Consider the following 1,153,433-nt stretch of genomic DNA (forward strand, 5'->3'; position numbering starts at 1 on the left):
CACTCTTATGCTATGTGAGGATCTGTATAGTCCGTATTTCAAAAGCTCAATTTGTAAGTCATTTTTAGGAACACATTTCCTAAAAGAGAGGTTGAGGAATGGATGTGTTTATATTTCCCTCTTCTCTTCTTCTCCCTTTTCCCACACACACTCGGACACACTCATAAGATAGATGTGCTGCTGGTGGATACATTGTTGGGTGGCTTTTCCACTGAAGGAACCAGTTCAGGGCAGAGCCACAGAACTACCCACTTAACATGGAAGAACCAGCCATATCCTCACACATTCAGCCCATTCTTCACCTCAAGGTTGCATAACATGGACCATGTGAACACTTTGATACTATTAATGCCTGGGATCAAGGGCAAATGTCAAGCAAGATTTGTGTCATAGGTTTGAGTGTCAAAAAGCAAGCACTCTGTCCATTTCATTGTTAACCACAGATGTTTATTTTGGAGATTCTAAAACTGCTAAGAGGATGCTGAATGTGTCATGGCAGATCTTTGTAAGGATTGCTGCTGTTTCTGGCAAGGCATCTTTGTGAATGTCTCTGTTCTCTCCCTAGCCAGTTCAGCTCCACCAGTGCTTGACGAGTTCCCTCTCTGGGTCAGCCACTGTGGCTACATTGGCAGGGCAGCCCCAAAGGACCATTCCTGTCCTCAGGAAGTTCACTGTCTGGTTTGGGGAAAGAGATGGGCATGTTGGCCATCACCACACAGAGATGGTAGACGTAAGATACTGCTGCAAGGGGCAGCCTTGGAGGACAGCTCACTTGGCTGGAGCCAGGAATGCTTTCTGGCAGGCAATGATGCTATGGAGTAGTGCATTAAGGGAGGGGACAGGAGGGCTGCCTGAGCTGAGCCACTGTCCAGCCAATCATCATGAGAAGCCAAGCCCTTTGGTGCAGTTGGAGCCATGGGAAGCTGGACATGTGTGGTAGAGGGGAAGGGAGCAAGGCAACCCCAGACTGGACTCCTTGCTGTGTCTGGAGTGATGGACCATGGAGACCTTCTATCCTCTGTCTGCAGAGAGGCAATGTTATGTTTGCCAGGGATCACTGAGATTGTTTGGGGAATGGCTAGTTGTGTGTTTTAGTGACCCAGGGTGGGACAGCATAGAATAGTTTTTGCTTTGGCAGAAAGCTGTTACTATTCTAAGTCTCTTGCTTGTGTGTTTGTTAACAGAACAAGGGCTTTGGAGTCAGACTCTGGTTCAGTCACTAAAAAATTTCTGACCCTGGGAAGTCACTTAGCCTAGCTCTGCCTCAGTTTCTTCATCTGTCAAAGGGGCATAAATGTGAGATCCACCTTGTAAGGTTGTTCTGAGGATTAAGTGAGTTATTACATGTAGAAAGCACACAGTAAGCAGACAGTCAGTGCTAGCTGTTTCTACTATAGTTATTATTTAAGTTATTGCTCTCTCATCCCAACAAATGATATTTCGTGAAAAGTTTAACTCTTGCCATCAAGTGTCAGTTGTGGAATAAAAGTGAGTAAGAGGTAGCAGTTTCAGTGTGTGTTTTTGTTTCGTTTTGCTTGATTGAACAAGCCCCCAAAATGTGCACCACGCTTGTTCAATTACATCTCCCTGCTTCCTGCCCGCCAGTTTCGAAAACAGGAATCACCATATTAGCATGGTAATGTTGCAATAATCATCTACCGAGTCTGTGTAAATAAGGAACATCTGTGCAATATTTATGACCCATAAAACACTGTTATACTCTAAAATGTTGTTCTAATCCCAAGTAGGTCATTGTGATGGAGCCACGAGCTGAGGGCCCTCCTGGGCCCTCTGTTCTGCTCGCTGAAGTCTGTGCCAGCCAGCCCAGATGGGAATGGGCAGTGCCACATGGCAGTTGGCGAAAGTTAGGCTCCTGAGGGGTTTTTTTTTGCCCATTAGAGCAAAAAATGAGTTGCTTTTTTTGCAGGAAAAATGGGGAAAAGGTGCTTTTATATCAAGAACAGCCAGCTTTCTGTAGTAGGCACAGGCTTAGAGGCTTTCTGGATTGTGCAGGGGAAGTTTTGAAGCTCAGTGTGGTTTCCCGACATTTGGAACTTTTCTTTTGCATGTGTTACTAGTTTTGTTTGGGTGTCCAGGAAATGCTGAGCTGCAGCCCAATCTTAGTAATTATTTAAGATGTCACAGTGGGTGATTTCTGTAATACCTGTCTTTCCCTTTAGTCTTAATTTTCTTCAGTTTATCCTGATTTCCTAACTTATATCCTCATTGGATTGTATGTGTTTTTATAAGCTAACTTATAAATTCTTTAATGAACATGTCAAGGTACCATGAAGCTCTTTCTTCTTCATGTCATTTGATGTGTTCTTAAAGTCTGCAAACTCATTTACATGTTTGTCTAAGGAAGATACAAGCAGAAAGATACATGCCCAAATCAAGTTCCATGTCCTGTGAACAGTGTACACTGCACTGAGCAAAATTTTTCTGCAAAGGTTCAGATTATTAACTATAGATAATACATAAACACGGGTATGGCTATATTCTAGTAAAATCTTATTTGCATAAACAGGCAGCTGGCCCTTGGGTTATGATTTTCTGATCCCTCCATTAGTATAACACACACACAGAAAATTCACTAGTCACTAAGTGTCCACCTTGGTGAATTGTCATCACCAGGTGACACTCTCGTGAGACCACCACTGAGGCCAGGAAGCAGAAGAGGACCAATATCTTAAAGTCCCCTATACCCCTTCCTAGGTGTCGCTCCTCCTTTTACCCCAAAGGTAAAAACTATTCTGGCTTCTAAACATAATAAGTACATCTTGTATTACATTAAATCCTGCATATGAAAACCCTGTATATATTTTTTAAAAATATTCTCATGAGGTAGGCTTCATCAGTGGGTGAGTGTGGGCTTACCTGGTGACTGGCTTTATCATTGTGATCAAATGATTGATAAGCCCTTTTTGAACTTCAGTTCTCCTACCAGTAAAATGGGGATGCTAATGCTGTGCCAAGGCTGTTAAGAAAACTCAGTAAGATGCCATATGTGAGATTCTTAGCCCAGTCCTGTGTAAAGAAACCACCTAATTTTACTGTTTCTTACTGCTTTATCCATGCCAGGGAGAACTCTTTGGGTGCAGCAAGATGCCACTCGTTGGGACTGTTGCTAACTTTAAATAGAGAGTAGTTATTAATCAGCTGCACTTATTTGTGTGTCGGTAACCAAGCCCAGTCAGTCTCGGCGTGGTCAACTTCTTTCAGATTTATTCTGGCTGTTGGATGCCTCCCCGAGGCCTTGGTTGGTGCTTGGTTTTCCCAGGACACCAAACAAATGGCCGTTGTGGGGGTTTCCTGGCATGGAGACCTCCCTGCTCGTTTGTATTCCGGTGGCTTCTTGCTCACACATAAGCACTTGTCTCCCGGGCCCAAGTCTATTCTGCTGCATGGACTCATGAGTTGCACCAGGCAGGCCTGCTTCCTGCGGGGGGCCTTTGGAGATTTTTTTTTTTTTTGCAGGGGGAGGACAGGAGGGATTGGCTCCTTTCTGGATCAACTTAGCAGCGTCTCTCTCAGCAGCCCAGAAACATACACGTGACAGTGCTGGGTGTAATAAGGTTATGAACGACTCTGTCTTGACCAATTTGCCTTGGAGACACGAGACCTTGACTTGGTGGGGGCGATAAATGGCAGCAACAGAAGTGAAACATACCTTGGGGACATGAACCGCCATCCCGGCTCTTGAAGCACCTCTACTTCCGCCATCCAGAAAGGAATATTTAGACAGATCATTATCAATGTTGGAGAGTATATTATAGGGAAGGACTTCTCTGCAGTCAGAGAACAATGCCATAAAACAGGAAATGCCCTTCTGAAAGGCATTTTCTGCATGACCTGGGAGGAAGTCAGCTTTTCCCTTTATATGGGCAGGGTGTCACGAGGAGAAGAGAAAGGGAGAAAGGAAACTGAAATTCTCTGTGGCAGGCATCATGCCAGGTGCTTTGACAAACATTATTTTGTGAAATCCTCACGCCAACTCTGGGAGAGAGATAATATTCCTGCCATTTTACCAATGGGAAACTGAGGCTTTGAGAACTTGAGTGAATTGCCCCATTGTTAGGCATTGGATCCACCTTAATGATGATGCTGTAGCAGATGCCAGTGGGTACCCGCCCACATCCTTGGGGCCTCACCCCTGCGGTGTGCTCCAGCCAGCTTCAGCTGCATCTCTTTCTCCAAAGCTGGAAAGTAGTGGACACTTCCGCACCTCTTCCCCACAAACAGCTCCCACTCAATGACAGCAGGAATTGGTGTGTAAGGACCTTAGCTCCCTCACCCGTCAGGGGGGATGACTCTGCGGTATGTACTCTCTGCTGGATCTCAGAGTTCCCTGGTGGAATAAGCTCCCGCTGCCCACCTTGGTAACTGACTTGAGAACACACTGTCCATTGGCTTCTTTCCTTCCATTTCTCACCTCCCTTCTTAGTGATGTTTCCTGGCATCACTTTCCAAATAAACTATTTGCTCTCTAATTCCTGTCTTAAGAACTGCCTCTGGGAGAACTCATACTCAGTCAAATGCTAATAATAATAACAATAATGCCACAGTCATTTTTTCTGATTTTTATTGGGCAGTTACTATGTTCCAGGCTCTGTGCTAAGCTGTTTAGGTGGATTTTGTCACTTACTGCTCACTATAAACCTGTGAGAAAGATATTATTATTACCATTTTACATGTGAGGGAACTGAGCTCAGAGAGGTTGAGTCACTTGCCTAAGGTCACACAGCCAGAGAGTCACCCTGTTGGCAGAGCCAAGATTCGTCTAGGTTTTCTGACTCCATGTCTAGTGTGCTCCCCAACCAGCCGCCTGTTTTTTCACAAGTTGTCCTTGGTAAGTACTTGGATTGTCATGGGTGGAATTGTTTCAGGAGGTGCTTACACCCCGTGGGGTCTGGCTATGTGGTCTGAGGTATTAGGAGATGAAATGGCAGGAAGCTACCCTATAATTTGTCCTTCTTTGGATTGGACTGAAGGCCAGATGTTCTGTATTGTAAACATGGCTTTAAATACCTTCTCCATGAGCTCCCTCCAGAGCTCCTGCCTCCAATATCTGACTGCGTGGCATTTCCACTCTTTTTTTTTTTTTTTTTTTTTTTGAGGCAGAGTCTCACTCTGTTGCCTGGGCTAGAGTGCCGTGGCATCAGCCCAGCTCACAGCAACCTCAAACTCCTGGGCTCAAGCAATCCTTCTGCCTCAGCCTCCCTAGTAGCTGGGATTATAGGCATGTGCCACCATGCCCGGCTAATTTTTTCTATATACATAGTTAGTTGTCCAGCTAATTTCTTTCTATTTTTAGTAGAGACAGGGTCTCACTCTTGCTCAGACTGGTCTTGAACTCCTAAGCTCAAACAATCCGCCCTCCTCGGCCTCCCAGAGTGCTAGGATTACAGGCGTGAGCCACCGCGCCCGGCCTACCGCTCTTGTACCTAACAAATATCTCACGTTCAACTTGTCCAAAATTGAACTCCTAATTTTCCAACCTGCTCCACCCCCTGCATTCCCCGGGTCAGTTGATGGCAACACCACACTTGCACTTCATGCCAGATCACTCCAGTCTTTCTTGATTCCTCTCCCTCTCTCACACCCATTGGCAAATGTAACATGCTGTCTTCAAGGTACATCCGGGGTCAACCCACTCTCCCACCTCCCCTGCTCCCACCTGGTTAAGCCATCCCCTTATCCCCTGGGATTACCACAAGAACTTCCTTTGGTGTTCCCTCTCCTGCCTGTGTCCTACTAGAATCTACGGTCAAGGTGGCAGCCAGAGCGGCCCCTTTAAAATCAGATTGGATCATTCATGTCCCTCTGCTCGGAGCCCTCTCAGGTCCCTCTGTCTCAGTAAAACCACAGTCCTTCCTTGTAAGGGCCCATGGGCCTTATGATCTTGGGTTCTCATGGCCCACCCAGCTCTTGCCGCCCAGCTCACTTGCCTTTCCTTGAACACAGTGGGCACCCTCCTGCCTTGGGGTCTTCACTCTGCTTTTTCCTCCTCCAGATACCTGTTTAGCTCCTCTCTAATCTCCTTGGAGTCGTCAAGCGTACTTCTCAGTAAGATGACCAGATAACTTATCCAAACCAGGATACTTTTGAGAGGGAAAGGTGGCACCACAAGAAACGACTAGACATTAATTGATCTGCAGCTGGAATAAGCCTCCCTCCGACTACTTTACTGAGTACTGCAAAGTGTACATTCCCTTCCACCTACAGTCTGGCCATAGGAGGGTTCCCAGGGCGGGGGGACAGTCAGTTAAAGCTCCACCTGTACAATGTACTTCATATATTTCTTGTTGGTTATCTGTTTGCACCCCCTGGCCCCAGTAAGATGTAAACCCAAGAGGGCAAGGATTGTGTCTGTTTTATTGTCATGTCCCAATGGCTTAGAACAGTGCCTCGCATACAGTAGGCATTCAATAAGTAGGTGTTGAATGCATGACTGAAGGGGCAGGAGATTTCTGATAAGTGATTCATCCCACCTGGCCCACCTACTCTGCCTGAATCCTGACCAAGAAGCTGATCAGTATGGGTGTGACGCTCCTCAAACCTCAAAAGGTTCAACAAAGAGCCCTCGTTGCAAGCCTGGCAGGGAAGCCCTGTCTCTTGATCATCCTGGATACTCTAGTCTAGTTGTAGCAGCTTTTTCCAGTGGTTGATCAGGGACAAGAAAGGAACTGAAAAGAACCTGGCACTCCTGGTGTGTAAAGAGCATGTAGGATTTAATCCTTCCTTCCCCGTCCAAGTTGGCATTGGGTTGGAGCCAACCATTCACTCTCTTTCTCCATTGTAAACCATGGTAGGACATTTTAAGATGGTTGAGTGGGGTTTCAGGACACATTTTGGAACCATGAGACAGCACAGCTGTGGGAGGAGACTGTTCTAGTTCAGCTTTGTATAGCAAGATGCTAGTTTGTCATCCCATGAGTCCCTCTCTCTCTGTCCTTCCCTTCCATCCAGCCATCTGTCCATCTGTCCATTTCTCCACCCATCTGTCATTGGAGCTCTTTGAGCTCAGAGCCCAGGATTCTAGTCCTCTTCTGCCGTTAACTTCCTGAGAAACCACAGGAACTCATCTCCTTTATTTGGGTCTCAATTTCCTCAGTAAGATGACCAGATGACCCATCTGTGAAATGGATGTTGTTACAGACCCTCTGATATTGCAACTCCTAATTCTGAGGGTCTGTTATGTGCAAGGCTTCAGGCTTGATGCAAGAGGAGCTTCTTCACTTGCTCTGTGTTCCTGTCCCTAGTGCTGATCAGAATATAAGAACTTTCATCTTCCCAACACCAGGAGCAAAGAGAGGAAGCCCCAGGATGGGGTCCCTCCTGCACTCTCTGTGCCTTCCTAAGCCTCGGGGAAGTTCAGTGTTGCCTGGGGGTGGTGTGGGTAGTGTGTAAAGATGCCCAGATAAAACAATGGACAGAGTTGAAGGTGTTCTCCAGGAGGAATACCTAGAACAGGGATTGCTTTTGTAAAGAGAGGAGCCTAGTGAGGGACTTGCTCTCTTCATGTACGTGGAAGTCTTGTGCTGAGGGCTCAGGCTGCTAATTTCTGAAGAGTGAGAAATCAATTTACATTGAAAACATTTATTTTAATATTTTCTTTTTTTTAAAACCGACATAAAAATTGTATCCATTTATTATGTATAATAGAATGTTTTGAAGTTTGTGTACATTGTGGAATATTTAAATCTAGGCTAATTAACAAGTGTATTATCTCATATGGTTATCATTTTTGTGGTGAGAACATACATCCACTCTCTTGGCATTTTTCAGTATCATACGATATATTCTCATTAACTATAGTCACCATGCTGTACAGTAGGTCTCTTGAAGTTATTTCTCCTACGTAACTGTAACTATACATCCTTTGACAACATTTCCCCATTCCTCTTCCCCCTAGCCACCCAGCCTCTGGTAACCACCATTCTATTCTCTACTTCTGTGAGACCAACTGTTTTAAATTCCACATACGAGTGAGATCATTTGGTATTTGTCTTTCTGAGCCTGATCTATTTCACTTGACATAATGTCCTCCAGGTTTATCCATGTTGTCACAAGTGACAGGATTTTGTTCTTTTTATGGTTTAATGGTATTCCCTTGTGTATATATACCACATCTTCTCTATCCATTCATCCACTGATGGACACTTATGTTGATTTCATATCTTGACTAACATGGGAGCGCAGCTATCTCTCCAACATATTGATTTCATTTCCTTTGGATATTAGGAACCCAGTAGTGGAGTTGCTAGATGATACAGTAGTGCTGTTTTTAATCTTTTGAGGAATCTCCATACTGTTTTACATAATGTCTGTACTAATTTACATTTCCACCAGCAGTGTTTAAGGGTTTTCTCTTCTTCACATTCTTTTCAAGACTTTTTATCTTTTATCTTTTTGATGCTAGCCATTCTAACAGGAATGAGGTGATATTGTTGTTTTGATTTGCATCTCCCTGATGATTAATGATGTTGAACATTTTTTTCCATATACCTGCTAGCTATTTGTATGTCTTCTTTTAAGAAATGTCTGTTCATGTCATTTGCTCATTTTTTAATCAGGTTATTTGTTTCCTTGCTATTGAGTTGTTTGAGTTTCATATATATTTTGGATATTAACCCTTTATCAGATATATAGTTTTAAAATATTTTCTCCCATTCTGTAGGTTGTCTCTTCACTTTATTGATTATTCCCTTTGTTGTGCAGAAGCTTTTTAGTTTGATGCAGTCTCATTTGTCTACTTTTGTTTTTGTTGCCTGTGCTTTTGAGGTCATATTCAAAAAATCATTGCCCAGACTAATGTCATGAAGCTTTTCCTCTATGTTTTCATCTAGTAGTTTCATACTACCCAAAGTGATCAACAGATTCAATGCAATCCCTATTCAAAATACCAGTGATGGCCAGGCGCAGTGGCTCATGCCTGTGATCCTAGTGCTCTGGGAGGCCGAGGCGGGAGGATTGCTTCAGCTCAGGAGTTCGAGACCAGCCTGAACAAAACTGAGACCCCCGTCTCTACCAAAAATAGAAAAAATTAGCTGGGCATCATGGCATGCACCTGTAGTCCCAACTACTCAGGAGGCTGAGGCAGGAGGATTATTTGACCCCAGGAGTTTGAGGTTGCTGTGAGCTATGATGACGCCACTGCACTCTACCCAGGGTGATAGAGCGAGACCCTGTGTAAAAAAAGCTCAAAAACCCAACGATATTCTTTACAGAAATAGAAAAGATAATTCTAAAATTTGTATGGATTTACAAAAGACTCTGAATAGCCAAAGCAATCTTCAACAAAAAGAACAGAACTGGAGGCATTACCATCACATGACTTCAATTACCAAAACAGCATCGTACTGGCATAAAAATAGACACATAGACCAATGGAACAAAGCAGAGAATTCAGAAATAAATCCATTTATTTATAGCCAACCAATTTTTGACAGAGGTGCCAAGACCATACAATGGGGAAAGAACAATCTCTTTAATAAATGGTGTTTGGAAAATGAGATAGCCATGTGCCACATGCAAAAGGATGAAATTTGATCCTTATCTCTCACCATATACAAAAATAAACTCAAAAGAGATTAAAGACTTGAATGTAAGACCCAAAGTATGAAACTACTAGAAGAAAAAACAATTTGTATTTTTAAAGGGAGTTAAGAAGTTCTGAAGAATACCTATTCTGTAGGAGAGTATTAATGGCTTTAACAGTGTGGTGGTTCCATTCCCCAAAGACCTGAGCATGTCAAAGTGAGGTATTTTCTCACCTGAAAAGAAGTTGCAGCAGTTCTTTTTCTTGGAGATAAGATAGAGCCATCTCCATAAGTTTTTCCACAAGCCAGCTGTTTCTGAGAGGCTGGCTTTTCTCACTCCTCTTTCCATGCTATGAACCTCATGTGCTTGTTTTAATCCATTCATCCCTTTGTCCTCTCTGTGCTGGGCTTGTTGCTGGCATCTCTAGAAAGTCAACCCCATTGCAATTACATTGACTGATTGCTCTAATATATTTATGCAATGCCCCAAACAAAATAGAGCCAAATACCCAAACAGAGGCACTGTGGCATGTGACTTGTATTGAAGCTTTCATGAGCACCACATTGTTTGAATTTGGCTTTCATTTGTTTGAGGACATAGGATGGGAACACATCTACATCCAGAGAGTCTCCTCTCTCTTTGGATGCAATAATGTGTAAGGTGGGTCCTGGAATTATTTTAACATTGTGTTTGTATCCTGAGGGCAGGGAACTAACCTTTATACAGACACACCCTCGAATACATACTTTTTTATTTGAAGAAAAAGGTACAACAAAAAATAAAGCTCATCCATAATTCCTTCACCATATTTATCTGAATTATATAAAATAAGAAGCGAAAGTTCCTATCTCCTTAGCCCACTGGCTTTTCCACTTACCCATGCAAGGCCAATTATTATTTGCTATTCTATGTGTATCCTTTCTGACTATTTCCTGTGGATTTATTAACATATCTGTATACAAACACACACACAAATACTTTTTAAACAAAATTTCACTCATACTATACATATCAGTCACCAATATGTATCTCAAGATACTCAGCTTCATGGAGAGGCATGGTTGAAGGGGCAATTCTACATGTATGTCTTCAACATGCCTTTGCATGTGCACTCACATTTATCATTAGATAAATGTCCCTTAGCCCGTAAGTCTTAGGACAAGGAAGGTATTTGGATTTAAACAATTGTGAACTTTCCTCTAAATTTTCTTGGTCACTACACACAGTGTAGGAGGGAAATAGGGAGTAGTAAAACCTGGTTGAAGGAAAAAAATCTGTAACAAGTGAGTAAAAAATCAAGGAAATGTTTAAGTAATACACTCTCCATTTCAGGTTTTGGAATTGAATGCCAAGTGTAGAATGTTAAATCGGACATTTTCAGAGCTTGGGAGAAGTGTGATATATAGTATGTAATTAAGAGGCTGAGGAGAGTGCCATTTTTAATATCCCCTACTTGTCACTTACACAGATTTGATTTCAAATATGATTTTTGAGGTTACAAGGGTAATGAATTGTATGGTCTCATCCAGGAAATATCATTCACCTGAGTATCATCTTCTATGTTGGACCCGGAGAAGGAATGTGACAAAGGAAATATAAGATGCTATGATTTTATTCACTTAGAAATGATTATTAGGTACCTACTATGTGCTGAGGACCTTGCCACTCGGATTGGGGAATATCATGGGGATGGCAAGGCATGGGGGACCTCATCTGGTCTATCAGGGGACAGAGAAGGAAAAAGTTGGCTGAGTTATACTGGGATAGATCTTGGGTCCAGATGCCCAGATCAGGATAAGATGCCTGACTCAGCTCTCTCACTTGCATATAATTAATTCATATATTTTTATTTTTATTGTCTAGTTATAGATTATTTCAGATGAGTAATATGAACCCATTTAAGAAAACAAAGATACTAGAGAAAAAAGGACAGGAGCAAAAATGGTATCTGTCTGTGATCCTACTGCATACTTAGCCAACTTGAATATTCTGGTATATTTCCTTTCAATCTTTTCTCTTGGATAATTCTTAAAATGTAGTTGCACACTTATTTACTTAGTCTTTGAGCCTGTGGTCAAACTCCAATATGAGACAGAGGCTTTTCCTGAGTAGTCCTGTTATTGAGGAAATAGCTGTCTTTATGATGAGCAATATAGCCAGAGTGAAATATTTAAAGCTTCATCCAAATGTCCCAGTAAAAAGAAGTTTCAAATTCTTTATACTATTGCTGTCTTGAAAATGAGGATGGTTCTATACCAGGTGGGCTTGCCAAGCTCATCCTTCTCCTCCGTCTTCAGGAGGGTTTGGAGTTGCGTGTCATCAGGCTTACTACTCTTCACGTTCTTGATTTCTTAATTTTGATGCATCTATTGAGTGAAATAATTAGAAAAGCAAGGCTACATGGTTTGTTTATTCACACCTGGAGTCAGAGTTCCTGGATTCAATTCCCAGTTCTCAGATGAGTTACTAAAACTTTCTAAGACTCAGTTTTCTTATCAGGAATTTTTTAAATTTTGCAATCCTTTATTTGCTTTCTTTATTAGAAACTTTCTTGAGGACATCTCAGACCAACAATGATCTGTCCCTTCCCTCCTTAAACATTAGGTTAAATGTGGAGGCAGACCATTTCATGGTACCACCACTGTTATCATTTTCTTCTAGTGTTCCCTCTCGCCCCAGTGCTGAGTGAGCTTGAGGCATCTGAGGACCCTGTGGGGGTCATGCCAGCAGTTGTGATTATGGCTTCTGGGGAAGTCAAAGCTGGCTCCAGTAGACAGAAGGGCACTAGTTGAGGATGGAGACCACAGTCCTTTACTGGTCACTTCTGTCTTGTCTGGAGATCCATCGAGGGTTTTTTTAATCTTGAGGGTGCCTTAGCTTATGCAAATAATGAACACAGGCGAGGACAGCCTCGAGGGCAGGGCCGGCTAGAGGGCAGCACTCCTTGGCTCCGGCCAGTTGTCGCCATGAGGGATCTTGGGCCCGTCTTACCTGTGCTTCCCGTTTTCAAGAGAATGTGTAAATCCATGGTTTTATAGGAAATCTCCTAATTTTAAATGTTGGCTAAGTTTTTAATCAAAAGACATTCTATTGCATGGATCCAACAGATCCTCAGTGTGGGTCACTAGTTAGATGAGGGTTATCTAGAAATTCTCTTTGGATCATTCCAGGTTAGGATTATATATTTCCCTGCACATCTGGAGGGTGTCCAGACATTTCTTACCTGGACCCTTCACAATTCTCCTGCTTTGAGTGGGTCCATGTTGTTGTCATTTTACCTTTGAACATGGGAGACTAAGAGACTGTGGTGATGTAGATGCTGTGCAGCAGATCAGGTGAAAATACAGCAGCAATAAGTAAGGGTTATGATTTATACTGTTACAGCAAGAACCACCTACCACTTGATGTGCGCGGTCCTTTCACATGCGTTTTCTCATTTAATCCTCACAACTGTACCGTGAGTGAGACTATATGTTACCTCCACTTTAGAGAAGTTCTGAGAAGTTCAGTTGCTTGCTTGAGGCCACACAGTTGATAAGGGACAGAGGCCACCTTTGTCATCTGCTTTTCCACTCCAGAATAGGCTGTTCTGCGCCAGTTTCTGGAGGGTTATTGCCCCCTACCCCTGGCCTTCCCTGGACTGTGACTTGTATGTAGTAGTTCCCCTCTAATTACCTTTCTTGATAATCATAACGTTTGGTTGGCTTTTCTCCAATGTGTAGAATTAGCTTAGTGCAAGCAGTTTTTCAAAGCATATAATAAGCCTCTTTAAACCCAGATTTTCATGACAAAGTTTATTTTGTTGAAATACAAAAGAAAGGCAAATATTTACTAATTTTTACTTTATTAAAACATAATGCACAGGAGCATATTTTTAGAAAATGATAAATAATTTCCTTCACAGAGGGATCTTGGGGAGAAAGAAATGTACTGCATTTAAAAATTATATACTATTCTATAATTGCACAAATCAAATATGTATATTATTTGTAATTACATTGACAATGTATGTAATTACATGAGAAAACAATTAAAGCAAACTACATTCCAAGAGAACATGAATCAAGATTTTTTTTTCTTTTCCCCAGTTACTTGCAGCATTAATTTGGCTTGCAAAAGTAAGAATATCACATAGGCATTAAAAACCAAATCTCTGACCTAACTCAGGCACTATAAAGATTTCTCAAGCAGACGATACTAATGTTTTGCAATCTTGGAGGTGAGAGTGAAATCTATTTTATTTCTTCACGTCTGGTGCTTTATTTTTCTTGCCTATAAAGAAAGGTAGCAGACAGTACATTTTTGAGGCATGTGAACTCTATACCAATGCTACACCTGAGCCTACAGAATAGTTTTGCTATGGGTAATTTCTTCCTGAAGAAATGAACTCACTTATTCTTTACTCCTCCTGCAAAAATAGGTGGGATGATTTTGAGGTTAATAAGCAGTGACCCACTCGGTGGGAACACACATTCTTTTAGGAAACTCAGGAGTTTTGTGAAACATAATTTAAGTCCGTGATCTCAGGGAGAGTTCTCATTGAATCATTCATTCATTGGACATTTACAGAGCACCTGCTGTGTGCATCCATTGCCATGCTGGGTGCTGGGGTTACAGAGATGAAATATGGTGGGTGAGAGACATATGAACAAAAGTGCGAAGAGAATCATGTGACAAGAACCAGAGGGGCTTGAAGAAGGGAGTCCAGAAGGCCTCACCACGTGGGGATGAGTTCGGAAGGAATAGAAAGGGACTATTGAGATGGATACTGCTTGCCCCAGGGATGGGATAAAGGGTTGGTGAGAATGCATTCCAGGCAGGGATGTGCTAGGACATTGAGGTGTGGACAAGTGAGGCATATTCTAGGGTGTGCAGATTCTGTACAGTTGGGTGTGAGGGTTTAGCAGGAAATAAGGTTAAACGTGGAGGCAGACCATCCCCAGCCCACCACCCTGGGGTTGTGGAAGTGCCATTGATCTCTATTTAGGTCTTGTGCATGAACTTTTATTATCCCTATTGCAACTTCCACAGACAGAGCCCTTGCTTTGCTTGAAGAAGTCTTGGGTAGATTTAAACTCTCATTGTGTGTTATAGAGTTATTTCTACTGTCTAACCCAATAGGAGGGCTCTAGATGGGTCAAATAATGTGAGTATTTATTGCTGGAGTGAGAGTGCTAAGGTCTGTGTGCTGGGTTTTGCTTGGAGTAGATGAAAGGAGTTTGAGCTGAAGGTCCCTTGGAGATCTGTCAGCAAACGGAGGTAGAAGGATGGATCTGCTCTTGGGAGATATATTTTGTAGACAACTAGTGGCTTTGGGCTCTGCAGGCCCATGATGGAGAAGGAATACTCTTAGGAATACAGAGAAACATGATGCAGATCTGTTTTGCTCCCTGTTCGCCTGTCTTCTTCCCCTTTTCATCAAATTCTCCAATATAGACTTAAAATGTTAGCAAACAAAAGGCTGTGGGATGTGTTATTGAATTTTACCTCTGTTGGTCAGAATATAAATATTACTAATTCCTTCATGTGCACAGCAAACATTCATAGAGCATCGAGCTCTGTGCACAGGCTTCCACCTCTGCCATGGAGAAATCCCTGATCTCATAGGGGAGGTAGAAAGAGTTGTTGAGGGATTTCTGACCGAGTGTTGTGTAGGATGATGAGGACGATATCGACGATGGCTGGCATTTGTTGAGTTTCTACTATGCAATGAGGATTATCCTCATGTCCATTTTATGAGGGGTATGAGGGGAGTACTATTGTTCCCATTTGGCTGTGCAGGAAACTGAGGCATGGGGGTTTTCTAGCAAGTGAAGGAGCCACAGTTCAGACCCAGAGCAGGTACTAAGCTCCTGGCTGGGATGCCCAGAGGACGACATAGCCAGTTTCGTTCGGGGGACGGGGGTAGCAAGAAAGGTTTCTTAGAGCTGGTGCCCCTTGAGTGGGTTCTGAAGGAGGAGGAGAGGTGCCAGGAGGGATGACATGAGGAGGAGCTTGCTTGGCAGAGGTCCCAGCTCCAGTATAACATGACGGTGAATGAAACTGGTTAGTTGTCACTGGTGCTTCAGTGCAAGGTAGGTGGTGGGTGGGGAGAGTGAGACGGGAGTCTGAAAGGTTCACCTGGGTTGCTCTGGGAAGGTCTTGGGGGCTGGCTGAGGATGCTCTGTCATCCTTTTAGGGGACTGGAGATGGCCTGATGGCCTGTGAATACAGTCCCATCCTGACGATAGCTGAGGGCATCTCTGAAGTCTCCTTTACAACCCTTGTGCAGGAGGACCCTCCCGCAGCTCTGGGAGGTTTTGTGGAAGCATACACAATTTGGGGGCCCACTTTAAGAAAAAGAATACAGCATTTCAAATACAAAATCGGGTGCATGGCCTTGAAAGGGACCCGTGCAAGTGACCCTGAGGTGTCAGCTTCGTTAGCTTCATGCTAACTCCCCCTAGACAGGGTTTTTTACCGACATCATGTTTATTTCTGCACCACTGCAGAAAAACAATTGTTAATGTGTTTTTTGTGGGATTTTTCTTTTTCTTTTGGTTCAGAACTGAGGAGTCTTTATTGTGTCGTGACATCCAGCAATGTTTGCAGGGTGGCCTCGTCACAATTTCTTTCCAAGTCGTCTCCTGGAATTGTCCAATGGCGGCTACTCTGGACATGGAATCATCATGTGCATTCACACATGGCCTCCTTCAACATCTGTTTTTTTTTTTTTTCCCACTGTATAGGGTCTAGAGATGGTTGATATTCAGGACATAATTCCCAGAGCATTCCTGCCTTGCTAAATTTCAGTTTGTATGTCTTTCGTCAAATATTTGGCTTAGCTGGGGCTGGTTGGCATATTGTGTTAGCTCAAAGTGATTTATTGTCTCAGCGTCATCCATTCAATACAGAGAGGTAATATTTAGTATGTCATTGGGGATTATGTTGTAATCTCAAGAAAAATATAGGAAGTTGGGTAGAGAAAAAAAATCCAAAGAGAAGAACCAAGTAGTTATTAAAATAGACTTTTCTAATATATGTTCATTCTTGGAGAGTTACATCCACAACTTCATTTCTCATCAAAAAGTCTCAAAGAGCCAATTTCCAGTAGTTCTTATCCCTCCTTGCAGCTGAGTATTTGGGGGTATTTTAAAGTGATATCATAAAATAGATTGAAAATGAAGTCCTATAAATGATCTTTAATCAACAGGCTCTGTTGCTTTATGGAACAGAAAACAGTGAACAAAAGACTATGATTTTAATTCAAGGAAAGAGAGCTATTTATTTTAAGTATTTCTGCAGAATGGCAGAAGTAATTTATTCAGTTATAATTAGACGCATTGTAAAATGGACGATTGTGAAAAGAGTGATTCTTGCTGCCTTTGGAGAGTTGGAGAAGGCTCTTCTGTATGATTTTCTGTTATCTGGTCACAGATCCTGATGCCAGAAATGAATCTGTGAACCAGGGCCAGACCAGATATAAATGGAAGCTGAAATTGGTCACATTCCCTTTTTCATCCTGAAAATGGGTTTTCCTTCTTTCTGTCGTGATAAGCAACTCTTGCAGCAAGTATTTAAATTGGGGAATTGTTTGGGTATGAGATGGAGGAGACCCAGTTTAACAGTGGGTAATGGAAAAAGCCTTGATGTGTCCAGTCAAGGGGTAATTATATGTACTCAGTCATTCCCCCATCTCCCCTGTGGCCCACAACCTCCTTCTCCATGCCTGGCAGAGGTCTCTTTACTCTCAGAGAAAGCATCAACATCCCACCACCAGCTCTCTGGCCCACTGCACCTGAATTCCCCCCACTTTGGCTTCACAGGGCAAGGTGTCCCTTCCCACCTGCTCCAAGCCCTCCCTTCCCTGAGCACTGGACCTTCCACTCCTGCTGCCTTTGAGAGGGACCTGTTCTACTTTTTAACTATCCCCTCTCTTTTGTAACTTTAGCTTTGCACCTGTGACTTTTATGTAGAAAAGAGTTAACACGGCAGGCCCGAGACTGCTATCTTAGAAAGGCCTGCTTGCACGGTGGCTTGGTCTCCTTGTCCGGTGTCTGGGAGCTGGGATATTGGGAATGTTCCCACTAGTCCCAGAGCTGATGAGAGTGGCTCACTGTGCTGACCACCTGCTTTCCTTCTGGCAGTCTGGACTTTTGGTACATGCCAGGCAGAGGGTGCCTATGTGATGAACCCCCAGTAAAAACCCTGGGCACCGAGTCTCTAATGAGCTCTCCTGGTAGACGACACTTCACACATGTTGTCACAACTCATTGTTGAAGGAATTAAGTGCTTCCTATGTGACTACCCTGAGAGAGGGCTCTGGAAGCTTGCCCTGGTTTCCTCTAGACATCACTACATGAACCTTTTCCCCTTTGCTGATTTTGCTTTGTATCCTTTCATTGTGCGAAATCATGGCGTGAGTTCTGTGAATCTTCCTAGCAAATCATCAAGCCTAGGGGTGGTCTTGGGGACCCCCGAGACACCTTTCCACCAGCAGTTATATATGCTCACCTAATTCATCTTGGCAAATGAAGAAATCAACAAACAAACAAAACCGTGCCTCTCCCTTAACTTCTGCCAGCCACTGCTCTTTTCTCTATTCCAATTTTCAGCCACATTTCTCACTCCTGTTTCCTTCTTCTACTCATTCTTCAGCCTGCGCTAGTCTCCACGCCTCTGCTCAAGCCACAATCATTATCTCCATGTCATTGAGCTAGTACGTCCCCCCACCGCCCTTAGGCTTTGATGCCATTGACCAGTGTCTCCTCCTCTTGGAAGCCCCCTCCTCCTCTGACTTCTTGACACTGCGGACTCTGACAGTTCCTTTCCTGTTTCTGTGAGATTGTTTTCTCAGTTGAGGTTTATTGGGGTTCTGTCCTGGGCTAACTTCTCCCTCTTTACTTTGCATGGACTAGTGGTCCTTGAGGGGATGAGGGGGGCATTGCGTGCTATATTATTATTATATATATTATTATATATATTACTGCAAGCTATAAGTGCCCAGTTCCTGCCCTGGGATGCAACCAGACTCTCTGGGGAGAGAAGGCTACACAAAGCCTCCCAAGGAGTCCAGGCCAAACTCCTCCCCTTAATGGAGAGCTGTCACCTCACTCCTACCCAATGCATTTACAGGAGATGACACCCCAAATCTGTACCTCCAGCTGAGACTCCGCTTCTGAGATTTGGACCTAAGCCAGAACGGGCCCTGCCCACTTTCCTCCAGCCCTGTCATTGCTGCCTCTGTCCAGGCTGGCATCTCTTGCACTGGCCCCCTTCCCCCAAATGTGTTCTACAGTGGCCACACCAACATCTCTACTTAGTTGTCCTCACGTAAGCTCCCTGCGTGAAAATCTTTAGCATCTCCTGGGTGCTCTCACACTGGGCCTGGCATTTGGTAGGTGCTTGGTAAGTTTTTGTTGAATTAATGAATGAGTGCACAAATGTGTAAATTTTAGATTTTATCCAAGTGCCGAGTTGGCAACCCTGTGAGCCCTTTAGGCAGATAAAGAGCCACAGCCGAGATTTAGAGCCAGTGAGCTGATGAATTTTTATTAGATCAATTTGCTGAAGACTCTGGAAAGTCGAAAGGGGGAGGGAGACGGACAGCAGAAATGGGCACCACTCACCTTTGTCTGAGAGTCTTAGGAAGAGCAGGTGGGGGCTTGTTGGGAATAACTTGGGGTGAGGAGGAGGGAGGCTTCTAATTGCCCCCCTGAACCCTTCCCTGCTCAGCAAGACCCCTCCTGCTTGGGAGAAGAGGAGCCCTTGCTGGGCAGGGTCTCCTGGGAGGCACCCCCTGGTTTGAATCCCGTGTGCCACATGCTGGCTACTGCTTTTGGACAAGTTCTCTGTGCCTCAGTTCATTCACTTTATTTATAAGGTGGAAGTGATTGTGTGGAGTCACTGAAATGTGCAAAGCATGCAGTGATTGTTCGTAAAATCTAGGTGCTCTTTTTTGTTGCTGGTGTTGGTGGAGGTGGCAACTGTAGCATTGGTGTTTGTGATCAGACCTTGAGGCTCCATGGGGCAGGCACCATGCCTGGCACCTGTCAACACTGCTTCTTCTGCCCCTCGGGTGGAATCTGGTACATAATAGATACTCAATGAGAGTCACTGAGTAGGTAATTGTGCCGTGAATGCTGATTATTTAATGCAGGTGGGTTGACTAGCACAGGTTCTGCCATATGGTTGATATTCAACAAATTGTAGCTATAGCTCTTGTTATTTTACCTTGAAATATGAAACGTGGATGTGATGGGGGAGGGTTTATTTCCTTTGGTAGACAGCATGCAGCACGATTCCTCTAGGACTTTAATGGGGCTGTATATATTCACATGCCTTTCTTTCATTAGGTAGGGCTGTTTTCCCAGCAAAGACATGCCCGGGGACTCACTCTCCTTGGAGGGAAGGAAATGTTTCATGCAGGCCCAAGACCCAGCCATTTCCACGCAGGGCACAGAAAACACACAGTCCTGCCATCTTAAAGTTTCTAATCCTGCTCAGCGGGCAGTCCTTTGCCCTGTGGCCATGCTAGCTCCCAGCCTTGGCCTTCGGTCCAGCCTCCTGCTCACATCTCTCATTTTTATTTGTGCATTCAAGTCCCTTTAGAACTCTGGGTATGATTCACTGTTTCAAGGTCTTTCCCATGCCACACCAGCACTACCGGTTGCCTGAGGCATGGACACAGAGGTCGTTTCATTTGAATCCTCTTAGCGATTCTTTACGTTGCTCCTGCCATTCCTGTTGGCAAATGAGGGAGGGGACAGCACATAGGATGGAAGTAACTTGCTTTGAGGATTGAGGTGAGGCTTGAGTCTTCGGCACTCCATGTAGAGTGCTGCTCCTTCTGTGCCACCTTGGCCTTGAGGAAAGCCCTTCAGAGGCCCACTGCATACGGATCAAGGGTGCCTGGATGCTAACTTGCAGGATGACTAGGAATTGTTCTATGAATACCCAACTGTTGGCACTGGTAGTCTCTTCAGTGGTTGCTTTATGCAGATCCTGTTTCCAGAAACTGTTCTAGGAATAGAGTCAGAGTAATTGAAAGCTGCTCTGTTTATTGCAAAGCCTTATACAAATATTGTTTAAATGTGATGAATTTATACACTGTTGATGTGGCAGATTGTAAAAATGGCCCGTCCTCTCATCCATATGTACCCTTGCAGTGCAACATTGCAGATCCTTCCGTGAAGAGGTGGAGTCTATTTCTCCACCCTTTGAATCTGGGCTCAGCCACTGAGACAGTGCAAGTGAGATGTAGTGGCTAGGTTTAGGAAGTACTTGTGCACTGGGGTTGGTTTTCCTGTTGTTCTTGGGATCCCTGTTGCTGCCTTCATGTGAGGAAGCCCAGATTAGCCTGCTGGGGGATGACATAGGTGACCCGGTTTCCCCCATCACCCCAGCTGTTAACCAACCAACCCTAGAAGCAGAGCCACCTAGCTGAGCAGCCACTGGTCACAGATACATGCCTGAGCCTCACCAAGATCAGCAGAAGAACTGCCCGGCTGAGCCTAGCTCAGAGCACTGACCCACAGAATCATAAGGTAAATAAATGGTGGTTGTTTGAAGCCGCTACATTTTGAGAATAGTTTGTTACATGGCCAAAGCTAACTGACATAGTTGGATTAATGGCCAGTGATTCTTTTTTTTAATTAATCAAGGAGTTTTTTTTAAAATTACAAATGGATTTGCTACCATATTTTTAAAAGTTAATTCTTAATCAGGGATTGTTAAATATCATCCAGTTTATCAGCCTGGCATTTATGCTAAAATTTTCCAGAACGCACGTGGCTTATTGAATGTGGTTTTCTAAGTTTGGAAAGGGTCTTTGGTTTGAGTGTGAGTCCAAATATGTGAACTCACCAGACATCAGAATTAGTCATGTCTGAGAATTCATGATCCAAGAAGTAAGAAATTTAGTCAGAAATGTTATCCTGAGCACAGCTCTGGTGGTTGGAAGTAATTGACTGAAAACTATAAACTGCTTGGATTCAGCATTGTAAAAGATAATTTCACACACAGTGGCTCTGTAAGGGCATTAAGTCTCAAAAAAGTAAACTGGATTAAGAAGGCCTAGTGAATATGAAACACTGAATGGGGGCATTAATAACCAAAACTGTGGATGAAATTGAGGAACAACAGATTCAAATAAAAGCAGATGAAGTGAAATAGGATGAGTTCCAAATTAGCTCTAATATTCTACAACCAGAAGATCTCATCCCATTATATTAATAACCTCACCAACCACCTTACACTACACACACACACACACACACACACACACTACCCAGAGAAGATTTGCTAACTCTTGTCCATTTAAAAGTAGTTCCACTTCTAGGAATTCTATCTAATGTGCTGTGTACATATGTGTTCATGTGCAGGAACTGTACGTACTAGGATATTTATTGCAGCTTTTCTCATACTTGCAAGAGGCTAGACATAATCTAAATGTCCATACGGTGGAATATTATTAAAGAGAAAGAATAAGATCTCTATGCATTAATGGAACAATGGAATATCTAAGATCTATTAACTGAAAAAAGCTAAGTATGGAACTTTGTCTAGTGGTTTATCAGTTGTGTAACAAAAGGATGCACGTGCATATTTATATACCTGTAGATTTATATGCATGAATTACCACCAAAAGGAAATGCAACAAATTGCTAATAGTAAGTGCCAGGAAAGGGAAGTGGATGATCTTTGGTTAGGGGCAGGAGGGAGATTTCCTTGTCTACTCTTTCGTATTTATTTCTCACTGTATTTCTGGATTATCTTTATAAAAATACTCCAAAAAATATTTAGAATATTGATTCTGTTTTGTATTAAGTCCCTTGAAAGATTTTGTCCCTTTATCCTGTAATGAGGTGAGAGTGACCTGATGCTGATGGTGCTGATTCTAAATCCCCAGAGAAGGAGGACGAAGAGCCCCACGTGGCAGGGGAGTTGGAGTCTTCTGTGTGACTCTTTTCTGGCTTGGACCACCATGGATACTTTCCCTTTGGGAGAGGAAGAACTTCTCCCTCCCTCATGGATGAAGCATGTGGTTTAGCATCTGGCTTGGCTCTAGGGGGCCCCTCCAAACCTCCAATCCCTGGGGTGTGGCCTCCTATGGCCAGTGAGGGAAGTGCCATTAAAAAATTAGAATTTCCCAGTCATTAGAATGATGTGAACAAGGAGTGGACTACCCCAGGGGGTGAGTTCTTCGTCATTGGGGGTGTTCACGCTGACAGTGGGCAAGGCCTCATGTCCTGGCTGGTGCTCTCCGAGGACCTACTCCACTCAAAGTGTCTCTAAGGCCTTTAATTCTAATTCAGAAAAAAATCAAACAGACCAAGAAGATGAGGAGCATGAAGATGTGGGGAGTGTGGAGTGGAGTTGGAAAAGCCTCATGGTTCCATGTAAGCGAAACCAGTCAGAGAAAACAAGGATTTAAAAACAACTGAGTGGGGAGAAGACAGGTGCAAAAGAGGTTGACTACAAGATATGATGGAAGGAGCCAGGACTGTTGATAAATTTAGTCTCCAGCTGAGATCTTTAGTGGCCTTACTAGCAAAGCAACACTCCTTGCTTGTACCGTCGCATCCCTCTATTAGATTAAATGGATGTGTTTTGGTGGAAATTGGCATTGGAGTTAGCGAGATACATGGGGCGCCTTTGTGACAGCTTCCTAATAGAATCTCAAGGTGGAAGGGACTCGATGAATATCTGATCTGAAGCCTGCATTTTACAAATGATGTGTTTGTGCCCGGAGAGGGTGAGTGATTCTCCCACAGTCACCCAGGAAGGAACCTGGGGACCCAGGACTGAGTGTGGATGGTTGTGGCCTGGTCTCGTGCTGACAAAACTCTGACACATGAGGGCAGTGTCTGTGGCAAGAGGTGCGGCCATCAGGGTGTGTGGGGGTGTGGCTAGGGACCAGCAGGGCATGAGGCTGGGCCGGGAAAGGTGATAAGGGAGGATCCACTGCCGGGGGGGGGGGGGGGGGGGGGCGCGGGGCAGGAGAAGGTGCTAGTACCCCAGGCCCAGGTGAGGGGGCTCTGTGGCCTGGACAGAGAACCAGGTATGGGCAGACTGTGGAGGATATTTCCGGGCTGACTATTGTTTTAGGTGATGGTAGCAAGGACTCACCTATGGAGCCGCCTACCTGTGCCCAGTGTCAAGGTAGTGCTCACAGTAGCTCTGCGAGGTAAATGCTATTATCAGTTTACAAATGAGGAACCTGAGGCTCAGGGAGACGGGTGGCCTGCCCAGGGCCGCGTGGCTAGCATCCCTCAGGAGGGGGGAAGGAGGAACTCAAGGCTGCCAGCTACAGTGCCTCCTCCTAAGCTCTGCTGCCAGTCCCTGTGTGTGACGTGTGTGCCACCAGCTCTGGCTGCTCAGCCAGCTCTTTGCTTTGGGTTTCTCAGCATTGCCCTTGGCGTGGAAGAAGCCTGTTTTGGACCCTGTGCATCAGAGGTTCTTCTGGACACTAGAACCTTGCCTCGTTTGTTCAGAGAGCCCAGGCAGCACTTCTAGAGCATCTTGTCAGTGTCCACTTGGCACTCACTGTGTGCCAGGCCCTGTGCTCAGGGATCCACATGCCTTGCTTCAGTGAATCCTTACTGCTGTCGTCACCCTCAGTTTATTGGTGAGGAGCCATGAAGTTGCTTCAGGCCACCCAGCTGGACAAAACTTGAATCCAGGCACGAAGAATGAACTGGAAAAGGCTCCTTCCTGCAGACCAGTCCCATGCCTGTTGGTCTTTCCCGTGCTGTGTAGTTGAGAGGCTGTCTTTGGTGGCAGCCTGAGTTTAATATTCCAGACCTACTTATGGAGGCCACAGTGCACTTGGAACTCAGCATCTGAGTGTGTGTGTGTGTGTGTGTGTGTGTGTGTTTGTTGGTAGGGACAGCCTCCAGTGCCTGCCAGTGGGTGGAGCTGCAGTCTCTGCAAAGGAGAGATGTGGCTGTAGTGTCCGGGGCAGGGGTGAGAGAAGAGAGGCCAGAGAGGTGACTAGCTCTGCCCTGGAGGGTCCTCCCATTCCTCTTGGAGCTTGGTCAACTTTGAGGAGAATAGCCAGGCGCTCATCTGGTCTATCATGTTGGTTTGTGTCAGCCCTTTCCCTCCTACCTTCCTGTTCTTTTGAACCTTCTAGCAGGAGTCAGCCAATTTTTTCTGTAAACAGTAAGATAGTAAGTGTTTTAGGCTTGCAGTTCATATGGCCTCTGCCCCAAATTACTCAACTCTGCTGTTGTAGCCCAAAGTAGCCATAGACAGTGTGGAAATGAATGGGCATGGATATGTTCCAATAAAACTTTACTTACAAAGCAGGCAGAGGGCAACATTTGGCCCACAGGCTGTAATTTGCTGACCTCTGCTCTGGAGAAAGAAAACGGGCTCTTGGGGTCAGGAGACCCTGGTCCCACTCCCTGCACTGCCTCTCGAGTACCCTGTCATCCAGCATGCCACGTCACCCTTTTGGGCCTCAGTTTCCTCTTCTCCTCAGGAGGGGGTTGGACTAGGTCTCTAAGGGGCATTTAGGAGAGGACTTGAGTGACATTCTGGGGACCCTGGGTAGGTATGGGCACAAGGCCAGGAGACAGGGATGGAAGGACATTGTTAGCTGAGAGTCAGCCTTGATTCTAGAATCTGACATCAATTGCCAAACACTGGAATGAATTGAGCAGGAAATGTCTGGGAGTGGCAGCAAAGTCTGCTGGGGATGTTGACGACCCAGGGGAAGGCCATGGAGAAACATCTCCAAATAAACTTGGGAGCCTTTGTGGGCAGAATAAAAAAGTCTACAGATAAAGGGAATTCAGAGACAGCTATCGATGTAGACATTACATGTGCTGCTTCATGAATTTTAACTCTGAAAATTATTTGGTTTATTAAGAACACAATGAGATCAAGCACAGACTAGCTGAGAGGTGCAAGGAGTAAACAGAAAATGTGTGTGTGTGTGTGTGTGTGTGGTGTGTGTGTGTGTGTAGTACAATGGTGGATGGGTCTGTGTTAACACCTTCATTAACTCATTAGAAGTAAGGGTAAGCAGCATGTTAATAGAGTTTGAGGCTGCTAATATTTGGGGCCATTTGGTATCCCTAGAAATGACAGATATTCCCTGGGAAGGCCAGAAATCAGGAAGGGGGAGGGAAACACAATTTAATCACTTGTGTATTGAGCACTCACTACATGCTGGGCCCTCTTCTAGACACTAAGGATACAGCGTTGAAGGTGGCTGTCTTTGTCTTTATGGGCTCTGCCTTCTAGCTAAGGTGGAGATGATTTTACAGCAGGAGGGTTGATGACAGAAAGGGAACTGAAATTTAGGCCAGATGCTGCAGAAGGAATCATAAAATCAGGAATTCTGGCTCACTATTAATTAGTTGCACCGAAGCCAGGCTGCAAGCTGCTCAGGTGAGTCAAAGCAACAGGTGATTAAAGAGCGAATCATTTATATTTGGCTTTGAAAAGCAGAAGAGCAAAACCCCAGCTACCCAGAACCTTTGGGGCATAGGTCTAGCTTAATAGCTGAGTTTTCCACTTGGCTATGGATTTAAGCACCAAAGTGATTATTTTAAAAACTTTAGTTTAAACATTTGCCTGGCAGGGAAAATACCATTCTCTGTTTAGAGACAAGGCTTTCTAAAATTTATTCCATGTGACTCTGCCTTCTGAAACAAAGGAGATCAAATGGAATTCAGATGCTTCAAGGTCAGAATTGGAAAACACACACACACACACACACACACACGCATGCACACGTGCCAATGAACTTGCATGCTCTAATGCAGCATTTCCCTGGAGGCTGTGTGGGATCTTTGACCCTGAACTCAGCGCCCTCTGATTATTGTACTTTTTGAGATCTTGTGTTTGCTTTGATTAGTTTTTCTGGTTTGTTCCCTGCCAACAATGTGTGTCTCTACTGCCCTCCCTTTCTTCTTTTGTTAGTTTTTATTTTATTTGTTTGTTTGCATTGAATAAGAGATATATGTTCATGGGGAAAGCTTTGAAAGCTACAGACTGAAAGGAGAAAATTATTACCTACAATTCTACCACCCAGAGGCCATCAATGTGGATACATCTCCCCTCTGAGTATCTTTCTGTCTCTTTTATATAAGAATGGGATCACAGTGTGCATATTGTGTGATCTGTTCTTTTTTCCCCATGTAATATTATGGACATCTATAAAAAATGTGTTCCTACAGTATTACTTTATGTATGTGCATATGTTTTTATTAAGATCTTCAGAAGTGTTCAAATGTATGATAAAGCACAGAGAATAGAAAATGACACCCATGTACTGACTACTCAGATTCAACAGTTGTCAGTGTTCTGTCATTCTAGCTGCTTCTCACCCCACTCCTGTTGTTGTTGTTGTTGTTTTTTTTTTTTTTGGAGTATTTTAAAATAAAAAAGCCCCACCTCACTTCTCTTGCATATTCTTCAGAAGATTTACCTAGCATGGTTGTTCTCAACCAGGGGCAATTTTTCCTCCCAGGGGACATTTGATAATGTCTGGAAATAGTTTTGGTTGTCACAAGCAGAGGTGGTGGTGGTTGCTACTGGCATCTAGCAGGCAGAGGCCAGGGATGCTGCTGCACATCCTACAATGTACAGGATAATCCTCCACAACAAAGAATGATCTGACCCAAAATGTCAACAATGCTGAAGTTAAGAAGCCCTTAGTCTAAGAGATCAGGACTTCAACAAGTATAAACAGAATTCTGTTATCACAGCCAACAAAATTGACAACAAATCTTTAATGTCACCACATTTTCTTTAACTTCTCAATTAAAAAAGATAAGTAGTTTGAATCAGTTATAGAAAAAAAAAATTACTCAGTGATACTTGTTAAAGTATTCCCTCGTAAGGAAGACTGTATTCAGGACCATTTCGTAGATATAGAGACTACTGCAGTGGGGTATTGCAGCAAGGGAGAGAGATTGAGCTTGACCTTGAATTCAGCATGGGCCAGTCGAGATTTATAGCCAAGGACCAGGGTGGGGGCCAGTGGATAGAAAATTATGAAAGGAAACATCAGGGGTGAGGGGGATTCCAGCTAAACCTACCTAACAGAATTGTGGTTGATTACAGGCCAGGGTGATCTGACACCACCTAGGGGAACTGGGGGGTGGTGGAGGATGAGGAACCTGATCGGATACCCAGTTTGATAAGATAATGAAGATGGGAGGTTCTGCCTAAATTGACTTAGCAGGGCTCTTTGCTGAAACTGGATTTTACAAGGAAGAGCACAGATGGGCTGAGAAGGTTCAGGAGCCTGCCTAAACTTTGGCCAAGCAAAGAATCGTTGTCAGTACCTGAATAGGTCTTTTAATTTCTTTAAGAGAAATTAAATGGATCTATAACAGTCCCTTCTTCTCTTTGCTTTGTGATATGTTGAAGACTCCGGGTCATTTGTTGTATAGATTCTCCCATATTGGATTTGGTCGGCTCCATCTTGATGGTGCTGTTTATCATGTTCCTTCATTTCTGCCCGTACAAAGTTCAGATTGATCAGTAACAGGTATTGTCAGCCTGATTTACCCATTATCAATTTCCCCATCACCCTTTTGTCTATTGCCTGGTTTTCAAAGTGCGGTTCCTGGGCCGCAGCACCATCATCACCTGGGAACTTGTGAGAAATGCCAGTTCTCTCGCCCCACCCCAGATCTGCTGAATCCAAAACCCTGGGGGTGGGACCCCAGCAGTTTGTGTTTTAACAAGCCCTGCAGCTGATTCTGGTGCATGCTAGAGTTTGAGACCAGAGCCTGATGGGTTTAACAGCCATGGGCGAACCTCGTCCAGGTTACATATTTCGTGAGGGGTTGCAAAATGGCGAGTTTCTATTTCTTTCATCCTTTTTGCATTCATGAGCTGTAACTTTTGTATGAAGAAGAATTTTACCTCAGTCTTTAAGTCTTTGCTTACCCTGAAATATAGTCTTTATGGGAAAGACAAGATAAATGTTTGATTTATTCCCTCTATTATTTTTTCTTTTTTATTGGGGCATAATTGATACAAGATAAAATGCACAAATCTTAACTGTACAGCTCAATGAATGTTACGTATGTATACTCTTGTGCAACCACCGCCCAGACCAAGATCTGGAAGTTTCCATAGACCCCCCTCATTTTCCTGTCCAGTGGATGCCTAGGCCCTTGTGCAGGTACAGTTGTATTTAAACTGTGTTTATGCTGTCTCATTCTGACCAGTTTATTTTTGATGTAATCAAAGCAATCATTTGTTTTATTCATGGTTTCTGAACTTGGTTTCATGTTAGGAACTGCATTTTCCAATCCAAGACAATAAAACACTTTGCCTTTTCCTCTAGTCTCATATAGTTATATACCACAGTATATGTCATAAAAGCTACGTATATATGAATAACTTTTAAATCTTTGATCCAAGTTTTCCACATGGCCAGCTAGTTGTCCTAACATCATTTATTGTAGTCTCTCTATCCCCTTTATGGATTTGAAATACCTCTTTTAGCTTATATTATATTTTCATATCAATTTGCATGTAGCCTGGATATTTTATTCTGTTATATTTCTTTGTCTCTTCCTGCATTACAGCATCACGTGTTTTACTATTTGCCGGGCAGGTCACCCAAAATCCGAAAATAATCATCTTTTCAGGCTTTTCTTGTTATTCATGCTGTCTTTATTGTTCCAAATGAACTTTGGAGTCATGTTGTCAAGGCTCGTAAATTGGGACTTTTGATTGGGACTAATTTCACAATGTCACATAAGGGGTATTACAGAATATGCAAGAGCAACATGGTCAGCGTAGCCAGTGGTACCTTCCTATCCTCTGGCAAACCCCTCCAGGATTTTTGTGTGATTTTGTAGAATTCGTTCCTAAATATTTTTTGTTTATTTTTATTCTTTTGAGAAATATCTTTTCTTTTTTTTTCTATTTAGTTATTCTTGATGTAAAAAGCTATTGATTTTTTATGTTTCTTTTTACAATCCACGTCTCTTACTGAAATCTCTTATTTTTTCTCTAAGCTTTTCAGTTGATTCTTTTGAGGTTTTTCAAGTATACAAGTATCTACAAATAAAGATAGTTTTACTATGTCTTTTTCATCATATGCTTGCTACTTATTTTGTTCTTATATAATTGCATCGAATAACACTTAGAGTACAACGTTAAGTAACAATAGTGATAATGGGTATCGCTTGTTTCTTCCTTTCTCTGATGGGAACACGTTGAGAGTTTCTTCCTTAAGAACTGTGCTGATTATTTTGTGGTGTGGCAGTGACAGCAGTGTGTATGTGTGCGTGTTTTAATTTTTCTTTGGGTTAAGCAAGAGTTCTTCTATGATTTATCAAGTTTCTTTTTTTTTTTTTCTTATTTGCTCAGGCATAGATGAGGAATTTGATTACATGCTTTTTTTGTATCTATTGAGTTCACCATAAAATGTTTACACTTTAATTTATTAATATAGTGTTTATTTTAATAGGCTCTGTTCTGGGCATGAACACTGTTAGGACATGGTGTATTAATTTTTAAAAATGTTTTCCTTATTTCTGTTTGCTAAATGCTTGATTAGGATTTTTGCTAATGTTCATAAGTTAGATTGGACTTTGAACCCTTTTTTCCTACTCTTTGTCAAATTCTGGTATCAGTACTATGCTGGCTTTGTTTAAAAAATACAAGCTTGTCTGAATAAATCACCTATGAACCCATCTAGGCCTGAATGTTTCTTTGAGGGAAGATTCTTTGACAAGAGAGAAGATAACTTTTTAAAAAATAGAATGTAAATATTTTTTTAAGACTTAAATGTGGTGAAGGGAAATTCTGTTTTATTTTCTGTCAAATTATATTTTTAAAATTATTATAGAAATCATACATAATCATTACAGAAAAAATTGAAAGTTCTAAAAAGTGAAAAAAGTGTAAAGGTTATTTTACTAATGTCTATAACATATTGAGGAAAAGCAGTTCTGCCCTGGAATTACACAGTGGGGACGGGAATGGAGATGTTATTCCCAATTTTGGCATGAATGACTCTGAAGCTTGTCCTTGGGAGGACCCTAGACTTCTGTGTTGCTCCCGAAGCCACGTCAGGGCTCCGCGGGGCAGTGGGATGGGGACCGAGTCTCACGGTAAGCCGTGGAGGGTGGATGTATGTGTGATTGTATGAAGTACCTCCTAGGGGTGCCCAGGGGCCCTTGGGGGTCCTTCTCAGGGGCTGGAGGTGCTAAATCAGCAATAGGACAGTGGCTAGTGTTATTGAACTGCTCCCGTTAATGTGCTTTTACCTGTGTCCCTACAGGTGCAAACTGGTGACACACAGGTCATGCTGGTGTAGGCACAAGGTTGAGAACATAACTTCATTTGTGTCCAGGTGCTTAGCCAGCTGTCTCTGCACCAGTGACTGAGGACTTGATCTTATGATATGTTGGCCTGTTTCTGAGCTTTTTTCCTATTTCATGGATTATATATATATATTGCTTTTAGTACCATGCTCACTTTTTTTGTTTGTTCATTTTTTTGAAACTTTCTTTATGTTACCATATCTTGTTACATTGTCATCTTTACTCTCATCTCTCCTAATGACACTGCACTGACTCATGGCGCCCCTGGTCTTTTTTTAAGCAGGATGAACAGATTTTTGAAATTTTCTTCTGGATCCTGTAGTAGATTATTTTCAGAGGAGTACACTTCCAGGGTCTCTCTATGCTATTCTTCTTGTTTTGCAATATGTAAAAACTAAGTCCTTCTGCACCCCCACCCCCACCCCTTTTTTTCTTTATTCTTCTTGAACAGGATGCAGCCTACTAAGAAATTATGTTTACTGAGAAAGAGGAGGGGGCAGTTGCATTAGTCGTGAGTGTAGGAGTGGATTGTTCTCTTGAGTCCCATGACTACTGGGTAGGTCATAGGTTTGGCCTTTAAACAATTCCCCTTGCATCGGTACCGGCTTCATTTATTTCTGCTCCTACCTGATGCACTTTATTCTGGCGGTGGAGGGAGAGGGGAGCAAGGGAGAAAGCAATACATTCTAGAGTTTTCCACTTTTCCCCAATATCTCTTTAACTTTCTAAGATTCACCCTCTCTCTGACCCAATAAAGGATAACCCTTATAAACCCATAAACCCATGTGGTTCAGCCTCTGAATGACATTGTGTTTTAGGAGCACATAGTAATTAAGAGGGCATTCAATTATTCACTCATATTGTCAAAGACTATTTATGGGAATCCAAATATATATATTTCACAATTTTCTTTTCTCCGTTTCTTCTTGCCCTTGCCCCACTTGTAAAGTCTTATAGATCAACATAGTTTTTTGGCCTAAATTCTTTCCTTTTGTCTCTTGCCTCTCTGGTCCTATCTCTTTCTCTAAGGTCTCTTGATTCTGTATCACAAAATCCCTAAAGAAGGACTCTTTGGAGTGAAGCAAGGGGAGTGGGGGTGGAGAAGTTCAGCAGCTGAAGGCAGAGTTCTGTTTGGTAAGAAGGGAAGGGAGGAAGTCGGCAAAGAGTCACCCATCCGCCACTTTCTCCATCAGAGTAGAAAGATTATGGGATCAGAAAAGGGCACGTGAGGCAGAGCTGGGCCAGCAATGTGGCATGTGCAAATTAGAAACCGGTTCTCCCTCTGGACAGGTGCAACTCCCTGTGGCTAAATGTGTGCAGAAGGGCCTGGAAGTCAGACTCTTGCCCTTGTGGCTGGGTACCTCTTTGCAGGGCACACGATGAAGAGTCACACAAAGTGGCACATGGGCTCAGAACTCTGCCTCCCTCCTCTTCTAGCGAGCGGTAGAGCCTCTTTAAAATGCCTGGAAGCCATCTGTTCCTCAGCCCACACCCTCTACACCATCCCCTTAGCCAGAGGCAAGGTCTAAAACTAAAGGTTTCATCATTCACTGAACAAATTTATGAATGACCTGGCTAGGCTTGGGGCTTGGTGGGAGGGAATAAAACAAGCAAACAGAATCTCCATGTAGAGTCTCATGGAGCTGACAGCTCTGTAGGGTGATGGACAAGGAACAAAATACTGGACACACACACATGCTATATACATGTGTGTATATATAAACACACGTAAATATATATAAATGTAAAACTGTGATGAAGGGGAGCACATTCTGATGTGCTGCCTGTAGTTTGAGAATGAATTGGGGCACCTGTCCTAGGCTCACAGCATGGGCAGGTGTGGGAGAAAGATGCAGGTGACCCCCTAACCTTGAAACCCAGTCCAGTCTGAACCGCAGACAGAGTGGGCTTCCAGCCGGTAGCCTGCAATCTGATTTTATTTTATTTTTCCCAAATGTTCTGGAAGCCAATGAAACCAAGGACTCAGCATGCCGGTAATCTTAAAGCCCATAATCCACTTATCCAGGTGCAGTGGTAAATAGGAAGCCTGGTGCAACCTTAAATCTCTTCTTGATATTAGGGGAAGTCTGTTCTTATTGCTGGAACTTTCTCCTTTGGTGCCATAATCAGTGGAAGTGCTGTTCTGTCTCTTTCTTTTCCACCTAGCCATTTAGGGGCTGTGCTGGGGCAGGCAGAAAGAGTGGACTGGCAACCCCGTCCCTGTCAAGAGCAACAGACTGCCTGATTTGTTGTAGAGACCCGAACCTTTCAAAGTTCTGCGCTTTGTAATTTGTGATAGGATAGATGCAGCAATTGGTCCAACACAGGGCTAAGTGCAGATCAGTGAACAGCTGGCCAGTTCTTCATCTTCCCTTATTAAAATTTTTCTGACCCTTTTTGACTCTGTTTGTCGTCCTTTATGCCTGCCTGTGAAAGTGTTCAATGGAACACCTCTTTGTTAGCCCAGTGGGGCTGTCTTCATCTGCCTCTCACATGTTTACCTGATGCAGACTTGCTCTGCTTCTCGTCATTCATACAGCGGGTATCTTTGTCCTCTTCACGTATATTACATCTACCTAATGCCTTCCCACGCTCATGCCTGGAAATACAGTATCACTCCGATCAGAGCCATCCTAAGCTCTTATTATTCCATGGCAATTGCCAGCATGAAAGGGCTAGCAGTATCTCTAAGTCCAGATTTGTAGCCATGGGAAGAAAATTGGGAAAATCAGTCAATCAAAATGAGACGTACCAAAACCATGTGAAAGGTAGGGGTTAGCCCAAGTCTAGTATGGAAAGAATGGGCTTCACCCACCATCAGAAACAGAGCAAGGCCCCAGGCTTCCCTCTTCAGACACTATACCCTCCCATGATGAATTTCTCTTTAAAATACACAGCTGGAGAAGTACATGTTCATGACCCCTCAGCCTGGGCCCTTTAACCTCCCTGATGTCAGAGGAAACCACATCTGCACTGCGTTGTGCCTTAGTGCAATGGCCTGGGCTTTCTGCTGCATCTCCCCTTCCGGCTGGTGCTTGTGGCTGCAGCAACATGGTGAGAGGTTGGCCAAGGAGCTCACTGGAAGTTATGGGCCCTCCAGGCTTCTCTGGCTCTTATTAATGCCAGCAGGTGCATTAGGATGGTGATGTGTCCTGGCTGTGTTCTCTGATTAGCACATTTTATGATTGAAAATTTTTTCTCATCTGGGGATTAGGAGTAATCCAAAGGAGGGAAAAATAGCTCACAACCATAAGTAACTCTGTCCCACAAATATTTCACCCTTGCCTTATTCTATTTCTTGTTGCAATGAAAAGAAGGATTGGAAATAACAGTCATAGGTCTATTTCTTGCTTATGCAAAATGCCATGCAGATGTTCCTGGTTGGGTGGCTGTTTTGAGCAGCCCTCCTTCAGGTGATGACTCGGGGACCCAGGCCCAGAAGCAGCACTCTACAGATGTTTACTATTACTGGGAAGCACCACTACTCTGTGTAGTGTTACTATTCTTCCTGCAACTACTGTTACAACACGCCTCCTTCTCCTCCTGAGAGACTTAAAGGGAGCTTGGGGATGACTGGGGTGGTGTCATTCTTAGAATAAAATTTTGTTTTTCAGTGTCATTCTCAAGCCTGTGCTCTGATCTTTGTAAGATCTTTTTATATTGTTGGGAAACATTATATTAGCATCTCTGTTGAAAAGGAACAGCTCAAGAAAACTACAGAATTCAGGTGAAATCTTTCCCTTTCTTGTTTAAACTCTTCCCCTGAAAATTATAAAGAAAGAGAGATGCAGGGATTGTTCGGTCTGGCATGACTATACTAGTGGGCAAGTCCATTTTACAAGTATAATATTGGTCAGATTCCCTCATATTTAGTCAGATTCTCCAAAATTCTTACCTGCTTTCTTTTCATCTTCAAGCAACACATAAACAGTGACTAGGTACACGGTTTCCTGTTATTTAAATCCATTTTTGACAAATCTTCTCCTAAATGCCTTTCACTTTTAAAATCAATTACATTGTCCAGAATGCCTCTCTAACCTGTTTCATTAAATTACCATCTTTCTGTGGCATTCCTTTTCAGCAGCATAATTTACCTTTAATAATTAATATAAGAAATTCAAAATGTAATCACTGAGCTCACTTAAAAGCTCTCTAATCAATTACCAGAATCTGTGGGTTTGTGACAGAGGTCTCCCCGAGGGTTTTGACCATGCTTAGTTCTAATAGAAGCCAGATTTATAATGCATTCTCTTGTAGTTGGCCAGTCCCGTGAAGACAAAGAATGGGTTTCAAATGAACAGTGATACACACAATTGCTTTAAGATTCTTTCGTAGTGCAAATAATGACAACATTTATCACATAGAAATTGAAATGGAAGTTTTGCTCAAGCCAAGTCTAGATTTAACCACAGCGGGTGCCGATAGGAGCCAGCATCCAGTCTAGCTGCAGAGCGTTCCTTTAATCTTAGCCTTATTTTCTGAGTTTGAGAGTCTCTCATGTGGAGTCTCTCCCATGAGGGAGCTCATTTATGTTCTGCAATCAGTGAGAAATGAGGTCAGAATTGCTTGTGCAAGTTTATTCATTCATCCACCCATTCAGTGTGGGCATTAGAAAGAGGGTGGAATTTGGCACCAGATAGGTCTGAGTTCAGATCCCAAATCTAACTTAGTTTCTGATTTTAGGCAAGTTACTTCTACTCTTTGAGTCCTAATTTCCTTATTTATAATATTAGGATAATAGTTAGCTAATAAATCTATTACTTTTTGTAGCATTTATGACCTTCTGACGTGCTGACCTTCTAACGCTCCATGTTAACTCATGAATTTCAACTCTTTATTTCTATAAGTCAATTGATGTTCAGCCCACATTAGCTTATTTGTGTTGATCATTGTTTATTGTTCATTGCACCTTATTCTCATCCTCCAGGAGGGAAGGTATCTGTTTTCCATTGCTGATATAGAATGGTGCCTGGCACATAGTAGGTGCTCAATAGGTATTGGTTGGATGGATGAATGCATGAAGGATTGTCTCTGTTACCTACACATTGTGCAACGGCTCTTTGAATTGGGTTGTGAGGTTTTACTTCCAGGTGATTCATCTTCTGAATTATGTTTTGTGTGAATGCTCATTAAGTCGAGTCTCCACACAGCCTGAGTGATGAGTGAACTGGGGTCCAAATGCGCGGCCAGGGAAAGCCAGCTCGGGATGAATCCCTGGCCTCACTTACCCCTGAGAAGAGACAAAGCCAGTGTGGAGATGTTGCCAGATTGTTGTGTGTGCAGAATCTAATTTATAGTTGACCAGGCTCTCCTGAGAAGAACGTGCATTTATATCATTGCTAAACAGTAATTGATTACAAAGAGTGGTTGTGAAATTTACAATTATTGAATTACCCTGTTAGCTCATAAATTTCAAATCTTTATTTCTAAAAGTCAATTGATAGTCAGCCCAATAAATATTTAATTTAGATGTAATAATGGTGTTAGCGCAAAATTAAATTCTCATTTGGAAAATAAAGAATGACCTGGATGGAATTGGGAGAGGAGACTTGGCAGAGATGAGCGGAGATGCTGTTGGTCTGATTCAGTCCCTTCTCCTTAATTGGAAGAGACTTCTCATGCATGCCTTCTCCTACTTCATTGTCTCTTGAAAAAAATTTCCTTGTTGATAAGAAATAAAAGTCCTTCACATTTTTGTAGAGCTTTATATTTCATAAAGCACATCTGAACTAGATCATATTCATGTCTCACAAAAGCCTTTTGAAGCAATTACAATACACATTTTTCTTCCTGTTTTACAAGTGGGCAAACTGAGGCTCAGGAACTGAAGTGACTTGCCTTAGGATATACTACAAGAGAGGGAGGCTAAACTTCATCCAGTGGTCTTTCAGCTGGATTACAGAGCTTGCTAATATCTGTGTACAAGTTAGGATTAAGTTCAGCTGCATGATAGAGAAACCTCAAAACAGCAGTGGTTTAAACAAGAGGAAAATGGATTTCCACGTTTTGTAAAAGTCGCCACAGAGGAGGCAATCCTGTTGGTCTGGTGGAGCCTCAGGGTTGAAAGGATCTCAGGTTCCTTCCAGTTTACCCTTCTACCGTTCAAGGGTTTGTGGCCCTGAACATCATGGGCCAAGGTGGCTGCTTGTCTTCCAGCCATTTCATGTGTAGTGGCAGAATGGAGGAAGACATAGTGAAGGGCATTTTCCCTCCCTTTTAAGAAGACTGCCTGGAAGGTCTACCTCTGCTTGTATCTTATTGCTCAGAACTTAATCATTTGGGTATATCAAAATGCAAGGTAGGCTGCATAAAATAGAGTCTTTTATATGGGCAACATAGTGTTTGGCTAAAAACTAGGGTGTTGTCATTCAATGAGAAAGGGAAGAATAGATTTGAGGGGACAAATGATAGTGTTTACCACAACATGAATTCTAAAAGACCTAGTGTAGAAGTGTGATAAACATGGCCATGGCGTGTTTGCTTGGATACAGTCAATTTAGGACTGTCTCCAGCTGCCAGCATCATCTTGGTACTGGAGACACTGACTAGACCATGGCTTCATTGCCTGGGAGCAACGAACAAGCCAGGAAACAGTTTTACTCTTCCCCTTGGGTTGAGTTATCTAGATCTTGATTAAAAGAAGGTGGGAGAAATAGTGAAGTTGCTTGCATGCTTTGCATTTGTAGACAGGTCTTTTTAGAATGGAGCATTTTATTACCTTACTCTTGGCCCTCGCCAATGCAAGGGTGTCACAGGTCTCACTCATGTTAGCCTGCAGCCGCCAGAGAGACACGGCTCTCCATGCCAGCACAGAGGGCCAAGTGGGAACAGGAATCATTCAACCATCGTTTATGTGTCTGGTGTCTGCCAGGCACGGGGCCAGGGCCTTTGGATATGGAGATAAGTAAGACACGATTGCCACCTTCTAGAACAGTGGTTCTCAGAGTGTGGTCCCAGGGCCAGCATCATGGTCATCACCTGGGAATTTGTTAGAAATTCAGATTCTCAGGCCTACCATCAGCTCTGCTGAATCAGGAGCTCCAAAGGTGGGCCCAGCAGTTTAACAAGCCCTCCAGGGGATTCTGAAGCATGCTGAAGTTGGGGAACAACTACAATTTAAAAATGAGGAGGAATAGCTTGATGATCAAGAGCACAGGTTTTGGAGCCCCCAGACTAGGTTCTGCAAAACCACTGGGTAGCTGTGCAGTGTTGGGCAAGTTATTCAACCTCTCGGAACCTCAGTGTCCTCATAGAATACTTATAAAATTTATGTGAAATGACAAATAAAATGCTCGGGGTATAGCAAGCACTGGGCAAATGATAGCTTTCATTATTATTATTATTATTTTTTGCTTCTCTATGCATGGCATTCTTCTTAGGAATTCAACGAGTTCAAGCAAATTCATTTTCAATACCAGCATAAAAACAGAAATCCAAAGATAAATTTCAATGATTTTTTTTTTCAAAATATCCACCATTTTTTATTTTCCCTGTCACTCCTTCTTGTCTTGGCATGGATAAATCAAGAATTGCCTCTAAAAAAGAAAGCACTGTGTCAAGAGACTTGGAGAGATCTTCTACCAGAGAGTATATTCAAATGGACAGTCAGTATATGCAGAGGTGCTGAATCTCATTTAGTCACCAGGAAATGCAAATGAAAGCTACAATGAAATTTCACTGTGCACTCACCAGATTCATTAAATGATAAAGATGCAATGCCAAGTGTTGGTGAGGATGTGGAGCAACTGAAACTCTCATACTCTGCTACTGGAAGTATGAATTTGGCAGATCTAATAAGCTAGATATATAATTTGTGATATGTAATTTGCGAGGCACCATCTCATTCTTAGATATATAACTAACAGAAATGAGTAAACATCTTTACTCATGGACATCTACATGAATTGTTCTCAGCAACATCATTTGTAAGAACCAAAACCTGGAAACAACCCAAAAGCCCATAGTAGAATGGATAAATTGTGATATATTTATGCAAAGGAATACTATCCAGCAAAAATAATGGAACAGCTTTATGCGAAAAAATGAGTGAATCTCAGTCAACTTTGGATGAGAGAAGCCAGACACAGGTGACACAATAGTGTATGATCTCGTTAATGAGTATGTCAAAAACAGGCAGAACTAATCTATGGTGATAATGATTATCTTGGTGGGGAGAGATGTTGACTGGAAAGAGCCATGGAAGGGGTTTTAGGGATGTTGGCAACATTTTATTTTTGACCTGGATGACAGTTATTGAAGCATTTGTGAAACTTTATTAAGGGACCTATGATTTGTACATTTTTCTATATATTTACATATATCAATGTGAAACTTCAAAACAAAATTTTTCTTAAAGTATCTATGCAATAACATGTGAAATCTTTATAGAAAACTAAAAAGCATGATTGAGGGAAGCAGTAGAACTGGAAGTAACTAGAATATGTCAATCATTTTCACATAGCCTTAACTCCTGTTGCTGTATGGCTGATTAAAACAAGGATCTCACACACATGCATACACACACACAGCAACATGCACACACACAATGTCTTTCTCCAGTATAGAAGTAGTTAACCAATTTCCAAGATAACTATTTTTAAATATCTGGATCTTTGAAAGTGGTAGCAAAAGGAAATACCTCTAGTATTATCACTGGCCATAATGGCAGAACACCTTTCAGATATTTAATTTGGTTTGTGGTTCTCATTATTTTCTCATTAGATCCTCATAATTCAGTGGTGGATGTTGAAAATGTGGTCACTGTTCCCAGTTTAAGAATTAGGATGCTAAGCTGAAGTGAATTTCAGTGACTTCTCCTGGGTCACTCAGCTGCTACGTGGCCTGGTTGGGGACTCAAGCCCAGTTCTTCTGGTACCTGATTTCCTAACATTGCTATTAAATGGTGACACTTTCTAGGTACTTGAAGGAAACTCCTGACTCATTGCTTCTCAGGCCATATGGAAAACCACATAGAACTCATTAGACAGTTTGCAAATGGTACTGGGATCTTATGCATAATATTAGTGTTAAGGTTATGATGAAGCCTATTGTTAAAGATTAGGCATAGATTCTTCCTTGAATCCAGAGGATGGCATGGTTACTTTTAGAATTTATCTATGTTGTCTGTGTTGTAGAGCAAGAACAACCTACCCATAAGAAAAGAATAAATAAAATAGAAGAACAGAAGAAAAAAGTAGAAAATAATTAAGAACAAATTGCTTTTTAAAGACATATTTATTAAATTGTAAAAGTTTATGTATTTTGAATAAAGTTTGGCTAAACCAAAATAATTCAAAGAATAAAACAAAATTACTAACCTCAAGCCAGGGAGTGTCAAATGATCATAAACAATTAAAGTGTTTCCTGCCAGAGCTTTTTATGTCTATATTATACAGGCTAAAACAACAGAGTCATGCGTTTGCAACTGGGTTGCTGTCTAGTTTTTTGTCAGATAACATTATTATGAATATTTTCCAATATAATTACATATTCTTATGAACATTATTTTCAATAGCTACATTATAATTTGTCCAATTTCCTTTTAATATTGGACATTTAGATTGCTTCCAATATTTTACTATTGTAAAAAGAGCTTTAATGAACATCTTACTCATAAATTTGAATTCATCACGGTGATTTTCTTAGAACAAAAGTGGCATCTTCTGATTGTTCTTTATAATCATTTTAGGCTTAGGGTGCATAATGATAACATCTGTTATGATCCTGGAAATCTACTGAACCATACTTTACACAGGCTTTGGTTGGAATCCTGGCTTTACTGTATACAAGCTGTGTGATCTTGGGTGGACCACTAAGCTCAGAAAGCTTCACTATCTTCATCTGTAAAATGGGAATATAATTTTCCATATTATCTCCTTATAAGGAGGATTAAATGAGGCACTAGGTGTTCAGGAGATGTTTAAATCAGACTCTGCCAAAGAATGATGTAAATTTTATACACTTTTAGGGGCTTCTTGGAGTTATTGAATAATGTTCTAGACTTTTAGCCAAATATATACTCATCCTTTTAGATCGAGGATCAACCAAATACAACCCATGGGCTGAATCCATCTCACCTGTTTTTGTAGATAAAGTTTTATTGGAGCACAATCTTGTAAACCTTGCTCATTCCTTTACATATAGCCTGCAGCTGCTTCCTGCAACAACGCTAAGCTGAAAATATTTACAGGAAAACCTTACAGAAAAAGTTTGCAGACCTCTGCTTCAGTTCAGTCACAAAATATTTATTTCTGAGCTTATGAAAGATAAGTGTATTGTACTTCTAAAAACAATTTTTTTTCCTGTGGTAGAGGATAGACCCAAGCTATGTGCAGCTGAGATGACTCTATTGAATGTGGATGCTACCTAGTTACAAAAGGAACAAGAAGATTTGAGCCTAACAGTTTGATTGACACACCAGTCTTTTTAGAGTTCTCTGGGAAAAAGTGAGGTTGACCTTAAGTGAGAGTGGAGTGCTTTTTATCTATGTTGTCTGTGTTTTAGTGCAAAAGCTGGCATTGTCCAACTTGAAGCTTCACTGGGAGTGTTTTGGAAGTGTTTGTCCTGAGAGTGCAGGACTGGCTCTCTGGCTCTTGCCATTACAATGAACCTATTTTTATGAAATTGATTCTGGGTCAGACTGCCTCGGATTTGGCTCACAGAATGTCTGAGAGGTTCTGTCACCCTGTGGCTCTGTTTTGAGGGTGGGGGTGGAGCTTGGGGATGTGGCTCAGTTCCTGAGGCTGGCTCTTGGCTGTTCCTCCCACCTCCTCCCCACCTCCTACTCTAAATTCTTTTGACTGTGTCCTGCTGCTTTCAAAATATTTCAAAAATTACATTTGGGACTGGAAAATACAATGGGAGCAAGACTTCAGGGATTGACTTCTGATAGCAGGGGTTTGGGATAAACATTCTGTAAATACACGCAGACTCTAGAATTATGTAAAAGCAGCTCTCTGCTTTGCGTGCAAGTGTTCTCCTGGTAGATTGGATGGTTGTTTCTAACTCTTCACCCCTCTCTTTATCCATATGATTTGGCACTTCTCCCCTATGGAGATATAGCATAGTTCACTACCCAGTGAGTTGCCATCATCCGTGTGACTTGCTTAAGCCAATAAAATACACGTAGAACAATGTGTGCCCAAGCCTGAAGAAGTGGCACATGTCTCTGCTTGCCCCTTTTGTGTTCTGGTCATTGCCATGAGAAAAACGTGCTCGGCTAGTTCACTGGTCCGGGGAGGGTGAGAATCACGTGAGGCAGATCTGGACCCAGCCTGAAGTCTGAACCAAGCCCAGCTGAGCCACACCTATTGCAGTTGCCCCCAGACAGCCTACAAACATAGGAGCACAGACTAATGCTGTTTCTTTTAGGCCACTGAGTTTGGGGCCAGTGTTTTTGTAGCAAGAGCTATCTGTTAATAATACAGCAATGTTTCAACCTGCCTGGAGCCCACAGTTGATGGATATTCAACAATGGTATGTACTGGTCCCATGCTACATTTTACAAATATAGACACAAACAAAAATATATTATCTACCATTAGGAGCACACAATTTGTGGTAGAAAAGGAAAAAGAGACAATTACAATAAAGTGGGAAGGCAGCTGTGATGGTGGTAAGCCCAGTGACCTATGGGAGCACAGAGGGCAGCCAGCCCTGGGCTGAGGGCCCGTGGGGTAGGATTTCCTTCCTGGAGGTGATAATGTGTGAGCTAAGTCTTCAAGCCTGAGCAGTCATTACCTAAATAAGTCAGGCAGGTGGAGAGAACGTTTCTATTATTTATTTTCACAAACGTATGTCTGGTAAATAACTGTTGGGCTTTGGTGCAAGCCTATATTATGCCATTAATTTCATGATATTAATATTAATAATATTTAATGAACACTGTCTAAGGCAAGGCCGTTGAGTGTTTTGCATGCCTGATCTCGTTTCATTCCCTACCACCTTGTGTGTTCCGGTTTATAATCTGCATTAGGATGTGATGGCCTCCGCTCCAGCGGGGGTATCTGAGAGTCAGTGGTTCCCTGTACAGGTTGAGACCCATGGTTCTGCAGGGCTGATCCTGTGTTTGACATGCTTTGATTGCATTGAGTTAGCTGTCACCTGCTATTAAATGGAAAAGTGATTTTTTGGTGCCTTCATTTGGCTGGCTCAGTAGATTCATACATGGTGCTAATGAAGCCAAGGCTGTGAGTTCAGTACTCTGCAAGGATCAATTGGATTCACTGTTTGGAACTCATTACCCAAAGGTAAGATTTTCAACTAGTGCCTGGAGTGGTACCAACAGAAGATGGAGGTTCCCAAGTAACTTGCATGATTTCTTTGAGGACAATCCCTACTAGCTGCAGTTTGCTGAGTTCACAGTGTTGTGCTCGGGGATTTTTCAAACGACTTCCTTGGGCTCCTAGTTTTCGGATGAGAAAAGCAAAGCTCAGTGATTGTTACTTGCCTAGAGCTATTTGGTTGCTTGTAATAGAGCCATGGCTGGGCCTGTCTGGATCCAAAGGCTGTTTGTGAGTCACTCCAGAAAAGGGTTTCTCATTCTTGGCTTAAAGTGGAAATTGAATTGACATTTCAGGTTGAGTTGTCCTTTGTCATAGGGAGACTGTCCTGTGCATTGTGGATATTTAGTAGCATCCGTGACTTCCAAACACACTGGATGCTGGTAACACTCTTCTCTCTCCTAGTTGTGACAACCAAAAATGTCCCCAGACATTGCCAAGTGTCCACTGAGGAACAAAATCACTGTGCTCTATGGTATCGTTGATGGGGTAACTGAAGGAAGCCAGGATCTCTGACTGGGGGACTTGGACAGAGTAGAGAACCCCCAGACCACATTCCATGATGGGGCTTTGGATTTAAATACCTGTGTGTTCTCTTTGACAAACTGTATGGGACACACAGGCCATGGGAAGATGCTGGCCCCAAGCTGAAGGTCTAAACCAGGGTTCATCCATCTGCTTGCTACCTCCTGTCTCCTAGGTACCATCTCAGCTTTTGCTGGACCTTCTAGGGAAGGGATGTTGGAATTGGACATCTCCTTCCAAGAAGGAGGAGGCCATGTCCTGCTCAGGGCTGGCAACATGGGATGAGTAATAAGAGAGAGAAGGAACATAGAGGGGAGAGACCCACCAGTATGAATGCCATCCCACACATTCACACAGGCTACGAGATGATGCATGTATCCCACTGAGCAGACTGCCTGGCATGTGGATCATGCTTAATAAATGCTGGCTATTACTACCATTATTATTAATATTATTTATAACTACAGCTCTGTTTTATAAAATAAATAAATAACTTATTTCCAGAGCACACTCCTCCAGGCTTCGTGCTCCGTTAATATTCAACTTACTTATTTAAATTTAATTTTTTCAAGGCCTTGTGTTTAATTTTTTAAAAACCTCATGAATTATTAGCATTTTAATGAATAATGACATTTAATAAATAATAACACTATCGAGGGCTCAAAACGTAAGCCATTTAATTTAACAACGTACCTATGTTTTCTCAAAAAAGAAACAGAAAAAAGACTGCCTACAAGAAACTCTACACTGTGGCCAAATGTTCTCTGTAATTTGAACTTCTGGCTTTTTAAAAAAATTATTGTTATTAGTGGGATAACGGCCTTGCAGTATCCCCAGCTCTATGTATTTTATAGGTAGAAATGCCCAGCTAGAGTTAATTTTATTTAGAAATTGCAAAGCATGTACTATGTGCTGCATTATTCTAATATTCTAAGGGCTTTAGAGATATGAATTCATTTAATCCTCATAACAACAATGGGACGTAGATGCTATTATCATTCTCATTTTTTAGATGAGGAAACTGAGGTACAAAGAGGTTATTAACTTGCCCAAAGGTGCATAGTTAGTAAGCACAGAGCTGGGATTCAAACTCAGGCAGTTGGCCTTAGAATCCATTTGCTAAACCATTATGCATATTGCCTCTTCTCGTACCAAGGAGGAGTCTTAGGGGAGGTATAAGAAACAGTTTCCCATTCTCCCTCAGATGTAGGGGAAAGCAGTGATACTAACTGCAAACTGAGGTTATCTCACATTAGGTCTTGGAGAAGTAGGGAAGGTGGCACACGGACCGTAATCTAATCCTTTAGCATATGTTGGGAAGAATAAAAATGCCTCTGGGTAAACACATCTTATTTTATGTGAAGTTTGTGTATGTGTATTTATGTATATTTATTGAGTCCATAGTTTGAAGTATATAGGCCTTTACATTTATACGAACTGTACTTATAAACTTCTAATGTCTATGGAAATTTATATCATAAAGAGTATGCATGTAAGAAATCTTTTGATCTTTTTACATTTTATGGTAGTGGTTCTAGTAGCAATTCTACATGTAAATGAAAAGTAATTCAATGCACGTTGTTTCTTAAACAAGAGGTTTGGGAATGTTAGTTGTTGCATCACGTATGAAGAAGACATTTCTATACGTGTAGTGACATACTTCCCTCCCTGCCAACTCCAACCTCCCCAGTAACTCCAAGCCTTGAATCTTCTCACCAGGAGCTTTAAGTCCATCCTTGGTTCATACTTGAGTTTTGCTTCTTGTTTGAGAATGACATCAGAAGGGAAGGGCTCCTGCTTCTCCCATGCCTCAGCCATTGCAGGTTCTTTCAGAGACAGAAGGGTGCACTGTCTTGGCCATGTAGGTGACCCAGGATGCTATTTCTGGGTTTTCCAGTGGTGACAGTTCTTAACCCTGTCACACTGAGATGGTAGAAGAGTAAAATATAATAAAATGTTATCAAATTAAAAACCAAGCAGGATCCAATGCGATCTCTTCTATAAATAACTTATGAAAAGTGAAAAGATGTTTCTGTTAGCAAATTTAAAATAATCGTTAGAATCCTTCAACAGATTGCTGCTAATTAGATTGAGAATTAAGTAGCTTTGTATGAGTGTAGAGTTAATTAATAGCTCATTACTTTTTTAATAAGCCAAATTCATTTGGAAACAGAAAAGAGACAGCAAAATTCATCATGGATGAGATGTTAGATTGGGATTATTTCTCCTTCCCTTGTTGAGAGGAGTTTAATTAAAGCAGGAGACACATTTGTATCATGAATGAGTTGCATGCAAAATCCCAGCATCCAGGGTTTGGGAAAGCAGCAAGTATCCTTATTTTGAAAGCCTCCTTGGGCCATATAGGGTTAATAAAAATTGTGCTTGAGTCTCCCTGTTCAACTTTTGGGTTTCAACTCAGTTATAAAATAAAACTTTTTGAAGCTGGGTAGGTTCATTCAAGCCAATGGAAGTTCCTTATACTCGTATTGATTTAATTTTCATTCTTTTTCATTCCAGATGCACTAGGATCTTACTTTGAAAGCAATTTTCCCTTTTCCTGAATATTTTCCTTTCCTTTCACCCCCATCCTTTCTTTCCACATAGTCTCAAATTTCATTATTTCTTCATCTAGTTTTCTGACCCTTAGATGCCCTTTATATTATATAACATAGAGTAGCATGGAGTGCAATGAAATGAATAACTTCTGATTTTGAAAGCAGGTGCATCTCATTATCCCATATGGAAATTTTCTATTCCATTGTTTGAAAACATAGAGGAACCCATTTCTACAAGGCAGTCTTTCATCAGTAGTCCTTGGCACTCTTTGAAGTTGGATAGATTTATGAATCTGTCTTTCAGGGTGGGTATGTGTATGTTGTACCCTTTTGCCTTCTACCCAGTCAAATAAAAATCATTCCTCTTCAGATGTGAAAGAGCTGTTAGATGTCATGTGGTGAAAAGCTACTAGAATACACTATTCCTCTGATAACACCCCTGCTAAGTGTGGGTCTAGTTTCTGCTAAACCAATAGATGTAATTTGGGTTCCTTTGTTGCATCATTGTATACCTGTGATGACATGTTCCGTGTAAGTGGATTGGAGACTTCTCACCTGGAGCAGGAGGGAGGTCAAAAGAGAATGTCTCTTTCTGGAAAAACATTAAATGTCCTGCCTTGTAATGGGATGACATCCCCCTTGGCAATGAACCATGACTTGCATATGAGTTTTTAATTTTTAAACAGAAAGTGTGGTTGATTCTGCTAAGCATGAAAGTCTGATAACTAGTAGCTCATTTCACGAGCTGTTGGCCCACTCCAGGAGTAATTAACGTGGCCTGTTTCTCAAAAGATGATTAATTCTCACCTGTGATTAATTACACAAATTTTCGGGGGGATCACTTTTTGCCTTTTCTTTCCAAATGAAGACTTGAGCTCTCCAGCTCTCTGCTTTTGAGGTCTCACTTTTCATCAGATTATTATCATTTTTTCTTCTTTCAACAGTTCTGTTCTTTGAAACAGAACCTGGAACCCAGAGCTCTCTCAAAGAACTGAAAGAAGTGCATATACAAGTCCCATTGTGGAACTGCCCCAGAGGAGTGATCCAACATAGCAGTGTGAACAGAGACTTGCTCCTGTCACCAGAAGACACAGAAGGTCTCAGGTGCCTGCTAACCTGGACCTCAGGCTGCTCGTTTGTCCTACCCTTGACTCGCCCCATCCACACTATAACTCATATTCCCTTGACCTTCCCAGCCTCCCGTTTCTTCTTTTCCAGCTATTCCCAACAACTGTGTCGTAGTTGGCTCATGATAAATGTTTTATGGATTCCTTGCTGTTGGATAGATGTCTGTGTTTCTTGGTGTTATCTGAATTTCTCTCCTCCCACCCACATTGGACTTGATCTGAGTGGTACTGCCTGGTTGTTATGGTGGGGCTTGAGTCCGCGGGGCCAGCAAAATAGTGGAGGTCAGAAAAGAGGCTCACTGTGTTTGACGGCAGGACTGCATGGAGAAGCAGGTGTCTCTTGGCTTCCCCTCCCCTGCTCCCAGCCCCACCCAGACCACCCTTACCTCTCACTCCCACCACAGATGACTACACTGGTGTCCTTACTAACCTGCCCACCTCCCCATTTCCTGGGAGAAGCCAGAGTGATTTTTAACAAATGTTTCCTTGAAATGTACCATATTTACAGAAAAGGACATATGTCTTAACTGTACAGCTTTATGGATTTCATAGACTTGTCAGCCATGGAAACAGCACCCTGATGAAGAAAAATAGGATATTGTCAGCACACCAGAAGCTTCCCCATCCATTCTCTGCTACTGTTCTCCCCAAAGGTAACCACTCTCTTAACTCTGGGGTGATTTTTAAAGTCATCAACCAGATTTAGTCACTTTCCTACTGAAAACTCTCTGCTATAATTTGGATTTGGTTTGTCCTCACCAAACCTCATATTGGAATTTGATCCCTGGTGTTGGAGGTGAAACCTAGTGAGAGGCTTTTGGGTCCTGAGGGTGGGTCCCTAATGAATAGACGAATACCTTCCCTGGAGGTGAGTGAGTTCTTTCTCTATTAGTTCTCATGAGAGCTGTTTGCTAAAAAGAGTCTGTCACTTCCCGCTACCCCCTACTTTTTTTGTGTGTGTATGCGTGTTAGGCCCTCACTATGTCACCCAGGCTGGATTGCAATGGTATTGTCATAGCTCACTGCAGCCTCAAACTCCTGGGCTCAAGTGACCCCCGCTGCCTCAGCCTCCCACGTGGCTCTTGCTTCTTCTCTTGCCATGCAATCTCTGCACACACCGGCTCCCCTTCACCTTCTGCTGTGAATGGAAACAGTCAGAGGTTCTCACCAGATACAGATGCACAATTGAAATTTTCAGCCATCCAGGATTGTAAACCAAATAAATCTTTTCTCTTTATAAATCATCCAGCCTCAGGTATTCCTTTATAGCAACACAAAACAGACTAAGACGTTCTCCAATAGCTCATCCCATTGCTCTTGAGATAAAAGTCAAACCTTTTACCATTCTGTGTCAAACCCTTGCCTTCATTCTTTTTTTTTTTTTTAATGGAGGGATTATCTGAAGAAAACATTTTGCCAATTAAAATCACTTTTTTTGTTTTCTTAATTTTGAGAACAGGGTCTCGCTCTGTTGCCCAGGCTAGATGCAGTGGCTTGATCATAGCTTCTGCAGCCTACAACTCCTGGGCTTAGGGGATCTTTTTGCCTCAACTTCCCAAGTTGCTGGGACTACAGGGCTGCACCACTGTGCTCAGCTAATTTTTCTGTGTTTTTTTTTTTTTTTTTTTTTTTGTAGACCAGGGTCTCACTATGTTGCTCAGGCTGGTCTCAAACTCCTGGCCTCAAGTGATCCTTCTGCCTTGGGCTCTCAAAGTGCTGTTATTACAGGTGGGATGCCTGGCCTTGCCTTCATTCTTGACTCACCTCTCACCTCTCTCTTCCCTCCCTCCCTATTATCCAGCCACACTGGTCCCCCTAAAAATTTCTAGAACATGCCACGTTCCTTTTTATCACCCGGATCTATCCATGTCCCCTTTGCCTAGAATTCTGTTTCTCCAAATTTCTTCCTCATTTCAGGTCTTAGTTTGAATGCCACCACTTTGGTGAGGTCTTCCTTGCCCACCTAGTCTAAACTTAGCCTTTCTCATTTGTCCCCTCTCTGTGATGTCCCCTGTTTTTTCTCATATTGACTTATCATCTGTAATGTCTTGAGTATTTTTTCTTTGATTGTTGCTTGTGTTTCCATTTGAATATCCACTCAAGTGAAGGGAGGGACCATGTCTGACTTACTCATTGCCATATCCTCAGCCCCTAATGCAATAGGAGCTAAATAAATATTGAATGAAAAAATGAACACAAAGTATACTGAGTGTGAATATCACATCTTAAGGGACCAAAGGCAGGAAGTGAAGTCGGGTCCCCTGGCTAAACCCTCAGATCAGGCTGGGATGGTCTGGCCCTGGTGAGTACCTGTGTTTCCTGAGCCTTGGAGGCGTTTGAGACCCTTATATCTGGTGAGTTTAGAAAAGCTACCATGGGCTACCATGGGCTGCCATGTTCTATCTGAGCAGTCAGCAAGGGGACTGGGCCCCAAATCCATTTTGATGTGTGGGGGCTTATCTGGCCACAGTCTGCTATGATTATTACTTCCTCTTTGTAAAGAACTCTGATGTCTTTCCCACACTGTCCTGATAGTATCATTCACATGGTGACAGTCCCTGCATTATGGCACTTGCATCCTACCCATTGCTTTATGGTGTCCTGGAGAGGAAGGAAAACAGCAGAGAAAGGGAAAGGGGAGAAAAAAGGAAATAGGAAAACTCAGTAAGGACTTGACCTCTCAGATAATTCCTCAGGTGTGGCCATCCAGTTACTACAGGGTAGTGGGGTATTGGAATTTTACTGACTTTATCCTAGATTAGTGCTGGAGGCAATGCATTTGGCTAATGTATTTCTTCTTACTTTAAAACAGGGACTTAAAGAGGGTAAGGTTATTTGCTTCTTTTAAAAGGCTTTTTAGATCTCAGACCTTAAAATTTTGTTTTGATTGTCCCATTGCATGGCTCAGAGCAGTGATTTTAACACCCTTAAAATGGTCTGTCTGGTGAGATGTTTATTTTGTTTTTCACATTGTTGTTGGCTTCAAGTACATTTTTCATCCCCCAGTCCCAGTACAATCCTGGGGGGATTTGGAGTGCTTTGTTTCTGAAGTGGTCTTTATATGCAAAGAAGGACAACTCTGATTTAGAAGACCCTTGAAGGGGAGGTTTCTTATCCATACTCAAGCACCCTCCCCAATCTTGTCATTTAAGTCACATGTTTTGGTTATCTATTGCTGCGTAACAAATCACCCGAAACATAGTGACTTAACAACAATGTATTATTATCTACCATGGTGCTGTGGGTTGACTGGACTCAGCTGGGAAGTTCCTTCTTGAAGTCTATTATGAGATTGTGGAAAGATAGTATTGGAGTACTGGGACTGGAGTCATCTGAAGGCTTGACTGAGCTGGATGTCCAAGATAGCCCCCTCACATGGTTGGCAGTTGGTGCTGGGCATCAGCTTGGCACTAGACAGCTGGGATTATCAATCATATGGCTCACAAGTAGCTTCTCTGTGTGGCTTGAGCTTCTTGCAGTGGGGCTACTGAGTTCTGAGAGGGAGCATCCCCAAAACAAGAGGCAGGGATCGGGAGATGCCAGGCCAGTTAACAGCTATGCCTGGAACCAGGACAATAGCACTTCTGCCATATTCTGCTGGTCAGAGTGGTCAGAGGGCCCACCCACATTTAAGCAGATGGGGAAATAGACTCTGTCTCTTGATGGGGGGGGGTCAAGATCACCTTGCAGAAGAACATGTGGGGCGGGAGATAATATTGAAGCCATCTTTGAGAAATAGAATATGCCACGTTTTCTCTCCCATTTCTTCAGCTTTCCCTGCCTGCAGTTATTCCAAAAGGCAGCGTGCTTTGGGAATGATTCCCGATATGGAGCCCTGGCCCAACGTTAATTCTGACATTTTAAAGGTATTACCTACACAAACATTAAATATGTCAGGTTAAGATGCCATTTCCTTCCAAACTCATCCCCCCACCCAACTATGTGAAGACTTTTAAATTGTTTTTCTGGACTCTGGTAACCACTGTGTAGGAAGTGAATTTCTGATGATTCTTCCCTTACTTCTTGTGTTTAGATAACCCTTGTATGTAAACCTGTTTTAATTTCTGCTGGCATTGTGTAATTGCGATATCGATCCTTTAGGCTGAGAACAAAGTGCTTGTTAATGCAGCTGACTCCATCTGCCTATGGAGACATTAACCAGGAAGCTGATCTTGGTGTTAAATGACTGCCGTTTGTTATTTTTCGGTTACACCGTTTATTCCGACTTTTTTTTCAACCTAATGGAAGATGGTATCTTGTATTTTATTTTATTCTTTTAACCAAGAGGATGTGAAATTCTTTAAGTTGTATTGCCATTTTAGTTTTCAGGAGAGATTAGCCAAGTGAATTGGTAAATGTATGTTTTTCTTCTTTTCCTTGCTGCCTTTTTCTTTCAGCAAACTTTTCTAAAGCTGATGAATAGCTGGGAAGATGAAATGTCCACCCTCTGCAGACTAGCTGTCTCCCACACACCCCTAGCTGCATAGCAATCTGAGACTATTTTCCCCCTTCATTTGACTCTGCTTGCAGGTTTTGGGTCCTCTTCAAAAGATTGGTATCTTCATTTCACTCGAAAATTCTTTAAAGCACTCTGCATCCTTTTTCCTCCTTTAAGTAGAAACAGAAATAGAAAAGTTAAAAAATTTAAAATATATTATTTAATTTTAAATAAGTTTTCATTTTTCCCACATATGTATTTCTTTCCAAACGGTAAGAAATTGGGGTGGAGAAGTGTTAACCCTTTCCCTTCTTTTCACTGTTAGTAAAACTTTTGGACTCCGAAGCCTGGGGCTAAAGGCTCTTGGGAGACTCAGCTTAAACCTTAATTTTATTGAAGAGGCCCAGAGGGGGCAGGTGTTTTGGTCAGAATAACCCAGCAGTTTAGTGGCTGAGTCCAGAGGAGAGGCCCTTTGGCCTCTGGTTTGTCCTGTTCCTGCCCCACTGGGGTGCTGTGGTTGGTTGTTGCCTTGTGTCTTGTCTGGTCCGGGGCCTCTCCAGGGACCTGCTACCCTCCCTGCACTTGTTCCATCCTTGTGAATGAAAGGCATCAGTGCACACCATCCCTTGACATTGGAAACTAGCACCTGGCATGAATTAATTTGAGGCTAGACTTGCTCAACCACCTAAGAATGAAGCACTTTCCACCAAGTCATAGGAGAAGGGAACCAATTGTGATTGCAATCTTGCTATGAGCCATGAGTATATACTCTCTTATTCAATATTTATGTTTACTTGGCCCCTTGGCATTCCTTGGGGGCTGCAGACATTGAGTTTGATGTGATAGGGGTCCACAGCAACGGACAGAGAAGAGAATGAACTGCTGACCTAGATGATCAGTTAAACTACTGGTCCCTGTGAAGGGGATTGGGGGAGGGAGGGAGAGGTACAGCTGTAATCCTTAGATTCCATCTACGTAGACCAGGAACGCCAAACTTAGTATGCATCAGAATCATCTGAAGGGTTTGTGAAAGCACAGGTTGTAGACCTCTGGTTACTGATTCAGTCAGTTTGAAGTGGGGCCTGAGAATTTGCATTTCTAACATGCATTTACTCTAGGCCTACCCTAAAGCCACCTTGCCCAGGGCCTCGCTAACACTCTGCCCTCCCCTGCCCATCTGGATGTGTTCCCAGACCTTAGAGAGGGCTGGATGACAGCTAGGTTTCTCTCGGAATGCCTGATTTATTTCTTGGTGAGGAGACTTTCAAAAGTAGGTTCTTTTTGCTATTTTGTACCCCAGAATGGCCAGATACTAAAACAGTATTCCATGTGAGAAACAATTGGAAGATGATTTGAGATAAGATGGAATTAAGTCTGCAGCAGTCACCACACTCTTTATTGGGCATCTGCTCTGTGCAATATCTATTTAATACTCACAACAACCTTGCAAGGTGGATGTTATGTTGCCCACGTTTCACAGATGAGGGAAATGAATTCTGCGAAGAGCCTGTTTTCGTGAGTTACAGAGCTGGGATTATAGTTTGTCAGTCTGTCTGCCATGTTATTCTTTTCACTGACACTATGCAACTGTTTTAGAAATCGAGAAAGCAAAAACATTCCCAGTGTCAATGACAGGGGCAATCATAGCAAGCTCCATCAATTAAGCTCCAACTCTGTGGCTGACACTGTGCTAAGCATTTTGTATATTTCAGCAAGTTTAAAGCATATCACTGCCCTGCAAGGAAGGCAGGTATTATTTTGCAGGGGCATAGGGGAGCTCAGGAAGGTTAGATTGCTTGCCTGAGGTCATAGTTGGTAAGTGGCAATGCTGGGCTTGGAACCTGGGTGTCGCAGATTTCAAAGCCTGGGTTCTTAGTTGCTCTGTTGTTTGGTTGGTTCAATCACATGCACCCCAAGATTGTTGCCTGGGACCTCAGGGGATGATGATGTAGCTGGCGACACTGGGGGTGTGGGAAGCAGAATAAGTTTGGTGGCAGAGATGAGTTCCATTTGAACATGCTGAATTTAAGCAAATTCACTGGAATCTTGTTGAAGGTCCTAGTGTGTGCTGGGAGCTGCGTTTGAAGTGATGGAGAGAAAGGGCAGGACTCTTAATGTTGACATTTTTAGAGCTTTATTATGTGACCTGGTATGAGCCATTCAGTCAGTGGGTCCTACATGCTTGAAGCTTTGACTCGGGTGGGGCAAGGGCAATGTACGTAACCTAAACATTTGTACCCCCATAGTATGCTGAAATAAAAAAGAAAAAAAAATCAGTTGGTCCTAGAGTTGACTTGGAAATGACGAACATCTTTCTTTATTTCTGTTGCCTCACTACAGAGTAGTGGAGAGACTTCCGGAATTTATGGAAGTGCTAGAAGAGTTACAAAGGGCAATTGCATGTGGCGAACGCATGCGCTGTTTAAAGAAGCTGCCCTCCATGCACTACTTTGTGATGTTTGTTTTCCACAGGATTATTAGATGAGAGACAGAAGTTAAAATCTTATTGTGGTGGATGTTATTTCCTAAGAGGAGTTGAAAATGAATCTAGAACAGGCTTTTCACATTATCAGTGTTTTTCAAGACTTTTTCTCCCCATTATTATGACCCTAAGGAACCTTTTTAGTTATTATTATTATTATTTTTTTTTTACTAACCTCCCTTCCCCATGAAATTAAGTGGAATAAGATATTGTCAGGCAGGGTTGAGCTTTGGAGGGTCACCAACCATTATAATATCTAAGACTATTTTATCCCGCAAGAACAATGCTCGCCCCCTTGGGGATGATATTGCCTCTATTTAGAATGCAGGATTTATACAAAGCTTTGTAAAGTCAAGAGATAGAGTGTCCAAGGTGGGGTTTTAGGGCAGGGATGGAAATCCTTTCTCATGGCTGTATTCAGCCTTTGGTTTTATCTCAAAAGGCTTTCAGCAAGTTTTCTAATATTTTTCTCTCACTGTCCCTTGGAACAGCACATTTTTTGGGGAAAGAGATTTGTCCCAACCAGGTACTTTATCAAGAGTGTGGGTTCCTGTCGTACCTACATGCTTGGGGTGTCTGACCTCACGGGGCCTATTGTCTGACTCAGAGTCCCCACTGGTGACTTTGGAGGAAGGTGGGACCTGGTGGTGGTGGGTGAGGGCATTGGAGCTGTGGGGCCAGCTCTGTCCTCTGCATTGGCTGGTGGACCACATGACTAGAGGTGAGTGCTGGCCACTGCCAGTGGGGATGGGGACTTGTGAATGTCTAAGGGGAGGTGTGTTAATTATACGAGGTTGGTGGTTTGCCAGACTGGCACAAGTTGGTGGGGTGGGTGGTGGTGAACAGGGACTGTTTGTCAAGGAGGCTGATGTCTGGTTCTGGTCTTTTCCGTCACTTTTCAGGCTTAGTCTCGTCATGTTCCCTCCAGGTTTACCTCATCATTGGTTATATTGTTCCTCTTGCTTTCATTCCTTCTTTCTATTTTATTTTCCTATTTTTCTGTGTCTTAGTTTTGGTTCTCCCAAAGCACACCTTGAGACAAGGATTTGGGGCAAATAGTTTATCCTTGAGAGAAAGATTTGGGTGCAAATAGTTTATTCTGGAGATGATCCCAGGAAAGAGCAGTTGGAGAGAGGGGTTGTGAGACAAGGAAGGAGGAAAAACCCACACAGAGGGTTTTTTTTTACATTTTAATTTTAAAATATTTTATTGCTAAAAAAAATACTAACAATCATCTGAGCCTTTAGTGAGTCATACTTTTTGCTGGTGGAGGGTCTTGTCTCCATGCCACACAGAGGGTTGACCGGTGCGTTCCTGCAGTGGGCAGCTGGAGTGCAGTCCTGCTGGGGACCTTCTGAGAGACTGTTTGACACACCTCGTAATTACCTACCAAGGGAAAAGGCAGCCCGGATGATGCTCCACCAACTGTCAATTCCAGCCTACTCTGCCCCTTGGCCGCAAATTGCCCTTACACTGAGAGACACAAGTCACCATTGGTATTGGCAGGAGGTCTCTGCAGGTGCTGGCCTTTGGGCAGAACCAAAGGGGCATGGGTGGTGCAGACTGATGCTGTCTGTGTGCTCTGGTCCTCTCTCTGACTCTTTGCATCTTAATGTTGCAATGAAGTAAATATTTTGTTGAATTTATTGAAAATACACTTATGTCTTCTATTCCCAATGTAAAAATTAGGTCAGCTGAATATTTTATTTTCCCAAACTAGTTATACACATTTTAAAAATCGTCTGGGGTCTCATAGTGTGCGTGTTTGTGTGTGCGTGTGTGTGTGTGAGTGCGCGCGCGTGCACACACACACGCATGAATGACCTCCAGTGAAAAGCAGGTCTTCTTCCAAGTCGAAACACATTGGATACATGCTATGGTCTGAAGGTGTCTCCTCAATATTCATATGTTAAAACCTCATCACCAATGTGATAGTGTCAGGAGGTAGGGCCTTTCAGAGGTGCTTAGGTGGGTTAGCACCCTTATAAAGGGGCTCAAGGGAATCAGCGAGGCCTCTTTGCCCTTTTGCCTTTCTGTCCATCCCTTCCGCCATGTGAGTTGACCCAGATGGCACCGCCAGTGAGGAATGGGTCTTTACCAGACACTGAACCTTGACCTTGGACTTTACAGCCTCTAGAACTGTGAGAGATAAATTTCTGTTGTTTATAAATTACCCAGCCTCAGGTATTTTGTTATGGAAGCACAAATGGACTAAGACAATAAATAATCTGAGACATTCAGCTCACAACCTTGATTATTTTTTCCCCTCCAGATAATCGCCCCTACTCCCATGGCAGTGAGTAGCGGCTACCCAGAGTCAGCCAGATGGAATAATCAGACCTGGAGTTCTTAAGCCTTTCCCACAGTGTGCCTTCCCCCTACTTCCAACATCTGGGCATCTGCGGATTATGTAGATTATAAACTCAATCTTCTAACCCACCTTTGAAATCTTAGATAAAATATTTGACAAAAGTAACATAATTCTAATTATGCTTTGTTGAGAATTTATTACCGGTACTGTGGTCAGTATTTCACCATATTACTTCATTTAATCATTAGAACTATGAGATATGCATTAGAATTCCCACTTTATAGTTTAGTAGCCTGAGGCTTAGAAAGGCTACATAGCTTTTCTCTGGGTCAGAGCCAGTAAGGGGTGGAGCTGGGATTTGAACATAACACCTGAAGACTGGTCCATGTTTTCACCCAGAATGCTCTTCTGGTTCCCAACATTTAAGCTAAAATTAATCAAGAGCTTGCCATTGTGGTTCTTGTTGCAAAAAGTATTTTATGAACGTTGTGTCATAGAATCTCCTCCAGCAAATCCTGTGAGGTTTGTATTTTATCCTTGTATAAGAGAAAACTGAGGTTTGGAGCACTTGAATTTTCTTATCTTTGTATCCTTCAGACATAATGTTCTGTAATCACCTTTAAATTTATTAATGAGTGTGTGTGTCTATGTGGTGTCAAGACATTCTGATAAAAAGGAAAAGTTTGCCACATATTTTGTCTCTTTGCATCAGAAATTCCCTCGACATGCTTTTTATCTGAACTTAGGGTAAAATTCTTTGGATAATTGATTGAATCTCTTGCTTTGCCTGGGAATTTTGGTACTGTATTCTTTAACACCTTAACTACTAATGCCATCCCAGCACACACACAGAATAACAGGCACATGTATGTATACTTACATGGCAAGTGCCCTCTTTGCATTTTAGCCTAGACTCTCCCACCCGGACACCTTCCCATGTTGTGCTGCTAAGGTTGTCTGGATGTCCCCATTAGAATGTTTTCATGTTGTTTTGACATTATCTGGTTGTGTGTTTGTTTTGCTCACCAGGCTTTGAGCTCCAAACATGGCAGGGCCTGGAGAGAAGAGGTCCCTGACCCCTAACACAGAGCCTGGAATGAAAGACGTTTTGTGATGGTTATGGAATGAAAACTGTGTGTGGATGCAGCCCTAAGGCTTGAGGAGGATCCTTCAGGTTCTATTTTAAGGCCTAATGTTTTGATGATACTTAAACTTGCCTCCTTAGTGACTCTGTTCTTTTAATTCATAGACAGATTGGGCTGTTGCCTGAGTTTAAGGCAACTCCTACACTGACCCCATGCAGCAATTTTACATTCTATTTTCTTGAATTTATAAAGGGGGTTGTCTTTGCACAGATAAATCTCTCTCTATGAAACACTTATAGTCCTTCCTTTCAAGATTAATGCAACTAAGGCATAGACATTGATTGAGTCCTGTGTACCAGGCACCACATGAGGCCCGTGGGAGCGTCCCTGATAAGCACTTCATGGCTGCTGCCCTAGAAGTAGCCCGTGGGCTAATAGAAGAGAAGCCCCAAGATCAGAAATAATGACCCTGTGAGGAAGAATTGAGTGTTGTGGGGATACAGAGAGGGGTGGCATCTCCTGAATCTGCTGCTGGCTGTGATGAGGGCAATCAGAGAATGTCCTGGATGAAGAGGTGTCTGCAATGGGCCTGAAAGAATGGTAGTCTTGGATGTACAAGAATGGAGGTGAGGCTTTTAGACAGAAGCAGAGGCCTGGACACGCTGGCAGCAGTGCAGGGTTGGGACATGCCATTTGTAAAGGTGAAAGTTGGGAAGTAGGGATGGAAAACTTGTTTGGGAAAACTTGGGACATCTTTGAAGTGGTGGGGCTGTCTGGGGGAAGCAAGTGGTCTTATCAACCCACCTTCCTGGTGTCTGCAGGAAAAAAGGCCAAAGCAAGGAGGAAAAAGGCCTTGAGCATCAGACCAGGGTAGGCAAATGTGTGTGCGGGGTCCATCCCTCCTCCCGAGTTGCTCTGTGTCCTTCATAAAATTGATTCCCCTCTCTGATCCATACTTCTTTCATCTGTGCCTAACAGGACACCAGTATTGACCTACTGACTATATTGAATGTCATGACACGCAAAGCAAATGGTGGGTCTGAAATTATTTTGTGAACTATAAGATTTCACATAATGCAGGAAATCATTATTAGTCTTTTGTGGACCTGGGGTATAGAGGGTGGATTTAATCATACTCCCTTGCTCATATGTAAAGACACATCATTATTATTATAGAGAAATGTCCAGATGTGTGTGTGTGTGTGTGTGTGTGTGTGTGTTGGCGGGGGGTGAAGGGAGGGCTTGAGAATACTGTCGTGCTGCTGTCACCCAAGACAGATATGACATGAAGGGAGATCTCAGGGATCTTTTTCAAGGCTGGCATAAATCCTGCATATGCCATAGTCCAGCCCAATGAGGGATACTGCAGGGCTGAATATTTGTGGGTGGCAAGAGAAATATCTGTCAGGATGACCGTGGCAAGTTCACGCTACAGGACGGCCACTGCGGGTAGGTGAGGGGGATCAAAACATGAAACCACTTAAAAGTTTCTGAAAGCTAGATATGCAATTACCGAGTGTCTAACCTGCCACTAAACCCTGGGTCCTGGAGTGCAGTGCTTAAAACATGGCCTTTGTAGACAGTCACTGTGCTTAGCATTTATTCTAGAGGTAATTTTTTGCTTAAATGTATAATTTGGTTTGCTTCAAACTACGGGGTCACATTCCAGCAATATTGGATCAAGTCTTCATCCTTGTAAGGACACATTCTGTCAGGTTAGGGACAAATGCTGCCCCTTCAGTGAAATCTTTGAGGATTCTTGCTCCACAAGGGTAAGGGTGCCTTCAAAAAAAAAGTCACCTTTTGAAGAGTGGGCTGAAAGATGGTGGAAAGCTTCCTATTTAACAAATGCTTAGCACCTGCACCTCTGGGGGACTGGGCAATATTCTATGTACTCTGTCAATATGAATACTCACAGTCTTCAAAATGACCCTAGGAGGCACAATTACCTCCATTGTACAGATGAGGAAACTGAGGCAGAATAGTTGAGTAACATGGCCAAGGTCTTTCAGCTGAGACTGGAACCCAGGTTGTCTGGCTCTGAGGTCTGTGCTTTCAGCCAATATGCTGGAAGCCTCTCCATGGCTTTAAGCAAAGAGAGTCTTAGTTGCAAATTAAATATTTGATTTTCGTAAAGTGGGTCTGTGATAAAGTTCCAGATTTTAGTTTGTAATCAGGCACCTTGGGACTTCTGTCCATCACTGGGGATGGGTGGGCTGCCTGGCTCTGACCCCCTGTCTGGAATCCCGGATTGCTCCTGCAGCCTGGCCTTCCTCAGGTGGCTTCAGAGGGTGGGATGCTGGCTGGGGGCCTGTGAAGGCACAACCTATGGGACATCTTCGGAGGCTTTCCTGCTCACTTGCATAGCCTGTGCCCTGCCCTGCCTTTGCTTCTTGCATGTGTATTAATGTGGGCTGATTTTTATATAAGAAGAGAAATTTGGGGGCTGTCAAAGCCACATGGAAGACACTTAAGATTACAAAGACTTTCATGCTGTTTGCTCTAAGGAGCTGTGGCCAAGATTCAGCTGTCCTGTCACTGTCTCGTGGTGTCCTTTGCCCTCTGAGCTTAGCTGTCTCCCTCTTCCAAATGAATATGTGAAAAATGATTCCTATGTTCCTTCAGGCTCTCACATTCCGAGAATCAGGAGAGTGCAGTATTTACTGTTGTGGACGAGCCTGGCTGTCCATGGTGGAATCCCAGCACCATCCTTGACCAGCTGTGCCACCTTGGGCAAGTTTCTCAGCCTCTCTGTGTCTCTACTTCTGCAACTGCACACCGGGAACTGTCATGGCATCTTATCATAGAACTGTTATAAATAAGGATTGAAAGAGTAAACAGTGCCTGGCACAGAATGAGTGCCTTGTGTTAGCTCTCATTAATGTTCTGTGGCCATTAATTTTACTTTCCTATATCATCATCAACTTTGTCGTTGTCATGGCTAGCATTTTGGTGGTGCTTGTGGGGCAGATGCTGACAGTGACACTGTAAGGTCCATTTGATTTAACCCATTTTCTGAGAGAGGAAAGGGAGGGTTAGACAGGTTAGGTGACCCAGCTGAGGTTGCATAGCTGGTAAATGACAGCTGGGATTTGAGCCTGCGTTTTTGTTTTTTTTTTTTTTTTTTGTCCAGGCCCTCGTCGCTGTCCAAGGTACCACTCCCTGGCTCCCGTACCAGCCTTGCTTGGAATCAGGGACTGCCCAGGCCCCTGTGTGGTTGAATTATGCCTTTGCAGAGGCCAGAGCTCATCAGCGACTTAAATAAAACCAGTTTTGCCTGGTGTTCTATGTGCTCCTCTGCGAGTAGATTTATGGTTGCCAAGGCCTCCTGGTGCTCAGAAGCTTTGGCTTTTTAATTTAATCTCCTCCAAACTTACCTTAGGCCCTCATTCTGGCAGTCTTGCCTGTGTGCTGGGCCGCAGGGAGCTGGAACCCACACCGTTGGATTTATGCTGTCTGGAAGGGGATCCTGGGCCCTCCAGCCTCCTCAGCCAGCAGCTCCCTGTCCCCACCCGAGTCTCAATGGGAACAGAGGCCTCCTCTGTCCCCACATAAGGGCTGTGGTGCGCTGGCCTGCCCCCAGGCCAGCACTAGAATCCAGTCTCTCCAGCTGGCTGCTGGGGGTGGGGGTGGGAAGGGGGATTGTCTGGTCTCCTCCGTGCATGTGAAAGGGCCCTGTTAGTATTCCAGGCAGGCACACCGGGCTCTGGCCTTTTGCAGGCAGAGCTGTGCATGGGGGCACAGGAGTCAGGGAGCGGGCCAGGAGTGGAGGAAGCCCCTCTGGTGGGAGCTCCTGGGAGGGGCCGGGGCCCAGCTGCTGGGATGGGGAGCAGAGCGCCTGCGTGAGGATTAGGCCTCAGGCGCCTCTGAAGCCGACTTCTCGGGGCATTTCCTGTGCTGTGCCCCTCAGGATCACTGAGCCCTTCCTCATGTGTTGTGTCATGGCCTGAATATCCCAAGGAAGGGGTTCGAAAACCTCTCGAAGGCAAATGATGCCTTCATCTGAAATCAGGTGGTGGAAGTTTTCAACCTAAAGGGCCAAATAGGTCTGGAGAGAGAAGGAGAGAGAAGGATAAAGAGAGAAAGCGCTGGGAGGCCGGAGGATCTTCAGGGATGGGGAGCCGTGTAGACTTGGCCAGACTCCGCAGGGCCTCCTGCACGAGGGCCCAGAAACCCTCAGGCTGTGGGCCTGGGGCCTTGGGTGTGACCACAGGTGCTGAATTCTGATCCCTGTTTCGCCACTAACTCTGACGAGTCACTTAACCTCCACGCTTTTCAGTTCCCAGCTGTACAGCTGAAAAATAATAATAGTCATTTACCTCTCAGTGCTGGTGGGAGAAATTACTAATGGCAGGTGACAGGGTAAAAGTACAAGGTATCACTGGGCATGAAACTGCTTGATAACAGGCCAACCTGCAAGTGGCACTCAGGACCCAGAGCCTAAGGTGCACCAGCCCAGCCCTGGGTTTGAAATGGGCTTTGTCCCTCCCAAGGCAGAGGCAGCTGGTGTGGAAGCTCTCTCCAGGGCTCCAGGGTGGGCATGGGACTCGATCTCCAAAATGCAGAATGGATGAGACGCTTTGCTGCATGCAGAGGTCCCCAGGCGTGGGTTCTGCTCTTTCTGGCAGCCGGGCCTTTGCACACCTCCTTTTCCCTTGCCAGTCACGCCTTTTCCGCCGAACTCCTGATTGCCTCTCAAAGCTCAGCACGAACATCCCCTTCTCCTACACATCTCCCCTGATAACCTGCTCCATCTTCTTCCACACTCAGTACGTCCCCGTTAGCCTTTTTCCCAGCCTGTCTGTGATCATTCATTGGCTAACTGTTTATTAAGCACTTGTCACGTCCTGGACTCTGTTCTAATTGCTGGATACGCTGCTGTGAACTAGACAGACAAGGCTGCATGGAGTTCCCGTTGTAACCAGGAAGCCAGGCAGTCAGCACCTACAGAGATAAACACAGAGAATAAATAGGATTGTGGGGAGGTCTCTGAAGGAAAGGAACAGGATGGTGGAAGACAGTGATGGGAGCGGGACTTTCTGGATGGTGGCATTTGGCGAGGGCTTTCCAGAGGAAATGGCATTTAGGCTGAATCTTGAAAAATAAGGAGGAAGCCTTGCAGGAAGCCCAGCATTCCAGGAATGGGGAGCAGCCAGCATGGGAACCCAGAGGTGGAAGAATAGCTTTGGCGTGTTCAAGGAGCTGAAAGGAGGATCATCATGGCTTATACATACTGGGTCAGTGGAGAGTGGGACAGAGGCCAGATCACCTGGACCTCACAGGCCACAGTTGGGAGTTTCAATTTCATTCCGCGACTGCAGTGGGAAGTCATTGGAATGTTGAAACAGGGAAGTGGCATGAACTGTTGTAACTTCCTGAGGATCACTCTGGCTGCTATTTGGAAAATAGATTAGAGGGACAGGAAAGAAATTGGAAGATTGGGCCCAGAATTGACTTAATGTACTGACCTGTCCTGTGTGTGCACGGGTGTAAATGCACGCCTGTGCATGCACAAGGTTGCATGCCAGCAAGTTCTAGAAACTGGACTTTTCTAAAATTATTTTTCCTTTTGGGAAAAAGAATCCCTGCTTGCAAAAGCTGAACAAGATATTGGGAGACTTGGAGGCAGGGGATAGAAACAGCCCAAGGTACCTAAAAACTTTATTGAATGTTTGGAAGACTTTCAAAGTATGCAAATTATAAAGCTGAAGTAAACTTCTGGGTATTTAGGACCTACTTGTCCTGATATCTGAAAAGGGATTTGTGTATTTTATGAGGTGGAAGAGGTATAGGTGTTTAGAATTCATAGACACAAAGCAAAAATGTGGTGTCCACCAATCTCTCCTTCTCGATTCAGCTCCTCACTGGAATTTTTCTTTTAATGTTTGTGGGGTTTTTTTGGTAAATAATATATGCTTCTTATGTAAAATTTAAAAAAAGAAAATGTAAGAGTGAACTTTTCTTGGACTTCTCTCAACCAAGGGCAAACAGTATTAGCACTTGATGTATTGTCATCCCTTCTTTTCTTTTTGTACAGGTTTGTTTTTTATGTGCAGTGTAATTCTTGTGTGTGTCTGTGTGTGTGTGTATAAAATTTTGTAAGCTGTTTCCCCTCCACAATATTATAAAGTGTTTACTTATTGTATCAATCAGGATGGGCAAGGTTAGGTGGCAGTAACAAATAGTCCCTGGATCTCAGTGGCTTTATTTCTTGTCACTCTTACCTCTGGTCTGGATCTTCTTCACTCAGTAACCAAAGGAAATGGAACAACTGTCACCCATACTGTTGCTGTTCCTTACAGCAGAAGGAAAGATGACTCTGGAGTGCCTTGCATTGACATTTATATGTCTTATCATGGAAGTGTGATATCACTGTCTCTTTAATTCACTGGCCAGAGGTAGTCACATGGTTCCACCAAAAATGTCCAAGTGAAACCTGCCAATCAACTCAGCTGCCCATGCACCAACAAAACCACTCTGTGCCATCTATATCATCACCTTAGTCCTGCATTCCTAAAATTAACCAACAACCCAAATCATCAGACACCACGAGAAGAAAAACAATAGCAAAGAAAGAAGTGAGCCAAACCCATAAAACTGACTCCAGGGAAAACAAACAATCTAGAAACAGACAAGAACTTTCAAAGAAGCCTTAATAATAAAAGGTATCAAGATTGTGATAGTATTATATGCTTGGACAGCCAAGAGCCAAAAACATTTGGTAAGCAGTGCTAATGTTTACACAGTATTTGTGTCTCTCCTTTACACAGTTGCTATTACAAAATATTACACAGACATGGAAAATACAGTCCTAAATAGAACACTATATATTTCTCATTTTCTGTCCTGGGACTTTTCTGCTGCTGGCATCTGGGAAACATAGACATTCTGATGCATATACACATCTGGAAATGCCAGGCCCATGGGGCAGCCTTTGATCAATGGAGGATGGGGAGCCAATGGGTACATAGTCCCATCTTCCTTCCCCAGATAGACAGTTCTCAGAGTGGAGTGAAGTCTTGACTGTCCCCAGTGGTGATACGCTGGTGGTGCACTCTTGGCTTGACTTCCCCTCCTTTCCTGTTCCACTCTTCCCAGTCCTCTGACTTGGGATTACTTCCCAAAATAAACTGCCTTCCCTCATGTCTTTGTCTTATGCTGTGTTTTTTAGAAAACCTGGGCAAGACAACCATGCATGCATCTGCAGTTAGAACTGTGTCCCTCATAAGTCCCAGGCACCAAGGGCAGAGGAATTGCTTTCTTTAACATTCCATCAGTTGCTAGACTCGTGGCATGTTATATTTGGTGTTGTTGGAATCTGACCTCACCATACAGCTTGTTGTTTTCTAATTGTCTTCCGTTTTTCTTGTTGGTGGAGGAAGCAGATGCCTTCACTGCATTGCTAATACCTCGCAGCTGTTCAATCACACTCTTTGTGAAGTGCTCTCACGTTCTACCCTCCTCCTGGGCCCCCGCTTTGCTATCTTCCTGGGGTTTCTGTTCTTGCTTTCCTGGAATTCTTCTCTTTCTAGAATCTCCTATCTTCTTTTTTCTTGTATTTCTTTTCATTTTGCTTCAGTATATTCCTAATTAATTTTTTTTTAAAGTATAGGTATGTGGGAAACTTTTTGTTCTTGAAGATTGGGAAAAAATTTCTTTTTCACCCTCATGCCATGTGTGTGTGTGTGTGTGTGTGTGTGTGTGCATGTGTGTATGTATGACTCTAGAAATCTGCAGCCAAAATAATTTTCTCCTTGACATTTCAAAATATGTCCAGTTGTCTTTTAACATTTGGTGTTGCTAATTAGCTCAGTACTTAAAATTCCCATTCCTCTCCAGATTACTTGTTTTGTCTACACACTTCCTCTCCCCACCCCACATGCACACCTGGAAGATTTTAGGAGGTTTTCTTTATGGTATTTTTCATTTGTCCTGTTTGGCACTTAATGGGCCTTTTTGATCTTGTATCTTTCTTCAATTTTGTAAAGTTTATTTTTAATTTTTTTTGTAATTATTTTCTTCTCTCCATTTCCACTGTTATCTCTCTAGGAACTCCTAGTAGATGGATATTTGCTTCATGAAATGGCCTTCCATAGGGCTCCTATTTTGTCATTCACTTTCCCAATATTTGTCTTTGCTCTGTATTCTGAGAAATTTTCTGAACTTTTTCTTCCAGCTTTTCTGTTGATCTTTTTCGTTTGGTATTTGTTTTAGCAGGCATGTTCTTAATTTCCATAAACTCATTTCTTCTGTTTTTTTTTTCATTGCTTTTTTAAAAATTAGCCACCTGTTCTTATTCTATGTGTGTAATTTTTTTTTTTTCAATATCTTGGAAGGTATTATTAAGGCTTCTTTGAAAGTTCCTGTCTGTTTCTAGATTATCTCTGTTTTCCCTGGAGTCAGTTTTATGGTTTGGCTCAATTCTTTGTTTGCTACTGTTTTTGTCCTCCCCCTGGTGTTTTATGATTTGGGATGTTTATCCATTTTAGGAATGCGGGACTGGGGTGGTGATGTAGATGGCACAGAGTGGTTTTGTTGGTCTGTGGGCAGCTGAGTTGATTTGCAGGTTTCACTCGGACATGTGTGGAACAAAAGTGTACTAATTGTGCCATTCTACCATCCTTGTGCTAAGCCAAAAAGGAGCAGATTCTGGCATAATTATCCCTACTCTGGATTTAAGTAACTTCTCAGAAGATTGTTAAGGATGTTAAGGATCCCTAGAGGTTATAGCTTCTGTTTCAGCCTGGGAAAATTTACTTGCTGCTCTTGGGGGAAGAGGTGAGTGATGATGGATGAAAAGATTGGGGGGGGAAGCCCGCCATGGACCCTTCCTGCAGACAGTCTTTGCTGTTCATGCCCTTCTCCCTCTCCTGGTGTCTGTATCAGCCCTGCTGGCACTTCGTGACGGGAAGCAGCTTCTTCCTCCCTTCCATTCCAGCTCCCTCTTCCCGTGGCCTGGTTCTGCTGCCAGTGCTTCCTCACTTGTCTTCTGCATTTTGCAAATGGTGATTTGATGACATTGTCCTGTTTTTACATAGTTACTGTAATATAAATGGGTTTGGGGGAGAGAGGGAGAGGTGAACACATGTCTTCAGCTGGCGTTGCATAAACCATTCATTGTAATCATGATTTAAAAACCTGCAGATCGATGTTAGCAATGCCTAGTTGCTGCATGTTTAATTTTTTTTCTGATTTTCTCCTTTTAAACCATGAAGAGCCTCTTTATGTAGGAAACTTTTAAACCACTGATTAGTATTTCCTTGGAACTGATTGCCAGAAGTGGAATAAGTTTGAACATAACGATAAAGAGAACAGTTCTCACCCGCTCTGGACCATTTATTACCTGGTGGTTTTAAGCAAATTGCTTAGCATCTCTGAGCCTTAGTTCCTCGTTTATTAGTTGCAAATAATAATATTCTTACCTCATAGGATTGAATGCATGGATTAAAAAGAATAAATAAAGTCAGGCGTATTCCATAGTATTTGTCCCTTAAATATGCTTTTAATAGCTGCTGTTATTGTTATCCATTATTTCATCCTCACTGCAGGGTGATTACTCTATTTTATGGGTGACAAAAACCAGACTTTGAGAATTTGTCATTTTCTCAAGCCATTGCTCCTCTCCCCCTGCCCAGCTACTTGCATGTGAGCCAAGAGGTAGTGTTGTTCTTAAATCTAGACTGACGCAGAGTGAGATGTTCTAGCCCAGGTAATGGGAGTTCCAGATTTACATTATTATTCAGAGGTGAAAATTTTATTAGGATAGGTGTTCTGAAAGCCCCCCAAATCCACTGATAGCAAGCTAGGTGTGCACATCATGAGCAATGGGCCCAGCACAGTCTGCCTGAGGGTTGGGTTGGGCAGAGGAAATGCCTGGTTTGAGCACATTGGCCATCAAGCTTTGTCTGGGTGACCCTGCTGGGGTGTCTTTAGGGGTGGTAGAGCCAGAGTTAAAGGGCCAAAAGGGGAAATTTGAACTCAGCACCATCTCGACACAGAGTCTGTACTTTCTGGCTAGCTGTTTAGAAGTTGAATCACTCCTGGCAATGAACTCTGTGTAGCCAGGCAGGGGTACTCAGTAAATATTTGTAGAATGAGCAGGTGCAGGAGTGAAAGCACACGATGTTGGAAATGAGGACTCTACAGTGAGCTGCTGTGTTGGGTGGGTGGTGAGGGGGACCTCCCGACTGCCTCTGCTGTGGACTTGTGCCCCTTTCTGGCACCCTGGGGAAAGGGACACCAGGGAGCACTGAGTGAGAAAGGGACACCAGGGAGTACTGAGTGGGAATCTGAGCACTGTCCTGCCTGCTTCATTGATCACACCACATGGTCAGCCCTTCAAGAGAGTTACTGTAGGCTCCCAGTGGCTTGTTCAGAAACTACTGCCTTTACCCATAGCACCTTTGGGAGTTCCACCTTTGGATGCTTTCTCAAGATGGCGGACGAGAAAAACCGCCAGCCAGAGTGCCTCTGCAAGAAAGACAGATTTTAGAAGAAAGTGAAAAAAATAGTCAGGCAGACGAACATAGACCAGATGAGGGTCGGAAGGGAGAGTGCCTGAAACTACAGGAGACTCCACATGAAGAAGCTGCAGAGGAGAACTGGAAGGAGAAAGGCCCCCGAGAGGCTTGGAGACCAACAACAAGGGTAGGTGGAGCAGCTACATTTCCCCTCCCTTGCGTTTTAGACTGCGGGTGGACTCCTGAGCGGAGAGACCTGCCCACACCAACCCAGAGACGGCTCCCGCCAGTGAGCTGTGAGCCTCTTGTGGACAGGGCACCAGGCTCCCATCTCCCTCGGGGCACCTCCTAGTCCGCAGTCCCGAGCCCATCGGCAGGCGCCATATTGCTTCATTCTCCCCTCCCCCTTTGCCTACCCGCCACTGCTGAGAGAGACAATTTAGCTGCCACCTGGAGGCATCTGCTTTCAGAGGCAGTTTTAATAACACACACAAAACAAAATATTTTGGGGTCATTTTTTGAGAAATTTGCTCAATGGAATTGTTTTATTTTTAAACAAAAATCGTATTATCCAAGTTGACCACTGATCATTTTATGGTTCAGGTGAGTTTAACCAATAGGTTTAAAAATTTTTTAAAAATGAATATATAATAATTGTACATATTTATGTAGTACAAAGTGATGTTTCGATACATATAGTGTATAGTGATCATATCAGGTTAACTACCATACCCATCATCTCAAACATTTATCATTTCTTTGTGTTGGGTACATTCAATATCCTGCTTCCAGTTTTTGAAACTATAGGGTATATTATTGTTAGCTATAGTCATCATACATAGTAAAACACTAGAATTTATTCCTCCCATCTAGCTGTAAGTTTGTATCTTTAACGAATTTCTCCCTATACTCCCTTCCCCTTCCCCCTCCCAGCCTCTAATATCCTCTGTTTTGTGCCCCTACTGAGTACCCTGCACTGGGCTTGGGTCATGGAGTTTTTGTAGGTCAGAGCTTGTGTCCTGGAGTAAAAGCTTATGGGTTAGAGCTTTGCTTTTTGAAAACATAGCCCTCTGCCCTTGAAAGATGAAGATCTGCCCCACCTTTGGTATATGAAGAAGGTGTCAGGTTGCTCACGGGCCCCTGAAAAGGAGTTTCCCATGTTGTGAACAAATGACAAAGAGCCTGGTCTAAGGCCACCAGCCCCCATCTGGATGTCTCCGTTCTACTTTAGTTAAAAAACCAAATCAGTGCAACAACCTGGCTAGCTTTTAGAAGATTATACAAAGTGAAAGAAGACAGACTCAAAGGCTACATACTGTATAATTCCATTCATATGATATTCTGGAAAAGATAAAACTATGGGGACAGAAATTACATTCATGGTTGCCAGGGACTGAGGAAGAGAAGAGGTTCACTAAAAAGGGTCAGGAGGGAATTTTGGTGGGGGGTGCTGGATATGTTTTATATCTTGATTGTGGTGATGCCTACACAATTGTATATGTTTGTTAAAATTTATAGAATGTATACTTATAAAGGGTGAATTTTGCCATATCCAATAAACCTGGAGTACGTTAACTGCACTTTCCTTAATAGGCACATCTCCTACACCCAGCTCTGGCGGCATTTACCTACACTTACTGTTAGAAGAGCAATTCTTTTTTGCTTATAACAGTGGGATTAGTAGACTCTAAGCCTGCTAGGTTTTATTGAATAACTTTGTATGGATGTGACAATCCAGAGTCATGGTCCTTATTCACAAATTTAAAGTGTTTCCAGGCATTTTTGAATCCTCACAGGAAGATTATGTTCAGAATGGTTTTAAGGTTGAATGTACTTTATTATGTTTTTGGTCTTTTGAAAATTAGTAATTCACGCTTTGTGGCTTGGATGACTCCCTATTACTGAGTGCAAATTATTCATCAGGCCAAAATACACAGTCCCCTCTAGTTGAAGGTTTTTCTTTGGTTCTTGATGTTAAAGTCATTTCTGAAATCATTCAACAAAGTACATAGATCTTTAGCATAAAACGGTGGCATATCATGTGCAGTTAAATGATTCTTCTGTAAAAATGTTCTATCTTTAAAAGGAGGTAAGGCTTACACGTGGCGTGTCATGGTGTAGAAGAAACACAGCTCTGATTGGGACTTTTTAGGTTTTTCTTGTTTGGGACGAGCTGAGTGAAATTGCCCTTGCCTGGTTGCATTTGGACTTGCGGTTGTCTAAGGCATGCATTTACAGCAGGGTAGCTGGCCTTCGTGTGGTTGTCTAGCGGGAGGCGAGAAGGAATTTGGTGTGACCCACAATGAAGAACAGGGGAGGAGCATTTGAGAGGGAAACTGGGTGCAGAGAAGGAAGGCTCTTCCTTTGGTCTTGCTTCCTAGATGCTCATCTTGGGCCACTGTGCAATTCCTGGACTTCTGGGTTCTATATTCAACTGATATCCAAAATGGCAAGTGACTTTTTCCTTGAAATGTCTTTCCTCTTCCAGCTAGGAAAAAAAAAATCCTTTCCAAACTTTGGCAGATCCTTCTGTGTCTTTGGCCCTTAGGATGCATAGTACCTTGTACTTTGGGTACATTGTTTATTATTAGATTGCAAACTTGAGGGGACACAGCAAGTAATGCTTGTGGGTGAATGTGCTTCAGCAAGATTCCCTGTTTATGTGCTAACTGAGCAGCACTTACAGTTAGGTATGATGAGGGGGCCTTCGTTGTCACTAGCCACACACGGAACTACCTGGATACCACACACCTTGTAGAGTTTGGTGTGAGAGCCAAGGATGCTTGTAGAGGATGAGATGCTTCTGAATAGCCTTGATGCCGGCCCAGGAAGCCCTGTGAGAGGGAGATGGCAATACCCGGACATCCACGCTTTGTACCTGATTTGAGAAAGGGCTCTGGAAGTTCTGCAGTTCTTCTCTGGAGCTTAAGAAAACAAACAGTTACCTTGGGAGTCAATCTGGAAACTGAAGAGAAATTTTGGTATCTACTTGTCACTACTGGGGAAGTTAAGGTAGTTAAAATGAGGTTATGCTAGCTGTAAAACACCTCATGATATGTTTTACTTTATGAAAGTTAATTATTTTATATTGTTGTTTATCAAAAAGAAAGATACAGAAAGGTAGGCAGAAGTATCTGCCATAACCCTGTCATCCAGAGATAGCCATATTTACTATTAATATTTTGGTGTATATCCTTATAATATTTTTGTCCTTGTTCTCTCTTTAAGATCACAGGGGTATATGCATAAATTTCATATACTTATCTCTGTGCCTATTTTTTCTGGTTATAAAAATAATAAATTTACCCACCAGGTGTTAGCAAGGATGTGGAAAAAGTGGAGCCTTCATACATGACTGGTGAGTATGTACCATGGTACAGCCACTTTGGAAAAAGTTTGGCAGTTTTTTAGAAAAGTTAAATATAAATTTACTATATTACTCAGCAGTTCCACTCCTAGGTATCTACCCAAGAGGAATTAAAACCTATGTCCACAGAAAGACTTGTACACAAAAAGTGGGAACAAACAAAATGTCTGTCAACTGGCCCATGGATAAATAAAGTGTAGCACATCCGTCCAATGCAACACTATTCTGCAGTGAAATGAAATGAACTACTGATATGTGCAGCAGCAGGTGTGAACCTCAGAAACATTATACTAAGTGAAAGAAGTCAGAAAAGACCACATAATGTATGATTCCATGTCTATGAAATTTCCAGGAAAGGTAAATCCATAGAGACAGGAAGTAGGGTATTGGTTATCTGGGGCTGAAGGTAGGAGCAGGGGTGATGGCAGACAGGCGTGAGGGATCCTTGGGTCGATGGAAATATTCAAAACTGTATTGTGGTGATGTGATTGTTGCACAACTCTGTAAATATAATCATGATCATTGATTTGTACCTTTAAAACGAGTAAATCTTACGGTGTATAAATTACACCACAATAAAACTATTAAAATGATAATATTCATGGAAGCGCTATTCTAAATAACTCAGAATGGACAACAAACAAAACTAGTAATAAAGGGAGGAGGAGAATTCTGATTCTAATCAGTGTGATAAACAAAGCATGGTCTGCTGGCCCTTCCGCTGCTCAGGGTTCTGGAAATGTCTGAAAAAATAGGGTGGGGGCCCATAACCAATCTGGAACTAAATTTCCAGACAATGCCAACATGAGAAACGAAGTATTTGTGTGTGAATGTGTATGAAGGATCAGAGGTAGGGGAAAGCAATCCGAAGGTTGTGTCTTGCTGTGGGCAGAGCAGAGTCATGAATAATCTTTCAATATTAAAGGAAAAAAAAGTACAAATATGGGTCTTAGGGGCAACCATGAAAAATCATAAAAATATAATTTATAACGTTCAAACTAAAAGTAAGAAAAAACATTGACATAGTGAGTGAGAGATAGGGAAGTAAAGAGAAGAAGACATGGTAAACAAAAAACACAAAATGGGTTGTTGAAATAAAACCTACACTATCAGTGATTACAGTATAAAGGGGTTAATCTCACTGATTAAAATACAGATACTCTTAGACTGGGTTACAAAAAAACCCCAGCAACATGTGGTTTTTAAGGGAGTCACATAAACAAAAACAGAGGTAGAAAATAAAGAGATAAAAATGGCAATCTAGGAAAATAACGACAATAATACCAAGCTAGCAATATGTCAGGCTAGCAATTTCAATATCAGCTGAAGTAGAATTTAAGATGAACATCAAAAAAGGATGAAAAATGATTATTATTCTTGGAATGCAACAATACCACAATATTCCAAGAAGATACAATAGTTAAGAGATAATGTAACCAACAACAAAGCCTCAAACTGTATAAAGAAATAATTGGAAGAATTATAGTAATAAACAGATAGTCTACCATTGTAGATAGAGATTTCAATATGCTCTTCTTGGAAACAGATCAAACAAACAGACCAAAAAAAAAAAAAAAAAAAAAAGACAAAAATAAAAAGGATTTGAAAAACACGATTTACAATTTTATGCACAAAAAACACTAAAACCATGTTATTTTTGAGCATGCATGGAATTTTCACAAAAATGGATTATAGTCTGGGTCAGAAAGTCAGTGTCTGATTTTTAAGAATTGGCATCACTCAAACTATATTCTCTGACTCAATGAAGGATTGAAATGAGAAGGGTTGACATAACAAGTTAGCGTAAAAATCAGCGAAAGAGAGTTGGAAGCAGTAATAATGATTGGAATAACCAAAATATTAATTCTTTGGAAAAATTAGGAAGACGGATGAATCTACGTGAGACTGATCAAGGAATAAAAAGAGGGCAGGTGCAAATAAAGTAGCTAGAGCTATAGAAGCCATTTAGATATCATGAGAGAATTGGATGAGCAACTATATGTATAAACAAATGTGAAAACCCATATGAAATAAATAGGTTTATGGAAAAAATATGAAATCCCAAAGTTGGCCAATTTATAAATGGAAAACTTGACTGGAATGATCACTGCTAAAGAAATTGAAGCAGTGACAAAAACTTCCTCCTCTTCCCCCCAAAATCATAAGGCCCATGCAATTTTATATGAATTGATAATCCCTGCCTTGTTCAAGTTGTTCCAGAGATTTATAAAAAGGGGAAAGCTGCGCTTGTTGTTTCCTGAAGCTTAATACCAAATTTATATGCTTAATATAAAAACTGGATGAGGATAGTACCGGAGAAGAAAAATGACAAGCCAGTTTCACTTAAAAGTTAAATAAAATGTTAACATTCTAAATCCAAGATCATATTAAAAAAATCATATATCACTGGATTTATCCCTGGCGTGTGCAAGGCCACAGCATCCTGTACTTCCAGCCAGCAGAAGAGAGAGAGAGTATAGGAATCTCTCCCTGCTTTATAAGAGATCTGGGCCCGTATGTGACACATATCACTTCTGCTCATGTTCTGTTAGCGATAACTAGTCTCATGGCCACACCTCTATGTAAGAAGGGCCGGTAAGTGTATTTCTAGGCTAGGCAGCCATCTCCCAGTGACAAAGCCACACTATGGAAGGAAGGGCACTAATTTTTTTTTGATGGACAACTAATGTCTGCTACAGAGTTAACCTCAGACAACCTATCAATAGAAATCATTACATTAACAGACAAAAGGAGACTAACCATGGTGATCTCAAAGGATGTAGAAAAAGCACCTATTTATGACAAAAGCCCAGAAAAAATAGGAGTAGACTGTGTGTCAATCAACTTTGGCTAGGTTATGCTGTCGTAACAAGCAACCTGAAAGTGTTAGTGGCTTATGACAACAAAGGTGGGTTTCCTGTTCATGTCGCATGTTGGCTGTAAGTTGGCTGTGTCTGTGCAGTCTGTAAGCTTCATTCCAGGACCCGGGCTGGAGGAGCAGCCCCTGTCTGGGATGTGGTGATCCAGGAGCAGAAGGGAAAAATCCGTGGAAGTACCATGTGATAGCTCCAAGTATCAGCTTGGATGTGTGGCATATGTAACCTGCTTTCATAGTCCATTGGCCAAAGCAAGTCACAAGGACAAGTCTGATGTCAGTCTGGTGGGTCTGTACTTTGCCCAAGGGGAGGGGCCCTACAGAGATGGGCCTGGCAGAGCAAATAATTGGGAACAATAATGCAACCCATTTTGTTAGATTGTAACATACTCGACTCAGTAAAGGTTTTCCTCCAAAAGCCCACAGAAAACATTATGTTTAATTGATAAATTTTACAAGCATCCTCTTTTAAGGTTTGAAAGAAGTAAGGATATCCATGGTTATTGCTACTACTACATACTAAATAAGGTTCTGGCTAATACCATAAAACAAATAAAAAGAAAGTCATAAGGATTGGAAGAGAAAAGAAAAATGGTCATATTTGCATATAACATCATTTACATGAAGAAAAAAATTGACAGATTACTGTTAGCAGTAGTGAGTTCAACAAGATAATATAAACATACAAAAATCAGTAGTTTTTCTCTGTACCACAGTAATGAATTGAGAACATGTAATAGAAGATGTTATTCACAACAGCAAAAACTACAATGTATCTGGAATTTAACCTAACCAAAAACTACATACAATGTACCTGGAGAAACTCTGACGGGTATGAAAGAAGGTGGAGAGATATACCATGTTTATGAATAGAAAGGAAGACAGTGTTGTAGAGATGCCATTCATTCCAAATTAATCTGTAGATTTAATGATAAAATAACATCACAACATTTCCAGAGGGGATTGGTCAACCCACAGATCCTAACATTTGTGTGGAAGGAAAATATGCATAGTGACTATTTAAAGGAAAAGTACAGATAAAAGTGTAGATTTGTCTTAGTGCCTCCAACGTAGGTGTAGGATACTGAGTGTTGGCTGGAGGTTAGGCAGAAGAACAGAAATACTACTTAGTGTGATTGGTTCTAGATTAATCATAAGGGGGAGGGAGAAAGAAAGGGAGGGAGATGAAAACAGAGAGAGTCAGAGAGAGAGAGAAACAGAGAGGGGGAGAGAAACACACACTCCCACAGAAGCTATAAGAAACTAGAGATGATGGTTATGCTTAAGAAGTGGCTGTTAATTTCTAGGGGAGGTCTGTGTTCAAAGTGTACAAAAATGGCACACAGTGAAAAATGGGCCCAGAACAGAACTGCAGAGCCCTCTGCAATGATGGAAATATGACATGGGGGAAGCAGAGTGGCATGTGTGTTTATGTGTGTCTGGTGCTAGCAGCAGGATGGTGAGAGAGCAGCCGGCGAGAGGAGCAGCTTCCTTCCATCATTTGAAGCAGAGTTTATTTCCCAATTGTTGGCTCTGCCTTTTCTCTGCCACTCAAACTTTATTGGGAAATGGATTCTCTTGCCAGGAGAGTGTGATTAATACTGCAACTGGTTGTGGGCTTAACAACAGATTGATGGCTACATTTTTAAAGGGGCATCCTGCTTACGGTTTATGTCGCCATGGCATGTTGTGCTTATCATCCCTAAGTGGGAAAGGTTTGCTGGTGTTAGATTTTTGTTGCTTTTCACATGACATTTATTGTTCGCCAGCCCTCTCGGCCACCTTGCATTTGTTATTTGATTTTAGAGAGTGAGTGTGCATGAAACAGGAGCCATCAGACCAAAAGTTGTGTGTTTAGCGATGTCTTTAAGTCATGCAGTGACCAGCACTGGACAGTTTCCTGAGTGCTAGAGATGAGAGGGGAATATTGGGGACAAAAGCTACCTGGATGCTCAAGCTGGGTCTTGGTGGGTCCACCAAGATCTGGGTCCAATTCCTCATCTTCACAGGACCCCAGACTCATTTACACAAGGCCCCTAGTGGGGTCAGTTTTAGGGAGACTGGCTCTCTAAGTTTGCAAAACAGTGGTGCCAAAACCAGATGGTGAACTTATTAATTCATAGTGACAAATATAACTGTTAGGAAGACTAAAATGATTGCTTGTTCATTCATTTGTTCAACAAAGATTGATTAATCATTTACTCTGTGCCGGGCACTGTGCTGAGAAATAGATGCTGTCCCTGCTGCTATGAGGCTTATTGCCAAGTTGGAGATAGGGACATTAAGTAACTACAAAAACAAATGTAAAATTACAACGGCATTGAGTGCTGGGATGAAGAGTGTGCTAGGAGAATCTAATGGGGGCGTCCGATCTTCTCACGGAGGGTGTCCCTGAAGAAATGATGCTTTAGTTGAGATGAAAAGATGGAATAGCCATTAATTAGGCCAAATGGTGGCGCTTGTAGGTGGGGAGGCATGGCCTAGAAAAAGAGAATAGTGTGGGCAAAGGTCCTGAGGTCCACTACTTTGTACATTCTGTCTTTCTTGGGTCACTCAACACCAAAACCCAACATGGGATCAGGATGGTGCTTGACGGGCATGGGCTCCACAAAAGGGTTCTTGAGAAGTGGTATCCTTCAGTATCCTCTTCCCCTCTGCATATACCCGGGGATGATTGGGAAAGGTAATTGGAGCAGTTGTGTTTTTAGATTACATGCATGGGCTGGGCCTGGCCTCCTCTACTCTAGTTGGAACTCACGTTTGCTGATGTCTCCACCCTCTCAAAGCTGACCTCCCGGCTTCAGTAAGGGGCTCCCTCCTGTACATTTAGGGGATTTAGCAGAAGTGGATGTTATGAGCAGTGGGTGGGTATTTGCAGCAAAATTCTGATCCACCCCACCCTACTTCACGTCACTGAGGCCACTGATGTTGATGGTGTGTGGGAGGCAGAGTGGCATAGTGAATAAGGACATGGACTTCTTCATTTCTGCTTAGATTCGGCTTCATACTTTGTCACTTCATGAGCTGTGCAGCCTGTTTCCTGATTGACAAATGGACTACATAATAAAAAGGCCTACCTTTTTGAGAAGATTGAGACCGTGCATAAGAAGCACTTGACACAGCCCTAACCACAGCATGCGTTTTGTAGTGTTGGGTGTCATGATTGCTATGATCTTGCACTCTCTTTCTTCATCACCTGAATCTGTTTATTCATCAAGTCCCACTGAATGCTGTTAATTGAGTGGAGGTGAAATAAAAACGTGGACTGGGGCCAAATCACTGTAGCCCTTGTAGCCCATAGCCATGCTTGACATTCTGAACCTCCTCCTTTGGCAGTGGGGACCCAGCAGTGCTTGCTAAGAAGGCCCTGGTATGCTCCCGTGTGTGGTTCAGAACCAACACTCTGGAGACCCTTGGGAGGAAGGAGGACTGAAGTCCCACAGGGAGGCTGATGGGGAATCCAGCCGAGAGGTACTGCGGGCCTGAGTGAAGGCTGTGGCTTGGGGAGGGGAGGGAGGGAGAGGAATCCAAGCTGTCCTGAAAGCCTTTTACCGACCAGGTAGACAGTGATGCCATCACGGGGTGACAGTGGGGGTGGTGGGTGCTGTGGATTTTTGTCTCCCCTTTGCTCCCAGCTGGCAGGTAGCCCTGGAGTTCTGGGGTTGCGAATGTGTCTCTTAGGATCTTTTTTGGGGGAAACTGAGAAGGCTCTTGAGGATATTTTTTCTCTCCTCCAATTAAGGACCATGTCTCTACAGTAAAAGGTCAATTGAAGACCACACATCAAAGTAAAAAGCAGGCTCATTAGAGTTCTTCTTTTCTGAGAGTATTTTTTTTTTGTTTCATTTGGCTTGCATTCAAAATCAAGGATGAGAAGATCAAATCCTATTAAATATATTGCATGGTAGCATTTTATTTTAGTCTCATGTTGTACATAATTAAGGTGACTTATGATTTTCAAGATGAATCATAGAATTTAGTGCTAGACTCCAGGAATCTTAGCACTGGACCTGAGGGATCATGAGAAACTGCAAAGGTAGAGATTTCTTTGGAAAAATCAGAAAAAAAAAAAAAAAAAAAAAAAAAGATATGCATAGAAGAAAAAGGCAGTATCTGCTCACCCAGCAGGGGAAAGAATTTAGTTACATGGTAGTCATGGTTAGGTTTTTAAAAAAACCAAACCAATAATTATTATCTTTTCCCAATTACAGTAGTGGTAATGATTTTTAAATAGGAGATTTAAGATCCCTGACAGACATATATGTTTAGAAAAAAATTAGATAAAGTTAAGCCTCTGGCCAGGGGTTCTTTAACTCTGTAATACATAGGATTCTGGAGAATTTGGGCAGTGAAAAAGGGTTTCAACCCTTTGAAACCTGGGAACTCACATTTCTTGCTTTGAAAAGGAGCTTTAAAGCTCTCGTTGCCACTTTATGCAAAGGTTTGAGAAATTCTAACTGTGCACACACCTGTTCTGTTAGCAGTTTATGTTCTGCACATTTATTTTTCTTCCAAACTCTAAGACGTGCTTTCCATTTCAGATTTTACTTGCTATTAGTTCTTCCCTAGCTCCATGCAGATTTATCCCACAACACGGCTATAGATTAGTCAGGAGATAGGCCTAAATTGCCTGGCCCAAGTCAGGGAACATTTATTCTGCTTTTACCGTTAAATGAGAAGGATGTCCAGTTGGGCAACATATTTCACTTGGAAGGCTGCTGGGGCACATGCAAGGAGGAAACCTAGCTCCATCCTCGAGATGCAACAACCTGTGGGACAGAACCTGACAAATGCTTATTAGAGCATAGCCTGGCTGCATAATGAATCAGAAGAGAAGAAATGCGACCTGGCACCGAAATGCACCAGCCTTGCCGGTGTACAGCTGCCCTCCAGCCCTCTGCTGAGCTCTCCACATCTGGGTGTGCATCTCGACAGGAGAGAACTCTTCCCACTGTCAGATAGCTCGAGAAAGATAAAGCAGGCCATGTGCACTTGAAACGATGCCATTCAACACTGCTTTCTAAAATATGTGTGTTCTTTCAGCTTGGGGACACACATACTTTGGTAAGACGTCCCACGAGGGCTCATAGTTCTTGAAACTTTCTTTTAATTAGGCAGTGGTCTTATGATGCTGATACATCTCCGCTGTTTAGTGCCAAAAAGCAGGACAATGGCCTGGAGAAAAACAAAACACTATTCATTAAGGGCTGGATGTTTATCCTCTGCATCCATGCAGAGATCTCCCCAGAGGCTCTGCACTGAGAATGAGACTATGAAAAACCTCTAGGAAGGGGCAGACTGAGACGTGTGCTTTCAAAATTGAAATCACCACATCAGCACATCCTTTCTGAAAAGGCTTGTCTCTGTGGGCAGAACCTCCAGCGTGAGGGTGTATTTCCTCCAAGATGTAAGGGAAAAGCAGAAGGAAGGATGCTAATCTTTCATTTCCTGGTGGTCTGGACAGCCTGGTGTTTGACCCGTGAACCCAAAGACTTACTACCTGATTATACGGAATCGTAGAATTGCAAGTCCCAGTTAGAAATCTAGTTCAACTCTCTCATTTTACAGATGGAGAAACAAAGTTCCAGAAGGATTCAAGAATGACTTCCGTAAGGTTCTCTGGAACTGCGGAAAGAGGACTGGCATTGGGACCAGATTTAGGCTCTGCCACTGAATAATTGTGTGACTTTGAGCAAGTCACATAACTTCTCAGCACCTACACAAATATTAATATAAATGCACGAGCAAATGTCATGGTGTCTGCCAAGGATTACATGAGGACTTAATCAATGTTACTTTCCTTTCTGCAGAGTTGAATTAAATGGTGGACATACGGAAGCTGGGAAGTCCAGTATACACTGCCAACAAGTAGAGCAGTTTCATTTTCCCTGATTTAATGACTCAGATTTTTGGTGATCCAGACCTTAGGGAAACTGATCTTTTACACTGAAAATGAACATATGATCATTAACGGATATTATAATTTTTTTTTTTTTAGTTTTTGCTTTTATTTAACAGTCTGACATCAAGTAGTAACTTAAGTGTGTGTTTGGTAGTTTTTTTATTAAAAGGATTGGTTAAGTCAATTATATTATAGTCGTCTGCTATAGAGTTTTTCAACCTTTTTTTTGTTACTTCCACCTTGAGCCTTTTAGATATTTTCACCTAATTTCCATTCCCCCATAAAATTTTAACACCACAGAGAAACTATATGTTTGTGTATAAAAGCATATATATATGTGTGTGTATATGTATGTGTGTGTGTATATATATATATATGTATATATGCCTGTGCTTTGTACATAAAGAGAGTAAGCTATTTTTGCCACCCCCATCCCCCAGAGATTTGAGAATGCATGATTAGAGGAACAGCCCAGAAGAGTCTAAAAGGCAACTTTGCCAAGGTGTTGGAGCACATTGGAATAAGAAAGAGGCACATGTAAACAGTTTTGAACAATATGGGAAAATGTTACATTAAGTGGGAGAAATGAGAGAAATTTCCACAGAATGTGATCTGTTATAATACATCTCTTGTATAGTCAATGTTTTAAAAATGGAGTAAGAGCTTTTATGTTAAGAATCCTTGGCCAGGCCCAGTGGCTCATGCCTGTAATCCTAGCACTTTGGGATGCCAAGGTGTGAGGATCCCTTGAGGTCAGGAGTTCAAGACCCCATCTCTACAAAAAAATAGAAAAATTAGCCGGACACCATGGTGCTTGCCTGTAGTCCCAGTTACTTGGGAAGATGAGGCAGGAGGATTACTTGAGCCCAGGCATTTGAGGTTGCAGTGAGCTTTGATGATAACACTGCACTCTAGCCCAGGTGACAGAGTGAGACTCTGTATCAAAAGAAAAGAAAAAGAATTGTTATCTCTAGGTAGTCGATTTTATTTTCTCCTTTATATCATTCTGTTTCTTTCCCCTAGTTTTTCTACCATGAGCATGTATTCCCTTTACAATAAGACAACTATTATTTTGTGATATAAGCAAGTGCTCTTTGCTCCTGTCCTTTCTGTGACTTGAAAGGGACCTTAGTTGGTGGCCAAAAGGCTGCCTGGAAGTCTTTTTGAACACACAGATGGTCTTTTATTCCTCCTGACTTCTTCAAATCAGCTTCTGCCTTGATCTTATGGTAAGGGACCACACCTGGGTCATTTTTTGAGCTTGGTGGAAACTTAAAAGGATGTGAGCTTAAGAAGATACAAATTCCAGAATTAAGTACTAATTAAGTTCTTGGACACAAATCACTTCACACACTCCACTTAGAGGATTTGTTTAATTGACTGAGGAAATAGTTTGAAGGGGAAGAGCATTTCTTTTCATTAGTGTTCAAATGAAGTGCAAATTATAGAACTTGGGCTCCATATTTCCTAAAGATAGAAGCTTTGGAGAAAGGAAGAAAAATTAGGAATGGAACTTAGTTTAAAATCAGAAACAAATGCCGTTTGCGTAGAAAAGTTTGCGCAATTTTCTACATGGGTAATTTGAGAGCAGGTAGCGCTGGGGTGGAAATGACTTTTCTTTTTCAGGGCTTAGGTTTGCAGTCACGTTTTATTTTCTGTTTGTTTTATTTCACATTCAGCTTGATTCTTTAATAAAAAAAAAGTCTCTTAATGCGATCATTTGAACCAAGTGTCAGAGGCCTGCAAACCTACTTTGAGGAATTAGATGTTAAATGAGTAAAGATGGCACCTGCAATTACATGGACTGGGATAAAATTACAAGGGTTATTAATCTGCAGGCTTCAGGGCTTAGGATGGCTATCAGGTGAATAAGTAAGCAATTTCTCCTGCATATTACATCTTTGCACAATTGTAGCCAACACGTAACTATAATGTCTATCAGGTCATTATATTAATTTGTTGCATGGATTGTTTCTTGGGTTCTCAATTGCATGAATTTTGCCAAATGTTGGCCAGTTTCAACAGACAGGGTTGGCGTAGTTCAGCTCAACTCAGTAGACATTGATGAGTTCCAGCTATGTGCCGGGCTGTGAGGACAAAGACATGAGAAAGGCAAGCGCTGATCTCAAGGGATTCACAGTCTCCTGAGGGCTAGATCCTATGTCCAGAGTGGCCCACACAGACCAGGCCAATTTGCCTGAGATAGGCTGGGTGTGAACCAATGGAAAACCATGGCACCTGTTTACATGGGGCAGCTGCTCTTCCAGGCCAAGCTGATTGCCTCCCTGGGGGAAAGAAGCAATCTTAAGAGGAGCTGGGGCCGGGCGTGGTGGCTCACGCCTGTAATCCTAGCACTCTGGGAGGCCGAGGCGGGTGGATTGCTCAAGGTCAGGAGTTCGAAACCAGCCTGAGCGAGACCCCGTCTCTACTAAAAAAAAAATAGAAAGACATTATATGGACAACTAAAAATCTATATAGAAAAAATTAGCCGGGCATAGTGGCGCATGCCTGTAGTCCCAGCTACTCGGGAGGCTGAGGCAGTAGGATCGCTTAAGCCGAGGAGTCTGAGGTTGCTGTGAGCTACACCACGGCACTCACTCTAGCCTTGGCAACAAAGTGAGACGCTGTCTCAACAAAAAAAAAAAAAAAAAGAGGAGCTGGAAAGAGCATATTTTTAAAATGTGAACTTTCCTGTCTTAGGTTGGGTTCCCTGGAACCAGAACCAGAGATAAGGGCCTATGTGAAAGCGATTGAATTGAGGCCACACTGTGAGGCTGCGGTTCTCAAACTCGAGCATCCGTTAGAATCACCTGGATGGCTTGTTCAAACATACATGCCTGGGCCCCATGCCCGGAGTTTCTGATTCAGAAAGCCTAGAGTGGGACTTGGGGCTCAGGTATCTGACAGTTCCCAGGTGAGTCTGATGTGGTTGGTCTGTGGAAACAGAGTTTGAGAGCCCTGCTCTGAGGAGAAGGTAGAGAGGGAGGTGAGACAGGCGGGAGTAGGGGCTCAGCATGGGTGTGGCCTTGGCTGGTGTCCAGCTTCAGCCTTACACCTTGGGGATCCCTGGACCACAAATGGTGCCAAACTTGGTCCTGCCTCACCTTGCCTTTGTCTGCCCCACATCTTTGTTTTGGCGAGTCATTGGCCCTGCTCTCTGGTGGAAGGGGGGCCCCCCCATTTGGCTGAGGGCAGTTCTTTGGAGGAGGAGGAAGCTGTGAGCCCTTGGCACCTGGGAGAGGGTCACCTGCTGGTGAAGACAACCTGGACTGTGTGGCAGCAGCGTCCTCTGCATCTCTCCAGTTTGAAGGGTTGGGGACTTTTCAGCTATTTAAAAAAACAAACACTGAGAAACTATGCTGGGCTGTTAAAACACATCTGTGGGTCAGATAGATTTGGCTCACAGGCTACCTGTTTGTGACTTTGGGCTGGAGAGAGTTTTCTAAAACCTTTTCTAGGGGGGCGTAGTCGGAGGCTGGTAGATTTCTTCTGATTCACTACGTGAAGTTAGCTTGACGTGTTCACCTTTCGAAGCATGGATCTCCTGAATATTTTCCCTGGAAAAATAGGATGCTTTTCCAGTTGCTATTGTATAAATCATGGGAAGGCAGTCTGAAGCCTCCTAAACTGGAGTAACCATTATGCAAGCTGTCATACATGACTAACCCATTACTGCGGCCCCAGAGAAGCTGGAGGACTCCCACCTTATTTCCACGGGATTCCATTTCACACCTGAATAACTCTTATTTAAGAAAGTTGGCCCAATCCTCATTACAAACTTGCCTTTGCTAGAAGACACCCCACTGCTTCTCGTTAAGCAACCCCACTCCCCAAGAAAGTCCCTTCCTTGTCATATCAGAAATAATTCTTTCTCCTTCGTGGTGCTTACCCCTCTAGTTAATATTATAAAGGACAGATTAAGGGTGAATAAATATAATGTGGTTGTATTATTTATTATCGCCTGTTTGGATTCCCACTTATGGTAATAATGGCAAGTAAAATTCATTCTCTTTCTAAGGAATTAATTTGCTATTATACTCCAAGTGTCATCATTTTGAAGTTAATGTAACATCATAGAGGATTTATTACTGCAAATAGAAGCAGTTAGAGCACTGTCCAGTTGGTAAGCTCTGAGGCCGGAAGACCCTGGGTAGTGCTACCCTCAAGCCATGTCTGTGAAGTATACCAGCTGGATCGATGTGTTCACCCAGGGGCCCAAGCATGTGTTGGGTGTGCCAGGGTTAGAGACAGCCTATCTATGCTTTGGGGTGGGATCTCAGGCTTGGTCCTAGGCCCATGGCTGGGACCAAGCGTGTTTCGGGGGCTGCCTGTGCTGTCCTTCCAAGCTTGGGACTGGGGATCAGTGAAGGGCAGAGCTCACATCTTTGGAGCCTGATTTCCTTTTGGGTGCTGGGCTGCATCATCCATCCTTAGTTATCCGTATGTGAGGTCTCACTTATCCAGCAACCTTGGCTGCTCAGAGGAAAAGATGAGGACCAGGCAGTAGATACTGAGTTATACTGCTACTCTGAAACTCCAGTGACCTTCCACCCTCTTCCTCCTCATCATCCTCATCATCCTTCTCCCTCTCTTCTTCCTCCATGTCTTTGCAGCATCTGGTGCCACCAGCTGCACCCTGTTGTTGGCTCTCTTCACCTGGCTCCCTCCTGACCCTCTGCCTGTACCTTCTTTGATATTATTTCTGGCTGCACTTTCCCACTGCCCTGTAAATACTAGGATTATCCAGCATTTCCAGTTCTTTCTCCTCTCTTCGCTCATGGCAGTACCGCCTCCCTAAGGATGACCCTGCCTCTCTGTCTCTGGCCTTGATCTTGCTCTTAAGTCCCGGTCCAGCCCTGATAATTTCCTCTTATTATGCCCTCCAGTGGTCCCACAGCTATACAAACTCAGCATGTCCCAAACTAAGCTCCCCGTTTCCTAATATGCTTTTTCTCCTGTTGCTAATTTCTAATTAATGGTGCCACCTTCTTCCCAGGTACCCAAGCGTCATCCAAGGACTTCCCTCTCTGTAAGTGTTGCTCCGTTCTTGCCTGAAGCACATCTCAGATCTTGTCAGTCTCCCCTCCAAAAGGAGAGACTGACTCCTTTTTTTTTTAAAAAAAAATTACATTGTTTTTTGAGTTTTATAAAAAATTTATTGAGGCAAATTTCACATAACGTAAAATAGCCATTTTAAAGTGAGCAATTTAGTGGCATTTGCTACATTTACAATGTTGTGTAACCACTACCTCTGTCTAGTTCAAACATTTTCATTACCCCAAAAAGAAATCCCGTACCCATTAAGCAGTCACTCTTCATCTCCCTTCTCCCCGATCCCTGGCAACCACCAGTCTGCTTTCTGTCACTGTGGATTTCCCTCTTCTGTATATTCCACATACTGAAGTCATGCAATATGTGACCTTTTCTGTCTGGCTTATTTCACTTGGCATAATGTTTTCAAGGCTCATCAGTGTTGTAGCAGATGTCAGTACTTCCTTTTTTAGGGCTAAATGATATTCCACCCATAATGGATATATCACAATTTATTCATTCATCCATTGATCCACATTGGGCTGTTTCCACCTTTTGGCTATTGTGAGTTGTGCTGCTGTGAACATGCATAGACTGGTATTAAATATTTGAGAGAAGGCTGACTCTCTACTGCTATGGAACTGGGCTCAGCAGACATTCCTGTAAAGGGCCAGGAGTAAATGTTTTAGGCTTTGTGAACCATGGGGTCTCTGTCATAATTATTCAACTCTGCCCCTTGTGGGATAAAAACTGCCAGAGAAAACATGTGAACAATTTGGCTTGGCTGTGGGCTGTGTTCCAATAAAAGTTTATTTACAGAAACAGGCGATGGGCTAGATTTGGCCCATCAAATTTGCCGACTCTTGTTCTAGAGCAACGATGAAGCCTCTGTCTCTGGAATGCAAAGGTCCTCCTAATTGCGCTGACCTCCCTAACCTTCCACTGCTCTTCGCCGTGCCCCACGGTGGAGATGGAAACAGGGCAGAGGTGGCTGCAGGTGTGGAGTGGAACACAGTGTAGCGTAAAAGGAGGGAAGTGCCATGTGGTTGGAGTACAAAGAAGTGTAGCCAGAAATAACCTCGGGGAGGAAACTCTGGCCACACAGCCCTCGAGGACTTGAACTCCAAGTTGAGACATTCTTACGCATTGTGTTTGTCTGCTGTACTTCTTCAGAGGAAGCCTGGGCTTCTGGGTTTTCTCAGACTGAGAAGACAATATGGAGAGATTCTCACATCAGTGCTTAAAGTCTGGGAAACGCTTATCCCAGGGAGCCCTTCACAGAGCCTCTGCAGTGTTCTTGGGTTAATCTCATTTTAAAAGATGGAAGGAAAGAAGTAAGGAACGAAGTTCATTGTCTGGAACATACCCTCTAGAAGAGCTGTAATTCACAGAGCTTGCAGAGAAGTGCTCCTGTAGGTGACAGAAAGGCCTCCGGGGACAAATAAAGAAGCATTTATGGATGAAAGCTGAGCCGAGTCCTTCTTGCATGAGCAGGAAGCCATCTGGGTGACACAGACTGTGGTGGGTGTGTGAGCGCCTTCGTCCTTGTCCCTCATGCAGGCACCTGCCACGTGTATGGTTTATGTAATTTGGGAAGGAGAGACTTGGAAAGAACGAAATGCCAGGGTGGAAGACATGGTTTCCAGAGATCTTTTGTTTGAGAGAATATCTGACTGGTGGCTGTTTAAGGCTCAAACTTTTGCAGCTCTAGGGGTATACACACAGCTGACCTGGTGGACTGGGAGGAACAGAGTCAGGGAGGAGAGTTCCAGTTCCAGCTTTTCTGCTTATTAGGTGTGCAAGGTGTGCAACTTTCAAATTGCTTTCTGTCTCTGGATATTTCCGTTTCCCCATCTCTGAAATAAGAAGTCCCGCTTTGGAGCTGTTTGGCTTTCTGTGAAACCAGAAGTCTTCCTGTCCCAACCAGCATGAATGTACTGAGACTAAACCACCTTGTCTTTGTTCTTAGGCCCTTCCTGGTCTACTCTGTGCACCTGTGAGCCCCCACTTTCAGATAGCTTGCTCTCAACTTGTGTGATGCCCCACCTTTCATGAATCTATGGCTGGTGTACATCACCTGATTCATTGTGCTGAGGCAGCATCTCTCTTTTGTACAGATCTTGGAAATTTCATTTTTCTATCCACAGATCTTTGGATCCTTACAAGCTGGCTGGCTGCCTTCTGGGAGACATCCCCCCTCCACTGGGTAATATACAACTGTGTGGTCACCAAAATCCATTTCCTCCTTCCTTTCAGGCCCCAGTGAAATACTCTCGTAGACTCTCTTGTCATTAGATGTGGGCCTGTTTTGAGTTATGGTCAATGGAAAGTGGGTGAAAGTGATGTATGTCTACCACTTCCAGGCCTGGCCGATAAATCCTTACCTCAATGTGAGTTTCATTCTTTTTCCTTTGTGTCTGGTGGAATGACAGAAGACTAGGTCTGTGAATCTATATTGGAATGTTGCATGAGTGCAAAGAAAACATTAATTGTTTTAAGCCACCCAAGTATTGGGACAAGCCAGGCCAGTATGAGACGAAAGGGCAAATGTGAAGATGGGAGGGGCCAGGGTCATGTACGCTGGTTCCCAGAACTGTGACGGAGTCTAGAAATAACCTCTTCTGTTCTCTCAGCCAAAGCCTGAGATTTTCCTGCCTATTGGGTCTTGACACTTCCCATTAACCTTCTCTTTGGGAGACAGTGGCACAAGCTGTGCTGAAGACCTCATGATAAGCAGGTAGTGTTACCAGATAGAAGAGTTACACGTGTGGGCTTCCCGTTTGACACCAGCCCGCTTCTGGCAGCTTTTAACTTCCAGAAGACTGACTTGAACTTGATGTTTGTTAGAACGAGGGGAAGAGGACACCTGTAGGCAAATCAGAGCTTGAAGCAGCAGCTCCTGAGCTGACTTGTGGTGAAATTTGATCCAAGAACATTTGCCTTACATAAGCTAGATGTTGACATTCTTTGGTGGTTGTTGTTTTTTAATTTGAAATCGTTCAATGGAGTTTGTGAGGGCACGACTGTCTAGAAGAATGTATGTTAGTCAGGACAGGCTGACTCCTGTAACAAACAACCTCGATGTTTCATTGTCTTAATATAAGAAAGATTCGTTTCCTTCATCGCATCCAGTGTGAGTTGGCAGAGGAGTTGTGTTCCACATAGTCATTCAGGACTAAAGATTTTCCATCCTGTGGCTCTGCCATGCTATAGGTCCATGGGATTCCATTGGTGGATGGGAAAAGAGAGAGTGGAGGATGGAGTGGGCGATTTTCATGGGCCACGAGACTAGGAATTGCCATTATTACATCTAATCTACCTTCCATCAGCCCGAATTCAGTTCCACCCAACTGCAAGGGGTCCTAGGAAGTGTGATCTTGTTGTGTTCCCAGGAAGAAGAGGAAATGTGGTAGGATGAATAGATAGTAGCCTGTGCCATAGAATGGAAGTCATTTTTAAGAAAAGTTGTTTAGGTCTCTTGAGAAGCTGTTGTTCATGGGTAAATATAAGGAAAGCCAAATAATATGACAAAATGATCATACTATTAGCAAAGTCTATTTCCTGAAGAGTCCAAGTGGGATTATGAGCTGGCTTTACTCCCTGAGACCTCTGAACTCAGTTTCATCTGAATTCAGGATGGAGCTTAATACCTGCGGACTTGCAGGACTTCCTTTTGGGTTGAGTAATCAATTGTATTTCAGTGGTGCCTGTCTGGGTGGTGGCTGCCTCCTGTTTTCTTTGGAGCCTTCCATAAGCCTTTGGAAGGCTGTCCATTCACTAGTGCTCATTATGGAATCATAGCACTGAGGGATTTCTGCCCAAAGTGGGATGGCTCATGACATTGATCTGTTCTAAGACGGAAAGCACACTGGGATGGAACCAGTATGGCATTTGTTGGAAGTTGGCTCTTTGGATGACTAAAAGTGGGACAAGAATGTTCCCCAAATGAAGAGTGGTGAGAGGCATTTACTGAAAGATGAGTAGACTAACACCTTGGCAACTCTGAGCATGTTGCTGCATGGTCCCTTTTGTTCATTTCACATATGAATTGCCATCATTGTTCAATCTTCTGCACCCGCACATGAAGTCTCAATTCTAACAAGAATCCAGAAACTTCCTAATTCACCTTTGCTCTGGCTTTGGAGAAATTATTTGTAAGCCTAAATAGAACTGAACAGTTTTCTACTAAGTAATTTTCTGAATGTGCAGAGAAGTGACCAAAAACCAAGGAGATGAGCTCATAGATTTTAGCTTTAAAACCACCTAAACTAGATTGCTATATATTTGAAATTTGCCATGCTGACCCATGTCTTATCCCTGGAGAAAGACACTGTTAGGAAAAAACTAATACAAAAAGATTAGAGTCCAGAATTCTCCCTCCCTCCATGACCTTATTAGAGAAATTACACCCTGGGTAACAATATAGTAGAAAACTCCCATGGAGTTACCTAGACTGAAAATCTGATTCCTTAGAAAGAAAATGGTAACTGTCAGAAGTGTTCAGGTTTGAATTAGTCCAGGATTCCATGGCCCATATTCATATATAAACATGAATTCTTTAATCTACATACATTTGGTATTCATTCTTGATGGTCTCTTCTAGCATAACATTAAAGTGATTGCATGCCACAAAAGCGTGTGTGTTGGTTTTCAGTGAGAGCTAATAGTAAGGAGCATTTAGCCGTTCAAGATCTACCCAGCAAAATGAAGTAGAGAATTGAAGCTGTTATTCAGATTATTTCTCATTATTATTGATTAATGATAATAATAGAAGCTACTGTTTATCGAAGGCCTGCTTCCCTCCCCCACCCATGTATTAATCTCCAGCCCTGACAACAGCCTGAAACCAAGGCTCAGATGTGTTAAGTGGCTTGCCTGAGGTCACTCAGCCAGGAAGAGACAAAGCTGAAATTCAAAGCTAGGGCTGATGGTTCAGAATGTTTTTCTTTGTTTTTGCCTGAATATATCAGCTTTGGTCACATCAGTAAAGTGCACACATTTTAATTATATAGTTTGGGTTTTGACAAGTGCACATACACAGCTAACCACTGCTCTGATCAAGGCATAGAGCATGTCCATCACCTAGAAATTTCCCTCATCCCCCTTTGCAGTCCTTCCTCCCACTTCTTGCCTCAGGCAACCAGTGACCTGATTTTGATCACTATAGATTAGATTTACTTTTTCTAGAACTTCATAGGAATGGAATCATGCAGCATATATACTCTTGTGTTCATCTCCTTTTGTTCAGCATAATGTTTTTAGGCTTCGCCCATATTGTTGTGTATATCAATTGTTCCTCCACAACTCCGCCGTCAAGTTTTAAATTGATCTCCTATTCTGTGTATGTTAGGCAAGAGTTGTTCTGCCTGAGTTGCGACAGTTCTTTTATAAACATGGGTGGGATAAAGGGGTGGAGATCAGATTTGCACATGGGATCTGAAAAGACTGGGGCGGTGGGAGGGTACCTTGAAATTCTGTTGATGCATCTTTAAAATGGGGATGACAATAGACTTCTTGGTTTATTGTGGAGACTCAGTGAGTAGAAATATGTAGCATCTAGAACAGTGATGGGCATGGTGTAAATGTTCAGCAGATGTTAGCAATTATTCTGCTCCAAACTGAAGGCTTGAGCTCTAGATGGTGGGGACCACTTCACAGCAGTAGAGCTGCCCAGAGCCCAGTAGTTGAGTGGCACATCCAGGGCACATACTCAACAGATGACATCTTGTGGCCCATCTGGGCTCATGGTCCAAGGTGATTTTGAAGAGTTGAGGGTGACTAGTACAGTGAAGGACTTGAAGATGTTCAATCCGAGGCAGAGCACATTTGATGATTAAGACCTCTGAGATCCGTCATGAGGAGGTGGTGGGAAGATGTCTTCCACCTGGTCCCTTGGTAGGAGTGTCAGGGACCAGAATTCAGGGATATAAAAGGAAACTCTTTCAGAACTGGCTGTACCATCTCACAGTTGAGTGGGTGGTCTCTGGAGGACAAAGAGTAGGGATGGAAAGGAATTAATAGGTATTCATTTTGATTCCAAAACTTTAGAATGTATGAAATGCTTATCATGAACTACATGCTGTATCAGGCATTTCACTGACTACTTTATCTCTCTCTTTCTCTCTCATATCTATATTTTTCTATCTATTACCTAGATGTCTATTATCTAACTATTTATTTCAAAAATTTTGATGTATAATATGTACACTGTAAAATACATAGATCCTAAGTATATGGTTCAGTAAGTTTTGACAAATGCATACACTCCTGTAAAACCTATAATCTTATGAAAGTACAAAACATTTCCATCACCCCAGAAAGTTCCCTTGTGCCCTTTTGCACTTAGTTCCTCTCCTCCCAAGCAACAATAAATCTGGCTTTTATAAGACAGGTTTTGTCTATTCTAGAATACCATGTGAATGGAATCACACAGTGTGCACTGTTTTGTGTTGAGTTTCTGGAGGAGAAAATGGAGTTCCTTGTTAAGTGCTGAATGCATGCTGGTGCTAGGCATGTTCATATCAACTATTTCATTCAGTCTTTACAATGACCCTGCAAAGGATGTGTTATTGTTCCGGTGTTGCGGATGAGGAAGCTGAGGTTCGAAGGAATTAAATAACTTGCTCACAGTCACATAGATAAAAAGCGGTTGCTATAGACTGAATGTTTATATCCTTATGCAATTTGTATATTGACATCTAACCTCCAATGTGTGATATTTGGAAGCGGGGCCTTTGGAAGGTGATAAGGTCATGAAAGCAAAGCTCTTATAAGTTAGTGCCCTTATGAAAGGAACCCCAGAGAGCCCCCTTGTCCCTTCCACCATGTGAGGATGCAGTGAGAAGATGGCCATCTATGAACCAGAAGGCAGGGCCTCACCAGATATAGAGTCTGCCAGAGCCTTGAATTTGGACTTCTTAGCATCCGGGACTGTGAGAAATAAATTTCTGTTGTGTGTAAGCCACTTAGTCTATGATAATTCTTTGTAGAAGCCCAAATGGACTAAGGCAGACATAGGTTACTGAGAAGTGGGAGTGCTCCTGTACCTACAAGTGTGGAAGTATTATAGCTTTGGAACTAGGTAGTGAGGCGGGAAGAGTTTTGAGGTGCATCCCTTGTTGCTTGCATGGCCTTGAACAGACATTTAAACGTGGTTCTGGTGAGGGCCTAGAAGAAGAGAGAAGCTATTGAGTAACCCCGATCCTCTGAGAGAAAGCGTAAGTAGTCCTAAATAGAATGTTGGCAGAAATATGGGTGGCAAAGGCCATTTGGGTGAGGTCTCAGAGGGAAATGGGGACTGTGTTACTGGACAGTGGAGAAACAGCAATCCTTGTTACAAAGTGGCAAAGAACTTGGCTGAATTGTTTTCAGTGGAAGTGTTTTGTGGAAGGTAAAACTTGTGAGTGATAAAATAGCTAATGAAGCTATTTCTAAGCAAAATGTTGAAGGTGTGGCTTGGATCCTCCTGACTGCTTATAGTAAAATGCAAGAAGAGAGAAATGGCTCAAAGAGAATTGTTAAGCAAAAAGGAAGCAGGACTTAAAGATTTGTGTAATTCTCAGCCTGTCCATATTGCAAAAAAGTGAGATCACTAAGGGTATAGGCAAGCAACTTTGATTGGGAGATTAGTTGGATCACCTACCTTAACAGAAGCCAGGAGCTGTTCTCCAAGACAATGGAGGAATGACCCCTAAGTCCATTCGGAGATGTCAGAGCTGCCCCCATCACAGGCTCGGGGTGCAAGGGCTGGGGTAGTGGTAGGGTGCACAGCTGTTTCAATGAAAGGGCTGCTAGTGCCCACAGGACCTCGACATGTCCTGCCTGGTGCATTGCAGGCTACACTCCGTGTGCTCTGATGCCACACTCCTTGGTCACCTCAGGTGGTCCCCAGTGGGCCCCAGTGCAGTGGCTCCCAAGGCAGAAGCAGGGCCTGAATTCAATCAGGATCTGTTGGCTACACAAGCATTGCTTTCTCTGTAGTATGGCCTAGTTTCTCTTAGTCTTGGTGTATTGCATTTTACATTATATTAAGTTATATTGAAAACTGCAGCGCCTTCTCAAAAGATAAAAAGAACCACTGATCACAGTCTGATAATTGGAGCAGGGCGAGATGTGGAGCAAAATTTCCCTTGATTATTCCTGATTTCCATCTCACTGATGACCATTTTGTTGGTTTGCATGAAGTATTTATTGTTTAATGACAGATTGCTCATATCACAGTACCGTTTCAGAACAACCAGGGGAGTTGCAGAGGCCTGGGTCTATGGAGTGGGGCCATGTGGAAATCTGGAATCTGTTTGTTCAGTGTCACTCGCCGTGTTGGGGCAGATGTTCTCTTGTCCCCCCTTCCTCCCTCCTTCCCTTCCAACCTCTTCTCTTTTGCTCTCTCCCTTCTTGCTTTCTTCTTCCTTTCTCTCTTCTTCCCTCCTTTTCTTTCTCCCCTTTCTCCTTCCCTCCCTATTTCTCTCCCTCCCTCCCTCTTTCTTGCTCTCTTTCACTTGATTATCTCTCACTCACTCTCTCTTATCTCCTTCTGCCTCTCTCTCACTATTTCTCTTTCTCTTGCTTTTACTCTCTCTCTCTCTCATGTACCTGCTCTTTTTTTCACCCTCTTGTACATTTTCTATGTTTTTTAAGATAAAGCAGCTACCAGAAATCTAAGTTGTTCATACAGCTCTACGGAAAGGCCACTGGGCCCTCCAGAAGTCCTGCTGTTTTTGCACCTGCCCTGCCTCCCTCCAGCTGTGTGCACGGGGGCAGGGCGTGGGAATCTCTGCACGCCATTGATTCTCTGCAGCCCGTGGGCGATATTCCTTCCTAGCCTGTTCCCCTTCGTTTCATTTATTTGTTCATTCAGCACATAGGTACCGGGTGCTTTTCATGTACCAGGCACTGGGCTAGGCATTGAGTAGGGAACAGAGCAGATTGGGACCCCTGACCTCTGAGTATTTATATTCTAGAAGGGACACAAAGAATAAACAAATAATCATGTGATTGATTGTGAGGAACCTATGACCAGCTCCTAAACACTCTGTAGTAACCATACTCACGGTGCCCAACCTGGAGGTACAAGACCTATTTCCCAGCTCAGAACTTTATGGTCCAGAGACTTTACTGTCACTTTAAAAAATTATAACTTTTTATTTGGAAATAGTTTGAGATGGACAAGAAGTTGCAAAAACAGTATAGAGAGTTCCTTGTACCCTTTACCTAGCTTACCCTAAAGATAATATCTTACATAAGTATATGGTCAAAGTCAGGAAATTGTCTGTTAACTTAGAGATGGACCTTATTCAGGCTTCACTGGTTTTCACATGCAGTCTTTTCATTTCTTTTTTTCCTTCCCTTTCTTCCCCTCCCTCCCTCCTTTTCTTTTCTCCTTCCTTCATTCCTTCCATCCGTGAAATTTTATCATGTGTGTAGATTCAAGGTATTGTCCCCACAATCAGGAGGCAGAACTGACCCATCACCACAAAGAAACTCTCTTGTGTTACCGCTTAATAGTCACATTTTTCCTCTTTGGCTAATCCCTGGAAACTACTGATTTGTTCTCCATCGCTAGAATTTTGTCATTTCAAGAATGTTACATAAATGGAATCCGACAGTATGTATCCTTTGAGATTGGCCTTTTTTCCTCAGCATAATGCCCTGGAGATTCATCAAAGTTGTTGCATATATCAATAGTTCATTTTGCCATCACTTTTAAGATAAAAGGAGTCAGGAATAGGACACTTGAAGAAAAAATTTCTTTGTGAAAATACTGTGTTTTCAAGGCCAGCCTTTATTAGGTTTTTTCCCCCCTCAGAGATCTGGAGCAATCAACCTATTTGAGTCTGATTAGCAAGTTGACAAATTGGTAAATTATTACTTTTCTTATTTGATTTGTAAGTGTTTTTTCTCTGTTATGACAAAGTTTTTTTCATGGGCTCTCGGTTTTGCTTTGGGCTCAATGTAGTTGAGTTCCTTCAACTATGAAGTTGTTCCTTGTATTTGTTAGGTTAGCGGCAGGTGCTGTAATGAATACTCCCCAAATTTTAATAGCTTCACACAATACAATTTTATATTTTGCTCCAGAAATAGATCATGTGTGTATGCCTCATCGTCAGAAGGCTTTGCTCTGTAAGATAATCAGAGAGACAAGATCAGATATCACTTAGGACCTCCAAGTTACCTATCTAGAGCCATCAGATAGGGTGGGCTTACAGAACACTGGATTTAGGTTTGTATGGGTCATGCCTAGGAGTGGCATCATGTGGCGCTTCCATTCCCATTTCATTGGCTAGGATGCATTCTTTTTTTTTTTTTGAGACAGAGTCTCACTCTGTTGCCCAGGCTAGAGTGAGTGCCGTGGCGTCAGCCTAGCTCACAGCAACCTCAAACTCCTGAGCTCAAGCGATCCTCCTGTCTCAGCCTCCCGAGTAGCTGGGACTACAGGCATGCACCACCATGCCCGGCTAATTTTTTCTATATATATTTTTAGCTGTCCATATAATTTCTTTCTATTTTTAGTAGAGATGGGGTCTCGCTCTTGCTCAGGCTGGTCTCGAACTCCTGAGCTCAAACAATCCGCCCACCTCGGCCTCCCAGAGTGCTAGGATTACAGGCGCGAGCCACCGCGCCCGGCCAGTAGGATGCATTCTTAAGGCTGGATTTAGTTGCATGGCAGGGGGATGAGCATGGGTGGAGGGATGGGAAGACAGAGTTCCTGGTGGGTAGCCATGTCCCAGAGCCAGCACTACACTATGAAAGAGGGAAACCACAATTCCTTGGTGGATGGCTGTCTCTGCCTCCATTCCCATTAAAGTCTCCATTTCAGGTTAAAAATATCAATAGTAATATCATAAACAGGTTCCAAAAGTTCAAGTTTTGGATTTGACTCTTCCTGTGCAACCAAGGCAACTCATTTCCCTTCTTTGGGGCTCAGTTTTCTTATATATAATTAGTGGGTTAAAGTAGATAATCCCACAGATTCCTGTGTAACATAACAGTTTTATATTGTGCTAAGTTTATTGGTCTTAGACACATGGGAAAAAATCTCTCTGAAGTCATGGCTGGAGGGAGGTTCAGTAAATCTGGACTAGTCTGTTCAGCCGGCCCCCTGCTTACTGTTACCCATTCATTTTTAACCTAGAAAAACACAAGCAGCCCTGAGACCACACAGCACAACTGCTGTTGGAAATAGCAGGGTTTTGACAGTTTAGTCATGAGAGCAATAAATTCAACTCCTGATAAATAATTTACTTTGAGGACCAGGAAGCTGGTCTCATTGCCTTGCCTAACTTGCTGCTTGAGGAATGGAGACAATTCTGGTCATGCCAGGAAGGAAAAAATAAATAAAATTTATCTTCCTTATTCCCTCGACTGTCTATGCTTTGTGTTTGTACCACTACTTCAGAGAAAGCCACAGATTTCTGTTTGTTAGATCAGTGGATACCTCATTTACAGTTTGCCTCGTCTGTCTGGCTCATGATCCATCCATCAGAGTCACAGCAAAGACTTAGTATCGGTGGACGCTGTGCTGATGGATGCTGTGTTTACACCCAGGGTGAAAGGGGAGTAGAAAGTAAAGCCCAAATGTGTCCTCAGCAGTTCCCCTGCCCCCCTTAGTTGACAGGACCTGAAGGAGGCCAAACCGACCATGTGTGTTTCCAAGTCAGATTTCATTTTGGGTTGTATTAATACATATCATTGCTTTCATGTTTCTGAAGTTGCTTTTCTACATGCCTGGGGACCAGAACAGCTCAGCAATGAATTTAGTTCTCTGTTGTCTGGGTTTTCAGGGGTCGGTGCAACTTGGATGCTCATTAAGATTACTGAGCCTCATAATTTTTAATGTTAGGCCCAAGGTAATATTTAACGAGGCTGAAAAGTATATTAATAAAATTGCTTGTAGTAATTAGCGGGAAATTATAATAGTAGGGTGCTGGGGAGATTTCAGAAAATCAGTTAGGAGTGATCAAGACCAATCTGGAATGTCATTACTTTTTATTTTTTGCTTTCCAATCATCATGAACTACACCTTTGCATTTTTATCTTTGAGAAGAAATTATTTGATTGGGCTCATGCATTTTGCTATTATTCCATGCTATTTTGTTTCTTACCAAGTACCATAGAGCGTTAGAGCTAGATAGGTCTTTAGGATAATTTGTAAACCATCATGCTGCCCTCTAGAGGCAAGTGGGTTATCATTTTGTCTTTATGGCATCCTGCCTGAAAAGAGGGACTCTCAGAAACTACTGAGTCCACCTGGGCTTCTCTGAGTGTGAGATCAGAAGAAAGTGGTGCTCACCCAGAAAATATAAATGGAGGCAAAAGTCTAAAATTTCATAGATTTGGAATGTAGAGATCAGGGACCAAGGTTTTAAGATCAATATCCTGAAAATAGGACATTGCAACATCTGAAATTGTAACATCTGCAATTTGATGCTTCTAATTCCCCCTTCTCCACCAGTCCCTATTTCGTTTCACAAGTAGGTTTGGAGGTAAAACTTCTGAAATGAACAAGACTCCAGGAGTACAGGACTTCTCATTATTCCCCTGGTTGGGGTTTCTCAAGGGTCCCCTTGTTGTTCCTATTGTTTATTAATGACAACTTTGGTCCTTTATTTTATTTTGTTCCTACACAGACTGGGGGAGTCTGTGAAAACACCTAAATAGGACAGAAACTTCCAATATCTGAGACAGTGGTCATTTGTTGATTCATGAAACAGGTGCCTGTCATTGAGATACATGTATTGCTTCCTCCCCCATTTCCTTTGTCCCTTTCTCCCTTATTTTCACTGAGAACCTCCCGTGTGCAAGGCAGGCTGAGTGTGAATTCCTAGGGATATAGCAGGGGTAGATACAGTGTTTATCTTCCAGCAGTGGCCAATAAACAGTTCTCAAACACTGTGGGGGCAGTCACAAAGATGTCAGCCAGCTCAGTGTTGGGAGGAGGAGTGGAAGGTTTGTGCTGTCTGGAAGGCGGAGCTGTACTTCTAGGCAGGAAAGGCAAGGGCAGGCATTGCAGGCAGGGGAAAGAGCACACACACAGGTGGGAGCAGGGGTGGGCAGTGAGGAGTGCGGGGTCCAGGGAGCTTCATCACACTGAGTGTTCCGTGTCTGCTGTGTGAATTTTGGTGCTGGTGCCTGGGAATTTGTGTGTGATGCCAAGGGGGTTGCTTTAATCCGGTTGATGATGGGGATGCCACTCAAACTTTACAATCAGCCTGGCCAGATTTGTGTTTAGAGAGCACTCTCTGGCAGTTGGTGCATGGGTGGGTTGGAGGGGAAAGCCCAGGGACAAGGGACCAAGGAGAGGGCTGCAGTTGTGATCCAGGTATGAGCTCTGATGCTGGCATTAAGAGTGGTGGCTCTGGGGACAGAATAGAGGGCTTGTGTGTGAGATCACTGAGGATGGGTGGGTGGTGGGGAAGAGGGAGAAGAGGCACAGGAAGATAACTTACAGGTCAAAGGAACTAGATATAAGTAGGATTATATATTATAATATGTGGTCTTGTGACTAGTTTCTTTCACTTAGCATGTTTTTAAGGTTTATCCATGTTGTAGCACGTATTAGTAACTCCTTTCTATGGTCAAATCATGTTCCATCAGGTGGATATGCCACATTTTGTTTGTCTGTTCATTGGTTGATGGGCAGTGGGTTGCTTCCACCTTTCGCTATTGTGAATAGTGCTGCTGTGAACACTTCATGTACAAGTTTTTGTTTGAACACCTGTTTTTAATCAGTGGGATTGCTGGGTCATCTGGTAACTCTATGTTGAACTTAGTGAGGAGCTGCTAGAATAGGCAAATCTGTAGTGACAGAAAGGGTGTTAATGGTTGCCTAAGGTTAGGGTGTTTGGGGAGATTGGAGGGTGATAGTTAATTAAAGGGTGCAGGGTTTCTGTTTGTGGTGATGTTAAAAATTGTGGGGATGGTTGCACATATTTGTGAATATATTAAACACCACTGAGTTGTATACTTTAAATTGGCGAAATGTATGGTATGTGAATTCTATCTTAAAAAATATGTTGTTCTTTTAAAGGGAATAGAACAACCTCATCCTATTTGAAGTCCCTTATAGGGTATTAATAAACTTGTGGATTCAAATGCAAAAACATCCATTGCAGTTCAAAATTATGCATATATTTGTACACTTGTTTGTTGCACAAAGAAGATTGAAAGCTCTCTGAGGGCAGGGACCACACCTAGTTTTGTGTTGTGTCCCTAGCCCCTTACATGGTACGTGGCACTGAAAACCCAATAAGCATCTGTTGAGTAAATAAAGGAACTGCTTTTGCAGTCCAGGAAACTGGTTTATTATATACGGCATGTGATGTTTTATTTTACAGACTTGCCAGGTGCCCTGGACTTTGGGTTTGGTAAACATGTTCCTTTATTCATTTATGCTGCATTTTGAATCATTACCCCTGTTGTGTTGCTGTGTTTCCTGCCAAGTCCACCACTATAAAGCCAATTGCTTGTACCTCATGCCAGTAAGGGAGCCTGGGCTGCCCAGGACCGGGCTGGGACATCGGGAATCCCAAGATAAGGACCCAGTACTCCTCTCTTGCATGTGCCGTTTTCAGCTCATCTTTGATTATTTTGTTTCCGTTAGGCCATTAGTTCAAATATCAAACGTACAGGAATTTTTCATTCATCTTTAAAATATAAAATTAAAATTACCTTTAAACATTTAACTTTTTAAAAAATTTGCTACACTTTCAAATAAAATTTTTTGGGGGTAATTGCTTTCTTTTTGGTTTTCCTGGAGGCTTATCATTTCAATTTGGTGAAAAAGTTATTAGTGAAATAGGATTTTGTCTATCTATATAATTTTTCCTTTAGTTGTTTAAAGCTTGCTGAATTTTAGAGTAAAGTATTGTATTTTTTTTTTTTTAATTGAGACAGAGTCTTTCTCTGTTGCCCAGCTAGAGTGCAGTGGCATCATTGTAGCTCACTGCAACCTCAAACTCCTGGGCTCCAGCGATCCTCCTGTCTGAGCCTCCTGAGTAGCTGGGACTATAGGCACGTGCCACCATGCCTGGCTAATTTTTCTATATTTTGTAAAGACAGGGTCTTGCTCTTGCTCAGGCTGGTCTTGAACTCATGGCCTCAAGTGATCTTCCTGCCTTGGCTTCCCAGAGTGCTAGGCAAATATTGTCTCTGATAATTTTTTTTTTCTAGAGGGGTGCAGCTGCAGTTTAATAAGAGTTGCATTTAAAGCACAGGACTTTGATTTATAAAAGAATTTAGTAGTTATTTTTTCTTTGACAGTTAGAGAATGGCTGGGAGAACCATAAGTGACCAAGGTTTGGGGTGGCTTCCTGAAATGGATGGGTTCTAGCAGAATTTTAAAAGGTTTAAAGAGATGATTTGGCTAAATATTTGTGTTTTACTCTTTCAACTGAATGATTTAGTTTTGTCTAAGAACATCTTGATGTCTGTTTAAGTTTCTAGAAATATTTTATAGTTCTTAGAGATTCTCAAATGCCATTCACATATCTCTAGGACAAGAGACCTGCACTAAAGGAAGGGAGGGAACATTTATTGAAATGCACAGAGTGCAGGGGCCTCATCACTGTACTTAATTAGGTGTCATTTAATCTTTATGGCAGACTTGCCTACCAGGCTTTCGACAGGATTCTTTGTTATATGAGATCCAGTTCAAGCTGGAGGTAGCAAAAGAAGGACAATATTATTGGCTCCATATAGGAAGGCTAAGGGATGGCTTAGGTTTCAGGCATAGCTGGATCCAGGAGCTCAAAGAATGTCACTCGAACATGCGAACATTCTTTCAGCCTCTCTCCACCTCTCCATCTCTTGGTTCTATTATACTTTCCTTCCTCTCTGTTAAGCACATTCTCTAGAAAGTTCCACATACACAGCAGCTCTAGACTTGGGTCTCTTGTATAATTTGTCATCCTAGAGAATAGAGCCACTTTTTCTTGATAGCTTCAAAAAAGTGCCCAGGGGAGATTCGTATTGTGGGAACCTGGGTCATTTGCTCATCCCAGAACCTGTCAGTGCACCCAGGGGACGGGATATGCTTTGATTGGTCAGGCTTGAAGCCTGTGCTCCTGCTGGTGGGAATGGAGGGGAGGAATCCAGCCCATCTGTGTCCTATGGGATAAGCTCCTTTCAGGAGAGAGAGGGCCTGTTACCAGAAGAGGGGAGTGAATGGAAAGTTTGCTATGCACACCAGCATTTTGGTTACAAGAGTCACATAGGTCCTATTTTCAGATGAGGTTCAGAGAAGCTAAGTGGCCTGCCCAAGGTTACTCAACTGTGAAGAGGGAGACCAAGATCAAGGTTGGTGCCTATCCAGTGTCAAAGGTTAAGCTGTTCATGGTTTTCAATGATAGATTTGGACCCCGTGGTATGAACAGAAATCTGGTGGCACAAGGAAATGGTATTGCTTAGGGTTTACACACAGTCTGTCCATGGCCGTGCCGGCTCTGGAGGGAATTGAATTGTACATAAGGTGCAGAATCTCCAAAGCCTCAGGTGCACATGTGTCTAAGATGTCTGGATACAAGATGATAATCAGGTTCCAAACTTTACGCTGCTGTTTATACTCCTATTACCATCTTCACACCTCTCAGGTTATACATTGAAAAGATATGTTTTTAGATGCTGAAGTAGAGAGATGGTTTGTGTTTCGAACTTTTGAAGGAGGTATGTGTATATGGATGTATGTATATATCTAAATTATACCTGGGCTCTCATCAATTCAAGAGATCAGAAATCTGATATACAAATTTGCTCTTCTTTTTCCAAAGAGTATTCATTTTTTCTTGTCACAAAGCTGACAGAATGCTGGGACTCTTGGGGATTAGGGTGTTAACCCCCATGACCTGCTCTGCTGCAGGTTGCTGGGGTGACTGGTCATCTTTTCCAACGCTCCTGGGATCTAGGAGGAGATGGGGGTGAGAATAGGGTGACAGCATCTGAGGCAGAACCTGCCACTGGATATCCAAGCCTTGTTTTGTTCTCTTGCTCAGCCATCACGAATCAGTGTTGGTGGCCTCGTCTGTCACTCCTGCTGCTGCTTGCAATCAGGCTGAGGGTGTTCCAGGGAAGATCAGGGCAGGTGTGTTCCCTGCAATGGAGGGTGACCGGGCAGAAGGAGCAGGTACCTAGCGAGGGTCACCTGCAGAAAGACTGCTTTGGTCAGCACCTCTTTCCCACCGTGGGCTCAAGGACAGGACAGGGCTTCTCTGCATCTTACAAACTTTGTCACTTGGTTGATCCTATTGCCCTTCAGTTGCAGAGCAGATGGCAAAAATACATTAGAAATTCACCATCACCAGAAAAATAAAACCAGAAACGCTTTTTACCCTGACAGAATTTGGCAAAATAATAGCTAAGTGCCATAATTTCCTATGGGGATCACAAACACCTGTCATTTCTCCCCACTTAGCATCTCTCGAGTACCTGCTGTTTCCTCCCCGTGGTCACTGTCTGAGGTCGAACCCTCATCCTTTCATGCCTGCTCTGACACCCATCAAACTGCCTGCTAGGTGGGCTCCTGGCACCTGCTCTCTGTGTCCCCAAATCCAAGCTATGCCACAGTGGCCACATGGCTGTGTCTGAGAGTCCACAACTGGCTGTGCCACTCTGGTGCACACGCCCTTCCCCAGCTCTCTGTGACCCATCCTTAGTCTGCCAGAAAGGGACTTCGATTGAGCCCTGCCAACCTCTTCAGCCAGAGCTCCCCAGGCCATCTGCCCACCTCCCGCTGGCACCAGCCTCTTCTACATATTTTCCTATTCTCTCAAGCCACCCCCTCCCCACCTTCTTTCTTCTGCCTGGAACCCCCTTTTTCCTGACTCCACCCTGTCTGCCTAGCCAACTCCTGCGACTCTTTTACCTCCTTTAGGACGTGCATCCCACATCTTCTCTGCTTCCAGGCTCAGCTCAGAACCCTCTGCTGCACTCCCAGGTTCTCTCCATACTGCTTTCCACAAACGATCTGTGCCATTGGTTACTTGTCTGTTTTGCCCACTATGTAGGGGAGATCCTTGCAGGAAGGGCGTGGGGTGTTATGGTGGAGATGAAATGGTGCTGTGTTCAAACTCCACCTACATCTAGGTGACTTTGGGTCGTTCATTTAACTTTTCTCAGCCTCTGTTCTGCAGTGGGGACAAAATAGCCACTATTTTATGGAGTTACTGTGGGGATTAATTGAGGTAATTCTTGTAGAATTGTACCTGGCACAGAGTAAGTGAGCTGAAAAATGTTAGCTGCTATCATCATCATCATCATCATCATCATCACTAGGTTCTGGAAAATGTTAAATACTCCGTAAGTCCTTATTGAATAGAGTAACTAAATGGTTGAGTGTTAGGAATCATTCTGTTGAATTCCCACTTTATCCAAGATGGAGTTAATAAAAGAAAATTAATTTTCTCATGTTTCTTTTCTCTCTGAACTTTATTTTCTTGCCCCTCGCGCAGTGTGAATGTCTCTCCGACATGAGCAAGACACTTTACTTGCTTAAACGACCCAAGCACCGAAAACGGCTTGGAAGAGAGCTACTTTGCCCAATGAGCTAATAGCTGAAGTCAGGATTCACCTCCCTGCTGGGTGAATGACACCCCATCTTCCCCTCTTAAAAGAACTAAATGGCCTATATTTCTTTTTTAAATTAAAGTGAATGAAAATGAATTTCACAACTCCCCTGGAGATGACTGGAGACACACTGGGATGTCAAATAAAAAAGTTGGGAATTGCTGAGCTCAAGCTCAGCGCTGTGGGCTCCCGGGAAAGATGAAACAGGAGAAGCAGCCAGCGTGCAGGAGGATGGATGCAGGAGAGAGGCACAGGGAGAATCCAGGAAGACAGATTATGAGGCTTAGATACAGGGGGGAAGAGGGAGGAGAGACGGGGGAGGGAGGGCTGTATTGAAAAGAAACTGTTGAGTGAATGGTCTTTAACTTTCATGAAAAGAAGCAAAACCAGTCCCAGACATGCTGAATAATTGCCCAAGAATTATTCCTGGCCACCCTATGAATGATTCCTCACGATGCAAAAATATTGAAAGCAGAGGGGAATTATTGTTTTGAGCTTGGAAAATTCTCAGTTCTCTGACTTTGCTATCGAGATTTGAGGCCATTATCCTTGTCTTGCTGTGAGCCTTCGTCAATAGCAGAACTTGTATCTCCTGAGGGATTGTCTACTGAGTTCATTTCAATTTAACAAGTGTTACTGAAACCCAGGATGTGTCTAGGGCCAGTCTTGGAACTGCACTGCACGCAATGCTGGAGTTGGGGTGACTAGTTCCTTGGGCCCATGGAGATTCCTGGTGAGGTGAGGGGACACCGTTGGGCAACTGCATGTCAATGTGCCCCCACCCTAGTGGTAGCTCAGTCCCATTGCCCGAACTATCTTAGCCCAGGGAGGAATTTTCTCAGTAGCCTTTTTAGACCTTGGGTGGGACTGATGTAGCCGTCCCTAAGTGCTTCTCCCTGAGTTCCCACCACCCCTTTTTGCCAACTACAGTGATCATCTTAGATCATAAAACACAGCACGTCACTCTATGGCTCTCCATGCACCTGGCTTCCTCTTGTACCTGAACTGAAATCTAAACTCATTAGCGTGGCTCACGAGGCCCTGCATGATTCTACCCTTACCAAACTCTTACTTTCTCTCCACCCCCATTTCTATGCCTTTGTACTCTTCCCTCTCTTTGGAATGCCCATCCCTGAACTCTGTATGGCCTCCTGAGCTTCCAAGTTTGGGCTTAGACTACATTTCTTAGCTACAGCATCTCAATTCGCCTTCCCCACCCCCTCCATCCCCTTTCTCTCTTTGTCACCTGTAATTGCTGTTTATAATTATTATCTGTATTCTTATGCTTGTCTTTCTTCCCCCACTAGGTTGTAAGCTGAAGAGGGCAGTGTCCTTGTGTTTTGTCTGCTGCCAGTGCCTGGCACACAGTAGTTGCTCAATAAACAAATAAAGATTGAGTTACTGTGCCTGATCTGCCCACAGTGGCTGTGCCAGTACCAAGTAGCTCTAATGACATTAGTGGATGGGAGGAATTTTAGGGACAGGAAGTATTATGGAAGGAATGCTACTAACTCAGGGGACCTGGACTAAATCCCATGGCCTCCTGGACCTGTGGTGCTTTATTTCTAAAAGAAATTTATTCTCAAGATCCTCCCTCCTGGCTCTCAAAATTCTTTGAGTGTAAAAGCTCCAAGACATAACAGTCTCTTGATTGACAGCTCTTTGGCCCAAGCCTGCCCCAGAAATGTTTTCCTGAAGAGACGTTCCTCCCTGCCTGCCTATCTTGCAGTGATGTTTTTAGGCTTAATTAGGGGTTGTTACCCCTTCTTAAGTAGTCACGCACCAGACACATCAAATAACCTTAGCATTGAGTGCTGGAATAGGAGAGTGGAATAACAATTTGATTTCAAGCAGTTAAAAGCCAAAGGCCCTTACACCACAGTTGCTCACTTCCTTGCTTTAACAAGTGAAATGAGTTCTGCATGAGAATTTTAATTTGTTCCATAACATTTTATTGAGTCGACTGCCCTGCGCACTGTGCTGCACTCCCTGCTACTTAGAGTGATTGTTAAGAACACTGTGCCAAGTGCTTTGCACACCTTACTGTCTTTAATCCCTCTGATGACTCTATCAGTGTCTCCATTTCACAGGTAGGGAAGCACAGACTTGGAGAGGCAACCTCAGTCTCAGGGCCACACTGCAATGAGGTGCCAAGGCAGGGTTTGAATCCTGTCTGTGTCTCTAGCGCTGGTGATTCTTAAAAGAGGATGATGTTAGATGTGTCTGCTCTGAGGAATTTGTAACATGCTGCTGGTAGCAGGAGTGACACACTAGATAGAATTAGTAGTTGTGCAGCCCATGCTGTGCACTGTTCAAGTCTTCCTTCAAGAGTGGGGACTGCAGCCTTGCCTGCCCAGTCTCCCTGGCAGGTGCTGTCGCCTACAGGTGGCCACCCCTGGTCACCTGCCCTCTGGTGAGTCATGCCTTTTCTCTTCTCCCAGCCCCTGCTGCCTGTGGGTGTGCGCTTATGCTGGGCTTCCTGGCTGGGTTTGCTTTCTGGCCTCCTGCTGGGACCAGAGGCTGGCAGGTGTCCCAAATTCTGCACAGGCCTAATCGTTTTCTGCACAGACCTGGCCACAGGGTACTGGGCATTGAAAATTGATGATTCTACATATACATGGTAACGTGGTTAGAGTACAAGCAAAATAGGAGGGGAACAGCAAAACCAGGCACGAGGAAACATGATTGAGATATATCTGAGAGGATGGATGCTCAAACTGGAAGGAGGAGTGTCTTAGACCATTGGCGCTTGCAATACAGGAAATAACAGAAGGGTGGGCGGATGGGAGGGTGGATAGGAGAGAGGAGAGGGTGGATGGAAGTGTGGGTGGGAGGTTGCCCTCCTCACTACCCAGGCCCTTGGCAACTCTCCTTGTGAGGGGTTCATGTACTTGACAGAGAAGAGAGGCAGGTTTTTCTCTCTGTTCTGAGGTAGCTGGGGGTTATAAAACCTCTGCTTGTGAAAGATTCTAAGGTCACCAAGGGGGTCTCTTCCTGAGGCAGAGATTTGTGGGAATGGTGCATTTTACAGTTAGTCCCTTTTCTCTTTCCCTCCTGCAGGCAAGATCTGCCGTCCCCGGGAGCCCGTTTTTCATTTCCAGGGCAGAGCTGGCTGTTGGCTCTGGGCAGGACAAGTTTGGCTTTAGGAGATGATGTATAGTATCTAAGTGTGCTGCCTGCTTAGTAAATCATCTGCTGGATCACCGGATGATGAGACATCTTAAATTGCAGCCTACGGGCTTTGTGAAGCCTCTGCGTTCTCAGTGTGCAAAGGGAATTGGTCTTCAATAAACAGTGTGCCTACTATGTGCTAGAGCTATGGCATCACTGATCTTCAAGAATGTCTGTACTTAAAGAGGGGAAGGGAGGAAACTAGCCTTTGGTGAGCACCTACTGTTTTCCTGGCCTTTAGCATATTTTGTTTCATTTAATTATTACCACAGTCTGATGGAGCACATATTATACAAATGGGGAAATCGAGGCTCAGGGAGGTTAAGGGACTTGCTGGACACATCAGACCTAGATTAGACCTTTGTTCTCTCACCATTTGAGTGACAAACATGTACACTAAGGCTCTGCAAACATTTTCTGTAAAGGACCAAGCAGTATATATTTACTGGGACATATAGTTTGTCACATGTATTCAATTTTGTCATGGTGGCATGAAAGCAGACATTGATAACATGTAAACAAATAAGCTTAGCTATGTTCCAATAAAACTTTATTTACAAAAAATGGCTAGTGGGCCAGCTTTGGCTTGTGGGCCACAGTTTGATCACTCTTGCTTTAGAATATCTGGCATGACAGTAAACACCACATGGGTCCAGGTAACCATGGGACAGCTAGGTTTCCTTTCCAGCTGAAAACGATTCTTTTAGAAGAGGTAACAATGATCTAAGGGCCAAGGATGGTGGGTGGCGTGTCACTGCCATCCCTCCAAGATGGCAAGGCTCTTTTAGGTGCTTTCCTATCACTAGATGTTGCCAGCTTTTTGGAAACAGGGCAGACTTGACCCTGTGGTCCAAACAGGAGGCTTGTGATGTAGATGGAATTCAATGAAAGAGGGCAAGATTAAGCATAATTCTTTGCTCTATTGTTACCTTCATAAATTTTAAAAAGTCAATTCTAAAGCTAATCAAAGCAGTATTTAAGAATGTTATTTGTATTTTTAAAAGAAAATTTGTATTCACTGAATTCATATCACACAAGCGATACATAAAAAAGTAGTATAGCATAGTGTGTGAGAATATGGCTTGGCAAACAGAAAGATCTGGGTTCAGTTGGCAGCCCTGCCACGCACTAGCTCAGATCCTGAGCAAGTCCTTTAAGCTCTCTGAGTCTTGGTTTCCTCAACTCATAAGTGTTTAAAGAGAGATTTTCAAACTTGTGCTGCATGAGAATCACCTGAAGGGCTTGTTAAAGCCCAGATTGCTGGGCCCAGAGTTCCTGATTTAATAAGTCTGAGCAGAGCCAATAATTGATTTCCCACTAGTTCCAAGATAATGCTGGTGCCGCTGGTCCAGGGACCACACTTGAGAACCACTGGGCTAGAGGATGCTGACTGTCCCAGTTTCTAACTATTTATTTTCTGTTTCAACAGTTGTCTGTTGAATGAGGATTTGAGTGGAAGGAGGAAGCAGGGAATTCCCGCTGTAGCCTCAGGAATCAGAAGTGGGAGCACGGAGATTCTTTCAGCTTTTGAAACAAAGTAAAATCACCCATGGCTGCCTGGAGATGGCCCCTGGCAGGTCTAGCTATCAGCAGTTTCATTAGGGATGCTACTTCTGGGAGAGTTGGGCAAGGGAAGCAGAGAGGGACAGGGGCTTCCTCTTGGGCCCTCTGCTGAGAAGTAGGGGGAGTGTTAGTGGGAATTTCTGCCTTGTAGAACCATGGACAGTGAGGGAGACACCTTAACTCCATGCAAAGGTACTATAGTCTCCGGTTGTGGGAGGGTAGCAATACACAGGTAGAGTGCTTTATAGCACTGAGTCTGCCATATGGCAAGCGGCCAATAAGTATTAGTTGTTATTATTTTGTGTATTGTAAAAAAAAAAAATCTATTGTTTCAGAAGTGTATGTAGTGAATAAGCCTCCCTCCCTCCTCCCCAGCTCTGCTTTCTATTGGAACCAACAGTGGCTGTGCTCTTTTAGGCATTTTCTTTATTGGTGGTCATAATTCATAATTCTAAATAATGACAAAAAGTCATCTAAAAGAATTGTGGTTTTTATCCTTCATGCCCAGCACTGGTTTTCATCAGTCTTCTTGATCTTTTTATTGCATAGAGGAAAAAGTATCTTTGATTAGCATTAATTCAGTTATTAGTGAGACAGAAAAATACTTTCAAATATTTATTGATGCTTTGCTTTTTTTTCTTCCCATGCCTTAGCTGGCTATATATCCTCTGCACGTTTTTCTTTCAGGTGGTTTTCTTTTGCATTTGTAGGTGCTTTTTGGACATCAGAAGTATTAGTTCTTTCTCTGTCATATATATTGCAGTATTTTTTGCCAGGTGGTTATTTTTTAATACTTGGTTATGGGTTTTTGTTTTTGATCAGACAGGACTTTTTGATTGTTTTCTTAATTTTTATCTGGTGAAATTTATCAGTATTTTGTTCCTTTTGGGTTTCATGTCATCATCGGAAAGGATTTCTTGTGCTCATGAAAGAAATTTTTCTTTTTCCTGGTACCTTTGTGGTTCTTCTATCCTTCTCTCCCTCCCTCCCTCCCTCTTTTCCTCTCTTTCTTTCTTTTTTTTATGTTTAAATGTTTAATACATCAGGCCCTCATTTTGATGTAAGAAGTGAGATAGAGATCTTGCTTGATTATCATTTTATTCCAATATGGTAGCCAGTTGTCCCAATGTCTTTTATGGCATTATCCATGTTTCCTATTTATAAGAAATGCAACCTGAATAATATGTACTTTGGGATCTAATTAGTTTCCATTTATTTGTCTTTGTATCCAGTGATACTATCTTGGTTTACTATGGTAGCTATGATACGTTTTCATATTGGAGAGGATTATTCCCCCTTCCTCAAAAATATCAAAAGTTTCACAGGCATTTTGGCCTGTCTGTTCTTCCAGAAAAAATTTAGAATAATCTTGTCAAATGCTCCCCTCAAATGCTGTGTAGATTTTGGCTCTGCATTGGATTTATAGATTAATTTAGAGACCCCGGGCATTGTCACAGTTTTCAGTCCTTTTATCTAAGCACAAGATGCATTTTGCCATTTACTCAAATCTTTCATGCTATGTCCCTCAGTGGAGTTTTACTCTTGTAGGTCTTTCACATTTCGTGTATATTTCTTATTTGTCTCTGTTTCTTTTGGATAAATGTTTCCGTTATGTTTTCTAATTGACTATTGCTGGTATAAAAAGATGTGATTTTTGGCGTGTATTTCATGTATTTTATATCTGGCTCTCATACTGATTATCAGTTCCAGTTATGCCCTTGAGTTTTAAGGCAGACAATAATATCATCTACAACTAATGATACCTCTGTTTTTCTCTCTTTTAGTATTTATAGCTCTTTTATTTTTATTGTTTTGCTTGTGCTAGAAATTTCCGAATGAGGTTAAATAATAGTGATAATAGCAGATATCCTTTTTCTTTTTTGCTGATTCAATTATAGTGCTTCTGGAGTTTTATTAAGTATGATGGCTTTTTATTTGAGATAGATATTCTTTGTCATTTGAGGAACTGGTCTTCTATTACTAAGTTATTTTTTCGTATCAGAAATAAATGTTGAGATTGTCATGTGGTTTTACCCCATTGACCTATTATCTTTACAAATTGTATAGCTAAATTTCCAAATATTAAACCATCGTTGTAATTAACTTTAATTGGCTATGGTTTTATTCCTTTCATATAGTACTAGATTTGATTTGCCAGTATTTTATATAGCTCCTTAATCCCTGTCTGAAACCCTTCGGGTGAAATGTGTTTGTAATTCATATTTTATTAGAATTTAGGAAGGTAATATGATGCATATATTGTGAATGTTATGTAATAACCCCAGTGGAGTCTGAGGAAGTACTTCTTAATCAAACACATTAATATTTATGCAGCCAAACATGTGAATGCAAAGTTAAGTCAGATAAATATATGCTATAAATAGGCTCAGGTCAGGTGTGGCCACAAAAGAAGTTTGGGTGAGATTTGCTACTATCTTAGGACAAGTTCCCTAGCAGCAGACCCTGAGACAGAGTTCATGTGAGAATGATTGATTAGGAAGTATTCCCAGGAAAAACAGGTAGGAGAGTGGACAAATGACCAGGAAGAGGAGGAGACCAACAAGGGTGTGATATCAAGCAAAGTCCCACAGACAATGACTTGAGCTCAGTTGCACAGGGGAATTCTGGAATCACTGTAGGTGACCCTTCAGAGCTGTCTCCATCGGGACAGGGGGCTGGTGTGTTCATGCCCCTGCAAGCCTCAGTCTTGGGTGCACCCAACAGAGGATGAGGTTTATGTAGAAGGGAGGGGAGCGTGGACAGCACAGGCCACTGCCACCAAGTGAGATATGAAGAAAACAGGTTTCACTTTCAGATGAGAGACTGTGGACTTGTAGCCTTAACATCCCAAAGTGAAGCTGTTTTGTCCTTTGCTTTGTCATGGTCTAGCTTGGTAGCAGGGTTTTACCAGTGGCTTAAAATGCACCGAGGACCCTTCCCCCGTTTTCTCTCGGCTGTGGGGTAGTTTATGAACCACCGGAATCATTAGTTTTTGAGGGCTTTTCAGAGCTAGCCTGCAAAGCCACCTGTCAGGGAACAGTTTTTGGAGGTAAATTTGATAAATATTTAAGTTTTAAAATCATGGTTATTGACTTAGTCTAACCTAGTTCTTGACTTTATATATTTTTTTGAAATGTAGTTTCCTGATGTAGTTTCACATGGTAGTCTCTCATAAAATTTGCGTATTTTTCATGACACATCATGAATGCAGTTAGTTATCATTTCTTCTTTACAGTGAGTTAAAGCAAAAGCAAAGATTTTGCCTAATTCATTGTTGTGTCACCTGTTCCTGGCACTCATAGTTGCTCAGTGAATATTTGCCAAGTGAAAGAATAAATAAATGTGGGATTTTCACCTTGACAATTTCTAATTTTATATGTTTATCTTTTTCCCTCTTGCCAAAGGTTTATTTTATGGTCTTTTGATCAATCCTATTGTTTAAATTTTTTTCTAATTCATTAAATACTCCTTTTAGCTTGTTAATTCATTTCTCTTGCTTTTTTTGTATATTTTTCAAACTTACAAATTCATTGGTGAATTCTTTTATTTTCATTCTAATGTAATAGGAAAATTCAAGGTATGTATTTTTGTTTGAATACAAAAATATGCTTTAGCTGCATCAGGAAAAGTATTAAATGGTAGTTATTTTTCTCCAATTTTTAAAATTATTCTGTAATTATATTTTAGTTCCTCATTAATGAAATATTTAGCATATTGTTTTGAAGTTTTTGAGTAGTTGAGTTTTTAAATATCTAACCTTTCATAACTAACTTCAGATGTTATTTTTTCTTTATTGTGATTAAAGACTACGATTGGTGTGGTTTAATCTTAAGAATTTATTTTTGTGTTTAGTTTTTATAATTTCTTAAAAATAAAATTTTTCTCTTCCTTCCTTTTCTACCTCCACTCTCCACCCCACGCTTCACAAAACTTTGTGAAAAATTTAAGAAGCATTATTCCTCCCATCAAAATTGGTTAATATGGATTAGGTTGCATTTATTTAATTATTATGCATCAGGTTCTTTTTTTTTTCCTCCTTTTTTGGGAGGGCAATGTAAAAATAAAGCTGGGTGCATGGTGCATGCCTGTAGTCCCAGCTACTCAGGAGGCTGAGGCAGGGGGATCACATGAGGCCAGGAGTTTGCAGCTATATTGTGCTACAATTGTGCCTGTGAATAACCACTGCATCCTAGCCTGGACAACATAGCCAGATCCTGCCACTAAAAATAATTTTAAAAAATAGGAGCAACATGTGATCCACATGACCAGCTCTTTCAATTTTACAATACATAATGTATAATAATGTTTTTCCTTTGTTGACCCTGAAGGAAGTGTTCCAGAAGGAGGTTTTTCTCCCAGCCCTCTTTGCCTTTGTCCTTGGGTTTGGGCCCTTCACCGATGTTGGGACAGACTCACCGCTTCCCAGGGGAATGAGCATTACTTGGTGGGTAATTGCCAGTCCAAGGGTAGTATCTATTGTACGTTTGCTGATCAGGGCAGATCCTTTTCCATGCTCAGCTTCTAGATGGCAGTGTGACTATTTGCCTGTATGTTATGATGATGCTGTGTACATTTCCATAAAGGTGACTTATCTGGAATTTTCCTCAACTGGGCTACCCAGTTGGAAAAGAGAGTAATTGTGGAAAAGAAAGATTTGACCCAGGAGAGTAATTAACCTTGCTTAATGGACTCCAAGTTTGGTTTTCTTAAACTGTTGGGAACTTCTTTGCACCTTACTCATTGGGCTTCAACATCAAGGAATACCCTTAAGATGTATCAGGCCTCTAGGCAAAGAATTTATGAAGAAGACCCCCAAGGCAATCACAGCAGCAACAAAAATAAATGAATGGGACATGATTAAATTAAAAAGCTTCTGCACAGCCAAAGAAACAGTCCAGAGAATAAACAGACCACCTACGGAATGGGAAAAAATTTTTGCATACTACACATCAGATAAAGGACTGATAACAAGAATCTATTTAGAACTCAGGAAAATCAGCAAGAAAAAATCAAGCAACCCTATCAAAAAGTGGGCAAATGACATGAATAGAAACTTCTCAAAAGAAGATATAAGAATGGCTAACAAACATATGAAAAAGTGTTCAACATCTCTAATCATCAGGGAAATGCAAATCAAAACCACAATGAGATATCACTTAACCCCAGTGTGAATGGCCTTTATCAAAAAAACCCAAAACAACACATGTTGGCGTGGGTGTGGAGAGACAGGAACACTAATACACTGCTGGTGGGACTGCAAACTAGTGCAACCCCTGTGGAAAGCATTATGGAGGTATCTTAAACAGATTCAAGTAGACCTGCCATTTGACCCAGCAATCCCATTACTGGGCATATACCCAAAGGAAAAAAGGTCATTCTGTAACAAAGACACATGTACCCAAATGTTTATAGCAGCACAATTCACAATAGCAAAGATGTGGAAACAACCCAAATGCCCATCAATACATGATTGGATTAGTAAACTGTGGTATATGTATACCATGGAATATTACTCAGCTATAAGGAATGATGAAGATACGACATCTCTATGGTTCTCCTGGAGAGAGTTGGAACCCATTATATTAAGTGAAGTATCCCAAGAATGGAAAAACAAGCATCACATGTACTCACCAGAAAATTGGTTTCCCTGAACATCACCTAAATACAAATCTGGGAACGACACCAATTGGACATCAGACTGAGGTGGGGGGTGGGGGAGGGGATGGGGGTATGCCTACACAATGAGTGCATTGCGCACCGTTTGGGGAGTGGTAACACTTGAAGGTGCTGACTCGGGAAAGGGGGGGTGGGGAAAAAAATATGAAACTGTTGTTTTTAACTTGAAAAAAAAAACAAGAATTCATAACTGTGCGCATGGCACATAGCAACTGTTATTTAATGTTTGCTATTATTAGCATTATTATTATTACTAGTATTTAGTTAAATGTGGTATAAATATGTTTTTCCTTTTCTGACATTTTTCTTTTTCAATGAATAAAATTTTACATTTCAAAAAAAAAAAAAAAAAAGATGTATCAGGCCTCAGAAGTTATCTTTGATCATCTGGTTTTTAAACACAAATTCCCTCCCTCCCTTCCACAAAAATGATGGAGCATGTACAATGTTGAAAGGCAAAAACAAGGATGAATTGGACAGAACTGTTGTTCTCTAAAACAGAGGCCAGAAAATTACAGTCTGGTAGCCAAATCTAGGCTGTGGCTGTGTCCAGTTTGCCACCTGTTTTTGTAAATAAAGTTTTATTGGAACACAGCCACAACCATTCTTTTGTGTATTGTTGGACATTTGGGCTATTGTGGCAGGGTTCAGCAGTGGCTGCAGAGACCATATGGCCTCAAATTCTAAAATATTGGCTGTCTGGTCCTCTACAGAAACCATTTCTTGACCCCTGATGGAGAGAATTGAGGTCTATGCAGAGATAACATAGACCCCCAGATACTCCTGGAGGCTCCAGGTGCGCTGGGAAGGGCTTGGGTCCACTTCCTGGGTAGTTTTGAGGTAGGAGGTGTTCTTGCTGGTCCTCGGAGTCCATTCACAGGTTGGCATGCTGGACCAGCCTGCTGAGGGGCTGGGACACTCCAAGGGGCCTGGTCTCATGTGCCTAAGGCACTTTATTTTTCTTTGCCTCTGTGTATTCTGTGGGCAACCCTCCTAGGAACCCCTGCTGGAGATGGGTAGAGTTTGCTTGTTCCTAATTTCCTCATCCCAACATTATTCCTAATGAGTCTGGAAGCATAGGTAGAGGTTGGGCATGCTGGGGTGGGGTCAAGGTGGGGCAGGGGCAGACATTGAGAGGACAGGCAGGAGCAGCTGCAGGTGATCCTAGCTAAGCACACACAAGGTCAGGTGTGGAGGACTGATGTGGGGAATCCTTTGGGTTTGGTCAACAGGAGGGGCAGAGCATTAGTGCTTCTTGGCCTTTTTTGTTCTAGTGTGAATTTATTTACGTCTAATATCTGTATTCACAGGACTGGGGGATTGTAGGGATTAGAGGAGTCCTGCCTTTTTCCTCAGCAGCCACCCCAGGTGTTTCTGTGCTCAGGGCCCGTTGGATACACACCTGGCAGGTATTATCAGTAGCAGTCCTGGTGGGGCTCAGCTCCGGGCTTGCTTCAACCATCCCCACCCCTACAGGATGCACCGACTGGGGGTTTCCTCCTTTCCTTCCTGCTGCATCTTGGCCCTGAACTTTATGCCAAAGTCTGGGCTCTTGCATTGAAAGGCTGATGTGGCTGCCTGTGTAAAGTGTTTTTATGTGCACACCCTCCCCCACCAGGTCTTGCTGGAATTGCTGTTTTTGTGGGTCAGGAAGGGCAGATTTCTTCTAGAATGGGGTGCACAACCTGAAAGGAGCATGGGTTTCAGGGCAGAGGATTCAGGGGCCCAGTCCCTCCTCCTGGCTGTGTGGCTGGGGCAAATTGGTCTTCTGCCTGAGCCTTGGTCTTCTCTTCTGTAAAATGGGACCAATACCCTCTCCCCAATGTCGGGATTGTGGATGTGCAGGCACAGCACAGTGAGAGGCAGCTGGGTGGTCCAAGTGAGAACTCCAGGGTCGACGTTCCAGATTTCAGTCCTGGTTCTACCACTTGCTGCATGAGGTCTCTGTGGTCAGTGTTATTCTGTAGAACTGGGATGCCCTCCCTCCTTGCTGATGACACTGGCATCTGGTTCCACCTTCCCGTCTTCTGTGTGCTTCATCTGCTGAGCTCCTTGAAGATTTGGGGGTAAAATGACCTTATTAATCTTTCTTTTGTAAATACCGCTGTGAAAGAGGAGGATTTTACATTCACTCATCTTTTCATTATTATGGTAATAGCTTTCAATTTATAACTAATTAATGTTGCTCCTTCCTCACCTGGCTTTTTTTTTTTTTTTTTTTTTTTGAGACAGAGTCTCACTCTGTTGCCCAGGCTAGAGTGAGTGCCGTGGCGTCAGCCTAGCTCATAGCAACCTCAAACTCCTGAGCTCAAGGGATCCTCCTGTCTCAGCCTCCCGAGTAGCTGGGACTACAGGCATGCGCCACCATGCCCGGCTAATTTTTTCTCTATATATTTTTAGCTGTCCAGATAATTTCTTTCTATTTTTAGTAGAGATGGGGTCTTGCTCTTGCTCAGGCTGGTCTTGAACTTCTGAGCTCAAACGATCCACCCACCTCGGCCTCTCAGAGTGCTAGGATTACAGGCGTGAGCCACCGCGCCCGGCCCTCACCTGGCTTTTAATATGAGAAGCCAAGAAGGAATCCAGGAGTGGATGCACAGTGGGTGGGAGCTCCTGTATGGACAGTGGGGCAGTTCCCTGTGGCAGCTTCTGAAGGCGTGATCTCACACATGCCTTCGTCTATGAGTCCTGGTGGTGTACAGGGTGGTTCCCATCCACCTGCAGGCTGGGGCCCAGGTGGGGCTGTCAGTCTCTCAGCAGGGTATTGGCAGGTGTAGGGAGCAGACAGACAGGGCAAGGAGGAATCCAGAAACCACACCTTGAGAACATCAGGAGGGAGATCCAGAGACAGTCTAAGGAGGAAGGGTCCTAACTCTTGTCTTCAATTTAATTAGACTGACATGTGGACCTGGACTTGTTCTCTGGGTCCCAAAGAGAGATCCAAGAGAAATGGGCAGTGGTCACAAGGGGCCAAATTTGGATGCAGTGTAAGAGATGTACCCATTATTATGACATTCAGAGGTATCAAAATGGATTTCTATTCCTTGGGAGGCCTCAGGTGCACACACACACACACACACACACACTGCTAGAGACATTCAAGTTAATTCAAGTTTAAAGGCACAATGGCTTGGCATGAATTTCGCAGGTGAGAATTTGGAACAGAATATCTGAGGCCTCGGTAATTCTATGACACACATCACACGTTTGTATTTGAGAGGTGTCTGGAAGAGGAGCTGGGCATCTAGCTGCCACTATTTTGCTTTTATTTATTAGTATTGTTATGGAATAAAAGCTTCACTTTTTATTGGCAGGCTAATGTAGGCCATACTCCTGAACCAAGAAGACTTGAGAATGTGGGAGGGAAGGGGAGGAAATGCAATAATGACATGTACGGATCCTCTTTGATCTCAGACTTGATGCTCTACGGGGGGCTAAGATAAGAGATTCCAATTTCCCTGTGGAATTTTCTGGAACTACAGAGTCATTAGCTTTCCTCTGTTTATCAAGTGAACATAAACAGGTACAAAAATGGTTTCCCTTCTCCCTTCTGGATTAATTATATCTGTTTCCCCCCTCAGACTAATTAGGTTTATTTGCCACTTTTTTTTTTCCTATGAAAAGATTTGGGACAGTTGGGGAGGGGCATGGAGAGAATTTGGATCATCACCAAAGCTGTGTTTCTTCCCTCAGGACCCAAAAGTAGCTCTTTTCAGCATTTTGCGTGATGGAAATGTTCTTTGCATGACCTACCCAATATGGTAGCCACTGTAGTCACTGGCCACATGTGGCCATTGAGCACTTGAAATGTGGACAGTGCACTTGAGGAATTTTGTTTCCTCCTGCATTGATGGGAGTCCAGGAGGAAAGAACGTAATTCTGGATCAGCCACATACAGGTTGTGTGGGCTCAGGCAAGGGACTCAACTTTCTGAGCTTTAGTTTTCTTAAGTATCAAATGGGAGTAATAATGGGAGAGATGCATGTGATAGTGCCTGGCACATAGTCAGTACTTATGTATGGTGCCTGTGATTATTTTTGACCATTTTGCCCCAGTCTTTACTGAGCTCCCTTCTAAGCCAAGGTCAGCCTTGGCCAGGGCAGGGGAGAGGGTCAAGGAGAGAGCCTCCATGGTTGGGGGCGGTGGGTGTTGCCTGATGCAGAGACTGTGACAGACTGAGTGGGATTTCAAAGTCCTGGTGCTCAGACCCAGGTGTTTTTGTGAACCCATGAAAGAGTATTGGAAGTCTTCTCCAGAAAGAGTCCCTTAGATTATCCTTTTGGTTGGTCTGCCCAGCAGTGTGGCCTGTGTATTGAGATATTCAGACCTTTCGAAGACAAATGCTGATGTGTAATGGGGAAAATGTAGACTCTGAGGTAGACACAGCTGACATTGAATTTCAGCCCAATATTGTGGTCACTTGGGCAGATAATATAACCTTACCAAACCTCCATTTTCTTGTCTGTAATAGTAGAACCTACCACAAAGGGTTGTATGAGTGTCTTAGTCCATTTGGATGGCTGTAACAAAATACCTTAGGCTAGGTAATTTATAAATAACAGAAATTGATTGCTCAGAGTTCTGGAGGCTGGGGAATTCAAGATCAAGGCTCTGGCAGAATCAGGGTCTGGTGAGGGCTTGCTCTTTGCTTCAAAGACCGTGTCTTGTTGCTCTGTCCTCACACAGTGGAAGGGGTAAGGGAACTCATTTGACCCTCTTTTATAATAAGGGCTAATCCCATTCTTGAGGGTGGAATCCTTATGACTTAATCACTTCCCCAAATTTCCTGTCCCTTACTATTATCACATTGGGTATTAAGTTTCAACATAGAAATTTTTTGTGGGGGGAATACCAAAATTCAGACCATAATGTGAGGATTAAATGATAGAATACAGGTAAATTATTTAGCACAATGCCTGGCCCACAGTAAGTGCAAATAAATGCTAGTTGTTATTGCTGTTCCCTGCGAGGGTGTACAGTAGCTGCTGTTGCCTACCTCCCAGATCAGATTCCCCCTTCAGGGCCCAGGCATTCATTCCCTCGACTGCTGAGAGTGTTTGCGGCTGCTGAGAGTGTTTGCTGCTGCTGGCTTAGCTGAGTCCTGCCCCAATAACTTCCCTCTTTCTTAAGGGCAGCCCATATCCAATGCCTGGTTGATGTGAGGGTATGAGGTTCCGATACCGTTGCCTCAGTTCAGAACAACTCTGATGGGCCTTCCAAGGTTTAGAGCTCCCTGGATGATCAACCAAGGACTATGTTGAGACTGTATCAGAGCTTGATTTCTTCCTCTGCTGCATCCCACTTCCTTTACTCCTTTCCAGGTCACGTTCCCTGGGGCACTCCTCAGTGAACCTCCTGCTTGCAAATCTTATCTCCTTCTCAGAGTCTGTTTCCCAGGGAAGCTGATCTAAGATGGAGTGTGTACTTTTCCCTTCCTCCCTTGGAGATTTGCTGTTCTAAATGTTGTAATCTCATTTGACCCAGAGTGAACTCCATTCTTTCTGACTCCCAAACCCAGCCACATCCCTTCCTCCACACCACCTCTAGTGGCAGGAACACCACTCCTCACTCCTCTGCTTAGGAGTCTCCATTTCTTCCTCTATAACCTGCAAGTTGAATTCAGACCTCCTTGGCATGGCCTTCCTGGTTCTTTCCAACATGACTCCAGTGGAACTTTCTAGAATTATTTCATCTAACAATTCATCTGGCCATCCTAAGCCTCGTCCCCACTGAACAACAGAGGTATGTTCCTGTCACTGCTTATGCCATTTTTCTTTTAATGCCTGAAATATCTTTTCCCTATTTTTGGTTACTGGAATGCCATTTCCTTTCTTTCTTGCCAGGGAAACCCCCAGTCTTTCTCTCAAATTCAGCTCCCATGTCAAAGTCATTCAGTCAACTCTATTTATTTATATATGACAGATGTCTCTATAAAGTCCTTCCTCCTCCTGGCAGAAGAAGCAAAGAGAGCAACTGCCTCCTAGAAGGTCTTAATGCATCTTGTTACAAAACTTGCCACAGTGTACCAAAATGTATCTATGTAACATCTGTCTTCCCGTTATGTATGTCTTTTACTTGCACTCTCTGCCCAACCCAGTGCCTGCCACATAGTAGGTCCTCATTTCATAAAAAGTTCTCAATTCTTTGTGGGTATTTGATAAATATTAGTGTGGAAAAAAAGAGAAAAAGGAAGAAGATATTTTAGTTAGGATATGCTAGGTTATGCTTCAATAATAAATGATCATCAATAATAAATGACTACCAAATCTCAGTTAACTACAACCACAACAGTTCATTTTTTGTCCATGTTACATATCCATTACATATTGGCTGTGGTTACACACTACATGGCCTTTAATCTGGTACTCAGGCTGATGGAACAGCCTCTATCTGAGAAATAGGTGGTCTGAGGGACAGAGAAAAGACTGACATGGAAAACCACGAGCTGGGTCTTAAGCTTTCTCCAGGAAATAACACAGGGCTATCCATATTTAAGGGGTCAAACCAAGTCACATAGCCATTCTTGAGTTTAGCAAAGTGAGGATGTTTGTTCTTCTGTTAGGAAGGGTGGCAGAAGTCATAAGGGCAAGCCTTCTACCGCTGGGTCAAGGATGTATACTCTTTCTCCAAGAAGAAGCATCCCAAATCACATGGCCAAGCCTAATATCCATGAGGTGGACAGATAAAAACCTCCATCGGTGGTATTTTGAACTATCATACAAAATACCATAGATTGTAAGGCTGTGTCCAAATGGTACCCCAGTCTAACTACCCAGAGGTCTTTTGGAGGTGATTTACAGGATGCATGGCTATTGAAGGTAGAAGAACGAAGTGCTGTGTGGTACATCTGATTTGTTTCTTGAAACTGTCATTCTTGGGTGTGATGCCAAATTCTCTGCTGCTGAAGCTGGTGATGAGAGCCGAAACCCTTCGCATCATGACCATCCATTGGTGGTCTGTATGCATGACTTAACTATGTCTCACCATCAGTCGGGGACCATGGCAACGCTTGATGGATGGCTGCTCCATGTAATTTTGGAGCCTGTAACTTGTTTGGAGCTATCAGGGCCAGACAGCGTGACTACTGTACCATCATGGCTTTGAAAAATGCCCTTTTAAAGACTTGTTCCAATCAGTCACAAGATGGAATAAATTGTGGAAGGAACAGAGAATCTTGGTGACAAGGTAGATCTTGTGGTTTGCAGATGGACCTCAAAGCTTGCACCTCTGCAGGCAGCTGAGCGGAGGTATTGATGGATAATTTCCCCACTTGCCTCCTCTCCTGCTCTGACCTGAAGATGGACAGCCTCCTTCTTGGGCAGGGGATGCACAAAGAAGTGACTATGAGATGCCGGACCCTGTGTCTTCCTGATCCCATGTCTCCAGACCCTCTCACTCCATCTTCTGCCTCCTCCTCGTTCCATTTATTCCCTCTGGCCATGGTCCTGATTTCAGTTCTCCTCTTGCTCTCAAATTTGGCATTTACTGGAGGTTTTCTGCAGCTCAGCTCTTGGTGTTCCTAGGCATTAGGATCGGATTTGATGCACTCTGTTTTCAGCCCCTGAGGATCTGTACCTTGCCTTAGGCTATGGGATGCTCAGGACAGAGGAAATACCACTCAGTGGGTCCACTGGTGGCAGCTCTCATTGGCACATCACTCTTAGGGATGCTTTATGACCTCAGCTTGTCTTCCTTGAAATAGCAGAGCTCTGGAGAGAAGACCAAGGTGCTAACATCATTTTAAAAGGGGATCTATTGTTTCACATTCCATTCCTCCTTTCGGGACTAGAATAAACATAGGGTAAGGACAGTGCAAGATGGGGGAGGCTTCTAGAACTAAGTTGAATGAGAGAGGGTATTTCACCTGTGACACTTCAGGGAAGTCAGGGCAGGGTGGAAGAGGACCAAGTTTGTTGCTAGGGAAATGTTGCCATGCATCAAGTTCAAAGGGCAAAGCAAGGGCCAAAGGGAAGCTCCAAAAAGGCATGCCTGTGTCCTGCAGCATCTGAAGAGCCTGAGGCCAGTCATATGTGGAGGAGAGCAGCTTGTGACCAGTTCCATGCATGGGGCCGATGGGGCGTGATCTCTGTTCTCTCTTAGGCTTACTGGACGGTGCAGGAGCAGGTGTGATAGTTTAAAGGACTTAGCAGTGACTCTTGTTGCCTTAGGATTTGATATTCTTGCTTTCCTTTTATGTTATATTAAAAACAAAGATCTTAATCCAGAAAATTCTGGCCTGTACTATGGAAGGGTATTTCACTCCAATTTAACAGAGAATCAGTATTTCTTAAAGAGGTGGACAGTTTTGGTATGAAAATGACGATGGGGCTGTGGCTGATTCTTTGGAAGCTCAGAAAGGGAGCAGCCCTTGCTCTGAGATCTGTTTGGGAAAGTATCTTGTCACTCATCTCTTGACCTGGAATTGGCAACTTAAATGCTGTTGGGCTGTGTGGATAATGTAAGTGAATTACACATGTAGGTAGTATATTAAATTGCCAGGGCTGCCGTCACAAAATACCATAGACTGGGTGGCTGAAACAACAGAAATATATTTTCTCACAGTTCTAGAGGCTAGAAGTTTAAGATCGAGGTGCTGGCGTGTTTGCTTTCTCCTGAGGCCTCTCTTGTTGGCTTGCAGGTGGCCACCTTCTCACTGTGCCCTCACATGGCCTTTCTTCTGTGTCATATGTCTCTGGTGTTTGTGTGTCCAGATTTCCTCTTCTCATAAGGATACCAGTAAGATTGAATTAGGACCCACCCAAATGGCTTCCTTTTAATTTAATCACCTCTATAAAGACCCTATCTCCAAAAATGATCACGTTCTAAGGCACTGGGGTGTAAGGGTACAGCATATGAATTTTGAGGGGGGCACAGTTCGGCCCAGAACAGGTGGGTAGTGCAGAACCATATCCCAAAAGACTGAAACAACCAAGTGGAGTGATGCTTGCTCTTCTGGACAGGCACCTATTGTGTGTGTTACGGCACCTGTTGGCATCCCCCGGGATGGGCAGTGTAGCATCCTCTGAAGGAAGGGGCCAGAGTGGTGACAGGTCTGAGATCCAAGTGGAAAGAAGGGAGACTGAAGTATTGGGGATGAGTCACCTCATGGAGAGAGACCAGGGAGGACATGATAATTGTCTGTAGAATCTTGACAAGCTGTCATGAGTAAGTTTTCTGTGTTCCTGGGAGATATTTGGCGACTGACAGGTGAAAGTCATGGGAAGCAAATTTTAACTCAGCATAAGACAGGAACCTTTGAATGGTTAGATCTCAAAAATATTGTGGACTATTCCAGAAGATGGGAAGCTCTGGGACACAGGATGTATTTAGGCAAGAGCTGGAGGACCCTGTAATGGCAGTTTTGCATAGGGGATTCCTGTCTGACCCAGGGAATTAGGTTAGATGTTGTAAAGGTGTCTTCCAAGCCTGGGAGTCCTTCCGTTTACAAGTGCTTTGTAAACTGTTCAGTACCACACAAGCCAAAGTGCTGCTTGTGTTTTCACAATCAGTGTAAAAGAATGGGGTACTTTCTGGAAGTTAGTTCCCCAACTTATTGAACTTTGTGATATAGCTATATTTTCCAGTTTGAAATTGTCTGCAAATAGGCATTAGGAGACATTCCGTGTGTGTTTGTGTGTGTGTGTGTGTGTGTGTTTGTGTACATGCACAAGCCAAGTGAAATTTACCTTTAATACTTCTTAGTTTCAATCAGCATTTATAAAGTATCTATAAGTTTCAGGCATGGTGAGCTAAAGTTATATCCCACAAGAGGCTTACTGTCTAATGGGTGAGCAGGTCATCCTCTATAGCAGTGGTCCCCAACCTTTTTGGTACATGGGACCATTTTCATGGAAGACCATTTTTCCACAGACTGGGGATCTGGTTTTGGGATGATTCAAGTGCATTACATTTATTGTGCACTTTATTTCTATTCTTATTACATTGTAACATATAATGAAATAATTATACAACTCACTCTGCTCTGCAGGCACCAGCAAAGCTTCTGGGACCATAGAAAGGCCGTGGCTGTGTTTCCAGTAGTCAGGGGTTCACACACAGGTCCTAAGCCCCAGATCTGGTGCTCATACACACTGCACTCGTTCTCCAGCTCCCTGCTCTGGGATGCTGAGGGACCCCAGAGATGCATCCACGGACAGACACCAGAGCCGAAATGCCAAGCTATCTGGGGACATTAGGCAACCCTGGGAACAAAATGTAAAGGCCAGAAAACTTGTGTTTACCAGAATGTTCTTCTCATGGGGGAAGCTCGGGATGGTGTGAAAGGAAACTGTGATAAGACATCTAAAGTGGAGGATGAGGCCAAGGGTGATATCAAATAACAAGGCACAGCCTCTACAGCTGCCTTGTAAGGGGAGGGGTCAGGGCTCAGCTGCAGGGCTGTGTTGAGGGAGGGTGCGGGTTTGGGTCAGAACTGAACTGGAGAGGAGAGAGGTGGCTCGTGGCCACTAGGCCCTTGCTCAGGCAGCTCTCTGCCTCTCCTCTAAATAAATGTTGCACAGATATTTAAAGATCATCAGTAAGAAGAGGTGTCAAGTAACCAGTCGGCCTGGGGTGCCCATCTGTCTCTGCTCTACTCATGAAGGCAAGCAATGCTATTGGGAAGTAACATGGACTTTCTTGGGACTTGTGTGAGCAGGAGAGCATGGCAGCATGGGTCACCTATTTGGCCTCCAAGAGGAGCATCTTTTGGTGTGCTTGTCAGAGGGGATGAGCACTTGATTTTTCCCCATGTGGCTTGGTTATGGGGCTAGCACCTCTGCCCTACACACTGCTGGTTTGAGGAGCAGCAGAACCTCGTACTAGCACCACCGCTTGTGGGCTGATTGCAGTTCTTCACCGGGAGGATACAGCTGACAAACACTGGAGAGATTTGGAGAGGATGCTTTAGGTCACACAGGGTTGTAATGAAGAATAGGTCAAAGTTATTCAAGTTTGGGAAGCTGGCTTACTTCGGTGGTGCAGGGCAATGTCCCAACAGGGCTGAGACTGTTGCTGCAGACTCTGTGTTGTTGAGATCTCTGTAATCATCAGGTGCAGAAGTGGTTCTCAGTGCCTTTCTTCCTAAGAAATTCTCAGGAATTTCTTAACACCAAGGTCAACATACATATCTTTCTTCTTTCAGAAGGGATAGACTGTAAGGTTGGAGGGCACTGCCCTTTGCAGCGAGGGCCTTCATCTCTGCACCGTCTTGCCTTGGCCAGACATCCTCAGCATCCCTGACCATCATGAGTGCCAGTTAGATCCTGATCTTAACTTTAAGTAGCCCCCTTACAGGTCCAGTGTAGCATTGCCAACTCTTCAAAATCAGGCCCCAGACAGGCAGAAGATAATCTCTGTACCTGTTGAAAGCCTCCTGGCATCTCCCCCTCCCACAGCCAGATGTGTTTTTATGCTCTCTCACCCAGCTTTGATATTCTCTGTTCGGAGCCTGATTCCACATACTCTATTTTTGCTCCTGGCTCCACCCAGCATCCTGATGGAATTGGATGCCCCCCTTCCCATGGTGCAGGTCCTTTCCACCGGTTCTGGAACAGGGATCCTCACCTCTTACCAACATGCTCGGGTAGGAAACATCTCCCTCTGCAGCCACAGGATAAGCAATTTGACCTACTCCATTGCTCCCTAGGTGGTTGCTGCACCCTCACCTTAGGTGACCTTTGAACTTCAGCCAAAGGAAATGGAATCATTTAAGGCCAATTAATACCTAGTGTCATTCTGCCTTAGTTTCTCATCAGTCTCCAGCTCTGCAGAAGACAAAGACAAGACTGGGGAGACCACAGATGGCCAAAAGTGCAAGGTTTATTTGCCTTCCTTGTGTTGGAGGACTCTAGAGAATGTCCTCTGGTGCAACTCTTGGGTCCATTGCCACCAATGCCAGGACTTTCCAAACTCCTGTGCCACCCATCCCATCATAAGTACACCGAGGAGTCCACAAAGTTCATTCCCACAGAGTATCTGATAAGATAGATTCTGCTAGTTGCTTATCCTAATATCCATTCTTTCCTTATTCTGCACTAGAAAATCCTGAATTTGTTGAATGTGTCTAGCTTCAAAGCTGTGTTTCCCAGCCTTCATTGAAAGATGAGACAGAGTTCTGGCTGGTGAGATGGAAGGGGAAGGCGTGGGTGAGGCTTCCAAGAAAGATCCTTTAAAAGGGAGGCCAGCCCAGTGACTTGGACCCGTTTTGTCCTTTGCCCTGCTCCTTCTTCTTGGCTGGAATGGGTGGAGAGTCCCCTGTGTTGATGAGGAAGCTGTGTGCATAGAGAACTGCGGAGATCTCAGCCTCACAACCTTGTACCTTTGACTCAGTGCCAGCAGCCACTTTTGTCTGTACTGTCATCATGCGAGAAAATAAAACCCTAATTCGTACAGGCCACGTTATTTTGGTTTCTGTTACAGTTGAGTGCAGTTTTTAAGATTTATACCTAAGTAACAGTGCTTCTCTGATCAGAATCCCTTAACTGCTTTATTTCCTCTGTTATGCCTAGGCTGGAAAAGGACTTTGGCCAAGATCAGCCAGGTGCCTCGAGATCCCCCTCCCCCAGCACAGCCTTCTAACATCCGGGGCTGGGGGCCCAGTCAGAACAGAGCAGGGAACTTGCCTGCCTGGCCTTGGCCTCCTGTCCTGAAAGTATGACCTGCCTACTGCATCCAATTAAGCTCAACCCCGCTGCTGGACTCTAAGTTGGGTGGGCTCCAGTGTGGACTCTGGACAAATATTAGTAGATTCTTGCCCTTTGAGAGGTGAGCCTAACTGGAAGGGAAAGAGCAGAATTTTTTACAACCACAGTTTCGGCTGTGACAGCTGCAGTTCCTCCAGCAAACTGAGCTACCATGTATTTAAGGGCGCGCCCTCCTCGGGTCCACTCTCTGCAGCCTCTTGAATCAGGATTTGGCAAAGGTGAGGTTTGTATGAGAGGAGTGTTTCCTCTCCATTGGCTGATTTTGTCAGGACTGCACCACCATCTCCTCTGAGCAGATATTAACTGTGTATTCTTGATTTCAGTAGTACTTTGGGTAAGTGATTTGTGTGTAGTGCCTTTGAATCTGGTTCAATCAGTGGCCTGGGGTGTCTTTGGTCATCTTCAGGGCTGGTGTGGAAGTGGACATGGGCTTTACTGCACCACAGACCTGGGTTCAAATCCTGGTGCATAGGGGGTGCTTGAGGTTCTTCAGTAAAATAGACATGCTCCTCCTCCTCATCCTTAAGAGGATTATTCTGATGACGAATAAGACAGTTAAAATGTACGAAACAGGAAGGAGGCACTGGGTACGTGAGTGGCAGTGCCTCCTCTAGCCTTGGGTTCAAAATATGTCATGGGGCCTTGAAAATCTCAAAACATGATGAGTTTAATTTAACTGCAAATAAATGTGTGTCACATGGTTCCCTATGAGAGAACAGTGTCTCAGATTCCCAGCATGCCTTGGGCAGGCCACTCCCTCTCCATGGGCTGATGGGGTACAGCTGGTGGGGCTGGCGGGGCAGAGGTGGAAAAGGGCACTTCCTAGCTACAGACTGATCTGTTTCAGATCATGGTTGCTGACTTCCTTATTAGAGAAATATCTTTTATGAATTTAGAAGCAACAGATAATGACTGTGCAAATGTCAACAGTAGGATAATGTCCGAAGGGAAAGTGAGTCTTCATGGTTCCTCTCTCCCTGATGCACTGTGAGTGTCTCTGCCTCCTGTTCTGTCTACACACACGTACACACACACGCTGTATTCTTAAAAGAGATCATAATATCTGTATTGCTCTACATTTTTTCTTTTGAATATTGTTTTAGTCAGAGTTCTCCAGAGAGACAGAATAGGGGAATTGGCTCACTTGATTATGGAGGCTGAGAAGTTCCACAATAGGCTGTCTGCAAGTTGGATAACCAGGGAAGCTGGTAATATGGTTCAGTCTGTCCAAGTCCAAAGGCCTTAGAGCCAAGGAATCCGAGGGTGTAACTCAGTCTGAGGCTGAAAGGTATCCTGGCTCTATGGGAGAGAGAGGGAGAGAGAGAGAGAGAGAGAGAGAGAGAATATTAGCTCTTCCTCTACATTTTTGTTCCACCTGGGCCCTCAGTTGATTGAGTGCTGCCTCCCCATCTTGAGTGCATCTTCCCCACTCAGTCCGTGGACTCAAATGCCAATCTCCTTCAGAAACACCCTCACAGACACAGCTGGGGCAGCCCAGTTATTCTAATCAAATGTCAAACCACCTCGGTTTCCCTTTCAGCAGAAGAGGGACGAGATCGGTACCTACTGAAGCACTGAGAATAATTAATGCCCTCCTAGCTCTCTGAGTATCCCTTAGTTAAGTCAACACCCCAAATCAACCATCACAAATATCTTTCTGCAAGAGCTTGTATAGGTCTACCTCATTCTTTTTATTCACTGTATTGTGTTCTATTTCCTAGATATAGTGTAATTAATTTACTTAGTATCAATTGCAGGACATTGAGGATGTTTCTAATATTAAATATTTTGCTCTCTCAAGCAGTGGTGTGATGAATAATCTTGTACCTATATGTGCATGTGTGCATGTATTTCTGTAGGATAAATTCCTAAAAGTGAAATGAATGGATCAAAAGGAATACAAATTTGAAATCTTAATAAATATTGGCACATTTCTCAATAGAGGGGCGGTAACAATGTCCACTCTCACTAATTCTGTAAGAGTTCTCAGCTCCTTAAACTTTTGGTAACAATGGGTGTTTAAGCTTTGCTAAAACATAAACGTTGAACAAAATGATATCTCTGTTTTTACTTTGAAATTCTGAATGCTTGAGTTTTATTTGCATTCGTGTTTATTTGCTTTGGTAAATACTTTTACATAAATTACCTGTTCAAATCCTTTGTTCACATTTTGTGTTGTGTTTCTCAACTTTTGGTTGATTGATGGGCAATCTTCACATTTTAAGGCTGTCAACCTCTTGTCATATAGATTGCAGATTTTTTCCCCCATTTTCCATTTGTCTTTCAATCTTGTTTATGGTGTTTTTTGCCATACAAAAACTTTTTATTTCTTTTTTTTTTTTTTAATGAAATCAGTCAGCCTTTTCTTGGTGTTTTTATGTGATACTCAAAATGGTCTTCTCATCCTTCAGATCATGAGACACATTCCTGCATTTTCCCTTAGAAGTTTTGTGTTTTTCTTTTTGCATTTAATTGCTTAATCCATTTGTAATATATTCTGAGAGTGGTGTGATCTGGGAAATCTAACGTTCTTTCCAAATCATTTGGCCAACTGTGAAAGTTCTTTATTGAAGAAGAATGACGTGGAATCGTTGGGTTGCCTTGCCTTTATTTCTGACTCCTCTGGGTGTGTGAGCAGAAATTTGTTCTTGAAATAGATAAGAGGATAGAAGGAAAGGACTCTGGCCTGGTTCTTTAGACCCTTTGGACCTTTAAATGTTCTATATTTCAATCAAGCTGTGAGCCTTTGGGCAAGTCACGCAATCTCCCTGAACTGCAGTTCCTTCAGCTGCAAGGCAGGAATAATCACACCTAACACAGAGTGTGGGGTGAAATTTAAACAGAGAGAAGATAGCCCCAGCACACCCTGAGATGTTAGGTGAGTCCTTTCTGCGTCACTTTTCTAACTGCTGTCCTGAGAAGGCCATGGGGAGAGTGAGTGGTGCCCTCCCAGCATCAGTGCCTGTGATTCCTGCCAACAGGCTGTGTCTGCTCACTGTCTCCATCCGTAGTGTGTGACTCCAGGATCAGCCAGCTGCCTCCTCATCCACCTCTGGGACACAGGGCATCCACTGCTCAAGATTGGCTTCACGGGAGGGCTGGCAGATGGCGCAGGTTTGGAGGCTGTGGCAGGACAGGGTTTGGAGCTCTTCCCTCCATGTCCAGCTTTCACGCCAGGAGGAGGCTCGTCCGTCCTTCCTTGCACTTGGCAGAGCTTGCTCTTGATGGGATAGCCGCAGGTGCAGGCATGATGAGGAGAGGCAGGGAGGGTGACAAGGGAAAGAGAGAAAGTCAGAGAGCATAGGGAGAGATGGAGATAGAGAGATCAGAGGAGGAAAGACAGAGACGTCATGGGGGCACGTGTGTGCACACACAGGGGGAAAGACAGAGACAGAGCAGGACTGGGGTGGGCAGGAAGAGGGAGGGACACAAAGGAAGAGAAGATACACAGAGGAAAACAGAGAAGAGACAGAGAGGGAACTGCACAGAAAGGGAGCAAGGCCCACATACAGGCAGGTCCCTCGCAAAGCTTAAGGGGGGCAGACATTCAGTGATATTTTAATGCAATATTAAAAAAAATCAAAGTGGCAAACTACAGCTCACAGGCCAGCTGCCTGTTCTTGTAAGTGATGTTTCAGAGCAGGGAGAGACTGGGTGAGTGGCGGGCAGAGCTTATCTTTCCTTAAATTTTGGATTCTTTGTTCAACATGGATTTTTTTTGCATTAATTTTGACTTTTAAAAATAGTACATTAAAAATAGTATTTAATTGGATTACTGGATGTTTTGGTACTTCCTTAAATCTTGTGCCTGGGGCAAGTACCACGCCAACCTCACCCTTAGTCCCTGCCCTGAAAGGGAGAAACAGAGGGAGGAGAATGCCTAGTGAGATGGAGAGAGAGAGGGAGAGGGGAGGGCGGGAGGTGGTCTTAGAGCAGATGCAGGAATGAGCAGACAGAGAGAGCAGGAAAGACGCAAATGTGGGGCCCATGGTAGGGAAAGGAGAGGAAGCTGGCACAGGCAGAGGGGAAGGAAAGAAGAGACCTGCAGTCCAGAGAGGAAGGACAGAGGCAGACAGGGGAGACAGCGGGAGGGCAGAAGCAGAGGGAGAGAGGGCCCACAAACCAGGGACTGGGGCTGGCGGGAGGCAGAGAACCTGTCCCAAGGCAGAGGCTGATGGCAGAGCCAGTGTGGCCTGCTTGGCAGTGCCGCCTGCCCACCCCTGGCTAGGCAGTGCCTGAGGTTTGAGGAAACGCTGGGAGAAAGGAGGGGGAGGACTTTGCCCACCACCCCCAACATCTGCATTCTGCCCCCAAGCTCCGGACATTTAGATGGTCTGCAGAATCCCTTGGACAGGACCTGTGAGTGAAGGGGGCAAGGGGCTCTCAGGTTGGGAGGGAACAGGGCTCTTTTAGCTTGGAGATGGGCTGGAACCATCTGAGATCTATTCTCACCTTCTGGGAGAGGGGACATTTCACTATTCTGAACTGGGCCAACTTCTTTTCTTTTTTCTCTTTCGAATATTTAGTGTATTTATTTATTCTGTGTACTTTCTGCTTTGGGCATAATTTCCCTGGCTTAGTTCTTTATGTTTATGTTTGCAAAGGAATCTGCCGACAGGTGTAACTTATACACGTTGCAAAGCTAGGGAATTGGTGCAATGGGCATCTCCATTTACAAGTGAGAAAACCAACCTCTAGAAGGGTGACACGATTTGCCCAGACTTACTTATAAGTGGCAGAGCCTGGGGTCCAGCCCAGGATGTCTGATTCCACAGCCCCACATTCAACTCTTACTCAGTGCTGGAGGTCTGCCAGGCTTGTACTATGCACCTACGCCAAGGAAAGCCAGCCGGAGAGCACATCCATGTGTATGTCCACCCCAAGCCCCCAAATGCTGCCTTTGGGATCTTTTTGATTTTCCTCTTTTCTTTCCTGTGCACCTAGACCATAGGAAATTAGGTGTTGGTTATTCACTGAGTTATTACACCCATAACTGGTCCCTTCCTAATTTATTGTTGCTCCAAGGACAAGCAAAGAGAATGGAAGTAACACTTCTGAATGTCTGCATTCTGCTACATGAGTTTGACCTAAAAGAAATTATCACTCTGTCTTGCAGATGTAGAAAGTGAAGCAAGGAGAGTGTAAGTAACTTATGGTCAGTGAGAGGCAGGGCTGGGATTTGAACTTGGTTCTGTCTGATTCTGAATTCAGGGACTGGCCTCCCTCTGCCCATCTGTTTCCTAAGAACCGAGTACCTTCATGAACAAGTTGTAAGTACATGTCTCTTGTGGCACCCAGTGCTCTTGTGATACTATTATAATGAGACCAATCAAAGGAAAGTTTCTACAGGTTATAAAAGAAAAGGATTCCATGGTCACAGTGGAGACCCATTATTGTTTCCTCACTGAGTAGGATACAGGTGACTGTAGGGAGTTTCACGTGATTAAAGTCTTAGGTAGACCAAGGAAAGTGTCCTTTTCCTTTAAAAGATCTTATGTCCCATAAGCTGTGTGGAAATGCTTTAAAATGCCTATCTAGGCTCCCATTTCCACATCCCCTGTACTGTTTGACATGCAAAGTGTCATATTCAAAAGCAAATTAGTCTGAAATGAATCCTCTTTTACCCTTTTTATTTCCAAAATCCAGATTTAGAATTTAGCTTCATTAATATGCACAAACACTGCACGATTAAGCCTGTTTTAATTTCTCTGTGTGCTTTGTAAACAGGGATTACAAAGATGTTTGAATTTTCATGGCAGATTTTGGAGTAGTGTATACGTTTGGGCCATTATCACATAATAAATAAATAACCCCCTGAAACACAGTGTTGGTGATGTCATCCCCAGAATGTTGATTTTTATTCTCCTCCTCTGGTCATGTGGATCTATGGCTTTGGTCTCAGAAGTCACTGGGTGTCTCAGTGGGGCTAAGAAATAATGCCCTGTCCCTTGGCACCCATTTCAGTGGACATGGGGCAGCATTAACGCTGGGGAAATGAAACCTCAGCTTGGCTTGTGAAGCTGGACTTGAAAAAAACACCTCGTTTATTAAATCTTTCACTAAACGGTGACAGTTGCAGGCATTAGTTCCTTATAGTGTCTGCCAAGTGAGCTGGAAGTGTAGGCTTATCTTGTTATATGCAGATAACAGAGGGACAGACTTGTAGAGGAAGGTTCCAGCCATCAGTGTGAATGGCCAGGAGTCATGTCAGAGAATTACCTCGAGGATACTGGGTCCTCAAGGGGAACACTGTTTCCAAAAATGAGAGACAAGATGCACTTTTCCCGGGAAGCAATATGGCACTCACTAGATTTTAATCATCTCTGCACCAAGTACTTGAGGGAAGGAAATGTATCCAGTTGGTAACAAAAGAATCAACAGTACCTAGTATGTTTTGAGCATTTTCTGTGTAAGACAATGAGCAACATCGCCTTATGTTCAGTGTCTTATTTAATCTCACAACAACGCCTTGAGATATTTGCTGTTATTATCTTCATGTCATAGATAAGGAAAATAAGTACTTAAGGAACTTGGCCAAGATCACAAAGCCATTGAGGACTCAAACCTGGTTCTGTGTGCCTCGAGCACATTCCTCTAGCCCTCATCATTTATATTGTACCCCCAGGGCTCGTACAGTGCAAGGTGTTAGAGTAGGTGCTCAGAAATGTTTCCTGCATGAATTAATGAATGAACAAGTCAGTAACAGTGATAGATACCCCTTCCTTCTTCAGGATGTGCTCACCCTGTGATATTGTTAGTACAACAAATTGCTGTTATCTGTGTGTCTCTCTAGAGGGTCTGCAGGCTCCAAAATGTAGGGTCTCTGAGTAGGGTGGACCACTTTCAGATATGTACCCTCTGCTTGAGGCTTTATCGATTGCACCACAGGTTTATTCTTTTATCCCCCATGCAAGCAGACTCAAGAATCTAGCTTATTCATTGTTTTATCTTCCTCTAAGTCTAGCACACCCTCTGCGCACATAGAAGGTGGCAGATTTTACATTTCCTTGAACTAGCTGGTTTGACGGTTGCTTGTTGTGAATCAAATGCATTGATGGCAGCAGAAATCATTTCAAAGTGCTTGGTGCTTTGGGGGAAAATCCCATATGCCACACATCAGTCATTTAGGCTTATCTTCATGTTGTTAGGTCAGGTTCCCTAGACCATGCATGCTCAGAGGGGTGATATCACTTCCACGAGGATGAAATTATGGCAGCTCCTTAGGAGGCTGAGAAAACACTGCCCTAGATGCAGAGCCTGAAACAGGGATTTAGGTGAGAGTGATTTATGGAGGGTGTGCTCTTGGAAGAGGGAGGTGCATCAGGGCAGGGAAAGAAAGTTAAGCCTGTGGCCTCAGTGGGAGACCGTCTGCAGCCTGATCCCACGGGAGTCCTGGGGCATGAACAGATTTGGTTCCACCTGGGGCAACAGGCCCTTTGCACTCCTGTGTAGGACAGTCATTGGCTGCCGGCTGTCCCCATGGAGATGGGTTTGTGGGGCAACATCCTCCCACGTGCTCCTGTTGTCCAGCCAAGGAACCATCGTCCTGGGGCTGGGGCACAGGCACCTGCCCAGTCAAGGGGGCTGAGCAGACACCACCAGTGTCCTCCACAGCACTGCACTTTCTTCCTGTGGCTTTTGATGACATCTTCTAACTGTTTTTCTTATTGTTGTATAATATGCATAACAAAATTTATCACTTTAACCATGTTTAAGTGTATGATTTAAGTGGCATGAAGCACAGTCACACTGTTGTGCAACCATCTCCAACCTCCATCTCCAGAGATTTTTTTTGTCTTTTCAAGCTGAAACTCTGTACCCATCAAACACTAACTTCCCATTCTCCCCTCCCCACTACTGCCCACGGTTTTACTTTCTGTCCCTATGAGTTTGACTATCCTAGGTAACTTACATAAGTGGGGAACAGACAATATTTGTCCTTTTCTGCCTGGTTTATTTCACTTAGCATAATGTTTTCAAGGTTCATCCATGCTGTAGCATGTATGAGAATTTCCTTGCTTTTTGAGGATGAGAAATTTTCCCCTGCATGTATATACCATATCTTGTTTATCTGCTCACCCGCTGATGGACGTTTGGGTCACTTCCAACTTTTGGCTATTGTGAGTAATGCCACTACGAATATGGGTGTATAAACACCTGTTATCTTCCCCTCATTTTACACTCAGGTGCATTGTAGTCTGTCGGTGGGAGCACATTGGGAGGCTCTGATTTTTGGAGCATCTTCACTGGAGGCATCGACCTCAACTTCACTGGTATCTTTGATTATGGAGCATGATGGCTTCAGCGAAGTGGGAGGGGTCTTGCATTTGGACAGGGAAGGCTCTCCTTTGGGGGATTATTGTCTTTTGGAAGTATTTATTGAAATTGAGTTGAATTTTTTAATTTCATCTTTTAAAATTACAAGAGGAGAAAAGTAAAGTCTGTCATGGTTTGGAAGCATTTGCTCTTTCTGTTTGGCGGACACGACAGCCTCTGGACATTTGTTACTTGGGTCACTTTCTTGGGTGGGTAAACTCGACTCCTTGGCTCCTCTCATTCTCCATAGCCTGCCTGATGCTTAGTAGAGTCTGTGGTAACATAGTTGGGCTCATCAAATGATTTTGAATGAATGAATAAGTGAGTGAGTGAATGAGTGCCAGCAGCCTGCAGCATACTCATTTGCTTCCAGAGTAAGCAAAGAACATCAGCCTAATGAACAAGCAGGAGGGTAGCCCATGTTTCCTTAATGCTCTGGGCTTAGGGGAGGGCAGCCTCCAGCTCTGGGGACAGCCGCTTTGCTTCTTGTCTCTGCCTTGACACCTGAAGACAATGGAAAAGCCATGCTTACCTGTTGCCTCTCTCTCAGGAGACTTGTGAAGCTGAGTGAAATGAAATCTACCTGGCTCTTTAATCTCTTAGGAAGAAAGGAATTTTATGAGGCTAATAATACGCTGTCCTTGATACGTGAAGAACCTGCTCTGTACTCATGGTTAGTAGGAGCATTAATTTTGAAGGGTGCTTTTTATTCTTTTTTTTTTTTTCCTTGCAAGTGGTAAATTTATGCAACTTTGTGTTCCTAGCTGATACAAGCTATTTTAAAACAAAATAAAACTATGATGATATGATGATGAAGATGGTGGTTGTTGATGATGATGCTGTCAACCAATATACATCGTGTTACTGAGTATGAGACTCCGTGCCAAGTGCTTTACCTGAATTATCTCATCCAACCCTACTAACAAAGAAGGTCACATTCCAAGGTTAGGTGAACATAAATCCTTGGGGGACACTGTTTAATCCAGTACACACTATGCAGAAGCCAGAGTAGGATGTGCTAGGTGGGTTGGCTGATTCGCTCAGCAGGGAAGACTCGGCAAGGTGAGTGTGAAGGAGCCCCTGCTGGAGAGCCCGTCTGGGACCCAGCCACTTGGATCTGGAGTGCCTTGCCAGCGATCATCAGCTCTACACAGCGGGGAGTTTGCAGCCTTCCTGCTTTGGCAGGAAGTGACTTGATAATGGAAGATGGGGGTCAGGGGTGGGGGGACAGAGGGCCCAGGCCAGCCAGTGTGGGAAGAGTTCGTGACTGGGATTACCATGATCTGAATTAGGATAGGGCAGTGGGACTGGGAAGGAAGGGGAAGGTGGGGACATTTTTGAAGGAAGGCACAGCAGGCCTTGGGGAGGGATGGGATGTGGCAAGGGGCAAGAAGGAGCTTTTCAACTTGGGTGACCAGAATACTTGGAGGGAAGAGCTGGTTTGGTGAGCAACATGATGAGTTTGGCCTTGGATGTGTTGAGTTCGTGCTGCCTCTGGGAGGGCAGATTGGAGAAATCTATCAGGCAGCTGGAAACTTGGGCCTGCAGCCGGCTGGGAAATGCTTTTCCTCTCTGCTCCGCTTGAGTAAACCCAAAGTAAAGGGTACTGAAGTGTGAGTGTGAGGAGTCCTCCTGCTCTCCGAGGGGGTCAGATGATCAGAATTTATGTAAATGTAGCCACAATTGCAGATGCCCAGTGAATGGGATGAGTCAAGAGTGCACCAGAGGCGAAGATGGCTGTGTTTTTGCTGTAACTTCACATGGCAGAAGGGGTGAGAGATCTCTCTGGGGTCCCTTTCTAAGGGCGCTAATCCCATTGGTGAGAGCTCTGCCCTCATGACCCAATCATCTCTCAAAGGCCTCACCTTCTAATACCATCACCTTGGGGGTTAGGATTTCAACATATGAAGTTTGACGGGGACATAAACATTAAGTCCATTGTAGACGGTATGGCCATCTCTCAGTCTTTAAGATGAGTGAGTCCTTGAATCTGTGGCAAAGCCATTACTGTGACATTCTGCCTAAGGAACAATAATTTACTGACATTTATTGAGTACTTACCATGTACCAGACACTGGACTAAGTCAGCACTTTTACTTGGATTCTCTTACTGCATACTCATGGCAGATTCTATTGATTTGCCCATTTTATAGTTCAGTAAACCCAGGCACAGAAAGGTAGTTAACTTGGTCAAGATTGCAGAGTTGGGAAATGCGAATAATGCCTAAAGTATCAACTACTATGCTAAATAAGTTTCTGAGCCTGAAGACTCACAACTTTTCACATTGGGCCTGGGAATGATTCTGTCTGCATTTGAGAAGGAAAGTTTAGTCATGATCTTAAAGTTGCTGGACAATGTGCTGTGTTAACAAACCGAGGAGCACTTATGATAGAAAATATTCGGTTGGTGGGTTTGGATTTTAAGTGGTCTCAAAAGTCTACAGTTCTGTCCGGACATTTCCCTACATGGTTCAAATTGGGTGATTCTGTTGGATTCAGTTGGATAAGCAAAATCCACAATGAGAAATATTAGCGTTTCTAGATCTTTATCTAAATCATAACATTTGGTACAGTGGCTTTAATTTACATATCAAAGTTATTGAGAGTGAAATGATAAATAACTCATGAAGGCAAAAATGGCTAAAGATAGCAGAATAATAAGATCTGATACTGCATGTATGTAAATTCAGAAGCCAATATTTCTACTCTGAGAACCGTTAAAATCAAATGTTTCTGTTTTCAAGTCAAAGATCAGAACCAAAAAATACCTTTTCTTCCTGAAATTTTGCTGTTCCCTGGGAACCCTTTACATTGTCAAAGGAAAGTACAGAACTGCTTAGTTAACAGACAGCTTTCACTTTTACTCTGCTGGGTACTTTATTTTCTACTTAAGCAATGATGTTTCAAATCTTGTTTAACCTTTTGATTGACTTAGCGAGCTCACGAGCTGTAATCTGTTGTTTCTGGACTTCTCTTTACATTGTTCTTGATTTCAGATTGTTCCATTTGCTATAGTTGTTCTGGCAAGATTCATATAGGTTCAATTCATGCTGATGTACGAAGGTTTATCCTCTTGAATTAGAAGGAGATACTATTTTTGTGACCTCTTCGAAGCTTCACACTTACTGTGGTCTAGAGATTTCTGTGCAGACTCTACATTGCCTCACCACACCCTGCCTCACAGCTTTTTTTCATGGAGATAAATTTTAATCAGATTATCATCAATGTCTGCTTACCTGCCGAAGCGCTAGACTTCTCAGCTAGGGAATGTCTCTCTTTCTGGGGGCCTCTCCATGAAGGGTACTGAGGGTTAGTGGCATATGGAAACTAAAATAATTTAATTTTGTTCTTTTTGAGAGATGTAAACAGATGATTTCACGCCTCTGATTTTATATTAATGGGAAGAAACAGAGACAGTTCAATAAATGCTTCTCATGTGTTTTCATATTATGGCCATCAAAGTAGAAAAGGCAGCCCGGGGGAGAATAAGGGCGACAAGGATGTTAAGTTCAAAGGGAAGCTGAGCGTGAAACATACAAGCAAAGAGAAATACCAGTGGAGAAACCAGAGCAGACAGCAAGGAGGCAGGCAGACACAGGACAGAGAGCTGGAGGACAGAGTAAGTTTCTGTAGATTTTGAGGGGAAAGAGCCCATATTAATGATTCTTTCCTTGGATTTGGGGAATCAGAATAAACTAACATATGCTGTGTTTCACATGCTGATAGAATCTCATGTGATTTTAAGTAGAGCAGTTTTCCTTGATTGAATATAGCCGTTCTGCTTTGTTTTCACATGTATCTGAAAATTAAAGTTTCCTTTCCCATGAGACCTAAAGGTTACACTCATGGGGAGGAGTGACCTGTGTTTTTTTAATTCTTAAAAATGATGTTTATTTTGCATTTCTGTTTTAAAAATGTATCCTCTTGCTCAATGTCAAAAATTAAAAAATATGTAGAATTGGTAAATCGGATCCATATGAAAGAAAACAAAACCAAAATATGGAATATTTTCGCCCTCTCTTTTCCATAAAGAATTATATGCCCTGTTTTTATGAATTTAGTGTCCAATTCTACGTTAAGTTTCTTACTCTCTTTTTAAAATTTCCCACATTACCATATATTTTACAATTGACTATTCCATTCTATTAGTATATAAACTTATTTAACTATTTCCCTCTTGTTGGGCTTGTAGGTTGTTTGTAGTTTTGGCTGTTAAAAGAATGTAACAAAAATCTTTGGATTTTAATCTTGGTGTACTACTTGTGATAATTTCCTGAGGCCTGAGTCCCACCAACAGAAAAAGATTATCAAAAATATTTCTTTTAAATATGTTTAAGGTGCCTGATGCACTGTTCAAAATTGTGTTCCCGTTCATTCATTCATTTACTGGCATCTGAATGCTCTCGGCATCGCAGGTTCTGAGCTAGATTGCTGGGGATTCAGCGAGGAGCAAAACTGACATAGGGTCTGCTTTCTGGAACACACATGCCAGTGGAGGAGACAAATAGTGCATAAGTAAACAAGTAATTAATACAAAAATTATGGCCAATCCCCAGGCTGCCAATCATAAATCTAATGGAGGAGACAAGCAGGAGTTGTAATATCCAGTAATAAGAGGGCCAGTGAGTGGACCCGCTCTGGGGAGAGGATATTTAAGCTGAGACCAGGAGGATGGAAAAGGCTGCTTTGAAAAGAACGGTGAAAGAACACTCCAGGTAGAGGAAAACGTGCAAAGGCCCTGAGGCGGGATGGAACTTGGAATATTCTGGGAATTGTTGGAAGGCCTGTGTGGCCAGAGCACAGGGAATAAAAGGAAAGAAGGAACAAGATGGGGCTGGGGAGTGGGCAGGAGCTGGTCACCATCGCGTAGGACTTTGTGGGCCATTTTAGTGGGGAGTTTCCTTTTTGCGGTAAGAGCAATGGGAAGACAATGGAAGGAGAGTCAGGATTTAACTCATGTCTTAAAAAAGAGCACAAAAAGGAGAACAAAATGGTGAGGGCATCTGAACAAGCCCCCATGTGTTTTAGTGTTGCTCTGAGGAGGCCCTTAGGCAGCCTTGGGTCTCACTTTCAGAAAGAAACGTGTGCGTATTTTATATACAGGGCCAAATTCTCACTTTAGTTATTTTGTCATCATCATTTAAAATGTATTAGGGTTTCTAGTGCCTCTAAAATATTTTAGCTTTGGATCTGAAATACTGTGAAATGAATTAAATATTTCAAAATAGCATTTTATTCTGTTATTGATATGATAAGAAATAATACATACCTAATATATGAGCAAACAATAAGAGACCAAGAAATGTTAGTAGATGTTATTATGCCTTTCTTCTGTTGATGGACATCTAGGTTCTTTTCACTATTGTGAGAGAGGAAGATTTTCATACATATTTGCCTATTTGCTATGGATATATTCCATTAGGAGGTATGCCTTTAAAAAACTTATTTTAGCAAATAAGCACTATCGTGTACCAGTTTAAACTCCCATCATGAATGCACGAAGGTGTTCATTTCCTGACATCTTTGTCAACCCAGGATATTAATTTGTCTTTTTAATTTTTGCCAGTCTGTTATGTGCCAGCCTGTTAATTGGCATTTTTGATTATTTATTAATTAGAGAAGCTTTACTTATAGGAAGTTACTTTGTTTTGTTTGTTGCTATATCCTCAGAATCTAGAACAGTGCCATTTAATGCTTGTTGATTGAATGGATGAAGACATGAATATCTTTATTAACCATTTACCTTTCTTTTGTGAATTGGTTAATATCCTCCATCCATTGTTTGTTGGAGTGATTGTCTTTTTCTTGGTAAGTTTCAGTAGCTCTTTATACATTGTAGGTAAAAACCTCTTGTTTGAAGCTTCAAATAATTTTCCTAGTTAGTCATTTTTCTTTATATCTTGTTTGTTATTTGAAATTTTTGTAGCAAAACAGGGTTTTAAAAACTTTTATGAAGTATTTCAGCCATTATTTTTATGGTTTCTGGCTTGGATTATACAGAACAAAGCTTTCCCCAGTCTAATATAATTTTTTGCATATATTCACCCATATTTTTCTTCTCTATTAATACAATAACACTATTCTACTCACTGCATCAAACTTAATTGTCTATAAAAAGAGTAATCTCTGTTTTCATTTTCTTTGAATTTTTTTTCTGGCATAATTTTGTCTTTATTTATTTTACATTTTTGAATTACATCTTTGTCACATTTCCTGAATGAAATTCACTTCTCTATTGTATGGCATTTATTTAACAAAGTGTTGGATTCTTTTTGTTAGAAATTTTATTTTGGACTTTTGAATGTATATAAATAAAATAATCTGTAGATCTTTTGTGTACTTTCTTAAAGAATCGTGAAGATTTCCTCTTTTCTTTAGATCTAAAACAGTGCTTTTCAAACTTGCCTATGAATCATCTGGGGAGCTTGTTAAAGTGCAGATGATTCAGGAGTAGGTCCATGGTGGGGTTCGAGAGGCTGATGTTCCAACAAGCAATCAGGTGATGCCCATATTGCTGGCACATGGACCGCACTTTGAGTAGCAAGGCACTAAGGGACTCAAAATAACACAAGAATTATGGTAGATCATGCTTGGATCTAGTGTTCTTTTGAGAGTGTGTGTATATATATATATCTATATAAAATTCAAGTACTCAAATTTGTTGGCAGACGGAGTATTTTCTAATGAATGAGTCTTTGAATTTTTTTCAGTAACTATGTCTCCTTCTCATTTCTACTTTTGCTTATGTTTTTATTCTAGTTTCTCTTTGATTAAATTAATTCATGGTTTATCTAGTTTTTTTTGTCTTTTTCTCAAAGAACCAGAGCTTAGATTTATTTATTAATTCTGCTGTTTCTCTATTTTTTAATAAATTGATTTCTGCTTTTATCCTCATTAAGCTTGTCTTCCTGCTTTACTCAACTCTTTATTTTCCAGGGTCTTAGGTTGATCTCTTAAATAATTGACTTGTTTCATTTCTTGCTCAGTTATTAAAGTATTTAAGGCCATGAAATTTACTTTTGGTACACTTTGGCCATTTTCCATGTATTTTGATGTGTGTTGGTTTCATTATTGCTATTCTCTAAAATTCTGTAATTGCTATTTTGGTTTTATTTTTGACCCAAAAATTATTTCCAAGCTGTTGGAATAATTATTTTGTTCTACTTTTGAAATTAATTTCTGGCTTATTGTAGTGTGAGTGGAGAATGTAATCTATATTATTAATTTCTTTTTTGAAAATTTAATGGGATTTTCTTGGTTGTTTAATATTGGTTGCTTTTATAACTATTTAATGGGCATTTGAAAAGGAACTAAATTCTTTATTTGCAGTGTACAAAGTATGCAAAGTAAAGCTTTTACATTGACTTTAATGATATTAATCAAATCCTCTACTTTAATGCTTACTATCTTTTTGATTAGTCCCTGCTGTTATTTTCCTTCATTCTCCTCACCTTGTATTTTCAAGTTTTTTCTTTACAATGTTTGATGCTATGTAATTTAGACCATGGGCATTTTGACAGTTATTCCTTTATTGTGTACTGTGCCATTTGTCAATTTGAAAGTGACATTTTGTGGTAAAACTTGACCACTGTTCTACTCACCGAATCAAACTTAATCATCTATAAAAAGAGTAATCTCTGTTTTCACTTTCTTTGAATTTTTTTCTGGTATATTTTTGTCTTTATTCATTTAAAATTTTTGAGTTACAACTTCAGTCTTCTTCCTGACAAACATCATATAATTGTTTTTTGTTGGTTTTGGATTAATTTTGAGACTATCAAGTTAATCCTATCTATGCTTTTAGTTTTAATTGCTATCTTTGCCTTTAAATGTTTTGCCTTTAATTCTTTGTTATGAATATTCATCTTTGCTACAGGGAATAGCTGCAGTCTAATTTTATTTCTTACTAGATGTATTTTTTAAAAATTATTTTTAAAATAAATAAAGTTTTATGATTTAAAAAGTTTGTAAGTATATTTACCAACATCATTTAGACTCAATTCTATTTTTGAATTTCATCAAGAATTTAGAATGCCTCCATATTATTGCTTACTCACTTTTGAGGTTGATACTTTGACTGAGATTTTGGTTATTTAGAGCATGGCTCCAGGTTGTTTGTTCAGCAATGGTGCATTAGCCTCAGCCTTCTTGAGTCCTGGTGTATTTGAGAATATCATGATCTTCATCTTCTCCTCTTTTTCTTCTTCTTTCTTCTTCCCTTCTCTTTTCTGATGATCATCTTCTTCCCTTTTCTCCTCCTTTTTCATCTCTTTGCACATGTATAACTGTTTGGCTTGGTGTAGAACAATGTTTCTTCCTCTAATCTCCATGGATATTGCTCTGTTGTCTCCTGGAATCTATTAATAGCAATTCTAAAAAAAAAGGTCTTTTCCTTTGTCACCAAGTATTTGTCCTGTGTGCTTGTGTAATTCTGTTGTAATCCTTTACATTCTGGGATTTCATTAGGGTGTTTTTCCATGTTGGTTGCTTTTCCATAATTTGTTTATGTTGCCTGTGGGTCCTGTTAATAGCCACAATCAGATTTTCCTTAAGATCATGAATATTTTCTTCTGCTGTATCACTGACTATAGTTTCTAATTAGCTTTTTCAATTCTTTTGGGAGACCACCCATTCTAGACCCCTGTTGTTTGTTTTTTTTTTTTTTGTATTTAATATTATCTCTTGGATTGCTTTTTTATCAGTCTATGATGTACTATTGCATTCCATTTGATTATCTCAAGCTTGTTTTTTTTTTTTCTCATTGTTGACTTGGTGCATTATGTTCTTTGGCATTCTGTGGTGGACTTAATTGTTTCTTTAACTTACTTCCTTAGCTCCATCATATCACTTTATTGTCTTATAATTTTATATTTTATATTTTGATTTGTTGTTTCCATGAATTTTTCAATTTCTTTGAGAGTTCAAATCATTGCTGTCACACATTTTTTGTTTCCTTATCTTTGTAAGACATATGCTCTTAGAGATGCATACTTATAATTTATTTTAAAAGTTATTTACTACTTTTTTTTGCCCCAGAAGTGTTGCATGATTCTCCCTTTTGTTGCAACTCATTCTGAAACAGGACTATACATTTTTAGGTTTCCTACTTATTCTGAAATAGTCTGCATGATTTTTCTTTGATATGCAACTTGTTTTCCTCGGCACCATCAAATCTCATAGAACCAGAAATGAGGGCTGTCTCTGAAGTTTATATTCTGTTTTGAGTTAGCCCTTTGGGGGATTGGGGAAGAAGAAAGAGCTGGGTCTGTGGTTTATTTCCACTAGGGAGTTTTCCTTTGGCAGGCTTTTAAAATTTTTTTATTTTCTATTTCCTTTTCTTTCTTTCTTCCTCCCTTCCTCCCTGCCTTTCTTCCTTCCTTTTTTTCCTTTGTTCCTTTCTTCCTTTCTTTCTTTTGCAATTATTTCATCATATCTCAGAGCCACTGTTTGAGGGCATATCCTGTCTCATTGTGGAATGAGGTTTCAATTGTTTCCCATCCCACACGGCCTCAAAATTTCATCATTTTGGTAAATAATCCTCTTTAAAACAAAACAAAATGCTTAAATATGAATAACTTCTATTTGATGTGGGCTCAGAAGTATTTTTATTCCCCATCCCCACCAATATAATTTGCTTTAATTTTACAAATAACAATTGCAATTACCAAAGTAATACATTCTTAATTGTATAAATCTCTGAAAGTATTTAAAAATACCCAAAGAGAGAAACAAAAATGCTTACAATCCTAACATGTGGAAATAAATGACTGTTTACTTTTTAACATATACTTTTAGTTTTCCTGCCTATTTGTATACACGTGTGTCTATTAATATAATGTGGATAATACACATGCTGTTTGGAAACCCTTTTGCTTTTGATCAGCAGTATACTGTGGAAGTTCTCCCATGTGGCTATCCTTCTTCATCATTAATTTTAATGGTTGCACAGTACTTTTCCTTGTGCTTACCTGCATTCCTTAGTTGCTTATAAAGAGATGCTATGTATAGTAACTAAACAAAAGGCAAAAATGGGGGGAGGTATAAGATGTATTCAGGTCTAAACTTGAAATAAAGCTGAGATTGATTTATTATGGGAAATGGTTGGAGAAGTCGTGGGTGGCTGTGACATCTCTCCCTACACACACACTCATGCTCATGTAGACAGAAATATCCTCATCTCTGGGGTGCAGAGGGAGGTAATACCCCCCAGATGTCAGAAATTCCAAATTGAGCCCAAGCTCCTCTCTTTTCAACCATGTGACTGGGGCCAGCCAATTAGTCTCTTTGCTTTATTTTGCTTGGCTGTAAGGTGGGAGATGATAATATCTGCCCTTGCCTACCTTTAAGAGCTACTTTATTCCTAAATAAGATTTAAATGAGAAAATGTTGGTGCAATCACTTATTGAATGAATAATTCCATCTACTGCAGAGGGATGGTCTTGGTGGCAAAAGTCCATTTGATTCCACTAATATTTGTTGAGCACTATTCTGTTCAAAGGCCAGTGCAGGTAATCAATATAGGAGGCACACCCTATGCTGAAATGGCCTCATTATGAATGTTTCATTTTTCTCAAATCAATGATCTTATGGATGACAGTCCCGGCTTTTTCTCATCACTCTGATATGATTAATTCATTCATCATGTTAGACTGATTTAATTATTTATTATGTCGTTTTGTTTATTTAATTTGCATATCAATTGCCAGGGTGCTGCATATCTCAGTTTACCGCAGAATCATATTAAGAAAGGTTTTGATGCCGATGCAGGTTCCAGTGGTCTCCCAAGGGGCAAAAAACGTTACAGTAATTGAATACTTAGGTGCTGGGATGCAACTGCTATGATTTTTTTTTTCTGACCTGAAGTTCAACCTCCTCCTTCCTGCTTTGGTCCAGAGAGACAGCTAGTTGTGAATTATGCATTCTCATCTGTCCTCTGGTCAATGTTTGCATATTTTACTTTTCCATAGAGGAGACAGCATTTCCCTTGAGAAACAACTATATCTAACTCTTGGTACTCAGCTTAAAGAAAAGTAAAGAATGCTAGTCAATGGTCCCTCACCCACGTCTCTGGGTTCTCTGTTTTCAATCCAAACTCTAGTGACCAGGCCCCAAAGAGGGATTGCCCATGTTCCCATCTTGTACTCCAGCCTCCCCCGCAAGACCAGTGGGAGAAGAGGTGTGTGAATCCTTGGATATTGGATTTGCTTACCTTTCTGATCATCAGCGTACTACGATAAGTGTGACTGGGACTGAATCCTGGTCATGACCTTTATTAGCTGTGTGACTTTGGGAAGCTACTGAACAATACCAGTAATGATCATAGTTAAAGAGCACTTCACACCTCCCAGGCTCGAAGCTAAGTGCTTATATTATTGTCATTTAGTAATCTCCCCAGTATTTCTGTTCTAGTTACAACAGCTGCATAACAAACCACCTAGAAACTTAGTGGCTCAAAACAATAGTAATCATTTATTTTGCTCACATATATACATTTGGGCAGGACTCAATGGAAGAGCTTGTCTCTGTTCTGTGCAGTATCTGCTGGGACAGTTTGGGGGCTGGGGAATGGCTTGCTTACCTGATGACCACGTGAGTGCTGGGAGCTCAGCTTGGCTATGGGCTAGAGGCCTCAGTTTCTTTCCATGTGTGCCTCTTCTTGGACTGCTTGGGCTTCCTCACTGCATGGAGGCTATGTCCCAAGAGTGAGAGCATCTCAGAGGAACCAGGAAGAAGCTGCCTGGCTTTCTCTAACCTGTCCACAGAAGTCACACATTTCTGTGTCTCTTTCACAAATCCATCCTATTTGTGAAAGGGTTCACAGTCATGACCAGGTTCAAGGGGAGAGGAATGAGCTTCCACATGTTGATGGGGCAGTGGTAGAATCACAGTGTAGAAAAGTATGTGAGTGGTAGCCATTGTTGCCATCATCTTTGGAAATACCATCTGCCACAACTCTTCTGCGGTGGAATTTTTCCCCCTCCTTTTACAGATGGGAGAATGGAGGCTTAGAAAGGCTACATAAATTCTGCATGGTCACGAGCTTCTGGAATGGTTGAATCGAATTTGGATGCTGGGAGTCTGGCTCTGGAGTACATACTCTTCACCACTAATTATTATAACAGCAAACATTTATTGAGCTATTACGGTATGCCAGGTACTCTTCTGAGCACTTTCCATATATTGACTCATTTAACACTTCTAACAAACATTTTCAATGGATACTATTGTTATCCCCATTTTACAGATGGCAACACTGAGACACAAAGCTGTTATGAGCCTTGATCAAGGTCACACAGGTGAATGTCAGAGCTGGGATTCAAACTCAGCCTTCAGTCCATGTGCTTACTAACATACTCTTCTGGTTCTCAAGTAACTATGCGAGTTGGTTATAACGAACTTCTACACCAAAGGCAGATGAGAATTTTTTCTAATAGTCTCCCCACCACTACATACATCCTAAGGGTTAATTGAGGTCATAAAATCTCTTTAATAGGAGGAAGAGCTTGTGTGTATAAAGTGGACCCAGTCTTTCACACCCAACCTGAAAGGAAACACTCACAGATACAGCTTCCCTGTCTCCCTCCCTCCTTCCTTCTTTGCTGCTTTACCCCAGCTTTGACTTCACATGTGCCATTCAAATCCCATCTCCCATGTTAACCTGCTGCACGGCCACGGCAGCTGTTCAGAGTGAGCCTCACTGTTCTCACCTGTGACACGGGCGTACTTCATAGGGTGAAATCAGCGTGTTGAAGAAATATCTGCACTCACATGTTCACTGCAGCATTACTCACAATAGCCAAATATGGAATCAACCTCAGTGTCCATCAATTGAATGAACTGATAAAATGTGGTATATATACACCATGGAATACTATTTGACCCTAACAAAGAAGAAAATCCTGTCATTTTTCACAACATGGAAAAACCTGGAGGACATGATGTTAAGTGAAATAAGCCAGGTAGAGAAAAACAAATGTTTCATGTTTTCACTTACATGTGGAATCTAAAACAGTTTAATTCATAGAAGTACAAAGTAGAATGATGGTTACCAGGGGATTAGGAGTGGGGAAATTCAGGAAATATTGGTCAAAGGATAAGTATGTGAGGTAATGCAGATATTAATTAGCTCCATTTAGCTGTCTCACAATATACACATATTTCAAAACATCATGTTGTACATGATCAATATATACAATTTTTGTCAATTAAAAAATGTTTTTAATTTTAAAATTAAAAAAAAAAAAATAAATATAGCCCCTGCAAGGGGCCAGGCATCTAGCAGTTGCTCAGAGATGTGCTGGCCTTCCTCCTTCCTTCCTGCCTGACATTCCTGGAAGCACAGTTCATTCTGGGAATTCTCCTCTCTTTCTCTTTTGCCTGGCAATCAGGTTGTGTCCCTTTTTCTGCTCAACCATGGGAAGCAGAGCAGGGACAGGTTGAGCTGTGATAAGTAGGTAGCAATGAGTGAGATTGGTATCACGATAGAAACAGACTTTTCAAATAAAGAAGAAAAATAAAGAAAGAAAAAGAACAAGAGGCTCTTGCTTAGAGGCATGGGATTTCTTCTCTGGGAGGCAGTGAGGTGGTTGGATGGTATGATTCTGTCTCCTGGGCATGCAGGAAGAATAAGATGATCCTTCCCTGGGAGTCTCAGTGAGGCCCGATGTCTGTCCTCAGTGCCGAGATGCTCACCTGTCCTTGTCTCTCGTGCCCAACATCTTGGGGTAGCTTTTTAGTCCTCAGGAGCCTAGTGTTTCAGAGCTCGGAGGGGCTTCAAGGATGATCTGAGTCCTCAAATAGACACCCAAATTGGGTGAGCCACTTGGTTCACACCAGTGTGCAAGGCAGACACAGGACTAGAACTGGGATCTCCCAATTCCCCCAGCTCTGATTCTCTTTTCTTTGCTATAACACTTTTAATATGGGCTCTGACTTGAAGCAGAATCATTGGGTTTGTTTCTGCTTTTAACTGTTTGTTCATTAATCTTGACTACAGCTTCATGAGGGACCCCCACACTAAAAGCACGCAGCTAAGCTGCTTCCAAATTCCTGATCAATAGAATCTATGTAAAACTATATAGAGGTTTGTTCTCTTAAGCAGTTAAAATTTGGGGTAATTTGTTAGGCAGCAATAGCTAACTAATACAACAGAGAATTCTCGTTGTCCAATACTGTTTGTAGTTTCTGGCCTCATACTACGTTGCTGTGCCCCTGTCTCAGCCCTTCATCTCCATTTGTCCTTTAAGGACCCTTCTCAAGAGATTTCTGGGCACTCCAAAATTACTATTATTTATCATAATGAACAATTTTACTTTTTAAAAATTTACTTTAAAAAATTTTGCTTTTTTTTTTTTTTTAAATGACATCTCTCTCAGCCACGTCCTCCTAGGCCCCACCTTTTATAAACACATTAAGGTGTTTTCCCTAAACAAAGGGCTATTGCTTCTCTATGACAAATTCTGCTGTTCTAGGCCAGCTGGCCAAAATGGTAACCAATTTGTACAAAAGCAGTTATTCCCCCATCACATAATCTGAGGCTCAGGGAAGGGAAGTGACTTGCTCAGTGATTTAGAGTTAGGAAGTAACAGAACTGGGTTTCATCTGGCTTCAGAGGCTGTCTCTGCCAAATGCCTTAGGATGCTTCTCAGACATTTCCACTGAAGTTTTCCTAATAGTAGAAGAGAATGTGTGTGTGCTCCCTGGGTTCTGGGGCAGGAGCCAGAGTAATCTGCCTCAAGCAGGACATTGCTTTAAAGTTTTATTCTTTAACTTAAAAATTAATGTGAATTTTTAATTCTGCTCATTAATATATGCATGTTGGCTGTAACATAATATTATGTTAGACTAGTCTCAGTTACATTGCAATAACAAATAACTCCAAAATGTCAGTGGCTTCCTTGATTGGGGAATGTACCTGGCACCTACATAACAAAAAATTACATTGTCTCAAATTATAGTAGCACCCAGTTTTTGGATTTCTTAATTTGCATTTACCTTTGGAGCAGGAAAGGAAAAAAAAATCTCAATGGCTTAATACACACATGCAAAGGTGATTTCTGATTCAAGTCACATTTCAACATGGGTTTTGTGGCTCCTCCAAGCCACAACTATGGGTTTCTTCTAATTTGTGACATTGACATGTGGCCTCTAAGGTCAACATAGAAGGAGGAGAGAAAGGAAATGTGGAACATTATACTGGGTTTTATGGTCAGGCTTGGAAGTGATCTACAACTCATGCAATTGATTGGAATCCAGTCACCTAGTCCTGATACAAATGCAAGAGAGGCTGGGAATGAGGTGGTTTTTACACCCAGGAAGACATCAGTGAAATGGAATTTGATAAATACATAGCATTACCTCTGCCACAAATATTTTAAATTACTATCCAAAGAAAAACATCAAAAAGTTTTCTACTCTTCCCTTTATTGAATGGGTTAGACTGTATTGCCTTGAAACTGTCACCTGGAAGATTGTTTTGAGTAGAGAGCTGACAATGTGTTTTGGGTTCTATGTCTGGGCACTTTCTCTTTTATTTGTGTCATAGTCTCTCAACAGGACTTACTCATATAAATTGGTTTTTTCACTGTGTTACAAGCAATGTCAGGGCAATCACCAAGCAGAGAAGTTCTGAATGCTTCCAGGCAGGTGGCATGATGCAATATCTGGGGCCGACAATGGTGGGTTTTAGTGATGAGAAGTCAGGTTGTTTATGTCATATGGCCTGGTTTGTCACTCTGGGAAATGCTGGTCAAAGGATTTTGTGAGCAAAGAATGAAGATGGAGAATATTTTCTTTATCATGAATGCTTTGATTTTATTCATATGTAACTAAACTAAAAGTCTCAAATAAATTTTAGTCCCTATGGCAGATTGTATATATTTAAAAAGATTGCATCCATATTTTCCATCACATGTGCTTTTCCAGAACCCTGTGACACCCCCACCAAGTGGTCAGCTTGTGTCTCTTGCCCTTGAATCTTGGGTCTTCCTTGATGAACAGAATACAGTGCAAGTGATGCTGTGTGGCTTCTGAGGCTAGGGTACAGAACAGGCCACACAATGGGAGACCCACCTTTGGAGCTCTGAGCCACCATGTGACGTGCTTGAGGTGGCCATACTCTGAGGCAGCTCAAGCTAGTCCACATGGAAAGACTACAGGGAGAGAGAGAGAGAGAGAGAGAGAGAGATGCCCACCAGCCTTCAGCTTACCAGTCCCGGTGTGACTTCAATCACATAAGTGACTCCAGGCCAGAACCGCCCAGCCGAGCTGTCCCCAGATTCCTGATCCAGATAGACCATGGGAGACAACAAATGATTGTGATTCTTTTAAATAATTGATTTTTGGGTGACTTGTTACACAGCAACAGATAACTGGAACAGTCCCCCTAATCAACTCTAATCCTCCAATCCTCCAACATTTTTTTGGGCTCAGCCATCTGGACACATGCCACTAACACACTAAGAGTTTTTTGTCTTGATTGCTGGACAAAGATGCTAACTCCTATTCCTGCCCCCCATCCCGCATCCCCAGGAAGACAGGGTGGGCAGGGCAGCTAAATTCCTTGGGTCCTGGGACAGGGTACACAGAGCACCCAAAGACTGGGTTTCCTCCTTTTCTTCACCTTTCCAGGGATGGGCATCGATCTGTGGAACAGGTGAGGCAACATGGATGTGCATCTGCATCCTTTATGACCTACAGCAACTTGTCTAGAGTCAGTGGGAGAGGCTCCTTGAACGTATAGGCTCAATGTAATCCTTTTAGCCAGACCTCAAATTCTTTCTCTCATGACATCATTCTTGACGTGCCATCCAAACCCTGCCCTGGACTTTCCCCCTAGGGTGAACTACTGCAGGGGATAGCAAACTATGACCTGGGGGCCAAATTAGATAGTCTTTTTTTTTTTTGTTCTAATTGCTGATTTTTATTTATCCCTTACATACTCCTGTGACATATGTCAACATAATTTCAAGAGAAATTGTGCCACATATGTTACTTTGAGAAAGTAGAAAACCAAGAATTTTTTTCCTATTTTCATCCCAACATGAAAAAATTATTTAATAGGATTAAAAGTTTGTTGGCCATATTTGGAAGACTTTTTAACCTTCTTGCATGACCAAGAAATTTTTATGGGCTGAGCTTGCTTGAATCTGGTTTTAAAGCCATTCCAGGGGACCTTTCACTCTGTGAAGTAGAAGATAGCACTGGGATTCCAAGGATGAGACAGATCTTTGCAACAAGGAATCACATATGTGTATATATGTGTTTATCTTAAAGAATATATTAGAATTTTTTATTGAGGTAAAATATACATAACATAGAATTTATCATTTGAACCATTTTTAAGCTTATAATTCAGTGGCATTAAGTATATTCAGGTGTTGTGCAACAATCACTACTATAATTTTCAGAACTTTTTCATTATCCTAAAAGAAACTGCCCATTCAACAACAGCTCCTGGTTTCCTCTGACTCCCAGCCCCTAGATTTCACCATTCTACTTTCTATCTCTATGCCTTTGCCTTTGACTCGCATAGGCGAAGTCATACAATATTTCAGATAGCCTTTTTAAAAAATATATAAACAAGGTTTTATGGGAACACAGCCATACTCATGCATGCATATATTGTTTGTAGCTGCTTTTGCACTCCAACAGCAGAAGTGAGTAGCTGTGATAGATACGGTATGTCCTGCAGACTTGAAAATATTTACTCTCCAGTGCTGTACAGAAAAAGACGAGATTGGGAATGGCTGGCCTCTATGACTATTTCCTTAGCATAGGAAAGGTGCCTCCTTTCCAGCCACTTGAGGTTGGATTTTTTTTCTTTTTTACTCCCGGAGTGTCTGATTCATTGAGGTTGGATTTTTACAGTATAAATATAACTACAACCTTTAACTGTATTTGGTCAAATTCCTACTCTGTTTTTAGTCTCCCTGATTTTTGTAGTTAAAATAATGCACACCATTTCAGAGTTCTCCTTGCCTTCTCTCTTGGGTTTGTTTCTCTCTATAAAGTCTAAGTGACCTGTATAGCTCTCCTTCCACCTTGAATTTACTAATTTAATACCCTTTATTCCTACCAGGTAATTTTTATTCCTTGTCCTGCTGTATAACAGAAACCGTTTCTGATTAGTACTGTCCACTTCACACAATTGTTTCCCAGTTATGAAACGGTATCTGCTAAATCATCTAACTTTGCAGCCTTCCCTTTTCATTAAGGTGAGCAATGAATTAGTTCTCCTTATTTAGATTTTGACCTTTCTTTGTGCCATCATTTTATTCCCTCCATGAAGAAAAATAAGACTCCGACTTAGAGTTCTGAAACCTTGACGGTACCTAAGTTTTCAAAGTCATTTCTTGTTTTACTATGCGTTTGTTTAGAACTACAATTCAGGTGACCATTTTGCTTTATTTTTCCAAGATGCATCCTTTTCACCATCCTGTCGAACATACTCTTTGATGAGGAGCAGTGTCAGGGAAAGATGCCGACATATCTAGGGCACCAAGTTTACTGTGGCCTTGATACGCACTACGGCTCTCTGAAGTTTTGCTCATTATTGATCAGGCCCGTTTGTGTGTAAGTTCATACATACATTAAAAAAAACAAACACTTTGCTATCCCCAAACAAAACAATCCCAAACGCCTTATACCAGATGATTTTACTATCAGTCCCTTACCAAATTACCATCTTCATAAATACCAGCATTATGAATATGCTGAACAAACAAACAAAAAAAAACAATGAAGTATCTAAGTCAGGGCTTGGCAAACATTTCTTATAAGAGCCAGCTAGTAAATATTTTTCCAATACATTTTTCCCATAAAACTCTCTTCAGAAAAATAGGCAGTAGGCCATGGTTTGCTATCCCCTGTTGTAAATCATTCACAATCATGCTTTTCCCCCTGACTCTTAAAATGTCTTTTAAAAGTGCATATTATTTTTAATATATCTTTGAAAAGGTGATGGCTTCATAAGGGGATAGATATTTTGTGCATGAGTATCATGAGGCTTAGGCACATTTTTTGTTTCTATGATAACCAATAATAATCAAAGCATCTAGGTGCATCCTACTCCTTGGACGTTGGCTAAGGCGGCTCACCCTTCGTCCAGCATCTCCCCAAGGGCTGTGGTGTTACAGTGGGAAGCCCAAGGGGCAACGTGACAGTGGTGTGACCTCCTGTGATTTGAGGTTTTTCTGTGCTTTTCTCATTGCCTTTCAAATTCTTAGTGATTTCAAGTTTACATCTCAAATTCCAGCTTTTAATCATCTATTTTCCCAGTTGAAATCATACTTAAGGCAGGTAAATGAAGCGTGAGAGCAAAATCACAAAATACAGCCATCTGTATACTCTTCTGCTGTTAAGGGAGGGAGGAGGGGTTGGGGAAATAGAATCAAGTGTGTGTGAATGAAAACATTGATGTGCTAACAACTTGAGTTGATTTGTGGGAGCCCGTGGAGTTTTGCGTAATAATAAACCAATGCTTGTTTCTAGGGTGACACATTTCCTGCTCCCCCAGATATAGCTGGGAGGTCCTTGTCAGTCTAGCTGGGAAAGCCCGGCCCCCAGCTCACCTGCTCTGACTTGGGAAGTGCACCAGCCACCTGGGCCAAAGTGTGCCCCATATACTCTGGCAAACTGCTGAGCTGATACCCTGGTCCTCCCAAACCACAGCAATGCCAAGTTTTCTCATCTCTCACTGTTTGTGAATATTTCCTGATCTTGTTGGGTTGCAGTCTGAAATGTCCGTTCTTGGTGCACTCATGGTCGAAAAATGACCAGGCGCACCAAAGTAAGGCAAGCATGAAAATGAAGTTTATGGAGGAGAGAAAGGTAGGATTAGAGAACAAGAGCAAGATATAGGTTTACAGAACGAGATACATATGCCGCAGATGACGACCAGACCCATTGTTGTAGCAAAAAGAGAGAGGAAAAAAAGGGGCTTGGTAATGGTCTGGGTCTTGTTTTATAGTGTCCAGATTGGGATCTCCCTCAGGGCTCAGACGTGACTGTGGAACCACTTTGATTCGACAGTTGGGAGTTATATGACCTGAGTCTTACTATGCATGTGGATCTCCCATCAGCCTCTCTGAAGGCCTGTTATGGGGGGTGAAATGCAGAGGCAACCATTTTCGTTCCTGGACCCGGAATCCCGTAGTAGCCATTTAACAGTCTGTGCTTTCCTGAAGAACCACACTATCCCATGGAAATTGGCAGATTTCTACTTCTTCTCATACTTGGAATCAGACTGTTGAGAGTCCAAACCCAGCTCCCTACTCAGCCTGATCCACATGACTTTAAGCAAATATACAGACCTAAGTTTTCTATTCTGTAAAATGGGCATAACAATACCCATCTCGTGGCATCTGCCCATTCATTTACTAATTCATGAACAGGATGGATGGTTATTGAGTACCTATTGTGTGCCAAACCCTGTGTGATGCTATCCTGAAACCTCATGATAAATGGTAGATGTGAACTTATTGTCTAGTAGATGTTGCAAGGATTAGGGATAAAGTATGTGAAATGTCTTTGATGTAGTAGATGCTTAATACAAGGTAGCTGTTCCATCGTCATGATGATCATGGGTGTTGGCAGTTCCAGGTCACAAAGCACGCTGTCACTGCATCAGGTGGCTGCCCTCATTCCTAGCATGTCCCATCAGTTGACTCTTTGCCCTTGAGGCCAAGACTTGCTGCTCATCTCTGCTGCAAGTGGCTGACCCAATCACGGGTTCTGACCCGGGGTTCCTATTTCCCTGCAGCCTCTGTCTTTCCCGGTTTATTGCCTGGGAGAAGCATCTAATAAAAAGTAAATGGCTCTGCTGGTCCTGCGTGAGTGTGTGTTTCCCTGCTGCATGGGGCATATAATTTCATTGGCCGTCATGAACCTGTCAGTTGCCATGTGATATAAGGCAGAGCTGCTTGTGGCACATGGGGGCTGGGAACCCTGGACTAGACCCAAGGGGGAGCAGGGGAAGCCTTTGCATCTCTCCAGGGAGCACAGATTCACCCTTTTTATTTAAATGTCACCACTTTAACTAAGAGCAGTACAAGCACAGAGACTGTATAGTCAACATGGACCAAAGGACATTTTGAAATGGAAAGAACATTAAGTATTTTCGGGCCTGACTCTTTGATTTTGCAGGTGAGGAAATTAAGGCCTGTCCAATGAGAAGGACACTCAATTGATCATTCTTTGTTTCAATAATCTTTATGGAGCACTTATTCTCTCCACACTCTGGGGACCCAGTGACAAACATGCAGACAGCCTGGAGTGGCCAGTCTCTAGGATAACCCCCCCAGGTCCCCCACCTCCTGGTCTTCCCACCCTGTGTGATCCCTCCCACACAGTTCCAGGTTGTTCCAGGGCTGGCGTCTGTGACCAGTGGAATGTGGCAGAAGTGATGATTTGTCATTTCAAAGATTACATTATAATAAAAGCCACCACAGCTTCCGTCTTGGTCTCTTTGTGGGATCCCTTGCTCTGGGGGAGGTCAGCTGCCACATGCCTGAGCTCGGAAGAGGATCCCTTACACCCCTCGGGTTTTCAGATGACAGCTGCCTTTAGTAGTTACAAACTTCCTAAGTGCCTGAAAGGAAAGGCAAGCAATAATGAGAGGTTGTAATAATTGCTGTAATTATTGTTTATCTGTATGTATAAATTGCAGCTTGGGGGATGTGTCAGGAACAACACCTTTGAGGAAATGAAGTTTGAGGTGACCCCGGAAGGATATGGAGGGGGTAGCTGAGGACCCAGCAGGGGAGGGTGGGTGGTGTGGGAGGCAGTCCCCACGATGGGCAGTGTTTGGTATGTTTGAGGAACTGAGGGCCAGGTGAGTCACTGGAGTGTTACACCTGTGACCAGGTGTTCCACCAGAGAAGGCAGGGGAGGTGAGTGGGGGCCAGACCATGTGGCCTTGCAGGCCCCTGTAAGGGTTAGGATTTTATCATCTAAGCCAGTGCTGCTGGACAGAGCTTTGGTGGTGAGGGCACTGCTCTACATCTGCATCATCCAACACGGTAGCTGCGAACTGATGGTGGCTATTATGCGCTTGAAATGTGGCTCGTGCAACTGGGGAACGGAATTTTACATTTTATTTAATGTCCATGGATTTAAATTTAAATAGCTACATGTGGCTAATGGATACTATACAGGGCAGTGTAGAAAGGGCAGCGAGCAGCTGGGGGAAAGGATCCTGGTGGGATGATGGCATGATCTTGGAGGAGTTTGTAGGAAGACCTCATGGTTGCTGTGGGAGGATACATCGGAGGCGGCAGAGGGAGGCAGGGAGGAGCTGATGCTCCAGGTGAGAGTTGATGGCTGCCGGCTAACTACCCTGGGGTCTGTGGGTTCTTGTGCCCTCTCATGGCCCCAGGACCATGAGGGGATTGGAGTCACTGAAGGTGGGGTGTCAGCATGGGTTTGCTCCCACCTGGTTTAGCCTGATGCAGGAACGTGGCCTCCAAACAGCCCTTACTTGGACAACTGCAGAGGACAGATGGCTTTGCACTCTCAGAGAGGAGGGTCTATCCTCAGCGGCTGGTGCTCACAGCGTGTAGTTCTCTTTCCAAGGCTCAGTGTGGTTGGATATCTGCACAGTCACACCTGGTGGCTGCTTATTGCCTATGCTTTAGTTTCTTCTTCTGAAAAATGAGATACAAATACTATCTACCGGCCGGGCGTGGTGGCTCACGCCTGTAATCCTAGCACTCTGGGAGGCCGAGGTGGGTGGATCGTTTGAGCTCAGGAGTTCGAGACCAGCCTGAGCAAGAGCGAGACCCCATCTCTACTAAAAATAGAAAGAAATTATATGGACAGCTAAAAATATATAGAGAAAAAATTAGCCGGGCATGGTGGTGCATGTAGTCCCAGCTACTTGGGAGGCTGAGACAGGAGGATCCCTTGAGCTCAGGAGTTTGAGGTTGCTGTGAGCTAGGCTGACGCCACGGCACTCACTCTAGCCTGGGCAACAGAGTGAGACTCTGTCTCAAAAAAAAAAAAAAAACAAAACAAAACAAAAAAAACAAATACTATCTACCTCCTAGGAGTTTCATGAGCCTCAAATGAAATAAATCCATGTAAACCATTTCCCACAATGAGTGGCACATGGAAGAATGGATGGCTATTTGCTGCTGTTTTCTTTACCATAATTGCTGGTATCATCTCTGACCTAGGAATCTCTATCTCCACCTGCTCATCTGATATCACATGACCCCCCAGGATAGACAAGGTCTGATCCAGAAACTGCCTCTTGAGCTGCTACTGAGGGGAGTGCCAGGGTTGGATTCAACGGGATGCTGCAGCGGGGAACCAGTGACTCAGGGTGAGGCCAGAATGTTCTGGTCCATTTTTATCAAATACTGGTTATTGTCCTGAAATGGACAGGTGGAGGTTGCAGGAAGCTGGCTGGCTTTGGGGGCAGTGGGTCACAGTGAGTCACAGAGGAGCTGGGAGCACTGGGGGTCTGTGCCCTGACACCCAGTGGCACTCTTGGGATGCTTCTGTTAGAAAAGAAAATCTGGCTGGGGCATCTTGTTCCCTGTGGCCTCAGGGAGGTAGCACATGTGCAATGAAATATGAGTTGGCATGGTGTCAGATCTTCATATTAATGCCAAGTATTAGTTGAATATCATATTAATATACTATCTTTGTCCCTGCTGCTTGGTTCATGGCATGAATGATCTATATAGATGAATGAAAAAATCCCTGGTAAGCTTGGCCTTATTACACCATTGCATTCGTTTTATTTCTCTGTTGTCTCACTTTTTGAGGCTCTTGTGGTTCACAGTGGTAAATTTAGAGCTTGTGTTCTGCTTTTCTCACCCTCCTTTACCTGGTTTCAGCCGTACTGGCCTCTGGCTGGGCTGTTCCTTGAATGAGCAGACAGCCGTGCCTTAAAAACCTTCGTGCTGGCAGTTGCAGGTGTCTACGACATCCTTCCTCTCCTTCCCCGGGATCTGCCGCACTCACTATCTCCCCTCCTCTGAGTGTTTGATCACGTTACCTTCTCAGTGAGGCTGACTCTGACCATTCTATTTAAAATTACCACCCTCTCTCCCCTCATTTCTGATCTACTTTTAGTTTTCCTTCTCCACAGTATTCACCACCTTTATTCTGATAATTTACTTTTAAAAATCATATTTACTATATTTGATCTGTTTCCACCCACACAAAGGTAAGGTCTATAAGAGCAGGGGTCTCCAGTTCTATTCTATTCACCACTGAATCCCCATTACCTGGTACGGGGCCTGGCACAGAGTTGTTGAACTACAAAAATGTTGAAGGAAGAAGCCTCCAGGCTCTTTCGCCTGCGATCCGAGGCTCTCACCTCCAATCTCCACTTTCATTCCACTGTTTCAAGATGCCTCCTGCTCTGGCTCCAGGTTGGGTCATGTTCATTGGACCTTCCTATCTTTATATCCCTCATTCTTCCTTCCTGAATCACCTGCTGTCTTTCCCCACTCTCTCCTACCAACCATCCACCCACCTGTCAGGCCGCCTAACTCTCCCTAAGCCACTTGCCAGCCTCTGTCCTTAGCACTCACTGGCTGTGCCTGCCATGTGATGTTCATTCATTCCCTTAACTGTTGATGATTCTTAGATCTTGAGTTTCTCTTTAACTCTTCCTGCTATGGTTGACAGCACACAAGGAGAATGGACTTTGGTGTCAGACAAACCTGGGTTCTTCTTCCACTACTATAAAACTTGGTCAAGTTAGAGAACATCTCTGAGCTTATTTACTTATCTACAGAAATACAAATAATGAGACTTACCTGGGAAATTACTGTGAGAACTAAATAATGTAACATGCATGAAAGCACATAGTAGGTGTTCAAGAAAATGTGTTGAGTGACAGTGGAGTGAGCTGAGAGTTAAGGGGTAGGGAGCTGCAGTGTTAACCAAAGAGATTCGATGTCAGTGTGCTGATTTTGGAATGGGAGCTTGTTTTTATTCCACATTAGAATAATGAGAAAGCTCTTATCTTTATTGGCATCCTTCTGCAGAAAGAGGAGAGCTGTATTTGTGTCAGAGATAATGTGGTCCTTTTACAGGCTTCTGTGTGATAGACAATAGCAGGATCCTTTTAACTGGTGTGTTCGGGACTTTTTCTGTCTGTCTTTATATGGTCGTCAATTCCAGTGTTTTTGTGGCTTCTGGATGGCTTTTGTGGCATTTGGGTAGTTACTTCTTTGTGAATTGGGGAGGAGTGTGTGTGTATGGGTGTGCCTGTGAACCTGCATATATACACATACGTTTGTACACACATGTGCATTCATATGTGAACATACCTGCTTGTATGTGGGGAGTTGTGTGTGCATGTCTGTTAACATGTATGTATTAGTGTGGTTGAGTACACCTGTCTTTATTTGCGTGTATGTGATTGTGTGTGAACATGGTGCTGCCCTGCAGATACAGCCCAGATGGGTGTGGCAGATCCATCCAGCCAGATCCAGGCTGAGGGACAGAGACCAACGTGGAGTCTGACTGGGAGAATGGGGCAGTGGTGGTGGAAAAGGGAAGACTGGGGTCTGTGGGAGCCGGGGACGGGACCAATGTGCCCAGAGCAATGCCACCCATGTTAAACAGGAAAAATGGAGTAAGGCCTACATGCCAGAAATGAGGCTGCCAAAAGCGAGGCAGGAGACTGGACAGAAACAAGGCACACAGGTGGCAGGCAGAGCCACCAGGCAGCAGCTCCAAGGTGCTCAAAACCTCTGTCCTATTTCCTAGTGGGCCATGGGCAGGGGCTCTGGCCACACCACCCTGTGCATGGCATTTGTCCTGGGAGTGAGTGTGCAATGGGTATCCCCAGACCCCTGGATGCGGCCAGGACCAGCAAGAGGCTGCTATGCTAATGTCACATGCACAGTGGACGTGTCCCTCTGAGAGTGGGTGTGGAATCCTGGGGGTTTTCGCCTGGGATGTGAATGGTCTGGTGGTGCTGGACTCCTGCTGTGCCTCTGTCTTGGGAGCTTGCTCCGCCCCCTGGGGTTGATGAAGGGATTAAACAGCTTGATGATGTAAACAGAGTGCTCAGCTCAGGGACTGGCAGAGAAAAGCCACTCAGGCTTCACTGGGTCTTCCTTCTCCATTGGCCTTCATCATTTTTTTCAACCCTGGGTTCTAGGGCATTTGGCACCCAGCGTGGCTCTGACAGGTAACAAAGTGGCCTGAATTTAACCTAGTGAAACATATGAGGGAGATGTTTAGGGTTTCCTTGTGGGCTCCATGGAATGACCAACAGTGCCCGCAGAGGACAGGACAGCTTGCAATGAACAAGAACAGGAGACCAAGCCCCTGGGGGCAGAGTGATCACACACCAAGGAGCCACCAGGGGCAGCCTGGAGTCTGAGCCCACGTAAACAGGTTGTCCCAGAACGGGTGCTGCTTGCCGACCCTGCTGGGCGTGTGACCTAACCCTTCTGGGCAGTGCAGGAGGTAGTGATTGTATCTCCCTTGACCAGTTATGAGAAGTTAGGAAGTGCGTCCACATAGTGCTTGGCACAGAGGAAGAGTGTCTCTGGTTATCAGGTCCTGACCTCTGAACTCCATGCTGTAAGAGCAGTGGTGACAACCTGGAGTACATCTTCGGGGGGCCAGGTATGACAGAGGGTGGGAAGGATGGAGGCTCTCCATGCTGGGGAAGCCAAGTGGGCAGAGCTAGCCTCATCCCCACCACTCCTTGCCTTTCTTGTGGGATCCATCTACACTGGCTGCCTTCTGCCTTTTCAAAGGCACATGCTACCTCAGGGTCTTTGCATAGTTCTCTTTGCCTGAAACTTTTTTTTGTTTTTATTTCCTAATGGTTGGCTTCTTCACATGCTTTGCTCTTGTTTCAAATTTCACTTCCTCGGAGTGAAATTCCAAGGAATTTCTTCCTTGTCCTTCTTGGCAGAGTGGCCCTCATGGTCCCTGGCTCAGTCACCCTCTGCCAAACTCTGTGCTCATTTCTTTTATAATCTTTGTCATGTGACATCATTATGTTACTTGTTTGTTTACTCTGTTGCAATCTATTGCCCACACCCACTGTGAGCTCAGCGAGAACAGATGGATGGCTGCTTAGTGACTCTGTCTCTCCATCACCTGGCCCAGTGCCTGCCACATAGCGAAGCTTAGTAGATATATTTGGGTGCTAATTGTCCAGGGGTAGAAACTCCTGGGTGGCATCTCTGGGTCAACCTAAGGAAGGTGTTTTAGCACTTCAGGGACAAAGTGCCGCTTCACCAGGCATGCCTGAACCCAAAGCAGGAAACCTACATGTTGGTGATGCTATATAAAGTTGTTAGAAAATCTTCACCTCTACCTCTGGCCTCTGAAGGTGGAGGAAGCTGGTAAGAACAGCCCTCATAGAGTCCACTGGCCTCTCTGAGTGGGTTGGTCACTGTTTTGTTTGCTTTCTCAGCCTTTGTAGCTAATACCAAGAGTCGCATCCATCAGAAAGGGGGAAAAGAAGGAAATGGACACAAATTCAGTGTCTGATAGTATCAGTTAGTTTTTGTTGTGTAAACAAACAGTCACACAACTTAGTGGCTTAAAACAGTATCCATTTTATTTTGCTTAGGATTGTGTAGATTTTGCCAGATGGTTATTCTGCTCTGGCCAGCACGTTCGGTCTTTGCTGGGCTCTCTGATATGTCTGAGATGCTATAGTCATGTCTCTGGTGTTCAGCAGGCTGCCACCTGGGTGCCTTGGTTCTCTGCCGTGTGGGTTCCTGTCTTCCAGCAGCCTGGCTCAAGCTCATTCCTGTGATGCTTTCAGACTTCCGAGTGCAGTAAGAGGCTGAGGCCAAGGCACAGTCACTTTTTAAAGCCTCTGCTGTGAAATGTTTGTTGGTGTCTTACTGGCCAAAGCAATTCATGTGGCCAAGCCCACAGTCAGTCTGGGAATGAATGACCCAAGGGTATGGTTACAGGAAGGCAGATATTGCAAACAATCTACCACTCTCTCTGTGTAGGTGATTACATCTGATTTATTCCTCGATAGATCTCAGTAACTCCTTAAAATAAGGACTTTTTTTGTTTTCTTTTGCTTTCTATGGATAGGAACCCAGAAGTTTAAGGAAGTTAAAGGAGGTGCATTCACATAGTTGGTAGTATCTAAGTAAAAATTGTACCAGGCAAATTTAAACAGTCAAGAAAGATGTTATTCAAGACTATTGCAATAGGGAAGACAGACCAAACACAATTGTGCTGAAACAAAGGGCTGGAGAGTTTTCAAGAGCCGACATTCTTAGGCCACTTGTGTTTGCTAATTGCTCTTACCAAAGGAAAAGTAAACTTTCTCATATCTTCCAGACAAGAGATAGTTTTAAAAGTTGGAGCAAGGTGCACTGAAGTTAGGCTCCTACCTTCCTGAAGAGACTGGGAGGTAGGACCCTCTCTCCTTCACTGTTTACATTTCAAAGAGATGGTTCCCTTGTCCTTGAGAAAGACATTTCTTGTTCTGTAAAACTGGTAAGTGACCAGGAGAAGATTTACATACATTTCAGAGGGGCAGTGAAAGAATTTTCTAAAGTAGATGCTCTGTGAAAAGGGAGGTGAGGGTCCTATAGCCAGGAGGAAACCTGTCTAAAAGTTTAGTTAAACCAAGGGAAACGTTAAGACCGTCTTGGTCAGAACTGAGATTTGAACCTAGAACCATCTGATTCCAACTCTCATGTGTTCCTTTCTCCAGGGCCACACACAATACAGGCTGCAGTTTGGGGAGATGGGTCTGTCACCGTTTAGAGGCAGCTTGGGCAGTTTCTGAAGAATTTGTCTTCTTATTTCAATAAGAGAATGTATTTAACACATTGATGGATCCTATAAAATTGCAGATGCAGCACACAGGAAAAATGATCTTAAAATAAGCTGTAGAATTCTAGCTCCACAATGTCAGAGCCAGAAGGGGTCATGAAGACAAGTTAATCTATTCCCCTGGCTACACAGGTGGGAACCAAGGTCTTGCCCAAGGTCACAGAATAAGACCAGGTTGGATCTGTAGCTGCACCCAGGGCTCCAGACTCCCAATTCTCATTGCTGAGCTCTTTCTACCCCATCCTCCGAGGCTTTGCGCCAGTGGCTTCTCCTGTTTTCCATTTTTTTTCCCCTTCTTTCTTTTCTTTTTAAAGGCTCACTGGCAGCTACTGCTCCAAGGCAGAAAATGTATTCATTTAAATGACTTCGTTTGGAAATAGAAGCTTGAATAATGATGTTACCATTTATAATTGCTCTGATTAACCATACCACGTTTTGCAGTTTAGAATAAAAAAAAAAGCCTCATTCCTTTTGTGATGTGAATTTTAATTGCCTTCTCTCAGGAAGACCCCTCCAGGCATGCTTGCGTCCTCCCCAGCTCCTGGAACCTCAGAAAGACCCCTCTGGCTGAGACTTGGGGCTGGACACAGGGGAGATGTTCTGGGAATACCTGGTTGATTTGAGATTTTGCAACAGAAGCTACCTGCTTCTACAGTCATTTGCCTTTGTAGCGAAGTGTAAAACTCCTTTGGGGGAAGCACAATGCCCAGACTGGAGACCTGGGAGAAGGGGACCTAGAAGTTTTCTAAGGGTGTTTGATGCACACTGTAGTTGTGTCCCTGAGATTACAAAGGGGGCGGGATCATCCATAATTTATCTGCCCGTGAATGTGTCTTCTTAGATGGATTTACCTTTACCCTTTTTTTAAACCTTAAGGGTATTTCACTTATCGTTTGACATTTCAATCATATGAAATAAGAATCAGCATACTACAATGAAAAAAGGCAAAACTTAAGAAAATATAGGTAAATATTTATTTGATCTCAGGGGGAGTAAGGGCTTTTCAAGTATAAAAGCCAAGAAACAAACTATAAGGGGAAAGTAAATGTTAATTACAGTCCTTCATTTTTTCCATTCCTCTGCCTGGCATTTCGGATTTTGAACCTAGGGTCTTGATTGGTTATTGAACTCTTTTCTATGATTTTGTGCTTGTTTTGGGTTTTTCCTAATTATGTAACCACAGGCACTTGTTGCATTTTCCCAGAAGAGGAGCTAAATCAGGCTGGCTGTCTAGCCCTGCCATTGTTGTGGTTAAAAGTTTGAACAGGATATTCAGATAATAGTATGCATGACCTTTTCAAAAGCTGGGGTATGGACTCTTCTGTTTCTTCCCTCTTTCTCTTGTCAATTTGACAAAGTTTCCTAAAATTGTAATTCCCAAGGGTGCCAAAGATATAACTAAATGGTTATTTGTATACCATGATCATAGACATATAAGCTCATATAACTTTTTCTTAGGAAAGTTTGGAAAGATGTATCAAGAACCTTTAAGCATCTTCCATAATCCCATGTTTAAGAAACAGTGTTCTAAGATAATAAAGAGGTGCCATACTATACTTTATCTATAACTAAGTCTAAATATTTGTTCTTTCTAGGATTTCAGAGGATGAGGTAGGAATTTGGTTGCCTGTGTTCATGAAACCCATAGAGTTAGGGCTGCTTTGGCAGGAGGCCCAGTGCACGTCCCTCTTGGTGATGGAGATATGCACAGCTCCATGTATTCGATATAGTTCTCTCAATCGTTGTGGTCCAGATGAGAGATGTGTAAAGTGGGCATGATAATGCTAGTCTTGCAGGGTTTTAGTGTGTAGGGGAGAAGAGAATGCATATGATAAGACCAAGTGCTTTATGACCATATCTAAGTAATTCTTAGATAAATTAAACTGAGAATTTTGGATGCTTTAGCCTTCTGTGCTCCTTACCCATCTGTGGCCCGATGTTGACTGGAACCTTAGCTAGCATCCCCTTCAAATTCGGGGTTGGTATGGGCATGGTGGCAATTCTATCTCATTGCCTCAAGCATCAAATAATGCCACAAAGGCAGTTTAAAACAGAAGCTTTTATTGAAAATATTTTCACAAAATAAAAGAAGTTTATACATTTCAGATAAGTTTTAAAACAAAAATTTGCTGAATGAAATATTTGTTAAAAAAGTATATATCTACTACACAAAGTATGTAAAATATAGGAAAATAGAAAGACTAGGAAAACAAGAACCTGTGTATTTACTGACTTGTCAAAGATAACCATTGGTCTTATATTCATGTGTTTCCTCTGTGCATTTTCATATAATTGAAATCATGCTGTTTATTTTGTCATGCATCTTGCTTTTTTTTTCATTTAACCATAAAATATACACTTTTCTCGTGTTATTAAAACTCTTTGTAAAGATAGCTTTGAATGCCTTCATGATATTCCATTCCCTGGATATTAGATAATTATTCATCTCAGTTATTTTCAAACCAATGGAAAACAATATTGGTTTTCATATATGATAGTTTTCTGTCTCTTATTCATTGTGTCTATATCATATATTCCTCAAAGGATTTCCTTGTTCAGAATGTCTATATATCAGGCTCAGGGCAGAATTATACCTTTGTTCAATGTCAGTAATGACTCATGGTTAAATCTATAATGCATTCTAATTATTTTTTTAAATGTTGTCTATAATTTCCATTGGACATGGAGATGGTGCAGCAGCACTGATGAGAAATCATGCTCAAAAAGTGAAGTGAAAAGTGCATTACTGATTGAAGTGAGTGCTGATGACAGATAGAAAATGATCATTGGGATGGTCCTGGGAATAGCTTTTGTTTTAATTTTTGTTAAGAATTGGGATCAGTGAAACATAAAAAAAGAGGAGCGTGTTCCATTTTGTGGGAAATATGAATACAGTCAAAACTGAACAGGTTTTTCTCCTCTCTGTCTCTAGCTGTTGTGGAACTTGTACTAATTTTCTGGAGTTGTTCACCCAGCACTTGTGATGGCTTTTAGCAGAAACGATCTCATTTCGGGAGCCTGTGAAGAGGAAAAGGAAATGTGTTCTCACGACTGTGAGTCAGTGTAGAGTGAAGGAAGCTGCAGAGAAGCTCTGCGTGTGTCTGTGGGTGTGGAATTGTACGAGTGTGTGTGTGCTGGGGTGTGATGCATTTACAGAGATAATTAAGTCTGAGAGAGGAGGAGAATGTGGAAAATGAAGACAAAGTTGGGTGAAACTACTGCTTGACTTGCTGAAGTGCATGAGTGTGAATATCTACTCTGGGGCTCAAAAATTTGGGGGTGATGTGGCTTAGCTGTAGTTGGTGAGAAAACAGCTAGAGGTGTTGGATGATGGGAGTGCGGGTAAGGAGTGGTGACCAGAGAAGCTATTCGACTTTCTCAAGACCCTACAACTGAATTCATATCAGTGCCTGTTTAATTGCAAAGCCCCTCCATGTTGCACCACACCACATAGACCTGTTCAGCTGCAGTCGGTGAGCAGTCTGCTGCTGGTTGGGGAGATACAGGCGGGTAGTGGCGATGTGCTGCTCTTAAGTAAGGGCAGATAGCACTCAAGGACACTCTAAACTTGCAAAAACGGCAGTCCAGGGTTTACCCTGCTTTCATTTTACACACCCTTGGCTCTCTCCCAAAACACTCTTGGAGAGAATGGGACCACAGTGCTGGGAATCACCTTCCTGATTAGCACCTCACTTTTGCACCTGTCAGAAGAGGCGGCTCATTACCTGGAAATCATACTCAGTTTTCCGCGAATAAATGGAGTACTGGTAAATAACTGCAAACAAAATTTATCCATTTATACCTGGGGCAGGTGTGCAAACACACTTTGCTTTCTACTATTTTGTGTCGTATGAAATTCAAGCCAGAAACCTATCCTTTGAGGCTTAGGCCAAATTTTGTTTGGTAAGATAAAGATATTTATCCCTGTTTGTTTAATTAATTCAACAGCATATTTAAGCACCTGCTATATACCGGGTACTATTCCAGGTAAGTGGGACTGCGGCGGCAACAGGGGGCCGAGGTTGCTGCACCAGAGAGTTTACAGTTTGCAGAAGAGGGAAGCAATGCATTAGGAATCAAATAATTGCGGGGAATAAGTTCAGGGAGGAGAATGACAGGGTGATATGAGAGAGAGCGATGAAGAGGTGGGCAGAGATTGCAGCCATCTCTCTGAGGAGGTGGCATTTGAGCTGATATTTGAACCTACCACATGGAGACCTGGGGGGGCATCCAGCTTTTTTGTGGTCAAGTTTTTGCTTCCTTCCCCAATCTTGCTTCTTCCTCTGTCTCTCCTAGATCAAAATGGCACCGCCATCTGTCCATTTGGTTGGTGAAACCTCACATACAGGCATTATCCCTGATTCCTCATTTTTCCTTTCTCCCCTCATCCTCCTGTCTCCACCCCTGAAATATATTCCCAGTCTGATGACATTCTTGTCTCCATCTCTACTTGTAGCTGTTGTTATCTCTCCCTGGACCACTGCAATCATTTCCCGATTAATCTTCCTGCCTTCACCATCGTCTTCCCTAATGCCCCGTAATTATTTTTCACTCAGTGGTTAAGGTGCGCTGATCAATACAGTAGTAATCAGCCACGTGTGGGCATTTAAATGAAAATTAATTAAAAGAATAAAATTAAACATTCAGTGCCTGGGTCACACCAGCCACAGTTCAGGTGCTTAATATCCCCGTGTGCCTGGTGGCCATGACACTTGACAGTGTAGATATAGGACATTTCCATCATTGCAGGAGGGTCTTTTGGAGAACCCCGAGGTAGAGGGAGATTTCCAAAATATACATCAGGTCACACCCCTCCCTGCTTAAAACCTGGAATGTTTTCACAACTCCCTTGGAATAAAAGCCCAATTCTTTTCTCTGACTTACAGAGTCCCGCATCACCTGTCCCCTTCCCACCTGTCCAGCCTCATCTCACTCCTCTGTCTTCCTTGATCCTTACTTTCTAGCCATACTCCCACGTCCTACTTTCAGAATGCAAGGAGATGGTTCACTCTTCGGGACCTTGCAAGAGTTCCCACCTTGGGGTCCCTCTGCTTGGAATGCCCTCTTTCCCCTCCCCAAACCCAAACAAATTCTTTGTGTTGATGGCTCCTCCTTGCCATTTAGATCTCAAAAATAAATATCACCACCTCCAGGAGACCTTCCTTGATTTCATCCAGTCACTATCACATAGCCAAGTTAAATTGTCTGCCTGCTCTGGTTACTATCTGATGTTTTGCTTGTTCACTTATTGCTGAATGGTCCATTGTGTGTCTCAGCCTACTAGTGTGTGAGCTTCCAAAAGGCAAAGGCATGTCTGTCTGATTCAATGTCATAATCTCAGTGCCTAGAATAGTGCCTGACTCATAGTAGGTGTTCAATTAATAGCTGTTCTTAGAATGAATTAATCATCATAGGTAAGCACGACCGCTGCTAGCCCATAAGGTTCCTTTGTTTAAATTAGAAAAAGGCACCCTTGGCTCTGGATGAACTTGTCTAGTGACCAGCCTACACAACTGAGCCCGCTAGCCCTGAGAGCTGAGGTGGAGGTAATCTTTCTAGGAAGGGGGAATAGGAAGTACAAAGTCCTTGAGGCAGGAATAGATTTGATGTATTTGAAAAAAAAACAGACTGGTATGTTTGGAGCACAGTTTGTGAGGGAGAGCACAGAATGAAAAAAAAAAACTGGGAGAGGTGAGCAGGGGACAGATCACATGAGGCCCAGAAGGTGGTGGCAAAAAAATTGTATTTTCTTCCAAGTACAGTAGGAAGCCGTTGGAGGATTTTAAACAGGGGAGACACACCTGATTTATGATTTATTTATTTTTACAGTTTAATTTATTTGCCTTTATGGGTAAATCTGTTTTAACATTTTTCCTAGGTATATGATTTGGGGAAACTTTTAGTTTTGAGACTAGTTTTCCCAAGGGGTGGAGACTTGCAGCTCTGAAGACTGAAAAAAATCCTCAAACAACACTTTCAAACACAGCAGTTAGGTTCCAAACACACTTTGACTCTTTGAAATGCCTTCTGACATGCATTGCTGCTAATTTTGAAGGTTAAAATCTTTGGTTTTCTCCTAAAGGTGACAGAGGCAGCGCAGAGGAAAACTAATTAGGAAAAATCCAAAGTAGTTGATTGTGGTCATTTGTTAGGGTTTTGAAATGCAAATAAAAATTGTGCCCAGCACTTCCCTTGGCATGGGAACACCTATTCAGCCTGGCGTTTGGCCTTAGAATTCATCTGCCTGGGAGCAGGAAAGTGTGGAGATACATTGTGAACACAGCTTGAGACCAGAGGAAAAATGCATCCCATTCTTCCACAAGTATTTACCATATTCCCTCATTTCTAAGATGTTGTAAAGACAAAGGCACCATTGGTTAAGTTACAGCTTTCTGGGAACAGCGACATAAACATTATTAAAAGTACACATCAATTGCAAGAAGGATCCGGATTTCAGAGAAGTTAAAATGTGAAGCAAAGTGTCTTTCTCTCTCTCTCTTCCCCCCATGTATCATCTATCATCTATGTATGAAGCAAGGACTAATATAAGACTTGCTATATTCTAAATACTTTAAATATAGACTCATTTAATCCTCATGACAACTCTTGAGGTGGGTACTATTACCCCTATGTTCCAAATAGGGAAACTGAGGCACAAAGAGATTATGCAACTTGTACAGGATCATACAACTATTAAGTGGCTGATGTAGGATTTTAATAAGAGCTGTCTGGCTCCAGTGTCTGATTTAACTCCTGTAGTATGAGAAAATGTGATAATTTGGTGCTGATTAACCATCAGCAAACAAACAAATGTCTTTCTTTGCTTCTCAACATAAAAGCTCGATTTGGGACCAGAATCCTTGCTAGACAGTTATCTAACTATGACTGATGCTATTGTTGCGTTTGACTGCAGATATGTAACAAGGTCTATATCCCAAGATGTGTTTTAATAAACCATTGTCATTATGGTCCTGATGCCCCGGGGGTTGCCTTGTTCCTGGATGGTCTAAGAAGGCATATCCTGACTTCCTGCTCAAGAACAAGCAGACAGAGATGCTGGGCTGGGAGGGTGGGGGCTGAAATCTGTTGGAAGGGGCATTTATCGAAGGTAGCAATGCCCAGGGGTTAGCCACGCCAGCTCAGGAACAATGCTGCCTAACACAAGCTGCTTTTGAGCTGTGTAAACTCAGGCAAGTTTCTTAACTTCTTTGGGCCTCTTTCCTCATCCATAAAATAGGTTTAACAAGTTCGCAACCTCTCATCTGCAGCTCTTGGGCCAAATGTGTTTCTGAATTCGGTTTATTTCATTTTTTTAGGAATGCAAAATACATAGTAAGTATACCACATCATTAGTATTTATTATACCCCCCGTCCCCAGCAGCGGCTGGGGTAGCATCCCACAGTCAAGCATGTTGATTTTTTTTTTAGCAAAAACTATGAATATTAACACTGAGAAGGCTATATAAAAACTATAGATAAATACACATCAGTTTAATTCAAATTTTAGCACCTAATAAGTTTGTGGCACCAAACTTAACGAAAAAATCTTTTGGTTTTTGAAAGTTTTTAGGATTCAGAATTGTTAGGTCAGGGTTTGTGGATCTGCAGCTGCCTCATAGGATGCTTTTAGGGCTTACATGGAGGTAAAGTCTTAGCACGTTCCATAATGCATAGTGAAGTGCTCCATAATTTCATCAGTTATTATTTGTGCATGTGTTTTCAAGTCATCACTGTTGAGCAGTGGCAAGTGTAGCTGGCAGAGAGACTGGTGGTCCTGGCTAGACCCTGAATACCTTGTAGCGATAACTGCTGGATTTTGAAGCTCTGATGTAGAGCTCAGAGCACCTGGCGGCTCTCAGAACCCAGGTCCCCATCTTCTGGGTCACACCAGCATCTTAACTGGCTTTTGGTTGTTCTGGTAAAGATAGAAGGAAATAAATCAGAAGGACCCCTTCCCATCTCACCCCTGGGTAGAATCATCCTTTCTGCTGAATCCTTCCTTTTCTATGGCTGCAAAATGAGGGGAAAATTGAGAAGGACAACAACAACCAAAAAAGCATTTTCCTTTAGGCGAGCACACGTGTGACACCCCATTAACGATAAGTGACGTCTTCTTCCATCTAGCAAGAATCAACACAATATTCATGTATCCAGTCGTTGCGGGTGCCAGAAGCAGATGATGACTTGTCAGTTTCCATCCTATCAGTCATTTTCAGGCAAACAGTGTGTCTCTGGGATCCACATGGACGTAGCTGAACGTTCACAACACTATGCATTTCTCTGTAAGTGATTGATGGGTCCTCTGCAGCTGTGGTCCACAAATCCTGGGCCGTGGACCAGTACTGGTCTGTGGCCTGTTATGGACTGGGCCGCAGAGCTCCGCTTGTAGCGCCCCCACCCCCATCCATGGAAAAATTGTCTTCCATGATACTTAAGAAGCTGGGGGCTGCACCACTGCACTACAACTTAGAGCAGTGACCCGGCTGGGGCCCACTGAGGCAGCTCCGGAGGGTTGGAGATCTTGCGGTGTGTGATGGACAAATAGAACGTGAGAAGAGTCAGACAGACCTTGGCCCTGGGGCCCTGGCCTGCCACTCTGTGGCTGTGAGACCTCGGCTGATGTCCACACCGCCCTGGCAGCCTCAGCTTCCTTCCTTGTGAATGGAGGTAATAGTAACTCCTTTCCTCACCAGGTCCTTGTGAGGAGTAAATGACCCGATGCCTGTGGAAGGGATTTACCAACTGGGAAGCTCCAGGAAATACTGGTCCGGTTACAATGCATTTGTTATCAGTCAACTTCTGATTTGCCACATCGAGTTCATTTGCATAACTCTCAGCCCTTCCTCTTGTGTCCTGGAACCCTTTTGTATTTAACTGTCTCAGTGAGTTGTGCACTTGTTAGTTCGTGTGGTCCTTTGGCAGTTTGTGTGTTCATCCACACATTCCTGTCTCACCTCCCCATTCGTCCATCTGTCTCTCCATTGGATCCCTGCTGTGTGCCAGGTATTAGGCTAGGTTCTGGGGTACAAAGATGAATCAAATAAGGAAGGACCTTGCCCTGAAGGAGCTCACAGGCTAACGGGGAAGTGGGCAAGTCCACAGATGAGGGTCATCAGGTGTGGTTGGTGCTGTAACTCAGGAGCGGGCTACAGACGATGGGGATGCAGGGGGAGAGAGCTCGGTTCTGTTGGGGGTGGCAGTGGAGGTGGAGGGAAGAGCTAATGGAGTCCATCAAAAAGGAGGTGACACTGGAACAGAGACTTGAACGGGGGAAGGGCCTAGCCAACAGAAGAAACGGCATGTGCAGGGGTCAGTCCTGGCTGGAGCAGGATGTGTGTTGGGGGGTGTGTCTTGGCAGATAAAAGATGCTAGAGAGGCAGGCTGGGGCCAAGTGGTGGGAGCCTGCAGACACAGACTGAGCATCCTGGGTTTAATCCTGATGTCTGTGATTGGGTTGCCAGCCATTGATGGAAGGTTTTAGGCAGGAGCTTATGGGTCTTTGGTTTGAGATTTTTCCGTTCTTCCTGACATCTGATGGAGGGGTGGCTTGGAGGGGCGAGGCTGAAGTCAGGGAGGCCAGTGAGGAGCCTGCTGCAGTGGTTTGAGTGGCAGCCCAGGAGAGAAGGAAGCAGCATGGGGGCTTGAGAGATTGCAAATGCTGCCAAGGCATTCAGGATGTATTAGATTCCTAGGGCAGCAAATTACCATGAACTTGGTGGCTTTAAACAACACAAATTTGTTCTCTCACAGTTCTGGAGGCCAGAGTCTGAAACCAAGGTTTAAGCAGGACTGCACTCCCCCCAAGGCTCCACGGGACAATCTGTTCCTCGTCTCTTCCAACTTCTGGTGGCCGTCAGTATTCTAGTGGCTGCATCGCTGCACTCTCTGCCTCGCTCTTCACGTGGCCTTCTCTCCCATGTGTCTGTGTCTTTCCTCTTCTGTTTCTTATAAGGACACTTGTCACAGGATTTAGAGCCCATTTTGGTAAACCAGGATGAGCTCCTATCAAGAGCCTTAAATTAATTACAGTTATAAAGACCCATTTTCCAAATAAGGTCAGATTCACAGGTTCAAGATATTAGGAGATGGATATATCTTTTGGGGGCCACTGTTCAACCCACTGTAGCTACCAAGTGGGTGGATCAGGTCCTGTTCTCAGGGTGTCTTTAAGCTGTAGGAGGACGGGCTGGGCTCTGGCACAAATGTCACAGCAAACTTGTATAAACTTGTCGTCTGCTGAAGTGTCGTATCACCTCCCTGCAGCGCCTTTCCAGTGTCTGATGAGTATATAATACCAGACCAAATGCTTCTCTTAAAGAAAGTGTCATAATGGCTACAACAAATGGAAGTTAAAGCAGGGGAACTCTTTAGAAATAAAGTAGAGATTCAAGTGACTGTTATTTGCGGAGAATCTAATTTTCTCTGACAGTTCCGCAGGTACCTTGAAACAATCTCTTAAGAAAAATGTATTTTCTGAAGACATTTCCCGGTGAATTTTACAAACTTTTTCTCTGCCTGATGATCACGTACAATGGAAAGAGCTACAGCCTCGCTCTATTTTTGTTTTTTTCCTTGTTTGTGCCCAGTTGCCGTTAATAATGCTGGCAGAGCTCTGCGTTGCTGAGAAGGCAGCACCGTTTTTTAAAAATGTGGCTCAGATGTGGCTGCTGCTGATACCCAGGTGAAGGGACTCCCAAACCCACAGTCTCGTTCATTTGGCGCACATTCTCAGAGCACCCACTGGGAGTTGGGAAGTGCTTTCTCCTGCAGATGCAGGGATGGAACAGACACAGTCCTGCTTCTGACTTGCAGGCTTGTAGGGGAAATGGACGTACACGTGGCCGTGTCAGCTTGTGCAACGTGGTGAATTGAGGACTCTGATGAGAGAGCAGGTGGGGCTCAGGGAAGAGGAGAGATGAATTTCCATAGAAATAGAAATAGCCATGAGTATACAAAATATTGCCAGCCTCCTTAGACATCAGGCATGCTGATTAAGATAAGGTACCATTTTCACTGGTCAAACGAGGCAAGATAAAATTAAAGTGGTATAATACCTAGTGTTGGCAAGCATGGTAGAAAATAGTTTTACGTACCACTGGTGGGAATGTGAATTGCACAAGCTTTCTGGAAGCCAGTCTCATGAAAAGTTCAAAGGACTCAAAAAGGCAAATCTGTCTATTCAGGTGTCACTTCCTTTCTGTGGGATTCCCGGCTTCTCTGTTTTCCAAACTCATCATGGCGCTTGCCACTTGGAATTAGAATGATCTGTTGGGTAGCTTGTTATCTCACTGCACTGAGACCAAGGCTTCTGTCTCTTGAGTGCTTACTTAATGCCATACTGTTTCTGAACATTCTAGCCATGTAAGAGCTTTAAGATCAAGTGTCCCTTGAATGTTGCTGTCTTTGTAGAATTTTCCTAGATATTCTTGCAGGATTATTTTTACGGATCGAATTTAGGATTGCTTTGTCAGCCCCCCAAACCCCCACTGTTCCCAAAGAAAATTAAATCGGGGCATTATTTTGGATGTCTTAAATGTATAGATGAATTTAAAGAAAATCAACATCCTGACCATGTAGACTTTTTCCATTCATGAGCATCATGTGCTTCCATTGGTTGAAGTTTTATTGTATGGACCTTAGTTAAGTTTAATAATATTTTTACAAGTACTAAATCTTTCTGGTTAAGATTATTAGGGTTTTTAAGACAGCGATGTGCTGGAGCCAGCCCATACTTGCTTATAAGAGCTGATTATTAAACTTTCAGAATTTCTATGAGGTGCTTGTTAAACACAGGCATTCTTAAAGCTTACGTTACATAAACCTACAACTGTATAAATTCCATTGAAAAACAAAGATAATACATACTCAAAACTCATGACTTCCTAATTATTTTACTACTTATATTATATTATATTATATATCTGTGTTCTTGGAGTTATTTATGTCTATTGCATGTCTGTGTGGTGGAAACACTGTATAATACTCTCCTGTTGCATATCTCTTCCAAGTTCTGCCTTTAGTGCTAACATGTGGGTCGTTTGAAATAGGTCAGTGTGGGAATATGTAAGCCACAGATATCAGCAAATGCTATAAATCAGGACTTTCTTTCCCAGAGGACCTGTTGTTAAACATTTACAGTCACACCTCTGTCTATAGATGAGTGTTTATTTATATCACTGCATGTGTGTATGTATATGTGTGTGTATTTATAGAATGAGATGTCTTCTTCTTCTGCTTTCTGTTTTTTGGTTGGTGGTAGGATTATATGAAAAAGCTATGAGTTTATTTATTTACTTTTATGCTGGATATCTTATTGAATTTGAGTATAAATTACAATAATTTCTCTTTTGATTACCATGGCTTTCCTAGATAATCACTTTCAAATAATGATAATTCAACTATTTTACTAAGAATTTAAATCAAGAATGGATATTTATTCTAATAAAATATATTTTGGCATCTATTGACATATGATTTTAAACTTAAAATACATTTCTCCTTGGATTAATTATGTTGATTTATTAATGCTGAATATCTCTGTGTTTCTGATTTACTTGATCATATCATTTTATTTTTTTGATATATGAGAGGACTTGGTTTCTTAATTTTGTTTTTAATTTTTATATGTAAACAGTAATGGTTTATGGTTTTGTAATTTTTACAATTTTTTTTCCAGATTTTCATATCATGGTTATGACAGAAATCTTTGAAATGAATAGTGTGTTGCATCTTTTGCTCTGGTCTATTTAAATTTATCAGTAGTTAAATATCTAAACTTTGGCCTCATGGTCAGATAATACAGCTTATAAAACACAGAAATTATCTGTTGAGGGTTTTTTGTGGCCTTACTGTTATTAATTTTTGCTCATCATTTTACAAAATTAGTCAAAGCACAGGAAAAATAATTGTATGCAGGAAAAAAATTAGATATATGTCTTTAAATTAGTGTCATTAATTTTATTAGTCATGGCTTCTTTATCCTTATTTAAATTTTCCCTTTTTGATCTGTCAGGACTTAAGCGAGATATGTTAAATTCTTGTACTATTATTGTATTTTTGTTGATTTATTGGTTTCTAACAATTTGCTTGATATATTTCAATGCAGTGTTACTTGCTGCAGAAAAGGTCATGGTAATTAAGATTTCTTTGTGAATTATACCTTTTATCAATGTAAAATGGCTTTTTTGTACTATTTAATGCTTTGTCTTTGAATTCTACTTTGATATGGATACTGGTACACCTGCATTTTTTGTATTGACATTTGCCTATTAAACCTACCCATTTTTTCAAATTTAATCTTTTGGAAATCGAATTGCTTAAGATCATGTGTAATGGAAAACATTCAGATATACGCCATTTTTGACTCAGTCAGTGAGTCAATGTCTTTTACTACAGAAGTTGAGGTTATTTATACTAATGTCGTAACTGCTATATTCTGTCTGAATTTTATTATCTCATTGAATTCTTTCTGTTTCTTATGCTTGTTTTTAAATTTGACTTTCTCCCCACCTCCCTTCTAGTGCAAGGGTTGGCAACCTACAGCCTGTTTTGACAGCACCCAGGTTAAGAATGGCTTTACATTTTTAAAGAATTGCAAAACAAAACAGAACAAAGAATATGAAGCAAGAACTGTGTGTGGCCCAGAAGTTTAAAATATTTTCTATCTGGCCCTTCTAGAAGGAGTTTGTTGATTCCTTGTTTAGTAATTAGGTTTTCATATTCCATCCTGCTTTTAGTTTTATTATTGAATACATTTAACTGTCTTAAAAAATATATTTAAATTTAACTTTTTCTGAAACTTATTTGTGATTGTCTTCAAAATACAAAATACATTATTGGCTTCCCCCTGTGCAGAGTGGGGTAGGCAGGATAGTTTTATGTGCCCTTATATAATCTTGCTTCATTTCCTCAGTCATTGATGGTGAGTATGGGATTTTTATCCCTGTTTCTCATAATTACTATTTAAACATATCTATCTTTTTAAAAGAATTATTAACAGCATTTACATTCTGTTTCTAACTGTATTTACATCAGTTTTAAAGAAAATTTCATATTTAGTTTGCTTGGGTGCTCACGGACAGACCTTGAAAAATATAATTACTCATTTTCTATTTTAAAAAATAACCCCATTTGGTTAGGGTATATCTTTTAGCACTTGGCAGAGGGATGGAGTGGATGGTGGAAGTGGTGTTTCTGCAAGTCTTTTCTGAGTCCTTTTTCATTTGTAAATATCTTTTTGCTTCTTCCATACATGAGCATAGCATGATTTAAACCCTGCAAATATCTAATCATCAGCATTTTCAGCCTAGTACTTTAGAGAAGTCTGAGGTCAGTAATTTACATATACAAATGTTTATCCATATCAGTACCTTGCTTTTCCTTCTTTGATGCTTGGAAAAATAATATTCAGGGTGTTTAAGACATTTGGTATAGTTTATTTTTTTATCTGTTCTAATCTATTTTTTACAAATTCTCATTATCCACATAACATCTCTCTCTTATCTTTCATATTTCTAATTTTCTTTCTGGTCATTTTATTATTGGGAGCTTTCTCTCTGCACTGGTACCTACAATAACAGGCTCATCTAATATGCCAAAGTTTCAGCACTCTGAAATCTCTAGGGAAAGTCTACATTTATTATCATATTCAATATTAGTACCTCAATGAATGAGAGGAAAGGATCAACCCTATAAATAAACTAGGCATACGATATAGAAGCTGAGAGTTAATTCTGCATCTCTGTTCCCTTTTTAATAAAGTACCTGTATGAGTTTCCTCTTGATGCTGTAACAAAGTACCACCAAGTTCATGGCTTAAAACAAAAACACAGATTTATTATCTCACAGCTCTGGAAGTCACAAGTCTAAAGTCAAGGTGTCTGCATTACCTGTGTTCCTTCTGGAGGCTGGTAGGGGAGCGTCTGTCTCCGTGCTGGAGCCCGCAGTCCTGGATTCCTGGCCCCGTAGCATTCAGAGCTCTGATTCTGCGGACACATCTCCTTCTCTGACTCTCCTCCTTCCTCCTTCATGTACAAGGACCCTGTGATTACATTGGGCCCATAGTATAACCCAGGATAATCTCCCCATCTCAAGATCGTTAATTTAGTTATATCTACCAAGTCCCTTTTGCTCTGTGAGGTAACATATTCATAAGTTCTGGGGATTCCAATGTGGGTATTTTTAGGTGGTCATTATTCATTTGACCACAGTGCCCTTCCCTGGTGCATTCAGAGCCCCCTTCCCCTACACTCCCTCTTTAGAAGGCAGTTGAGTTGATCTCTTTTAATTTTCCCCTGTCCCAAGGGCATCTTTGTTCATTTCTGTGACGTGTCTGTTGTGTGGGTGAACACCGTGTTAACTCTTTCTCCTTCTATTCCAGGACACCCATTCCACTTCCTTCCAGCCAAATGTAACTATAATATTTCTCCTTAGGGACTGACTTCTTATTTTCCTTATCCAGTGAGAACCCAGTTGTGTACAGTAACTAAAATATCCAGTATTTCTGAGCAAAAGGATCATAATATGGAGTTCCACTTGGAATGAAGGATAAAATAAGGTTTTATGTTCCTAGGGAACCTACAACACCATGGTGATCTTCGTCGCTGCCTTCTTTTTTCCTTGGTTTCTGGGATGTTTGAGTCTACAGTTTACTACTTCCATATTCCATAGTCATGCTCCTTATAGCTTTTAAATACTTGAACATTCTCTTATCAACTATTGAATTCTAAACATTCTTTGTTTTAATTACCTATCTTTACATTTTTTTCCTAGCTTTTTAAGCCACATCTGTTTTTATCTCTGTTAATCTCATTTTTTAAAAAATATTTCTTCATTGAAACTAGGTTTTCTTGAATTTATGGAGAACACAAAGCAGATAGTCCTGAAATTTAATGGCCTTTCATGCAATAAATCATCTTAGGAAAGTGTGTTTTCTCTGCATACTTCATTCTCTCTTGGTTAATTTACAAAGTATCTTCCTAGCCCCATATTGGTTATATTTTTCATTTTTAGTTATTTATAAATGGGGATAGTTCTACCTGTCCTGGTATGTTCTCCCAAAACAGGGGAATTAATTATTTGGGGTGCTGTTTACTTTCTGCTCAGGTGATATTCCTGACATCTTGTATCACCTGCTGTTTGTTTAGTAAGCCAGTTGCTTAAGGGGTGTGTGTGTGTGTGTGTGTGTCTCTCCACATATGCATGTTCATCTCCTTAATGTTGCAGGGAGAGGAAACTGTAACAGGTGCAGTCTAGTGACTATACATACTTGGAGAGGTGATACTTCTATTAACTTGACTAAACAAATAAGATATTTTGCTAAGCTTTATTGCTAAGGTTTGATTGTCTGTGTCTCTTCAAAATTCACATTTGAAACTTAATCCTCAATGCAATATTGTTATGAGGTGGGGCCTTTAGGGGATAATTAGGTCAGGAGGGCTCCACCCTCATGAATGGAAGTAGTGTCCTGATAAAAAGGCTTGAGGGAGTCTGTTTGTCCTTCTATTCCCCTTCCACCATGTGAGGACACAGCAAGAAGGTGCTATTTGGGAGGCAGAGGGCAAGCCCTCCCAGACACCAAGTCTACTGGTGCCTTGATCTTGGACTTCCCAGCCTCCAGAACTGTAAGAAATAAATTTCTCTTATTTATAAATTACCCCATCTAAGATATTTTGTTATAGCAGCAGGAATGGACTAAGATATCTATCAAAATATTCATTAATATTGACTTAAGATCTCATTGGTGACTGTATATGAGGTGTTCCCAATAGGTAGTAAGAAGGTTGGGTGGTCAAGGTGCAGGCATGCTATTAGTCACCTAGGAACAAGACACTTCTTGTTAGTGGATGGTGGGAGGGATGAAGTGTTTGGGAAGGGGGCCAGCCCTTGGAGGGGAGAGTTCCAGGAGCCAGGCATGGCATGGGATAGGCTGGTGAGGTCCCAGATAGGAAGTGAGTTCCCCCTGGAAGATCGGGCACTGTTCATCTATTATAACCTGGACCAATTCTCTGCCTCCAGTGCTAGTTCTCTCTTAGGCACCCCCTCAGAACTTAGGAAATCTTCCTGAAAGTTCCAGCCATTATCAGCCATTCACAGAACCAAGGAAGGGCTTGTGCATGAGTCCTGGTTTTAAAGAGGGGAGCAAGGTCCTCTTGGGGCAGGTGTTTGTGGAAGATGGAAATGAAAAGGATTCAAGCAGGAGGGGAAAGTCGGCCTGATACCCTGGGCTTTTGTTTTGTTTTTCTCTGTTGTCCCATCCAGGCTCAATCCTTGGGGGATTTCGTTTTATTATATGGTGGAGGCCAGTCACTGCATCTCTCTGAGGCTCTGTTTCCTCCTCTGTGCAATGGGGATAATAGCAATACCTACTTTTGGGGGCTGTTGTGTGGATTAAATGAGGCGATGTGTTTAAAGTACTTACCTCTGTCCCTGGCACAGGGATCTGTGCTCCATCAAATCTGGTTTTCCTGTCCTTTCTTCTCCTTGAGCTAAAGATGCTCTGCTTAGTGTAGTGTTAGAAATTAGTTATTTCTTTTGGTCATCACTGCTTCCTTTCCTTAACTCTTTTATTATTATTATTTTTTAATTTAGCAAGTACATACATAGTGCTTTCTATGAACCAGGTACTGTTCTAAGCACTTTATATATGTCAGCTCACGTAATTCTTATAAGAATCGGATGATGTAGGTACTATTTTATGCCCATTTTACAGATGAGACCGTGGCACAGAGAGCTTAACAAACTGCTCAAAGATACCCCACTAATACTTTCAAAACCAGGCAGTCTGGCTTCAGTTTACTTTTAACCATTAGGTTAACCATTAGGTTAGGATGTTGGGTATAAGTGAGTGACATTCTGTAAAATAATAGTTGAGAAATTGTAAAACATACAAGATGAAAAAGCATACTGGGTGAACTCAAATGTTTAATTTAAGAAAGAAAGTGGGAATGCTAAGAGAGTTCAGGAGGTAGAGATTACATCATATCACTATCATTAATCAAGGTGTATTGATTTTTCAGGCAAATACTGGGCTATATTAAGACAGCAGAGGCAGAATTGCCGCCTTGAAGAAGTGGTTCTCTGCCAGGAGGGAGCTCATCAGTTAACAGCCGAGAGGTGATGGGTTGGGTTGACAATACATCTTGGTGTGCTGGGGATGGTCCCAGTTTATGTCTATTGTTCCCCAGCATAATTGTTATAACAGTCGTTTTCCTTCTCAAAAGTGTCCTGGTATAGATGATAAATTATGTGTTCCCCTAGTAAAGGAGAAGGGGGAGATGCAGGGAATAATCTGGATGTAAGAAAAATGTTCTAGCCCAGTGTTCTATAAGGTTGGTGAGGCTATTGTGCAAATGAGTTGGTTGGACCAGACACTTTCTGTGTATGTGTGTTTGCCCCTTCCCTCCTTCCCCTTCTCTCTCTCCCCCTTCCCTCCTATTCTATTCCTCTCCCTACCCTTCCCTTTCTTTCTTCCCTTTCCCTCTCTCCCTCTCTCCCTCCCTCTCCCTCTCCTTCCCTCTCCTTGCCTCTCCTTCCCTCTCCCCCTCTCCCCCAGCACACCTAGACTCTCAGGATGCAGTACACAGTTTGGGATGAAACTCAGCTCCAAAAGCACCATGTGTAATTTGTATGGGAGACACAGAGCCTGTGTGCAGCTCTTTCTGCTGAACTCTTTTTGGGACCCTTGCTTGACTGATTGCAATAAATGAGGTGTCATTTAAGAGCACATGATATGGAGATCACAAGTATTGGGCCCAAAGTACAAAATATTAATTGATAAGAGAGTAATTAATGAAAACCTAATTAAAGCAGACATTCTGAGCAGGGCATTCCAGGAATCCTGGGACCGTCTCAATTACCAACTTTCCGCTGAGCTTATAATGTGTAATTGGGAGGTATTAGGCTCTAATGGATGAAATGAATACAAAAATTAATTAATGAAAAAGAAAATTAAATCTGAGTTTTTTAGATTTCCAGAGATGGGGATAGTATGCTGGAACTGCAGGTGCTAGAAGGTGTATTAATGAAAATCTTTACAAGTGACAGAGTCTCACTTGCAAAACTGACACTGTCTTTCCGTGCCTTCCCTCGCCCTGTGCCATTTGTCTCCATTAAGTAGCATCTGATGTCAGCTCGGGCTGTGGGAACTAAGGGAGAGTCGTAATTTGCAAGAATCAGAAGTTTTTCCTTATTTCCTAGGAGAGAAAGTGTGTTTGGGCATCTCTCTCCTGTAGCTTCCCCTGATACGGAAAATGGTAAACAAAGACTGACGCTCCCAGTCATTCAAAAAGAAATACGGTATTAATCAATGTAGAGTATGATATTAAAAACATATTTACTTTTCTTAAAGCTGTATAAAAAATTAACTTTATATGCAGGAGACCTGTTTTATAAATGTTTAGAAGCAGTGACGTTTATGAGGGCCGCTGATTAGGCCGGCTGGCCTTGTGCTTCTGTGTAGCGCCACTTGACCTTTGGCAAGAACCACTGTTATGTTTTATTGATCTGTAGTTAACCACTTCTGGTTTTTGATTTTCCTTGTGAAGTGAGTTGGGGACTTTAGGCATGCTTAGGACAGCTTATGACACTGTCCTAGCTGTTTCTAAACCATAGTGTCCACCAAAGTCACTCGGCGAGCTTGTTAAAAATATGCAGGTTCCACGGTCCCATCCCTTGATGAAGCTGCTCCTTTACCTCAGGGGCATGGCCCAGGAATCTGCATTTCCAACGGGTGGTTCAGATCCAGATGACTTGGGCACTGGGATATTTGGGGAGTCAAGTGCTTTTTGCCACTGAACAAAGGAGTAGTCACTATAGATCCAAGGATGTGATATCCTAGACTCAGTTTATGTGCCTCCTAGATTCACCTGGCCCTCCTGTGTCCCAAGCCTTGACTTCTTGCCCAAGGTACAGTCCTGCCCACTGCCACTGTCACCTGAGCTCCTAACAACACTGATCGTCTTGCCTTCCTATGGGGAGAAGGCCCGGCTTTGGCATAGTTTCCACCACTCCCACCACAGTGGAAGCTGCACAGTCTTGGGTGTCCAAGTTCGAGCAGATGATACCTGGCTGAGGCCTATCCCATGGGGTGAGATGTGGCTTCTCCAACGGCTGCATGGAGGAGCTTGGCTCTCACAACCTGTACCTGCAAGAGAGTTAATATCCTGTGGGACAAACTGTGACCAGAGAGCCAGGAAACAAGGCTGCACATGAATTCTTCTCCTTTCCTCCTGGAAGGGACACTCTGAGGCCGAGGGCTGCCACGCAGCTGCGTGACCCAGCAACGGGCTTCATTGTCTTGTGAAGCTGTGGCTGGCTTGGGAATGCACCGGCTTGCATTTGTTTGCCCTCCTTCCCTTCCTTCACTTCTCTCTGTCCCTCACTCTTGCCGCCCTGGCATTGCCCCTGCAGTGAGGTCCTGGCATGAACACTTTGCTGCAGCAGCCTTTGTTCCTGTGGCACCACCACAGTGTGCTGGCTGGGGATTAAAGTCAGATAATGTTACCGAGCCTCAGCCTCCTCATCTGGGAAATGGGCACAACAATCGTAGTACTTTCTTCATGGGGAAATTTTAAAGCTTAAGGATTAATAATATAACTTAAGTATAAATAGCAGGATAATGCTATAATAAAGAAATGCTAATGATCATCATGCTAATGACTGTTCTGCCTTTCAGTTATGACAGTTTAGGCTTATTTTAGGAAGACTTTCGGTATGCAGGTAGTAGGGTGAACCAAACCTGCACTGTTCTAGAACTGTGCTTTTCAGAATGTGTTCCTAAGCCTGTTGAAAGTTGTTGCTTGTGATAACAGATCAAAAAAAAAAAAAAAAAAAAAACACAAAAAACACACACACAACCAAGTGTGGGAAATTCTGGGGTCATGGGTTTTTCATGCAGGGCTTCTTTGGGTCTGTGGGTACCTCGTTTCCCTGCGCTGCAACTTTACTAACTGGCTGGTAACCCAGAATAACCAAGTCATCGACCGTCTCTGCCTCCCAGGGTTGTGGTAAGGATTCACGGTGTTAGTACAGATAAGCGTGTAGAATGGTGTCTTGTACACAGTAAAAGCTCAATAAATGTTAATGATGGTCATTAATATGATTTATAGTGATCTGGCAATGTGTGTTGTGAATCGCTAAGAGGGGCAGAGAGCGTGCAGCGCTTCTCAAACTCACGTTGTCCGTGGGGAGTGAGCTTGTGCATAATCCTCCTCCTTCCTCTCCCTAGCCCTGCCCTCTCTCTCTACCTCTCCTGTCTGCTCTTCCTTCCTCTTCTCTCCCTTTCCTGTCCCGCTCTCCTCTTCCTTCTTTTCCTCCTTTCCTTCTCCTCCTCTCCTCTTCCATCTTCTTCTCCCGATACTGTGATTCCACTTCCACAGAGATCTCCTTGGACGCAGGTGACCAGCATCATTGAAAGCCTGGCCGTGTTGCTCACCTCAGGCCAAGTTCCAGGGAGAGGTGGTAGCCTCATCTCCCCACACACCCCTCCTTCTTAAGAAGGCAACAGCAGGTGGTAAAAGAGCAAGCACACAAGTTGACAATGCGACTTCTGTGTAGCGCTGTGCTGCTGCAAGGCAGATAACCGGCGACACTCGCCTTTCTGCAACTCATAGGCTGGCAGAGCCGTCCACTAGGCACGTATCACCAGAGCACGGCTGAACTGTAGAAGACACAGAAATTGGTGCAGAATTGACCTGCCGGGATGCTTGCTCTGTTCCCCAGTGAGGGGAGGGAGACTTGCTTGGCCCACGAGCACCCACCGAAGTCTTCCATCAATTTCTCGTTCAAGTTCCGCTCACCAGGCAGCAGCCTCATCATGATTCTGCTTCCCCACCGTTCCCTCCAGGGAAGAATGTGCTGCCCAGATAACGTAGAAATCTGGTCTGCTTGCAAGGTCTGTTTCTCCTGGGAAATCAACACCCTGGAATCTAGGTTATACATCAGCCTCTTGTGAGTTGGATCCCCTAAGTCAGTCTTGCTGAGACCAATCAACTCGGACAGGATTGAATTAAGGGTGTGCAGAGCCGAGGGCCTAGTCTCAGCCCAGGTTACCATTCTATGGTCTGACCATCCCATGGGAAGGCTTGGAGCCTCTCCTGCCGCTGTGACATCTCTCAGGCCCGTCTGTTATCTCTCAGGGTATGATACATCCATCTACGGCAGTGATTCTCAGTTTGGGGTGATTTTTCCTTTCCTGGGGATATATGGCGATTCTGGGGATATTTTTGTTTGACAGAACTGAGCAGCAAGGTATGAATGGCATTCAGTGGGGAGAGGACAGGGATACTGCCAAACATCCTACAAAGCACAGGGCAGCCCCCACAGCAGAGAATTATCTGGTCCAAAATGACAGTAGTGCCAAGATTGGGGAAACCCTTGTCTGGCAGGCTCTGTTATCTGGGTTCTGCCCTGGAGAGACTGTAAGGAACTATTAAGGGGGAATTCTGCTGCGTTTATGTGAGCGGGGGTACTCAGCTTCTCCTTAGGCTGAGCTGCTCTAGATGGATGGCTCTTCTGAGTCCTGGGGCTGGAGGCTCTCCCAGGAGTGTGGTGACCTCTGTTCTGCAGTGTTTACTGCAGGTGGAGGTGACCCCAGGGGCAGAGGTTGTTTATGCTCTCCTTCAAGCAAGCATTAAGCTGCGGTTCGACTGCAGACTCATCCATGCTTTTATCCTGCAGGAGCCACCTAGGCATGGCGGCGGGGATCCTGGCAAGGGCGCGTGGAGTCAGATCTGCTTTGGAATCCAGCTCTATCTCTTGTTGAGCTGTGTGACCTCGGGCAAATTTCTTCACATCTCTGAACCTCAGTCTTCCTGCCTACACACTGGAGGTGGTCACGCCAGCCTCACTGTGTACTCGCTAGCTGAGAGCTTGGCACTGTGGAAGGGACAGCTCTGTCCACCCTCCCCACCTTCATGCAGCCTTGCCCCTCTGCTGACTCCCAGGCTACCTACCTCAGGAAACTGTCTTTGGTTTGGATTTGCATTCTTTTTCTTGCCCCCGGACTCTCTTTTGGGTTAGCTTGGTTCAGTTTTCTATGCGGATTCTGTAGATGCAGTAGATGATGTTAAAAAAAAAGAAGAAGAAAGAAAGACTGGTGGAGAAGGGACCTGTTTCAGTCATGAGCTGGAGAGCATGACAGTGGCAGGTGATGGCTTTGCTGGGTTCTGGTCTGAGTCTGCAAAGGGATTATTTATCCAGCCTAAGATTTTTTTTGAGTACACATAAAAAACTCTACCCTATCATTTATAAGGTGCCTGCTGTTAGTGCTTCTGTACCCATTTTAAAGATGAGAAAAGAGAGCCTCAGAGAGGTTCAGTGTCTGCCCAAGATTGCACAGCAAGATGCTGGTAGATCTATATGCAAATTTCCTTCTCTGTAACTCATTCTCAGCATTGTCATGTGGACCAGATGGAATAGCACATTCATGTAGTTAGTGAAGTGGCTGGAGCATTGGTAGTGATGATTATATCCAGAGCAAACACTTATATACTATTTATTCTAGGTGCTTTTCCAACTGCATTACGTATTTGCATGCTTTAGTTATCATTAAAGCCTTGAGGAAGGTATTTATTTTCCCCATTTTGCAGATAAGGAAACTGAATCTCATAGAAGGTAAGCAGACTGCCCAGAATCATGCAGCTATTATACTAAGTGGCAGAGTTGAGATTTAACCCAGACAGTCTAGCTGTCCCAGTGTCCCCATGTTTTGCTCCTGTACTGTTCTGCCCAGCAATTTTTATTTTTGTTCTCGTGCTTTGTGGCTATGCAGAGACAAGATGAGCAGGGCATGCATTAAGTTCCTTGGTTTGTGCAGCCTTGTGACTCAAGCTCCATGGTAGTTTGATTTTTGGTGATTGCCTCTGGTGGGGTGGATGGGACCCAGGCTTCTGCAGCTGTTTTAATGGTCAGCGAGGGTGGCGTGACATGTGGATGTAGATATCTTGTGGAACAGGCTTGTGGCACACAGCTGATTGAGTCCTTGGGAGAGAGTAAGGAGTAGGCTGGATGCTGGGTGGCCAGATGACCTGTCCTGCTATGCATTTAAGTCCTCTCTTGTGACCTTCTTTTTTTTTTTTTTTTTTTTTTTTTTTGAGACAGAGTCTCACTCTGTTGCCCAGGCTAGAGTGAGTGCCGTGGCGTCAGCCTAGCTCACAGCAACCTCAAACTCCTGAGCTCAAGTGATCCTCCTGTCTCAGCCTCCCGAGTAGCTGGGACTACAGGCATGCACCACCATGCCCGGCTAATTTTTTCTATATACATTTTTAGCTGTCCATATAATTTCTTTCTATTTTTAGTAGAGATGGGGTCTCGCTCTTGCTCAGGCTGGTCTCGAACTCCTGAGCTCAAACGATCCGCCCACCTCGGCCTCCCAGAGTGCTAGGATTACAGGCGTGAGCCACCGCGCCCGGCCCTCTTGTGACCTTCTGACTACTCTTTACCGTAATAGCATCGTGTTCCTCGCAGCTCATAGTTGGGGGCTAGGGATAGGGCTCTGGGTGCCTTGCTCTAAAATGGAGGCTTTTGGTGTTAAAAGCATTTTGTTGGCCAGGTCCTACATCTGGTTCTTTCACATACTTCATCTCATTTATTCCTCATAGCAACTCTGGGAAACAGGTACAATTATCTGCGATCTACAGCTGAGGAAATTGAGGCTTACACAGCGTGTAAATGGTTGAGCTGAGATTTAGATTCCGGGCTGTGTGACTCAGTCAGTTATCAAGGCCTGCGGATAACTCTCGAATCTATTTTTGCCTCCCTGTATCCACTGCCATTATCCTAGACCAAGCTGCCATCAACTCTCACCTGGATCGGGATGATAGATGATGCATTCCTCTCCCTGCATCCACTTTTGTTGCCTTAAAGCCATTTGCCACTCCAAAGATATTGAAATATTAGCTCCTCAAGAATTGGGACCTCATCTCAAATATCCACTGCTGAGTCCTCTGTGCTTAACATCGTGCCTGAGTGGTAGGTGCTCAAAAATGTGGTGAAGGAATAAATGGATGGATGATTTGATTTACATTTTAGAAAAATTATCCTGATAGATGATTTGCTCATAATTTATCCATCTATCCATTCACCCATCCATCCACTCATCTGCCATCTATCCATCAATAACCCAACCACACATCCATAATTTATCCCCATCCATCCATCTATCTGCCCACCCATCTACCCATTTATCCATCCATTCCTCATTCATCTGTCCATCACATGTCCACACATCCATAGTTCATCTTTATCCACCCATCCATCCACTCACCCACCCGTCCTCTATCTATCCATCAATCAACCATGTACACATCCATAATTCATCCCCACCCATCCATATATCTGTGCATCCATCTATCCACCCACCTGTCTACCCATTCATCCATCCATTCCACATCCATCCTTCCATCACATAGTTCATCCATATCTATCCATCCATTCATCCTTCATTCTCTCATTCATCTACTTTTTTATTCCTATTCATCCAATCAGCCATTTATTAAAACAGGAAAAAGGCAAAACACATTTACTGCTGTTAGATCAGGTATTATAAAAGTGCTCTTTGATGAAGAAAACATCATATTATTTCTTATTTTAAGAATGAATCAAGATTAAAGCAGACACTTTTCATGAGTTAACATGTGCCTCAAAATTTGGACCTTCATCTAAAATATTAAAATATAACCTCTGCCTTTTCTAATTTTCTCCATAGATGATCAGAGACAGCATGAGTTATTCAGATACAAGCTAAGTTCTCATTCCTTGCCTGTTAGAAAGGCACTTGCACTTTGGGGTGCAAAACAGAAATTGCAGACATGTTAATATTTAAGAGCTTGGAGACTGTCTAAAGCAAAGGTATAGGCATGTAAAACAAGTACCCGATTACAGAGTAGGTTTTCATAGTGTCCACTCAGGGGGCTGTGGAGACTCACTTAGGAAGCTCATGTCCACCATCTTGGGTGCTCCCCCAGAACACCAGGGATCCCAGTTCTACCTCCAAGATTGGGCTTTGGACCTGTTGGCACTGCAAGCAGATGCCAGGGGTTCCACGCTGCTTCCACGGACTTCTGCCTGTGGTCATAGTTAACAAAGGCAGCTACGCGAGAAGGGACAAGATTACCAGTACAGGAGCCTCATAAATATGAGATGAGATGGCTGGGATGGAAATGAAAGTTGAGATACTCAAAAATAAAGCGTGAAAGAGTCCTGGCCCTGTGTAAGAACAGGATTGATCTCTGTACGCTGACAGAATGTACGATTTCCCTTTGCTTTACTACAGTGCTTCCGTTTCTATAGAAACCACCAATTTTATAGACAGATCGGCTCCGTGAGAAGGCGTGGGGAGTTCAGTTTGAAGCCAAGTGCCATCAGGGCACTGGCGCTCCCAGCCCCAAGGAGGGGGCTTTCTTCTTTGCTAGCTAACTAGCTCTCCTGGGGATGGTTAATGATTACCAGGCTTGGAACCCGTCACTATTATTATAATAACACTTGCAGTGCTGCTTTGCTGCCACTGAGTCCCAAAGACACGGTTAGTTCTAGGACTCGCAGAGCATTCTCATGGAGGGCAGCCGTGTGCAGGCCTTCTTCCTTCCTTTCTTTCATTTGTTCTTCAGATACATACTGCTATCTTAGCACCAGACACTGCTGAGCCCTGGAGGAGACCACGATATGGTAAGGGAGAAAGACAGACAAATCGATCACTTCTCTTCTACAAGAGAGATTTTTCTGGCCAGGGATACCTTAGAGAGAAGTGCCTGGTGTTGGGTGGATCCCAGGGATGGTTTGGAAACATGAGCAATAGCGGATAATAGCAATAGCAGTTATCTTTGCTGCATAACAAGTTACTCCAAGACCTAGTGTAGAAACCAACAACCATTTAATATGTTCATGATTCTGTGGGTCGTGGATTAGGGCAGGCACAGTGGAAAGGTTTGTCTCTGCTCCATGATGTTTGGGGCCTCAGCTGGGGTGGATCAAAGGCAAAGATGGCTGGCACAGCTCAAAGGGGACCACATAACTGGAACCTTGGTTCTTCTCCATATGGCACTTGCTGGAGCTAGAATGTACAAGAATGGCTCCCCTAAGCACATGGCTAGCACCTGGGTTGTGATGACTGGAACATCTGGGGGGCTAGTTGGCATTGCATTCTCTGCCTGGCTTCTTCCTCTGGCTGTCTTGGGCTTCCTTACATCATGGCTGCCACAGGATAGTTGAACTTATTCTGTGACAGTGGGTGTTGCGAGGCTTATTATGACCTAAAAATTCCAGGGGATCACCACCACTGAATTCTATTGGAAAAAACAAATAACTAAAGCCAGGGAAGATGTACAAAGAGGGGAAAAATAGGCCCCAGCTCTCAGCCAAGGAATGGCATGCATTCCAGGGAGCGAAGGAATGGATGGCAGACATCTTGAAGATAAGCTTCCCCACTGAAGCTTCCCAGGTTTCTGTTTTCAGCAATGGAATGAAATCATAGTGGAGAGGAAGTCAGCATTGTAACGAGGTTGTGGTTGGGCAACAGATCTAACAGGTGGGATGAGGACAACATGGGGGGTTGATTGTGCAGTGGTGAGGGGCTCTTCTAATCAAGCCAGATTTTGGTTCAGGGAGTGTGTTCCCAGCAGCGTGTCCATGTGGCAGAGGCCATAAAATGTCCATGGGCAGTTGAACATGGAGGTCTGATGCTGAGTTGAATCAGGCCTGATGATATGGACGCAACAGTTATCACACTAGCTGGGGCTGTCGGTTATGCAGGAAAAACTCCAACCCAAACTGGCATGAACGAAAAGTAAATTTATTGGGTCATTTAATCAAAAACTTCTGGGATTGGGTTTTCAAGTAGACCTGAATCCAGGGGCTCACATAAAGTAAAGTGATCAGTTCCAGGTCTTTCTCTCTTATCTCTTCCTTTGCACATTTGTGAGAGGCTGAATTCTTGGGCATGCTTTCCCCTAAGCTTGCTGGAACAGAGAGAACTTTCCTCACTAACTGTTCAAGGCCTGAGCCAGACGTGCCTTGGCTGGTGTTGGGCTGCGTGACCATCCCTGAACCATTCACTCAGGCCAGGGGCAGGTGAGCCTCCGAGTGGCCAGCCCTGAGTTAAGAGTCCACATGTGGGACAGGCTGGAGTAGGGAGGGCTAGTTCTCCAGAGGATGATCCAGATGTTCTTAGAGAAAGATGATGATTGAATGGAGGGCAGCTCAAACAGTGCTATCCTCTCCTGGCAGAAACTGAGGCCAAGGGAATAAAATAGATGGTCTAGGAAGAGAGTGTTTTTGGGTGAGAAGAGAAGGGGGCCCCGGGAAAGACTCTGAAGAACATCTGATGGACAAACTAAGGAAGTAAACTCCATAAAGAAGGCTGGGATGGGATCCCTAGGGAGGTGGGAGGAAAACCAGCAGCAGGGAGCTTCCTGGGAACCAAGGGCAGGATACATTTCAACAGGGAGGGATCCATCAGCATTGAAAATGCCTCACAGAAGTCGAGTGAGATTGACTCATTCATTCATTCCTTCAACAAATATATACTGAGCACCTACTATGTGCCAGGCACTGTTCCAGTACTACGATGCAAAAGTGGACAAAGCAGATGAAATTCCTTGCCCTCAGGGATCTTACATCCTAGATAAGGATAAAAGGGGTCATGAGCTCATGACAAGGGGGACACTCCTCGGTGACCTTGGTGAGGATGATTTCAGGGAGTGGGATGGGGGTGGCTGCATGCACTGGGTTGGAGAATACGTGGAAGGTATGAGGAGGGAGAGGTGAGTGAGTGAAACTCTTGGCAGAAGTTTGGTTGTCTAGGGTAGGAGAGAAAGGGAGCAAGGGCTTCAGGGGAAGAGAGCTTGAGGGGAAGTTTTTGGTATTTATTGTAATATGAGAATGAAGTGCTCCCTTTCTGTGTATATATTATTCTTCTGTGTCCCAAAACATAGTGATACTGGATCTGGGCTAGTTCCACAGAGATGACCTCACTCTTTGTCTATTTGCCTGAAAAAATGCAAGTGGGCCTTTGGAGGGAGAATTTCCCCTGCCCACAGAGAATAGGAGGGGATTACTGCAGTCCAGAGATGAGAGGAAGGGACTCCTTCCCCCTCCCTTTAGTGCTTCTGCTTCCAGGGCCTGGGGGAAGGCTGTGCAGCATTAAAAGCCCACAAGATGCAAGGAGGATGCCTTTTAACACATGCAAGTCTCTCCATCCTAGACAAAGCAGAAGAGATAATCCAACCTTCCTGTGAGTCTGCATTCTCGATTCTAAATTCCTTCTTCTCCACCATTGCACCAGCTGCTTTGAGTGGCTGGTGAATTGGGTGGAATGCAGGTAGTGTGGGGGCGGGGGCTGGGCTAATGTGGATAATTGGCCCCCGGATAATTCAGAGTTGATTGTAATTAACCTAATTTTGGAAGCACGGCTCAAGATACCATACCTGTAATTCTCATGCAACCGCCGTCAGAAACCTCTCTGTAGCTGCTGTCTTTGACCTGACTCTAAGTCAGTGGTTCTTGATTTTGCCTCCAGGTGACATTTGACAATATCTGGGGACATTTTGGGTTGTCACAACTGGGAAAGTGGTGTCACTGGTTTCTATTGGGTAGAGGCCAGGGATGCTGCTAAAATTCCTAAAATTCACAGGACGACCCTCGGACAAAGAATTACCCTGCTCAAAATGTCAACAGTGCCGAGATTGAGAAACCCTGTAGTAAATCTCACGGTTTTTGTATTGGAGGGGAGTAGCCATGACATTGGGTGAAGAAAGAAGGGAAGAATTGGGGCAAGAACTATACAAATATATATGGTAAATGATTCTGTTGCCCCTGCTAGAAGGTAATGGGTGTTCAGTACGGAGACTGATTTTTTTGCCAGAGGATCTAATGGATGTATTTATAGTCATGACTCAGGGCCCTTGTCTAAGGAACTGATAACATTCTGACCCTCTGTCTGTGCGTCATGTACTTTGCTGATGCCACAGTGAGGTCAGACCACAGTCTGTTGTACTTGAGGCTGAAATACAGCACAATTTAAACTTTGGGGATTGCTTAGTTCTTAGGATTGCTGAGTTTGGTTTTCTTCTGCAAAAACATACAGGTGTATAAATATTAATGTTTTTCCTTTCTCTCTGTGAGTGCTGGACCTCCTAGTGCCAGGCAGGACAGGGCTGGACTCTGGCGTCCCCAGTGGGTCTGATCTAAACTCGGGCCCTGGCACCGGCTGTGGCACTCCACAGGGTGATGCATTGGCTGGGCATGAGTTCCCCCAAGGGGCTGCCCACCTCCTGCAGGTGAAGAAAGTTTCCAAGTGAATATGATTCTGATTCCCCCATTTCTTAGGGCATCTGGGTAAGGTGCGAAAAGACTGGTTGTCAGCTCTGTTCTCTGCCGTGTCGCTTTCTGACTTGACATCTCTAACTGGCAAGGGGCCAAAACCCGAAAGGACATACTTTTCTAAGCTACAATGTGGATGAAGCTCTAGAACATTATGCTAAGTGAAAGAAGCCAGACACAGAAGGTCACATATTGTATATGAAATGTCCAGAACAGACAAATCTATAGAGACAGAAAGATTAGTGGTTGCTAGGGGCAGGGGAAGGGGAAATGGAGAGTGACTGCTTAATGGGTAGGGGGTCTTTGGGGATGATGAAAATCTCTTGGAACTAGATAGAGGTGGTAGTTGCACAACATTGTGAATGTATTAAATGTCACTGAATTTTACACTTTAAAATGATCATTTTATGTTACGCGAATTTCACTTCAACTAAAAGCAAAATCCCCTGATGGACAACGTGGCTCAGCTGGCCTGTGTCCAGATGGCCGAGCCCCGGCCCAGCACAGGTTGCAGGGCCCCTGTGGGCACGAGGGAGAGGCCCTCCCTCGGGGAAGCAGGCACCTCAGAGGCCCCGATGGGACAAGCCCTGCCCTGCTGGACTCTGGAAACAGGGAGTGTCCGCTGGGGTTTTGTCTCTTTCATGTTTCATTGGAAGTGATTAATGAAGCTTTGCATCTGCTTCACGGCAGATTAGTCCCGGGAGAGACAGCAGACGCTCTGGCAGACACGTTTAAATCCTCCTCGTAGCCAGCTTCCTGCAGGATACAAAGTAGAGCTGGGGAGAGGCAGTGCTCCAGCCAGCAGCCATTACAGGGGCGTGGTGGCCAGCCAGCCTTCCCCTGGGCCCTGCTGCCCAAATGGAGTCACTTACCATGTCCCCTTTGTGTTCCACTGCAGGAAGCGCGTGGACACTTGCATTTAGTCCCACAACTGAGATGAGCTATCCAGGCGCTGTGATTGGTGGTGACAAAAGTCAAACAGCTGTTGTTTATTAGCTGTGCGAACTTAGATTTAAATTATTTAACCTCTCATGCTCCAGTTTCCTTATCTGTAAAATGGCAATGATAATGCCTATCCCACAAGAACCAGAGAGGCTTAGATAAGAGTAGATAAATAAATATGTACATAATATGTATCTTTATATTTATTATAATATAAATAAATGTATATAATATATAAATACTAGATATATGAATAATATAAATATTTACATTTATATAATATAAATACTACATATAATTATATGATATATATATTTCATATATACATATATTATATATTATATGTCTATACACACAGCTCCTCTACAATGTTTGGCCACAAATGATTCTGTTGAATATTCATTTCTCCTGTAAAATGGTGGAGTGGGTTCCCTCATTGATTCATTCATGCAGTGGGTTTACTGAGCTCCTGCTATGTGCCAGGCACAGGGAATAAACACTGCTCAGACAGGCACATTCTCTGTCTTCGTGAAGCTTACATACCAGTGGGGAGGTAAGACATCCCAGACACACATAACTGCAAATGATAGTAAATACTATGACTAACTCTAAACGAGTGCTGAAAGCAGACAGAGCCAAGTGTGGACTTCAGACGTGGTGGCTGGGACTGTTTCTCTGGGGAGACGACAGTGAACTGAGACCTGGTGGAAGAGAAGGCCCCTCTTTCTCCTGGTCACGTGAAGAGTGGGGAGCGTCGCAGGTGGAGGGCACAGCAAGTGCAGAGGCCCTAAGGAGGACGAGAGCTTGGCCTGTTTAAGGAACCAAATGAAGGCCCATGTGGCCGGGGAACAAGTGGGGAAGGTGGCTCCAGGTAGGATTGGAGGTGTAGAAGGGAGATGCTCTTCATGTTGGGTCTGGTGGGCCATTCTGAGGAATTTAGATTTTATTCTAGGTTTAAAGGGAAGCCACTGTAGGCACTGGTGATTGGATTTTTGTTCCAGGAAGGTCACTGCTACGGGAGGAGGAATGGTTTGGAGAGGTTTGGGATAGGAAGAGCAGTTTGCAGGTGCTTGCACTCGTTCCCATGTGAGAACCAACACTTGCTTTGCTTGTCTGCTTAGGGAGAGAGAAATTCCAGCAGAAGCTCTTTCAGCCCCTTTAGCTCTAAGATGCTAAACTGTGATATCTTCTCTGCTCTCCCGTGTTTGTTTTTCAGAAGTCTTTGTGACTCGATTGGGGAACAGTGGACACAGGGGTATGGAAGGTGTTATTGGAGGTGGAAGAGCCCAGATCCTCTGTGGGCTTCACCCATGAGTTAACGCTCATGAATGAGAGCCGGGTCTTCCTGGAGTGGTGAGGGCTTAAGTAATTTCGAGGAGGCTTATTGAGTTGAGCTGTGTGTTGAGAGACATTGACTGGGTGGTACATGGTGAAGCAGGTGGTTTCAGATCCATCATGCAGGATGGAGGGAAGGTGGGAAATGGAGAGATTCAGGCCAGGTTGGAGGTTGTGCTTTCTCCTTCCTCCCAGGGGACTGTCAGGGTGGCCCAGTAGAGACTGCTGCTGCCCAATGCCTGGCACCTGGGGGAGGAAGGAAGAATAAGTCAGTCTTCAATGGACATCTCTTCTCATTAGCTAAGCTTGTCCACACCTGCTTAGCTCTAAGCACTGAACACAGCTTCTACCCAAAAGGTGTTGCATATCCACCCACAAGCCAGTCCCCAAAAGGGCTGGCTTTAGAGCAGTTGGGTCAGTTCCAGCTGGTGATCTCTGATCTTACTGCTCTGGGATCATATCACTTAGTGTCTGGGGACTTCTTGTTACACCTTCCATATTGTGACATTTTTCTAATCTCAGCCTTTTTGGCAGCCAGGGAACTTGGCTTCTGCCTGGATGTTCTTGGAATGGGAATCTCGGCTGAGGTGTGAACCCCTGTTAATGACCCCTTTCCCCCTTAAGTCATGTCTAGGTTTTGGTCTGGGTAAGTGGATGATTGAGATGGATGCCACAGAAAAACTGCAAATGACAACAAGCCATAGGCCCTTCCCATGAGGAATGGAAGTGATACATATTAAAATCTGTAGATGCCAAGGCTGCGTTGCAGAGTTTAGTATGCAAATAATGTAAGCTTTTCTTCATTCATTCAACAAGTATTTATGGAGACCTGATCAAAATATTGATAGTTAATAATAAGAGAAATTTACTGAACACTTCTTATATGCCAGAGAGTACCTAAATAGTCTACGTGCATTAATTCTTAGAATCCTTTATCAACTTGATGAGGTTGGTATCATCAATATCCTTATTTTGGGGATGAAATAACCAAGACTTGTAAGAGCTGGCCACTTGGAAGAGCTGGCCACTTGGAAAGGTCGTTTAGCCCCAGCTAGTGGAGACAGGAGCAATCATACCCCCATGCCATCCTCCCCCAGTGCCAAGCCCCATGCTGAGTCCAGGAACACGAGAGAAGATCAGATAAAGCCTCTGCTCTCCTTTCATTCTTAGTCTACAGAAAGGAGACAGACTTTAGACAAACATCTAGACAATTAGGAAAAACGGTAAAGGCTATGAAAGTGAAGTCCAGCAAGAGCATGTAGAGTACCGACCCTATTCTGTTTTTGGATGAGGAAGGCTTCTATAGGGAAAAAAAATTTAAGCCTAGTGCATATCCCATCTAGCACTACCCCAAGAGTTCTGTCTTAGGTTTGCATATCTTCTTTTCTGGGAACCGTGGCTGGGTTGGGTGGAAAGATAACCTGTTCTTTCCTCTTGATTGCCCAGTGCCCTCTTGAGCCAGCCAGCCCTTGTGGACATGTGACAACCAGTGCTCTTTGCAGAATGTCTTTGGCTGGGAATCTGCAAATGCTACATGGTACTTTTGGAATCTAGTCTCTATTAATTGACTTCTCAGGACAGCAACTCCCCCTGAGCAGGCTGTATTTCACTCCAACTACAGATGTAGTCTTTCTGTAGCCTGAATGTTCTTTCTTCCAGGCTTTGCTTTTTTCTTTATCTCTTGGAGAAAGTTGTATTTTGCTGGTTTTACTGCAAAGAATGGCTTCTCAATTTTAATGTGCAAAAGAAGGACCACTTGGATGGTCTCTCCTGTGATACTCCCTGGGCCACTGATGGTCATGCTATTTAAGCACCTCATGCCCTCCTCTCTGCTCTCATAGCCTCCTCTCTGCTATAACTATATAGTATTTTTTGAATTCAGCATAATTTTCTACTTGGGTGATGTTCCCATTTTATTAACAGTTCCTGAAATAGTTTGGATATTTGTCCTCTCCAAATTTCATGTTGAAATTCCATCCCCAGTGTTGCAGGTGGGGCCGGGAGGAGGTGTTTGGGTCATGGGGGCAGATCCCTCATGAATATCTTGGTGCCCTCCGTACACCAATGAGTGAGTTCTCCCTCTATTAATTCTTATGTGAGAACTGGTTGTTTAACAGAGCATAGGCTCTCTCTTGCTCCTCTCTTGCCATGTGACAACACCTTCTTCCCCTTTATCTTCCACCTTGATTGGAAGCTCCCTGAAACCCCTCCAGAAGCAGATGCTAGTGTGATATTTGTACAGCCTGCAGAACCGTGAGCCAAATAAACCTCTTTTCTTTATAGATTACCTAGCCCCAGGTATTTCCTTTATAGCAATGCAAAACGGATCGACACAGTTCCTTTCCTAACCTCAAGGAGTTCACAATCAGGGCATCTAAGAACAGCCTGAGAAGTTGAAACCCCATCTCTCTCTTTCTGCTGTCTCAGAGTGACGTCATTAAAGAGTGTTTTAGGAGAACTGATCTGGGGCCCAGAAGGACTAGAAGGTACAAACATGAAGCATGAAAAGAAGCCAGAGCAGCTGAGCTAGGTTAGGAGTCATGAGAATGAAAGGAAGGAATGTATATGAATGACACTGTGAGTAGGAAAATTGGCAGGACTTTATGACCCATTGAATATATGCATTGAGAAGAGAACAGGGAACAGGCAAGATAATTGCAAATTTTCTAGATGACCAGGTACATTTTATAGAAAAGGAGAATCAAGGGAAGGGAGATTGGAACTGACATTTGCTGAGCACCTGGGGTGGACCAGGCACTGTGCCAGGTCCTTTGCGTGACATCTCTTCATCTTAACAATGACTTTGGAATCCTTTGATTTGTTGTTACCTTATTTTACCGATGAGGAAACCATAACTCTGAGAGGTAAGCTGTTCTTACCTGAGTGGGCTTTGAAGCTCTTTTATGAACTTCTATTTTAGTGAGAGCCAGGTTTACCTAGGAATACTGCTAAAATTTGTGAAATTTAGTGAAGCTGAGGTGGAACCCTGCAACAGAAATTCTGGTATTTTTTTATGCTAAAATGTACCGAGCTTCAAGAGAAGATAAGGTGGAGTTTTCATTTTCTGAGCACCCTTGTGTCTCTCTGGACCCTTCTCTAGGGAGATGCACATCATGTCCGAGCTACACATGAGCTGCTTCTTCCACTGAGGAACAGACATCACATGTCTTTTCCTCATGCATGTGCTCAACACACTGTAGATGCTCCAATATATGAACACTCTCCTATCCCCTCTTCAACTTCATCTCTGATTTCTAGATCTATCCTGTCTTTCAGGACCCATTTTACCCTTTCTTGTTGCTTTTCTGGTCATGCCAGCCCATCAGTTTTTCTCTCTCTTGAAATACGTGTCTTCTTTGCCTTGGTTATGGCTATATGAATACAGCTCATTTCCCCAGTGAGCTTGTGATCTCTTTGACTACATCAAAGGCTGCTATCTGACCATTTTACATTCCCCGCAGTATCTGGCATGATGCCTCAGGTCCAGAACTGGTACAGCATGACACGCAAAGAGTGCATTTTACAGGTAAACCAGACTAGGTTCAAGTCTTGGCTCCACCATTTTGCAGATAGGTGATTTTGGGCAAAGTATAATATTTAACAACTTTGAGCCTCTGTATCCTCACTTTAGTAGAACTAAAGTAATAAGGACTATCTCCAGTAAAGATTTAAAAGATTAAATTAAATAATTTTATCTTAAAAGCCTGGCATTATGGCTGACTAACAGTAGACACTCAGTGAGTACTAGTATATTTTTATCCATTGCCCTTTAGAGAGTGACAGGGTAGTGGTGTTAAGATGGAAGATCATTTGCTTTAACTTCATCAATCTGTCCAACAAATACTCTCTGCGTGGATAAGAATATATTCAGCAAGTATTACTGGATAGACAGATGGAGGTAAGGTGGATTATTTCCCCGCCCAACACTACCACTGTATCACTCACTATCATCTTTGTTCTTTCGAGCCCTTATCTCTACATGAAATGCTATTATTTATTAGCAATATCATTAATTCACTTATTTGTTTATTGCCTTTTTGTCCTTACTAAAATATAAGCCCTTTGAAGGCCAAAAACCTTGTTTGATTCACTACCATGGCCCCAGCTCTTGGTTGAGAATCTGGCACATAGCAGGGACCAAGTAATATTAGGTGAGTGAATGAAAAAGATGAAGCAATGGATTTAGTTCAATTTGATTAAACAAACATTGTCTCAGCACCAACCATTGGCCAGGCACTGAGTGAGACTGTGGGTGCAGAGATGAACAGGACGGGCCCAGCTTTCAAGAAGGAAAGATAAAATGGACAAGTTCCATCTCTTGGTCAAACAGAAACAGAATCTCCATCTTTTCCATTTTCCAGGCCAGTGTTGGTAGAAACATGGGCAGTGATGGGAGGGGTGGTAATGAGCACCACCTGGAATTAAAGCCTTCTATATTCAGAGTCACATTCTGCTTTGGAATTGGTTCCCTCCCTCACCCCAGATTAGCCTAGAAGGCCACCTTGCCTGGCAGGAGAAATTGACATCCCATTGAAATTGATGAAATATTTAAGCATTTGCCATCAGAGTACGCTAAGTATTGCCATTTGGGGAAAACTCATTTAATAAGAGGTCTGACCCATGCAAATGCAAGAGAGTGGGTTGGTTTGTCTCCTCTTTCTATGGATTATACAGAAACCAGTGACGGTTAAGGGGGCAAGCGAGTTGATAAAAGAGTCTCTGGAGATCAAATGCTAAATGGCTTCTTTATTGCTCACCTCTCAAGGAACCTTCTGTTTAAACTGCCGGCAGTAAGTGCAGGTTAGACCTGTGAAGTTATTATAAATGCTGTTCTTAAGCCTAAGAACTTTATTTTTTAATTGGTTTCTTTTTTTTTTTCCTTTCCAAACTACTAATGCAATAGGAAGAATGAAAATTTGTAATTTCTTAAAACACAGGAACTATTGAGAGAGAGAACAAAGAGACTATTGAAACACTATAGACTTTGGGTAAAACTGAAAACATGCATAAGCCCTTACCTCCTTTCAGTGCACAATGGAGCACTCTCTAATGAACATGGGGGGAGAGAGTCAGGCTAGAAATACCCTGCACAACTCCTTATTAAGTGAGAAATAGGCTGGGAGAGAGAGGAAGGGAAAGCCTATTACTGACATGGAAAAATGCGAAGAGGCAGGACATACTGTCCTTGCGGAACTCTTTCTTCTTCAGCACCTCTCCCTGCTCCTTCTCTCCCAGGCTGCCAGCAACTGAAGCCTATGCATACTATGATGGGGCCTTACAAAAAGTCAGTGGATGTTTTAAACAGTATTTCTTAGGGGGCACTGTGATGGAGTGGAAAGAATCATAAAGAACCATGTACAGATCCTAGCTGTGCCTGGGTAGGGGAAAATTTGTGTTTAAGGGGAAAACTGATTGTCCAGCTCTAGACTCTGGAGGATGTCCCTCCTGGTTATCTGATTTTGTTTTTAGGGTACCTTTTTGACAACTCTGTGAGTTAGCTATAACTGATATGCACATTCTGTTCTGTCCAGTGGAGGTTCAACTGATATACTCAACATTCCCTCCAGCCCCCAAATTTTACCTCCATTTAAATATTTCTAATCTATAGATGTGTCTGTTCTTTAGGTTCTCTTTTGAACCACTTGTAGCATCTGCCTAATCTTCACTGATTAATGATAGAGTAAAATCTTTAACACGTTTATTTTTTATCTATACAAGAGTCACGATTTTACTATTTTTTGAAAATTACCTTTTAACACTAGTTACCCAAAGGTAATCTTGAAGTGACTTAACCTTTTTGAGCCTCAGTGTTCAGATCTGTAGAATGGGAGTAATAACACAGAGTGAAATCATTGCAGATTTTACCAGGGTTTTCCCATCTAGTATTGATAGCTAAATAATAGTTAGCATTAATCTTTAGCTATTATGGATGGCGAATGGGAGATAATGCTCGTGAAAACACTTTGACCAAGTGTGATTCAGATTGTAGCTGGTTCTGTTATCACTGGCAACAAATGAAGATTGAAAAGCTGCTCTCAACTCTCCAAAAGCCTGTGAGTTGGAAGGCAGAGAGGAAATGTTCTCTGGTGGCTCTACAAGGGGAACCAGAGTAAATGGATAGAAACTATAAGATCAGAGTTTGGCTGATAATAAAAAGGGGAGAAAATTTCCCAAGAACTAGCTGTCATGATGGAGTGGGCTGTCTCTTGGGGTGGTGAGGTTCCTTTCACTAGAAGTATACAGCCAGAGACTGTGCTGCTCATGGTAACTGCCGTACTAAAGAGAGCCCCAGACATGACCCCTGTTTCTGAAAAGCTCGATGCAGAGAAACATAGGCAAACATGGGAAATATGACCACAACCTACTGCCAAGGAATGCGAGAGCCACAACCTCTGATTGCTGCAGCCCCAGTGAGCCCCAGTGCCTGTGTATACACGTGGATAACATATGAACAGTGCATAGGATAGTGCCTAGCACATAATAGCTGCACATCAAATGCTGATTTCAAGTAATCAGTCCTCTTGGAATAGTTTTATCATTTGCCTGTACAGCAAGACTTGCATTACTATGCACTAACATGATATGCACGTAGAACATGAAAGGCTGGGGACCCCACTGCACAGGGTGGGCTGCTGGATAAGTGTGGGACTTAGGAGGGGTCGGGCCTTTGCAGGTGCATTGAGAAAACCGAGGTTTTAGCATGCTGTGTGAGCTATGCCCAGTTACCCAGATGCAGGGCCGAGACTCTCTTCCAGAAGTCTGACTCTGAGTCTGGCGGCCTCCCTTGTTTTCTGCCACTTCTAAAACTGAACTCTTGGTCTTCACTTCTAAATTCACTCCTCCCTCACTCTGCAGTTCCATTCTTCCTGTCACGGGGACCAAAACCTCAGAGTTATTTCTGATTTCTTTCCTTCTTTCATACCCTACATGCAACCCATCAGCAAAATTTTGGCTGTGCCTCTAAAATATATCCGGAATTTGAAAACCTCATCTCCTGCGCTGTCACCCTGGGTTAAGCCATCATCAGCTCTCATCTAGATTACAACTGTAGCCTCCTATCTGACCTCTGCTCTCTTCCCTTGCCACCCCACTAAAATTTGTTTTCTACTCAATAGTCAGAGGAGGCCTGTTAATCTATAAGACAATTTATCTCCTTTTCTGTCCAGGCCCTCCAGTAGCTTCCTATCTCATTCAGCATAAAAGCCAAAGTTTTTACAAATGCCTACCAGGCCTTGTGTTATCTGCCCTCCACAACTCTGTTACCACATGCCTACTGTTCTTTCTCGTGCTTTCTCATTCCATTCTAGCCCCTCTGGCTTCATACTTCTGCTTCGGGGCCTTTGCATGTGCAGCTTCTGTATGGAATACTTTTCCCACAGATAACCACACAGCTTGCTCCCTGACTTCTTTCATGTTTTGCTCAAATGTTACCTTCTCATTGGGGCCTTTCCTACATGCCATTTATTTCAACCTCTGCCCCTACCCCTTTCCAGCATTCCCTTCCCTGCTCAGCAGTTAGCACTGCCCAGCACACTAGTTATCTTGTTTACTGTCTTTCTCCTTCCCTTAGAATATGAGTTCTGTGAGTACAGGGATTTTTGTATGTTTTGTTCACTTCTGCTTTTGTTCACTTAGCATTTAGAACAGTGCTTGGTCCATAATAGACACTCATTAAATATTTGTTGTGAAAGGAATGAATGAGTTTCCCAAATACTCTTATGTTCCAGGCCTTAGACAAGAGACACTCTCACAAGTGCCAGCTTGCTTCGTCAGGTGAATAAATGAGAGGGCAAGAGAAAGTGCCAGCAAAGGGAGAGTGCCGACCAGATGGAAGCTGCCATCTTTTGTAACCTAACCTCAGATGTGACATGCCAGCACTTTTGCCATATTTTATTCTTTAGAAGCAAGTCTCTAGGTCCAGTGCACACCTGAAGGGAAGGGATTACACCAGGGCAGGAATGATAGGAGACAGGGATTATTGAGAGCCATGTTGAAAAAGCTTCCACAGAAATGCCCAGTAGAATCCCAGAAAACTATCATCAAAGCATCTTGTCTAAGGCCTGGAACATAAGAGTATTTGGGAAACTCATTCATTCCTTTCACAACAAATATTTAATTCAGACAAGGCCAAAAAACCGAGGGAAGCCTCTGACCAATAACTCATAAAGACCTAAGATCTTCATCTAATAGCCTCTGATAGACCGAATCCTGCCAATAACCATGTGAGAGAACTTAAAAGCATTTCCTTCCCCAGCCAAGCCGTCAGATGAGCCTGCAGCCCCGGCCTGTGTCTTGGCTGCAGCCTTCACAGATGCTGAAGCAGAGGACCCAGCTAGGCTCTGCCTGGAATCCTGACCCACAGAAAATGTGGGGTAATAAATGTGTGTTCTTTTAAATTGCTAAGTTTTGTAGTAATTTGTCACGTGGCAGTAGATAACTAATACTACTTTGTCAGGAAACTATATTCCTCTATTAAAGGAGTTGAATTCTCTTTCCTCTTGTTTCTTCCCTTGGCTACACACACATATTTATTCTCTCTCTCTTGTTTGAGACCTTCCTGGCACTGGAGTTTGATGCAACTTCGAGCCCAACAAACTGCCCGAGACCCTATTAGCAATGCCATAACGAGATGGGTAAACTCTCAGTACCTTCTGACACTGCTCGAGGCAAAGTCATCAGCGATGCTTGTTCGATAATTCTGAGGTGTGTCATTGCCTGGAAGGCCGTCTGGTATTTATAGGAAGCTGAAAGTTAGGCACTGGGGAAAAATGAGTTCCAGACTGTTGCACTTATTTTCAGATAGAATCATATTCTCTGAAAAATTGTCTAGGATGTTGAGCTGATAGGGAACTCACCATAAGCGTATGGCTCACTGGGCTTGTATTGTGGTTGAGAAAAATCATCTTGTCGGGGTTGGGGAGACCACAGTCACATCTCCTCAGCTGGCTGGTGATAGATGTTTAAGGACAGGCTGAAGACGCAGCCGCTGCTGCTTCTAAGTTGCAGCCACTGAGTTGCATTTTAAAGTAAATCACCAAAAAGAAGGTGCTTTGACAGAAACCTTGCTGGAGCTCAGCTCATTGGCGGCACGAGCTGGTGGACAAAACTGAAAGCTTTGAGGTAAGCGCTTGGGAATTCAGAGTCATCTTGTCATTTGTAATGGTGAAAATCTTTGAGGAAAATATATTCTCACATGGAAGGGTTTGGGGGAGGTATGTTTAGTCAATCAATCAGCAGATCAGCAAATGCGCACTGTGTGCAAACTTTGTGCCTGGCACCTGAGTGCCCGGCACTCAGGGCTGGAAAAATAGAGTTAGATCCCAACTTCTATTGTCAAGGAATTCATGGAACAGTGAGGTGGGGGACAAACATATAAATATCTAAAATAGTTGCAAGACAGTGAAATGAAGGCTTGGGCTCGGTGGGAGGCCAAAGAAAGAGCAACTGGTCCTACTTGCAGGGAACAGGGTAGGGAAAATAAAGGCTTTCCTGAGCAGGCAAATAAATTGGGTTGGTGAGTGGCAGGATAAGGATGTAGGAGGTGGGGCAGAGCACATTCTGGGTTGAAGGACTGGCCTGTGCAAAGGCCCTGAGGTGGGCTGGGCTGGGGAATCAAAAAGTTCTGCAAGGCTAATGTGTGTGAGTCAGGAAAAGAGGCCAGAGGCATGGGTGAGGTGGTCTGGGAAAGTCCTGAGGGCTGGGTCAAAGCTTAGATTCTATACTTGGGGTGACAGAGAGCCCAGGATGGGTCCAACAGGGGAGGCCTGGTCAGATTTGGGGTTTGGAAAGATCACTGTCAGGTCCAATGTGGAGGAGAGGTCGGGAGAGGTGAGAATGGGGGCAGACAGACCAAGGGAGCAAAGTTGAGGACCCTTGTTTCTCGGCCACTCTGAACCATGCTTACTATTTGCCATTTTGTTTTCTCCTCCTTTTGGATTAACAAAAGCCACTTCCAAGGGGCAGTAGACACCTGTTGGGGAGGTCATGCAGGTGGAGGCAGCTGTTTCAGAAATAACCTAGGTGTCCAGGGCAGATAGAGATATTTCAAGGTCCTTCTTCAAGAGCACAGTGAGACTCCACCTAGAGCCTGGGTTGGCGGTGAAGTGACCTACTCTCCTGGTTTGCCAGGATGTAGGACTTCCAGTGCTGAAACTGGGAAAGTTTTGGGAAAACTGGACAAGTTGGTCACCTGTGTCAGCAGGGTGACACTGACCAGGCTGCACAACAGGACATGCTGCCCTGGGAGACACAGGTTCTCTTCGTTTCCTACCCTCCCCCATCTTGCTTCTCAGCCAGACCTTCAGAAAACACTCCACTCTAAGTTTTTCAGCTTCTTTGTCTGGGGCCCAGCTTTGTCCCCTGTCCTCTTTGTCCTTGACAAACACTGGCCACCTTGTATAGACCTGAGACCTTCACTTGCAGCAGACCCTGAGCCCTTTGTCCAGACGTAGCACATGCCCCTCTGAGCGGCACTGCCTGCTTTGTTAGAGCTGCCCCTCCTCCGGGACCCTTGTCGAGGAGTCCAGATCTGCGAGGCTCGGTTCTAGCCCTTGGCCTGAGTTCTAACTTCCATCTCCTGCACCTCAGGGACGGGGCCCTGCCTTCCCCGCATAGACCTGTGTTCTCAGAGCCACCCATCATTGTGTTTGCCTCTCTGCCCTCTGACAGGATGAACCCAGCAGTACTTGTGCCCAAGCTGTGTGTGGCATGCATGGGATGAAGAGGCCACTGTGGCCTCAGACAGTTTCCAGGCTATGTGCAAAAATTGTAATGGATGCAGTCAGGAGACACATTGACAGGGTGAGTTTTAGTGCCGCATAGCTGAAATGAAAACCACTGGACATAGCTTTGACTCCGTCATTGCAAGGCTCTGGCTCACTGGTCCCAGCCATTCCTCTGGCACTCGCCTCCCCACTGCTAAACAGCTGTGAATCGTCTCTGTGCATGCCCAGTTTCCAATTAGAAGGAAAACATGTCAGTCCTTCAACAAATATTTGTTGAGCATCAGTGCTGTGTCCTCTCATCTAATTCCCATCCAGAGTGAGAGGTCTCCTTGCAGTGGCACGTGTTAGCAATGGTGTAACTCTCCCCTCATCCTTCCCCACTCCCCGCAGAAGCCTGTACAGTGCCTGTTCTGCCCCTGCTGTCAGAAAGTTCTCCCTCATTCTGAGCAGAACAGTCTCCTTACACTCTCTTTCCATACAGGTTCCACTTCTCTTCTGAGCCAGTGTGATAATCATTTAGCTTTTAGGAAGTAGCTACTCCCACCTTTTGGCACCTACTTGTCTTAGTCAGCTGGGGCTGCTGTAACAAAATGCATAGACTGGGTGGCTTAAACGTCGGTCATTTATTTGCTCACAGTCCTGGAGGCTCGAAGTCCCAGATCAAGGTTCCAGCTAATTTGGTTTCTGGTGAGGGCCCTCTCCCTGTCTTGCAGAAGACCACCTTTTCAACCATGTCCTCGCACTGCCTTTCTAGGTGCCTGTGTGCAAAGACACAGAGAAATCTCTTTCCTTCTTCTTCTAAGGCCTCCAGTTCTATCCGATTAGGATCCCACCCTAAGACTCCATTTAACCTTAATTACCTCCCCAAAGCCCTACCTTTAAGTACAGTAGACCCACACTGGGGGCTAAGGCTTCAACATACGAATTTTGCAGGAACACAATTCAGTCCATAGCGCTGCTCTTCTCCAAGTCTGACTCCTGACTCCCACCTGGCCCGAGAGCTCGACACCCTGCGTGAGTGCACTGCTAGGGGTGGTGGTGTTGGCTAAGATAGGGGGTGAGGAGAGGAGGATTGGCTGATCCAGACAGCAGAAGAGATGAGGAGTGGTTGTATTTTTTTTAAAGCTTCTATATTCTACAATAGATACCAGGTACAACTATAATCGTGAGCGCAGCTCATTTATTTGGCAGCTATATCTTGCTGCTTACTGAAAGGTGAACTTTGTAGCTATGGTGCAAGCCTTGTTTCATAACAGAGAGGGCAAGTCACAGGAGTTGTGCATGAGGGTAGAGGATCTTGGACGGTTAGACAGGGACCTTGCTTGGCGCTGTCACGTTGTGGGTGCCCTCAGAACAGTTTTGTTGAATGGGTGATGTGGAGCTGAATGTCCAGGGGCCCAAGCCTCCTGGAATGTAGACCTGCGGTGGTAGGGATCTGGCCTCCTCGGCTGATGGCGATGTTGACACCAGGAGAGGGACCTAGGAGGGCAGTTGGGCGGTTTTCCATCGCACTGATGCTGCAGGCTGCTGTCAAAAGTAGTGGGGGCTCCGAAGGCAGGGCTCATCTTTCTAATCATCACCCTCCTCCCCCAAATCCTTTCTCCTATCCCCTTCCCTGCTTTACCAGAAACAAGTCCAGGGTGATTATGCTTAAATTTTTCCCCAATGACTGTTTTCTTGGGTGGGTTTACCAAACATATTCATGGCAGCGACATAGAGTCAGGCTTCCTAATTTCAGGACCACCGGCAGCCAGATCAGGCTCTGAGACGGGGACACGGAACTTGCAGTTACGGATCACATGGACCTTTGCAATACCCATTTACTGGTCAAGAGTGGAACAGAAATTTCAAGTACTTAATAAATTGTTTGCTAACACGTTGTCATGGCAACCGCTCATCCTTGAGGGTTCAGGAGTGGGTTCTTGAGTTGCTTTCTCTGACATACGCTTGCAGGGGCTCAGGACACTTGTATTCCTACAAACATCAGACGAAATACTATTTTGTAGGCTTGATTGAAGGGGAAAACTGTCCCCATCATTTTGGCTCTTAGGGCTGTGAGAGGCTCTGCACCCTGTCAAGTCTACGCAGCGTCTCTCCCTCCCTCACTTCTCTGTCCTTCTTTATTATTTTTGATTTTTTTTTATTGAAAAGAAATTTTAGAGTTTACACGGAATGTGCTTTTTCTGTGGAAAATTTAGGAAAAAATGGTAAAGCACACACAAAAAACAAAACTCATCCATAAGAACAGAGGTGATTCATGGATTTTTAGTTTTATGTTTTCCTATTCGTGTTTATGCATCTGTATCTTTTAAACACAATTGGAATAATTATGTATGTGACAGATTCTTTCACGTCCTGTTTTATTACTTAATGTTTTTATTATAAACGTGTCCCCATACTTTGGGTTATTTGGAACTCTAAGCTACTGATAATGGCTGCACTTCAACTACATGAGTAAATCAACTTATTTTACTGGTTTCCTATTTTTGAACATTTTGTAATTCCTTTGCATTCTTATAAATGTCACTTTACTGTATATCCTTGGGTGAAAGGCAGAAAATATCTTCCCAGGAGAGAATGACTCTATCACATGCTAAGGATGTTAGCAATGACACACGTGCCCAAACTTCCTTCTGGGAATCTTCCCCGCTTGCCAGCAGTTAACTGCTTCACTGCCGTCTTGCCCAATTGTGGGCAAAGCAAAAAAAAAAAAAAAAGAACAGAGACATGTTCTGTTCTCATGGCCATTTTGTTCTAGTATTTCCAGCTTGGGATTATCCAGACAAGTCCCTGGTATGAAAGGTGTTAGATGTGAAGAGAATCAAAAGATGGAACTGGCAAAGTCAGTCCTCGGTGGGGAGGGAATGTGGTTTTCTTCTGCATTGAAGCAAACGGGGACAGCTTTTTGTATTGACTGGCAGTGTCTTCCCTGAGATAGTTGCATGCACGGGGGGATGTTTTTCATCTGGGGAAGAGAAGGTGGTAGGGATAGGCAGAGGCTTCAATACTTGGAACCTAGGACTTATTGGCACAGCAGAGCCTCAAAACCATTGTCACACGCAACCTCTTCGTTGGCTGAAGGTCATTAGTCTGACACCTCTTCCTGCTCCGACTGACCCCTTGTTGGATCCCTGGGCAGTTGTACCCACACTCCCTGCCCTATGCAGCAGGAACACCATGGTGGGGCCTCCCCAAAGCCCCTGCCGTCCTCCCTCTGTGTTGTCACTCTCACAGACATATGCCAGACACACATGTTCTATGGCGCCAGGACAGGTGCACCCCAGAGGTTTCCTCCTCCTCTCGCCACATGCTGGCCTGTTTGTCCACCCCATAGCTCCCAGCTGCAGGTGTCGGGGCTCCCCAGACAGCTGCAGTCATCCGCGTCCTGTCTGGGCTGTGTCCTCCCTTCCCCTCCCTCTGCCCCTCTCTGGGCATCTCTGAGGGCCGCCTTGCCGGGAGCAGCTGTTGATTCAGATTTTCATCAGGACTTTGATAATTAAAATTCGAAGCTCTTCAGACATTTGCGTTCCATTACATTGAAGGAGCAGCTGTTTAAATTTGGGGCAGGGAACCAGAGCCTTGTGCAATGAGCTTGGGTTTAGCTCATTCCAGTCTGTAGATTCACTCCCCTTCTCATCATCCAGACAGGGGCTTTGGGAAAGCGTCCCCACCCTCCCTGGCCCCTGCCCCAGTTTGTAAGAACACCTGCTGTGTGCCAGGTACTGTGCTGTGCACACAGGGCTGCCTAGTGGCTAAGAGCGTGGGTTCAGATCCCAGCTCTCCTTTTGTTGGCTGCGTGACCTCAAGTAAGTTGACTCTCAGTAAAATGGCGAGAAATAACACACAGAGCCTACGTGCCTAATTAGCGTTTGTTTATATTATTAGAATTTTATTTAATGCCCCTGACAGCTCAGTTCACTGTGTCATACCCGACTTACAGAAGAGTAAATGGAGCCCTTGGAAGGTGAAGTCCTGTGTGTACACACATGCTGGTGGTGAGTGGTGTGCTGGGCTTTGAACTCTGGTCTGTCTCACTGTAGGCTTGGGGACGTCACGGCGCCATGCCTTTTCTTTCCTGTGATCTTTGTGTTACTCCCCACAACCAGGTTTGCCTTTTGTTCCTCCTCTTAACTTCTGAGGCAGTGGCTCCAACTCTGGCAGCTGCCAAACCCTGCCTTATTCCTGAGGGCAGGTGGGAAATCTTGGATGAATTCTTTGCTGGACCCTCAGTTTTCCTGTTTCTCATTGAAGACATTCAAAGTCATGTCAAAAGCAACCTTAAAAACCCCACCTGCACATCATAACCTGTTTTGTTTTAGCTCCCATGGCTGCATTGCACACACACACGTGCACCAGCAGGGAAACGTCCTTTCCCTGGTAATAGCCGTCTGTGGGGCCTGGAGCAGGAGTTGAAATGACCCCCACCTAGAGTGGCTGTTCCGTCAGTAACAACAGTGGCGGTGTTTGTGGCAGCTGCCATACTTTCCTGGGAACGCACAGTAAGCCTGGCTGCCACCCTGCTGGGGCTTGACATACATTATTTAATTCCATCCCCACAACAGCCCTGCAGGTAGGTGTGATTTCCTCTGTATTGCAGATAAGAAATGAGATGTGGAGAGGTTCAGAAAGAGGTCCCAGGACACAAAGGGAGTAAGCACAAGGCTGGGATTTTAACCTAGCTATGTAGACCCCAGAACCTGTATGGTTCTGACCCACTCTATGATCTCCCCTTAGGGATGTCATCCCACTGGGGTGCACAGCCAGAGTCTGGGCCCAAGGTTCTCTGGGAAGTGCTTCTGGTGGGAGACTTCTGTTCCCCATGAAGCATGCTCCGCTGTTAACCTTGGCCCCATGTTCGGTGCTGTAAGCTCCTTAATGCATCAGGTGCAGTGGAGAGAATTGCAGTAAGAGTTGTTTAGAAAAAAAATTGTTCTTTGCTACCTGATCCTGATGAAGAAGAGCCCAGAGCTAGTACAGCCCATTTCTGTGGTCTGTGACCTGGGGAAAGGCAGGGTCAGGGTCCAGCCTCGCCCAAGACAGAGAAAAGGAGGGCTGGGGGGGACCCAGGGGTGGTTGAGTCATTACCCACGTCGGGTCAGGGGAGCTTGTAGACCTCTGAACAAGGCTCAGGCATGGCCAAAAATGGTCCCTCAGACAGGTGCAGAAGTCTCGGCATGGAGGCCACAAGGCCTGAGGATGGGACAAGGCCCCGTCTGTGGATGCGGCCCCAAAGGTCACTGGGCAACACACTGGCTAGACTTCCTGCCCACAGCTCTCTTAGTTACCTGAGTTATCCATCTAAAAGTTTCACCTGGTAGAGTTTAGCCCCTCTTAGAGGAGGCTTTCAGAAGAGTCTCAGAGTAAAATGATTTACAAAGTCCTTACATGGAGCTGGGGCATCCAGATGACAGAATGGTGTCTGGACCATGCAGTACTGGAAGGTGTCCACATGCAGCTGACAGCCCCTCATAGATATTAGGAGTCCCAGGGACTTGCGCCTTCTTTTCCTCAGTTGCTCTGATTTCCTTAGACCAGTGATTCTCAAAGTGTGGCCCATGGAACGGAAGCATCCATATCGCCTGGGAACTTGTGAAAATGTAAATTCTCAGGCCCCTCTCCAGACCTATGGAACCGGAAAGTTAAGAGGCAGGGTCAGCACACTCTGTGACTCTCCAGCTAATTCTGATTCTCTCCAAGTCCGCAAACCACTGCCTTAGACCAGTGACACCTGGAATATGCGATGTCACCATTGGTGGCTCATGAAATTTTAAGTGGTATGTGGTCATCCAGGAGCATTGAATTCCACAGAGAATTCAATTCCATAGATAATTCTTCATTCTCTTCTAATTGTTCTGTATACATGGAGAACCTCTCAGCTTCCAACACTTCCTGATGCTCATTTTCACCTAGGAGAAAGTGTGTCTCAGGGTGAGAACCCTAGGTGAGCAACAATATCCAGCCAACATTTACTTACTTTTTTATTTCTATTAATTTTGTTTTCATCCTCATTGTCTGTTTATGGCAAGTGAGACTGGGTTTTCGTTTTTCGTAGTGATGTGAAGTTTCCTTTTAAAGTAAATTAAGAAAAAGTGAGCCATTTAAAAAAGTGTTCACTAAATATTAGTACAGGTAACACCAGGATTTGGCAAAGCTAGTGCCAGAGGCATTAGTGGACTTGGGAAGCTCGCTTAGAAGCCAGGACTTCTGCAAAGACTGGGTTCAGCGACCCTGGAATGCTTTTGGGGGGTGATTCTCACTATTTGTGGCATTAAGGTTTCCGTTGTGAAGGGACTTCTTTCCTGAAAAACAGTGTGATGCAGTCACAGTGATTCGCATACTATGCACCTGCATTGGATCCACCTGGAAAGCTCTTTAAAAACTCGTGCTCAGGTCCCACCCCTGAACTATTGGATTAGAATCCCTGGAGCACAGCCCAGGCACATGCATCTAACAACAAGCTCCCAGGTGATTTATATAACCAATAAAGTTTGAGAACCGCAGATGACGCTGTAAGAATACAGACTTGTGAATCCAGCCAACCTACGTTCAGATCTGCACTCAGCTTTGCCAACTCACCTAATCTCTCTGAACCCCATTTCCTTATCTGAAAAGTGAGGTTAACAGCAGCTGTGTTTTGGGATTGATGTGAGGCTCCGGAGATTTACCAGCTGTGATGTTCTGTGCACATATTAGCTGTTTTGTGTGAGCTCAGCTTTCTTCACCTTGAGGATGTAATTCAAAGCTATTTCACTTACACTTAAACTATCGCGGCAAAAAGATTGGGATTTTGTATGGGGTTTAGGAACAGTTTGGGCTCTTGCCAAGTTTGCTCCTTGTAGGAGTGCTTTTGGACATCAAGTTGTTGTTGTTTTCTTCTTCCCAAGGCTCGCAGGTGTGGCCTCGGATGCTGGCGAATGTTGCAGGGCCTGAGCATCAGAGCATGGCTGCATCCATGACCAGAATGGGAGGCTGTTTTACACGCAAACGCTGCAGCCTTCCTCAGCTAGGTGTGTACTGTTTTAAACGCAGAAATCTTCCAGGGCTTTGTAGCACAGGCTATAATTAAAAAAAAAAAAAAAAAATAGAAGAGTTAGAAGGCAGGTATAAGAGTCTTGATATGGGAATTCTTTTGTGAGTCCATAGCATGTAGTAGGAATGCCCCACCAAGATCAAAACAGGTGGGTATTGATGTGGGACACTGTTGGCCCAAAGGACTGAGGGCATCCCTCAAGTTGTGAAGCATCCTCTGGCCCAGCAGTGCACATAGGGGACCTGGAATTAGTGCTGGGGCTTCTGGCTCTTTCAAATCCTCATTCTGTGACCTTGCTAAGTCATCTGCCCTTTTGAGGTTCCAGTGTTCTCACAGGCAAGATAGGGATCATAATGAACTTGTCTGTTGGGGCTATGATCAGAATGACTGAGAAGATAAGTGTGAAAAGTGTGTTGTCACCTAGGCAATGGTGCGTGGGTGTTGTCTGCCCATCTATCACCTGGAAAGTTATGTGCAGGCATTTCCTGTCTGTCAGGAAGCCTTCATTTGTATTAATCACTGAGGTCTTGCACATTGAGGTACTTTGTGGTCATTTTGCTTAGAAATTGAAAATTCATGGTCCATAAGCTCAGATCAACGCACAGACATGTATGCTTTTGAGTATACAGTGTTTTCTAAAAATTGCTTCGGGATGCCTTTAGACAGGATTTATGTTCCTTGGTTCACTGAACATCCTACCCCTCTGTGTTGCCTAATCTGTGGCTTTGCTTATTTATACTTCCTGTAGACCCAGGTCCCTGGAGGTGACCTCTAAAGTTCTTGATTTCCAGGTATAGTCCCCGCGTGTAGTGGATGGACATGCTGCATGTGTGACTGGCCCTCCTGCAGGCATGATTTGGCACTAGTGGGTGTGCCAGGGCAGGGGAGAAGTGCAGAATGGCTTCCCTGACTCTGTTACAGAGCTTTACCTGTCTACAAAGATCAGCTGTAGGGTCATTTGCAAAATAGCCACAAGTGAAGTGTTGGGGACCACAGGGATGGGGTGCCCATTCAACTTGGGGTGGGAGTGACGGTTGGGGAAGACTTCCCTGAGGGAGGCTTGCTACTTTGACTACATTTCCAAGGGTGAGGAGATCACAGGGTAAGGGTGGTCTGGGCTTTACCTGCCTGCAATGAAGTCATGAAATACTACAATGTGTTTGAGTGACCCTCAGCTAAGCTGGTTGGGACATGGCTCATGACATGAATGAAAGCAGCAGGGGAGGACTTGCTCCTCCAAGAGTGTCATCCTAGATGGAGCAGTTGGGGCTCCTGTAGGACTCAGATAAGAATTTAATGAAGCACCTATTAGTGGTGTCAGCAAGACCAAGGGAACCTACAGGGGATGTTGAGGTACCAGGGAAGATTCAGAGGAACGAGTTTGGAGAAGGGTGGGGGATATCAGCTTTGGGCAGGTGAGACGGGAGATCCAGGTATCTGTTGGACACCCAGGTGAATATGTCAGCTAGATAGTTAGGTATACAAGTCTGAGTCCAGGGGAGAGGGCTTGGACAAAGACATAAAATTGGGAGTAGTCCGTGTATGGATGCTATTTAAAGTTGCGGCCTTGGGTGAGAAACTTGGGGATAAGTGTAGAGAGAAGAGAAGAAATTCAAGGACTGAGCTCTGAGCACTCTGACATCTGGGAATCAAGAAGAGAGCGAGAGTCCAGCATGGAGGCTGAGATGGGGTGGGTGGAAGACAAGCAAGAGAGAACAGCGTCTGGAATCCCAGAGAAAGCAGGAGGGGGCCATCAATGCTGTCAACACTGCTGACAGAGCAAGTGTGATGAGGACTGAGAATTGACCTTTGGGCTCAGCAATGTGGAGGTCATGGGCAACCTTGAGGACAGTTTCACTGCCCTGGGAGCAGCAAGGACCTGATATGAGTCGCTGCAGGAGCAACAGCATGAGATTGGACACCGCAGCTACAGACGCCCTTTCCAGTTTTGTCTTGTTCTAAAGGGGAGCAGAGAGATAATGAAGATGCATGACTTTAAATGCCTAAATTAGCTTTTTATTTTGAAAGAAATAAAAATAATAAAACCATATTTCAGAAATTTTTTCAAAATAGAGAAGATGAAAACAATCCTCTAATTCTACCTCCCTTTTGTACCATCGCTGATAGGATATTTTAATTTCCAGCCTCCCGTTCTTACCCTCCTCCCTGCCCCACCCCCGTATCATGCTTATAATTTTTTAAATCACTTGTAATGTTAGTGCAAGCTCATTTTGTATCTTGCTTTCCTCACTTAACATTTCATCATGAGCATTTTGCCGTGCTGTCTCTTTGCCAGGGTAACCTCGGTAGTTAAAATTTGCATGATCTCATTAGGACCTGTTCCCAACCTCCATATTTCCTGTGGAGTCTGAAACTAATGAAGGGGATGAAGAAAATGTCTGTAAATATTTTGTTGTTTTGCAAACACAAGCACTCTTAAATCCAGTTTAATGATTGCTCAGTTTAATTAAACCCTCTTGGTCTTACTTGTTACCCTGTTCTCTGCACTGATTAGAGCCCCACTCTGGAAAGGAAAATTCAAATGCATGTTGCAGTTGCTTTTTTCTTCCTCCTCTTCTTTCACCAACGTGAAAGGAGAAATTTGAAAGGCAGAATGTGATTCTCCTTTGTGTCTTATTCTGACCCAAATTGCTCAATAGTCTTTTGTTTGGAATAAAGCTCTCTAATCTTTTTGTATGTAGGTGACCACGAATTTTTCCCCGCTCCTCTTTTAAAAAATGTATTAAGGTATTATTTCCAGACTATAAAATTTAAGTATATAAAGTAGTTCACTTTGGTTATCATATACAATCATGTAACCACCATCACATCAAGATATAGAATCACACTCCTTCCTCTCCTTCTCCTCTTTGCTTTCTATCAAAGAAATCCACCCCCCACCACCATGGCCTTCCCCACCAACTCCTTTCCCCAGGCAACCACTTTTCTGCTTCTTGATACTATAGTTTTGCTATTTTTTTCAACTTTATATAAAAGAAATAATATGCAGTATAATCTTTTGTGCTTGACTTTGTCACTTCATCTACTTTTTTAAAGATTTATCCATCTTGTTTCATGTATTAATAGTTCATGCTGAGTAGTATTCCAAGGATCTCCCACAATTTGTTAATCCATTGACTTATTTTTTGTTGCCTGTCTCTGACTCAGCTCATTCATCTTTAAATTGCAAGTGACAGGGACAGCCAGAGAGCTTCTTATAATATGTTCTTGATCATGCAGGACATTCAAAATGCAAAGTGCCCCACCTGTACCTGGGCTCACCACACTGCCCTTATGAGATAGTCCTAAACTGTAACACAGTGGATTGGAATCCTAGGTGGGGATTGGGCTCTAAAGTCAATAGTTAAGCTGGGAATTGCCTGTTGTCAAAATTAACCTTAGAAATTTTTTTAAGGCACCCATGATAAAATATGTCTGGTTAAGTAATTCTTATATGCACTGCAGTTTAAGATCCATTGAACTAGACTGAAGGAATGAACAAAAGAAATCAATATGCGGATGAGTGGACAAGGAGTCTGCATTCAATGGGTGGGGAATTCTAAGGTCTTCTTGCTTGTCCACAAGGTTTCCTACCCTGTTTTAGTATTAAGTCTCTGTAACTTTAATTCAAATGATTCTTTTTTTGGTAGCGGGGATTTAATAATATTTGCAAAACACTTAGCCCAGATTTGGCACATAGTATATGCTACAAAACATTTCATGGAATTGAAGCTACTGCTTGCCAGATCAGAATCACATAGAACCCCTGTTTTTTGAAAAATTGTTAGGAACTTGGCCACCTGGTCTCAGCCTTTTCCAGCTGGCATCTCTGATGCAGCCCCACAGATGAGCCCTCACTCTCATGTCTTTGAGGCTTCGTCTCATAATCCCATTGTCATCCATCTGTAGACCAGTTGTCCAGTCTTCAAAGGAAGCTCAGATTGCAGGGTCCAACTACCTTAATTGTGGAAGGGGAACAAAGCTTCCAGAAGAGGGAGCATAGAAAGCACCTTTAGCTCTCTTGCTGCCCCAAGCCTCCTGAAGTTGTGTTTGCTGAAATGTGCCATTTAAATCCTCAGTTGCTTGGCCAAATCAGAGGATATTCCTTTATGGCATCTTTGGGGGGACCCCAGACTGGAGAGACCACAGGCATCCCTGGAGCCTCCAGAAGAGAATACTTCTCCAGGCGTGCTTTGTGTTTTATTTCATTACAGAGATGTGAGCTTTCATTTGCCTGCTTTGTCTCCTGATGTTGGCCCTCAGTCCCTGAGAAATGGGAGAAGCTGATGCCCTTTGCCATGTGAAATCTGTTTTACTGTTTAGAGAGTGGTGTGGATGGTGTAGTATGAGCTGAGAGGGCCTCTCCTGGTGTTAAGGGGTGGAAAGAGACTAGAAGAGGGAGACGACAGGCTGACTTTAGATGTTTAGGGCACCAAGATTCGGCTTCTTGCCCATCTTCCCTCAGAGATCTAACTGATGGAGCGTACGCACAAACAAACTGGAAGCAAGTACCATTCCTTTTCATCTGTGTGAGCACTCCCTAGCCCCTGATTGTAGCATGCCTGATAAACTATGCTTAAGTCTCCCTTCCTCATGAATTAGAGACAGTGTCAAAAAAAATTGCAGGGTTGTACAGCAGTAAGGAAAGACTCTATCAAGGAGGACTATTGCAATAGGAATAGGAGGATTGTTGCAATAGGGGACACTGGTTAGGGTGGGTGGGGAGAGCAGGTGGCCTGATTGATGAACTAAACTGAGAACGTTCTGTGTGGTCAGCCAGTCCTCCATGAAGGGGGAGTGTAGCCTAAGATTTGGTCAAGTCAGTTGAGTGGGTAGTTTGTCCAGATTGGTTAGTGTTGCAGATGAATAGTGCAGCTAATTATTTCTGAGACCAAGTATGGGAATTTGGAGGGTCTATGTATGGCCTTGTTAAAGGATCCGCCATAATTCTTTCCTAAGCTATCCGGGGAAAGGTGGTTCTTTGCAGTAAGCTGTTTCTTGGAGATTGGGGGGATTTCCTAACCAGAAGGACTTGGGTGAAGTTCAACATTGTCAACAGTAAGCTCTGTTCTGATTTATCCACTCACTCTACTGCATGAACAGATGGCACTGTTTGGCCTCTCAATATTGGTCTCCAGGATAGAGAGAGAATGACAGCCCTGAACCCTGCCTAGGGGACTCTTTTCTCACCTGTACTGGAAGAAGGAAATGAAAGAGCAGGTCAGAGGACCCTAGGCCCCTGAGCTCAGGTGGGCAAAGACACTACAGAATCAGAGAGATGCACCTCTGAGACACTGTGAGCACTAGTAGATATAGCCCAAGGAATGATAAGCTTTTCCAATCAAATGAGTGAATCCCACACCCTCCCGGAGGAAAAAATAAAAGTTTTCCTTTAACACTTCCCCCTGAGGTGCAAGCAGTGGCAATTGCTTTTTCTATAGGAGGATGAGGATGGAGGAGAGTTAACCACCTCCATCCCCTACCCCAACAAGGTTCAAACTTTCACTCTGATTCTCAGTAGCTGTGTGACTTCTGGAGGTACTTTCCTTAATCAGTAAAATGGGACAGTGGTCCCTCACCTCTTAAGTGCCTAGGTCTAGGTGAGTTCCCTTCCTGGATTGATGACGGTAAGGCAGGAAGCATCATGATTTCACTGGTTAATTGTTCAACCAGTGTTCTCAGATTTTCTGAGATCTTCCTTTGGGTGACGGTTGGTCCTAGTGAGGGAAGTGCTTTTAAAAACAATAGCAATTCATCTGTCTCCAGCAGTAACACAACAGACACACTGTGAGGAGTACTCTTAAGGCGGCTGCCTCCACTACTCTGAGCTGGTTCACTTTGCAGAAGAATGCACATTATCTGGCTGGGGGCAGCCTTCCCAGACCCAGGGGAGAAGCCAGACCCTTCACAGGAAGATCAGGAGTAGCTTGCAGAGGGTGGTCTACTGTCAGGAAAGGGACCCACAGGCCTTACCTATAGCCTGGCCAGGCCTCAGGACACTTTCTGAGAGGCTGAGCGGTCCTGCTCTGGGGGTCTCTAAGCTGTGTCATAAATGCAGACTTTTTAATGGAAGCTCAGATTGCCATGCACATTGTGCCTTGCAGCTGGGCTCCCAGAGAGACCCTAAAATGGCAAAGCCTGTAATCCAGGGAGCGATTTTCTCTTTGTTCAGACCACAGGACATTAACAAAGACATTAGCACAGCTATTTCACTTGGAAGGCCAAAATTTGGGCTGCTTCTGTTTCCTTAATTGTATTTCTCTTTTCCTCTTCTTATCTCTGGGTTCATTAAGTCACTGGATAGCACATTCATGAAATAGGCCATTTGGAGAGGGCTAAGGATTCAGATAATTGGAATAGGAGAGAGTATCCTAGGGTCATGTTTGCCAGGGCCATGCCTCACACAAGTTTGGTGCTATGTGTTTATTTTGTTTAACTATTTTTTTTTAAGACTTCAAACATATATAAAGAGTAACATAATGAACCTTCATTGGCTGCTTCAACAATTATCACCTCATGGCCAATTTGTTTCACCGGTACCCCCATCCACTTACCCCTTACATATTATTAATATATATTTTTTTCTGTCATTGACCAGATTCCCTCATGCTCTTCCTTTGTTGTCAAACCTTCCCTCACCCTCAACTCCTGGTAACCAAGGATCTGTTTGTGTTTACTATAGTTTGGACTGTTCCAGAATGTCAGATAAATACAATCATGCATTTTGTAGCCTTTGAATCTAGCTTCTTTCAGTTCACATAAATCATTTGATACTTGTCCATATTGTTACATGCATCAATAGTTTGTTCCTTTTATTACTGAGTAGGATTCCACTGCAAGGATGCACGTGTGGTTGATTTTTGAACTGGGTTGTAAGGATTCAAGAACTATGGAGACAACTGGCATTGCCTTGATGGGCAGTTCATAAAAATTTGTGCAGTTGGCCCAGGTTTCATGGAAGGAAGAGGATTTGAGCAAAGGTAGCTAAACACCATGCTTTCCTCGACATGAATTGACATGACAAAAATAATTGACATGACCAGGCTGGAAACTGGAAAAGGTGCCATCCTTCTGCCTCATACTTGGGGTAGTTTCTAGAAAATACGGTGATTAAAGAGGGTAACCTAGGGTTGATCCACAAATCCCTTTCCTGAGAAAGCAAAGACAATCTAGTTGTGAAATTTGTCAAGGGAGTATAGAGGACAACTATACAAGTGAAGATGGATATGACCATCAAAGACAAAACAAAACAACAAAACTCACAAATCTACGCCAGTGGTATGTTAAAGGAATAATACACCTCTCTAAGATAGGATTTATCTTAGAAATGTAGGGAAAATTCAATATTAGGAAATTAATCAACATTAATATATTTCACATAGATAAATCAAAATAGAGAACCATATGACTAGTTCAATAGTCTCAAAAATGCTCTGATAAAATCTAGCACCCATTCTGGTTTAAAAGTTGGTAAAGAACCCAGTATGCCAAATGCTCTGGCCAAACAGGAATTGTGAGATGAGTAATTATAATGCTAAACAAACAAACAACTTTTCTCAATCTAAAGCTAAGATTATCATTTGCCATGAAAAATTAAAAACATTGACATAGAAGTCAATATTAAGATTCAATTATCTGATACTCCCATTATTCAACATTAAAAGGGTATAATCAATAATGGCTACTGTAAATTTGTGCTCCCTAAAAGAAGCTATGTTGAAGTCCTAACCCCAGGTACCTTAAAATGTGACCTTATTTGAAAATAGTGTCTTTGAAGACTTAACCAAGTAAGATGAGGTCTTTAGGGTGGGCCCTAACCCAATATGATTTGTGTCCTTATTAAAAGGAAAAATTTACACACAGAGAAGTCAATGTGCAGAGACACAGGGAAAGGTGGAGGATTATAGTGATGCATCTTCAAGCCAAGGAATGTCCAGGATGGCCAGCAAACCACCAGAAGTTAGAGAGAGGTGGTCTCCCTCATGACCCTCAGTCGGAGCCAGCCCTACTGACACATTGATTTCTGACTTCTAGAATTGTGAGACAATACACTTTTATCATTTAAGTCACCCAGCCTGTGATATAATACTTTGTTATGGCAGCTCTAGGAAATGCATATAATAGGTAACATTTATTGAGTGCTCACTATGTGTCAGGTACTGTTTTAAGTACTTTATATCCATGAACTTATTTTAATTTTTACAACAATTTTATTGGGAAGAGATGATTATTATCACTATTTTATTAATGAAGAAACTAAAGCACAGAGACATTAGCAAACTTTCCCAAGGCCATCCAGCTAGTAGCAGATAAGATAGGGATTTAAACCCAGGCAATCTATTTTCTGAGCTAATCCCTAACATTACCATTAATTATGAAATGTTCAGATCTATAATAATTACAACATTTTGGCATTGATATATTAATATTTAGACACATAAATCAATGGAACAGAACAGAAATGTCAGAAATAAACCCATGTATATATAAGCATTTCATATATGATAGTCATCGGGGAGCAGATGAATTAATTATTCAATGGTGCTGGAACAATAATGAAAGTACTTTAAAAAGTAAAATAGAGTTAGATTTATATGCCACATTATACATTAAAATTATTTCAAGATGAATTAAAGATTTAAATATATTCATAATTTAACAAGAGGATCAAAAAATGATACAGGTGAATATTTATTTCTTCTGTAGTATCAGATACATGAATATCAGATATTCTGTGTAGGCAATTTTACCAGAGTGGGAAATTATTTGCAGATTTTACTTTATACTCGACAATGTGCATATGTCAAAAATAATTAAGAGGTTAAAAGAAACTAGAGGAATGTTTATTACTGAAAATATAAAAAATAAGTTAATGCGTTTACTGTATTAAGAGCACTTACAAATTAGAATGGACAAATTATAAAAAGAGAGAAGGACATAAACTGTAATTTACAAATGAAGAGATGCCAATGGCCAATTCATTTAACCTCACCTAATATTCAAATAACTTAAAATTAAAATAATGGGACTCTGCATTTCATAAATTAAATTGACAAAGATTAAAAACAGTGATGATATTTAGTACTGTGAGGACACAAGGGAAATGAGCAATCCTACACGTTTCAGAAAGCAATGTTAATTGCAACAACTGTTCTGGAAGGTGTTTTGACTAATCTCTATATAAAATTATATATGCCCTTTGACCCTGGAAATCCAACTTTTAAAAAATTATCCTAAGGTAATAAATGTGGATATATCTTAAGGTTTAATTCATTACTTTATAAGTTATAAACTATGAAAACAACAAAAATAAGAAAAGGAGATTTGGTTTAGTAAATTAAGGGCAACCATGAGTAAAAAAATGGCAACCATTAAAATTCGGTTTTAGGAGAACGATTAGTAAAACAAGAAAATATTCCTGATATTATAATGCTCTTTAAAAGCAGGTTGCACAACTATAGCCACTATAATTTGAAGTCTGGTAATGTGATGCCTCCCGATTTGTTCGTTTTGCTTAAGGTTGCTTTGGCTATTTGGGCTCTTTTTTGGTTCCACACGTAGCATATCATTATTTTTTATAGATCTGTGAAATATTACGATAGTATTTTGATGGGGATTGCATTGAATCTGTCAATCACTTTGGGCAGTATGGATATTTTAACAATGTTGATTCTACCAGTCCATGAGCATGATATGTTTTTCCACTTGTTTGTGATTTCTTTCCTCAAATGTTTCACAGTTCTCTCTGTAGAGATCTTTCACCTCCTTGGTTAAGTATATGGTATGGGCACAGAAATAGAGGCATAGACCAATGGAACAGAACACAAAACCCAGATATAAAACCATCCACTTACAGCCAACTGATCTTTGACAAAGCAGACAACAATATACATTGGGGAAAAGAATCTCTATTCTATAAATGGTGCTGGGAGAATTGGATAGCCACATGCAGAAGAATGAAACAGGATCTGTATCTTTCACCACTCACAAAAATTATTTTGAGATGGATAAAGGACTTAAAGGTAAGGCATGAAATCACAAGAATTCTAGAAGAAATGTTGGAAAAACTCTTCTAGATATCGGCCTAGGGAAAGAATTTATGAAGAAAACCCTACTGGCAATCACAGCAACAACAAAATAAATAAATGGGACCTGATTAAATTAAAAAGCTTCTGCACAGCCCAGGAAATAATCAACAGAGCAAATAGACAACCTGCAGAACTGGAGAAAATATTCATGAGCTATACATCCAATAAAGGACTAATAACTAGAATCTATAAAGAACTCAAGCGAATCAGCAAGAAAAAATCAAACCACCCCATTAAAAAGTGGGCAAAAGAAATGAATAGAAGCTTCTCAAAAGAAGAAAGACAAATGGCCAGTAAACATATGAAAAATTCTCAACATCGCTAATCTCAGGGAAATGCAAATGAAAACTACACTGAGATCTCAACTTAACCCAGTTAGAATAGCTTCTATTAAAAAGTCCAAAAACAATAGATGCAGGCATGGATGCAGAGAGAAAGGAACACTTTTCCACTGTTTATGGGAATGCAAATTAGGACTTGATTAAATTCCAACCTCTATGGAAAACAGTATGGAGATTCCTCAAAGAACTAAAAGTCGAACTACCATTTGATTCAGCAATCGCACTCCTGTATATTTACCCAAAGGAAGAGAAGTCATTTTATCAAAAAGACATCTACACTGGAGTGTTTATTGCAGCACAATTCACAATTGAAAAGATATGTAATCAACCCAAATGCCCATCAATTCATGAGGGGATTAACAAAATGTGGTATATGTATATCATGGAGTACTACTCAGCCATAAAGGAGGATGGCTTAATAATGCCTTTTGCAATAATTTGGATGAAACTGGAGACTATTCTCCTTTAGGAAGTATCTCAGGAATGGAAACACAAACACCACATGTACTCACTATTAAATTGGAACTATTTAATAACTGATGAGCAAGCACACATGTGCATAGAGGCAGGTAAATCTCAAAGGAAATCAAGCAGGGGGGAAGGGGGAGGGAGAGGATGGGCAAAAACTTACCTAATGGGTACAATGCACACTATTTGGGAGATGGGCACACTTTTAACTTTGACTTGAGTATTACAAAAGTGATCCATGTAACCAAAAACATTTGTACCCCAATAATAGATTCTGATTTCAAATTTATTTGGAAAATAAATTTCTAATCTATTAGTGGGAAAAAAAATCTCAAAAACTGTAGGTCACATAATAATATGAACAATGGTGACTCCTGGAGAGGTGAGTTTAGAGGGGATTGTGTTCTTAAATTTTTCTCAAATTCTTTGCAGTAAAAATGTATTCTTTTTGCAATTAGATTAAAAACTAATAAACCTGCATATGCATTCATGTATATTTATATACATAGATTTATGTATAAGTAAATATATGTAGGATGCCCCTATATAATGTATATACCTTTCAGATGTTAATTACACCAAAAAAATGCAGCACTGTCGAATGCAGTGGTGCTAGTAGATATTTGAATATTTGTGAGTTTAGGGTAACCAGAATAGTTACTAGTTAATATCTATTAATAGTTATGACTTGTTAAAATGTGTGTTAAATTATGAATACATTTTAGAGGCACTCTACTCCTAATAACAACAATAGCTGGTATATATTTAGCTCTTAAAATGTGTCAGACTTTTTTCTAGGTTCTACTTGTTTATTGTCTCCTTTAATTCCTCTAAAATTCTATGAGCTTGTTATGTGTGTGTCCTCATGTGTATATCAAGATATAAGATAAACATGTTAGATTTTTGAGGGAGGCACCATGATTTAAGAAAATGCTTTTCTGTGAGTCATTTCAAAGACAATTTTGTGTTCTGTTATCACCCAAACCTCAGTTTCGCCCTTATTTTGTGTGACAGTCTCTTATGATGCTCTTGTGGGTACCAAGGCTCTGTTAAGCAAAAAGGGCCCTCTCCAGGCTTGAGGCCACGTGCAGACTGAGGATGTGGCTCTCAGTGATCTGTGTAGGTTGTTCCTGGAGCCGACTGTAGATTCCTTTGGGGAGTTGATGGACTGAATTAACTCAAAGCCCATTTTCTGTCAACATCATTTCTCCTGCCTATGTTTTCAGTAAAAACTAGATAACAGAGTTACCCTATCTTACATAACTGTTATTTTTTCTAAAAATAATTAGGAATTGATAAAGGAGAATATAAAAATTCCTATTGATTTTATCACTGAGCCCGTTGCTACTTCCCAAGGAATTCCTGGTGCGGAGGTTGCCACCCCGGGGGCATAGCTCCATGTCTTAGGGATTGCCTTGAGCCTCCCAGGGTTGTAGGGAAGCTGCTGTGAGAAATTTAGGTAGAAACTCCTAGGAGGAGCCCCAGGGTATTTCTAGTGAGTCTGAATCAAAATAGTTTCAAACTCCCAGGCCTGTGGCAGGACTCCTGGATAGTCCTCGGGGCAGAGGGGCAGGGGCTGCCCGGATCGGGCTGTGTCACGTCATGTGGCCTGGGCTTCGCATGAAAAATACCTGCAGCCCAGGCAAGGTGCAGGGGTCAAAGGGGGTAAGGTGGCCAGCTTTTTGGCATCCCCTTAAAAGGCTCAAAGGTGTGACTGAGGTCTGGAGGGAGCTGCCAGAGAGAAAAGGAGAGAGATGGGAAAATTAACAGGACTCTGAAATACCAAGTGGCCTCAGCAAGTTTTAGCAAACTGGACAAATATCTGAATTATAGTGTTTTGCTGAAGCTGAGGACAAAAGCGATGCTTTCTAGCACAGTTGTAGAATATTTTTCTCCCCAAGGTGAAATCCAGCATGTTTGTGTGAAAGTAACTGAATGTAGCTGAATGTTATAGATCTTGTTCCCAAGGCCCAGCCCACCTCTTGCCTGGGGTTTAGTGTTACATTAGAGAGGTGAGATACGCAGTCACGCAGGTGCAGTCAAGGTTGATAGATGCTGGACAGGTCTCAGAGGCCTCCTTCAGAAATGTGGCGTGGCTGCAGATAAGGACATCCATCACTTCCGCAGCCAGGCACATGCCGCACCCTCTATGTGCACCTTGGGAGGGCGTTTCAGAGCCCTGTACCTGCGAAGCTACTGAAGCTTAAGCCTCAGGGTCTCCCTGTCACATTGTTACCCTTGCAAGGCCCCAGGAGGGGCCTGTGCAATATGTTCAGATAGTCACATATTTTATAAAATGATCAAAGGTAAAATAATGTTAACCACGGCTATGTATAAAATAATGTTAACCACTCCAACTTTCTCTTCATCATACTTTCGTTTTGGGGGTGAGGGGTGGGAGGTGGAGCTTTTGGAGTAGTTAGGGCATTTTAGGGATCTAGATAAGCAGAAATTGAAGTTTACTTTGGATTAATGCAATATATATTAATGCAACATATACCTATGCATATACATATGTATTTCCTTGTGTGTAGTTAAACCATCACTAGGTCTTCTGGTGCAGAAATGGCACCCAGGAACATACCTAAGGTCATAAATTCAAAGATCATTTATGATTACTCAATGTACAGGAACACTTATAATGCCCTGAAATAGTACAGCATATACATGAAAGAAATTTCTCCAAATTTGACCATAATTTTAAAGTGTACATGACCCTATATATTAATAAATAACACCTTGTGAACTTGAAGGAGACTTTAAAAAGTATTAACAATAATAAACAAATATTAATCAACCTGCTAGATGGGGCATTGGAAATTGTAGTCTCTGTGTAAAAAAGTGATATTGCAAAATCAGTGTCTTGAAAAGTTAATCCCAGGGAATGCATCCAGAAATGTAGAGGAAAATATTGTCAGGAAGATAATTTATAAAAATGTTATTTTTCTGGATTGTACAATGTTTGTGGTATTTGTTGGTGGTTAGAAATTTATTACTTGTGATTTCTTTTCTCATTTTAAATAGTGTTTTTTTCTAAGTTTGTATTATTTTCCTGAAAGAATGATCCCTCCCCAGAGTGTTGAAGCTTCAGGCTACATAAAACTCAGACCTGCTCATGGGTATTATTACTATCTTCTTACGATGAGGAAATTGAAACTGGGAGAGGTTACGTGACTTGTTCCAGGTCCCATGGTCGTGGTCTGGGCTGAGTTGTGTCTTCAAGATGCTCAGCCTCCACCTTGTGCTGCCTTTCTAGTGGGGTGTATCTGGGGTTCGGGTTTTGTTTCTTTCTGCCTTAGTGGAGTTGCAGCCACTCATGGCCAAGGCCTGGAAGATGTGGAAAGTTCTCTGCTATCAGCCCTTCACTGACTCCCCTCTTCGGGAGGTATTCGTGGGCTTGGTGGGGTATCTGGGAACTTCTCTTCCGCCTGGCTCCAGGGCCAGTCAGCCACTGGGGGAAAGCTATCGTTCTCACGGCTGCTTTTTGCTTCATTGCTGCTGTTGGTCCTCATGTTAAAAATCATTTTGCCATTTCTCCCTCTTTTCACTTTGCCCCAAGCTCTTACCCTTCCAGTTCTGGGGTGTCTCCCAGGTGAGATATGGTCCCAGGGCCTCTGGGGAGAACTGAGTTAGCGGGGAAACAGCAGCAGACTAATGAAGACTTAAAATGTTGTTAATGCAAGAGGCCAAAGGGCACCCAAGTTGGGCATCCTTCATCCCTTCCGTAGCTCCCCCATCCCACAGCCACTGATGTGCCAACCTGCAGATATTGCTGGGTTTTCCGAAATTCCTCCACTTCCTCTCATGCTGTGCCATTCTCTCAAGAATGGGTTCCGTAGTAGATAAACTCCTGACACTTTGGGTGGGCCCAAATTGTGTTGCATCCTCTAAATCAATGAGAAGAACATTAAAAACTTCAATGATTGTGGTTTCTCTGCTACTTTCACTTTTGTTCATTTCACTCAGTGTTGAGGTTGGAGGGTTCGATAAATCTCCATTGACGCTGCCGTCTTTCTCACTAATGCTCATTTGATCCTGTTTTTTGCATTTTTACTTTCCCCAAGATCTTTTATTAACCCACAGATCCATCATCTAATCTTACTGTCTTATCAGTTTATTGTAGTCTCTCTGTGTGGCTTTCCCTTCTTGTCTCACAAAGGGCTGGGTCTCTTTGCATCCTGTTCGGGATGCTCCACACTTTCCAAAGCATTCTTTAGGTTCCGTTAGTGGATCATTTTAGAGGTCTTTTCTTTAAATATTCATAATGATTTCTTTTTGTTTTTCCCGCTGTGTTCATTTTTTAAATTTAATCATAATAATTTTTATTTTTTTCCCAAAGATTATATATTCTGACCGAAGGTAGGAGATAGTAAGGAAGAGAGAAACTCTAGGTGCCTAAGCCAGGTCTTATATTAGGGGGCCAGTACACAGTTTCCTACTCATTAGACACTGTGTAATTTTGAATTTGGGCGTTGACAGTGTAGAACACATGGTCTATCTAGTTAATTCCAGGCAGATGAGGTTTAACATTTTTTTTTTCTTCCCAGATTATAACAAGGGTGTAACAGAGGTGGTCTGCCATTTGCATTTTTAAATTCATTTTAGTTTTTCCCAGATGCTAGTGATAGTTTTGTTGTAAGCCCTTGTTTTCAGTGCTATTGGAAGTTGTTGCCCTTTTCAAGTGTTTTTATAGACATTGCAATGGTTCTGCAGGAGACTGTCAGGAGATTCCAGCCAGATCCATTTTAAACAGAAAGTGACTTGGCCAAGGTCATGCCGTGAGCCAGTGGCAGGGCCAAGTCTTTAATGTGGGGCTCCTTTCTCCCAGGCAAATCTTCAATCTTCAAGACCACCTGCCTCTCTTGTCCTGTCAGACCCTGAGTTATTATGTGATTTAGCAAGTGGCAGCTTTGTTGGAAGTTCATTTGTGTTTCAAAGACTTTTAGCCTGAGGTGAAGTCATGTTGGCAGGGGCTGCACACATAGGATCATCTGCATCAGGCCTTTGCAGATTGAAAAAAAATGTTCATAGAGCTGGAAGTTGCTGAGTGCTTGTTCCAAAGATGAGGAACATTTTTATATGTCCTGGATGTGAACTCCCAGGCATCAGAGAGGCAGAGATGAGGCAGCTTTGAGTCCGGGGTCTGTTTTGATTTATTTTGTTTTCTTGCTTAGAAACCTTAGTGACTACCCTACTGTCTCTTTTTGAAATTCATCAGAGGCCACTTCCCTAATTACTAGAAGAGTGCCTGCTTCCCGTCTGTGTGCACCTCCATCCTGGCAAGACTTCTCTCTCCAGGGAACCAAAGTGTCAATATTTGAGAGAAAGAGTAGAAGGCTCCCTGCTTTCATGGGGTGGCATGCTAGTTCAGCTCTAATGACAGTTACCCAAAGAACCGTCCCCATCTCTGAGACCTCAGAACACCACTCCTTTTGATTGACCCAATCCTGGTATCCAGGTCATTGAAGCTTTAGCTTAGTAAAGACTTCTTTCTGCTCTGTCCTTAAAAACCTTTCAGCCCACATTCGATGCACATTTAACAGGCCATGGTCGATGAAGCCCAGCTGCCAGCTACAGACCAGTTTGCCAAAGCTTAACTGTTTGGAGGGGACTTCCCACAACCAACTGTACTTAGGATAATACTCAGACCTCAATAATATTTTATCTGCACAATTACCAATCTGGTGATTTATATAACGCCGGATGCTATTATCGAGTTTAATGGACTATATGGAACCCTAGTCTTTACTTTATGTAATTAAATGTTAATATACTTGTAAAAACTGAGTACATAAACCAATATCTGTCAGCTAGTCCTCAATGTTTCTTAGCCTTCTGTGTGCATGGCCTCATGCAGCAGAAGGAGAATGGCCTTTGGGAAAAAGAAAACAGACTCCACAAACACAGAGACATGGCCCGGATTCTTGCTGGAGTCTCAGTTTCTTCATCTTTAAAATGGTCATGATCAATTCCAGTTCCTGGATCCCAGGATGGTTGTTGCGATGAAGTAAGACCATGTGGAATGCCTGGCCTGATGCTTGGCAAAGCGTAGCTGTTCAATAGGATCCCTTTCCACATCCGCTTTATGGATGTATTTATTGAGTGCCTACCACCTTCAAGGTCTTATGTTATGTGAAGAGCCAAGGTGGGTATCTTACCTGCCTTATTTTTCTCCATGTTCTTATTGTTGGTCTCCCCCACTGACATGAGCTCCAAGAAGGCGGGGTCATAGCTGTTAATCCCTGGTTTCTCTCTCGTGCCTAGAATAATGCATGCAGTAGGCCCTCGATCTAGCGTGAATGAACAAAATCCAAATATGAGTTGAATAAATCCAGAGAGGATAATGAGGAGGAGTGAGAGTTTCCAAACCAGAGAATTTTACTAGTGTTGTCATGCAAGAGACGTTATGATGTAGTTGGGAGGGTTTGTGCTTTGGGGTCAAATTGAAAGCAATTCTGATCCTGATTCTGCCCTTTATAAACTTTGTAGCCTTGAGAAAGTTACTTAACTCCTCTGAGCCTCAGGCTCCAATTTTGCAAAATGGTGCATTGACTCTCAAAGAACAACTCACAGAGCTGCTCTCAGGGCAAAATAAGGTAGTGCTTGTAAAGTACCTGGCACTTAATTGTTCAAAGTTATAGAGTGGGCACGGAAGGCTGGTTTTTCTCAGGGTAGAACATGAGAAAGCTGTGCATGACCTCAGGGTGTTCTTTCCTAGGGATTTTTGATCATTCAAAAGTGACTATTGCTTGGTCCTTTCCTCCCCTTGCTCCACACAGGGCCAGGGTGGGGGCACCTGGCTGCAATATCTCACCTGAGGTTCTCTAAGCCAGGTCACTAATGGAGCTGAGGTCTGGAGTGGGGTCAAAGGGAGCTCCAGAGTCCCAGAGCCATGTGTGGACCACGTGAGTCCACATGACCTTGAGCCACCAAGACAGTATACTCACAGTGGGACGTGCTGGGCCAGGCCTGTCAATGAGGCTCAGGACCTCAGTTCTTATTTTTCTTTTTTCCTCTGAAAAAAAATTGTATGTTAAAAATAAATCACTTTTGCAAGAAGAGATTTTTAGAAAGCTAGATATTCCTATAGCCGTAGCAACTTTTGGGGTGAGCAAAAATTAGCTGCCATTATCCGCTCTCCTGGTTTCCTTCATGCCCTGGGTGACAGCTATTAGATTGTCCTCAGAACTTTGAAAGGAAGGATAAACAAACTTTTTCCCATAAAGGGCCAAATAGTAAATATTTTAGTCTTTAGAGGCCATACGGTCTCCATTGCAGCTAGTCAACTCTGCTGCTGTAGCTGGAACACAGCCACAGTATGTAGACAAATGAGTGTGGCTGTGTTCCAATAAAACTTTATTTATAAAAACAGAAGGCAGGCTGGATTTTTAGTTCTCAGGCCATAGTTTGCTGTCCTCTGTGTTAAAACATCCTCATTTGGAAAAAGGCATTGGTTCTTGTATCTATCTTCCTGTTTCCTTTCCTTAGTGGGGTGGGAGGAGTGAGGCCCAGAGGAAGAGACATATGGTAGCTTTTGGTGGTCTTGTGGGCTGCTGTTTCTTACCCAGAACTGTGGCTACCACTATAGTCAAGCATTCTAGCAAACATAGCAAGCCAGAATAGAAGATTGAAACTGGCTCCCTAAGAAAGAAGGAGATCCTGGGGCATAAGCCAAGAGCATCCATGTGGACAGTTATGGAATCATGGGTGTTAAGTCCATGTTATTGAGTATCTTAAGTCTAGAAATATATTTCTCAGTATGGAAATAAACAAGTGTTTTATTTCTTCTTCTAAATGTATGTTCATCTATAAAGGGTGCATGTGTGTGATATTCTGCGAAGGGAATAATAATTGCTAACGTTCATTGAGATCTTGCTGTGTACCAGACTCTTTGCTGTTTTGCATGTTATTTAATCCTCATGGCAACTTATGATGAAGGTACTATTATTATCCACATTTCATGGATGAAGAAACTGAGGAGGACCAACCATGAAGATCCCATCTCCCTTCTTCTATATGATGAGGGCTCTGGGTGACATTGCCAGTTTTGGTGCCATGGCAATGAAGCATGATAGGGGATGTGGTAAACTGAGGCAGGATGGAGGCAGTCAGAGCTCGAGGACATGGCTATGATGAAAGACAGTGTTGGGGAGGGGTAGTGAGATGATGGAACTTGAGCATTAATACTTGGGACAAGCCAGATATCCATGTTTCACTGAGAGTCTCTTGCTGCTCACCATCGGGGGCCCTCAAGAGATAGCACCTGAATCCAGCTTATTATAACGTAACACTGGGACAGGAGCCTCACTCACACCTGGCTGGGTGGGAAGCACCTAGAATTAGCTCCCCTAGTTCTGTGAGAGTGGCTTAGCTTGAGCCAAGCTGGGCTTTCAGATGGACCAAGCTTGCATTAGCATTTCATTTCTGCCACCTGCTGTCTCTGTGACCCTTAGAATGTGACCTAACTCCTTTGGATCTCAGTGGATTTGTAAGGAAATTTGCCTGTTCCAACATGCTCTGAAGAACATCTCTGGTCATTTTTTCTCTGTGAAATTTGGGTCAAATTATTTAACTGATTCTCAGTTTTATTGTGCATAATGTGTGGATGGTGATAGTACCTGACTCATGGGGCTCTTTTGAGGATTAAATGAAATAATCCATGGAAGTGGCTTAGCACAGTGCATAGCACATAGTACATTCTCAGTAAATGTTAGCTGGTATCATTGTTGTTCCCACTGTACAGATGAGGAAATGGAGGCTCAGATGTTTTCTCCTGACCCACCCTAGGTCACAGAGAAAGTGCGGGAACCAAGCCATGTGACACCCTGCAATAGTAAATCTTGCATTCCTGACACTTTCCCAAATTCTATTTCATTCAGTCTTTCATGAAACATTTATAGGATTTCCCTCAAGCTCTCAAGCATTAAAGTACTGGGCCCTTTGATGAGTCTTAAGGATTCAGTAATGAATAAAAGGGACACACGCTTCCTACCCTGGTAAACTTTCCCAACTTCTGTGGGAAGACAGAAAATAAATAAGGAAATGAATAAATAAACAATTTCAGAGTGTAACTAAGGAGTATGAGCAACAGCGCTGTCAAACATCAGCAAGGTGGTATCATAGGGAATGACGAGAAGGGGAGAAGCTATTTTCAACTGAATTTTCCATGGGTCTTCTCTGAGAAGGTGGCGTTTGATTTTCAATACAGAAAATGCTGGGAACCAGCCACGTGGCATGCCAGGGCAAGAGTGTTCCAGGCAGGGGGAACAGCAAGTGTAAAGACTCTGAGACCATCAAGAGCTTGGCGTGGACCTCTGCAGGCTTCAGACGCTGACACAACTCTTGCCAGAAACCAGTTTAAGCCTGTCCTTTGTGTCAAGAAAACCTTTCCTCACCTTTTCCTGACTGATCTGAAGTTTCCCTGACATGGGGAATGACCTGTGGCCATCTCCTTTTTACACTGTTCCCTCAAAATAAAAGTGTAAAAAGACATCACTGTTGTGCGAGGAAGGATGAAAGATGCCGTTCTGGCATCTGAGTGGGCAGAGCTCTGGCCGAAGGCCCCTTCTCTTTGTAGCCTGGCCCTCTGTGTGTCTGTCTATCCACCTGTGAAATTAGGAACTAGGCCAGACCATCCCTTCTTTCTTTAAATTTGCGAGAGCAGCAGAATCCCACACTGTTTTTTGGGAAAAGAGACTTGCTGGCTTGGGTGGGACCACTTTTCAGGCTGGTGGGGCTCTCTAGCTGGTCTCCAAATTGAACTGTCTTCACCTTTTTCAACTGAAAGTGACTGTTCTTTCCTCCTACCTCTTCAGCCTCTCCTTGATGGGTGAGGCTGGGTGCTGACCCTACGCATGGGCTCCTTCCTTCATCCCACTTTCCTCCCCATCCCAATGCATCGCATGTCTGCTTCCAAATGGGTGCTGGAGGTGGGGTGCTGGGGTGCCTGAGGAGACAGAATCTGTCTGCCATGTCCCACTGTCTTCTCCTCTTTCCATGATGTGCAAATGGACCAGACAGAGGCCCATGGCAGAGCACATAGAGAAGCTGGTCTGAACGGAGACTCTTGTTTCCAGGGGACACCTGGCACTCTTTGTGTCCCAGCAAACATAGCTGAGTACTATTAAGGGGGATGCAGTTATGGTCTCATAGGATGCCAGAAGTCGAAGTGTTTTGGGAGAGGGTTTAACTTACTGCCTCTGTCACATATGAAGAAACTCTAGCCCTAGCGTGACTTGCCCAAGGTCACACGGTAGTAAGTGGTGACAAAAGTCTGGATTTACCATTGAGATCAGTAGCATACCATAGTCGGCACTGTCAATCCATATGGGACTTGATGGACAAACTCAGGCACAGTTACTTTAAAATATTTTGTTTGTTTTATGAAATTATGTGAGCTGAACATGTATGATATAGCTCACTTTTCTATTTCTAATTCATAGATTGGAATTAAATATTAATTTAACAAATACTTATTTGGCACTTACTATGTGCTAGGCACTGTTCTAAGTGTTTCCGATGATTAAATTCACTCAATCCTCAAAACAACCCTGAGGTAGACACTATTATTATCCTAGTTTTACAGATGGGAAATTGAGGCACATACAGGTTAAATAATTTGACCAAGATCATAAGCTAAACAGAAAGACCTTAGATACTGGCCTTGGAGTTCATAGCTTTAATCACTACCTCGTGGTATGGCTCACTGGGCAAAGAACATCATCCGCTTCCCAAGGTGGGCATGCCTGAGGACTCCTAATCTCATTAAAATCTCTAATTTATAGAGGAGAAAACTGAATCCTGGAAAGGGCATGAGGGCATAAGATCAGGTTCTAGGTCATTGCCGTTTCTGTTAGTCCTGTGCTTTCTCCACTGTACTGTGCTGTCTTGGAAGTCTGAACTCGTCTCTGGTCTAGAAGACACTCAGTAGCAAGTTCATTATTCTCCCTTGAAGTCCCTTGGCTAACTTCCACCTTTGTTGTTTTCATTCCTGGATTTAATATAATGGGCCACATTAACCTAAGTTGCCACACCAAGTCTCGGAGAGAAAGAAGCAAATGAACAGATCAGACACTGTTTCCCTGGTCCTTGGGGAATGCCCAAACCATCAGAGAGACATCATCTTATTTATTATAAATTCACTGTTCAAAGAGCTTTAAAACATTTTTTTTTTCTATTAGGAGTATTGTTTCTATCTGTGGAGTCCATGAGTGTTTGACATTGGATGACTTTATAAAACATTCTACTAATTGGATTTGTTAAAGCAAATAAATCAAACACTAATTGGAACGTGCCCTGCCATTATTTTTGCTTACTGAATTAGATATAATGGTGTGAAGGCCTTCTTATCATATTTGTGCACTTATTTAAACACCCCCCTGGCACACACTTTTGCAAATTCAATTAGATATTCAGAAAAGGAATTCAATTTATGCAAGACTGGTTTACATTCGTTCCGGGGGCAAAAATTGGCTCCCCAAGATAGGCTGCTCATGATTAATAAGCCCCTTTTAGATATTGCCCTGCCTTCAACACATCTGTGGGCATGAGGGTGGAATCTCCACGATTTGGGGGCTTGGGGCACTTTCTCTTCAGAATGTATGTGTCCACAGAGCAGGGCTGGCTTCATGGGCATGCAACCTGTGCAGTTGCACAGACCCCAGCGCTCGGAAGAGCCCATGCTTGGTTTAATGCTCTGTTATTGCCATCTTTATTTCTGGATAATTTTAAAACAAGAGACTCTGCATTTTAGTTTTGCACCGAGCCCCATAAATTTTGTAGCTGGGCCTACCTTAGAGGTTGTCTTGGTTTTCAGACCTTCTGGCCAAGGAAGAAGTCCTTGATTGAGGACTTGGCTCTGCCCCCGATCTGGTACGTCATCATCTGAGTGTGTCATCCACTCTGGCCTTGGTCTCTGCATCTATAAAGTGAGAGTCCTACTTCTTACCCATGGCGAACACGTGCCATAGTTTAGGTGGAATGCTTATTCAAGTCTGGGGAGTTAAGGTTCTTTACTCAATCCCTTATCCGAGGGCCAGGAGTGTAGCATCATGAGATAATGGGAGACATGTTTTCTCCTTCACTTCTTAGAGCAAGGGAGGAACATTCTAGAAGGGAAAATTGGGAGGAAAGGGTCAACAGCATATGACGTCAGACTCTCAAATGGTGATTCACAGTACTGTGTTAAATTTCAGTGACTGTTAAAATTGGAAATTTTTATGTTGTTTGAGCCAAGGTCAGCAAATGACAGCCTTCAGGCCAAATCTGAATGTTCACTGGTTTTTATATAGCCCACAAGTGAAGAATGGTTTTTATATTTTTAAATGGTGAGGAACATCAAAAGAGTACTATTTGGGGACATGTGAAAATCATATGAAATGCAAAACACAGTGCCAATAAATAGAGTTTTATTAGAACACAGTCCTCCCCATTCTTTTTGTATTGTTTACGGGTGCTTCTGTGCCACAGTGGCATTGTTAGGTACTAGTGACAGAGACCATGTGGCTGCTGTGATAGGCAGAAGTCTAAGGTGGCCCCCAAGACCCAGGCCTCTGGTGTACAGTGGACGTATCCTGTATAATCCCCACCCCCTTGATTAGGTTATGTTAGTGATAAAGGTGAAGGGATTTTACAGATGTAAAAAGGTCCCCAATCTGTTGATTTAAGTTAATTAAAAGGATTATTATCTTAGATGAACCAGATTGAATCAGATGAGTCCTTAAAAGGGACTAGGTCCTGCCTGAAGGAGGAGATTTGAAACATAGGGGGCCTAATGGAGGGGGCCACTTGGCCAGGAACTGAGGGTGTCTCTTAGGGGCTGAGACTAGCCCCTGGATGACAGCCAACAAGAGGATGGGGACCTCCGTCCTACAACCACAGGAAACAAATTATGCCCCAGACCCTGCAAGCTCAAGAGAGTACCCCAAGGTCCAGAAAGAGACCCTGAGAGGAGAACCCAACTCAGCTGTGCCTGGACCTCTGCCTTACAGAGACTGTGGAAGATAAACAGGTGTTGTTTTAAGCAGCTAAGTTTGTGGTAATTTGTCATGCAGCGATAGAAAAGGAACACATCACATTATGTACTGAATTGTTTTCCCCATATGTCTTTATTTTATTTTACTTTGAGACAGGGTCTTACTCTGTCACCCGGGCTGGAGTGCAGTGGCATCACCATAATTTACTGCAACCTCAAACTCCTGGGTTCAAGCTGTCCTCCTGTCTCAGCCTCCCAAGAGTAGCTGGGACTATAGGCATGTGCCACCACGCCTGGCTAATTTTTTAAAATTTTTTTGTAGAGATGGAGTCTCACTATGTTGCCCAGGCTAGTCTTAAACTCCTGGCCTCAAGCGATCCTCCTGCCTCAGCCTCCCAAAGTGCTGGGATTACAGGCGTGAGCCACCATGCTCGGCCAAATTGTCAAAGCATTATCCCCCAGTGTGACTGTATGTAGAGAGAGGGCCCACAAAAGGGTTAAATGAGGTCGTAAGGGTGGGGCCTTAGTTTCTTAAAATTGGGAAGAGATATCAGAGCACATTCTCTCTTTGCACACGCACACCAGGGAGGGTCCCGTGAGGACACAGTGAGGAGGGGGCCCCCTGCAAGCCAGAAAGGAAGCCCTCTCCAGCAACCGACCCAGCAGGACCTTGGTCTGGGATTCCTGGCTTCCAGAACTGTGAGGAAATAAACGTCTGTTGTTTGAGTCACCCAGTTTGTATTATTTTGTTATGGCAGCCCCAGCAGACTAATACAACCCACAAAGCTGAGCATACTTGCTCTCTAGCTCTTTACAGAAACAGTTGGACAACCTCTCAGTTAAAAAATAATAAAAAATACTTTGACCACATCCTTCTTTCGTGTGCCCTCTAACCATTTATTCTTGATATGTCCTGAGTCTGTCTGAATATCTCACAATGTGAGCTCCCCACACATCCGTGGTGAGTATATGAGGCCCAAGGTGCCCCCTTCCCTCCTGTGCATCTTCCTGCCTAACTTTGAGCCCCCAACTCCATTCCTTCCCTCCCCATCATGCCATGGGCTTCACTGTGAGTTGAAGAGGCAGAGTCTACCCCCCGTGGTTTGACCTCCCAAATGGCCAATTAGCATCTAGGGCCCTGGCAGTGACTAAGGGCAGAGGGCATGCAGACTGGCTCACTGCCATTCTTACAGGAATTGGGGAAGGGTTTGCAGCCACCTGCTTCCTTCAACTGGTTCCTTTCAAGGTCAAGGTTAACCTCCCAGTTCATTGCCATGGCAACGTAGTGTAATGGGTTAAGTGTAGAGACTGAGCTATTATTAATAGTTGGGGTTCAAAACCAAGTTTTGCCACTTGCGATTTGTGTGATCTTGGGCTAGTTTTCTAAACCTTTCTATGCCTTAGTTTCTTTATTCCGAGGCCAATGGTCACATCTGTCTCATGGGGTGGTTGTGGTAATAAGTGAGTTACTATTGATAAACACCTAGAATGGTGCCAGGCACTGAGCCCTGGTTATCCTTACTGTCTCTCAGATCTAACTGGGATTTGTGAACACAGGGGCTTTGTGCTCAATAGCTCTCTGTTTCTATCTCTCTCCCTTGTATCCTGATTACCTGGCCCTGCCAACCCTGCTCAAGCCTGCTCTTAGTTCACTCCTGAGCAGTCTGAGCTTCCGTTTGACCTGTAGCTAATACTCTCATTTCTCCTCTAACAGCTTCTTGGCCTTCCCACAGCCTCACTTCACTCTTCTCCCTTGCCTGTGGCCTGATGGCTTCTCCTTGGTTCATTCTGAGACTTCTCTTCTCTCTCTGGCTTCAGAGTCTCCATCTGTTCTGGGCCTTCATGGCATCAGGATAAATGTTCTTAACAGGTGCAGCCTGACCTCTGAGCTCTTGGTCCCTGCCCTGCTGCAAGCCTTCCGCTGGGTTCACTCTGATCCCCAAGAGAAGGCCACTGATAATGGACGAGAGCCCCCTCTGTGGGCCCCAGCCTGGCTCTCCTACATGGATGGAGGGGTATTTTAATATATCCAGCCATTCCTTGAACAATGAAGGTGAAATACATACTACAGGCTGGACTCTGAGGAAGGGACCAATGTGGCATGTCCCTGTTTCCATGGAGCTTTGGGGCTTGGAGTTGGATGGACACAGTCCTGTGGTTTCTGTCCCTGTCCCCCAGATCCCCACTGCTGAGGTCTCCTCCAAGCACCGTAAGGATGGATGTCGAGTGGGCTACCAGAACTTTCAGTATCAGCTGCATGTGCCAGGGCAGGGGGTATTTCTGCACATCCTCATCCATGGCAGATCACCGGGGCTTCTGGTCACATTTGTCACAGTTATGAGCTCTACCAGAAGTAGTACCTACCATGGAGGGCAACCTAAGACACTTTTTTTCCTTCTTTTTCTTTTTAATGTTTGCCCCAGTTTTCTTTCTTCACTTAGCTCCACTGCTAGATGTTAAAGGCACAACTTTGTATTCTGGAAACATCAGGGTGAGACCAGATTTTGTGAACACACACAGGCTGTTTGCAAGAGGGCAGGGTTGGAGCAATGGAAAGTACCTGGGCTTTGGTACCACCCAGCCGAGGGCTAACATCTTGACTCCACTGCTTCATGGGGGTGAGTTTGACACCACATCTGTAAAATGGGTACAATCAAAATGATATGGCCCGTGGTGAGGGTGAAAGATAATATAGGCAAGACATGTACACATTCAGCTGTCAATAAAAGGAGGTGTTGCTATTATTACCACTGTATGTGATCTTACTCTTTCTCTTCAGCTGGGCAAGTCCTGTGGGAGCTCTGATGACATGTTTCTATCCATAAAAAGAAGTGAGCAATGCTTCACTCTTAGAGCAGGGGTTGGAAAACTACAGCCCCTGGGAAAAACCTGGCCTGCAACCTATTGTTGTAAATAAAGTTTTATTGGAACACAGCCGCACTGATTTGTTGAGGTGCTTGTGTGCTTTTGCACTACAATGGTAGGCTTGAGTAGCTGTGACAGAGACTGTGTAACTGCAAGACTGAAAATATTTATTATCTTGTCCTTTATAGGAAAAGTTTGCTGCCCCCTGTCTTAGAGGGTGGGGGTATTGGAGTTACCTACATTCATATGCATGCACACCTACGCAGCTCAGATATAGTGCCTGGCACACGGCAGAAGCCCACCAAATCTTTTAGTTCCTCTACTGAACTTAATTCTGCTCAAGAATACACAGGATCATATCTGAGAAATGCAGAGGCAGACACATTTATATTTTTATTGAATTCTATTCCTCTCTCATTTTCAAAAGAAGAGCTCATGTTTTTTAAAAAAATTCTGATTGACACTATAAACTTTATTTATGCTTTAATGTATCCTAAAGTGTGTATCCTGCACTATTTTTACTTCTCTTACAGATGCTGATATGCTATACATTACCAAACCCAAATGGATTTTCAAAATCCAATTTCCTTGCTACAGTTTTCCATTTCTCTGTTGACTTTTTATGTTTGATTCACATCAGAGCATCTGGGGCCATTGCCACATTTTGACCTCAGCCTGCCCAGGGAAATAGTCCTCTGTTCAAGTCCTTGGCCAGTGGCTGTACTTCCCTGTCCTCTTCCAGTTATGTGCATCTTCACCAGGCCAGGACTTGTCCTCTGGAGGCTGAGCCTAGCTCATGGGGTGGGGGTAGGTTTATGAGGTTTTGTTTCCCGCCCCCCCCCCCCCCCCGCAAAAAATGATTGTGGTGGGTTGTCATTAGTTAAATGGGGCCACCAGCTCTTCAGATCTGAATGAGGTTAGCATCTAAATGAGTGTCTTTTGGGAATCTCTCCAACCATGTCTCCCCTAAGTAGCCTGCCATAAACACCTGCAGCAATGACTGGGGTCTTTTTTTTTTTTTTTTTTTTTGTCAGTGTTATGGTCCTTAGGAGTTGCACCAAGACCAATAGATGTAATTTCTGAGGGAGCAAGAGGAGCTGCAATGAGACTCAGTATCATGGATTGGGATGTTTCCTGCTCTGGGTCCAGGGAACACGTGGCTTCCTTTTCTCCTCCTTCCCTTGGTGGCTCTCAGTGCCCACAGCACTGTGGCTGGTGCTTGGGCTGGCAGTGTGACTCCTGAGAGTTCCAGTCCTTCTGATTCTCTGGAATCCTTAACTGTTACAACTGGAAGGTGCCTTGCAATCTTTTTTTTCCAGTCTCTTGCCTTGAACCCAGAAAATGAAGGCTCAGAAATGGGGAAGGGACGTGAGCCAGAGAGCTTGGACCCAGCTGCATGTCAAGCGCTGTCAGGTGTACGGTCTTGGGCTCATGGACACTCTAGTTCTCAATCTGTTGGTTGAGAAGAAGAAAATCCAGGGAGGATTGCTTAAAAAATACTTATTAGGTATATTTTATCTCCTGAATGGTTCTGAAAACTTAGAACAACAGGGGGCAGGTGTGCAAACTGCACTGGGTTGAGCCCCAATGAGTTACTTTTCCCGAATTGTGTGTTTGGGTGATGCTATCAATTTATATTGAGAATGGTTATGAGGAACAGTCTCATGAAATTGGCCACGCACCCCTTGTGTGGATGTTGTTTCATTATGGGATATGTGGTTTCTGTTACGAGTATTCCTGCAGAGAAGTTCTTGGCTGATCTAAGCGCCTGGAATGGTTGTCATCTTCCTGAGCAATTTGGCTTTCATTGTATGAACACAGAGTGTCCGGTACCTGGCCAGGTTTTCCTTTATCTAGCGGGTGTCAGAAGCTCAGAGCCAAATACGTAGCCCCCTTTTAACAGACAAACATGGGGAATTGTAGCATGGATTTGCAGTTTCTCCTTCTATCCTGTTTATTTTTCCTTTTCCTGCCCTCAATTTGATTTTCGCCACCATGCCGGACGCCTGCTTTTGTGTTTATCAGGCTGCTGTGACTGGACCACTGACCAGTTAGACAGCATCCCTTGAAATTTCCTGCTTTGTGGGGAGCCCAGGGGCTCCATGGAAAGGTCATGAACCGTGTTTACTGCTGGAATTCAGACATGTATGAGTGATAAAAGTGAAGAACAGGAGCCCGTTTCTAGAAACTCTCCTGTAGGAGGGACATTAAGGCCCCCACGAGTGATGACAAATTCTGGCAGAGTGGGATAGAACTGACAGCAGGGCCTGAATATCCTGGAGAAATAGTGGCTCTAGATAGAATGAGAGGCTGCTTTTAAATCCACTGTAAGTGAGCTCCTCTGCAGGGGAAAGAGAGGACTGTAATTTGAAAATAAAAATTGGGTCACGGGAGTCCCAGGCCTGCTGCTGTGAGACCCTAGAATCAAAAGAAGGGAAAAGCATTTGCTCACTGGCTACAGATTGAAATGGCCACCGCAGCTCAGCAGGTGGGAGCAGCAAGGTGGTCCGGGGAGTGGCTGTGAAGAAAAGGCAGGTCCCTAGTCTTTACAGGGCCAAGGCCTGTCAGCGGCCAGCTCAGGAGTAGCTGACGCGTCCACCGTGACTGGGCAGAGGCAGGGAGGTGAGGGGTGGACCACTGATCCAATGAAGTAGGAGCAATTGTTAATGTGACCTTGCCTGGAGTCTGTAATCTGGGATGCCTAGAAGTATAACTGTGAGCCCTGTTAAATCTTGTTGAGAAGAAGAGAATTTGGTTACTTAAACCATTAATTAAAATAAATGAATAATTCCTTTGAGCATCAACGCCTCTGTATGAAAGTATATTTCACATTGCACCTTCAGTGTATGTTGGTGTCCCCCTCTACTCTGTGAACTTGGTCAGGGCAAAGGATCATATCTGTCAATTCTGCACCCTTTATAGAGCTCATAAAAAAGAAGACCTCTGTTAAATGTTTCTAGAAGAAGCGAGAGAATGGATTCAAATGGGAGAGACCCAACCACCTTGGAAGCCCTTTATCTGCTGGGTCCCCTCTCATTCCCTTAGAAGTGAAAGACTTCATCCTTGGGGGAATGTTTCTCTCTCTGGTCTATTAGAAAGAGCATGGGCTCTGCAGTTAGGTTACCATGGATTTAATATTGGCTCTACCACTTCCCTTCTCTGTGGCCTGGGCAGGTCATTTAACCCCTCACTGCATCAATTACTTTATGTTTAAAGCAAGGATAAAATGTACCTCATACAGTGGTGAGGATTAAGTGAAAGCTAATAAGTTAGCATATGTAATCAGTGTCTGGTGTATTGCCTGGCTCAGAGCAAATGCTTGAGAGAGCATGCTTCTGTTTAATATTTATTTTTTTAAATCACTCTGTTGAGGTATGACCCACTTGTTATATTACTCAAGTTGTCCAAGTCTCTGCTGTGGTAACAAATAAACCCTACGGTCTCAGTGGCATATGACAAGAAAAGTTTGTATTTTGCTCCTGAAACGTTGAATGCTGATATTCCTGGTCAGGTGACTCTTTAAGCAGCCCTTCTCCAGTATCCCAGGAATCTAGACTTTTCTTCCTTGGATGCCACTGTCTTCATCCAGAGCTTTGAAGGTTCTCATAGCGGGGGAAGGTGAGAAGGGATGTTTGTAAGAGATTATTTGTGTGGGCTAGTCCTGAAAGTGGTGGCTGCCACTTTGTTACACATTTTCAGATTTTTGCCACATGGTCTTACCTAGATGCAAGGTGGCCTGGAAGCATAACATTCTTGTGTGCACAAGAACAAAGGATGAAACTGTTTGCCGTATGCATCTTGGCCATGCTTCCCTTCTCCCACTTCCTTCTCTGGTCCTGAAGGCTGATCTCAGTTTAGGATTCTCAGTCAGCTCTTCCCAAGAACACTTGGGATGCTGCAGGCTCCCCACGCATGTGAATTGCAGCATGTCAGGGTCTGTTGCTGATGGCGCTGACCTGATTCACTTGTCTCCCACATGCTGGGCTCTGGTGAGAAGTTGGCAATGTAGGGTAAGGGGGTTGGCCTTCTTGGAGCAAACAGAACTGCTTCCACTTCTGCTGTTTTTGTTTTGATTTTAAATAGAGTGTGCTGTATTTTCATATCTGGAACATACACTCCGTTATTCTGGTCAGAGAAGGTTTAGTGAAGTGATTTTTGGGAGATCATTTGGAATTTGTCAGACAGGCAATGCGAAGAAGGGGGAAGGAGCTTTCTAGGTAGAGGGGGCAGGTGTGAAGTTTGGAAGGGCAGGTCCACTAGTATGGGCTCACCAGCTCGGTCTGTGTCAGGCATCTCATTGGCAGTTATTGGTTCATTGATCAGCACATAGTTATTATGCCCCTACTGTGCACCAGAGGAGTTCCCAGGCATTCTGGAGATTACCTTCTAGTGGAAGCTGGTCTGTTATCTTCCTTCTTGCCTTTTGAGGTCCTCCCTCCCCAGTATATCTGGGATGATTCTCCTCTGTCATCTGGTCCTCACTTTTCTTCCTGTCTCCTGTGACTTCCATCTTTGTCTGCAAATCCTTATCCATCCACACTGGCCATTGCCTTCTTCCCTCCGCACCAGTGACGCATGGCTGCTGTGTGTAGCCAACTATTATGGAGGACTTGGGTGTTGTGATGGCCACTGCAGCACAGGACACGGAACTGTGTCCAACTCATGGTCAGAAAGCTCCCCAGACCACTCCAGCTTAGCCATCCTCTCGACTGCTCCTAACGGCAGCCTGCGTAGCACACACTGGAATGTGTAATTGTTCATTAGTTTGTTTGTTTACTGTCAGGGTCTCACTAAATCATGACAGATGCCTCTTCTGTAAACCACTATGCCTAGGACTGTGCCTGGTCAACAGTAAGTACTCAACTTAATCATTGTTGAATTAGTTTGAATAAGTTTAAGGAAATACTTGGTCCCTACCAATGCATCAGCTACTTCACATCCCAGGACATTTTTCACTGGCTGTCACCTTCCGTGGGTTTCTGCTTTTCACTGTGCTTCTTGGACCTCTCTCTCTCTTTCCCTTCCTTTCCTCTTTAGCTGTCTATGAACCCTCCAATCACTTTCTGTTCCTGTTTAGTGGAAAGCGATATAATACTCTCAACTCCTGCACCACCAAAATAGGTCCAGTCCTCCTTTGCCCAGCTCAAGAATTATTGGGGTGCTTAGTCCATTCAGGCTGCTATAAGAAAATTCCTTAGACTCGGTAATTTATAAACAATAGAAATTTCTTTCTCACAATTCTGGAGGTTGGGAAGTCCACTATCACGGCACCAGCAGATTTGGTGTCTGGGGAGGGCCTTTCTATGTGGTGGAAGTAGTGAACAAGCTCCCCAGGGCCTCTTTTATAAGGGCAGAGCCCTCATGGTCTATTATCTCCCAAAGGCTCTTAGTACCATTGCATTGTGGATTAGGTTTCAGCATATGAATTTTGGGGATGACACAAACATTTAGACCTTAGCAGGTGCTAAAGGCCAGTTTTCCAGGGTTTCCAGCAAGAAATGACAATAGAGAAAGCTTTGCCATCACAGGTTTTCTTTTACGGTGTTTTGACCAAATTCTGTATCAAATCTGTCAACAGGACTTCCACCACCACCATCCAGAGGAAATCCCGGGTGTAGGGTGCAGAGGAGGGATTTGGTCCTTGGTAGCTGATGGAGACGATGGTGTGATGTTACATGAAACTGCAGATACAGGCAGGGGCTAGTGTGGGGTGGTTTCTGTACATTGAGCTGAGCTATGTTTGGACATTGTCTTAGTCTGCTCGGGCTGCTATAACAGCATACCACAACTGAGGAGCGTATAAAAGAAATTTCTCTCACAGTCCTGGAAACTAGGAGGTATAAGATCAAGGCACTGGCAGATTTAGCATCTGGTGAGGGCCCAGTTCCTGGTTCATGGATGGAGGCTTCTCCTTGTGTCCTCACATGTTGGAAGAGGTGAACTAGCTTTCTGGGGTCTCTGTAAAGGGGCACTAATCCCAATTCCTCATCTTCTAATCTCCTTCCAAAGGCCCCACTGCCTGACACCATCACCTTGTGGCTTAGGGATTCAACGTGAATGAGGGAGTGGAGGATGCAAACACTCAATCTACAGCAGATGTGGTCCTGTGTATGTTGGGGAACCTGAGTGTTTAAAGATGGGGGACAGTCATGTGATGAGATCTCTGAGCTCCAAGGAGACAAGAAAGGGACAGTGGAAAAGATGGACTGGGGTGTGAAGCTGGGGTCTAACAGCTGGGAGGCTGCTGTAGAAGTCAGTGCAGCACTGCTTCCCTGCCTTTGTGGATGCAGTGGGCCCACCCGGAGTGCCATTCCTCCCACCCTCTGCCCCTGGAGATGCTGCCATCCTTCAGAGCCCTGTTCAGTCCTCTTCCTCTTCCTCCCTTTTCTCCTCCAGAACATAGTGGGCTCCTATGTTCCTGGTCGGACCAGCATTTCCTAGTTGGAGCTTCCACTTTACACCCCACGTCCCTCTCAATGTCACCTTGAGGTGACTTACAGCCTGTGGCATATGCTCAGTGAATCCTTGTCAAAATCAGATGGATATAACTTATTGTCAAACAGTGGATGGCTTGACCTTTAAAGTTAAAGTGAGAAGCTTTAAACAGGATCAGCATTGCCTTTATTATTTTCCAGGAGCCTGGTTGTCTAATTTCTCACAAATTTGATTCTTACTCCATGAGAAATGATTTTTCAGGCTGCTCTTACAGGGAAGGGGTGGGCATTGAGAACATATTCTGTGCCTGTTATTTCCCATATGTTATTCCATTTAGTTTTCATGATGTTTCTGTAAGGTAGATGTTCACCTCCATATTACAGGTGAGGAAACTGAGTCGCACATGTGTTAAGCATCTGGCCCGAGCTCGCCCAGCTTTGCAAAGGTGCTATGTGTCTAGTTTTGTTAGAGTCTGAAGCTAGTGCTCTTTCTGCTGCCTCTCAGCATCTCTCCCTGTTGTAGGAAGCAATTATAGAGGCATGCCCCGGCATTCATTTTTCCTACTTAGAATGAGACGCTGCTGTTTACTTTCTCAGGAAGGAAGATTAAAATCAATGTAACTAGCCTTATTAACTTTTTTAAATAGGGGGGCCTGCAGATGCCAGCGCCTTTCCTGAGAGCACCAAAGCAAATATAAAAATCCAATTTGCTCGCCCTTTTTTTTTTTTTTTAAATCTTCTCCAGAGTTTAAAATTCAAAGCTATAAATGAAGAGCCGATGAGATGGGGATAATGGACGGAGCCTCAGACACAGGAATTTATTTACCCATATCTCTTTGTCTGCAGGTGGCTGTTCCTTTGAGGAGCACTACAGCAACTGCGGTTACAGCGTGGCCCTGGGGACCAATGGGTTCACCTGGGAGCAGATTAACACATGGGAGAAACCAATGCTGGACCAGGCGGTGCCCACAGGTACGTGATCCATCCTGTTTGGGGCTGTGATGGGGATACCAAGCTTCTACCATGACTAATGGGGGACGAACTTCCTGCTGGATTGAGCTGTCTGAGAGATGGCTACAGAAACTCTGTAGGTAGTGAATTCCCCACACACAGAGGTGTTCAAACCAAGGCTAAGTGAATTCTTCAGGGTGTAGTAGGAACCATATGTCACCTGGATTCAGGGACCTTTAGGATATTCTTTAGCTTTGAGATTGTAAGCGTTAGCTACAAGTTAGGGCATCACTGGGTTTTGCTTGGGAGCCTGATGGTTGTGGGATTTTAGGAGAAGAAAGAGCTTCTGAAGAATTTGAGGGCACTCCTTTTCTTCATGGCCACACAGACACAGGTTGTATTTATGTAGGGAGATTTCCACCGTCAGAATGTGACCTGTAATAAGGTTAATGTCCTGACATCCCAAATACCAAGCTTATCCTTCACCAGCATGGCTGAGGCCTAATGTGAGTTCTTGATGGGCACTGCATGGGCAGGCCTAGGAGAGGTGTCCCTGCTGTGCTTCAGGGGAAGTAGCCTAAGGAGGTACACTCAGGAGAAGACATTTAGAGTGAGGAATACCTGGGTGAGGTGAATCTTGAAGAGGCTTACCTGGTGATGTAAGCCAGGAATGTTCCAGCTCTGGGAAAGTTCAGATCATCTCTCTGATTAATATGATCCTGGTTGCAATTGTGAAGTCAGTTAGTTGTTGGAGACGGGAAGCCATTTTGTACAGTTTCCCCCAACCCGGCTCCCTCTAACCCGCACCTGTCTTGGTTTTCACACCCCACCTGCCCCCGCCAGCGCTCTTGCTCAGTCTCTGCTCTCTAAGCATACTCTGGCCATTGCACCCTGGAGTCCTTCAGCCTGGTTCTCTGCTCTTCCCATTATGGCCCAGCCACTCCCATGCTTTCAGATGCTGCCTGCATACTGGCGACCCCAACATTTACACCTCTAGCCTAGACAGCTCTCGGAAACTTAGATGTATACAACACTGCCCAGCTGCCGCGTCTTCTCAGCCACCTCTGGGACACGGGGTTTTCCTGGATGCCACTGAGCTGGGCAGAGTGTGGCTTCATTGACTCGAATTTGGCTCCAAGGTGGGGGGCACTGGGTGGCTCTATATAGTTCCGGTTAAGGGCATAAATTGTGTAAGTTTCTCCTGAGGGTTGATATAAGCCTTAGGTATCTACAGTTGGGCTGTGGCACAAAATTGAGCATTTCAGATCTGGTAGGATCTTCCTTGGAGTGAGCAAAGTGAGCCAAAACAGCTACACACTAGTAAGGTGACATGAAACAACCTCTATGTCTGTTGCTCAATCATATTTTTTTCCCCAATCATATTTTTTAGTAATGCTGACTTTACTCTCAAAAGTGTCCTGGATTAGATGATAGAATCACCCATCCCATTAGGGACTCCAAGAGTCCAAGACATCTCTGCTTAAACATATCACATCTGCTCTATCCTGCATGGCTGTCTTTGATATTGGCCAAATAAATCCAGATCTTATAGTGTGTATGCACGTGTGTGTATAGGTATGTGTGTGTATGTATGTGCATTTGTGTGTTTGTGTATGGGAGGGTGTGTGTGTTTGAGTGAGTGTGTGTACATGCTCACATATGCTCTTTCTGCTCACCTTTTAGCCCACCTGACTCCCTGCAGGGTCTTGTCGGCTCTCCAAACTCACCATCTCCAAAATGGATCTCTTGATTCTCCCATTCCCCCTTCCCTACCGACTCACTCTCCAGAATTCCTTGTCTCAGAAAAGCCCACTTCACCCGCTCTGGTGCTGATTCAGAAGTCCAGGGGCTGCACTTCTCTCTTTCCTCTCTCTCATCCCCTTTTCCAGTCAATCTTTGCTCTGCCATTTTGCCTGCCGAGTATATCTTGTGTCTGCCTAAGTCCCTGCATCTTCCCACCACTGCCTGGTGCACACAACCATCGGATCTCTCCTGGGTAACTGGAAACCTTTCTAAAAGGCTCTTTGACTTACTCTTTTGATTTTTATCCATTCTCTATGCAGAAGCCAAAGAGATTATTCTAGACCAGGCATGGTGGTTCATTCCTGTAATCCTAGTACTCTTGGAGGCGGAGGCAGGAGGATTGCTTGAGCTCAGGAGTTCTAGACCAGCCTGAGCAAGAGCGAGACCCCGTCCATAGAAAAATTAGCTGAGTATGGTGGTATGCACCTGTAGTCCCAGGGAGACTGAGGCAGGAGGACTGATTGAGCCCAGGAGTCTGAGGTTGCAGTGAGCTGTGATGACACAACTACACTCTAGCCAGGGTGACAGAGCAAGACTCTGCCTCAAAAAAAAAAAAAAAAAAAAAAAAAGAGAGATTATTTGAGAATATAAGCATGTTCTCCTTTCTTGTCCTTACTCTTCCCTTCTGCTTGAAGCCCTTGTCAGGCTGCCTGTTGCTCCTAGAAGGAAGACCAAGCCCCACTGTGGCCTCCAGGGACCTGAGGGCGGCTCCTACCTACACCTCCAGGTTCTTCATGTCCCACATCCCACTGTGCTCACTTTCTGCTGGCTTCTGTCAGTTGCCAGAATGTTCTGACTCTCTCTTGCCTCAGGAACTCACATAAGATTGTTACTCTCCACGGAACCTTCCCCCCACCCCACTTTCTCGTGCTTCCTCTTCACATCCTGGTCTGGGTCAGCTCTGTGTGACGCACCCTGCGCTTTCCCTCAGCAACATGTTTCACAGCTGCTGTTGTTCGTTCAGTGTTCCTTTTACCCCCCGGTGAGAAGTTCCATGTGAATAGGGACCATGACGATCTTGTCCTCACCTTTATCTTCTGTGCCTAACGTGGTGCATCATACACAGTATGTATTAATACTAAATAACATTTTGTTGTATGGATGCATGAATACGTGGGTGAATAGTCGTCATCAGGTATTTTTTTCTAAATGAAGGAATGAATGAGAAACATTATTAAAAGCTTTTGGTGCCTCTACTCCCTGATCACATATTTTCATCTTTGCTACTGTCCTTCCCATTTCACAGACTAGAAAACCAAGGTTCCAAGGAGCTGAGTGAGATTGCTGCTTCTCCCCTGTGCTATTCTCTCTCCAGAGACTCGACTTTTGCTTCTAATCTTAATTTTCTAAGCCCCTCATTATGGCACATTGTCATTTCATAAATATTGGATAGTGCTAATGCGATCTTCTGGGCTTTTCTAAATAGAGGCATTTGATAATGATCACTGAAATTATTCTGTCATGATGTGCCGGTGGATCTCAGTGGCTCTGTGTGCTTCTTAGGCAGAGAGGCATGAAAGTGAATTTGGATTAGGTGAAACTGTTTGTTCTTCTCATGGGCAAAGGCTGAGATCTTACTTTTCCTTCTGTAAAGCCAGAGGTTCTCACCTTCTTGGAAACCTGGCTTGAGTCTATTTGTTCAGATATTCCACAGTCTTTACTGATCCTTGTCTGTGTGACAAGCTCTGTGCTAGACTTGGTCCAGGTAGGTCCCTCTGGTGGCCTCCCTTTGCACACAGCATGAAATCTGAACCTCTCACCGTGCCCTGCAGGGTGCTGCATGATCCAGTGTCTTCTAGCTCTTTTTCTTCTCTCTCAAAATGCTCCACACACACTGGACGTTTTTGGTTCCTTGGGCATGTCAGATTTTTCCTGGCACAGGCCCTTTGCACGTGCTGTTCCTGCTCCCTGGCATTGTCCTCTCCACTCTTCACTGGGCCACTGTCTTCAGTCTCAGTTCACAGCGACCTCTCCTCATCTGTCTATCTAACTGAGGGCTCCCTCGTTGTTCCCATGCATGACATTCTCTTCTTTGCTTTCAAAGTCCTCATCGTAGACATTTTTGCAGGTCAGCATATTCCAGTCTCACACCCCAGCTGAGTGACCCTGGGGCCTCAAGCCCTCTGCCTCAGTTTCTTCATCTTTAACTTGGGCACCAGCATGAGATTGAAATGGAGGATGTCTGCATGAGTGTGAGCTGTCTGCATGGCATAGGGCTTAGCCGATGTTGGTTTTTCTCAATATTTTCTGATTCTTACAATTTCTGGGACTGTAAATCTAAGTCTGCCTCAGACCCTGCCCCTCCTTCAAGCTCACTGGTTCCCAGATGCTGCTTTATAAAGGAAAACTGCCCAGCAGGTGGTCTCCTGTGGGTCCCCACAGGCCAGAGGGGCTTTTCAGTGCCCAGAATTCACTGCTGCCCTGAGGGCATGGGCGTCTTCTCCAGCTCAGCTCTGTGAAGCCACACACAACCACTGACACACTCTTTTCTATAAGGTCTGGGTCTGAAAAAGAGACACGTGAAGCCTCATGTGTGGCAAAATGCTGTTTATTTTGAGCATGTGGGTGCAGATGGTGGAGGCCAAAGAGTGTCCACCCTGAGGGAGGGGAAAGCCTTGGCTTTTATAGAGGGTTTCTTTGAGGGGAGTGAGGTCTTGGGCCAGAACAGCTGCTGCAATAAAATTATTTAAACCACCAATTTCTGGGACCCCTGTGTCTGTCTCATCCTGCAGAGATAAGGGAGGTGGGTAGTTTTGTCCATATCAGGGGGGATAGGAAAGCCGGCGTCTGCAGCTGTCTGCTAGATTTTTCAACCTCGGGGGACTCTCCAGACTCCTGCAGTTATTGTTTTACCAGCCTAAGTTTTCCGACCGCATTCCATCCTATACATACTTTTTGGGTTTCCACCTGGAAACCCAAAAACCTAATATTTTCCTCATCCCTCTCCATGGGAAAAACTCTTGGCCTAGCATTCAAGCTTCAGACTAGGTTTCCTCCATCTTATCTTTACTGGGACTGTCACAGAGAATGGGGGTTACTACACTCACAAACCTTCTCTCCGGGGCCTCTGTCCCGTCCATGGAACTCACTGCAGCTACCACCAGTTCCTGGCCCTGCCTTCCCCATCCGTGGCATGGGTTTCAGCAAGGCCACCCTGAGGTGCAGCCCAGGGCCCAGCAGGGGGGTCTTTGGGGGTTGGAGGAAGATGCAAGTGCTGTAGGTGTCCTTTTAAAAGAGCTGAAGCCAGAGGTAATGGGGCTTGGGAGGTTTCCTTCTATTTCCTTCTAATGCTTGTAGGACATCAGGAAAGAACTAGGGTTGACTCTCAGGCTGCATTCTTGGGTACACAAGAAATGCTGCACTTACTTCTCTTTATTACATCAACTTAAATCTGACCCTGAGCCCCTAGGGAGTTGAGGCATTAAATTATAGTTACTATTGGGGCACCTCCTTCCCCAGGGTTCTGTGGATGTCCAGGGGACTTGAACAGGCCGCTGTGTTTTACTCTGAGAAGCCCATTGCTGCGTTTGCTGAGGTCCCTTCTGGTCTAGTGATTCGCTGCTTCCTTCCCAGGCTGGGAGCCCAGGGCACCACCCCGCGTCCTTCCGGGGCCTGCCCGCCCCTCAGGTACTGCCGCTGAGCAGCGTGGCACCAGCAGAGCCATCCTGTCTCCATAGCAGGGTGGGGGAACATCTCTCTCACCTGCTTAGCTCTCAAAGGTACACAGAGCCCAGCCCTTCTCAGCTCCACAGCATACTCTCTGCAGCCAGTTTGCCTTTACAAAAACAAAGGAGGAAAGAAGGAAGCCTTGACTTCAAGCATCATCTTCTCTGTGTCCTGCACACATTTCTAGAGCAGAGAAACACAAAGAGCCAGTTCGTTTCCTGACCATGGGCAGGAGTTGGGAGAATGCTCACACGACAGGAATATCTCCACCCAGCAGTGTGCAGTGAAGCAGCACAGCCCCCAGGGTGGGACTGGACTTTCCCTTCACACCACTGGGCCCTTGGCGGTGTGTTTCTGCCTTGCTCTAACTGCTGATGTTTCTAGAGAGAAGTTTGGGGTCTACTATGGGTTGAATGATATCCCCCCAAAAGATAAATTGAAGTCCTAACTCCTGATACTGGTGAATGTGATCTGATTTGGAAATAAGGTCTTTCTAAATGTAATAAAATTAAGATAAGGTCTTGCTGGTCATACCAGACCCTAACCCAGCATGACTGGTGGAGGCAGAGAGACACCCAGGGACACAGGGATGGAGGCCACATGAAGATGGAGGTGGAGACTGGAGTGTCATGGCTACAAGGCAAGGAATGCCAAGGATTGTCAGTAGACACAGAAGTTAGGAGAGGCAGGGAAGGGATCTTCTCTTGAGCCTTTGGGGAGAACGTGCTCTGATTTGAAATCAGCACCTTGACTTCAGACTTGTAGCTTCTAGAACTGTGAGAATAATTCTCTGCTGTCTTAAGCCACCCAGCTTGTGGAAATTTGTTACAGCAGCTTCAGGAAACTTAAAGTCAATGACACATCAGTCCCCCGACCCCACTTCCTTTTCCAAATGAGAATTCATGCAAGAGTGCTGTAAGTGTTAGAACCTTTGCTTTTTTTCGGAGGGATCTGGCATTTCCTACCCAAGAATTGGGGTAGGTGTTTTCCCATAGAACATGTCACCTACTGTGCCACCATCCCATGAGTTCAGATATATTGTCACCCCTTTATTTTTGAGGAAACTGAGTCCCAGAGAAGTGAGGCAACTTGTCCAAGGTCATGTGAGTTTTATGTGGCAGAGGAGCCAGGTTTGGAATCCGGGCTGGAGAGATATATATCATATACACGGTGCTGTCATCAACTAAGCATCTTTTAAAATTATTTGTATTTGCAGTCATGATTTATGATGGCAAAAATAATGTGTATTCATTGTAGAGCATATGCACAATGGTGATAGCGATAAAGAACAAAATGAAAGTCATGTTTCCACAAACTCACATAAATATCTATTTTTCTATTTAATGCTATTTTTACAGCATTTTCTCATGTCATTAAATATTCCTCAAAAGCAAGCTTTCTAAAGGCTTCATAGTTTTCCACTGCAGTGAGTATTCCACGATTTATTTAACCACCCTATAGTCTTGCATATTTAAATTCCTCCCAGTTCCTCACTCTTAAATCACGTTGCAGTGAGTGTTCTTGTACACACATCTCTGCTCATCTCCAATAGGAGTTATCAAATTTGCATTCATATGTATAAATATCTGTGTTCCCTTATGTACTAAAAGCAGAATGGTTGTATATTATCTTTGAGATCTGGAGGAAGAATATCATTACATGTCAAACATGGAATCCTGGAAATTTGCCTATGAGTTGATGGTCAGGAAAATATGTTGAAGCGCTAAACACAAGTCAGGCACTGGTGATGGTCCCCTGATCGTACCCCGTTTTAGCTCTTAGCTTAAGTACTGGATGGAGACCTTCTGGGTTTAGCAGGAATTATGTCTGAAATAATGTCAACCAGAACGGTCCAAGCATTGGCCAGTAAAGGTGGAGGTGTGGATATTAGCTGTAAAAAACAGGCTGGGCTGTCCAGTGCTTACTGGACAAATTGCAAGCCTGTTCATGGTTTGTGTACAGAACTAGCTTCCATTCATATAGGCAGGGACAACATTTTATTTTTATCTGTAACCACTCTGCGGAGACTTAGTAGGTAGCTGTAAATGTTTGTTAAATGAATTGCTCTTATTAGTAATTGAACTTTCTCATGCTCCAACCCCAGTATCTGTCTCTAGCCTCAGTCTTCTCCTCTCCCCTATCCTGTTCCCTTCCCCATCTCTGTAATCATGTGGGAAAGTTCTTCGTGTTTGTGTTTAGAGAGTCCACGCTCCAACCCTGCTTCTTGATTTTGGGAATCTCCCATCGTGTTGAGTCTATGTAGAATGCAGCACTTGCTAGAAGGCGCAGGTGCCGGATACTCACCACTTCCTGGCAGCCTGAGCGTGGCTGGACAGGTGACCTGGACCCAGCCAGCTGGACCCTCGTCTAGGAAGAATGATCCAGAAGCCAGAGGCTTGTGAATTGGGGTGTCCAATGGTAATGGTGGTGTCTGGCAACGTTTTTTACATTAAAAGAGTTACTGGACCTCCTGCTTGTTGGTCTGCCAGAACTGCCTTGCTTTCTGCACGTTTTTCAAGTCTGATCTTCCAGTTTCCTGTGCATAATAAGGTTCCCAATGTTTTTCCAGAACATTTCTATTTTTGAGAAAGATAGTCGTAGTTGATGTCTCTTGTTTCTGCCACAAGCTTTGCAGGTCATAGCGTCATGCCTTTGCACTTGCTGACCCCTCCGGCTAGGGCACACCTCCTGTTCCTCTTCCTCCTATATCACAACCCTGCACAGATGCACCTCCTCCAGGAGGCCCCTCCTTGACTCTCCTCCCGGCACTCACCTCTTTCCCATACTTCTGTTGCTCAGTTTACCACATGTTGTCTCTGATTTTCCACCAGGGCTATGAGCTGTTCCAGGCTTGGGCTGCCTCTCATTGCTGAACTCCTTGTCCCCTGTGTGGGCCCTGGAACAAGGCAGGTGGTCCATATGTGGACTACGTTGTTGTGAGGGTTATTAGTATTGGGAAAGTCAGAAGAAAATGATTTCAGGAGAGCCCTGGGGAAGCTTCTGCTTTCTAACATTTTCACAACACCTGGGGCATCCATAGTTTTTGTATCTTTAGTGCTGACTCTCAGCTTGATGTGGCTGTGGTCAGGGTGGGCCACTGGTCCCAGGCCCTGGTTGCTCTGGGGTCTTCTGCTCTGGAGTTGATCTCAGGATCCTTGGGGCAAATAAAGGGACATAGGGGATTATCCCTTCCTTCCCTCTGGGGGCTGCTTGTGACCTGTGAGAAGCTCCCTCTTGGACGCACGGGATGCATCCCCACCTGACCCACTGTTCCTTGAATGGAAGGCTTGCATTAAAATGATCTGAAAGTGTGGGGCTTTAAGTGTTCTTAATCACTCCTGATACCATTATTGATTGTTTTAAAGCCGTAAGCTCTTAGGTTCCCATTTAGCCACTGTTGAATCGATGCATTTTTTTTCTTTCTCCTTTAATGATAAAATATTATATATTCATTCATAAAAATACTGTTTTACATATGTTACCTCTCTCCATCCCCATTTCAGTTCACCTAAATATCACTATTAACATATTGATGCGTATTGAGAGAGAGGGAGAGAGAGGGGGAGAGGGAGAGAGAGAGGGGAAGAGGGCTCAGGAGGAAAGGGAGGAGGAAGAAGTGAGGCAAAGAGAGAATATATGTGAGTGGTGATACTGATGAGAAGTGATATTTGTGTAATGCTTATTATGTGTCAGGCACTACCCTAAGCACTTTAAATTAGTAACTTATTTAATCCTCACAATAGTCCTCTGATGTAGATATCATCACCTGCATTTTACAAATGAGAAAACTCAGGCACAGAAAGTTTAAATGACTTGCCAAGGTTGTAGCTAGCATATGGTTGAGCCAGGACTTGCCTTCAGGAAGTCTGGGTCCGATCTATGTCCTGGATGGCTTCACTAGAGCACCTCCTAAACTCTTAGTGAGTAGGATCATAGTTCCTAATAGTTCTGTCGTGGTTCTCTCTTCATACCACTATATTCAGATCTAGTTTTCACCTTCCAGGGCTACATGGTATTCTACTGGATAGATGTACCATGGTTTACATAACTAACACCAAGATATGGCAGTGGGAGAAGAAAAGAGAAAAGCCAAAACGTATCGAATATGCCCAAATAACAGACAAGATCTTTGTCTCCAAACAGCTCTCGGAAAAGTTCTTACAAAGCATCTCCTATTACGGGATGGTTTCTCAAGTACGTAGAGCTGTAAAATTAATTGAAGAAACTACATTAGCCTGCAATGACCCCAATCAGCGCCAGTTTGGGATGTTTACAGAGATCACAGAATTGGGAGGAAGAAAAGGCAAGGAAATTGAATGCAGGTTTAGCAATTTTTCCGGAGGATATGACCAAGTAATGATGAGTGCCCTTGTTTGTTATAAAGTGTCCTAAAAATGGCTTTGAAAAGCAACAGAGGATCATTGTGGTGATCAGAATATACAGCAGCCAGATGAATGGGTAAACACGTCCATGCTAACATCTACACAGATGCTTGCCTTGACGTTTCTATGACATCATACCTGGATTCAAAAAGTATTATATTCCAAATGGTGTAATTGGAAGTAAAGGTGTTGTAGACTGGTGACATTCAACTTAAAAAGTGGTTCTTCTGAGCCTGACACTGGTGCCTTTGAAAAGTTTGAATGAAGAGGTTTTGTAGTCTATGGGAATGGATGATAAACCACTATTTTTTTTAACCTAACATGTGTATACCACTTACTGTACAGTGTTCTAAGGACTTTATATGTTTTTAACTCATTTAATGCTTCAACAACACTGTGGGCTGGATATTGTTATTACCCCTATTTTATAGATGTGGAAACTGAGACCCAGAATGTTCCATAACCCACTCTAAAATTCGTGGTCAATGGAGGAGCTGAGCTTTGAATCCAGACAGTCTGGCTCCAGAGTCTGTGCCCTGAAGCACTATCTATTTTTGAATTGACATATTATTTTATGAAACATGTGGTTTTAAATATGTATGTGTAATTAAGTCACATAGTAGATACCAGAAGTAGACATTTGACTAATTCATTCATTCTTCTATGCACCTAAAATTTTATATATTAAAGTTGCCTGAAAACTCTTCTATGGAGTCTTCTCCCTGGGAGCTTGAAAGGAATGCTCTGCTTTCCATCACTGAGGGTTACTCCTGGCAGTTCTTTAAATTGACTGAGTCCATCAGCGTCTACCTGACTTAATGAGCCCACATGCTGTTCCGAGGAATAAATTCTTTTAAAAGGAAGCATCGCAAAAGCAGTCATGCATCAAAGACACATCTAACAGGACAACAACAAAGATGACATGACTCCTCTGTCTCCTGCTGCTTGAACTTCAGCCATTGCCAGGACAGCCTGAGAGGAAGATGTCCCTGAGAACCTTCTGAATCTCAGGGATGCCGGGGGACGTTTTCACAAACGTTCAGCTGACGGGGCAGCTGCCCTGGGTGCTACAGCCCTTCCCAGTGAACACTTTGTGCTTGAATGTGTGGATTATCTTTTCTTTAACGAGGAGACAGGTTTTTCTTTTTTCATACTTTGAACACCATAGTAATTTGAATTATAATTATGCATTCTGAGAGATTTGGTAAGAAAACAGAGTCTGACAATCTGGAAAATATAATAATCCATGATAGTTCCATTAAGAGATGTCCTAGACCTGTAGGGTCCAATCTGGTGGCCACTGGCCACAGGTGGCTATGAAGCACCGAAGCACTGACAGGTGGCTAGTTCTGTAAGTGTAAAATACACACCAGCTTTCAAAGACTTAGTATGAGAAAAAGAACATACATCATCTCATTAATAATTTTTATGTTGATTACAATTTGAAATGATTATATTTTATATATATTGGTTTACATACAATAAATTATTGAAATTAATTTTACCCATTTCTTTTTACCTTTTTAAATGTGGTTGCTAGAAAATTTAAAATTATGTATGTGGCTCTTATTATATTTCTATTGGCCATGCTGTCCTAGATTATCAGATTTTTATTGCTCCAGTTGTAGTCCCACCAACAGGGATGTCTCTCTTGGATAATAGAAGCAGCAGCTAGCATTTATAGAGCAGTTACTGTGTGCCAGGTGCTCTAATGTCTTGTCTCCTTTATGGTTCACAAAAACCCTATGCAGTGTAGGTACTATTGTGATCGTGATCCCCATTTTACAGATGGAAAAATTGAGGCACAAAGAGGTTAAGCAACTTGCCCTTAGTCACAGAGGTAGTAAGTGGCAGACAGGGGATTTGAACCAAAGCAGCCCACACTGATGTCTCCCAGGCTTCGACCTTTTGGCACATGGACACAAGACTTCTGTCCCTGCCTGGCTATGTTGACTTGAACCTCTGGGCCTCAATTTCTCTACCAAGGATGGGGCTGGAGTGTCCCTGAGGCCCCTCCAACTCTGCTCTTCCTGTGTGTGGTTTTGTGTGCGTGTGTGTGTGTGTGTGTGTGTGTGGTTTTGTGTGGGCTGCAGGAACACAGTGGGCTATAGGTAGGCACTGTATCTATTGCCAGGCTTTTGATTAGCCTGGTCAGGTGGCTACCCTGGGCACCTGTCTCAGCTCTGCCACCAACCCTAGACTTTGAGCTGCTTTTCTCTGCGCTTCTTGCATCCGCTTCTGTGAAATAGGTCTGGAAGTGGAGAGTCCTAGATCCTGTCCTGGCTCTCCCGTTAACTTGGTCTGTGACCTTGGTCCCATGCCCCATCCTTCTCTGCGCCTTCTTTACCATAATATGTAAAATCAGGAGTCAGTCTCTTCTGACTCTAGCATTCTTTGATTTGTAATGTATGAATCAAGAGAAGGCATTTTTAAAACATAGGAATTAAGTGATTATCAAATAAAACATCAGTGAAAAATCCTGCGGTCCTAGCTCCTCCATCTGTGTGTCTGTCAGGGGTGGCAGCTGCTTCTGTGATTCCTCGACGGAGGAATTTGTCTTCATGAGCGTGCGGAGATGGGGCACCTGAGGGACAATCTATCCCTGGGAGCTCAGACTTGCACAGGAAGATAAATCTCCCAGTCATGCATAAGGCTCTTGCTCTGTTCTCAGACAACCCCACAGAGCTGCAATGATCTACCACACGGCCCATTAATATCACGGGTATGTCTTCAGAATTTATTTTCCCACGACTGCTAATCAGTGAGACATTGGGCCATTGAGAGAAATTACTCCTTTTTCTAAAAAGACCTCCTGTTTTTCCCCCCTTCATCCACCCAGTTTTGACACTGTGCTCTGTGGTCACACAATCACACTTTATATTTGGAAAGCAACAGTTACTTGAGCTGTTTTTAAAACTTTCCTTAAATTTGCCAATATCTTTTATTTTTTTGAAACAGAGTCTCATTCTGTCACCCTGGGTAGAGTGCAGTGGCATGATCTTAGCTCACAGCAACCTCAAACTCCTGGGCTCAAGCGATCCTCCTGTCTCAGCCTCCCAAGTAGCTAGGATTACAGGTGTGCATCACCTCATCTATCTAATTTTTTTTTTTATTTTTAATAGAGAAGGGGTCTTACTTTTACTCAGGCTGGTCTTGAATTCCTGGTCTCAAGCAGCTTTCCTGTCTAGGCTTCTCAGAATGCTAGGATTATAGGCGTGAGCCGTGCTAATATCTTTTAAAATTATTTCCTTTCCTAGGTGTTGTGTTTCCTCATTAAGTAAACCAAATTGCACTTTGTCAGAATTCAAACCGTTACTTGTCATCAATAAAGCAACTAGTAAAAGCCATGAACAAACAAAATATGCTGTGGCCTTTAAGAATCCCGAGAATTTCTAAGGTTAAAATAAGACTTATAGCTTCCAAGAGTCCACTAAACCATAGCTGCTAAAACATATAAGCATGCTGGGTCCATCAGTTTGGATTTAGGTAAGAAAACAGAAACCACCCTAGGTATTTCAGTCAGGAAGGGATTTAATACAGGGTATTAGAGGCTTATATTAGGTTGGTGCAAAAGTAATTGCAGTTTCAGACCATGAATTTTAAATCATTATAACTAGGCTCAAACACATCTTTATTAATCATAGGAACCATTACAATCAACACATTTTTTCCAATGGGAAATAAGTTTGTTTATTTCTGTAGCGTAAAAATTCATGTTTCGGGATTCAATGAACTCTGGGAAAGCATTTTCTACATCCTGCTGGTTGTGGAAGCATTTTCTCTGCAAAAAGTTGTTGAGATGCCTGAAGAAGTGGTAGTCAGTTGGTGAGAGGTCAGGCGAATATGGCAGATGAGGCAAAACTTTGTAGCCTTTTGAATCATTGGTTGTGTGATGTATAGTCAGGCATTGTCACTGAGAAGAATTGGGCCCTTTCTGTTGACCAATGCCGGCTGCAGGTGTTGCAGTTTTCGGTGCATCTCATCGATTTGCTGAGCAGACTGCTCAGACGTAATGGTTCTGCCAGCATTCAGAAAGCTGTAGTGGATCAGACCAGGAGCAGACCACCAAACAGTGACTATGATCTTTTTTTGGTGCAAGTTTGGCTTTGGGAGGTGCATTGGATCTTCTCCTCAGTCCAATCACCAAGCTGCTTTTTGCTGGTTGTCGTATAAAATCGACTTTTCGTGGCATGTCACAATCCCATCGAGGAATGTTTCATTGCTGTGTCCAATAAGAGAAGACGACACTTCAAAATGACATTTTTATTTTATTTTTGGTCAGCTCATGAGGCACCCACTTACCGAGCTTTTTCACCTTTCCTACTTGCTTCAAATGCTAGCGACCATAGAATGGTCGACCTTGAGTTCTTGGGCAACTTCTCTTGTAGTTGTAAGAGCATCAGCTTCGATGATTGCTCTCAATTGGTTGTTGTCAACTTCCATTGGCGGCCACTGCGCTCCTCATCTTCAAGGTTCTTGTCTCCTTTGCAAAACTTCTTGAACCACCACTGCACTGTACATTTGTTAGCAGTTCCTGGGCCAAATGCATTGTTGATGGTGTGAGTTGTCTCTGCTGCTTTACGACCCATTTTGAACTCGAATAAGAAAATTGCTCAAATTTGCTTTTTGTCTAACATCATTTCCATAGTCTAAAATAAACATAAAATAAACAGCAAGTAGTAAGTCACTAGCAAAAAAACATATAGCGAGAAATGTGCATTAAAATGATGTATAACATAACCACATTTATTTAAGAATGTATTCCAATATTAAATGGCAAATTTCAACAATGTTAAAACTGCGATTACTTTTGCACCAACCTAATAAAACCTTTGAAACTCTCATGTATGTGGTCAAATGATTGTCAACAAGCATGCGCAGACTACATAATGGGGAGAAGACATTTCTTGAACAATTGGTATCGACTAACCTGGATACCCACATGTAGAAGAATGAAGTCGGATCCTTATCTTATATATACAAAAATTAACTCAAAATGGTTTAAAGACCTAAACATAAGACTTAAAATTATAAAACTTCTTGAAGAATATATAGGGGAAAAGTTTATGACGTTGGATTTGACAATGATTTCTTGGATACAACAGTAAAAGCCCAGGCAACAAGAGCAACAATAGACAAATGGGACTACGTCAAACTTAAAAGCAAAGAAAACAAAAGAGTGAAAAGGCAACCTGTGGAATGGGAGAACGTGTTTGCAAACCATATATCTGTTAAAGAGTTGATATCATGAAAGCAGTAGATGCTATAAGAGTCTTACAGTTAATTCATGGAGAATTACGTAAAATTACAGATGCAAAGCACCCTGCATATCAATAGATATTTTATGACCACTTTACCTTGCAGCCACTCTAGAATTTTGATGGAGTGTTTCCAGCAGCAAGAAGAGTCTGTGTCAAGTCAGCTACGTCAAAGTACATGTTGCTTTTAGAGAATAACAAGTGGTTCTACAAGATAGTATGACGATGATGATAGTAATATTAGATAGCATTATGGAGCAACCACTGTTTTCATGGCATTGTGCTGAGTACTTTATAAATGATTTCTTCCTTTTATCATAAAATTCCCACAACAGCATTTGAAGCAGCTACTCTTATTAGCCCATTTTACAGATGAGGAAAAGGAGGCTCAGAGAGGTTACGTAACTTATCCAAGATCACACAGTAAGTTGTAGAAACAAACATTCATAGCTATATTCTTGATCATGGTAATACCCTAGGAATAGGGTACAGTGGTCGTGGCTGGTGTAGGAGATGTGATGAGAAGGGAAGTTGGGGCCAGAACTTGAAGGGTCTTGTGCTTTAGGAGTTTGAACTATAAGAGTGGGGATTCATGAAGTCAGGGGATGTTTGATCAGAGTTGCCTTTTAGGACACTGGTTGTGGGCCAGCGTGGAAGGCAACTTGGAACAGGAGCCTATAGTGGGAAGGGAGGATGTTGCAGGGGACCAGGAGACAGCTGATCAAACCCAAATGGGGGCATTGGCTGTGAGGATGCAGAGGAAGGAAAGGGGGCTGGACACATTGGTGAGCTCAGCAGGACTTGGAAAAGATGAATGAAGACAATGGATTTGGCTTTGAAGTCAGACTCTGATTCTTGGAAGTTCTGTGACTGTGGGCAAGCTACATCAGTTACATTTCCTCATCTGTATATTACACACATAGCTATGCAGGTGTGCTAAAGATGGCTGGGGTGCACATGCAAAGCTTCAGAATATCGGCTGCCTAGCAAGTGGAAGTGGTTCAGTGTGTGATGCTTACCAGACTGTGGGGCTCAGTGAGCAGGAGAACTGAACGCCCAAAGCAGAATCACACAGGGTGTTTTTAAAAAGCAGGTTCCTGGGCCCCATCCCCACATGGGGCAGTGGGATGGGGCCAGGAAACGGCAGGTGATTTTAGCGTACATTGGACTTGAGAACCACTGGGTGTTTGGCAAGCTAGGAAAGGGGTCAAGCCTAGGGTCAGTGTTCCCCAGGAGAGTGAGAAGAGCAGAAGGCAGAAAGCAGAACTCTGGAAATTTCCACACCCTGGGATGCGGGTGGAGGATTAGGAGCTTGAGGAGGAGATGGAGGAATGTTTGGAGAGGAAGGTGGGAGGAAGCCTGCGGTTCACCAGGGGCACCCTCCCCTTCCCATCTCCCTTCCCGGGCAGACAGCCCTGGGACACCCCTGCTGGGGGGCTCCACTGCTTGTGTCCCTGCAGCCCCCTCCTCTCCCTGTTTCACTTAGACTTCTTCTGGGCGTCACTCCCACATTCTTCTCTTTGCCTTGAAAATCACTGGGTCTCAGAATTCCCTTGTGCTTCTAGATGCTGCCCATGGTCAGGCAGCTAAGAGAGCTCAGCACAGAGGAGCGCTGTGCAATTTTGCCTTTGCCACCCCCTTTCTTCAAGTCAGCATAAGCTCCATTGGAGCAGGAAGCAACTTTGCCACTCACAGCTAAGTGTCCTCAGCTCCTAGAACTGGCTCTGGCACCAGTACGCCCTCAGTGAATATTGAGTGAGTAAGTTAGGGGGATGTGTGAAATGCTAAGCTACTTGGAAACGGGTTTAAAGGAAACAGAATATCCGAGATGGCTGAAACGCAGGCTTGTTCATTACCGCAGCCAGGGACCTGGTGGAAAGACTTCACCATCCAGGAACAAAGAGGGTCCTGAGTGCACGTGGGAGTGGGCAGCATTGGAGCCGACGGGGCCCCGCGGGCCAGAGAGCTATTGCAAGTGCAGTTCTAACCTTTGGAAAATAAGTCTCATTTTTCTTTTCTGGGTGGTAGCAACAGTTAGAAGAAAGACTGCATTTAACACCCATGCTGAATGAAATAATGATCTGATTTTGACCATTTCAAGCAAAATGTCAGCTTTACAAGCTTGATTTTTAGATTTTATGCTAAGGTTTTAGACTTTGCAATGTGGAAGATAATAAGAGAAAGGTTATTTGCCCTAATCGAAAGACCATTTTCCTGCACTCGAAATAAAAGTTCGATAACCTTGGTCCTTGATTCTCTGTATGGCTGGCTTTTGGAAAGGACACAGAGGCATACACCCCTTCAGGGCTCATGGACACTACAGCCAGAGGGACTTGCATGGTGACCTTGAGCAAAGCTATTAAGTTTCTCTATGGCTCCAGTCTTTCTCTAACCTGTAACTAGTGTAGTTGGGGCTTGTAGGGATTAAATGGCATAACATGGGGGACAACATAGAACAAAATGCTTGGTGCATGAGCCCGTGGTGGGTCTTCTCAATCACTGCTGGGTGCCTTCCTCTGTCCTGCCCCAGAGCTGTGACTCAGCCTGGGGGTGCTGGGCTAACTTGTCTACTGAAGGAAAATCTAGGGTCAGGACTAGTGTGTGTGTTTTCAAAAGGTGCTGTGTCATTTGATGGTAGCTGTGGGATGTGATGTGGATGACCCCCAACTGGCCACCTTTGAAGTCCTCAGGCCCCTTATGCTGAGTGGCTGTTGGGGGTCCCTTGTCCGATGTGCTCACTGAGGCTCAGCTGCAGGCCTAGAGTGGCCAGGCCCGGTCACTGTAGCCCTGGCCTGGGGTGAGGGAAGGGTCTCTTTGCCAATGTCTCTTTGCCAATGTCAGGTGTGGAAAGAGGAGAGCCAGCCAGACTGGGAGAGGGGGCCTGAGTCTGCAGAGAAGGGGCAGGAATTGGGATGAAGGGTCCCCTGCAGACGAGAGCACTGTGGCCAGGGACTTCCCAAATACCTGTTAGCTCTTCCTTCTTCAGACTCTACAGGGACTCCCCAAGACCCCCTGCCACACCGTGGAGAGAGCTGGAAAGGTAGGACTAGACCCCACTGTCTCGTCTGGAGTGAGGAGATGTCACACCATACCGCAGCAATAGCCTGGGACTGAGATCTGGATTTCGACATGATTTGCCCATTTCCCTCAGATCTGTTTTAGCAAGACCAGCTTTTCATATTTCTCTCTTTCTAAGACCTCTGTGTTAATTAGGGGCCGGGAGTAAGGCTAGGGGGTGGAGGTTACTTCCCCCTAAAACCTTGGAAGAGGTGATGAGGGTCTCGCTACCACTGACACACCCAACACTTTCATCTTCCTTAGGAAATGAGTTTAACAAATCTGTAAGTGTTTAGGGCTGGATCCTGTTAACAACCAATTACAAGCTACTCATGAATTCATGAGCATTTGTTATCTAAAGTCCGAGCATCACAATGGACTTGGCTTCTGCTTTCAAGAGGAAGAAAACATCTGCAGAAGGTGATCTCTAAACACAAGGCTGGACTGTGCTTGCCCATTCTCATTTTTGGATGGCACAGAGTTGCATCTGGGTGGACCCTCCAGCATGGGTGTGGACTCCTGTCCTGGGTCTCTCCTGGATGTCAGCATTCTGCAATGTAGACACAAGGAAGTAGTCTCCTCGGTGGTCCCAGCTGCTGTAGACTCTTCAGGTTTACGAACTTGTAAGATCATGCCCACTTCTTTTCCACCAACATAACTATAAGACCATGTGCTTTGCCAAAGCTCAGGCACTGCTATATGGCATCATTGGCAAAGCACATGCATCCAGGTTTGGGCCCTAGCTCTGCTATTCATAAGCCCGTTATCATGTATGACTGAGGACCTCTCTGAATCTCAGTCACTTTTTCTTTGAAATGGGAGTGGAGAGAACATGTCTGCCTCACCCCATTACTGTAAGCAGCAGTCAAGATAGTGGAAGTGCACATGCCTTGACAGCTCAGTGTCTCTATGTGGGTCAGTTGTTGCTGCTATTATTGTGTCCTTGAATAGGAGCTGAGTCCAAGCTTCTCTATTGCAAATAAATGTAGTGCCCTGAGCTAAAAAGACCACCCCTTGCTTATCCACCCAGCCCCTCGGAGGGCGGATTAGAACTGTTGTGGCTGTAAACCCAGCCGATATGGGCTGTAATATAGTAAATTATCACTTGTTTTGCAGTCTTGATGAGAAAAATAAATGCAATTACACTCATGAATGTTGAAAAATGAAGCAAAGCAATGCAGATCGGCACATTCGAGGTGCTTTTCCAAATGAAAAGCTGTGTACAATGAATGCTAATGGGCTCCCTCCCTCCCACGCTCTGGCATATGGTGCGATGGGATCTTTCTGAATTAAGGGAGCAGCTTTGCCAGGCGCCCCAGCCACAGGAGAGGCGGCCCTGACCAGACTCCGCAGTAGGAGACTCAGCAGGTGGACCCCAACTTCCTCTCTTGGCTGAGGACCCAGAATAGGCCCAGTTTCCTAGAGCAGCTACCTGAATGACGTTGGCGGTGCCTCTCTGCTTCAGGAACCTGGCATCTATTTTGCAGTTCTTCTGTCATTCTGGGTAGCACATGTTCGCCAAGCCCCTACTGTGTGCCAGGCATGATTCTGGGAACAGTGGAGATGAATCTCACGTGCCCTGCCCCTCCCTATCAAGGGAGGCCTTGTCACCCAGGCCTGATGGCACCGTCTAACCTTGTGCTGTTCAATACAGCGGCCACCAGCACTTGAAATGTGGACAGTCCACATTGATATGTGCTCCAAGTATAAAATACACATCAGCTCTTGTTAAAGACTTCATACAAAAATAGTAGAAAATATTTTATTCATTTTTATATTGTTTAAATGTTGAAACAGTATTTTAGATATATTGGGTTAAGCAAAATACATGAAAATTAACATTCAGCTATTTTTTTTTCTTTTTTTTTTTTTTACCTTTTGGGGTATGGCTGGTAGCAATTTTAAAAGGACAAGTGTGGCTTGCACTGTACTTCTGCCCCGCCCAGGGTGCTGATCTAGTCCCTGCCCACCTGTTTGTTCACATCCTCTGCCGCACTCTCCTTGCTGATAGCGCTCTTGTCACTTTTTAACCACACCAGGCTCTTCCCTGCCTCAGGGCTTTTCACTTGCTAAAGCATCTTCCCCCTGTCCTTTCCCAACTTAAATGTCACCTTCTGTGAGAAATATTCTCTGACCATCCTTTTTGAATATATATCTCCTGTTATTTTTTTTTTTATCAAGACACTTTTTCTTTCTAGTCCCTATCATAATATTTAAGTATTTTAATTATTTCTGTGTTTGTGTATCTGTTTTCCCTAAAAGAACAGAAGGGCAGAAGGTCTGTCTGTTTTGTTTTGTTTTCTTTGTTTTATTTTGTTTACTCTTCTAATCTCAGTGTCTATCACAGCATCCGACACACAGTAGGCCATCAAATTTTTCTTTTCTTGAATGAAAGAATGAATGATTACATGTCACATGAATGTCACAAAGGCGAAAAATATTTTGATCCTTTTGAGATGTTGAAAAGACTTTGGAAAATGCTTAACAACAGCTCGTAATTTATCAATCCATTAAGGAAAGTTTGGGCGAAAAGCATAAGACAGGTGAACGGTTTCAGTGGAGTTTAGACCTGGGGGACAAGGTGGAGTCAGCACAGGTGCCTGCAGCGAGGGCTGCGGCAGGCAGATGACGTGAGGGTTGGTACATGGGTGGGGAAAACAAATATGGAAATAAATACTACAAAGACAACAAGCAATGTTTTGGTCATCGCTGATGGTTTATATATACTACTGAAATGAATGGCAAAAACATATTCTGGGATATGTACACAAGCACGGTGGCTCCTGAATGGTGATGTTGGCTTCACTGTACGAGTGATGATCTTCCAACAACAAAACCACCTACTGCTCGTCAGTTCATCTGGACGAACCATAAATTCAACATGGGCGGCACCCCAGAATGATACGTACCTTATTCTACCACTGGAAAAAAGATGCAGGAGTGGGTTTTACCTTCAACACCTTGTAAGTGAAGGCAGTGAAAAACAGTTTAAACATGCAAAATATGGGGCTTTTCATGTAATTGCACTTTTACTGCTGACCATTAACTTGATTAAAATTGACAGAAATAAATAAATAAATAAATGGAGTTTAATGAAATAGAGGTGGGATTGGGATTAAGGCAGTTAACAAGGGATGGTGAAGCACCCAGGGACTGGCAACCTTGGGGAGCCGTTATCACCCCTGGGTCTGAAGGGCAATGGTATGAAATGGTGTTAAGGGCCTGCCTTAAAGGCTACAGAGGAACATAACCACCCCCTGGTCTTCTGCCAGTGCCTGCTGTTGGCCAAACTCAGCCGGAAGCAGAGGGTAAGGAAGGCTGGAAGAGGCAGACCACACAGGTCAGTCTCTCAGAGCACAGAGCAGGGTAGAGACTATGTGCGAGTTGGCAGGGAGGGTGCAGGTGGGGGAGCAGAGAGTAACTGACATCCTGAAAAGAGCCCTAAAGCTATTTCCTTAATGTGATAGAGCATGTCTATTCCAAAGCAACAACCCATATCCTAAATATGTAAGGATGCTCATGAGTGATAAAATTATATAACATCGATTCAGAAATTTCTAATAACAGAATGAGAAGTATAATTATGGGATAAAGTTACTTGCAGAAGATTTTATTATCTACTAAAACCCCAAGAGAAATAAGTGGAACACTATTAGAACCCAATAAAAGTCCAATAAGGTGACTAGTTAGGGAATAAATATACAAAAATAAACAATTTTCTAAATCCTAGCAATAACCAGTTAGAAAATATAATATAAAATAATTCATTTTATAAAAGCAACCGAAATATAAAAGGCTGAGGAATTAACTTGAGAGGTAATATGCAGAGGCTTTATAAGGAAGCTATAATGCAAAACTGAGAAAAGTAAGTAAATAGAGATATCTCATTCTTGAATGGGAAGACTTTATATTTGAAAGCTTTTTAATTTAATTTAAAAATATGTAATGCATGGTAAAATAGAGATTTATAAGCAATGTTATAAAATGATTTTAAAGTTTATCTGGAAAAATAAATGGGCATAGATCATCAAGCAGATGTTGAAAGAGATTAATGGACAGAGACTTCTATTTACAAGGTTTAGAAATGTATCCTTGGAACTAAAATAGTTCAAATAGCTTATACCAACCCAAAAAGAGTTAGATCAATAGAACAAAATATGTCCTTAAAAGAGATGTGTGTGTGGATATGTGTATGTGTGTGTGTTATAGACAAACTTAACATTTCCAATTAATGAGATGAATTAAGATGAAATTGAAATGATAACCCACCAGGGGAGGGTGTGGGCCAAGTTAAGGTAGGCCCTTACTTCATACTGTATACCAAATAAATGTAATACATTCCAGTTAAATATAAAAATTGAAAAACACCTAAGGTGTAAAGCATAAGTGAATATTTAAATAATCTTTGGACGCAGGGCAGTTTTCTGATGATACTATTAAAAATAGAAACAATAAAGAAAAATATTTATATCTTTGTCCCTAAATATTAATACCATAAACAAGGTGAAATGATCCATATCAAATTGAGCTCTGATATTTGCAATATGTATACAAAACAAATGATTGATATCATTAGTATGGAAAGAGCTTTTACAAATCAATAAAAGAAAGACAAACGATCCATTAGACATGTATTCGGTGTTGGCGAGACCTCTGAGAATCAGGCGGCCCATAGGTATGAGTACACACTGGTACAATATTTAGGGAGGACAACATGAAGTGTGTGAAATTTTATTTGGGGGACTGTATTCCAAGGAAAGAGTCAGAGATAAGTGTGAAGGGGAAAATTCTGAGTGTGTGACCTATGGAGTGTTATTTGACCTCCCAGAGTGTCACTGCATTCATAGCATGAGAAGATAAATCAACTTGTCTCATGGGCTGGCTGTGATGGTCATTTGGGATGAATGGCCCAGGAGAACCTTGAAGCTATGGAACTCTGGGGAAATGGTGAATATTCTTAATGAATTTGGGGCTGTCACATTTTGCCACCTTCCTTCCCTACCCCAGGCCCTCTGACCTTATCTTTTGGGGCACCTTCTCCTGCCACTTTAGCTCTTGAAAGAGCAAAGGAGAGAAAGCTGTAATCCTTTGCTCAAGCTAAGCAAGGCTGCCCTGAGGATGGATGCTCAGCTGGGCTCAATAAGAATTTAGTTAGTGCCACACACATACAGGACAGGACTTGTGCCAGGTGTTAGGGTGACAAAGACTCTCTCCTTGACCAAATTTTAGCCAGGCTCCCCTGAGGCTTCTTCTTGACTAGTTGTTGGCCTTGGCCCCTGTCTTGTCTTTGGCCTGCCTAGCCTGGGTTTTGCAAGGATCCTGTCAAGTTAGTTTAGCAAGAATCCCCTACTCTTCGTATCTGTCTTAGTCCATTTGGGCTGCTATAACAAAATACCATAAACTGCATAGCTTATAACAACAGAAATTTATTTCTCATGGTTCAGGGGCTAGGAAGGCCAGGATCAAGGTGCTACAAGATTCCATATGTTTCATGAGGGCCCACTTTCTTAAAAACAGAGCCTTCTAGCTATGTCCTCACATGGTGGAAGAGGCAAGGTAGCTCTCTGGGGTTTCTTTTTTAAGGGTGCTGATCCCATCAATGAGGGCTGTACAGTTATGACCTAATCGTGTCCCCAAAGTCCTCACCTCTTAATATTATCACCTTGTAGATTAGGATTTCAAGGTATGAATTTGGGGTGGGGAGAAGAACATTCAGACCATGGCAATATCTGCTCACCCTGGCCTGTTTTCAGTAAAAACCCTATTAAGTCAGTTTAGCAAAATTCTCTCTACTCTTGTCTCCTCTTGGTAATTTTCCATTCACTCACTCTGCACCTTGACTACAAATTTCCAACTGTCTTTGCTGTATTTTCCTCCTCTCTCTCCTCTATTGCAATAGTCTTGAATAAAGTCTTCCTTACCATTTTAACAAGTGTCAGAGTAATTCCTTAAAACAAGTTTTAGTTACTATTGCAAGTAAATCCTAGTTTGCCCCAAAGAAGCTTTGGGTCTAATAGGTAGACAGGTAGGCAGACCCATTCTCAGCTCCAGGGAAGAAAAGCACATTCATTCATTATTTCAACAACCATGTATTGAGGACCTGTAATACATCAGGCATTGAGGACACGACTATGAACAAGATACTCCAGCTCCCTGCCTTCATGAATCTCATAGTATGATGAGACAAATGGATGATAAAAACAAACATAAATAGAGAAACTACAGAGGGGGCAGGTTTCTCATCCCTGGGGTTGTAGAGGGAGTAGAGGTCCCAGGTAAGTAGGAAAAACTTTCTGCAGGAGATGACATCTAAGATGCACCTCCAGTGAGTTTAACTATTGCTTGTGGGCTACAAGACTCGACCAGTTCAGAGCCTGTGTAAGCACATTTGTGAATAAGTACGGTGTTGGGTTGCTCAGGAGCCAGCCTATGATGTACAGACTGTGGGGAGGAAGACAGCTGAGTTTCCAGAGGCAGCCCAGCTGAGAGCAGACATGGACAGGGAGATTATCCTAATAGGATTTCGCAAAGACCACTTAGCAGTCGCTGAGCTCGGGGGGAAAAATAGTTATGAGCTGAGGGTGGAGAAATAGCCAAGAATCTGGCAACTCTGCGAAAGCTTGGAGAGAAAAGCTGACAGCCAACAGACAGAACAAGATGATGCTTGCAAAAAGGTTAAAAGAATAGACAAGAGAAAAAAGTATGCTGAGAGATATGGATGGAAATGGAAGCGCATTAGTATAACTTGGGGACATGCATTAAGATAATTCCAGCTCTAAGAAGGAGCAGAGCCAGGACTTACTCATTACAGCACTTCGCACTGTCAGGAAACTCAGAGAAACAGATGTGGGCAGTGGAAGATCAGGATTTGGATAGAAAGGATGTATGAATATAAAACACCATAGGCAGAAATAGCTAGTCTTAACCCCTCCTCTTTAGAAATGGGGAAACTGAGGCTCAGAGAAATGAAGTGACTTATCCAACATCACACAACATGGTAAGTGCCAGAGCTAAGAAATTAGGACCTTGTACATTGCTGGTGAGAAGGCCAAATGGTGCAGCTGCTGTGTAAGACAGTTGACAGTTTCTCAAAAAAACAATGAGTTACTATGTGACCCAACAATTATGTTCCCAAGAGAATCGAAAACAGGTACTCAGATGTGACCCAGAGTGGGTCTTCTGACTACTAGTCCTGTGCCTATTCTACTGCACCCCAGCTGTTGCTTCCATCTTCCATTCCCTCTCCCTCTCTTCTGTCCTCCTCCTCTTCCTCCCAACCTCCTCTCTCCATCTCTTCTTTCTTATTTTTAAATACATGAGCAAGTTGAGGTCTAAGTTGTAACTTTGCCACTAACTAAATACATGACCTTGGTTTTACCGAGAGTAGATGAGGAGTCCTTTCAGATCTAATAGTGTGCAAACTTTTTATGCACTTTGCCAGCACATGTTCAGGGACTACAGATCTACCATGGATGAGGGAACAGTACCTTCCTAAACATACAGACCTGGGAGGTTGTCCAGAAGCTGATGCTGCTGTCCCAGGCTTGAACAACCATCATGTTCTCTTGCCTGTTCATTGCTTGTTTCATAGCGTTCATACTCTTTTTAATTTTCCTGGGGTTACAAAGCAGTTGCTATTTTTGTTTCCTGGAGCGTCTCTTCTTCCAGAGCGAGATTTTTTAAAAAAATATATCTTTGCATGTCAAACCTATTTTGGAGGCACACAATTTTCATTTAAGTCTTACTCTCCCCTCCCCACGTGACCACTGTATAAATGGGGGCAGTTATGTGATGGTGTTATTTGATCCAAACTGCTAATGCCGTTTGCTTTTGCTACTCTCCCAGCTTATTTGGTCACAGTTTGACTCCTACTCTTGTGGGAGAGAAAACCGCAGGGACTCGCAAAAAGCCATTGGGAGCTTTGTCTCTAAATTTATTGGAAGTCTGACACTGCGTTCATTTCTGCTGAGTTGGCAATGGATCCTGTTTCGGGAGGTGGGGAGGGGGTGTTCCAAAAGCTTCTATTTGCTCACCTGTTTGAAAATGAATGAACTACTTTAATGAGTGGTCCTTCTGTTTCATGAGCCTTTCTTGTTTGTTTTTTCTAGGCTGTTCAATGTCTTTTCTTTGCCCATTTGAGGCCTTCCATGAGATCATGGTTTCTGCCTGATCAGCAATTCTGGGGAGGGATTTAGGATAGAGTGCCAATTCAAAGCAGGAAAAACAAGCTGTACGTGGAATGTTCACACTTTTCCAATTTATTCAGCAACGTATTTCCAATTTGTTCCCTTCAAATTAGGAGCTATCATTCAGCTTTTCTGTTAATTCCACATTTTTTTCCCTCGCCACCATTCCTTTTTCATTTTGGATTCTTCATCTTTAACTTTGGCCCAGATGATACTAGAAACCTATGGCTTAAAGTTGGGGTGCTTTCTGAGTTTCAGAATTAATAGTATATTCTTTGTTCATTTCATTTCTTTTTGTTCATTTCAGTCAACTTCAGAGATGGAAGTTCTGTGAAATGGTACTCAAGCCACCATATTTTCTGGAATACCTGGCATTCTTTCCACTATACCATGCTGTGTGATTATAAATACACTCTTGCACAGCCAGTATGACATGCTCTTATTGGAAAAGGTTTTCAATGACTGTATTCACAGAAATGGCCTATTTATATGTCAAGTATATTGTTGGATATGTGCTTCTGTAAGAATAGCACAACAACAACCAAAAGACAGAGTTCCTGTGTTGCCAGAAGATACCGCAGGGCCTCCCTAGTCCTCCCACCTCCAAGTGTTCACGTAAAGTTGCCACACAGGATCTCAGTGGTGACATGTCTTTTAGCTGGGCAACTGGATTAGGTTTTCAGAAGGTAATTTCCTTGTTTTCATTTCAAGATCTTAATTTTATTGAAGGTACTTCTGCTGTTGTTGGTACTGGTACAACTGATCTAATTTAATTTAATTTGCTTCCTTGCAAAGAAGGCGATCCCTTGCCCAGCTGCTGCTCTGGGCAGAGAGAGCAAGCAGGCTTGGAGATAAGCTCTGAACTTTAACAGACCTCTCCAGGCTTTATGCTAATGAGCAATGGTTAGGGATTTCAGAAATTTTTTTCACAGTGATTGCTTTAACTGCCATGCTGCTTCCTAGGCAGTAAGACATCCTTGTGGGTTTCTACCTCAGGGGCTACAAGGAAGGGGAGGATGTGGGATCATCTGGCTAGTCTGTTGCACTGCTTCAAGATGCCATGTCTGTGATGGGTGGTATTGTTAGGAAGGGTCGCCCAAGTCCATTCTGTCACCATGTGCCTAGGGAAGCTTTGCGGTGAAAATTCTGAGGAGTAGCAGGTGCAGTAGGGTTAGGCAGTCCTTGATTAAACTCTGATTGTACCTCACTAGTTTGTTTTCTTCGTTGAGTTGTTCAAGTTTGCTGAGGCTAGGCTTCCTTAAACTCTGTATGAATATGGTGAGTGCCCCAAGGGTAGAGTGCCTCATTCCTGTCTGTATTCTCAGTACCTAGCAAGGTGCTTTCTAGACAGTAGGCTTCGTAAGCATTTGCTAAATGAATGAATGAATGAAAGGAAACGAATGGGTACTTATGGAAGGGAAGATGGAATGTCACTGTTATGTCTTCAAACATACACTCTCTGGGTGTAAGGCATTCAAAATCATGTAGTGATAAGGGACTGTGAGCAGTGGTGGTACAGGCTTCCCCAGTTCTACTCTGGTGGTTTGATTTGGTGGGTTGGAAAGGATTTGCTGACACTTACACAGACATGTGTATGGTTGAGAGTAGGTGGTACAGAATCAGCCCATTTTCTGCCTAGTCCTGCCCTGATTTACTCAGATGCATAATCAGTCTGCTCATCTCTAACTCAAATCAGCTGTGTTTTAGGAGCCCATCTCTCAAGATGGTAGTGATTCAAATTAGCCTGCTGACCCAATCCTAGCACGCAGTTATTCTGGGGAAAACCAGAACTGTAATCTCCCCTCATATACCAAATTTCTTTATTCAAAGTTGTGATGGTTAATTTTGTGTGTCAACTTGACTGGCCTAAGAGATGCCCAGATTGCTGGTAGAACATTATTTCTGGGTGTGTTGGTGAAGGTATTTCTGGAATAGATTAGCATCTGAATCAGCAGACTGAATAAAGAAGTTGACCAATGTAGGGAAGCTTCATCCAATTTTTTGAGCACCAGAATAGAACAAAAAGGCAGAGAAAGAGTGGCTCTTCACTCTTTCTTCTTGAGCTGGGAAATTTATCTTCTCCTGAACTTGGGGATTGGAGCTCCTTGTTCTCAGGTCTTCAGACTCTGAGATTTACACCTGTGCCCCACCCTTTTCTCTTTGGGTTCTCAGGACTTTGGCCTCAGAGTGGGAGTTGTGCTGTCAGCCATCAGCACCCCTGGTTCTCAGGTCCTAGGACTTGTCCTGAATTATACCACTGGCTTTCCTGGTCCTCCAGCTTGAAGATGGCATATTGTGGGATTTCTTGGCCTCCATAATTGCATGAGCCAATTCCTATAAGTCCTGTTTTACATATCTATCTAGCTATATGCTATTCATTCTGTTTCTCTGGAGAACCCTAACTGATACAAAGACCTTTATGTGGGGCTTCTGCTTCAGTTTCTGTGACTAAGATGGTGGTTTCTGGATAGGGGCAAAGTACTCAGGGCAAAGCCACACGAGCCCAAGAACCTTGTTAATGTTGAATTCATCTTGATATATCAGACCAAAGGATGCCTGAGACTTAGCTTCTTTTTCTTTTATCCTAAAATGCAGCAAAGCTGTTGCTAGTTTCTCCAGACATGGCTCTTAGCATCCTCATCTCCTGATGCCTTGACTTGGACACCTCTGCTGTGCAGCTCCATCAGCAGCTTTGAATATTCAAGTATCCTGGCAACTTAGGTGGAACCTGCATTTGTCATGTTCTCTTGGTCACTTGGATTAGACTTATGTCCACTCCCTGGGGAGATCCAGGCTTCCCAGTGGGTTTCTGTTCTCTCCCCATCCAAGCACTGTTGAGCTAATCCTCATCTTGTACAAGCCTCATGAACCACAAGACTAGAGATGCTAGAACATGTGTGGACAGGTCAGACAAGAGAGTAAGTGAAGTGGAAGAGGCATCTTGGCTAGCCATGGTGGGGACAGAATCCACAAGGGAAGGACAGACAAACCTCTAGGATGAGTCAATGGAGGAAAATCCTCAAACCGATAAAAAAAAAAATGCTATGGCTCTGAAAATCAGAGGACATGGCCTTCTGAATGAATGTGATTAGTATTCTAAAAAATGTAGGCAAGGGCATCAAAGAAAAACCCATTGACATTAGCAAGAGGTTTCAGGGCCAGATACAAAATGAAATTTCAAAAAAAAAAATGTTAGTTTGTTTATATGTATAATTTTTGAGTTGTAATATGTAGAGCAAGGAAAATTCCAATCACAGAAGGATGGAATGTTTTTTAAAGCTTGGGATAAAGATGATAAAAAAATGCAAGATCTACATGAAAACTTTAAAGCATGGAGGCACATAAAAGAAGACTTGAGTACTTGGAAAAATCCCATGTTTCTGAATAGCAAAGTTTATTCATATAAATATTTCAGTTCTCTGTCAAATTGGTTATATATTTATGTTTTTAGAACTTGACAAAAATCATTCTAAGGTTTACATAGAAGCTTAAACCCATAAGAATGGTTTAAAAAAACACAATTTTTTAAAAACAAAAGAGAGATTTGCACAGTTAAACATTATAAAGAGTTATAAAAATAATTTAGCACTACAAACAATTTAGTGGCTGGTGAAATAAAATATAATTGGAACAGAACAGAAAACAAAATAATAAAAACGATTCGCATCTATGTAAATATTTACTACGTGATAATGGTGGATTTTAGATCAGCTGGGGAAAGAATAGATTATTTAATTAATGCTGTTAGGAAAATTAGCTATTTAAAAGGAAAGGCAGCTCATTACCTCAGTCCGTATATGAGAATAGATTGCAAACTGTGGCCTACAGGCCAAGTCTGGTTCACTTGCTTGTTTCTGTAAGTGAAATTTATTGACATGAAGCCACATCCATTCATTTACACATTATTTATGGCTGCTTTTGCAATACGATGGCAGAATTGAGTAGTTTAAACAGAGGCAGCATGATTGTAAAGCCACAAATATTTACTGTCTAGCTCTTTACATAAAATGTTTGCTGATCCCTGTCCTGTCACATCGAGAGCAGCAACCTGAGCTGCAGCAGCGGCAAATAAACAGGAAACATCTTGTTCTCTGTGGTTGGGGTGACCATATATATATATTTGTTCCAACTGGGACAATTTTGAGAGTGAAAAGGATGCCCCAGGCAGGCAGGCAGGCATTATAAGTATAGATGCCCATAATGGATCACTGAGAATTAGATTGGAAAAGGAGAAATGCAGGACAGTGATGATTAGAGCTGCGTAAGATTAGCGTAAACAAAGTTAAGTGGGATAATAGAAATCAGTGTTGGTAAAAGCACAGTCGTCTAAGAGTAGCCAGGAGCTTTATGACTCTTATCGTATCTTTGGATACTTTTGATAGAAAATAGTGAATCAGTTATTCTCAGCCCCACACCAAACAGAATGCTATTTATTATGGAATGTAAAAGCAGAGGCAAAAACTCAAGTACTTCTTGAGCCGGGTAAGGGACAGAATAGATGTAAGACAAGAACAAAATGTTCAACTCTAATGAGTGGATAAGAACATTAGAAGACTGGTAACTTGGGTGTTTGAAATAGTAGAGAATGGCCGACAGGAAGGAACAGATGTAATTAAGTGCGGATCTAAGGAGGTGGCAGGGAAACAGTGCCTTGCAAGTGTGACTTAGCAACGAGACGAGACGGCTACCGAGGGCTCTAATGGGGACCACAGAGTGAAGGCGCTCGTGGGGAATGAGACCGGATAATCAGCTTGTTCTTACTCACCTGTGAGATTTTCCATATGATGAGATGCAAGGGAGTCAGGAGGCAGATTGGCCCCAGGGCTGCTCTTCGAGAACATCTCATCCCAAATCACTGCTTCATGGTCAGGAAGGGCTGCTCGGAAGTGAGCTCCGGGAGAACAGCTTTGCAGATAAGCCCATGGGACTCTGTGCGTCTTCCTTGCCACTTGGAGAATAAGGACCAGGGCACAGGCTGTTGATTAAACAAATAGCTGGCTTTAGGAATGAATGTATAAGTGTGGCTGCCTTTGAGGGGTGATACCACAGGGCAGTAGGTTTGTAGCAATTGAACAAAAAGGACCTGACTTCCTGCTGCCAGGGGATGTCAGGAAGACAAATTCGCAACACTGGTGAATGGCTCCCACCCTTCTGACACAATCTATACTTCATTGTTGCCAAATGAGCCACAGTCTGTCTCACATGAACAAATGCCTTTTCAGGTGAGGCCTGATCTCTTCCTTAGTTATAAGAAAGATAACTAACACTTCTCGTTAGGATCTTAGAGTGACAGAGTTGAGGGGGTTACTTATGAATCAACTGGTCCAGTGCTTTTGAGGACCTGGGAATCTGGGAAGGAGACATGATCGTCCTTGAACCACTTTTAGTATTTCAAGACGCTGGTGCAATAATGTGCCCAAGCTACACAGGTTCAAAGAAATCTCAGGTTGGTTGGGTTAGCGTTTGAGTGGAACCGACCCAGGGATCAAGGCTGTGCTCTCACATTGCTCAGAAACCTGAAGGAGGCAGTTGCTTTGATGAAGGGAGAATGGAGGAAGAGGTCATTTTTACTTCATTAATTCAGCTTTTGCAATAGACAGGTCTTTCACAACAGGATGTCCAGGGAGAAATACAGTCACAGAGAAGATTAAGAAACACTTGTCTTACCCATTGTAAAACCTGCATCCCTTCTTTTAGTAGATGAGGAAACTTAGACCCAGAAAGAAATGGGACAAGGTGGCACAGCCCAAGTTGTAGGAAACAGAAACAGCAGGGTTTGCCTGCTCTGAGTCTGGTATTGCCAGGGGAGACGTGGGAACATTAATTCAGGCACCTGGATACCTGGAGATGCTCGTAGGGGCAAAGAGCTAACATTTACTGAGGACTTAATGTGTGCCGGTGCTGTTCTAGAAAACTCACATGCATCATCTAGTTTAATCCTCAGAGTGATCCTGTGAGTTAGGGATTATTCCCCAAAAGATTCAGATGAGGAAAACAGTATGCATCGTGTCTAAGTGACTTGCCCAAGGTTATGTAGTAAGTAACTAATGGTGCTGGGGCCCATATCAAGGGTGCTGTGGTCCCAGGGTTGATGCTCTGCCCACTACTCCATCCTACCTTGGAGAACCAGCCTCTCTTGGCTTGTGCTGACCTAGGGCCATGTGAGGAAAGGGTTCCAGGATGTCTTCTGGAAAAAGAGAAACCACTGACAGTGCCTTCAAATGTGTCTGACCTGTTTCTGCTCTCCCCAGAAGCAGCACATGCTTCTGCAAATGTTAGATTAATTGATTTAATTTATTGGATTGTCACTCCAAGGAGTTCTTCTTCTATGGAAGAGAGAGCTCCATTGTTCTGTGGAGCTCTGAATTCAGACCTAGATCAAATGGGAAAGACTTAGAAAGAAACGGTTGTGATTTAAGAGAAGGTGGGACTTTCTATAAATTAGAGAAATGGGCCTCTTTGACTTAACAAGTTCCGTGGGCCCCAGATAAGGCAAGAGCCATTTTGGCTGTCAGAAGGACCCCTGTTTTCTAATCTGAGGATGGAAACACCCCCTGCCTCTGTCCTAAGTCATTGTCTCCAAAGCCTAAGCATTCTCAAGGTGAACTTGGTACGTCCAGGGAAGGCCTGGGGGTATCACCTGCAGGTGGCCTTCCCCTTAGCCAGCAGTTCACCCAGGTGTAGCAGCTGCAGGCCTGTGAGAGACATTGATGACTATAGCATGTGGCTCCACAGCCCCATTCAGTCTCCTGGTGAGCAGGGCTGAACCCATTATCCAAGGCGATGGTGTGGGTGGGGCAGCATCTCCCGCCTGTTGAGTGCTCACTCCCTGAGTACTTGATGTGCTTATGTGGTGTTGTCCACATGTCCCCCTCAGTCCATCTTTCCCCTTCTCCACCCTGCTCCTTGCCCTGGAGCAGGCTGGGAATTGGAGGAGGGAGGAGAGCACACTCTGGGTACTTATTCCCTAGACCCTCCCTGTGCAGTTCCCTTGGGCCACGTCCCTTGACTGGAGGTCACTGCTCCTCTCAAGGGGGCCTTCTCACCACTGCTGTCTCCCACTGGATCCTGGCAACCACTTTCTCCCTCATCGCTGCCATTCCTAGGGATGGCAACAGCTCTGCTGCACCCTCCCTTGTCCTTGCCCTGTCTGCACCTTGGTAAATATCCCCTTTATTAACTCTCCTGGGAGTCTGCTCACTTGAGCCTGCCCAGGTGACCCTGATGGAGCCCTAGGCATTATCTAATTTGATCGTCATAAAAACTGGAAGAGATTGAGACTGTAATGGTCGTCATCCTCACTGTTAAAATGAGATGATGTGGGCATGGAATGGGTCCAGTTGTTTCCCCCAGAGTGACATCATTGGTGAGGGGCAGAGATGGAGTTTGCTTCCAGGCTGTCCGTATTTTTTGCCACTACATAGGGTACCTACCTCTATTGCCTCTTTTCCAAGCAAGCCTAAGACATAGAAACAAAAAAAAAAAAAAAAAGAAAAAGAAAAAAGAAAAAGAAAAAAAGAAATGAAGATAAAAGGCAGAGACTGTGTAGCCTTCTTGGAACCTGTCCCCAGACCCATGCCCTTATCTCAGCTGTCCAGAGCTCACCACTTCAGAGGGTAAAAATGATCCTGCCGCATGGGGGCTCAGGGCTCCTGAAGGGCAAGCCAAGAGATCTGTAAAGAGGTCATTCTCCAGATACCTGAGCTTTTAACTCCTCAGTGAAGTTGACACTTCATGCCCTGTTGCATTTGAGGCTCAGGGAATGCCTGCCAGCCTTCCCCAAGCTCTGTGTTAAGCAAGAGTAGCCCTTCTTGCGCCGCCTGGAGGCCAAGAGGTATGAGGCAGGGAGTGTGGTGTTTTGGTTGGGAAGGAGGGGGCATGCCAGCCCCATAGACTTGGGGAACATCTGGTGCAGACCGGGGTCAGTCCCAGTCCTTCCCCACATGGCTCTTGTGCTTCAGAAGCATTTGCCCCAAGCCTGACATCTGCTTCTATTCCGCGCTTTGCTGAGCTGTCCTCAGAGGGGGTGGTCACCACAAGGTGTTTCATTAGGTGTCTTAATAAGCCTTGTAACTGCAGCCTGCGTGCCTCTCCCCCACGGAGCTGCTTTTTGTATGAGGCAGGGAAGGGTGGATGTCTCAGACATAATTTGCATTGGCAGCAGGAATATTATTTTTGCGTTACAAAGCGTGCTGAGTGACCTTATCAAAGCAGGGAAGTGAGCAGGCGGCCAGGGAGTGGGCACCCGTGGCTCTGGGGAAACACAGAGGCTGAGGCAGTGGGGCTGATGATGGGAAAGTGTTAAGTCCCTCAGCCACCTGAACCCTCCCTGGGGGCTGCGGGATTCTTGGCTTCCCCTGTAAACCCCTGAGAGTTCTATCTTTTTATAGACACACCCTGGACCCAGCAGGCGTGGCTGTCCCATGACTGAGGGCAAGGATTCTGTGTGTTCTTTGGGGGCACTCCTGGGTTTAACCCTGAGCTCTGGTCCAGCTGGAGGTCAGATTGTCTGCCCAATTCATCACTGTCACCATTTCCCAAAGGCTTGGGCTGTCTCTGATTTCCTGGGGTGTTCTGGGATAATCTAGCTTGCACTTGACCTTCATGTGTGTGCCATTTCTCCAGACCAACTGCAGAGCCCTGTTCATGCTTGTCTTGGATTCATAGAAAACCCAGAATCAGATGTTTTATTGGCCGCATTCATATACACATTTGCCCTTCGATTTATGATAGGATAGGAAACAGACATATAAAGCCACAAACCATTAGACATGAAAAAGATGACCTTGGACAACCAACAAATACAATTTTCCCATTTTGCAGATGAGGTAACTGAGACACAGAGGGGGAAGTGACTTGGCCAGTGCTATACAGCACGTTAGTCCCTTACGCTTTCCCCAGTCTGGACCTCTGTCCACTGCAGTAATCATGCTGTAAGAGGAGCAAGGACAAGCCAAACAGAAACAGCACGGGACTTGGAGCAAGCACTGGTCTGACTTCTGTGATGGTCTCGAGAACTTTCGCACACTCAGACAGGCCAGGGGTTGGGCTGCTTGCTGAGCAATCTCCCGGCACATCGTCCTTAGACAGCCCCTTTGCCCCGCAGGGTGCCTTCATCTTCACCTTCATGGCAACAGGGGATGGGAGCATAATGTGATGGCTTTTGACAAGCAAAGCACCAACCTATTCCCAGAGGGCAAGTTCTTGAAGACCCCAAACTCAACTCTCAACTAGCAGAAAGTGCTGGGAGAACATGCCTGGACCGGGAGGCTAGATGGATAGTTACGGAATGGCAGGCAGGGACCACGAGATCCCTCCAGAGTGGGCAGCTTGTCAAATCCCAGTACTTCTATGTTCTAGCGAGGAGTCTGGCCCAAAACAGTGGCCCAAACTGATGAATGAATGAATGAATGAATGAGCACCAGAGCAGTATTAATCTGACTCTGGATATGTTGGAGGCACCCAAGGTCAGTGTATTTTGGTGAGCTGGGAGAGGGGATGGGAAGGGAAGTGTTGGGGCCCTACGTAGCCTGTTGTCATGTGAGGGGGTGATGGGGAGTGGCCAGCAGGGATGCCCTCTGGGCTCCACCAGGGGACTCTACCACTGCAGGTAACTGAGTTGATTTTCTGCCAAAGACTTTCTGGACCACGAGGAAAAAAATGAACCATTGGCATTTCTGAAATCATTGGTCTAGGGGACATTCTGTATACCCAAGTCATCTGGGCAAGGAAGATAACTCCTGGAGAAAGGACTTCTTAATTTAAGTGATGAAGTGGACACCATGGTGATAGTAGCTTTGGCGTCAGGCTCATCTCTAAAGATGAGTTGATAGTTCTCATTTTCCTCTTCATGCCTTTTGAATTTTACAGGCTACCATGAACCTGGGCTATGTTTTTCATCACAAAAAAAGTTAAAAAAATACTATTACTTTGGTTACTGGTGTTTTTCTAATGCTACAATGACGACTGCCATGGGCATGGCTTCCTTTCCCTATACACTGCAGGGAGTGCTCTATCCCATCTTCCTCTCCCCACCCCCGATACATTCCCGTTACACCTGCCACATCCTCTATATTTCTCAACTTTGGATTCAGGCCACCAGAGGTTATCACCCTTGCCAGGTTTCTTTGGAGAAATGACAACTTGAGATGCTACCATCTGCCACATTTACCTGAATTACCTCAAATTCTGAAGCTTCTGTTACCAAAAAGAAGTAATTCCTTCGGTTGATTTCTGACAGGTCCCTGCCTCGTGGCAGCTGCCCAACAGAGGCCACAGTGGGACCAGCCAGTTTGTAGGCTGTGAGGAACAAAGGTCCCCAGGGTCGCTGCAGAACATACTGACACTGTGAGCCCATCAGCACACCCAGGCTGTATGTCGCACGAGATGTGCACTGAGTAATTGCTTATTTACCCCCTGCCTGTGATTGTCTATCGGAAGCTATCGATAGCTGCAGTTTATGTTCCAGATCTCTTTAGGGAACCAAAGTTTATCTCAAACAGAAAAAAAAAAAATAAATAAATAAACCCACCTTTAATTGTGTAGTTCTTAAGCCAGAAGTTCCTTTGGAAGGAATAGAATCTATATGCTTATTTGGCAGGTGGAGACTTTGAGATCCAGGAAGTGAGTTCACTTATTCAAGATCACACTAGGCCTGACTAGATGGGTACTGTGGTCTGCATGTTTGTGTGCCCCCCCAGAATCATATATTGTAACCTAATCACCAATGTGATCATATTAAGAGGTGGGGCCTTTGCAGAGTGATTAGGTCATGAAGGCTCTGACCTCAGGAATGGGATTAGTGCCCTTATAAAAGAGGCTTGAGGGGGCCTCTTTGTCCCTTCTCTCATGTGAGGACACATGGAAGGCACTTCTATGAGGAAGAAGGCCCTCATCAGACATGGGATCTGCCAGGGCCTTGATCTTGAACTTCCCAGCCTCCAGAACTGTGAGCAATACATTTTCTGTTGTCTGTAAGTTACCCAGTCTAATGTGTCTTGTTACAGCAGTCTGAAATGGCTAAGACAATGGGCTTCCCAACCCTGGCCTGATAGAGTTTAGGTGCTCCAGTCTCTGATAACAGTGGCTCCTGCCTTGCAGACACTAGGCTCTTTTCCTTTTTGCATGTCCTCCGGAGTTTGGGGAATGTTCTCAGTGCAGCCTCTGTAAAAGACCCCACTTCCAGAGTGGGGAAGAAAGCCTGTGAGTCTGAGTCTGGCTGCTCTCATGAGACTAGGTGCTGTTGGAGAATGCAGGACTTTTCTGATTCTGAGGATAGTCATAAGAGTGGGTCTTCTTGTAACAGAGATTTGTGCCAAATCTTAAGAGATGTGGAATGAGCTGGAATTAAAAAAAAAAATCATTGTGATGATTAGAATGAACATGGCTCCTCTACCATGCTGAGACCCAGTTTGGGGCTGATGATGAAGTGGGTAACAGAGCGATGCAGGCACATGTGGTCTCTTATAATGCGGAAGTGGAAGGCCTTCCACCCAAATTACAGTGTTTTACGGAGAGTGGCAAACTTTGGCTTGTGCTCGATTGAAGCTTTTTTCTTTCTTTCCCAGATGCACAAGTATTTAATTACTTTGAATGAACCATTCTGCAAGATACCTGCACATACGTGATCTCTTGTCATAGTTACCACAAGCTCGTGAACTAGATACAGGTCAACAATCTCTTACACGTAGTCCAGAAATTCAAGAATTTATGAAAATGGAAAGTGTTTTGTTTTTTAAGTTTAACACTAAATTCATTTGGCTGCCAAATCTGACCCAAACTGATATGAAGCTATATATCATCTTTATTGATCTCATATTGTGTGAATTTTCATGTAATTCGTCATGGAAATATTTATGTGTTTGAGCACAGACTGTGCCCCGGTTCCCACTAGGGCTGCTATATGGGCCCACGTTACCTTTCTAAAAATCTGAATCCTGCGGAATTCTGAAGTGCCTCTTGTCCTGAGGGTGTGTGATCAGAAATGAGGTCATCTGTGTTTTAAAGCTTGGGAAAAAGAATGTTAGGGAGGTTAAGGGACTTGCCTGAGGTTACTCAGTTTATGAATGACACAGGTAGGTCCAAACAAATGGAGATTTTGAATGAGCTTTGACTCATTATTAGGGTTGGTTCCTGGTGGGTGGAATCTCTGAGCTATGATGCTACCTTCCTAACTGGAGGCAGGTGCCAGGCCTGCAGGTGGATGGGATGTCTGCTTTGTGGTTAGGACCCAGCTAGCAGTGGCATTTTGAGGGGACAGGCTATAGTATACCTCTCATGGAAAGGGGGCTTGGGAAACTTAGCAGGCTGTCAGCAGCCTTGCCAGACAGCACAGCCTAGGATTGAGGACCCAGAAGCCAAGGGCCAGCTGGCTCCAGACAGAAGACGTTGAGTCAAGTGGCACAGACAACTCCATGGCTGTCAAGGAGAAAGGCAGAGGCTTTGTGGACAGGAAAGCCACAAGGGATCCCCTAAATATGTGGGATGCTGGGCTCCAGGCAGCGACTTGTGCTGTGAACATGGAGTTCAGGCAATGGGCAGGCAGAGTCCATAGGCCAAAGCTGAGAGGTTGCAGGCCCAGGAACTTATACCTATTGTTGTGAGTTGAATTGTTCTTTCCCAAAAAGATATATTGAAGTCCTAAACACTAATACCTCAGAATGTGACCTTATTTGGAAACAGGGTCATTGCAGATGTAATTAGTTAAGATGAATCATCCTGGAATAGGTGGGCCCCTAATCCAATGTGACTGGTGTCCTTGTCAGGAGGTAGCCGTGAGAAGACACAGACACACAGCGAGGATAGATACCATGTGACAGTGAAGGCAGAGACTGGGGTTATGTAGCTGTCAACCAAATAATGCCAGGGATTGCTGGCAAAGCCTGAGAAGTTAGCACTAGGCAAAGAGGGATTCTCCCCTACAGGTTCCAGAGGGAGCAGGGCCCTGCCGACACCTTGATTTTGGACTCCTGGGCCCCAGACCTGGGAGACGATAAATTTCTGTTGTTTTAAGTCACCCAGTTTGTGGCACTTTGCTATGGCAAGCCCAGGAAACCCATATACCTGTATACATCATTAGGCAAGGGTGCTCAACCTACTGGCATTAGGGCCTCCTGGGGCTCTTGTGAAAAGTCCCATTGTGCCAGCTGCACCCCAGCCTGATTTCATTAGCATCTCTGAGTGTCGGCCCACGCATCAGGATTTTTTTTTTTTTTTATTTCATCTTATTGTTCTGGGGGATACAGAATTGCAGGTTACATACGTTGCCCATGTACCGCCTTTCCCCCCAAGTCAGAGCTCCAGGCGTGTCTGTTCCCCAGATAGTGCGCGTTGCACCCATCATGTAGGTATATATCCCTCCCTTCCAGGATTTTTAAAGCTCTTCAGGAGATGTAAAACCAAGTCTGAGAACCACAGTCAAGAGTACTGCTTATTACAGATCCTGGACCAGGTGTCCAGTTCCTGGGACCATACCACACCGCCAAATGTCCTTGGCCATTCTCCTTGGCCCACACCTTTCTCTTCTTAGCGTTCAGCCCGCAGGACTCTGGGAAATGGCTGCTTTCCACTGTTTGTAAAGCACACAGAGATGCCTGGCGCACAGTGAGTGCTTTCTGAGCGCTGGTTGTCATTATTTCTCCAGCCACCCTTTTTCCTAATCCTCACTTTCTAGAGGGCTCCCCCAGAGCGGCAGGATTTTATCTTTCTGGCTCAAAAAGAAAGCCGTTTCTCGTTATGTGTGAAAACTGTGCTTTACTTTCTTTTAATTAAGGCTTTTTCTTTTTCTTTCTTTCTTTCTTTCTTTTTTTTTTTCAATTTGCCTGAGAGCTAGATCATGTGAAGGGCACTTTTATTTTTTAAAGAGAATGAACACAGAGTAAGTATGGCTGCACTTCAGAGTGACATTGAGAGAGCTTTTCGCTCTGAGAGTAAAGAGAGCCAGGATCAGGATCCTGCCTGATTCTGGTGGGGAGGGCTAAGGGGGGTCAGGGAGGCCTGGTGGGATAGAAGCCCCTAGAAGGCATGCAAGCGGAGCCCACCTCCAGCACCTGAGCCTTCCTCTGTCCAGTGGATCACTCCCGTGTTCCAGGCCTGGCGCAGCACAGAAAGGAATCACACCCAGCCCTGGCCTCTAGGAGCCCATGGTCCTGCAGGGGACGCAGACACTTAAAGTAGCCAGTGCTGTGCAGTGATGCAAGATTCACGAGGCCTGTTTTCCTGGACCAACCCTGGCCCAGAGGTGCAGGAGCTAATATCTGGCCAGTCCAACCTGAAGCATGGGCTACTGTATACAGGGGGCTTCGGCTCCCCAAAGGTGCCCTTAGGAAGGAGGAGGAGGGGCATGGGTGCTGAGCAGGCAGCCAGTGCTGGCCATTGCACGAGACATTGGGGAAGAAATGGGAAAGGGAGGTTGGTGCCTAATTGTGTTGGACCTTGAATTCCCTGCCAAGGAGGTAGATGCCCTCCTGAGACATGGGAAGCCACTGCAGGTTTAAAATCAGGGAAGGGGCATGATTGATTATTTCTTTTTTTATTCTATCCCTTCTGATTCTCTCTCTGTGACGGGTCAAGGGCCTCTGGCCCATTCATTATAGCCCAGCTATTCCCATGATGATGACGGGGCCACAGAGCTTCTAGGTCACGGTGTAGACCCTTTGATCCAGGAGCCCCTACAATGCACGGATCCCCAGCTGGTCCTCTGGTGTTCAGTGTATTTTGCTGATCTCAGGGAAGACATGTCACTTCCGTCTCTGGCTTTCCAGACCCTGGCACCTGCCTGGCTAGTTCAGTCTAGGTCCCAGGTTAAATGGGTGCAAAGAGGGACAAGGGCTCAAAATGTGGTGTTCCCTTAGGCAACAGACTGGCTTTTTATTTGCAGATTTCATTTTATCTAACAGTTTAAATGAAGCCCTGGTGTCCAAAGCTGCCACCCAGATTAGAAAATGTATTCAGTTGTCCCCCTTACTTCCCTGGGAGGACAGATTTACGATCAGTGTAGGGTACAGGTGTGAGCTCCAAGAGTCACTCTTGACTCCTCCTTCCCCTCAGACCCCAGTTCTGTCTGTAAGGTTTCTTTGAAGTAGCCGGTGCCAGAGAAAGAAAGACGAGCAGAGTTGAAAGGGATAAGTAAAGAGGCTTTATTGGAGTGCTCTGGGTGGGGGTAACGAGTCCCCGAGAGAGGGACCCGGGCAGGGACCCGCAGGGACCCGCAGTGACCTGGGCGAGCCTCACAGTCCCACGAGTGGGACTAGAGAAGCCGGCCCGCCCAGAAGTCTGAGTGAGTTTATATAGGTTGTTAGGGCTGGGGGATGGGAGCTTCTTCCTCCAGGAGATGTCAGCGGAGGAGTAAGGAATTTCTTTGTTTCAGCTTTGGGGCGGGTATTGAGGGAGAGGAGGGACTTCTTTTTTCATTAGGGAAGGGAGGGGTACCTGCCACCAGCCTTACACTGTCCAGTTTTCCTCCTAAATATCCCTTGACTCTGTTCTCTCCTTTGCCACCAGGACACCATCCTCTCTCTCTCTCTCTCTCTCTCTCTGGCTGATCTGTTTCTCCTTTGGCCTCTCTGCTCTATTCGGGACATAGCAGCTGGACTCCTATTTATCGCTAGGCGCTGTGATAGGCTCTGAGAATCCACTAGGGGACAACTCAGAGATGTGGTCCCTGAGTAAACGCATAGTGTAAATTTAGTTGCTACCAGGTGCTTCCAGGGAAATAAAACACTTGCCTTGGTAAGCAGGGGCTGTCTGAACATTCTGAACAGTCCGGACTTCAGGAGGCCTGGCTGGATCCAGCACAGTGGGGTTTTGTCCCTCCCTCACCCTTGGTGGCAGGGCATGGGAGGTGCCCTTCGTCAGCATGAAGAAGGAAGATGAGCTTTTGAGAGGGGTGGACAAGGGCAGGCGTCCCGGTAGGATGGCAGGCCTGGTAAGTATGACCGAGGGTGGCGGGGGCCAGACATGTGCTTTCCCAGCAGAAGACCATGCACATATCAGAACGAGGTGGGGGACCCACGCGTGTCAGGGGTCATGGACAGTCTGAGGCAGCAGGGTGGGCACACTCACAGTGGGGGTCCGAGCATCCTCTGGATGTGCTTTTGTGGGCTCCACTCTCTGCTGGCCGGAGGAAAGGAGTGGAGCTGAATCCTGGCTCTGTCCCCAGCCTCTGCGTGACGGTGGGACACCCATGACCTTGCTTTGGGCCTTGGTCTCCCCATCTGTGATATGGGTAGGGGAAGTAGAGAGGGCCGGTTACTACTCATCCTCAAGAAGTGCCTGTCATTAGGGACACCATGGAGTGCTGCAGTTAAGTCGGGCCTCAGACTGCCTGGGTTCAAATCCCATTTCTAAAACTTCTTCGCCAAATGAGCAAATTACTTTGTCTTTCTGTGCCTTAATTTCCTTATTTTTAATATGAAAATGGTAATAATACTTAATTTCTGAGGATTAAATGAAACAATCAACATAAAATGCTTGGCACAGTGCCACTGACATAGCAAGTGCCCTGGAAACATTAGCTTTTGCTATCTAATTATTCGCTAATCATTTTAGATATAAAGTAGGCCTTATTGTGCCAGTTTTATAGATGAGAAATCTGCCGAAAGGTGTCTACATTAGGGCAGGAAGCAAGTGGCCCACTGGGGAGTCAAACCTGGGTCTGTTTGGTTCCAAGGCTGGGCTCTCACCTTGTGTTTTGTCCCTGGTTCTGACTTGCGGCTCTAGAAACCAGATGCTGGCCTGTGCCAAGGCCTTAGAGCTCAAAGACTTGAGTTTTTCTAAAGACATGGTCTGTTTTTTGGCATTTAAAGCCTCTGTTTGGCTCTGCATCCCCATGCTTGCAAGAAGTCATAGCATCAGCTTCTGATCTGGGAGGGCTTGGCAGGAAATGGAAATGTCCAAGGGCTGCCACTTAACCAACAACTGGTAGTACCCAGACCAGGCAGCGGCGCTGAAGTTCCAGCAGCCCTTTATACTTGGTTTGGGGGACCTGTCTCCTGGGAGGCGAGTGATTGAGAGAAGATGTAAAACTGTCAGGAACACAGCGCAGTGGGCGGAGCGTCTGGCATGGGCACGTGGAGGTGGGCAGAGGAGGGGCTCCCACCTCTAGGCCTGAGCAGCAGGAGGCTGGGGTGACCTGTTCCTTGGTTACAGGCTGCTGAGGTGGACACAGCTTCTTGGAGACAAATTCTAGAGCTAGAGAGAGCTGCCAGACCCCCAGCCCTCATCTTATAGATGGGAAAACGAGGCCGGGGGCAAGCAGAGAGGTTTGTACTATCCAAACTCCTGTTTGGCACTGAGATCGCCACTTTCTCCACGTGCTGTCTCAACCTTTCCTGTGCACCCTGCAGCCCCCACTTTCTAAACGCAGAATTTCTTCTTAATAAGACATGGATTTCTATTATGTTTTGCCTGGTTAACAAGGGAAAAGTATTTTCTGCTCTTGCTTACGCTCTGTCTCTCTCTGCTTCCTACTGATGATTAAGATAGAAAGTTTGGGAAATACAGGAAATTGTAAAGAATAAAATGAAAATTACTTACAAACCAAATAATAATCAGAAATGATTATTGTTAATAACGGCATCGTTCCTTCTCTTTTTTTCTTTTCTTTTCTTTTTTTTAAATCAAAAATGATGTTTTTGTTTAGAAGAGAGTTTTAAAAGTATTATATGCTGCAAGGCTTACAGTAGCCCCTTCCCCTTGATTCTCTCTCCCCTGAGGCAACCAGTTCGGCAGCATAGGCAGTCTGCTAGTGCTTGTCTCATTTGCATATTACCTGTAGACTTCTCTGGAAACTTCCTTTTTTTTTCTTTTTTTTGAGAAATCCAATCAGTTGGCTTTTTGGATTGTCTAGGTCAATGCTCTCATTTTCTTACCCTTTTTCTTCTCTTTTCTTGCTTTCCTTTTTTGCTCTGCTTTCTGGACAATTTCTTCAACTTTATCTTCTGAGCCATCTATTGTAATTCTTATTTATGCTTCATATTTTTAACATCTGAGAGCTCTCTTTTGGTTCTAGGAATGTTCCTTTTCTATGGCATCTTGTTCTTCGATGAAATATCTTACATGTTTTTTAAAATACTTTTTGAATTGTCTGTTGTTTTCTATCTGCACTTTTCCCCCTACCTGTTTGTTTTGGTCTCTTCCATTCGTATTAGAGGTTGCTCAAATGCTGGTGATCATTGGCTGTCCATTCATATTTAAGAGGGACACTAACATGTCCAGTGTGTATATTGGATGGGAGGTGTCTTGTTCACTGACAGTCTTGACCATATAGAGATGAGGCATTAAACTGGCATTTTTATGGATGCGTATTGGAATATTTATACCTAAGGTTTTTTCCTCTTCATCTAGGTAGTTTCCCCAAAGATAAAGCTTCTGTGCTCCTGAAGGCATGGGGAGTGTGTATAAGGCCTGGCTCCCGGTGTTCTCAGAGCTAAGTGGGGGTTGCTCTCTCCACTCAATATTTTGTGAACTAAAATAAAAGCTTAAGGTTTTCCCCCACCAGCTGACTGAATGGATCCCCTCTTGGAACAGGGGATATCCTAAAACTAAATTGCCTGCCAGGAGGAGGGAGGTGAGACATGCCTCAGCTGCTCCCCTCCCTTCTTGGAGATATGCTTTGCAACCCATTAACAGGCCTAAGGGTATGCAAGACAAACCTGCAGGACCTCAATTTACACAACAAATATGTCCTGTAACTTGTCTCGGGTTAATAGAACTCCTTATCTTAAAGCATTCCAAGCCTTTAGACAAAGCTTCATGTCTTTGAGCAATTACAAGTCAAAGAATCTTTAAATCCACTTATAACATGTAACCCCCCCTCCTTTCCCCCTTGGAATTGGCCCACCTTTTCGGGCCAAACCAATGTATGCCTCCCATTTATTGATTTATGACTTTACCTGTAACCCCTGTCTCCCTGAAATGTGTAAAACCAAACTGTTACCCAGCCGCAGTGAGTCTGCTTGCTCAAGGCTTCTTGGGCATGGCTCCGGGTCATGGTCCTCTAATTTGGCTCAGAATAAATCTCTTTAAAATAATTTTACAGAATTTGGCTTCTTTTCTGTAGATCATCCAGTTTCAGTAGATCACCCCTGGTTTTCCATGGTACCTTACCTACTTTCAGCAGGTCACAACACCCTCCGAGCTAGATCCTCTCTGATAGGTTGTGGTGAATAATGGAGAAGGGGCTGTCATGTGGCTGCCTGATGGATGCAGATAGGGATCTGGGGGTCTTATTATTTCTTATACAAGTTTTCAGGTAATCCTGTTTTCAGCCCTATCTATCCCTGCCTTTAGAGGAAACTGGTGTCTGCAGTTTCTGGATCTTTCTGGTGCTCCTTACCTAATTGACATGCCAGCCTCAGTGTCCGCTGATCTGCTCCATCAGTTACCATTTGTTCAACCATCTTTCTTGTTCCAAAATGTTGTTGGCATCTCTCAATTGCTGCTGTTTTCTTTCCCCTACTCTTGGTATATGTGGGTTTGTTTATGTCTTTTTAATTCCAACACTGGCATTTTAGTGAGAGTTGGGGAGAACATGGAGGTTAATGCATGCAAATCTGTTATGTTTAATTGAAAGCTAATCTCTCCTCAAGTCTTTTTTCTATAGATGTAGATTACTACTGTACACATAAATGTGCATGCATGCACGTGCACATATATTTGGTAAATATATGTATTTATATGTACACATATATTATAAGTTGGGAGCAAGCTATAAATACTGTTAGGTGGCTTTTTGTTCATTTAAAATTCTATCATCAACATTTTTGTCTATCATTTTCATTTTTTCATCCTTTAATGTTTGAACTTTTACATCCGTTAAATTATATACTGTCATATTATTACTTATTTCATCATGTCCTTACTCTTGGGCATTGAAGGTGCTTCCAATTTTTCACTATTACAAATAATAACTATTGTGAGATTTTTCACATAATTGTTAGGATTTCTAATTATTTCTTCTACATTGGGATTGTCCAGTTGGCAAAGTGAGCATTTTAATATGCTATGGGATTCATACTGTGATGTGTAATACATAACATGATAAAGTGATATATATTGTTAAATTACCCTTCAGAAAATCTTTGTGCCGACTTGTAGTCGAAGCCTCAAGTGATTATTTACTGAACCTTTGCTAATGTTAGGAATTATCACTGTTTTAAAATCTCTGCTAATTTGATAAGAGGAAATTACACTGCATCATATTGATTTGGATTTTCTTTATTACTTTTGCAGCTGAACACATTTTCTATGTTTGTCCTCTGTGAATTATCTGTTCATGAATATTTTTATATTTTCCATATATGTTTATACGATCTTTTGTGGAGTAAGGATATTACTCTTTACCTGCTACTCATATTCAAGTATATTTTGCCAGTTTTTATTTGCTTTCAGAATTTTTGATGTCTCTGATGAATAGTTTTAATTTTTATGTTGTTTATGATAGAAAACTTTATATCTTCTTTTGCTTTTGGACTTCAAAGTTTGTTTTCCTAACCCCAAATGAGAGAAATATTGTCCTATATTTTGCTAGATCTTTAATGATTTGATTCTTTTCATTCTTCATGTTCAAATTTTTATAGTTATGAATTACTTAATTAGCCAATTAATTAATTCTGGTTCATCTTGTGAATAGGAATGTAAGTCTGTTGTTTTCCAAATACTGTAGTTAATCAGTATTCTGGAACCATGAATTAATAGTCTAGCTTTCTCCACTCATTAGACGTGGGACCATTATCATCAAACACATTCTCTTATAGGATCTATTGATGTTCTTTCTTCTCGGTGTCATTAGCCTATCTGTTTTTATGTCAGTACAGCACTCTTTTAATTATCCTGGCTTTACCAGGTATTTAATATTTTATAGGACATCCCCTTCTTGTTACACTTTACTGAAAAAAAAAACAAACAAAAAAAAAAACAAAAACGAAAAGTGTGGCTCTCTGTGTCTCCTTTCAGATGATCTTTACAATTACTTTGTCAAGTTCCAGAAAACTCCCCTTGGGTTTGATTTGAATTGCAGATATTGTACAAATTATTTTTTGTGAGAATTTCCTTCTTGACTTTAGTGAGTCTTCAGATTTAAAATCATTACATGTATCTTCACTTTTTCAAGACTCTTTTATGTTCCTCAGTAAAGTTTTATGGGTTTCTTCATCTGGCCCTCACACATCTCTGTTTAAGTTGATTCCTAGGTATTTGCTACTATTGTGATTTAATTTATTTCCTGTTAGAGTTTCCAAGTGGTTATTGATGCTATAGAGGAAAGCTGTTGTATTTTACCCATTTTTTAACCACTGGCCTTACTGGACTCTTTTATCAGTACTGCACATTTTTTGAGTTGATGCTTGGGTTTTCTGAGTATTCAGTCATATCATCAGGCAAATAATGGTAATTTTATCTCTTTTTTATCATATAAAAAAATCTTCCTTCATCATTTCTTCCTTTTCTCCCTCCCTTTTTAATTTTATTGCCTAGAACTTGCAAATCAATGTTGAATAATATTGCTATAACCTTGTTTCATTCCTGAATTTAATAGAAACGATTTCAGTGTTTGACTCAGGTTGTCTTTTGGCTTCAGATAGGCATTGCTATTCTAAGGTAGTATTCCTCTGTGCCTATAAAACTGACTTTTTTTAAAGCCAGGAATATTGAAAAGATTTTACCAAAAGCCTCTTCAGCAACAATAGATTAGAGATTGTTTTTCTTACCTTCATCCTGCTGAAATGACAACATATAAATGCATTTCACATTTCCAAACAGTCATTCCATTCCTGGAATAAGCATACTGTCTCTGAATATACATATATATTTTTTTCATATCATAATTAATTTAATTTAATTCAGGAAGCATTTTTTTGTGTGTACATATTTCCTAGGTGAGATTGTTCTGCAGTTTTATGTGTCATTTCATTTTCAAAAATTTTTCCACAATTTGTTAACCCAAAAAGCAGACATGGTTAAGATATCAAATTGCTCAGAAGGGCTCCTGTTGAGAAGCCACCATATGCTGCTTGGCTTCTCTGCCTCCCAGACCCCACTCTCAGAGGTCATCCCTTTCTATTTTTGTTTCTGCTGGTGGTTGTCTCTACATGTGTAAGTGGTCTGCTTAAAGTGCTTTACTTAGCTTATTAACTTATGATGTCATCTACCCGCTTTCTGCTAAAAGAAATGAGGAGTTGCTCTTTAAATCGCCCTCTGCCACCCATTCTAGTTAGATTTTACCTTTTGTGCCTTCCACTGGTCATCGTTGCCAATTCAGATACTCTAGTATGCTTGAGTCTCTACTTCTTGTCCCAGGAGCTATCAGTAGTGTCTCCTGGGTAAGGTGAGGAGGTCATCGGTGGTCCTTTGCACTCTAGCCACCTCCATTTTTTCCAACCTTGTCTTTATTCCTTTGTGGCCAAGGCTGATACCTTTTAGACTTTTCTCTGGAAGTATTCTTGCCTTTCGTGATTGATCAGTTTCATGATTCTAAAAGTTGAAAATGAATGCATGGTTCTTCCATTATTCTGACCGTCTAAGTTGTTTCATTGCAAAGCCAAAGAGTGTGCCGGGATCATATTTTCTTTTCTTCTGGGTTCCGGCATATCTTCTGTTACCTCTCAAAGGAGAATGCTCCTGTCTTCAAGGTTGAATGGATTCTCCCTTTGGCTTACATGCCACTCTTTACTTTTATCATACCATCTGAACCATCAGCTCCTCTGCCTTCCTGAGAGACCCCACTCACTTCCGGAGCCACCTGTCCTACTGCTCAAGTCAGTGTTGGAAATTCTTCATGACTGTCATCTGAGATGTCCTCTCACAACTAATGTCACTGACCTCAGTCCAACAAGGAAGAATGTATTTTTTCTGCCAGCCTCCAGCTTAGAAGTTTCTTTCTTTCTTTTCTTTTTGCTTCCAATTACACTTTTGGAGATTTGCATCAGTGTGATATTAAAATGAAATGAAAGAAAGTACAAAAATTAAAAATTTTCAGTCTAAACAGGACTACGATCTCATGTTACTTACTGAGAAAGAGTATGTAGGAACTGAAATTTTTGAGGTCTTGTATGACTTAAAATGTCTGGGTCAGATTCAATTGATAGTTTTGCTAGGTATACAATTTTTGGCTAAAAACCATTCTCCCTTAAAATTTTGAAACTATGGTGACATTTATTTTTGGGATCCAAAGTGGTTGATAAGAAGTTCTATCAACTGAGCCTCCCTCTTGTCCTCATAGTTTTTGTGGGTTTAAACACTTTTTAAAATACACTTATGATAATTTTAAAGAGACCCTAAAGATAACTATCCATGATCAGTTTGCTCTTTTGGACTGAAAATATGTATTTAATTTTCATGCCCTCTTTTTTTTTTTTTTTTTTTGGTCTCAATATCAGGCTTGTGGGAACTTCCTAAAATGTGCTGGGAAGCAGATAACAACTAAGTGTGGGGCTGGCAAAAAAATTTTTGCTTTTTGGGCTGAAGCAAATGGTACAAACTTACTTTGCTACCTATTCCCCTTGCCGTATCAGCATCTGTGATTTCCACCGTGGTTTGGACTTTGCTTCCTCCCTTGGTGCTGGCAATGCCTTTAGCTTCAGGTTCAAACTCATCCCTTCACTCAGTCATCTGACAAAGCCTAAGCCCCTTCAGGCCAGTCCCCTACCCCACTATGTCCTCCACTCCAGGGTTGTGTTTGAACATAGGAAGACACAACTGACCCACATGTGTAATTCCATGCGCCCCACGCCCTCTAGCTTGTACAAATGAACATGCTGCGTCTGCTTGTTCTTTTTCTAAGATCTCAATGAATTCAGGAGTGCCACTTCCCAAAAACCTACTACACAAGCATCAGTGATTAGTGTCAACTTTACTAAATATTCCTAGTGCGAGGAGGAGAAGGTATACGCTTCAGAGCAAATGACTGAAAATTAATATCAGACCTTTATTTTCCAATGTCCCTTCCCATCTGCACTCCCATTGCTTTTATTTAACTCTTCCTTTTTCTTACTGAGCATGTGGTCTAGCTTGCTCTCTTTTCTCTCTTCTGTTGTATTTTTTTTCTCTCCTCAATTATGGAAAACAGTTAAGCTTTGCTCTCAGCTTCTACCCACAAGCTTGCATATTTAAACCCATCTTGGTGTGGAGCAAAACGAGGAGGCCTCTGATTGATAGAATCTTTCTCCTAAGAAATGAATAAAAATATTTCTTCCTAACACATGAGGTTTATTCTTAAGAAGAATTCTTTTGAATGACATGTTTTTCATCAGATTACAACCATAGCATTCTTGTGTCACCCACCTCCTGATGAAACCTGGCACCGAAGGTGGCAGTCATAGCATGTGTCTCCGTATGTATAAAATAAAGTGAATGGGCTACATTGATTCCCAGGATTCCTTTCAGTGCTAACACTTTATAATCCTATAAATTAGATAACTAAGTTCATTACCACAGAGTAATAACAGCTCATTCATTCACAACTGCATTTATTGAAAACTTACTCTTCATATAAAATTTGAGAGCTTGCAAAGCAATTTACATATATTATCTAATGTAGTACTACTAGCAAAAATCCATGAGTTCAGTGTTACAATTATTATCCCGACTTACATGTGGAAAATGTGACTCTCACGTTCAGGTTAAGATCATTGACAGAAATTGCATCGCAGAATTCCTCTTGCCCAATACCTAATAAGTTGAGCAAACAAAAAAACCAAGAAAATAAAAATAAATAAAATTAGCCACAACATCAAAACAAGGGAAAGAAAATTTTATCACATGCAAACTTTGAACGCTGATAAGTAAGGAAAGAAACAGAAGAAAATACTAGAGTGATGTGGAGAGGTACAGTCAGGCTTCTAACACTTGTTCCCCACTCACCAAAAAGCATGTTAGTAACAACACCCTGAAGTTTCTCATTAACACCTAAACATCTAGAGGAAAGCAAACTGACTACCATTATCCTTTCCCTCATCTGATTAAAAAATAAGGAAAAATGGCCTGAGGCCGGGGTGGGGAGTAGAAACTAGGCAAAGGAGGAAGGTATGGGAGTGGTTAACTCTCTCTAATGCTAGCAAAATCTTCAGGACCACATACTATTGGGTAAATTATATGATAATAAGGACTATCTCCTCATAGGAAGAGTAAAGACCTGCAGGTAGATGGAGTGAATCTGAATATGGGATACTTCACAAAATCTAGGAAAAAGGAACAGATGTCCCATATTCTCACAATGAGCTGAGCTCTCTCCTTCCTTCTCATGGTTTCATTAGTCTACAGAAATCAGGCAGAATAAAGAATGCTCCACCTTCCAACTTCAGCTTCTAGGGGAAAACAAACCATTCCCTGATATGGTGGGGAGAGTCAGGCGTCACCTATGCTATATGTCATAGCAAATAGAATGTCATGTTGGAGCCACCCAAGCAGAGCCACCTAGGTAGAACGAGAAGGTAAGAAATGCCAGAGCAACATGGAAGCATGCTACAAATAAAAACAATAAAGTGAGGAGGAAGGAAGGAAGAAGGGAGAGAAAGAAAAAGAAAGAAAGAGAAAGAAAAGAAAAAGAAAGGAAGAGGGAGAGAAAGAGAAGAAGGAAGGAAGAAACGAAGGTCGGATACAAGCAAACAAGCAGGGGCCTATAACATGCAAGAGCAAGGATCCTAACTAGAAAGAAATGTAAATTAAGGTACAGAAGTAGATTATTTACAATTGCTTTACTCTACCGAACAACTTGATAAGATATGAACATCAAATCAATAAACTAGAGTTCAAAGATGATGGAATACATGCACAGAATGTGATTAATAGGCACAAAAGGAAACAAACTGAGGCCCCAAATAGCATTAGTAGGATTAAAGAGCCCATAAATAAATTAGTTAATAGCAAAAAGTGAAACAAAACAAAACAGGATGTACCTTGATGGATAAAATGTATAGAGGAATGTCTTGACAAGCACATGAATGCAGATGGAATAGAGTGGTAAGTGTAATGAATGGAATATTAACATAAAGATAGCTAAAGGAGGAAAGAAAATTTATTCTAAGATAGAGTTAAACATGATATAAAGGTATATATAACACTTGATTTATTAAAATATATTATAACATAATATAGCTTAATTTAATTTAACAATAAGAACAAATTCTTCTCAAGTTGACTATGCACGAAACACTTTTTTAGAGGTTTACATGCATGAATTAATTTTACACAACACCAATTTGAGGTCAGTACTATTAGTGTTCCCAATTTATAGATCAGGAAATTAAGACATGGTTAAGTAACTTACCTGAGGTCACGCAGCTTGTATATATAACCTAACTAGGATTTAAGAGAGTAGAATTATGCTATTCTGCCACTGGATAGAAAAAATTTACTGAAGTAAATGAATAACTAAATTTGCAGATCAAAAGACAATGTGTTGCAAGCAGACGTGCCATTTTACCTGCCACCAGCAATGTATGGAGGCTCCAATTTCTCCATATCCTCCCAACACTTATTGTCTATTTTTTTGACTGTAGGATTCCACTTAAATGAAATATCTAGAATATGCAAAATCAGAGAGACAAAAAGTAGGTTAGAGGTAACCATACTCCATTAGAGAATGGAGAGTTCTTGCTTAATTGTTACAAAATTCCTCTCTAGAGTGACGAAGAAGTTTTGGAAATAGAGAATGGTGATGGTTGCAAAGTATTGTACGAGTAATTAACACCACTGAACTGTACACTTAAAATTGGTTAACATGTCAAATTTTATGTTAACTATTTTAGCACAACAACAACAGTAGCAATGATAGTAATAATAATAACAGGCAATGCTTTCCAGGAAAATTTGGTTCAGAATGCTATGCCAAGACACAAGAACACCCTCCACAAGGAGGAAAAAAAAATCAGGTTGTCCTCAGACTTCCCTACTGTACCATTCAGTATCAGAAGATAAGAGAATGCTATCTAAAAGATCTGAGAGAAAGAAAGCATAGATCAAGAATATCATAGGATATAAAGCCAACAAGTCATTGTTGTCAAGAATAAATGTACTCAGACAGTATACTGTCCATGAGATCTTGAAAAAAATACTAAATCAGAAAATCAACTAGTTAGAAGTGAACAAAAATAAAAATGATACAAATGCAGAGGTCATGTTATAAGGATTGATGACAAGTAGTGAAATCATATAAATATAGAACTAACAACAGACAACCTGGGCAGCCACAGTTGGGGATCAGGCTGTGAAGGTTATAAATCCAGGCAGTGTAACAACAGCAGCCACTGACAATTAAAACTGACAAACGGGTAGATAGAGGGGGGATTGAGAGCAAGTGTGAGGGTGCTAATACCATCTTTCACAGTATGGAGTCATTAAATAAGTTTTAAATAAATAGTTAAAAAAACAACACAATTACTCCAAACTCTTAATTCTTTCTTCACAATCTGTGCTCTTAACCTTAAAGGGATCTTTTGGTAAATACCTCTTGGTGAAGAAATATTTGAAAGTCTAGGATTTTCTTAAATTTTCTGTTAATTTCTTTTTTCTTCTGTTAAGTACCAGTAAAAACAAATACAACATTTAAAAATTTTAAAGTAGCTTATACCATTTTATCCCACACTCTATAGTATTAATGTCTATCTATTCTTCCATCCATCCACCCGTCCATGATCCATCCATCTCTCCTTTTGTGTCTGTATATATCATAAGATGTTTTAAAATGATGTTTTCCATATGTTAATGATAGCTATTTCTGGATGGTGAAACTTGAATCTTTATCCTTCTTTGCATTTCTTGAATTCTTCAATGTGAATATGTATCATTTTCACAATAACAATAAAGTGATCTCTCTTTAAAAATAAAAAGCAAAGCATATGTGCCCCGATGTTCACAGTGGTTAATCCTACATGGTGGAGCTATGGGTTTTTATTGTCTTATTCTTTGTAGCTTTCTCTATTTTCTGACACTTTTAATTTATTAAAAATTAGAGAGCACAAAAGGGGGGAAAAAATGAAGTACAAAGGGACTTGTGCTAAGTTATATAGTCAGAAAGCGATGGGACCGTGATTCAGGCAGAGATGCGGGGAGGACAGGAATTAGGAGCTGGGACTGCAAAGGGAGAAGCCGTGTTGAAAAACTTCCGTGCGTGGAAGTGATGTTGGATCTGATGTTTCCCTTGTGGGTGGAGGCAATGTTTCAGTTGTTGGGTGAGTTACTTGTAATGAGTTTAATGCCCACACTTCTAGAAATCCTACAATCACAGGCTGTGAGAACTGGAAGGAATATGGAAATCCTCCCGTCCATGAGCACGTTGAACAGGTGAGGGCGGCAGGCGCTGGGCACTGTTTTGTGCAATGGCAGACTTTGGAAGTAGGAACTGCTGGTGAGGCAATCCAGTGCAATCCTGAACGTGAGCTGCATTTAGTGCTCTGTGTTAGCCTGTATGAATTAACAGTCCCCTAGTCCTGACCGGTCCCCAGAGACCACCTGTGGCCGTGGGCTGGGTGCCTGATTCAGATTCAACAGATACTTAATTCAGACTTGCCCTGTGTCTATGTCTGTGCCAGATGCTTTGGCTAGTCCTGTCTTAAATAATCACCTCAGTGTCCAGGTAGGTCATCTTCTTCTCCTGCTCCCTATTTTATTGGTACAGATTTGAGTCTTAGCATGAGGGTAAGTGACATGCACAGGGGCACTTGGTGTAGTTGTTGTGGGTTGAATCATTCCCCCTTTCCCCCAAAGTTATGTGCAAGTCCTAATCCCTGGAATTTGGGACTGTGACCTTGTCTGGAAAAAAGGTCTTTGCCAATGTAATTGAGTTAAGGATCTCAGAATGAGATCATCCTGAATTTAGGATGGGCCCAAAATCCAGTTATGGGTGTCGTCATAAGAGAAAGGCAGAGGGAGATATGGGAGATATGAAACATAGAGAAGGCTGCTGTGAAGACCGAGGCAGAGGTTGGAGCAATGCAACCACACTGGGCACTAGAGGCCATCAGAAGTTGCAAGAGGCAAGGAAGAATTCTCCCTAGAGCCCTCAGAGAGAACTTGGCCCTGCAGACACATCTTGATTTCAGACTTCTAGCCTCCAGAACTGCAAGAGAATGAATTTCTGTTCATTGTAAACCACCAAGCTTGTGGTTATTTGTTATAGCTGCCCTAGGAAAGTCACACGCTGAGGAAGGAAATAGTGGGAAAGCCACAGCTTGTGACTTCAGGGTTGGTCCGTCTTGGTGCCAGTGAGTAAGAAGTAGCCGCCCACTCTGGGAACAGACTCGCCCCTAGTCACACCTGGCAGGATGGGGCTGTGTGTCTCATGCATACTTTCAGGTAGCGCCTGTTACCTGTCCGCCTCAGTCCTGCTCAATTTCCCTTCCCAGGTTCAGAGCAGGTTTGGGAGAACCGTGGAGAGGAGGGAAAATTGGGCAGTGATGTAACAATGGCACCAATGTCTCCTACCTGGGCTTCTACATCAGCCCCTTCACTGACCTCCCTGCTGCAGCCACTTCCTCTGTAACCCATTTCACAGCCCTCTCGTCCCTGGATGTTGCTTGCTATACACAGCCCCCTAGGCTCCCTCCCTGTCACAGGGCACAAAGCCTGCAAACAACCTTTGCTGGACTCCTTGGGCTGCAGGGTCCCAAGGAGATCCCTCTGGTGAGATCTGGGAGGCAGAAGAGCTGGGAAAGCTGGGGGTTGGCAGTTGGCAGACTTTGGGCTGTGCCTGTGTTTACTGAGCATCCACCCGTTAGTCGCCCAAGTAGCCAAAACTACAGGCACTTGTTTTCCTGTGATCCCTGTACTTAGGGTCTTCCTGAGAAGGACCTGCCTGGCTATCGTTGCCTCAGCCTTCCAATGGTTGTGTGAAGGTCTGAGTCTTTGTATGAACTCTACCTGCTTGAAATGTACAGAGTGGTTCCTGTTTTTCTAATGGAACCTGGACAGAGACGTTGATCTTTGTTAAATGAATATTTTGTTGTGTCTCAATTCTTCTTAAAAGATCTGCTGGCTCCTGGTGGATGGTCACCTTTTTAGCCTGACCATCAAGTCTTCAGCTTTGTGCTTGACCTTGGCTTCCTGTCCCCACCCCCATATCAGGCCAGGATAGTGGATGACCCTAGAATCAACTTGTGTTGTCACATGCCAGCCTTTTTCATGCTGCCTCCTGTGCCTGAAATGATTGTTTCCTTTCTTTACCCGGAATATTCCTACATGTCTTTTAAAAACCTATGCAAATGTTACCTCCAAGCCTCCCAGAAAGAGTGATTTGCTCCTCCTCTGTGTCCCCAGACCCACTGTCATAGTTGGGTTCTCCAGGAAGCAGAATCAGAGAGGAGAGTGAGTGTTCAGTAGGATGTTTATTGGGAAGTGCCCCCAGAGACTAGCAGCTGTGCAAGGGAAGGGAGGAGCAGGCAGAATGAAGAACTGAGCTGAAGCAGACCCGAGGACATCCTTGGCCAACTCCAAGGGGAGCTCTGGAGCTAAAATGGCCCATTAGAGTCTGCAAGGGGTAGGCAAAGCAGGGAGCTTTCCACCCTTGCCTCCCTCAGTCACTGGATGTGCAGCTCCCAGAAGGCCAGGCCTCAAGTCAGGTGACAATCTGCAGCCCAGACAGTCCCTGGGGGACTACAGCTGAAGGCTGGTGCCAAAGTGCCCAGCAGCTGGGGTGACAAGTCCTTCCTAAAGAGGGGCCTGGCCTGGGCAGCGCACCACAACATCAACCATTCCCATTTAGAACAAGGAGTCTTTAAGAAGAAAATATTTATTCCTATCTCTGCATCCCTGGTACCATGTACGTAATGCTTTCTCAGTCAATGTTTGATGAGTACATGGATGAGTAAAAGAATAAATAAATGAAAAAATGAATGGATGTATATAAACATATGTGAAGAACTGAAGCCCAAGCAAACAGAATTCCTTTAAAGAATTTCTATGCAAGTGGAGAAGTTTGGCTCACACCTGTTGTCTGTGCTTTTGGCCCTGGGCCTTAATATATCAGTTTTGGTCAAGATGGGAAAAGCAGGGCATAGCTTAACCCTTGGTGTAGGTGGTGAAGGAAAAACCCGAAAATCCTGACAAGTGGATATAGCATTAGATCCACCTGTTTGGAACGAGGCAGTGGCACCACAGAAAACCCAGGACTCAGGAATTCTACTCTGATGCCAGGAGGCCGTGGGGGAAATAAACTTTGTATGAGCCTTTGGGAATCCCAGCCTCTTCCAGGCTCCTATGAAAATTCCCATGAGGACAATAATAAAAGCAAAAGGTCAAGCAACCCTGGAAAGTAAGACAGGCAACGCTTTGACAGAATCTGGGAGAGTTTTCCCCAACTCTAAGGCCAATTGGAATGTTCAGGAAAAACACGAAATCAGCCACCTATGCTGTTTCCCCAACAAAAGTAAGATGACATAGCTTTAATCTTTCTCTGTCCCTAGAAGAGTAATATCTGCACCAACCTAAAATGGGACAGACGTCCCTTTATAGCATGGACAGGCCTTTCTGAAGTGCTCAAAGTTCTGTTGTTTTCCTCCCACCCTTTCTTTTTGCTTCTTGCTAGAGGCTGAAACTCACAAAGACAAGGCAAAAATTAGCAGGGAAATCATGGCAGCACATTGCATCTCGGAAGGTGTAGTTTTCACAAGTGCGGTGGCAGAGGTGGGCTGGTTGCAGTGCTTCTGTGGATGGTAGTTTTTCACTTACACCATCTGTTCCTGATGTCATAGAACCAGGCAGTAAGCGTGGGACAGGATCCAACCGCCATCCTTCTGAATCTAATCATAGTTAATAATAATTATTGCTAACATTTATTGGGAAATTAGTATTTGTCTGGTACTGTTGGAAGTCAGGGGTTAGCAAAATGCAGCCCATGGGCCTTTTCTGCTGCCTGTTTTTGTAAAGCTTTGTTGGAACACAGCCTCCCTTGCTCATTTCTCTATTGTTTATGGCAGCTGTCACACTCCAACAGGAGAATTGAGTTGTTGGGACAAAAACAGTATGGCCTGCAAAGCCTAAAACACTGACTCTCTGGCCCTTTACGGAAGAAGTTTGTCAGCCTCTCTGCTGACCATTGCGTATGTTAGTTCATTGTTGAGGTGTTCCCGTGAGGTTGGTCTTTTTGTTATCTCCATTTTCCAGACTGGGAAATAAAGACAGAGAGACTCTAAGTAATATTTCCAGGGATGCACTTTAGGAAATGGCAGAGCTGGGATTTGACTGCAAGAAGCTATCTCCAGGGTCCACATCTTAACTGCCACGCCATGCCCCTAAGTACAAACCCATAAGATAAAAGAATCTTTCACAAGTTAGGAATTAGGGGGTGCGATGTGCCTATCTACTTGCTTTCCCAGTGCATAGCCAAGAGGAGGGTTTTGACAGATGAGGGACAAGCCTGCTCTTCTTGTTCTATTAGCAAAGTATGAGAAGCACTGGCCTGTGGTATTGAGAAAGGGAATAGGTTGAGACTCAAGAAATTTACTCCCAGCCTCATGATCCATAGTATGAAAGTGATACAGTGCATCAGAAATGCACAGGCCCAGAAAATATACCATCCATAGATTGTTCCTGGGGAAATAATCATTGCAAAGGTACTTCAGAGCTTCGAAAGATGAGCTAAAAATCAAGAACTCCAAATGGGGAAATCACGGGATAAAAGGCTGGCACACATCCCTGGGGGGTGTCTCCAGGAGCCCTATTCAACGTGTTTCAAAGCTCTCGAGGAGAATTGCATCTCAGCAAACTGTCTCTGATTAAGTATCTTGACTGTTTTGTTCACAGCAGCAGTCCCGGGGCCTACAACAGTGCCTGGCACGTTGCAGGCTCTCAATATACATTTGTTGCAGAACAAACTGGGGACTTCAGTGAACAGGCAGCCCTGCAGAAGGGGTGCTCACTCCTTTCCCAGTGGGATCTGGAAACGGCTTTCATGCAAACAAGGCCACTATAAACGGTTATCCCTTGTTAAGCTTCTCCAGGAAAAGTTTACTGACTGCAGTTACAAGCTCAATTAAATGTCACAACTCCTTAGAAAGCACCGACCTATGCCAGGAAATGAGACTACAAGGAAATACCTCAAGATGTATGTGGTTGTCTTTCTACAGTGGGTGATTTTTCACCCCTCCCTTCTATTTTTCTGTTTTGTCCCTATATGTCACTTTACAATGAAAAATGATCAGTATTTTCCCATGTTCCCTCCGCATTTGATGCTTAGTCATCTCTCTGAAAACGCTCCTAAGGACTGCCTTTGGGTGATGAGCACAGTAGGGCTCTAGAAAGCTTATTAGGTGTTGAATTCCATCCCCTTTAAATTCATTTGTTGATAACTCCCAGTACCTCAAAATGTGACCTTATTTGGAAATAGCCATTACACATCTAATTAGTTAAGATGAGGTCATATCTGAGTAGATTGGGCCCCTAATCCAATGTGACTGGTGTTTTTATAAAACAGGGAAATCTAGAGACAGGTGTACATGGGGAGAGCTAAGTGAATCTGAAGGCAGAGGTCAGGGTGGATGGATGCAGAGGATGGCCCTAAATCACCAGTGAACCTCCAGGAGCTAGAGGGGAGACCTGGAACAGATGCTCTGTCGTTGCCCTCAGAAGAAACACCCTCTGCTGCCACCTAGATCTCAGACTTCCAGGCTCCAGGACTGTGAGACAATCAATGTCTGTTGTTTTAGCCACTCAGTCTGGGGCCCTTTGTTATGGCAGCCCTAGGAAACCCGGAACTCGTTGCCTACCGGGCAGCTCATTGCTGGTGCTCCCTCTCCTTGCGTGTTGCAGCTTGTTCTACTCTGTCTTTCCATCTGTGTCTGAGTCCTGCCACGGAGCTGCAGGGGAGCCAACTGGGTTGTCATCTTTGGTGGCCTTGGAGTATGGAGGCCTCTGGGCTGGATAGGGTGGGAGGCAGCAGGAGGAAGGGGAGCCGGGGGAGGTTGGTGTCTGCATCGTGGGTGAGGGCTAAGGTTCCAAGGAGATTCTGGTAGGAAAAGTGGGATGAGGGAGGAGGGTGGGATGGGTGACGGGAGGCAGGTGGGACAGGTAGGAAATCAGCTTTGCAGCGGGGACAGGCTGGGTGGTGGGGGAGAGGGGCAAGAGTGAGAGGGTCAGGATGAAGGCCAGGAAGAAGGCCAAGGGGCTCAGGGGCTTGATTTCAAGAGGGCCCAATTGACAGCCATGGGGATGTCCTGGTTGCCTCAAGGACTCGCATAGGACTGGGAGACTCCTTATGTCTGTGTGTGTGAGTCCTCAGTGCTCTGCAGGTGCCTTCTCTTCCTGCCTCTGACATGTAAGAGCAGCTGTGCCCTCCTCGGCCACAAGTGCCCCCTCCCAGAAGCCCAAGTAGAAAGGCATTTTCAAGAGAGGCCATGTATGGCAGTGGTCAAGAACGCAGGCTCTGGACCCAGCCCACATTGCTGTGAATTCAGAGAACCTGTCCCTTCCTGGGAAGAGTGGGGAGCATCCAGTGGACAGGAGCTGGCATGAGACCCTGGGTTATTGTGGTCCACCCAAATAGGATGAGGCTCAGGCTACTTGTTTGCAAAAAATGTTGTTTTCAAACTTGTGCATGCGTCAGCATCACCCGGACAACTTGTTAGACCCCAGATGGCTGAGCCCCTCTCAGAGTTCCTGGTTTAGTCATTCTAGGCTAGGGCCCAAAGATTTGCTTTTCTAACACGTTCCCCGTGGTGCGGATGCAGCTGGCTTGGGGACCACACTTGGAGAACCACTAGTGGAGAGAAGTGTTCCCTGGGGTCAACTGTCAGGAGATGCTCCATGGTTTCCTGGTGCTTCCCAAGGCCACTGCCTGTGTGGACAGTGAGGCTGGGACCTGCCTTGCCCTGCTGGTTTATGGGGTCAGCTGTCTCCTCGTTGTAGTCAGAGATCCCCAGGAGGGTTCAGGGATGTTGCTAGAGGCCATGTTAGCAAACACGTGGATCTCCCAATGTGCCAGGTACTGTTCTAAGCCCATAACGTACATAAACACATTTAATTCACATAACAAATCTGTGAGGCAGGACCTGCTTTTATCATCACCTCCATTTTTCAGATGAAGAAACTGAGGCTCAGAGAGGCTAAGTAACTTGCCCAAGCTACCACACAGCTGGTAGCTGACAGAGCTGGGATTTGACCGGGCATTCTGATCCAGAGTCCCTGCCCTTATTCTACGTGATGCCACTGACCTGGCAGGAGAATGGGGGCGAGAAATGACCCCACTGATGTGGGACGAGTTAATTGGCCTCTCTTTGCCCTCACTCTTATCTCAAAAAAGGAAATAGCTTTTCCAATCTTAGATGGAAAAAATACCTTTACATTATAAAAAAAATAAGCTGTCAGGATTAATTGGATAACAGCTGTCAAAGTCTTGTAGCTCCTTAGAGGATGGTAAAAGAGGAGGAATAATTATTTGCTATTTTCTATGCAGACCCTAGTACATTTGGGGGAGTCAATAAGTGTCTAATGATATTCTTGGTAATTAGCAGTGATGGAAGGGAGACTGCTCAGGCCAGAGGAGAGGAATTGCTGGGGTTGGGCAGCAGAGGGAGATTTCGTGTTTGACGCCTGTGGCCAGAGACCTCCTGCCCCTGAGTGAGGTTGGCAGGGTGTGGCCCAGGGTAAGAGGGAGTCTCTTCCAACAGATCAGCATCCCTGTGGCAGCACCATTTTTTCAACTGCCCAAGTTCATGGGCCTCAGCCCTATTAGGGCGGGGCAGTTAGAGATCAGCTAGTCTAGTGATTCTCAAACTTTGGCCCAAGGATTAGCTGTATCAGTATCACTTAGAATCTTGTTAAAAGTGCAAATTCTTGGACTCCACCCCAAACCTACTGGGAATGGGGCCTAGCACCCTTTAACAAGTCTGCCTGGTGATTCTGATGCATGCTTTGATCTGGGAACCACTATTCTGGAAGGAGATAGCATTGACCTTGGAGTCAGACACACCTAAGTTTGTGTGCTGGTACTACCACCATTTGGCTGTGTGACTTTGGACAAGTCACTGTACCTCTCTGAATATCATGTTCCTCATCTATAAACTGGGGATGGGAGGTTAGAGAGGTGGTCTACAAGACTCTTGCTTTCTACCTGTAATTCCTTCTAGCATCTCATGAGGGCAGAGACTATCTTATTTCTCAGTTTCAAAACAGGGTATTTCCTCTGTTTCCTCTTCCCTTGTCTGACACCTACATGATCTTAGACCTCAGTGTAGAGTTTATTTGCTCCAGCAAGTTATTACTGTTTCCTTTCTTTCTATGCTTTTTTTCCCCAAATTAAATCTGGGTTAGATACCTCTCTATGTACATGTTGTATTATTAATATAAAACTTCCCATATTCTTGTAATTGCTTTTTACTTGTCTGTGATCGCCAAGAGGGCAAAAACTCTCCCCTGCCGACTGCTGTTCCCCTAGAGTGCGAGGCACATAGAGCAGGTGCCCAAGTGATATTTGAGGTTAGAACCAATTTTATTAAATTTATAAAATGCATGGTTCTGGTGGATTTCATGAGGAAGCCGGAAGAAGGATTGGCCTTCATGCATTGAACCACATGGGGGAAACTGAGGCGCAGAGGTACTAGCAGACTTAGGGATGCAGTGACAGAAAGAAGCAAGTGGAGGAAGAAAGCCCCAGTGGCTGAGGATTTGAGGGGAGGGTGCTGTGGAATTGGGGTATGGACAGTCTTTAGCATATCTCCATGGGGCTGAGGGGCCCGTCTGGTATCAGCGTTAGGTAGCGTGACAGTGCGGTTTGCTAACAAAGAACAAAATACTATGATAGCATCTGGCTGGCACTCAAAGTAAGAAGTCCATCCTAGCATCACCAGTGCAGGCATTTTGCAAAGCTCAGAGTAGCTCTTAGTCTCTATTTATTTATATATTTATGTCTAAATGTATCTACCTGTCCATCCGCCTTGGACAGGGTTACGGACCTCTTTGAGAAACAGAGGGAGGCTCTCCCTAGGGAAAAGAAAAAGCAAAAAGACACAAACCTTCCCCATTGTTGACCCTGCTACTCACCGGGTACATGATGAGGTTGCTTGCAGACCCAGTTGTTGGAAGGGAGATAAAAGCATCAGGTGAGAGGAGAGGTGGACCTCTAAATACTTGATGTGTCTCCCAGCCCTGGCATTTTAAAGCCTGGGAAATAATAGCACTGACCCAATTTAGTAATGCGAAGGCAAGACAACACCATTTCCACAGGCTTAGTCATCTCCTCGTCTCGCTTTTTTTTTTCCCTCCCCTTTTCCATTTGTGTCTTTTCCCATGGCAAATATATGAGGTAATAATCCCGCATTTTCTATGGAGCATGGCAAACATGCTATATATAAGACACAGTTGAACATTCTGTGAGTGTAATTGGAGCATAAATGTAACTAATCAAAATATTATCATGCCAACGGATGTGTGAAGAGTCTGGAGATTTAAAAAAATATATACATTTTAGTTCCATGTCATTTCCATTTAGAGCTGCAGAAGCAAAGGACTCAGCCCAGTGAATGTCAAGAACAATTTGGGGTCTGAGAACGTTCCCAGCAGCCCTATTGTTCTCTTCACTTTTGATACAGTAGCAGCTTGGCAACTGATTTAATTTCTGTTCTTTCCTCCCTCTCTTTGCCCCTCTCCCTACCTGGACCGGCTGCCCTGGGCAAGGCCAGCTGACTCCAGGGAGTTTATCATCACTCCTTGCCATCAAATACAACATACCCACTTGTGGCACTGAGCGTAGCAGCTAAATGATAATGCAAACTTCCTAGGTTTGAATCCTGGCTCTGTTCCAGCTGTGTGGCCCTGAGAAAGTTACTTAACCTCTCTGCCTCTGTTTTCTCCTTTGTAAGAGAAGAATAATGGTGACTACCTCAGAGGGTTTATATTAAAATTAAATAAATGGATCTAAGTAAAATGCGATAGTACGTGTTTGCTGCTGTTGCTGTTATAATCAAGAGCAAGCGAGAGAAAGGCGTTCTCGTGAGAACACAAAAAATAGTGCTTTCCTCTGGGAACAAGACCCAAGGAGAAAGCTCTCTCCTCCCCGACCTTCTTCAGAAGGAGACGAGGTAGAAAATCCAAGCCAGCCCTGGCTCCTGACTCACTGCTGACTACTCATGTAAAGTCTTAGAACCATAGACTTGTCTAGCTGGGAAGAACTTCAGAAACTCTCCCTGTGCTCCTGCTTTGCAAGTGAACAGAGAGGATTCTTGCCTACGGAAGCACCATGTGCCTAGGATGGGTGCACAGGGCGGGCTGGGGCACCTAAAGGGAGAGTGACATTGCCCAACCTTCAGTTCTGTCTTGACTCTGCCAAAGGAACTGTGCTATTTCCAACATCAAAGAGCAAGTGGAGCAGGCCTTCTGTCTCAGCGTTTATACAGCCCAGTTGTCATTCTGTCCTGTTTTGGGTTCCATTGTTTTTCCTACAACCACATTCAGTTTTCCTCCAGGGAGGTTGAGATACTGCGTTGAGATGTTGAGGGAGGCATGTGAGGAAGTGACAAAGGGGTGAACACGGGTCCTGGGATGCCCTATGATGTTGTCCCTGGGTCTCATTTCATCACTCAGTATTTGTAAGGACCAAAAGGAGAAAGTTGGGTGAAAAATTTTTTATTTTTGCTTTTGTTTTTGTTTGGGGATTTAGAGGGGCTGCAAGGTTATTGAGGAGTTGTACGTGGTTTAGATTTTATTCTCCTTCATCTCCATGGCCTTTGTCCTCTTCTCCTTTCTCCCGGATGGGCATCTGTTTCCTTCCCTGTATTTCAGTTCTCTTGTTTCTCTACCTCCCTCTTCCTCTTTCTCTTCCCTCCCTTCCTCCCCTCCAGCGTCCTCTCTCTTCTCTTCTCCTCGTCTTCGTCTTTTCCATTACTCTTCTTTCTTTTTCTTTTCTTACTTCTTCCTCTTTTCTTTTCTCTCTCCCTCTTCCCCTTTGCCTTCATCTTTTTCTCAGGAGAGGGGAGGAATGCAGGAGGTCTAGGCATTTGGTTTTGGGGAAAAGGCCTGAGTGTACATAAACCCCTGCCTGGCTCCGCTCAGGTTGGTGTGTGGAGCAGGGGTTAGCACAAAGCCCCGTCCACCTGTACCTTCAAATCCAGTCACCTGGAGTTAATACCATTTTTAATCTACATTATCCACACCTACATGGATTGTTAGATAGCTGTTTCTTAGAAAATTGCCTTAACAAATTTGCATATGAAATGCTTAAACCCCAGCTTATTGGTCTGAATGAATGATTGCAGAGATACTTATTACTTGTTCACACAGACTGACAAAATGTTCACAATATTCAGTTCCTTTGAAATTTCAGGATGTATTTCCTTTGTTTTAAATAGATATTATGTATCCATTAAGCTGTAATTAATACCTCCTCCCTGTTTTCTGGTATATTAGAAAAGAAGCAAGTTTCTCTCCCTTTTTTTGACACATGATAATTAGATTGCTTTCATAGCTAATATGAATAATGTTGAATGATATGTTTGTTAGTGTGGCTATTGGTTTATTGTTATATATATGATTGGCTTCATGATTACTAGTTTGCATGGTAATACCTGTAATACTATGTGCTTCTCTTTCTTTTGCACATACATTTTCTTGCTTGAAAGTGCATTATGCCTTTTGATGTTTTTGTGCCCCTCACACTTTTATTATGGCCAGACTGCTAAATTTCATCATTATGGACTTTTAAAGTAGGTCTTATTGAAAATAGCTATAATAGCAGGATGCATTATGAAGTATAGGAACAGCAGTGCAGGAATGACTGTTCTCGGATATTAGCGAAAGCCACGCAGAATAAGTGGCATTTAAGTGGTTTAATGAAAGACCCTTAAGGGTTCCCATCCACCAAGGGTAGTGTGGGTTTCAGGAAGGGCATCACCAGAGCAAAAATCCAGAGACAGGGAAGTACTCAGGATGTTTGGGGTGTGTATTAGTTTCCTATCACTGCTGTAACAAATTACCACAAATCTAGTGGCTGAAACCAACACACATTTTTTATCTTACAGTTCTGGAGATGAAAAGTCCTAAATGGGTCATGCTGGCTAAACTCACTGGAGGCTCTAGGAGAGAATTCATTTTTTTGTCTTTTCTAGTTCCCACAGCCCTTTTTCTGGCTCATGGCCCCTTCCTCTGTCTTCAAAGCCAGCAGCACAGCATCACCAGGTCACTCTCTAGCTCTGACTGTGGCTCTCCTGCCTCCCTGACCCCTCACAAAACCCTTTGCAATTCCATTGTGCTCATCTGGAAAATCCAGAATTATCTCCCCATCTCCAGGTTACGTGCTTACTCACCTCCATGCCATTTTCAAACTTACTTCCCTTTTGCCCTGTAAGGTAATGCATTCACAGGCTCCATACATCAGGATGTGAACATCTTTGTGAGGCCAGTATTGTGCCTACCACAGAGTGGATGAGGACTGTGTGTGTATGGGGGCAGTTTTCATACACAGGGCAGGGAGGTGAGAGCCAGGATGGGGAAGCCTCCGAATATCCCCAGGAAAGACTTTGGACTTTACAGGAAAGGGTGAGTTTCCTATAAAGGAGGACATTAGTGAAAGCGGAGGACCCGTCATAGTCAGTTTTGTATCTCAGAAAGAGGGTGCTGACTGCTGGTTTTATTGGATGGTGAAAGAATCAAGGGCTAGACTGATAAGGAAGTTGTTGCAAAAGTCCATGAAACAAACAAACAAAAAGTCCATGACACACATACCATGGGCATGACCCAGGCCAGTGGCCGTGGGAGTAGGGAGGAAGAAGATATGAAAAACATGAGAGGGAGGCATCTCCCAGCCTCGATGCCTGATCACTTGTAGGAGTGCAATGGGGCAGCCAATTTTATTCTGTTTCTCAATGGATTCCTTGCTATCTTCTTCAGTCTATTGAGGTCTCCTTGCTATACTGAAAAAAAAAAAAAAAACTTTAGGGGTATGGGAAAGATAGAAAAGAAGCTATTTTTGAGGACCTAGGATGCAGCAATCCTTATCTAGACCCTTTACAAACAGTATTACATTTAATCCTCATGACCACAATGTGAGATGGGTTTTTGTGGCCATTTTACAGAAGAGGAAACTGAGGCTCAGAGGTTTTAAGTGATTTGTCTGAGATTATACAAGGAGAAGTGTAGCTGGGACTCCAATCCAGGCCCGTTCACTCCAGGTTAGAAGCATCCTGAAATATCCTTGCTCACCAAGGCTGGAGGGTCAACGAATAGTTGTTGAACTGCATGTTGGAGCTGAGGCTGGGAGAACCTTTGTGTGTGCACGTGCTTCTCCTAAAAGTCACGTGGCATTTAGAATGTCTAAGGCCTCTCTGCTTCCTGGAGGCAGCATGTGTTTTTGCCCCTTTAAATAGCTCTCTGGGGAACCACTCCTGTGGCTGTACAACTCAGGCAAGGAGGGCAGAGGCATCCATAGTGGAACCTGGAATGGGAGTCAGGAAATCTGAGTCTAAATCTTCATTGTGTTGTGTGACCTTGGGCAAGTCACTTCCCCTCCACTGGAGTTTATAAAATGAGTAAGTTGTGTTAGTTGAGCTCCTGTGACTCACCTGGTTATAATTTGTTATGCTTTGATGAATAATCTACAACTTCTAGACCAGTGCAGAACTTTTTGTGACTACTGAAATATTCTATATCAACACTGTCCAGTATGGTAGCCACTGGCTATATCTGTCTACTGAGCACTTGAAATGTGGCTAGTATCTGTAAGGAAATAATTTTTCTGTTCTATTTAATTGTAATTAATTCAAATAGGCACATGTTGCTATTGCTGCTGGTTTGGAGAGTTCATTTCTAGACCCTGAAGTCTCTGGTTCCTGAGCAAGAATAACTGATTTGAGTATATACCACTTTCTGACTGTGTGGCTTTGGGTGAATAACTTCACCTCTCTGTTCTCAGTATTTCTTGTTTTAAAACAGGGATAGCATGGCACTACCTCATTGGGATGCTAAATGATGCTTAGGTCAATGCCTGGCAAGTAGTAAGTTCTTAAAAAACATGAGCTTTATAAATTGCATCAGCCCCCTGTCATTTGCTGCTGGCTATTATGAAATTAACATCCATTGAGTCAAGTACTATTTTTCCTTTAATATTCACTTGAAAACAGAGAAACAAAAAACTTTTACGTGTAGGTTTTATTGTCCCATTTTATAGATGAGGACATTGAGGCCCCAGGAGTTTTATTGACTTGCTCACAACTAAGAAACGACAGAAGTGGGACTGAAACCCGGTTTTCTTGACTGAAGATCCAGGCTTCGTTCCACGTCACTGCAGCTGTCTGGCTTTGAGCAGCACTTGGGGCCTCGCCGCCTTCCTTTCCTTTCACGTAGGTGCTGGCGCTGGGAGCTGGCAGGGCCACCTGTCTGCAGGGACCGCACTGAGCTCTTGGAGCTCCAGGCCCTCAGCTGCCAGTCGCCCGAGCATACTCATGTAATCTTAATGAACAATGTGCAAAGCCATTAAAAACTCAATTAGGACTTTCTTTTTACTGCCGACGTGAGGAAATGCAATCCTGAGGTGCTCATGTGTAAACACAATAGCCACCATCTGCTACGGAGAAGTGTTTTGCCTCCAAAAAGGGGATCTGCGTTGCAGACACATCAATAACGGGGCGCTTATCGAGGCATTATTATGCACGAAGGGGAAAAATGCAAAATTTATGGCCAGCCAGAGAGTACTTCCTGGTTTAATTCCACAGTTTTCGGCACTATGTATAATAACTATGAGGAAACTAATGCTGTTTTATGTTCCTTATCACGTTAGTGGATTTTTTTTTTTTTTAAGCGAGAAGGGAAGAGAATGTATTTACAGTCTTTCTCTTTCTTGTTTCTGACTGATCTTGGCGTAATGACTGGCTCATTTTTGATCTCCAGGAAACTGACAACCCCAGATGATATTAATTATGCCAACCTGTTGATCAAAGAGGGCCTCACTGAGCTGCTGATGTGCAAGGGATTTCGATCCTGCACAGTGTTTAATGGCAGGCCCATGCTCAACGCAGAGTTGCAGCTTCCTTCGCTTCTGGGGGCCAGACGTCTGTAAGGAGGGCTGGATGTGGCGGGGGAGAGAGATGGCCAGATCCCACCTCCCCTAAGGCACTACCTTGCATTGCTGGATGCTTCGTGCCTTTGCACATGCTGGTCTCTCCATTTCAAATGCCTCCCAGTTACTACCCAGGGTTACTGCTCTTACTGACATCCCAATGTAGAACGTCTTGCAACTTTGCTTAATAGATATCATTTCGAAGGGTATCTTATCCCTTTGAATAAAGCAGCTTGTAGGAAGTAGGGGCCCTACTGGGGGTACCAAAATAATAATAATAATAATGATGCCAGCTGTGGAAATCATTAACTCAAAATTTCAATGGCTTCATAGCCCAATAATAGTGTGTTCGTTCTTTATGTAAAGTCCAAAATGAATGTTCCTAACAGGTGGGTGGCCTTCCGTGTGATCATGGAAGCCACCTGCATTTATTATGGCTCTGCCTTCCCCTGGGCCCTGAAATCCTGAATGTTCAGCTGGTAGATGGGAAAAAAAGAATGGACCAGTGATTCTCACACCTTAATGTGCATGCGGATCACCTGGGGACCCTGATAACATGCAGATCCATATTCAAGAGGCCTGGGATGGGTCTGAGGTTCTCATTTCTGACAAGCTCCCAGGTGATGCTGAGGCTTCTGGCCAAGGGCCTTCCTTCGAGAGACAAGATGATGGAGGATGAAGGCATGGCAGTGAGAGGGAGAAGAGTGTTATGGACTAGGCCTAGAAGTGGCATTCATCATACTCACACCCATTAGCTAGAACTCAGTTGCATGGCCCCACCAAACACTAAAGGGAAGCTGAGGAATGTAGTCCAGGTGTGTGCCCAGAGCGATGTTACCTGGTTGTCACGAAACCCCATGGAGCAGGGTAAAGTCCACCTCCTCAGTAAGCCTACCCTGCTTCTGATGTTAGGATGAAAAGAAATGGGAACACGAGCTGGTAGAAGGAAAACCTTCCCAAACCTCTGTAAGAAGCTGAGATGCACGTGTACCTGGTGTGCACTGGCAGCAGGACAGGAGCTGAAATGTGCATGCAAACATCATGGAACTCGGGGTGGAGAGAGCCAGACACCCCTGGCTTCTCAGGCTCCTCCCCTGCTGGGAGATGTGCCACTTATCCAGGGAAGGGACAGTCCCACACCCATCGTGGGGCTTTTGAGTCATTACTCATCTGTCCAGGGAAACCTTCTGGAACCCTGTGGGATGTAGGCAGCAGAGAGCCGTGGGCATGAATGCAGGCTAAGTCTTACCTCTGAGCCTCAGTTTCTCCCTTTGCAATGGTTCCCTCCTTGCTGCTTCACTGGCGGAGGGGAGGTTATGACAATTAGATGACATATCTGACATGGAGACATCTCTCCACTTACCTTGTGTTACTGCCAGGCCAGTAGGAACTAGGAAACTTTACTCACGTGGAAACACTGGTGAAAATACCACTTCTGCTCCACTTCCAGCAGCTCCCACCCTGAGGGATGGGTGGGTTTTCTGAATGGTAGTATGGCAAAAATCTGATGGCCATTGGTCCAGGTTTCTCTGCTTGTCACTTTGCTCTTTGTTGGCTCCTTTTGGGTATGAGTCCACCCAACTGCCCTAAGTGGTCCCCCCACTAGGGTGGCTCTTGCCCTAGGGATATGGGCAGAGTTGGGGTGTCCATTCTTATCCAGCTGCTCTGCCTGCTGTTTCAGGGAAGAAAATGCAGGAAGTCTAATTCAGTTACTTTGTGAGTAATAAAGTGGAGGTTTTGAACTCTATCTCTCCCCTGTGTCTGTTTTTAAATTCATTCAGAACCCAGGGGAGACAGAGTTTGATTGGTACTTTCTAGAACCCCAACAAGATACGGATTGCCTAGCGCTTATTAACTGGAAGCTGTTATTCTTTTTGGTATTAGGGTGAAGGGACAAGGCGACTTATAGCTATTGAAGTGGCTCATCTTGGCTGAGGATAAGTAGTCTTAAGGTTTTATCCTGAATTGAAGATTTTAGTGGTTAAAGTAAGATTTCAAAACAACAGTGGTTTATGGGTGGAAATATTCATCCCCAAATCACCTGAGTTTCTCTGCTGTGTTTTACGATATAGTTTATTTTATAGACTCATAGGACCCCCAGAGTCACAGAGTTCAGCCCTACCAGTTGACTGTGAAATTTCCTTAGACATCTCTTCAATTTGTCCAGGCTCTATTTATTTAGCCACCTGCATTGATGGGGAACTCACTTTGCCTCTAGCCGGTCAGTCCCATTTTGCACCACCTTTGCTTCTCACAAAGTCCTTTGCACGTTGAGCTGAAATGTACCTGCTTGTGATTTCTTTCACGAGTCTGCCCTATTGAGGGGTTGTATCAATTAGCTATTGCCACAATAAGGCTGCATAAGAAACCAAGATGAAATTTAGTGGCAAACAACTACAAGCATTTATTCCTATGCTTACAGAACTGTGCACTGAGTGTGGATTGGCTGATCTAGATTGGGCTTGTTGGCCGGGTGGCTGTACTTCTAGCAGCGGGGGTGGCAGGGCCTAGTTCTTCACCATTGGTTGAGGCCAGGTCTCCTCTATGTATGTTTATTCTTGATCCCAAGCTGAAAGGAGCAGCAGCTACCTGGGGCATATTCTTCTCTTAAAAGGTAGCAGTAGTGCAACAGGGCAAACTCAGCTAGAAAAGCATGTTTAACCTTCATTTGAATCATTCTGTTAGCATCCTGTTGGCCAAAGCAAGTTGTATGGTAGAGCCCAAAGTCAGGGGAGGCGGACACACCCTCTGCTTCTACTGGGAGAAACTGCAAAGCCAGTGGATCCAGGGAGGGATAGTGAACCAGGGAACAACCATTTAATCTGTCAAAGCAACTCACAAGAGACTCACTTCTTTCCTATGTGTCAGCCTTTTGTTTATACTTGGAATAGTAGCTATGTTTTTTGCAAGTAGTAGTAATAGCATAAACATTGAAGTTGGAGAGGATATGGGTCCCTCCCTCTCTCTCCAAGTGGCCCAGATCAAGTCACTTAATCTTTAAGTAAAATGAAAACCCTCTATTTGCCAGGGTCAATCAGAAGATCGAAGTGAACAATATATGACACCCAACATCGACACTGGTACTCTGCAAGTGCTTAACAAGTATAACTTCTCTTCCATTCCACCTGAACATCTTCCAGTGGGTTATTACACTTCTTTAGGGTCTTCCTTGCTTATTGAATAGGCTCTACTTTTATATATTCTCCTTTAATAGATAGTTCCCTGTACCGAGTGCAAGACCCCAGGTGGGATATGTCAGAACAATGACATCTCTTGTATTGTAGGTTCTGCGTCCATTGAAACAGCCTGAGCTTGCGTGAGGTTCTATTTCATCTCATTTCACCTGCTGAAGTGGCAGGTAACTAAAATTCTGGGATTTTATTCCATGCTTCCTTCAGGAGGTTTTAGATGTAATGTTTCTTCTGCAGATATTTATAGACTGTTTACCTTGTAAAAATACTGCATACATGTTACCAGCTCTTAATTCTTAAAGCCGCCTTGTTGAGTAGGGATTTTTGTTCCCAATTATAGGAGAGGATAGTGAGGGTCAGAGAGGAGATGTGGCTTCCTCGGGGTCAAACAGACCCTCCTAGAACGCTTTGGTCTCTGGTCACTCCTCTGGATGTGACTGATTTTTCTTTCTCTCTTCTTGTCTCTATTTCCCCACCCCCTTTTGGGGTCTCCAGGATCGTTCATGATGGTGAACAGCTCTGGGAGAGCCTCTGGCCAGAAGGCCCACCTTCTCTTGCCGACCCTGAAGGAGAACGACACCCACTGCATCGATTTCCATTACTACTTCTCCAGCCGCGACAGGTCCAGCCCAGGGGCCTTGAACGTGTACGTGAAGGTGAACGGCGGGCCCCAGGGGAACCCCGTCTGGAATGTGTCTGGGGTCGTCACCGAGGGATGGGTGAAGGCAGAGCTCGCCATCAGCACTTTCTGGCCACATTTCTATCAGGTATGACATTTTACCATGGTTTGGTTTTTAAAAAATTAATAATAAATCTATATACCTCTTGTCCTCTCTATAGTTGCTAGGTCTAGAAAGGACTTCACTTACTCCCTCACTCAACTCACATCTGCGGGGCTTCTCCTCCTAGCCAGGCCCTGTGGGTAGAGGTGATGCAGCGTAGCCCCTGCGTCCCTGGAGATCATCAACTGTAGGAAGACACTTGTGTGTAAAGTGTGTAAATAAACAGTGACAATCCAGCAGGAGGATAGTGGCTTCCCAGGATGCTGGAGGAACAAAGACGTTGATTCCTTTTCATGAAACTCAATGCTTACAACCAGCTGATGAGGTTTCCCTATTTTACAGTTGAAAAGATTGAGGTTCAGAGAGATGAGATTACTAGTCAGTGATCACCCCTGGGGAATAGGTGGTGTTTGGTGGGGAAGGCAATTAGGATGGCTTTTAAGAGGAGATGACAGCTAGGCTGAGCCTTGAAGGATGAATGCAAATATATTGGAGATGATAGGGAACGGCATTTGAGTTGTCAGGGACTGTTTATAATGGGCTAGAGGAGTGAGTAACAGATTATGGCAGGGTTTGGAAACGCCATGTTGTTCAAGGGTTCACTGCAAAAGAGATATATAGGAAGATAAGCCTGCAGGGGCCGTTAGGTCATGGGAGCTTTGAATGTCAGGCTAACGAGGTAGAATTTATGCTCTAGTCTAGAGCAGTGCTGCTCAGACTACCTGTGGTGAAGGGCCCCTTTTCCCCCAGCTCAACATTGAACAATATTCTCATAAACCACAGTAAAAAATGTCATGGCAATGCCAAATTGCTGTACCAGTTTCTAAACACCTCTCTCTTTTTTCCTTGTGGACTGATAAGCCCAGTGCACAGACAGGCACCAGTCCACGGAGCATGCTTTGAGGAATACCGTTCCAGCTCATCTTGGCCTGGGACTGTTGAAAGTTTTTTCTTTCTCATTTTTTTTTTTTAAACAATGGTATTATTAAGGTGAAATTTACACATCATAAAATCCACGTGTTTTAAGTATGCAATCCGATGAGTTTCTGGAAACCTGCTGAGTTGTGCAACTGGCACCATAAAGCAGTTTTAGAACATTTTCATCATCCCGATAATCCTTTATGTCCATTTGTAGCTAATCCCCGCTCGTGCTGTTGAAAGGTTTTGAGTTAGAAAGTGATGGCATCAGGTCTGTATTTTGGAGAAATTTCTCTAATGTCCGAAGCAGAAGATGGACTTAAGGGTGGAAGCATGAGTGGCTGGGGGCTTCTTAGGTGCCTTCTAGTTCAACACTGTGGCACAGCCTTTCAGATTTTAGTGTTAGGAATATATTTATCCATGAGATTGTTTGTTGGGTTTACCTTAATGAGACAATTCAAGCTTTATTTCCCCTTTGCCTTGGCAACTAGAAATCAAAATTTAATACTCAATTACCCTCGATACTTAGCCTGCATTTTTGCCATAAATATTTCCTTTTATCCTTAACGGCTTGTGATTTCTTTTTAGAGTAATTTTCTTGTCTGTTCTTATAGATTCTCTGAAATTCCTTTTAGAAATAGGGAAGAGATGATGATAATGGTAGTAGTGGTGATAGTAGATGATAGTGATAATGATGTCTACCATTTGTCGAGTGTTTATTATGTTCCAGGCATAGCACAAAATATTTTACATACATTAACTTGTTTAACCTTCAAAGTAAACCTTTGAGGCAGGTGCTATTATACCCATTTTACAGATGATGAAACTAAGGCTTGGGTAAGTAACCCAGCCTGACATGGATGTACAGCCTTGTTTTGTGCCCATTTTGTTGAATTTCACAGGCTAATCTAGTATAGAAGTATAATGGGGGCCATATGTGTGATTTGTACAGTTCTAGTAGCCATACTAAAAAAGTAAAAAAAAAAAAAAACAGTGAAATTAATTTTAATAGCATACTTAACCCAATATATCCAAAATACTATTACTTCAACGTGTAATCACATTGTGAGATATATTCCATTCTTTCCTTCTAAGTCTCCACAATCCAGTGGATATTTTACACTTAGAGCAAGTCTCAATTTGAAAGCTACATTTTCATTAGAAATACTGATTTGTATTTAGATTTCATAAAACGTACAGCTGAAGAAGTGGATTCATATACACAGGTTGTTCCACACATACTTAAAAGTTTTCGAATAGCTGAAATGTCAGTTTTTAAGTTTGAATGTAAAGTCATTAAAGTTAAATAGAATGAAAATTTCAGTTTCCCAGTCTCACTAGCCCCATTTCAATAGCCGGCGGCTATCAGATTAGTACAGATTGAAAGTCTTACCACTTGCCTCCTGGCTTCCTCCAGGAGAGTTCTTGCAAGGCTGGACCACGCCCGGAACTCATGGGCGGGGGAAGGAAGGGAGCGACTCCAGAGCTGGGCTCTCAGAAGGGACCCGGCCTCCCTGGTGCACTGGTCCTGCTGATGTGCACACGGCACTGCTGGGGCATCTGGCAGCTGCCTCTTGTGACCTGGATCTGGGTCTGAGGGTTTCCTTAAGGTTTATTTACACTTTGGAGTCCTTTGTCAGGAGACGTCCAGGAGTGGATAATGAGGCAATGTATTTGTAGCAGGCACTGCCAAACAGCACAAGCTACCCCCACCGTGGAGAACTGCAAACAGCCTGGGAGAAGGACCTAAATAGTCCTACTTGTCACCTCGTTTCCTTTAGTTCTCGCATCCTCATCTCCTCTGCCCATCCGAGGGGTGGCCAAGAGGCAGGAGCAAGAAGAAGGAATGTTAGGAAGACAGTAGAAAAGAAAGAGGAGGTGAGAAAGAGAAGGAAAGAGAAACAGAGAAAGTGAATCCTTGGAAGATTCATCTTAAGTTCCACGAGGATGGTAGCATGGTTATACAAACATTTTCACAAACCATTGCTCAGCCACTCAATCTTCTCCCTCCTTCACCCATCATTTAGCATCCTGTGCAAGCCAGGCAGGTGCCAGGTACCTGTAACGCACAGGTGAGTTGGACAGAGCCCAGCCTTGTGGGGGTCAATCCTTCTGTCCTCAGTTTATATCAGATCACACCCCCACTCCCTTCTTTAAAACACAAGAACCTATCAATAAAAGTGGCTAAAAGGAGAGGCCTTTGATTTTTAATATTTAACAATGTGATGTGTTTTATGCTCGATGTTTTGAGACGAATCGTATACCTTTGGTATCATTATTTCCATGACTTTCCTCTATCTGAAACCCATGGTGTCGATATGTTTCAGAATTCAGAATATTTGGAATTTAACAGGTAACATACATGCATATCCTGCCTATTTTATAACACCCCTAGTAGGATATCAGGCAGCACCCTGTAATCAAATATACTAATATTCCTTCAGCAGAACTTACACATATCCACAAGAAATGTGATAAGGACTGTAGGTAGTGTCAGGCCAGCTCAGCTCAGTTCAGGTTTGACCACAAATTACTTTATGGAACATTAAGGTGAAGTATGTTGTCTTCAGAGCTTTTGGGGTTTCAGGGTCAACCCGCGTTCTCCATCAGCACAATTGTGTGAATGAGGGGAGACAATCTTGCCTGTGCATCTTGGGAGGAATCCCCACCGCATGACTTGTAGAGTGTGTGCTGCAGAACGTTTATTCCCTGAGATGCTCCGTGGTGAAGGCTGATGTGATCAAGGTCCCCAACCCCCCGGTCGCAGCCTGGTACTTGTCCTCAGCCTGCTGGGAACCAGGCTGCACATCACCGCCTGAGCTCTGTCCCCCGCCCTCCAATCCATGGAAGAATTGTCTTCCATGAAACTTAGGAACCAGGCTGCACAGCAGGGGGTGAGTGGCCGGCCAGCTAGGGAAGCTTCATCTGCATTTACAGCTACTACAGCCGTTCCCCATCGCTTGCATCACCACCTGAGCTCTGCCTCCCCATCCTCCACCCCCAGTCCGTGGAAAAATAATCTTCTGTGAAACTGGTCCATGGTGCCAAAAAGGTTGGGGACTGCTGACAAGGTCACAGCATTCTGGAAAAGCCACATGGTGTTTTCCCTCCTAGGAGACTCACGATTATCCAAGTGGGGGTTCTGAGGAGTCAGAAAGAACTCCATTTATTGATGTTTAATTTACTGTCTCCCTCTAAGTTTGACCTTGCACCTTTTTTGTCCCGTGACTACCTTACTATAGAGACAGTATTCTGGAGAGAGGTGGCTCCACATCCTGGTTTGCTGGAACGGCCCTGATTTCCTCCTGTTTTGGTGAAATTGTTAAAGAGCATCCATTTCATAATGTGCCCCAGTTTCAGGGATAAGTTCAATAGTCTTCCTATCCGTAGAGATTTACAGAATGCATATTGGCACATGTGGATTTGGTTTATCCTCATTTTGTAGATAAGGCAAACATTTTCTGTTAAGGGCCAGACAGGAAATATTTTTAGTCTTTGCAGACCATATAGTCTCTGTTGTAATTACTCAGCTGTGCTTTTGTACTGTGAGAGCAGCCACAGACAATGTGTAAATGAATGGACCTAGCTGTGTTCCAGCAAAACTGTAGGTACAAAAGCAGATGGTGGGCTGGATTTGGCTTCCAGGCCCTGTTCACTGAACCAGATGTAAGTGATAAAATGAGATCCAGAGATGGACAGTGAAGTCCGAGAGCACCTAGCAAAACGTTGGCAAAGCTGGGCCAGATCCCAGATTCTCTGGTCCCTAGACTGGCCCCACAGTGTCATTGAGTATATACAACAAGTGTCTCTATAAGCTCTTGGACACCTCCAGGGAGCCTTTAAGGTACCAACTGGAAAGCTGCTATCTAGGGCATGATGTGCATGGGTACAGGATGGGGTCACAGGTCAAAGTACAGAGAGCAAGAAAATTGACCCAGGAGAGGGACAATCACACCATTTGCCATGCTATTTGAGAGGGTATGGGGGGAATAAAGTCCATTGCTTGAGCACCCCCAAGTCCAAGCCCTATGTGGGACATGAGATCTGTCCAGCAGTGCCCTGTATTAAGTAACAGCGTGTCCTGTCTTATAGAGTAGGGGGCGTTACTGGTAAATCGAAGCCCTCATGATCCTAGCTAGGCCCTCTGGCTCCAAGCTCTGGCCCCGCCTTTCAGGAAGACAGCTTGCCCTTTCTGAGACTGCTCGCCAGCGGTGTGATGTTAGCTGTATCCCGTCATCATCCGGAGTCATGGTTCTCCCGTTTGTAAAATGGAGAGGGTAATAGCTGCAGCTATGGGTCCTTCTGTAGATTAGATTAGAGAACATACGTACAAAATCACATCGGACTTGCAGCAGGCCTCAGCAATTGTTGGAAGGAAAGAAGGAAAAAGGAAAGGAGAGAAAAAGAATGGGGAAAGAGAAAGAAGGAGGAAGGAGGAAGGGAGCCTTTACAGAAGAAGCCACTGTCGTTTAGCCTGTACTTGGTAACCTCTGTGCCGTCCCTGTGGTAAGCCACCTCATCTGGGAGCATTTTCTGCTTTCCAACTTGTTGGCTGCTATAGCATCATTACATTTCCTAGGCTGAGAGTAGCAGTTTGGAAAAGATATGTGTCTCTCTCTCTCTCTCTCTCTCTCTCTCTCTCACACACACACACACACACACACAGAGCCACTAATGGATACTCACGTGGCCACAAGCACAGCGGAAAGCACACACAGGCGCAAGCACCACGGACTCCCAGACTCACAACACACTCGCACACGCACATATAGGTATGGTGGCCATGAAAGGGGGCATATCATTCCAAGACATTGGCAAAATGGGTTTTAAAATTCATCGGACCTGGGGCTCTGGTCCTGCACTTACAAAATTGTAATTCTCATGCACTAAATACAATTGCTGGGCTTCAGGCCTGATGGTTGATGTATTAATTTATTAATATTAAAGTCACATTTTACAGTTCTAAAATTGACTTTCAGCTCTGTGGTAAACACAGGCATTTCCTCTTTCTTATCAGTGGGCTTTCTGGTACTACATCTGTGGCAGGGGCCAGGGCGAGAGCCTCCCTCTGCCACCCATCCTCCCACACCTGCCTCCTCTCGGGGAAGCAGGGGCTTATTTTTATTTATTTATTTTCAATTGACAAACACTATGTATATTTATGGGGTACAATGTGATGTTTTCATCTATGTATACATTATAGAAAGATTTAATCAAGTTAATTAACATATCCATCACCTCACCAGCTTCTCATTTTTGTGTGTGTGGTGGGAATGTTAAAAAGTCTATTCTTTTAGCAATTTTGAAATGATAGAGCCTTGAACGTGAAGGACTCACCCAACTTTGATTCAGCTGGACTTGAAACTCAGTCCTATGCCCAGGAATTCCCCTGGCATCTGGCACCCTGTAGGTTTAGTGAGTTCGCTCACAGTTAGGAAGGTCTATAACAATGAGGGTCATCACTCTACCACCTTTGGAATTTCACCCCATCTTGTTTCTCATCCACCCCACCCCTCTCCACTAAGCAAGAAATCCTCCTCCTTGTCTTACACAGGCTTTCTTGAACTGGTGTGGGAAAGAGTATCTCTTAATTTTACCCTAAACAATCCTTCCCCACGAAAAAACATATGCCCCTCCTCCTAAGAGGAGTTCTGACGAGCGAATGTTTTTCTCTTATCCTTTGAGAAAATGTTTGCAGCCCCTTGAAATGTTTGCTGTAACATATTCTCTGCTTGTGGACTACAAAAGATGAGGATAAAACACCAGGTCCCTTAAACCACGGCCTGACATATCTACACGCTCCCCCAAATATGCACACTACCTGCTTTTTTGAAGGGTTGGGTGTGACTCATCTCTGAGCTACTCTTGGGAAATTGCTTCCTGGCTTTGTCCTGTTTCGTGTACACAGGGAGACATTTGCACTTTTCCGTGCAAGTCCCATCTCCTCAAAAACTGCACCAGGAGGTCTCTAAGGAGGCCCTTGGGGCTGTAGCACATGCATTTGATGGTAGGTCCACATGGCAGCTTTGGAGTTGAAAAGTGTCTGCAGAGAAGCTAGAGTTCCCAGCCTGGGCTCTCTGCCCCGGGCCCTGCACTCATCAGGGTCCATATACTGCCTCCATGTGCTGACATGGAGCATCCCTGGGAATGCATGACATACTGCAGTCCTCTATCCCATTCTGCCCTCCCTGCCCCCTGTAGACGTGGGGCTGGGGGCAGGGGACAGCACCAGAGTAGCCTCCAGACTTCTTAATTCATTCCTCTGACTTTTCTCCCATTTCCTGATTTTCATTCGCCAATGGCCTTGGTTTTTGTTTCCTTGTGAATGTGCTTGGCTCGAAGATGAAGATGAGCATCCTCCCTCTGCTCAGAACACCTGGGCAGGTCTTTCTATCTCTGAAGGCCCTGGCATCACCCTGTTCCCTTGTGGTGTCTGTCCCCAGTGACTGGAGTTGCAGGTTCCTGGGTAGGAGCTTCCTGTGACCAGGACCCTAACATCAGAAGCACATTGATGGGTGGTCATCTCTACCCAAGGCTGCAGGGGTTGTCTGGTGCACCTTCTAATCATCCTCAGTGTCATTTAAAAAATTGCATTTATAGATTATTACCCAGTTTCTACTTCATTATTTTATGAATTACCTGCTGAAGTCATTTGCCAATTTTTCTTTTGGAGGGTTTATTCATTTATTTTGTTGATTCTCAGGAGTCCTTCACACACACAAAAGAATATTTTTCCATTAGCTATCCTATATATTACAAATATTGTTCTTAGCTTGTTGTTTGACTTTTAATTTTGTTTCAGACTTTTGTTAACTCATACAAAGTATACTTTGACATCATAGTTATTAAGAAAGTATCTTATAACTTTAAGAAATTTATTTTTTAGACTTTATCATTAATCTCTAGTTATAGTAATTCAGTTAGAAAATATATAGACTCAAACCTATACAATTTCTTCTTGAAGGATTTATTAAAGTTATACTGTGGCCTAGTATATGATTTTTTTGGTAAATAATTCATAAGCATTTGAATAAGAGTTTCATTCTTTTTAAATATTTATTAACATATGTTTAGTAAATACATTATTATTTATATTATATACATACTTGCTTTTTCCTATTTGACTAGTCAAAGTTTAAGATATGGGTGAAATCCTTCAAATAATGTTTGATGTTTTCATCATTTTTTTTTTAAGTCTCTTGACTCTTGTATTTTTTTAAGTGATCATTTTAGTCCACTTAATGTTTTTAAATTTTTTCCTTTTGGTTAAAATTCCCTTTTGATGCTTTCACATTATTTTTGCAAAAACTGCTTTCTGTTTATTTACAATTCCTTATTATGTCTTTGCTCAAGTTATTATTTTTAAGGTTACTGAGTCATTCTATTTTAGGTGTTTATCTTGTAGAATACAATTAGACTTTGATTATTTAGATAGTCTGAGAGCTTTTCTCTATTTTAACCCATTTATATTTATTGTCACAACAGAAGTATTTTTCCTTTTCTCATTTTTTATTGCACAGTTTGAATATTTGTATGCTATTTTTTCTGAGTGAATTTACTGTGTACATTCTATTTTTTCAATTTTTTTCCTATGGACTGCTTTTGGTTTCCTTTGAATTATTAAAAAATATAATTAGGCACATAATTTTTTAATAGCAAGGCCTTCTGTTGACTTCTCCCTCTTCAAGATGAGGCAGCCATCACACTTTTAGTTTTGCAAGCTTTTCCCCTACCTCCTGCACAATTGTGTTTGCTAAGTCTCTCTGAAGGACCGTTACCTTAGTAAAGCACTCTTCCAGAGTGGTGGTCATGTTGCTGCTGCAGCTCTATGTTTGGTGTGACTGTCATCCCCAAGTCATTTCATATAAGTCCCAGGCAGCCACATGCTGTTTCACAATAGATCTTACCACGCATGGAAGCTGCCGCCTCACAGCTATCGCTACCCCTCCACTGGTTCCCTGCACGCTTGTTATATTACAGCTGTTGGAACTTTGGGCCCCACCGAGGACACTGACCTTTGAATCTACTCACCTGGAATGACCATGCGGAACACAAAAAGATTTCACATGGAGGGTTTGGTGCTAGTCTCATCACCCTTGCATTGCACCCACAGACTTGACCTGAGAAGTCCAAGGAAGGAGAGAGAGAGGGTCCATTCTGGAGGCTGTCAAGGTGGTAGGGATGAAAAATGATGACAGTTTGAACAAGAGCAGTGGCACTGATGTCTGACTGGTGTTGACCTACAAAAAAGGCTGTTTCCTATAGTTCATCCTAAGACCAGAGAAGAAAAGGCAGGCGCAGATTTGAGAAATGCTAATAAGGTAGAACCAAAAAGAAAAAAAAGGTGAAGAATGAGGCAGAAGGGGAAGCCCAGGGAGGTGCTCAGATCTTCAGCTTGGATGACTGGATGGGTCACAGTGCCACCCTGAAGGTCCCCTATTTCAGGAGGGAAGGCCCATTGGGCAATGTGGGAGAAGGTTTGAGAGGGCACCTTCTCAGATGGGTTGCATAAAGTTTGCATTTGAGGCATCAGTGGCATCTAGGTAGAAATACAGAGCTGTCAGTTGGATAGGTGAGACTGACGTTCCAGTGGGAGATCTGGGGTGCAGAGCCAGGCTTGGGGGTTTGCAGTGAGTGGGCAGCTGTAGGAGGGAAAGTGTGTGCAGTGAAGAGATGAGCAGAGGAGGCCTGCATCTGAAGGGAGGATGGGGAAGGAGGATGATCTACAATCCTATGGTAGAATAGTCCCAGACGTATGAGAAAAACCACGAGAGTGAAGTGTCATCTGAGCCTAAATAGAAGAGAGACCCAGCAAGGGAGAAGCTATGAACATTGATGATTGTAGAAAAATGGTGAAACAGTGATGATAATTATATAGTAAACACATACAAAGAAGGTACCATGTACCACACATTGTTGTAAGTGGGGTATTAACTTCCTTAATCAGAAAAATTAGCCAGGGAGGTAGACACTATAGTTATAGATGCAGAAACTGAGGCGTAGAGCAGTATGGTAACTTGCCCAAGGTCATGCACTGGTAAGTGGGAGAGCAGGATTCGAACCCAGGCCCTCTGATCCAGAGCTAAAGTATTACCCTATCTTCCTTCTCAAAGTAAGATAAAGATCGAAAAATACCTACTGGATTTAGCCGTTAGGAGATTATTAGTGTCTGCCATGAAAGCAGTTTTGGGGGAAGTGTTGGAAACAGATTCCAGATTATAGCGGGTTGAAGCTTTGCAGTGGCAAGAAACAAGTGTCGAGAGTGAGAGAAGATAAAACTACTGAGAATTTTAAGTGTTACTGAAACACAACTGGGAGGTACTAGAGAAGAGCATGTTGCTGGAGGGTTGTTTTTAAAGAATACAGGAAGCTGCTGACATATGTCGAGGTCAGGGATACAAAGGCGGGTTTGGAGATACAGGGCGGAGAGAGAAAACTGAGAAGAACAAAGAGGCTGGGAAATCCAGCTGGAGTCAGGGTCAGGAATGCCGGCATTCCTTGTGGGGACATGGCAGTGGATGGTGTGGATGTAGATTACATCAGTGGGGAAGGAGTTGGAGCCAGCCCCTCTCTTGCCTCTTGAAGATGTGGGTGTCTGCTGGGATTGGGTGGGTGGATGTTGAAAGGGGAACATCTGTAAAGGATACAGGAGTGGAAAGGCAGGTTTGCAGTAGGCTTGGCAAAGTTTAAATAAAAGGTGCAAAGCAATTTGGGTTTGGGGAGAGCCTCGTATGGGTGATGAGCCAACATGCAGGGGAACCTGGGCTTGTTGAGGGTGCAGAGAGGTCTAGGCCAATGCATAGACTCTTGAAAAATGGAGGTCCAGGTACCACGTGGGCCTGAGGAGCAGGTTAGAGAGGAGCGAGTTGGGAGAGGATGGTGCAGGTGGGAGATTGTGCCAGAGAACGGGAAAATGGAATTTCCACTTTCTGGAGTAGGGAAGGACAAGACTGAGAGTATGGCTGAAGTGGCTCAGAGGAGATGGCCATTGGAATTAGAGAGGTCAGAGGTTTTTGCCATGTCGTCCACACAGGTATTTGTATTTCCTTCGTGAAGATGGAGGTTGGGTGATGAGGGAAGCTGTTACCTGAACTATAAAATATTTACGGAAACAAGCAGTTTGGATGGGAATCAGAGTAGAGAATTCAAAGGACTTGTTACCCTGTATTCCTGGATACAAATGGGTAGGTTGACTCTTATTTTTAAGAGGTACTATTAAGAAATTCAGATGGAATATGTTCCTTGGGAATGAAGAATCCAATCAGGGTAAACCCTCCTTGGCTTATGGTAGTTTCCAAGGTAAGCATCTCTCTGACTTTTCATAAGGAAGTCAGGACATTAGGAGGTAGTTCTCTGTGCTTCACTTGAAACCAGAATGAGAAAGATGCAGGCTGGGGATTCCAGGACAATTTTGGGTGTTTTTTTCCTGCATCTAAGTGTTATTTTTGAAATCCATTAAAAATGTTCCACACGACTGACTCTTCTTTTGCTAGTCACCAGAGTGTGGCCTCTTTTTTTTTTTTTTTTTTAACCTTGTTTTGAAAATCCCAGTTCATTGCCAGAGTAGTGTGCTGCCTTAAGGTAAGTCTTCTTGGGTTCGTTCTGACGGAAGCTGAAACGTAAAAAGTTGGGGTCTGGGCAGTGTCTTGTGATGAATGCTGACCGCTTCTGTGAAATTGACTCCCGCTCTGTGTGTTGCAGGTGATATTTGAATCCGTCTCTTTGAAGGGTCATCCTGGCTACATCGCCGTGGACGAGGTCCGGGTCCTCGCTCATCCTTGCAGTAAGTCTGTCCCCTCCTCCCAACACAGCCTAGCTCTGTGCCAGACTGGGTAGCGTGGCGGCTGCAATCCTCCCTATTCATTCAGCTCACAATCATCTCTCTCTCTCTCTCTCTCTCTTTCTCTCTTTCTGTCTCTTTTTTAATCCTTCAAAAATGCTTACATACTCAATGCAATCAGTCCTGAATAAATCCATAATTTTGCTGGCCTGTTCAACAGGCAGCACCTCCAGGAATTTGCAGAGAGTGGCAAAACATCTTCTTTTGAATCTCTCTCCATTATTAAGGGAGTCTAAAGTCCTGATTGTTTATTAGTGGGATTCAGACCACTGAAGTGGAAGAATTAGAGGGCTTTGGATAGAATCTTGTGCAATTGTCTTTAAAAAAAAAAAAAAAAAAAGAGCACCACCAAAACACTGAGCAAATTAGCACACTGTTCACTCACAGGGAAAAGTACCCTAAAGCTATTAATTCTTTAAAAGTAATTTTAAATACACTCATCATCTCTGTGCAGGCATAGAGGGAGATTTCTCATAGTGGTTAGTACTCACGGAGCAGTGTCAAGAGTCCTCAAAAGCGTGCCACTCCATCATGCCCATCCACTTCTTTGCTGTACTTAGTCTCAGATACGTGAATGTGTTTCAGCAGGGAGATGTGGTTCCTTGGTTACCGAATCTCAGAGGGGACAAGTCCTGGGTGCAGGTAGTTGAGATGACATCGTACCTAGTGATATTTGGTCGGGGGGATATGCACGTAGATTATGGTGGCTGGGATGCCAGCCCCACATGTCTGTGATTGTGTTGCGGATTGGAGATTCCCATTAGTTTCTTGGCGGTCATTAGTTCTAGGTAACCATACTGGGGCTCTCTCCACTCCCCCATATGGCCATGAGTCATGCTAGGGGCTGTGGTGCAGCTTGCTGTTGTCTTGAGAGATGCCATGTGCACTCCTCTCATTATGTGCCTTTCAGTCCTCCCACTTAGGGACTGTTCTCATTTCAGCCCCATCCATGTTGCTTTAATTGAAATGACTCTCTCTACTTCTGTTGCAATGAATTTGTCAGACCCTTGAACATCACTTCCGTCCCTCTGCCTGGCATTAGAATGCATTTTTCTGACTCACTGTTCTTAGAGCACCTTCTCTGAAGGAATTTGGGACAAGTTCCAAAGTTCCAGACAATATTTTGGGAAATTGTGTTTGGGTCCTGTGCAAGGAAGGCCTTCCTTCCCAGGGATCAGCCAGCATTTCAGGAATGCTGAGATCCTATTGGACTCTCCATTGTATCAGCTTAAGGTCCCTACACTCTGGGTTACTCCCTGGGCCTTTTAGAATTTCTCAGATGGGTCTGTCCATTCAGCATGTGTGGGAAATGTCTTTGCTGAGCCAGATGCCATGTGAGGAAGATCTCAGAAATCCCCCCAGCTGTACAGGGCTTATCCAGTGGATGTGCAGACAAGTCTACTTCACCGGGATTAAATCTCCCCCTTCCTTAACTCCTGTGAGTTGATATCAACTGCCCACTGGAGAATGATCTTTGGCTTAAGACTGGGAAACTGTGTTGGGAGAGGTCTGCTCTACCTGTGGTCTGTTTGCACACACTCAACCCTGCACAGCACCAGTTTTGAGGCAGTCTCTCTGAAACAAGCCTCTGTCTTCCTCAAGCCTTGCACACATCCTGTCCTTGCAGCGTGCTTGTCCTTGCTGCATCGACCTGTGTTCCTGCTTCCTACCTTATGCCTGATGCTTAGACTTGGCCTTTCTATTGATAGTAGGTGATGCTTGGTCCTTCCCAGTAGAGAACAGCATGGCTTTCTCTCCCTGGATCCCAGAACTCTGTACTCAAATAAGAATTTTCACCTCCACCATGGTGCCCAACCTTGACCCCTGTCTCTTGTCCCAGCCTCAACTACCTTCAAGTCCAGATTGGTAGAAGCTCTGCCTCACCTCCAAGCACTGACCATGGTTTGCCATCACAGGCAGTTGTTTTCTCCTCTTCTCTGGTCAATCTCCACAGGGAGAGAGTTCTCTGGATGGCATTCGGATGCCTGTTCACCCCCAAAGTCTCGTGATTCCTCCTGGAATCCTCCTGTCGCTGGAGCTGCTACCGAATTTAGGATTCTCCCAACAAACTCATCCTCCTCCTGCTGAGGTCATGGATTGCACACTTACAGAATTTCTGAGAGCCAGTTACCCAGCAAATGGGCCATAACTCAGGAAGACGTGATCCTGGCCTTATTCTTGTATAGTGTGCTTCTGCTGAGCTCAGCCTCAGTGTTTAGGCAGCTTAAACATAAACTTCCCAGAAACCACAATATGAAGACCCTGCAAGAGTGGCTGGAATTGGAAAAAATTCCCTTTAACTATATGTACAAATACTGGCTGTGTATGTAGTCATGTGAGGTGTTTTCACAGCTCACGAGTCATGAGATGTTGAGTAGAGCTTAGCAAAGGCCCTTCCTAAGGACCGATGCTCGGTTCACACCTAGCCCAGGTTTTTATCCATCCTTTCTTTCTACGAGTAAATAATTGATCAGCTAGGTGTTAGGAACTTTTCTGGGCATGGTGGATACTTAAGTGCCTAAAAAAGGGTAGGTCCCTGTTCTCACGGTGTTCACTTAGCAGGAGGGCCTGAGGAGGGAAAGGCACTAAATAAGTAACTAGTATGAAATAAGTAACTAATAATTTCAGATAGTGAAAAGTGCTGTGAATATAAGACATGTGATTGACTGGGATGTGGGAGGGCTTCTTAGATACAGTGGTCAGGGGACATGTCTTTGAAGATGTGATCTGAGCTGAGATTCGAATTACAGAAAGGAGTTTACTGTGTAAGGATTTGGGGAGGGGGCATTCTAGACAGAGGACACAGCAGGTGCAGGGGCCCCACAGTGGCAGTCAGCTCGATGCTGCCAGCATGTCCAGAGCATACAAAGCACAGGACAGAGTGGTTGGAGCCAATGTTGGGCAGGGAAGCTGTGGCCTTGGGCATGAAGGTGAGCAGCTTAGATGTTAATCTAAGTGCAGGGAGGCCCCGCTGGAATGCTGATGAAGGACCACTTGGGCTGCTCTGTGGAGAATGAGTTGAAGGGTCATAGAGAAGCAATCAGGAGACCTAAAAGGAAGAACATTCTGGAACCATGTAAGAGATGGTGGAGGCCCGAACCGTTTACAGAGCACATGCTCCATTCCAAGCACTGCTCTGGGTTTGTGGGAATGAATAAGATGGATTCATTCTCTGTGCCCAGGGGCTGAAAATAAAGCAAATATGAGGCAATTACATGATATATGACAGATGTTGTATTAGTTTGCTGGGGCTGCTGTAATAAAATACCACAGATTGGGTGGCTTGAACAACAGAAATGTATTTTTCACAGTTCTGGAGGCTGAAAGTCCAAGATCAAGGTGTCAGCAGGGCCAGTTTTTCCTGAGGCTTCTCTCCTTGGCATGTGGATGGTCCCCTTCTTGCTGCATCCTCACGAGGTCTTTCCTCTGTGCTCACGGGTCCTTGGTGTTACTCCGTGTGTCCAAATGTCCTCCTCTTTTAAGAATACCAGTCATATTTGATTACAGCCCATTCTAAAGCTCTCAGTTTAACTTAATCACCTCTTTAAAGGCCCTGTCTCCAAATCTACTCACAGGCTGGGCTACTGGGGCTAAAGCCTTCTTCATTTGAATTTGGGGAGGTCACAGTTCAGCCCATAACAGGTAGTAAGCAGTGCTGTGAAGAAACAAAGAGCATAGAAGTGGAGAGAGGTGGACGGATTAGAGGTATATTTAGGAGGTAGGGCCAGCTGGTCTTATTGATGGGTCGGGCTGGGAGACAGAGGCGTCCAAGATGGCACACGTGCACATTTCAGGCTTAAGCAACCTGGTGTGTGTCTTGGGAGAGCTGAGCACACTTCCTTCCCAGGTGCCAGCCGTGGGCCCCTGGGGCTTCTCAGAGGGGATTTCCTGTCATGCAACCAGCTAGTGGCTCCTGAACTGTCCTCAGACTGAAAGTGCTTTCCCCCAACCCCAGCCCTGCATTCGTGGCTTCACTCATAGACTATTTAAAATTTAACTATGTTGAAATACATGCATTCCCTTTATGTCCTCAGGCTTTTTAATTCTCCCCTTCTGTCCTCCAAAACATGTTTTCTGTTAACATATGGTCAGAGTTTATCAATAAGTGAGTCCACTAAATATTCTGAAAGTTCCAGGGGTGCAAGTGACTGATTTGAGGTTGTACCCTGGGTCGTTGGGAGCTGGAGTTATGCCTGCAGACGCCTGCCTTGCAGCTTCCAAAACAGCGACCGAAAGACAGGCATACTACTCAAAGGAAATTATTTTCTCTTACAAACTGAAACGTCCGGTCCGTATTTTATAGCCCATTTAACATTTTTGTGTTATTCTAAAAGAGTTCTAGCCATACTTACCCTCCACTGCTCTTTCTCAGTGTTAGCCATTAGCAGGGCCACCACGGTTGTAACTACGTACGATAAATGTCAGCACGATTTTCCACTCGGTTTCAAAATTTCTAGCTCCTAAGTTGACTTTTAGAATTTTTATAAACTCTTTTTTATTTCCCCATCACAACCTTGTCGGGCCACGTCCCTCAGCCCGCAGAGCGTCTGCAGCACGTTTCTAGCGTACGGACTGAACTCTCTCCTCCACGGTGTGGCTTCCTGCTGAGCACTGTCAGGTTTAAAGAGCAAAATAAAGGGTACAATAATATGTCTTCAGATGCTGCACTGACATCTGCAGGAGTCTGAATGTCACCGACATCAAGGCATTTTGTCCCAAATGCACAGCCGGTTTTCTGTTAACCCCGTTCAGTGGGATCCCATTTTGGGGGAGCTGGGTCTCGGCAGGGAGTGAGTGGGGGATGCTTAACTCCAGGAGCTGGTGGCTGGCCTGGGCACTGAGGTCAACTGCATTTGGCTTCAGGTGGGTGAGTTGAAGCTGGAGGAATATTTTCTCTCCCAGAACAGCAGGTGCTCAGGGAATGGGGACAGTCGAGAGAATGGCTAAAGAGGGCTATGGTGTGAGGGCATGGAAGGAGGAGGGTCAGAGAGGCCCAGAGCCCAGAGATGAGGACCAAACAGGTTCCCAGCATAAAGGCGATCCCCAGAGAGGGATATCTGTCATGAGCCAGGGCTGACCCTGAGCCCCAAAGAGCAGAGACAAAAGTAAGGGCATGTGACAAGAATCCTGAGCAAAAGGAGGGTGGTACAGATAAGCCCCACCATCTGGGCTAACATTCATGTGACCCCTGTAGCACACTGCATGGCGGAGGTGGGAAATGTCACTGGATTTATGGGGCTAAATGGGACAAGACTGGCCAGTGCAAATTGTTCCAGATGACTTACATAAGATCTACCTATCAGAGACCACAAACTGATAAAGCCTGCCTGCCAACATGTTTTGTTAAGTCCATAAGGTGTTTCAATAAAATATTAAAAGTTTAGAAGAAGAGTTTTCATATTAAACCTGGATTTCTTACTTGCCTTGAGAAATCAGTTGACTGACACCCCTGAGCAAAGCACACATGCAGGGCCTTCTCCCACTAGCTGGATTGAAGTAGCATCTGCCCCCTTTCAGTGGGGCACAGGGTCGCTCTCCAGTTCCCCCCAAATCCCCACCACTCCATATTGCCTCCCCAGCACTAAGGCTGCCATCAGATACTAGTTATTATCGTGCTCATAACGCTGCTTTTCTTATATAGAGAAATCTTTATTTTACCCAAGTCTCTATCAAAAGTGGGAAAATGAAAGATGGGGCAAGGAGGTGGGGTTTTTGTTTTGTTTTACAACTGAGCGACTTTATTCATTTACATAACTGTATGGCTCTTGTAGGCGCATGGGTCCTACATCTCTGCAGTAAATTGCCAGTGTTTCCCCAGAACATTAACACTGGGAGCCATTAAACATCTAAATCTTCTACTCCCGAAGGTAGGAGGGAGGGAGGAAGAGGAATGAAAGATGGAAGAAGTGGAGAACAGTCAGAAGCAAGCAGGGACATTAATCCAGAGAAAATTCATTGCTAATCACACATGTCCCAGAGGTCAAACCATTTTCCCAGCATCCCAAAGAGCATCCCTCTGTAAAACCCAATACAGAGTTTCCCAACATGGGAGCTAAGACTCTGCACTTCCTTTCTCCATGGGGTGGATGTCCCCTCCCTCTTTAAACCTGTGGCGTAAACAGACTTATAGGGTTTGCTCTATTCCCACTTCAGGTAGTGTCCAAAAATAACTTTACAAAATTATACAGGAGAGCAGAAAGGAAACAATTTCAGACAATCAAAGCAGCATGACATTTGGCAGGTTGACTGGATGTAGGAATCTTAAACTCTAAGAACCCGCAAGAAGTGGTCTTCCCTGGGCCTTGGATCCTTGACTGGTGTGGGGTCTCAGAGGTGGCAGTGAGGGATCTCTTGAGATGTTGCCATTAGTTTAAAAACCTGAGCAGGAGGCATGTTTTCTCACAGCAAGTCTGCCTAATCACACCGCAGTTCTTGGCTTTTGCTGAGTTTTCTAGGTGGTGACATAGTTTGGTAGACAAGATAGTTCAAAGCAAGAAAAAATAGCAAAAAACCAAAAAGGGATCACTTATGGTAAGCTATTTGGGGACAATGAGAGGAGCCCAGAAGTCAGCACAGCCCTGCCTGGGAGCCCTTTCCCTGCACCCTGAGGTCTGTCTGTTGGCGCCATCTTCATTCCCAACGTCCAAGAGGCAAGAGGACGTGCTAGTTACATGTTCAGCTTGGAGCTAAAGTGGAGCTGGACTGAATTCTGTTTCTGACTCTCACTAACGCTGGGTAACTTTGCGCACGTTAAACTTGCTGAGCCTTGGTTTCTTCTGCGTCTCTAAAAGGGAAATGATAATAGTGTCTGCTTTACAGGAATGTCATGAAGTTAAATTAGATAAAACATGCAAAGCATTTGTCATGTTTAATAGTACTTGGCCTTGTAGGGGTTCTCCATAAATGATGTTATTACTATTATTTGACTCCCTCTGGAGAGGGGGCCAGAGGCCTTTGTTGAACCTCCTTGATTCTCCCATAACTCTCCATTTGGTCCCATTCTGGGGTGTTCTGTGCCCAGTTCATCGCTGGTTTGGTTGGTGGTGGCTGGGTTCCTTTGCTTTGCCTCAATGGAGAGCTCATTCTTCTAGACATAGGTTATCAGCCTGTGGAGAGCTGGCATTGCTGCTATTTGGAGAGCCAATATTTAGAGAGCTCATGTAGATGAGAACCTATCCCCACAAAAAAGGAGAGAAGTGAACCCAAGTTACCCAGCATAAAACATATGCGGAATCCTGGGACTGACTGTTCACAGACTCCCTAGTTTCCCTTTGAACGTCCTTTTCCTCTCTTGCCCAGGCCCCAGAATCACTGCTCCCCTCATGCTCAGGAGGGGCCTTCACTTCCAGCTGAGACTGTGGGATCTTGTGACTTTGGAAGGTTTCTTGAGTTCTCTGTGTCTCAGTTCATTCACTGTACAATAGAGATACTGCCTCTACCGACGGCACTGGGTTAAATGAGTCACCACAGTAGGCCCTGCACAGGGTGCTGACCACATAGCAGGCACTTCGTGAGTAATAGCTGCTAGTTCTCCCCTCCTCCTCTTCCCCTTCCTCCATTCTTCATCCTTCTCACCATCTTCATCGTAGCATATTCTCCAAGGCTAAGTGTGCAAGTCTCAGGCCCAAAGGTGCTTCACTTCAGCTTTCTTTTTTCTGCTTGTTCGGGCTACAGGGAAGTGTCCTCTATGGTGAATATCTGCCCCCCTCACCCCACCTCCAATTTTTCTCCCTCTCGACTTTCAGTGTCATGGTTCCACCTCTCATCCCGCGCCAGCCCCAGAGGCAATGGCCAATTAGGGTATATTCTAGGGATGTGTGTGCCAATTCCCAGGGTGGTGTTGCACAGCAGCTAGTAGAGGGACTCTGAGGGTCTCAGAGACCTGAGTTCATGTCTTGGCTCCCCCACTACCTGGATGTCTGGTTGTGTCTAACTTTTTTTTTTTTTGTTGAGACAGAGTCTCACTTTGTTGCCCAGGCTAGAGTGAGTGCCATGGCGTCAGCTTAGCTCACAGCAACCTCAGACTCCTAGGCTTAAGCGATCCTACTGCCTCAGCCTCCCGAGTAGCTGGGACTACAGGCATGCGCCACTATGCCCGGCTAATTTTTTCTATATAGATTTTTAGTTATCCATATAATTTCTTTCTATTTTTAGTAGAGATGGGGTCTCGCTCTTGCTCAGGCTGGTCTTGAACTCCTGACCTCGAGCGATCCACCCGCCTCGGCCTCCCAGAGTGCTAGGATTACAGGCGTGAGCCACCGCGCCCGGCCGTGTCTAACTTTTTAACCCCTCAGAGCCTTAATGTTCTGATCTGTGTGCTGGGGTACTGCCTTGCTCATGGGTTTTTGTGAGGGTTTGGTGAGATACTGTGTGTAACGCTTATAGGACAGTGCCCAACTCATGGTAAGTGATCGACTGACTCTTCCCTGGGCCAGGCCACTTCCCAACCCCAGTCCCACCCTGCCCAGTGCCCACTTTGAGCTGCTGTCTGCCAAGAGGGAGGTGGCACAGGCTGTTGCATCCTGTCCTCATGTGTCCTTTGGTTTCTCTCTTAGGAAAAGCACCTCATTTTCTGCGACTGCAAAATGTCGAGGTGAACGTGGGGCAGAACGCCACGTTTCAGTGCATTGCTGGCGGGAAGTGGTCTCAGCATGACAAACTTTGGCTCCAGGTAAGACTGGGAGAAGCTCCTGCTTATCTCGGCCCACCCCCTGGTAAGGGAAGAAAGCGTGTGGTGGGATGAAGGGTTTGATCAGGAAGGGGAGGGGATATTTTTTAAGTCCCTCTGCTCCTTGGATGGTGCTCTGCATCCATGATCTTATAATACTAAATCACAACTATAACTCTGTTAGGTTGGCATTGATATACACATTTTACAAATGGAGAAACTGAGGTCAAAATCTCAAAGTTCCGGAGCTAGAATTTGTGACTGTGACCTTTTCCAACTACCCTCTAACAACCTTTGTCTTTTAAATCCAGATTACTAGGGCTGAGGCAAACTGAATATTTGAGGTTCTGGGTATGTGGTATCATAAAATCTTGACTGGAAGGTGCTTGGATGTCCAGTGGTTCACTAGTCCCCCTGGGTAAAATCGGAGAGTCACCGTTTAGTGGAATTTGTCACTAAAATGAGCAATCTGTCTGTTCTCTGGCTGAACAGGTCCATCAGTAAAGTCCATCAGGAAAGTGTTTTAAGCTTAAATTTGTTTTCCTGTTATTTCTGCTCATCGGTGCTGCTTCCCAAGCAAGATGAGAAAGGACCACTTTGGATGGGGGTTAGACGCAGGGGCAAGACACAGAACTAAAACACAGGTTGTTATAGTGTTGGCAGACACCTGTCAAGGCTAACACAAATACCAAATTCCGGGGCAGCACAGACATTGGAGCTGTGCTGTTCAGTGTGGTAGCCACCAACCACATGCGGCTGTGGCTATATATAATTTAGAAAATATTTCTATTCTTTTGCGTAGATTCCCAGTAGTGGGATTACTGGATGGAATGGTAGGTCTACTTTTAGTTCTTTGAGGGCTCTCCGTACTGTTTTCCAGAGGGGTTGTACTAGTTTGTAGTCCCACCAACAGTGTATAAGCATTCATTTTTCTCTGCATCCACGCCAGAATCTGTTGTTTTAGGACTTTTTAATAATGATCATTCTCACAGGGGTAAAGTGGTATTTCATGGTTTTAATTTGCATTTCCCTGATGCTTAGTGATGTTGAATATTTTTTTCATTTTTTTTTTTTGGCCATTCGTCTATCAGGAATGGAAAAATAAATACCATGTGTTCTCAATAATAACTGAGAGCTAAACAATGGGTACACAGGGCACAAAGAGACGTAAAGGATATTGGAACTAAGAAGGGGGGAGGATGGAGAGGGATGAGGGATAACTTACCTATCAGGTACAATGGACACTGTCCAGGTGACAGGCACTCTGAAGGCCCTAACTTCAGTGTTATATGGTGTATCCATGTAACAAAAACATTTGTACTCCCTTAATATTTTGAAATAAAAAAATTAAATAAATAAATAAATATTTCTAAATAGTTTTATTGAGGCATAATTGAGATACAATATATACCATCTGGTTTTGATATATGTTTATATGTGAAACCATTACCACAATTAAGACACTGGCCATAGGCATCACATTAAGAGTTTCCTTGTCCCCACTGGTGTTCCCTTCCTTTCCCCTCCCCAGCCCTGTCTGTCACAGGGAACCACTGCTGTGCTTTCTGACACTATGTATTAGCTTGCATGTTCTAGAATTTTATATAAACAGTCTCATGTAGAATATACTCTTCTTTCACTCAACATAATTATTCTGAGGTTTCTCTATGTTGTTGTGTGTAACAATATGTATTTATATTTTGCTGAGAAATTATTTCAGGGTATGGATATAACATGATTTGTTTATCCGTCCACCTGTTGATGGACACCTGTGGGTTGTTTCTGGTCTCTGGCTATTACGGAGAAGCCGTTGTGAGCACTCATGTGCCAGTCTTTGTATGAACCTATTCTTTCATTTCTCTTGGGTAAATACCTAGGTGTGGAATGGCTGGGTCATCTGATAGCTGTGTGTTTAAATTTTTATAAATCAACAAGCTGTTTTAAAAAATGTCTGTACCATTTTACATTCCCCACCCACAGTCTGTGAAAGTTCTAGTTGCTCCACATCCTCACCAACACTCCATATGGTCGATCTTTCTAATTTTAGCCATTTGCATAGATGTGCAATGTCCCGCATTGTGGTTTTAATTTTCATTTCCCTGATGAGTGATGATATTTTCCTGTGCTCATTTGCCCAGCCGTCTCTCTACATACTTTGATGAGAGTTCGTATTATCACTTTTCTTTTGAATTTAAGCCCATTTCCTGCACTTGGGAAATCCGTGGGCAGAAAGAACCCAGAGGGGCTAGCAGTTCTTCCTCACTGCTTAGCAGCTCAGCAGAATGGACATAGCGGTCACGGCTGCCCTCCTTGCTTCCCTAGGCTGCTTGCAGACCACAAGAGAACATAATAAACTTCCACCTGCCACTCCAGTCTTCAGCAGTGTTATTTACTCTTTTCAATATAATTAGTATTAAAGTGTACTAGGCTGCCAAGAAGCTTTGTCATTTCGGTGGCATTGCCTCGACTGGGTCATGGGAATGAGGCGGGATGATCACAATATTTTCAGCGACTTTATTTGGGTTTTCCAATTATTTTATGATTGTTATTGCTGCAGCTCTGAGTTGCATGCCCTAAACCTTGGACCTGTCAGTGGGAGGATGTTAAAGCTGAACATAATTGAAGTTTTGAAGAAAATAGATAGAAACATAGGGCGTGGAGCTCTTCTCCATCTTATGTATCTACTTTTCAATGTAAACCTAATCTTATTTCACAGAGCGTTTTTCGGGGAGCTTACAATGGGACATAAAACATGAGAAGATAGTGTAAATTAAAAGCGAGGTGACACAAGATAGGAGGGAAAGACTATACCGGAGCTGGTAATAATGTTAAAACCGCGTGTCTACACGCCTGCTCCTTATTGGCGGGTCACAAGCAGAGCCCCAGAGCACCACAGCCTCCAGTGGGATAAAGAAAGCTTGTCAGATATACAGTTCACAATGTCTGCGAGAGATAAACACACACCAATTGCTCAGGAAAATTCCAACTGTTGTTCACACAGAGGCCAGACAGGAATTGTTCCCCTGAGTCCTCATAAAGAAAACACTGTGTGATGTAATGAACAGCGTTTCCCGCCGCAGCCTTATTGAGGGCACACAAGTGAGTTTCACGGGCCTGTTTCACATAATGACGCTCTGTGTAAAAGCAGTTTTGGAGGGGGGATGAGGAAGGAGGGGTGAGGTAGGCGATGTGATACAGCAGAGGCCCCGGCTCTCTGCGAATCTGTCTCTGTCCTGGGGTTCTTGAAACTGATCTGCTGAGTAAATAGATTCAATAACTGTTGCTTCAAGGAAACCTCCCTAAATACTCTTTTTCATCTACATTTCAGAAAATATTGAGAGATTGTTTACATTGTGCCCTCTGGCAAATGCATTCATGGCTAGATCAGTCCAGGCTTACGTGGAACAGTGTAGTTGGATGGTTGGAAGTAGCATGTGTTAGGGTTCTCCAGAGAAGCAAGAGAAGGAAAAGACTTAGCATGAGGAACTGGCTCCGCGATTATGGAGGCTGAGAAGTCCCATGATCTGCTGTCCACACGCTGGAGACCAGGGAAAGCCAGTGGTGGAATTCAGTTCAAGTCCAAAGCCCAGAGAATCAGGGAAGCCAATGGTTTTAGTCCAAGTTCAAGGGTAGGCGAAGACCAATGTCCTGGCTTAAGCAGGCAGGAAGCAAAAGGAACAAATTCCTCAGCCTTAGCTTTTTTGTTCTATTCCTCCAAAGACTGGATGAGGCTACAAAGCATATGTACCCCTGTAATATTCTGAAATTTAAAAAAATTAAAAATTAAAAAAAAAGAAATCTTTCCTCTTAATCTTTTATATTATATGGGATGATGAGAAGAGGAAGGAATTGGGGCGGTCTTGATCATGTTATTGTGCTGTATCAACATCTTAATTCTTTAAGCAGTGAAAGCTTCTCTTTCTCAAGTATACTTGGTCTACACAAGGCCATGCATCAATAAAAGTTTCTAAGATATGCCAGACCAAAAAAAAAAGATGGGATGAGGACCATCTACTTTACTGAGTCCACTGATCCAAGTGCTAATCTCATTGACACACCCAGAAATAGCATTTAATCTGGGCACCCTGTTGCAGTCAGGTTGACACATAAAATTAATGATCATATAGGTTAACATTTTTCTACAAAATAGAAAGTGCCTGTCGAGAGACCTGCCATTCAGGAGATGACTGCGGCTGCGACCTGGGACAGGCCAAGGCAGTCGCAGATTTCTCATGAGACGTTGCTTTGGATCTGTTCCAGCACCTAGAGGAGCAGCTGGCAGACTCACCAAAGTTCTTTTCCGTATAACAGGGCTGGGGAGACTTAGCCTGAGAATCCCCGAAGCAAGTGAAACGGGCATGTCATGGCCAAAAGATTCTCCCTAAGACACCTCCAGCAGATCTAGCTTTGAGCAATGCTCTTTCCCGCTGCAGCTTCCAAGATATCAGCTCAGGAATTTCCCTAAGTCGCCAAAAGTGGCATCTTTTATACCAGTTAGTTTTAAGTCAGGGAAATAAGGCTTTGTTTCCAGTGTTTCCTGAATGGTAGGTGTGTCAGTGGCCTTTCCTTCTGGCAGTGGCTGGGGAGCAGTCACGGCTTGAGATAAATCCCTGTCACCTGTGTCGTGGAGAAGGCTTGCCTTCCTTTCTAGAGTGGAACTCTATAGCCTGCTTTGTCTTAAGTGGTTTCAGATGATAAATTAATAAGTTAAAAAGCTGGATCAGCCTGTGCCCCTGTTTTACACCCTCGTGGAAACTTTATATGTCCTTAGAAGACCCTGTCTGCTGGTGCTGGCTTTCCTGGAATTATAGCGCAAGTTCTGCATGAGAATGAATGTGGAAATGCGTGTACCTGAGCCTAGAACAATTCTAGCACGTGGGGGCAAAGCATGATAAAAGCCCAGTAAAAACATCACAGGCAGCTTGTCTTGTCCTGGGATGATTTCTCCAGGAGGTGAAGAGTATAACGCCGTGGTCTGTGATGGAAGGACCTCATTCGCAGCTGGCCTACTCTTTATGTGACACAGTGGTCTGAGGAATCCAGACTTGCATTTTCCAAGCAAGTGGATGGTGTGCAGTGTAAGTGGAATGTCCATTAAGGAAAGTGGTCTGCCATTTTGGGTAACCTTTTTACAAAAAGAAAAATATTATATTCACAGTACGACCAGATAGGACTATCCTGACAGAATTATCAGTATCGCACAGTGACAATGTAAATGGGCACATCTTTTATGCAGGATAATTAGGCAATTGATATCTAAAGCCTTAAATATACATATTAATATTTTTCTAATGAATAACTTATGGGAATTTGCCTAAGGAAATAGCCAGAGATAGGGACAAAAATGTATCTGCAAGTATGTTCAACAGGGCAAAAAAACTGGAAAGAACATACATATATAAAATAAATATTTCCCCATAGATACATACACATACAACACTATGAAACAGGTATCAGGACATTTAATAATTGATTATGATGAAAGATTATGTATGCTTTTAATTTTCATGTCAATTCTTTCCTGTTTCATCCAAATACTCTAACATAAATATAGGAAACTAATATAAGCAGAAAAAATGCTATTAAAAAAGAGAAAAATAGTCACTTTTTCCAAGATACAGAATATTCTCAGGATAGTAGGGAACCTTGGCTGGGTTTGGGATACCTAATTCCAACAGGAGTGCTGGCCCTGCAGTGAGTACACAGGTAAAATTTTCTAAGGTTTCTCCCAAACCCCTATCATCACCATCAGACACTGCTCATTCAGAGGGTGTTTAGCAATACTCTGTGTGTGTCTTCCTGTCTTCATCAAAGAACACGGTAGTTGGGGACTCCATCCTAGAACTCCTCGGGGACTCCAGAGCAGACCCTGTCAGCTGTGGAGCTGACTTCCAGGCCTCCCTGCAAAGGATTTGCTCCACTGGGGGTTTGTACAAGTAACATTTAAAGAGCCTCACAGATGAGGCCATGTGTCCATGCGCTCTGCAAAGGTCTCAGTCGGGGCAGGGTATGTGTTTAGACAAATCACATGTGTTGGACGGGGAGCAGATCTGAATCTAGCAGGTAAAGGCTCCCGTGAGCCCATCGGCTCGACAGCAGCAGCACCAGGGCTGATGAGATAAGGAGACACTTCTCACCCAAGCTGATTCTTCCAGTAAACCTGTGTCCTTCCTCCCTGCAGGGCTGACGCTGGCTCCCAGGGCTGTGAGTGTTTTGGGGACCAGCTCCTCCTCTTATTTGCCTGCATCTGAACTAGGCATCTCACCCACATGGGATTTCTGTTGAAAATCTAGTGGCCACACAACAACTAAACGATGATAAAAAAATGATACTACTCATAACAGCTGATGTTTATTACTGCTTATACATATGATGTATTTAATTCTCATAACCAGTCTTTCAGGTAGATGTTATCATAGCCCCATTTTACAGATGAGGAGACTGAGCCTTAGAGGGGTAAACGATGCCCTAGAGTCGCACAGTAGTGAGCAGCAGAGGCAGGATGTAAACATGGGTCTGTGTGATATTCTTCAGTCCTGTGCTCATCCTCCTGTGCCTCCCTCATAGCCCTGTCACCTTGGGTCACCACTCCAGCTTTTCCTTCTATGCAGATGGCTTCCTATTAAAAAACAAATTTATTTTTTTAGCACATATTTATACACCTCTGATTTGTTGGCTGCTGTAGTAGATACTTAAGTATATTTGAATTTCTCAAATCTACACATGAGATCAATGAAATAAAAATGCCCTTTATTTTTTTTTTCAAATTGCCACCCTTTAGTTGCCTTCCTAATTCTTTTATCCTTTTCTTAGCCACATTTCTTAAATGTGATGTCTACACTTGCAATGCAGCTTTCTGCAATGTCCACCTCATCCAGGAAGTGGCCCTTATAAATGTCACCAGTGTTCTCTTTGTTGCTGTAGCCAAGGGATACTTATTGGGCCTTATACTTGACTTCTATTTCTGCCTTTGATGATGCTGACTGCTCCCTCAGTGAAAATCTTTCTTCCCTCTTGGTTCTATGAAACTGTCTGTCAACAACTGTGAAGGATCTAAGACGTTTTACCTTATTTGCAGACTAACAAGGTAGACTGCCACAGTCTCATAGGTGCTGGCAGAAGACACAAGACTCCTGGGTCAGAGACAAAGGACTTTATTATTCACCACACAGCAAGCAGCATAAACTTCATGTTATAGTCAGTTTCACTTGTCCCTTCCCCCCCTAGTCCCCCTCATCCCCATGGGGATGATGTGGGGGTGGATCCAGGTGGATGTTTGCACACAGTAGATCTGCATCATAGCTGAATAACCCCATGCTTAGAAACCCCCCATTTTCCATTAATAGCTTTATTGAGCTATAATTTACAAACCATAAATTCAGTATATTTGATGCCTTCTGTACTTTTATAGAGTTGTGATAACATCATCACATGCTCTATCGTCTCTGCTACTTTTCACTTGAAAGTAATCCTAGATCAACAGACAACTCCTTTAGGGCAACCCAGTGGATGAAAATCTACCTGGGCAGAAAAGGCTGCATTTTCTCACATTCTGTAGCTACATCTTCAGAAAAGGCTGTATTTTCTCAAATGTATCTGCCCCTAATGCCTGTTCTTCCCCATCCCATGCAACTCACCTCTGGGGACCCTAAGCAGCTCTGACCTGGAAATTTCCCCTCACACACTTATTCTTTCTGTGTCTTCTCTCCGCCCATCCTGGGTTCACAGCCTTCAGGATTAATTCCAGGCCATCTTGCCCCCATTCTCTGCTAGGAGCTGGGAGAGAGTGGTGAGGGGGCAGACTCACTTCTTGCTCTCATGGAGCTTACCTTCTGGTGGGAAAGACAGATGGAAAGCAACTAATCACAGAGGTGACTATTTCCTCACCATGTGACAAGGCTGCCAGGGAGGAGGATGGGCGATGGTGAGGGCAGAGCAGGGCAAAGTGGGGAGGATTATGTGTATCCGAGTGCTCTCGGAGAACGGGGCCTTTGCGTGGACTCTGGGAGCTGAACCAGGCACAGGCAAAGGGAGATGTTGTCAGGCAGGAAGAGGCTTGTGTGCAGGGCTTCCACCACCAGCTCATCCTCTTTGCTCAGAGCTTAAGGCTCCCTGTGGGGCTTATGTCAGTCCCTTCCTGACTCTGCAGGAGTTCTGAACCCAGAAATCAACCCCAAATGAGCAGCCAGCTGTGCATGCAGTGGGCCCTAGGAAGGGTTTCAGTATAGCTAATCAAAAACTATTTATGCGTACTTCCATTTCTTCTAACTTTCAATAAAGAATAATCAAAAGCTATTCTTTAGAGACTGCCAAAAAGGTACAAATATGGTCTTAAGAGAATCAATGGGGGAGATTTTAGCACATTTCCAAATGTCACACCCTGGCAGCAGTATACCTGAAAGTGAAAAGAATATTCATTACACATGAATTGTGGGAATCTCACCCAAATATTTTCTGGCCAGGAGATTCCTGGAGCAATCAGAACAAATTTCAGTTGGAAATCCTGGGCCTGATTTTATATTATATTATATATTTTTTATTTTATTTTAATGTCAGAAGTTCAGAGCAGCACACTGAAGGCTTCTGGGACCCTGTATTAGAATATCTCCTGTAAGCCAGATAAAATATATGTTGTGTGAAACTAGAAAAAAATTTCCTTTTATTAAAGACAGTAATGTTTCCACTTCAGCCAATTACACATCAGTTTCAAGGCTTCCTACTCTTTCTGAAATGACAGCAATTTTTACAGGCTGTGTCCTATCTCTCTGTGAAGGGAATAACATCCCAGCACCGGAGGAGAGTGGATGGGGAATTGCAAAATGGCAAGGCCATTACAGATTCCCTGATAGATAATCAGGTGGTGGGGAGACAGTGCTCTCTGTAGCATCAGGTGTGACTCTTGCCTTCCTCTCTAGGTGGATCCTGAAGATAGAGAGGTCTTGCCTGTGGGTGGAAGGATGCACATGTGCCAGGGACAGAAATATAAAGTGTAGGTTTTTACAGCCCCTGTTCTTCCAAGGAGTATGTGCTCTCATACCAAGCCAACTTATCCACATCAAACAGAGCAAGCCAAGGGAAGGTGGAATTTGAGTTGTTTTTAAAGAGCAAGGCAAGCAGATGAAAGAGGGAAAAGAAAAAAAAAAAAAAAAAAAACAAGAGAGAGATTTCAAAGGCAACTGTTGCCATAATGAGAGACACATGGGTATCAAATGGGATTAAGCAGAACCACTGATTAGGCTGTAAAATGCCTTTGTTCAATTTAGAGCATGTGTTCCCTGTGGATAGATGAATTGGAAACACTGGCTCACCTTCTGGGAGAATGCAGCTCCATGGGCATGTAGCAGACAGGGCCTTTAGGCAGAGCAAAAAAGGTGACCTTCCTCCAAGGGGACTCAGCCTACAGTCAGGACTCGTGGCTTTGCTAATACAGTGTGGGTTGGATTTGGGTGCCACACCCTCACCTTGTGGCTGGGCACCCTGGGTGCAGTGATCAGTTGCTCAACTTCAGGAAATGGTCCTAGATTTAAGGAACTTTCCCATTCATGTGTTATGTGGTATTATTTGGCCCCTTGCATCCATTGAAAGACTAAAGATGACATTAGCCTTCAAGTCTGTGAAGAGCCAAGACAAGGTCAGCAGCATTAGCATCACCTGGGAACCTGTTAGAAATGCAAATTATCCATCCTCACCCCAGACACCCAGAATCACCCATCAGGTGATTCTCGTGCATGCTAAAGTTTGAGAACTCCTCAAACTCACTCAACCTATAGCATATCAGATATGCCATAACTTGATAATATATGAAAAGAATCTGATAGCCAAGAAGCTTGGAAGATACTTGGTTGCTTCTTATATATTTCTGACTTAGAGATTCCCAACGTTTCCAGAAAGCTAGGCATCTGGGCTTCTTTCACAGTATTTCCCAAACAGCTTTCTGTGGTGTAGTTGTTTTCTGCAAGATGGCATTAAATATTCTTTGAATGGAAAAAGTAAGTTTCTGGAACGCTGCACATTCTACGCTACTTTCACAGAGTCATTAAGTGTAACTGTGTACTGTTATCTACTGGATGGCAGATGGGTGATGTGATTAAAGTCTCAGTCTCTGGAATCAGATCACCGGGGTCCAAATTCTAACTCAGCCACGCAGCAAAGTCATATAAGGTTGTGCTACTCCTAGTGAGGCTCCTGGGCCAGCAGCGGCGTCAATACCTGGGAACTTGCTAGAAATGAAGAATCAGGCTCTGTGTTTTTAACAAGATCCGTAGGTGATGTGTATGCAGTAGTTTGAGAAGTTCTTTAAGCCATATCGCTTGACCTCTCTCTGCCTCAGTTTCTTCATTTGTTAAACAGGAATATTAATAGGACCTCATACTTTATCAGGCATCAGAATCACCAGGTGGGTTTTTTAAAACAAAAATGGCCTGGCCCCACCCCTGCAGGTCCTGATTTATTAGGTCTAAGGTGGGGCCGGAGGATTCGTGCTTCTAATAAGTTCCCAGGGGATGCGAATGCAGCTGCTCTAGGGACTGTGCTTTGACAACTACTGCTCTAGATTATTCTAAGAGCATTTCTCTTTCCATGCCAACCCTGTTTTACTCCATGAAGTTTATTATTTCAATGCTCAACTTTGTTTTACTTTTTTTTTTTTTTCGCTGTTTTGTTGGAATTTTAACCCAACCTGTAAATTCCTTTGGGCAGGAATTATACCTTCCACATTCTACGCTCTCTCATTTTCTGTTTTGTAAAATACTGAGTACATTTCTGGTGTGATTAATAAGAGAATAGGGAAAGGGGAAAAATCTCAGGCTACCAAACTCAATAAACAACATCTACAACATCTACAAATGGATATCAGCCCTGGGATTCTCTTAAAAATTTATATTTCTGGGAAGAAGGGCCAAGGTGGTGGACTAGAAGCACTCTGCACGATACTGCTGTCGTGGAGAGGATCGAAAGTGGCAGATAGATACTCGCCCTCAGATTGATTATCTTAGAGAGATCTTCGGGAATCAACAGAGAGGCAATAGGAGTCTCCCAAAGTGAAGGAGAGGGAAGTGGGATGACCCACTTAGCTGGATTGGAGGTACTTGGGGAAGGTGCCTGCACATGGGGAAGGGGCAGAGGAGTGTACCCCTGGGTGCCACACTTCCCCTGCAGACATTATAACCAGAGCTGAGGAAGGGCCCCTCCACAACACCAAGCCTCCAGACTGATGCAGAGACTGGCCTGGAGGCTGTGCAGTGGCATTTGCTCTGGAGAAAAGGCACAGCTGGGTTCCAAACCCTGGGCTCTATGGTAGATGCCATTTTGAGGTCCCAGCCTCAGAACACTTTATCTACCTGGGAGTCAGATCCATAGCTGCTGCCTCTCCCTCACCCCTGCCAAGGAGGGAGCAGGAGGGCCAGGTGCTCTTGTGTACCCCATATGCGGGTGCTACAAACCCAGAGTGCTGCTGGGGGACTTGGGCAGAGCAGGTGCCTATGGACCTAGCAACTGCTGCCATAGCCTGAATGGCTCCACCCAGCCATACTTCCCATGGGACCTGGAAGCAGCACACACCTGTGACCCTCAGCACCCACCACTAGCCATCTGGGCAGCACAGCCACTGCCACTGCTGCTGCCACTTGGGAAGCCCTCCTAAGGAAGGACTTGGACAGGGCACACACCAATGTAGCCATCACTGCCAGACCTGGACAGACTGCCCCACCAAAGGCTCACCCCTCCATGGGCCAGCACTGCCACAGTGGCCTCATGACAACCACAGGGGAACGGTGAGATGCAGGAGAGCAGCTGTGCTAAAGGTCACAGTGCATCTACCCCTCTCCTGCCTGGTCAATCTTCCAGAGTAGGACTCAAGCACGCCGTTCAGGGACTTCTTCCTCCCTTCACCGAGCAACAAAGGTCCCAGAGGATAAGTGCACCACAAAGCTATCTGTTTTGAGTTGAGAGAAGAGGTTTCAGATGGGAAGGAACCATCATAAGAACTTCGGCAACATGAAAATAATGGTCTGTCTTTACACCCCCAAAAGATCACAGTAGCTCTCCAGCAATGGACTCCAACAAAAAGAGATTGTTGAAATGTCAGATGTAGAATTCAGAATATGGATGGCAAATAAGTTCAATGGGATTGATAAGAAAGTTGAAAACCAACACAAAGAAACAAACAAACAAAAATTTCAGGATATGAATGAAAAATTCACTAAAGACATAGATAATATAAGAAAAATATAACAGAATTTTTGGAAATAAAAAGTCATTTAGGGAATTTCAAAATTACAGCAGAAAGTTTTAATAACAGACTAGTCCAAGCAGAAGAAGGAATTTCAGAGCTTGAAGATAAGGTTTTTGAATTAACTCAGTCATTCAAAAATGTAGAAAAAAGAATCAAGAATAAGGAACAATCCAAGAAATATGGGACTATGTAAAGCAAACAAATACAAGGTTTCCCTGAGAGAGAAGAAGAAAAAACAAAAAGCATGGAAAACCTATTTGAGGAAATAATTCAGGAAAACTTTCCTGGTATCACTAGAGATTTAGACATCCAGATAAAAGAAGGTCATTGAACACCTGGAAGATTCATGGCAAATAGGACATCACCAAGGCACATAGTCATCAGTCTAGCCAAAGTTAAAATGAAGAAGAAAATCCTACAAGCTGGGAGATGAAAATATCAAGTAACTTACAAAGGAAAACCCATCAGACTAATGGCAGACTTCTCAGCAGAGACCTTACAAGCCAGAAGGGATTGAGGTCCCATTTTTAATCTCCTTAAACAGAATAACTGCCAACCAAGAATTTTGCATCCTACAAAACTAAGTTTCATAAATGAAGGAGAAATAAAGTCTTTCCCAGACAAGCAAATGCTAAGGGAATTTGTCACCAGTAGACCTAACCTACAAGATATACTTAAAAGTGCTCTAAGTGAAACAGAAACAATCAGTCAATACCTACCAGAGTAAAAACACCTGAAAATTAAAACTCCCAGCTCTTATAAAACAGTAACACAAGGTAGAAAACAAAACAACAAGGTAACAATCAATATGATGAACAGAATAGTATCTCACATGTCAATATAACATTGAATGTTAACAGTCTTAATGTCTGCTTAAAAAATATAGATTGGCTAAATGGATTAAAAAAACACAACCCACATATGTGCCATCTCCAAGAACCCATTTAACTTGGAAAGATTCTCATAGACTCAAGGTAAAGGGGTGAAAAAAATATTTCATGCAAATGGAAACCAAAAGTGAGTAGCTATTCTCATATCAGATAAAATAGACTTTAAATCAACAATGATAAAAAAGACAAAGATGGTCATTATATAATGACAAAGGGATCAATATAACAAGAAAATATAACAATCCTAAATATATATGCACCTAACACAGCCACTCCCAGCTTCATAAAACAAATTCTACTAGATCTAAGCATGGAAATAAATAGCAACTTCATAATAGCCAGGGACTTCAAAACTCCACTGACAGAACTGATCATCAAGGTAGAAAATCAACAAAGAAACACTGGACTTAAAACAGGACTCTAGAACAAATGGACCTAGCAGACGTTTACAGAACATTCTACCCCAAAACTGCAGAATACACATCTTTCTTATCAGCACATGGGACCTTTTCCAAGATAGATCATATGTTAAGTTGCAAAACAATTCTCAGCAAATTCAGAAAAATCAAAATCATACCGTGTGTCTTCTCAGACCACAGTGGGATAACACTAGAAATTAATTCCAAGAGAAACTCTCAAAACTACACAATACACAGAAATTAAGCAACCTGCTGCTGAACAATCCTCTGGTTAATGATGAAATCAAGATGGAAATGGAAAGATTTTTCTAATTAAATGACAAGATGATACAAGTTTCCAAAATCTCTGGGATACAATAATAGCAGTGCTAAGAGGGAAGTTTGTAGCCTTAAATGCCTACATCAAAAAGACAGAAGGGTCACAAGTTAATAACCTAATGTCACAGCTCAAAGAGCTAGGAAAAGAAGAACAAACCAAATTCAAAGCTAGCAGAAGAAAAGAAATAACAAAGATCAGAGCAGAACTAAATGAAATGGAAACCAAAAAGCAATACAAAGAAACAAAAAGTTGGTTCTTTGAAAAGATAAACAAAATTGAAAGACCACTAGTCTAGACCACTAGAAATAGAAGAGAAAGGACTCAAATAAGTTCAATCAGAAATGAAAAAGGAGACATTAACAACTGATACCACAGAAATATAAAATATCATCGGTGACTATGATGCAAACCTCTGTGCACACAAACTAGAAAATCCAGAGGAAATGGATAAATTTTTGGAAAAATACAACTTCCCAAGCCTGAATCAGGAAGAAACAGAAATCTTGAACATGCCAATAATGAGTAGCAAAATTGAAACAGTAATAAAAGAGATCTACCAATTAAAAAGAAGCCTGAAACCACACATATTCACAGCCTCATTCTACCAGATCTATAAAGAAGAACTGGCACCTATCCTACTAAAACTGTTTCATAACATTGTGAGGGTTAGAATCCTCCCTCTTCATTCTATGAAGCCATTATCACCCTGATAACAAAGCAAGAAAAGGACACAACAAAAAAGAATACTATAGACCAATAGTCCTCATGAACATAGACACAAACTTCTAAAAAAAAAAAAACAAACAAACAAAAAAAAAACCCCAAAAATACTAGCAAACTGAGTCTAACATCACATCAAAAGGATAATTCACTATGATCAGGTAGGTGGGCTTCATCCCAGGGTGGCAAGGATGATTCAATATAGGCAAATCAATAAATGTGATTCACCACATAAACAGAATTAAAAACAAAAACCACATGAATATCTCAATAGATGCATAAAAAGCATTCAATAAAATCCAGCACCCCTTCATGATAAAAACCCTCAACAAATTAGGCATAGAAAGAACATATTTCAAAATAATAAAAGCCATGTATGACAAACACAGGCAACACCATACTGAATGTGGAAAAGTTGAAATAATTCCACCTAAGAACTGGAACAAGACGAGGATGCCCACTGCCACCACTTGTATTCAACACAGTACTGGAAGTTCTAGACAGAGCAATCATGCAAGAGAAAGAAAAAAAGGACACCCAAATCAGGAAAGAGGAGATCAAACTATCCCTGTTTGCTGAAAATATGCTCTTATATCTAGACAACTCTAAAGACTCCACCGAAAGACTGGTAGAACCAAGAAATAAATTCAGTAAAGTCTCAGGTTACAAAATCAATGTACACAATTCAGTAGCATTTCTTTATATTAATAACAGTCAAGCTGAGAGTCAAATCAAGAACTCAAATCATTTACAATAGCTGCAAAGAAAATAAAATACCTAGGAATATACTTAACCAAGGAGATGAAAGATCTGTACAAGGAGAACTATAAAATATTGATGAAAGAAATGATATATGACACAAACAAATGGGAAAACATCCCATGCTAATGGATTGGAAGAATCAACATTATTAAAATGTCCATATTGCCCAAAACGTTTTACACTTTCAACTCAATTGCCTTCAAAATACCAGTGTCATTTTTCACATATCTAGAAAAAAAAATCCTGAACTTTATATGGAATTAAAAAAGAATAGCTAAAGCAATCCTAAGCAAAAAGAACAAATCTGGAGGCATCGTAGGCACCCGACTTCAAATTATACAACGAGGCTATAGTAACCAAAACAGCATGATACTAGTATAAAGGTAGACACAGAGATCAATGGAACAGAATATAAAACCCGTAAATAAAGCCATATAGCTACAACCAACTGATTTTTGACAAAGCAGACAAAAATATACACTGGAGAAAGGACTCGCTATTCAATAAATGGTGCTGGGAAAACTGGATAGCCACCTGCAGAAGAATGAAACTGGATCCTTATCTCTCACCATTTACAAAAATTAGCTTGAGATGGATTACAGATATAAATGTAAGACCTGAAACCATAAAAATTCTAGAAGAAAACATAGGAAAAACTCTACTGGACAAGTAGGCAAAGAATTTATGACTAAAACCCCAAAAGCAAATATAGCAACAACAAAAATAAATAAATGGGACTTAACTAAACTAGAAAGTTTCTGCACAGCAAAGGAAATAATCAACAGAGTAAATAGACAACCTACAGAACAAGATAAAATATTCACAAACTATACTTCCAACCAATGATTGATATCCAGAACTTACAAAGAACTCAAACAAATCAGTAAGAAAAAAACAAATAACCTTATCAACAAGTGGGCAAAAGACACAAACAGATTTTTTTCAAAAGAAGATATACAAATGGTCAACAAACATCTGAAAAATACTCAATATCACTAATCATTAGGGAAATGCAAATTAAAACCACAATGGGATACCCTTACCCTTGTCAGAATGGCCTTTATTAAAAAGTTGGGATAGATGCAATGAAAAGGGAACACTTGTACACTGTTGGTGGGAATGTAAACTAGTACAACCTCTATGGAAAACAGTATGGAGATTCCTCAAAGGACTAAAAGTAGTTCTAATTCGATCCAGCAATCACACTACTGGGTAGCTATCCAAAGGAAAAGAAGTCATTTCATCAAAAAGACACCTAACCTGAATGTTTATTGCAGCGTGATTCACAATTGCAAACGTATAGAATCAACCCAAGTGCCCATCAATTGATAAGTGGATAAAGAAAATGTGCTATGTATATACCATGGAGTACTAATCAGCCATAAAGAGGAATGAAGTAATGTCTTTTGCTGCAACTTGAGTGGACCTGGAGACCATGATCCTAAGTGAAGTATCTCAGGAATAGAAAAACAAACACCACATGTTCTCACTTATAAGTGGGCTAGGTGTATATATGGTCATAAAGTGGTGTAATGGACATTGAAAGCTGAGAAGGAGGAGGGTGGTAGGAAGGTGAGGGATAAAAATATACCTATGAGGTACAGTGAACAGTGTTCTGGTGATGAGTACACTGAAATCCCTGACTTCAGCATTATATAATTCATCCATGTAGCAAAAAACCCCACATGTACCCCCCCAAATCTATGAAATAAATAAAAAACATATTTAAGAAGTTTACATTTATAACAAGTTCTCAAATGATGCTGATGGTGCTGGTCCAGAGACCATCCTTTGAAAAGAACCTCATAGGGATTTTAAGAGGATTGAGTGAACTCTTATTATGTAAGCCAGTTATCACAGTGTCTAGCACAAAGTAAGCCCTCAAAAATGTCAGTTAATGTGACTTTTACTTGAAAAACACTCAGACAAATCCTTTTAGATTAAACAAAATGTTTATCAAACTCACTTAGTTATGGAACTCTATTCATGGGAGAGATGGTGACATTTCACAGGAAGCAGTGCCCGATTACAGGAGTGCTCGAGCATTCTAATGTTGCTGGTGTTCTACTGAGGTCAGTTCCCAGCCCCATTTTTTAAAACAGAGTCAGAGACAAACTACTATCAAATTTCACAGCAGTAGCTCATTGGATTTCAGGAGACCCCATGTATAATTTACTATAGGAGAAGGCAAAGATGGAAAGTGCCGAGTAGAACAGACGCTGTTAGCATCCTTGATAGATCTTCTTTGCAAGCGAGTACCCATAAACCCAAAGCACTGTGCATATTGGCTGCTGAAAGATCACAGCTCCCCTTGCCCAGGGAACTGCCCTCAGTCAAGTGGGAAGTTCCTTCCTTCCCCTGCCTGGCAAGTCATGACCAATGACTGACTGACGTGGTGGCTTAAATGCTGGCCCCTTCCCTCAAGGTCAGATCAACTCTGGGGTACACATCATGCTCCAGGGCTCCCTGTGGGATCAGGCTGAAGCTCATATCCAGCTTTGACCTCATCCTTGCTTGGCCCCGTTCCTCAACCTACCCTTCACTCCTTCACTCTATAAATCCCCACATCTCAGATCCTGCTTCCAGAGACCCCAACCTGAGACACCACTTGGTGCCCAGTGGGACATTTGTTCAGTTGGCTCATAGAGTCAGAGGGCTGTAAGAAGATTCCACTTTAGAACAATAGACACATAGGCTTAAAAAACTTGCCACAGAAGGAAAATAAGCATGCCCTGAAATCTCAAAGGAAGGACATGCTGATGTCTGAAAAGTACTACAGGAGCCAAAAGAAAATTTCCAACCAGCCAGATGGTGGACAAGGACCTGTGCTGACACCGTCTTCCCAGGCTTCCACAGGCATTTATCCAAGCCATGCATCTTTCTGGCTTTCCCCAGGACGTCGGCTTTGCTTCACCATGCTGCTCCTCATTCTCAGCACCTGAGCATTTGCAACTCTGTGCATTTAGACGCTAGCTGGTGTCTTGGTTTGCAGATTTTGCACTCCCATCCTGGCTCTGGGTTCTGGTCCACTTCAAGCTCCTGGCCCTGTGTCTCTGCCTCACTTCTCCCTGTGCCCACTAAAGCCTGCTCAGTTTCTGGTTGGTCTGTATTTCTGAGCCCTTACCTCTTTGACAAAATTTCCCCTTGTTTTCTCCCCTTGCTTTTTCTTTTCTTCCTCTCTTTGGGGCTGAGACAGTGGTTGGGACCTGTGCTGCTTACATGGTCATTCTGTGTGAATCCTTTCTCCTTGTCGCCACAGCACTCTGGCATCTGAGCCTCTCGCCATCTGAGCACCTCCTCCCTGGTCTTCCAGTATCCCCCTGATTTCTGTTTTTGGTCTCCTGGGTCCCTGCTCACATGCTTTGACCTTCAGCACCTGCCCATCCTGAGCTGCCTTGTCTTGACCAATCGTACTCATGGGCTCTTCCCAGCTGGGCTCGTCTCTCTGAACTTGACCTCTGTTTCTCCTTGCCGATGGTCTGTCTCGGCGCTGTTCCTGTCATGACTCTGGGCCCTGTCCCGCTGTTGCCTGTTCCCAATAGGACAAGTGTGATTATCAAAAGGCCTATTTTCCAGAGATTTTATAAGACAACCTGTAATTTCCTATCCTTCAATGGGATAAAGCCTATTGGTTCAGGAGCTAAACAGAAAAAAATGTGAATTGTTCAGGGGGACACTCTTAATCCTCTTTGGTTCTGCTAGAATCTGACATCATGGAGAAGAAAAGTATTAATAAATAATACTGGAGGCGACATCAATATAAAATTTAGACTAAACATGAAAAATGAATGTTTTGCATGTAACCAGCCTTTTCTCCTCTGTTTTAGATTCTTATTGCCCCTGTAACAAATTCCACAAATGTAATGGCTTAAGACAAAACAAATTCATTCCCTTACAGTTGTGGAGATGAGAAGTCAGAAGTAGGTTTCAATGTGGTAAAATCAAGGTGTGGGTGGGCTACATTCTTTCTAGAGGGTCTAGCAGTGTCTGGAGGCTGCCTGTATTCCTTGACCCTTGGCCCCTTCCTCCTCCTTCAAGCCAGTAGTGGCATCACTCTGACCTCTCCTTCGCCCCATACCTCCCTCTCCACCTCTGACTCTCCTGCTTCCCTCTTCCACATGTGAGGGACCTTTTGATTATATTGGGCCCAGGTGGATAATCCCAAATGTTCTTCCAATCTCAAGACTCTTAATTTAATCACATCTTTAAAGTCTCTTTTGCCAAGTAAGGTAACATATCCACAGGCTCTGGGGCCTAGGAAGTGGGCATCTTTGGGGGGCTGTTATCCTGTCTGTTACACTTTTCATGGCTAATTTCATGGTTAATTTGCAGAGCTCTGCTAACACCAGAATGTGCTCTCATGTGCTAAGTGTTTTACATGCCTTTTCATTCATTCCTCACGGTAACTTCGTACAGTGGACACCGTTATCAAATCCATTGTATATATGAGGACACTGAAGCTCAGAGAAATGAAATCACCTGCCGAAGGTTTCGCACATTGGGCATTTGCCCTCATTTGTTTAATTAGCACCCCCATCCTGTCTTTCCCTAGCTCTCCATCCCTATCCTCTTACAGGCATCTAGGTAACTGTGGCCTTCTATGACCACTGGGGGACTAGTCACATCCAGGGGAGGTCACCTTGGATTTCGAAACAGTTGCAGATGAGTTTTATGCCAGATGGGTTTAATTTTTTTTGATACATTGTTATTTTTTTCTGCCTAGATTTTTATTTTTTCATCCTTAACAGTCAATATTTTTGTGAACCTCAATTATTTTGATTTTCATAAATTCTATCAAGTAGATGGTAAATTCAATCTTCAATCTGAAAATTCAGGCTTAATGTAGTCCAGGAAAGGGACCTCATGTATCTTGGAGTCTGATTAGCATTCCATTCATTCTGCTTTCTTCTGCAGGAGCACTGATTACTTATACGATGGTTCGTTGTCTGTTGTCCGTGTTCTTGATCAATTTGCTGCTTTCCAATTCCTTTCATCTTTGTCTTCTTTGCCATCTGGGTTATTTTTTCAAGCCTGTCTTCAGGTTGCTGATTTTCTGCGACATTGGTTCTGCTCTTTACTTGTAATGGCGTGCTGGATTCTGGAAATGGCTTTGTTTTTCACAGTTCTCCCCATGGCTCCTCGAGGTTTATTTTCTTTCTTAGTACTTTTCCTTGTCCATTCTCCTCTTAGCGCATGTTTTGTAGAGCCCATGTGTTGGCATCACTCGATCTCTCCTTTTTAATCCCCTGGATTTCGTGGCTGTTCAAAACATCGGATGTTGGAGGCCAAGCCCTGTGTCTCCTGAGCTGCGTGATCGGCCCACATGCTTTTTCGCTTATTTCCCTCCGACTCTTACACAACATTCCTAACTCCACTTCTTCCTCCACCCCACCTTTTTTTTCGGTCCTCATGTAAGAAATTGGGAGCAAAAAGGTGGATCCTGGTGTCACACCTGTTGCTCATGTCGTCCTACATTGGGAAATGTGAGTGCTAGAGGCAGGAGAGATGGGGGAGTAGTTAGTCCACATGAGAGCAACACACTTGGGGTTTTGAGGGCAGGAACTGAAGCTGGATGCCCTGCGTTCAAATCCCAGCTGTGCAGCTTCCAAGCTGTGCACTCTCAGGCAGGTGATTTCACTTCTCTGAGCTTCAGCTTCCTCATACAAACGATGGAGATAAAAAATGTGCCTACCTTACGAGTTTTCATGAGGAATAAATGAGAAGGCATATATAACACTTAGCACATACTACTGCTAAGGTACTATTAGCTTAAAAAAGAAAGAAAAGATAAAAGTGCTTCTGATGCTATAAATAACTCAGGTTAGAAAATCTCTACCCAAAGCCTCATCACCCACTCATTCCTATCCCCACAGTGCCTTGTAGGGGAACAGGGGCTCCTTTTGGTGACCCACCTTTTCCGAGGCCCTGGCATACATTCAGTTGATCTCTTCTCCAAATCAGGACACATTCCTGGTGTTTGCCAAAATTTCCTCTACTTCCTCATTGCCCTATTTGGGGAAGGGGCACTGTGTGTGGTGTCTGGTAGGTCCTCATAGTGGGGTCCAAGTTGGACCAGGTCTTGCAAAGTTGCATCCAGGTGTGAGGCAGGTGGTTGACAGTTTCAGCCCTAATGACTTTTCTCCTCTTCCATTTCCTTGTATTGATTTTTTTCTGGTCATACTGGATAGTTCCTGGCAGGGGTGGGGGTTATGGCTGCCTCTCCTACTGCCATGGGTTTTTTAAAAATGCCATTGAGTTTATTATTTTTAGGTATAGAGGCCACATCTGTTTGAGGCAGAAAGCCCAGAGAATGCTAGGACCTTCCTGTCTAGTCTGGAGCAAGTCTCTGTTGGCTGCCCTCCAACAGGGGTCTGGGTTACCATGTTTCTTGCTTCACGCCCACTGCCCTCATTTGCTGCCGCACAGCTGAGCACCATGGCTCCACCCTCCCCTCTGTCCCCATCCTGAAGGTTCACTGAAGGAGGCCATTGAACATGACAAGGGTGAAAGCAGGTTGTGCATGTGCTGAAACTGTTTACTTGGTATAGGAAAGGAAGAGGAAGACTCAGGGTATGGGAATCCTAAGTCATAAGGTTTCTGGAAGTCTGAGCAGACAATTAAAACACTCCACTTCACTTCTGGGTAAAACGTTTTTGAGTTAAGGCAGGAACTGAGGATAAAATATTGAAGTTTGAAAACCTGGATAAGAGACTCCTTTGTCCTACATATTTATTTAACCTCTCTGGTATTTGAATTCTTCCAAGAAGAGCAGCAATAACACACCTCAAACAAGGCTGGGAAGATTAAAAAGGAGATTTATATAAAAATACTCAGCTCAGGGGCTGATACATACTGGATGCTCAATAAATATCCATTTGAACTGCATCTACACACAAGCGCCCTTCCAGTTGTCACAACTCGAAAGTGTGAAAGGGTCTTGTTCACACTCTGCATAGCACTCTTACAACTCAAGATGCTAAAGACAAAAACCCATGTGCATTCACCTTGATTCTAGAAATGTCTACCGAGTTGGGAAGTTTCCAGGCTAGGTTCTGGAGATGAACAGAGGGAAGTCCTGCTTTTGGGGGGCTCACAGTCTATATCAGGAAGCACTTGAGGGTGAAAGTGTGTGGAAAGTTTGCACCATACACAAGGGCATGTGGGCTTCCAGAAGGTGTGTGACAGTCATGGGAACTTGCTAGATATTGTGGTGAGCTGAACATGCATTTTCAAGGGAAAGAGGGTGTCCCCAGGGAGACAGGACATTCCAGGCAGAGGAAAGAGCACATGGCAATGAAGAGAGGTGTTGAAAAGCCCCCTCCTACTCCCTGCCTGTGGTGACAGCTTGGTGTGAGTGAGGCTGAGAGGCTGTTGGGGGGTGGGGGCGGGCACAGAGCACCAGGTGTGGGGCTGGGAGCCGGGCCCTCACTCCATGGGGCTGGCTTTTCATTCATCAGCCGAGTTTGTGTTGGGTGAATGCTGTGTGTTCTGTACAAGGGGTAAAGGAAAATAGGAGGGAAGAAGATTAAGCACTGCCTGCCAACCCCCGATGCAGGCTGAGCCGAGGTGTTTAGAAGGAGCCTTTACCCTCTCTTCTTACCACCAGGCATCTGCCCTCTTGAATCAGCACACCAGCAAATTTCATTCTTGAGTCAGATTTTTAGCCCGCCATGGAAACCCTCTTGTAATGGAAAGTCCTGGGCCCCAGGGGGTTGAGGATGGGTGGACCTCCGTGCTGGGGGTCACCTGGGAGCCTGTGACACCGTGATTTCTCCTCTCCCTCTCTCCCTCTCTTCTGCAGCAATGGAATGGCAGGGACACGGCCCTCATGGTCACCCGTGTGGTCAACCATAGGCGCTTCTCGGCCACGGTCAGTGTGGCGGACACTGCCCAGCGCAGCGTCAGCAAGTACCGCTGTGTGATTCGCTCGGATGGTGGGTCTGGTGTGTCCAACTACGCAGAGCTGATCGTGAAAGGTGAGTGCCACCAGCCTGTGCCTCTTCCCCAGTGGCTGCCATTCCTGGGTCTCCACTGCCCTCCCTACTCAGCCCCGTTTCTCATCTACTGCGTCTTCACCCATCCAGTAGAAGAAGACATGAATTTCCAATCGCCCTGCCCTCCTGCCCCCAACACAAACCTCCAAAGAGGGGATACTATTGTAAAATCATGCAACGTTGCATATTATTCAAAGCTGAGTCTCACATACATGAGCCATATGTGTAAGCCCATGGGCTATATAGCACAGACGACATCCCCAAACTTGGCCTTATTTTGTATTTAAAGTTAGAATGAACAAATGTCCTTGTGTTTTGGTGGCACTTGATTACAGTTTTCTCATACTGTTGTTTCCGAGGGATTTTTAATTGAAAACTCAATACGATGACAATATTTTCGCAGGGATTTTGAAATGAATAATCCCCACTCCACTGTCCTTGATTCAATTCTTTTCAATTTTCTTGTTCTTGCTCACCTTGAGATCCTGTTTACATGCTTTCCATTAAAATATGCACATTGTTTTCTTTTCTGCTTCTCGTAAGAAGCTGGACATTCCATTTATTTTTTGAAACCCCATATAATCTTTGTTATCATGCTTAATGGCCATATACTATTTCATCAAGTGAATTATCTTATCTTTAAAAATCCTCCTGTTTGCAGTCATTTGGGTAATTCCAGGTGTTTTTGTCTTTTCTTTCCTTTGTGTATGTAACAATTAACACCTCAGTGCAGTTCTTCTGATGAGAACATTTTGATTCCACTAAACCAGATTATTTCCTTAGGATAAATTCCCCGGAGGTAGACTTGATAGGTCAAAGAATATGAGCATCTTTATGGATTTTTCTTTGTGTTGCAATATTGCTTTTGCAAAAAAAACGGCTTGACAGTTTTCACTGGCAACAGTAGAGTATGGATGTACTCATTTTACCAATGTTATGTTCACTGATTAAAATTTTAATATAGCATAATTTGGTGAGTGAAATAATGAAGCTGTTCATGTTATGCCAGCTGTAGAATGACACCTGGTGTGTTTGAAGGAAAAAAGCATTGATCGAGCCCCCAAGGTTCCTCTGAGTTGGTTTCCTTGGTCAAAGGATGGGTTGGCGGGAAAACCCTGATCTCTCTTTGGTGGCCGTGTGTACCTGGGGGCCTGACCTAACCAGACTGGGGCTTCAGTCTGGGATTCTCTTTCCTGCCTGTCTTGACTCTATGGATAGTCATGTAGCTGATTATGCGTCGTCATTCAGGTCTCAGTACAAATGTCATCATTTCATCCTCTCCTAGAGAACCTCTCTGTCCCCCTCCCCTGCCCCCCTTTCCTGGTGGTCACTTTCTATCACATCACCTTGTCTCCTTTCTACGTGGCTCTTATCCCACTTCAAAGTGACAGCTTACCTGTCTTTGTTTACTGGGTGATTTTCCATCTTCCCTTGTAGGATATAAGCTCTATGGCAGGAGGGGTGTCATGCTTACTGTAGTGCCTGGAGTGCCTGGTTCTGAGTACATGGAGCCGTGAGACCTGGCTAGTGTTCGACTGTTCTGACCCGCACGATCCGTCCTTTCCCAGGGCTCAACCTTAAAGGGAGTTGTGGAATGATGAATGAGTGAATGAGTTATTGGCCTCAACAGGAATTCATTTCATCACCAGAATGCCATGAACCCTTATGCAAAAGATCAACAAATTAGTCTTGAGTAAAATAATACGAAAAAAATCCATCTTTAAATTTGTTTACACGGAGTGCCATTCATATAGAAAATAAGTCCTCCCTTTGATCGCATGAGACTCGTATCGTTGCTTTTTTGGTGCCGTAAGATTGGTTTGTGTGACACAGTGGCCTTTGCAGGCTTTTCAGGTGCTCAGTGAATGTGTAATTTCCTGAGCTGTCCCCCTGCCACGCTCCTTCTACCTCTTTTATGAGGTTGGCTTCTTGCACCAACAAATGGAACCAGAAAACTCTTGGTTTATTTTTTTTCCTTGTTCAGTTGCAGGGTAGGGAGCCATGGGAAGACAAATCCAGAGACTACTGGGACCGAGAATATGGTGAAGGATCATTGCCTTTATTTGGAAAGGTAGCCACAGTTTGCCGAGACAGTGGTTTGTCCTTTGCTAGCTGTGCAGCCTCTGCCCCGGGTGCACAGTCGGGCCGGTTGATAAGTCCCCGTAGTCCCTGCTGCTCTGAAGCCCCTCACCTGCAGCCCGCCCTGCTCCAGCTTAGGGAGGTGCCAGGTGCTCCAGGTCTCCACAGTGGCAGTGGTGGGTTGGCGCTCCCTGTAAACCATCTCCTTTTGTTTCGCCTTGATGAGATGCGTCCGTGTTTTTGGCATGGGTTATCACTTTTATGAGTGTCCATTTCAGATGGTAGTAAGCTAGGACCTTGGTCCCTCGAATGTAGAGAAGTCCCTTCACATATGTTATCTCATTTTATCCTAATTGCAGCTCTGCACATTGGTTTTATTTTATGATAACTCATTTTACAGCTGGGAGAATAGGCATAGTTTTAGAAACCGAGGATCATCCTAAAGGGGCAGAGCTGGAGTCTGACCTGGGTCTTGTTTGTGCTGTTAATATTTCAGCCACACCTGGAGGGCCTGCAGGTTGTGGTCTTGTTGGCACCTGGTATCACAATGTCACGAGTAGTGCCGAAGGGCCCAGAGAGCAGGCAAGCAGCCAGGGCTCGTGGCAGGAGTCCCTGGGCCTGTCTGGCTAACTTACTGTTTTGACCCATGCCTGCCCCTGTCCGACTCTCAGCCAACTTCCAGGTTCCTGGCGAAACACATTTGACCTTTTCCTCCACGCACACGCGTACACACACACACACACACATGCACACATTCTCCTACAAGCAAAACAAGAAAATAAAAGGCAGGGACACCCAGAAGCAGAGGAAACCGGTCACTCTGGAGAGTGTGCCCAGGGACCCATTCGAAGGCAGCAGATGGGAGCGTTTGAGGGAAACTGCCTGGTGAAGAATGACTCACTTACTTCTTAAGAGCCCTTTGCCTCTGCCGGGCCAGGATGCTTAAGTACTTAATACTGAAGTATTTGTACTCATAAAAAAAGAAAGAGAGGGAAAAATATTAATCTCCCTTCAGAGAAGGGAGAAAATCTGAAAAACAAAGACCAAAATAAAATATAAAATAAAAGGATTCTCAAAGGTCAAGTGCTGCCGTGGGATGGGCTGTGGGCCCGATGTCCCCTCCCCGAGTGCTGGCAGGTTCATGCGTCACCCAGACGGGAGAGCTGAGGGGCCGGGGGCCGCCAGCAACCCTGGGACGTCACAGAGGGAAACCATCCCCATTTAGTTTCCCTCCACACAGGTTTCTGCCATTTGGTTCCAAGTCAGAGACAGCAGAGAACTCTGAGGCTGGGATGCTCGGGTTTAATCCCAGCCCCATCTTGTCCCAACTCTGTGACTTCAGACAGGATATAAACCTCTTAGGACCTCCGCTGGCTCATCTAGGAACCGGAATATGGGATTACTGCCCTCAGAAGGCACTGTGAGCACTGCATGTGGTAATGGATGCAGGAGTTCTTAGAACAGTGCCTGCTTTTTGTGCTGTAATGTGTTTTTTAAATAAAATAAATAAATTGCCCATGGGAGTGGAATTTCTTAGGCAAGGAAGTAAAGCAGGTGAAGGGCTCCAAGGGCAGGGACAGGACACCTGACCCAGGTGCCGATGTGATTAGCATCTCTGTGGCCATGAGGAGTCATTTAAGGCCTCTGCAAAGTGGGGTCTGGCTGGTGCTCCCTCCCCATGGAGTGATGTGCTGGGCAGAAGAAAAGTGGAGGAGGAAATATAAAAGGGTGGGCTCGGAAACATTTAGGGCACGGGGTCCGTACAGGTCAGAAATCTCTGGGTCCCGTCCTGTGTTCACCACCGATGAGTCAGGAAAGCTCATGCAGGAATCTTGGGACAAAGGAATGGTAGCTGGTCCTGCTTGTCCTCAGCCATGTGGCCACATGGGCCACCCCTTCCCCTGGCATTGCTCATGCAGAACTCTGACCTTGCTGCAGCTGGGAGGTCACCGCATCCCTCAGCACCCATGGATGCCGGGAGCCGGAGGCCCCGGTGCTGGCCTCCCTGGCAGGTGCTTACACTGAGTGGAGCAGCGGAGGCCCAGGCTGGGTCTCTGTCTCTCCCGAAACAGCCATGCTCCCGGCTGGCTGGCTCATGGCTCCTGTGCGATCCTGAGATACTAAAGATTGGAGCTCCAGAAAATGCCACCTAATTTGAGGGTAGGTAATATCAAATTCTCAGGGTGACACACAGGCTGAAATGAGAGCAAATTGGAATTACTTAATTCTGAAGAGCTGTTTATCGAGTTGTGATAATGTACTTGGATATACATTAGATTACGCTGTAATTGAGGTTTCGCTCAATTGACATTTCAGCCCTTCAACTTACCTGTTCCAGACCAGTGCTCATAAATGGTCTCATTCTCTCTCGTTTCTGGTTTTCCAAGCATCTTCGATTTCAAGGTGTTTTAGCTTGACTCAAGGACATGAGTGTCTTCCACCAAAGTTGCACAGGTGTATCTTGATGAAAATTTTCTAATTCATAAAAAGTTTGTTGTTGGGGGTGATTTTTAAACCAGTCTTCTAACTCCATTGAACAACCTACTAGGTGCTCAGAGTACTTGATCAATATGGGAATTAGTGCCCAGAAGAAATGTAAAACTGGTGCTGATTGTCAGATGTTCTGGTTTAAATATTGCTGTAACCTCCTCCCAAAGGAGCTTGGTAGGGTCGACAATTGGAATTGTTGATCTAAACACACGAGTTTCAATCTCAGTCCTGGCCCCCCAGTGCCTGTGCAATTTCAGCAGATCTTGTATTCACTCCGGGGCACAGTTTCCTCATCTGTGTAATGCAGGTGGACACACATGTTTGGGTCCTTACTCGAGGGAGATGCTATAGCGCATGTATGGATCCTAGTGCTAGGTAGGCACCACAGAATTATTTATTTCTGTAACTGCCAGTAATCATATTTTTACCATTATTATTAAGGAATGTTGCCCAAAGACCTTGTCTATTATTCCTTGTCCTGGCTTAAAGGAATGCTATTTTGTAAGTACTATGGAAATTTAAATTTAGGCCATTGTAAGGTCTCCCTTTTATGAATTGGGATTGAGGTCATCCAATCCAGCCCATTGGTCAAAGTCAGTTGCAGAAATGTTTTACGCACATTGCACTGTCTTTTTTTTTTTGTTGTTGTTCTTTTCCTTTTTAAAATATTTTTTCCAACATTTAAAAGTTTCTCAGGATTGTATCAGGTTTGGCCACACAGAGCCTGCATTCTGGGATGGCAACAGTGTGTTCCTTGGTGGCCCCATGTTGGTGGCGTGTGCTCCATAGTTGACCACTGTCCTAACTTGGCACGTTTCGCTCACTCACTAGTCTGGTTCCTGTAGTGATTTGCATTTGCAACCTCTGGTTCAAAGATGGAGTGGCTGGAGTAGCTGCTCGTTCCTGTCTTTGTTTGCTTAATAAAGGTTTACTGAGTCCAGCGATATGTCAGGTACCGTGATAAGCTCATGGTCAAGTGGGAAGAATCATGCAAACCTATACCGTATGGCCGTGCTGTTTGTGTTGGCCGCCTACCACACTACCTCACTAACCCTAACAATGACCCTGTGATGTAGGTGCTGTTAGCCCCCTCCTTTCACTAATGAGGGCATGAAGACTTGTGGTAGAGGTTGTGCGGCTTTCCAAGGTCACACTGATTATAAGTGGCAAGGCTAGGCCTGCCTGAGCCTCAGCCATGCTCTCTTTTATACCACATACCTTGCAAAATCCAGTAGTAGGCCCTGCATTTGGGTGTGAACTAAGGAAATACAGTGGATGCAGCGACTAATACAGTCCGGGAAGGCTTCTCAGAGTGGTCCCATCCTAGCTGAGTCCTGTGGCCTGGCAGGTTCATGAGCAGGAACAGCCTGGGTCAGTTTTGAGACAAGAGTAGGTAGCATGTTTGAGGCTGGACGTGTAGGTACGGGGACATTTACAGAGGCTTTGTACTGGAATAGGAGCTGGAGCTTTATTCTGTGGGAATGAGGGCACTCTGATGGGCCCTCATCCATGGCCCATGGACAGCAGTGCACACACTGTGAGGCTGGATCCTGCTTCCAGCTCTTTCCCCTCCCTGGTCCTGCCTGTGCCCAGTGGAAAATCATTGTCAGGCAGCTGGCTTTGGTGCAGGTTTCAGCCTGTGTCTGGAAGAAGAGTGAAGGTAAAGGCATATGGGATTGGGCCCTAGAAGCAGACTGGGGGCAGGAGTTTGAGTGCAAGGGGTTTATTTGGGCTGCTGAGAGCTAAGACAGGAAAGGAAGGGCAGCCAATAAAGGGGGCATTTTCAAGCAAGTGACCACTGTGGGCATCTGGAGCTCAACCTACTGGGGAATTCTGAGATTCAGTGTGCAAGGGAGTTGGGTATTTGTACCTTAATCCCCTCCAGTCCTTGGTTGAGGGCTGCTCCTGGGGTGTTAATTTTCTGGCTTTACTGTCCTGTCACACAGGCCAGAGGGGCCCCCTGGGGCTTTGCAGAAAGCCCACAGCCATTGAGATTCAGGTAGGACAGTCTGGCAGTGGGAAGCTGGCCTGCAGTCACTGCAGTAACAAGGCCTGAGAGGTGGCAAAGGGACACACAGCCGCTGCTACAGAGGATCTTGCAGCCTCTGTGGCCTCGGAGGTGACCAAGACTGCTGGCTCCTGCCTCGTCAGTGACAGCAGCTGTGCAGGGCAAGTGTGTGCTAGGAGAAGAGGAAAGCTAGGACCTGCTGTGAGCACTGTGCTTGGATAGCCACTGGAGCACGCCAAGGCTGCCCTCAGAACTGAACTCCGGGGCGTCCGTTCCTGTTCTCTGCGCATCCTCAGAGGCCAGGGGAGCTGGAGGATGGTAGCATCCAGTGGTTGGAGAGCAGGCTTGGGGTACAAGAGCCTGGGCTGGAATCTGGCCTTTGCCATGTAAACTCTGCCTTCTAAGTTTATCCAGCACCCGCCACCCTCCACCATCTCTATTGTCAACCCCCTAGAGCAGGGGTCAGCAGACTTCTCCCGTACAGGGCAGGACAGTCAATGATCTCAGCCTTGGGGGCCCTACAGTCTCTGCTGCAACTACTCGGCTCTGCTTTTGTGAAAACAGCTGTAGAATATATGTAAATGAGTTAGCATGTGCCAATAAAAGTTTATTTTCAGAAACAGGCAGAGGGCTGGATTTGGCCCACAGTTTGCTGACCACTGCATGGGACCAAACCCCCTCTCTCTTCTACTGTGTGACTTTTCCAGCTTCTTCCCTGCTCCACTTTTGCCCCACTGAGGTCTGTTCTCTGTGTAGCAGCCTGAGGGATAGTTTGAAAACAAGATAAATCATGGCTTTTTCCTGCTCAAAACCCTCCAATATTTCCTATCACACTCAGAATAAAATTCAAACTTTTTAAACATGACCTCTAGATCTGTTCCCTGTCTATCTTTTTGATTCCTTACTTCCCCCCCCATATTTGTCCCCTCATTCTCTTCTCTAGACACATTTTCCTGAACCACACCAAGCTAGTTCTGACCTCAGGACCTTTGGACTTGCTGTTCTTTCTTTGCCTGAAATGCTTTTCTTCCAGATAATTATGTGGCTCACTTGTTTTGTTCACTCCAGTCTCTGCCCAGATATCAGCTTCTCAGAGAGAACCCCCCCCACAACCACCTTATCTAAAATAACACCCCCCTTCACTCCTTCCCATTGTCACTCTGTACCTTGGTACTATGCTTTGGGTTCTTCCTAGTTCTTGTGACTACCTGACATTGCCATTGCCATCGATTTGTGCATCACCATCTTTCCTACTAGAATACAAGCTCCCCAAGGAAGAAGCCTTGCCAGTGTTGTTTCCTGTGGACTCACAGCACCTAAGACAGTGCATGGTATACAGAAGGTGCAAAACACCTGCTATGTCCAATGGGAAGTTCTCAAGTCCTTACCTTACAAGTACACGGCAGCATTTGAGACTCACCCCCCATTTCTTTCTTTTTAAGCCTTGCATCATTGTTTGAGTTCCTGGTTTTCCTTCTACCTCTGAGGAAGTTTTTTCCTCTTTACAGGTGCCTCTTTCTTTATAGTTTCCTTTGTTTTTCCTTCCTTCTTTTCTTCTTACTATGGAAGCTGTAAGTTTTGTAATTCCCTGTGTACGCCTCCTATGCCCTTTCTTTGCCCTACCTTGGTTGCAATATGGGGGTTAAGTCGACCTGCAGGAGCTGTGCTGCTTATTCAGCCTACCTTAGGATGGTCATTTAAACAACTTTCGGGCCTTCTTTAAAGCCTTTTAAAGGAAGGCTTGCCTCAAGGTGAGTTCTACCTATTTCCCCAAGAGTCCCGCATACTGGAGTGTATGTGTTCCAACTTCCATCTAAAAGTTTGACAATTTTTTATGTCAGATTTAGCTCATTTCCTCTCCCTGCTCCCATGCCTGACCTTGACTTTCCAGGAAGACCCTGTTTCAGAGCAGAGAAACCTCAGCATCCACATCTTCTCAGTAGGTTTCATTCTCCGCAGGAAGATATCCTGGTGTTCAAGTTCTTATTTTTCGTCTTTCTTGAGTCATAAGTTTTGTGACTGTGTTGCATCGTTTTTTACTATGACTGTTATTGTCAAGAACACACAGATAGCAAATCAGAGGTCTTGGGTTCAAATTCTGGCTCTGCCTGTATTAGCTATGTGAATTAGGAACATCATTTCCTGATTTGCTAATTATAAAATGGAGTAATGAAGCTAGCTCCCCTAGATTTGGGGGAGGGGTCATGGATATGGAAATCCTTTGTAATAAAGTGCTGTGCCTGTGTTAAAGCTCTTCTCCATCAATCTCTGTCATCCCAACATTTGCCAGCTACCTAACCTTGGCCTGTGACTCTCTCACTATTCAATAACGTCACCACTAGCTTTTTATGGCAAGAGAAAAATGACCGATGGGAGAAAAGTGGGAAACTTCACTTGAACATATGTGTAGGGGGGAGGCTAACAGGGAGATATTATGTATATTGTATTCCATATGGGCACAAAGACAGGCTTATTTCTAAAAAAGCGTAAATGTGGATAAATAAAACCTGACAAGTATTGGTTTCCTTGAATTATTTTGACTACTTTATCAGCTGCATGCTGATGTGTTGCATTAACACTTTTAACACATTTGGAAATTAAATCAAATGGCAATTGCATTAAATCCTCATTCACTTGGAACATTACCCTCCTGTGTTCAAATGGAAGAATGATCTGAGATATGGAACAAGCTGCAAAGTATGTAGTTAGCTACCATTTGTGGGTCATTTATTGCACACCGGACACTTCACTGGCTATCTTCACATGATTGTATGCAATCCTCACCATGGCCCTTGTTGCAGATGAAGAGGATGCTGAAGCCTTATCACCGAACCTCATCAGAGTCAGACAGTCTAGGGTCTGCCCTCTTCCTACTGTAAATGAGACTATTTTCTGACACTCCTTATGCTAATTTTCTGTAATGTTTCATGCTGTGGCAGATACATATGGAATAAGTTCCAGCTTCAGCTAAACTCAGTTAAACCATGGGCTCCAGATTTGGAAGAAGGCTCAAGATTATTCCCTTTGTCCCTTCACTGGAGCCTACTTCACCTCTGAAATACTACAGCCTCTGCAGGGACCAGTGGTTCTTAACCTAGGGTGACATTTGGCAATGTCTGTAGACATTTTTGATTGTCATGACTGGGGAGAGGGTACTGGCATCTGGTGGGTAGAGCTCATATATGTTGTTAAATATCCCGCAATACACAGCACAACAACCCCTACCCTCCCAAAAAAGAATGATCCAGGCCCAAAGGCCAATTGTGTTGGCCTGGGCCAGCCCCAGCCCCAGCCCCAGCCCCAGCCCCACGGGAGGCTTTTTTAATCTTGATGTCCTAGTGTTTATCTGTATCCTGTGGGCCTCTGGCAAGTGGGGCATGAGCTGTGGGAAAAGGAAGACAGAGCTGATGATGTGGCTGTGAAGAAGTGATTCTGCTTATCTGAGCCCCAGTATCCCTGTCTGGAAAATGGACATGGACTTCTAGTTTACTCTGACTCTGACCTTTTGCCTTTCCTTCCCCATTTCCCCACTAAACACCTGTGGGGACCCAGTAAAAGGAAGAAGCAGACTAACTCCCCAGAGCCAAGATCTGTGAGAAACTCCTGCAAACTCTCAGGCCAACAAGCTGCAAACAGGTGTGCCTCCCTTCTGTTGAGGAGAGTGGTGAAGTAGCTGCCCAGTCAAGGACTAAGTTTCCCAGCCCTCCTTGGTCTTACTAGGGCCATGTGGTTAGCTCTAGTGAAAGGAATGTGAGCAGGACTTCTGCATAGTCTATCAAAGAGTTTAAAAATATATTCCTAGATATTTTATTTTCTTTGTTGCTGTTGTGAAAGGTATTGAGTCTTTGATTTGGTTCTCAGTTTGACTGTTGTTGGCATATAGGAATGCTACTGATTTCTGTACATTGATTTTGTAACCTGAGACTTTGATGAATTTGTTTATCAATTCCAGTAGTCTCATGGCAGAATCTTTGGGGTTTTCTAGATATAAGATCATATCTTCAGCAAAGAGCAATAGTTTGACCTCTTCTGTCCCCATTTAGATGCTCTTGATTTCCTTCTCTTTTCTGATTGCTCTGGCTAGTACTTTCAGCATTATGTTGAATAGAAGCGGTGATAGAGGGCAAACTTGTCTGGTTCCAGTTCTAAACAGGAATGCCTTCAATTTTCCCCCATTCAGTATGATGTTGACTGTGTCTTTGTAATATATGGCTTTTATCATTTTTAGTTAAGTCCTATCTATGCCTATTTTGTTAAGCATTCTTATCATAAAATGGAGTTGAATTTTGTCAAATGTTTTCTCTGCGTCTATTGAGAGGATCATATGGTCTTTGTTTTTACTTTTATTTATGTGGTGAATTACATTTATAGATTTGCATATGTTGAACCATCCCTGCATCTCTAGGATGAAGCCCACTTTGTTGTGATGCATATTTTTTTGATAAGCACCTGAGTTTGGTTTACTAGGATTTTGTTGATAATTTTTTCATCTATATTCATAAGGGCTGTTGGTCTGTAGTTTCTTTTTTTGTTGTGTCCCCCTTTCCTGGTTTTGGTATAAGGGTGGTCTTGGCTTCATAAAACATTGGGGAGGATTCCTTCCTTCTTGATGTTGTGGAATAATTTCCGCAGGATAGGCACCAGTTCTTTTTTGTACATCTGGTAAAATTCGGGTATGAAACCATCTGGTCCAGGACTTTTCTTTTTAGGAAGGTTTTTAATGCTGCTTCAACTTTGGTACTTGATATTGATCTGTTCAGGAATTCTATTTCTTCCTAATTGAGCATAAGGAGGCTGTGTGTTTCTAAGAATTTGTCTATTTCCTCCACATTTTCAAGTTTATGTGCATAGAGGTTTTTATAGTATTCATAGATGATATTTTGTATTTCTGTGGTGTCAGTTGCAATAAGACCTCTACGAGGAGAACTACAAAACACTGAGGAAGGAAATAGCAGAGGATGTAAACAGGTGGAAAACTATACCATGCTCATGGGTCAGCAGAATCAACATTGTTAAACTGTCTATACTGCCCAAAGTGATCTAGAGATTCAATACAATCCTTATTAAAATGCCAACATCATTTTTCGCAGATCTAGAAAAACTAATTCTATGGTTTGTATGGAATCAGAGAAGACCCTGTATAGCACAAGCAATCTTAAGCAAAAAGAACAAATTGGGAGGCATCAATTTACCATATTTAAAGCTATACAACAAGGCTATATTAACTAAAACAGCATGGTACTGGAATAAGAACAGAGACATGGACCAATGGAACAGAACTGAGAACCCAAATATAAAACCATCCTCATATAGCCATCTAGCCTTTGACAAAGCCGACAAAAAGATACACTGGGAAAAAGAATCCTTGTTCAATAAAAGGTGCTGGGAAAATTGGGTAGCCACATGTAGAAGACTAAAACAAGATCTGCACCTTTCACCTCTCACAAAAATGAACTCGTGGTGGACAACAGATTTAAACCTAAGGCATAAAACTGTAAGAATTATAGAAGAAAATGTTGGAAAAGCGGTTATAGACATTGGCCTAGGCAAAGAATTTATGAAGAAGACCCCAAAGGCAATCACAGCAGCAATAAAAATAAATAAATGGGACCTAATTAAATTAAAAAGCACAGTCAAAGAAACTATCATGAGAGCAAACAGACAACCTGCAGAATGGGAGAAAATATTCACATGCTACACATTGGATAAAGGGCTGGTAACTAGAATCTATTTAGAACTCACAAAAATCAGCAAGAAAAAAATCAAACAACCCTATCAAAAAGTGGGCAAAGGACATGAACAGAAACTTTTCAAAAGAAGATAGACTAATGGCCAAGAAACATATGAAAAAATGCTCAACATCTCTAATCATCAGGGAAATGCAAATCATAACCACAATGAGATATCACTTATCTCCAGTGATAATGGCCTTTATCAAAAAGTCCCAAAACAATAAATGTTGGCATGGATGCGGAAAGATAGGAACACTCATACACTACCAGTGGGACTGCAAATTAGTACAACCTCTGTGGAAAGTAATATGGAGATACGTCAAAGAGCTACAAGTAGAACTGCCATTTGATCCAGCAACCCCATTATTTGGCATCTACCAAAGGAAAAAATGACATTCTATAAAAAAGACATCTGCACTCGAATGTTTATAGCAGCACAATTCACATTTGCAAAGATGTGGAAGCAACCCAAGTGCCCATCAATACATGAATGGATTAATAAAATGTGGTATATGTATACCATGGAGTTCTACTCAGCCACACAAAAAAAACAATGGTTATCTAGCACCTCTTGTATTATCCTGGATAGAGCTGGAACCCATCCTACCTATGTAAAGTATCACAAGAATGGAAAAACAAGTACCACATGTACTCACCATCAAATTGGTATTAACTGATAAACAGTTATGTGCACATATAGTAGTAACATTCATTGGGTGCTGGGAAGATGGGAGAGGGGAGGAGGGGATGGGTATATACTCACCTAATGGATGCAGTGTGTGCCATCTGGGGGATGGACATGCTTGAAGCTCTGACTCAGGTGGGGCAAAGGCAATATGTGCAACCTAAACATTTGTACCCCTATAATATGCTGAAATAAAAAAATAAAAGAATAAATAAATAAAAAGAACCCCCCCAAAAGAAAAGAGTTTAAGAAGTAGGTAGTCATTCCCCACATTCTCTCTTCAGTTTTGGTCAGTTGGATGCAGACACATCCAAGCTCCTAGAAGGGGGCAGAGTCAAAATATTGAACATTCCTGGGCCCCGAATCACCTTGTGGAGGAAAACTGTCTGCTAAGCAAGCCTTCTATTTAAGCGTTAATAAACTATTATTGTGTTAAGCTACTAAGCCTTAGGGTTTATTTGTTATAACAGCTAGTGTTATCCTAGTTAATATAAATTGGATCAAGAAAAGCCATTAACAACCTCCCCAGGCTTAACTTCTTGAATCAAAGCTTTCTACCTTACCTGAAAGCAAATGGGGAGATACTTCTTCCTCTCCCACTGATATTGGGCTCAAAGTTCCAAATTTTGTACAATCTGAAAGCTAGACAATTATCCTTTTTGCCAGGTGTTGATGTTTTTAAAGATTAAAAAAAAGTCTCTACCCAGGCATTATATTTTGGTGTAGAGTCTACAAATCCCAGAACAATGGTGGGCAGAAATTATGTATTTTATGTTAAGGAAAGGGGTGGGGGAAGGCTTTGGCTGTGGCCTATGATGCTCAGGAACTGCCAGGTGTGGCCACTTGGAAGTCCAGTCCAGAAAGGTGGGTCTTGCACTAGGACTGGTTATCCTCCCATCAGGTAGGACCTGGCACGCTAGGTTGGGTGTCCAGGCAAACAGTCCAAGGTAGCCCCGCTGGTAGTGGGACCTGTCCTTGTGCACAGACTCATCCAACATGTCATTCCAAGCTGGTTCACCTGCCCATGGCACTAGTCATTCCATCTGGGTGTGGGTGGGTTTGGAAAAGGAGGTGCAAGAAAGCATTTTGCACTTCCCAGACAAGCACCACCAATCAGTTAGAAAGGATTCTCATGAAGACACGTTTAAAAAACAAAACGGGAACCGTTAGCAAGAGGCAGATGCCAAAAATCAGTATCTCAGCAATTGGGGTGGCAGTGGGTTCCCAGTGCAATCAGTGAGGTTTGTTATGCCCACGTTGCATTGTTTTTAAACTCCACGCACATCCTCTGCTCAAGATGTGCTCGATCCTGGTCCAGGGAGCTCATACCCAGTGTGCTTATGGGGAGAGGTTTACCTAAGAAGAGATGGAGCCTCCATTCTGTCACTAATTGGACTTAAGTGACCATTTCTCATGGCCTCAACTTCACTATTTGTCAAAAGAAAGTGTTGTATTATACAGCTGGAGTTCAAACTTATTCGTCCCTTAAACAATGGAATGCCTTCCTAAAATAGTACGAAAAACAAATGATGTAGTTCTGCAGAATCATGGGGCTCCTAGAATAGTACAAAATCTCTGTATCTGCCCTACCTGGATGGGTGAATTTCTTTGTTTCTTTAAAGTTTTTTTTTTTTTTTCCTTAACCCATATGATCCTTCTCCTTTTTCATGCTTTCCTAAACCTAGTAGAAAAGGGGGCTAGGATTTAGCCTCTTTTCTTTTAAAATGAAATGTGCTCGCACCAGCTTTTCATTATTAATCAGAGTAGCATGCCTGTTGCTTTATATGTGTATCCAGGGGCAGATATGACTCGCTTTCAACCCAATAAATGGAGACTGTTCCTTTCTGATGGAATACGGCCGGCTGTGTGGAGCAGGCAGTTATTGGCAGAGCAGGCGGATTGTCTGTTCTCAGTGAGGGAAAGCCTCGTGTTTGAGTTAATCAGCGGCAAAATGTGCTCTCTGGTTTGCTCTTTTCATCTCACGCACACGTGAATGAGGAGCTTCTGGGGCCCCGGCAAGGCAGGGCTGTGATTTCCTGTGTCTGAGCCAGCAGTTGGAAATGCTCTTCCTAAGGGGAGGTGGGGAGGCCGCCCTTGAGACTTGTGCAAGCAGGGCTGGATTTCAATCTTGGTTCTGCTTTTTTTTTTGCTGTTGAATGAAACTCTGCAAGTGACTGAGCCTCAGTTTCTCCATCTGTAAAAAGGGACAGAATGATGTCACTTGCCTCATATTTTCTGAGGTTCAGTGGAATAGAGTGTGGAAATCACAGAGTGTGAGACCTACTTCAAACCAGCTGGGAAAGTTCAAAGACTCACGTGACAATGTTATTCGTCCTCCATACTGTTTAGTGTTCTTCTGGGCAGGCAGAAAGGCTACGCTTCCCAGCTCCCTTCATGTGGGTGAGGCCAGAGGAATGTGTGCCAAAGTGATATATGCCCCTTTCAGGCCAGGCCCATAAAACATCTCCCATGTGGAGCCCCTCTCTTTCCCCCTACCCTGCTGTGACGTTGGAGACCACATGTCAGGGCAGGCAGCATCTCCAGATAGAAGCCTGGGGCCCTGCATGACTGTGTGGAGTTGAGCACCGCCACTCCCCACCCAATAGCCTCACTGAGCTGTGATGTGAAGGAGCAAAAGCTGAACCAATTGTGACTTGTCCAACTCATGAGGGTGGGCCAGAACGAATAGAAAGATCATTCTGGCCACCTATATAGGGGACAGACACTCAGAGCCTCTGGATAGTGCCATAGTTCCCACTTGACATTTTGCGGGAGTCTAACAGTGACCAGAATAGAGGGTTTTCTGAGTCTAGACTCATCACACAGGGAGTTAGCTGATTCTTTCTGCCTGATGCCATTTGGACTAACGCATCTGAAGGCCTGTTCCTTCTGTCTGGGCATTGCTGCTACAGGCACATCTGTACTCATCCCTGTGACTTTTCTTCTGTGAATCACCCCTGTGAACTGATCACCCTTTTGTTCTTCACTATTTTCCCCTAGTTAGGTTCATGCAGTCTTTAAGTGACCAGCAAAGTTTGCAGGCCTGCGGACAAGGCTGACTCTTCCAGATATATTTGCACGTGTCTGCTGAGTACCAGTCTCAGTTGACTTTATTCCTTGACTTGTGCAGTTTTCTGGGTATTGCCTGTACCTAGGGTCTCTGCCCTTCCCACCGCATCCTTTCCCACTCTCCCTTATCCAGCCATGACTGTAGGACTCCTGATCGACCACTCGTCCCTGATGTCATCAATGAACTGTTCCCCGTGTCTTCAGAAATCACAAAAAAGACAGCTCATGGATATACCAATAGTGATTGTCTTTGCACAAGAAGGCTCATGCCACGTGTTCCTTGGGGTGTATCTGAGAAAAACTCCCCAATCCCAAATTTATCTGCAACCAGGATGCCAACAGAAGTTGCCCTCTCTTTTGAGATTGGGGTGGATTTAGCTCTCTCTTACAGTTTTGCATATTCCTAGGAGCTTATACTCTTAGGGTCACTTCTGATATTACCTGGTTTCCATTCCTGCTGACTTTCCACCTCAATTACTTCTCATTCCTTACACCTTCTGTCCAAATTTGGAACTCAGCTCCCTTTTGTTAATATTTCTTCATCCATTCCCCAACACACACACACACACACACACACACACACACACACAGACACACTCAAGTTCTTTGTGCTATTGCAGACTTTTGAGGACTTAGGGCAATGGGTTTATAGCACAGAAATGCAAATGCCCCCAAATAGAATGTGAGGAATCCCTACTCATACAGGTGCCCTGGCCACTCCATCAAGAAGTTCTTGGTGGCAGCTGTGGCCTCCTGCCGTGTTTGCCTGGCTCTTCCCTTCTCTTCCCTCCTCAGAGGCTCTCCGCAAGAGCAGTCTGGCAGCAGACAGCTGCCTTGGGACCTGTTTGCACAGCTCATTTCTGCCAGCCCCGCTTGCCAGTTCTTCCCCCACTGGTTTTGGATTAATTCCCTCTGGCAGATACATGACTGTCCCCTGCCTTTCTTTTATCTCAGAAGCAGGGCCCCCTTTCACTGCCAGGATGGATTCTACCCTTGCCTCAGCCCTCGACATCTGGCTGGGTCTGGACATCTCTGCCCACACAAGTGCTCATGTCCTGCCAAAGTGTATGGTTATTGACAAAGTCAAGGGCAGGAGACTCAGCAGGTGCTGCGCTGAGCCTGAGGATGGAGATGGGGAGCTGTTCTTGCCTGGACCCTCTCAGTGGTGAGTGGCAGACCCCAGGTCCAACTGGATAAAGTCCCAGGGGGAGATTGTGGGCAGGTGTCCCTGGAATTCCCAGGCACGGAGGTATCTCTATGTGGAGCCACATCCCAGGGCTCACATGGGCATCCAGGCTCTGTCTCCTCTCTTCACTTCCTGTTGTGTATTTTTCCTCATCGCTATTATTTTCCTTCATGCTCATTGAGCCAGTCGGGGGCTGGCAGCTCCAGATCCACACCTTCTGGTCTAACAACCTCAAGGCTAAGAGGGTTATATCTCTCTATGGGTGAATGCCAGTCCCAGGAAAGGACTCTGCTCACCCCTGCCAGGGTCGAGCTGCCAGTGCTAACCTGCCATTCTGCCCAGTCAATCATGCGCCCAATTCCATGCGCTAGAGAGTGAGGATCTGGGCCCTGCATGGAGGTGCAATGTGGGGCAGGAGCCCTTTCCCACAAGAGGGATTCTGGGCAGACAAGCAGGACAGGTAGAGGTGGGGCTCCCCTGGCATATGTCCCTACCTGCTGGGGCTCCCTCTAGTGGCCAGGAAAGGGTATTAGCCACATGAAGACAGGACTGATTAGTAGGTTGTGGTCTGCAGGTGTCCCCTGGTTTCAGGCTTATAGAACAATGGGAATGATCTGCTTTACATTTTTGCTGTACTGAGTTCCACACTGGTGGAAGGCCACTTTAGCACCAAGCATGTCCAGAGGTGAGTTACGTATCTGCCGTCCGTCCCTCCTGGAGTCTCAGTCCCACTTGGCTTCTCTCTCTCTCTGTGCCTCTGCTTCTCACTTGCTGTCTCCCTTTCCCCATCCTCTGCCCTCCTCCTGTCCAGATGCATCCAGCTCTGCCCCTAACTCATTCTCGCCACCTTTCCTAGGCGTCCGAAAGGTCATGAACAAGTAACTGGGCTCACCACTGCTGTGCTTATTTATGTTCTGTCATACTGACACTCCCTCCTGAAAAACACAGCTCTCTTCTTCCTTCCTCTTCCTCCTCTCTTCCCTCAGCACCCCCTCACCTTCTTACTCCCTGTGGTTCCTGGTTACTTGTTAATGCCTTGTTACACGCCAGTGCTCTGGGCGACACCAGCCTCATCCACTCCAAAGGAGTTGCTGGCCCTGGTTCCTCCAGACTCTGATACTGGGGGGCAGCAGTGGGACTTGCACAAATGTGTGACATTCTCGTCTTCCTCTGAGTGTTCTCTGATCAAGGACAGCAAACAATTAGTACCATTTGTGTCTTTGTTAACCAGTTTAGAAATATACACTTGGACAGCACCATGGCAATCTCCAGTGTCCCCTGTTAATTGATTGGTCAATGAGGCAAATATTTATTAAAAATGTGCTATGTCCCAGCCACATGGATACACCAAAGAGCCACATGGGTCAGGGGTTCTAGCACCTTAAATCATACATTTTAATGGAGGAGAACAGAGAGAAGTGAGTTAAAAAGTGAGATCATTTTAAAGAGCGATAGAATGTTCTTAATTCTGTCAATAGTGGATGCTTTGTGGACAGGGGCTGCTTGAATATAATCCGATGGCCCCAAAGCAAGCCACAGGATGACTTGCATTTGGATCCCAGCTCTGCCACTCACCACATGGGACTGGGACATGCCACACCCAAGGCCTCTGCAAGCCTATTGTCCCATCTACAAAATGAGCCCAAAGAGGTTGACCTATTGGGTTGGTTGTGAGGTATAAGTGAGACAATGTGGCCAGGACAGTGGTGGGCAGCTCCCCACCCACAGGGGTGACACCAGCCCCCTCTCTGGCCCTTTTGCACAAGATGGGGATAAGGACCTGTGAATGCAATGATTAGATGACTTCAACTTGCCACCCCTAAGGCTGCTAACCCATATAAATTCAATCTAGTGTTAGTTTCTCAGTGCTGCTCTAACAAATTACCACAAACTAGGTGGCTTAAAGCAACAGGAATTTATTCTTTCAGAGTTCTGGAGGCCAGAACTCCCAAAGCAAAGTGTCAGCAGGGTTGGTTCCTTCTGGGGGCTCTGAGGGCGAACCTGTCCCTTGCCTCTCTCCTGGAGTCTGCTGGTTGCTGGTGATCCTCAGTGTTCCTTGGCTTGTACACACATCACTCTGATCTCTGCCTCTGTCATCACATGGCTGCCTTCTCTCTGTGTGTGTGTCTCTGTGTCCAAACGTCCCTCATCCTATAAGGAAGCTGGTCATTGATTTAGGGGCCACCTTTTTCCAGTATGACTTCATCTTAACTTGATTACCTCTGAAAAGACCCTATTTCCAAATAAGGTCACATTCATAGCTACTGGAGATTAGGACTTAAACATATCTTTCTTGCTGACACAATTCAACCCACACAACACCCATACGTATAGATTTTATGGATTTCGGTATCTCCCTCCCAACTCCTCTGAACTATTCTCGTGTGTCTTTGCTCCTGAAGAATTCAGCCACCTCCTTTTAGGATGAAAACCAGAGGTGTGTGTCTTCCCTCTGTGAGCAGTGGCCAAAGACTCACCTGGGAGGTGAGAGCAGAGAAAAGGGTTATGAGAGGAGGCTGGGGGCTGGTCCTTTAGTTTCCTCCTTCTATCTTTTGCTCCTCTTTGGGGTCTTTTCTGTATCCTACTGTCAGATCAGAGCCTGCCCCTTCCCTTCCCAGGGCCCTACTGCCCACAGAAGGAGGCCCCCTCCATAAACTGGACCCTGTGTTTCTCTCTAGCCATAGTTCTCAAAAGCCCCTCCCACAAGCCCCCTTTCTGGAAGATACCAGACAGATTTTAGTTCCCCCATGGCCACTGCTGGGCAGTGACATCACTGCTCACACACCCTATCATTGTGTTTGTTTTCTGGCTTTCTGATTCTGCTGTGCCCACCGTTGCCAACCAAGGTGACCTCTCCAAACTGCACATCATGTAGCAAGCATGCCAAGCCCACTAGACGATGGGCTCCACGAGGACAGACACTAGTTCTGTGCTTGTTCATCCTGTGTCTCTAGTGAGTGGCACATGGTAGCCACTCAGTGGACATTGGTTGCATAAACTCAAGATTTCAAGACTTTGATAGTTCTCCATTGCTCACTGCCTCCTTGGGGAGGTGGGCAAAGCCCTTCACAATCGCTTTCCTTCCAGACCTTTACACGGCACCCTGGGCTGCAAACCAGCCAAAATATTTACAGTCAGCCTCTGTGCGTTTGCTTATGCTGTTCTTTTTCTTTGTAACATCTTTTCCTACTTTGTCAGCCCTTTCATTGCTCAGCCCAAACATTTCCCGTCCAGGGAAGCCTTTCCTGGCAATCTTCCCCACCATTGTAAACTGTATTAGGTGCACCCAAATCAAGAACATGAACCCTTACTAGACTCCAGTCTCTTTGAAGGCAAGGGCTGTGTCCAATTCATCTTTCTTCCCAGCATCTGTGTGTGGGAGGAACTGTGTTGGTGGCTGCTCCCATGCAGTCAGATAGCTCTTTAATGTACACAAAATGATGAGGATGCCCCAACTCATAATTATTATGATTTTCATTTTCTAAGTAAAAAATCAGAGACTCAGATTAAGTGATCTGGTTAAGGACACACAGCTAGAGTGGAGCTGGTGGGGAGAGTGGCTTCAAGTTCTCCTGGGGGCAGCACACACTCAGGCACAAAGCAGAGCAAATGCAAAGGTGTGGGCAGCCCACAGAGAGGTACGGCGGGCTTGGGGGCAGGCCTGGCTCTGGGCCATGACCTTGGGAAACTGTGGGCAGGAGGAGCTGCAGCCTCGGCCTTCACTGAGATTCTTGGGAGACTTCTGTTCGAATTGCTCTTTTCAAGTGTTGTGCGTGCAGTTCAACGTGTGGGGGACATAGTGTTTGTAGCAACTGCTAATGACAGGGCTACTGAAAAAGACTGTCTATTTTTGGAGTTAAGCTTCAGCCTAAAAGAAATAAAAATAAACATTGAGTTTTGTTTTCTTTTAAGAAAAATATGTAGAAAGAAATCAATTCCATCTCAAAACATTCTTCCTCCTACTCAGGGTGGAGTAGGGATTTAATCTAGAATCGGAGGTCAGGGGGCCTAGGTTTGAGTCCTGGCCCTGTCACAAACTCACTTCTCTGTAGGATGCCACCTCCTCTAATTCTCACAGGTCCCAAGGACAGCTATGGAGTCAGACCTGGCCTGGCTGAAGCCTTTTCTTTCTCTGCTTGTCACAGCTGGCCTCATCACAGTTCTCAGAGTCAGTCTTGACCAGGCAATAGGGGATAAGCTTTTCCAGAGCCACTCCCAAGTAGCAGACTCCAAATAGTGCCTATCCACCACCCCATCCTCACTTGAGCTTCAGGAAAGCTTCAGCAAATACCGTGACTGATAGTAACGATGATACTAATATTGATAACCACTAACATTTTCTGAGACATTGCTATGTGCCAAGTCCTTGCTGAGCACTTCTGGAAGATTGCATTGTTGTTCTGCAAAGATTCATTCTTCCTCATCCCTCCACATGATCAGAGTGCACTTCCTGATTGATTTTGACAAAGCCCCATTGACCTTGAGCTTGGCACTTGACCATGTGACTCGATTTGACCAGCATGGGCAGAAAGAATGGTGTGCCCATTCCAAGAAGAGATTTTGAGAGGTGTGTGTTTCCGTTCCCTCTCTTGCTCACTGCCATCCCTCATTAGAAGAACCTGTCCCTTGGCAGCAACTGCCCCTTCAGCCTAGTTCCTGGATTGAAAGGCATAAAGGAACAGGTTTGAACCCAGCCTGGAGCCAAGCCTAGCCAAGCCACAACTGATCCATAGACCTGAGAACAAGAAATAAAGGGCTGTATACATCATCAAGATCTGGGGTTGTTTGTTACTGCAGCAAAAGCTGACTAATACAGCACTTTACAAAGATGATCTTAGATAACTCTCACAGCAAATTCTGTGAGGTAGCTGTGTTATTACCCCATTTTATACAGGGCTGTTCTGGATTCTCTTCTTCTGGGACTTTGCCAAGCTCTGGTCTTTTATAATCCTAAACCTTGGGATCTGGCAACATCAGCTCTCCATTAGGTTGTCATCAGTGGGCCTTGAAGAACAGCATCACTTTATTGGGTTTGGGTATTAAGGGTGATGCTATTAGGGACACTCTGAAGGCAAGGAGGGTTCCTGCTGGTGTTTGGATGGGCTGAGAGTGGTCCCTTATACTCCTTTACAGAGAGGCAGTGGCTTTTGGAAGCCTGCACCTGCAGAATCAGGGTCAATGGCACTTCACAAGACTTACTGTCCCAGAGGTGCAGGAGGGTCCTAGTCCAAGGATCCTGTGCCTCAGCTGTAGTGAGGGCCTCCCAGAGGCTTGGGGCCAACCAGTCCATGTGTAGAACTAAGATTCACCTGGACCCTGGTGGCCATATGCAGGGCAGCTAAAAGCTGGCTTGGGCAGCAAAGGAATCATTAAGGGAAATGTAGCTCAGACAGTGTTTCTATGACACATATCTGAATGGGAGATGTGGCTTCAGGGTCTGGTTCCCAGTTGAGACTCTTGGGCCTTCCCTTGAACTGCCCAAAAGGCATCCTCGTGCAACACTTGTTGCCACTGAGGCCTTTCCCCGCCCACATTGCTGCAGCACCTGGTCCCACTCCCAACACATACCTGGAGGCTACTTTCCCCCCAAGATCTGGCCCCTGCTATATTACACGCCCAGAGGACTAACGTGTAAAGGATGGAATGCTATTTCCTGTGGAGTGAAGACATGTTTGTTGATAAACCCAAATAGTTCTCCTTAGAAACCTGTAGCCTCCAATGGCTGCCAAGGCAGTGGATGGAGTGATTGCAAAAGCATCATATTGATCGCAAGGAAGTAACAGAAATGAGAGTTCAAAATGCCTCCTGGAAGGCAGGCAGCCCTTGGCTCTGGTGAGGTGCTAATGAGCTCCCCAGCCAGCTCCAGCTCGACCTGCATCTTCCTACCACAAGACCCGGGGCCTGCGTCAAGGAGGGAAGCAGCGAGTGGGGGAGATGAAGGTGATTAACACCCAGCAGCTTGGAGGCTCATACCAGCTCTGCTCTGAGTCTTTTGTTTCTTTTCCTTTTTATCTTCACAAGGCAAAACAAAGAGCAGCGCATGCAATGGGAATTCCTTCTGGTATCCTGTTCTGATCTGTTTGCTTGTATAAATGAGCCCATGTTTCAGAAGAGAGTGAACCCTCCTTTTCTAAAGGGACATAAACCCAAAGATTTGCTCGTTCCTCCCCCGTGCTCCTTGCCACCCTCCCGGCTTGCAGAGGCTGAGTCACCCTGTTTCCATGCAGATGTCAGAATGCGCACGTCATCTGGAGGGCAGGTGGTTCAACCTTGTATCTGGGGAGGGAGTTGCTTGGAAGCAGGCATGTGCCAGCATATTGAATGGGTACCTTTACTTCCATGTGAGGTTGCATCCTTGTGTTTCCATGCTGAGAAGCCACCTTCAGAGATCAGCTTTTCTATTTATCCATCCTAAAATTGGTGCTTTGTCTTCTGTGCAACCTATGTATGCTAAAGTGTGTCTGCAGCCCAAAAGCAAGGAAGATGCAGGCCAGGAGAGGGATATGAGGATCTTTCACTGTTTAGTAAAATATGAATATTCCTTTTTTCAACTTGAATTTTAAAAATCAGTATATTTTTCTTACTTTTCAAAGATATATGCTTTACCAGCGCACATTTAAATTATAGACCCCGAGGCAAATATTTCAGCCGTGAGCCCCCAAGCATCAGACTTTCAATGAAAGGAAACCTGAGTTCTAATCAACTCTGCAGCAAGCAACTTGCAACAAGAAACTCTGAAACAAGAAAATTGCCAAATCTCTAAACGTTAAACAGCATGAACTTTCATCCTCCAAAGACATTATCTCTGTCCTTCCCTCTGCTCTATGCACCTCCATTTACTTGTCACATCCTTCAAAGCTCAGTTTAGATGTCACCTTCTTTTTGAAGATGTCTTCAACTTCCCGAGCAGACACAAACATCCCTTCTTAACTCTTCCAAACATACTTCTATTTAAAATATTTGTTTTCTGTTTGTTAATTTATTTGCTCAAATATTTATTGTGCGGCCACTATATGTCCAGGCACTATTGTAGGCACCTGGGGATAAAGGGTTCGATCAAACTGATAAAACATATATTGTAAACCAGCCCCGTCCAGTGAAACTTTCTGCCATAATTGGAATGTTCTATATCTGTGCTGTCTAATATCTGCGACTCAGTAGCCACACGTGGCTATCAAGCACTTGAAATGTGGCTATCATGACTGAGGAATTGAATTTTAAATTTTATTTCATCTTAATTAAGTTTAAATAGCCACACTTGGCTAGTGGCTATCCTATTGGGAAGCACCATTTTTTAAGGAGAGATGGAGTTTTGAAGAGTTAATGGACCAATATAGTATTACAAATTGTGATTAGGGCTGCGTTGGAATTAAATAGAGTGTAGCAACCAAGAATAAGTGGGGGACCCATTTTGGTAAATGGGCAAGAGAGGCTTCTTGGAGGAAAGGACATTTGATCTAAGACTTGGAGGATGAGAAGATGTCAGCCATTTAAAAAGCAAGATCAAGGCTTTTCTGGGGAAAGGGATCAGTGAGTGGAAAACCCCAGAGGTAGGAAGGAGTGTGGTACATTGAAGGGAGTGAGAGTGGTCAGTGCTGCTGGAGTGGATGGGTGAGTAGAGGCAGTGGAGGCCGGAGAGAGAGTCAGGGGTCAGATTATTCAAGACCACAGAGGCCACAGGGGAGGGGAAGAGGCTTGCTGGAAGCCCTGGCACCAAAGAAAGAGCAGGGCCGTAGGGTCACACCTCCTGGTTGTTGGCTCGATACCTCTCGTGCTACGCCACGCCACCTAAGCTATGTGGGCTCCCAACCTTCTTGCGATGCTGGGCCTGGTGGTAAGCCTCATCTGCATTCTTCTTCCATCCCTGTCTCCAGCCTGACTTATATAGGCCTGTCTAATTTATGTAGCTGCTGTACACGGGTAGTGCATGTTGGGCTCGGGGGGCCTGCCCGTGTTTGTCCCTGTGAAAGAGAAATACTACCATCTCCACCGGAGCCATCTTTTCTGATCATGCCTGCTTGGTAGTTAAGATTCTGGAAGCATTTAGCACAAGGAGGAATTGCTATAATGACAAGTGGATCCTTCTGTAACCTCCACTTAATTGGATGAAGTGACAGCCCCAGTGAAGACTCAAATAAAATTTGGTACAATTAGACTGTGCTGAATGTCTGGTGGCAGGACTGGTGCAGAAACCCTGCAGCTGGTTCATGGGACCGTGGGGAAATCTTGCTGGACAGGAGGGGGTCTGTGCTTTTGGGCCAGGTCAAGGTGTTTGTTTCACCCTGACCCCGCATTATTCCCATGGAGGCTGTGTGTCTTCCTTCTAGAAGATTCCTTGAAGAAAGTGGTAGGAAGTACTGAGGCAGCGGGAGTGGAGTGTCTTAGGTTGGGTTCCCTAGAAACAAAATCTAAAACAGAGAGTGGGGTGTAGAAAGTTTAGTTGGGAAACTCTATGGAGACACACATGTAAAGGAGTGAAGCAGGCAGGCTGGGCAGCAGGAGAAGCTGACTCATGGTGCGGTTACAGCTGAGGGCTCCGTCAATCCTGTGGGAGAACCTAGGAACTGAGATGCTCCTTCGTGATTGCTCCAAACTGAGGATGGAGGATTAGGCCTTTGTATTCCACATCAACCAGTCATTGGTCATGTCCCCTCACCCCCAACAAAGCAAACACGACCTTGGGGGGAGACAGTTCCCAAGGAAGCAGTCAGCAGTTGACATGATCAGCAGCTGGGGGAGGAGCACATCGCTTTCTTGCTGGAGGAACACTGCAGTATCTACTATAAGGACAGAAGAACTGACCACCCATGGTCCCCTAGGAATTTCTGATCTTCTCAGGTGTTGACTTCAAGGTACCCCACACCCTGCCTTCTAGTTCCTTTACTCTATCTTCTACCTGTTCCTGGTGAAATTGAGAAAGTCCCATGGCTACCTGGACTCGAGTTTCCCCCCTAATCTTCATTCTGCTTACATCTAACACCTCAGTGCTCCTCTCTTATTGCTTTCTGCTTCTGTTTCCTGTGGCTGATCAGCTATGTCTGAAGGCAGCTTCTCACTGCAGTCCCCCGCCCTCATGCCACGGTTCTTCCCTTTTGGTGGTCTGATTTCTAGCAGTGAGTCTGGAAGCCCAACTCCCACCATCTAGCAGAGCACCCTGATGTAGAATGTGGAATGTGCGGGCTCCAGGTCAGACAGACCAGAATGAGGATCCATGTTCTGTCACTTTCTAGAAGAATGATTCCAGGCAAGTCAGCTTTTCTTTGTCAACATTAAGGGTACACACATGGACTCATGTGTTTGGTGTCATACTTTCATTTTGAGCCTTCCTCCTCTGTAAAATTGGGATAAGTCTACCTACTTCACAGAGCTCCTGAGAGGACAAGGTATTGCATGACAGGCTCACAGCACGGTGCCTGGCATATGGTAGAGGTTGTCAACCTTGTTGTCCTCATTGAAAGCTGTGGTCAACTCCCTTGGCCAAGGGCAGTCAATGCCAAATCACAGTTTAGAGCCCAGATGCTAGAATCCAGTCCCGAGTGTAACACACAATCCTGAAAAGACAAGAGGTAGTCAGGGTGAAATCAGGGCATCCACAGTTGGATCGGAGGGTCCCCAGTCTAGTCCAAACCTACTCCCCGAGTGATCTGAATGAATGGATACCTTGAGGGCTACATCGGAGTGTGATCCCACACCTCAAGGGCCAAGCAGCATTTATTCCTGGTTCACTCCCCTCCTCTGCCTGTACCGTCCTCCCACCCAGCTCTCTCCTTACATAGCCACAGCCTCAACTTCTGCATGGGAGAAGCAGGCCGTGAGAGTCATGTCCTCCTGTTCCTATAACTCTGGCTCACTGTAGACATCTTTCTGTCCTTGTATGCAGTGGGAGCCGCCATAGAATCCCACATCTCAGTTCTGTTCTTCCCCCATTGTTGGACACGCAGCAGGACTCCACAGGCAAATGGAGAAGAAAAGCCTTGATCACTGTTTATTTTCCTTAATTTTCATTGTTCCTTTTTTATTTTTACCCTTGATTACAAGCAACGTAAAAGTTCCCCTCTGTTTTCCCCCCCTTTGCAGCTGTTGGTTTGAATAGCATTCGCTAGGCCAACCGACCCCCCTGGTAGACTCAGAAAGGAGATAAATTAGCTAAAAGGGAAACAAGAGAAGCATTTTTAGTTCAGGGTGGGAGCCTCATTTTGCCAAACCTGCAGACTTTTGCCTGGCTCCAGAGCCTTCTTTTAATGCCAGCACACACAACACACAGCTTCTGGAGACAAAGTATTTTTGTTATTGTCATTGTTTTGCTTTTTTTTTTTTTTTTTTTTTTTTAAGACAAACTGGCTTCCTTGATTGTTCTGTGGATCGAGTCCTACCATTTATAGAAAAGGCCGGTCTACTTGTCAAGCGGTTGAGACTTTGGTTATTTTCATGTCCTTTATTCACTTCTTCAGTCTTGCCTATTTATTAATTCATTAAACACGTGCATACACCTACTAATTGCTCACATTTTGCCAGTGGCTAGAATGCAAAGTTAACAGAGACAATTTCCCCGACCTCGAAGGTGCTGACAGTGTGGCTGGGAAGAAAGCGAATAAGCCAACAACTGCAATGAAGGGTGAACAACATTGCATTTAGAAAATGGTCATTGTTAATGCACAGGTATATACAGTCCTTGTCCCTTCGCTCTGTTCTCCATTTCACCACACACTGGCTGTGTGACCTTAAGTACATGACCCTTTCTGCACCTGTCCTCTCATCAGTTATAATTCAGGAATGATGACTTTGCCTTGGCAGATACTGAGGACTAAGTGAGAGAATGTGTATGTAGTGCTTGGTGGGATGCCTGATGTTGAGTGGACTCTTGGGAAATGTCAGATGCTGCCAGGGCTGCTATTGAGTAAGGGAGCTCAAGCTGTAGCTCTAGAGACTGGGGTTCAAAATTTAGCTTCATCACTGGATCGTTTAACCTGTGGCAAGCCACCTGCCTTCTCCTTCCTTGTAAAATGGTGACGTGATTTGGCTCATGGGTCAGGCAGGGCTACTCCAAGTGTGAGCATGGAACAGCAGCAGCAGCAATGACTGGAACTTGTCAGAAATATAAATTCCCAGGCCCCACCCTAGACCTATTGAATCCGAATCTGGGGTGGGATTGGGAATCTATGTGTTAACAGTCCCCTGGGGCATAAGGATGCATAGTGACATTTGAGAAGGATTGGCTTAGAGAGAAGGTATGACAGTTGCTCAGCACAGAATCTTCCCAAATACTGATGCTTAATAAAGGTATTTACAGCTGTTATTGCAGTAAAAGCAAAAATAATTGGGCAGTGAATAACTTGTTTCAAGGGTGCAGCAGGCTTCACTGAAAGGTTTGGTTTGAGCTGGCTCTAGAAAGGTGCTGGTGGGCTTTGAGAAGGAATTTATATTTCTGACAAGCTAGCCTGTAATGATCACCTGGCACATGAAAGGTGCTTTGTTAATGGAATCTCTGCTAGTCACCATCCCTCGGCAGTGTTCTTGGGATGTCCCAAGTATTATTTGGTCTTCACAATGACCCATTTTACAACCGAGGAAGCTTCACTCAGAGGTGTCATGTAACAGGACATACAAAGAAATAATATCAAATAAGATATTAAGTTTGGGGAAGCCCCCCCCCCTTTTTTGTTTGCGCTGACACATGGAGGTTGCAGGGCAAAGCTGGAAGAACTATCGGGACACAGGGACAAGGTCCTCTGAGGTCCCAGACAAAGGAGGCCTCGCTTTGTCCCTTCAGCAGCAGGGGAGTCTTTAAAAAGGTATTTAAAAGGCAGGTGTCAAGATCAGAGACACTCTGACATCTTAGAGTATTTGCAGGCACAAAGTGAGGCCTTGGGAGGTAACCTTTGGTGAGGGGCACTGACATTTATTCATAGCATGTCTGCTTCTTTGCCTAATTCTCTTAAGGTCTGTGTCTGTGTCAAAATCCTCAGCAGGTTGAGTGAGGTACTGAAGCTCTTCTACTCTCCCACCGCTTACCCCACCCCCTGAAAAACCCCGTTAGTAACAGCTCATCAGGCTCCAAAGTGTAGTGACTGCATCTGCCAAAGGATTGAACGAGGACCGCACACGTGTGCCTTCAGAACGGGAGGCAGGTGGGGGCCGAGAGAGACAGAAGAGCAGAGATTCCTACGATGCGTTGGGTTCTTGACACACTCACCCTCAGCATGGGGAGTACATAGTGTTCCCAGTTTACACATGGTTAAGTGAAGCTTAGAGAGGTTAAGTGTCTTGCTCAGGGTCACAAAGCTGCCGGTTGTCTGGACACAAGGTGGTGAGTTCCCTGGGGGACGTGGCAACAGCCTCTGAAGGGTCAGGCATTGGGAGGTGCTCATTGCATGGTGTTTTACTGACTGACTGAGATGGCTGGCCTGCTGGATGGGCAGAGGGAGGTGTCTGTGAAATTAGGAGATGGAGTGAGGGATGATGCCTCTGTGTGTGTGTATGGACACGTGGCACAGGAGTCTCCCAGGAAAAGGCCAGGCCCTCACTATGCAACTGGATCATGATAGAAATAACATAGGACACTCACTGCTTTGATGTCAACCCCAGGACAGAGCCTGCAGATTCCACAGGACGTGGTTCACCCTCACACACCAAACTGCGTGGACTGACCCTCTCTCCCCAGCCTGCCTCCTTCGCATGTCCCTCTTATAGCATTGCTGTGCACCCACTGTCCAACCAGAAACTCGAGGACCAGCCTTTCTGAAAACCCCCACCCTTGCCTGTCAGCCCCCGGATCACACCAGCACTATTTCCCAAATGTCGTCTGCCGGTCCCCCAGGCTGCCATCTACCCACAGTGCCAAGGCCCGCGTGATACCCGTGTCCTCCCAGGCCACGTGGGCCCTCCCAACCCTGGCTCTCGCAGCTCCGTCTCAGTTCCTGCTCCCCATCACACAGATCACACTCTTTCTTTGACATGCCTTGTTCCTTGCCTTTCTGGGACTCCCTGATGCCTTCTAAGATAAACTTCAACTCCTGACTCCGACTTTAACCATCCTGTGTCTCCTCATTTCCAAGTACTCTGTCCCTGTGCTTTCCTTCTCTTCAGGCCCAGCTAAATTTTGTTCTTGAAATTTCCCTGAATATACACACTCCCCACCTTTGTTCAAGTAGCTCCAACCATGTTCCTGCCTCCTTGGAGGAGTGCTGCCTGTGTAGAAGTGACAGACACTTGTCAACGATCTGTCAGTTGTATGTTTACTCAAGTGTCTTCCTGCACAGACAGGCTGTGAGCTCAGAGCATCAGGGACAGTGTGCAGAGAGGCGCAGGTGAACACAGTGGTGGGTGCTGGGAGGCCTTTCAAGCTTGCTAAGTTCATCGGGGTTACCCAACCCCAGCTCCAGTAAGCAAGGGGTTATAAATATGCTACTGAAAGACAGGGAGCCTCAAAGCATCAGCATTACTGGGAACTCGTTAGGGACTCAGATTCTTAATCCCCCCATCCCACCCCAGGCCTACCAAATCAGAAGTCTAGGGTGGGTTTAGGAATCTGTGCTTTTATAAACCCTCCAGGGGATTCTGATGCACACCCAAGTTGGAGACCCGCTGACTTAGGGTAGCTGCCATAACAAATCCAAAAATGTCTAATGGTTCAAACGGGTGAGAGGTGTACCTTTCAATCATGAAATATCTCAAATGGACAGCTCTCCTCCAAGCAATGACATGGGGACTCCAGGCGCTTTCTGTCTTCTGTCAGTCATCTTCACAATGCTCTTCTGCAACGAACGTTTGAAGGGAAAAGTTTCTTTGCTGTTGTTATTGTTGGTTTTTGTTTGTTTTGATGGACCAGGCCTGAAGATGGTGCATATTTGCACTTTCTCATTGGCTAGAACTCAACCACGTGGCCATGCCTAGCTGCAATGGAGGCTGGGAGTGTCAGCCAATAGGGTTGTGAACAGTGAGATGGTCTAAGTGAGACGGTCTTTGTTCATTTATCAAACAGTGACTGAGCACTTGCCTGGTGCCAGGGCCAGCGCTGGTCTGTGGCAGTGTGACAGTGGAGGCCCCTCAGTCATTGGGTTGAAATATTTAGACAGGATGGCCAGGAAAGGCCCCTATAAAACTGGAGAAGGAGCCAGGCAGGTCAACAGAAGCTCATCAAGGATGTGAAATGGTTGCAATTTAGGGACTCTATGGAGTGGAGATTGGGGTGGGAAAGGTCTCCTCTGTGTTGTTGGTTCTTTTGTGCCAGACACTATATTATGATATTTGTTAACACTAAATAAGAAAGGTTTGTGGATGAGGCAAGTAATGCTTCAAGGGGGAAAGTGGCTTGTCCAGGTTAGCTGCAGAGGGGGGAGTGAAATCTAGGGCTTATGACTCTAAAGCAGCGGTCCCCAACCTTTTTGGCACCAGGGATCGGTTTCATGGAAGACAATTTTTCCATGGACAAGGGTGGGGTGTTGTGGGTTGGGGGAGGGTGGTGCAGAGCTCAGGCAGTGATGGGTGGCCCATTTCCTAACAGGCCACAGACCGGTACTGGGGATTGGGGACTGCAGCTCTAAAGGACTTGGTTTTTCATCTATACCTTGGTATCCATATCAGAATGCATCGTTTTAACAGCTTCTCCTCCAGAGCAGCATGAGGACCCTGGAGCCCAGAGCTAGAAAGAAGCCCTGAGGAGGCTTTACCCACACTTCCATCAAAAGCTTTGGGCTTTCCCCTTCATAATTCTACTTCTACCTTCAGAATTTTTACTTTACAGAAGGAATGCTGGGCGTGGTGGCTTGTGCAATATACAGGCATCAGCTTCCCTCTGGGTCCCCTCTTGCCCAGGGTCACATTCTCAGTTCCCTCTGAGTGCTGGGTGTTCTATGTCAACCATAACAGCTCCAAGGCCTGTTCTCTGCACCATGTTCCAAGTGGGTGGAGACTTAAGCAGGAGGAACTATAGTCTACACAAGTGCTCATTCCACTCCAGCTGTGCCCAATTCCTTGGTCAGTAGTAATGGGTCTTTGGAGGCTCCTCAAACATCAGGTTAAAACTGCTCATAGCTGTTCCTTTTACCAGCACATCTGAGATCTCTCTAAGTGCTCATTCCATCCCGATCAAAGTTAACTTCAGAGGAATGCTTCATTTTGGTTAAAATTAGATGAAAGGTATTTTTTAAAAGTTAGGTTGGATATTATGAAGATGTCCTTTCCTATGGAAAGCAGTTTGCTTCTAAATGGAAAAAAAAAATCAAAATAAACGAAATCTTTTCTTGATCATTTTTGTTTAAAAAAAAATCAGAGTCTTAAATATTTCTACCATCTGTTCCCTGTTATTTCTGAAACTTTGTGTTGAGTATCTGGGGTGGGGGAGAGATTCAAACGGCCATCAAAAATTGTTTTAAGTAATTAAGTAATTAAAAGTGATAAAATTTCTAAGTTTTTACCTAATCTCTAGATGATTTGATTGGAGTCAACCAGATGTAAAAATGCCTGCGACAAATTATTCTGTGCCTCTATGACAAGCAATTCTGACAAAATATCTTGAAAACAGCTGCTAAGTATGTGATCTGGGGATTTGACAGTGCAGAAGGACCGTTCTGTGTACTCAGGAAAGCTTGGAGAAAATCCAATATAACTTCGGTCATAAGAATGAATTGTGCTTATTCAAGAAGGAGCCACATTTTGATGATGGATAAGGCAAGCCAGACCCAGGGATAACTTCTCTCTATGCAAGGAAGGAGCTGCAGGCACATATGTTCGGGGGACATTGGAACATTAGTCAATCTCTTCTTGCCCTTGACCTTTTTCTCTTGGGAGAACTCTTATTTCAAGATCTAACCCATATGTTGGTTTCTTCATTGAACCCTCTAAAACTCCCATAATAGCTTGCATGTCTGCGACCCCCCTCTCACCATACTGCCCTACGATTACTTGTTTATATGCATATCTCTTCTGCTACTGGCTCCAACAGGTACAACCATGTGACCTTGCACTAATCACTTAGCTTTTCGAGCCTCAGTATTCAATTATGTAAAATGGGAATAATGAGTTTATCTCATTGCTAAGAGATAAATGTGATATCACACATTGACTACACATGTAAGCTCACAGTTTGGTACATAGGAAATGTGCAATATATATTAACTGCCCTTTTCTTCCTTATTTGGCATCCTAGAAAAGGTGTTACCTCCTCAGAGGCAAGAATGATTTCTTATTCCCAAATGTGAGTGAGTGAATGAAGAATGATAAGTGAATAAATGAAGCTTGTTATTTCCTGAAATATCTCTAGTATCTGCACAGTTTGTCTCAATGTTTGTCTCAGTGTCCTGCCCAAATGCATATAAGTTCATGATGGAGGCCTTTGGCAGGAATGGGCCCTTTCATTGTAGCATCTACCACCTCTTCTTCAGATGTGTCTATCTCCACATCTGTTCTTACTTCTTGTCAGAGCAGCAGGTGGTCCCCAGGTAGCTATGGGGGCTTCCCCTTCTGCTTCCTCTCTGGGGTATCCAGTGATGTTCATCTGGTGGTTCTTTCTGCTTGATCTGTAGACTTGTCCCCTTCTCTCCTATCCTGAGAAAGAACACCTTGCTTGATACGCACATGCAAGGAGCATGGTGACTATAGACCTTTCATATTTGCTAAATACTTTATATGTATTGTCTTATTTCTCATAATGACCTTTAACTATAATATTCCCACATTAGGGGTGAAGAAAGGCTCAGAGATGAGAAATATCTTGCCTAAGGACCACAGCTACAGAACTAACTCCCTGCCTTCCAGCAAGCATTTTGAGAGAACTGACTTCACTGGCCACACTTCTTTGCATCCCTTTGGGACTGGGCTTCCGTAACAGGTGCTGAACCTTTCCTGTCCTGCTTGTGGTTTCATCTTTCTACGCCTTTCCCTTAAATGCAGTGTTCCCCTGAGATCTGTCTAACATGCTCCATCTTCTCTCTGTGGGTAATTCCATCCACTCTCACTGTTTCAATTATGGCCAGGGGTGCCGAAGACTCACACACTCATATCTCTTGCTCAGATAATTCCACTGAACTCCCAATTAATTAGCTGCCAGAGATGTTCCTGTGGATTGCCACAGGCACCTCAACTCATCATGTTCTTCCTGAAGTTTTGATTCCAGCAATGGCTCAACCATTCGTTTCATGCCCACATCCAGAAAACAGCCTGAGATTCATCTTAGATTTCTACCTTTCCCTCAATCCTTCCCTCACTTCTCCCTACATCTAATCAATCAAAATGGACCTGCCAACTTATCTCCTGAATAGTTCTTGACTGTATCTGTTCCCTACCATCATGGTTATCACTGTATCATTTCTCATCAGCTCTCGACTCTTGCAGTGCCTTTGCCTTTTTCTGGGTGGGGGGTAAATTTTTATTTTGAAGAATAACATAAATGAAAAAAAGAATACAAATCATAACTGAATATACTAATCTAAACAATATCCTGAACAAGATACAGAATATAACCATCATCTCAGAAACCTTCTTTGTACTCACTCCAAGGGATTGGTTCTCCTTTGCAAAAGTATCATGATTACTAGAGTAGTATTTTCTGGTTTTGAATTTTATATAAATAGAATCATAAATTATGTATTCTTTGTCTTATTTCTTCCATTTGAAATTATAGTTGTGAGTCTCATCCATGTTATATACAGTAGTAGTTCACTTTTTTATTTTTAAATAGTATATCAGTATATGATATACTACAGTATGCCACAATGTGTCCATTCTGCTTACCGACCTCTGAGTTGTTTCCTGTTTGAGATATAATGAACCATGCAACTGTTAAGATTCTCTATGTGTTTTTGGGATTATTGAGCTCCCTTTCTTTTGAGTCTTTAAGTAGGAGTAGAATCATTCTTTGGGATAAATAGATCCTGCCAAATAGTTTTCTGATGTGACAGACTGGTATCTTCAATATTTTAATGTTACCCATTCTGGCAGGTATGTTGTAGTAACTCATTGTGGTTTTAACTTGCACTTTTCTGCTGACTAGTGAAGATGAGCAACCCCCCCCCCCCCACACACACACATTTAGCAGTTTAGATGTCCTCTTTTGTGAAGTGCCTGTTCAAGTCTTTTTTTTTTTTATTGAGTTGTGTCTTACTGATTTGTAGTTTATTGGATATGAGAACTTGTCTAGTATTATAAATATTCTCTTCCTTTTTGTAGCTTTCCTTTTCACTTAATTAATAGTATCTGTTCATGAACAATGTATTGATTTTAAAGAAATCCAGTTATCAATCTTATCCTTTATTTATCCACGTTTAAGACATACTTGTGTTCCCCAAGATCAAAAAATTACTGTCTTATGTTATCTTTAGAAGTTCTGTTAGTCTGCATTTCACATGTAGGTCTGTGTCATCCATCTAAAATTGATTTTTGTAAAAAGTATTATGTAGAGACCACAGTTCATTTTGTTTATATGGATATCAATGGACCCAGGACCATTATTAAAAATATCATCTTTCCCCAAATAATTTCAGTTGAATATTTGTAATCTATCAGGTGTCTGTAAATGTAAGGGCCCATTTCTGGATTTTCTGTTCTTTTCTGTTGGTCTATCAGTCTATCATTTTGGTATCTCAATGTGAGTCCTACAACTCTGTTGTTTTTCGTTTGTTTGTTTTTTAAATAGCAATTCTTTTTTTGCTCACACATTTGTGGTTTAGTTAGGAATCAGCTGACCCAGCCTGGGTTTAGTGGAATGGCTCTATTCAAGCTATGGGTCTGGCCAGCTCAGACCTCTGCTGTTTTTATTCTGGGACCTAGAATTGTGGGAGCAGCTACCCAGCATGGGAGACTTTTATGACAGAAGTGAAGGAAGGCAAGCCCCACTGCATAAGCACTTTTCAAACAATAGACTTTATTTTTTAGAGCAATGTTAGGTTCACAGAAAACGTGAGTGAAAAGTGTAGAGTTCCTATATACCTCTGTCTCCACACATCATGGGCTCTTTATCAAGATTGTTTTAACTAATTTTGGTTCTTTGCACTTTCATATAGATTTTAGCACCAATACATCCATTTTGGGATTTTGACCACAATTTACATTAAGTCAATAGAACAATTTTGGGAGAATTTACCTCTTAATAAAATGAAATCTTCCAATCCATTAATATGGTATATCTCTTGATTCATTAAGTTTTCTTTTTTAACTCTCAGCAATGTTTTAAAGATGTTTTTCTTTACTCTTGGTTTCTCTTCTTTTGTTAAATTATTTGTTCAAATATTTTTTTCTGCCATTATCTCAGCTTATCTCTCTGAGATGCCAAATATACATGTTAGAGCACTTGATGTTGCCTCACAGTTTACTGAGTCTCTTTATTTCTCAATCATTTTTTTCTGTGGTTTTCAGATGGGATGATTTCTGTTGATCTGTTTTCACAGGCAGTGATCCCTTTTTCTGCAGTGCCTGAACTGCTACTAACTTCAGAGTAAATTTTTCATTTCAGATATGATATTTTTCTATTACGGAATTGGTATTTTTATTTTTATCATTGTTTTACTTTCTATTCCTCTGCTGTGATTTCCTAGCTGGTCTCCCATTATATCCAACGTTACTTCAAATCCTTCAACGTATTTATAATAGTTATTTTAAAGTTCTCATCTGCAGATTCTAACATCTGAATCATCTTGGTGTCTGTTTGTTTTTCTGTTTATTTATCTATTTATTTCCTATTTCTTAACATAAGATCTGTGGATCTTGTGCATTCTTCTAAGTGCAGTATCACAAGAATGGAAAAACAAGCACCACATGTACTCACCATTAAATTGTTACTGATCGATCAACACTTATGTGCACATATGGAAGTAACATTCACTGGGAATGAGGCAGGGGGAGGGGGAAAAAGGGATTGGGTAAATTTACACCTAATGGGTGTGGTGCACGCTGTCTGGGGAATGGGCACACTTATAGCTTTGATTCGGGTGGTACAAAGGCAATTTATGTGACCAAAGCATTTGTACCCCCGTAATATTCTGAAGTTAGAAAAAAACAAGATCTGTGGATAATACGCTGTAGGTAGTCTGTGTTATGTCAATTGGCTTTAAAGGGTGTTGAATTTTATCTTAATAGGCAGTTAAATTATTGGCATGTCCTCCTGAAACTGTGAGGATTGCTTTGTCCTTTCTTGGGGTGGATCTATTTGGTCAGTCATCGTAGTGTGAGGTTTTTACTTTTAGATGTGGTGCTCACTACTCTGACTTGCTTTTTCCAGGCTCTTAATGGAATCTCCACTGCAGGAGGGCCAAGATTCCAATGTTTCCCAGCACTGTACAACCTCTGGAATATTTCTGTTCTGCTCTCAGCGCTGCATCAACTACACGCTTCTAGACCTTACAGAGTTTTGTCTTTCATATGTGCAGGCCAACCATCATCCAAACCCTGGCAGAGAATCCCCGTACCTTCTCCCTGGTACTCTGCTTTACAAATTCCAGCCATGTCAGCAGCCCAAAACCTCTGATTCTGCTTCCTCGGTTCAGTAAGACTGCCATGCTCCACTTGGGCTCCACCTCCCTGTGCTGGGTCTAGAAAATCCTCCTAGGTAGCAAGCCAAGACAAACATGAATCTCATTTCTATATTTCTCTTCCATCGATGATCACAATCCTGGGCTTGGGGGGAAAAAAAAGACAGCTCATATATTTTTGTAGTGTTATAATTGTTTTGGCAGGAGATTAAGTCCAGTGCCAGTTACTTAGTCATGTCCAGAGGTGGCAGTTTTTGTCATAGGATATTGGAGATTGAAATCACCTTTTTGTCTACTATACAGTATACTTTATACTGCTGTACTGTGATCTCTATCAAGGCAGGATTGTATCCTGTTTATAGTTGTATTCCCAGCTGTTATGGTACAGCACCTGGCACAGAATCAGTACATAAATAATAAGTGAGGAATGTGGATTGAGTTGACTCAGACCCCTGTCCCTTCTGGACACTTGTAGGTCCAGCTAGAAAGTTGCCAGATGACAGTTGGTTAGTAGAATGAGGAAATGCATGTCAGGCAACTGGTCCAAAAGTGCCCTCCAGGGTGTGATCTTACCTTTTCTCTATTCCACATGATTCTTAGGATCCTAGAAAGATAAAGCTGTGCGGAAGGGGACTTGGGGCCTCACCTATTCCATAGCTTTTTTAGAACCAGTGGGGAAACTGAGGCTGTGAGAGGGCAAGGGGCTTGTCCAACAGCTGCATGGGGGATTAAAGCCCTGTCTAGAGTCTGGTTCTGTTTACTCCTTTCCATGTCTCCCTTCTCTTATCCCTAAATTCATTTCTTTATAATTAAAAAGAAAATGTAAAGTAATGGGAGATATTTGGTGAAATTTCTGCAGAGCAGAGGATGCCAGGCAGATAGTACAAGGTGTATTGAGAGGAGAGAAGAGAGAGATTTTGTCCCTGAGAAGCCTTCCGATACTGGGTTCTGGGAGGAAAATAGTTGAGATTCTGTAGAATCTTCAGAACATGCTTTCAGGAATTTTCTTGATTCCTATTCAACCCCTGGCTGGCAGAATTTGAAGAAATTGCAATATTTTTTTTTTTTTTGGAGGCAATATGTTTATGCAGTTCAAAAATCAAAACACATGAAAGAATATACACTGAAAATTCCTCTTTCCATTTCTTATCCCAGCCACACATTTCTCTTCCCTTGAGATTATCGGTGTTACTGTTTTCTTGTGTATCTTTCCAAAGGTATCTCATGTGCAGATTAATCAAATTCCCATTCCACGGTCTTCTTTTTTTAATATAAATTGTAGCATATAATACAAGCGCTTTTAAATCTTTTTTTTTTTCCTCCTCTTCGTGTATCTTGGATATCTTTCTGTATTCAGACATAAAGAGTTTCCTTGTTCTTTCTAAGAGCTCCAGGGTATTCCACTGTATAGACACACCATCATTTATTTAACTGGGTCCTATGGATGGGCATTTGGATTACTTTCAATTTTTTGCTATCACAAACAATACTGCAGTGAATAACTTTGTACAAACATCATTTCACTGTGCAAGCATATCTTTAGCATAATTTCCTAGGTCTGGGATTACTAAACATTTTTAACTTTGATAGATATCGCCAAATTATTCCTCATAGGGGTTGTACCAATTTATATGCCTATCAGCAACGTGTGAGAGTTGGCATCAGTTTTTATCATTATATTTTCAAGGCAGAAATCACCTTAGATTTGACTTTTCTATTCCGTTTGTGCTATGGGTAGGGGATCTAAGGCTCAGAGACAGAACCAAGGTCACGCTGTTGGTCTGTTGCTGAGGTGGGCCTGAGTCTGGGTGTCATAACTGCTCAGCCTGAGTGATCTTGCAGACCCTCAGGGTGCCTAGATGTGCACTGCCCATGGCGAAGTGCATCGTATCATTGTACGTCCTCAACAGGGAAAAGTACACAGAACCTGACTCTGAGAAGCCAAAGTTCTCAGTAGGGGCTTCTTTTCTGGGGGCCACATGATATTTGCTTTTCTCAAAATAAGAGCCAATCTACACACTGGAAAGGCAGATGTGTAGAAAAAGTAAGCTGACATCCAGGCTGGGCAGTACCCATAATTAGATCCTGTAGGACTTGGGGAAAAAGACCATCTTGGCCCCTGGGCCTCTTCAGGAGCCTCTTTAGAGGAGAAAAAAGATGTCATTCAGGATTCTTTTCCTAACGACGTACCTCTTTCTGTCAAAATGCACTTGGTGTCTCCCACATCATCGCTGACGCATCAGTCCGAATAAAGCGCGGCACATGATGCTCCTCATCTTGAAGTGGGACTCTTGTCACACTCCTGCTTCCACTTGAACACGATGTTGGATTGTGCAGGCATCCAGGAGCAGAGGGAAGTCTGCACCATAGATAGAGCCATGAGCTCGGAGCCAGGCCACCTGAACTAGAGTCTCAGTCTTGTAGTTAGCAGCTGTGTGAACCTGAGGCAATGACTTCATTTTCCAGCCTCATTTTCCCCACTTGTGAAAGGGGGAGAGTAATGTTAATGCTGTATGAAGATAGGATGCACCAGAGAATGCTGCAGGAGCAAACAGCCCCCCAAAGTCAGGGGCTAGAAACAATGAGGTTTGTTTTTTGTTCACATTACTTGGCTGTTGGAGGTTGGATAGGGCTCTACTCTATACATGTCTTCTTTCTTTTTTATGGGACCCAAGATGATAGAGCAGCTGCCATCTGGAACTTTGCTGGTGACCATGACAAAGAGGAAGAGGATGTAGGGAATTGTGCACTGGGTTTTTCTATCCAGAAGGACCTAAAGTCCTTTGCACTCATGTTTTGACAACCAAAGAAAGCCACAAGCCTGGCATGCCACTGAGTTTACATTGGGCCACGTAGAATTTGGACTGTCAGTTACCTGAGGCAGCTGCCTGCCTCCACACCTCCACTTGGTAGGTTCCATCTGCAGCACTTGCTGCACATTCTCTCTACTTCTATGGATGGGATTTGATGTCCTCCCCGTGGTTTGACCTTTGGCAGTACGGTTCTACTTGTTAATGCCAATGTTGACAACATTCCTGTAGAGGTAGGTGTGTGTAGTCACAACCCATTTTTTGGGTTATGGAATTGAAACTCTGAGAGACTGTCTTCCCCAAGATCACACATCAAATAAATGGGAAAACAGAGAAGTATAATTTATTGAACAGTCATATTCATGAAATCTTTATTCTGATAGGGAACTGAGGCCATAGGACATTAAGGAACTTGTTCAAGCCACTTAGGAGGCAGTGATGAAGAGAGAAAGAGCAAGACGGAGAGATGGACTTTGTAAGAGTGGAAAGTATACAGCACACCCACCACTTTGTGCCATTGGCACAGGCTGCAATTTTAGCCCCAAGGACAGGGCGTCTATGTTTCTTCCCCTTGGGCAAGGAGGTGAATGGCAGAAGGGAGGGCCAGTGTGAAATTTCCAGAGAAAAGAGTTACTTGTGATGCTGTGATATATTAATCTAACTAAGAAACTATCTCTCTAGGATGGAATTTTATTAAACCTCAGTTCCTATGTGGTGCTCTCTTTCAAGTAGCTCAAGCTTCTGGGACACTGTGCTTCCTAAAAAACCCACACTGCTCTGTTCAGTGTGGGCTGGGGGCAAGGAAAATCTTGGCCTTTTATAATTTTTTAAATTCTTAAAATGGTAAAAGAGCACTAGAGGCAACTTTGAACTAACAGTTTTGTCACCCTAAGTTTTGTCATCCAAAGTTGCTCTGATTTTTTTTTTGTTTTATCCCCATATATATGTATTTGGCATAGATGCCCTCAGAAGAGATCACCATTTTATTTCACATATTTTTAAGTTAATGTTACATTACACATATTTTGTGTGTTCCTTTATGGCCTTTGGCCTGTTTCTCATTTAATAGTTGCGTAAAATTTTAGACAGTGAATGTTCTACCTGTATTGATTTTCTATTGCTGCATAAAAATTTACCACAAACTTGACAGCTTAAAATAATGCATTTATTATCTGAGAGTTCTGAGACCTGGCCTACAGCCACGGCATGGCTGGGCTTTCTGTTCTGGGTGTAATAGGGCTGTATTCAAGGTGTCACCTGGGCTGAATTCTCATCTCCAGGCACCGGAGGAAAACCTGCTTCCAAGCTCATTCTTGTGCTGGCTGAATTCTGTGCCTTGTGACTGTAGGACCAATGACCCCATTTTTTTTCTTTTTCCTATGGCTGTCAGCTGGGGGCCACTCTCAGCTGCTTGAGTCCACCCACATTCTTTGTCCTGGGGCTCCTTTGATCTTCACAGCCAAAACTGGTGAAACTCTTAATAGAAATGCTCTGACACTTCCCATCTCCTTCACCAGGAGAAGCCCCATCTCTTTTAGGGGCTCACCTGACTGGGTCACATCTACCCAGCATAATGTCCCTTTCTTACAGTCGAATGTGCCATAAAACATAACCCACTCATAGGAATTATAGCCCAGAATGTTCACAGTCCCAAGGATTACACAGGGCACGTAAAACAGGTCATGGGGACATCTTAGAATTCTACCAACTCTTTATGTTTTTTATAATTGTATAAGTTTCCTAGGGCCACTGCAACAAAGTACCACATGAAGGGTGTGGTGAAACAACAGAAATGTATTCTCTCGTACTTCTGGAGGTTAGAAGTCTGAAATCAAGGTATTAGCATGATCTTATTCCCTCTGAAATCTGCAAGGGAGTCCTTCCTTGCCTTTTCCTAGCTTCTGGTGGTTTACTGGCAATCTTTGCCATTCCTTTCCTCGTAGAGTCATCACTCCAACCCTCTGCCTTCACACTGCACTCTCCCCCTGTCTCTGTGTCTCTTTGTGTACAAAGACACCAGCCATATTGGATTAGGGCCCACCCTACTCCAATATAACACCTCATCTCAACTAATTGCATCTGCAACAGCATCTGTTTCCAAACATTCTGAGATTCTTAGGGTTAGGACTTCAAAATATTCTTTTTTGGGAGGGACACAATTTAACTCATAACAACAATATTCTTTAATGGTATTTTTAGGCTGTTTCAAGATTCTCTGTGGTAGATAATTTTTTAATAACCATTGTTGATTATGGAATGATTTCATTCATTATTTCCTCATAGCAGAGTTCCTAGAATGAGATCTTTGCACAGAAAAATTCTTTCCAATAGAGAAAGAAGAAACCCAATTTTAAAACTGACTGCTATGTGACAGGTGCTGAGGTGTCTATGTGCCCATATGTTTTATACTGTATCTACAGCATAAACTTTTGAGATACTAGCGACATTTCACTGCTAAAGAAACTCCAGTGCACAGAGAAACTTGCTTGAATGCATATACCTAGTGTATCTGTTAATCAAGGTCCAGGAAAGAATATACAACTCTAGATATTTCAAACTGAAGGAATTTAACATAGGAACTTGTTCAGAGATTAATAACCAATTCAGAGATTAACAACAAAAGAAGCTGCTACCACCCCTTAGGCTGGATGGTCAAAAGTTGGAGACAGTGTTACTGGGGTCCAGGATTCTGGGTCACTAGAAAGAAGCTGCAACTGTGATGGAAAGTCCAGCAGAAGCTGGAGATGCTGCAAGAGCCCCTGCCTAAGGGAGGGGGGAGGGCAGGACATACATATATATATACATACATACCCTGGAGGCTCCCCTCCTCTTGCCCACCAATCTATTAGCAGTACATCTAACTGGTCAACCCAGAAGCCAGCTGACAACAGGAACTTGGGACACCTGTTCCTCTCCAGTCCTTACTCTACCCACCAAACCCCTCCCCTTATGCAGAGCAGGGAAGTGGCAAGGAATCTGCCTGATGGTAAACAGGCCTAGGACCACCCTACTCAATAATAGGAAGAGTAATGTTCATAACATACTCATAGTTAAGATTTACCAAATGTTTATCATAACTATGTGACAGACACTGTATAAATTCTCAAAATTACATTTTCTTATTTAATTCTCACAACAACTCCACGAGGTAGATACTGTTACAACTCCTGCTCTAACAGATGGGAAAACAAGGTTCCGAGAGGTTGGATACTTTGCCCAAAGTCATAGAGCTGATGAGTGGAGAACTCTGTTCACGTATCAGTTCTGACTTCTTCACTGGTGCTCAAACATGGTGATATTGAATTAATGGGATGTTTGCATATTGTAAGTAAGGTGAGATTGTAAATATCAGACTTGGTTCCCAGAAGGCCTTTGCCCATGAGCCCATGAGTAGACCGGGCCTCCAGGGAACTTGGAGCAGCAACCGCGCATCACCGATTGACTGCGACCATGGTTTATTCCCTGATTTTGCTCCAGCCTTGAGTCCTCAAAGTGTCTAAGCAGCTTGGAAGATCAAGTAGACACTCCAGAAGCCAGGGTTGCCATGAGGACTATATTAAATGAGACAGGGTAACGAGGAAGTGCTTTGCAGATCACAGAACACTGTGCAGGTGACAAGTGACACTATTATAACAGACCAGAGCTGCATTTTCACAGGCGTGTAGATTATTATTTTTAACTCTTATTTAGAGTACAATTTGAAATACGGCAGTAATTGAATAGGAAAGATATTCAGTTCTTTGCTGAGAAAATGTAAACAGCCACAGTATGGAGCCTCTGTTGTGTCAGCCCTGCACTGGCCCTTGTACAACCCTCCCTGGCAAAGAGCTTTGCAGTCCGGAAGGCTGGGTCACAAGGGGGCACATGTAAGTACAATCCGGTGTGATGTGTGCATAATAGCTGTATGTGCAGCATAGGGAAGTGGTAGGGAGGGGTGGCGGCTCATTTAGTCTACCTGGTGTCAGAGAAGACCTCCCAAACTAGTTCTTTAGGAGGATCGGAGGGGAGGGGCTTTCCAGACAGCAGCATCTGCATGTGGAAGGTATGAAGGTCCTGAATGATATTTAATGTGTCATGGTGCAAAATGGGATGAGGGAAGTGGACATGGATTTAGGGAGAACATTCTGTATCAGGCCAAAGAAGTGGCACTTTTTTTTTTTCTTTTTAAGAAATCAGTGCCCTCCAGCTAAAGACCACCAGGAACATACCTGTAGTTGAACAAGTTGGGTGTATGACTTACTGCAGTGAGGGAGCATACACTCCATGGAGAACCGTGGGGTGTCTCAGTAAGAAGGAATTATGGGATTGGGGCTTTGGCTGGATGATTTTAGGAGGTTTTAAGGAAGTGGGGGTTTTCTCTAGATTGAGCCGTTAGGAAGTGGGGAGATTTCTGTGATTGGATATCAGAGTAAACCTCATCTAGAAAGAGGTAGTACTAGAGCAAGACTAAAGCTGGAATTGATAGCTGCAGTGGCCACTCATTTGGGTGGGACAATGTGTGGTATTTTGTGGTTTGCACAGTGACCTTGGTTTTGTCTTGCCTAGAAAAAAATATGAAGTGATCTTCTTCTGCCTTACTTCATCATGGCTGCATGATCTTGGTGTTCTGTGAGATTGTTTACTTCCAAGAGGAGAACAAAGCAGCCCAGCTAAGAATGCCAGGCCGCTTCTTACAACATAAAGTCCTAGCTGACAGGAGCAGGTCCTGGATGTCAAGGGCTGCTTTTCTCTTTCTGAGGGGACAATAGGGAGCCACAGAGAGCTCACACGCATGGACAGGTCAAGGTTGCACCTGCTTTTGCAAAGCTCCCTCAAGCAGACATGGTGTTTCTAGGGGTGACTCTTCCTAAGATCACTGGCTGGCCTTGAAAGAGTTCCTTCCTTCTTGGAGATCAACTTTTCTCTCTAGTAAATGGAAGGAGTGAGGCTAGATGTTCTCCTAGTTTCTTCCTCCAAGGTTTTATGATTGTCTAGCTGAGAAATTAATGAAGCCTGAGTTGCAGTACAAGGACAGAGACAGAGGCATCATTTGGACCATGAGAACTCTCTGTTGCTGGGCTCACTGTACATTGCTCTGTCCACCATAGCCAAGACTGCTTTCAGGTTGGGGCTCAACTTCCAGTCACCCCACTCCTAGTAACAATTTTCCTTCCTTCCTTCCTTCCTTGCTTCTTTCCTTCCTTCTTTTCTTCTTTCCTTCATTTATCAACAAGAGAGTTTATTGTTTTTTTGGAAATAGTCAAAGAATAGTTTTTATTGGCTTTCAATGTGAGCTTATTAAAGGCTCAAACAGTGGGTTCACAGAATTCCAGTTTCTCTCTGTTTCCCTCTCTCTTCCTTTCTTTTTATTTTTTTGGGTCTACTTCTTATTCTCTGGCCCCACATGGTCAGGGGAAGACCACAGCAGTACTAACCCCAACATTCTCCCTTAGTGGATGAATGGACTATTTCTGACCACCATTGGGCAAAATGGGGCCATGTGCCTATCCCTCAACTGTGGGAGGGGGAGGACGGATATTCTGATGGAATTCAGCTAATCAGAGCTCACTCTTGGAGCTGATGGCAGGGTCAATCACAAACCATGTGGACTGGCTCTGGGGCAGGGGTCTTTAGGAGAAATCTGGGAAGGTGTTTAAGCAGAAGAATTATGAATAGAAATTAAGAGGCAAAAATAAAACTAGGGAATTTCCTCCTGAGGGATGCTCTGGAAAGAGAATCCAGAGACCTGTGATCTAGCCCAGCTCTGCCCCCATCTTTCTAGGGGAACATGACTAAATACCTCCTTGCTGTCTACTGCCTCTATTTCCCCCTGTAGGTTGATGGGCATAGAACAGTGCTCTCACAGTTCTGTAGGGCCGTGGGTCTTCATCCTCCCATCTGTTCATTACAAGACACAAGGACAGCTGTTCCAGGGGAGCTGGAAGGCCTTTTTGTTCATGAAGTTGCTCCAAACTAGATTGCTCAGGCTCTCACCCCGTTTGCTGAGTAGAAAAGGATCCATGGAGGGTTGAGTGTGTCAGGGGAGCTCTCATCAGAGGCACAACAGAGAACCTATTCAGGACTCTGGAAACACTTAAATGAGTTTTCACACCAGCCTCTTACAGCTTCTGCAGCAGGGAACGGCTTGCCCTCCTTGCAGCCTGAGGCTCTCTGCTCTTCTTCACCGCTTGTGTCGAGCCCTAGAGATGTTCTTGAGAATTACACACTGAACATGAAGACTCTCCAAACAGCTCAGAGAATCGCCAAATAGCTGTCAAAACAACCCTATTATTATAAGAGCACCAACAGTGGAGGACAAAGAGTGCTCTGTCCAAAGTTCCACAAGACTCCTACAGACGGTGGGTCGGTCCTTGAGTGGGTGGGGCAGGGTGTGATGGGCAGGTGCAGACTGTGATGGGCAGCTGTGGGAGATTTGAGTCTGAGCAAGTACTGCACTCAGGAAGTGGGTGAACAGGGAGGTAGGGGCTGGGATTAGAGCAGGGTTAGGATTAGGATTAACCTCAGTGACATGAGGCTGCACACACTCCCATCTGTTTTTGCGACTTGATACCTCTGTGCCCTTGGGCATATCTCTCTGAATCTGGGAGTCCATATCTGTAAAATGGGGAGAAACAAGAACTCTAGTTCTATCTGTCTCATAGGGTCTTTGGGGACTCAACTACCTTCAAGGTGTGGTGATGCCTGGAGCACTGTAACAGGCCACTCAGTGTGAGGGTTATGAGCATGGGGACAGCAGAGCTTGCCACTCAAGTGTCTCCTGGCCGGGCCCTTCCAAATCCCTCGCTGGGACACCACATTCTCTTGCTTCAGAACATCAGTCTCTGCAGGATTTCTCAACTCTTGCTCTGCCTTGGTCTTTGTTTACACAACTTCAAGCCCTGAATCCACCCTGACCTCCCTGGGAGAAATGGTGGGATTTGCAATTCTCTGAAGCCCAGGTCCACTGGTTTCTTAAGGGGAGTCTCTTCTGATCACTGGCTTTGTTTTCTGCATTCTGTTAGGGTGAGCAGACTCTGAGGATTAAATGAACAGAGGAGTCTGTGAGCCTGAGATCTGAAGAGGGGGCCCTCCAATTGCCTGGCACCATGGCACCTTCTGAGTAACATCATTTAAACATCCCACGGTAGCACCCATCATTACTGACTAATCCAACACTGTGTGGATTACTAACGCCTACTGGTACATCACTCACATTTCCTGCCCCTCTCCAATTCTGGTTTGGACAATTTACTTGCAGCTCCAGGATTTTGTCCAGAATGAGTAGGAATGACTCACGTTATTGCCCTAAAACCCCATGGAAATGTATTGTCGCATTCTTCCTTCCCAGCGTGATAAATCTGATTATAACTTGTAGATGGCCACTCATGACTGTGCAGCGGTTTAAAATGCACTGAAAGATTCATTCAGCTAAACCGAAGTTGTCAGGTGGAGAGCCAGAGGGAATTCTTGTTGCAGACACAAGTTGTGTTATGTCTGCTGTAGCCTCGTGGCGGCTTGGATTGCTGTCAGGAAATAAATCTATGAGTCAGTATGGACCACCCCCGCTGGCTCTGCCCAACCGTGGGCTCCGTGGAGGCAGAATGTCCGTCTTAGTCCCTCACTGGCTTTACTGCGTCTGAGAATAGGGCCTTGATAATTGATTTTTTTTTATTTTAACATGACACTCTTAAAAAATAGAATCTTCAGTTATGAGAGATGGAAATGATCTCAGAGACCACCTTGTCCAGCCCCTAGATGAGGGTTCTGAGACCCAGAGAGGAACAGTAACATCCCAGTTTATGCAGTCGGCAAGAAAATGGACTAGATTCTGCCCTGACGGCCGGCCCAGGGCTCTGACATTATACATGCTTTTCCTGGCTGCTCCTGTTAAAGACGGATGCGAGGAATTCTATTTGGGCTTTATTCTACTGTTTTACAGTCTCTTCTGAGTAATAAGGTCGGCTTGTTTAATAAGTTCAGCTTCAAAGTAGGTCAGGGATTTTATTTCTGTGCATGGGCCATTAGCATTCTTAAGTGAGAACACATTTTTTTAACTGAGAAAATATCCGCTGTGTAGTTGAGGTGCTCTGAGTCTATCTGTTTTGTAAGCCATGTCAGATCCTTTTATACCACGCAGCCTGTGTGAGGGGGGCCTCCTAGCCTCCAGGCTTTTTGGCGGGGGGCTGAGGCTGGGTCGGAGGGACCCTGGGGAGCCGAGGCAGGAGGGCAAGGTGACTTCCACGGGCTTCTCAAGCTGGTGGTCACATAGAAATGAGGTTTGTGTTTTGTTGTGTCAGAGATAATTCTCTGCAAAACCCCAAATGCTAGGTTAGAGAGGGTCAAACACTATATCAAGAAATTTCTCAAATTTCTTGTGACTTAAGTACTTTCCTGGATCTTTTGCCCTGTAGCTGAACTGGTGGGAAAGGAGTTAAGGTCAGGGTCTCCCTGCTGTTGTCAGGGAGAAGAACTGGGACGTGGCCAGGTGGCCCTGTGGGGAGATGGGGAGGAGGGGAAGTGGAGAGGAGAGAAGGGAGACGTGACACCTCACTATTTAGGGCTGATCCTCAGGATAATACCAGTTTTGTAATTTTAGCAATGACCTGAATTGTTTCATGGGCTTATTCTTTTGTCAGTTGCCTTCAATCTAAATGAGCCTGGTAATGCAATAAAAAGAACATGTTTGTTTTTATCCAAAATTCCTGTGTAAGGCACAGTGATTGGCACAGTGAGGAAAACAAGGACAGTTGGCTGTCATCCCCACCCTGCAGTGACTCTAGTGCAGGGGAGAAAAACACAAATGTAAATACTGACACCATGAAGAGGGTAACGGGGACAATATGAGCTGCAAAGGCTCTAGCAGAGTTTTCCACACTTGGGTCTTTTTTGTCTCTCCTACATGATTTTTTCCCTGTCTATTCTCTTTTTCATCTAATACTTTTGATTTTTAAGAAAGACACACACTTTCCTTGATCTTTCAAATGAGAATTCCTATCACGATTATCTCTATAATGGAAGTCTGATAGTTTTCCATTACAAGTTAAAGTACATCTTCAGCTATTAAAATAACTTATAAATAAATGTCCATGGTGTGCACCTGATTTAGTCTCACGTAACACGCTTTGGAACATGTCAGAGTTGCTGGTGGTCTCCTAGAAGGCTTTCTTTCTGAAGCAGGTGAGAGTTTAAAAGAACCTCGAAGGATGGAGCTATTTTAGCAGGTGCACAGTAATCATGCATGATGATATTTCAGAGATGATTTGGTATGTGTGATAATGTATATTTCAGACATGATTCAGTATAATATGTGATGCTTCTCAATACTCAAGATTTTTGGAGGGTATAGAGTAAGGGGTGATATATTGGGCCCTTGGGACTGTTGTTTGTAAAAAAACCATGACATTAGATTTCTCTTCCATTGTCATTCCTCAGCACTGCCTAGTTTTTCAGGAATTATTGCTAGATAGTTATGAGTTGGTAGTGGTGTTAATCTATGCAGAGCTACGTTTAAGCATTAGAACTCCTCCCTGTATCCCAAGCCTGGAAGAGGCAGATGAGGAAAGCCATTCATTTGTTTATTCATTCATTCGTATATGCATTCACTGTTGCCTCTTTTGGTGGAATTAGAAACATAGAGATAAATATAATACAACATTGCAAACTCAAGAGCAGAGTGGTTGGGGAATCACCCAGAGACCATGCATATAATGAGTATTCAGGAAGTATTTGGATGAAAGAATGAATGTTACAGCCCAATGGTTCTCAAACTTGGCTACCTATTGGAAACAACTGAGGAGTTTCAAAGAATACTGATGCCTAGGTCTTACCCCATAGATTCTGATTTAATTGGTAAGTGTTGAGACCTAAGCATTAGGTACTCTTAAACCTCTCCACATGAGTCTAATGTGCAGCTAAGTTTAGAGCCACTGGTGCAACTGCGAAAGATTTTTTAAAAGAGTAGGCTAGCTTAATACAAAGGACCTTCAGTAAAAGCAGTATTTGGCCTTCAGTAGGGAATGGACTTGGAGGGACCCAGGCTGTCTGCCATTTAGGTGTGAGTACACTTTAGCCCTTTCAAAGGGCTCCTCTGAGGATCAAGCCCTGCAGAGTTTTAATAATGACTCTCCCATTTCTCAGAGGGGCTCAGTTTATGTGTCTTGTCTGTAAAGGAACTGGTTCCTTTAGCTTTTGAATTGACCTTAAGACCCCTCAATGTTCCCACATTAGCCTTCTGGGCAGAACATCGATAGTTCAGGGTCAATCTTGAGTATACCCTAGCTGTTGGGAAACCTCATTGGGGTTTCCAACTAGGAACATATAATCAAAGTTACGTTTCTTTTCCTTTAGGAGAATCAAAGGTAGGAGACGAAATTCATGGGGCAATTTGGAGAGGCTATAAAGGCCTCTAAGCTGTGAAGAGCTCTGTAGGAACGATACCATTAGAGATCAATTTTTTTTTTTTTTTTTCTTCACAGAAAAGGTTAATACTTCGGGAAAATTGCTACATTAAACCTGTTTGTCCTTTGGTATATGTGGCTTTAATCAGACTGCTTTACCGATTAAGATCTAGATGAGGCTTTAGGCAAGATTTTTTTTTAAACTTTGTTATTACTTATATGTGTTTTTGCTCAATGAAGAATGATAGCAATTTCACTGGGACCATCAATGTGCCCCATTGAATAGGCCAAGGTATATCTTTGAAGCAGAGCAAGCTTTCAAATCCACTCCTCATTTTATTGCACATATGACCACAACGGTGAGTTTTAAAATTTTTCCTCCATTTTTATTACTCCATTGATGTAATAAAGAGGTGTGTTTTAGAGCTGGCTTTTATTATTAAATGATGCTCTACCTGCTGAAACATTTTAGTTCACAGTATCTTGGTGCAGACATGTAGACCCCCCTGTCCTAGTCCACAGTTTTGTCTGTCTTACGTTGGGTTCCATCTATGCAAAATGCATCCACATCTTGTTGACTGTTTCTTCACCAGGTATCTTCCTTTCAAGTAATTTGCAAATTAGAGCATCCATTGATTACAGTATCATAGAATATGCAAAAGAAATGTATAAAAATGGCCAGATATTAATTCTTATGTTTGCTTACCTCTGTAAAATAGAACACTGGGCTTATCAAATGTTTAAGTACATTTTTAAGTGCATTAAAATGTCTCCTTTGAGAGTGTCCTTCAATAAGAGTAGGCCGCCTCCTTTTATTTTTATCTCAAACAGATTCAGCCATGTCTTTTCCAGGCTTTTGCCTATTTTGTGAGCTTCACCTTGAAAGGTGATTCTGAAACTGATCTTAAAGGAAGTGTCAAACTTTTTTTTTTTCTTTTGGTGTATTCAGTTGTGCTTTTTTATCATGATTAACATCTAGCCAAGACTTTTTCCTTTTTAGTTACAAAAATGTCTGATGATTTCCATCAAAATATTAGTTATCTATGGAACATGTATGGTGTATTAGTCATCTATAAAAAATTACCCCATAATGTAGTGGCTTAACACAACACACATTTATTATCTCACAGGAATGGGTTAGGGATCCTAGTGCAGCTTGGCTGGGTGGTTCTGGCGAGGGCGTCTCCTGAGGCTGTGATCAAGGGCTACAGTCATCTGGAGGCTTGACTGGGGCAGGGTCTGCTCCCAGACTTACGTGGCTCTTGGCAGGCTTCAGAAGAGTTACTTCTAAGATCATTCCCGTGGCCACTGGCAGGCTTTAGAGCCTCATGAGTTGTTGGCTGAAGATACCATTTCTTAGGTATGTGTGCCTGTCCATGAGCCCACTCACAACATGGTGGGCAGGGGGAAGGAGAGGGGGGAGAGAGGGAGAGAGAGAGAGAGAGAAACAAGGAGGGGAGAGAGAGTAGGGGAAAGAGGGGTCAAGATGGAAAGGGGGGGGAAGCAAGGAGGGAGAGAGACAAGGAGTGAGAGAGAGGGAGGAAGGGAAGGAGAGGGAGAGAAAAGGAGGGAGGGGGAGTGAGAGAATGAGGGGGAGAGGAGGAGGGAAGGAGAGAGAGAGAGAGAGAGACGCATGTAAGGTAGTAGTCTTACTATAACTGAATTTCATAAATCATATCACATAACTTTTGCTGTACTCCATTAGCAGAAAGTCACTAGGTCCAGCCCACTCTCAAAGGGACAGGGTTACATAAGGACGTGGATACCCAGAGACATGAATTATTGGGGCCATTTTAGGGGCTGCCCACAATTGGTCCTTAAATATCAACACAAAAATGATGGTCTTATGCAGATATTATTCAGGATTTTCTTGCACAAGAGATACTAGTGAGTTTTAGCTCTTTGCAGATGTACAGTAATAAAAGTCACATATTAAATAAGTATCTAAGTATATCTTATACTTTCCAGATTGACAGATGCTTAATACTGAAGCACTAATTGAATCTGGAGTAGTGTTCCCATCTTCTTCCTTGTCAAGTTCAATGAAGGGGTTCTGAAGGACAGTGCCATGTTGGATACATGCCTCCCAGGTTGCAGGTTGTCCTGGTTTTACTGTCTTTCCTTTTTTTAAATAGTTTTGAGCATATTCTTCGAATTTCCCACTTTTAATTAACTATCCATCATCCTGATTGAAACCATAATTTTAAAAATATCATATTTCTACAAAATAAATGAAGAGTGCTGTTAACACTTTCAAAATAATACAGGCTTGTTTTTTTTCCGCATGTCTGTGTTATTGAGAAACTCTGTATGGTAGGAAGTAGAACAAAGCGTCATCCTGTGTTTGTCAAAGGGATGATTGAACATGATTTTGTCAGGAATCTGAACGGATTTGTGTGCACTGATGAGTTTGAGTATAATTAAAAGTAAAAAATTAATGTGGGCCTGACATCAAAAGCATGATTTATTACTAGAAAATTTAATAGATCGAACCTTTTCAAAATTAAAACTTTTTCTTTGTGAAAGCTCATGCGATGAGAATGAAAAGATAAGCTATGGAGCGGGAGACGATATTTGCCAACCATCTATATGACAAAGGACTAGTATCTAGAATATATAAAGAATTCTTAAACTCCGTAGCAAAACAAAACAGTCCAATTAGAAAATGGGCAAAAGACATGAGGAGACATTGCCCTGAAAAGGAAATACAGATGGTGAATAAGCACTTCAAAAGATGTTCATTCTCATTAGCCATTAAGGTAGCGTGAAATTAAAACCACAAAGAGCCATCACTACATACTTATCAGAATGGCTTTAAAAAATAGTGACAACACCATCAATGGTGAGAAACTGGATCCCCCCCTACATTGATGGCAGGAATGTGAAATGGTATTGCCACTCTGGAAGTCAGTTTGATAGTTGTAAATGCCATATAACCCAGCAATTGAACTCCTAGGCATTTATCCCAGAGAAATAAAAACTTATGTTCACACGAAAATCTGCACGTAATTGTTCATAGCAGCTTTACTCATCATAGCCAAAAACTGGAAACAGCCCAGATGCCCTCCAGCAGGTGATGGTTCTAACAAACCGTGTGCATGAATAGCATGGAAAACTAGTCAGCAATAAAAAGGAGTGAACTATCCATGCACATAACAACCTGGATTTATCTCCAGGGTATTATGCTGAATGCAATAAACCAATCCCAAAGGTTATATATTGTCTGTTTTGAAATGACAAAATTTTAGAAATGAAGAACAGATTAATTGTTCCCAGGGATTAAAATTGGGGTGGGGAAGTGGGAAGGGAGGTGGATGGGTTATAAAAAGACAAAGCACAAAAAAGTGGACAAAAGACATGAAGAGACATTTTTCAAAAGAAGACAGACAAATGGCCAGCAAACATACAAAAAAAAGTTCAACATCACTAATCATTAGAGAAATGCAAATCAAAACTACAATGAGAGACCACCTTACCCCTATCAGAATGGCCATTATTAAAAAGTCAAAAAACAACGGATATTGGGGTGGATGTGGTGAAAAGGGAACACGTATACACTGTTGGTGGGAATGTAAACTAGTACAACCTCTATGGAAAACAGTATGCAGATTTCTCAAAGAACTAAAAGTAGACCTACCATTCAATCCAGCAACCCCACTACTGTGTATCTACCCAAAGGAAAAGAAGTCATTATATCAAAAGACGCATGCACTTGTATGTTTATTGCAGCACAATTCACAATTGCAAAGATATGGAATCAACCTAAGTGCCCATCAACTAATGAGTAGATAAAGAAAATGTGGCATATATATATATACATCATGGAATACTACTAAGTGATAAAAAGAAGTGAAATGTCTTTCACAGCAACTTGGATGGAACTAGAAGCCATTATCCTAAGTGAAGTATCTCAGGAATGGAAAAACAAATACCACATGTTATAAGAGGGAGTTAAGTGACGGGCACACATGGTCCTACAGAGTGGTATAATAGACTTTGGAGATTCAGAAGGGGAGAGGGTGAGAGTGGGGTAAGGGCTCAAAAATTACCCATCAGGTGCAATGTGTACTATTTGGGTGCTGGGTGCTTTAAAAGCCCTGACTTCACCACTGTACAATTGATTATGTATCAAAAAATCACTTGTACCCCCTAATTACAATAAAGTAAATAAAATATCCTCACTTTCATAATAAAAAAAGAAAAGCTCAAGGAACCCTTGTGGTCTAGTTTATCAACCATTTCCTTTATGGCTTATAGTTTTTGTGTCTTGTTTACAAAATTTTTGCCTACCCCAAAGTCAGAAAGATCCTATTTTATAGAAGACTTATTGTTTACCTTTCATATTTAGGTCTACAGTGCCCTGGAATTGACTTTGCTTATGGTGCAAGGTGGCTCATTGTTCAGGTTTTTTTTTCCATATGGATGCTAAGTGGTTCTACATCTTTTGTTGAGAATATCACACGTCTCCTACCACAATGAAGTACCCATGATATTGTAAATCAAGGGATTATGTATGTATGGAAGTGTTTCTTGACTCCATTCTGTTTCTATTTTTCTATTTTTGGCCAATACCTCACTGTCTTCATTACTATAGCTTAATGATAAGCCTTGATGTCCAAAAATGTATGCCTCCAACTTTCCTTTTTCAGTATTGTTTTGAGTATGTCTGGTATTTTGCATTTCTATATAAACTTCAGAATAAGCTTGTCAAATTATTATGAAAGCCTTCCAGACATTTGGTTAGGATAATGTATAGTTCAACTTGAGAATCTACAACTTTAGCATATTGATTTTTCTAATTCATGAACGTGGGCTATCTCTCCACTTATTTAAACCTTTTAAAATTTACGTCAGTAATGTTTGGTAGCATTCAGTGTAGACGAATACATGCATATATAAACATATACACATGTACATGTATGTATGTGTGCATTCCTAGATGTTTTAATACTTTATTGGTGCTTTTCTAAACACTTATTTAATTTTTTATTGTTGAGTTAGAACATAATACAGTAGAGGTCATAAAGTGCACTGATCTTGTGTACATAGCTCAATGACTTTGACATAAGTATCCATCTATGTAACCATCATCCAAATCAAGGCACAAACATTTCTGGTCCCCTACTTATTTCATGTGAATTCCCAGGCAATTACTCCCTCCCCTACAGGTAACCATTATGATGGTGTCTATAACCATTGAATGGGTAAATGGCACCCTTTAAATTTCATTTTATAATTGTAGCTAGTCTATAGATTTTAATATATGGAACTTTGCTAAATTAACTTGTTAATTTTCATCATAATTGGAGTTTTTGAAATTTTTTACTTATGTAGTCTGTGAGTAACAGGGACTTTATTACTTCCTTCCAATCTTTGTATTGTTTCTTTTTCTTTACTGCACTGCCTGAAACTTCCAGTACAGTTGGGGAAATCAGGAAAAAGCATTCAATGTTTTACCATTGATACTGATGTTAGAGTTATGTTTTAGATACCCTTTATCAGATTAAAGGATTTTCCCTCTATTTCTTATTTGCTGAGAATTTTATCATAAATGAATGTTAACTCTCACCAAACACTTCCTTGGCATCTTTCGAGATGACCACACGATTCTTATCTTTTAGTTTGGTAATATGATGAGTTATACTGATCGATTTTCTAACATTAAACTAATGTTGTGGTCCTGGAATAAACCCAACTCGGTCATAATCTGTTATTCATTTGGCATATTGCTGGATTTGGATTGGTAATGTAGGATTTTTGTCTGTATGTTTATGAGAGAGATCGGCCTGAGAGTTTCTTGTGGGGTCCTTGGACCGTCTTGGTATGGCAGTTATTGTGGGCTGGTCAAATGAGTTTGGAAGTATTTCTTCTCATTGTATTCTCTGAACGAATGTGTGCAAAGGTGGTCTTTTTTGAAATCTTTTGCGTGTGGAAAAATTCAAACTTACTATACCCTGTATCTTGAAGTAGAATTTTGTTTCAGGCAGGTGGTCTAGCTGAAAATTCTGCGGCTTTGGAGAACCCCTCAGAAGTCACAATGCATTTCCTTGAGCTCCCTGTGTGTATGTTTTAGAAGCACATTAATAAAACGTTAGAAATAGCTAGAACAGTGCCTGAACTGTCACATGCAGTACATTCGCCTTGTCCTCTCTGTCTCCTCGTGTTCTGTCCAGCCACAGATGCACCAAGCTGCAGGGGCTCGTGGGCACCAGCAGGAAGCCGTTCATCCTGCTCTCAGAGCCCGATGTCCACTTGGCTGAGCCAGAATCGTGGCCTCTGGGGACAGGGCCCAGAGTCTACGGGGCCTTGCAGGATTCTGTCGTTTCCCAGTCCTTTCCCAAAGAGCAGTTATTTAGGCTGTGCTAACTCTCTCTTCAGGCTGGGTATGGCAGAGTGCAGAGGTGGCCCTAGGGACATGAGGGGAATTTGGAAGAAACTAATTTTTCAGTTCTTTTACATAAAGGGGGCAGTCATCTCTTAAGCTCTCCCCACAAACTTAGTAGACTATATGGATAAGCCTCTTAATCTACCTGGACACGCCTTCCAGACGCTTCAGAGCCGTCGATAGTTCTAGTCACTTCTAGCCATTTCAGCAGCTTAGAGACTAATTATGCATTTCCCTATTGCACATAGGGGTAGACCAAGGAGAGAAATTTGCAAAATAACAATATCTCTAAAGTCCCAGCCCCCTCCTGTGGAAGCCTTTCTTACTGTGGCTGGTAGCGTAGCAACTGATGGAGCTGCCTGGACTCAGGTTGCCCTGAATTGCGTGTTTCTTCCCTCACTGCCTCCCACCCCCTTCTCCTCCGCTCTGTCTTTTTTCTCAGATTTGTTCTGTTAATTCGGCTGCCACATTTCCCCCTACCAGTGCTTGTTGAGTGTGAGTTGCCGGTCCCAGTGGGAGATTAGCAGCTTCCTCATGCATAAAGCCGAAATTGATTTTATGGTATGTGATACATGGGATTCGTGAGCCCAAGATACCCTGAGGGCTCAGATGCTTGGAGTGGAGCTGTCAGGAGGCTTGAGAAGCTGGTCTGCATGGCCCATGCCAGGAGAGGGCTGTGGGATGGGGAGAAAGACCGGTGCAAGGCTCCAAGGCTGACAGGGATGGGGAGAAAGGAATAACTCACATTTATGGAGGGCCCGTCATGTTTTAGGTATTTATGCTTGATCTTTACAAGGACCCTGTGAAATATGATCTATTACTGTGATTTTACATATGAAAAAACTGAGGCAAAAGGGAGTTATGTAACTTGCCCAAAGTCACACAGTTAAGTAACAGAGGTTGCAAGCCTCTTGATCTTTCAGGTTCTAATCCACCACACGGCCCTTTGTAAGTGACAGTGAATGAGAAAATGAAGAGGGATGGAGTGTACTGGGCATAGCATGGAGAAGCTGGTATGGAACACTGGGGTGCTGGGCAGGGAAACTGAGGCAGACTTCTGCCTATAGGGACCAGGTAAGCATCGTGGGGGCCAAGGGGAGACTCGGCCAGCCTGTTGATTCCGAGCCTTGATCTGCTCCATTGTCCTCCCCCCCTCACTTTCAGTGACCAACTCCTGCCCATTCGGTCTCCCAGGCCCGTGTCTGGTTCCCCTGACTCTGCCTTGCAGCCCATGGCCACTACGCTGGTCAGACTGCCATCATTTCTTCCCTCAGTAATGGACACAACTTCCTTACTGGTCCCGCAATTCTCAGTTTCTCTCCCTCTGACCCTGTGAGCAGAGGAGTTGTCCCCAAAGGATACATGCCTGTGTCACGCCATTGCTTTTAAAACTTTAGGTGAAGGCCATTCCTGGTCTGGTCCCTGCTGACCTCGCTGGCTGCCTTTTTGCTGCAACCCCCCACCCCCACCCATCACCACCGATGTTCCAGTGGGATGTGCGATTCCCGAATGACCCCGCCCTGTGCCTGTTAGACTCTCCTCTCCTTCCAAGACCCAGTCATGATTCGATTTCCCCAGGAAGCCTTCCCTGACTTCCACCTTCTTGGATATCCCTCCTTGTATAAGTTTCCTATTACTGCTCTTACTCGTCACCATGAACTTACTGTCCTAAAACAACACAAACTTACTATCTCACAGTATCAGAGGTCAGAATTCTAAAAATGGGCCAGCAGGGCTGTGTCCCTTTGGCTCTAGGGGAAATCCGTTCTGTCACCTTTTCTAGTTTCCAGAGGTCACCTGCTTTTCTGCCTAGCGGTCGCTTCCTCCACCTTCATAGCCGGAGCACAGCATCTTTCGGCCTCTCTCTGGCCCTCCTGCAGTTATTTTGAGGCGAATTGTGATTACCTTGGGCCCATCTGCACACCCAGGATACTCATCCCACTCAAGACCCTTAACTTAATCACATCTGCAGAGTCCCTCTTGCTATGGAAGTTTTGGGTATCAGGACTTGAACGTCTTTGGAGGGGGGGCACTGTTCTGTGCCCCATGTTCCTCTGTGAGTCTGCGGGGCCTTGGGCCTGCTATTGCCAAGTGGGTGTCACCTTATTCTGTAGATTGCTGGTTTCTGCCTCACTGCCTGGTCTCTTAGGTTCCTTCAGGGTGGAACTAGTTATTTGCTTTGACTGAGTAGCCTCAGAACATAGCAGAGTCAGCCCTCAGTGCTTGTATGTTGAACGAAAGACCTTATCTCCCCGGCTGTCGGCTGCCTGCCTCACTCTGTGGCTGATGGAGCAGGTCAGCCTGGGTAGCCCAGCTCTGCCGCCTACCAGCTGCATGGCCTTGGGCAAGTGACTTAACCTCTGTGCCTTATTTTCCTCATATGAAAAATGGGTATAATTACAATATCTAGCTGTATCAGTCCGGGTCCAGGGAGGAAACCTCAAACCACACTAGATATTTCAAACAGAGGGTATTTGTTGCAGGGAATTCATTACACAGGTGATGGCAAGCTGCCAGAGCGAAAATGTGTGCTAAAGTAGCCAAGAATGGTAGGAAGCAACTACCACACCTGGGGCTGGGGTCACAAAATGGAATAGGTGGGGTTATTGGACCTTGAAGTAGTAAGAAGAGCCCTGCAGGGCTGACGCTGGGACTTATGAAGAGCGGGATGCCACAGATGATACCACAGCTTTAAGGGGTGTGTCCTAGCTTCTGCTAGTTCCTCCAAAAAGATGCTGTGCTATGGCTGCTGTGAGGACCAGAAGAAAGTAAGGTCCCTGTTGCTGGAGTGATGCTGGGAGGACCTTGAAACAGGAAAAGAGCATCTTCTTCCCTCTTCTAGCTTTCCAGTCCCCTTCTAGAGCCTTCCATCAGTAGGACAGAACCAGAGGCAGCTGGCAAGGGAGTCTGGAAGTGTCGTTTGCAGTGTCCCAGCTCCAGAATCACAGAACGTACTACTACAGGGTGTGCTTCAAAGACCAGAGGTGAATAACTAGCACAGTCCTTTAGTTTCCTCATCTATAAATGCATATAGAATAGTACTAACCTTATGTTGTGATACGACCAATAAATGAGTTCATATGTGTAAGTCCTAGAATTGAGCCAGGCACGCAGTTAACACTGTGTTATCTTTCCTTGTCCCGTGGTAATAATAAAAGCTCTCACCATCACATGGGCATACAGACTTGGATGTCTCTGGAACTCAGAGAGCCAAAGTGGCTAAGGTGTGAGTTCTTCCCACCCAGTTCTCCATAGCAAGGCCACTGGGCAAAGGTGGGTCAAGGGAGCGAAGGGTGCCTGTTAGTGAACCTGTGCTGCCCTGGGACAGGATGTGTCTGCAGCGTGGCCTCTGATTCCAAAGCTTTAGCCTCCTGGTCCTCCTGGCCTCTCTCTGCGGGAGACAGGCTCTTGATTCATGTGTTCTGAGGACTCCTGATTAGCAAGCGAGGAAAGAAACACTCTTCTAGAATGATTACTCTGCTCTTAATTTGGGGAAGTGGCCCAGCAAAGAATCATCTCGAACATGATGAGGCACTGGGGGAGGAAGAGGAGCCGGGGCAGACAGAGTGTTGCAGATCATAAAGTCTTGTCTGGTGCTATAGTCATTACTGAGTTATGTGTTTCCAAATGACTTCACTGGTTGCAACATGACTGTGTTAAGTAGACTGAGGGTGAGATCTTAAATCTATTTGCTCGCGGAAGTTCTGGCAGGAGTGCACCCTAACTGTGCACCCTCTTTTCTCCTGACTGCATGAAATGGTATCTCTGTGTCTTTCTCTGAGGACTGCAGAGTGGGGATAGCAGCTACTGATTCCCACTGACTGCTGTATAGCTTACAGGGGCTGGTTGGAAGGATGATGCTAATAGTAGCTAACACCATTTACTTGTCATGTGCAGGGACTATTCTAAGGGTATTGACTATAATATTTTATTTAATCCTTATGGCCACTTCCATCAAGGAAATGTTACTATATCCCCATTTTACAGATGAAGAACTTCATACTCCGAGAGGTTAAGTGGCTTGCCCTGGTTTTCATAATATCTTAGATTGGATTTCTCCAAAAACAGACCCTGAGATGAGGATTTGCAAGTAGTGTGTCTAGAAGCTGAGGGGAACACTGGTAAGGAGGAGAGGACGTGACAGAGAGCAGGAAGGGAGGCCCCCATTGAAGGCAGGAATAGCTGGTAGCCCTGCGGGTATCTGATGCTCAGTCCCTCCAGGGGCCTGTCTAAAAGACGGAGTAAAACCACACCACCACTTTAAGCTGCTTCTCTTTCTTCTTTTCTGAAAAATATGAATCGTAATAGTATTGACCCACCCATAGAGTTACCGTGAGGATAAAATGAGTTAATATTTTAGAGCACCAAGAACAGTGACAAGTACCTAAAAACGTGCAGTGCGTGTGAGCTGCCACGCTGCCATTTGTCATTATTGTTGCTGCTATCATCATCTTCGTCATCATATCCCAGTGCTTGAAATCGTAACGATGAAATCTGAGAACGGACTTTTTTGTCTTTTTTGTTTTGTTTTGGTGGATATCTGGCTTTTTTTCTGGATGCCTATGGGAATTTTTCTCTAGTCTTGTATTTCAAAAATATTGCCAGTAAATGCTTAAGCTGAGTCTCCTCATTGATTTTGCCTGGAACCCACTGTGCTCTTCATAGTCTACAAACTCAGGCTTTTATTTATTTCAGAGAAGTTTTCTTCACCTGTGGCTTTGATGATTGCTTCATATCAGTTGTTTGATGTCTTCTCCCCTAATACCTCTAATCCTTTGCTTGGAGGTCCTTCCACTGCTCTCTGTAACATTCTTGCTCTTTTTCATCTCTCTATTGTCACCCTCAACCTCTTATTTTGGGAGAATTTATCAATTTTTTTTTTGCTCATTTAAAGAAGACCTCAAATATTTATTGACCATTGGCTGTACGTTAGGTTGGGGCATAAAGACTAATGCTGGTTGGCATCCACTGGTGGATTGGATGCTATGTCTGCATAGGTTGTGTGCAGGGACTGTGGGGTCCAGGCCAGGGAGGAACGAGAAGGCCAGGCTACTGCCAACAGCTCACAGTCAGAGCAGAGTCAAAGAACATAGAATCTCAATGGTCCTTGGTAGAGGATTCAGAGGCTTTTATGATTTGAATTATAAACTAATCTTCCATTCTCAAGGTACAAAAAAAAAAAAAAAATGAGAACCACAAAAATTGAGTAGTTATACATGTGGCAGTGGTGAAGCCAGGGCAAAGAAAGACCTGGAGCCTGGCCTCCAGCTAGTTTCCCTTCTCATGTTTGATCTTCAATCCATTATGTTATGAAAATCGTGTTGCATGCAAAGCAGTAGGATATCTGATCAGCATGATGCCTTTGAACATCTGCTCTGTAACTAGTGCTGTCGTCCACACAACTAAATAATCCTAAAGCTGATTCGAAAAGAAAAATAGGCATGGTTTACTTAAAAGGAAAGACATTCTAGTTGGGAGAAATAGCATGTACAGAAGAATGGAAGTGAGAATGATACAACAGTGTGTCTGCACGTGACTGTGTGTGTGTTGGCAGGTGGGGTGGGGTGGGGGCATCCCCATGGGCTTGGGTGGGTCAGGAAACAGAAATGCAATTACACAGTCTATCAGGTTGGGTGAGGAGGGTGGTGGAAAATATTGGAGACCAGGTTGTACTCATCTAAACCCTAGTAAGGTTCACTTTACATCTTAGTAACATTTGGTTTTTCTCAAATGTTTGATTTGTGTCTGGAACAGACAATATGTGTGTACACAGCTCCATCTCCAGCTATTTGAAACACTTTTGCTCTCTGTAGGAATTTCTGGGGAGTCAAATTGTTACAAGTGCTCACAGCAGGCAAAAGAAAGACAGAATTGGTCTGGAGATTGCTGCCTGAGGGTGAGGCAGAATTACATTACGGGGTCACCTCACCACCTACATGTTGAAGGAGAGCCTTGGGGGCTTGCGGATGGCTGCTGCTGGGCCTCACGGATGGCTCACGGAGTCCTTGTCCTCACCGTGCTTTGATGCCTGGCTCGATGGCACCAGTGCCGTCTCCCAACTCAGGTTTTGGCTGCCTGAAGGCCAAACTTCGTCCCTCCCAACTTGGTTCCAATCTTTGTGAGCAGAGGGTGTCATCAGATGTTAAACACTTAATCCTGGCTTTGCACAGTTGATGGTGTGGGATCTGGTAAAAACAAGGGGGAGGGTTGTGTTACATGTGAAAAGACTGATGGATGAGAATTGGCGTGTGCCCGGACAGCCTCTGTTAGAGAAATTAGGAATTCAAACATCCAGTGGTGCCGACAGGTTGATTTGGAGGGAGATAGTATAGGATTAAAGGATCATTCCCTCCAAATTTTCTGGGGCTCCATTCCAGTTAAAATTTAGTGGCATTCTCCCCACCTGCTGAGTCACAGATATGCCATATTTTTATTTGTTTTTATTGATTTTTAAAGTATCATTTACATACAGCAAAATACCTATATTTGAAGTGCACAGTTTGATGAGTCTTATACAACCCTAGTCAAGATACAGAAATTGTTATAACCTCCCCCTCCCCCAATTTTTCTCATGCCTTCTTCCAGGCAGTCACCTCACTTATAGCAACACTATTCTGATTTCTATTATTTAATCACTCAAATCAATATGTAGAACATTCCAACACCCCCAAAATTTCTCCTGTGCCTCGTCTGCCATCAGTACCTGCCCCCACAGTAACTGTACCTCCGGCTTTTATCACTGTAGATCAGTTTTGCCTGTTCTTGAACTCTTGTATAAGTGGAATCATCACGCATTCTTCTTTTTTTCTTTTTTTGTGAAAAGAATTGTTTTGAAATCCATCCACGTTGTTGTGTGTATCTGTGCTTTGTTCCTTCCTTCTCACTGAGTGCTAGTCCATTGGATGTGTGTGCGTCATTTTGTTGACACACAAGCACCCACCTAGGTCTGGCTCCCAGGGCTTCTCTATTCCTCCACACCCTTCTGTGCAACAGCTTCTGAATCAGCCTCTTTCTCTCCCCTCTCCTTTGTCTCAGCCCTCGGGTGAAGGAAAATTCCATGCAGCCAAGTTTGTGTCTGTTCCTAGGATGGTATGTGACAAGTAGAAGTAGGTACTCAATGTTTGTAGAATGAGTGTTCAGAGCACGTGGCTGTAACTGTTTACCAGTCTGGCCCTGCGTGGTACCTTCCCAAGCAACTCAGAACTATAGGACCCCAGGAAATTTTCTTTGGTCGTAGACTTAACGTGAATGTCTGGTCCCAGTACAGCTTCCCTAACCTCTGGACCAGATTAGGTCCCTTCATGGACCTCATAACAGCCTCTGTCACTCACATCACGACCTCATGACCTCATTACACGTTGTCATTGCTGCTTTCCTTGCCTGCCTTACCCTCTGATTCCATGGGTACGGAGCCTGCATTTCTCTTCGCTGGTGAATTTCACATGCTCAGTGCTCTGTCTGGCACGCAAGATGCATAGAGTACATGCTAGTTAGGGTGTTTTTCACAGAGAGTTTCTTTCAGTCAGATTGTTCACCTCAAGACCCCCCAGTTAGACAAAGCCCTTCATGAGGAGACAGATGGATTTGAAAACATGGCCTCTGTGGGAGGTTTCCAATTCATTATATCGTTTCATGGCTGGGGTCATGTCTTTATCCTTTAAATATTTTAGGCCAAATGTTAAATCTGTGACTGTGCTGGGGGATCATGATCATGGGAACTATAGACATTTAGTTGGCATTGTCCTGTAGAAATCTCAGCATGTTTATTTTCATCCAAAGGTTTGGGAATCTGGGAGCATGGGAGTACTCGTTCTGTGACTCCTATATTGCTTCACTCCCTTACCTGGCTGCACTCCCTACTCTAGCCCCTATAACAGACGGTTGTAGGAGACCCAAGGAAGTGTAAGATATTATAGGCATGTGGTCTGTCAGTAGAATCTCTGTGCATTTCCTTTATTCTCAACACAGAGCCTCAGGGGTTCATGCATTCCCGAAATGGTGTGCACAACTCTGGGTAATAAACTTGGATGCATATTCCTGGGAAGAGAGTCTGGAAATTTTTCATCAGATTTTCAGAGCTTATATATCCCCTGAAGTTAGAAACTACTAGTACAGACTTCCCCTAATGACTCTTCTGGTTAATTACACAAACATCTCAGGTACAAGAGGAAAAAGGGAGGAGCTGGAATGGCATGTGGTCCTCCAGTTCCCTGTCCCCACCCCTTCTAGCTTAACAGGTCATGATCCGTCCCTGGGTCTAGGTTTCCTTCCCGCTGACTGTAGCCATTGGATTGGATGGCCTCACACGTTTCTCATGCTGTCTTGTTGAGGAGTTCATCTTAGAGAGAACTGATACAAGAAACGTGGTTTTTCCATATATTAAAAAAATAATGTGCTGCTTACCAAAAAAAAAAAAAAAAAATCATTCTGTGTTTCATTCCTGCTTCTCTCTCTGTGAACCACTACTAGTTGATGTGCCTTTTAAAGAATGCCAATTATAAATCAAATGGATCACTAAAAAAGGAAACAACGAAACAAAACAGTAATCTGATGGCTTCTTGGTGCCAGACACGGGAAACACTGTGATGAACTTACAGAGTCTATTCTTGAGGGGATGGAGGGAGAGATAACCACATGGCGAATCTGCACAGAAATGTGTGAACTTGCAAGTCATTTGAGATAAGGACATTTATATACTCAAAGAGATGTTGGTTACTATACTTGCACATACCCTTAGAAATACATGAAAAGAGACTAAACATTTGGAAAGATTAGTGCTTTATTTTCTTTCTGGTGGTCAGCAATTGAAAACTGCCAATGTCTGAAATAGGAGAGTGGAAAACCGTGGGGAAAAGTCAATGGATGAGAGTTTAATGTGGCTACTTGCTCAGCTCCTAAAGTACTGAAGTCTGTGGCTCTAAATTCTGTCCAGGGCCAGTCTGTGAATAATTATATTAAGGAATTGGGCAGCGTCATCACAGAGCTACAAAATATCACCCTTGGGGCCTCATTGGAGATGGATGGGAACTCTGGAGAGTTGATAATGGCAATCAAAGGGTCTATATATTTAAAATGCACAAAGGATGAGCCCAGAAATTATCTCCCTGCCAACCTAACTTCTCTACCTGGAACAAATTATCCAAAAATCAATTTGCAAACACCTTTGAGATAACAAGGTCTTGAGTAATAACCTCCACGGCTTTGTAAAGAAAAGCATCTAGCTTGACTAATCTGCTTAATTTCCTCCTCTGACCAAATGGCAGGCTATAATAGAGGCAATCTGAAATTGTCCCTTAAGATTTGCTTCGAATCACACTGAGAAAATATTGTCCTCCCCTGTTTCATTGCAATTATTCCGTTTCTGGAGTATCTTTCCTTCTAGGCAATTCATTAGAAGGAAAACGCTGAATGAGTCTCTATCTCAAAGCCTTCACCTGAGTTCCAAGCTAAAACTCATACCTGCCTTTGTCTGTATGAATAGCCCAGAGGCCCTCTGAAAGTAACAAGTTCTCAAACAAAGTTACATTGCACTCCACCCTAAATGCCTCCCTTTTCTCCACTTCCTCATTCTACTCTAAGAATTATTAACTTGTTCATACCCCTTGACAGATAATCCCATTATTGTTGGACCTAAGAAAATATGAGACAAGAAAGTCAAAAAATCTTTGCACAAAGATGTTCGTTGCAGCATTATTTACCAAAGCAAAACTTGGAACAGCTCGTGTGTCCAACAGTTGAAGAATAGTTAGTGTGATAACCTGATGGCTTGTTCTGCAGATATTAAAGGCTGTGATGATAAAGCCTGTGCAGTATATGAAAAAGAATCCTTAAAATACAATAAATGAAGGAAGAAAAGCAAATCTATATTGAGTCTATGCTTTATTGTAACCACACGAAAAAGGTGTCAGTATATAAATAAAAATTGGAATGGAACATGGAGAAATAAAAAAATAACTGTCATGTTAAGTAGTAGGGAAGGGGAAATATTTTCTCTTTCCTTTCATTTTCTTTATTGTCATTCCATTGCTACTTTTGCTATACATAAAAATAACAAATATATCCAGTTTTAGTTTTAAAAATATGGATACTAAGGAGCAAATAACCTTTCACGGGAGAGCTGGGCTGCAAGTGCGGGTGTCTTTCTGCCTTACCTTCTCTGTGACCTTGGTTACGTGATCTGATTGCTGGGGTTCTCAGTTTTTTTATCTGTTAAAATGAAGGTGATAATGTCCCAAAATTTGCAGGAAACAATGCATGTGAGCTTTTCTTGTATATAAGATGTACAAAATAAGTGTTAATTTTTGTGGTGTTGCCATGGATTGAGGATTGCCAGGAAGAGGGCACCGTGCATGCCTGCTGAAATTCTAGTCTACTTAGCTGACTGTACGGAATTCAGTGGAGGAGGGGGTGACAGCACAGAGCAGATAAAAGATAACTCAGCGTGGCTTTTCCTTTGACCCTTCATTCCTGCTGGGTCCACTATGGCCAGTGACACTTTCTCTGGTGGCAGGAACCTGCCAGCATCGAGGAAGAGCTGAGTTCTTGCTGTGCCAGCATCCTCTCCCTACTCAGGCTCATATCACCATTTGGAAAGAACGTCCACTAACAATCTGTATGTTCCTGTAGGAGAAATGTTTATAAACCTCAGGCTCCCCTGAGTTTTGAACCAAATTTCACTTCAGCAAAAGCAAGTTTTCCTTTGAGGCTAGAAAGCAGAGTATTCACCCAGCAGTTTTGCCGTGTTTTGGAGAAACCACTTCCTCGTATGTCCTTTTTTCCTTCCTTCCTTTAAATAAAGGAGGTATGGTAGGTGTCGAATACAGTTCTGGAATTAATACTGATTCGAGTGTTTACAAACAAAAACTTCAAAATTAAAGTGGACATGACTGGGGTTCAAAAAGGGGATTTGGGACTATTTTCTATGGCTATGTCTAGAATTCTGTTCTGGCCCTCCCACGCTTGGATTCTGCTCTGTAAAACCACTTGAATCTGACAGTCCTTTGTGATTGCTTGTCTTACAGAGCCCCCCACGCCCATTGCCCCCCCAGAGCTGCTGGCTGTGGGGGCCACCTACCTGTGGATCAAGCCAAATGCCAACTCCATCATCGGGGACGGCCCCATCATCCTGAAGGAGGTGGAATATCGGACCACCACGGGCACCTGGGCAGAAACCCACATAGTCGACTCCCCCAACTATAAGCTGTGGCATCTGGACCCTGATGTGGAGTACGAGATCCGGGTGCTGCTCACGCGACCCGGCGAGGGGGGCACGGGACCGCCAGGGCCTCCGCTCACCACCAGGACCAAGTGTGCAGGTAAGAGCCTCTTCCGGACTCCACTGTGAGAGGCTGTATTGTTGCTACAACTGGTCTTCCTCTTGCCTTTCCGTGAAAAATCATTCCTAAATTTCTCTGATGTAAATGTGCTTCCTGTTGTGGGGAAAAACAGTCAAGGTTTTGGTCTGTCCTTAGAGGACCTCCTGGCTCTGGTTGCATTTCTGGGGACTTGGCTCTGACTGTGATTCTAAGACCCTCCTTACTGTGGCTGTGTCACGGAGAGGTTCCTGGTTCTGAAAGTGTTTCTGATGGGACACTGGCTCTATGTCATCGAGGACTCCAGGTGCCAGTTGTGTGTCTGAGGCTGCCTAGTGCTAGTAGTGTCTCTGAGGGCTCCTGGCCCTGTTTCTCTGAGGGCTCCTGGCTCTGACTGTGTCCCCTGAAGGCCACATTTAGACTATATCCTAAATGAGGGCTTCTGGTTCTGGTTGTGTCTCTAAGGTGTTTCCGATTCTAACTTTGTCCCGAGGATTCTTGGGCTAGGCCTGTGGCCCTTGGTTTTGGCAATTTCCCTGACAGTTCTGACAGTTTCTGGTTCTAGTTTTATCTCTGAGGGGCTCCTGGTGCCAACCATGTCTTAAGTGCCTCCTGGCTTTGACTGTGTCTCTAAGTTATTTCTGGAGCTGCCTTAGTCCCTAAGAGCTTCCTGACTCTGGATCCCGTGGGGGCTCCAAGCGTTACCTAAGAGTCTGGGTTGTAACTGTTCCTTTGAGGGTTCTCTGGATCCTACTGTATCTCTGCGGGCTCCTGGCTGCAACTGTTTCTCTGACATTCCTGGATCTCGCCTGAGTTTGCTGGCTGGGACTGTGTCTGGGGGGTGGGGAGGATTGTTTGGATCCAGCTGTATCCCTAAGGCCTCCTGGCTTCTGCTGCATTTCTAATAAGGGGTATTGGCTGGGACTGTGTGTCTGACTGTATCCCTGAGATGTTACTGGCTCTGAATGCAACTCAAGAAATTAAAAGAACTTGGAGGTTAGTTTTTGCAAATCATATAATTAAATTGTCTCTTTCTTCACTTTAAGTAACCATTCACTATAAGTACTTTTATCTCATCATACACAAAGAAATGGAGGTTCAATATTTTTAAACTTCTTGTCCAAGGTCACAGACTTGGCCAGTGGCACAGTGAGGATTTACACTCAGGTTTTCTGACTCTAAGCCTTTTATCTCTGGTCCCCCCATGATAGATAAAGGGAGGAAAGTGCCTGCGGCACGGTGTGCAGAGCTGGGGTGCTCCTGTGGGAGTGGGCTCCAGGGGAGCGGGCGGCATGGGCTTCCCAGGGAAATGGCGTTGCCGACGGCTTCTAGGTGGGGAAAGGATCCGTCAGTGCAGCAGCCGTGGAACAAAAAGCAAGGTAAAGTGCACTCGCTTCTGCTCTAACACGACATGTAGGTCCCTAAAACCCTCCACTCTGTGCCGAGTTATGTAGTAAGAACCACAGGACTTATGGGAAAAAGTGGGGCTGGAGGGCTCCCACTCATGCTTCCTGCATGACACACAAAAAAATGAGAGGAACCTGGTAAAAAGGGTGGCACAATATTATACATGTGAAATGGCTAAGAAATACATAAATCCAGGTTGAGCATCTGGAGTCTGAAAACCTGAAATCCCAAAGACTCCCACATCTGAAACTTTCTGAGCGCCGACATAATGCCACTATGAAGATGACGTTAACGGTGCAGGAAAAGCACCTACAGACGACATGGTGAGCTTGCACGATGAGCTTGTTGAAGGACTAGGGCAGCCTACAGTCGTAACAGGATGAGAAACCATGTCAGTTTATAAAATCAAAGAGAGAATTCTAAGACAAAAGCTGTTGTTAATGAGGCAGATGATTCTAGGGGAAACGTTTTAAAAAGCTGTCCAACAGAAGGCCTCCTCCTCCCCAGAGGACCCACTTCCTGGTCCCTCAAATGCTTCTGATGTTTCTTGTCCTGGAAAAAATAAAATACGATGCACAGTAACCTTTTCATCAAAACACAGCATCATAGGCAGAGGCTGGAATCCTGCTGTTGTCTGTGGATTCTGTTATCTAACAGCTGACACAGGTATCTGGTGATGCTACTGTGCTGCTTAGTCACCCTGAACACATTGTTTTTTCCCTGCATTAGTGGTTTGTCGTATTTTTTACTGTTGAGTACCTATATATAAATAAGCATAAGAAAATGATTGCTTATTGGTCGTATATAAATTCAGAGTCAGGCATGATAGTGACACCAAATAACCCCAGATTCTTCACATGGGTGGCTGAGATAGTGACACCTTTGCTTTCTCAGGGTTCAATGTACACAAACTTTGTTCCATGCACAAAATTATTAAAAATATTGTATAAAATTATCTTCAGGCTATATGCATAAAGTGTATGTAAATATAAACATAAATGAATTTTGTGTTTAGACATGGGTCCCATCCCTAAGGTATCTCATGTATATACAAATATTCTAAAATCCAAAAAATTCTGAAATCTGAAATATTTCTGCTTCCAAGCATTTCAGATAAGGGCTACTCAACCTGCCCAAAATGCATATGGTGTGTTACCTTGAAAAAGACCCGAGGTTTGCTTGTGGAAGTGGGCACCAGAGAGGTTGCAGCCTGTGAGTTACTGCGAAGTGGTGGAAGGAAACCTGTCTGAAATTGGGGGAAAGTTGTTCTGTCAGGTGTAGATGGGTGTGGCTCATAACATAAGCAGCCGATGGAGCAAGCAGGTAGGTGTCGGAGGTGTGTGGGTTTTGCATATTCCCAAGTCGCTCAGTTTAGCTGGGTTCAGTTTGCTGCTTCAGTAGTGTTTCTTATATAAGAAACCACACATAAGCAAATGCAAAATTTGCATTATGCTCAAATTGTTCCTTCATATATCTATAGTATTGGAACAAATTCATATTTTCAAAACATGCATTATAGCGGAACTGACTGAAACCATTCTTAAGTATATCAATGGTGTATCTCGGTACTTTGTAATCCAAGTGTTTTCGTTGCTTGGAAATATTCCTTTGAAGGTTATTGAACCACTGTGATGCACAGAGATGCCATTTTCTTGATTATTTTCAAACCAGGCCTTTGGTAAAATTCCTCATTGAAACCTGATTATGCAACTTACTACTTTAAAAGGACATAAGGGTATGTTATTAAACTGGGTAATACCTTATCTCAGCTTTGCAATGCAATATTCATCCATAAAAATAATTGATTTGATCCTGCTGATGAAACTTCTCTCTTTCCACAGGGTAAATGTAAGGGTTTCCAGGGTTTTTGATCTTTATAAATGATATTCAAAGTACTTTAGCGGCCCCCATGGACTTATTTGCTCATGATTGTATAATACATTTTGAAATTCAATCGCAAGATGATCATCTCAATAAAAATTTACAACCTATCGCTAACTGTTGCCACGACTTGTGTAATGGATTTTACATGCTGAAAACACAATAGTCTGACTATCACTATAAAAATTATGAGTTGAAATGCTGTTTGTGGTATTTTAGTTCAAAAAGTGTTGGTGTTTAAGCAAGTTAGAGCTGAAATCTTGAATAATCCACATTTTACCAAATGTGTCATCAGGAAGATAATCTTCTTTCCCGTACTGTCACTGATGGTGGAATGTTTTTTGCTCATAATTAATTTTTAAGAGAATTCCAAGGGCTGATAGCTATTTGTAGGTGTTGTTTATTGGTGCTGGTAGTCTGAGTTTCCCCCCCATTCCCTATTCTATTATTAATCACAGTGGATATGTACTCATTATTTTACAAAACAGAAAATAAGAGAGTGTGGAGTGTCTAGGGTATAATTTCTGCCCAGAGGAATTTATAGGCTGGGTTAAAATGTCAACAAAACAGCAAAAAAAAAAAAAAAAAAAAAAGGTAAAACATAAAGAAGTCAAGCATTGAAATAGCATACTTCATGGAGGGAAAGAGGGTCAGCATGGACCAGCATGGAAAGAGAAATGCTGTCAGAATAATCTGGAACAGTGGTTTTCAACGTGTGGTCCCTACACCGGCAGCATCAGTATTGCTATAGGCCACATGTTTGTGTTCCTCCAAAATTCGTATGTTGAAATCCTAACCCTCAAGGTGATGATATTAGGGTGTCAGGCCTTTGGGAGGTGAGTGGGTCATGAGGACAGCACACACATTAGTGCCTTTATAAAAGAGACCCCAGAGAGCTCCCTCACCCCTTCTGCCAGGTGAGGACCCAGGAAGTGAGCCCTCCCAAGACACCTGATCTGCCGGTGCCTTGATGTGGGACTACCTAGTCTCCAGAACTGTGATCAATAGATTCCTATTGTATAAATAACCCAGCCTATGATATTCTGTTATTGCAGTCCAAATGGACCAAGACAAGTGTCCCCTGGGAACTTGTTAGAAGTGCAAATTCTCAGACCCAGTCCCCTGACCTAATGAATCGGAAATTCTGGAGGGTGAGGCCTGGAAATCTGTGCTGTAAGTAGCCCTCAGAGTGATGCTGCTATATACCCAAGTTTAAGAGTCACTGCCGTACTGTGACATACCAAAATGTCCCCTAGAAATATATTCACTTCGTATCTTTGATCCTTGCATCAGCTCTGAGAAGTAGATGGGAGGAAAACTGAGAATGTGAATCCTGGGGCCAAGGTTACAAATCAGTTTGGTGCTTAGAGCTAAGTCTCTTGCCCTGAGGAACTCCCCACCACATAGTTTGATGGAGTCTGCAGCCCTGGGGGCTTCCTCTGCTCACAGGTGTATCTTGGCATTGGGTGGTAGAGAGAGAGATAACTATGGAGACCAGTTGAGAATGAATGGCTGAATATATACTGAAGATTTAGTCCTTTTCATCAGACATTTACTGAGTCCCTTGTATGTGCCAAACTCTGTGCTGGGGACTGGTAAGGACATGGCTGGCTTGGCAAGGACATGCTAGGAGCAGACAGAGACTTGGCAGCAGTAAGCTTGGATGTAGCTCAAGACATTATCTTCTTCTTCTTGAATTGACTGCTGGAGCAGGGGGACAATTCAGGACCAGCAGGTGGGGACATAGTCTGGCTCTGCCAGGTGACTGACCGAGAAGATCCTGGGGCACTGAGTGCCGGGGTCAATCCTTATTGCCAAGAGTTGTGACTACCAGCAGTATCCCAGCCAGTAAGCTGGGGTTCAGAGCATGACTCCTAGCCAGTTAAACCAGAGCCTGGACACAATATCGGAGAGGAATCTGGCACGAGAGAAGGGAGTCAAAGTCGGATGGTCCTGGCTTAGTTGACTGAGAGATGAGTGGTGGAACCATCTTCTGAGAAGGAAAACACAAAAGACAGGCAAGGGAGTCCATTCAGATCTGACTATGTTGTGTCCAAGGTGAAGGTGTGTAGCAGGTGATGCAGATGTGTAAATCTGGAGCTCAAGAGATATCAGCAGACAACCTCCTCCTCTTGCATGAGAACTACCAGATTTCATCTGACTTTAGAATCAAAGAGGCTTCTTAGTACCCATGAAAGCAATTTATTTTTTTTTATTTCAAAATATTAAGGAGGTACAAATGTTTTTGTTATATGGATAGCTTTACAATGCATGAAAGCAATTTAATTCTCTGCCTTTATGCTACTCTCTTGGGATGGCCCATTTATTTATTGATACAGGCCTGGAAGCAAACGTGAATATGTATGTCAAAGTGCTTTGAAAAACTCAAAATGCTCTGTAGATGCCTATAGTGAACAAATTTTGTTTGTTAATGTTATTGCTATGGGTGTTATTATTATGAATCATTATATAGAAACAAGAAGTCTGACTTGTGCCTTTTTCAGGACTTATTGGCATCTAGAAAGTGGGCCATATTATTTTGTGATTCATCACCCCATGGAAAATCACATTTCAAAACATGGTGTTCATAGTGTGGTGTGAACTCTCAGAGACTATCTTGCCTAGAACATTGGATAGTTTCTTCCAGCACATCCCTGACAGCAGACACCCAGGTATAGGAGTTGGGTCCCAGGAGAGGTATGTGTTGCCCACCCAGCCTCACCTTAATGCTGCCTCTGATGGGAAGTTCATGCTCTCCCATGGCAGATCATTTCACTGCTGGAGATCTTGGGTTGTTACTATTATTTGCTACCCAGTGTTAGTCTGGTTATCATCAAACTCTGGATGGGGTCATACACAGAGAGTATCTATTAGGTTCAAAAGAGTAGGGACAGTAAGCAGGCTGCTAGCATTAACTATCTGCATTTCACAGGGAAAGGCAAGGGCAATGAATGCCAAGGTCAGTAGCTGGAGGAGGCAGGTGAGATGACAAGAGATATGGACACCACACTGGTCCAGCCTGGCCCTGCATCTCTTCTGCACATATGACTTTTAATGGCATGGGCCCCTGCTTGTGGGTGTCTTAAAATTATCATCTGGCATTAGACAGAAGACACTGTCCCTTACTGTCACCCCAAATCTGTCTCCATGCAGCATCCACTTCTGGGTTTATGAACATTATTTAGAAATAAATCCCAGAAGACATATTCCTCCTCATCTCAAAAACAGGTCTTCAGCAACCCAAAGTTGTCTCTCTTATGCCCCAGAAATCTCTTTCCTTTGTCCCCCAAATCCCTGCTTGGGAACCAGACCCCAGGCAGCAATCTTCGGATCATAGTTATAGAATCACAAATCATCAATCACCCTTGTGAGCCCTTACTCCTGTACATCAGAGCCCCCCTTGGCTGGGACCCCACTTCATTGCGGTGTTGTAGATTTCCAGCTCTCCAAGTGAGACGTAGCTTTGTACAGCTGGAGACACCTGTCTGGTTTGGAGGTGCTGGTTTGGAGGGCTCTCTTCCTATTCCCTCCACCTGAGGGTTGATTGCACGTTATATTTTATTTACATATTTATGGATTTCTACTTGCAGTGATATGTTTCTACCTCTCTCTTTTCTCCAGGGGGATAAAAAAAGATAAATTCAAATTGCTGGGCTCAATGAAGTGAGAGTAGTCATTAGAATTGAGTGAAAAGGATATGGGCTTTAGAGCCAAAAATAATCTGTTTTTTTATTTCAAGCTGGACTCTTGCTAGCTGGATGACCAGAGGTGCGTTACACCATCTCTCTGTGCCTCAGTTTCTTTTCTCCCATCTAAGGGAGATTATAATACACCATTTTGCTATGAAACTTCAGTGAGACAAGTTATATGCCTAGAAGAGAACCTAGGACGTAGGATCCCTGTAATGAACAATATTTAGAAATAAATCTCAGGGAAGGGAATGTCAGAAATTAAACTGATTTGCTTCACTGTGGCATGATGGACCCTATTGTAAGAAGGATTTCTCTAGTTGCAACTCTCCGTGCTTTCTTAGACAGTAGTGGTTTAGCACAGGAGCTCTGATCAGTGCTGGGGAGATGGAGCATATGTGGCCGTGCCTGTGTTCTGGAGTCCTTGATACGTAGTTGCAATGGCACCAGATGATGGGGCATGGGGTGGGTGGATGGGGATTGTTCTTTTTCTAATTCTGTCTGTTGTCCCAAGTGAGAGAGAGAAGCATGTTTTCCAGATCCTTCTCTCTCCTGGGAGGCCAAGGCTCGTGAGAATGAGGCTTTGCAAGTCCAGAGCAAACAGAGTGGAGGTCAGTCCTGACCCTCTGCAGTGAGCAACCTTAAATGGTTTATGTGTTCTCTGAGGGGCAGTGGGATCCAAGTCAGGGATCTTTCAGTCTATCTTACAGTTCTAGGGAAGTGCAGAGGGAGAGAAAGACAGAAAGAAGTAATTGAAGGTCTGGGAAATAGCACGATGTCACGAAACCAGCCACGTGAAGCTTTTTTTTCCTTTCTCTAAGCCTTGTTACATCATCTGTAAAATGGAGTTACTATAACCTGGCCTGACTCTGAGGGCTCTGAATCAGAGGTAAATGGAGCATCCTTCTGGGCAGGATGGTATTATGAGCACAGACATCTAACCTCCGTCTGCATTGCCGTAATTCTGGTGAGATGATTCATAAATCTTAGGGGAACGTGGCATGATTAGCCAATAGAAATTGAATCACCATCCCACTCAGAATCAAAGCAATATAGTCAGTGGAGTCTAAACACCAATGGAGAAATCTCCGAGACCATGAGAAACTAGGGAAGGAGGGGTCTTCCTTGTATGCCACACCATGCTCAAACGGACAGTGCTGCTAGAGCAGCGCCGGTGACCTCAGATGGAAAGCAGCTGCAGAAGATGGAGTGTAACTACCACAACCTCAAAACATGTGGAAAAAGGATCGTAGAAGTTCTGACATCTCCTAACCCCACTTTCTTTGCTTCCCCTGAACTTCCTTCCTCCCCTGTAGGACTACAGAAGAGAGATGAGGATTAAAGAAGGGAGAAAGACTGCTTAGATCATACTTGGTTCTAGAGTCTCTGCATGAGCCAAAAATTGTCTACAGATGAACAGGCTTCTGCTAGGGCATAAGATATCCATATCTTCTTCTTGCAGACCCTCTCTCCTCTCATGCTGCACACACAATGCCTACTTGTGGTTACGTTAGTTCCCTTCCCTTAAGCCTACAATTCCCAATCTCAGAGACTCTCTTCCCCTAACCCATGAAGTCTCCTTATTGTATGGGCTGATTGTGGAGTTGGGTGGGAAGGGTCTAGCTGGGCATTTCTTAGTGACCTCGGAAAGAAACAGTTGGAAGTGCTGTAGCGGTTCTTTGTAGAAAATGACAGTACTTACTGCTTACTCTTAGTGGTTTTGTAGTCTTAGGTAAAATTCCAAAGCAACAAGAAAAGCCCTATTAAACATCCTGTTACGCTTTTATATTTTTCTGCCACCCCATTTTTCTTCCAGGAGCTAGGTTCTCCTGGAAGACAAAGTATAGCAGCAAGTCAACAAATACTCCTCCAATCTCTCCTAACTTGGAAGGTTGAGATTTGTAGGAAAAGTGAGTCAGAAAATCATTAATGATAATAAAACCTAACAGTGTTTATTTATTAAACTATCTGGATTTTAAAAAGAATAGCCTCCAAATATGTTAAAATTAGCAGTCAATCACTACTATAGCTATGAAAAGCTTGGATTGACAAGATAAAGAAAATGTATGACTATAGTAATGAAAACAGTGGTTACAAATTTGAATAACTACTATATGCAAGGCCTGTAGTGTTGACCTTTTTTTGCATATTTTACTTGTAATTCTTGCAGCAACCTTGTGGGGTGGGTATAATTTCCTCCACTGACTGTCTGGGAGGGAGATGACTTAGCCAAAGCCACACACTTGCTCAAGTGGCCCAGCTGGGAATTGAACCTTTAACTGGATAGCTATAAAGTTCAATCTTTTCTAATGTGGCTCCAAAAGTCTACCATCATTATCAAAGCATAATGCTTCATGACCACATTGGGTTTATTTCAGGAATGCATTGATGAAAAATGTTGAATACTAGAAAAACTATTGGTATAATGCCTCATAGCAGTAGGTCAAAAAATAAAAATCATCTGATCCTCTCAAGAGAGGCTGAAAAGTAATTTGAAAAAATTCAGCCTTCATTACTGATTGGAATTCTTAGTAAGCTAGGAATGGAAAGGCTCTTTCTTATTTCAAGCAGAAAATGTTCTTTATAGCCCCAAAGCCTAAGAGAATAAACTAAAATTAAAAAAAGCTATTAGAATTACTAAAAGATTTCAGTACTGTGGTCAGACACAAAGCAAATAAAAATCATTAGCTACATGTTAGTAATAACCATTATAAAATATAATAAAATATATCCTATTTTTAAATGCAATTAAAATATAAATACTTAGGAGTAAACTAAGAAATGTGCTGAATCTATGTGAAAATACACATACCTACAACATTTTATTGAGGATGATAAAACAAGACTGGAATAAACGGAGCCATATGACATGTTGTTGGATTAGCAAATTTAATATTGTGATATCAATTCTCCCCAAATTAATTTATGGGTTTAATACAATTGCAATCAAAATCTTAATGAGATTCTTTTTGGAACTTGACAAAGTGATTTAAAAATTGATCTGAAAGAATATACAGGAGAAAGTAGTCAGGAATACTTAAAAAGAGCGGCAGAGGGATTTGTCTCTGGAAGACAGCAACATTTATAATAAGTGTCATAATTAAAGTCCAGAAAAGAATACTGTATATGGAAAAACTGGCTTTTTAAAATTTATATGCATAAAAAATTGCTCATCAAATAGCACGAGTAATAAATTGTACATGGTACAAATTATTTGGAAAAAATAGAATTCATTGCATATATATCACAATATGCTTAATAAACTATGGATAGTTTAATAACTTATTAGAAGTAAGAAAAAGCAAGAACTAGAAGAAAATAAATAAAATATTATTCTTTTATTGGAAGGGACTCTCAGTTCATTAAAATCAAGCAAATACTCCATTAAGGTCATGGTTTGCAAATTTTACTACATAAAAGGAGAAGAAGGCAGCAAAAGAGAAAAAAATCTTCTATGCCATATTAAAATTCAGAAAGCAAATGAGTGAACTGGGTATGTGAAAATATATGACAAAATTGGGAAAAAAGAGATAATATCTTTACCTATAAAGAGCTCTAACATTAAAATGTAATCACACTGATAGAAAAAAGGCTAAAAGGTATAAAGAGGTAATTGCTAAACAAAATATGAATGGCAAAAGCATATTAAAAATGTCCAGTGTTACAGATAATCAAATAAATTCACCTTTACCAATAATATTACTAAAATGTATATTTTTAATTGGCAAGGAACAGCAAAGCAGGCTCTTACAGGCATTTCTGCAGGGGGGTTAACAGGCACAGCATACTAAGAGGGCAATTTGCTAACTTTTGTGTTTTTTTCTAACAAAACAATCAGACCTGTTCAAAAAGGAGTTTGCTACATAGAGGTCATCACTGCATTATTTATAAGGACAAAAACTTGGAAATCACTTAAATGCACCAACAATAGGAGAATGGTTAAGTAAACTTTGGCACGTGCACACAGTGGAATTCTGTGCTAGTGTTGCAAACCCTGTTTTCATAGTATATCTATCTAATGGTGTGGGTCAATATTTATACTATAATAAGTTGAAGACATCAACCCACAAAATCGCATATGTAAATTATTACTGTCCAAATTTTGTGAAATGTAAATATACAGCCCATATATCAGCTGGGGCCCGTTTATCAGTGAGAGCTATACGATACTGAGCAGAACTCCCATTTCAGATGCTGCAGCTGGAGATGCCCAGGGGAGCTCCTGGGCCCCTGTTACCTGCCTGTCCTCAATGCTGGAACATCATTCTGTTTCTCCTGGCTGTCCTAACTGGACCAAATGTGCGCCTGGGCCCTTCTACACCACTTTCTGAAAGCTACATGAACACAGGACCATTTCCTGCAGTAGCAAACATTTCTTGGTGTTTGGTGGGACACGGGCAAAGGGCTGCATTGCTGCCCTACCTAACAAACAACTCAGAATCCTCCCTCAGACATAAAAGTCCTTTCAGGAGTCAGGTATTTTTCACTTCTTCCTCTCCCCTCGCTCCCAGATGGCCCACAGGTGCAGCAAAGCCTTCTCATTCAAGTTCCCAGAGCTGTTCAACTCTCTCCAGACTCTATTTCCAGTTCCCTCCTTGCACGTCTTTTGCATTGAGCTGAACATTAAGTCAAGTAGGGGGAGGGTGGCTAATTCTGAGATCAAAGCTTTCTTTTAATGGGAACAACTCTTCTTAAAATACGCATTTTAATCTGTCTACACTTGTGTGCATGCGCAGACACAGACATGCCGTGTATATGTATGTGTGTACATGAGTGTGAGAGAGAGAGAGACAGAGAGAGAGAAAAAGAGAGAGAGAGTGTGTGTGTGTGTGTGTGTATTCAGGTGTTGAGTTTATGAGTCACTGTACATACTTTTCTTTGTTTCACTATGCTGTATAAAATTTATACAATTTAAAAGTAGTTTTCCCCCCATACTCAAGTGTGAGTGTGAGTGATTGTTATAAATTGTAAAACACTCTGTATAAATGTGAGAGGTTATTTTTATTACAGTTAGTGAATCATTGACATTTTTAGACAGTGCAGAAACAGTTCCATATTTGCTAAGCCCTGGGATGCAAACCTATCTTCAAACTTGGCATTCAGATGGAACAAGAGGCAGTTAAATGAGGGGTTTGCATTTGGACCCATTTGAATTTGGATCCAGGTTTGGTTGTTAGGATGCTGGGCAGCCTTGGGCAATTTACTTAACCTCTCTGAACCAGTTTTCCCATCTGTTAAATGGGTATAATGTGGCTTACCTCACTGGGTAGAAATAAAGGTCATTAATATTAGTGATGGCCAACAATGCTCTGTAAGGCTTAATCTCACTGAAATTGCCTACAACCCTGCAACCCCATGAGGTAGGTTCCATCATCACCAATACTACCAAGGCCTAGAGAGGTTACATGCTTTGCTCCAAGTCACAGGAAGTAGCTGAGGTTAGGGCCCATGAAGTCTGGCTGTAGAGTCCTCTGAACCCACCTGACCATACAACTCTGAGTTCCTGGCGCAATGCGTAGAACTCAGTAGGCGCTCAGTAAATGGGAGCTTTGGGCACTTTAACTCCCTAGAGACTCATTTTCTCTCTCATTACTCAGGTCCTCCTCACCAGAAAACCCCAAGATCCTCACTGCCATGGGGCCAGGGGCATAGGGTTGTCACTTGCTGCATTCACAAAGGGATTTGGAAGGGCCCACCCTATCCAGAGCTTACCGTGCAGCCTCAGCCAACATGTTGTCAGAGCCAGAGGAAACCTAGGGTGCCCTGCCCATCGCTGGCCATTCTGGAACGCAGAGGTCCTGCTGCGCAGAGAAGAATTGGAGAGTTATGAGCAACGGTGAGCCCGAACCTGGTGTGACACAGAGAGGAAAAGGACTGTACCTGCCAGAAAAGAAGGGCTGGGGGGTGGCGGGGGTTGGGGATCTAAGGGACTCCAGCAGAGAGTGTTTTTCCATCTGCCATTGCCATGTAGATTTCCCTTGCTAGGGATGTCTTGAATCATTGGAACCAACCAACCCTTTCCCAGCCAGGCTCAGGGAAGAAAGCAGATGCAGCCACTACAGCCACTGTGGTGGCAGCTGCTGTTTTCCTTCTTTCTCTTCTTCATTTCATACTTGAAAAAAGTGAAGAAGCAATTTTTTTGAAATTTGAAAGCAACTTCTTGAAAACAGAAAACCTATCCCATATTCCAATTAAATACCTAATTTTTACTTGTGCTCATTCTCTTTCAATCACTGACCCCGTTCTTAAGTAATCACTCCCTGTGTGCCAGTTAGAGTCTCACCTGTCACTCAACTCTGTAAATATTTTACAGGTTCTTAAGGAGTTTCAACACAGTTTTAATCACTCCATAGTGTCCCATATAGTCGGATTACCATAATTTGCTACACAATTGTTGAGTATTTCGGTAATTCCAAAATGTCCCCATTGTTCTGCCTGTAGCCTTCTGCTCAAATTATTTTCTTAGACTAAATTTCAAGGAGTGAGGTATGAAAAGGTAGAGACATCCTTATGGTTTCTGCTACATTTCACAGATCGCTTTCAATAAAATAATTACGCTATTTTGTGATTCTAAGAGCAGTTTTAGTGTAACCTAGCCAGAATTGTATACTACTATCATTTTGTTTTAATTTTGCCCATTTCATAGGCGTACGTGGGATCTCAAGCTCATTTTATTTCATGTCTATCTGTAGCCTCCTCTTCTGCATTATTCCCCACCTTGCTCACATGTGCAAGCCACTCCAGCCCTTCTTTTTTCTGTCCCTCAAAAATACCGTGGCCAGCCTCTTTCCTGCTGCAGGGCCTTTGCCCACGATGTTCCCTCTTCTGAAATTCTCTCGCCACCCACCCACTACACTCACTAGCTAACTCGTGCTGTACATGCCCTTTGAAAGTTACTTTGCAGAGGACCTTATTGATCTAGATTAGCCTCCTCCTCACTCTCTTTTTTTTCCCTTCTTTATTTTTGTTTTCAGTTATTATGGGTACATAATAGTTGTATATCTTTATGGGGTACATGTGATGTTTTGATACAGGCACACAATGTGAATTAATCAAGTCAAGATAATTGGGGTATCTGTTACCCCAGGCATTTATCATTTGTGTTAGGAACATTCCAATTCCACTCTTTGAGTTACTGTAAAGTATACCCTAACTTATTGTCAAGTATAGTCACTTTGTCGTGCTATCAAACATTTTCATTCTAGCTAACTATCTAACTATGTTTTTACACCCATTAACCATCCCCACTGTATCCCCCGCTCCTTGCTACCCTTTCTGGACTCTGGTAACCATAATTTTACTCTCTGTCTTCATGAGATCACTTGTTTTTAATATTTTCCTTCTGCTTGGTCAATTCTGCTATTGAGAGACTCTGAGGTATTTCTCAGTTTGTCGATTGAATTCTTAAGTTCCAGAAGTTTTCCTCGATTTTTAAAATTATTTCAGTCTCTTTGTTAAATTTTTCTGATAAGCTACTGAATTCCTTCTCTGTGTTGTCTTGAGGTTCATTGAGCTTCTTCAGGACAGATATTTTGAATCTTCTGTCTGAAAGATCACATATCTCCATCTCTCCGGGATTTGTCACTGGTACCTTATTTAGTTCGTTTGGTGAGATCATGTCTTCTTGGATGTTCTTGGTGCTTGTAGATGTTCCCCAATGTCTGGGCATTGAAGAGTCGGGTATTTGCTTTAATCTTTGTAGTCTGGGCTTGTTTGAACCCATCCTTCTTGAGAAGGCTTTCCAGATATACAAAGGGAATTGAGTGTTGTGATCTAAGTGTTTGGTCACGGCAGCTGTGTCAGCACTGGGGGTGCCCCAAGCCCAGTAATGCTGTGACTCTTGCAGACTTCTGGTGGTACTGCCTTGGTGGACTTTTTATTTCAAAATATTAAGGGGGTACAAAGGTTTTAGGCTACATGGATCATTTATAATGCTTAAATCCTGGCTATAGGTGTGCCCATTCCCAAATAGTTTTCATAGTACCCATTAGGTTGTCTTTGACCCTATCCTCCTCCTCCCTCCACTCCTCTCCCCTGCCCTCTGGTTGATTTCCACTGAGTTTTATTTCCATCTGTGTACGTGTGTGCTCATTGGTTAGTTACAATTTAATAGTGAGTATATGTGGTGTTTGTTTTTATATTCTTGAGATATTTCACTTAGGAAAATGGTGAGGAAGTCTCTTGGGGGAGAGAAGGGATAGAAGCTTAGATCCTGACCCAAAAGAAGCTTCACAGCTGTAAGATAACGTATCAAAGCAGGAGCCCTAAGTACAAATCCTCTGACCTTGTAGACATAATAACGGAGCAGAAAACTCGTTTTGGGAGGAAAGCTCCAGCCCCTTCCAAGTTTGCGTTTGCAAAGCCTTTACAGGACTATCTTTCTAGAGCCCTTTAGAATCACTATCTCTACTATCCTTACAGTGACCCTGACACTTAGCTCAGATGATCACTGTCATGATCATCATGTCACTCAGGGCAACACTGAGGCTCTAAGGAGGTAAATAATTTTCCGCGAATCCCAAATCTCATGATAGCTCTGAAACAGCATCTTCTGACCCCAAGCTCCTCTGACTCCCGCCCTCTGTTCATCATGGAAGATTTCTATGTGCTGTGAATCTTGCAAAAGATGGCTTGGCAGAAAGTTGGGGGTAATGGGATGGAGGAGGCCGGAGTTCTGATTAATTGAATGTTTCTTTTTTTATTTGAAGGTTAAGCAGTGAATCCATTTAAACTTGACCCAGACTATTTTATATAGGATGGTGTATGAACTAAACACAATCAAATTGAGCCCAGAGGAATATCCCTGAGAAGGAAGAAGTCAATAATGTGACCCTCAATTGCCTTTTACAGTTGGTACATGCATTTGGCTTCCCCAGTACCCACCCAAGGCATTTGACCAAAGCCATGGCAGCTTAGACATCGAAAGGCCTCCCACAGGCTGTAAAGAGCCACCCCACTGTCTTGAATGTATTAGACTCCAGACTCCCTGAGGACTGACCTCTGTGTCTTGCTGGCACATCCAGCGGTTTGAAGAGTGAATGAGTGTATATCCTCAATTAGGTGTGGCTACCAAGGTAACGGTATTCCATATGATGGGGAGTTAAAGGTTCAGACTGAGTGGGCCATGGGATGTCTATAGTATGCCACACAAAATATCCCTAGAGCATGACACTTAATTCTGACTATGTATTTTCAAAGACATTAGGTAAAATATATTACCTAGGAGAATGCTGAGCCCTGGGGGAATGAGTTATGGAAGCTGTCATGTGAACAGGCTAGAGATACTGGTCCAGATGTTTTCTGGCAAGTTAGAGAGTCTCTGGTGCCTGGAGCTGCTCAAACTTCTGCTGTATATAATGGAAAAGTGAAGACAAGTATTCACATCGTAACGGCATTTTGTAGTAATGATGAAAGAAATATGTTTTCATTATTTTTATGTTGGAATATATAGAAAAACACTAAAAAAGAATATAAAAATCACCCATAAACCCCACCATTTGGAGATAGCTACTCCAAATTTTGGTATAACTCTTCCCATTAGGGTTCCCCCCCAAAAGGGACAGGTACATCTCCTTGGACAAAATTGAACCAATAGGTACATGTTGTTCAGTAACCAATTCTTTTTTTTAATAGTATGGAATGAATATTTTCCCATGTATTTAAGTTTTATTGACTTCAATAAATACAAATGAATATCGAATTACTCTACATGCTAGGTATGTAATTTGGTATTAAGATATGTAGCATAATGAATAAAATAGACATGGTATTAGCTGTTATGGATCCTGAATACTAACGGGGAAGACATATTACATTTACCGTAGATACAAAAATACAATCAATTTTTATTATTTGAAGATTTCATATCTGCAAATTCACTTACTCACTAAAATGTATTTGTAACACCAGGATTAATACTCACAGTGCTTTGTCTGTCATTCATAGACATGCATAGAGCAGTGAAAAATTTGAGTTGCCCAATGCATGGATTTCCAGCTGAGGCCAAACAAGGTGATACTCTGTCTTTTTGCTTCAACTTTCATACCGTAAATAAGTGTCTTTTTTGTGGTCTATTTAGTGTCATGTTTTTCACATTTTTGTGCCTTCTTTTGGTGACTTTGCTGTTTAAAATAGCCCCGAGGTGTAATGCTGAAGTGTTGTCCGATGTTCCTAAGCACAAGAAGGCTGTGATGTGCCTCATGGAGAAAGTAGGCATATTACATGAGCTACATTCAGGCATGAGTTACAGTGCTGCTGACTCTGAGTTCAGTGTTAATGAATCAACAATGTATATTAAGTAAGATGTCTGTAAACAGAAACACACATAAACAAGGTTACGTATTAATCAGTTGACAAAAATGTTGTGACCAGAGGCTCACAGGAACCTAACCTTGTATTTCCCCTAGGAGCAAAGGTTCAGTCAGTCTTCTCTAATTCAGTGTGACTTTATAGAATATTACTTTCAATAGCAGGAATCAACTATACACACATACACACACAGCAATCAGTAAGGTAGAGGGGCTGGTCAGGGATAGGAACATATATTTGGGTTCTTTGGCTTAGATATCACTTAAAACTATAAAAATATAGTTTCCAAGAAAAGTTAAAACCATGACCCTCATATAGATGTAAAAATGAACATGATTGTATTTAATTCATAATGAGAAAATTGATGAAGTGTTACAACCAGTACAGAGGAACATCCAATGATCAGAGACATTTATTGATCAGGAATATTAAAATGAACATGCAAGTGGAAGCAACATTGACTTTTTTCTTTGGGATGGGATAAGGTTGTCCCTCCCCGAGACAGAACCATTTGAATGTCTATAGATAAGAATTATTCTACATTGCTATCACTTATTGCAACTTCCAGAGTTGTAAAATAGCTCCTACAGAGTTGGAAAACAAGAAAGCATGTGTGGTAGACAATGCATAGTTTTCCATTAAAGCAGAGATTGTTTTCTGCAGAGCCACAGTAATAATGTGATCAACCAGGAGAGAGTATGTGGAAAGACAAGAGGAGCCAGCCCTGAGGAGTGCCACCGCCATGAGGTTAGGTTACAAAGAGAGAGCCCACAAAGAAGACTGTGAAGAAAGAACTAGAGGCAAGAGGAAAACCAAGAAGAGGTAATGACTTCAGGCCAACAGCAAGACTGAGGAGGGAGGAAGTTGTCAGCTGTTGGAAAGATTAAGATGTGCTCAAAAAGGTCCCCTTGGATTTCGATACATGATGGTCACTGGTGCCTTGGTATTAACAGCCATTAAGGAATACAAGCAGGCAAGCTGGTGTGGCATAGGATAGTTGAAAAAGGGTGAGAAAGTGGAAGTGCTGTTTTGATTAAAGTCTTAATATGCTGTTATATAGATATACAATGGATTTTATCCTACCTTTGATTTCTGGACATTTAGGTCTTTTCTATTGTTTTTAAAAAATTGTAATTAATATGGTGATAGACACTATTATATATAGACATACCAAATATTTTTCCTAGAATAAATTCCTAGAAGTGTCTTTGCTGGGTCAGCAAGCATTTGCAAGACTTTGAGACAGTTCTCCAAAAATTGCGTCAATTTACACCTGCCTTCAACAATGGATGAGCAGCTTTGTTTATCTGGACATGCCCATTTATAGCTATTACAAGTCTACATTCTCCCTTTATTCTTCCTTTTTCCTGAGACAATAACTCTGCAAACAAGTAGTTTGGTGTTTGGAACTGATAACCAATGGCTTTTATTTCTTATCACTACTTACAAGTCACAGCCTCCTATTTGGAGCAGAATCGATTCTCTCCCTTGTTGGCATTAACACATGTCAAATATTTGCAGGTTCTTATCTTTCCTTTAGGCCTGGCTTAGGCAGCCTCTGAATTTTTAGTACCTGACATTTCCCTTCCCATATCCATCTCTCTGTTTTCCTTAGGGCATTCCTGTCTTGCCTCAGCTTTTCTTCCCCTTAAGGCATGGCCATGCCTCCATTCCCAAGGCAAATCCCATCTTACCTGGGGCAGTAGAGGTACTCTCCATCTTTACCTCCCTGTGGGCTGCATGTCATCTTGGCTTTTAAAATAAAAACTCTTCTGCATGTGGTTATCCAGTTTTGATGGATAACAGTCTTAAACCTAAGATGTGAAACCTTAAGAATTCTAGAAGAAAATGTTGGGAAAACTCTTATAGACATCAGCCTAGGCAAAGAATTTATGAGGAAGACCCCCAAAGCAATCGCAGCAGCAACAAAAATAAATAAATGGGACCTGATCAAATTAAAAAGCTTCTGCACAGCCAAGGAAATTATCATTAGAGCAAATAGACAACCTACAGAATGGGAGAAAATATTTGCATGCTACATATCTGATAAAAGGCTGATAATAAGAATCTATATAGAACTTAAGAAAATTAACAAGAAAAAAATCAAACAACCCCATCAAAAAGTGGGCAAAGGACATGAACCAAAACTTTTCAAAAAAAGTTAGAATAATGGCCGGCAAACATATAAAAAAGAGCTCAACATCTCTAATCAGGGAGATGCAAATCAAAACCACAATGAGATATCACCTAACTCCAGTGAGAATGGCCTTTATCAAAAAGTCCCAAAACAACAAATGCTGGTATGGATGTGGAGAAATAGGTACACTCTTACACTGCTGGTGGGACTGCAAATTAGTACAATGCCTGCGGAAAGTAATTTGGAGATATCTCAAAGAGCTAAATATAGAAATACCATTTGATCCAGCAATCCCACTACTAAGCATCTATCCAAAGGAAAAAAGGACATCCTATAATAATCTTCATCTGATTGTTTATGACAGCACAATTCACAATTGCAAAGATGTGGAAACAACCCAAGTGTCCATCAGCACGTGAGTGGATTAATAAAATGTGGTATATGTATACCATGGAGTTATACTCAACTATAGAAAACAATGGTGAACTAACACCTCTTATATTATCCTGGATAAAGCTTGAACCCATCCTTTGAAGTGAAGTATCACAAGACTGGGAAAATAAGCATGACATGTACTCACTATCAAATTGGTACCAACTGATCAATATTAAGGCACTTACGTGGAAGTAATATTCATTGAGTGATGGTCAGGTGGGAGGGTGGTGGTGATGATGGGTAAACTCACAACTAATGGATGCAGAGCACACTGTATGAGGAAAGGGCAAGCTTGTAGCCCTGGCTTGGGCAAGCCAAAGGCATTATGTGTAACCAAAATGTTTATACCCCCATAATATTCTGAAATAAAATAAATAAAATAAAAACTCCATCCAGCTCATGTACATTGAGGACTTACTTCTAGAATCATATGTTCACTGTTTCTCATCTCTGATTTCTACACTTGATGGTATTTCTTAAGACTGTGTCCTCTGCCCAATTCTCTCTTCATTACACAAACTCTCCCAAGATACCTTAGCTGTTCCATGGCTTTGGCAAGGCATGGACGTATCCCCATCTCTTCTGAGCTCCAAGTCTACACACCCAGCAGCTTTTTCTACTTGCCTTATACCCACCTCAACCCTATAGGTCGATCCTGAAAATGATCCAGCTCTATTTGGTAAACAGTATCTTGTTCACCCTGTTCAGAAATCTAGGAGTCCTTTGGAATCCTTCCACCTCTGTCACTACCCTGACAGCCAGTCAGGCATAAAACTGCATTTGCTCTCTTTATCCCTTAGATCTGCCCCTTCTCCAATTTTATTCTCCCAACCACAGACATGGTCTTTGCTGCCACAATTCATTAAAGTCTTACATTTTATTTTATATCCATTACCTAGGTGTAAATATGAGACTGGGCAAATTTCTAAGGCAGATTATTATTTTTTATTTTCCAGTAGACCAAGTGGTATTTTTAAATGTAATTTCATTTTACTACTTCTGTATCTTTCCATTTTTGTTCTGTTTCAATGGTCCTTCTCAGGGTAGAAGGGACATTTACATACCCCCTTGCTCCTACGATCAAATACACAATGACATTGTTGCATCCATTGGATTGTCATGCTGAAGCAAGTCTCATGATCACTAAAGGAGAAAATGAATTTAAATTCATAGAACACCAGTATAATAAGATACCATCTACAAATCTTTCTTCAGTGCCAGTAATAGTGATGTTCTTGCCCTGATGTCAGTGGGCTTTGGAAAGCAACAGGGTATTTTGAGGAGAGTGTGACCTTCCACATTCAGACTCTTATCTCACTACCTACCAGCTGTGTGATGTTAGGCAAGTTGCTAAACTTCTCTGGACCGCCAGTTCCTTGTCTATAAATTTAGAATAACCATGCCCATTGCAGTGAGCGTTGTGAGGCTCAAGTGAACAGATATGTGTAGAGAGTCATTTAGAGTGCCCAGAAAGTAATAGGTACCCAGGAAAAACAGTGATTCTGGGGAGCTGGTGTTGGCTGGGTGTGTTGGACATGGTGCTGTCCATAAAGATACACTCTTTTGCTTGTCCATACCCCATCTCTGTAGAACCCCTTTGGCCTGAATAACTTCATGCCCTCAAGGAGCAGTTTCCCAGAGGCCCTTGGTGTCTGGTGTGGGACATTCTCATCTGTGGTTGGAGCTGCTTTCCTGTTTCCCTGGAGCTTTTCTGCCGTAAGAACCCAGGCCCTCCCTACATCCCTGCCTGCCTGCCTGGGAAGGTGCTTGTTTTCTTGGTCCTTATGCTCACTGTGCTAGGGAGGGCTGTCTCACGTCTCTCCTGGACCTTTCTACCAGCCATCTCCTCCCTTTGCCAGTCACAGTCCTTCCCCCTGCCACACACACACACACACTCCATGTCCTTGCTGCCACTCATGCTCCATGGAACAACCAGGGTGACCATCCCAATACAAACCTGGACCTATTTCTTCCCCAGTTTACACCACTTCCGTGGCTCCTACTGCCCAGAGAGTGGCCTCTCTACCTTCCCTGCCACTTGAAACTGTTCAAAAGCTTCTCCAGCCTCCCCATGTCCCATCCTGCTCCCTTTCTGGGCTCCTTTTCCTCATTCAATTCTACGACCAGGACGTTTCAGGGATTACAGAAATGTTTTAAAGCCTAGAAAAGCAATGTATTGGCTCCAATGGATAAAAAGAAAACGTGTAATTGAAGTTAACAAGCATTAATTGTCTATAAAATATAACTAAATGCCTTTATATATATTGTCAAATTTACTGTTCAAAATATTTCATTACCCTTGTCCATAACCTATAGTTTAGGTTTCCTTGCAGGTCAAGAATTCCCAAAGGAAGAAAGTGATTGGAGAAAGCATAGGCAATGATAAACTATTATGTTGCTGGGAACCAAATAATGTTGAAAGTAAAACTATTTCTTAAATATTTCAAAGTGATTTTATGACAAAAACTCCAATTAACATTGGAGGTTGAATATAGGTGCATCTTACCGTGCTGTGGGAGAGAACTCCAGAACTGGCCTGGCCTGTGAAGACCACGCGCAGCCTTGGGCTTCCCCAGCCCCTTGACCTCCAGCCTCCCCCTGGACAGCTGCCTCCTGCCCTGCATTTGCATCTGCTGATTACGGGACTATCCACCTTTTATTCTTCTTCTTATCATTTGATCCTGTGATATGTGATGCTGCCCTCGATAGGCTGTAAGTCTCACAAGGCTGATTATGTGTTAGCCTTATTTATCTGCCGGGTTCCCAGCACATAACAGCCACCAGTGCTGTGAACTGGGCAGCACTGGTTGGTCCTGGGAGTCGTCATGGAGAAGGGGAATGCTGGGGAATTTGCCTTTTACGAGATCCTCAGGGGTAGGACCTGATTCATTCAGATCATTCCACCCCATGCACCCCGTGTGAACTGAAGGGCATGCTGCTCAGGAAATCGGCACTAAGTGATGTGACACAAAGGTGGGAAGCACCCTTGGCAAGTGATCAGGCCCCTGACTTGGGCCATTGTCAGAGGCACTATAGGCATCAATGTCCTCTGTGGCCTCCCAGCAGAGACGAAGGTGAGCAGGATTGGTTCTGACAGCACTGAATGGAGGTCCTAGGAGCCCTGGGAAATGAGCGGAGGGGAGAGTGATGTTCCGAGAGAAAACAGGGAATCAGCCCCCAGTGGCAGAGCAAATCTGGAGAGCCACAGTGGCCATCACCAGACACAGGCTGGAGAACCACTGACCACCCCTGCTCTGTGCACTGTCCCTTAGCACATTCCTGAAGGCAGGGAACACCGTGTCTTCAAAGCTCTGATACCCTAGTGTCCAGCAGAGCCTGGCACTGAGCAAGTGCTCAGGGAGGTTCTGTTGAATTAGTGAAGGGCTAAGTGGTCTCACCATGAGGATTCAGAGCAGATAGTTGCCCCTGAAGGAGTCTCTCCAAGTATCTTGATTTCATAATGAATGTTTAATAGGCTGTTTTTGTCATTTGAATAGAATAGAAACAGAATATATGGCAGGTATTTTACCTACATTCTTTAATTAAATATTAAGAACAACTAGAGAAAGAGTATCATCATGTTTTTAAAGATGAGGAAGAAGCTCAGAGAAGGAAGTCACTTGCCCACTGTCACAGAGCTAATGAGTGACACCCCCAATTCTGAACCCTGGGTTAAGCCTCTGCCGTCCCTACTCAGCAATACCACCTCACTGGAATATCGTCGGTAGTGTTCTAGAAAAGGAGTTGCTCTTTGGAGCAGAGAAACCTCACTGGGCTTATAGTGGCAGCAAGTGGATTCCACAACTGCCCTGGTCTCTGTCCCTGGGTGACTTTTGCTTAATCCCTTTGAGCCTCAGCCTCCTCATTTGTTAAATGGGAATGAAATTTGACTACCTTATACACTGGAAAGAGAGACTAAATAGATAACATTTGTGAAAATACCTACCACAGTTGTTGGCACGTAGAAGGTAAACACATGTTAATTGATTCTAGGCCGGGCGCGGTGGCTCACGCCTGTAATCCTAGCACTCTGGGAGGCCGAGGTGGGCGGATTGTTTGAGCTCAGGAGTTCGAGACCAGCCTGAGCAAGAGCGAGACCCCACCTCTACTAAAAATACAAAGAAATTATATGGACAGCTAAAAATATATATAGAAAAAATTAGCCGGGCATGGTGGCGCATGCCTGTAGTCCCAGCTACTCGGGAGGCTGAGACAGGAGGATCGCTTGAGCTCAGGAGTTTGAGGTTGCTGTGAGCTAGGCTGACGCCACGGCACTCACTCTAGCCTGGGCAACAGAGTGAGACTCTGTCTCAAAAAAAAAAAAAAAAAAAAAAAAATTGATTCTGATGTTAGAAATCAATATCGTATGCCCATGTTTTCTTATCTCTGGTTCTGGCAAGCAGTGACGTTTGGCCATGTTCATTAATCCCTATTTGATCCAGTTTAATGTATGTTTGTTGTCACATGCAACATTATCCCTCTCAGACTTCCTCTCTGTAAAGGCATTTACCCTAATCTCTCGCAATAATACATACCAAACCCATTTTTCTTATCAAAGTGTTTTTTTGCTTGTAGAATCCTTTATAATCTAGCACTATCCAGATGTAAGAGCCATTTAGTTGCACGTGTAAAAGAATCCATTTGGCAAGTGAGTGAATAAAGTAACCTTTAGTGTCCTTTGTGGGCCTTTCTGGGGAGCTTCACCAAAGAAATGGAGGTCTGCACACTTCTGCAAGAATCTGAGCATCACTGGGGCTTCTTAATTGTGTTGTTTTCTCCCTGTGCACACGTGAGGCCCAACTGCATTTGCTTTTCATCCTTGTTGCTCTTTGCCACAGTGGCAGAGATGAATATTTTCCCCACTGTAGTTGTTTTCCTGAGAAGCTAAAAATATTGGAAGGAAATTGGTTTTTCTCTTCTGCCTTATCTTTGCATAAGTATTCTCAGGGATCTCAGAGCAGCTTAGGAGATGACCTCCACTTTAGTGTCACCGCAGAGCCGAGGCAGAAACGCAAGCAGCAGAGAATAAGAGAACGGTGTTTGTGCATGCTGAGTCTTTCAACAGCCCTGGCCTGCATGCCTGTGTCTGCCTGGAACTGTCAGGGTGAAGGTTGGAATGAATCCAGGGGTCAATTCCAACCTAGTCCAATCCCTGCTTTGACAAGGCTCCCTCCCTTGCAGCAGAATGACCAATTGTTTTTCATGATTGATGGAGGTGACAGATTTATTTTTGAAACTGAAGTGATCCTGATGAGGCTAGGAAGATGGAGGGGCGTGTATATGTGTGTGTTTGTTTGTGAGATTGGTTGAGGGAGGGAGATACTGCCTTGCTAATAGCACCTGGCAGCGACTTCTGTAAAAGCCTCAGTGGTTCAGGAGGTCTGGTATTAGGAAAGCAGTGGGTAGGGTATTGGATGTTGGTTGGGAAAATCTGGATTCCAAATCCTGGTTCTGCTGTTTATTTGGGCAAGTTTCTTAATTCCTTTGTGCTTCTCTAACACCTGTAAAAAAATGAGCCAAGTGGAAGAGACTGCTGTTTGCACCTTCTCACTTACTGAGATCGATTTTATTATGACAAGGATGTAAACAAACTAAAAGACTACCCTTCCCAGAATCCCTTGTAACTGAGTGTGGTCATGTGGCCAAGTTTCAGCCAATGAGATGTAAGCCAGAGTGTGGGCATGAATTCTAGGGAAGCTCTTTCCAAGGGGTTGGGGTGGGCAGTTGGAGAGAGCCCCTAATTGCCCTCCTTGGCTTCCTGGGGCCTGAGTGGTACAGACCTGAGAGCAGTAGGCCTCACCTGCATCCAGGAGCTGGGGCAAGACTCTGACTGGCCTGTGCTGTAGCCTTTCTATGCAACAGCAAAGAGATTCTCATGCTAACTGCAGAGGGATTGTCTCTCCAAACTTGAGAGGGAAATTGAGGGAGGGGTATGTCTGCTCTCAACCAACAAACACTTTGCAGTAAATGAAAGCATCGCCCATGGGCTCTTTTAGGACCTTCACATGATCCTAAGGGACTGGGGAGTTACTGCCTTAACCAGCAATCATATCTTGTTGACTCTGAGGAATCTTGGATGCTTCTGTAGAGAAGGACTTTTAGCAGATAAATGTGTGCCTCCACGAACCCAGTTTGTAGGACATGGTGAGAACATAAAGTGAGTGATTCTGAAGTCAGATCGCCCCAGTTATGGTGAATGAAGAAGGAGATGAGTGTTCTGCATGGCCAGTGAGGCATGTGCCCACCTGCAGGGCTGTGGTCTTGCTCGATTCCCCAAGACATTGTTTACATAGGCTTCCATGTGAACCATGTGCCCTGGAGTCACCCGATACAATGGCCTTAGACACTCAGGGGACTTGGCACAGGCATGGAGTTGCAACTGCAGTGGCCTTCTTGGGCTGTCTTATAGCTGCCCTCAGAGGCCCAGGGTGACTCTTCATGCGGGCAGATTCTCACCTAATGACAGGACCTGCTGTTTCTCCTCCTCACCGTAGCGGCTGCCTGCCTGCTCCAGTCCCAGACTCGGCAAGCTCTTTGAGAGACACAAGCCTGCTGATGCCGTGTTCCTGGGAGGTCTTCTCTCTCTGCCGGCCTTGGTCAGCTGAGAGGACAAAAGAAGTCTTAAAGAGCTGGAAGGGTGGTGTAGAATAAGGACAAACCACCCCGACACCTTTCTCTATTAATAAAATGCCTTCGGGAAGGATGCCCTGACTGAAGTGGTAGAGGAGTCTGCTCTTACAGAGCCAGGTTTTCCCTGGATACCACTGTTTGCAATGTGGCTGCCAAGAACCCAGCCAGCTAAACAACAGGGACTTTGGAAGAGCACTGTGAAAACCCCAGAGAGCCTCAGGGCGAACCATTTCCCCAGAGCCACAGGGGAGAGTGTTCCCCGCTAGACTGTGAGGAAAGAGCTGCTGCAAGGCCATGCCCACACCGTCCTCCGCATGTTGTGAGTTGCCATTTTAAGCGGGTGGCCAGACCAGAAATTTTCTATGAAGCTTATCTCAGAGGAAAAACTTCTGCCTTTGTTATTACTTAATGATTTCTTTTTACCCTGACCACTTCAGATGTGATTTGTAGCATCTTATAATGAAAGAAGAAGTCTAGATGGCCAGACTTTTCTCTCAATACTTAGATCAGAGAGGAACTGGCCACAAGGGCCTTGGCTTAATGAGCATCAGCTGGTATCACGGACACAGTCCTTGTTAGCGGGTTCACAGAGGTGCAGACGTGTCCTCTGTCCTTGTATCTTCCATTCCCACCTTTCAGAGGCAGCAAGGTTGGAATGTGAGAGCGCAGTGTCTGTGGAGGCGAGGTCATGGGGCTGAGTGCTGAGACCTAGTGTGGGGCGTCCTGGAGATCTGGTTATTTTATGGCAGAGACTCAGGGGGACTCGCAAATTGAATGGTTTCATCTATTAGCTGTCACAGCTGGACTTCTGGGCAAGGCTGAGTGGCTGAGAAATTGAGCCTGGTGTCTGCAGTGGGGATGGGTCGGAGGAGCTCTGGGCTGTTGAGTGGACACCAGGTGTACAGAATGTGAGGGGGCCATTCATTTACCTTATCCATTCATTCATTCATTTTGTATTTATGGAATTATTGCTCTGAGACAGGCACTGTGGTAGGGATTGCAGATTTAGGGGTGAACCTGATGTTCCCCCCTGTGTGTTAGTAGCTCACAGCCGCATCATGAGAGGCAAAGATATGTACCTGTGGGTGCAATACACACATATCAATAACTGTCTTAGCTTGGGATCCCTAGAAGCAATGTCTGAGATAGGGGTGCAGGTACATGTGATTTATTGAGGGAGGAACCTATCAAAGGGAGGGAAGTGGAAGGGTTGAGTCAGAATGTGGTCAGGCTAAGTCTACCCTTGGCCCGATCTACAAGCTGAAGGCTCTAGAGCAGCGTAGTCCAACAGAACCTTTTGTGGTGATGGCAGTATTCTGTATCTGTGCTGTCTGTTAGGAGAGCCAACATCCATGTGTGGCTACAGTGTGCTTAAAACATGGTTAGTGTGGCTGAGGAACCAAAGTATTAATTTTATTTAATTTGAATGCATTTAAATTTAAATACCCACATGATGGCTAATGGCTATCATATTAGACAAAGCAGCTTTAGAACAGGGTCAGCAAACTTCTTCCATAAAGGATCAGGAGTAAACACTTTAGGTCTCATAGACCAGATAGCCTCTGTGGCTACTCTTCAACTGCTGTTGTAGCAGGGAAGCAGCCATAGACAATTCAGAAAGGAATGGGTATGGCTGTGTTCCAGTAACTGTTAACAAAAGCAAATGGAGGGCTGGATTTAGTCCATGGGCTATAAAGCAATTGCAGAGTTGCCCCCTCCACATACATTCAGCAAGGGGCCAGCTTTGAGTAGCTTCTGTCAGTCTGCCCTTGGTTGTGGACCACCTTCAGAAGGACGGTACTTGCTGGCCAAGGCAACTCCCATTAGCTAAGGGTGCTTCCTGGAGTTGGGAAAGGGTGGGTGTGGGATGCTGTGATCCCTTAGACGCCTGGGATCACCACCAATGGAACGAATATAATGGCCAGATCAAGAGGACCTAGGAGGCACGCTACAGTGTCTACTGCAATAATTGACAATTCTTTTTGTGTGTTCGCCATGTGCCAGACACAGCGTCAGGTGCTTCACCTGGATGCTTTCCATTCACTTCTCAAAATAGCCCGACGAGGAAAGTAACTCAAGCATCTCCAGCACATTCCTATAAGATTCACTGGTTTTCATTACTTCAGTCTTTTGGTTACCAATTACTAAGATATTTGCTCTCTCCCTGTCTCTCTCTCTCTCTCCCTCTCTCTCTCCCTCTCTCTCTCTCTCTCTCTCTCCCTCTCCCTCTCTCTCTCTCTCTCTCTCCACCCTTCTCCCCCCGACCACACATGCACATACACACACTGCAACACACACAAATAAATACATACCCCCTCTGAAACGCATGTATGATGCCAGTGGCAGTCAGGTACTATTTTCTGCCAGATGACTTTGCTCTACTCCCAGAGACCCCAATGACCTGATCTCTCTTTGTTCCAACTGCCTATTCTTACTCTGACTCCCGGTGGCATTTCTCAGCCTGGATTTCCTTCTAGTTAGGAAACCCATCTCTCCACATCTTATTTTGGGTTTCCTCAACAACAGACCCTGATTTGTGTGTAAGTCACTTCCTGGGGAGACCCCAGAAAACACAGGGAAAAAATGGGGAAGGAGAGAGGGAAGAGGATAAAGGCCAATGAAGGACGTGTTAGTGAGTGAGTTACCACTGTGGCCAACTGGAGTTTATCCCACCAGAGACCTTGCTGGACAAACACCTCAGAAAGTTAAGGTGTGTATTTATCCACCCTTTCCCATCCCATGTTGGGTGAGGGTTGCTCTAGGACAGCTAACCCTCTAACACTTCCGCATGACCCAGGGTCGAGCATATTCCCCCAGGGAGAACCCCTTTCCCTCGCCAGGAAGAGAGACTCACCTCCAGGCTGAAGGTAGGGCCCTGGTAGTCTTTGTCACACTCCCTTTTCTTGGCTCCCTAGTAGTCCTCCACATATGGACTTTTTGGTATAAGGGATTTGTTGCCAGTTTCTACAGTGCAGTAAACTCTGCATGACAAATTGTGTGGTCAAGGTGAAGCTACAGACTTATTAACTTGGGGTAAGAAACTAAGGCACTACCACACGAGCCTTGGCTTTTACTTATGATTGACCTAACAAGGTTCTGAACTTGGCCAGGTCTCAATTTCTTCCTCTGTTTAATGGGAGTGATGGCAAGGCTTTTACTGGACCTCAAACGAGAAATGGATGAGCACATACTTAGTAATCTGTGAAGCACATACGGATATAAGTCATTGATTAAGGACTAAGTGCTGTGATTAAGGCAGTGTAAATGAATCGGTGATCATTATCCCAGGTCTTTACTTTAATGTGTATGAAGCTGGAGCTCCCTGCTCATAGCTTGCCTCCCGGATGTTCTCTGACTGTGCTTGGGGCCAGGCTCTGGGAGTGCACTGGAACCACTTTGCTGAGTCTCTGGACTTTGAGGGCTCATGGTCAGAGGAGACGCAACCCAGGACATGGGCCCCTGTACAACACAGTTCAGTCTCCATTCCATCCTACGGCTCCTGTCTCCCGTACCTGCGCCTGAAGACACCCTGCACAGGGAAAAGTCTAACTTGGTGACAAAAGAACATTTAGACCAGGGAGAGGAACATGAACACAGACAAAGGGAAAATTCGTGCTCTCCTCTGGGAACAAGGCAATCAGTGTCTGAGGTCTGGGAGGCTGTGCTGACAAATGGAGAGGGGACCTGAATGCCACATTCAGGCGTTTCAACTCAGGGACACATTGCAGGGTTTTAAGCAGAGAATGACACATTCTGACATGTATTTTGAGAAGATTCTCTGGCATGGGGTGTAAGGTGGATGAGAAAAGATGAGCCCGGAGGCTGCAGGGCCCCAGAAGAGGCTGTCACAAAGGTGTAGATGACACAGATGATGGGATCTGGACAAAAAAAAGCTGTAAATATCTTTAAGCTGCTCAGCCAGCTGAAGCCTCAGGCTTGGGTTGTTGGAGCTTTACTGAGAAGCGGCAAGAGTACAATCAGGGCTCCCCTCATTCCCTGCCAGCTCCTCAGAGCCCTCACACAGCCAGGGTTTTAAGAGCACTCATGAAGAGCACTCAGCACTCTCAGGCGCTCCACCCTTAAGGCTTGGGAAGCTTCCTTTCCTGAGGGTGCTCCCTCTTGCCCGAGTACCTTGTCAAAGAAAGACTTGGAGCTGTAAGCTCAGAGAGGAAGGCAGCCAGCTCCTGATTCACGATGCTTGGCCTGGTGGAAAAGGGAAGTCTGGGGAGGCATTGTGCCCAGGTGAGGAAAGGGTTTCAGCCACTCCTACAGAGAAGCTTGTAGGGAACACGAGGCAGTGTGTAGTGGTTAGGGCTGGAGGCTTTGAAGCCAAACTGCCCAGCTTCAAATCCTGTCTCTATTCCTTACTAACTGAGCTTGGGCAAGATATTTAAATTCTTTGCACCTTATTTTTTCATCTTTAAAGTGAAGGTAAGAATAGCATGTACCTCATAGGTTTTTGTGTGAGGAATAAATGATGGAATCCATGTAAAATTTTGGAAAAATGCTTATTCACTAGGTGTTATCAGTGTTTATAAAGGGAATTGTGTCTGTGAGGGAATGGGACTGGTTGTATCAGTCAGCTATCACTGTAATAATGCTGTGTAACAAAACCCATAAAGCCTCACTAGCATACACCAAACATTTAATCTTGCACATGGGTCTGTGGTTTGTCTGGAAGGTTTTACTGACCTGGGCCAGGCCTGGCTGATGTATGTCTTGGATCAGCTGGCAGGTGAGCTGTAGCTGGAGGATCTAGGTTGTCCTCAGCTGGGTGACTCTGCTTTGTTCCATATGGTCTGACGTGGTCCAGAAAACTAACCTGGGCTTGGGGCTTGTTCTTGAAGCAGGAGCAGGGGTCCAAGAGAGGAAGCAGACGTGTACAAACACTTTTTCAAGCCTCCTACAGTTTTCTATTGTCCCATTGCCCAAAACAAGTTGCATGACCAAGCCCAGAGTAAAAGTGGGTAGAAACTACCCAATTACAGGTCAGATAGCATAGATACAAGAGGAGTACTAAATGTAGTCATTAACACAATCAGTATCACTCTGGTTTTTTAAATAAACCTCCCAGAGGAGGCCTAATCCTTGAGGCAACACTCATTTTGACAATTCTGTTCTCCCACTAATTGGGTTACTCTTCCTTGGGAATTATTGGTATTAAAGAGCATGATACTAGTTACCATTCACTGGGCACCTCATTGATGATTTAATGTTCCTACCCCAGGAGGCTGTCATGCAGATTAAATGGGAAATGTATGTACAGCCTTTAGTTTAGCTCAGTGCCAGCACATTGTATTAACTCAACAAATGTTCACATTATTATTTTTGTTGTTGTTGTCATCATCATGATTATTACCAATATCTTGTCTTACTCCCAACATAGGCATTTTTATCCCTATGTAACAAATAGATCACTGAGACTCAGGGAGGTCAATAACCCTCCCAAGGTCATATAACATGTAAGGGTTGGACTGTTCTCTAGGGGTTGGAAAATAATTCAGAAAGTAGTTTGAGGTTATTCATAGGGCATGGTGTGGAAGACAGAGCCCTGACATGGGCAGAAGGTTCTGATTCTAAGCCCACACCTGAGGCCCTCCAGCTTTGGCCCCATAACTTTAATTCTGCAATATAGAGCCTCAAGGCATACATGGGTCCTCTTCTCAGTGGCATCCTTGCAGAGACATAGGCCACTTGGTATTCGTTTGTCTCCCCAGACTGACCTCCCAGACATGTTCAACATGGTTTGTACAGGAGCACAGCTGTTGTAGACACTCTGGCTGCAGAGTCGGATTTGCTAACCTTGTGGATCCTAGGGTCTTCCAAGGCAAGCTCAGCTGCTCAGCCTTCTGAGCCCCACACTAGCGTGGGAGGCAGATATCTGGGTCACTTTGGATAAGAAGCAGCTCAAAGAGGCTGAAAAGTCAATATAAAGTTACATAGTTAGTTAAGGTGGAGCTGGGACTGGAACCTGGGGCTCCAGACTCCAAGTGTCACCTCTTTGCAGATACCAGGCCTTACCTGGGCATCAACCTACGCCTGTTTAACCTTGCCTTGCCTCTCTTTGCCATTTTTGGTCCCTGTGGCTGCTTGTTTTAACTGCTTTCAGTTCTTTTCAAGGGAACATCTGTCACAAATGGCTCATTTAAGCCATGTACAAGTTCTCTATGTCCGCTGGAAAGAGCTGCACTCAGGCTTTATCTGGCCCCCGCTGGGGGAGAATCATGCCCATGGTGCTTGTGCTGGGCACAGACGCAGAGGGCCTTTGCCCAAGGTCCCTGAGGTTTGGCTCGTAGGAAAGCTGCTACCCCACCTGCAGTAGAGACCCTCATTAATGACTCTTCAAATGGTTTCTAGGCAAGGGCTGCTCAGGGAGAAAGCGGACCGAGAGTAGGTGTAAAGCCTCCATCAAAGAGAACTCTTTCAGACCTATAATCCATCAAAATATGCTGTACTCTCAGCTCTCACTGCTGCTTATTCATCCAGACTTCCACACTGTTCTCAGTGCAGTGTTTAGGTTCTCATGGGTGTGTTAGGAAGGCCTGTCACACATTTCTGATGGCAGATTGGCACGGTCATTTTGGCAGGAATTGAAAATGCACATGAAAGCTCTTAAAAATGACTCATACTCTTTAATCCAGTAATCTAATGTGGGGGAAATTATCATGAAGAATTAATCCAAGCCAGGGAAAAAGCTATCTGCAGAGCACTTTATGGCAGCAAAAATTGGAAGCAACCTAGTTGCCTGGCAATATGACAATGGTTCAGGAGATCATGACCTGTAAACTCAGTAGAATATTATGCAGCCATTAAAATGGTAATTATAGATGCTATTGGGCAACATAGAAAATGCTTACAAAGTAATGCTAAATAAACTAGCCTAGAGACATCATTGGACATACACTATGATTAAATCATGTAAAAATGTGTGTTTGTGTTGTCATAAATGGTGTGGCCCCAGCAACAATCCATGTTTCAATTTCCCAGCTGCAGAGAGAGCGGTTTCCAGCTAAGATAAAAAGCAAGGCCAGACTGACACAGACGTGACCAGTGCAAGCTGAATGGTGATCTACAGTGTTAATTTAAGTCTCCTGCCAATTTTAAACACCTCTAGGCATTTTGTTCCCCCAATGCCTATTTTCAAAATTTATATTGACTAGAGTTAAAGAAGTTTCTATACTTAAAGTTTCCTCCCAATCTCTAATATTGTAATGTGTGTTAGGATTCACACATGCACATTTGATTTAGACATTTTAGACTTTATGAGAGCAGGTGCAGTGGTGTGGTGTGGGCAGAAAGCAGATTGCAGTGGGCTGAGGTGGGAATGGACATAGTCTTTGTAGACAACTCTCTCATGATAGTTGGCTGTTAAAGGGGAGGCATCGTACAGGTTCATGGTTGCTGAGGGATAGCAGGTTAAAGTTCTAGATTTTTTTTTTTTTTTTTTAGGTTTTATGTATATTTTGTAAAGCAGAAACTGGGTAGGCATTTTGATGGGCCATGGCCAGACTAAAAAGATAGGTTAAATGCCTGGAAAGAATGGAGCAAGAGTATCAAGAATAGCTAATGTCTAAATAATCTATGAGCATTGCATTATAATACCCAAAGGAGCATGTGGAATCCTTTGACTGGTTTGTGCCACCTAGAGTCTTGAAATTTAGGACAACAGAACAGAGGCATGAATATCAAGAAGGGAGGAAGGGGGGAAGTTTGGAAAAGCCCAAAGACTGTGGGCTAAGGAGATGATCTTGGAGAAAGTTCTCTGGGCATTTTTAGTGAAATGCTATAGGTTGTGCTAGGTAAACATACTCCTCTGTGTTCCCTGCAAAATGCTCAGTAAAATTCATATTCTTCATCAGAGCTGAGGCCCAAGGAAGGCTCTGGAGATTGCAGAGAGAGCTGGTTGAGGGCTAGAACGGGAGCTGAATGCAAAAGCAGTCAGCAGACAGAACATGAGAGGCTCAGGGCTCCGGTTTCAGATTTTAGTTTCCTGCTTTACCACAAGGAAAACTGGGAAGGAGGAGGTGCCTACTTCCACCAAAATGGGCAGTAAAACAAAACAGAGTACTAAACTCACAATTAAAACAAGTGACTACCAGTATTCCTTGTTCTATTATTTCTTGGCTTGTTTTTTTAAAAAAAATGTACATGCCATCATCAGGCTGGTATAGAGCACCTCTAAAAGGATAAAATTATATTGTGACTAAAACAGGTTCCTTGTAGAAGAGATCAAGTGTGCATTTGGGCATTTTTCTGAACTGGTTCAAACTTAAAGGTCAACTTATCCTCCTATTGGAGACATTAATAACTAAAAAAAAAAAAACCCAAATGGGTAGGTAATTTAAAATTTTCATGTTTGAGTTACAAAAATCTATCTGAAGCCTTATAATTAATGTGCTATGGCAATCTTTGTTGCAAGAGATTTTTTTCTGGTCTTTCTTTAAATATGTGGTATTTAAGTCAGCTCTGCCATTTTAATTCCCCATTAATTTGTGGGTTTATCTTAGACATCTTCTTTCGGGTGTCTGGGAAAACAGTTTATAAACAGAGAAGAAAATTTAAATACAACCTATATATTATGGACTTTTTTAATTGAAAAGACATGACTAAAATTTAAGCACAAATGTTTAGACAAAGAATAAATTTATATAACTACCAATAATGACATAACTTTTACTAGTACTTACTTCATTCTGTCACTTGTGGTTTTGAGTATGTATTTTATTTACTTGTGCTCATTCTTGGGCTTGTAATATTTTATACTCTGCCTTAAAAAAAAAAAAAAACACTGTAGTCAGGATTCATTTAGTTGTAAGAGTGAGAGAGATTTATTGACTTGTGTAACTGAAAATCCATTGTTGGGTCTGACTTTAGCGTAAAATAACATGAGCCTGAGTCGTATATTCCACTCCTAGACTCAGGAATGGGGTCAGTTTCCCCATCGTACCTGTAGAGCAGGAGGGAAGTGTAGATATCACAAAAAAGCAGGCATACCCACATTCGCCTGTTTTAGGTTTGGACTGCTTCTGCAGGACACAGTGCATGTTCCACCCCACTGAATGGACATCCTGGAACAAGATTTGGATGAACTCTGCCAGTTTATCTCAATCTAATTTACAGAGATGTCCCATTTTCTCTCCTTTAATTAGTGACCAACCCATCTCACTCTTGGTCTTGGTGACAGGTCTGTGGGCTAGGCTGTCAGACTGAGTAAAGGAATGTGTTTATCTATGGGCAGAATCACTGGTGTGCTAACAAATTGGCTCTCTGACAAAAACAAGCCCTGATTGTAGTGTTTGCCAGTTCCCTTGGTGTAAGTATTCCCACTATGACTGATGTCAAGCCAGCAATGTAAAGTTACTAAATATGGGGTTGGGAAGAGATATGCACCAGTCAGCACTTACGAGTGGATACAATTCAACCTTCTTTTGGCCTAACAAGTTCTCTTATGTAATACGTACTCTTATTTATAGATTGTTTTTGTAGACCCAGGTTTGTCTTAAAACTTTATACCTTTACCCCATTGCCTTTGTCAGGGCCTTTGGAGGCTGGCTTATTTGCAGTTGCTATTTCTTAAATTCATTTATTCAAACAGTTATCCTTTCATTTAACAAATATGCATTGACTGCTTACTATGTATCAGATACTTTCTTATGCAATGGGAATATAGCAGTGAACCAAATGAGGTCCCTATTCCTAGGAGGATACAGACTGTTAGCAAATAAATATTATTTTTTCAAGCAAAAGTGATGTGAAAACACTAAGTAGAGAAAGGGATAGAATACAATGAGAGGGGAACTGTGAAGAAGGAAACAATTTTTAAATAGGATGGTTAGGGTTGGCCACTCTGAACAGAGAGCTGAATGAAGAGAGGTAGCAAAGTATTTGCAGATTTGTAGGAAGAACATTCTGGGTTGAAGGAACAGCAGTTACAAAGGATGTGAGTGAGGAACAAGCTTGACGTGTCTAGGGAACAGCAGGGAGGACAATAAGCCTGGAACGGCGCTAGCAACAGAGAAAGTGGTAGGAGATGATGTCAGAAAGGTCACCAAGGCCCAGACCACGTAGAGCCTTGCAAGCCATTATTAGGACTTTGGATTTTAAGCCCAGCAAGAAGGGAATAGGGTGAATCATTCTGGCTTCTGGGCAAAACACCTAAACCAGTAATTCTCAAAGTGTAGATCCCATCATTGTCATCTGGGAACTTGTTAGAAATGCAGACTCTTAAGCCCCACCCTAAACCTAAGGAATCAGAGCTTCTGGGGGTGGGATCCAGCAATCTGAGTTTTCACAAACCCTCCTGGTAATGCTGATGCATGATAGAGCTTGAGACCTACACTAGATCTAGGTGCGCGCGCGTTCTCTCTCTCTCTCTCTCTCTCCATTTTATCCCTCTAGAGTCAGGGCCACCATCTTCCCTGCAGCTTTAAGCATTATGTTTCATCATCTCTGTCAACACTGTTAGGTTCCTGAAAGAATGTAAGAGAATCCCCACAGACAACACTTACACAAGCCATTGGATCCTCCTGTGCTGGAATGGGTGCTCGAGCTTGCACACCTCACCACGATTCCTGTCTTTCATCTCCATTTTAAAATCCTACCTATGATTTTCTCACAGCCGTTGGGGATTACAGCACACTCTTCACCAAAGGTGTGTTTCTCCCTCAGTTTTATGAATTATACCCTTATTTTTTTTTTTTTTTCTGTAAGCTGTTTCTCTCCAACCGTCTAAAGAGTAGCAGAGCTGTTTGCAACACATGGTTATGTAACTTGTATGTAACTGGTATGAATTGTTCCATGATACAAATCTGAATCATATTAAGTATGGCTCAGTCCCTACCCAGTGCAGACTTATGTCCTCCTTGAAACTATAAAAGAATGCCAGAGCCTGTGCAACCTCTGTGTGGCCACACTGAACAGCCCTTCCCTGGGACTTCTGGATTGCTTTAGCCTGTATAAGAATCAAGTTAAGGGTTCTTAACTTGTTAAGGGTTAAAGTTAAGGGTTAAAGTAGCCCGATATTATTCACATTATCACTCAACTCTATTAATTTCATGGGTACCAATTTTTTAGGGATATATTCAACATTAACTCAAGGACTTTCCTTAAACACAAAACAAAGTGTCCTCATAGCCCAATAGTTAATAATTAGATCTTATGAGTTACATATAACTACATCTTATGGAAGTCCTTAAGAATCTAGTGTGGATACTAATCTTGCAGAATTCTTGGTGATGATATCAAGCTAGCAATTTATAGGTATTATTCAGCTGGTATTTTGATCTCCGTTTGGATCTTGTTCTAGCAACTAGATCTAGAATTCAGCATCCATTAACTGAAAGGTGGATTTTCACCTAGTCTTAATCAAAATGAAAAACAAAATAAAACCTAAGACTTTCAGAAAGAGAAGGTACTAACTTTGTGTTATTTCCAATTCTAGCATTTCCAAATATAAGAATTATTACCATGATGCTTGTTCAAATATAATCATCTAGGCATATTTCTAAACATATCTGTTATTCCTATTGCAAGCAATTTTAGCAGCAAAAATAATGACTTTTTTTTCAAGGATTATAAGTTCATGTAATTGCACATCAGAGAAAAATATGGATATTAAAGCCTCTTAAATGTTGAAATGCAGCACGCTGTTGCCCATTATATTTTTCAATTTCTTGTTCATGAATTTCAGCTTAAAATATATCCATTTTTTTTGTAATTTTGCCTTTTTCTTCATAGATTTCAGGAAAAAAAATTAACCATGACATGGAATTTAAAGTATTTCTTGATATTGAAATTCTCTACACTATAAAATGGTTATTTCAAATTTTATTTACATAGTTATCATCTCTCATCTGGGGACACATGCATCTATCTGTTTTCAATATACTTCTAAGTGTAACTTTCCAAAGTTTATCACCCATCCATTCATATTGATTTAAAATAAAATTAATTTGTCATGAAATCTCTCAAATAAGGAAGATGCTTGCCTTTCAGAAAAAGATAAAAAAAAAAAAAGAATTCTCTATCTAGTGTTCAAATTAACTCTTAGAAATGAAACCACAAGGAAGATTAAAGTTAACTGAGTTTAAGCATTCCTTTTTCATCCAGTCATCCAAGGATTGTTGATACCTACTATGTATCAGGCACTGTGCTTGGGGCTAAGTTTTCAAAATTAAATAAGAAAGGAAAATAGATTGTGAGCCGGAATAAAAAGACTTACCTTAGTGTTCACTTTAGTTTTTGTTTTATAATCAAACTGAGGTATAATGAGATAATCAAGTTATAAGGTTTTGTTAAATAATATGTTTGACTCCCAAAGCAGACTGTATTGCATGCGAGTTTACAGTCTGCTCATAGATACATTTTCAAGCTAACTCATCTTTCACAGATTTCAAAACTGCCCAGCTGTTAGGCTATAATACTTCATATATGCAGGGACATAGAAAAAAAAGACAACTTTTGCCTCTTTTTCAAGGTGTAAAGAAACCCAAATCTTCATTTTCCATTCACGGTCCTTGGCTACTTTCAGAATGAAATTTGCTTGCTTGTACCTTCCTCTGTTTGTCAATATAATTTAGGCTGTGCTACAGAAACAACCCCCAAGCCCAGAGATTTCACACAATAGAAGTTAATTTCATATTCATATGTAGTCCAATGTGGGTCTTGCATCTCTCCTGGGAAGCCCTTCTTCAAACGTTGGGGACTCCGGAATTTGGTCTGCTTTTGTCTTCTAGCTCTGTCATCTATAACATGGAGCTTTGAAAGTCTCCATGTTATGACAAAGGACTAGAGATATAGAGGTAGCACAGCAAGTCATAATGAGTTACCTCAGTCCAGCAGGGATACACATCACTAAGGCTCACAGTCAGTTGGCCAGAAGCAGTCACACGGTCTGGCAGATCAAGTATGTTTCTCATTTCAGTTTTATTCCTCACCTCAGGAAATAATTGGCAGTTATCAAGTAAATCCATCAAACTATATTCAAATAACCATTTCTCCTCACCCCCAACTTACAACAAAATGTCAGACTGGAATTTAAGCAGACCCTGCACTTACCTAGCTGTGCAATGTACATTTAAAAAAAAAAAAATGCCATATTCCAAGCAAAGCTGTTCATCTTTCCAAAGATCGTTTGCTGTTGTTCCAGAAGATACTCATCTGCATTTGATCAAATTCCAGTTCATAAGATACATTTTGGCTTGCTATATTTTAGCCAGTCTACTTCTGGTATCTGGTGTTAATCAAATAGCACCTGAATTTTACAGTGAATGTATTTCAGGTGATTCCTGTAGCCTTCAAAATGGATATTTTTTCGAGACCTAAAATGTTAGAGGTAAGCTAGAGCTGCTGGCCAGAGATTCTTTAGGAATAATTCAGATTTTCTCTCCCATCTGAGAAGACTCTTTTCTCCCTATGAATAGCAAACGAAGATAGATATTGGAATGGTTCTCCAAAAGCACTCTTCTTCTACCAGGCAGAACTTGGCTGGGCACTTCTTAACTTATACCTTGCCAAATAGATTTCCTATTTATGGACATTTCACTTGCTTCCAGCTTTTATAGGTGGATACTGGGATGTACCACCTGGATCTCCCTTCCAGAAAAGACTTGTTACCCTAGCTTCTGGAACTGCTGTGAGCAGGCAGCATTCAGTGTTCAGCCCTGTGCCAGGGGTCCCTAGGGCCATCCTTAGGTTTGATGATTTGCTAGAAGGACTCACAAAACGCAGGAAAGCTCATGGTTACAGTTTAATAAGACTAAATCAGCAAAGGACTGATTTTAAAAGGAGCACAGGGTGAAGTACAGGAGAAACCAAGCATGAGCTGCAGGTTGCACCAACGCTGTTCCTTTTCCCAGCAACAAGGTGTGACAGTGCATATGAAGTATTGCCAATAGGAAGTCCACCTGAGCCTTGGTCTCCAGGGTTTCTATTGGAGGTGATTCATGTAGGGTTGGGGTGCCTCTGTGACTGACCTTAACTACTCAATTTGTAACACTACCCCCTTTTATCCACAGAAGTCAAAGCATGGCCCATTTGTTTGGAATGAACAAGAATAGTCATTTATCATAAATCACATTGTTTGCATAAACTATCTGGCATGTCCTAACATCCCAGGTATATAAAAACATTCTTATCAGGCTAGATATTCCAAAGGCTTATAGGTTATCTCCAAGGAGCTGGTCAAGGCCAGTCCTTTCTTTGGAATGTTCAGGGTTTGAGTGCTCCAAGTGTGCTGAGTTAACTCTTTTTATACATAAACCCCTTCAAGGATCACCTCAGCCTCAGGAGCTGCCTTGCTCAAGGTTGTGCTCCTTCCTGGGGCAGCCAATGTCCAGTGACCCACTGAAGCAGGAATATAAATGCTTGACCATCTCAACCCAACAAGAGGACAGCTCACATGGGCCATCCCAACTTCAGAGCTTGCCAGGGAGTTGTCTGATGCTGTTGTTGGGTCTACATCACAGCTTGACTACTCCTGCCCCATTCCTGCTAACTTCCCCTCTTCTCCATGGATGTTGACCCCAAGGGAACTACTTAATAAATGCCCTGCTTGCTAAATTCTGTCTCAAAGTCTGCTTCTCACGAAACCCAGTATGTGAAGCAGAAGTCAGTATTTTCATTTGCAGATAATTTTGGTTCTTCTAAATGATTATCTTGCTTTAAATCTTCACAAATATTATTAACTAATTATATATAGCTCTAAAATTAATATGGAGATTGCTTTCAGAGAAAAGTATGCTTTTCCATGGAGTCCCATTGTATTCCACCACCAGGTGGTAGAGAAGTTTACCCATCTCATCCCATTCTCACCAACAGTAGACATTATCCTATTGACTGTAGACCTTCTGTACAAAAGAAGTGGAATTTTCTTCCTCTTTCCTCAGGTTATAAATTTTGACCTCTTTTGACACTGTTGCAGATATTGTCAATATGACTATGTGGCAGAGAGTTTATTTACTGGCACAATTTTATTAGGTGAGAATTTTCCTTTTCCTGTAATAGTTTCTTGGGTGAGAGTCTCATCACTCTATCCTGACTAGGTTAAGGAGGCCCAGGGGACAAGATCACTTCCATGGTACCACTCACCATGGTAGGTGAGACTTCAGTCACTGAGAGAGTATCTATGGTACCAAACTCTGCACATGGTTGTTTTCATAATTCTGGAGTCATCGATATTAATCTGTGAACAATACCCTTGATAACAACTATGCACCTCATGTTGTGATGGTCGTTGTGAATTCACTTAGACCTGCACGGCAATTTTGAACACCCTTTGTTTCATGCCACCTATTCAACAAGTATTTCTATTCCTTTCCCTGTATGCACACATTCATATAAAGATTTGTGGATATATAAGGTAGGATTTTAAATTAAAGTGCATTGAATGAATTAAACTTTGAAAACTAAGGAATTTTAAAAATTGTCTTGACACTCTGAATCAAGCAACACCGGAGCTGAGAATCAGTGAATGAATTATTAGCATGCTGGCCTGAACCACATTCAGCTGCTCACTGGGGACCTGCAGTCACGCGTAATTCCAACTGTTCCTCCCATGGTGGGAGGGTGGTGTAGGGCTCCCCTACACCGTTGTGTAGTTTCTTATTGCTGCTATAACAAATTGCCACAAACATGGTGGCTTTAAAGCCACACAAATTTATTGTCTTACAGTCACAAAAGTATTACCTTCTGACCTTCTGAAATGGGGTTGACTGGGCTAAAATTGAGGTGTTGCCTGGATATATTCTTTCTGGAGGCTCATTTCCTGGCCTTTGCCAGCTTCTAGAAGCCGCCTACATTCTTTGGCTCACGACCCCTTGTGCCATCCTCAAAGCCAGCAGTGTAGCATCATCATCTCTCTCTGACTCTAACCCTCCTGCCTCCTTCTTTCAATTATAAGGACCCTTGTGATTATACTGGGCTCACCCAAATAATGCAGGATAATCTCCCCATCTCAAGATCCTTTTGTCAAGTAAGGAAACATATTCACAGGTTCTGAAGGTTAGCATGCGGACAGCTTTGGTGGCACCCAGCAGTAGAGGGCATCACTCTGCCTGTCATAGGTGGGACTCTATGAATTGTGGAACCCAATGCCAAGAGCATCATCTTTTTTCCAGTAGTGCAGGTGTTCAGCAATGGCTATTTTGAATCATGCCTAGTTCACATGCCCTTTGAACCCTTGGCCTATGGCCAGTCCAGGCTTTTTTTTTTTTTTTTATATCACTATTGTCTGGTTCTGGATTCTGGCTTTCCTCTATTCTTTAGATATAATGTGTCATCCCTAAGTCACTGCTTGCTTCATAAGCTGGTTGCTTTGTGCAAGAGGCATCTTTGTACCCAAAGTACGAAGTGAACTGGCCTGTCCTCCCCCAACCCTCTCCCCACAAAAATTGAGCTCTACAAGTGTTGGAGGAATACCCAGAACATATCTCTCAAAGCAGGCAACATTAGAAAACACTTTAATGCTGTTCTTGTGGGGGAGTGATCCACTCATGTGTACCAGACCAAGATCTACTCCTGTTTCTCTGGGAGCAGGAATCCTGGAGGCCACCTTTACTCCACCATTTTTGTCCGTCTACTAAAATAAGCAATTGTTAATGCATCATGGTAGCAAAAAAGTTTGAAACTAGATCTTATTGTGTGGAAATTTCCATTTCCATTTAGCTACATCTACCTCTTATTTTCTTCTGGCTCACAGGTGATCAATAGCATTCACCTGCTTGGGTGTGTACAAGACACTTTGTAGCATTTCTCCTTTAGATGTCATAATTACTATAACTTCTCATCTACCTAGCACACCATGAATGCAGTTGACTGATCTCTGCATTCTTTGACAACTGTAGTTCCATTTGCTCTATTTAGAAACAAATGTAATTATTTAAACTGGAGAAGATAGAACTACTTTTGCAGCAAAGTCAAAACATGCATCAACACTCATCTCTGTAATTATTTCACTAGGAAAAAAAGTCCTCACTGGATTTTCTCACTAATGAAGAAGGTCCTCAACAGTGGTTGGCTATTTACTAAGTAATATATGTCAGTTCTACTCCTCTAACCCATAATCTAGCCTACCCATCTAACCTTAGGTGTCAAGAAGTCATGCAGAAAAAGTTCAGATACTTCCGGGTTTTTTTTGTTTGTTTGTTTTTTGACAGAGTCTCACTGTGTTGCCCGGGCTCGAGTGCCGTGGCGTCAGCCCAGCTCACAGCAACCTCAAACTCCTGGGCTCAAGCAATCCTCCTGCCTCAGCCTCCCAGGTAGCTGGGACTACAGGCATGCGCCACCATGCCTGGCTAATTTTTTTTATATATATTTTTAGTTGTCCGTCTAATTTCTTTCTATTTTTTTAGTAGAGACGGGGTGTCTATTTTGCTCAGGCTGGTCTCGAACTCCTGAGCTCAAACGATCCGCCCAAGTGCTAGGATTACAGGCGTGAGCCACCGCTCCCGGCCAGTTCAGATACTTCTGTTGTGTGGCACAAGACTGAAGAATTATGGTCTTCTGGGATAGATGGACCTGGGTTTGACTCTCCTGTTTTCTTTCTAAATGTTATTGGGCAAGATCAGAGCTTAGCAAATTTTTTCTGTAAAGGACCCAGGTAGTAAATATTTTAGGCTTTGTGGGCCACATGATCTCTGTTTTAACCACTCAACTCTGCTGAAATTGTAGCATAAGTAAACAAATGGGCATAGTTGTGTTCCAACTAAATTTTATTTACAAAAATAGATTGGGTTTGGCCCATGGGCTGTATTTTGCTGACTCTTGGACAAGATATGTAACCTCTCTAAACTTTATATAATAATATTAATAATGAATATTAAAAGCTGACTTCCAGGGTGTTAATGAGATATTGTGTATTAAGTGGTTAGAATAATATCTGACAAAAAGTAGAGGGTCCACATACCTCTGGGTGAATGTATGGATGTACGAATGGATGGATAGGAAGGATGGAGAGAGGAAAAGAGGTAGGAAGAAAGAAAAAGAGGAGAGGGTCAACCATATTAAGATTAAACATACTGAAAAATAATTTGCCAATTTCTGGGATGGAGCTCCTCCTAACGACAGGGCTAATTGGCTAAATGGAGCTAACTGAGCAGGTGATTCATGTCTTGTCACATGGAACACAGTAACAGTGCCATGCAGGTGAGCTACAGAGACTTGTACCACCACAATAAAGAAAGTGGTCAGTCCTTCTCTACTGTCATTACCCTGTCCCACTCAGGAGCTATTTTCTGTGAGAGTCCGAGCCATCCCGTTTTCCCTCAGCCTCCTTAAAATTGTCCTCCGTGAATCCGGGAAGATTATTAAAATTCAGGAAGTGGAGGCCCCAGAGTTGCCTGTGTCCTGACCCCGTTGCACTCCCCTCTGCCTTCCTTTCCCACCCTGGGTGTCTTGCTAATGCCAGGTGGTTGGGGAGCTGTGATGGCTTCTAAGTCTTAGATTTTTTAGGTCTGTTTCTGCAAATGACTGACTTAGTCCGTCAGTGGTCCCCTTGGGCAGCCGGGATGGATGAAACCTTGCATATAACAGTGTACAGGTGTCAAGAAAAGACAAACCTCCACAATATTTGAGCAAATGACAAAGATGCCTCTCATTTGTTATGAATCATCCTTGGAAACAAATTGAAGAAGCTCACACCAGAGCTTCTGGCTTTACAATTTTTTTCTCTGAAACAGAGACTCTCAGCTTGCAACTAACATATTAGTGAAGACATTAAGAAGAAAAAAACGACAGAAAACAAATAAAACTACTCCATGACACTGAAAACTAGGCCTGAAGATTGGAGCTTTCTTCCAAAAATAGGACATGGAATTCTTTTGTTGAAGCCTGTGCAGATGTGCACTCAAATATAGGTAAAAACACCCTTTTTGCCTTACTCCGCTGTCTAATTCTTAGTTCAGAAACATGAGGTCTATTAAAATAAGAAAACTGAGTCTGTCTACCACTTGAGTGCTACTTTTCATGATAAACATAGGATTAAACAGTATGAGTAAGTAGATCCAGAGCTTTATGAGAGTTTTGGCATGAAGAAAAATAAAATCATGTCAAAAATTTAAAGCTCACTCTTAAAGAATCTCATAGATGTGCCTGGTCATGCTGGGCATTGGTTCAAGCAGTATGTTCATAATTCAGCACAAAAAAAAAGAAGATGAAAAAGATACAGAAATTGAATGACCTTTTACAGGAGGAGATGAGAATGGCTCAGTGTGATAATGTTTCACAGTTGTATAACTGGTTTAAATGAATGAATGCATGTGGTTGTCACCCAGGGAATTGTCATTAAAGCTCATATTCTGAAGGCAGAGAGTTGAGATTTTGGCTAAGGGACCTGAGGTTTCCCTTAACCCTCACTGCTAGATCAGGGACCTAAGGAGTGACAGATAATTGGTGGTCAAGTCAGGCTTTGGGCTATTGTAAAGAATCAAATCTTTCCTCTGATGCACAGTGACAGTGGGTTCCACCTGACCCTCTCTGGCTACCCCCAGAAATCCCTGTTTCTTCAAGCCATCTCAGGACCTGGGAGTATGTGGACACTCTGGGTCCTCACCCTGACCTCTTGGAATTTAGGGAATAAAGGGATTAGGCTGGGGCTGATCAAGGCAGGATTAAAGAGAAGGGTAACTTACTACCTTTAGTACTATCCTGGAGAACTGGTTTTCTGTGCTGCGGAACAGTTCCATTTAGTTCTTATTGAACAAGTTTTGGAAACATACAACTGAATAGGGCAGATATCCTGTCCCCAGTGTGTTCTCAGTCTAGAGAGTCAACTGCAGAATAGCGAGTGTGAGGATGGAGACATGTGCATGTGCAAAGGGAACACAGAGCGGGGCTTCTCACGCAAGCTTAAAGGTAAGGAGAATCATCCAAAAAATGGGACTATCGCCTGTCAGAGTGGCTTAATGCAATGACCATATGACCCAGAATTTCCAAGAGACCTCCAACTTTCAATATTTTTTTTTCTTAAACAAGATGAGCCCCCAAATGTATGACAGTGACTTAACTTTTAGACCACTGTGTAATGTTTTTGATGTTTGGCTTAGAAAATATGGTCACTGACAACATAAAGGCCCAATAGTTAGTCTCGTGCCGTTAGCTGACATCTGAGAGTGTTTAGCACCAAGACAGCCAGGACTGCATTTCCTACAAAGCAAAACTTTTTATGAAGATCAGAATGGATTGGGTAGAACATACATGTGAACAAGCACTCAAGATAGAAATATGTAAAATAAGTCAACACGCTTCGGTAGGAAATGATTCTTCCTTGTGAGTGTTCAGTGATTATCGGTCGCTGATTACCTGGTTTCCAAGGTGACTCTGTCTTTCTCCCACATTTTGTTGATTGATCCTGTACCCATCACCACTAGCTGCTTCTAATAATGCTGCTCTGACAATTGTAGACTGACCCATCCATCACTTGGGTTTCTGTACTTCTCTGTGCTCTGGCATTCTGAGATGGGGATGTGGCCCAATCACTCTTCATCTGGAGTGGAGGTAGAAGAGAGAGTGAGAGGGTCAGAGGGTAGGAGAGGGAAGAGAGGGAAGAGAGAGACTGACTCAGCCACTCAGATGGAAAACCTGGCTGCTACCAGACTCAATTTTACAAAAAGAATGAAAGCCAAAAAAGAAAAAAAATTCTGGGAAAGGATGTAGCATGTTTCCAGTGCCAGGAACTGTACTGGGTGCTTTATATGTTTTAATTCATTTCATATTCACCTATCCATCATTCCTCCATTCTCTGTCTCTTTCATTCTCTCTCTCTTTCTGACATGTGACTTTGCAAATTAGATGTTTTTAAACCTGCGGTTTATGAGTAGAAAGAATGTGCCTCAGAGAAATTAAGGATCTTCTCCAGGACCCTGGAGCTATTATTAAGGGTTAAGCGAGACCTCACAGTGAGGACTTCCAGCCCCAGAGCCTAAGTCCTTTGCCATATACCCCGGTTCCTTCCATCTTTACAGTTTAACAGACCTCTCATTTGGTAATCTGTGGAGCCACTGCGTCCACTGTGTCAGTGTTCACCTTTTTACTCTGATTTGAAAGAACGCTTAGCAGTCTCTTGTTAAAGAGAATTCTCTACCTGACCGTGTCTCCTTTTCACTTTGGCTGCCAGGAAGCTTCAGGTCAGAGTACCTTATGGTCAGCAGATAACACGTCTTGTCTAGGTGTCTGCAGCTCTCTTCATGCTAGTCCTGACTCTTTCCCCTTTTTACGTTTTGCCGTGTGCATCATGTTCTTTTTGTAGGCTGCCTTGAGCCCTTTGTGGAATGTTGCAGTCACTGCATGAATGAATAGTTAACTGAATACCAAACGTGTTATGTGTGTACCACTAACGATTGTTAATTAACTCTGATTTGCAGCTGCTCCCACGTACCCTGCCACCCTCACCCCCTCAGATCCAGGTTTCCGAAAAGGCTTTGCTTTTCTCCTTTGTCTACTTTTTCCAGAACACTCAGAAGTTGGGTTGTGAGGATGAGGACTCCAGCCCCCATCCTCATTTCCACCCGGACAGTTCTGGAGAGTTTGTGCCTTTGACACAATTCTCTCAAAGTGCTACTTGGGCCTAGCCTTTTACCCAATATGGCTTTTTAAAAATCATTAGATTTTTCAACAGTTTGAGCACCTCAATAAATGCATTGGGCTACCTGCAATATTAATAACTCAGGCCGGTCTAACCTTATGTTCCTGATAAAGAATTGTCTGCTGTTTAAGGCTCTGGGATGAATAATGGCTGCGTGTTTCTATTGTCCTCTTAAAATGGAGATTACTATATGTTGAATCACAACAGAACTACTTTTTTATAGGCTGTGAATAGCATAAAGGCCCATCGTGTTATTCCAGGCGGTGCCAAGTGAATGGATAATGGCGAGCCAATTATTATAAATAATGCCTTGCTTCCTTTTGGCCCCTGTGCAAATTTCACAGGGCAGGATTCTATTAAAGGCCGGGAGGTTAAATTAAATGAGACAGTGTTAACACCAGCATCTAGCACAGTGCCTGGCACAAGTCATGGCTTCATGCTAGCTGAATCATAATCTGAGCTCAGCAGGATTTTTTGTTGTGTTTTGTTTTTTCCTTCATTCTTGGTTTGCTGTGATAAGGGTTCCATGCAACCATCCCTTCTCATTCAATCCCCTCTGGGGGATGGGTCAAGCCTGCAGGGTTATGAGGTCAGGGTGTTTTGCAGAGCTGCTAGATGGATGAGCAGGATACTGGTTGGTGAGGCTGGTTGTAGTAGAAACAAAAGAGGAAGAATACAGAATGGAACATTCTAGCAGAGCAAATGGGGCTAAGGTTAGCCTGAGAGAAGAGGCAAGGCTGGGTGTAGGGACATGAGCCCATTGCTCAGAATCCAGGAAAATCAGGGCCCTGCTGAAATAGGGATGTGGAGTTGGCTAGGATAAGAGGTTCTGGAAGAAGCACGTGGATACGGCGAGTGTGCCGGAGGCTCAGCTGGGTGAGATGTTGACATGCTCTGCAAAAATTTTAATAACTCAAAAGATTCTAGCAGAATGGGGCCATGTCTCTCAGGCCTCTCACATGCCAATGAAGTAAGCACTAAGTTCTGTCACCTCTCTTCCCATTCTATAGAGTTTAACCTTGAAGAAATTTAACCTTCTCTTCTCTGGGGCTCCTATCTTTGTTTTGAAAATAAGGGTGCTAGACTCCATGTTCCCTAAAATCCATGCTATTTTCCCCCACCCCAGGCTAACATGCATTTCGAAGCCATGAATTTTTCTGTTTCTAATCTTGTTTTTTATTTTGACATCTATTGTTATACACTGACTTCTATCTAACTTCTAGCTACTGTACTAGTAATTATAATTCTGCCCAATGATGGGGCTGAGGACCAAGGTGAGTGGACAGTGGGAAGCATAATTTAATATAGATACTTCCCTTAAAATTTTAAGTCTGTATATTATAGAAAAAGCAATACCCGCTCCAAAGTTAGCATTACACAAGTCGATGACATACCCATGATTTTCAGTGGATAATCTCCATATGCCATGAGGAGAAATGATTTATTTTCTAAGGTAGAAGCACATTCAAATTTAATTTATGTCAAGGAGAACCCTGTCCTTTAAGATGTAGGTGTGCAGAAGGGTTAGCAAGGAATCAGGGAAATTTGAATTTGCGAGAACTTTTTAAAGAAGTATTAAATATTTCAGCTGTCTCCTCATTTCACCTCTGCCTTCCCTAACCCTGCCAAAGAGATCTTTGCCCTTCCTGAGTTCACATCAACCCATGACTCTGCCTACTGCCTGCTAGCTATTTGCTTTCATAACTATTACTGGACGTGGGTCACCCAAGGGGAGCCGTAATAGCAGAGAGGAATAGGGACATCTGGAATTCAGGACAAGGAGGTAGACTGGAAGCGTATAATGGTGAGTCACCAGGATCTAAGTAGTAATTTAATTCATAGTAATATATGAGCTTGGAAAGGGAAGGGAAAAATCTAGAGCGGAATACCAACACTGAGCACATGGGCACATACGGGGAGAGAATGAAAGGCCAGCAAACCAAACCAAGAAGGAGAACTGGGAAACTCTTGGATCACTCAGAAGCCAGGGAATTCTGTGTCGAGAGGAGGAAGTGGTCAGTTCTTTCCATGCTTGCTGAGTGATCCCTTAAGAGAAGGACTGAAGGAAGCCCTTAGTTTAGCAACAGCAGGGTAGGGGTGGGGCCCATGGCAGGAGAATTTACAATCTGCAGGCGAGATCAGGAATCAGATGGAATGGGTTGGAGACAAGAAAAGTGGAGCGAACTTTTTATTTTACTCTTTCCATAAATGTGCTCTGGGGTGGAAGGGAGGGTTTGGAGAGACATGGGGTTATGACATTTTGCTCTTTATGAGGGGAAAGATTTGGGCATGTTTAAATGCTGATGGGAAGAAGCCAGGGCAGAGGGAGAGATTGAAGACAGAAGCAGGAGTGGTAACCGGGGTGGGCAAGGCCCCCGAGGAGGCTGAAGGGCAGGGCCTTTAGAGCCCAGGAGGAGGGATGCACCTTGCTTTATGATGGGGCAGAGGCTGGGAAGAATGGAGGCAAAGCAAAGGAAAAGGACTCGCTGGGGGATGGTCAGGCGATCCCTTTGGGATGGCCTTTCTTTGCTTCTGTGCCGGAGGTAAGATCACCCCCTACAGTTGGGGGGATGAAGGAGGATTCAGGAGCATGGTGAAAGTTGGAAAAAGTGGCAGTGGGGAATAGGAGGTGACCAGGGAGGTGGGGAAGTATTAGCTCAGCTGCCGTTGAAACCCCATGCTGTTTTTCCTAGCAGGGCCCAGCAGCCTGCTTGGAGAATAGGTTCAAAGAAAGTGCTTGGTTGGTTGACACAAGGTACTGTGGGTTGAATTACACAAGCATTGTCCAAAAAGTATCCAGCCATTGTTAATGTTAATATTACATGTTACATGGATGGATACTTTTCGGACAGCCCTTGTATATTGCAGTCCTGGCCCCCAGTCTCAGAATGTGACCTTACTTGGAAATAAGGTCATTGTGGATGTAATTAAATTAAGATAAGGTCATAATGGGGGAGGGCTCTAATCCAATGTGACAGATATCCTTATAAAAAGGAGACATTTAGGCACAGAGACAGGCATGCAGGGAGAATGCCGTGTGACATCGAAGGCAGAGATCAGGCTGATGCTTCTACAAGCCAACAAACACCAAAGATTGTCAACAAACTGCCAAAAGCTAGGAGAGAGGCATGGAACGGATTCTTTCACAGTCTTTAGAAGGAACCAAGTCTCTGGTGACTCCTTCATCTTGGACATTTAGTCTCCAGAATGGTGAGACAATGAATTGTTATTATTAAGCCTCCCAGTCCGTGGTACTTTGTTATGGCAGCTCTTTGTGCAAAGTAATGCACAAGGGATGGGTTTTTTTCCCCCACTTCAAGTGGTTTTGGAGGACTTAAAGTAAACATTTTGAGAGCACATTCTAAAAGTATTATTAAAGAGATAGTGGAGGCGACGTGCTGCGGCTCATGCCTGTAATCCTAGCACTCTGAGAGGCGGAGATGGGAGCATCGCTTGAGACCAGCCTGAGAAATATAGGAAGACCCTGTCTCTACAAAAAAAGGAAAAATTAGCCAGGCATCGTGGTGTGCACCTGTAGTCCCAGCTACTCAGGAGGCTGAGGCAGGAGGATCATTTGAGCCCAGGAATTTGAGGTTGCTGTGAGCTATGATGACGCCACTGTACTTTAGCCAGGGTGACAGAGCAAGACTCTGTCAAGGAAGGAAGGGAGGAAGGGAAGGAGGGAGGAGGGGAGGGAGGAAGGAAGGGAGAGAAAAGAGATAGCAGAAGATATGCAAGGTGTATAGGGGAAGGAGGTAAACAAGAGAGGATGAGTAGAAAGGCAAAGAAAGAATGATGGGATTTGGTGTTGAAATTTTCTTTGTAATTGTGAGTGGCTCAAAAGATCTGTTTCTCAGAAAGTCTCAATCCTATTCAGCATTTTCCTGTAAAGGTTAATCTTAGCCTCCAGGTCCTTGCTAAAGTGATCACTGTGTTACTCCTCAAATTAGAACTGCAGCTTAGATCATAGCCAAGGTATTTGCAAATAATCATTTCTTGTTAGGCATCAGCTTACATTTACATACGATAACCACAGACCCCGTATATTCTCAGAGGGACTTTCAAAGTATCTGAGCTGCGTGAGTCTTCAAAGGGCTGCATAACTAGTATGGATTTAATGGGCTCTGCGCCCCATAATTCAGCATTTCCTAGGTTCCAGTACTCAGAGAATGTGCTCATTAGCTTCAAGAGACATCTTTCTAGTAGCACAAAATAAGGGGGACAGCGAGTTGTGGTTTCAAAAGTTACTGTGATTAAAATCATATGGACAGCTGCTGTTCAGTATGGTGTCACCCCGTGTGAATGAAAAAGTGCTCACTGTCAGAAAGCCACTGGGCTGTAAATTCTGTTTACTGTACAACCGGCCGGTTTCTGTCGAGCTTGAAGTTTTGGGAACAATGCATGAATAGACTGTGTTGGGTAAAAACAACTTTTGAAAAAATCTTATTTAAAAAAGATAACTTTTTCCTTCATTGAAGATAATTTGTAAAATATATGAAAATAAATATCTTTTTGAAAAGTAGACCATCTCTTGAGTTCTACCATTTAGGATGTCTATCCATCTGGTCTTTTTTTTTTTTTTTTTTTCCTGTGCATACATATACATGCATACATTTACTAAATTGGAATCATACTGTAAATACAGTTTTGAAACTTGCTGTAGTTAACATATCCTGACCACATCCCCACGCCCTGGAAACATTTCAGTGATGGGCCGTGTTCCATTGTGTGGGCTATTATAATTTATTTAGCCAATTCCTTCGCTTTGGAAATGTAGGTTGATTTTATTTTTTGCTCTTAAAGATGATTCAATATACATTTTTCAATATATAATTTTTTGAAAGCTCAAGTCTCTTGGGTTTGCATTAGAATCTGTTGAAAGGCAGCCAGGGAAGCGGACTGGCATCTGGGGAGGAGCGAGCTATCCACTACCGAGTTTTTCTAGCTGCTCCTTTGAGCAAGGTCCTTTGGGAGGAGGGCACCGCCTGATCTTTACTTGTACACCACAGGGAGGGATTCGATACAACCAGAAAAGCATCCGGAGACGCCTGCATGGGACATGGGCTTAAATGCAAAGCGCGATGACGTGTAACATAACAGGGGAGCCTCCGAGGCTGCACTGGCTCCTCTCTGATGAGTTGAGGCTGTGACTCACAGGAGATGGGGGTGGAGGTGGGCTGGTTTTTCTCCCCCCTCTCCCCATCCTCTCGGATTCCTCATGACAGAAAATTCATAAACTATTCTCAGTGACAGTTGTGCAAAATGAAAAGCTCTGTGGATGTGTGGAGAATAGATTATCCTGACTGCTGTTAAGCATTTGACAAATTGGGAGTTTTGTCATACATCAGAGAACAATGGTGGGAGAATAGGGAGCGATGCGCATCCTGTAAATACACACACCTGCCACACCTGCTGGCTCCTCGGCTTCCTTTCCTGTCCCGGGTGGGGAGGAGCCGGGGGGTGCGTGGCAGCAGGCAGGTCACTGGCCTCAAGGAGTGTTTGTGGTGCAGCACCAGGCCAAGGTCCTACTTCAGTGCGTGTCTTAGGAGGCACCAGGTTGTTTAGGGTCCTGCTTATTATAATTTTTTGAATGAAAGAGAGATTTCCTGTGAGTCTGATGTAGGGGGTCCTGAAGCCACTGATGGGACAGGCAAGTCTTATGTGCTCCAGTAGGTGGGTGCAAAGGCCACCGAGCTACCTGCAACTTCCTGGGGCTGGGACTGGGCTAGGCCAGGTGCAAGGCACTGATGGAGGGGAGGGGGCAGAGAGGCATGTGGTTTATTTCCTGGCAGCCTGGACTTCCACCCCCCCTTGACAGAAGGAATGCACAAGACCAGGAACAGGTGATTCAAACTCAGGGCTCAGGGCTCAGGGCTCAGGGCTCAGGGGAGGAAGGTGAGTTGGAATACAATGTTCAGTCACTGCCATTCATATCTCAGCAATGAGTCACATGGAACATAAAGAGAAACCTGAAACCCACAGAGAGGGCTGTGCAGATGGCATCACTGGCCTGAGAGGGTAGGTTGGGCCATAGGGTAATGGGAGGGGGTTCGGCAGACCCAACAGCAAATCTTCACACCCTTTGTCCAGTTGTGCAGCCTTTGGCAGGTGAATGAATCAGCTCTTTGAGCCTCAGTTTTGGGATCTGTAACCTGGGATGGTGGAACTGCCCTTGTGGCAACATTGTGAAGATTAAATGAGATAAAATAAGAACAGTACCTGCACACCCACTAGGATGGCTATGATCAAAAAGACAAATAATAACAAGTGTTGGGGAAGATGTGGAGAAATTGGAACCTTCATTTACTGTTGGTGTGGATGCAAAACCGTGCAGCCGCTTTGGAAAATAGTTTGGGAGTTCCTCAAAAAGTTAAATGTAGAATTAACATAAAACCCAGAAAATTACACTCCTGAGTATATACCCAGGAGAAATGAAAACATACATCCATAGAAAAACTTGTACATGAATATTCATAGCAGCATTATTCATAATGGCCCCAAAGTGGAAACAGCCCACACATCCATCAGCTAATGAATGGATAAATAAAATGTGGTATATCCATACAATGGACAATTTTTCCACAATAAAAAGAATTGATGTGCTGATACATGATACAACATGGATGAACCTTGAAAACACTAGGCTGAGTGAAAGAAACCAGAAACAAGAGACTATATATTATATGACCTCATTTATATGAAATGTCCAGAATAGTTAAATATTTAGACACAGAAAGTAGATTAGTGGTTGCCTAGGCAAGGAGTCTGGGCAAGGAGCAAAGGATATGGGGTTTCTTTTTTGGGTAATGAAAATGTTCTAAAATTGTTTGCAATGATGATTGTGTAACTGTGACTATACTAACATTTATTGAATTGTGCACTTTCAATGGGTGAATTGTATGGTACGTGAGTCATATCTCAATAAGGGTGTTATCACCACTTGCCCCAAAAAGAAGAAGAAAAGTGTCTGGCACACAACAGGTAATTTATTTACATAATCCTCAACCCCTTGCTGTCTCACAGATTAGTTTGGAAAAGGCTGACAGGACCTCAGTTCTCAACTTTGAATGTTCAAGTCTTATATGCCACTCCTTAAAATGCTGTCTGCTGTCCAAAAGGTGACACTGAGCCTTCATTTAAGCCCAAAGTGCTCACCAGGGTGACATCCTTTATGAAATCATTATGTTCCAGAAAATCTGGGAATATGAGCTAAAAGCCTGGTTTCTATCACCTGGATTCCTTTTCTACATCTCCAGAGAGCACTCTTACTTATTTAAGTGGCTACATTGGGTCTGTGTACCATGTCACAAAAGAGTCAGTTGAAAAAAGCTGGTGTCCTGAAGAAGGAAAGAAGTTGTTCCCACTGTCTAACTCTGGTCTTTGTGGGATAATTGAAGCCTGCTTCCCAGCGCCTGTCTGAACCCTGGCATCTGCTGAGGTTGGATGCCTAGCGTCAAATGGAATAAGTGCCTCCTTGGAGAACAGCTCCTGGAGGCCACTGCCTATTTGTCACATGTCACTGGGATCTGCATATGGATGTGAAATGTATGTTTAAAAATGTGCACACACTCGGCTGCACGTGCATCCTGCTCCGAGTGTGTTTATCCAATTGCCCATCACAGACCTGCCCTAGGGGTTTGGGGGGCCGGCGACGCGCTCACCTTTGCCTACCAGCCTCCCCAGTCGGCAAGTATCCCCTGGCCACTCGGCTCCTTGTCCTTCTTCTGGGCAAGATTCTGCTTTGTAGCCAGTTATCCAGCTCCAAAGATGAATTCCTTACCTTGATAGGAAGAAACAGGCAGCCCCAGCGGCCACAGCAGCCAGTGTCAAGGAAGCGAAGAGTGAGCTTTGGATTTGGAGTCAGCAACTCCTTTTTGAACACTGTTGGCATCACTTGGCAGCCATGTGGCATTGGGTATATTTTGGTCTCAGTTTCCTCATCAGCAAAACAAAGTCAAGGACCTAGGTTCCTCAAGGACCCTAAAATTTAGAGTATGCTTTGCTCTTATGCCTCAAGGAAGTGAAAATGCCATAATTTAGAGTACTGGAATGTTCTGAATATCTCCCTCATGGGGACATGGGGACAGAAGGTCGGCATCTGGGGCCGTGGTACTCAAACCTGATCCTGTACCAAAGCCTGACATCCTTCCTTATGGCTGTTTTAAAACATGGCTCCAAACTCTTTGATACTTCTCCCATTGAGAAATAGTCTCTGTCCCCTTCCCTTGAATCTGGGCAGGGTGTGACTCTTCCTTACTCTTGAGAAAAGCAGGAGTGATGTGGTCTCTTGGGACATTTGTTCCCTACCCTCAAAAATGCCCTTTCTCAGAACTCACCCTCCATGCAGCAAGAAGCCCAGATCCCATGGCAAGACTCCGTGTCTGTGCTGCAGGTGACAGTCCCAGGGGAGCTTGCCTCAGCCATCCCAGCCCAGGCATGAGACATGTGAGTAGAACTCTTTTTGGAAATGAATTCCTCCAGCTCCAGCTGCTCGAGCCTTCAGACATTCAAATCACCCCTGGCTGTTCCAGTCTTCCCAGTTGATATCCCAGACATTATAGAGAAGAACAAGCCATCCAGACTGGATCCTGTCTAAATACCTGATGCACAGAACCCATGAATATAATAAAATGTATGTTGTCTTATACCACTGCTTTATGGAATGTTTGCTATTGTTATAGACTGAATGTTTGTGCCCCACCCCCAATTCATATATTGAAGCCCTAAATTCAAATGTGATGGTATTTGGAGGTGGGGACTTTGGGAGGTAAATAGATTTTGATGAGGTCATAAGGATGGGACCCCTATGATGGGATTGGTGCCCTTGTAAGAAGAGAAAGAGACACTAGAACTCTCTCCACATGCACCAACTGAGGAAAGGCCATGCAAGCGCATAGCAAGAAGACAGCTGTCTGCAACCCAGGAGGAGAGGCCTACCCAGAAATTGACTGTACTGACATCTTGGTCTCAGACTTTCAGCCTCCAGAATTGTGAAAAAATAAATGTCTATTGTTTAAGGCATCCAGTCTATGGTATTTTGTTAGAATAGCCCAAGCAGACTAAGACATTTATGCAGCAATAGAAAACTAGATTACAGGCAGCCTGAGCCCTGACATTTGCCACCTGATCCCGTGGTCACCATGGTGTGTTCTACAAAGTTTGAACTGGTCACTGCAAATATACCTCCAGGCAATCATGTTCAAACCCACATCTGCTGGTGGGTGTGAGTTATCTTTGCTCCCTTCACAAGAGTCTCTTGTGAGATGTCCTTCTTTTCTGGGGCAAGAATTGGACTGAGTAAGAGTGGGTGTATAGGTGTGCATGTGCACGTGCCCATGTGTGTGTGTGTGTGTGTGTGTGTGTCTGGTGGGGGGAGCTCAGGAGCAAAGGCACAGAGCTCCTCTGGTAAGACTCAAGCCCAAGCCCCTCTCTTCCTTACCCAGCCTGTGCAGCCCAGCAGTGTTTATCCCCCAGACGGCATCCCCTTCCTCCCGCCCTGCACCAAACCAAAGCTATTATCCAAGGACAATGGAAGTCTATGGTCCTTTTCATTCTTCAACAGAGAGGCAAAGCTGACAACATGGGTATTTATATCACACTCTGACATTCCAGAGGCCTCATATTCATTAATGAATTAATCCTTCCTAACAACAGTCCCTTTATTAGGGTGACATCATGATGTGTGTTCATCAGGCCTGAGGCAGCGGCTAAGGCTGCCCATGATACATGGTGCCCCAGCTGTGGCCATTGAAGACTTGCCCATTTCAGGGGCAGATGAGACCACAAGGTGCCAGATGCAGATGTGGAGCCTGAGGTCTGGATGTGAGTCTAACCTCTAGTTATTCCTTGGACAGACAGCTTTACTGCTCTGAATCTCGGTTTGCTCATCTGTAAAACAGGTGGAGATAATAATCCTACCAGAGCATAGAGTTTTTGTGACAATTGAGTAGCAGGTGAAGATACTCTACAAACTGTGACACATTGCACATGGTCGCTGTCGTTGCTTCTGGGTCTACATGAAGATGCTCCTATTAGCTGCTGTTTCAGGGAGGATCAGCAGTTGCACCGAGGGTGAGAGTGAGCGCAGAGTGAGGACTCCTCAAATCCCCCTGGGCCGTGGTGGTGATGAAGACCCTGCAGCCACGGCAAGCACTTGCCGATCCCTCCAACCCTCCAGCATTCAGCACCCTTCTCCCTGCACTCCCAGTCCCCTGTAATCCACCCAGCTCTGCATCCTCATGCTCATTACCCACACACGCTGGTGCTTGTGAGCCAGGCCTGTTCAGGATTTGCTTTGTTTTCTATTTTATTTTGTCTGTGTTCAGGAAGCATTTTATTGTGGCTCCAGGTGTAAGAACTGTCATTGATGAGTGATAAAAAAGTCATCACTTCAAGGCAATGTCTTGCATATCCCTACTCAGCCTCTGAATCTTAGATTTGGCCAACAGAGTAATATATTTCTGTGCAGTCCAGATGGTCACCCCACCCATAATTGGTGGCTCAGTCATAACCTCCAATTTTAAGATCTGGTCTTTATATTGAAAGCTACTTAGGATCTCTTTTAACACCTCCCTCCCCAATTTTTTTAAATTATGGTAAAATACGCTTAACATAAAGTTTACCATCTTAACTATTTTTAAGTGTACAGCTGCGTGCTGTCAAATACATTCATAATGTTGTGCGATCTTCGCCACCATCCATCTCCAGAACTCTTTTCTTCTTACAAAACTGACACTCTGTACCCAATAAACCATAACTCCCCATTCCCCGTCTTCCGGCCCCTGGAAACCACCATTCTACTTTTCGTCTCTGTGATTTTGACTACTCCAAGTACCTCATATAAGTGGAAATTATGCAGTGTTTATTTTTTCTTTTTTGTGTGTGTGATTGGCTTATTTCACTTAGAATAATGCCCTTAAGGTTAATCTAGGTTGTAGCATGTGTCAGAATTTCCTTCCTGTTTAAGGCTGAATATTTTATTCTATGTATACATCACATTTTATTTATCCATTCATTTTTTCTTGGCCACTTGGATTGCTTCCACATTTTAGCTGTTGTGAATGACGCTGCTGTGAACATGGTTTACTCAGGACCACTTTGGATTTAGAATGAGTGGCTCCATCTAATGGAAATTCAGTGGCAGCTAAACACGGAGCTTCTCCATGCTAGACACTCGTCATAGTAGAAAAGACAGGAAAAACTTCGAGGGTAATGTTCGAACAACCATGTATGGCAAGCAAATTGATCACGTTGGGTGTGGGAGAGGAAGCCAAAAGAGTGGGGATCCCAGCTAGAATGCTGTTTCTTAATCCTGGGTAAATTACTCAGCTTCTTTGAGCCTCAGTTCATCGTTTGTGAAATAGGGATGGTGCTTTCTGTCTCCCAGGCTTGTTGTTTTTCTGTTGCATGTGACTCCACTGAGTGAAAGGAGTGAACGTATTTTATCAACCAAAAGGTATTATACGAATGGCAATTGTCATTCCCCCAGGGCCTGACACATAGCAGGTGCTCAAAAAGTGTAAGTTGAATTTGTGATTGTTGTTTTCTTTGCTGCAATCTGTGAGCAGGCAGCAAGGCTGCAGCCTCCATGTTTTTTATTTTATTTTATTGTTTTCAGTTCTGATTCTTTTGCCATCAGATTGGCTTTGCTTGAGGTCCCAGATCTGCAGGGGTGAGCCCTGCCACATTGGCCCTTGTAGTTGCATGTATTTGTGTGCATGTCTCCCTGAGAGTTGCTATGGGCCAGGAGGACAGTTATAGTATATTTATCTTAGTGTGGAGATAAATGGATAGTTTATAGTGTATTTGGACAGTTGTAGTATATTTATCTTGGTGTGGAATGGGACCTTCAAGGAGGTAGAGGCAAAGGGAGGTGTAGTCACAGAGTCAGGGGAGACCAGGGCCTGGAGAAAAGCCCAGGGGCCTCACAATGTTGTCTAAGCCAGCATTTCTCAAATTTCTGTGTGCACAAGAATCACCAGGGGTCCTGTTAAATGCACAGTCTAGTCCTGTAGGTCTAGGGCGGAGCCTAAAATTGTACATTTCTATGACACTGCCTGCAATCCACCAACCACACTTTGAGCAGCAAGGCTCTGAGGACACACCTCCAGCAGGCTCTCGGGGGAGCTTGGCCATCTGGAGATTCCTGGGTCTTGTACCACATCTGTAGACTCTCTGGGGTCAGGGCCCCAGAACCTGCATATTGAAACATTCTCTGGGTGATTCTGATACATCCCGGAACCTGAGAACCTCTGATCTGTGGATCAAGGTGGGAGGCTCTGAGCTCCTGTAGGAAGGTGAGAGACCCCCCCCACCCCGCTTTCCTGATATCCCCAAAGCAGCACCCCATGGGGTGGTTCTTGTGCCAGGAAATCAGTCTTTGCTCACATTCTTCTTTCTGCCATTTGCTGAAAATCTCAGTCATTTAAATCAATCTTTCACAAACTTCGCCAGGAACACCCTTTGCTCCAAGGTATTTGGATAAGATAGGAGACATTTGTGAAAATTGAGGTAGAAAATCGATGGCTGGGGCCGAGGCGTTAGCTCAGCCATGATTACTCATCTAGCCCTTGACCTTTCTGCAGAGATGTCTGAGAAGTGAGTAAATTAACACCAGCAGGGAGTGACAAAGGCCTGCAGATGCACAGCTTTTCTTACTTAGGGGCCTATCAGCAGAACTGGGCCTGGGAGGTCAGTGTCACCAGGTCCCACCTAGCTTTTGAATCTTTTTGCCTACCCCCGAGCCAGGGAAAAGAGCCCTCCACTGAAGACTGTGTTCTGAGGGTCAGTCCTGACCTGAGGCAGAAAGTGGCTGGATGGATTTGGCCATGGGTCCAGCTCTGACCATGTGACCCTTCTCCACCTGCTTCAGGGCAGGTGTAACTGGATTTTTAATGGATCGTTAGGCCTCTGTCCAAGCCTGTCCTGTGCCTTGCAAGTGCCCCAGTCCCTGTAGCATTCAGGTCCTGCCTGGCTCCATGAGTTCCACTCCCACCTCTGCTCTGCTCTGCTCTGACCAGCACACATTCTGAGATGCTCTTCCTCCCTGGAACTTGGAGTCCCACAGCCTACATTGGACACCCCTGGTGACAGTTTGCCTGCTGTCGGCAACAAAAACCCCTTCGAGTGGGATTCTTGTCAATGCTTGAAATGGGAGTCACCTTCGCAGCAGCCACCAAGCTTCAAGAGGGGCCTGGGAAGGCCCCCATCATGTTCCATGAGCCATTAGAACACAGGGCAGGGTGCAGTTAGGGACTTCCATATCTTCAGGGCATGGGGGAGAGGTTTGTTCAGAGAGCACCAGCTCAACTGAACAGTCCTGGGAGAGAAAGAAAGGTGGGTGTTCTTATTCCTTCCATCCTCTTCCTCACCTCCTTTTCCTTTTGGCAAACACATGTTGAGCAGCTGTTGAATTCTGGAAACAACACTTCCCCATTCATCAAAAGGACACTGGGCTTTGTGACCTTTAAGTGTCCTTGTGACTCTGAGCATATAAGACCCTATATACGGCATGTGTGGTGCATGGACAAGACATTTTACCAGTCAAGTGGCTGGAGGGGGGCCACAGAGCAGACCTGTAGATGGAAAATAGGAGAAGGCCCAGGAAGAGATAGGCTGAGGTGTGATGTGTGGCACCAGGGCAGCTAAGGAAGAGCACAGGCAGAGAGGAGTTGGAGTTAAGTTTTTGTCTGTGATATTCTTACTTATTATGTCATAATTTTTCTGCTTGACCTTGGGGTATGGGCACCCTTATTCCCTCTCTGGCAGCTGTGAAGCCTTGGTATTCATGAGTCACGGAGAACATGAGATTAGCCTGGCTCTCAGGGCCTTGAGAGAGTTTACTGACCCCAGTGGGTGGCTGGACCCAGAGTACTTGGGCTCAAACATCTCCACCTAGCTTTCTAGTAGATGCATGCATGAGATGAATATAAGGATGAGAGAACCTCTTTCCAGAATGTTCTGTTTAAGCTCCCCACTCCCACCACCATAGCCAATCACATTGGTTCTGGGTAGGAAGGAACATGATCGGGAGCCAAAAAAAAAAAAAAACCAAGGAAATCTGCCACTAGGCCTTGTCCTGGGTTGTTAATCAATCACTCTCTTTTCTTTATGAGCTAAACACCCAAATCGTAGCATTCATGAGCTCCTGAGGATTCAAATAAACAAGATTCCCCATCTCCGGAGGGATTGCATGGCCCCTTCATGACCAACACTGATCATTCAGTGAGTATCAAAATTGGACAGGCCCTGTGTATTAACAGGGAGAAAGAGGAAGACAAAATATTGTTAAAAGTGTAGGTTCTCACCAGATGACTCTGTTTAAAAGAACAGGAAATGCAGAGGCGGGAGAAAAATAGGGGCAAGATATTAACGAGAACACTGTTGACTCATGGCTGTCCAGCTTCAGCAGGAAGTCCTGATTAGGGCCCACATCTGCCTGACGCCACCTGCAGCACAGGCATTGCTTGCGTTGGGAAGCTAAGGTCTGCGTACACGCACTTGTGTGTATTTCTCAGTTTTCTTACTTTTTGGTCTATTTTATGCCAAACCTTATTATTTGATTTGTTTCTAAAAATGTGTTGTGTTTTTTTTTTTTTTTTTTATAAGATAAAGGAAAAAGAAACAAGATGTTGGTTCTGTGGCAATTGTCAAATCTGGAGTTCCTAAGGGACCCGGGTTGAGAAGAGCTGGATGTGCTTGGAGAAAGGAGTCTGGAGGGTGGGTGGAGAGTGATTACTTACCGTTTTCTCCTCTCTCCTCTCTCCTCTCTTCTCAGTGTCCTGGGAAACACATCTAGGGAGACAAAGCAGAAATGCCATCTATTGAGTGAAGTTTTGAGGTCTAATGTTTATCACAGTCTCCAGGTTCCACCTCTAAATGTATTCTACTCATCTCCTCCTTTATCCATTCTTCAACTTCTTATCCAGAATGAGCTTCTGAAAACATAAATCAGCTCATGTCACTCCTCTGCTTAAAATCTCCTAAGAGCTTCCTGTTGTACTTAGGACCAAATCCAAACTCCTTGCTTGTGAAAACCAGCCTGCTCCACCCAGCGTAATCTAGCCCCACTGACCTCTCCAACTCCCTCCTTCCCCACCATGCACTATGATCCAGCCGCACTGGCCTTATTTCTTTTCCTGCAATTCTCCAAGGTTTTCTGCCCTTTTGCATTGTGGATGTGTTGTTTTCTTTATCTGGAATGTCCCATTCTCCCCGAAATCTGCACTTGGCTGGCTGGTGCTTCTCATTTTAGTCTCAACTCAAATGTCTCCCAGGTCAGTCTAAAGATACCCCCTTCTGCCCATCCTCCTCGCCCCACCCCATCACTATCTCTCTCATATATCCTGCTTATTCTTTTCATTGCCCTGAATCTCTCTCTGAAATTGTGTGTGTCGTTTGTGTATTGCCTCTTATCCTCTGTCACTCATCACTTGACAGTAAGCTACATGAGAACAGGAACCTTCTCACCTCCCCATGCAATGCATGGCACATGGTTGGTCCCCAATAAAGAATTAGTAGGTGAATGAATGAATGAATGAATGAACAATAAACTAAGGGGTGCTCTGTCCTCCCAGCTCTGCCTTGGGACCTTCCCAATTCAAAGCATGCAGGACATTTAATGTCTCTTATGTCTTGTGTTTCCCAAGGTATCATGAAATAGGTATCATTTCCATTTTACAAATGAAGAAGTTAAAACTTAAAGAGGTTATTCAGCCTGCCCACAATCATACAACAAGTAATCTCAGGACAGCCATTAATGGGGATCAGTGCTAACTGACTGTAAGGCCCCTCCTCCTTGCTCTATTACCATCTAATGCCTGGTGCTGTTTGTGAGGTGGCCAAGAAGGCTGCTTGATGTGTAAGTAACTCTAGGAGACAAGAACAAACACCGTAGTGAGTATATGTGCTCTGGAACCACTTTGCCTGGGTTCTAAGCTTGGCTGTGCCCATTCCAAACTATATGCTCTGCCAAGTTTCTTAACCTCTCTGTGCCTCAGTTCCCCCATCTGTAAGATGGAGCTATTAATAGCACCTCCCTCACAGAGTTGTCATGAGAATTAATGAAGGAATATACAGAAAGCCGTTTGACCAGCGTCTGGCATAAGGTAACCACTCCATAATAGGTGTTTACTGCCCTTATTAGTCATCACATTCTACATTTCACCTTGCATGTTGCAGAATCTTCCAAGGGATCCTTAAGAACAATGTGGTAGCACAAAGGTCTCATTGGAAACCCCCAGTCTCTTTCTCAAGATCTGCAGGAGCTTTTAGGAGTTTCTCTGTTGCCTCTGACTTTGTAGGAAAGTGGTAATGTGCAGCCTATTGTGCACAAAGGAACATAAACTTTAAAAGCGGAGAAGGAAATGGATGTGTTAGTGGTACAGAGTTGTGGGAAAAGCCACCCACTAAATTACATTTCTGCACGAAAAAAGAACTGCAGGCAAAGTGGGAATGAATGACGCTGGGATGGCAAAGACATCAAGAAGCGGAGCCGGTAATGAGGTGCGGGGCCCTCTGTTATTTCTAGCATCAAGGAATGTGTGGTTTTATTATTCTTTACACAAATGGTCTCAATTCATTGTTGTTGTTGTTGTTGTCGTTGTTGCTTCTTATTCACAACCAGTGCAGCTGGAATTCTCGGTGCCTGCATTCTGCCCAGCACAGACCCCAGCCCGACAGCCAGTCTGGTGGCCAAAAATCTATGGTTAGAGAAAGGGAGTTCCAGAGAGGTTCTTGGTAACCATCACACCTAAACTTGCTCATTTACAGATGAGAAAACTAAGGTCATGATGGAAAGGGACACTTATTTATTCATTAATTCAGTAATGATTTATTGAGCAACTTTGCTGAGCAAGGCCCCAAACTAGGCACTGGAGAAAATTAAAGTGTTCTCTCTTGCAGAGTAACACATCCACAATCAACTCTTATAAAAGACTATTTCATGGAAGTAACATGCAAAGAGCTCTAGCCTGAGAAATACAAGTCTTGAGTTCTAATCTAAACTCGACCTCGTCTTCTCTGACCTGGCGTGATTTACTGAGCCTCAGGTTTCTCGGGTGTAAAATGTGGAAGATGGTTTCTGGCCTTCGAATCTTACAAGGCTTTTATGAGCACCCAGATAATCATGACACGTGCTGATGCTTGGTGGCCTATAAAGCAATTTGCAGGTGATGCTTTTGTTACTGGGACGATGATAACTTGCAAGCAGGGAATTGTGGCCACTGGAATGATAGAATGAGAAAGCGAAAGGCACAGATGTGCAGGTGGAGGGTGGATTGTATGTTCGAGATAGAGCAGAGAAAAGCCAAAGGTGACCCCCAAACCTTTATTCTGAGGGATGGTCCTTTGCACTGTTTGGAATAAATGGAAAGGATTTTCCACTGCAAGGAGTAGCTCTTTCAATCAGGTGGCAACTACCGCTCACTAGTATAGAGCCTGGTGGTCGGTGTGAGGATGGAGTGACTAGGACCAGGCATAGTGACCTGAGAGCTCAGAGCTGGGCAGGACACACAGAACCATAAACAGAAAGTACAGTGCACTGCCTTGAGGGGGTGTCAGGAGAGAGATACCCAAACCCACCTTGTTAACAATGGCTTGAAGACTCCCCAAGAAAAATGATGACAGAGCTGGGTTTTGAAGGCTACAGAGGGTTGGAGCATTTGGGTCATGCTGGAAAGGGCAGTCAAGGCTCATAGAACAGCACAAAGACAGAAGGCTGTGGCAAATTTAGAAAACGGGATGTGGCTCTGGGGAGAGGCCTGGAGCATATACAGACATGGTGGCAGGGACCGTTTTGCAAATAATTTGAGTTCCAGGCAGAACGTGAGCTGGGCAAGGGGTGGTGTTTGTGGGAGGCTGTAGGCTGTCTTGTGGTGATAGTTTGGTGGTATTTGATTAAGATTCCTTGATGACAAATGTCATTTATACTCAAAGTCAGTCTTCTCCCCATTGTAGCTGCTCTTGGAAGTCACCTTGAAGCCAATTCTGTGTGAAGGGTTTTCCGGGTGGGGATGCAGATGGCGCACGTCATCCCGGGAGGGCAGATGAAGAACTGCCACACTGCAGAGGGGCCGATGCAAAGGAGCATCTTCCCAGGGGGCAGAACGGCAGGGGCCTGACTTTCTCAGCTCATGTGGTGTCCAACACTGTAACTCAGCCCTCCCATCCCACCAGCTCTCTCCAGGCTCCAGGAAGTAACAGAATCCCAAGGCAGGGGGCATTTCATCCCTGAGGAGAGACGAATGAATTTTACTCAGGAGACATGCACTGATTAAGCTCCTGTGGTTTGCAGAATCGACTCTGTGTATGGTGTCAGCTGGGAGGGTGACATAAGAGGCCCCTGGTGGCACCACCTGGATATCTCTACTCATCCAACCCAAAGCACCCAAACCTGAAGTTGTCACTTCTTCTCTCTCAAATGCTTTTGCTCCTTTTTCAGGCAACTCTTACCACCCAGTTATCTAAGGCAGAGCATAGGCGTTGCCCACAGTGCTTCCTTGCCCTGAACCCTCAACCCCAATATTCCCCAATTCTGCCCATTCGACTTCCCGTGCACCTGCATCACTGCTGCCTCGGCACTGGGTCCTCAGCGTCCCCCACCTCATGAACCAGGGCAGTCTGGTCTCCCTGCCTCCAGTTTGCTCCCTCAGCTCCATCCTCCACCACTGCTAATGAAATGGTGGCTCTATCACCTTGCTTTGCTTTGCAAGCTTCTGTCCTGCCCATATCACCTTATTTGGCCACCATGGAGTCCCCTCTCGGTGGCAGGCCCTGTAACGGGCACTGGGGGTACAGAGGTGAATGAGACAGGGACACTGCTGTCAGGGACGCAGCACTCACAGCAGGATAGCGGAGGCAGCTGTAATCAAGGGCGGTGTGAAGCCACAGGGGGACGTCTGTGTTCTGCCAGCTGGGGCTCAGATGGTGGAGTCTACCCTGACTGGAAACCCAGGGAAGGGAGAGTGCCTTTGGCTTGTTTTTCCTGCCTGTGGTTCCTTTCCTACACTTAAAAAACAAAACAAAACAAAACACAACACAACTAGGGATTGATTTGAAAAACTGTGAATATGATGTATATGTCATCTTGAAAAATGCAGAAACAGCTAAAATAGAAGCTTAAGACATCCCATAATATCAGCCTCTGTTGAGCCACTATGAAAAGTTTCTGTCTTCCCTAACAAGTTTTCTTCTTCCTGTTTATGCTTTACAAAACACAAGATGCCCTCAGGTATACTATAGTATACAGTGTTCTTTTTGCTAACCAATACCCTAGCATTTAAAAAACAGCTCTATTGTTGTTTCTTGTTGTAAGAGGAATACACAGCTATTTCAAAGTTTTACATGGAAAAAACTATGTGGAAAATGTAAGTCACTTACTACTCCCATACCTGGAGATGCCTTCTGCTTACATCTGTGTGTATGTTCTTTCAGAATTGTAGGTCCATATTCACAGTTAGATACAGGTATAAATATAAGTATAGATACAGGTATAGATGGGCTTAGTCTTTAACCTGCTTTTCCACTTAATGCATCATAGCTCTCTTTTTATTTAAATACCTTTTGATCACCTTTGGGTTCTTTTATATCTACATAGTATCCCATATAGATGTATCATAGATTATTTAAATTCATACTTATGGATATTTAGGTGGCTTCTATATATTCATGATTTCTAATAGCGAGTGATAAAAAGGCCTTTATGACCATATATATGTTCTAGCCCATTTATTTTCTTGGGATAAAGCCCTAGAAGTGAAATTGCTATGACAAATATTGTAAACATCTTAAGTTTTAGTTTATAGGTGTGGTTGGCAGAAATATAAGATGATCTCCCATGTCTTTCTTTAATTCCCTCCTTTTGAACATGAGTGGACCTGTGACTTACTTCTAACCCATGGAATGCGGCAAAAGTGATGGATGCCACTTCCATGATTTTGTTTCATTATATGGCAAAAGTAAAGGGATTTTGCAGATATAACTAAAGTCTCTAATCAGTTGACTTTAAGTTAATCAAAAGGGAGATTATTTTGAGTGAGCCTGACCTAATCAGGCAAGTCCTTTAAAAGAGGGTCTAGAAGCCAGAGACCATCTCTCCTGCTGGCTTTGAAGAACACGGCTCAAAGAGCCTGCAGCTGCAGGGGAATGATTCTGCCAATATTCACATCAGCCTGGAAGAAGACCTTGAGCCTCAGATAAGATCCGAGCCCCATCTGACTCTTTCATCGCATCTTTGTAAACCTTGAGCAGAGAACCCAAATAGGTCCTACCTGGACTCCTGACCTACTAAAACTGTGATATAATACATTTGTGTTGTTTTAAGCTGCTAAATTTGTAATGATTTATTATATAGCAATAGAAACTAATGCAATATAGGAAATCTGTCTCTGATAAATTATACACCAATTTGCACTCACAGTCAGTAGGACAGCTTCCATTTTTATGAGTTTTTGCCAGCACTGGCTATTGCCATCCTTTTAAATTTTGCTAATCTAAGAGGTTAAAAAAATACTTGTTTAATTTGTGGCCTTCAATTACAAGTAAGGTTGCATATTTTTCATATTTTTATTTTCCATTTTAAAACTCATTTTTATATTGCCTAATCATATCCTTTGCTTATTTTTGACTTTTCCTTATTGATTTGTGAGAGCTCTTTATGTATGTGGAGGCCAGGAGGGAGGCAGAAATACAGATATTATTTTATCTGTTATAAATGTGAGTATATTTGTTTTATCAGCTTGATAATTTGGTTTTCTTAATTTCAAACATTGTTTATAGTGTTTACTGAGGAGGGATATGGATGTTTTCTCATTCTGTTTGGTTTTACGAAGACTCTTGTCTTCTGTATGGAAGTTTGAGGAATGGTAAGGAGAGCCATGAGAAGGCAATTACATTAGCCCAGACAAGCAAATGAAGATGAAACCTCAACTACATTAGGTATTGCAGACATGGAAAGAAGGAATCTGAGCCCAGAGACATAGCAGAAATAGAATTGGCAAAGTTTGGTATTCTCAGAACTGAGTGTTTATTAAATGGGAAATGGAGACATAGAGATGAACTATGCAGTGCATATTGCTGCCTGGATCAGTAGGTACTAAGTTCCCTGAGAAACTTCTCCCTGGTGGATCTATACCACCAGAGGCTCTGGACCTTGCAAGTCCCCAGAGACCAGGCAGCGCATATCTCTTCTCCTGTCAGCACAGCCCTGCCTTTATTTCCAGTGGGTGGATGAATAAATCATTCCTGGAGTTTCTTCTTCCCTTCCTACTAAGAGATAAAGGCCTCACTCTTCATTGCAGTTTCTTTGAATCCCCCTCACCAGGCAGACCTGCGGTTTTGAAGCTGAACAGATGGGCATGGGTGTTAGCTTGAACGAAAATCCACTTGGACATGCCTGGTGCAGCATTGATTTACCTTTAAACAGCCTGGACAGCTTTGTCTCTACGCAGGTGTGGGGATGGGGTGGGAGAAGAAGTGTTCATCTTTGCAATGAGCAAACTCCAGTGAGACATTAAACATCACATTAAAATTTCTGGCAAGAGGAGAGAAGGCAGCCTGCTCTGTTCCTAGACTCTGGAAGATTCCTCCAACCATCTGAAATGAAGAAATGCTGCCACAGTCTACAATGAAGATCTATTGGGTTGGGGTTGAAACATGCTTGGGGTCTCCTATGGGTGGGAGCAGAGGAGAGACGTGAGACTAACTAGGCTGAAGTCCTGCAAGTACCTCTCTGGCACCACTGAATAATCCAAACAGGTGTAGATTACTCAAAACCTCACTTCTTGGCCCCTGGTTAATTTAGTGCAATACTTTAGTGCAGCAGTTCTCAACCAGGGGCTATTTTGCTACCTCCCAGGGGACATTTGACAATATCTGGTTACATTTTTGGTTGTCACAGTTGGGAGGGTGCTATTGGCATCTGTTGGGATGCTTCTAAACATCTTATAATGCACAGGGCAGTCCTCACAACAAAAGATTATCTGGCTCAGAATGCCAGTAGTTTTGAGGTTGAGAACCCCTTGTTTAGTAGGAACAAGAGGAGCGGTGTGAATTGATGATATGTCTGAGTTAGAAATGTGTGCAGCATCTCCCGATCACTATACCAGGTTTTGGAATAACTGGACCCCTGAATCCTTCACTCTTTCCCTGGTGTCTCTTCTGATTGCTGTTTGGCCTCCTTGATGCTGAGAACAGGAGTGAGGCCTCAACCCCAGGCAGTAGGGACCTCTAAGCTCATCCCCAGAGTTCTGCCCACAAGCAACAGTGCTTGTCCTAAAGCAGGAGAGATATTAAAAAGGCAAATCTGTTTATGAAGCACAGCCGGATCTTTCCTCTCAAACCCCAAGTCTAACATTGATAAACCTTCATCACCACTTGGCAAGTTTCCTGCGTCACATACCAACCCACAGAAGCACCAACATCAGCTTTGATTCTGGCGATCCACTCACTTTGCAAGATCCAGGCATGATTTCTGCCAGACAGGGTCAGCTGTGGGAGGAGGCAGGAGGCTGGATTTTTGAAATTCTGCAAGTGGATAAATATTTGATAGGTCTTAGCTTGAGCTGAGCATTCTATCCCCGAGAATCAGAACAGACTATTCAGATTCTTAATTCCAGGGACAATACTCTTCTAAAGCAGTCCAGGAAAAGGGAAAACTGAAATAAATTAGCATTAAATACCATCTGCATTTCTCAAGCATAATCTGATTTTTCTATATGCACACATAGGTATGTGTATACTATATATAGACGTCAAGAATTTTTTTTTAAAGGTTGACTCCAGATGGAATAAGATTTTCTTTCTTTTCATTTTTTGATGTTTGTTTGTTGATGTTAGCAGCATTCTTTTCTGTCCCAAGAAAGATAGAGAGAGCAAACATTACAAGGAATAAATATTGGCCCTAAATTGTCACTCATAAAGGATACCAATGCCCACGTTCTGTTCCCATGAACCAATTTTACAGAAAGATGTTTTTATGTCTCAAGTCTGTTTCTCAGACATAGTCTCAGCGGGACAGGCTCTGGATTGACAGCAGCAAATGGGATTTGCATGGAGGCAGCATCTCCAATCCACAACCCTACAGAGGGTTCTCAGTCCTCATCATTCTTAATCCCCCTTGGCAGGAGTTGCTGTCCCTTCCTCACGTCTCTCGCTTCCCTCCCTTAGCCCTGGTCTCCTGATACGCTTGCTTTGGCTGTTTTGGCTGTTTCTGTGCTGCTTTGTTCTCTGGGACCGCTCCCCACCCCCGCTTCCCTTCTCCTCCTTACTCTCTGATACAGCAATTTCATTCATTCCCAAGTGCCCAATCAACTGGCTACAGACAATTCCGAAATCCCCAGCTCCAGCCTCAACCTATCCTTGAGCCATAGACCTGCTGGGCAACGAGATAAAAACACATATTGATAAGACAAAACTTATCTCCCAATATCTTCTACTTCTAGCAAAGAGGCCATTTCCCTATTTATCCGAGGTAAAAAATGCAAAGTGGTGTTTGATGTATCTTTCTCCCCTAGATTGGGAAATAACTCCGCGGTAGCTTAACGTGTTCCTTTCTTGTACTGCTGAGGTCACTGAGTTCTTCGTGTAATTAGGACTGCCATTATGAGCAGTAGAGTTGTCTTTGTAGTTGTCATTATTCCTATTGTCATTATTATCTTCATGTGATTCCAAGCAACAACTTCCCACTCCTCTATGAGAGTTTAAGGTTGTCAGCAAATGTGGAAATATTGAGGTCCTCACCTTCCACCCAATCTGGTTTTAACAGATTAGAAAAACAACCTCTCCAGCTCTGCCTAAATGGCGGTAAGTAAGCTCCATGGCATCACCGTTGTAACCTCAGTGCCCAGGTCAGCACCTTACACAACTATTAAGAAGACAAAATAGGACAAGGTATTGGAAGACTTACTGGGAGGGTGAACAGGGGAGTCTCCTCTGGGGAGGTGATCTAGGAGTTAGTGTCTGAGTAGAACACAGCTTCCCTTCCCAATACTTTCGGGGTAGAGTTTCAAGACTGGAGGCTGTTGGAGGCTGGGTGACCTCTAGACGAGGAAGGTGTGCAGGGGATTTTGGCATTCGATAGCAACGAGGGAGGCAACTTTTGGGGACTCTGTTCCTCCAGTGATTCTGAGATCCCGTGGTCATCACTGTGCCGGTGCAGGGACCTGAGTCATGCCAAGGTTCGTGAACTAGATGCTGCAGTTCAGTTTTTGCCTCTGCCTTTCTGTGCATTCACTGCCCTATTACTTAGTAGGAAGACTCCCAGCTCTTTGGTTTAATCCAATATTGGCCTAATGGATCCTGTGATGGAATTCCAATGGCTGAGTTTTTCACATGCAGGAAATTCACCAACCATTTTGCTATCCTAGAAATGGAGGAAAAATTCGGAGTATTCCTTAACATCACTTTCATTGACAAGGATACAGAAAACTCCTAAAAGCTACCCCTGCTGTTGGCTAAATGGAAAGGCTGCCTTTCAAATCCTTGATTTACAGTGGCAGGGACTGATGACATGGTGAAGTAGGATCCCTAGAGTCCCATGATGGAAACCAGGGAAGGAAGTTGGCTGGCAGGCACCCCAAACTTGAGCTTGGTAAGGTCTATGCAAAGAGTAAACTCCAGGGAGTTGGGCATCTTCAACTCTGTCTTTGTTTTCCTACCTTGTTCTGAAATTTCTTGATCTGCTTAATACCTCCCAAGCTTCATTGTATTACGAGAGGAGTGAGAAACAAAAGTCTAGCTTTAACAGCTCCTTGTCTCTCAGCCTGAAATCATGAGAGTGTGGCCTATGACCCAACATCATGAGTAGCAGCTCAAGGCGCCCCAGTGTGCTTTTGTTTTGCTCTCATGCGTCTTTGATGACATGTTCTATTCATCTGTGCAATGTGCCTTAAAGGTGGGAAACAAAGAGGAGGAAGAAATGGCCTCTCCTCTGGATAGAGATGTACAAGTGGAGATTGCTTATTAATCCAGCTGGGGCCTGGCCTGTGTGTTTAGTGTGATGGAATCACCAGTAAAGTAACCATGACGAAAATAATTGGGGTACACTGGGACTAGCTGCAAAGCTCATGGTATGTCCTACACCCATGCTTGGCTTTTTATATACATTATTCTCATTTAAACTCCTAACTACTTTCTGAAGTCATTGTCATTGTCCCCATTTTATTGTACTGATGAGAAAATTGAGGTTCAGCAAGATGTAACCAGGTTCTGCCTTTTGGAGAAGTGAGCCTAGGGTTAGTGGAACAAGATGAAATCCATAGAATGATGCCACATTTTGACTGTTTTCCTGATTCTTGGGCTTGCTTTACTGCTATTTCAGAGGCTTTGCATGGCAGTCTTGATGACTGTAGCATCAATGTATTACCTTGAAATGGTGATGTGGGTTTTCCAGAAATGAGATTGTAGGGCAGTGGGGAAACAATCACCTGCCCTGCTGTAATACCTGTTTGTTTATGTCCCAGGTCACATAACTGGCCATTTGCCAAGTCAGGACTAAACCAGAACTTCCCTCCTAGAGCAGACTTCTATAAACTATATCATGCAATATATCTTATTAAAAATCCATTCTGCCCCAGGGCCTCTGTATTGGGTGCAGGAAACCACAGGTATCTTAGGATTGCTAAGGAGAAGCTGTAGTTTTTCAGGTTAATATTGTTTCCATTTTCAACCTTGGTAGAGGTCTTTGTTTTTCAATTTAGCTTAATATCTCTGTTTCTTTTTCTTTTGGCATTACATATCTTTTTTCTCATGTAGTCAGATTTATCAGTCTTTCTCTTAAGTGTTTCTAGATTTTGAGCCAAAAAAATATAAAGGCTTTAGATACCCCTAAGGCTATAGAAAATTATTTTCCTTCTAAATTTCCATTTTTCTATATTTCCTTATAGGATTTCATTGGATTTTTTTTTTTTTTGCATTTAAAATTTTGACCTTTGGAGATTATCTTGGTAGATAGCGTGCAGTATGATGCATTTCTAGAAAAGTCCCTCTCTGGGATGCCCCTTTAATACATATGTACTAAATCCCTATAGCATTGGGGTCTATTTTGGGGCTTTCTAATGTTCCATTAGCCAGTTGGTCTGTCAATATGCTAATTAATTATTAAGATATTAATTGTTGAGGTTTTATAATACATTTTCCATGTTGAGCAGGCTTTCCTGGTTTTTCTTTCTATTCTTGGTACTCTGGACGTCTTAAAATGAATGAAAAGGTCTTACTCCTTCATCTAATTGACTCATTCTCAAGATTTAATTAAATATTCCCTCCTCCAGGAAGCCCTCTTTGATGTTCTCAGGCCTCGTTATGTTCCCCCAACTCTGGTTTGTTCCCAGAGTACTTTGCTCGCCCCTCTGCCACCTGCTCATACGTTGCAGGTGATTGGCTACTTTTCTATGTCCCCACTGAGCTACAACCTCCTTAAGGGCAGGGACAAAGTCTGCGTCATCATTGTATCTTTTAACAGATAGCACAATGCCTGGCAGGTAGTAGGGGCTCACTCCAATTACCCATTGTTGCATGATGAGCCACCTGAAACTTAATGGCATAAGACAACAATGTTTTAGTTTTTAAATGTCTCTTGTTTTGGTGAACTGTGACTGGGCTAAGCTAGGTGGCTTCACTTTGGAGGTTCCCTCCTGTGGTTGCATCAGACAGTGGCTGGAGCTGGCGTCACATCTGAATCTTCCTCCTCACTCGCAAGTCTGGAGGTTACTGCTGGCTGCCACCAGGGGGCCTCGGCTGGGCTGTTGGCTGGAACAGCTATTTCTGACCTCCTCATATGAGCTGGGCTTGCTCCCAGCATGGTGGCGGGGCTCCAAGAGCAAGAGCTTTTGCTGTTTTATGATTTTTTTTTTTTTGTCACTTTTTAAACTTCAGAAGCCACATAGCCCCTTGTCTGCCATAGTCCATTGGTCGAGGCTGTCACAAAGGTCCATGCAGGCTCAAGAGGAGAAGGCAGGCCGGGCGCGGTGGCTCAAGCCTGTAATCCTAGCACTCTGGGAGGCCGAGGGGGGCGGATCTTTTGAGCTCAGGAGTTCGAGACCAGCCTGAGCAAGAGCGAGACCCCATCTCTACTAAAAATAGAAAGAAATTATATGGACAGCTAAAAATATATATAGAAAAAATTAGCCGGGCATGGTGGTGCATGCCTGTAGTCCCAGCTACTCGGGAGGCTGAGGCAGGAGGATCGCTTGAGCTCAGGAGTTTGAGGTTGCTGTGAGCTAGGCTGACGCCACGGCACTCACTCTAGCCTGGGCAACAGAGTGAGACTCTGTCTCAAAAAAAAAAAAAAAAAAGAGGAGAAGGCATAAACCCCACCTTCTGATGGGGAGTGACAAGAGCACATTGTACGAACATGTGGAATAAGCAGCATGGTCATGATCACCTTTGGAAAATATAATCTACCACAGTGCTTGATATATAGTTATCAAGTATTTGTAAATGGATGATTCAAGATCACGGAAAAGGTTACAGTCCAGGCCTAGACTTGAACCAGGGCTTCTGGCTGATCAGCAAAAGATCAGGTGCCGGAATGAGTGTGCTTCCCACCCCTGGCCTCCCAGCCAGGTGTGATGCCAAGTTGTTAGGCTCCCAGGGAAGCTTTCCCATCTCCGGAGTGGTTTCAGGAGCTGCAGGGGGGTGGGTGTGCGCAGCCGTGTCAGTAAAGCATGTTGAGTTCTTGATCATAAAGTTCCTCTCTCCCATTCAAAGTACCAGGTTATTAGAGTTTGTTTTTCCCTTTCTACTTTCTGAAGTAAGTGCTTTGAAGAAAATGGATGCAAGAGAAATGATACATTAAGTATTTCTGCTGAAATGTGGGGTTTCTGTTCAAATGGAAGGTGCTGTGTTTATGACTGGCACACAAATTGAAGAACAGAATTTGCTTTCTGAACAATTGAGTTTATCATTTTTGCTCCCAGAAGTGCCTCTCGCTAATGGAGAAAGTTAGAAGGATTTGAGGAAGCGGTCCGCTTTGATGCTCCAGGCCAAGATGACTTGTATGCAAGAGACTAAATGAGAGAACCCCTCACCTACTGTGGGGACCCTACCACTGGGTGTTGACCAGTCTGATGGGCAGTGAGATGCCTGGTGGTGGGAGAGCTGGGACCTGGGAGGGTGGGGGTTGCTGGTGCCTGGGCCCCAATGACAGCATTTAATTTGTCCAGGGCAAGTTTCCGCCCTGTGAGGTGACCCATTTGTAGGAAGGCCCCTGCTGACATGGCCGTTAATGAATGTGACAATTATTGTAGAATATAGGTTCTGGATCCAGATGTTGTGGGCTCAAATCCTACTTCTGCTCTTTACTGGTCTTCCAGTTTGGACATGTAACTTCATTTCTTGGTGCCTCAGTTGTTCCATCTCAATAATGGGGACAATAATAAGGCCTACCTTTAGAGGCTACTGTGAGGATTTAAGTGTTTAGAACGGTGCCCGACATGTAATGAACACTGGGTAAATGTTAGCTGTTATTTTCACTGTTGCTATTATTTTTTTGTCATTATTACTCACGAACCACTCTCCCCAGACCTCTAGACCTGCAAACCACATATATAATTTTAAACTTTCTAGTAGCAACATTAAAAAAAAGGAACCAGGTGAAATTAATTTTAGTAGTAATTTTTTAATCCAACATATCTCAAATATTATTATTTAAATGTGTGATCAACATAAAACATATTAAGGATATATTTTACATTCTTTTTTTCATACTAAGCCTTTGGTCTTTGAAATATGGTGGGTTCCTTACAGCACATTTCAATTATACCAGCAACATTTCACTCACTTGCTCAGTAGCCCCGTGCAGTTGGTGGCCACTGTTGTGGACAGCACAGCTCAGGAGGGCTCGCTCCTATACCATAAATTTGGCTGCCGCTGACAAGATGCCTGTCGAGGTACTCGTTGAGTACCTGTTGTGAGCTGGGTACTTTATGTATAATTTAATGCAAATCAAATTATCACATAATTTAATCCTGTGACCATCATGCCTGCAGGTATTTCGTGCCCATTTTACAGATGGATTTCTCAGAGTCAAAGAACTACTTTGCCCAAAGTTTCCCAGCCAGAAAGAGGCAGAATTTGAACTCAGGTCTATGGGACTGAGACTCCTTCCCCATGGCAAGATGGTAACCAGATGCTCAATTTTACAGGCAGTAGGATGTGAGTGCTGTCAGAGCTTGTGGGGGGAGCTCACACACAGCCATCTACCCACTGTGCCAAGCCTCCTTTGTGACCACATTTGAAGGTGGCCAGCTGGGCTCAGTCACCACCAGGGTGAGGGCTGAGTCTGGGCCCAGGGTCAGGGCTCGGGATGAGCCTGGGGCTTGGAGCTGTGTCTATGACCTGGATCATGATTCAGGGTGAGGCTGGGATCCGGGCCAGTCTGTACAAGGGTCAGAGTTGAGTCTGTGACCAGGGTCAGAGCTTGGTGTATGGCCAGGTCAAAGTTTGATCTGAGGCTGAGGGCAGGGCTCTGCTTTGAGTCGAGGCCTTAGCTCATTTCATGTCCAAAGGGCAGAGTGGTAGATGCAGCGAGTTCACAAAGGGCTCACACCTGCAGGTGGGTCCTGTCAGGCCAGACCCCTTTCTAGGCAATGCCGCTACAAACTCTGGGACATTGACCTTCCTCTGCCTTGTTGCAAGAGCAAGTGGCCTGGGCTACCCTGGAGAATAATGCAAATGCTTGTTTGGAGGCTTAGTTGCAGTGAGGGCTAGACTGTTCACAGGAGTGGTGAACTCTGGAGAATGTGAGGGGCACACAGTGGTCAGACTCCTCCACCATGTTCACTCTGGATGGGACACGGATCTACAACACTGAATTCCAGCAGCCGTGTTGCCTATTGTCAAGGGTGGTGAGGCAGAGGACAGAACTCCCTCGCTCCCCAGGAAGGGTAGGCAGAACTTACAGGCACACAGCCAGGGTGGCTGGACCACGGGTCAGTCAGGGCAGAGGGCATGCCACTCACTCCTGAGGACTGAACTGAGTTGGGTGGCACCACGAGGAGGGGGCATGGAAGGTTCCATGGGCTAGACCAAGCCAAGTGCCAGGCCGTGGGCCACAGGGGTCACCTCTGTCACAGGCTAGATAAATGGAGGTATAGCCATCCAGTGAAATAGTACTCAGCTGTAGAAATGAATGAGGAACTATTTTCAAGTAAACCTTTAAGAGAAAAGCAAGGTGGGGGCCGGGCGAGGTAGCTCACGCCTGTAATCCTAGCACTCTGGGAGGCCGAGGCGGGTGGATCGCTCAAGGTCAGGGGTTCGAGACCAGCCTGAGCAAGAGTGAGACCCCGTCTCTATTAAAAATAGAAAGAAATTATCTGGCCAACTAAAATATATATAGACAAAATTAGCCGGGCATGGTGGCACATGCCTGTAGTCCCAGCTACTCGGGAGGCTGAGGCGGTAGGATCACTTAAGCCCAGGAGTTTGAGGTTGCTGTGAGCTAGGCTGACGCCACGACACTCACTCTAGCCTGGGCAACAAAGCGAGACTCTGTCTCAAAAAAAAAAAAAAAGAAAAGAAAAGAAAAGCAAGGTGAGAACAGGTGTATAGTATGCTCTCTATTGTATAAGAAAATATGGAAATATAAATGTGAATGTCAGAGAATGTATGCAGTGCTAATAAATGCATTTATTATCCTGAGCTTGTGGAAGGAGGGTGTTCTTAAGAGTGAGCAGAGCTCAGTCAAGGGACCAGGCTTAAGAGTACGAATATCATCACATCTTGGATGGCTGATAGCGTCTCCAAGGACCAGTGCTTCCCTCCACGCTGGGGGTCCATGGGTCTTCATTCCTGCCACGCACATCTCGAGGTCCAAGTCCTCCTCTGAGTGTGGCAGGGGGTGGAAAAGGAGGGCTCAGTGGAGGAGTCCCCACTTGGGGAACTAGGCAAGTCCTAACTTACTGGAAGTGATTTCCTTGTGGTCCTGTCCACACAGCAGGGGTAGAAATGTGCTTTGTGGACCTGAACATAGACTGCTTGCACGTTCGTTTGAACTGAAATCAAAGTGGTTTTGCAAGAAACTGAAAGCAGTGAAATGTGATGATGGAGCTAAACATCCACACGCTGTAGATATTTCCTTTGGGGTGAAAGAAGCTTGTGTGTGTTGTTGTTGTGGCTGCCAAAGTTCTGAAGCAAACTGTTTCCAAAAAGTATTGTGCATTTGTAATGTAATTTAGAAGCACTTATGTTTTTATTTGACAGGTGCATATTTCATGAGAACAACATTGAATGTGTATTTAATCAGGATTTGTAGGGAATCACTGGTAATCCTTTTATGTTTCTTCTTTATATTTCTATTTTATAAATTTGCTTCACTGCACATAGCACAAAAATTATTGAACAGCTAAAAAGATTGACAGTACAATTGAACTTAATAAGAATACCAACAAACACTATGCATGTGTTGCTTATATGTGTATGTGTATATGTTTGTGTGCATATGTTTGTGTGTGTATACACACACATATATATATTCATACATATATGCATCACAAGATGTTACAAACATGTTACAAGTATAATTTTAATTTTGTAGAGGAGGGATAAATTATTCAATAAACGGTGTTAGAGCACATGGCAACTATTTGGGAAAAAATAATTAGACTCTCACCTTCCCATGGAGTAATCCTATGGATTACTATTATTACATAATAATTGCAAATATTAAAACTAAAATCATAAAGCAATTTGAACAATGTATAGGTAAATATATATAAAATCTTACATAGGAAATGATTTATTTTAGAGCTCTCTGCCTCAGTTTCTTTATTTATGTAATGAGATAATGATAGTATCTTTCTCATAGGACCATCGTGGGGATTTAATGTATAATGTATGTAAAATCCTCAGAAAAGTTCCTGGCATGTGGTAAGTGATATGTAAGTGTTAACTATTATGACTGTTTCTAAACATGGTATCAAATAGAGGAACTGAAATAAAATGATAGATGTGACTACATAAAATGTTAGAATTTCTGAATGTCAAAAATAGCATACACAAAACAGAATGCAAATGACACATTAAAAATTCAATCTAGATGACAGAAAAATATTCTATATGTATAGAGTTATGTTAAATCAGTAAGAAAAAAGGGACAGACTTCTGAAAGGAAGCATGAACCAATAGCCTTCCAATAGTTAAAAAAAGATCCATGTTAATTAATTCTTTCAACAAATACTTGTCATTCACCTGTGATATTCTGGGCTCTTTCTGGGATCAGGGGAATAGCAGTGAATAGAACTAAGCCCCTACTCTCAAGGAACATACATTCTAGTGGCCTTAATAAACAATGAACAAGGAAGCTGAATTCACAAAGGATCAAAGAAAGAAAAAAACAAAGAGTAACCATTTTTTTTTTAACATACCAATGTAGCAAATATTTCTGAGTGATTTTATCATATATTGGTGATAATGCAAGGAAATTAACATTCTTACACATTTCTAATGGGAGTGAAACCCAGTGCAGCCTGTTTGAAGGGAATTTTGTCCAATATGTGCTAAAAAATTTTGAAGCATGTGATTCCTACAGCTAAACAATTTAACTTACAGGAACTTATTTTGAAGAATAATCAGAAATACATAGAAAGGTTTCTATACAAGAGCATATACTGAATGAATCATTCATTCATTTCAAAATATTTATTGATCAGGTCCTGGGGATATGGCAATGATAAAAGCAGACAAAAGTTTGTGTTTTGGGAGAGTTTATACTAAAAGATGAGAAGACAATAAACACACACACGTATGTATATGTGTGTGTATGTATATATTCAGATTGTGAAAGTGCTATGAAGAAACACAAAGCAGGTTAAGGAGGGAGGGATATTCCCCAGCTCCTCAGGGGGCTGGAATGGAGGAAAGGGACTCCTATTTTAGGTAAGATATCAGAGGAGACCTCTCAGGTTAATCAATATTTATGTAAAGGCCTACTGTAAGCCGGAGACCACACCATGCTGACATCTGGGGGAAGAGCATGCTCCCAGAGAGGAAAGTGAGTGCAAATGCCCTGAGGTGGGAGGAGTGTATTTGATGTGTTTGAGGAAGAATAGGGAGGCCAGTGTGGCTGGAGCAGTGTGAGCCACGGAAATATCAAAGATTAGATCAGAGGAAGAGAGGGCAAGATCACACAGAGATTTGTGGGTCATTATAAGCATTGTGAGAGCATCAAGAAGACTGGTTGATAATTAAAACAATAGCCATTAAAAATAAAAAAAATCTCATGATTTTGTGGGTCAGGAATGCGGGAAGAGATCAGCTGGAAGATTCCTCTGTTCCACCTCGCGTCGGCAGACAGAAGTCACTTGGTGATATTCAGCTGGAGAATGAGCTGATCCTCAGAGTCAAGATGGTTTCACTAACATTGGCACCTTGGCAGGGATGGCTGGAGGGCGGGGCTCAGCAGGGTCAGTCAACTGGAGGGACCTGCACATGAGTTCTCCAGCATGGTGGCCTCTAGAATTGACTCAAGTCAAATACTGATTAGAGGACACAGTGGGAGGGGTAAAACTGGCAGCCACATTTAATCTCCCATATGGAGTGAAAGAGAAAGAAAGGCGTCAAGGGCCAGTTTTATTTCAGTGTGACTTAAAATTGTGAGCAGCAGGACCAGGTGTGGTGGCTCACACTTGTAGTCCCAGCACTTTGGGAGGCCAAGGCAGGAGGATCACTTGAGGCCAGAAGTTTGAGACCTGCCTGAGCGACAAAGCAAGACCCCATCTCTACCAAAAAAAAAAAATTGTGACAACATAGAAATAACCAAAATGTCCAACCAAGAAAAATAGCTAAATATATAATATAGATTTACATTCAAATAACAGAATATTTGTCAACCAATAAAACTGTATTTTCAGAGAATATTGCTGAATGAGGGAAGATAATGCAGGGTATGTCTGTGTGTGTGTGTTAGGAAGGTACATGTGTTTATTTGTGTGCCCATAAACACACTTTTCACTTTCTGAAAAGCTGTCAGGCAATGGAATATCAAAGATCAGCCATGACAGGGGCCCATTGTGTCACCAGCCTCTGTCTGTAGTGACTGGGCATCTCCAGGCCCTCTTGCATGGCCACTTAGACAGAATTTTCCTGAATGTGAGACTCTGTGAGTAACCATTTAAAGTCTGCCCCCAGACAGTTAATCACGGACTGTGGAGCTTAGGAGGCAAGTGGGTCTTTGCTCACATAACTCGAGTAACTGGTTGCCATCGTCAGTTCCCAAACCAAGTATGCATTTTATTTATTTATTTGTTTATTTATTTATTTTTATTAAGAGGGTACAAGTGCTTTTATTACATGGATATCTTGTATAATGCTTAAGTCAGGGTTTTTGGTGTGTTCGTCACCAGAATAGTGTTCATTGTACCCAATAAGTTTTTACGCCACATCCACCCTCTTACTGTCTCCTCGTCTCCCCTCTCCTTGGTTACTAATGTCCTTTGTGCCTATGTGTACTCATCTGTTAGCTCCCACTTATTAGTGAGAACAGGTAGTGTTTGGTTTTCCATTCCTGAGATATTTCACTTAGGATAATGGTTTCCAGTTCCTGCCATGTTGCTGCAGATGACATTATTTCATTCCTTTTTATGGCTGAGTAGTACTCTATGGTGTGTGTGTGTGTGTGTGTATACACCACATTTTCTTTATCCACTTGTGAATTGAAAGGCACTTATGTTGATTCCATATCTTTGCAATTGTGCTGTGATAAACATTTGAGTGCAGGTATCTTTTTGATAAAATGACTTCATTTCCTTTGTGTAGACACCCAGCAGTGGGATTGCTTTATCGAATGGTTAGTCTACCTTTATTTTTTTGAAGAATCTCCATACTGTTTTCCATAGAGGTCGCACTAATTTGCAGTCCCATCAACAGTGTATAAGCATTCCTTTCACTCTACATCCATGCCAGCATCTGTTGTTTTTGGACTTTTTAATAATGGCCATTCTCACAGGGGTAAGGTGGTATTTCGTTGTGATTTGAATTTGCATTTCCCTGATGATTAGTGACATTGAGATTTTTTCATATGTTTGTGGGCCATTTGTCTATCTTCTTTTGAAATGCACTTGATTTTTAAAAACACTCTTCCTGAAGCTCTATTTAGAGATGACTGATTCTCCCGGAATGCGTTTCCATTGTCAAGGTCAGACTCAGGAGTATCTCTGTGGACCCGCTGGTCTGGGGGTGTTGTAGGACAGTCTCATCACTCATTCATCTATACACTCAGCAAACGTGTGCTTACTTGTGCCAGAGCAGGTAAGGATAGGCTCCCCTGTGTGCCCAGCACTGTGCTAAGCCCTGGGGCTATAGAGACAAGTGGAATGGGTTTTGTCTATAAAGTGTTTGCTGAAGGGACCATGTCTGTCATCTCTGTTTCCTGGCTTGTCCTAGAACCAGCACTTCCCAGTAACCCTGTGAATATGTAGATGAATGAAATGAACAATTCAGTAGAATTATTTGAGGATGAATTTGGAATTCAAATATGTAGCTCAAATCTAGATCCTGAAAAAGAAGTCTAGAATGTTCCATAGGCTTCTTTGCAGATCCAGCCCTTGGGGCAAGTTCTGAGAAGGTCACTGAGGTAATTTCCCTCAGTCCCTGCTGCTTCTTTTGACCAGAGCACTCCTGATCCTGCAAAGCAAAGCATTAAAGGGTGATCACAGATGACAGTTGTCAGTATTTTGAGGGTCTCTGTGCAAATTTTTTTAAAAAGCAACCTTTGTTGGTGAACACATTGCAAAGAGATGTCCCTTCCTCTGGACTAGCCCAACCCATGAGAGGAATAGTGGCTCCCAGGCCAATTTAATTTCAAGCCCCACTCTCTTCCTGGACCTGTGGATTTGTGCATAACCATGGGTGGATCCAGGTGCCTTGGATCCTTCCAGGTCATTGGTGACCCACTGTGATCCTGTCTCTGCCCATCTGAACTCTGCATAGTGTTCCCCTCCAGCCATGGGGCTCCATCTGGCCAGCACTGAGTTTGAGGCTCATTCTCTTCCCTCCTGGGAGACCTCATCCCCAGGCCTCCACACCCCAGCTAAGGGGCCTACAGACAAGATCAAGACAGGTGCCTCCCTCCCTCCCTTCTCTCTATAGAACAGATCAGATGCTGATCCACCTATGAGGGCCCAGGAGGGAGAGAGGAAGGAGCTGACACTCTCCCCATAAAGCTACCGTTATTATGATCATCACAGCACTTAGCGAGTAACCTGGAGCGCTGGGTTCACTGGGGCGAATCAAACCCAATCAAAGCCAGGATTCCAGCGCCTTTGTTGTTCCAAGTGCTGATTTGTTCTCCTGTGCTGTTGTGCATTCATTTCAGTTATTCCTTTAGAGCAGAATTTAAGTTGTTTATTGATTTGGGCTGTAAATTGCTGGGTAATGCTCTAGGCAGAAGCTTAGATAACAGTCCAAATTCCACCACATCTAGCAGCAGCCACCCCCCTCAACCTCTATGTTTCCACCTATAGTGGCAATGTCTTAAGCATCTTTGCTTTTAGATAGCACCTTTTTCCCCATTTAAAGGCAATGCAATTTGCTCTTTCCAAGAGCTCATTTCATATTTCTATTCCATGTTTTATTTCCTCTTCTTTGTAAACTCCCTTGTTAAGATTCCATATTCAGCTCCTCTTATTAAAGAATTGAGGATGGGGTAGTGTTAAAAAAAATGACTTTGTGATTTAGAAAATTTTCCTCTTCTGTGACTTTAACCCTTTTTTCCTCCCAGTTACCAACTACAGAGATCATTCAATTTAATAGATATTTACTGTGTACCTGCCATGTGCCAGCCACTTTCTGGGTGGTTGGGATACATCAGTAAACAACACAGATAAATTCCTCCCATCACGATGTTTACATTCTCATGAGGGAGACACAAAATAACCAATAAGCATGCATGGTGTGCTAAAAGGGAGTTAGTACTTTAAAGTAAAATGTAAGGGGGGGGCGGGGGGGAATACAGAGATTGGAAATGCTTGTGGTAGAATTAGTTTATAGTTTTAAAAAGAGTGGCTAGTGCAGTCCTCATTGAGGAGGTGATTTATTGACAAAGACTTGAATGAGGTGAGAAACATTTAGGGTAAACAGAAAGGGGAGGAGGGAAAACTTTCCATACAGAGACAGCCAGTGCAAAGGCCCTGAGGCAAGAGCCTGTTTGCTATGTTCAAAGAATAGCAAAGAGGTCAGAGGGCCTGAAGCTGAGTGTGTGAGGGAGAGGGTGGTAGGAGGCAGAGTCAGGCAGTTGCCTGAGGACTGGAACTTGCAAGGCTCTAAGGCCATTGTAAGGATTTAGCCTTTGCTCTACATGACCTAGGGAGCTGTTGCAGAGTTTTGAATGGCAAGATGACTTGTTTGCATGTGAAAAGGATCACCCCAGCTAGGGAGTTGAGAATAGACTGTGGGAAGCTATTGCCAATCCAAGATAGGGCAGATAGTGACATCTGCCAGGGCAGAACTGGTGGAAATGGTTGGATTCTGGACATTTTTTAAGATACAGCCAACAGGTTGCTGGTGGATCAGTAGTGGAAGTGAGAGAAAGAAAAGGGCTGAGGCCTGGGCAACTGGAAGGATGGGGGTGGTGCCACCTGAGACGGGGAAGAATGAAGACAAAGCGGTTTACTGGGGGAGATCAGCAGTGCAGGTAGCATAAGGCGACATGAGAAAATGGAAAAGACAGCTTTGGAGTCAAACGGGCCTTAATTGCCCCACTGGTTACTTCTGTGACCCTCAGAAAAATATTAATACTTAACATCTCTAAGGCTCAGATTTTATACTCTTCACATGTAGATGATTTTCCCCACATTTGCTGCCCTGGGAGATGGAGGTGAGGACTCAATACCAGAGTGTGTCCTGGAAGCAAAGTGAGCCACACAGGTGAGTCCCTCGCTACATGTTTCCAGAAAGAGCAGGGACCCATTCTAATCTCAACTCATAGACTGTCCTGGTTGACATGAAGCAACTTACTTCTCCCACTCTGGGCCTCAGTTTCCCCGTCTCTAGAATGAGATAGTTGACATGATTAACCTTTCAGATCTGTTCCAGCGTTAAGGGTGCATGAGTGTGGGGATCTCAGGGTCAGGGGGGCTCTGCCTTCCAGCTAGCTCGTGTCTTGCCTCATACTGGGAATTCACACGTGTTTGTGCATGCGTGTACACACACACACAAACCCCCCACAGAACTCAGCCCAATTCTGAAGGTTTTCTCCTGTTTGGACAGATCCCACCTCTCTGGGCATGCCAGTGCCTGCATCTGGCTAGACTCTTGTTAGCTGGTGGCACACAAGTCCCCATGCTGTTTATCAGCTTCCTGTCCGGCCCATAGCCTGGGCAGCCCTGGCCTTTCCTGGTGGCCACAGAAGACAGAGAGAGCACTCTAGGCATCCACCGTTAGCCAAGGATAACCACAATCAGTGCCAAGGGAACGATCTCCCTTCCTCTTTGCAGCATTTCCAACAAGGGATATTGCAAACATCCCAAATCTATGGCACCATTTTATTTACACTGAAAGGCACCCAGGTCAGGAGAGAAACAACAGGTTTACATACTTCTAATGTTCTTAGCCCTGCGTGCTCCCTCCGTCCCTTTCATCCCTTCCCTTGGGGCAGCCTGCACCTCTGCCTGGCTGGTCCTTCCATGCTGAGTCCTCCATGCGTCCGTATCATTAGGCTTTCTTATCTACCCTCCGCAGAGGAGCGGCCAAGATTGGTACCTGCATAGTCATTTGCAGGGAGGGAATCACTTTAAATCTAGTTGATTTCCTTGCAAACTGCATTATGCTTCTGTGATACCATTTTGCAAAGAGCCTGATGTTTCCTTTCTGTTCTGTTATAACAATTGTTGGCATTGTACTGACCTACCTAGCTTTATTTTTTTGAACTGTCTCTATAAACTTTTTGGTTTTTCTTTAGGTTGTTAAGTCTACTTGTTTCTAAAATACTGCTTGACCCAAACTTTCTAGTATACTTTATTGTCAGATTTATTCTGCCTCATTTTACTCCCTGGCATCACCCCTGACCATCCATTTGTCATAGTGTTTACCACACTGTATCAAATACCATCTTCCTCATCAGACAGTAAGGCAAGAATTGGGCATCGGCCAGCTCTGTGGATGCAGCAGACAGTTCAGGGGCAGAAACTGCATGGGAGCTCAGGGAACATTGTAGAATAAATGAAGGAATTGAAAAATGGATAATCATACTATGGAAAAGATGATCATGAATTCACTTATGCTCCTACCCAGGAAAGTATGTAAACATGTTAGTGTCTTTGTGTCTCTCTAAACCTTAGTCCGTCTTATAATGCACACAGAGTCCTGAAAACCAGGTTACTTTTCTGACTCAGTTAACTCCTGGATCAGAAAACTCTAGACCTGCAAGTTCCGGAGAACCCGAAGGTATAAAGCCATCCCAACCAGCGCAGGCAAAGCCACCCAAGCCACAGCCTCTTCTGGCCCCTGGGGAAGCATGGCCAGTTGGATAGCCTCTGAGCTCCGTCCTGCTGTTGTAGAGAGTTAATTGATTGACTCACTGATGCATCCAGTCAGCCAGCAGCTGTTCACAGAGTGCCTTCTGCAGGTCACTGTGCTGCAGGGCATGGATGTGTTGCTGAACACGACTCCCTTCTAGATGTGTAGGATTTAGCAGGCAAGTGAACAGAGGGTCCGGACAAGGCACTCAACACTGACTCATGACACCAGGGACGATTGCCCAGAGGTAGTGCCTAAACTGAGATGAGTCAAAGTAAAGAGAGGGAGGGATGTCATTGTGCTGGAGAGACAAGTGGGTTCCCGCCAGATTATCTAGGGACAGAGGCCCAGGAAGGAGAGAGCATGACGTGCTCCAAAAGGCACTCACACTGGCTGGATCTGCGCGTGATGGGCAGAGGGCTGACCAGGAGTTGACTCCTTGAGGGACTGAGCCCATAGGTGTTCGGTCAAGGGTATGAATCTTTTGGGGGAAGCAATGCTGAGCCCCTGCAGAGTTTAAGCAGGGAGGTGATAAGATCAGACCTGCATTTTAGGCTGCTCATTCTGGCTGTTGGGTGGAGCATTGTAGCAGGCAAAAATGAAAGCAGAATGACCAGGGAGGTGGCCGCTGTGGTCATCCAGGCAACAGAGGATTGTGGCTGGACTAGCAGGGCAGGAGACGGGGCTGGAGAGCAGTGGCCCGATTCACAAGAATTGTATTAGGTCATTAAATACGAAATGTCCGATTTTTAATAAACAGTTTATTACGACGTCTCAAACAAGAAGCAGTACAATTAATCAAAGTATACCCCTAAACTATTTACACAGTTTTACCATCTTAACAATAAAAGCTCGTCATTATTCACCTTGGTCTCAGGTCACCTATGTGGGTCATTTGCAAGATTAAAATCACCAGAATGGAACTTCTCAAACCGTCAACATACTGTGTGTTCATTAGGCTCATCCTTCCCAAACTCTTCATTGATATTTCGAGCTTTCTGTGCTGTGTTGGTTCCATGATGGAACTCATATTTGAAAATAACATGAATTTTTGATTTATCCATGGTTTCGCAAAAATTGCTCTAAAAAATTTTGAAAGATAATCACAAGCCAAACTGTGCATTTGAAAGAAAGATGTACCTTCACAACAAAAATAAAACAAGAAGTGTCAAAGTGAAATGTCAGAGATATCAACTGTCAAACTTAAGGAAATCAGACATTCCATACTTAATAACATAATCAAAGGTAAAATGGACAGGCTTTGGCAATTTGTTAAATCAGGGCTTGGCACTCAGTTGCCTATGGGTCGAATCTGGCCCACTGCCTAGTTTTGTAAGTTTTGCTGGAACATTCACACCACAACTGTAGTGTTGAGTAGTTGTGACGGAGACCCTAGGGCCTGCGAAACCTAACGTGTTACTACTGTATGGTCCTTTATAGAAAATATTGGTCCACCCCTGGGTTAGTTGCAAGGCACTGGGAGAGTGAGGGAGAGGAAGGATTTGGAGGTGCCAGCCAGGTTTTATGTTGCTGCCTGCTGTTGAGATGGAAACCCTGGAAGCAGAGAAGGTGCTTCCCTGGCCCTTGCAGCCAGGCTGGGCCCTGACACTTTGCCAAGCTCTTCTCAGCCTCTTCCCATGGGTAACTGAGCCCTGTTCTCCCTTCCCTGTGTCTAGCTGTGACTTTGCTAGGATTTGACTGTTCATATGACACCTTGACCTTGCCTTTACCTGCTGCCCCCGCCTACCTTGACCACGGGCCTGGGTCTTGGGGCCAAAAGCCACCTCCCTGGGTCTTTCTGTGCACATGTTACCCCTATCTTCAACCAGAACTGGATGCAATCATTTTCCCAGCCCTGCACCAGACAGTCCCTCTTGTCTTGCCTCCCCCATGCCCTCTGCCAGCTATGTTGCTGAGGTCCCGCAGCCTTTCTGTCCACTAGAGGCTGTTCCAGGGGACTAGGTGTTCTCTCTCTTCCTCTCTCTTCCCTGCCCTGGAGCAATGGTAACCTGCAGGGACGTGGGCTGTGACTGTCTTTCTTGGAGGCCAGGGAACAATCCCCGCTGTCTCTTTCTAAGCAGGTCATCCTTGGTGGGTGTGTAAATCCACTTTTCTACTTGCCAAAGTGACATTTTCATGATGCCCAAAGTTATTAAGTGGCATCTTTGGGCACTCACTTTTTAACCAAAGTGGAGTAGGCTGGGAAATGTCAATAGTGATAATGTATAGTTATGTCTCCAGTACCTTTTGATTGAACATGATGGAAACAGTGTGCACTGCAGAGGCCTTTGCGGGGAATTGCCAGTTAAAAAATTTGTTCAGACTCATGGGTTTTTAACCATAAACTCTGAGTATCTTAAATAAAATAATGGCTGCATGGCCCTCAAACTGACTAGGAAATGTCAGAGGCTCAGCCTGGATGTTCGGGCTGGCTCTGCTGCCCTCAGCTCACATCCGTGGGCTCAACGCTTCCCCAGCTCATGAGCCCAGCAGTACCCTCAGTCAGAAGACAGAAGAGTCTGTCCTGCTGTGCTGAAACCACCATGCCGATGATGGGGTTGTATCATCCCCCACGCAGGAGGACCTGCCCTAATACCTGTGGACAGACATTTGAGTAGAAGGAAGAAAGGAAAGAAGGAAGAGAGGAAAGAAGGAAGAAAGGAGAGAAGAGAGGGAGGGGTGGTCTGGTGAAGTCAGAACTTATACTCTGGGGTAGTCAACTGGTAAATGTCCCCCAATTACAAACCCGGGCTAGAGGCTAGAATTTCTCCTGGAGTCTGAGATTGACAGATGCTAGCTTCATTCTGACCACGATGCTGTCTAGTGCCACCTCTTTATTGGCAAGAGAGATCCCTCTCTGGGGCTCAACAGCTGTGTCCTCCCAGAAAAGCCCTTTCCTACTGAGGAAGGATATTTCATTCAGACCACGATGGGCACAGGAGTTAGGGGAGGGTCGTTCCACTGCTGGAGAGCCCATCTAGCAGCTAGAGTGCCTGCCTGGCCCCGGGCACGCTGGGCTTCTACTGCCAGGGTCGTTACCACCCCCGTGTCCTTGCTGGCCGCTCCTTAGCTAGTTGCACCTTGTTTCTCTTCTTTCTGTCTTCTGTGGGCACCCTGCTCAGAGTACTTCTTACACCTATTTTCCCAAATCCTACAACATTAATTAGTTGTTAATTAAATAATTCATTGTTTAATTTGACAAATGTTTGTTGGGCAAAGATGCTGCACATTGAATATATGATAATGAAGCAAACAGATGTGTGCCCTCTACTCCTGGAGCTTATATTTTAACGAAGGAGACAGAAATACCCAAAGAAAAGACTAATTATATTTTGTTTATATAAAAAACTAATCTCTACTGTCAGCTGTCAAAGTAGGCATTACCTTTGGGGCCTTAGTGACTGGAAGAGGTGTGGGTCGGCTTCTGGGATGCCCTAGAAGGCAGAGAATGTTCTGAGTCTTGCTCAAGATGCTGTTTACACAGATGTGTTCAGTTTGTGCAAATTCATAGAGATTATGCTATGTGCAAGTTTCTGGATGGATATTAAACTTTGATTAAAAGTTAAACAGCTAATTAAAAAGTTAATTAATTATAATCATGGTGAGTGCTTTGAAGAACAGAGTATGAGAATGTAGAAGTGGACTTTGCCTGGGAGTGAAGGGGGTCTTTCCTGCACTTTATATGGGCTCTGAAGGAGCAGGGAGAGATATCTGGGGCCAAAGGGGAATGGGAGGAGAGCTCTCCAGGCAGGGGAGCTCTGAGGTAGGTGGGAGCATGGCCTGTGGGCAGAAGCTGGGGGGAGACGGGATGGCTGCAGCAGAGGTGAGGACCCAGGGTTCCTGGTGGGAGGTGAGACCAGAGCACAGCCAGGACAGGCCAGGTTAGGGGTCATTCTCTTTATGTGAAGAATCATGGGAAGTCACTGATGGGTGTGCTATGGTCTGAATGCATGTGACCTCCCCATGCCCCAAGTTCATATGTTGAAACTTAACCTCCTTGATTTGATTGGAGGGGTGATTAGGTCATTTGAGAGGTGATAAGGTCAGGGGAGCCCTGCCCTCATGAATGGGATTAGTTCCCCTATAGAAGTTATAAAAGAGGTTTGAGGGAGCCCCTTGCCTCTGCTGCCACTTGAGGACACATAGAAGGCACCATCTATGAGGAACAGGCCCTCACCAGGCACCAGATCTGCTAGAGCCTTGATCTTGGCCTTCCCAGCCTCCAGAACTGTGAATTTCTATTGTTAATAAACTACCCAGTCTAAGGTATTTTGTTACAGCAGCCCAAACAGACCAATGCAGATGTAAGCAAGAGAGTGCCGGGATCTAATTCAGGTTGTAATGAGATCCCTCTGGCTGTCAAGAGGGGAAGTACAGAGACCAGTGAAAGGGCTGTGACATTTTTCCCAGGGCAGCTGAGGGCGGCTTGGACAAAGCTAAGATGGAAAGAAGTGGGTGACTGCCACCGGGCTTGGGCCCCCCTTCCTGGAGCATCTACCCTCAGCTTTTTTGCATAGCAGTTTGGCAACATCTCTCAAGAGCTCTCAACAGCAGGCATACCTTTTGACCCAGGAATTCCACTTCTAGAAATCCGTTCTAATGGAAATCTGAATGATGTAAATGGTGTCATTCGCAAGGATGCTTGCATTACTTCTCTTTTGCTGCCATAGCAAATGACCACAAACTTAGTGGTTTGAAGCGATGCAGATTTATTCTCTTATACTTCTGGAGGTCAGAAGTCTGAAATGCATCCTACTGGGCTAAAATCAAGCTGTTAGCAGGGTGCAGTCTTGTGGAAGATTCCAGGGGAGAATCCATTTCCTGGCCTCTTCCAGCTTCAGGGGGCTGCCTGTATTCCTTGGTCTGTGGCCCCTTCCTCCATCTGCAAAGTCAGCAGTGCAGCATCTTCAACCCCCCCCTGCCCTGCTCTCCCTCTCCTCTTCTCCCCTGCCCTACCATTTAGGGACATGCAGGCAGTTAGAAACTATAATATTAATAATAAGTACATTTGATTCAACTACCAGCTATAACAAATGCTATTATTTCCTTGCCATCTTAGTTTTCTTAATTGTTCATCCTTTTCACACATTGAGCAAAACATAATACTTTTTGAAAATTTGCACAACTTTCTACTAAATATTACAGCATCAACATGGTGCCTGTTATAAGCAGTTCTTCATAAGCATCTTAATGGTGGCAGATGCGATGAGGAGGAAGAGATTACTTAACCAATTTTCTTCTGTGGGATACTCAGGTTGTTTCTAACCTTCCGTCATCACAGGCAAAGCAGTGATGAACACTGTGATGGGCAGAATAATGCCCTCCATCAAAACAAAATACTCACATCCATGTCCTAATCCCCAGAATCTGTGAATATGTTGCCTTACATGGCAAAAGGGACTTTATAAATAAGTTAGTTAAGTTAATTAAGTGATTAAATTAAAGGTCTTGAGATGGGGAGATTAACCTGGATTATTCAGGTGGGCCCAGTGTATATAAGGGTCTTTGTAAGAGAAAAATGTAGTCAGGAGGAAGAGGAGAGACTCCTCCTCTCTCCCCTCCCTGTCTCCCTTTTTCTCTCTCCCTCTCCTGTCTAGCTGCAGGCAGAAAAGTTAGGGAACCAGTGAGACAGGTGACCCACTCAGATAGTAAAAGATGTAGAGGAAGAGGACAAATAATGTGAATATCCTTGGAAAATCTTTGGCTACATTTTCTGGAAACATCTAAATGTAGGAGAAAATGGCTTATTAATTATGATCCTCTCACCTTGCTAATTAAGCAATAAAGGCCCATCAGGCAGTGCATTTGTGGGCGATTAGAGCTGCGTTTGGTGGAGTCAGAAACTTGCAGCTGAAGATTAAGTGGTTTTCACCACCTGAGAGATGCATTAATCACCTGGAGCTTCCCTCCCTGGTGGATTTGGTTGCTTATTTGGAATGCCATTTACGCACTGCAGTGAGGAATATCCGCACGTGCTGGGCAGGGCTCCTGTGTGCAGGGTAGTTCCGCAGCAAGGATAAGCAGAGTTTCTAGGTGTGAGATCCTGAATCAATACAGCATCTGTCCAAGGGTCACCTCTGTGCTACTTTCAAGGCAGTGCAGATGGGAGAGATGCCCCAGACACCGATGACATGCACTGGCTGTCCTGCCAGGTGTAAGGATTGGATGTCCTTCCAAGGGATGAAGGGAGACGATGTGCGGTAGCAGAGACACATTGGTTTTAGAGACAGGCAGGTCTGAATTTAAACACTAGCTTCACTCCTTACTGTGAAATGTTGAGCAAGTTACTTCAACTTGCTGATCTTCAGTTTCTTCCTCTGTAACATAGGCATATTAATTTGCATTAGTCAGCTATTACTATTTAAGAAAGTGGACCCAAAATATCAGTGGCATACAACTGTATAAATAAATGAGCATTTGTGTTAGCTCATGTGTGTGTGCAGGTTGGATGATCCCGGCTGAGTTTCTTTACATACCTGCAGGTTGACTCGGGGTCAGCTGGTCCGGGCTGAGATGGTGGCCTGGCTCTCGACGTGGTTCTGTAGGCCTGCAGCTCTTCTAGTGTTCCCCTCTTTCCTCTCAGGACCAGTGGGCTAGTCAGGGCTTGATCTCAGAGTGAAGGCAGCAGCACAGAGGATAAGTAGAAACAGGCAAGGCTTCTAGTCTCAAAACTGACACACCATCACCTCTGCCTCATCCTATCAGCCAAGAAAGTCACAAGGCCAAGTCCAAAGGTCTGGCCTTTCTTTTGGTGGGAAGAACTGAAAAATTACTTAGCAAGGAGCCCTGACAAAGGGAGGCTGACATTTTTGAGCCAATAGTACGATCTACCACATGATTCATTTATACAACTGCTGTTTTTTAGGAGGACATGTACTAGGTGTGACTTAACTCCACTAGGTGCTGGACATAGAGTTCTGAATAAGGCACCTTAACATAGAGCCTAGTGAACATGTCAGACATTAAGCAAATAATCATGTGCATGCACAAAAATTAATTAGTGACAATTGTCTTAAGTTACAAAGGAAAAGTAAGGGATGATAATAAGGACTTACAAGGTGATCTAATATAAAGTCTTGAGCAGAGTACCGGAATGTGGTAGGCATTCGGTAAAGCCAGACCACTGTGTACAGCTGTGCAGGATGTGCATTGTGCAGAGACTTCTAGTCAAGGTGGGGGGTTAAATGCGTGCTCTGCTCACCTTGCATGCTGGTACGGGGCTGTGAAGCTGCCCTGCAGTAAAGGGTAGTGCCCTCCCCCCCAGCCCCAAACATCTCTCCGAGTTTATGGTGCACCATCTGTAGGATGCTCCCCATGGGCAGATATCTCGTGCCCTGCAGAAGCCTAAACTGGGATGCAGAGTCTGAGTGGTCTGCTGAACTAGGCGTATCTTGTGCCCTGCCTTCCCAGAGCGGCATCTGGTAGCCTGAGTTAATACACAAAGCGGGAAAGGGATCCTACAAGGGGGAGGAGAAGGGAACATCTAGAGGTGGGGATGAGGAGGGGCCTTTGGCTAATGGTTTCTGGGTGGTGGTAACTGTCTCCCTGAGGGCACTTTGTGAGACCTCCAGCACAGGTCATTCTGAGAGCTAGGTGATACAGTGTGAAAGAATATCAGACAAAAGAGTCCTCTGCTTATTTCTGCCTAGAGCACAGCATGGCTCTGGCCCAGACAGCCCTGAACAAAACCCGCCACCATCCGCGTCAGGGAGTTCTGCTGCCCTGGGTGCTCAGAGGTGGTACATGAGCTAGTGAGGCTGAGGCTGGAGGAGAGAAACAAGTAGGAGTGGGTTGGTAGGATAAGGTGCAGGCTCAGTTATTTGGTGATATTCAAGTGACAGCAGAAATCATTAGCTGATTCATGTAGGGCCTTCCAGAGACACTATTGTTCCCCAGATTTCTTGTGACTTTTATCATTCCATGCCTTTATTCAGCAATTATTTTTTGTGCACCTATCGTGCACAGGACTTTTCGATATGTACTTTAAGACACAAAGATGAAGAAGGCAGGAGTGTCCCTGCCCTCAAATAGCTTGCAGTCTATTGGGAAAGGAGGCATTGAGCATCTAATTTCATAGTGAGTGATTTATTCACAATAATTTTTGCCTAACATGTCTGAGGCTGCTTCATCATCTCTGAAGTTGGGGTAATAAATTGAGTCTCTTGCTAAGAATGTTGTAAGGGTTCAGTGAACTGCACTATGTAAAATGCTTAGCACAGTGCAGGCGTGTGGTTAAGAGTTTAAATAGTACTTATTCCCAGAAGAATCCAGGACACATGAAGGATCCTGGGGTTAGCAGCTCTGACAGCTCTCCACAGCCCAGGAGGGGCACCTCTGACCCCAAGCCCCAGTTTCAAGAACTGGACTTCAGTTTATGACCGTTGGAGTTCTGGCATTCAGGTTTTATTTGAGAGCCAACCCAGAGGGACACGGAAGAAATTGGATTTATTTTTATGACAGTTCTTAGTTTAGTCTGGTGATCAATCATATGTCAAGATGCTGTTTTGAAAAGAAGCAGGTTATAGGTGCACTTTGGAGACCTAGCTCTGCTTACGAAGTGAGTGGAGGTAAACATATCACTTATTCTCTCTGCTCCTCAATTTTCTCACCTGTAAAGTGGAGGATAATAATACCCACCTCAGAGGGTTCTGCTGGGATTCAGTGAAATAGTAGACATGAAAGCCCCCAAAACGTGCTTGCCTAGCAGCCAGTGGGCACTCAAGAAACGCAAGTCCCCACCTCTAATGTCTTCGAGTGTTCGATGGAAGGCCCTGAATTGACTATTTAAGCCATTTTGCTGCATCGATACTAGTTAAGACAATCACAATCACGAGACCAAGTGCCATGTATCAATGTGGACACTGCAGGCCACCAGGAAAATATATCGCAACCGTAAAGCAGACCTGGTGTTCAATAAATACTTCACAACTGATTAGTCATCCCCTACATCTGTACAGTGCTTCAGAGTTAATGAAGCAGTCTCACTCTGGTTGGTGCAGTAAATGTTCACAAGACATAGATGAGGCTGACATGCACCGGTTGGACAAGTGTTTCTGAACACCGTGAGGAATGTTGCAGCCCTGGAGGAGACAAGGCCTCTGACTCAAGGGAGACGTCGGTGTGGTTTGGGAAATGGGCAGGTCTATTGGTTACTTCTCCTGAGTGTGATAGAGGAAGGAAGTGTAGAGTGGAGGGGCGCCTCAGCCCCCAGGAATCACAGGAAGCTTCTTAGTGGAGACGGTGTCAAAGCTGAGTCTTGAAACGTGACTAGGAGTTTTACAGGTGAAAGAGGAATGCGTTCTTTAGGGCAGCTGAGGCTGTGGGAGCAAACAGACCCAAACATAGAATGGCTCAATACAGCATGTAAAATGTCATTTTTGTATTTATTTTGTTTGAGACAGAGTCTCTCTCTGTTGCCCAGGCTGGAGTTCAGGGGCATGATCATAGCTCACTGCAACTGGGCTCAAGTGATCCTCCCACCTCAGCCTCCCGAGTAGCTAGGGCTACAGCTGCACACTACATTGATTGGCTAATTTTTCCATTTTTTATAGAGACTGGGTCTTCCTACGTTGCTCAGGCTGGTTTTGAACACCTGACCTCAAGCGATCCTCCCACCTCAGCCTCCCAAAGTGCTAGGATTATAGGCATGAGCTACCACGCCTGGCCTATGACATCATTTTTAATAAACTTTTAATTTTGGAGTAATTTTAGATTTATAGAAAAGTTGCAAAGGTGGTATAGAGAGTCTCCATCTATGTAGTTCCGCCTAATATTAGCATCTTATGTTACCATGGCACATTGATGGGTTACTATGGGTTACTAAACACCAGATTTTATTTGGGTTTCACCAGTTGTGCTTTTTCTGTTCCAGGATCCAGTCCAAGTACTACATTGCATTTAATGTGCTATCTTGGATTGATAGACAGGATGAACGGTCTTTTACTTGGTCACTCAGGCACTTAGGTGGACAGAGGCCCTGACAGCCTCAACACCTGTTGAGGCTCAACACATGGCTGCCAAGGTTGTCCTGGTCATCTCCACCCTAACAAGCCAAAAGAGGGAAAGAGCCTGCAGGTGTGCACCTGAGGTGTTTAGGGCAGAGCCTGGAAGTCCCAGCCATCACATCCGTTCCCATTTCATGGTGAAAACTAGTCTCGAGGTTCCAAACTTTCTGCTTAATTTTGCTGTGATCCTAAAGCGTTATTAAAATAATAAAATCTTTTAAAATCAAACCTTAGCTTGAAGCCACATGTAGCCAAAATGGGGGTAGGAAATTGTTCTCTACCTGAGTAGCTGCTTCTCAGCTACAGCTGTATGCTATTGAAGAGGAGAAGAAATTTGGTAAACAGAGAGTTGTCTGTGCCACAAGAAGGATGTGGGAGGGTATTTGGAGCAGAGAAAAGTGCATTAATAAAGGCAGAGAGGAAGGGCAGGAGATAACATTGCCCTTTTATAAGCAGGAAGGTCACAGGACTCAGCTGGGATGGCATCGCCGTTAAGCAGTGCTGCAGGGACTCAACCCCGCATCTGCCTTGGCACCCACTCCAACCCGCGTTCGTTCCCCTGGTCCAGAAGGTCTTCAGACTGACAGGCCGATCTGGTGGATGAGCCACAGAGATGTGTTTGCATCTCATGAATTTCTTTAAGGGCATTTTTATCAGAAGTTTTATAACTGTTCAATTTAGGAGGAAAGCTTTTCCCCAAATTCCTTCATTCTACCTGAAAAGAGCAAGTGATGAGAGAGGATGAGAGCTGCTCCAAGGGCCACACTTGGTTTGCTTTTCCCATCAGACTCCAGGCTGCATCTGTGCCCAGAGGCGCAGTCACAGCTGGGCATGATGAGGACGGGTGTGCATTAGAGACAGTGTCTGCCTGTCATCTCGTATATGATGCTGGTGTCTGTTTATTTCTGGCTGGATGGAATATAATTGCTCCCCAGGCTGACAGTGACAAATGGTGGTGTGGGGCGTGTATTCCTACGAGTGGTAGGATGGGCTTGTGCACCTAGGCTGACAAAAACAGGCCCTGTCACACGGTGACAGGGGGTCTGCTTCTAGGTTTGAGGCCTCACAGGCACGGGCAGATTACCAGGTGGTGGGCTCTGAGCAGCTCAGGAGCTGGTGTTCTTGTCTTTTGGGATATTGGGGACATCCAGGGATACCCTAAGACCCCCTTTTTCTCAGGTCCCAGCCCTGCCACAAAGGACTCAGGGCACCAGGACACCAACTGCAGCTTGATACACAATGGAGGACCCTAATTCCTCTGTGGAGCCGTCAAAATGGAAATTCAGTCGACCCTCAGTGTCATTAAGGGATTGGTTCCAGGACCCCCTGTGGAAACCCAAATCCAAGATCACTCAAGTCCCTGATATAAAATGGTGTCGTATTTGCATATAACCTACACACATCCTCTCCCATATACTTTAAATCATCCCTAAACCACTTATAGTACCCGATAAAATGTAAATGCTATATAAATAGTTGTTATAGTTGTTATTTTTTATTGTTGCATCATTATTTTTTTAAGTTTTTTCCTAAATATTTTTGATCCATGGTTGATTGAATCTGTGGACGTGAAATCCACAGATATGGAAGACAGACTGTAGCTTTCTTGGCTTTTCCTCTCTTATTTTAAAAATGATGCATGTCCTTTGGGGAAAATTTGGACAGTGCAGAAAAGGGAAAGGAGAAAGCAAAGCTAGTCCCAAATACTCCTAGCCAGACCTACCCACGTTGGAATTCTGCTGTTTCCTTCTGTGAAAGAGATTAGATGGCTGTCGGGCACACGGCCAGGCTGCTCCTCTCAGCCCCCTTGCAGTTAGGGGTGGCCACATGGCTACATTCGAGCCGGTGGTATGTGGGCAGAAATGAGCCACCTCTGGCCCTGGCCATTAAAACATCCCAGATCCAATGTCTCTTCCCCTTTCTGGTGGCCAGATGCAGAGGGCGCAGGGGAGGACTTCAAAACTCTTTGGCATAGTGGAGCCACTGATGGAAGGAACCTGGGAGTAAAGCAGACCAAACCTCACCGCAGGTGCAGGTGTGGCTGTGACAGGAACAAAAAACAAATCTTTCTTGTGTTAAGTCTCTGCAGGTACAGATATTAGCGTGTGCCCTGAATAGAACACCTTCCAAACCACTTGTTCTGGGCACGTGCGTGTACACACACATGTACCATAATGGAGCCGTGTCTTGAATTCTGTTTTGCAACCCGCTTTAGTCTCTCAAAAATGCTATGAACCTCTCTCCACGATAAAGATATATTTATCCAATTACCTTAATGTCTGCATATTATTCCATTGTGTGTGTGTACCATAATTTATTTAATGACTCCTCTATTCTTGGATGTTTAAGTTGTTTTCTTACTTTTCTGTTTTTTAAGCACTTCTGTTATGAATAGGCTGGTGCATATCTTTGTGCATGTATCCAACCATTTCTTTAGTGCATCTTCCTAAAAATTGTAATTGCTTAACCACATTTAAATGGTGTTGGACCATCATAGGAATATCTCCCCGGAAAAGAGGTATCGATTTGTAATTCTATCAGGAATATATGAGAGATCTGATTTTTCAAAACCATCAACTGTCTGAATACTAATCTGATAAGTGAAAAATAATGACTCATTTTAATATATTATTCTTTGTTGATTAATAATGTTGAGTGACTTCTTCATGTTTATTGGACCTTTATATTACCAATTGCCTCCTCTTTATATATATTTTTTTCTGTTGGGGGCTTTACACATTTATTGTTTTGTAAGAGCTGTTTGCATATTAAGGATAATATATTATTAATATGCTTTTCAAGTTTAGTTTTTAACATATTTATGTTATAACCATTCTTCTATAAAGAAGTTTCTAATTTTGTTTTTGTCTTTCTTCCTTGCTTTTAGCATTATTACACTTTTAGGGAACCAAGGCCAGCATGTGAAAATATTCTCCAGATTTTCTTCTAGTACTTTTGTTGTTTTGTTTTGCCATTAAGTCTTTAATCTTTCTAGAATGCATTTCTATAGAAAGGTGATGTAGTCATGTGGCTTTAATTTACTCTACAGGCCAGGAAGGGAGACAGAACACAGCATACTCATAGCACTAAGAGAAGTTGAGGATACTGTCCTGTAGCCCTGGAGGAGACATTTAGCACTGAGGCTGGAGGGATCGTCAGGGTCAGGTGATAAAGTTGATGGACCCAGTGTAGAACCTGCTGAGTCTCAGGTGACTGGGGAACATTGAAATGTGCTGATGAAAAACTGGGTGTGGGATGAATTTGGATGCCTAAATCCCAGTAATGGACCTTGGAATAGACCTAAGAGAAATGAGAGAATATGTCCATAAACATTCCTGCATAAGAATGTTTATAATAACTTTATTGATAATAGCCCCAAACTAGAAACAACTTAAATGGCCATCCAAAGGAGAATGGATAAATAAACAAATTGTTATATTATATCCACACAATGGAATACTATTTAGCAATGGAAAGTGACCAACTATCGGTACACTCCATAATGCGGTTTAACCTCCAAACCTTTATGTTGGACAAAGCTAGATACAAGAGTGCATACTGTATGATTCCATTTATATCAGTAGTCCCCAACCTTTTTGGCACCAGGGACCACTTTCATGAAAGACAATTTTTCCATGGACCAGGGGCATGGGGGGGATGCTTTTAGGGTTTGGGGGTGATCAAGTGCATTACATTTATTGTGCACTGTATTTCCATTATTATTACATTGTAATATATAATGAAATAATTATATTAATACAACTCACTGTAGGTTGGGGACCCCTGATATGACACTCAAAAATAGTCAAAACTACTCTAATGCCGATAAAAGCCAGAATAGTAGGTACCTATGGGGGTGTGGTATTACCTGGGATGGGAAAAGAGATGATTCTGGAGGGATGGAAATAAATGTTCTTTATATCAGTTTGGATGGCAGGTATGAGATGTGTACATACATAGAAATTCATCAAGCTGCACACTTAAGATTTGTACATTTTACTGAATGGAAATTATAGCTCAAAACAATAAAATCTTTAGGAATGGATAAAAATGTTCATTTTAAAGGTGAAGCAACAGAAGCCCAGAGAGGTAGGGTGATTTGCTCTGAGTTGAGGTTTCAGACCAAGGGCTGCCTGATTTCAAGGGTGGAGCCAAGTGTTGATAGAATTGTGATTTCCTCGATCACCCATAGGATGGAGGAAAGGGCCTAGGTTCCATCCCTGAGAGGACCCTAGAGAGAACAACAGCCAGTATCAGGGTCACAGTTAGTGAGGCTATAGTCCCAACAGAAATCTGGCATGTTAAATGTGGAAACTGAGGCGGAAATTCCATTATGTAGTTTTCTGCTCTTTGGAGCACGTGTCAGCATGAGCTGACAGCACCTGCTTACCAGGGGGCCAGCACCAGAGTCCCCCGACCCCTCCCACTCCTATGGCACATCCCATCCAGCCTGGCAAAGGCAAGCAGCATGACCCAGTGTAGGATGCACATTCTAACTCCACACCGTGAGTCCGTGAGAAACAAGACTTGGCAAGAATGAGTCGCAGTACACACAGTTCCCGCACTGCAGAAGCGATGCCAGGGTCCAGAGTTACTCTAAGAAAACTGTATACCTGGCTTCACTGGCACACACACCTGTGGGATCATTTGTGCCAATTCTTTCCTTAAGATCTTCCCATGGGCTGCATGGGGCACTGGCGGTGACACCAAGACAGCATCATTGATATTAAATACTCATCGATGACACTTGCTGTCCTGAAGCAAGTCAGACCCAACACACCTCCTTGCTGCCAGCTGAGGTCTCAGCCTCAGCCCTTTGCGGGGACTTGGGCAAATAGGCAGTGACTGCAGGCCTGTGCTTTCCTCTTACATTTGCAGGAGAAGGCTGGTGCCTCCTCACAGAAGGAAAGTGGCACACAGGTTTACTGATTCAAGAGCAGTTTATCTCTAAGGTTATATTTCCAAGGGAGAAAAAGCAATTGTTACAGTCCTTAAACGAAGGCAAAGGCAGACCTCATTTAGAGGTGATTGCTGCATCCTGGGGACCAACAGCATTTGCTGCCTGCCACTGGTTAACCGCAGGGCACTGGTGCCAATTCAGAAGCCTCTTAGACCTTTCGTTCCCCAGGAGGAAATTGCCCACAGACACGAAGAGTCATTACAAAAAAGAGACTGAGGTGGGGAGTGGATGGGGCAGTGTGCCTACGAGGAACCTGGGAAAGAGAGGATTTCACTGACGCCACCGGGATTCCAGGAGACAGCTAGAGGCATTTCTTTGCAGTGGCCACATTGTGCTCAGAGCCTCCTGGGTGGGGTGTGCTAGATGTGGGAGCCCTGGTCCCTGTGATCTGTGGAGGGATACAGCATATCCTTGGTTATTTATGAGGAGAACCCAGACTGAAGGGAACATATGCTGATACTCACCGTCGTGGGGGCCCAGCTCTGTGCCAATGGCGTTCTCAATGGGTTAGCAGCAACAGGTAAGTGAAGGCGCTGTCTTCAAATATGGAGGCAGCGATTCTCAACTAAAGGCAGTTTTGCCCCCCGAGGAACATTGGCACTCTCTAGAGACATTTTCGGTCACATTTTGGTCACAACATGGAGAGGGTGCTACTGACACACAGCGAGTAGAGGCCAGGAATGCTTTGAAATATCCTACAAAGCACAAGACAACCCCCCGCCAGAAGAAATGGTTCAGCCCCCAATGCCCATAAAACTGAGGTTGAGAAATTTGCTGTAGGAGTATGTAGCCACTGTCCAAAGCATGAAGAGGCAGGGAGAGAGTGATGGCCCCAACTTCTCCATCTTCCAGTGCTCTGATCTTATGCCTGCACCTCCTATTGGCTGAACCCCACTGGCAGCCAGAGATTGAGAGCCCAGTCAACTTCCTTAATGCTGGTCATGGACACCCTTTCAAGGGCAGAGGACCAGGCTCAACTCATAGTTTCCAGGGAGCCAGATCCTCCTCAGACGGCAGGGCAGGTGCTCCACGGCCCCCTGCTGTTCTCTTTTTTGTCTCTGCTCCTGCTGATGCTCTTTTAATGCTTGCTGTCAGAATGAGGGCAGGCCACAGGAGTGGGAACTTTCCCTGGGTTCAGGGAAGAGAAAGTGTGCAGGATGCCAGAAGAGAGCTCGGCGGCGATACTGCTGGAATGTGGATTTCCATACAGTTCAAAAAACTTCTCACCTCCCACCCAGCTTGGATGAGAAAGTAAGAATTAAGGAGCTGCAACATTTTTCTGGCACAATGAACTTTAAAAATGGAATTGCTGTGCAAAGCAATGACTGATATTTCAGTAAACAGGCTAAGTACAATCGCATTATGGTTATTTCAGCTTTGACATTTCTTTGCATTTAGAATAGCATCAGCAGGGATGTTTGGAGACCAAGTTGTTCTCCCTTCTCAAAGCCCAGTTTCTTCGAGTCAGGGGTCAAAGAACATCAATGGAAGAGACTGTAATATCAGGCCATGCCCTCTGTTCTCCAGGTATCATTCCATTCTCTTCCTAATTATATACTGTCCCTCCTTTAATAATAGCAGCATCATGCCTTTAGACACTTTTAATAATAATAGCAATATGCCTTTAGACATCATGAGGCAGAAACTTAGAATGTATTAAAACTCTATTAAATGAGCTTACTGAGGAATAAAAAGGATGGCATAAAGGCAAGGAAACATAGGTTTGTTGCTCACCAAGTGGGTGCCAGGCACTATACTAGGTGCTTCACATAAGTTACCTGTGTTGCTAAAACCAGGAGCTTCCTTCTTCCTTATAGCTGTGGTCTCTGGGGTTGCAAGAAGACAGGTGGGTGAAGACACCCAATCCAGGGTGACTTGCATATTCTCTAGGGACTGATACAGCTTGGAATCTTTGCACACATTACAGAGCAGGCAATGTGGCATTAAACATTAAACCCTGCTCAAAGGGCAGAATTTTGCAAAGATTTATATAGATTTAAGTTGTTCTCTGTACTACAACAATTCTCCCAACCCCTTTGACTTCCTATCCCATCAGCATAATCACCCACAGTTCATAATAAGTGCCAAGGATATTATTAGGACAGTGGAAGGACCGCTCAGGAGCATCTGGCCTTTGGCCTCATTTTGGGATGCTTGTCCTCATAGAGTTCACCCAGCAAACTCGTGCAGCCTTGATGGGAACCATCCACTCAGCATTTGCAAGCTGCCATTTTGGTCAAAGTGCTCCCAGCTCCTTCACACTGAGAATACTGTTCAGGGTCTTGGGGACACCAAGCCCTAAGCTTCCATGCATCCCAGGGACCCTGTTTCTGGCCAGCTAGCTTTATGTCAGCTGCAAATTGGCCCCAAACAACAATTTAAGGTAAATGCACATGGCTGTATTGTAGCTGGTGACATCAAGGCTGCGCTCATAAGGAGAGTCACTCTCAGCCAGTAATGATAGGATAGAAAATCCCTGAGGGTGAGCTGAGTTTGAGACGAGCATAATATCCAACTCTAACTGGGACGTCACTGTGCAAATTACTGCCTGGAGTGGGCCTTCTCACCTACTCCACTTCTTCCCAGGAGCTACGAGATAGATCTCAGCCCCTCCCTTCTGTGCCATATGTGTCCGTTTTCCCCTTTATAGTTTTGTCAGGATCAACAGCAACAATTAAACATGTGATTCATTTAACCGAAAGTATCTTTGTATCTGTAATTCCTGAATGGGTTGGCCGTGGGGAAGGCCCCGTGGATCAGGCATGTGGTTGTTCCAGACCCTCTTGCCTAGGCATCCTGAGATTGCAGCTGGCCTCTGGCGTTTATCGAGGTCAGGGAAACACAGATGAGGCAGCTAGTTCCAGTTCTTCACTGTGGCAACTCAACCACTTTCTTTGTGTGACTATTTTGTTTTGCTTGTTTGTTTGCTGTTGTTTTTACAATTTCATACAACCTAAAGTTAATACTCAAAACAACCATTCTCTGCCCTAGCCACCAATTGTCTGGATCCATTTGCTCTCCCCATCACTAGGAAACACAGAAAGAGTGGTAGGATTGGCTAAGGGTTTGACCTCTAGCAGCAGAGTTGTCTGGGAGTGGCTGCCCATGGGTTTCATGAGAAGTGGGGTTTTGAGTCTGTATTGCTTGTATCAGCAAAGGGATGGGGACTCTAGAGGAATTCTACATCCCTGTGACCTCCCTATGGCTACGAAACCTCCTATGATCTGTTGAGTTGTTTTGCTGGATGCAGGGGCTCTCTTTACAGGGAAAAGGGTAGCTGTTCTTGCATTCAAAATGGAACCCTATTGAGGATTTGTGGGTGTTTGGGGAGCAGAGACTGGCTGCTTGTTATTGCTGTATTCCCAGGGTCTTGCACAATAACTAATATACAGCAAGCACTCAGAATACATTCAAATGAATAAATGGATCAATGAACGAGTTCTGAGGCAAACATTCAAAACAAGCCTTTGAGGTCATTGCTCAAGACCACACAGCCTTTCCATGGAAAAGCTGAGCTTCCAACTCTAACTACCCTGTCTCTGCCAGGCAGAGTTGCCTCCTGTGTTTACTGCATGGTGGTCTCTCCCAATTGGGAAAAGTGTCCGGCATAGCAGAAGTTCAGGGGAGAGAGACATATATCCCTTCTTGTTGTTATACCCCTAGACTTGTGGCCGGTGGTGGTCTGACTCCAGTGGGGAGTAGCTCTTTCTGAATGAAGATGCACCATGGTGTGTGGTTTCTTTGTGCACTTTGCATCTAGCCTTTCCCTGAGCATCAGCAGCTGCTTTTCCTGTCACCTAGTTAAGGATGAATTGATTAAGCAATAATGTTCATTGAACTTCTTTAACTGCAACGTGCAATGTGTTTGGTTGCCAACAGCTATGGTTCTGCATCTTCATAGAAACCCACATAGAGGACAGGGCTTATGCTGTGCACAGGTTCTGGGGTAAGAAAAATCTTTGGTTCTAATCTGCTCTTCTAAATTATGAGACCTTCTGAGAGTTCCTTTGTGTCTCTGAGCTTCAATTTTTTCATCTATAATAGAGATAGCAAATCAATCAATGAGGCTCAAATAATTAAGTATATGCAAATTCTAGCAATGTAGTGATATTCCTGGTTCCAGAAAAGTGGAATTTGCACAACCAACACCCATGCACTGCATGATTTTTAAAAAACTGCTTAGCTCCCAGGCTTAGCTTGCCCACCTGTGAATGGGAGGTGTTAATCACCATCCTGCCTTGTCTCACAGGCTTGTCGTAAGGTCATAGTGAGATATAAAAGATGAGGAGGAGATAGAAGAATTCAGCTTCAAACTTGGTCACTTTTGCCTTCAGTTGCAGGAAAGGACCGTGTGCCTCAAGTAACTTGGGGCTGGTTTGACTGTTGGAGACCTGTTGCCTTAAGACCCTACTTAGGGAGAGAGGCTGCACATACAATGGGCCAGGATGGGGGGATATTGCCAACACTGTGGCATTTGTGATCTGAGCTGGGCAGGTCACTATCAAAGGTGATAGTGTGAACAACCCCAGCGAGAAATAATTTTAATATGGTCTTCACCACTTAAGAGAGGAGTCACATCACTTCTCTGGGTTTCAGTGTTATTATCTTATCTCCTTCTGGCCTTTGCTTAAATGTCACACTCTTAGAAAGGCTTTCTATATTAATCAGCTTTATTGGCAACAGAATAATAATGTCATTGGCTTACACAACAAACTTTTTCATCTTGCTCACATCCCCCAGAGGTGGGGGCTCGCTGGAGGCTGTGGCTCTCATTCCAGAACCCAGGTGAAAGGACCAGCCCCTGCCTGGGACATTCTGTTTTCATTTTCATGACAGAAGCAAGAAACAAGAGATTGAGCCAAACACACAAGTGTGTTCCTTTTGGATGTGGCATACAACACATCTGCTCATACTCCATTGGCCAAAGCAAGTCATGTGACACACCTCACATCTCAGGGGCAGGGAAATCAGTTCAGCCTACAGGGAAGGACTGTGGAGCACGTGGCTGTGGCAGGGATGCATAACCACTTTGGAGGGGAGGAAGTCATGGATATAGAATAATAACACAGCCCAGCACAACTTCCTTGACTATCCTACTGAAAACTGCAATTGTCCTACAACACTAGCACCACCTACCCTTATCTCCATTTTATTTTTCTGCATTGTGCTCATCAGGTTCTGTCCTCATTCTATATAATCTACTTAGTTTCTTAATTGTCTATCTGTGTGCACCTGGCTATCCTAGACTGTCAGCTCCATGAGGGCAGGAGGGATGTTCATCTGTGTTTCCATGGCTGTATCCTCGGAGCCTGGGATGGTAGCATGGATACTTTCAATTGATTAGTTAACCAATCTGTTATATGAAGATAAACAATGGATGATGTACCAAGTTCCTTTCTGAGCATTAAATCCTTCCCTCCAGGCCCAGAGCGTTCTGCATCCATTAGATTTCCATGTCTCCAGGTGCTCAACCAGCAATGCCCTGAATTATTCTGAAAGTCACATTAGAGAGCTTGTCTGTCAGTCAGCTCCCACAATCTGGTATGCTGGCAAGAATTCACCGCTCTCCATTGATGAAATATTCAGGTAAGCTAATGGGACATGGAGCCCTTATTCAGAATACAATACTTTCCTGAAAATTTACATAAAAGTCAAATGTCCAATGTTTGAACAGTTGACTTAGGTTTTCTTTTTAGGTAGGGAGTGAGGATTTCTATTTCAAGAAGTCTAAAAAATAATAATAACCCACCAACTTGTCTTACCTTTCACATAAAATCTTCAATGCTTTGTTTCTAGCATTCAGTATATCTTTAATTTTGTTCTTTTCGTTGACACTTGAGCACAATGTGACCAGCTTAAGTCCGATGAGCATCCAGTTGAGGCTAAAAATGTCCCACTTCCAGTGATGCTTCGTGATTTCCGTCATTGCCTCGGGTGGATGGACCTGCACTTCTCATCACAAGTGCCAGTGCTCCCATCATTCCATCTTGGCGTTCTGTTTTCGCAGAATAATAATGACAACATGAAAAATGCTTTTAAGTATTCATTCATTCCAACATATTTCCTGAGCACCCACTAAGTGGCTGTCACTCCAGTAGGCAGTTGAGGCCTCTGGTAAGCAGTCAGGACAGACTCCTTGCCCTCACAGAGGCTGCAAGGCCTTCAGGGAGAGGTGATTGCATCAGTAATATTGGGCAAAGAGGTGATGCCCCCAGCACTTAACTCATGCTGGGGAAAATTTGCTATCATGCTGTATTTTAAAAAATATTTCTAAAATTTTTTTTTTAATCTGTTGATGCACAAAGCTTAAGTTTTGCAGAGGAAAATGTTTTAAGGATGCCCCCGAATAGCATATAAGAGGCAGAATTGTTCAAAGTTGAAGAAACGAAATTCAAGGACTGCCTGTGTGTGATGATGGACACTTTTCTCTTCTTCTAAGGGCTTTTTCTTTGTCTGAAAGTGCCACAGATATTATATTAATATTACCTTAGATATAGGGGCTCCAAGGTCAAGGAACACTCAGCACTGCTTCTTCTACCACTTTCTGTGATGCTCTTGTTGGCATTTCTACCTACTCTGTTGTCCCAGACAGAAACCTTGAAATCATTCTAGATTCTGCCATCCATTCACCAAACAGTTGCTCAGGCCCGTCAGGTGCACCTGAGAAATGTCTGCTATATCCACAGCTTCGCCCTCCTTCCCGCTACTGCCACGCGGTGGAAGGAACTCGGCTCCACCCCGGGCTGTTGCAACAGTGTCTGCTTCAGGTCTCAACCCCGTCCTGGCTGCCCGGTGACTCTGTGAACTCTGATCTGGCCACTTCACCCCCTCCTTGAAATTCTGAGAGTTAGAAATGGAAACCGAGTATGTTGGGAGAGAACAAATAAGAAAGTGTGTAAAAGTGGTAGTGCAGGAGAGAAAGTCAAAGCGTGTGTAAGAGAGAACATAAAACTGTGTGTGAGAGAAAGAAAAACCATGAGAGTTTAGTAAAAATGGAAATAAGAGAGAAAGTAAAAGTTTATGGCAGAAAGAGTTTGTGGTGCAGTGGGAGGGAGAGAGAGAGAAAAAGAGAGAGAGAGACAAAGCGAGAGAGAGAGAGAGAGAGAGAGAGAGAAAGAGAAAGGATCATTGTGTGAGAGGAAGCAGAAACAGCTGAGAGAAAGGAAAAATGGTCAGTGGAAAGGAAGGTAAACTGAGTGGAGGGGAGAGGTAGAAAGTAAAAAGGGGCTGGGTGCAGTGGTTCATGTCTATAACCCCAGCACTTGGGATCAAGGTGGGAGGGTCACTTGAGGCCAGGAGTTTGAGACCAGCCTGGGCAACGTAGAGAAAACCCCTCTCAACAAAAAACTTAAAAATGTTAGCCAGGCATGGTGGTGTGTGCCTGTGGTCCCAGCTACTTGGAAGGCTGAGGCAGGAGCCTCTCTTGAGCCCAGGAGTTCGAGGCTGCAGTGAGCTATGATCAGGCCACTGCATTCCAGTCTGGGCTACAGAAAAAGACCTTGTTCCTAAAAAATAAAAAAAAAAAAAGAAAGTATTAATAAAAGTGAGTGAAATAAAGAAAGTAAAAATGGGTTGAGAGAAAGTAAATGTGTATGTGATGGAAAGAAAAGAAAAGTGTGTGGGGAAGAAAGAACAGATTAGTATGGGTTTGGGACAGAATGGGAAGTAGTAAGGAATTGGAAATAAATTTACGCAATTCTTTTGGGAAGATATTTTGTTTGAGCTCGCCTATCATTGAATTTTTATGTTAGTTCCAATTTTCTATCATTATGCCATTTCAGAGAGCATTGTCATACATGCATCAATGCAGATTTGCTTTATTCTTTCAGATACATTCTAGAAATAGAGTTGCCAAGTGAAAAAATTATTCACATTTTGAGGTTTTAATAGAATATATAGAGAGACCGTAAGGGACCATGCAGACCTCTAAAATTGACTGTACCACTGCTCAGAGGACTTCTAATAGCCCTGCCTTCTCACCAATACCTGGGACTATTTTTCATTTTATCCATAAAAATATCATATGTCAAAAATCTTATTGTTTTAATTTTCCATTCTTTGATACCTGAAATGGAACCATTTTTCATGCTTGGTGGCTACTTGTATTTCTTTCTTTTGTAAAGTTACAAATTTACCTCCCTGTACATTTTTCTTTGGAGACACTCATCTTTTTTCTTATTGATTTGTAAGAGCACTTTATGTATTAACAGCATCAATCTTGGTTTTTTCTGGGTATGGCAAATACCCATTTAGACATGCACTTTTGAGTGTGTTAATGATCTGCGATAAGGAGAAAATATTATCCTTTGAGGGGTTAAATTTATTTATTTTTAATAGTTTTGTCTTTGATGTCATGTTTTAAACAGTTTCCCGTGCAGACAAATTTCATAAATATTTACCTAAATTGTGGTGTCATTTTTGTTTTGCTTTTGTCTGACACTGAGAGTTTTATTCCATCTGGCATTTGTTTTGAGACAACATTGGATACTTTTCACATACGTAACCTGCTAAGCAATACTATTGAATAATCCAACATTATTCTGTGGTTTTGAAATGCTACCTTTAGATTCAGAATTTTTATTTATATTGGTGTTTTCTTCCAGAGGTTTTGTTCTGTGCCTCTTTTGTAGCCACATCCATGACCCAGTTTTGTTTGGTTAAGGAGGTATTGTTCTCCTATATCTGATTACCAGGGTGTCTAAAATTGTTCGGGAATCTGGTTTGAAAGTTACCATTCTTTTCTTGTATTCTTTCATTCTGGTCTCCATCGTGAATCTAGCAAAACAAACAAAAAAAACCTGGAAGTTTTTATGCTGTTGCAAATTTCCTCATATTTATTCTTTTAATTGTTTCTGTGAGGAACAGAATGTCCTTTGAAAAGAACTGTCTAGAAATTAGAAAAGAATTATAAACAGCAATGCTGGAGTCATAGATTGATATAAATACATAAGGAGCATCCTCTTCATGCACAGGTGGCAGTGAAGGTTTGAGACTAATCGGATTACCCAAGAATACAGCGTTGCCAAATCATAGAATAGGATTAAGAATGGAACCTTGGGGAAGCCCAACAAGTAAGACGTACAGAAGGCCCAGAAAAACAAACTACTCAAGGATGTGGGTATAGTAGTGAGACCAGTGTTCATCTAGGAAAGTCCAGGTAAGAAAACGGTTCCAGAAGGCAAGGCAATCAACCAAATCCCCACTCAACAAGTTAGGCAACAGGTGTTCTCGGAGAGTTCAAGGAGCAGACCATAAGTCAACAAGCTAGAAACTGCCAAGGCATAATTTGAACTCAGAGATTCAAACTTCTTTCTATCGCAGATGCAGACAAGAACACCGAAAGCCAGCTTATTACACCAGATAAGCATTGACTAACACGTTTTGCATAAGGGGAAAATGCACTTAGTCAAACAAACAAAAAAATCTCTGTTTAGCCATCCATTTCAAATTTTTATAGAAAATTGTGTAGGCAGCATCAATTATGCTTGGGCAAATTTAGACTAATTAATGGGTTGACTAAGATAATTATTGAAATTTGTCTATGGATGAAAAGAGGAAAGATGAACCATTTAAATTGCTTTTTGTGTGTGCCTGATGACTATTTCTAAAAGAATGAGCCCACTGGGGAGTGTATGAAATGGGAGTGGCCCAGCTCTTTGCAGGGTATGATGATAGAGTAACAAGGCAGATGTTTTAATCAACACACCAGGATTAATGCCTTAAAAAGTCTAATATGCATAAATACATATAACATATACCTTATGTAGAGAGATATATAATTTACTGAGGGTCAACAATGTGCAAGAGTTCTTCCAGATGTTATGTGTGTGTGATTACCTTTCATCTGTGAAAAACAACCCCATGAGGAAGACATCATCATCCCCAATTTATAGATGAAGCCCCTAAGGCGTAGGGAGGGTAAGTACATTATGAATTTATGCAGCCAGTAAGGGGAGAACTGAGTCCAACTCCAATGCCCCGATTCTGTGCCGTCTGTCTCTTCAAAGAAGCCTCCTTGGGTAGTGATTTACTTACTGCAGTGAGGAGGCTATGGCTCAAACCAGATTTGGACTCCCCGAGAAATGCCTTCCAAACCAAGCATTTGACATATAGCGTGTCATTCTCATTTCCTTCCAGTCACACTACAATTTTGAAAAAAAATGTTTTCTGGATTTTCTTTTTCATTCCACAGATCTAAGCTTGGGCAATTTCTAAAAGTTAGATCTACCTATAAAGGATGAAGCTTGGCTCCACACTGAAGCAGTTCCCCAGTGGAGTGTCCAACATTCTGGGATCCAAGGTGGAGCCTTTGAACCAGTCTGAGTGTGTGCCTAGGCAAGAGACAGCGTGGTTTGACAGGGAGTGACTTGGCTTTGCATCAGGAGGATGACTGGGTCTGCCATTTGCCGGATGTGCAATCTTGGGCAGGGCATCTATTCTATTGGATTCAATTGATAGAAACCCAACTTAAAAAAACTTAATCAGAAGAATAATTTTGTGGTTCATGTAATTTAAAAGCCCAGGAGTAGGATTGGGCTTTATGTCTCTCTTGTATCTTCTCCATCTTCCTCTCTCCCTTGCACCTTCTCGGTCGCATGAATGCTTTTCTCTTTGTTATCTTCATTTGCTAGTGATCCCCTCCAAGAAATGAGAAAGATGATCTGGAGATACCACCTGTCTTCAATGACAGGCTGTCATTGTCCTTGCTGAGGTCACATCCCTACCCCTGTGGCAAGAAATGTGGGAAGGTGATTGGAAACCTACCTGGATAACACGGGGAAGGAGAGTGACAATTCCCCAAAATAAGGGGTGTACAGAAGACAAAACAATAGCTATTCACCATGGAACCAGCATTTCTTTAGCTACAGAATGGGTCTGAGATTCGTCTTGTCATTTTGGTTGTGAGTGCACAGGGTAATAAATGGGAAGTGCTTGGCACATAGTAGTTATTCAATAAATGGATCCCAAGGCTTTTCCATTGCAAACCAGCCCACAGTCCCTCTGAAAATTACAAAATCTCAAGCCATTCACAGTTGATGGCCATTTTTAATTTGAAGCAAACCATCTGGTCTTTGTCCAAGCACTTTTGGCTAAGTTCAAAATTGTTCATTCAATGAACTATTAAGTCCTGGAGATAGAAATGACTTATGTCGTTTCTCAGCTTTTGGGCCAAGATCAAGTATAGAAATGAACCAGGGTGGTTCTCTATCTTGGAGACTTTCCTGACCTAGTACCACAATTTCCCACAGTGGAGCAGAGGTACCCTAAGTACATCTGACCAGTGGGAGAGCAGACAGTGTGGTCACAGCTAGCTGTTGGAAATTGTACATCACGTAGGCTGCAACCTTTTCCTCCTGTTCAGCAGCTGTGGCGGGGGCTGTTATTGGGGGACACATCTTTACACAGGGTTCTGGGCATATGAATAAGCAGGATAGTTTTACAATATTTGTTGAATACTTATTCCCTGTTGGTAAGATGAACCTGACTTTCTGTTGACTTCTACTGCAGGTACTTGAGTTAATGATAGGCTTCCGTTTACAGCATCTGAACACATTGGTCCGCAAAAGACCCTTCTTATTTCATATACTGAGTCACCCCCTTATCTCCTTGTTCTCTTCTCCCATGTCCCTCCCCAACCCCACTGCCTTATAAATGTATTTAATTTACATTCCTTTGTTTGTGTTCTAGAAAAACACAATTTGTTTTTTGAGTATTTTAAATGTACACAGATGAATCATTTATAGCTCATTCTATTTCATCCTTTTTTTTTTTTCAATCAGCAGTAATTTTTAAGTTCCATCTGGGTGACTCTAAATACATTTCACACATTATTTCTAACCCTTGCTTTGTAGTCTACACTTTTCTAATCCATACCCCCATCGTGGGTGACCAGATTACCTCTAAACCCCCACCTCATAAGCTATTCTGATACACGTCCACTCACAGAGCTCTATGAAAAGTTCTCTGGACCATAAATCTGGGTTTGGACTTCTGGGTCATAGATTATATTAGTGGGACTAAGTACTACAGATTGTTTTCCAAAATGGCTATGACAGTCTACACTCCCCAAGTTGGGGTTGAGAGTTCTTCCATTGCCACAGTTCCGCCCTTGCTAAGCACCACCTAACTTATTTCTTTGCCAGTCTGTTCAGTGTAAATGACAATACATTGCTTTAATTTTCATTTCTCTGATGATTAGAGATGTTGAGCATTTTTTGATATGTTTGTTGGCCATTAGTCTGTCTTCTTTTGAAAAGTTTCTGTTCATGTCCATTGCCCACTTTGATAACTAATGAGTTAGAGTATCAATCCAATGCTTATTTTGCATTTCCTCTTCTTTATTGTCTGTTCACATAACTTCTGCATATTTTTTGGAGGAAGGGTTTCTGTATTTTCCATTACATTTTCACAAGTTGCATTTATACTCTATTCAGTGGTTGATTTAAGACATTGCAAGTTTCTTTTGCCAATCTATGTTTTGTCTATTTTATTGAACATAAAGTCATAATTTTTATATAACAAAATCCCTCAATTCTTTGCTTTATTATGTGAGTCTTTTGAGTTTTAAGTCCTCCACCCTTCAGTGACAAAGATATTCTCCTTTCTTTTATTCTATTAACTTTATGGTTTTAGTTTTCATGTTATTTGATCCATTTGGAATCCATCTTTGTGATTTATGCTTTATTTTTCTGCATGGGCTGAGCCAGTATTTGCAACACATTCTACTAATCTGTCCATCACTTACCCATTGATGTGCAATTTAACCTTTATCATATAATATGTATTTATATTTTCAGTGGTCTATCTCAGAGCTCACTGTTTAATTCCACTATAACTATCCCTTTATCGTCTGTCTCGATATTCGATTGGGCAAGTCCCCATCATCCATTTTAGCTAGTCATGGTTTTTTATTCTTTCTTATACACTTTAAACTAATTTTATTTAGTTCTTATAAGAGCCCAGTTAGATTTTTTATAAGATTGCATTAAGTTTGTAGATTAATAAAAAGCTGACATATTTATTATATCATTTCATCCTATCCAAGAGCATAGAATGCCTAGATTTGTTCAGTTTTTCTGTGTCCATTATTATATTTCTTAAAAATTTGTCTTCATATAGGTTTTGTGAGCTCTCTATTAAGTTAATTCTTAGACATGTTATAATTTTTTTTCCACCATAGTGTATGGTATCTTTTTTTAAGCTATGTTTTCTAGTTACTTGCTGATGGCGTAGAAGAATGCTAATGATTTTTCTGAGTTGATATTATATCCAGCTACCTAGTAAAACTCTTATTGATTCTAATAGTTTTTCAACTGTGTTGCATTTTCTGTATATATGATTGTATTATCTGCAAATAATGACAATTATATTTCTTTCCTTCTAATGTGTACACCTCAGTCTATTCCCTTCCTCTTTCTTTGATAAACAGAACCAGAGATAGTGAGGATCTTTGTCTTGTTCTTAATCTTAAAGGGAATATTTCTAAAGTTTCTCAAAAAATGCATAGTATTTACTATCAGTTTTAATTATATAACCTTTAACAAGTTAAGAATATTGTCCTTTATTCTTAGTCTGCTTAGAGATTTTAATCAAAAGTAGAAGTTGAATTTTATCAGTTTCTTTCTGACAATTAATGATATGATATGATTTTTTTTCCCTTGAGTCTCTGCTTTTCTATTAATAAAAATCACATGCCTATTTCCTTAGGTATGTGATCTATTACCTTATGTGACTGTAAAGTCTTTAAATATATATTTTAATTCTTTCATTTTACAGTGTTTCTGCCACATACACATGGAGAGTTTGGGTCACTCACGCTGATTAAGAAAGGGATAACTTATGTGGATATAGGGACACAGGATCATTCAAAAATAATTTTAATGTTTCTTGGTGTCCATGTTAGCAAAATATTTTCCACTTTTATGAACATTTTCCTTACATTACAACTTCTTAAATAGCGTTTTAAAAAGTTTTTAGTTAATTTAACATGTAGTTTTCTAAATACATAATACATTTCTAAGGCTCAAACTTCAAAAGACACAAAAGAGCACATAGACATACCTTATTTTATTGCACTTCACTTTATTGAGCTTCACAGATATTGCATTTTTTTCACAAATTGAGGGTTTATGGCAAGTCTTATCAGCGCCATTTTTCCAACAGCATGTGCTCACTTTGTGTCTCTGTATCCTATTTTGATAATTCTTGTAATATTTCAAGTGTTTTATTATTATTGTATCTGTTATGGTAATCTGTGATCAGTGATCTTTGATGTTACTATTGTAATTGTTTTGGGGTGCCATGAACTGCACCCACAGAAGCTGACAAACTTAGTGGATAAATATGTGTGTTCTGACTGTTCCACCGACCAACTGATGCCCCATCCCTCTCCCTCTCTTAGGCCTCCCTATTCCCTGAGACACATCAATATTGAAATTAGGCTAATTAATAACCTTACAATGGTCTCTAAGTGTTCAAGTGAAAGGAAGAGCCACATGTCTCTCACTTTAACTCAAAAGCTAGAAATGATTAAGCTTAAGTGAGGAAGGCATGTTAAAAGTCAAGATAAGCCTAAAGCTAGGACTCTTGCACCAAACAGTTAGCCAAGCTGTGAATGCAAAGGAAAAGCTCCTGAGGGAAATTACAAGTGCTACTCCAGTGAACACACATAGGATAAGAAAGCAAAACAGGCTTATTGCTGATACGGAGAAAGTTTGAATGGTCTGGATACAAGATCAAACCAGCCACAACATTCCCTTAGGCCAAAGCCTAACTCAGAGCAAGTTCCCAACTCTCTTCAATTCTAAGAAGGCTCAGAGAGGTGAGGATGCTACAGAAGAAAACTTTGAAGCTATTTAATAGCAGAGGTGGCTCATGAGGTTTAAGAAAAGAAGCCATCTCTATAACATGAAAGTGCAAGGTAAAGTAGCAAGTACTCATGTAGAAGCTGCAGCAAGTTATCCAGAAGATCTAGCTAAGATAATTGATAAAAGTGGCTACACTAAATAACAGAATTTCAATGTAGACAAAACAGCCTTCTATTGGGAGAATATGCCCTCTAGGACTTTCATAGCTAGAAAGTCAATGCCTGGCTTCAAAGCTTCAAAGGACAGGCTGACTCTTGGTAGGAGCTAATGCAGCTGGTGACTTCAAATTGAAGACAGTGCTCATTTACCATTCCAACAGTCCTAGGGCCTTTAAGAATTATGCTAAATCTACTCTGCCTGTGCTCTTTAAATGGAACAACACAGCCTGAATGACAGCACATCTATTTACAGCATGATTTACTGAATACTTTAAGCCCACTGTTGAGATCTGCTTAGGGAAAAAAGATTCCTTTCAAAATATTACCGCTCATTGACAATGCCCCTGGTCACCCAAGAACATTGATGAAGATGTACAAGGAGATTAATGTTTTCATGCCTGCTAACACAACATCCATTCTATAGCCCATGGATCAAGGAGTCATTTCTACTTTCAAGTCTTATTACTTAAGAAAGACATTTTGTAAGGCTATAGCTGCCATAAATATTGATCCCTCTGATGCATCTGCGCAAAGTAAATTGAAAACCTTCTGGAAAGGATTCACCATTCTAGATGCCATTAAGAACATCCGTGATTCATGGGAGGAGGTCAAAATATCAACAGTAACAGGAGTTTGAAGGAAGCTGATTCCAGCCCGCATGATGACTTTGAGGGGTTCAAAACTTCAATGGAGGAAGTAATAGCAGATGTGGTAGAAATAGCAAGAGAAATAGAATTAGAAGTGGAGCCCAAAGATGTTTCTGAATTGCTGCAATCTCATGATAAAACTTTCATGGATGAAGAGTCATTTCTTATGGATGAGTAAAGAAAGTGGTTTCTTAAGATGGAATATACTCTTGATGAGGATGCTGTGAACATTGTTGAAATAACAACAAAGGATTTAGAATATTACAGATACTCATATTCTACAGGGAAAATCTTTCATGAAAGGAAGAAATGTATGCAGCAAACTTCACTGTTGTCTTGTTCTAAAATACTGCCACCACCACCTCAATCTTCAGCAACCAACAACCTGATCAGACAGCAGCCATCAACATTGGGGCAAGAACTTCCACCAGCAAAAAAGATTTAATGACTTGCTGAAGGCTCAGATGATCCTTAGCATTTTTTAGTAATAAAGTATTTTTTAAATTAAGGTATGTACATGTTTTTTGAACATAGTGCTATTGAACACTTACTAGACTAATGTATAGTGTAAATATAACTTCTATATGCACTGGGAAACATTTGTATGACTTGCTTTATTGTAGTATTAGCTTTAATGCAGTAATCTGGAACAGAACCCGCAATATCTCTGAGGTGTGCCTATACAATAAAGAGTAACTTTCCCTCCAATCCATGTCCCTCAGCTTCCTAGTTTTCTTCGCTGCAGTGGATCAAAGTGTAGAGTTAATAAATACATAAATATTTATGCATGAGTAATCAAATGTCACATATAACTTCCCAACACCTTTTTTTTAAACAAAGATATTAGTAGACCTACGGTAGCACCTTGTTTTGGTCACTTATCCATGTATCTTAGAAGTCACTCAAATACGCAAAGAGTTTATTCAACCAAGAGACTCCTGGAATTGATAAATGAATTCAGTAAAGTCTCAGGATAAATGGCTGTAATTATTTCATGATATGGATAAAACTTAGTGGATTTAACAGTTCCCTGCTAGTAGATATATAAGTAGTTTGAAGTCATTTGTTCTTATAAACATTATTTCATGCGTGTGTGAGTATATTAGTAAGAAAAAAATCTTAGAAGTAGAATATTTGGTCTCAAGGGAGTTGTAGATATAATTTTATAGATTTGTTAAATTATCTTCTCTACATAGATTGTATCACTTTGCATTTCTTACAGAAATATGTAACAGTGCTTGTTTTCCCTACCTCCTCACCAAGTATACTTTTTGTAACTTCTCCAATCTAATATGTGAAACATTATATCTCAATAAAATTTTATTGTATATGCCTAGAATTTGAAATTAATTTGAGCATCTTTTCAAATGTTTATGAGTCATTTAGACTTTTTCTTCCCCAGAAACTATCTCCTGTGCTGTTTTTCTGTTGGGTGGTTGTTCCTTATTTTACTGATTTACTTATATACTGATTCCTTCTATATTAGGAAAAGTGTGAGTTATACTTATTTTTAGTTTGAAGTCTTTTGACTTTGCTTTTTAGTAATTTCAGCCACATAGACTTCTTAAATTTTTATTCAGAATGTTTTATCAGTCTTTCCTCTTACTGGGTTTTGCTTCCTCTACTCCAAGTATATAAATAAATAATAGCCTCTTTTATTACTTTTATACTTTCATCTTTTGTGTTAAACTTTTGATTCTTTGATTCATCTGAAGTTTACGCTTTCTGTGAGCTATGGATTCAATTGCATTTTTTTTCTATGTGGCCACCCAGCACTATTTACTAAATAATCTATCTCTTTTCCCCCTAATTTCTATTCCACTTTTATCATATCCTAAATCCATATTGTATTTTGATCTATTTCTACATTTTTTCACTATATTCTTCTTGTCTAGTAATATACAAGAATCATATAGTTTTATTTAATGAAATGTAAAATATGCTTTAATGTCTTAGCTAACTAATCTACCCCCCACACCGACATTCACCCACATAATGCTCTTCTTTTTCAGAGTTGTCTGATATAATGTTGGTTGTGCATTTTGCACATGAAATTTAGAATCATCTTGTTGGTGTTTATATTGGCATCACATTAAATTTGAATTAAACTAGGGAATGTTGACTTCACATTGTGTAATTTTTTTTTTTTTATATTTCAAAGTTGCTTCCAAGGTTTATGTGCACATAGTTTAAATAGTCAAATCGTTCTTCAATGTATGATATGAATAAGTGCAGACTCTAGCTCCCCTCTCACCCAGAAGCAAGCACTTTTCACCTGCTTTTGGTTATATTAACCTCGTATTTCTGAATGGGCAATCGGATTGGTACGTGCAGTTCTTCCACTTTGCTGTTATCTGTTAACTTCTCACTGAGGAGGATGATTTCACTCTCCCTGCTCCCCTTGCTGAACACTCACAGGGGCATCCTTCCCACCCACCTTCCCCGTTCTTCCAATAAAGTTATATCCTAATTTCCGTTAGATCAACACTCAGTGTTTACAATATTTTGACTATGTAAATGCCATTCAGAACTGAACCATGCAGTAAATTCTGATTATTTTCCCTTCCTGCACAACTATTATGTTTTCCCTGGAGCTAATATTTGCCTTGTTTATGGTTTGTTTGCTCCATTTTTATGTTTTTATTACTAATTCAGCCTCAACACTTTGCCAATTATCTAAAGCTCTTCTCAAGATACGCAGATGCTTCAGTTATTTATTTATTTATTTATTCAATTTCACCCTCCTACAGAAAGCGCTCCCAGAGCTGCTGGCTTGCTCTGCTCTGGCGCTTTGCTTTCTGTGTGCCATCGTGTGGGACCTTCCTTCACCTTCACCCAGGCATGCTTTATGCTTCGCTCCTGCATTAGTGCTCCGATGTTTTCCTGCCTTACCTTGGAGGAGCACTTCCTTCAGTAGCTTCCTAAGGAAGCAGACATAGGAGCCCAGCATGTGAAGACCATCACTGACCCTTGAATTAAATAAATGATTACTTTCCTTCACTGCTTTGAAGGTCCACTACATTCCAGCATCCAGGTGGCTTTTGAGAAAATTAAAGCCATTCTGATTCCCAAGTATTTGCTAGTATTTGTTATTCCAAAGGAATTGCTCCCTACTCCCTGTCCAAACTCGTAGGGTGCTATCAGTGTCTCATAATTCTAAAATTACACAACTGTCTACCTTCATGTGGATCAGTTTTTATCCATGTATTTGGTCGAGCACATGGTGGACTATTTCATTCTGGCAATACTCATCCTTCACACCTAGGAAATGTTCTTGCCCTTTTCTTGGATTATTCCCTCCTTTCATTTTCTCTGCTTTATCTTTCTGGAACTTTAGTATTTGGATGTTGAAACTGCTGGATTGGTTCTGTATTACTCCCATGGTTTGTTATTTTTCAAATCTTTGAATTTTTTTCCTCTGCTTTTCAAGAGATTTCCTGAGCTTCATCTTCTAGCCCTTTTATTAATGTCTAATATATAGTATCATATTTTTAATAATTTCCAAGAGTTCTTTATTGTTTTCTGAATGTTTCTTGGTTTCTAATATTTTGTTCACAGTTTTACAATATGGTCTCATCTCTCTGGGGATGTTAGTAATAGTTTTTGGGTTTTTTTTTTAAGTTGTATTAACAGAATCATATCTCCAATTGTTTTGTTGTTCTGCTTATTTGTTTTGATCTCTCTCTTTCCTGTTTGATGCTTTCTCTAGATATCTGTGTCTGGTGAGAAATGTTGGTAGGGAGGAGGCAGATTAGAGAGGAATTAAAGAAATAGATATATTGAAGTTGATCACTGGTTTAAGTAATGGGTAATCAAGAAAGTGATGGTGATTCTCTAGTTTTTGGATTCACTGAGATCAGAAACACACAGTAGGAGCAACAGGGTTAGTAGGAATTTCACATAATTCCCTGGCAATGCAATGGGCATGTTTCCTAAGTCTACACCCTCAAGCCTAGAACCACAGTCAGTTTGTACCTAGCCCTATGTCTCCTCTGGAGATACAGAGTCAACTAATCAGCAAATACTGAGTCTTACTGAATGCCGAAAACTCTAATTAGGATCTGAAGATACAGTAGTAAGGATGACATAGTCACTGATCCTGAGGTCCCATTGCCAATGCAAGAGGTAGGCATACACATGGTGGTCGAATAGTGCTGGTAAAATAGAAGTTTGTATATATTATCACTGTGAAATGCCTGAAGAGGAGAGTTAGCAATAATTACATAGATTGGTAACATTCGAACCTTTTGCTGGAAAATGAATAGGAGTTTACCAAAACGCAATTAACACATTAACTGCCATGAGAGTTGTATTTAAGTCACTCGAGTTTTGACCCCAGGGCCACGTGAAGCATATATAAAATCTTACTTGTTGATGTTCTTATTGTTACAATTAATATTGACAGTTTAGTTCCAAAAACGTGGATTAAAGGAATAAAAGTCGATACATTTCATTTTTCTATTTATGTTTACCTTTAAATTACACTCAAAGTTTTTATTCTATTTTCATAATAAAACTCTGCAGCCCCAAGGAACAGTTTCTGATTCTTTTGTGTGGCAGTCAATGCGTTAAGATCCAGCAGGAGAAGGAGGTTGCTCTACGGAGCATGAACAGCTTGGATGAATGGGTGAAATGAGTGGGACTGTGAGCAGATCTAATGTGGGGAAGTGGCAAGAAGAGGTTCAGTGTGGAGGTGACAGGGCCATGGAACTGGTAGGTTACTATTAGTGAAGTAGCGTGGATAACTAGTTAGAAAGATCTCTCTGCCTTTGTCCAACACACAACATACTCATCACTCAGGAGAGGGATATATGAGAACATTAAGGTTTCCTTTGGAGACCAGTCGTCTCATCCTCTGTACTGAGCAACAATGTCCCCAGTGATGGCACAGGTTAATCCCCACGTGACTTGATGTGTAATAATTCCGAGTAGCCAATTAATTATGGTAATCACATTAGTGGTAATTAGTAAGATGCTTCTGTGATTAGGGGGCTGTGGTCAAGAGGCTCTTACACACTTATGTTGACTGAAAAGTAAGGCCCCTCTTTGCAGAGCCTGTTAATTCCTGCCAGTGGGGGATTTGGGATTTAGCCCAAAAGACCCACCCTTTCTCCCTCTCTCCACCTACTACTGACTCTTTTACAAGGAAAGACATCTGATGCTCAAGTAATAATGCTCAGATTTCAGAGGAGACTTAAAGAAGAAGCCTTGATACGTGTGTCTTGTTGAGCAGCTTGGAATATTTTGTTGGGAAGGCAGTGGGAAGGTAAATTTTTAATTGTTTTTATTTTTCATTTATGTATTTTTAAAATCTCTGTGTCTCACTTTCCTCATCTGTAAAATGAGGACTGTAATAGTACCTACTTCATGGGGATAATATAAGGATTAAATGTGTCAGTCCATTTAAATGTTGTAATGATATATGACATGTAATTAATGCTCAGTAGCTGTCTTCATTCTTACTGTTGACTCAGAGGTCCACTGGGGAATCAAAATATTTAGATCAGCAGGTCACAGTAATGGTGAACGTTAGCGTGATGAGCCAGACCCAAAACTAGTTGTTTAGCTGTGCTCCCCTACTTTGTTTCAGATGTCAGTGAAAAGTGTGTCATTGCCCCTGAAGTCCCAGCAGGACACATTGCATTGTAAGCATAGGGTCTGCATTGCTGGCTGGACTATGATGTCCTGAGAACAGGGAGTATATCTATCCTGTCTCCTGTTGCATCTTCAGTACCTACCACAGAGGTCGGGATGTGGGCCGTGCTCAGGAAAGACTTGCTGAATGCATGAAGAGATGAAAAGAAAACTGAACTCAGAGGCAGTCAGTTTTCAATCCTGGATCCGTGCCTTACTAACTGAAAATACTCACTTTCATTATCAGCAAAATGAAGATTATCATTTCCATATCAGTGAAAAAAATTTTTTAAAAAGAGGTGGTATATAAAAGTGTATCAGAGTAGACACACTAAATAAATAAATGGCTTGTTTATTAACTGATTTACTTGAAAGAAAATGAAGACTCAGCTTTAACACCTAATACATTATAATTATAACTGGAATTTTTATTATTTACCTTTGTAAATAAACAAATCATGTATGAATATACTCACGTTGTAAAATATATATAATATAGAGTATTGCCAAGTCCATTTAGACAGATGGTTCTCCCTCACTGCTCTAGAATACCACCCTTAACAGTGTAGGTGGTACATCTTTGCAGACTTAATTCAATGCATTATATATATATACATACATATATGTATATATACACATATCTTTTTTCCAACTTCTCTCCATTTCTTGGAGATTTTTTTTCAACTCAGTAACTGCAAATTTACCCAATTATTGTTATTGTATGATATTGTATAATCTTCCACATAAGGAATATACCATAGTTATTCAGTCATTAGTTCATCAGTAGACATTTAGATCGGCTATAGTATTTGGCCATTACCAAAAAACAATGCTTTAGTGACCCTTGGATAGCTAGCTATCTAGAAGTAATCTTTTAGATACAATGTCTTGCCAATTGCTCTCCTAAATGGCTTTACCGCTTTATGCTTCCTCTAGTGATATGAGTGTCTTTCCTCCCCCCATCTTTATCAACACTTAATATTACATGAATTTTTCGTTTCATTTCTGCCAATATGAGCCAAAAATGGTACCTCATCTACTCCATTAATAGGGAAGTGAAGCATCTTTTCTTGTGTCATGACAGACACCTTTGCACATCCTCATTTAATCTTGAGAAAACGCAACGAGTGAGCTATTATTATCTTTATTTTAAAGACAAGTAACCAGAATAGTCATGACATCCTCATAGCCCATGAGGTGAATAATGGTAAAATGTTCACCCACAGGAATACAGATGTCTCCTGACAGGTGTGCTGAGGCACAGTAAAGAAGCTTTAGGAGCTGAAGGTAGAATAAAAATTGTCAATAAGACTGTTGGAGGTAGATAGTCTTAGGTTCAAACCTAGAGCTCCAAATTATCAGCCATCTACCATTTGGTGAGTCATTTAATTTCTTAGGAATATCAGTTTTTCGCCTTCTGTAAAATCAGAATAAGATTTCTTTTATGGTATTATTGTGAGGATTAAAGGAGATAATGTGTAGGGCATAGTCAGCTTTTGAGAAATATTAGCTGCTCTTTTGGTTTGAAAAATAAAATCTTCCTGGCACATGGGAAGCTGTTGCTTACGCAGTGGTTAAAAATGACACGCTCAGATCCCTGCCCCTGGTAGAGCTCTCAGGCTTCTGCTTGGTGGGGCACTGGTTTCTGCCTTAAACCTAACCCAGGAGACCATTGCTTCCTTTCTGAGAGATTGTGAGAAATAACCAGTCTGGCCAATCTTGCTGAGTCCCCGTGAGCCTCCTATTAGTACACAGAGTAGGTATCTGTATGTGCAATTTACAGATGAGGTCACTGTGACCCCGGGTGCTAAAGTGACTCCTGATAGTCCCTGCTGTCTTTGTGTTGCCGCTGATCTATTCTGCGCCCCTGCCCCCACCGGTGGCCATGGAGTAGGCACTGAGTCTCCAACAACCAGTACTGCCGGAATCAAGTCCACTTCAGACCTTGCCCCACCGTAGGGACCTCAAAGAAGTGCACTCGGCCTCTTTATACAGGGCTCCATCTCTGCCAGGGCCATTCTCAGGCATTGGCCACCTGGTCCGTCAGCCACTCGCCTTAACTAATCTGGTACTTGCCTGAGACTATGAGCCCTTTTGTCCCCCAAGGGTCGAAATGATAGCTTTCAAAACAACTCTATTTTTATTGAGTACTTACTGTGTGCTAGGGACTTTGCAAATAGCTCCTTATTTACTAGTTATCTGACTTTGGGCAGGCTCATTAACCTCCTTTTCCCTCCGTTTCTCATCTACATAATAGGGATTAATAGCAGGGCTCACCTCCCGTGGGTAGTGGGAAGATTCAATAAGACAGAATAAGTACATCAAGTGTTTAGCACAGTGCCAGGTGCATCCTGAGTGCTCAATAAACACTGAGCGTTGTTAAGCTCCTTCCACCCTACAGTCACCTGATGTGTAGGTGTGATGGTTGGCCCCATTCTATGGAAGAAACAATTGAAGCAGATTGTTCCCCTGGCAGCTAGTCAAGTGGAGAAACAGGCATCTCTACGAGGTCCAGAGAGTAAAACATCTGCAGCGTGAGAACAAACGTGGCTTTCGGTAGCGAGGTCACTAATGATATTGTTGATATCCACCCCAGTGTTGTTTGGGTATGGTCTGCAGTGCCCTGGTTTTGCATACTGATGCCTTTATCTTGTAAGATGCTGTCCTTATGGAAATCCACACACTCTCTGCTAGTATCTGTTTGTCGAGGACTTGTGGCTGGACGTTGGTGTGGAGACAGCTCCCAGTGAAGGCAGTGGCAGGCTCAAATCCTGGAAGTTTCGAGTAAACACATCCTGATTTCTTTCCCTGATCCTCCCTATCGCTGGCCTAAAGGGAGGGAATGAAGACACCCACCTGCCCATCTTTTGCTTTCCAGGGGGGCCTGGCCCACCCTCTCCCGACCTGCCTCCCCGGCCAGGTGACCTGTCTCCCCTTAGTGCTCCACGTGGATCACTATGGAAACTGCACACGGACAGAGAGGGCAGCTGTGTGAGAAGCAGCATCTGGGAGTGGCAGCGTGCATGAGAATGTGGCTTGGCCGAGTGTTCAGCGTTTGCTGGGCAGGAGAGGAAGGCAGCGGGAGGATGAGCTAATGCTCAGCGGTATCTCAGTGCCACGCCCTGTGCACCCTTCACCCCCATTCCCCTGAACAACAGCCATTGTCCCAGCTTACAGAAGAAGGCATTGAGACTGAGGGAAGCCATACAGCTGCCTGCTTGAAACCAGTGAAGCTGAGACGATGAAAGCAAACACGTGCATAGCATTTACCGTGAGCCAGATCCCCCCAAGGCACCTTATGTTTACTAGGGTATTTAATGCTCTCAATAACTCCTTGAAGTAGGTGCTATTATAATATCCCCATTTTAGAGATGAGGAAACTGAGGTGCACAAGGTGACTTGCCCAAATTTACATAGCTGGTAATGTGGCAGAGCCAGGGTATCAACCAGAGTCCATTCTCTTAGCTGTGACGTGATGCTCACCTATTCACCAAATGAGTGTGCACCCAAAGCAAGAGCACACTGCCTTTCCAATGCCAGCCCCCAACTACTCCTGGTTTCCAGGTAGCTGGATGACTTAAAGGTATCCCAGTACCTTGTCAGCTCCCTCTGTGGCCTTTAGAAAGAGGAGAAAGGTCCCCAAGAGGGACACCTCACTGCCCAGCCAGGAAGGAGCCTGGGTTGACAGCCGGCAGCACACTCACTTTGGATTATCCAGTGCTGCAAAGGAACACTGAGTTTGTGGAACAGGCCAGCCCAAATTCCTCTGCTTGATTTTCTGGAATAGGATTAGGCCGGTGAATAGGCCAGTGGCGCTTTCATCAATTTCTTAGCCTTCCCTTGGAACTGAGCCTGATTTCCTTGGCCTCCCGCAATGCTGCCTGCTGTTTACTAAGCAAATGGGCTCCCAGAACCAGCCCCGCTCTAGCAATGCGGCAGGGCAACTTGGCGGAGGGAAGATTACAGGTATTAGAGGCCATTTAGGAGCATTTAGAATCGAGCTGTTTTCAGAGCAGGCAATTAATCCAGTTGCATTAAAGGGAGCTGCTGGGGCTCCCATCCCTCTCCCTGCTGTAAGAGGTAAATGACTTGCACAGCTAGCTCTGGGGCTCGAAGGGGCACCTTTACTGGCGGGTGGGGATTGTGGGCTTCTCCCCGCTGAGCTGTAGGTCTGCTCTGGGAAGAAGAAGTCTGCGTTGAAAGGTTTGGGTTCATACCTGGAGCCCAAGGCTGACCAAGCCTAAGTACCTCCCAGGGCCTTGGGACAGACGTTGGGGCGATGATCTCAGGTCTGAAGAGGTGGTTGGGACACAAAGAAGCAAATACACTTTCTTAGAACCTTTTCCTTTATTTAAGACAGAACTGGCCACAGCTGGGCATAGCCCTTTTATAGAAGGATGTGGGATGAATGGCTCCCTGGAGGACTTCTAGAATTACACCGTTCACTGAAATCCGATTTTGTGCTGAACCCTTGTGCAGCCATTATATCAGCCTCACAAAACCCCCATGTGGTGAGGATTATCAAGATGGAAACTCAGGCTCAAAGAACTTAGGAAATTTGGAACTCGAAGCCACGAACCTGTGGTGGCTGATCACATGCCCTCATCCATGGGGCTGTAGCCAAGAGGCTGTGTTCTCTGTCCCCAGGCATGAGCCAGGCAAAAGCACACACAGCATGGCCTCCTTTCTTCCCTACGGCCTTGCCTGACCCCAGACAAAATTATACCACTTACCACACTGCAGTGGAGTTGTTAGTTTAGGCATCTGTCTGTCCCACCAGACATCCATGAGGACGAGGACCCCGTCATGCCCATCTTTCTAGCTCTAGCAGACAGATAATAGCACCACCCCTCAGGTGTCTTCCCTTTTCTGTGTCTCAGTTTTCCTTGTGGAAAAACTAGAGAGCCTCCATCTGAGGTCTGAGGTTCCCTCTAGCTCTGTGTGCTGTGAAGCTGCATCTGTAAGACCGTGGAGGATAGCCAAAGCCTGCCCAAAGTAAAGACTGTCTCCTAGAGGGACATGTATTCCCAGGAGCACTGGGAGTCCTTGATCCTACATTGGGTCCCTTGCACGAGGCCTTATTCCTGAGCATCTACCCACAATCTGGATCCCACTGACAGCCATTTGCACTCATGGTGGGCTATACCCCAAATGAAATTGTCGGAGGCAGGAGCCACAGGGGCCTGGTGGCCAGGAGGCATTCAATATGTATTTGCTAAATGAGTTCTGAGACAGGCCATTAAAGTCTTATTAATGTCTGTCCACCACAGTGAGTCAGGCACATCTGCCACCCCCACGTAAAAACAATAATCAATAAGAAGGTAATCAAATTATAGAAGCCTCCTTTCTTTCCCAGTTTCTGGTGATGCCCTTTTGCCTGTTCATAATGCTTTTTAACTAAGTAGATTGCCCTCCATCCACCGCATAGGTAAATTTTCAATTTTCTGTGATGTTTGTTCTTCTCTTCTGTATACAAAAGGAGATATACTCATTGCAAAATGCTAACATTTCAAAACATCACAGCTTAGCATAAAAAGAGAAAGTTTCACCCCTGAAGAAAACCACAGTTGGCACTTCAGTGAATATTAACATCTCTGTAACTTTCAGATTTTAAGTTGCCAACTTTCCTAGATTCCAAAAAAGGTGCCTTCCAAACCAAAGGTGGGTCAAATCTACATGCCAGCAACAATTGGTGGTAGGAATCATACTTGTTCATTTTACTTTTAGTGAGGAAGTTGTTTGCTTCTCTATTTATCAAGCGTTTCCTCTGTTTTGTGTTGGATTTAAGGTGTGGAACACTGTGCTGGGCACTGTGTCACAGGGAAGATTCTCGGGCCGTGTTTCTCCAGGGACCACTGATATCCAATTTATCCTGGGTTCTCATTAAAAAAGCAAGCCTTGGGCCCCACCTGAGCCCCACCAAATAAGAGGCAGTGCTTGTGAGTGCACAGTTACTCCTAACTTGGATGCCTGAATCTTACACCCTGTTCCCCTTCCTTTTGGCCTCAACTGACAGCTTGGGGTGATTATGGCTGGACAAGCCAATGGGTTAGAAAGAAGCCTTGGTCCACAGGAAAAGCACATGCATTTTCACAAACATGAAGAGTACAAAACACTGTACTCGGGGTTGCAGTTTCCCTTCCCCAGATTGACCTGATTAACTCTTCTTCCCATAAGTCTAATCCCAAAAGTCACCTCCTCTCAACGCCTTCCCCAGTGTCTCCAGGCTAAGCCAACTGTTCCCAGTTCAAAGCTCACACAGCAGTTTATACCTCCAACACTTAACACATTGTGTTGTAATTGCATCTGCCTTGCCCACTAGGCTGCGTGTTGCAGGGTGCCTGGCATGCAGCAGGCATGCGGCAACTGAGCAGTGGATGGCCTGGTGACAGCGAGGGTTTGTGGGAGTGCTTGATTGGTCCCCACCTTCTGTAAAGGAAGGTGACCCTTGGAAGTCTGGTCTTGGTCCACAGATACTCCTCAGATCTTGCTTCGGTGAACCACCTCTAATTTCTCATTGCATCTGTGGAAGCTGCCTCATTGGTCTATGGACAAACCCTCTCTTTTCTCAAGGTAGATGCAATAAACTCATACCTGGAAGCAAGCAGCAAGTCCACAGCCTTATAAACTCATCCCATTTCAGCACAGCCCAATCTAACAAACAGGCTTGATTTGCTCATGGACAATGAATGTTTCTATTAAATAGTAGCATTCTCTAGTCTCCATCACGTCAAGAAATCGAGGGGCAAGAAAACAGAAAGATGGTGGGAGGAGGGAATGAATTAACTAAACCCCTTTCACAGTGGCTCAGATACTAACATTTTAATAAAATGTCTGTTTTATGCCCACATGACAAATGTACCAACTCATCTTTTTGCCCTAATAAATTGCTTGGGATAAAAGATGGTTTCTTCAATTTTTTTAAATTTACTTTGAGCTGGGCACCCAGAGGGTGTTTCCAAACTTGATGATAACTACTATCAACAGTAGGCTCTTTGTTCTCTCATTCTTCCCTCCAATTTGGCCATTCTTGCTTCACATGTGTCAGACATAGCTCATTAGACAGTGGCAGTCCCAGGGTGCCCTCTCCCATGCTATTCACTGGGATTTCAACCTCAGATACCTTTTTGGCCAAACAGACCCTTTCACTAACATTCTTTTGGGGAAATTGCCCTTCCTCTTTTGAACTCAGAAATTAGATTCCATACACGTTTATTAAGGACCTACAAAGTGTCATGCACCATCTTACAGGTGAGGAAACTAAATCAGGGTTATGCACTGAAACTTGAGCAAGTTGATTTAGAATTTAAAAAAAACTCAGTTCTGTTTCACATCGAGGGTTATAAACTCGCTAATTTTTTTCTCCAAGAGCTAGCCCCAGCAGGAAGCATACAAGGGTTCAGAAAGACAGTTTTGACAAATGGATGAGTGACAGGACTGTAAATGGATAGTGGTCAGGTTTTATGAACAAAAAAACCAGGGCACCAAGCCTGACAGGTGAGATGTACTTTCTAAGAGCAAGAGCCCAGTCTGTTCAAAAAAAAAAAAAAGAAACTATTCCAAAAAAATCCAGGATATAAGGCCACAGTTCTAGAATGTTTAAGGTAGAGACATCTAAGACTATACAGCCATATATTGCAATTGATTTTATATTTCAGTGTTTATATTTCAGGTATTTAAGCTGTAACCCTATGAGGAATCAAATAGTGAACTGTTTTTAATGACTTTTCAGAGTTTGTGCTTAATTGTAATAAGGACTACTTTATAGCATTGGTCATCCTAAGGATGAAACTTGGGATTCTATGTAACATACAAATGATCCAGCTGAGACCCAGACCCAAGACACTGAGGCCAGGTTGTCAGGAATTGTAAAGGATACAGAAGTTTCCTTGGCTTCAGATAAATAGGTTTGAATTTAAGAGTGCTTGTCTTTGACACAAAATATCTATTTATTTATCCATTCATTTAACAACATGTGTTTATTGAAAATCTACTATATGCCAGGCATGGTGAAAAGTGTTGGGACTATAATAGTGAACATAAAGACAAGAGAACATGATGCTATTAGAATGTATATGGCAGGCCTATTTGACCTATTTTGAGGTCTGTGAAGGCTATCCAAGTCAATGAAATGTGAGCTTAGTTCTGAATGGTGGGAAAGCATTAAAAAGCAAAATGTGAGAGAAAGACATTCTAGGCAAAAGGAACCAAGTATGTAAAAGCTCCAGAGCTATAATAAGCATAACATATTCCAAAAACAAAAACAAGGACAAAAACAAGGACATTTAGATAATGGCTCAGAATTAGAGGAGCCAACAGGAGCCAGATCATGGGCCTACTAGGCCATTAAGATTTTGTCCCTAGCCTATGAACAATAGGAAACCATTGATGGGTTTTAAGCAAGAGAGTGACATAGCTCTGCATTTTGTATTTTAAAAGATTCCATATTCTACCAGCTAGAGCTTGGAATTTATTTTTCCATAGAAATAACTTAATAAATGGTAGTTCTGGGAAGCCAGAATAATGCTGTTAGCACAATGTATCCCGCTAAACACTCTATTGAAAAGCTGCTCTTGGTTGCCAACTACCATTTATAACTTGGTTTCTATAAAAAAAAAAAAAAGAAAGAAAGAAAAAGCATTCCAAATTCCAGACAACCTAATTACAAATGACATTTTTGGGGACAGCCTACAATCTACTTAGACTTGCGAAAAGCCTCCAACATTTTTCCATATCAAAGGTGTTAAGAAAGGTGAGGAACAGACTTCTGATTTTGAGAAAGCAAAAATCCTTTCTGCCCCTTCTGCTATTTTTTTTCCCCTCTTCATAAAAAGAAAAATCAGGAGAAAAGGAAAGGGAAGCACTATGATACAATAGGAAGAATATATTTTAAGCTAGACAATAAGCATAAGGAAGGGTTGCTGTGTGCACGTGAAGGGTCAGGTGCTGAGAGAAGACAGCCGTGGCTACAGACCTTTAATAAAGTCCTCAGGCTTGCAAGATAGGTAGTGTACCCTAACAGGCAAAGCAAATCATTCCTTTGATGTCGATTTCAGGGATAGAACATATGGGTGGAACAACACTTGGATATAATTTGACACCATAGAGAATCAAGGAAGGGAGGACTGAATAAAGAACCAAGGAGCCAGTCTCTTAGTGCAATAGAGTGGAAGAGACTGAATCTTACGATGTTGGTCTTTGCTGGCTAAAATAACTAACATACACAGCCAGCACTTTGTACTGAAAGGAATTTTACTATGAATTGAGGAGAGCTCCTGCTAGCTGAGAACATGGTTCTGCTCTACTTCCAGTAAAACTCTCTATAAATAGCTCATGCAAGTAGAACTCAACCTAATCAAAGATTGGTAATAATATTTATTTTACAAGAAACCAATACAAGTTCCACACAAAAATAGTACAATAAAATTGTGGAAAAGAATAGGGAAAAAAAGCAAATTTAAAAAAAAAAAGAAAACACTAGAAAGTATTGCCACAGATAAAATGAAAATTGCGACTGAATGTATCACCATTAATTTAAAACGAAAAGTAAGCAATCACTTTTTTCCACCAAAAATACAGTACAGAGAAAGATCAAGCTGGGGATAAAACATGATCTTGCTTACAGCAGGACTGGGGTACTACAGCAAAATAAAACCATATAAGAATGAAGGGGCCATACTGAAAGTATTGCAAAGAAGAATGAATACTCCTAAAACCATTAAGAGCATGAATGACAATGAGGAAAAGGAAATGGACATAAACAAAACATTAGAGAGAAAATGATAAACATGGAAGACAAAGAAGTCTAATATACTCATAATTGGTGGCCACATAGAAAAAAACTGAGGAAATATAATAGAAAAAAAAGTTTAAAGATAGAAAACAAGAATTTGCTACAGTAATTAATTAAAGAAAACTTAAATCTGAAGAATGAAAGAACATAATATGTTTTAGGAAAACTTTGTCCAAAATATTCCAAAGATATATCACAGTAAAATGAACAGATTTTAAATCTTAACAAAGAATCATTTGGGAGTGCCAACAAACATATCAATGGCCTATAACATTTAAAACAAAACACTTTCCTTAATTAAATGCTATCATTAAATGCTAAATGACAGTGAAATAATATCTTTAAAAATTTCAGAGAAAGAAAGTTTGACCCTGAAAATCTGTAACCAGCCAAATTTCCATTCACATACAAATGCAAGAGATAGACATTATTGAACACAACAATTTCATGAGTACCATCCCTATGAACATTTCTTGTTAAATTATTGGAAGATAAACTTCAGCCACCAGCAGCTACATAGATTCCATGTTCTCTGACTATCCTTTTTTGCTGTGGTTTCTTCATTCTAGAAAACTATAACTCTTGGAATTATAACTACAGAAATGGAAATTACCCAGTTTATTTCCATGTTGACCAATATTGAAAACTAGGTATTCTAAAAAATCCTTCTATAACCATGACCTGTATGGTGGGAAATGACAAGCGTGATTTTAAGTGAATTATTATGCTTGTGTAATAAAGGGACATATCCAGAGGACAAAGTAAAAAGAGAGCTGAGAATAAAGTAATAAGTGAACCTAAAACACTGCTTGCCCTTGGGGAATTTCCCAATAAAAAGAACCTAGTGCTTGTGTTTTACTAGCCATAGGGGGAGTTGGAACTATTACTAAGACCCCACCCTCAATAAAACTTACACACTTGAAATGGTAGGCCCTCAGTGAAAGACTGAATATGGCAAAAAGTGCTTAAAGCATTTAAATAAATAAAAGATGGTATAATGGATCAAGAAAGTACCAGATGTTGATGGGACATAATTTTAAAAGAAACAAATATAATTTAGACAGGAAATTACAAATTCAGCAGACACATTATGAGACATACATAAGAAGAGAATTAATGACTTTAGAGGTGGAACTTCATAAGGTCCCTAAATGTAGCCAGGAAGACAAAAAAGGAAAACACGAAAAGGAGTCAAGAAACATGGGAGTGGGATGAGAGAGTCTCACACATATATTCTATAAGTAGAGAGTGAGAGAAGTGGCAGTTTTCAAAGTGATATGGCTAAGTACTTTCCAGCATGGATGAAAGACAATAATTCTCAATTTCAGGAAGCCCAGTTAATCCTATGCAGGGTAAATAAAAAAGAATATAAAGACACCAAAAATTATTATAGAAAATTTTGGAAGAGCATAAACATCTTCAAACATGGTTGGAAAAATTCATAGATCACGTTGCCATGGAATGACCAACCCCAAAATTGTAATTGGAAAACTCGGAATGTAGTCATAGGACTCAGGAAATAATAAGAAATTTAAGAAAATGCATCTCAGAAGTGAAGACTGAGCTAGAAGTAACAGCACAATAGTAAATCAACACAACAGATAGCTCCTGGAGAAAAATAAGTTAAATGAGGGAACTTTTACAAAAGCAAGAGGTAACTAGATTCAAAAGAAAATGGAAAAGTTAGAAGACAAGCTAAGAAGATCATCACAGCTATACTAGAATGCCCAAAGAAGAAAACCAAAGCAAGGGCGCAGATATCACAAAGTATATGTCAAGAAAACTTTCTTGAAATAACATCAATAAAAATTACATATTTCTCAAGTAGGGCATACGTGAGAACATCACATGGGATGGCCAACACTAAGGCACATTTTAGTAAAATTTTTGGACCTAAAAAGAAAATAATTCTTTCATGCTTCCAGGAAAAATGCCTAAGTCATATATGAAGGGAAAAAAATCAGATTATTATCAGACTTTTTACAGCAATGCTTTTTGCCAGAAGAAAATGGAGTGATATATTTATGATACTCAAGTAAAAAAAAAAAAATGTGAGCCAAGCACTTTATATACAGCAAGATTGAATTTCAAGCATTAAAAACTGCAGACAAACTGCTATCAACATGTAGGAAATTAGAGAATATTGTTCTCATGGGTTCTTCCTAACAAATCTACTTAAGAATGAGCTTCCGTAACCAACACGATTAGAGAGACATCAGCATAAGGACTGGTGGTGAACATTAAATAAATATTTATTGTTCAGCAAAAAGTATTGAATGGTTATATGCCATGACAATGTAGATTAAGTATAACTATTAAAAATGCAAGAATGTTGGAAGAGGAGCTGTAAAAAATTTACTGCTTCAATAATCAAATAAATGGAGCTAGTACTGGAATCATTACAGTTATTCTGAAGTTATTAATTATACAACATGAAAAAAAGCATGATTTTATAATTCTATTTTACCCTTATCTCCTTGAGAACCAGGGTTCTTGCTGAAGAAGAAAAGCAATCCAGATGTAAGATACGGGACCTCGTAGTCCTGAATTTAAATCGGAAGCTTTTGTAAGAACTCAAGAGATATTTTATTTGGAACTCATATGAAATGGCCAGAATTGGCAAGGCAAGAATGAATCTTTTTGAATTGGAATCAGAAATATCAGAAGGGATGGATGGGTAGATGGATGGATGGATGGATGGATGGATAGATAATGTGTTTATGCATGAGTTTTTATACATACATACCTTTCCAAGCTCTGTCTGCTGAGAAGACATCCTAGTAATAATGAGCAGAACTAGCATCCAGATCTTGGTTTCTAAATATCATATCACCTGAAAGGAACTAGGCCTCCCTGGGGAAGTAGTTGACCTCAGATCTGAGGCAGAGAAAAGCAGGAAGTGGCTATCATAAGTCAGCATATCAGTTACATTGAGGGGAAGGAAAGAGTTTGTGCCTGGAACAGGTATTAAAGAGTGACCAGCAGATTGTATCTGTTGACCTGAATGCTGATGCCGAAGCTATTTTCTTCATAAATATTATGACTAGTTATATTTTGTTTTCTATATTTGTACTATAGTTTACAATAAAAATATTTATTTTATTTTTTAAGCACCATGATCTCTAAGAGACACATCCCAAACAAGAATGCAAAGAGGTTAGAAGTAAAGAGATGAAAAAAATCCATACAATTTTTAAAAATAGAATAAGATATTATGGGCAAAGCTAGCCAAAAGAGCACTGGTGCATTTGTGATGATATCAGACAAAACAGACCTTAAGGCAAACAAACAAACCCAAATCATTATTGTGAAAAATAATGAAACTATCTGATGATGAGAGGATAAATTCACTAGACAGATACAATAATCCTAAACTTGCATGCACCCAATAAAGCAGGATAAAACATATGAAATAAAACTTGACTATATTAGAAGGAAAATTTTTCAAATGACACATCATAGTGGGAGATTTTACATGTCTCAGTAATTGATAAATCAAGCATATAAACCATTAATGAGGATTTAAAAGATTCAACAATAAAATTAATATGATCTAAGAGAAATATAAAGAATACTACATTTAGAAATGAAATTATATATTCCTCTCAAGCACACATGGGAAACATAAAATTGATTAACTAAGGACTCCACTAATTTAAAAACATGAATACACACACATCAATATCTATATCTGTCTATCTACCTTCTGTATATCTGGAGAGGGAAGAGGGAAGTCAACAACAAATATATAATCCTACATAAATATAGATATATATTAATACTTAAAAAAAATTCCAAATAACCACTCGTGTTAACAACAAATTATAATAAATTAAAAGATACATACTAAAAATAAAGCTACTATAAACATTTGTGTACAGATTTTTGTGCAAACAATATTTACACAGAAACTTCCGTGTGAATGTTCAGTGCAGCTTCATATATAACAACCCCAAACTGGAAATAACCCACGTATCCTTCAATGAGTGAATGGTTAAGCAAATGGTAGAACCTGCACACCACTGATGACTACTCAGCAGTACAAGGGCATACCTGCAACAACCTGGGTCAATCTCCAGAGAATTAAACTTGAGTGAAAAAAATCCAATCCAAAAGGTTGCATACTGTATGATTCTATTTATGTGTCATTCTTGAAAGGATAAAATGTTTAAAATGGATAACAGATTAGCGACTGCCGGTGTTATGAAGAGGATGAGGGTGGGAGGGAATTGAATATGGCTATAAAAATGCAGCATAAAGGGGTCCTTGTTGTATTGGAAATGTCCTGTATCTTGACTGTGTCAGTGTTAATAACTTGATTAGGATGTTGCACTAGAGTTTTGGAAGATGTTAAAACGGGGAAACCGGATAAAGGGGACGTGGGATCTTTCTATATTATTTTTTAGAACTGCATGTAAATCTAAAATTATCTCAAAGTAAAAAAAAAAACTTCATACAAAACACAATAAAAACTGTAGATTAAAACGTAGGTATAGTGAAAGTGAGACTTATAAACTTTAATCCTTATTTTTTTAAAAGCTGAAAATTAGTGAGCTCGTTTTTTTAAGCTACTAAACTAGAAAAAGAAACTAAAAATTCAAACAAAGTAAAAGAACGGAGATCATTGACAGGAGAACAGAAATTAATGAAACAGAAAAAAGTACCATAAAGATCAACGAAGTCAAAAGAAAGAGAGAACACACAGTGTTAATGGACACAGTAGTTATCATACAGAGATGGCAGAATTTAAAATATAAGACAATAGTATTGATAACTACGTTCCAATAAATTTGAAAATTTAGATGACATGGACAATTTCTAAGAAAAATAAAATGCTATGACTAACTCAAAAAGAAGTACTTAAACTACATGGATTGTGATCACTGAAGAAATACAGATGAAGAAAACACAGATCAAAATGATAGAAATGTATCCAAAACAAAGATGCAAAATTCTCTGGGAAGTAACCAAAGTTGTCCAACAAGATTTTTTTTTAAATCTAGTTACATGCTGTTTAGAAGAATCACAACTTAAAACATAAGATCATGGAAAGGTTGCAGAAAAATTACAAGAAAAGGAATATCAGGAAACGCTACTAAAATGACAGCTTGTATTATCAGAGATAAATATAACCATTATGTACTGACACATGTTCAATTCATCTTGAAGATATAACCACCTCTAAACTAAGTATGCCACTATTAACATGCTTTTAAAAACTCAAAGCAAATGTTAGAACTGCAAGAAGAACATGATAAATCCATCACAATTATGGGCAATGTTAATATACCCTCACTCAGTGAAATTTTAATAAGAAAAAAATAATATTAGGATGGAGATTTGAACAATAAAATTACAAAGTATTCAGTGACTAGAGACTACATATTCTTTTCAAGTATACATGAGAATTCATAAAAAGTGACCATATATTAGGCATGAATCAATTCTCAAATACTTAATCTGTATCACAGACACTGCATTATTTGATATTGAAGTAATTAACATAAAGTCAATAAAAAGATGACTTTATAAAAATCTATATGGGGACTTAAATCTCTTCTAAATTACTCAGGGTTCAAAGAAGAAATCACAGGGAAAATTGGAAAATATTTAAAACTCTATGATAATAAAAATATTATATATCAAAATACATGAAATGCCAGTTAAAGCAGTATTTAGGGAGAAGTATAAGCAATGGAATGTTTATGTTAGCAAAGACTTAAAGCTGAAAATTAATGGACTAAGCATCCCACTTCAAAGTTAGAATAAATAAAGAATATAGAAAGAAGGAAATAATTAGAGACAAATTAATTAAATGGAGTGCAAACGTACAATAGAAAAGATTGACAACATGAAAGTTCTATAATAAAAGTTAAAATAATTGACAAAATCCTTCCAAAATTGCTTAGAAACAAGAGAAGGTACAAATAAGCCATATGATACATGAAAAGAAGACAATTATAAGCACATCAGTGATATAAAAATATAATCTGTAGGATAATTAGCCTATAAAATTAGCTTAAAAATGAACACATAATATAAAAACTGAAGAAAAAATCAAAAATCTGAATAGTCCTGTAATCTTTAAAGAATTTATTTTATAATCAGTAGTTAACAAACTCCCCCAAAAGGAAACATCAGGTCCAAATGATTTAATAGGCAAGTTTTACTAAACGTTTGAAGAATAGGAAATTCTGATCTTACATAAAGTTTTACAAAGAGAAATAGTGGAAACTTTTCCTAATTGTTTTTATGTAGCAAACATAAACTTTGTGCCAAAAGTAGATAAGGACAACATGAGAAGGAAATTGTAGTTTCATGTTCTTATGAACATTCAGAAACCAAAAATTTATTAGCAAAAAATTGTCAGAGACAGCCATATACAAAGATAAACAGGATGACTAAAGTGAATTCATTCTCAAAATGCTAGCTTATTATGTAAATAAAATATTTAAATTAATATGAGAATTTACCAAGTTTCCTATAATAAGAAATATCAACATGTCAAATACAGATTGTATTCTGATTGGAATTCTTATATACCACAAGTGAATCTCAAATTGGTACAACCACTTTGGAAAATCACAACCATGTGACAAAATCTACTAAAGCTGAACATATGCATGCATACTCAGCAATTCTACTTCTAGATACAAATTAACAGAAATGAAAGCATAAGTACAAAAAAAAAAAAAAAAAAGACACATACAAGAATGTTAATAGTAGCCATATCCCCCAAAGTGGAAACTATTTAAAAATCTACCAACATTAGTTAGGATCCATAAATTATAGTCTATTTTTATAGGGTAAGTCTATGCAGCAAAGAGAATGAACAAACTATAACCATATTCCACATGGACATATGTCACAAAAACATGATATTGAGGGAAAGAAACTAGACATAAAAGAATACATCCTGTATCATTCCATAAGTGCCAAAAAGATGGAAAGCTAATCCAGTAGTTACATTTACATGGGGCAGTCACTGGTTGAGGTGGTCCTCGTGTTATGAAGATATTTTCATTCTTGGTCTGGGTGCTGGTTACATGGACCTATGCTCAGAGAATGTGGTGTTGGTATAGGGATCCAGTAGAGCAGCATGGAAAGTCCAGGAAACAGACGCATATGCATATGGAACTGTTTTGTAAATTGGTAGTGAAACAGTCCTATATAGCAGTGGAATAATTGATTATCCGCATGGAAAAATTGCTGGGATCCTATTACTCACCATGCACAGAATAAATTTACAATGAATGAAGGACTGAAATATAAAAGTCAAACATTCATATTAAAAGAAAACTATAAAGAAAATACTTTTTGAATGTAGGGTATATAGAGAGAAATATTTCTTAAAGATTATACAAATAGTAATGTTGATAATTCAAATGTATTAAAACGTTGAATTTTTGTTCCCCAAAAGGCACCCAAATCAATTAAAAATACAAACCACACACTGGGAGAAAATATTTGCAGCATAAAAAGCCAACAACAAATAAGTATCTAGAATAAATCATGGGTCTCAGTGAATCAATTCTAAAAAAGAATTTAAAAAGAAAACATGAACAAAGAAGACATTTCATAGAGTGTGAGTGATTACAAAAAACTGAGAAAGTGTATTAAAATCTTAGAAATAGATATTAGAAATACTATGTCATATGATTTCACATCCTACATGTAACAAAATGTTTAAAAGTCAGACATTGTCAAACATGAGCAAGGCTGCAGAGCAATAGGGAGGTATAAATTGGTAAAATCACTTTAGGTAAAAGTTGGCATTTTATTATAGAGCAAAAGATGGATATATCTTCCATCTTAGCAATTCCATTCCGAAGGAGTTAACTTAGATAAATCGTATCCATGTTTATCATGGATTATGCACAAAAATATTTTTAGCAAATTTGTACAAGGTAAAAATGGAAGCAATCCAAAATGGATCAGTAGTAAAATGGATAAGAAAACTGTGATATTTACACTCCATGGGGATACTATACAACAGTTGAAAATGAGCAAACTATAGCTACCAGTATCAAAGTGAATGAATTTCAAGAGAAAAATGCATATTATGGTAGAATGCATTCAATATGACTCCACTACCATAAAGGTAAAAAATTTCAGTTTACATTATTTATGTATATAAACAGTTGAATGATTAACACAAAATTTAGAATACAGTTTGCCTGGAGGGATGGAGAAATGTACGAATTAGGGGAGGACAATGAAGTGAACTTCAGAGGTATTGACAATGTTCTACTTAAACTGCTGTTGATGTGTGTTCCTTTGATCATTATTCCTTATACTTTATGTATACCAAGCATATCCCAGCACCTGGAAATTTAAAAGAATATTAATAATAAAAGAATTATCGGCCGGGCGCGGTGGCTCACGCCTGTAATCCTAGCACTCTGGGAGGCCGAGGCGGGTGGATCGCTCAAGGTCAGGAGTTCAAGACCAGCCTGAGCAATGAGTGAGACCTCGTCTCTACTAAAAACAGAAAGAAATTATCTGGCCAACTAAAATATATATAGAAAAAAAAAATTAGCCGGGCATGGTGGCGCATGCCTGTAGTCCCAGCTACTCGGGAGGCTGAGGCAGTAGGATTGCTCAAGCCCAGGCGTTTGAGGTTGCTGTGAGCTAGGCTGACGCCACGGCACTCACTCTAGCCTGGGCAACAAAGCGACACTCTGTCTCAAAAAAAAAAAAAAAAAAAAAGGAATTATCTCACACAACTCTCAGGCAAAAGAGGAAATCATACTAAAATTGCAGAATACCTAGAAAATTAAAATGAAAATAATACATATGAGACCTGATGGGCTATAGCTAAAGCAGTGCATTTGTGGGCTTGATTCCTACTCTCTCGTGTTTATTGGTCTGTTTTGAATTAAAGAGCTAACTCAAGAAATTAGGAAATTTTCAACGAAATAAGCTGAAGGAAGTAAAAGAAAACTTTAGTATCTGGACATTAATACAATGTAAGAAAAATAATGGCTTTTTTAATGGAGCTTGGGGGTAATTGACACAATGGTTTTGTAGCTAGAAAACAGACAAAAAAAATCGATAAAGAACACATGAAAAACACAGTAACAATAACAAGACATTACAGCATAATTAAAAGAATGAGATAGATCAAAACATACTGATATATCCAGAATGATTGGTAAAATTCATTGCTAATGAAAAAAAGCAAAAATGCAGAACATTTCAGTTTCTTTTTCTGTTTAAAAAATTAAAAAAGTAAAAAAGCCAAAAGAAAACATTTTGTTAGTTTCTTATTAGGTTGAACATATACTAACCATGTGACCCAACAACCCAACTACTGAGTGTTTATTTTAGAGAAATGAAAAGTTCACACAAAACATGTACACAAATATTTATAGCGGCAGCTCTATTCATAATTACCAAAAAGAGGTGGCTTTTAAGATGTCTGTGGATAAACACGCTGTGGTACATCCACATGTTGGAATGTTACTCAGCAATTAAAAAGGAACAAACTGTTAATACATACAACCACTGGATAAAGTCAAAGGCCTTCTGCTAAGGGAAAGAAAACTGTCTTAAAAGGTTACATATTGTATGATTCCGTTTATGTGACATTCTCAAAAAGACAAAACCGTAGTAACGGAGAAGAGACCAGCGGTTGTCAGGGGTTAGGAGTTGGGGTGGGAGTGGTGGGGATGTTGTGACTATGAAGGAATAGTATAAGGGAGTTTTTTAGGATGATGAAAATATGCTATATCCTGACAGTGGTGGTGGTTATATGAAATCTATATATATGTATTTAAGAATTCATAGAATTTATGTATTAAAAATATAAATATTTTGTGTGATCGATTTTTGTAGGATAATTTAAACATACACAAATACATACTTAAGTAAAGAATATCTCTAGGAGGTTGCATCCAAAATTACTAAGAATAGTTGTCTCCAGAGAGCCAAACAGGACAGAGAGCTCAGCTGAGGCAGAAGGAAGAATAGAGCCCTTCCTATTGACCCTTCAGAATTTTGTATCGTGTTCATTCATGATACACAAACTTTGAACGGCAATGCACATGCTATACGAAACTCAACTGTGTTCTAAGTTAAAGAACGGAGGTTACTATGGAGTGGGGATGGTGGTGCTTTTCTGTCATTGACAGGCACTTGGTCTAGATACAGAAAACAGAAGTAAGTCTGAAAGGCCCAGGGTGTAGCACTTTCAGATGGAAATACACCTTGTTAAGACATTAGTCTCTAAAAAAACAATAGCCTGTATACCAGTGATTACCCATTGGACACCAAAACCGTGGCAATAATAGTCAAGTCGATCCTATCTAATTCTGATCTCCAGATACATATTTTGTGTTTTGTCTCAAGTTCCTAGTTAAGGGACCATGCCATGAATAGTTGTGTCAGATTATTGACTGAGAACCAACGCATCATACTCTTCAGTTTTTTGATCACGGTTAAGTCAACAAAACCACAAACAATGAGTTATCTATTCAATGAGTTGGTGTAAACCTTTAGTCAACTCCAAATAAGACAGATGTCTCTGTCTTGACACCATTTAAATTTCTCTTCCTCCCGAATTTCCCACTGTTACTGTCTCACGCCAGTCTCCGCTAGGATGAGTCTGTTGTATCAGACTCACCTTTTTTATCATTTGCAGAAGACGGGTGTTATTGTGCTTCCTGTTACTTAGAACACCTGAAACTGGGAAATTTGTATGGAAACGAAGCTTATTTCTTACAACCATACAGTTCTGGAGTCTGGGAAGTCCAAGGTTGAGGGGGCACATCTGGTGAAAGCCTTCTTGCTGGTGGGGACTCTCTGCAGAGTCCAGGGGCAGTGCAGGGCATCACAGGGCCACCTGGTGAGAGGCTGAGCATGCTACTGAGCTGGCTCAGGTTTATCTTCCTCTTTTTTGCGAAGCCACTGGTTCCTCCCGACACCTGCACCATGATAACCCATTAATCCATTAACCCATTATTCCACAAATGGATTAATCTATTCATGAGAGCAGAGCACTCATGATCCAATCAATCACCTCTTAAAGGCCCTATCTTTCAATACTGCCACATTGGGGATTAAGTTTCGACATGAGCTTTGGAGGGGACATTCACACCACAGTAACAGGCAAGGTCTTTGCTATTGCTTTTGCTCAAGGATTATTTTAAAGTCTTAATTTTTATCACTGCTCTAGCTGAGGAATGTGGCTTTCCTCTCATTTACTCTGCAACATGAATAGAGGCAAATGGCTTTCCCACTTGCTTTCAGAGTCCCACAGTTCTGTTACTTGCACTCTGAGCGATCTGTCTTCTGTCTTTGTTCTCTCGCCAGCGACTCCTCAGTTCTGCACCTTTGTCTCCATTTCTTGCCCAGCGAGATAATGGGAAAGGTTGTTTTAATCCGTCCTTTGGGCTGGAAAAATAACTTCCTTTTGGGGGTCTGAGCTTTTGTGTGGACTCAATCGCACATCTGTGTGATATGTAAACACCCTTCATTTTACTGTGTGCAGCTCTGTGTTGGGGGCTTTTGTTTTTTAATACATTATAGTGTGTGAATTCATGCACGTGGAAGGTGAAACTGCAGGTGAGTGTTAACCCAAGAAAAGTCTGAGGAATACATTTCAAAAGAATAATCCAGATTATTCAAGAAGAATGTAGGCTGCAAGGTATTGTTCTTAGGCAAGGAAGGGTCCCAGGAGTGCATCTTCCTACAAACTTACTGGCATTGCTGTGGTCACACAAGCCACTTCTTCCTGGGGTATTTTCAAGGGAGGTCGGAAGTGGGTATTGGAAATAAGACAATGGAGCCCTGAACTTATGCAAAATGATGGTGCTTTTGTACCCAGTTCACCATGTGCCTTTAAGGTGCTCGTCTCTTGGGCATAATAAAATGAAACTGGAAACAGACAATCTCCCTCTTTATCCCTGATCTGTGCCCAGCAATATGCTGTATATTTGCAGCTTCTCAAATTCTGAGTTTTGGGGGGCAACCCTACTTTATAGATAGGACTGAGAAAAGGAGGTGGCCCGGCCTGCTACAAGTGGAGGAGCTGAATTTCTGACTCCACGCCCACGTTCATTCTTTATCCAGGGGTGTCTCTACCTGTACGATCAGCGGTCCCTGGGGCTGGCGTGTTGGGATTGATTAAAATCACCAAGACTCTTTCCTCCAGGAACATGGACAGAACTGATTATCCTCTGAGAGACTGCTCTAAATGCATGCTCAATACATATTTGCTAAATAAATGAGAGATGATAGTAGTTTTCCATCACATCAGTCTATAAAATGGCAGGTACAATCTGTAGCTTAATTTTACAGAGAGATGAACTGAGGTTCAGAGTGATTTGCCTTCAACAATATAATTAGAGAGAACCAGACTTATCTAAAAAAAAAAATCATGAGCTATTCTGCAGAGTGACATACAGTGAGTATAAATAAAGGCCAATTCTGTATCAGTCACGGAGAAATGAATGTATGGAACGCCTTACAACACAAGACAGTTTGAATAGAAACGTAAATTATGTCAAAGGATACATGTAGAGGGCAGATATTAAACATATAACGGCCAAAGTTTCCAGTCCAGAAGCTGAATCTGTTAAGTAAAAATATGCTGTGGGACCAAGAACAACAGTAGCAATAGCTCACCTGTTTAGAGCGTGGCTTAGAGTATGCTGGGGGGGGGGAAGGAAAACATCCCCTTCTGAAAGATCAATTCACAATAAGGAAGATCAATAAGAAAAAGAGATTTATTTACCGTGTGCATGGGAAGAATCACAGTGATTACCCAATATCCCAACGGGGTCCAGAAGTTCATATACTCTCATTTTAGCGGATATATTGGAATAACAGGAAGGGAAAGGAAAGGCAATTGTTCTTTTTGTTGGGTCTATCTGGTTTTGTGCAGATAGAGGAAAAGCCCCTTCCCACACCTGTTGATCTCTAAGGGCCTTTAATTTAAAATACTCTTTATAGCAAGGAGTCACAGTTTGGGGTGAAATTCCCTAATCTCCTTCAAGTATAAACTGCTCAGGGCAGACTGTCTGGGTTCTAATTCCAGTTCTGCTACTTACTAGCTGTGGAACAATAAGCAAATTGCATAACCTCTCTGTTCTTATTTTACTTATTTATAAAACTAGGGATATTCAAAGTACCTATCTTGGAAAAGTTTCATTGATGACTAAATGAGTAAACATTTGTAAATCACTTAGAATAGTTCCTGGTGCATAATAATGGTCATTTTAATTTTTGTTACATAAAATTACTTTTAAGCCTCTTTGTCTTCATCACAGCAATTTTATGAAGAACACTGCTTGTCATTTTACAGATTTGGAAATTCGACTCAGAGAGGTCCTGCAACTAGACTTCTCTCATTTGCTGGGATTCAAACCCACACTGTCTTGTCCCTGAAGCCAGAGCTCTTCTCCCAACTCCAACTATTCCTACATGAAACTTGCATTAAAATGCACACCCTAGAATCCACCTTTCCTCCTCTTCAGCAGGTACTCCTCAAAACAAAACCAAACAAAAAATGGTATTTTGAGTATTCTACCTTAGTCTTGTTTTTTTGTCACATGCCTAAAAGCCAGAATTAAAAAGGAAATGGAAAGATAATAACACAGCACGCGTGCGCGCGCGCGCGCACACACACACACACACACACACACACGAAGGGTAATTACTGATTTTATTAAAAACATCTATCACAGAACCATATAACCATTGTTATTTCGGGCCTGGGAATACAATGCACACTATTAAGCCATTTCATGATTAGAGATAAAAGCATGATTAAATATGTTAATGAAAGTGCCAGGCTGCATCAGGATGCCTACCATACACTGACCTCAAAGAGATTGGGCTACCTATGTGACCCGTTTGTGAACTTTCTCTTCCACTAGGTTTTTTAGAGTGTTAGTTATTTTGTGCTAAAAAAAAATTTTTCTGGGTAATGAAATTCTACCTGATCCCTGGGACCTGACCAGCTACCCTGGCCTCTTGCCCTCTGGCTGCTGTTGCAACCCATTTTCATTCTCTCCTTAGTGCAATTGGAAACTGGGCCCCTGGCATTCTCCTACCAATTTCCTCTATTCTCACGTCTGGAGGGAAAGGAACAAAATGTAGGCTAGAGGGAACTAATATTTGTCAGCCATTGGCCAGGCACTGTGCTGCACATTTCTTGTATTAAGACATTATTTCTAATTTACCCTATTGCTATCCTTATCACTGTCCTGTTTTCACATTAGAGAACTGAGGCTCTGAGAGGTTAAATAGCATGGTCTGGTAATCATTAGTGATGCATCTCGAATATTTTTATCTCCTCCTGGGCACAGGGTGGGCTTACCCTTCTCTGCCATCTTGGTTTAGGTGAAATCCATATGAGTGTAAGTGACACGTGTCTCATCTAGGTGGACCCTTAAAGAGCTGGTTTATGGATCACCATGAGTTCTTCCTTTGACATCTGCTTCATCAACTTGGGTCCACATATAATTAATATTAGCAGAGCCTCCTTCTAATCTGCCTGTGGACATATAATGTGAGTGGGAAATAAATATTTGTTATTTTCAAGCCACTAAGATTTGGGGCTTGTTTTTACTGCTGTATACACATGTTCCATAATTTATATCGATCTGGGAGCTGGGATTTAAATGTGAGTCTGTCTGTTTTCAAAGATCTTGCTCTTTCTACTGCTTCAGACTCTATTAATGAGACAAATGAGACATGGTCAGACCCTAAGATCCAAAAGGACATTGTTTCTACCATGTGAGCAACAAGGAAGGGCACAGATGTAGCCCCTGGTCAGAGGTTATGAAAACATGGACTCACTGAGGATCCCAGCAGGGGAAAGCACAGGACTCAGCATCTCAAGGTCATATTAAAATGGATCCATTGATTCTGTAACCTTGTACAAAAATCATCCTATCTCAGTTTTTTCACATATATAATGGAAATAATACCACCTGCTGTTCAAAGTCTCTGATGTCCGGGGAGCCTGATACTAAAAAATATCCTCATTCTTTTTTCAAGTCAGGAAGGATATATTCAAAGATGACACAAGATATTGTACAACATCACTGACTACCGCGAATGGAGAAAAGATGTGAGATATAACTGGAACTGAGTGACAATAGTCTGGGCCTTGGCCAACAAGAATAAGGAAAGAAGAGAAGATAGGAGTATGTACCCTGGGAATAGATTCACCTGGAAGACATCAGTATCACCCTGAGGACAAATATGAACTAGGATAATATGCCTGAGAGAGTCCGTAGAGTTGTGCTCACTGAATGGTGTGAATGAGCAATCAGGGGTCCAGATCTGTCCCACAAACCAGTGTTCTCCTTTTTTGTTGTTGTTGTTGCAAATTACATTAGTAAAACATTTTTGAGCACAGATTCCCCAAACACACATATACTTACTGTTAAATACATATATATACACACACATACACATATATATGCATTACTAAAGTAATATATTATGCGTATTACATATACATGTTGTATACATAAAATACACGCCAAAGGGGAAATGTTAAAAAGATGAATAAACAGAATGAGACAATCTAGTATGTTCTTCCCATACTCTCCAATGGATCATTGAGCACGGGTTAGGATGTTCATAACCCATTACTGAGTCAATGGCTTTGCACCTTTCTGCCTGGAAGTGACTCTGTTGCCACCATGGTAGAGCCCATGAGGAAAGGAATGCAGGAAGACTTTCCAACTGCTTGTTCTCGTTCAACCTTTCTTATTGAGTGGAATACTTTTAAAAGGACCGTGAACAATGTAAAATATGTGTTAATCAAATTCAAATGGAAAACACAGTCAAAGGGCAAATATAAGTCTTGCTTCTTTTCTCTTTCCAATGTCACAGAGGATTGTGAACAATCGGTGTCCCTGGGAGACCAGGCAGAAGGGTAGGCACATCTTAATATGCAGAGAAGTGTTAATTTACACATTTAAACCAATAGTTCCTGTTGCTCATATCAAACTCATGCTCCTCTTATGACCCTAAAAATCTGTCATCTTAACAAATAATTACAGAGTCCAATTTGTTATGCAGCCATTTAAAATAATAAGGTCATGAACTCTACCAGGCATATTTCTGAAAAGTAAGAATCCCTTGATATACAGAGCAGTATGTTTGGTGGCCGAATTGTTTGGTTGGGGGAAATACAAATGGAGAGAAAGGAAAGAATCACTTTCAGTAGAAACTTGAAAATTACCTCCTTGGTGAGTCTAGTTGGTATTTGAATTCCATGAGATAGTACACCATGGGCACATCCTGCCCACCTTCCAGGATGTAGGACCTGTTTAATGGATAATATATGAATACATAAATTTCACAGACATGCTTGCATAATTTATCCCTACTGACCTGCAGAATCTAGTAAAATATTTGGAGATACCAAAGGCTGGACTAATAATAAAATGTAATGAAAACCTCAATAAATTCAAAGAAAGTCAAGAAAGGAAGAAAAAGGCATTTAAAAAGCAAAGCATCAGAAGATGTTACAACTAATTCTTAATTTATCATTATTCTCAACAAATATATATAAACTAAACTCTTTAGTTTAAATATGAAAAGTTTACATTGGATTAGAAAACAAGATCCAAATTATGTAACTTTAAAATATGTACATCTAAAACATGACAATACAAAGGTGGGAAAAATATATCAGGAAAATAGTACAGAAAAAAAGCTGGTGAAAATATTAATATCAGATAAAACATACTGAAAGTAAAACAACAAATTATTGAAAAAGGATGACTTAATGCCTTTTATGACAATTTGGATGGAACTGGAGACCATAATCCTAAGTGAAGTATCTAAAGAATGGAAAAACAAACACTACATGTACTCACTATTAAATTGGAACTAACTGATGAGCACATATGTGCAGAGAGGGCAGTAAAACTCAACAGAAATCAACCAGGAGGGAGTGGGGCAGAGGGGACAGATGAAAACCTACCTAACAGGTACAATGAACATTATCCGGATGATGGCACACTTACAGCCCTGACTCAAGAATTATAAAAGCAACCCGTATAACCAAAAACATTTGTACCCCCATAAATATTTTAAATAAAAAAAGATTTGATTTAAATTATAAAAGATTTGTTTACTCTGCAACTCTCCAAGAACTATAAACCTGTATGTACATCATAACACAATCTCAAAATAGGTAAAGCCAAATTTGACAAAATTGCAAGGGGAAAATTTCAAATCGGTCAGTATGAGTCTTTTTTAACACTCATTCTTTTATTCATTGAACAAATGCTTGCTGACTATTTTATTTCAGATATCCTTCTAGATGCATTGTTGTGCATTCATTGTTATGAATAAATCAAAAGTCCTGTTCTTATGAAGCTCACATTCTCCTGGATGGAAAAGATAATGAAAAAAATATTTAATGTGTCAAGTGTTGATAAGTACTAAAAAGGAAAAAAAAAAGCAAATGAGGGTAAGGGGATAGGAAGTTATAGAGCAAGGGAGCTGTTGTTTAGATTGCAGTGAAGGTAGGAATCCCTCATAAGGTGACCTGAATGAAGTGAGGGAGTGGGTCAGGTGCATAGATTAGAGAAAAGCGTTCCAGCAAGCGTATGGCCATGAGGAGGCAGAGTTCTTGGCCTGTTTTAAGAACAGCCAGGAGGCTGGTGTGAGCAGAGGGCATGAGAAGAGTGACTAGAGAGGATATCAAATACATATCTCTGTAATTGACAGACCAAGTGGCCAAATAAATAATAAGGGAATAAAAAAATTATATGACACAATTAATAAGATAAGTCCAGTTGGAAAATGTAAAATCCTGCTCCAAAAGATTAGAGAATATACATTTTGCTCAAGAATACATAAAACAGCTATAAAAATCAATAATCAGTCAATAAAGCAAGTCTCAAAAGTGTTGAGTCAGCATCACACAAACTACAGCCTCTAACCACAATGAAATTAAGTTAAAAATAAGGAGCAAAAATATAACTTTATAAAAATCCATACACTGGAAATTTAAAAGCACGCCTACAAAATACATAGGCCTATGAAGATACCCTAAAGGAAATGTATTAGGTACTTAGAATTGAATGACCATAAAAATAATACCAATAAAACTCTTGAGATTTGGCTAAACCCACAACTTGAGGGAAATTTGTAGCTTTAAGGTGCGATGGTAATGAAGAATATCTAAATATTTAATGGTTTAAACATCCATCTTAAGAAGGTAAGAAAAGAACAATAGATTAAACCTAAGTATACACTACAAAGAGGATACAATTAATATGAGAGCAGACATTAATGAAATAAGAAACACAGGACAAAACAGAGTGTATCAAAAGAGCCAAAACTCCTTGAAAAGACATAAAAAACACACCAACCTCTATTTTTTTCCTCTCAAGAGAAAGTTGGCACAAAAAAAATGTTAAGAATAAAAGAGAGGACCTAAAAATACAGCTGATATTAAAAGGATAAGAAGTAAACTTAGAAGATTGACAAATAGCCTGAAATGGCAAGTATTGCAAATTATTTACAACAACAGCAACTTTTTTTTTAACACTTCCCATGAGAATATAATTTGCTGCAACCACTTTGATAAACAATTTGCCATCATCTATTAAATGGAAGATGGGTATAACATAACATTCAGTGATTTACTCACAGATACATAGCATAGACAAGAAATGCTTGCACATGTACTCTCAGGAGATATATATGTTTATATTTATGTATGTGAATGTTCAGAGCAGCTCTGCTGACTAATAGCTAAAAAAATCTGGCACTGACATAAATGTCTATGTCAGGAGAATTGATGAGTAAATTGTAGTTTATATCCATTCATATAGTCTCAGAAGACAGTAAAAATAAGTAAACCAACACCAAAAATGAGTCACTCTATATGGATAACTGTCACAAACATGATGTTTGAATGAAAAATGCATGGCCAAGAATACATATGATGTCCTTCCTTTTATATGATGTTTGAATGAAAAATGCATGGCCAAGAATATATATGATGTCCTTCCTTTTATATAAACTTTCAAAAACATGCAAAACTAAATTTATGATATCTGAATGTCTGGTCTGGAGAGTGTGTGTATGTGTGCGTCCGCGTGTGCATGTATGTGTATTTGTGTGTGTGTACTTAGCATAATGCCAACAGGAATGGGATACAATAGAGAGAAGCACAAGTGGGTTTCAAGTGTATTGATATTGCTCTGTTTCTTAAGGGAGATGTATAGACAAGAGTGAATTTTATGATTTTTCTCTACCTGCACTTTATAAATGCTCTTTTTACATATGAAATAATTCCTATTAAAATACTTGTGATGAATGACTATCACAAATAACATTTGCTAATAAGTGAAACTAAGAAAAAGTACATCTTACCATTGAAAAATGTAATTTCTTAAACTGACTCAAGAAGAAATAGAAAAAAACAATTTTTTTTGTGGTGTCAGCAATGAAATTTTCAGTGCTGTACATCTAAAACCATTTATCCTCTAAACCTTGCAGTTTTCATTATGTGATTTTGCATAGTTTAGTGACTTTTAGAAATGTTCTGTAATAGAACTATTTATCATTTCTGTTTCTTTTCTTTCCTTTTCCTTTTTTTTTTTTTTAAATTGAATCACTAGTCAAAAATATTTTCTCAAAGAAAACGCCAAGCCCAAGTTGTCTTACAAGGAAATTTGACCAAACATCCAATGAAAAGATAATTTCTTTGTTTCTTTTTTCTGCAAACCCTCCCAGAGAATGGTACATGCAGGGATATTTCCTGATTCATATCCATAAGGCTACAATATCTTGATATCAAAACTACACCAGGGCAAAAAATTCAAAGGGAAATTACAGCCTAATGTCACTTATGAGTAAGAATAAAATTCAGGAATGTACATTAAAATACATCATAGCAAAGCTAGAGAAGTGTGGGGAGGTATAAATTGGTATAACCCCTTAAAAAAAAAGTTTGACATATACAACCAGGAACAGCAAACATTCTCTGTAAAAATCAGCTAGTAAATATTTTAAGCTTTGCAGGTCATACTATCTCTGTCATAACATTCAATACTGTCATTGTAGTGCTAAAACAGCCAGAGACAATATGTAAATAAATGGGTGTGGCTGTGTTTCAATAAAACTTTATATACAAAAACAGTTGGCAGGCTGAAGCCCTGGGCTGTAGCTTGCAGATCCTTGACATATATAGAAACTAAATACTATACTATGCTACGCTAAAAACTGTACTACCCCATACCCCAGTAATTTCACTTCTAGGTATATACCCAACGCAAATGCATATATATATGTACATATATAATCACCAAAATATGTGTAGCATTAATAACAACATTATTTTTGATAATTAATACTTAAACACAAATGTCCCTCAACAATAGAATGAATAAATATGGGATATTCATACAATGCACTGTTATACAGCAAAGAGAATAGATGAAATCACGTTATTTATAACCCTGTGGTAGATTCTCACAAAGTTAAGGTTGAACAAAACAGACACAAAGGAGCACATGCTTACGATTCCTTCTGTATAAAATTTCAAAAACAGGCAAAAATAATCAGTGAAATTCTCGGTTAGAATGCTGTTGTCTGTTGTTGGAGGGTTAGTGACTGGGAGGGGTGTGATAGGGCTTCCGCAGTGCTGGTAATGTTCTGTCTCTTGATACCAGTTCCTTGAGGATGTTTGTTTTGTGGAAATTCACCAAGCTGCTTGTTTATGATTTATGATCTGCTTGTATTTATCAATGAAAAGTTTAAATTTAAGGAATAAAAGGGGTAAATGGATGAAGGCAAAGTTTGATTCACTGAGAAAGTACAAGGGCAGCTATCTAACACTGGAAAATATGTTAATGTAATTACCACATTAATCAATCCAAATAGAAAAATCATAGCTGAATAGGTGCATAAAATCATTTTCTAAAATTAAAAACTCACTGCTATTAAACTAAAAAAAACCCCTCAAATCTAGGAATAGAAAAGGACTTTCTTAATCTGATAAGGGGCATCTTCAGACAGTAAATATGAAAACATTGTATTGAAAACCAAGAGAAAACGAGAAAGGAATACACCAACACTACTTCTCCCGAACAACGTACTGAAGGCAGCCAGTATAGTTGGAGAACTTTTTAAAGGGGGGTAAAATGTATAATTACTGGAAGGGAAGTAAAACAATATACCAATAACATGTGGCATGATTGATTGTCTAGAGAAGCAAAATATATATAATATAAATTTTAAATTTTGTGATTATAGCAAATTATAAATAAACAGTAAAGTGCTGTATCAAAGTCACTAGATAGATCAGATCAGTATACAAGTCATTTACATTTTGATACAATACTTAGAAAATTTAATTCAAAAATATCAGAACAGCGGTTACCTCACTGGTGGGGGTAGTGAGTGAAGGGGCACAGGCAGGCTTTTGTGATCCTGGTAGCATCTTCATTCTTGATCTCTATCTGGTTATATTAGAGTTAAGTTTGTGAAAATTCAGTGATCTGTTTACAGATGTGGATGTATTTTATGCTTAAATAAAAAGTTTAAAAACATCATTTATGGTAGCAAGAAAAATAAAAGATACAGCAAAGCAAGTAAAAAATGTGTAAGACCTAGAAAATTATAAAATATATGCTAAACACAATTTTAAAAGATCTAGGTAAATGAAATGGCATACCGTGTTAGTGGATGAAAGGACTCAAATTACAAACAGAACTAGTGGTCAATAAACATAAAATAAATATTCATCAATAGAGTAATGAATAAACTGATACAGTCATACAGTGAAAAGCTGGATAGCAGTGAAAATGAATGAACTTAAGCTCCTGTATCATCATGAATGAGTCTAACTAAAATGATAGAAGCTGCAGAAGGATACATACTTAATGCCAATTACAATTGACCCCTGAACAATACAGATTTGAACTGCACTTGTCCACTTATACTTGGAGATTTTTCAATAACTATATTGGAAATTTTTTTGGAGATTTGCAACAATTTGAAAAAACTTTCAGATAAACCATGTAGCTAGAAACACTGAAAAAATTTAGAAAAAGTTAGGTATGTCATGAATACATAAAATATATGTAGATACTAGTCTAGGTTATCATTTACTACCATAAAATATATATAAATCTATTAAAAAGTTAAAATTTATCAAAACTTACATGCACAAAGCTGTATATGGCAGTGTTTGCAGTCAAGAAATGTAAACAAACATAAAGAGGCAGTATTAAATAATAATTGCATAAAATTTACTGTACATACTGTACCTCTGTAATAATTTTGCAACCACTTCCTGTTGCTATTGTGGTGAGCTCAAGTTTTATGGGTATGTGCTTAAAACGCCATTTGACAGCAGTAATCATTTCCATGTGAGAAGTTCCTCTCTCCAGTAAATTACTTTCTGAAAGAAAAAGTGATCTCTTGTGGTTCTTGAGTATTCTTCATCGTGTTTAGTGCAATACAGTAAACCTTGAATAATACCATGGTACCTATAGGATGTGCCACTAGTGATACTGGAAGTGCTCCCAAGAAGCAGAGAAAAGTCATGACATTACAAATAAAAGTTGAATTTCTTGATATGTACATGCAGATTGAAGTCTGAAGCTGTGGTTGCCCACCATTTTGATCCAGCATAAGGAGAACTGTAAAAAAAGAAAAGGAAATTTGTGAAGCCATCACTGCAGCTATACCAGCATGCATGAAAACCTTGAACTTTTTGCAAAATACTTTCTTATATCATACGGAAAATACAGATTTTATATGGGTACAGGATTGCTATAAGAAAAACATTATCTATAGACTCTAGTATGACTCAAAAAAGAGTGAAGTTGTTGTATGACAACTTAAAGCAAAAGGAAAATGAAGGTTATAAAGCTGAAGAATTTAATGCCAGCAAAGGATGGTTTGATCATGTTTGAAAGAAGTTTAGCTTAAAAAATGTCACAATAATAGGAGAAACACATTTTGCTGACCAAGAGGAAGCAGACAATTTCCCAGATGCCATTAAGAAAATCATTGAGAAGAAAGGCTATCTGCCCAAACTGGTTTTTAATACAAACGAATGTGCCTATTCTTGGCAGGGGTGAAGGTGGTGGTAGAATGCTGCAAAGAACACTTTCTAGTAAGGAGGAGAATTGAGCCTTTAAGGCAGAAAAGAATATGCTAATTCTATGATTATGATCAGGACTGACCTTATTTATAAAGCTGCTAAGCCCTAAGCCTTAAAGGTAAAAAAGGAAGACACCAGCTGCCAGTCTTTTGGTTGTACAACAAGAAGACCTAAACAACAAAAACTCTTTTTTTGTATTGGTTCCATCGATGACTTCCTGAAGTCAGGAAGTACCTTGCCAGAAAGGGATTGCCTTTTAAAGTTCTTTTAATATTGGACAATGCTCTGGCCACTCAGAATGCCATGAATTCAATACTAAAGGTGTTGAAGTGGTCTACTTGCCCCCACAGTGTCTCTAATTTAGCCTCTAGGCCAGTGGGTCATATGAACATTTAGGGCTCATTACACATGGTTCTCTATGGAAAGGGTTGTTGATGCTTTGGAAGAGAACTCTGACAGAGAAAACTCATGAAAGTCTAGAAGGAATACAGCATTAAAGATGCCATCATTGTTACAGAAAAAAACTGAAAGCTGCCAAGACTGAAACACTAAATTCCTGCTGGAGAAAACTGTGTCCAGATGTTATGCATGACTTTCACAGCATTTATGACAGAGGAAATCAAGGAAATCATGAAAGCAATTGTGGATATGGCAAAAATAAAATAAAATAAAATAAAGGCAGGGAGTGAAGACTTTCAAGATACGGATCTTGGAGAAATTCTCACCAGAGGAATTAACAGAAGGCAACTTGATGGAGATGAGTGCTTACGAGCCAGTAACCACCTCCAACCCCTGCACTGTACAAGAGTCAACTGTATGTTGTTTTTAAACCTGCCTACATTCAACACTATTTAATTCTTAGAGACATATATATGTAAAGGAAGCATGAATATTTGCACGGAAATGCTAAGCCCTAAATTCAGTGTCTGAGGTGCTAGGTTGGAGGTGTTTGTTATATTAATATTTTAACTTGTGTTTTTCCATATGTCTTGGATAGCTGTTACTAAAATTCTTGTTTAGAGATAAGCTACCTCTTTCTTAAGGGAGCACTAAGACCCTGAGGGCAAAGATGAAATGGGCTTTATACATACTTATCAGAAAACCACTTGGGGATGGTCTGTGTGCCTTTTGACAGTTACCAGAGAATATCATTTTATTTTCCCTTCTCCTTGTTAATTCTTTGAGCATAAAGGGCAGGATACCAGGTGCAAGGACATGCAAAATAAAGAGAGAAGGTGTAGGTGTGGCTCCTCCACTTGCTGGCCCCTCTTGCCTCTTCCGGTGGCTGGATAGATGCCCTTGGGTTAGGAAATATGAATTGCAAATTCAAAGCCACCCCCATGGTCTAGAGAACAAAAGCAAGGGGATGGGTGCCCAGAAAAGTGCTGGGCCTGCCACACACCTATCCAGTGACCTAAGACAATTTGAACAAAGAAAATAGAGCACAGAGAATATAGCATTTTCCGGGATTATTTTTTGCTATTGGGTCTAGATAGATCACATCTCTGAAGGTTAAACCTAATGATCTTTAAGTTCTTTCCTGCTCTGGCGACTTATAAGTCTAACACTCAGAGACCTTAAATTCCAGTGGGGAAGACAAGAAATGTACACAAATAATTAGAGTGTAGGATGACAAGGCCCACAGTCCAATGAGGGGTCCAAACACTGCTGGGAGATTAGAGGAAGACCCACTTGTACCTGAGGAAACAAGGAAGGTTTCTAGGAAGAAGTGATGTTAAATTAAACTTTTTTTTTTCCTAATTAGAGAAGTCATTTTTGTTCATTATAAAAATTTGGAAATCATAGAAGATTGGGAACAGAGGAAAGCATTTATTTCACATATCCATCCATTTATCCATCCAAATATTTGACCACCTGTTATATGCTAGGTATGGATCCTACGTACCAGGGAAATAGCAGAAAACAAATATACAAAGTTCTTGTTCTTGTGCAATTTATATTTCAGGCCAGGTGGGGGAAATCATATAAGTAAACGATCACATAAATAAATGAACAAGATAATTTATGCAAGTGACAAGTGCCAAGATAATAAAGAAGATTGATATAATGGTGACATGGTAGTTGAGGGAGGGGTGGCATTGTAGATTGAGGTCATGGAAGGCATCTTTTATGACACATTATTCGTGGAGACACCACTCAGAGTTAACCATTAATAGCTGGTGGGTTTCCATTCCCTGTGTATTTCCGTTTATAGCTATTTGTTCCTCTACTGTCCTCCCCACGCCCCCACCTTATACAGAGACCCTCTGAGCTTCATTAGAGGTCCCCATGCACTGTCATAACATTTGCCGTGAGAAAACTTGTTTCCCTAATTTTCAAAGAGATCAATAAAAACAAATTAAAATAGAGGATTAGAGGTGTCTCTTTGCCACATTATTTTTCCAAGAACAAAAGATGTAGTGTTCTCATTGTTATTTCTCTAGCGGTTACTCACCATAACATAAAGCCATTTAGTCCAGCTTAGTATGATAATAACTCACTGCTCCTCTCTCTTTACTTCAGGGAGTCATGAGGGGGGAGAAAAAACAGGTAGATGTAAGGGTTGGTATGACTGAGAAAAGCCCCTATCTCCATAGTTAAAAGATACTCTAAGTTGTATTGGCTTATCAGTCCATTGTAGGGTGGGGCTTTTCTGGAAGAAAACAGGAGAACATGGACCATGTGGTTGGGTGTGTGCACTTCCCTAGAAGATGAGGAGGTGCTATGGAGAGCTGTGAAGAGGAACAGAGGAGCTCATAGTAGGAATGCACCGTGACAAAGACCAAGTGCTGCGTGTAGGAATGTGCTGAGCACTTTGTGAGGATGAAGAGAGGATGCTGTGCTTCAGATTCCAAGCTATGGAAAGGCACAATTCCATCAAGTAAGAGAGGCAGAGGAACTTCTTTTAGGAGTCCTGGGAATCAACCAAAGGACTATTGGATAGATGTGTTGAGAATGCTCCCCACTTCTTCCCTCTGACAGCTGTTGTGGGGCTACATGAAACATTGTCAATAGCATCTCCAGGTCAGTGTGGGAGACCAAGTCTAGCATTGTGATTAGGACCATGGGCCCTGGAGTCCTCACCACTGAGTTCACAGCCTAGCTGGGTACCCACTCTGAACCCTTATTTCCTCATCTGTAGCATTAAGATTTCAATACCTACCTTATAGTTGGCTATGAGGATGAAATAAGATCACCGATATACAACACTTAGCGCAGAACCAAGAACTTACAGAGCAAGAGCTCAATAAATGTTAACTCAGGCAATGATGATGGTGATGAGTTTCCTAGCCTAAAAAGGAGACCTCAAGGTCCTCCAAAGCCCCTCCTTTTGCAAATGCATAAACTGAGTCCTAGAGTTAGAGTCATTAAAAGCATGGACTTAGTAGACAAATCTGCACTTAAAAGTCAGCTCTGCCATTTGCTGGCTGCATTACAGGGTCACTTTGCTTCTAGACCCTTGGCTTCCTCATCTGTACAATGGGGACATTGCAACTTATAATTGTAACATGTAAATGTGATATAAGCAAAGTGCTTAGCCAAAGGCCTGGCACATAGTATTTAAAACTTTACATTAATTGAATAAACGTTTACAAATTATAGTTGTTTTGTGGTTATCATTCAAGGTAGAAATAATCCAGTGACTAAACTAGGAGATCAATCTATTGAAGCAGAATAATATCAAGTAGATAAAAAATAAGTAGAGATGTTGAAGATCTGAAAAATAGGATTAATAATCTTAAACTTAACATATTGACAAATCAATGTTAAATAACTTTAAAAGATAGAACTCTAAGCCCAAACAGAGGAAATGCATTTTTTTGAACACACACAAAATAGTCACAAAAAATAGAACAGGTATTAGGCCATAAAAGAAGCCCAATTAAATTCTAAAGAATCCATATCACACCAGACCACATTCCCCAACTGTTATACAATAAAATTAGAAATTAATAACCAAAGAACAGATTTACAAATCTCACAATTTTGACAACTAAATAACATATTACTAAATAACACTTTGGTTAAAAAGGAAATCGTAGAGAGATCGTGGAGTGAATAATAATGAAAGCAGAACAAGTCTATATTTGTAGAACAGAGCTAAAGCAACATGTAGAGGAAAGTTTAGAGCTTTAAATTTATTTACCAGGAAACAAAAGTTAAAAACAAATGAACTGGACGTACAGATGAAAAAAAAACACACAAATGGAAAGGTGTTCAACATCATTAACCATTAGGGAAATGCAAATTAAAAACACAACGAGACATCCCTACGCACCTATTTGAATGGCTTATATAAAAAGTAGTGATTGCACCAAATTCTGGTGAGGATGCAGAAACTGGATCTCTCATCCATTCCTGGCAGAAACGTAAAATGGTATAACCACTCTGGAAAGTAGTTTGTCCATTTATTTTATAACTAAAAATGAACTTAACATCCAATCCAACAATTGCAGTTTTAAGCATTTATTCCAGAGAAACGAAAACTCATGTTCACACTAGTGTAGAAATTTACATGAACGTCCATAGTGGATTTAGTCATAATAACCCTGAACACGAAACTACCTCAATATCTTTCAATGAGTGAATGGTTAAACAAACTGTATAACACTCATACCATGAAATACTACTCAAGAAAAAAAATGGAACAAACCACAGATACATGCAACAGTTTGGATGAGCCTCAAGGAAATTATGCTAAGTGAAAAATTACGTTGAGTCAAAATGTCCCATAGTATATTATTTCATTTATATAACATTCTTGAAATCATAAAATTGTAGAGATGAAGAACAGATTAGTGGTTGCCTGGGGTTTCAGATGGCAGGGAGGAAGAGGAGGATGTGACTACAAAAAGGTAGAATAAGTGTCTTAGTCTGTTCCTGCTGGTGTAACAAAATACCTTAGAATAGGTAATTTATAAATAATAGAAATTTATTTCTCACAGTTCTGGCATCTAGGAAGTTCAAGATCAAGGTTCAAGATCAGATTCAATGTCTGATAAGGACTCACTCTCTGCTTCTAAGATGGCATCTTGTTGCTGAGTGGATGAAAGCTGTGTCCTCCCATGGCAAAAGGGTTGAGAGGGGCAAACTTGCCCCCTCAAGCCCTTTTATAAGGCATGAATTGCATTTTCGAGGGAAGACCCCTCATGGCCTAATCACCTTCTCAAGGCCACACCTCTTAATACAGTATCCCTCCTTTTCCATAGTTTCGCTTCCCATGGTTTCAGTTACCTGCAGTCGACCACAGTCTGAAAATATTAAATGGAAAATTTCAGAAATAAACAATTCATAAGTTTCAAACTGTGTGCCATTCTGAGTAGCGTGCTGAAGTCTTGCGCCATCCTGCTCCACCTTGCCAGGATATAAATCATTCCTTCACCCAGCATATCCACGCTGTATACACTACCTGCCTCTTAGTCACTTAGTAGCTGTCTTAGTTATCAGATCAGAAAGACATAGTTTATATAGGGTTCTGTACTATCCATGGTTTCAGGCATCCACTGGGGGTCTTAGAATGTATCACTGAGTATAAGAGGGGACCACTGTAGCGTTGCATTGGGGATTAAGTTTCAACATGAGTTTTGGAGGAGGCACAGATATTAAAACCGTAAGAATAAAGGAAGCTTGTGATGGTATAGTTCTGTATTTTGATTGTAGTTGCAGTTATATGAAGCTGTGCACCTGATAAAATTGCATAAAATTAAAAAACATATACACACATACTCACAAGTGAGTGCATGTATAACTGGAAACATCTGAATAAACTATGCATTGTGACAATGTCAATTTCTTATTTATGCCACTGTACTGTGTTACATTAGATGTTCACATTGGGTGAAGCTGGGTGAAGGGTGCTTGGGACCTTCCTGTACATTTATTTGAAACTTCTTGTGAAACCATAATTATTTTAAGTGCTGCGGTGGGTAAACTCACAACTAACGGATGTGATGCACACTGTATGGGGGAAGGGCAAGCTTGTCGCCCTGGCTTGGCTGAGGCAAAGGCATTATGTGTAGCCAAAATGTTTGTACCCCCATGATATTCTGAAATTTAAAGAAAGTATCAAAAAAAGCAAAAAGAAACAAGCAGAAGGAAATCAATAAAATAAGGATCAATATTAATTGAATGGAGAAGAGTTAAAAAAATGAAAGCTGATTCTTTGAAAAGAATACTAAAAAGCAGCAGATTGATGTAATAAACACAGATATTAAAAAAAAGAATATAATGACTATGTGCTATTAAATTAGCAACTTTAGATTTAATGGATACAATCTTAGGAAAACAAAAAATGACAAAATTGGCATGAGGAAAAAAAGAACTTTTAAATAGATCAATAAGATTAAAGAAAATGAAGTGGTAGTCAATCCCTTCTTCCCCCAAAACACCAGGCCCACGTGATTGAAAAGTGAGTTCTGCCAAACTTCTAAAGGAGATTTAATTTTTAACTTATACAAGTTGTTCTAGAAAATAAGACAAAAAAGTTACTTGAAGTTAATGGAATCTTGCTTCCAAAATCAGATAAGAATACAAGAGAAGAAAATACAGAAAATAGAGGCTTATTTCATGTGTAAATATATGGAAAATACATTCTAAACTAATTATTAAGGAATCCAACACTATTTTACAAAAATAATAATTGTATTTATATGTGGTTTATCTCAGAAGCAACTTTGTTTTAATATTAGTGTAATTCACTACTTTAATATACTAAAGGATAAAAATCATATGATTATCTCCATCAGTGAGACAAGCATTTGATAAAAGTTTTCATCAATTCATTAGCACCCTTAGAAAATAGAGGAAAACTTTCAAAACTGTCAAAATTTATAATCCCAAATCCTACAGCAAACATTATACTTAATATAGAAATTGTAGGTGCCTTCCTCCTTTTCAGAGGAAGAAGACCAGAACCACAGCTGCTACTTAATATAATGTTGGAGTTTTTGGCCTACACTTTACGGAAAGATAAAGGAATAAAACATGTAAGGATTAGGAAAAAAAGAAATAAAACTCAAGATAGCCTCTTAGAAAAAATCAATGACAATCAAAAATTGTGATAAGTAATAAGAGAGTTCAACAAGGTTGCGAGAGATAAGACTAACTCCAAAAATCAATAGCGTGTCTCTACACCAGTAATAATGAACTAGAAAATTTAATTTAAAATAATTATAATACTAATTATCAAATATTTAGGATTTAATTAGCCCAAGAATATTTAAAATGTCATTGAAGAAAACTTTAATACAAGACTTGAAAGAAGATCTGAATAAATGGAGAAAGAGGCCATGCTCATGGATGAGAAGATATTACACAAATAAAAATCCTCCATAAATTTATCTATAAATTTAGTAAAATGTCAATAAAATTTTCTGTTAATTCTTTAAAGATCTTGATAAACTTTCTCTAATAAATGTATAGAGAGGAATGAAAATCCATAGTTAGTAGTCAACTTTAAGGGGGAATTTTTAAAAATCAGTGGATTTTCCCTACCAGATATGAATACATAATATATATTGTGAAGCCATAATTATAAAGTATGCCATTTCCTGCTGTAACAGGCAAGGGACCAGTGGAACAAACTGATAGCTCAGGAATCAATTCATGTATATCTGGGAACTTGTGTGTGATAAAGGTGGCTCTACAAATCAACTGGACAGAAAAGTTAGTAAATGGTTTTGAGGAAAACTTTTTCACTGCGCAGAAGAAAATAAAACTGAATTCTGGCTTAATACCTCATACCAAGGTAGTAGACTCTGGATACAATACAAGACTCGTTGAACAAAAGTTTGTGTCTTTCACTGGGAGAAAAAGAGGGAAATTACAGCATTTATTCATCCTTGAGGACCGCACAGCAGTTAGCAGCAATAGATTTGATGTGTGTATAGAGCAGCATGGGTGGACCTTAAAAGCATAACACTGAGTGAAGAAAGTAAGAAACAGAATGAGACAACACGATACCATTTATCTAAACTTAAAAAATGCACATTTAACAGTATGTATTTTCTAAGAACACAAAATAAACATATTAGGATGGTTGCCTGTGGTAGGAGAGCGGGGAATGGGAGAACAGGAAGAAACAAAAAAGTCAAGATATAGTCTTGACTATATTTTCTCTCTCTAGTGCTAGGTGGCTGGGGTCAGTGGGGAAAAGTGAAATGGACCAATCATACACAGGCTTTAAAACAACCCTAATCATTAGGGAAATGCAAATCAAAACCACAATAAGATATCACTTGACTCCAGTGAGAATGGCCTTTATCAAAAAGTCCCAAAATAACAAATGTTGGCGTGGATGCAGAGAGAAAGGAACGCTGATACAGCTGCTGGTGGGACTGCAAACTAGTGCAACCTCTGTGGAAAGCAATATGGAGATACCTCAAAGAGATATAAGTAGAACTACCATTGGATCCAGCAATCCCATTACTGGCCATCTACCCAAAGGAAAAAAACACATTCTATGAAAAAGACATCTGCACTCAAATGTTTATAGCGGCACAATTCACAATTGCAAAGATGTGGAAACAACCTAAGTGCCCATCAATACATGAGGGGATTAATAAAATGTGGTATATGTATACCATGGAGTACTACTCAGCCACAAAAAACAATGGTGAACTAGCACCTCTTGTAGTATCCTGCGTAGAGCTGGATCCCATTATACTAAGTGCAGTATAACAAGAATGGAAAAACAAACACCATGTGTACTTACCCTCAAATAGGTACTAATTGATCAACACTTATGTGCACATATAGTAGTAACATTCATCGGGTGTCAGGCAGGTGGGAGTGGGGAAGAGGGAGTGGGTATATTCACACCTAATGGGTGCGGTGGGCACCATCTGGGGTATGGACACGCTTGAAGCTCTGACTTGGGCAGGGCAAAGGCAATATATGTAACTTAAACATTTGTACTCCCATAATATGCTGAAATTAAAAAAAAAAAAAAAAGATACAACATAAAAAGAACCCTGGAAGTGACAGTTGATCTTTCTTCACATATCAATGGGCTAAGCCAGTCCATGGCCACATCTGACTTCAAAGAAACTAGAAAGTGCAACCTGACCACATACCTGGAACAAGGGGGAAGCAGAATATTTGAGAACAGATGTCATGTCTACCATTTGGGAGACATTTTAAAAGATAACAAACCATAAATTATTAAAAATTTGGTTGATTTCATTACATCAAAAATAAAGAGTACACCAAGCACAGAATGAACAAAGAATATATAGAATATACAAAGAATTGCTACAACTAAATAGATAATTGTGCAAATGATAGGAGCAGGTAGTTTACAAAGAGGAAAACCCCAAAGGCTAATGAATACATGAAGCAATTCTCAAACTCATTAGGATTAAAGAAATGTAAATTGAAATAGTAATGGGGAAAAATACTTAGCACCCATCAGATTGGCAAAAATTAGAAAAACTGGAGAATGCCAAAGGTTGGCATGAATGTGGGTCCACAGGAATCTTCATGCACAGCTAAGAGTTTGGGGACAGCTGCTCTGGAAGCAATTTGACAGTACTTTGTCAAATTAAATTTACACATACCCTATAACACAGTATGTCTGCTCCTAGGAATATATGCCACAAAGAAATTCACACAAATCTAGAGGAAGTCTACTACAGCATAATATCTGGTAGTGATGTGTCGAAAGCAAACTGTGTGTCTATCAATGGAGAGGAGATTGATAAATTATGGAGTATGCACGCCCTGGAAGCCTACGCAATGATTAGAAATAACGGAATAAGGGCACACACAGCACAAGTGGATGTCAAAAGTGTAGTGCCAAATGACAAAAAGATAAAGGAGCCATAACACATTCAAGTTTACATAATTAAAAGTACATGCGTACTAAACAGTTACATGCATTTTACAAGAAATCATTCAAGTAACAGAACGTGTATGAAACATAATGTGTCTACAGAGGAAAGGCCCTGAGAGTGAAGAATGGGAATTAAAAACAGCAGGGATAAGCAGAACAATATTTGAGAGTTGCATTAGTTTCCTGTTATTGCTGTAACAGATCACCACAAGTGTAGTAGTTTAAAACAACACAGATGTATTATTCTGGGGGTCAGAAGTCTAAAATAGGTCTACAGGGCTGTATTCCTTTGGTAGGCTCTAGGGGAGAATGTATTTCCTTGTCTTTCTTCAACTTCTGGGGGGCTACTTATATCCCTTGGTTTGCTGCTCCTTGCTCCATCTTCAAAGCCAGCAGCATAACGTTATCCTTCCCTGTGCCCTCCTGCCACCCTCTCACATCAAGCCCACCCAAATAATCCAGGATCTTCTCCCCATGTCAAGATCCTTAACTTAATCACACCCTTCATGTTTCTTTTGCCATGTAAAATAACATATTCGTAAGTTCTATGTATTAGGATGTGCACACCTTTGGGGGCTGATATTTTTGCCTATTGCAGGGGTTTTTATTTAGGGAAGAGGATATCAGGGGATGTGGGGGGCTGTGGTGTAAGCCAGCATTCAGGAGGTGAGGACAGGAATGACTCACCTGGCCATTTTGGCTGGTGGATCAGAAGGTTCATTGAGATTGAGAAAGACTTCACATGCCAGGATGGCTTCTCCGGGTCTGTCTATTAGACTTCTGCCCCTCTCTCCAAGAGACACATTACATAATAATCCTAATGGGTATAGAGCAGGAAACTGCCTACACCTAGTGGTTTCGTTAGAATATTCTGGCTCCCTCATACCTGACTCAAAGTCAGACGTTCCTCCCCTCAGAGGACCAAGCCTGTACCATATGAAGAAGTGCTGGCTGGTCTTGTTAATCAAAATATAAACACATTTTGATCTGGATAATCTGAGTTGTCATTCAGCAAATATCCACTCACCCACCTCCTTCCCTACTGTGGGAGGAGTGGCCCCATTGAGGTTGGGCTCGTTCATGTGACTCACTCTGGACAATATGGTATTAGCAGGCATGTCATGAGATAGGCCTCGTGAGCTCTTGCATGAGTTGGCTTGGCTCTGGTGCATCCATCGTGGACAGAGCATGCCCTGAGTAGCTGCCCAGGAATGAACACACACACAGCAGACTTGAGCACAATTCACAGCCTGGAGCCACGCCTGGCTGATCCACACCAGGAGATCATACAAGCAGATGCATGAGCTTACGTATAAATGCCTGTTGCTACAAACCAGTGGCTTTGGGGTGATTTGTTATACAGCACTGTGATGGCAATGTCCCACTAATACATATGCACATATAATTTAATCATTACAAGAACTGTAGGCGGTAGGTATAAGTATAAAATGGGGGCTCTGAAAGGGTTAAACTATTCATTCAGTGTCTCACAGGTCATAAATAAGTTTTGGTGGTAGGAGAGAGAAGCTGTGAAAACATGGGCATCTGAGCAAGACGATATGCAGATGGAGGAAGATGAAAAGTGGGAAGGGTGTGGAGATGGATGACACTTGAGAGAAAGCTCATAGTTTGCAGAGGGCAGCCTTTGAAGGCTAAGTCAAAGTTAAGGTCAAGGAGGAAGAGTACTGATCGCCTTTAAGATTCTCATAGGAAGGATTATTCTTTTGTGGCTTATGGAATAGCCTGTGCTAGGGTTGCATCTTACCATGTCATGGCCAAGGGTTGGTCCCTATCAGAGGGGTCAGCCTGGAAACAGGATGTGTACATTTTATTCCATCGTCTTTGCTGAGAGGTTCTCAGCAAGGCCAGAGGGTATTTACAAATACGAGAGGGAGGCAATCAGATAGCAAATGTGCCTTCTAGTTACTGTTCTTCTGGGGTTCTCTTCTTGTTGTTTGCCACAAGTTGACTGGAATAGACAGCTTCACTTTGTCACATTCCCTTTCTCATTGCCTAGGTAAGTCCCAAGTGAGACGCAACAGAGAATAAGCCTCCCTTAACTGACAGTGGTTTTTATTTGAAAATGTTCCTTCAATTGAACGATACTCTTGTACATTTCAAAGAATAAAGCTTTGGACATCATAGAAAAGCTTGGTAGGCATTTCTGGGGCACTGACACAGCAGGGCTTGTCAAGGTCCAGCAGTCCTGAGTAGTGTCTATAGATTAATGTGATTCCTTGGGAGATCAAGAATGTCCTGGGGTGCGAGAGTTCTCAGCTTCGAAAAACCCTGAATCTGTATATAAAAAGCTGAACTCTCCAACTGAAAGGAAAAGTATTAATAGTAGTTCTGGGAGAGGAGCCTTCAGAGTCCAATTAGGAGATATTACTTTGTTTTACATATCCTAGAAACAAATTTGATTTACACATGGCTTCTCATGCAGTGATGACAAAATTAGCTACATTGAAGACCTTCCTAATTTTAGTGCCCTATTGTTCACAGCCTGGAGAAGTAAAGGTCTCAGAATGTTTAATACCTCGCCTTGGCCCAGAGCTAGATGGCTTTTGACCGTCAGAAATGTTTCAGGTCTTACTATTTTTCCAGAATTTTTTTTCCCTTTTTTAAGGGACAAGGAGTCTTGCCTTGAATTAAGTGTGAATTGAAGTGAAACCCACAAGATGTTACAGGTTTGCCTTCTCCTTTTTTTTTTTTTTTCTCCACCCAAATCTCTTTTCCTTTCTCTGGAAACTGAAACCATGTAATTTAGAAATTGCTTCTCTCTTTCCAACCCAATTTCCTCTATCACAAAAGTAATTTTTAAACATTCTAACGGTTTTATTTCCAGGCTGCAGTCTTGTACCTGTGTCCATTTAATTCTTCCCAGCTTATGAGCACCTGGGCAGTTGATGTGGCAGGAGGTTCAGCTACAGTCCAGGTGGCTGCATCTGGATGGATGCAGAGGGAAGACCAGGGTGTGAGACAGAGCTGGGAAGCAGAACGTGGCAGCCAGGAGATCAGATTTGAGGGCATGGGGTACCCAGGTCACATGGAATACTGGGAGAGGAAGATGGGAACAATGAACACTGAGGAAATTCAGGCAGTGGTTTCCTGTATCAGTCAAGGTCTAGTTAGGAGGTAAATCATGACACTCATTTTAACAGAGAGGATTGCCTATACAGAATCGTTAACTATCGTGCTTCTCAAACTGTGCACTGAGACAGCCTAGGACACCCCTGTTAAATCAGAATGGAACCAGGAGATATTTTATATTCTCGTGGAAAACACAGCATCATCTGTTTAGACACTACACACATCACTACCTTGAAGGGATACGCAGTTTCAACATTAGATTGGTCTACATTATTCTGATGTCATATCTTCACAAACCTGGGCTTTTGGCAGTTGCTATGATGAAATGAAAGTATTACACAAAATCAATGTGGAGCAGGCAACAGAAGTGGCAGTGTCTAGTCTGAATCCCCAGTTTGAGAAGTTGAACAATGCTGAACAGATACACGCATCCCATTAGGAAATAATTGTGGTTAAGAAAGGAATAAAAAAAATTTTAATTTTGATTTTTGTATACCATTTTCTCAAACCACTCTTAAGTTGTTAGGATACAAGTACTTATTCAGTTATTTGGACCAATTTATAAATGAAACTGTTAGGTGTTTCTTTGGCTTAGGATCTGTGGGAAAAAAAAAAAAAATACCAAAACATCAAAGGCACTGTGAACTGAGAAAGTTTGGGAATCTCTGGTTGACTATATAGAAAGAATTGTCTATAAAACTGAAAACAGTAAAAGGAGAGCATGAAAGCATTACACCAATGTAGCAACGGTGGGAATCAGCTACTGCTAGGGCTGAATAGAACAAAGAGAAGAGGCTGGGATTATAAAAACTTAAAGATGAGAGGAAGAAGTGCTTTTTGGCTGGTGCTGTCTCTGAGGTAGTGTTGGAAAAACTGCAAACTAGATCCAAATGCTGTGACAGAACAAACTCCCTGGATGAGGAAGTGATGCTGGTGTGTGCCCACAGGAACAGGAAGTCATCCTCTGGCCTCACAGGTGCTCTCTGTCGCCCCCTGTGGGCAGAGACGAGCACGGAGCCAGGTGGTGGAGCAGAGATGTGGCTTGTGCAGCCCCAGGTTCAGCACCATAAAGCAGGGTGTAGAAGGGATGTTTGAAGCCAAGAGACGATGGCTTAATGACTGGCTGAGGGCCCTTAGGTTGTATTTCTCATGCTTATGCTGGGCCTGAGGGCCATGACCGCAGTCAATAGGCTGCCTCTTGAACCTGGGTTGTATCTGTCCCTTGGTTCCTCAACTGCACCCCAAGTTGATTGCCTTCAGGAAGCCTGTGGGACAGGGCTGTGGGACCAGCCCTGATGGGACCCCAGCTTACATTCCACCCAAGCTCACCCACGCAGGTGGGATAGGGCAGGACACACAGCCAGCTCTGTGTGAGACAAGCTTTTGAAAAGAGGCTTTCCCAGAACAACTAATATTTAAACTGAGACCCCCCCCAAAAAAAAAAATGAGGGGAAGCTGGGAGAGAGGAGAAGGAAGAGTGACAACTTTCATTCCAAATGTCACCTCTTCAGACTCATCCCTGACCACCATATGTAACTCACCATTTGTACTTAGTTTATCCTGTATCTGTTTTCTTCCAAATATTTTTCTATTTATATTATTATCATATTATAATATAGCACATATATTTTCTTCAAAACACGTGCAATTTGGTCAGCTCGTGTGTTTGGCTGTGGTTGTGTTCATCTGTCTCTCTCACGAGGTTATAAGCTCAAGGCAGGCAGAGGTCTTGTCTATTTGTGTCCTCAACACCTAACTTGCCATCCCATAGATGCCAAATAAATGTTTCAAGCTAAACCATGGGGAGGAAAAAAGTTAGAACTTTAGTGTAAATGGAGAGGAAAGATTAAGAAGTTAATGGCAGGACCTAAAATCAAAGTAAAATTGTAGGTGTAAGCCTCTCCCAACCCTCTAGTCTCTTCCTTGCTTGATTTTTCTCCATAGCACTTGCCACTATATAACATGCTATGTATTTTTCTGATTTATCTTATAGATTATTTACCCACCCCTTGCCCCAACTAGAATGTAAGCAGAGAGGATTTTTGCGTGTTTGGGTGACTCATACATCTCTAGCACAGTGCCTGGCACAGGGTGGAAACTAAAAAAAAAAATTATTGAAAGAATGACTGTCCACTGGTTTACTTTTGGCAAAGGATATGCTTAATTATAGTGTTACAATTCCCTAATTATTCTCATTTTCTTCTTGGGGACGATAGGAGGGATCATGATAATGTGTAACACCCAGGCTGGCCTAACACCTCACTGTGTAGGGGTGTGATGTGTGGTGGAAGGTGGGGACTGCCCCTCCCGTGGCCTGTCCACGAATGCGTCAGACTCTCTATGGCCATTCCCTCCTCTGCTCTTGTCTCTTGGACTTTAAATGTACTGCTTCCAGTGCCTGGGGCTTAACTTCCCTGCTCCCTTTTCTCCATTTCCCTTGCTCCTCCCCACAGGCACACCTGCCCTTTTACCTGGTTAAGTCTTAAGCATCCTTTGTTCAAGCCGTCCCCACCCCTGCCTTCAGGACAGCATTCTTGGCCTCAAGACCAAACACTACATTGTTGGTCATTTACACTCAAATGCTTTAAGCTTTTACCATGGAATGTAATGGGTGAGTCATGGGTCAAGCTGTAACCCCGTGCTGAGAGCCTCTCAAGCAAGAACACTCCATTGAGGAAGGTACACGGGTGCTGCAGCCAAGAAGCCTGTACTTCAGAGACAGTTCTAAGTGCACCACATGCTTCTGATACCGCATCCTCATCAACAGCCTTCATTTTGCTAATTAGCATACTAAAAATCAGAAATTGGTCTCTGTGGTTGAAATCAAGGGCATGCTAACCAGCATAATACATTTTACAAATGGACTCTAACTGGCAAAATTTAAGGTATTCAAAATATGTGAGCTGGCCAAAATATTTTTAAAATACACTCAAGAATTACACAGTGAAGAAGAATCCAGCAAGACTTCTAGCCTTTAACCTTAGGAATGGTGCCTAAGCCTTGATTCCTAAGTAGTACTGTGGCAGCCGTTGGCTTAGGAGCATTCCTGGTTGCCTGAAGTGACTATCATGGTCATTTATTTTGCCCCTAGAACAGGAGTAAGCAAACTTACTCACTTATAGCTCAAGGCCTTGGCTGCTTATTTTTGTAACTAAGCTTTTATTGAAACACTGCCACAATCACTTGTGTGCTTGTTGTCTATGGCTGCTTTTGCAGTGTAACAGCAGAGGTGAATAGATGCGACCGAGACTATCTAACCTGTAAAAGACTCATCAGTCTTCCTCATTCCATCCTTCACAGTTGTTGTGTCTGCATCCCCCCAGCATGAGTCTCACAAAGGCAAAAATTTTTCAGCCTCATTCACCTACAACACTAATGCCTGGCCCACCTCAAAGATCCACAATACATTTGTAGAAAGGAAAGAATAGATACAGCAATACCTTAAGGGTTAGGTTTTCTAACACTGAACTGTAATTGGTTAAAAGCATGAGCCCAGCAGCCAGTTAGATTGAGAACTAGGTCAGTATCCACAGCAACCTACACAGCTCCTGTTTGTCTCAATGGCTGTCCTGTCTCAACCCGCTTCGGGGTTGGAGGGGTTGCATCTGTATCAAGTATCGTGCCTGAGTTTGGAAGAGGATGTCTCCCTAATTCACCTCATAGCCCTGAAAGGAAGGGAGCATCACCCATGTTTCACACCTGAGAAAAAGGAGGCATAGATTTAGGTAGGATAAGTGACATGCTTAGGTCCAGGTGATGATAGAGCCAATGTTCTTTTCACTGTGTCCTGATACCTCCATCTTCAATAAATGCTTTTTAACTAATGAGCAAGCTAATGAGGAAGTGAGTGAATTACCTTTTCTGTGGCATTGCTGCGACAGGTTAGCAACGGAGTCACCTCCTCACAAGGTAACATGCATCACCTTCAGGTGACTCCATTTGTCAGGGTAGGTAGGAGCCAGCATTTCTGGATTGTGGCATTATCATCATTTCCAGAGGAAACTTCTGGATTCCAGTCTTTGCCTGCCTTTGTAAGATGTTCATGACAATACAGGTTGAGTATACCTTATTTGCAATGCTTGGTATCAGAACTATTTCAGATTTCAGGTTCTTTTTTCAGATTTTGGAATATTTGCATTATACTTACTGGTTGAGCATCTCTAATCCAAAAATCTGAAATCCCACATGTTCCCATGGCCGTTTCCTTTGAGCATCATATTTGTGCTCAAAAAGTTTCAGATTTTGGAGCACTACAGATTTTGGGTGTTCATATTGGGGATACTCAATAAGTAGTCAACAAATTTCTGTCCACCAAATACCTGCAATACATTAAAGGTGGAAAGTAAACAAGAGAGTGGGCTTGGATGATGCTGGAAAGAAGATGGATTTTTATTTTGTTCCTCTTGCCTTTTTTTTTTCTTCATGTATCATTTCCATGCAGAAATTGCAAATTAATGGTCACGTCGAAGTATCTGTCAACGTATTACTGCTCTTGCACTATCAAATTATGTTGGCAATAATGTTTCCAGCTGCCTAGGACGCCATTGCAATTTAATTTGAAAGGAACTCAAATTGCATCTCCAAATGGATAAAAAATTAATTTTACATACAAGCTATCCACCTCCACATTTTCAGCCCCATGCCCCAAATTATCTCAATTGAGGTTCAACTTTGAACAATACATATGCTACAGCCAACTCCACATGCAAAGATGAATACATAGCAAATTCATGAGTTGGAAATCTGCTTTGCTTCTTCTTTTTTAATAAGATGTTTTGCCTTGATTAAAGTCATTAGGAGATTCTACAGCTATTGCCTTTGACAGCAGGGATGGAGGCTGAGTCCATACAGAACAAAAAAAGGAGGCAGGAAACTTAACCACATGATTAGCCTTAACCATTAGAGTGTAAAGAGAACCTTGATTCACTCCTTTCCTTATTGCTTTTCCCCTGCAGTATATTAGCACCTTAATTCTGGTGGTTTAGTCTTTGTTTATCACCTGTTTTCTGTATTTACTCATTAATTTACTTATTCATTCATCCATTCATTCATTCAGAAGTTATACCTTTTAGTTATAAAAATGAAGAGATCTAGGAGCTCACAAGTTAGCAGGGGAGGTAAATATGAACCAAATGTATAAACAATTACCCTACATTTGATAAGAGCCATGGCCGAAGTGTGCTAGCAGGTTAAAGAAAATAGATCACAGAGGCATTCACTATGGGGAAGGGAGGCTGGCAGAGAACCTTACAAGTATAGGACGGCGTTGCAGCTGGGCCTTGAATATACCAAATAGGGATTGTCAGTGGCTCCAAGCAGAGGGAACAGCATGGGCAGAAGCATGGAGGCGTGAGAGGATTTGGGACACACTGTGTTTTAGGAGTATAGGACCCAAGGAGTGGGGACACAAAGCGGGGGATTTGGGGGTGGGACGGCATGAGCTGCAGGTTGTGCTCAGGTAATGGGTTAAAAATGGTAGTGCAGGATGGAAATGGTACCTGCGTAAGAGCCGACATGGAAAGGGGAGAAGAGCTCAGAGGTGAGGAGGACTAGTCTACCTTCCTGAGGCCGCAGCAGAATGGAGACATTTATGAAAACATGGGTTGGTCAGCTACACATGCATGTATGTGTGCACACACATGTACACATGCCTGTCCCCTAACATGTGCACAATCACAAATGGGGCTGGGAGAAGCATACAAATGGTGGCTCCTTTCCCTTCTCCTTTCACCCAACTCCCTCCCTCTCCACAAAAGGCCCCCCCCATCCCGTGCACATGTGTGTGGAGACCTCTGTCCTCATGTTCAAGTTCTGTCCACTTTCCCAAAGCAGCCATCCTTTGGCCACCCCTTGGGCCAACGGGTGCTCACAGGAAGGACAGACCAATGGAAGAACGTCACATAGGCCCTGGAAGTGAGTTTAGGGCCCCTTGGGCAGAGAATTCTGGGGTGTCAGGTGCATGGGTCCAGAAGGGAGAGCACAGAAGCAGGTGGACACAGCCCATTGGTGCACTGAGTCCTTGCTCTGGGAGGAGGGCACAGTCCAAAGAGTGCCAAAGTGGGCTCTCCAAACACAGGGCCCAGGACAAGGCCCCTGTTGCCCAGTCTCAGAGCATATAGAAAGTGCACCAGAGGTTGAGCCACTTTGATTTCCCATCAGAGGATGATTTTCCAGCTTTTGAGACAAGCCACATTCTCTTCCTGGTGTTGGCCATCTTCTTGGCCTGGAGACTGTTACTCAAGGAGGTCATATGGACAGGGCTTTAGCTGGAAGCAGAAACCTTAGGCTCTAGGATTGGATGTATTTACACGGGGGATGTAAATTCAACAAACCAATCTCTGCTGCACACACAAGGCTTTCTCAGCAATTTCCAGCTTGTTTGCACCAACCTGAATGTAAACCCAGACTCTCCCTGCTGCAGGCAATTACTGGAGCAGAAGCTGAGTTTGGCGGCTGAGGTGTAAGGGGGTCAGATTGAAAGCATGAATGCTTCCATCACACGTTTTGAAAACTAGTTTCCATTGTGTAAGATTTCAGAATATTCTCTTGCTTGAATACAAAAAAAGGAAATGTTTCCCTTAAAGACCTTGATGATATGCTGAAAGAGGCAGAACAGGCACTGTGGAGTCAGGAGGTCTGAGCTCAGTCCCCAACAACAGGCCACTATCTGTTCATCTCATAGGAACTGCCCCTCAAAAACCCCTGTGTTGTGTGCTGGGGTCACTGGGCAAGCAGAACGTGGTCCTTTGCAGCCTAGGAGGGCAGACAGGCACATGAACAAGCAATTCCTGGGCGGCACAACAAAGGCTGAGTGTGAGGGACAATGGTGCAAAGTGCCCTGGGACCCCAGAGAATGGGGACTTTGCTGTGTGGCCCTGGGTGAGTTACATCCCTTCCCTGAGCCTCAATTTCCTACACCATAGAGTTGCTTTCAGAAGGCAAGTGCTAAGAGCAGCACCTAGCCCAGAGACATCACTTCAGTAGCCATTGCCTTTCCCTTTGCTTATTCAAGCAGGGACTCCATTGAGAGTTCTTGAATTTACAAAACTCTTTCACCAACATATGCCCAACCTGCAGGTCTACCAGAGTCCTTCTTGCCTTTTGCATATGAAGAGATTTCCTTGAACCTCTTAACTTCCATAGCCTGGGGAACCTCCCAAAATTTTGGTAACACACATGGACATATTTTCCAAGGCCTCTTTGCTTCGGGTCCCTGTGTTCCCATGTGGTATCTTATTTGGCCATTTGGCCCAAGGCATGCAGATTTCAGCTTTCAGCCCTTCCTAGAATCCACAGGAGATCCAATCACAGGAAACATCTTTGTGGTATCTTGAGGGCCTTGCTGGAGATCTTATTATAGAAACACACGAGGAGGGTCATATTGATCTCCACCCAGCATTCTGCTGTGCTCACCCTCACACCTCTCTTGTTCAGCCCAAGCCCCCAGTGAGTGCATTTTTCTCTTCCTTTGGAGGCTCAACAGAAGTGGTATCCAGGCCCCGAGAACGCAGCTTCTACTCCAAACAAGCTTCTTAAGGCATTTCTCCAAGAAAGGCAGTTCTCTCTATAAGGAGTACCTACTGTTAGCCAAGGCAATTTTCTCTCTCTTTACAGTTCATTTTATGCTCATTAACAGCTCTGAGATTTGTGTAATAATTTCCACTTTATAGATGAGGAGATGGAGGCTCAGAGATGAAGGGCCCTTGCCCAAGGTCGCACGGCTGGTGAGTGCCAGAGTCTGGCTTCAAGCCGTGCTCTGGCCAGCACCACTGTACCCTGTGGCCCATTGTGACAGTCAGTCACACGTGCTTGGGAGGAAGCAAGTGGCTTTTCCCGTGTCCCCACCTTTTCACTAGGCAGGGGTGGTGGGGGGAGGTGTCTCTGTTATGCTGCAGGCTGACAGCTTCCCTCACCTTCTTTGAAAAAGGGCCCCTGCCTGCTTCTTCCTTTAAGAGAAGCAGAAAGGTGTTCATGTGCACACCTCCACAGGTGAGCTCCGAGGAGAACGGAGACCAGGGGCAGGAAGACAGACCAGTGGTCGGCTTAGCACTGAGTGCATTTAAACCCCACATCACCTTCTGGGGCAGGTCTCGGGTTCCTGAGAGTCATCTCTGCCTTATGGTTTTTGGCTTTCTCACAGTGGTTCTCGCCAGGTGTCCCCAGACTCCTGTGGATGGTGACACACCTCATGATTATGTTCTTTCCCTGGTCTTAGTCTCTGGGGTGTCACAGTGCAGAGAAAACTCAGAGGTTTTGGACTCTCATAGACTTCAAGTCTTGGCAGTGCCACTCACTCTGTGGCTTTAGACCAATCATTGCACCTCACGCAGCTTTGGTTTCCTCTAGGGTAGGCCTGTGATGCCTCCCTCACAGGCAGTGAGATTTGCAAACAGAGCACGTATCCTTTCAACTGATACCTACTGAGGCTTGTTTTACTTTGCACACTAGATATCGGGTCAGGCAGACATGAGTTCCAAACCCCACTTGGCTACTTGCTAGCCTTGCTGCCCTAGACAAGTTCCCAGAGCCCTCTGGGCTTCAGTTCATTCATCTGTAAAGGGGGGTTGGCGGTCCCTCCCTCCCAGGGTCAGGGGATGATTCAGGAGACAGAACCTGACACTTGTGGCTGTGGCTCCATCGATGGTGTTTTGTTGTTACTGTTTTGTTTGGGCTTGAATGCCATATTGGAGCTCTCAAAAATTATATTTAAATGGGATATGGTACATTTTAACATGTTTAACAAAATGTGGACTTAGCCTTGGGCTCAAATGGGTCTTACATGTTCCTGTTTTCACTCCTTCATGAAAGGAGGTGAGAGCCCCAGGACAGTGATTGTCCTATGGGGGCCTTGGCATCAGGGTGGAAGGTGCCCCCAGAGGAGGAGTGTTGAGTGGGTCCTCAGTGGGGGCTTGGAGATGGCCTCCCTGCTGGGAGAGTTCTGGCATCTGGACAAGTGGAAAGGCTCCGGCTGGGCAAGGCTGGTGGTGACGCCTGGGGCTTCCTGGGCAGGCAGCTTCTCTCTGTCTCTGTGTCCTCTGTACTCGGTTCAGTCTGAACCACTCTGAATGTCTAACCAGCAGCAGCTGCTGCGCCCAATCATAACCCCCCAGCTAAAGGGACATAAAGGGACAGCACTCTTCACCTTCTGTTCCACGTGGGTTCAGCACGATGGGCCCACAGCAACAGCTGATTCAATGTCACCTTCTCAAAGTCACCCATGTGATTTTGGGATGCTGGCTCTCCTTTCCACAAAGGAGCTGCGTACATGAATAATTAATTGGGCTACGAGAGTGACAGTGAATTCCTCAGTTGATCAGGTGCCAGGGTTGCCCGCTCTCCCCGACAGCCTCATGCCAACAGCCACATGGAGAGCTCTGGGCTGGCTCACCAAGCTCCCTGACGTTACTGTGAAGAGTGTCCCTTGGTCAGGCTCTGATACAAGTTATAGGACATTTTCCCCATAGGGACAGATCAACTGGCACCAAGATTGCCACCCGCCCCCCAGCTTTTGTTCTTACAGCTGTACTGGTGCAGAGGTAGCCTCACCCCTAAATAATATTATTATTATTACTATTTCTGCAAAACAAGCAAACAACACCCCCCAGCTAGCATATATGGACTGCTTATTAAGTTCCAATTCTAACTGCTTTACAAACAGCTTATCTAATTCCCTCCTCCCCTGCAATGAGGTTAGCTACTATTATTATCATCATTTTACAAATGAAATAAAAAGTAGACCAAAGAGGTTACATAACTTGGCAAAGTCCTATAGGTGATATGGGGGAAAGTACTGATTTAATCGCTAATCTGTGCTTAACTACTCCCAGCTGAGGGACTCTGACACAAGAATTTCTGGGGGTGACTCTCACACACACAAGAAGTTATATTTCCACTGTAACAAATGCCTAAACCTCAACATAGAACGAGCTTTACATGTGGGGATTTTTAAAAAAACATTTTGTTATAATCTGTTTGGTACAAAAACATCTATTTAATATGTATAAAGTATAAAGAGACTGTTCATAATGAAATACAAGACATAGGCAATGCTATATATAGGTGGGGGTCTGGGACCAAGTTCAGTGGGGAGGGTGGAGCAGGAGACAGTGCTGGGTGAGACGGCACTGTGGGATCTGCCTTTGGCGTGATGTTCCTGGAGGGGCCAGCTTGGGAGAAAGCGGAGAGGAAACAGACAGGTGGAGAACTGTCTGTCACAGGAGGCTGTGAAACCATGAACTCCGTTGTCCAGAAAGGAGGGGAAATCCCAAGGCAGAGCAGGGTGATGGTGGCAGTGTGGAGAGACTGGGTGCTGGGCATATTAAGGGTGTGACTCAGTTTCCAGCTTCTGTGTCTGGTTGCTGTTGACTGAAGAGGAGAGGCTGGTCCCCAAGAGGCGAGGATGTGGCTGAATTAAAAATAAGGAAGCAGGTCAGCAATCCAGCAGTCACGTAGGCAAGCATATCCCAGAAGTGTTGTGTGTGCTGTTGGTGGTACCCAGGACGGTTTTTGGTGGCACCTTGATGAACCCTTAAGAATTGAACAATTTTGCATTTATGTTTAGGGTTAACATTTATTTATGGCAAGTTTTCCTTCTATATATTTATTTATTTTTGTTTTAGCTGCATATATTTAAATAAGAACAAGGGAGATTGACCTTAAGAAAAATGCTGTCTAAATGATACTGCACGCTGCCAAAATCAGGAGGGCTGTGACTGGGTGGTCGAGATAAGTTTGGAAGAGCTGTTCTCCCCTGTGTTAGCGGGACGTGCACCTGGCCTTCCTGACAGCCTGCTCAGAGCCCTTGTGTCTCTCGCGTGTGTCTTGCAGACCCAGTGCACGGCCCGCAGAATGTGGAGATCGTGGACATCCGAGCCCGGCAGCTGACCCTGCAGTGGGAGCCCTTCGGCTATGCGGTGACGCGCTGCCACAGCTACAACCTCACGGTGCAGTACCAGTACGTGTTCAACCAGCAGCAGTACGAGGCCGAGGAGGTGATCCAGACCTCCTCCCACTACACCCTGCGCGGGCTGCGCCCCTTCATGACCATCCGGCTGCGCCTCCTGCTGTCCAACCCCGAAGGCCGGATGGAGAGTGAGGAGCTGGTGGTGCAGACCGAGGAGGACGGTGAGCAAGCGGGGAGATCTTACTAGGGAAACGGGGAGGTTGAACCTGCTCACGGGGCCATGCTAGACAGTTGCGATGTTTTTATTCTTCCCCCCAAGTGGGGGAGATTAAAATACCACCTTTTTTGGTATCTGACTCTTTTCCAAGGTCTTCAGTGAAGGACTCTGCAAGCTGTGCACTGCACAACTCCAGGGGGTGCTGTTCCCACCACAGCGGCAGCTCTGCCACAGACATGCACTCAAGTGTGACCTTTTTCTACCTCCATCCTGCTTCCCTCTTTATGCCACCTTCTCTGCTCAAGGTTTAACAACACTGATACCTCCCCAAAGAGACAATGTGTATCGTATTATTTAAACATGCTGAGTTTGGGAGTCAGATAACTCTGGATTGTGTAAAAATTTTTAAAAAGAAAATACATATGAAAAACTTAGCACACTTAAATTCAAAAGCATCTCAAATTCAAAGTGTTCAAAAATGAACCAATCTCCTCTTCTGTACTGATATCTCTCGCTGTGTTCTTCATCTCAATGAACTGCATCCGGTAACTCAAGATAGAGACCTAGAAGCCAGCCTAGGAGCGCCCATTTCTCCCTCCCACCCCACCCCACCTCCACACCTTACAAGGTTCTAATGAGTCTGCTTCCTGCAGTTTATCTTCCAGCAAGCCTCATAACTTGAGACTCCAGGAACATGGCACCACTACCCCTAGAGCACGTAACTTTTCCTGCCTCTCTGTCCTCAGCCATGCCGTTTCTCCTACGGCATGGGGAATGGTCTTTTCCTCCATGTTTGCTGGACAAACTCTACTGATCTTTCAAGACTTTGTTCAAATGTCATTTCCTCCAGGAAGTCTTCCTTTACTGCCCCAAACTGGCTTTGATATTCCTTCCCAAGTTCCCTTTAATTTGTGTGTAACTCTGCCACAACAGTCACCTTAGGGATGGGGTAGGATTTGCTGGTTCTAGGACTTACGTAAGAAACACTTCTCCATGGCTGCATCTCAGTTTTCCCTCCAGCCAGGCTGCCTCTGGCCTTGTGCGATATCTTTAGTTAGTTCCCAGGAGTCAAACTCTGATATGAAAATGTGTGTGCAAGGGATGGATTATGAAGGTTTTCCCAGGGAAGACTGGGAGGGGAGTTGAGGAAGCAAAACAGGAAAGGGGAGGAAGCCAAGATGCAGCTTCTGGCCAAGTCCAGCAAAGGGTGGCTACCTGAGCCTGCAGGGACACTACGGGCTGGACCATGCATCACGGATGTTCCATGTCAAGGAAGGGAACTTTCAGCCAATGGTTAGGGGCAGGGATGAGAAGAAGAGATTGGGCGGTGAAATTGCAGGAACTTTTGTCTCTCTCTACCTGCAGGCGAAAGATAGAGGGGCACAAAAAATGGTAGAAAGGGATCCAAAAGGATCTAGCCATGGCACTATCATTGTTAGCTGCAACACCCTGCTTGACTCAGATTAGCCTTAGAACCTCAAGACACAGCCTGTGCCAAGGCAATCTTGTGTAGTGTTCTTGTTTCATGACAGCAAGTTCTAAGGACCCCTGAGTTATGGACCCGGGTGGGATTCAGATCCTCATCTGCAGCTGCAAAGCCTCACAAGGAAACAAGGGAAAGACTGCCAGCCTCTTCTCACCCTGTTTCCCAATTTCCACTTCCCCCGTGTCCCATCCTAGAACTGGAAGTTTTACATCGTCTACCTTCATGATAAATCCCTCCCAGATCCCCCTTCAAGTTCATCCTTGCAGCCATCCTATTTGCAACCCCCGCTCCCCGCCCCACGTTGGGCACTGGGTCATCGTGGAGGTAGCAGCAGCAGTAAGGACCCAGCCTCTGTCACCTCAGCTCCTCCCCTTCCTGACCTTGCACTGAACCTTGGTCTTCTGTGGGTACAGCTCTTCCCACCTCCAACCACCAGCTTCTCTAGGGGAGCTGAATGCTCTACTTCCTGTGCACCCCTCGCCACCCAGCCTCCAAGAGACAAGGTTAGGCATCTGGCTTTGCCTTCATTCTGCAGCCCTGAGCTGTGACCTGAATGTGACTTCTTCTAAAGCTATCAGAGTTTTCCCTAGATCTGGCTCCATTGTTTCAAAAATGCACAAACCCTTCCTCCAGTGGGTGGAATAATGCACTGTTGGAAAAAGATTCTGAGGCCAAGCATGCCTGGGACCTTTAGAGCCCTGGTGTCCTCATCTATAAAATGGAGTTAATTATAGTACCTACCTTATGGGTTCTTGTGCACACGAAAAGGGATGATATATAAAGAAATTGGACTAATACCCAGCAGATCGTTACGTTTTCAATAAATGTGGCTCCTGTGCACTTGCACTATCATAGAAAAAATATTTCTTGACAAAGGAGCATCTGACACAAGCAACTCAGCAACCACTTAGCTTCCCCAGCAAACTTCTCCAGAGCTCTAGATATCCACTCTAACTGGTTGTAGAAAACACAACATAGACTCTCAAAAAGTGACAGTGTGCTTGGGGCGTGATTTGAGAAGCAGAATGAGGGCGAAAGGGAGGTTTAATGACTTGTATTCACAGGGAATTCCTGGTTGTTAGACAGTTAGGAGCCACTGTTGGACATCAGCATGAAAATTCAGGACTCAGGAGATGAGCAATACTGTTTAGCCAAGGAACAGCTCAGGGCATTTTTTTCGAAGATGCTCTGCCCACCTTGGACCGCTCTGTGAGGATTACCGACACGTGCACCAGCAAATCCCAAGTTCCAGCTTTAAGGCATGCCTTAACCTCTCTTCTTCTCCTTCTCGTCACCAAGGGAAAAAAAATCACAGGGCCTTCATCAAAACAATGTGAGAGCAGCAATGCTTTGAAATTAAATTTTAATTAAACATCATTAATAAAATACCAATTCCTGCTCTACAGGAGATATGTGGACATTATCATATTAAAGACACCAACACATAAGACACCAGTCCTCAGTTCTGAAGCTATTTTGAAGCCTCACTGCAGAAACCTCTGGACCGAAGGAAGGTCTCAGCAGAATGTGTATGCCAGGATTAGGTTCCATTCTTCCTGGGGAGGGGACCGTTTCTGTTTGCTGGGGAGCTCCTTCACCTCAAGGAGGAGCTGAGGACCCAGCACGGGGCTCTCTAGTCTATTAACCGAAGCTCCCCTCGGGAGCCAGAGAGCAACCTTTAGGATTGAGCTGAAGGGATTCGTGCTGCTTCCATCCGTGCTACAAAATTGTCTTCTGGGGAATTTTAGAATTTGTAATTTCGGCACCCCAGTGTTTTTGAGGGCCTGCAGAGAAATCCACCACTGGAGAGAGAACTTCGTGGCAACCGAGCCCGGTGGCTTCATCTGGGAAGCAGCTGTTGATAAGAGACGGAACAGATTCTTTATTTTTTTCCTTTTCCACAAATGTGTCAGACAAAAACACAGCTCACTTCCTTACTGGTTACTTCTCCACCTTTAACCACACCACAGCCAAGATTGTGAAATGGAATATGTGAGGCCTTGAAAGGTGAAAGTCACGTTGATGGTGGGCTCATTTGGCTACTTGAGCACCTGCTCTGGGCGGGGCACCCATAGGCGTGTTATGTAGAGTGACTTGGGCGCTGCTTTTGCCCAGCATTCTACTGTGAAACGTTTCAAACCTATAGAAAAATTCATAGAGTAGTACAAAGACAACCTGTAAACCCTTCACCTGCATTCAATATTTGTTAACACTTTGCTACATTTACTATTTCATGTGTGTATATATATATATATATATGGAGAGAGAGAGAGACAGAGACAGAGAGAGACAGAGACAGAGATAGCTGTCCAGAAAGTATCCAGCTGTATAAAATATGTTCTCATTATATTAACAATGGCTTGATACTTTCCAGACAGCCCTTGTATATCTTACATATATGATAGGTATGTAGGATGTGGAAATGTCATATCTATAAGTACATGCAATATTTTTAACCATTTGGAAGTAAATTACAGAAATCATGACAGTGGACTTCTAAATTCTTTAGCATAAATGACCTAAAAATAAGCACATTGTCCTACATATCCACAATGCCATACAACCTCTAAGAGGTTTAGTATTAATTTTAAAATAATCTAATATGCAATCCATGTTCACATTTCTAATAATATTAAACCTGATGCTGTGTGACAAAAACCAGAATGCGAGATATTTTTGACACGAATAGTATGGCATGGGTGGTGATGTATATTCCTCCCTCCATCTTGTCAAGCAGCAGGCCATGTCAGGGAGACCACTGTTGGTGGTGCTGCCTGTGATCACTAAGGTAAGATGAGGACTACCCTTCTCCTCTTGTAAAGGATCCGTGCAGTGGTACTTTGAGAGGGTACAAGAATCCTATTCCCCTAAACCTTTCACTTGATGGTTTTAGCACCTCTTGATAATCCTCACCTGAATCAACTATTACATCAGCACATTCAAAAGGATGATTTTTAAATCTATCATTCCCTCTACATTTATTAATTAGCATTCTTCTTTATAGAAGAGCTTTTCTTTCCTCATCTTCCTCTTCATTTTTAGTGTCCCTAGTGATTCATAGATTATTTTTTGACTCAATGCATTAAAATCCACTACTGTCATTATTCTTTCTGATGCTCAAATTTTCTCGACTGTGCCTGGTAGGAGTCCCTTTATGCTGGCTCCTAGGTCGTTTTGACACGTCCTCATTAGTCTTCCTTGCTTTTAGCACAACAAAATATTCTAGACTATCCTTGTAATGTCCCTGCTCCAGACCTGAAATCAACCACTTATCTAAGGATTTCTGGTTTCTTTCAGTGGGGAGTGGTATTTTGGCACTGAGATATGTGTCTTAGGTGTGTTCAATGATGTGTTACTGCCCCTAGGCCCTTCAAGTGGGGAGAGCTAGGAAATGGGATTTATCTGCTTTAACCATGAGCTCATACTGATTCAAATCCAACACCTCAGGATTCTTCTGCACGTTCTATACATATATCTCCCTTCTCCCACAGTGAGAATTCTGATTCTCCACATCCACATATTAATATTTTTTCCATTTGCTCCATCCTACAACACATACAAAATAGTTTCAGAATTATAACACCGATGCCACTAACAAATAATAAAGCTACTAAGTTAGGTTAAAGAATTCAGGTTTTTTCTCCCCTTAGGCTGCATCTCACTAAGGGTGTACAGTCAGAATACTGCATTCAAAAGTTTAATTCTTTTCTCTGTATGAGTATTTCATCGGTTTGATACCCAGTTAGGTTCATTTGTTTCTATTTTAAGGCTTGCCTGCCCCCCTCCTTTTTTATTTCATTTCATTGTTTTAAACATGTAAAACAATGGCATGTTTCAAAAGTCAAAACTCTATAAAAAGGTAGTCTGAGAAATATCTTATCACTGTCCCTCTTTTGCACTTTTCTAATCCACACATGAAAGGTAGCCATTTTCATTCATTTCTGGTTTATCTTCCCTAAAGTTCATTTTGCTGAAAGTAAATGATATTTTTCTTTCTCCTATTTCTGATATGAAAGGTAGCATCATAGATATACTTTGCATGTTGTGTTTTTGTTCACCTAATATATCCTGGAAATCACTCCATTACCCGTTCTCTCCAATGTCTTCATTCTTTTTATAGCTCTATGGTACTTCACTGTGTGGATGGATCTACCATGGTTTATTCAACCACTGTCCACTGGACACTTAGATTGTTTCTATATTTACTATTACAAATAATACTGTGGCAAATAGCTTTGTGCACATGTTTTTTGATACTTGTGGAGATGGATCATCAGGGTAAATTCCTAAGAGTGGGATTGCTGGCATCAAAGGGTAAATGCATATGCAGTTTTGTTAGACATTGAGAGATAGTCCTCCATGGAAGCTGTATCATCTTGCATTTTTACCGGCCGTGTAGATTCATTTAATCCTAACACCAAATGTGAAAGAGCAAGTGGTATTACTTTTCCTAGTTTATAATAAGGAAATTTAGGTTCCCATATAATTTTTAATAATTACATAAAATATAATTGATTATAGTTTAATAACATTGCATATAATATGTTAAATTAATTTATATTTAATATGCTTAATCACATATAATAGATTTATTATTTCATTTAATGCCATACATTTTAAAAAGGTCATGTACTTTAATTGTGGGGAAGACAGACATATCTCAGGCATGAATGCCTTTATTTTATGTACATTTCAAACGATCCTTATCATCTGGTTTCTCAGGTCACAGTAAGCTAGAAGGAGGCTGCATGTCACTAGGGATGGGTACATATGTAGTAGGAAAACGTGGCATGTAAAACCTGGAATAGAGAAAAGTGAGAGGAAAAGCATAAAAGGTAATAACAAGGCAATAAGTAAAGCCGTCCAGAGTCTTTCAGTAGAAAAGTAAAAAGCTGTGTGCACCTTAGTAAGTCCTGAAAGCATTGCTTTATTAGAGCTCGGTACATCTGAATTGTTTACAAACATGACCTCGAGAGGGTAAAGAGAAACATACGTATGTTTTTCGAATGCCCACTATGAGCTAGGCACTGTGCTGGATGTTCTCTGTTCCTACAGTCAGTTGCCAAACACTATGATGTAGATGCTACTGTTATTACACTTGTGCAGAAAAGGAATTAATAGATACCAAATCTTACCTGTGAACCCATCTCTGACCACCTAATATACAACTCCACACCTGGCCACAACCTCCCTAACACTCTCCTTTGTTGTATTTTCTCCACTACATATTTTATATTTATTTCTTTAGTTTATTATTGGTTCCTCTATAAGGAATGTATAAGCTTTATGAGATTAGAAACTTTGTATTGTTTTGTTCCTTGCTGTGTATTCCCCAGCACCAAGAACAAGGCTGGTCCATAGTATGTGCTCACTAACTACTGTTGAGTGAATGAATGAATGAATATTTCATCAAAGTCTATGCCCCTTTCATGATAATACAGTGTCCTATGTGTGGACATGGTTTTAGAAAGTGGAGATAGGTATGATGTATTTTAGCTTTATTCAAATCTGACAAACTGGCTTGCTAGAGCTCATCATTAGCATCTCCTCCAAGTTCAGTAAGACCACATTTGTTGCTTGAAAACAACCATAGTGGGAATATTTACACCATGGAAATTGGCAAACAAATTATTATTTTTTTCCTAGAGAGCTGGTTGTGAAACATTTAGTAGCCTACCGCTGTATAGTTTAATTAAAAGGCTTACGTTGGATGCCTTATGGTGTTAAGATTTATCTGGAACAAATATTTTTTCTCCAACAAAACTAGAAAATATAAGTAGATATGAATTATCTAAATCTCTCTGACTTTTCTCCATAAGACTCTAGGGGCCCCAGAATTATTCTCAAATTATTCTGATTTTTCTTAAGTTAGTTCCAAGACTCTTTATAAGGAACAAAAAGCAACCTACAAATAAATATGGCACCTAAGTAAAATGGAGAGGCCTAAGAATGACCTAGAAAAGGAAAGAAGAAAGGGAAATTCCTGCTGACTTGTGCAGGCTCTGTGCTTTTATATGTGCCGCCACACTTGTTACTTCTCATATCAACTCCCAAAGTTCACCATTATTAACCCCACTTTTCACATATGGAAATAGAGAGGAAGAGAAGAGAGGAGAGGAGAGGAAATGAGAGGAGAAAACTTCCCGTGATAACACTCTGTCCTCTTTTGTGTTGAAATGAAAATTTCCCTTAAATTACCACCTGACTTTAAGTCACAAGAAAACATCTGGTTTAATTACAGTGAATTTGCATGAACCCACTGACAAGAAGCACAGTTAAAATTAGCAAGTTTAGTGTGCTTTTTTTTTTTTTAAGAGAATGAAATTATAAAGTAATTAACCTTTGTTGTAGAACTCTGTCAAAAGGATGGAAAGTTTCATGCTGTTAGATAGAAGAAGAAATGAAATTTTGGAAAGGGAAAATGCGGATTCATTAAAGAATTATAAAGAATAAAAGAGCGAAAAAGCAGCACAGAATTAGAAGATAAGACAAAAAAAAAAGGAATCTTTTGCCAAGGAGTCTTTTCACAATGAGAGAGAGAAAGAGAGAAAAGACCTAGTTTAATCAAAGGGCAGTAAGTTTACTTCATTGAAAAGGATATCTTGACCCACAGAGTGGCAATGTAGTGGGTAGAGAGAGCCTTGGTCTGGGCTGAGACATCCTGACTTTGCCACTGACAGATACCATGACTACCTTTCAGCCTTCTGGACCCACATGTTTACCAGGTGGTGAAAGAAAGGCGTGTTCCAGAAAATACTTTGGAAACAGAAGGATCTGAGCTATATCCAGGCTTCCTTCACTGCTTTGTTATCCAACCTTGGTGAAATAACTTGCACCCTGTACACTTTAGTGCCCCCATCTATAAAATGGGGTTGATAACACTACCAGCCTCTTTAAAGAGGCTGCACTACATGAAAGTCTGTATGTAAAACACTTAATTTACTCTCTGCCAAGAGCTGTGCTAAGCGATGTGTGGCCAACATCAGACATAGTAGACAGCTTTTTATTTGAGGCTGTTTAGGAGAAACCAAATCAGAATTGATGCAAAATTTCTGTTTGCCATGGCCAAGGGACTATTTTTAAATAACCTCTAACCCCTCTGTAATCTCAGTTTCTAATGTCCCACTCTGACCACATCTCTCTTTCAATTTATTCCCTCCAGTATCATAGCTCCAAAAATTCAACCCACTAGCACCTGCTACCCATTCATTGTGCTCACTCCCTTCTATACCAGCCTAAACTCCTTGGCTGGCCACTGCAATCACTCCCTGGTATACTCCCCCAATATCTTGGCTCCATTCTCATTTCCCAGTATTCACGATCCTGGTTCCATCTGATTTCCTGTCTTCCCTTTTGTACCCTACTACACATTCTCACTTTGAAGCCAGAAGCACCACTGGAACAAGGTTTTAAAATTGCCTAGTAATACTATGTTTCCCTGGTCCATTCATACTTCTAGTCTCCTAGAAAGTATTTCTCTCTTGTTTTCAGACTTCCAGCACCTTCACCTGTCCTCATGCTCAGTTGATGACCTTGGTGCTTAATTGACTGAGAAAACTGAAGCCAAAGAGACTCCTTCTAGCTCTGCTTACCTTGCCCACATGTATGAACCTCCCCCCTTTTCTACGGATGAACCATTTGTTTTCTAAACAAAGGCCCATTTCTCCACTTAATGCACCAAATCCTTTCTTTTCCCTGCTCAAGGTCATTGCTCCAGCAATTGTCCCCTTTCTACCCTACATCAAAATTTCCCCCTGTAACTGATCATATTTATCACCTTCCGCACAGCTGCATTTCTCTCGTCTCTAAAAAACAAAACCAAAAACACCCAGCTCTACCTTCTTTCCTCAGCTACTGTCCCATCCCCTCTTCTCTATACACTTGTTTTTTCTCCTATTCTCTCTTCAACCTACTCAACCAAAGTAACTCAAATTCCTAACATTCCACCAAAACAATTCTTTCAAGGTCATCTGTGACCTTCACATCACCAAATCCAATAATCATTACTCACAGAGTTAGATCTTCCTGCTTAACCCATTGGCAACATGTGGCACAATTGGTTGTTAAATCCTCCTTAAAACACTTTTTGCACTTGGCTTCCAGGACATCACACATTTCTAGGTTTTCTCCTTCCTCAGTAGCTCCTCCTCTTTGGTCTTTTTTGCTGGTTCCTTGTAAACATCTCCACCTTATTGATTCACTTTTGGGGACTCTATTCCTTTATCTCTATACCAGAGGCTGGCCAGATCTTAAACATAGGCTTTGTGGACTGGACAATCTGTACCAGCTATTCAACTCTGCCTACTTGAAGCAGGAAAGCAGCCAGAGACAATAGATAAACAAATGGGTATGGCCGTGTTCCAATAAAATTTTATTTACAAAAACAGGCAGCTGGTTGGATTTGGCCCGAGGGCCATAGTTTGCTGACCCTGGCTCCACATTCATTTTCCTAATTATTTCCTCCAGTCCCTTGGCTTTAAAATCCATCTATATGCTAATAATTTCCCCAGTTGCTATTGCCAGGCCAGACCTCTCCCCAGCCCTCCAGAGTCATTTGTCCAACCTTCTCTTCAACCTCTCCACCTGGATTGCTAATCAGCCTCTGGAATTAGACAATTCCAGACTGAGCTCCTGGTCATCCCTCAACGACCATCAGACTCATTCATCCCACTGTCTTCTCCGTCGCAGTTAATGGCAACTCCATTTTATTAGGGGCTCAAGCCAAAAACCTTGACTCCTCACTTTTGTCAGACCTGAGGCCCTGGATGCCACAACTCCAAAGAAAACCTGTCACCTTTTATTGTCTGTGATTGGCACCTCCTGACTTTGTCCAGAGCACCAGCCCTGCTCGCTCCCCACATCTGGTTCATTAGCATATCTCTACGTCCTTCTTTCAATATATATCAAGACGTTGACCATTTCTCACCGCCTACACTGGTCCAAGCCACTGTGCTCTCCAGCCTGGATGACCACAGCAGTCTCCTAAATGACCTTTCATCTTCAGCCCTGGCCGCTGCATTCTTTTCTCAACACAGCGACCAGGATGCTCTTGTTCAACCATGAAGCAAATCATATGAGCCCCCTGCTCCAGAGCCTCTGATGGCTTCTCATGTCCCTGAGATGAAAAATCCAAGGCCTTATATTGGCTCACAAGGCCCCAAGTGACCTGAATTCCCACTTCTGTTTGCCTCTCTGACCTCAACTCCTTCTACTTCTGCCTCACTGCACAAATTCAGCCATTGTTCTCCAGTATATCAGGTGTGTCCCTGCCTCAGGGCCTTTGCATTTGTTGTTCCCTCTGGCTAGACTGATCTTCTGCCACAGAAGCAGGGCTGGTTCCTTATGCTCCCTCTTTATTCTAATGTCACTTTTCAGGGAGTTCTCCTCAGACCATTCTATTAAAAACCTGAAGCCTCTCACACGACACTCTTTGTCCCTCTTTCCTGCCTCATGCATCTCCTTAGCAATTATCGTCTGACATGCTGCATATTTCACTATACCTTTTATTCTCTGTCTTCTCCCACTAGAATGCACTCCACAGAGACAAGAATTTTCCTTTCTATTTTGTTTACTGCTACTTCCCAAGCACTTAGAACAGTGCCAGGTAGATAAATAAGCACACAATAAATACATTATGGAATGAATGAATCCTGAATCCTCGGAGACAAAATAGATTTTAAAATTATTTACCATAGAAGTCAGAAGATGATTGTAGAAAGCTATTTAACATCTTCAGTAAGCCATGAGAAGATATGGCTGCTATGATTAGCAACAACATCATTCAGAAAGAACAGACTGAGGTAAGGACACCACTGGAAATAGTAACAATCCTAATAGGCTCTGCAAAAAAATCAAATTAGTGATCTCCAGGCTACCCTAGAGCCATTCTCAGAGAATACAATGAGACCAGGGGGAGGAGCAAACACATGGAGTATTTACTTTGTGCCAGACACCTTGCTAAGCACTTTATGTATATTAACATGTTAAATCCTCACGAAGACCTATGAAGTAGGTAGTATTTTTATCCTCATTTTAAAGTAAGGAAAGTGAGGCACAGAGACTTTAAGCAACTTGCCAAGGTCTTCCAGCAAACAAGTGGTGGGGACAGGACATAAACCCAGGCAGTCTGGCTTCAACCCATGGTCTTTGGCATGCCACAATACTGCCTCCTGTGTCTAAATGGTGAAAGTAAGAGTTTTGATTCAGGATGGCAATCTGATCACTCTTCTTAAACTACTTTCCTAAAGAAATATAGAGAAAAACACCTTACAGCTGCCCTGAGATCTATAAAAGGATGCTGAGCCCACACCAGGAAGAATGAATGCAAAGCATTGTGGGGGAGGGAGACCTAAATGGGAAAGAGATGGCTGAGCTGAGATGGCTTGGAAAGAAACCCCCCTGGGGCACAAGAGGAAGAGATTTCCAAACCCAACTGCATTCATACCCCTAACTCTGACTGCCCTACACTAAAGGGAGGGGTGAGCCAGGAGTGTGGGATAGGGAGGAGTTGGCATCATGGGCATTTTTATTTCCTAGTCCATGGTGCAGAGGACCAGAGCTCCCACCTCAAGCCTGCATCCAAGGCACGTGGCTAATAAGGAAAGCAGAGGGCTGCAATGCAAGGCTGTCATTGGAAGGAGGTGCTCCCAGTAAAGTGAGTGGCAGTGTTCCTGGCAACTAACTTTAAGCAGTCTTTCAAACTTCTAAAAATCTCTCTCTCCGCAGAGAATCTTCCCGCTGCCTGATTATTTCCCTCCCTTAACGACTCCTCATACCACTCCCCTACAAGACAAGCAACCTCTAATCCAGCTAAGTAATGCATAAGTATATCTAAGTTCTCCCCTTCCCTCTGGGTTGGAAATATTTAAAACAGGGACTCATGTAGTCATTAGCAGAATGACTCTGTAAACCAGACCATCACATACATTTCTTATAAGGTTGCAAAAAAGAAAGGTTACTGGACAGATGAAAAAATGCTTTCATTCTTATTAAAAGGGACTAATCTGATAATGCAAAGCAAATGCCTCCTAAGAATTACAGCAAGAAAAAGATTTAAAAAAAAACACTAATATGCATGCTTGCTAAGAATATCTAAATAAATGCTGGGGTAGAATATGTTCATGGAATGAAAGTTAATGTTGTAAAGGTTTGGGTTCTCCCAAACTGATCTTTGTAGAAGAGTTTAGCACTATTTACTTTACTTATTTTATTTATCTAATAACAAATTCTATTGTGCTTAGGGATGTGTGCTTAAAGAGTGAAAACTGTAAAGAAAAATGAGGTCATGGTCTAAAGCTGACTACTGATAAATTAATGAGATGATTATTTGTATTATGCACTTGTATGGTGCTTATTTCACAGTAACAAAGATAAAATGAGGGTGCTATATATAATTTTATACCAATAAATTTGAAATTTAGGTGATGGGGAAAAAATTCTGGCAAAATATAAATTAAAGAAACCTAACTCAAGGAAAAAAAATTCCTATATAGTTCTACAACAAAAAAGAAATAGAATCAGTAATTAAAAACTTACTTTTCCAAAAAAGAAAACATCACATCAGTCCCAGGTAATTTTACAGGGGCAATCAGAAAAACACTTAAGGAATTTGTAATCCCGATCTTACCTGTATACTTTCTGAGAGAGGAAAAGGAAAGAACACCCCCCCAATTTATGACAAGACTATAACCTTGATGTCAAAACTGGACAAACTTATTATGAGAAAAAAGAAAGCAGATGCAAACACCCTAAACAAAATATTAGCAAACAATCCAAAAATATATACAAATAAGAAAAAGAATTGGTTTATTTCAAGAAATCAATATTGGTTTAACTTTAGTAAATCCATTTATGTAATTTGCTACATTAACATACTAAGAGTGGGAAAAAACATATCATTACTACAATAGATATAGAAAAAGTATCAGTTAAAGCTAAGCATGATTTTAAAACAAAATATCCTTATATACCAGAAATAAAAAGGATCTCCTTAACCTGAGGAAGGATAACTACAAGAAAACCCATAAACACCATATTCAAGGATGAAATAAAAACATCATTATCTTTAAAATTGGAACAGGACATATACCTATCATTATTTCCATTAAATATTGTATTGGTGACCCTAGTTGAAGATAAGAAAATAAGATGGAGTTAAAAGATTGGAAAAGGACAAAACTATTATTAACTAGAAATGCTACAATTATCTACATAGATAATCCAAAGAAATCTGCACACAAATTATTAAAACTAGTAGGAGAATATAGCATGTATGCCAAGATATCAACATTAAAAAGTCAACTGAATTTCTATTTACTTAACAAGTATATGGTATTTTCTTAAAGGCACCATTTACTATAGCAATAAAAATATAAGCTACTTAGTAAAACATTTATCAAAAGTTTTCAGTATGTATGTATAAACATATAGAGCACTAAAAGACATTAAACAAGGCCCAAATAAGAGTGTACCATGCTCATGGGTGGGAAAAGCTAATATCATAAGGACATAATATTATCTCCCAATTGATCTATAATACATGCAATTCTAATACAAAAATAAAATATTTTTTGAATAGGTGCAAGCTGGTCCTAAAATATATATGTATATGGAGAAAAGGTAAGAATAGCTAAGACAGTCCTGAACATGAAGTACAAAGTTGTAGGCCTTGCTCTACCAAATATCAAGACTTTCACATCATTATTAATTAAAAAGGTGTGGTATTGACACAGGGGTAGTCTAAGAGAACAACTGAACAAAGCAGAATTTAGAAATAGATCCATACAAATGTAGAAATGTGATAGAAGGTAAGGGTAACACGACATAGCAATCGAGTAATTAAAATTTTTTTTCCAATAAGCATTTCTAGGATTGGAAGGAAGAATTGAAATTGAATTCCTTCTTCACATTATACATAAAATCACAAATGTAAATGAGTTGAGGATATTTTATCAAAGGTGTGCCTTTAAAACTTTTGGTGAAAATTTAAGAAAATATTCTTACGACCTCAAGGTGTACAGAAAGTGTTTCTTAATTAAGACTGTTTTCTTTGGGATTATTCAGAAGCAGACCCCATGATAAGGATTCAAATGGAAGTACTTTATTTGGGATGTGGTCTCCGTGCATACTGGTAAGGGAGAAGGAAAGGGAGATGGGCAAGAGAAGGAAGCCAATGCAAGATGTGCTATGGAGAAAATTACCATGTGAATAACTGGGTTTTGGAACAGTGTCATTCCAAGTGTGGTTCAGGGATAAGCACTGACTTACTAATTCCTTCTGATCCATAACAAGATAAACAGGAGGAGGTTACTTTTTTTGCATTTTCATTTCACTTTTACTTTTAAATTTTACTTTTGTAGTAATTAATTTTTATTGTATTTTATGATAGTATCAATCCATAATGGGTTAGAAATCACTATCACCATCACCATCACCATCATCATCATCACTGGGGTTTTTAGTGTTTGAGATAGGTTTCGAAGTTCTAGTAGAACAGGGTGTTTTAGGGCCTTAACTCTCTGGCTCTTCTTGCTTGCCCTGTGTGGAGACCACATTTGCCCCCACAGCATTTAGGTAAAGTGGCAAGTGTTTTGCAGTAAGCATTAGTAGGATGTGGTCAGGGCACCAACAGTGTCTGATGTCTGATACTGTTTGTCTTTCTCTCTCTTTCTCCCATACAAGAAATGAAAAACTCTGATAAGTTTGACTACATTAAAATTAAGAACTGATCTATATCCAAAGGTAATATTAAACAAAAGACAAGACACAAACTGACAGATTTTCTTTTATAACACGTTATAGCCAATAAAAGTAGCACTATCAAGAACCTCTACCGATCAACAAGGACAATCATGGCCAAAAAACATTAAAAGATGTTCAGCCTTTTTAGTAAATAGGTAAAAGAAAATAAAACCTCAAGGAAGTATCATTTCACATTTATCAGATGATTTAGAACTTTAAAACCAGATAATACCAACTATTTATAAAGATGTAGAGAAGTGGAAACTTTCAGAACATTGCTTGGGGGAGAATAAACTTGCTACCACTACTTTGGAAAACAATTTGGCATTACTCAGTATAGCCGAAGACAGGTATGCCCTTCAGTTTCTATATCCTATTACAAAGTGTACCTTAAAGAAATCTTATATATGTTCAGCCAAATGTACAAAAATATTCTTACGAACTATATTCTAAAATGGCCCCATGTAGACACAGCCCTAGTGCTCATCTATTGTGGAATGGTGGGATAAATAAGGATATATTCATGAAATGCAGATGAAATACAACTATGTGCATCAACATGGATGAATCTCAAAACAATGTTGAATGACAAAGGCAAATCATATACTAAAAAATACTCCATCCACATGTATATAATGGAAACCAAGAAAAACTAAAGGATATATTGTTTTGGGATACATATATTATATGTTTATAACTACAAATAAAAATAAAGAGAATGTTTAATGTAAAATTGAGGATAATTTCTTTTTTTTTGGATGAGGAAAGGAGAAGAAGTCAATGTGGATGGACATACAAAGTGCTCCAGTAGTACAGCAACATTTTATTTCTTAGAATAGTGGTCCTATGTATGTTTATTTCATAATTATTTTTTTAAACTATTCATACATTATTATATATACATTTTAATATAATGTAAAACATTAATAATGTAAAACATTGTAAGAGAAACTCTTTAATATGATTCAAAAAACAATATGAACAAAGTAATAAAGTCCTAGAAATGCAATTTGTAAAAAACAAAAAAAAATATATTTTTAATTGAGGGACATAAAAAGAACCATTAATAGATAAAAATTTATACAGATTACTGAGTGGAAGGACTCTTTGTTACAAAGAGGTATCCTTTGTCCCTGCCCCCCCAAAAAACAGTAGAATGCAACTACAATAAAAATTCTGGTGGAAGATATTTCAAATTGGATAACATTATTCAAAGTTCTGGAAAACATAAATAGGTAGTGATACCTCAGAAAACTTTACACAAGAAAAATAATAAAAAAGCAGGCCTTGTTCTACTAGGTATTAAAACATGTCATCTCAACACAACAGAGAGATACTGTCACAGAAGAAGCTATGATTCAGTGAAATAGAACAGAAAGCCACACAACATATGTCAGAATATAAAATAATTTAATATGGTGATGATAAGATGGCATTTTAAATCACTGGGGAAAGTTTTGACTGGTTAATTAACTGTCCTAAGAAAATTGTAAAGAACAACAGTTAGATTTCTAACATGTACGATGTACAAAATAAATTCAAATGAGTTAAAGTGTGGGGTGCTGAAAGAAAAAGATAAGAATAAATCATAAAATAAATTATAAAATAATTATTCATGCGTATTTGCTATTCATCTTATCTGGAGTGAGAAGGAGAATTTTCTCTAAATTGGGAAGACCAAGTGGCCTAGTGCTATTAGCTTCAGATTCATTGTCACAACCTCCTTCGGAAGGTAGACCTTCCTAAACTTCCATCAGATAGACCCTCCTCAACCTCCATCAGATAGACCCTCCCATGAAGGTATAGAATCTTCATGTCTCTATTCGGCTCACTTTCTTCTCAATGATTACATCTTCTCCACTCTTCTCAAATTCTTTTTTTTATTCTTAGTTTTTAATTATTGTGGGTACATAATAGTTGTATATGTTTATAGGGTACATGCGATGTTTTGATACAAACACACAATGTGAATTAATCAAATCAGGGTAATTGGGGTATCCGTTACCTCAGACATTTAACATTTCTTTGTGTTAGGAACATTCTGATTCTACTCTTTTAGTTATCTTAAAGTATACCCTGACTTATTGTTGATTATAGTCACTTTGTTGTGTTATCAAATAGTGTTCATTCTATCTAACTATAACAATATTATTGTACAGATTAACCCACTCTATTCCCCCCATCCCACGCCCGCTGCCCTTTGCAGCCTCTGGTAACCATCATTCTACTGTCTGTCTCCATGAAATCAATTGTTTTTAATATTTAGCTCCCACATATGAGTGAGAATATGCAATATTTGTCTTTCTGTGCTTGGCTTATTTCACTTAACATAATGTTCTCCAGTTCCATCCATGTTGCTGCAAATGGCAGGATTTCATTCTTTCTGTGGCTATATAGTATTCCATTGTGTATATATATCACAATCTTTATCCATTCATCCATTGATGGACAATTAGGTTGATTCCATATCTTGGCTATTGTGAATAGTGCTACAATAAACATGGGAGTGCAGATATCTTTTCTTTTTTCTAATTTCAAAATATAATATTACAGAGGTACAAATGTTTTTGGTTACACGGATCACTTTTATAATGCTTGGGTCAGGGCTACAAGTGTGCCCATCACCCAGATAATGTTTATTGTACCAATTAGGTAAGTTTTCCTCTCATCTCCTCCCCTCTTCTCCCTGGTTGATTTCCACTGAGTTTTACTTCCCTCTGTGCACATGTGTGCTCATTGGTTAGTTCAAATTTAATAGCAAGTATATATGGTGTTTGTTTTTCCATTCTTTAGATATTTCACTTAGGAAAATGATCTCTAGTTCCATCCAAATTGTTGCAAAAAGCCTTAATTCATCCTTTTTCCATGGTATACATATACAACATTTTGTTAATCTATTCATGAATTGATAGGCACTTGGGTTGATTCCACCTCTTTGCAATTGTGAATTGTGCTGCAATAAGCATTCAAGTGCAGGTGTCTTTCTGACAAAATGATTTCTTTTCCTTTGGGCAAATACCCAGTAGTGAGACTGCTGGATCAAATTGTAGTTCTACTTTTAGTTCCTTGAGGAGTAAGATACGAAACCATGAGACTTCTAGAAGAAAATATATGAAAAACTCTTCCAGATATCAGCCTAGGCAAAGAATTTATGATGAAGACCCCAGTGGCAATTACAGTAACAATAAAAATAAATAATTGAGACTTGATTAAATTAAAAAGCTTCTGCATAGCTAAGGAAATAATCAACAAAGCAAATAGACAACCTACAGAATGGGAGAAAATATTTACAAGCTATACATCTGATAAAGCACTAATAACTAGGATCTATAAAGAACTCAAGCAAATTAGCAAGAAAGAAAACAATCCCTTTAAAAAGTGGGCAAAAGACAGGAATAGAAGCTTCTTAAAAGAAGATAGACAAATGGCCAATAAACATATGAGAAATGCTCAATGTCACTAATCATCAGGGAAATGAAATTAAAACCACAAGGAGATACCACCTTACCCCTGTTAGAATGGTTTTTATTAAAAAGTCCGAAAACAACCGATGTTTGTGTGGATGTAGAGAGAAAGGAACTACACTGTTGGTGGGACTGCAAATTAGTACAATCTTCTCAAATTCTTGATGCAGCTTGTCTCTCACTATGTTTTTGGTAGATGGCTTCACCCCCCACTTCTCAAGAAAATAAAACCATTAGGACCCCTAAACTCCTCCCTCCAAAGCACCTTCACGTTTTCTTGCTCTCCTCTCACAGAGGGAAATGTACCTTCTTTCAACCCACCCCTGCTCCTGCCTTTTCAGGACCCTACCAACATCACTTACCCTTCTCCTTCCCACACTTCTATCTCTTACCTCTATTCTGAGTGTTTCCTGGTGCCTTGAATCATGCTATAACCTCTCTTATCTATGGTGGGGGGTGCTATTTTGGCTCCATATCTCATCCTGCTCTTTTCTGCATTCCCCTCCTCTTCATAGCAAAAGTTGTTTACTTGTGTACTTGGCTCACCTCACCTCCCACTCTTTTCCCAACCCTCTTCAGGATGGCCTGTGAACCAACATTTTCCCTTAAACTGCTTTTGCTTGGGGCACAAGCAACCTTGAGGTCACTTGACTCAATGGGCAAGTTTAAAGCCACATCTCACTTTTGCTCACTCAGCCATATCAATCACGTTGACCAGTCCCTTCCTGAGACTGTTCCCTTCCTCAGATGCTGCAGTGGCAGCTCCCCTCCCTGGTTTTCCAGTGGCCTCTCTGAACTCTGCCTCCCAGTTTCTCCATTTTTTCTCCTCCTAATTGTTAAGATTGGATTTCCTCTTGGGTTAGTCGTAGACCTGGTATTTTTCCCTCTGCTATCTATTGTTCCTATCTATTTCCTGCCCATGGTTTCAATTTCCAGACACTGGCCTCTGTTTTTCTACACGTACCTGCTACTCAACATTGCCACTTGGATGTTCTCCATATGCCTCAAATGGAAAGCATGACAAAAACTGACCTCACCAGCTTCCTCTCCAAAACTGGTCATCCTTTAAGGTTCCCTCTCTACATACAAACACTCTGATCCCACAGTTGTATAAAACAAAAGAGCTGGGGTTCCCCATGACACACCCCTTCCCTCCTTCACCCTTACCCATTACCACCAAGCCATGTCAGTTTAGCCTCACCAAAGCTCCTTCACTGTCCATTTCTCTTCTACTCTGCCATCACCCTGGGCCAAGCTACCGTTCTTTCTCTCCAGCTTGGCAACAGCAACCTCCTAACTGATTTTTCTCTTTCCACCCTTGACCTCACAAAGCTATCCACAACATTTCAACACCTCCTCCCCCTTTCACCCTAGTAACTTCTACTTATCCACCAACTCTAATGCATGTGCTGCTTCATATTCTAACTTGGTATGCTAGATCTTCTCTGCTTGTTATAATTCTCCTAATACCACATCCCTGTACCTCAGAGTCCTGATAACAAGTGTAATGAATTAATTGTGGATGTAATTATTTAATGTCTGCCTCCATTTCCAGAATACAAACTTTAACAAGCATTTGTCTACATCTCCCCTTGTTCCTGGTGTCTCTAGTGTCCATACCAGTCCCCTGATCATGTTAAATACACAATAAATATTTGTGGAAAGGAAGATAAGGGAAAACAATAAGAGATCTCACTAATTAAAAGCTTCTACATATCTAAAAGACTTAAAAAGCCAATGAAAAACTGGCAAAAATATTTGCAACCTATGCAAGAAAGTTTATGTCCTTAAAAAGAGATTATAATTACAAGCCCATACAACAAAGATGAGCAAAAATGAAGATCCATATAGGGAAATGAGGGGTATAGAGCTTGTTCATAAAGAGTCAGTGCAAATGGCTAACAATACTGGAAACAGAATCCACAGTCTCCAATATTCGAAAAAAGACACACACACCCTATTTAATTTTTAAACAGTCGGTGTTGGCAAGGATAGGGAATAGACATATTCTTTTGTTGGCGAGTCCGGAATGGTACAAACTTTCTGGAAAGCAATGTGGTAATATGTGTCAACAGCCTTAAAAATAAAATAGTTCATTTACTTTGGCCCAGTAAATTAATTTCCAAGCATTTATCTTAGGGACATCAGCAGAGTTGCATGCAAATACTTACTTATAAGAATGCTCATTCCAGCATTGCTCATAATCATGAAGAATTTAACCCACTTTAATGCCCAATAATAAAGGATGCGTGACTATAAAGAAGCACCTACCCCTCTAAGCAGCCATTAAAATGCATGGCCCCAAAGAACACCTAAGGATTTTCTTTTTCATTCTGTGACTTCCTTAGTGAAAAAAGAAGGTCATAGCGCAATGTGTACAGTAGGAGTTCATTCTTACAAATAAGTTATTCTTACAAATAAGAAATATATATGCATAGGCATATTTTATATTTTAAAAATAACATGTATATGTATTTCATATGCCTAAAAATACCAGAAAAATATCTTTGAATATGGGGATTATGAGTGATTTTTTAACCCTTTTGTAGATTCTTAATATTCAACAAATTCTGTGTATAATGTCCATAATGAGAAAAACTCAGTATGTTTTAATTTAACAATGCGGAACTGATTGCAACATATGGCCGAGGCTATATGTAGACAGGCATAGCGTGATGATTAAGGCTATATGCTGTAAAGCTCATAGACAGGTGTTTAGTTCCCTCTTTGCAACTTAAAAGCCACATGACCTTGAGCAGATTATTGAATTCTCTCAGCCTCAGTTCCCTTATTGGCACAAAGGAGATACTACATACTGGGCAGCGCTGGTTTGTGGCTTAAGTGAAATAATGTATGTAAAATTCCAATCAAAGAGGAAGTGCTCAGTAAAAGTACCTGCTTTGATAATGCAAAAATATAAATAGATCTGCTAATAATTTACAGGAACTCGTGATTCCCTAGGGACTTATCACTGAAAGTTTGGGGAATCATTTCTATTTTCTGGTTCAGCATCTTTCAGCCAGTTGTAAGGATGGTGCGGTCCAGCAGGAGGACGCTGGCAGGAAGACTGACCTGCTTACAGAAGCAGCCCCAGGAAAGGTTGTGCTCATTAGGGCAAAATGCTGGCATAGGTCATTCATTGGCTTATTCATCCAACCAGCAAATAGTTATTAAGTGTCTGCCCCATGCCAGGCATTGAGAACTCTGCAGCAAGGGAAGCTGGCTGCCTTCTTGGAGGAGCAAGGCAGGCGAGTTTCCTCTAATTGGATTGAGGTTTCAAGGCACACAGTTCCTGCTGGATTCAGGAATTAGAGGAAGCACGTCCTAAAGTTGGAGAAAACTTGGCAGGGTTAGGAAAATGATAGCTGGTAAAATGATGGGGAAGCTCACTTTCCATCCCTCTGGTGTAAATCCTAAAGCAAAGGCCAGATTCCCACTTGCTGGCAGAACTGGGGCCTGTGTATGTCCTCTCCGCTCTTACTGGGTTCAGTTCGTGAACAGACGTGCTCAGGCTGCAGATGAAAAAGCCTGATCTGCCTTCTGAAAAGGGGTCAGCAAACTATGGCTCAAGGGTCAAATCCAGCCCGTTGCCTAATTTTTTGAAAGAAAGTTTTATTGGAACACAGCCATGTCCATTCATTTAGGGATTATCTATGCCATTTTTGTGCTACAGTGGAGGAGTTAAGTAGTTGCAGCAGAGACAGTATGGCACATAAGACCTAAAATATTTATTTAATACTATCTGGTCCCTTATAGAAACTTTGCCAACCCTGTTCTAGGTCAGTTGGGTTGGAGAAATGACATGGAAAGTGACATCGAGTTCATAACTTTTCCATTCTGTAGTTCCAGGAGCTGTTCCTCTCGAATCCATCCAAGGGGGGCCCTTTGAGGAGAAGATCTACATCCAGTGGAAACCTCCTAATGAGACCAATGGGGTCATCACACTCTATGAGGTAAGGCGGCCCCTTGCGCTGCGTCCTTGGCTTAACATTGTTCAGGTCACTTCGTCCTGAAGTTGGTGAATATCCCTTCCATTGAGGGCATAAAGGTAAGTGAGACACAACTTGTCAAAAGGTTTCTGACAGTACAATGGGAAGAAAACACAAGGGCACACAATTGAGCTGTCTTGATAGCCCCAGAGATAAAGAAATTTGGACATGCTATCATCCAGAGAGGTGCTTATGGTGACAATTGATCTCTTCCACAAAGGAGTCAGAACTCATGGAGTCAGATTATCCTGATCCAGGCCAGGCAAACGGTGGTTAACACTCATCCGGGAAACTTCAAGACCCACATGATGCTCAGCCCACGCATATCAGCCCCTGGGCTTTGAAAAGAACCCCATGGTGACCCTTTGCCACAGGGGTACAGGACTGGTAAAATTTAAATTGCTCTGTGCCCAAAGATATATTTTTTAACCCAGGTGTTAGTGTCCAAATCCCCTCTCCAAGCATTAGCAGGGCCTTATCCTATCAGAGATGGAACAGAACCTACTCAGATAGGAATTTTCCCATCAAGCCAACACAATATGGCTTCCTGAAAACTTGTAAAACTAAAACAGAGTATATAAAAGTTCATTGCAAAATAAGACAAAACAAAACATCAACAAAACCGATGAAGCTAAGATTCAAGTATCGGGATGTAGGTAAAGATTGACCCTCCTTGCACACCTTGTATTCTTAGACAACTAAGACTGCAATGCTGGATGAAACAGAAAAACACAGCAATGCAGAGGGAAGGGCACAGATGTCGAAGCTGGAATGACATAGCCTAGTGTCCTAATAGCACTACCATAATCTCAAGTGACTTTTGGGAGGTTCCTCCTCTCTCTCAGCCTCATTTTCCTCATCTGTAAAATGAAGGTGGTAATCGCTGCCTGAGGGTTGCCCCAGGGAGTCTGAGGAAGGCAAAGACACCAGCACCCCCAGGCTAAAACGTGGACCTGTGGAAAGGTGTAAGCCACTGACTGCACACGCAGAAACACGCAGAAACACGCACCTAGAGAATGGGCTTGGGGAAGAATGTTGCTGCCATTAGGGAAGGTGAGCTCTGGCTGGGGAGGAAAGTCAATGGGTATTTGATGAGGGAGAAATGGGATTAATCTGATGGGACTCTCTAGAAAGACTTAGAAGGTGTTCAGAGCTCTCTGAGGGAAGAGATTATCCAATGCATGCAAGGTGCTTAAGAAAACACCTTGACTCACTAAATCTTGCATTTCTCAGAAGAGCTATCTAACGTCCCCATTTCAGAAATTGCAAGGAGCTTGGGGCAGCTCCCAGGATCCCTACGTGAAGGAGGGAACAGACATCTATCCCCACCATTTATGAGCCTTCTCCGGGCACACGCTTGAGAGAAGCTTCATTCCTAGGGATGATCCAGGAGGAAGAGATGGCCTTGTACCTATACACTTTGCCTAGGACATGTTCAGAATCTTGTCTGGGAAGACAGGGACTGGAAATTTAACTGGAACAAAATCCAATCATTTCAAAGCTACATGCTATTCTTTGTAAAGCGGAGACCACAATCATACACACATATAAATGAAATAGAGATCTATTGAGTGTGACAGTCTGTTCTTCCTAAAGCAGAGGGAAGGGACCTACGATTTAGGGAGTTAAATTCCTTAGTACTGTTATGTAAAAGGCTGTCTAAGCCAGATGTTCAAGACTTTTGGAATTCACAGGCCACTAACATTTCAAAAGGTTTGGGGGATTAGCATGGGGCAATTTGCCGTTTTTATCAACATAATTTAATAAAAGACATAATTCTAAAATGTAGAAAGAGCATAATTTCAAAATAAAAGGCAGTCCTTCAAATTGAATAAATTTAGCTTTATGACTAACTCATAGCAATTACTTTATTTTTTTCTGATTTTGCCTTGGATTGATGATGATTCTGTCATGAAAAGGCCCTGGTCCTTGAACCTACCTGCACTCGGAAACCATTGGTCTAGGACATGCTGCAGGTGGAGTTATATCTCTGCACAGACTTCTTCCTTGGAAGGAATATACTTTTTCCTCTAGTAGGATTATGCATTGGACTGGACTGGCAATATCATGATTGCTATTCCATGATAAGAAGAAAGAAATAGAGGGAGAGCCAGGGTGCAAACACAACTGTTAGGTTAGATGCCCTGCTTGAGCAATAGCTCCTGAAGTTGAGGCATCATTTTATGGCACATTCTCTAGAGCTCCAGGCACACTCTTTTCACTTCTGTGTGAACCCAGTGCCTTGTGAATTTTAAAAGACCAGATGCGTGGGATGTTGGCACTCCCATGATGGACTCTACTAATGACAGCTATGTCAAGATGCCCTCAAGTAGCTTCTTGGTTGCTACTTGGGCTATGATTGCAGAGAACCAGGCCAGAGTATTGCAGCTGGCTCACTTGTTTGTAAACATTTGATGGTACCTTTTGGGAATATGCCAAAATTCTTGACGGGTGCCATGAAGAAAGCTAAGGAGATTGTAGGCCTAGGCCATTGTAGTTTGAGCATAAACATGACTGTGATCACGTGTGTCACAAGCTATCCAGGCCCAAGAAGGTACAAATGTTGACTCTGGAGATCAGACAGCCTAGATCTGAATCCCAGCTCTGACCTTTACTTACTTTGTGACCTTGCGTACATCCTGTAACCTCTTAGAACCTCAGGTTTCTCATCTGAAAAGATCAAGAGAATAATAAAACTGCCTTATAGGGTTGTTGTGAAGATCACACTAAATACATGTTTTTCACAGTGTTTGGCATTTAGAAATAACATTATAAATGTTAGCTGTTATCATTGCATACAAATGAGGAACTTGAGGAGCAGAGAGGTGCAATGAAAGACCAAGGTCATGCAGCCAAGACGACAAACCCATGTCTCCTAGATTCGGATGGGATGTCTTGGCCCTTGCTGCAACCTAGTGCAGTTCAAGGACCGGCAGCAGCTGTGTCCCCTGGGAGCTGGTTAGAAATGCAGCATTTCAGGCCCCTCCAGACATCCTGAATCAGAATCTCCAGTTTAACAAGATCCCCGGGTGATTCCTTCGGGCATTAAAATCTACAGTGCTGTTCTAGAAAACACTACTCTTTAGAACATTTTCCCTGTTGATAGGAGAGTGAGTTCTCCCGAGCAGAGGTATGGGGAGTCCCCTCCATGCTGGGCCCAACCTAATCCAGTCCCAGAGAGGAAGCAGGGGACCTTGTTTTTAAAGACATTTATAACAAAGAGTGTCTTTATGAGGCAATTTCCAAATTTAATTAGATGAAACCAATTTGATTTTTAAAGTTAGGTTCTAATTGTAATTTCAAGAGAGAAATCCATAAATTAAAATTCACCCTCTTCTGACCTCAAAGAGAGTATTTTGTTACAAAGAAAAATAGGATAGTACAAATGGAGGAGAAATCCAGTATGCCCTCCTATGCACAACCTTGTACTTGGTAAATTCAAAAGGCAAAAAAAAAAAAAAAAAGTGGGGGCAAGGGAGGGATGAGGTGTTTCATTATTATAACTGTGTCATTGCTAAATATAGCAGGTCCAATTACTGTCAAGATTAAATTTATTTTCCCATGAGTCCAAATCACAACCTCTGGATCTATGGTTGGACAATTCTGCCTCCAACCCCAAAATCTGAGTGACTTTGATTAAGTCCCATTTGTCTCTGGGCTTCAGTTCCCATGAAGGTGTCAGACTGTTCCAAGGCTTCAACTGGGTAAGAATGAAGGGAAAAGTAAATCCATGTCAAACCCACAAAATCAAAGGCTCCATCTCATTTTGGAGTTGCTTTGCTGTTTAAACCTTACCTTTTAAGCTGCCCAAAGTGTTTGAAGGTGAAGCAGTGATGACACTTGAAGAAAAACAGCCAGTGCAAAGGCCCTGAGGTGGGAATGACTTTGGTGTGTCTGAAAAATAGAAGGGACAGCAGGGTAACCAAGGCTTGGTAAGCATGGAGGACAGTGGTAAGACCATGATGGGGGCAGGGAACAGGGGCAGGGAATGCAGAGCCCCTAGAGTTCGCGTTTTATCCTGAGAGAAATGGAAAGCTCTAAGTAGGTTTTAATCAGAGGAATGAAGGAATCCGATTTACATTCTTAAAAGATCACCCAGCTGTTATGTGGATGGTGGGCACACAGGCATCTTGGGAACATCTGCAAAATGCCCCAGGAGGCAAGGACATTCCATCATTTGTGATATTGCGATGAGGGCTCAGCTATTTACTGGAAGACCTTGTCCCTGGGCAAGTGACATGAAAGCTTTGTTACAGCTGCTGCTTTCCTGCTGCTAACCCAGCCTTGACACCCTCCTTTCAGTAATGAGTTCTTACCTTGATGAGCTGCCTGGAGCCATATACTGTTAGACCCTGGACCCTCCTTCCCTGAGGGCTGGGAGTCTCACCCTGACCCTGTTGCCACCCCGGGGCTGTGAAACAAACTAATTCTGCAGCAGCTGTGACCTCTGTTTCTGCCCACCGAACTGGGAGCTCAGAATGCTCGTCAGAGCCCACGGCAGCCAGCCTCACCTCAGCTACAACAGGAAGTTTTAGGATGCATTAGACCATGGCCTCAGATCTTCAAGATTTGCACTTTAGTGGGAGATAAAGAATGCACTTCTATGATCACTCTCCTACTAGAGTGACAGATCGTGCACAGAGAGAGGTAGCATCAAATGCCCTGTGTCCACAAACCGTCAGCGTCAACGTCACCTGGGAGCATGTTTACAGATGCGGAATCTCAGACCCAGCCCAGACCCACTGAATCAGAGTCTGCATTAACGAGATCCCCAGGTGATTTGTGTGCACATCAAGGCATAAAAAGCACCAGTCCAGGAAACGTTCTAAAAATCTCACAGTCTGGATTTGCACAGGGGGGTGCTAGAGGTGGTGAGGGAATATTGACTCATCTGGAAGCTCTGCTTGATGAAAACATCGCAGTCTTTGCATGAATAATGTGGGTGTTGAATGAACTAGGGAATATTCCTGCTCACTTGGGGTCGAAAGAGCTGAGTATTTTCAACAGGCGTATGGAAAGCATGTGATTCACATAGATTCTTCCAGAACCCTGCTCTTGGGTTTGAATGAGAAATTAAGGTTCCCCAATCAGGGCCTGTACGTAAAGAGGGATAGCGTGGCCTATCCTGTTCTGACTCAGCTCTTGGAAACAACGACAACTCACCAAAAACTCAGACCGTCACAACTGCAGACAGGCACTCACAGCCAGAATGAGGTCAGCAGAGTCAGAATCCAGCCAAACAGTTGTCTAAAAACTCTTCAATAAAATCATTTAGAGGCAAGCTGTTCAGAGTTCATGAAAAACAGTAATCAATATGTGTTTCAATTCAATTAATTGTTCTCGTCTCTGTCCAAAAATAAAAATCACACAGTGTGAAGGAATTGGGCCAGAAGATGTTACACTTTGCAACTAGGTTAGCGAAGTGTGAAAATATTTAAAATTCAGACATGTGAAGCTTCCCAGTAAGCCTTTCTGTTTAGCAGTCAAAATCACCAAGTTTCTAATTACAGTGTATAAATCTGAGAAGCTTAAAGGGAATGAGAAGACCCTAATGAGGCAGGAATGGGTGTCTTGATTATGCTGGAGTTGATTGGCATTTATCTTACAAGCTATTCTAGGTGCCTGGCGTTCAGAGTTAAATAAAACACAGGCTGTGCCTCAATAAAGCAAGGCGGCGTTCCTGGGTGGGAGTGCCTTTAAAAGGTACAGTAGGTCAGAGGGTTTGTCAATATTTTTGCAGCATACAGATAGTTGGATTCAATCTGATCAAAAAGCACGGGCCCCAGCAATCAACAGAGTGCATTGCAAGAAGGCTGGGGCGTCTTCCGAGGCAGAGAGCTCTGAACAGGACAAAAGCAAACACAAACGCTGATGGAGAGAGGGGACCAGCTGTGAGGATAAGCTGATGAGCAAACTCTCGAAGGGAGAGGCCCACGGAGCTTCCCAGCTCTGTTTGGACGAACGATGCACCGACACACCTCTCCCTGTTCTTCCACTTGGCCGCGGTGACCACTCAGTGGTCCTGGACCCCAGACTCGCTTGTGACTCTGACCCCCAGAGGAGCAGTGGGTAGGATGGGACATCATGGTCCAGATGGCCAGGAGGTAGTCTAGGCAGGAAGAAATCAGCTGGATCGTGACTAATTCAGCCCCAAGCAAGAATTTGCATAATTCAAACTAGATCTTAGTTAATTAGAACACACAATTTGCATAATGCTGGCTGCTATTGGGTATAACTCAAGCCAGGTTGGTAACTAGGAAAAAAAAACTCTTTGTTTCTTTTGAATTGTTGCAGCCACCAATGTGAGGGTAATCTGTTGCCCCCCGCTGCCACATGGCTAATCCACCAGAAAGTTTGAGCATTTCTCCTGCCACAATAGACACAGGTCAGACCTAGTGGCCCCGTCTCCACCGCCACACCCTGTTATGAGCACCCATCGGATGCCTGGACCATGTCAGGACCTCCTGCTGGCCCACATCCACCCTCCCCCTATTCCACTTCTCCATACTGCAGCTGGACAGAACATCTAAAAAGTAAATCTGGTCTTGTCCCTTCTGTCCTTTGGCTTCATCTTAGCTTCAGGTCACTGAACGATCCCGTTCCTGCCTGCCTCTCTGACTTTGTCTCCCACCTCCCTTCCCATTGCTCACTGTGGTCCGGCTCCTCCAGCCGTTTGACACGGTCTCAGGCTCATCCAGTTCTTTGCAGCCCATGTGACTTGGTGAATGCCCCTCCTTCTGCCTGTGGCACTCTGAACGTCACACTCCTGGCTGGCTCCTTCCTATTCTTCACCTCCAAGAGGCTTTTCTCCTCTCGTGTCCACTTGATCCAAAACAGGTTCCTGTCTGCTTTCTCTCTTAGTGCCTTGCTTTTTTTCTTACCATTTCCACAATCTGCACTTGTTTTGTTTGTTACTTGAGTGCTATCCCGCCCTCCAGTGGACTTTTGTCCCCATGAGGGCACAGGCCCTGTGCTGGTGAATTTTATGTCGACTTCGCTGGATCACAGTTTGGCAAAAGTGCGGCGAGATGCTCTTTTAGATATTTCTGTGAAAGTGTTTTTGGATGCGATTAACATTTACATCAGTGGACTTTGACTAAAGCAGATTGCCCTCCCTGATACGGATGGGGCCTCGTCCGATCAGCTGAAGGTCTGAATAGAACAAAAGGCTAAGCTCTCCTGAGCAAGAGGAAATTCTGCCAGCAGACGACTCTCAGACCTGAACTGCAAGATCAGCTCTCCCCTGGTTCCCAGCTGACGGCCCTCGGTCTGGAAATGACTAACACAGGCCATATTTACTGTGCTTTTCAATGTGTCCTGTGTCCTGAGGACCTAACATGGTAGCTTGCACACAGTGTGTACCCTGTAAATATTCCTTGGATGAATGTGCAGATTTGTGCTTTATCTTAAAAGGGGTAATGATGAAATTTTTGTCTAACTAATTTAGTGGTTCTCAAGCCTGGCTGAAGATTAGAATCACGCCTTGAGATACCTTCTGCTCAATTTTGCTGTCAACCTAAAACTGCTCTAAAACATAAAGTTTATTTTTTGAAAAGAAGAATACCTTGAGAGCTTTAAACAGTATAGAGAAACAAATGGATAGATAGATACCTGAATGGATGGATGGATGGATGGGCCTCATTGCAGTCCAAATAAATCAGAATCTCTGGGTGAGGGATTCTATCCTTGTGTTATTTTTGTTTGTTTGTTGTTTTTAAGTTCCTTGGCAATTTTTAATGTAATCCAGGGTTGGGAAGAAGCATTGTGTGAAATGGATGCAATCTCCTCTGATGTGTTATCCCAGCTAATACCTGCTAAAAAAAAAAAAAAAAAAAAACCAGTCTTGGTCCTGGCTCACACTGTCTTCACTCTCCCTCTGCCAGACTCCACCTCTGTCCGATGTTACACGACAGCCAACTCACTCATGCACAGGCAGGTGCTAGGTGTTAATTTTCTTTAAGAATCAAGTTCAAGAAGCAGTGGCCTTTTTCTCCCAAGGTTGCTAAACAGTGTATGGAGTAATCGAAGACACACAGGGAGGTATCATTCTGTCAATATCCCTTTGCACGTTACTAATGGCATCTTGCAACTCTGATGCTGAAGCCCACTACAGACCTTCCCTTACAAATCTTTCATTCTATCCTGGATAGTAGAAGTTAGTTCTGTTGTGTTTTTTGTGAGATCAAAAAAAGATACACACACATACACAAAAACTTAATAGATTTGCCCAGAGGCCTTCCCTAAATCTTAAAAGTCAAGGCCCCGGGATGTCTAGGAGCCTTTTTTTTTTTTTTTCTTCTAGCCCTCAGCTCATCAATCAGCCTCCATAGGATGTGTCTCTTCCAGAAACGTGAAAAATGCAGGCATCCCTGGGTAGATGCCATGTACAGGTCACTCGGCTGACAGGGAGGCTGACAGGTGTTTCAATAGAAACAGCTCCGGTTGAAAAGAATGATTTCTGGCACTCAGAGTCTGCGAGGAGAGGAAGTTGCATTCTGATGTGAGTGAGTTTCATTTATGTAAGTGGGCCCATTAGAGGTGCCTGTCATCCACTTGTGGAATATCAGGACCGCCTACATATTTGCCTTGGGGTGTTTCTTTTTCTCTATTACAACACAGGTATTTGTGATGGAGCCAGGTAATGTGACAATGGAAATCAACAGATGCATAGCACTCCTTATGGAAAGGACTGCAAATCATGTTCTCCCGGCAATAAGAAGGTTTTCACAGTCAACATGAATCATTCAGTTCAGCCGTAGAAAAACAATGGGGGTTGCTGCATGGAAAATAAGCCTGCAGTGCACACATGGGAATAAGTATGTTTGTCTTGGTGTGTACGTGTCTGAGCATATATTTTTGCAAGTTTATGTAGTTGGACACTGGTATGTGTATGCACACATGCATTTTGTATGGCAGCGTGATACAGGGCTATATCTGTTTTCTCCCAAACTGGAGGACCTCCTGGTCCCCTCATTGTCTATGCCATGGTAACATCATGGGAGAAACTGCCTGTCACTTCAGCAGGCCCCCAACTGTTTCTCATAAACTTCTGCACTAATTCTTCTCTAGAGATTTTGTTAAAGAAAAATTTGGGATTAAAAAAAAAATCTCCAGGTTAAATTTAATTCTATGCATTTACAGCTGTCCTAGGAGAGAGGAAGGAAGGAATTGAAGAGTGAGTTCTGCATCTCGCCCGGCATGGGCTCCTTCACGTTCCTTAGATGGGAAGGAAACTTCATTCTGATGCACTGTGCATGGACCCAGAGGCCTTTGTAGGGTATCCTCGTGTACACGCAGCCATGCGGCTAGAGACGCACCCTCTCCCTGGCTGCTGTGGTCCTTTCGATAAACTATGCCCAGAAGTGGTGTTTAAGTTGCGAAGTGTCTCTTTAAACATCACAAGTTGTCATCTTTTCATCTCAGATGTTTTACCGCATTATTGCTGTTGGAACTCCGCTGGGGCTGGGCAATGCAGCATGAATTCGCCGCTTTTAACTGGCCGGCTCTTTCGCTTCTGTTTTGGTCAAAACAAAATGAAGGGTGTTTGCAGGTTTTCCTCTCTCATCAGGACATTTGGAGCCTCCGTTCTGGGGTCTCTGGAGTCTGGAATTCAAATTAGTGATTCGTTGCTCATCCTTTCATTGGCTCAGGAGGCAGCAGATGGCTTTTCTCCCCTCACCCCAAACCAGTGGGCCCTTTTCCTTTGACTACTTTTGTTTTTTTACTCTTCACCAAAAGAAAAGTAATTCCCTAGATCTGACACCCATAGGACCTTGGTCTACCTTCTTGTGGTTTCAATGCATATGTTAATAGACATACATGCATACACACATACATGCATCCATACATACACACCTACCAGGTCTTCCTCAGAGTCCTTCGAAATGGCATAAAAATGGTCACTGCTTTCTTGGTTTCTTTTTTAGTTTATGCATGTTTTTAATGCACGTGTATCACCGTAAATCACAGTGAATTGTGCAATTAGGAAATTTAAGATTGACTTTTGGTTTGCCATTGCCAAGTAATGTACTTGAACTACCTGAGTCCCTTTCCCAACCTGGGCCTCAGTTTCCACATTTCTAACTTCAGAGCGTTGGACCAGATAGATTCAAAAGGCCCTTCCTGCTTTGACCTACAACTTGAGTGCCCAAAATCAGATTAATCTTACTCCTAGTTTCATGAAACACTTTCCTCACTGGTCCGTGTATGACCCTCTTTTCTATTTATTTATTCATTCATTTTTCAGTAACACACCACCTAACAAGACAATCAGAACTTGGACAGTATCTGACATTTACTTATGATCTACAAAAGCACATCTACATCGACTTATGTCTCCCCATTTCATCTTCCTGACTCCTCCACTGTCCTGAATCTTGTGCATAATTCATTTACATTTTATATAGTTTTACTACTTCTATGCATTCCTTAAAAGCACATTGATTTATTTTACTAGTATTTTAACTTAATAAAGGATTTTTAAGTTGTATATAATCTTTTGGAACATTTTTATATAATGTTGTATTGCTAACATTACTTCCAGAATGTTGCCTTTATCACAGTGATGAAATGAGCATTCTTGTATATACCTCCTATAGTATATGTGCAAGATTTTCTCTTGAATTTCTGTCTAGAAACTAGGTCCTATGGTAAATGAATGTTTAACTTTACAAAAAATGACGAACTATTTTCTGAACTGGTTTCACTGATTTACACTTATGCAGGGTAAAGCAGAAGAAGGCCTATAATTTTAAACTCTCTCCAATATTTGGTATCATCAGAAGTCTTCATTTTGGCCAGTTAAATAAGTATAAAGTGGCATCTCATTGTTGTCTTGCTTTGTATTCCTTCAGTCATTAATAAGGTTGAATATCTCTTCATATATTTGTTATTCATTTGTATTTCAGTCTTTGTGGGATGTCTACTGATGTTTGCCCATTTTTCTATTGGGTTATATGTTCTTTTCTGATTGATGATGTAAGTCTATTTTAAATAGACTTTTGATAATGTTTTGCCAGTTATATATGTAACTTTCTGTTTTTACTTCTTCCAAGGTATCTTTTGTAAATGAAAGTCCTTAATTATAGTCAATTTATCAGCCTTTGCTTATATAGTTGACACATTTTGTGTCCTTAAGAAAGTCTTGGCTGGGCACGGTGGCTCATACCTGTAATCCTAGCACTCTGGGAGGCCGAGGTGGGAGAATTGCTTGAGCTCAGGAATTCATGACCAGCCTAAGCAAGAATGAAACCCCCATCTCTACTAAAAATAGAAAAATTAGCCAGGCATGATGGTGTGCACCTGTAGTCTCAGCTACTCGGGAGTCTGAGGCAGGAGGATGGCTTGAGCCCAGGATTCTGAGGTTATCTGAGGTTACTATGAGCTAGGCTCAGGGCAACGAAATAGGACTCTATCTCAAAAAAAAAAGGGGGGGGGAAGAAAAGAAAAAGAAACCATGGTTAAAAAGATGATTTTTCTATATTTCTACCAAAAGTTGTATAGTCTTGCTCTTGAAATTTAAGTCCTTGATGTATCTGCAATTAATTTTTGTGTATGGTGTGAGATGGAGTGTAAAATTCATTTTTTTCTTACATGGATAATGCTTTTCCCAGGTCCTTTTAATAAATAGTCTCTCTTTTTCCTTGCTCTACCAGGCCATATCTGACTTCTGCAAAAATTCCTTACGTGCATGAGTTTTTTTCTGAGCTCTCTGTTCCACTGGTCTCTGTACACCACAACCATACACGATCCTAATTGCTCCAGATTCACAGTCTCCTGATCTCTGCTAGAGAAGATCCCTCCTCCTCATCCTTCTTCAGAAATATCTTGATTATTCTTGCCCTTGGCTCTTTCATTATAGAATCTACTTATCAAATTCAATGAAAACATCTGTTATAGTTCTGATTAGAATTGCCTTGAATGGATAGAACAATATGTGGGTAATTGATATCTTTATAATATGCAATCTCTCTATATTTATTTAGGTTTTTGTTAATGTCTCCCATGGTTTTATTACCTTACTTAGAGAGGTACTGCATTTCACATAAAATCCAGACTGCCAACTTAGGTCTGAAAGACTTGCAATTTCTATTCTCTTTTTTCCTCTGGACTCACTGGCCTTCTTTTATGTCCTACAATATGGCAGTTTCCCTCCTGCTTCAGGCTCATTGCACGTGGAGTTCTTAGTTACCAGAAAGCTCTTCCACTTCATCTTCCATGGCCAACTCCTTCTCCTACTACAGGTGCCAACATGCACACCACCACCTCCAAAGCTTTAAAGTAGGACTCTACCCACTCACCATTATTCTCCACCATTGCTTCCCATTCCTGAGTAATATGTACCACAATTCAGAATTATTATGTGTTTGTTTATTAATGTATCTCCCTATAAGTGCCTTGAAGGCAGGACCAGATAGATGGATGGATGGGTGGATGAACTGATTAATAGATAAGATAGCTATCTAGTTCACCTCTGGAAAGAACTCAATTCCTTACACAGTGCCTGGAACATAGTAGGCACTCAAATGTGGTGGTGCTTTTTTTTCCTTATGAATGAAGATTGGAGAGGTTCCCTTTGATTGCTGAGTTACAGCAATAGTCAGGGGTAACTCTTGGTATCTATTAGTCCACAGATACGACCTTATAGAACCATATAAAATCATAACATTATGTCCCAAGCCCTGTAATAATCTCTGATAGACCACATGAGTGTCCAGTGACCAATACGTTTATACTCAACTCATAGAATTCAATTATAATACTAAAATGTAAACTTGTCAAGGTTAGGGATCTTTATTTACAGCTGTATCCCAAGTGCCTAGAACAGTACCTGGCACAAAGTAGATACTCAATAAATACAAAAAAAATTTAACAAATAATACTGTATTCCAAACTTTAATCAAAGTTAAGGCACCAGTCATAATAAAAATTTAAATATCAACTTCCCTATGATTGCTTTATTTTTAAAATAATTTATTCTTTGTTCATGTTAGTGACATAACAACATTGCATGGTGTTAGGAAGAGAGGAAGTGGAAAGTAACCCCTATCCCTTTCATACTAAACATTTTCACCTGGGTTCATTTTCTTTCTAGTTCTTGTGTATTTGCAATGTCTTTGACATGGTTACAATGACATTTTTTATTTTCACTATGGCCAACATATTCCCATTTCTACATAATCTACATAACTATCCTGTTAATGGCTCTGTGTTCTCCGGAATGCATAGATCATACTTTACTTTCGAATCACTTTTTTTCGGAATATGTTGATTGCTCTTCCTAGAACATAAGATACGATGTTTGAGGTATGATAAGAGAGACCTGGATGTCTGTAAACAGTTGGTTGGGAGAGTTTGAATTCCTGCTTCCTTTTTTCTCTCAATAGATTTGTCAGTAGCAAGTAGAGGCATTCACACACATTCCATTGATCGAGAGCTGTGCTCAAAATAATAGCTCTCTCTGTTCAATAGAAATGGATCTAAGGGAGGAGAGTCGAACAGTATGTACGAATCTGGATGGAAATCTATAAACCTGAGGTTAGAAGTGACAGCCATATTTTCCTCCTTGTTATAAAACTTAAGTTTCAGTTTGTTTATTTTCTAACCGAGGGAGATGAATATGGGACATGTGTATATCTTCACTGCTCCCTAATACCTTTCCCATGATGACATCAGAATCTATCAGAGCACGCTCTTCCACTGCACACAGACTTGGCCTCAGGCTCCCTCTCATCATGGTACAGTGCTCTGGGAGGGCATTGCCAATCCAGTGGGGTCAGCCTGCAAGGAGAAGCCTGCCAGTCATCTTCTGCCTATTCTCAGGACGTTGATATGGAGATTAATGAAGCTCTGCACTCACTCATTGGTTTGTCCTACAGAATCTATCTTTACAGTAATTTCTAGATTGTTTTTTCCTGCACTCTAAGCATGTTTCAGTTTCAAACCCTTTTCACAACAGTTATAATCCTAGTGAACTCTGTTACAATATCTGCAGGCACATCAGCATTAGGGGCCAACGAGATGAAACAGGTGGTGTGAGGTTCTGGGGAAATTTCCTAGAGACTGCAGCACCCTTGGGCAGCTGGATGTCCAGTCACCAGTAGATTAAAGCAAGATCTAGACATGTCAGTATCAGAGTCACTCCCATCTCAAGGATGGACTCAACGCGGTGAGTTAAGGGGACTAGAAGTGTTAGAAATGAAAACAGACAGCAGGCTCAGTTTCCTGAGGATCAGCCTATTTACAGCAAGACCCGAGCCTCTGTGTAGAAGTGCAGAGAATGTCTAGACCGCCTGCAAGTGGGATTGCTTCAGCAGCCTCCCAGGAGGGATTGTGTTAGGCACACTGGGCTCCTGGGTATCAAGACCACCCTAGCTGAAGCTGTTGCTATGCCCTTGGCCCAAGGTGGGGCTTAGACTCAGAATGTCTAGGAGGACTTGGGGAAGGTGGGAACTGAGGATGCCTGGACATCTCCCTTCTGTCACAGCTGTTTTGCCTCTTAGCAGGATGGACTTCTACTCTCCCTGGTCCTGTGAAACATGCCCTTGAAGTCTAGCCCTTCCCTGCAAGCATCAGGCACGTCACCAGCTGTGATGCTTAAAGGCAATCTTTGTCCTTCCCCCTCCTATGAAAATGTGCTCTCTGCAGTTCTGGAAGACAGCTCTGTTTAATGATGCTTACTTGTGTTTCTGTTTGGAAGAAGGGACCAGTGCTGTAGAAGCCTTCTGAGGAAGATGCCAGAGATGGGAGGTCTATACTAGAACAGTCATCTAGAGCTGTGGTCTCCAACCCTGGGGCTGCGGGCTGGTACCCGTCCGTGGCCTATTAGGAACCAGGTCGCACAGCAGGAGGTGAACGGTGGCTGAGCGAGCAGAGCTTCATCTGTATTTACAGCTGCTCCCCATTGCTCGCATCACCGCCTGAGCTCCACCTCCTGTCAGATCAGCAGGGGCATTAGATTCTCATAGGAACACGAACCCTACTATAAACTGTGCATGCGAGGGATCTAGGTTGTATGTTCCTTCTGAGAATCTAATGCCTGATGATCTGAGGTGGAGCTGAGGTGGTGATGCTAGCGCTAGGGAGCGGCTGCAAATACAGATTGTCATTAGCAAGGAGGTTTGACTGCACAATAAATGTAATACGCTTGAATCATCCTGAAGCCATTCCCCCTCCAACTTCCCAGTCTGTGGAAAAATTGTCTTCCATGAAACTGGGCCCTGGCGCCAAGAAGGTTGGGGACCGTTGCTCTAGAGAGTCTTTGCAGCTGAAAAGCAGAGCCACAGGAAGACAGGAGCAGGCGTGGGTGTTTTTAGACTGGACTGAACTCTCCTTAAGGATCTCATATATACCACCAGCTCTGTGCACTCCCCAAAACCAAACACATTCTGGAATCTTATTCTCTCTCAGCCAATTTTTATAGCAACATTACATAGGTTTGGATATCAGAGGGAAAAAATCACCTATAATCTCTTCCCCAACCACAACACTTATTTTCCCTTGTATTTTATCTTTGTTAATATGCATATATCTTTTGCCTAACTATAATTTGCTATTGTAATTTGTCATTAAGCATTTTATCACAATCATGATGCCTTTATAGCACCATGGAAACAGCTTATCTGTTTTAATGACTGCATAATTGTCCATTGAGTGTATATACTCTAATTTACTTATCCATTCCTCTTGTCGTTTTTCACATAGTTCTGATAACACTGTGATAAACTTCGTGCTTATGGAGGCATTGAACTTCGTGCTTATGGAGGCATTGTGTCATGTTGGAAAGACTGTCCATCAGAGCACATTGACCTGGATTCAAATCCTGGTTCTAACATTGTCTAGACAGGTGATTTGGGGGCAAATTAACCTCTGAACTTGAGTTAGCTTAATGGCTTAATTTTAAAAAGTTGTGTGTAGGAGAAGCAACATTCAAGCCTACAGTTCAAGAATATTGTAAGAATTAGAAATATATTTTAGTCATAGCTCTCCAGTAGCCATTCCATGTCATTGCTGGTTTTCTTTCTCCTCTGTTTAATAAATGTCTACATTAGACACCCCCTCACACACATGAAATTACAGGGTTGGATGGAACAAACACCTTAGTAACTCTTGCTACATATTGCCAAATCATTCTCCAAATGGATTGCACCCGTGTGAGCATGTGTTTGGAGTACTGTGTTGAGTTTTTATGCCAATCACCATGTCTGGGAAGAAGGCCTTTGGCAGCCCACCAGAGATTTATGTCAGCTTTCATGAAGCTTTCAGAGCAGGCTGATGTGTGAGGAGCTCATCACACGTGCTGGCAGATCCATTTGCACCCTCCAAGGACATGCTGGGAACACTTGTCTCATCAACGTCTGTTCACTCCCTTTCCCCTTTGCCCTTCCATAGCAAAGAGAGTGCCTGGTCCCCGGTAATCTCCCAGAAGGTCCTGGGGTCCCCAGGAGAACTCTGAATTGGAGAATGCACCTCCATGTTCCTACAGGCTCTGCCACCAGCTAACTCTGTGGTACACTGTCAGTCATGCTCCTCCATGGCCTCAGTTAGCACATCTGCAAAAGGGAAGGTTGAAGCAGTTGTCCTCTAAGGCTGAACCGCTCAGTGCATTCTTCTGTTGTCAGCATCACCTGGGGGCTGGTTTGAAATGTGCTGTCTCAGTCCTGCCCCAGATCTGCTGTGTCAGGGTCTGTGTTGGTGCGAGTGCCCCAGGTGGTCCCTATGCACATTACAGTTTGGCACTTACTGCACTAAAATGTCTTCTGGCCAAGATTCCCCAGCATGTGAGGGGCATTTGCTGGGAGCCTCAGTTTTAGAAGCATGATCTCCCTGAAACCTGCCCTTATTGCTTCAGGATTTCCCTACCTTGCAGGGAGATTGCCCCCCTGCCCAGTTACATCTGACAACCTGATGCCGCTTCTCGTGGACCATAGTCAGAACAACCAACACCTACCTCCTTCCCCAAGGTGACCAAAGTCATTTTTCTAAAATATAGAATGTGCTAGTCACTCTACTGCTTAAAATCCAGTCGGAAATCCCAATGGCTCTAAAAATCTAAACTCATCTTTAACTCAACCAGCAATTCCCTCCACGGGAGACCCAGCCTTGATGGCCCTCCCTTGGTGGCCCTTCCCATTTTTACACGTCCACCCTCAAATCCACAGGCTTCACATCACAGCCACACGCAGTCCCCTTGTTATCTTCTTCTCTCTGTCTTGGATGCTGGAGCCCCATGTCTCCTTTCCTGCATCCTCAGCACCCTGTTCAAGGGTTCTTTCAGGGACACTTTGTCCCTCTGCATCACCTGGATTAGGGATTCCTACATATTATTTTATAATAGCATTTATTGTCCTGTACTGTGACTGTTTATTTCTACATCTATCTATGACTCCTCTCAAACTTGATGGGGAGATTCTTAGACTTCCCCAGACCCATTTTGTTCATTGCTGAGCTCCCAAGACCTGGCATATGATGGGTCTTCTGTGAGTGGCAGTGGTGCTGGTACCTTTCCTTTCTTCCTCCAGGTCTTCTCTCCATCCTTCTCTACCTGCTCCTGGGCACAGGAGGTCAGATGCCACTGAGCTGCCTTGCCTTCCTGCCCTCTGTTCAGCCACAGGGGTGCCCTGCAGGGGAGAAGGAGGGAGGGAGGGGAGGAAGGGAGGATCTTCCCTGTTCCAGCATCCTCACCTCCAGAGGGATCACAGCTCCTCTCAAGATGACCTTCTAGGTTCTGGGACCTGCTTCCTCCTCCACCCCTCCTGCCCTCCCTTAGAAAATCCCTCCTCCACTACACCTCTGCCCCATTTCCCTCCACAGGCCTATAGCATTGTGAACAGTGCCTTTATTCAATTCTCCTTGAATTATCCATCTGTTTCCTGCAGGGATCCCATTGAGACCCCATTATCATTGCCATGTATCACTCAGAGTGCTTATCATTATGCACTTTAAGTCAAGGTGAGGATCACTACCGCCATTCAATACTGAGGCTAAGAGAGGGGAAGTACTTGCCTAAGATCAACCCACTAGTAAACAAAACCTGGATTCCTACCAGGCGTGATTTCAAAGCCTGTCCACTTAACTAGTTAGCCACAGTGCCTTTTCCAAAGACACTCCATAAATGTTGGTGGAATTTATCTGAATTTCTCAGTCATGATCAATCAGTCCACCTGACTGGGGTGGACATGAGCCTGTAGCTGGGGGTGAAGGGGCAGTCTTGTGATAAAGAGGGAGACTGAGGTCTGGAACCAGCCTGGAAACCTTCCAGTCCACATTGTGTCTCCCCAGCTAGAACTGTCCAATCTTTGAGGTGTGGTGCTCCATCAATATTGGGCGGACCCGGGCTGATACAGGGAAGTGGGCAGGAGGAAGCATGTGGGCCAGACTGAGAGGAGGAGGCATCATGCTCCTCAGTGGAAATGACTTCATCATCATTACTGCATTTGCAAATCCCATTCAACCTGAACATTCCTGCCGCTGAAAGAGGTGTTCAAAGCCCCATCCCTCTCCTCTTATGTAGCTGAATGGCATGCTTGACCTGATGGCTCTGGGAGGGTTCTGACACAAATTTCTGTCACACTGGCAGGTGTGTCAACATCAAAGGAAAATTACAGAAGGCAAATTGGGATATTTTTCATTACTGGAAATAAGTTTCCCATTCCAAGTCAATTTTGAAAAAATCCTTTCCTACATCTGCACAGAAATGTCAAAATGGACAAGGCTCTCTGTAAACAACTATGGCAGTTCATGAAGTTTCTCATTTTCAAATCAATGGTTATTTAAAAAGAAAAAAGAAAGGAAATCTATCCTGGGCTAGCTGGATGACTACTTCCATAACCACAGTGCTGGCAGGAGAGTCCAGGGACCATGTCTGATGGGTGGTTTCAATCTCAGTGGACAAGTGGTCGTAGGCGATGCTCAAGGCAGTGGTTCTCAAACTGGGGTCTATGGAACCCTGTGGCATGGGGTGTTCACACATTTGTGCTTGAGGAGTTGCTGTGGTCAGAACGTTTGTTTCCCCCCAAATTCATATGTTAAAACCTAATCCTCAATATGGTGGTTTTAAGAGGCTGGGCTTTTGGGAGACGATAAAACGTTTAGATGATTGGGAAAACTCTGTTCTTAATTAATGGGATTAGTGCCCTTATAGAAGATGCTTGAGGGAGCTTGCATGCCCTTCCCACCACGCGTGTCACAGTTAGAAGGTGCTGTCTATGAGGAAAGACTCTCACCAAGCACTACATCTGTGGGAGCTTTGATCTTGGATTTCCCAGGCTCCGATAAATTTCCATTGTTTATGAGTTACCCAGTCTCTGGCAATTTGTTACAGCAGCCAGAACTAAGACACATTTTTACAAGTTTTACAGGTTCACAGGTTTTTAAGTTTGAGAAACATTTGAAAGGATCAAAGGTCTTTTCTTCCTTCTTTATCTCTCAACTTCCATGGTACTTTTTAACCTTAGTAAATCATTGCCATGTGGTAAGTGCCAAATAGACAGTTACAGAAAGGAAATAATGGAGGAAAGAAAGGAGGAAGAGCAGGTTTTGTGTTCCAAATCAGTGGCTTTCAACCCTGGCTGAGCTTTCAAAGTCCTGGAGGCTCACAAAGACAGGGAGGTCCAGGTCCTCCTGAAAGCCACTGAGTCAAAAACTTCAGGAGTGGGGCCAGGAAACACTTATAAATGGAGCCCAGAGGAGTTTCTTGTGCAGCCAAGTTTGACAGCAACTCTGTGAAATCTGTCTGGACTGATCCCCACCCTCCTACCTCAGTCCTGGTTGGGACCTCAGCTTCTGCAGAATGCCTGCATCCATCACCTGCTGGCTCCTCCTGCCCACGAGCGTCTTTCTCCAAGATCCGCCCTCCACATCAGCCATCAGAGGAACCTACCAAACACACAGCCCAGAGAACACAGGCAGCTGTCACCAGCCACACAGCTATTTAACGCAGGATCCAGATGCTCCCTGACCCCTCCTGACCTCTTTAGCTTCCTTTCTGGCCCTCTCTTCTTTCCATTTCTTTTCTTTTTTAATCTGCTAAGTAAATGCCCAAGTAACCTCTTTCCATTTCCACATTCTGGCAGCACCATGCTGCTTATTGGCAGCACCTTCCAGAAGCTACTCTTTGCCTCTGAACCCTTGTGCACATTGATACTTCGATTTGCCTTTGAGGTCCCCCCCACCCCGTTTTCTGGGGTAAAGTCTGCTTACCTCAATCATCTCAACCATTGCCTCTTTTCTTTTCATTTTCCGGCTTTATTGAGGTGTACCTGACAAACAAAAAATGGTATCTATTCAAGGTGTGCAGCATGATGTTTGGATATGCATAGACATTGTGAAATGATTACCACAATCAAGCTAATTAGCATATGCATCGCCTCGAATAGTTACAATTTTTTTATGATGAAAACACTTATGATCAACTCTCATAGCAAATTTCAAGTATACAAAACAGTATTATTAACTATCCTCTCCATGCTGTACATCAGTTTCCCCCAAACATATTCATCCTGCATAACTGAAGTTTTGAACCCTTTGGCCAGTATCTCCGCATTTTCCCATCCCCCAGCCTGGAGGGCGTTATGCTAAGTGAAATAAGCCAGCTCCAGAAAGATAAATACTGCATGATCTCACTTAGATCTCACTGGAATCTAAAAAGTCGAATTCATAAAAGCAGAGAGTAGAACGATCATTACCTCCTTTCAAGATTTCCTCTCACCTCCTCCAAATGGTGTATGCACTCCTGCGTGTAATATTCTAGATTATATTTGTCATTGCAATGACTGTATTACATACAGTGATCTTTGTGTGAGTGTGCATGTGCATGTGTGTGTGCATGTGCACACCTGTGTGTGGATGTGTGTGTCTCACACTACACCTCAAGTCAAGGACTTTGGCTTATTCATCAGTGTTTCCCCAACATCTAGAACTGTGCCCAGCACAAAGTGGATATGCAATGGATATTTAATACGAAACTTTATTTGGCCTTTTTCCCCCCAAAAAACCTATCCCATTTTAGCAGGAGCAGTAAGTTCCTTAATGTCACAGAAATATGGAAAAGGGAAAGTATCTCTCGTTTTCTTCTTGTCCTTATCTATTTGCCCAAATCCATCCTCTTCCATGCACATATCAGAGATGTGCCCCTCTCTTTAACTTAGGATTATTACTGGAACCACCTGATACCTTGATGCCATCCTAGATTCCCTCCTGCATTCTTGTCTTGGGAAGAAAGATATTGCTCAGGACTGTTTCATATGTGTGTCCTCTCCTGAAAAAAAAATGTCCATAGCTGTAAAAATGGCAAAGTTTATTTCTCAATGCCCAGGGGCACTGAAATTTGCTGTGATTTCACTACATTTGATGTGGTTTGAGGGCTGCCACATCCGTCCCCATAGAATAGGCAGTGACTCTGAGTGACACCAGTTAATCATGAAGAACTTCAGTTGCATGTGTAAATAAGTAAATCATCCCCAAATTAAGCACAAACCAGGTCATCTTCTTGCTACTTGAGGCTTTGAAGACACAGAACCCCCCGTTCTGCAAATCCCCACAGACGAGTATCACTCAGTTGAAGAGTCCGAGGGAGCCAGAAGCCCTTCATTACCAGACAACCCTGGTGTTTTCTGTGTGGGGCTCCAGTATACGTTGGTGGGAAACTTATATTCTGACCCATAGGAGTCCTAGGATGACAATGTCCTTGGTGTCACCTTGAAAGCTGTAATCCTGGCTTTATGAAGTTTCTGTCAGTAAACTGGGGGTATTTTTTTTGCACAGAAAAAGTACACCTGTGACATTGGATTCCAGCTGAGGAAAGCAAGGTTCTGTTGATGTTTAGAAAAACTTGAGTGTCCAAAGCCATGGCAGCAACAGAAATGTTTGCAGGGGCAAAAAACCAAAATGCTTACAGATTGGTCCCTTCTGCGTCTCGGCAACATTTGATTAGTTCAGCAGATGCCAAATGAATAGAGATTTATTGGGAGCTGTTAAGTTGAAGTTTAGCACAAACTTTAAATTTGTGTAAAAATGGTAGCTGTTTATATTAATATATATAAAATGTAATATTAGTAACAGGAAAAAAAAACCAATTTCAGTCACTCAGAATCTCACATTTTTCTCATGTTTCCTTCTAGTCCCTGTCTATATACATATCAGATTTTTATATCGTTGTAATTATTGCATCTTTATAATTTTAAATGCTTTTTCCTCACTTAAAATGATATCATAGTCAGACTATTAGCATTTTAATGGCCACATAATGTGCCATCAAGTGGCACTACCGTGATTTATTTAACCACCCCCTGTGACATTCACACAGCCTCCAATATGTCTCCATTATAAATGAGGCTTCCATGAGCATCTTCATGAATTTGCTTTTTCCTGTCTTTAAATTATTTCCTTTTGATAACTTTCCAGGGTTATGACGGTGATGTGCATGAGCATAGCCCCTTGACGTTTTTCTGGGTTGATACCGTCCCCTTGAGTGGGCATCGCTCTGATTGCAGGGGCTTCGGCTGGAAGGAGCCTGAGGCCAGTGAGAAAGCTGGGCAGGAGGGAGACCAGGTCTGAAGCTGGGAGAGTGACTTCTCCCTCTGTCTCATATCTTACTCTGCTTTCCTCTTGTAAAGACACCTGTCGTTAGCTTTAGGGCCTACCCCAAATCTAGTATGATCCCATCTCAAGATTCCATAACTTAATTTCATCTGCCAAGCCCCTTTCTCCAAATAATGTCACATTCACAGATTCCAGGTGGGTGTACCTTTGGGGGCCACCATGGACCCCACTGCAGGTAGCAGCACCTTTTAGAAGGGGTGATGTGTGTTGGGGTGGGGGGCTTGCTGGAAACACCACACGTTGGTACATTTAGAAGAGAAGAGAAAACTGCAGCTCATTTTCCAGGAAAATGGAAGGTAATCAGACCCTTCCTTTTTGAGCATTTATATGGGGTCTACTTGACTCCAAGGGGAATCAGAAGAGAAATAAGGGATAGTTCTGGGTCCTTCAGGAGCAGACACCTGGGCTGCTGCTTTTGGCCCCACGCTGGGTGAACTACTATGGCCTAGGGCAGGGTTGGAGCATTTAAGCTCAACAAAAGGCAACAGTGAAATCCCCCCTAACCAATCCTGATCTTTCCCTAACTGAGGTCTAAGACCTGCCCTCAGGGTCACTCCATTCACCGCCAGGGGCCTCCTCCACAGTCCCGGCTCCCGACAGCATCCCTGCAATGCCCCCAAATGTTGTAAGGTCTGAGGAGTGCAGACACATGTGGGTAGAAGTTGATTTCAGAAGTGCTTAACTACTGCCAGTTTATTGGGCCCTTCACACTCTGGGGACAGACCCAGACAGAGGAAAGCAACGCCCCCATAAAAGGTGAGGATATTGAGGAGTACTTCAGCACCTTGGGCACCAGCAACCACGCACATTGGCTCAGGTTCATGGGCAGTGCTGGCCAGCAAGGCGAGTTGAATCCCTTGTGAGATAAGGATAATCAGGAAAGGGGAAGAGAACGTAACAAAACATCAACAGCAATTAGCCCGGGATGAGAGAATGAGGCAAATTATTTTTCCTTTATGATTTGTTTGCTTGCTCTGTCTCTTGGTTTTCTAACAGGCATGCATTTTGTTGGTAATCAGAACAAAGAAGCCTTTATGTGGGGTTGAGGGCGCATGAACATGCCAGAATAAAGCACAAGAGCTCAGACATTCATCTGTGCAGAAACTAGCTCAGCTTTCCTTCGTCATAATGACTCTGAATTTCAGAGATGATAGGAGCTGAACAGTCACATTCAGGCCTTCAGATACATGTATTCACATAATGGCTCACATATTCTTATCAAAACTGTGCCTGTTGGTAACCAGGACACCTGTCATAGCTGAAAAGAGACAGACAGACAGACACACACACACACACACACGCACACACACACACAGAGCAACCCCGTATTAGTTTCTTAGGGCCGCCATGAAAAACTACCACACACTGGGTGGCTTTAAACAACAGAAGCTTATTCTCTCGCAGTCCTAGAGGCTAGAGCTCTGGAATCAGGGAGTTGGCAGGGTCACACTCCCTCTGAAGCCTCTAGGGGACAATCTGTTTCATGACTTTTTCTTAACTTCTTTTGTCACCAGTAATCTGTGGTGCTCCATGGCTTATAGCTGCATCATTCCAATCCCTTCTTCTGTTTACACATGGCCTTCCTCCTGGGTGCCTTTCTCCTCTTTTTATAAGGTCACCAGTCATATTGGACTAGGGCTAATCACTTCATTTTAACTTGATTACATCTGTTTTCAAATAAGGCCACTTCACAGGTACAGAGGGTTGGGACTTCAACATATCTTTGCGGAGAAGACGATTCAACTACCAACAAGCCCCCAGCCCAATCATCTCTACCAGGCTCACTCTGAGGCCTGTCCCGCCAGGTGACGATATACAATTACTTGGAACAACTGCCTTTCCGTCAGACCTCTCCTCCTCCCACACGCACCTCTCCCTCGACACACCTGTTGCTGTTGTTTGCTGGTCAGGAACACACGAAGGCAGGCTGAGGCCACATGGCCATGGTCACATTTTCCACGGCTACGCTTTAATGTGCATGACCAATCACCCTTGAAAACTGCAGCCCCCTCCCTACACACAGGCTGGGTGTGGGCAGCAGGGGAGCTTCCACTTGGGAGGGCCCCATCCTAGATCCCAGTCCTCCTGTCACCTCTCACCTGCCCTGTTCTGTTGGTCCTCAGCTGACCCTCCACAGCCAGAACAGGAAGCAGAGGTGGAGGTGACCAGAACCAGGGGAGTAAATAAGGGACTGAGGAGAGGAAACCCTAGGACAAGGGGAAGAAAAGAGAGCCAGGGGGAGAAGGAGTCCTTGAAAGTTCCTCACCCCAGCCTTGCGTGCCAGGGTTCAGAGTGTTAGCATCCAAACCACGTTCCAGCTGGCAAGACTGCGAGGAGAGGAGGCTCAGGGTCGGTAGAGCAACGTTCTGAAAGGAGGAGATGGTTTAAAGCAAAGAGATGCTAAAATAGGGGAACCTATTTCCCCCCCCAAATCTAGCTCCTCCCTGCTGGCCAGGCACCTGCAGCCACCTGGAAGGCCCTCCCTCTTCCACTCATTGCTGAGCCTTGTTCCTGCTCAGGCAAATTATATGCACATGCAGCTGGGCTTGAGCTTTATTCCAGCCCTGGCCAGCTGGGCTGGACCTCTGTCTCTGCAACACATTGGGGAAGGTGGACCTGCATGTACAGTCGGAAAGCTGACACACTGGAAATCAGGGGCTCACCCATGATAGGCGCACACAAATGTCCTCACAGCAAAAACCAGGCTCATCATGGCCATTACGGTCTTTCCCTATAGTCAGTGTCCCATGAGAAATCAAATTCATTCATTCATTTGCTTGTTTATTTATTCAGTATTTGTTGAGCACTTACTGTGTGCTGGGAACTGTTCTATGCAGTTGGGACACATCATTGGACCAAACAGACACAAATCTGTCTCCTCCAAGAGCCGATGTTTTAGTGATAATGGGAGGCAGCTCTTATGCAGGCTTCATGAGCCTTTGTCAAAGACAAGAGGAGACAGGAGATAAAAGTCTTTAATGGCCTCCCTTTCCACTAGGTGGGGTGTCCTCCAGCCCAGACAATCTCTCTGTTGGACTGGGCTGGGATATGTGCTGTGGCGGGGACATCCTGTGACTCGGCCGGGCCCCTGTGCTCCTGGCTGACTACCCACCTCCCAATCTAAGCACAAATATCTCAGCCCTGCCTGCACTTGAGAGCCTGGAAGCCCCTCTTGCTCGTCTGGGTAACTTGCATCTGTCTGCTCTGCTTCGATTGGGACATTGATTTTGAGGGCAAGCTGATGGCCGAGTCCCTTTTGTCTTTCATTTATTGGCTGTAAACCGCACATGAATGACTGCTGGCTAGGTTAAGTGTTTCCCTGTGTATTTGTTAACTGTTTATATGTTACTTCTGAAACATTGTTTTCTAACTCTTGTCCTCACTGTGGGGGCAGAGGCCTAACTAAGGGGAAGAACATGATCCATTTTGGAGTCCTAAGCCTGGGTCTAAGCCAGACTAATAATTCCAAGTTCTGTCATTTTAGACTAGCACCATCCAGGAGAAAAATGATGCCAGTTGTGAACGTAAATTTAAAATTTTCTAGTAGCTGCATTAGGAAAAAAGAAAGAAAAACTAAAAAGAAACAGGCAACATTAATTTTAATAATATATTTCAGTTAATCTAATGTATCTAAAAAGGTATCATTTTAGCATGTCATTTAATATAAAAATATTAATATGCTTTACACTTTTTATGCTACTACTTGAAATACAGTGTGTATTTTCCACTTATAGCACACTTCAGTCTGGACTTACTACATTTCAAGTGCTCAGTAGACAAATTTTGGTTTCCTCATTTGTACAATCAGGACACCAATGCCTGCTCGGTGACGCCGCGATGATAGAATGAGTTTATGTGTGAGAACTCCTGGAACACGGCAGGGGATCGATAACTGTCAGGCTTTTCTTATCTCATATTATCCATCAATTTTGGGTGTGTTGGACAGGAGTTAATGTTTGCCTCAAAGTATAAATGAGCTTCTAAGAGATATGAGTTTATCTATTATTTTTGGTTACTTTGTTCTTTTTCTCCAGCTGTTATTTTCCTTTTATTTCCAGGAAGATTACTTTCTGTGGTGTTCCCCACCCATGAAAAAAAATAAAAGTTAAATGTGAATGTGACCTTATTTGGAAATAGGGTCTTTGCAAATGTAATTAAGATGAGGTCATACTGGATTAGGATTAGGATAGGTCCTAGTATAATGACTGATATCCTTATAAGAGGAGGGAGACTTAGACACAGAGGCAGACACCTAGGAAGAACACGCTGTCACAAGGGAGGCAAGATTGGAGTGAGGAGTCTACAAGTCAGGGATGCTGAGGATTGTTGGCAACCACCAAAATGAGGAAGAGACAAGGAAGGATGCTCGCCTAGAGCCTTCAGAGGGAACATGGCCTTGCTGACGCCTTGATTTCAGAGTTTAGTCTCCAGAACTGTCAGACAATATGTCTCTGCTGGTTTAAGCCATCCAGTTTGTGGTAGCTTGTCATGACAGCCCAAGGAAAGGCATATACTCTCAGTTGACTGTTTCCACTTCCTCTCTGCCCCGTGCATTCCTCACCCTGCTGCACTTGCACTTGGCCCCAGCATTCATTGACACAGTGCTGCAGGAGGTCATCCTGGCCTTTGCATTCCCAGTTGCAAAGGCTTGAACCTCAGACTGCCCTGAGGTGCTCTCGTCCCCTAACCTACATGCTGGAGACGCAGGACCAGGGAAGCTTGTCAGTCTCCAAGATTCTGAGCTCCACGTGGCATCCTGGAACAGGGAATGTCTTTAGACTTCAGAGTCCTCATCTGCACAAGCCAGAATTTTCTTCGGGAAGTACACCAAAGGAGTTGGTCTGACCAGGGGGCTCCCCAAGGGCTTCACAGAGCAGTCTATGCTGAAGCTAAGCCTTCAAGAATGATCTGGTGGTTTGTTTGTTCAAAAAGAGGAGAAGGGATAAAGAGGCATCCTCTATTTGTGTTTGCAGAAGGAAAAAAATGAAATGACAAGAGATGTTCAAGAAATAGGGAGGAAGAGCATATGTGTGTGGCTGCTGAAGGGGAAGGTGGCAGGAGGCTGCTTGGGTACAATCCAAGAAGGCCAGATTGTGGAAGGGCTGGGATGTGGGGTTGTCTTGCCAGCAGTTGTGTCATACCCAGTGGTTGGTAAGATTTACCTGGAATCTGAGCTTCATTCAAAAACGAATTTGAATTATCACTCAAAAATACACAGCTCTATAGGAGGTGCCCAATGCTCTATCAGGACAAACTTAGGTAGAGCTTCTAAGGCAGGGCCCATTGCTTCATGATGTTTAGCTGCCCTTTGTCCTTCTCCAGCTTCTCTGGCATCCCGGGGTGCATCACAGGCTTTGGGGACCTTTCTTTCTTACTGGAGCACAGACACCATTACGGCGACGTCCCTAAGACTCTAAGTGAAAGAAAGAAGAAACGCATCCACAGTCCCATAGCCCGATAAATCATGCTGTTTTAACTCCTTGCCCACATCTAGGAAGAATTTTTTATAGTTATTATATTATAGATACAATCTGATAACATACTTTCTTCCACTTAGTGTTATGTCAAAGATCTTATTTTGTTCACATTGCTAGTCTTTATCATTATCTTATTCAGTGACTATGTACTATTTCATCAAGTTGATGGACCCTAATTTACTTACCCATTCCCCTATTATTGGACACTTTTCCTCTAATACAGATAACACTATTATCTCTATAACCAGTGGATCAAATGCTGACAAGGCAGACACAGCCAGAGTTGGTCATGAATTATGCATAGGGCCAGGTTGCAAACAGTCTCTTCTGTTTAACTTAAGGGCAGCAAATAGGGGAACCGTGGGTCCTTGAGGGGAGGGAGGACCTGAACTGTGAGGCAGATGAGGGAATTTTCAAAGATAAATACTGGGATTTGATGAGATTGGAGAGTATATTCATTTCCTGTGGCTGCTGTAATAAATTATCACAAACTTGGTGGCTTAAAACAACAAACATTTACTTTCATGCAGTTCTGGAGGTCAGAAGTCTAAAATCAAGATGCCATTAGGGTGAGATTCTTTTGGAGGATCTGAGGGAGAATCTGTTCCTTGCCTTTCTCCTGGTTTCTAGTAGCTGCTGGCGGCCCTGGGCTTTGCCTGACTTGCGGATGCGTCACTCCAGCCTCTGCCTCGGTCTTCACAGGGTCTTCTCCTCCATGTGTCTCCTCTCCTCTTCTTTCATAAGGACAGTTGTTATTAGACTTAAGGCCCACTCTCCTCCAGGATGGTCTCATCTTGAAATCCTTAATTACATCTACAAAAGCCCCATTTCCAAATAAGGTCACAATTCCGGGTTCTGGGAAGGACATATCTTTTAGGGGTCACCATTTAACCCACTACAGGAAGAGAGAGCAATTAGATTCATGAACACAATTATGCATTACAGGTTCATGCTGTATACCTGTTGCCCTATAATCTCTTTACTCAACAATATATTAACACTATCTTTCCATATCAATATATGGAAGTCTCTTGTGTTCATTTCTCTTGATCATATGGACTAATAGTGTTTCACCATGATAAATAATGGTAAAGACGGACATCCTTATACATGCATCAGTCCCACTTGTACACTTTGTTCAAGATAGCTAACTAGTTGTCCTAACACTGTGATCAAATAACTTCTTTTCTCTAAAAACCTAAAATAAACACACACACACACACATTTTTATATGCTAACATTTGTTGAACATTTCCTAAATGTCAGGTCCTATGTTGGCATTTTTATAGGTTATTTCATTTAATTATACCAAAAACATCTGAGGTCATTATTGTTGTTATACAGTTTTTCTTCCCCATTACAAAGGAGAAAACTGCTTTCCAGAAAGGTTAAAGCAACTTGCCCATGGTCCCATAGCTAAAAGATGCAGAGCTGGAAATTGGACCCAGTCTCCAGCCATTTAACCACTAGGCTCTACTGTTGCTCTTTACGCTGAATTTACATATATTTTCAGCTCCATTTCTGGACTCTATTCTGTAGTATTGTCTCTTGGCCTGTTCTTCACCTATTACTACACAGTTTTAACTTCCATTCTTTTGCAATGCATGACCAATTTCTGACAAATCTCTTCCCCTTTCTCTTTTGCAAAAACTTCTTGGGTATTCTGACATATTTATTTTTCCAGATAAGTGGTAGAGAATTTTGTTAAGTTGGAATAGAAATCCTATCATATTTATATTGTACCTGCATCAGATTTATAGATTAATTTAGGAGAATTGATACCTTTACAATATTGAATTTCTTACAACTCCATAAAATCTTTTATATTTCTGAATAGAATGTCATAGCTTTATTCACATAGCTACTTCACATTTCTAGTTATGCTTGTTCCTAAATTTTTTTTTCCTGCTAACTTCTATTTATGAGATTTTTCTTGCATTAGATTTTCAAACTGATCATTACTTCTATTACATTTTCTGTGTATTGTACATTGTGAAGCTACTGACTTTTTATATTAATTTTGCAACCATCCACATTAGTAAAATCTTCTATTTCCTTTCTAATATGTTTTTCAGCTGATTCACCAAGGCCAACTTGCAAATAATAACCTTTTTTACTTCCTTTTAAAAAATAGGCATGTCTTTTATTTCAATCTCTTACTTAATTGCTTTGGCATTTGTATCTGGAATAGAGCATCCTCATCTTGTTCTGAATCTAATGGAAATGCTTAGATTATTTCAACATTAAATACAAAGCAAAATTTGAATATGAGATATTTTTCTCTTTTATCATGTTAAAAAAGTAGCCTTTTTTTTTTTTTTTCCATTTTACCAAGACTTTTATCAGGGATGGCTATTGAATTTCTTGAAAACCCCTGTAGGTATCTACTGATATTCATATAACAAATATTTTTAGAGTAGTGCCAGGCATACTGTAGTCAGTAAACAAAGTCTCTACCCTTATGGAGAGTGATGGTGCTGCACTGGTGGGGAGGTGACATTTCAAAGAAGATAATCCAAGGAGGCTACTTCTTGGTAGAGGCTTGAAGGGAGGTATGAATGCAGTGTGGGGTGAGCCGTGTGCCATCTTGGGAAAGAGATCAAGCAGTAGGATCAGAAATAATCAGGTGATTTTTCTCTTGGACCTCTTAATGTGATAGTGAACAAATGCATTTCCTAATATAGAACCATCTTGCACAGATGAAATAAATCTCATTTCATCACAATGTAGAGTTATCTTATTGGGTTGCTCAGCTGACAATATTTAATTTAGACTTTTTGCATCCATATTCATAAAGTAAGTTTGACCTGGGGATTTTTGAGCCTATCTTTGTAAAGTTTTACCTTTTGTGTTAGACTGGCTTTAAAAAGGAATTCCCAAATTGTTTTTCCTTTTCAATGTCTTAGTACTGGTTCATTGATGAAGGAATTATTTGTTTTTTAAAATAGCAGTCCCCAACCTTTTTGGCACCAGGGATCAGTTTCATGGAAGATAATTTTTCCACAGACTGGGGCGGGGGAGAAGGTTTCTGGAGATTCAGCACATTACATTTATTGTGCAGGCAGACCTCTCTGCTAATGATAATATGTATTTGCAGCCACTCCCCAGTGCTAGCATCACTGCCTCAGCTCCATGTCAGAACATCAGGCATTAGATTCTCATAAGAAGCACGCAACCTGGATCCCTCATATGCACAGTTTACAGTAGGGTTCTCACTCCTATGAGAATCTCATACCTCTGCTGATCTGACAGGAGGTGTAGCTCAGGTGGTGATGCAAGTGATGGGGAGCGGCTGTAAATACAGATGAAGCTTCGCTGACTGGTCCACAGCTCACCTCCTGCTGTGCGGCCTAGTTCCTAACAGGCCACAGACAGGTACAGGTCCATGGCTTGGGGGCTGGAGACATCAGCCTTAAAGGACTGAAAATACTTTCTCTTAAAACTAGATGTCCTGGTGCTTTGGGGAAGGTGTTGTAGGGGCAAGCAAGTAACTGGGACATTTGTATGTGTTTTGGTTTATTTTATGATTATTAATTCATTTAGGTTTTCCATTTGTTTTCAGTCAACTTTGTTAGTTGGTGCTTTCTTGAAAATTCATCCAGGTTTTCAAACAGAATGGTGATAGGGTTGGGCAAAATTATTGTGCCATATCATTTTAATTTCACATTTGTTCCTGATTATTTGCCCTTTCTCATAAATGATTTTGTGTGTATGTTTAAATTAAGCTTTTAAAAAGCATTATTTAAATTTAATAAAATTTACCATTTTTAGAACAATTTAATGAATTTTGGCAAATGTATGCAGTTGTATAACCACTACCATCATGAAGATGAAGAATGTTTGCATGGTGCCAAAAATTTTCCCACGCCCTTTGTAATCAATGCTGCCCTCCCCCTAGGCCCTGGAGACCTCTGGTCTGATTTCTGTGCCTATAGCTTTTCTATTTCTAGAATGTCATGTAAGTGTAATCCCACGAGATGTAGCTTTTTGAGTCTGATTTCTTTCATGCTCAAGGTTTATCCATGTTGTTGCATGTATAAGTAGTTTATTTCTTATTTTCTGCTTAGTATTCCTTTTTATAATTGCACCACAGTTTATCCATTCATGAATGGAAATTTAGGTTGTTCCCAGGTTTGTCTACTATGGATAAAACTCTAAAAAATATTTGTGTGTAAGCCTTTGAATAGACATATATTTTTACTTCTCATGGATAAATATCCAGGATCGGGTATGATGGGTCATATGTAAAGTATATTTTTAACTTTATAAGAATCTGCCAAACTGTTTTCCCAAGTGATTGTACCATTTTGTATGTATGAGCCCCAGTATGTATGAGCTCCAGTATGTAAGAGCCCCAGTCACTCCGTGTCCTTGGGAAGACTTTGCATTGTCTTCTTTCCCCCACTTTGATGATAATAGGTGAGCACACGAGTGGTAAGATCTCATTGTTTTTAATTTGGATTTTCCTAGTGAATAATAGTGTTGGGCATTTTTAACTCATTTATTGCTCTCTACATATGGTCTTTGATGAAGTGTTTTTTCAAATCTCTTGCCTATTTTTTTAAATTGATTTATCTTCATATTCCTGAATTGCAAATTCTTTTATATATTTTGGATGCAAGTTTTTTATCAGATAAATGTTTTGCTCATATTTTCTGCCTATCTGTGACATCCTTTGAAGAGCAAGAGGTTTTAATTCCAAGGAATTCAACTAATCAATTTTTTTTTCATTTTGCACCCTTTACGTCGTATCTCAAAATTCTTGGCCTAACACAAAGCCGCAAATGTTTCTTCTGTGTTTTGCTCTGAGTTGATTATTGTATATGGTGCAAGGTGTGGGTTGAGGTTCATTTCTTACATATGGGTGTCTATTCCAGCACCATTTATTGAAAATATTACTCTTTCTCTTGTATAATTTTTTTCCTTAAATGTTTGGTAGAATTCCTCGGTGAAGTCCTCTGGGTCTGGATTTTTCTTGGTGGAATGATCATCTAATTCTTCTTGAGTGAGCTCTGGTAATTGGTGTCTTTCAAAGAATTTGTTTATTTCATCTGTGCTGTCAAATTTATTGGCATAAAGAGCTTATAATATTCCCTTTTTTCCTTTTAATTTCTCAAAAATCTGTGGCAATGTCCCCACTGTTATTCTTGATATTAATGATTTGTATCTTCTCTCGTTTCTGTCTTGATCAGTCTGCCGAGAGGCTTACCTACTTTATTGATCCTTTCAAAGAATCAGCTTTTCATTTTATCTTTTTCCTCCACTGGTTTTCTGTATTCAGTTTCACTGATTTCTGTTCTTATGTTTAGTAATTCCTTATTTCTGCTTCCTTTATATTTAATCTGCTCTTTTCTAGTTTCTTAATGTGGAGGCTTAAATTATGGATATGAGGATTTTCTTGTTTTCTAATATAGATATTTTAATGTTATAAATTTCTTTTTGAGTATGACTTTGGCTATATCCCACTATCCCAGATAGTTTTCAATCAAGTCAATGTGCATTAGCTTTCCTAGTGATTTATTCTTTGATCAATGGGTTACTAAGAAGCTTTTGGGGTAATTTACAAATATTGGGGAACTTTCCTTATATCTTTTTCTTACTAGTTTTTTAGCTTAATTTACTGTAGTCAGAAAACAGATTTTCTGAGATTGCAGCTATTTTAAATGTGTTGAGATATGTTTTTAGCACAGTATGTGGTCTATCTTGGTGAATTTGCCAGGAGCACATGAAAAGAATGTATATCAGGTCTTCTCTAGTCTTAATGATTTTCTGTTTACTTGTTCTATCAATCAATGGAAAAGGAAAGTTTTTCAACTATAGTTGTGGATTTATATATTTCTTTTTCCAGTTCTATCACATTTTATTTTATGTATTTTTGTTGGTGGTGTATTTTTGTTTTGTTTTATGTAACTGTTGTTAGGTGCCTTTTTATATTTCTATTTTTATAGATTTTATTTGCTATTAGCTCATCTACATTATTATCTAGATGGAAATATGTTTGATTCTCAAGAAATTCAATCTTGACTATATCTGTCAAATCCATTCTTTTGTTACTTTTCTTTCATTAATTCCTCGTTCTGCTTATGCCAGGATTTTATGTTATACTTTTTTCATCAATATTTTGAATTAAATGCTTTCAATAATTTATTTTCACTTTTTCTGTATATAATGAAACATGGAAATATGCAGTTTTGGGCAGCATTCCCTAAGTTTTTGTATGAAATATAATAGTTACTGTTCTTTTCTAAAATTTCTGGAACAAACTGAGGTTCTGACTTCTTCTTTGAATCAAATTTTGATTATATTTTTAAAATTTTCCAAGAGGGTTGAGTTTTTGTTTGTTTGTTCTTACTTTTGTGATTTCTTTCTGAATTTATTGAGTTGTAGTCAGACTTAGTCTACTCCATTTCTAGAATTAAACAAGTTTCTTTTACCCAAGTAGGTGGTGTGACAGCAGCTACAGACAATAGGTAAAAAATATGTATGGCCATATTCCAATAAGACTTCACTTACAAGAACAGAGGGAAGGCAGAATTTGGCCCATGGCCATGCCAGACCTGTCCTGAAGGGACCCATAAAACTCTAACTTGCATCATCTTAGTTCTTTTATATTTCCTTTAACATGTTCTTCTGAAACTAAATCAGAAAATGAAACCAACAAAAAATACATCATAATTTGTTTAAGATTGCTTCACCTTTCAAATATTTTACCTTTCAACAACCAATTGACATTTTTATAATACAAGAAATTATTAACATGTCAATTTGTACAAGTAATACTTTCAATTTGACACTACTTTGAAATTTGTTCAAACTTTTTAATTGCAATGTTGTAAGTCCATTTCAGGACAACACAAACTTAGATTTAATAGATCCATCTATGGTATGGTCTTAATGTGTTCCCCAAATTTTATATGTTGAAGCGTAATCACCAATGTGATAGTATTAAGAGATGAGATCCTTAGGGGGGTGATTAATGGGATTAGCATCCCTATAAACGAGGTGCTGAGGAGCTGTCCTTCCCTTCCCCTATGCCAGGATGCCGCAAGAGGTACCATCTTTGAAGCAGAGAGCAGCCCTCACCAGGCACCAAATCTGCTCACACCTTGATCTTGGACTTTCCAGCCTCCAGAACTTTGAGAAAATAAATTTCTGTTGTTTATAAATTACCCAGTCTTAGATATTTTATTATAGCAGCAGGATGGACTGAGAGAATCAGATCATCTTTTTCCTTATAATTTCATTTTTTATTACAAAATGGATTGATCGGTTATTGGGTTTAATTCTGTGGTCACCCGTGTATAGACAGTATATAATTTTCTCTTAACAAGAAAAAATATTCTGGATGGATTTTACACAAAGAATCCAGTTTCCTATCTAAGAGAGGGGTTAATTATTTTGGAGAGATTATTGTTCATGTGCCTTGCAGATTCCCTAAATATGTTTCCTAATTTTGTTGCCAGTAGAAGTCATTCTTAATTTTATCAAGAAAGCATCACCTTACATATTAACCAAACTTCTTCAAATAAAATAGATTAATGGATTCCACTGAATTAAAATTTCACCTTTGTCATTTAGTATGCACTCATATAAAATTGGATCTATTCTGGCATTTCTATGTTATTCCACTGAATTATTTTCTGTTTCTGGGCCAATAATGTACTATTTTATCTATAGTGACTTTATTGTAAGATTAATAAAGAGAAATAGTAGTTTCTCTTACTTTTTGTAGTTTTCTTGGTTTAGTTAAGCATATAGTCTTCCCTATACATTTTAAAATAATTTGGTAGTTAAATTCATGAGTTAAAATTATAAAGATTCTGAATGAAATTGTGTTCCATCAATGTATTGGTTTTGGAAAGACTGACATATTTATAATGTCAAGTTTGTTCATTCATATATGTGGTGTTTTTAAAAAAAATTGTTCAGGATATGTTTTTATGTCTTTCAATAAAGTTTATTGTTTGTGTTTTAATATATATTTTTGTAAGTCCAAAACCATTCCCATCAAATGTGTTCTTTCTTATATTATTCTAGTCTTTATTATGAATGGGATTTTTTTTGTTACTGATTATTGCTATTGATTTTTATCTACTTAGATGGATTCTAAATTCCAACCATTTTTAAGTAGTCTCTCAAGTTTTGTAAATTTAGTCATATCATTTGTAGATAGATGCAGTTTTGTACCTTCTTTTTCAATGTTTTTCCTAAGTGTTTAATTTCTTGACTAAGTGCATTGGCTTAAACCACTAAAACAATATTAAATAGAAATGGAGATGTTAGGCATGCCTGTCTTGCTCATGATTTTAAAGAAAATGGTTTCAGTATTTTACCCCTTAACAAGAGGTTTTTTTTTTTTTTTATAAAGCCTTTATTATATTTAAGTAGGGCCCATCAATTCCTATTTCAGTTGAGTTTTTTATTAGGAATAGCTACTGGATTTTATCAAATGTATCTTGGCATCTACATCAATGAAGACCTCCTCTGTGATTAATGCCTGGAAATTTTAACTCAAATTGGCTTAAGCAAAAAGTGAATTGGATCCTATAAGTGACAATGCCCCAGAGAAAGCTAACTTGAGGCCAACTTGAAACAAGAGCTCAAACTATGTCATTAGGATCTGGTAACTCTTACAGACTCCCTCTGCCCTCTGTGGCCCCTTGCTTTGCTGCAGCAACTCCAGAACTCATATGCATTTAGCTTCAAATCCAGTGGTGGGGGAACAGATAAGTATTCCTAGGGTTCCTTGAAAGTGTCTATTGCATCTCACTGGCGTTGGCAGGGCCATAAGCTCACCTCTGAAACAGAGAATCATTATAATCAGAGGAATGTGATGTGCTGATTGCTCGGATGCAAATCACAAACTCCACCCCTGAGCTGCGTAGTGTCCCATCCAATCTACATCTGCTTAGAGGAGAGGAGCAGGTGCATCCCTAGAGGACAGCTTTGGCTTCAGTTACCAGAACAAGGGAAAATAGCTACTGGGTGGCACAATAACAGATGTCACTTCAGCATCTATTGATTCAACCATATGGCTTTTCCCATTAATTTCTGGTTATAATACATTGTCTTGATATATTTGCTGATGATGAACCATCCCTGGAATAATCTTTGCTTAGTCGTGGTTTATCCTTTTGATGCACTGATTGATTCCATTTGTTTAAAATTTTCCATCTGTATTTATAAGTAAAATTGATTTCTAGTTTTATTTTTTGCATTATCTGCATCATTTTTTGGCATGAAGATATGTTGGATACATAAATGAATGGAAAAACTCTAGTTTTATATGGACAGAAATAATTTAAATATCATTAGAATTATCTTTCTTTAAAGGATGTATTTGAAAAGTCAGCTGGAGAAAAAGGATCTAGACATTCTGTGGTTTTTATGAAAGATATTTAAATAACTTTCTTAAACCATTACATGGTTTTCTTCTCCTTGGTTGAATTTTATTTTTTTTCATAGAAAAATTATCACTCCCTCCATTTTCAAACTTGTTGCTATAGAGTTATATGTAAAAATCTTCCTAAATTTAAATTTAACCTCTTTCCTGTTTATGCTTATGTCACTCTTCTCTTTTTTAATATTTTATATTATACTCTCTTTATTTTTATTTCCTTCACCAAAGGTGCATAGTTTTTTTCAAAAGGCCAGCATTGGTGTTATTTATATATATATATATTTTATTTTTTATGTCATTATAACTTTTTACTTGGCTAAAAAAAGTCATCATTTTCAGCTCTTATACTCTCCTAATTTTATTTAGTTATTTTGTTACTTTTTTCTAACTTATAAAGTTGAAATACTTGGGTCACTTTACTCTGGTTCACTTTTAGCTACTGCCATGGGTTTTGGCATGAGATAGTTTCTCTTTCTTTTTGTCATTACTTTTTAGATGGTTTACAATTTCCATTTAGATCTGCTATTTGATCTAGAGTCTGCATATTTAGGATAAAGCTTCTTAGCTTCCAAGAAATTAAGGTTTTCACTTTAATTGGATTATATTATGATTAGAAATGTGACCTATATAATCACTCCTGTAACAGAATGTATTGTGATTTTCTTCTTAGCCAAATAATAATCAGTTGGTATACATATATGCATATATGTACATATATGTATCTCAAGGACATAAGAAAAGAATGTGTGCTCATAAGATCAGGTTTTTTAAGTGCATAAGTGTGCTGTATGATACATTACATATTTGTGTATATATTATTTTAATTGATCCTCTATGTGCATGATTTTTTGTTTTACATGTTTGGTTTCTGTGTTGTTTATGACTGTTTACACCTTATATTTTTCAAGGTGTGAATTTCAAATTTTTTTTCAATTCCTTGCATTTGAAATTTTTTGTTGCTTGTAATTTTTTAAATCAATAAAAAATTAGGATTCGAAGAATTATTACATGTGATGTAGGATAGTTTCCTGGTTATACTAATGGGGGAAATGAGGCCAGGAGAGGAAAAGGGGCTGGCCCAAAGTGATACAGCCAGACTTTGGTGAATCTGGCCTCTTTCCACCACACCACAACCTCCAAGTTCCCTTGTTGGGGGGATCCTTTGATCCAAGTGATCAAATTGTTTCTATATGAAACTACAAGAATAGATGATCTGGCCGGGTGTAGTGGCTCACGCCTGTAATCCTAGCACTCTGGGAGGCCAAGGCAGGGAGATCATTTGAGTTCAGGAGTTCGAGACCAGCTTGAGCAAGAGTGAGACCCCATCTCTACTAAAAAAAATAGAAAGAAATCATCTGGACAACTAAAAATATATAGAAAAAATTAGCCAGGCATGGTGGTACATGCTTGTAGTCCCAGCTACTCAGGAGGCTGAGGCAGGAGAATTGCTTGAGCCCAGGAGTTTGAGGTTGCTGTGAGCTAGGCTGACCCCACAGCACTCTAGCCCAGGTAACAGAATGAGACTCTGTTTCCCCCCCCCAAAAAAAAAGGAGAAAGAAAAGATGATCTGATATAGTCAAAAAAATATAAATAATGACCAAAAAAAGAGATAATTCCTGTTTAAGAATGATGGTTGAATGAGTATTGGAGGGTGTGTGGAGGTGATCTTCCTCACTCAGTCATTCAAAGACCCAGGTTCTTTCTATTTGCTGTCTTTGTCATCCCCTAGGACATTCAAGTCTTCTACAGGATGTGACTGGCCGACAAGGGAGGGGAGAGAATGATGGATTCCACATGGGGTCTTGTGAGCCAGGCCTAGAAGGGGCACAGTAACTTTCACCTGCTTTTGAGTGGCCAGAACTCAAGCATAGGACCACAGCCAAGTGCAAAGTTATGTCTAGCTATGTGTCCAGGATAGGAAGTGGGCTTGGTGAACATCTAGCCAGGCTGTACCATATCATGTCCTTGGCTGGAGAATAGCACTGAATTTGGATACAGAGGAAGAAGCTCAGCTGATCCCAGGGCCCCTGTTGATCTGGGGAAGAGGATGAGGTTCCAAGCTGAGTTTGGAGAACTGGAGCTTTTGTTGGAAATTGGAGAAAAAGTCCAGAGTGTCTAGTGGGATGAGGAGGTGGACCCCCATACAATGGAGACAAAAGAGCCCAGTATTTCCCTAGGTACAAAAGGCAGCAGGTCCCTGCTATAGGTCACCTGTACCATCCAGGCTGGTGTGAATGGGGCCAGACCGGAAGGTTGAAAGAAAATCATGTGGGGGCTGGTGTGAGGAGGAGAGTGGAAGTGAGCAGGCAAAGACCCAGAGGTCCCAGCCCCTGGCACTTTTCTGCAGGACTTTGTCTATGGATCTGGTCACGGAACAGGGTATCATTCCCTATTATCCCAAGGTATCACTTACAATGCTTGCATATTAAAGGGAGCGATTGAAGACTGAAAGTCTTCAAGGCAGAAAGGAATTAATTTATCTAATACTAAAATTTAACCCTGAGGTCAAATTTTAAATCCCACATGTCCTAAAAAGCTCATCTACAAACCATGTGATGTGGCGCTCACATGTTGTTAGTAAAAGTAACTATCTGTCAAGCACTTGAGGAAGGTATGTGTGTGACTGTGATACCCTTCCCAATACAAGTTTTAAAAACACTGGTGCTTACAAAGCTAATCATTGTGGTATCATTGATAATTGTGAAAGAAAATAAAACTACTGCAATACCAACAAATAGAGAATTTTTTAGGTAAATGGTGGTGCTTGCATATGATGGAATCTTATAGAATCATTAAAAATGTTTATGAGGAGGTTCAAGAATCAAGGATGCAGGTTTATGTAATAGAAAAGCAAAATGTGAAATTGTATGTGCAGAATGACTGAAACTGTGTAAAAATAAATATGAAAAAGGAAAAATAGGGGCGGGTAAACACATGAAAATATTTAGAGTGGCTGTCTTGGGTAATCTAAGGCTTTTTCCCCCTTTTCTTTTATGTATTTCCTAAATTCTGTACCATAAGTATCATGTTTAGAATAGTGAAGCAAGCACCTTCTTAAAAGTGTGTCATTGTCATAGCTGCAGGTTTTAGCTCTTCATGAGACAAATGTGATAGCCATCCTTTCAATACCCACATATTCATGCATGAACACGTACAAGCACACGCATGTGTGCACACACACACATACACACCACAGTCCCCCGAGAGAGCCAAGACACAAGAGGCATGAGTAGCAGCAGATGTTCTTGCAAATCCTGCAAGTACCTCAAGATTAAATGCCTTATAATCCACATTGAGCATTATTATCTCTTTTGCTTTGTTGAAAACCAGATTGCGGAGTCCCCTTCCCTCTTTTTTTTTTTTTTTTTTTTTTTTTTTTTTTTTTTTTTTTTTTTTTTTTTTTGTTGAGACAGAGTCTCACTTTGTTGCCCAGGCTAGAGTGAGTGCCGTGGCGTCAGCTTAGCTCACAGCAACCTCAAACTCCTGGGCTTAAGCGATCCTACTGCCTCAGCCTCCCGAGTAGCTGGGACTACAGGCATGCGCCACTATGCCCGGCTAATTTTTTCTATATAGATTTTTAGGTGTCCATATAATGTCTTTCTATTTTTAGTAGAGACGGGGTCTCGCTCAGGCTGGTCTCGAACTCCTGACCTTGAGCAATCCACCCGCCTCGGCCTCCCAGAGTGCTAGGATTACAGGCGTGAGCCACCGCGCCCGGCCCCCTTCCCTCTTGTGTGCTCACTTCCACCTCTCCCTCTGTCGGGTAAATGCTGCATATTATTGGATGTAGGTCATTGGGTCCGACTCAGTGCCATTCAGAACTGGTCCAGTATTGAAATCTTTGCTATCGCTGACTTTTACTCCCCTGCCCTGGCCCCCAATGCTCTATCCTCCATGAGCAAATAGGGCATCCTTCTGAGGACGAGCATGTAAATTTCTTTGCATTTTTCACAAACATGTTGGTTGCATGCTCACCTCCAGCCTCTTGGGCCCAATTATCTGAAAATAGACTCTCATCTGTTTTAGCCCAGGCTTGGTTGGTTGCAAATAATAGAAACCCACTCCACCTGGCTTAATCAAGACAGGAAAATTTGCTGGAAAGGTACAAGGATAACTCACACATCTCAAGTCAGGGAAGCTTTGGAGAATAAAAACCCACAACAGAAACTGAGGCAGCAGCTGGCTCTATCTCTGTCCTCTCCATGCTTCTCCCCCCTTTCTCCAAGCCCCTCTGCCTTCTCTGCAAACCTGCTTCATTCACCCGTCTCTCTTCTCCACGCCGCCTCCTCCATTGTGCCATTCTAGCCCCTCGTCATAGTTTTTAGCCTGATGAAAATTGAAGGGAACCATTTCCAAATTCTTATGATGAAAGGTCTGGTTGTCCCAGGACGGGACAAGTGTCCACCCGCTGTGACCAGTGGGGTGCACTGGGGGCTCTGGAAAACAAAGACACCCTGCTGCCCCAGCCAAGCAGCAGTTGTGAAACATTTTAAATATGATCTTGAAATGTAACAGTGAGTCAATCAGTTCCAGTGGCTTAGGGCTTGTTCCAGTAATCTGTCTCCACTGTCTGGTGTCCAGACAATGACAATGACAATGATGATGCCTGGAATAATTTAACATCCTTAGTTAAGCCTGTGCTGGGCACATCCATTATAGCACATGATTCTCATGATGGCACCACTAACCTCATTTCCTAGAGGAGGGACGTGGGGCTTCCAGAGAACAATGACTTGTCTGTCCAAGTTCACCTGTGCTGCATCATCTGTGGAGATGGTGTTTAAACCCAGCTCGGACTCTCAGTTGGTTTCCTCTTCGGGTGCTCCATGGCTGCCTTTCTGTTATTGCACGTGTATGTGTGTTTTCTCGTGTGTAAAATGGTGGTTAAGAAATAATACTTGTGCCAGGTGCAGTGGCTTGTACTTGTAATCCCAGCTACTCAGGAAGCTGAGGTAGCAGCATGGCTTGAACCCAGCAGTTTGAGTTCAACCTGGGCAGCATAGCGAGACCTTGTCTCTAAAATAACAATAATAACAATAATACTTATATTTTCCTTATAGGTGTGTTATTGTGGTGAGATGGAATGGGTTGGGTAGAAGAAGCATTTTGAAAGCTACAGAATATGATATAAATATTATCATCATTATTATCACTTTTTCCACTCACCTAGCTTCCTACCACCCTGCCAAGGATTACATTAAGCATAGGCTTGATTTGGCAAAACTTTCCCTGTGTATTGTTTTGTCATGGAATATTCAGAAGAGACAGTGGGCAAAGGGAGAGAAAAGGGGAGTAAATCAATAAGCTTCTGAGACATTAAGCCTGCAATGCATTAAGATGTCAACCCTGATAGTGATTTTCCTAAAAATAAAGGTTGATTTTTTTTTTACCATCTTGACATTTATTTTTTAGTTATTCCAAATGGAAATCTAAATCCACTTATCTGCTTATCAAAACTGCTTCTGCTCCTCCTATATTTCTGTTCTGGTAAAAAGTAGACCCACCACCCCAAAGCCAGAAACCTACAGGCGTCGTGGACTCCACCCTCTTCCTCAAACCCCACATCCAACTGGCCACCAGATACTGCTTCCCTCCCTGCCAGTATAGCTTCTTCTGTTAAAAACCCAACCATTCCTTGCCCAAACTGTAGAAATAGCCCCATGCTGTTTTATCGTCTTACTTTAATTCATCCTCAAGGTTGCTACCAAGTTTCTAAGATGTGCATTTGATCGTGTCACTTCATCTGCTCAAAATCCTTCAGTAGTTCCATTTTCTAAAACCCAAGCACTTAGTGTGACTTACAAGACCCTTCCTTTCTCTTCTCATGCTTGGACACAGAGTGCTTGGCATACCCTTAGCACATGATGAGCTTCCAGTTCTGGCTTTTGCAAAGAGAATTCCTTCTACAGGGGTGCTCCTTCGTACTCTTTCTGCCCTGTCCTGTCTCCACTATCCAGCAAGATGTGCTCTTAGATGGTGTGTTTCCTGACCCACCCACAGAGGGACAGTTCTGTCCTCATCTCGGCTCCCCAGTTTTGCAAAAATCTTCATGTTGTCCTTCCCTGCAGACATGGCAGTGATTTAAATACCATCTCTTCTCCAGGCTTGAGCTCCTTGAAGGCAAAAATTTTACCGGCCCTACTTGTATACCTAGGATCTAGCACAGGACCCAGCAAAAGATGAGTTCTCAGTAAAAAGTATTTGAATAAATGAATAAATCAATCAACAGTGTTCATTTAGTATCATGCTTGCTAAGAGGAAAAGAAGCCAGATTGAAGTCCCATATGATTCAAAAAATCATGTCCTTGAATTAAACACTGGAAGAGTTTTGCCTTAAAAGTCGGTGATTGGAGGCCGGGCTGAGTGGCTCATGCCTATAATCCTAGCACTCTGGCAGGCCAAGGTGGGAGGATCCCTTGAAGTTAGGAGTCTGAGACTAGCCTGAGCAAGAACAAGACCCCATCTCTATAAAAAATAGAAAAAATAGCTGGGCATGGTGGCATGTGCCTGTAGTCTCAGCTAACTGGAGGCTGAGGCAGGAGGATCGCTTGAGCCTAGGAGTTTGAGGTTGCAGTGAGCTATGATGACACCACTGCACTCTACCAGGGTGACAGAGCAAGACTCTGCCTCAAAAAAAAACCAAAGCAAAACAAACAAACAAAAAAAACTGTCAGTGGTCAGTTTTACTTCACGTTGGTGTCTCTTTATTAAAGAGAAAAATATAATCCAGCCTGGTAATGTCCATGGCTCTGACTTGGTTTAAAGACAACAGGAGGTGTCTTAGGACCATGTCAAACATCGATGTTGGCAGTACTGATGAGTGCATTCCAAAGTGGCCCAGGCTGTGTTTTCTTGTCTGCCTGGAATGACCATCTGGACTCAATTGTTAATGTTCAATCCAATTTGTTGCTAAGGCAACCAAGTTATAGGCCATCCTCAATTTACAAGAGGTGATATTGCCAAAGTCATCTTATAAGTCTGACATTTGAAAGACACAATACATTCTTCAGGGTGAAAAGTGATGTAAACGGTGGCTAGAAGCTAGGGAATTGTATTTAACCCATATTGTTGTAGTACTTGTGCAAGATGAATCAGTAAATATCTATCTTGTCTCTCCCAGGTCACAGCTACAGTCTCAAAGCAATCTGGCTGCTAGGGAAATATCAGCCTCTCTCTAGTATTTCTCAAACTAGTCTGAGCTCCAGGACATCCTGTGTTTAGTCCAGAGATTCTGAAACCTGGTTGAACATCTGGATTACCTGAGAAGGATTTATTAAAAGAGTCATTGGTCCAAGCCCAGACCTGTCCCATTAAAATCAGAATCCTCTGTGGGCTCTAGGAACATGTGTATTTTTAAAGCTACCCCTCCCAGGTGGTTCTGGTGCTATTTGTAAACTGCTATCCAGACTTCTTGGACAGCACTTCCACTTTCTTCTCCCTTGCTCTGGCACTGGGGGTAGCTTCTCATGCCTCTGTCCAAGCTCAAAGCTTCAGTTATGTGGGTGATGGTACCTCTAAAAGTACTATCATTCCTACTTGCAAAAGGATGACCTTGGGTGTCCTCAGAAGGTAATGATACCAACCTGATCATGACATCTGGATAAGTGCTACTCACACTCAGGGGGGCTGGCTCTATATCTCTACAAGGGAGCTGGCTGATAGCCTGAACATGGAGACCAATGCTAATATGTTTACCAGCTCAATTATCAATATCATGGGAATCCATTTAGAAATCCTTAAAAATCACTCTTTTGCCCCCTTATTTCACTTATTTTTGGACTCAGACATGAGTCCCTGGGAAAGTCTGTATATAAGACACCATATCATCCTCAAGGTAACCTCCCCCAGACAATAATCTGTGATCAATGGCTATTATGCCATTGCTGTGACTATCTTTACTTTTATAATAAAATTCAGTGATGAGCCACTGTATCTTTTTTACGTAACAAAGCCCTGGTGTGGTGGACCCACCTCACCAGTTTCCAGAAAATTCTAGACAACTAAACCCAAATGTGAACCTAGAAGGCCTATTGAGTTGGGAGTGGGGGAGGACTAAATAATTTCTTACTGATAATTGATCTATTACATTGCATAGGGTGTTATAATAATGGTTCTCAATAAATCACACTTTCCACATCCGGGTCCTTTGGCAATGTGACACTGCGACTCTTCCCAGCAAGCAGTAGAGTCTAGTTCTCCATTCCCTTGAATCTGTGCTGACTTTGAGTATTGCTTTGGCCAAGAGAATGTGGTAGAAGTGATGAGGTCCAAGTCTAGAAACTAGGTCTTAAAAGGCCTTGAATGGAAACGTCTGTTCTTTCCCTCTTGGCCCCTGAGGCCACCATTCTGCGAAGACATCCAGTCTGGTCTTTCGGAAAATGAGAAATCAAATGAGGAGAATCAGAATGCCCTAACCAGTAGTCAATATCAACTGCCAGACAGGTGAGTGAGGCCATCTTGGGACCTCCAGCCTCAGCTGAGACTCCAGATGACAGGCGCCACATGAGTGATCCCAGGCCATTCCAGCAGCTCAGATTTCTAACTCACAGAACTACGAGAAATGATAAATTATTGTTATAAATCCCTAAATGTTGGGGTACCAATAGATATCTGATTCAGTCCTATGTTTTTTATATTGATAAACACATAAATTTAAAATTGAAAATTATTACACTTAGCCTATCTGTGCAGGGGTAATTATTATTATTAAAGTTGACTTCCTTCCAGAATTTTAATATTCAAATCAAGACATATAGAGTTTTTGTTCTTGCGAATGCACCATTGGAATTCCACTATATATGCTATTTTGTAACTTGCATTTTTATGTAATAATACACTCATAATTTTCCAATCTCATAAATAATCTTTTATATCATTTTAATGATTACATAATACACCATCGTTGAGATGTACATAATCTATTTAACCGGCTCCTGTTACTGGCTAATTTTTGGATGTTATACTCAATGCTGTAATGAAAATCCTTGCACATAAATCTCCCCACACATAAATGATCATTTTGTTAATACATTATGGATATTACTGCTTCGTTTTTGGCAATAAAGGAAAAAAACCTCACTATTTTAATTTTGTTTCATTAACCATGAGTTTAATCAGATTTGTACATGTCTATTGGCTATTTCTATTTATCTGTTATTTTATTAATGAATTTCCCTTTCATATATGTAAATGCTTTTTTTTTCACAATTTATTGTAGGACACACACACACACACACACACACACACCTCTTCAGGCAGTGTACCACAGAACATGGGCCTTCAAACCACACCTGACCTACTACCTGTGCTACTTTCTGATTATTTAACACAGACTATGTTAACTACATTTTTCAAGCCTCAGTTTCCTCAAATATACAACAGAGATATTACTGCCTATTTCTTTGGACTATTGTGATTTAGATGAGGTAGGAAAGTGCTGAACAAAATAACTCATGCAAAATAAACGTTCAATAAATATTGACTTTCATATATACTTGTTTTACAAAATCAGAGTCATATTTTAACTGTGATCTTTTATAATCTGTTTTGTATTTTAGTTAACATAATATTTTCATTCATTTGACACATGCTTACTTGAATATGCGCCATAGGTCTAGCTTTGTTCCAGGCATCAAATAGCAGTGGGAAAACAGACAAAATCTTGCTTTTATGGAGCTTACAATCTAGTTGAGAGAGACAGGTAATAAAAAAATATTTAGCAAATCAGATGGTGATGGTAACTATAGAAAAAAATAAAGCAGGATACTGGAGAGAGGGTGTACTGGCTATCTGTGTGCGAAGAACATTTTATTTTTAATAAAAGGCCTGGCTCCAAAGGTGGCATTTGAACAGAAACCTGATGGAAGGCAAATTTCTGTCCGGGGGAAGATTGCTGTAGGCAGAGAGAACAGACAGTGCAAAGGTCCTCATGGGAGAGCATGATTAGTCTTTTTCAAGAATAATAAGATCACTGTGGTTGGAACAGAGTAAGTAAGGGAAAGAGTGGAAGAAAATAATTGGCTTTTAGTTTAAAAGGGTCATTTTGTCCACTTTGCTGAGAATAGGCAGAGGGTGGGCAAGGGTAGAAGTGGGGATACTTGTGCGGAGACAATTGCAACAACATAGGTGAAAGATAGTGGAGGCTCAGACCAAGGTGAAAGGGAGTGGTGAGAAGTGTAGAATTCTAGATGTGGTTTGGAGGTAAATCCAATAGAATTTGGCAACAAACTAGATTTGGGATGTGAGAAAAAGAGAGGAATCAAAAATGACTCCGAGTGTTTTGGACTAAGCAAATGGAAGGATGGAGTTGCCGTGAGCTGAGATGGGACAGATAGTGAAATGAGCAGTTGTCAGAGAAAAGATTAGGGTTTAAGATTGTGATATGTTAAGTTTCAGGTTCCTGTTAGATATTTTAGATGAGATCTCAAGTAGGTAGTTGGATATACCAGTGTGGAGTTCAGGGGAAAAGTCTAGGGTGGAAAAGTTAATTGGAGAGTCAGCCTATAGATGGGATTTGCAGCTGTGAAACTGGAGATCACAGGGTCTCAGTGTAGACAGAATAGAGAGACCCTAGGACCGAGCTTTGGATTTTGAAGGTGGAGAATTTGGGGAAGAATCAGCAAATGAGACAGAATTATTAGCCAATGAGGTGGGAAGAAAACCAAGATGGAGCAGGGTCCAGGAAGCCAAGTGGAAAAAGTATTTTAAGGAGAGAGTGATTAACTGTGTCAAATGCTGCAGATAGTTCAGGTAAAATGAGAACTGAGAATTGGCTATTAGATTCAGCAACGTGAAGGTCATGGGTGACTTAACGTGAGCAATTTCTGCAGAATGGTAGGTACTGAAATCTGATCACAGTGGGCCCCAGGGGGAGCAGGAGAGGAATTAAATAGAATGATACAGGGGCAGAGATAGTAGCTGGAGGTGTTCTCTGGTCACAAGGAGGGAGTTTTATGTATTTCTTAAAATGGTAGAAATATTAGAGCTAATGAGAATGATCCAATGGGAAGGAAGAGGGTAGGCAGCGCTGTTGGGATGTCTTTTGGTGAAAGGGAGAGCATGGGTCTCACTCGCACGTGGAGGAATTGACCTTAGATGCAGCATGGATGGTTACTCTGTAGAAATAGGAGGGGAGGCCGAATGAATGGGGGTGAGGGATGAGGCTGTCAGCTGGACATAGACCACGTTAGAGCCATGGAACTTCCATTTTCTCAGTGAAATAGGAAGCAGGGTTATCTGCTAAGAATAAGGGGTGGGTGGAGGTGTTAGAGGTTTTTGAAGAGACTCTGTAAGTAGAAATAGTTTGGGAGTCTGGGAAAGAAACTAGAATTGGGAAAAGTAAAAGACTGCCAGGAAATGCTAAGGGACCCCTTGAGGTTGGCAGTTAGCGGTGGAGGGATCACAGTGGGCCCCGTCTGCAAGGTTCAGTGCTTTTCTCGCAGTTGTTGGGCAGACTCAGAGCAGACGGAAAGTTGGATTTCATCAGAGTTTGTGTTTTGACAAGTGACTTTAGTGAAGGAAGAGGGGCAAGGACATTTTGAACATTCCCATTATCAATATATTTATATCATTGTAATTTTAATGGTTTTAGGGGATTCTGTAAATTGGACTCAACCTATTTAGCCAATCCCCTCATCTTGACAAGTAGATTGATGTTTCTAGTTGTTTGTTATTATGTTGAACCAATAATGATTCAATGAATTACCTTTTATGTCACTCATTGCTCACAGTTTCTGTTGTGTCTTTTGAAAATAGTATTGCTAAACAATCAGTATAATAATCAGAATATTTGCTGCTACAAGTAACAGAAGTAACTCAAAACGACTTAAACAATATGGACAATGTAGTGCATCATGGTTTGGAGGCATATTATCAGATTCCCTACCAGAATTGCACCCATTTTTTTCTGTCCTCACTCCAACTTTCAGTAGTGTAATTTTTTTAAAAGGACCTGTAGCATCTTCATAGACTGTGCATTTTTACCCTTCTGCTTATTAATTTGGGAGCAAACCTGCCCCACTGGGCATCCTACAGGTTATGTTCACAGCTGTAGTCCTCCCTGACTCTTTCAGTGTTATTCTGATGATATCTACCATCCTACTGTACTTGCCTTGCACTTGGGAATACAATCAATCAGTTAGAATATAATGTCTCTTATACCTTCCTAAAAATCACCATGCTGTGCAAAATTGCATAATAAAAACCACAGGGCTTATGGAAAAAACAGGGACATAATTGATATTCAAAAACTTTATCAGTGACAAAAAAATAAGAACCTAGTAAAAATGGTAGCACAGTTTTACCCATAACAGCTAAGAAATACATCAATACTACAATAAATATGGTAATTTACCTTGAAAGAGGTTTGGGGTCTGTGTGTGTGTGGAAGTGGACATCGGGTTGTAGCTGGTAAGTTATTGTGAAGTGGTGGGAGGAAGATTGTCTGCAACGGGAAGGAAAGTTGGAACATGGGATGTGGCTGACACACCCAGTGATCTGAGGGGGCCGGCAGGTGTTTGAGGTGTGTGTGCATGTAGGCTTTGTATGTTTTCCTACACGGTTGCTTCATCTGGGTGTGGTTTTCTCCAGCCATCTCGTGTTTCTCTCCTGTGAAATGACATATAGTCAAACACTTGTGTTATATTCAAATTATCTCCTAACATACACATTGATATGTTCAAAACAAGTGGTATAATGGAACAGACTGTGCTGACTTTGCCATTGAGGGCGTTCAGAACATGCTACCCCAAAATATGGCACCTGGCATTTGAACAAAGATCAGAAGCAGGAAGATCACTGCCCTCCCCCACACCTCAAGCTTCTTCCTGGAAGCACGTCATAAGATCCTCGTTCCAGAGGTGTCCTTCCTATACCTGGAGGAAAGGAACATCCTTATCTCTGAAGACACAGGGACACAGAGAAGAATCTGAATAGACAGATCTTGCTAAATTCCCCCAATTTATTGCCATTAGATAATACCCTCTTTGTCCAATCATACTTCTGCACAACTGTCCACTCTCCATCCAGTGTAAGCATAAAAATACACAAGTTTCTCTGTTTCACTCCGCCTTCATTTCTGAAGGCTCCCATGTTGCATAAAACTTCAATAAGTTTGTATGCTTTTCTCTTGTTAGTCTGTCTTTTGTTATAGGTGCCTCAGCCATGAACCCAGCAATAGGTGAGGAAAGAAATCTCTCCCCTACATCCGTCCACGGCCCTTCTATCCTATCCATCTGCATCCCAGCTCATGAAAGTTCTTCCAAGTTCCTTGCACCTGCATGGTAGCCCCTCTGAGTTTTCAGGGCCCTTGCAGGCTTTTTCTTATCTTTACACTGTGAAGCCCTGAAGTTCTGGGGATGTGGAGTGCACTAAGCAACTGTGATTATGTTGCTATTTTTTTAGAAACCAAAACTAGTTCTGTCTGCCTCTGTAGCTCCTCCCTTCTTCCTGTGCCAACCCGAGTGAACTGTGGGTCACTGCAAAATGGAAGATAGGTTTTTTTTTGTTTTTTTTTAATGTAAAGATGTGGGTTAAGGTAAGAAAAATGAAGTAGATTTTTTTTTTTTTTTGAGAAAGCACCAGAAGAAAGATTAGTAAAGTAAACGCCCTCCACCAGAAGAAAATGTCAGCCTCTATTTTCTTATCAAAACCTATTATTTTACTTCCCCCCCCCCACTTTCCTGATATATGTTAATAGCCCTCTTACCTTTCGGGTTCTTAGTTGACTCACAGTTAGAACAGAGGGAGGGAACAAAGACATTTCATGCAGGGTCTGAGAAAAGGCAGGAAGAAAGGTTTGTCTGTGTTAGAACTGAGAAAGTTTAGGTAAGATTGTCGCTGCTGGAATTAGCTGAAATGGAAACAAGGCGTGAGGGAAAATGTAGAGCCTGTTGGGAGCAAATTAACCATGAGGGTGGAGAAGTGGCACCGGGTAGAAGAGTGGGATAGAATCACTTGAGAGCTACAAGCAATCGAGAGAGAGCGCGGGGCAGGTGGGCAGAGTGGACACAGCCTGGTGGCGAGGGCAGCACACCCCTCTCTGGCCACCGCCCACCACGACTGGAAGCGAAGTGGGAGCAGTGGGGCCCTGGGCAATCTGCTGTTGACTCCTGTAGGGCATCCAGCAATTAGCAGCTCTTGTGCTGGAGGGAACCTAGACTGTATCATCAATGATTAATTTGCTTGTGCTCATCAGCTTGAAGAAAAAGAAATCCGATGGCATTTAATTGTGTGACAGAGCATTTGCATCTGTTTGCAATGCATATGACTTGCTCGATGACACACAGGGGCAAGACATGATCATATTTCTTCTATGTCACTGAACTGAGTGAAACGTCTCGGCGTCCAGCGGTGTGGCTGGCAGCACACCCAAGCCCAATCGCTGTTGCATTCCCTCCTCCCGCTCTTTGGGGTTGACCCACTCACTCCAGGAAGGCCCAAGAAGAGGCCTTTGGTTTCGTCAGGTTCCCTGTGAGATGGGAGTCGTCCAGGCCCAAGGTGCCCTGGAACATTTGCGGGTGGTGCCCCCTCCCACCTCTCCACACTTAGCAGCCAGGACTTGGGCTGCAGCTCTAATTCCTGAGACCGCTCTGCTTGGTGCACAGGTTGTAACATCAAGGGATCATGTCTGTGTTTTTGCAACTCAGATAATCCTCCTCCCGCCTTCCAGGCTTCTACACTTGTGTTCATCGTCAAGCCATTTCCCCTTTCTTATATATTTCTTATGTTTCTGCTGAAGCACAAAATTCTCCTCCTCCTGCTCTTGAGGCGTAGTTAAGGGATCTGAAAAGAACTCTTTTTTTTTTTTTTTTTTTGAGACAGAGTCTCACTCTGTTGCCCAGGCTAGAGTGAGTGCCGTGGCGTCAGCCTAGCTCACAGCAACCTCAAACTCCTGGGCTCAAGCGATCCTCCTGTCTCAGCCTCCCGAGTAGCTGGGACTACAGGCATGCACCACCATGCCCGGCTAATTTTTTCTATATATATTTTTAGCTGTCCATATAATTTCTTTCTATTTTTAGTAGAGATGGGGTCTCGCTCTTGCTCAGGCTGGTCTCGAACTCCTGAGCTCAAACGATCCGCCCACCTCGGCCTCCCAGAGTGCTAGGATTACAGGCGTGAGCCACCACGCCCGGCCCTGAAAAGAACTCTTAATTCTTTCCTTGGGTGAAAGATCCCAGAACTCACAATTAAAAGGACAATTGCCTTTTAATTCTTATTTTAAAGAGTTCATAGAAATCCCCTCCCCTATTTCCTCTAAAAAAAATCTCCAAATACCTCTTAAGTTATTCAAAACTCACCCCACTACATATTATTCAATTTATGTCTAATTGCAGGCCTTAAAAGTGGATATTATTCTGATTTTAAAAGCAATAAAAATAGCTAAGTAACTTATTGAGGATCAGTTATTAATATAAATGTAGGAGTAAACTTAAATAAAAGAAATTTTCAAACTCAAGCAGGATTCCGCAACCCAATTTCTTATTCCTATGTGGCAACTTCCTGGTCAATACTAGAGACTCTTTTTAGTTACCTTTCTTCACCCAGGTAAAATAACAAACATTTATTATCTTAAATGTTTGTGGGAACCAGGAATCTGAGAGTTACTGAGCTGGCAGTTCTGGCCCAGGGTCTCCCTTGAGGTTGCAGTTGCAGCCCAGATGTCAGCTGGGGCTGCAGTCTCATCTGAACGCTGGCCTGGGGCTGGAGGATCCACTCTTTTTTTTTTTTTTTTTTTTTTTTTTTTTTTTTTTAGCCAGGGTTTTGCTCTGTCACCCAGGCTAGAGTACAATGGAGTCATCATAGGTTACTGCAACCTCAAATTCCTGGGCTCAAGCAATCCTCCTACCCCAGCCTCTCCAGTGGCTGGGACTACAGGTGTGCACCACTATGCCTGGCTAATTTTTCTATTTTTGGTAGAGACAGGGTCTCGCTCTTGCTCAGGCTGGTATTGAACTCCTGGCCTCAAGCGATCCCCCCACCTCAGCATCCCAAAGTGCTAGGATTACAGGCATGTGCCACCGCAGCCAGCTGGATCCACTTCTAAGTTAGTACATTCACACAGCTATTAGCAGGAGGCCTCGATTCCTTATACCATGGCAGATGGCTTGCACCAGAGTAAGTGATCCAAGGGAAGAGAGGAGGAAATCACTGTGAATTGTATGGGTGGGAGGAGGGAGGAGGCTGTACGTCAGTGTGAATACCAGGAGTTAGGGATCGTTGAGGACCACCTTAGAGGCTGGCTGCCACAGGGCATTTACTTTGGTCAATTTTAATACTGTGTATGTCTGTAGCACCATGTTGACGAGTAATTTCTGGTTTATACTTTTCAATTAATCAATTTTTCCAACTTAAGTGGTGAAGATCGGGGTAGTTTCAGAGGCATAACCCTCCAGTTGATTGTATCCCTTTTGTTATGTGTTGGTTCATTCATCAAGTCTTCATTGATCACCTACTATGTGCCAGGCACTGTACTAGCTGCTGGGGATACAATGAGGAGGGAAACAAATCCTGTCCCCACCCTCCTAGTATTGTCGACTGCACAGGGAATGAAGCTATTAATATTAGACAAATGTGTTCAGACTAGGTAATGTATGATGGACAGAACTTTGTTGGCTCATGGTTCTGGATGCTGGAAAGTTCAAGATCAAGGGGCCAACATCTGGTGAGGGCCTCCCTGCTGCATCAGTTCATGGTGGAAGGGCAAAGAAAGGGGAAGAGAGAGATCAAACTCGCAGCCTCACACCGTTTTATAAACAGCATTAATCCATTCGTGAGGGTGGAGCCCTCATGACCTAAACACCTCCCATTAGGCCTCACCTCCCAACACCATTGCACTGCAGATTAAGTTTCCAACTTAATATATTTTTTAGGGGACCCATTCAAGCCACAGAAATGAATAATCACACACATGGATATATCCCAGCAAAATATGATGAGTGCTACGAAAGAAGGGTTTAAGTTGCGATGAAAACATAAATCATGGGGGACCTAGTTTAGTTTGAGAATCAGGGAAGGCCTTATATCAGGATTCTCAACCTTGGCACTATTGACAATTGGAACGGGATAGTCCTTTGTTGTGAGGACTGTCCTGTATGTTGTAGCATGTTAGCAGCATACCTGGACTCTACCTACTAGAAGCCTTCCCATACCTATGTTATGACAACCAAAAATGCTTCCAGATATTTCCAAATGTTGCCTGGAGGGCAAAATCTCCCCTAGTTTAAGAACCTCTGCCCTATAGGAAGTTTCCACATAAAAAGTGTTGATGGAGTCGGGCATTTCAAGAGGAGGAAAGGTTATGTTAATGAGAATTTTATTGACAGGTATTTCCCAATAATAAAACAAAACAAACAATAGCAACCAAAAAACTATGGTTACCTAACTTTAATTCTCAGGTTTAAATTCAGATCAGACTTGTTGCATGATTTGTTGGCTTCCCTTTAACACCTTCACTGCCATGAGAGTTGTATGTAACTTGCTCTAGTTTTGACGCCGGGGCCGCGTGAAGCATATATAAAACCTTACTTGTTGATATTCTTATTGTTGCAATTAATATTGACAATTTAATTCCAAAAACAGGGATTAAATGAAGTCAATGAATTTCATTTTTCTATTTATGTTTACCTTTAAATTACACTCAAGGTTCTCGTTCTATTTTTGTTATAAAACACTGTGGCCCCAAGGAAGTGTTTTTTGTGCGGCAGTCAATGTGTTAAACAGAAATTCACACCCTGTAGCCAGTCCGCTTGTGCTGAATAAGGTGTCTCCGTATAATTGCCAAGGAAAAAACAGGTCTGGCCTGAAGCTGTCTTCCGAAATGTACTTTAACTTATTGAATCTCCAGGCTGGTTAAAGTTGTTTGGCCTTCAGTCTGCTGGTTTATATCACTGCCCCAAGCAGGGTATTATCACTCAGAAATACGTGGCCTGCCTTTTATTGGAAAGATATTTATAGGTGCTGCTTATACTTTATATGAATATGTTTAATGTAGAGAGAGTATATAACCAGGCTGGGTATAAAGTCAGATTATTTCCACCAAGACTTGCCTTATTTCAATTTTGAACCGATAAGAATTAGCTTGTGTGCTTAGAATCCTGAAATCTTGATTAAAAAGGAACTTAGAGGATCTAGTGGGAAAAGCATGGGTGGAATACAGAAAATTTGGAGTCACATTTGGCCTCAGCTCTATGATCTTGGACACGTAAAACAGCTTCAGTAGTTTCATATGTAATGAAGTAATTCTTACCTTGAAGGATTTTTATGAAGATATGTAAGATACTAGCAATGTCAGGTAAAGGTCCCCCTTTCGTTAGATTGTCCAGTTCAACTCCTCCTAAGCATCCCCAAGAGATGGCCCTCTAGAAATGTGGGGACCAGCCTGTCCTCAGATCGTCCCCATCCTCCACATCCAGGGAATCTTCAAAATCCCTCAATTTTACCTCTATGTTTTAGTTAGGCCCCCATAATTTAATTTTTAGATTCTTGTAATAGTTTTCCAGTTATACAATTATGGCCAAAGGCAAAATCTAACCATGCTGGGTATAAAGTCAGATCACCTGCACAGTACCTTTTATTAGTCTTACAAGATCCTAAAATTTAGGCTCCAAAATGGGATTTAGGCTCTCGTGTCTAGCCTCATCTCTCTTAGACCCTACGTCTTAAAGACAAAACTTCTGATGAAGTCCTGCATGCTGTTTCATATCATCATGTCTTTTTAATACATATAGAGAGAGAGGGAGAGAGAGAGTGTGTGTGTGTATGTGTGTGTAAAATAATAAACTTCCACTTTATTCAAAGCTTTGTACATGTATATGCATGGCTTAAAGTAGATTCATGTGTTTTTGTTTGTTTTAGGAAAAATGCCAGCTATTTATTTTATTTATATTGGGATAACTGCAGTTAACATGAGATCTACCCTCTTACCAAATTTTTATAGTACTGCATTGTACTGTCCCTACAGCGTAACTAACTGTAACTGTGGGCACAATGTTGTACAGCAGATCTTATTTATCTTGCATAACTGAAACTTTGTACCTGTTGGACGGCAACTCCCCATTTCCCCCTCCTTCCAGCCCCTGGCAACCACCATTCTATTCTCCGTGTCTATGACTTTGACTAGTTTAGATGCTTCATATAAGTGAAATTACCCAGTATATGTCCTCCATGTTCATCCATGTTGTCGCATATGGCAAGATTTCCTTCCTTTTTTAATGCTAAATAATATGGATTAAAGATTTCTCAGACCTGAAACTATAAAACTCTTAGGCAAAAAACACAAGTAGAAAGTTTCATGATGTTGGCCTAGGCAATGATTTTTGGATATGAACTCAAAATCACAAGCAACAAAAGCAAAATTAGACACATGGAATTACATCAAACTAAGAAGCTTTTGCACAGCAAAGGAAATAATCAGCAGAATGAAGAGACAACCTACAGAATGGGATAAAATATTTACAAACCATATATCTGATAAGGGGTAATATCCAAAATATATAAGAAACTCATGTAACTCCATAGCAAGAAAATAAATAATCTGATTTAAAAATGAGCAAAGAACTTGCACAGACATTTCTTCAAAGAAGACATAAAATGACCAACAGGCGTGTGAAAAGATGCTCAGCATCACTAATCGTCAGGGAAATGCAAATCAAAGCCACAGTGGGGTCTCTCACACCTGTTAAGATGGCTATAATCAAAAAACAAAAGATAGCAAGGGTTAGCGAGGATGTGGAGAAATTGGAACCCTTGCACACTGCTGGTGGGAAGGTAAAATGGTGCAGCAGCTAAGGAAAATAGTATAGAGGTTCCTCAAAAGATTAAAAATAGAACTACCATATGACCCAGAAATCCCACTTCTGGGTATTTATCCAAAAGAATTCAAATCAGAATCTCAAAGAGATACATGCATTCCCACATTCATTGCAACGTTATTCGCAACAGCCAAGGCAAGGGAGTAACCTAAATGTCCATTGATGAGTGAATGGATAAAGAAAATGTGGTGTATTCATCGTGCCATTTTAGATGCTCCCTTAGATAGAAATACCCTCCCACCCTTGTCCAGCCATCAGAATCCTACTGATTCAACCTCAAGGACCAGCTGCCTGCAAGAGCATCTTCTGACCTCCCACTTACCTCCCTTCCCCCTTCATCACCTTTTTGCTTTGACACACCTTGTTCATATTTCTACTCTGGTGTGTGTGACACTTCAGTGGCATAAGTATTTGTTTATGGATCTGACTTCTCCATAGGAGAGTGAATTACTAGAAAGCCAGAGACACGTCTTATTAATCTTTGTGTCCCCAGCTATTATCACTGACCCTGTATTGGTCCATGCTCCATACATATTTGATGAATGAATTCACATTTAGCTTGAAGCCCCACAGTGATGGGAACTCACAACATTGCAAGGCAGCTACTTGATTTTGACTATGTCCCTCATGTCAAGCTCATACTGGTAAATCTTCCATTTTTATTGCATATCTACCTCCCTACCCCATCTACCCACTGATATAGTCAGGAAGAGTAGATATACAATCCCTCATCAAATCAACTGCCATTTCATTACTAGAATGCAACCAACATCACATGGCAACAAAGTTTTCTCTTCTTGGAGAATTCTTCCAGTGATTCTTTGTGTGACATGATGTCCAGGTCCCTCACCACTGCATCTCCCCAGGGGAGATCTGTTGTGGGTTTCCAGTGTCACATCTAGAACTAAACCCAAGATATTCAATGGATTCTGACAGCATGGTGAGCCTTTGTCCTAAACATGCTATTGTGATATTTGTCTTAGGGGACAAAATATAATATGCTTGCATTTATTCCTATATTTCCTATTATATTATAACTGTAATAGTAACTAACATTAGTGGGTTCTTGCAACATACCAAATGCTGCAGCATCAATATGAGACTGGCTCTTCACTCTGTACTCTCTGGACCCAACTGTTTGACCATCCTCTTGTCCTCCTAGATAAAGCAGAAGCCCTTTTGGTGAGACAGTCCCTCAAGGTTATCAGCCAGTGTGGCCCCAACACAATAGTTGGTTTTTGTCTATCTCTGCTTAGAAGTGTTCTTCTGCCAACCTGTCAAGAATAAAAACACATGAACCCATGGTGCACACAGTCACATAACCACAGATTCCAGCGTCCAGTCAAGGCATCAAGAAAGCTAGAGTGTCCAACCTCAAAAATCTCTGCTAAATGAACGCACTGTTCAAGGGTTGCTCATATCTGAGGACTCTTATTCCCTAACTCCATTGCTGCCCTTTTGGTCTTCAGGACGACTGTGGTTTCAGATGTCCTAGGCTCTGTCTAAAGTATTAGTATTTTAAACCATCCAAATTATACTTATAATCACTCACATATATTGAGCACATTCTAGATACCAGGAAGTCTTTCCAGCAGCTCTGTGAAGCAGATTCATTTTCAAGTTGAGAAAATTGAGGTTTAGGGAGATTAACTGACTTGGCCAAGATTATATACCTATTATTAATATTTATCAGGAGAGCTAGGATTTAAACCTGGACATGATTCCAGTGCTCAAACTCCTAAACTCCACACTACATTGTCTTCTGAATCAGTTTACTCTCGTACTAAAGGAATAGCTGGAGATCCTGTCAATAATGATGTAGCTGGAAGCCTGGACCAAGGAAAACCTACAGGAGCAACAATGAGCACCTATGGATGGGACCATTTATGCGTGACATGAATGGAGACAAAGACAACTGCAATAATATTATAATTACTTTCCTGTAGGATTTCATCTAGGTGCCATGACAGCCCCCTCTGGCTCTTGTTAGACCCATGACCATACCCCGATGTGCTCACACCTGACTTTCCTCTCTGTATCTCAACTGCCACATATGTAGCCATTCTTTGTCCTGCTTTGTCCCCCCTTTTCCCCTCTTTTCCTGCACAGACTCTGAACCCACCTCCATGACACTCTCCATCTGGCCCAGGAAACCCATCCTTTATGTCCCAGTTCCACTAAGACCCTTGAGAAATATTTCCACGTGATGTGCAGGGATCTGGAGGCAGCCCGCCAGTGGTATGCCCAGGCAGGAGGCAATGTGGACTTCTCTTGTGGTCAGAAACATGTGGATGCTTTAGAACTGGCTCTAGTCCAAGGAGAAAACAGAGGAGCCATTTCACTCCATAGGAAAATCTCCCTGAACTCCATCCTCTCAGCAAAGGCCAGCTCGGCCCCAGAGTCCATCAAAATTTCAATTTTATCAAAGTCTCCTCTATAGATGCCATTTTATGTGCTATTAAACAGAACAATGCAGCTCACCAGTAAAATCATCTGCAATAACAGCCCCATTAAAAGCTTTCCTTAATATGGAACTTTCTAATTAATGTAAATGGGGTGCAAAGCTTGGATAGCCAAGTTGATTCTAATGTTCAGAAAGTAGGTAAAATAGGAAAGGGTCTTATATTTCATTAGCAATGTATTAGGGAATCTAATGAAATCTTTATGGCTTGGACATATTACCAAAAAAGTCACAATTGCTTTGTTTCCTGCCTCATTTCTCTACCACCTTTCTCTCTATATATTGCTGTGTTACACATTAGATTTGAGAAAATAGAACTTTCTTCTCTACAAAAAAGAAGCATGGATTTTGTGTCTGAATACTCTCAGGTTCTCAGAGTGTTGATGGTGAGAGGGAGCCCAGCAAAGATTAACGTCATTTCCCAGATGTCTAAGTTGGACACTAAGCCCCGAAGAGAGTTGGAGACTATCTGGTCATTTGCTTCTTTCTCCCTTCTCTCTTTCTTTCCCTTCCTTCCCTCCTTCCTCCATTTTTCTTTCCTCCTTCTCTTCCTCCACTTCCTCCCTTCCCTTTGCTTTCCCTGAAACATTTGTTGAGCACCGTATCTGTCAGGTTATGCTAGATGATACTGCAATAGCAAACCAACCCCCAAATCCGAAAGCTTAAACATCAAACACCAAAAGTTTATCTTTCACCCACACCGTATGTTAAAACATCCAAGTTTATTTCTCACCTGGGTCAGGAGGGGGCAGAGTCACTCACGGACCCAGGCTTACGGAGCTGCCACCATGCTGAACATGCCAATCATCATGTCAGAGGAAAAAAATAAAGTGGAAAATTGGGCTTTGGCTCTTAAAGCATCTACCTGGATATAACAGGTCACTTCTGCTCAGATTTTTTTGCCAGCACAAGTCATCTGGCCATGCCTAACTTCAAAGGGGTCATGGAAGTAGCTCCTATAGTGAATCTAAAAGGCTCCCCTATGAGCCAACTAAAGTAATAATTTATCATAATATCAAAATGAATTAGAAATACATCCTGCTGTCAGGGAGCTCAGAGTCCCGTAGGAGAACCAGAACAAACTCAAGAAACAGCATGATAAACAATATGAGAGGCTGTACCAAGAGCCCTAAGACCAAGTGGGCTCATTCTCTTTTCCCTCTGCTGGCCTTCTCCTGCAGCTTCTTGTGTGACTACCATCCCTCTTCCCATTGGGGTTCAATGTCCAGGTGGGAAACCCACACTCTGTCCCAGATCCCCAGGTAGCTATCTTCAGTGTTACAGATCCTTGGCCCAGAGGATCCAAGATGGTGGAGAGGAGAACTATGTAAGACCAATGAATCCAGGCAGGCTTGAGGCTAAGGAAAGACCCAGGTTCTTCGGTGTCTGAGGCAGCACAGTGGGTGTGTGCTAAACCTGATCTCTACATAGCTACAGGTCAGTGCCTGTTGCATCTCAGTGCCAGGGAGTCAGCCATCTTAGGGACAGTGCTGTATCACATGGAGGAGCGGCAAAGTGATTTAGAGCAGAGATCGAGACTCCACAGGGAGCTGAAGAGTGGGCTAGGGAAACAGAGTCAGGATCCCAGCAGAGGGCAACACTGAAGTTCAAGGTTTTTCTTAATCAGCTTACACTAGCAGTCTGGCCCAAAACCTTTCTGCTGAAGTTGGGCTTAAGTCCTGAGTGCACCACCAGCCATACACGTTCACCGTACAGGCCACGGGCAGGATTGACTCTGAAACTCATGGGAGCAGGGGATTAAACCTTAGAGAGTGAAAAAGTCCTTGCTTTTGGTGGGCTTGCTAGGGATGGTCAGACTTCATAGCTTTGCATCCCTCTGCAACAGGCCTTTTAAAAGCCCAGACAATGCTCTGGCTGGCTTTGTAATCACGTTCCAATCAGCTTCACAGAATTGTGAAATTGATTATCCTGCTGATCTCACACAGGCTTTGGAGCAAGGGGACACCTTAATTCTTTGTTGAGTTCTATACACTGATTCAAGGAGATTTTAACTTTTCCATTCATCCCCAAGAGGAAGGGAGTTCAAATTACCTTGAAATTACAATTTAGGGGCATCAGGCCTTGACCAGTCTGTTTCATTTTCCCAGTCACCCAGCCAGGGCCAAGGCTGAGAAAGGAGGTACCTAGCATATTAACTCCTTTTTAGGAACATAGAGAAGAGGTGGCACGAGACACTGCTCCCGCCACCCCACACAGGCTCAGGCAGCTCTGGGAGTGGTGAGAGTGAGTGGTGCCAGGAGGCATGCAGTAGGTGCCCCAGTTTGGGTCTGGTGGTTCTAGGTGTCCCCACAAGATGGCGATTGGAGTGTCATAGTTAATTGAGTTATGCCAATACATTCTCACTAGTTTTTCTTTGTTTTCATCTTCTGTAATGAGTAAGTAATTGGGATGTTTCTATTGCTACGGGGAAATAAATAGAACTTTGTCATGGATTTCACCAGCCTAAGAGGTCAGGGAAATCTTGCACTAAAGGGGCCTGACCTGAGACTTGAACAATGACCAGGAGTTAGCCCATTGGAGAAAACGGGAGTCCGTCACAGTCAGAAGTAACAGTGTATACCAAGGCACAGAGCCACGTTACTAGAACAAGACTGAGGGAGGATGTCTTTTGTTCCAGAATGTTTATAGAAGCACAATTAACAACTGCAAAGATGTGGAAACAACCCAAGTGTCCTTCAATACATGAGTGGATTAATAAAATGTGGTTTATGTATACCATGGAGTACTACTCAGTCACAAAAAACAATGGTGATCTAGTACCTCTTATGTTATCCTGGATAGAGCTAGAGCCCATTCTACTAAGTGAAGTATCACAAGAATGGAAAAGCAAGCACCACATGTACTCACCATCAAATTGGTATTAACTGACCAACAGTTAAGTGCACATACAGTAGTAACATTCATCAGGTGTCGGGCAGATGGGAGGGGGAGGAAGGGGATGGGTGTATTCACGCTTAGTGGGTGTGGTGTGCACTGTCTGGGGGATGGACACGCTTGAAGCTCTGACTCAGGTGGGGCAAAGGCAATATATGTAACCTAAACATTTGGACCCTTGTAATATACTGAAATAGATTAACTTAGAAAAAAAGACTGAGGGAGGGCATGGTAGGACATGAGACTGGGGAAGCTGGTACCCTAAAGAGATGAGCATCTACAAGCAGAGGCCAAGGTTGATGTGGTAATGAAATGTGGGGTTCCCAGTGCAAAACGTGAAGCTGTGGGGTCACAGTAGAGGCACTAGGTGGGGAACGCTCAGCTTAGAGACTTGCCAGAGCAAGTTAACTGAGTGTCACATCTATCAACTTATGTGTAGAATTCACAGGAAATCTATTTTCCTCCAAATGAGGTTGGTAAGTATTGAGTGCTTACTAGATGTCAGAACTATTTTAAGAGTTTTGCATGAATTATCTTATTTAATCTTTGTTCGGTCTTATGAAGTGAATACAATTAGTATCTACATTCTACAGGTGAGGAAACTGAGCCCAGGAAGTTAAACAATGTGCAGGAGGTCACAGAGCTGGTAGATGGTAGGACTGACACACACGTATGGGCAGTCTGAACCCAGAGCCCACGTCTTAACCACTGCACCGCGCCGCCTCCCGTGATCTTAGGAAAACAGAGCTCGTTCCTTCCTTTGTTCATTCCACAGATATTCACTGAGTTGCAGGTACACCCCAGGCTTTGTGCCAAGTGTTGGGAATATAGGGTTGAACAAGATGGAAAGTTAGATCTTCATATAGAGTACCCGGTCTAGTGGGGAGACAGAAAATAAGTGAACAAGTAACTCAAAGAGAAAATATCAGATTGCAAAAAAAGAAAAAAAGAAGAGTAAAATCAGGCATCAGGAGATCAGGAGAGAAAAGACCAGAACTTGAAAAGATCTTTGATGCCATACCGCCCAAATTCTGACTTTTACAAATGAAAGAATTGAAGTCGAGAAAAGAGGAGTGATCTGCTCGGAGTCATACAGCAAATTGGCATCAGGGCAGAGAAAAGAATCCAAGACTCCTTATATACCCAATAGATACTCATCTGGTGCCTACTCTATGCCTCCCACTGTCCCAGGCACCAGGAAGGCAATGCTGAACAAGACCACCACGGTCCGTTCCTTCACCCTGTGCTGCCTGGCTGTCTGAAGCTTTGCGATGCACACTTTATTTCATCAATTGTTAGTTCAACTAAAAGGTTTCTGCTGTACTCAGCTCATGGCAGGAGAATCTGTACAAGAGCATTTTCTTTGCCCAAATCCCCCTGCCATTGGGAGAAATAAAGTTCCGGGGCTCATGACTTCCTCTAACTTCCCAAAGAGGAAAAATCTTTATTATATAAAATAAGATGATTTCTACCCTGCCACACCATTCCCTTGAGGCAATCAATAAATACAGAGTGGATTATCCTTTTTAAAAAGAGAAACGGAGAAAAGAGAAATAGCAAAAAAGCAAAAGCTCAGGATTGCTTTAGCTGTTCAGGGTCTTTTGTGGTTCCAGAGGAATTTTAGGATAGCTTTTTCAATTTCTGTGAAGAATGTTATTCATATTTTGGTAGAAATTACATTAAGTATATAGGTTGCTTTGTGTAGTATAGACACAAAGCACAACAATATTAACAATATTAATTCTTCTAATCCATGAGCATGGGATATCTTTCCATTTTGTGTGTGTCCTCTTCAATTTCTTTTATCAGTGTTTTATATTAATAGTTTTCCTTGTAGAGATATTTCACTTCTTTGGTTTAACTTATTCCTAGGTATTTCTTTTTGTAGTTATTGTAAACGGGATTGGTTTTTGATTTCTTTTTCATATTGATCACTGTTAGCCTGTAGAAACACCACTGATTTTTGTATGTTGATTTTGTAACCTGCAACTACACTGAATTTGTTTATAAGTTCTAAGAGTTTTTTTTGGTGGAATCTTTTAAGTTTTCCTAAGTATAAGATTATATCATCTGCAGACAAAGACATTGGCTAATACTTCAAAGGTTTCCCTTCTTGTGTATAAAGATTTGTCTTCCCTTCTCATCTTGACAGCCAAGGCCAGGGGCATGTTGGCTGGCTGACCCTTTAGCTTCCCACATGCCCTGCTCAGGTTCTACTGCCCCGAGACCCCACAGGGCAGGCTGCGGAGGCAGAAAGTAAGGGATTGTCCTAGGTATGATTCCTACTAACACTGCACAACAGGGCTGCTGGAGATCTATTAAAGGGGTGCCTATTCTAGTGGTCTTCCTTGGATGTAGAATAATTCACGGGCTGTCTCCAGGAGCCTGGCCCCTCCCCTGCACCTGTCCTTCCCTTTCCATATACTAACTCATTTAATCTTCACAACCACTGTACAGGACAGGTACCATTACACAGATTAAGAAATTGAGGCACAGAAGTGTTAAGCAACTTTCCCAAGGTCACGCAGCTAGTAAGCAGAGGATGCGGTATTTAAATCCAGGCAGTTGGCTCCAGGGTCTGGATCCTTAACCAGTGAGATATACTACATCTGTTACTCCTCCTATTCTGCCCCCTCCTCTGCCGCCAAGATAATCAGTCCTGCTATCGCTAGGACCCCTGATGCTACTTCTGTACTATTGGTTATAATGATAGTATTTTTACTGCTGGTGCTGTACGGGTGCTGCTGCAGGATTCGGAATTCTGTCACTGCTGGTTCTGCCTGTAGTGTTATGTTTGTGAATAATAGCACTGCTGCTACTACTTCATGCTGGCTCCCTCTTTCTCTTCCTCCAGCCTTCCTCCGTCTCCTACAACACCACCGGTATTTATTGCCATAGTCCTAGACTCTGCCATGTCTTCCACAGGCATTATCTACAGATGGGGAGCTGAGGCTCAGAGCTAGGAAATGTCCCCTCCACAGTCACCAGGCTGCCAAGTGGCAGCACAGAGTTTTAGGTCTAGGTCATTTGTTTCGAGTCCAGTGGTACTTTCAAATGGATACAAAGAGCCTGCGGCTGAGTCTATTGGTGTTTAGAACCTTGCCATGTCCATCGATTGACGGCATCAGAAACAGCACCTGGAAATGTATTAGAAACGCAGAATCTTGGGCCTTGATCCAGATCTACTGAATCAGAGTCTGATTTGGTCCCAGGTTAAAGCTCGCAAAACTCTGGTTTAAAAAACACGCATCCATCGTGGCATCGAATCCTTAGGCCCCCTGTGACATTGACAGAGCAGATGATTCTGTTCCCAGTTGGGTCAGGGCAAGTGGCTCAGGACCAAGACTGAACAGCAAGCTGGTCTGGCAGCTCTCTTTCTGTGGGGTCAAGGCAGAAGTGTCGTAAGAGGCAATGGTCTAGCAGGGTTGTATGGAGCCAGCCACATAGGCATCAGAGGTGAACCTGGACAGCTAGTCTTCATACATAGACTTAAGGAATGACATTTGTTGATGTTATAAACAACTTTGTTGGAAGGGGGCATGCACGTGCATGCATACGTGTTTGTGTGTGTGTGTGTGTGTGTGTGTGTGTGAGTTCAGTGAGGGGTGACAGACCAGTGTCTGCCAGAGGGACTACAGCTTGAGCATTCCCCTCCACCAACCAGAAATAAACTGCTTGTTGAAGGAACATTTGATTTGGGGATTCCTGGAGTTTGCACATATCCTGAGCCCAGGGGCCCACCTCGGCTCACAGATGGGTCTCCCTGGCTTTGCTCCCTTCTGCCTGCGATCCCACCCAGTGTCTGACTCCTGTCGCCATGAGTGTTCCAGGCCAAGGCTACACACAAGCACAGGTGAAATGCAGGGCTTTGCTGAGAACCAAACGCAGTGGTACAAGTGGCTTTCATCCAAGTTATCAAAGGAAGGACGTAATTGCAAAACGAACTAAGAGACAAGCAGCCAACAGCCTCGCTCTGTCTTTCTGTGTATCTTCTATTTACACGGATCCAAACTATCACCAGCATGTTCTTTCCTTAAAAAGGGAAGTACGATAACGTCAGTCTCTGGCTTAATCCCACAATTGGCCTCCCACGGCTTCTGTCACAAAGCTCGGGCCCCTTATCACGCCTTTTAAGACCTTTTACTACCCGACCCCACGCGCCACTCTTGCTCATCTCCCCCTCCAGATTCCATTGCACACAATTTCTCACCACTTTTCGTCCTCCCCAGGCTTTTGTTACTGGGGGTCTTTTCTCAGGCTGTGCTTTCTGTCTGGAATTCTTCACCCCAATCTGCCCTGGTACTTCTCACCCCCATTGTATGTCATGAACATGTATGTCATGTTCATGTCTCCCCAACACCAAAGTCTGGGCTCTAAACCACTGTACCTCCCAAATCTTCCTTTTCAGAAGCGGCTATCGAAAGAGTGAGGGTTCTCGGGGGTGAGGGTTGGGGTTAGGGTGTGCACTTCTCCCCAGAGAGGCTGCTGTTGGTGGGCAGGAGCACCTTGACATTTCTGCTCCAGACGGGAGACTGGACTGCCTGGTGGGCGGGGACGGAGCAAAAGATACATCTGCATCGTGGAGCCACTGATCCCTGTCATGAAGTGCAACCAGCTGTGGCCCGGAGAGGGCACATTTTTCAGAGCAGTTCCCTTAGGGACAGTATTCCTTAGTATGAAGCCCGAGGGTCGGTCAATGTGAGGAGATTCTTTTCTGATGACGTTTCTGAGACAGTTTTGCACTGAATCAACTTGAAAATGTCTCTCCTTCCGCTGCTGGAACCTGCGGTTGCTATTTCTCCTCTGCAGGGTGGGAGCGTTTCCATCTTTCATCCGGAAATCTTGTATCTTTTCAGCGCTGTTCATCACAGTTTTCTCGTCTAATTGGGAATGCAATTTTCCCCATCCACCGTGACAGTTTGCTGTTGGCAAAATTCAGCCTTTGGATCCCGGAATGACTTTAATTGTATAGCTTCCACATTTCTTCCCAAAGAATTTTGCTATCTTTATACCCTCCCATGCTGCTTTAGTAGTTGTTTGTTTGTTTAATTCGGATTGCTTGTATTTTGACAGCAATGTTGAACGATAATGGTCGGTGCCGGCACCTTCTTCTTTGTTTCTGACTTTAATGGGACTGTACTGACTTTTTCTCCACTAGAAGTGAAATTAACTGTTAATCACTGTCTATGATTCTCTTCACAGCACCTATCATCCACTTCATTTTTATTTAAATAAATAAAAATGCTCATTATTTATTTGGTAGGTTTACTACCTGTCTTTGTTTGTGCTGCTATAACAAAAGACCACACACTGGGTAATTTATAAAGAACAGGTATTTATTCCTCACAGTTCTAGGAGGCTGGGAAGTCCAAGATCAAGGCACCAGTAGGTTTGGTGTCTGGCAGGGACTTTTTCCTTTCTTCCAGGATGGAACCTCGAATTCTGAGTCCTCCGGTGGCGGAAGGTGGAAGGGCCAAAAGGGGCCTTGGTTAGTTCCCACCAGCCTTTTATAAGGCATTAATCCATTCATGAGGGCAGAGCCATCATGACTTGATCACCCCCCAAAAGGCTCCACCTCTTAAAGCCACCACATGGGGATTAAGTTTCGGCATGAATTTTGGAGGGGACACATTCAAACCTTAGCACTACTTGCATCCCATTCTAGGATGAGCTTCCACAAGGGCAGGGCCTTTATCTTGCCCTTCCTTGTGCCCCCTGGCATGTGGTGGGCACTCAGTAAATGATTGTTGGATATATGACATGCTTTTCTCTCTCATTAAGAACACCTTTTCCCCAACCCCAGGTTATAAATACCTTGCTTTTTCTTCAGAAATTGATGTTGAATTTTGTCAAATTAATTTTGGAGCCTTTTAGGATGAACTTTGAGCTATAGATAAGGTTAATTATATTGGCAGAATCTTAATTTCCTTAACAATCCTTGAATTTCTGGGATAGATTCTTCTTTGTCATAGTATATTGTTCTTTTAAAATTGACATGCTGCTTTATAGTTTTTCTTTGGTTCCAATTCTGCTCTCTGTGTCAGACTCTGGTGTTACTAACTTCTTGTAGGAGACTTCCAGCCATGAGATCAGCCTCCAAAAGGAGATTTACAACCCCATTAGCCATGCGTGAAACTGCTCATTTACTCTCATTCTGGCCAAACTTTGTAGGGCAGTGCTTTGCAATGAGAGCTGGACTTGGAATCCAACAGCTTGCATGTGAAATCTGACCTTTCATTTCCTGGTTTTGGTATATCCACAGCTTTTTTCTCCTCTCTGCATATGGCATAACACCACACCACACAGAAGTGTGGTCTAGATCAAGTGAGGTCTATATTTTGCAAATGGCAAACCTCTATCCATAATTTCTACTATTGCTATTACAAATTAAAATTGGTATGAACAGGTTCATTTAAAGTCTGGAGTTGCTGCTACTGGCCACTGTTAGCGTCAAGGCTTTTAAAAGCATCAACACAGCAGACAGGTCATTTAGGGATATGACAATCAAAAAGGAGTGGATTCTGTCCCCTCTGAGAGTTCCTGTCAATGGCAGGATCCTGTCAGTTTACAAATAAAAATCTAAATATTTAGAAACCCTAAGCTCCTACATGAAAATAAGGATTAGAAATGAATATTTATGAACAGATAGTTCTGTACCTCTCTTCAAAATGCTTTTTTCAGTGACACAAGCCTGTCACTCTTTGAACAGAAGCCAGAACCCAGCCTGACAGCATACCACTAGCTCTATGACCTTGATCAAGTCACTCACCTTCTCTGAGCCTGTCTTCTCAGTGGTAAAATTGGAAGGGTAATACTTAACTCATACTGCTACCGTGCAGGTTAAATAATACAATGTGTACTGGAGAGCCTAGTGTAATGCCAGGCACACAGTAGTTGATCAATAAAATGTGAATATCCTCTGTATGCTCTGATTTGGCTGAGATCTTTGTCATTTTTCTGCCCAGAATGTGGCAGAAGTCTCTGTGTTGTGTTATATTTCATGTAGACACTGTCTCAGCCCATTAACAAAATGGGCTGCTATAACAAAATGCCACAGACTGGGTAATTTATAAAGAACAGAAATTTATTTCTTACTGTTCTGTAGGCTGGGAAGTCCAAGATCAAGGTGCCTGCAGGTCTGGTGTCTGGTGAGGGCCTGTTCCTTGTAGTTGGCACCTCCACACTGTGTCCACACGTGGCGGGAGGGGAAAGGCATCTCTCTGGAATCTCTTTAAAAGAGCTCTAATCCTGCTCATGAGGGCTCTGACCTCCCACAGACTGCACCTTTTCATACCATCATTTTGGGGATTAGATTTCAACATATGAATTGGGGGCTGGGGGGGGGGGCGGAGACACAAACATCCAAACCATACCAGACATCCTCTAAATTGAATTAAGGACTCTTCATCAGAATTGAGCAAATCCTGACTTCTTTTTAACTTAGTCACCCTCCAGCCCAGAACTCATATTTCCTGATCAACTCCTGTGCTGATCTGTCTTTAATTGTCTCTTTGATTGGAAACATAGCCAAAGTCTGATGGTTCTTCTCATCTTTGAAGGTGGGACCCTCTCTTCAATCATTACATCTTACATTCTTAGAGAAGCAAAGGACGTTTGGAGTCACCTGGTGCAGCATGTCTCAACTGTCTCCCCCTGCCCCAAATAGCCAGACGACTAGCTATATAAAAATCTCAGGAATACGGAAGGCTTGCTAAAAATGTTGATGCTCTGGCCACATTCCAGACCAACTCACATGGAAACTTAGTTCTAGATCATCTCCCATTGGATCCCTCTAAGTTGATCCCTGTCTTGCTCCCTGGTTCACACAGATGGGGTAGGAAGACTAAAGCCTAGAAGCCCACCTGGACATAATTTGGCAGTGCTTGTCTTGATGAAAGGACTGACTCTGGAATTACAAGCTGATAGTTGAAGCACCTAATGTTCCTTTCCTTGAGCCAGGGACTAGGCTGAAAAATATGATATAATGGTGAGATTTCAGACACTAGACTTGGCCACTGGGGCTGGAGGTCATCCCTGGGCACTAAACCTGAAGCTTATTCAGTCATTCAACAAATATTTATTGAGGGTCTACGCTTTGTCCTAGATTATAAGGATATTGCAGTGACCACAGCCAACGTGACCCTTGCTTGCATGTTGTTAGAGTCTAGTCAGAGTGGTAGGTATTAATCAAAGAAGCAAACAAATAAATGTGAAATTGCATGTGTGATATAGGCTGTGAAAATTCACAGGTAGCTTGAGGGGAGGATTTGAAGTAGGGTTTTGATTGCCTTTTCTCTTTTTCTTACTCTGTAAGTGATGCTTTGGCTGCAGACGTCAAGATGAGAGTGGAAAGATGGTAGAAGCAGCAATGTGAGACCTAAGACTGAGTCATCAGTGCTTAGACCCTGAGTCATAAAGAAAATGTTGACAAATGGTTTTCATGCCCTGATTCCTGCATCAATCAATGGTAGACCCTGGCCTCTTGGTCAGCCCAGCCTCGCCTCCAGCTATAACCCCTGCCCTGCAGGGCTGCTGCTTTGCACCACTCCATAAGGCACCTGCCCATGGATACAATGTGAACAATGCTCCCAGGAGTTGTTCAGAATGGTGCTGTTAAGAGCTATCATGGCACATTGGACTTGGGCAGAGAAGGCTCACCTGAGGAAATAACAATAAAGCCTAGAACTGAAGGAAGAGAAGGGGTTGACCAAACCAAGAGAGGGTGCAAGAGCATACTGTGTGAGGGAACAGCATGGCCATGAACCCCACCGTGGGAGATGCAGGGCCAGTACCAGGCACATGAAGAAGGTGAGTGTGGCCCTAGTGTAAGATCCAGGGTTGTGTGGCCAATGAGGTGATGGGACAGCTGTAGTGTAGATGGCTGGCTGGCTTTATCCTAAGAGCTATGGGAAGCCATTGAATGACTTGAATGTTTTAACAGTAATAAAGATAGATTGCATTTATTGAGTGGTTACAATGTCTAGGCATTGTGCTTACAATGATGTGCAGGCTGTTCTAAGGGCTTTACAAGTGTTATATCTCAGTTAATCCTCCTTCTAACCTATGAGATAGGGACCTCATTATCCCCGTGAGGAAATCAAGGTACCAAGGCGCTAAGCACCTTGCCCAAGGTCTTACAGTTAAAAAGTGGCAGAGCATGGGAGGCTGAGGCAGGAGGAACACTTGAGGTCAGGAGTTTGAGACCAGCCTGAGCAAGATTGAGACCCCATCCCTACCAAAAATAGAAAAAATTAGCCGGGTATGGTGATGCGCACCTGTAGTCCCAGCTACTCGGAAGGCTGAGGCTAGAGGATCACTGGAGCCCAGGAGTCTGAGGTTGCAATGAGCTATGATGATGCCACTGCACTCCACCCAAGGTGACAGAGTGACACTCTGTCTCAAAAAAAAAAAAAAAAAAAAAAGGTGGCAGAGCTCACATTCTGAATCACTGCAGGAAGCTGCTGCCTGCTTTTGAGAAGGGGCAAGTAGGGGCTGGTATCATTCTTGAGTATAGCAGGGAAAGATCCAGCCCACCTCCTGATGAGAATACCCACCCGTCTGCCAGGGATGTGGCCAGGCACCGTGGTGTGCCTCAGTACGCATGTGGCTCCAGGGGAAGACTTGACACCTGGCTCAGGCACTCCCCTGTACCTGGCTCTTATCTGGAGCTGGTGCCTGAGGATTTTGACAAGGTGGAGAAGCCTTTATCAGCCCACACAGCTGCTTCCTGGTCTGTTTCCCCCAGGGAGTTACAGGACAGTGAAATGAAGGTGTCGACATCTAGTTCCACTCCCTGGGCAAGCTGTGCTGCCTTGGGGATCACCAGATCCCCACATGAATTAACGTGGGATGGAGTCTGCACTTTGGATGAACCCATGGCTCATAGCGAGTGGGTTGCAGGACTTGGGACAGGGAAGAATGGACCGTGGACACAGGGAAAGGAGGGGACCTGGAGAAAGCTGCTGAGCTAGGGGTACCAGCAGCTTTTGGCTGTTTGCTGAGGGCAGAACAAGGAAAAGATTGAAGATCCAGATGAGGTGATTATTTAGGTGAGATATTCTCATCAGGGAAAGATATTTTTAAAGAAACAAAATAGCTCAGATCGGTCTTACAGAAAATCCTCGGCGGTGGGCGGGAAATGACTTGATATTGTGGACATGCAATTGGAAAGTGCAGTACCAGGTTCCTCTCTCTTTCTCTTCCCGATTGTCTCTGCTTCCTGTGTCCTTTGGTGTGTCTGCCCCATGCCCCTTTCTGCACACTGGCTTTTCTCTCTGCTTGGCTGTTGCTTTCCTTCCTGACACCTCCATGTCTTCAGCCCGCAATGGGGCTAACTCTGGCCCCCAACACCTCTGGGCCTTTAAGCTTCAGCACCTTTTTGTTGAGCAATGAAGTACAAATTTGCAGGTGTGTCCCTGGCACCATTAACTCTATAGACTCTAAAATGTCAATTCTCCCAGGGACTGGGAGAATTAAGTTTCAATACATAGGTTCAGGGTGGAGAGGGCATTAAAACTCCCCAAAGGGCATCCAGATATGAAGGTAGGTAATGCATCCCTTTTCTTAGGGTCCCATTTGTTGTCGGAGTGTTCTCATAGTTCCTGAATTCTTTCTTCTTTGGAGACAAAATCTGGGCTCCTGGAGTGTTTGTCATTGAATGACAGCCAGATTCAGAGAAGACCAACCTTCCCCATCCCCCACCCTCACCCCCACCCACACACACAGGTGAGGCAGCCCAAGGCAGTGTGGTGGGGCCACTGCATCACCCCACCTTAGCCTAAGGATGAACCCAGTAAGACAGTGATAAGGTGAGAAGCTAGCATGAGCCGGTCTCCTCGGGAGTGTTTCTATATTTGTATTCAGAGCACTTCAAAGAATATTTCAATTGCTATTATTTTAGCAAATGTCTTTCATGCAAAATGTGATGTTTTTCAATGAAGGAGCCCTTTATCTGAATCAATGGGATGATTCTTTCCACCTCCCACAGGAAACACTCAGCACCTTTTAGTTACACACCTTCAACATGCTAAGGAGCATGTCTCTTAGTTGCCTTCTTCACATCTGGGGATTTGTGAGCTCTGAATCTTGAGCGGAGGCTGGAGTTCTAGCTGTGAATCTCATAAAGAGTTTGTGTTTCTTTAAATATTTCTCCAGCAGTATGCCTTGTCTCTGAAGCTCTGCTCGGCCCTAGCCCTGATTCCTCTACTTGAAGAGCAATGGGATCTCAGGGACCCTGGGAGGCTGAAACTAGAGGTTACTCCTGCAAAAGTTGTGGGAAGTACCCCCTTCAGAGAGCACAGCTTATAATAATCTTTGATGTCTTCAAATCAAGCTCCACACTCCTGAGGTTTGGGGATGGCCATACTGGGTGGGCAATGGTCATCTTACATGCCCTCTCAGCACCCTGAATTTTGTGTTCATTTTCCCTGTCCTGGGTGTAATCCATGCCCCACCTCCATTCTCCCCATACTCCCTGAGCAAGCACCCTACAGGAGGCCTTGTGGAGGGTGCTGAACCAGGCAGCTGGGCCAGAAGGCAGGGTCCAGAGACAGGGCTCTGCAGCAACCTCTGGGCCCTGAGGGTATGGAAGTAAAAGCCACATACCACCATGTTCCCCCAGGTGCCCAGACCTGGGCCCAGAGCCTGGGTGGAGGAGTCCTGGGAGGTCCTGGGCCCCTGCAACTCTGCCCTGAGTTGGAGCAGTTACCTTTCAGGACAAAGTCCCATCCCTCCAGCCCATTTTCACCCCCAGGTCGGACTCTGTGGCCGTTTCTCATGACTTGCAGTGGCCCCCAGTCCACCAGACCAGACTCCTAAGTCTCACAAGGACTCACAGAGGTTTGTGCAGGCCGTGTAGACCTCTCTGTCCCCACCTCCCACTCTTCCCTCCTGGAAAGCTCTTCTCTTAGATATCCACTCAGCTGACCCCTCACCTATCACCTCCATGACATCCTCGCTCAAATCTCACTTGAGTCTGTTTGATGCTGCCCCAGCCCTGTCTCCCCAGCTCTCTGCACTCCTTACCCTGCTCTGCTGCGTGTTTCCTTTCCTTTTGTTCACTAGAGCACTTATTATCTGCTAACATACCAAATGAATGACATATGTATTATGCTTATTGTAATTTTCTCCTCTCCTTTTACCTTCCTGGCAACCATAAGGTAAACTCCAGGAAGGCAGGGATCTTTATTGGTTTGTTCACTGGTGTATCTCAGGTGCCTAAAATATTGGCTAGTTTTTATTACTGCCCAATAGATATTTGTGGACTCCAGTGGAATGAGTCTGCAGTTTCCCTCAAAGACCCTCTCTCCTGTTGTAAATTAAAGTCAGACCGACCTACTTGGTATTTGACTCAGTGCTGAGCATTTCCAAGGCCTCTTATATGCATGGACACATTTCAACTTCACGAAAAACCTTTTTTCTTGATTTGGAACTAAGTCTTATTGAAGCCACCCAGGTGCTAGGCATCTTAGCCTAAAACCAGCCCTGCCCACCCAAGATCAAGGTCACACTGTTAATCAAGTACACATTGTCTTTCATAATCCAAAAATTCTTCCTTTTGTTCTCCTTCAGTCTTTAGGATACAATTCAAAACACTTCCTTTCTATTCTGAATGCTCTTCCTAAGTAAAAGGTGGGGGAAGGATCGTATCTATCAAGAAACACAAGAACCAAAAAAGTACACTGAATTATCAGGCAAAGAAAAAGGCAAAATCCCAAAGTCATTTTCCTTTCCAGTTTGTAGTTTGGCTTCTCCCTACAGTGGGTGCCTAATGAGGCGTGGCTCTGGAAGTCCAGGCAATCAGACCGCTTACTTCCTGGGTTTCACTCTGCAATCCCCAGCTTAGGAGACCAAGTTTACAGCCTTTGAAATGAGCTCCACTCACGTGTGCTGCGTAGTCACTGTAATCAGGGGAGGGGCTAAGCGCGGAAGCCAGCCCTCTCTGAGCCCAGCACCGTGTTCTTGCAGCACTGTCCAGAGGCAGAATCACAGGGCGAGTGAGAGGGACCGAGCTCCTGTCTCCAAAGGTATTCCGGATTCTTCCCGGGTGACCCCTGGCACTGCCTCTAGGGGCATGTCTCACTCAGATGGGGCGGAAGAAGAACTGGCCAATAATGGTAAAGTTGTGGATGGCAAGTTAGAGCTTCTTGGGAGCCACAGATGCAGAAACAGACCCTGTTGGCCAGTGGGAAGGGAGGGATGGGAAGGAAAGCAAGAGCCACAGTCTCTCAGGAGCTGCAGGAGAAAACCACGTAGCCCACAGTTAGCAACCTCTCAGTCCTGGGGTAGACTGGGACTGGGGGCAGGCAGCAGTTGGATCAGGTAGCAGGTGTCTCTGCAGAGAGGACAAGCCTGGCCACTACCCTTATGCCAGTGGGCACCCAAGGGAGGGAAGAAAGGCCTGGTCTGGGTGTTAAAGACCTAGGTTGCCCTCAGGGGGGCCCTCTGGACTTTTTATATCAGTTAGGTGCCCACGAGGAGAGTGAAGCCACTGCAGTTGTGGTCCACAAGGTCCTGCTGCCCTAGGCTGGGCTGTGGCCAGCCTGAAAGACAGAGCCCCTCTGTCCAGATGTGAAAGCTTTGGGAAGTCCCCGGAGCAGGAGGGAGTGGTGCACAGGCAAGTCACACATCTTCCTGGCAACTGCCTGCAGGTGAGGAGGGGCCCTAACTCCTGGGCACTGGCCTCAAAGTGGGAGGGAACGTGTTGGAAGCAGTGGTCCCACTCTGTGGCATCAGTGCATCAGTGCCACACTTGGCACCAGTGGACACTTTCCAATAAGAACTGCCTCATTTAGTGCTCATCTATCCTCATTTTACAGATGAGAATTGAAGGCTCAGGGTGGCTACTACTTACTCTAGACCATGCATTCTTCATGGGGATGCCATCATCCCCAAGAGGTAAAAGTTGGTTCTTGGCGGTAGGAGCAAGGGCAGGGTGTGGGAAAAAATTGTCCCTTTCTTAGGCATATGCATAATACGCATAAAGTACACATACAGCCATACAGATATGCATAGGGTCCGTATACAGCGATACAACTTATCTGTAGAATTAAAATTTCATGAGGGCACAACAGAGAATAAAAGGTCCAAATCAGAAAAAAGTTTAGAAACCCTGGTCTAGACCAGCATGTTCTAGCCACTAGCTACAAGTGGCCATCGAGCACTTGAAATGTGACTAGTCCGAATCAAAATGTGCAGACAGGGTAAAATACACCCTGGATTTCGAACACTTAGAAGAAATAACAGAATGTAAAATATCTCCTTAATAATGTTGTGTTGATGACATGTTGGAATAATAACATTGTGGATAACTTGGTTTAAATACAATATATCACTAAACTTAATTTTGCCTTTTTCTTTTTACTGTTTTCTGTGTGGATCCTAGAAAATATAAAATCACAAACGTGGCTCCCATTCTATTTCTAGTGGGCAGTGCTGCTCCAAAGGACCATCTGCTAAGAGAAAGCACCAAGGGATTTAACCCAAGTCTTCTGACCCCCTCTGCGTGTTGCTGTGTTATCTCACAGCTGCCTCCTTTAAGAACCACGTACTGTGTGGCCTTTGGCAAGCCTCTTAACCTCTCTGAGCCTCAGTTTCCTCCTGCCCCAGGCTCCTCTGAGTACTTGGTAAATAGAGAAACTCCCTCTACCTGTGAAGTTCTATTCTGGACCTGCTGTGAGCCTGGGGTCACTGCAGGGTAGGTGGGTGTGGGGTACCCAGCGGACCCATTTCACCAGAAATGACAGTTCCATAAATTCGGTGTCACCTGCTATGTGTCTGCTTCTGGGGGAATACCACAGGGACAAAGTTAGAAAAAGAGAGCTTCTAACCTGAAATGAGCAAGTTAGAGAGAAGTTTAGAATAAATGATTATCTTAACCAAGAAGGGAGAAAAACAGAACCAAAAAAAAAAAAAAATAGGATTTTATAAAACCTTCCCAAAGTAAATAGCGACTTATAAAACATCTTACAAATGCTTCTTTGCTGGATTGAATTGATGCTTGGTTCTCCAATATGCCCACACTTTTATTCATTTCCTATGCCTAATCTAGGGGAGGAGAAAAATCAATTCTGTTTTAATTTCGTGAGAAAAATGCTAAATGAAAGGAAAGCACAATAGAGTGAAACTTCAGCCTTCGGCCCCCTCACTGACCCAGAATGTGTGATTATGTGATCAATGGATTTCTCCTTAGAAAGGCCTCTCAATCTGCTCTGTCTTCTCCTCTGACAAAGAGGCAAAAAGTTCCAGGCTTGTCAGGAAAACCCTCTGGGGTGCTTGGGACATACAGGCTGGCCTCAGGTTCCCTGATCTCCCCCAACTCTCCAAATTTACTTCCACCCCACTTCCTCTTAATTTTGGCCCCTATACACCCAACCCTCTAGCCAGAATCTCTTTCCAGCCCTCCAAACTCCTGGCATGTCTTTTCACTTCATCTGATCCTCTAACAGATAGACTCCCAGAGCAGAGTTTCTGGTCTCTCGGATCTTGGAAGCAAGACTAACCACTCTTAATGATGGCAAAAGGGCAGAGGTTAAGCAAGTGGATTCTAGATTCATGCTGCCTGGGTCTAAAAGCCTGGCTCTGCCTCTTAGCATCTGTGAGAGCTCTGGAAAGTTATTCTCCCTCAGCTTTGGTTTCCTTACCTGCACAATGGGAATAGTAATGGCGATAGCCTCAGAAACTTAAGAGGATTTTTTAAATTTCAAAATATTGGGGGGGTACTGATGTTTTTGTTTACATGTAACAATTTCGTTATGCTTGAGTCAGGGTTATAACTGTACCCATAACCCAGATAGTGTCCATCGTATCCAGTAGGTAGGTTGAAATGAGTAATGCATGGAAAGCCCTTGACAGGCAAGGCAGCTGGCAAACAGTGAGCCATCCTAAATGTTCACTCATATTGTTATTATTGTAATAAATTGCTACAAGGATGTGGGGAGCAGAGAGGGGAGCCTTTGGCTTATGACCTTGTGGTTCCATGATTCCAGATCAGCCAATCAAGGGATCTTAGGACACTTTTTTTTTTCTGTTCTCCTTTTAAAAAGTATTTAATTTTAAAATAACTTTACACTTACAGAAAAATTGTGAAATGCATGCAGAGAATTCCTATAGACCCATCACCTGGCTTCCGCTCATGCTAGCATTTTACATAAACACAGTACAATGATTAAAACCAGGAAATTAACATTGATGAATTCCTCAAACTGTTAATACAATATGATTAGCATTATAGTCTACTGACATTTGAATTTCATTTATCTTCCAATTAATGTCCCCTTTTCCAATCTGGGATCCTGTCAACGTTCCTCTGTTCCACTTAGTTATTGTTACTTAGTCTCCTCCAGTCTGGGACACTGCCTCAGTCTTTCTTTGTCTTTTATGACCTCGGCACTTTTGAAGAATACTGGTCAGTTGTTTTGGGAACTGTCCTTTAATTTATTTTTTTCTGATGTTTTCTCATGATTAGATTGAGATTATCCATTTTGGCAAAAATACCGCACAAGCGATATGCTAGTAGTGCTTTTACCTTTGATCACGTGGTTAAGAAGGCAGAAAGTATTTGTTGAGCATATACTTTGTTTCCTTTTGTGGATACAAAAGAGTATAAAATGTTGCCCATGCTCTCAAGAAACTTTCAAATCTAATGAACAAATGATGTTTGTAACAAACATGGTAACAAACCACTCCAAAATTTAGTGGCATAAAACCACAACCTTGTTATGCTTACAGATGCTGTGGGTCAGCAATGCGAGAGGGCATATCAGGGATGACTTGTTTCAGCCCCACCATGTCTAAGGTCTCAGCCAAGGAGACTCAAATGACCAGGGGTGGTGGCCAGACAGCTGAGAACTGGAATCACCTGTAGGCTTCCCCGCTGAGCAGCCTGGCGCCTAGATGACTGCACTCAGCTGGGACTGTTGACCCGAGTGAACCTGCACACATGTCCCCTCCACGTGCCCTGTGTGTGCTCACACATGGCGACCCCGGGGATGCAGGCTTTTCACACAGCAGCTCAGATGCTGTAGATGTGGACTTCTCCATGGACAAGTCGGGAACTGCACTGCCTTTTACAACCCAGTCTTAGAAGTCACAAAACATCACTTCCTCCACATTCTCTTGGTCAAAGCAGTTGCATGTCCCCTAGGACTTGAAAGCAGGGGGGACATAAACTCCACCTTTTGATGAGAGGAGTGTCAAAGGATCTGTGGCTATTTTTAAAAACCAGCCAAAATGGAAAAAGTACCAAAAGGACTGTCTATTTATCCAGATTTGGAAACTCACACCCAAGAAAACAAGACCTCCATCAGCTTGGGCCTCATTAATTATTAAATACATGATTTTTGAGCACCAACTATGTGCCAGACAGGTGTGGACTCAGCTGCTGGGGAAGCTAACCAAGCCCCTCCTGGGGAGGGCAGACTCAGACAGACCCACTGCAAAGCCTTGTGGTGTGACAGCCTCCCCCCAGTCAATCCCTTGCCCTAGAAACTGTCCACACAGGGGTGCGCACAGAGAGGCTGAGGGCAAGGTGGAAGGGTGGGGTGGAGAATGCTGGGCTTTAGCATCAGAATGACCTCATTCCAAATCCCAGCCATACAACATTCAGGATTTGTTACATTTTCATTCTTAATCCTCATTTATTCAGTAAACTTTAATGACTCCTTCTCTATGCCAAGCTGGGTGCTTGGCAAGTATTGCAATAAATAAATAAAATCCAGGCTTTGCCCTTAATGAAGGATTTTTTCCAGGCTACTTCTGTTAGAATGGCTGTTGATGTGGCTGCAAGGTTCTAGGGAGCAGGGTCATAGGATTATTTCAGTTCTCAAATCTCCATGCCCAAAGCCAACTGGAGAGGAATTGGTCATGCAGTTTAGCAACTTAACCAGGTTAAACTTAGCAGAACAAAAATCAGCTGAGTGTGAAGTTGGAAGGCAAGCAGCTTACATTCGGAAACCCAAGAAGTATTGCCATGCAGACTAAAAGCCACTGGGAATAGCGCTAGACAGACTCATTAGGCAAGAAGGTTTCTGTGAAAAATAACAAAATCATAGCACCCAGGACACCCCAGCATGAGATTAAAAGCTGAAAAGGGGTTTAAGCTTCACATTATTAAGCTGCATTATGATAGTTTAGCAAGAAAGAGCTTAGAGCCATCTGAGTTGATGGTGGCTCTGTTATGGGACTCTGGCCGCATTCTTTGAAATTTAGAGCAGTTGGAGAGAATGAAACTCAGAATATCCTTCCCATGTGGGGAAGGGGAGGGGAGGCAAGGAAACTGGGAGGTAGCCCGGTGTTAAGGATCGGAGGGGCCTGAGGTGCTGGTGGGAGGGAGAACCTACAGACAGGAACACACACCAAAGTCTGTCTGGGAGCTGAGGGGAGGGCGGGCAAGAGTGGGGTCATGGTAAGCACATAAATGTTACTTCTTGTAATTATCACCCACTGGCCAAACTTGCAGTTTGGGGTGCTGGATGGTGAACACTAAAGACCCTGGGCTGGCTGCACTCTGAGCTTGTCTCCCAGCGTTTGATCCCAGAGCCAACAGGAAACCAGCTGAAGTCAGAGAAGAGGATATTGATGGGAAATAGCAAAAGCCACATTGGGCAAATAAGCTGACTCCCCCTTCTGCAACACCTCTCTGATCCATGGCGACCCAAGGAGTCCACGCTAGACTAGGGCAGCTCCCTGCAGGGCTGCAGAAGGGCTGTCATGGCAGCAACCGCAGGCACAAGTCCCTGTGCTGGTAGCGCTGGCGAGGGAGGGCAGCCCAGGCAGCCCTGGCATGGACAACCACACCCACAGGGTGGGCCTCTGGCCCTGGAGCTCAGCACTGGGAACCAGAGAAGCCTGGCAGGCATTGTCCAGAGACTTTGCCACTTCATCCATTTGTCATCAGAGCACTTTGGCTCATGAGGTTACAGAATAGAGCCTTGGTCACTCAACTCTTGGTAAGTAGATCTGGGTTTCAACACAGGTTCTGCAAGACTAAAGGCCAAGTGGTCTTCCCTCCTCCCAGGCCGAGACCCACACTCTTTGCCTTCCTGAATGTCCACAGCATCAGAAGCATGAGGCTAGTGAAGACTCGCAGGTCTTCCCCAGTGGTTTCCAGCCTCAGGAGGCTCATCCCCCTCCAGGTCTTATGCCGTGTGTTGGCTTCATCTTTCCCTGCATTCTTAGGGACCTCATTTTTCTCCAGCCAGGACTCGACAGCTCTCAGAGTCACTCCATTCACCTTTTCTCCATCCTCTCTGCTTCTGGGCTGCCCCAGGCCTTCTTTGTCATCTGTCATCTGGATGAGAACCAGACCTTCCTAGGGTCCCCTGTATTGTTCCAACAGTCAGTTTAATCTTTCGTCCCCTTGCTTGAGAATGTGCTTCTTCAAATTCAACATGCAGGAGAGTCACCAGGAGAGAGTTCTGGGCCTCAGCCCCAGACATTCTGATCAGTGCTCAGGAATAGGTCTGGGATGGGCCCATGAATCTGTATCCCTAACAAGTTCCAGGTAGATTCTTGATGCTGTTCTGTCTGCAGACTGCACTTTCAGTAATGCTGTTCTAAAACACAAGTATGATCATGTATCTCTCTTGATCACCTGCCTTCCCCTTTAAATGGCTGTATATTACCCTCAGGATAAAAATCTAAGCACTTGAGTAGTCCCATAAAGGCTTCCATGCTCTGACCCCCGTAAGGATGCCATGTGCTGTTGCATAGTTTGTCCACTGCACAAAGAAACACAGCCAAGGGGATGAAATTTATTAAGCTCTTGGCTGTGTCTGGCGGGAGGAATATAACTAGGTATTAAGAAAGGCACCATCAGCTCACTGAAGTACAGGGGGCAAGACTGAGGGGAGCCACATTTTTCTACTTTACACAAAAACACCCCTTAGACCAGCAGTGGTCCTGCCCCAAAGCATCTCTCCTGCTTTCTCTTTCCTTCACTCTACACTGTCTCTTATCACTTCCTCCACCCTTCTCCCACCCACCTCACCTGCTTAACCCCTTCATGCCCTGTGGGGAAGGCTTCTGGCCCCAGAGACGCAATCAATTTTCTGTGTTACCTGCTGCCAAGAGGCACCTTCTCTTCTTACAAGCAGGAATCTTACTTGCCTTCCCCACTCATTCCTGTGGCTCCTGTTTCCCTCACTGGACTGTAGTTCCTGAAGACTCCCCAGTGCCTCGCACCTGGCTGAGCACCTAGTCAAGAACTCAGTGAATATTTGCTGTAGATTCTATTCTGCAGCCGCAAAAGCTCTCACAGGTGCCAAACGCCGGCACACCATTTGTTGTTGTTTTGTAAATAATTTATTTTGAAACATTACAAATTTACAGAGAAGTTGCAAAAAAAATATCACAGAGTTTTATAACCTTCACACAACTTCCCCTAATGTTAACATCTTATATATAACTATGGTATATTTATCAAAACTAAGCATTCCTGTTCAGTGAATTACTATTAACTAAACTTTACACTTTTTTCAGATTTCCTCAGTTTTTCCACAGGAGTCCTTTTTTCTCTTCCAGGTTTCCATGTAGCATTTATTAAATAGTTGTTATGTCTCCTTATTCCCCAACCTGTAACCGTTTCTTGACCTTTCCTTGTCTTTGTATGACCTTGACACTATTTAAGAGTACAGTTCCGTACTCAGTCTGAATTTGCCTGATGTTTTCTCATTAGTGAACTGAGGTTATGGGGAAGAAAACCACGGAAGGAATGTGCCCTGCTTACCACGGCCTATTAGTGGCCACGTGATCTCAACAAGACTTATCACTGGGGATGCTAACCCTGATCGTGTGGTGAGGATGGTGTTTTCCAAGTTTCTCCACTTTAAAGCTACTATATTTTTTCCCTTTCCATCCTCCATTCATTCTAATTGAGTCACTGGGTCTGGCCCCCACTCAAGGAGAGAGGAATGAGGGAAGCATATCAAAGAATTTCTGAACTTATAGTAAAACCACAAAAGTAACTCATGAATTTGCAGGAAGATACTTTGAGACTGTGCAAATATTGTTTCCCCACCCATGTTAGTATCCCTCAGTGCATCCTGCCTGTGGCAACTGCCACTGTGCTGCTCCAGCAGTGACATTCTGGTTCCCTCCAGCAGGCCATTTTGCCACATCTCACAATTCTTTCGCCTAATTCCTCTTTTCCCTAAGTCCCCAGCTCCACCATGCTCAGCTGTGGCTGCCTGGCTCGATCTCCTGGGCAGCTTTAAATTTGTATCTGGAGAGCTGAGTGTAACCGCTCCTGTGTGGAGCCCGGGCACTGGTATGTTTTAGCAGGTCCCCTGAGCACTGTCTGCTCTGCCCGGTCTGAGGGCCACCGGCCCAGCCCAGCACTCTCACAGCTTCTCTGGGAGCCTGTCCTCTCTTTCTCTGGCAGAACCAGTGACTCCCACAGCTGTGCTCCCAAAGGAATTGGCTCTCTGCAATTTCCATTAATGCCTGTGTTTGTCCACAAAGTCAGGAACTGTGTCTTCTCCAACTATGTCTCCCCTCCCCGAAGTCAGGGACCGTGTCTTCTCCATCTATGTCTCCCCTCCCCGGAGCCCAGCACAGAGTCTAGCACAAAATGGGCTACCGGTGAGCATTTGTGGATAGAGACAATGAGCAAATCTCAATAGAAGCAAAAGCAAGGCAATCGCTGCTTGTGCACAAAAGCAGCAGGTGCTCACACTCATGCTGGCTCCAGTCTTAGAAACACCAGGAACAGCAGGATGAGTATCAGTCACAGTCACTCTTCTGTTGGCTTTATAGTCCTGGCTTTGTAGGAAAAACACAAGAGCTCCCTGGTCCAGAAGTCACTGGCACTTACATTGCAGACGTCTGTGGATCTGCAGTGTTCTGTGGAAGAAACGGGTTCATGTTGTATTTTTAAATTGTCTGGAAACCAAAGGGCCAACACTGCACTTTCCAACAAGAGGAGATTACCTTGAGCCGGTCTCTTTTTTACCAGTTGCCTCTGAGGCCACCTAGATGACAAAGACCATGGCCTGCAGACACTTTTGCTATGGATTGAAAAAAGGGAGAAAATATTTTAACCGGTTGTTTTGAGCTTAAAGAAAAAAAAAATGAATTTAACCCTTTATTTGATAAACCAGCCATGTTGATTGATTTTACCTGTGGCCTTGTTAAAATTTCACTACATTGAGACTTGCAGAGTATGAGCTGGAAGCCACTGGAGAAGGTCAGGGGCAGATGGGATGGATAACGTAGGCGCGGACCCTCCCAAAGCGTTTAGGGCGAGGACACACATATAGTAGCAAGAGGGAAGGGTGCTGAGCTGCAGGGGATGCTTCTGGAACATCAGGCCTTGGGTGGACAGGCCTTGACTCAGTTTACGCTACGGTCACTGATAGCTAATGCTGCTGCTAGTGTTCTCAGTGTTTTTAAAATTCCATTTGACTGTCGGCTTAATGCCAGCTTGCCTCTGATCGTGATGCTCACATGAACTTCCTGTTTTTAACCTGATATGTGTATCAGTAAGTAATACGAGTACTTAGTTTGATAAAATCATAGTGAGTTTTCTCAAGTTCGGGCCATTTCTTTGGGAGTGATCTCTTTGAATAAACTTCTGGTCCTCTGGGGCCACCCTGTGTGTGTGTCCCCTGCCACACATGGCACTGACATTCACGCACCGGCCGAGAGATGGGGCTGTGGTCAAGTGGAGGCAGCAGAGAACACTGAATGTCCCGGGGGAGGTGTCTCCACCAGTCCTTCCAGCATGCTGCCCAGATGGCACTCCTAGCCCCTGCCCTTCCCCCAGTTTACACTTTCGCCTTGTCACCTTTCTTGGCCTCAGTTTCCTCAGCTGAGGAATGGGAATAACCAGAAAAAAAAATTCATACTATTTTTTGAAGATTAAATGAGATACTTTTTTTTACAGGAGGCCCCCCTCTCAGTGCCTGGCATGTAGTGAGTGTTCCAAAAAGGTGGTTTTTGTCATGATTGCATCTTCCAACCACTTGTTTCTGAGTTCTGTCCACTTCTCTCATCCCCACTTTATCTCATCTCTTCCCTTAGCCCCCACGTACCACCTCATCCTCTAAACCCAGACCTTGTCACCTGTTCTGTCTGCATGTGAAACTGTTGTATTTTTACCCCATACCTCGCCCAGTGCCCAGACCACAGCACAGCTCAACCCAAGCGCGTTCAGGAGACAAACAAGCCCTCCTTGACAGGATTCTTTGAGGGAAATTCTTTCCTTCTGTTCTCCCCGCTCTCTTGCCCTCTCCCTGCAGCCCAGGTGGAAGAGCCACCTGTTCTTCTCAAGATGTCCCCTGGTCCATTGCAGCCAGAGCCTTGGTGCAGAAGCTAGAGCCACCTGTGGACTTGCTAGAGCCTCACTCCTGCACAAAGGGCTTGTCTCCCAGAAGTAAAGAAACTGCATGTGACCCCGCAACATAAGTTAAAACCAAAACTAAAATTGGATTTAGCATTTTACCCTGGAAGAACTGGAGGCTCAGAGAGGTTAAGCCAATTACTCAAGCCACACAGCTAATCTGATCATTCATTTATACATGTAAGGAGATGAAATGCTGAACAAACACCAGATAAGATCCTTGCCTTCTTGGAGCTTAAAGTCTACTACAGGGGTCAGCAAACCTCTTCGATAAAGGGCCAGAGAGTAAGCATTTTAGGCTGTGTGGGCCGTAGGGTGTCTGTGCAACTGCTTTCACATACTTTGTATGTGAAAGTAGCCATAGATGGTACACAAATGAATGGTGTGGCTGTGTTCCAATGAAACTTTGTTTACAAAAACAGATGATGGGTGGACTTTGGCTTGTAGACTGTATTTTGTTCAACCTCGGGGCTGGTGGAAAAGGGACTCATTGTTGAAATACTTGTATGGTTACATGTAAAGTCAGTGGCTCGAAGGAGACATATGTGACTCTGGGAACATAAAATAGGAGAATCTGAGAGTCAGAGAAGGTGCCCATAAAAAGGGTCATATTAAGTGAGGTCTAAGTATGAGGAGTCATGAATTAGGCAAAGGGGAGACATGGAAAGGAAGAGGTGTTCCAAGCTGGCAGAACAGCTGGTGCAAAGGCCCTGTGGCAGAACGGACCATGGCTTTTTTCAAGTCCGGAAATAAGGCTTGTGGTGCAAGATGGGCAGGAGAGGGCAGCCTATGCAGTGAGCTCATTAAGATCCCAGGTTAAGAATGCGATCTTCACTCTAAGAGCTGTGAGAAACCATTGTTCTTATGACATGATTGGAGTTTTATTATGAAGTGCTTGCTCTGGTTTCTGGCTCTGGATCCCACTCTCAGCAACCAGAGAGGGAGGGGGACACCCTTGAGAACTTTACTGCAGCCAGAGCTCATCCCTGGAGCCCGGGGTTGATGTGCAGCTCAGCACCCTTCCTTCTGCTAACCCTTTATTTTATGTTCGCTATTCTAACAAATCTTCCCTTCTCTCCACTTACAAACGAAGATCCATATTTCATTACGCATTTACGACCACAGCGCCATCCCATTCCATTTTTCTCACCTTCCTTCTTTCCCTCCCCCAGCCCCGATCCCCCACTAACTTCGTAAAACTTGCAAGTTAAATTTTTCAAAGACTGTTTCTGACAAAGCAGTGGGAATTAGATTTGGTGAAGCCCTTCATAAAAAATTGAAGACATGCTATATTAACATACATTGATTTATTCATAGTGTTTCATTACAAGTAAGTGAGGATCCTGTAATACCAGGGAAGGTTAGGAGAGCAGGGGAGCGCGGTATATTATATTGACAGCTCGGTGGAAATTAAGTTGCTTTTGGATTGAATTTGGAGCGCAGGAAAAGAATTGGCTAGTAAATAAGGCATGAGTTTTACCTCCCAGTGTCTGTATATCAATGTAGTTGCCACCAGCCCCGGCAGGGGGACAGGGACAGAATTTTGAAAGAATGCAAGGACACGTCCTCTCCGCTGGGATGCTGGGAGTACTTGCCACCAGCAGAACCCTCTGATCAGAAGGACCTCTGACCCCCTTCTCTGCCATCAGGAAAAAACCAGAATCCAACCTCACACTGAAAGCTCCACTTGCCCACCAGACTTTGCTTTGTTTAAGCCTTTTCCCACCCCAGGCCTTTGCCCAGGCAGTTCCCTCTGCTCCGAACCTAGAACGCTCTTTCCTCTGCTCTGACTCCCTATCATCCTTCAGGTTTGAGTTTTGCTCTCTCCTGAGACGCTGACCTGAGCACTTTGTCTTCATCTGACAGTTCTCAGAAGCAGACCCTGAGACAAGGGTTTGAATGTGAGCAGATTGCTGAGAAGTTAAAGAAACACCAGTAAAGGAATAGAGAGTGGTAAAGAGAAAGGAAAGTCGCTAATGATCAGGGTGTTTGCAAGCCAGTTACCTTTGGAAACAAGTGGAGCTGAACCCCTCAGGGAAACTGGGGTGCTGCAGGGGTATCAGTGGAGCCTGGGGAATTCATATACCGGCTCCCATCCATTGCTGGGGGTGTAATGACCCAACACTCCCAGCGAGCACCCGTGGAGAAAGTCCTCAAGCGCAGAGAGGCAGATGCGTGCAGTGCTTGCTCTGAGAAGGTGCTTGCTCTGAGAAGGGCTGGGGTGACAGAAGTGACTGGAGGGGCTGCTGTGGACAGGTCCACCAGAGCAACCTAGAGCTGGTGGCCACCTGCGTGATGGATGCACGTGCCTGTGCTCTGATTTCGAAAAGCCCAAAGCCTTCAGCTCCCTGCGTTTCTCCTCCTGGGCTCACTCTGCTCCAGGCAAAGTCTGGCCTCTCTCCTCGAGGACATGGCATCAATTGTTACACCACTACTACTTAATACAGAAGACAGAAATCACCTCTTTCTCCAAAACATTTGCTGCCCCTGCCAGAAAAAGAAAATCACTTAGTTTTGAAGCAAAGTTGGTGTGGTCCCTTTTCTGCCTGGGTTTGGCCATCCTGTAAGCATGGGACATTCTTGACTTTAGATAAAGTGATGTCAGCTGTCTATATCTGGCTTACCTCCCTCAGAATGGAAGCCACTTGAGAACAGAGCCTGGCTTGTATTCATTTGGGAGTCCCTAGTGGGGCACAGTGCGAGGCCTAGCATACAGTAATATGCAAGGAATGGTGTGCAGCAAATAAGTGGATGAATGAATGGATTCTTCAACGAATGAACTGTGTCTCCAGGCCAGACAGTGGGGCATAGAATAAAGAGCACAGGCTTTGGAGTCAGACAGACCTGGGTCTAGTCCAGCGTCAGCAATAGATTATCAAATCAGCATGAGAATGCATGATTTGCAACTATGCATGCCAACATGTATGAATCTCACAGACATCATGCTGAGAGAAAGAAGCCAGACACAAAAGAGCAGATACCATAGGATTCCATTTTTATAAAATTCAGAAACAGCCAAAATTAGTGTACGCTGTTAGAAGTCAGACAGAGGTGATCCTTGCTGGCGGTAGGCAGGTAGGGTTGGAAGGAAATGGGAGAAAGTCTTGAACCTGGTCATAGTTGGGTTCTTGATTATAGGACTGTGTCCAATTTGCAAAAATTCATCAACCTGTATATTTTTCTGTATGTACATTATACTTTAATAAAACAGTTCTGATGGAAAAAAAACTAGAAAAGACAAACGAAAACTCCTGCCACTTAACAACTGTGTAGTTTAGAGACGTGAGACTCAAAGTGTGATTCATGCAGCCGGTGCCAGGCTACCAACTGTGGGTTATTTTCACCGCAGGGTAAGTGCAGAAATTACCGAGAGTGAGCACTTCCAAACTTTTGCAGTACCTTGACATTGCTGTGACACCCAAGCGTGGGATCAGTGAACAGTGGACGGAAATCGTTCCACAGAGTGTAGACCAGTTTGGTTATTGACAAAACACACATGCTAAGTCATGGGGGGGCTTGATCTTTGAATTATTATCCGTCTGCAGTGGACTGGAAAACACTATAAATAAAGCTTGCCATAGATAGCTTGAAAAGTGCTGATTTAATGCAAAATGCTTCCAGTTGAGCCTCAGTTTTCCCATCAAACAATGAGAATTATTATCTCAATGCCCCCAGGGTTTTGAGGAAGACAACCAAGATAATGCACAAAAAAGTATCCGTCAGCAAACGCTATTCAAGTGGAGTATGGGACCCGTGATCTGCGTTTTTAACAAGCCTTCTAAATAATTCTTATTGGGATGCTACACATGGACTCTGCCCAACACCTGCGCTGTCCAATACGGTGGCCAGCCACACGGGGCTACCGCACTTTTGAAATGTGACTAGTCCAAATGAAGGTGTGCTGTAAGGGTAAAAGACATACCAGATTTCTAAGACTTAATATGAATAACAGAATGTAAATTACCATATTGATTTTTTTCATGTTGATTACAGATTGAAATGATAATATTTTGGATATATTAGACTCAAGATATATTATGAAAATTAATTTCACTTTCTTTTTTACTTCTTTCGCTGTGACTACTAGAAAATGTAAAATTAACACATGTGGCTCACATTCTGTTTCTATCGGATGGCAGTGCTCCAGCACGTCGGCAGTGGAGGATTTGGAGGCTGGGATACTCTGTAAAGTGGGTGGTAACAGGGAGCTTAGCAGAACTTGCTGTCCAAACTCACATGCCCTCCCCTTTCCTCCCCTGGTGCTCCTCCAAATGAGATCCATGCATCTTCCTCAGTGGGGTCTTTACTTGTTTCTTTGCTGACTTGTCCTACAGATCAACTACAAGGCTGTTGGCTCACTGGACCCGAGCGCCGACCTCTCCAGCCAGAGGGGAAAAGTGTTCAAGCTCCGGAATGAAACTCACCACCTCTTTGTGGGTCTGTACCCAGGGACCACCTACTCCTTCACCATCAAGGCCAGCACAGCAAAGGGCTTTGGGCCTCCTGTCACCACTCGGATCGCCACCAAAATTTCAGGTATCTCTTTTAGGAAGAGAAAAGGAAGAAAGGTTGTTTCACTCCCCCAACCCTTTCTAACTTTCCTTGAAGAATCAGAGCCAACTGTCACCATGTGGTATTGGAGTGATTAGGACAGTGCAGTCCCTAGTGGGTTACCCGTGTAATCTCACGAAGAAAACCTAGATGATGAGCTTCCTAAAGTGTAAAAACCATATTAACTAGGTGGCAAGTCACCAAATAATTTGCCCACAGGATTGCATTAAATAGTGTGTGTGTATACGTGTGTGTATGTGTGTGTGTGTATTGCATGTAAATTGGTTTTTAAAATTTATTTTCAAGAATATTCTTTTTGCCAATCCAAGACATAGCACAGATTCTACTGAAATGTCTGATGGATGAGTGGGTGAATGAGTGTCCAAGCTTGCAGACTGCCATCACACTCGGGCCCTCCACCACGAGACAGCATCGAAGCAGAATTATCTCAGAACCCTTTTTACAACTTTCATTTTTAAGAATATCTATGCAATTCTGGTTTGCATACATACATATTTTGCACATGGTGTTGCAAAAAAAAAAAACATGTTTTTTTGTAGCTTAATGTTTTCACTTATCCCGTAAGCGTTTCCCATGTTGCTACATTGCTTTCATTATAATGTTCTGTCAAGTGGATGGACGTAATTTAATTAAACATTCCTCTGTGGTTGGATATATTTGGTGCTTCCATGTTTTTGTAAAGTAACGCTTCAATAAATATGTTACAAAATAAAGTTTAATTCGTTGGTTCAGATTATAACTGTGGGATTAAATTCAGAAATTGAAAAACTGAATTAAAAGGGATGTGGATTGTAATAGCTCTTAATACAAATGGCTAAATTACCTTCCCAAAGGATTAGATTTATTTTGTACTCCTATCTGTTAGGTATGGGGGGAGGAAGTCTCATAAAAAAAGAAGGTAGAGGTGAACTAGTTTATTTTAGGTTTAATTTGCATTTTAAATGTGCTTAACAAGGTGGACTCTGCTTTCATTCCTTTGTTAATACTTATAACCCCAGCAGGAATCTGTTTATTCAGTGTGGGACTTTTTGATTCATGTGATTTACTGGCTACATCATTGCTCCCCTTCCCTGGACTCCTGCCCCTTGAAAGAACCTACTATGGGTTGCAGGAGAGTCAGGGCCTCCTTTGCTGAAAGCCTGGGAGATTTCTCATCCAAACCCTTTGCAAACTTCCTGCCTCTAGTCACCCTGTGTCTTTAAGGATGGCACCAGGGGAGGTGGTAAGTAGGGTCTGGGACCTGTGCTCAGCTCACCTGTGCTCTCTGTTCCTTGCCCAGCTCCATCGATGCCTGAGTACGACACAGAAACCCCACTGAATGAAACAGACACGACCATCACAGTGATGCTGAAGCCTGCTCAGTCTCGGGGAGCCCCTGTCAGGTGAGGAGGGTTCTTCACCCAGAGTTTGCGGTTTCCCTTCTCTGCGCCATACACACCTCCAGTGAATTCATGTGACTGGCCGTGCCTGTGAGCAAGACTGGCCAGGAGCAAGACTTCCTGGAAGCCGGCAGTCTTAAGGCCAGTTTAAAAACTCTGGCCTCTGAGCCAGGATCCTGTTACCAAATGGTGGTGTGTTCAGAAGGAACATGCTGATAGGGACGTGAGATGGTCTGGGAGAGAACTTTCTGGAACTCACCTGGCAAATGTAGTTAGTGGGGTTGGGGATCCAAACATAGTCTCCTGGCAAGATCGTCTCCCTGTGTGTGACTGCCAGTAACAGACAGATGGACAGACTAGCTGAATTCTGAAAACAACCTGCTCAGAGATCACAACTGGGATAAGACTTGGGGGCTGGTCCAGTTTAGGGATGCAGAGTGCAAGAGTCTCACAGAGGCATTTGCCATCCAGGTTACACTGCTGTGCACACCTGAACAAGAGGTTGCTGGAGTTCAGGAACATACTAGTGCCCAGGTGGCAGAAGCATCTCTGTAGCTAAGCTGAGCAGTGCAAGTCCCTGGTATCGGGAATGAGGCCAGCTCTTTTAAACAAGCTACGCTTTGCACAAGGGCAGCAACGTTGACTGCTGGTTTTGCTCAGAACTCCGGGCAGCAGGACTACAATCCCTTGAAATGAAGCAGAGCGTTGGGTGGAACAGCTTTCAAATTGGCTCGGTTCAGTTCAACAAGCAGGCACTCAGTACCTTCTGTACCGGGAATGAGGCAGGGCACAGGGGGTAAGAAACGGTGCATTCATTCAGCAAACATTTTCATTAAGCTTCTGTCTCAGGCACTGTCTAAGCACTTGGAATATGTAGTGAACTAGCCATGAATAAGAAAGTTCTAAAGAAAGTCAAACTCTAAGAAATAGACACAGGGTCTCCCAAATCGAATAGGTCTACATGATGCAGCCTCTCGCAGCCATGCGTGTTCATTACTGGGTCCCGTTTACCCAAAACACAAGGGCCTTCAATTTAAAAGAGGCTGTGAGCTTCCATTTCATGAGTGAGCACCTATTGTGTGTCTGTCATTGTACACGATGCTACTTGTATTCTCCAAACATCGCGACAACAGTCTTCGCATTGTGCACACATAGAAGTGGAGATGAGCAGAAGCTAAGTGAGTTGACCCAGGCCATGAAGCAAATAAGTGGTACAGGCAAAATTTAAGCTTGGTTCAAATGACCCTAAGCTGACACTCATTTCACTAGACCACACCACCTTCTTAGGAGAAAGGTGTGCATGATAGATTTTGGTGACATTTCCATCCAAAAAAAAAAAAAAAAAATTAAAAGAAATGTCACTGCTCAAAGGGGAAATGGTTGGTGTCTGGAAATGTGTGGCTGCTCTTCTTCCCAAGCCTCTGCCTCACTGAGGGCGGGTGTGTACTCAGCTCCTGGAATTATTTTCAGGCTGTTGCTTGGGCATTTTGTCAAGAACAGGACGAGACTAACCAATGCCACCCAGCAAGATTTTCGGGACAACTGAAATGACAGAAGTGGAAATATCACAACAGACTTCAGTTATTTTGACCTTTATTCACCTTGAACCCTGGGTACTAGGGTGTGCATGGGGGAGGCAGTTGACCATTAGGCCATTCAACAAACATTTATTGAGCACTTGCTATGTCCGAGGAAGGGAGCTAAGCAATGGGGCTATAGCAGGAAACAAAACCGACACATCCCTGCCTCGCGGGGCTCTGTATCCAGTGAGAGTGAGGGTGGATGGGGCGTTTGGCAAATAAGCAGAGGAAATCATGAAAGCAGCAAAACAAGTGAGATGATAGGAAGGCAGTGGGGACACGCCTGTACTGATTGCAAGGAGCAGCAGACGGGCTGGAGGATGAGCCCCACCCAGGAGAGTGGACCAGTGTGGAAGCCTGCGGGTTGGAGATGGAAGCATGTGAGAAACACTAGGAACACTCTACGGCCCCAAGACACAAAGGGCTCACTAGATGCACTGGATCAAGGATGCTTTGAATCACATTTTAAAGTTGATAGTTTCCTGAATTAGAATTTACAGTACTTCCGTGGTATCGTCTGACCCTCTCTTAGCTGGTGAACAGCGGACTGGGAAATACCATCACCATTTCAGAGGAGGAAACTGAAGTCTAAGATGTTGGCTGTTTGGCTCAGTATAGGTAAAGCCATAGACCTAGTCTCCGGACTCTGAGCTCCAGGAAGTTTTGAGTTCCCCTGCCTGGCACATCAGGTGATGACCAGGTGGCCCTTTTATGGGATGCTACAGAGTAAACATCCAACAATGAGGGGGTGAGGGGTGGGAGAGTGACTTCTCAGGGCTCCTCCACCTCTGCTTGTGTGGGCCCAGCCGTAACGTGTGAGCTCCAGTGGCCTGTTTTCAAACAGACTCACACCTGAACCTCCTTCTGCCAGCAACGCGCCGACCCTGGCGGAGCCCAACTCCAGGCCTTGCTCTGCCGCTTGCTGCTCCTTCGAAGCCCCATGGGTCTGGCGCTGCCTGGTGGAAGTGAGTGTGCAGGAGGTGAGAGGGGAGGCAGGGAGGACCGCTGCCACGTGGGGCTCCCGCACCCTCATCCGTCCAGCCAAACCACCTCAGCAGCTTGGCCTATTTTTCTAATACTCCACAATGGAGATTTATTGCTTTTGCATTGCTTTCCTCGGGCCTTCAAAGATTTATTGGTTTTTAAGTGACAGAATCCCAGAATTGTTTAAAAGATCAATCAAATAGTGACTGGAATCTAATATTCAGCTCCAAATGGAACATGCCGAGCCTTCTTCCCTCACGCCCCACCTGTCACGCTGATGTATCTGTAGTAACCTTCACAGGAGAGTAACTTGGCCGTGAATTAATCACCCATGACGCAGTCCCTGAAGTGAGGCTGGGGGCAGAGCTCCAGCTTCTGTAGCAGACCCCCCCTGCTGACCACCCACAGACTTCCTTGGAGATGTCCTTTGTCCCCCTCCTCGCCCTCCCCATCCAGTCAGTCACAGAGCTTGTCCACTAGACTCTGGAATCAGCCCGGGCTGAGCTCTCCCCTCCCCCATCACCGCTCTCCAGCCCCACCCCCTGCACCTGCCAGGGTGCTTGCTGTTTGTGCGCCACAAGCTTCTTTTTCTTCAATCCATCCCCTACTGAACCGCCGGAGTGGTCCTTTGGAAGCACAAATTGGATCAACTTAACTTTCCTGCTTAAAATTCTCAAATGGGTGACTGGTTTTCTATTGTATTAGGTTCAGGCTTCTTAGCATGGAATTCAAGGCCCATCAGAATCTGGCCTTCACCTTGTTTTCAGTTTCATTCCATTTCCCTCTACCCCTTTACCAGGTTTTACTCGACAGTGACCTGCGTAGTTCCTTCATGGTCCTTTCTTGAGCATTTAATTGTGTTATGCATTTGTTTGTTGGTTTTCCTGGCTTTTGCTTTTTACACGCCCCTCAACAGGCTGTGAGCTCCGTGAAATCTGAGAGCTCGGTGCTATTGGACTCCCTTTTCATGGGATAATGTCTGGCGTTTAGTAGGTGCTCAAAGAAAATAACTCATTACTAAAGTATGTAATTAATTAATTCAGCAAATCTGTTTTGCCCACCTGGTAGATACCAGGTGCTGGGACTGTGATGTACATTATGGGCCAGACCTTCAGCTGTCTCCCATTCTGTAACAGTGTGCTGTCCAACAGAACTTTCTGCAATAATAGGAATGTCCTATATGTCTGCGGTCCACTATGGTTGCCACTGACCACACACGGCTATGAGCACTTGATATAGGGCTAGTACAACTGAGGAACTGATTTTTATTTTATTTTATTTTGTCTGATTTAAATTCAAGAGCCACATATGGCTAATCACTACGATTTTGCACAGTACAGATCTACAGGGAAGACAATCAAAAAAAAAGAAAAAATGCCCACGAGCCTGTGTGCTTGGTCAGAGGTTTCCATGAGAGTTCAGTCCAGAGGCATCCATCATCAGCCTGGTAGGTTCAGAAGCTGGGAGGGCTTCTCGGAGGCAGTGTTGCCTAAGCTGAGACCCAGGGAATGAGGGGGAGTTAGCAAAGCAGGGAAGAGTGTGATGCAGGAGGAGGAAGCAGCATATGCAAGAGCCCCAGCAGGGAAGGTGCAGGGTGTGTTCAGAGCTACAGCAGCTCTGTGGGCAGGGCAGAGACATAAGGAGAGAGGCGAAGAAGCAGGCAGGGCCTGGATAAGGAAGGTCTTCACTCTGTGTTTGCACTTTGTCTAGAAGAGTGTGGACCATTTGCAGGTGGATGCCCAGTGTTTTGTCCTTCTCGGAGCAGTTGGGCCCTAGCCCATGCCATTCTCCCCAAGCATGCCATTCTCCAACATCTGGTTCAAATCTGCCACACCCAGGACCATCGCCATCCTCGCAGCAGAATGTGCCGGCTTCTTCCAGGCTCTCACTCTGTCCTGGCCACCCTGTGTCAGATACTTTCATTTTCAGTCTTTACCAGAATGTGGCCTCTCTGAGGGCAGGGATGGGGTCCCACCAGCAGTTCCTGACTCAGACCTGAGACCCTTACACGCTCCCTGCCACAGCTGACTTCCCAGTTGGATGCACTGGAACAGGAGAGGCTCCTGGAATCAGATCCAACCTTATTCAATTACCCCACTGGGTGTTCTTGGACCAGGTACTTATTTTCTCTAAACCTCAAATTGCTTGTTGGTAAAGGGGAATACCTATGTGACAGATTATTTTGAAGGTCAAATAATTCAAAGTGCATCAAGTGCAACTGGTAGTTGTCCAACATGCTCCTTGAGTTTGGCCAAGCTGTTGAGGCGAGGTGTGGCTCTCAGCCCCGGGTAGCCATGGGCAGGAGTATTCTCTGAGCTCTGCTGCAAGCCCATGCCTGTCTGCTGTGTATCCTCTAATGCTCACATGGGATCTACAGCGTGTGAAGTGCTGGCTAGTGTGGGACACATCAGGGATCCTGTAGCTATCTCTAGGGCTGATGTCATCCCCAAAACAACATTACCTTAAGCACAGCTCTCTGGATTTGAGCATCTTTCGGATGCACAAAGTTAAGCAAGCAAGGTTATAGTGTCTCATTACAGAAGGGCTAGCAAACCCAGGGCTAAGAACAATGCCCTTGGGAGACAATTCTGCTGTTCAGATGAGAAATGAAGGCGACCCAGGTGAAAGTGGTTGTGCTGATGAGATAAAACTTGAAAGAAGTAAAATGAGCATGCCCTGGTGGTGACTTTCCGATGGGGTGGGATAGTGGGGTGTCTGGGCTGACCCCCAGTTTTCCACCTTGGCTAGTGGCATAGAGAATGGTGCTGTTCTCTGAACTAAGGGATGCTGGGGGAGGGAAGAGCCTGTGAGACACTGTATCCAGGAGAGGCCAGTGGTGGTCAAGGTGGTCTGGGAACCAATGGAGCAAGGATAGGCTGGGACCTGATGTGTGGTCCAGGAGAGTGCTGGGGGACCACCAACAAGGTCAGGGCATGTGACCTGCTTTCTTGGGCTGCTGGAGGCATGGTGAACAGGGCATGACAGCTCTCGCACGGAGGACCAGGGCGATGACAGACTGAACACTAGAAGACAGTGGAATATGACAAATGGTTTCCAAAGGTCATTGCAAGTTCTTGTCACTCCCTGAAGACAATCCATGATCCTTTTGCATTTGACAGGTTCAGCTAGTTAAGACTGTAGATTCTGAAATGCACAGTGATTAGCTACAGTACAAACTGGAGATCCGGCCAACTTTTAAAGAAAGAAGAAATTTTATTGGGAAGAAAAGCAAACGATTGCCAAATTTCCTCCAGGATTCCTTTAATAACTGTGAAGCCCAGAGTGGGAGTGCACAAAACAATCAAAGAAGGGTTTTTGCTGGTCCATGGAGCTGTGGGGAGCAAAATTGGAATCATTACTGCCTGAGTCTCAGATACCAGCATATGATGGTGTCCAATTAGGAAGGAGAAGTGAAAATTTAGAGGATTTATTAACACGGGGCAGCCTGAGGAGTTTGTGAGTCCCTGTCCACACTGGGAGAGATGAGAAACTATAATTACATTCAGACACTCTTTCTTTAAACCTCATTTATTCACTTAGTCTCCCAGCTCTCTGGGCCACCTTTGCAAGGGTCTGAAGACGAGGAGTGCTGTGTGTCCACTTTGGTGCATTGAAGGGGGCAGCATGGATAAGAGGTGCTCAGACAGGATCTGCAAGAGGAGTTAGCTTTGTAAGGAACAACACTTGTAGCCAGGCCTGAAAGTATGCTGGGACGTCACCGCACCAGACTGGGGAAAAGGAGGAGCCAGATGCAAGAGACAGCGAGCAAAAATGAGGAATAATGGGGTGCATGCCACGGTAGAACTCCTCTCCACGGGGCTGTCCCACAGTCTAAATATGGCCACTAAAGGGACAGATATTAAAGGGACATGTAACTACCACCAATGAAATCACCCAAGGAGACAGGGGCCAGCCTGGTGACAGAGTACAGAGCTGCTGTCAGTAAGATCATTCAGGAAAACAAAAGGGGAGAAGAGTGCTACCCAAATAATTTTGGTGGGTCTGCATTCACTCCAGCTTGCCCTACCTGTACTTCAGGTCCCCTTCTGTAAGGACCCAACAACCCAGCTTGCCACGAACTAGCTCTGGTGTTGGGATTCTGGATTATATTATTTATGCTCAAACCAAGGAAGAAAAACAGGTGTTTGGGGAAGAAGAATATTTTAAATGGAGCAGTCGACGGAACATGAAGAGCGAAAGTGTTCTATTTTGGACTGTCTGCCATCTGGAGAGTTGCAGACAGGGACTGTTACTGGCATGAGGGGAAGGAGAGTGGTTGTCATGTTCACCTCCTACCAGAGGGACTATTTAAACTCCAAAGTCTGGTGTGCTGGAGAGGCGTCTGAGCAGGGGTTTTAGATCTGGGCGCAGTTAGCATCCAGGTGGTATTTGATGCATGGGAGGAGTGGATGACCTCATCCTGGAGAGTGTGAACTAGAAGGACGAGAAACAAGGGCAGAGCTCCATGAAACTCCATCAAGGAACCTCACAGGAGATTGGGACAGACTAGCTAGAGAGGGAGAAGGAAAACCAAGGCAGCATAACTTCATTTCAACTTTTCTTTTCAAATAAGAGAGCCAAAGGAAGAATGGGATTTAAAAAAAAAAAAAAAAAGTGGGGGAATGTTCAACATCTGTGGTTTAATTTTCTCCAGGAGCTCCAAGCAGCTCTTCTAGCAGAAAAGAATAGCGACATAAGTTGATCCAGGACTATGGAAAAAGGAAGATGATGATGTCAACAAAAGTGCTTGAAAGTGGACCACCTGGGCTATGCTAAAATAAAAAGAAAGAGAGAAAGAGAGAATGTGAAGGTAGATGTGCAGGTAACAGAGATACTGGGGGCCAGGCGGCCTTGATACTGTTGAAAAATCTGTGTGGGGTGGTATAGAACAGTCTGGAAAGACAGAAGGTGGTATTTGGAAAATAAGACGGTCAAAGGTAAGATGTCAGTAATGGAACCCTTCAGATAATACAGCTCTGGGTGTGACCATGTTGGCAGGGAGGGTGGACAGACAGTAATAGATTCAAGGTGAAGGTCATTGGAGCCAAGTATTTCAAGGAACAAGAGGCCAAGCTAAGGATGGAAGGGCCATCCAAGTAGATGTAGTTCTTACAGTGCTAACCCTCCTGCCCTGGGGAACTGGTGAAATTCTTTGCAAGAGCAACAGTGACTCTGCAAGGTGCCTTCTCCCGGTTCTCACTTTTTCTCCAACTTTCTTTTCTGCTGACTTCTGCTTCTCCCACTGTTCTGGGCCCCATGACAGTTTGCATCACTGCCTTGTCTCAGATCTTCCACAGCTGATAACTGATGGCTCTCAGTCTCTGTCTGCAACCGCCCAAAGGTCAGACTTTGAAGTCTTCCTCCATCAAATGCGTTTCTGGAGCCTGATCTATTGATGTTCTTCTGAGTTAGCGTGTGGCTCTGTGCCATGTTAGAGTCCGGGAGGTTTGCTCTTATCCAAGAAGCATTGTGCACAATGCCTGCTCCCGCTGTTTGGGGATGCTCGGAGAGTTGCCTCCTCTCAGCAGCGCTGAGAAAAGTGATCTGAAAACTCTGTCTTTTGGGGAGGAAAAGAACAACATGAGATTAGAGTCTCCACCAATGGGCAGGAGAAATTTGTGCTTACTCTCTCACAGTCCGACCCATCCTGGCTGCAGCTGCTTAGGGTTTACAGTTTAGTGCATTTCCATTTAGGTGTAGGCTCATTAAACAATTTATAAAGATTATAAACATATAAAGTAAGTAGTCATGCCCAGGGCAGGAGGTAGCAGCCCCAGTAACACAAGAAGGATTCAAGGGCAAGACTATAGACCTACCCCCTCTCATCGTATAGCCACTAGCTACATCTGTCTATTTAAATTTAAATTAATTAAAATTAAATAAAATCAAAACTTCCATTCATGAGTTGCATTAGACACATTTCAAGTACTGAATAGCCACATGTATCCAGGGGCTCCCATATTGCCAGCATTTCCATCATGACAGAAACTTCTACTTTACTGTGTTGCACTAGACCCTAGGAGGGCAGGTAAAAAGAGGTCAGGGCCCACGGTTGATTTCAAAGAGGTTACTAATGCAGGCATTTGGGGCCACAGGTAAAGGCCAGGCCTCCTGTCATGAGAAATGAACAGTATAATGGGGGCTTAGACACAGATATAATATGTTAAGTCCTCAAAACAGAGTAAGACCTATGGCTGGGCTGACTTGTTCCCAAGACTGTGATTTATTGAGTTAGACTTCCCAAATTCCACTGCATCACCCCCACTGCAGATAAAATGTGGAAAATGGTTTAATCCCAGGGTTTGCAAACTTTGGTGAACATCAGAATCACCCAGAGAGCCAGGAAACATGCAGATTCCTTCCCATCCCCAAGGGCTAGAGAATAGGGCCTGAGAATCTGCATTTTGAGCAAGCTCCCAGATGATGCTGATCCTGCTGGTCTTGGACCACACTTGAGTATCACTGGTGTTGCCTACAGGTGGCCTTAAGTGTGAAGAAAGGAGCTGGTACAGGGAACCAGGTAGTCTCTTCTATGGCACCGATATTGGCTTGTTTTTATGATATGGGAAGGAGTTGTTTTGCATTTTGCTGTGGAGTTGCCCCTGTTGTTTTTACAGCTTTTGTAACTCCCATGTCTCTTTTGGTGGGTGTTTCAGCATGAGGATAACCAGTTTTAGCTCATGTGAGCTGAACGAGAATCTCTGCCAGCTTATTTCTCTATCCCTGCCCATGTGGGGGCTAAGAACACACCTCTGTTTTCCTATGATGGTGACAACGACTGGTGTCAAAATAATTCATGTTGTTGTTGCATGCTGATCGCTTATCTGAGTATATCACTTGTATGCAGATGTTGGGGCTCAGGTAGAAGATGGATGTTTGGTGAGGCTGAACATCAGAATCTGAACAAATCTGTATTCTTTTGTGGAAGGCTAGAGCAGCCTGGGAGAAACAAATCCATTTCCAACTTTCACTCTATAAAAAGTTCCATATTTTCTTAGATCAGACAAAATATATTGAGTGCCAAAATGCTGCAGCAATATGGGCGCGTCACTCAGCTGGGTTGGAATCTGTATGCATTGTCCCCCCGGGCCAGTTTTGATTATGTTCTTTTTCCTTTTATTGCAGTCAGCAAATCTGAATTTGCTATTGTGGGGAGAGCAGGAAGAAGAGGGGAAAAATGAAGGTTTTTAACCTTCAGAAAGTTCAGAGGTTCAGTCTGAATAAGCACAAAAACTTCCAGTATGCCTCTGAATTCCTTGAATTTGCAGAACTGCTCAGAATCCCAAGAGAACTACCTTGCACGTAGGATTCAGGCCCTGTTTTCTGGCTAAAAGGCAAAGCTGAAATTATAAGAGAGGAGCAGAGTTAGAGAAAGTAGAAAGAGGAATCAATGTTTTAAAAAAAAAAAAAGGGAGTTTGGTCCTAATCCAGGCTAAGTTTCAGCCTATTGTTCAGTTTCTTCAATTCAAAGCCATCTGCTTCCCACGGCTCTCAGATAACGTCTCCCCTGCCAGGACACCCTGTTCCTGCTTAATTGAAATTAGTTTCCAAGAATAGTTGTCCAAAGCAGTTTCCAATGGTGGGAATGTTTTGAAAGTCACAATAGGAGTTGAAGCTTTGGGATGCAGATGTTTAAAGGCATCACGTGGTCTACAACGGCCATCACATTTCCAAAACCAGGAGTTCTCTCGTTGGCCTCTGCCACTCACAAATGGCTCCTTGGAAACTGGCACCATCTCTCCATCAGGGACCTGCGATGCTGCAAGTATGAAGGGAAACAATCACTTCCATTCAGGTTTAGAGCAATGTGTTTCCCAGGCTTAATTATACCACAGGTATATAAATTACAGAAACATGTTAATGCTCCCATGATTAAAATTATAGAGTGCCTAATTGAAAAAGCATAAACTGAATTGAAGAATTCCTAATTATAGTTTGCTTTGAGGTGTTAATTTCCTCCATAATGATTGCATAATTTTTTGGAACCTGAAGAGGTGGCCTCTGCCTCAGCACGTGGGCTCCAGGCGGATGGGAAGGGTTGTCGTCTTTCAGTTCAGGAAGTTGACAAGGGAGGCTCAGTTCAGGGCTGGAGTGTGGGAGAGCCTTGGAAGGGAGCTTGGGAGGGAAGTGGCGCCGGTACACACATCACACCAAGGTTCCACCTAGGAGGCTTCAGGACCCAGTCAGATGAGGAACCCTGAGACAACTTTTCCCACCTGCCCTCCCCTTCCCTCTCCAAAGTCTCAACATTTTTCCCAGCTGATATTGGTAGAATTTTGTGCCTATAAAATTTTGTTGTTTGCAAAGTTTGGTCCCAGATGAGCAATATTACCTGGAACTTTGTTATAAATGCAAGTTCTCAGGCACTGCTCCCTACAACCTATTAAATCAGACGCTCTGTTAAAGCAGTCTATGCTTTAACAAGTCCTCCAGGAGATCCTAATGTTAGAGTTGGAGAAGCCCGGTTCTGGGGAGTGGGTCACAGACACTCAAAGTCACATCCTACTGAGCTTTGTTGAGCTCCTACTCTGCGTCAGAACCTGTGATTGGTGGCTTCCGAAGCATCCTTTCATTTTCCGCTCATGACATTGCACTGAAGTAGAAAAAGTGATCCCCTTTTCTCAGGAGAGAAAACTGAGATCCAGAGATGATGGCTCACTCTGCTGATACTGCCTTTAGGAGCTGTTGGCCTTGTAGGTTCTCATGCAGACTCAAATGCATTATGTTGTCGGTGTTTTTTTTTTTTTTTTTTTTTTTTTTTCATGGTTGTCATATAGTTTTCATCAATATCTTAGCTGAGAAATGGGCTTTCTGAGACATATGTGAGAGGCTGAGCCACAGCTGAGAATGACTTCCAGGTGAGGCATGACTTTGCTAATGCTGAGTCTAACTGTAGAGCCAGGGTGTGGGCTCTTAAGTGTCTGTAATTAATGGCATAGATTGTTAGCGTGCACTCTTCCCGAATAGCGATGTGAACTCTGAGAATAAAAGGCTGTGCCACAGCTCAAAAAAGAAACTCTGTAGTTTTTGGAAGAAATTTCCTTTGCACAGTGACCCAAGCAGCTGTGAGTCCCTTCATCCGGGACCCTGGAGGCCACAGGAGGTTGTATAGAATGAAGATGCACTACATGTCCTTCTCCTCTCTTTAGAAGTCCTAGTTCTTTCAGGTCTCTGATTCCTAGTCTAAACACACCAGGGACTCTGTGTTTATGTATGGTCTCTTTTAGCTAATACACAGCCATCTGAAACCATAAACTTATGTTCTTGGTTTTTAACATTCCATCAGGTTTTTGTGTAATCCCCAGCCATTCCCATATGGTTGAAAATTTGGGTCATTTCCAGTTTTTTGTTGTTATAAATAACCCAGTGATAACAGATTTATTCATGTTTTCCTTTTGGTTTTATATCTTTAAATAGGAAAAATCCCCAGGAATGGAATTATTGAAATGAATAAAATTGAACTGTAAAGTACTGAGCCTACTCTAATATGCCAGGCACTGACAGCCAATTCATATACATTAACATTTTTTTATTCTTTAATTTTAAAAATCTCCAAGTAACAAAAACACATAGTTGGAAAATCAAATAGCCAAACCATTCCCTGTTCTACCGTTTACGACGCCCCAGTCCTGTGCCTCAGAGGCAAATGCATTTTAATTCTTTGCCATTTCTTCTGGGAATTGGCAATGTTGCTACATAATGTGCTATTTTAAAGTTATTGATTGCAGACATTATCTATTTACTTCCTGCTATGATAGATGAGAATTTGGCTGTCTTAAATCATCCAATACCTCCCTTCTATCTTTCCAGTTAGTTAAACCACTGTTTTTAGTTAAATAAATACACCATCGCTAATGTTATAATTCCATAAAATTCAGAGCCAAATGGCATACTATTTTTATTATAGTATTATATAATTAACAAAGCTTACTAAGTGCCAGACACTATTTTAAGTCCCTTACAAGTATTAACTCAGCTAATTCTGAGCAGAACCTTATGAAGTAAGAACTAGTATTATCCCTATTATACAGATGGGGAAACTGAACTACCGAAAAGTTTAATAACTTGCCCAAGATCATGCAGCTAGTAAGTGGCTGACGTACTAATAGGATTTTAATGTAATAGTCTAGCTCCACAGTCTGAAACTCTTAACCACTGTGGTATACTACCTCTGGTTACTCTTCCTATCTCCTATAGTTGTGGGCTTTTTTGTTTAATTCATCATAAAATGTATAATTATTCTCTTTCCTCAGATAATATCTTTATTAAACCATCCATATATTTTCCTCCCACTGGGCTCTATCATTTCAGGTTTACTACTACTCTTTTTTTCCTTTTTATTTTTTTTGTCATTTTGTTCTATTTTTTAGAAAAAATACCAACTCTTATATTGCCTTTGTTTATAATTTCCACAATCATAACTTTTTAAGAGTTATCTATTGTTCTCTGAATTGTTTTTTTCTCATAGTATCCATTTCTTGTTTAGAGAAGCAATCATTTCTCAAACTTTTCTCAGGATACGATTTTGATTTGGGAGAAGGGAGGAGATTTCCTGACTCCCACGTTCTCTCTATTTCATTTAGAGTCATTTCTTCCCCATTTGTATTGGCTGCTCTCCTTTATGTCGGAAGCATTTCTCACCTAGCCAGTGAGCCTCTGCAGTCAGTATTTCAAAGGCAGGTGGACTTCTGTGGTTTTGGAGGCTGAGGCATTCAGATTCTGAATGCCTCAGCCTCCCATCTGCTGCCTGAGGGGTAAGGGGAGATAGTTCACATTTCACGTTCAAGGGTTTGATCGATACTCACATTTCACTTCTTCCGCACTGTCCATACCTGACTGCTCCAAGATCAGAGTCTCTCTTGAGATCTATGGGGCAAATCAACTCCGTTCTTATTCACATGCATCATTATTTGCAATCTGACTTTATTCCATCACACCAGCTACCTCTTCTCTGACCATTTTTAGTCTTCCAGAATTTTGTTAAAATCTTTCATCCACTGAACCCATCTCCTGTTCTCTTTTTCCTTATGAATTAATATGCTTTTTCATTTTTTTACTGTCATTTTAGTGGGATCTCAGGGGAGAGAGGAGGTAAATGGAGTGCATTAAATCTTCTACTTTTAACTAAAAGTTCACTTACATTATTATCTAATCCAGCTCTCACAATAATAATTGATGGAGACATTATTATTGTCTTCAGTTTTTATAAATGATATCATTTAAATAAATTAAGGAAGGTCACACAGCTAATAAGGTTCAGAGCCAAAATTCAAGTTTAATGCTGATTCCAGAGATTATGCTCTTTTTACTCTGAGATCATAAAAATGTTTATGAGTCTTGAAAGCCATTGCCAAAGTATTTTCCCCAATTTGATGAATCAGTTAACACTCTACTGGAATTATGTAATCCTACCAGTTGAACCGCAACTTCACTGAAATGCCCTGTTATGATTTACATTTACCTTTACTAATTTAATGCATTTTAAAGGGAACGTATTGTCATTTTGATTTGCATTTCTTGGCTTAGTGGCAAATTAAAATATTTTTCCATGTATTTTTATACTATTAACATTTCCTCTTTTTGTGGGTTGACTTTTTGCATCCTTTTCCCATTTACCTATGGCAGTGGTTCTCAACCATGGTTCATTTGTCCCGCAAGGGATGTCTGGAAATATCTGGAAATGTTTTTATTACAACTGGAGGTGGTGATGCTGCTGGCACCTAGCTAGAGAGTAGAGGCCAAGGGTGTTGCTGAACAGCACACGATGCACAGGACAGCCCCCAGGCAAAGAATTATCTAGCCCAACATGCCAATACTGCCAAGATTAAGAAACCCTAAATTATGGGGATCTTGATAGTCTTCTTTTTTTAAAATATGTGATTAGATCAGAGATTATTGATCTTTTTAGTCTCAAGACCCTCTTACACTCTTAAAAGTTAATGAAGGTGACAAGGAGCCAGAGTTTTTGTTCATTTGAGCTTCGTCTATCAATATTTGACTGTATTAGAAATTAAAGCTAAATTTTAAAATATTTTAATTCATTTAAAAACAATGTATATTAATATAAATAATACGTTTCTATTTTCCGAAATAATAAAGTTAGGGTGAAGAGGTACATTTTAATAATTTGCAAGTCTTTTTAATGTCTGGCTTCATAGAAGATAATTGGATTCTCCTATCTGTTTTTGCATTTAATCTGTTGCCATGAATTGTTTTGGTTAAAATATATAAAGAAAACCCAGCATCCCACAGATACATAATTGGAAGAAAAGGAGGAATATTTTAATAGCCATTTAAGATAATTGTGTATATTATTCCTTCATATTATACCAAAATTCTGAGTGGTAGTTTTCTAAAGTTTAGTGGTAATGAAAACATATCAGTGAATGTGTCATACTCTGTTACATTAAAATATACCAGTCTGTCTTGTATTTTGAATGGATCTTTTATCCTTTCATGATTTCGCAACCCTGTACAATGGTCATTCAAAAAATATTCACTGGATTATAAAAAATCTTCCAAATGTTGTTACATTTTATTATACTATATCAAAATATCACATTTGCTACTATACCACCAATGAGTATTGGTAGCATTTCAAGTTCAAAGTGGCAGATACAAGTTTTTCAAATTCTTATTTTCACTTGAAAGCTCACCTATGTCTTTGACAACAGCATCTGTCAGTGTTCCTGAAAGTGTCAGATAGGCTTCATTTTTTTTTTAATGGAGAGAATGTTTATTGGATATCCAAATGTGAATAACACAATTTGTTAGTTATTCTTTCAAGAAACAAACAAAAAAAAGAGGCCTCAAGAAAAACTGGTTAGTTTGGCATGCAACTCAAACAATCACAGAAATATTTTTCCTAAAGAAACCATAGCACTTCAACAAGCAGGACACATAATTTATGCATACTGCCCATTGTACCATATGAACATTAAAAAGACTGTACTTGAAGATTGAGATTTGATAAAATTTACACTTTTTACTTCTTCATCAAGGACCTTGGCATTTTTGTTGGGAAATTGGCATTTTTGTTTTTTACAGCGATGTGAGGTGGTGAAGAATATGATATAATAAGTACCATTGGGTACCACTGCCTTGATTCACGCTTAGGCACTGACAGTTTTACTCACCTCTGCAGTGTAAATATCAACACGGTGAAAAAAGGCGAATAAAGTCTTAGTATTACTGTTAAAGTCATGTTGATGTTACAGAATAACTGAAAGGGCTGAGTAATCCTCAGGGGTTCATAGACCACGCTCTGGGGACTTCTGGATTATACTTAGGGTAAGACTTCTCCTCCTGGAAACAGAAGGTCTCTGGAATTTGTTGTATAGAAGAATATGTGGTGAGACTGTTCGAAGTTCATATTCCCAAGCCTCACATCCAGAGATACATAGCGGGACTCCAGAATTCACAGGAAATTCTGCTGTCGGATGGGGACCTGGCACTTACAGTCACCTACACATATGTGATTTTCACCTCATTGCGTTCCTACAAACAACCTCAGCAGCAGGGTACATTTTCCCATAGGAAAAATGTTTTAATTGGTGTTATAATTCTTCTCTAGCATTTATTTGCCCTATCTGGTACTAATATGCCAGGTATTATGATTAATTTAATGCTTAATTAGCAATCATTCCATTTACCTTTTTAGAGCTTAGAAAGGCTTTTTTAGCATAATTTATTTCAGATGGTCTTATAAAAAACTTCCCAGGGGGCTTTCACCTGACACTTGCCTGTCCTTAGGCAAGTGTCTTTGTTGCAAGGAGAGACATCCAGGCACCCTATTGGTTACTCTTTTAAAAACACTAGCATCTTCCTCTGTAAAAGCATCACTATAGGTTCTGATAGTGAAGTTAGAAACCTGAATGCCTATCAAAGCTAGTCTCATTCAACTTCATTGTTTTTCTTTGCTCCTCTTACCACATAAGGTGACTTTAGAAAACAATAGTGACATTTCAACTGAGAACTTGGCAGGAGGGTGAAGGGGTTGCTTCGCAGAATGTCTGAGGATTAGGAGGCCTGGGGTGAGGAAAACAGCCTGACTCTTCACTAGGGTACAGAACATGCTTCAGAATGTTTATTACAAAGCAAAACAAAACAAAAACCAGGAAGTTTTCCAGTCCCCTGAAGTGTTCTATTTCACTTTCTGCTTTTCAAAGTTTAATGTGCAAATGAAATAACCTGGAATGTCTTAAAGTACAGATTCTAATTCAGTAGCTTTGGGGTGGGGCCTGAGATGCTGGTTTCCGACACATCCTTAGGTGCTGAGGATGCTGCAGGTCTATGGACCACTGAGGAGCAAAGCCCTGCACATTCTGCTTCTCTGAGCTAGTGTGGGTTAACACTGCTTGAACACCTTTTGTTAGTTAAGTCTACATAAACTTGTTTAAAGTGTTTGTTTACATGAGCTATTAACATTAGCTAATAGAGCTATCAGTCAGCTGTGATTCTAAACTAACTCAGCTCTCCTTCATACCTTACTGGATTCTTGATTGTTTGAAATTATGCTTTTCAACATGGACTCAGAAAATAACACTTCTAGAGTCAGGTAGGGATGGGGTATGTTTAGTAAATAGTAAATAGTCAACATTGACCAGCAAGGTAGAAGTGTATTAGGCATAGATTATTCCATGTCACATGTATAGATAAATCCATCTATCAATTAAAACTATGATACTACTATTTTTAATACATTATGTTAAAAAATCATTTTCAAAGTATTTTCATGTTCCTAATTATCTATGATGCTCTTCATAATACTGAGGCGATTCATACCATTTTATTTTATCACTTTATTTTGAATGACATTTTATTTAGATTCATCACAAAAATAATGCATGCTTATATAGAAATAATAGAATTAAAAAAAAAATTTGGGATATCTATTTTATTTTTCTTTACCAAATTAAAAAATTAGGCCAGGCGCGGTGGCTCACACCTGTAATCCTAGCACTCTGGGAGGCCGAGGTGGGCGGATCGTTTGAGCTCAGGAGTTCGAGACCAGCCTGAGCAAGAGCGAGACCCCACCTCTACTAAAAATAGAAAGAAATTATATGGACAGCTAAAAATATATATAGAAAAAAAAAAATTAGCCGGGCATGGTGGCGCATGCCTGTAGTCCCAGCTACTCGGGAGGCTGAGACAGGAGGATCGCTTGAGCTCAGGAGTTTGAGGTTGCTGTGAGCCAGGCTGACGCCACGGCACTCACTCTAGCCTGGGCAACAGAGTGAGACTCTGTCTCAAAAAAAAAAAAAAAAAAATTAGGCTTTATGTAATTTTGATCCTCCTTGACAATGTTGCATCCTAATTTTGCCACATATCATCGAGATAGCTATTATAATACCATTTTAATGATGGGGGAGGTACTTATTCTTTTGTTTCTCCAAATAGTTAACATAGCTCCTCTGCACAACTTTCTGAATGCTCTTTCTAGTCCTACTGACCTGTGATGCTGCCTTTGTGTGTATGTCTGTACCCCACTATATTCTTGGTCTGCCCCCACTATTCCATTAGATCTGCCTCTCTGTTCATCACTGTGTCTGCACCACCCATTTAATATAGCTTTACAAAACATTTTAATATCTAGCCCTCCTGATGTCTCTTGTTGTTCAAAATGTTCTTAGCGATTTTCAACCACTTACGTTTCCCTATGAATTTTAAAATCCCTTTATCCTTTTTCCTAAATAATCCCCAACGGGATTGGTTTAAATTATATTAAAACTATTGCTTCTCACCATCAAATTGGTTTCACTGATCATCACCTAAGAGCACATTTAGGAATAACATTAATCGGGTGTCAGGCAGATGTGGGGCAGGGAGGGGTTGGGTGTCTACATACATAATGAGTGCGATGTGCACCATCTAGGGGATGGACACGCTTGAAACTCTGATTCGGGGTGGGAGAAGGAGGGGACAATGGCAATATATGTAACCTAAACTTTTGTACCCCCATAATATGCTGAAATAAAAAATATCAAACTATTGCTTCATCTGCAATGGTTATAGTAACATGAGCTTTTCCATACTTAAATGGGGCAAGCCTCTCCATTCATTTGAGTTTTTACTATTTCTCAGGAAAACTGCATTGATTCCATCATGTAGATTCCATCCTCAGCTATCCTCTTAACGTTGTTTCTTACTCACAAGTGTGTTGTATCTTCTGCTCTCTTTCCCCTGTTATGTTTGCTGTTTTTTGCTGCTATTCAGGAAAATTTTGTGTGTGTTTGTGTGTGAGAGAGTGTGTTTGGTGTGTGTATTTTTTATGCATCCCATTTGCTGAAATCTCTTGTGAGGTTCTTTAATTAAATTTTATTATCTTGGTTTACCAGCTAATAATCATACCATCTATGAATAATGAAAATTTTGTGTCCTCCTATTCCGGTTGCAATCACTCTTATTTTGATTTTATATTTTTTGCATTGGGTAGAGCTTCCTGGGAAATGTTACCAAATAATGTTAATAATTGACCTTTGCATCTAACTCTCGATCTCAAAGACTAGACCTCCGGCAAATTTTTTTTATGTATGATGGTAATTGTAGATTTACAACAGATATTTTTTTAAACCTAGTAAGGAAAAATATTTCCATTCTATAATTTATCTTTATGACACTTTTAAAATCAGAAATGAGTGTCTAATTTTATCAAAAAGCGTTTCTGGAATCTACTCATATGATCTTATTGGTTTTTTTACTTGGACTTATTTATGGGACTATTTTTTAGGTTTTTTTTATTACTAAATCTGTCTTGTGTACCTGGGGTAAATGACCTGCTTATCAGAAGCCAATTTACTAGCATATTAGAGGAATTCTTTGCAACAATTTGGGATACTTTCCCTATTTTTTTCTGTCTTATGTAATTGTTTCTGTAACATGGGAATTATTAGTTCCTAAAAGATTGAAAGAACTCATTGGAAAAGCCATCTGGCTCTAGCGTTGTTTATTCTAATTTTCTTTTATGGAATGCATAATTAATTTATTGTCATTCTTTTTTGTTTAATAACAAAGGCTTTTCAGATGCTGAAAACAGGTTTGGTCCTATCCCATAAGCATTAAACATCATTGTTCTCATTGTAATAGTTTCTAAAGAGTATGAAATTGTAGCTTTGATTTCCTATTTGATGTGAGAATTACTTAGGAAAGTTCTTATTTTCCCCAGTTGGAAGTTTTTATTTGTTTAGAATTTTGGTTTAATAATTTCTGGTTCTATCTCATTATACATAGAGAATGTCATCTACCCCTTTACTTACTCAATTTATTGATTTATATGTTTGTCTCTTGTCATTTTTGTTCTCCATACCTAATATGATCTCTTAAATATTAAAATATTGTTTTCTTCTTTGTCATATTTTCTAGGAATAGCTTTTCTAATTGGTTGTTTTATTTTTTATTCTGCATTCTGACATTTCAAATTTACATAGAGACACATCAATCTTTTGTTTTTTGTGAATTGTGCTATTGTTAAGCTTAGAGAGATATTTTCCAATCAAGATTATCTTTTTCCTTGATTGCAAACCTATAGGATGTTGCAAGAATGATACAATAAACATCTATATATCCTTTCCTTAGATTTGCCAGTTGTAAACATTTTGCCATGTTTGCTTTATCTCTCTTTATCTCATCTCTCAAATGGTTGCTGAAGCATTTGAGGGTTAGTTGTAGTAGTCATGACACTTCAAAACCTAGTTTGTATAATATTTCAAGGAAAAGGTGAGTTTCTTACATAGCCACAATATAAGCATCACATTCAGGAAAGTTTAAATTGATATAATACCAATATCTAATATGCAGCTCATATTCAAATTTCCCCAATTGCCCCAATTAATTGTCCTTCAAGGCTTTTGAAAATTCAATCCACGATCCAATCAAGGATCACACGTTATATTTGGTTGACATGGGTCTTGAAATTTTTTGATAAATTAAGTTCTGAACTGTTGGAACCCAATGTGGTTTCATATATGTGATGAGGTCTTAAATGTGACTTTTTCTCATAATTGTGGAATTTTCCTGATACTATTTATTGATAAATAAATTTTCACTTTTCTCTTGATTTGTCTTGCTTGTATTTCTATACATAAATTTCTCTCTCTCTCTTTCTTTCACACACAAAAACCCTGTATCTTACACACAAACACACACACACACAAATACACACACCCCTATCCCATTTTTATTTAATTTATACTCTAGGACCCATGGTTTAATTATTATAGCTTTATAATATGTCTTAAATCCAGCAGTGGTTTTTCAGTCTCACTCCTTTGTTTAAAAAAAAAAAAGTTACCTATATTTCCTATTTTATACAAGCAAACAAACAAACAAATCTTATTAGAATTGCCAAATTAAGGTCATCCATATCTTTAGGGTGCACAGATATCACCTAACTAGCTCGTATTCTACACAACTTGCTTTTTCCGAAAGAAAACAATACATCAATTTGTCAAGAATTGACATTTTTATAATATGAGATGCTTCCCTCCAGGACTTCAACATTTCCGTCCATTTATTCATCTTCAGTTCAGCACAATTATTTAATACCCCCTCTGCCAAACCCTGTACTAGGGGCTGGGGATATTCTTTTATATTGAATGCCTCAGGGGCCGGGCGCGGTGGCTCACGCCTGTAATCCTAGCACTCTGGGAGGCCGAGGCGGGTGGATTGCTCAAGGTCAGGAGTTCGAGACCAGCCTGAGCGAGACCCCGTCTCTACTAAAAAAAATAGAAAGACATTATATGGACACCTAAAAAAATCTATATAGAAAAAATTAGCCGGGCATAGTGGCGCATGCCTGTAGTCCCAGCTACTCGGGAGGCTGAGGCAGTAGGATCGCTTGAGCCCAGGAGTCTGAGGTTGCTGTGAGCTAAGCTGACGCCACGGCACTCACTCTAGCCTGGGCAACAAAGTGAGACTCTGTCTCAACAAAAAAAAAAAAAAAAAAAAAAAAAAAAAATATTGAATGCCTCAGTTGAGTTTATTTTTCCTTCCAATGTCAATCCTGTGCATTTCTTTTTTTTTTTTTTTTTTTTTCAGCTTATCATCATGGGGGGTACAAAAGTTCAGGCCACATACACTGCCCATGTCCCATTTGTGTTATCCTTAGGTAGTTTTAAAGGACGCTGTTCTAAAAGGATTTTTTCATTACGTCTTGCTTTTTTTTCATGGTGTACAGTTTATTTACCACTGTCTTCTATCAAACTACTTTACTGAATTTTTTTATTAATTTTAAAAGTCTTTCAGTTGATTCCCTTAGGTGTATTAGGTCACAGTCATATTATCTACAAATGATGATGAATTGTTCTCCTTTCCAAAATGTGTTTCTCTTCTGTTTTGTGTCTTACTGCATTGGTCAGAATTATCACATTTCAGATGCCAGTTCTAGAGGTAAAGTGACTTGCTCAGCATGTCAGACAGAGCAGCAAGTGGTAGAGCCAGAACTAAAACCTCCACCTTGCTTTTTAATTTGGTGCTGCTTTAGAAAAGTTGACCAAAGGTCATCTACCCAAACATTGCCTAACTAGGCCTGTATCTATCCAGTTGCTTTTTCCCAAAGGAAAGTTGACAACTGCAGTGCTTACAGTCCTCTTTTAAAAGGACTTAATCTCATAGGTGTGTTAGATGATGATAAATACTATGGAGAAGAATTAAGCAGGGAAATATATTATAATAAGGTATGTTGTGGGTTTGGCTTGTTAAAGATGTGGAAATACCCAAGTGCCCATCAATCCATGAGTGGATTAATAAAATGTGGTATATGTATACCATGGAGTACTACTCAGCTATAAGAAATAATGGTGACATAGCACCTCTTGTATTTTCCTGGATAGAGCTGGAACCCATTCTACTAAGTGAAGTATCCCAAGAATGGAAAAACAAGCACCACATGTACTCATCATCAAATTGGTATTAACTGATCAACATTTACGTGCACATATAGTAGTAACATTCATCAGGTGTCGGGCAGGTGGGAGGGGGGAGGAGGGGATAGGTGTATTCACACCTAATGGGTGTGGTGCAAACCGTCTGGGGAGCGGACATGCTCGTAGCTCTGACTTGGGCGGGGCAAAGGCAATATATGTAACCTAAACATATGTACCCCCATAATATGCTGAAATAAAAAAAAGATAGAAAGCTAAAAATGCATACATACATACAGTGGTCAGTTAAAATTTCACTGGCAGAGGTGAAGAGGCAAGCCTTCCAAGGGTTGCATATATCCAAGCTCTCCAGGCTAAGGAGATAGCAAGTGCAAAGACCTTGAAATGGGAGCACATCTGGGGTGTTTAAGGAACAGCAAAAAGGCCAGTGTAACTAAAGAATTAGAAGAGTGAGGTCAGAGAGTTCATAAAAGTGGGCCTTGTAGACATTGTAAAGATGCTGTTTTTTACTCTAAGTAAGGTTGGAGCCATAGGAAGCCTTTGAGCAGAGACGTGTCATGACCCAAGTCATGTTTGTAAAGGGTCACTCTAGCCTTTTTGTCACTCTCACTGTTTTGAGAATAAATTGTTGAAAGCAAGAATGGAGGCAAGGAGACCAGTTGGGAGGCCAGTGCAATAATCCAATCAAGAGATGATGGGGGTTTGGTCCAGGGTTGTAGCTGTGGAGATGATGAGAAATGGGCAGATTCTGGACGTACGATCTATTGAAATTGTGGCCACAGGAGTTGTTTATGGACTGGATGTATGGCCATGTGCAAGAAAGAGAGCTGGGACTGAGGGAAAATATATGAGAGCAATGGCCAGGTCTCCTGCATTTTGACTTAAAATATATTCCAAGCCCAGTCCACACTCAGTAAAAGCTAGTTATACTTCTTCTAAATATTGGAGAAGAGGATGTGAAGCTCTAGCCATCAGCAGATGGTTGTCTGGTTTCTCTTGGTAAGATTTCTTTTGCTTTCATCTGAAAATAAGGAAAACTTACTTGAATTCTTGTGTTGAATTTTTATGATTCCTTTATACAGCATATTTTTCTTCTTCTAAATTTCTACACAAAATCCACTTTTATTAAATGTATCAAATGCAATTAAATCATAGGAGAAGGGCCCACATGGAAAGCAAGGTAACTGTTTGGTGTCTAATTCAGAAACACTATAATAGTAATACATGCAGCAACTGTGATGGCTCCAGTGAACTTTTATAGAGCCCTTTCTAAAGGAAAGCACTTTCTAGACATACGATGTCATTTGGTCCTCACACTACCTTTGTAGGATCCCCTATTCTCAGAATCCTTACCTGGCAGAGTTCCTCTTTGTACCCTCACTTCATTGGATTGTGGTAAACAGTTAATATCTGTCTCCCCAGTCTTGGTTCTAAGCTCCTGGTACCCAGGGAGCAGGTTATATTCAAATTTGCACCTGCTATACTGTAGTCACTGAATAAATGTCTGATGAATAGATGAATAAATGTATAAAAGACAGACAGATGGAGCAATAGGTGATACAACTAGTCAGAGGCCAAGCAAAGATCCATGTACACACGCTGACAATAAGTTGCCAAATATATACCTCCTCTGATTTCTTTGTCTCCTCTGGGAGCTGTTTTGACTAGGCAAATAGTGAATAAAAACAGGAATTCCCAGAGCCTTGGAATAAAGGTTGGCTAACTAAGACATACCATTGTAAATTTCAGCTCATAGTTCCGAGTGACCTTTAATGTGGGGAATGTAATTGCAAAACGAGATTCTGTTGGGGATTACAGGGCTCACACTTTTTTCTTAAGCCCATCTTGTCCAATAACACCAAGGATTTATCATAGCATTTTTATATTAAAATTTGTGCTTAGTTAAATGCTAAAGCAAGACTTTTGAAGGCAGACAGAACATTCAAGATTATTCAGTCCATTTCTCTTATTTCTTTAACAGCTTTATTGAGGTATAATTTACATACTATAAAATTCACCTGTTTCAAGTGTACAATTCTTTTGTAAATTTCTAGAGTTGTGCAACCATCTCCACAATCCCATTTTACAACATTTCCATCATGCCATAAAACCCCCTGTGCCCATGTACAGTTGATTCCCATCCTCACCTTCAGTCTCAGGCAATTACTAATCTGATTTCTCTCTCTATAATTTTGCCTTTTCTTGACATTTAATATGAATGGAATCATACGATATGTAGTTTTCTGTCTCTGGCTTCTCTCATTGAGCATAATGTTTTTGAGCTTCATCCATGTTGTAAAATATAACAGTGGTTTGCTTCTTTTATTGATGAATAATATTCCATTGTATAGATATATCACATATCCATTCACCAGTTGACTATCCATTTCACCAGTTGATGGGCATAGCAACATCATTTCACATTTTAACTATAATGAATAATGTTGCTATAAACAGTTGTATACAAGTTTTTGTGTGGACATAGTTTTCATTTGTCTTGGGTAGATACCTAGCAATGGAATGGCTAGATGAATGGAATTTTTATGTTCACCTTTTTAAGGAACTGCCAGACTATTTTCCAAAGTGACTCACCATTTTACATTTCCAATAGCAATGTATGATGGTTCTAATTTTTTACATTCTTGCCAACACTTGTCGTCTATCTTTTGACTGATGACCATGCTAGTGGGTATATGTAATGGTTTCTCACTGTTGTATTAATTCACATTTCCCTAATGATTAATGCTGTTTACCATCTTTTCGTTAGCTTATTAGCCATTTTTATTTCATCTTTGGTGAAATGTCTTGTCAAATATTTTGCCATTTTTAATTGGGCTGTCTTCTTATTATTGAGTTGTAATGGGTCATTATGTATGTTGGATATAAGTCTTATCATACACATGATTTGGAAATATTTTCTCTCAGTGTGTGGCTTGTATTTTAATTTGTTTAATGGTGTTTGTTGAAGCCTAACTTTTAAAAAAATCTAATTATATACATTTCATTTTTTTTCCTCACCAATAGATTGTGCTTTTGGTGTTGTATCTGTATACTTTTTTTCTAATCCAAGGTCATGAAGATTTTATTCCATGTTTTCTCCTAAAAGTTTTATATTTTTATCTCTTACATTTAAGATACAGCATGAATTTAAATTAGATTTTTGTTTGTGGATATTCAATTGACCCAGTACCATTTGCTGAAAAGACTATCTATCCTGTTACCATTGAATTGTCTTGGCACCTTTGTCAGGAGTCAATTGATCATAAATGTAGGAATTTATTTCACGTTCTCAATTCTCCTTCAATGATCTATATGTCTATTTTTCTGCCAGCACAAAACTGTATTGATTTTCATAATTTATGAAATTAGAAACTGTAAGCCCTGCAACTTTGTTCCTATTGTTAAAAATTGTTTTGTCTATTATGGGCCCTTGCATTTCCACATTCACTTTAGTATCAGCTTGTTAGTTTTTGCAAAGTCTCCTGGGATTCTGATAGGGATTGCACTAAATCTGTAGATAAATTTGTAGATACAATTGTCATCTTAACAATATTGGCTATTCCAGTCCATAAACATGGAATGTCTCTCCATGTATTTAGATCTTCTTCAATTTATTTCAGCAATGTTTTTAAATTTGCAATGCACAAGTATTTAATTTCTTTCATTAAATTTATTTATAAATATTCTTTCATGCTATTGTGAATGAAATTGTTTGCTTAATTTCATTTTTAGGTTGCTCTTTACTAGTGATAAAAATACAACTGATTTTTATAAGTTCATCTTGTATCCTGTGATTTTGTTAAAATGGTTAATTAGTTCTAGTTGTGTATGTGTGTGTAGGCAATCCTTAGGATTGTCTACATACAGACTCGTGTCATCTGTGAATAAAAAGTTTACTTCCAATGTGGGTGCCATTAATTAAAATTAATTACTAAAATTAGTTAATTAAGTTTGTCTTATTTCACTGGCTAGAATATCTAGTATAATGTTGATCTTACATTCTTATCTTGACCCTGGTTTTTGAGATAAATCATTAAGTCTTTTACCCTTGAATGTAAATTAGCTTTATATGTTTTGTAGATGGCCTTTATCAGGTTGAGAAAGTTCCTCTTAACCCTACTTTCCTTTCTGTAGTACTTTTTGTCATAAATATGTATTGTGTTTCATCAAGTGTTTTTTCTGCATCTATTGCAATGACTATGTGGTTTCAGTCCTTTATCCTATTAATATGTAAATTAGTATAGCCTCTATGGAAAACAGTATGAAGATTTCCCAAAAACTAAAAATAGAACTACCATTTCATCCAGCCATCTCACTACTGGGTATCTACCCAAAGGAAAAGAAATCATTATATCAAAATGATACCTGCAATTGTATGTTTATTGTAGCACTATCCACAGTAGAAAAGATACGGAATCAACCTAAGTGTCCATCAGCAGATGATTGGATAAAGAAAATGTGGTATATATACACAGTAGAATATTATTCAGCCATAAAAAAGAATTAAATCCTGTTTTTTCTCACATGGATGGCAATGGAGGCTATTACCTTAAGTGAAACAACTCAGAAACATAAAGACAAATATTGTGTGTTCTTACTTGTAAGTGGGAGCTAAATAATATGTACACATGGACATAGAGTGTGGGGTGATAGACAACAAAGACTCAAAAGGGTGGGGCAGTGGATGATAAGAAATTACTAAATAGGTACAACATATGTTGTTTGGGTGGAGGATACACTAAAAGCCCTGGTTTCCCCACTACACAATATATCCATGTACTTACACTCTTTAAATTTATATAAATTTTTAAAATATGCTATTTTGCATTAACTGATTTTTGAATATTAAACCAACTGTATTCCTGGGATAAATCTTACTTAACTATGATGTATAATCTAGTTTATACATTGCTAGATTCAGTTTGCTAATATGTGGTTAAACATTTTTGGATCACGAATGACCATGCTATCATTTTTCTCTTATTGTATATGTGTCTCTGATGTTGATATCTTGGCCTTATATGATGAGTCAGGATGCATTCATTCTCGTGCTATTTTCTGGACAAGTTTGTGAAAATTGGAACTATTTCTTCTTTAAATATTTGATAGACTTCACCAGTGAAGCCATAGAGGCTTGACTTTTCCTTGTAGAAAGAATTTTAATATTAATTCAATTATTTAAATTGTTATGTAGGTCTATTGAAAATTTTAATTTTTCATGAATCAGTTTTAGTAAGTTATCTATTTTATCTGTATTGTCTATGTTTTTTGGCATAAAGTTTTTCATAGTGTTCCCTTATAAGTGTTTTTATTTCTGTAGGTTCAGTAGCATTGCCCCTTTTTTATTCCCAATTTTGGTCATTTATGTCATCTCTCTTTTCTTCTTGGTCAGTATAAAGAGTTTTCAATTGTGTTGTTCTTTTCAAAAAAACTACTTTGGTTCATTGACTTTTCACTCTTGTTTTTATGGTTTCCACTCTGATATTTATTCTTTACTTTTTTTCTTTTTTGTGCTGGTTTGGGTTTTACTTTGCTCTTATTTTTCTACTTTCTTATGATAGAAACTTGTATCTTTATTTTAGATCTTTCTTCTTTCATAACGTAGGTGCTTAAAGCTATAAATTTTTCTCCAACCACTCCTGAGACAGTTGTATTGACACTGTTGTCCAGTTTAATCATTGCTTTTGGGGGACAGAAAGTGCCAAGCTACTTATTCCACCATTCAAGAAGGTCTACCCCATAATTTTTAACTATGAAGAAACTGAAGCATATGCAGGTTATTTTAAGTTGGATTCTCTCAAAAGCAGACCCATGAACCAAAGATTTGAATATTAAGGGGCCATTCCCAGTAGAAACCAGTAAGGGATGGGAGGGAAGCAGGAAAGAGAAAGCGAAGAAGCCAAGCGAGTGTGTGGTCCTGCGGGGAGCTTTGGAGACTGGATTACTCCCTTGAACCTGCTCCCCTTGAGGAAAAAGAGCAGCAATTTTTTCACTTCTGCTCAAGGAAATTACTGTAAAATGCTATTCTGGGGCCAGGTAGGTGTGTGTTGGGGAAGATCAATACTTAAATTCTCAATCCCTTTGTACTAGTGAAAGAGATTCCAGTAGTTTTAAGATAACCCTTTGAAGAAGTCCTTGGTGTCATCATTAACTGAAAAGCACATAGAAATGGGGGATGAATGTATAAAAGCAAAAACAAGGATTAAGAGGGGCAATGACTGTATTCTCTTACAAGATTAAGTTACTTGCCCAAAGTCATACAGTTATGTATTAGCAGATCTTGGGCTAGAAAATGGATTTTTGTGAATGCTAATATTCTGTTTGAATCAACTTTATTAATAATCCACTAAAGATGTGTTGTGTAAGTCCTTGCTTACTGTTGATTAACCTTTTCTTGATGACTAGAAGTATCATTATACATACATGTATATATATGTATGTATATGTATATGAATCAACTCTAATACCAGTTGTTACTGTGTAGACCTTTACCCCATAGCTGTCCTGCCCAGCACAGGGTGCTGGGGTGATCTAGAAAAATACAGAGACAAAGAAGCATCCTACTGTCATGGGAAATTGTATTAACCTTGTGCAGAGACCACAGGAGAAAGGACAAAATTCAGTGAGCCTCAGTAGGGAGTGCATTTATCCATGTTCCTGTGGATCGCTGTCAGGGCCGTGAACAGCCAAGACCCACATGTTCCTGTAGATCATTCAGTCAAGTAACTTTTAGGAGAAAAGATATATGTAAAGCATGTAATCCTTAGTCAGCATGTCAACTGTAAGACCTTATACTTTGGGCTCTGCTCAACAATGCCAATGTTAAGGGCTTCTTAGTTAACAAGTTTGCTAAATCATCAGTCCTCCTAGAAGAGTTGAAGATACGTGATGTTGGGAGCATTTTGTATATAATATTAAAATTGCATGTGCAAACCAACCAAGTTGGCTGTAAGATGAATATCTATAGGAGAAAGGCTTTCTCCCATTGATTTTCAATATTAAATCAGAGGTTGTTCTTGCAGAAGAAAGAACAGGAAAAGATTCATCAGCATTTCATGGATAATTGTACATTATAGTGGTTTGATAGGGGAAATCCTTTTTCTCCTTTTCTTTGCTTTTCAAATTTTATAAAGTGCTATTGTATTTTCCTTGACATTAAAGAATGTTGTTTGAAAAGTAAGGTATTTGGTGGGTAAAATAAAGATGGTGGCATAACCTTCGGTGTGATAGAAAGCAGAATAGCCTGTGGTTAAGATCAAGGGTCCAGGACTGCCTAGGTCCAAATCTTAGCTCTGGCACTCAAATATCAGTGTGACCCTGGAAAAGATTTTGAGCCTCTCTGTGCTTCAGTTCTCTTATTTTGTCAAATGGCAATAATAGTATCTGCCTTTTAGAATTTTGGGGAAAGTCAAATGAGATAATGGATGGAGTGAGCTTAACATATTGCCTAGTAGATGGTAGGTATCCAATAAACATTTTCTGGTGAATGATGGCATCATTGCCATACACAGGAGCGGGAGCTATAACAGAATGGGGGACAAAGAGCTATGGGAGCAGCAGAAGAAGACACTAGCTCTAGTTTGCAAGTCAAGAGAGGCTCCTCAGAAAGGGTGACATTTGTTCAAGGTCTGGATTGGATGAGGAGCTCTCAAGATGGAGAAAAAGAAAAAATGCACTTTGGGCAGATGGAACAGCATATAGAAAGATATCGAGGCATGTAGTGAGAATCGATGTGCATGTGTACTTAAAATTCATTTTATAAATCTTTGTAAATTTGTTTTTTTAAAAAAATACTTAGTGAACAACTGTTACATGTTTAGCATAGTATTAGAAGCAACGAACTAGACAGCAAGATCTAAAACTTCATGAAGTTCACAGTCGATTTGAGGGCAGACAGTAAATAAGCCAGTAAGCAAATAATCAAACAAGATATGTTTTAATTGTGATAAAAACTATGGAAGAAATAAATCAAGAGATGGGATATACAATGACTCAAGAATGCTAGTAATTATGAATTAATGCTTTGGTGAACTTAAAATGACTCAAATCAATGATTTTCAATGGAGTAAGAATGCAGGAGGGGAATGCTACTGTTGGGTATACAGGTATAAATATCAGAATAAACAAATAAATATCAGGGCAAAGGTATAAATATCAGAATCACCTAGGTTTGTGGTTTCATAGCTTCCCATTTAACTGTCTAGAGAGCTTTAAAAAAATACTGATGCTAAGGTCCCACCTCTGGAGATTCTGATTCAGTTGGTCTGGGGTAAAGCCAGGGAATAAGCATTTTTAAAGCCCCCTGACTGATTATAATGTGCAGCTGCAGTTGAGAACTACCAATCCTGAACAACTCCCTTATGATTCTGAAATGACTTTTCACTGCCTTGAAGATTCAGTGGTGGAGAAGGCAGCATGATTGATGAGGGGTTACCATATCCCTCAGCTGAGCAGTACTGGAAATAAGAGTTGAAAAATACCTTTCCAAAATAGGTGTCTGATTTTTTTTTTTATGAGTCTCATGCAGTTGTTGTTTCCAACTGCCGTGTGGGGGCCACTGTTGGTGCCCACCCAGACCCTGACATCTCCCCTCTTCTATAGTGTGTTCCTCCCCCAGCTTCCATGTGCTTTGATGCAAATAGTTGCCAGGTGTGGACTGCTTTGGAGCTTTGCCTTTAGGCTACCAGAACCACCTTGTCTCACCTGCACACAGAACTGGGAGTGCCTGAAAGTTTAGGTCTCTCTAGGGCAGCCCATAGCCAATGAAATGAGACAAACTCCAGGGTAGAATTTATGCTCCAGAGCTCCCTGTGGGATCAGGCTGAAACTGAGACTTTGCCTCATATCACACCCTTGCTTGACATCCTCCCCTTTTCTCTCCTGCTTCCCTCACTCTCTTACTGGTTTCTTCTGGGACCTCAATACATCATTTGCATTGAAACCTTGGCTCAGGATCTGTTTGTGGAAGAACCTGAACTAAGATATGCCTCTTTCTGGGAGAATATGGACTATCCCTTTCAGGGATGGGGAAATCTTCACCTGTGAGCTAAAGAATCCACTCCATCTGTCACCTGACTTCAGCATTCTGAAAGGATACAGTCCCCAGCTAAAGACTTTTTCCCTAGATATAGAAAGGGGGGCCACAGGAATTGATGAAAAGATAACTCTCATAGGTCCTTGGTGAATCTGGTCAGAGAGGCACGAGTCACCATCTAAACCTTTAGCTTAGGAATCAGAGGGAGTGAGATGGCTGAGCGGTGGGGTTTTCCAAAGCCACTGGGGAAGTCCTGCAGGTGTTTGCCTCAGACGGCAGGAGATGCTCAAACAGAAAGTACAAACTCCCCTTGCCCTTGCAGAGACTACCTTATAGTGAACAAGGAGGGGTGGCGACAACATAGCTTTCAGAGCCCTGCAAAGAGAGATGCACAGGATAAGTAATGCAAAGAAAATGATCATAAATGCCCATCTTCTCATTGGGAGAAATAAAAAGGGTGTCAGGAAAGGAGAAAATGTATGAGTAAATGCTCTGTGTGGTAAGGTGAGCATTTTAAGTTATTCTTCTCTCATGCTATCAGGATTTTTCTGCTAAAAAATTCCTTCTCTTTATAAATGATCCTGAATAGTTTATTGCAACCACTGTTTTTGAGCTGGAGATATGACTTTTGTGGGGTTATTCTCATTTAGGTCTGATGTTATCATTACCAGCAAGCTGAAAAGAGCATGCTCTTAGATAAATGTATTCTCAAGAGAATGAGGATGAAGTTACTACAAGAAATAAATACCCAGTTTCTTGTTTCTTTCTGCCTCCCTTTCCTAAAGGGTATGTGTCAGAGAAAGGAAATTTACACAAGTGCTGTTTCTTCTCTCCCCCTCTTTAATCAGAGTCCCCTGGTCTTTGAGAGAGGCTGGATTCACTGGCAAACAGATTTATCTGACAAAATGATTTACATCTTCCTGGCCGCATTGCAGATTTGCCTCTGAATGGAAAAGCTGCAGGTGCAGTGGGCCTGAAGGCGTTTCTGGGTATACTTTGGCATAATAATCCCAATCGTATGTGAACCATATGTTGACGACACAGCTGAAACCCAAAAAATATCCTCTACTGTTCTTTGTGATTTCATATGGGGTTGGATAGGATGGAGCCAAGCAGTGTAGGCTGCCAAGTAAAAAAAAAAAAAAAAAAAAAGCTTGGAAGGCCCCTCATACATTTTATTGGTTTGGTGGGAAAAAAAGGAAGGTGGAAAAAATGAAAGATACTGAACTATGAATGAAAAGTTAGGGTTTCCACTTTTGCTGTAGTTGGACACTCATAGGTCATTTGACCTCTCAGTCCCAGCATCCTCATCTGTGATGTGGCTGTTGAGTTTGACATTGACAAGTGGATCCTCAGTAATCAGATTGGTAAGGAGGAGGAAGTGGTAGGGTTACAGGATGACTCCTACAGAGATGTCACACCTCCCACTATGGGCCTTGGTAGCATTCAAGTGTTCAGATCTCAATGAGGACCCATCTTCTAGGTTGTCCACAACTGCGGAATTTTATGCCAGTCATGGACAGTACATGAGGCCAGCCTTATGGTTCTTCTTGATTTATCCCATCATAGGAGATCCAGAGCAAACAGAAAGTGATTCTAGGAGTGGAATAGATCCTCAAGGAAGCTCCCAAGGCTTTGAGGTCTCAATTTAGAAGGCAAGGGTGACAGAAGGATTCAAGGTAGGATGAGAGGGCTGGCTGAAAACACAAGATAAAGGTCCTGTTGTATGTGCATAATCAACCCAAGTGATGGTTAGGAATAGACTGGGCCACAGGAAAAAGCAGGGTTCCACAGCTCTCTCCAACCCCTGGTTCTGGGGTTGGCTGTTGGCTCCTCCTAACTGGTTGGGGACATGAGGGCTAGATGCAGAATGTCCTCAGGTGCTGTTGCAAGCCTCAGCAGGAGGGCCCAAGAGGTTGTCAGCTTCATGAAGTCACTCCTTTGCTTTTTATTAACTTTTGCCTTTTCCCTCAGAGTCCCATGAGTAGCTGGTTGAGCTAGTATTAGCACTCTAGCCAGGTTCAAAGTTTTGCTTGCAATGATAGTTATATATAAAGCAGTGCAGATCCTGAAAGCTCTGTTACAAGCACCCCTCTGCTCCCACCCTACAACCTCTGGGTTTGGGTCTTAGGTCCTTGTGTTGCTTTTCAGTGACTGCTTTGACCTTAGCTGTCCTGATAGACATAGAAATTGTGCAATTGACAATGATCCCAGAGTTGAGGAGTGAGTATTGAAGTCATAACTTAACTTAAACATTTATGGACTTCAACTGGCACTAGGAACATACATAGATGTCATGCACTCTCACACACTTTGGGATGTTAGACACACTCAGATGTCATACACACTTAGGAGTCTAAATACCCAGGTTAGCTATAATACATTCACTTGGATGTTGCATTCGCTCATTCTGAGGTAGACATCCAGGTGCTACAGGTCATCATTTGGACATTGTGCACACTCAGATGTAGCATGCACCCCCTGAGGGGTTGGCCACATTTGCTAACATATTACTCACATGCAGCCTGGGCTTTCAGGTTCTCATTCAGATGTATATATAGGACAACAGGAATGCTCATTGAGCTGCGGCTCACCTCCACTCAGATATACTCATCCCAGGTGCTGCTCACCTCCACTCAGATATACTCACCCCAGGTGCTGCTCACCTGCACTCAGATATACTCATCCTAGGTGCTGCTCACCTCCACTCAGATATACTCATCCCAGGTGCTGCTCACCTCCACTCAGATATACTCATCCCAGGTACTGCTCAACCCCACTCAGATATACTCATCCCAGGTGCTGCTCACCTCCACTCGGATATACTCACCCCAGGTGCTACTCATCTCCATGCAGATATACTCATCCCAGGTGGTGCTAACCTCCACTCAGATATTTCATTCAAGTGTGGCATACATACGCTCATACCCATCCTTTCCCATTTGCATGGCTAACCATTCCCATGCTGACGGAAATTCAGGGGAATACTTGCCATATTGAGTGTGTCACATTTTCCTGGGGGCACTCCTTTCGTAGCCTTTTTTCCTTAATGAAATAATCCTGTGTTTCTGTCTTCTCTCAAGTTGTCCTTCTTAACTAAGTGTCTTTAGATGGATAGTCTGATTGAAGGATGGTAGCCTGCACCACACTGCATGTTCATAAACTGTGTGTTCCTTCGCTATGCCCTCTTTAAATGACTGATTTGGGGACCCTGCTCAACCACCTCATTAATTCACAGAAGTCTCCTGTGGGCACTCACTGGGCAATTGATCTTTTGTCTTAGATCATGGCTCCCAGAGATATGTGCAATAAAGCTCTTCTAAAAGTGGAGCATTTATTCAAGAGAAGTACAAACTGTGGGCGTTCCAAGAGATGGGAAAATGTTATCCAATTCCTAAACTTTAGAATGACTTTTACAAGGAGAGTCTATATATTGGGTATGCAGTTGATATTCAATAAATGTTCAGTCTACTCTGTTCACATGCTACCGTCTTTTTACTTCTTTCTAAGTTGGAGGGAACAATATAAGATCCCTAGATAGCCACTCAGGGGAATCATTGTTTATCTGATTAGCGTTTCTGCGTCCAGTCAGATTTGGTTTCATGCTTGCCTTCTGTTTTAATTCAATCCAGTTTGATTCGTTTGAACAAGCATTCATTGATCCCTTGTTGGGTGGCAGGCATACTGCTGAGCAGTGTGTGTGTAAGGAGAGTGATGTAGAGATAACACCTAGTTTTCAAAAGGTCACAATCTAGCCAGTGAGACATTAGCCCCATCTCATATTATTGCAGAAGAAAGAAGATAGCAATTAGTGAGCTTAGATAACAAAGAGCCTGGTTGGATTTGCACAGGCTTCACAGAGCAGGTGAAAGATGGGCTCAGCCTTTAGGGAAAAGCTTCCACCGAGGTAGCCAGGACGAGAGGCCACTGAAGGGGGAGGAAGCATGAGATAATGATGGCATGGGGTGATACCCAAAAGATGTTTGTGCACTAGCTTGGGGTCTGGAGTAGCTGGAATGAGGAGAGCATCATGAGAAGACCTTCTGAACAGAAGACTGAAAGCCAGGCACAAAGGGCTTCAAATGCCAGGACGAGGGGGTTAGATTATATAGTTTGGACAGTGGAGAGCCTATGAAAGTGTTTGAAGAGGAGCAGTGCTATATGATTAGGAAGATCAATGGATTGACAGATTGCTTGATCAAATAAATTAACGATAAAGAAACCAGTTGAGTCCAGGTAAGAGGTGGGTAAGTGTCCAACCTAGGCATTATCAGTGGGAGGGGAAGAAAGAGGTGGGTCAGGTGCAGCCTTGCAGAAGTCAGATCAACAGGGCTTGTTGATTTGAGATGAAGAGTGAGAACTAGGGAGCTAGGAACTGAGGATGAACGAATGAACCCTAGATTCAGGATCTGGCCACTTGACAGAAGGCACTGCCATTCACTCAGAAAAGAGACGTAGAAGAAAGAGAAAGCAGGTTTTAGGGGCTGGGGCTGAGCTGAGTTTTGGACATGTCCAGTATGAGCTGGCTTTGAGACATCTAAATGGAGATAGAGTTCTACAAAACAGTGGGTTTGAAAATCTGAAGCTCAGGAGGGAAGTTCAGTTGTAGATAGATGTAATGAAGATGTTTCCATTCAGGGGAAGTTGGCTTGACACTGTGAGAACTAACAAGCTCATCCTTCCAGACAGTTGCTCATCTATCTGCCTCTCCTCTTTCCTGTCCAGTGTTTATCAGCTGGTTGTCAAGGAGGAGCGACTTCAGAAGTCACGGAGGGCGGCTGACATTATCGAGTGCTTTTCGGTGCCTGTGAGCTATCGGAATGCCTCCAGCCTTGATTCTCTACACTACTTTGCTGCCGAGCTGAAGCCTGCCAACCTGCCCGTCACCCAGCCGTTTACAGTGGGTGACAACAAGACGTACAATGGCTACTGGAACCCTCCCCTCTCCCCGCTGAAAAGCTACAGCATCTACTTCCAGGCGCTCAGCAAAGCGAACGGAGTAAGTGTGGCCACATGGAGGCCATTTCTTCCTTGTTTGAGTTTTCACACTCACATATGATGAGGCAGTGTGGCCCTGGAGCAGAAGTCAGGAAACTAAGTAAGGCCCTCGGGCCAAATCCTGCCCCATGCTTGCTATTTTTTATATAAAGTTTCTTTTTAAATACAGTGATGCCTGTTTATTTACATATAGTCTATGGCTGCGTGGATGCTTAACAATAGAGTTGAGCAGTTGAAACAGGGACCGTGTGTAATCCACAAAGCCTAAAATATTTACCATGGCCCTTTACAGGAAGACTTTGCAGACTCCTATGTTAGAGTATGGAGAAGGTGCTTTACTTGAGCAAATCCCGTGGTCTGAGTCTCAGTTTCTTCATATAGAATCATAATACCTATCAATTTGTTATCTGGGAATACACTAAGCATGTTTCGGTTGATCATTGTATATTATTACTCTTTTGTAGTTACCATTAGTCACATCAGAAAATAGTTTTTCTCCAAAGACAAGGTAACCATTTTTGGCTCAAATATTTCTTTGGTCATGGAATGGTGCCAGTCATAACATCAGAAAATCACAGGGCGGGAAATGATCTTCAAGGTCATCCAACAACCCCCTCAGAAAAAAAAGAAAAAAAACAATGCTTCAAGCAATATTACAATGTCACAGTTAACTGGTATTAGTGCTTATTCTTGAATACTTCCAAAGACAGAGAACATGCTTATTTCTGAGGTAATTTTGTTGTTAGGGGTAGCGGTGGGCCGTGTCTCTAAGAAGGCTTTTTAATGTATTCACTTAAATATCTCTTATGGAAGTTTCCACCCATTGCTCTTGGTCTACACTCTTAGGAGCCTATAGAATCAATGCAATCACCTTCTTGGTATTCGTTCAGTTACATAAGATCTTTTCTCCCACCCACTTCCCCTCTATACAAACATGCCCATCTGGTCCTCTTTTCTGCAAGCTAAATATCTCAGTCCCTCTTATAACACAAGTTTGCATTTTCCATCCAGGATGTTTTTGTGGACACGGTCCAGGTTGCCACATTTCATTCACCAAACATGTAATGAACACTGACAATGGTTAGGCCCTAAGGTTCATATTAATGTTGTATAGTATGTGCCCTCCAAGAGCTTATAGAAAAGTAAGGGAGTTTGTCATGTGCCGTGTTATGCAGTGTATCTGGAGGAGTGAGAAGCTCACTGGATAAGGGAAGGCTGAGACAAAAGCAAGATTTGGTGAAGTCTGTGGGGAACAGCCTGTGCAGGCTCGGGGTGGCCAAGACAGAGGTCTGTCAGTGGCAGTCATTGCCTGGTGAGAAACCTGGACTGAGGAGCTAATTAACATTTAGAATGTCCACATACCTATTTAAATTCCACTTTGGTATTTCAGTTCTGCATTTATTACTGGTTCAAGCAACACTCCTTACAGAGTATAAAACTACAAAGAGAAGCTGCCAGACCGCCTTCCACCTGTCCATCTGGCCTTCCCTCTGCAGGAAGCACTCTGATGTATTGAGCAGGAAGACATAAAGACCAGCAGCAGCAGCTGGGTCTCCTCTTGTTCTTGGTTCTCTGCATCCCACGCTGGCCAGTTTATTGGTTCAGCACAACTCTCTAAGAAGGTGTGGCTTTCCCAGCTCTTGGCACACAGCAAGAGGTGTGGTTGGGTTTCCATGCTGGGAAGAGGCAGAAGTAGCTATACTAGATTCTTCTCACTAAGATACTCATAAAACCTAGGAACAGAACCCAAGAAACTAGCAAACGTACTCCAGAAAGAATTTCCCCAACCAGAACATGGTTGGCTCTGAACAGAACAGCAGGACAAATGTTAGAGGTTTTGCTCCCCAAACGTCACATCATAGACCCCCTCTTCAAGACATGGGGTTTGGCCATTGAGACAAAAAAGAAGTATCCTACTCTGAAGCTGCCTCATGTCAGAAGTAGTTTCTACTACTGCTTCTGAGATGAACAAGGCCTTTTAATTATGCATGTCTTCCATTCCACACCAGGTGTACTCTCATTTTGGAACTAAGACTCCCAGTTATAAAACACAAGCATAATGGAATTGGATCAGTGCTTATACCAAGTGTCTTGGAAACGCAGTTGGCCTCACAGGAACAGAGAGAGGAAAAGCGGTGGGAACTGAGCACTCAGAATGCTGCATTTTTCTGGCAAGGGAAAAACTACACACTGTTTCAAATTACGGTCTTTAGTATTAAGTTTTACTGAAAAGAGCTGGGTGAAAGGGTCATAGGAGCAGAATAGCCATTCTCAGCCTAACAAATCTCTGCCTGGCCCCACTCAGATTTCTCCATATTGTAAAGGGCTACAGACAATGCAGTTAAGCCTGGAGGATTTTTGAGGAGAAAGTGCTATAACCCCCAAATTCTTTATTGGCCAGGCTGTTGTTCTTGTGCAAATATATCAGGAAGACATTCTTAGTATCCAGGGGCTCCCACATGCTCTGCTTCTAATAAATCATTCAAAGAGCAATTGACCAAGCAATGAATCAAAATAAAGAAATCAAGAATAGAGAAATATGGAATAAAAGTCCCACAGTGAGCATGAAACTAATTAAACATAGCATTAAGGCTAAATATTAATAGTTGCTCTAAATATGTTATAAAACAGAAGGTTAATGTAAGAAAATTACTTAAAAATGCGTAATGTAATGCATAATGCAAAAAATTAGCAATTGTGATCTGGATCTATAATTCGCTATTTTGTCAACACAAACTGAGAAAGAGTTGGAGGATTGATGAGTGTAAATAAAAATCTGCTAATTTTCTCATGCTAGACAAGAGGGAATACATAACTACTGTTTTATTTTTGATAATGAGAATATTAAAAAATATATAGTTTTTTAAACATAAAAACAGCCTTCTAATCTATCATTAAAAAGCCAAAAACCAACACTCTACAAAGAAAAATGGAGAAAATTAAAGAAACTATAGGTAAACATGAAAATCAGTGACAAAAAAACAAGCCAGAAGACAAAAGCACTAGGTTTGGATGGGGGTGGAGGGTAGTGCTGCTTTGCTCCATTATAAAAGGGGAAAAAATAGCTTGTGTCAAATAAAAACCAGAATTCCTCAAATCAATATCACTAAAAGATTAAAAACAAAGTGAATTAAACAGATTAAATGGAAACAACAATGGTCCTTTGTTGCAGGATGGTTGTGGGCCAAGGTAGATTATTTATTAGCAGCCAATTTCATTCCTCCCTACCTACCCTGCCTGAAAGTTTTAGTCAGGGAAGGGTAAGAGAATTCTAGGGTCAGGATTTCTTTATTCTGACATTTATTCTTTATCTGATTTCTTTATTCTTTATTCTTTATTTATGTATATTAAGGATGGTTTGTCAGCTCATCAGACTGGCTATGAATTCGGCCTTTACAATCAGACTGCATACCCACAAAACCCTAGTAGCCATGCAACTTTAGGTAAGCTGCTGAAAGAATCAGATAGTATTGCTTAACTAAAGAAACATCTATCAAGCACATGCTGTATGTCAAAAGAAGGCACTTTTCGGAGTGCTTGGAAAACAGCAGTATGCCAAATAGACAAAAGTCCCTGCCCCCATAGTGTAAACATTAGAGTGGGGGATAGAACAAAAATAAATAAGTGAAATGCTGTGTCAAATAATTAATATTAAGTTCCACATTAGGAATGTGAAGTCATTGATTCAATGTGGACTATTATTAGCATGAGGAAAAAGACATTATGTAAACCCTATGGCGATCTATGAATGTGGAATATTCTAGTCCACTACAGAGAGTTCAAGTATGATGTGCATTGTTAGACATGGCAGGGTACGTGCACGCATTTTAATGAAGTGTGAGTTGTTCACAGGCACTTGTGTGGGGAATTTTGATCTGATTAGTAATCTCACATGTGCCCATTGATGCTTTCTTACAGATAACAAGGGAAGTCCCATTTATCAAAGCACTATCCTTGGTACTGAATTCATAACACCTGTCTGTCTTGTGAATCAGGCTATATTGTAATCATTTGTTTTGGATGCAGCTATATTACACATCTTAGCATCTTAGAGCCGGGTGGACTTTTAACTGTCACTTGGTCTGGAGGAGAAGCCAAAACAGAAATCTCCAATAAAGTGTCCTTAGCAAGACATTTTATCGCTTTAGCTTGATTACTGCAAATCTCTGGAGTGAAAGGGAGTTAATTCCTTTGTGGAGCAGGTAAAAATATTAGAACTTTTTTTCCCTATATAAAACCAAATTCTATCTCCTTAACTCTCCCCTCTTGGACACTTGTATTGATTTGAACAAATCAGATCTTTCTTTCCAATGTCAGCCTTTCAGAGAAAGTATGACAGTACCAACTGCCCACCCCTGGCCACCCAAGTCATTTCTCATTGATAGTTAACATGCAGTTACTTCTTTTCTTTCCCACGCGGCATAATTTCTGAATCTCTTTCATCTTATTTACCCTTTACTCTGATAGATTCCTTTTTGTCCCATGCCCTCCTTAAAAGGGGGTGCTCAGAATCTATCACTGTTCTTCAGATACGGTTAGACCATGCCTGCTACATGTTAACTACCCCTCCTGTCGTAAACATTTCCTACGACATTATTTCTCAAACATTCCAAAATGTTTTTCTTTGGGGCCTTGATGCAAGCAGTATTTTACCTAAATCTCTCTTTTCTTCATTGTTTGCAACTAGTGCCTTCTCGTTTTTTCAGACCACAGTTTCAATGTTACATGCCCTGATAACTTTCCAACCATGTTACCTAAGAGCCACCCACCAGTACTACTTACATGTTAATTTACTCTTTTTCTTTATAACCCTGGATATATTTTCAGTTGCCCATTTTTGTGTACTGCATGCCTCCTTCACCATTCCTCCAAGTATGAGGAACTCTGGTTTGGGTTTTTATTTTGTTTTTGGTTTTGGGGGGGATTTTTTGCTGCTATTAATGTATCCTCCATCCCCATCCCACGTACAGTATTTCACACATAGTAGACACTCAGTAATCATTTGATAGATGAATGAATGAGAGTATGAACTGTTTCTTGTCGTCTGTGAGTCTGTTTCCTCACTTATAAATTGAAATAGTAATACATTCTTCACACAACCATTTTGAGGATTACATAAAAAAAGATCTTGAATAATGAAAAGCACCAAGTGTAAGTACAGTCTGAATATCCATTCAGTGTTGAATGAGAGATGTGTTTTGAGTCATTTTCACCATCAACAGATGAGCCCTAAAGGACTTTCTTTCCATCACAGTAGTAAGATTTTTTTTCCCCAGATGTCTCATTTCCCAAGCTCCAGGCTCCTGGGCAGCCTTGATTTCCTCCAAATCCTCCAAATGGTACCCAGAGTAGCTGTCTCAGTTGTAAACAGCAGGTGGGTACAGTTTTGCATTGTTTCTTTCCCACTCTTCCCAGAATGAGGTCTGCTGCATTTACTGTTCTCTGCATCCTCACCACCATTAGCCATAATTGTGAAGTTGAAAGGACAATAATTAATGGTTGGATGCAAAACAAGTGTGGCAAACTCATGCAAGTAACCATCAGAAGCCACATTTGTTGGGCAATGCTGTGTTCTGTTTATGCAGAGAAAAATCTCTTTCCTTGCCATATCCCTTTCATCATGCAGGGGTGCATTTAACCTGGATGATGCCTCTGCCAAATGCTAAGCTAAATAAGAGAAGTGGGGAAAAGAAAGGTGATTGCTGTCTTTCTCCTACCTCCTCCTCCAAGTCTTGAACTCAGTCGCCTCTTGAGAGCAGCTGGAAGCCAGATGCTGTGTTGAATGGTTTGCCATGTTTGCAGTGTAATCACATTATAATAGTTGAAGTGATCTAGGTAGGGCTGGATTAGGGGGAAATTCTGTGTCTCTGAATGCACTGGAAGAAATTATATTTAGTTGTATCCAAGCAGTGTTAAGGAAATATTTGCACATGGATGAGTTTTCCATGGCATGGTGGGTTGGAAAAAACTGAGAGTTGAACATCAGACAGACCTGGCTTTGAATTATAGCTGTCCTCAGCCCTGTGAACTTGAACAGTTTACTTAACATCTCCAGATGTATAGTGTGATTAATGATCTATCTCTAAAAGTATGGAGAGAGAAAATGAGACAATGTATATAAAACCATCTTAAGACATTACAGCTGTAATATTTGTTCTCTGTTCCTTGTGCTGTTTTCCTGAGATGTCTTTCCTGAGAGAGCAGGGGGTTGGAGCATCCTTGTCTGGCATATCCCAGTTTGTCCAGTAGACTCCTCATGGAAGCACATCCCTTTCTAACTTTGGAGGACCTCAGGACTCTTGCCTGTGTCCCAGCTACTGACTGTCTTGACTCACCCACAACTTATCCCAGGCTTTATTCTTCTCAGTTTAACTTCTCATACATGGCTTCAAGCCTGACATCTGTTCCTGTTGAATCTTTTGACATAATTGATCTTACCTTTTGGGTATGACATTGCCCTTTCCAGCCTATTTCCTGATTCTCTTGTTAGCTGACTGACTGTTCACATGTCACGTACAAAAATCCCAGATGGACATGGAACAAGGAGCTACAGAAGACCCGGACTCAAGAGGGTTAAGAGTCAGAACCATCAGGAGGTCACATGGCAGTTTGGGTCTTGGATATTTCATCACAGAGTTTGTAAGAAAGCTCCTATATTCATTAGGATAAATTAAATCATTCTGTAATAACAAACAACAACAACATCTCAGTGGATTATCGGAAAAAAATATTTTTCACTCCTGCCCAATATCTGCAATGGGTCAGGAGAGGATTTTGCTGATTATGGTTACTCAGAGACCCAGGCTGATGGAAAGTCCATATTGACACAACCACTAAGTCAGAGAAAGAAAAATGTGTCACATAGAGCAGTGGCTGTAAAAGTTTCCATGCTAAATGATACACAACATTTTCACATTCCGTTGGCCAAAGCTAACCACATAGCCATGCTTAATGTCAAAAAGTGTAAGGTGGTTCCTTCTCACTATGTGCCTAGAAGGAGAACTGGACTATTTGATAACATCACTAATGACCACCACACATTTCCACGATGACTAAGCTTTGCTTTCAAATTCTTACAATATCCAGACCCACCCTGGAAGCACTTGTGCAATTCCTATCACAAATCCTGAGGACTTTCAGTTATGGAGCACGGGCTGTGTTTCAGACACTAAGCAAGGTACTTTCACCCGCACTGCTTCCTTGATTGGTCTCATGAAGTAACTCTATTTCTGTCAACAGATGAACAGATGGACGGACAGCCAGAATACCCCTGGAATCTCACAGAGTCTCAGTGACTTCATACCAAAGGAGGGATTTTAGTAGCGGCTTTTTGTCTTGTACCTCCACCGGGAATGGTGAAGACACCTCTGACGCTCACTGTGCCAGGGTTCTGCTCTGAAGGGCAGTGGTTCTTCCCATGCTGCCATGCAATATAGCTGGGGGCCTCAGCCAACCTGCTCACCAGGGGTAACAGAAAGCTGTGAACCAAAGGCCCCCACATACCCATTTGCTGACTTGTCACAAAAGTCCTATATTAGGAACATATTTCTGGATCTTATTAGCTCCACAGATCCCTGTGGAAGTGGAGAGGAGGACTGAACTGGACATTTGGAATCCAGGGTTATCATCACAACCTTTCTATAACTGCTTTGGAAAACCTCGGTCTGGTAAATGTCCCTTCCCAGTTCTTATCTGTCACCAGAGCCTAGGTTCCATGTCCCATCTACCTGCCTGGGCCTCATTCCGAGTCCTCAGTGGATTCTGTCTATCGGGGCCCAGCCTATTCCCTTCAGCAACTCTAATTCCAGGCTTCCATTCCCCCATCTAAGCCTTTTCATATGCTCTTAAAAACTCTGGGCTTCTGCCTGAGCTCTGCTGTGCCTCGAACTTCTCTCCTCAGCTAAGAGAGAAATTCCCTGAGTGTCACCTTGTACAGATACCAGGATGAGCTCTCCCAGGTTGATACTTTATTTTTTCACTCCCTTACAGGTCCTACAGCTTTTATTATCATGCTATGAGACCTGAGGGAGCAAGAACATTTTCCTTCCCGTGCAAATATGCTTTAAACTCATTTGGAGAAGGAGATGAAGGTTACCCAAATGTTGACAAGAGATAATCTTGTCAGCCTGGGCCTTGAGAAGTAAATGTGCCAACCCTAGTCCTAACAAGACTTGTGGAAATAGCAGCCTAAGTTTCCATATAGCAGGGTCTTTTTCCCCATAAGGTCCCTCCAAAGCGAGGGACCTCATGAAGCTTGGACTGATTGCCCCCAAATGGTGAAAAAAATGGGGAAATCTCAGAATTTTAAAACTGGATTCATGGATTTAAGGAGGGGCTCTGCCATTTATCATCTACATGAAATGAATACTTGCCTGCCAACCTCAGTTTCCCCATACGTCAAATGGGGTTGAGACGTGCCCTTTCATACTCACTGAAATCTTTGTAAATAAACAATTGGTGTGATAACCCTTTGCAAACTCTTAAGGACTTTTCAAATGGTATAGTTGCTAACATGAATATATACATATGTAGCATATATGTGTGTGCATGTGTGTGTATATATATATTCAGCATATGTACATATACACATGAATATTTTTGCATGTATATATATTTATGTGTGTGTATATATATGAGTATGCATGCATACCTGTTCAGTTAAAATAAAGTATTAAAATTAGCTTAAGAATTGTATAGTGGAATAAAGAAGAATCATCGTGCCAGGGGCCTAGTATAGGTGATTAATGAAATGGTACACTATTTGTACCTTTTGGGCTTCCTGGAAGCCAAGGCAAAAAGGAACATGTGGCAAATTTGCATAGCTTCTCTTACTTAATAGAAGGAAGTGTATATATGTATGAGACACTAAAGGGGGGATTTATCACATATATCCTTACATAAGAGGCCCTGAAGAGATGCAGGTCAATATCATAAGAATATTTTGGGTCAAACACTTGATTTGTCTCTTCTATATCAAGCCTATGAAACCTGAGATTAAAATATTAGAATTTAATACAGACATTTCCACTAAAGGATTTTGTCTGTTTCTTGTGCTGAAAATGGCATTGATGCTATTAATTAATGATATTAAATGAGATTAATGGATGTCCAAGTATATTTCTCCTCAGCATTTTTGGTGACTATGCCTAGCATGGGGTCTTTCCTATTGCATAGGTGGACACTGACCAGCCACGTGACCTTAGGCAAGTGACTTAAGCTCTCTGAGTCTCTTTCTCTTTTGAAAAATTGTGATGCCCCTAGTATTAACTTTATAAGAATTTTTGTAAACATTAAATGACAAGATGTATGAAAAAATGCTGTCACAATGCTTGGTGTGCAATAAACAATGTCAGTTATCACTCCTGGACTATCAGAGGTGGCATATATGGGGCAGAGTGGGGAGGGACACTAAGGAAAGAAGGAGCAAAATCTATAGGGGCCCAGACTTTTTACTCGTCAGTCAAATCTGAATAGACTGTGGGCATCATGTGGGAGGAGGGAATTCAGGGAGGAGGAGCAAAATCAGTGAGGTCCAGGGTGTCCAGAGATGCCAGCTGGCATGCTGGATGCATGGACCAGAAAGAGGGGAATGTTGCACTTGCAGAGAGACAAGTGAAGAAGTGGACAATTCTTCTGCCAGCCCTTCCTTCCTAGAGGCTGAATTTTGGTCAAGTTCCATCTTTCACATCATGGCCCTCAACTTTGCAAATCCATCCACTTAATTCATTAGGTTACAGAACTGAGGCGATTGACATGAACCAAACCTACAAGACACTGATGGAAATAATAGGCAATGATTTTGTAAAAACTGAATTGTTCATCCACCACCACCCCACCAAATTATTCCTCAACCTTTCCTATCTCAGTAAAGTCTGGGTTGCCTAAGACATCTCACCTTCTACATCCAATCATCACCAAGTTGTATTTATTCTGCACTTTAAAATTCTTTCCAATCTGTATACTTTTCTCATCTCCAGTGCTACCATCCCAGGCCTGGATACCACCATCTCTTGCCTGGACAACTTCAACAGCCTCCTCACTCTTCTTCCCCCATCCATGATTGCTTGCTTCATACATATTCTTCAATCACAGCCCGTGTAAATTGGTGCACTCTGTATCCTCATTTAACACGTGAGCAAGCCAGGCCTCAGAGGCTATGATTTGCTGAAAAACATTCCAGAAGCAAGAGACTAAGCTGAGTTTTAATCTTTGCATGCAAAAAATTCAAGTAGGCAGTCCTGTGCCTTTAGTGCCCTGTTTCATGCTGGGTCTTAGACCCAAAAAGTGGCTTCACAGAGGGATATGGCTCCACTGGAACCAGCAGGAGTCCCTAAAAGATCTCAAATCCCTCACACACCCATACGTTCCTCTTTCTCCCACCGGACATGGCCAGCCTCGATCTCCCATTCAATCTTGAAACACCTGCTGGCCCTGCCATTTACATCAACAAATAGTGAGGAGCTGTACTAATAACAATTATCATAATAAATTGGCCTTTGATTACATCTGTCACCTGAGAATTTCAAAGACTTTACAAACATCAATTAGTAATTACAGCTCAACGGATCTCTCACAGAGAGCAGGAATCATTAAGTTCAGATAAGAGCTGTGCGGGGAAACACGGAGGTCTGTTCCGGGTTAGGTCGGTTCAGACCCAGGGTTGTCAGCTCCTGATAGAAAGTCTAAGCCCCTCTCCATGAGGCCCTGAGGAACCACATTTCTGACATCCCAGGTAGGGGATAACTTGTACAGCCAATCCATAGCCTCAAAGTCACATCGTTGAGGAATGAGAGACGTAAAATGCGGTATTGGAAGGGAGCTCATTTATAGATTGCCCAGTTCTCTTCTTTTGGCAGAAAAAGAAACTGAAGTCCGGTGTTGGGAAGTGATTTGCTCAAGAACAGAGCCATGGGTTAAACCCAGTCTCCCACATCCGTCTGCATTTGTTTACTTAGCAAAATTGTGCCTTCATTTGTCATGCTCTCCTCTGTAAGGGGATGGTGGTAATCCGGCGATCATTGATTTAAGGGCTCACTCTGAGTCCGAGGGAGATACACAGATAAATAAGATACCTGTCTCAGGGAACCCACAGTCCATGGAGAAGACAGTCATGAGAACAAATATATACAATAACCCGTACCAGGAATCACGGTGGCTGAAGACTTGGTACACAGCTGCAAACTTGGAGGTGGAGGGGCGGGGGAGGTGCTTAGGAAAAGTCTTATAGAAAAAGTGACATTTGAGTTGAGTTGAATATTGAGAGTTAAGTGGATATTTTCCAGGCAGACAATGGGGCAGAGGAGAAGGTGTACTTGGCAAAAGCCCAAAGGTGGGAAATTCCCTGATACATTTGTGGAGATTTGCTGGGATTGGTTCTGGGATATGGAGAGAAGGCCAGAGAGAAACACAGACCAGATAATGGGGGCCCTTGCATGCCATCATAAAAAGCTCAGAATTTATTCTCTTGAAGACAGGGAAAATTAGAAAATAATCCCAATATCAATTTATTAAAATCATAAGGTTATGCACAAATATTTGCATCTTTCATGCACTTGTGCACACAAAATCTTGTTCACCCTAGTGAGACGTGCAGAGAGTGTTGCTCTCATTCTGCAGGTGAGACTGCTGTGAGTCAGAAAGATTAAGGAATTTACCTGGAGAATTTACTCAAGGTTACTCACTGAATGAGGAACAGAACCAGAATCTGAATGTCTAACTTCATTTGTTATTTATGGCGTGTTCGATATGTGCCAAATACTATACCACCAACGAAAGGGACAGGCAAGTCTCCTGCTTCCAATGGACTTACTTTCTAGGGGGAGGATGGAGGAGTGATAATTAGTAAATATACAAATAAATAGTTTCATATACTGATGTGGGAGAATTGAAAGGGGCGACACGATAGGGGCAGATGGAGAGTGTGGCAACTGAGTGGCATCAGCAGGGAAGGCATCTTTGAGCAGGTGGCATAGAACAGAACTCATGTGATGAGAAAGTGAAGGTCTCAAGGCATTGCAGGCAGAGGGAACAGCAAGCATAAAGTCCCTGAGGATGAAGTAAATTGGGCATGTTTGGGGATCATAAGCAAGACCATTGTACCTGGAGGGGAGGGGTGGTGAGTCAGAGGGGACAGCAGTGTTTGCTTGGGTGGGACAGTGAGGGTGAAGGGAGTGAGTTGGGGTTTAATCTCTGGTCCACTGGGAATCGACTGGAGAGTTTTAAACCAGAAGTGGTGGTACCTGACTTGGGTAATTAAAAGCTTACTCTGGCTAATGAGGAGAGGGAATTAGTTACAGGGGTCCAGAAAGGCTTCAGGTGGGGTGGTCAGGAAACTATTGCAGTCATCCAGGCAAGAGACAGTGTGGTTTGGACCATAATGGTAACCACAGGGACCAAGAGAACACAGTGTATTCAGGATGTGGGAAAATATGTATTGTTCTCACCTTTACAAAAATGTTGTTCGGAAACCTTTCACATGTGCATGTAAATAAAGAGGATAGATGATAGAGTGATCTCTGTATGCCCATCACTCAGCCTCAGCAATGACTGACCCACAGTCCATCTTGTTTTATCCCAACTCACTCCCTCTATTCCACCAAATATTTGTTAATTCTGTATTTTGGATAATTTCAAACTCACAAAGAAGTTTCAAGAATAATATAAAGAACGTTCATAAACTCTCTGCCTGGATTCCCTAATTGTTAACACTTTACCAAGTTGCTTTATCATTCCATTTTCCCTCTGTCTCTCTCTCCCTCCCTTTTTTCTCTTTTTCTCCTATCTATAAATCAGTTGATCTATCACCTCTTTATTCCTAAATGCTTTGATGTGCATTTCCAATGTAGCCGCAATACTATTGCCGGGAAATTGATGTTGATGTAATACTGCTGGCCCCAATGTTAACAATTGTCTCTGTTGCATACTTTACAGTAAAATTTTAAAAAAATTCTTGTCCAGGATCACACGTTGCGTTTAGTTGTCATGCCCTTCGGAGTCCTTGTATCCCTGTCTTTCCTTGGCTTTTACGCCCTTGACTCCTTGAAAACTACAGGCCAGTTATTTTACAGAATGTCCCTCAAATTGGGTTTATCTGTGGTTTCCTCATGATTAGATTCAGGTTATGCGTGTTTGTCAGGGTCAGGAACATCGCAAAAGTGATGTTGGGTTCTTCTCGGTGTGTCGTATCAGGAGGCATACGATGTCAATTTGTTCTATCACTGATAATGTTAACTTTGATAAATTAAAGTGTCCACCATGGTTTTCTCCACTATAAAATTACTATTTCTTTGCAATGTATAAGTATTTTATACAGACATATTTCTAGCCTATGGGAAATCTTGTTCTTCACCAAATTTTATCCCTTCGTTTTGGCATTTGCTGGTAATTTTTGTCTAAACCAACTATCACAAAGATGTTTGCCAAATGATGATTTTCTAATGCCATCCTTCATTCTACATTTATTAGTCAACGTCTGTTGTGAGGATGAATTCTCCTTTCTCCTCTATTTTTAATGTACTCATTTATTTATATGAATAAAAATTCATAGATTCTTATTTTATTCAGTAGGTTATAATTCATTACCATCATTATTTATCTTTATGCTAAAAATTGTCCCAGACTTAGCTAGTGGAGCCCCTTCAAGATGATTCCTTTGTCCTTCTGGCATGTGTCCATTAGTTCTTGAAAAATCCTTTTCTTTCTGACACCGTATCTGCTGCGTTCTCTGCCCCAACTCTGGTTCCTTTTAATGAGGAATGATAGAAACTCAGATCTGGTAACAGGTGAGTGTCAATACCAGTGAGCATCATTGACTCTAAGGCTCTTACAGTGAGTCATAGTTAAAAAGTCTTTCTTATACATAGGTTATAAAGGAATTTGCCCATATCTGCTTCTCAGTCTTATATAGTTTAATTTTTTTAGATGTATAATTTTTGCTGTTTGGTGTTTATTTTTGTGTATGGTGTAAAGTATGAATCTAATTTTACCTGTTTCCCCAAATATTTGTCTAGTCGTCCTGGCAACATTTATTAAAAGGTCCATCTTTGCCCTGATAATTTGAGATGCCACTTTGATCATATTTTAAATTTTCATATATTCTTGAGTCTTTTCCTGGACTTCGTGTTCTATTCCACTAGCCTGTTTGCCTGTTTGTGTACCGGCACCAGCCTGTTAGGATGAAGGGCTCTGTGCTTTAATACCTGGTAGGGAAACTCTCCCCACCCAGGATTCCTTTTTCAGTCATTTCCTGACTCTTTTACATATTCATTTTTTCATACAAAGTTTAGTGTACAATTATCCAGCTCCATAAAAAGTCTATTAGTAATTTCACTGGGATTGCATTAAATTTTTAAATTAATTTGGGTGAACTGACATCTTTAAGATGTTGAATTATCTTACCTGAGACAAGGGATGTCTTTCTATTTATTTGTTCCAGTCTACTTTGTGTCTTTCAGGGGTCCTTTAAAGTTTTCTTCATACAGGTTTTGCATATTCTTGTTATTACAGTATTTAATCTTGATTGCCTTTGCAATGGGGTTTTGCTACCATTATGTCTGACAACTGATTGTTGGTTGTATGCAAAGTAACTAGTGCCTTTGTATGTAAATTTTGGGGGATGCATAGATATTCATACCTATCACATTCCTTGTTAACTGTGGGTTTTAGCCTAGAAAAGTGTCCTTGTTTAATGCTTTTTGAGTTGAATTTTTGTTTGATATCAGGATAACTAACACTGCTTTCTTATTTTTTTCATTTGCTGTTTACCGCTTTCTCTAATTCCTATATTTTTGCCTTTCTGAATAATGTTTTAGGTGTGACCTTTACATACAGAAGGTAGTTGAGTCTTGCTTTGTGAGTCAGATTGAAATCTTTTTCATTTAATTTGTGTGAGCTAAACACATTCACATTTGTTGATATGACTGATATATTTTATCTTGACTCTGCCAAATATTGTTATATAACAACTTACCATATTAATTGTATAATACTTGTTGCTGTGCTTCCTTTACTCTTTTATTTTAAAATTTCATTTGATATTTAGGAAGGTTTGTATTTTTGTTCTAGTAGTTACCTTTATTTTTATATTTTTAATACCTTTAATCCTTGTTTATCTTGTTTAAACTTTGGCTATCTAGTTTGTCAATGTTTTATGGTATCCATTAACTTCCACCTATTTCCTATACCACAATGAATGACCTTATACTACTCTACTCTTTCCCTATTTCTTCTCTTCCTCATTTTCAATTGTATTATTTCTATATTTCTATATTGTCAGAAGATAATGTTTATATATTCTCCTTTCAACTGTGTCCCTACCTTATTTTGGTCTTAGATTTATAATTAAATATATTAAATGCTTATCAACAGTCCTTTTGCTGAAGTTTCCTCAATCGTATCTTTGTTGGATAACATTTAACCTCTACTGATTGTGCAATAAAAATTCATGAGTACAGTATTCCCTGTACTTTTGAATGTTAAAAGCTATTTTTCTATAGCTTTGCTATTTGAAAAACTCCTGGCTAGCTATAAAACTCCTGATTCATACTTTCTCTGAGCTTTCTGAAAATGCTGCCCCATTGTTTCCTTGCCTGTTTGTTGTTTTTGACAAGTTTCATGATAGTCTAATTCCCTTTCCCTTGAATATTTTTGATCTTTTTGTCTAGAGGCCTTGAGGATTTTTTTTAAGTTTAACACTATGATGATATATCTTGGAGATGATCATGTCCCTCTTCTCTGAGATTCCAACTATACATATATTGGATTTTCTTTGTCTTACTTTTAAACCATTTTTCCACTGATGCTTGTGAATTTTTTTTCTTTATTGTTGTTGTCTTTGTTGTGTTTCTCTCTTTCTTCAATACCCCCTGTTAAGTTACTTCTTTGGACATCTTGCCGTCTAACCTTCATCTCTGACATGATTTTTTTTTCCCTTTTATTTCTTTCCTGAGTTAAATTGTCTCTCTTTTTATATTTTCCTAATTTTTTGTGCATTTTCGTTTTTAACTTGTGCTTTTCTAAATCAAAATTGTGGATATTTAATTTGGTTTGGAATATTATGTTATCTTTGTTTTCTTCTGTTTCATAATTGTTTTCTTTAAGAGTTTCCGTAGTGTAGTGGTTATCACATTTGCCTCATAATTGTTTTCTTGGTGAGGGTAGAGTTTCATCATTAGTGACGTTTTGATTTTCATTTTCTATTTTCTTTATAGAGTAGCTTTATTGAGTCCCTTCAATTTTTTTAATTGTATAGATTTAAGGTGATTTATAACATTCCCAGTTTAGAAACACTCTGTTCTGATGGGGTAGTAAAGTACAGTTTATTTAATGAATGATTTTTTGTGTATGTCATGGAAGATGGGGGTGGGTTCTGGTGTTTCTTTCTTGTTTTTATCTGTTTACTTTTATGATCCTAAAATTCTCTCACTTTTTTCTTTTTCCCTTCACCATCCAATTGCCCAAGGTTACTCTCTCTTCTTTTTACCTCATTTCACCTGTAAATGATGTCTATTGAAGGCTGCCACCTTGAATCAGGTGTTCTTTCAAGTCCTTTCCCTGTCCTCATAGTTTTGATCTACCAGGAATGATTTTTAGCATTTTCACAGGTAGCATGGACTTTGTCTTTCTGGAGCTTATTTTACATCAGCTATATGCTTTCTGCTAGCTTGTCTCTTCTGTCTTCCAAATTGTGTTTCCATATAGCCCTTGCTCTTCACAAAGGCTTATATTGAGTGACCCAGAGAAATGTCATTTGTATTTGGTTTTTATTTTTCTACTAACAGCGACTGTGACATTTTGAAACTTCTCTGTGTGTTAGTTATGCTTAGGTTGTGGATTTTGTACAATTTTATTTTTTCTTTTTGTTTTTATGTGTTGTTTTTGAAGAACATTCAGGAATATTTGGTGTTATATTGTTACTCATTTCTCCACCTACCCAGAGCAAACAGGAATTTCTGGTTGATTGGTTGTGCGAGTGATGGATCTAGAATAATCAATGATGATTGCTCGGTTTTTTACTTAGTCAACTGAGTAGATGATAGTGGCATTTAATCAAATGGGGAAAACTAGTGATGGATAAGGCTCGGAGTGAAAATGAGGGGATAAACAGAATTCTTTTAATAGTGTTTGATTATGAATAGTTCAAGTAGACAGATGGATAGATGATCCCAGACATCAGGAACACCAGTGCTAGAAAAAGAAATGTGAGACTGCTGAGAACCATGTCTACTTTTCTCATGCTTAGAACCCCAGTACCCAGCACAATGCCTGGTGCATAGTTATCATTCAATAAATATATACTGATTGACTGAATGGATAAATGAATTAGGTAGGTTATCAGGGGGTCCCAGTCCAGTCTTAGAGGAAAATTAAGACATGAGCCAAAGTAATTTAAAAAAAAAAATGTGGAAATAGTCCAGAGTCAGGGCTAAATCTCATCATATTAACTAGAGAAGTTCAGTCTTAGAGAAGACAAAGGCACAAGTTAGAGTAACTGGGGAAACTTTGAAAACTATGGGATCAGGGCTAAATCCTGATCCTATTAAATGAGGAGTCTAATGGGGAAGTAGAGTAGGAATTGCAGGTATTACTCATATACCTAGGGCTTCTTCATCACGTTGGCTGTGCAACTTAACCTAAGTTTTTCTGGAGGATAAGCAGTGGCTGCTGAAAAACATGATACCCTGGACACTTACACTGTGCAGTCCTCAACTGGACAGGCATCTTGTAATCTCAGTAAATAATTGAAGGATGGAATGATGGACAGGTGGATGGATGGATAATGGATGGATTGTTGAATGAGTCAGACTTGGCTTAGTCTAAAAATGGAGATTATAAGCAGATTCAGATGCGAGGCATTCTGGGAAGCAAGGTAGGTAATAGCTTACCAATGTATCTGCATGGGGTGAGGTGGTATGGAGTGGTATCAAGAATCAAGAAGACAGAATAGTGAAACAACAGGAATACTGACAGTAGCTGAAACCAGATTCAGCATTTGAGGACTTGAAGCAACCTTAGAATGGCCTGCCTACTGCACCAAAGTGGCCTTTTCTACCCTGTTCTCTGTCATTTGATTGATGGGGTAATTGAGCCACAAAGAGGGACAGAGATTTACTCAATATTACACAGCACTGGCAAAGCCTTGATTAGAAGCAGTTCTCAACAGAAGCACAACAGTAAGGATATAAGGTTCTACCCCAAGGTGATATATACCTTTGTGCAGATTTTAGTCTTGAATGGGAGGTGGAACATGAGTAAGGTTAAAATAATGGAGAAATGAAATTGTATTGTCCCATCCCAGTATATATGACAGACCTAGAAGTAGGGTATAGTAGAGATAGAACACGAAATACTCTAATTGTTTTCATTCCCCAAAGCCTTATACAATCTGAGCACAAAGAAAGTACTCATTTCCTGAGCTGTTTGGGGACTTGAACACATGCACACTGGCCAGACCTCTCATATGATGGAGTTCAGGTGTCCAGTGTATTCCTCATTTGCTGACAGTCCAATCACACAGAAGGTCAGGAGAGTGACTCAGGGCTTTGTTATTCTGTGCCTAATTCTAACCAACAAAGACAAATTGGTCAGGAACTTAGGAGAAAGCAAACATGTCCACATCGTGTTTGTCAGAGTCAGGAAGAGTTAAGTATCATCAGACATGCAGTCTAGATTATAAGAAACAGACTTTAAAAAGTGTAGGTTATTCTATATGCTACATTATTTGGTTCTTGAGAGTAAATTGTCTAATCCTCCCACTCCCAAATAAGAGTATAGTATTTGAAAGTACACAGGTTCAAAAAAAATCTAACATAATTGGCATAATAGGTATTATTATGTGGTTATAAGTACATAGTAAAATTATAATGATTATGAGTTGAGCTTTGTGTACCAAAACCTTTGTTTTTATTAATAAAAATATTTTTATTGAAAAAAAATGTAGGGCAGTTGGGTGGTATTAGAAAATGGCTTGTTTTCATGCACAAATCTGTAGAAGGAAGATGATTCTAAGGAGAGTTAGAAAGTTCTCACATATGATGCAATGAACAAAACCAGGCAGTAGAATAAACAACTGCAGCTACCCAGAATTCTCTTTAATGAGAATTTCCACAAAATGCAAGTGAGTGTTCACCTTTGTGGGGAGGAGTTGACCAGAAGGGGCATGATGGAGACTTCTGAGGCGCTGGCGGTGTTGGGTGCTGGTCATAGGTGTGTGTTTACATGGTGAAAGATTTGTTAAGCTATATTTAAGATTAGTATACTTGTCTGCGTGTATTTATCAGATTGATTGTACAACAGTTACTAAGATTTAGTATATTTCCTTCAGGACTTATTTTTTAATTAAGCTCAGATTTAGATGTTAGTTGTAACAAACAGTTGCACTTTGCTTTATTTATTTAATGTTTTCTTATGCGTATCATTACATGCTATTTATGGCCTTCACAATCATTTTTGTTAACAGCTTCATATTAATAATATTCCAAAATATGGATAGACTCCAACTTTCTTTTCTTTTTTAATCTGTTTTCTTTTATTTTTAATTTTATTTTATTTCAGCATATTACGGGGGTACAAATGTTTAGGTTATGTATATTGCCCTTTTCCCAGCCAAGTCAGAGCTTTCAAGCGTGTCCATCCCCCAGAAAGTGCATGCCGCACCCATTAGATGTGTATATACCCATCCCCTTCTCCCCATACCCATCTGCCCGACACCGATGAATGTTATTATTATATGTGCACTTAACTGTTGATCAGGTAATACCAATTTGATGGCAAGTACATGTGGTGCTTGTTTTTCCATTCTTTTGTTGTTGTTGTTGTTTTTCCGTTCTTGGTATACTTCACTTAGTAGAATGAGTTCCAGCTCTGTCCAAGATAATACAAGAGGTGCTAGTTCACCATTGTTTTTTGTGGCTGAGTAGAACTCCATGGTGTGTATATACACATACCACATTTTATTAATCCACTCATGTATTGATGGGCACTTGGGTTGTTTCCACATCTTTGCAATTGTGAATTGTGCTGCTATAAACATTCGAGTGCAGATGTCTTTTTTATAAAATGTCTTTTGTTCTTTTGGGTAGATGTCCAGTAATGGGATTGCTGGATCAAATGGTAGTTCTACTTGTATCTCTTTGAGGTATCTCCATATTGCTTTCCACGGAGGTTGAACTAGTTTGCAGTCCCACCAGCAGTGTATGAGTGTTCCTATCTCTCCACATCCATGCCAACATTTATTGTTTTGGGACTTTTTGATAAAATCCATTCTCACTGGAGATAACTGATATCTCATTGTCATTTTGATTTGCATTTCCTTGAAGATTAGAGATATTGAGCATTTTTCCATATGTTTGGTAGTCATTAGTCTATCTTCTGTTGGAAAGTTTCTGTTCATGTCCTTTGCCCACTTTTTGATAGAGTTGTTTGATTTTTTCTTGCTGATTTTCCTGAGTTCTATATAGATTCTAGTTATCAGCCCTTAATGGATGTGTAACATGTGAATATTTTGTCCCATTCTGTATGTTGTCTGTCTGCTCTCATAATAGTTTCCTTGGCTGTGCAGAAGCTTTTTAATTTGATCAGGGCCCATTTATTTATTTTTGTTGTTGCTGTGATTGCCTTTGGAGTCTTTATGAATTCTTTGCCTAGGCTGATATCTAGAAGAGTTTTTCCAACATTTTCTTCTAGCATTCTTACCTATTCATGCCTTACATTTAAGTCTTTTATCCATCTTGAATTAATTTTTGTGAATGGTGAGAGATATGGATCCTGTTTCATTCTTCTGCATGTGGCTATCCAATTCTCCCAGCACCACTTATCAAGTGGGGCTTCTTCTCCCCAGTATGTATTGTCTGCTTTGTCAAAGATCAGATGGCTGTATGAGGATGGTTTTATATCTGGGTTCTCTGTTCTGTTTCATTGGTCTATGTCTCTATTTTTGTCCAAATACCATGCTGTTTTTGTTACTACAGCCTTGTAGTATAATTTGAAGTCTGGTAATGTGATGGCTCCAGATGTTTCATTTTTGCTTAAAATTGCTTTGGCCAATGGGCTCTTTTCTGGTTCCAAACAAAGCGCAGAATTATTTTTTTCTAGATCTGTGAAATATGATGTTGGTATTTTGATGATGATTGCATTGAATCTGTAAATCACTTTGGGTAGTATGGACATTTTAACACTGTTGATTCTACCATTCCACGAGCATGATATGTTTTTCCATTTGTTTGTGTCATCTGTGATTTCCTTACTCAGTGTTTCATAGTTCTCTTTGAGAGATCTTTTACTTTCTTGGTTAAGTATATTCCTGGGTATTTTATTTTCTTTGTAGATATTGGGAATGGTATTGAGTCTTTGATTTGATATACAGACTTGACTATTGCCAAGTGTCCTTTAAGTTTGTGCATGTGGATGTATTACTGCTTGTAACTAAGTTTCCCAAGAATGCCCTTGTTCCATTTGCTCACTCATGCAACCGAACCAAACACGCTACGTACCACAATGTACCCACTAAGTGTGATTCTTAAAGTTGTTGGGTACTAGACAGTATCTGATATGTTTATAAAGTGGTTCTGCCAAGGGAAGAGGTTTATGAGGTAGCAGAAGCCAGGAAATGAACCAAACAATGTATGCACCTAGCCTGAGACGAAATAAAGAAATGGAATTAAAAGGTGATTTCAATGGGAAAAAAAAATGGAAAGGACAAATTTTAAATTATAATTAAAAAGACATACGCTTGTATGTATATGCATAGATGTGTATATTTTCTTTATATAACCCACAACTAATTAACTGGTATTTCATTTTTTTGTTCACAGGAGACCAAAATCAACTGTGTTCGTCTGGCTACGAAAGGTATGTTGGCATGTCCTTGTCTGTCTTCAGCTGTTCTTTAGCCATTTCAGTAATATTTTTCCTCTAGCCACACAGGGAAAATTTAGGCAACAATGACAGAAAACAACAAGAAAGAATTATTATTTTCACTGGGGTCATTTGCATCCAGACCGTACATTCTAGGGTATATATTAGTAGCATAGTGCCTAAAACATAGTAAGAGCTCAAAACATATTTACTAAATAGATGGATGAATGGATGAATAGATGGGTGGACTGGTATCAGTGGAGTGATGAACATAAATTTACTGAAATATTCTTCTGCTATATATTTTCATTGTATTTAGGTCTGTGTTTACGTGAGTGTTTTTCTTTAAGCATGTCTATCCCATCTTCTGGGTTTTGTACTTCATTCAATTGGTATATGCCTTTCAAAAATTAGGTGATTAGTGTTGGCGCCTTTAATAATGAGAAAACAAATGCTACATTGTTATGTTGTTGGCATTTTCAACACTTATCCCCAAAACTAAGGCAGCATTGTTCAGGCTCATCACTTTTGTTTTCCTAATTATAATTGAATTGCCTGGCTCTTTCAACTGGTACATGTTTCTGTTTATTACTTTTTTTAAAAAACGAAATCAATGAATGGTTTGTTATCATTTAACCTCTTTCAAGGTTGAATGGTTGGAAATCAGGTTTATCTTTTTGTTAAAGAACTGATATTTTTAACAACAACCCCCCATACACACACACCAAAATAGGGCAATTCTATTCTGTTTCCTGCATGTATTGATAGCATACATAGTTTCATAGATTGCTTCCAAGGAGATAAAAATTATAAATATAAGTAGACAAATAACCATAGATATAAACTATAAACAAAGGCAGCACCCAATTATATATGTGTATGCATGTTAGTATATACACACATGCACCCACCCACATACACACTCATATAGGTGGGGGAGAGAAGACAGAGAGAGAGAGAGAGAGAGCATATCTTTGGCTATTGGACAAAATACGCACCAAGACCTACCACACCTGACTTTTACAACCAGCTCAAAAAGACGAAAATCAGCTCAATACGTAGACACAAAAAGGAAGATGCAGGAGGAAGGGGAAGGCAGAAGCACTGAGGATTCACCGTGATAAAAAGTTGCCCTGATTTCACATAAGTCATAGAGGGCAGCATGTCCCTAACTTGTTCCCTCTCAGGAACTCAGGCTACTGGATGGGAAGAGATAAAATACTCTCTGTGAGGCAAGGAGAATTGATGGCCTGCAAACAAAAGTGACACAAATCACAGGCCCTGGCAGACTTTTCCGCTGAAGAAAACAGATAATGTAGAAGGAAGAAAACCATCAATTGGGTAGCACCAGGGCCCTAGACAGCAGTCAGGACAGCTGGGTGTCTGCAGCTTAAACAGGCAACCAGAGAGGGAAGGGAACTCACAGAGAAACCTTCACCATGATATGCTCTTTGGCTTCCTGATAGCTTTTGACCTCTAGACCAGGAAGAGGTCAATGCAATGACTCTGCACTCCGTGGGGTATGTGGGATTCTAAGGACACCCTCTGGGATGAAAGCCCTTTGAAAGGGTAGCTTTCTGGGTCATATTTTCTAAACTGAAAATTGGGAACATGTGACCTGACAGGCAATAGGTACAAATGGGGACGATGGGAGGATACCTAAAACTATACTTTCCTGGCAATTTCAGGACCACTGCCCTCAAAGGCATGGAAGCCCACCATGCCTGGCTTCCCCAGAGTTGCATTGCTGATGTGAAGGAGAACTGCAGTGGCATTTGAAGAACTAGAGAGAAAAGCTCTCTGTCCCCCGCTTAGCATAAGGGCTTCTCCTCTTGCTTGGTCTCTAGGTTACTATGTTCTTTTAGTGGTGTATGTGTGCAGGTGAACTGTGGATGTGAAAGGGCAGGAATGCATGAATGGGTATGAGTGCCCAGCTGCTCAAGCCAAGGCAGGGCTCTGAGAGGTCAAGTATTGGAGAGTCCAAGCATAACATCCCGGCTTTCCAGTTTAGTGAGAGCCAACACTTCAGCCCAAAGAAACGGGGCCCCAGTAATACTTGGGAATGGGGCAGAGAGCTAGATAATGCAGAATGCCAGTCAACCACCATTCAGCACCACATCAGATGAGAAGGATGCTTGGGGAATGCGGAGAGAGGGCAAAGGGAAGGAGACCTCTGTCTGATTAGTGTCCATTCAGTGCCAGGTGCTGCAATTGGAATATCTAGGGTCGATTAAAGGCAAACCTTATTTAACTTCATCCATTACCCATGAGAAGTTTGTATCAAGGATCTAAGGCCAGGAATCAATATTTGACCCATCTCCCCGACTACCTAGATCAAATTCCTTCTAGGTAGGCTTGCTGGAAACAGTATTCCTTTAACAAAGGAAAATACTGGGAATCCCGCAGGGGTATATAAAGTCCCTGAGATGGGCCATCAGCCCTTCCCAAGCTCTGCCATCTCTCTGTCATCATGGACCTTCCTCACAGGTCTGCTGGCAGCATTCATCTTCCTGAGTGTGCTCCCATGTCAGACTCGAGGCCAATGCTCTGATGATGGAGCAACTTGCTGCTGTCCTGGCCCTGACCCTGAGAGTCCATCCAGTGGGGCCAGCTGTGTGGATCCTGCAGAACCAGAACATTGCTACTTGGAATAGCCCCAAGCACTCGTTCAGCGTCATTCTGACCTGCCCTCAAGCCCAGTGCCTCTTACATTAGACACACATCTGGCTCCAGCATGTGTCTCTAACCCTTGACTTTCAGAATGTTGCTACTAATCATCCGGGATCTAATTTAGTGCTGTTCAGTTTGGAAGGTTGCAAAGCAAGGGATCTATATTAGTTTTCTGTGGCTGCTGCAAAAAGTTCTACAGATTGGGTGGTTTAAACAACAAAAAATTTATTGTCTCACAGTTCTGGAGGTCAGAAGTCTGAAATCAAGGTGTTAGCAGGATTGGTTCCCTCTGAGGACTCAGAGGAAGGATCAATTCCATGTGTTTCTTCTAGCTTCTGGTGGTTTGCTGGCTGTCTTTGGTATTCCTTGGCTTGCAGAAGCACCACCCTGATGTCTGCCATATCTTCACCTGGCATTTTTCCTGTGTGCTTGTCTGTGTCCAAATCCATCCCCCATTTTTTTCCTTTTTAAGAGGCAGGGTCTTGCTCTGTCACCCAGGCTGAGGTGCACTGGTGCAATCATAGCTCACTGCAGCCTCAAACTCCTGGGCTCAAGCAATCCTCTCACCTCAGCCTTCTGAGTAGCTGGGACTACAGGTAAATGCCACTGTGCCTGGCTAATTTTTTTTTATTTTTTGTAGAGATGGGGTCTTGCTGTGTTGCCCAGATTGGTCTTGAATTCCTGGCCTTAAGCCGTCCTCCCACCCCGGCCTCTCAAAGTGCTAAGATTACAGGCATGAACCATTGTGCCCAGCCCAGAATTCCCCCTTTTTATAAGGACACTGGTCAGATTGGATTAAGGGATAGCAAAAAGCTAACAAAACTGCCTCAAATCCATTCTGAAGCCCTTTACTTGGCACACTCTAACGCTGGGAATAGATCTGCTTAGAGCTGTAGGGAGAAAACCATAGCCAATGGGTAAATAAGCATTAAGTTTTGTTTTTGAAACGAACAACACTATTATTCAGATTTTGAAGAGGAAACAATAGAAAATCAGGGAGCAGAAAAGGTCAATTTAAAAATCATGTTTTGTTCTTATGGTTAAAACCGGAAATGTGAGAAAGGGCAAGTGAGCAGGGGAAGCATTTAGAACCATTAACAGTGTTGATCCTGAATTTAGAAAGTGAGAGATGGGCTCCACTTAGGCACAGGTGGAAGATGTAAGCTCCAAAGTGATCCTTGGGAAAGTGGAGCATGTGGAGGTTTGGGGTGGGGGGTATTTAGACTTTGGAGGTGTTGAACCTCAAGTAGAGAGAAACCAATTCTTCCTGTGGAAGGTACATCATCCATCTGGTAGAAGATGCTCCAGGCTGCAGCTGCTGAAGGAGGTACCCAAGTATCTCAGTTCATGTCCCTCTGGCTGGGACAGGGCAGGCCAGGAAAAAGTTGTTTCTGATGTAGTTGTTTAATTCTGGACCATACTCGTCAGTTCCTCTTTGAGAACTGATGTCTACTTCTATGCAAGTCCCCTCACCCACTGATTCTCCTGTCTAATTCCTCACCCTGCCTCCCTCCCTGCACCCAGCTATTCACTTTTCTGCTTTCTCTTACCCACAGGCCCTGCCCCTACCAGTCTTGCCTGCATGATCTGGCCCCTCCTACCCTCCAGCCTCATCTAGGCATCTATCCTCTTATCCATTACACTCCAGCACACTATCTTCTTTCAGTTCTTCAGACACGTCAAGCTCCTTCCAACCTCAGGGCCTTTGCTCATCCTGCCCTCCCTGGTCTGGCCACCATATGAGTCTCCTTAACAGATTCAACATCTTTCAGACTTTAGCTTAAACCTCACTTCCTCAGAAGACCATCCTGACCTCCAGTTTAATGTATACACCCAATTTTTCATTGTCATTATACACTATATTTTTTTTCATAGCACTCATCACAAATTACAAAGAAATATATAATATATATTATATATAAATCTGATAGACTAAGTGACAGAAGTGCAAATACTGTGCCTATAATGGGCACTGTCATATCCCCAGATCTTAGCATACACTGGTGCTCAATAAAATGTGTTGAATGAACAAGTGGATAAACGATGGAGGGATGGATCAATGGATCGATAGATGGATGGATGGAGGGCTAACAGGTTACTGTTCTTCCATGGCCTCAATTTTTTCAAATACATGTGACATGTCAGGACTGTTCTCTTAGAAGCTAGGAGTAAAAGTGACAGAGGCAAGGACTCAACTGTGTGATCTACAATCCCCACTAACAAGAAGGCTGGCCAGCCTCTGCTTGGATGCTTGGGCTCCTGCTGTGACAGGGACCTCATCCGCCCTCAGTGCCCATCTTTGAATACTTCGGTTGGAGAGAACCTCAATGTTATGAATCTAAATTGGCTGTTTATTATTTCTGCCCATTAGCCCTTGAGGTTACATAGATCCTGTCTGCCATTTCTCCTTCCATAAAATAAAATTTGCTTCCCCTGACTTGCCTTGGGTAGGGTCAGGAAGGTACATGGTGGCCTGCCTTCCTCCTGTTGGTTGGTACCACTCTGGCCGCCAGCAGACAGTAGCACTCCCATCTCTGGCGCCAGCCGTCACGGGAACACAGCTGGCTCTGCAGACTCCTGCTGGGTGCACCCGAGTGGCAGTTAGAAAAATCAGCTTTGATTTGATTTGCAAACTGAGCCGAGTCATTGAGACAAAATAAATCCGAAACCCATAAAGCCATTTGCAGAGTTGCTTTGCAGAAGACAGCCACAGTTTTAATCTAGTAAACACTCTCTAAGGATCCCATTACAACAGCCCTCTTGGAGTAGGAGCTGCAAGCTGGAACTCCAGAATAATGGATAAGGGACCAGTGCCACCAATAGTTCTGTTCTGCCTAGTGGTGGTGATGGACTAAAACCATTGTCACAACGGTGACAAGCAAGAGGCTTGGGCTACAGTCTTGTGTAAATATGCCTTGTTTTGTATAAGGGCTAAGCCTGAGGTAAAGCATTTTATCTAGCACTTTCTCTCCTCTCTCCATAGTGGATTCTTACTCCTACAGGGACTGACAGGGACATTAAATGGCCATTTTCCAGTGAGATGCCCTCATCTCACCAATGCTAAGACTGGAGCCCAGAGGGGCAGTGATATGTCCAAGGCTTTTTCATCTACAGAGTAATAGGCCACAGGTGATGTGAGAAGCCAAGTTGAGATATAGGAATCATCTGCTATAGGTAGGAAATTCCCACCGCTGTTGATACAATTCTAGATGGAAGGTTCTGTCTTATATAAAACTTCCTTGAGAGGTTGCATGGAATGACGGGAAATGAGAGACACCTGTATCAAATCCTGCCTCCAAAGTCAAGCTGTTTGACCTTGAACAAGTCACTTGACCTCTGTGAGTCTGTTGCTTCACTTTGAAGCCTGAGATCCTTAGTTGTTTCCTACTAATTATTCAAGAACATAACAAATGATAAACAATGTGAGTTTCCTTCCTTCCTCCTTCCTGACTGACTCTCTGATGTGAGACTTGGACACGCTGACCTACTAAGCACAGGGCCTCTCTCTCAGTGCCCTAAGGAAGAAAGCCAAACCTGGACTGTAGTCACTTCCACAAATCCACACATCCACCATTTGTCACATGGACACAGACTAGATAGAATGTGCAGAAACTGAGAGTGGACGGGGATGATGCTGCCTCAACTGTCAGCACTTGACCTTTTCATCTATAGGTCATTGTGTTAAGATGCCATCCTGCACAGCAGCAGTGTATGTTTATTGCCCACTTATAGCATTGTGCTCATTCACTTGCTAGCCTTTGACTCTGGCACTATCCTTTCCTCATCACCTGCCCAGCGATTTCAGGAGGGACTCAGGACCACAGCACACCCAAACCTACTATGGCAGCCGGTGTAAGGCCACAATGAGGGATCACTGTGAAAGGAACAGCTGTAGTGAGGTAGTCTGTTGTAAATCTCTTGGATGTGGTTCAGTCTTTAGAAATCCCAGAGGGGAAAGCTCAGAGTGTGTGGGAGGCGGGTTGAGATGGGGCAATGCTGTCCTTCCCTAGCCAAGTCCGATGAGATAGAATTCGTGAGAATTACACAAATGTAACAGGTTCTCCTTGACTACTGGCCCTCTTTGCTCTCACCCAGTGTCTTTGAGGTCCTAAACTGTCAATGGGATAATACAGATTTTCCTGAAGGTTTTGTGAGAAGACAGAAGAAGGGAACTATTTCATAAATATACCATAAAACAACCAAAGATGACCATTATGTATCCCAACTCTTTCTTTAATATATGTCTTGCTACAACAGCTGACGCATCTCTCTAGTCTTCTTCTGTCCTCCCACCTGTTATTCTCTACATTTACTCAGATTTCTCTCTCTCTCTCTCACACACACACACACAAACACACACACACACACACACACGTGCGCCTCCCTTTTCCATACCCTACTCAGAAAGACAAAAGTTGGTGTGACAGAGACCAAAAAAACAAAGGTGACGACCCACTCTTATCTTTTAAGCACATACCTGGGAAGTCCCAGTCCATCCCTCTCAACTAGAGAAATAAGAATTATCTACTCAAGACCTGAGACGCCTGAGTTGACATTAGCTCAGATCTGTTATTCCAAAGAAGGTGCATCTTATAAAGGGAAAAGGAGGCCTTTTAAAATCAGAAGTCAGGAAAGGGGGGCATTTAGGGTAGGCTGGAAACAAGGGTTAGAAATAAAGAGATTAAAGCTGCATTGGAGGTTTTGAACCCCATTGATGAGATCTCAATGTTATGTTTGAATGAGGGGAGGAGGAGCTTGTAAAAATTAACCACCTATTGTATGCCAGTCACAGAGCTGTGTGTACTGACATGAGGTTACAATGAGATGATACAAGTAAAGCCTGGTATATATTACACACTAAACAAATAGTGGTCATGATGATTAATCAAGAAATGAGGGCAAATAGGCTCCAAAGCATTAAAGAGCTCAAGGTCCCTCAGAATGGCAACTCAGATTTGACTCCATGGCACCATTTTGAAGCTCATTAATAGCACAGACTTGAGGAAATTCTATGGACCACTGATGGGACCCCCATTTCCTATTTGTTAACCCCTTCCCACATCTCTTTTTCAGTGATGATTGATAATAAAAATTTTAGGGTGTGATGGTCTTTGGACTGTCTCCAGGGATGCCCAAGCTACGTCCTGAAATCTGGAGCAGAAGGTGAGGTGGCTCAAGGAACCCTCAGCTTTCTTCATTTCCACAACATATTGAAGCTAATAAACCAAGAAATTAGTTTGTCTTCAAGGTTGTCTGCTCCAGGGCCATCTGTAGCCCAGCGGCATCTCTCTGCACTCAGCATTCATTGCTTTAGAAGGAAAAAGAGTCTGAAAGGACGTCTGAGGCACTCAGCATTCTGAGCTCTTTCTTCTTTGCATGGTCTCAATGTTTTCACTCATGACTGACAGATATACATAAATTCACTGATCAGGCCCAGAAACTGTGAAGAGAGAGGGGTCCTCTCCAGAAAAAAAAAAAAAAAAAAAAATCCTCCAGTAAAAAAGTGATACAGCAGGGGGACCAGGTAATATAGGAGAAAACAAAAGACCTCCACCTCTTCTCTGGCTGGATTAGTCAGGATAGACTAGGCTTTGCTGCAACAACAAATTAATACCCAAATCTCAGTAGCTTGATATCACAAAGGCTTATTTGTTGCTAAGCCATCTAGCCTCAAAGGACCCCTCAGCAGAGGAAGAGAAAGCATAGAGGTGGGAACTTGGGTCTTAACTATCTCACTTGGAAATGACTCATGCCACTCCCACTTACCTGGCTTTGATGAGGACCGGTCACATGACAGCCTGACTGCAAGCTGGGACTCTTTTGTGTGCCTAAGAAGCAGAGAGGGACCAGACACTGGCAGACACTAGTCATCTCTAGCATGATATATAGACAAAAGTAGGACCTTTGTCTAGTTCTACTTCCCTTTGTGTTCTGCTGAGACCCGCGATCCATCTCTTTATCTTCTGCTGCTCCACCCACTAGAAAAATCTCTCCCCATCCCTGCACCTGTCCAGCTGTCCTCTGTTCCTACCCCTGGTAACTGAGCATCACTGCTAAGCAAAGCATGGGGTGTAGCCCTGGAGGGTGGAGTGGGGAGGCCCCTCCATGGGCCTGTCAGCAGAACTAAGGTTTTAACTGGTTCATTTGATCCTTAAAATAACTTCATGAGATACTTACTAGTACCCCCACTTTAAAGGTAGAGAAACTGAAATTTAGAAATGTATGTAATTTTCCAAGGGACACAGCTAGTAAGTGAAGAATACTGAACCAGAGTTTCATGCGTTCATTTCGTTTTCAATAGACATTTATTGAGTGCAACTTGGTATTGATATGTGGCCCCGTGTTCCCTGGAAATTAAGAACTTCATCTTTGGGTTTGGACAGTCTTTGATTCTAGGTGGGAAAATGTACTCAACTATTCTGTGCCTCAGTTTCCCCATCTATAAGCCAATGACAATATCACCATTTACTTCGCAGGGCTGATGTAAGAATTTAATGAGCTAATGTATCCAAAGTGCTTAGTGCACTCCACAAATAGGAGCTTGTGGGAGCACCAACCAATAAATGTATTAATGCAGTACAATAAGGGCTATGAGGAAGGTAAATTCAGGATGCCACTGTAGTGCAGAGAAGGGAAACATAAATCAACTTAGGGTCTGCTTTCTCAGAGTGTATGGTCACTGAGACAAGTTGTGAAAGAACAGTGACAATTGTGTTGAACGAGATTCAAGAGTAAGGAAGAAAGGTCTTCTAAGCCACGGGGATAGATGTGCAAGTCACTGCAGGCAAGAGCACGTGCTGCTGAACTTGAGTGGGCCAAGGCAAAGGAATGATGGCCAGCAGGCCGGTGGGATCAACGTTTGGAGTGGTCAGAGATGAAGCTGAAACGACAAGCAGGGCTAGGCCACCCAGGGCTCTGTGTAGCCCCGGGGTCCATGCGTGTGTGTGTGTGTGTGTGTGTGTGTATACATATATAAACTTTGTCCTGAGACAGTGGAGCCCTCTGAGATGCTTAAGCAGACTGCCTTTTGTGGGAAGGACACCCTGGTGGTAGTTTAGAAAATGGACAGGCGAAGCGGGACTGAGCCAGGGAGAAGGCTGCAGAACCGGAGAACAGTGAAGAGTCTGTTGGAGGAAGCCAGGTGGGAATCCATGAGTCATCTCTTCTCTAAAGCCTTCTGTTTCTTTTTCTGACACGTGAGCTCAACAGTCCTTGCCTTGCTTGCCTCAAAGTGTTGGGGGAAAAAAGATTTAAAAAATAGCTGCTTAGAACAGGAGTTAGCAAACTCTTCTGTAAAAGGCCAGATAGTAAATATTTTCAGCTTTGCAGGCCTTATGGTCGCTGTCACAACGACTAAACTTTGTCACAGTAGCTCAAAAGCAACCATACGTAGGAGAATATGTATAAGGATGAGTGCAGCTGTGTTCCAATAAAACTTTGTTTATGGACACTGAAATTTGCATTTTATATAATTTTCATGTGTCACAAAATATTACTCTTCTTTCCCCCGCCCCAACCATTAAAAAATGTAAAAAACATTCTTAGCTCCCAGCCACACAGAAAACAGGGAGTGTGGGGCCAGATTTGGCCCATGAGTCATAGTTTGCTAACCCCTGATTTAGAATGTGCTTTAAAAACAGTGAAGCTCCCCATATTTTTAAGGGAGACGTGTTATGATTACTGTTTACTGGTGGTTAAATTTTATGATATTTCACGGCTGTTGATCAAGTTGCCATCTGTGTTATTTTTGAAATTGTGTATTTCCTGTTTAGCAGTTGGTCTGGGATGCCTTACCTCTTTCTCCATTTTACATTAAAAACTTTCTGCAGTTCTGTCGATGAACCACTAAAGTTGCAAGCTTTGATCAACCCTAAGACACCTTTTCAACCTTGAGTAGGATTTTCTTTAGAGAGGCAAGTGGTGGCTTGAAAGGGCGAGAACATTGAAGCCAGACAGGGTTTCAATGTAGCCTCTGCCGGTGACTAGTTTCGTGACTTTGAGCAAGTTATATAAATTCTCTGATTCACCACTTCTTCATTCATTCATTCATTTATTCAACAAATATTCACCGAGTGCCTACTATGTGCCAGGTACAATGCAAGGCCACAGGAGTGCACTAGGAAATGAGGCGCAGTGTCTGCCTTCAGGGAGACTACAGAATTAAGGAGAAGGCATCCACTTATACTACGGTGAGGTTACTGGATGAGAAGGGAAGACGAGGGTGTCGTGGGAAGACAAAGGAGGGTTCATCCCAGAGTCGGTGACACACTAAAGACTGTCTAGAGGGAAGGGGTTCTAAACTGACACCCAAAGGACGCGCAGTTGTCAGCTGAGTGAAGGAGTAGGAGGGAGTATGTTCCATGCAAAGTGCTTCACCTGGGTGAGTCTTACAGACTAGAAAGTAGGGGGCTGTCGATAATGGGAAGTTGTTTATTATTTCCATCGTTAAACAAGGGGAAAACCAGAGGGGGCAGTGGAGAGAGATGAGGCCAGAGGGCAGGCAGGGAGTTCCTCGTGAAGGGGTCTGTACCCAGGGTCGGGGTGGAGGGGGGGTGATGTTTATATTGGGGACAGTGAGGGTCACTGATGATTTCAGTGAAGGGCAGAGAGCAGACTGAGGGGGGTGAAGCTAGAGGCAGGGAGGCCAGAGGAGGCTGCATAACCAACCCACGTGGAACACGGGATGGCTTGAACTAAGTGGGAATGAAATTAAAGAAAAGGGGGCACCTTCAAGAGCTTTTCTGGGGTACAATTAATAAGGCATGGTGATTGATTATAAGGGGGAAGTCATAAAAAAGGAAGGATAAATGGTCTCTCCCAGGTTTCTCCATTGAGAAGCTACACGGTGGTGGCACCATTTACAAAGAAAGAAAAGACTGGGGAAAAGAAGTTTGGGTAGAAAAATGACAGATTTATTTATAATAATAACTGACCTTTCTGGGTTCTTCTAAGTCTCAGAAACATTGTGTGTGAGGCACCTGGAAAAGTACCTGGCATGTTGTGGGTGCTTGATAAATGGTGACTCCTCCTCTTGTTTCATTTTTAAAAATCTATTTCGGGCCCTGTTTCGTTAAACCATGATGTTCTTTTGCCGTTTAGTGTGAGCTCTTCAGAGCCACAAGAATTGCAGTTTTGTTCACCGTACCGCACGTTTTCATGTGTGTTTCTTTCTCTCCTTCTCTTCTGCATGCTGCCTGGGGACTGGCTTCCTTGTGGTCAGCACCAATGGGCAGCGCCCAGGTGACCCTGGGGACTCCACTCTGCCTCCTCACCACAGGTGACCACCAGAGCCCTGGGCGGGTGGGAGGGGAGCGAGAGTGGCCCACACTCCATGGGTCCTCCAGGCCAGGTGCACCAGGGGGAAACTGCCTCCACCTCAGCCCCCATCCACCCCCTCACCTATCCACCCATCCATCTGCCCATCCATCCATCCCTCTAGCCACTCAACCATCCATCCCTTCTGCCAATGCTTACTAAGTACCTACTATGCGCCAGGCACTGTTCTAGGCACTGAGGTTACACTGATAAGCAAAAGAAGACATGTTCCTATGCCACTGGCTAAAAAACTACACAGATAAGTGTGCAATTGGGAGTAGTGCCACAAAGGAGAAGTGGGCAGTGTTCAAAATAAACAAACACACCTGGAGCCAAGGGAGTGCTTCACAGGAGAAGTGACAACGGAGCAGTGGTCTGAGGTTGGGGAAGAGTTGACCTAACAAGTCTGTGATTAGGAAATGAGTTCTGCTTATGATCTCAGGTCTTCCATTTGTCCTAACAAGTTTCCATGACTCATGATCAGCCCCACTTTTCCAATCTGTCAGGTAGGGATAACAATACCTACCTCTCGGGGGCACCATTTGCATTGTAGACGCCACACAGACAGAGTTCGATGCTGTTGTGTTCTAGACTGAACAGGATACTTCGTGTCAGAGGAGCTGCTATGGGTGTGCCCAGTGTAGAGAAGGCATTTGTTTGGAGGAAACACCAGCCCCTTTCCTCAAGGACATTGTAGGTATAGCTCATTTCACACAAACATGAGCCATTCTTCAAAGGATCCCCAGCCACCTATGTCAGAGGCTAGTGCCCATCGTGGGGCCCAAGAGACAAAAGACAGTCTGCTAACCTAGAGATCTCTTTTTTGCAGGGGCCCCTTTCTTGTCAATGGGAAGTTTCTAGGAGATTTCAAACCTTTCCCTGTCACCTCTCTCAAAGCCCTTGCCCAGGCAATGGCCTCCTCTCTACTGATCCCTGACTGGTCAGTTTGTCCTGGTGGGAAAGAGGGTGCAGTGGGCAGTAAGGATGTGCGTCTGGCCGTCCATACCTCCACTCCTGCCCACCACCCTTCCCAAACTCAGGACCATCACTGCTAGTGAATGTCTTAGACTGGGGTTCCCTGGACACTGAGCCTGAGACAGGGACTCTTGTGCAAATTATTCACTGAGGAGTGTTCTCAGGAGGAAGAAAGGGAGGGGGATGGAATGGGGCAGGGGGCAAAGCTAAGGGAGGATGTGCACACCTGCCTCAGCCGGAGCCCGGGGGGGACAGGGGAAGTCTGGAGTATGAGGTGTACCGCAGAGGCGGTCCGACCTGGAGGCAGTGGGACATTTGTACCATGGTATTTGGCCAGCCGTGTGCTGGGAGCTGCCATGGGGGTGCATGACCTCCTGGGAACATGGTTCCCTTTGCTTGACGCCACTTCTCCAAGGAAGAAGGCATCTGTGAGCCGTTTGCACACCCACTGCAGCTGGAGAGTAGACGCCCCAGCCCAGTAGAGATCTGGGCAGAACCTCAACGGCATCCTCTATGGCCCAGTTTTGTCCCCGCCCTTGTGCTGCCGCGTACCACCGGTGTGTCAGTGCCAGCACCTCAGGAATTGCATCTCAGCCACTCCCTGGTTACATGGCCTTAAGCAAGTTGCATAGCCTTATTTCACCTGCAAAACTATTTATCACACTGAGTACAGTCTATTAAAGATTAATGGACTGTTTTATTTAATCTTTACATTAATTAAATAAAAGATTATTTAATCTTTTATTTAAGTTATTTAATAGATAGCCCTAGAGAGCTAGTGCACTATCTGTGCAGTAGCAGCACATAGTAGGTCTTCACCCAATGCCAGCCCCTACCCTGACACAATCACGGGTCCACCGGCCTCACCCTTCCCTGGGGAGGTGGCGGCTGCAGATGGACAGCGCGAGGACAGTGACTCTCTCCACTGTACCTGCCCCTAATTTGCGGAGAGGCAAGGCTTCTCCCGAGTGCGTGCGAGCGGCTCCATTTCTGCGGGGCCATTGTTCTCTGGGCTCTATTCCAGTCGAGCAGTCGGGTAATGTTTTCTTTAAACAGAACCAATCCCACATCAGGTACATTTGTTCTTACCTCTCGCCTTCCAAGGCGTCTAAATGTTCCTCCTCTGACAGGTTTATTTCATTGTGTTCCATTTATTTCCACACGTCTCTCAGCCTCCTTTGACGGGTGAGGCACCTGTGAGAGTTTCTCTTTGAGCAGGCTGTCCCTTTCAAGGGGTGTTTTTGTTAATGTTCCTCCCCTGGTAGCAATAATGGCCGATGTAAATAATAACTGCCCAGGTCTGAGTGATGGGGATATTAGACTTTAAGCACAGGCAGCCTCTTTTCATATCAGCACTGACCCAGAGAGCTGCAGAACCACATTATGTAGCAGGGGCAGGCTGGCATCGGGGGTGCATTAGGCTAAGTTCAGCTCTAAGCTGTGCCTCTTTCTGGCCTGGTGATCCCTGGCCAGTTATTTCTCTTCCTTGTACCTCATTATCTTCATCTGGAGAAGCTGGGATAATAATACCCCTGGTCATAGTTAATCATGAGAATTAAGTATGATAACAGCTTTAATTGCTTTGCCCAGCTAATTCCAACTAATTCTTCAGGTCCCCATGATGTATGGGCCTGTCCTTCAAGGAATCCATGCTCTGGAGTGAGGTTTCTCAACCTCAGTGCTATTAGCATCTGGGGCCGGAATCATTCTTTGTTCTGGGGGCGGGGAGCTGTCCTGATGTTTAGCAGCACCCCGTCCTCTAATCCCTAGATTCCAGCAGCATGTCAACTCCAATTGCGACAACCAAATATATCTCCAGACATTCTCAAATGTCCCCTGAGGATAAAATCAACCTCTGTCAAAAACTTCCAGAGTTGCACTGTTCAATAGAAATAAAATTTGAACTGTGTATGCAATGTTAAATTTTTTAGATTCATTAAAAAGTAAAAAGAAATGGGTGAAATTAATTTTAATAATTTATTAAAATACAGATGCTCCTTGACTTACAGTGGGTTACATCCAATAAACCCATGGTAAGGTAAAAATAACATCTCAAAAATGTATCTCACACACCTAACCTTACTGAGCATGTTAGCCTGACCTACCCTAAACATACTCGAAACACTTACATACCAGCCTACAATTGGGCAAAATCATCTAACACAAAGCCTATTTTATAATAATGCATGTAATTGGTTGAATACAGTATTGAAAGTGAAAAGCAGAAAGATTGTATGAGTACTCAAAATACAGTTTCTACCAAATGCATATCACCTGCACACCATCATAAAGTCGAAATCGTAAGTCGAGCCATTGTATGTCAGACCATCGTGAGTCAGAGATCATCTGATCTATTCAAAATATTATTTTAATATGTAATCAAGATTTAAAAACCTACTGATGAAAGTTTTTGCATTCTTTTTTGTACAACATCTTTGAAACTTGGTGTGTATTCTACACTTAGAGCATTTCTCAATTCAGATGTTAAGTTTTCAAGGGCTAAACTGAAATATATGATTCAAAAAAGGTAAAAGTTTTGTTTAATGAGTAAACGCGATTTACACTGCTTAAGTTTTTAAATTTAAGTTAGTTGAAATAAGGTAAAGTTTAACGTTCGGTTCCCCAGACACACCAGCCCATTTCCAGTGCTCAGTGAGCACACGCAGCTCAGCGAGTACCATTGCGGACAGCGCCGCCCTGGAGGTGACAAAGGTCTTCATCATTTTTGTCCCTAGTTGGTGAACAGAGTACATATGTGTGGAGTAGAGGCTCCGTAAATGTTCAGCTCCCTTGATCCCATTTTCCCCCCAGGGGACATTTGGCAGTGTCTGGAGATGTACGTAGTTGTCACAACTGAGAGTGAGGGTCGTAGGCCAGGGATGCCTCCATTGAGAGAAGTAAGGTACAAACCTCTTCTGGCCAGGACTGCGCATTTTTCTGTAGTGGGTTGACTTGAGGCCGTAGTGGACAAATGACTGGTTGATTAACATTTCACCTGAGAGGACTGTGTAGCCCAGGCCCACCACTGGAGAAAGAACCCCGCTCCTTACAGCCCTCCTGCAGCTCAGCCAGGCCTCGAGGGGGTGGTCCGGGCCTCTGAGCCCAGTAGGAGACTGGCAGTGTCCAGTCTGGAGGCCAGAGAGGGTGCACTGAAGGTCCCCCCAGGGGCAGGTCTGGATTCGTCACCTTGGCCATGCCCAGTGGCCCACCGTCAACTCTCCACAAGGAGAAGGGCCATGGGACAAGCCTTCATCTGGAGCACAAACTCTATTCCTTAAAACTGAGCAACCCTGAACACATCGCTCAGCCTCTCTGAACCTCAGCTTCTTCCTCTGTGAAATAATAAGGACGAGCCCCGCACAGCCAGGCACAGGCACGTCAGGGGCCGGCAGAAGAGGAGGCAATCCCAGCCCGGCTCCGGGTTTGAGAAGACGTTGGGTACAACTCCTCTTATCATTCCTTCCTTCCTGGGCAACTAATGTTAAAACTCTCTATTATTATTTTCCTGGCAATTCTTTAAGCCAGCACCTTGCCGTAGTGACAGGATCAGACTGTCGTAGGATCTCTGGGAATGCTTTGCAACTGCCCCTAAAGTAACTCTCCCAGGGACAGTTTGCAATCCTGGACCCAAGTGGAAAGAGCTTGAGCCTTTGGGACAAGGCTGTGCAGGCCGAGAGAAGACAGGGAAGCAGCCCAGCACCCTCCCTAGGGTCACTCCCTGGGCCCTGCCAGCCTGGTCACCCTGGGGTCTCAGTGGCCCTCCCAGGGAGCTTGCGCCCTCTGGAGGGGGTTGGCGGAGGGTGTGAGAACAGGAGCTGAGGCAAGAGAGCCAGGTGAAGTGCCAGCCGGAACCCCCACCCCGGTGGGACTATGCTTGGTGGAGAGAGGAGGAAGACAGGCGGTTGGGGCAGGGGGCACAGCCTGGCAGGCTGGCTGGCACGAGGGGGCAGCTCTGGGGGACAGTGACATCAGGGGTGTCCACAAGATGAGGAAAAGAACACTATGACAGCAAACACGTGTTATGTACTTCCTACATGCCACGGAATGTGCTGAGTATTTCACATTACTGACTCACTGAAACTCCCAACGACTCTTCAAGCAGCGTGCTATTGCTATTCTCGTTTTATGGATGAGGAAACTGAGGCTCAGGTGACTGAAAATCACACAACTTGAAAGTAATGAACGCAGGTCTCTTTAGACGTCTGTAATCTTACTCATCATGGTCTGTGCCCAAAGCCACCGTGAGCACCTGTTATGAGCCAAGGACTGGGAAGCACTACAGTGGAATGGGTCAGGATTGTGTCTCGGAAGCCACATAATTTGCTAACTGTGGGACTTTGACCCACATCGTCGCCCTATTTCCTTATCTGCAAATGGGAATATTAACAATGGCCAGTTGTTGAGAGGAATAGTGAGATAATACACTTTATTGTCTCAGATGTGCACTAGCATCGTAATGATTCTAAACCCATCTTACAGATGAGGAAACTGAGGTCCAGAGAGGAAGCAGGCAGGCAAGCTGTCCATTGGTAAGACTCGGGCACAACCATCGCTCCTGAGGTGGGTGGTTGGAGAGATAGGTAAGAGCCCATCAGGACCTCAGGCCTGGGGCACCTAAAATGCCAGACAGAAATCATGAATCAGGGCTTCCTAGGGAATTGGGATGCAAAGTGGGAGGCTGGACGCAGCAGCGCATCAACCCCAGCAGCTGTGGTGGCCCAAGGCCACAGCAGGACTGAGAGCTGGGATAGGTGATATGACACGTGGTCCCTGAGCTTTTGACCTGAGCACCCTCCAGTCTCCCTGGACCTAGGCCTTGGTTGGTCCCAGAGCACACATGGGCCAGGGATGTCCCCACAGACTAGGGGCAGAGCCACAGCTGGAGCTCAGGGAGCTCCAGGAGCCACGAGTCACTGCAGAGGACCCTCCTCAGCACTTCTGGGGGGCTGCAAGGCTGACTCTACAGAGCAGGGGCAGTGGCTAGTACTGGGTCAAGTGCACCAGAATACTGTCCTTGTCAACAGCCTTCCAGCAGATGTTCCAAGCTGGACAGACACAAGGCTGCTGCTGCATCATTCTGGCTCCCACTTTCTGTTACCAGGCTCCCCACCGAATCAAAAGACTTAATACAGAAGAGGGATGTCACATCCTTATGGGGTGTCCTCCTATAGAAGGTGAATGTTTATGCCTCCTTCAAATGAACATCTAATCAGGGAGCATATATGACCAGGCTCTCACTGCGCCTTTTTCTGTCCTAGGATATTCTCCTTATACCAGAGAGAAATCAGTCTCCAGTCTTCTGCCCAAACTGCCATTAAATTCAGAAACCCAGTGTCATCCTTTCCTTCTCTCTCTCCCTGTCTTCAATACCCAATTTGTCACCAAATCTGACTCATACGTCTCTGAAATCCCTCCTGAGCCTCTCTCCCCTTCTTCCTCACTGCTACACCTCATGTCCGAGGCCCATAAAGTCTTGCTTAGATTAGTGTCACAGCTTCCAAACTGGTCTCCTTGTCTTCACATCGGTCCCCTTCCAACACATACTCCCCACTGAAGCCAGAGTGATCATCCAAAAATAAGAATGGGATCCTGATTAAAATGCTCCCAAGGCTGCCCTGGTGCTTTGAGAGAATTAGCTTGAATCAAAGGCCATTTGCTGTCTAGTCCTGTGTGTTCTCCATCTCTGCAACTTTGTTCCCTCCCTAGCATCCTGTGCCCCATTCACACTGGTCATGTGAGTGATACCCGCCTTCCCACATCCTCCTGTCTGCTGAGATGCTCTCCATCCATGGCCTGTCTACCAACTTGCCCTCTGCAATCAAGTTCAGACAGCTTGCCGTCTGCAAGGCCTTCTCTGACCCGCAGTATCTCAGCCTGCAACCAGAGGAGCCAGTTAACCTCTGTTCCAGGCCAATCAGCACAGAGGACCACCCCGCCTCAGCCCTGAGTGAGGGTCCTCTTGAACATGGCACAGTCACAGTACAAGCACGTTGTCTTGGAGGTGTTTGGTTTCTGTCAACTCTTTCCCTGTGCCCAGCACACATGCATGAAGGGTCTGACGAATGAGCAGGTGGTGACCACTGATAAAGCATGTGCCAGGGACGGTACACTCTTCCTTGTGGTGGCTCAAGCTCCTCAGCCTGCTCACCTTCTACCATTTTGTTAGGCTGACTGGGGGAGTCACTGAGCTCTAGTTTTCAATCCAGTATTTGAACTCCCTGCAGCCCCACCTACCAAGCTTCCTCAGGCCTGGGACTCCAGAGCCTTGGAGTTGTGCTCCCCCAAATCTGCTGGGACCAGTCCTGCTGAGTTCAGTGCCTGGACTGGATTCCCGTAGTGCTGGCCCAGAAGAGGGTGGGCTGGGGACAGGAATGGTGGGCAGTCGCAGGGGGTACCCTCTCGCAGGACTAACGCAGTCCAGAGTGCCACTGTGGCCAGCAACAGTCACCAACACCACAGCATCCTCCTCTTCCACCCTCCTCACCTTCCGCAAACAGCAGAGCTGCTTTTCCACCCATCCTTTGGGGAGGAGCCTAGATCAGCTTTTAGTACAGAACACAGTGATTCAGTGTTTCTGCTTTCAAAAGCCAAGGGGCAAAGGCTAGAAGAAAGAAAACATGTTCATGGTGGATTTGGCTGGAATCTCAGCAATCGATGCCGTGCTCACTGCGGCTGATTTTATTGCCCCGGCTTGGGTTAGTTGCACTAATCTGAATTCCGTGCTGCGTGTGTACCTGCTGCTCTCTCTGATCCTACTCATGTTCCTACTAATCCTTCTATAGATTTCTTGTTTCCTCCTCCCTCGGACCTTCTCTCCTTTCCAGGCACTCTGATGTTTGCTGTCAGCTGCATGTTGCAGAGGCGTGATCTGGGCAGAGCTGCCCCAGCTGGGCACAGCTTTGCTTCTCCTCCCCCTTCTTGCCCCTTTGGGTCAGGTAATACAGTCATTCCGTAAGGGATCAATTTGGCCAGAGCTGGCTGGAAAGAATTGAATTATGTTTCTGAGTGAGAGCCTTGGGGAGCCTTGGCCCCTGGGGCCCCCTGCTGTGCAGCTCAGACAGAGGAAGCGAGGAAGTATTGCCCATCCAGAAGCCTGTGTTCTGCTCAGTCAGGACCGAGCAGGAGGCTCCCATCCGTCTCCCACATGCTGTCTGTCCGTTGGCCCTGACCACTGTTGCCGTTTGCATTTTACTTGGTGAAATGCTAAGATCTCCTTCCTGTTTTTAGCCCCTCCCCAGGCTGTTTGGGTCACAGCTCAGCTTAACCCGCTATTATGAGTTGAATTGCATCCCCCCAAAAAGATACGTTGAAGTCATAACCCCTAGTGTCTGTGAGTGTGACCTCATTGAGAAAGAGGATCTTTGCAGTTGTAACTAGTATAGATAAAGTCGGAATGGTGGACCCTAGTCCAGTATGACCGGTGTCCTTACAAGAAGAGGACATCATGATGTGAAGGCAGAGACACACAAGGATGACACCATGCTGACAGCAATGGCAGAGATTGGAGTGATGCATCTCTGAGCCAAGGAAGGCCAAGGATGGCAAAGGATGGCCAGGCAGAAGCAAGGAGAGTATACCCAGCGTCTCAGAGGAAGAGGGGCCCTGCTGCAACTTGATTTGGGACTTCTAGGCTCCAGAACTATAAAAGAATAAGCGTCTGTTGTCTTAACCACCCAGGTTGTGGTAATTTGTGACAACAGCCGTAGGAAACTAATATACTTGGAAACGCAGGTGTCCTGAGTGCTGGTCAGTGGGCGGCAGCGGTCAAGCCCAAGGCTGTGCTTTTACAGTGGACAGACCTCAGGGAGACCACAGCCGGGAGCTGCCATCCCAGAGAATCTCTTTGTCCCATCCCCTCTCCCCTGTGAGGTCCCTTTGTGGACCGTGTTCTATGTTTGGCCCGGACTCCGGCTCTGACCCTTCCTGTTTTTGTTTGGTTTCTGCCTTCTCCCTTTGAACAGACGTAGCGTCCGCTGCTGGTCATGCCCCGGCCTGCACCTTTGCCTTGCAAACCAGACTGTGGTACCCTGCTGTCCGTGTCCTGCGATTATATGAGATTATATGACCCGGAGCCTGTCCCTGGTTGGCTTTTGTTGTCTTCTCTACACTTACCACTTCTTAGAAGGCGTCCCTTGTCCCCATGCTTCCCTGGGACTGCTCTGAACTCCACAGGAAGAATTACAATCAGTTCAGTGTGACCATGCGCTCTCTCCTACCGGCTGCCTGAGAGAGTCTAAAGGGACTATCGCTTTGCCGCAGGGCATCCTAAAGAGTGTGTGTTCTCCTCTCCTACATCTGCTCTTCTCACTAAAGCCTTAATCCCCAATGCAGGCCGTGGGTGCTTCTGTCGGCAGCAGCTAAGCAGCTTTGAGCCCCCTGGGCTCGGGGCTCAAAGCACAGATTTCTGCAAGCCGGGAGCCAGTGCTGTCGGCGGGTGCTGAGCTGACTCAGCCGTTCATCCTCATCAGCAGGGCAGGCCTGGTCTGGACCACAGGGAGCCAAGGTGGGGAGGGGAGAGAGGTGGCCACTGAGTGGTCTCAGGAGTACCCGTGCTGTGTCCCACTCCACTGATGACTCCGCTGGTGGAGATCAAGTCTGCAGTCTGAGTTTGCCTAAGCAGAGCCACGCATGCCCTTTCCCGCACACACCTTTGTGTCAACACCCATCGTGCTGAGCTTTGATTTTCTGTTGGCACACTGCCCTCTCTCACTGAGCAGGGAGCTCCAAGACAGCAGGGTTGTCTCTCAGCTACTTTCCATGCTCAGCGCTTTGCTGTACCCGCTGGCATCGTGATCCTAGCACCACTCAGGTTAGGCAACGTCTAAGCCTTTTCCTCTGTGGCCAAGGGTTGAACAGGTGCTAATGAGACCAAGGTATTGGATCTCACTTGAGACCAAGTCCATGTGCAGGTCACTTGGCTTTGTCCAGTTAGTTCCATCGCCATGGGCTAAATTTTATTTCTGGCCAAAGTCTAAGCACAACTGTAGGCACAGTTTGACCCCTCACCGAGGATGCCAGGACACACCCAAGCCCAAGCCACAGGCTGACTCCTGATCCCTGCTTTAGCCTTGACCATGCCCTGATACCTCACCCAATCTACAAAGTATGCCCTATACCAGGTTCTTAGACAACCTTATACCCCAATCTAGGCATAGCTTAAGGTCCTAGTCTAGTCGCAGGCTGAACCCTCTAACCCCAGCTGAGTCCTGGCCGCACTTGTTGGGCAGGCCTCTCCTGGGCACACGCGTGAGCAGTTGGGGTCATCGGGAAGCATACGCATACTTCTGGCCCACCAGTGATGAAAAACTCAACAGGCCGTGCCTTAGAAGGAGTGTGTCAACAATGACCGTCTGTCATCAGTTGGGCATGACTGCTCTTAAATAAGCCCGTTTTGCTACACATGAACAGATGAAAAGGCATTTTAGAATAAAGGAGTCTTCTCGCGGCCAGAAGAGATTCTCCGTAAGAGCCTCATTTAGTCATCTCTCCTAGTGTGTGCAGCATGACTGAGTTAGAATTTGACCTACACAGAGCATTTACGGTGTAAAACAAGGTCCACCTGGAAACACACATTCAGGAGCTTCGTGGAACCAGGCAGAATCAGCACTTGAGGAACAATTTATTTGAGTGGCCTGAGTGCTTTCAAACAATCAATTAAAGCTATTCCCATCTCGCAAGGTGCTAACCTTCAATTGAGGCTGAACACGAGGGCAACTTCTGTCAGCAATATTTAGCGGTTTCAGTTGTGTAGGCTGTGATGGAGTCAATTCTAACCTCTTAGGACCGGCTGGGTAATATTGAGGGAGCCTGAGATATTAGAAATGTGTGTCTTCTTTACACTTAACTCGGCACTTATTAAATGCTTTTCCAAAGCAAGGGTAGAGCTGTCTTAGAAAAACTTGTATCTCTGTAGTGTTTTCCAGCTACTTAATATTGACTCTGAGTTAAATCGTGGCTAAAAGCAATTACTGTCATATGATGACTTGAGGCAATTTATCTATTACTTAAGAGACATCCTAGGTGATGTCACTTAGAAGAATGATGGAATAATCCTTCTCAAGTGCTCCATTACCAACCAGATCTGGTGAGGGAGGCACTGTTCTGAGGCATGGGGGGTAGGGAGTCAGCAATTAAAAAAAAAAAATTAGTCACAGTGAGATCAAAGAAAGAGTATGAGAGGCCAAGCAGAACATGGTCACCTGAACTTGAGCGAGACTTGCCTCCCTGTGGAATTACATGGGATGCTTTCACTGCTAAATATCAAGAAGGGTATTATAGAGAAAGCCCAGGGATTAATAATAAAACTAAATTCAGTGTCTGAAGGGCTTGGAGATGGTGGTTGATATACAAGGAAAGTGAAAAGGATGAGGGAACTTAAGCTAAAAAGGTCAAGTTTAAATATCATTTGAGCAAAGCCTGTATAATTTGGCCCCTGTAACAAGATTCACATGACATGTTCATCAATCCCTTGGATATTAGAATATGCTGTGTGGGTGCGAGGGCACAAGGGGACACAATCTTCAAGAAGGGCTTATGAATGGAACTGCATGATACAGCAGGTGACGAACTCGGCGTGGACAGGCATAAATGCAAAGGTTTTCATCTGGCTGGTCAAGAGAAGATTCAAGATCTCCTAAATACTGGTCTGCTTCTTTCTTCCAGATATTTGAAGAAAGACAACCAAATTTCTCTGCTGAGCAATCTCTCTCCCTATGTATTAGAGAGATGGCAGAGTAGTATAATAGTTTAAGGAGTGTAACTTTCTGTGCCAGACTGCCAGGGTCCACATCCCAGCTCTCCTGCTTGCTCCTGCTACTTAATCTCTCTGAGGCTCAGTTTCCCCATCTCTGAAATGGGTATAATAATAGAACTGCTCCACAGTGTTGTAATGAGGATTCAAAGAGAGAAAGAGGCTTAAAAAGGCATCCCGGATTGTAGTAAAAGCCCCGAATATGTGTTAATTCTTTGTTGTTAATTCTATCAGTGTTTCCCATGTGGTCAGGTATCCTAAGCCTTCTGTTTCCATCTTCTGGAAAAACCCAGTTTAACACCTGGCTGTCCTAAAAGCCAGCCACAATTTATCCATCTCAGCCTTGACTTTGCTGAAAGCAAAACACAGTACTGGACATGCTCTTTGATTTGCAAATCCAGACACCTCTCAAAAGTGGCAAAGAGGTGAGCCTAGCATCGCTTGTTCATAGGAAGCCCAGGCTGGCCCTGGGCCCATCTGGTCTCCCATCCATCCTTCACTACTGCCCTGTCCTGCTGGGACACGCAGGTGACACCTGCAGGCCGTGTTTCCCGGACCCCCATGCCAGCTGGCCTCTGGGTTTGGCCGATGGGAGACATGCACAAGGGATGGTAAAGCAAAGGGAAGGGAGGAGTCTTCCCCCTCGTGGGCTCAGGCCCCTTCTTCGGCAGCCATTGTGTCTACTCCGTGGCTTCAAGGCCCCGGACGGGCTCCTGGAGTTCCACCTGTTGGGCAATCCTGACCTCTGGGCTCTGATAACCCCTCCACCTCTTTTTGTTTCTCCAGTCTGGGCTGGGTAGTGGCTTCCTGATATTGCTATCCTCTGGATTGCCTCACCATTGTCCTCTGATCCCTGTGTACCAATTCTCTAGTAAATTTGCTCCATTTGAAATGTGTGGAGTGGTTTCCCTTGTCCTGGGTTAATGCTGGCTGATGTGGAGCCTGTGCTGCTTTGCAGTGATCATTCCTTCCTTTTGTAAGTGGTAATGGGGAGAAAACCTGATTTAATCATCCAGTCTATTTTTTTTTCCTGTATCAACATCACACTTACTAGTGTAAAATATCTGAAATACACACTTTTTCATTTAACAAAAAAAGTCAGCAACAGCATTTGTTTCTCCCCAGGCTTCTCGCACCCCTCCTGTTCACTCCAATTTCAATCCTCAAAGACTGCCAGAGTAGTTCATGATCACAATTACAAATACTCTCAATGCCTTGGGATGCTATTTGTAAAGTCTAGAGGCTCGAATCTAATGAAGTATCCAGATGCTCTCCTATCCACTTCTTTCATATCTTGGACTCTAATTCCATCTTAAAAATAGCCTGCCATTTTGAGAATTTGTTTCCAGCAAAATCAAGAAGGTGTACGTTGCATACCTAACTTTAGAAGAGCCAGAAAGTTGCCGGGCTTCCTCATCTTTTCCCTGTTATCTCCTCTTGGCAAAACCCCCATTGTCAGAGATGCCTGCAATGTTTAAAACCTTCACTGGCAAAGAGGAAGCAGCTTAGAGTCAGGGCTTCAAAGGTTTTCTCTACGGGGTGCCAGATACATGCAAAGCCAGAGTAAAGACAGAGAAACTCTTCAACAAAAGAAGTCATTAACTAGACGGGGGTAAACTGCCAGCACAGTAAGATTTGCCTCTGATAAGCCACACTGGGGATAATATGCCCTTGGACAGCGACGAGGCGGCGGTGTGTTTTGAAGAGTGCAGCTTTTAGGAATTGTGTCCCCGAGAGTTGGCTTCCTTTCTCTACCGTCAGCAACGATCACCAGCATGGGTTACGCATCCATTGGGATTTACTTGGTTTTATCAATTGCAATTAGATGTTCTTTATCTGTGACTTCTATTTTTGCTCCATATCTTTATAGGGAAAATTCTCTGAAGTAAAGCTATAGAAGTGGGCCTGTCGCCAGTGAGAGCACTTTGAGAATGAATCATTAATCCCTTGTTGCCGAATTATGTTATTGCTGCCATTAAGTCACGCAGATGTCAGCCTGATACAGGCCCTGCCTCTATGAGGAAAGTTAAGTGAATCGCTCTGGGGGCTCTGCCTGCCTTTATCCTCAGGACTGGAGGGGCTCAGGCAGCAGGTTGCAAGGAGGCATCGCTCCAGCCTCTGGCACCCACAGTTCAGGGACACAAAAAACCCTCTACCACCCTGGGGCCAGTTCCAAGGACATGTCATCGTTATGCCACATAGGTGAATAGTTCCTCAGAATTTATCAAGCACTCTTACCTCCACTGTTACATTTGATCCTTAGAAAACCCCTGTGTGAACTAGGCATTTTTTCCCTCTTTCACAAATGAGGATATCAAATCACACCATCATTAACAGATTCGGTCAAGGTCACACAACCAGTCTGTGATGACATCTGGAGGAAAGCTCACATTTTGATCTAAAACCTATTCTTTTTGACCAGACTCATAAGACCACAGGATCTCAGCATCAAAAGAGGCATAAGAAGTCACATAGTCCCTTTTGCTCGACGGGGAGCACACTGAGGTCCAGCCAGCTCCTTTCATGGTTGATGACACGTTCCCCTGCCTTTGAGAGTAACTTGGGAAGGGGCAGGGCAGGAGCAGGATAGACTGCATGGGGGTCCTGTGGCTCTAACAATGACGAGGAGAATTCCTCTCACCAAGATTGTGGGTATCACTGGAATTAGAGGCACCAAGTTGAGGTGGGAGGTGACATCAGTAGACAGACAAGAAAGGTCAGCATCCCATGAAGGTGAGGTGTCCGGGGCTTGGTTAAGCATCCAGGAAGCCAAGGAAGTGAGAACAGGTAGAGGCAGAGTGCAAGTGAAAGGCCAACTCCGACACAGGACTTGGGAACAACGACCGATTCCATCCTCTCTCTACATCGGCTTGCTGCCTTGGAAGGGCCTGCTCTGGGCTTTAGCCTCAGCTGGGTAGCTCTTCCGCATTGCAGCTTTTCCTGTGTTGGCCCCCAATCTACCCCCTGTCACTTTTACCCATTGATATTAGCTCTGATCTTTGAAAAGTCAGTGATCTCTGGACTTCAGTGTGCACCTGGATCATGTAGAGACCTTGTTAAAATGCAGCTGCTGATTCAGGAGGTCTGGGGCAGGGCTCAAGATCCTGCATGTCTAGTAAACTCCCAAGTGATGCTGACATTCTGGACATTGGGCTGCTTTTGGAGTACCAAGGCTCTGGAGGTCCCACTCAGGGGGGCTGAGTCCACAGTTGGACAGGACTCACCAGAGTGGCGAGTGTGGAGCAGAGGAGAGCAGCACTGCCCTTGTTGAGACTAGGGAGTCACTGGGGACAATCAGTAGGGATGGTTGTTTGGTAGCAGGGGAAGAGGCAACAGAGAGACCAAACATGGCAACTGGGCCCTATGTAAAGAGCTACTATTGAAGAAGAGGAGTGGATTTTAAGAAACCAAGAGCCATGCCTTGGGCATCAGGTTTCCATATGTAAGAGCAGACAGGTAGCACATGAAAAGCCAGATGAGGACTCCGGGCTGGAGCTGGGAGGAGACTAAGCCATCGTGGCTTTAGGGAAAAGAGCAGACAGCGGGAGGCAGCAGCAGCTGCTTTGAGAGAACTGGCTCACCCTTCGGGAGCGCTCAGAGATCACAGGGCACAGCTGGCCTGCGTATAAGGTCAGGCTTGCAGCCTCATGTTAGAGACAGTAGTCTCCTGCCAGGGCAAGCTGAGTTCACAAGAGTGTTTTTGATGATCGCATCACACAGGGGGTTCAAGTACAGCCTTAAAGCTTCTCCAGGTGGATAAATTTATCACCTGGTGGTCACCTGGTCGCCAATTCGGATTTACTTGGACTATTCTCCACCTTGGGTCCCATGAAGGGCAGAGATGAAGAGGATTCCCCCTTCTCCCAGTTCTTAAATTCCCGGTCCCTGCTTAACAGAGAGGAATCACCAGAGTCAGAGACAGAGTCTTTCAGGGAGTGGGACTCATACTAAGGCTGACCCTGATGAAAAGGGTGGGCTTCAAGTGAGAGCAATCCAGCCACTATCTCACTGAAGGGCTTCCAGTCTACCCCTCTGAAAAGCCCCCTTGGGTTTTGGGGCCACTGAGTCAGACAGGCAGCCTCCTGTGTGGGCCCAGTGCTGGCATCTGTGGAAAGCCCATCATGTGGCCGGGAGGCCCTGTAGACACCAAGCCTGGTGTGCTTCCCTGTAACTGCTCCCACCCGGCTCCACTGGGCACTTACAGTGTGAGCCCTGGGGACACACTCCTGGCTCTGCCACAGGAGCAGGACCATCCCGCCCTCTGTCCATCCCTTTGGTTTTTTTTTTCTCCCAGATACAGGAGCCACATGTGAATGCCACCTGGCCTTCAGTCCCAGGGCCGTTTCCGTTGTCCCTTATTTGAACACTGCTGGCACCCTTCCTTTATGAACAGAGGCAAAATTCCCCAGAGTCGAGAGCAAGTCCTCTTAAAGAAGTGAAAGTTGGATTTCCAAATCCCAGGGCAAGCTCACATTTCTGTGTGTGAACTCTGGTTGGACCAGCCAAGCATGGCTCCTCCCAAAACCTTCTTTGTGTAGTCTGTGATTTCAGCTCTGATGCCTGTTGGCTGAACTTATTGAATTTGTCTAAACCACTGGACTCTGACCTTTCAGACAGCCTCCCACAGTCCCCTGGGTGTTCCTCTGTGGCCCTCGAGTATGTTCTATTGTTGGTTCACAGTCACTGCTGAAGATACTTCTGTTTAGGAACATCTTGGAATTGGTGGTGGGGGGAGATTTTCTAATATTCATCCAAGATCTTTACTTTCCTTTGGCTACGGAGCTTGATTCTACCCTAGGAACAGCATTGGACACAATGGATCACTCTCTCGTTTTTGAAACAATCTCTTCTCTTGGCTCTAGGATGTTACAGTCTCCCAGGTTTGCTTCCTACCTGTCTGGTCATTCCTGTTTCCTATATAGTTTTATCCTCCTCTACCCACTCACTAAGTGCCGCAGACCCTCAAGACTCTATTCTAGGTTTGCTTCTCTCCTTATTCCCTCCCTGGGTGACTTCATAAACCCCCATGCTTCAGACACCATCTATGTGCATATGACTCACACATTTTCACCTCCAGCTCAGATATTTTTTCAGAGCTCCAGATCTGCATTTTTAACTACCTACTTTTCTGGAGTATCTCTCAGCTCAAATTGTCCCAAATACACGTATTTTCCCCCTAAAACTATTCTTTTTCCATTGTTTCTGGAACCCATAAACATCACTCTCATCCACCTTGTCATACAAACCAAAGATGTATGGTCATCCGTGACAGTTCTTTCTCCTTCATTCCCCATATCCTATCCATCAAAAGATTTTTTAGCTATATCTCTTTCAAGTAATTGTCTCTTTTATCACCTCTCTCTATCTTCACTGTTATCACCTGAATCTAAGCCACTACCGCTTCCCACCTGGATTCCTGCAATGGTCTCAAAACTCATCTCCCGAGTCCACTTTTGTTCCACCCTGAAGCTGGAATGGTCTGTTGCAAACACAAATCTGACCATATCATTGCTCCATGGATAACACTTAAGTGAGTCTCTATGTTTCCTGGGCTAAAGAACAAAATCCCTCTTTGTGGCCTATAATGTCCTGTGTAGATTTGTTCCTGCTGCCCTCTCCAGCTTCTTTCCGACTCTCCCCTCCTTGATTTCTCACCCTCATCTTTTATTTCTTGAATGTGCCAGGGTGCCTGCCCCAGTGCACAGCCTTGGCCAAGGCTACCTCTGCTGCTGCTCCCATATGCTCCTCTCTTGCTCCCTCTGCCTAGTTTTAGCCTGTCTTCCCTTGGAGCTCACCCTACCAGCCACTTCCTCCCAGAAATGACACTCATTTTCCTTTTATACACATTCCAAATGTCATGTACCCCTCTGTTCAAACCGTTAACAGTGTTGAAAATTCAGTATTATTGATTCTTGGTTTATTAATTGTATGCTCCTGGTCCCAACCACTGCTAATTATAGACTGTTTGAGGGCAGGAACTGTGCCTGTTTTGCTCACCACTGTATCACCAAATGCCTGGCACATGTGGGTCCTTGTGATTGTTTACCGAAGTAACAAAGTGTGAGTTTCATTAGACCAAGCTAATCACAGAGTTCCTAGGGTAAGGAGATCCTGTCCAGGGGCTCTTTGCCCATGTATGCCAGGTCTCTAGACTTGGACCCCATAGCAGGCACTAAGTGAAATTTAGCTGTGCCAGTGCATGAATGCTCCAGAGCCAACTCTTCCTCCAAATCTTAATAAAAAGACTCTGTCAATATAGAGGAAGTTGTGATCTGAAGTGCTCCACTTCCTTTATGCTTAGTACATGGTGGCTTAGCCATATCTCAGACGTTGTCTCCAATCCAGGAGATGGGGGTTCCATAGGAGCTATTCAGAAAAGCCCCCACTCTGGAAAGTCAGACCAGCCCTGCTACAGAGGGGCTGGCTAACTCCCCCAGGAATTCTCTAGGCTGTACGTTGGCAGAGTCTGCTGAGGTAGCTCTAGAATTGGATGAGCTGGTCTTGCCTTTAGCTTGGGAAAGGAATGAATAAAATCCTTCATCCATAAGTCTTTCCAGAAGAATCTCAGACCCTACAGACAGCATAGTTTGGCACACAGAACATGGGTGCTCAATAGCAAAATAATGAATGACTGAATGAATAAATGAAGCCAACAATTTGATTCACTCACCTTTATGTCATTTCATAATCATCTGTTAAGCAACGATTATTAGGAGGAAGCCCTGTGCTAGACACTGGCATTAGAGAGATGAATAGGATGCACCCTGTTCCTTAAGACTTACTATTCTCACTGGGGAGACTTGGCTAAGTAAACCCAACTTGTCTAAGTTACAGCAGTCTGGGGCAAGTGCTCTGAGAGAGGAAACCCTTGACACTCGTAAGCCAAAACAAAGGGATGCATCAATGTGCTAGAGGGCTGTTCTAAAACATCATGAGTTTGGGGAAATCAGAACAATAGCATATGGGTAGTAGCATCTCTTAAACTCAAGGCTCAGCTGAGTTCTGTGAGCACATGACTAAGAAAAGGAGAAAACTCAATTTAGTTCCACGAGAACAAATGTGTGTGGGCAGAGACGTCATCCCTTGAGCTAAACAGTGAACAACCGCAAACATTTAGGGAGCCGTTATTACCAGCCAGACTCTGCTAACATGGGAAAACAAAGATAAACGAGGCATAATCCCTCGCTTCTGAAGAGCTTGCAGACCACTGGAGGAGACAGATGTGGAGACAGATAACTAATAATATTGATGCATCGGGGTAAGAGAGATTGTGAGGTTTGCGCAAAGTGTCATAAAGTGTTAACAGAATTTAGAGGAGAGAGAGAAACTCTCCCGGGAGCACACGCCAGAGAAGGTGCTCTGGCTGATGAAGGATGTGCTGAGGCTGATGTGGCAAAAAATGAGGAATGAGTTAGGACTTTCAGCTGCTCGCACAAACGTGGCACCGTTGGGAATGGAATATGAAGGGGAGCAGGAGGACGTTCACTTAGGGTGCTGATAACCCCAGGACCACTCTCCAGAATGTCTGAAATCAGAAGTCGTCTCTGATCCCAAGAACGTGGCATGAGGAGGCTGGGCTTTGGCGTTCTTTGACTGCTTATTTTTGCTATGGTATAAGCCAAATGGTTATTTTAGGGATAGTGGGATTGAGAAACTAGGGGATTGAGAGTTGAATTCAAGGTTTATGACCACTAAGGTCTAAACTTGGAGGCAGAAAACCTGTGGAAAACCTGTGGAATCCTGGCCCTGGCCTTGATCAGTTAACCTTTAGCAAGTTCCTTAAGTTCTCTTGGTTTCTTTGTCTATAAAATGGGAAAATCAATGTCTATCTTTGGGAATATTTTGAGGATTGACCAAGCTAGATCCATGAACTCAGCACAGGTTGGGAATGTGGTAAGTGGGCAGTTTCCTGCCTTCCTCTACTGGGGATGGAGTCACTGAATTAGCACCTGATAGAACGCATTGCATTAGACTCATGGAGCTAATCAGATTTAAGTGTTTTTGGAATCCAAGGCAGTTTCCTTTAATACAGTAAGTTTTTACCCTACCATTTGTTTCATGTGAGGAATAAAACAAATGCTTTTTTATCTTTAAAAGTCCAGTGATTTTAACTGTGTTGCCTTAACATGAAGTTGTCATTTCCACCATTTACCTGAAAGACTAAAGTAGGGTTAGGAACAATTCCATGAACTCAAACACGGAACTGTAGATCAAATGGTTTGATCCTAGGGACAAAGCTCTAGGAGATAAAAATTTGCCACTTGATCTCACTGGAGGGAAAAGGATGCTCCAACACAGCACATACATGACCTTAAGCAACTTCTTTCATTTCTCTGCATGTCAGTTTCTTCATATGCAAAAAGATCTAATGATAATCACAACCTCACAAAGTATTAATCCTTAAAAAAGGTAAATCCTTAAAAGGTATCAAATGGGACAATGTATATAATGCTCTTAGTACAGTGCCTGGCACATAGTTAGCTCTCGATAAAAGAAAGCTGTTGCCATTATGTTTATTATGAAATCGCATGTGTGAACCTTTTCAACATCTCTGCCTTCTTCTGTTCCCCTCCAAGGTGCCTCCACCCAGAATTCTAACACCATGGAGCCAGAGAAGCAGGTGGACAACACCGTGAAGATGGCCGGTGTGATCGCTGGCCTCCTCATGTCCATCATCATTCTCCTGGGCGTGATGCTCACCATCAAAAGGAGGTGAGTCTCTGCCACTGCCCTAAAGACTCTGCTGACCCCATGCTGACCTGCCATGTGGTCAGGTCACTGCTCTGTGGATCACTGTCCAGCAGGGATCTTCTGATTTGATTGTCATGGTCCTGAAATACTTGGGCCGATTGTGGCTCACCGTGTTGGTATCCAAAGGGTGTGTGCTACCTGCTCACCCTGAGATGGCTGGTCTCTAAGGGGCCAGTGGTCTCTATAGCTGGGCCACCTTGATGTGAACTGGGTTCTCTGTATCATGAAATGAGTCTTCCTGTAGTTGCCTGCTGTGCTGTGATCAGTCATGTCATTGAGGCAGCTGGGGAGCCCGTGGAACATCCATGAGCCCAGAGATGCAGTTGCAAGAAAGGAATGCTTTGTTCTGTTCACCTCCAAGCAGCCCTGATTTCCACTGGTCAAGTAGCAGCATCCCAAGCTGCCCTCTGCTTGAGATAAAAAGCCTACAGGGACGCTCCTATTCCAGGCTCCTTCCTACTCCATGTCCCCCCAAACCTTCCCAGCTGGGTTGTTGCTGCTTGTCACCTCTTAATATTCTGTCTCCCTGGGCACCTCCGGCCAACTCACACAGTTTTCTCCTACTGTGTATGTTTCTGCCAGTTGTGTTGCGCATGAAAGCAAGGGTACAGACTCCTCCCTTTTCCCAGAATTTACTCCACCAGCATCTCCTGGTTAGGAGATGTTCACAGGCTTGAGGATAACACAAGGGAATTACAAGGAGTGAAAGCAAATACAAAGAATGAATATCACCTATAGCTGACCTCCAGGTGCATTGGTTATTCCTCTAAACAAGAGTCCTGCTGACCTCCTCTCCTTACCCCTGCCTGCCACCATGTTACCAGGCCTACTTCCCACCTCCACGTCTTCTCAGTTCCAAAGCCAGGGCCCCAACCTTGGCTCTACCTCCCCACTCTCCAGTTTTCCAGAGCAAACAAAGCATTTACCCACATTATAATATGTGCTATTAATATAATGTGCTCTGCCCCCAGTGAAAAGAGCCTTCTACATTATTAACCAAACTAATATCTCAGCCTGAAGCTCTGGGTTTTGGTTACACACAGAGTTCAGGGCAACCCCAAGAACTAGGGCCAGGGACTTCCTTCTGTCTGAAGGATAAAAAATGCACATGAAACTTGCTCCCCACCAGAACAAAGGGACAGAATTCCCCCAAGACTAATTGCACCTTCTGCCTTAGGAACCACATGAATATAAATGCAGAAAATAAAATTTAAAAAAAGCAATGTCCCTATTTCCAGCCACCAGTGATTCAGAGAGAGATACCGGGGTTCCCACTACACATGCAGTTGGCCCTCTCTTAGCCACGTAGGCACCAGAATGTCCCTCTCTCTTTCTCTCATGATTCTGTTTTGAACCTGTTTTGAGCCTGTCCTTTCTCTTGCCAGGACAGCTTATGTTAGGACAGCCTTTCTTGACATCTTGTGTCTGATGGGATCACTCCTTGCCTCAAACTCTCAGCAGAATGGGTTAAGAGTTAAGGTTCTCATCCAGCTACTGATTTTCTGGTTGGAGGGATCTAGGGAGAAGAGAAGGTGCTGTGTTAATATTGGGGGTGAATAGTGCTCAGAGGATTAAGGACAGCACAGTGTTATCACATCACCGATGAAACGTAGCCATATAATATGTCTCAGTGACTAGGCAGCTGCTATTATATGAGGCAGGACACGAGTTTAGATTTCTCTGGGGACAGTAAGCATATTGCACGTGGAAGATCATTGACATGGGTATTAGAGGCAGAGGTGAGTTTGGGATTGTCTACCTGGAAAAAGTAACCAATTTAGTGGAATTGAATATCTCTTTAATAGGCCTGAAATTCTCTCATTCTTTGCCACTGATTTGTAAGTCAGATATACTCTTCCAATTTTGCTCTTTCTAAAGCCTGGCTTAACCCACGTCACCATCGTCTGTGAGCTTGTGAAGAAATTTCACTTCCTTCTCAGCAGCTATTTCTGAAATGTGTGACTTTGGGGGAGGGAGGAAAGGGCTTTATGTTTCCAGGGTGGGAGCAACTGGGAAGTGTGTCCTTGGTGTGGTTCTAACCCCCTCTGAGTGTCTGCCTCAACTCTCCTGTCTATTAGAACTGTCCGTCAGACCCAATCCACAGGCAGCGTCATATGAGCACCACCATCTGTCCCCAGGAGGCAAAACTCAGACATCATGGTGGTGGGATGGGAAGGCGCCGATCAGTGTTTACTTACACAGTATCTTTTGGAGAAAATAGGACACTTTGCCGACCTAGTTGATAGAAACAGTTTAGAGATGGGTGGAAAGAAGAGGAGAAAATGTGGATCAAGAGAAAAATTAAACACAGGCCTGCACCCTTTGCACTAACCTACGATGTCTTTCTGTGCCAAAGGACAGTGAAAGGTGTGGTGAAATCCTCTGTGCACCTTTTCTGAACTTAGTCCCGTATGTAAATATGGGTAAACTTCATTGATCAATTGAGTCTGTGACTAACTTACTCCTGGCCAGAATGCTGTCCACGTCTACCTAAAAGAAGTATTAAAATAAAAGAAACTCCCAAATAATAGGCTAATCACCACAGCTCAGGCTCTTAGTGTCAGCACCTCTTCAGCCTCCCATCATCGCCCAGCCTTCCTGGATCCAGGAGTTCTCAGAGGTCAAACACCTGCTATGCTCCATCCACTAGCTCGAACTTTCCTGGGTCCTCTCCCTACCCTCCATGTGCAGGGGCATAGGTGCTTTCAGTTTTTTTGATGTTGTTGTTGTTGTTGTTGTTGTTTCCTGCTCCTAATAAATTCCACTGACTCAAAGTCTCCCTGAAGCTACAGCTACAGATGTTTCTAGTAAACATTAGAAGTCCCCAGCTTCTCCCTCTGAGGAGTCTCCACGATTGGCCTTAGGGCTTCCTCCTCATTCTCCAAAGAGAGTCTTTCTCTTCCCATTAGTGTTTTCCTTTGTGACACAGAACTAAAAAGCAGGAAGAGAATGGGCTTGAGAGACAAAGGATGAAGGGGAGGGCTTCAAGAAAGAAGCTAAGTTAACTTAAATTCAGACAACTGGGGGGGGAGGGGAAGAGGGAGGAAAAAAGAGAAAGAAAGAGAGATCGACAAAAATATCAACAAGGCCCGAGGGATGTTTTGTTACTGTTGCTTGGTTTTGTTTTGTAACAGGGTAGGGGGTCTTGAGAAATGGAAGGCAGAAAGAGATATGAGATGTTGGAGGGTAATTCAAAAGGAATTCTCTTATAGTTTGCAAGAGATGCAAGTTAAAGTTCAGAATTCTTTTGTATCACCTTGGCTGTTTAGACTTGGATTCTTTGAATGTGGAACCATGCAGAATCGGGACTACATAAAGACATCCAGGGTTACACGAGCATTATACGAAGGGATCCTGGAGCCCTTCACTGATGGAGTTAGTTACTGGTGTGGTTTTAGCCATACTCGCTGTGAAATATCCATCCTTATGCTGTCACTAGATAATGGCTCTATCTTTTTCTCCCAGATCTATTGATCACATCTGCACCTTAGAATGTTCTAAAGTGGATGCCACATGCCATTATGTCACAAGACATACCTCCTTTTCATGAGGACCATGTTGAGTCCTGACATTGAGAGAGACCCTCATCACTGACTCAGCACTGCAGTCCTGGTCATCTTCATCCCTTGTGTCCTCTCCTTAGAATAGTTGGACATCCTCACCCACAAAACAATGGCAATCAAGGAGTTGCAAGGCCGCCTCTGTGGTTCCTCAGCTTAATACCACAGGGCACTGTGCGCCTTCAATGCAAATTAAGGTGGAAAGCTCAAGTTTTAGTACTTAAACCAGTATATCCTAATGGTTGAAGGTGATTACAAACCATTCACTTATGAGAAGGTCTCCACTTTAATGTTTGTGGGGTGTGGAATTATATGCATATGCCCACATGTGTCATATAGTTCTATTTTACACCTTGGGACATACTTCCTGGTGTCTGAGCATGGTCCCCCAAAGCTAAAGGTGTAGCCTGCACTTTTGCACAGGGTAATACCAGAGCCAGGTTATGCCGGATTCTTTGGCAGAGCTGCACCCCAGGACTTGTCTGGGTCCTACATTGACTTCATTCCCTTCTTACTTTGCAGATGAGAACTAGGCAACTTTTAGGGAGATATTTTCAAAATTGATACCATGCATGGTTCTAGCCACTAGGAATAACTGCCTATCTCCTCCCCTCCTCCTCCACCCTGCCTTTCCTGGTCCAGCCTAAACTTTCCACAAATCATGCCTTATCTGTCCAAATGGTAACTTTTCCAAGAGTATATCTGTAGTATCTTGAGTTTGAAAGATGAGTGTCTACTGTAAGATATAAAATATATGCATCTCTGGTTATGCATTGATCCTCTGTGATTTGTATCTGCCCTCCAATGGCTCCCAGCCTAATGGATGCAGACACCTTGTAGCTGTGGGCCAGGAATCAGAAAAACTGGATCCAAATTTTCACAGTCGTGTTTATTTGCTATTAATCTTAGAGAAGCAAGTTAACAAATCTCAGCCTTTGCTTTGTCATCTCTGAGATGTAGCCACTTTTAAGGAGCTATTCTGAAGATCAGATGAGCTAATTGTTGTAGTAGGTTTTGTTCCCTGGTCCTGCCTAAGGAATTACAATGCACAGTATCTACAGGGACATCCATCTCCACATGACCATCAATTGTACCAAGCCAGCTCCTCACCCACCAATAATATGGTAACAGCAGTGTTGCAATAAATACCTACACTGATCTAATTTGTTCATTTTCCATTTAAACTGCTGCCATACTCTGATTTTAATCCTCCTAATAATCATAGTAGGACATGCCTTTTGCTTTTTTGAGAAGAGGAAACTGAAGTTCAAAAAGGTTACATGAGTTGGCCATGGTCCCAGGCAGAGTTAAGATGCCAGCTGAGACTCTGACTCCAGAGCCCATGCTGATGACTTCTGTCTGCTCTATCTGTCCATGGAGACTGGCAGCAAACAAGCAAATCCTGGACTAGGGAACAGGTGCCCCAAGTTCAGGTCCCATTTTTCCTCTCTGGGGTTGTTTTCCCCAACTTCACGATATTCTTCCTTTGTGCATACACTTTCTCTGAGTGAAATGTCTTGACATTCTTCACCTACAAATTTCCTGGTCACCCTCAGCCTCAAGACCTTCCAAGTAGGACTCCCAAGTGTGACCTCCTCAATGAAGTCTTCCCACCGGCCCCCAACTCCAGACAGACCCAATGGCACTCCCCTGCGTGCAGCCACTGTGCCACATGCACAAGTCTTCATTTGTGGATTTGTCACTCTGCCCAGTGGTTGCAGTGTCGCTGGCCTTGAAGATGGAAATGGCCTACAAGGAATGAGTCTTCACTTCAGTCCTCTCTCACTAGAGCTCCGTTGCCCTGGATCATCTGTCCCTGGTCCTCTACCATGAGAATCCCTCAGGTGTTTCATAGTCAAAGTCAGAATCATTACCTACTCCCCAACCTGTTGCCAATCTTATGTCCCCATCTCACTGACAGGCACTAACTACTACCTCCCATCCAATTAGCCCAACAGATGGGATTCCAACACCCCAGATTCTTCTAAACCTGCATCTTTACATTCTCTTGGTCACATACTCTCTCTCTCTCCCCACCGACTCCTCTTCTCTGGGGCAGACCACTATGGCTCTGTTGCATAAGTTTCCTCACTGGCTTCCTGGCGTCATCACACCCCTCCAACCCACCCTCCACACTGTAGCCAGGGTAATGTTTCAAAAATAAAACTTGTACTCCCAAACCTGTCTAAAATCCTTCACTGTTTTCTCTCCCTTATAAGGATGGTTCATGGGGTGGGAGTAAGGGAAGAAGCACATGTCTGGGGAACTCTGTCAGGCTGTGCTGTCCCCCTATCCACAGCGGTCCTGGCAGGTCTCCTGACGTCTCACCCCCACTCCGATAGTTGTTCCTGTGAACTTTCTCCTTATTCAATGCCTATGTTCCCAAGCTTCATGTGACCAGATATTACCCATGTTTAAGGTCTATTTCAAGAGTCATCTTCTCCAGTAAATCCTTCCTGACCTCCACCTAGACAGTCTCTTCCCCAGCTGGATCCCGTCTGCAAGGATCCATGTTATGTTCTGCCTTATATTTGTCCTTTGTATTCGTATCGTATCCCCTCCACTGAACCATCAGCCATTTATTCTGATTCATCCTTATCTCAAATGTGCCTTGCAAATACCGGGAATTCCCTAAAAACGTGTTGAATGGGAAAGCCCAGTGAAATGAGAACAGATGGTGCCCAAGATCGACACTCTGTCTCTTGTGCAAGAGAGCGTCACTCAGAACACAGCCCCTGGTATCAACATGGAGCATCGATGGTGCACCAAGTCCCGTGGTAGCAGGGTGACAAGGCTGGAGGGCAGTACCTGAAAGACATGCCATGGCCTGAGCCTTTGGAGGACACATCGTCTAGTGAGGATGAAAGAAAAGCAAAAACAATGAGGCAATCAGAAAAGCTAACTACTGGATGAGCTAAAAGAGGCAGGGCATGTTACTAGGTTAGAGTGTGCTACAGATCAGAAAACTGAAACACATAGAGTTTAAGGAAATTGTCCAAAATCACACGGTTAATAAGTGGCAGAGCTGGGTGTCAAACTTGGGCAATGTGATAATGGAGTCCACACACTGAAACACCATCTAACCTGGGTTAACTATAAAACAGAACCTGCAGAGATGCTAAATTGTGTGGCATAATTTTGAGTGATTTGTTGAGGTGGGAAAACAGCCCTAACAAAATGTGTCATTTTCTCTTGTCTGCCCCATTCTAAACTGTTCCTGACTACACACTCTGAAAAGTGACCCTTTCTCCTTCTGTTTGCACTCATGTGAGCAGCCATTCAAACTGGAAACTTGGGAGTCCTCTTCAATATGCCCACATTTGATCACGTGTTGATTGTGTTTCTTAACCACCTTCCAATTCCCCACTTCTGCTCCATCCTCATGATCGCTATAAAGGGGCCCCCAATATCTCTTGTCTGGCCCTTGTTGCAGTAGCTTCCATGACCCCAATTGCTCTCCCGTCTGACTTTCTCCTCACCCTCCTGCCAGAATTATCCATTTGGAACAAACGTTTGGCTACTTGGCATCTTTGGTTTTTCCTGTGACATGTAGGATTGAGACCAAGTTCCTTGAGCTCTTTGGGACCCAGCCCTTTGAACCTGTTGACATTCCCACTTTGCTAACCCACCTGCCCAGTCCACAAATACAGTTCAATGTGCCTAAAATTACCTTCCCCCTCTTCCATGTGGCTTCGCTTCGACTTCACAGCTCTGGGCATCACAGATTCTGAGCCATCTTGCCTGTTTCCCTCCCCACCTCTACCCCCACGTATGACCCCACAGTTCCCTTTGTTACTACATCATACCATTTGTCACTCCAGAAGACAAAACAACATACTGGTTGTCAATACAGGCTCTTTAGGTCAGACTGCCTGGATTCTCACCCTGCCCATGCCGCTTAACAGCTCTGTGACTTTGGGCAAGTTGCTTAACCTCTCTGAGCCTCACTTTTCTCATCTGTCAAATGAGGATAATAATGTCTCATAGGGTTATCATTAGGATTAAATAAAATAGCTCACATAATGTACTTAGAACAGTACCTGGCACATAAATGATCTCTCACTGTTTAAGTGGTAGCTATTATTACACCTGTCTTATAATTTTTTTCTGGTGCTCTCATCAGTCATGTGGGCTGGATCAGGATCTTATTTGATTCCTATCTGTACTTGGAAGAGACAGGTATAGAGTTCACTCTTGAGAAGTTTTTACTGAATTAATGATGGAGAAATGGATGAATGGATGATGGATGGATTGCTGGATAGATGGATGGATGGATGAGTGGATGGATGGATAGATGGATGAGTGGATGGATGGATAGATGACAGAGTGAGTTTATGGGATAGACAGAAAGGTAGATGGATGGATGAATAGATGGATGGGTGGATGGGTAGATGGGTGGATGGGTAGATGGGTGGTTGGGTAGATAGGTGAATGACTGGTTTATGAGCTAGATGGATGGGTAGCTGGTCAAATGGGTGAGTACATAGGCAACTAACAACCTGTTAAACTTGATCCTGTTTAAATGGTATGGAACAAAGGAAAACTGTGCCCAAAGTCAATCTTGTCAACCAGTTGAAAAGAAGGTTCTGCGGTATGTGATTTATTAAGTTTCAGGTTATTGGTTTTTTTGTTGTTGTTTTGGGGGACTTTTTCCTAAGCACAGCTGTCTTCCTGCTCAGGATTTTTGGTTTGAGGCAATCTGTTACTTGCAATATCATTGTATCCTTGTAAATTTAGACCTTCAGTAAATCTTCAAGGCTTAGAAAAAGCACACAGGTAAACTGTTTGGTCACAGAGTAAAGACCTGTGACACTTGCCCTGGAAGACTTTGCAGTTTAATTGGGAAAAGATACTCAATTAATAGAAGTTTGTTGATCACCATCATCCTGGAGTTGCCTTGAAGCTAGGTCAAGAAAAACATTGGCTTTTGGTGACATCCAGGATAATTCAGAGAAACTACTTGGAAGAGGTGGTCTGTGGTTTGAAGGTGAGGAAGGAGGCATGTTTCCTTGAAGATATGGCTCAGGAAGGGTTGATTACTGCAGGTTGAGAGCAGAAAAACTAGAGGGTCCAGATGCTGAGTGTAACCTGATCCCAAGAGAAGGTAGCAGCTGACAGTGAAGAAATCCAGCCCAGGATGGAGGGCTTTGACCTAGTGAGGAACAAACTCTTAGAACCTCAGAATCTTCATCTAAAAGGCAAACAGGATGACTTTTTTTCCTTTGGGTGGATACCCAGTAGTGGCATTGAGGTATCTCCATACTACTTTCCATAGAGGTTGTACCAGTTTGCTGTTGGGCAGCAGGGCGGGAGGAGGAGGGGATGGGTAAATTCACACCTAATGTGGGTGATACGCACTGTCTGGGGATGGGCACATTTGTAGCTATGACTTGGATGGTGCAAAGGCAATATATTGTAACCTCAGCGTTTGTACCCCCATAATATTTCAAAATAAAAAAAATAAAAGGAGAATACTGATGTCTGCTCTGCAGGGTCATGGAGGGGATTAAAAGAGACAAGGCATGTGGCATCTCAATGCCTCAGCAAATGCTCAAGGTGCATCTGTTTTCTTCCTTCCTGGAAGGCAGTGCAGGCTAGCTTTAGAGCCATGCTGCTGTCAAATCCAGTTATTAGCTGTGTGGTCTTCGGCAAGTTACTTCACCTTCTTTGCCTCAGTTTCCTCATCTGTAAAATGGAAATGACAACAATGCCTACCTTTTAGGGCAATTGTGAGGAAAAAATGAATTTATGTAGAATAAGAGCCGAGAACAATGCCTGGCACATATGGGTGCTGCATAAGTATGTGCTCTTACTTTATTCCTATTTTTATTATCCCTAAAGAGGTGAACACTTTGTTCCTGACATCAGAGTGGGAAACAGTAAGCCTTACATCTGTGGGTGAGGTAGGGACACAAACCACCCTTTACTGAGCCCTGCTATCCTGCTATAGTCCGGGTCTTTAGGTTAATATAATGTAATATTAACTTAGATGACTGTAATATACATAAAATATTTTATATATTATATATCATATCTACTTTGAATCTAATTTAAGTCAATATAATCTAATGTTAATGTCCACAATGACTCTCGGAAATAGGTAATTATTATCTCTAAGCTTGAGATGAGGAAGCGGGGACTTGGGGATGTTTGGTGACTTGCTCAAGGCCATGCAGTTACTAACTAGTGGTACTGAAATGCTGTCTGAGCTGTCAGTCATCTGTGCCATCCACCTTGGTGCGTGGATCAGGAAATAGAGGCCCAAGGGGAGGAATTTACTTGCCCAAGATGTCACAGTGAGCAAGCGAAAGACCTGGGATTGGAATGCTGGCCTCGTGGTTCTCAGCCCGGTGTTCTTGACACTATGGAGAACTCAGGTGTCTGTTAGTCTTCTTCAAATGGGTAACGAGCTTTCTAGACCAACCGGCAAGGAGGTAGAGGAATGGTATCTTTATGGTGCCAACCCATGTGGCTGGCGAAGGGGATTTGGTAACTTTCTGTGGGATTTTCCAGTCCCTATCCATCATGGATCCCAGTTCTTCACCCTCTTTCATCCTCTAGGGCCGCTGTTCTTTCAGTCTAGGATATTGAACAGTTTTCTGCATGGGCAGATCTTGCTGCACGGTGGCTCCTTGTCCCCCCCTCAGCCTCCTAAAGAGGTGCAGGGCTTTCCTTCTGCCAGCTTCTTACCTCTCAGTGTTGCTTTCCTAGTGGGGCTACAGTGTTGGGCTTTGTCAACAGATAAGAGAAAGCCTAGAGACAGCCCTGTCTTGGGGGCTTTGGCAACTTCCTACTTGAGAAAGGGAAATTTGGGGCTCTAAAAACATGCCCCCTGACATGGTTATAAAGATCATATCTTCCTGGCCCAAGCAAACAAGACAGTGGTTCCAATTAATCCAATAATTCAAGAAAGAAGGAAATAATTCTTGCCTACTTAGATGGATATTGGGAGACTTGAATCATCCAACAATTTTTCTCAATCCACAAATGTATCACTTATTGTCAGTGTAGCTAAATCTGATATGAAATAGAAAACATTCCCCTTTATTTTCTTGCAACACAAGAAAAGTTCTAGCAAAGAGAATATCATGAACTTATTTGAGTTTTTTGATTGCTCAGAAGCCAAGAGCTAGGAGGGACATTAGAAAGAGATTGAAGGCAATGATGTTTTCAAGCTCTCTTTTGGAGAGTGGAATTCTTAGCCATGTGAAATCTTAGGTGAAACTCCAATTTATAAAATAGGTAAAGATGGAGATGCTTGGCTTTGGCAGATGGTGGGGGACCAGCACTCCCACCTGCTCTGTACCCTCCTTCTTCATTACAATGTGGCTGCTCTGCGGAACCTCCAGGCTTCTGGGAAAATAGTTTGAAAACTACGAATCTAGTTCAGCCTACCTTAGGAACAGGTGCAGAAATGAAGGCACAGAGAATTTATTCAAGGTAGAGTCTGTTCAAGTCGAAGGTTGGAACTCCCTTTTAGTACACTGCTCTTTCATGATAAGGTTGAGTTTTTTCTGGTTTTCCTGTATACCGCTGTGTAACAAACTACCCCCAAAATCTAATGGTTTAAAGAAGAGCAACTACTTATTTTGCCCATGAGTCTTCACTTTAGGCAGGGCTTAAAGGGAACGATTTGTTTCTGTTCCGTGATGTTCAGGGTCTCAGCTGGGACGAGTTGGTTGACTGGGACTAGAATGTTGGGGACATTCGTTTCTCTTCATGCAGTCTCAGGGCCTTTCCATGTGATCTCTGCAGTGTGAGGGCCTCAGGAAAACGGGCCTTCTTACGTGGAAGCTCATGGTTCCGAGACAGAGCTCTGGACAGAGCTGTGAGGCTTCTTTTCTACCTAGTTTAGAAAGTCTCGGAATGTAAGGCCTGCCACATTCGAATGGTCACACAGGTCTAGCCCTGATTCAGTGTGGGGAGGACCCTGCACAAGGACTTGCCTATTGGGAAGTGGGGGACCCTGGGAGCCTTCTCGGGTGCTTCTACAGGATTTCCTTGCGTTGGGCATGACCTTGCTGAATAGATTATGAGGTGATTTCACTTGAACTAAAGAAGACAGAAGGAGTAATTGTGGTGTTGCTTAGATCATGGGAACACTGTCATGTGCAGGAGCCACATGTGTCCTCGACTGGTCCTGGGAGGCCACAGAAAGCTGATCCAAGACCAAAAAAAAAAAAAAACCCATAATTATAAAGAAGCTGGTTTTGGTTGACCACAAAGAACTGTCCAACAATGAAAACAGTCAACTTGAAACTTGGCTTCCTCTGTGCGAAGTAATGAGTTTCCCTATCACAGGAGAGGTTTCTCTCATTTCTTCTACCACTCAAAATATCTGATTCTCCATGAAGACAATTAGTGGAGGAACTTGCATCTGCTTGAGCTTAGGGATGCTAAAATAATATATGCATTTCTAAGAATCAAGATTTCATAAAAATCTAATTCTTGTTTGTTTGTCTTTTCTTTTTCCCCCTTTTTGGACATTTTCTTCATCTGACTGCCCATCAATATATAGAAGAAATGCTTATTCCTACTCCTATTACTTGTAAGTATCGAGCCGGTGTTAACTTTGCTTCGTGCCCTGTAAGGGAACCTGTAGCATGCATTTCCTGCACAGCCGAGTGTCTGTTGGTTTCTCATATTCACTTCTGTCTAAGTCGTCTGTAGCCCTGGTTTTTGTTTTACGTAGATGTGTTCCATTTGAAAATGCACTGTCTTTGTTCAAGTCTGTTATGTTTCTGCCATCTTAGACTTTTCCCCCCTATTTTTGGATATATGAAGGGCTTTTTCTCCTTTGGGAGTATAATTTTCTAGTTAGGAATAACTGAATTCCAGCGAGAGGGGGACTCAATCCTCCTGCAGGACTTGCATACATAAGACAGATCTCAGCAACTTCTGAGTTCCCTTGTGTCTTCTTAAGGAACGGGTAGCCCTGGGGGCTCAAAGGTTAGAAAGGGATTCATTGGCATTTATGGTATTTCAGAAAGTCTACAGGGTATCTTGACTTTATCTAGAACCAGCCTCATAGGTGACAGAAACATCCAACGTCTTTGCTTTGGGCTGAGATTATCTGTTTGGTGTTTAGCATTAGTTATCTCATGTTATCAGTGCATTTTGTTGGGAATTATAGATGTCTGCTTTCCTATCATTTTTTTTTTTGCACTTGTTAAATAAAGGTGATTTTTTAATTAATAAAACAGAGATTCTTACAACATGAGAGTAAAGGATAAAAACTCTGTACAATAGATCTTTGGTGATTAAGAAAGTTAGAAAACCACTGAATTAGTTCTGCATTCCCAATACGCATTTTCTATCTTTGGAAATTGAGGTCCCTAGAGGTATGTGAACTCATCACACATTCAGCTAGCAAAAGAGTGAGATTAAAACTCAGAATGCCTGGATCCTGGTAAGATGTATTGCCCAACACTCCATGTCTTCCCTCACCCCTGGCAAACCCAGCTTTATGAGAGAAGCCATGCCTATCAGCAGTGACCTGCTGAAGCCTTCACAGGTGAAGATGAAGCCAGCAAAAAGCTGCCTCATCCCTTCTGCTCAGTATCGGATCTGCAGGTCTGTAGGGCTGGTATCACCAACCTCATGTTATGTAAGAACAAGTGGACCCCCATCACCACCAATGCAGGAAGTACCAGAGAACTTACTTCATTTGTTTATTTACTTATTCCACAGACATACATGGAACATGTACATTAGGTTCCAGACAGTGTGGATGGAGAAATGACCAGGACTTTCAGCCTCACCCTCACAGTGTGCTCAAGCCTGAGAGACTAGCATAAAATCAAACAATTGAAACGCCACCTGAGAGGTGCCAATACATATTGTGGCATAGGAACACTTAGTGGAGTGGCTAATTTTTAATTTGGCAGGGGATAGTTGTTAGAGTATTTAGAGATTCCTTCAGCCAATACTGAAAAAAATAAAATTTCTGATTAGAGGAAACAGCATCTGCAAAGGCATGAAGGTATGAGACAATATGGTGTGTCATTGCTGTGGTGGAGAGAATGAGTCTGTCAAGTCAGGCAGCTCTGGACCCAGGTCCTGCTGCTCACTCACCAGTTATGAGCCTTGAGCAAATTTTCTAAACTGTTTGAGTCCCCTTTTTCTTAACTCTAAAATGAGAGTAATAGTACCTAACTCGTAGAGTTACCATGAAGAAGAGATGAGAAGATTTTGTGCCTGGTACAAAGTTGGCACTCATGAAATGTTAGTTTACTTTCTTTCCCGTTTCAGAAACCACAGGGGTCATGGCAGTAATGGTGGCCCCTGGGAGCCCATCTGTCTTCCAGGGGTTCTTATGGCATCAGTGTTCCACAGTGGGTGACCCATCACAACCTCTGTGCACCTCACCCCTCTGTCCGTTAGCCAATGTATGTAACATTGCCTTCGGGTGCCCACTGTATACCATGCAGTCTTCTGGGTGCTGTGGTGGAATCACAGATGAACCGTGTGGATGTGCAGAAGACAGATGTGGAAATGCTTGTCATTCCAGGTGCAATGATAAGCAGTCGGTGCAGAGATGACGTTTTATGCCATGGCCCTAGAGTGTGCAACTCATGCTGGCATTGTGATGCAGAAGCATCTGGCTGGGACACAGGGTTCCCATAATAATATTCATAATTTTATATTCACCAACTCCGAAGCAGCAAGTGTATGTCACTGTAATAGTCTGTCTTCTATAGAGAAGCCTTAGGTAGTTAGATTTTCTCTTAAGCACCATCTCCCTATCCCCAACCTCCTCCAAGCACTTGTGAGAGAAGATGAGGCATCTCCCAGAATGATAAGGCACTGAATAGGTAAGGTGTGTCTAACATCTGGACAAGAGGGGAGAAGGGAACCATCACCACATGCCAAGTACCTTGTACATACTTAGTTCACTAAGTCCTCGTAATAGCCTAGTCTGGTAGGTACCATTATCCATACTTAATAAAAGAGAAATTGCTCAGAGAAGGTAAATCATTCTCCCAAATCCACCCAGATACAGATGGGAGGGAGAATGGATTATCTTGGAAATAGAGAGATCTGCGGAGGGAGAGAATGGTTTGGAGCAAAGAGGATGAGTATGACTCTGAATATATTGGGCTGAGAATGCTGGTGGAGCTCCCAAGCAAAAGTGTCCCGTGGAAACTTGGAAATGCAGAGGTAGAGTTTGGGTGGGAGGTGGATATTTGGGGACTTTATCTGAGAGGTGGCAGATGAGAATATGGGGTAGATGAAATTAGGCCTGGAGAAAGAATACAAGAACAGAGGGCTAAGGGCTGAGGCCCAGGAACTGACCAAGGTTAAAGATTCAGAGGAGGAGAAACAGACAGATGGGAAGGAGGAAACCATCAGAACCAAGAGGTTAGGGCCATGGCAGGAGGAGGAGTTGGTTGGCCATAGCAGATGCTGCAGAAGATGGAGGTGGAGAGCATGGGTATGACCTTGACCTTGGCCATCAGAAGTCACTTGTTCAGGTTTTGAGGTAGGGTAGGGGAGGAAGCCAGCCTGCCTGGGGGCTGTAAGAAGGATCACCTTAACTATGGGCTGTAAAACAGAGGAGAAACATGATGTTGACCACTTGGGAGACCAGAAAGTCCCAGGCAGAGGTATAGTTAAAATGGAGGAGCCCAGGCAGAAGGAAGAGAGAGGGTGATGATGCTGGATGTGGGGTGGCGTGGACGGGAAAGTCTGGGGGCAAGGGGACAGGAAGCTGCCTAGGAAGGAGGCAAGGACAAGTCTTGTGAGACCACAGGATTGAGAGAGGGGCATGGAAATGGAGAAGAGAGAACAAAAGGAACTACGGCCTCCAAGTGCTAGTATAGGCTCCGCGTGGGAGCCCTGAGCCCTCGCTGCCCAGCGTGGGTACCATGAACCTGCAGCATTGGCATCACCCGGGAGCTTGCTGGAGACGCAGCATCCAGGGCCCCAGCCCAGACCTCCTGAATTAGAACCTGCAGCGTAACAAGATCCCCGGTGATTCATGTGCATGTTATGGTTTGAGAAGCACTGACTTAACCAGAGTCTCAGTTGTCTCTTCTGTAAAATAGGAAAAATAATACCCTCCTCACAGGGGTTGGGAACCCTCTGGTCCCTCCAAAAGGCCCAAAATCTTCCATGAAAGAAAAAGCCTTCAACACACTTTAAAAAAAAAAAAAAAAAAATCAGGCCCACAGGTCCCAGGTTGCTAATCCTTGCCCTACACTTTCGAGAGTAGGGAGAGGATGAAGCTCAAGATTCACCCTGCTTTACTGAGCTCCTACTAGGTGCTGCATCCTGTGCTTGGTTTTCAGACATAAAGGTGAGTAAGGTATACCCTGTACAAGCCTACGAAAGGACAGAAATTATCAGTTGGTCCCTACTATGTGTCAGACTCACCTAGTGCTTGTAACATGTCCTGCAAGGTATGTTACTGTGTTGATTTTATTTAGATGTTAATACTGAAATTTGAAGACTTGTCTATATCCTACAGCCAGGATGCAGCAAGGCTAAGTTTGAGCCCTACTCGTACTTCTCCCCAAGCTCTGTTCTTCAAGGGGCAGAGCGACTCCTGCCACGCAGAGCTTGCAGAGCCTGGCCAGGTCGCAGGAGATCCAGCCTCCAAATGCAAGTCTGTCTGCCTGTAGAGCCTCATTTCTGTGTACAGCCGTCAGGGCCTTGCTAGGGAGAAGACGTGGTAGCTATTCTGGGGCAGCAGGAGGCTCTTGGGGCAATCCTGTCTCTGCTGTCCTGGGGATTGGCCACGTGGTGTGGCTGTCTCCCAGGCAGCGCTGTGCACAGGTAACATGCTAAGGGGGAATCAGAGCTGAGGGCCCTGGGCTGCTGCAGCAGAGGAATCCACAAGGTTGGAGCGAGAGGTGGTCAAAAGAGTTCCAATGACTGGGATTAATAATGGCCCAGTAAAAGTCGAGCTACCCATAAAAGGATTTGGGGACCTTGGGACACAGGAGAGTTTAGCATAGGGCCCTGCATCATCTCTCCAGGATACACACACACACAAATGACAACAGCATGGGTTTTGGTGTCAGACCTACATCACAATTCTAGGTCTGCCTCTCCCGTCAGATTTTCACCTTGAACAATCATGGAACCACTCTGAGCCTCTGTTTCTTCATCTGCAAAACAGTGTTAACAACAGTGACTTCCCAGTGTTTTGGTGAGGGGTGATGAGAGAATGTGTATACAGAGTGGCTGGCACATAGTAGGTGTTTTACAAATAGCAAATACTATTCCTCACATTCTAAGCTGACAAAAATGCTTCTCTAGAATTCCTTTTTGCCTTTCTATAGTAAAGCAACACCCAACAAGTGCAATTGTTCAATGTTTGCCTTTTAAAAGGATATTAAGAGTTGGCATGTGTCCACAGGTTAATTTACCTCAAGGTGTGTGATGGGCACAGTAATTGTTTTGAACAGAGACATTTTAGTGTAGTAGTTCTTTAAAAAGCACTAAGATGTTTACCAACCGTTCTGGCTGAGAGAGCACTTAACTATTTCACTTAGAGTTGGGCAAATACCTTGTGCAATGTCTCAGAGACAGAAAACTCTGACCCGGCTGGTTCCTGTCTGCAGATACTCTGTGGGACTCTTGGGCTTTTGCTGTCTTCCTCCTCTCTCTCCTACCATTTCAGTATATTCAAATTCTCCCTCATTCTTCAAGATCCAGAACAAATGTTGCCTCCTACAGGAAGTCTTTCCTGATTCTCCCCATCTGTGGAAAGGGCCTCTTCCTCTGAACTGCAGTCACTTTGTAACATGGGCAGGGACAAATGTGTCTTAAGGATATTTCTTGTTCATTAAGGTGCTCTCTGTGGTACCCCTAACCTATACAGTGAACCCCGGTAAATGCCTATGGAGTGAGTGAAGAACAAGACGAAATTAAAAGACATAACAGCTAAAGTCAACAGGAAGATGGTCTGTTCTTAAAAAGAAAAAATAATGGCATTGAGTTTTAGATAACTCCAAACCAGACCCTGTACCTTGCTTGCTTTCGTAGCTTTAAAACAACGTTTTCTCCTATTTTTGCACCTGTGTGACCTGGACAAGCCATTTAACTTTTCCTGAGTCTCAGTTTCCTAATATGTAAAACAGAGATTAAAAAATGCAAAACGGACACAAGTCTCACAAGAGTGAATGGACGTAAGGTTTGTCAAATGCGCATCACGCAGTAGGGCCTCAGCCAAAGCGAGAGGCTGCTTCCCTTCCCCAAATGCAGATGCCTTTTCACATCATCGGCTGCTTCAAGTCTGATGTCGTTGCCTCAATATAGCTAAAGAGGCATTTTAAAATGATTATATCAAGAGATACTCAAAAAGTATTTAATGTAATTTATCAGCCACTTCGAATAAAAATGAAGGAAAAATAGGAATAGGAGAAAGCCATTTAAAGATGATAAATGCCAATTACCAAAAGCTGACAGCAAACATGTTGGCAGGTGAAGATCTAAGACATTACCGTGCAGTCAAGACAAAGGTGGTAACTGTCGGGGCTGCTGTTCAGCCAGCAGGAGGACCTTGGTGAGAATTCAGATTCTTGGGCTCCACCCCCAGATCTGCTCAGTCTCTTTGGAAGCACGGCCTGGGAACCTGCATTTTAACAAGCATCTTCAATTATTATTTGAAGGGTTCCTGACACCCTCCCCTCACTCTGATGTAACTGTCCCTTTCACAGTGTTTGTCTCTGCAGGACCTTCTTCCTGGAATGCCCATGCCCCTCTGTGCCTGGAAAATTATGTTATCTTTCAAAAGAGAGTACATGATTCTCTCTTGCTTTGGTAGCCTTCCATTCCTACTGACCATATCCGTAGTACTGGGCTCATGTTTTTACTGCTGAATTCATCTTTTGTGCCTTCACTCATTGCCTCATTCATTCATGAACCTTCCCCGGTTATACTGCCCTTAGCATGTTTGCATGTCTAGCTCTTTGTAGACAAGGATGGTGTTTCACTCATCTTTCATTTCCCAGTGACTAGCTCGGTGCCCAAAACAATAGGCATGATAAGATTGTGTTGATTAGATGTGTGTATGTGTGGGATTAGTACTCCTCCAATTTTTTTTTTCTCTCTCATTGAGTTATATTATTCCCTTCTCTAGAAGCTAGTTAATATCCATTTTCATTTATTTTGGCATGAGGTGATGGTGGTGCTTTCAGATCACCTATTTTGTAGTTTCATATTGGTTTTAGGTTTAGAAATGTTGCATTTGTACTTACATGTCACAACTACAAATGCATAAAATTAGTGAATGCTGTCACAACATGATAGATACAAAATGCACTGGCTAGATCATGTGGACAAATAGCTTTGGACGGGGGTTGTTACTCAATGGAGGCTTTGTTGCTTACTCCATTGCACTGGAGTCTAAGCACATCTGTCATGAATGCCAGAGTAAATCTGTAACTCAGGGCCTCTATCACCTTAATCAGGGAAAATACAAATGAGTGTTTCCCCTCCAAAGATAGCAAAAGATATTTATACTTCAGTTGTAAGTGCATACCTAAGTGTAAGTTTTAATCCCAGCCATTTATTAGTGATGACTTGAGGCCTTGAAACGTCTGTCTGTGGTTCTAAATGCTTCTACTCTGTAAACACCTTTGGACTTCATAAAGAAGCTAAACAGGGGTGTGGGGGATTCTCTGCTGACCAAGAGAGGTGCCTACTGAAGTGTGGTTAGGAAGAAAATTCCCGTAGAAGACGCTGGGATGTGCTACTCAGATCCCCCTACAAGAATGAAGGACTTGCTCCCCCAGTTGCTGGCACTGCCCTTTGGGACTGGCTTTTTGGAGTTGCCTTACTCAAGGTCATCCAATAGCTGGTCAACACAGGGTGTCACAGTCACCCCAGCTTCAGAGCTTCCTGTGTGCTTGGCTTCAGCCACCACTGCAGCTACAGCATCACTCAGCTTTCCCTTCTGCCCACCCTTTCTCTTCCCCTCCCTCCCTTCCCCTACCCTCCCCCTCCCCCTTCCCCTGCCCTCCCCCTCCCCCCCTCCCCTGCCCTCCGCCTCCCCTCCCAGTCCCTTCTTTCTGCAGCTGAGACTTCCCGAAATACATCTCCTGCATGTCAATTTCTTTCTCAGAGTCTGGTTTTCAGGGAGCCTAACCTGTGGCACTCCCATTGGCTTTTCCTCAATTTGGCCACTGTAGACTAGTGGGCTTGAGTATGTTGTGTTTCCCTCCCCCGAAACGCACTCTTCATTGCCTATGGACACTTTGCATACCCGCTAATTGGGGTTATTACTTTGTTACCTGTTGATGGGTACACTCTAAAAAGTTCTTCCTTGGGCAATCATTCATTCATTCGTAGGCATTTGCTGCTCCCCTGTGTTTGTGCTGGGCACAAGGGACACAGCGATCTTTACACATAGCTCCTGCCTGGGGGAGCTGCAGTACATCACAGAGAAGACTTGTAGTAACACCCTGAACAAGGATCAGAAGTGCCCAGCCACTGTTCCCCTTAGTCATGTGTCTCCAGGGCAGGAGTGGGTTTACTTCTGAAAGCACAGCCTTCAGCAAGCATCTCCCAAATGGGAAAGACTCTTGCAGCTAAGGCTGCAGCAAAGATAGGATCCTAAGATGAACAAACTGGAAAATGTCTTTCTAAGTGGTTCAGCATAGTGCTTTTAATGGAAGGAAGTGCGTTAGTTAAGTCCTGCAATGTTGGTGATAATGGTAATGATTGCATCTTGTTTGTACATAGAGCTTTATCTCTTCCAAAGTGCTTTTCCACTTATTACCTAGTTGTCTGGTAAAGCTCGAGGGTGTTTCATAAGACATCGTTAGATAGATGACTGTGCCAAGCAGCAAAAGCCCTGAGCATTCTGGCTCCACAGTTTTAGATAAGTCTCTTAATTCCATCCCAACTTCAGTTTCTCATCTGTAAAATGGGAGTCATAACATCTACATTTTAGAACAGCCCTGATGTTTAAATGACATATTCTTTCATTCACAAGCATTCACTTAGCAATTTCTTTGTGCTAAGCACTGAGCTAGGTGTTGAGTATTGAGTAAGAAATATTCTTCTCTCAAGGAGTGCACAGCTTAAAAGGTACTTGGACATGTTAAGAAAAACTTATAAAATAATGTTATAAATGCGTGAAAGAGGAGCAGCGAAGATAAAACAAAGGGAAGGAAGTCACTGATTCTGCTTTGAAGAAAGATGCCATGACATAAAGGGCCAAAAAGTTCCTGGTATAAAGAAGATGCAAGATGTTTTCTTCAAGAAATGACACAACCACTCACTTTTCTCCTTGACCTCACTATCTTGAAAACTGCCCTCTACAAACACACTTTTTTTTTCATAATTAGTTGGGTGATATGCTAAGAAAAAAACTTGAAAGGGAAAAGAAGAGGAAGAAAGGAATGGAGTCGAGAAGGAAAGAAAAGAGCCAGGAGGAAATGTGAATCCTCATTCCACTACTTAGCAGCTGTGAATTCTAAACCCTCTGAGTGTCAGTTTTCTCATCTGTAAAATGGGAATGATAGTGTTTGACTCATGGGATAATCTTAAGAAATTATGTAATACAGTATATGCACCAAGGGAAATTGTTTTTATTCATGATAGGGTAGAGATGAGCTAAAACAAAGCAGTGGTTGCTTATGTCAGAGAGAGAGAGAGAGAGAGAGAGAGGGAGGTATCAATTATAACCACCAGATATAGTTAAATGGAAGAATTTGTCAGATAGCATGAAGTAGGGTGATTATAGATGGTGGTTTCTAAACTTTACAGATTTTCCCCTCTGAGCAGTTGGATGGGACACCCCTCATCCTAGCACCCACCCATGGTGATATCAGCAAGAGAGATCAGAGACAATGAATGATGCTGGCCAGAACCTCAGAGTAGACAATATCGTTTTTATACAAGACCAGCGGGCAGAAATAGGGCTGGGGTTAACAGTGAGGAGCAGGGAGACAATGGCTATTTCCAAGTATAGGGGCTTACGGCCGGCCTTGTCCTTTATGATGTGGCTGCCAACACCTTCCCTTAAGAAGTCAAGGTTCTCAGAATGCGAGAGGGGCCACTACAGTCTGGGTGGTCCTATTGGAAACATCTCCTCCTTCCTGGGAACAGAGCTTAGAGGAGTTGGTGGTATTTTGGGGAGGGCAGGCACGTAAGGGAGGGGACCAGAAGCCACAATCTATAAAGGTCAGAGAACTGATTTAACTGGTTTGGGGTAGTGCCTAGACACATGATTGTCCTCCAGGTTACTCTAATCTGAAACCGTGGCTGGGAAACATCCATCTGGGAGAACCTGAGGGCATTTGGAAGAGCAGCATGAAGCCTTGTTCTAACCATTTAGCCCAGAACCTTAGTTGAGAATTTGGTCCCACAGAATCATCAGATAGACACGGCTTTAACTACGACGATGGAACCTGAGTTTGGAGGGCAAAGTCCACAGAAGACAAGACGCTATTTGATGGCACCATTTCCTTTCTTAGATCTTGAGGCAGACGGTCCTTATGCTCTACATAAATGTATAGCGATCATTTAATGAAGGACTAAAATGCCCCAGGTACATGTTTAAATAGTATTTAATTTATGGCAACAATCACTATTCATGGTGGTTTTGGTGCCACTCCTGGAGCAAAGACCCCTCAGCCTTGGTTACAGAGAAACCCTTGCTCAGAAGCCTCGCTTAGCACCGGAGCCTCCGGAGCCTGACACGTCTGCTGATGAAATCTCCTTTTTAACAGGATAAAAGAACACTGGTTGAGCTGATTTCTAGAGCAGTTTTTTATTCCAAGGGCTTTCAACCACTGTGCAGAACATTCTAAGAGGGAGGGAATTGGTAGGCATATTACAACTACCCACATTTTTTAAGTGGAAGAATGGGAAGATTAGTGTGGTCAAAACCCTGTTTTTAATGGGAGACTTGATTTTTATAAAAAGCTAAATATGGTTTTATTAAGGCTATAAACCAAATTGAGCCTCAAGACTAAAGAAGGCTTGTTTTGTCTTGGAAAACATCTTAGCACCAATGCACTTCTACAGAAATGGAGAAAAGCTAAGAGAGTCTTTACATTTTATTTTATTCTTCCTTTCCGATGTCAATTATGATTTGGGTATCCACTCAATGAGAAGAGAACTTTTGGTGAAAAATATAAGCTCAGTTCTAGTTGAGATGGAATTTCATACTATTCTTTTTTCTTATCCTTTGCTTTATACAGTAAAACTACCATGAAAGTGTAAGATCTAAGGTTTTTCCAGGAGATTTGTGGCTGATTCAAAGTGTACACACTGCCTATATTGCTGTGATGTGTTTTCCACCCATCTAGGCAGGGGGCAATTTGCTCAATAAATTATACTTCCGTAATCTCATCTCCCATTCCTGAAGGGTATAAAACCGTGCTTTTGCCTTAGCCTTGAATGGTGAAGAAAACAATACCCCACGCCGGGAAGCAGCATTGTAGCTGCACGGACTGGACTTAGGTTTTAACCCTGGACTTTGCCGTGTTCTAACCTAACTCCTCTGAGCCTCTGTTTTCTCATTTGTATATTGAGGACAGTAATACCAAAATTTGGAGAGTTGCTGTGGGGACTTGCCAGGACAACATAAGATAATATGATACATGTACAACATCTGATTCTACATCTGGTACATAGTAGGTGCTCAGTACATTGTAGTCATTATTATTATCACATTTTATGATTTATATTAGTATGTATATCTCTGTTTTGCATTTTACCAAGTACTTTCACATAGGTATCTCATGAAATCATTGACTCACTCTGATGAGGAAATATCATTTTAAATTGAAGGTTCACCAAACTGACCAGGGGCACAGGCTATATGAAGAAAGAAACCCATGGAACTAGTAACCCAGTGACTAGTGTTGTGTTCTTATCATGAACTGGGAGGTAGGTGTGTCAAGGATTCTGAAAGAGGCCACTTATTTTACATGGCAGCAAAGCTGATAGGAACTGCAGCCTCTGCCCCAGGGAACAGCATTTTACAGGTGTGAGTCCAGGAGGAATATGCAATGAAAGGGTCCAAAGGTGGCCCTTGCCTGAAAGTGTATAAGCATTGCTACAAATTACAATAGGAAAAACCAAATTAAAAAACCTGTTCCAACCACTTTATTCCTTTAAATACATTCACTGTACAAACGGGGCAAGAATAAAACAGAGGCAAGATCATTCATTGTTTTACAATTTGTATGAAATTTATAATCTGCACTGGAGAAATAGGACAAAGATTAAAAAGAGGATAGGGTTGGGGTTGTTTTTAATTGTTGTTTTCTAAACTGCCCTTTTAAGTCCCACTTTTAACTTCATTGAGTAACTTTTCATCTCTTAACATGTAGTTTATAATGTCTTATATAAAGAGTTGTGCCTTGGAGAGGATTTTATTCAAATTCTTCTATAGCAAACATACAGAAAAAAACCTGTATTTAAAAAGCATAGCTAGATGATTATCCCTGAGGCTAGGGCTTGACATCTTAACTATCACAGAGGAAGATGCCAACGGGAGCCTAAAGAACTTCCCAACAGTGCTTATTTAACAATGGAACAGGTTGAATGTGAGGTAGTGAGCCTCCTGTCACAGGAGAATGGACCACCTCCTTTTGAGAATGGCACAAGGGAAGTCAGGCATCCCTAAGAGTTGCTCCCTGTGTTGACTACAACATCTCCCCCTAACCCCCCATGGCATTATAAGCAGGACCAGTTCCTGGGTCTCCCCAGTCCTCTAAGATACTTGACCTACAGACACAAAGAGCTTGAAGCAGTAGACAGAAATAGTATCCCTGAAAAAACAAACACAGACCAGACTTATCTTTCCATCAGCTGCAGTTTATGATTGCCCATTAAATTCAATTGCTTTCTTTAGGAGGCTGGTGTTGGGACCCGTCATCTCTAACCCAGTGCCATCCATTCTAGCTTTCCCCAGGAGTGCAGACAGACCAGCCGCCTTCCTAGTGTACACTAATTAATTTATCTCATGCTTGTGATTTTACGGCGCTTAAGTGCTGGAGCATTTCTGTTTATTCTTCTCCCTGCAAAGCACCTCACGTTGCATAAAGACCATGAATCTCCATTGCAAATGCCGTCTGCCTCTGTTTTCCAGCCCACCGGCTGCCTGTTGTCTTGCTGGCACTGCCTCTTACAGCCAAAGTAACACATCCATTAATTTATCCTTAATGACATTTTGACATTCCAATCAGTTCATCAGATGTTCCTTTTGCAAGACTTCTCCCGCACGGCTGGGCCAGGGTGCCAGGCCACTCTTGATGCATAATGCATGAGATCAGCACTCTGCTCAGTACCCTTTGACAGACAGATGCGTCTGCTACTGAAAGACCGCAAGTTCCTGGTAGCCCTGGCTCCTGGAATGATCCGCGCTGATGCCTTCAGAGTCATTTTCTTCTGCGCTTCCAGCTTGCTCTCCTTGGGAGAAGCTGGTCAGTGCAAGGAGAGGGACCTGGGCTTGGAAACAGGCATGAAACAGTGCTAATTGGGGCTGCAGGGAAGTAAGGGTATGTCAATCCCTTGCCATATTCGCATGACTTAGAGAAGCTTTAATTCTGCTAATTCAGGTGGAAGCCGGCCCTATGGCAAACTTAACAACTTGAATCTCATCATTACCCTGCTGCTGCTTAGAAACAAGGAATTCAAAGACACTCTGATAACAATAATGGATATCAAAGAAGAAAGAAAAATTATCTTTAATATCTTCTGTCTAGCACACGAGCCATCCGCACACAGATAAACTTCCTCATCGTTGTAATCACAATATAGACACAGTTTTATTTTCCAGGGTTTTTTTTTTTTTAACTTAATGTAATCCACTTAGCATTTTTCTATGTTGTTACATAGTTTTCATTTTTAATGGCACTCCATCATTTTAATAGCTGCATAATATTCCATCGAGGGGATACACTATAATTTACAGAACCAGTTCTCTATTGTTAGACATTTATGAGGCTGTAACTGATCGTTTGCTATTAAAGAGAAGCAGCCAAGCAGGGTGAGGGGAAGAGCATGCTCACAGGCTAAAGAGCTGGGCTCAAATCTCACCTGTTCTCTTTACCTGTCTTACGAGTTTAGGATTGACCCCTCTGGGTCACAGATTCCTCATCTCTAAAACCAAAGAAATAATCACAACCTTGTAGCACTGTTGTGAAGATTAGAGCTGTTTTCAAGGTACCAAGTACACCGTAGTATCCACTTATGTTAAACTATTACATTCATATGAATATGCCAGTCGTAGAGGCAGTTCTGTTCCCCCACCACTCCCGGACATTTGGCAATGTCTAGAGACGTTTTTGATCACCCTACCTGGGAGTGGGCAGAGATGCTGGCATCTGGAGGGCGGAGGTCAAGGATGCTACTGAACATCCTGCGCTGCACAGGTCAGCCGCCCAAAGCACACAAAATGAAGAACTATCTGGCCCAAAATATCAACACTACTGAGGTTGCAAAACCCTGGCATAGAGGAATCCGTGTTTCCATTGTTACCTTCATAATATATGTATATTTCCTTTTTTATTATTATCTCCTTAGGATAAAGTCCCAGGAAAATGCGAATCCTGGATTAAAGGGTAGATGATCTTACACCCGTTGGCAGTTTTAGGAGGAGTGAGGTGGAGTGGGGGATCAAGTACGGTTTGAGGTGACTGATGGAGAAAAGACGGCAGATAAATGGTACAGGTTCCCCTAGGGGCAGGGGATGACATTCCACAGACTAGCAGTTCTCAAAATAGAGTGCCCAGCATCTCCTAGGAAGTAGGAAGTGCAAATTTTCTAGACTTATCCCAGACTTATCAAATCGGAAACTCGGAGGAAGGAACCCAGCCATCCCTGTTTTAACGAGGTGACTCTGATGCACACTCAAGTTTGAGAATCACGCCCTGCACCATCTGCAGATGAAAGTCAGCTTGTGGAACAGCAAGTAGTCCCTGCTTAAGTGCACATGCTCTGTGCAGAAAGAGAGGAAAAGAGTCAGGTCTAAGTTGAGGAAGCTCAAACATGGGACAGAGCAACAGAAAAGGAATTGAAATTGTCTCTCATTCATTCACTCATTCAGCATGTTTAAAGCTTTTGCAACACTGCACCGAATGCTGAACTAGGTGCTAGAGGAAATACAAACATGAACAAACGTCTACAAAGTACATTGATGATAAGGAAGCGTGATGAGAGCAGGCAGGCAAACGACTAGGACACAAAACAGAAGTCAGATGTGCCCTGCCCCGGATAGGTCAGGAAAGGTTTCCTGGAAGAAGCAATACATGGGATGGAACTTGAAGGATTTTTGATCAACTGTTAATGCATTAATCCAATAAGTGATTACTGAGTACCTGCTTGTTGTAAAAACCATGTAAGGCCCCGGGGAATTGGTGGTGAACAAGGCCACCATAGTCCCTGCCCTTGTGGTTATGGTCCAGTAGGGGCAATAGCCTTGTGGGCTGGCCGTCAGCAAGTAGGAGGTGTTTCTGGATGAGGACTGAAAGTCTGAGGTGGGGCAGGGGTAGAGGAGGTGTCTGTCTGTGGGCTTGTGAGAGGGAGACCATGCTGAGAGTCCTGGTTTGAGATCTGAGAAGAGGTGTGGGCGTGTGGCTGTGGAATGGAGAAGAAGGTTCACTGAGCTGGGAAGGGAATAGCCATACAGCATCAGCAACCCAGGGGGACTGCTTGGAAGAGGCTTCTTGGGATACATCTTGAAGGATTCATGGTCAGCCACCTATCCACATACAGGCTTTGTGGGGACAGCAGACAGCCTGAGGATTGACATTCAAGGGGGCCCTTCAGGAGGCAGAGTTCAGCTCAACCTCTGCTCAGAGGGAAGGGGCTGCCCGCAGAGGTGATGAGACCCTGTCACTGAAGTTGGGTGGTCAGCAGCTGGAGATCCACTGGCCGGGGCTGTTGCAAGGGGTTTCCTCGCTAGGGTAGGTAAATGACTTGGAGGACCCCAAGGGCCTTTCCAGTTCAGAGAATCCAAGATTCTGTATCTTGTAATGACCTCAGACACCAGAATCTGAGAGTCAAAGCATGACTGGGAGAAGAGCATCTGCCTGTCTGGTTTGGCTGTGGTCGTATGAGCAGGGTATTGGTGCAAGGAGGTCTGCAGGGAGAGAAAGAGTCACCTCGGGTCCCTGGAGTACTCACCTCAGGAAGCTGATCAAATGCAAAATTAGAGTAAAAATTACAGTGAGGACAAAGTCATGCCAATTGCTGAGGTGAAGAAAGGGAAAAGGAGCTAGTATTTGTTGAGTACGTTTATATGCCACGGACCGTGCTAGGGAAATATCATTTATCATTCTCATCATCACAGCGACTCTGTGAACTAGCGTATGTCAAATCCCATTCCCCAGATGAGGAAACTGAGTTTCACAGTCCCATAGAGAGGGAGACTTGGTCGTGATCACACAGCCAGCTAGAACCAAGTCAGTCCAGGGGCCAAGTCCATGGTGTTTCCACAGCACCAAGACCAGCGGGGCCATCTGCCCAGCCCAGGGCCTTGGAGCATGGTGGCCTGAGAGCATTCAGGGCAGCTCCCACTGTCCAAACCGAGGATTCTGTCCCCACTCTGCTTCGAGGCATTTACTCCCTTCTCATTGCCTATTACTCAACAAACACTTACGCAGAGCTTATTTGGTAGGTGGCAGATCCTGTGTGAGTACTGTCACATTTATAAGTCGATACCTCAAAGCATTGTTAAGACAATTCACTGTAATTATACCTATTTGACAGATGAGGAAACTGAGTTACAGAGAGGTTGAGTAATTGCCCAACACTATACAGCTAATCAATGGTGGAACGGGGATTTGAACCCAGGCACTCTGGCTCCAGAGTCCATGCTATTCCTACTATGCTCTGCTTCAGGGTCCAAGGGGCAGTGTGGCCATGTGCCCTGTAGGAAGAGGGCCTCACATCTGTCTTAGGCCTTCTGTAGCTATGGTTTCCTGCCAGCTCCAGAGAATGGTCCAATAGGGTCTGACTTACTGAAGAGTGTGATTGGTAGGAGAGCCCACCCAAGACAGAGCGGGGGGGCGCACAGGCAGGAGAAAGAAGCAGAGGGAGACAGGTAAGGGCACAGACATGGGGAGCTAGACAGCAGAGGGGTGGAGGGGAAATATCAAGTTCCTTGGGCCCTTCAGATTGGGATGAGATCTGCTGCTGCTGCCACTGCTTCTGGAAGTTTGCATTGTGGGAGATGCACGGAGAAGCCCCAGGCTAGCATGGTGGGGGTAGGACCAGAAGGACCCACCAGCTATGCCCCAGAACTGGTCCCCAAAAGAGGCAATGAGCAGACAGGATGCACGTTGCCTGAAGGATGTGAGTGGGTGTGAATGTGAGCTTGCTGGCTGCAGGTGTCTATGCATGTGTGTGCATGTGTGTTTGCCTGGGGAGGAAGGGAGGCAACTGAGAAGGCTTTGGGACAAGGGGACAGACGTTGTGGAGAGCATTACGTAATGAGGAATTTCAGGGTACATTCAGAAGCCCGACTGCTGTGGTTTGAATCCCAACTCCAACGCTGAAAGCCTGGGAGACTTTCTATGAGTTATTTCAACTCTCTCTGCCTCACTCTTTCGTCTATAAAATGGTGATAATACTACTACTGACCTCATAGAGTTATTAAGAGAACTTAATACACTGAATTTTAAAAAGCCTTGAATAGTGCCTGGCATGGAATAAGTACTATATAAATGTTTATTAAGTAAGTGAAATTAATTTAGGACTTATTGTTTTATGGTCATTTTATTAGTTTCCTCGGGCTGCTGTAACAAAGTACCACAAACCGGGTGACTTAAAACAACCTAAATTTGTTCTGTCACAGTTCTGGAGGCTATAGCAGTCCAAAATCCAGCTGCTGAAGGGCCATGCTCTCTGAGACCTAAGTAGAATCCTTCCTCGCCTCTTTCCTGTGTCTGGTGGAGGCCACCAATTCTTGGTGTTCCTTGGCTTGCAGCTGCCCCACTCCGATCTCTGCCTTTGCTGTCACGTGGCCTCCTTCCTGTGTCTCTGTCCAGATTTCCCTCTTCTTACAAGGACACCAGTCATGTTGGAATCAGGGCCACCCTAAAGACCTCGTCTTAACTTGATTGCATCTGCAAAGATCCTATTTCCAAGTAAGGTTACGTTCACAGGTCCCAGGGATTAGGACTTTAACAAATCTTCTGTGGGCAGGGGATGGGGTGAGCGGAACACAATTCAATCCAAAACAATTGTTTTAAAAGCATCAGTTCTTGCCATGGTTCTCAGATGCCAGCTTTCCCCCAGAGTAAAATCAATACCTAGAGAAGGGAAAGGAAGTATTCACAGCAACTCAGTGAGATATTTGGAGATCTGGACCAGCACCCGGGTCTCCTACCTCCTGGTTTTCCATTTTCATGAATGAAACATGATAGGGACTCTTTGCTAATTCAGACCAGCTGAAGAGGGGGTCCACTTCAGTGGTTCTCAAACTTCGGCATGTAGAATTGCCTAGGGTGCTTATTAATCACCTGGAGTTTCTGATTCAGTAGGTCAGAGGTGGGGCTGGCGAAATTGCATTGCTAATACATTCCCAGGTGAAGCTGATGCTGCCGGTCCGGTGACTACACTTGGAGAAGCGCTGTTCTACATCGGTGGTGCGCAAGCTTGGTGGCACATTCTAATCACCTGGGGAGCTTCTAAAAACCCAGATGCCCAGGCTGCACCCCAGACCAATTAAATTAGAATCTCATCAGTAATTTTTAAAGGTCCCCAAATGATTTGTGCGGCCAAGGTTGAGAAGCGTGGTTCTAGAATACATCAATGGATGTTTTTAGAAAAAAAGCCATTCTTCGGGACATCTGCTTTAAAGGATTCATATTTGATAAATAATGAGGTCATTTATACTAACATGGCTGCTTCCTGTATTTAAAAGATGATCATACCAGAGAGCATTTATTGAATGCTTACTGTGTGCATGCCATGGGTAAAATGCCTTGCTAGCAACCTACCATTTAATCCTCACAGCCATCTTACAGGGAAGTACTGCTGTAACCTGTGTTTTGCAGACAGGAGGAAACTGACATGTGGAGGGATGAGTAACTTGCAAGAGCTCACACAGCTAGTCTGACACGGAGCCAGGTTCCAATGCCAGGCTGTCTGGCACCAAAGCCAGTGCGTTAACTGCTATGCCGTCCTGCCTCCTGAGGTAGGGAAAGCAGTGTGTTCTCCTTTAAACCCTGCATACATCCATATCCTCATTCATGTTATTAATTACTACGTGATAGAGCCCTGCCTCTGCCTCGGTTACAGTAATTCTGAGTTAGTGGGGTTTAGATAAGTAAGGTTTTGCTGTATGTGTAGGAGACCAGAGTCATGTGTACCATGGACTGAATTTTGCACTTCAGATCTCATCCCTAGAAGAAAGGTGGAGGGATGTTGGAACAGATGTCCTGAGCTGGCAGGCAGAAAGCTTCCACCCCTTGCTGTGTGCATTGGCTAAGTGCCTCCTCTGTCCAGGCCTCAGTTTCTTTTTTAAAATGAGGGGATGGTGCAGGTCCCTTCCAGTTATGATGTGTAACTCCAGTTTGAGGTCCAGCCATGTCAGCACAGAGCATCCCATCTTCAAAGAGTACAAAGCCAGCTTTTAATAGGAGCAGGGCCTCACTCGCGTGGTTTTTTGGTCCACCTCCTATGGTTGGGATACCTCTCTGGTTCCAGGGTTCCAATCTCTGTGGTTTCCCGGGAAAGTCTCTCCAGGGATGCCAATGGAGGATGGGGCAGGGGAGGAGCCTTGTGGGGAAGGGAACAGTGTCTGACCAATGTCTCCCTAGGAAAGTGGGTGTGGCCCCTCACATTCAGGGAAAAATTCTGGGTGGAACCCCCAAGAACCCCCCCCACAATTGGCTGGGTCCTCCTGTTCCCACCCGAAAACAGATTCAAGGGGTTTGCAGAGCCCAGGTGCTAGAATCTTCCCCTGCCTCTTTTCTAACTGGTTTTGCAGTCTCTACTTGAACTCCTCCAATGATGGGGGGCTCAATACTTGCAAAAGCCTAAACATCTGGCTTTTCACATCATCGTCTCCTTCCATCTGATAGCACTGGTACAAAGTAGGTGCTCATTAACAAATTAATGAGCAAAGAGGAGGCAACGACTCACTTCAGGAAGGAGGCAAAGACTTAAAGAGTAGGGGATGTTGCAGTTGGGCCTTAAAAGGTGAAGAGAAGGTTGCCAAAGAAGACAAATTGGGAAGGGAAATTCCGGCTTTGGGCACTTCTAAAAGAGACCTTAGCCATTCTACTTTGCTAGAAATTTCTTCCTTGTGTCAAGTCAACCTGGTCCTAATTTTGTCCCCTGGGGCCACACAGACCCAGCTGTCAGGTGTGTGAAGAGACCACTTCTTTGTATTCTCTGTTGATGAGACATATCCCTGGATGCTCCACACACGCTTCCTCTCATAGCGTGATTTCGGCACCTTTAACAGCTCTTCATTCTTCTCCCTTGAGCTGTTCCACCTGCCAGTATCCCTTGTAAAGAGCGGCGCTCAGAATACATCACAGGACTCACGGCCCATCACGGGCACATCCCCTGCTGCCTACCCCTCACTCTGCTAACAAGCAAAGGTCGGAGAGACCTCAGAGTGATCCGCTAGAGGGGAAAATGCCGAGAGCCATAGCCACGTCACATCATTCTCACCTGTCAGAAGTGGTAAACTTCGGATTGTTGTGTCTTAAAACATCCTTCAGCTCCGGAAATGTCCCTGCAGGGGAATAAACAGGCTTATGCATGCTCTCTTTTTACCAGCTTTTGGTACCCCCTGCTGGCGAAATTGTGTGACCCAATTGGCAAGAATCTTAGAACAACTAGAGAAAAAAATCCCAAATTCGGAAACTCATAAGTTCTTGAGTCTTGAAGGCTCTGAGGATTCCATGAATTATATGATCATCCATGAGTCATGTGACTATTTTGTGAGTTTTAAAGGAAAATTCTACAGCTGTGGATATTCTGTGGGCTCTGGGGGGAAAAAAATCTCTGACTTCTGTGGACACTCCATTAATTCTGCAAACATTCCAAGAAGAAAATGCTAAATTATTAAACCGAAAATAATCCTAGGTACAAACATTCCAGGTCACAAACTAATTTTATGCAGGTTTTTCTCTTCTCTTTCTTTGCACGTATCTCCTTTTAAAGTGGTTATAATTTGTGTTCAGAGTAGGAGGACCATCTTTTCTATACTTCAGATCATAGACTTAAATATAAATTTGTGCAACAAATTTGTTGAGCACTGGCTATGAGCCAGACACTCAGCAAGAAATTGGAGTAGGTGCAAGAAGTCAAAAGCCCTTCTCCCAAGAGGTTCTTGTCCTAGTGGGTGAGAGAGTTGAAGACTGCAATTTGGCTAGACAAGTACTTAACTGACATAGCACCAAAACCTCCCCTGACCTCCTGCCAGAGTTTGGAGCAGGCATTAGCTCTCTCATAGCACCTGGTGTTTCTTCTTGGCATTCATCATCTTTGTGATTTTGTCCTTATTTCTGTATTTCTCTGTTTAATGCCTCTCTTTGCCGTTATTCTCTGCATTCCATGAGGGTCAAGGTCAAGCAGATATGGTCTTCTTACATCTAGCAGAGACTGATGCATGTACTCTATCAATAAATGTTTGTTCACTGGATGAGACAACCAAGAGGGGAAAACTGTAAATCTATCTAGAGAAGCAGGGAGAAACCTCCAAGGAGATGTGACATTTGAATGACAATTGAGCCTTGGAAGATAAAAAGGAGGTGACCAGTGGAAAAGAATGGGGACACATTAAGGAATGGAGAGTACTGAGGAATGATGTGTGTGGGGTGAGGGGGAGGTAGTTGAACTTTTCTAGAAGGAGATGTGTGCAGAGGATACAGCTGAGCTGAAGCCTGGACCATAGTTTGAGGATCTAGTGTGCCCTATTCAAGGGTTTAGATTTTTCCCTCTCTTGAGAAAAATTTTTAAAAGAATGGTAAATGTAACTCTTTGGTTATGGGAATGAATATCAATTTTCCTGTGTTACTGGGAGGATTTCTTAGAACTTGAATTTTGAAAGAATAGAGAGATAGGTCCCCAGACTGTGGTTTTGTGTTTTGTTTCCTTCTACACACACCCCATTCATTTCCTTCTTGCAGCTGTGTTTACCTATCGCCAGAACATCTGTCTATACATTTTCAAATTCTCGTATGGCATCATTATCACCATGAACATGTAGTGTCAGCCATGAGGTAGGCACTAAGGGTGTCAGGTATCTGACTTTTTACAACTAAGTTAGCTTTCCTGCTTTTAAATATCTATATGTTTTGGAAAGACTCAGTTTTTCTTTTTTTTTAATACTGGTGTTCAGAACTACCCAAACATGTCTATAAAATGCCATTTTTCATAAAAGCAGCAAGGCCTTTTTTTATTATTATTATTCCTTTGGAAACCAGTGATTTGTGCCTAAGACAACCCTCTCCATATTATATTACCCTGAGTGGAAGGAGATTGGTTGGGAGTTCTGCCCCCAAGGAAATATCAAAGCCTCCAATACATACTCATTTATAGTTTTTAAGTTAACTCTCTTATCGGATTTCTTTTTATTTCCTGCTGGGGCAATGTGAGCCAAGCTCAGACAGAGGCAAAGGATCTGCCATATATCTTTTCAAATTTATGATTAAGAAGGTCACATATACATTTTTAAACACACTCCTTTTTGATAATAAATGAAGAATAAAATTTTGAAATGTCATCAGCCGCAGAATTACTCATTTTTCTTTCGTTGGCGTTCCCGCTCTCCCCGTCTAATTGCCTGTTGGTGCTGAGAAAGGGCCCGGCTGATCCAATGCTTCATTTCTTGTTGCTTTTCTGTCTGCCTGGAATAGTTCCAAGAGTAGAGCAGCGCGCCCGTGGCCACAGCATTACAACTGAAAGATGCATTCTATTGCTGAGTGCCCTTCTTTCCCCAGGCCAATCTAAAATAAATAAACAAATAAACAAATGAAGAATTTCATTTTAGGCTCCGTGTGTCTTCCAATGATGGCCAAAATAAGGGATGTAAAAATCTTTCTCTTCTTGGTCTGGATTCCTGCAGCCAGATTCGCTCTCCACCTTTCTCCCTGTGCTCTGTGCTTCCAGAGTGTGCTCTCTATGGTCTCTATCAAAGGACCGCTGGCCACCTGTGGCTTTTCGTGGGGTTTAGCTAATGAGAGCCACTACAGGAGGTCAGAGGAAGGGGGGAGGGGTAGTCAGGGCATGGCTTCCTCTGGTTCTGTCCCTGTGAGGTTGTCCAGGACTGGTTGGGCCCCTCCAGAGAAAGCCACTGCTTCTCTTTAGGTTTCCTCTTCTTCCCAACTCTCTCCTTTTGGGTTCTGGTTACTGCTTCTTCTATTTGTCCCCTCTGGACCCCCAGGTGGTCTACAGCTCTCCATTGCTGTATTATATCTTGGGTCCCCTGCACCCTTCCCACCTTTGTCAATAGTCCTTTTATAAATAAATTTTCCTCAAATTATCCTCATCTGAGTGTGCATCTGTGAGTCTTCTGTGCCGTCTACACCTGTTTCATGAGACCCATGTTTTAAGGAAGATACTGTCAAACTGTTATTAGTCCTATAAGAACTCCTCTAAAACACTTCTAAATCTGGGTTTATTCTTTCCTTTAATAATTCCTATGGCAGGGAGATAATGAAAACTTGAAACTGCCTATTTCACGATCAGGTGGGCTCAACTTTGGAAAGTTATTCCGTATATTGCACTGAATTTGACCTCTCTGGAACATCTGTCCTTTCTGTGTTGAGATAGGAATGACCAAGATTGAATTTGAAGCCAAATTTTGTGAAGGATGGAGCAAGAGACCTGGAGAAATTTACTCTCTGGATATTTAATGTTTAACCCATCGCCGTTCATGTGATAGGAACATAGTAACTATATTTAGCTGTATATATATATATTGGAAAACTCAGAGGAACCATGCTGACTTTTTAGAAATATTTAAATAACTGTTATATGTAAGAGGGTTTACTCATATTTTTATATCTCTAATAATATATCTAAGACCTATCAGTTAAAATTTAGGAGAAGTAGATTTCGAATCCTTAAAAGAGGAACTTTTTAACCTCTCAGATCCGTGATGAGGTATTAAAGTCTCCAGCACTTGACAGAATTCAGGGAGAGATGGGATTTCATAGTGGGGCTGTTGGGAGGCTCCGACACTGGAATATAGTTGGATCAGGTGGCAAGAATATAAAAACAAGAATAGCAACCGCCATGTGTTGGATGTTCACTCTGTGTCAGGCACTGTGCTCTGTGTATTTTATGCATTATCTCATTTAATCATCACAACTCTGTAAGGCTGGTCCTGTTGTTTGCCACAGTATACAGAAGAAGAGTGCAGGACTTAAAGAGATTAAGGAACTTGCCCAGGTCATGCAGCTAGCTGGCAGGCAGCAGAGGTAGGCTATGAACCCAGGTCTGCCTGATACGAAGTGGATGGTTTTAACCTCCAGTGGGTTAAAACCATGCAAAGGTCTAGGCCCTGTCCTACTTCCATAAGCCTGGGCCTCTGGGTACTTTTTCAGTCCTTCAGGTGGCTCAAATTCACACCAAAGTTTGAGAACCACTGTTCTACACTATTAACGTTATAAATGCCCGTGTGGTTCTGAGGGTCTATTATTCCTATGGGAGTAACTGTACATCAAATTCAGCTTTAACTTTCCTCCTTTTGAGCTATGAGACTAACCTCCACCCTCACCCCCAGCTAACCACCAGCTCCTGCTTTAATCTACCATTATTTGGTGGGATTTTTATAAGCTCAGTCCCTGAGAAAGCCCAGCTCCGTTTTTAATCTCATTCAGAGCCACAGAAACAGAAAGACCAGTGTATCCTCTTCCTCCCTGTGCAAGGAGAGTGGCGGAAGCGTTGCACAAGTCTCACTGAGTTCCCGTTTTAAGCTCAGATATAGAACACGTCCGTTGCTGGGGAGGGGACAGCAAAAAACTCATATTTCTGAGTAAATGGAACCCATGAATGGTTTCAGGAGGACTTAAATTTATTTCACCTTGACCTTGGAGGGCCTGCCTTGACTCTGTTTCTGGAGAATGAGCCAGGTTTAGGGGTGGAGGGTGAGGGGCGGGGAAGGAGGAAATCCATCTTCCCAATACTTTAATGCAACTGTCACCATCTGACTGTGGTTTTTCCCCTTGCACATGTCCCAAAGGAAGCTGGCCAAGAAGCAAAAGGAGACACAGAGTGGAGCCCAGAGGGAGATGGGGCCAGTGGCCTCGACCGACAAACCCACCACCAAGCTCAGCACCAGCCGCAACGATGAAGGCTTCTCTTCTAGTTCTCAGGACGTTAACGGATTCAGTAAGTTGAGTCAACTAAGGGGAAGGGGACATATGTGGTCCAGCTTGGCCCCAGCACTTCCTCTGTGTACACCTCGCGGTGGTCAGATGCTGCAGGGATGAGTTGTGGATGCTTCCCTGAGATGGTCCAGGATGAAGGTTCTCTTTGGCAAAGACTTTGGGCAGCACGTCCAAAGGTGAAAATGAGTATTTAAGAATCTACTCCAAATTAGATGGAAATGAGAGCAAGTCATCCTAAATGTTTGTGGACATAAATAGAAGCAGGTTAAAAATAACAGTAGTAAAAAAGAAGGAGGAAGAAGATGGCTATGCCTTTAAGGAGAAAAATATGCCACACTAATTGAGTGACTTAAAATGTTCAAAACTATGTTTCACATATACCAGGTGAAGCAGGTGAGTCATGCCTTATGGTTTCTATTCCCAGCACTTAGGAAATGAAGGGTCAGAGAGGCAACGTCTCCAAAGTCCCACGGCTGGTAAGTTACACATCCAGGCTGGAAGCCATTGCCTCCCAAGCTGTGGCCAGTTCCCTGCCACAGCCCATGCTCTAAGTGGCTTTAGGCAAGACCACCTGAGTCCTCATGCAGAGTTTATAAAGAATCCCAAGCTAATAAGATTTCAGGGTTAATCCTTATCCAAAGGAGAACCCCAAGACTGGCAACATCCAGGGCTCCCTTGGGGATCAGACTCAAGAGAGCTAGATTCTGTTCTTCTCTTTCAACACTGCTGTAAGCCAGTTAATAGTCTAGATTCTCCAGCCTCTGACCTAAACTGGGTAATGCAGGAAATCTAAAAAGATCTGAGCATAGATGGATGTCTTCCATTTACCATGTAAATTGCAAATGGAAGAAACCACATTTTGTAAAAACCACTTTGGGGATGATGGGGTCTATGAGAGGATGATGGAAGAAAGGAAATAAATATTCTCATTTCATCCTCACCATAGTCCTGTAAAATACTTAATATCATTGCTCCCATTTTATAGGGGTACCCAAGGCTAAGTGTGTTTGGCTGGCCTTTCCAGAGCCACACAGTTTGTTCCTCAAGACCCCCGATCTGCGAGTAATTCAGGCCCATAATTCCTAAGCTTAAATGCAGCACAAAACTCACCTGGGAAGGTTTTCAAAATTCACAAATCTGGGTCCCACACCTTACCTTCTGAATCAAAATCTGGGGTATGAGTGGCAGGGCAGGACTGAGGGATATGGATTTTGTGAAAGTCATTCAAAGAGTCCTTACAGTCACCCAGGTTTAGAATGTAGGTTTAGAACACAGAACTTCGACAGAAGCAATAGCTGTTTTCAAATATTGACCTGCTCTCTCTGGGGATGAGAGATTAGTTTAAACCTACAAAAAAAAGTTGAGAAAACAGAAAAATGAATACTCATATACCCTTTACCTAGATTCACCAATTGTTAACATTTTGCAACATGTGCACTTTTGCCCTTGTTCTTTCTCTCTCTCTCCCCCATATATATATATAATTTTTTTCAAAATTTTCATAACCATTTAGAAGTATGTTGCATGTGTTTTCTAAGAATAGGACAGCTCTTCAACATAAACAATAAAATGTAATCTCCATTCGATGACACCCAATATACCAGTCCACAGTCAAATTTCCTCAAAGTCACCAAAATATTCTTTATTGTTTGTTTGTTTGTTTGTTTGTTTTAATCCAGGATCCAGTCAAGGTGCTCACGTGTGTGATAGTTATGTCTCTTCATCTTCTTTCATCTAGAACAGCCTTCTCAACTTTATTTCTTCTTTCAGGACACTGACATTTTTAAAAAGTCTAGGGCAATTGTCCTGTAGAATGTTCCACATTCTAGATTTGTCTCACTTTTTCATCATGATTACATTCAGGTTAAATATTTTGGCAAAAGTGTTCCATAAATGATGTTGCGTGCTTCCCTTTGCGTGGTATCAATAGACACCTGACACCGCTTTGCCCCTTATTGGCGATGCTAAGTTTAAGCACTTCTTAAGGTTGGTAATGGCTTTAAAAGACAAAGTCTAAAGGCATATACTGATTATTTTATGAGCAAATATTTAAGTGTTGTTTCTCTTAGAGATCAGAGCAAATTTGCAATCTGCCTAACCGTGACATCAGTCCTTTTCCATTTTTAATCCAGGTGAATCACTGGGACTCATACATTCCCTAGGGCACGGGAAAAAGGAATGTTGACGTAGACTAGGAGAAGCAGAGGAGGGGTTGGCAAAGAAACGGGTTTAATTTTTCTTTGAAAGAAAGAACCATCCTAGCTTTAATTTTGTATCTGTTAACCAACCTCTGATACAAATTACAGCTTGATAAGAGGAATAAGTTATAAGCACTATAGAATGGCTATAATTAACAACAATTGATTGAATATTTTCAAATAGCGAGAAGAGTGGATTTTGAATGTTCCCAACACAAAGAAATGATAAATGTTTGAGGTGATAGATATGCTAATTATCCTGATTTGATTATTAGACATTGAATACATGTATCAAAACATTACACTGTACCCCGTAAATATGTACAATTATTATGTGTCAATTAAAATAATAATAAAAACGAAAAAAGAAAAAAAGGACCATCTTGAGCTCACTGAGCCTCTGGCTGCATGAAACTGTCGCTGGCTTTCCTGATTTTGGCCCAGGGGCAGAGAGGTTCATTTGCAAGCCTAGTTGATTGAAAGTACTGACCAAGTGGTACCTATTCATCAAAAACCCTTTCTGTACAGTCCAGCCTCTTGTGCACACTTTTTTCCATTTGTAAGAGTGCCCTGGGAGGACTCTGAATGCCAGAAAGATTATGGTCAAAGATGTAGGACAATCGTTGTGACCCTGAAATTGTAGGTATTTGGTCTCAAGCTTTCTGATCTCAAATGAAAACTTGGGTAACACTGATTTCTTGGATTTGGAAGGGAAACATCACCACCGTTTCACCATAGACCCTTAGGATGAAAACACCCAAGACAGAGACAGATTAGCTATAGCCAAAGAGGAAGAAGAAGAAGAATCAATGAAATCTAATTAGATATTTTAAAGGCCAGGGACAAAATTCCAAATGATTGAGGTGTGTATTTTGTGTATGTGTGTTTTATATTTATAAACACACACATGTATACACACAGAAAGAAATTTAGAAATCTATACAGACATATACATACATATATACTCAGACATGTCTATGTATATGCATTCATTTTAATGATATTTCTTTTAAAAAGACAGGAAAAAACTTGATTGACTTATTACACTCAATTATTAGGAAATTTTGCATTTGTTTGAATCACTGAATATTTTAGGACTCTATGCATCTGATATCCTCAGGCTACAGCTCCAAAAAAACACTCTGGGGATCTTTCGAATGCCCTAGAATGCATCAGGTACCTTTTAAAATGCCCTGTGGAACCACTGAGATGAGATTTAAGCGGGGGGAAAAAATGTAAGTAATGCTTACACTGGAGATGAGAAATTGCTTCTGAAATCACCCTGAGGTATGTAAAATTGAATCTATTTTTGTGGCATTAGGGAAGTGACTGTCTGCCTTCTGAATTGGTGTCTTTAGGAGGCCCTGAGATTACGTGCAAATGTTGAAGCAGCATTGAGAGAGGCAGGTAACAGAATCGTTGTTACAGCAGAGAAGATGACAGAAAAACGTGCCCTGAGCAATTATTTCATTATCGAACAGGTGGGCCCTTGCCTAATTCAAATTCTGCCTCTCCGTGCGTACATTTGTTTTCTGGATTTTTCTGTTCCAAGTGACTGCTAAGTTCTGTGACATCTATTCCATCAAGCTTCCGAACATTGTATAGGAACAATGACCTCCGGGACTCCAAGGTGTGTTGGGGCTTTGTCAGATGTAGGCCACTGCTTTGAAGTGCTTTGGCATTCTTGAAAAAGGAGTGCATGTCACATTTCAAGGACAAACAATGTGCATTGTTTTCCATTTAAAGAAATGCTAGCTTTTATTAAGTAATCTGATTTTGATCTTACTGCCCTGTGTACTTGTCATTTTTTTTTTTTTTTCTGCCATCTTTTGCTCACTGGGATCATTTTCTGGGTCTTTCTTCAGTGCTTAAATCTTCTTCGTTATCTCTTTTGTACATATGTCGTCTTCTTCTTGTTCATTTTTAGTCCAAAGGAAAATGCTTCAAAACAAATCCCTGTTGAATTCCTGTGATATGAGGCTTGGTTGTCTGCTCTTCCCATAGTGGCATTTGACAGACTCGCTTGCCTGCGGGGTCCCATTAGTTAGCTCTGTCTTAGTTTCGAGGCTTCCATTCTATTGAACAGTCCCATGTCTGGTGGGTGAAGGGCATCCTTCTCTAGAGGTCGTCACATGCTGAGCCCTCGAGCTCTCTGCTAGGGGAGGAAGCAAGCATGAGTGAGGCCTCGGAGGTGAGATTTCATGGCCATTTTCTCAGTACTTTGTCCGTGCCTGCCCCTGTGCTGTGGGTGCTGGGGCACAGTGCGGGGGGGAGGGGGATGGTGAAGTAATTACAAAGATGAATAAAATCGAGTATTTGTTTAAACTTTTCTACTTGTAAGCTTTCCAGAGTTTACAAAGTCCTTCCACAAAACACTCCAGCAATGGTTCCTTATTCCTGTGCCATAAGACAGCTAGTTGGTTTAGTATTACCCCCATTTGACAGATGAGGAAACTGAGGTTCAGAGACACTCTGTGGCCCAAAGCACACATACACTGCCAAGTCATGTTACAGATCCATTTCTCCTGCCATCAGTTAGAATCTATCCACTTCATTCTGCAAAGAATTTGGGGACATATCCAATAAGAGCACCTATAATAAAAAAAAGTAGTAAGAGAAATAATCAGGATCAAGAAAACATGAAAGTCGAGACCAGGATATTTAAAAATGTAGTTATATTATATTATATTAAACTATAATATAAATATGCAGGCTGGTAACTTTTAAATTCATTTGGCTCTGATCTTTCTAGTAGTAAAAGACCAAAAAGGAAGATAACTTTTATTGGGCACCTACTATGTGCTAGATCTTGTGTGCTCTATATAAGTTTCATTCTTAAGCTTCCTAGGAACCCTATAAGTTGACATTATTCCCATTTTGTAAAAGAGGAGACCAAGTTTCAGAGAAATAAAGTAAATAAGCACATAATCACACAATGCAGAAATAGTAGGGATAGAATCAAAAGCCAAATAGGATTACTTGACTCCTAAATCAGTGTTCTTCTCCTGTACCAGGAATGGTAGCCCAACATTCATCAGTCTCACTGAGTGAGGTTGCTGATGGCTGGGAGAAGGGGAGAGTTCCTCTCCCCTCCCAGTGGGTCAGCTGGCTCTTCAACCATGTGGGCAGAAGCTTCTGCCACACCTGTGCCCTGTGCAGAGTCCTGGGGCTGGGTACTGGCATGGAGCCAAGCAGAGTCCCACAAGGTGCCAGGCACTATGATAAGCATGCTCAATCATGGCATCCTAGTCCATGTTCATTATCAAACCCAGTTGAGGAAACTGACACTCTCAGATATTAAAAGACCTTCCTGAAGTCATAGGATGAATACACATTAAGGCCTGGACCTGAACACAGATATTCTATTTTCAAAACTAAGCATCTTTGTTTTTCCTCTAACAGTAACTGTCTTGCCAACACAAAGCTCTAGGGTCAAGGAGAGACAGGAGATCAAGGCAAAATAGCTGTGCTGGCTAGGAGGACAGTGCCTCTTCCTGGTTCCTCTATTCACTGAAACTCCTGTTCTGGGAAAGCAGCGGCCCAGTGGGTGCACTCACAGGCAGGTTCTGTGAGAATCGTCCTACGAGGAGCCTCAAGGAGGGTGGGACTACAGACCAGGGGTCCTATCCTCAGGCATTCCTGAGCAGGACCAATCCCTGGGCAGACATAGAGGGAGATGAGCAGGGAAAGCCCCTGTCCACAGGGAAGAAAATGGCCCAAGAAAGAGCATCTTTGTTGTACTATCGAGCACAGTAGCGTCCTGCACAAAGAGCCACAGGGCCCTTCCCTGGACTTCGCAGCTCCCAGTGTGACCAAAATATACCCGGTGAAAATGAGACCAAAATATAACCTTAGGAGATTAGACCTGCTGCTGACAAGGAGGATGGACCCTGAGACCTGCTGCCCTCCCTTATCCTTCTGCACACAGACCTCCTAAAAGGCTTTCTTTGTGGCCAGGTCAGGGAATGTCCAAGCGTGATACCCCATGGGACTGTTAGACAGAGATGGGGCAGGCAGAAGAAAGCACCAGGCAAAATTTTAGTCTGGTTATTTTAGGAACATGTTATGTAACTAAAGCAATTCAAATACAGAAGACAGAGCATGCCTTTAAAAATAATGGGGTGCCAGAGGCCAGAAAGGGTGGGGGAAGTGGGGATAAGGAGAGGTTGATTAATAGCTACAAATACACACTTAGAAGAAATAAGACCTGGTGTTCCATAGATCAGTAGGGTGGCTATCGTTAACATTAACCCATTGTACATTTCAAAATAGCTAGACGAGAATAATTCAAATGTCCCTAGCATAAAGAAAAGATAAATAATGAAGGTGATTGATATCCCAGTTACCCTGATTTGATTATATGACTGTATCAAATTATCACATATACCTTGAAAATATATACATCTGTATCAATAAAATAAATAAATATGAATAAAAATAACAGGGGTAACCAGCCAGGGTTATAGTAAACTCTTTGGGAAGATTCCTTAACCCTTTCGGGAGGATGGGGAGCCAGCTGGAGAAATGGGTCTCTAGGAGAATTGGCCTGACCGTGGACTTCTCTGGGGAAACTGTTGATTTAATGATGTGCGATGTTAGGGATTACTGCCTTTGTTTGGGACCTTTGGGTCAGTCATTTTGCTAGATGCTGTTCACATATTATTCCTGATCCTCAAAACAGTGCAACCAGGTAGGAATTGTTATCCTGATGTCATAAATGGCATCACTGATGCCCTTGAGGTAAAGGCTAAAATCCTAAGCCTGGCTGCCTGGGCCCTCCGTGGTTGCCGACCATTGCCCAACTCACTGACCCATCAGATACTCATTGAGTATTTGTGTGAATGGATGGATGGATGAATGAATGATGGAGCTGGATTTCACACTAAGATCTTCGAGTTCTAAGCTCACGTCTGGTTCCAGCTCTTCTGATAGTGAATTCTGCCTTCTGTTAAGCTGAAATCTGTTCCCTGTAACTTCATTCATTCCTGTTTTTGCACACAAGCCACCCCAGTTATTTCACTGCAGCTGCCTGTGTGCTCAGGGCCTTCCCTCGGGATAAGCAGCCCCCACATCAGCCATCAACCTTCCTCAGGATGCATTTCTGTTTTTCAATCTGCTCAAAATCCCAGCTGACCCCTCTGCCCCAATTTGGTCCATGCCTGTGGAGTGTGTGGTTTCCAAGATGACCATGGGCCTCTCTACCAGGCTGAGTGGGGGTTTAGAGAGCTGCCATCACCCTCACTCTGGATTTCAAACTTGGGTTCGGAATATACTGCTTATGTTTGAATTAACCTCTAAATATCCATCATATGCCTGCCTAATGTAGAGACCACAATTTCCAGCCGGGCTGTCTCATTTAGCCCAGATGAAGATGACATTTAAGCGAGCACGTGAAGATGGCATTTGGGGCCCAGGTGAAGGACTCTGTTTCCTTTGTGCTGTGTCTTCTTGTTAGATTTGACCCTATTATTCAAGCCTACTGGGGTTTTTTAAATTTCTGATTGTGCCAGCCAATGAGACCATTTAATCCTCCCAGTTTGGGGCCCCCAAATGTAATACTTATTATATTAATATTTATTAATTAATTATTAATAATTATTATAATTATCATAATTATTTATGATAATATTTATCATCTAATGAGCATTAATTATATGCCCATTTCCATGCTGAGTGTTTTATATGTCATCTTATCTGACTGGTATGTTGGGGGGATTAAATAACTATTATGATTATATCTGATAATTTGAAGGTGAGGTAACAGGCTTAAAAACAGTAATAACTTGTCTAAGCCTTCACAGCTTTAAATGACAGAGGTAGAACTCAAAGCTAGGTCTGTCTAACACCTCTCAGCCCATAGCTAAGACCAATCCTCTATCCCTCCTTCAGTAAAGTAGGTTGCTATTAATATTAATCCCATTTTATAGATCAGGAAACTTAAATCCATAGACGTGGAGTCATCTGCTCAAAGCAGTGGTTCTCAAAAAATGGTCTCCAGGTGAGCAGCATCACGTCACCTGGGAACTTGTTAGAAGCAAATTATCGGGCTCCACCTCAGACCTACTGAGCCCAAAACTCTGGGCAGGGCCCAGCAATCAGTGTTCTTAACAAGCCTTCCAAGTGATTGAGATGCATGTTCAAGTTTGAGAATCACTGGCTCAAGGTAAAGCCCAGGACTGTCAGACTCCAACGCCCTCGTTCTTCCTGTGCTAAGTTGTCTCTGATAATAGTAGAGTCATGGATGCTCTGCAAGAGGAAGGCTCTATCTCCTCCCTTCCCAGAGTGGATGCACCAAGAGGACATTGCCATTAGGGGTGCTGGACCTGAAGGCTGCGAAAGCCCATTAATAGCTATGAGGGTCCCCAAATCTGGGGGTCCTCTCTCAGTCATATCTGGGATTTTCTCTCTTGTCTGAACAGTGGACAATCTAAGAGTCAGGACGGAAGGAGTGGAAATTAACAAGGAAAAGCAATGATGTGAAACCAAGCGAAACCAAGAGCTCAACAGAGCATGGCAAAGAAGAATAAAAAAAAAATGCAAAAATTCTGTTTGCAGGAACAATTATATTTTCTGATTGCATCAGGATTAAATTGAATCTAGGAGAAGAATTGAATGTTACAAGCTTGCCACCTCCAGTTTTATTGAATATTTCACAGGAATTATTGAATATATTGCAATCATCCACTTGGCTGACAGATTAAAGGACACACTTATTAAGTTCCTGGCAACCGAAAGTTGAATAGAATTGTTTACTCCTTAGAAGTGTAAAATGGAAATTTAGTTAACCTTGAGAAAGTAAACAAATTTTCCATCACAAACACTAAGGAGTTAAATTAAGACACGTTTCAGAGAAGATTTTTGGACTCAGAAAGGGATATAAATTATAATATGAATAATCAAAACTATCAAAATAATCAAATAATCAAAACTGATCTAACCACCTCATTTTAAAGATGAAGAAGTGAGTCCCAGAGAGTTTTCTCAGGATTATTCATTGAGTCTCTAGAACTAGCAGGGCTAGAATTGGGGCTGTGAGCATTCTAGCCCTTGCCCCGTGATCTCCTTCCAAGGAATGAAGTATAGTCAATAATTGTTTGTCTTCTATTTTCCATAGACTCCTAATCCAATTTCTGCACAAATAGAACCTTCTCAAATTGAATTATACTTTTCATGTCCTAGTTATGGGAGTAGCTGAGGGGTTCCTTTAAATATTCATTAAATGCCGACTATATGCCAAGTGTCACAGGGATTGTAAAAATAAGTAAGACATGGTTGCTGTCTTCAAGGATATTACTGTCCTCCAAGAGAAGAGTTGGAAGTGGATTAGTTTCAATAAATGTGATAAGTGATAAAGAAAAGGCATGTACAGTGTCCCAGGAACACTGATCAGAGGCTCAGCAGCTGGTTAATTCTGCCAAAGTGATTTAGAAAACATTATGTAAGGAGATGGGTTTTGATCTGAAGGGAGTGCAGGAGAAAGACTGTCCCAGGTAGAAGGGACAAAAGTTTGGAGGTGTAAGAAACATGGTGGGCTCAGAGAAGTGGGTTGAGCATCCAAGGTGCTCTGTGCTGAGAGCATATGGCCAGAGATGAAGCTGGAACACTGGCTGGAACCTGCTTGGAAAGGGCTTCACATTTGTGTCCAGTTGAAATTCACTTTCGGAGAAGGGTGACTTATTTGGAAATTAGAGTGATTCCAGTGTCAGATGCCCTTGTGTTTTGTTGGAACCTGGCCTCATAAGCTCTTTGAGTTGTATAGATTGATCTTTCCATTGCAGATAAGTAGGGAGAGCATTTTATCAGCTACAGACCTTCCCTGTCATTGTAAACTGGCCCAGCCATTCCTTCTCCATACCCTTTCAGAGACCTCAGTAAACCTACGAAGCTGATGTTGCTTCTGACAATTTATACTAGGCCACTTCATCTTGAGAAGAAAACAGAATTGTTCTCTCTACCTCACAGGTGGTCCTGAATTATAACAGGGCATTTAGAAAGTGCTTGTTAAAGTAATCAGGGATAAAGAAGTGATGTTGAAAACGTAAATATATAGTTGCTAGGTAGCGGAATAAACTGAGCTTGGAGACCAATTTTCCCCCACCCTCAGCTCAAAGCTACAGCCTTGATAAGTTGAAAACATAGAAAATAATTGTACTAGCTAACATTTTTGTTAGTAATTACTGGACAAAACACTTTACATGCCTCATTTCATTTAATATTCTCAACAACTCTAGGAGGCTGGTTAAGGAAACTAAGGCTCAGAGAATTTAAGTAACTTGCTCAAGGTCCCTACAGCTACCAAGCAACCCTGTCAGGTTTGAACTAGGGTTCATATGATGGTATCGGCAGCCTCTCCTTCTAGAAACAATTGCTTTGCTTAACTTTTGCTCTCCTTGTTTTTCACGCTCCTCCCCAGCCATTTCTTCTCCTTCTTCCTTGCTGGTTCGTCCTCTCACCATGGAAGTGCCCTAAAGTTCTTCCTTCCTGCTTAAACTCACTCTAGGTGGGTGGTGATGACGCTAAGTGAGATAATGAGCCCAGGCAGAGGCCAGATCTGAAGCAGAAGAGGGGGAGTTTAAATTGAGACGGGTTAGGTTTGAGGTGCTGTTGAGTCACTGAAGAGATGTCAGGTAGGCAGTTGGATGCGTGGGCCTTGGAGCTCAGCAGAGGAGCCTGGCCTGGAGATATAAATGTTTGCTACATTTTTTACATAAGGTGGTTGAAGACTTTGCAGTGAACAGGGAAGCTGAGGCCCACAGGGGTGAAGCACCTTGCCGGGGGTCACTCAGCAAGTTAATGAAAGAGCCAGAACATCGACTCAAGACTTACATATAGAAGTACCTGTAAAAAAGCAGTCGGTTAAAGCTGAGGGCATAACATTAAAACAGGGGACTATTTTATGAAAGCAGCTGTGTATGTACATGTGGTTCAAGTGCATATACTTAGCATGCAACCTTCTGGCAACCCACAGGGATGTTTGGATGGAACTCCGAATATGTAAAGGAGCCGATGTATGAGGTGACCGCATGGTTTCTTTTTCACCCTGGACTGTGCTAGGATCTCTGTATTCAAAGTAGAATTTCCTGGCAAGAACTTGAAGTCTGATTTATATATTAGTGGTTGGGAGCAGATCTATATGCCTTGGAAAGACAATGAAACAGCCATAGGGTTGAAGATTGAAAAGTAGCATTTCAGATGTAGTGGGAAAGAGCAAAGGGCAGAGGACAGGCAAAGCCCCTTTGTTCACCGCATTGCCATCTCCGTCATTCTCCAGGTGGTCTCCTATGTATTTTTGAAGGGGAATGTCATAAGGCTTAATGACTCAGCACTGGCTGACTTTAAGTGGGATGCTCTTACCTAGGTTAAGAGAACAGCCCACACACCAGCCACTGAACACATCTCAAACCCATACCTGCCTCCAGAGTGGACAGATGTCAAGTGAGCAGGAGATCCCACCAACCAAAATAACTGTTGCTGGCAAAAAAAAAAAAAAAAAATGGCAGTTCTACTCTCAGAAAGCCCAGGTAATAGAGAACACAGACAACAATGCTATGGCTTGGTGCACCCAGAAGAGGTATGTGCAGAAGTCGCCAGGAGAATGGTGTCTGGCAAGGGGGTGCTGTCCTGGCCCGTTAGCCTATGATTCATCTCTGTTCAGATGATTTACTTTTCACCTTACCAATCATGTCGGTTGATTTCCTAATTATATGGAGGCAGAAAATGAAATAAAATTTCAATTCCCCTTAATAGCAAGGATACATTCAGCAGAGATATAACATAGATTAATCTTGACATGTCCTCCTTTCTCACCTCCCATATCCAATTCAACATTAAGTTTTGATTATTCTACATCTTTGATATATTGAGAACTCATCTACTTTTCTCCATATCCATACCTCCATCCTTGTCCAAGTCATCATCATCTCTTAAGATCTAAAGCCCCTAAATAATGCTCATATCCATCCTAGTCCTTCTCTAGTCTATTTTCTTTAGAACAGCCAGTGAGGTATTTTCAAGGCACATCTGGACATGTTGCCTCACTTATCTCTGGATTAAAACAATTATATTGTTTCTATCTTGACTTTCCACACAGGCCTTTCCCTCTGGCTCTTTCTTGGGCTCTTACATAATTACTGCCTCTTTCTCTGTGAGCTCCAGCCACACTATCTTCTTCCCACAGTTCTTAACCTTTTCCATGCTCCTTTTACCACAGGACCTTTGACCATGCTTTGCTCTATCTAGAGCAGAGGTGGGCAAATTGCAGCACATAGGCCAGATCCAGCCCACCGTGTCTGCTTCTGTGAATGAAGTTTTATTGGGGCACAGCCATGCTCATTTGTTTACGTATTTCTTATGGCTGCTCTTTTGCTACAATGGTAGTCACACGGTTACCACAGAGACTATCTAGCCCACAAAGCTTGAAATGTTTGCCCTGTAGCTCTTTACAGAAATGGTTTTCAACCCCGCATCTAGAGCACTGGCTGTACCCACACTCTTTCCCCTAATTGACTCCTCTAGATCACAATTCTTGCATTTCTTCCTTTCCTGGCCTCCTTCTCCCCTTACTAAATTGTATTCCTTTGTTAGGTACTATCATAGCATTGTATTCCCTCTTTTTTCTGGGCACTGACCTCAGTTTCCAAATGTGCTTGTTTATGATCTGACCCCCTCTAGACAGCAGGGTCCCAGAGGGGGGACCATTTGTGTTTTGCTTATCACTGTATTTTCAGCACGTAGCACAGTGTGTGGCACAGAATAGATACCCAAACCTCTTACTGATGGATGGGTAGATGAATGAATGGATAGATAGATAAGACTCAGGCATATAAGTCCCATATACTTAGACAAAATTAGCATTAGGAAGTTTGATACAGCTGACAACACGCACCATCATCCTGTTTTCAACATTCAATTTCAACAGAATTGAATGCAGGCAGAGAAGGGGATCAAAAACACAATGCTTTGTCAGTCAGATGCCATCTAGATCTTAGCCTCTCTTCCACTCCTGCCACCAACCCACAGGCTGCTAACACTGAAGATTTTACAAATCCCTTTTTATGGTTCCTGCAAAACCAGGAGCTGCTACTCAAAGCAGCCTAAAGAAGTCAACCATTGGCTGGACTGGAAATGTGATACAATCACTCCTCCAATCATAGGAGGAGGAAGGGATTTCAGCTGGTGATCTTCAGACCACATACAAATCTAGGCAAAGACTCAGGATGCTATCTTGCTCTTCCAGTGGAAGAATGAAGAAAAATAGTAAAGGAAAGAAGCAGATACATCATATTGTGGTTCTCCATTGTTTGGAAGACCTCACAAGTAGCCATGAGAGCATCAGTTATTTGCAGAGGTTCTGGGAGATAAGGAGCACCTGTCACAGGGGTCCAATCTGTGTGGTCGTGGACAGCTGGCTTTCCCTCACCATCTGTCCTGGGGCCAAGATGTTTCCTTGGTTACTGAAACGCACTAGGAAAAAGGAAGGTATTTGTACCATTTTGATTTTCTAGGTGAGAGAAGGCCAAGATGAATGAGAGAATATCAGCAGGACATGGAAACAGGCTCCTTAGACTACTTCAAGATGATCAAGAAAAACATCATGGAGGAGTTGAATGTTAAAGAATGAGTGGTCAGACTTAGCCAAGGCAGAAAAGGAGAAACAAATTATTGCTCTTTGTTTTGGTGAAACACACTATATCAAAACTTAAATAAAATAACAACCATTGTATTTTACTTACAATTCTGTGGGCCAGGAGTGTGGACAGTATACAAGAGCGGTAGTTTCTTTCTGTGTGAAGCTTCAGCTGGGATGACTTCAGAGGCTGGAATGGCTGTGACAGTTCTCGTGGGACCATATGTCTGGAACCTCAGTTCTTCCTCAGGTAGCATCTGTCAGAGAGGGAATGCCCAGATGACTCTGTTATTTCCATATCTGACCCCTGGGATGAAATGACTAGAACATCTGGGGTGGGCTGGCATTGCTCTCTTCCTGTGCATCTAACTTGGGCTTCCTTGTAGCATGGCAGACTCGTGGTAATCAGACTTCTTACATTATGGCTGGCTTCTCCCAGAGCAAGTGTTTCAAGAAGGCCAGAAGCAATGCCAACCTTCTCTTACAAACTAGGTTCAGCACTTGCCAGCACCACTTCTGCTGCTTCTCATAAAAACTAGGAGCAGCACTTGCCAGCACCACTTCTCCATTAGTAAAAGTAGTCACACGCCAGCCTAAATCCAAGGGAGCAGAGGAGCAAGCTCCACCCTTCTGTAGGAAAATTGCATATGCATACAGGAAGGGAAGGAACCAGTGGTAGTGATCTTGGAGATAAATTACCCCACTATTCTAAAAGAAAAGAATACATGTACTATATAGGGACATAGAGGGGTGAGGAAGTCTACTTGGCTAACACAGTCAAGAACAAATAGGAATATTTTCCACATCTCCAGTTTCCACTTTGATTAAAGTGATAACTCTGCCATTACTCGCACATGGTTTGGCAGGGTCTCTGCAGATTTTCAGACTCTAGAAAGAGTTTTTTCTCTCTTATACAGTTCCTTGTAAGTGCAAATGTATTCCTTAAAATACAGAGTCCAAGAGACATCAATAATGTTAACATCTTCCTACAGCCTGTGAGAGAACGTGAAGGGTAGGAGACAGGCGTTAGTCCATGGTGCTGGTCTTCCTTGGGCCTTTTCCCAGGAAGTCCCTTCCCTTGGGCTTATAATTATGAGTGGTTTCACCTCTTTATAGTACTTGGAGTATTAGCTCCATAGGGTTAAATGGCAGGAGATGAACCTGGAGATGTAATCAGGGAGTGTGTATTAAAAAGTCTCAAATACTAGAGAGCTTGAAATTTACAATGTTTTCTGCAAGGAGCTAACAGATTTTAAGTGGAGGGGCAGGATTGAGCCCAATTTTAGAAAGATCATCTTGGTGACAGTGAGGTGACTATGAGGGTGGATGAGACTTTAAGTAAGTATTGTTTCCGCATATGCCTCTATCAAACTTCAAGGAAAGTGACTTAGCATGAAATACTGGTGTACATGGAAATTTTATTGCACATACACATACACACACACATACACATACACATATACCTGCTCATAGGATTAACAGTCACTACAACCCAATGGGTGTGGCCAACTCTTTGTACTGAAGTGGTGATAGAGGAAGCTCTTCAGCATGCCATTCTTAAAGCTGTTTCTAAGTCCAGTGTATTGACTGGATCTCCCTGCTTGCTCCATATTTTGTTGAACAGTCAATATTTTGAGAGTTTGATACCTGGAAATATGTGGACATGTTTGATTTGGAAATGGGTGTCCTTATTCACTTAATGTCACATTGGGCTAGTTCAGCTTTTCCAAGGTGAAAGCCTCTTTCATCTGCAAGGTCTTTGATCTAGGGTAGATGAAATTCCCTCTGATCTACAGCTGTGACAGAGGCTCAGAAAGTGAGAGAGTCAGTCATTCGACACTAGAGTCACTTCTTCCTCTGCTGCAGTGGAGACCCAAGTGGCCAACCACTGAGTCGGCAGCCAGCTGTGTTCTGTTGAACACATACACTTGCAAATCTCGTTCCTGGCCCACTCTCTGTAACCCTTCTCATTCCATCCCAGCATTGTCCTTTCAAATCGATCCATCCGCAGAGGTATACCTAATAATTCAATAGCATTGTCATGCTTTACTGATAAAATACCTATTTGCCTAGTCTGCTCTGCAGTTTAAAAATGCAAATCTCACCATGCCACTGCCCAACCAAAAACCTGTCATTGGCTCCCCGCTGTCCTCAGGATGAAGTTAAAATGCACCTCATGGTCTCCACGACTCAGAATGACCTGACGCCTGTCAACACCTTCGGTCTCATCTCTGGCTACTCTCGGACTTGCTCAGTATAGTCCAGTCATATTGACATTCTTCCTGTTCTTTGAGAACATTAAGCATTTTCCAACATCATAGCCTCCACAAGTCTGTCTGCCCGTTCCAGAATATTCTTTCCCTCTGTTATCATTATTTAGCCACTGTTTATCCCTCAGGTCTATGTCATTGGGAGGGGGGGAGCTTCCCTAAATTTCCAATCTATACAGTGACCACTTTTTTTTTTGTAACAGCACAGGCCCTCTTAGCAATGTATGTTTATTCATTTAAGTATTCTTTTGGTTAATGCCTACCTTCTTCACTAGACTGTAAAACCTCAGTGCACAGATCACTTCTGTTTTGGCTACCACTGTATCCTTGAAGACTAATATGGTGTTTGGCATGTGACAGATGAGCAGTATTTGTTGAAAGAATCATGATGTTAATTTTGTAGTTAAGATGGATTACAGTGGTTTACTTTTAACTATTCAGTATTCAAACAATTGTTTTTGTGCACTGCTGAGAAAACAAGGACCTACAGACATGGAGGTGACTAAGGTTACTCTTAGGTTTTACTCCCATATTGGAGGAAGGGGAGAGGGGACTAAGGGAGGAGGTGATTGCTTTAGTCTGGAAGAGATATAGAGGGTGCAGTTTGCACCTCCATTGCTTAGAAAGTCCTAACCCTGGTCTCTTTGTCCTAGTCATCAGTTCTAAAGGCCCCATCACCAAAGGTTGGCTTCCTTAGACTCTACTACCCAGCACAGCCCTGGAAAACAGAGGGAACACTCTTTCGAACAAGTTTGTAGCTCCTGCTTCTCCTACCCTTGTGATCTCTCCTCTCTCCTCCAAAGGACACTGAGCTTCTACCCTTTTATACTTCCCTAGTTACATCTTACCTTTCTCCAACGTTATGCCCTTGTGGGTCTTCCCAATGTCTAGCATAATCTGAAAAATCAATGTACCCTTACGTATTAAGGGATATGCCTCATTGTCTTTAAAGTGGAAAGTAGAAGAAACTAACATTTATCGAGCCCTAACTATGTGCCAAGGACTATGCTAGGTGCTGTACGTATGTTATATCATGTAATCCTCACAAGCTATGAGATGATGATTGCTATTGGTACCAGGCTTCTTTCACATGTGTAGAGATTGAGGTGCAGAGAGATTGAGTAACTCTCTCAAGGTCACACAGCTATTAAGTGACAGAGCTGGGATTTAAACCTAATCTTTCTCTCACATAGGATCCTACACCTGTAGTGTACTCTCTCCCAGATAACAAGAGATATGCAGACACTTCTGAAGCCACTGAAAGGATGATATACTCAGACAGTGATGTCTCCAAATCCCAGGACATAGGCTCCATCTATTTCTGGGATTGCAGAGGTTGGAGCTTCAAAACACTGCTGCCATTCACTCATTCCACAGTGTTTGTTGAGCACCTACTATATGCCAGGTGTGATCTAGGTTCTTGAGCTATACCAGTGAATAAAGCAGAAATTAAAAATTCCCTGTCTTTCTAGAGCTTACATTTTAGTGGTGGTAGGAAGTGGAAAGAGAGATAGGAAATAAGCAATGGGCCATGAAGGATAAGTAAATTATATGGTATGATAGAAAGGGATAAGTGCTGTGAAATGCTAGAACAGGCTGAGTGGGATTAGGAATCATAAATGGGCAAAAATTGCAGTTTTACAGAAGATGACATTTGACCAAAGACTTTTAAAAGGTAAGAGATGTGAGCCATGTGAAAAAGGAGTGTTCCTACTAGAGGCACCCAAGGCAAGAGTGTGCCTGATGTGTTCAAGAAAAAGCAAAGAAGCCAAGACCCTGTTCCAGCTGCAAGGGTCCAGGAAGCAAAGTTTTAATGAAAAGTCTGCGTTCTTTGTTGGACAAGACTTGAAGGTCCAAACCAGTGGAGCCGATAAAAAGTATGGACTTACCCTTTGAATTCAGATCCTTCCAGAAGGCACTATTGTAAATGGGTTGAATCCAAGATGCTTCCAAAGAACAACAAAGACTCTTGTACCTATGAGGGCTGAATCCCACCACCATCCTAGCCTTCTGGGGCAGAGAGCAAACTCAGTAATCTTTGACCTCCTTGTTTATGATAAAACACACGTCCATCTGCAGGAATCTATCCCAGAGCCACTGGTTTCAGGATTTCTTTTTGGTGTTGATGTTGATCTTTCTTAGCCTAGGATGGTCTGACATTGAATCATGCCTCTACTTACCGGTTCCTGAGTTCTGCTATTACTCCAACCTGGCTATACAGGACTACATACACCAAGCCTTCATTTAGGCCAGTCACGTGTGCTATGACCATGGTGATTTCTCTGGTCCCCCAGAACCTAGTACCCCACTCAGACTCATTCACTTGGCCCTGCTTGGCAAAGAGCCCAATGTAATATTATTAAGGATGTTAGCTGGCACAGTCACTTTTGTCATTGTTTTCTGAAAGCATCATTGCTTTTTCAGCTGGCCCTAGATGTTGTGAGTGTTTAGTCACCATTCCAAGTCATTTATTTAGCATGAAAATTTATTAGTTAGGCCATTGTTTAGCAAATTCATCACATTATACTTTTTACTTAGTAGAATCACTTAATTAGTGTTGTATTACTGGAATCGACTGTCAATTATGTGGCTAATTCATTTTCTTAGGGATTGAATTTTTTTTATCAGAGTAAAGCAGTGCAAAGTGCATCGTTAACTCTTTAATGATTGGGGATTTCTGTCAATGGTGATTCATGTTATAAAGAAAATTAAACCATTTACTTTCCTTGAAATATCAGATGTTGGAAGACTCTTTGGAAAAGTGTAGAGAGGGTAGCTTAAAAAGTTTCATGAATTAAAGAATTTTTTATTAACTGAATGACTCAGACTACTTGGCAAAGCTCAGCCAAGTTAGCCAGAGGGTTGTGACTGGAGCCCTCGGAATGAATTATTATAATATACTCTTATATGTGCATATTGCTATAAAACCTATAAATGTTCATTCATTGGCATTATTTCTTTGGGTTCTCACAAAGTTGTGAAGTGACATTAGGATTTGTGGTTGGCAGCCTCTAAGGTGGCCCCAGTGATGCTTGCCTTGTATTCCACGTCCTTGTATAATCCTCTTCCTTTGAGTGCAGGCTAGATCTAGTGACTAGTTATCATTGCAAAATAAAGTAAGGGGATGTCACTTTTAAGATTAAGACTAGGTTATAAAAAGACAGTGGCCTCTATTTTGGATTCTCATACTCTCTCACTCACCTCCTCTGTGGGAAGTCAGCTGCTATGTTGCGAGTTGCCCTTTGGAGATGCCCATTTGGAACTGAGGGAGATGTCCAGCCAATAGCCAGCAAGGAAATGAGGCCCATACTTTAATAGCCCCGGAGAAAATGAACTTGCCAACAGTGATCCAAGTTCACTGTTGGAATCAGAACTTGGATTCCCTCCCAGTTGAGTCTTCAGATGAGACCATTGTCACAGCTGACAGCTTGAGTGCCACCTCATGAAAGACCTTGAGCCAGCAGTACCCGTTTAAGCTGCATCCTGATGTCTACCTGTAGAAACTGTGAAATAGTATGTTTATTATTTTAAAATGCTATGGTTGGGGGTAGTTTGCTATGTAGCAATAGATAACTAATGCAGGGCTTAACATGTGAGATGTTACAATAATTTGCCCAAAGCCTTTGGGTTAATAAATAGGACAGCCAGGATTTAACTCTGGTTCTTCTGATGCATTTCAATAAGCAAGAAGGATGTGAACTGCAGTCCAGACCTCTCATTGCAGCTCTAGATACCCTCAAAGCTTTGTCATCCCACAAGGGTAACTATTCAGAGATTATTTCCCTGTAACAGCGATTCACTTGTGGCCTGCACACCTTCATGACCATGAGAAGGAGCCACTGGGACTCTGGAGAGGCTGGGAAGCAGGTTTGAAGGAAGGATCTTCTTTATCGTGTTGTCTATCAGGAATTGAGTCAAACTTCTCCTGTTTGTCCCCTTGTTCCTCTCCTGGAACTATATAACCCCCATATAATGGTGATAACAGTAGTTCCTAAACATAAGTGGCCCCAGACTAAAGCTTCTAAACCCCAGGTACGAAGCCAAAGAATCTATATTTAATATGCTCCCTGAATGACTCTTACAGAGAACGAGAATTCAGGGTCCACTATATAAAACAAAGTAGGTTGGCATTTCAGTGATCAGCCTCTATAATTCACCAGCTAAGGATCTGCCAGGGCAAACCTTTATGTGGATACTCTGCTTTGTTAGTTCTTATGAGAGCATTAGGTGTCTGTTCTTCCCAGAGTAGAGACCATCAGCTTTGATAGCTTGTATTTTTTTGTTTAGTTAGTTTTGAACAATACTAAGCTATACTACCTCATTCATTCACTAAGGGCAGAAAACAACGAATTATATTGGTCTAGGACCCTTAAAGGACAAATTATATTTTTTAACTAGAAGGTCCCTTAGAGACCATCTAATCCCTTGCTACTCAAAGTGTGGCCCAGGGACCGGCATCATTAGCATCACCTGAGAGCTTGTTGCAAATGCAGACTCTCAGGCCACACTCCGGAGCCACTGAATCAGAATCTGCATTTTAAAGGATCTCCAGATATATACATTAAAGTTTGAGAAGCATTGGTCTAATTTAGCTTCCCAATTTTAAAATTAAGGTCCACAAAGGTGAAGGCAATTGCACAAGATAATTTAGTTGTAACACCAGGATGAGAACTCAGGTCTTGTAACACCCAAGCTGTGTTCTTTCCACTCAATTAATGTTCTGTTGTCTTTGTGGTTTGTTAAATCCATAAACTCAGCTTAAGTATCCAGGGTATAGTTTGAAATGGAAAAAGGAAGCTTTTATCCACCCAGTACAATGGCAAACTCTTTTCAAACAGCTGTTGCACATTAAAATTTCTTCTTCCAGACAAGTTTAGTTATTTCATTTTCTCTTTCCTATACATCAATGAAAGACAAAGTCACCTGTCAGGCTGAAGATTGCAAAACCTGTCAAAACTGAGTTTTTCTAGTTTAGCTAAGTGTTACTCTGCAACTGTTCTGCATACCTTTGTCTTATTACAATTTTGATGAATGAAAGATGAAAATAAGACAAGCCCGTGTTTTCAGTGTGAGAAATTATTTGAAGTTTTTTGCTTCTATCACACATCTTCCCATGAGTGTGTGGGTTCTAGAGTTTGGCGATACATACACAACGCAAAATGCTGGGCCAATTGTTTTTAGTGTGCGCACAAACAACCCTGAAACCGATGAGAAACTCCCAATCATGTCCGGCGCAAGCTGGAGTTGCAATGAAGCGGACAGCCTTTGTTCTGAGAGAAGCACATTGGATTCACATCACCAGATGCCCATCTGGAGAAGAAATGCATTTTGAGTAAATGTAGCTTATCAACCTCCCCACACTCGCTAAGACAAATGGAACTGAGGCCGGAAATAGAGACCATGCTACTGTCACCGTAGGAATTGGAAGGCACGAGAGCTGGATCTGGAAGACAAACAAGCACTGTGTTTATCAGCAAGGTGGAGGATGGATTTCAGAGACCCAGGCGTGCCTACCAAATGAGTAATTTCCGAGTAACCACCAGATCCTAGAGATACACTGGTAAACAACCCAGATATTGCACCAGCCTTTGTGGAGCTTATAGTCTAGTAAAGGATACAGATACTAAATAGTTTCACTATTATTCAGTCATTACTATAATTCATGAAGATGAAAGATGCCCAGGAATCTATATTATAATTCATAAAGGTGATATTGTTAGGCTACAACATGGGGCCCTCAGATGGAGATGGCAGCAAACAGGGGTGTCTCCCTTGATATCTTCATTCAGAAATGTTAAAAGATTTTTTTGGTGGACACCATCACCTGGCCTATACCATTAACCTTTTACTATACTTACTATCCTCTATCCTCCCATCTATCCACACCTCAATCCTTCTTGATTTTTTGTGCATGTCAAAGGAAATTTCAGACATCAATAAACTTCCTTTTCCTCTCAATCCTGAACTGAGCATATCATTAATGCAAGCTCAATATTCTGGTATTTCGTCCTTCGAGATAAAAATTTACAAAAAAGAAAAATGCACAAGTCTTAAGTTTTCCATTCCATGAATTCAACAATTGCATACACTTGTGCAACCCAATCCCCTAATAGCATACAGACTCGCCAAGGAGATCCCTCATGCCCATTCCCAGACAATCCATGTCCCCACTCCAACCAACAGGTAACCACTATTCTGATGTCTTTTCCTACCATGGACCAGTTTGTCTTTTCCAGAAGAGGAAGTGACTTTTGAGCTGAGTCCTGAAGGGTGAATAAGAGTCCACTTGGCCTTGGAAGGTTGGAGGAAAGTTAGCCATTCCAGAAAGCACATCATGTACTATGCAAGAACTTGGTGAGGAGGACAGTGTGGCTGCAGCCTAGTGAGCAAAGGACAGGGGAGCATAGGAGGAGGAAAATGAGAGCAGTGAGAGCTACACCAATCATAGCCTTGAAGCCATATTAACTATTAAAAATCTGGATATAGCCAAAGGAGAGTTAGCAATGCAACCAAGAAAAGGTCAAGCAGGAAGGTGACATGCTCAGCTTTGGACTTCTAAAAAATTCTCATCCCTAATTATAGAGAACAACATGAAGAAGCAAGAGAGGGTGGAGGGAGTTATGAGGATTCTGTTTAAGCCATCATGGAGAAAGAGGGATGCAGCAGATAAGAGGATGCTGGCCATGGAGAGAAAGAACCATTTCTTCTTCCTCTGTGTTAACCTCTGACCTCTGATGCATTGAGCTTCTACAGTTATAAATCACAGTGTTTGATTTTTTTCTATCTCCAGTTTCCAGAGATATCAGCCATAAAGCCTTTGTGAAAACTGGTTCAGAGAGGTTAAGTAACTTGCCCCAGGTCACACAGCCCATAAGTGGTGGTGTCAGGGTTCTCACTCAGGTCTATTTATGTCTAAAGTCTGTACACATGTTTGATCAGTTCCCTGTCTTCAGAGAGTATGATGTGAGTCTCTCGGTTTTTCTAATTGAAATCACTACTCCCCTCGTTATCTCAGATTCTTCAACCACTCCAGAATTTTCAAGGCATCAGATTGCCCAAGTTGCTGGCAGCTAACTTTGGGTCCTATTTTAAGGGTAAATTCATCAACCATAGCCCAGGCTTTCCTTTAAGCAAATGGTTTAGGACCAGGGGCAGGTGAGTCAACATGGATCTACGAGCTCTTGGTTTTATTTATGCTGGTTGTGACTCTACAGGAGTCACCTGAAGTTCTTTGTGCTTGCAGAAGAAACTTTGCCAATCCCTTTGTCTATTACTCATACCCTTCTTTGTATAATCCTAGACTTTCCTTCTACATGAACTCCTCTCAAATGCCACCCCCTGTTACTCCTTCATGCCTGGAAGAATGTCAAGACTGTGCAGTTTACCTTTCTTTATCATTCTGCTTTGAGTAACCTACTGACCAAGACATGTTCTTCTAAGTTCTTTTGTATATTCTGTTTATGTTAACACGCCACAGCCATATACAGAACTTCTTACTGATAACATTAACTTCCCAACAATATTAATCTTTCCAACATTGAATAACCTCACAGTTTCTTCTTACTTTAATACACACTTCATTCTCTTTTTTTAAATAATACACTCCCTAGGAATCCATTTCTTGCCAACCAATCTGTGTACCATACTTTATCATCAGTTTGTAAAATTCTTTAGGCATGTATTTCATTATCTATTTACGGAGTCTTTTTCTGCTGGTCGAAGTTCAGCATTTTTCATGTCTGTTATTTTCAAACGTAAGTGTCTCAAAGGAGAGTGCAAATGATTGGCGAATATGCAAGAATTGAACAATAGACTTACATGTCACCAAAAAGGGCTGGTGTTTCCAATGAGTTAAAAACACTTTAAAAGTCCGGAATTATATCCCTTCTCCTTTCTGATTCAACAATATATTTCCAGGATTCCACACTGCCCCTCAGTGTCATTCCCTTCCTTCTGAGTTTGAGCACTAAGGGGATAGGACCAAGGAGCATTCTGTTACTGCTAAAGGTCTACTGCTCTGGCACACCCCAGGACTTTCATTTTTGTTTCAATTGTATTAAGTTTATACAACCTATGCTGTGGAATACTGGTATTGGCACTTTTGCTGCCTATTTTCCCACTGATTTTCATGAAATTGTGTCAAAAAGAAAAAAAAAGATTTTCTAAGTTTTTTTAATAGTGAAACCCTAAGACATTCTATAAAAAAGACATCTGCACGTGAATGTTTATAGCAGCACAATTCACAATTGCAAAGATATGGAAACAACTCAAGTGCCCATCAATACATGAGTGGATTAATAAAACGTAGTATACCATGAAGTACTACTCAGCCATAAAAAATGGTGAACTACCTCTTGTATTATCCTGGAAGGAGCTGGAGCTCATCCTTCTAAGTGAAGTACTGCAGGAATGGAAAAACAAACACCACAGGTACTCACCATTAAATTGGTGTTAATCGATCGACATTTATGTGCACGTATGGGAAGTAACATTCATCGGGTATCAGGCAGGTGGGAGGAGGAGGGCGGTTGGGTGAATTCACACCTAGCGGGTGTGGTGTGCCCTGTCTGGGGAATGGGCACACTTGTAGCTTTGACTCGGGCAGTGCAAAGGCAATTTATGTGACCAATGCATATATTCTGCAATATTCCATAATATTCTGAAATTTAAAAAATTGGTGAAATCCTTTCTTCAGACAAAATCCTACTTAGAAGTCTATTTTTAAAACCGCCAAAAAGCCATTTAGATCTGGTTGGGGCAGAGGTGAGGGAAAACTTTAGTGCTTGCCAGGACACACACACGTACACACAACACAGGTGTGAGCATACATGCACAAAACCCTTCATGGTGGCCCAGTTCACTCCCAAGTCACAGAAGAAACTGTAAACAGAGGTCTCCTTCCCTGACTCTGCCTCAGCTCTTAGGGCACTAACTCCACAGACTAGTGATTTGCTTATTTCTCCCCCTCTACATTAACTGGGTGAACTTTTCCACTTGATTTACTCAAAATGAAAATAACCACTAGTCACTTGAACAAGTCAAGACTGATGGCACTTGTGGGTCACAAGAGCAGGGAGGAGGGCATGGGTGAATTCACACCTAACGGGTACAGTGCGCCCTGTCTGGGGAATGGGCATGCTTGTGGCTTTGACTCGGGCACCCTAAAACTGAGCAGTGCACAGCATGTACAACCGGCAAGATGTGGTGGTCCTGCAAAAGCCTGGGTTAGAGGAGCATCAGGAAAGATGGGGCCCTAGTTTGTAGGTCCCTAGCAGAGTTTGATATTTTATTAAGAGAGAATTCTTTTCTTTATTACTACAGCCACTCAGGGTCCAGTATCAATCCCCAGTATAGAGACAAGAAAGAGACTCAAAGGCCAGTGTAATGCTGCACGGGAGACCCTTGCGATGAAATTGCTTGTGCATCTTGACTGTGGTAATGGTCACATGGATCTACACATGTGATAAACTTGCATAAAACTAGACATACACAGTGCATGTAAAACTAATGAAATATGAATAAGATCAGTAAAATATATCAATGTCAATTTTCTGATGAGGATGTTGTACCAGAGTATGCAAATGTAAACATTGGGGAAAACCGGATATATGGGACCCTCTATGTTATCTCTTACAACTGCATGCAAATCTACAATTATCTCAAAATAAGACTTTTTTCAAAAAGATGGAGCTCTCATGAGGGGATGGCATGTACCAATTGATCCTGGCCACGTTCATCAGAGTCTTGAGATGTGTCTCTTGGCTTCGCTGGTCATTAGTCACTCGCCAGTCCAAGCTTGTGATAAAAACGTTCTATTAATCTCTAGCAATCCGCTACATGGTTTATTTGTGTCTTTTTTTCCTTAATCATTTTTGCCAGATGTTTGTCTAATTTATAAGGGTTTTCAAAGGGAAGAGACAGGTTTCGCTTTTCTTCAGCTTCTCTGTTGTATCTTTAACTTGCATTATGTTCCATTGCTGTTCTTATGTATTTATTTTCTTTCTTTCTACTTTCAGGGACTATGTTTTTCATCTCAAGAAGCTGAATTTATATTTTTCAAACGCACCTATCCTGTTTTTCATCATGTGTTGCATTATTGCTGTGGTTCATATTCCTTCATCTTTCTCTTTAATCAATCTAAATGTGTTTACTGTACAGTATTGTTGCTTTATTATTTTCAATTCTTGGGAGGCACATTTTTCTGTGTTCATGGCTGCTGACTGTCCTTTTTGGAGATAAGCTTCCTCAAATGGATTGTCATAATTTATATTTTATTTTTCCGCTATGAGTTCATCTTTGGTGGGGGCGGTTTTGTTCTGTGGGAATTAATGTGTCTTGAATTATGAAAATACCTCTATAGAATGGTTTCTCATTTGCTTGTCAGGACAGTAAGATTTTCAGTGCTATTTCACAGGTTTTGTGTTGATTTCTAGCTTTGCAGTTGCACTATCACACAGGTAGCATAAATGCAAACCTCAAATTTATGTGTGGTAGAGGTCAAAGTTTTCTGTGTTTTGTTTTTTACCTTTAATTATTTTAATGCACTACACCCTTCTTTTTATTCTACCAATGGATACATTTAACTTAAATTTACACATATACACACTTAAATAATATGCACATACTTGCTTGAAATTCTCGGAATTGTATCCTTTCATTAACAGCATCAGGATTAAAATAGTATATATAGACTATCCATTATGAAAGGTGAAGAAGATATACTTTTATTTCTAGTAAATAAAGATATACTTTTATTTCTAGTGATGCATCAGTCACCCCCTTCCTGGTTTTTACCGATACAATTTGAAATTTTAGTCAAGAACTTTCATAGTAGCTTTTTTTTTTTTTTTTTTTTTTTACCTAATTTCTCTTTGGGAATTCTTTTTTGTAGCTCATTCTGTTATGATTTATATTTATTGTGATTTTTATACTCATATCTATGTTTAACAGAGTTTGGTGTTTGCCAAATTAGTTCTTTTATAACATGACTTCTTCCATTCTTGTGAGCGGTTTTTTCCCCTTAACTCTGGAATGACACTTTTCACTATTTTCCACACCTACCCGACCCTCTGGAAAAGAATCAGAGCCAACATAACTCCTGAATTTCTGTGTATCAGAAAATGTCTTTCTGTAACCTCACAAATGAAAAACAGCAGATCTCAGTGTATAATTTTGGGGTCATGTTATTTCCTCCTCAAAAATTTTGTTCTATTGCTTTCTGGCTTTTAAATCTAAGCAAGAAAAAAAAATATGACTAACATTGTCTTCATTTCCTTTACTGAGAGACATTTTTCTAGCCTAGATGTTTATCTGAGTGTTTCTGCATCAATAATATTTAAACATTATATCAGAATATAGGTCCTATTTTTAAGTTGTGCATGGAGAACTCTTTACAATTGAAGATTTAAGTTTTTATTCTGTCAAGGAGCTTACGTTGTATCCTTTATTATTGCTTCTGTTCCATTTATTTTGTTCTCTTCTTCAGTAACACCAATTATCTGTCTTTTATATGTCTATTTTCTTTTCTCAAAAATGTATTTTTGTTGTCTTCACACATGAACACACATGAGCAGATGATAGAAACAAAAGATTCATCTTATTGTTCTCATTGCCTTGCCTTTTCATCTGCAAGTTCCTCAAATTAATTTTCCATAAATGTCTACCTGTTGTTTATTTTCATCACAGATCTCAATGTCCGTTTTAATTCTGCTAATGCATTTTGATTTCTTTACAATCTTTCCTTGCCTCACCTAGTGAATTTTTTTTCTAGCCACTTCTTAACTCGATCCATTTTTGGAAAAATCTGTTGTCTTAATATTTCATCTTTCACTTTCTTTATTCTTCCATGTTTTTTTGAATTTTATTGAAAACAAAATGCATTTCTACTTTCTGTTGTGCAGATGAAGATACCAGTCACAGAAAAACCCAAATAAAATGGGCTTCAGTAATAAGTTAAAAGATTATTTCTTAGAAGAAAAAGTCAAGTGTTAGAGTTGGTTGAATGAGATGCCCATGAGTGTCATTAGGGGCCCAAGTTCTTTGAAGCTCTCTGCTTTGCCACCTCACGTTGGCATTGCCCCCAGCCTGTTCCCCTCGTGAATGCAAGATGTTTTAGCAGTTCCAGGCATCACACCCAGACATGGTAATGCCCAGTGGCAGAGAGAGGCCACTGAATTATCCTTCTAAGAGATAAGAAAAACTTTCCTAGAAGCACCCTAATAGAACTTCTTTCTCATATCATTAAATTTTTTTGGAAAAAAAAAATAGCAATACCCTGATTGGCTTAGGGAAATCAAGATTTTCCCATCAGTCTGGGACTAGAGTCATCCTTCCCTGGGAGACATGGAGAATGTGTATGCACTGAAACTAGTTTGGGGTCTCTGCCAGAAAGGAAGAAGGTAGGGATGGCTCTTGGGTAGACAGTCAACACTGACTGCTTTTCTTCTTTTGAAAATTATATATATATATCAGCATGCAGACTGTCATTTTCCTTGCTGTTGACATGATGGATTTTTTTAAGACCCCATGTTGTCTTGTTTCTGTTTATTTAAATTTAAAGAAGAAATGGTCACTCCGAGCCTGTTGTTTGCCAATAAACAGAGCAGGTGGATTCTCATTGTTGTCTTCACCATCCAATGTATTAATATTGGAATGCTTTTCATCTGGCTTAAACAAGAGGAGTAATGGATGTTTCCAGCCCCCATCCATAGGTAGAGCATCTCACACTACCCTTCCATCTGGGGTGAGGGCTGTGGAAGAAGAAATTCACGCTGTTCTTACAAAGGGGAGGATTGAGTTCCTTATCAGAAAGAGTAAATGAATCCAGGAAGCATTTTCCCATGACTGTTCCCATCATAATTGTTTCCTAACGCTGAATCTGCATCTGGAATACAAAGCTACCTTCTTTTGTCTTTTCCATATCAAAGAGCCCAATGAAGGAGAATGAGGAGGAGACGGGGCTTAGAGATGCCCTGACCTTACTGTTTGGTTGCTAGGGTCTTTGACTCTCTGATCCCAGGAGAGAAAGTGGGAAAAGGGGAAGCACTTTTTTTCTGTTCTTCAGGCCCGTGGGTGTGCTTTAGTTCAAGTACAAAAGTCTATCAGTGTTGACTGCAGATTGTAGAACGTCCATTTCCACTCCATAGAAAATGGCACAGTGGGGTGGCATTCTACTTACTATTAGTTTTACAAGTTCAACCCTAGGCATTTGGTCAGACATAGGAAACAGAGAGAAGGTAAATCCTCCTGTCATTACATCGAGTAAGAGTATGTCCCCAAGGGGACATAAGACGTGAGATGTGAATCTACTGTTCCTCAGGGGTCACAAATCCCACACACCTGTGCTAGTGTGAGTCTAGATTTCAGAAATGCAGAACAGATTTTTCTTACAACAGGACTCCTAAGCACAGCCAACTGCTTCATCTTATGCTTCACTGAAGAAATTGTAATCACTTCCAACTCTAGAGAGGAAACTACCTACGTTGAATCAGCTGAAAGATGATCTTACGCAGTTTCAGAGATTTTTAAGAAATTTTGGAAGAAATGAAGTCTTTACGTACATGTTAAGTGTAATGCTGCTATAATTAATGGATATCCCTCTGAAATTCTGGTAGTAGGTTGGCTGACAGATTTAGATTTCAGTACGATTATGAGTTTATCATCTTGAGGCTTTGTTGGTATTTGGTGGGGGACGAGAGACGAGGCATTGACTGCTAGCCAGATGCCACGTTGAGACCTCTTCCAGTGGAAGCCCATTTAACCGGTGCAATAACCTTCTTAGATGATGATGATGACAATTAATCATGATCATCACCATCACTATCACCAATTACAAATAAAAATCTTAGGCTCAAAGTACAGTTGACCTTTGAAGAACAGGGATTTGGACTGTGCAGCTCCACTTATATGCAGATTGTCTTCTGCCTCTGCCACCCCTGAGACAGCAAGACCAACCCCCCCTCCTCCTCAGCCCACTCAGTGTGCAGACAAGGAGGATGAAGACCTTTACAATGATCCACTTCCACTTAGTGAACAGTAAATATTTAATATATTTTCTGTTCATCCTTATGATTTTCTTAATAACATATTCTTTAGTTTACTTAAAGAACATAATATATAATACATACAACATACAAAATAAGCGTTAATTGTTTATATCATTAGTAAGGTCAATAGTAGGTTATTTGTAGTTAGATTTTGGAGCAGTCAAAGGTTATACATGGATTTTCAACTGCACAGGGGGTCAGTGCCTCTAACCCCCACGTTGTTCAAGGATCAACTGTAACTTATTTGAGGTCCTATAGCTAGAATGTTGTGAAGTTCATATTTGAGTCCAAGTTTTGTCTTCAGATTCTGTACTTTGACTCCGATGCCTGCTGTTCCCACAATACTCATGATGTTGGTTCTAATCACACCTCTGCGCCACGCAAGTGATCCATCCTTCTCCTGACTTCTAACCCTCTCTTTCCTCCCAGACTCTCCCCTCCCAGTAAGCAGTCTCTAAATATTTACTCATCCACTCTTCATGCTCTCCTGCCCTAAAGGGCACACGGATTTAGGAGGAATCATGACAGAAGAAATAAGAAACTGGTACTGGTACCAGAAACTATGGGAATTTGCTTGGCTAGTTAAGAAATTTTGCCTTCACTCCATGAAGACTTTTGCTAAGAAAAATGACTTGATCAAAGCTGTGTAAAGAGAACTGTGAAAGCAGAAAGGGCCATTAGGAAACTGATGGAATAGTCCTAATATGAGGATCTGAACCAGGGCCATAGCACAGGAATAGAATAAAATAGATGGCTTTGGAGTGTGTCGTGAAGGAAAGTAGAGTGGGGACAAGGAACAACTAGGGAAGCCCTAAAAGGGTCCCTAGAGTCCCTCTCCAGTTTGTGAATTGTCGTGCGCCCAACAAGACGTCTTGTACGATATCAGAACAGCTATTGATTTTTATTGCTCACCAGATACCAGACACTGCACTGAGCACTTAGCACGCACTGTCTCTTTGAATCCTCACAACGTTCATTTTCTCTGTATTATAGGTGAAGAAACTGGGGCTCAGAAAGATGTGTCACTTGGCCAAGGTCACAGAGCCCATAAATGGTTTATTAATGATCCAAACTCCATTCTGTGTGATTCCGGGGCCCTGACTCTCAGCATTTCTTGGGGTGCAGATTGTGTTCCTCTCATGGGACATGGACAGACCATTTCTTAAATAGTTATGTAAACATTTTAGCGAGCATGAAAACAAAACTAGCACACAGCACCCATGAGTTCACGTTCCACTATCATTTATAATGAGACAAAGTAAAGAAAACATAGTGGAAAGTTGTCTTAAAGAACAGTTTTGGAGGTACAATCGTCTGCACCGTTCAGTACAGTAGCCACTGGCCTCATAAAAGTAAAACTCGTTTCCTCAGTCCCATGAGGCACATTTCAAGTGTTCAACAGCCGCAAGTGGGAAGTGGCTACCATATTGAACAGTGCAAACATAGAACATTTGAGTCATTGTAGGAAGTTTTGTTGGAGAGTGGGTGCTGGGCTAGAGCTGTCTCACATTAGATCAATGTCTTTTTATTTAGAGTTCACTCAAGCTCTAAATCAGCTCTCTTTCGAACTTTATCTGGCTCTGGGTATGTCTGTGTGCACCTGCCTTGTCCAACACAGTAGCCACTAGTCACCAGTGCCTGCTGAGCGCTGGACATCTGGCTAGTCTGAACTGTTTTACTCCATAGGCATAAAGCACTCATTGGATTTCAAAGCCTTTGTATGAATAAAGAATGTCAAATATGGAATTAATAATTTTTGTACTGATTATATGTTGAAATATTATTTGGGATCTATTGGGTTAAATAAAATATATTATTGAAATTAATTTCAAAAATTCTTTTTTCCCTTATTTGACATTGCCAAAAGGACATTTTATGTTACATATGTGATTTTATGTATGAACATTTTATGTTACATATGCTGTATATTTCCACTGGCCAGCACTGCTCTAGACCTCTTTGCTCCACTGTGTGACTCCAGAGCTCTCCCCCTTTCTCTGTATCTACACTGCCCCATACAGCAGCCATAAGCCACATGTAGATATTTCAATTTAAATTAATTAAAATCAAACAAAATTTAAAATTCAGTTCCTCAGTCTCGTCAGTCACATTTCAGATGCTTAGTAGACACACGTGATTAGTGGCTACCAAATCGCAGAGCACAGATGTAGAATGTTTCCATCGTTGCACAAAATTCTACTGGACAGCGCCGATAGTTGGTACATAGCTAGGGAAGAGCCACAGAGATGGTTGATGAATGCCTGAAGTCTGGAGAATGATTCATGGTGCCCGACTCTGTGGCACATCCTCCTCCCATCTCCTAGGTGCCTGTCCCTTCCTACCTCCAGTTAAACTTGTTTATGCACACCTTATCTTTTCTTATCTCCTCCTACCAGGGCTGTGGCATGCTTATCTCTCCTTGAACACACCTTCCTCCCGCCTCCTCTGTGTACACCGTATCTAACAAGGTGTTTTGTACAATGTAGGTACTCAGTAAATGTTTGTTAACCAGTTGAGTGGCAATTCCTAGCAAGTGATTGGAAATATGTGATTGAAGCTAGAGAAAGATCTATATGGCTGGTAGTGGGGGAGCAGGGGCAGGGGGAAGAAAGAGAGGCCACCTTCCCAAAGAAGAAGAGGAGCTGGCAGAGAGATAGCAAAGAGGAAATCGAAGGGACAGTGATGGTCTGAAGTCTTACACATGTCACCAAAATCCCTCTGCCCACCCCACAAGCCACACGCAGGCAGTGACAAGAGTTATTGCGAGGGAATTCACAGGCTTAGGCAAGAGCTATATAAAAAGCATGAAAGAAATTCAAAATATTATTATGTGATAAATAAACATGCAAAACCCATGAATGAGAAGCTGAAATGGCATGAAAATTAAGAGTCTGGTGAGGAGAAAAAAAAATGAAAAATGCTCTGTCCCTGGGCCAGCTGGTGTGAGTTACATTTTATGATCGGCATGTGAATTCCAGCGCCCTTGTTGAATTAGCAGCAGAATCGCACATTAGTTTTAGGGCTCCCTCTCGAATAGGAACATCATAACGTTTTTTAATTGGAGCTGATAAAAACCTAGCATTACTTGTAGGTTCCTGAGAGAAGTGAGTTGTGAAATTGGGTTTTCATTAAACCTAATGATGGAAAATTAAGTATAGTGCGTCTGGTGAAATGGGGTGTGATAAAAGGCATCACTTCTGCATTATCGGAGGTTAATAAGGGAATAGGTGAGGTAAGATACATTGAAAAGGGGAGTCCAACTACTTGAATTAATAAACCTTGAAAATCCCTTGGTTCTGAGTCTGTACAGCATCATTAGCACTGGCATTGACATTATTACAAATGTTACAGCAATACAAGTTGTTAAATTTCAAAAGCACTTATTTTCCATTCCAGTGTTGGTTTTGCTGACACCAAGTTTATAGTCTGTCTAGCAATGTGTTTAGGGAAAATACCCATATTGATAGCTACTTGGTTTTGGAAACATTGGGCCCCTCACAAAACTTGCCAGGTGCCATCCCTAGGAAGCCTGCCTTTGCTGGTCTCCCATGCCGCCCGTGCCCCAGGTCCTTTGGGAGACATCTGTCCCCATGCACGATGGTGATTTACCAGGGAAACACTCGCAGGGCTCCAGGCATCAACTCTGGCCCACCCTGTCCTGGGAGTCATGAAGTGTGGCATCTAGAGATGCCCCTTTCCTCTCCTGTCCCAGCCCCACCACGACATCATGAGAGGAAGAGTCACTGGAAAGATGCCCCATATCCATGACAGCTGGGACACCTCCAGGAAAGAGCAGGAGTCTTTAAAGAAAGAGATTCTTCTTAAACCCCTTCAACACCTTCACGCTGGCTTCCAGAGTCTTGCACACTCACAGCTTTCTGGATCTGCCTCGCCTTATCCCTTGCTGCGCTGCCCCCGTGACATTTCCACCCATAGCTGCAACTCCATGCCAACCTCCTTGCTCTTACCCAAGCGCACCTTCACCTCTCAGTCTCGGTTCTTCCGATTCAGATGGTTCTTGTCTGTTCTCCCCACCAGACCACCAAGCCTTAAGGGTGGAATCTGTATTTCTCTCTGCATTGCCACTGCCTTGCGGAGCCCCTGGCACAGAGTGGGTTCTCCTAAGTCTAACCCATGATCACAGGGGGTGACGGAGAAGAGAGGCAGCCCCCACATTTGCCAGGTGCTACATTCACACAAGGCCAGTGAAGATGCATCTGCCTATTACCTAAAATCTCAGGAGTAAGCAGTAGTTTTCTTATGTGCAGTTGTGAAGGTTTTGTTAACATTTTGCCTAGGCCCTTCTCCTTTGTGCATAAATCTCTATCTTCGAGATCTTTCTGTTGGCAATTCAGGGCTGATGGGCTGGTCTCAAATGGCCAGGCTCTACCTTGGTGATGTTTACCTATCACATTGAATCAGGTGGTTTTAGTGCCCACACTGTGCATGCAATGGCCCTGCCCACTAATTCAGTGTGACCCCATCAATGTCTCCAGTTCAGACCAGTCAGATTAGTAGCCCCTCTTCCCTTGGAGGAGCTTGGTGCGGGCAGGTGGAGAAATGGAAAATGAGAACTGCATGCCCCACTCCATCCATAGACACAGGTGAAAGCATTAAGGTGACCAACTCTCCCTGTTTACCCATGAATGAGGGGCTTCTCCGGTTACTGAACTTTCAGTGCTAAACCCCAAAAAGTGTCAGGCAAACTGGGACAAGCTGGTCACCTGGAAAGCATGCAGGCCAGATGTTCCTGCCACTGTTCGTTCCTGCTTGCTGATGCTGTCACAGAGGAGTAGAGTGTGTGTTCACACACGGAGTCTGTGTCTGATGGATCACTGCAACAAGACAGGCAAATATGCTGAAGGGAACATGGACTTTGAAAAGACACGTTGCAGAAAATCAGGAATATATGCTAAGCCTCCCAGGGAACGCGTGTGGCTTCCGCCTGGTGGGTATCTGCATTGACACAGTGTCTGAAAACATCTGGGTGAGAAGCATCGACTGCCACGTCTGATAGTGCTCACCTTGTGCGAGCCACACACAGGGTGTTCCAGGGTGCACTGTCCATGTCTTTGGAAGGAGGTTGGGGGGGCCAAGCCTGGATGGTTGTGGGGAAGATAAACTGGCCCTGGAAGACTAACAACGTATGGCAGGGAGGTGGTGCGGCAACACAGTGGTTTTACTGGTCCAAGGGGAGTGGAGGAATTCAAACCCAACCTGAGCGGGTGTCAGTTTCCAGGGTGGCCAAACTAACAGAAGGCAGTTAAAGCAACTCCTTGGGTATAAAGGTTCTTATTATGGGAGATATAGATTTTATATCAAGGAGAGATTTTGTGAAGGAGATGAGGCGTAGGATCCAGGCCTGGAGGATGTAGCTGGCAGGACTGAAGGAAGAGGTTCAGGCTTCCCTACCTGCAAGGCGGGTTCAAAGATGCTGCTGGATCAATAGCATCGAGTGTTGGGGAAAGTGTACGATTGGAAGAAGGTGGTCACTGTTGCAGAGCCCATAACTGGAGAGGGCAACTGGGGGAGTCGGGCTTCCTGCAAGCTGCTGGGGGTCCCTCACTGGCTCCACTTCCTCCCAGTGTACAACCCGAAGGAAATGAGTGAGCAGAGAAACCGGTCACAGGGATGCAGGCAAAGGGACCAAAAGCAGACATGCGGCTCTGACCTCCAGGCACCTGAGGCTCTCCTTACTTGCAAACAGGCATCGAAGACTATTTCCAGTCCCCCACCTCCTAGACAGGAGGGCACTCCCAGTATCTAGCCTGTCTGGCTTCTCGCTGGTTCTGGGATGGCCAGGATTGGCCCAGACAGCCCTGCCAGGCCTGGAGGAAGGACAGACAGGCAGGGGATGACAACCAACCTGGAACTTTGTCTTTACCCTACCAATATGCCCCCTTGAAACAGAAGTAAACCAAGGGTGATTGTGTTCACTGGTTTGTTGTTTTAATATTTAAATCTACCAACACAGCCGTGCTAGGGAAGAAGCATGTCTCTCGTCTTTCTGCGGTTTCCTAATGAGTTGAGTCCCAAGTGAATTCCTTCTGGCCTGCTCAGGCCACGCTGGGAGAGGCAGGGAGGACACAGGACAAAGCTCCCACAGGTGACAGTCTCTTCTGCCTCCTTCTTTTTGAAGCAGATGGCAGCCGCGGGGAGCTGTCCCAGCCCACCCTCACCATCCAGACCCACCCCTACCGGACCTGCGACCCCGTGGAGCTGAGCTACCCCCGGGACCAGTTCCAGCCCGCCATCCGGGTGGCAGACCTGCTGCAGCACATCACCCAGATGAAGAGAGGCCAGGGCTACGGGTTCAAGGAGGAATACGAGGTAAGAGACCGGCCTGTGGGAGACCTCCTCATGGGCTCAGAGGTGCATGCGGGTGCCGCAGCCTTGCTACTAAACATATGGCCCCCGACAGGCAGCTTCCGTGTCACCTGGACATACAGCGTCCAGGCGCCATCCCACCCTCCTGAATCAGAACCTGCATTTCAACCAGAATCTTAGGCAATTTACAAACACATTAAATCTGAGAAGCACCACGCTAAAAGATTCTAACACCCCCCTCTTTCCCCCCTTCTTTTCCAACCCTCCCCCATTTCATAACCCGGTTATCTTTGAAATTTCTACACCGTGGAATCACACCTTCCTTCAATATGAAGATAGAATGGCTCAAGTCCCCATTACAGGTGCTGTAGAAAAGCCAGAAAATCACCCCTGCCAATGGTTCCCGGCAGGCCTGCTTGCTCCCGGTCACGCCTTGCCCCACATTCAAGCTTCTGTGTTGCCCTCACCCCGACAAGGCAAGGCCTCATCGCCAGTGACAGCTGCCCCCTCTCTCTGAAACTTCTCCCTCCTGCCTTGGGCGTCTCTTTCCTTCCTCCCCAAAGCATCTCCAACACAGAGGATTTGCAGGTAGTGGCTATTACTGAGGGTTGGGGAATAACAGAGAAGGATTGTAACAAAGTACAGGACACTGATTCTGGTAAGTTCCTTAACCATCCACATTGCTGCTAAGTCCTTCTAAGGTCTGGTGACCTGACGGGTCTCTATCCAATCCCTCCCCAAAGCTTTTATTTAGTGTTCTCAAAACTCCCCCCACCACCGCCCCTCAGCATCCAAGAAAAGAACCCCACACTCCCCTTACTTTACTATGCAGAGCACTGTAGCTTTCTTTGTCTGGCTCCTTTCGTTTCAAACCTTGCCCATCGGGCCTCACCTTTTACAAAGAAAAGGCAAAATAAAACAGAAGGAAAATGCACAAAGTTGTTTTCCTGAACCAAAGAGCAGCTCGCTCCCCAAGAGTGATTCTGCAGCTCTCCTGATGCAGGTGGGACCCAGCTGCAGCTTGGAAAGCAAGCGCTTCCCTCCTCGTGTTCCCTTTCCCTCTCTGCCTCTCCTCCTTCCTTCCCGAAATATCTTTTGAGCATCTTCTGTGTGCCACGCTCTGAGTTATATGCACTCATTTTTTCGTTGTTTGTTCTTTTTTTTCCCTCACATGCAGCGTGTGCCCCAGATATGCTCCGTACATTTTCACTCTGTGCAAACTCATTGGCTCAGACTCCACGCATTTGGAATTCTTGCTAATGCAGACTAAGTTTATCCCTCGGACGATATTCTGAGAAAGAGCTTACAAGGCAATATTTCAGAAGTCGTGTGAGGTCGTTACATTGTGCTAAACTGGGGGCCCAGACAGCTAGATTCCGATATGGTAAACGGTGTGGTCTTAGCGTATCATTTTGCTATCTGAGTTTTAAATTTTCTTCTTAGTTGAATGAAGAGTTTGGATAAGGTGATTTCAAAGGATCTGTCTGATCCTAAAACTTTATAAGAGTATAAAACATGGTGACAAGGAGCCATGTCTGACATTTATGAGAACAAAACTGTGTATGTCAATGGATGTAATTACCAGCTAGGGAGAACTGGCAGTTAATTTCAAAAATGGTCTAAGTAAATGGCATTTTTCATATACTCAGTCTACGAATTTTAGAAGAATATAGAAATTGGAGTTGAAGAAAAAGATCTCATCACCTCCCATCCCTGGGTTTATTTCTTAGGGGGCCGAATGGTTCCAACCCTGGGGGGCCCGGTGCATGTGAGTGTGCCATGCACATGTATACAGATATGTTTGTTGAGCAAATGTCAGGTAGGGTGTGTTGTTTGTAAAGGCATATTCAATATCATGATGCTTTAATAAGTCATTAGTCGTAAGTATTTGCTTAAACATTTCAAATAGCATTAAGGGAGATACGTGGCTTATCAGAAAGGAGGACAGGCAGCCACAGACTGGGAAACACATGTTCTAACAATTTGCAATCTAAAACCCAAAGACAGAAAACACAAATGTGTTTGACTACTTTGGTGCATTTCCTTCCAGAGCCAGACTGATATTTCTTTTAAGTGTGTTCATCCCTGTGTGGTGAATTGCTTTTCAAAAATTACTCTTTGTACTTTTTTGCATTTTCCAAACTTTCTAGCATGGAAATGAACTGCTCTTAAAATGAGAAAGCAAACAATACTTGTTGTACCATCATTTGAACCTCAACCAGAAATATCTCTGACTAGGCCAGCCTTGCCCTCAATTAGTTCAGATTATATTAATCAGCAAGTTGGAAAGCCTAGCTTCTGGTTAACATCATTCTCTGATTAACTGAGGGTTAATTGGAATCTTTCCTTAATGAAAGTCTTTCCACAACATGCTAGTCCACTGTCCCAGAGTATAGCTCAATATTGCTGTGATTGTCAAGGCTCCTGTGATGTCTAGAATTTTCATCCTGAGCATGAGACTCACGGGTCTGTTTGAAGACTCCCTGTCCTGTTGCAGATGTACGACTCCTGCGCCTCCTCTCCGTCCATCCTGCTCCATGCTATTTGCTGCCTCTCACTCTCCTGTCCTGCTCAGTTTGTTCATACAAATAAGTGAGTTTGACAGTTGACATGTGAGGAACCACCCAGCTAGAGCAAGCTGCATCTTCTAAAATTCAATCCAGTCATACTATTCCTTAAAATTTGTTCAATAAATATTTACTGAGTATTTACTATTGCCAGGGACTATTCTAGGTGTTTGGGATATAACAGTGAACAAAACAAAGATTCATGCCCTCATGGAGCTTGTATTCTAGCAGGGGAAATAGGAAATAAAGAGAGGCTTAAAAGTAAGTGAATTACATAACGTAGTGAAAAATACTGTTTGCTGTTTTACAAACTACCCCACATCTTAACAACTTAAAATAGCCAATTTCTTGCACTCGCTGATGCTGTGGGTCAGGGATTTGTTCGGGCACAATAGGGACAATTTGTCTCTCTTCCATGGTGTCCAGAGCTTTGACTGGGAAAGCTACAAGGCTGGGGGCTGAAATTATCTGAAAATGCCTTCACTCCTGTGTCTAGTGATTGATGAAGGCTGTCAGCTGGGGTGTCCGCTGGGATTGTCCCCTGGAACACCTACACATGGCCTCTGCAGGTGGCCTAGGCATCTTCACAGCATGGTAGCCTTTGGATAATTAGACTTTTTACATGGTAGCTCAGAGCTCCAAAAACGAGCCTCCCAGATAACAAGGTGAAAAGTGCATCACATTTGTAACCTAGACTTGGAGGTTGCACTGCACCATTCCTGCCATGTTCTATTGGTTGTAAGCAAGTAGAATCTTCCCATATTCTAGGGGAGGGACATTAGATTCCATCTCTTGATGAGGAGGAGAGGCAGTTGCCATATTCTAGAAGAGCATGCAGAACAAGAAATATTGGAAAATACAATATTTGGATATACAAGCTGCCCTAAGTATGATAGAAAAAGGAAGAGTAGAACAAGGAAGGGAGATGTATTTGAGGGACATGAAATGGGGGAGGTTCCACTATTAAGTAGGATAAAAGGGTAGTCCTTAGTTAGAAGATGAAATTTGAATATAGATATGGCGGAAGCTCTCTGGAGGAAGAGCTCCAGATCAAGGGAGTAGTATACCTGGCATGTGCAAGCAGAAGCAAGGCGGCCAGCGTGGCAGAAGTAGGGTGAGCACGGGGCGAGAGTACTAGGAGACTAGATTGGAGAAACAAAGAGGGACCTGGCCCTGTGCTGCATCACAAGCCATTGTGAGAACTTTGGCTTTTGCTCTGAAATGGAAAGCCACTGCGGAGTTTTGAGAAGACAAGTGCTAATGATCTGGCTTTATTTTGAAAGACTCATTCTAGCTACTGTGTTGAGAGTGGGACAAAGGGAGGTAAGGGTGGAAGCAAGGGGACCGGTTAAGTGGCCACTGCACAACCCAGGGGAAGGACAATGGGGACTCAGCATGGAGGGGACATGGCAAGAACTGGCTGGATTCTGAATGTATTTCAAAGATAGAGCCAAGAGGATGTCCTGACACATGGAATATGAGAGAAATAGAGGAACTCAGGGTGATTCCAAGGCTGTTACCCAAGCCATTGGGAGGATGGAGTTGCCACCCACGGAGGTGAGAAGCCTCAGGTAGAGCAGAACCAGCAATTGGAAATTCAACTTTGAGTGTCTGTTAGACATCTTGGTGGCTTGAAATGGGAAGTAGGAAGTTGGAATTTGGGAAATTAAGCCTGGACTAAAGAGAAAGCTTTGGGGGTTGTTGGCATCTAGATCAAAGCCAAAAGACAGGGTGAGGTCACCAAGCAAATGAGTGTAGACAGAGATGAGGATCAAGGACTGAGCCTATCTGGATTTCAACTTTAAGATATGTGAGGGCCGGGCGCGGTGGCTCACGCCTGTAATCCTAGCACTCTGGGAGGCCGAGGCGGGTGGATCGCTCAAGGTCAGGAGTTCGAGACCAGCCTGAGCAAGAGCGAGACCCCGTCTCTACTAAAAATAGAAAGACATTACACGGACAACTAAAAATCTATATAGAAAAAAATTAGCCGGGCATAGTGGCGCGTGCCTGTAGTCCCAGCTACTCAGGAGGCTGAGGCAGTAGGATCGCTTAAGCCGAGGCGTCTGAGGTTGCTGTGAGCTAAGCTGACGCCACGGCACTCACTCTAGCCTGGGCAACAAAGTGAGACTCTGTCTCAACAAAAAAAAAAAAAAAAAGATATGTGCGTACTCTCCTTGGGCCAGACATTTCCTAGGCTCTAGGAGCAGAGGAGATGAGATAGAGCCCTTGCTTCTGGGCAACGCAGACCCTATTCTTAGAGACAGACATAGAAACTGATCATTTCAACATCTTGGCAAAATGCCACCACAGATGTACCCCCAGAGCTATGGGAATCCTTGCATTTGGGGTGCATTCATCCAGCCTAGAGGTAGACAGCCAGTGGCTTCCTGGAAGACATAAAGCCTACACCAAAGCTCAGGAAATAGGAAAACCAAAATGAAAGAAGAGAAGGGTGTTCCAGACAGAGGGGTAGAACAAGCTATGGCAGGGGAGTGCGCACAGCAGGTTGAGTTAAGAGAATCACAAGCAGTTTGATTATGGGAGGGCCCCAGAGAAACGGGGCTGAAACTGCCAGCAGGGGCCTCCTAGCAGAAGAGGAGGCAGGTATTTGTCAGGTTAAGGAGTTTGGATTTTAATCCAAGGGCCGTGGGAGCCATCGAAGGGAGCAGGATTTTTTAAAGAAGCTTTGCATTTCAGATGTGGGAGAGATCAGAGCAGCTAGGCGGCCAGGACAGTAATTCAAGTAAAATATGGGACGGCCCGAACCAGAAGACTGGGCCCGGAGCCCAGACAAGCCCACACACTTTCTCTGCTTGTAGAGCCATAAAATCAGCTTGTTCTCTTTGGCATGAAAACTTGAGTCTCTCAATATATATTTTAAGTTCAATTATTTGAAGTAGTGTATGAATTGTCCCGAATTGAGAGTCAAAATGCCCAGATTCAAGTCCTGTCACATTCATTAAGTACTTGGGTGACCTGAGGCAGGTCACTCCTCCTCCCTGGGCCTCCATGTCCACAACTATGCAGTGGGAGTGAGGGGGTTGGTCAGAGTGATCAGAGAGCCCTTCTGTCGCTGATATTCTGGGAGTCTAAACAGGAACCGATGGGCCGGGCCAGCTGGACCTCCTCCCACACATCATCCCCATGGTTAGGTCTCAAGTTCTAGCAGCCACGATTGGCCAGGGGTCTGGGCTCCCAAGAACCCAACGAGGCCTGATGCAGATTAACTTCACCTGTGGACAGATCTGGGTCTCAGTCAGAGGTTTCCCATCTCGGTTGCACATTAGAATTACCTGGGAAAGTTTAAAAAACACCAGTGCCCAAGCCATGTTTCAGATCAATTACATCAGAATGGCTGGGGGTGGGACCCAGGGATCAGCATTTCCAGCTGATTGCAATGTACTTTACAAGTTGAGAGCCACTGGTCTGAGAAAAACCCATGGAGTCCCCAGCATGTGCCCTGCTTGTCCCCACAGACCTGTCGCCGTACCTGGTCTGCTGGCCGCCCCTCAGATCTACCCCTGCTGATGGAACACGGCCACACTGCAATCGAGGGACCGTGATCTTGAACTGCAGAGTCCTCCCTCCTCCCCATCCAGCTTCCCTCAGCCAAATCCTCCCACCTTCCCCCATGACCAAAGAAAACCCTAAGCATGCCAGCAAATGCAAGAGATGTGGGCTGGAGAGTGGGGTGTCTGGGGGCCCTGTAACCACCACCATGGTGGTCAGAAGAGCAGCGGGTTTGGGGAAGATGAGGGAAAGCAGGAAGGGGCGACTTTGTGATGGGGAGAAGGAAGAGAAGCACGTTTGTCCCCGTCCAATCCAGACAGCCTGTCGTCATAATGAATGGAACCAGCCCAGTAGGGCGACCAGAAGGTATCTGGTTATTAAAGCTCCATTAAGACTATTTAAGGCAACAAGGAACAGCTGTGCAGACTATGATGTGGCCTAATGAAGAGCAAACATTTGTTCATTTTTCCAGCTCTGGACAGACACACCGTATGTGTGGCTTTTGTGGGAAAGGCCTGCGTTGCCAGCTAGCTCTTAGTGGCCTGGGGGTGACGTGATGCTGGGCTGTCAGCCTCCTGACGGGCCAGAGCCACAGAGATGGACGCTTCAGGTCACCCAGGGCCCCCTTCTCCTCCCAGAGCCACCTGGGCAGAGGCAGAGTACACCTCTGCTCCGCCCACAAAGTCTTTACTCCTCAGCTGGTAACAGAGTCACAGGACATCCCACTGCAGGGGACCCCAAGGGATTCCGGTCCAGCTCCTCAATTTGCAGATGAGGGTGGTTCCGGGGAGGGGCATGAGGAATTAGTGGCAGATGCCCAAGGCATGAATGAGAAATCCATGTTGTTCCTCAACCCTGGGAACCCACAATGGCCAAAATGGGAAGACCTGGGCTCCACCTGCTCATGTCTCTCCCCGCCACCCATCCCCCAGAGGAACAAAAGAAGAAAATGGGCCATTCCAGGGTGTGGCCAAAAGGAATGAATAACCCATGTGGTTTCAGACTTTGGAGTTTTTACAGCAGGAAAGAGCTCTTGTGGAAGAGACTATTAACTCAGTCCTTTCCTTTTAGCCTCTTTTTACCCTTCCACTTATAATACTGTTTGTGACATGACAAACAATATATTTTAGTGTTTAATACAGGAAACCTCCCAGCGAAGTGAGCGATTTTCAGGTGGTTCTGTAGGAAAAGCCCTTGACCGGCAGTCAAGGCCTGGTTCTCTCTGCTCGTGAGATTCCGGGTGGTCGTGGGCAAGACTCCTCCCTCTCTGGGTCCCATTTTCACCTGTGAAATGTCCGACTCCGTACTACATACTTAGCGTGGAATCCCAAAGACTGATAGTGTATGCTTCTGTTGCATAAACATTCATCTGGCCAGAAACACTGACTGAGCACCTACTGTGTACCTGGCACCGTTTAAGGCACGGGAGACAGAAAGCTAAATAAAGAAAAGAAAGACCCTACTTCATTTTTATTTTTTTATTTTAACAAGTATTTACATAACAAAAGACCCTATTGTCAAGGAAGCTCATGGTCTGGCCACCCAGAGTAATTACGTCACAGAACCCTGGTTAAAATGCTTTGCAGACACATGCATAAGGGCAGTGCAGGACAAAGGAGGCCTTGGGTGGTGTTATTGTAGTTTTGTTTATTTTTGCTTTTCATCCGTTCTTCTTGCCAAGATCAGCCAGGAGCTTCACAAAAGATGAGACGCTGAGCTGAAGAAAAGTAGAGGATGGGTAGAGGAAAAGCAGGTGTAACGACAGGAGCTACATGTACAAGGCTTGGAAGCATAAGGAATTGAATTGCTACAGCCAGCTTCTAGAAGGGAAACAAAGATGCCTGCCTAGGAAAAGATAAATAAAACTGAAACTAGGTGGGGAAATAATTAGGAATCTTACACCTCTTGCATAGTTCTCCTGAACAGAACTGGCAAGGTTATAATCGTGGCCTCTGACAGTCTTCCTCGTTACCTGAGCTGACTGCAAGTTTAGGGCACAGTTGTTGGCCTAGAGACAGTCACCCAGAGGCTCATGCGTGATCATGGACAGGATCTGTAGGTGGCTGGAAGTCTATAGCTTGGGATGGGACACGGGAATGCCCAAGATTGTATACTCAAAGCTGAGAGGAATACAGGTACTCTCATATGAGCCTCCTCATTAAGCTATAGACTTCCGGAAGGTAGGGAATTTGTCATTTAAAAGAGACCTTGTAGTTTTTAATTGGGCCTTTTGAAGAGTGCTTTGTGACTCTACACGCAGACATGCACTCAACTGTTCTGCCTTGATCAAAGCTCCTGTCACATACAAATACCCCCATCTCGCTGCAATCTGATTTTCTACTTAGCTTCACCAGCAGAACTCATAAATTACTGCCTATTTAGTGACATGGTGCACAATAATATTTGCTCTCCTGATGCCACTCTGAGTAGACGTCATTAGTCATCCCCTCCTGCCTTCTCTGTCCACATTTATAATCCCTAAGGCATGTGCTTTTCAGCACCGAAGGTGGCATTCATTGAAAGCTTGGCCTCTGCCAAGGCCACCAACTAACACATACCGCACCTTAAAATGAAATAGCAAAGGGTGCACATGTCTAAGATAGTTGACTGTCACCTTCCAGAAAATGTCCATAGTATACAGAGAAACCTATAGTGTCCGCCATATGCATGGTGCTTCCTTAGATGTGGTGCTCTTGTATTGTGCACAACCTGCACAGCCATCTGTAGTGGCCCTTGATGTCCATCAGTTGGCCACAGACTTCAGTACATGTGGGTGTTAACTGAACCCGTGGACTGCAGTTGAGACCAGACCTTAGGCTCCCAAGAGATCAAGAAACTCTTTCCCACTCCCTGAATACTATTCTTACCTGTACCTAGAGTGACCAAACTGTCCCAGTTTGCCCAAAATGGTCCCAGTTCTAAAACTGAAAGTCCTGCATCCTAAGAGCCCCTTTGGGCCAGGGTTGGATGTTGCAGAGAGTCCCCATCTTTCTTTTTGTGGCAATAAACTGGATGCTGGTGATCAAAGGGCAGAAGAGAGTAAATTCTGGGACTGGGCCAAAAAAGACTCAGCATCATATCCTTGGGACAGAGTGAGATGGAAGAGTCTCTGAGCACCTACTATGTGCCAGGCATTGTGCCAGGTGCTATGGACATTATCTCAAGGAATCATTAATCATCGCAAAACTCTGGAGGGTATATAATTTTTTATTTTTTAAAATTTGCATATTATAAAATATACTTTGGGGGAGGGTACAGTTTTAAGAGTTTTAACAAATGCATAGATTTATGTAAACACCGACACGATCGGGATACATTAGAGTTCCATCAGCCAAGAAGTTCCCCTGTGCTGCCCCTATATAGTTAAGTCCTTCTCCACCCCTAACATGAAGGGTGTATTTTTGTTTTTATTTTCAGAAAAGTTAATTGAGACTTAGAGTGGTGAAATAATTTTCAGTAAAAATATTCAAACACTCTAGTCTGTCTTCCTTTTGCAAAGCCCTGCCTTTCCCCTGACTTACACACACAGTTAGCGGGCAAGAGGCATTTCTTGACAAGATAAATGAATGAAAGAAAAACCCAGGTAAAATGGCACCTGCTTCGTGAAGACTCTCTGGACTCTTCCCTACACTGGGAGAGCACAGTGCTGGGCAGGGGAAATCCTGGCGAGCTGGACTGGTCATGGAGGAGGTGGGCCCCCGCTGTGCCCTGGAGCATCAGCCAGGAACTGCCTGATCAGCAATCCCTGGGCCTGGTTTTGCTGCACCCCAGGGCACATCATATCCAATTATCTCCAGGGACACAGGCAAGCCAGGGGGAGTCAGGGGGGATTGTAGCTGACAGAGGCTGCTGAGGATAGTGGGGTGAACAAAGCCACATGGACCAGCACACCCTCAGCCTTGGATCAGAGGTGAGCTGCTCTTGGAAGCTTTGTGTTCTGACATCTCACTATTTTAGGCATATCTCAAAAAGGCTTAGGTGCAAAAAAGAGTGTCCAAAGAAGGATGGCAAGCTTCAGATAGGACCCTCTTAGCTCAGGAGAGCTGAACAAGGAGGTAGTAGAAGGAGTTAGCCAGGCAGGCAGTGGGGATCATTCTCGGTTCTAAGTGGGGAAACTGAGGTAGGGTGCACAGTCCTATGGACTGAGTCAGCACTGCAGGATATAAGAAGCCTGTGACTTTTGACCGTGTGGTCTGAGCCTCCTACTAGCTGCAGGGGTCTCACTCTGTGGCTGAGAGGGTGGGCTGCAACCACAGGGAGAGTTAGTCTGGGGCAGACAACAGATGATCATCTTGTTCTAAAATCTGTGAGGCTTATCATGAAAGATGAAGGGAAGGTTCCGGTGGCAAGTGCTCTCAGCCATTTACCGTGATGCTGGTGCCGGCTCAGCCTTCTCCTTTAAAAAAATGTCCAAAGCATTCCCATTGAATTATAATAAAACTCATATTCTTGTCCATGATCCACAGACCTTGACTGAACAACCTTCTCACCCCCTCCGGCCCAATGACATTATGTGTCATTTCCTGCTCTTATTCTGTCTGCTTCGGAGAGCTTCAAGTTCTAGAACACAAGAGGCTCATTGCATCCCAGAGCCTGTGCACTTGCTGTTCCCTCGGCCTGGAACATTCTTTCCCCAGCTGGCACTTGCTCGTCATTTAGTTTTCAACTGAAATGTGTTGGCCAGAGACCAGCAGGGACACACCTGGAGTCGAACAAGTTGGGGCTTATTACCCGTTGCAGCGAGGGGAAGGCACGGCTCGGGACACTGTCAGGCATCTCAGGAACAGGATGTTAGAAAGGCTCAAGGAGTGTGGCTGATTAGGTGATTTTGAAGAGGGTTTAAGGAAGCGAGGCTTTGTTCGAGGTTGGACGCTATTAGGAAGTGGCATGACTGGTGTCTTAATAAAGCTTGACTGTAAGAAGCGAAGACTAGATGGAGGCTAGACCCGTAATTGGCAAAGAAGCAGGGGTCACTCGTGTTAGCCAGAACAGGGGGGTGTTTGATCACCTTTTTGGCTTGGACGGTGTTCGCATTTTTGTCTCTGTTGAGATATGACTTGCTTTTGTCTCGTCTCTTCATGGTCTCAGAGCGATGCCGGTGCTCTGTGGATTGTTTCTGCTCAGCAGAGCACCAGGCCCCGCAGTCAGGGGCTGCCAAACCACCCTATCCAGAGTGGTCCCTCGGCCCTGGTCACTGTCTAGGCCAAAACCTGGCATCCACATGGCCGCTCTGGCCCCAAGGACAGGAACGGATCACGGGAGGGAGGGAAGACAGACTCACTCAAAGTGCGTTCTTGGGCAAGTCATTTCCTGTCTCTGGAACTCACTTTGCTGAACTATAAAATGAGCCAATAATTTTCTCAAAAGACACTTCCAAATCTGACTTTTGAGGATTCTATAAATACCACGGCTCAGCTCTCCAGGGACAAGGACATCCCCAAATACATCTTTTGGACTAAAAAAAAAAAAAAAAAAACTGCCTTGGAAAAGCAACACTGTTGAAGACTAGGAAACATTTCCATGCTCAGAGAGGAAGGTAAAAATAGAGCTCACAACTCTAGAGAGAAGAGAATGAGAAAAGGAAAGCAGAGATTGATAATGGATGAATATAATGAGGTGGCAATTTTGGTTTCAAAAGAATGTGATTAGCACCTAATGACTGCCACCATTCCCTGGTCAATCTACTGTAACTAGCCGCTAATGTAGAAATAATGCCCCTCGGCTGGTTCGCCTTGAAGATGGAGATGAGTCTCCCTCTCATACTTTTACCCCCTCATATTTTTTTCCTTCGAGAGAGATTATCCCCTATTAGATTGCAGCTCCCTAAAAAGGGAAATGGATGTGTGATCAAAGTCTGCCAATTAGGGGGTCATTACCGCTGCTCCCGGCTGCTCTCTTAGGCATCGCCTCCTCCCCTTTGTGGACACCATCACGGCCCCAGCCCCCTCGGCCTCCTTCAGCCCCCACGAGGCAGAGGCAGAGGCTCCGGGGGCTGTGGCAGGGGCCTGCCTGGGTTCTTACGGGAAGTGCCGCTCACTTGCCACAACTGTTTGTCTGGTTAGGACCGTCAGGGGGTAGCTGCATGCTGGGGCACGGCCTCGATGGTCGGAAGAACCCAAACTGTGCTGTTTAAGGACCCTGGCAGGGGACGGGAGGGACCTTCATCAGATCCCTGCAGTGTCACAGCACAGAGGATGCACACTTACCCCCTGGGCCCCGTGGAGGGCACAGACAAAGCACGGGGAGGCAGGAAGCTTGGGGAGGTAGCAAGCTCTCTGCCACTGAGGGTGTCCACGCAGTAGACACTATGGATCGGCTTATCGGCTGCTTCAAAGGCCACTGTGGACAGGAACACAACTAGACAATTTTTAAGGCCACTTACACCCACTTCTGAGATTCCAGGATCTTTGCCTTCTGAGTGCAGAGAAGCCACCTCACTCACTAATTATTTCACTCATTCATTCATTCCAAAAGGGCCATTCAGACACATATGAAGTTCAGAGCCAGCATTGGGTTCCAGAGATAGTCATGAGTAAGATGCTACCCTTGCCCCGGAAGATCCCAGGGCCAAGTTTGGAAACAGAGAGTTATATTATTAGATGGAAAGAAGTTCATGTAATAAGAGAAATAACTGACTCTGGGGATGCAGTGGGATGAAGGAAGGGAAACAGAGAAGGTTCCACAAAGATGCTTGAACTGGGTTTTGAAGGATGTGTAGGAGTTTGCCAGGCAGACTCACGTGGAAGAGAATTTTAGGCAGAGGAAAAAGCATCTGTAAAGTCTCTGAAATTTAAAACACCTTGTAATTGGCATATCAGCATAAGGGCAAGCAGTGAGGCTGGAGGGCATTTGGGGTGAAGTCATAAAGGACCTCGTGTTAGAGAGTTTAGAATTTATCCTGGTGACAACAGCAGGGGCAACAAGTGGGTCCTATTACATTTTAGAAAGATTTTTCTGATTACAGTGGAGAATGGATTGGAGGGGACAAAACCAAAGCAAAAGAAACCAGTGAGGAGACTCATGGGAAAGTATTTTTCCAAGTAAATTCACTATTTTCAAGCATCGCGAGTGCACATTAGTATCACCTGGAGAGCTTTGAAAACTGCCGATGTCTGTGTCCCAGCCCCCTTAATTGGTCTGCGGTGGGGTCTTGGCTTTGGGGGGTTTAAAGCCTCCAAGGTGATTCTGAGGCACAGCCATAAAGAGACCTTGTGCTAACTGCAACCCAAACCCTGGCACATAGCAAGTACTCAAGAATTTTTTTTCAAAAAATCAGTATGAAAACATTCAGATCGTCCTGCTCTTGGCTTCACCCCACTTTCAGGGGGATATGTTTGGATGAACAGTTGGCTTTTATCACAGAGGGTTTCAAATACAAAACCCACACCCCAAAGATCGGCTTGAACATCAGGAAATCCAGAGCGAGCAACCTCTGAGTGGTTACTGAGACTAGCAACCTCCCCTGGACATGCAGAGATTAGACCTGGCAAGCTGCCTGGAGGGCTGGGGCTCCCCGGGTGGCCGGAGGATGAGGCTGGGCTGGAGTCTGAGTTCTAAGAGTTATGTGCAAAAGTGAAAACCATTGGCAGTCAAGAAATGGCCTGGGCTGATAGCAAGAGGTATGCAGGGTAATGGAAGAAGAGGAGGAAGAGGTGGGGGAGAAAGAGGAAGAAGAGGAAATTGAGAGATAAGCACCCCTTTGTAAAATGAGCACTTTTCTATTAATACCTTCATCACACTTTTACCATACCCAGATCCAGGTCAGATACTGGTGCCCAACACCCAGCCCCTGTTTTCTTCTTCTCCAAGATGCCTGTCTAAGGGTGTTGGACATACAATGTACAAAATTCTGACCCATTAATAGCTGGAAAGGCACTTTACTATCCCAGCCTAAGCCCTGGGAAAAGCTAAGTTTGAGAATTAAGCTTTAGTTCTTAGCCCGAGGAGCCCAGGCAAAGACCTCCTTCCTGTGCACGCCCCTCCCCCGCCGTGAAGCTGGAGTGGCTGAGTCACAGAATGAGCAGCAATTCCACTGTGTGGATGAGGATCATGGCCCTGTTTCTAGAATAGCGATTGGCAAACTATAGCCGCAGGCTAAATCCAGCCCAACATCTGTTTTTGTAAATAAGGATTTATTGGAACACAGCCATGACCGTTTGTTTGCTTTTTATCTGTGACTGTTTTCACTCTCCAACAGCAGAGTTGAGTATGAGTAGTTGCAACAGAGACTACGTGGCCCACAAAGCTCAAACTGCTGGCTAATCCGGCCCATTACAGAAAAACCTTGCCAAGTCCTGCTGTGGAAAGCACCCACCCAGGCTGGCTTAACCCATGAAGCAAGAAAGGTGGCACCATGCATGCGCACTGGCCTTCTAATAGGCAGGGGTCCTGCCTGCCGGCAAAACACGGCTCGCTGCGTGGCTGAATCTCTGGGCAATGTGGTTACAGGCGCCACCCGGCTTAGGGCAGACCCAGGAGTGAATAGCTGGACATAGGCAAAGCTGCAGTGTTAAGATGAAGGGAAGACCCTCTCCCCTGCCTCGCTGACAGAGAGCCGTGTAGACTGAAGATGTTGCACTTTCAGTCTCAGAAGCAAGGCAAGGGCCATGAGCGGGATATTCAGCCTGTTCTACCAGAGGCAGGTGGAGACAGTAATCAAAACGTGGCCCGACCTTCATGCTGCTGCAGCTTTTCTAAGGCTGTTCCCACGCCCGTAAATGCCCGTCCTCCCTCACTATGAAATAACTGACTGCGCCCTCCCCGTGTTTCCATGCCGCTGGGCTCATAACTCTCGTCAGTCTGCCCACATGTTTGTTGACTCATCTGCCTTGCCTGTGGTCGCCATCCCCTTAAACTGATTATGGATGACTCCTGTTTCCTCCCTCTCCCTGAGCCCTGGGCGTCTATGTCCAACTTCCTACTCAGCATCTCGGCTTGGGTGTCTAACAGATTTCTCTAACTTGGCTGCCGGTATTAGTATTGTTATTGTTATTGTTATTTTGGCCATGTTACTAATAAAAAGCAGGCAGTACTCGGTAAGTGCTAGGCACTGTTCTAAGGACTTTGTGTACCCAAAACACAGCACTCAATTCCTGCCTCCCTGATCCTGTTTCCCTCCGTCTCAGCACATGACATCACTCTCCACTCAGCCCTTCAAACCAGTGATGCGTCTTCATTCCTCCCTTTCCTTCCCGGTCCGCTGTGCCCTGTGCACATCCCACCCACACTCATTGTCCACACTCACTGTCCCCATGCACGTCCACCTGATGGCTTCCCTGTACACACCTGTGACTTTCTGCCTGAGGGCTTTCTCAGGACAGAAAAATGTGTACGCTCTGCCTACAGAGCACGGCAGAGTGCTAGGGAGTTCCCAAGAGTTGTCCTCAACCAGTAATAGACGGGGATTGGTGGGTAAATACTCCACCTTCCTCCCCACTCTGGTGGACAACTGAGGCATGAGATGTGCCCACAGGAGCAAGCCCTGGTTGCCCACAGTGGTGACCTGCTCACCGATGTACGCCATATTGGCTTCATTCCCTGGACTGTCTCGCTTCCCCCATTCTCCTACCCATGCTCTTTGGGACTGCCTCTCAAACAAGCTACTTGGACTTGGGCTTGTATTTCTGTGTCGGCTTGTGGGGTAACCCAAGCCAACAACATTCAACTAAACATCCTGCAAATAATCACTTTCTCACACGTCCACTGCCACCGCCCTGGTCCAAGAGTCCAAGGTACCACTGTCTCTTGCCTCTTGCCTATTGTCACAACTTCCCAGCTGGTCTCCCTGCTCTCTCCAGGGCTCTGCCAGAACCTGTATTCCACACATGAGCCAGAACATACTTCATAAAACATGAACCAGAGCAGGCGATTCCTTGCCCAAAACACTCTCATGCCTTACTCATCACACTTAGAATCGTGCCCAGTTTGTTGACTGGGAACAGGGATGCCTTAGATAACCTGGATCCCCATCTGCTCTAGATGCTTCCATCACTGTGCCCCCTCCCCCGCCTCACTGTAGTCCTTGAACGTGGCCATTTGGTTGCTGCCCAATCATCTTCGCCTCTGCTGTTCCCTCTGCCTGGAAAGGACTTCCCACTGTGCTTGGTGTGACTGGCTCATTTGCATCCTTAAGCACTTAAAGCAGCCCACCCCCGTCCGTGGTTTTGCTTTTCATGCTTTAAGTTACCTATGCAGTCAACCCTGATCTGAAAATATTAAGGTATTCTGAGAGAGACTACAATCACATAACTTTTATTACAGTATATTGTTATAATTTTTCTCTTTAATGATTATTTATTGTTAATCTCTTACTGTGCCTAATTTATAAGTTAAACTTTATCATAGGTATGTATGTATAAGAAAAAAACACCGTATATGTAGAGTTCAGAACTATCCGTGGTTTTAGGCATCCCCACCGGGGGCCTCTGAACGTATCCCCCGAGGATAAGCGGGGACTACCATGACTTAAATGTTAGCTTCTCGGAGAGGCCCTCCCAGACTGTGTAATCTAATTCTCACTGGTCATCACTATCCCTTTATCTTGTTTTATTTTCTTCATAGCATTTTCACTATCTAAAATATGTTTGCTTGTTCATTTGCTGCATTTCCCAGTTGACTGGAAGCTCCAAGGGGACTTGTCTGTTTCTCTGCACACTAGTACCTACAGCAGTGCCCGGCATATGTTAGGGGCTCAGTAAGTGTCTGCTGAGTGTATGAATGAATGAATGAGCAGGCGACTACTGGTGAGCTCATGACACACAGAAGAATCAATAACACTTGAGTCAGTGAACGAGTGAATGAGTCCATGGAAGGACCAGAGTCTATGCTCTTCCCAGGCCCCATCCAAGGACACGCAGCCCTCTGCACTGTGTTCCATCACAGTGGGTCTCGGTTTCCCCAATAGTTCATCTACACCTGCATAAAGCTCCTATCCCAGGCCACTCTAACTACCCTGTTCTTGCTTTTTAGGCCTTACCAGAGGGGCAGACAGCTTCGTGGGACACAGCCAAGGAGGACGAGAACCGCAATAAGAATCGATACGGGAACATCATATCCTGTAGGTGCCCTTCTGGGAGGGCCTAAGCTTCAGGTGGTGAGGACGTGGGGGAAAGAAGCTATTACTGTTCTTTACCTGGAATTCATTACCAAATATTGCTTTATGTTGCCAGCTTTGGGTCCACATGCCAAGCTGGGAGCTTTATGTCAGCCTTCTTGTCACCGCCTAGCCTGGATGACAGAGCATGGCTGATCTCAGCCAGAGGGCGCGGGCAGGGAGCTGGGTCCAAGCAGAGCAGAACCGTGAAGCCTTCCGGGGGAGAGCCTCTGCAGGCTGGGGCTCGCCTAGCATGGCCTGCTCAGCAATTCCCAAGCGTTGTCACAGAGAAGACCCCACAGCTGGGCAGGTGGCTGAGCCCTGAGTTCCCAGAAGCTCCTCTAATTCAGAGGAGTAACTTGGCAGCAACTTGGGGTGAGAAGCCTGGGAGGGGCCGGCAACACCCGGGCAGGAGAACAGTGCTCGTCCAAGAAGGGGAAGTCCTAAGACCGAGAGTTTAAGGGGAAGCCAGCTCAGGGCCCAAAGGAGCCCAGGGCTACTCTGATCACACAGATTCCACCTGAGCCCACCGTAGCAAGGCAGGGACTCTAAGGCGAGGGCCTGCGCTCAGGGCCTGCATCAGTGCAGTGCTGGTCATACTGAGCTTGCAGGGGAAAGCACGTTCTTGTGCAGAGCCGGGGCAGGGCATGGCCTTTTGCTCAACAGTGAGCGTGACCACTCCTGTAGGCACCCCAGTGAGTGACCTGATGAAGTCAGCAGCGCATAGTAGTTAGAATTCTCTGGAGTCAGACTGCCTAGGTGTCTGTCCCACCCATGCAAGTTATCTGACCTCTCTAAACTTTAGTTTCCTTGTCTTTAAAATGATGACGATACTGGAGACAGGGTCACTGCAAAAACGTACCTAAAAACACTTGGCCTAGGACCTGGCACCATTACTCTTAGCCATAGGGTTACTTTCTTGAGATCACTGATGAGCAGGATTGATATATCATTCCACCTTATTTTAACCAGCATTCACTGAAAACCTCTGTGGGGGGACATGGAATAAGGCAGGTTAGTGGGCAGGGCCAGGCATGACCAGATGTCCATTTTGGAAGGGTAGCTAGGGTAGCAGATGCAGACGGTGGATTAGACTGGGAGAGGCTGGAGGCAAAGGGATTAGTCAGGAAACTACTGCAATGGTCCCAGCAAGGTTTAATGAGGCCTGAACAAAGGCAGTGTTAATGACTTGGGTGTGACTGGTGCACGGTACTCAGTTCTTGGAGGTGAGGAAGAGAGAGGCTGCCATAGAACTGCGTACTATGCAGAAGTCACACACAAGTATGTCGCTGCCAAATATTGGTATGTGCAGCCTTCACCATAAGCACAGAGAGGACAAAGTTATCTCATACAAAATGCTGAGCACAAATTCTGATTAGAACAGGAGTCTACAAGGCCTTCGTCTGACTCAGTGTAACCAGCCTGGACCTTTTGACATCTCACCAATTGTGCAGGGAGCGTCCCTGGGTCTCAGCTCACAGGGTAACCCAGTTCAGCCCAAGGAAAGAAGAAAGGATATACTGAATGACAAATTATTTCTAGCACAGTTTAGAGTTTTGTTTTGTTTTGTTTTGTTTTAACTGTCTAGACATTGCCTAAGAAAAAAACTTGGAGGAAGAAAGAGTAAGATACAGGCAGATTGTAAAGGAAGAAAGAGGCAGAAGTTTTAGCTTAGCTGTTTCCTGTGCTGATTTAGGAATGGGCTATGAATGGTGGAACTAATCAGAAAACATTTATAATTTGTCTCTTGAAAGATGGTAATTCAGACAGCAAGATTTCTTGCAAGTGAAGCGTCGGAAAGAGATATTCAAACAGTCAGCAAATGTGTATTAAGACTTATGACACGTGGGCCTCCTCGGAGCAGACCCCGGGCTGGACACTGGGAGATGCAGTTCCTGCTCTCAGGAGGCTCCCACTCTGGCCACAGGCGGCTGCTTGCTCTGACTTGTCCCCAGCATCCTCTGCTCCCATACCTTGCAAACTGTGCCCTGACACATCTGCTCACTGTTCATTCTCCCTGTTGGATTGTGAGTTCAGATAGGTCCACAGATTACAGGCTATGTGACCTTAGGCAGCACTCTCATTTTTAGTCTCTGTAAAAATGGGTTTAACAATGTCTTCCTCCTAGGGATGTTTCACAGATAAGAAAAAAAAAAGACTAGAGCACAGTGAAGGGACCCTGTGTCCTTGAGAGACAGAATATCCAGGCTGGGCCACATGTCCAGGCCCAAGCCTATGGGGGCGGGGGGCACAGGTCAGAGATCATGCTATATATCTCCCCATCCTCCTTCCTTGTTGCTCCATAACTAATTTGGCCCCAACTTTCTACCTTTCTGATCCCTGACAGAAGCCAAAAGGATCTCTTTAAAACATGAATTGGACGATGTCATTTTCCTACTAAAAACCCTTCTAATGGTTTCCCTTCACTCTTGACTCTCCTTGTGGAAAAGCCCTCAGCTGTCTTTCCAGGGTCATTTCCCATTATGCCCTCTCCATCCCAGCCTCCTCAATTAAGCCACACGGGCCTTCCTTCAGTCCCTTAAGCATCCCATGCCCTTTCATGCCACAGGGCCTTTGCACATTCTGTTCTCTCTGTCAAAGTGCCCTTCCCTCCTCTCTTCGTCCTGCTAAGTTCTGTGTATTCTTCAGCCCTCAGCTCAGTCATCACTTCCTTAGGGAATTCTTCTGACCCTTTGAATGTGGTCATAACCCCATTATCCACTCCTGGAGCACAATGTACGTCTTCTCGTCCCATCATCATTGTGACTTGAGAGGCATTTGGATGCCTGTTGCCACCCTGTCTCCCTCAGTTGAATAGATGCTTTGTGACAGCAGAACACGACTACCTTCCACTTCTGTTTCCCCAAACCTGGCATCTGGCTGGTGCCCAGGAAATAGGGACTGAAGGTGGGCAGGACTCTGAAGGGTGTAGGCAGTGGTCTCCGCACTTTGAGAGAACACCCAGAAAGGACGGATGGAGAAAGGCTGGGTGACATGACACCTGGCTCAGATGTTCCAGTAGGGAGGAAGATACTAGCCTGAACAAAGGGAGTGGAGAGATGGGACACAGCAGGGAGAGACAGAGGAGGCCAGTCTACCCCGCCCCACCAGAGGGGCTTCTGAATCAGGAAGTGAGGACAAACAATGCCGGGGACTAGAAGCCCATCGCTGGGGCTGTAGAAGATACTGCCCTGTCCCATCTACATCCCCGGCCTCATCCCCTCCCTGTGCAGCCACACACAGCTGGCAGTGTGGGCTTCCAGGGCCAGGACAAGGCTGAGCCCAGTGGGGCACTGAGGGCGCCGCGTTCAAGGCGGCGCCGGCGCCCGGCTGTCAGCCCAGTGCGCATGCGCTCCTCCTCCTCCTCCAAGCCTGTGCCCAGGACCCTCGTGTCTCGGCTGCCCTGGCCGCATGTCTGCCTGGGGACTTGCTCCAAAGCTGGGGAAGGGTGCTCTGCCCAAACACAAGGCAGCCTGCAAACTCTGAAGGATCAATCCCCCCAGGAGAAGCCCTCAACCATGAAATTCCCTGGCGTCCCCACTGTTCCACGGAAGTGTATGTTCTACACCTTCTCCCTGAGTTCCCCCTGCGATTAGGCTGCAGTTGCCCACAGTAGTAACAGACTCGAAATCTCGCCCTGTATGGGCTGGCTTCTCTCCCTGTCTCGCTTCCCCCTTTCCTGCTGGCGTTCCCTCCTCCATGAACTACTTGCCCTGGAATCCTTGTCTTATGTCTACTCCGAGGAAACCCAGAGGGAGGCACCTTAATGATACTACCCCGATGGGTCTAAATAAACCTGAATCTCCTTTCTAATTTAAGGGTCAGCAATTCTGCAACGGATCAGGGCTGGTGTGGGCCTGCATTTAGTGCTGAAAGAAGACAGTGCCGAGGTAACAGTGGATTCAGAAAGCAGCACAAGACATAATGAGGAACAAAAAAAAAAAAAAGGAAAGGGGGGGAAAAAAAAAAGCCCTGGAATTGAAATGGGAAAGGTAAAAAAGAAACAGCCCAGAGGAATGGGAAATGTTCCTGCCCTTGTATGTGTCCCTCCCAAAGGCGAAGCCTGCTGTGGCCTGATAAATAGAAATATTCTTGGCGCAAGAAGAAAACCCGGTGTGATTAGCATCTTAAGGAACCCAGAGCACCCGAGGCTGGAGTGCGGGACAAAGGCCCGGGCCAGGGAGAGCATGACGGATCAAAGGGAAGAGTAGGAGGAAGGGCAATGCCTACAAATGAAACAAAGGGAGACCTTGGCAAAACAGCCCCTTTCTTCCAAATGATTCTATTTAGAACATAGTAATAGAGACGGTGGGGTTTCTAGGGAGTGGAATGGAAAGGAAGTGAAAGGGAAGGAAATGAATGGGGAAAATAAGCACCAAGAGTCCTTTGCTTTCAAGTAGCTCTAGGGCAGAGACTGGGGTGAGGGGGATTTCAAGGATACCAAAGATTGCCCCTTGGACGTTCTAGAGGTGCTCCCTGGACTGGCAGGAAGGAGCTGCCACTGAGAAGAGGAAGTGAGCCACAGGCCTTGCAAATGGTATAAAATGAGCTCCCTTCTGGGATCAGTTGGGATCCCAGCAGGAAGCAGATGGGAACCTCAAACAGGGTAATTGGAGGAGAATTAATCAGGAGATTCTTTATAAAGGTGTGATCTAGATGGAGAAAGACTCCCAGGGATGGTGCAGGACCCCAGAGCTAAATTCTACCCCAAGGCCACTGAGGGTAGAGAGAGGTTGCTAGGACCCAGAGAGAGACAGAAAACCTGACCAGAGTTGCAACCTTTAGTGGGGATTCAGCCACCCATGGTGACCCCAACAAAGGGAGCAGAAGGAACAAGTACCTCCACCCCAGGCTCCTCCCTGCACCCAATCTTCTGCCTGTGCTGTCCGTAGGCTGACCCCAACCTGCAGCCAGAGAACAGGGAAATCTGTTGACCTAGTCCTGCGGTTCTCAAAGTGTGGTCCCCAGAGCAGTGGTGTCACCTGGGAACTCCTTAGAGATGCTAATTCTTGGGCTTCACCCCAGACCCATTGAATCAGAAATTGTGGGGCCAGGGCCCAGAAGTCTGTACTTTTAAAGCCCCCCAGGTGATGCCGCTGCATGCGTGCGCACATTTGAGAATCTCCCACCTTGTCCACAGAGATCGGCCTCCTGGATAGAAAGGCAGGTAGAGAAGGTGAGCGGGGGTCTGAGGGCACACGGGCTTTCTGCACATTTTCTGACACTTCTTTTCTTCCAGTCCAGGAAAAGCCACTGCACTCGGGTGTGTTGGAGTCTTGGACCTGAGGTCAGACGGGCCCGGGTTCTAATCCCGGTTCTGTCATTTACCTTTAGCAAGGTCTCTTCTTCATCTCTCTGACCCTCAGTTTCTCATCCGAAAAGTGGTTCTGGGTCCTCTCTCAAGGCAGAGAGGCCACATTAAGATGAATGAATATTAGATGTGAATCATATGTGGCCCCCTGAGTCATAGACTGTTGAGACTAGGTGAAACTTAGTCTAGACTTTTTGAGTTCACAGGCAAGGAGAGATGGCCCAGAGGTGTAGCGTGCCCTGCCCAAGGCCACACAGTGAGTCTGCAGGGCAGCCATGACCAGACCTCTGCTGTCTTGCCTGCCAGGATGCCGCATGCTCCTTACTAAGGCATCTTCTCTGCATCAGGCCACACCCGTGCTCTTGGGGGAGAATGTGCTGCTAAGGGCCTGACCGCAGAACAGGGGAGCTCTGCAGAGAGGCCCTTCTCCTCCAGAAGGAGGTGGGGCCATCATGTGCACAGAGGACCCCCACTTCCAGGGAGGAACTCAGGTTCAAAAAAAACCCAGAGGCCTTTTCTCACAGCAGGTTTCTCTGCTGATTCCTGTGAGACAGAGACGGAGGTGCCATGATGAGCACCTTGGTCAATGCTCCTTACTGTCGACCTCCATTCTCCTTTGCTGTCTCCGAGGGTAGCCCTTGCCTGGGCCCTACAGATCCCTCCTGGTGCAGAAACCATCAGTACCCTGCCAGATCCCCCAACATTCACCACTTGCATGCATGCTGGTCCTCATTCACACTGCCCCACCTTTGTCCCTTATCCTGAGGGCATGTTCTGGCCACTGGAGCCTGCTCTGCCTGCTTGCAAGACAGGCCAGAGTGCCAGGAAATTAAACATCCCCAGAAACTGCTCTCAACCACTGACTGAGGGGGGTGGGTGTATACGTACCCCAGCGCCCTCTCCCTTAGGTGGAATAACTCGGAGGTGCTCGTCCTCTGCTCTCGCCCAGAGCTCCTCAGCAGGATTAAGCCCCAGCTGGCCACAGTGGCGACTTTCTGGATGACACACGCCCCTGTTGTATTCCTTCCTTTCTCCCTCTCACTTCCCACTCCACTCCTGGTGTCTCCTGGGATCACCTCCTAAATCAGCTACTTGTACCCAAATCCTTGTCTTAGGTTTTGCTTCTAAGGAAATCCAAATAAGAAGCCCCCGCCCTTCCTCCAGACAGGCCCCTCAGAGGGGCACTGCCTGGGCAACATGCTTAGGATGCCGGAAGGTTCACAGGTCAGTCACTGTCCCTCTAGCCTCTCTCGGCACTTTGTCCCATTGTTCTTCAGCCCCATTCACTCCCACAGAGGTTGCGTCTCCTCCTAGAGCCCCACAGAGGGAGCTGCCCAACCTCAGCCCCCTTGGGTCTGGCAGGACAGGGAGGTGCACGGAATATCAGGCTGTCTCTGTGTCATGCCCAAGCCACCCTCTCTCTTGATAATGGTAATTCAATCAAGATTGAATGTGCAGACCTTTAGCTTCGATGAGGTACCCAGGCAGTCTGTGCGGAATTACCTGCCTCCTCCTTATCCGTTCATGCGGGATGATGGCATTAACATTTCCAATACTTCTAGGAAATGGTTTTTCAGCTCCACAATTCATTGTAATGAGTCAAATCTCTTTTCTCTGAAAAATTGCACCTTTTCTTTACCCTCCACAGTACCCAGAAGATGGGAAGAGAGAACATCAAGTATCTAAATGATATTCTCTCCCGGGCCCCACCTGTTTGAAGTGATGCTCTCTTTAAGCGGGTGTGACTTGAGACGGCTGATTTACCGGTTACCTTTGGTTCTGGAGGATGGGAAGAGGAGTTGTGGTTGTTTGGGGAGTTAGAACTGTGCAGAGGAGGAAACTGAACCCTCTCCTGCCGGTGGGTGTGAGACGCCAGTGGGATGGGGACCAGTGTTGGACACGGAGGAGATGTTGGAGGGAAGGGAGGGAGAGCCTGGCATGGAAGAGACGTGGAGGCAATGGATCTTGGGGTTCTAGGAGGAATGACGACCCCACTGCTCTATGAAGAAACTCTCAAGCTTGTACCTTCTCCTGAGTTATTAAACTTCTTAGAGCCTTGAGTTTCTCATTCATAAAAGAGGGTGATGATACATTCCTCACAGAGTAACCATGAGAATGAAATGGCAGAGCATCCCTAGGGCTTCCAGAATAGCACCTGTACCTCGCCACCTGGCCCAAGCTGAGTCTCTAGTCTCATGGCCCATTTCCAGTAAGATCTTCTGGTCTTTCCCAAGGCAGATTAAAGTGAGTAGCCTGAGCACCTCTATGCTAAATAACTAAACGTTTATCTGCACACTCGAACCTGAGTGTGCACCAGCATCACCTGGAGGGCTTGTTCAAACACACATTGCTGGGCCCTACCCTGTGGTTTCTGATTCAGTTAGTCTGGGTGGGGGCCCAAGAATTTGCATTTCTAACAAATTTCCAGGTGTTAGCATACTCTGGTACTATTGGTCCAGAGACCACATTTGTAGTATCACTAGTCTAGAATAATAATAAAACCAAATTTACACATTTGTGTTGATTTCTTGTAATACACCAGGTGCTTTCATATCTTACCTCTTTTAATCCTTGCAGCAAGTCTGCAAAGGTAGGTATAATTTCAGTGTTATGGTTGGGTAAACCAAGGCTCAGGGAAGGTGGTAACTGGCCTCAGGTGACGTGGTTGGGGTGCGGCAAGCTTCAGGTCTGCCTTCAGAGTCCAACCAATACCTTACCTCCCTTCTCTGAAGACAAGAATTGACTCCCAATCTTTGGGTGGAACAGGCTGGATCTACAGGTGTGGTGAGGGATCAGTTATGGGGAGAGTAAGAATTTGATCCCAGGATCCTGGCACACTGCCAGTCTTGGATGGTGATGTTCGTTTGCACATGCAAAGGCCCTGTGGTCAGAGTGCACATAGAACATTTGAGCAACTGAAAGAAGGACATAGTTATCAGAGCAGTGTGTGGGGAGGAGAATGAGAAGCTAGAGAGAGAAGTAGGTCCCAAACCATCAGATTGTGTGAGGCATTGTGGGGTATGCTAAGCCTTTGCCTCCATCAGTGGTGTACTGTAGCTGACTCATGCCAGCTTGCAAAAGCAGATTGTTAAATTTTCAGGAATTTTGTGAGCCGGGTAATGCCTTGTTGGTAGCTTGAAATCGATTATGGTGGGAGTATTCATACCACAGGAATCAGCAGCTATTACAGATCAGGGCCTTTTTTCCCCTACAGAGCTATTTGTTAAACATTTACCAACATACCACTGGTCTTTGTCCTATAGCAAGAAAGAGCAGATTGATTCCAAACAGAGCGATGATGTTCCCCTAGAGTTGTGTTGAGGGGAGCTCTTTGGATCCCCACGTCTCTGCAGTGTGTTTCCCCTCTACCTTCTGCCACCTGCTCTCTCCGCCCCACCAGCCAGCTTCTGCCCATCCCCCACCAACACTGAGAGCCGGGCGGAGCCAGGATCCCGCACCTTCCTCTCCCTCACCGTTGAGGAGTGTGCTTCTCCTCCATCTGACTCTTCTTAACTCCTCTCCTTGTCTTGAATATCAAACAAGGAGGACCAAATTAGCTGTTTTTCAAGCTTGCAAAATGTAGATAGAGCATAATGAACATTCTGGGCTGCCTGTAAATTACCTCGTATAAACTCCTTCTCAACGCCTGCCGCCCCTTCTTTCTCCATGTGCATGTGGGTAAACACAATTTTTTATCCTTCTAATTATATAAAGTTAGAAGAAGAAGGGGACACAGAATAATATTAGCATCTCTCAGAAGGAATAAATAAACCATGAGGACACTGCCACTCCTTGCAAGGCCTTCTTGGCGGACCTGCAGCTCTCGTCTGCCCTTTGATAAACACACGCAATAGCTCTTTGCCTCCGCAGATGGACGGATCTGTAGTTGGTGCAAAAGGCACATAGAGAGTGCTGAGTTTCAAAGTGTCTCTGTTGTCAGCTCACTGCCTGCCTCACACACAGCCCCAAACCACCATTTATTAAGCACCTGCTGTGTACCAGGCACTGTCCTCACACTTTTCCTTAGAGCAGTTTTACGTTTCAGAAAAATCAAGCAGAAAGTAGAGTTCCCATGTACGCCGTCCCTCCCACCCACATACTATTTCCCCTCTTATTAACATGTTGCATTGTTGTGGTACACTTGTTAACAATTAATGAAACAATATTGATTCATTACTATTAGCTGAACTCCATAGTTTACACTGGGTTTTGCTCTTTATGTTGTACAATTCTATAGGATTTGACAAATGGATAATGATACGTATTCAACAGTACAATATTAACATACAGAAAAGTTTCATAGCCCTAAAATTCCCTATGTTCCTCTCTCCTTCCTCATAAGCCCCTGGCAACTATTGATCTTTTTCCTGTCTCTCTAGTTTTGTTTTTTTTTTCCAGCATGTTGTATAGTTGGAACTATACAGTATGTAGCCTTTTCAGATTGGCTTCTTTCATTTAGCAATATACATTCAAGATTCCTCCATGTCTTCTATGGCTTGATAACTCATTTCTGTTTATCACTAAATAATATTCCATCGTATGCATATATAGATGCTCTTCAACTTACAATGGGGTTATGTTGCAATAAACATTTTATATTAACCTTGAAGGACATTAATGGAAAACAAATTTAAAAACCCATCATAAATATCGTAAGTCATAAATGCATTTAATGCACCTAATTTACAGAACATCATAGCTTAGCCTAGCCTACTTTAAACATGCTCAGAACACTTAGATTAGCCTGTAGTTGGGCAAAATCACCAAACACAAAGCCTATTTTATAATAAAGTGTTGAATATGTCATGTAATCTAATGAATATCATACTGAAAGTGAAAAACAGAATGGTTGTAGGGTACTCAAAGTGCGGTTACTACTGAATGCATACTGTTTTCACACCATCACAAAGTCAAAAAATTCTAAGTCTATCCATCATACGTCAGGGACCGTCTGTTGCACAGTTTGTTTATCCATTCACCTATTGAAGGACATATTGGTTGCTTCCAAGTTCTTGCCACTACAAGCAAAGTTGCTATAAACACTCATGTGCAGGTTTTTGTGTGGACATAAGTTTTCAACTCATTTGGGTGAATACCAAAAGTGCAATTGCTGGATAGTATGGTAAGAGCATATTTAGTTTGGAAAGAAACTGCCAAACTGTCTTCCAAAGTGGTTATACCATTTTGCATTCCCACCAGCAATGCACGAGAGTGCTTGTTGCTCCACATCCTCACCAGCGTTGAGTGTTGTCAGTGTTTTGGGTTTGGGCCATTTTAATAGATATGTAGTAGCATCTCACTGTTGTTTTAATTTATAATTCCCTACTGACATATGATGTTGAATATCTTTTCATGTGTTTATTTGCCATCTGCATGTCCTTTTTGATGAGGTGTCTGTTCAGATCTTTTTACCGTTTTTTCACTGGGTTGTTTTCTTGTTGAGTTTTAAGAGTCCTTTGTATATTTTGGATACAAGCCCTTTATCAGATATGTGTTTGGTACATATTTTCTCCCAGTCTGTGGCTTCTCTTAATGTCCCAGCACTTTTCATGTCTGCGTTTTCCCATTTAATCATCGCATGCCTGTACTCTGAGAGCTATGTGGTATTGGCTGCATGTCACCAAGGAAGCCAAGGCTGAGAGGGATCAACTGACCTGCTATGTGTTGGAGCTAAGATGTGAACCTGCATCGGATCCATAGCTCCACACATGCAGTAAAAGTGTACCCTACTTGCCACAGGCTAGCCATGTGGGAATGAATTTTGGTTATATCAAAATAAAATACCCTTCCACGGTCCCAGAAAAGAGACACTGTTATTTGGGTGCCCTGCAGAGCCATCAGGGTTCCTTGTGCCTTGGTGCCTTCACACGGCGTGGAGAGCCTGCTGTGGTCTAACCCCAGCTGCCTCCTGCGTCTCACCTCCCATTGCTCTTCCTCCCATACGCTCTGTTCCCAGGACAGGAGACTCTTGTAGCCCCTTTTTCCCTGGTGTGACTGTTTTGACTGCTTTTTCAGGATCTCTGCCTTCGCTCTTGCTGTTCACTCTGATGGAAAGACATCCTCATTGTCCACTAGTCAAGCCTGACTCATTTTGAATTCCTCGTTCACAAGTCACTACACAAAGCTCTCTATTCCCCACCTTCTAGACTTGTAAGTTCCACTCCTGCGAATATTCTGTCTCCCCCACTGAATTGACAAACTCCTCAAGCATGAGAATCGCATTTGATGACACTTTCTTAATCCCTTCCACTACCCTGGCACATAGTAGGTTTGCAGTAAGTGTGTTCTTAATAAATGAATGAAGAGGTGATATTGGCAAACACCATCATCTGGTGGTGAGAGGCCCCTTTCTCATCTTTAAGAATATTTAACGGGAAGAAATGAGTTTGTTTCTTTTTGTTTTGTTTTTAATCATTTCTGCTTTCAGATTTTTTAATTTCATTTCGTACTTAAAAAACTCCCTCTCAACATTTTAAACCAGAATCTCTGTTCCCGGTGATACGGATCCCTAGGGCAGGCATAACTCAATAAATAAAGGAGATTTTTGAATCAATAAGTCATTAGTGAGACCATTAAGTAAGAACACAGTGTGCATTTTCACTTTTTTAAGGCTTACAGTTTCTGTAACTGCTGGTAAGAAGGCGGGAGGCCCTGGACGCAGAGGCAGGCACCAGGCCTTGTCTGAGTCCCAGCCTCCTAGTTGGGATGTCCCCCAGGGAGCCCCCCTTCTGGCGCTGGAATACTGCAGGAGCTGGGGACCAGCCATTTGCACAGACTCTGGCAGAGGTACCGGTGAGACACTCGAGGTCCTGGGGCAGAGCCTTGTGTGAGCAGAGGAGAGGTTCAGGGTCAGATGGACCTGAAAGAGAAATTCTGTCCCTGCCATTTACAGGCTGTGTAACTTGGGGAACTTGCTTAACCTCTCTGAGCCTCAGTTTCTTCATTTGTGAAATGAGAAGAATCATAATACCACATCATTCTGGTATCATTATAATAACCTGTAGCACTATTTTTAGGCATAAATGATTGAGTGAGATAATGTATATAAAGTTACCTTCAAACGCCTCCCCTGCCTCACACACACCCCACTCTCCCACCCAAAGGGATTACTTAGACGTCCCACCTACTCCCTCTAGTTGCTTCCACTGAAACCCTTCCCCGTGATCAGTAAGGAAAGTGATGTTTAGTGTAACTCAGTGTCCAGCACGTGCCTGCCACATGGCACGTGCTTAATGAGTAATTCTTGCATTAAGTAAGTAATAGCTATGGGGTGGTATCCTCTACCAGTCCTGGGCCTGTTTGTCCATAATTGGACCCGATTCCTCACCTTCTCCTACTCTACTCTGTACTGCAGGTAACTGACCCCTGTAGGTCACATTTCTCAGTTTCTCTTGCCAGCTGTCTTCTGGCTGGGTTTGGCCAATGACGTGCGCTGCTGGGAGATTGAGGAAAAGAGGAGGGAGCAGCCAGGGTGTTCTCCCCTCCATCCCAGTGGCAGTTGCCTTCCTTAGCGGCAAGGAGAGCTCCTCTTTGTCTTCAGCTCCCACCAGAGAGCCCCACTGGCCTCAGTTTCCAGCAGGTGGCCCCAGCTTCTCCCACTGTCCCTCCAGCCCTGGGGCAGGCAACGTCCCCCTGCTGCTGCTTACCCCTGAGTTACTTCGCTCTCTTCTCTCTGACTTCTCAACTCTTCTATCACCCAGGCAACCACTTCTCTGTAGTTCATTCCTTCTGTCGGATATATGTGAAGTGGTTTCTAATATTCCACTTAGACTGTCTGAACTCAGACTTAAGAGAATTTCACTCTTTCATGCTCCACCATGCACTGGCCACATGGCCAGTCAGTCTTTGTGAGCCTCAGTTTCCTTATTTGTAACAGGGCTAACAGGACCGACCCATCCTGCTTCTTTCACGGGGTCAGTGTGAGAACTCAGTGGGGTCATCTGTTTATACATTTGGCAGCTACTTATTGAGTATGTGCAGGGGTGCAGGGGATGGAACAGGGACATGATCTGTCTTACTCCCTGTTCTATCCCTGGCACCTCAAGGGGATCTGGGCTAGTTGCAGTAAGTGTGCTTCGTAAACTGCAGAGTGCTGTATACATCCCACAGGATAAGCCGACCTGATCGTCTTGACCCCCGGGGAACGCTTCGGGTTGCCAAGAGCTCTCCAGCCCCCTTGCTGGGAACCGCACCCCTGCCCTAGAGTAAGGCGGATTGGCCAGTGGATGCCGTGACTACACAGTGATATGTGTACGGAGACCTGGATAAGGAACTAAGGTCCCTCCTCCCAACCAGACCCAACCAGGGTGTTCCACTCGCGAGTGTCTGTTAACATGTCAGAGCTCACTTAGTTAATTGTAAAGGATCACCCCAATTCTTCTGCTGCACTAGTTTCTTTTAATGGTTTTTATTTGCTGTTATTTGAAGTAAGCATGCTATCCACTAAAGCCTACAAATCTTGTTTATGTCTAGATTATGTCTGAGAGGGTCTCCTCTGCCACACGATTTTTTAGTTATTGATGACCTCTTTTATAATGATTTAGTCAGCCTCACTTTAATGATAGTATCGATAACAATATGTGGCTGACAAGCTATTTGCAACGATGCTCCAAGGGGCCAAAGGAAAGCAATTTGTGCATGTGTGTAAAATAGGTAAACTTGCTGTTTTTAAGCAAGCATGAAAATGCAGTATATTCCTTCAGACTCAGCCCTCTCACGTCCCACGTATTTTTATACGGTCTCTCCCACATTGTCCTATGAAGCAGGTGTTTCCATCCCTACTCGAATGATGAAATCACTAAGATTTAAAGAAGCAAGTGACTAACTCAGTTCTTTCTAAGGCTAGTAACCTCCCTGAGCCTCCACCTCCTCATCTGTCAATGGAAATAATGACTGAGGGCAGTGATGAGGGTGAAATGACAGGGTAGCACGATACCTGATACGCAGTCGTTTCTAAATTTGGGTGAAGACATTGCTGGCTCCTCACCCAAAGGCCTCTTCTCAACCATCCCCTTGATTTCTGCTCTCTCTCTCTCTGCAGATGACCATTCCCGGGTGAGGCTGCTCGTGCTGGACGGAGACCCACACTCCGACTACATCAATGCCAACTACATTGACGTGAGTGTCTGACTGGAGCTGGGTGGCCAGGCTCTGAGGTCAGCTGTGCAGGTTCAAGATCTGTGGTTGTCACCTAAACTCTCCCCCAGAAGGTGGCCCTTCCACAGTATGTCCAGAGCAGTCTGAATCCTCCCTGATTTGCATAACTAGCATAACCCACTGCCGACATCCTCTTTCAGGCTGGCTGGAGTACCCTGCTCTATGGGACCAGGACAACTGCCAGTCTTATTCATTCACCCCATTTATTCATTTGTCTACGTGGCTGTTGATCCATTCATTCATTCACATGAAGGCACAGCCATTTAGGCAACAAAAATTTTAAAGTGCCTGCTGTATGGTAGATGCTATGGGAACCCTAAAGCTAAAAATACCATGGTTTCTACCCTCTAAAACCCTAGCAGGAAGATAAGTGGTGCACATCAATAATTCCAGGGCAAAGTAGAAAGTGGTAAGCATCATGAGTTCGGATAAAACGCTGCAGGGATTCAGAGGTGGGGAAAACATTGCTTCTTCCATCAGGAATGCAAAATGTGATGTGAACCAAAGCTTCAAGCACAGGTTGGAATTTAAAATCAAAGAGAGGGAAGATGGGCCTTTGGATACAGGGAACAGCACAAGCCCAGATGTAGCAGCCTGCAGGGAGAGACGTAGCAGCCCTGTTTGACAGGAGCAGACTGTATAGTGGAGAAAGTGGAAAATACGGCAGGGGCTAGATCACGGATGGTTTAGATGCCAGACTCAGGAAGTGGGACTTTACCTCGTAGGCAAGAGGAAGGGATTGAACATTTTTAATTAAGGAAGTGACCCCTTCAGAACCAAGATTTGGGGTGATTTATCTGCTACTGAGGGTAAGGTGGATCAGGGGGAAGGAGATTCTGTCTGGAATTAAGACAACCAGTTAGGAAAGAGGCTGCTTCAGTATTCCAGAGACTACTGAGGAAGGACTAAATTCAAACAGGTGCCAAGAAGTGTGTGCACAGAAGTGAAAGAAGTTGCAAACTGAGAGCATGGCCGCTGGGGCCAGATGGAAGTCCTGCCTGTGACTGATGCGAGCCACGCTTCTCAGGGCCTCAGCTAGGAGCCCAAGGGCCTTGAAGGACGCTCAGAGATTCATGTTTGTCCCTCGGGCTCCCAAATGTATTTATAGACAAGCTACAGAGTGTGGTGACGTGCTTTGTGAATTCCCCCATAATCTAGACTGAGCCAGATGAGTTATTAATGCAACAAATATTTATTGCTCTCAGATCTATCCCTTGTGCTTCCTAGTTCTGCTTTGCGTTGCAGGTGTGTGTGTGAGTGTGTGAGTGTGAGTGTGAGTGTGTGAGTGTGTGTGAGTGTGTGTGAGCGTGTGGTGTGCAGGGGAAGAGAAGCTGACTCCTTTGGTGGGAGGCACTGATGGGAGGTCAGAGGATGAGAGGAAAGGACAAGCCAGTGAAGAGAATACTCCTTCCCGCTCCCGTCCTTGGGTGGCAGCTCCAGCAGTGGCTCTGCCCGGTCTGTGGCTCCAGCCTCCTGCAATCAGCCCACCACAGTTCCAGCTCCTGCCAAGCAGCCCCAGCTCCTGGGCTCGGGTCACTGCTCTGTCTCCCTTTATCCCACTAGTTCTAAGGGTGGTCGCAGCCTCCTACTGTCCCCGGTCTCCGGGCTGCCCCACCGTTCCCCGTGTGGCATCTCAGCTCCTCCATCACCTGTATAACCAGCTCCCCATAGGGAATTCGCTCTGTCTGAAACACCTAGAGGGAATTCTCCTTCCCACACTGGACACTACCAAAGGGCCTGCTGCGTGGCCAAGAGCTGGGGCTGCAGCTCCAGTGGAGGTGAAGACGGACACTGTTTCTGCCACCACGGCCATTCCGGGAAAGTTCACAGGAGGTGGCCAGTCTGGCTGGCTTTTCTCCAGCCCAGAGCCAGGCACTCTGAGCATTCACCCGCCATGCCCTCACACATTTAGTACCCATTTCACAAACACTGAGCAGACCCTCCACTGTGTACTGGAATTAGTGACCTTTAATACCGGGTCTCTGACCTAAAAGGGACTCAGGTGTGGTGAAGGTGTCAGATAAGAAAAGAGACCCTTAAGGAGCAGGGACTATGGGACCATAAAGGAAAATCAAAGCTTCAAGTTGGCAGTGGGGGGAAGTAGCCAGTGAAGGCTTCCTGGAAGAGGTGACATCTCAGTTCTGCCTTAGAGGATAACTTAGAGCCAGCCAGGCAAGAAGGATTTATAGTTAACTAAGACTTATTGATCACCTTTCACATACCAGCATCTCCTTAACTAGTACCACAACCTCACAAAGTAAGTGCCATTACTACCCATTTCTGGATGAGCAGCTGAGGCTCTTGAGGTTACGTAACTTGTCCAGGTTACACTGCTAGGAGGTGGGGGAGGCGGAAGCAGGAGTTTGAATCTGGAGCGCCTTTCTCACCATACCCTCCTGTCTTCAATAATAGCAGTAAGCAATGACAACACCAACTGGCTCTTAATGAGTCATTCTTGGGCCTTATGATGGGTGGTTTGCATGAGTCAGCTTATCAAGGCTTCTTAATAACCCTTAAGGTAGGTGTTTTCATTCCCATTCTCGAGGGTGGGAAGGACGGAGGGTTAGAGAGATTGCAGAGCTTGTCCAAGGCCGTGCAGCTGGTCAGTGGCAGAACCAGGATGGGAACCAGGCCTGTCCGACCCCCATTGCGGTCCTTTCTCCTGCCCCTCCCCACCCGCTCCCAGACCCCACCCTGTAGCCAGAACAAGGCGGGGACTTGGTCAGTACATGTCGACCCAAGTTGAATTTATTCCTTCCATTTCTCCTTGACCTTGCCTGTGGCTAGGTAGACAGGACCCTAAGGGCCACAGCCCACACAGGGTCTTGCGTGCTTGAATTGCTACATCCAGCATTTGTCATCTGACTAGAAGCTCCCAGCAAAAGTCGTTTTCCTAGATAGACACTCAGTCCAAATTTGAGTGAGCGTCTGACTGCAATCAGAGCCAAGAAACACTGTGGTATTTTATAGGCAACAAATGAAATTGCTCTAAATGCAAGTGAATCTCTACAACACCAATGCCAATAAAGCCTCCCATTTCTCTCCTGTTCTGTCGTTACAAGGCATTTTGCGAGCCTTTAAAGGTGGGAAACAAGAGGTCTAGGTGAAAAGCTTTGTCCAAGGTCAATTGCCCAAGGTCACATGACTAAACTCCAGGTTTTTGCCCACCTAGAACACACCTTCTCCCTCTTTCTGTAAGAAGCAGATTGTGCAGACAGGACAAACAGCCTGTTACCTGCTGTCTTCTCACCACCCAGGCTGGTGGACTCTGGGCTGAATCTCAGTGGTCAGAATCAAAGGCTGACAAGACTAAAGTCATGAATTTGTCCCTTGTTGGGCCTGTTGGAATTCAGTGCTTTCTGCTTGCTAGCTTTGTGGTCTTGGGCAAATCACTTACTCATTGTGCTGTCTGTAAAACGAGATGATAATGCCCCTCCACAAGGACGTGATAACTAATGTAAAGTATCTGTCCATGGTCTGAAAAAGAAACAGAGGTTCTTATTCTCAAAGGAGGAACCCAAGAAGAATTTAACAAGGATGGGAACAGGTCTAAGAGAAACCAGAAGGGTTGGATGCAGTATCTCTGGGCAACAGCAGGGAGCTCTTACCAGCCCGAGGCCTAGACACGAGGAGAGAGTAGCTGTACGAGAGGGCTGCCCTTCAGGAGCTGTAGGCTTGGTAGATAGACAGAGCCCAGCCACAGGGACCTGGCAGGGAAGGATCTGGAAGAATATATGCCCCAACCCCCTCCTGGCCTCTGAGCCCTTGGTTCCTGTCCCCATTGGCCAAACCCAACTAGAAGCAAGAGGACTTGAGAGCCCATGGTGTGGTCCACACAGATTAGTCTCCCAGCGCACAGAGCAGAGCGTGGAAGGTAAGAGAGGGAAAGTGGAGGGACAAAGAGAAGATACGAACCACAAGCACCACCTTGAATACTGTTACCACGGCAGAGTAGACAGTGGAGGAACCCCATTAAATGTGAACCTGTTAGATACTCCAGCAAAGTGAAAATTCCTGGTGGCTCTATGGGGATTCCTGGCAAGATGACACCCTAGACAGCTCTCTAGGTCCTCGCTCCTTTGCCCTGCTTTCTGCTCCAGCCAGAATCCTCCCTGACGCTCCAAAGAGCTAACTGCCCGCGCTAGAGTCCTTTCTCCACAATTGGATCCTGACGATTCATTAAAATGACTCCATTGGGATAATGAGCCGGATGGGGCCAGCCCTGTCTGTGCCTCCGGAGGCCGTGGTCTGCTACCAGCCATCCCACTGGCGGGTTTGTTTGCACACCCGAAAATGTATTGGCCACTTAAATCTGTTATAAATTACCAGCCTGGAAATAAATACCGTATCTGGGTCCCCAGTAAGTAACAGATGCACGAGTGCAGAGTGAGATAAATGCGTTTTGGATGCAAACCTCTTTCCCATTGCTCACAGACAGATGGAGGCAGGCCCAGTGCTGGTTTGCAGTCGATCAGCGTGCTGTGTAGGTGGGACTTAAATGAACTCAAAGTTCTTTTAAGGTTAGGAAGTTTTCTGTACTAGCTCTTGGCAAATCCCCAGAGGAGCCCCAACTGAGCAGTACATTTCCTTTTATCTCCTTTGCTGAGGAGTCTCGTGGTTAGAATGTTTTCTCTTTGGGGACTGCGTGGGTTTCTGGAAACCAGGGAGGGGTCTCTTTACTCAGATGCAGGGTGGGGACAGGCATGCAGCATGCATGCATTCATTCGGTATGTATTTATCAAGGCTGGTGGCCCAGGCAGACTTCTGGGTGCTGGAGACACAGCCGTGAGCAAGCCAGACACAGCCCTGCCCTAGTGGAGCCCCCACTTAACTGGGGGAGACAGGCAATAGCATGTAAATAAACAAAGAACCGTGTGCCATTTGTTAATAAGTGCTCCGAAGAAAAATAAGCTGGAGAAATTGGAAAGAAGCTGCCGGGGTGGCGGGAGGAGGGCGCTCTCTGCAGAAGTGATTGACAACCGAGAGAAGCCTGGGTGGGGCGAGAGCGAGCCACGCGGGCATCCGGGCAGACACAGCAGGCACAGGGAGCGGTCAGTGCTCAGGCCTCTGGGTGGACACGTGGTCGCTGTTGCTGAAGAGCAGTCAGCACTGAGCAATGGGAGGACGGCAGAAGAACTGGGAATGTTGCTGAAGGCGTGAAATAGGAATGACAGGGGCTATTGAATGCCCAATCTAGGCTGAATTAAGAAGCAAAGTCAACTCCCATCTGCCCACAGAACACTTCTCTGGCCTCCCCAACCGGGTCCACAGAGCCCCACATCCTCCCCTTGGAGCCCTCGCTCCAGTCTGCCGATGTCTGTAGGCGGCTCAAGAGCAGAGCCCACACCATTGGATCCACTTCTGCATTGGTACATGGCAGGAGGCCCTGAATTCATTCCTGCTGATAGATAGTGACTGACGGAGCGAACAAATGAATACAGAAAATGGTGAACCCAGGCTCTCTAGCCCCACAACTGAAATGTGCATTTTCTTGCCCAAAATTTGGTCTGGTTGAATTTCAGGCACGGGAGAATCTTCTAAATCGTGGTTTCTTCCAGGGTCTTTTGTCCTCCAGCCTCGACACTAAGGGGGTGGCCCAGCTTCACCTCAAAAACATATTTCCACCAAGCAGCCTTTGCTGAAAACTGCGCCCAGCTCTGGGTGGCATGTCCTATGGCCCATGAGGAGAAAAGTACAAAAAATCCTTGCAGCACATGTGATTGTGCTCACTGGGCATATGCAAAGCCCTGCTGGGCCACTCGGGAGGAAGGTGTTAGCGTTGCATCCCAGAGGAGGTCACATTTGAAGAGTGGTGTGGTGAGGCTGGAGCATAGGCTGTGTGGGATTGTGGGAGGGGACAAAGAGGGACACCTGGAAGTGTAGCTGGAGACGAGGACAGAGATAGATGACTAGTCCCTAGCTAAGGCCTTTGGACGTTACCACACAGGCAGTGCAGAGCTGTTGCAGGCTTGTAAGCAGGGAAATGCGGTCAGTGTGCAATGGGAAGCCCACTGGGGCAGGAAGCAGCCGGCTGCAGGGGAAGGCTGGAGGCGGGGAGGCCAGCAAGAGGTCGATGCTGTCTCCCAGGCCAGGGAGGGTAAGGCTGTGAGAATGATTGGCGGGCATGGCAGAAGAGTGTAGACTTGAGAAACTCATCTTTTCAGCCTCCTGGGGACTATTTTCTGTTCCCAAACCTACTCAAGAAAACTCCTGAATATAATTCTTTCTGTCTGTCTGGGCGTTCTGTCCATCTGGACTGGGAGGAACAGGTGGGTCTTCCTACCTCCTGTGTCTCAGAGAAGGGCTGTTATTATACTCACAGAGGGAGGGCTCGTCATTCCAGTATCCCCCAACTGGCCTGCCTGCACTTTTAGTCTCGGTAGGCATGCAGTAAATGTTTGTCAGATATATAATAAAATAATAATAATAGCAAGAGCATATATGCTAAATCTCAGAATAGTGCCTGGTGCATAGTAACTGTCATATATTAACTCATTTAATCTGAACAACATTATGATGTAAATACTATTATCCTCATTTTATAGGGAAAAAAATAATTGAGGCACAAAGAGGTTAAGTACCTTGCCCCAAACCACACAGCCTAGCAGAGACAGAGCCAGGGTTAAAATCCATGCAGTTGGGTTCCAGAGTCCATGGTCTATCACATAACCACTATGTGATGCTCTTGTCTAATTGATTTGTTGACATCTTGTTGATGGGGAATTTGCTCTGGTCTTACACTGTGCTAGGCTCTGGGGGAATTTAAAAAAAAATTAGTAGGCAATGTTTGTCCTTAAGAACCTCACTAAGTAGATAGGACCACTCTAGCAGAGTTTAAGTGCAGCTGTTGATTGCCGTGTGGTTAATCCAATAATCCTGGTCATGACACTGGCCTTGGGTTGGTGCTGACATCGGACTCTAGAGTGTGCTCAGCAATTGGAAGGTACCTATGAGCTAGTTGTTGAGCAAGTGAAAGACTAAGGAAGCAAAATGTACAGGGGACTCAGAAACTCGTCTTTAAAACAGAAAGTGGGTCCAGAACTTTAGAGATGCCACTTCTGTGGCACCATGAGCCATAGAGCTGGCAACCCTGGCTATTTCCTGAAGAGGGAGGCATTGAGGCAGCTCATCCACCTCAACAGGACAGAAAGGCAGGTCAACAACATTTAAGACAAAAACGGGTGTTCATTAAACTCTAGGACCTATTTTCTCCAGAAATAGTTAACTGTATAGGTTAAGTAGACTTTAGGACTGTCAACAACTCCATATCTGGCATCTGTGGTTTTTTTTAATTTATTTATCTATTCATTCATTCCCTCATTTATTCATTTAATAAACACTAATTTCATTCATGGTTCTGCATTAAATGCAGATCTGTCTCCAAAATTTAAGCCTCTGCTCAATACGATATACTACCTCTCTGTGACAAGAAAGAAGACTCGCCACATATGCCGGGCCCAGGCGAAAGAGAGGGCCACCTTCGGCCTCTTCCCCAGTGACTAGTGTTATGGACCACCAGGGTAATCTCACACCACAGTACAGCAGGGCTTGTCCAAGCACTTTGCAATGTACAGGGAAATCAGAAACTGGCCTTTGAATTAGCAAGTAGCTCTGTGGGTCTCCCAGGCACATCTCCATGTGGCTCTCTCTGTACCTGGAGCTTCAATTCCAAGCCCAGGAATGTTGGCGTAGAGAAGCAATGAGGCATCCTTCCCAGTTTTCTTTTTCTTATTGTTAATGATGCAAGGAAGGGGTCAATGACAGAATTGTTTTCTTCCATTTTCTTCTCTGGGTATCCCAAAGGGTTTTATATAATCATGGCTCAGAGAAGGCTTTTTGATGGTTAATGTCCTCCATAAACCTGAAGACTCCTTCTCCACCTTTTCGGGGTGCATGAGAATAAGTGACGCCCACCCAGTTGTTGCTCCCAGTGCAACAGGCTGCAAGGCAAGCCTGCGTGGGCGCCTTGCAAGCAACTATAAAAATAGCCAACATGTAGAGACTTACTAAGCAATTTAGAAGCATTAACTTATTTAATCTTTGCCACTTCTCTGGGAAATGGCTAGTGCTATTCCAATTTTGCCTACAAGGAAACCAGGGCTTTGAGAGGATATTTGTTAATACTGTGCTGTTTGCAAGCTTTGACTGGAGACCCTTCACTGTGCTTTTCTCCTGTCACCTAGGGATACCATCGACCACGGCACTACATTGCAACTCAAGGTGAGTGCCCTCCCTCCACCTAGGAAGAGACTTCCAGGGAGGCAGGGAAGAGGGCCCTCTGGGAAGTCACTGTGGGGTTGCTGTCCTCTCCTCCTGTGTCTGTCCTCTCCTCCTCTATCTGTCCCCCCAACACTCCTTCTCCACTAAAGGCCCTGGCCCTTCTCTGGAGTAAAGGAATGAGCTTCTGCCAGCAAAGAGCCACACAGGGGAAGACCACCTGAGGTCCTTGGGGTTGTTCATTGTTTGTTTGCGAAGGAAAGAGGTGCCAAGTTCAGCTATAGGAGGCAGGGATGTGAGTAAGAGAGGAAGGAACTGTCAACAGGAAACGGTCAGGAGGGAGGGGCCCAAGCAGGGCAGACCAAAAGAATCGGCTGCAGGCAGGTGGCATCAACACCTGCCAAACAGAGCTGGAGCTGATGGTGCCTTGTCTCCCCGATAGGTGTCTGCCCATAAGCGAGGTGCAGCCGGTTGGCCTGGAAAGCAACTTGGCAGTACATTCTCACAAGGCTTAAAAATGGTCATACCTTTCAAAGCCTTCTAGGAAAAAATCCTGCAGACAATTGTATGTGTAGACAATGACGTATATGAAAACATTCTTCCCAGTGTTATCTATAATAGGGGGGAAAAAGTGAAAAACCTTAAATGGCCAACAATGGGTAGATTGTTTAAATAAAGTGTGGTCTCTCCATATTATGGAAAACTGTGCAGCTCTGAAAAATATCGTGCCTGGTAAGAGTTTTTAAGGGCATCAGAAAATGCATGTGATAGCTGTGATGCTTATTGTAGTAAATATATACACATGCATATAAATACAGAAAATGGTACACAAACTTTTATATCAAACACTCATATTACTTTTGCAATTTTAAAAATAATATAGGCCCAGGACATTGAAAGAGTAATTTCCAAGGAAATTGCTTTGGACTGTCAGATTCTATTTTCCACCCGTTGTTTTTTTTTTTTTTTTTCCTTCTTCTTCTTCTTCTTTTTTTTTTTTTTTTTTTTTTTTTCTTTTCTGTTTGGGCTCCAGAGGAATGCCTCCAGCATTTGTCAAGCTCAGAATGAGGCATCTCCTGTTTTTGTTCTCAGCATCTGGCACCTGGCAGCTCTCTCCCCTGCTAAACTCTAACCCCAATTGCCTGCCTATCTCTCACTGAGGTTCTGAACCCAATTTTTGAAAACTCCCCAAGCCACACCCCATAATATCGTCCAGATGAGGAGATGGATGGCTCTTGTGGGAAGGGTCTGAGCAGGAGGAGGACAGAGGGGAGACGGGGAGCTGCCCACATTCCCAATAGATGCTTCAGACTATGAAAGCTTGGAACGTGGCTTTTCTGATCTGACCCCCTCATGCTCACATGCCTGTCTTAGGCCCCAGTGTCAGCTCTTTGGTGTCTTAACGAGGACCTCTGGCCTCACGCTTGCTCACCAACGTGGAGCCTTGACTAACCAATCAGGAGGGACAAACCTCCCCGGCTGCTTCCTTGCACTTGCAGTCTTAACCCTTTCGCCTTCTCTGTTGGCAGGTCCGATGCAGGAGACGGTAAAGGACTTTTGGAGAATGATCTGGCAGGAGAACTCTGCCAGCATCGTCATGGTCACAAACCTCGTGGAAGTGGGCCGGGTAAGCCTCCCTTGCAGGTACCCGGGCAGAGGATGCTGGAGGCGCGCTCTCCCACATCCCTCTGTTCCACACATTGTGCTAAGTGCCTCCCGGTCAGTAAGTCCCCCTCACGGCAGCCTGGAAGGCAGCCGTCGCTACTCCTATTTCACATCCGAGCAATGTCCTTTCCCTTCCAGTCCCTCATCCCTTTTCCCACCCTCTCTCCATTGATGGCATCATCTCACATATTTCGAAGAAATTAAAGCCATCAGTCGTGAACTCCGTCATTGTCACACCACCAAGCTACAATCCTCCTTGTATCTACAACCATCTTCTTGTCCTTCCCCTCTGTCATCAGGTTCAACCATAGGCAATGGCTGTTTATGTTGACCCAAATGGTCCAAAATCAGCCATTTCTCATGGCTCCGCCTAATACCACAGAAGCCGTGTTTCCGCCCCTTCGAAGGCGAGCTAATGCCTTGAATCACGGATTCTGCTTAACAGTTCTCTCATTTGCCCCCCTCCCTTGAGAAACCAGTCTCTTTCTCACTGCTAGACTGTTCCTCTCAGCGTACAAACATGCTCAGTACCTTCCACCTTAAAAAAAAAAATGAAAACAGGCAAACAAAAATTATTCTCTTGCCCCTACTTTTTGGCCAAGCCTTAAAGAAGGCTCTGTTTCTGCACTCCTGCTTTCTTCTACCCACTCCAGCATAGCTTCTCCCTCCCCTCCCCCACCAGTGGTATTGTCAATGTCACTCACATCCTTCATGTTGACAATCTAGTCGCCACTTTCTCTTCTCATCTTACTCAACCTCTCAGCAGCATCTGACACTGTGTCACCTGCTCTTCCTCCCCTGACCTCTAAATCTTGGTATTCTTCAGGGCTCAGGCCTTGGTCTCCCGCTCTGCTCTATCTCTGCTCTCTCCTGAATCATCCTTAACTAGTCCTTGGGCATGAACATTGGACTGCCATCCCCAGCTTCTTTTTGCCTACTTGGTTAATGGTGGCATGCGGGCGGATGGGCTGCTGAGTTTAAAGGAAAGGTGTACAAATGCTAGAATTACAAGGGCCCCTCTGTATATCATATGAACTAACTAAAGAGTGGGCAGGTAAGTTTTTGTTTTGTTAAGAACCAGATGATCCATAAAGAGTTCTTGCCTCCATGATAATGGGAAAATCTGGGCTGTCATATTCCAGGAAGGAGTGTGGACACCTCATAGCCTCATAGGAATTTAGAGCCAGGTGAGACTTTATCGCTGGGCCCACTCCTATATAGTCCATGCCCCAGTTTTACAGATGAGGAAACAGACCCAAAGAGGTGGAGTAACTACCCTGAAATCACCCAGCCAGAATCCGGGCATGAAATCTGACTCTAGATTCTCATCTGGGTGCTCATGGTCTTCCACTCAGACTGTTCCCCAAGGACTCAGGCCCTGGTGCAGCTACTGTGGGCAAACAGGCCAGCCAGGATTCGAGAACTCAAAGGCAAAGCCTATTCCACGTTGGAAACAGATTCCCTTGATGGATAGACCATGAATCTAAGTTGGATGTTGGGAGTTCTTGGTGGAACTGCTGCTGGTAGCCAAGCACCGTGCCAGATACTTACTGTGAGTTATTAACTCCATTTGTCTCACAACAATCACAGGGTTCAATGTTTCTGCTTATTGTTCAGACAGCCTGGGTTTGTGTCCTGGCTCCATCCCTCACTGACAGTTGACCTTGGGCGATTTTCTTAGCCTTCCTATACTTCTGATTCCTCATCTGTAAACTGGGGGTAATAATTATATCTACTTCATAAGGCTATGGTGATAAGTGATTAAAATTATACATGTAAAGTATTGGTGGAACACGGCGTAAGCAGCGTTAGATGCAGAAAGCGGTCAGTAAATGTTAGCTGTCACTATTAACAGGAAACTAAGGCTCAGAGAAGTTCCAGCACTTTCTGGAAGCTACATGGCTACCGAGTGTTAGAACCAAGCAATGACTCCGTTTGCCTTCAAACCCTGTTGCACTGTACCAGTGTTTCCCTAAGTGGGTTCCATGGGATGCTAGTCTGCAGGATGCTTAGTGAGAAGAGGGTTCCATGGTTAAATACGTTTGGGAAATGCTGTGTCCTCTATGCCCCTTTTGGAGAGTTGTGAAACACATTAGCAGTAGCGCATGGAAGGAGCCGAGCAGTCCTGTAGCAAAGCAGCCTGTTTAACTCTGTGTAATCCAGCATTTCCCAAACTCATTTGACCACAAAACCTTTTTTTTTGTTTGTTTTTTGTTTCTTGTTTTTTTACCTAACACCTATTAGCACCCAGCGGAACACACTGTGGGAAAGGCCACTCTAGGCCGTGCGGCGTCCCCCGGAATGGTAATAATACTTTTGTTTTTTTAAGGGGAAAACCGTGATCTCTTTTTCCTCCATGGAGTGTGAATTAAAGAACCGACCGTGGGGATGGCTTGTTCGTAGCACGTGTACCCACTGCCGGGCAGAGAGCAGCTGCAGAGTCTTCCCTTGGAGCCTAGCACCGGCCGTCCTTTCCCCAACTCAGACCCTTCCTCCTTCCGGCCCCGCAGTTACCACCTCTTAATGACGTCCCCGTCCTGAGCACTTCTGCTTCCACCTCCTCACTGTTGCCCACCTTTTATCCTCATCTCTGCTCAGCTGACGACACTCAGCTGCTCCGGCCTGATTTTGTAGAAAGGGGACTCAGCCAGTCCCCAGACTGGCCACATGACCTTGGACAAGTCACCCAACTTCTAAACTTGAGTATTATTTTCATCCGTAAAACGGGGATAATAATACCCACCCAGCTTACCTTGTTCTACTTGATCACTTAGTGTGGCAATGCATTTGAAAATTACAAGGCGCTCTGCAAAAGAAGGTACGACTATTATTCCTAATGGCTCCAGTGCCTTGGGGAGTGAGCTTGGCCCTAGGCAGTTTGCGGACCCCTGGCCAGCTGAGAACCCCGGGGACTGGTTCTCAGTCCACCAAAGTCGCCCTCGGGTGTATTTGAATGGGAAGGCCAGATGAGGCGGCTGCTCACACGTAGCCACGTGCTCATACATCCCCGTCTCTGTTCTCTCTGTCTCTCACCTGGCCACAGGTGAAGTGTGTGAGATACTGGCCAGATGACACGGAGGTCTACGGAGACATCAAAGTCACCCTGATTGAAACAGAGCCCCTGGCAGAATATGTCATCCGCACCTTCACAGTGCAGAAGGTAAGCTTCCCTGCAGCTGCCGGCAGCCTGTCCAGCAGGGGAGCTGGCTTGTGTGTGCACCAGAGCATGTGGGGCCCAAGGGTCTGCTCTGTGCCCAGCCCCACACTTGGCAACAGTGACAGATCAGCCATTGAGCCACACACGGACCCTGCCACGATAGAACCCACATCTAGTAGGAGCCACAAACAGGATTCAACAGACAGATCAATGAAACAATGACACCTTGTGATAAAAGCCACAAAGGAACATGGAAAGGGCGGAGAGATAAATCCACAGGAAGAGGGGTGGTCAGAGGGCTCCTTTCAGGGGAGGAAGCATTTGGGCAGGGAATGAAGGAGGAGGAGCTGGCAGAGGATAGGATGGAAGGAATAATATCACAGACAGGGGGAAACATGCAAAGTGTGAAGGGAAAAAAGATCTCGACGTGTTCTGGGCCTGTGGTTCTCAACTGGGGCAATCTTGTCTTCCAGGGGATATTTATCAATGTCTGGAAACATTTTGGGTTGTCACAACTGGAGGGTAGAAAGTAGGCTGTCACTGGCACCTGGCAGCCAGGGATACTGATTAATATCCTGCAATGCACAAGACAGCCCCCACAACAAAGAATTATCCTGCCCAAAGTGTCAATAGGGCCAAAGTTGAGAAATGCTCTTCTAGACATAGGGTTGCAGGAGCTTGATGAATAAGAATGAGACTGCAAATAACAATTATTATCATATTTATAATGTAATTATATAATCATTGCTATTATACCATTACTCTTTATTTTTTTTTGTTGTTGTTTTTGTTTTGTTTTGAGACAGAGTCTCTGTTGCCCAGGCTAGAGTGCCGTGTCATCAGCCTAGCTCACAGCAACCTCAAACTCCTGGGCTCGAGCGATCCTCCTGCCTCAGCCTCCCGAGTAGCTGGGACTACAGGCATGTGCCACCATCCCCGGCTAATTTTTTCTATATATTTATTTTTAGCTGTCCATATAATTTCTTTCTATTTTTAGTAGAGACGGGGTCTCACTCTTGCTCAGGCTGGTCTCGAACTCCTGAGCTCAAACGATCCTCCCGCCTTGGCCTCCCAGAGTGCTAGGATTACAGGTGTGAGCCACTGCGCCCAGCCTATAGCATTACTCTTATATCATTACGACAGCTAACGTTTACTAAGCACCTACCTACTAAACCAGGTGCTTTGCTAAGTGCTTTGCATAGATTACTTCATTGAATCCTCCCAACAATGCTTTGAGGTAAGTGCTATTATTATCCTCATTTTACAGGTGAAGAAACTGAGACACTGAGACTTTAAGTCAGTTGTCCAAAGTTGCCCAACTGCAAGGTGGTAGAACGAGGATTCATGCCTCAGACCCTGAAGCACACTGCCCCTTCCACTACACCATAGTTGCCATTTTTCTAAAAGCAGCTGCATTCATGCAGTTAGGCCTGCATTTAGACCCAGTCCTAAGGGTGCAAAAATAGTGCGGACTTATATGCTTTCAGAGCTGTGCCCTTGGGGTTTCGACAAGTCCTTGCAAGGGCCAAAGCAGGCTGCTCTGCAGACTGGAGCCCAGAATGCACACAGTGCTGTTCTTGCGTGCACGGTGTGGCCCAGGGTGTACTGTTCACTCCTGGCAGCTCACCTCCAACCCCATGCTCCCAAAGGCTCAGCAACCTTTACATCTGAGTCTGCAGACTCCCTCCACTAAGAGGAGAGAAAACCACAGGTACTTAGATGTTGTCTAAGGTCGGGTTCCTTAGAAGCAGAGCCTGAGGCAAGGATTCAGGTGCATATGGTATACCGAGGCAGCTCTCTCAGTAGAAACTCCTAAAAGGGAGAAAAGAAGGAGAGGGAAAAGGGAGGGATGGAGCAAGGACCGAGTCTCCAGTGAAGACCAGCATAGGCCTGACCCACAGGGGACCTCTGGAGCATAGAGCACACCAGAGCTGTCCTTAATGAGGCAGAGAAGCCAGACTCTTGTGCTCCCATATGAATCAGTCCACTGACCGTGGACCAACCACTGAGAGGTAACCTTCAGCTCCTGTCAGCTGAGGGCAGGTCGCCAGCAAAGGGGACAACCATAGGCGCCAGAAGCCAACATGCCCTGCAGCTGAGGCCGAGAGCACGAGCCCAGTGAAGAGGATCTGGGCAGGTGCCATTGTCATCCACCACATCTGTGGCCAGTGCCTGGGAAGGGACTGAGTGGCTGGGGACATGGTGGCCCATCCTGAGACCCAGACCCTGGGCAGGGAGGCCTTGAGATTCAGCCAGCAAAGCATGCTGAGGAGTGAGGGTCCTTTCGTGGGTTGCGTTTTTGTTTTTCTTTTCAACAATCACGAGGGAAGATACTCCCCATAGGGAGATACCCTTAAAAGACTCCTTTGGGCTCAGCCACGGCACGCAGGCGGGCACTCAGCAAGCACTGCCTGGGATCTTAGCTCACAATCGGTTCTGGAGCGGGCAACCCAGAAATCATAAACAGGAAATGTTGTGTGCCCTCAAAGAGAGCCTGGTCCCATCAGGGACAGAGGATCCTTGGAAAATAGTCACAGCACAGGTGGGAGGGGATAGACGGAGGGCTTCCCAGGACTGAGCTGATTTGGAGGATGGAGTGCAGAAAACCCAAGTGTTTTTGGAGCTGCCTTTTCCTCTCTCGCTTCAGCTCACCCACCGCTGCCTTTATCTGGGTCTTTATTCTCTTCCTCCTGGCCGGACTCTCCCCCTAGTCTTGCCCCTGCCTTAGTTTGGGTTTCCTGGAAGCAGATCCCGTGGCAGGAGGGTCTGGGTGCCTTGGATCCTGTGTCGAGGGAGAGTGTGCAGGAGGAAGCGGGTGAGGGAGGCAAGGCAGGGCGGGGGCCGGAGACTCGGCCCTGGGGATATGGCCTCGGCTGGAGATTGGCTTCCACCTGCGGCACTGCGTGCTCGGGCCAATCCTGAGGCACAGGGGTCTTGGGTACAGCTACTCAGGTAACCAAGTAGTCTGGTTTGCCAGACAGTCCTGGTTTTAGTACTGAAAGACCCATATCCTGGGAAACCCCTCTGTCCTGGGCACACTGGGCAGTTGACAAAGCCAGTTGGTCACTCTAGCTTTCCCACCCTTGCCCCAGGGGAGGGGACCCCTACTCAGCTGAGAGTGGCTGTGGGATGAAGCCTCCTGAAATACAAGTCTTATCACGCACTTCCCCTTCTGTGCAATCATCTGGACAACTTCCCTACTGCTCCCCAATGCCTTTGAGATCAAGTCCAAAGGCCTCAATGTGGATTCAAGGCCTTCCAGGATCCAGTGCCACCCATCCTCCCACGACCCAGGTCCCCCATGGCCTGTCTTCCACCTGCCTCAGTGGACTCTGCACACCCCATGCTAAGTTCTATCCCCAGACCCTTTCCCATGCTGCCCCTCTGCCTTGGATTCCCTCCGTCTCATTGCCTGGGGATACTCATGCATCAGCGCATCTTAATGACCAGGCGTGCAGACCTCGGAGCCAGAAAGCCAGAGTGCATGTTGTCACTTTACAACTTACTAGTCGTATTGTGACCTTAGGCATGTGACTCAACCTTGTTTGGCCTCAGTTTCTTCATCCGTAAAATGAAGATAACAATAGGAGGATTGGTATCAAGATTAAGTGAATTAACACATTGAAGTGTTCAGAAGAGTGACTGGCACACAGTCAATGCTATTACTATGTTTCAAGATTCAGGTCAAGCATCACCTCTTCCAGGAAGCCTTCTCTGATTTCTCCTCTCCTCAGATCAGGTTAGCTGACACTCCTTTACACATTTTAGTAGAATTATTCACTTAGGTGTCTGCCTCCCCAAAGAGGCCATAAGCTGTTCCAGGGACAAGGGCTGTGGCTTTTATTTCTACCTTCCTAGTGCCTAGCATAAGGCTGGGCACAGATAAGCTTTGGTGAATTTTTTTCTCCTTGTTTGAGACAGGGTCTCACTCTGTTGCCCAGGCTGGAGTGCAGTGGCATCATCACAGCTCATTGCAACCTCAAACTCCTGGGCTCAAGTGATCCTCCTACCTCAGCCTCCCAGGTAGCTGGGACTACAGGCATGTGCTACCATGCCTGGCTAATTTTTCTATTTTTTGTAGAGACAGAGTCTTGCTATGTTATTTAGGTTGGTCTATTTTTTAACTAAAGGAATGAACATTCAAACTGACTCTTCCTATTCAATGCTCTCTACATATCTGCAGGAGATTGCTAAGTAGCAAAAAAGCAGGTAGGGGGAGCTGTATAAGCAAAGGCTCAGAGGTATGACCTGGCCATGGAATAGTCAGAAAACCACTGTTTGGCCTAGAGTGCATTTTTGTTTTTTTGTTTGGGGGTGGGGGGGCGGGAATTGATCAGAGCTATAGGCCCTACCACCACTCTGCTTTTATTTGTTTCACATCTTATAATTCTAAATAAGGATCTAATTAATAAGGAAGTCTGATAAATTTTTTAAACTTTGAAAGCCACAGAGACTATCACGGTCAAGGCTAGAACACTAGAGGAAATTAGATCTCAATCACTGAAAGGCCTTGTATTTCACTGGAAGCAATTTGAACTTGGTCTTTAGGGCCATCATTTCTTTGGGTCTGTTCTACTGAATACACTTCCTATAAAACACCTGTCAAAGAGGGTCCCCTTGGCAAATACTTGCTATATTGTCCTCTTGGGCATTCAGAATGTGTATGAGTGCACTAAAGGCTCTGAGAAGTCCTGCAATAAAGCAATTGGTTTCAGTTTAACTAGTTCCATATTTCCCAAATGTCTAAATGTGACTGATCCCAGAATCACTCTGTGTAGTGACATCTGTTAACCCTGCGAAGGCCCTGTCCTCCCTGGAGGTTGCTGGGCTGGGTAAGGGAGGGCAGCAGCTATAGGAACAGAGGCCCGTTCTCTCCTCAGAAAGGCTACCACGAGATCCGGGAGCTCCGTCTCTTCCACTTCACCAGCTGGCCCGACCACGGCGTCCCCTGCTATGCCACTGGCCTTCTGGGCTTCATCCGCCAGGTCAAGTTCCTCAATCCCCCGGAAGCTGGGCCCATAGTGGTCCACTGCAGGTGAGTCAAAGGTCCCCCACCTAACCAGGAGCGCCTCTGCAGCTCGGCTTTCTCAGAGAGGGAGAGATTATCTTTTCCCGTAGCCTTAACTCTCTGCCCTAAAGACTCTACTGCCTGTGTCCCCGGGGCCCAGCGCTTTCTGATGAGATCCAGCCCCAGGGTCTAACAACGTCAATAACAGTACTAGCTGCAGTAGTCATTGCTATTGTTGTTGCCCTGAAATAGTAAAGTCACTGGAGATTGAGGCTGGGCGCTGACAGTACCTGCTACACCTGCCGTGAGTAAATTACCCACATTACTTCATTTAACTCTCATCCAGCCTCGAGAGGTGGGCGTTATTATCATTCCCATTTCACAGATGAGAAAACTGAGGTGCCAAGAAGGTAGACACAGAGCTGGGATATTTAACATGCTTTTCTCCAGACACTCGCCCTCAGCTCCTTGGTGTGGCAGCGGCATGCCTTGGCAGAAGCTTGCTTCTCTTTGTTTCTATTATTTTTAAAATCACTTGCTGGCCTGCAGGGTCCCTAATAGAGAGTGAGTGGACAGGACCAGGTTTCACCTTATTATGGGGAAGAGATATTTTCAGCTCTGACCTAGAAAGTCACATTGAGAATGAGTGGCACGTCTTTGAATCCTCCCAAATGGAGATGAAGTGTCGTGTCAAGGGCATTCAGAATTGGAGGAGGATGCATGTCCCGACCTGAAGCTGGCCAGCCTGCGTCCCCCTCCTTCCCAGTGCCTCTCTCCTCCAGTGCGACCTTGGCCAGTGCAACTTCTCAGACCCTGTGTGCTCAGGGGATTGTGTCCCTGCCCTGGCAGTATCCGTGTCAGTCAAGGGACCAAGGAAGACCCCGTAAACTGTGGACGTCTCAGAGCCAGCCACCTCACACAGCATCCATTTATCTTCACTGCCATAGTAGCTACACACGCCCATTTCACAGGTGAAGCGATTGAGGATGAAGAGGCCTGGGCTTAGACACCTGTGGGCTCTCTAAGTGTTTTGCACGTATTCTCTGCTTTACATCTCAGAGCAACCCAAGGACAATAGAACCGTAGCTCCAAAGCCCTATATCCCAAAGCGCAGCTGGAATAGGGATTAGAGAGAAAGAGCAACAATGGCAAATATTTATCAGGCCTTCTGCTAAGCCCCAGTGCTGTGCATGGTGGCTCTACACCCACATCTCCATAGCAAGTCACCTGAATGCATCTGAGCAGAATGGTACCCACGCCTGGGGCTGCTGTGAAGATTGAATGGGTTGGCTAAGTGCCTGGGAGAATCCCTGACATGCAGTAAGCACTGAAAAATATCACCATTCTCTGCCTCTTAATGTCATCCCCCTCCCCAGATGGTTAATCCCTCAGGAGAAGAACCGTATTTTCATATCCTTACCCCCAATCCCAGCATCTAGTGCAATGTAGATGCTCAACAAATATTTGTTGAATATAAGTAGCAACTATTAATTGAGAAATTATTATGCAGCTAGGCACAGGGCTAAGCAATTTACATGCATTATGTTTTTAATGCGATTTCATAGTTTACATGTGGTATCTATTAATGCTGCAAGGTAGGTCTGTTTGTTATTATCAGCATGATTTTGCGGAGGAGAGTATGGAACCCAGAAAGAGTAAGTTATTTACACAAGGTCACACAGCTAGTAAGTAGCAGAGCCGGGGTTTGATCCCTGGGGTCCCTTCCCAATACCCTGTGTTCAATTACTTTGCGCTGCTGAAATCAACACAGCCAGATCCTCACAAAGCCCCTGCAGGGAGGCATGTTATATGCGTCAGAAAACCGAGGCTCACAGACACCAGGCAACTTGTTCGCTGATGGTTACAAGATCCAAAACCAAATTGGGCTGGTTCTTTCTGCTAAAACATGTTGAAGATGAGACACCGAAGAAGAAACAGATGAGTGGTCCTTTGTACTCCCTCCTCCATACTGAAGTCCGGCCCGTTGAGCCCCTGTTGTGGGCTCTGGATTCGGCGGGGTTGTTCTGAAGCAAATATAAGTCAGACTTCACCCAATTGAAACCATGAAATTTTACCACGAATGAAGACTCTGCTTCTGATGGGCTTGCTTTCCGGATTGCTGTGGGTGATGGTCCCCACTGGCCTGTGCTCCTTGGATCTATAGTCGGGCCAATGTTGCTTTTCTTCTTGTTCCATTGCTCTTCCTCTCGGAATTTCCTTTGATTTCCACATTGTTAGACAAAGACACTTGTTTCCAGGAGGAAAGCAAGACGTGAAAATGAAGCCAAAGAGGGCCTCCCTGACAGTCTGCCTGGCCTTCCCTTCCCAGACTGTACGTGTTTACGGAAAATGTCCCATTTGTCTCTGGGTCCGCACCCTTGTTTCAGAAGCCAGCACCAATCTGGGCAGGGCTGGCCGTGGTGCAGAGTCTCACTGCGTTCTTGCTATTTTGTACTTGGTCTGAGAGTCCCATCGGTGATCAGAAACTCAATATAAATCAGGAATCGTGATACTCGACAAGGGTCTCAGGACTGTCAGCTGCTCCGGTTCAGTGATGCTCTGGCTCATGATCCCAGGGAAACAGGTGGAGCCAAACACTGGGCTTTGGACATGGGGCTCTGGGATTTGTTCTCTGCCTTGGGGACAGCTCAGAGGACTCTAGTTTCTGCCCTCTCATTCACCTCCCCTCTGTTCTCTCTCTCTCCTCTCCTTCCTTGCTTCCATCCATCACCTGATTTGCTGAAGAAGAAAAAAGGTACAGGAGAAAAGAAGGGAAGGAAAGAGGAAAGATGTGTTTATTGGGCATCTCCGGCGTGCTGGGACCACGTTAGGTGTTTTATACTATATAGATGAGTTATTGTTATCCAATGACTGAGAAAACTGCATGCACACATGTTGTGTAAGTGTGAATTGTGTCCTATATTATTAAGAAAGGAGGTGTAAGAGCACACAGTCTGCAGCCAGACTGCCTGGGTAAAAGTCCCAGCTCTGCCACTTGCCAGCTATGTGACCTTGAGCAAGGTCATCCCTCTGTGCCTCCGTTTTCTCACCTGTGAAATGGGATGAGACACTTCCTAACAACCTCATAGGGAAATTTATATAGGTAACATTTGTAGAGCACTTAGAACAATGACGGGCACTCTCTAAACCCTAAATAAGTGTTTGGTAAATGTGTATAACAAAATAAGTCAGTCCTGATAAAACAGCCTCGAAAACAAGCATTACTCTCTTATTTTAGAGAGGAGAGAGCTGAGGCTCTAAGTTTAGTTGCTTGTTCAGCATCTCCTGGGAGTGTTGGGATTCAGACTGTTGGGCTCTGCCTGGCTTCTGCAGCACGCTGCCTCTCAGCAGGGCCCTCGAGGATGGGGCTGCATGGGACGGGAAGGTCCCAGGGCTGGCTCCACCCCGAGATCCCTAACACAGACCATACCTTCTCTCCCAGTGCTGGGGCCGGGAGGACCGGCTGCTTCATCGCCATCGACACCATGCTCGACATGGCCGAGAACGAAGGGGTGGTGGACATCTTCAACTGTGTGCGCGAGCTCCGGGCCCAGAGGGTCAACTTGGTACAGACAGAGGTGAGTCCTAGGGGACTGAGCCGCTGGCTAAGGAGAAGCGTGCTAGAGCTGGGAGACCCATGCAGGGAGGCATCCTATAGAAAGGGACCCGGGTGTGGGAGGAGTGGGAGTAAACACACGGCTTGCTATGGGGAGACCACTGTAGAGGATGGGGTGCCCCAGCCAACCCTGGTGGTCTCAGTGCAGGGACTTCCACCAGTGATGAATGATGGTGAGTTCCCCATCTCTGAGGGCATCCAAGCAGGGACCCAATGGTGACTTCAGGGATTCTTTGAATAGTATTTCTGCCTTGGGTGAAGGAGTGGGAGGGAAAGAGAAGCACTGGCACGTATGGAATGCCTGCCATGTGCCAAGCATCGATTCAGGCACTGCAGGGAATGGCTTAATCAACTAACTTTTTGAGTACTTGAACTAGGTGCTGAGGATTCCAAGAGAGACAATACACAGCCCCTGCCCTTGAGGGAAGGGACCTTCAGGCACCTCTCTGTGTAGTTATGGAGCCCAAGACCTGAGGAATGTGGAAGGGGTTCGTCTTTATTGTTGCACGCCTACCATGAGCCAGGAGTACACATGCTCTGTATTCAGAGTATTGTTTCTACTCCTCCCAGCAACCTGTGGTGTAGCTCCTACTAGTATCCCCATTTTACCGATGAAGAAGAAACCCAGAAATCATATCCCCAATACCTCACATAGCCAGACTGTCATAGAACATGGGTGCCTGTGTCCCCAAGACCCTACATGCTCTCGCCAAGCACCTTTTCTGCCTGTCCCACTCCCCTGTGCCCTGGCTTGTCGTTCCTGCAATCAGCCCATCTTCGGGTTCTAGTGAAGGCTGTGGGTGCCCAGGCAGTCAGAGGGGGGACAGATGAGGAGCCGCACACATCCTCAACCCTGCAAAGGGAAATTACCGGAGGCAAAACCCCCACTGATAGGCTTACACACACAGGACCCCGGTGCAGGCCAGTCTGCAGGCTTCCAGCACTAAAGCCAAGAGGGCTGCTCTGTCTGTGCCCAGGTCCACGTGTGCAGAAGGCAGCTTTGCTGCTTGGAGTCAGACACATGGTCCTTACTATTCAGTGGGGGAGACATAGTCACATGCAGATTCATCATGATGAACCTTGATGAGCGCTTTATAGAGAAATAGACCAAGTTCTGCAGGAAAAAAAGTCACTCAACAAACATTTATCAATGGCCTAGAAGTAACCACAACTTCTGCCTGATGGATTAATATATGACTTTCCAGAAGGAATGAAACATTGAAGGTATAGAGAGAGAGAGTGGTGTTTCAGGAGAAGAGAACAGCAGATACAAGGAATGGCGATGGGAGAGGGACGACACATGTTTTAGGAGCAGACCCTGAGACAAAGATTTGAGGGCAAGTAGTTTATTTGGGAGCTAATCCCAAGACGTGCTGGTTGGTGAGTGGGAACGTGAGAGAGAGAAGGGGAGGCAGCAAAGACGACTTTAACAAGCTGTTAAACACTGTAGACAACTGGAGCCCATTTCTGCCAGGATCTCCAATAGTGTGGAACACGCACCTCCAAGTTATCCCACCTAAGGGGGGAGGGAATGTGGGTTTTATCCCCAACTCTCCATCTGGGTTGCTTGAGGGCTACTACCCAGGGCATTAACTCTTGGTCCTGCTGGCTTGCCCTGCACACAGCCTGGGTGTGCTCCTGGGACTAGAAAGGAAGCCCTCAGCAGAGAATCCAGGCTTCTGCAGCAAGCAGCTGTCACTAGGTGAAGGTGAAAGCTGAGGGGACGTGGGCTGGACACCAAGAACACATGCTGACGCATGTCTAGAAGGTTCTCTCTTTTATCAGTGACTATGCTCTTCAATCTTGTACAAGGAACAAAACTCACCATAGTTCAGCTGATCACAGTGAAACATGGAAACTTGGCCCTTTGGGTTACAGGATAAAAAGTAAGGATTCTGCAATATAAATCATGCCCATTGTTCACAATCTGCAAGAGGAAATATGCACAACAAACTCCCAGGCCACTGTTCTTACCTGGTGCCCTGGTCCCTCTCCCCTTGACTTTGCAGGAGCAATACGTGTTTGTGCACGATGCCATCCTGGAGGCGTGCCTCTGTGGCAACACCGCCATCCCTGTGTGTGAGTTCCGCTCTCTCTACTACAATATCAGCAGGCTGGACCCCCAGACAAACTCCAGCCAAATCAAAGATGAATTTCAGGTATGGACAAATCTTAGGCTCAGTGACTGTCCTAGTCAGTTCGGGTTGTTATAGCAAATTTCCATAGACTGGGTGGCTTAAACAATAGACATTATTCATCACATTTCTGGAGGCTGGGAAGTCCGAGATCAAGCTGTCAACAGATCAAGCGTCTGGGGAGGGCTCGCTTCCCAGCTTGCAGATGGCCGCCCTCTCTCATTGTTTCTTCACATGGTGGAAAGCAGAGGGAAGAAAACTCTCACATTTCTTATTATAAGAGCACTGATCTTATTCATGAGGGCTCCACCCTCATGACCTAATCACCTCCCAATACCATCACTTCGGGGGTTAGGATTTCAGCATATGCATTTGGGGATGATGCAAACATTCAGGCCGTGACAGTGACCTAGCCAGCTTCAGTGGCTTTGTGTGCATTCATGGAGCTTTCTTTGTGAGAATTGATGTGTCTATGCACTTTCAGTGTTTGCAGTTCTAGGCAGCTACAGAATGCATTTCAGAACATAAAATGTGCAACCATGAACCACTCAGTGATTGCTGAGGCTCGTTTTTAACTATGATTGTGTTTTTGAACTGAGGTCTTATTCAGTTCTTGTCCAGGTTGTGATTGGAGACAAGTTTATGCACACAGGTGTGAATTTTATACTCCTCCTTCCCTGGAGGGACTCAGGTTTTTCAGTATTTTCTCAATGGAAAAATGCAGAATCTTGGGCTCCATCCAGACCGATTGAATGAGAACCTTCTATTTAACAAGATGTCTGGTGATTTGTAAGCATATTAAACTTTGAGAAGCAGCGTCCTAGAGCACAGATCAGGCATAGCGAATCTGCACCTCGGAGCCCGTATGGTCAGAGTTGTAGCAACTTCGGTCTGAAAGGCCTGGGTATGAATCACTGGGTAAGGCAAAGTCAGAGTTTAGCCCTTCATCTTACGGCCAGTGTCAGGGTCCCACCTGGGCAATGGGAGCTGAGGACCAGGCCAGGAGAAGCAAGGAAGCTCTAGGACACGCTTCAAGTCTATGGGCAAATGTTGGGCCCGTGGTTCCATGGGCAGATACCCCAGGGAGGCCAGTACCTTAGTGCTTCTTCAAACACCAGTCTTTATTGATTTGGAGTAGAGACCTCAGAGTGCTGAATGAGGGAAGGACGGGGGACACAGAACCCTGGCCATCCCTGGCCATCACACATAACATCTCATCTAATCTGCTGGCTGGGGAAGTTCAGTTTCAAACTTGGAAGACTTACTCTGCAGAGCACAAACCCTGCAATTTTCCAGACTTACTAAGGCTTGCCCCTTGGAAATCTCTCATCCCTCCCGAGCAGCTCATCTGAGCATCCCCCATCCTCAGACAGCTCTCTCTCGGAGAAGAGTGTTGATAAATCATCTTCCTCATTCCGTGATACTCCACGTGATGTTTAACACTCATTAGGGATTCCCTTCCCCTGTGTCACATATGACCTCCTGGCTGGCCCACCCTTTACTGCAGCACTGGCCGAGCTGAACCACTTAGATCACGTGATTGGCAGGTGTGGCAAGTCTGTGTCTAAGCCGGCGTGTGGGTGTGCTGTCCCTGCAGCCTCGGCACCTTGAAGGTGTCACACAGTTCACAGGCTCTGCAGCAGGGAGTGGGAGATGATAGAACATCACCCCAGAAGAGGAACAGGCCCTGGGGAAGGGACAGTGGGGCCAGACTTGGAGGGGAGAGATAGGCAATTTAGGCTCACTTGGAACGTCACTGTGTCTCTGTTCAGGGGCAGCCATCTGAGCAGGGCCTATCTATCTGCCTTTGTGCCCCACAGACCCTCAACATTGTGACGCCCCGAGTGCGGCCTGAGGACTGCAGCATCGGGCTCCTACCCCGGAACCATGATAAGAATCGGAGCATGGACGTCCTGCCTCTGGACCGCTGCCTGCCCTTCCTCATCTCGGTGGACGGGGAATCCAGCAATTACATCAACGCGGCACTGATGGACGTAAGCCAAGCCCTGGCAGGAAGCTTCTGGCTGGCATTCCGGGGAACAGCTCCTTCCCAGGGTGGTGGTGGCTGGACCCCAGGGCCCAGACTCCACCAGCCAGCCTCTCCTTGCTTCTGACCTCCTGGCCCCAAGGACCTTGCTCCCCCCGAAGGCTCTGGTCTAAACCTAGACCAGCCGTGCTCTTGGCTCCTTTGCTTACATAAAAAGCCTGGAAAGAATAGACCGAAGGCTTAAAGTGGCTCCCATGACACCGCAGCAAGTCTACAGGCCTGCCCAGCACCCCTTCCCATCTTCCACGAGCCGACTCCCAGCCTGAAGCTCAGTAAGGGAAGCATTCTCTGTGCCAGCCCTTGGCCCTGAGCCCTGGAAACACAATATGGTGCAGACATAGGTTCTGCCCTCTAGTAGCTCCCGTGCAGGCCCCCAGATAACACTTGTGCAGAGGCAAGAATGAGGATGCACATAGTAGGTGCTCAGTACGTAGTTACTGGGCGATGATGGGAAGTGGTAGAACAAGCAGGGAGGGGAGCTGGCCAGGTCCCAGCTGTCCTGTTAGGGGCACTGTCTCCTGCTTTCTCGACATCAGGCCCTAGAAGGGCACTCCATGCTGCCCTGGTTTGGGATTAGGGTCATGTCCCTGCCCCAGTGGGCCCATGCTGCTGCCTCGTGTGCTTCTCCCTGGGGTCTTCCAGCTGCTTGTGAGTATCATTGCTTCACCTCCAAGATATGGAGGTGTTTGCAGCAGGATGGAACCATAGACCAGCTAGTCCCGGCCATGCACTTTTCCTCAGAGGAAATGGCGGCCAGAGAGAGAACTAGATTTGCTCGAGGTCACCCAGAGAGCTAATAGCAAATCCTAAACCCTAGAATTTATTTCTTGAGCCTCCCCACAGTTTTCTCCATCCAGTAAGATGCAAACATTGCACCTCCGGAGGCCAAGGATCAAGAACACTGTGGCCTGATTGAAATGAGGTCTTCTACGTTCCCTCCCCACCCCATATCTGAAATCACATCCATCCAGCCCACGAGGCCCTCCCATCTCACTCAGAACAGACAAGAACATAGGGTGCTCTCTCCTGGGGTCAAAGCCAATTACTTTTCTAATCTCTGATCCTCCTGCACTTTCTCCCCAAGGGTCGTAGGTGTTGGAAGCAGGGAGGTGATGGGAGTTCCAATGTCTATCTCAGCTCTCCAGGGGTCTGCCCTGGCCTCTGCCCACAAGGTGCCCCTGTCCTGCTTGAAAACTCTGGCCCCAGGTCCAGAAGCAGGGAGTCTCATCTTGGTCATGTCAAGTAGCTGGAAGTGGAGAGAAGACGTCTGGCATTAGCTTAGCTTAGAGCCTTCCCAAGTCAATGTGTGTGTGTGTGTGTGTGTGTGTGTGTGTGTGTAAGCTGAGAGATGGGGTTCAGAGGTGCACCCACACTTCCAAGTTCCTCCTAGCTTTGTCTGCCACCTGTCCCAACACTCCTCCCTGCCTTCCTCATCCAAGCAAGGATCAAACAAACTCCTGGCTTCTACTTAGTAGGTTAGATGCTGCCTGGAGTCAAATGCCTTCTGCCAAGCTCTGATGCGGATTGTATTCTCTTTGTCCACAGGGCATTTCTCCTGTGAGCCATCACTGGGCCTTTTCCTTTCTTATATTAAAAAAAAAATAGTCCTTATCTGTATTCCAGCTCAGTCTGTGCATTATCTGGTAACCATAGCAGCTTTGCTTCTAGCAGAAAAATATGAAGTCCTCTGGGTTAATTTTTAATGTTTCCCCTGGTAAAGGATGATGTTATCCATGAAATGGATTGCCGACTGATCCCTGAAACCCGGCAGGAGCACGGATCTCGAACATATTTTCAGATAAGGCTTTGTCAGGCGTGCTGGCCTAATAGAGCATTTATCACAGAGACAGGAAAAAAGGAAAGAAAACTAACATTCACTGAGTGCCGGGCACCATGTCGGGCCCTGGACTTGTGCCGTCTCGTTTTGCATTTGGGTATTAATATCTCCATTTTCCAGTGAGGTCCTGAGGGTCAGAGTATTTCCGGCACTTGCTCAAGGTCAACGAGCTCAGAAATAGGGGATTCACGGATCTGAACCCTGTGTCTGTTGACTCTTAAAGCCTGGATTCCTTTCCATGTCTGGAATTGGCCTGTCTGTCTGTAGCTAAGAGTTTGGCTTTTGGGAAACTAAATGGTCCACCCTCCCAGACGCCCCTCTGATCATGCCACTGGCCGGGAGAAGGCTCTTGGCAGGCAGAGCCCCCTAATGCATGCCGGACATCCTTTGCAATGCATGCAGGCCTTTGTCCTGCTTCTGCGGGGGCTTTGTCCGTCTTCCCTCCCCATCTTCCTTCTGACGTGTGACTCCACTGAAAACAGCTATGACTCCCACAGAAACCATCTCCTGAGAAAACTTCCTGAGAACACGAGCTATTTCTCAGGTGTCACAAACGGCTCACGAAGTGAGCAAGCTCCCCAAGTTCTACAGACACCTTCTTCACAGGGTAGTGTGACAGTTAGGGCCCAGTTGAAGCTTGCAGACTCCCACAGGCCATTTCCTCTGGGCCTCCATTTCCTCATCTGTAACCCGGGACTGAATTTATTCACTTATTTGCTGGAGCTGCACTGAGGCCTGGTGTGCACCAGCCACAATGCTGGCGCCACGGGTGAAAGACAAAGTCAAGGGTGTTTCCACCCTTCCAGTGGGTGTAGGGTCAGGCTCTTGTGTGCTGGTCTTTCCACATGCAAATCTCATTCAATCTGTGTGACAACTACCCTTTTGGATTTATGATTCCTGTTTTCTAGTTACAGTATCGGAGCTTTGGAGTGATCCCATAACTTGCCAGTGCTTGGCACCCTCTCCCACCACCCCAAAAGGCACTCTCCAAGTAGCGTTTGAATGAATGAATGAATGAATGAATGGGTGGATGAATGGACGGATGGATGACTCATGACTTATAAGTGGCAAAGCTGGGCTTGAACCCCAGGTCTGCCTGGTTCTAACCACAGGTAGAATGTGTGTGCCACTGCCCTACTGGCTCACAGGGCACACTGCCCTCTTTGCCAGGCCAACTCAGCCCTCATTCCAGCCTGGGGGCAGCAGTGAGCTCCAGGCCAGCGCAAACCCTCCCCCACATCATGGACACAGGGACTCGGTGGAACTCTCATATCCCAAGAGGTGTCTGGGCCAGCAGAGCAGCAAATCTGCTTCTAGAATCTTTTCTCATTTCATATTATAATGATGATTATTTGCTGAGCTCCAAGACATAAATAATTTATTTGAATAATCCCCATCCGAGTGACACTTTCCTAATGAAATGTCTTAGTTTGGAGGAGAATGTGTTCATTAGGAGAAGGTCCCCTTTGCCGCCAGGGCACTGAGAGATAACAGAACAGGCAGGTGCTTTGTATAATCTATTTGGCAGGCTCGGGGGCCCTCTGGCAGCCATCCGGGCCTCGTCGTCGTCGTCATCATCGTCATCGTCATCAGAGTATCACTGATGGCTGTGTATTTTACCAAGCCTGTGTCATTCCTTTGTCAGAGTCACAAACAGCCTGCCGCCTTCGTGGTCACCCAGCACCCTCTACCCAACACCGTGGCGGACTTCTGGAGGCTGGTGTTCGACTATAACTGCTCCTCCGTGGTGATGCTGAATGAGATGGACACTGCCCAGGTAAGAGGAGGCCCAGCCGCTGCCCTGGGCGGGCCTAGGCGGGGCAGGGGAGCCGTGCTCTAGACTTGGAGGGGGAGACCTCACGACATGCCGCACCTGCCCAGCTGGCTGCCCTGCGATGGGCACTGTCTGGCCGTGAGCACCGGGTGAGCCCGTCCTGCTGCCTGCAGAGGCAGTGAGTCTTTCCCTGGGCTCTGGTGTTCCCAGGCCCCCAGCAAACACCTGCCCCCGCCTTTGTCCAACTCGCCCCAGGGCCAGACTCCATTGTTTCATCCCTAAGCACCTGGTGCCCTTAAGGAACAACACCAAGGCCACTGGACAGAAGCAGAGGGAATGTGGGAAGAACAGCAAGAAATCAGGTCAGAGGGCTGTGGAGGTCATCGTAAGAACTCGGGGGTTCACTCTGAGAGAAACGGGGAGCCATTGAGAGGTTTTAAGCAGAGGCGTGACATCATTTGACTATCTTGAGACAGTTTCTGGAGCCCACACCCCTAGAGCAGGGCAGCCATTCTGGGATGGAGGAGGTGGGAAAGGCCTTCCAGGTTTTTAAACCTGTCCTTTCACTGCCCTGAAGAAAACTCAGAGTAACTCAATGCATTCCCGTCTGAGTGCCGGCCTTGTTCAGGCCTTGGGTGGGAATAAGAATTTTTTAAGGCAGATCTGAGCTGTAGTCGCAGCCCTCCCGAAGCTCCCAGCCTTGCTGCAGAGACAGATGAGCAAACTGTCCCAAGCTCGTGCGGCAGCGTATAATAGAGGTCAGCAGCGCGAAGTGCTGTGCTGGCCAAGAGCAGAGAGCAATTAATTCTACCCACAGGGTGAGGGAAGACTTCAAAAAGAAGGTGACTTTGGCCTTGAGGAAGGCAGAGGAAATTTAGGCATCTGGGGGCTGAGCTAGCCGGGAAAAGGCATTTCAGGCAGAGGGAACAGCAGAGGCAAAGGCGAGGCAGGGGCAGTGTGTGTTTTAGGCTTGTTTGCAGAACAGCTTCTGGTGCGGTGTGGCTGGGGCTCGGGTGTGTCAGGAGGAGAAGAGTGTGGTGAGGCCGGGAAGTGCCGCAGGGCTTGCAGAGGGCTCCCCGTGCCAGGCTGAGGAGCTCGGGCCTTGGACGGCCGCGTGGTGGGCATCAGACTTTTACTGTGCAAGCAACAGAATCCTTTCTACAGATAAAAGCTTTCAGGCAAGCCCAATGTATGAAACAGGTATGATCAAGAGCTGCTCGTGGCAAAGCATGCGGCGAGGGTCGCGCTCCTCTTACACAGCTCCCTAGTCTTCCCCTGGTGCCCCTCAGAGATTCGGTCTCTCTGGGTACCTTTGTGGGATCCCTGCCGTTCCCAGGAGCACAGTTAGAAAGACTTGTGCGGGGAGGAGAGACACGTGAGGTTTAACAGTGCTGTGCAGGGCCAGAGTGCCTGTTGGAAAGCCAGGTCTGGGGACCAGGGAGGGGGCAAAGCTGGAGGGAAGACCTGGGAACCAAGGAGCCCGGGGAGGACAATGTTGCAAGTGTACAGAAAGTAAAGGGGGTGACCCAAACTGCGGAAGTGGCAAGGAGGCGAGAAAGTTGGAGTTGGACATGAAAACATCTCTAGAGTTGAAGTCCACAGGGTTTAGGTAGCAGCTGCACTTGGGAGGCGAATGGAAAGGACGAGTCCCCTCAGGTAATGGCAGGTTGTGTAGTCTGGGCAATGAGGTGCCCAGGGAGGCAACCGGCCCACATGGGACGCGCAGGAGGGAGGGGAAGGCAGCAGGGGTGCAGACGGGCGGGGATGCAGCTGAGTGCAGCTTGGGACGTGTCTGCGGGAGACGCTGGGGAGCGAGTCCCTCCATTCAGGCAACCCGTACCTGTGGAGCATCTGCTGTTGGCTGGAGGCTGGTGCTCGGAATGCATTAGTGAGCAGCACAGACAAAGCATCGCATAAAAATTCCCAGCTCTCTTGCAACCTCTGTTCTAAAGGGGGAGACAGACAATAAACAACCAACACTCTATAGGGTACTTAATTATGTGTTGGAAGGTGAAAAACATGTTTGGCGGAAGAAAATAAAAGGGCAGGATGGTGACCATCGTAGGGCTGGTTCTGGGGCATGGGGCGTAATCGTGACAAGGGAGTCGGGGAGGCCCTGTGGAGAAGACGACACCTGAACACAGGCCTGAAGGAGGTGAGGGATGAGGGAGCGGTCCGGGAGCCGTCTCAGGGAAGAGTGTCCCGGCACCCGCACGTGGCCGTGTGGTGCGCACGTACCCGGTGCCCTTAAGGAACAACACAGAGGCCACCGGGGCAGGCGCAGAGGGAATGTAGGGAGAAGAGTGGAAAATGAGGTCAGAGGGCCACAGAGGTTATAGGAAGAACTTGGGGTTTCACTCTGAGAAACACAGGAAGCCATTGACAGGTTTTAAGCAGAGCAGCGCCATAATTTGACTTTTTAATAAAAGCATCCCTCTGGCTGCTGTGTTGAGAAGAGATTGTGGGTGCCGGAGGGGGGAGGTTGATTGCTGGGAATGGAAGCAGAGAGGATGGAGCAGACGCTGCTGTAATTGCCCAGGTGGCAGCTGAGGGTGGCCTGAGCCAGAGGGGTAGCAAGGGAGTAGATGCTGGATATATCCCGAAGGTGAAGCCAACAAAATATCCTGAAAGATTGCACATGGAACTCGAGAGATAAAGAAGGATCAAGGACACTTCTAAGGTTTGGGGCCTGAACAATGGAAGGTTGGAAACTGAGATAACTATGGAAATAAATGAATTCCCATAAAACAGAGTGTCCTGAAGCATTCCCTGCAGGGATTTGGCGTCAGAAGGCATCACCACGCCTACTCCTTTGGCTGAAGAAGTAAAACAGCAAACTCAGCTCATGAGCTCGGGAGTGGGGTCGGGCCTATGACAGCCTGTTTGTTCTTCTCTTTTTCAACATTCCTTTCTGAAAAACCGGAGCCCGGGCACAGAGGATGAGTTTCGAGGAACCCCACTTTGGGGCCTGTGGAGGAGCAAGGGTCAAGATCGCGGGCTGTAGCTCCCCTTTCCAGCACGGGTCCCGGGTGAACGCAGGATCTCTCGGGCCCAGATGTTGGTGCAGACTTTAAGAACTGATTTTCTAAATGCGAAAACATCAGGCTCAGAAGTGCCCTAAGGTTGGCTGCCATATGCAGCTGGCACGCATCCCCTGAAATCGGCAGATGAATAGAGCACTTATTGATATAAATATCATCACTGCAGCAGCTGGGCGCCTCGCAAAAATAAACAATGACACAGCACGAGCATCAGAAAAGCCGCCCTCGGCACCTGGAGGGACGGTTCTCTGAAGTGGCATCAGTATCGGTCTGCCTGCACGCCCGTGCCAAAGCAGCTCCCAGCTTGGGCCAGCCCAGCAGCACGGACAGTCTGCCCTAGGTCCTGGGCATCACTAGGTCACTCCTGAAGACCAATGCCACATCCTGTGGTTTGACCGAGGGCCATAAGGGCTCGTGTGGGGGATTGGACAGGGCTACCTGTACGTTGCAGCAAAATAAGGTTGAGGAGAGGGTGGGAGCTCTCACAGGGCTTTATTTGTTTGCACTGCTGGCTAAATTTGCCTCTGCTCGGAATCCTACACTATTTCATTCAATCAGCCATCCCCAGACACAAACATTCTTCCCTTCTCTGCAGTGGCTGCCGTTCAAAGACAATTAGGGCCAATGGGGGATCAGGTTAAAGACTCTCAACCTTCGGCATTCTACCTTAGAGATTTTTCTAGCTCTTTTAGGACTCCAAAGACCTGTGGTCAGATTTGTGGGGCACAATCCTAGAACCACAACATCCAGCAAACAATGCTGTGGTTTCTCAGACTCAGCAGGAAAAAAAACCTTTTCAACCACATCCAGCAGCATTGACAAGGTCTCTCCCAGCTTTGTGGGATCTGTGGATACACCAGAGTCCACGGGGAATGGGCACCAGGAAGGAGCCCCCTTTGCAGTCATGCCACACCCACCATATTGTTTGGAAAGCTCGGGAGACCCTCCATGCCAGCCAGCCATGGGGTGGGGCTGCATGGCAGGCAGAATCATGGCCCCCCAAACATGTCCCCACCCCAATCCCTGAAACCTGTGAATGTGTTATTTCACATAGCACAAAGTAGGGACTTTGCAGATGTCATGAAGTTAAGGGTCCCAAGATGTGGAGATTATCCTGGATTGTAGAGTCAGGCCCAATAGAAGAAGGAAACAGGTGACAGGTGGATCAGAGTCAGTGCATGACAATGATAACAGAGCAGCAGTTGAAGAGACGCAGCCACAAGCGGAGGACTGCGGGCTACGGGCGCCCTCTGGAAGCTGGGAGGGGCAGGAAGTGGGTTCTCTCCTAGAGACCACAGAAGGGAACCAGCTGTGCTGATACCTCGATCTCAACCTCTTAAGACTCATTTCAGAATTCTAACCCCTAGGCCTATAAGATAATATGTCTGTGTTGTTTTAAGCCACTAAATGCATCGTAATTTGTTACAGCAGCCATAGGAAACGAACACAGGCAGTAACACGGTAACCAGAACTTTAGAGCCAGAGTGACAGGGATCCGAGCCAGGGCAGGTGTGAGGATGAAAGTACAGGGAGAGCCAGAGTCGGCACTGGGTGTTGGAATGGAGAGCGGCTTGAGCTGGAGAAATTCATGTCTTGGTTGGAGTCCAGAGTCAGAGCCGTCAGGAGCTGTGAGGCAGCAGGACGTGGAGGGCCGCAGAGAAGGGAAAGGTCCTCCCCGCCAGCCCAGGCCATCGTGCCGGCCCAGAGGGAGGTCTCGCTCAGGTCCAGGAGCTCGCTCTCTGCGCCCCGTTCGATCATTCACTCATCAATATACATTTGTCGAGAACCTACCATGTGCCAGGGACAGACCTAGACGTGGCAGAGGACAAAAGAGACATGAAAACCTCCCCAGCCCCGTGGAGCCGCCATTCTCGAGAAGTGATACACACCTGCCAGCTCTCTTTGGCGTCAGACAGGACGAAATCATCTTCATCTAGAACCATCTCAGCAGGACCCTCGAGCAGCAGGAAGAAGCTGACCATGAAGCAAAGGGGTGGGAGAAACAGTGTCCAGGGGGCACGTCACATTGCCCTCCAGCTCTGGGGACAGTTATTCAAAGAATCCAGCTAGACAGGAGCATCCCATCAGCCTGGAGCCAGGTTTGCGGTCAGTGAGGCCCAGCCTCACTTTGGGTACCGCCACATAATAAGTGCTTCAGCATTTCTTGAATATTCTGTTGATTTATTATTTGGCCATACTTGGAGTGTCTCCTGAGTTTCTCATTGTTTTACCTGCTACTAATTCTAGGGAGTGCCCTTTACCTTGCTTAAATCTTAGAGATTTTATAATCCAAGTATCATCAAACACCTTTCAATATTTCCCATGTGATCCCTCTATGGGAAAGCTTTTATTTCCCAAACTGTATTTAGTAATCAATAATGATTTAATTGTCTCATATTTTTCCATGAACTTAACTGTCTCAATGAACTCCCGATCTGCAGGCCAGATGCAGAACTGACACAACGAGATGCTCTAATTCTAGCCCAAAGCCAGAGGCTTGGTGTCCTCCACTTCAGGACAACAACATGAGTCCCCTTTGGTTTTCAAAGGCCTTGAAGATGGCCCATTGGCTTTTCCTGCTAACTTTACACACCTCACTTTGGAAACCACACATGTCATTTGCAGTTCAGAAAACTGTGGCTCAGGCAGGGAGGGGATTTTGTCCAAGGTCACACAACCCATCACTGACTTGGGCCCAGGCCTCCTACCCAGAGATGGTAAAGATTTTTGCCATCATTTCAAACAGGATTTCCAGGCCCCAGTACCCGGTAATCACTGATCTCTGGCACCCGGGTGTATGGAGCAGCCAGGAATGTTTCCTTACTTTAAAACAAACAAGAGTCCATAGCTTATAGGAAAGCTGACTTGCCGCGTTCTGAGGCTCTCACTGTGGAAAGCCTGAGAGATGGGGGGTGCAGAGCCAGGTGGAAGGTGAGGGTGGGTGGCTGGGTGCAGGGACGAGGGCCGGGCTGTGATGTATTCCCACACAAGTGAGAGGGGTGAGCTTCTCATCCCCCCAGGAGAAAAGCAGGGCGCTGCAGAGGTGTCTTTTCCTGTCATTGTGCCTGCAGGGCAAATAGCCTGCATCGCTCTCCCCATTTTTATCTCAGCTTGTGAAAACACAGCCTAACATGCTAACAAAGTACACGGAATGCCCAGCTCTGCATCTCATCCAGCCTCAGTCTGGCTCTGCGCGGGGCTGCATCTGTTTCTGTCCCCACCAGAATAGTAGGGGTAACAGTAGAACAAGAAACTTGGGGTCAAGAGACCTGGGTTCAGGTTGTAGCCTCGCCACCTCCTTGCTCTGTTACCCTGAGCCAGTGTTCCAACATCTCCAAGTCTTGATGTCATCCTCTATTAGATTACTATAACCCGGATGCCGGCTAAGTTCACTCTATCTTTGAGATTCAAATAAAATTGGCTCTGTTCCCTACTCCCCATCCTGTGGGAAAACCCAACGTCCACCCCAAGATTTCTGAGACTTCCAAGGGGGTCCCATTCTCACATTCTCTTCCAGGTTCCGGCTGGGGCTCTAGTGGGGGTGATGTGGGGTCCACATCCCAGCAGTGCCTCTGACTTAAGGTTGAACATCACACGTCCTTGTTCTTAAACCCCACCTTGGGTTCCTCAACCCTGGCCAGCAGCTGCGCATCTTCCCCAGCTGTGTTGCCCAAACCACTCTCTGGCCCTGTCCACCTCCTCGTCAATTCCTCCCTGCTCAGCTCTTCCACTTTCTCCCCAAAGGTGGCTCCTCTCTTAAGCTGCAAAATTCAGCTCTCTGCTTAGAACCTCTTTCTAAAACCTGCCCTGAGCCTCGCCTCTGCCCCACCAAACTCCTCTGTAGGTGTTTTCCTAAATCCCTGCCCTCCTGTCCCAGAAACAAACTCCGTTGCAGCTGTTACTCCACCTGCTACGTGGAGATTTCGTGCTCACTTCCCGGGACTATGGTAGGATAGACTGGAGAGGGACGTGTGAATATGCTTTTTCACCTGGCGTCTTTCTAGTCACCCCTTCACCCACAGTTTGTCATCTTGAACTGGCCACATTGTCAAAGCCTATTATCTATGTTTGGATCTTTATAGAGTCTGTTTAAAGGTATCTTAGAATCACTTAGCTGAATTTTAAAACCAATTCAGGAAACTCTATATTTCTCCCCTAAAAGTACCAATTCACTTCACCTTTAGGTGGCCTGGGGTTGATGTCCCCCATGCCCTGCGGTGTCACAGGGACCTTGATAAGTAGAGTCCTGCATTTCTGGAGCTACAATATTACTTGGCCTTTCTATTTCATTAAAGTATTTTTTCAATTAATGGAAGGCATAACTAAGGTGCACTGAAATATGCTTTAAAATTGTTTATTCCAAAAATAGCCCCATATGCTAGTTTTCATTCAACTCATCAGAGCATGTTTATTCCAGCAACTAACAAGCTTTCTGATTCCATCAGCAAGAAAAAGATGCTTAACGAGTGAGGCTACCTCTGCGTTTGCTGTATTTCACGCGTGAACTTGCTCCCCCAAAGGACATCTTTCCACGGCCCAAGCAGCTATGGAGATCACAAGGTGGAATAATGTGTGGCAGCTGTTCCCGGGTTGTCCACACAGGCGTCACCACTTCTGCCTGGCCGAACTCGCTCTGACAATAAATAGAAAATGCCCATTTTCCTGGAAGAAGCACGGTCATTTCTAAAGCATCAGCAACTACGGGCCTGGCTTCTCCTCTCAGGTGTGGTCACCACCACTGTATATCTGCCGTGGTGAGGCCCCTCCCCTAAGGCGTCACTGCCCCACCCCCAGACCATTGGGAAGGGCAGGGTAAGGGAGGTCACTTATGAGGAGATGAGGCAGAAAGTCAGTTGGTCCAAACTCGAGGCTAAAGAATGTCAGTCTATTCTTGGGTCAGCCAACTTCACAAGTTTTCCATCTAAGGAAGAAAATACCAAGGTTGCATTGAGTATAAGTGTGGTTTAAGATCAGCTAGGTCCTCATGGTCTTACAGAGTCAAGTGGGCTTCCTAGGATCCCTATTTTGGGGCTTTAAGAAACCATGAGGCTCCCCCTCCCCAAGAGTTCTATAAACTGCTCCTCCGTTCACATACGTGGTCTCTGGTCCATTTCTGTGTGAACCAGGGAGCAAAGCTCAGCTCCTTGCTGGCTTCCACAAGAAATATGAGCACACTGAGCATTGCATGTGCTAGTATAGTACAAATTTAGAGAATATTAGGAGGCTAAGAGTAGGGTCATATGACATGTTGAGTCACCTTCTACCCTTCACTGGTTCCACTGCGCTCCCAACCTTCCTCTCTTATCTCCTGCGTCTTCCAGCTCTTTAGAGCAACTACAAGTCTCTCATTCTTGACGTGCAGTGTCGCATAGCCAGGAGGCCACCCATCTTCTCAGCTACCCCAGGCTGGCTGGTTAAGAATTTTCACAAGGGCAGTCCTTTGGGTATGACCCTAAAGCAAAGTTTTCATAAGACCTACTAAGTGGAGGAAAAAATGAAACTTCTCCTTATCCATCTAGTTTCTAGTAACCCTCCCCCCCCACGGCCTAATAATTATAGCTCACGTTTACTGAGTCCTCCCTAGGTGCAGGTTCCTGTGCTAAATAGACATTAAAATTCACAGCCACGCAAAACAACCTGGGCAAGCTAAAAGATTTGGCCAAGTCATTCTGCTAGAAAGTAATAAAGCTGGGATTTGAACCCAAGGTGCTTCAAGAAGGGACCCCAACATGTTTCCCCACCTTTTGCTGTACTACCTACACAGGCTAAATCGGCATCAGGGAGAGGAGACCCTGATGGTTCCTGGGGCTCGAATGCCACAGGTGCCCACACATCGCTGTGCTGACTGTCACCCGATTCTGCTGCCGATGTGGTCTCACGAATGAGGGAATCTGTGTGAAAGGATGACTCTGATTTAGGATTAGAAAGACCCTGCAACCTTCCCTCGTCCCTGGGCGTTAGGGGAGAGTGACCCAGAAAATCAAATGCAGAGAAGTGTCCTGAAATATAGGCGGTCTTGTTTGAGGCACAGTAAAACCTATTAGCTTGAAAAATTGGTCTGGAAATCTTATTAAAAGAGACAAATCATTCCACATTCTCTCCAGACTGAAAATATTGGGGGTAACAGGCCTTGCCTGATGCCTCGAATCCACGCACCTCATGTCAAGATCACAGCCAAACTCTGGCAAGGCTAAATTCCATGCAGATGATAAAGGCAATTATTTTTTTTAATGGGCAGTGCTGATTAATTCTGATTGCTCTGGCCAGTCACAGACTTATCTGTACCAGGTCCTCATTACTGTGAAGGTTGCAAGGCGGAAGAGCCAATGGCAAAGAGAAATGAAGTTCAAATTGTGAATTTGTCATTATTGCACAGCTCAGCAGATGATTGCCCAGCCAGGGAGGCCCCTGGGACCCCAGCCCTCCCCCACCTCCCGCCACACACACACACACACACACACACACACTGCTCCTTTCTCAATATGCTCAACCAACCCCCAATGGACATGCTGGGAAAACAAGGCACCATTGCATGATGAAAATCAGCCTTGCACATCTTTGCTATGTAAAAGAGGTGCTAATGTGTATATATATTTGAATGTTTCGAATGTATATGTTAGCTATTATCATTATTATTATTTTTGTTGAGTACTGAGAGGGGGTTCAGTAATAGTATGAATCACTGGGATTTAGTAACTGCTCTTTCTGTGCCTGACACTGTGGGAAGGGCTTTACTTTATATAAATCCTCTGCTTTATCCTCTGCACAACCCTACCAAGCAGGGGTTGGCAAACTTCTTCTGTAAAGAACCAGACAGGACACGTTTTAGGCTTCACAGGCAATGTGGTCTCTGTCGCTACTGCTCTGCTCTGGGACTGTAGCATGAAAACAGTCATAGACAATATGTAAACAAATACGTGTAGCTGAGTTTCAACAAAACTTCATTTGCCAAAACAGGTGGCTGGCCAGATTGGGCCTGTGGGTCATAGAGTGCCAGCCACTGCTGTAAGGTGAACGATGTTACTCCTCTGCTAGAATTTGGGGTTTCCACAGCTAGGAAGGTGGGAGATGTGTTCTTTCTCTCTCTTATGTCCCTCTTCTTCCCTCCTCTTTCTTCTAAGCTCTAGTTCTGGAGGAAGAAGAGAATTAAAGACATTCTTTGCTTGTGAACTCCCAGGGTGAGATGGCTGTTCTTGATCAGCAAAGAGGAGGGCAATTGCTCCCTTGCATGAAATCCCTGCATCCAAGGGGGTGGGTCACCTCTGCCAATCTAGCCCCTTGTCTGCAAGCTTGGGGTAGGCTGTGGCAGACCCCACTGATGAGAGATTCCATCCTAAGATGCTCTCAGAAGCGTCAAGGGGTCTTTGTGAGTCTTCACTGTATCTTCAGGGCAACCCCCAGATGGAGGGTCTTTCTAACACTTGACCTCTTTGTCCCTGGCAAGCCTGCAGCCCCAATCTTAGCTCTCCTCTGTCCCCCAACTCTGGGGCCTGTTGATCTAGGCAGGGTCCATTTCTATGCTCCTTGGGAATCAGGAATGTGTCCCTCTCTGCAGCCACATACCCTGCCACCCACCTCAATATTCTGTCCTCAACTCAAGTCATCTCGTGGCTCAACACATGCAAGGAAATGAAGTATCTGTCTCTCCATAAGCTTAAAGGCTAATCTGTGATCTTAGGCTAGGGTTTCTCAGTCTCTGCAGTGTTGACGTTTGGAGCCAGGTGACTCCTGGTGGGGAGCGACGCTTGGCGTTGTAGGATGCTTAGCAGCATCTTGGCCTCCACTCACTAGATGCCCATAGCAACCCCCAGATGTGACAATCAAAAATGTCTTTAGACACTGCCAGATGTCCCCTGGGGGACAAAACTGCGCCAGCTCAGAACCGCCATCTTAGACTAAACAGCAACCACTGCCTTTTGCTCTCAGCTATGGGTTCAAATTCCCAATTCCAGATAAACAGGGAAAATCACAGGCAAGATCTCAACACCGTGTGGCATACCTTTTGGTGCAAAGTAAGTGTAATTATCCCCACTTCTCATATGAGGAAACTGAGGCCTGGGTCACACAGCTGGTAAGCAGCAGAGCCTGGATTTGGACCAAAGACTGATGTCAAAACTCTATATTTTTAAAACTCCTCATGCTGTGATCATGAATGAGCAATGTGAAGGTTTTCTTAGAATGGGAAAAAGTTTGCCATGACCCATGTGGTGAAAAAAAAAAAAAAAAACTAGATTGTATTTTCTCTTCCCTGAGTGTTCTATCTAATTCTGACAGCAGGGCTTCAAGGTGGGTATTATTCTCCCTATTTTACAGATTAGGAAACTGAGGTCCTGCAAGCCTAACACATGGTTTGAAATCCACATGGCAAAATGTTTAGGCCCAGTGTTGCTGTGCTCAGCGGCTTGGCATTTCAACACCCAAGGGGACGCTGAGTCTGATTTCCTACAAAATACACTACCTTTCCAGCCAAGGTGTCTTGCCAGCAATAGGGAACGCTCAATGATCCTCGTGACTGATGACGCCCCCTTGTCCTTGTCCTTGTCCTTTTTCTGTGACCTGTTTCCTTGCCCCAGCTCTGTATGCAGTACTGGCCTGAGAAGACCTCCGGGTGCTACGGACCCATCCAGGTGGAGTTCGTCTCCGCAGACATCGATGAGGACATCATCCACAGAATATTCCGCATCTGTAATATGGCTCGGGTGAGTGCAGGGCCGCCGTAGCTCGCCGTGCCCGGCCCCCCAAAACAGATGGAGGATCTGCTGAGCCAGCCAAGAGTGTGTGTTACACTCTCCTGTAATCTCTTCCTCGGGGAAGTGATGCCTTTGCTGGTTCCAGCCCAGACCCAGCAGTGACTGCAACACAGAGATGCAAAGAGTGACATCCAACCTGCCATCTGCCTGTTTCCTGACACGCTTGCTGCCATGTAGACAAAACTTCTTAGACATTAGCTCTTCCCCACTGTGTCACATTGCTTTAGCACAGTCGATGTGGCCTTTGATTGGATCCAATAAGATTTGGACCAGGTCCTGCAAACACCAAGATGAAAAATAATTAGTTGCTTCCATGAGGATATTCACTGGCTGAATGGAGGAATACTGGGTGGCAGGGGGTAGGTTAGTAATCTATGAATGGTGGCTAACTAAAGCAATTTTGGTCTCTCTTGGGGGCCCAGGGTGAATGGAACTCAGCCCCTACCCTCAGAGTTCACTATTAAATGGGAAAGTGAGATATGTTCTAGCACATGAGCCTCAGGGAGAGAGAATAACTCTGCCCAGTGGAGTCAGAGAATGCTTTCCTAAAGAAAGGGATATTTGAATTGGGTTTTGAAGTCTGAATAGGAGTTTTCCAGATAGAGAGAAGTCCAGGGTAGTCAGGGCAGGAAAAACCAGTGTGCACAAAAGTATAAAGGTAGGTTTATAGCTTGTGACTCTCCCCATGAAGACATGGCTTAGATCCCGTTAGCCTGTCTTCCACTACAATGCTGCAGCCCCCAGGGTATCTGGAAGGCTTGCATCCCCAAGCATCCCCAAGCATCCCCAGCAGAACAGCCCTAACTCCTCTCTGTTCTCAGCCACAGGATGGTTATCGTATAGTCCAGCACCTCCAGTACATTGGCTGGCCTGCCTACCGGGACACACCCCCCTCCAAGCGCTCTCTGCTCAAAGTGGTCCGACGGCTGGAGAAGTGGCAGGAGCAGTATGATGGGAGGGAGGGACGCACTGTGGTCCACTGCCTGTGAGTACTGGGGAGGTGTTGCCGGGGCAACGGGGTGATAGGTGATACAGCATCCTTGCAGATGCTTCTCAACATTCCTTAAAAGCCAACAGTGCATTCAAAGGAATTACAATCCTTTAATGGGATGGGGCTGCCAATTTGTTGTCCTGAACTATTGTTATATGACATATTGTTGATACAAAACCTGGTGGCCTTTCCACAAACATGGGAGGGGGATGGCAGACCACTCTCCAATGCTCCCAGTAAGGAGATGAGCCCCACGTGCTGTGTCCTGCTAGTCACAAGAAAGCTCAGGACAAAGTGGGTTCCGCTGACCAGACCCTCCTTTATTATCTCCTGAAGAAGAAGAGAAAAGGGAAGGTATCGATTAAGTGAGCTTAATTTAAGCTAGACATTTTAAATGAATCACTCATTCCATTGGTGAGATAGATATTATCATTTGGGGAAACCGAGGCACAGGCAAGGTAAGGTAAGCAGGTAATCAAGACAGGGGCTATGATTTGCATTCACTGGGCTCTAAGCTAATGCACCATCTATTAACCCACACTGCCTCTGAGTAAACCAAAGGACTTGTCCACTGTGTCTCCCTCCTGGGGTATCTCTACTGCGGGCTTAGTGGGGACACAAGGACACAGAGAGCCTGATAGATGGACTCCAAGGACCCTGGGAACACTGTTTCCAGGGGCACAGTGGGCTCAAGGCCAGTGTGTTTATAGCACCATTACTGATGTGAACGGGAGCCTTTACCTCACGTCTTTGATGGGCACGGCCCCGTCCAATGAACTCCGGTTCATCATGCTGGGTGGAGGTCAGGACCCTTAGAGGACTGTGGCTGACAAGCTGTGTAGCATCCAGAAAACCACTTCATTCTGTAAGCCTCAGTTTCCGCATCTGTCCAGTGGGTATGTCGCATTAATCTTCAGACCCCATAGTGCTTTGACATGAAATAGTTAGAAAATAAATGCAATCTACCTGCCAATACAGCGGTCAAGAAAGTCGTGGTAGCAAATATGCAAATGTTGTAAATGTGATTGCTTAAAAGAGCAAGGGTCACAGACTCCACCATAGGAGTCTGGAGTGACCACAGAGAAGGAGCCCTCAAAGACCTCGGACCCCAAACAAACCTGCAGACATAAGCTATGTGCGGGATGTTTGAGTCACAATCATTCACTTGCTTCTTAGAACATAAATGATTCGGGGAGAATTTTAGCAGACCTCCCTCTTTTGAAATGTTGTGTTAAGGAAATTTGAACCAAGGTCTTCTCTTTTTCAGAACAAATATTTCTGGAGCAGGTAGAGGCATTAAGAATATCTAACTGACCTCAGAATTGAGTTCAGTCTTTTCAAAACCAGCGAATTGTTCTCCTTCCATCCAATAGGCCGTGTATGCACACATCAGGGAAGTCGGAGAGCTTAAAGGAGGTTAGACACACACACACACACACACACACACACACAGACACACACGCATGCACACAGGGAGAGAGAGAGAGAGAGAGAGAGAGAGCGCGCGCGCTTAACCCCCTTCCCAAAGGATACTGCTCTCAGAGTGGAGTTCAGAGTCTAGGAAGATGCTGTGCAGTGTCCCAAGTCGGGTCCATGAGTGACATCAGCCAGGCCGAGCCGGCTCTGCCCACGTCCCAGAAGCTGGCAGCTGGTGTTCTGTCAAACAATCCCTGCTGCCTGTAGTTCCCTCCCACACATGCAGATGACCTCCCCGTTGGCACAGAGCCACACCCATCCCTTCAGGGTCTCACTCCACCAGGCCCTGAGACACCTGTGTCCACTCACCTCTTCCTCTGGACTCCGTTATTCTTGCTTCAGAAACCACTGGTCCCGCCTTCCTGGAGTCCCTCCCTGCTCTCCCTGGTGTTTGTTCTTTAGCCTGCTTTTCTTGCAGGAGTACCTATTCATCCATGTCCCACCAGCCGCGATGACCGGTAGTTTGAACCAAAGGAAAGCACAGGGGTGTCCTTCCACCAACAGGGACCTTGGCATCCTTGAAGGCCACAGACTCCATTACAGACCCTGAACGCAGGCAGCAGCCAGTGAATGGAAGGCAACTGTCTGTACTCGAAACATCTGGCTGTTGGGTGTCCTGTAGATAAAACATCTGGGAGATTGACTAAGTGCCTTAGTTTCCATCCAGATGTTCTTCAGACACAGACCATTACGTGAAATCATTAGTTGCTCTTGGCAACACGCCCAGGAGTTCCGAATCAGGAAGATTCCTAAAGGGACTTTATGTAAAGAGTTTGAAGGATGTTTCCATGAAGATGACTTACCGAGCTTCAGAAAGAAAGAGTGACAGGGATGGCCCTGCCACGAGCCCTCTGTCCCTATACTCACGATCAGTAGAGTTTTGCTTAAACCAAGAAGTACAGTAGAGACGTGTCATTTCAGGATATGGCCTCTCAGGCCAACCCCAGCCCCTGCCTCCAAGCCTGGGCTGGCTGGTCCTAGGCTAACAGAGTATTGCTGCCCTTCACGAGGGATGGGAAGAACTAGCAGGAAAATCACCTGGAAATTTCTATTGCCTTTATTGGATGTGTAGATAGACCCGGAGCATCCTTTTGGACAAGGCCCTATGTGTACACACACACCATATCATCCTGCCCTGGGAGTTTGGGTCAGTGTACCTCCGGTGACTGTAATGTGCTCATAGAACCAAGGGCACATCAAGCTAACTAAACTCTTAAAGGTCATCCAGTCCAACCCCTTCGCTATATGAATGGGGAACTTGGGGCCCAGACAGGGGATGTGATTTGCCCAAGGTCAGAGCAGGTTCATGGCACAGGGGAGACTCAAACCATAACTCATGGCTCAGGCTAAAGCTTTCACCATTGCCTTTTCATGCGTTTGCTGGGGCAGCCACTCCCCACTACTGCTGCTGTGGCTTTAGGGTCAGCAGGAGCAGGGGGACCTGGGAATGGGGCTCACCTCTCCACTCTGTGTCTAGGAACGGGGGAGGCCGCAGCGGAACCTTCTGTGCCATCTGCAGCGTGTGTGAGATGATCCAGCAGCAAAACATCATTGACGTGTTCCACATCGTGAAGACACTGCGTAACAACAAATCCAACATGGTGGAGACCCTGGTGAGTGTCCCAAGATCTAGCCTCCAACAGCCAGGGGCTGGCTGCAGTTCCCTTGACCTGAAGCCAATGACATCCCATAGTAAGACGAAGGACCCACAGTCTGTGCCCTTGGCATTCACTGTTGTCTGCCCACTCTCTCCCCCTTCCAACGCCCCCAATTTCTCCTTCTTGCAGGGAAATCCAAACATTAATCCTGGCACACCTACTTTGTTTTACTTTCTGCCCATTCCTTAAGAAAGTGTCATTAATTCGGGCTTAAAGGAAAGGCTCCCAGATTAGTAGAATGTGAATTATGTTTTCAGTTCAGTCCAATTCTATTCTAATTCATTTATGCTAATGCTCACGGTTTAGAGCATTGAACTGGGACGCTATGGGGAGGAGAGTGGGCAGGCAGAGCCCCGGGCAGCAGGGCCGGTGCCATGGCGGAGACAGACCATACACAAGAACTGCAGACCGACTCAAAGTGCGGTCGTACTCAGGACGAGGTCCTGGGCAAAGCGTGATCCACAGACAGGCAATGGCAGCATCGCCTGGGCGCTTGCTGGAAACGCAGAACCTTGAATCCCACTCCAGGTTTCCTGCATCGGAATGGACATTTTACAAAGAGTCTTGTGTGCCTTGTATGCACATTGCAGTTTGAGAAGCACTGTCGTACGAAACAGTAAAAAGAAAGGGAGTGGCCCAGCTGGGCATGCAAGAAAGCGTGGGGGGATGCAGGGCTCTGAAGGATGCCCAGATATGGGCACTATTGAGTCAACTTAGTGTGGAGGTAGATGAAGTTTTCTCCCAAACCTGTATCTCCAAACTAAATGCACCTTCTCATTCTTTTCCATCTCTGTCTTTCCTGTCCTCCTCTCAGGAACAGTATAAATTTGTATACGAGGTGGCACTGGAATATTTAAGCTCCTTTTAGCTCAATGGGATGGGGAACGTGCCAGAGCCCACAGGCTGCTGCGGCCAAGCCCCCTTTTCTGTGACTGGCAGTGACCGAGGTGACACCCCTGCCTGACTCCAAGAAGAAGACTGATGGCCCGATGTTCCGCGGTGGGCTCTGCACCCTCTGAGGGTCTCCCAGAGCTGTGGGAGATGCTGCTCCGAAAGGCCAGGGCTTCCCTTCCAACCCAACCAGCCACAGCCACGGGCCTGGGCAGAAGTGCACCCCCAAGCAAGGCCTCAGATTTCCAGTTCCCGGACCTCTTGCTTTTGTTCATTCTGAGTTTGTGAACCTCGTGGCAGCCGGCTGTGCAGGTGCTGGGGGGCGGGGGGCTCCGCAGCGCCTCCCCTGCCCTGCTTCTCCTAGGAGGGGAGGAGATGTGTGTTCTGCTCCTCCGAGTCATGGAAGAGATTGGGGCTCGTGGGGGTCTCTGCTCTGCCTCCCCCTGCAATCTCCTTCAGGGCCTCTGGCACCAGACCCCTACAGTCTGGACCAGTGTGGCCTTGGGGTGCACCCTAGGCCACAGCAGAGGGCCCCATCCTCACACTGAACCTGCATGGGGCTTGTGGCCCACGACACTCTGTACCTTCCCCAGCCCAGGCCTTAACCGTCTGTCATTCACTGGCCAACAAGCTGTGTCCGCAGCACTCTTCACTCTTCTCGAAAGGTTTTCTTTGCTTTTGGGGGGTCGGTGCGAGGGGTGGAACTGGGAAGTTCCCAGCAGGGAAGTTCGCTGCTCCTCCTTATCTTTGTAAAAAGGGACCACCTCCCTGGGGCAGGGCTCTGGCTGACCCATACAACCTAACCCCTGTGTCTCTTTGGGGGTAGCTTCCTTTTGGAGAGACAAGCGGGATAAGATTTGATTATTTTCCAAAGTGTATGTGAAAAGAAACTTTCTTTTGTGGGGTATGAAATCTTAGTCTCTTATGTCAAAAAAGGGGAGGGGGGAGTTTGAGTGTGTAGCTCTAAGAGAAATCCCTTGGGCTTATCTTTCCTGGCAATGTCCCCAAAATGTTCCACCCTGGGACAGCCCAGCCGTTGAGCAAGGGAGAGATGGGCTAGTCTGAAGATGGTCCCTTTGGTTTCTGGGGTGTGTAGAGCGCCAGCCTTGTGCATAACTTGGATCTCCACCTTCGAACTCCTTCCTAGAGAAACCAGCTGCCAGGTGGAAAAGCCCATTGTGGACCCAGTTGTACTTTGATTTAAAGTAGGCCAAGGGCATCAGGCCTGGGGGTCCAGGGTCTTGTTCAAAGTGTGAGTGAGTCGGAAGGGGCCAACACTTGCTAAGTCACAACTGTATGGCAGGTATCGTGTTTGGCATTTTCTGTGTGACGTCTCACGTCGACTTACAACCCCCAGGACAGAGTGATTAGCTCATTACCATCTCCATTTCACACTTGAGGAAACCGAGGCACCTTCCTCAGTGATGAAATCCTGGATTTCAAAAAGGCAGGTGACGGCAATGAGACCTTACTGTTTTCTCCATTTTTTTCTCAGCCGAGCAATTATTTTATGGAGAGAAAATAAGGCCAGAAACTTCTGAGCAGAGAGCTCCACAAATGGAAATTTGGTTCTTTCTCCCTGATGCCAGCTCTTCTGGGAAGCCCAGAATGTCAGATATATCTCAATAACTCATCCCCAGCTCCCCAGGAAAGCTAGCCTCATCTAACTTCTCAGTGAAAACAATTCCCTGTTTTCTCAGGCTATGAGGGGACCAGCCAGGGGACACTCTTGACTTTGGTCTCTAGATGGTGCTTAGGCACAATGTCTGACAGCCTCGGGGTGGCCTGGGACCTAAGGAAGCTCCATCTTCGAGGCCAGTCCAGCTCCAGACAGGGCATGAGGGACACAGAATTAGAGAAGGCACAGCCTTGGCCCTCCAGAGCTCACTGTCCACTGGGGAAACTGAATCACAGGGCAGTCATGGCGGACCAAGGTGGGGCCTCCTGGAGGAGCTGCCGTGTGTTCCAGCTGGGTCTTAACAGACAGCAAAAGGATGAAAAGGGAACTCGGGCCAAGAGATCAGCATGTGCACCAGCAAAGATGGGAAAAGATATTGGGCAGGGCAGTGCGGGGGGCAGCCTGCCCGGCTGGGCACAGCACCGCAGGGGCAGAGCCAGGCGATGGGCCAGGGTCCAGGCGACAGATGCGCACCGAGGGTGCAGACTTCGTCCTACAGGCAACAAGGAGTCGGCAGAGCTTCCGAGTGATGTGCTCAGCCTAGTGTTGGAAAGGGTCCCGCTGGGCCAGTGGGCTGCCTCTTTTCCTCTCATCAGACACTGTGAAAACATTCCCTCCAGCGCGTACTTTTTAATACCACATCCATCTGTCTGTCTCTCGTTATTTTGTTTGCTGGGACAAAAATATTCAGCCTCTGCGAGCAACCCGGGTCTCTGCTTTAGCACGGAGCAGGGTCACCAACCCAGCTCTCCAGGCCCGCGAGGACAGGACATGAAAGGAGCCCGTGAAGCTGCTTCCATTGGTACAGGCTCTGGAGCTGTCTGGAAGTCCGGGGACTCCAGACTTGATCAAGGAAGGGCTGTCACTTTGGAGGTTGAAAAGGAGGTGTCTCAAAGCAAAGGCAGGCAAAGGAACCCCACGATGATCTCACTGTTGTCCTTTGGTGAGCCTCTTCCCAGGTGTGTCTGAGCAGGCCCCCAGGCCCCCAGCCCCCACAGGTCCCCCTGGCTTCCCCGGGCTCCAGCCCACTGCCCCAGATGACTGTCCCCAGCCTTCAGTGAGCCTGTAGCATGGCAAATCAGCCTGTTGTGTGATGTTTTCTCAGATCGTGGCTCATCCAGCCAGGATGAGGGTGGAGGGAGAGCTATTTAACACAAATCCTAGGATTTATTCTGCTCAGGAAGGGGTGAAATAGCTGGCAGATAAAAATGACAGTGGCTTCTCTCGTTTCAAATGGTAGGAATTTAAAGTGCGACTTCAGGGAGAAAGAAACTGGTGAAAACTCAGGCCATGGTGGGGTATCCCAGCCAGGGATGATTCCCCCAGCTCGGCCCCTTATCTTCATACAACCCAACCGCCCTCCAAAGAAGGCAGGCAACAGTGAACAGGTCTTGGGCCAGGGTACGCACAGAGAAACTGAGGCTTGTGGATGGGTTTGACTTCCCTAACATCCCATGTGGCAAGTATGTGGCAGGGCTTGGATGAGAGAGGGCACTGGTGCCCAGGAATCTGAACTCGATCCTTTGCCCAGGAAATCTCCTGTGCAAACACCACCTCCTCTAGGGTATCTCCCCACGCCACCCCAGTTCCAGGGTGGGCTTAGCCTGCAGTAAGCAGAGGAAAGTAGCACTAATGCTCTCTGAGTCTCCACAAGAGAGCCAGCCTCTTGTGTTTGGGGTGCCAAAGAGTGACACTTAGAGAGCTCCTGTGGTTCTCACCTCCTACAGACCTTGTTTGGAGGGGATCCAAGAGATTAACAAGAAGCCAGGAACTGCCCTGTGTGTGTTTATGGCTAGGTAGCTTCAGGATGTATCTCGGCTGCACCCTGACATTGTGACCTTTCACCTCTCCTGGTGTGAAGACCCTGGGCCAGCCAGGGTCCTGGTGGGAATGGAAGGGGCCAGTTTGCTGTTAGTGCTGGCCCTCTCTGTGTGTGACCTGAGTGATGGCCGGCCAGATGTCAGCCTTTACAGGAACCAGCAGACCTGTGCTGGGGGCTCTAACGCATGAGCTCACTGAGTTCTTCCAACATTCCTGAGAAGTGTCTGTGATTGTCACCATTTTATTGATGAAGAAACTGAGGCTCTGAGGGGAGAAGTCACTTGCCCACAGTTCCACAGCTAGTGAATGAGTGAGCCAGGATTTAAATGGTTTTTTCTGACTTGCAAGGACAAGATGTTTCCACCATTGTGTCTCAGATTTTCCCAGGAGGTTACCCATAATATCAGAGGCTAATCCAAAGCACACAACAGTAAGCTTAAAATTCCTTTATAGTCTCATGTTTTACTTTAATAATTCATGCGATATTTGCATTCTGCTTTCTAATTCAGCCTGATTGGTTTTAATACAACTGTTTAATATTTAAAAAAATATGTGCCCTGTTCCTCATGTGGCTTTGATCTGCTCAACCCACTATGATGGACCCTGGGAAATTATATCCCAATCTGGGGCACAGTTTCTGGCCAGGCTGCTTCCTCCTGAGGCCAGTTCCAGCCTCAAGCTCAAGACCAGCTGACCTTCTCCTATCCTGTGGTGTGGGGGCACCCTGACCTCACTACTCATGGCTTGACCTTATCTTCCTATTGAGTGCTGGAAGGAAGCCATGGACACAAAGTGGAAAGCTGAGGATTTGCCTGTCTAGCATGGTGAAGGCTGAGCCCACAGAGCCCTGAAGGGAAAGGAGAAACTAGACACAGCCTTACTCAGAAGATTCCTGAATGCTGGGGCTTCTGGAAGGTGGTGCTCATTATCTAGGTAGAGTCCCACGGTTGCTAATGTGGGCAAATCTGAGGACACACGTCCCCTGAGGGGCTTGGGGCTGGAAGGCTTCTCACGTTAGCCACATACACTTGCTGGGTTGCTGGGGGCAGGCGGGGGCACGGCAAGGAAGCACAGATCTCTGTGGCACAGCTCATCCCTCGGTGAGACACAGGGTTGCGTGCAAAGAGCTCAATCTTTAGTTTGAATCCCAGACCTGCCATTTCTTGGCTATAGAATGTTGGGCTAAGCAATGAATAGAAAAAAATACACGGAAAGAGGAACTTCAGCCAGGCTAGAAGGGGTAGGTTTAGAGAGCTTTGAGCAGGAAAACAGGAAGGCAAGGCCAGGAAATTGGAACCCAGCAAATACTCAGAACCAAGGATGCATGTGAGTTATTAAGGAAAGAGGTCACTTCCATGACATAGTGGGCAGGGGATGGGGACAGACTTCCCAGAACCACTTGGAGCAAGGGTGCTGCTTTAGGACAGATCTCAGTATTGGGGAGAAGATGATGAGTGTCCCTCTGACCAATCGTGGTTATTCATCCTCCACACCCCATGGCTACACAAGCTCCTGCTATACGTCCTCACCAGGATCTCCACATCCTCAGCTCTGGTGTGAAACCCTGTCGGGTAACACAAGGGTCAGTCTAGCAAGGCTGCTTTAGACGACAGAAGTGAGGCCCACGGAGGAGCACCTGGGCCCTTATCATGTCATCTCTGCAGCAGTGATGTCCAAACAGATCCAAAGATCTTGAAGGAAATGGTAGCCCCCCTGCACCTCCCTGCCTGGGAACAGAATGAAGAAAGCCACCCTTCCTTAGCCTGCAGCTGGCCACTCCTGTGCTGGGCAGATGGGCCACTGGCACAAGCTGAATTAGGGGTAATCCTGTGGAAGACATGGGTGGACCCAAGGGTAAGTATGAGCAGGATGCTGACCCTAAGCAACAAGGTCAACAGACTACACTGTGCCATGATCCCCAGGACAAATGGTCAACCCAAGCTGAAGGGCAGGTCAGAAAATAAAACATAGATAGTCCTGTCATCTGAAAGCCCTGACTTGCCTTCCCCATTATCCAACCAATCTGAGCTCCTTTTCAGTCTCTGACCAGCTCCAAATCACAGCCAAGTAGAACAAGGAAATAGGAAAAGTGAACCCAACTAGAAGAGACCAGCAGAGATTCAGCCTTGTTCATCTACTCCCATGCAAGGGTTTCCTGTTGGATATTTTCCATGTACACATACTTAAAATGCAGGGCCTTGGCTTCACCTAGCAGGGAATCTGCCTTCAAGGTCATGTACTGTCTGAACAGCAGGGGAGAGGTTAGCTGTTCCAGCCCAAGTTTCTTCTGACACGTATTTCAGGGTCATGGATCTGATCCTCAGAAGCACAGCAGAGATGTCTAAGCCATATTTGTGCACATGAGCAGACTCGTTTTTGGTTTCTAGGTAACCAGGGATAGACTTTTGCATGGCACTGGCTGTACAATTATCTTGTAGAGATCAAGCCAGTCTCTTGTAGTCTCCTTGCTCACCTCCAGAAGAGATGGGAAAAGGTCATCAAAGGAGCTACATCCACCTCTGAAATCCACCCATAAATGTTAGGTGTCCAAGAGGAGGTATCAGCACCCACAATGGTAGCCCCAGGCCTAGCACCCCAGCCATCTCAGAGCTTGGTGGTGTCCACTCGGGCTGATACAAGGGATGTGAGAGAACTCAGGGTGGAAGGGAATCTACTGAGAAGAGTTTGGGGGGTCTGGATCACCAAGGGGCTTCCTTCTGTATCTGAGAGCTGCTCTAGGTGGTGGGATATGGACCCTGATCATTGGTTGGAATGTTCAGAGAATGAGGGGTCTGGTGGCCTTGGAATGTTAGGAAACTATTGGAGCTCAGGGTAATTAATGTAGTCCATGGTTCCTTGGTGAGTGGGACTCTTGGATTTGGAGGAGGAAAGGGTGATAGGAAGTAACCTGCCAAAATGGCAAAATTGAGTCCCTATACAAGGACTTTAGTGCCTTTGGGCTTGTGAATACATATCAGTGGACCTGCAATGTGATGGTCAGACAAACTTTCAGTGCCAACCCTGTCCCTATCTCTCCCATGGAAGATTAGTAGTGTAAGGTGTTCTTTGAGTCAAAGCCCCCAGGGCAGTTGGAAGCTTAGAAGACAGAGTGGTGTCTCCCAGGTAAAACCAGGCTTAAGGGTCAGGCAGAATCTAGTGCCCATATCTTCCATAGGTCTGCAGATTATTGGATAAGGTCAAGCACAGTTTGCTAGGTCCAGGTCATTCCTGTGAGTGGAACTAGGACAAATGTGTGAAACTTAACAGCTATAAGGAAGAATTTGCTGTCTGCCGGAGGTGGTAAGTTGGTCCTCTCAGCAGCTGTCCCGCAGCAGCCATACATCTCTTTAAAGGGAAGAAGGAGCACTGCTGAGATGACTTCCATTTTAGATGGGTGAGATCCTGTGGAGCTGGGGTCCTGTTTGAACTCATTCGTACCTGTAGAGAACAAAGTCAAGTAGGGTGTGTTTGGTTTGTGCAGGTTGAAGCCCCTGCTCTCTCACCCAAGTCTCCCCATCATGCAGGCCAAGATGATTCTCTGGCCACATATCCTGGGCTCATCCAGGCTGGTTTTCAGCAAACACCAAACCACGGGGAACACCTGCTTTGCCATAGAGCCGATGCCCACTTGGATCTCTGATGAGAGCAGCCAGAACTCAGACCCACTGGCCAACAGGGCCATCAGTGACAGCCCAAACCCAAAGGTCCAAGTGGGACCCAGAGCAGGGCTTTGCTCACCATATACATTATCTCCCAAGGTTAATTCTACCCCTACTCCCCACTGGAGGCCTGTCGGAGCAGATGGCAAAAGCAAAAGCACAGTGACTCAGTTGACATGTGATTATTATCCTTTCCAGTGCGCACATTTCATCACTAGGTGGATCCTGGGCTATCCCAGGTAAACCAAGGTTAACCCATGCTGGTAATCATACTCAAAAGCACTTTTTTATCTTCTCTTTTCACCCTACATACTTCTAGCCAATCAAAGGCAAAGAGTGGGGGCATCTACCATTGCCTTGGCTACTGGACACCCTCATAGCCCTGTAGGGGCTATCACGAGGTTCCCACTCAACTCCAGGGAGGCTGACATTTTCACATCCACTGGACATATGATGTTGCATGAGACCAAAGTCTCCACACCATTTGCAGCCTCCTCCATGAATCCCAATGGCCTGCACTTGTACAGTTTGGGTGTTTGATAGATAAAGCACGTACAAGAAGAGAAAACAAAATAAATCAACTTCTAAAAAAATCCAGCACTGTGCTGTCAATGTTCTTTTTCTTTTTCTTTTCCTTTCTAATTCTAGCTTAAAAAAGCAGAAGGTAAATAATGTCAGGTCAATGAATATCAGATATATTTTTTGACTGTACATTACAGTGAAGTGTAATCTTTTTACACCTGCAAGTCCATCTTATTTATTCTTGTAAATGTTCCCTGACAATGTTTGTAATATGGCTGTGTTAAAAATCTATACAATAAAGCTGTGACCCTGAGATTCATGTTTTCCTAAGACATTCGTATTGGTGTCTTCCTGAGGTCGGGTAGGGGTAGGGTGAGGACAAGTTGACAAAGGAGGAGAAACAGCCCTATTATCAACTAGGTTTCTTTATGTTCATCTAATCCTCACAACTACAACATGGGAAATACATATTATTCTCTCTTTGCAGATGACAAAGTTGAAGCTCAGAAACACCAAGAGATTTTCCATGACTGCACATTGAGTTTGTAAAAAGATTGGGTCTGAAGTGGTATTTCCCAAACATGGTCCATAGAGCACTGGCATCAGAACCACTGGCAAGTTTGCTAAACACACAGATGTTTAAGCCCCTAGAGAATCACAGTTCCAGGGTCTGTATGCTAACAAGGTGCCTAGATGTATCAGCTAACTATTTCTGCATAATAAACCACCCCAAAACTCAGTGACTTGAAACAACAGTCTTTTATAGCAGTCAGCTGAGACTCGACTGCTGTAGGCTGAGCTCAGCTAATCTCAGCTGGGCTCACGGATGTGCTGGCTAAGGGCTCTATTCTAGGCCAGGCTTTGCTGTAGCATGTGGGCTGGTGTGGTGGTTCTGCTCCATATATTTGTTATCCTCCTCCTGAGACAAACACTGTGCATATGCTTCTCATGGTCATAGCAGGAGCATGAGAAAATCCGATCACCTAAGTGTTTGCCAAGCCTTTGCTTGAATTATACTTGTGCTATCCCATTGGACGAAGCTAGTTAAATGGAATACTCAGAATCAAAGGACAGGGATTCTGCCTCTTCTCATAGACCCCTCTTCTCAATTTTCCAGTAAATGCTGAACTTAGGTACCAAACCAGTAGTGCCTAATGCAACCTTTAACTCTCTGATCTCAGAGTGTGGTCCACGAGTCACCTACATCATTTCACCTGGGAAACTTCTAAACTTGTAGAGTCTGATTCAGTAGGTCCAGGATGGGAGTCAGGAATCTACACGCTTAAAAAGCGCCCCAGGTGGTTGCAATAGAAGGCTCAGCAAGCGCTGTCTTAAATGCTGTTATTAGAGGGGAACAGATAGGAGTCCAAGAGGAATGGGGACAAACCAGTTCTCAAACTAAGGGATGAGGCTGCCAACCTCTGAGTTGGATGGATGTGCTCTCCATTTTGCAGATGATCAGAAGAAATAATTATAACTGACTCCTTGGAGTTTATTGGTTCCCAAGTTGTTTCTCTGTATCCAGATATAAGTCTGAGCTGGAAACGAGCCACAGGGCTGGAACCCAGGGATCACTTTGTTTTCTTTCAGCCTTGGGAACCCTGGCAGGGCTCTTCTGCCTGAGGGACAGAGCTGTATTTCCCACCAGACCCCCCAGGCCACAGAGTCAAACACATGTTTTCCAGCTTGGGTCCTAAGTGAGGAACCTGGTGCCCAGCCAGCTAGTTATCCGTGTCGTTTGTCCTTGGTCATGTAATCTCACTTATTCCTCCTGCCACAAATGTAAGAGGTGACACTGGGAAAAGAAAATCAGAAAGAAGAAGAAGAAAAAAAAAAAAACTCACATAACTCCTAATAACAAAAATACTTGGGGCCTACCGTTTTTCCCCAAAATGGAAATACCTTTTAAAATGTTATTATAAAAGTAGCACATACTCACTTAAAAGAACTCAATACACAATTGTTTCAGGCATAAGGTGAAAGTTCCCACCTCTCGAAGGTACTTACTAATATTTTTATGCCATTCCAGACCTTTCCCTGCATATATAAACATACACATTTTCTGCATAAACGTCAGCAACCTACATACATTCTGAGGCCCTGCTTCTTCTCACTTAACAACATGCCGTGGTCATTTTCCATGGAAGTATGCTTAAATAAATATAATAATTATCCCTTACCTTCCTTGACACAGTCACCGTAGTCCTGAGCCTGAGGCTACGCTAGCTTGGGCACGTCAAGGCTCAGGTGTTCCCTGCTAAGAAAGCCACCCCCAGCTTCTAGATGAACATTAGCAGGGAGGGACATCTCACCCTGAGAGCTGCAGCCCTGGAGAGAGACTGACAACAGTGCCACAGTCCTCTTTACGTGTCTGTTGGCTGCCCAAGTGGGTCCTGGCCTGGCCTTCCTGTGTGGCTGGACCTGGAGTGTGTGGGACCACATCAGACCTAGGAGCACCTTGACTGGGCTCTATTTGGTAGCTCTGGTTTGGCTTAAGATCGTCCTGTAATTCCAGGGGCTCAAGCCTTCCGTCAGAACTCCAGGGGACCTAGAAGCCCTCAGGTTCCTGGGGACATGGTGTGAGGTCACCAACATGCCATGCAGAAGGCAAAAAGATGGAGTTGATTCCCCCTGGCAGGGTTTGGGAGTGGTGAGGAGAAGGGAACAGGAAGAAAAGCAGAAGAAGCCAGTAAGAGAGGGGAAAGAAACCCCTCTGGTTAATTTTAGGAAAATTTTGGTCACCTAATCTTTAGGAAATGCCACTAGACTCAACAGGGGTTTGTCGTAAGTGGCTTTTTCTTGAAATTTAGCAAAGGGACTGAGCGTGGAATCTCCACTAATATGGCACCAAAGAGAGATGACATCCACAAACCCAACAACTGGAGACAGAAAACAGTGTAGAATTATAACCCCTGGAAATGAGCAGAAACTGAGGAGGCTTCAGCTTTCCCAGTTCATACAATGGGCATTGGAACGAGGTTATTTGAGGATGCCTCAAGTGCCTGGATGGAGAAACATACAGAGAAATATAGAGGCATAGAGAATATAAATTAAATATATAAATGCATGAAAAACTTTATCAGTATGTTAACAATGATTACCTCTAATCATAAGGAACATGGGTACTTTTTGTTCTTTATGATTTTTCTGTATTTTCTAAATTTTATATTACATTCAAGAGTGGAAAAACCAATCACATGAAAAAGATAGGGAGAGCACAGCATAGGAAAATGAAGGCAGGACTGATAAGATGATGCCAGGAATGGAGCCATACCCCCAAAACCTGCCATACACCTGGATCAAGGAGGTTCAAAACCATGGCACTTCCCATCCTCCCAAAAGGGGAACTCAATCAATTAGTCAACTGAATGTCCAAACCGGAAAAATAAATCCACCACTTAGTGTAAATAAAAACATTCCTGCCATAGAGAATAGAAAAAAAAATTTTCATAAGTCCCCTTAACAAATAATGGCTTCAATAACATCCTCAGCAGATGCAACGCATTCTCCTCTCCAAGGCTGATGATGGCCTCGTGCCATAGAACAATTCGGTGAAAGCTCTTCACTGAAGGACCAAATTGAAGGGCCAGCTACACGGTTCTCTGCAAGTCAGACCTAAGCCAGGGATAGCTTTGCAGAATCTTGAGTCTTATACAGCCAAGTATGACATCGCTCTCCTCTCTGAGTGTCCGTGAATTGGAGGCTTTGATTCCAGACAATTACCAGCAAAAATAGCTATTCTACGTTGTTGGTTGAATTTGCAGCCTGGGTTTAAGAGCCAGCTGAGCTGGGAAGAGAATTAACATCTCCTTTCGAATGACAAGGAGCCTAACAGATACATGTGCCTCGATAGAAGACTCCAGTCCTCTACGAACGTGGGGCAGAGCAGGGCCAAGAAGCAAACCTCGTCCCAGGCTATAATGAGGACTGACCCCATCTCATCCACTTTCCTCTAAAATACCTACAGACATGAAGTCAAAGCTGGAAACCTGTGACCGCACCTGGCAGTCAAACCATTGTGTGAATCTGGGAGGAATTTCCTCTGATTACAAGACACAAGAAGCTGAAATGAGAATCCTAATCAGTGATTGATGCTGAATCATGTTTTGCTGCCTAAAAGATGTAAAGGAGCCTCAAAAGAAGATAAAGTGGTTCATTCTTCCCAGGTGCCTGCTCCAGATGGTCTGTACTCACTCAGAAAATTGATCAATCGTCCATTTCCATCTCCTGGGAGAAGAAATGACGTTAAGAAAAACCTCTATGGGAGGGATAATGACAGAGAAAAACTTACAGAAATGCAGGCTGAGGATTTTAGTTTTTGTTGCCCACCCCATCTGTTTGGAGCACCCCAGAGAGAGGCAGGCAGTGGGGAGAGCACATGGTTAGTTGAATGCAGACGAGCCTGGGTAAAGCAGATGACTGGGTACCACTTCCAGTAATCTCTGAGATGCCAACAGGAACCCACTTAGCACTCACACGTGTGCCACCTGGAAATGCGAGGCAGTTAAAATCCCGTGGTGAAATCTTTGACCAGTAGCCTGTGGACAAATGCTTGCTCTTTCTTTTCTCCGAAGGCAATTCTCAACCCTGTTTCATGTAGCTTTTCAAATGATCCCAGAACAAACAAACAGACCCTTGTAGGAGTAGCCACTCCATAACACAACTCATGTTACCTGTTCCTCCCTCCTTCTCTGACCTACAGCCCTTTCCCTCATTGCTCCCTGGAATCAAATTTCCAAACAAAACACTGTCTCAGGCTTTGCCTCTCGGGAACGCTAGCTGGGAAAATGGGCTTCGGCTGTGCGCGATACCCCCTTCTCCAGCTGTTAGTCCGAGATGGGACCCAGCCAACACCCTTAGAGAGCTGCCAGCTGTGCAGTTAAGCTTTTGATCTAGGGACAAAAATTGACTTGGTGTAAAGTGACTCACTGGAGAGGTTTTACTTACATCCTAAGCTCACCCCATGTGTCATGATGTTAATTTGCTACTCAGATTTGGGAACAGGAGTCCTGCCAGCCTTTCCGTATTTTTGTTGAAAATAGTTGGTGAGCCTGCCTGATAGACAGTGAGAAGGATGATAAGGGGTCTTTTATAGACTTCCACTGAGAGCCCCAGCACAGTGGGGGGAGGGGGATTGACGAGTGGGTGGAGGAGTATCTGGATCTGGGATCCATGCATGCGGTCAGGAGCCTGCTGCAATACTTACTCCCAGCCCACCCTTGGTGGAACATGGCTCCTGATGGCCCATGCAAGCAGCTAGCTCCTGATGGAGGAATTGTGCCAGGAAAAGAGGTGCATGGCGGGGATATTCCGGCCAACACTAAATGCAGATACAAACTTCCTCTAGACTGATGAAGCTCCCTGTACTAGCTCCTTGTATCAGCTTGGGCTGAGCCCTCTGCCCTTGCAGACTGTCACATTTCCGGACTGGCATAGAATTATATCAGCAAATCTCAACTCCTTTCCTTTTCTTTTGGCCCCTCCACGATGCTCTCTGGCAGCTTCCAACTCTGAGCAAGCTCACAACTCTGCTTGGAGGGATAAATAAACAGGAAAACATCACCAGACACATGAAAAGATACAGGAGTTCAAAAGCAGAGGTTCACTTTGAGGAATCAGAGAAAGTGCCTGCCTGGGAAATCAGGTCCCTGCCAAGAAAGGGAAGACATTTCACAGTGAATCTGTACAGATGCAGAGAAACACTAGATTTGATAACTAAATTCCAGCACTTTTTGTTGTTGTTGTATCCAACAAAACAAATTGCTGACAAGTCTAATCAAGATCAAACACAAATACTCAAAATTAAGAAACAGAAAAGGGATATGATAGTGAATGTGGAAATTATACAGCATTATAAAAGGATATTATGAACAACTCTGGTTAGTTTTAAAATCTTAATCAAGTGGGTGGTTTTTGAAAATATATAAATGTTACCAAAATTGGCTCAAAAAAATAGAAAACCCAAGTAGACCAATTATCAAAGGAAAAAAAAATTTTGAGTTGGTAATTCTTCCCTGAAAGATATAAGAACAGATAGCTTCATGAGTGACCTTGATCAAACATTCAAACAAAAAAATAATTCTTATGCAGTACGTCCCATTCTAAAACAATGCAAATAAACGAAAACTTCCAATCCACATTCTATTATGGAGAAATAACGCAAATACCAAATCTGACAGACTACACACACACACAACCCTAGACGCTCTAAACCAGTCACATGTATAAATGCAAAGATTTTTAGTATATTTTAATGATTACATTTAGCTGCTTCTTAATAATAATATACCATGTCCGAGTAGCCTATATGCCAGGAATTCAAAATAATTCAATATGAGGAAGTCTAGAGGTAAAAAAAGAAAAAAAATATAATCATCTTAGTAAATGCTAAAAAAGCATTTGACAAAATTTAATATTGACTCCTGATTAAATACAATAGCCTCAGTAAGCTAAGAATTGTAGGATATTTTGTTAGCAAAAGAAGTTAAAATAACGAGTGGTAGGCATTACTAGAGTTCACCCATATCCACTTCTCCACTCCATCTTCCCTCCCTCCTTCATATTAGTTGGAGTCACCTGACAAGTCCTAGCCAATGAGCTTGTTAGGTAGGGATGAGGGTATGCAGGTGGCATGGACCAATGAGGATAAAGAGTAGAAATCACAACAGCGGGAAATGGCGGTTTAGGGACTTTCTCTCTGCCAGAGCATGCACAGAGGAATGAAGAACCTGTCTATGGGTAACCTTTTCCCATTAGCATAGTAAAAATCACACCCCCTAGTGCCATGACAGTTCTGGAACCAGCCAGAACTGGACAGAAAATGAGAGGGTACATGATTCCAGGAAATATCCACCCATTTCCCCAAAAAGACATGAATATTCCACCCCCAGCTTAAAATATTATTAGGGATTAGCATAAAGGACAGACCCTAACCCTGGGGTGATGCTGTTCCTTATTGGAACAGCCCACTCTCTACTGACTTTGAGAATGTACTATACTTTCTAAACTCTGTCTTTAAACTCAGGGTCTTCTCCACTCATGGGGACAGAGACAGACCAGTTCCTCTCTCTCTCTCCAGAACGCACTTTTGCTTTGCAATAAAAGCTGCTTGTATGGAAGTGCTTCGTGTCTGTCATCACTCCATTGCACTCACCCTGCCTGTGATTCTTCCAAGCAAGGAGCGAAAGAACCAGGACATCAGTCCCAAAATCAACCCCAATGAGCTTGAGCAGAAATAGTATGTACCAATTTTATGCCAAAGTTATTTAATTATTGAGGAGAAACTCTCCAGCATTTTCTTTCCTTGACTCATTGATCAAGGAGGTCCTGTGTTGTAGATGGTGCAGCCAGGGGATGGGGGAGCCTCCATCAGCCGGGATCATTGAACCACCACGTGGAGGAGAGTTCCTCCTGGGAGTCACCTGGATCCCCAGAACTTTGTGTGTATGAGAAATAAACCTTTGTGGTCCTTAGTCACTGAGCATTGGGAGTTCTTTATTACTACAGAATGCATAGTATGAACAGCAAATATATTAAATAATAGTGAAAATCTAAGTATATGTCCATTAAAGTCATGAATGTCTACATCATTGTTATTTTTTAGTATTTTTGGCTGACACCAATGCAGCTGACACCAATGCAGCTGGCACAATGAAGAAAAAAAACAGAGAGAGAGAGATTACTGTTACAGTTACCATTGCTATGTAACAGATTAGCCCAAAACAAGCTTTTTTATTTCGTTCATGATTTTGTGGGTCAGGAATTAGGAAAGGGTTCAGTTGGACAGTTCTTGCCTAGGGTCTGTCATGTGATTACAGTCAGATGTCAGCTGGGACTGCATCATCTTCAAGCCTTGATGTCCAAAATGGCTCATGCATATGGCCACTGTTAGCTGAGACATCAGTTGAGCTGTCAACCTAAGTGTTTACATGTGGCCTTTCAAACAAGGAGGTCTCAGTGCTCAGACTCATTATATGGCACCTGGCTTCACCCAAAGCAAGTGTCCCAAGGCATCCTGGTGAAAACTGGGTAACTTTTTCTGACCTAACTCTCAAAGTTACACTGTATCACTTCTATGGGATTCTATTGGTTACAAGTGAGTCACTGAGGTCAGCCCCGACACAAGAGATGAAGACATAGACATGTCCTTCTTATAAAACCAGTGCCAAAGAATTTGCACACATGTTTTAAAACCACCACAATTACTTTTCTAAATGAAGACTCAAAATTATCACAATCAATGACATATGCCTATTAACACCAAACCTATTAAAATTGATAAGAAAATTCAGTAAAGGCACAAGTTATAAGCATGCAAAATAAATAGTTTCTCTATTCATATTTTTAGAGTAAACTAATTCATTCACTCATTTGTATAGCATCAATTATTTGTTAGAAAACATAATGGGAAAGAAAAATTGTGTTCATAATAGCTGCACAAAATATATGAAGCCTAGGAATAAACTTAAGAAACGTGCAGGACCCACATAAAGAAAGCTGTAGAACTCTATCTCGGGACCTAACAGATGACACGAATAAATAAAAAGATGCAGCAGACAGTGAGAATCACTGTTGTCAAAAATGCAAAGTCTACCATAAATTAAAAAAATAAGTTTAATGCAGCTTCAATCAAAATCTACATGAGTCTTTTAGTAGGTAACTTGAAAAAATCATTTTAAAGTTTATCTGAATAAACAAATTTCAAAAGCACTACAGTACTTAACACCACGTGGAACCAATGCAGAAATCCATTCTGATTAATTCCTTGGGATTCCTTGTCACATCAGATATCAGGGAGAGAGTCACATCTGTGGAGACACAATTTGGATAAAACCGGTTTGATATTACCAAGTATCCCACTGCTCAAAGGCAAAAGAAAATGGGAGGGAAAACTCCTCTCTTACAAATCACCAAGCAGAGTTTTTGTTGCCTTTGGGGTTTAGATCAAATCGGTGCATGGTATTGTGTCCAGTATATCCGTTAATGTTAGTGTTTAAGACCTAAAGTATTCACACCATTCCTTTGCTTAATTTTTTTTTTTTTTTTTTTTGAGACAGAGTCTCACTCTGTTGCCCAGGCTAGAGTGAGTGCCTTGGCGTCAGCCTAGCTCACAGCAACCTCAAACTCCTGAGCTCAAGCGATCCTCCTGTCTCAGCCTCCCGAGTAGCTGGGACTACAGGCATGCACCACCATGCCCGGCTAATTTTTTCTATATATATTTTTAGCTGTCCATATAATTTCTTTCTATTTTTAGTAGAGATGGGGTCTCGCTCTTGCTCAGGCTGGTCTCGAACTCCTGAGCTCAAACGATCCGCCCACCTCGGCCTCCCAGAGTGCTAGGATTACAGGCGTGAGCCACCGCGCCCGGCCCCTTTGCTTAATTTTTAATTAGGTACAGGAAGACATCCTCCTTGTAAAATAATCAGAACATTACCAATAAATTTAAGTCCTCTTTGGCCACCATCTCTAATCTCCAATCCCCAGACACTTCACCAATAGAAATGGGAAAATCTTTGGTCTGTCTTACTACTCCCAGTCCTCTCACTTCTCCAGGTAACCATGAGGGCAGACAGGCTCCAGAGCACCACTCCAAGCATTACAAACAAGGTCAACAAATGGTTTTACCTGGTTGAGAATACGGAACGTGAAGATGAAAGTAAACAGAGAAGGACCAACTGTAATATAATCTCTGTTGTTGGTCCCCAGACTGGAGCAATGGGTAAAGCTTCCCCCAAGATTCCTGCCACATTCCACCAGTCAGCTCCAGCAGGGACTGTGCAAAGTAGGAAGTAGGGTGGGAAATTTTCCTCAGAGGTTCCTTCTGTCTCTTTGCAAGTGGCCTTAGTGAGCAATTTGCTCTACTAAAGGCTTTAAGTAGGACCCAAGGGACGCCCAGACAGCTCTGGCACCCAGTTCCCCAGAGATACCAATGCTGCCCTGTCATGGAATAAGCACAAAATAAGGATCCTCAGAAAGGCACCGTGTATCCAAACAGATTGTGGGTACCTTCAGAGGGGACGTGTGTTAAGATAACTCATGTCCTGCTTGTCAGATCAGAAAGACAAAATGTCCTGGTCACAAGAGCCAAGGAGAGCCATGTGGCATAGCCCCTAACAGAAAGGAAAGTGTTAGTCAATTTTTCTTTACCTGCACCACGGGAGAATTGAGAGATCTGAAACCAGGAATTTGACTAAGTTCCAGGTCTCTTGAAAATAATTAATGCTAAAAAATACTTTTTAAGCCAATGCAACAGTGTTTATGCCTTTAGAATCCAAACAGAGAAGTCCAGAGGACATGCCTTATCTTGAGGAACATACTCCAGAATGGTCTGGAATACTGAATCTGCAGAAGGAGGCATTGTCACTGTCAAAGTCATAATTGCCTGAGAAGCAGGCACCCTGACTCTCACAAGCCCGGCTCAACTGCTCCAAAGCAGTGCCTTGCTTACCAGTTTCTGAAGCAGCAAAGGGAGATTGTAGGTTTTCTGCACTGGAGTGAGGAGAATCAACCAGACAGAAAATTCCCAGAAACATTGGTTTAGGCCATAGGCAAGGAAAGGCCTAGGAGTTCAAGCCCCCCTTCAGGGAAATACAAGGGAGACCCTCTATCTGGAGGCCGGCAGGAGGTCAGACCAGCTGTGGGATAAGGGATTGAGACATTTTATGTGAAAAAGGGAGATTTGGTGTGCATGACGTTGGGCTTACTGTCACTCTGGCCTCAACTCTGCAAGCTGATGAAGCCCCTCTGCAGAGACATCCCCCACACCCCGCCAAAGTTCCCCAGAATGGCATCTCTCAACCTTTAGAGAGACGGGCTTAGAGCAGAGAATCGCAGCCTGATTCTTCCTGATGCCCCAAGAGCTTTCCCAGGAGAACTCTAGGACGCTACTCTGCAGGGGACTAAGCCTCCCTTCTTTTTAGATTTTAGAATTCTCAGCCAGCTCACATTGCTTTATATATTCCAACAAATATAGTTGACCTCCCAGCTGACTCCATTCAAAAATCAGAGTATGCCCTCTTTGCAGCGCTTCTGCTTAATGCTTCCCATAAAGGGAAGGGAGTTAGGGGCCTGAGGTACAAGTGCTCCTCCTATAGCCTGCCCAAGTGGGAGGTGAATAACTCAGGGGGAAGAGTCCCCAGGGGCTGGAAAGTGGCGCCTACCTGGGGGTACCTGTAGGGATTGTCAGCATCATCTGACCCTTCACCAGAGCTGGGCCAGGGCCCCTCCCTGAGTAGGACCTCTGTTAGCCATCACCCTGGCTTAGGGCTTGCTGCTAGCATGGCCTGTTGGTCTCAAAAGGCAAAGTGACATGTGTCAAAGACTGTGGATTTAAAAACATGCAGCACTTTGCATCAGGCCTGGAGAAAATGTCACAGGTAACACCTTTCTAACAACGCGAGTGTGCACTCCCAGGTGGAGAATCATAGCCCTGGGGAGGCTGAACCATGGATCCCATAAGCATCGAAGGGTGAGATTTTTGAAAGAACTAGAAGATTCATCCAAAGGAGCCCACAAGGGTGGCTATAGAGGCAGCAGAGCAGGGGGAATGGTGGCCTCTAGATTTCCCGGATGGTGACAGGGTTTATTAGTCTTGCTGCTCCTACCAAATGGCTTCTTATGGGTTGTTACAAAGACAAAGCAAAATTAATGAAAAACATAAAAGAATAAGAAGTGATAAAAATTTTAAATCAAGGCTAAAGTCAGAATAATAAACAGGAATAAAATGCAAGGCTCTAGTGAGAAGATTAAACTAACAACACATTAAAAAATGAGGCTTCTTTAAAAAAAATCACATCACATTTATTTTACATTTAACAATCACATACACTGGCAGACTATGAGGGAGACAATATATACCACTTTCAGGCTTTTAAGAGATTCTAGAAATCACTTATGAGCACTGAGTCCCACACGACGGGCCTTGGAGAGTTATCTAACCCCGTTAGACTCTGCCTGAGTGAAGAATAAAATTTCGGTGAAGCCACTGAGATTTGGGGGGTTATTTGTTACTACAGCATATCTTGACTAATACAAATGCTTATAATTAACTCATTTAATCCTTTTTAGAGCTCTGTAATATAGGTTCCATTGTTATCCTCATTTAAAACTGGGGAAACCGAGGCATGGAGAAGTTAAGGAATTTTCTTCAGATCACACCGTTGGTAAGTGGCAGAGCTGGGGTTCAAATTCAGGCAATCTGTGTTCTTAACCACGATCCACCACAGGCTGGTTCTCCCAAAGGGAGGGATCTTAAAGCCAAATGCAAGGGACTCCATGGGCATGTACCTTCTTCTATAGAAGTTTGGGGATGCTGAAACAGGGCAGAGCAGGGGAGAGAGGAGGCAGGCAGCCGGGGAGAGGCAAGCCAAGTATTAATCCCTCCCTCCCATCCCCACAGGATAAAGCCACCAAGCCCATGTGATAAAACAAAGGGGGCTTACACCCCTGGACATCAATTCTAAACCCCAGCCTGTCTGACTGGGCCTCCTCTTTTAAATTTCCATCTCGGTCTAGTAGAAAGACCCTCACACCCAGGAATCAGGAAAGCTGAATTCTAGTTATGGGACTACCAGTAACAAGTTGTATGACTGGGACAATTTCTTAAGGTCTCTTTGGGCCTCAATTACTTCATCTAAAATTTGGGAATAATAATTTCCATCTCACTAGGGTGTAGAAAGTGCCAACCAAATGATGACTGCAAAGATGCTTTAGAAAGACGCAAACGCTTTGCAAATGTAAATTCTGACTTTTGTTTGATGATCAAAATTAAAGAGAAAGGAAGGATCTTGCAAGATGATACTTCCTTCCCCCCATTTTACATATGGGAAAACTGAAGTCTCAGTGACTTTTCCAGGAACAAAAAGGACTACTGGAGTATGGGTCTTACCTTATACAATAACAATGAAAATAACAAAACGAGAGTAAGAACCAGGGACTAGGACTCCAGGCCCTGAGCTAACCAGGCGTCACTTTTCCCATGGCTGTGATTGGAAAGTTTCCAATGCCTTGATCTGTGTACCCCGGATTGCACCTCCCCTGCCAAGGCAACAGAGAAAAGAGCCAATACAACACAGTAGCCAAAAGACTTTGAACCAGACACACCTAAATTCAGATCTGGTCCGGTGGCAGTCACTGGGTCTTCTTTTTCTCATCTGAATTGCTTCTAAAACTATTACATCCAATCATAGGAAATTGCCTTTTTTATAGGTCAAAAACGGCCAGACATCACAATTTCATGTGATTAAACTTAATGAAATGTGGTACTGAATGTCAGGTACCTCCAGTTCTCCCCATCCTTGGACCTTCCCCTGACCCTTGGACCACCTTCCTACACCCCACCCACCTTTTCCCTGAAGAGAAACATCTCCCGTGAGGCTTCTCAGTCCTGGTGCGAAGAGGCCCCTGCTGGCAGCCCTCAGACAGGCTCAGACACACCAATATCACCATGGCGCAGGCCCTGGGGCTGAGCACCTTTCAGTCTTCCTTTTGTCTTATTTCATCCACACTCAGCCCTGCGAGGAAGGCGGAGCAGGCGCAGTCCTGTGTAGTTGACAAGGCTGGAGCCCAGGCCTCTGCCGCTGCCTTGCTGTGTGGCCTGGGCCAACATCATCTCCCTCGCTGGGCCTCAGAACCCTCATCCAGAAACGAGGCTCTTGGATGAGACCAGCAGTCCCCACTCCTCACCGTGCAGCAGGATCACAGGGAAGCCTTCAGGAAATGCAGAGACCCAGGCCCGCTCCAGTGAGTCATTTGCAAAAGGTCTGGGAGGTGTTTGGACACTGGGATGGTTTAACCCCATCCCCAGGTGATTCTAGTGTGTAGCAGGCTTGAAAACCACTTGGTTGATCCAAGGGCCCCTTGATTCTGAAATGCACCAAATCTCTGAGGGAGTGAGAGAGTCCTCAGGAGGCCCAGGGCTGAGGAAGACAAGCAGGCGGGAGCTCCCAGCAATGGTCCGAGGCCTCATTAGGCCCTGCTCGGGAGCAGGGCTGCGGAGCCCCAGTTTCCCACCCCCTGCAGACAGAAGGATGCCCGGGCTCTATCAGGGCCCAGCTGGAAGGCCATTTCGTTTGGAGAAAGATTTCCTCCAGGTACCTCTCAGAAGCCTCCTTCACTGATCCAGGGAACTAAAGCTTTTCATTTTAATTAGCAAATTCTTGTTGCCGCCGTTGGAAATGAGCCTCTGTTCTCATTGCCCTCACAGACTCTGTCAGCCGAGATGGTGCAGGAGGGGTGGGAGGGTGGCAGGGGAGTTGTTAGCCGGTGTAATTTGTGGGCTGGTGGGGTGCTCGGAGAATACGAGAGTGGCTGACATTGCAAGGAACCAAATCGCACACTTAAGGAAATGGCTGCGTGGCTTCGGGACACGGTGACTGGGGTTAGTGCCTCTTTGTGGCGCCGCATGCACTTGTGAGACAGGGCAGACAATGTGTCATTAGGCCCACCCAGGCCCCGGGGGCCCAGTGGCTAGATATATCACATCTTGAACTAAAAGAAGCTTTTTAGGGGAGGAAAAAAGCCACACTTTCAAACAAAATACCTGTAGATGGAGAGGGAAGGGAGATGGGAGGGAAGGGAGATGGTGCTTGTCTAGCGCATGTTTTGCAAGCCTGTGAACTCTCAGAGCTGGAAAGAGCGCTCGTCGGTGGTCTGGTTAGCACCTGACGCACGGGAGAGAGGCAGCCTTCCTGGGGTGCCGCGGACCACAGGGAGCCCCAGTCCCAAGTGTCTGGCAGGAGGGAGAGGCTGCCCACGTGACTCCATTTCCAAAGCTGTGTCTTGTTTAGGCACGCAGCATAAACAGCACGTTTCCCGAAACGAGCCCTACCCCTTTTATGAGTCTCTATACTTTGATTTTTTCCAAAACTGAGGGAAATCTTGATCTTAATGAGGACTATAAACAGGTAAGGACAATTAGGAGAAATGTCCTTAGAAATCAGCCAGACCAGTGAAGGGACCACAAGGAAAGACGATTTGCAGATGTCTCAGAGTCCATCTAATCGAGACCCTTGCAGGGAAAGGAAGATGAGGTGGCTGTGGGCCAGAGTCCACCGTGTGGCCGAGGGCCAGAGTCCACCGTGTGGCCCACAAACCCAGCAGGACGTGGCCTCCCCTCTCACAGTGCCCTCCCCACTGCCCCCTCCAAACCACACTGAGCTCTTTGTACCTCCCACATGTACTGTGCTGTCTCCAGACCTCACACCTGCCAGGCTCCTCTGCCAGAACACTCGCTGATTCTGGTTCCTTCTCATCCCCCTCCTTTCTCCAGGTACCCAGGCACCTGGCTAAGTAGGACAGTATTTCAAGACTCAGCCCACTCTTCTAGTAATTACTGAATACCCATATATGGTAGACAAAGCCATCATGGATGGCTCCGTCTTCGTGGTGTGAAGGAGGGAGAGACACAATGAAATGAGTGCACAACCGCCTGTAAAATCATCTGAAGGATGAATGCATGGAAGGGGAGATCTGTGGGGCTAGAAGAGTGTAGAGGAGTGGGGAGGGGACAGGTCTAGGAAGGCCCCCCAGAGAAAGGGGTGATTGAGCTGGGACCTTAGCAACTGGAGGAAGTCAACCATGGATGGGGAGAGGCCATTTGGAAGGTCCAACGTGACCTTCTCTAGGAAGTCTTCTGCTCCTCCCTGCGCCAGGCATTATGTCAGGTGACCATAAGTCTCTGTTTGTCTAGAACAGCCCGAATTTATGATTCTTGTCCAGAGTTTAGCATTCGTCCCAAAGATGTCCCAATTTGGATGATCAATTGTATGGTCACCCTATCAGCGATGCCTTTATCACACTTTGCCATTGTATTTATTCATGTCCTTGTCGGCCGGCCACACAAAGGCATGTGTGTACACACACACACACACACACACACACCCCACATACACTCATATCCACACAGGGCTGCACATCCTTCCTGTTATTACAAAACTGGGTTCTTAATTCACCCTTTGCTGCCCCGCACCTAGCACAGCCCTGACATACACATACAGAAGGTGTTTGGTGAACGTTTTTTGAATATGTGAATAAATGATGCAGGAACAAAGCCCTTCAAGAATTCTCAGGCCTCCCAAGCCCTCCATCTCACCTCAGTCGTCTGTTTGTTTTCTGCCTCCGCAATACTCCAAAGCATATTTGGTGCCTATTTTGAGTTTGTCCAAGGGCTAAGAGATCTGAAATATATTTTTTGCACAGCCTGACTTGGCCCCAGAAGTTGACAGAAGCATCATCTCATTAGAGGCTATTTGAATAGAAATTATAGGCTTGTTCTCCGACTGCGGACTTGAGAGCACTTCATAAGACAATTACTGCTAAATATCTGAAGAGAAACACGTTTACTGGCTTCTAAAAGCCCATCTCAGGTCAAACTAACCTAAATTCCTCTCGCTACAATTAGAACTCCAATAAGAATGAGAGAAACAGCAAGCTTCCAAGAACACCAGGACCCCAAAGGGGACGTTAAACAGCACCGCTGGAGGACTGAGGGGCATAGGGGAGGACGGAACATTCTGAAAGCACGTGGAGTGCAAACCTAGCCACACTTCCATCCGGAGCCATCAGCGAGCCCCCGTACAAGAGAGCAGCGGAGTCAACACACATCAGCTGCCGAGTGTCAGAGTTTATGGAGTTTACTGTTCCACTCTTCTGCCCTGTGTGGTCCCACTGAGGACCAAGAACACGCAGGTGTCCAGGGCAGCTTGGACATCAGCCCTTCACAAATGTGGGGCAGGCTGCACAGCCCACCTCCAGGGGGCGCCACTCACCTCCTAGTTATGGAAATGGACCCCTACCCTCCCAGCTCAGTCATTCAAATCCTTCTGTTTGTTCTTAGAAAAAACAAATACTCCGCCTGCCCAGCCTGACAGCTTAGTTCTTGCTGCTCTGTCCCCGCTCTCTTGCCTCCTCCCGAAGACTGACTGAGGATCTCAAAGACAAAGAATCGAGTCTCTCTCATGTCCATGTTCCCAGCCTTTGGCCTGGTCGGCACAAGATTAAATCATCAAAAGAATGCACAAATTTAAACAAGACTGGAAAGAGGCGACAAACCAGGTTCTTGATCCAACCCAAAGGAGGAAGCATCATGAAAACTGGGGGGAAACTTTCCAAAGGTTCTAGTGCCATTTGGAAATGCTTTTTTATCTGCTTCACGGAAAAATTAGCAGTGACCAGGAGGTGGGGATGCTGGAGTCTCCCTTGCACCTCACTTAAGCACACCTGCTCATTGGAATGCTCAGGAAAAGCACCCCACCTTGCGTGGAGGGGAGCTTCTTTAAAACAATTCCCTTTCCACAGTGTAGGTCTCTAAGTGATGGGGGGGTGGGGATAAATGGGGAGACAGACTCACCTTTTCTCCAGGTGATAGGTCTCTGCCCATCTACGCCCCTCACTGCCCAGCTGTCCACATGATGGATGCTACAGCCACTGCCTTGGAGGGCACCTATTCTGCACACCCTCTTACCTGCCTCTCCTCACACTGGGGAAGAACCGAGTAGACCTTTTCTGAATGGGCTGGAATTCCAAAGGGAAAGAGGGAGTGTGGGTGGAAGTGGGAGCGGGAGTGGAAGGTGGGGAAGGGAAAATGGAGTGAGGTGACCACCTTCTAGCTCCTTTGCTGTCTTAGACCATACAAGGGGCCCCCTCACACCGCTACCCAAGCACACCTCTCCCACAGACACCAACAGAGAAATGGAGCATTCCAGAAAGCACAATTTAAACACAGCTAACCAGAATCATCCCTGGGGACCCCTCCAGCTCTGACATTCTGTGAGTTTAACATGGAAAAAACATTCAGCTGAAATCGTTGGCACGGTTAGACGGTGGCTTAGCAATTTCTTTTTATGAAATTACTGTCTCTCTAAAGTGCAAAATATCTACTTAGGAACCCAGATTCATTCTTAAAATGAGCTGATCTTTAAATCTTACAATGGCTCTCACCCAAAACAATATAACTAGTTCCTCACAAAGAGTCTATCTCTCCCTGACCCTCACCCCAATGAGTGGAGAACACTTTCATGAGAAGATACTCTGGGCTCCTACCAAGTCCCCTCCCCACCTTGTTCAAGGTCAGAGGGTCCTGTTGCCTGGGAATGAACCTGTCATGATTGAGATTAATGTTTTGGGTCATGAGAAACATCACCCAAGATGTCCACCCACATCAAGGCCTCAGAAAATGGCCCTGTATGGTCTAGTGACCTTCATTATGTTTTTTGACCAGAGAGTGACCCCCTGATCTCAGGCCCCAGACTGGACTCCTGATTCAACCCAACTCCGACTCCTGCCTCAAGCTAGTCCCTAAATCTGATGAAAGACTGACCCCCTTCCTCCCCAACCACTTCATAAATTTATATCCGTCACCATATGAGTCACAGTAAAGCAAGACAAAGATGATGTCTGAGTCAGCTATGGTCCCCAGATGCCGGAACAGGAGCTGGCTCCAAATAGGTGCCACGTAAATGCTAATTGAATACATGAACAAAAACTTAAATGAATGAATAAGTAAATGGGTTCAAGTTGAAAATGGCTCAGTCTAGTCTACTAATAGGTCGATTCTTCAAAGACATGGGGCCAAGGAGGTGGGTCTGCTTTCAAGGTGTCCGTCTATCATGTCCACTTCCGGCAGCTCCAGCCTCTCCTCTGTGTGTCTTCTTAATATTCTTGTCACCAGGTATAACTATACTGTGGGCAGCTCCTCCTGAGCTAAATGACAGGCAATTGAAAACTAATGAGGTAAGAAATGCTCCCGTTGTCTGAGTCCACTGATGCCCACAGCTGAGCTTGTCACACCTCTGGTATTCCAGGGAGGCTCCCAGAGGTCCCCAAATAAACAGGTGGTAGCAAGGTGGGGAAACAGAAGGCATCCTGGTTTGCGAAGAAAACCAGAGTTCTGCTCCCAGTTTGCCACCAATCCAACTGCGGTGTTGTCATCCCATCCGTAAAAGGAGATGACCTGTCCAAGACTTCTAGCTGAACTTCGTCGTTATCCATGAAATTTACAAAAATACAGATTCCTGGGTTCTGCCCCAGGGCCACTGAGTCAGAATCTCTGGATATGAGACCCAGAAACTGGATTTTTAACATGCCCTCAATAAATGATTGCCGCCTATATAATTATTCTCAGGGCCCGAGCTCTAATTCAGGGGTTAGCAAACTACGGTCGATGAGCCGTACTCAGCCCGCCACTGATCTGGGTCAATATAGATTTATTGGAACACAGCCACACCTGCTCATTTTCACATTGTCTACGGCGCTTTCACGTCATAGTGGCAGAGTCAGCTCGTTGCAGCAGAGACCGTATGACCTGAAAAGCCTGAAATATTTACTATCTGGCTCTTTACAGAAAAAGCCAACTTTGGTTCTAATTTATAAGTGAGTTGTGTGAGTGACAAGGATGAAGCCACTGACCCTGGCTCAGTCTTTCGGGAGGGAAGCACACTGTATCCCTGACCACCATACACGAGGAAAGCAAGAGAGCTCCAGCCTGCAGGAGCCCTGGAGTCACCCCACTCGGAGACAGCCTCAGAAGCGAAGATGGCACTGCCAGGCAGGGGTGGGGCACTGCAAGGTGAGCGCCAGGGGCTGAGTGAGGTTGAAGCCCCTTCTGAGAACCCAAATCCTCTTCTCAGCCCAAGTCGTGGTGAGGTGGGGGCAAGCGCATGCACAGAGATGAGTTCTGCTTCTTGTTTGTCAATGTTCATAGCCAGGCGCGGTGGCTCACGCCTGTAATCCTAGCACTCTGGGAGGCCGAGGCGGGTGGATTGTTTGAGCTCAGGAGTTTGAGACCAACTGGAGCAAGAGCAAGACCCCCTCTCTACTAAAAATAGAAAGAAATTATATGTACAGCTAAAAATATATATAGAAAAAATTAGTCGGGCATGGTGGCGCATGGCTGTAGTCCCAGCTACTTGGGAGGCTGAGGCAGGAGGATCGCTTGAGCCCAGGAGTTTGAGGTTGCTGTGAGCTAGGGTGACGCCATGGCACTCTAGCCCGGGTAACAGAGTGAGACTCTGTCTCAAAAAAAAAAAATCTTCATGCCCCCTGCCCTCAGTTCAAAGCTCTCCTGATGATCTAAGAAAAGGTGTTGGAGGGGAGAGGAAATTAGGCTGGGGTGAGGGGGAAGCTCTTCAAAGCTCCAAATGTTGCAAAACACAAAATATAAGCAGGTAGAGTAACTGAACGTGGGACATCCCTGGGATCCACAGGGTGTCTGGGGGAAAGGGCCACCCGGGCCAACTGTGGCTCAGCCATCTGCCTTGTCAGTCCCTGTCTGGGGCCTGGGGAAACAGGTGTCACGTGAGTCTGCCATGTGCCCTGTGCTCAGAAGTGGGCAGGGCGCAGCGGAGTCCACTCAGAGAGCACAGGGGCCCCCAGGCCTGGTGGGTCCCAGAGCACCTGTCTGGCTATGTGTGAGCTCTGGGTTGCTCCAACAGTCAGGCCTGGTCTGTCCATGCCAAGTCTGGCTTCGACTTGTCCTTCCGCACCCAGCAGGGTGAGCCACCCAGATGTCTGGAAGCAACCTGAAGTCAGTGCCGGGAGCCTAGGCAGGTTTGAGTTACTTAGAAAGGATCTGAAACCCACACACGTACATCAATCAGCATAATCCGTTCAGCTGGCACAGGAACCAGGCTTGAGGAAATTCCAGATCAAACGGGTCTGCCGGGAGCCAAACAACCTGGGAGATTTGTCTGGAAACGGCTGCTTGTGCCAGGAAGTCTGGGGAAAGTAGCCTCCCGCAGACTAAGACACCAGGTCACTTCAACTTGAGAACAGCCCTTTGCAATGTTGCACTACTTCCAGGGAAAACTGTGACTAATTCTAATGTGGGTATCAAGACATATTTTAATTTTATGTGTACATATGCACCATGGACAGAAACCCAGGATATGATAATATTTAGGGGAACTTCATCTCTTGCTTCTCTCTCCCCTATGCCCCCAAATCAGGAGTAGGTTATGTCCAGTCCCCATGAGGGTCTGACCGCCACCCTGACTGTTGGTCTCAGCCTGTCCCTTGCCCCTCAATCAGCCCTCACTGGGGGGCCTGCCTGGGTTTTGCAGGGGTCTATTGTCACAATAACCCACCAAGGGAGGCTGGGGCAATGCTTAGCTGAAGACTAGGTCCCTCAAAGCAAGGTAGGAGCAAATTCTCACAATTCTGGTCCCCGCAGTGCTGACTGAGGTCACCACCCAAAGGAACTACTGCACCCAATTCCTTGTCTCAGAGTCTACTCCTGCAGAAACCCAGCTAAGACCGTGGGAATGCACTCTCCTCCCCCTCCCGCTCTCTACTGCAGACCTCCTCGATGAATCCTAGGACACCGCCTCTGTTTCTAGGGCTTGGGGAAGAATCCAGGCTATGCCCCCTTTTGGTCCTCCGGCCAGCATGAGTGACAAGCAAGAACTCAGACCGCAGCCCGAGCCAGTCTGCAGGTCTCCATGGTGGTCCTGAAATAGGATCAGTGCATCTCTCAGCATCTTGTAAATGATCTCCAAGCCTCTCCTGTGTAATACATTTACAGCAGCTCCATGAGCTATCTTTCTCCCATTTAGTTCTCACCAGGTGGCATTGATGTGGGGCTTTTCTCTGCCTAGTTGAGCCAATGTTTCTCAACGGGAAGTCCTATTTTCATAAATTTGTGTTTTAGATCACCCACAGCTCCTGGCCTTGCTTTTGACACATCAGTAATAGCCAGTGGGCCCCTCTCAGGGGCACGGAGACTCAATCACAGGCACAGTGGCCTCAGCTGCTCCCCTTTGGCGGCTGAGTGAGCAGCAGACTCCACCCCGCACTCTCCTCCAGGCCCCGGGACTGTGAGTGTCTTCTCCTACGGCGGTCGGGGGCCCTGTGGCTGCACCCAAAAGCTTCCTTGTGGAATGAAAGCTTCACTTCAACTCACACCTCAGAAACAGACACATTCCTTCACAAGGAATATTCACGGGGCTGCTGTGTGTCAGGCACAACGCCCCTGTGATCCCACGGTCCGATGGAGGAGCCCTCAGCGTGCGGGGCTCAGCACTCAGAGGGACAGAGTGGTTAGTCGAGAGCAGAGACTCAGCCAGACTTCTGGAGTTCAAAGCCGGGCTCTGCCCTTACAAGCTTTGTGACCTTGGGCAAGTTACTTAATCTTTCTGGGCTTCGGTTTTCCAATCTGAAAATGGGGATAGCTATGTAAAGAGCTTAAAACAGTGCCCGGCCAATAGTAAGCTTGCATGATTGCCACCTATCCCTCTGGAGGAGATCAAGTGCCCAGGACAGCAGAAGGATCCGAGGCAGGCTCTGCTTATAGGCAAGAAACTGCATCCTAGAGAGACCAAGAAAGGGGACATTTTCCTCCTACTCAGAGGACAGTTGCTAAAGTCCAGTGATGACGAAGGAACATCCCTGATACCCACAAATCGGTAGCCAGAAGAGAGTATCCAGGCTGTGCATACAAGAACCCCTGGAGTGCCCAGAAATATTAGGAGAGGACTTCTGGGAAAAATTGGAATGTCTGCTAGGCGTGCAGACAGGGCTCAGAGCTGCTCCATCGGCGGGGGCGGGTAACTGATGAGGCCTGTCTGAAAGCTGGTGCAGGGCCACGAGGGAGCATCACGCAGGGAGCACCATGCAGGGAGCACCACACAGGGAGTACTGGCTTGTGCTCTTGCCTCCTGTCGACTTACAGAAGGTTGAGGCTTCAGCCCCTGTAGGAGCCAGCCTCCCCTTTCCTTCCTGTACGGTGAGATCAGCATCTCTGAGTTCCCCTGGAGCTCTGAAACCTCAGGGGAGACTCTCCGGACTCAGTGGAATGAAGGTGCTTGTGGAAAATGTGGATTTCTAGGCCGCAGCCCCTTAAAAGCACATACTGCAGGGTGGTGCCTGGCAATCTGCATTTTCAGCAAGCTTCCCGAGAGCCTCAGAACACACTCTGAGAGCTACTGCCCTAGTAAATCGGGGAGCTTGGTTATTTTTGTTTTTGCAGTTAGGTCCTGAGGGCTGGTTTCTTAAAAAGTTGCATTTTATAGGAGTAATTCCAGGTTCCCTTTAAGGAGTATGTTTATGAAACTTGCCTTCAGCCTGGCAGAAGTTATTAAGGTATTAACAGAAGGTTTTTATGATTTTAATTAGACACAGGCAGTAGAGCCCATGTAAAACTTTCCTTTTGGTTTGGCCTCCTAAAGGAAGGTGAACGTCCCTGGGATCCCATGGTCTGATCGGGGAGAGAGCCCAACACGCAGCATCCCTGGAAGGGTAGGGAACCTAATCTGCAGGGCACCTACCATGTGCCAGCAGCAATGTGACAATGCATTGTCACATATGTACCCTGAGAGTGCATATCATCATCCCATGTTTGATTCAAAAAAGTGAAGGGTCTAATTCAAAGCCAGGGAGTGGTGGCTGTTCCTGTTATGTTTTGCTGAGTAACAAACTACCCTAAAACTCAGTGGCATTTTATTATGTTCATGTGCTCCATGAGTCAGCAGTTAAGACAAGTCAGAGGGAGCGTGGCTTGTCTGTGCTTGTGGCTTTGGCTGGGAAGCCTGGAAGGCTGGGGTGACTCACGGCTCGTGGCTGGAATCACCTGGAGGCATCTTTACTCACATGGTGGTTGATGCTGGCTGTCAGGAGGGATCTCGTCTGGGACAGTCGGCCAGAACACCTACATGTGGACTCTCCATGTATCCTGAGCTCCCTCACAACATGGCAGTCTTAGCAATCGTACATGGTGGCTCAGAGCACAAAACGTGAGTGTACCAAAAGAACCAGAAGAAGCGGTATCCCCTCTTATGACCAAGGCTTCGGAGCCACACAGCATCACTTCCATCCTACTCCATTGGTCAACCAGTCACTAAGGTCAACCCTGATTCAAAGAGACAGGACACAGACCCTACCTCTCATTGGGAGGAACTCTGAGAATTTGCAGACATGTTTTAAAACACACACAGTGATTCCAAGCCTACATCTGGGCCTCTATTATACTCAGGAAGAACTGACTTTCCCATACAAAAAACACCATGCGTGAGTTTTAGTATGAATTCAGAGGATCATCCTTGGCCTTTTCTCAACCTCCTTCAGAGCCTCCCCAGCCACTGAGCTGCTCTTTGCAGAGAGAGCTGAACTCTGAGCCTTAGCCTGGGAAACCCAGCAGGGGGGCCAGAGAGCCCACTTCCTGCTGTTTTCCTCTCCTGTGCCAAGTCAGGAGAAGCGTGAAACCCTCATCCCATCTCACACCTACTCCACACCCTCCAGAGCAGAGCCTGAGCTGCCAAATGTCTGCACTGGGGGCCCGAGACTGGGAAAGTAATGTTGGGTATCAGAAAGAGCACTGAATAGAGTCAACTAGTAAAATATGAAGCCCTGCCTCTCCAACACAAAAAGGTGATAGCCGTGGGTTTATGGGACGACAAGGACTCAGTGTCACCCAGAAAAGGTGACTGACGAATCTCCCAGGGGACCCATCAAGTGTGTAGCTGCTTGGTTATAGCCTCAAGTTTCAGGATCTTGTCCTCGGCCAAAACTAAAGTATCTAGCCTTGGGGCCAGACTCACATTTACCAAACTTACAAGATGCTGATGAATATACCTAAATGTCAATATTTAAATTCAACACGAGAAGTGCAATGTCTAAATCAGCCATCATCTAGCCACAGAGTCTTTGCACAGGAGGCCAGTTCATCACCAGATGGGTATTGTGTGACTGTGAGTTCAGTGCAAGTGGAGCTGGCTATGTGACCAGACTTAGCTGTGTGTGGTGTGTTTTACTACATATTACATGAGACAAGCTGGATGGAGAGGGCCTGGTGGTCTGTCCCCAAAGGAGATGCTCGCCTCAGGAGCAGACAAGCTCTCTGACAGCCCAGGCAGCAATTCCCTAGGGGTGGTGCATGTCCTCAACCAGCTCAGCCTGCAAGGCTCCCCATCTAGTAGGATTGGGGCTGAGCCATCCCCTGCCCCACCCCCAGTTACTGACAGTGTTTTTCCAGACACGGCAGTATCACCCAGTGGGCTGCACCAAAGGCCTTGTCCCACTTCTGGTCTGATTGATGTTATGTATTTAAGGCAACCTCACAGATAGTTGTGGGGTTTTCTTGACCCCCAACCAGTTACTTGTCTGCACTAAGCTTCCATTTCCTCATTGGAGAAACTCATCTGAGCTGATGCAAGAATTAAGCCCGATGGCACAGCACGGTGTCTGACTCACAGGCAGCAATTCTACGTGATACATTGACATTATCAGCCGTCCCATATTATCCCGGGGAAGGCTGAGCATGGCAGCCCCAGAGGAGATGAGGAGCCGCATCAGAGAGGAACTCAGTCCCTCAGGCGCACTTCTGTGGCTGCAGGCAGAGCTGGGAGTCCTGTGTGCCCTCCCTCCTCGCCCCTCAACACATACACACACACATGCATGCATGCACTCATGCACACACACACTCATGCAACAACCTTTCCTATGTGTACACATAACCAGCAGTGTTCCTCCTCAGCCTAACAAAACAAATTGATCAAGAGTCAATACAGGTCCTAATTACAGGATTTGCACTGGAAGATGGATGGTGGGAGATGAAGAGGGAAGAACAGGCCCTTGATGGGCGCCTGTAATGAGGTGTCACCGGTCCCCACTGTAAGTCGTTTATAAACATGGGCTCACGTCTGTGGCTGTCAGCATCCCCGCCAGAGCTTAATGAGCTGCTCCTTCCTGCCCCGGGGTTAATGTCAGAAGCTGATCATGTTTTCTGCTGCGAGAGGCACTGGCTGCCTGACGGTTGGTAAGCTGCATCTACAAATGTCTCCGTTCACTCAGGAAATGCATTTTCCAAAAACTCCTGGCAGAGATATGCATTGATTTTCCCATCTGAGCTTCTCAATCCCCAGGAAGTGCCATTGCTGAATTCCCCACCTGCAGCCTCTTCTCTCCTTAGCTTAGGTGGTTACAGGAGGGGTATCAGCCAAGCCCAGAGTTTGAGTCCTGAAATGAAGTGATTAAGAAGGGAGACTTGGCATCCCACTGTTTAGGTCTGAATCCCAGCTTTACTATTCACAAGCTATGTGACTTCTTCAAGTCTCAGTTTCCTTGTCTGTAAATTGGGAACAACAGTACGGTAGAAGACAACGTTTCCACTTGGAGAGGCATTGAGAGCGGTTTTATCACACAGGCTCTAACCAGCTTAAGTGGACTTGGAGTGACCCCCAGACAGGAGACCTTTCCTAGATCTAACTGAAGACGCTTGCTTGACCAATATACAACGTAACTCATTGTCTGTCCATCGGTACAGATCGAGGGACTCACTTTGTCCAATTCAGGATGCAAGCTGCAATTCTTAATTTGCGTAATCACAATGAAACATTCTTTTCTAGCATGTAAAATCCTCTGACATTTTCCCTTCAGGGAGCCACTCCATGCATTTCCCCTGCTGTGTGCCTTCCCTGGGCTGTTAAATAAGAAAACTTAGTGCCTTCCCTTGGCTGTTAAATAAGAAAACTTAGTACTCATTCTTCCAATCACCGCAGTGGTCGTACTCTTTCCTTTAACAGCACCTCCTTTGCTGACAGAGCTCTCTCTGGTGGGCGAAATAATGCCCTCCCGAAGGCATCCACGTCCTAAATCCCTGGAACCTGTGACTATGTTAGGTCACCTGGTAAAGGAGAATTAAGGCTGCAGATGGAAATGAGCTTGCTAATCTGCTGACCTTGAGATAAACAGATGATGCTGGGTGATCCAGGTGGACCCAATGTATTCATAAGCATCTTTAAAAGGAGAAGAGAGAGCTCTAGAGAGAGGGCAGCAGGTGGAGGACTCAGGTGACACGCTGGCTTTGAAGGTGCAAAGGGCTATGAGCCAGGAAACGCAGCAGCCTCTAGAAGCTGGAAAAGCAAGGAAGCGGACTCTAACCTGCATCTTCCAGAAAGAAATGCAGCACTGCCAGCACCCTAATTCTAGCCCAGTGAGATCCACATCTGACGTCTGACCTCTGGAATTGTAATATGATAAATTTGTGTTGCTTTAACTCCCCAAGTTGGTGGTGATTTATCACAGCAGCAATAGAAGATAAATACAAGTACCTCTCTTACTGGGTTTCTTGTGATGATTAAGTGAGTTCTTGTGGTGTGAAAAGAAAAACTTCAGACAAATTAAATTGAACAGAGTTTAATTGAGCAAAAGACGATTGGCGAATCGGGCAGCTCCCGAGCCGGAATAGGTTCAGGTGACTCCGGCATGGGTGGAGAGGATTTACAGACAGAAGGATGAAAATGACCTAGAGAAAACAGGAGTGAGAGGCACAGAAACAGCTGGATTGGTTACAGCTGGGCACTTACCGTGTTTGAACACGGTTTGAACAGTCGTCCGCCTTTGGCCGAAACTCGGTGACTAATACAGGAGTACGTTACAGTCTGCTTACACATCCAGTTAGGTTACAGTTCGCTGTGGATGGAGAAACCTTTACACTGAACTAAAATGATGTAAAGAGGCAGCTTCATGTTAAACTAAATTTAACACAAAGTATTAATACTGAGAGCCATGCCCGGCAAATCGTAAGTATTCAATGAATGGTTATTGTGATCATAAATGTCATCACTTCTTCATTATAGGGCCTCCCCCTCCTCCCTTTTTTGGCCATTCCCACAACTCAACTCTGGCCAGTGGAGTTGGAGGGAGGAGAAGAACTGACCCATACTGAGTGCTTCCAGCAACCAGGCGTTGTGCCGGGCACCGTGCCCAGAGCTCGGCATGTGTCCTCTCGATTGGGGTGTGTCTAGAACCATCTTCTCTAGAAAAGCAGAGCAAGTCTGGGTCCAGATGGTTGTAAAATCCCAATTACCAAGTTATCAGCCATTTGGGGCACCCAAACAAGCATCATCAGTTACGCGTACCCAACTCCTCCCCAAACACAAGCACGAGGCACAGCTACTGTCAGCCTCATGTTACTGGCTGAGGGAGCTGAGTTGCCCTGAGAGTCCAGTCTGAGTAGCCTCTGCCTCGCCTGCGCTCCTGAGCCTTTGGCTCAGCCCCAACTCTGGGAACGACCTACCCTGTGCTGTCCTTATTTGTCTGGTTCCTCATTTGACTGTCACCTCCTTGAGGACCAAGACAGTGCCTATTGAGCCCTCTGTCCCGAAGCCTAGCTCTGGCACATGGGTTTCAGCAAGTTCTTTGTTGCATGAAGGAGAGGTGGAATTACAAATCATTTTTATTTGTTCCTTTACAAAGTAGGAGCTCCTCACAGCAATGCTCAGATTAACAGGTTGGGCCTTTTCCATTTCTCCCTGTCTTACCCCAGAACCAGCCCCGTTCGCTGCAGTTAGATATTGTTTCTCCAGCAACTGTTATTGGAGCTGAAAGCAAATCTCATTAAACTTCTTAATGATGAATAAATCAACTGTCCAACATCACTGAAAGATGATGAAATTGTCTCGTGTATTGGTAAGGATAAAGCTAGGTTATGCTGTGATAACAAGTTAATCCTGAAGTCTCAGAGGCTTAACGGCAGATGTTGATTTCTCACTCACATCCCATGTCCACAAAGGCTGGGCAAGGGGACTCCACCCCACAGAGTAACTCAGGGGAGCAGGGTGATGCAGACTCCGCTATCTTGTAGCTGCACCATCTAGAACACGTGGCCTCCTCGGCCACCACAGAAAGGGGAGGTGACAGCAAGCAGAACTCAGCCCTGTTTTTCTACACTTTGGCCCCAAGGCAATACCATTTATTTCCATGTATGGCCCATTAGCTAGAAATGATTACACGGCTCACATAATTGCAAGGGAATTGGGAAATGGACTCTTCCTGCATGTCCAGCAGGAGAAAGATGGTAACCAAGACCATCTATTTAAGAAATATAAGTAAAGTCCCTGCCTTAATGGAACTTACAGTTCACAGCAGTAGTTTGCAAACGTTAGGATGCAGAAGCATTAAAAATTCAGATTCTTCATTCCTACCTCCATAGGCTCTGACGGGAAAGGACTGGGCGAGCCTAGGCATTTATGCTTTTCACACTTTCCCAGGCAGTGCAGGTACTCTGTGTGGAGCACCCTCTAGGAAACAGTGTCTAGTGGCCGGATTCAGACAGACAAGCCATTTCCACCCAACAACTGGGTCCCTGCTGCTGCCGTGTGTGGCCTGACCCCCGTGTACTCTCCGAGGGCGCGTGCCTTCCCATGGATCTCTCTAAAGGCTGTGAGTTCTGGAAACCTTCCTGAAAGCACATACTTGCATGGACAGGTTTTAAAAGGGGAGGTCATGCTGCCACTGCAGAATATTCTCAATGGGTAAATACAGGCTCAGGCACGGAACGTCTGTTACAAAGACAACTGCAGTCATGCTAGGGTGCCCGTCCCCAGGGAGGTGTCTGATGCCACACCACACACATTTCTATAAGTCAGGAGGGCTGTGGCCCCGGGCAGAGCAAATTCTGCAGCACAAGCATTGGTGACTTGGAAAAGAACCCAAAATAAAGCAGAGCTGAAAAACTGACTGGCTGGCGGGCTGGTGAGTGGGGGGATGACCCAGAGGAGTGGCAGCACGATCTTGTGCAACATATGAAGAAACATTTGACTTCTCAGCCGCTGGTAGGAGGGAGGTACCTTCTGTGCCGAAGAGCAGCTCGGATGAGCACCTTGGGGCTGAAGTGAGCTGGATTCTAAGGATCATATGAAAGGTAGAAATGATTCTGATTTATTTTTAAAGAGAAAGAGATGCATAACTGAAAAAATACCTGTGGGACGGGGGAATGGGAAGAGAATCCTAGCAGGCTAAAGGAGTGTTTAATTTATTAGGTGTTTCTGCTGCATAGTATGCAATGAAACCATCTCTTTGGTCTAATCTCCAGGAAAATCTCCATTGCTCACTAACGTTTGGCAGTGTGAGTTTTCTTTGCAGGAGGGCTGAGTTCTGTGTCAGGAGTGTAAAGCAAAGGGCGGTGAGCCATTCTCCTGCTCCACTCTGGGTCACTCAGTGGGTCTTGGAAGGACTACTAGACCTGGATGAGCAGAGGAAGAAGCAATAACATCTAGAGGAGCCACAGAGCAGCACCAGTGCCTGGGAACACAACAAATGCAGCTGTCACCAGCACAGGACTGTGCCTGTGAGGTCTGATGCTAAATGCAGGTGAGATAGCACCTGGGAGCTCCCCAGATACCTGAGGCAGGGCGAACTTACTTAACAGGGCTTGGAACTAGTGCATAAATGGGAAGGCGCTAGGAACCAGGGTAATTTGAATTATGCCACAAATCTAAATAGTTGACCATGAGAATAAATATAGTAGCAGTAGCAATAATAATAATAATATTAATAAATAACATTTATGTAATAAATAACAAGAATGTGTAGGTCTTGTTCTAAGTAGAATTACTAATTTATCTATCCCCACAACAATCTATAACGTAGGTATATTATTGCCCCCATTTTATGAGAAAACTGAGCCCAGAAAGAGGGAGTTGCTCAAGGTTACAGAACCCGCAATGGCAGTGCCATGATTTGAATTTCAGCAGCATGCCTTCCAAGTCTGTGTTCTAAACCATTGCCCTTTAATATATGTAAAAGTGCTTTATTAAATAAATGTTAAAGTGCTGAACAATGTAATGTATTACCAGGCTCCTGTATGTCTAGACAAGAGATATTAAAACAGAAGAAAGCAAAAACCAACCCAAGAACTGAGGAGTTTCTGGGAGGTAGAGAAAACTGCAATTTGACTTTTCCTTGGAACCTCCCCCAGGTGGGCATGAATGTTCACCACGCCCAACATTTCAGCCCCATTTCACAATAACAACTGCTGTTCCAGGCACTTCTCTTTGGCAGATCACAAAAAATCAATCAATCCTTAGAGATTTCTATGAACCAGCGTCATTTATGCTCAGGAAGTCACAGAGCTGGACAAAGAAGACAAAAATGGGAGTATTGAGGGCAGTACTGGGTTGGGCTTATTCTATACTGGAAATCAGTGAACAGCAGAGCCTTGGTCCCCTGAAGCAGAGGTCACCCAAAGATGCCAACAGGACTAAATTTTGAGTAATGGAAGCTGAGAGCCCTGCATAAGCACAGTTGGAAACACAGGAATCAGCCCCAAATAGCCTGACCAAATCTGCGCAGTCCCATCTGCCAGAAACCCCCTAGTCCCAGGCATGAAGACTTTGGCCAGCATCTGGAACATGGCACTGAAAACACCTCCTCTGGGTGACTCCCACAGGCCCAAAGATCAGAGCAGTTCGGGCCCATGGAGGCACATGATGTGTTCCTACAGCGCTGCCAGGCAAAGGAGACACCCCTGCAGCATGTGAGAAAGGCTTTCCTGATTTTTGTGTCTACATTTAGTCTTTGTTGATGTATTTATGTCAGATCTTGATCATCACACTTTCCTATAATTTAGGCTGTTTTCCTTCCAAACACATTAAATACATGTTATTGCTAAGAAACTGAGTTCTCAATTTACATTGTTTTGCACTCGTTTCTTGAAATATCATGGTGACGTCTCATGGTGAACCACAACACTGGCCCTGGCGGTATTCGTATCTGGGCGGTGAGGGGAAGCACACAGGCCTCCCCAGGAGCACCTTCAGAGATGGTTAGTCCTCCACAGTCATCTCAGGGACAGAAGACATCTCTCTGTCATGGTCATCAGATGTTAGGAACCCCAGAGAAAGCCACAGGGGACTTTGTTCAACTTTAAACAAATCCAGATAAGCAGACCCCAAGCTCTCCCATTTGACTGGAAAAGACCCCAGCAGTCTACCCTCCTCCTCCTCCCTGTGTGTGAGACCCAGGACAAAGATGTGCTGTGGGATCTCCCCAGGTGGCTCCTCCACTAGGGGATGGAGGCTGAACCTGCCCAAAAAGCCCGTCCCTCCTGCCTCCATGGCTAGGTTTGAAGGCGGCTCTTGTGGCATCTTCTCCTTTAAGAATGAAGCACTTCTCACGAACCATCAGGGAAATGCAAATCAGAACCATAAAAAGATATCACCTCACACCTGTTAAAATCACTATTACCAATAAGGCAAGAGATAACAAAGGTTGGTGAGGTTGGCGGAGAAAAGGGAACCCCTGCACGCTGTTGGTGCGAATGTAAGTGCAGCAATTGTGGAAAACCGAATGGAGATTTCTCAAAACATTGAAAATAGAACTACTGTATGATCCAGCAATCCCACTACTGTTATTAATATATATCCGAAGGAAATGAAATCAGTAGATCAAAGACTATCTGCACTCCCTGTTCACTGCAGCACTATTCACAAGAGCCAGGATATGGAATCAACCTAAGTGTCCACTAATGGATGAATGGATAAAGAAAAGTGGCATATGGACACAATGGAATAATTCATCCTTTTAAAAGAAAAAAATCCTGTCATTGGTGACAACATAGATGAACCTAGAGGACATCATGTTAAGTGAAATAAGTTGGGCACAGGAAGATAAATCCTGCGTGATCTCACTTGTATGTGGAGTGTGAAACAGTTGTGCTCACAGAAATCGACAGTGAAGTGGTTACCAGAGGCTGGGGCTGGCACGGGGGTGGGGGGCAGGGCCCGGAAGATTGGGGAGATGTTGGTTAAAGGACACAAAAATTTCAGTTAGGTAAGAGGAATAAACTTGAGAGATCTATTGTACATCACAATGACTACAATTAAAAACAGTGTATCGTATATTTGAAACTTGCTAAGAGAATAGATTTTGTGTTCTCACCACAAAAAAATAAGTATGTATGTGAGATAATGCATACATTAATTAGCTTGATTTAGCCATTCCACAATGTATACATGTATAAAAACACCATGTTGTGCACCATAAATACATATAATTTTTACTTGTCAATTAAAATAAATAATTGTTAAATTAATTAACTCATTAACTTTTTAAATAGGGGGAGAAAAGAAGGAAGCCCTTCTCGCATGACTGGATCCGTGAGTGGTCCCCCCACAACTGTGCTCTGAGAAGCAATGGAAACCTCTAGGCAGATCAATCCCAGACAAACCATGGCTCTGCAGATAGATAACCTCCCAGTCCCCCTCCTGCACCCCACAAACATGGCAGGATTTGATATCTGAGTGAAGGGACAAGAACAGGGAGGAGTTTGGACTGGAAGAACTTTTGCACACCCAGGGAGCCGTGGGAAGCACCTTCCTAGTGCCCACTGGTGACTCCCTCTCTCCTCTCCACCCAAGCTGTCCGTCATCCAGCTCTCTCTGCTGGATGCAGAGATAAGATCCAGGTCCTGCCCTGGAACCTCAGCCTCTCCGTGTTTGGCCTTAGCCTGCTCAACCTCCAGCTCCCACTCTCTTGCTATCCCTGCTAACCACTTGCCTGCCTTCATGCATTTGTCCCCACCTGGCTGCCCTTCCCACCCCTATTACACTGTACTCATCCTTCAGGCCTTGCTCAGACCCCATCTTCTCCACAATTCCTCATACATCCCCCAAGTAGGACTCACTCTTGCATTTCTACATCATGCCTGGTACACCTGCTGGGATTCTTAATAGTCTGGAGTATAATTTGGACTTGTGTCCTTCTCATACACTTATAAGAGTGACTTGTATTCCACTCTAGGTTCCCCACACATGAGCTGTGTGGCCTTGAGGGAGTCACTTTCCCTCTCTGAGAGTGTCACCTTATTTATAAAATGAAAAGCATAATGTCTACCTTCCAAGTTGCTGGGGGGATTCACAACTCACCTACCACAGTGCCTGGCACACAAAAGTCACTCCATGACTGTCAGTGAAATATTACCCTGTAGGGTTTAAGAAGCTGGGCTTTGGGGTTAGGCTATCTGGATTTGGTATCTGGTTCTATAACTTTCTAGTCGTATGACTTTGCACAAGCAACTCATCCTTTTTGTGCCTGAGTTTCCTCCCCTTAAAATGAGAATAAGAATAGAATCTACCTTATAGGGTGGGTGAGGATACAGTTAGTTAACACATTAAGAGTGCTTAGAACACTCCCTGGCAGAAAGCAAGTGCTCCATAAATGCCAGTTGTTGTTGCTGGCAGTCCCCTCCCCTGCTAGATGGCAGTGGCCATGCCTCCCACACCCCACCCAGCATCAGGCTTGTCGCACAAATGATAAACTGAGTCAAACCATAAACACTCATTTCAACCCTCCTTCAAGCCATGTGCCTCTGAATAGCAAGATTTTGCTAAATGGGTCTTCTTCACATCACAAAATGGCAAAATCAGAATGTTTAGCCGTCTCACCCAGCTGCACATTTCACAGAGGGGGGTGGAAAAGCAGAATCCTGAGGAACTCCCCTGAGGTCACACAGCGAGTGCACTTCCTCTCTCAGCCTGACTTTCCTAGCAGGAATGGCCGTCATTGCTAAAATGTTAGTTTCTCCCTTCCTGCCCTCGTCCAGCCCCTTGGGTGCCACTGGATGTTGCTCTGGTATTTGTTTCCTGCTCTTTAAATCCTTATGTAATCCTCTCCCTTCAGTGGGGGCTGGATCCAGTAACTTGCTTTTAATGAATAGGATACAGTAAAGGTAGTAGGATGTCAATTCTGAGATTAGGTTACAAAACATATCTCTCTCTCTCTCTCTCTCTCTCTCGTTCTGGCTCTTACGTGCTTGCTCTAATGAAGCAAGCTGGTGATACCCGAAGATGGCATCTACTCAACAGCCAGCAAGGAACTGAGGCCCTGAGTCCAACAGCCTTCAGAGAAATCAGTGCTGCCAACAACTATGTGAGCTTGGAAGTCCGTCCTCTCCTCAGTCGATCCTTCAGATGAAACTGTGGCCTCCATCAACACCTTGATTTCAACCTTGTAGAGAACCTGAAGCAAAAGACCCAGCTAAGTTGTGCTCAGATTCTTGACCACAGAAACTACAAGATATTAAATGTGTGTTGTTTTAAGATACTAAATTTGGGGGTAAATCAGTATGCAGCAATAAATAACTAGTATATCTAAAGTATTAATTCTGATAACAGCCAACATGGGTCTCTCTTTGGGTTGGTATTGATGAGGCATTGGGACCATAATTAAAACTTAGGCATAATTCATACATGAAATAATTCTGCAGGTAGCAATAGGGAAAAGGCAAGGCAAAGAAAATAAATGTTAATGGGAAATGATGTTCTGAGGTGTCACAAATTACAGAAACCAATATTCCTGGGAAGTACGCCCTTTGCCAGACCCCCCCATGAAGATCATCCCATTTATTATAATCCATACACAAACTGTGACGTTGGCACCACTCCAATCCCTGTTTTATAGATGAAGAAATTGAGATTCAGAGAGGTTAAGTCATTTATCCAAGCTCACACAGATACTGATGAGCACCAGAATTTGAACCCAGGCCTCTCTGACTTCAGAAGCTGCCCTCCTAACCATGGCATTATAACCCCACTAGGCTGCACATGAAGCAGTTGCTGTTTACTGGCCGTGAGGATGGCAGCGAGGGTCCAGCCCGGACTCCACTTTCCACCATGTGAAGCACCACAGTTGCACAGGCCCCTCTGGATCTACGTCTGAGACTGTAGGTGGAGCACGCTGTCCAGTAAGCCTTCAGTGAGCCCCATAATCATGCAATAAGCTACACGCATCACATTTTATTATAATATTAATGATCATAAAGAATGATTAGAAGAAGAATAAAATTAAAACCCCTGAGGCAAAGAGAACTGTAGCCTTGAAATCAATTGCAGTGAAGGCTTTTGAATGTATAAAGCATCCAATATTCCAAGGATTTTTCAGATTCTTAACCTTCCTATATTTCCTCATTCAGTGAACCCACTAAAATATCTGCAGAGTGATTCTATAAGAAAAAAAAATCTGATTTTCTAGTCAAAAAACATTGGCCCATCCTGTAGTTATTCATTTCCCTAGCCTCACCTCTGCCCTAGCCACATGTGCGACACATGTTCCAGTGGGCCGGGACTCTGGGAGCAACTTAGCTGGGTGCTCCTGGCTAAAGGTCTTTCTTGAGGTTATAGTCAAGGTGTTGGTAGGATCTTTAGACTTCTCAAGGTCAGCTGGGGCTGAAGGATCCACTTCCAGGCTGATTCACATGGTTGTTGACAGGCTTCCCTGCCTGATGGGCTGTTGCACTGGAGTTCTCAGTTCCTCCTCACTGCCTGTGGGCACAGAACTGCTCACAACTTGTGGGAGAGAGAGAGAGAGAAATGTGGACGGCACAGTCTTTTATAGCCTAACATTAAAAGGACATCCTATCACCACTGCCATACTCCATGCATTGGGAGAGAGTGTAAGTCCAGCACACCCACAAAAGGAGGGGATTGCACGAGGATGTGAATGCCAGGAGGCTGGGCTCACTGGAAGCAATGTTAAAGTTTGCCCTTTACTCAGTCACATCTCACGATCAGTACAGAATCCCATGCCTTACAAGGGACACGTGGCCCTGCCCCTTCCTGTCCACTGGGCAGCTCCCAGGAACCTGGCCAACATGGGGCTCTATGACCTGATAACCATCATGGAGAACAACAGTCTCTTGGACGATTGCTAGCTCTCCTTGGGATGAGTTTGTTTGCCCAAGAGCTCTCTCCTCTGCCTGTTCTCTTCCAGGTCACTGGATGGAGGGACTGTCTTCCCGAAGGAAGCCCCTCGAGCAGATATGTTTTGGGGTGACCATCACTTTCCTGGCCAGACTGCTCTCCCTCCACCTTGTGGTCCCTCCTGTGGAGAGACTATCTCTCCTCATCCCTTTCCCCTTGCTCTTGGTTCTGCATCCTTTTCTTCATTCTCTCTTTCTGCAGGTCCACTTCACTGAGTGAAATTCCAGTTTGAAGGGAGGCCCCTTAGCGTAGTGGCTAATGACATGGACTACGCACGCAGCCAGATTGCACGCGTTGGAAACCCAGGTCTGCCATGTGCTAAATGTGTGACATTGGACAAGTTATTTAACTTCTCTGTACCTCACTTTCCTCATCTATAAAATCATGATAATAATAGTATACATATCTCATAGTGTTGTGAAGGCTTACAAAGCGTTTGGAACAGTGCCTGACACATAGTGTTATAAAGATGCTTGTTGAATGAATGAATGGTCGCATCAAAGAATGTGGCAGAATAAAATTAATAATTACTGTCTCTTACCCTTATGAAGTGCTAAATTGTTCACAAAATGCTTCCATAGAGAGACCCTCCCTTATTCATAACAATATTGCAATGAGTTAGTATTTATTATTATTCAGTTTTGCAGACAATTGAAATATAAAGAGGTTAAATGTCCTGTCCAAGGTCACAGGGACAATGAGTAACAGAGCTGGGAGTAGACCTAGGTCTCCAGATCCTGATTACTGTGCACCATGCAGGAAATTGGATATTCCTGCAAACTAATGCCTGGCATCATTTTCCAGTTACTACATTTCTTATTCTCTCATAAGGGTAAATCAACAATTAAATGAGCAGCATGAGGTCCCTGTTGATGGAGTCAGCTCACAGTAACATCTTTTTCAGTGTGTTGATTAGTCACAGAGATCTCGAGCTGCCTGTGAAGGCTGCGTATGCAGGTGATTCTATGTCATCATGAACTGGCTTAGACATGGGGCCCAGAAGGTGCACTAAAGGCTCAGATTAGATTCACACCTACCCACCTTGAGGAAACCCTTTGCTGTCCTTATATATCAGCTTCTGTGTTTCCTTTTTCTTAATGGTTCTGCTGAGAAATGTCGCCAGATTGGTTTGTCATCTGTAAATTGAGGCGCAGGAACTTGCTCCCACCTTGAGGGGAAGGACTATTTCTTATCTAACCCCCAACTTCCCAGCCTCTAACGAGTGCCTGGTAGTTACATGCTCTGAAGATCTGACGAATGGCCTTTGAAGTCCCTCCTCCATCTACCACTTAAAAACACTGACAGCAAAGACAGAGACAAAAACTAAAACTATTTAGAAACAGACACAATAACTCAATGAATGCAGTCTGGGGCCACTCATACAGAGGTAAACAGGCTTCAACATTTGAGTAGATCCTGACAGTATCAGTGGGAATCCCCACACAGTCAACAAATGTCCATGGTGATGAACCTACATCAGTCCTATTTAAAGAGGCATTGGGTGCTGTTGTTTGATGAACCATGTTCATTGTATTAATAGAAGCTCCATATAGAAGACATTATCTGCTGAAGAACAGGTATGGTGTCCAATAAAACGGCCATAAATTCAATGCAGTTGACTTAGTTTTTGGTACCTACTATGCATCAGATACTGTGTGAGTGTGGGTGCTCTGAGAAGCAGACACCAAAATGAGATTGGATATGCAGGACATTATTGGGGTAAATTCCTATCCTGTCTTCATCTTTTGCCAAAATATTCATTACTTTATTTCCCAAATATCTTCTTCCCATAACTAGATTTTAATATTCCAAAGAAAATGGACTGAGTCTTATACTTCTTGTAATCCCCTCACCTCAAAAGAGAAGATGGCAAGTACTCAATAAATATTTGATGAATTGTAACCAAATAGCCAATAAAAGAAAAAAGAGTGGGTGGGCAGAACCCTCAGACAGAGATGCAGGTGCAACACCTGTGCGAGATGGAAGGAAAGATAGGGAAAGAAGAGCTAAGATCACAATGAGGTTCTGGGATCATGTCGGCCAAGCCAATGGAGAGAACCCAGACACACGCTGGCCCTGGAGGAGCTCCACAGCAGGCGAGAAGGGTGTGTCTCTGGGACTCCCCAAGTGTTTAGTCTCGGGCTAGGAGCAGCCTGGGGGAAGCTGGTCTTAGCCTGAGTGCCACGGAGGACCCACATGCCCAGCAGCTGAAGCCTCCCCATCGACCTGCAGCAGGTTCTCTCGAAGGGAGGGGCACAGGGATATGGAAGTCACAGATGCTTTCCTAAGTTCCAGAGGTACAGGTCTACATAGGACATAGTGCTTTTCCTTGAAGTATTTGTTTCTCTTTAAGAAAGATCATGAATGATGATTAAAATATGAGAAGGGACATGTGTAGCAGAGAAGAACAAATCATTAACTCACTTGGGCAAAGAAAGGAACCTCTTCAGAGAGGACACGACAACTGGGCAAAGTGTTGGGGCATCGTACCTGGGACAGGGTGGAGGGAGGTAGATGGCTGACGGACTGACCTGTGGGGAAGAAGAGAGTCTGAAAATCAAACTGCCTCCTGTGAGAATGTATCCCAAAAGGGGTCCTAATCAAAGTCTACAGATTCATAAAGGGAGAAGAGAAGGTGGAAAGGAATTTGTGCCTCAAATCCCACAACCAAGGAACGAAGAAAGAATGTTTTAGGGAAGATGAAGGAAAAAAGCCTGATTTACACCGAAGGTTGTCACCCTTTACAGCTAATCAAAATGAACTGAAAATGCTACAGCGATGCCCAAGTCATCTGACCCTACCAGGAGAGGATTTTTTCCATCCTATACAATTTCCATATGACAGGATGTACTTCTCTCAGAGAAAACCAAAAAAAAAAAAAAAAGTAAAGCATGAGGAGAGAAATCTTTCTAAAATGAACTGACCAATGCACTGCCTTCCTAAACACCAATAAAATTCTTCCAGGTGACTTAGGTGAGCTTGCTATGAGCATGAATGACTGTGGTCAGATAGAGCGACATCCTCAAACCCAGTAAGGTGTAGAGGACTATTTGCTCCTAAACCAAATGGCTCCAAATATTCCACTTCTGAAATGGACCTGTCACCTTCTCCTTCCACTATCTAGCAATCGGTGGATCCTTCTTGATGCTTGCAATGAATTTGCTTCTAGGAAATTTGGACCTACTATCACTTCTAATTCATTGCTTCTAATCGCTAGGCTGGAAAACCTGATAACATTTTTTTTTCATTGAAATTATACTTAATAGGAGACTAAGAATGCTCTGAATAAAGAACTGAGGTCCCTTTCTATGAGGAAGTTGATTGGTAGTACATAAATTTGATAGTATCTATTTTTTGCATGAGTTAGGGGAATGGGTATTTATTTCTGGGTTCTAAGATATGTTCTAGATAACTGAGGTTGCTGAGCAAGTGACTTCTGGATAAACGGGATCGTGGGTGAGCTCACCCTGATGGGCAGGTAAGGGAAATCCAGGCATTTAAAACTTTGTTATTCCACAAATATCTGTGAGTGCCCAACCTGCAGCAGACTAACTGGCACATCAATGTGAGGTCAACTTTCCAATGTTTGTGTTTACGAGCTTTTCTTCCTCAGGTGAAAAGGATACGTACATAGCTGACACTATCTCTTATGGCTCTTCTAACCAAAGCTTGAAAAGAAACCTGGCTTCATTTCTACTCATAGTTTGTGCTCAGCCAACCCCTTGCTAGAAAGAGCTCAGTAGGATCATCACCTAAGAGCAAATTTAGTAATGACATTAATCAGGTGTTGGGCAGATGTGGGGGCGGGGAGGCGATGGGTGTATACATACATAATGAGTGCGATGTGCACCATCTGGGGATGGACACGCTTGAAGCTCTGACTCTGGGGGGTGGAGGGACAAGGGCAATATATGTAACCTAAACTTTTATACCCCCATAATATGCTGAAATAAAAAGAAAAAAAAAAAGAGCTCAGTAGAACAGGAGCTGAACAACCATGGCCTGGACCAGCATTCCTGATGTGTTGGTTTATAACAGAGACCGTAGAAATACTGCTGGTGCCTCCCCAACGTACATCAATGTTTTGAAATGGGTGAATGAGCAAAGATTGCTAGAGTTCCAACCATGGGCCAGGTACCAGGCTAGATGTTTTAAAATCCATTGCTTCATTTATAATATCTGTGTATGGCAGATACTATTAGCTGGATGTTACAGATGAGGAAACAGAAGCTCAGAGAAATTAGTGGAATTGCCTAAAGTCGTGCTGCCAGTAATGGACAGAGCCAAAGTTAGAACCTACATTTCTCATTTCAAGTCCAGTGCCCTTTCCATTACATGCAGTGTCCTAAGAAGCCTAGAAATGCCACCAGCCACGTGGAAGCAAACTGAATGCAAGGGGAGTGTTAGCAATTCCGCTGTCACTTTCTTCCAGACCAGGCACGACCTCATCACTCAGTGCATCCCCAGTCCTGCTCCCCATCAGCCTCCCTGGGTCCAACTCTCCACACTTGCCCTGCTAGAGGAGCGTTACATGTCTCCTTATGATTTAGCATTTCAAATCCAGACCCCTCTCGACCTGGGCTTTCTCACTTCCCCCCCCCCCCTTCATTTCCAGCTCACCCTTTCTGACCCAACCAAGAAAACCTACTCACAACCCTTCAGATGGCTTCCACTTCTTTCTACATCTTGGGTGCACATCTGCCCCCATAAGAACGCATCTCCCTCTGATCTGTTCTTTCAGGTTCCTCTCTTCCTTCACATCTCTCTTTAAATTCATCTTCTCTGGGAACAACTGGTTAAACTCGCTAACTCACTAGCTCATTAGCCCTTGGGAAAAACACAGACATTGAAGTCAGGAAGAACTGGGGTCTAGTGCTAATGTGACCAATAACTAGCTATCTGACCTTAGCTGAGTCTTTTTTTGAACCTGTTTCCTTTGCTGGAAAACAGAAATTTCCACATCTACATCTTGCCTAACCACAGCACAAGCAATGCAGGCTAATCTGATTGAGTGCCTGACTTTGGGAGTCAAACTGCAAGAGTTGAATCCTGGTGGTATCACCTGGAGCCAATTAATGAGTTTCTCTAAGTCTCAATTTGCTCATGGGTAAAGGTTGACAGTTGTGTCTATAGAGCTGTGATTGGCTACAAAACGAGATAATATATGTAAAACACTCAGCAGAATACATTTAGAGTGTAATTGCTTAACAAATGTTAGTTGTTGTTGTTGTTGTTGTTATTTATCACCTATCTAGCCAGGTGAATGTGAAAACAAAATAAAAGACCTTGGGTCAGCTGTGTGTTAAAGCTGGCTATGATGTGAGTATTTCACTACACAAGTCAACAAATGCTTCAATTCAGGGCAGGGGGTTCTTCTTCTTTTTTTCAGAGAGTCTGTTGTTAAACATTTAGCAGCACACCACTGTGCCTGGAACACGATAGATACTCTGGCTGTGTGTATGTGGGGGGGGGGGGAGGGTGTTTCTTTCTGTAAAATTCTGCTCAGACTCTTTTCTCTGATCCCAACCTCTGACAGTAATTCCTGCCATAATTCATTCCTTCCCCAATTCCCTCCCATGAAAAAGTCACGCAGCTTTCAATTTTGCCTTACTAATGAAAGGGCACCATCTAGCGACGGAAATAGCAATACCATCTCTGTAATGTCTTCTACAGCAGGGGTAGTTACAAACTACTGCCTGGAGGCTAGACCTGGCCCTCTGCCTGATTTTATAAATAAAGTTTTATTGGAACACAGACATGCACATTCATTTACAAATCGCCTATGGCTGTTTTCAGGCTCCAACAGAAGAGTTGGCTCATTGTGGCAGAGATAGTATGGCCTGCAAAGTCAAAAATATTCCCTATCTAGACCTTTACGGAGGCAGTTTGCTGACTCCAACCTACAGTACAGTCATATCAGCTGCTTTCTTTACATTTACCCACCTATGTTCATAGACCCCAAGGTCATCAGATTTATTGGCTTCCTGACATTTGATGCCCCATTTTTGTAGGTAATAGGTCATTTCCAATATCCCTGTTATAAGTAGTTCTGAAGTGATAGGATATCAATTTCATTGTAAAACTGTTGAGGTGTCCCTAAGGTAAAGAGCACACTTTGTCATCAGAATAAAAATGCCCACAGAATGTCTCTGCCATTCAACTGACTGTGCTATTTGGGCAAAGGCAATTCATACTTCTGAACCTCAGCACCGTCATCTGTTAAGTGGGACAAACAGTATTATTTGCCTCCCTGGGTTGTTGCAGGGAAGAAATGAGATCACTTATTAGCTAGCTTTTCACATGCTACAAAAACAATTTCAGCAATGTTGGGGTTTTTTTATTACCTATTTTGCCAGGGGGGGGGGGTGTGTGCCTTTCCTCCCACCCCTCACTATTCTCCAGCCCCATGGGTGTCTTTGCAGTTGCTCCATCAGGCCAATGTCGTTCTGGCCTCAGGACCTTTGCACATGCATTTTCCCTGCCTGTAACAATCCCCTTTGCCCAGGTGACTTCTCATCCTTCAGGTCTTAGCTTAAAGGTGGCATCTTCAGAGAAACCTTTTCTAACCATCTTACCTAAGTACGACTCTCCCTTCATCCTCATTATTCCAGCTAAATATTTCATTCATTTACTGGTTTAACAGCATTCATAACAATTTGTTATGAATGGGCTTCATTGTTTGCTTCTTTAATGACTATCTTCCTTTCTAAAATGCAGGGACTATAACTGCTTCGTTTACTTTTGCCTCCCTAGCGCCAAGCAGAGTACCTGGCACACAGTAGGCACATAATAGATATTTGTTAGGTCAGTGGGTGGATGAGGCTCAGAGCTGGTACTTTTCATCTCCTGTTTATGTACTCATCTTGCCCTCACCAAACACTCACATGTGTGATTACAATCTCCTTGGGGAGGTGATCATGTTTTTTCCTCTCTGTGCCCCTAAAGAACTTTAAATTGATCAATTAATCAAATCCTACTTGTTGAGAGGACAAATGGAAGGGGAAGGATGAATAATTCAGAAGTCTCCAGTCCTGTCTCTTCCTTTAGCCCCAGTCTATGACCGTGGGGTGGGAAGTACCTTCTCCATCTCAGTGTCATCCGTACAACGAGCATAATATTATAACCTTGCCTCAGTCCCACAGAGCAGATTGTGTGTGTGAAAGTGCCTTATAAACTGCAAAGTACCATGCAAAAATCTAACTGAATTCCCTTGTGAGTTCTTGTGAATTGCCACACCAATCCCTTGCTGTCAACATGGCAAGTAGCGAAATTCTTTTAAGCCCTGAGAGTTTGCTTACAGTTACTAACAGTTCCCCGTGTATTACGTGTTCACAAGTGCACTCGAGGCAGGAAGCCAGAAGAGAAGCTGCCTGAACAAAATGAGGCCTGTCACACGTGAGTTCTTTAATTGTCCACAGCTGGATTCACTGAGCCCAACTCATGGTGGGTTATTTCAGGACACTGGACAGCTCCAGACCCACAGGGAAGCCTAGAACGGGCCCCAGGGAGCCATTGTTGTCCTGGGTAGGCTGTGATGCAGCGGGAACCCTACTTGATGGGATCTGACAGCAGAAGTTCAGTAGAGTGAGGGAAAGGACAGCAGGGATGGTAGCTGACATTGCTTTTGCATGCAGTGACTCCAGCATAGGCCAAGGTCTGAGTGGAAAGGGTGGAAGATCAAAATAGGCACACGAACCTTAAAGTCTGTCTCATCCGACAGATTAATTCCAGGACATAAAAGCACATGGACTGGTGTTAGGGAGGATCTCAATGACCTTTCAAAGCTGCATAGGGTTCTCTTCAAGAATCAGAATCAGAATCAGGAGGTGAAGCATGGCTTTTGGTACCCAGTAATCCTGGGCTTGAATCTCTCCTCCATACCATACTAGCTGTGTGACTGGGGCAAGTTTTTCAACCTCTCTGAACTCAGGTTTCCCATCTACAGCGTGAAGGTAATAATACCTGTATTACTGAATCATTGTCCTCAATTTTTCACCCCTTCCTGCATCCATACCCTTGCCATGGCCTCATCATGGGTAGAGTATACTTCCCTGCCCTTTTTATTGGGCCACATGACTTGCTTGGCCAATGATACATGAATAGAAGGGCCACTGACATGAGATAAACATACCCTGGTTATGACTGATAGCAGGAAGAGGATGGGGATACGTAGACCAGAGCCGCACCAGCCAGCCCACAGACTCGCAGTGAGGAGCAAAGATATTCCAGCTAAATTAGGCTTGAACAAGTCAAGTTCCAGCCAATCCACAGATGTATAAGTGATAAGCCATTGTTTTAAGACACTGAGTTTTGAGGTGGTTTGTTACACAGCAACAGCTAGCAGATTCAATCGCCAATAATACCTACCTCTCAAGTTTGTCATACAAATTATATCATGTGTGTAAGTTTTGAGCACAGAGTCCGACAAAGATGAGAAGCCCAGTAAATGAGGGCTCTTTCTTTCCCTACCCTGAATGTGAAATTTGTCTGGTGGCTGCTGCTGGTTTCTACATTATCCTGATGTTTCCAACTTCTGCTTCGGAGATACCATCAATGACCTTAAGGAGAAGAATGTTTTCCTTCCCTATTTCATTTGCCTGGTGCCAATTAAATCAAATTTATGGAATTTACTCTGGTTGGTAATTATCCTGGGGAATTTATTTTGAACTGTCTAAGAAGCTACTTCACCCTCCTCCCCGACTTCACCCCCCAAATCTGCTGGCTTTGGGGCAGAATTATGGCTGCAAAGTCTCAACTGCAAGGGAAAGAAGATATTGCATTATTTATTTCTTTGTATTTGTATTTATCAAGACAGGTAAGGGATTTCAGGCTATTCAAATTTCTTATTAGAGAGGAGGAAAGTACCAAGAATTTGGTTTCTCAGGCTGCTATAACTTTACTATGACCAAGTTCAAAATGAAGTTAATTATATCACTAAGCCCTGAGTGGTTCCTACAAGGCCACATGGCTCATTAGTTCATACAGTTATTTATTCATTCCTTCATTTTCTCAGCTGTATCAGATTGTGGTAGCATACAGGAGCTCTAGAGATAGATTGCCTAGGTTCCAAAACCGTCTCTGCCAATTACCAGATGTGTGATCTTGGGTAAGTTACTTAACCCTACGAGACTCATTCTCCTTGTCTATGAAATGAGAGTAATAATTGGTGGCCTTATACAGTTGTGAGGCTGAAATGACACAGGGCATGTGAATATGTAAAGTGTTCAAGGCTTAATAAAGGCTCACTCCATGCTTCCTGGGGGCTTCCCATGGACTCTGCTCTACACAAGGGATCCAGTACGGAACAAGACATCTTCTATGCCTAGAGGAAGGCACAGTCTTGTGACAGGCATAGAAAAGTGAGAGCAGAGAGAATCCAACCAACTCAGCTTGGGAGGTGAGAAGTCAAGGAGGGCTTCCTGAAGGAAGTGACACTTAAACTGAGTTTTTTAGGACAGTCTGTTTTATTAGTCTCTTATATTCATCCTGACCCCTGCTTAGGGATGATTCCACAAGTCTTCGGAGCCCCATGTATTTTTACATGACCAGAGGGAATGAGAGAGGCTCAGAAAAGCTTAGAAAGAAAGACAATTAGCTCATATTTATTAAGCCCCTAGGATGAGTCATATACTTTCACATAACTTTTCTTACTTGACCCTCACAAGCCTGAAAAGTAGTTTTATTGATTTCATTGTACATGTAAAGAAATTGAGCCTTCAAGAGGTTGACTTATCAGTTACACAACTAGCAAATAGCTGATCAAGGGTTCAAACCCAGATTTCTCAACTATAGGCCCAGTTCTGTCTTCATTGTGCCCCCCAGAACATTCTGAAAAGAAAATACAACCAGTTATTGGGTTGGTAAAGAAGGAAGGGCCAGCTCCGCTGATACATTTCCTCTTACTTATATTTCTGCAATGTCATTAATATATAATCATTAAGTAAATCAAAATCTAAAATCAGAGTCAGAATTAAAACTGTAACATTCCCAAAAGTTATTGGAACTTCCTTTTATCAATGGTTCCTGACCCCCACCTCCCACTCCTCAAAAAAAAAAAAAAAAAACCATCAAGAGTCCCATACAGAAAGCATCTTAGTTTAGGGCTGGTATTGGTTGGGTTGTAATTTTCCTTATAATTCTGAAAGAATGAAATATAAACTCCCCATTTCTTCTGCCTTTAAATTCAGAACAGAAGACCTGAAATAATACTGCAAAAATATAGCAAAAAATGAAAATGTGTTTAATTTTCAAATTATGACAAATTAAGTTAGAGGAAAGGAAAGGCGTGAAACAGGAAGAAAATTATGTAGGGCACAGGAGACTGAGAGAAGAGGCTGAGAGAAAGGAGAGAAGAAACAGACAGGCTGCGCCTGGTTGACAAACAAGAGACCCAAAGAAGGGGAGAGAGAGAAATGCAAGAGAGAGGGAGAAGGTATGCATGAGGAGACATTGTCGGAATTGGTTCATCTGCTTATAGAGGCCGAAAGGTCCCAGGATCTGCTGTCTGCAAGCTGGAGACCCAGGAAAGCAATGGTGGAATTCAGTCTGAGGATTCCTAAGAATTCTCAGTCCGAGTCCAAAAGCCTGAGAACTGGGAGCTCTGATGTCTAAGGACAGCAGATGATGGATGTTTTCAGCTCAAGCAGAGAGAACAAATTTGCCCTTCCTCTGACTTTTTGCTCTATTTGGGCCCTCAGTGGATTGGATGATGCACACCCACATTGGTGACAGTGACTCTTCTTTACTTAGCCTACTGATTTAAATGCTGATCTCACCCAGAAACACCCTAACAGAAACACCCAGAAATAATATTTTACCAGCTATCTGGGCATCCCTTAGCTCAGTGAAGTTGACATGAAATTAACCATCACAAGAGCAATGCTGGTGAGAAAGGAGGCACAAAACTCTAGCCTTGGGGAGACAGGCTCTGCAACTTATGAAATAAGCTCAAGTGCAAAGTCATGCTTGGCCATGGCTTTCAAGATGCTTTCACCTACTTCCTCTTTCCTTTCACAGACTGATTGCTGGGTAACCATTAGTCTCGTTCTTCTGCTTGGCTGTTTTTTAAAGGACTTTTACATAGGACGACATTCCCCAGGAGGAAACTTGTTCTCAGGACAAATGTAAACATACTCTGAGAACTCCATGAAAAATACATATGGGACTACCCTTCCCCCTGCTTACTAATTTGTGGTGCTATTAGAAAATTATGTCACCTCATATTCGAGATGCTTCCCTGGAAGACCAAGTCAATGAGCCGTTTCCCTCGAGGCCCTTTTAGGCTCTATGCTGTTGAAAACAGCTTCAACAGAATCAGTTCTTCGGTAAAGAAGAAACTGAAGTGAAACAGAACAGAAATCAATTGATTTTTCTGAAACCCAGCAGTTTTTCCCCGTGAACAGAGATCACTGGCCACACTGCTTAATAGAGCTGCGCCCGCCTCCAAGTTTCTCTTTCGACATTTTTTCTTCCTGGAGCTCAGGCTCTTGCAGCCTTTTGAGAAATGTCAGCAGAAGGAACTGCAGGAGACCAGGGAAGACAAATAAATCTGGTCTGACACTTCAGACTGTGGTCTGGGTGGCCACCAGGCTGCAAGTGGCCGGAACCAGTTCTGGATCCATCAGACTTAAAGGGCCAGGTCAAGAAAGCTTGAGAGGCCGGGCGCGGTGGCTCACGCCTGTAATCCTAGCACTCTGGGAGGCCGAGGTGGGCGGATCGTTTGAGCTCAGGAGTTCGAGACCAGCCTGAGCAAGAGGGAGACCCCATCTCTACTAAAAATAGAAAGAAATTATATGGACAGCTAAAAATATATATATAGAAAAAATTAGCCGGCCATGGTGGTGCATGCCTGTAGTCCCAGCTACTCGGGAGGCTGAGACAGGAGGATCACTTGAGCTCAGGAGTTTGAGGTTGCTGTGAGCTAGGCTAACGCCACGGCACTCACTCTAGCCTGGGCAACAGAGTGAGACTCTGTCTCAAAAAATAAAAAAAAAATAAAAAAAATAAAAATAAAAAAAAAAGAAAGCTTGAGAGAAGTCTCCTTGTCCTTTTGTGCCCCTCCGACTCCTCCCCAAGCCCTGAGGCAGCCAGTCAAGGCCAGCCTGGCTTCCTAAAAACGATGTTATGAGTGGCAGGGGCCTGGAACCCTCCCTACCGACCAGAGACCCTTCTAGACCCCGGTGAGGAGAAACATGACATGTGTGTGCACAGGACCACCATCATCTGGAGGGCAAAGCTGAAGGAATTCTTGGGTTCTACCCCTTCATTTTGTTGCAAATAAAACCCCTAGACAAGTAATACATTAATGCAATATTATAAAAATTAAAGCTATGCCAAAATACATAAAATAAAAAGTGAAAGCCAAAGTCCCCTCACTAACCACTGCCCCCATCCCTTTCTTCTCCCCAGAAGTAACTATTAGTAAGAGTCTGCCGTGTCTCCTTCTAAATTTTTTATGCATTTGCCTACATGTCCATATACATATGCAGAGTATAGAGATTTTATTTTGATAAATCAGACCGTGCTCTCTACACAATCCTGTCACTTGCTTTTGGTATTCAACAATATATCTTTCCATGTTTTCTCATATTTGCATGTCAGTACATAGAGTTCCCTTTCATTATCCTCATCTGCTACAATAATTTGATGGATAATTAGATTGTTTCTAATTTTTCACTATTGCAAACAACGTTGCAATGAATACTCCTAGTACATGTATCTGTGCCCAAGAGCTTACGTATTTCTACAGGGTAAACAAATAGCTGGAAGGGGAATCGCTAAGGCAATTTTCCATATAGGAAAGCTGAGGCCCAGAGAGGGGAAGGGTTTCTCAAGGTTACATAAAATGTTAGTTGCAGAACTGGGAAGAGAAGTCAAAGGCCCCTGAGTGCCAGGCCAGGCTGCCCTAGGGCAGCATGCTTATTGGGACTGTGAGCTTGGACATGCCCGATCCACTCCAAAAGGCAGTGGGATTTCAGACCCCAAACTGAACAGGCAGGAACAAATGTTCAGAGACAAAGACGACTGTCACAATTTTAACATCACGAGGCAAAGGGTAGGGTGGCGAGAGGTACCCCACAGAGCACAGCAGAAGGCACACTGAGCTTGGAATATGCATCCTTCTACTGCAGTCCTGGAGCCCCTACCCTCTCTACCTGTGTGATTTCCTACGGCCGAGACGCCGTTTCCTCCACTCTAAAATGGACTTAGTTTCTACCTTACCGGTTTATCGCAAGCACTGAATAAGGAGATACACCTGACACCCATGACAATGATTAGCATTTCTTGAGCTCTTCCTGTGTGCCGGGGACACTGCTAATCCCTTTCCCTGAATCAGATCATTTGACTCTCACGACGACCTTATGAGGTCGGTCCCATTTTGTACCCATGTTACCAATGAGGAGACTGAAGCCCAGAGACTAAGTCTTTGCCCAAAGTTCCCCAACCAGTACATGACAAGCCCAGGAACTGCATCCAGGCAGTCTGGCTCCAGAGGTCAAACTTCTGGCCATAAGAAAGGCACTCAAAGCCTGTGGGCACCCTGGCATGGGCATGAAGTCCCCAGGCAGGGCAAGGCATGATCCTGGAGTTACAAGTCCCCTGGGTACGGACTAAGACAAACAAGCCCCAAGTGGAATGTCCCGGGCCCTGGCAACTGCCGCGTCCCAATGCTCAGTCTCTGAGGTCTGCTCCCAGGCTCCGCCACTGCAGGCCCTTACCATTGCTATTCCACACCATAATTAGCCAGCCCCGTAGAGAACTGCCAGGACCTGGGGCCAGCAGGGCCCTAATAGAAGCACACTGGCCATAATTGCCTCCATCTATCACCCCAGCCCACGCAAGGGGACACAGTCTGGTTAGAGATTTAAACAAGCTGTTTCTCTGCTGAAACTAAGGCTAATGACATGGTCTGCCTTGCTCAGAGTTTGAACAGGCATGCAGAACAAAGGGCCATGAGGGCTCTGGGGTCACAGAAGAAGAAAGGGATAGAGGAGGGAGGGAAGAAACAGAGGGAGAGAGAGACAAAGACAGACACAGATAGAGAGAGATGGTAAGCTTGGCAGAAGGCAGAAGACAAAAAGTGTTTCTTAGACATAACCCTCTGTCCCTCTGGGGATTCTCAAATGCTCAGGTACGTAGGTAGATAGATAAATAGATATGCATAGACACTGTATGTATGCATGTGTATATACATATATACACACATATAGACATGTTTATATGTTTTCATTTTGATGCTACCCTAAAAAATATAACTTGGTCTCTGATTAGTACTCTTCAACAGAGTACTGCCATCCAATTTAACTGTCCAACCTCCCCACCCACCTGTGAAATACAGATAACAACACTTCCTCTTCCATATTAGTGTAAAAGATAATGTATATAAAGTGCAGAGTACATTCTTATTAAATAGTAGTCATTATCACTATTTTTGTTAACCAGATACTTATAATGAGTGGCTACCTGTGCAGGCTTGGGAAAGTGTGTTTAGAGGAGGTGGCATCTGAGCTGGGTTTTGAGGGATGAGGAGAAGTTCACCAAGCCAACAAGGAAGGAGGTGGGCTTTCCAAGTAGAAGGGAGGAGGTCCTTAAAACAGGAATAGCCAGATATGCCCAGAAATGGCTGGAATGTCGGGAGTGAGAAAGGGTGGGTAGGAGAGGAAGCTGAAGAGGTCAGCAGGAACCAGAACAAGGAGCTCAGACCTGGTGTCATTGGCTATGGGAGCCAGAGCCCTTCTGTGGGCCCCATGGTCCCAGGCCCAGGAAGTTCTCTAAGATCACCACATTAGCAGGCAGGGGGATTCCCACAGCAGACCAAAAGAAAGGCATCAGGGGGTGGTAATGTTTCTTTTGGAAGTTTCTGTCACAATAGACAAGAGCTAAGTTGTGCAATTTTATTTTACTTGGAATATGTGGGGGAATCCACCCTCCCTACCCCCACACCCACGCACACCCACAGAAGTCTGATGAAATAGTCATCTATGCTATACTTACTGTGTTTAAAGAAAAAAGGGATTTGAGCTGAATGTCATGTACAAACAAAGGAAGGTACTGCTATGTTTCACCAAGATCCGTGCTTTTTCTCTTCTTCCTGAGGCTACGACTGGGTCACATTAGCCAGCCTCCCTCGCGATCCAGCGTGGCCATGCAGTGGAGTGGACGCTCTCTGTGCTTGGCCAGTCTCCTTGGATTCCAAGCACGATTTCTGCCCGCCCCTCCTCCTGCTTTGGGGTGCTCTGATTCCAAGGTTTTGTCTGTGACTTTCTTTTGAGGACTGTCCTTGGCTAATGGAGCCCTGTACTTGTAGAAGGCCAGATACGCCTTGGAGTTGACAACCCCCTAGGCCTGCAGGGGAGCCCTTAGCCAGAGTATGAAAGCCTGGACCCCTTGCCTTGGGGTAGGGCCTGCTTGAAGGTGTAATTTATGCTCTAGAGCTCCCTGCAGGATCAGACCAGCTCTGGGACTTTCCCTGAAATTACCAGTTTCTCCCCGGAGCACCTCCTGCACGGTAGTCCCCATCTCAGGGCCTGCTTTGGGGGAACCCCCCACCCCAGGACACCACATGACTGAGTTTCAGCTAGCGAAATGTGAGCAGAAGGGCCACGTCCCGGGCTGATCCATAAAAACCTGCCTGGGCTCCCCCAGGCTCTTCTCCTTTCAAGCTGACGGAAAAAGGAAGGACCCAAAGGGTCACCTTGGAAGACACTCATTGGTGATGGCAGAACCTCCAACAGCCTGGATGCTTGAATTACTACACGGAAGAAAGATATGTGCCAACGAGGAACACTAAGTTGGACTGTGAGGTGAGGGAGAAATAAAGTTTTACAGTGCTAAGCCACTGAAATATTTGTATTTATTGGTTATAACACCTAGAGTCACCCACACTAAAATAGAAAGTGGCTTTATTCTGGCTCTCAGTGAGGTCTAGAAAGGGTGAGAAGCAATTGAGGAAAACCATTTATACTCCCTATGTTGGATCCTAGGGAATCCAAGCAAGCCGGGCCTTCGAGCTTTGGATACTTGTTGCAAAGTGACAGGATTTAAGGCCTGTTCCATCAGGACCAGAATTCTCAACTCTGCAAAAATTCCCAAGTATCTGGGATTCTGTTGAAAAGGGGCCTTTCACAAAACAATTCACACAGTGCCCATATAACAAGGGAAAATGTTATTATTAATATAAACACTATTCACAATTGTCCATTCTCCCCTGGATTCTAAGGAAAAAAATGATTCTTGCTCTCTAGGAAGATCCCTAAGATCACCTTGGTTGTGGACAGTCTGGATGATAGGCCGGCAAGAGAAAACAGAAGTCAGAGAAGCTAAAACCATATCCATGAAAAAGAACCACGATGGTGTGGCTGGAAGGTGGCGAAACAGAAAATGCCATGTGAGCTGGATGCTAGAGTGAGTTTAAAGAGTTAGGAGTTGGGTACAAAAAAGGAAAGAGGGCTTAGTGGGGGCAGCTGCTGTCTGGGTGGAGGTGGCAATAACCCTCCCAGGAGGTGACCTGGAGAGAGGAGTTTTTGTGATGTTTTCTCTGCAGATGTCCTCCATCTGTGCATTGTCTTAAGAGACTAAATACAGACTTAAAATATTTTTAATAAATTTTTGATTCCTAGGCTGTTCCTGGGAAACCTAGGATATATTAGGATTATACTTACTTTCAAGGTCTCCAGGATTCTGTAGCAGAGTCCAGAATACTTTTCTTTTCTCCATTCTCATGATCGAAGGCGTACATAGTTAAAATACTCCAGCCCCAACAAACCTCCTAAACCTCCACTATGAATGATCGCCTTTCCCCGTCCTATTCTGTGCTTCCCTGGCAACTTGCCTGTGCCTCTAGCACTTAGTTGCATTACCTACTAATCAGTTAAATGATAACATGTTTGATTTTTCAACTTGGCTGTGAAACCTTTGAGGACGGGTATTACCTATTTATCCTCATAGCATCTGTCTTGCACTCAATAAATGTAAAGATTTCTGTCTTGTTCATCACTCTTTCTTCAGCACCTTCAAGATTATGATTTATGGTAGACGCTTGGTATAATAAATGTTTATTGAATGAATTATTAATAAATAGTCAATCAATCATATCAATTAGATTTGAGTTGATAATAACCACAGTTTCCAAGTAAAGCAGGTCCTAGCATGCCTCATTGCTACTCAGCGGTTCCCACTAACATTCATTTTTGCAATAAATTTGCTCTGTGCTTACAGGTGAGACCTGTTTTAGGCCCAACCAACCTCAGCTGAAAAAGACAAAGACTAGGAAAAGAAGCCAGAGCTGAAATACATACACCTCATCTACTTCCTGGATTGCTACAAAATCCCCAATTATAAATATCTCATACCCTTTATGCCAAATGCGAATATAACATCTGTTTTTTATTGTTGTTTTTGTTTGTTTTGTGACAGAGTCTTGCTCTGTTGGCCAGGCTAGAGTGCAGTGGCGTCATCATAGCTCACAACCTCAAACTCCTGGGCTCAAGTGATCCTCCTGCCTCAGCCTCCCGAGTAGCTGGGAGTACAGGCGCTTGCCACCACATCTGGCTAATTTTTTTTTCTATTTTTAGTTGACTGGCTAACTTTTTCTATTTTTAGTAGAGACGGGGTCTTGCTCTTGCTCAGGCTGGTCTCGTACTCCTGACCTCAAGTGATCCTCCCACCTCGGCCTCCCAGAGTGCTAGGATTACAGGTGTGAGCCACCGTGCCTGGCCTAGCATCTGTATTTTGGTTCAGAAAATATATCCTCTCCTTGACTTTGCCCCTTAACATATGTGGCAAAACACAGGCCCCAGAGTTTACATACCCATTCCTCTGATGGCTTTGGTCAAGTTATATACCATCTCTAAACCTCAGTTCCCTCATCATTAAAACAGGCATGACAACATGTACCTTACAGAAAGTTTATGAAGATCGATAGAGGTGATCTATGCAAACTCCCAACCCAATGCAGGTAGTGACTCAAAGAACACTTCTTTTCTTCCTGGCTGATGGCAGATACACAAATAGAGATAGAAAAAAAAAGAAACCACATTCTGGTGTTTTCTGGACAAAGAGGAAATAGCTGTAGGTCTTTCATGACCTTCAAGATCACCTACGGAAAGAACAAGACCATGCGCAAACTCCGTGGCCTAAATTAAGTCTCCTCGGCAGCTCACACCTTCATTCAGAGACACGGGCAGGAGGTGGGAGATGGATTCCTTTATGTTGTACACCTGACTGTCTCTTAAGGCAGAAATGATAGTTTTGTCCATTTATCTTAACTGGACAATTTACAATTGTGACTCAATTTGTAACAGAAGAGAAACACACTATTTCTGTTATTTTTATTTTTTTAAGGGAATAGTGGAAGAAATTCATATAGCTAAAGAGGGCCAAAGATGAAATTCCTCTCTAAAGAACAGAGAAAGGACCAAACTAATTTTTGGTAATTTCTTTCCAGTTGAGATGCTGCTGACAATACTGGACAACTTCCAGGTTTGAAATGACCACCTCCCCAGGTGTTGACTAATCACGTCGTCCAAATGCCTGAGAAATACCCACACATACTCGGCTGATCTCATGCCTGAATGAAGAATATAATTGTTACTCTAAAATATATTTGTTAAAATTATATGGTATGTCAAAATGCAGCATTCTGGCAATGATATTTAAATTTTCATGGGTTTTTTACTCTCTTTCATAATATTTAAATAGTTGGACTATGAGACTAAACCACTTAACAAGGCAAGTTTACTCACAGCATTTTTATACAGGCCTTCATTCAAAAGTTTGAGTTCTCTCTTAGAAACTCCTCATTTATATTAGAAGAGAGAAGAGGGGACCTACCTAAACACTGTAGGTAACTTTAACTCAAAACTTCTTTTGAATTAAATTATTTGGATATTTCTCAGGGAAAATAATCCAGGGACCAGAATAACCTGGATAATCACTTTTATTATTTAAGTTATTCTGCTAATTCTGGCCTAAATGACTGGGCTTGGAGAGTTTTTGAAGGAGGCATTTCAAAAAATCAAAACACTCAGAATAATATTTAATATTTTTTCCACTGAATTCATAGGCCCACATGATGAAAAAAGGTTAATAGCTATTTAGAGAACCAAAAACTCTTAGATCTAGAAAGGACCTCATGCTCTAAACTTCTAAAGAGACTCATAACTTACAAAAGAGTACTTGAAAGAACATTTTATCTCCTGACCCCAACAATCACTGTGTGAAATATGGATTACAATCTCCGTTTACAGATAAGAAAACTGATTCAGAGAGGAAAACATTTTGATGAAGCTCACACAATAAATAAGTGATAAACTTTGGCTGGACCCCAGATCTTCTACTTCCACAACCAGAGATAAATCTAGGTGTCTTTAAGGATCAGATTGAGAACCTGTGGTCCCAGAGATAACCTCTGATGGTGAGTCACCATGGTGTCCTAGGTTTTATCCCATCTCAGCACAGGCTAAACATTAGAATCAATTCATGCCAATGCCTGGGCCCCAATCCAGACAAACTATATCAGAATTTCTACAGAGTGGGCCTAGAAATAGGTGTTTTTAAGAGTTTTCCAAATGATTTTGATGTTTAGCGAGAGTTGAGCATCATTGTCCTAGACCAATTCCTATACAAATAAATCCTAGGTCTATCTTCAGCCACAACAATCGCAGATAGTCTAGTTAGCTAGGCAAGCATGGTTTCAAAATCACGTGTTTTCCAGGCCTACTATCACCTTGCAGCCTAATGGCACTGTGGATTCTCATTGACCCTGTAGTGACCAGATGTAGCCCCAGACCTTTTCCATAAGCATAAATGCTAATCCAGTTCTCCCTGGACCTGTGTTTGTATGGATGGATTTTTGCATATGAACTATGGTGAATCATGATAAAGTACCACCCCGGAAAACAGGCTAAGGCTCAAGTCCAAAGGGTAAAGCTAGAGACAGGAGTATTAGTTCAAGACTGGAATCCATAGAGGTAGAAAGCAAATGGGTGAGTTGGCATTCTGCAAAGTGATGCTTTAAGATAATCTGACAACTGTCAAGCTAACAATTGTTAGAAATTCTGGATAATAAAATACTCATAATCGAATAAAGCAAGTTGCATATTCTGTTTTGGTTGAACAAACAAACATACTACCTGTGCTTGTGTAGATACATTTGTATACTTTTTCACACAAGGAGAACTTCAGGAAGGAATATTCACCAGGCAGGCAACACTGGTTATCTTGGCAGGAGGCAGAGGCTTGGAGAATGGCAGGGATATAATTAGTTTTTCCTCTATATAGCCAGCATGTGTTCTGTAATTTGAAAAACATAAAATAGAGAAAATTGAATAAATCAATATATAAATTCACAAGCAGTCAAAAAATAAGAATTAAAAACTTAGTAATTTATAGTTTTTACTTTACAGTGACATACATACAGGAAGTCATTGATATGTTCTATAAACCTGAAATAGAATTATCATTCTATATATATTTGTGTTTCCTGTTTCTATGATATAAGCCTTTAAAATCATGTCTAATGTCTCCAGAGCTGTCCTGAGTCCATTAAACACCCCTCTCCCCATTCAAAAAAAAAAAAAAAAGAGGTAACATATAAATATTTAAATAAACAATGGAACTTAAAGAAAAGAAAGGAGACTCTTTAGATGTCAGAACGGAAGAGGGAACTAGGAACAGTTGGTAAGAGAGATGGCTCCAAGCTGCCCAGGAAGGGGAGGAGCTCTGGCATTGGTCCTAGACATTTTAGGATCAGATTTTAATGCCCATGAGTGGGATGTTCTACTGGAACTAGTAAAAGATACAATCAAGGGGAAAAATTATAACAAAAAGATAGAAGGAAAATGGAAGAAGCAAGAGCGAAAAAAGAAATTGGTAAACAGGTGGGCAAAACTAAACACTGACTATATTGAATAATTATAACAATGATGATGATGATGATGGTGATGATGAATTTGAGGGCATTAAAAAATGAAACTAATATTCTAGACAGTAATTACATGCAAGGTGGGAGGGGTAATCAGAGCAAAGCATTTCTGAGGTTTTGTCATATGAGACTAAAGGAAAACTTTGATTACTTTTAGTCTTAATGTCAAGGACAAGTATCAAAATTTTAAGGGTAAACACTAATAAGGGAAAAATTAAGGATAAATAGTTAAAGTAGAAATAAGCAATAAAGACAGCTTGTTCTAGTAGACTTAGGGAAAAGAGGAAACTAGAAAGCAAAGAAGCAGCACAGTAAATTGAAGGCACAAAAAATTAAAATAGATACAAATATATCAGCAAGGACAACAAGTGTTCCTACACAAAACAGGATGGTTCAAACTCAGAGACTCTCAAATTGAATTTTAAAACTAACCCAGTATAAGCTATTTATAAATGATATACCTAAAACATAAGGACACAAAAAGTTTGAAAATAAAGGCATGGGCAGAGATACCACCTGAAATTGCAAAGGAAAAGAAAGCTGGTTTGGCTCTATGAATACCAGATGAAATAGTTTTTAAGATAAAATCATTAAGAATAAGCAGAATCACTACAAAATGATAATGATAAAAAGAAACATTCTACAAAAAAAAATTCTAAAACAAGATGCAAAACACAGACTGTGAACAAACTTAAAAGCTTGGGAGAATATATTTGCAAGCTGAAAACTAAAATCCAGAATCAATAAGAAAGAGACAGATAAGATAAAATGAGACAAAGCATACGAATAATCAAGTCCCAGAAACAGAAACCCAATAGTCAATAAATATACAAAAACCCAGCCTTGCTTATAAACAAAGGAATTCAAGTTTGAAAAGGGAAGGGGTATAATCTGATACTCATTAGATTTGTAAATTTAAAAAGTTTGATAATGCCAAATTTTGTCGAGAATGTAGCAAATGTGAGCCCTTTACATTGCTGGTGAGAGTATAAACTGGTACCACCTCTTTGGAGAACAGTCTAGTAACAGTACTCAAGATAACAGTCTAGTAACAGTACTCAAAGATATATTTCAAAAGAAGATAGACTAATGGCCAAGAAACATATGAAAAAATGTTCAACATCTCTAATCATCCAGGAAATGCAAACCAAAACCACAACGAGATATCATTTAACTTCAGTGAGAATGGTCTTTATCAAAGTCCCAAAACAAATGCTGGCGGGGATGCAGAGAGATAGGAACACTCATATACTGCTGTTGAGACTGCAAACTAGTACAACCTCTATGGAAAGCAATATGGGGATACCTTAAAGAACTAAAAGTAGAACTAGCTTTTGATCCAGCAGTCCCACTACTAGGTATCTACCCAAAGGAAAAAAAGTCATCCTATAATAAAGGAATCTGCACTCAAATGTTCATAGCAGCACAATCCACAATCGCAAAGATGTGGCAACAACCCAAGTTCCCATCAATACACGAGTGGATTAATAAAATGTGGCATATATATACTATGGAGTACTACTCAGCCACAAAAAACAATGGTGAACTAGCACCTCTTGTATTAGCCGGGATGGTGCTGGAGCCCATTCTTCCAAGTGCAGTATCACAAGAATGGAAAAACAAGAACCACATGTACTCACCATCAAATTAGTACTAATAGACCAACACTTAAGTGCACATATGCAAGTGGCGTTCATCAGGTGTCGGGCAGGAGGGAGGGGAGAGGAGGGGATGGTAAATTCACATCTAATGGGTGTGGTACATGCTATCTGGGGATGGGCACATTTGTAGCTACAACTCGAACAGTGAAAAGGCAATATATGTATCCTCAACGTTTGTACCCCCATAATATTTTGAAATAAAAAAAAGAATATACATATGCCACGCAACAGAGCAATTCTACTTCTGGATGTCCAATTATTGCTGTAATTTATATAATAGAGAAAAAGTGGAGATAACCTAAATATTTCTCAGTAGAAGCATAGATATACTGTGGTTTATTCACATAACATTTAAAGTAAACGGGCTGGCTTATATGAATCAAAATGGATAAATCTGATAAACATAATGTTGAAAGGGAAAAAAAGCAAGTTGCAATTGATATGTACAGTAGGATGCCAAATATGTAATATTTTGAAACACAAATCACAGTAGTTTATATTGTTCAGGGATTCATACATACGAATAGAAGTGCAGACCCAGGGGAGGGATTGATACAGAGTAACTCCAGCATCCCAGTTACCTCTGGGTAGGGACAGTGGGGAAAGGCTGAGGAGGGTGACTATTGCAGCAATGCTCTATTCCTTTAAAAAAAAAAAAAAAAAAAAAAGTTCTTAAGTAAATATGTACAAATTCTGAAGCAAAATGTGCAAGACTTTTCTACCTACGTGTCTGTTTTATTTACTTATGTATGTATAGATGTGTGCATATATAAATAAAATATTTGAAATATTGCTTAAAAGTTAAAAATGATACATTTGAACCTCAGAGAGGCATTCAAGGAGGAAGACAGAGGGAAGAGTGAAGAAATTGGCAAGTCCTTAAGGATGGTCAGGGAGGGGCTCCCTGGTAGGCAGATTCTAGCTAGGAAGTCACAGGACAAGGAAAGGCGTAAAGTAGATAACTGTGGGGTGAGCTGTGGGTCCCCTTAAAGGAGCACTGTGAGCTGTGACGGGGTGGGACAGTGTTCAGTGGCTTCAGAAGAAAAGCTGAAGGGAGGCTGCCTCTGAGAGATGGGCCCTGATTACCTGTGCGCCTCTCAGGTCTGTGATTTGGGCTGAACTGCATTGTTTTTATCACTGTCATTACTCCCACCAAACATGCCGGCCAGGGTCTAAAAGCAGTCAAGTTCAACATTTCGGAATTGTCAAGTAGCAGAACGTGCCACTCCATGGAACATTATTTTTCTATATAATAGAGTATCATCAAGCTCAGAGAGGTTAAGTGACTTGCTTGCGGTCACACAGGAGGGATCCCGAGCACACCTGCTCTGATTCCAAAGTCTGTGCTCTTTACATGTTTCCTCTCCGGGTTCAAATAAGCCTTTTGCAAGTTTCCTACTTCCTGCAACAGGTCCCAAGCAGTTTAAACACAGCGGTGGGTATCTTTTGTTTTGTAGCTTTCCCCCTGTGGCCAGAATAAAGCATGATTTAGAAAGAAAGTATAAGACATCGTCAATGCCCAGGTGTTGAGTCAACAAGCTGAGGTCTGGGTGTGCTTAGCAGATTCCATAGGAAAGAAATGATGGCGTCTCCGGGGCTTGGCAGGAATTGGTTTCAGCTGATTGGGAGCATGACACTCCAGCAGGGACAGATGTCATTTTGGTCCCCAAGTGAGGACCTCCTGCTTCCCACCTGGAAGGAAGTCTCAAGCACTGAACCCTCTCCATGGCAAGGGCGCTTTTTGGAGCTGATGCTGGGTTTTATGGCCCGGAGAGCGGCTCTCTCAGGCTAAGGCAAGCAGGAGGCTCTGCCACCGCCTGGGGACATCATCTCTGGTTTTATTCAAAGATAGAAGCTGTTCTGCTTTGACAATTAGAGGTACAGTTCAGCCAGTCTCTCCTTGATCTTCAGTCTTGTCTAACGAGATAAGTTCCAGTTTCCACTTGAGCTTTAGTGATTCTAATTGCACCATTAGCAAGGAAACTGGGGCTTAAATTAGAAAACTAAAAGTAAAAAATAATCATACAACAGCAGCAACAACAACAAAAAAAATCTGCATCTTTTATCTTGCCAAGCAGCTCTAAACCTCCGCTGAGAAAAAATAATCCTCCTTTGGTGTGGTTTTTCATTTTTGTCTTGGGGTTTGGTGTTCAGACATTGCAGAGAGTCAAGAACATTGGGCTAGGAGGGAGGAGCTTGGCATCTGGCCGAGTCCCTGTCACGAGCAAGGAGCTACGTGGGCCTCGACCTCAGTTTCTCCACTTTAGGACTTGACGATTTCTCTCTCTCCTCTTCTCTTTCTTTCACTTGATGATTTCCAAGGTCCTTTAACATTCTGATTTTTACAATTGTGAGCACCTACTATGTGTTGAAGTGATGCAGGAGACCACAGAGATGCTTGTGATATGATCTGACAGCCTGTGATGTGCAGTGAAGCCAGGGCTAGGATGGGTGCTGGAAAGCAGGAGAGTGAAAAAGAAAGAAAGGTTGCTAAGGGGCTAGTGAAGCAGGGTGGGTGGATTTAGGGAGCAGTGGGTGTTCTAGATGAGAGAAATGACAGTAGCAATAATCCCAGCAACAGACCTTGTATTAGTTGGACTGTATCGGTGGCTAGTCATAAAATCCCAACTCAAACTAGCCCAAGGGGAAAAAAAGAGTTTGCTAGAAGGATAGCTGCAGAGACACAGACTTGAAGACACCGGACAGAGCCAGAAATTGGGGGCTTGGCCATCAGAACTCCTGCCTCTTCTTTCTTTGTTGTGCTGTATTCAGAAAGACTTTCTGTATGTTGTAGGCAAGGCAGCTGCTGGAAAGTACTGCTTCACAGTCTTAAAACCTGTGATCCAAGGAAAAGAGAACTTGCCCTCCAACTTGGAAACATCTGGAGAAAATTCTGATTGTATCTGTGTCTGGGTTACAAACTCTCCACCGTGGACATGGAGGTGTGGGGGTTACTGTGATTCCCAAAAGAACCACATGCAGTAAGGCAGGAGCACTTCTCAAAGCAAGCAAGGAACACATTAGGATAAAGGGGGAACAGATTCCGGGGAAATAAAACATATCTAATATTGAGCTTCACATCTGTGAAACCCATTTTACAGATGAGAAAGCTGAGGCTCAGGCAGGCTAAATCACCTGCCCAAGGTCACATGATAGAAGGTAGAAGAGCCAGACCCTAACCCAGATCTGTTTGGTCCAATGTACCACCCAGTGCCATTGGTATCCTACTTTTTGGTTTTGAAAGTAATGTATGCACATATTTTTCAGAATATGGACAACATTTTAAAGAATAAGAATACAAATCACCATCATTAGGAAATAATCATTGTCAAAATCTTGGCTTATTTTCTCCTAGGCTCTTTTTCTGTATCTATGGTAGATATTTGGCATGGACCATTTTCTTATTTGTGGTCTTGACCATGAATCCACAAGGTATACCCAAGGTCCATGACTGCAATCAATGTGCCCTGCCCAGATCCCTTTACAGACGGGACTATCCCCGGCTGCTGTGAATGTTGGCTACTAATGGCTCACAGCTCCCTCTACCTGAGATGTCTGGGAGGTTTTTTTCTCCTTCAGAGCCCCACAGTCAAAGATTGACTACAAGGGAGTCATAAAAGCCCAGCCCCCTCCCTCAAGGTAGGAAAATGCTAGAGTCCTTTGCAATCAGGTAGGAGCTAGATTTCAGTTGAAAGGCATCTTGGACTCCTTAACCCCTTCTGATCTGTTTTTATATCTCCTTAGAGGTTTCCTGCAACTTATCACTTGCACAAGAATTCTCATCTCAGGCTTTGCTGATGGGAAACCCAACTCGGCAAAGACCCACTAAGCTTTCTTGTCCTGAGAGATGGATTCTAACCCGCTGCTCATTGCAGATGGGATGGGCCATTTGACTGGCGGCCACTGTGACCAACCACCAGCATTCGCACCTCAACACGGTTTTGTTTTTTTCTCTTTCTTTTCATGTTTGTAATAACTCTTATGAAGTGTTAAAAGCTGTGTTTCCTGGTTTTGAAAGCCAATTACTTTATACAATTTTTAAGTCATGTATTTATAGAATCATTAAGGCTCTGAAGAAAAACATGCATTATTCAGTTAAACTTTACTGCATTTTATGGGAGAAAAGTATATGCTGTAGTAGAAGTCTTAATTTAAGAATTCATGAAGGTTTTTAACGTATTGATTATCATATTCCCTCCATTCTAAGACATACAATTTAATGTTTTTTAAAGTCTTAGAACCAATGAATACATTGAGTGAATGTTTTTACTCCCATCCCACTCCCCTAACAACTTACTAAACATTTTTTATTCATCCTCATGAATTCTAGATACCCTCATTGGATTTCAGGACACCCCCTCATGAATAAAATTTAGAATAAGATGAAGTCAAACTTATAAATTAATTTGGGAAAAAATGACTTCATAACACGAGTGTCCTTAACCAGTAGTATGTTTTGCTTCCCCATTTATTCAGGTCTATGTTTATTTTTCCCAATTGATCAGTGTCATTTTCTCCATGTGTATCCTGCACAATTCTTATTAAAAAATTAGTATTTTCTATTTGCATTGCTAAGGGGAATCTGAGTTGTTTTCCATATTTTCTAACTGATATTGTTAATATATATAAAAGCCATTTTTAATATTTCTTTTTTCCTCATCTCAATAGTTTATTCCTTTTTATTGTTGAGTTTTATTCCACTATATAGATATACCACATATAAGCATTTACCCATTGAAGGATATTTAGGTTGTTTCCAGTTTTTGGCTATTACAAATAAAGCTACCATGAGCATGTACAGGTTTTTGTGTAGACATTTCATTTCTCTGGGATAAATGCCAGGGATGATTTAAGATCATATGACAAGTACATGTTTAGTTTTATAAGAAACTGCCAAATTATTTTCCAGAGTGGCTGTACCACTTCATGTTCCTACCAGCAATATATAAGAGATCCAGTTTTTCCACATCCTCACCAGCACTTGATATTGCCTTTTTTTTTTTGATGTTCTAATAGATCTACAGTGATATCTCATTACAGTTTTGATTTGTGTTTCTCTAATAGCTAATAATGTTGAACTTCTTTTCATGTGCTCATTTGCCATCCATATATCTTCTTTGGTAAAATTTCTGCTGATGTCTTTTGCCCATTTTCTAATTGATTATTAGTTTTTGTTTATATTTCTTAAACCTTTGATTACCTTAAAAATCTATCTTATTACTATTATTGTTTTAGTTGATCATTTGGGGTAAGCGGTAATGCATAATTATACCACTAGCAAATAAAGAGAATGTCTCTTTTTTTCCATTGATATACATTTTATTTCTGATCCATGCCTTAATTACATTGACCAGAACTTCTATAAAATTTTTAAATAGAGATAAAAGAAATTATTGGGAATGACCCTGGTATTTGGGGTCTTTTGGACATTTTATACCACCTTTGTTGAGAATCACTGGGATAAATGGAAATTAGTGTCATAGCATTCCTGTGAATTTTACCTTTTATCAACATAAACTGACTCCCTCTAAATAATTACATTTACCTTGTACTATACCTTTTTGCTGATATTGTCACTCCTATTCTCAGTTTTATTTTTAACATTTTTCACTCCCTCTTTTAGGTGAAGCTTTGACAAATAGCTGTAATTGGTTTTGGTACTCTTTGAACCAGATCTGAGACAGATTGTCTTTTAATGGGAGAATTTAATCTATTTCCACTTATTGTCACCACTAATGTTTGGCTTTCACATATTTAACTGATATATTTGACTTCTGTCAGTCAAATCAGCTTTTCACTTAAGCAGCTTTTTGTTGCAGAATGTTTTCTTTCAGTTTTAGGGGCCACTTCTTCACCTGTCTGCCCTCATGCCCGGGCCTGGCCTCTCCCCTGCTTATTTGGTCACAGTGGGGCCGACCCCCAGAGCTGCATTTCTCTCCTCAGCTGGCTTCAGGCTGGGTTTGGCCAGCGGGACACATTGACAGAAGATCTGAGAATGGAAAGCAGGGAGAAGTCAGGGTATTTCTTTCTCCCGCTCACTGTGGCTGTATCCCTTCTGGATTCCAACTCCTACTGGACTGGGCTCTCTCTTAGTTCCCATTTTGAAACAGCCCTTTATAAAATTAAAAAAGAGCTGCAAGGTGGGAGCTGTGGTAGAGGCTTGACCTCTGTAAAGGCACAGGCATAGTTAAAAATAAATAAATAACCAGCCATTGCTCCCTAGCTTGCTTTCCTATACTTGCTTACTACACAGGAGTCACATAGAGGATGGTCATAAAGATTCTTAGCTTTCTCCATTGCTCCCAAAGATAACATCACCCTTGTGAAACTTATGGCTGGTCTTTGAGATATCTTCCAGGCCCTGCGAGCTGGTGGACGAAGTGACCCAACCAGACCAGTGGCCCATACCAAGAACTGACTCAACAGGTCTTGCGACCCCCCACCCAGGAATTGACTCAGCACAAGAAGATAATTTCTACACCCCTATGATCTCATCCTGAGCCCAACCAATCAGCAATACAGATTCCCTAACCCCCTGCGCCAAGCCACCCTTAAAAACCCTAGACTCCAAATTCTCAGGAAGATGGATTTGAGAAATTTCTCCCATCTCCTCACTTGGTGCTCTGTGGTATTAAACTCATTCTCGGCTGCAACCCCTGCTATCTCAGGGTATTGGCTCTTCTTAGTGCAGTGAGCCATATAACCCAGTTGACAGATATTTTGAAATTTATTATGACCTAAGGAACAGCATATAACTTTCTACTCCCCCACCCTACAACTTCCTAAAATTTCTGTATGTCCTTTTCTGTAGCCCTCATTTAATTATGGCCTATTTTTTTTACTTACTTGGGCATATGTCCAACTCCCAGTTAGGCTCCATGTCCATCCAGGGCAAGAATGGTATCTTACTTGTCTCTTTGCCCACAGTATGGAGGGCTTAATTCTCATCTGAGTGGCAAGCTGGGAACTAAACTGATTTGGGTGGGCCCCACAGAGGGAGGGCTAGCAAGTATGTCTCTACCTGGTGCTGCAGGTGTCCCTGAATAGTATGGGGGGGGGTGCAAAATAAGAATTGGGTAAAGCAGGACAAGGGGTGGTAGAAGAGGGGCTAAGTGTGGTTTCCAAACAAAGAATTATGGTCTTAGGGCAGATTTTATGGACTGGAATATAAACCAGGATATCTGAAAACTAAGAAGAAAAAGGAGGAGAAACCCGAGGACAGGACAATTGTCTCTATAGTATTTAGCATGAACTGTGGACAGACAAGCTATGTCTAAAAATCAGAGCCAGGGTGGCTGCAAAATAGGCCCTCAATGAATGTTTATCAAATTGGCTCAACCAAAATGAATTATGAAAAGGAATTTGCCCTTCAATTCTCTCAACCCTCTGCTAGAAATCCCGAAAAAAAAGTTATATAAAAGTTATCCTATACCTCATAACTGGGGGGTGGGGTGGGGGGAGAAAGCTTAGTGTCTAGGAGTCTAGGATTTGAAATTGCACAGATATATCACTTCAAGATCCACCCCTCATTTTGTCTGTGATCTTGGGCCACTCACCTTCCTAGCTCGGTTTCCAGCTGTAAAATGAGGATAACGGTGCCTTTGTCACAGGGCTTTTTTGAGGATGGAATCACATATAAATTATCTAGCACACCAGAATCATTCAAGAAATGCTAGTTTCCGACCTCCCTTCGTCAGGATGCCTCGGGAGTCTAATGAGGGTGAGGCAGGGATGCTTACTTAACAATCTGGAGTAAAGCAGCCCTGGTGAACAGACGTGCATTCCTGATTTCATTACGTGCCAGAAGATGAAAATGAACAGTCCTGCAGATCGCGCCCCATCCCTCGCAGCTGCCTCTCTGCTGAGGGATTTACGTTCTGTGTGATTAAGCCTGAAATGGACAGGAAGCTTTATTGTGCTGGGCTGGCAGGCGTGGAGGAGCAAATTGATAAAGATGCCTGGGTCAGTGGCAAGCTGGGTGGCTCCTAATTTATAGGAACACGTCGAGTTCCATTACTCAGCCCTTCCTTTCTGTTCCCATCTCCCCACCACCCCCACTGGACCCTTCTCTGCCCCTCCTTGCCAAATGGTGACTTATTTATGGGAGGGAAGAGGATTTACTGATAAATATGAGACATCAGCCAAACCACAGCAAGTAAATTCCCAGAGAAGCAACATCTGATAATTTGACTCAATACAGCAAACATTTGCTGAACTCTCTACACCAGGTGCTGGGATGGCAGAGATGTGGGGGACACAGGTCAGATCCTGCCTCAAGGCACTCCATGGGCACTTACCCTCTCTGTCTCTTCTGCAAAAAAAATGGGATCATGCTAGTTTCTGTCTCACAGTTAGTAATAGTTGCTCAATAAAAAGTAGCATTTATTATCATTGTTGTCCACCCACGCTCCCAGATTCCAAACCTTGGCATCCTCCTTAAGAAACCCTTCCCCACTGACCACAGTAAGGCTACTGATGCCAGATTTGGAGGAAATATCCCACCCTCTCTCAGGGCAACTGTGCTAGCTCATCTCCCCTCTGAACTTTTGCTTCAGAGAAAGATGAGGACATGGAAGGGCAGGGGGAAGGGTGCTAACCTTCACTGAGAAACTACTTTGGGCCAGGCAAGATGGTAGTCATCTTAGACCATTCTAAGTAGCAGCTTTCTGGTTGGGGTCCCTGCCTTTGGTCTCACTCTTCCCCTTCAATCCGACACATCAGCCAAGATATATTTCTCACATACAATTCTGATGGGATCAGGACCTGAACTAAAATCCTCGAGAGCTTCGTGTGGGCTGCCCTGTGAAGGTCATTGTCCTCAGTCTGGCTGCCAAGCTCTTCGTGATCCAGTCCCAGGAGAACACCTCACACTCCTCCCACCCACCCCTCAGTCCACCCACCAGAGGGATGGCTTACGTTCCAAGGAGTCAACTTTTACATCCCCCCTGCTTTTGCTCATGCAGATTTTTATTGAGATTGCCTTGAGTTTACTATCAATTCAGGAAGAACTGACATCTTTAAGCTTTTGATCGACTCTTCCCATCCAGGTCCGTGATATGTCCCTCCATTGATTCCAGCCATTCTCCATGGCTTTGGGTAAAGTTTTATATTTGCCTTCACATAAATCTGACATATTTCTAGCTAATTGCCAAGAGTTTTAACTCTTTCTTTTTTGTCGTTGTTGTTAGGAATAGTTCCTTTTTCTTATTTATGATATCTTCTAATTACATCTTTCTAATCAATAAGAATATTACCTTCTTATTCATCTTATATTCTATTACCTTACTGAGCTCTTTTATTAGCATCAATTACTTTTAGTGGAGTCTCTTGAATTTTCTAAATAGAAAGCTATGTCATCAATAAATCATGACATTTTTAGTTTAAGCAAGTATGGTAAATTTATCAAAAAGATATTATGAAAAAAAGATATTATGTTAATTTGTTTATTTTTGTATGGATTAAAGTTTACAATACTTCCTTGTTTACTTCAACTAGTTTATACATTAATTCAAAATGTCTTCATGTTATGAAAATACATACACACATTTAGCTAAGGATTACTTTTTAAAGATAGAATTTTCAAAATAATCTGAAAATTTAAACAAAATAAAATAAATTATTTTCATTCAATGCTGAGAGGCATAGATGTAGATACATGCAGGTAGCTGCAGCTTATTTTTTTTCTTTTCTTTTTAAAAATAACATACAGGAAAACTGGCATACATTTCTATGAGTTGGTGTACAGTTCTATGAGTTTCAACACATAATGTCGATTTGTATAACCACCACCGCAGAAAGGACACAGTACAATTCCCAACAATTTTTTTGCACTGCCCCTTTTTAAGTCTCTGCCTCTTTCCACCCCAACCCCTAGCAACCTGTTCTCCATCATTATACTTTTGCCTTTTCCAAAATGTCATATTAATGGGATTATACAAACCATTGCATTTTGGATCTTCCTTTCTAATATTTGTATCTCCTTTTCTATTTTTCTTGTCTTACTGCTTTGGCTAGGATGCCACTGGAGTCCATCAGTTTATTTGTGCCTCTCCACTAGACTTTAAGATTCTAATGAGTGTGGATAGTGGGTCCTTTGGCACCTAGACCAACTGTTAGCCAATGGAGGTGCTCACTCTGTGTTTGTGGAATACACAAAGGCATCACTGTCAATCGATGGGCTTTCTTTAGGGCCACCATGCAAGGTTCCCATAAACCCAAATCCTATTCCAAGAAAGGGGTAACTTCTAGTGCTTAGCTGACTAATGGGCCTGGAAAGAAGTCCCCAGACCCATTTTCATTAATTAATTTGTCAAGACACAAAGAAAAAATCTTGCCTATTATATGCTCGCTGCGCCACATGGAACTGTCAGCCTCTAATTAGAATTAATTAGCTAATGTGGGTTTCAAACTTAGAAGACAAGGAGCTCTGCCTGTGTTCTCAATTGGTGTTAATTATCATGGAAACCTGTTTCAACTCAAAGACTCACTCACAGCACTGAGACGCTCCTTCCCACGCAAGCAGGCTCCAGGAGGTAACCCGTGTGATGCTGGCTGACAGTCAACAGGACCCTCTTGTGTCGAGATCTTGGGGAGAGGAAAGCTCATGGCTCTCTGGGGAGCATTATTAATGCTTCCTTTTCAAGAGGACTTTTGTGAAGAATTCAGGATACTCTGGCAATCCCAAGAGTTTCAAGTTCAACAGGCAAGTGGAAATCAAATTAGGAGGGGCTGGGTCTAGAACCAGATGCTCCCATTAAGTGGAGCAGCAGAAAGGGCACCCCAAACCATTTGAGGGGTCCATGTGAGAGGTCTCAATCCAAAATGCATGTCTCCCCTCCTAGATTGTGTGGGATAATTGCTTCTTGTACTTGACAAACAATGAATATAACAGCCTTCTTGTCTTGAGAGAAGTTTGTTATATTTCACACAGAAAACTACATTAGGAGAGCATATGTAGTAGGGGTTCCTGCTCGCCTGGTTGCCAATGCTGACCCCCCATAACATGCGGGTGTTTCTTCTTTTGTTTCATAGCCATTGGTAGATCTGGATCCATCTACCCACCCAGGTCACAGCCAGAGCAAGGGTCAGAGTTCACATTGGTGCTGGTTAGGCAGCACACAGATCTACTTTCCACAGTTGTGACAAGTCCCACTTTATCACTCCTGTAACACACTCCTGCCTCTTGTTCAATGGCTATTCAGGGCCAGGTATGCAGTTGGTCTCCTAAAAAATGTGACAGGGGTAGGTTGATAATTGGCCTGTGGTAATAGTTTCAGAATCAAGGATTTATTTCCACCCTAACCTCAGCACCAGGGAAAAATAATAAGGCATTAAAAACATAAATAATTTTTAAAAGTTGGATCCTCTATTTGCCAATCTTAGATATAATAAAAGTGAGCTGAGAAAAAAAAAAAGGCAGCAGGGGGTGGGGTTCAATTTTTCTTCTGTTCCACAGCAAAATAGCAAATGTATTTCCTTCCTTGGAAGGCTGGATCCTTCCTAATCTGAATGGGTTCAAATTAGAGCTAAATGTGCAGTCAGAGGCCTCAGGAGAAGACTAAAGCATACATATTAATACGTGTTGGAATCACCTGGATATGGTGTTAAAATGCAGACCCTGACTGGGTAGACCTGAGATGGGGCCAAAGTTCTGTTTCTATGAGGCTCCCAGGTAATGATGATGCTATGACAGACCACACGCTGAGTGACAAGGTGTATTAGATTCTTATTGCTGCTGTAATAAATTAGCTCAAACTTGGGGGCTTAAAACAACACAAATTCATTATCTTAAAGTTGTGTAAGTCAGAAGACTGAAAATAATTTTTACAGGGATAAAAAAAAAAAGTGTCAAGTGGGCTATGTTCCTTCTAGAGGCTCCCGGGGAGAATCCCTTTCTTGCCTTTTCCAGCTTCTGGGGGTTTCCCCCGTTCCCTGGCTACGGCCCCTTGCAGCAATGACAGAACTCCGACCCCTGCTTCCAACACCACATCACCTTCTCTAAATCTTACCCTCTTTCCTGCCACCCTCTTACAAAGACTCTTGTGGGTACATTGGCCCCACATGATAATCCAGGATAACCTCATCTTAAGAGCCTTAATTTAAGCACATCTGCAAAGTCCCTTTTGCCATGTCAGGTAACATATTCAGAGACTCTGGGGATTAAGTCATGGACATTTTTGGCGTGAGTGGGATTTATTATTTCATCTACCACACAGGCATTAATGAGCCTGAAGAAGATGGTAAAGGACACAGGTGGTGATCCAGGTAGATGGATGGTCAGTGTTTGAAGTTGGGTTGGGATCACACAATGATGAGAGGCTACAAATAGACAGTATTTGGAGTCCCCAGCATTCAGGCACATGGTGGGAAGGCATGATAGTGGCTGGGGAGTCTGACAGCAGGTGCTGGATTCTGGGATAACATAAAGACAGTCTGCACAGACTGCAAAGAGGTAGAGCCAGGGGCTTGGGGCTGACCAACGCTAGAAGAGATGGAAGACTTAACTTGCCATGTGGCTGTTCCAAGTCACATTTAACTAACGAAAAAGAATCTCAAAACATTCTTGGCTTCTCTCCCTCACTAGCTCAACTCCCAGCAGGATCTGCTTCTCCGACCCTAATTATGACCAGCAAGGGGGAACTGGTTGGCAAAGCGTAAGTGACAGGAGCCTTTAGGGAAAGTGACCATATCAGTTCAGAGTTCCTAATGGCCAAGAAAAGGCTGGACACATCCTGAAACTGAAAGAAGCTTTCAGAAAGTCCCGATTAAGACTGGCATAAGGATGTGGCAGGGAAGGTGACACACGGCAGCTCTCACAGCCCCAACTCTGACCACATGTACCCCAGGAAGAGAGGAAGAGCCTATACATAGGGATTTCTCCAGGGGCTTGAGTTTTTAAAGGTCATGCAAAGATAAAACCTGGGCATATCTCCAAGGAGTGATTGGTATGAGGATGGCACTGAATGGTAGTAACAGATGGAGACACTAAAGCCCCAAAGAACTGGGGATGAAAAATTGTTGAAAACAAAATAGGTTTTCTTGGCTCAGTGTAAAAGACCAAGAAGGTCAAGCAAGGAATGAAGCCAGTGCTTGGGTCTTGTGCTGGACATTCTCCACCACCTACCCCTGTCCCCCACTCTGCCCCTGCTCTGCTGGGAATCCCAGGGAAGGACCTCTGCAGGCTCTATCACCAACCTCTTTTGCTCTCTGGCTTGGGCAAGGCTTTGCTAATGAGAAACAAGGACAGGAGATAGAAGGGTGGAAGTAGAGGAAAGTCAAGGTGTTTATTTTCCAGCTCCATCCCTGCTGGACCAGAGGGGCCCACAGCTCCTGTTAGACAGCCCTCTCCTAAAGTTACAGCTCTCTTCTGGCTGCTGGTACCCAGCAGGATGGGGATAGAGCCAGCTGGGGAACCCTCTCTTCTGACCCCAGGGCCAGTCACTGTCACCTCCATCAGCTACTGTGGGCCTCCCTGGACCTTGGGCTCCCCAGATAGTCACCAAGGAGCATTGCTCATGACTTTGGACACTTTTCAAGGCCACACATACTGGTTTGTCAGACCACAGCAGCAAGAGCCAACAACGATCACAGACTTACTACGTGCAGGGCACTGTTCAGTCACGTGCCTTGGATTGGCCTATCTAATCCTCGCCACAATGCTGTGTCCTTCACTGTCCTTCCTATGAGATGGATGCAGAGGTCAGCTTTGTTCTCTGCCCTTCAGGAAACTCAAAGTCTGGAGGAGGAGACAAGCAAGCTCATAGAAATCTCAGTGTATTTAAATATAAAACAATAGTACAACTTTCGTAAGGATTTGCTACATGTCAGGTCTTCCTTTGGATTATTTGATTTGACCTTTCACAGTCATACTGTGAGGTAAGGGAGTATTATTAGCATTTTTGCAGATGAGGAAACTCAAGCTTAGAGAGCTGGTGTGACTTGCAAACGGAAGTGGTTTCAAAGTTGCTGAGCACAGGTCGTTCTGACTCCAGAGCTAGTACTTTTAGCCTTCTCATCACATCATACCACCTGTATGTGAATGAGTGTGTCCATGTTGCCCAAGAGGAAGCTTGGCTTATGGAGAAAATAGGCAGTCTATATATATGTATATGGAGGTATCAATATATACGTTGGATGGATAATATGGAGAAATACTACCTTAATATAAGAGCAATTAGCAAAACACTAATTTGCTAAATAGCTATTTCCTAAGGATTAGGATCCATCTGGTATAGAGGTCTCCAGTGGTGCGCAGGCCAGTTAAGGGGCAGACAACCGATGGGGATGTTGGCGTTAGACACACACCCTTTGGCACCTCAGTGCCGTAGGTACAAGGCTGTGGCTGTCCCCACCCTGGGCTGACAGCTCCATGGCATGTTGGCCTGGTGGGGTGCCTCTGTCTCTTGCCCTCTATCCAGATATCCATCCTGGGCAAGAAAGCTTCAGTTGCTTGGGGGCTGACCATCCACCATGGTGGGACAGCAGGACATGGGAAGGGGAGACTGGGTCCCCAGCACCTTTAGTCAGGCTCCACATTTTCATTTTTCAAATTTTACCTAATGTGCTTTACAAATTCTGTAGTCAGCCCTGATGGTGTGCCACAGGGCTTTGACTTTATTCTTGGATTAATCCTGTCCCAAATTATTGCTAGTGACTTGTAGAAAGATACAATCAGCCTAGAGATACATGTGTAAATGTCAGGCAGAAAAAAAAAAAAATAAGAGCCATAGAGAGACACCGAGAGCAATGAGTGTTCTGTTCATTCTCAGGAATATCATTCTACACATCAGTGGGAGAATGATTTTTACCTAGTGAGATCTAAGGAGTTACACCTTGGGAGTATGTTCCTTTGTGACTGGAGATATTCAAGCAGTGACATGGGCAGGTTGTGGTGTGAACTACTCCAGGATGGGTGAATGGAGAGGGTGTAAGTCTGTGAGTTTCCACCTCTTTTGCCCAAGGCAGGTATTTTGAGTTCTTCAAACTAAAGGCTCGTTTTTCTCCTGGCTGGGTCTGGCTCCTGGGTCTTGGCTTCGTGCCATGTCTGGTGCCCCACTCAGCACCCCCAGCACAGTGTCTCTGACCTGCCTTGCTCCCTACCCATCGGTGCTGCCCTCCACTCACCACCTCTCAGGTGACAGGTCTTCCCGTATCACCACCTCCCTTTCCCCTCCCCCCAGGTGCCCCCACTCTCAGCTTGACACCCCTCCCTCCATCAGGAGCAGTGTTGCTTCTGTGGGAGCCAATGTTCAGTTACGGATATGTCTACAAACTGGGATTCATTGAAAAGCAAACAAGATATATCCAAAGCTTGAAAAATTCCCCTGGTTGGAGTTTATCAAAGTCTAACTTCTTTCTAGAAAGCAATTTAGCCTGAGGCAGATTCTGTCTTTATAGTCTTGGGTAGGGTAGGAAGCAGCTCAGGTCTGGGTGGGGAGGTGGGGAGCTCAGATACCAGTCCTAGTTCTCTGATAAAGTATGTGTGGTTTTTGATAGTCGCTTCTCCTCTCTGAGCCTTGGTTTCCTCAATTGGGCTGGATTAAGAGATCACTCAAGATCCTTCTGATTTTATAATTGCATTTTATTTTGTCATGTTCTGTTTGGGTCTCTGGGGCACAATGATCTCCAATTATCTATAAGGGGGATTATCCTGAAATAGTCCTGGGGCCCAACAGCCATGCCGACCACTGGAATGAGAGCTCTGGCTCTGTATATATAATTCACCATTTCACCCTCAAAGCAGCTCTTCTTCCTCCCATATCCATTCTGGCTGGGTCCATCCATCCAGTAACCTAAACTTGGGCATCACCTGGACTCTTAGAGTCCTCATTCTCCGTCATCCCCTGTAGCTGGTCAATCACCAAATTCTACCCATGCTCGCTGTACAAAATCTCTTGTGTCTGAGCTTTGTTCTCCAGACCCCTGCTGGTCCTGCCCAGTTCAGGCCCCTATCAACTCTCTCAGATTTCTGGAACAGCCTCCTACCTGATTTCCTGACTCTGGTTGTCATACATACCCCCTCTAATGCCAGCTGCCAGAGTTAAAAACCTCAAAACACAAAATTATGCTCAACACCCCTCCAAGAACCTTGTAGCTTGCCCTTCAAGGCTCTTTGTGATCTGAAACGCTGTCTGTGTATCTGTCAGAGACTCAAAACTGATGCTGACAATAATACTACATCTAACTGCTGACTTTTGTGCCAAGCTCTGTGCAAGAACTTTACGTGAAATATCTCAAGTCACAGCTCAGTGAAGTTATTCTGTGAGCAGATGTCTCCAATCACTCCTTGACTTCAAGAGACTTGAAATATTTTGAATTCTGATGTGCCCTCTCAATTCCAGCATCCATGTGTCCCAAAGCTTAAATTAGAGATGTTACTTAATTGACAGAAAAAATCCAGGTCCCTATCAAGAGGATCATGAAAATGCAGAATAAGGTGGGGGGCAGGTATCCTAAAGCAATTAGCCGAGAACAAAGACAAACCATTATGTAAACACATAACCATTTAGCTTCATGCAGATTGCGGTCAAGATACCAAGAACTAGGGGAGGGAATTGAATTCAAATTTTTTTTGCAGCCTCTTCTTCCAGTGCATTCTAATCCTCTTTGAAAATTAGGCTTCCATATGGTTAATATTAGAACTCTGTGGCATTAGGAATCTGCAGCCTTAGCTCATTAATACTCATTAACAGGAAAAGCTCATAATAATAACCCTTCACATCTGTGCAGCCCTTTATGGTTTTAAAGTTATGCCATATGCATTATCTCATTTAATTGCCTTTAATCATTAGGATTTAGGGTCTGGCTAAATATGTTCACTGATTGAGGATAGGGATACCCCCACTCAGGAATCACAGAGAAAGATGAGAAGACCACGGGGTGCCTGGGATATAATGGGGAGATGCAGGGGGTGAATCAGTTAAGTGTAAGGCTCTGAGTTACAGAATATTTTTAAAACGAATGCTGTCAATGCTGCTTGCAAGGAAATAAAAGAATAGGAACAGACATCACTGAGGGCTGCCTAGAACAGATCTGGCTTTAATGAGCAGGTAAGAGTTAACTTATAATGAGCACATCAGAGTGTGGCCCACCAAAGGCTGGACTTGGCTTCTTTTGCAGCAATGTGCATGAAAAACCACACATTCTCTGGATAAATATCTTTCCGGCCCTTGGCCTCTATTTTCTCCATAAGCCAAGGGTAATGGTCCCTCTTGGGCAACATGGACACACTCATTCACAAACAGGTGGTATGTTGTGATGAGAAGGCTGAAAGTACTAGCTCTGGAGTCAGAATGACCTGTGCTCAGCTCCTTGCAAACACTTCCATTTTCAAATCACACCAGCTCTCTAAGCTTGAGTTTCCTTATCTGTAAAAATGCTAATAATACTCCCTTACCTCATAGTGTGGCTGTGAAAGATCAAATCCAATGATCCCAAGGAAGACCTGACACGTAGCAAACCTTCACCAAAGCTGTACTGCTGTTTTATTTAAATGCACTGATTCCGTGCTCTGCGATTTCCTTCCTCGGTGTTTCATAGTTCTCCCTGTAGAGGTCTTTTACCTCCTTAGTTAAATGTATTCCTAGGTACTTTATTTTCTTTCTTGCTATCATGAAGGGTATTGAGTCTTTGATTTGGTTCTCAGTTTGACTGTTACTGGCATATATGAATGCCTCTGATTTGTGTGTATTGATTTTGTATCCTGAGACAGGTTAGGTTCTGAAGGTGTGGGCCCCAGACCAGCAGTATCAGCATCACCTGGGAACTTGTTAGAAATGAAAATTCCCTAATCCCACATGAGAGCTACTGAATCAGAAACCCAGCCTTCCAGGTGCTTCCAATGCATACTCCAATTGGAGAACCACAGCTCAATAAAGCTTGGTGGTGGGCACATGGGCTATATTCATTAAACCGAGGCAGCTGGAGCAATGGAGTTCAGAAGTCCAGGTTCAGATTCTTACCCCACTACTCACTACCTATGGGACCCTGAACAAATGATTTACCATCTGTGAGCCTTGATTCTCTCACCTTCAAATGGACATAATAATGAACATCCCTGCAGGTGCTTCTAGTTTCTCAGGGATTACAATACCTCCTAGAGTGACTTTGAGGAGTTTACATGCACAGAGGAATACCTGGGCCTTGCACAGAGTTCTGGGAGATCCAGCTGCCAAATTTTTGTTTACTTTCCCCTCCCTTCTGGCCAAATAATTATCTTCATATTTCCCTGAAAATGCCCAGTTCTTTTCACCTTTGCAATTTGTTCATGCTGTTCATTTCACCTTGGTGTTTCTCAAATTTTAATATGGTATATGAAGTACTTGGATATCCTATTAAAATGCAGATTCTGATTCCTTAGGTCCAGGTGGGCTTGTTATTTCTAACAAGCTCCGAAGTGTTGCTGATGCCACTAGTTCAGGGACCATATTTTGAGTAGAAAGGGTCTAGCCAACACAGCCATCTCCCGATTTCCAACTGATAAAGTCCTACATGTTCCACTGCCCACCTCTAATACTACAGCCTCCACCAAAACACTGACATGTTGGAATACGGAGAGAGCCATTAGGGGAGAGAACACCTCAACGGTCCTGGCATGAGGTGATTTGTGTCCCACCTAGGGAAGAAGCAGTGGACAGAGGACATGATAGGGAAGTTAGAGCAAAGGTCTTGGGCTTATTGACCAAAGAGTTGTAGAGAACACCAGCTTGAGCAGATATATCCATTGAGTCTGAGACTAATGGAGGAGGAGCAGGTGAGTAGGTAAAGAGCCTGTAATCAACTTGGGCATGATGGACACACTGGGCTTGGGGGCCTGTGGTTCACCCAGCTGAAGATGTCCAGTGGCCTCTTGGATATTTGGGTCTGGAGCTCAGCAGAGAGGTCTGTGCTAAAGACTGAAATCTAGAGGTCGCCTGCACGCAGAAGCAGTCATAAATGTGGCTGAGATTGTCCCGAGGAGGATGGAGAAGGCACCAGAACTATCTATGTGGGCATCAGGGTGCATGCACACACCTGTTCATGACTGTCCTATCCCAACACCCCACAGGAGTCTGTTCCTTACATCCATCTCTCCCCATCTCAACTCAATCCAGGGGTGGTGGGGTGGGGGGCGGGGGTTCTGTGGGGATGGAGATCTGGAGAGGAGCTTGGATATCCCCTTGATGGAAATAAGTGTGAGAATTTTGGAAGTGGCTAAATCTGGATTTGAACCTTGGTTCTGCCACCTACTAGTTGTATGACTTCACACATGTTGACTCCCTGTTGTTATCTGTAAGATGAGAGCAACAATACTTAACCAAGTGGACAGATGGGGTCTCAGTGTGATACATGTGTGTTTACTGGCATCCAGGAGGTACTCAGGAAATGTGAGTTTCCTTCTCCTTTCCCTCCCCTTGCTACCCCAAGGCCAAGAATTAAGTGGCTCTTGGTGATGACATTCTTGGGTAGTGGCCATTTTCAAACCTATACTCTATGGGGCCCAGGATGCTTGACCTACCCAAAGCATAGATTTATTTCACCATATTTTTATGTTTCACCAAGGGACAGAGACCCATGAACCTCTCTTTTGCCTCATCCTTAAGCCTGTACCTGGCGCTTAAAACTAAGCTGCTCACATATCCAAATATTATATCCCATCATTAAAAAATTTGTTGAATGAATACATTTACATATGAGAAATCCCAGGCTCACAGATGTCAAGAAACTTGCACAAGGTCACACTACTGCCTCAAATCCAGAGTCACATAGTTGAGTGTAAAGCCCATGAAATTTTCACTTTTCAATAACACTTGAACTTGTTCTCACTTGAGTAAGACTTCCAATTTATTTTTACTTTTCATTCTGCTTTTCTCAACCCAGAGTTTATGGTCCGAAAATGGATCCAAATGGCTTCTGCATTTGCCAAGGTCATTTCCTATCTGTCCAAGGGCAGAGTTCTGCCCAGGAGTCATTTTGTGTTGAGGCTGCCTCTACTGACCTTGCTGTGGGGAAGTTTTCCCTGGAGTCTAATGGACCTCAGGGGTCAATGCTGTTTTTTCTGGCTTTGTGCTGCCTCTTATTAATGTGATAACTCCCTCCCAAGGACAAAGCTCTAGTCAAAGTGGTTGATATTGCATTATGCTCTTGAGAACTAGAAAGCAATTCACAGCAACAAGAACAAAAAAATAGATGATGTTAGAAAACAAGTGGGGCAGCTCCATCTCTCATGTTTTCAACTGAGCTTCCTAGGAGGGGGTAAACAGCATGGTCCTTCTTTCTTCTCTACCCCTCTGGCTGCCCCCTCCTACTCTGGAGCTTAGCTGGGCCTCCACCTGCCCATCAGACACCTTGGCATTATTATCACCAGCCGGCATCCTCCTAAGATCTGCTGGGCTTTCTTGATTTCAGAAATAATTGCGTGCCCCTGCCAACAGGTCTCTACTTCCTAAAACCTTTCATTAAACAAGAAGACAAAGCACCAGTTCAGGGCTCATGGTTCAAGCTTAACAGCATTCAGCCCAAGTACCAGTTCATAACTAGGAGGCAGAGACAGAGTGTTTGCTTATTAATAATGCACTAGCTATAATTACCAGGCTGCCGCAAGATCAGCACACTCACGGCTCCTCTGGTCTCTGTCATGTACTACTTTCTACCCTGAAGCCACACAGAAGAATTCAAAAAGGCCTAGACAGTCTTCCCCAAATGTTAAAAAGCAAGCAGTCTACAGATCTCCAAACTAACTTAATGAAGAGTTTGTAATTACCTATGTGTGTGGTTATCCGATTAACACATTAACTGCCATGTGAGTTGTATTTAACACTCACGCTAGTTTTGAGCCTGGGCCCTTGTGAAGCATATGTAACTGACACATCTCTTTACCCTGGGAGCCACAAGGCACGCAGCCCACTCACACCACCATGCTGTAGCATATGTGTTATGTGATGGGTGGCCCCCTGGGCAAAACTCTGCAGTTGGTTCCTAAAAATCTTACTTGTTGATGTTCTTATTGTTACAACTAATATTGACCATTTAACTGCATATAACTCATGTACAAAAAACAATAAAAAATAACAAATTTTTCATTAAATTAGAAAGGATCATTTTGTTTTCAAAGTTTTTATTCTCTTTTCATAATAAAACGCCATGGCCCCTAGGAAAAAAATTTTTTTTCCAGTGTGGCAGTGTGTTAGAAATCTGTCTTGTTCACTAGGCTGTGGACTCCATGAGGACAGGGCTGGTGCCTATTTGGTTCACAATAGCTACCTAGTATTTATAGCATGAGTGAATGAATAAAAGATGCACGTGGAAAGGGTGGAACTTCTATCCTGTCTCTTTATGCTGCTAGCAGCCATGAGGCATGCCAGGAGCCAGTGGGGAGGAAGCTAGGACAATTGAGGCATGCATTGCTAAACTAACCACAGCAATCTGGCCCCTGTGAGGGTTGACAGCCAGAATCAGGTGGTCTGAAGAGGGTCGTGAACCATCTCTCCCTAAGAGTCCAAGCTGATGTTCCCTGAGTATGTATAATAGAAGATACATTTCACAGTGGCAACAGCTGGGGTCCGGTGGTTCAATGGTCAGAGAGGCCTGTGTCGCCACTATCTTGTGTTATCAACTTCCATCATGGTACATACCACCTGCCTTTGCCCAAATAAGTGAACCCGATCTATTTCTCAGTACCAGCAACAGTTACACCCATGTGAACCACCCAACCAGAATCATGTTGGACCCCGAGCAGGAGCTAGTCACTTCTCCTCCAGGAGCGCTCCATACCCAAACAGCAGCCAGTGTGACTCAAAACGGAATCAAGATCAGAACAAAAGAGGGGCTGGGAGTTCCAAGCAGAAGGGAGCCTTAGCACACGTTTCTGGGTGCCCTACCCATGGCCCCTCGCCCCGAACCACACCAGTAATGCACCTCCAGCTGCATCTCCAGCACCTGCAGCTCTTTCCTGGGGCTTTCTCACTTCCAAAGCTCATTTTTGCCCATCTAAATGGCAGACCAGGAGGTGTTAGGACATTAACACCTTCCCCTACTCCCCCAGCCCCCTCAACCCAAAACTGATGGGAGTTGGTGCGTAAATACCCTGGTTCTCTCACTAACCCTTCAAGTGGGACAACTCTGAGGTGTGTCTATGCTGGGTCCCAGACTCCCCAGTGGGTCAGGCTCCAGTCACCACAGATATGATGACGCACCTTTTATTAGCTGCCTTTCCTTCCCAGTTTCTCTTTCCCACTCCTCCTCCAAGCTTCCTGGAGGGATCAACTCTCAAACTACAGCCACTTATCTTTGCCTCCAGTTCTCTTCTGGAGAAACACAAACTAGTACAGCATTGTATGTGCAAAGGCCTGGACTGAGGAAACAGAAGGTGAGTTTGGAGAACACCCAGGGTTGTTTGGTGGAGGCAGAACAGAGCCCAGGAGATGAGAACAGGGGAACTGAGGCAGGAGGCTGGGGGCAATCCTGGGGGCTTCCTGCACCAGGCTGAGGAGTCTGGTTTTGTCTGAGGGCAATCTCCATCTGCTGCGTGGGGAACAGTGCTACAGACTCCCACAGGAGAATGGCTCTTTGGGTCAAAAAGGACTCAACGTCATATAATCCTGTCCCCATCCAAATTTGAATCCCTTCCATAGCATCCCCAGGTCTACTTGAATGCTCCCAGTAGAATGAGAGCTCACTCTCCCACCAAACTATTCCTATCAGCCAGGTCTGAGTACTACTAACGTCAAGAAAGTTCTAGAAATATCTGCCTTGTTTCCTTTTACTTATTTTTTTTTTTTTTTTGAGATGGTCTCACTCTGTTGCTCGGGCCAGAGTACCGTGGCATCAGCCTACCTCACAGCAACCTCAAACTCTTGGGCTCAAGTGATCCACCTGCTGCAGCCTCCTGAGTAGCTGGGACTACAGGAGCTCACCACCATGCCTGGTTAATTTTTTCTGTTTTTAGTAGAGATGGAATCTCGCTTTTGCTCAGGATGGTCTCAAACTCCTGACCTCAAGCAATCCTCCTGCCTCGGCCTCCCAGAGTGCTAGGATTACAGGCATGAGCCACCGCGCCCAGCCCTCCTTTGTTTCTTAGAGCTAATTGTTCTAACGTATGAAAGTCCATTGGTATATAAACTGTCTCCTCCTTACTCTTCTCTCCTCCAGCCTCAGTCTCTCTACTTCCTCCCACCATTCTCAGTGTAACAAGGTTGCTTGTCCCTGCCCCATCTGAGACCCTGTCCTCTGCATGTACTTAAACTTCCAGCTTTGGGAATGAATGATTTTCCAGGTGTGATCCACCCAGCCCACAGCACAGGAGTCTTCCAGTATCTGCTTCCAGAGACTGTTCCCTGCCCAGTAGCCCAACATAACCACACTCATCGCATCCCTGACCCATGGGAAGCTGTCAACTAAAAACACTTTCAGCCCCTCATTTGTTCATTCATTCAACATATATTCTACTACATACTTATCATGTGCTACACACTGTTTGAGATGCTGGCTGTGGATCCATGGAGTTTTTTTTTTAAATCCCTTCTCTTAGGAAGTTTATATTCTAGAGCAGGAGTCAGCAAGCCACTGCAAGTTTGGCCTGCTGCCTGTTTTTGTAAGTAAAGTTTTATTGGAACACAGCCATGCCCATTTGTTTGTTTACACATCAAGTTTGTTTTCAAGTTTTTTCACGTTACAGCAGCAGAGTCGAGTAGTTGTGACTGCGAGCACATGGCCCACAAAGCTCAAAATGTTTCTCTCTGTCCTTTAACAGGAAATGTTTGCTGGCTCTCAGTCTAGAGAACCACCTAGAATGCTAGACACTGGAGACATAGCAGTGAAGAGACAAAGTCCCTGCTCTCTCACAGCTTGTGTTCTAGGAGCCTGCTACATACCAGGCACTGTATAGGGCACTGGGGATTCTGCAAAGAGCAGTCAAAGAATCTTCCCTATGGAATATTCCAGAGGGCCTATTAAATGCCATGCTCTGTGCGTTAGAGGTGAACCACACTGACAAATCCTTACCTCCATGGACTTCCCAGTCTGGTTGGGGATAAACAAACAAACATAAACAGAGCTTTAGGTGATAAATAAATGCGATTTAAAAACAGTAAGCAGGAGCTGGGATGTCCTTGCATGGACTGTCATCCTTGGTCCCTGCAATCCTCTCCCTGTGCAGCTCTTTGGATACACACGGAGACCCCAAAATGGACATAACCCTGTTAAGTTCCCTCCGGTTGGGCTAGGCTTTTGGTCCTGGGCTACTGAGATGTGAACAAGGACACAGCCAATGCTGTTGATTCCATGTCCATTCCAGGGGACTGGCCTGACCCCAGGCCCTAAGCAGGCAGTGCCTACAGATGCACAGCACACCTCGTGTGTCTTCTCATTCTCCTCCTTTCAAACATAGAATGGCTAGATGGGCATGTGTGTCTAACACTTTAAAGGAACCTTTACTGCTTCGTTTAACTAAAGTATTTTTCCACACAAGCTCCCCTGTTCAAGCATTCCTTCTAATTACCATTTTCCTTTTACTGTGTTTTGTGTGGAGCTGCACAGAAGTAAGCTCATGGTGAGCAGGAGCCCCCGGGGTGGCATGGAAAATAAAGCCTGACTATTAGGGGGCTCAGTGAAGCGGCAGCTTCTACATCTTCCCTGCAGGGGGGAGAAACGGCCCAGAAACTGCACTGCACCGGGCCAGACACAGCTCAGTAGGACCTGGCTCTGAGATGGCTTTGTAAGGTAAGAAAATACCATTGGCTTTGAGAGGTTACGGAAGCTCTATCCAGAAGCCTGGAATGTACTAGAAATTTTAAACGACTCTGTGGATTAAGGCACAACCAGCTGTTCCACCAGGACCTGATTTCCTCATGCACGCTTTGTGTCCAAGCAACACATATGCAGGGAGCGCCTGCAGTGAGGCCTGGATATGCCAAGCCCTTGTGCGTGGAGCACACACAGACAAGCACTTAGGACGGTATGCCTGGAAAATAGTATGCGCGTTTGTTGTTGTAATGATACCCAGGCACTGCCTTCATTTACTCATTCATTCATCCATTCGGTCTTCCAGAGAACATCAGTCAAGGGTCAGTGATGTCCCAGACGACTGGAAATAGAGATGTCCAGGAATGAGATGCAGGGGTGGGGGTGATGCAGGGGTGGGGGTCAGGGAGGAAGGATTGCTGGCTTGCATTCCTTAGAAGGATGGCGTTGCCGTGCGCTGAGACCAGAAACCAGGGAAAGATGTGCGTTGGGAAGGGTCGGGTCATGAGTAAGCTGGGAGCATGGTGAGTAGAGATGTCTGTGGATATCCCAGTAGAGACATTCACTGGGCAGTTGGGTATGTGGCTTAGGGTTCAAGGAGAAGCCTGGAGAGGCCTGGGCAGTCCTAGGCTGTGGCACGGAGCCACCTGAGCATCTCCTCCCACAGAGCTGGCCTGGTGCTCAGAGGAGACAAGAGAGGTTATTGGGACCTTGGGTGTGTCACCATAGACCAGCATTCAGAGTGTCATTGTCTAACTGAAGACCAAGGGTGGTGATCAGCCTTGGGCCTCTGCCCAAGAAGCAGGTGGGACCCATCTATCTGATAGGCCACATTTCATTCATCTGTGTATACACTGATACACACACACACACACACACACACAGCCCCAATGTACTCTGTAGCCAGGCTCCGTCCCAAGTGCTTTATAGATGTTAATTCATATCCTTGCTGTAACTCCATGATCAGCTCATATTATTCAGTTTTACAGATAAGGAAACTGAGACACAGAGAGGTTAAGTCACTTGCTTACGGTTTCACAGCTATTAAGTGACAAAACTCAAACCCAGGCATTCTGGCTCAACTGCTGTGCTTTTGCTGCCTTCCCAGCACCAGGGCAGCTCCTGCACAGGCCTGGAGAAATGTCCCCAGCCCCCATGCCCAGAGCTGGCCGGGCTCACGGGAGGGCTGCAGGTCTCCTCTGCCAAGGCCACAGGCAGCCCTTCCCCTGGAGCCCCTCCCCGTGTGCCCCTCTCCTCAGCCAGAAGCCCAGCCCCTGCCTCCGCCTTTATCCCGCCTTCTTGCTCACACACTGAGCCAAGGACAGTCCCGGGGCTCCAGGCACAGCTACAGGGACTGGAGTCTTGGCAACAGGACGTTGGCTCAGACTGCCTTGCTGTGGGCCACCTCCTCTAGCTTTATTAGTCGTCTTTTAAAATAGACTTTTCTATTTCAAACACCTCCACTTACCACTTGCTGCGCATCTTTCAGCACATCCACCGTGTTTCCCTGTCATCCTAACACGCTGTGTGGAACATCACAGACATGCTGACTTTTTGTGAAATTGCAGTCTCTGGAGAGAGAGTTTTCTTTCCTTCTTTTAATTATGTCATTTTCCAGTTGGCCTTTTTCTTTTTGAAAGGTGAGCCTCTGATGACCGATTGTGTGACCGTTAATTTCAACATTTTGATCACACTTACCGGACCGAGGCAGGAAGAGTCTTCAGCTGATCGTGCAGTTTCACCTTCTTACTTTGCAAATGAGGCAACTGTGTCTCAGAGAGGGAGCTTGGCTTGTCTGAGATCACACAGCCAATTAGTGGCCGAGCTGGGGCTGAAACATGAACCAGTTAACCTTGTAGTGGGGGGATTTAATAACAGCAATAATAATAATTCATATTTATCATACCATTGAAGTTTGCAAAGCATAAACGTTAGTTCTCAGGTCTCTGGCCCCTCTGTCCTGTATGGAGAGTGGAAGTTTTTCTTCCAAAGCCAGCTGTCCACCCTACCCACATCTGGAATTCTAAGCTCTCTCATCCTGCAAGAATTAAGTGCGCACGATGACATGGGAAGCTCATCAAAAGGCAACGAGCCCTTACTGGAGAAGCCCCCTATTAATCCCATAGTCATTCCAGACTCTTCCATCTCCATCTCCGCAGCCAGACTCTTCCATCTCCCCAGACACCTCTGCTCCCTCCTCCTACTGGTGGCTGTGTTTCCCCTTGGGGCGGCAGGAGGGCACTTGGCTTCCCCCACCAAACAAGGAGGCGTCCTCCCAGTGAATTCTCAGCAATGATGAGCATCAACACTGGAAGACCCATACAGAGTGTTTCATCCAACCCTCCCAATTTAAGGATCGGGAAGCTGAGGCCCAGGGAAGGAAAGTGACTTACCCAGATCACACTGCTTTGGGACAAGAAACAATGTCTGAATCAGTTGTCTATTGTCTCCTGTATTCTAGATACCCAACATCAGCCTCTGGCTCAATGCTGCCTTGAGTGTAGCTTGTTTATTCTCTTGTTAAATAAAAATTATTGCATAGGGAATAGCAATAAAATTTCAGGACAGTAGCAACTCGCCCACCTCACCCCTCCCTTGTCTCATTCTATGATTCTCAATCCTGACTGCGCATCAGAATCCCCTGTGACACCTTATAAATATTCAGATTCCCAGGCCCCTCCCTAGATTGACTGGAACAAAGTCCCGGGGAGTGAGGCCCCGGCATCTGTGTTTTATCAAAGCTGCATGGGTGATTCTAACAGGCAGGCAGCCGTCCACTTGATGGCCAAGAATCACATCAGCAGGTTTGAGTCATTGTGATTGAAATGGAATGTAACTAATTACATTTTTGAGCTTTAAAAGCTTAATTCTACTATAATTAAAACAAGAAGCCAAGAGAGCATGAAAGATTTCTGACCAAAGGAGCTCTTTCCGAGTTACATCCAATACGCAGAGGGCAAGCTTGGAACTTCTCCATCCACCCCTTCTTGCAAAAAGAACGAATCAGACCATACATGCATGAAGTAATAATATGCCTCACTAGCGAAAACTCCGAATTCCCAGGTACATAAAGAACCATTTACTTTTCATATTTCAAACTAGGAGAATAGGTGGTCAATAATAGAAGTTACAGATCACAATTAATCTTAGTCCTCCCAGGTGGTCTTTGCCTTCATTATCTTCTACTTCTCCCTCCCAAAATCTAATCCGTCCTCAGATCAAATGGGAAGCCTAAGTTTCAAAGTTCCTTTGAAAGACAACAGGTTCACACAGAAGCTAGAAGGGCACAGGAAATGCATAAAATAAAAGAGGGGTTCCAGGAGGCTCAAAATGACTGTACTTGGGTCTCTGCCCTTGGCGTGTGACTAAGTGGAGATAGGACGCGAGGAATCCAAGAGCATCCCTGAAAGGGACAATTCAACAGCAACAACAAAACCCAGCCTGATGAGGGAGGAGAACAGGTAGAGGCACTTTATCCTAAAGTTCAAGAAGGTTAATAAAAATCAAGGATTTTTTTTTCATGTGTTTGAAGAACTACAAGACAAGGAATGTTCAGATTTCCCCTGAAATGAAAAAGGGCACCAGTTCTGCCACGATGAGAGGGAAATAAAGGTGGAAATTTGCATTGGTGGAGGGTTGAGTGCCTCTCTGGCTCTGTATTCTACACGGAGCTTCCACATGCACCCCTTGCTCCTGGTTGCACCATCAGCCCGGCCACCCTGATAAGCAGTTATATTAATAATCACCCCCACTGCGAGGAGGAGGGAGATGATGTTTGTAGCAGTCAAGACACTCCCAAGATCCCACCAGCTAGGACTCGATGCAGCTGAATTTCAACCCAGGCCCTTTTAACTCCAAGTGGGGAAGAGATGTCTTCCCACTGTGGAGACAGAGCTCTGCTAGGACACAATAAAAAGCCGAGAGGGAGATAAGGGGAGCTTCCATTATCCATTTTTGTGGGTGACTTGGACATCTGGCCATTGCACTGGATGTTAGATTGCGACTCTCTCTAGCTAGGGTATCAGAAACATTGCCTTTATCATTTCCAGCTGATCAAATGGAGCTGTGTATGAAGACCAGTATTAAATCACCTTCCTCATGCTCCCCTTCTCCAATGATTCACTCTTCTCGTGCATCATTATTTCAAATCCTCAAATTGTCCTAGTTGCTCTCCTCTGAGTTCCTTCCAAGTCCTCTTTCCACAGGGAGCCAAGAGCTTTTCTGTTCATCTATGCAGTGTTCTATCTGCCATGCCCCGGGGCAGGACCAACGGGAGCTGTCTAACAAAAGGACGATGGATGGGTAGTCCCGAGAGTCAAGAGTCGGAGATCAAGAGAGATAGGACAAAATGAGGGAAACCACTGTTTATGTGCCAGTCAGTCACTGGGCTCTAAGTTTATGTCCATTATGCCATTTGGTTTTCATGGTAAACCTGTGAAGTAATATTACTTCCATTTCACAGATGAGAAAGCTGAGGCATGAGTAAATTAAGTAATTTACCCAAATTCATACAGTAAGTGTCAGAACGAGGCTTGGAACTCAGCACCCACATGGAAGCCTGTGTCACTTCCATGGTGCAATACACCTGCAAGAACCAGGAAGGAGCACCAACATGGAATGGTTCGGGTGGGAGTAGTCAAAGGTGCAGGTGATGGTTCATTACCTGAAGATCAGAAATGGCTCAAACTGAAGTCCAGGGATATCAGTTAGGGTCCTGACAGTGATAAGATGTTATGCTCAAATTGTCATTTAAGGGCATTTTACTAAAGAGACCACTTACAAAGGTGTGGGCAGGACATAGGAAAACCACAAAGAATAATGCAGAAGCTAGAAGGAGCAAGGGGAGGGGTAATTGCTGGAGATTGGAAAGAGGGTGCTTTACGGAGAGGGCCAGACAGCAGGAACCTAACCCTGTGGAGACACAGAGAGGCAAGCAGGGGAGCAAAGGTCCCTACACCACTCCCCTCCTTCCCTTGGATCTCCTGCTGGTGCCAACCAGCAGAACCCATCTGGAAGCCAGAGGGAAGGGAGCCCAGTGATGCTCCATACAGTCAGCCCCCCAGGCCCAGAGTTGGGTGGGGAAGGGTAGAGAGTAGATCCAGAGGGGCAAACAGAAGAAATTCACCCTCCAGTTTCACAGAGAGGCAACAGCCATAGAGGTCCAGAGTCAGACTGATGGGAGAGATCCAGTCTGCTGTGGATAACCTGCTGAAACGAGATCTTCATACCAAGATGTTCCTTTCAAGGGCTTTTGCTCACTCTGTGGTTATGGCCTCGATGGTCTTAAAGATTCAGTTCTCTGTCCAGCGCCTGACACCTGCTCCTCCTAACACCCTGGCTGCCTTCCTGTCTTCCAAAAACTTAGTGGTTATGAGCAGAGGTTCTGACCTAGATTCAAATCCTGGCTCCACCTCTCACCATTTGTATGATAAAGAACAAGTTGCTGAACCTCTCCCTGCCTCAGCTTCCTCATCAGTAAAATGGGTACAAGAATAGTGCCTCCCTTAATGGAGTGCTGTGAAAAATGGACACATTAAGTGGTTAACATGGTGCACATTAACAAAAGCACAAAACTTATTAGCAATTGTGATTATTATAATGCTCCCTCACAAATATTTATTGAGCGTCAGGGTATGAGCTGGAAGGAGAATTGTCTGCAATGCTCATGAGCTTCTGATAAATGACTGTACAGGGATGCACCAGTGACGCCGGCCAAATATAGGGACATGTGCTAATGGGCTAGTATATGGTGCCTCTGAAGAGGGACTCCAAGGCTCCAGCCATAAATCAAAAGGAAGCCAGGCACTGAGAATAGCAAGTTAAAGGCAGCAATTACAAAGTGTAACTCAAATATATGTGAACTTGGAGGAGTCAAACATCAAAGGAGGGATCCCCAGCCTCCCTCAGCAGCTGTGAGTGAGGAATGTTGATCGAACACAAGCAGCAGCCGTGGAGTTCAGCCAACACTCCACCTGGAAATTTTGGGGTTTTGTTTTGCACCCTGCAGCAAGCAATCCTTCCCAGAACAGTGAGAGAAAGTGTTTCTGGGCATTTCACAGAGACATCTTTGCAAAATGTATTAGCAGAGTCCATTGACATAGAAGTTGCTGCATTTGTATGAATCACTTCAGGAGCAAATGGGAACAGAATTTGCTAAAGCAATAAAACTAAGTTGGCAAGACTTTTAAGAGGCTAAACTGTAAGAAGTATTATCACATAGGCTGAGATGTCTCTCTGCAATTGCTATAAAGAAACAGATTTTCAATATCCCCACCAAACAAGCAAGGTGGGTGGGAGTATTTCTCTGCCTGGAGGCACATGTCCTGGAGCTTCTCTGGGAACAGAGGTGCTGGGCTCTGCATTAGCCTTCTAGTCAGCTGCATTGAAAGTGGAGTAGGGCCAGAGGGAGCTGGGTCCAAATCACATCACCAATATGAGTGGTCCAGGCGTGACACCAAACAGGATGGAGCCCAAGGGTGCAGATACAGAGCAGGTTTCCAGACCCCGGGCACATCGAGACTGGACCCCAGCTATGTCCAGTCATGCCAAGGACTGGATCAAACACCCAAGACACAGGAGGTTAAAGAATGGGCCTCCTGATTAATGTCTTCCAGTTCCTGCCACCATGGCAGAGACATGCTAGGAGAATAGAAAGGGGCACGGAGCAAACAGTGACCAGGCTGATATGTGCCGGTATAAGCCATTGCATGAGGTCATTCATTCAGCACATAGTTATTGATCACCTACATTGTGCCAGCTACTATTTTAGGCAATGAATATATAGCCATGAACAAAACCAACAAGATTCCTGCCCTCAGGGAGCTTGCGTTCTAGTAATGGGAGACAGATACAAGCAAATATACTAATAAATATATAACTTCAATACAATGCAAACAAGCAAATAAATAAAGCAGGTTATGAGGAAAGAGATTGACGAGGAAGGGAGTAAAGGTAGGAAGGCTCCTGCCTCCCCCCTTCTTCCCCCTGATGTAACTTCACCTGCAGGGAAAGGGAACATTGCAATACATGAGCTGTACTCGGAGGCATTTATTGGGCCCCACCCTCTAATGGAGGAGTTATCTCAATTTTTGTTTGTTTTTGCTTTTGTTTCACCTGGTTCTTAGTGTGAAGGGGTTTTTTTTTTTTGTTTGTTTGTTTGTTTAGAGATAGGGTCTTGCTGTGTTGCCCAGGCTGGCCTTGAACCCCTGGCCTCAAGCAATCCTCTGGTCTCCCACTTGGTCTCCCAAAGTGCTGAGATTACAGAAGTGAGCTATCACACCCAGCCTTACCTTGCTTTAAAATGGGTATTTTTCCCCTCTCCTTTCTCTTTTCTCTCCAAGCAGCAGGACTAGCAAACAACCCAGTACCCAATCTCTCAGAGCAGACCTACAACTAGCCTCCTCTCCTCTCTCTTTCGCTCGTGTGCCTTGGGCAGCAAGGTGCTCTGCCGGGCAGAGCTTGCTTGGTCAGAGTGTGCCTGACAGTCTCCCAGCCTCTTCTTTTTCTTTCCTGCATTGAAGCCCTAATGCAGAAGGATGTAGGGCTCAGGTTTGGGCATGGAACAAATGGGTGGGGACTGAGTGGTGATTGACAGTTAGAACAGCAGTGATGGCCTACTTCAATCTCATTCTACTAGTTTAGGAATGGGGATGTTCCACATGGTCAAGCACAGGTCACCAGCCATTCCCTGCTTTGGTTTGGGGGCCCACACCTAGTCAACAATAAAATGGCTGTCTTAGTCTGTTTTGCATTGCTATAAAGGAATACCTGAGATTGGCTAATTTATAAAAAAAAAAAAAAAAAGGATTTATTTGGCTCATGATTCTGCTGGCTGGAAGACTCGGGGCTCAGGCTACTTCCACTCATGGCAGAAGGTGGAGGAGAGCCAGTGTGTGCAGGGATCACATGGTGAGAGAGGAAGCAAGAGGTGGGGGGAGGTGCCAGGCTCATTTTAACAACAAGCTGTCATGAGAGCAAGAACTCACTCACCCTCTCCCAGGGAGAGAATTAATCTATTCATGAGGGGTCCAGCCCCATGACCCAAACACCTCCCATTAAGCTCCACCTCCAACATAGGGGATCAAATTTCAACAACCGTCCAAACTATAGCAGTGGCAATTCTACACCACTTACCAAATGTGTCATTCAGCTATTGTTGCCTAACAACCAACCACATACCTCAACAGAATATAACAATAAGCATTTGTCCTGTTCATGTGCTTGTAGGTTGGCTGAGAGTTCTGCTTATCTTGGCTGGGCTTGGATGGGCATATATGGGCAGCTCTAGGCTGAAGGTCAGGAATAGTCTGCTCCAGGGACTCCAGGGTCTCCCATCTTCCTCAGGCCAGCCAGCTAACCAACCATATCCTTTTCATGAAGGCAGAAGGACAAGAGCAAAAGCAAAAATACCCAAGACACCTTATGGCCTTCAGCTCAGAACTGATACATGGTGGCTTCTGCCCACATTTCTTTGGGCCAAAACAAATTATGTGGCTAAGTATCAACTCAAAGAGCAGGGACCTGCATCTACCTTTAGTGGAACAACTGCAAAGGTGCCTGGCAAAAGGTGTGGATACAGGAAGGGGTGAAGAAATAAGGCCAACCATTCCTCATGCACACTCCTCCCTTGGAAACACCCTAAGATGTAGCGGCATAGTCTAGGGAGAAAGAGACCTTTACCTGGGGCACCCAGCTCAGATCTGAGACCACCTTTGATTAGAGCTTGCCAATAAGAAAGCAGTAACTCTTTATTGATAATAAAAAAGCAAACATTCACTGGACACTTAACTCTTTGCTAGGCATCATTCTAGATGTTTTATATAAATAAATCCATCTTAATCCTCATAAAACCATTTAAAGTGTGTTCCCTGAGCATCTTCATTTTGCAGATCAATAAACTGAGGCACAAGGAGGTGAAATAAATTGCTCAAGGTCACAGAGCTAGCAGGCACCAGAGCCAGGATGGGGACCCAGGCCATCAGGCTCCAGCACACATGCTCCTAACCACCCATAATACCACCTTCGCCGTAGAGGGTGTGCCCTAAGTGCACACGTCCCTAGTCTGTCCTGTGCCCCTTCCACAGCCTCAGTGAACACTCATGAAGAGAAGAGGCTTTAGACGTGGGGAGGGGAAGGGGCAGGCCTGGGATGGGGCCCAGCTTGACTCACAGAAGTTGGTAGTTGTCAGGGGGCAGGAGCTCAGCCCAGCCCAGGGTAGCTAAGCTTGGGTTAGGGTAGCAGGAGGAAGAACTAGAAAAAGCCTTTCAGGGACCTGGGGAGGAAAGGATATGGCTAAGAGAAAGGCTGAATAGGCTTCAGTGGCTAGAAAAAGGCCCTCGAGACTAAAAGAAGACTTGACTTTGAGACTTCACGCAGAACTCAGCATCCTTTGTCTCTCTAAATTGGTGGCACCTGGGCTCCTTGTCAAGCCATACTGAGAGTGAGTGTGTAGGAGCAGAATAGGAGCTGGGGGGAGGAGGTGCTCTGAGGCTGTATCTCACGCAGCCCAAGGATTTGAGTGGTGAATAAAGAAACAGGGAGAATTCAAGATGGATAAAAAACTTATATCTAAGGCATGGAACCATAAGAATTCTAGAGGAAAATGTAGGAAAAACTCTTCTAGATATCGGCCCAGGCAATGAATTTATGACTAAGACCCCAATGACAATCATGGCAACAACAAAAATTAATAAATGGGACTTGATTAAACTAAAAAGCTTCTGCACAGCTAAGGAAATAATCAACAGAGCAAATAGGCAACCTACAGAATAGGAGAAAATATTCACAAGCTATACATTCAATAAAGGGCCAATAACCATAATTTACAAAGAATTCAAGCAAATAAGCAAGAAAAAAAACAAACAAAAAAAAACCCTATTAAAAAATGGACAAAGATATGAACAGAAGCTTCTCAAAAGAAGAAAAACAAATGGCCAATAAACATATGAAAAAATTAGGTATCTCCATATTACTTTCCATAAAGGTTGTACTAGTTTGCAGTCCCACCAATAGTGTATTGAAAAGACACTTGCACTTGAATGTTTATTGCTGCACAATTCACGATCACAAAGACGTGAAATCAACCCAAGTGCCCATCAATTTATGACTGGATTAATAAAATGTGGTATATGTATACCACGGAGTACTACTTGGCCACAAAAAATGGTGAACTAAATACCTTTGGTAACAAACTGCAAGGAACAGGAGACCATTCTCCTAAGTAAAATATCAAAAGAATGGAAAAACGAACTCGGCATGTACTCACTATTAAATTGGAATCAATCAACACTCATATACACACATGGAAGTAAAACTTAAGGGAAAGCCAGGTGGGGGGGGAGAAGGGAATGGGTAAAATCACACCTAACAGGTACAATGCACACTATCCAATGATGGGCACACTTATAACTTTGACTCAAACTGTGCAAAAGCAATTCATGTAGCCAAAACATCTGTACCCTGATAATATTCTGAAATTTTTTAAAAAACGAAAAAATGCTCAACATCACTAGTCATCAGGGAAATGCAAATTAAAAAAACAATGAGATATCAGCTTATCCCTGTTAGAATGGCTTTTATTAAAAAGTCCAAATACAGTAGATGCTGGTGTGGATGCAGAAAGAAAGGAACACTCATACACTGTTGGTGGCACTGAAAATTAGTACAACTTCTATTAAAAACAGTATGGAGATTTCTCAAAGAACTAAAAGTAGACCTACCATTCAATCCAGCAATCCCACTACTGGATATCTATCCAAAGGAAAAGAAGTCTTTTCATCAAAAAGACACCTACACTTGAATGTTTATTGCAGCACAATTCACAATTGGGAAGATGTGGAAGCAACCCAAGTGCCCATCAATTCATGAGTGGATTAATAAAATGTGGTATATGTATACCATAGAGTACTACTCAGTCATAAAAAAAAGATGAAATGGTACCTTTTGCAACAATCTGGATGGAAGTGGAGACCATTCTCCTAAGTGAAGTATCTCAAGAATGAAAAAACAAACACCACATGTATTCACTATTAAATTGCAACTAACTGAAGGGCACACATGTGCACAGAGGGAAGTAAAACTCAGTGGAAATCAACCAAGAGGGAGGGGGAAGGGGAAGGGGAGAGGGAAATAAACCAACCTAATGGGTACAATAAACACTATTTGGGTGATGGGCACACCTATAGCCAGGACTCAAACATTACAAAAATGATCCATGTAACCTAAAACATTTGTACCCCCTTAATATTTTGAAATAAAAAAAAGAGACAGGGAGACAGAGAGTCCCCTGAGGCACATTGCTGAATTCATATTCAACCTGTCACCCACTTCAGTGACTCTCCTTATTTTCTGTTATGATAAACAATAACAGCTTACTCAGTGAGCATTTTATAAGAGACAAGCCATTTTCAGACACAGGGATTGCATCTGACACTCACAACAACTCCACATGGGAAGCAATTCATTTTAAAAATAACACGACCAGGGCTCAGAGAGGTTAAATGGCTTGTCTAGGATCATGCAACTAACGAGAAGAATTGGAATCAACACCTTCACCCGCTTATGCCTGCACCATCCTCATGTTTCCCTGTAAGGAGGGCAAGCAGAATAAGTCAGTCTTTGGTCTCTCAAGAGAAGGTGGTACTTTAAGTCTGTATCAATCATTCACACTTTAGTATGATGTATTTCCAGTTCAGTCCTGACAGCAGGACGCATGGATGCACTATAGAAAGGTGCGACAAGGGCTCCACCAAGGGGTGGAAGGGAAGCAATGCAGTGAACATCAAAAAATAGCATAATTTCACTCGGTCTCAATTTCTCCCTCTGTTGGGACTCAGTTGTTGGAACCAAGCTTAGGGAGGTTCAAGACAAGGCAAAAGATGTAGGGTAAAGACAGTCAACAAGTAATCATAATTAATGAGACTGCACCAGGTGCAGGGTGCTACCCTGAGTACCTGGGAAAGGACAATGAAGTCCCCACTCCAGGATGAAGAGGCAACAAATAAGGATAGAAACAGGAATGTGAAATAGTGACAGATGCCATAAAGACAATGGCATGTCATAACGGGATAGAGTTTTTGTCGCAGGGTAGGGTCACAGGTTTGGGCATGGAGGTCAGGAAAGGCCTCCTGAAAACAGGACACTGGGGTGAGATTTGAATAAAGAGAAGGTGCTTGCCAAGATTTAGTTGATTAGAAAAACAATGTCAAGACCCAATGTAAAAAAAATTATAATGACAACAGCAACAATAACAGTAGAGTAGTAGCAGTAGTCGCTAGCACTTAGGCAGCGCTCATTATGTGACAGGGATTGTCCTAAGTAATTTATCTATCATATCATTTCACAGTCACCACAATCTTGTGAGGTACATATTATCACAATCCCCATTTTACAGACGAGGAAACTGAGGCACAGAAGTTAAATGATTTGTCTGAGAGCAGGTAAGAATCAAAAGGAAAGAAAGTTGCTAGGTGGTCAGTGACCAGGTTTCCGGGGCCCAGCACTGGGTCTCACGAGGAAAGATGGCCAAGGAGCCCAAGGCCAAAACTCAGGGTCACTGGCAGCATTTCTCAGACTACATGCAGGACCTCAACTTCCATACTAGGCTCAGTGCCAGGCATCCAAACGAGCTGCAGCACCACAATGATGATGCCATCAGATGAGAAGGTTTAGCACCCCCCTCCCTACGGATCCCCCCACTGAGGCAGCAGAGGAGAGGGGAGTGGGGGGCCAGTGGCACCCTGCCCACTGCTGGTCTCACCTTGGCTATAAATAACATAATTAAGAAAAAAACACCCACACGCAGGCAGCGCTCGATCGTTAAACCCACTTTCTGGTCTGTTCACCCCATAAGAGTGGTGCAATGATGTGAATCCAAACTCAGGCTCTGTGAAATTTAGTGTGTCAGGAAATCAAACAGACACACCAGACCTTCAGCCTGGATCTTTTCATGTCAAAAGAAGGTCTCACCTTGTCACAAATAGAAAGGGGTGTTTGCTCTCTTAAGGACTACATGCTCCCCCTCCTGCAGGCCTGATCTCAGCTAAGGACGTCATCAGCCAAGCCAGAGCCCACCTCCCCTGCTCCCCCATCCCCTCTGTCTCTCCTCATTGTGATTCCGGTCATTAATAGAGCACTTGTCACATCACAGCATCACAGGAGTTGGATAGATGTTGGAGGAGGAAAAAGGAGGTGAGGGAAAGAGAGGGGAGAAAGGGGGGAGGGGAGGGAAGGGAGGGAGGAAAGGAGAGGGGAGGAGGTCCAGGCTGAAGGGGAAGAAGAAGGACATTGTAAAGCCTGCTCCCAAGGAGCTCATAGCTGATGGGGCAAATGGACACACAAAATGTTGGGGTGATGACAACCCAACAGGACACATGGTTCAGAAAAGATCTGACCAAAATGTGGCAGCTCAGAACTGGTGACAACTTCTACCGGGAAGAGCAGGAAAATCCTTTGAGCTGTGTCATGAAGGGTAAGTAGAAGGTTTCCAGGTGCAGAAAGGAAGAAAGGGCATTTCAACATATAAGGAAAATAGCACGTGTGAAAGCACAGGCACACGGAAGATCCCATCACGTGTAGGGAGGTAGGACTGGGATGCCCATCGAGGCTGCAGGTGTCACCGTGCTTTATTCTTCCTCCCAAGTTGAAATCTTAGAGCTACTCACGGTGCCCCAGTGCCCACCTGCTCTGCTCATCCAGATGCCAGGTCCTGCCATTTCTGACTTAAAACATTTTTTGACTCCGGTCCCCACTACCACCACTGTTGTTGAAGGTCCTCCACCCCCGGCCTCTTTGCCAAGCCTGTATTATTACAACAATCTGGTCTCCCTGCCTCCTGGTTCCCCTCACTCCCACCTGTCCATTCCCAATGACCCCATTTCTAAGCTATTCTCAGAGTCTACCTAGCTAATAGTGACCCAAGGAGGCTGACACCTGCTTCAGCTAGAACCCAGAGGGCTCTCTAAGAGAAAAGTTAGAAAGAACGTTGACCTGCAAAGACCAGAGAACCAAGGAGCAAGACCACAGCTAGTCTAGCGATAGAGGCAGGGTTCACTCATTCATTCTTTCATTCGACAGTATTGTGGACAACTCACTCTGAGCCAGTCTCTACGCTGGGTACAGGGCACAAGCTGGCACACTACAGAGACTCAGTCTCTGCCATCCCTGCCCTCATGCAACTTGGAGGAGACAGCTATGAATCAAAAAGTTATGCAAATAAATGTAAATTACAATTGTGATAAACACCACGAAGTAAAAGGGAAGTCTGCATGCTCGCAAGGGAGACTTTCAAGGATAAGACAAGCGAACTGAGATTTGAAGGGTGGGTTAACTAGATAAGGATTGAAGAAAAGAAACATTCTATTTATTAGTTAAGAGCTGGCCTAGGATTGATATTACCTGGATTTGAATCATGTCCCCCACCAATGGTTTATTCTGGCCAAATTATTTCACCTTTGCATGCCTTGGTTGTCTTGTCTGCAAAATGGAGATGGTAATTGTAGATACCTTGGAAATTTGTTATAAGGATTTAGTAAGACCAAGCATTTCAGTAGCTAGTACGGTACAGGTACAGGTTCAGTAAATGGTGGGAGTGCCAGCAATAGTGACTGTGGTGACAGTGATGACAATTGCAATGACACTGGTGGTGATGATGATAATGGAAGTGGTGGTGATTACGGAGATGATCATGGCAATCATGATACTGATGATGATCATTGCCAGAATGATGATAGTGATGATGGTGATAATGATGGTGACTTTTGCACTCACAGCATATGCAGATGCCCTTGGGCTGAAGGCAGCACAGCAGGTATGCAGGGTAGGAGGTGCCAAGGAAAGAGCCAGTCATGTCTCCTAAGGCAGGCAGAACCAAGCTCTGTAAATTCCAATTCATAGACTCTGTGCCCTCAGCTTCCTCAAAATGTAATCAGAGAGCTCTAAAAAGGATCTAAGAGTATGCTAATGCAGTGGCCACTCAGATTCAGTTAACATTGAGCTCCCTGCTTTAAAAAGTCCTTCCTTTATGCTGACAATATCACCAGGGAGATCAGCGTTAACTGAGCACCTGCCACGTGCGAGCAATTATTCACGTGTTATTCCATTTGATCCTCACACACTTTCTGGGTAGCAGACACCATGCTGAGCACTGAAAACATGTTGGTAAACAGGATACAAATATTATGCCCATTTTACAGAAAGGAAAATAAACAAGTCATAGAAAGTTCAAGTAATTACCCAAGTCACGCACCTAATAATAAAGATAGGATTTCAGCCTAGCTCCACCTGTCTCCTAGTTCAAGCTCTTAGTTCCATGTACCACAGTGCTTTCTAGTGCTGAGACAGAAGTGCAAGACCCAGTTCCTAGTTAAAGAGGAGCTCCCTCCTGCTTCATGCCCTGAGTTGGGACATCTTTCAGATGCCAGCAGAATTCACAGGCAGTCCTTAAGTCAAGTGATCTGCGATTTGTGGTCACTGCTTGTAAGAGGTGACAAGAGGAGGCAAGGCTGCACATGTTCACTGAGCCCTACAAGAGAGTCATTGCCTTGTATACCTTACTTGATGGAGGCCAATCTCATTTCTTACTTGGGTATTCTTACCTCCTATTTATAGGGTCATGGAACTAAGACTTAGAGTGGTTACAAAATTTGTCCAAGGTCACACAATGGGAAGTGTCATATTTAAATCCAGGGTTGTCTAACTCCAAAGTCCAGCCTCTTTAGCCCACACTATCCCCTAACTGTGTTCTTTGTGATTCAACACACACACACACACACACAGACATACACACACGCACATATACATGCACATATACATACAGCCAAACACATTGATGGACACTTAAATAGATTTTACCCCAACTCTGAATGCACAAAAGTGTGTATAAATGCATAATGTTTTCAGAGATGCCCCACCTCTGAAAACAATGGAGGAAGAAGGAAGCAGGTAGCTGCCTGATTTTCTCTCGTGTATTTAGGCTGCAACATGGCTTTTCTATACTTCTAAACACCTGTCTCTTCGGTGCCCATGGAGGATAATAGATAATACAGCTGAGGTTTCAAGGTTGAAACTTTAGACACTGGAAAACAGGTCTTCAGGTTATTTATTTCTTATAGTATCCTCAGCTCCTCCAGGAGCTGAAGTTACTCTAGATTTATAGGCCAGGGACTGAGCAGGGATGCTGGAAACACATTTGGGCCCATGAGAGAGGGAATAGTGCAAATGCTTTTCTGGACACAATGGTTAAAAGTGAGTTCTTGGTTCCAGCACAGACTGTCCCTTACTAGCTATGACCTGAGCAATTCATTTAACCTTTCTATGCTTCAGTTTCACCATCTGGGAAATGGGCCACCTATCTTATCTTAGTCAGCTATTGCTATGAACATTCTGGGTAACAATCCCAAAAATCTCAGCGGTTTTACACAAGCATTTATTTCTCACCTGTAGGTCTATAGATTGACTGGGGCAGCTCTGCTTCAGCCTACAGATTAAATCCAGGTCTTTTCCATGCGTCTATCATTTCAGGATGAAGGGAAGCAGTGATCTGGTGCCTGATATTCTCATGGCCAGTTATAGAAATGCAGGAGGGCTGGCCAAATCACCTAAGCCTGTTTAAATCTTTGGGTTGGACATAGGGTACACTGCATCCACTCACATCCCAATAGCCAAAATCAATCACATGGCCAAATTCAGAATCAGTGGGGCAGGGAAGTAAATTCCAACCACATAGAAGCCATGAAAAGAGAGGGGAGGTGTTCCAGTTACTATTGATGCATAAAAATTTACTCCAAAACTTAGAGGCCCAACCAATCACTGTTTCACTTGTGATTGTACTGGTCAGGAATTTGGGAGGGCTCAGCTGGGTAGTTGTCACTTGGACTTTCCTGTAATTGCAGCTGGGTTTCAGCCATCTGAAGGCCCCACTGGGCTAGGCATCAGACATGGCCCCTCACGCAGCTGGCACTTAATGGATTGTCCACCAAAGTGCCCATGTGTGGCCTCTCCAGCATGACAGTCTCAGGGTAGTGTAGTGAGACTTCCTACATGGTGCCAGGTTCCCCCAGAGGGAACCTCCCAGGAGACCCTCGCCTTCTCTGACCTAGCCTCTGAAGTCACACAGCATCACTTCCACTGGTTACAAGTAAGTCATTAAGGTCGGCCCAGACTCAAGGGGAAGAGACAAAGACTCCACCTCTCAAGCGTCAAAGAATTTGCAGGCATGGAAGAGGCAAGGAAGAAAAAAGAATAAATAGTACTATCTACCTACTCCCCTCATAAAAGTCATTGCAATGATAATATATAAAAAGTACTTAGCACAGTGTGTGGTGCAGAGTAAGGTCTTAATAAATGGTAGCCATACACATCACAGAGTCTCTGGATAAAGGTTCCAGGTGCTCTGCCTGTCTCGCTTGCTAAATCAGTGGAGATAACTGGTCCCCTTTGTTTGGGGGAGGCAAAAGGGAATGGCCATGGGGCTATCATTTGCAGCTCATCTGCAGGGTAGTGAGTGCTTTTGCTAGACAGTCAACATCCAGTATCTCATTGAATACTCACAACAAGTTTGTGAGGTCATATTGTTATTGTCATCCTCATACTCTGAAAACTCTTGCAACTGCCCATCACCTTTAAATATGCAGTTGTGGGAGGAGGGACTTGGGAGAGCAATCAAGCATCCTCTCCCTACTCTCACCTCTCCACCCTGGTTTGAGGGTCCACACCACTAGAAAACCCATGCAATTTGCTCATCCCTCTGTCATAGCCCTAATCCCACTGAGTATGTCACTCTGGTCTCACTCTCATGTCACTGAGAACTCCTTCAAGACAGGGACCACGTCTGATTTATTCTGGACCCCGTGTCCAAGGCAAAGCTTGGCCCAGAGGAATGTGGACATTTTTCACTTATTCTTCCAGGTCCACTCACCACTCTTCTCTACCTGGACACATCAACAGGCCACCTTGACCTCTGCTTTAGGTTGGGTTTGGCCAGAGGGGAGTCATGGCAGGGGATCAGAGGAAGGGAGGAGGGTATAGTCAGAGTCTTTATGCCCCCAGCCTCCTCTCTGCAAGGTTGCTGGGTCTGGCTGTGTCTCCCCAGCCTATTCTCTACGATACTCTGCACCCAGAGTCCCATATCTGGTACCTTCTCCTGCCCCTCCCATTGGACCTAGGGAGAGGAACACCATTTTGGCTTTGGGTCCTACGCTATTTCTTATGGTTCTCCTACTCTTTGCCCACACCTTTCTAAATAGCCCCTTTATTAATTCCCCCTTGAATTAACCTAATCAAAATATGCCATCTGCATCCCGAACCCTAACTGATACATAGAGCTTAGGAATCAATTAGCAAATGTGTGTTCCAGGCTGTAAGGCCTATAACCATGGACTCTCCCGGATGCACAGGCAGAAGAGCCAGGACGCCCCGGAGGGAGCGGCCAGTTCCGTCAGTGAGCGATTGAACTGCTGAATCCTTTCCCACCGGGAGCTGTCGAGCTTCCGCCCAAGGCTCACTTAGGGACAGAGCCTTCTCTCTCCTGATGTATCAGTGACAGAGAGGATTTCAATTAGAGCCACGAGGGGTCTCGAGTGCCTGACACATCTCACCAGTGATGGTAAGCGAGAGGGTTCCACAGTGCCCTGAGGCTGCCTGCCTGCCTCCCACGAGCCTGGACAAGCACTGAGCCCACCCGCAGAAACTCGACCCCAGCAGAGGAGGGATCAGCATCATATCTACTTACAGGCATGGCTGAACTCCTCACTCCCCTGCTCAAATTCCCTTGGTGATACTCATTTGCCCTAAAGTCCAAATGCTCCCTGAGCTGTCCCTGAGCTGCCACCCACCCACCCAATCCCCAAACTGAGTTGGGGTCCCCTGTTCTACCCAAAGCACCCTGCACTCTCCTTCCTAGCTCTTGTCACACTTAAAACTATTCAGTCATTCGTGTCATTATCTACATTCTACTCTCCATCCAGTGGTCCTGTTGAAACCTAAGATCATGAAGTTGAATCAGGTCCCTCCTGGGCTCACACTCTCTGCTGGCTTCCCCGATCACCTGAGTAAAGCTGGTCTTCACAGTCACCCAGGGGGCCCTGCACAATAAGGCCCCTGTGACCTCCTGTTCTTTCCCTCTCTTATTCTGCTCCAGCCACCTGAGCCTCCCTGCAGTGTCTAGAACATGCCAAGCATGTCCCTGCCTGAGGGCCTCCGCATGTGCTCGTTCCTTTGCCTAGAACACTGCTGCCCACGAGCTCCCCCTCACCTTTCTACCCCAACATCACCTCTGAGGTAGACCTTCGCTGGCCACCCTATTTAAAAAGCCCCCACTCTCCCCACCTCTGGAATTCCTTAGCCCCCTTCCCTGATGTATTATATTTTCTTCTTGGTATATACTCCCAAAAATCTTACTTTAAATATTATTTATCTTGCTTATTTTCTGCCTTCTCCCACCTCAACATCAGACATTGGCGGGGATTCTTGTATCTTTGTTCAGAGCTACATCCTCAGGAACTAGACAAGGCCCTACCATAAGGAGCTGCTTAATAAATATTCATTGAGGGCTGGGCGCAGTGGCCTGTAATCCTAGCACTCTGGGAGGCCGAGGCGGGAGGATTGCTGGAGTTCAAGAGTTCGAGACCAGCCTGAGCAAGAGCAAGACCCCATCTCTACTAAAAATAGAAAAATTAGCCAGGTGTGGTGGTGCACACCTGTAGTCCCAGCTATTCAGGCGGGTGAGGCAGGAGGATCGCTTGAGCCTAGGAGTTGGAGATTACAGCGAGTTACGATGACACCACTGCACTCTACCCAGGGAGACACAGCAAGACTATGTCTCAAAATAAATAAATGAATAAATAAATAGTCACAGAATGGATGAATAAACATCCCCACCCACTACAGTGTGAGCTCCATGAAGGAGCCACAAAATGGTCTTGACCTGGGGAAGAACATATGTTTATGTTTGAGAACACACATAATTCTGTGGCCCCATGGGGGGCTGGGTTGGAGGTGGGGAGTGTGGAGGCCGTGGTAAATCCCATGGCTGGATGGATTCTGGATGGTGAGACCAGAATCACGGCACAGGTGCTGGGGATGGAGAGGAGAGGACAACCAGAGAGCTGCCCTGGAGGGGGAAACCACAGGGCTCTATGAACACCCAGGTGAGAAGGGGCAAGAACGCTGCCCCCACCACCCAGGTTTCTGGATTTGGTAGACAGTTACAGGATCATTAACTCAATCACAGGAAGAGACTAGTCAGGGCCTAGGTCTGGGTAAAGGGATGGGTTTGAAGCAGGTTTGAAAGCAGGAACCCAACGTTAGTCTTTGCAACTGAAGCTTGTCTGAAAGCAATGCCATGCTCAGAATGCCTCCTCCCTCCAGGGTCCATACCTCCACGTCTGCCAAACTCAACAAATTTCCTACAAGCAAACAGTAGATTATTAGAAAACAAGATGGATTATCTCTATCAACCTATACATTTGTTCAAGCGAAAAATTGCAATGGTGTTTATATGGATTTTGATTTAAATTATTTTGGATTTCATTGAGGGGAGATACATGAGAGAATTTTTCTTTAAAAAAAAAAAAAGAGAGAGGCAGGGAGGAGGAGAACTTAGTTGTATTAGAAACCTTTTCAAGGTGTCATTAAAACAGTCCATTGCTGGCTTAGTAAAAGGTCAATTGGAGTTCAGAAATAAACCCAAGTACATGTGAAAATAGGAAAACCGTGGGCTTTTCAATACACAGTGTCATGACAATGAATTAGTCGGGGGTGGAAGGGTAACGCTGAATTCTTACCTCCACAGCACAGCAAAATTGACTCCAAATGGATCAAAAATTTAAATGTTAAAAAAATCCTATAAATGCACTAGAAGAAAACAGGATGAAAATTTTTTTTTTAATCTAAGGGAAGAAGATACCTTCTAAGCAAAATAGCAGAACTAGAAACAACGCATGGAAGGGTGGTTAGACATAAAAATTTAAAATTTCGTTATGACAATGAACATCATGTATAAGACCAAAAGATAAATTAAAACCTGTCAAAATGTTTGTGATATGTATGATAGAGGGTTAACAGTCTCAATATACAGACAATTTCTGTAAACAAAGACTTTTAGCCGCACGGTGGACTGAGCCAACATAGAGGCTCCTGTCTACGACTGAAAACCCATTAAGAGTGCAGGAATCAAAATAATTAATATTTAAAATGTATAGATTCACTCTAAAGACAGAGAAATCCCTAGACTTAAAACCAATGAAAAGAGAACTCAAAGCTAGAAGGGAAGGTGTTTGAACTGTTCCACCTCTATCCAGGAGGCGAGTGCATGACCCTACTGGTTAGGAGCTGGGATTTTAATGCCAACTTTGGAATATTCAATATGGCCTTAGATCTCTGACAGCAGAGTAGTAGAACTGAGACTTCACCTAAAATCAGGACCTAAGAAAGGCACCTCCATGGAAAGGACTAGAACCATTCTGCCCGCTGCTCTGGAAATGGCAAGGAATCTTGCATTTGCACAGTGATACGGCTGAAGACAGAAAATGAGAAGTAGAAACCTAAAGTCTATATACTATGCCATAGAGTTCAGATTTACATATTTTTGTTATGGGAGACTTCAACACCAATTATCATAAAAGGTCATCCTAGGTTGGTGAAATCCCAAGGACCTGAGTAAACAAAAAATATTTTTTGAAAGAAGCTGGCACACCCCAGGCACATGGCACTCTGGGGGTGGGAGTAGAGACAAGATTCCTGGAGGTAAACTCAATATCTAAAATTAAATCAGTAAGAATAAAATGAGCAAGCAATTTAAACACAAAATTCACATGGCCACTAATAAATGTATGAAAAGATTTTCATCCTTAATAGTAATGAAATAAATCCAAATAAAAATGCCATTTGTTCACCTCTCCAATTGGCAAAAATTTAAGAGATTCACCATGCCCAGGGCATAGGCAAAGACACAGGGCACATGAGCATTCTTCCCCCCCCCCCCAAATCAAAAGCATAATATTAACATCTTTGTAGCAGAAAACAGCAAGCTAAAGATATAGCATGTGGGCATTGGTTTTCCAGGGCCCTGTTGCTCCAGCTGTGCTGCCTGCTTTGTGGTTCTTTGTAGGGTCACGTTACGATTCCTCTGCAAGCAGAGAGCACGAGGTTAAAACATTCCCAGTCTATATGTGAGATTTCCTTTCATGACCGATGGCATCTCACAGACTGCATTTCCTGTTTATTTGTTTTAGTAATTTATTGAGATTAAATCTGCATAATACAAACTAGCCATTTTAAAGTGAACAATTCAGTGGCATTTAGTACATTCACAACGTTGTTGCAACCACCACCTCTTTCTAATTCCAAAACATTTTCATCACCCTCAAATAAAATCGCATACCCAATAAGCCATCACTCCCCATTCTCACTCCCCCATTCCTGTCCCTAGAAACCACCAATCTGCTTTCTGTCTCTATGGATTTGCCTATACTTGATACTTCATATAAATTAAATCATACAATATATGACCTTTGTGTCTGGCTTCTCTTACTTAGCATAATGTTTTGGAGGTCCATACACATTGTAGCAGGCATCATTACTTCATTCCTTTTTATGGCTGAATAATATTCCATTATATGGATATACCACATATTTCGAAATAGAAGAGAGGGTTTGAAACGTTCCCAATATAAAGAAATGATAAATGTTTGAGGCAATATCCTAAATATCCTGATTGATGGTTATACATTGTATGCATATGTATGTACAATTGTTATGTATCAATAAAAATTTTATTAGAAGTAGTAATCATAAACCTTTCTTATAGTTCTTTTAAAAAATATCCTTGAATGAACCTGGAGGACATTATGCTAAGTGAAATAAGCCAAACCCAGAAAGACAAATACTATATGATCTCACTTCTATGTGGAATCTAAGAAAACAAAACTCACAGAAGCAGAGAGTAGAATGTGGTTTGCAGAGCCTGGGGGGTGGGGAAAATGGGGAGATGTTGGTCAAAAGGCACAAACTTTCGGTTATAAGATGAATAAATCCTAGGGAATCTAATGGACAGTATTGTAACTATACTTAATAATACTGTATTGTATGCTTGAAATTTGTTAATAGGGTAGATAGTAAGTGTTCTCACCACACAAAAAAATAACGACATGAGGTGATGGATATGTTAATTGATTATGATAATCCTTTTACAATGTATACACATATTAAGGCATCATGTTTTACATTTTAAATATACATAATTTTTATTTGTCAATTAAAACTCAATAAAGCTGAGGAGAAAAGCATCCTTGGTCATTAAAATAAAAGATAACCAGACAAGCATATGAAGATATTTGTTTAAAAAAATTATTCTTGATTGTCTTGATTATTAAAATTTGGTAACAATCTAAATGTCTATCAATAAGAGTCTAGTTAAATGATGATACATTCATACAATGAAATACTATTATAGCCATTTATAAAATGATGATGTAGAGTTGTTTTATTTAAATGGAAAGATGCTCATAATATATTATTGTGTTATTAATACCAATTTGATGGTGAGTACATGTGGTGCTTGTTTTTCCATTCTCGTGATACTTCACTTAGTAGAATGGGTTCCAGCTCTATCCAGGATAATACAAGAGGTGCTAGATCACCATTGTTTTTTTGGTTGAGTAGAACTCCATGGTATACATATACTACATTTTATTACTCCACTTATGTATTTATGGGCACTTGGGTTGTTTCCACATCTTTGCAATTGTGAATTGTGCTGCTATAAACATTTGAGTGCAGATGTCTTTTTTATAGGATGTCTTTTGTTCTTTTGGGTAGATGCCCAGTAATGGGATTGCTGGATCAAATGGTAGTTCTGCTTGTATCTGTTTAAGGTATCTCCATATTACTTTCCACAGAGGTTGTACTAGTTTGCAGTTCCACCAGCAGTGTATGAGATGTTCCTATCTCTCCCCATAAATTGGTATTAAATGATCAACACTTATGTGCACATATAGTAGTAACATTCATTAGGTGTCAGGCAGGTGGGAGGGGGAGGAGGGGATGGGTATATTCACACCTAATGGGTGCAGTGCCCACCGTCTGGGGGATGGACATGCTTGAAGCTCTGATTCAGATGGGGCAAAGGCAATATATGTAATCTAAACATTTGTACCCCTGGAATATGCTGAAATGAAAAAAAATTGAGCAATGCACCACATCTTAAAACAAATAAAACAGTGAATAATGGTGAAAAAAACAGCATGGGCATCTCTTTGAAGTAAAATTACATATTTACGTAGACACATATGCCTCCAAAGATCTGATAACATGTTTGGCCAAATGTTAATGTTGTTTATCTTTGGGTAGCCAGATTTGAGCAATTTTTTAAAGAGACATTTTAAAACTTTAAAGGAAAGCTATGTCATGCCTTTGGGTGGGAGGACTCAATATTGTAAAGATTTCTTTTGAAATCTATAGATTTCATGCACTCCAAATCAAAATAACTAAGGGTTTTTAAAAAGGGCATTTGACAAAATAACTGTAATGTTTAGCTAGAATAATAAATGTATAATAATAACCAGAAAGCTGTTTTAAAGGGAAAAAAATGAGAGGAGGTTTGCTCTATTGAAGTTTAAATGTATTGTTAAGCTGCAAGGTTGTACTGGCCCTAGAATATGTTCAATTTGCTAATACCATGGAGTGGGTCTCTGTAAGTATCTACAGAATGAAAGAATGAATGAACACATAGTCCTAGTTATCAGAGAAAGGCCACTGTGAACTATGACTATTAAACTGGCAAAAAAATAATAATTATACATAGTATTAAGGTGGGTATGCAAAAAAGACACTACGCATTGCTGCTGGAAGTATAAATTAGCACATTTTTGGCCAAATTAGTTACATGTTTTCATATGAATATCAATTCCAACACTGTTTACAACGGTACATTTAGAAGCAACATTTTGACCAAGAATAGGAGGTCAGTTAAATTAAATGGCATACCTATACAATGAAACACTATGACGTCATTAAAAATGATAATGTAGATATACATTTCATGGAAAATGCTCATAATATACTCTGAGGTAAATTTTTTAAAAAACAAAATTGCAATCTGCTATTTAACAAGTATTTATAAAGGGCCCTCGAATGGCCCAGCACTGATGGGTGTTGGAAACTAGTCGGGGTCCCTGCCTCTTGAGGCTTGTGCCCAGCAGGGGGAAAGAATGCTGGACAAAGGCCTGAAGAAAAATGCAGGCTGCTGAGGGACACCCGACGGGGGGCTTAATTTCATGTGAAGAACTCCTGAGAAAGGATGAGCAGGAATTGTCCAGGCATGTGGGGGACGGGTCGGGGAGCAAAGAGTGATGGATGGCTGGGCAGGGTTCTCTCAGGAGTAAAAGAAGTAAGTGTGTACAGGAAGGCCACAAAGTAGACCTGGGCAGAGGAGGTTAAGGATTTTGATCTTTATCCAAAATACAATGGGGGAAGGTGATGAAGAAATTGAGGCAGAGGAGGGACATGGTCAGTCTACCTGGTCATGCTGTAAAGAAGGGAGTGACTGCTCAGAAATCAATTTCAGTCCATATAAAATATATGTATTGTGTATATCATATACACCTATGCATGGGGTAAATACATCTGTACGTATTATATATGTATGCTTAGGTATATTATATACACCTATGTATATCATGTAAATATTTATGTATACTATGTATATACATTCTTAGGCATATTATTTTTATGTATACCTATGTATATAGTATATTTATATAAAGTATATACACTTAACTGTTTTAAACATACATATCTGTGTATATTAGATTTATATATCTACCTGTGTTATGGATACCCATGTATATAAATATATATTGATGAATATTATATACACCTATGGCGTATACAGATATAGCAGGGAGAAAGGATACTGAAAATACTGAGATATATTAATAGATATCATCTTCTTAATGTATATCATATTCAAATACTTAGATATGCTATATATACTTACGTAGATTATACATACATATATTACATTGTATATCATACATACTTATGTGTATATTTATATACTTATGAACAGTATACATATAGACCTATGTAAATTATATATGTGTATTACATATACCTATGTGTGCTATATGCTTGTGTATATTAATATTACATATATACCATATATATTATGCATATATCTATGTATATTATTTACTATCTATATATGTTATATATACCAATGTATATTATATATATGTGTGTGTAAAAATATATACTTGTATATACAACAATGTCTATTATACATATATACCTATGTGTAACATGCACATATACCTATGTGTGTATATACATAGGTATATTATGCATATGACCTTGTGTGATACATGAGTGTGTGTGTATATATGTATACAGGCTGCCTTGTGCCTCCAGACTCCCTCCTGCAGGGCTGCTTAGTGGGGCCCCCGTGTCCTTAGAGGGAAGGTGCCCTTCCAGCCCAGCCTCCAGCCCTACTGGCAGGCTGGCTCCCCCAGGAAACAGAGTGGTCCAGAGAGTCTCAGCAGTTCATTAAGGCACCATGGGAGCTTCAGCCTGCAGGGACAGCTGCAACTCCAAGCCAGGGTAAGGGCTGTCCATGGAGACTAAGCCCTGGCCAGGAGACACAAACAGGGAACTAATGAGCCTCAAATCCAGAGGAAAGAACAGAACTCCCAATCCCTGTGCTCTCTGAAGAGTCAAGTTCTGGCTCTTGGGCCTATAAATGGATCCAGAAGGGTCCTCAACGGTTCCAGAGTGAGGACGCAGCCCAGGGGTAGCCTGGTGGTCCACTTGCCCCAGCCCCCATAGGTACCTGGCAACCAGAAGCCCCAAGAAACAAAGATTTTGTCCAGGTCTGAGAGAAGCAGAATTGTATGCACATATTTATTGCCCTCCTGGCAATTTCCAAATGCACTGTCAGTAGGAAACTGTTTCCTGGACACTAAGGCTAATCAAAAGCCTGTTCAAAACACATTATGCATGTACCTAACATAACCACATACATTAGTTTCTTATGGTTTTATATTCAATTCAACAAAAATTTATTGAGCACAGGCTCCACAAGAGATGCTATGCCAGATGTTTTGGGAGCACACGACAGGTAACACACAGTCCCTGTTTGTCCCCGGTCCTCAGTGGCACGTTCAAGGTGAGGAGAGGCTAACACACTGATGGCTCTAATGGAAGGATCACTGCACTAAATGCTGCGATAGAGATACAGCAAGATGGGAAAGCAGGCGGACGTGATTACTTCTGGCTGGAGGATCAAGGGTGGTTCAATGTAGATCTAATTTTTCCTGAGCAACACCTCTATTATCTTGTTCAATCTTCATAACAACCTTATGAGATAGGTATTATTTTTATTGCCTCCATTTTATAGATTAGGAAACTGAGGCTCGGAGAAGCTAAGTAGATTGATCACCCAATGGTACACAGCTAGTTGACTTTGAATACATCATTTGGGCTCCTTGGATGATACTAGCAGTTCTTCCCTAAGAGTATGTATCAGCATAATTAAGGAGATTTTCCAAAATATACATACCCCACCCCAGATCTACTGAATCAGAGTTTCTGAAGGTGAGTGCTAGACATGCATGTTTTGAAAAAAACTCTCCCAGTAAATCTGATATGCACCTTGATTTATATCACACTATGAAAACTTCGATGGGATTTCAACAGACAAGAGTGGGGAAGAAAGAAAGCATTTCAGGTGGATTCAACTGGGTAAGCAAAAGAGCAGAGCTAGGAAAATGTAGGACTTTTTAGGAAATGGTGAGTGGTCCCAGGGGAGGAGTCAAAAGAGGAGAAAGGTAGGGTCTGCCAATGTTTGGGAGGCCTGCCATATCACCAGATCCTTCCTGACTGCTCAAGCCCACACTCAGGGCTCAGCCATGCCCTAAACTCTGCTCAGGCAGCCCTCAGTGAGAAGTATGAGCATTCGCACCATGGCTGAAAAGAAATCAGACTCTGATGTTATATGCTTGTATCAAAATATAACATGTTCTCCATGAATATGTACAATTATTATGTATCAATAAAAAATTTAAAAAAAAGAAACTAGACTCTGTTCAGAGGGAGATGAAGGCCTGACATTACTGAGCACCTACTAATTGCCAAGCACTGCATTGAGCCCGTTGTATACATTATCTCATTGATTCTTCCTGACAACTCTAAAAGTTATGTATAACTATCTGCATTGTTTAAAAGATTAATGAGGTTCAGAGAGTAATTTGCCTAAGGTCATATATTCAATAAGTGACCTACCTAAGATTCAACCTCACATCTGTCTGACTCCAAGGTTTGCACTCTTACTTTGGGATTGAGTGCTTCCTGAAGGTTGCCAAAAGGGGCTCAGAGAAGAGGAAGGTGAGGCTGGGTCACGTGATAAGCAAGGGCTCAATGGAAGCTGTTCCTGGATAAAGATTGAAGGTAGCTCTTTAGTCTATGTTCCCTCAAAAGCAGAGCCTGAGACAAGGATTTGGGTGCAGGTAGTTTATTGGGAGATGATTCAAGGAAGTACCAGGAGTGGGTGGGGAAGTGAGACAGGAAAGGGAAGGCATCTGATAAAGCAGGCAGGTGGCCACTGTGGACAACTGGGGCTCATTCTCATGGGAGCCCCCTGAGAGATGTGTGGAGCACACTTCAGGGCACCTCCCTGAGGAGCAAGGAGGCTGGGGTCTTCATGCTCTTGTTGTTTGAGGGCTGGTCCCAGAGCACTAACTTCCCAGCACTTCCACCCTGCCCTGTCTTAGCACTGAACATATTCCCTGCACCAGAAAACACCTTAAAGCAGAGAAATTGCTAGAAGCCTTTGGTGTACATGAGAACTGTCTGAAAGTGACCTCCAGGACTAGCTGATAGAATATGTGTGGGGCATTCCTCAAGGACTTGGAAAGTACGAAAATAAGATCTCCCTGTATGAAATATATTTTAAAAATTAATAAGGGCTGATCAAAAGAACCAGAGGCAGGTGAATAGAACAAGCGGGCTCCCAGGTCTGAGGGTCAAGGCTCTAATCTGATAAGATGTGCTAAGATCGCCAATGAAGCAGGTATGGAGGGGAAGAGAGCTGGTCAACTGCAGAGCACAGACCACGATGTCCCAGAAGCAGGGGTACACCGGCTTGTTCCAGGTCTATCCATGGAAAAGAGTCCATGGTCAGTGGGGTGCAGGGATTTCCAGCGTCGCTGACCAGACCAGCCCTACTATAAGGTGGACATACCTCAGCTTGGTGCCCTTAAACATCACAGGACCAGCTCCCCTGGTCTGAGATCAGACTCTTCCAGTACATTCCCGTGTGAATCTGGTCCCAGAGAACACTCTTATAATGGTGATTGTGCACAGTAGGATGATAGCTCAGTATCCCCACCTCGGTTAACGTGAATCTGCCCCAGGGAAGGGAAGGCTCTGCTCCTTGTGCTGAAATAACAAGCATCCAACTCGGAGGGCCAAAGCCCAGACTCCAAACTAAAGCTTACTACAAGTGGCCTCCCAGGACACAGCCCTCCAGCCTTCCCAGGCAACACCCCAAATTCAAACAGGCCTAGCAATCTCTCTTTTTTTTTTTTTTCTATTGGAGTTTCTGCAGTAAACAACGTGAGGAGGCTTCAAGGAGAAGGTAGGTAGGAATCCAGGCTTTTGTTCTCATTAACAATCATCAGCCCCAGTCACCAGCGAACGTTCTCCCTGACTGTGTGTATGTGTTTATCTGAATGTTTGTGTGTGTGCGTACCCATATGCACAGGTGTTTGCGTAAATGGATGTTCATGTAAACATGTACCTGGAAGCAGCAAACAGAAGGTCTGTGGTCACTGACTAGTTCTGTGATCTTGAGCAAGTCCTTAGTAAGCCGTCCAAGCATCTCCTTCCTCATTTGTAAAATGGGTATAATAGCAGGGCCGACTCCGCAGAACAGTTCAAGGGATAAAATGCTTATAAGGCAGCTTGGCGTGAGCCTGAGTGAGAATTCAATCAACACTAGCACTTGACATTGCAGGTTATCGTTTCAGGTGACTCTGTGGGTATGTGTGTACACTGTGGCCCCTTAGGACTCAACTGATACTAATCTGTGACTATTGCTCCAGGAGCACTAAGTCAGGTTGTGGTCACCAGCCGGGTTGGTTACAAGGTTAAAGGAAAGTCTAGAGAATGACCACAGAACCAGCGTGATGTTCTCGGAGGGAATGGTTGCCAGGCACCAAACAACCGAGAGGAGGCGAGAGCCAGCATGGTGGACAGAGGGATGGCCAAGTCACAAGAACGGTGTCCCTGGACTCAGTTCACAGGACAACACAAATCAGGATGTGATTCCAAAGACCTTCGACACAACATCCCCAGGTAGACCAGAAGCCTCAAGCTAGTAGCGTTCATGGCCACAAAATCCAAGCCTGTGTTTCCGGTGACCACTGACTGATGCTTGCACTAGTTTAGTTAGAAGGTAACATGCCCCCACCCCTGTCCACACACCTAGGAAATATCTAGGAAAAGCGATTTCAGAAACACATCTCTCCCTCTTGCCACTTAGCGGGACTCTGGATTTGGCTGTTTATCTCCAATCTCGGACCTAAGATGATTATTCTGATAAACTGGAATGAATCTTGCAACAGAAGGGGAGCTAGCAATAGCCCTGCTGATTTATCGCCCTTTTCAACCCAGTTGGGTTCCAAGAGAATAAATCTTGCTTGCCTCTGGCTAGGTACCCGCAATCATGCCACGGACCACGACTTTCATATCCCATTAACTCTGAATTACTCAGTCTGGGGCTGAGCTGAGAGGTAATTTAAAATGGCAAAGGGAAAAATGTTCTGATTTAGATCTGATCGAGCCTGGATTAAGCCCTCCCATTTTTCAGGGCTTAAATGTGAGCTTTATGGAGGGGGAGCACCTGGGGCTGGGTGGAACTCCTGAGTGGGACTGAGCTGCAGATTAGAACAGGGGAGTTAAGCCAAACGTGTGTCCTAGAGGGCTGCGGCTCCACCCCAGACCTGACCACGGGGCAGGGGCTGAGTTTCTCAGGGGGATCGGGCTACTAAAAATCACTGTTCTCCAGAGTATAAATTATCACAACCCTTTAGGTTAGCAGTTTGGCAATACCTATCAAAACAAAAAAGGTTCATACCCTCTAACTCAGACTTTTCACTACAGAAACACCTGGGTATGTGTTCAAGGGAATGTGGACTAGAGCGTTCATTGTAGCTTTATTTGTAATACAGAAACGTCAGAGACAAACAAAATGGTCCCTCAGTAGAGGAATTCCATAAGAAAGAATGGTACACTTATTCTATGAGAGAATAAGCACCCATTGAAGAGAATGAGGTGGAAGGAGGTCTGTGATATATTGTTGGAAAAAATCAAGGTGCAGAATAGTTTCACATAAAGTGTATGTATTGTTCAAGAAAAACCACTATTTGGAGATTGAACTGAGATTACTGTTTGTTTTCCCTCCATCCTCAGTGTCTTAATACATAAGGCATGCCTCTCTATCAGCAATCACTCAGACCCTGCAGTTTGAGCCACTTTGAACATTCCAAAATAAATTTCACACCAGCCCAAAGTCTCTCCGATCAGGCCTCCTTGCCAGGACCACTTCCGGTCCCCAGCTAACATGCCTGGACTGCCACAAAGACCACTGGGTCGAGGAAGAGCTGAGAAGGCTTTTCTTGGCCAGGATCTACGTGGCACTCATCATGTGAGTGCACATAGGGAGTCATGCTCTCTTGGCATTGTATCACCTGCCATAAATGCAGGAACAAGCTCGAAGGCTTCCCCACACCCATGGGCCTACTCTAGCTGAGTCTGGGGGAGGCCTGCTAGCAACAGGCATGGGACTGACTGCTCTTTAAGAGCAGAAATCCCTTAGCCTGACAGTTAAGGCCCCCCAGCAATCTGGTCATGCATTAGTTAGGATAGAATAGGATATACCACAGTAACATATAAACCCCCAAATCTCAGTGGCTTAACGTGACAAGGTTATGTTTTTCCCTCACAAAAAGCCTGGTGCTGGTTAAGTAGCTCTCCTCTATGCAGTGACTCAAAGATCCAGGCTGCTATCCCCTGGGGCTCTGCCATCTTGGCATGGGACCTCCATGGTCACCACAACAGGAGAAGAGAGAACTGGAGGAGGCCTATGTGTTCTTAACTGCCTCAGCCCAGAAGTCACCCCTCCTCGTCCATTGGTCAGAGTTGCCCCTACCTAACCCCAAGGGAAGCTGGGAAATAGAGTCTTCTAATGTCTCCAGCAAACAGAAACAGTGTCCTCATAACATTGTTTCCACTCCAGATGTCAACATACCTTTCCAACTTTGTCTGGCACACACTTCCTCACCCACCTGAGAGTCTCGGCCACTCTGATTTCGCCACCAGGGATAAGAGATCAGACTCTAGCCTCCAGACAGATGGAATTCTACGCATGCTTACTTTCCTGCCTCTGTGCTTTTATTAGTACTGTTCATTCATTTGTCTGTTCATCCAACAAATAGTTGTTGTGCATTGATAACATCCTAGCATTGTGCTAAGTCCTAAGGAAACGGCAAAGAGCAAGGCAGATACAGTCTCTACCTTAAGGAATACACAGTGCAGGGGCTCAGTTCCACCATCTCTGCCTTCTACCCACTTCTGGGCTCTGCTCAGCTGATATCCTACCTCTCTGCATCTCCAGAGTTGTTGGAAGGATTCACTGAGCTAATGTATGGGACAGTCATAACCCGGTGCCAGGCAGGAGGCAAATCCTCAGCAAACGTGAGCTGTTAGTGATAGTGGCCACCTTGTTTCAGTGGGAACACTAGGAGGTTACTTGCTCATTCCAGAGTCTATTCTTACCTTTCCTCTGCACCTTTTCCCCTGGCTGAATTTCCAACCCCTCTTCCTCACTTACCTGTAGGAGAGGACCCTGTCTAAACTCAATGTAAGGCAACCAACAGATTATTAAATCACGCAGTTCTTGAAATCTTTTTCCTTTGAGTTTTGAGAGAAAACTGATTTCTTTTAATATTGGGAGATCTACGCTCATTGAAGGAGTTCAGGTACCTTATACCAAATACATTTACACAACTAATAAAAAATGAAGAATGAACGGTATTATAAGATCTTATGGACTCACTTTCTTTGGGTCTCTGTGCAGATGTCTCCTCTCCAGAGAGGCCTTCCCAGACCACTCTGTATAAAAACATCATCTCTGTCATTTTCTATTCCTAAGCCATTGATCACAACAATAAACAATACGCCTGTTCCAAGATGTCCGAACCCCTCAGCCTGGTGAGTGGGACATTTCCATATCACCAAGGACACTGACTGGCTAGATATGCCTTTCCTAGGTCCCTGGAGGACAGAGAACAGGTGGGGTTATCCTTTGCACCCTCCCCAGAGCCTGAATCTGGAAGCATACATGCTCCCTAAGCATGCTCCTTGACTGAACGAGTTTAAAAAAAAAAAAGAAAAAACAGGATGGCAGGGAGATCATTAAGAAGTATGCTCCTGCATTTCAACTTTTTAAATTATGTTAAACTTCACAATTTCTGTAGGCGCCTGTTTATAAACAAAATTAGATTCATCCAAAATTGAGTTATTCTTCATGCTTGGTTAGTTATTATTGGGAATTTAAAAGCACTTATTTGGATAATATCCAGGTCATTTGGAGTCGGCATCTTCTAAAAGTTGGACCTGTTACAGATAAATACCCATGCTGGGCTCCAGGCGAAGAAAGTAGCAAAATGGTTCATTTCTTAGAATATCAGATAAAAGGACAACTCCTCCCCCATTCCCTAAATATAGCCTTTCTCTAAACAAAATATTTAGCACATAGCATGAAAACACATTTGTGTCCCAACATGGGTTTCTGTTAACATACCTCATGCTGCTTTTAAAAATCAGATAGATTGGTTAAATCCTTTTAAGAAAATTAGGCAAGCGAAGATGCCATTAGTTCTAGAAACCCATCACATACATAATAGATGCAAAGTAATTATTTTTAAGGCCATTCTTTTTTTATAATGCTTGTCATTTCTGGGTATTAGCTCAAACAGCCAGAACTTAGAACCTCTTTAGGGGTTGCCCTTTTTATCAAACATAATATAATTTGTCACAAAATTTGCTGGTGGTTTTTGATCTTCCTTTCAATTCATTTGTCAGTTATATATAACATGACAATATAATTTACTTCCCAAAGATACTTAGGAGAGTGAAAACGGCTCTATTAATGTGAATAATGATGCCAAGACAATAAACTAGACATGCAGTCACCCTAGCTTTGTATTCTCCTATATGCAAGGTTCTGACCCTGGTTCTACAGGGAAATGTGCTGAAATCCTGGGAGTTAATCATGGAAACAAAATGTTGGAGCTAGATCAGGGATCAGTCAACTTTTTCTTAAAAAGGGCCAGAGAGTAAATATTTAAGCTTTGCACACTAAGAGGCTAAATCGAGGATACTGTATTATTTATTTATATAACCACTTAAAATGTAACCATTTAAAAATATAAAAATCATTCTTAGCTATGATAGGCTAGAACTTAGCCAAACTGGCCAGCCTCTGCCGTAGAGCACTGAAGACATTACATGCTGAGCTCAGAAGTGTGGATTTAATTCTGTGGCCAGTAGTTTCCAGAATTATTTTTATTTTAGGAGTAGAAACTTGTTCTCAAATGAAATCTTATGTGGAATCCCAATATATATGCAAAACAGATACAAACGGTTCTGCTGTGTTTGAAACGGGAATGAGAGGAGCAGCCACAGCCTCTCTCCAGCCCGGGAGCACATGCTTAGAGCCCCTGAGGGGTCCTGCCGAGCACGATTTTAAAACCACAGCCACAGTCAGTGGGGTGCTATTAAAGATTTCTGAGGGGGGCAGACTGATCACAGCTGTGTTTTACAACAATCACCAGGGCGCAGTGTGAAGGATGCATTGGAAGGCAGAATGCCCGGGGGCAGAGAGACCAGGGAGGAGGGTCTGGCCTGGGAGAGCAGGGACTACATGGAGGTTTCTGAAGCAGACAACAGGGACACAGAAGTGGGTTTGAGGGGGATTAAGACATTCAGGCAGGACCAGCTTCATGGCCTGGGCCCTGTGCCGTCTCCGAGGGGCCCCATGAGCAGGAGGGGCCCACGCTTGATTAAATGTTGTGCTGTCACCACCTTGAAATTCTTAATAATTTTAAGCCAAGGACTTGTGTTTTCCTTTTGCACTGGGCCTCACAAATCATGTCCTCAGTCCTGCATCCAGGAATGACTGGGTCCGTAGGTGCCTAAGCACACGTGTCTGCACCTTCCTCCCACTGCCCTGGCCAGGGGCACTCGACATAATCCCTCATTATTAAGTGCTCTTTATAGCAACCTAGTGTTTCACAGCCTCCTCTGAGTCTCAGATCGTCCCTTCCACGTGCTGCCCCGCCTCCTTACACTTGGAGTGCCCACCTGTCCTCCCTCTGGCTTCTGTATCCTGGAAACACCAGCGGCAGCTGATTCATCCAACCCCAAATCTCTGAGACGCCAATTCAAATCAAACCCTTACCCACACCGGGTGCCCAGCAGGACAACCACTGCCAGCAGCTGCCTCCTGCTGACTGGCCGGGCAGTTCACGGATACGACATCTTGAGGGTCACCTTGGTTGGGCTCCACCAGGAGCACACTCTGAGATAAGGATTCGGATGCCAATCGTGTATTTGTGATGTGATCCTAGGAGCCCCAGGAGGGAATAGGGAAATGAGCCGGGAAAGAAAAGAGGAAAGAGGGCAGATGGGCAGCCAGGCTCAGTCCCACCAGGGACTCCCTGAGAGGCTGTGATTACAACCTCCCACTGTAATGTCCCCCTCCTGGCTGGCAAGGGAGCTGGGGTATTTATCACCAACTCCCACCCCTCATTGACTGAGTTTTTCCTGGGGTCCCCAGAAATTCTGGCTGCCCTAAATGCAGGTCAAACACCCTTCTGTGACCATGCATGCCCTCAGGCAAAGAGAGACACAAGCTGCACCACCAGAACTGTCTGCAGGCGACCTCTGGGGTGCAGTAAGTGTGGGCTCTGAGCATGGGTGGGCACCAACAAGGTTTGCTCCACCCTCAGAGCTGCTATGAGAAGCAACAAAGATTTTGGGGAAGAAAGTAGATTTCAGGCACTCCCAAAATCTGAAAGGACATCTGCCATGATTACTTCAGCCAGTCATTCAGAAAATACTAACTGAGCACCTGTTATGTGCCAAGGTTCCACTTTTGTGTAGAGCACTGTTCTATATGTTGTAGAAAAAGACCCCAGAATCAGAATTCACAACCAGGCTTTGTCATTCTTTAGGACCACATTGCAGGAAGGCAGTGCAGAAGTGCACGTGCACCAGACGCCAGGACCACCTCACCCTAGTTTAACGCATCAAACTCATAGGCTTCCCGGTACACCTGGGAACTCCCAAGACTCATTCGAAATTTGCCCAGGAGATGGGGGCCCAAAATACACAAAGAAGGGAGGAAAGCCAGCTAAAAAAGATGATTTGAAAGAGACATGGTGACATGTGTTTGAATGACGTCGGAATATTTATCCAGCAAAACACTTAGGATCTCTTTGTTAGTTGAGATTTTTAACTCCTAACATATACACTATGACCCTTATACACTGCTGCTAGGATTATAAAATGGTGCAGCCATTTTGGAAAACAGTTTGGAAGTTCCTCAAAAGGTTAGACATAGAGCCACCATATGACCCAGCAATTCTACTCCTAGGCATATGCCCAAGAAAATGGAAAACATATGTCTACACAAAAACTTGTGCATGGATGTTCATAGCAGCATTATTTATTTATAATAGCCAAAAAGTAGAAACAACTCCAATGTCTATGAAAAAATGAATAAATTCAATATATCCATATTATGGAATATTACTCAGCCATTAAAAGGAATGAAGTACTGCTATACACAACAACATGGATAAACCTTGAAAATATATTGTGTAATTCCATTTCTATGAAACATCCAAAGGGGCAAATCTATAGAGATGGAAAGTAGAATCGTGGCTGCCTAAGACTGGGGGACGAGGGTAGAGAGAAATGAAAAGTGACTACAGGGTACAGGATTTCTGTTGGGGGTGGTGACAATGTTCTAAAATCAGTTTGTGGTGATGGATGAACAACTCTGCACACATACTAAAAAATCTTTGAATTATACACTTGAAATAGGTGAGTTGCATGGTATGTAAATTCTACCTTAATAAAGCTATGATTAAAAAAAGATACCATGAAGTTTTATTAGGGATTGATTTGCACTCTTTGTGGGCACTTTAGGATGTATCAGTGAAGAAATAGACAATTTCACTACCCTCTTGAAGCTGACATCCCCATGAGGAGAGAGGACAATGAATTCTAAATGTGACCAATAAATTATACAGCATGTTTTTATGGAAGGTGATCAGGGCAAGGAGATAAGGAACTGGGGATGGCTGGTAGAGCCACAGTTTTAAACACAACACTCAAGGTAGACGTCACTGCAAAGGTGACACTTGGACAAAGCTTGCAGCAGCTGGCCACAAGGATGTCTGGGGAAAGCGTGTCCCAAGTTCCAGCTGCTGCAAAGGCCTGGAGGCAGGAGCGTGCTGACACAGTGTAGGAATAGCCAGGAGGTCCACTGAGCCTTGTGAGCAAGGAGAGATCAAGGTCAAAGGAAGAGTGGTGAGGTCAGACAGGGAACTGGGGGCCTTGTGGAAGCCTTGCTTCCTGCTCAGATCAGGTGCACAGCTTCAAAGGGAAGTGATGTAACCTGACAGGACAAATGAGGGCTTGTCTCTCCTCCCCTTAGGAGCTCGTCCAGCTGGGGACCGGGGCTCTTGCCATTTTCCCCTGAGCAGAGGAAACAGGTAGCCTGAGCCCAGGCAGGCAAAGGAGGGGGGTGTCTCATAGGGATTTGCTGAGTTCTAGCCCCAAAAAGCAAAAATATTAATAAGGATTCAGGAAGCAGCAGGCTGACAGGAAACTGCAATTTCACCATCTAATAACCTTGCATGTTTGTGATTTTCAGGTTCCAATTTTTGTATCGTCACGGTCAATTACAGGTCACAAATTATTTCCAAAGTGGGCTGCCCAAGGAAGCAGTTGTGAAAATCCATTTTCCACAGTCATCCCACTCCCAGGCTGCTCGGCCCCTAAATGTGCTTTGGAGCAAACCATGTCAGCACGTGGAGGGAGAGTGAAGGGGAGGGGACCCCTGGGTTGGTTGGGGGTGGGGAATGGAACCAGCCTGGGGCCCCAGATGGTGTTTCCACGCCTACTCTGCTACATACCTGCTGTGTGACCTTGGCCCAGTCACCTCACCTTTCTGAGCCTTTCCCTTATAGAGAATGACTAGACCTGACTTACCTCACCAGGGATGTTATGAGACACCTCATTAAAGGAACTATGGAAAACACCATATACCAAACCCCAGCCATGTGTCTGATCTTAAGCTCCTTCATTTCTTTTAATAGCCTTCTTGGGGCATAATTTACATACCATAAAATAAACTCATTCTATGTTTACAAATTAATGACTTTTAGTGTATTTACAGTTAAGTTAACCATCACCATGATCCAATTTTAGAATATTTCCTTCACCTCAAAAAAGATATCTCCAGGGCAATCCTTTGAGGTTAGAGTCCCATATATAATAAGATCAATTTAATGCTGTATAAAGCACAAGAGAAAAACAGTGATTTATTAGGTTGGCTCACACGAAATTGCCATTTTTATAGGTTAAAAATGTCCAAATATGGGCAATTTCATATAGCTTAGCCATTAAAAAAAGAACTTTACAAATACAGTACTATAAAATTATAGTTTGTATATTAATTCATTTACCATATATGATTGCTCATGAATTGCCTAACTTATGAACTTATACATCATATTTTTATACAGAAAACTATGTATGTTGGACTTTGTGAGTGATTGAAGGGATACAGGATTTTTCAAGGGGAAAAGCTTGACTATGCTCAGTTTTCACCTTACGCACTGACTTTAGTACAACCTCTATGGAAAATAGTATGGAGATTTCTCAAAGAACTAAAAGTGGACCCACCATTCAATCCAGCAATCCCCTATTGTGTATCTACACAAAGGAAAAGAAGACTTTTCATCAAAAAGACACCTGAACTCAAATGTTTATTGCAGCACAGTGCACAACTGCAAATATGTGGAAGCAACCCAAGTGTCCATCAATTCAGGAGTGAATTAATAAAATGTGGTATACCGTGGAGTACTACTTAGCCATAACAAATGATGAAATAATACCTTTTGCAACAACCTGGATGGAACTGGAGACCATTCTCCTAAGTGAAGTATCTTAAAAATAGAAAAACAAACACCACATGTATTCACTATTAAATTTGAACTAACCGATGAGCACATGTACACAGAGGGAAGTAAAATTCAGTGGAAATCAACCAAGGGGAAGGGAGGAGGAGCTCCCCCAAGCCCCTTCCTGCCCCTTCTTCCATCCATGCCATTCCGTGTTTCTGAACTATTCTTCCTTCTACCTCCTCACCTGGCTAACTTCTGAGTCTTTACCTAAAGACCACTTCCTCATCAACCTCTCCTCCTACACCAGACTAAATCAGGTCCTTCATTCTATCTTCTGTGGCACCTGTAGTTTGCCTTCATTATATTCATTACAATGGCAATATCATCAATATTTATAGGCCTATACATATAGATTCTTTTAAAAAAAATTTTTTTTTTTTTTTTTTTTTTTTTGAGACAGAGTCTCACTCTGTTGCCCGGGCTAGAGTGAGTGCCGTGGCATCAGCCTAGCTCACAGCAACCTCAAACTCCTGGGCTTAAGCGATCCTACTGCCTCAGCCTCCCGAGTAGCTGGGACTACAGGCATGCGCCACCATGCCTGGCTAATTTTTTGTATATATATATTTTAGTTGTCCATATAATTTCTTTCTATTTTTAGTAGAGACGGGGTCTCACTCTTGCTCAGGCTGGTCTTGAACTCCTGACCTTGAGCGATCCACCCGCCTCGGCCTCCCAGAGTGCTAGGATTACAGGCGTGAGCCACCGCGCCCGGCCTAAAAAAAATTTTTTTTATTATTTTTTTCTGTTAAAGTCTGCATCACAGGAAGATAAATATATAGTTTCTGTGCCCTACCAGACTGTAAGCCACTTGGGGGCAATGATTGTATCTGTCTTATTCACAACTGCACCTCTGATGTTTCTCATGGTGCTTGGCTCAACAGAGGCACTGAACCATTCATATGAACGAATAGAAGCTGGTCACTGACATTTACATATTGCTTACGACATGCCAGGCATGTTATAATCTCATTTAATAAGAATGAATAAATGAGTGAATGTGCATAGTGTAAACTGTTCTCCTGATTTTGGATAGGGTCAATATATTTTAAAGCCTTCACACACTGTAGCACACCCAGTAGGTGCTCAATAAATGGTAGCCTTTGTTATGTTATCAACTGACTTTGCTGAGTTTGACAGCACTGTCTAAAGAACCATCTGAGACTCTCTGTGTAACAGAAGAAATTGCCTATTTGTCATTGTGATTCTGAGTGGAAGAGGGCAGGGTGGGTTCAGCCTTTTCTTCATGTTTCGGTCCGTGGTTTGTTCTGGTTTTCTCTGACCCATAACACTATCTGAGAGAAGATTCTTAAGGCCTGATATCATTTTCAGATGTTTATTTGCCTCTCTGCCTGCTAAGATGTTCATGCCTATTTATCACCTGAACTAAAGAACAGCTCTGGCTCACCAGAAAATAGCTGACAGATGAGGCTGTGTAATGAGAAAATTAGAACTTCACAGCTCCCGTGCAAGCTGAGAGTCCGCTGTTATAGCTTGCAGCTTGCAGCAGCTTCTGAGTAGAAGGCAGACCTGATTCCAAGAAGAAATATGATAATTGGAGGCTTGGGGGAGGTCAGGGGACTTTGGCCAAATAGGAAATTACCTTCAGTTGCTCTGTTACTGTAATTCAGCAACTCCAATTATCACAAGGTGATAAAGTGTTTGACTGTGTTGTATAACACCCTGCCTCGTACGTGTCCGAATCCATTAAAATAGCTTTAATGAAATCATTATCCTTATGATGCCTAATTACGGTTCATATTACTCCCATGATCGGTGTGGACTAGTGAATCAAAGAACAGGCCAATTAATATAATATGTGAAAATTCTTCCATGCTGCTTCATGTTTAAGGTGAGAATTGGGTGTTTCCACAGGCCAGAGAGAAACATAAAGCAGAACACAGCTTCTCTGGGAGGTAAAGCGGGAATAAGCTTCTAGACTCCAGAGCCGACTGTGACACAAGCCATAAATCTGATTCTAAGCTTTCTGGTTGCCATGGCAGGTAAAGAAACAAAAAGGTACATAATGTTCATTCTTGACAATAGGCAGTATGCATATTTACCTACCAAAATGGCATTTTTTTTTATTTCTGCAATGTAATTCAAATAGGAATTTATCAGTTGGCTTCTGGTAGCTTCTTCACTTTCTCTTTCCTTTATCATCTCTCCTCCCTACTTTGAGCCAAATACCAATCCAACTCCTATACTCCCTCCTTCTCTTCTCCTCTTTAATCCATAGAAATGGTGGGCTTTGATTGAGAATAGATTTGGCATTGGCAAAACTGTTTTTCCACTTTCTCTCTGAGCTGCAGTTTTCCATCTAATAGGGTTGCTTACATGATATGTGGGCATTCCACACACGTGTAGTGAGTGCTTTCTGTGTGCAGAGCCGTGCTTGTGTGAAGGGCATTGAGCATAATATGACATAGGTATCCTCAATTGTCATTGTAGGAAGGCTGTGGAAGCTCTTCATTTGTTTTTTATTTAATTATAAAGTATGAAGGGGGTACAAATGCTTTAGGTTACATGGATCATTTTTGTAATGTTTGAGTGCCAGCTATAGGTGTGCCCATCACCCAGACAGTTTTAATATCACTCATTAGGTTGGTTTATTTCCCTCCCCTCCTTCCTTGATCAATAGCCAATCCATCCAGAAATGTTTGTTTAGAAGCTATTATATGAAAATCACTTATCCTGTGATGGGAAAAGCATAAGAAATCTCTCACTATTTCCTGGATTGTTTAAAAAGAATAGCTTGGACAGAGCAAAAGGTTCCACAGAGAATTGGAGGAGGAGGTTGGAAGCCTTGCAACTTAAAATGCTATGACAAGGAATCTAGATTTCAGATTTTTTTTTCTTTTAGAGAGGGGGAAAGAAGGGCAGAGGGCAGGGAGAAACTAACCTTATTGATTGTCTCTCAAAGGGCAGGCACTGTGCTGAATACATTATACATAGATTACCTCATTTGATAATCAAAACTCCCAGAAATTAATTTGATTTAAATATCTCTGCTCATTCACCCTCAGCATCAGATTTTTAGTTATGAATGCTGAGGCTTAGAGATATTCAAGAAATTGTTCAGGCTGATCTTAAGATGCCAATCCCTGCCTTCCCATCCTCATCTTCGTCTAAGAGGTGCTAGCCCTGCCTACATCCTTGCTGCCACATGGAGATCCCCATCTACACACCTCTCCAGCCACATCCGATCACCATCAGGCCAGGAGCCCAGGGGATCTGTCCCATAGACTGGGGCAAGGTGATCAAGTTCTCCCTATGGAAATGCTGAACTAAATGAACCAGAGTTTGGGTCAGGTGGGAAATGGTAGGAATTCAGAACGGAAGCCAGAGCCACACAAGTCAAACCTGAAGCTAGGGAGAGCGGAGTGCTGAGCAACAAAAAGCTCATCTGCAGAGAGATGCAGATGAAGAGAGCACAGGGCACAGAAGATCACGTAAACAAAACTGAGCAGCCTGAAAGAACGATAATAATTTTATTCTTATCTCCTCCATTTCTGGGGTTGGCTGGGCTCAGCAAGGTGGTTGTCATTTGAAGTCTCTCTCATGGCTGCAGTCAGACAGTGGCTGGAGCTGGAGTTGATAGAGGGTTGGCTCACTTGCATCTTGAGAGGTCTGGGATGGGGAGACTCACACAGGTGGGGCTGGAACAGCTTGGGCTCCTCAGGCATTTTTCTCTGTCTCTGTATGGTCTCTCCACGTGGTCTCTCCTCCAAGATGGTTTCAGAAGCCTGGAAGTCTTCCAGACATTTTATATGACCACTCAACTCTCCAAAGGCATGTGTCTGCAGAGAAAGAGCCAGGTGGGAGCTGTACTGCCTTTTAAGACCCAGCCTAGGATGTCATGAAGCATCACTCCTGCTGCATTCTCCTGGTTAGCAGCAAGGTGTGAAGGCCAGCCAGCTGTTAAGGAAGGTGAATCAAACTCCATCTCTTCACGGGAGGAATGTCAAATAATTTGCAGAAATGTTTTTTAATCACCACAGCCTGTCTATACTTTGTCTCTTGCTCTTGGATGCCTGAAGATTCTCTTCCTTCCTCTAAAAACAGGTCTTGACTAGTGAGGATGGATTTTCTTACAACGAAGAGTCTTGACTAAAACACAAAATATTCAGGCCTACCTTATTTCATTGTGCTTCACTTTACTGTGCTTTGCAAATATTGCATGTTTTACAAATTGAAGGTTGCACATATTGCATTTTTCACAAATTGAAGGTTAGTGGCAACCCTGCATAGAGCAAGTCTATTGGCACACTTTTGTAAAAGCATGTGCTCACTTTGTGTCTCAGTGTCACATTTTGGTAATTCTCACAGTCTTTTTAATGTTTTCATTATTATTATATCTATTATGGTGATCTGTCATCAGTTATCTTTGATGTTAGTACTATACTTATTAAGGGCACCACGAACCATATCCATATAAGACAGCAAACTTAATCATAAATGTGTGTGTGTTCTAACTGCTCCATCAACCAGCCACTTCCCCATCTCTCTCCCACTCCTCGGTCAGCCATCCTTATTCCCTGAGACACAATAATATTGAAATTAGGCTAATAAATAACTCTACAGTGGCCTCTTAAGTGTTCAAGTAAAAGGAAGAGTTTCATGTCTCACTTTAAATCAAAAGTTAGAAATGATTAAGTTTAGAGAGGAGGGCATGTCAAAAGCCAAGATAGGCTAAAAGTTAGGCCTCTTATGCCAGACAGCTAGCCATGTTGTGAATGCAAAGGGAAAGTTCTTGAAGGAAATTAAAAGTGCTACTCCAGTGAACACACAAGTAATAAGAAAATAAAATGGCCTTATTGTTGATATGGAGAAAGCTTTAGTGAACTGGATAAAAGATCAAACCAGCCACAACAAAAAATCTATTCCAGAGCAAAACCCCAACTCTTCAGTTCTGTGAAGGCTAAGAGAGATAAGGAAGCTGTAGAAGAAAAGTTTGAAGCTAGCAGAGGTTGGTTCATGAGGTTTAAAGAAAGAAGCCATCTCCATAACAAAAAAAATATGCAAGATGAAAGAGAAAGCTCCATTATAGAAGCTGCAGCCAAGTTACCCAAAAGATCTAGGTAAAATAATTGATGAAGGTGGCTACAATAAACAAGAGATTTTCAATGTGGACAAAACAGCCTTCTATTAAAAGAAGGTGGCATCTGGGACTTTCATAGCTGGAGAAGAGAAGTCAATACTTGGCTTCAAAGCTTCAAATGACAGGCTGACTCTCTTATTAGGGGCTAATGCAGCTGGTGACTTTAAGTTGAAGCCAATACTCATTTAGCATTTCAAAAATCCTAGAGCCCTTAATAATTATGCTAAATCTACTCTGCATGTGTTCTAGAAATGGAAAAACAAAGCTTGGATGACAACACATTTGTTTACAGCATGGTTTACTGAATATTTTAAGCCCATTTTTGAGACCTACTGCTCAGAAAATATTTCTTTCAAAGTCTTACTGCTCATTGACAATACACCTAGTCACCTAGGAGCTCTCTATATAAAGAAATTAGTGTTATTATTATTTTCATGCCTACTAACACAACATTCATTCTGCAGCCCATAGATCAAGGAATACTTTCTTTAAAGTCTTATTTAAGAAATACATTTCATAAGGATATAGCCTATAGTCACCATAGATAGTGATTCCTCTGATGGATCTGGGCAAATTAAATTGAAAACTTCTGGAAAGGATTCCTCATTCTAGATGCCATTAAGAACATCTGTGATTCATGGGAAGAGGTTAAAATATCAACATTAACAGGAGTTTGGAGGAGACGTTCAAGACATCAGTGGAGGAAATAATTGAAGATGTGGCAGAAAGAGCAAGAAAACTAGAATTAGAAGTGGAGCCCAAAGATATGACCTATCCTGACCACCGGTTTAAATTAGCAACAATCTCACCCCCTCCCACTGCCACTCCTGAAGCCCTCCCTTTACCTGCTATATGCTCATATCAGCTTCTAAAATACTATATAAGGTATGATATATTTTGTTTGGCGTTTATTGTCTCCCTCCTCCCCTAACTCCTGCTGGAATCTGAGTTCCATAAGAGTAGGGGTAATTAGGATGGCTACTATAAAAAATATAGGAATGATGAAAAGACATTAGGAGACACCCCACTCCTCGCTCATTTTAAGCTTTTTCCTGGTAAAAAAGCATGCTTCCTAGTATAAGCAAACCAAAAAAAAAAAAAAAAAATGCTACAAGTCTGAGTAATGAAGAAGTAAAAATGCAATAACAAATTTTTAATTCTTAGAAGAAAAATACAAGATTTCTAGTCAAAAAAAATTCAGTGACACAGATAAAAAAAGAATACTAGAAGCTTTCCTGGAATTAAGGAGAAAAAGATACTGACAAAATTATTAATATAATAAAGAAGATAATAGAAATGCAGGACAGAAAATGGCAAAATGCAACATACAGATAACTTATTTGTTTTCAAGACAAACCAGAACAGAACAGAAACAATAACAAGAAAAAAGAATGAATGCTTTCCTAGAGAAACCACCTATAAGAAGAATATAAGGATATCTACATTTCAAATATATGATTTCAAATATCAGTGAAAAGAGAATACCTAAACACAGTATGGAAAAATTTGTGAACCAAGAATTTTAAACTCACATAAGTTGTCCTTTTTAATATAGAGGCAAAGGAAAACATTTTCAGTGAAAACTTAGAAAATGTGCCTCCATGAAACCTTCTAGAATTAAAAAAACAACCTGAAAATGAACAACAACCAGTTAAGACATGAGATAAAGTCAACAGCTCAACTCTAGGGTAACAAAGGTATAAAAGGTCAATGGTTAGTTCTGCAACTGGTTAAAAGGAGGTATGTCTAAATGATAACTTGCAAATCTGTTTATAAAATAAATAATGCAAATGTCAAAATTATTCATAAGAAAAAAATAACCTGATGCAAAACACCAGATTATGTTAATAAAACCCAAGAAGTTGAGGATAAGAGAATAAAAATATGCTCACATGGTATATTAAGGAGAAAAACTGAAAAATACAATTCATGTTTGGTTATAAAAATTAGAAAACCATCATTTAAAGAATGCTTTCAAAAAAACCTTAATAAACCCCTACTCTTCAAAAGTAACATTTTTTTAATGTAAAGTAAATATAATCGTATAGTTTAAAATGATGCAAAGGAAAACAAGGCATAAAAATTAAAATCATAAAACAAAGCTAAATAAGTCATATCAAATGGATTTAACAGTAAATGCCAATGTGTAAAATTCCACTACTAAAGGAAAAAAGTTACCAAATTAAATCAAACTCCAATTATAGAATCTTCAAGAGACACAAATGAAATGCCCTTTTATGTTATACATAAAAAGGCCAAATGTGTATTAGGCAAATGCAAATCTTAAAAGCATAAATACACCATTAATATCAAATAAAGTAAATTTAAAGCAAAAAACATATTAAACAGGACAATATATATTGTTATATATTTATAAAGTCTAGGTTACAGAATGCAGATCCAACTGTCTCAGTCTGTGTTCTCTCCGAAAGACATGAGACAAAGACTGAAGTACAAGGACACATGGAACATTAATTACAAAAATTGAGCATATCCTGCACTAAAGCAAGAGTCAGCAAATTTCAAAGAATTTAAATAATGCAAAGTGAGGTCTTTGACTACAATGGAATTAAGCTTGAAATCAGGAACAAATAATAGCAAAAAATTCCCCATATGTTTGGGAATTTAAAAATAGAAATATACTTCAAACAACCTATAGGTCAAAGAAGAAATCACTTAATAAAGTAAAACATTAAAAGTTGAAAAATTTAGAAAAGGAATAGCAAATTAAACCTGAAAAAAAGTACAAGAAAGAAAATAAAAAAGTTAAGAGCAAAAACTAGCAAAACCGGAAAGCAGAATGCAATACAAAGCCTCAAATAGAGAAAGTTTTCTTAAATCATACACAGAAATTGCAAACCAAATAGGAAAAAACTGGTAAGTTGGACTACACTATAATTAAGAATTGTATTCATAAAAAAATACTATTAAGATCATGAAAATGGAAGCCTAGAGAAGTTATACCAAAACACATAACCAACAAAAAGCTCATAATCAAAATATTTAAAGAACTCATATAAATCAATAAGAAAAAGGCAGTCAACCAAACAGAAGAATGGGCAGGAGACTTAACTAGGTACTTTTCAAAAGAGAAAGTCTAACCGCACCCACCCTCCCCCCAAAAGAAAGTAAAAAGATAATCAATCTTATTAGTCATCAGAGAAATACAAATCCAAACCAGGAGATACCACTACACATCCACCAGAATAGCTAAAAATAGACTTACCCTGCCAAGATGTTGGCAAGGATAGGTACATTGGAAGCCTTCCTACTATGTTGGTGAAAGTGCATATGATGAGTACAGCACTTGGAAACAGTTTGCACTGTATCAGTGCAGTTAAATACATACAAACCCTCCCCACCAATTTCACTCATAGCAATGCATGCTCACATGCATCAAGAAACATAAAAGAATGTTTGTAATGGCATTATTTATAAATGTAAAAAACTAGAAATAAGCCATTAAAGCCCATTTCACCATTTATCCATTATCAACTCAATAAACCCAAAGTGAAGAGACCCATTAACTAAAACAGCCCATTTGTAATCAAATGAACAAATAAATGGTGGTATTAATATATTCATGTAATAGAATAAAAAATAAATTGCAGTATATTCATACAACAAAGTAAACAGCAACTAAAATGAATGAACTGCAGCTAAACATCTTAAGTGAATCTCACAAAGATAATGCAAAGCCCAATAAATCAGAGAGACAAGAAAAACTATATTATTCCATTTATGTAAAGATCAAAAACAGACAAAACTGAATTACAGTGTTTAGGTACACAAATGTAGATGGTAAAATTAAAAGGAAAAGCAGGGAAGTAATTAACACAAATCAGGATAGTGAGAGAACAACAAGTGGGTAGAGGCACAAAGGCAATTTCCGGAATGCTAACAATGATCTATTTCTTGATCTGAGTGATAGATACTTAGGTGTCTTCTTTGTGAGAAATCATCAAACTGTAAAAACAAAAATTAGAAATAAAAATAAATTTTTAAAAAGTTTATGCAAGGGCCGGGCGCGGTGGCTCACGCCTGTAATCCTAGCACTCTGGGAGGCCGAGGCGGGTGGATCGCTCGAGGTCAGGAGTTCGAGACCAGCCTGAGCAAGAGTGAGACCCCGTCTCTACTAAAAATAGAAAGAAATTATATGGACAACTAAAATATATATATACAAAAAATTAGCCGGGCATGGTGGCGCATGCCTGTAGTCCCAGCTACTCGGGAGGCTGAGGCAGTAGGATCGCTTAAGCCCAGGAGTTTGAGGTTGCTGTGAGCTAGGCTGACGCCACGGCACTCACTCTAGCCCGGGCAACAGAGTGAGACTCTGTCTCAAAAAAAAAAAAAAAAGTTTATGCAAGATGTGCCAAAGCTCTACCCAAAGGAAAGTTAATATAAGTCCATGTTTTACTACAAACAAAAAGAAATATGAAATACTTGCTAACCCTAAAACTCAAATCTTAACTATAAAATACAAATTCCAAAAAATTTGAGAAATCATGCAATAATTTATTCAGCATATATCTCTTGAATGTCCACTATATTTTGGGGACATAAAAATTAATAAAAATACAACCAAAAAATAATAATTTAGAAAACTGGAAAATAGTAGAATTGGTCAATATATCTAAGAAAAACTGTGTGGTAAACAAAATAAAGTAAAACAAGTATATTTCTCACTAGTGTATCCATACATTTACATACACATATACATACACCCTTCAAGGTATAGTTTTCACCATAAACAGAATGTAACCAGTTGATTAATTGGGCATAGAGTTTGCATTCTGAAATGCCATTATACAATTTGCATTCTGTGGCAGATTATTAAAATCTCACCCTTCACTGTAGCCATGCCCTTTGCAATGTGACTTTTTAACTCCTGCCATCAAGAAATTGAGTCTACTTTGACTTGACTCTGGCCAATAGAATGTGGTAGAGAAGACTTTGTACAGTTCCAAGCCAAGGCCTCAGGAAGCCTTACCCACTTCCTCACACTCTCTCTTGGAACTCTGCCATCATCATGTGAGCGAGCCCAGGTCAGCCTTCTAGAAAATAGGAGACCACATGGAATAGAGAAAAGTCATCTGAGCTGAGGCTGTCCCTTAATCAACCAGCTCGGAGCTGGCCTGGCAGCCAACTGCCCAGCCAAAACCAGAAGAACCTCCTAGCTGAACCCAGCCTAAATTGCTAGACCATAAAATCATGTTGTTTTTTAAGGCACTATATTTTGAAGTGGTTTGTTTGTTATGCAATAAAAGCTAACTGATACACATTAGGGGGGCCACTACTGGTTCAGAATTAAGCTATAGTCTGAGAATAGAAAGACCAAGAAGGCTTGTTTGAGGGGTTGAATATTATCACAGGAATGTGTATTTTTATTTATCCTCACATGCTATGGTTCTTTTTTACTGTTGACTCTTATCAATTGCTGCAAGCAAAAGTGTAAGGTCAAGTTCAAAGTTGACTCAAGGAGAATGGGAGGCTCATGCATGTGAGAATCTAAGGGCAAGTAAGGAGACATTTGAGTTTGTTTATGTCAGTATTGATAAATCAATGTTTCATTTTCAGTTTGCAATAATAAAATAGACCTGCAGAAATGAAAATAAATAAACCTTTATTATTGACATTTCCGTAGGAAAAAATAATTTATTATGGGCCTGAAACTCTCTAACTCCTAACCTTCTTTTGTCATATTGAAACAATTTTTCCATAATATAATCTTTGAAATGCAGTGTTTCTAACAGTATAATTGTTTTATACCAGAAAATACTGTAAAAAGAAATTGGGTGATGTATATAAGATTTTTCACATTATTCAGTGAGTTCCTTTTGCTCATAAGAAAGCATTAGGTATAATTCTATGTGAATAAATTTTAAATCCTCGATAAAACAAACTTTGGTAATTTATATTTTCCTAAAGAATATGTGAGAAGCTGGGAAACTCCAGCAAACCATTAATTGTGTGAGAACCATTTTTTTTAAGAAGAGACAGAGCCTATATTCTGAGGATCAAAAACCAAATTCAAACTCACCTTGGGAATTTATTAGAGGATAATGAGGCATCTCAATATAATCACAGGAATGAGAGACACTCCTTAGAGCTGAGTGTCAAGGACAGCTGGGGCCAGACATGCTACACTCTCTTCACTGTGTTCACTGTTTTTCTCAGTGTATTAATATTAGATTCATTCTGTTTTTTTCATAACAAAGATCCAGTTCAGCTGTAATTACTGACTCCTCCTCCCATGGCTCCCATAATCAAAAGGGGGCTTCCCTTACTCTTCTTCCAAATCAAAAAGTCCTGTAAAAGACTCAATCAGCTATAGCCAAGGGAGCAGATTCCCATAGAACATATATGGCCACTGGGAGCCCACCAGTGTACACTGGAGTCATTCCTAAAGAAGGGAAAGCTATCATACAGGTATAATAAATTACTGGCATAAAAAGAGCAAAACTCAAGCCAATTTATAGGGAGGTTCTTTTAAATTTTCAAATCACACATAATTATCATAATAAATAAACTCTTCCAGAACATAGAAAAAGATAATGTAAAAGACCACCTCTTCTCTAGTTTTCTAAGTTAGCAGAACTTAATACCAAAAATAGAAGAAAAAATTAAAGCCTCAGGTAAACTGAACCTAGTAGTATAGCTACAAAATAACTAATGAAATATTATCAAATATAATTTAAATTAAAAAGAAGAAAAACATTAGAGACATTTCTATTCAGGATCACAACAAATATGCTCATTATTATTTTCACATCACCCCAGAAGTGCTGGTAATGGAAGAGAAAAGAGAAAGAAAGGGAGAGAAATAAAGGAGGGAGGGAGGGAAGGAGGAAGAAAGGAAGGAAGAAAGAAAAAGAAAGAAAGAATAATATTAAAAAATACACAAAATTATAGTTATTGCAAATTATGCCAGTTGCTACTCAGAAAACCCGTGAGAATCGACTCTAAAGTATTAAAACTAATAAAACAGTTCATTAAATTTGGTGGTTACAAAATAAATATAAAAAATGAGTAGCTCCCCATATATAAGCCATAATCTGTAAGAAAATAGACTGGAAGCAATTCCATTCACAATTGCAACAAAAATATGAAATAACTAAGAATAAATTTAATTATCAACAAGTAAAACTTTTATGAAGAAAACATCAAAACTTCACTAAAGCCGTGGACACAGGGGCTCATGTTTACAATTCCAGCACTTTGGGAGGCTGAGGGAGGATTTCTCAAGGCCAGGAGTTGGAGATCAGCCTTGGAAATATAGCGAGACCTTGTCTCTACAAAAAATTTAAAAATTAGCCAGGCGTGGTGCACATCTGTAATCCTAGCTACTCGGGAGGCTGAGCTAGGGGTATCACTTGAGCCTGGAAGTTGGAGGTTGCAGTGAGCTGTGATCATACCACTGCACCCCAGCCTGGGCAACAGAGCAAGACCCCATCCCACCAAAAAAGAAAAAAACTTTACTGAGGCCATAGAATTAAACTCCATCTCTCCACAGATGAGAGAGTGACAGAATGCTCCTGAGGGCAAAACTCAAACATGTAAAAATATAAATTATTCCAAATCAATTATAAATTTCAAAAAAAATTATAAAATTCTAAGAACAATTCTAAAGTTTAACTGCTAGAATAAACATCTGAGAGAAGCCCAAAATGTTTGGCAAAAGAGGAAATGTTGGCTGGAAGAATTGGAAACAGGAGAAATTGCCAAAAAGTAAAACATTATATGCAGTTTCCATTATAAAACCTCTTGGGTGCTGTACAAGATTAGACAGACAGATCAATGAACACAATAAAAAGCCTTAGACATAAATATTTAGTATATAATAATGGCAGAATTTTAAATCAATAGGAAATGACTACATTATTTTTTAAAATTTTTTCCCTTTTTTTACATTAATAGAATTAGGGGGTACAAGTTGAATTCCACTACATGCAGATACTGTGTAGTGGTGAAGTTTTGGCTTTTGTACCCATCATCCAAATACCGTGTGTTGTACCCCATGGGTAATTTTTCATTCTCTCCCTCCAACCTTTCTCCCTTTTGAGTCTCCATTGTACATTATACCACTCTGCATGTCCTTGTATAGCCATAGCTTAGCTCCCATTTATAAGTAACAACATGTGGCATTTATTTTTCTGTTCCTGAGTTACTTCACTTAGGATAATGGCCTTCAGTTCTGCCCAAGTTGCTTCAAAAGATGTTATTTCATTCTTTCTTACAGCTGAGTAGTACTCCATGGTATATATATATATGTATATATATATACCACATCAGAAAAGACTATATTTAATAAGTGTTGCTCAAATTATTTAACTACTTGAAAAGGGGGAAAAAAAGTACTGCCATAACCACATACCAAAATAAATTCCAGATGTATCAAAGGTTTTTAAATGCAGGAAATGGAACTACTTAAGTGTTACATATATCGTGTTTTATATATGTGTGTGTGTATTATACACACATATATATGTAGAGATTTATATGTTTGAATTCTAAGCAAGCAAATGAAGGAAGGAAAACCATCAATAAAAATTTGATCAATTTAACTATATAAAAATGTAATATTTCAATGTGTCAAGAAACACTATGAAGAAAATTGGAAGCCAAACGACAAATGAGAAAACTAATTGCAATGTGCTTGCCAGACAAGGGGTTAGTATCCTTAATATTTAAAGACCTTTTACAAATTAGCAAGGAAAAAAAGGACTGGGCTCTAGAAAATCAAAGTTTATGAATAGGAAATTCATGAAACAAGACAAATGACCAATAAATATACCAAAAAAAATTTTACCCTCCCTAGCAATCAAATCAATGAAAATTAAAACAACAGTGTGACACCATCCCTCATTTAGTGAATTGATCAAAAAATGTTAAAGTCCAGCATTGTGCAGAATGTCAGCATGTGGGCAGTCTCAAAGAATATTCATGGGAGTGCAAATCAATACTGCTTTCCAGAAGGCAGTTGGGCAATGCACATTAGAAGCTTTTAAAATCTTCATATCTTATTCTTTCTACTTTCATGAAATGTTTGATATTTTTTATTAAAAATCACTTTTAAAAGTTCATATGCTTTTAGCTAGTCATTTTACCTTGAAGAATTGTCCAAAGAAAGGAATAAAGGATTTGTGAAGACCTTATAGCTATGATGGTGATGGTGAAGATAACAATGACTTGAGATGAGATGCAACTTTCATTTCAATTGCAAGGAATGTCTTTGACTTCTTGTGTCCACATAATCTGTGGTCCCCAAATGAATAGATTAAAAAAAAGAAAAATTCTGCCCAATAAAAAGAGGCCCCAAAAGTTTCCAACAGTAACATGATTCCAAGATCCATTTAGTAAAAACAATATTTCACATATCCATCCCCTTTGAACATCTTGGAAATTTCTCCTAAAATTTAGTATCACAGAGAAATGAGGATCAGTATCTAGTTCTCTGAGATGATAGTAAGGATCTAGTGAAGCCTCCCTTGCCTCCATCCTTCTCTCCAAACCCTGTGTCTTGATTTTCACAGCCCAGGAAAAAAAAAGTTCTGGGCGATAGGACTTTTTCCTTTAATGACTGGCTAGAGCCAAGCTCCACACTCTGTGGTTCTGGTTTGACATATCAAAAGCCCTAAAATGTTCAAGTTCACCTTATTTACATTTACCCAGGTTTCTTATTGAAATAAAAGACTTGAGATTAACAGCACTGAGTTCATGGGCTGATACACAATGAAGAAAAATTGCTTATTCAAAATGGCAAATGAGGCCTCTAAAACTGAATGAAAGCTCACAAACCATATAATAAAACACGGTCAATTTAGCCAGACCAAGGCACAGTTGGTCTTGGCCAAATGGAAATTGCGAAGTGTTAAATATTATTAGAAGGCTTTTTTCTTTTTCTAGGAGAAGGTAGAAATTAACAGAAACTTAACAAAACTCCGTATCATCTGAGAATCCTTTCTGGAAGAAAACCTGTCCCAAAAGAACCACTATTTCTTCTGGGCTCTCCACTTCGGCTCATGTCCAGGAGCTTGGATAAATGATTCTGGAATAGTCTTTTTAAGACTAAGTCCAGCTTGGAGGTGACTAGAGACACCTGGTGCTCATCACCACTACAAGAAAGGACCAAGACAACAAATAAACACTAAGATTTGACTGGAGTATCGAAGGGAGAGTGCTAGAGTATGGCAGGGGAGTGTAGACACACTATAGTGATTGGAAGACCAGGAGGGCAGCATGGAGGCACTGGCCTCTGCAGCCCCATCTCCCCCACCCCCGGATTGGATCTGCCTGGAGTCAGGAGGGACTCCCTGTTTCAGAGAAAAGGTAAGCAGAAGATTCCTACCAGCCCCCATCGCCACTGCAAACACCTACAGTGCTTACTACAGGGGAATCTTAACAGTCCTCGCCAGTCCTGAGGCCAGTTTGGAGAGCTGCTGGGAATTCACACAGCTGCATTGTCCTGGATTAGGAGCATGAGGTGTGCTCTCCCCACCCCTACTCACTCCCTGCAGGCCAAGATGCTGCAGCACGGCACCATCTTGAGACCAAGGCCACCTCTGGCTTTAACCAGGCAACTAAAAATAGGAAAAAAAAAAAAAATTTAGCCAGCCTGGTAGCGTGCACCTGTAGTCCCAGCTACTCGAGAGGCTGAGGTACGAGGATCGCTTGAGCCCAGGAGTTTGAGGTTGCTGTGAACTAGGCTGACACCACGGCACTCTAGCCCGGGCAACAGAGCAAGACACTGTCTCAAAAGAAAAAAAAAGTTCAGCAGAATTTAGTGGTGAAGCTATCTGGTTCTGGACTTTTCTTTGTGTAAAAAGGAAACCTGCAGAATGGGAGAAAATTTTTGCAAACTATTTATCTGATAGAGGATTAATATCTCAAATAAACAAGGATATTGATCCTGGATACAAGTTGAACTCAATAGCAAGAAAATATACAATCCAATTTAAAAATGGGCAAATGATCTGAACAGACATTTCTCCAAAGAAAACATACATATGGCCAAAAAATATGTGAAAAGTGTTCAATATCACTAATCATCAGGGAAATGCAAGTCAAAACCACAATGAAGCATCATCTCACCCCAGTTAGCACAGCTATTATCAAAAAGACAAAAAAATAACAAATGCTGCTGAGGATGCAGAGAAAAGGGAACTCTTACACACTGTTGGTGGGAATGTAAACTAGTACTGCTATTGTGGAGAACAGTATGGAAGTTCCTCAAAAAAAAAAAACTACAAATAGAATTACCATATAAACCAGCAATTCCACTACTGGGCCTTTGTCCAAAGGAAATGAAATCAATAAATGAAAGAGACACCTGCACCCCCAAGTTTATTGCAGCACTATTCACAATAGCCAAGATATGGAATCAACCTAGGTGTCCAACAACAGATGAATGAATAAAGAAAATGTGATATATATATACACAATGGAATACTGTTCAGCCATGAGAAAGAACAAAATCCTGTCATTCATGGACAGAACAGGAGGACATTACATTGAGAGAAATAAGCCAGGAACAGAAAGTTAAACACCACATGTTCTCACTGTTATGTGGAAGCTAAAAAAAAAAAGTTGATATTATAAAAGTAAAAAGTAGAACAGCGGATACTAGCGGCTGGAAGTTTAGGGGGATGAAGAGATAACAAGATATTTGTTAAAGGATAAAAAAATTACAGCTAGAGAGGAGGAATACATTCCAGTGTTCTATAGCACTGTTGGATGACGATAGTTAACAATAACATTTAGTGTCAAATAGCTAGAAGGAGAATATTAAATGTTCTCAGTACAAAGAAATGATAAATGTTTTAAGATGATGGATATCCTAATTACTCTGATCTGATCACGCTATACATTATATGTATCAAAACATTGCTGTGTACCCCATAAATGTGTATAATTATTATGTGTCAATTAAAAAATAAAATAAAATATTTAAAAAAAATCAAGTCTAGCTACTGTAGATGTGCCCAGAGGGCAAAGCTTATCAGTGTTTATCAGAGTGGGCCCTGTATCTACCCTGAACCTTTATACCAGCTGACTTGCCTCCAATATGAGCAGCCAGACTGTGTGAGCCTGTTCAAATTAAATGCTTTCTGGCCTTTTAGAAAGATGGAGAACAAAATAAGTTTTAAGCAGCCCTTGGAGGGGTGCCATACCAGGGTCATTTTGGATTTCTCCCAAGAATGATGAGGGAGGCAGTGATGAACCCCCAACAGAAGAGATGGAATACCAGATGGCCAGACAGAAGGAAGATAGATTCGGTCAAGGAGAAAAAGACTCAGCTTTGAACACCTGCCAATCCCAGAGATTAGTAACACCAGCTCATGATAGTACCAGCCAAGTATAGCCTTTCCTGACCATACGTCTCCTCTCTCCTCAATCCCAGCCCTGGAGAAGCCAGAGATAGATATTGGTGAACAGGGGGAGGAAGGAAGAAAGGAAGAGGCCAACCGTGAACCATCTCCTCATCTGCTGCAGGTTTCTAGCCTGAAGGAGGAACACACTAGAAAAAGACAGAAGCTTTAGCCTCTCCCTTTCCTGCAACTAGGATGCTGTATATGACCCAGTATTGGCCAAAAAGACCATCCCACCTGGGATTCTGAGCCCTGAGGAAGTGATGCAAAGATGCAGATACAACTGAGAAAGCATTCACGGCAGCAGTAACCAGTAGCCATGTCCTAACCGGAATGTTCCTGTGGTCCCTGCTGCCCAGCTTCCTGCCTGGTTCTCAGCCTTTCACTTTCTTTCTATGAACTATACCCAATATCCCACCAAGGAATTCCTTTTCGGTTTAAATGAGCCAGGACTGTTTTCCCGTGCTTGCAACTGAAATCACCTCTTACATACCCAACTGTACTGTTTTTATCTTTTCTTGACTCCTAACCCCCAGGTACCACTGTCTTCCCACAGAAGAAGATCCACTTGAGACTGTCACAGTCAGGGTCCCAGCATGAAGCACAGACACACTCATACTGGGGTCATTTAAGAAGGGTTTAATACAAGGACCATTTACAAAGGTGAGGGCTGGTTAAACGGAAACTTTGAGGGATAGCGTAGTACCCCAGGGTTATTAACGGTGTGGTTGTTATCCTTCCTAGGCTCAAAATGACGAGGAGAGAGAGCAGATACCAGAACTAGAAGGAGAGTCTTGTAAAAGGGGCCACCTTGAGGGGGACACTACCCTTCTGTGGAAGGGCACAGCCAGCCAGCGACAACTTCTCCAAAGGAACACTGACCACGCTGTTCTCCCTTCCCACCTCTGATCTCCTGCCAGGGGTCCCCATTGACTAGACCCACCTGGCTGAAGCCAGAGGGCACAGGGACCTACTGATGCAATCCATAAGAGTCAGCCTCCCAGGAGGAGAGCAGAGAGGAGAAGGCGAAGAGTGGATCTGGGTGGTGAAGAGGCATTTGGAAGGCATTTGAAAGGCATTTGAGAGATATCTAAGATACAAAAAGCGGCAGGTGGTGCCCGCAGAGGTGTTTACCTAACCCAGACAATGCCAGGTCAAAACTCCCTCAAGACATGGCAACGTACTTACAAAGCATTGAGGTTCTTTACCTCAGTTTCCTTTGCCTTTCCTTGCCTACTCCTGCTTTGCTGTCACTAGCCATCACAGTTCCACACCTTCTACCACAGCACGAAGACTCCTGCACAGACAGCTGGGACTTTTTCAGTTGAGGACAAGTCTAGAAGTTGCTATTTCTGCCAAAAAGCCAGGGGATATAAAACCATAGTGAAACTCAGCCAGGAGACATAAACCTCAGATCACAGAGCACTCAGATCCAGGGAACAAAACAGAGCAGCAAACCATGTAAGCCATTTGTCATTTCTGCAAGCAAGGTCTGTAGGCATTTTTTCTAAGAATATTAGAGGAACATAAGAGTGCCTTGAAAACATAGCTCAGAAAAAGTCTGTACTTAACAATATGAAGACTGTAAACAATTGCAGATGGAGAGACTGAGACTTCTTTGAAACTAAAGAAGTATAAAAGGCTTCGACACAGGGAAACAATCTTACAGCATAGACCGTCATGAGACACAGAGGCAGATCAGTGAAAAACACTGACTACAATTCATCTATGCAACTTTCCACAAATATTTATTGAGCACTTACTGCGTGCATCTGGGCACTGAGCTGGGATTAGAAAAGAAGGCCAAAAGAGCTAGAACAGAATGTTTTCCCTTAGCAATGTCTAATTAAGCCTTTTATTATTTCCCTAGGGAAGAGGAGTTGGAAAAATAACAATAGCTTCTGTTTACTGGGCATTTACACCGTACCAGGTATTGTCCTAAGCATTTCCCATTTATACGTCACGTCGCTGCAGCTCCAATAGATAAGCAATACTATTCTTATCCCCATGTTACAGAGAGGGCATAGAAGTCAAATAACTAGCAAGTCACACAGAAAGAGATGGGGCAGAAAAATAACACCAGAACCAGGACCATGAAGTATAGTATTTCACTAGATATATAATACCTTACAGAACGAGGTATGTCTGGGATCATATGTGGACACAGAGGGGGAAGGGGAAATACATGCAACCCATGATACTTTATCAACAGGTTCAACTAAACTTTCAGTCTAATTGATTCCCCCTTCTGAGGTTATCTTCTTCATTAACCAGTCCTCTGTGCACTGACAATGTTTTGTCAGAGAATACTGATGCTTGGGCATTTAAATCAATTAATGCATCCATTTCAATTGCCTCACCTGTCAGGAACATTAAGTTCTCTTTCCAAAGTAGGTACAGAAAGGGAGTGAGGACAGGAAGAAGAGGAGAGTGTACCTACTTGTAGAACTATTTATAATTATATGAAAAGGAGTAATGTTTATACTTTTTATCGAGATAAAAGGACTGATTATCTATATATTTTATCTAAAAAGACAATCAAGGGAGTACGGTACAGGCTCTGGATGCAGACTGGCTGTTCTAGCTCTTCCTTGCTATATGACTTTGAAAAGAGTCCCTAACCCTTCTAAACTTCGTCGAGACAATAACAACGTGGGTTAATAGTTCAACTGTTTGCCACTTAACCAACATTATCCATTCTCTAAGGCATGCTGGCCAGGACCCTGGCACTAGAATGTTCAGGGCTAGTAAGTGACTCTTTAACACACCCATTTACCTCTGCTTCTAATAGTTTGGGTTGTTTATTTTTGCACTGGTTCCAAGCCTGTTAATACCATTTATTACTTCTTACTGTCATCACAGATTTAATTAAATATTATGTGTGAGTCAATGTGCCTATAAAAACTGTGTTTGAATATTTTGCACAAGGCAAATGACTTTTTGTGTTAGTTATTTGGGAATAATAACAGTTTGGAACAAACAAAGTTCTAGAAGGAGTCCTTGCCTTCAGATTTCCTCACACCTTAAATTCTTGCCCAGTTCAAAGAAAGTCAAACTAGGTATCATAAAATATGTATTAATAGATAATTAAAGAAACAGAAAAGCAAAATTGGTATGCAAGGAAAATAATTTGTCCTCCGTATCAAAAGATTGGTGAATACACAGTTTTATGTTTAGGTTAACATTAAATGTTTAAGGTGTGTACATTTTGTATGATTTCCTGCCTTAATTGACTTTTTCAGTTATCTGGTCAAATGCCCATTCTAGATAAGAAGACTTTTGTAATTACCTCCAAGGGAGCTGGTGAGAATTAAATGGGAAAATCCAGGGGCCAATGCTGACATATCGTAAGCCCTCTTCAAACAATAGAGGCTCCAAGGCTCAGTAAGCACACAATAAATGTCAGCTATTTAGTAGGAGTAATGGCAATCTGGTTCCGCCACTAATAAGTGGGACATTCACCAGTCATTTCGCCTCTTGTCAACAGTAAATGGAAGCATTTGGACTAAAATAAATGATACCCAAACTTGAGCGTACACACAGATCACCTGGGGATCTTGCTAAGGGGCAGATTATGACTTAGTAAGTCTGGGTGCGGCATGAGACATGCCTTGGTAACAAGCTCCCATAGGATGCTGACACCGCTGGCCTGTGGTACACACTTTGAATATCAAGGGCCTGGTGTGTAATTTTCAAACTTGAACATGCATCAGAATCACCTGGAGGGCTTGTTAAAACACATATGGCTGTGCTAAAATACAGAAACTCATAGAGTTTCCAACTCAGTAGGTCTGGGGTGGGGCCCACGGATCTGCATTTCTAACAAGTTCCCAGGTGGTGCCGATGCCGCCAGTCTAGATTGAGAACCAGCATCTTAGATGATCTCTAAGCCCTCTTACAACGTGAAGCAGAATGATTCTTGGCTATTTCAAGCCAGGCAAAGCGCTGTTTGTGTTACAAATGGAAAAGACCAGACAAGCTCTCAACCTCCCTAATTACCAGAGGTTATATCTACAATCAGAAAAACAAGGATACGAATCCGAGCTGTCTGTCCCAAGGCAACTCACTTCCCCTCTGAACTACAATTTTCCCATCAGTCAATAGGGTTCCCTTTCCCGCTTTCTTTTTACTTTTTCCTCCTTTCCTTCACGTCTCATGAAGAAGCCCACAAGAAAATCTTGTCATAGGGGTGGGAACAGAACTTCAGCTCTAATCCTAGTGTCTTGACAAGTTCAAAGATGCAAACATCACTTAACGTGACAAGCAAACCATAACTGCAGTGAGAAAACACTGTTAGTCAGGTAAAGAGATAATGTGCACAGAACATGCTGAGCAAATAACAGCCCTTTGTGAATCAGCATTAGCATAATTACTGAACATCGGTAATTGCTGAAATTATGTTCACTAGGATCGTTTATAATTCTAAGTGAGAGGCTTCTTCCAAGTATTCTCCCAGCAGGGAGGTGAAAGTGGCTCGCCAGCTGGTGTTAGGCACTCAAAAAACCACTAGCCATCTCCCAAGGGGCATCCCAAGCACAGACATTAGAGGGATTGTCATCATCAGGTGGGCCCTAAACTTTGCCTAAAATTCCCTGCCTCCACATCTTTGTTCCTGGTGTACCTTTCCTCTAGAATTTCAACCCCTCTTAGTTCAATTTGTCCAACATTGCCTGGTCAGCAAGACATAGTTAGATATTAATAGTAAAATGTAGAAAGAAGTGTTTGGATTATGGCATGCAGAAAGTGCAATGGAAGCTGGATCACCTGTCCAGGTGAGATCTTTCTAACGTCAGATTCAACCAGGGAGCTGCCATGCACTACTATAATAAATGCAGGGAAGGATATGAGGCTTCTCATCCCTGCAAAGAGCAAGGAGGTTAATTGGTCGTGAACAGCACCTCGTGGAATATAACAATGGAGAAGAAATCTCCTTCAACCCAGCACCATGTGTGTCTACATCATAGATGGAGCTGTACAGGTCGTGTGAAAAGACTTCCATACATAAAGAGTAACCTTTGAGCACAGTAATGCAGACACTGAGAATTTCCTCCCATTGTCCCATTTGTCCCTGGCACTAGGATGCAGATGACAGAACACAGAACACACAAGGCAACCAGAAGAAACACAAAGAAATGATAAATGTTTGAGATGATTGATAGACTAATTAATCTGGTCACCACACTTTATATGTATCGAAACATGTGCCCCATGAATATGTACAATTATTATTTGTCAATTAAAAAAATAAAACCTAATTTTGTTTTAGAAAAGATAACTAGACGAGGATCCAGAGCCCCACAAAGGAGAAGAGAAACTGCAGTACTCAAGTCAAGACGATGCACCTTAGCAACTTGTGACCAAGGGTCTCAAAATCGCATCACGAAGCAAATACCACTCCATCCCCTCAGGAAGGAAGCCTGGGAATCATCCCCATTACTCCCTCTCCTTCTCTTGCATCCCACCTCCCACCAGTACTTAAGCTCTATAAGCATATTTTTGCTTTCTTTGTTTACTGCTATGCCCCTAGAGTCTAGAACAGTTGAATTAATGAACTGAATGAATAAATCAGCAAGTCCTGACAGCTCTATGTCCAAAAAAGACTTTGCATCTGTCTGCTTTTCTCCATCACCACTGCTACTGTCCTAGCCCAAGCCATCATCATTTCTCACCTGGCCAACTGCATACACTTCAACCTCGTGTTTTCACCTTAACTCTTGCCCCCTCTGAGCTACACTCCTTGCAGATGCTAGCTAATTACTCACACCCAGATCAAGTGAAACACATGACTATAATGATCCAGACACTTCCCAATGTGAAAAGATCATGCCAGGATTCCCCTTTACTAAACCAAGACCTCTACTAAGTAAGTTTATACCTGTGTTTGCTAAATTTAGGCCTCGTATGTGCCAGGCAGTCTTGTTTGAACTTTCCAAAGCCTGCCCCCTCCAAGAGGGCAGTTCAATCCCACCTTTTCTGGTAGGGCCTTTATGACAATCCCCACCCAAAGTGTCTCTCTTGACGCTGAACCTCTCTCTGTCCTACACATTTGGCATTTAGCATTTGCCACTCAATCTCACGCAATGACCTTTTCACGGTTATTATAAAATTGCTAACCCATGCACTGTGCTTTTCTAGTCTCAAAGTGGTTTTCTAACTAGAAACATATAACGAGTTTGCTTGTCAATCACTGTGATTTTTGTCTCCGTTTTACAGGTGAAACTGAGTTCCAGGAAAATTGCTCAAAATCATGGAGCTAATGAGCAGCAGAGCTCACATTCAAACCCGGGACTTCAGACTCTAGCTTCCGTGTATCAGGTGCCCCATCTGCCTTGGGTATGCCTTGCCCCCCTCAACTGTATTTATAACCCCCAACTCCTAGCAAAGTGGCATATGAATAATAAGTAGTGATTAATACTTATTGTACACTTACAATATTCTCCATATTTTATAAGTGGCTTACATGGGTTATCATTTAATTCTCACAAGCCTATGAAGTATGTCCTATTATTATCCTAAGGTGCAAGATGAGACTCCTGAGGCTCAGAGAAGTTAAATAACCTTCCCAAGGCCACACAGTAATTAAATAATGGGGCCAGGATTGAAACTCAGGCATTCTGGCTCCTGAGACTACGCACTTAGCCACTGTGCTATGCTACCTTCCTCTCTAATAGGCCCCCAGAGAATATTTGTGGGTTGACTGGTGACACTGTAGACTGTCAGAGCCAGGAGAAGGGCCTTGGTGAGATCAAACATCTATACCATCCATAAAATATCTGGCTTGGAGTGACAGTTGGCAGTTGATAAGGTTTGACATTTTCAAATCAATTTCTATCGATTCCTTTCTCCTAAAAAAAAGGACATGAGTTTGATGGATAAAGCCAGCACACGGTGTGCTTGGGAACAGCAGGGAAAGTAGGCCATGCGCTAGCTCTGCAGAGGACCGTAGGGAAGGTGATAGCAGCTGTGTACTGTCTGTTAGAAAAACCCCTGCTTGGCACAGCCCTGCTCCCAGGTATCCAGCCACAGTGTCAGGTAAATAACACCAGCTCCATTTTGTTGTCACACGATGTTTTTTCCTGGCAGAGTGGCGAGGAAGCAGAAGCAGCGGTATGTGCCTGGGCATTGTCATGAAGTCATGAATATTTATGTGGGCAACGCATAAAATCCCATTTTAACAAACACCATTTTGATGGATTTAACAAGTTAATCTAAGCAATTTCCATATCCTGGTGGACGCCTACAAGAGATGAACGTTTCTGTAAATTCTGTTGAGCTAGGAAACGTCTGAAACAGATGTGTGTATAAGCCCATGTTCATTTGGTAAACATATTATTTTGTGTTTCCATATCAGGCCTGTGCTATGTGCCTGGCATGGTGCTACTGCTTCTAGTGCTGGATCCTTGAAGCCACTCTGTGAGGGTGAGGCTCTAGCCCCATGGGTCACGTAGGTTTGGGTGACAGCCAGGTAGAAGACAGGGATGGGCATCTCGATGGGGCAGAGCTCAGAGGTGTGTGTGAAGACACATAACTGAGGGCTGAGTCCCAGACTGGGCAAAGAACTTGACACACTGAGGCAAGCCAGCTTGAACAGGACCAAGGCTCCTGCATGGCACTGCCATGGACCTCTCTGACATTCTCCACCTTGCTGACCGCTGGGGACATCTGCTCCCATTAACTTCTTCCCCTACTTGGGCTATTGACACAGGTCTCATATTTCAGCTAGCAAAGTATTATTACCTGCTTGATCACAATTGGTCCTCCCAATAAGTATCTTTTTTTTTTTTTTTTTTTTTTGAGACAGAGTCTCACTCTGTTGCCCAGGCTAGAGTGAGTGCCGTGGCGTCAGCCTAGCTCACAGCAACCTCAAACTCCTGAGCTCAAGCGATCCTCCTGTCTCAGCCTCCCGAGTAGCTGGGACTACAGGCATGCACCACCATGCCCGGCTAATTTTTTCTATATATATTTTTAGCTGTCCATATAATTTTTTTCTATTTTTAGTAGAGATGGGGTCTCGCTCTTGCTCAGGCTGGTCTCGAACTCCTGAGCTCAAACAATCCGCCCACCTCGGCCTCCCAGAGTGCTAGGATTACAGGCGTGAGCCACCGCGCCCGGCCCCAATAAGTATCTTAATTGCACTTTTGTCTCCGTTTCATGGCAGAGGAAAATGACATTCAGTGAGTTTACAGGGTTTCATCACAAACACATGATTAGGAAGCTCCAGTCTGGTCTTGGACATGAACACAGATCTTTGCATTTTAAACCATGCACTACTACTCCTAACCCTGCTCCTTGTCCTTAAGTCCTTTGTTCCAGGGCCTGTTTTCTGAGAGTTTTTTTGCCCCGAAGCTTTTCTACCTGAGGTGGATTGGATTGCTGTCTCCAATTCTTCACTCCTTCCCTGTATTGGGATTGCAGCTCCAAGCCCTTTGCCATAACACTTTGAGGGTTCTGCCGCTGCAGCACGGAGCATATTTCCTCAGCCATGTGATTTGCTTTAGCCAAGGGGGTTGTGGAGACAGCACAAACTCAGGCTACAAATATGTTTACAGGTTTTGTCTTGGGCCCGGCACTCCTGGGATCCCCTGTAAGAAGAGCATGCCCCAGGTGGCTACTACTCTAAAGAGAAGGAGACATAAGGCACAGGCCTGAACCCAGCTCGTGGCCTGGAGCCAAGATTAGCTTGATCTGCAGACCAACCAGCAGGAAAATAAATGTTTGTTATAAGCCAGTGAGAGACTGTGGTTGTTACACAGTGAAAACTGACTAATACAGTTCCAAACAATGCAGGGACAGGCTCAAAAGTCCTCTACAGAACAGATCCTCATCTCTCCTCCATCAAGACAACAGTTTTTCACAAATGTGCACTCTGCACCAAATTTCTTTAACATTAATCCTACCTTATCAGGTAGGATATTTTGCAATTAGGTACTTTAATTCAATAAATGTAAACTCAACACATTGAATGTATGTTAAACATGGAACAGAACAGACAACCATAGAGACAGAAGAAATCTGATTTAGTCCTCACAAATTCATAGCCTATTGGCAGAGACAGACACGAACATGAGTAATAGTAAGCAAAGGTTTTGAGAAATAAGAGCTGTAACAGGTGACAAAATATTATCTGGTAGGGGATGTTACAAAGTCAGCATGGCCACAAAGGTCAGATGGGATTTGCAAAGGCTAAGATGAGAGAATAGGAGGAAAAGACAATCTGGGAAAAGAAAAAAGAGTACAACTGAGTGAAGGACAAAAAGGCATGTTTAAGAATATATTTTTGCACAATTGGCCAAGGGCAAGGGCATCCAAAATATGGTGCTAGTAGATGGAGTGATGTCATGGAGAGCCTTTGATGGGGGGGGCGGTTTGCACAGGATTTGATGGGCAGTAGGGAGCCATGGAAGGTGTGAGAGTGAGGGAGTACTATTGGGGAATTGTGCCTTAGGAGATCATCATGGCCAAGTGCTAGACAAAAGGATGGAGGGGGTCAAGACTAGACCTGAGGACACCAGGTAAGAGCCTGTTGCCATTGCCTAGCTTGGGGTGGGGATTGGGAAACAGGGACTGGACCAGCAGACACATCAGACACTTGGTATCTGATTGAGCACTGCGGGCAGGAGTGCAACAGGAATCTCCAGTTCACTCTGACTTACACCTATCCCCTTTCTCTCTCTCGGGTCCTCCACTTCCCTGAGCTATTCCTGCTTGCCTTTTTCTTGGGAGCCTGAGGTTTATTCCTGCCACTTATCCTATCACTCCAGCAAAGCACTAGCAAAAACCACCCATCCATCTGCTGACTCCACAGAAATCGGTGAGCACCAGATCCAGGGACAGAGGGGAGGGAGGGAGGGGACACTCTCCTGATCACAATATTTTATCCTCAAGCGTTCCTCATCCATCAAATTTGCTAACACGGCGAAAATTCAGGAACTGAATTGTGGGGGGAGGAAGGGAGAATCTTATTTCCCAAATAACTTCATACAGCTCCCCCAGCAGTCTGGGATTTGGAGGTGGACCGGATGTCAAGGTGACAGTGACTGAGGGAGCCAGATTTGGGGGCCTGGGCCTCTGGGGTGCAGTGGGGGAAAATGGTGGGAAGGGGTGGGGCACCACCAGCAAGGGGCTCCAGATTCACTTTAATAATCACCCAAAGAAACAATATCTATCTTAAATGGGGGGAGTTAGAACAAATTGAACCCGGGTTTGTGATTCCAGGGGAAACCTCCTCCTCACTCCAAGTAGCAGGACAGCCTCTGTCCCCTGTGCCCCGCCCCAGCCCTTGGAATGGTTGCTCTCCCTCGCTCCTCCCCTGTCCCCATGTTTGATTCTGTGGGCAGGAACCACGTCCCACCTGTGCTGACTTGCCTCAGTCCTCTTCAGCATCAGGTAGGGCTGCCACTGTGGACATGCTCATGAACACCCCTCCATGACAGCCACAGAGTCATGCACTGCCAAGCTGCCTGCCCGCCTGCCCACCTGCCCGGAGCGGCTCTTCCAGCCAGCTGACCCAGCCGCACAGCTCCCAGAAGGGAGATGGCAGCACTGTGGCCTCGTTCTGGGCCATTGTGTCTCGAGTGGCCTTCTGCTCACCTCCCTGACCACTCACCGCAGCTTTGTCTCGAGCTCCGGGATTCTGAGGCTCTGTGCAACAACTCCCCCAGAGACCTGGGCTCCTGCATTCCCTTCAGGGCCTGTCCTGCTCAAACAGCTGAGCAGCCCCTGGCCCCACCCTGGCCAGGACTGCAGACCACCACACACAACAGCACACATGTGTATGCACCATGTACACCCCATACATTCACAACACACACACGTATACTTATGATGCATACATACACACCATGCATGTGTATACAGGCATAAACCACAATGCTACACATGTGTATACATACTATGCATACCACATACCCACACAGACACCATTTATACACACCACACACATGTATGCACCATGCACACCACACTCATATGTACAAGTGTATACACCATGTACATACCCATGCATATATGCACCATATACACCCACCTCACACATGCACCCACATGTGTGTACATACACATATATGCACATGCACTGTATACACCCACCCTCACATGTGTACATATGGTGTACACCACATGCCACACATATGTACATAACATGTACACCCCACACATACATGCCACACATAAGTATACACAGCATATATACCCCATATACACACCACACACACAGGTTTACACACCACGTATACCACACATATGCCCACTCACTCACACACACACACAGAGCATTCATTGTGACTGTCGTTTCTGGAGAGTGGCCAGTTCTGATCCAGCCCAACCGGAGGTGATTGTTTCCTTAGAAGACCTATAGAAACCTCATTTCTATAGCTCTTTTCAAAACCAAACCCAAGACTTTTATAAAGGCGGAGCTTTTCAACTCTCAGATAAAGAGGAGGGCCGTGCTGGGCTCCCCCAGGGAAGCTGTGGGTTTGAGTTGGGCCCACTCTGACATGTTAAAGGCAAGGCAGAAGACAGCTGCAGACAGAAGGTACATCACGGCCAGGGACTGAGGTCACGGTCCTCTTTGCAGCAGGGCTGGGGATGACCTGGCCAGGGGCCCACCAACAAACCAGTAGAGATGACAGTTTCCACAGTACTGATGCCAGAACTGGACCCAAAATAACGGTGACAGAGGCAGACCAAGCCCACAAACATGGGCAAGCCAATGTCTAGATGCCAAGTAACACATAGATAAAGCCCAGGATCTGGGGCCAGAGGCAGGATCCAGGCCCTCGTCCCAGAGAAGGGACCAGAGCCCAAGCAGTTCTGGAGAGCAAAGATAGGGAAGACAGAGTGGACAGAAACTGGAGCTCACTCTTCTGGACCAGCAAGGACATGGAGAAAAGCAGACTGGCTTAAAAGATGGGGGTGGAGCAGACCTCCCTGTGGAAAGCAGAGGCAGAAAGCAGTTTTTAGAGTGGTCATTCATTCAACAAATATTTATTAAGCGGCCATTACATGCCAGGCCCTAATAGGCAGTGCATGCCATTATGGCGTTTACCAATTTATCACACTTAAAAACTGAGATAAGAGCTGTCAGAGAGGGTTTGATTCTGCCGAGTGGCCTCTCTGCCAAGAGCCACTGTTAATCTCGAAACCTGAAGTCTTCTGACTTTAACTTTTAGCAGCACCACATACGCAACCCCAGCTTTCCCTCTAACACACACATCCCCTCAGACTCCCTCTTTTTCCCACCAGTGTGCCAATCTTGTTCCTAATTTAGTCTTAGACTAAGCCAGGTTGTCAGTTCGCTGTTCCCTAATCCCTTCTCACCACAGCAATTGAAACCGGTGATATTGCTGAGTTCCTTGTTTCCTGATCTATTGTGCGCGGGGCCGCAGACAGCTCACAGGAGCTCAAGGAGCCAATGCCAAGTAAACAACACCACCTGCCTCCGCCCTGGTCCAGTCTGTTTCAACAAGCACCTATAGGGTCCTTGTAGGAGACTAGAGGAGAACCAGTTTCTGCCCTCTGGGGACTCCCAGCCCAGTGGGAAGTGCAGACTCTGATGGGTTATTGCAACGGTGCTGGAGGAGGCCACCTAAAGTAGGTGGGGCCTGGGGGACAAGCCAGAGCATCTTCCTGGGGTACAGGATGTCTGAACTGAGCTTTGAAGAATGAGCGGGAGGAAGTGAACACCCAAAGATGTGGGAGGAGGAGGAGTCAGACAAGCAGGAGGGACAGCGTGAGGCTGCAACAGCACTATGCACCACAACACACGCAGACCAGGGCTGCTGGGATCCAAATAGCAAGCCGAACATGGCAGGAGAGGAGGCTGTAAGGGGCCCTGGGGCCAGCCCCCGAGAACCTTGTCAGCCAGGCTAAAGAGCCTGAGTTGATTCCAGAGCTGATGGAAAGTCACCAAGGGATGCTTTGCAGAGAAGGAGGCCAGTTATGTGGCTGCTGCAATAGTTCCAGGGAGAGCTGAAGGAAGGGATGATTTAACCAGGTCACCCGGATGCAATTGTGGGGCCCCGCCTAGGGACACATTGAATCAGGATATCTGATGGCAGGTCCCACAAATGTACCTTTTTAATAAGCTTCCCTTGCTCTTAAAGTTATAAGAGCACTGAACAAGATGAAACAATCCCTGTAAAGGTGCTAGCCAATGTGCCACTTGGCTTATAAAGCAGGACTTTATGTCCATGTACAATTTAGGCATATTGTTGAGAAAACCCTTAAAAGAGAACCACTGAAGATCGAAATCTCAGGCATCACAGCAAAGAACACACCTTTATAGCAAAGCTTTCTGTTTCCTGTTAAACCCGTCACATGGGTTAGTGCATCCTCCTGGCATGCAATCCATTCCTATGTCCACATTTTGTCAACCCAGCTAGAGCGTAAGCAGAAAGGGGGATCGGACGGAACATGGGTGCCAGGGTAACTGACCCACATTTCCATCAACTCCACTACTTACCAAACACGGAAGTTTGGGCAAGGTGCTCAAAGCTACTGGACTTGAGTTTTGGGGTGACCAGCTCATCTTGGTTTGCCCAGAACTTTCCAAGATTTTGCACTGAAAGTCCCATGTCCTAGAAAACCCCTCAGTGCTGGGCAAACTAGGATGGTTGATCACTCTGCTTTAATTTCCTCATTTGCAAAATAAGAGTGTTACTATCTGCCCACAGGGATGCCGTGAGGATCCAAAGAGGTTCTATAGAGTCTTCTTCAGTACCAGAAACATAGCAAGTGGTCCAAAAATGCCAGTTCCCTGTTTTATTTTTGTTTCAACACTCGGGCTTCCTCCTGCAGGTTGCACATAAGCACAAAAGCATCACTTCCCATTTGACTGGAAGGAGTGCATCAGCTTACCAAGCACAGTCATGGATGTGATCTCATTTGCTTCTCACAACAACCCTGCACGGGAAACAGCGCAGATATTTTGTGTCCACTTGATAGATGGGGAAATGGGAAACAAGACAAGTTAAATGGCTCAGCGGGAGACATCTTTTCCCTCAACTCTGAGTTTCTGCCTAGGCCCTAAGGAAGGAAATTGCTACCCGCGCTTTCAGCCCCCTTGGGAGGAGAAATGGCTAATGGAGCCGGTCAGGGTGTGACATTTATGGAGCTAAATTTCACTGATGGGTGGTGTGCCATATGCCCTCCCTTCTGCCAGGTTGTTTGTTTTCTCCATAGAGTTATAGGTTTGTTTGGTAAAAAAACAAACTCAGATTTAAGCTAAAATGCCTAGGAAACAAGCAGCTCAGTTGAGCCCAGCAGCCAGAGCAAACTTCTCAAGCTCTACTGTTCCCAGAGAACTTTGAGTTGGGATTTGGTGCATTTGTTCCATCTTTGTTAAAGCTGGAAATTTGTTTCTCATCTAGCTATTGATCCTTTGCCAGAGGAACTGGTAGGAGTGAGGGGAGGAGTGATTGCACGTGGGCCTAACAACGAGACACCCAAGTTGCTAACGTTAACAACTGGCCCAGAATAACACGATGACTCAGCTGCCAAGCAAGACTTGAACCCATGGCAACTGCCTCTGGATCCAATGTGCTTTTCCCTACACTGCAGAGCTGCACCCTGTAAACCACACCTCGTGGGAACTCAATCAATTCTTGTTAACACTCCCACCCCAGACAAGCAGCTTTGAAAAAAGCTGTTTTAGGCAACAAGATCAGCCTTTTGCTGTCGTTCATTAAGGGTTTAGCAGCTCAGTATTGATTTTCTTACAGCTGCCTCTGAACTTTAATTCCTGCAACAGAAAAACAAGGCTTTGTCTGCGACATTTCCTGTCCAAGTGGCGGGTAACAACCATTCCTGGGATGCTGATTTCCCCAGCTATGCTGCCGCAAACCACAGGATGCCTGCAACATGCCCTTTGTCTATTCTAAGGAGTAATTTCTGTAGCTGCAGGAGGTCCCTTCAAATGTGAGCTGCAGCTCCACCTCCATCGGAAGTCAGCAGTGCCTCCAAACCCTAGCTTTTGAAAATCCAATGACCACCCCCTTTCCTCACACTGACTTATAGCTATGGGCTTTAAGAGGGTGCTGTCTTGTGTTTATATCATGTTTGTTGCATCAAGGTTTCTCTTAAATGTTAATTCCTAGGGATGGGAAAGGACCTTAACAATCTTCTCTTCCAAGCACGGCTCTGATGTTTTATCCTCTCTACAACATCCCCACCAAGTGGCCATTCTGGGTTTGCTTGAACACTTCTAAAGACAGGAAACTCACCCCCTCCACGGAAAGCTACTGTGTCTTAGGAAAGCTCTGAGAGAGAGAAAACTTTTCATTGTGTGGAATCAAAATCTGCCTTCCTAAGACATCAGTCTTTCAGCTAGACTCAGCACCTAGAAAGAACAGGGATCACTTTGTCCACACCTGAGTGTCACCACATGACCTGGAAAATAGCAAGTACTCAATGTTTGTTACATTAATGAAAAATTAAGTCAATAGTTATTGAGTATTTAACCAGGGTCATGCATCGTGATAGAATAATGTGGCGTCTTAGGATAGGAACAAATCCTGTTAAAATGTAATCCAGCTTACCTGTTTGCCCTCCCTCTAAATTCTAGCCTCTTGAGTCTAAATAATGGTGTGGCCCACTGTTTCCAGGTATGTCTGAAGGGCTGTTTAACTCTGGGTCTATAAAGACAACAGGGGGATTTGTTGAGTGTCTAAACCCATGATGAGATAAGAGCTGAAAAGTGTTCATGTTGCTGAGAGGTGGACTGCATAATAGTTAACACAGACTCCAGTGGCACTTACTAGCTGAGTAGCTTTGAGTAAGTGACTCAACCCCTCTGGGTTTCAATTTCCTCATGTGTAAACTGGGGTGATAATAATAATTCCTACCTCCTAGCATTGTTGTGAGGATTGAGTTAATATAAGTAAGGTGCTTGAAATAAACATCTTCTGTTGTTATTCTTAACACTGTGTGCTTCTGCAGACACCTGTGAAGAGTAGGCAGTGGCTCTCCAATTCCTGCTCATCACTAAAGACCTGGATCCAATCCACAACACCTGTGTGGGTGAAGAAAACACCTCCAGGATGGGCGGGGTGGTATCTCTGAAGTCTCCTATGGGTTCTCTATACCTCTCAGCCCGATTTGGTTTGAGTTCCTATTCTGAGACAGGCATTGTGCTATCTGCATCCATGAATGTTTTCTCATATTTACTCCAGGACGTAAGCCTTGCTATTCTCATTTTACAGAACAAGATGCTGAAGCTCAGAGAGGGTAAGTAACTTCCCAAGGATACACAGCTGGTCAGTGGCAGAGCTAGCTGCCCACACCACAGCCTGTGTTCTGTCTACTATTATGTACTTTCTAAAAATAGAGCAAGTCCTTTAAGTTTCAAAGGAAGAGTAGAGTCTGGCAAGACGTGCCCCACCAGAGAAGCGAATTTCTCATAGCCACTAAGGAGGCCTTGGGACAGCTCTGCTCTGGGCTCATCCCTTTTGTCTCTGCAGTTAGAAGGCATGGAAGTAAGTGATGTCGATGCCAGTGGCTCACAAGGCTGCAGTGAACCAAGAGGACACTCAGAGGCCAGTGGCAGCCTGCCTGATGGAGCAGGGCCAAGGGTGGCGACTGATGCCCAATTCTGGTTCCAAGGCACAGACATAGGAATGGCATTCTGAGAATGGAGGTTAGAGTCCCACATTCACCAGCCTGAATCCCTCACCTGCAACTAAGCAGCCACATTCAGAGCTCTGCCTTCTGCTTTGGGCCTATATTCCAAGCCCCTGCTCAAGTAGCCGGGATTCTTAGGCCCCTCCTAAAAGCTTGGACTCTCATTTCTCCTGCCTGTCCCCCTCCTCAACACCCAGAACAAACCTCTGGAGCTTAGTATTGACCTGGACTGCAACCCTTCTGCAAATGGGTCAGTGCCCCTCCTGCCCTAATGAGTGGTCCCGGAACCAGGCTCATGGCTCACCACCACCCATTCCTGCCTCAGCCACAAAGGCAGAAATAGGACCTGGATGGGAGACGGAAGACAGAGGGAGGAAGACCAGCTAGGAGGCTTTTGCAATTGTCCAGGTGAAAGATGACAATGAATCGGGAAGGGCATAGCCAGGCTGGAGAGGAAGGAACAGCCGAGATATTAATGAGGTGAGAATGGAATGCAATGACCAACAGCATGTGGGTGACAGTCATTGTTGGGACATTGTGGCAGGCAGCTTCTAAGATGCTCCCAGCGATCCTCAGTGCCTGGTGTTCATGTGTTTAGTGTTCACATGATCCCTCCACTTGAATATGGGTTGCACTTAGTGACTCAAAAGATAGCAAAAGTGACGGGATGTTACTTTTGAAATTAGGTTACAAAAAGACGCCTTCTTCCGTCTTCCTAGCCTTCTCTCACTCACTCTGATGGAAAGCAGGTGCCACAATATGAGCTGCCCTACAGAGAGGCCACGTGCAAAAGAACAGCCAATGCCCAACAAGAAAGCGAATCCTACCAATAACCACACAGGTGAACTTCAAGGTGGATTTTCCTCCAATCAAGTCTTGAGATGACCACAGCCCCTAGCTGATGTTTTGATTGGAGCATCAAATCAAATTGTTGTGAGAGACCCAGAGCCAGAGAACTGGCTAAGCTGGTCTTGGATCCCTCTCCCACAAACACTAAGCTAATAAAGTCTGTTTTGTTTTAAGCTGCTAAGTTTGAAGGTAATTTTTTACATGGCCATAAATAACTGATATAACCAGAGAAATGATGGTTGCTCAACACATGAGGAGTTTGGAGTGCCCAAGTAGATGTCCAGGGCGAAGAAGAGAGAGAAGTCCATGACGGTGCCCGTGTTCTTATCATGGGACATTACATGGATGTTGATACCATTTACTGTGTCTGGAAACCCAAATGGTGGAACAAGTTTTTAAAGAAAGAAACTAAAACAAGCTTTGGCCATGTTAGGCTTGAACTGCCTGAGAGAGATGCAATTGAATGAGTCCCCAAAGTAGCTGGATTTACGACACTGGAGCACAGAAGAGAAATCTGGGCAGGAGATAACAGTTTGGGAGTCATCAAGCTCCTCCTTCTGGAGCCACTTGGAATAAGTTTATTTCCTCACCCACATGACAGTTTTTAAAGTATTGTTAAAGAGTCCTCATGTTTCCCATGAGTCTGGCTTAAGTATGTCCACTTTCTTCTACTTTTCTCAGATAATTTGGTTCTGAGTGCCCAGCCTGCCTCTGAACTTGACAGTTATAAATTTTATTTCACCTGCTCTACTTACAATTGACTGACTACAGGCAATTACATGATTATTGCTTTCCTCATCTGTAAAACAGGGTTGTTTTGAGGTATAAATAAAATAATCCATGGAAAGCATTTAGCAACGTGCCTAGCACATAAATACTCAATAAATGTTGATAATTACAGCATCTAGAATAGTGTGATCCATATTATGCAAGCAACGTATGTAATTTTTAATTTTCTAGTAGCCACATTTTTAAAAGTGAAAGTAACAGGAGAAATTAATTGTAATAATATACTGTATTTGACCCAATCTATCTAAAATATTATTTTAGTATGTAATCAATATAAAAATTGTTAATTAACGTCCTTTTTTCTAAGTCTTTGATATTCAATGTATAGTTTATACTTGAAACACAGCTCAATTCAGACACTAAATTTTCATCAAAAATACTTAATGTGTTTAGGGTTCATAAAATGAACAATTTAAAAAGTAGATTCACGTACCCAAATTGTTCCAAACATAGTTAAAAGTTTTCGAATAACTGAATTGAGTATTCTGTTTAAAATTTAAACTAATTAAAATTAAAAATTCAGTTTTTCACCTGTGCTAGCTACATTTTATGTCCGCAAATAGCAACATGTGGCTAGTGGTTACCATATTGCACAGCTTAAATCTAGAACATATTTTACTTTATGACTTTATTGGCTTATTTATTACTCCTGTTAGTTCATATCTTCAGAGAAGCAGATGCTGAGATGGGATTGGATATGCAAGAGATTTATTGGGGAAACATCTATGAGCGAAATTGGAGAAGGAGCCAGAGGAGGCTGGGAGAGCTAGTCTGCTAACTGTGAGGGCAGAGGGAAGGAGAGAGGGTTGGGTAGCAAGAGCCTTAGACTGCAGAAGCTGCAGTCCAGTCCTAAGAAAGCCTCCACAAAGCTGATAGGCAGTTGTATTCACTTCCTATTGCTACTGGAACAGATCACCACCGCAAACAGCAGCTTCACAAAACACACATTTATTATATTATTAATATAATTCTTTAAGCAGATACAGGTCTCACCAGGCTAAAGGCAAGTTGTCAACAGTGCTGTGTTCCTTTCTGAAGGCTCTAGAAAGAATCTATTTTCTTTCCTTAGTCAAGTACTAGAAGCCACCTGCATTCCTTGGCTCATGGTCCCTTCTTCCACCTTCAAAGCCAGCCAGCGGATCAAGTCCTTTTCATGTCACAGTTCTCTGATCCTTCTTCCATCATTGCATCTCTTTCTTTGACCACACCTGGGAAAGGTTCTTCACTTTTAAGGACTCATGTGATTAGATCCCTCCACCCTGATAATCTATGATACTCTCGCCTTTGCAATGTCAGCTGATTAGCAACCTTAATTCCATCCGCAACTTTAATTCCCTTTTGCTATGTAAAGTAACATATTCAGAGGTTCCAGGGATTAGGGCATGGACATCTTTGGGGAGCCATTATGCAGCCTGCTACAGGAGTCCTTGAGCCAAAGGTGCTCATTAGAGGAATCCCATGTCTTGTAGAAATAAGCCTTGTCTATAGCCATACCACCCTGACCGTGCCTGATCTCATCTGATCTTGGAAACTAAGCAGGGTCAGTCCCGGTTAATACTTGGATGGAAGGAATGGGCCTGCCTTGGATCCCTGCCATGCTCAAGCATCAGCTGGGAGCAGCCCGTGGGGAGGGCAGCCTTGGTGCATGCCCAGTGAGGGAGGCAGAGTGGAGCAGCTAGAGCCAATGCACTCCCTCAGCAGGAGATCTGAAAGGTACAGTCTCGTGGCCACCACACTTTTCTGCTTTTTTTTTAATTAGCAAAAAAATAATAGTAATAACCCCTTCCTTTTGTAGCTCCTTCAGAAATCTACCAGAATTTAAAAGAAAATTCTTAGGGAGCTGGTAGAAGAGAATAATAAAATCCCATTTTATTTATTTCTTTGACAATCAGAGAAGCCATGGGAACACTACCCAATACTAAAATGATTAAGATGCCAGAGCAGCTGTTACAGATAACCTTTAACACAGGTAATCACAGGACATAAAACCATCCCTCCAAAAATTTAGGAATTAAGAGATTTCAGAGATCCATAAAGCACACACAAAAGGCTGGAATTGTTCTCCCAATCACACTTTGGTATTGATGTTGGACATCTCTCTGGAGGTGACTCCAGCCGTAAGCAGATTTGGGGCACCGTCTGTTCTCACTATATTCTCACTGACAAGGAAGAAAGGGGCTTTAGTGGTTTCAGCCAAGGGAGGACCAGCTTGGCAATTGTTCCCTGAATGTCAGCTTTTAGTGCTTCCAAAAGCTAAAATGGTAGTAAATGAGACTGAGCATCTGCCAAGAAGGTCCCCAAGTATAGCAGAAAGGACAAAATTCTGCAGTCACAGCCCTGAGTTTGAAATTCAAGTGTGATCCTAACTCACCATGTGATCTTTTGGCAAGTTTTCTTATCTCCCTGTGCCTCAGTTTTCCTCTTTACAAGGTAGAGTAACAATATTCACCTCATTTTGGTGGTTATGGGGGCTCAATGTATCTGTGAAAGCAACTAGCACAGTGCCCGACACACATGGGTACTTAAGAAATGAATGTCTGATCATGTCAAAAAGGGGTTGAAAAGCAAGGCACACTCTGCCCTAGGAACAGAGGGTCGGAAGATGTAAAGAATTTACAACCGTGATTCACCCTCAGTACAGTTCCCTCCCGCATGGACCAGGGCTGGGCTGTGTGACCAACAGCATTTCACAGAGAGGAAGGTGAGTCATTTCTGAGATTAAGTTATCAATGGCTGTGTCTTCTGTCTCAGATTCTCCCACTCTCTCCCCTGGATCACCTCCTCTGGGGACGCCAGCTACCATGTGTGGGACACTGAAGCAGCCCCTGCAGAGGCCCATGTGGCGAGGAATCAAAGCCCCCTGAATGGCCACAAGAGCGAGTTTGGGAGTGGGTTCTCCAGCCCCCATCGAGCCTTGAGATATTCCAACCTTCTGAGAGACCTTGAGCCATATCTACCCAGCAAAATCTACCCAATGCAAAATTCCTGACCCACAGGACCTATGAAATAACAAATATTTGTTGTTTTTAAGCTGATACATTTTGGAGGCAATTTCTTATGCAGTCGATGGCCTTGTGAATTGTCTATCTATCTAGTCAGGAAGAGAGGGGAACGAGAGTGAGAGGCTGCGAAACAGCACACTCTGAGCTCTGATCTGGATTCTGACACTTACTAGCCAAGTAACCTGAAGGCTCCCAGTTACTCTGCAAAATGAGGATAAGAAATCCATCTGGCATATCTAACAAGAACCATGACAACGTTTCTAAATTTTGACTCAATAATATTGATTCTGGTATTTCAAGGTAAGGGGATAGATAATCTGGAATATATGAAAACCATCATGCACAAAGATATTCATCACAGCATTGTCAATAATGGTTTTTAAAATGAAATCATCTGTCCTACAATAGAGAAATAGCTAATAGCATCTTCAGTGTTCAGGCATGTTACACACTGTATCTTACTAATTGCCACCACAGTTACTTTACCCCCATAGTAGAGATGAGGAATTGAGAACAAGGAAAATTTATTCATTCTCCCTAGATTGCATAACTCTTGACAGGGAATCAAATAGTAATTATTTTAGACCTCATGCTTATATAGCATTTACTTTGTGTGAGGCACTGTTCTGAGTGCTTTGCATATAACAAGCCATTTAAATTCTGATTTGTCTGACTCCAGGGCACTGAAAATCATCATTAAAAACAATTTTGTGGACCAGGCACTGTACTAAGGACTTTAGCTGCAATACCTTATTTCTTTCTTGCAACCCCATAAGGTGTGTGCTATTATCAGATCCGTTATATGGATATGGAAACTGAGGCTCAGAGAGTAAGTTTGCCATGATATTATCTTACCTCATTGGAGGAAAGGAAAGATTTAAGTGTTATAAAGAATATACTCCTGGTCATAGGAGAAGGAGATCATAAGAAAGAGTTGGCAAACAGGAAGAATGTATATTTATTGAACATGTACTAATGTACCAGATATCACTCTAAGTGCCATAGGTACAGAGACAAAACCCTTGATCTCATAGCACAGAATTTAGTGTCTAGCAGGAGGAGTGGGTAATAAACAAACACAAATATACACAGCTATGTGTATATATGTGTGTATTACATATATATGTACGTATATCATCAGCATGTGATTAGTGCAATAAAAGAAAGACAAACAGAAAGGGTAGAGCATGTTTGGCATGGGACAGAGTTTCTATGATGTACAGGGTAACCAGAGACAAATTCTTTGATCAAGTGACATTTGAGCAGAGACCAGAAGGAAGGACAGAGTAAGCCACACACACCAGGAAAGAGCACTCCAGGCAGAAGGAAATAGCAAATGCCCCAAGTAAGAAGTGCATTCGCATATTTGAGGAAAAACAAGGATGCTGATGGAAATAGCAAATGCCCCAAGTAAGAAGTACGTTCGCGTATTTGAGGAAAAACAAGGATGCTGATGGCACCAAAATGGAGTGAGCCAAAGGAAAAACAACAGGAGATGAGGTCAGTGGTCCACATGGTATAGGCTCTTGCAGGTCATAGCAAGGTTTTGGAGTTCACTATGAATGAGATGGGAGCCAAGAAAAGGTTTGGGGCAAAGGAGTGGCATGATGTGATTTGAGCTGTAAAAATTTTGTTTAAAAATCACTTTGGCTGCCACATTGAGAAGAGACTTCAAGGGATGATGGCTGACACAGCAAAACCAGTCAAGAGCTATTTCAGTGATCCAGTGAGAGATTCTGGTGGCTTAGACTAGGATGGCAGCAGTAAAAGCAGTGAGATGTGGTCAGTTTCAGGATATATTTTGAAGGAGAGACAACAGGATTTGTTGATGTTTTGAATATAGGTTATAGAAGAAAGATCGTTAAGATGACTCCAAGATTTTTTCACCAAAGCAACTGGAAGACTAGACATGTCACTTACTAAACTGTGAAAGACCAGGGGAAAAGCAGGTTGGGGGAAGAGGAAAACATGAGTTGGATTTTGTACAAGTAATGTTTGAGATGCCTGTTAGATGTCCATACGGTAATGATGAATGGTCAGTTAAATGTGTGAATCTGGAGTTCAGAGAACTTAGATTGATAAAGTTTGGGAGCTATAAGTTGGATTGATAAGTTAGGTGGTACTTAAAGCCACAAGGTGAGATCACCTAAGTAGCAAGCATAGACAGAGAATATGTCTGCAGGCCTGAGTCCTAGGGCAGTCCAATCTTTATAAGTCAAGGAAATGAGGGGGAACCAGAAACGGGGACTGAAAAGGAGCTACCAGAAGTTTGGTGTCCTGGAAGCTAAGTTAAAAAAATATCTGAAGGAGGAAAAAGTAACCATGTCAAATATTGCTGATAAGTAAGATAACAGCTGAGCACTAGCCATTGGACTTGGAAACATGAAGGTCATTGGTAACCTTAACAAGAGCTATATTGGTGGAGCGATGGAAACAAAAGTCTAGAAATGAAAGGATTAGCTTTAAGAGAGAATAAAAGGAGAGAAAGGGGAGGTATGCATGGATGTCTTCCAATCTCAGACATCTACTGTGGGCACAAAGTGGTCTGCCAGCATGACTCAGGTGGGTAAAGATGTATACTCTCTCTTCACCATGGAGACAGAGCTCAGGACAGGCAGGTAGCGTCTCATCAGCAGACACAGAGAGGCTTTTCAGAGTCAGAAAAAAACAAAGAGGAAAGTGACCTGAGTACCAGACACAGCTCCATGCCTGGGGTGGCAGAGAGGACCATGGCAGGAACAGGGAATCTTTGTGGCCATTGTCAGGAAGAGAAGCAAAAAGTCTTAGTAACTCACAAGGAGCCAGGAGGGTGGGGTTTGGGCTGGAGCCAAGCCAGAGAGATGACAACTGTTACTATGGCGACCTCTCCCACTCTCCCTATATAGATGTGACCCAAGAAACAGGTTTACATACGGGAAAATGTAGCTCATTTAACTTAAAGAGAAAAAACCAGGATCATAATATAGGCAGCATGATTGCTATGTATAAAAAAATAAAAATCCAGGAATAAAGACACTAATGACACTTAGCAACCCGTATATGTCAGTGTTGAAGCACCTGAATCATGGGTGAGTTCTCATTTTCTCTATTTTCTATCTTGTAGTAAAGTACTTAGGCAGTTTTTATAATATTAATACAAAAAAAAAATTAAGGGGATAATAATCCAAGCCTTTCTCCCAGAGTTGTTATGAAGATTATAATAACGACTAATATTTAAATAGCTCACAAAGTGCTTTTCACACACGTAATCTCATTTAATCTTCACAACCAGCGTTCCTTCCCTTGGCACTTTTTACAATCCTTTTTATTATTGCCCTTAGCAAAGGGTGTTGCAATGATCCGTTTACATATCTTTTTCACACCATAGGCTGAAGTACCTCAAAGATAAAAACCATGTCTTGTCATCCTTCTCCTGGACAAGTAACACAAGTCTTGGCACATGACAGGAGCTCAAAAAGTGTTTGGGGATGGATGGATAATGGTTGAACGGATGCATGGGAGGATAAATTATTGAGAAAATGGATGGATGGATGGATGGATGGATAATAGTTGAATGGATGCATGGAAGGACAAATGGTTGAGAAGATGGATGGGTGGATGGATAGATAATCGTTGAATGGATACATGGGAGGATGAATAGTTGAGAAGATACATGGATGGATGGGTCAATGGACACAGGATCAAGAGATTCAATCAGGCCGGGCGTGGTGGCTCAGGCCTGTAATCCTAGCACTCTGGGAGGCCGAGGCGGGTGGATCGCTCGAGGTCAGGAGTTCGAGACCAGCCTGAGCAAGAGCGAGACCCGTCTCTACTAAAAATAGAAAGAAATTATATGGACAACTAAAATATATATATACAAAAAATTAGCCGGGCATGATGGCGCATGCCTGTAGTCCCAGCTACTCGGGAGGCTGAGGCAGTAGGATCGCTTAAGCCCAGGAGTTTGAGGTTGCTGTGAGCTAGACTGACGCCACGGCACTCACTCTAGCCCGGGCAACAAAGTGAGACTCTGTCTCAAAAAAAAAAAAAAAAGAGATTCAATCAATCACTACTTTAGACATCAGCATTTGACTGTCCAAAGGCCACGTAGTTATACTTAATGCCAACAGACTGAGCCAACCACCACTCACTTCATCCCAAACTAAATATTTTGCATACTGCAAACCCTTCAGATCCCTCCCATTTCTGTTAATCTTGGTGAGTCCCTCCTCTTAGCTGTCCTCTCCCACACTTACGTGCCCACACCATTTTGTGCTTCCCTCTCCCTTGCCCTAATTCCTTCTTGCTCTTGTCTCACCCAAATTTTCCACCCAAGAGTCATAACCCTGTGAATCACGAAAAGTATGTCTATATCCTCAAACTGGCTTTCATCTTCTGCACTAAAGCAAACCTAGCTCTCCCCTGTGGCCCCACTCCCTACAGCCCTCTCTGTAAAGCTTCCCCTTTTCTCCCTTCTCTAGCACATCTTTCCAGCACATCTCTGTGTTAGGTAGTCTGCTATGTGCTGCTGTAGTCCCACAGATTGGATGTGCAGGTGTGTTCTCTCTCTGTTTTAGCAGTTTCCTCCATGTTATCCAGAAGCAGTACACACAAAGCCAGATTGTCTGTGTAGATGCTTCAGTCTCATTCATATTTTTGAAAAATTTTACAATTAGATGTTTGCAAGAAACATGACACACTCTGCATACTCATCAGGACCATTTCAATTATAAGTGACAGAAAACCAGTTCAAACTGGCTGTAAAAATAAAGGGAATGTATTGGCTCATGCAACTTGGAAAGCCCAGCAGTGGTTCTGGCACCAGATCATCAGGTCTTCATCTTTTTTCTCAGGCAGACCCTTTCTTCATGGTGAGAAAGACAATGACTAGTAATCTCAACCTATGTACGCCCACAGTTCAAAAGCAACCATCTATCAGGCACATAGAAGAACTCTGATTGGCTCTGAGTTTTATCATATTTATGATGTCCAGAGGAATGTAGCATTAGAACTGAGAGCACTAAAATGAACATGTGGAGTTGAGGGACAAGGGAACCTGTGAGTCCATCATGATAAAACAACGTGCACGCTATGTTTAAGCCAGGTCTATGCCATCTCAAAACAAGCCAACAGTGAACTGGTTGCCCACCCATCAAATAATTGATCCTTTTATTTTTTATAATGACATCATTTGTCACCTTGCTCAGAATTATCAGCATCTAAACAGAACATGGTAAGAAGGCCGGGCGCGGTGGCTCACGCCTGTAATCCTAGCACTCTGGGAGGCCGAGGCGGGTGGATCGCTCGAGGTCAGGAGTTCGAGACCAGCCTGAGCAAGAGCGAGACCCCGTCTCTACTAAAAAAATAGAAAGAAATTATATGGCCAACTAAAATATATATATAGAAAAAATTAGCCGGGCATGGTGGTGCATGCCTGTAGTCCCAGCTACTCGGGAGGCTGAGACAGTAGGATCACTTGAGCCCAGGAGTTTGCGGTTGCTGTGAGCTAGGCTGACGCCACGGCACTCACTCTAGCCCGGGCAACAGAGTGAGACTCTGTCTCAAAAAAAAAAAAAAAAAAAAGAACATGGTAAGAAAGGATGGGGATGTGTCCCCTGATCAGAAATTTATATATAAAATTGTTAACCATGATTTCCTTTAGGGAGAAAAGTGGGAGTGGAAAGGGTGGTGTTAGAAAGTAATTTGATTTTTTTTCCTGTGTATATTTTTATGAATTTCTTGGTGCTTTCCCACAGTGTATGAAGGAAGTGAAAATCGCCTCATAAAGGAAACAATTAAGATTCAGGGGTTTGCATTCTGCTAAGTGAAGTATCCCAAGAATGGAAAAATAAGCATCACATGTACCCACCATCAAACTGGTTTCACTGATCACCTAAGAGCACATTTAGGAATAACATTGATCGGGTGTCGGGCAGATGGGGGGGGGAGGGGATGGTTGTATACATACATAATGAGTGCGATGCGCACCGTCTAGGGGATGGACACACTTGAAGCTCTGATTCGTGGGCAGGGGGACAAGGGTAATATACATAACCTAAACTTTTATACTCCCATAATATGCTGAAATAAAAAAAGAAAGATTCACAGGTTTGGTTCAATGAGATACTCTAGAGAAAGCAGAGGAAGAAATAAAGTTTTGTGGAAGTCGTGTGCAGAGCTGTAGGGCCTTGCCCCATGTGCCTGCTCTTTAAAAAGCTCACCCAGGCATAAGGCAAGAAATGGTGACATCTGTGGTCCCTTCCCAAAGCTGAAGAGCTGGCATTAGAGCTGAGAGAAAATTGTTGTTTTTATTAGTGCTGTGTTTGTCTACTGTTTAAATCCACACTCTAGTGTATTAGGAATTAATTTGAACTTGGAAATTACATTCATTTCCTTTGAACAATATGCTGATAAATTGAAAGTTAAATTGGGTCTAAAATCTGTTCTATCTTTTAAAAAAAAATCACAGAAGAATTTCAGAAAAACCAGCCAGCATTGAAAGAGGAAAAGACCAAGTTGGGAATTAATTCTTCCTTCAAATTTGGTAATTATTGAATTCCTATGGATGTAAGTTCCAGTTGAATTATCAATTTTGTCTGGACAGAATGAAAATGGTTTAAAAAAAATAGCCTATAAGTCAAATTGAGTGAATGATGATATACAATGTTGGTATATTTTGGAATGGGAAAAAAAGTGAATGATATATTTGAGTGTCATTAAGGCTATCATTGATGAGAAATGAGGTCACTAAATCTGACAGTGTGCTCATGATTTGGGAGCCAAATTGCCATGGAATATAAAATTAAGAGAGATAGACATGGCATATCTAACCCATGTGCGACCTCTGATCAGTTTCACTCAGAACATGACGGCATTTGCTGAGAATTACTATGTTTAAAGACCATCAATATTGTATATTTTAGGATCATGCTTAGTTTGAAGAGTATGGATAAATTGAGAGAACATAGTTTTATTGAAACCACCTGATGTTAAAGAATTTTACACTAATCTGAGTGGATTTAATTTCCTAAAGCAGAGTATTTGTTCTTGTCTTGATCCCCCGTGGATGTGGCGAATAGAGAGGGAGATAAACAAGTGTTTAACATTCCCGACTAGACCAAGCCTTTGTGCATTATTCAGCATGCAGCTGCTTGGAGGGAAAATTACATAGAGCATCTTGCCATCCAGAGAACAGGAACACGTGATCTTCTAACAGACATCCTCAAAGACTCCCTCCCCTTTTTTACTTTGTTAACAATAAATCTGTCCAAAGAGATTTTTATACTGAATTTATCCAAGGGGCCAAGGAGAGTGGTAAGGGTCCCAGATAAAGGCAAGGAATAGTCACACTAAATTGGTGACTATAAAATGTTTTAAAGCAAGGACTATTCTAGGGCAGGGGAGGAGGGCCATTTGTCCCAGCCCCTCTACTTCCAAAGGCCTCCAAACAGAATTTTGTATAATTTTAAATTGATCATATAGCTAGTCACAGAGCCAGCTGACAATGTTCATCATACAGCTTTAATCTTTTGTCTCATTACCAGGCCCCATCACCTGCAATGTACCATGAGTTAATCCTGTATTTAAGCTGTGAAGAACTTAATTATATTGTATTTTATGGTTTGGGTGCTAAAGTGTTAATTTATTTAATATAATCCTCTTTTAAGATCTATGAATTTGCAGCCCTAATTCAGCATTAGTTTTTCTCTCTTTTTCTTTTCTTTTCTTTTCTTTTTTTCTATCCTTTTTTTCTTTTCTTTTCTTTTTTTTTTTCTTTTCTTTTCTTTTTTTTCTTCTTTTTGAGCCTGAAAATATAAAGAAGAGGAAAAGGGCGGGGGTGGAAAGAGAACAAAATAGAGTTCTATTCTTCTTCCATTTCTGAAAAGCCATGGTCACCAACTAAAATGAATATAAAAATAGTTCATGTAATTGAAAGAAGTGGGATGGGTGAGAATAGAGAGTGGTGGGGACTGAAGCAGACTTGAGGGCTCTAAAAAGCTTATGCTCAGATGCCCCACTGAGAAGGAGAAGCAAATATTTAGCAACAGCTGAGTGTACTGCCATGTGGAAATTCAGGCCCAGGGATACCAGACCTTTTAACGTTTTCAAAAGAAACCATAAATCCATATTTTCAACAAAATCTTCCAATTTTTAAAGGCTGGATATGTTTTTTTTATTACACTCTTTATACCAAACAAAACATATCTGCCATCTAAAATCAGCCTGTGGGTCACCAGCTTGGACCTATGTTATAACTAAAGATAAAAGTCCAGTAGTAAGGCATTTAAAGACCCATGGCAATTTGGTAGTCCTCCTAAGGATAAGACAATCAGGACATGGTCCATGGTCCTTGTTCAAACGTGAGCCAAGGTCCAGACTTGGTGAGGTGGCCTAAAGTCATTCCTTCAGTGCAGATGTGAGGCCATTGTTACTGGCATGTTCATGATATATGTTAATTGGGGCTCATGCTATTTTAAATGTGTGAATGTTTTTGTTATAGATCCCTCATATTAATCACAGGACATTGCCTTTTGGAACTCATAAATTTCTAAATCCAATGTTATCAGAAGAAAGCAAGTAACAAGTAGATTCTGAATTATTTAACTATAGAAACTATTCTTAATAAATTGAAACAAGTAGAGAATTTGAATTCAGGAATCACAAAGATGCAGAACTGCGGCCTCAAAGAAGTAATAACAGATAAAACTGTAAGATTTCAAGGAGTCAAGTATACCCACTTATTTATTCAACAAATAGTAATTGAGTAGCTAATGTACATACACCATGCTAAGAGCTATACATGTACATGTTATTTACTCCTTATGACAACCCCATGTCTTAGTTTGGGATTCTGCAGAAGCAGAATACAAGGCAAAAATCTGAGCACAAGTTGTTTATTTGGGAGGTGATTGCAGGGCTCACTGGTAAGGGAGTGGAGAAGTGAGACAGAAAAGGGAAAGATACCAGGGAAGGGTGTGGTACCACAAGCAGTTCTCACCATGAGCAGTTAGAGCTCAGTACCACTGGAGAGCTCTGGGTTACTGTGTAGAACATGCACTTCAGAGTGTCCTATTCAAGGAGCAAAAGAGCTTGGATATTAATACAATAACTCCCTTTAGTCATTGGCTGAAGGCCACACACAGGAAATATTAGTTCCTTGGCATTTCTGGCTGCCATGCTTATGGGTAGCCAGAGAAAGCCCGAAGGAAAAGAAATGCAGATGCTGGCAATGAAAAGTTAGGCTGACATGCACAAAAACGGTAAGAGCCAAAGAGATACAGGTGGGGCACAGAGCATCTACTATGGACCTTAAGGTAGATCCTACCCCACTTTACAAATGTGGAGACATATGGCAGGGATTTCCCCCCTTGGAAACATACCAGTCAGGAACAGGCAGCCAAGACTCCTTCAGGAGACAGGGACGTGGAGGGTAAAAGCTGTCAGCTGCTTTGACAGCCAGAGGAAAAGATACTAGCAGTCTAGACATGGGTCCCCAGGGTTAGGCATCAACAACACATCGGCAGGCATCAGCATGCAGGGTTTTCATGCAGTGATGTCAATGCTTTTTGGTTATCATCAGAGACAGAAGACATCACAATGAGCTCAGAAAATGACAGGTACCATAGAGTCTCCAAAAGGGCCATTGTGAAGGATTGGTGAGATATACCCTGGAGATTCCTGGTATTATCTCATGAGAAAGTAAGGGTGTATATATTTCCCTAGACTGAGTGTAGACAGTATGTGACAGTTTACAGTGACCCAGTTTTTATCCATAAGCATCAAAGGTGCATTGATTGGACTTCCAGAAATACTTTCCCTTCCTCCACTGAAGATCGCGCCAATAATTTATGATGACATAGATCAATTACCAAACTATTAAATGTCAGTTAACATCATTGGAAACTGAATATAAAATGAACCTACTAGCACTGCCTTGTTATAACCCCATTGTGTATAAAAATTAGGTTTAAATGCTTAATTAATGTATAAAAATATAATTAGCAAATTATTGCTCTTGTCGAGGTGATTAATAATCATACCATTGACTTCTCCACTGTGTTCTTGAGTTATTGAACTGGCATATTTCTGATAGACTCTCTTCTCTGTAGTCCTTTTTTGCCACTTATAGTATTTGTGAGTACTTCCAAATTGCTTCCCCTACTAGACTTTAAAATGTTGGGAAATTGGACAATGCTGTTATTCACTATTTATTTCTAGCACCTACAGGAGAGTCTGGCACATAGTAGGTGCTTATGAATGAATGTAGGACCGTACCTTTGTGATCAAATACAATTTTTGTCTTTTGGGGGGGATACAACATAGAACTGAATGATCATAGACGGGACAGATTTGGGCTCAAATCTTGGGTCTACCACTTATTAACTGAGCAACCACAATCAAGTGACTTGACCTCTCTGAATGTCAGTTTTCTTAATTGTAAAATGATGGTTGTCTTAGCTTGGGTTCCTCAAAATAGACTCTGAGATAAAGACTTGGATGCTGGTGATTCTCTGAGACCAGTGAGGAAGTTGAGAAAGTGAGACAGAGAAGGGAGAAAAGCCAATCAGTTGTGTATTAATGAGCAGGTTACTGCTGTGGGCCACCAGAGCTCCATCCCACAGGAGATCCTCAGAGCAATCATGTAAAACATGCCCCAGAATCTTCATGCAGGACAGAGAGGCTGGGGCAGAATATCCATTTACTCCATTCTCTTCCCTGGTTAACAGCTACACCCAAGGTCTTTACTTCTACCTTCAGGTTCTATCCATGTGCAATGGAGCAAGTTCCTATGGTGCCAAATAAAGCCATGAGGTAGTGAAGACAGATGGAAGCACCTGAGGTGAAGAGCTGAGGGGAATCACAGCTGCAGGTGAACTCAGGTGGGCCAATGGGGGATGGGGTGGACATCACCAGCATCTGCTATAGCAGTAACATCTATACCATAGGACCACCTCACAGGTTGGGAGTTTAAAAGGATAAAATGTATAAAGAGCACCAACCATAGTGCCTGACTCATAGAAAACTGCCTATGAATTGTGGTGATTGTGGTTGTTGTTCTTGTTAAATATGGTGGTGAAAATTGAAACTCATAAAGAGAATATTTGAATTTACAAGTCAATTTCAAGTTGTTGCTGCCTGTTCTGAATCAAAGTCTTCTGTAGGTTCATGAATTATACCAGTGAAGAAAATATGATCACTGTCCCCTTGAAGCTCACGGTTTAGGTGAGACAGATACGGAAGTAAATGCTGATTCTCTGTTCTGCCCCACTTCATCTCTTTGGGTGGGCTTGATCTCTCATGATTGTACCAAGATAAAAGGACACAATGCACACACATCTTATTGCTAACTAAACTAAAATAAAAACTGTGCCATCACCTCTACAAAATCTCATAGCACATACGTGACTTATATGCAACAATTACTGCCTTAGACTATAAATATGTTTATTCTGCTTCTTACCACTACTACCCATCAACACTGCCTTTGTCTGTGTTCCCCCAGAAGTAGACACTGGAAGGATTCCAGGGCAAACAGTTATTACTTCTCAGCCTTTTGGCTAAGATCAAGTGAAAGGCAAAGAGTTTATTTGGGAGATGATCTCGGGAAACTCCAATAGGAAAGTGGGAAAGTGAGACAGGAAGAAGAAGACAGCCAATGTAGGGTGCATTGTCAACTAGGTTTCACTGTGGGCAAATGGGTCTTAATCATACAGGGGAGCCCAGAGTCAGTGTAGAGTGCACACCTTACAGTTATCCCTCCTGAGGGATGAGGGATCTCCCATAAAGGGCTTGTTGAGAGCAGCTCCCTGAGAGTGTTAATTCTCTGGTACTTCTCCTGCTGTGTTTTGCCAGAAGAGTAGACTCTGGCTGCCAGAGAAAGCCTCAGGCAATTGCAACCAGGCAACAAATAGGACCACAGTAAGGTCCCAATGGATACATGTAAGGCACTGACAGGGTCTGTTCAAACAGATAATGACATATGGGATGGTGGCTGGTATAGTAAGGATGTAAACAAGGTGTAGTGGGGCATAGAGGAAGCTCAACTGGGAGCTCTTCAGTAGGCACGAGTCAAAGACAGAGAGGAGATCCACTCTACCACATAAACTCCATGCGGCCAGGGACAATGTCTGTCTTCCTTATGATGGATCCCGAGTTCCTAGCACATTTCCCGGCACATAGTCAGCATTCAATGAATATTTTTGGAGGGATGGATGCATGATTAGATGACATTTGCACTGGGTCATGAAGAAGGAGTAGGAGTTCACTGAACACTCAAGGATAATGGAACATCATCCTCTGAAGTACAGAGTTATGCAAAAATAAAAAAAATGTGCCTCTGTGTTGGGGAATCTCTCAGTGCAACCCTTTACTTTGTTAAAAATCTATAGCAGCTTAGAAAATGTTCCTTTGTATGGAGGTATATAATCTGCCTTCCTGTAACTCCATCCTCTCATTCTACTTTTGCCCTTTGGAGCAACAACAAAAAAATTCT

General features: G+C 43.5%; 1 protein-coding gene across 1 annotated transcript; it reads left to right on the forward strand.

Annotated features, from left to right (window-relative positions):
* Positions 1-192,587: 192,587 nt before the first annotated feature.
* PTPRT (protein tyrosine phosphatase receptor type T) lies at positions 192,588-971,453 on the forward strand. The gene is made up of 38 exons (XM_069495747.1): positions 192,588-192,795; positions 194,172-194,326; positions 194,807-194,996; positions 196,556-196,664; positions 240,141-240,285; positions 240,449-240,623; positions 240,712-240,888; positions 248,416-248,541; positions 321,529-321,800; positions 333,435-333,516; positions 342,129-342,244; positions 365,385-365,559; positions 433,881-434,174; positions 614,593-614,889; positions 637,419-637,528; positions 727,877-728,078; positions 729,394-729,496; positions 765,697-765,970; positions 787,779-787,815; positions 799,712-799,768; positions 820,108-820,243; positions 832,361-832,390; positions 856,964-857,112; positions 893,390-893,580; positions 910,623-910,710; positions 925,098-925,174; positions 933,397-933,433; positions 934,960-935,057; positions 938,139-938,255; positions 943,133-943,287; positions 946,703-946,838; positions 948,886-949,035; positions 950,832-951,005; positions 954,541-954,672; positions 966,284-966,409; positions 967,282-967,445; positions 970,405-970,540; positions 971,400-971,453. Exons 1-38 carry the CDS (start codon positions 192,588-192,590, stop codon positions 971,451-971,453), a joined length of 5,454 nt encoding a protein of 1,817 aa, XP_069351848.1.
* The last annotated feature ends 181,980 nt before the right edge of the window (positions 971,454-1,153,433 follow it).

Source organism: Eulemur rufifrons, chromosome 20 (assembly GCF_041146395.1).
Source record: "Eulemur rufifrons isolate Redbay chromosome 20, OSU_ERuf_1, whole genome shotgun sequence".
NCBI classification, from domain to species: Eukaryota; Metazoa; Chordata; class Mammalia; order Primates; family Lemuridae; genus Eulemur; species Eulemur rufifrons.

Excerpts from the sequence above, each read along its gene's own strand:
- PTPRT (XM_069495747.1), top strand. The coding sequence starts at position 192,588 with ATGTGCCAGGCACTGTTCCAGTACTACGATGCAAAAGTGGACAAAGCA. Across the intron at positions 240,624-240,711 it reads AGTTATGAGCTCTACCAGAA|CTCCACTGCTAGATGTTAAA; the intron begins GTAGTACCTACC and ends TTCTTCACTTAG. Across the intron at positions 637,529-727,876 it reads GGGTCATCACACTCTATGAG|ATCAACTACAAGGCTGTTGG; the intron begins GTAAGGCGGCCC and ends CTTGTCCTACAG.